The following is a 1,153,433-nucleotide window of genomic DNA, read 5'->3' as shown; positions in this document are numbered from 1 at the left end:
AATAGCAAAAATCTCCAGACATTGCCAGATGTCCCCTGGAGGAGGAGGTCACCCAGACTTGTCTCTAGAAAGGTGGAGTGTTGGACAGGTCCTGTGGCCTGTGGTCCTGCGGGGTGTTGGCTAAAGATGGACCCTGGAGAGCAGAAGCCTTCCTGCAGATGAGCCTACACCCCCCAAGTTCAGAACCTCAGATGGGGCAGGAATAGTTGATGAAGGAGTTTTTGTCATTGACTTTATCACTGAGAGGGTGCCTCATGGATTCACCCTTACATGGATTACATAGATTCTCTATGTAATGTCTCCAGGGAAGGATACCCCAAAGAAGGTCACATGCTCCCAGCACTCAAAGGTGTGACCCAGGGCTTCCCTGCATGGGCCTGTCCTCCTGGATAAGGCAGACCACAGGAGCCTTAGAGCAAGACCACTGGGCTTAGAGCAAGTGTGAGAACAATCAGAATGACTACCCAACATGGCAGTGCACTCACACACACTTTCCAGGTCCTAGAACCCTGCCAACCTATTCTTTACTATTACTCATAGGAATAATTATAGTGATAGCCTCAGTTGAGCATCTGCTGTATACCATTGCCCACATTTATCTAATCCTCACAATATTTTATCCTGATTTGATACATGAGGAAATTGAAGCTCTGTGGGATTGGGGAATTTACACAACATTGCGGCTATAAGGTAGAAGGCAACAAGTAAAAAGTGCAGACAGCAGGCTTTAGCCTAGGTCTATCTCATTCCAAATCCCTTATTTCTCTGTGTCAGGCTACAAGTTCTCCTTCCTGGTGATGCTGTGAGAAAAGACAACACCTGTGAAATGGTGAGGGTTTTTGAAGGATCACAGTCATTGACTCCTTGACTGTTGCTTTGGATGCCAGAGCTTAAAGCCACCTGCACATAAACTGGAGAATGCTGCCTCTGATATTTTTAGCCTTGTAACATAGAGCTCAGGTACAGCAAGACACACAAATGTATAGCTTAGTGAATTATTATTATAAGGCACACATCTTTTCAAACTTCACCCAAGTCAAGAAGTAGAACTTTGCCAGAACCTCAAGAAGCCCTCCACATGCCTCATTCTATTCATAGCCCCAGCCCTCCCTTCAAAGTAACCACAATTCTTGATTTTTAGAGTAGTTACTTCCTTGAATTTATCATCCAATTAGGCATATCTAAACATTATAGTAGTTTTACCATTTTTAAAAAACTTGCTATATCTCTAAAGTCTATTTTAATCTATGGGTTTCCCATTCGTTCTTTCCTTTCCATACACTTTATATATTGAAGAACTCTACAGGTTGACCTATAAAGTTTCTCAGTCTGGATTTGGCTGGTTGAACGCTCTGGGTGCAGCTCAGTATTTCCCTCTGTTCTCTGTATTCCCTCCAAAGTGACAGCTGGACCCAACAGCTTGATCAGACACAGGAGTGATCCCTTTGGCAATCCTATGGGTGGCATTGCATTCTTTCATCAGAGGACACACAATGTCTTGTTTTCATTCCTTTTTTGATGTTAGCAGACATTGATGCTCAATGCCTAGATCCGTTGATTCACTGGGGGTTGCAAACTCATGATATTTTCATTCCAGCATTTTGTTCTCACATATTAGAAAATCTTAGAAGGAGACACGTTCCCTTATCTGTTAGTTGGTTGCACAGTGGTGGGTTCATCTATCACATCTGATTATGGAGGGGAAGTAGGTGCCTTTTTATATGAGACTGATTTCTCTGTCTACAGATCTTCCTCGACCCACAATGGGGTCATGCCCCGATAACCCATTGTAAGTAAGTTGAAAATGCATTTAATACACCTAGCCATTATAGCTTAGCCCTGCCTACCTGAAATGTGCTCAGAACACTTCCATTAGCCTACAGTTGGGCAAAATCATCTAACACAAAGCCTATTTTATAGTAAAGTGTTGAATATCTCATGTAACTTATTGAATCCTGTACTGAAAGTGAAAACCAGAATGGTTTTGTGGTTACCGAATGGTTGTAAATGTATCCTTTTTTCCCCCTCTGTGATCACGTGACTGACTAGGAGCTGCGGCTGCCGCTGCCCAGCATCATGAGGGAATATTGTACCGCATATCACTAGCCCAGGAAAAGAGCAAAATTCAAAATTTGAAGTACGCTTTCTACTGAACGTGTATCACTTTTGCATCATCGTAAAGTGGAAAAATTGTAAGTTGAACCATCCTAAGTCAAGGACTGTCTGTATGCATTTTCCCATCTTTCCCCATTTTAATTTCTTCTTTTGTGTCTTCAAATTCAACCCGTCCATCATTTTCCATGCTCCATCTCTCTCATCTCAGTTCAGTACTCCTTAACATAGCCCATGCTACAATTACTACCCTGGTTCTCCCCTGCCTTTCAGGATGTGTTTTGGGGAAGCATTTTACGCTCACTTGCTCCATGTCTTTTTCTCCTCTCATTCCTTGGCTCCCTGATGGCTGCCTTCCCTCCCCACCCTCCAGGATTTACTCTCTTTTTTTGTATTTTTCACTGTAGCATTGTTTTTAATAGTTGAAAAAGAAAAATTATCCACATGTTTATAAAGAGATGAATGAATAAACTGGGGCATATTATTTATTATTATTATTAATTAATTTTTGTTGGAGTATAGTTGCTTTACAATGTTATGTTACCTTCTCAGGATTTACTCTCTTAATACCTTTCATAAATAACATAAAGGAGTGTTAATTATATTTATCATTTTGTACATTACATCCCCCGTTATTAGGTTTTTATTTTTTAATTTTTATTTGGAAATAATTTCCAACTTACAAAAGTTACAAAAAAAAAAAAGTGCAAGTCACCTCACATACCCTTTACCCAGATTCACCTATTGTTAAGATTTTACTGTTTGAGATGAACTTACATGCATGATGGCCTTTTACCCCTAAGTACTTCAGTGCATATTTCCTAAGGTTGGGGACATTCAACTCCGTTCAACTTCAATGATCAGTTACACATATTTCCATACAGGACTTTGGCTGCTATATTGTACATATGTCAAGTTTTGTCAGTCACTTTATATTAGGTTTTGACTGTATGGAGTCTTGTCTCAAGGTGCCAGATTTGGTCCTTGGAATTCGCAGCTTGCAGCCATGGTAAGGTTAATTTGGATTCTTTCCTGCTTTCAGGGCAAGGAATTGGAATAGGATAGGAGAGAAATGAAGAATTTTTTTTATGAGGTCCTCCAAATTGTAGCAGAGAGCATGCTCAGCGCTGTTAAGACCTAGACCGGTTCCTTTAATGGGCAGTATGGGGATGGTGGGTGGGAGACTAAGGCCAAAAGATGGGGAGGGGCTTGTCTTAGATCCCGAGGTCACGGGGCCAGTGATTGGATGAGCTAGAGCCGGAAACCGTCAAACATCGGAGGCCTGAAGCATTTCACTCCAGCAATCTCTTCTCTGAGATGGCATTATCAGCATTATTTAGTAATGGAACCTCAGCTTGCATTCTTTCTCCCAACACCCAGGAAATTGGACCCAATTAATAATGGTGATAAAAATAGCCAACATTCATGGAATGCTTGCTATGAGGCAGACACTGAATTATCCCATTTAATTCTTATTAATAGTCTTACTTTTAACAAGCCCTATTGTCTTCCCCCATTTTACAGATGATGAAACTGAGGCTTAGCCAGGTTAAGTAACCTAACCAAGGTCCCATCCTTAGCAAGTAAATCTGTCAGCACTTGAGTCTAGGCTTCCAGTGTTGGATTTCTTTAACCACAGTACCATGAGGAAGAGAGTGAGAACCATGGGCCTTTGGGGGCCAGTGTTTGGAGAAGTTTGAGAGGGTCATGTAGAGCTTCTCAACTATGCTCCAAAGTTCATATCAAAACAGCCAGGTGTGCACTGATACTTCCCATTGGTTGTCTCCTTTTGTCCCTCTAACTGCCTATCTAAAACAGTACAGACATAAGATTCAAAGTGGTTTGGTGAATTCCACAATGTTCCATGGCTATTCTGACTAAGTAGAGATTTGACCCAGGGCTGCCAATTTTTTTATTCTGCTACCCAAGCAGACATGTGATACATGATCAGGCATAGAATGACGTATTTATGATGATCAGCCTGCTTGGCATTTTGTAAAGAAAGCCCAAACAACTGTGTTGCCTGGGCAAACCTGAAAGCGGCTTGCTGGTTTCAACACTATTTCTTTTTTTTTTTTTTAATTTTTATTTATTTATTTATGGCTGTATTGGGTCTTCGTTTCTGTGTGAGGGCTTTCTCTAGTTGTGGCAAGCAGGGGCCACTCTTCATCGCGGTGCGCGGGCCTCTCACTATCGCGGGCTCTCTTGTTGCGGAGCACAGGCCCCAGATGCGCAGGCTCAGTAGTTGTGGCTCACGGGCCTAGTTGCTCCGCGGCATGTGGGATCCTCCCAGACCAGGGCTCGAACCCACGTCCCCTGCATTGGCAGGCGGATTCTCAACCACTGGGCCACCAGGGAAGCCCTCAACACTATTTCTTAAATGGCATAACAGGACAATGGTTACTGCTCCAAGTCCTGAAGTTTTCAGATCATCTCACATTTAACAGATCACCTTTTTATTCAATAGCTGCCACCATCAGCCATAGTCAGCAGTCGGGGGCTAATTTTAGGAAGGAACAGCCTTTTAGCTGTGCACTAGGCTGTGGCACAGTAGCAGGAGGGCTTGATTTGATCAGAGTGACAACCCGCTGAATCACCTGATTTCTCCTACATTGGTGTCCTTAGTCATTCACCCATTCTTTCCAAATATTTATTAAGCATCCACTACATGCCAGGCACTGTTCTAGATGCTGATACAGCAATGAATCAAGGTAAGTCAAGTCCCTCCTATGTTTGAGTTTGTGAAATGCCGAACTCACACAGTTGCAAAAGGCAAGTAGAGGTAAGAATAGTAGTGTCATTATTTTCCCATCTTTTGTCTTCTCTATTCTAACGTTAATAACTGGAGGGTAGTGGAGTAGAATCTGAGCCACAGTAACTGGAATGACTGGTGTAGGTTTGCCTGCAGAACAACAGGAGAGCAGGTCACACCCTCAGGAAAGTTCACGCTCTGGGACACCAGGCAGCCCAGGGGTCTATATTTGTTTCAAATTCCTGGGGTGACTATGATATAAAGCAGAGACTGGAATCTCAGGCTTGTTATGCTGCCTAAGCCTCAGCTTCCCGAGTTCTAGAATTGGGATAATACCTCCCATCCAGGGGTTTGTGAGAATTAAATTATAAAAGACCTTCAATTTATATTAGTTTCTTTATTAACGTTTTCCTCTGAGAATGCTTTTTTTAAAAAAAATTTATTGAAGTATAGTTGATTTACAATGTTGTGTTAATTTCTGCTGTATAGCAAAGTGACTCAGTTATACATATATATACATTCTTTTTAATATTCTTTTCCATTATGGTTTATCAAAGAATACTGAATATAGTTCCCTGTGCTATACAGTAGGACCTTGTTGTTTATCCATCTTATATATAATAGTTTGCCTCTGCTAAGCCCAAATCCCCAGTCCTTCCCTCCCCCACCACCCTCCCACTTGGCAACCACAAGTCTGCTCTCTATGACTGAGTCTGTTTTTGTTTCGTAAATATGTTCATTTGTGTTGTATTTTAGATTCCACATATAAGTGATATCATGTGGTATTTGTCTTTCTCTTTCTGACTTACTTCACTTAGTACGATAGTCTCTAGGTCCATCCATGTTGCTGCAAATGGCGTTATTTCATTCTTTTTTATGGCTGAGTAATATTCCATTCTTTATCCATTCATCTGCTTTATCCATTCATCTGTTGATGGACATTTAGGTTGTTTCCATGTCTTGACTGTTGTAAATAGTGCTGCTATGAACATAGGGGTGCATGTTGAGAATGCTTTTGAGCTTATGCATTTAAAGGACAGTAGGTAATAAAAGTTCTTCTCTTTATATGCTCATATATTTGTTTGTTAGGAGTGATGTCAGACATATACAGAACTTTTCACCCAAAAGCAGCAGAATACACATTCTTCTCAAGAGCACACATAACATTATCCAGAATAGATCATGTTAGGCCACAAAAGTCTTAAAAATTTGAGAAGACTGGAATCATATAAAGTATTTTTTTCTAACCACCACAATATGAAACTAGAAATCAATAATAGGAAGAAAATTGGAAAATTCAAAAATATGTGGAAATTAAACAATACACCCCTAACAACCGATGAGTCAAAGAAGAAATCAAAAGGGAAATCAAAAAATATCTTGAGATAAATGAAAATAAAAACACAACATACCAAAACTTGTAGGATGCAGCAAAATAGTACTAAGAGGGAAGTTTATACCAATAAACACCTGCATTAAAAAAGAAGAAATATCTCAAATAAACAACCTAACTTTTCACCTAAAAGAACTAGAAAAAGAAGGACACATAAAGCCCAAAGTTAGCAGAAGGAAGGAAATTATAAAGATTTGAGCAGAAATAAAGGAAATAGAGTATAGAAAAACAATAGGAAAGATCAACAAAACTGAGTTGTTTTTTTGAAAAGTTAAATCAACAAAATTGACAAACCTTTAGCTAGACTAAGAAAAAAAGAGAAGACTCGAAATTGTTAAAAAATAGAAATAAAATAGAAGATATTACAACTGATGACAGAAACACAAAGGATCAGGAGCAACTACTATGAACAATTATATGCCAACAAATTGGATAACCTGGAAGAAATGGATAAATTCCTAGAAACATGAAGAAATAGAAAATGTGAACAAATCAATAATGACTAGGAAGACTGAAGCAGTAATCAAAAACCTCCCAACAAAGAAAAGCCCAGGACCAAATGGCTTCACTGGTGAATTCTACAAAACAGTGAAAGAATTAATGTCAATACTTCTCAAACACTTCCAAAAAACTGAAAAGGAGGGAACACTTCCAAACTCATTGTACAAGGCTAGGACTAATCTGATATCAAAGCCAGATAAGGACACTACAAGAAAAGAAAATTACAGGCCAATATCCCTGAACATAGATGCAAAAGCCACAACAAAATAGTAGCAAACCAGGGCTTCCCTGGTGGTGCAGTGGTTAAGAATCTGCCTGCCAATGCAGGGGTTCGAGCCCTGATCCAGGAAGATCCCACATGCCGTGGAGCAGCTAAGCCCGTGTGCCACAACTACTGAGCCTGCGTGCCACAACTACTGAAGCCTGCGCGCCTAGAGCCTGTGCTCCACAACAAGAGAAGCCACCACAATGAGAAGCCCATGTACCACAACAAAGACGGTAGCCCCTGCTCACCACGACTAGAGAAAGCCCGCATGCAGCAACGAAGACCCAACACAGCCAAAAATAAAATAAATGAAATAAATAAATTTATTAAAAAAATAGTAGCAAACGAATTCAACAGCTTATTAAAAGGATCATACACCATGATCAAGTGGGATTTATCCCTGGGGTGCAAGAATGGTTCAATATATGCAAATCAATAAATGTGATAAACCACATTAACAGAATGAGGGATTAAAATATATAATCATTTCAGTAGATGCAAAAGCATTTGAAAAAAATCAATACTTTTTCATGATAAAAGTATTCAATAAACTAGGTACAAAAGGAATGTACCTCAACATAATAAAAAGCATATATGACAAGCCTATGGCTAACATTGCACTCAACAGTGGAGAAACTGAAAGCTCTTCCTCCAAGATCAAGAATAAGACAAGGATGCCCACTCTTGTCATTTCTATTTAACATAGTACCGGATGTCCTAGCCAGAGCAATTAGGCAAAAACAGAAAAAAAAAAAAAAAAAGGAATAAAAGTCATCCAAATATAAAAGGAAGAAGTAAGATGTCTGTTTGCAGATGACATGATCTTATAAATAGAAGTCCCTGAAGACTCCACCAAAAAACCGTTAGAACTAATAAACAAATTAAGTAAAGTTGCAGGATAGAATATCAACATACAAAAATCAATTGTGTTCTGTACAGAAACAACAAACTATCTGAAAACAAGTTAAGAAAACAACCCCCCTTACAATAGCATCAAAAAGAAAAAAATACTAAAAATTTTAAAAATTAAAAAATAAAAACCTAAAAAAAGTACTTAGGAATTAATTTACCAAGAAGATGAAAGAGTTGTACACTAAAAACTACAAAACATTAAGAAATCAAAGAAGACAAAAGTAAATGGAAAGATATCCCATGTTTATGCATTGAAAGACTGTATTGATAAAATGTCCATACTACTCAAAGTGATCTGTAGATTCAATGCCGTCCCCATCAAAACCCCAATGGTGTTTTTAACAGAAATATTTAAAAATCCTAAAATTCAGTGGAACCACCAAAGACCCAGAATAGCCAAAGTAATGTTGAGAAAAACAAAGCTGGAGACATTACACTTTCTGATTTTGAAATATAGTACAAAGCTATAATAATTAAAACTGTATGGTACTGGCATTAAGGCAGACATATAGACCAATAAAATAGAATAGAGAGCCCAGAAATAAACCATGCATGTATAGTTAACTGATCTTTGACAAGGGTGCCAAGAATACACAGTGGGGAAAGGATAGTCTCTTCAACAAATCCTGTTAGGAAAACTGGATATCAACATGCATGCAAAAAAAAAAAAAAAAAAAAAAGAAACAGAACCCCAAAATTACACCATACACAAAAATCAACTCAAAATGGATTAAAGACTTAAATGTAAGACCTGAAACCCTAAACTCCTAGAAGAAAACATTGGGGAAAATCTTCCTGACATTGGCCTTGGCACTGATTTCTCAGGTACGACATCAAAAGCTCAGGCAACAAAATAGACACATGGGACTACATCATGACTACATCATTAAAAACTTCTGCACAGTGAAGGAAACGATCAACAGAGTGAAAATGGAGAAAATATTTGCAAACCATTTATCTGATAAGGGGTTAATATCCAAAATATACAGGGAACTCATAAAATTCAATAGCAAAAAAACCCAAATACCCAAATTTTTTAAATGGGCAGAGGACTTGAATACACGTGTTTCCAAAGGAGACATATATATGGCCCTAGGTAAGGTGCTCAACATCACTAGTCATCTGTTAAATACAAATTGGAACCACAATAAGGTATTACCTGACACCTGTTAGGATTGGCTATTATAAAAAATAATAATAATAAATAATGGTAAGGATGGGAAGAAATTGGAACCCTTGTATACCGTTTTTATTTATTTATTTATTTATTTAATTTATTTATTTTTGGCTGTGTTGGGTCTTCGTTGCTGCGCGTGGGCTTTCTCTAGTTGCGGCGAGCAGGGGCTACTCTTCACTGCAGTGTGCGGGCTTCTCATTGCGGTGGCTTCTCTCATTGTGGAGCACAGGCTCTAGGCACACAGGCTTCAGTAGTTGCGGCACACGGGCTCAGTAGTTGTGGCTCACGGGCTCTAGAGCACAGGCTCAGTAGTGTGGTGCACGGACTTAGTTGCTCCATGACATGTGGGATCTTCCCAGACCAGGGATCGAACCTGTGTCCCCTGCATTGGCAGGCAGATTCTCAACCACTGAGCCACCAGGGAAGCCCCCCCTTGTATACTGTTGATGAGAATGTAAAATGGTGCAGTCAATAGGAAAACAGTACAGAGTCCTCAAAAAATTAAAAATAGAACTACCATATGATACAGGAATTCCACTTCTTAGTATATATCTGAAAGAACTGAAATCAGGATCTCAAAGAGATATCTTCACTCCCATGCTCATTGCAGCATTATTCACAATGGTCAAGATATGGAAATAACCGAATGTCCATCAACAAGTGAATGGATAAAGAAAACATCAGTGGAATATTATTCAGCCTTAAACAAAAAAAGAAGGAAATCTTACCGTTTCTGAAAACATGGATGAACCTAGAGGACATTATGCTAAGTGAAATAAGCCAATCACAGGAGAAAAGTACTGCTTGATTCCACTTCTGTGAGGTGTCTAAAATAGTCAGGCTCATAGAAGCAGAAAATAGATTAGTGGTTGCCAAGGGCTGGGGGTGGGGAGGAGGAAATAGGGAATTATTGCTCAGTGGGTATAAAATTTCAGTTATGCAAGATGAATAAGTTCTAAAGATCTGTTATACAACATAGTGCCTATAATTAATAATATGGTGTTGTGTACTTAAACATCTGTTAAGAGGGTAGATCTCATGTTCAGTGTTCTTATTACAACAACAAACACACACACACACACAAACACAAAGGGACACAAGGAAACTTCTAGAGGTGATGGATATGTTTATGACTTTCACTGTGGAGGTGGAATCACGGGTGCATGCATATGTCCAAACTCATCAAATTGTACACATTAAACAAATGCAGGGATTTCCCTGTTGGTCCAGTGGTTAAGAATCCGCCTGCCAATGCAGGGGACGTGCGTTCGATCCCTGGTTGGGGAACTAAGATCCCACATGCCGTGGGCTCAGCATGCCGCAACTACTGAGCCCCTGCGCTCTGGAGCCCACGCACCACAATTAGAGAGCCCTCTAGCCACAATGATGAGCCCACGTGCTGCAACTAAGACCCAATGCAGCCAAATAAATAATAAATAAAAATTTTTAAAAAGAAGAAAAGCAGTTTGGGAGTATACAATAATACCTCAATAAAGCTGAATAAGAAAACAAACACATAAAAAAACTTGTCCTCAAAGAACGTGAGATCCCTGATATATTTGTGTACTAAATAAAATTCATCCTTTTGGGAGGGAGTGAAGAAAGTTGTTGCATGTAAACTTCCAGGATAAATACAAATAGAGACAGGAAGGCATACTTCTCTGTGGAAAACTGAAATAGAGTGGAGGACGGGGAATGCATTTGACGTGGTCAAGAAATCTCATAAGCCAAAGAGCTAGCAAACACTTGGGCAACCTTTAATTTCCACAGTATATGGAGACCAGTAAAAGAGAAGGCTCTGCAAAGGCTCTTTGAGGAGTTGCCCTGGCCTGGAAGGGAAATACAAAGTTGCTTTGAATTAAATCTTTGAATCTGAATCCTGGCTGAGCTGTGAACCAGCAAATCTCTTCCACTCTCAGAGCCTCAATTTTTTTGTCTGAAAATGGGGCTAATACAACCTCTATGTATATAAGAGCCTGCCTTGGGTTGGGGTCTCAGCAACTGCTTCTCACCTGTGCTTTCCACGGCCTGGCCTCATAAGCCCCCAGGAAGCAGGTACTGTGATTATCCCCACTTCACAGATGAGGTGACTATTGGATGCACTTCATATATGCATCTTTCCTTCCGGACTGTGATACACTGGATGAGAGAGACCACAGAATATCCCTTTGTGTGTTGCCAAGCACAGAAATTGGCACACTGGAATTACTCAGCAAATGTTTGAATAGATTTTCAAAAACCAAATATGACACAAAGAAAATCTTAAATTTTGAACTGCCTGGCACTTAACAGTTTGAAAAGTTAAGCTAACCACCCTACTCCTGGGGATGACAAACCTTCTCATTATTAGCTTGGCTTCTAAGTATGACCATCACCTGATAGTAACTTATTTTTGCTTCCTGTGAGTCAGAGAGCAAAAGGCACTGTCCCCAAGCCACCAGGGTAACCTTTAAACAAACAGCCCCATAATGAATAGTTGTGGTAAAGTAACAGCTGTCGCATACCTTGTCATAATATGGGGAAACTCTCTAATTTGTTTAGTGCTCTGTATTAATAAAGTTCATGTCCTAGCATTTCTAAAGTGTCTCTAAGAACGCTTGTTCAGATGGCCAGTGAAAAGCCCCGCGTCATAGCCTGGGAGAGCAGCATGGAGATGAGGCAGGACTCAGAGGCAAGTCTGTGTCATAGAAAGGAGCACTGAGTCAGTCTTCTGCCTCAACGAGGTTCATCTGGAAAATGGGCTGTACTGAGGATTATATGGATGTAACGGACACAGAAATGCCCTGTGACTGCTAAGGCCCATTTAAAGATTGGACACTGGTGTGTTGGTTTTCCCATTTGGAGTTTGTCATATTCAAGAGCTAGAGAAGTCACAGGGACGGGACCCTGAAGTTGCTGGCATCTTATCACACAGTCCCACAAAATCAATCACATGTGAATGGCTGGCAGAAAATATGGTTACACAAACGCTCAGATAATTCAGGATGACTTCTTTTTTCTTAATTGTTACTTTTATTTATTTATTTATGGCTGCGTTGGGTCTTCATTGCTGCGCTCGGGCTTTCTCTAGTCGCAGCTAGCGGGGGCTACTCTTCGTTGCGGTGCGCAGGCTTCTCATTACGATGGCTTCTCTTTGTTGCGGAGCACTGGCTCTAGGCACGCAGACTTCAGTAGTTGTGGCACGTGGGCTCAGTAGCTGTGGCTCACGGGCTCTAGAGCGCAGGCTCAGTAGTTATGGCGCATGGGCTTAGTTGCTCCGCAGCATGTGGGATCTTCCTGGACCAGGGCTCAAACCCGTGTCCCCTGCATTGGCAGGCAGATTCTTAACCACTGCACCACCAGGGAATTCCCCTCAGGATGACTTTTAAATAACGCTCTACCCTCATCCCCCAGATAAAGGCACACTGGCCACGAAAAACAAAACAAAAATATGAGATTTCCATGTTGAATTTTATCTCAGCAATACTAGGCTTTGAACTCTGGAAAGATCCATCACTCTTCCTATATGCAAAGTACCAACCTCTAGAAAGAGCTCACAAGCAGCAAGTCACAGGACATGACGTTTGACAAGGCCAAGGACGAGGAGAAAGCTCGAAGGGAAGCTTTCGCAGATGTAGAACTCAGCAAAGGGTAAAGCCCAGTTCAGTCCAACAAATATTCACTGGGCGCCTGCTTTGCGCTTGAAACAAATAATAAATTAGCATTTACTGAATACTTACTGTGTGCTTGGTGCTTTTTTTTTTTCACTTATTTATTTTTGGCTGTGTTGGGTCCTCGCTGCTGTGTGTGGGCCCTTACCAGCTGCGGCAAGCGGGGGTACCCCTAGCTGTGGTGCGTGGGCACCCCGTTGCAGCGGCTTCTCCTGTTGCAGTGCGGGCTTTAGTAGTTGTGGCTCGCAGGCTCTAGAGCACAGGCTCAGTAGCTGTGGCACATGGGCTTAGTTGCGCTGCGGCATGTGGGATCTTCCCAGACCAGGGCTTGAACCTGTGTCCCCTGCATTGGCAGGCGGATTCTCAACCACTGTGCCACCAGGGAAGCCCCGCCTCATTTTTAAAAGCTGAGGTCACTGAGGTTCAGAGAGTTTACAGGATAAAGACAGGAACTGGCAGGGCTGCTCTTGACAGCCAGGTCCTCTGACTGTACATTCCATTACTCCAAGATCAGGGGTGTGTGTTCTTATTATTTCCAACACTACTAATTTCCAGAAGGGATCTGAGGCTTCTTGGGGAGAGGGTTTCCAGGGGACGTGAAAGAGAAGGACCTCAGAGTTAAAGCCTCCTGCAGCCCAAGCTGTCCCAGTCAGACGAGGATAGAAGAGGTACAGAGTAAGGACTCAATAAATGGCATAGTGACTGATAGCTGGGGATGGGCGGGGCTTGCACTGATCACCTACCGTGTGTTAGGAAAGAGACTGCGCAGGCGGACTGCTAGTACGTAGGGGAAAGGGGCTTGCACTGCACCTACCATGTGCTGCAGGTACAGGCGTCCAGGGACCTGCCGGCTGGGGGCCACGGGGAAGGCTTGGAGGGGTGAGGCTTTCTGAGCACCGACTATGTACCAGGAGCTCTGCATTTCTTGTCTTGCAACAAGTCTGTGAGTTGGGTATGATTATTCTTGTTCTGCAATGAGGATATGAGTTCAAAGAGAGGACGGCTGAGTCCACAGTTACAGGTGGAGTTGAAGGCACAGCAAGGCTGGCCCCCAGCTGGGTGCTTAGGTTCCTTCTCTACTTCAGAGGGGAGGCAGAAACCATCTTTCCCTGTCCTCCCCTCAGACCCGCCATAGAAGAGCAGAGACGTCAGTGAGACCCCCTTCCAAAGCCTAGCCAGCTAATGATGATGACGATGATGGTGGTGGTGGTGATCGCCATTTACCTAGTACTTACTATATACCAGGCACTTGATGGCACACTCTCTCTATTTCATAAACTTTGTCTGGTATATTATGCACATTAGCCAAAGGGAGGCAGATGTCCAGAGCTCCCGGGAGCAGGAAGCCAGTAAGTGACAGAACCAGGCTGAGAATCCACCTCGACTTGATTTTAAATTTCGTAACACTTGGTCAGCCTCAGCAGGGAGGAAGAGGGGCGAGCCTCGCACGCAGAGGTGCGGCACGGCGCGGCTCCGGGACCTGCGGCCGGGTGCCGTCCTGAGCCGGGCCGGCCGGCTGGGGGCACTGCAGACCGCGCGCTGCGCTACGCCTGCCTCCAGCTACGGACGCCCTGGGGCAGCCGCACCCTCGTGCGCCTCTCTCGCCCCTACCTCGGCCCCCGCCAGACCCGGCCCCCCAGCGCGGACCAACCTTCCCGCGGGGGATGCCAACGAAGCCGATCGGGGTCCACAAGGACACCCCCTGGCGCCCTGCCGTACGCACACTCACTCACACCTCCACTTGCGCACGGAAAGTTTGCAGGGACCGCGTCTTCCGGGGTGGACGCGGGCGGTCCCGGCACGGGCCCGCCGGGGATCTGGGGATTTAGACCCGACTGGCTCCGACTGGGCAGAGAAAGAGGAAACTCGGACCGAGAGCGGAGGGAGGATACCCGGCACATTTGAATGTCGGTCCGCTGCTTCCCCACCCCGCCCACGCTGTCACCTTCCTCTCCTTCTGCCCTGCGGATTCCACACCCCACCCAGTCCGCTCACCGAATTCTGACTTTGAACCCAAACGTGGTCGGGAGTGTTTGGGGCTAGGTCACAGCCAGCAGGCGCTCTGGCCCTCGCCAAAGCAGCTGCAAGAGGGCATCGCTGTCCCTGGGGAGGGGACCCCGCCTCGGACCGAGGTGGGGTCACGCTTTCCAGTTATTTCCGGGCGAGGTAAGAGGCATCCACCGACCGTGACCCTTCTCCGCGGTCACCTGCGATACAGGCATTTAAGGTGGGCAGTTTAACGAGGTGATAACAAAGTGAAAATGGCCTGGTAGCCTCCTGAATTTGAAGCCCCAATTGAGGCTTTCTTTAGAAAGGGAATGTTATGAATAGGTTACTCTCAAGGAATTCTATTACCAGTAATAACCCCTGACTGTTAATTGGTCATTTTGCCGGTTAAAAGTCTTGCAGACCCCTCCAAGGTCTAAGACAAGGGGAAAAAGAATGTATCTGAGATTTACAACTGGGAGGGAAATATCATATTACTTTGCATTAGGTTATATATTAACATACTTGTTGAATTGAATTTTCCGCTTTCACTTTTTAATATCTTTCCAATTCCCAACTAGTCTCTGGAAATTTAAAAAGGGGCGGTGGGAGGATTGGTGATGTGTATGCCACAGATGGAGATGGAAAAGCTGCCCAGAACATGTTGACATTTTAAAAAAAAATTAACATCCCCCCACACTTTAAAACTATGATATTAGGAACAGAGTCATGATGGCAAAAGTTACTTGTAGAACATCTGTTCCTTCCAATGGGAGGATTTCTTTCCTGCCAAGAATTTATGAATTTTATATAGGAGCTGGATTCTGTTTGGGGAAGAGGAAGGAAGCGAGCCAAAGCAGCCCCCTCCTCTGCCTGGAATGCAGGGATACTGTGCTCCTGACTTGTAGATGGTTCTTGAAGCTGCTGATGGGGTAAAAGTCCCCTTTCAGAAGGACATGGCTGAGAATGAAAAAATCACAAACCACTACCACCCGTGGTTTAAAGTGAGTAGAACAATACAAAGGAAGGTCAAGGCCATGGGACTTGAAGACAAGACTCCCATTCACAGGCCTAATCCTTTTTAGAGGAGAAAGGAGAGACTTTATTTTGGGGATAAAACCTGCCCAACTCATATCAGCTCATTTCAGATGTTCCTTTCATTTTCACACGGGCCAGATAGGTGGTCTTCCATTCATCCCAAACACTTCGATCAATCCCTTCATCTGCAGTCAATTGTCTTTTGCTGTTGCTCAATTGAGCCTAGTGACTTGGAAGGGTTTTCTTTCTAAAACCACCAGAGGGATGCTCTGAAAAGTCATCTGGGTGAATAGGACACTAAATGGATTAGCAGTTGAAACATTAATGAATCTCATTTGACTCAAGGCAAGTTCACCTAAGTGGATTTCCAGTGGTCTCCTCTTCTGCAAAGAACTTTCTGCTCTTGAGAAAGTGTGTGTCCAGCATGGAGGAGATCATTTTGCATTTTCAAGTAAACCATTTTAGGTTCTTACCCTTTACTTGGAATGTGCTTTTTTTTTTCTTTTTTACTCATAGGATTTCGGAGGAAACATAAAAAAAATAAAATAAAATCCATTTAAGTATCAAGAATCTAAATTGTTTCTGTTTGACAGCAAGAGAGAAAAAAATAACCATCAACATTAAGGGTTTACAAACGTAAAATAGATAGCTAGTGGGAAGTAGCCGCATAGCACAGGGAGATCAGCTAGGTGCTTTGTGACCACCTAGAGGGGTGGGATAAGGAGGGTGGGAGGGAGGGAGGGAGACGAAAGACGGAAGAGATATGGGGACATATGTATATGTATAACTGATTCACTTTTTTATAAAGCAGAAACTAACACACCATTGTAAAGCAATTATACTCCAATAAAGATGTTTAAAAAAAACAAAAGACAACAACAAAAATAATCTTATATCTGTTGGAGAAATATTTGCCAAATAATAAAAGGTGCATATGTTAGTTTCAGAGCTACCATTGTGACCTGGTGGAATTAAAAAATGAGGAGAAAAAACAAACAAACAAACAAACAAAAAAATTAAGGGTTTAGTACATTTGTTCGAGTCAACAAATATTAAGCACTTACTGCATGCCAGGCAGTTTGTTAGGCATTGTTACCCCTCCTTCTATAGGGGAGCTAGACAGTAAATGTATCTGGTATATGTTACATCTCAGGTAATGCCACGTGCCCTGAGGAAAAATCAAGCACATTAAAAGATAATAGCAGGGACAGAATGGGAGGGCTCTTTTAGTATGGTCAGAGAAGGCTGCTCCAAGGAACTGACGTTTGAGCGGTCCTTCTATAACTGTTGCAATGCAAATATACCCCCAAACGCATAAGCGTAGATATATTTTTACCAAGTTGGATCGTACTATGTAGGTGCCTCCCCCTCCAGTTAACTTCTCCTGAACATTCTTCTGCATATAAAGAGTATATGGCTCGAGAGCTTGGGACTGGGTAGAATCCGGTTTAATTCCAGCTTCACCACTCACTGGTTTTGTGATTCCTGGCAGGTTCCCTAAGCTCTCTTTGCCTCAGATCCTCATCCTTAAAATGTGGAGAATAATAATGTCTGCCTCATAGGGTTATTGAGGGGACTAAATGAGAAAAATACATGTCAAATGCTGAGTATAGGGACAGCATGTAGTAAACCTTAATAAAGGTTAGCCCTTATTTATTATTGTTTACCAGATAATTTTAATGGAGCATGGTAGTCCATTCTAAGGAGAACTAGGGCTTACTTAACCAACGCCGTACTGCTGGACAGAAAGATTTGTATGTAAACCTAACTCAGATGATATGAATTAGCTAAAGGAGAAAAATAAAACAGGAACAAAACAAAACCCAAATGTAGGAAATGTGCCAAATCAACACATTTTTTTAGTTGAGACTCTTTTTCCTTCTGCCACCCTGGATGCTGAATCACACACATTAAAAATCTGTCCATTTACCATCAACACTTAAGGTTTGGGGACCTCTTGGGAATTCCCTGGCGGTCCAATGGTTAGGACTCCGTGCTTCCACTGCAGGGTGCACGGATTCCATCTGTGGTCGGAGAACTAGGATCCCACATGCCGCGCAGCCAAAAAATAAAAAGGTTTGGGGACCTCTGGGTCTTGCTTAGCAAGTCAGCCTATGGCCTGATACAGGCTGAGAAGGGTCTGGAAAAGTCTTAGGCTGGAATTAGGTTCTGCAGCGGCATAACTGCGGGAGACTTGGGGGCCTCAGATTCTTCGTGAGTGCAAAGGAAACTTCAGGTGAAATGTTTCTTGGAACTCCTTCTGGCTCTGTCATTCATTTGTTCCTTGAGTACTAACCAGCTCCCAGACTGTGCTCCCGTGCTCTGAAGAGACTTCCCTGCTTCCAAGATCTGAAATGGTCCTCTGAGTCACTTGTCCATTCCCCGAGGCACAGACCCAGATCTATTTTAGGTTGAGGTCCCGTTTAGGGGAAAATGGATTATCTTCAGATACTGGGAACATTAGGAGAATGTTGGCAGAGCGTTTTGGAAGATGGCAGAGAGGGAGTGTTTCCCATGGGATGTGGCTGAGAATGTGGGCTCAAAGTACAGCACTCCAGCGTGCCACTCCTTTTGGCTGACTTCCTCTTGGGCATTCTCCATTCAAGGGGGCCTCAGAGTGTACAGTCTTCAGCAAAAGATACTCTGTTAGGCTAACCTCCAGTTGGCCCAACTATCAAAAGGGCTGCTAGTTCTTTATTCTAATAGAATGAATGCATGTGTGAAGTACTTTGGAATCAGTGAATGAAATACCCAGGAAGAAAAGCATGGCTTATTTACTTTTGATGATTTTATAGAGGCTGTGGTGGTGCTATAATGCAGAAATGGACTGCCTTTTCTTGAGTCATTATCCAAACTGGAGCACAGAAGAATGTGGTGTATTTTTAATGGAATGACAGATAAGATTACTTGTTTCTATTAGAAAGAAGGGTAGATTAGGTCAGTCTTGTCCTTATAGCTTCCTGTGCACCAAATTAACCCCTGTTTAGTTTAAAAAACACATTCCAAGGAGGTGAGGAACAGAAAAACCCCCAAATGAAGTTAACTTGAGTTTACCTGGGAGGTGACATGATGTGGCAGAAAGAGCCTGAGCTTAGGAATCGGGTAGATCTGGCTTCCCATCACAGCTGTGTGACCTTGGGTAAGTCACTTGCCTCCTCTGGGCCTCAGTCTTCTCCACCACAAAATGGGCGTAATCACAAATCCCTAAACATCTAGGAAAGTCCTTGACATGCCATAGGTGCTCCATGAATTGTGAATGCTTTCCTTCTACCTCCAGCTTGCTCAACTAGTTCCCAGGACCTTCCTCCAAACATGCAAGAAATGTTTTCTTGTGGCCAATGGCAAAGACAAAGGATGAAGACACTGAAGAGTTAAAAAGAAAACAAATAAACCATGCTTCCTAAACCCACAATCTAAGAAATTGTTCCTCCTCACACAATTTCTTTTTTTTATATACAAATTTATTTATTTATTCATTTATTTATTTTTGGCTGCGTTGGGTCTTTGTTGCTGTCAGGCTTTCTCTAGTTGGGGCTACTCTTTGTTGCGTTGCCTGTTGCCGTGCAAGAGCTTCTCATTGCAGTGGCTTCTCTTGTTGCGGAGCACGGGCTCTAGGCATGCAGGCTTCAGTAGTTCTGGCACACGGGCATAGTTGCTCCGCAGCCTGTGGGATCTTCCCGGATCAAGGCTCGAACCCGCGTCCCCTGCATTGGCAGGCAGATTCTTAACCACCGTGCCACCAGGGAAGTCCCTCCTCACGCAATTTCTATTCCAAGTTTTATGTGGCCAATCTGGGAACCCTGTCAAAGCAAATGTTAAAAATTGTTTACCAAAGGACAGGTAGTTAAATATCATGTACAGCTGAGATTTTTGTTATCACAAACCTAAAATAATTTTTCTCAAACCTTTCTTTATAAAGGAAGACATTGGATGGATGTATTCAGATATTACCTGAGGTGGTCAGAGGATTTTTTTCTTTCAGTTCATTTTGTAGATCCACTGTCTGGTCAGACCTCTGTAGTGATGTTTTTTTTTTTTTTTTTTTTTAACAAAGTGCCATGCATTCTAATTAAGGAAATAATAAATGAAAATGTTTGTTTACCTATACCTGTGAGTTATTTGTCAGTTGCTAAATAGATTACTGGCTCACTATTGCTGGAGCCCAGGTAGACTCCACCATTCACAGAGAAAACCAATCTACCTGACTTCCTTAATCAGTGCAAACATTTGGCCATGCAGTTTTATCAATTTTTTCACAGGCAGTATTGATTGTATATCAGAACAAGAAAATGAAAATAAAAAACTCTAAACCTAGAAGAGGTCATGTGCTTCCAAATGCAAATTGAGATCCAAACATTAAACAATAGGGATCTCAATCCTTTTACAAAGGCACAAATTGCAAATCAGACTCCCACGCCAGAGTGGCTTTGCCTAACAAAGTCTTTAATGCAAAGAATCCCTTAGGATCCCAAATCCTCCCCTTTTTCTACAAGCTTTGGCACCAGGCACCAAAATAGCCTATGAAGTCAGTTATGCCGCCTAGCCATAAAGTTAATTGTGCTTAAAGCAAAATCAGGTTGTTCCCCCGGTCTAGCTATGCAATCTCCAATCTATAGAAACATAAGTTACCTGGGTTTGCAGGTTAAGCTCCAATTTACTCCAATCATTCATTTCAACAGAAGTTTGTGATATCTTGTCAAATAAGGCTAAATCCTTCACGCTGAACCTGAATAACGCGTTTTAACATGCTTTGACATGCGCCTGATAAACAAGTTGGAGGTATCTAAAATAATAAGCAATCAAGAAAACTGAAGGGAAAAAAAATGGCTCATGTGGTTGTAGTCAAAGTGGTTGAGTCTCTCAAAGAACTATCCGATCACTTTTCCAAGAGAGGTAAACAAGTTTTACTGAGTTAGGATGCTGATTTTCATTTAACTTACACTTTATACCCTTAGCAGAGCAATTGCATTAGGAAAAAAATATCTGTAGACAGGCATATTTATATATTCTTATTCATTTTCGGTTCCGTCACTCTTGGCACAGTTGCTGTTAAGGTAGGTGTTCAACAGATTATATATGTTTGAATGAAGTTGCATGGAAATAGAAAGCAGAACAAAGCCAGAATTATATTTTTACATTTTTTCTTATGTTTTCCCTAGAGGGACACCATAGTAAGTGAATAGTCCTTGTTTTAGCTGGTAACACAATACTCTAATAGAAGCACAATAGAGATCAATGAAACACTTTTTTGGACATCAGAGCACAACATCACACTGAATTTAGAACTTTCCTTTTAAAACCATCCTTTTGCATGTGTCTTAAAAAAATCTGTATTAGCCTCTAATGTTCCCTTGGGTTCTCAGGATAGAGCCATCAGCCGTTGGCTTGTTAAGCGAGACCTAGGCCCTGGCTGGTGTTCAGATCCCCACCTGATGTGACCTTGGGCAAGTCCAGTCTTTTATCCCGGCCTCAGTTTTCTCCTTGAGTTAAAAGGTCTTGAAGACCCTTTCCTGCTCAGACAGCCTGTGTAATTTTATAGCTTTCAGTGCCTGCAATCTGTTACTCATTCCTCTGTGAGGCGGTAACAATGCCTCAAAGGCAGGGGCATTTGTCAATTCCATGCACTGTTTTCTAGAGTCAGTTTTCTAGAACAGTTTAGACATGTTCAGAAGTCAGAAAATTACTGTCATCCTAGCAGCAAGGAGAGTCTCAAGCTTGAAGAGCAGCAAACTTAAAGAAGAATAGGTGACCTTTCCTCATTCCGACAGACTAGCCCACCCAGGATCCTAGAATGGAAAGTGCCTTCTTTAAGCTTTTAAAGTGTGTTTTTTTCAAAAACAAAAAAAAAACCTTCATAGTTTGTCATATGTTCACAGTACACTTATATTTTTGCCCTTCAAGGGAGGCACAATGGGTTTTCCAAAGGGAAGAATAAAATATTTCCTTTTCCCAAATTCTGGCTTCCTGAAGGCCATGCCCAGTTGTCCCCTAACTGTTCCAGTGGGTCACCTGACACCCATCTGCCTCCCCTAATACACATCAACCCCCGCCCATATGAACAAAATTCTTTCCAGAATCAACACCGAAAATCACCCGGCAAGGAGGAGTCCTCTAAAAAGAAATGCCAGATTTGGGCTAAATATTCAATAAATGATTAGTTGTATTCAATTAAATCCAGAAACTGTGGGTATTCAAGGGCAAAGAAGGAAAGCTCCCAGTACCCTTCAGGAGCTTGTGTCTGTTGGGGGAGCCAAACCCATAAAGTCTTTTTTTTTAAAATTCTTATTGAAATATAGTTGATTTACAATGTTGTGTTAGTTTCAGGTATACAGCAAAGTGATTCAGTTATATATATACACATTATATATATATATATATATATATATATATATATATATATATATATATATATATACACGTTTGTATGTGTGATATATATACATGTATATATATTCTTTTTTAGATCCTTTTCCATTATAGGTTACTACAAGATATAGATATAGTTCCCTGTGCTATAGAATGGGTCCTTGTTGGTTATCTACTTTATATACAGTGGTGTGCATAAAATCTTGTAATCTATATGGATATGATTTTTTTAAATTAATTAATTAATTAATTTATTTTTGGCTGCCTTGGGTCTTTGTTGCTGCACGCAGGCTTTCTCCAGTTGCAGTGAGCGGGGGCTACTCTTCGTTGCGATGCGCGGGCTTCTCATTGCAGTGGCTTCTCTTGCTGCGGAGCACGGGCTCTAGGCGCTCGGGCTTCAGTAGTTGTGGCACGTGGACTCAGTAGTTGTGGTTCATGGGCTCTAGGCGCGCAGGCTTCAGTAGTTGTGGCACACGGGCTTAGTTGCTCCGTGGCATGTGGGATCTTCCCGGACCAGGGCTGGAACCCGTGTCCCCTGCATTGGCAGGCAGATTCTCAACCACTGCGCCACCAGGGAAGTCCAGGATATGATTTTAATGAAAAATCTAGATCGAGGGGTTGGGAGGGCTTATTAAGAACTCGCTATGAAGGATATATAAGTGCTTGTCAGGGGAGTATGGATCTTTCCAGAAGCAGCAGAGACCAACATCTGCCAGCAAAGGCTCAAAGGCTGAAGCAGGCATAGTGCGTTGGGGGGTCCACAGTAGTTTTGCATGGCTGGTACACTTAAGGTGTGATTGGGTACTTAAGGAGATGATACTAGACAGATAGCTGGGGGCCACAATTTAACTCTTTATCCACTAGGCCCTAGGGACCTTGGGAAGGTAATGAGTAGGGGAGGGGCTTGACCAGATCTGTTTGACCAGGAGAGCTGTGTGCCGGGACAGAAACAGGTGCTTTTCTTCCACCTCAAACTAAAAGTATAGGTCATATTCATGGCATAGTGACCAGCTCAGAAAACTTCTGCAGGAAACTTCCCCATCTTGTCTACCTTGACAAAGGAAATAGCACATTAATTGGGAGACAGAAAGTCTGGGGCTTTTGACTCCTAAACAGGTTTACTGGAAGAACCTGGATGTTAGTAAACCCTTCTGAATTGGGGTGTATCCATTTGCCTGTAGCCCTACTTGCCCAGCAGACTGAGGACAAAAGCATTAGAAGAGAAATGCTTTGAGTATGTCAGCAAGAATGAGAAACAAAAACAAAACGCTAATCTGTGAAGGGAACCTCGGTTTCCTCGTCCATAAAATGGGGATGAGAGAGGGAAATCCCACCCCTACCTTTTGTTGTGAGGCTTAATTGAGGTAATGGAGTGTGTAAATGCTTCATAGACCTCACAGAGTTGTGCAGAAGTAAGGGGTGACTATACACCAGCAAAAAGTGACCCGATCAGCAAAGAGGTATGCTTGTCTTTACTGAAAAAATCCTTTCCATGTGTCATGTCTGAGACTCTGCTTATGGTTTGCACCAGTTCACATATCTCCTTGGCTTTCAGCAAGTGTATCTAAGAGTTCCTTCAATTTCCCTGTAAAGTTATTTATCCATTTTAGCTTTTAAGAGGGTATGCAGGGTAAAGTGCCTGAGTGCATTGGCTTTGTGTCATGATGATCTGACCACCATTCAGTAATATGTTATTTAGTGCCAGTTAGTACAGATTCAAATATTATAGGTGAGATAGGTGTTGTAACCCCACTCAACCTCCTGGCCTCAGATACCTTGGACTGGACATGGTTGACTGTTTGCCCTAATTGATTTTAGATAATTGTCAAATCTCCACCTGTGGCTTCATCTATCCGTCTGTTTATCTATCTCTCTATAAAGAGCTACTTCTCGTTTCTTATTCTGTTTAGATGATAACATGTAACATAGACATGAAAAGAAACACAAAAGGATAGCAAATGGCCCTCATACTCTGGGATATCATTATAATTATTGGGTTGTATCAATGAAAAATGTTCTAGGAGGTATACTCAGATGTCAAAGGGAGTCTGGAAGTGTGAATTTATTTCCTGTCGTTGCTATTAAATTAGATTTCTATTTATTTCCTCCTTTTCCTTTAAGAACAAGTGGCACAGGACATTTGGGAAGACGGGCTGCAACACGCTGACTCATTTAGGGTGTTGAGAAGACTGAAGCAATTCGAAAAAGTGATATTATAGCACTGGCATCGTGGAAAACAATTAAAAAGATAGGCTCCCTATGTTCATATTTCCAGAGAAGCAATTTGACTGATATTCCTACCCCATGCACTTCCTCCCCCTCAACTAAGTCAGCTGGCTATGGTAGCCTAGAGACCAGCCTGAAAGATTTTCTGTGTTTATGCTAACATTTTAGCAGTTGGTTTCCTTTGTGTTTTGACTGTGACCAGGGCATTGAACCCCTAGGTACTTCAGAAGGATTTAAGAATTTGTTAGTTTTTTAGGAGACGGTGAGAAATTTACTCAAAATTTACTCTTTTGTTTAAGGTAAAGCTTTCCAAAGGGTGTCTGTTCTCAACTTTCATTTTAGTTTCACTTAATGTGAAAAAAAAAAACTTTATACAGCATTCTGATTGCAACTGTATTCTCTGCATTTTCACAGGTAGAACATTCCGTGATATATTCCACAGCATTCATTATGTAGAGAGTTCTTGGTGGTTTTGTATGAAATATTATTGACTGAGTACTCTGCATGTGAACAGTGAATGATAGTTTCATAAACGACCTTTAGGAAGTACATAGCTTCAGCTTATCGCTATAAAAACATGTCACTATACAATAGCGTGTAAAAGGTGCTAAGAAAAGACGAGGAAATAAAATACATAAAAGGTTAATATACAATAATAAATAAAATGACAAAATAATAAATACACAAAAAAGGTTTGTGTAGGTCTGGATGGTGTCTATGCGTTTTATAAGAGAGGGAGAAGGGTGAAGGTGGGGAGAAAGAGAGAGAATAAGGACTACAAATTCTTATTGTGCTGAATGGAGCTTCAGAAGCCAGAACGTATCATAGAACAGGTGGCTACATAGGCTGCTAAATTTAGATATTCCCATAGATCAAAGTACAGCGGGTACCACCACGGCTTGTTTTAGTATTTTCCCTGCAGACTTGCTTCCATAGCATAAGGACTGACTTACCTGGACTTTCTTATATGTAAAGAAATTATATGTAAAAATCGTGAATCTCCAAATATGAAATAACATTGCTTATTTCTAAAAACTGGAACAGTTTTTGAAAGGAAGAGGATTAATCCCCAACTATCCTACTTGAGATGGTGAAGGTTCCTGTTTTGTTTTAACAAACCCAAACAAGACAGTAGGAGTCAAACAGGTTCTCAGGTTGAAAGAATATTTTGTTGGAAAAGGCACTTTGTTGGAAAAGAGAGAGACTGAAAGTCTGTTGATGTGTAGGAAACACTGTTGTTAATCCTGTGTGTGTGTGCGCACAAGTTAAAATCTAGGACATACAAATTAAATGTCATGAGAAAAATGTAATAAGCAGGCATCTCAATTATTAGGTACTCTTTATTATACAGTATAAACGGCTCTGTAATGCAGTAATGACAGTACACCTAGGAGCTCAGAACTGATAGGTACTAAAGTAAATAGTTTAGCTATTTGTGCATCTTGAATAGTTTTGTCCTGTTACATTTTTGGAAAATCTTCCTCATTTTAGACACCGAAGCTTTCTTATTCAGGTTAGAAAAAGTTAATGCAAGTGATGTTTCCCTATGACATCAGAAAAATTTGAATACATTTAAAATGTCTTGATATTTTATGAATGACGTTTCTTCTACCTGAGATGATAGGCACTTAGTGAAAATGAAAACGGTGGAACTTTTTGATAAACACTTTCCATACACAAACTATGTGCCAGAAACCTCTGTATAAGAGAAAGGTGGGTTCCAAGAGCAGGAACCACAATTTAATTTAAAAAAAAAATGTATTAGAATGTAGGCTTTTTGTTTAAATAGCTTTAATTGCGCTTTTTAAAATAAATAGCTTTTAATTGCACCAGTACTCTTTTTAAAGAGTTTCTCCATTTAAAATAGACACTTATTTGAGAATATTTGGAAACTAGAAAATTTAATCTGAGAAAACCAGTATTAATATTTTGGTGTTTCCTTCCAGTCTTTTCTCTTAATTTTCGATTGCTTCTCTCTCTCCTTCAACGCACACACACATTTGAACTTAAACAATTGGAATCATACTGTTTATAGTCCTATATCCTGCTTTTTCCACTTAACATACCATGAGCATTTTTCATGTCATTAAATATGCTTTGAATATGCTCTTGGCCACATAAAATTCCATCCTATTGATGCACCTGTTTTCTTTTAAGCTAAGACACATGCCACGTTTTCCAGTCATGTTGGACTCTTAAAAGCCAAGGAAAATACTTTCTGTTGATCCACCATGAGCCTCTTATGAATTTCTGTTTTTCATTCCATTTATAAAATGTACCCACAGTGCAAACACACCTCTGAACACTAGCTATAATGGATAGGTAATAAGCAGTCTAAAGAAAATGCCAGTCAGCTTCTGTCCGCTTGACAATGTTAATTAGTCACCCACATTACCATTACAAATATAGTGTCAACAAGTGTCACAAATGCTTTTTCCATTTTGTGACAGCCATAAATGAACTTCAGATTCTTGGGTATCCACCGCAAAAAAGTTTTAAGCTTTAATAATTTGAGAAATATGCTACCAACTTACAAAAACACCATTTAAAATTTACTTTACACTTGGTTTTGTGACTGAGTCATTTTTGCCTCTTTAGTTTCAGTCAGCTGAAACAATGGGGCTGGCTTGTCTTCAGAGGACTGAAGAAGTTTTAAAAATCTGCTAGAAACTTTGGTTCTGCCTTCTTTGGGGGCTATAACTAAAAGTAATGCATCTGTTACACAAAGCGTAAGTGAATCCTTTAATCCTCAGGAGGGCACTGTGGAACCACGTTCTTTGGGGTTTTCCGCTGTGGGGAGGTTCTTTTGTTACATAAATTGTTCTGAGTGCAAGGGCAGGCCTCGAAAGAGAGATTTTTATATTTTCATTTAATTTTAAAGACAAACCATAAAGATCTTTTAAAATGTGAACGTGTATAACTACTCTTATATTAAACTGAGCAAACTGAAGAATTATTGAGCCGTTTCTACCTGAAAGTTCATAGGTAGGGAAACTGCTTTCATGCACTTTTTAAAGTACATTTGAAAGAGGAACCTGAACCAGGTAAGTTTTAGTCTTTAAAAAGTTTTCTTTTAATCTGTCGAGATAAAGTTGGCTTTTTGGTGTGCTTTTCACATGCCTACCCACTGGGTTTAAACTGCAGTTTCTGTTATGTGCTTTTCAAGGGGAAAACCAAAAACCAAAAACAGTGTTCAGATAAAATATTATAGGTTTATTTAAAACTTAATTCTCACCTTGAGTATGCAAAATACAAACTCCACAAAATGTTCATTTTTTTACTTTGTAGTTTACAAATATACAAAATAGAAGTTTGCTTAAATTTATATTACATATTTATTAAGGCAAGGAACTATATAGAAAAAAACATTTGTTCTGCTTAAGGCATACTTGGGAATAAACCATTGTACAAATTATTGCACATCTGAAACCACAGTGCATAACAGACTGTCTGCATAAAAAGGTTAAAGTAAACCAGGTGTATTTACCTGACTTAGGTCATAAATGTAGATCGGAAGACAAAAATAGATTTTCCTTGTCAAAGTATGCAGCAGTTTGAGAACTTTGGCCTCATTTGGTACCTTTAGAACCAAGACTCACCAAGCACCATCGTTTAGGCTATTAAAACACATTTTCTGTACCTGAATTTCTTCCTCTTCTTCTAAGATCGTAATAATGGCTTTTAGAAGGCAAAGAGAATACAAGGTGATCTTTATGCTTATATTGCATCGAAACAATTCAAGGGATTCTGGTCTTCCCCTCCCCCCAACTCACGGATCTAATTTATACCCTGATATCCACAACTTCCAGTCACCCCCTTGGCGTTTTGTAAGTCCAGGAATATATATTCAAGTTGGATTTAGAATTGGAATGATAGAAGATCCAGTCACAGACCCCATCTGTTCTTTGTCATTTGGTTTCCTCAGGTCTCCTGATTATCCATTCACAAGTTGACTTGTTGGGAACTTGACCATGATTGTAGTGCTTTCCAGCTGCGTTCTTCCCCTCACCGGGAAGACAGTGTGAAAGGTAAAAAATACTGAATGCTCGTCTGGCAGTGTGGGTCATATCCACTGTTTGGGGATTTAAAAGTGCCTCTTCATGTGTAAGGCGAGGTGGTCCGACCTCGAAAATGCCCGGTCGCACTTCTGGCACTGGAAGGGGCGGTGCCCGGTGTGTTTGCGGTAGTGCCTCGTGAGTTCATCTGAGCGGGCGAACTTCCACCCACAGCCGTCCCAGTCACAGTGGTAAGGTTTCTCACCTGGAAAAGGAAAATAAAGCCACTGGAAGCGATTGTGAAAGAATTAAGAACTGGCCATTTTTTTAAGCTAGAGGCCAAACATTCAACCAACTCCCCAAGCACCCCATTCCGAAAGGATCCAGGAACGTCTTTATACCTCTTAAGGCCAGATTAAACTTTAGATCGTAAAGCAGGAATATAGAAATTTTTTGCTCTTGTTTTTTTTTTAGGGGAAGTTAGATACCTTATCACAGAAAACAAAGACCACTTAAACCTATACTTCTGTTGGACTAACGTTTTCATTCTTCTGAGCTAAGGTATCGCTGCGGAGGAAATGAATTTAGAAATTATGGCTGCTATAGTGCCTCTCCTAGTCCAAATCAGTAATATCCTGTCCCACTATAATTGGTTCTAAAAAGTGACAGGAGGCTACTTTTCCTGTACCAACATTATTCATGACTGCTATGCCTTAGTGACCTTATATACCTACTTACATCCACAAACAAATTCTCTGCGGTGACAATCTTAAACCAGAATCTCAGCAAGCCTAACCATTAAGTTCTTGGGATTTAAATAAAACCTAATTGTTAAGACTAGAAAGGGGGAGGGGTGAAACTGGGAAAGGAAAAAATCAATAAAAATAGCCTAGAAAACAAAAAACTGATTTAAAAAAATACCATGTTTTTGCACTGCGAAGTATAATTTCTTTTCTTTTCTTTTTTTTTTTTGCAAAGTATAATTTCTTGATTACAAGGGCAATGGTTTGCTCAAGCTAGAAGAGGCCCACATGCAGCCTGGAATCTCCCTGCCTTTCAAAGGCCTAACAAAACTGCATTTTCAAGCACTGATACCATCCGCCCAGCAAAAGGCTCCTGAGCAAAATAGTAGGCGCCGGTTTGCTTTCTCTCCTGTAATCCAGGAGATGGAGGAGATAGACTGCGCCCCACATCCCAAGGGAGGCCCTGAGGAGTGTCCGTAGTCAGCCGATGAGGCTGGACACCAGCCCCCCTCCTTTCCGCGGCTTCTGGCCTCCTACCTGTGTGGGTTCGCAGGTGTGCCTTGAGATGAGAACTCTTTGTGTAAGTTTTGCCGCAGCCTGCGTAATCACAAGTGTGAGTGGCCGTCCTTTTCCGGGGCCACGACCTTCTCCCCCTCTTTGGCTTGGGCTCCTCCGGCATGCAGGAACCGGGTGGCATGAGCTCTAGGGGTGAAGAAGGTGGGGTCAGCGTCATCCCGTGTGCCCCGCCGGGGCAGGGCTCCCCAGCCCCAAATATGAATCCCTGGGACTGACCTTGGTAATGGAGCGGTGGGACCTGCGGCTGCAACTGGTCGGGCAGGAAGGGAGGGTAGTTGGGCCCCGGGTGGGGATGGAAGCCCGGGGGTAGCGGCAGGGCAGGATGACAGTCCCTGCTGCTCAGCAGTTCCTCGGCACCCAGGGTCGGGGTAGTCCTGCTGGGGAGCTGCCGCCCCAAGGGAAAGTCGTGCGCAGGCGGCCGGTGGCCATTGCTGAGAGGGGGTCCAGTGCCTAAGTGGGCATCTAGGGACCGACCGACGGTACACGAAGAGACAGCCTCTTGCTTGATCTTGGGGCACATGCGCGGCGGCCCGCCGCTGTAGGGCGCCACCACCACCGGGTGGCTGCCGTCCGGGCTGCCTTTGCTAACACTGATGACCGACGGGCTGCCGTACTCGCTGCCAGGGGCACTCAGCGACGCCTTCAACACAAACTTGCCCATCAGCCCGCCACCTGGCGGCTGCGGCTGCTGCGGCGGAATGTACACTGGGTCCAATTCGGGCCGCAGGAGCTCGGCCACGAAGCCGCCGGAGGGGCTCACGTCGTTGATGTCCGCCAGGTTGAAGGGAGCTGTCGGAGGGGGTGCAGACTCCCGGCCGTAGAGGAGGCCGCCGCCCGTGCTGCCCGGCGCCACGCCCGGGTCGCCCCCGGCCCGGAGTGGATAGCTGAAACTGCAGGTGGAGGGCGCACTGGCAGGACCGCTGCTCGACGGGGAGGATGAGGACGAGGCTGATGCCGACGAGGACACGGTGGCGGCCACTGACTCCTGATGGGACAGCGAGTTGGAGAGGATAAAGTCCAGGTCCAGGAGATCATTGAACTCCTCCGTCTCCCTCCGGGGTAAGAGAGCCGGGTTGCTGCTGCCGCAAGCCGCGCCGACTCCGCCACTCTCCAGGTCGGTGGCCACGGTCGCCGCCGCCAGGTCGTAGGGGCGGCCGGGAAGCACCGGGGGAAGTCGCTTCATGTGGGAGAGCTCCTCCCGCCAGCGCTGCGGGGACGGGACGCGAGAGAGACCGTCAGTGCTGTCCCTGACCGCCACCCAATGTAGTGGTGGGCCCGCCGTGCCTACACCGCCTAGACACGGGGACTGGGCAGGCAGGAAGCGCCCGGGGACTACGGGTGCCAGCGCTGCAGTCATGGCCCACACCCGGGTCCGAGGAGAGGCAGTGCGTCGATATGGAGGATGTTATGTTGTGTCGGCCCGATTGCGTGTTAGCCAGCGCCGCGGCTCGCCAGCCTGGGTCCCTCCCCCGCCAGATCCTGGGGACGCTCCCGCCGCCCCGGAATTGGGACACCGAGGCTCTCTCGGTGCGCCCTCGCCAGGGGGACGCCTACGCGCCAAGCTCACTCTGGCCCAGCCAGCGTCTGGGTACACAGACACCTCCCGCCCTGCCGCTTGCACGCTCCGGGATATGTGCGGACCCGGTGTGCACCCCCGGCCGCTCCACAGCGTCGGGACCACACGCATGTACAGCTGAGACAAGGGCGCGGAAGCCATCCCGGGAAGGCTGCGGAGCCCGTGCGGTGGCCACTCCTCCCCGTCGTCCGGTGGTTCTCGGTGACCCCAGGGCTCCGCCCGTCCCCACCCCACCCACAGAAGCCCACCGGAGGATCCCAAAGGCCCGGAGCAACACTCACGTTATTCGGGGCACCTGCTGGACGCAGTGTCTTCTCCCTTCCCGCCGGGCCGGACGCGAACGTGGAGAAGGACGGGAGCAGTGCGTCGCTGACAGCCATGTCAGACTCGCCAGGTGGCTGCCTGCGGGCCGGGTGGGGAGCACAGAGGCAGGAGTCAGGGGCCACTCTCGACTGCCACTCCGGCGCGTCCCACCGGCCCTCACCCCTCCCTGCGCCCCGCGCCGCACCTACCTCATTAATGTGGGGCCCCAGAAGATCCTCGGGTGTCCGAAGCAGTGGGGTACCCGAACCCCAAAGCCAACGAAGAGGGGAAAAAAAAGACTTAGAAACGAAGCCAAAACCAAAAACCCCAAATTGCCCGAGATCCTTCTTCTTTGGATTAAATATAAAAGGGAGATGTCTTTTAAAAAAAGTTCCTTTGTATACAAAAGTTCTTAGAAAAGTTGTAAACTCATAAAAACAGACAATCAGCAAGGCGAGTAAAAGTAGGTCCGGTGGCCGGGTTGCGCTCTCTTCGACTCAGCAGCGTCCGCCACCGCTGTCGCGGTCGCCGCGGCTATCGCCGTGGGCGCTGGGGCTGTGGCCGGAGTGGCTGGCGGGCGGCGCCGCCAGGTGAGACTGGCGGCGGTGGCGCGGATCTGCGGACTGGGCGGCGGCGCGGGGCGCGGAGTCCGGGGGGCTGCGCGGGCCGCTCGCGGCCATGGGCGCTGGCCGCGGGCGGGTGGCTGGGTGGGGGGCCGGAGGGGCGGGGAGGGGCACTTGGCGGCTCCCGGTGCCGCCGCCGCCCGCCACCGCCTCTGCTCCCCGCGCGCCCGCAGCCGCGCTCGTTCTCTCGGGCCGGGGAACTGCCGGCGCCCGCCGGCGCGCTCCTTACTTATAACTTCTTGGCTCCCGCCCTCCCCCCCGCCTCCTACCCGCTGTGTGCTGGGGCCCGCCGCCAGGCCCCGCCCCCTCCCTTTCTTCTCTCCTCCCCCCCGCGGCCCCCCCGCGCGTTGCCGTGGCAGCTAAATAAACAAACTCGGCGCACGTGGGGGCGGGGAGGAGGGAGGGGCGCGGGCGGGGCCCGGCGGGCTGTGACGCCAGCCCGGCAGCTGGCGGGCAGGAGCCGCGCTGACGCCGGCGGCGGTGGCGGCAGCGGGCCCGGCGTGGGGCTCTGGGTACGGGGCGCGGGTCTGGTCGCCGCGAGACCAGGACGGTCGGTGTCGCCACGGGCGGCTCCTTGGGTTCGAAGCCCACGGTCGAGAAGGCCGGTAGGGGCGAAGGGGGACGGTAACGCGCCCCCACCCCCGTCCCGGGACGCGCTCGTCGAGCTGTCTGCGCTGTAGAGAAGAGCGCGATTATCCGCGTGACTCCTCCAGCCCGGGTCCCTCTTATACGCACTCAGGACCGCGGCTCTAGGGCCCGAGCTCCAGTGCGGGCGCTTGGCCTTGCCTCGCACGGTTCTTCGCGGGCTCTTCTGCCGGATGGGGGTGGGGGAACAGAGAGGAGGCGGGTGCCCAGCGCTGCGTGGCTGGGACCGGGAGCCTGAGAAGGCCGGAGGGGTGTTCCCCGCCTGGAAAGGGCGGAAAGAGGCCGGAATTGGAAATGGAACTACAGTTTTGATATTTGAAGGAGCGAGGAAGGGAGTGAAAGGGCTCAAGATTCACTTTGTGAGGTTGGGGGAGAGGAGAAGGGCGTGAGGCGTGGGGACACCTTTCAAGGTGGAATCTCAAAGCACTTTGCAAGGCACGCAGCTCTCCTTTCCACTTTATGGATGAGAAAACTGAGTCAGAGAGAGGTGAAATGGCGAGGTAAAGGTCAAACGGCAACTCTCTCCCTTGGCTTAGGCTCTGAGCGGTCAAACCCACCGAAAGGGACTTAGCTGGAAAGTGTCCCCGTGCCAGAAAGTGGAAAGGTGCGCTGGGACCCCGATTCCCGAAAAGGGCACACGGAGCTCGCGGCAGCCGTGCCTGCCCACAGGGTAGAGAAGAGGAAACGGCGGTCGTTATTTCAGTCTTGTAACTGCCTCCCCTCCCCCACTCCCCCTTAGTTTGTGATCAGTAATTTTCCAGCCGGGAAATGTTTTCGTTCTCATCTTCTCTGCGAACAGCGCCGTTTTTTTTTTTTTTTAAACGTGAGTGTGGTGTTCGGTATCGCTTTCTAAACGTAGGCTTGCGAGGTGTTTTGTTTGGATTCAGGCGAGCACAGGGCTCCGCCCGCCCTCTCCACCGAGCCCCCTTGTCAGTAAACGCGGCCGCTCCCGTCCGGGTGTCAGCCCAGGAGAGAAAAGGTAGGAGGCGGGCCGGGAAAAGGATCGAAGCCCCTGCCCTGGGCAGTGTGCGCTCACCGTCATCGAGATCCAGTTACCTCGTACTTTAAGTCGTTGTCACCTTGTTTGTTTGAGTCCTGCGATCCTGGTACCTATTAGGTTTCCTCAGAATATTTGTTATCCTTGATTTTTCCACTCGTTGCCAACCACAGAAGCATTCTTGGAATGCATCGCTCCCCGAATGAATCCACTCGACCCTTTATGCCAAGGCCAGGAATCCCGCTCAGTCCGGAGAGTTGGAAGCCCTTGAGGATGACTTCCATCCTCCAGCCCGGCTTTGGCCAATGGCTGCGAGATCCTGCAGCTGGGGGAAGGGCATGCTTTGGCAGGAACCCCCACCCCCCACCCCCCGAACCTCCTCCCGCGGCCTGGAGGGTTTCAACCTCACCCCATAGGAGCCAGCCAGTTACTTTAAGTCTGAAAATACTGCCCTTTTCAAAAGGAGAAACCAAGAAAGAAAGATACCTGCTACCTCCTCCCGCTGTTCCTTTCATTGTGATGGCAAACGTTTCTTGGGATACTAGGACTTGAGGATTGCGTGGAGAAGTTATCCACTTTACCATCAAGGCCAGGGTTCCTAAACTGCATTGAACTTGGATAAGCCTTGATTGGCAGCCATCACCTTCATGATGTAAATGTTTGTCAGGACTTGGAATTTCCTATTTAGGTAGCCAGTGCATGAGGAGTTTTCTGCTTTTCTCCCATTTGTCTAAGGCAGTAGCCCTTCCCCTTCGACAAAAGTAACCACCACAATGAAAAAAACAATATTACACAGATGAATTGGAAAACCACTATTATTGTGTCATATAATCAAGAGAAGATTCTGAAACTCAATTAAAAAGACCAACTTGTAGTTTCCGAACAGCTTTCTGGAGGAGGGAAGCCAGTCCCTCTTTGTGGCAGGCAACTTTCTGGTTATTCCTCTGATTGCATCATAAAGGGAAATCTCTAGATTTGCTCCAGATTTCTAAAAGAGGTAAGGAACTTCAAGTTCACAAATCATCTCCTTTCAAGGCAGGTGCCCGGTGTGACATCAGGGTTATGACCCTCCCTCTCCTCTTCAGAACAGGTAGGTCCAGAAGAGTTAAATCCCTGCCCTATATAATTTATAAACATGAGACTGAGTAAACGTTTGATGACTAAATTGCACTCTGAAATAATAATGGAAGACACCCTTTAAAGGAGAATTAAATACGTACTGGTGACTTTATTTCAGCAAACTGATACTACAAGTTTTGTGGTATGGAAGTTAATTATTAATGTCCTTGGAGTTATAAAATAGATTTTTTTTCCAGCACAAATTGCATTAGTTGGCAGAAGATGTGATGGAAACCATTAGTGCCAAGGGGTTAATGTGGAGCCATGGAGGGGTGTGATAGATTGAAGAGGCTACATAATGTTTCAAGGGAAGGACTCTGCAGGGAGAATTGGACACTGGATCTGGGTACCTGGCAGCACCCTGGCCTGGTGTCTGTGCATAAATGCCACAGAACTCAGGAAAAGCTGCTTTTTCAGAAGGTGAAAGCAAGAGATGCTTTTAAGTAACCATTACTTTGAAATGAAATCCCTACGGATACATAACTGGGAGAGGGTCTTGCAACTTTCTCAAGGTGGCAGAGCTTTTCTCAGCCTCTGAGTGACTCCCATGTCCTGGTAAACTCTCAGCCTCTTTTTCACCTCAGTCTCGTGCAGAGGTTAAGAAAGTGGGCTGTAACACTAGATTTCCTGGGTTCGTGTTCTGGCTCTGCTGCTTTCTAGCTAGGCAAGTTCCTTGACCTCACTTTCCCTGTTTTTTCTTCTACAAAATGGGGATATTAATAGTATCTACTGCTTAAAATAATGAGGACTATAAATGGGATCATCCAAGTAAGGTATTTAGTGCAGGACTTCCCTTTCCGCTCTCACCTGTATGCTCATTAATCCCCTTTTGGGTCAAGAACCTCAATCCACTCAGACTCATACCATAATTTTCCCCACCTTATTTCATCACCTTTCCCCAGCTTCCCAAGCTAGAAACCTAGATTCCCCTCCACTCCTGCCTCATTTTCTTTGACCTGGGCATCCAGGCATCCGCAGAGTTCAACCACTTCTATTCCTAAATATCTGTTATCCTTTTCCTACGATCAAGTTGGGCTGCCTTGGTTCAAGCCCTCCTCATTTATCGCTTTTAATTACTGCTGTAAGCCTCCAAACTGTTGTCCTCTTCTTCCACCTCCCCCATAGTCCCCCTGGAGGGACTTCCCTGGTGGTCCAGTGGTTAAGACTCCGTGCTTCCACTGCAGGGGGCTCGGGTTGGATCCCTGGTCAGGGAGCTAAGATATCCCACATGCCGCGTGGCCAAAAAAAAGAATCATAGTCTCCCTGGAATTTCCCTGCCAGATCTAATCGAGTTTGTTCAAATCACCACAGTTCCATTTCTGCCCAACTGCCCTCCATCAGCTCCCCTTTGCCTAAAGGAGCAAAACCGAACTCCTTAGGCTAATATACCAAACTCTTCCTACTCTGGCTCTAGACAGACTAACAGGATCAGCTCCAGACGCTGATCCCACCCTCCCTCAACTTCAGCTGGATGCTCTCTCAAGTCTCTGAATACACAATGTGCATTTTCCTCCTCTGTTTTCTCCCCTCGGGCTCTCAATGGCCTCAAACCCTTGAGCCCCTCTTAATTGTCCCTTGGTCCGTTAGTCCCTGTTTAGATTCATCCTCTTTCCTCTGAGCTCTAATAAAGCCATGTGGCCACTCGCTCTACGCTACTTACCCAGCGGACTACAATTATCTGCTTACTTGTCTGTGGCTCCTGTTCCACTGGGGCGTCTTTAGGACAAATGCCCAGCGAGTATACATTGTAGCATGAAGGGAGCCAGCAAAGCTGCCTTGGTGAAAGGATTCATCTGGGAGCCCTGCCCTTATCTCGTCAGTAACGTCTGTCTCTAGTGGAGAGTTCACTGTCTCTGCTTTCCAGTCCCTTCCCTTCTACCACCCACTTCTCTTCTTTGAAAAAATTCTATGAAGGAGACAGAAAATAAAGTCCTTCATAATTCTGTTCTCTCAAAACAGTTGGACAAAAAGCGAGGGAACAGCCCAGGCCAAGGCATTGTAATAAAACAAACTAGAAAACACAAACAAAAATAACCGAAAGCCAAACCAAAACCAGACAGAGAAAGTGTCCACTCTTTTCTGGAGCCAAATCCATTGCCTTTCAAAACCCAAACATTGGGTTTTGAAGTTTTTAGAGCAGAGACTGAATCGCAGACGTTAAAAAATCAATTCTCAGAAATTTAATTAAAATCTTTTTCATGAACCTTTAGGTTTGATCGCTTAAGCTACATTCTTAGCCCAAAACTGTGAGGCCCATACATTCTTTAAGCTATTTAAAAAGAAATTCTACACCTAATGGGATTATCTTAAAGACTTGAACTATTCTGACAGCAGTATGTTAAATTCGGGCTTTTCAGTGTCCTCAGCTTGTTCTGAGATGTTAAGAGGATACAAACAAAAACCAAAATCTCTTTTTAGATTGTTTATTTTTAAATGTCTAAGTACAGCATAATATCTTTTAAGAGTAAGATACATAGTAGTAATATTAATCTTAACAAATTATTAGGGTCTAACATTTACCATCTTTTATCAACTATGATTGTTTTTAAGGCCACAAGAAGAATCCTGATACCATATGCTTTTGAAAAGAAATCTAGCTTTTAAAGTAAATGAATCAGCAAAGAAGGCAAATCAGCAGAGAAACCTGTTCCTGGAATTTTCTCCTTGACTTGGTTCACCAAATTTTCCTGGCCTGGTAAAGAATTTCCCCAGGGAAAATTGGCATTGAAAAGAGAAGCAAAACATTATTATACTCTCGAAGATTCTATCTCCTTAATTTAAAAGCCTCCATGGGCTGCATGGCAATTGTATCTCAGTAAAACTGAAGGAAAAAAAAAGTTTCTGTACCTCAGATTCTTAGACCAGTACAATGTCGCTCTTCTGAGGAAAACATGGTTCCCTGGTTTAAATCAGAATGGAAGTCAGATTTTTGCAGTATGGAAAGTGTAGGGATTTTGAGCGTTTGAAAATGAGTGTTTCACACCCTGAGAAATGCAAACAAGAAACAAACAATTCTGTGTTTAATTTTCTTCCCAGTTTGTGGGCCAGACAAGAGGATAGGTTATTTTTGCCAATTTGACATTATGTACTCCTGGCCAAGGAAATGATTTAAAAAAAATAATAACAATACATTTGATTATCCTGCGGTTCACTCTTTCTCACAAACATTGTGTTTGTTAATCAATTTTAATATACTGGCTGGTGGGAAGAGTGCTGGGAGGATGGCCAGTGTCAGTGTTTAAAAAAAAAAAAGGTCAAAATAAATTTCTGGCAGCCCTCAAATATCTCATATTGTGCTTGATGTATTTTTCAAAGTTGCTAGCTCAAATCTAGACACAGGCTTTTCTTATATCAAGGGATGATCAGAAGCTTCTTGAAAGAGAAAGCCCTAGAATAGTTACCTAATCTTAGAGGAATTTCCAGCATCATAATAGAGATTCAACAAGGTAATCTATTCAGAGACTCACTCAGTCTATGTTGTCAGTTACTGATGAATTTTTCGGATTGCTGCACTTACCCAACAAAGCTTTCAGAGTCAAGTGTTTATGGAAAACACTGAACTGTTGAATTTCAATGTTCTGGGTTTCATTCAGTAAACTCGGTTTTCCATTAAAATAGAGACTCCTTTGGGTTTCTTTAAAGACAAGACAGTATCTTTGGTCTATGTGAGTGTGGATTAGAGTGTCATTATCTGAGTTTGATTCTTTGCCCCCTCTTGCTTCAACTCAGTGAAGGAGAGGTCTTGGCAGAATTCATTGGCTTATGGGGGATGAAGGAAAAGCTTGGGATGAAAGTGCAGACACTCAGGGGGAGATGGCTGGGACTGCCACCCAAGAATTTGGATTCCAGGCCCTGTGCTGCCTCTTACCAGTTGGATGAACTTGGGCATGTCATCTAGCTGCCCTCTACTTTCCTTGTCTGTGAAATGGGGCTATGAGTGTACCTGCCTCACAAAGCTGTTGTGAGCACTGAGACATTGGGTGTGAAAGGCACCATCAGTGTTAGCTTCTCCACTCTAGCAATGAAACCTGACATAGTTATCCCCATTTGATAAGCTTGAAATTGGTTCTGTTGTACCCAACACTGGGAGATGATACAGTATCTTGGTTTGAAGACCAAAATGCTTTTTCCCAAAATTCTACCCCCCCCCCCATACCAGATATCCCAGCGTCACTGCAGATGCAACAACTAAGGACCAAGCTCACCTAAAACCTCACAAAGTCACTGTTTTAAGTAGGGCCAGGTATAAACTAACTTGGGAATCACACTTCTTGGATTCGTGCCATGACTTGCAAAGGCCTTTTTTGGGCTGTATCCGATCTAGAAAGACAGTGACCTTGACCCTTCATAAGCCAATCAAGACTTAGGTTGGACAGCGGGGAGTTTCAAAGTCAAATTCACCATTGAAGAGTTATATACTGGTAAACAATCTTGGCAAAGATCTAAGCTTGTCTTTCCTGGGAGTACTGGAAGGGTCTGCCGTGTTCTCCCTCCAGGAATCAGAAGGAGTGGGGACATTCAAAGTAATAATTAACATCACGACTATCAGACACGGTACCAGATACTGTGCTGAGCACTTTCTGAGGTTGGCACTGCCACTGATGTGCTAGAATGCAGTCTTCAAGGGACAAGGGCCCTGGCTGACTTATTCTTATTCCAGAATGTAATGCAGTTTGCCAGCCCACAGTAGGTGCTCAATACATATTTGTTTAACAAGTGAACCCCATTTTACAGTTTTTAAAAAAACCTGACTAGCCCAGGGTTGTGCAGCTAAGTAAGTGAGGCAGCCAGTGTTCTTGGAGCCCACGTGGGGAAAGAGGCCTGTGGCATCACTTCTCCTTATTTGGCCTGCCCTTTTGTCATCCTTGTTTGCTCCTGTCCTCAGCTGTGCTGGGCTTCCCTCCATCCAGAGTTCTTAGATCAGTTTCCCCAGTGAATAAAGCTCTAATCTTCTTCTCAGGTTGGGGGAAAAGTAGTCATCCTGTTGCATCGGGTAGCAGGGGAATCTTAGGGCTTGACTGCTTGGATGGATGAATGGATGGATTAGTGGGTAGGTGGGTGGGTGGATGGATGGATGGATGGATAGATTAATGGATTTTCCAACAGCTACTTATATAGGCTTTCAATCAATAGTCCTGTTTCCGTTCCCACATGCACCTTACTTTCTGAGTAACTTGGTGACTCCCCATCCTGAGCCTTCCAAGGGTCCTGCACCTTGAAATCAGTGTGCCTAGTTTTCCACTTCCTCTGATCTAAGTTTGTGGCTATATGTCCATTGCTTCCCAGCTCCCATTCTCTTTGTCCTGGTACGTTTTGCCTTTTCAATTCCTTTACTGTCATCTGAACGGGGCGTCAGAAGGAGCATCACACTTTTGTTGAATACACTACGTTTAATAAAAAATCCTTTGCTCCTTTTATTTTTTAAAAGTAGTTTTTTTTTCTGATTTCAAAAACTAATGCTTGCAGGACTTCCCTGGTGGCACAGTGGTTGAGAATCTGCCTGCCAATGCAGGGAACACGGATTCGAGCCCTGGGCCGGGAAGATCCCACATGCCGCGGAGCAACTAAGCCCGTGCGCCACAACTACTGAACCTAAGCTCTAGAGCCCGCGAGCCACAACTACTGAGCCCACGCGCCACAACTACTGAAGCCCGTGCGCTTAGAGCCCATGCTCCGCAACAAAAGAAGCCACCGCAATGAGAAGCCCGTGCACCGCAATGAAGTGTAGACCCTGCTCACTGCAACTAGAGAAAGCCCGCGTGCAGCAACGAAGACCCAACGCAGCCAAAAATAAATAAATAAATTTATAAAAAGATTAATGCTTGCTTGCTTAAAAAAAATCAATAATGTGGTTCCAAGAAAAATGAATCCACATCCTGCTAATCCAGATATGACTATGATTAGCAGTTTGGTGTACAAATTTTCAGGATTTTTATGCATCTATAGAAATATTAAAATTTATTTTTTAAATACCAATTATCATTCGCACACAGCTTTATAAATTTGCTTTTATTTTCTCTTAGCTGTACCACAGACAGCTGTACATGTTAATGCATAGATATACCTTACTTTTTAAACACATCCTAGTAGTTCCTAATATTGGTATTTAATCAGTCTCCCTTTGATGGTCATGTAGATTGTTTCCAGTTTTTCACTATTCCAGAACTTCCTTGTGCACCCTTAGATGTATTCGCTCATTTCCTTAGGCTCAGTTTATACAGATTGTTTTACTAGGTTAACATTATCACCCATTATCAAATTGCTCCTCAAAAAGTTTACATTCCCATCAATTTACATTCCCATCAGCATTTCCATTCACATTAGCCAGGTGTGAAGGTATTACATGCTGCCCAGCACTGAGTATTGGCATCTTATTCTCTTGCTACTCCTTTATGTATGTATGTATGTATGTATTTATTATGTTTTTTGTTTGTTTTTGTTTTTTAAATTTATACTGGAGTATAGTTGACTTACAATGTTGTATTAGTTTCAGGTGTACAGCAAAGTGATTCAGCTATACCTATGCATATATCCATTCATTTTCAGATTCTTTTCCCATATAGGTTATTACAGAGTACTGAGTAGAGTTCCCTGTGCTATACAGTAGGTCCTTGTTGATTATCTATTTTGTATATAGTGGTGTGTATATGCTAATCCCAAACTCCTAATTTATCCCTCTCCCCCACTTTCCCCTTTGGTAACCATAAGTTTGTTTTTGAAGTCTGTGAGTCTGTTTCTGTTTTGTAAATAAGTTCATTTGTTTTTATTTATTTATTTTTAATTGAAGTATAGTTGATTTACAGTGCTGTGTTATTTTCAGGTGTACAGCAAAGTGATTCAGTATTATATATGTGTATATATATATATTCTTTTTCAGATTCTTTTTCATTATAGGTTATTACAAAATATTGAGTATAGTTCCCTGCTACTCCTTTGATATACTGGCATCTCCATATATCAGCTTTGGGGCTAGTCAACCTCGTAGGGCAGTTTGTTTGGACTGCCTCCAGATTTTGCGGGTGTGGAAATCGGACAATGTTTGAATGTAATCAGAGGCTTCCACTTTGCACGTATGGAATCAGAGGCCTAGGGAACAGAGGTGACTGCCCATGCCACACACTGGCAGAGTTGGGACCGTAGAACCCGTGTCCTGGCTCCCAGTCAAGTCCCAGCCTCCCTCCCTGCATCAAACTGCACTGACAGGAACCCCCATAACTTGCCCTTCCCTGAGCCCCTTTCCCTCCTGCAACCAGAAGCACGGACCTCAGGAGGGGATGGGAAGCAACATTTTCAGTGCACCTTCTAAGCACTTCAACCTGCCTCAGGTACTTTGCCTATTGTGTGCCCTCAATAATCCTGTGAGGCAGGTATCATTCATTCCATTATACAGAGGAGGAAATGGATGAACTGGAGATGAAGTTAATCAAATGAGTAATCTGTGCCCAGTCCTGAGGAGATTTCGCACCGGGGACTAGATTAGATCTGTCTTAGAGTGAATGAGGAGACAGTGTGTGCGCTGGTTTTAAAGGGAGGAGGGGTGGTATTAGCAAGACCCTTCTGCCCTGCCTGGATCAAGGAGATGTTTTTCTGGGAAGGCTGAGGACCTTCTGACACCTCCTCCCCTAACATACACTAATTCAGGCATAAGAGTAAAACCCAGCCGCACAAGCACTTCTCAAGACATCATCTAGCTGGTTCAGGATTGTGTTGCTTGGGGTTGAGCACAAGTGGAATCCAGTGCTTGCTGGCCGGGCCCCCGTACCGGAATGACTGAGCTGTCCAGCATGGCCTGTGTGTAAATGTCAAGTAAACACCAAATTGAAGTGCAGTCTAACTATTGTGCCGCGACTGTTTGCTTTAGATATAACAGTCGGCAGCAAGGAAGAAGGAGAGGGAAAAATATATGTCACTTTGCAAGGCAGGTCGTGAACGTCGTTAGCCCTCCCTTGGCCTAGCTGGAATGTCACAGAGACCAACGTCAAATAAACACAGAGCTTGCGCTCCATGTTGCAAAAATAAGCATGTCCATTTGCTTGAAAAAAAGTTTTTCAGATGAGGGAACATTTTCCAGTCAATCACACTGCAGCAAAGTCATCCTGTTGAATTTGTGACTCACAGGCTCTCTGTGTCAATAGACAGAGAGTGAGCCCAGCGTTATGACTTCAGTGAAGCAAAAGCTGGGATAAGGCAGGGCTGGCTTTAAAGCAGGGCCTTAAGCTCTGACAATAAATAGCAGAGGAAAGTCTGACCACTCACAGGCTGGGTAATTGCATTTGTTGTTTCCTTTTCTTTATTTCTTGCTTCTAGAAAAGAACCAATTTAAAATTTGCCTTACGGGACTTCTCCGGCAGTCCAGTGGTTAAGACTCCGCACTCCCAGTGCAGGGGGCATGGGTTCCATCCCTGGTTGGGGAACTAAGATCCCGCATGCCGCACAGCGCAGCCGAAAAACAAAAATTTGCCTTACTTCATCTTTTCCTTGCATCTACGGTGATGAAGGGCATCATTGTAAGGGCTACTGATGGAGCATCCCGTGTGCTTGATGGTCTACGCAGATCATTTTCTGTCCTTGTAGCAATTCTGTTAGGTAGTTGGTATTTGTGTTAGTTTACAGATGAGAAGATTGAAGCCCACAGAGGTCGGGCATCTTTGTAAGCTTCTGGCCAAGGATTCTAACACAGTTCTTTCTGGCTTCAATTTCAGATTCTGTGCACTTTTTGGATATCCTCCCATTTTGCCATCCTGCCGTGAGCCAGACACTAGCCTTGGCATTGCAGCTGCACCAATAAGTAAAAAATGGTTCTTGCCCTCAAGGAGCTCCAGGACCAGTCAACATATGTTGTCTGGTATTCCAGACCACTGGGACCTGATTAGTTTAGGTTGCCTGAAACCAGTAGATATTTAAGAAAAGATAGTACTAAGAGGCTCACTGCTTGTTTACAAGGTGGCACTGAGTGCGGATGCCTCAGGAATGCCCACGGGATAGAAAAACCACTTCGATAACGACCATGGACGAGCTAAAACATGGCCCTCAACTGGCTGATCTGAAAGCAAAGCTTGCAGCCAATCAGCTTTGTTTGGCACGCAGGCTGGCGGCAGGAAGAGGCTTGGTGTTTGGTCTCGGGCAGCCACAGAGCAGGGTGGGCAGGGACGTGAGCCTGACCACGAAGCTGGGCAGTCTGGCCTCTAGTTCACACTCACGTGAGCTGGGGTCAGTCACTGGCTCTGTCTGCACCTCGGGCTCTTCATCTGTCACATGAAGGAGGGAGTGGAGCCAGTCCCTTGTGGCTCCAAAGTATCAGGATTAATCTGGATGGTTGGGTCCATTCTTGACTTTGTCTGGATGGCATCAGCCTAGATATTCTCAAGTAAGAAAGGGAAAAAGCAACAAATCTGCTAGCTCTCAAGGCTGAGACATTTCTTCTTCTTCACCCTCCCTGCAACTCTGCTGAAAACTGAGCTGGTAAAGTAGCTTTGATCCTTTTAGAAAATCTGTTGTCTGGCTGGACAAAAGCAATTCTTAGAGTGGCTTTGCCTTCCTTTCAGTAGGACACCAATTCTTCCTTCTTCTTTCTTTCTGTGGCCCCAGTGTCCTCCCAGTTCTGAGACGCTGTCGGCACAGATAATATATTCCCTGGTTTCCTGAGTCCTCTTCAAAGTCCAGTCCTTACAGTTTTTATTCTTGCTGGCTGGGAACATTCTTGAAAGGACACGGTCAATTCTCTTTTGCTGGAGTAGACTTTTGACACATTTATTTTGGCTCCCTGTTGTTTGTGAAGCCCTCTTCGAGCCCCGTGAGCGACAACGCTCCGTTTACCGTTTTGAATTTCTCCCCTTCTAGTTGGCAAGCATTGTGTTTCCGCTGTAATCTGTCTGAAAAACAAACAGGAGAGTTTACACTGGTCTGTGTCAACCATCTGCCTACTCAGTGATCTATACAACAATGTAGGTGCTAGAAGCCCGTGTGTGTGTGTGTGTGTGTGTGTAGGGAGAAAAGGTCATTCATTCATTCGTACGACTGATATTTAGGGAGCACCAGCTATGTGTCTGGCTCAGTGCTGAGCATTGATTGAAAGGCCAATGGTGAACACAGGTAGATGTGATCCTGCCCACAGGAAGCTTACAGTCTATTGCCGGGAGAAGACATTAATCAAATAATCACAAAAAATAATAGCAAACTGTAAACACTGCCATGAAAGAGAAGGCACTGGGCAGGGAAGCTTATAAAAGGGGAACTGGCCTAGTTGGGGTGTACAAGGAGTACAGTGGGGAGAGGAAATTCATGTTCTCCTTGTGGCCTATGATCCCCGATGATTAAGACAAGTATTTATGCCTTTAAATTTCTAAACCTAGCATGCCTCAATGATATTTCTAAGTTATTAATTTTTTTAAGTTGTTTAATGGTCTAGGCTAGGGACTCAGGGCACAGAGACAAACAAGATATTGCCTATGTGGAATCTAAAACACAAAACAAACAAAACAAAAAGACTCATAGATAACAGAGAATGGGAGGGGGGTGTTGGGGAAAATAGGTGAAGGGGATTAAGAGGGACAAACCTCCAGTTATAAAATAAGTAAGCCACGGGGATGTAATATACAACATAAGGAATGCGGTCAATACTAGTGTGATAACTTTGTATGGGGACAGATGCTTACTAGACTTATTGTGGTGATCATTTCATAATGTATGCAAATGTCAAATCACCATGTAGTACACCTGAAACTGACATAATGTGGCACGTCAGCTATATTTCAATAAAGAAAAAAATAATTTAAAAAAACCCAAGGCATTGCCTAGGACCACCCCTGAAAGCAATTGTAATACAAGGTGCTGAGGTCATAATAGCAAGCATCGTGCACAAGACTGTGCAGGAGACCAGAGGAGAGAGACATTGATTCTGCTTGAGGTTGGCCTGGCAGAGAGAGAAGACAAGGTGTGTCCAGGCAAAACAAGGCATGGAGGTGGGAGAGCGCAGGGTGTGTAGGTGGACTGGTGTGAAATCCAGTGGGGCTGAAGTAGAGTGTGTAGATGGGATTGGGAATCTCTGGAAAGTCATTTGGGGACAAAAACTGAGGGGCCTAGTGTCATGACTGCCCTTAAACAGTTGCTCACGACCCGCAGGTTAAAGTTGTATTTTCTATACTTCCAGTAATTCTAGAACTATGTTAAATTTTTTTGGCATAGATAGGTTCTACCAGTCATGATATCACTTTTTCTTTAAATCCACTCATTTAAAAAATATTTTAAAATACACTTCATAATAATTTGTGCAATATCACAGTTTGGCTGTGCTAGCTCAATGTTTTATAATACATCATACAATAAATGCATAATGATTCAAATAATAAATGTTTCTCCATATGCCATATAAAATCACCTTGAGTCCTATCAGTGGTACTTGTATTCCATTCTGATGAAAACCATTCCACAACAATTCTAGGGCAATTTCTTTCTTTCTTTTTTTGTATTTTTTAAAAATTTATTTTATTGAAGTATAGTTGATTTACAATGTTGTGTAAGTTTCTACTGTGCAGCAAAGTGATTCAGTTATACATACATATATACATTCTCTTTCATACCCTTTTCCATTATGGTTTATCACAGGATATTGAATATAGTTCCCTATGCTATACAGTAGGACCTTGTTGTTTATCAGGGCAATTTAGATGTTAAAAACAAAAAGTTTACTTATTTCTTCTATCACTCATGTCTCACATTTAGTGATTGAGCAGAATCTCTTCTGTCTAAACTGCTGATTTCTATGACTAGCAAGGGCCACTGCCTCCTTTGGAAGAAGGCTATGGGCTTGGATTCTCTTTTGTATCTTAGCTTTTACCATTTCTGTGGTTCTGAAGCACATGCATTATCCAGCTAATGACATTCGCCCACGTACCTCCTCTTGTGTTCCCCAGCAGTGCAGCTTCTGGTGGTGAGTTGCCTGTCTAAAACATACAGTGGGGAATTCCCTGGTGGCCCAGTGGTTAGGACTTAGCAATTTCACTGCAGGGTGCATGTTCAGTCCCTGGTCGGGGAACTAAGATCCCGCAAGCCACGCGGCGTGGCCAAAATAAATAAATAAATAAATAAAATTTGAAAAGACAATGTTTTTTTTTCTGCCCGTGAGCGCATGTAACTAAAAGGAAGGGAATTTTTAGTGTCAGGCATCTCATCTCTGAATTAATCCTCAAAATAACCCTGAAAGAGAAGTGGTTAAAGCCTCACGTTACGGATGAAGAAACTGGGATTCAGGTGGATCCAAGTAACTGCCCGTTTCAGGGCTGCGTGGTCAGCCAGAGCTGGGCTTTGAACCCAGGAGTGTCTAGAGATACAGAGCCCGCAGCTCTTTCTTTGGCTTCTAAATTCACCTGGGAGAATGTTTTCCTCATCCACTTAATAGATATTTGCTGAATGCCAGTTCTGTACAGCGTGTCCTACTATATGATGGAGGATCCAGAGAAGAATGTGAATGGCATGGGCTGTGTTTTAACAATTAAATTTAATTAATTTTTAAGTTAAAAAACTGATTTTGTATTAACTATACTGGACCTGGTAAAAGATTCAAGTATTTTATGAAAACCCTAAGACTAAAAGCAAAACCTTTTCCTAAATCCTAGATCTCTTCTGCAGGTGAAATCATCACGAATAGCTCTTTATTACTTTTACTTTTGCTTAGCCAATCTACAGAGACTTTGAAGTGACTCACAGTGAACGCTGGACTTTCTTTTCCTTTATACGCTAACAATGTAGAAATAGAAAACCAAGTCCACGAGAAAAAGGAGGAAGCTGGCATGTGATACGGTTGCTAGGACTGAACATCGGATCTGCTTCTTAGCTTCCTGGCAGCCGAGAGCATAAGAGAACAAGCTGAATTTCATAGCTCTCATTATCGTAGAGGAAAAAGCCCATTGTTATTTCCGGTCCTCAAGCCTCAAGTTCACTTCGCACCTGGAAGCCCACCTAGGGACATTGATAGACACAATAATTAATGTTTTTGGCAACAGCTTTCCCACAAATGCCAGTTTTTGTCTGCCATTCCTTGTGAAGGCCTTTAATTAAGGTCAAGGGCTTCACACCCAGGTGGACATCGGTGAGGGCTTGACTTACCTGGTTGAACAACCAAATGTAACACAAAGCAGAACCGAATAGAGAGCTAGTTAGGGCTCCAGGTGAAGTCCTGCAGGAGCTCAGAGGACCGTGTGATTATTTGCAAGTTGGATGATGGAGAAAACCTTCATGAAGGAGACCATCTTTGGACTGGGCTTGGGGAGCAGGAATCAATGGGCAGAGGAGGGGGTAAGAGGGAAGCACATTCCAGGCTCAGGGAGCAAGTGCAACAGCACAAAGAAATGAAAATGCTTGGCCTGTTCGGAGAATGTCAAAATGTTGGGGGTGGAGAGACAGAGATTCTAAGAAGGCTTTGGTGAAAGAGGCTGGATTTGCTACTTGGACCTCTTCTAGCTCTTCCGAGACAATTTTTTGTTGAGTTAGGCGAAAACGAATGAGAATCAGATGGACCACATTTCTCTCGAATCCACACGGGCTTAAAAAACGAAGGGGAAAAAGAACTTGACAGAATGTGTCTTGGCTTTTGCCAAACCCAAAGTATTTGAAACATCACACAAGACACATCTCGAACCCAAACACATGCCTGGATTCGCCCACTCCTAATTGCAGCTGCGGCCATTTAATAAAATGAATTGTGTACAAGAGAATGGGGTCTGATGGAGGAGCCTCATTAAAGAGAATGACTGATGTGGGGTGGTTGGCCAGTTTGCCCTTGAGAATGTACGCATCTCGCTGCCCTTGTGGAGAAAGAGAGGGGGCCAGTGTGGAGTTGCCAACCAAGCTATTGATCTGGCTCCCTTGTAGGACAGTAAAAACCCATATTATTTAACTTTATTGTATCACGTGTAGAAAGAATTTAGCATCTCTTGTTTCTCTCCCTCTCTGTCTCAGTTTTACATTTCAGAGGGTAGAAATGAAAAGAAATATGTTTTGCATCAGTCTCTATTCACATGAGTGGAGACCGAATGAAAGATGGTGGAAATAGAGAAATGAGATCACTAACATACTGTTTATTATGATTTGAAACTCCTGGCTTGAGGATCACGGACATTTGCAGAGTGGAAGGAATCAGGAAGAGGGGTTAACTGGCTTGTTCATGGTCCACAGTTGGTCAGTTGTAGAGTTCAGACTCCAGCCTGGGCCTCTGATTCCTGTTCTTCCATAACCAACACATTTTTGTCAGGCTCGTAACTGAGAATAAAAGTGAATTCTCTCATATATTCCTTCCTTCCTCCCTTCCTTTGTTCTTCCCTCCCTCCCTTTCCCCCTCCCTCCATCTTTCTAGTCTTTCCTTCCTTCCTTTCTTCAAAAGAGACATTAAAAAATATATATATTTTATTCGAGTATAGTTGATTTATTTTTTTATTTTTATTTTTTTATCTTTTCGGCTGCGTTAGGTCTTTGTTGCTGCTCGTGGGCTTTCTCTAGTTGCAGCGAGCGAGGGCTACTCTTTGTTGCTGTGCGTGGGCTTCTCATTGCAGTGGCTTCTCTTGTTGCGGAGCACGGGCTCTAGGCACGTGCGGGCTCAGTAGTTGTGGCTCACGGGCTTAGTTGCTCCGTGGCATGTGGGATCTTCCTGGAGCAGGGCTGGAACCCGTGTCCCCTGCATTGGCAGGCGGATTCTCAACCACTGCGCCACAGGGAAGTCCCGAGTATAGTTGATTTAGAATGTTGTGTTAATTTCTGCTGTACAGCAAAATGACTCAGTTATGTTACATATATATATATATATATATATATATATATATATATATATATATATATATATATATATATATATATATATATACACACATTCTTTTTCATATTCTTTCCCATTATGATTTATCATAGGATATTGAATATAGTTCCCTTTGCTATACAGTAGGACCTTGTTGTTTATCCATCCTATATTCAATAGTTTGCGTCTGCTAATCCCAAATTCCCAGTCCACTCCTCTCCCACCCCCCTCCCCTTTGGCAATCGCAAGTCAAGACAGACATTTTTTGAGAGCTCAGTGATGGTAATGGCATCCAAAGAGAGTTAAGGTGTACTCAACCTCATTCTGGAGAGACAACCATGGAATTGTGCTGATAGAGTTTAGAAATCAGAAAAGGGGGCTTCCCTGGTGGTGCGGTGGTTAAGAATCCGCCTGCCAATGGAGGGGACATGGGTTCGATCCCTGGTCCGGGAATATCCCACATGCCCCGGAGCAACTAAGCCCGTGCGCCACAGCTACTGAGCCGGCACTCTAGAGCCCATGTGCCACAACTACTGAAGCCCGCGCCCCTAGATCCTGTGCTCTGCAACAAGAGAAGACACCACAACGAGAAGCCCGCACACTGAAACGAAGAGTAGCCCCCGCTCGCTGCAGCTGGAGAAAGCCTGTGCACAGCAACGAAGACCCAACGCAGCAAGGAAGGAAGGAAGGAAGAAAAATCAAAAAAGAAGTAGCGATAGAAATGAGCTGCAATAGGGGTGGGGATAGGAGAATACAAAAGGAAGCCTTCACAGAAGAGGAAGCATTGGAATGCGCCTGAAAACCCAAGAGGTAATCTGCTGGATGGACCTGGAGGAAGTGGGAAAAGGCAAGAGCAGTATAGCAGGTGTGGATGGATGGGTGAGCGGTCGGCATCCAGGACACTAAGGCTCAGCGAGGCCGGGGCTGGATTTGGGAAGAGGATGGTGGTGGTGTTGGCAGGAGATGAGGGAGAAGAAGTGGGCAGGGATCAGATGCCAGAGGGTCTTATATTCCATGCGAAGTAGGGTGTTTGGGCTTGATGGTGTTGTCATGGCCATGACTGCTCAGATTCCCTCCGTCTGAAATGAAAGTTCTTAGAGAGAAGGCTGGCCTCTATTTTCATATTTGTGTGTGTGTGTATGTATGTGTGTGTGTGTGTATGTGTGTTTGTATTTTTAAGGTCTTTAATAGAGTCCAAAAGGCATGCTTGTTGAGCTGTGCACTTATGGTTTGTGCCCTTTTCTGTATGTAGGCTACACCTCAATACTCAAGGGGAAAAAAGACAGGCTGGACAGAATCCTTAGCCAAGTTCTGAAACTACAAGGTGTCAGCTCATTTAAACGAAGATGATGGTAAAGTGACTGGAATCCGTAGAATCATCTCTCTTGTCCCAGGGCTTGGAGAGCGTGAGCCAAAGCAAACCTTGGGAAAACCTCTGGGACGAGGAGGAAAACCTGCTTACTGAAGCTCTCCTCTTGGATGATCTAGATTCCTCCAGTTTAACCAGCCCTCGTATCTTCCTCTCAAACCTGCTTGTTCCTTGCTTCTGGTCTTGCTAACACTGTCACCTCTGGTTAACTCAGTGCAGGAACCTGGGCGTTTCCTTGGCTACTCCTTCTCCCTGACTTCCTGTCCTACTAACCCTCTAAATATTTTTCTTTTTTCCGCTTCTTTTTTAAAATTGTAGTTGACTTACAATATTATGTTACAATATTGTATATTACATAATATACACTATTATAATAGTATATTAGGTGTGCAACATAGTAATTTGATATTTTGATAGATTACACTCCATACAAAGTTATCATAAAATACTGACTATATTTCTGTAATATGTCACTTTCTCTTCACTAGGTTTGCTGATCAAGTTTTGGCCCTATTTCTCTATCTCTCTCTCACTCTTCCACTTAAAAAAACCCCAAACTTAATATTTTTAATTTATTCTCCCAATGTATATTTTGCTGCATCATCATTTACCTGGATTATTGCAATAGCTCCCTGAGTGGCCTCCCTGCCTCCAGTCTCAGCCCTTGGAAGCCAGGCTTCACACTGCTGCTCAGTGATTATTTCAGTGTGAAAATTACCTGCCGCTGCCCATCCTTCACTCTCCTACACAGCAGTGTTCAACCCTCACAAGACTGGCCCTTATTTATGCTTCCAGGAGCCCCATCTCTTGCTGCTTCCAGCCTCAAACTTTATATTGCACACGACGACAACTTGTTGCTTCCAGAACAAGATAAGCTGTTTTTTGTTTGTTTGTTTGCTTGCTTGCTTTTGCTTTCTTTTGTTTTTGCCTCTGTGTCTTTGCTCATACTGTTGCCTCCACAGGAGATGCCCTTCCCACCCATCACTTATTGCCCCAAGAAGGACTCTCCAAAGAAGGGATCCTTCTGAATCAGCTTTTCATCCTCAGCACGTGGCATGAAAACTGGCACATTGTAGATGTCCAACAGATATTTACTGGATGAGAGCATTCTTGACTCATGAGCAAAGTGCACGGTGCCCAATCACTCATTCACTCATTCACTCACTTATTCGTTCATCTGCTGATCTCATTTAATCTTCACAGAAAGCCCACAGACAGGCTGCCAGTCATATGATGCACACAGGTACAGTCCAATGGCTTGCTACGATATTATATCAATGTTGTAAATAAATAGCAACTGTCCTGAGTGTCCCTCACCACACTGTCCCCTGGTCCCTCCTATGATCCAGCGACTAAAGGGTTAACTCCAGGCACTCTGGGGACCACTGGGAACCCATTGCAGTTTCGCTGCCTTATGAGTTGTTAAATGCCTGGTGAACTCTCACCCCTGCCCATAGGGGAGGCTTCACAGGCCCCATTTTATTTTATTTTTTATTTTTTAAAAAATTTATTTATTTAATTTATTTCTTTTTTTGGCTGCGTTGGGTCTTTGTTGCTGTGTGGGGGTTTCTCTAGTTGCAGCGAGCGGGGGCTACTCTTCGTTGCGGTGCGTGGGCTTCTCACTGTGGTGGCTTCTCTTATTGCAGAGCATGGGCTCTAGGGGCACGGGCTTCAGTATTTGTGGCACGTGGGCTTCAGTAGTTGTGGCGCAGGGGCTTAATTGCTCCGTGGCATGTGGGATCTTCCTGGACCAAGGTTTGAACCCGTGCCCCCTGCATTGGCAGGCGGATTCTTAACCACTGCGCCACCAGGGAAGTCCACAGGCCCCATCTTATACATGCTGGGGTCACCCAGGCATGGAATGGCCCTGCCTTTGCATCCAGGCCTCTTCCCAGGACACAGTCAAGCCTCTTCCCCCCACCTCTCCTATTCTGTGTGACGTCGAGTATCTGGGCTGACCGAACCCGCTTGAGTTTTGACCAGCTCGTCCACACACAGAGTGAGGCTCCGGGTAGCCAAATGTCAGAGGCTTGAGGACAGCCTCGCAAGTTTATCTAAGCTTAAAATATGAGGCAAAGGCAACGGGGGTCTTTCTTTTTCTCCCTCGCATAAATTCTATATGTGTGTGTGCATTGCACATTCAAGATCAGCCAGATAAAATTCAGTTCAACTTGTTCAAACAAAATTACATTCACATGGAGACACAGTAGGGGCATTTCTGGCCGTAACACATTATTACTTTCCTTAGGTTATAACTTTCTGTTTCCCCGTCTCTCACTATCCAAAAACCAGAGTCCCTTTTCCAGCTTGTACATCACTTAGAGAGAGTGGGGCAGCAGGAGACAGAGGGCAGAGCCCAAGATTTACTGTTGTTTCTGGATATGGGGTCCAAACGTTTATACATAAATAAAAACGTACTTCTAACAACTAAGGTTTTGTGCTCCAGATTTCATAGTCCCAGCCTGACTCTGCTGAACTTGTAGGGGTTTGAAGGACTTCACATCCACCCCCTCTCTGCCCAGCAAAACCCCATCCCCGGTCCTCTCGTCCACTGGGAAAACAGGACGTCCTCCGAGGCTGTCCCCCCGCCTCCAGCTCCTCCCTAGATGACCTCCTGCAGCACAGCCTAGACGCCAACCCGTCCTTCCAGATGGCTTGGACATGTGTGAGAGATTCAGGGCAATACAGAAATGACCACTCTCACTGTAGATTGGCCTGGGTCATGTCACAAAGCAATAGCAAGCCTACATTGATTGAACATCCACTGGATGCCAGATACTAGTCTAGGAGAAAGGTATAATCTGTATTTCCTTGAGTTTAGGGCACATTTTGTTTGTTTTTTGTTTTTAAAAATATTTATTTATTTATTTATTAGGCTGCATCGGGTTTTAGTTGTGGCACATGGGATCTTTGTTGCGGCATGCAGGATCTTTTTAGTTGCAGCATATGGAATCTTTAGTTGCGGCATGCATGTGGGATCTACTTCCCTGACCAGGGATCGAACCCAGGCCCCATGCATTGGGAGGGTGGATAGGACACTTTTTTTTTTTTTTTCTCATTTTTTAACATCTTTAAAACTGGGATAGTTGTTACAATCAATGTCTCTTCCAATTGCTGTTGGACAGCTACTAGTCACAATGGAAGCGTTAATGCCTTAACCAACTGATTTCATAGACAAATACATGTAATATGCACAGAAGTAATAAATGATATCGAAACTCTTTCTAAGTTCCAAAGAATTTCACTAAGCATAAAATAGAAATTCCAAGTAATAAGAAGACAAGGTGTCAAGATGTAATTGGCAGCACTTTTTTGTTTCTTAATGATACGTAAAATAGTGGTGAATCTAAAAATTTGTTGGCAGACAAAATTTGGTGAAATATGGCATAAGAGAAGATGATCTCTCTTTGTCCTCAAGGAGCTTGTGCTTTTTTTTTTTTTTTTCCAAGGAGCTTGTGCTTTAATCAGGATAAAAAAATTAAAACCCAGGTAGTTAAAGCCAGTGTAGCAGTAAGTGCTATGATAGAGGAAAGCATAGGGTGCTGTGGGCAGACAGGAGAGAGAACTGACCAGGCAGAAAGAGCTGGGGAGGCTTTAAAGGAGAGGTGGCATTGCAGCTAGAATTTGAAGGATGCCTGGTAGCTCATCAGGCAGAGAAGGGGAAGGGCGTTCTAACCAGAGGGAGATGTACAAAGGCAAGGATGAACATCCCATTGGGTAAAGGATGAATATTGTCTTTATAGGTCAGGAGTAGAGAGTGAGGGCTCCCAGATGCAGCTAAAGGAGTTTGGAGCATCATATCTGTCTACAGTGTGCTGACGGGCATGAGGATGAAAGCTGGGAGGCTGGGGAGGTGCTGCTGGGATTGGCCCAACAAAAGAGGGGTGAGAGTCTGGGTCAGGGAAGGAAGGGCGAGATGGAAAGCCAGGAGCCTTGCTGGCTGTCGGATGTTTTATCTCATTTGGTTCCTACAGCCAACCTTGGAGATTGGAAGTATCATGCCCATTCTACAGTTGAATAAACTGAGGCTGGGTGAGGCTCAGTGGTTTGGATCAAAAGTTGAGTGGGGAGATCAGACTAGTACCAAGAGAAAGGCAGCTGACTGGCTGTCAAGCAGCCTCACAAAATGGCACAGCTGTGGAGAGGACACTGTGGCCTTGGGGCCTAGTCCAGGAGTCTGGCAGGTTTAGAGACTGGATTAGTCCACCTTCTCCACACCCCCCACACCCCCTGCAGGGCTGCTTCAACTCTGGGAGCTAGAGTCACGTTATACAAGCTCTGAGATGGGGATGTGTATTATATCATATTGGTTTACATTATACCATAACATACCAAACCATATTATATATCGACTTACAGTGAAAAGTAGAAGTGTCACTGTGAGGACAACACCCTAGTTGCCAGCATTCTCTCCCTCTAGAAGACCTGTCTGTGGGCGACCAGGGTATGGCCAGGTTACCTTGTGGGCCAGGAATCCAAGCAGGAGGTCAGTTATGGGCCTTTACTCTTTAAAGGTATCAGGCCCTGAAAGCCCAGTGCATCCATCCTGCCACTGGGAGGAGACGCCTCAGAGTGCACTGGTGAGCCTCCCTCCCCACTGAACAGCGCTGGGATCTACCTCTGTGTCTCACCAAGTCTTTGCTGTGTTCTACCAGGCCCGAGACAATCCAGCTCCCCGTTTCCTTCCTGACCTTGTCTCCTGCTCCTCACTTGCAAACTCCCTTCCAGCACTGGCCTCCTTGCAGCTCCTCCAGCACTCCTGGCATCCTCCCATCTCAGGTCTTTTGCACCTGCAATGTCCTCTCTCTAGAAGGCTCTTCCAGACACCCAAATAGCAGACTCTCTAATTTCAAGTCTGCTCAAGTACCAACTTATCAGCATAACTGGCCTTTAAAATATTGCAATCTTCTCTTCCCGCACCTGGAAATCTCCATTCCCCTTGCCAAGCTCTTTCTTGGCACCATCTGACGTATCTTTTCTTTGCCTCAGTTATCTTTTTTCTTGTCTCCCTAGAATGTCAGCTACACAAGAGCAGGACTCCTGCGTGTTTCCTTTACTGTGCATCCTCATGCCTAGAACAGTGCCTGGCACGTGATAAGGGCTTAGAAACTATTTGTTGAGTAGATGAATGAATGAATGAATGACTTTGCTTTTCCTGTACCTTCAGGCTGACATGCCTTCCCTTCCTGCGTCCAGCCGCTTCTGAAGGGCACGTTCCTTCTTTAGATACCTTTATCCTAAATCAAATTTAGCTTTGCTCGGGAAGAGCCATCCTGGCTCTTTTCAGCTTTGCTTATCTTTGTCCTGATGCTTTAGGGCATCTCACTGTCACCTCTTAACTCCAGTCCTAGGACTGGCCTGCCGTGAGTGGAAAGCTGCCCTCTGACACCCACGCAGCCTAGGGCCCTGGAAGTGGGTAACAGAAGTCAAGGTGGCTGTAACAGCTCTAGGAAGGTGGGGCAGGTGGGGTAGGAAGAGGAGAGCCGAGCAACAGGGAGCCAGGCTGGGTTAGAGATTCAACAGCAGCGGGCAGGTCATTCGGAGAGTGCTGTGTCCACAACATTCGTTTCTGTGTAGGCCGAGCTCACTTACCAGAATGAATTCGAATAGAGCAGCTGAAGCTGATGTGCTTTGTGAGGGCAGGAGCGGTTGGGCCTAGTGGCCTGCAAGCTTTACTTGAAGGGACTTCTCCAGTGAGGGTCGGGGACCCACGGAGGTGGCCACACCCAGGCTGCAGGCGTCCCCGCAAGGAAGGGACTCACTGCCTCTAGAGAATCTTCTACCCACTGGGCTGGAGAAAGGCCAGTCCGAGACGCCTGAGGCTGCCTACGTTGTCGAGCTCTCTTAACACGTGGCTTTGTAACTGCTGGTTTGTCTCTCTGTGTCCTCAACCAGACAAGGAGATCTCTGGGGACAGGAGACTCCATTTGCACCCTGCCCCCTTTTTCTGTAAAGACTTTTTTTAGACTAGTTTTATTTATTTATTTTTATTTTTATTTTTTTAAAGATTGATTGATTGATTGATTGATTGATTGCTATATTGGGTCTTTCACTTCTGTACTAGGGCTTTCTCTAGTTGCAGCAAGTGGGGGCCACTCTTCATCGCGGTGCGCGGGCCTCTCACTATCGCGGCCTCTCTCGTTGCGGAGCACAGGCTCCAGACGCGCAGGCTCAGTAGTAGTGGCTCACGGGCCTAGTTGCTCCGTGGCATGTGGGATCTTCCCACACCAGGGCTCGAACCCGTGTCCCCTGCATTGGCAGGCAGATTCTCAACCACTGCGCCACCAGGGAAGCCCTAGACTAGTCTTAGTTCACAGCAAAATTGAGGGAAGGTACAGAGATTTCCCATGAGCCTCCTGTACACACAGCCTCCCCCATTATCAACATCCCCACCAGGGTGGTACATTTGTTACAATTGATGAAACTACTTTGACACATCATTATCACCCAAAGTCCATAGTTTACATTAGGGTTCCCTCTTGGAGTTGTACATTCTGTGAGTTTGAATAAATGTAGAATGACATGTATCCATCACTATGGTATCATACAGAGTATTTTCACTGCCCTACAAATCCTCTGCACACCACCTGTTCATCCCTCTCCCCTCCCCCAAGCCCTGGCAACCACTGATTCTTTTCCTGTATCTCCACAGTTTTGCCTTTTCCAGAATGTCTTATACCTGTAGTTGGAGTCATACAGTATGTAGGCTTTCAGATTGGCTTCTTTCACGTAGTAATATGCATTTAAGCTTTCTCCATGCCTTTTCATGGCTTGATAGTTTATTTCTTTATAGCACTGAATAATAGTCCATTGTCTGGATGTACCACAGCTTTTTAATCCATTCACATATTTTTTTAAATTGTAATAAAGTATATATAACATAAAACTGCCATTTTAACCACTTTTTAAAGGATGCTGTAGATGTATATTTATTGATGTAAAACCATTTTAACCATTTTTAAGTGTGCAGTTCAGGAGCATTAAGTGCATCCACATTGTTGTGCACCCATCACCACCATCCATCTTCAGATCTTTTTTTTTTTTTTTTTAAGAGATATATTTTTTAATAAATTTATTTATTTATTATTTATATTTATATTTATATTTATTTATTTATTATTTTTAGCTGTGTTGGGTCTTCGTTTCTGTGCAAGGGCTTTCTTTAGTTGCGGCGAGCGGGGGCCACTCTTCATCGCGGTGCGCGGGTCTCTCACTGTCGCGGCCTCTCTTATTGCGGAGCACAGGCCCCAGACGCGCAGGCTCAGTAGTTGTGGCTCACGGGCTTAGTTGCTCCGCGGCACGTGGGATCTTCCCAGACCAGGGCTCGAACCCGTGTCCCCTGCATTGGCAGTCAGATTCTCAACCACTGCGCCACCAGGGAAGCCCCATCTTCAGATCTTTATAGTCTTCTCAGACTGAAACTCTATACCGATTAAACTCTAACCCCCCATTCTCCCCTCTTCTCGGCCCCTGGTAACTTCTACTTTCCGTATCTATGAATCTGACTACTCTAGGTAGTAGAGTAGTCACATAAGTGGAATCATACAATATTTGTCCTCTTGTGTTAGGATTATTTCACAGAGCCTACTGTCTTCATAAAGGTTCAGCTGTATTATAGCATGTGTCCGAATTTCATTCTTTTTTATGGCTGAATAATATTCCATTGTATGTATACAGCATATTTTGTTTAGCAATCGTCTATCAATGGACACTTGGGTTGCTTTCCCATTTGCCTTTGAGTTATGTCCAGAATATTGGATAGGTGTTCATGAGCAGTTAATGGATGAACGAAGCTCAAATAGCACCTTGAGAAGGTCTGGGGTGGTGGAGAGTTGAAGAAATCTCCCCCCTTGAAGAAGAGGGTGCTGTCCAAGGAAGGCTGCTGTCACTTCAGAGCAGGGGGAGGCTGATGAGTGAATGTATATAGGTTCTGAGACCTTTGTCACCTGCCATGTCTGTGTCTGTTGTCTCCTGTTCTAGCAGTGATTAGCAGTCACAATGTCAACACTCAAAGGGCCTGTGGATCTGTTTTAAGGGATGACAAGGAACTGAGTAATGGGGTGAGTCTATCCAACTTTTAGCCTGCTCCAAGAAGATGAGGAGCCTCAAGGTCAAGGGCAAGAAGTTAGCATTTATTGAGCACCTATGGGCACCAGGCATTGTGCGGGCCCTCATCCATCTGGTTTCACAGATTCCTCCTAACAAGCCTGTGAGGTCAGGCTGATCCCTCCCCCCCAGGTGCTCCCTGAAGTCCAGCCAGGGTCAGAGCTGGCCCAAGGTCACACAGCTCTTACAGCTGGACTTGGGCTGCTGCTGTGTACTGTGCTCTTGCCTCCAAACCCCACTGTCTCCAGGTGGGCTGAGCCATAGTTATGGTTGGCATTTGGAAGACCCCTGGGGCTGGTGTAAGATCAGTCAGAATGGGGTCTTGGACATTGCGGCCCCAGAGTGAGCCAGGCAGCCTCTGTGGCCCTTCAACCAGAGTCCCTTAGCTCAGTCCTGGTAGCTTCTGGAAGGTCCAGAGAGGCCAGTGGGTCTGGGTGCTGACCCTCATTAACTGAGTACTTCTTGCCTATCTCAGGAGGCCCCAGATGGCATGGAAAAGCTGAGGGTCAATTGGAAGTTGACTTGTCCTAGAAAAAAGAATCTATCTCCTACCCCCTCATCCTGTGTCCTCTTCCCAATGCTCACCCCTGTGTCCTTCCCTCAGGCATGAAGAAATGAGGGGTGGGACTTCCCTGGTGGTCCAGTGGTTAAGAATCTGTCTTGCAATGCAGGGGACTCCGTTTCGATCCCTGGTTGGGGAACTAAGATCCCACATGCTGCGGGGCAACTAAGCCTGCGCGCCGCAACTACTGAGCCTGCACGCCACAACTAGAGAGCCTGTGTGCTGCAACTAACGAGCCTGCATGCTCTGGAGCCCCCACGCCGCAACTAGAGAGAAGCCTGTGCACCCCAACAAAGAGCCTGCACGCTGCAACGAAAGATCTCGCGTGCTGCCACTAAGACCCAGTGCAGCCAAAAAATAAACAAATAAGTAAGCAAGTAACTGAATAAATAAACAAAAAGAAAAAGAAATGAGGAGTCACTCCAGCTGGTATTCTCATTCTGGAACCTGTCAATTCCCAGCCATATGTCTATGGGCAAGTCATTTATCCTTTCTGTGTCTTAATTTCCTCTTCTCTAAAATGGAGATAATTACTGTACCCACCTTATAGTGTCGTTGTGGGATTTAAAAGAGTTAATAAGTGTAAAGTGTTTAGCATGGAATCTGTATGCTGTGGCTCAATAAATGTTAGCTTACATTATTAGTAGTCCCCTCTCCATTTGCAATGTCCTTACTGTCATTTCTACTGCAGACCCAGCTCTCCCACAACCTCCTCCAAGAAGTCTTCCCTGATTCTGGTCAGAGGGATGAAGTGCTCCAAAGACCCCAAAGTGCTTTTCACCCTCTTACTCATGGTGTTTATCCGTGGGCATGAATCCTCTCTCTTGCTGATTTGCAGGCTTCTTTGGGCCAGGATGACGTGCAGGCTGTGCAGCGCCAAGCATGTTTCCCCTTCGATCTTGAGGCCATGTGGAGATTACAAGTACTGCACAGGGTGAGGAGACCCAGGACTCGGCAGAGAACTCCATGCGTAGTCGGCGTGGACACATCTTGTTCTGGGCTCCAGGTTCTCCATCTGCACGATGAAGACTCTGGATAGATGCCTTCCGAAGTCCTTCCAGGCATGACCATTTTATAAATAAATAGAAGGCACTAAATCCTTCAGAAAGTAATTTCTCCCATCTGCCAAGCTGGACTTCCCAGCCTCCAAAATTCCAGCTCAACATCCATGTGTTCATTGTTGGGTTTAGAGATTGGGTGCTGGAGTTAGTGGAGCCCTGGGTTGAATCTTGGTCCTTAGTAATGGCGGCTGCATGCAAGTTACCTCCTCACTTCCGGGAAACTCCCTTTCCTTGTCTGGACCTTGGGGATGATAATAGCAACCTCAGATACATTACAGAGCATTATATGAAATAATTTTTAAAGGTCTGCCTATGATGGAGTCAATCAACTACAGCTGTTATCTCATTCTCTGAAAAATATGAGAAGGAAAGACAAACACTTTTGACCCCACTTCTGACCAAAGCTTTACCTAAACAAATAAACAGTTGTGTTTAAAAGTGGGGTGGGAGTGGGGGAATACATGTCACCATTAATTAATATGCTAATGTATTTTACTAATGGTAGCCCTTCGTTCGTGGGCTTTATTGCATAAGTATACCTTGAAGTATAGAGGCTCCCTAAAGAAAACATTTTCTAGACAAGTGCCTTCAACCATTTGACCTGGAAACCTTCCCATCACCTGGCCAGTTCCACCTGTTCCCCTAACTGCTCTGCTCAGGCTCAGACCCATGCAAAGGGAGGACTGAAGTTTTGTTCCACTGAGGAAACTGATGGTCACAACTTCCCTTGAAAACCAGGTGATAACGATGTTGACTACATGAGTTCAGTCTGTGCCAGCTACCAGGCTAAGAGCTGCATATGACTTAGTTCCTTAAAATCTCCTTGATGTGCTCCGCAATAGGTGTTACTATGATCCCCACTTCACAGGTGGGAAGACTGAGGACCAGAAATATCAAGACACTTGCTTGAGATCACAAGGCTGGTGTAAGTTTTGAAGTCAGGATTTAAATGCAGGAACCTGATTCCAGATTCTCCAAGATTAGCTACTGGGATTAATTATTCCCTCGCCTGACAGTTGATAAAGCTTACAGGTGGGGAAAGGCAGCTACATGAGGTGATTACAGGGGACCAGAGGCAGGGGACAAGGGCAGTCAATCCCCCCTCCTCACCTCCCCCTGTGCCTGTTGTAATTCCGCTGCTCAGCTGTTCTCCTACACTGTTGCCGCAATTGAGCCTCCTACTGGTCCACACCTCCACTCTGGCTGCTCGGGGTCAACCTGCCACCTGGACAGCCAAGGAGATCCTTCTGATAGTGAATCTCACTATTCAACTATATCATCCAAAAACAGACAAATGAGTAGGGAAAGTATACATTCTTCAATAAATGGTGCTGGAACTACTGGCTGCCATTCATGAAAAAAAATTTACACACACACACACACACACACACACACACACCACACACACACACCACACAGGACTGGAGCCCTAACTTCTGCAAAATAAGCTCCAAGTGATTTAAGTATTTAAAGATAACAAATGTAACCATATTAGAAAAATGTATAACCATTTTTATAATTTTGAAATAGAAAGAGCTTTCCTAAGTACTTTGCAAAAATACAGAAGTTATAACAGATGGACAGATTTTTTGCTATATAAACATTTCAAATTCATTTGTGTAGGAAAAAAACCTATAAATAAAATTAAAGGGGAAACACGAAATATCGGGGAAAATATCTGCAGTGTATGTAACACTGAAAAGTTAGTATCCTTGCTACATAGAGCCTTCTTTCAGAATTATATGAAAAATTTAATGACAGCATGGACAAAATATGTGAACTGCTAATTACAAAAGAAGAAATAAAAATGACCAATAAACAGATTTTAAAAGCTCAGCTTTATTAGTGATCAAAGAGCTAAATGAAACAAGATACTAGTTTTCACTGATTGTGTTGATAAATGGGACATATGTCCGCCTCTTGTGGGAGTGAAAGTTGATCCAAACTTTCAGGAGGATGATTTTGCAGCTTGAACCTGTACGGAAATAAAAATGAGCATAACCGTGAGTTCTAGGAATTCATTTTGGGGACATATTTAAGAGGCATCAGAAAGCTTTGGGTCTTTGGATGAGATAAGACTTACATGTTGTTTGTAGTATGTGCCTGTTTGTTTCTCCAGGAGCTCGTGAGGGAGGCCAGCCTGGTCAGAAATGAATCTTTTTTTTTTTTTTTAACTAAATTTTATTTATTTATTTATTATTTATTTATTTATTTATGGCTGCGTTGGGTCTTCGTTAGTATGTGCGGGCTTTCTCTAGTTGTGGTGAGCGGGGGCTACTCTTTGTTGCGGTGTGCGGGCTTCTCACTGCAGTGGCTTCTCTTTTTGCAGAGCACGGGCTCTAGGCGCTCAGGTTTCAGTAGTTGCAGAACGCGGGCTCAGTAGTTGTGGCTCACAGGCTCTAGAGCACAGGCTCAGTAGTTGTGGCACACGGGCTTAGTTGCTCTGCTGCATGTGGGATCTTCCTGGACCAGGGCTTGAACCTGCGTCCCCTGCACTGGCAGGCAGATTCTTAACCACCGTGCCACCAGGGAAGTCCCAGAAATGAATCTTATTCCTAACGGTGCGCACAGGTTCTAGCGAAGGGCCAAGCGGAAAATACAGCTTAGGGAGTGCGTGAGACCTGGGTGAATGGACAGAACGAAGAAAAGGAATAAATAGAGGTTGGTACATGCTTTCCAGCCACACCGGCCCACTCCAATCTGCTCTCCTGGGACCAGGGAGGAGGGAAAAGTTGGTGCAGACCCTGGTAAAAATTCAGTGGATGGACCGGTATTTACTAACTAGCCCCAGCAGTGTAGGAGAGCTTGGTTACTCCATATTCTTGCCAACACCGGCTATCAGCTGACTTTCCATTTTAGCCCTTTTCTCAAGAGTCCAGAGGTGTCTCTTGGTAGTTTTAATTTGCATTTCCCTCTGCACCTTTTCATATGTTTATTGGCCATTTGGCCATTTTGTGTGTGTGTGTGTGTGTGTGTGTGTGTGTGTGTGTGTAAAGTGCCCATTCAAATTTCTCCTTTTCTCCTCCTCCTTCTCCTTCTGCACATTTTTCTATTGGTTCTCTTTTTTTGTCATTGACATGTAGGAGTTCTGTATACATTGTTTACAAGTCCTTTGTTGGGTATATTTTTGCAAATATCTTTCTCAGTCAGTTCTGTGTTTTCAATCCCTAATGGTCTCTTTTGAGGAACCATTCTTATTTTTAAAGTAGTCCAATTTATCAAAAGTTTCCTTTATGATTAGTGCTTTTTATGTCTTATTTATAGGAAATTTTTGCCTACTGCAAGTCATATTCATATTCTAGTGAATTTTATATATATATATATATATATATATATATTTAAAACTTATTGTTTTCCTTTTACATTTAGATCTATAATCCATCTGGAATTGATTTTAATGTGTGGTTAAACATTCTTTTTCATGTGTTTATCCAATTGATCTGGCACCATTTATTGAAAACATGGTTCTTTCCCCTCTGCATGGCAGTGTTACCTCTATCATAAATCAAGTAACATGTAGTTGTGAATCTGTTTCTGAATTCTCTCTTCCAAGCTATTGGCCTATTTGTGCCCAAACTACCCTGTTTTAATTCGTGTAGTTTTATAATATGTAGTGGTGTAAGACCTCCAGTTTTGTTTGAGATTGTCTTGGGTATTTTTCAGCCTTTTGTATTTCCATATAAATTTTAGAGGCAGCTTGTCAGTTTCCACAATCACCTTAAAAACTGTTTGGCAGCATCCACCAAAGCTGAACAATAGGACTCCTAGGTAAATACTTAACAGAAAAATATCCAAGAATGTTCATAGCAACTCTATTCATAAGAGTTCCAAATTAGAAACAAAGTGTCCATCAACAGTAGAATGGATAAATAAATAACTGCACAACCACAGTGGAATGCTGTGCAGCAAATGAGAGTAGATTAACCAGTGCTCTACAAAACGGCATGGTTAAATCTCACAAGCATGATGTTTAATACAATAAGCCCAAACCAAGAGAGGTCACATAGTGATTCCATTTATACAACATGCAAGAAAACAAGCAAAGTTAATGTATGGTGTTAGAAGTCGGGAAAGTCTTGTCTTTGGGGGAGGAAGGGTCATGGTGCCAGCCTTCTGGGGGGCTGAATATATATTCTTTCACTTTGTGAACATTCAAAGGCTTATGATCTTGTGCCTTTTCATATGCACATTATACTTCAATAAAAAGTTTACTTAGAAATTGACTCAATGCAATGACATATAGTGAAGGCTTACTGTATGCTGGGAACCTGATCCTGCCTGAGCTGGGGGTAAATATCAGGACAAATATAAATACAATGTGGTTATTGCCCTGGGGAGAGTTCAGGGTTTGGGGGCGGTGGGAGGAAGGGTTGGAGGCACAAACTTCTATTTTACGAAGCATTATGGGAGCAAAGGGACCATTCTTGTAGCCTTGCCTGGGGGTGGGGGAAGGTATGTTGTTTATTGAGTGCTAAGTAGGATTTCAACTACTGTAGTCAAGGAGCTCTTAGTGTTTTTGAGGCCAGGAAATAGAAACATATGAAACTAATGTGGCAAATTGTATTTTTAATTTGAAACAAGGTTAAAGTTTAATTTAAGGCCTGACTAATTTCCTTGGAACTCTGGAGTAATAGGTATGTTGTAATCAGGATGGCTAACATAAAAAAAAAATCTCTTAAAATCTCTAATATGAAGAAAATTGATACATGGACCCCTGTATCCTCTATTCTTGGGTATACTGAACAATTGCTCACCAATCTCATTGGTTCGACGTGGCTTCACCAAGGAAGTAGTGAAATGTAGTTGTATTTGCTAAAAAAAGGAAACCCCAAAACAAAAACATTCAAATTTCTCCGGATAGTAAGGAGTTGCCAAAGTAGGAAATCTACTCGTAGGTAAGGTAGGGGAAATGTCGGATACTATGAAGCAACCAGGGAGAGGGAGATGGAATTTTCTGTCTAATCGTTGGCAATTTGAGGAAGTCCCAAAGGACCAAATGTTCTGGAAGAAATTTTGTGTAGTAAGAATGTCCCCAAATTAAACCTCTCGGCTAATTCAGGCCTTCTGGAACTCCCTGGCTTCGTGAAGGGTAGTTTGATTGCTTCCTTAGAAATGTAAAGGAACTCGATTCCACCAAGTGTGGTTGAGGGCCAGGCAGGGGAGGACTAGTTTCCTTGTACAATGGACTGGTTCTGCGCAGTTTCCAAGCTACTTTTTTGCGAAGCATCTCAGCCCTGTGGAAAAAGTGTGTAATGGAAAGGACTCTGTAGGCGGACAGATAAAGGTTCCAACCTTGCCATGGCCATTTGCAGATTCCGTGACCTTGCGGACGCCACATCGCAACTTCCCTTTGCCTCAGTTTCCTTTTCTAAAAAATGAGGGTCATAACCTACACCTCCAATCCCATAGACCTTGTGAGCATGAACTTGAATGTTTTTAAGTCTCTAAGCACAGAGTCTGGCAGAGTCTGGCTCTAAGGCCAGAGTGAACAGGCCTTCACTCAATAATCATAATATTATTTTCGCAATGCTTTCTGGCTGATGTCATGCTGGACAATAAATGCAGCGTTGAGCATCTCCTTTCTAGGTCATCGTGTCCACAGTTAGGGTTCATACTGTGATTCCGTTTATACAAAGTTCAAAAAACAAGCCCAGCTAATGTGTACCATGAGAAGTAAGGAAAGTCCTGTCATTTGGGGAGGAGGAGTCCTGGTGCAGACCTTCTGGGCCCACCCTCTTTCACTTCGGGGATTAGGTCTATATATTCATGAGCCAAATCGCGTGTTCACTTGGAGCTGGACCCAGCCTGCAGGCAAACAATGGGAAATTGGCAATTAGGCCAGGAGTAGAATGGCCCTATTAGTGGGTCTGTCTCTGCTACTGGCCTTGAAAACTCAACATAGTATGTTTTGAACTTTTTCAAAAAACAGTAATCCACAGTGAGAAATAAATTTTGTTTTGATCTCAGCACAAGCATGTCCATAGATGAAATAAAAGTTTCACAAGACAATACTTACCTATTAACTGCAATGTACCCAGATATTTTATATTCTAAGCTCTTCTATTTCCCTTTAAAAAAAATGTTAATTTCATTACCTATCATTGGATTAAAACTTGCAGTTTGAAAATCATTACTCTCATTCAGTCCCTCCGATTACAGATGAGGAAACTGAGGCACAGAGAGGGGAAGGGGAGTTGCTTAAGGAAAGTGATGGGTGAAATAGGACTGAAGCCAGATGTGTGGACCCCAAAGCTCTGGCTATTTCCACAAACCACTGCACCCAGGTGTGTAAACAGTGGCACTCCTAACACGATGGACTGGAAGAGACGTTTCTTTTTTAATGATTAAAAAGATTCACAAAGGCTCTTAGGTACAACCTTTTCAGGAGCAGGCCTATTGCTAAAGGAGACACCAGGACATTTTCTCCTGGAGCTCAGAGCCCCGCCTTCACCTGCCAAGTGTAAGAAGCAGCCTCTAGAACTGCCCAAGCTGTGGTCAAAAGAACTGGCCGTTCTTTCTGAGGAACTGAGTGGTTTAAGATCTTGTCCTGCTTTCTGCAAATAGCAGGAAGCAGTTTGTCAATCTGCCCCCCCAGGCCTGCCACTGTTTGCAGAGCTAGAAAAGGATGTCAGACCTTGCGGGGCAATCTTTGCAGTGATAGCAGGGTAGACTGGGGAGGTTCTCAAGGGCTGTTTTTGTTGTGAATTTCCCTACAGGTAGCACTTTCACCTCTACAGGAATGGAAAGCCTGGACTTAGCTTTAGATGGAGCTTCTGAATCCCTCCTCCGTGCTCCTGGAGAAGTTAGTGCTATTTTAGTACTCCTTTCTTACTCTGCTTTGTTAGTTATTCCCATTGTAGTCCTGTCTACCCTACGAGATACACTCTGAATCTTGTTCATCCTGCTACAGGACTTGGCGCAGTAAATGTGGGTTGAATCAAAGTGAGCTTGTGCTATTTCCCAAGAATTTGTTTCCCTTGAGCCAGATTTTGTCTTTTTTTTTTTTATTATTCAGGGAAGGACATGGACTTTTGGCCTCGTATCCACGGCTGCACTAAAGCCCAGACATCAGATCTAAGTGGCTATGTCTGACCAGCAGTTCTGCCTAAAATTACACGAGGCTGACGTTGCTGAAACTTACAGGTTTCTGCTGTGGCCGGAGCCTCTTGTGCCAATTGCTACCTACACCTTGGTCTTGCCTGCCATCTGCTTGTTGGCTAAAATGCCTGAAATTCTGCCCAGGTATGTGTGCATGCACAAGTCAGTCAGCTGGGAGGTGGGGCATTGCTATCTGTCCCTTACTCATCCCCTCATCATTAGCAATTGGCACGTGTTCATTTGTTCCTTTGTTCTTAAATAGTGATTGAGTGCATTGCCAGTGTTCCATTGCTGGAGATACAGTGGCCAAGTGAGACAGATAAGGTCCTTGATCTGATGGTGTTTATTTTCTAGAGAAAGAAAGGCACATAATAAACATGTAAACAAATGAGATAATTTTAGATAGCCTATAAGTGTTATGAAGAAAAGAAAAGAAAAAGGGTAATGAGATAGAATGATCAGGGCTGGGCTCTGGAAGGAGATAACATTGATCAGAGACCTGAATTGCAAATAGGCAAGGATCTGGCCCAGGTGAAAGGAGCCTGGGGGAGTGAGAGTCAGCTGCTGACCAGCTCGTGGTGATGCTGGCGGAGATGCACGTGGGAGAGTAAGGTGAGAGCCCAGTCCTACCTTGAGTACCTTCTCTGTTCAAGAAGGTGCTCTTGGGCCCCTAGGAAGGAGCGTGGATTTTTTTCCCAAATGCAATGGGAATCTAATACTTTAACACTTTCTGACTGCTCCCTGCAAACTGCAGATTTCTGTTTCCACATGCCTGAGACTTATAATCTTGAAGGCATCCTCAGAGCCAACTGCCACAACATTTTGTGCCACAAAAACCACAAGGGTAAGGTTTTTATATAAATATATATGTGTGTATATATTGGGTGGGCCAAAAAGTTCGTTCAGGTTTTTCGTAAGATGTTACGGATAAAGCCGAACGAACTTTTTGGCCCACTCAATATGTATACACATTTATATTTATATGACAAAACTGTATTCTTTGTGCAAACAACATTATGACAAGAACTGAAGAAAGGAAAAACAATCACTCCACATTTCTCCACCATAACTAGCAAGACAATTCTCATCTTCCATATGATGGTCCAGTTCTTGCCAATATGTATACTATTCATATATTTCATTAGGTGAGAGTGACCCACCATACGAAGCAAAATATAAATAATTTACCAGTTAATACTTCTGTCTTCCTTTCTCCAACCCACCTACCTACTGAAACTGACATTGTTAGCTATTGCAGGGAGCCAGGCATTGTGTGAATTGTTTTAGGCGCATTATCTCGAATAATCATCATGACAATCCTGTGAGGTAAGTGCTATTATTATTCTCAGTTTACAGAGGAAAAACCGGAGGCTCAGAAAGATTAAATAAATTGCCTAAGATTATGCAAATTGTTACCACTAGTGACGCAGGCAGGATTCAAGCCTAAAATCTCAAAGCTACTGTGCTCTTGACCCTGATCCGGACCCCTTCCCTGCAGCTCCATCCATTATAGGGAGACTTCTCCAAATCAGGTTTTTTGAAAAAGAACTTCTGCTTCTGCCTAGTGGGGTTTCCTTCATATTCATCTCACACACTTACTGTAAATAATGCTGATCGTTAACATGCATACGGGGCTCGGTAGATAGTTAAATGTTTACCAACGTTTTTTCAAATATATGAGCTCACTTAATGCTCTCACAGTAACCATGTGGCAAGGGCTCTCTCAGTATATCCAGTTGACAGATGAAGGGGGAGGACGGGGAGCTGAAGGGACCAGCCCAAAGTCATCCCGGAGCACATGCCACACCACGAGGACGAAGGGGGGCATGGATTGTGGGTGTTTCATAAGTAGATGCTGAAGTTCTTTCTTGCTTGCCTGCGGATCTTCCTGTGGTGGATATTACCACGGGAGGGGAGGTAGGAATAAGTGTTCTCAATTTATTTCTGTCTAAAGGGTTACTGCTATTGAGTGCCCCCAAACTTGCCCCAGATTCTTGCCTTTTGGAAGTTATTTGCCATTTCCTAGATCACTATCTCCCAAGGAATCCTGTAAAGTAATGCAGGCATCTTGTGTCTAAAGTGACCCAGTTGGGTCAAGGCAAAGGTGCTTGATTCGCAGCCCTAGTTTATAGCTCATAGGGGCCTTTCACATCTATTATCCCAACAATCCCCAGTGAGGCAGGCTTGCTGTTATTTGTGCCCATTGTATGGATGAGGAAACTGAATCCCAGAGAATACACAGCACCACTAAGTGGTACTGTCAGGACCAGAGTCCAATTTGTCCAAGATGAATCCAAGTTTAGTCCATCCTTTTTCCAGTACACCATGCTTTTCTTTTTTTATTTTCTAAAAAATAAATATGAAACATTCAGCAGCCCTAAAATTGTTTATTTACTACACCCCTTCTCCTCCCCGCCGGCCCCACCAAATGTGCCTTATAGATCTGTTTTCCAGGCAACATCTGAGCATCTGGCAAATGGTAAGATCTCTCCCCATGGCAGCTGGAAACCAGTGAGTGAAACATTTACCAGGTTATTGACATAATGGCTCTGGATGTTTGTGTAGGTATCAGGCAGTTATAGATTGCTTTTTAACACTCTGTTTTAAAATGAAAATAAATGCAACAATAAGTCCCAGATGACCCTCATAGAATGTCAAGAGTAATCAATACTCGAGTGTGATAAAGTTTATAGTCATGGGAGGGAACCCAGAGGGGGACCCATTCTTTCTGCCTGGACTGGGGCTGGGGGCTTGCAGGATGGGAAAGAACTCAGGAGGCCTTTGAGAAGAACTGGAGGAGGGAGCTGGAGCAGGGATCGGGGGACAGAGAGTCAGTGGGTGGAAAGATCACTAGCTCCAGGTGGATGACTTCATGCCAGTCACAGACCCCTTGCTGGTGATGCCCAAGCAACAGCATGCCAATGTCATGGGCACTTGTAAATGAGGAGAACTATAAACTAGCCAAGTAGGAATGGGACCAGAGGTATGCAAATCAAAAAAAGAGATAAAACAGCTGACCAGGGCAAGACTGTCTGGAATTTTAACATATCTAAAGAAGGATTGTGTCGATCTAAAGGGGACCAGGTCATTACTGGAATCTTGGAAACTGGAAACTGCAGAGGCTCACAGGGTCTCAACACCAGACTTGACGTCTTTCTCTATTAGGGGTATGTGGAGGTGGATTCTCCAAGACACGTTAGCTCAAACCTCCTAAACTTTCAGGTCACATGACTGTATCTGGGACCCTCCAAGATTCTATTGTGCCTTCCCACGGGCAGGTGTCTCTATAGGCAGACTATCTGCTGGTTATGTTCAGGGGGCTGCTGAGGACAGGCACCTGTGTGAGCATTTGGGGGTTTGGGGATGAAGGGTTAAGGAAGATGATGGAGGGAGCAATGGCGGTGAGTGGGCAGGAGGTTGGGTACTCAGACTGACCACTAGGTTTGGCCAACAGAAGATCTTGGTGACCTTCAACCTAAATGTGCATCAACAGAGGAATGGATAAAGAAGATGTGGTACATATATACAATGGAATATTACCCAGCCATAAAAAGGAACGGAAGTGGGTCATTTGTAGAGATGTGGATGGATCTAGAGACTGTCATACACAGTGAAGGAAGTCAGAAAGAGAAAAACAAATATCGTATATTAACGCATATATGTGGAATCTGAGAATATTGGTATAGATGATCTTATTTACAAAGCAGAAATAGAGACACAGACGTAGAGAACAAACGTAAGGTTACCAAGGGGGAAGGGGGGTTTGGGATGAATTGGGAGATTGGGATTGACATATATACACTAATATGTATAAAATAGATAACTAATAAGAACCTGCTGTATAAAAAATAAATAAAAATTCAAAAATTCAAAAAAAAAAAGTAAACAGCAATGCCTATTTCAAAAAAAAAAAAAAGGATCATGGTGACCTTGGTAAGAACTGTTTTGGGAGCAGAATGAGGCTGATGCCAGCTTGTGGGCTGTGCAGGACTGGAGGGGAGAGCTGAGCCAACAGCAGTGAGAGCTAAGGTAATAGCCGGAGGGGAATTGGGATGAAGGGACTTATAATCTTGTGAGAGATGTGAGCACGGTTGAACGTTGACAGGAAGATCTGGTGGAAAGGAGCCCATCATAGACACTGCAGGGAGAGGATATAAAGGCAGCAGGCTCAGGTGGAAGAAGAGAGACAGGACTGGATGGGCGGCTGAGGAACACCGAGAATGCAGGACCGGATGTCTTCTTTGCTGAGGACGAGGGAGCCAGCTTGGGTGGGCACAGCTGTTAGTTTGGGGAAGGGGTGGAGATTTAGAACCAGCTGCTGAGAGAACTGGGGGTGGGGGCATCCTCACCAGTGATGGAGGAAAAGGCTGATCTGAACGATGTTTCAGAGCCATCACCCCCCTCCCCAAACAACACATTTGCGAGGGCCACTCAGCGTAGGGAACACAATCTCCACCCTCAGTGATGCAACAGTGAGTAAGAGTCACCAAATCCTGTCTCTGATGGAAAAATGAAAGTGATATTAGAGATGGAGTCATTATAAAAATCTAGACACATCTTTCTTTCCCTGTGTATCATCCAGCACATGGCTTTGCCAACCCTGGGTCTTTAGTTTCCCCGAAGTGGTACCACGCCAAGGGTCCAAGGCCCCTCCTCAGCTCACAGGCCGGGACCTCAGATCTGCACACACGTTTGAGGAGGAAAAGGAAGCAGGGAGAGGACATGAAGCTCCGATGCCAGGCAGTGGGGAGCCGGGAAAGATTACATTTCCAAGTACTCCGAGCTTGGAAGTGGGAGCTGGCGGGCCCTTCTTGAAGCAAACCCATTAGGTATAAATGAATTCCTCTGGCCAACTATTCTCCTTATAGAAGGAATCTTCACTTTGCCTTATAAATGCCTGCAGGCCTCCTCTAAATACCAAGCTTCCTCATGCATTTAAATTAAGATTTTAATGTCTGCAAAGTCACTTCCAGGGACACCTCCTGGGCGTGATGAGCATGGGGCCCTCGGATGAGCCACTTCCCTTGGGTGGCAGATTCGAGTTCTGGGATTCTCAAGGCCAAACGTTCGCAGGAGGGGGGTTTTCTGAACTGAGATCTGCCTTCTGTAGCAGGTAGATCTGTGCTCTCCCCTGTGCCCAGGACGTGCTTTGGGCTTGGGTGGAAGGAGAGAGCAGATGACCAGATGGTCCTGGTTTACGTATAAGGATGAGCACAATCCAGGACCAGAGCCTATTGGTGACAGCAGATTAGACATAGCAGATAGAGGGCGAGGCTGTTCTCGTAAGCGTGAGTTGTACGTTACCTAGACTGGACTTGTGACGTCCATGGCAACATGTGAGAAACAATACATAACACAGACTTGTGAGCGTCCCTTGAGGGCCGGCTGTGTGCTGGAGGGGCGGGGCGGGGTGGGCAGGGAGGGACCCGGAGGCCAGGATCCCAGTACCACGTCTCCTCATCGTGTGACCTGGGGCCATTGTCGCTCTCTGAGCCTCAGTTTCCTCATCTGAGAATGGTCACAGTGATAACCCGGATCCTAGGGCCGCTCTGAGGATCAGGGCAGGTTATGTCATATGAAGTCCTCTGCAAATTGAGGTACCCGTTACAAACATGAATTCTCATAAGTGGAGGCTACAGGTAGTTATGCATTTGTTTATTCTGCCCATCGTGCGCAAGGCCCCAGGCTAGGCACTTGGGAGACAAAAACAATACGATGTCAATCTCTGATCGGAAAAAAGCCCCCCTAGCGGGGAGGCGGTGCGGGGAGCGGGGGTGGGGTGGGGTGGGGGGGGCGGGTAAGAAGCAGTGATTTCACTAAATCATTGCGGTAAGTCCTCTGAGGGCGAGAGGAAGATGTACTCTGGTTTGGGGGCAGGATCCTTCGTGACTGAGCTGACTTTGAGAGAATAAATTGCAGGCTGAGGAGGGAAGAAAGGCTTTCAAGGCAGAGAGAAGAGTGTAGGGGCGTGGAAGAGCAGACTCTCTGGAAAACTTGCCAGAAAATCTAGAGGAATGGCCTAATTCCCCACCTGGACCCCCTGAAATGTGAGGGAAGCTGTGAATCCCGTCTGCTCCCTTTTACTCTTTTCAAAGCCTCCCTGGGCCCGGTGGGGGTGAGGAGTGATTAAGAGGAGACAGGGAGACGAGGAATTTAAGGTGTCAGAAGAGAGACCCAGGAGCCTGGGAAGGATGGAAGGGGGTCCATGTACACGGCAGATCCCAAACTCAACTGCTTAAGGCTGGAAATCTGAAGGAGGGGAGGGTGGGCTCCTTTGTACAAGCTGCAAGAAACAGCTTGGTAGTTTTAGCTGACAGAACTTTAGCTAACAGGTTAATACTGTATAAATAAAAAATAGTCCTTTTGCTTGAATCCAAACACAGTTGCTATTTCAGTGCAGGCCCTTCCTTTCGTATCTCCATAAGCCCAGCTCAGCCCATGTCAGCCAGCATGGTTCATCTCTGTTCCGAAATATTCCTGACCTCTGTGTACCTAAACCCTCTACTTCTACGCAAAATATGTGTATGATTGTATATTTGGGATATACATACATAGTTATTTCTCATGGTTTTAACTCCATCTCGTTAGTTCTGATGGTACCAGGCTGAGGGCATGAGGAGGTCATGGCTGTGCAGTGAGAAAGGATTAGCGCCTGTGCTCTGGAACCAGGTTGGCTTGGAGCCATACAGGCGCCATCACTGTCATTTGATCCCCGTAAGCTGGGTTCCTCATCTGGAAGGCAGAAATGATAGAACCGACCTTATAGGCTTTTAGAGTTAAATGACATAACGGATGTGAAAAATCACTTGGTACATTTGAAGGGAGGAGGAATTTATGATTGAATGAAGACTTCAATGCTTTATGCAACACATGTATTCATATATATAATGATCATATCACATACCTATATATCCTCCCCTCTATATTACTCTTTCTCCTCCTATTTTGCAGTTCCAGATGGAAGAAACTGTCTAAAAAATCAGCAATATGAAAAAAAAGCTGTATTTAAGTTTCATTTCATAATCTCATGTCCTGAATATATGACCAAGTTACAGAGGTGGTATCAAATATTCAAAAATATTTGATGAAATACAGCATGGTGATAAAGAATGTGGACTATAGCATCAGATAGACCAGAATCCAAACCCCAACACTTCCTAACTGTGCTTAGCTGCTCTGAGCCTCAGCTTCTGAATCAGTGAAGTGAATATAATGATACAGGCTTCATGGATCACTAATATGCTGTTTTGCATAGTGCTTTGTATGGGGCTGGTGCTGGTAAGCCTACAATATACACCAGCTACTAATCATCATTTTCATTATCATCATCATCTTTTTGAAGGATTTTTATTGTCTCAAATTTTCTATTAACTGAGGTTTCTTTGATGACCTTGAAGGCTGTTTGTTCATGCCTTCACTTATTCAACAAATATTCACGGAATTCCAACGGTATGTTCCGACTGTCTGTAGGTACTGTGCTAAGGTCCGTAAAGTTTTGAATGAGAGAGTGTTTGTTGGAGATCATATCTCTAATGTGAGTAAAGCGATTATTCTGCTTCACAGCCCTTTGTCAAGTTTCAGGTGCTCAAAATTAACAATTAATTTTGAATCCTCTATTTAATCCAGAAGGCAGATGTGATTACCTTTAAGAAAAGGGCTGGGTACCGGTATCCTCTTTTATCTGTCACTAAATTATTATGCTCTGCTTTATTTTATTTTATTTTTTTCCAAAAGAGATTTGAGGTGACATAGAATAGAGCTGTCAAAACAAGGAAGACAGATCAAGAGCCATGAAATGTAACGGGGAAGTAAGTTGTCCAGATCCATAGTGTAAGAATATCTATTGTAATAATACATACACCTTAGAACTGAGCTCCCTAACAGTCAAGGGGAAAATGGAAAAGGATGAATTAAAGGTCATATCAGACAATAAATAAGAGTGAACAAGCCCATCAATTGTCATTTTCTTTTCCTTCAATGGTAAACTCTGAGAAGTTATGAGAAAAAACTTTAAGGAACATTGAAATGAAAAGTACCTCCCAAATCAGGACTTCCCTGGTGGTCCCGTGGTTAAGAATCCACCTTCCAATGCAGGGGGCACGGGTTCGATCCCTGCTCGGGGAACTAAGATCCCACATGCTGCGGGGCAACTAAGCCTGCACGCCACAACTACTGAGCCTGCATGCTCTGGAGCCCATGTGCCACAACTAAAAAAAAAAAAAAAGGAAAGAAAGAAAGAAAAGTACCCCTCAAATAAAACTGTTACCAGAGAAATAGGAATGTTCTTTGTGTGGCTATCTCCTGCACCAAGAAATGACAGGTGCTAATGCATTTAGATGATGAATTAATTAAAGCATCGAAGATAAGTTATGTGGCTTTCTGTTGTTCTGTATGATGTATGGAACAGTTTGAAGAGACTCCAAGGAAATGAAGTGTTTGCATTGTCTTAGATTGCTTCCTTTCAAGTATCAATTGTCTCAACTGGGCTTTTGGCAAGGGCTGGCAAGAAGAAAATCATACATCCAATTACAGATCAGATATAATAATGTTGCTGAAATAGGCAAAAGCACAGTAGAATAAAAATACTAAAAAACAAGCAAAGAAACAGTCTACCAGTCACTCTGTTGAAAGAAGAAACTTTCATCTTCCCTGCTGTTATGACTTTAATGGGATTTGCTAACAACCAGAAAATTTAAAGACTTTCATACAGCCTATTTTTTTTTTTTTAAATAAATTTATTTATTTATTTATTTATTTTTGGCTGTGTTGGGTCTTCGTTTCTGTGTGAGGGCTTTCTCTAGTTGCAGCGAGCGGGGGCCACTCTTCATCGCGGTGCGTGGGCCTCTCATTATCGTGGCCTCTCTTGTTGCGGAGCACAGGCTCCAGACGCGCAGGCTCAGTAGTTGTGGCTCACGGGCTTAGCTGCTCCGCGGTATGTGGGATCTTCCCAGACCAGGGCTCGAACCCGTGTCCCCTGCATTGGCAGGCAGATTCTCAACCACTGCGCCACCAGGGAAGCCCCAGCCTATTTTTATTATAATTATTTTTATGGTTCATGGTGTGTCATGTATCATTACGGTGACTTCTGGATCTGTGGTTCCACATCTGCAGATTCAACCAACCACGATGGTGTAGTACTCTAGTATGTATTTATTGAAAAAAAATCTACCTATAATTGGACCTGCACAGTTCAAACCAGTGTTGTTCAAGGGTCAACTGTATATGTTAGTAACTACTTTTCTCACGTGGCCCTAAGAGCCACTCCTGGAAGAACACAGAGTGATGGTCTGAGTGAACAGAGGTCCTGGTTTTGAAGCGCCCCTCCACAGGCAGTGAGATCTGGGACCAACTTATCTCACTCCTCTGGAAGCTTCCAAGCCCTGGCAACATGAGCTGATACCCAGAGTACCTGTCCTTCCCTGGACTGACATTGGAATTAGCTGGGGCCTGGACCCACTCCATCCCCGAGATTCTTATGTAATTGTTCTGGGCTTTGACCAGGGCATCAGGATTTTAAAAACTCTCCAGGTGATCCTATCATGCAGCCAAAGGGGAGAACCTCCTTAGAAGGCTCCTGGGGAGATCAAAATTAAAACTATGTGAAAGGGCTGATCAAGGCTGAAGGTCCTTGGAAGCCTCACAGTTTTCCTGTGCTAGCTCTGAATTCTTTCTCCCTTTAACTTTAAAAGGAGAGTAATTCTTGTACTTAAAAAAAAAAAAAAAAAAAGAGATTCCCCTTTCAGCTCAGGCCATCATAGAAAGCAGACTCTTGCTGATGCTTCATCTTTGGCTGCAAAGGAAATCCAGCCCCACCCTAGTAATCTTGGGCCAAACATCGGTCTGGTCTCCAGGGAGCTCTCTCCAGCTCTCTGGAAGGTCTGGAGGCACGGATGCGACAAGCCACTGAATACCTTCTGCATGGGGAAGGAGGAGGAGAGGACCATAAGGGTTGGGGGAGGGGAGGTAATGTGAATACCGGGTTTCCAAGGAGCAGTGCAATGTGGGACACAGCTGTCAGAAGCCTCTGGGATTCGGGAAAGCCCATGGTAGAGGGAACGTGCCAAGTGATTGAGGAAGAGGCAGGCTGTCTTAGGACCTGATCTGTGGGCAGAAATTGCGTGTTGAAGCCCTGATATTAGGAGAGGAATTGCCACCTTGTTTTAGCAGCAGTTCACGCATCCTCCCTCTACTTGCATCTCTTTTATTTATTTATTTATTATTTATTTATTTTTGGCTGTGTTGGGTCTTCGTTGCCGTGCGCGGGCTTTCTCTAGTTGCGGCGAGCAGGGGCTACTCTTCGTTGTGGTTTGCGGGCTTCTCATTGCAGTGGCTTCTCTTGTTGTGAAGCATGGGCTCTAGGCACGCGGGCTTCAGTAGTTGCAGCACACGGGCTCAGTAGTTGTGGCTCGCGGGCTCTAGAGCGCAGGCTCAGTAGTCGTGGCGCACGGGCTTAGTTGCTCTGCGGCATGTGGGATCTTCCCGGACCAGGGCTTGAACCTGTGTCCCCTGCATTGGCAGGCGGATTCTTAACCACTGTGCCACCAGGGAAGTCCCTGCATCTCTTTCTTCTTTGTTGTCTTGTCACAGGAGTCACAGAAATGTCTCTCAGCTCCCGTAAGCCTCAAGGTCAGATTTCTATACTTTGACCTAACCTTGATGGGCTTCCATTAAGTTAAGTCCTGTCAGTCAGTCATTCAACAGACAATCAAGCCTGGCATCATCCTCAGGGATTCACCTGGAGCAGCAGATTTGAATTTCCTGGGGCCTTTGTGCTAATGGTTCCTTGTCCACAAGCACACTTTACATTTGCTAGCGAGATTTTGGATATTTTTTTAATACCAAGCTCCACAGTCCCACTCTCACCAGTTCAACGTCTGCCCTTTCTCACTGCCTGAAGACTGGCTCCCCAAATTCCTTTTGATCAAGTTCATGCAAGTTATTTCATTCATCCAACTATCCGTCCATGAAGCCATTCTCCATCCATCCACCTCCTCACCCATCCTCAATTCATCCAGCCACCCATCCATCCACCTGCCCACCCATCTAACCATCCACCCAATTATGTTTCAACCAAGTTCAAATTCCTAGTTCCACACAGTTTGTATGATATTTCTATTATTATCCCATGGAGACAGAATATACTCACAATACGCTAGCTATTTTATTATTATTAATCAATCAAATCATTAATTCCAAAAAATTGGAAGCTTTCTTGGTGCCTGGTATGTGCTGGTTATTACTGAGGATACAGTAATTGCCTGGACTGAGTCATGAAGGTTGAGTAAGCATTTTTCAGGCGAGGAAAGAGGAGTGAGGAGGGGGAGAAGCCTTTCAGGCAGAGAGAACAGCTAGTGCAAAGTTTTGCCGGTAAGAGAGGAAGTACAGTTATAGGGAACTGTGTGGCTCCCAATGTCAGACTACCAGGAGGTCTGGAGCCTCCAGCAGCCAAGACTGGAGAGAGATAAGCAAGGACCAGGTGATGAATGGTTTTGGGTGTCATGCTAAGACGTTCTGGAGCTGTTGAAGGGATTTCAGCTTTGCAGTTGCATCTGAAATTGACTTGACTGTTTTGTCTAAAACCAGGAGTAGTCGCCCCCTTCAGAGTCCCTGAGTTCAGTCAATGGACAACCTCAGAGCCACAACTCATAGACTTGGCCTGGAGGCCAGGTCTTCTGACCCCAGGGCCACTGGTCTCTGTCCACCGCTGTACACGGCCACCCTTTCTCCTCTGACTCATTCTTCTTCTCCCTGTATCTAATCTTTTTCATCCGTCAGTTTCCAATACCAGTCTGGAAACCCAGTCAATAAATGTTTGTTGAATGAATCACTAATTCTTGTTGAAGGGGTGTGTGTGTGTGTGTGTGTGTGTGTGTGTGTGTGTGCATGTATGTAAGGCCTCTTGAATTTCTTTCTCCGTCCCAGGCCTGCTTTAAATTGCCTTGGTAGAAAGGGACTAGATTAGCAATTTAAAAATCAAGCTATGGGAAAAGAATCTAAAAAAGAGTGGATACAGATATGTGTGTAACTGATTCACTTTGCTGTACACCCGAAACTAACACAACATTGTAAATCAACTATACTCCAATAAAAATGAAAAAAAAAAAAAAAATCAAGCTGAGGCCCTGGCTGTCTCACTGACTAGCTGTGCCTCTTGGTCAAATCTCCACATACTTTTGGGCCTCTATTGCTGCATCTGTGAGATGGAGGTGGTAGTTCGGACTGGCCTGATGCTTACAGGGTGATTGTGAACAGTGGGGAAGTCTGTGACTGTGCGAGGACTTCGCTAGCTGTCGAGTGCTGGGCATTCATAGGGTAATGTCCCTGCTTCTCCCCTGGTTTAGGCTATCATCATAACGCCTCTAGACAATGGATCTCCTCCATGCCTACTATATCAGGCATGGTCCCAGCAGGACATAGTACACTTGGGGAGTATTGAAAAAAATGACTTTTACAAAGGACTGGGTGGGGTTTGGGGAAACCCAGTAGCATTAGGGTAGTAGTTCAGGTCTAATAACAGGGGGCATCTTGCCTACTCCCCCAGACTGGAAGGGTCAAGAGGAAAGAGGCAGGGGATCAATTTACTAGCCCCTCTCCCCACTTCCTCCCGTCTCCTGCCAGCGCCTTCCATGGGCTGAACCCAACCAGAAGTCAGGGTCAAGGTTACACTGAAGTAGTCCATGAAGGTCAGCCTCCGGAGGCACAGAGCAAAGTGAAGAAGTGTGCAGAGTGGGTCTGGGGGTCAGACGGGAGGTGTCTGGCACAAGTACCCTGCCCAGCTTGGTTGTCTCTCGCCTCCAAGGCTGCTCCCATTGCTCTCAATGCCCTGCCCCCTCGCCCTTTATCTGACTCACTCCTATTTATCATCTAGTCTTTTATTCAGGCCTCATGTCCCCCAATAAGCCTTCCTAGAACTCCTTTCTGTCCTGATACTGGTCGTACTGTGGGGATTGTTTGCTCTCTGGAGATGGGGGCTCTGGCTTCTTTCTCTCTCTTACCACTCCCCAACCTCTCACCTCCCAGCCCCCTCCCCCTGACCCTGACCCAGTGCCCAGCTCAGGACCCATGTGGAGCAAACCCAGAAGGTGTTGGTTGCCCTGAGCTGAGCTGTGTGAGCCTGAAACACAGTGCTCGATGGGTTTCTCCTCTCCCACAAAACCTTCAGTGGCTCCCCGTTTTCTGTGAGTCAGAGAAATTCCAAACCTCTTTCTTTGCTATCTGAGATACTCCGCTCTCTGAGCTCGCACTCGCCTACCTATCTGACCCCTGGCACCTGTGCCAGCCAGCCTGCTACTTTGGGCATTCCTGTCTCCTCTTGCTGTGTCCTGGATTGTTTTGTGATTCACTCCCATTCGGTTCATTTTTGGAAGTTAGTATTTCTTGGTGATGCACGTGAAGCAGGTTGCTTGGGTAACTGGCAGCCTCTGCAAAGTTCTGGGGGAATCAGGACACGTAACCCTTGGAGACTTACACACACTTTCTCGTCTCCCCTTTCACACAAGATCCTCCATTACCAGCGCTGAGTTGATAAGGTGCAGGGGTGATGGAAGGTGCAGGAGAGGTCTGCAAATTCATTGGTTCCTTATTTCACTAACTGACCTTGAATGAGATCCTTCACTGCCCACCTTTTCAAGAAGAGGGTCACGCTCCCCTCTTTCTGGGAAATCCTGGAGACCGTATGACAATTTATATGTGAGCACTTTAAATGAAAAAGCCTTAAGGAACTGTCAGAGGGAGAATTCTGTTCTGAACCCAAGGCAACCCCTTTTGCATTCCCATTAGCCTTCTGGAGAAGGCAGTAGATTCCATTGCACTTGGCCTCTGCTGATGTATGGTAGTTGTGTGTGAGTGTGTATATGTGCTGTATCCGGATGTAACAGGTATTTTCATATCAAATGATAATTGTTGCAGATTTCTCTAAATCATTTATGCTCATCATACTTAGAAATTAGACTCACATTAGACCTTATATTTAATGCATTAATAAAGAAGACTGTATTATTAGATCACAAATTTTCTTTTTAATATTTTGATAGTTGGGGCTTTACACAATTGCTTTCCTTCGTAATCATAGGCAATTTATTGTATGCATGTAAACACATTATTCTGAGAAGGTATCCAGAGACCATAGTGCACCCGTGCAGACGCCGGCGCAGACATACCACAGCCTCTAAAGAATCCAGCCTTTATTTATTTATTTATTTGCCTGTTTGTTTATTTATTGGCTGCACATGATCTCAGTTCACTGATCAGGGATTGAACCCTGGCCCTTGGCAGTGAAAGGGCGGAGTCCTTTGGACCACTGGGGAATTCCCAAGAATCCAGCCTTAGGCTCCAGGAAATACCCTCCAGGGAAACTGCCAAAACTCAAGGCTACTTATTGCCTGTTATCTATAGATGCTCCAGGAAAACAGAGGAAGGAGCTTGAAAATACAAAGCAGGGGGCATAAAGTGTGAAAAAGTAAATTCAAAGAGGCAGGGGGAAGAGCAGGGAGAGCTTTGGGGCTTAAATTTCACTTCTGCCACGGACTTGCTCTGTGATTTTGGACAAATTCCCTCCCCTCTCTGACCCTCAGTGTCCCCACCTGTGAAATAGTGATAATGATGATTAAAAAAAAGAAATATACATGCAATGTGCTTTCCACGAAGCTCGACACACAGAGCCGTCACGCAGCCCATGAGAAACGAGGGAGAATTGGGAGCAAGCTTTATGTGCTCTGGGGAGTGGAAGGGGTGGTGAGCAGCCTGGAAAGTGGGCCTTCACCTGCCCTCGTGCGTGGCCAGCCTGGGGAGCCTGATGGGGTGCGGACCATCAGGAGTCCTCAGAGATGGCCTTCGGGGTCTGAAGAACGGAGAAATCTTGCTGGCAGTGCCAAGCCCCAGCTTCTTCAAAGGACCCCAGTGCCCTGAGGTGGTCAGACTTCGTGGGGCATGAGGCTGGAATCAGTCTGCTTCTTCCCCACTTCAGGGAAAACAGACTGTTAACAGGGCTGTAGTGGTCGGGCCTGGAATTCCAAAGCTGTGAGGACACCTTGTCCTCAACTCACCTGGATCTGCCCGTGGCTGGCAGCTGAGGTCCCCATGCGGCCGGGTTCTCATGAGGGCTGGGTACAGACAACAGTACGCCCCGGACCTGAGCCTGCTTTTCTGGGTGGTCAAGACAGGACCAGCACTAGGGTGCAGCCAGAGGGCACCCGGGGGCACAGTTTTAAGGTTTGAGGGCCCTCTCTCAGGCTCTGACCCTGCACTTCCCCGACCTTGAATGCGCGGGCCTCCTTGAATTTTACACTGAGTGTGTCTCTTACCTCACCCTAGTCGGGCCCTGGGTCAAGGAGTGTGAGATGAACTTCACAGAGCCTCACGGGACAACTGTTTCCAGAGGGGGCTTCATACTGAAACCACCTGAAAAGCTTGTTAAAATGCAGAATTCCTCCCAAATCAGAATCTCTGTGGGTGGGACCTTGGAATCTGTATGTATCAATAGCCCTTCAGGCCATGATCATGGGGCTATGACCCCAGGCAGAGCCAGGGATGGCCCTCGGGAAGTGCTGGGCTTACAAAGCACTTTCCCATGCACAAAGCTTATTTGATTTTCACAATGTCCCCATGAGACAGGGCATCTTCCAAAGAGAAAAGTCACTTCAGTGAGTCTGTGATGGAGCCAGAGGTAGCACTTATTCATTCATTCTTTCATCCACTCATTCATTCATTTTCGTTTCTCAAACATGGATTAGACATCTACTGAGGTACCCGCAGGAAACTGCCACACCCACGTGCACATAGACTACTTAGCCTATGAGGGCCTCCGAGATGAGAAGGAGGAGTAGGGAGTGTCTTGGGAGGAGGAGTCCCACAAGGCTTCCTGGAAGAGGTTTTGAAGGCTGAGCGTGATTTCACCATTCATGGAAAGGGCATTCTTGCAGTGGGGAACTGCACATACAAAGTTGTGCTGAGTTGGGCTTGCGAAAGCCTAGTGTACTCAGAGAATGTCGAACCCGGGGGATTAATTAATTGAGAAGAGGCTGAGTAGGTAGTCTGGGATGGGATTGCTGAGTTTGGATGGTTTCCTTCAGGCCACAGGGAGCCACTAAAAGTGTCTGGGCAGAAGAATGACATCAGCCCTATGGTTTAGCTCAGTGCTTCTCAAATGTACTGTGCCTGTGAATCACCAGGGCTTCTTGTTAAAATGCAGATTCTGAGTCCATATGTCTGGGGCGTGGCCTGTCATTCTGCATTGCTAACAAGTTCCAGAGATATGCTGGAACTTGTTGCTAGTCCCTGGAACACACTTGAAGTAGAAAGATTTTAAGTAGCTGTCCTTCAGATCACTGTGGACCGATGCAGGGAGAGTCTGGAGGCAGGTTTCCAAGCAGACGTTGGGGAGCCGAGAGTTGGTTGCTCAGGAAAGCTGTTGCAAACGCTGGAGAGGGTGTGGAGAGAAGGGAACCCTCCTGCACTGTTGGTGGGAATGTAAACTGATACAGCCACTATGGAGAACAGTATGGAGGTTCCTTAAAAAACTAAAAATAAAACTACCATACGACCCAGCAATCCCACTCCTGGGCATATACCCTGAGAAAACCATAATTCAAAAAGAGACGTGTACCACAATGTTCACTGCAGCACTATTTACAATAGCCAGGACATGGAAGCAACCTAAGTGTCCATCAATAGACGAATGGATAAAGAAGATGTGGTACATATATACAATGGAATATTACTCAGCCATAAAAAGGAACGAAATTGGGTCATTTGTAGACACGTGGATGGATCTAGAGACTGTCATACACAGTGAAGGAAGTCAGAAAGAGAAAAACAAGTATCGTATATTAGCGCATATATGTGGAACCTAGAAAAATGATACAGACGAACTGGTTTGCTGGGCAAAAATAGAGACACAGATGTAGAGAACAAATGTATGGACACGAAGCGGGGAAAGTGGAGGGGGGTGGTGATGGTGGTGGGATGAATTGGGAGATTGGGATTGACATATATACACTAATATGTATAAAATAGATAACTAATAAGAACCTGCTGTATAAAAAAATAAATTTAAAAAAATTCAAAAATTAAGGAAAAAAAAGAAAAGAAAGCTGTTGCTTCTCCCATCAGCTTTGGGAACCCAGACCCCATCTGGGTTAAGTCATCCTCTACAGGAGAGGTCAGAACTCAGCTTTGCCCAAGTCTTTCAGATGGTGAGTCTCAGCAACTGACATCACAGTGCTCTTGGGGGATAGTCATAACCTGCTGATATTCACACCAGTGCAAGATTTGGAACAATTTTGCTAGCAGAAAATATGACTCTCTCTTCCATGCTGGGGCAAAATAGTACAACCACAAGGGCAGGATCCATAGAATGTTACCAGCTGTTTCGATGGTTTTCTGGTACTATTTGTGAAGTCTTCATTCTTGTCATCTGCTAGCAGAAGACTGGTGGCAGTTGCCAGAGGCTGGAGGAAAAACAAATCATGGGAGAATTTACATTTGAGAAAATTCCATTCATTGACTTAATTATTTCTGGGAATTCAGAAAAGACCACCATGATCCTTTAGCTGAGAAAATGCTGGGGCCGGCCTTGGAAATGCTAGAATTTGTCGGCAGGAGCAGCTTTTGAGAAGTCCTGTCGTGTGTCATTCTGTAGCCTGAATATTTTGCCTGCGTTCGAAATTTTTGAAATATTAAGTAGTGCTATAGCAACATAGGGTGAAATTAACACAGAAAATGAAAATAATTAAAACCAGAGGGGCAGTGATAAATCTTGAAGTCATCACCCTGCCACACTGATCCTTACATGTCAATGTTTCCTGTTTTTTTTTTTTTCTTCCAGTCCTCATCATTATGCAGACCTACTTTTTTTTTTTCTTTTTAACGCAGCGGCAATTACATTCAATTCTGTTTTCTGCTTGACACTGCAACATAACTATTTTTTCATGTTGTTACGCAGACCTCATAATCAAGTTCACTGGCTGTATAATTCACTGGCGAGATGTATGATAGTTTATTTAAACCTTGCTATTGGCCATTTCAGTCACATGATGCTATTAAAAATGGAATGTGTTAGTGGGAGTGTGAAATTGTACAGTCCTTTTGGGAAAGCAATTTGGCAACGTGTATCACAGGCCTAAAAAATCTTCACTGCCTTAGAGCTAGTCATTTCTCTTCTGGGAAGCTCTCATAAGGAAATAATCTAAAGTGTAGACCCGGATTTCTGTGTCAAGATGGAAACTTTATGTATCATAGAGAAAAGCTTGAAACAACTAAATGTTCAAACATAGGGGAAGCATTATGTAAATTATTACATAGCTGCTCCATGGAATATTATACAGCCATCAAAATGGTTTATGAAGAGCTTATAAATGGAAAATGCTTATTTTATTATTGAAATAAGCAGGATGCAAGACTATATTGATAGTATGATCCCAGCTGTGTAGAATTAGTTTCCCAAGTAGGCATAGAAAAAGACTGGAGAGGGGCTTCCCTGGTGGCGCAGTGGTTGAGAGTCTGCCTGCTAATGCAGGGGACACGGGTTCGCGCCCTGGTCTGGGAAGATCCCACATGCCGCGGAGCAACTGGGCCCGTGAGCCACAATTGCTGAGCCTGCGCATCTGGAGCCTGTGCTCCGCAACAAGAGAGGCCGCGATAGTGAGAGGCCTGCGCACCGCGATGAAGAGTGGCCCCAGCTTGCCGCAACTAGAGAAAGCCCTAGCACAGAAACAAAGACCCAACATAGCAATCAATCAATCAATCAATCAATAAAAAAATAAATCTTTAAAAAAAAAAAAAAAAAAAAAGGACTGGAGAGAAAAACACCAAAATATTAACAATGGGTGGGAGGACTAAGAGTGATATTGTTTTTCTTGCAACTTCTCCTGTCTTAAGAAAAGTTTACTTTGTTCTGATACAAATTTAACACACATTTATTGAATAAAATTGCAAGCATTAAAGAAATATGTGATGGAGAAAGTTAACCCTTGTTCATGGCCCTCGCTGCATGTATCTAAAACATGTTTCCAAAATCAGTTTAGTATAAGAATATCAGACCAAACTATTTGAAGCAGTTGTATGTATTTCTCTTTGTCTTGTAGAAATTTTTTGCCTTTTTAAAAAAAATACATGTATCGTGGGCTTCCCTGGTGGCGCAGTGGTTGAGAATCCACCTGCCAGTGCAGGGGACACGGGTTCGAGCCCTGGTCCAGGAGGATCCCCCATGCCGCAGAGCAACTAGGCCCGTGTGCCACAGTTGCTGAGCCTGCACTCTAGAGCCTGTGAGCCACAACTACTGAGCCCACGTGCCACAACTACTGAAGCCCGTGTGCCTAGAACCCATGCTCCGCAGCAAGAGAAGCTACCGCTATGAGAAGCCTGCGCACCCCAACGAAGAGTAGCCCCCGCTCACCGCAACTACAGAAAGCCCGTGCACAGCAACGAAGACCCAGCGCAGCCAAAAATTAATAAATTTAAAAATGCATGTATCCTAAGACAATTTAATTTCTACATAATGCAATTTTTGAGTAGTCTGCATTAAAGTATCTGGAAATTTTTTTTTTTTTTTAATCAGAAAGGAAGATGAAGTCAGCTACCAGGAAAACTTAGCACTGCTATGCACATTATCAGATAGGCATTACTATCAAGGTCTGAATTTCTTGGATGCCTTCTATGTGAAGTAAAATAAGTTTGTTGATTAGGTCCTTGTTATTCTAGATAATTTATATTGACTGAAATTTATTTTTTATAAGAAAAATAGAAAAACATCTACATTTCTATACTTTCCAAGTAGTCTATCTGACCAGATTTTTATTTTATAGTAATTAGAACAATCTTTAAAACACACACATCCATTTGTCAAGCAAGGATGGGTTAAACAAATTATTGTACATACATTCAATGGAATACTGTATAGTTGTGAAAGATAAGAGTTCCATATTTACTGACATTGAAATCATGTCTGTAACATGTTAATCAAGTGATAAAAAGTAAGCTCTAAAATAGGCACAGATTAGGATCCTAGTTTGTAAATGTCATGTTCCTCCCCACCCCCCCGCCCCTTTCTCATTCTCACACCCACACATAATATTCTAGAAAGGGGTTTGTCTCTAACAGTGATTACCTCTAAGGAGTAGGAATGTGGGTGATCGTAATTTTCTTTTTGTTTGTTTGTTTGAATTTTCTAAATTCGCTAATTGAACAATCAATATTTATATAATCTAGAAAATAAATTTTAAAATTTCTCCCACTTCAATAAAGAAAAAAACAAGAGAAGAAGTAAGATTGGCTTTGGCATGGCAGGTGAGGAACTGCAGAAAGAAATTTAACCCAATGTATTTTCACTGTGTGATTTCCCACTCAGGCCCTTAGGGCTCAGATACACATTCCTATGAAAACCAAGTGACTCACTTTTTTCTCCCATCTCCCCCCGCTTTCTCATCTCATCTGTACTTCTCTGAATCTTGGCCCTATTCAAGGCTTATGTGGAGCATTCCTTCCTCCAGGAAGGCTTCTCAGATTTCCCCACCCCGACCACCATGCAAATAATATCTTCTGTGGAATGTTTACAGCTCTAGCCCCAATTCCTTGAGTATCTTATTATCACTCTGTTTGTGTCATGAGGGTTATATAAGATACTAAGATATTATTATTTAAGATATGAAGTATTATCGTGGACCCTAGAAAGAGTTCCTTCAGAACAGGTTTACGTGAACTTTATATGTCTGCTTCTCCGGTATCACACACGGCTTGGTAAGTAGTAGGTACACAGTACAACTTTGCTAAAGGACTGAAAGTTTGACACAGGGTCCTTTCTTCCCTGGGAAAAAGGGTCGCTGAGAGATGATATTCACAAATAAACGCGCACTTGAAAAATAAGACATCGATGTCGAAGATCCTTACTTACGGAGTAAGCCAGTCAGTATGTGCTAGGGATTGCAATAAGCACTTAATTTCCCTCAATAAGCGTTCAATAACCCACGGAATAGATACTATTAGCTCCAATTTACAGATGAGGATACGGAGGCTGTAATTTGCACAGCCAGGGAGTGGGGCAGACAGGATTTTAACCCATGTCTGTCTGACTCCACAACCCTTGACCTCTCCACGGGGCAGGAGAGACGCCAGATGAGTGACTCAGGAAATAGAGTCAAAAGTTTCCCTCTTCCAAGGCAAGTGTCCTTTCATGTCAGGTAGCTAGTAAAAGCTGCCCATCTCATTTATTATTGTCCGGATATCTTGTACTGGATTCCATGTGCCAGTACACTGGTAAAGACACATTTTTTTTTAATAACAAGACATTTAGAGCCTGTCTGCTCAATTTAGGGTTTAATTTCCATTCTTTAATCCACGTAACTGATGCCTGTGTCTGACCAACATAACCCCTCCTCTGAACAATATGAAACAAGTCAGGGTGTTTTCCTACGTGCAACATTGAGAAATGATCAGCTCTTCCTTCTCTTGCCTCAGCTGAGCACATCTGCTAAACTTTACTGGGTTATATGCTGATGATTGTCAGTTCAAAAGAGGTGAGACCAGAGATGTCGCTGCATGGAAAGAGCAATGTATCAAAAGAGAAGAACTCAGAACTCATTTACTTAAAAGACATTTACAGCCGATGAAAACATTTTTAAAATTATTGAGTATAACTGACATATAGCATTGTAGTAGTTTTAGGTGTACAACATAATGATTTAACATATGTACATATTGTGAAATGATTACCACAATAAGTTTAGTTAACATCCATCACCATAGTCACAATTTTTTTTCTTGTGATGAGAACTTTTAAGATCTACTCTCTTTGCAACTTTCAAATATGCAATGCAGTATTGTTAACTATAGTCATCTTGTTGTATATTACATCTTATAACTGGAAGTTTGTACCTTTTGACAACCTTCATTCATTTTGCCCATTCCCTTCCCCATCCATCTGGTAACCACCAATCTGTTCTCTGTTTCAATGAGTTTGGTTTTTTTAAGATTTCGCATGTAAGTGAGATCATATGGTATTTGTCTCTCTCTGTTTGACTTATTTCACTTAGCGTAGTGCCCTCAAGGTCCAGTCATGTTGTTGCAAATGGCAGGATTTCCTTCTTTGTTATGGCCAAATAATATTCCATTGTATATATATACCACATTTTTTTTTTTTTTTTTTTGCTGCACCACGCAGCATGTGGGATCTTAGCTCCCTGACCAGGGATCGAACCCGTGCCCCCTGCAGTGGAAGCGCAGAGTCTTAACCACTGGACCACCAGGGAAGTCTCTGTACCACATCTTTGTTATCCATTCATCCATTGATGGACACTTATGTTGTTTTCATACCTTGGCTATTGTAATTAAGGCTGCCATGAACGTAGCAGTGCAGATATATTCTCGAGATAGTGATTTTATTTCCTTTGGGTAAATACCCAGAAGTGGAATCGCTGGATCCATTTGCTGGAGTTACGGTTACAGTCTATAGTCACCATGAAGACGGAATTAGTGACTATTGTGCTGTAGCTCCTACAGGAAATACAGGGTTAGGTTCCTTCAAGCTTCTGGTCACAACATTTTCATCAACTGATCAATACACAACCTTGTGGTATGTGTTTCTGTTTAGAGGCACCTTATTTATTTATTTATTTATTTATTTATTTTTAGAATATTGACTATTGTTGTACAAGGCGCATTCTTCTTTTTTTTTTTTAATTTTTATTTATTTATTTTTGGCTGTGTTGGGTCTTCGTTTCTGTGCGAGGTCTTTCTCTAGTTGCGGCAGGCGGGGGCCACTCTTCATCGCGGTGCGCGGGCCTCTCACTGTCGCGGCCTCTCTTGTTGCGGAGCACAGGCTCCAGATGCGCAGGCTCAGTAATTGTGGCTCACGGGCCCAGTTGCTCCATGGCATGTGGGATCTTCCCAGACCAGGGCTCGAACCCGTGTCCCCTGCATTGGCAGGCAGATTCTCAACCACTGCGCCACCAGGGAAGCCCCAAGGCACCTTATTTAATATATAGTGCTGACTCATTGACATTGAACTCACAGCCAAAAGCACCATAACTCACACCTGGATGAAGCTTATCTAACTTGTATTTTCTTTGTAAGGCACATCACAGCTTCCTGTGCTTTGGAACATCAGACAGCACTTCAGCACTGCTCTTGGGGCTCATTTTAAACAGTGAAATCATAAGCACAAAATCATAACCAGGGCTTCCCTGGTGGCGCAGTGGCTGAGAATCTGCCTGCCAATGCAGGGGACATGGGTTCGAGCCCTGGTCTGGGAAGATCCCACATGCCGCGGAGCAACTGGGCCCGTGAGCCACGATTACTGAGCCTGCGCGTCTGGAGCCTGTGCTCCGCAACAAGAGAGGCCGCGATAGTGAGAGGCCCGCGCACCGCGATGAAGAGTGGCCCCCGCTTGCCGCAACTAGAGAAAGCCCTCGCACAGAAATGAAGACCCAACACAGCCATAAAAAAATAAAAATAAATAAATAAATAAATAAATTAAAAAAAAAAAATCATAACCAAAAGCACAAAAATGTGAAGAACGTGGCACTAAATAGACCACGAAAAGGACCCTTGTTGACAGCCTGAGAGCTCACACATGATCCCAGCTGGGAACATTTGTGTCATAGTTTGCTAGGGCCACTGTAATAACAACAAGCATAACCTGGGTGGTTCCACAGAATTTCATTTTCTCACAGTTCTGGAGCTGGAAGTCTGAGGGCAAGGTGTTGGCAAGTTTGGTTTCTCCCAAGGCCCCTCTCCTTGGTTTGTAGATGGTCACCTTCTTGCTATGACCTCACATGATCATTCCTCCTATCTCTCTGTGTGTCCTAAACTCCCCTTCTGATAAGGATACCAGTCAGATTGGATTAGGATCCACCCTAATGGCCTCATTTCAACTTAATTATCTCTTTAAAGGCCCAATCTCCAAATACAGTCACATTCTGAGGGTAGGGCTTCAACACATGGATTTGGGGGGACACAGTTTAGTCCATAACCGTATATGTCAGGGAACAAATTTTTTGCTACTCTGCAGTTATCTGCGAATGAGCTGAAAAGCTCTGTGAGCATTGATTTGGGGGTTACAAATACATTTTAGCAAGTAGGTGAATTCATAAATAAGGAATAATCATTTGAGAATCATGAAGGTTGACTGTAATTGCATCAAACACAACTATTGAATAAGACATCTGGTCGGCTATTGAATTTTTTGATACTTGCAAGGCTGGTCTAAGATGAACCTGCGACTCTAGGAAGATAACATTCCCTCCAGTTCCTTAGACATGGACCGAGATACACTGTCTGGGTAACTAATGGAAAGGGAGCCTGAACTTTTCTGGAATGTCTTGGTAGCCTCCTCTTTCTGGAATTCTTCTCTTTGAGAGAAAGCAAGTTTAGTTTTAAAACGAGAAAAACAATAGTGCATGTAAAGCTTCTGGCCTCACCCAAAACATTGTAAACCGAGCTATAAATCCTGGGAACACAATGTCTGCACACTCTGTAGCTTTCTAGAAAATCTAAGCCAGACAGCTGGAGCGATGGGGCTGGGGAATGGAGGGTAATTTCTCACACCCTTCCAATGCTAGCAGTCGCTGCAATAGGCTCCTATTTATTTTCTCATTCAGCTCTCAGAAAGATCGTGGAGTGGGCACGGTAGCAATTGTTGGAGTTTAGAAGGAGGTTGAGTTTCGTGAAATCATCTGGCTGCTTAGGGCTCAGCATCAGAACCAGGGCCTTTAAACTCCCCAAACTTGTCCTCTTTCTTTGACTTTGAGTTGGAACTAACTGAATTGGTCCCAGATGTTGATATCAATGCATCCATGTTTAAGAAGATAACACTTCTTTCTAAGCCTTGAGGTGTTTGTGAATTCTTTTACTTTTCTACACTCATTCCTTGCATATCTATTATAGGCAAGAGAGGGGATGGGTGTAGGGATCCAAAAGTGAGTGAGCCCTGGCCTTTACCATGGTGGAATTCTGAGTGTCTAGAGTACTGCCCCATAGAACTATAAAAATGAGCCATATAGGCAATTTTAACTTGTTTAGTAGCTACAACAGAAAACTGAAACAGATGAAATTAACTTGAGAATATATTTATTTAACCCAATATTTCCAAAAAATGATCATTTCAACATATAGTCCATGAGATAATGTTAATGAGATATGTTACATTCTTTCATTCCTATTACTTTGTTTTTCAAATGCAGTGTGGATTTTACACCCATAGCACATCTCGATTCCTACCAGCCGCATTGGCAGTGCTCAGTAGCCACATGTGGCTAGTGGCTGCCATATTGGATGGTGCATGTCTAGGGGCACATGTCTCTAAACTAATTCATATGCCACCATGGGATGCTGGCCCTAATGAAGCCTTTCCTCTGTACCCTGGGAACACAGAGAGGGAGCATTTCTGGGAATTGCTTCCAAAGTCTTTCCAGGGAAGGAGACTTTTGAGTTGGGACTTGATTGCACCCAGAAGGGAAGGGCATCCTTGGCAAAGGTAGGAGCACCTTTCTGGGGGCTGGTGAAAGGAGGAGGCCCAATTCCCTGAGCCGGTTGGTTCTGACATTCTTCAGGTTGGCTTGAGTGTTGCAGAGGGACTTGAGTTCAGGAGGGACAAACAATTTTCAGACCTGATGAGTTTGCTCAGCGCTTAGAGCTTAGTAAGCTTAGAACTAAGTAAGCCAAACCCTGTTCTCTAGGAGCTGATCTCTAGACCAGTGCTTCTCAAACTCAAGTGGGCATCAGAGTCACCTGGGGGGCTTATGAAAACACTGATTCCTTGGCCCTACCCCAGAGTTCCTGATTTAGTAGACTTGGGATGGGGCCTGAAAATTTGTGTTTCTAGCAAGCTCCAAGACACTGCTGCTTGGAGAAACAGTCTTTGAGAACCATTGGTCTAGCAGATGAGTAAAGCCATCAAACATTCATTCAACAAACATTCCCAGTTTAGCACTTTGGGGCAGGCACTACTTCAGCACTGGGGATATAGTAGTGAGCAAGACAAGTGAAGTCCCCTTCTTCAGTGGAGCTTTGGGCAGGGACACAAATAACAGACGGTGGTGACCTCAGGGATTTGGAGTTGACCAGATAATAACATCCTACCATTCGCCCTAAAACTCTGGTGCTTATAAAAATTACGTGATTGTTTCTACTCCCCAAGAGAAACATCTGTCAGAAGGGATATACCATTTAATGAGAACCTACTACGTGACACACTTTGTGCCAAGGACTTTACAAATATAATCACGTAGTATTCTGACTGTGGGATAAGCACCGATACTTGCTTTTTGTCGTGGAGTAACTGATTTTCAAAAAAGTTTGGTGGAATAACTTGGCCCTCTTCCCACAGCTAGTTTATGGTTTGTCTCTGATCTGTCTGTTGGCTCCTGGTGGTTCCTTTGGTCTGGTCCTCTTAGTAACACTTCCCTCCTCTAGTTTTTCTAGTTAACTTCTCTTGTTTGTCTTTCAGATCCCTGATCAACCACCCGTTCTTCAGAAGTCTTTCTTGACCTCCCTGATGAGTTTCACTGGAGTATTTATTCATGATTTAATTCACAGGGTCTGTCACATGGTGACTGCTTAGTACAATTTGTTGATTGAATGAAGGAGTTAATGCATTTGATGAAATCAGCGACGGCTTCTTGCCTTATTGGGCTGAAAAGAAGTCATTCCAGGAAACTGGAGAAAGGAGAAAAGCTGCCTGGCAGTTAAAACCAGAGACAGCCTTGAACCTGGAGGGGTGGAGGCCCGAGGTGGGGACCAGGCATTCTGCACAGACCTGGGATTTGGGTAGATAGGGAGGGGTCATCCTGGGGAGAGATTGTAGAGGTAGACGTGGAATCCTGAAAAACAAGTTCAGGAAATCGGGAGCCCCTGAATGTTTGTGGGCAGCCGAGCCACATGTAGCTTTTTTTCTGTTTTGGAGGAAAAACTCAACTCCTCAAGCACCTGTGATGGGTGCTTGTGGGAGGGTCAATAGGAAGAATCATAGTTCAGATTCAAGCTCCAAACCCATATTATTAGGGTCAAGTCCTAGTTCCAGCCCTTAATAGCATGTGACTGTGGGCAAGACGCTTAACCTTTGTGAAGCTCAGTTTTGTCCTCTGAAAAACAGGCAAAAACAAACAAACAAAAAACCATTACTGAATCCATTGTGTTGGCTTTGAGGATTAAATGATTTACGATAGGGTGAATTGTCTGAGATAAAGTCTGACACGTGGAGAGCACTAGCTTTTATTAAGGAGATGAATCTCTTCTCGTCTCTCTTTTCTCCTTTCCTTCTCCTTCTCTTCCTCCTCTCTCCATACGTTGCCCACAAGAAGATTTTTAAGGGCTCCTGGGTGGAACTCTAGAACCAGCTCTTGGCATCCGGGTAGGTGGCATGTCACCGAGGGGCTAAAAGACATGGTCCGTGGGTGGCAGGGCAAGGCGTGAGGCCAAGCTGGTCACAGCCTGTGGCATTTGGTTCCATACCTGGTTCCCCACCGGTGACAAAAGGCAGATCATTCACCTCTTGGTGTCTCAGTTTCGACGTCTGCATCGGGGGACCACCAGCCCCGCTGAACCTCACCGCTACTCTGATCCCCTCACTGCCCCAAGTTCGTAGTCTCCTCCCGGGAAATAATTTAGCAAGTGCTGCGGCCAGTGAGGGGCTGGGTCCAAATCAGATGAATGCCAGGGTACACGCTAATCTCAAGGGAAGTCCCTGCCTGCAGTGAGACCGCATGGCACTCACCTCCACAAAATACAGAGCAACAGATGACGCTTCAAGAAGGAAAAACAAACTTTCTGAGTTCACTTGGCTGCAGAACCTCTTAGGAGACCGAATTACAGTAAAGCTAAAAATAAGACCTGGGAGGACCAGTGTGCTTTTTTCCTTAAATGCACAAAAGGTTTCTCTTTTCTACCTGACTGAGAACAATATAATTCAACAGGCACATTTTGCCTTATTTTGTCGCCTAGGACCCAGAAAAGCTCAGGGGAGAAAGAGTTCCTGAGATTGTAGCTTATTGCTGGAAGATCAAACCCAGGGAAAGTTATTTTTATACCTAGTGGGTTTTTTTTTCTTCCTTCTCCTTTCAGCTGCCTGGTGTTTATCCTCACAATTAGGGGGTCTGTCTTGTGAAGCAAAGTCTTTTTTCTTTCTTTCCTTGATTATAAAAGGCATACACGTTCATTGTAGAAAATTAGAAACTACCAAAAAAAGAAAAAAGAGAGAGAGAGAGAGAGAGAGAGACATCTGTCATTCAAAGATAAACATGGTTAATACCTCCATACATTTTCTTCTGGTTTTGAGGTTTTTTTTAATGCTTCTTTTAAATAGTTAAGTCCCACATTTGTAAGGAAATATTTCTGACACATGGCAGAATGCACTGCATGGCCTTTCCCATCATCCCTTACCCCAGAGGTAAGTTTGTTCATTATTCCCTTTCTTTTCTTTATTGTTTTTCACATATTCAGGTGTCAATAAATAATATAGTGTTACATTTTGCATGTTTTTGATTTGTGTAAATGCCAGCATAATGAATGTTTGTTAGAGCTTAACAATGCCAAGAAATCTATGGGGACTGGTCACCTGGTGACTCTGGGTGGATCACTCCAGACTTCAAGTTGATCCTGGTGTGCTATGAGCACAGTAGAAGTATTATCATTTTCTATGTGAGTCAAGACACAAAGAATAGTTAGGAAACCATCGCTTTTATATTTGATCCCTCATAAGTTTGTGATAGTCAGCCATGACAATGAGTTTATTTCTAGTTCATTCATTTTTACTGCTGTATATATATGAGTGTATCACACATTACGAGATTTATCCATTATCCTGCGGATGGCCATTTGGGTTGTTTCTGGTGTTTGGCTATTTCAGACAATGCTTCTGGGAATTCCCTGTTAGTCCAGTGGTTAGGACTTGGCTCTTTCGCTGCCGTGGCCTGGGTTCAATCCCTGGACAGGGAACTAAGATCTCGTAAGCTGCATGGCACAGCCCAAACAAAAAAAACCAGACAAATCAAACAATGCTTTTATGAACATCCTTAGGCCTGTCTCCTGCCTCACATGTGTAAGAATTCTTTTTTTTTTTTTTTAATTTTATTTATTTATTTATTTATGGCTGTGTTGGGTCTTCCTTTCTGTGCAAGGGCTTTCTCTAGTGGCGGCAAGTGGGGGCCACTCTTCATCACGGTGCGCGGGCCTCTCACTATCGCAGCCTCTCCTGTTGCAGAGCACAGGCTCCAGACGCGCAGGCTCAGCAATTGTGGCTCACAGGCCTAGTTGCTCCGCGGCATGTGTGATCTTCCCAGACCAGGGCTCGAACCCTTGTCCCCTGCATTGGCAGGCAGATTCTCAACCACTGCGCCACCAGGGAAGCCCAAGAATTCTTAATTTAGGACATACATCTATGCTGGGTCATAGGGTATGTGCATTCCCAAACATATTGAAACATACTGAAAAATGGCAAATCATTTTCCAAAATTACTGCCCAATTTAGTGCTCCAGATACTTGGCTCTGCTGGGGGTATTGTCAGACTTTTCAATGTTTGCCATTCTGGAGGATGAAAATATCACATTGTGATTTGAATTTTCTTGATTTCTAATCATTGACTACATTTTAAATTTTAAAAATTTTGCCATTCAAGTTTTCCTCTTTTTCAAAATGTCAATTAACATCTTTTGTTCATTTTCTTCCTTCTTTCCCTCCTTCCCTCCTTCCTCCCTTCCTCCCTCCCCCCCTCCCTTCCTTCCTTCCGTAAGAATTCTTTATATGCTCTAAGTACCATTCCTTGGCTGGTGGTGTAAATATTTTCTCCCAGTTTTTGCATTTTCACTTTTCTGTATTGTATTTTGATGAACAGAAGTTGTTGACCTTATCAATTTGATAAAGGTTAATGCTTTTTTAGTGTTTGATTAAGAACTCCCTCTCTACCTTGAAACCATCAATACATTCTACATATTTTTTTCAAAAAATTTTACAGTTTTGCTTTTCATTTTAGTCACTAAAATACCTGAAACTGATTTTTTGGTAAGGGTGAGGTGGGGATCAACATTTTTGTTATATCTTCCATATGCATAACTGATTACTCCGTAACCATTTATTGAATAGTCCATCTCTATCTGCTGACCTGCATTGAAATTCTTTCCTATTATCTGTAAATGCATGGGTCTGTTTCTAGGCTCAGTTCTCTCCCAATTGGCATATATGTCTCTCCATATATCAATAGTATCCTATCTACTTTTATAATTTTATAATAAGTTCTGATATTTGGAAGGGCAAGTTTTGTTATTTGTTATTCTTCAATTACAGTGCTAATTGTCTGAATTACCATTGGCTCTTTGCTCTTGGTCATACATTTCAAATGAGATGTTCAGGTTCCCTGGATAACCCTGCTGGTATTTTTACTTCAATTGTATTGAAACTGCAGATCAGTTTGGGGACATTTGACATCTGTCTATTGAAACTTCCTATCCGTGAACATAATCCCACTTTCTCTTTCCATTTAAATATTTTAAAATGTCTTCTAACGAGTTTTATAGCTGTATTCATAAAGGTCTTGTACATTTCTTATTAGAATTATTTTTGTTACCATGGTAAATTGTATTTTTTAAATTTCATTTTAAACTGATGATTGTTGGATTATAAAATTATAATTTTTTTAAATGCAATTTTTTTTTGTTTACTGATAACAATTTTGCTAATTTTCTTATTCTTTCTAATAATTTATAGTTTCCATTGATTTTTTTGGTAGATAATCATATAGTTTGGGGATAAAGAAAATTTTTATACCTTTCTTTTATTTATATTGTCTAATTGCATGAGGTAGGACCTCTAAAAAAAATCAGATTTAAACCAGGATAGCAGCTTCTTTGCTGACTGTAAAGGAAGTTCTTTTAATAATTCACCATCAAGTATGATATTTACTTTGGAGTTTTGTAAATATCATTTTTAAAGTTAAGGTAATTTCTTTCTATTTCTAGTTTGCTAAATTTTTTTTTTCAAACACTTACTAGTGTTGAATTTTTAGAGAGCTTTTTGTGTGTCTACTCATATTACCTTGTGATTTCTCTCACTTAATATATTATGATGATGAAGTGCATTAATAAATATCTAATTTAAGTCAACATGACATTTCTTGGATAAACCACATTTGGTCATGTGTATAATCATCCCTTATAGTTTCTGGATTTGATTTGCTAATATATTGTTCAGGGACTTTGCATCTAGGTTCATATGGATTGTGATTTTTATTGGCTGGTGATATTCCTTTTTTATATTATTTCTGCCTCATTTTGATATCAAAGCTGTACTTTCCTCATCAAATGAATGGAGAAATCATTCCCCTCTTTCAGTTTTCTGCAAGAGTTTGAATTATCTGTAGTTACCTGTTCTTGACATTTAGTTGGAACTTGTTTTTGTAACCAGTGGGCCTGTGAGTTCTTTATGGGGTGGTTTTAAATAATAGATTTAATTTCTTTAACAGTTAAAGGAAAAGCTAGGTTTTCTAATTTTTTTTAGTCAATTTTGGTCACATACTTTCCTAGGAATCTTTCTATTTTATCTAAGTTTTACATTTATTGGCAGAAAGTTGTTCGTAGTATTTCTTATCTTTTTAATCTCTGCCTATCTATAACTTTTTCCCTTTTATTATTCCTAATATTATTTATTTGAACCCTGTCGTTGTTTTCTTGATCGTTCTCACTGAAAATTTCTCAATTTTATTAGACTTCATAAAGAACCAGCTTTGTTAAAGCTATCTAATTTTTATCTTCTATTTCATTAATTTCTACTCTCATTTTTATTTCTTTCTTATGGTCTGCTCTCCTTGGGTTTATGCTGTAATTATTTTTTAATTCCTTAAGTTGCATATTTAGCTCACGGTATTTCACCCTTTCTTCTTTCCTAATCTAATAATTTAAGGCTACGTATTCCTCCCTGAGTGTTGATTTAGCTGTGTTCAATCCATTTTGTTTTTTGTTTTTTTAAAAATATTTTTATTTATTTGGCTGCGCCGGGTCTTAGTTGCGGCACATGGTATCTTTTTTTTAGTTGTGGCATGCGGGCTCTTAACTGCAGCATGCGGGCAGGATCTACTTCCCTGACCAGGGATCGAACCCGGGCCCCTTGCATTGGGAGCATGGAGTCTTACCCACTGGACCACCAGGGAAGTCCCAATCTATTTTGATATGTAACATTTTCATTGACATCCAGTTCTATCTGTGTTCACATTCCACTTTAATTCTTTCTTTGATCTTTGATTTCTGTAGAAGTATGCTCATAAATTTCCAAAACCGTAAGGCTCTCTGTTATCTTTTCATTATTTATTTCCAACTGAATTGCTTTGTGGTCAGAGAAAGCAGCATACATGCTGTGCTTCTGAATTTTGTTGGACTTGCTTTATGGTCTGCAAGACAAGTTTTCATGTATTAAGTGAAAACCATATGGGTGGCACTTTATATACATTATCTTGACTCCTCCCAATACTGATTCCAAATACAAAATGATGTTTATTTAACAGATGAGAAAACTGAGGCTCAGAGAAGTAAGTGCACGAGGCAGGAGTTAATTCAGTTTCGTTTACTCAAAGCAGTTTTTCTACTCATGTAACAGCTTACTTTGTCATTTGGAAAATAAGGTTAAATAATAATAATCAGATTATTAGTATTATATAACTATAATATTTTTCATATTAAGAAAATATGAATTTAAGGGCTATCTAGATACTTCACTTTCTGATCTTAGTGTTCCCTCTTCTTTAATTTCTTCAGTCATTCACGATCTCTATTGAGGCTGCCCTGGGCCAGGCTCTGGATCTATATCTTGTCCCTGAGAAGTCCATGTCCTAGTTGGACAGGGAAGACAACTTGTTTTACTTTCCCCTAACATGACTTGTAGCATGGGTGGGATCATTTGTTCTTTTAATGAAATATATAAAAATCTCTCAGAAAACACTTGGAAGGGAATTCCCTGGCGGTCCAGTGGTTAGGACTCAGTGTTTTCGCTGCTGAGGGCCCGGGTTCAATCCCTGGTCGGGGCAGTAAGATCCTGCAAGCCATGCAGTGTGGCCAAAAAAGCCCCAAAACACACACACGAGCGCGCGTGCGCGCGCGCGCACACACACACACACACACACACACACACAAAACCACTTGGAGGGCTTCCCTGGTGGCCCAGTGGTTAAGAACCCGCCTGCCAATGCAGGGGACATGGGTTCGAGCCCTGGTCTGGGTAGCTCCAACATGCCGCGGAGCAACTATGCCTGTGCGCCACAACTACTGAGCCTGCACTCTACAGCCCACGTGCCACAACCACTGAGCCCGCGAGCCACAACTACTGAAGTCCGCGCGCCTAGAGCCCGTGATCCACAACAAGAGAAGCCACCGCAATGAGAAGCCCGTGCAACAAAGAGTAGTCCCTGCTCGCTGCAACTAGAGGAAGCCCGCGCACAGCGACGAAGACCCAATGCAGCCAAAAATAAATAAATAAATAAATAAATATTTTTTAAAAAACCCAAAAACCACTTGGAGGAAAATGTTGAATAAATAGAGCTGCTGTGTCTGGGCTGATGGTTGGGGTGACCATTCTATAATCACTGCTGTATCTTTTAGGTCCCTGCCCTTTCCAAGTCTCTTCCCCCGCCTCCTGATCCCAGGTGCACCTCTGGTACCACCCTCAGCTTTCTCCCTAGGAAGTTGCACCCAGTCCCATCACTGTGGCTTCCTCGCGGATGCTGCTGGCTCCCCCAGACCTGTGTCTCCAGCTCCAATCTTGCCTGCACTTCCGGTCTTCACTGCCCTGTGCCTTTCTGCTGAGGATGCCATTTGCCCTTGGCCTGTAGGAGTGAAGGCTGTGAGGGTCCCAGAGCCCCAGGGTGGAGGCAGAGGCTGCCTACTCCTGCTTTCCTGTACCACTTCCACATCCCTGCACACCTGCCTCTGTGCGGCCTCCCTCTCCTCCCATCCCTTTGCTCTTGTTTCCAAGGCCAGGCAGGGGCCGAGCACTTTCTCCTACAGCAGGTGTCTTAACTCATCTTCCCAAAGCACCTCGCAAGAAAGTCATTCTTTCTTCCGCTTTACAGATGAAGAAATTGGGAGCTTAGAGGGGTGAAAATTTGCCCAATGTCAAGACCTTGGGGGTGTTCTTTCCCCCCATTCTGCTGTCTTGGATGACTTAAGATTCTATTCCTGTAGCTGCTAAGTGGTGACCACGGACGAGGCACTGGCTTTGTGTGGACCATGGGTCCTTCATCTTAAAGTGGGGGCAGTCATACCTACCTTCTCTTTTTCATAGAATTGTTGGATGTTTCAAAACAACTAGGAAGCTCTTTTGAGAAGACAACAAACTTGGAGAGTCAGGTCACTAGGTCCAGCTCTGAGCCTCACACACGTTCTCTGCCCAAACCAGGGTAAGTCTCTAAGGACGGAGCCCCTTTGTGGGCACTTCTCCGGTTTGCTGGGTGTGCATGTCTGGGTCCTGAGAGGCAGAGAAAGCAGCCTGAGGCAGAGAGCTGAGGTGGAGCGAGAGAGAGGAGCATTTGGGAAATGACAAGGCCTTTTGTGGCTGGACTAGGGAGAGTGGGGAAGGGGTGAGAATTGAGGGTGGGAGGCCAGCAGGCTCAGGTCTCACGAGCTGCGCTAAAGAGCTTGGTTTTTAATTCAAGGACAATGGGAAGACAGTGAAGGCATTTTAGCAATGATGGTGATGTTGACAATAATAATTATGCTGCTGCTGGTAGCTAATGTTTATTAAGCGTTTGGCATCCCTTCATCAACTCATACTGCAAACGAGAACACCTGTAAAAAGGTAGATACCGTTATTATTTTCTTTTCATAGACGAAGAAGCTAAGATTCAGAGATGTTAAGTAACTTACCCAAGGCCACACAGGTGGTCTGTTTGGACCCAGACTTCAAACCCAGGCTGTCTGACTCCAGGGGTCCCTGTCTTTTTTTTTTTTTTTTTTTTTGGCCGTGCGGCTTGTGGGATCTTAGTTCCCTGACTAGGGATTGAACCCAGGCCCCAGCAGGGGAAGTGCCAAGTCCTAACCACTGGACCACCAGGGAATTCCCCAGGGGTCCCTGTCTTAACCAGGAACTTTCTCCTTGGTGGTCAGAGCTGACGTGTTACCTTGCTTGCTTTTACCATTTGCTTTGTAAGGAGATAATTCTGTGTGGAGGCTGAGAGGAGGAGAGACTGGAAGCAGAGAGAATAATCTGAGGCCCTGGTCCAGGCAAGGGACAATGGTGGCCTTAATCCGAGGGGTGGCTGTGGATTGGACACATCTGACAGGCTCTAAGACACCGGAATGAACAGTACATTGATTCATTCATTCAGCAGCTAGCAATGGGTGTGCCTAAGACGTGCCAGGTCCAGAAATGGCCAGGTCTTGGTGGGGCGTGGGCTGGCAGGGCTGGGGGTCTGTGAATGAGAAGGAGTGACTTCACTGGGTCAGGAGGGTTCTTGGGAGGTATGGGCCACGTGGAAAAGGGGCCTCCAGCAGCTCCCACCCTGCTGTGGCGGGCTCCCTTTGGGCGGGGGGTGAGGTTTGCCTTGGCTTTGATTCCTCATTAATTACTCTCCAAGGGTAGTTCTGTAAGTGCCAGTAATGACCACGAGTTAATTTCTCTCTCTCTCCTGCCTGCCTTACTTCTTCAACTTTTTGTCTCTTTAATGGGCCATCCAAGCTTGTTGGAATGTTTACCAAAGCAGGATGGTTAGAGATGTAAATAAATGAATTTACCTTGTCAAAAGGATCTGGAGATAGAATTAAGGTGAGAGGATTTAATTTACAGGTGAATAATTACTTGGAAACCTCAGCAGGGAGACTGCTGGGGTTCTCTAATTATTTATCTTCTCCCAGTTTTCTTTTCTGTGAACTGCTAGCGTGAGGGTGTATGGGGGTGGCATGGGGAGCAGGAGGTGTTATTTTGGATTTCTCCTCTTGATCGTGAAATACCTTCGGGGGCTGGGGAGTGCGGCGTGGGAGGGCTCGACCAGGATGCGGGGTTGCTTGTCAAGCCCTTTGCAATTTGCAGGGCACACTCATGCCTTCATTCAGATCCTCTCGTGTGCTCTCTGAGGGAGACGGTATTGCTAGCCCCGTTTATGGATGGAGAAGCTGAGGTTCCTACGGGTGGGCTGAATCCCCACGAGGAAGAGGTGGTGTATTGTGGCTCAGATGAGGCTTCCGCTTCTCCCTGGCCCTGCAGCTGCCTCGTTCACACCAGGAGCGCAGTCTCATGCTGCTCTCACCTGCCCAGCCGCCTTCCCTGTTGCCCAGGCACCCCTGGCTGGCTGGGTCCCTTCCCGTTCAAAGCTGTATTGGGAACAACCTGCTCTGTCTTCCCTGTGAGCTGGTGGCCGCGCCCCTTCCTTACGCAGCTCATTTTCCATTTTAAGATTTCCTGTCTGAACTAAAGGGCAAAGATCTCGGCAGTATCAGCCTGGAGCCGGGCTTCTGTGTGTATAAAGGGGAGCCTCAGCCCCTGCCCTCTGTTTGTCCACTGGCCTTATCGACGGAGCCCAAGTCCCAAGTTCAGAGGTTCCAGTTCCTTCCCGATTTGCTGGGTAAAGTCCGGCCCTTCCGTGAGGGCAGTCAGGGCGGGTGGCCAGCCTGGAGCCAGCAGTCATTTACGGCCGGGCCGTGCTTCCGTCCTGCCTGGAGGTTACTGGCTGCAGTAGATAGACAGACGGATGGATGGACATGGGGACTTGGGTGCCTTCTCTCTTTCCCTTCCTCCCCTTTGCTCTCTGATGTGGGCTGACTCAACTGGGCCCTGCTGACCCGGGCAGCCGGCCCTCCTCGCAGCATATCTGGGCCTCACGCACACACATATTCCTGCACCAGCACGCACTCCCTGCCAGCTCCAGGATCGCCGCCTTTCCCAGAGGGAGGCACTTAACTGGTGCCATTTTTTATGGGGGATAATAAGAACTATCGCTGGGAGAACAGCTTGCTGGTTCCAAGGTCCTTTCATCTCCGGTCTCATCTGAGCTGTGGGGCAATCAGGAGTCGTCCAGATAGGGATCGCCTCTGTTTTACAGATGAGTGATCGGAGCTCAGAATCAATGGCTTCATTCAATCAGACTTTTATTCATCAAGAGGTTCCAGGGAGCTCCCGTCTCCCAGGCGCTGGGGACCAGAGGAGACGTCGTGAGGCAGGCCCACTTCAGGTTGTTCAGACAGTCAGTGAACAAAATCGGTGATTGCAAGGCAGGGCAAAGGGTGTCAGCTGAAGCACCCTGGGTGCGGTGGGAGCAGGGGGCCTGGGTGCAGGGTGGTGGCTTAGGAAATACTTTCGTGAGATTTGTCCGCGATCCCCTGTGATGCACAAGGAGGCCCAGAGAAAGGTGTGGTTCTCAGTGGTATGGACGGGACATTCCCCACCCACCAGAGTCTGGGCACAAATGATACACAAGGGTCCTTCTGCATAGACTTCCACAGTCTCTTCAGTGGAATGTCAGCCCCCCGAGAGGAAGGGCTTCCTCTGTTTTGGGAACTGCTTTATCTCCAGGGCCTGAAGTGGAGCCTGGCCCAAGGCCCTCGATAAATATTTGCTGAATGAATAGACACAAACACACACCTGGTGCGTGCCCGCCACTCTCTATCTCAGACCTATAGAATCTACAAGCTGAAGGACGCATCTAGAAGATTGCTAGCTGGGAGCAGAGCCAGAACCGTAGAGTCCTGACTCGAGTCTCATCTGCTTCCCCAAAGACCGTGGGTCTGGGCGTTGATGTTGGAGCACCCAAGTTCTGGTGTCATTTACACGTTCAAAATTTGGGTGACCTTACTCTCCTCCACTGCAGAATGAGAAGGTCCCGTTGGCTGACCTTGGGAAGCCCCTTCCTGCTCTGATGTTTGGCGAGTCTGGGAATAGGAAAGTGGCACAGGCAGGAATTTCTCCGACCTGAAGAGACTCCTTCTCTTTCCATTCTGAGAAGGCAGTGTGGTTGCCCTTTGCCAACCCCTGTGGCCAGAAAGATGCCTGGCTTGTGGTCACAGCTGCTGGCCCTCTGGGCTCCTGCCCACCTCCCCACTGGCCTGCCTGCTGCCTGCTGGGATGGGTAAGGATGCATCCTACCCATCCCTTAGGGATCCACCCGCCCACGTGGCTCTGCCCCCTCTGGGCCCAGCTTCCCTATTCCCTTAGCCAGAATGAAATGTCTGGGGCCCAAGGAGCCTGGGGCTGTCCTTGAGCTCCAGGGCCTGCACAGGGAACTGACCCGGGGCCGCCCAGGCTGGCCCGCCCTTATTCCTTCCTCCTTTTCTCCTTCCTCCCTTGTGGCTGCTGATCTGTGGTGTGGTCTGCAGTAGGATTTCTCTTGAGCCTCAGAGGCTGCAGCCTTGCTGGGAAAGACCTGTAGTGCCCAGAGGCCCTCAGCCTGCAGCCAGCGTCCTCCCTGGGAGGCAGCACTCATGGCGGGAAAAGATGTTCCATCTACCTGTCCCACCAGCCAGCCTCTCCCACCTTGAGCCTTTCCCGGTGGCACTGATTTCCCTTCATCATTTTTCTTTCCCTTTCCCACAACCTTGTACCTTGCTATCCCCTCCCCCGGGGAGGGGACCTGGTATGGTGGAACTTAAAGTTAGAAAGGACAAGGGAGCCTTTGATCCCTGTGCTGCTACAAACCAGCAGTGTGACTTGAGCCTCAGCTTCTTCATCTAGAAAACAATTATTTCTTCCCAGGCTTGTCCTGAAGATTCTATGAGATAATAATGTAGGTAAGCCTCGGGGCAGGTAATAGCAGTGAAAAATACCATAGAATTAGCTCTGTGCTAGCACTGTTCTCGTCATTCCATGGCTCTAGAAGGCAGGCACTACTTCCTCCCATTTTACAGGTAGGTTAAGTCGTGGCCCAAGGTCAGAAAAGTTATAAGCGGCAGAGCTGGGATCACGAATCCAGCAGCCTGGCTCTCACCCAGCACCCACTGCCCTGGGGAGATGTGTGCTTGCTGAGCACTGGTTGGGTTCAGTGGCTCCCAGCTAATTTGGGCACTGCCAGCCATTTGCCTTGATGAGACCTATCCTTGGGCCATCTTGCGGACTTCATCCACCCCCTTGCTCTCCCTTCCCTGCTCTCCCACACACCACATATCTTGGGCTGAGGCTTGGCTCTGTTTTCTCTTTCTGCACGCAGGGGTAGAGGCACAGATCCTTAGGCTAAAGTTTACTTAAGAGGCATAAACTAAAGTTGTACCTGTCTTTGGGGTCTGCCATTTAAAAGGAGGCCAGAGTGAGGCTTCTGAGTGATTCAACTCAACAGACATTAACAAGGCAGGCCAGAGGCTGCCCCCTCAAAATTTACAGTGCAGGGGCTTTACCAGAAGTCCCTGCCCAGGTGGAGCCTGCCAGGACCTATGGAGTCTTGCCTATAGGCCTCAGAGGCCAGGGTGGAAAGGAAGTGGGATACCAGGTTCAGAGATAGGAAAGGGCTGTGCCCATTTCATGGACAACGAAGGATGAGGGTCAGGGCTGAACCCAGCACTTCTGATTTCTGACTGGGTACTTTCTTTGAGGTTTTTCTTCCTTTCATATTTTGTTTTTTGGGGTTTTTTGTTTGTTTGTTTGTTTTTGGCTGTGCCTCAGCTTGTGGGATCCTAGTTCCCTGACCAGGGATCGAACCCACGCCCTCAGCAGTGAAAGTGTGGAGTCCTAACCACTGGACCGCCACCTTTTATATTTTAAGAGTTCAGGAGAGAGAAGGAGACCCTTGAGGGCCCATGATCTCTATCAATCCCACATTTGAGAATGGAGGCCCTTGAAGGAGGCCACTTGTTTATCCAGAGAAAGAGCTTGGGGCAGGGTGAGGCTGGGGGCGTTTGAGTCTCCAGAGAAGCCGTAAGTGACTTGCCCAGGGGCACACAGCCTGTTCTGCCTCTGGGAGGACAGCATCACCTCTCCTGGGCCAGCGGGAGGGTCCTTCCTGGCAGGGAGATTGAGAGAAAAAACCGGAGGCAGCAGAGTGAGAAGTATTCATTCCGGGAACCCAGAGCCTCAGGTTTACCACCAGGTTCTGCTGTGGCATTGCTGAGGGGTCTGCCGTGTCTGGACTCCCATGTCCCAGCTGCACAAAGACCTGCTCTCCACTGACCATACTCCTCCAGCCTAGGACAGGCAGATCCAGGCTCAGTCAACCATTCCCATGTCCTTGCATCAGGGATCAGAGTATAGGGGGTGTTCTGGGCTGGGGGAGAGAAGATCTCTATTTTTGCTTTCCCCAACCACTTAATTCTTCCACGAGTCCCCTAAGAGAGTGCTGGCTATCTCTTATTCCTAACAAGGGATGCTCAGTTTTCCTCTTTTGACTGGAGAGAGGGAAAGGAAGGCAGGAGGAGGGGCAGGGGACTTCACCGAGGACAGAGGCAAGAAGCAGGAACTTCAATTTTCAGGCAACATCCGTTCTCTGACACAGTCTCCATTCAATACCAGCTTTTTTGGGGGGAAAGAAAGACACAAATTCAACATGCACATCCATGGTAGCTACACCTGGACTTCAGAAATGACCACATGTGAAAAAAAAAAAAAAAGGTGTGTTTTAGGATTGAGGAAATATTATATTTACTTAGAAATGAAAATTGATTGCCTTTAACTTATGATAAGATAATTATGCTTCTCTGAGTCATTGTCATGCATTTGTGTTCATAAACCTCCCTCATTAGGTAGTAAGGGTACGTATTTTATCTTAATTCATTTTTTATAGGGCTGTGAATTCCTGCATTTATCTACTTTTGTTTTCCTGTGTAGACACAAGGCTGCCTGGCCTCCCAGAGGTGAGATAACTTATTATCCAGCAGCTATTTCCCTGGGACCCAACCTAGGGCTGAAGTGGGCTCTCATTTCTCTTCTTACTGCCTGACCATAACCTTGAATGATTCACTTCACCGCTCTGCCTCTGTTTTCTCGTCTGCACAGTGAGGTTAATATATTACATCTCTCACAGAGCTGTTGCAAGGAGTCGATGAGATACGACTGCATCACCTCTAGGAAGGAAGAGCTGGTATTGTCTAAAAGCCATGCATGGTCTTAGTCATTCCTCCTCACTGTCCCAGTTACCATGAATGACTTTGTTATCTTGAACTGGTGTTGGGGTGGATTGAGTGATCTCTTGAGAAGGGGCAGGGAGAATGGAACCAGTTCAGATGGAGGCTCTGAGATCTCACTGCCCGGATTCAAATCCCAGCTTGACAACTGCCAAGCTGTACGACCTGGAACATGCAATCCTGTAACTCTTAAAGCCTCAGTATCCCCATGTGCAAAATGGGGCTAATAACGAGATCTATCTCACAAAGTGGTTACGGGGATTCAATGAGAATATCAAATGCATGTATAAGGTTTAGCACAGTAAATAAGAGCTTTGATGATTATTCTTTTTAAATAAAAATATGTGCCTGCCCCTGTGCTGGATACTTGCTGTATGTATCTGGTGCTCTGACCTCTGTAAGGTTGGTGGTATTTGCTTCGTGTTGCAAGTGGAGAAGCAGTCTTGGAACGGTTAGAAGCTCCTTCCTGGTAAGTGCTAGAGCTGATTTTAGGCTCCCTCCACATCCCTCTGCTGCTTTCTTGACTCCACAGGGGTAAAGTGCGGCTCTCCTTGTGGTTGAGTGCGGTACCCTCTCATTCATTGCCAAGCTGGGGTCCAAGGCTCCTTTGAAAGTTTCTTTTTGCCTCCGGGTTGACTTTGAGAGCCATTGCCGCTGACAGGGGCAAGGAGACTGGAACACCGCCCCCCCCCCCGCCTCCAGCCCACCTCCTGGGAGCCCTCCTGATTCCTCCACTTAGCCACTGAAGCCCCCATCCAGCTCAGAGCTGTTGTCGGGCTCCAACTCCCCTGTAGCTGATGCCAGCAGGTTGCCTTAAAGCTCAAGTCACCTCTACTGGGTCTGTTCTGTAGGGGGAGTCCCAGGACCTGATGGGAACTCCAGGGAATGCTGGAGAGTTCCACAGGACAGATATTCAGTGTTGTCCGTCTCTGCCTGGGACACACCTCACCTAGAAGTCTGAAAAAAATCCCTTCCAACAGCAGAACCCACTTTAAATTTCAGGGGCATAGGGGTTGTAGGCTAGGTACCGTTTGTTGGACACTATATTCCAAACACCAAGGTGCTTTATGTACACTAGCTCCGTCAATTCTCACAGAAAACCCACTATGCAGGCGTTATTGTCCAATTTCATACTTGTGAGACGTCATAGTGTGTAGTTGTAAAGACCATAGGCTCCGGATCCAGACTTCTTGGGTTTAATTTTATTTATTTTTGGCTGCGTTGGGTCTTCGTTGCTGCGCGCGGGCTTCTCTCTAGTTGTGGCGAGCGGAGGCTGCTCTTCGTTGCGGTGCACGGGCTTCTCATTGCGGTGGCTTCTCTTGTTGCAGAGCATGGGCTCTAGGCACGCGGGCTTCAGTAGTTGTGGCTCACAGGCTTCAGTACTTGTGGCTCGCGGGCTCCAGAGCGCAGGCTCAGTAGTTGTGGCACACAGGCTTAGTTGCTCCGCGGCATGTGGGATCTTCCCGGGCCAGGGATCGAACCCGTGTCCCCTGCATTGGCAGGTGGATGCTTATCCACTGCACCACCAGGGAAGTCCCAACTTCTTGGGTTTAAATCCGGGCTCTTTCATCAACTAGCTGTATGGGCACTTGACTTCAACTGTCTGAGCCTCAGTTTACTCTTCTGTAACCTGGTAATAACGGAGGTGTCAGTCGTCATGGTGGCGGTGAGGATTCAGTTAGATATGATGCCCCATAAACGGTCGTGGAAGGCTGACGCTCCTGCAAAAACAAATGGTTGGCGGGCAGAAGCCCCCCCCAGGGCACTGAGCCCGGAAGAAGTAGAAGTAAGTCTGTCTGGAATCAAGATAGGCTTGAGTCTAAAACCTCTGCTTTTATTAACAGCATCGCATTTTCTCCTTTCACCAAGCTTCCAGCTCTGACCGGTGCCAGACAGAGCCCAGAGCCAGCCGGAAGGCCGTTGAGAGGAGAAGGCCACGGCATCAGCCTCTAGGGGGATACCGGCCACCAGGGACCTGACAAGGGCCCGGTGGCTCGGGCTTGTTCAAGGGAAAAGAGATCACAAACCATCACAGGCTGATTCTGTGGCCCTTCTAGAGGGAGAGAGAGGAAGGATACGTAATCCAGGCTGGAGGCATAGAGCATATGAGTTGTGGATGGAGAGGGAGGGAAATAATATCTGGGTCCCACTCTCTGCCGAGCACAGAGCCAGGAGTCCCGTGAGTGAGGAATGGGTGTTTCGCCATCGCACTGTGTAACAGCTCAGAAAGCTGGAGGGACTGGTCTAAGGTCCACAGGAAGCCTTGTGCACACGCTACCCCCTCTCCCCGGAATTCCTCCTCTTCCAGGCATGCTTCTGCATTCTAAGGGATTCTTGCTTTAAGTTCCATATTTGCTTCATGGTCTCAGCACACTTGCATTTATTTATTTATTTGCCTTAAATTAAAAAAAAAAAAAAAAAGCTTGGGGGCCAGATTTCTCCAATAAAACGTAAGTGCCAATAGAGCAGGACATTATCTGTCTTATTCATTGCTGTGGACCCAGGACCTAGAAGAGGGCTCGGCACTTAATAGGTCCTCAATGTTTTCTCAATGAAAACATGAGAGCTAAGGATCTGACTTAGAATGCAGGCATGAACTGCTATTCCACACTGTTGTTTTTTTTTTTAACGTAACAGCTTTATTAAGCTATAATCCACATATCACACAATTCACCTGTTGAGTGTACAATTCAATGTTTTTTAGTATAGTTACAGAGTTTCATATTTTAATCATCTCCAAAGGAAACCCTGTGCCCATTAGTGGCCACTCCCCAGTCCCCTGTCCCCCAGCCCCAGGCAACCCTAATTTACATTCTGTCTCTAAGGATTTGCTTATTCTGGGCATTTCATATAAATGGAATCATAACATATGTGTTTTTTTTTGCGACTGGCTTCTTGCACTTAACATAATGTTTTCAAACTTCATCCTTGTATCAATATTCCGTTCCTTTTATTGCTGAATAATATTCCTCTGTGTGGATATACTGTATTTTGTTTATCCATTCATCAGTTGATGGGCATTTAGCTTGTTTCCATCTTTTAGCGCTTGTGAATAATGCTGCCATGAATATTTGTGTACAAGTTTCTGCGTGGTCATATGTTTCGTTTCTCTTGGGTACAGATCTTCACCTTGCTTTAAAAGTTTTTTTTAATTTTTAAAAATTTATTTTTTATTTTTAATTTAAAATTTAATTTTAATTTTTAAAATTATTTAAAATTTTTATTCTTGCTTTTTAAAAAAATATTGATAGGCACCATCATATCATGTTTATTCTTCCTTTTGAACTCTCTTTTGCCAGTCAGCTACAGAGGACTCTCATTTGACTGGGCGGAGCCTGGCTTCCTGGGAGGAGCTAACCTGCCTTCCCTCCCTTTCCGCCTGCACCTGCTCAGCTGTCCCCTTCAAGGACACCAAGAATGCTGGGGGCTGCGGGAGCGGAGCCTTGCTGTGCAGGGGGCCAGGCAGGCCTGCCATCCTCTCGCCTCAAGAGTCACCACCTTCGGTAGCACCTCACCTTTCATCTAATAGAGGGAGAACAAAGATCGACGTGCCTCATCCCCGGACGAAAACACACACAGCATTTTAATGATTAACATCGTAACACTGTTATTGGCCTGTGCCAGCCTCTTGCTATCATGGGGCAGCACGTCCTGCTGTCAGCTCCCTCGTACTCTAAGCCCCATGGTGAAGAAAAATTTCATCCGGATTCAGTGCTTCTCTGTGAAAGTCCCCATTCATACCACCTTCTGCCATTGAGAGCCTGCCTGGATGTTCCGGGCAGTTCTAAAACTCTACCCAGAGCCCAGGAGCACCTTTTACCTGCCCTCAGGTGCTCTGCTGGGCGCTTTTCATCTGTAACCTCACTTTTATCCTCTCAGCCACCCAGCAAAGCAGCTGCTACTATCTCCATTTCACAGATGGGGAAACCGAATCCAAGCCTTAATCCCTTATTCCCAAATGCTATTTTAAGGAATCTAACAATCCTGAAAAAAAAACAAAACAAAACGCCTAGAAATAAAAGATGCTGCAACACAGCCGGCAGGTCACCCACTTCTTCGTCTCTTCTTTTTGGGGTTAATCTTCTTTCTTTTTACCTTTCCTTATAGAATCCTCCTACCTCTTAATTCCTCCTCTTCTTCCTTCTCCTCCTTATCCTGAGTGGTTGCAGAAGGACTAAGATTTGTCAAGTTGAGTAGCATGATTCACTGTCTAGTCTTTCTTTTTTTTTTTTTTTTTGAATCCGGGTCCCCTGCACTGGCAGAGGGATTCTTTTTTTTTTTTTTTTTTTTAATTAATTAATTAATTAATTTATTTATTTTTGGCTGTGTTGGGTCTTCATTTCTGTGTGAGGGCTTTCTCTAGTTGCGGCGAGCGGGGGCCACTCTTCATCGCGGTGCACGGGCCTCTCACTGTCGCGGCCTCTTGCTGCGGAGCACAGGCTCCAGACGCTCAGGCTCAGTAGTTGTGGCTCACGGGCCTAGTTGCTCCGCGGCATGTGGGATCTTCCCAGACCAGGGCTCGAACCCGTGTCCCCTGCATTGGCAGGCGGATTCTTAACCACTGCGCCACCAGGGAAGCCCCACTGTCTAGTCTTTCATTCAGATGCTGATTCAGGTGTTCATTCATTCATTCATTTATTCACTCCGCGCTCATTTCTTGAGCTCCTTCTTCGCCCAGCACCAGGCGCCACGCCGCACACTGAGGATACACAGGTTATGGCCTGAATCTTCAGAGTCTTCATCGTCTGGTGGCGAAGGCAGAGTCCCAAGAAAGCAGTTTCTAGTTAACACGGAGAGTGTTCCTGTAGAGGGACGCACACTGCACTGCAAAAACACAAGGAATAAAAACCAACCTGGATGAAGTGAGTCAGAAAGAGAAAAACAAATACTGTATGCTAACACATATGTATGGAATATAAAAAAAAAAAAAAGGTTCTGAAGAACCTAGGGGCAGGACAGGAATAAAGACACAGACGTAGAGAATGGACTTGAGGACACGGGGAGGGGGAAGGGTAAGCTGGGATGAAGTGAGAGAGTGGCATGGACATATATACACTACCAAATGTAAAATAGATAGCTAGTGGGAAGCAGCAGCATAGCACAGGGAGGTCAGCTTGGTGCTTTGTGACCACCTAGAGGGGTGGGATAGAGAGGGTGGGAAGGAGGCGCAAGAGGGAGGGGATATGGGGATATATGTATACATATAGCTGATTCACTTTGTTATAAAGCAGAAACTAACACACCATTGTAAAGCAATTATACACTGATAAAGATGTTAAAAGAAGAAAACAAAAACCAACCTGGAGAAATCATGGAAGACCTCCCCAAGAAGGTGTCAGCGGAGTTGGGAACTGAAGGATGAATAGGAATTCATTTACTTCTCATTTATTCCTGGCCAGACCACATTAGCAGTGTTGGCCAGTTTGCTTAGAGCGTCCTTCACAGAAGCAGACATTCTCCATATCACACACCTGGCCTTTCCTGGCAACGGCTGTTGAGACCAGAGATTGACCTTGGACCCCAGGAAAGCTGATTCTCAGGTAGGCTGGTGACCACTGATTAGCAGCCCAGCTTAGCGCTCAGCCAATCAGATTCCTCTTCCAGGAAGTTAGACTTGGGAACAGAGATGGATCTAGTTGGCGCTGGTGCTGCATTTACAAAGTTGCGAGGTAGAGTTGAGGTTGGGAGGCCACACTGATTGTGTGCGAGTGAAGGTATAGGAGCAGGAAAGCAACAGGTAAGGAGAGGAGCACTGGAGAAAAAGGAGATTGGGGCAGACAGGTGGAGAGAAGCTAAGATATAGCAAGTGCGAGAGAGTCCAGTAGTTTCCAAGAGAGAGGGAGCAAGAGGTGCCTGGGTGGCAACAGTTTTCCAGTCCCCAGCATGCTCTTCTAGAGACCCCTGAACAGCCCCACTATATATCCCACCCCCCCTTTTTAAAATAAATTTATTTATTTATTATTTTTGGTCGCGTTGGGTCTTCGTTGTTGTGTGCGGGCTTTCTCTAGTTGCGGCGAGCGGGGACTACTCTTGGTTGCGGTGTGCGGGCTTCTCATTTTAGTGGCTTCTCTTGTTGCGGAGCACGGGCTCTAGGCACGCGGGCTTCAGTAGTTGTGGCGCACGGGCTTAGTTGCTCCTTGGTATGTGGGATCTTCCCAGACCAGGGCTTGAACCCGTGTCCCCTGCATTGGCAGGCAGATTCTTAACCACTGCGCCACCAGGGAAGTCCCTATTCCCGCCCCCCCCCCCTTTTAAAATGAGCTTGGATAATGGAAAAGAACCTGAGAAAGAATATATATATAATTGAATCATTTTGCTGTACACCTGAAACACTGTAAATCAAATATACTTTAATAAAAAAAAATCCAAGAGAAAAAATATTAAAAATCTAAGGGAAAATTCATAATTATTTCAATAGATGCTGAAAAAGCCTTCAATAAAAACTAACATCCACTGAAGATAAAAACTCAAGAAAATAGGAATTGAGAGTTTTTAACAAGAGCAAATATATATGAACATAGAGATTTCATTTTATTTATATATAAATAAATATATGTAATATATATATATATATATATATATATATATACACAAATACATTTGATCCTTGAACAACACAGGTTTGAACTGCACAAGTCTACTTACATGAAAATTTTTTCAATAAATATAGTACCAGTTAAAAAATAATAATTAAAAATATAAAAAAGTAAAATGACTTGAATGCTTCTTAGTTCTTGAAACCCAGAGCGTTGATATAACAATAATCTATTCTAAAAATGTCTTCAGGCAGAGCAGAGCTTTTCCAGTTGGGGAAGGGGAAGAGGTCATGGTAGAACATTCTAGGAAGGGCCAAGCTCTGAGGAGGTGGGTCGGTCAGCTGGGTTGGCAGTGATGGGGCTGGTGAGTTCTAGAACCAGACTGGGAGGATTTTAAAAAGAGTTCTTCATGATTTGTGGAAGTGAAATTTCAGTAACAATTAGTAAGCCTATCTGTACAGCAGGATGCAGAAGACTGGCCTTTGTCAGGAATGAAGCCATCCATTTCCCTTTTATTCCTGGCCTACCTTTATAGGTAGTTCTCCCCTGAGGCATCTTAGCTGAACTTTTGGCAAAGGCAGAACTAGAGGAAATTTTCTTTTTTCTTTTTTTTTTTAAATAAGCCTCCATATTTTCACAACTCCTTTTATTTAAAAAAAAATTTTTTTTTTCTTTTAATTAATTAATTATTTTATTTTTGGCTGCAGTGGGTCTTTGTTTCTGTGCGAGGGCTTCCTCCAGCTGCGGCGTGCGGGGGCCACTCTTCATCGCGGTGCGCGGGTCTCTCAGTGTCGCGGCCTCTCTCGTTGCGGAGCACAGGCTTCAGACGCGCAGGCTCCAGACGCGCAGGCTCCAGACGCGCAGGCTCAGTAGTTGTGGCTCACGGGCCTAGTTGCTCCGCGGCATGTGGGATCTTCCCAGACCAGGGCTCAAACCCGTGTCCCCTGCACTGGCAGGCAGACTCCCAACCACTGCGCCACCAGGGAAGCCCCTACAACTCCTCTTGCTAACACTTTCGGTTATCAGGAGCTGAGAGATTTCATAGTTCTCATTTGTTGTCGAACTAGAGAGTTTGCCTTTCCTGCCTCTTACCCTTGTTGGTGTTGACCTTGGGCGAGTGACTCAGTCTCTTTGAGTCTCATTCTTTTCACCTGTAAAATGGGAGTAATTATATCTACCCAGCCAACGCTAGGGCAATGCTTTTCCAACGCTCTGTGGTAAAGAACCGGGGTTTAAAAAATTTATTAATTTATCTTCATTAAACATTTTAAAAATTCATCAGAGACCAGTACTAGAATGCAGCCTGTGCCAGATGCAACCTGCATTCAACACTCAAACAGACCCTGTTCCGTGAAAGAGTCCGCTAATTATGAGCTTGAATATCACAGCCATGTCAAAGCATTTTAAAGGTTTCTAACCACTTGCTTCCATTTCTGTATTTATTGTGAGCTGGAAACAGTTTGTGGCCCGGTGTGGAACCGTGGACCATACTGTTTAGAGGTCTTGTGAAATCCCTTCGTGATGACCCATGGATAGGGCTTTGGGAGCGGAGGGTGCCTTGTTTGGAACTTGTGCGTGTGATCTGTGTTTATGAGGTCATAATGTGATGCCAATCTCTGGGTTCCTGAACATTATTAACTCTTTATTCAGCTTTTCTGGCAATGTTCCTACACTGACTTCATAATTTCTGCTGTGTCTCTTTCTCATCACTGGTGGCTTTGGTGCTGCATCTCGCACTGGAGGGTAACATGTCTGCATTCAGAGGCTGCAGGTTTTAGAGTCAGGCAGCTCCGAGCTTGAGGCTTGGCTCTGCCACTTTCTAGCTGTGGGATGTTGGCAGTTGTTTAATCATGCCTCAGCTTCCTCATTTATGACAGACTGCCATAGATACTCAGCTGGCAGTTACCGTGAGAATGAAATGACCTGGTGTGTGAAAAAATGCTTTGTGTCCAGTAGGTACCCAATAAAGTGGCTCCCTTTGCCCTTGTACCCTGACTATATTTTTTCCTATTGTATCCTCTGAGATGTGGAAATCTGGGAAAGTGGCATAGACAGGCAAATAACCAGTGGTGACGGCAGCGCCAGAAATCATCACGCCAGTGCATGCCCCCCACATTTTGCTGAGGCCCCCAGAGGAGCCAGAAGGAAACACCATGGGTGACCCAAGTGCCTAAGCCCTTCCCTTCCATGGCCTCCCTGCCTGAAGGGTGCCCTGGAACCCAGACAGCATCAAACTGGAAAGGCCTCTCTTTTTTAAAAAAATATTTATTTGGTTATGCCAGGTCTTAGTTGTGGCAGGTGGGCTCCTTAGTTGTGGCATGTGAACTCTTAGTTGTGGCATACATGTGGGATCTAGTTCCCTGACCAGAGATCGAACCCGGGCCCCCTGCATTGGGAGCATGGAGTCTTATCCACTGTGCCACCAGGGAAGTCCCCGGAAAGGTCTCTGTTGATGGGGAACATTTTGTACAGGTCCTGTTAGTTGCCTGGACTTTGCCTACTCCCCCTTTCTTCTCTGCTAACAAAACCACAGTTTGATCGTGGAAGGTGTTTATCTCCAGTGAACTGTCATTCATTTACTTAGTTACAGTAGTTAGTAATCCCACTTTCCCTCTTCAGCAATGGATTTTAGGGCAGGTGTATCATCTACTATGGTTTAAGAGATAGAAGTAAAGAGGGTGCTGAATGGAGGCATCTGGAAAAGGTTTCTTCAACTCTTCAAAAGGGGAAAACTAGAAGATTCAGTCTCTCTAGATGTTGTCCTGTTCAGGTGTGATGCCTGGAACTGTAGCAGCCCTCTTGTGACCATAAGGGGAGTCAGTCTGGGAGCAAAGTCAATATATTGAGACATGGAAGAATTCTGGATCCTTGATGAAGTTGTCAAATCAACCTTGAACTCACTCTACCTCTCACTATCATGTTATCTGAATTGGGGAAAATGGATTTGTCATCATTGTGCTAGCATTCTGTATCAAAATCTCAAATAAAATGTGAGAAAATGGGGTTTTTGGTATCCTGCGATACTGAAGGCAGAGTGATGTTTGAAGATTCCTGAGCACAGACTCTGCTTTCTTCCTGCAGGTGAGGAAATGGACTCACTCATGACTGGTTTGAATACTCCCTTGAACAGAAGCCATAGATGTTAGGGTAAATTCCTCTAGTCTAGTGACATAAGCCATGAATAAGAAAGGTGAGTGACACAGCCCTTTAAGTGTCATCAGAAGTTTCGCAGAAGCCTCACTGAGACATGTGCTCTGATCTACGCCTGCCTGGTGTGGTTACTCTGAGTTCGATACGATTATCTACCTTTGGGTGATGAAACTGAGGACTTACTTTAATGGGCGCTCCTGTATAAAACTGTGTGCGGGTGGGAGGGCTCTCTTCTGTAACTTACCTGAAACCCCTGTAGTTGCTGTATTTGAGATCATACTTTTCCTAATTCTTTAAGCCACTTTAAATTGAGTGGCTTATTTGTTGCTGTTGAAAACACCCTAATTAATACATGTTCTTTAAACTGTGAGTGCTTGACCAGGAGTCAAGCAACCCTAGGATTAGAGACATAGAGAAAGGATGTGCTTTTTTTTTTTGCCGTGCCGCGTGGCTTGCAGGATCTTTGTTCCCCAACCAGGGATTGAACCTGGGCCCCAGCAGTGAAAGCTCTGAGTCCTAACCACTGGGCTGCCAGGGAATTCCTGCAAAGAATGTGCTTTTTAAATTCAGCTTTAAGTTTTCACAGTGAATCCTAAAGATAACCAGGCTCATGTTTGAAAATGATCTAGTCCACCTACTCATTCATTCATTCATTCATTCATTCATTTGAACCTGTTGCCTTCCTCCCATATGCCAGCCTCTGGGAACGTGATGGAGACAGGGGCCTCCAGTGGGGAGTTATTTTCCAATTGACAAACACTCTGGCTGCTCTACCTGCCAAACTCCCTTAAAAGATTCTCAATACCTCAGAGACCACACATGTGTCATTTCAATATTTTTAAGTCATCTGAGACGTGTCAGGGAAGGAGAGATTTGTTTCAACTGTCATTAGAAAATCTAGGTTTGTATGGCACTGCTTTCAATAAATGTGTCCACTGAGTTGGCCACAGTGGGAAATGAAAGAGCCACATCTTGTCTTTACATAGTTAAAAAAGAGAAATAATCACATTGAGGTATGAAATAGTTAGGTATACGTGATATATCTGGGTCTCAGATCATTCATGTAGAATGATTATTGGTACTCAACTGAGCATCTGTTCAGCTTTATGACCCACCCTAGTAACAGTGGTGACAATCTTCAATTCTTCTGTACATGTTCCAATGTGCTTTAACTGGCTCTTACCTCCTTATCTGCAAAGCATTGCAGAAGATAACAAATAAACCTAATCTTCAGGAAAATGTCTTTGCAGGTGGAGAGGGATAATCATATCAAGGCTGCAGGCTTTACTATTTACAACAGCCAGGTCATGGAAGCAACCTAAATGCCCATCGACAGACGAACGGATAAAGAAGATGTGGTACATATATACAATGGAATATTACTCAGCCATAAAAAGGAACGAAATTGGATCATTTGTAGAGACGTGGATGAATCTAGAGACTGTCATACAGAGTGAAGTAACTCAGAAAGAGAAAAACAAATATCACATTTTAACGCATATATGTGGAACCTAGAAAAATGGTACAGATGAACTGGTTTGCAGGGCAGAAATTGAGACACAGATGTAGAAAACAAATGTATGCACACCAAGGGGGGAGAGCGGCGGGGGGTGGTGGTGGTGGTGGGATGAACTGGGCGATTGGGATTGACATGTATACACTGATGTGTATAAAATGGATGACTAATAAGAACATGCTGTATAAAAAAATAAATAAAATAAAATTCAAAAATTCAAAAAAAGAAAAAAAAGGCTGCAGGCTTTGAGCTTGTGATCGATTTCTGGGGAGAAATGAAGTTGTGAGTTGGGGGAGTAAATCTGTTTCTTTGTCATGAGCTAGTGACTAGCATTCTTGTGATAGTGTAATTCCCAGGACATGGGTCTTTGTTTCCACCTCTCAGGAACTTGTGTTTTTGCTTCTCAGAGGAGTGCCCCATTAAGATCTGGTCCTTCTTTCTCATCCCCTACCTCCATCCCTGCAAGTTGAGACTCAGAAAGAGTAGTTGGAAAAAAATAAATAAAAAAGAGTGGTTGAAGGGCCTTTGGGGCATGGAGGATGTTGATTTTGACCTTGACCATGTGCAGACATGCTGTTTATTCTGCTTTCCTTCAAGCTCAGGCAAGGAAAGCCAGCTGGGTAGAGAGATGGCATGAGGCCTGTGTATGTTCATTGTGGGGGCACCCACGGAGGGGTGGAAGGCAGGAGACTTGACTCCACCCTGCTGGGCAGAGCTGGGGCTGGTTGCAAGGAGCAAGGCTTCTTGGTAAGTGCAGGGACCTCGCTCTAGACCGCTTGACCATTGCTCACTCTCTCTTTAGTTATGTTTTACCCGTGTTGCTTCTACAACACAATGCACGGTTTATTATATTTCCATTCAATACAACACAGGTTGGGCTCAGGGAGAGAAATGAATCAGATGCGAGTCTGCATAGGACTCAGGAACTAGTGGGGGAGACTGACAGCTGGGTGTCCCCTGAAAGCTCAGTATCTAGGTGTCTCCCAAGTGTGATACACGGGTGCTGAGGGAGCACAGAGATGGGGCCCCTACCCAGTCATGAGAAGTCATGATGATTTGGGGGAGCAGCTACGGGTTCAGTGTGAATGGAGCCGAGTGTCCAAGTGCTCAGAGTAGCAAGAGGGGAGGCTGGGAGGCAGGAGCCCTGTGGTTGGCATTATTTCTACAGCCCAATGTCTTACAGCATTTTATTCCAAATCTTGTCGTTTTGCACAACTCCACGTTTCCTGTTTATTGTTAAATCCACTTGTAAGGAGATAAGAGGCACTGTTTAAAAAAAAAAACAAACAAAGAACCCTGGATCCATACACCTTCCACATCACCTGTTTATTTTTGCACCTCCCTTCCTGTACTTATCCATGTGTGTTTAGGTTTTGATTACAGGTATGTATTTGTCTTTAAATATAAGTGCAATCCATACAATGTTTTATCCTTCCTTTGTTACTTGACATTATTTGGGGACAGTTTTCTAAGTCTTTATCATTTTCTCAGACTGCAGTAACCACTTTGTGGCTATGGCCTTATTCACATAAAGACCTCGATTTTGGAACAGTTTTGTTTGCAAGGACTATCTGTGTCTCTATTATTTAAAATATTTCTTTTGAGTTGCCTTTTTGGAATAAATTGTCAGGAGTGGGGGTCTGGGGTCAAAGGGTGGTCAGCCTGTATTTATTGAGCACCTGCCGTGTCTAGGCTGGGTTTAGGAGCGGGAGACACAACAGCTAGGGGAGCTGAATAGGACACACATGTCCCTGTTCTCCTCAAGCTTGCCTTCATTCCCCTGGGGGAGACAGAACAAAGGGATAAATAAGTAAGGGAGATAATTATGGACTGTGGCGATATGCCGTGAACGCGTGAGAAGAGGGATGGGATAGAGAAGAACTGGCAGAGTCCACTTGGGTAGATTTCCTGGAAGCCACTCCGAGAAAGGGTCATTTGAACTGAGACCTAGAAAATGAGAGTGATCCAGGCAGAGGGAGGGAGCATGTGCAAAGGGCAGACGCCTCCACGCATCAGGTGAACTTGACCTGTGAGCGGGGTGCAGTATATAGATGGCCAACACTTTTCAGTGGAATCAATTGCTCCAAAAATCTGGATGCTGTTTGGTGCAAGTTTTGATCCTGCTCTCGCAAAGCCTGGATAACCTCCTGAAGGGTCTACTTTCGTCCCTCCTCAATCAGTTTGCCACCCAGCAGCCAGCATGAATGTGTAAAGGTGGATCATGCGTGAGTGAGTTGCAAGTCAGAGAAACTCTGTCTCAAACTTGGTTGAGGAAAAAAAAAAATACATCTTGTGGCTCACATAGGGGAGAAATTCAGGTACACCTGGATCCTAGGGCTCAAACAATAGCTGCAGGGTTCCTTCTCAGCTCCGCTTTGCTCTGGGCTGGCTTTATTCCAAGGCATGTTCTCCTCTTGTTGTGATGAGATGGTCACCAGCAGTAGCTCACGCTTACATCTTTACCAACAGTTCTGAGGAAGTTTTTTTTTTTTTTTTTTTGGAAGTCTTATTTATTGGCCCAGTTGAGTAACATGGTGTCCAGGCTGGTGCATAGGTGGGTGGGTGAGTTGGTTGGGATGATGGGGGGTAGACAGAGGCAGGGAATGATGACCCAAGCATGGATTTTGCATGCATTTCTGGTGCTGGGAGTGGGGTCAACCCACCCAAACCTCATGGGATGAGAATACTGGAAGGGTGATTATTCAAAGGAAAATGGTGTTCTGCTGGCAGAAGAAGGGAGTGGGAGGCTGGGCAAGTAATACCAAATGGTCTCCATCAACATCCATGTCTATATTGACATTTACCTCTATATCCACGGAAAGATTCTTCTCTCTGACTCATACTCCAGTCACACTGGCCTCCGTCCTCACCCAGGACCCCTGAACTCTTTAACACCTCCAACTCTTGACATGTGCTCCCTCCTTCTGCCTGGAATGCTCTCAGAAAGACTGGCTCATTTTCATCCATTAGCTTTTGGTTCATATGACCATTTCTCAGAAGCGTGTAGAGCTACCCATCCAAGTGGACTCCCACAATTATTTTCTATCCCATCACCTTGCTTCTCTTTTTCATGGCACTCCTCCCAGTCTCGAATTATCTCATTTATATCTTTGTTCAACCCTTTGGTCTTTGGCGAGGACAGGGGCTGTGACCATCCTATTAACTGCTGTGGCTCTAGCTCACAAACAGCCTGGAACATATCAAGTGCCCATTACGCAGGTGTTGAGTAAAGGAATGAATAGATGGACATTGTTAGTTTCTCCAGTCTTCCTAGATTGTCATGGAGTCACTGGCTTACATCGTGTGGATTTAGTCCAGGGGTTCCAAGACCGTAGACCAGGAGCCACCAGAGCTTTGACTTCAAAAGTTTCAGTTCCCAGCTCTGTTCCTTTCCACCTGGGACAAGCCAGCAGATCTTTCTGGACTTTAGTTTCCTCTTCTATAACATCCAACACAGAGACCCTTACCTCTTGCAGGGGGTGAGAATCAAGAGTGATGTGGGCTGTGGAGGGGTTTTGTGATCTTGAAAGTGTTATGCAATTTTGTTTTTGCCAATAGACTGCTGAGCTCTCTGGGTGCAGGATTTCAATCCACATCTGCTTTGTACCCTTTCCTCTCCCTCTTCCTCATGGGTCTGGTTTCTAGCTCTCATTTATATCCTTATTTGTTAAACAATTTATTTGCCAAATAGTCGCCGAGTAGTTGTACTATCCCAGCCCCAGTGCTAGGTGCTGGGTTATGATGGTGGAGAAGGCTTGCTTGAGCAGTCACACGCGTGTGTGCGTGTGTGCATGCGTGTGTGTGTCTCTGTATGTGCATGTGCACGTGTGTGGGCATGTGATGTGCATACTGGGGAGAGCAGGAATGAAGGACCTGCTCCCCAACCCCAGACTCCGAGCTTCAGGTCTTCTCAGACATTGTTCTACCTGTTTATTTACAAAAAGCTGGGGGCCTCTGGCTTTCAGTGATAATTGTATGTGCAAAGAACTGGCAGGTCATCAACCGTAATATTTTTTTCAATTAAAAAATGAAAATGCCCTTCAAAGTTACAGAATTAATAATACCAGGAATGGAAGTCACTAGGTTTCTAACTTGGTGTGGACACAATGGCCTGCTTCCTCCTTCTTTCTCCCCAGAGGCCCAGGGTATTGGGCAACTTCAGGCCAACCCTTTTGACTCTTCCTCATTTGGCCAGGACGCTTGTGGAGTGGGAAGCCGTCTTCCAGGACTCTTCATGCGGACAAACTGTGCACAGTCCTCGATTTCATCACTGCCTTTAAGGGCTCGGGACCCTCCAAGTGTGCTTCCAGCTGGGTAATCTTCATACTTTTGAACGCTCTGTTCTCGAAGCGTCTGTGCCTAATAATGTGGTGTAAAACGCTAGAGGTTTGGTCAGATGTCACCTTAGCTTTCTGGTGAAGACTTAAAGAATATATGCGCAGCTGAGGCTGGGGCTGTCATCCTCCCAGATAGTTTGGTGATTGGCTTTGGGGATGTGAGCTCCGCACTGGGGCCTCTCTGAAATCTCCATACTGAGGCATGGATGGGAAAAAGAAAACATTCTCAGAGCCGGTTGAAGGGTCAAGAAGAAAGAGTGTTTTTATTTGCTGTGAACCTGTTCTCTTCTGTCAGCTCCATTCACCCACGCATCGTCTGGTGGCTGCCATGTTCTGCTTCTTTGGCTCAGGAATACGTTCTAGAACATTTCTCAGTTGGCCTCTGTTCTAGACGTGTTCCCTAGCAGGCTGTAGTTCCCATCTGTGATGGTTTGTTTTTGTTTTTGACCACGCCATGTGGCTTGCGGGATCTTAGTTCCCCGACCAGGGATTGAACCCGTGCCCCCTGCAGTGGAAGCACGGAGCCCTAACTACTAGACCGCCAGAGAAGTCCCCCATCTGTGATGGTTAATTTGATGTGTCCGCTTGACTGGGCTAAGGGATGCCCAGATGGCTGGTAACGCCTGATTTCTGGGTGTCTGTGAGGGGGTGTCCAGAAGAGATGAGCATTTGAATGGGCAGCCTGGATGAAGAAGGTAATTTTCACCAGTGCTGGTGGGCATCATCCAATCCCCTGGGGCCCTGAATAGACCAAAAAAGGGGAGGAAGGACAAATTCTCTCTCTGCTTAAGCTAAGACATCTATCTTCTGCCCTTGGACCTCAGTGCTCCTGGTTGTCAGGCCTTTAGCCTCTGACAGGGATTCATGCCATTGGTCCCCAATCCTCAGGCCTTCGGACTTGGACTGGGTTACACCCTTGGCTTTCCTGCGTCTCCAGTTTGCTGACAGTAGATTGTGGGACTTCTCAGCCTCCATAACTGCATGAGCCAATTCCTAGAATAAATCTCCTCTAATAAATAAATACCTTTATATAGATATCTCCTATTGGCTCTATTTCTCTGGAAACCCTGACTAACACACCACCTCTGAGCTTTCTCTCGCTCCTGCCCCTCATAATTATCAATTTATCTAGGTTATTCCAGCTTGGTCTGCGGCATTCCCTCAGGACTTGTCTCAGATTCCATCTTCTTGGCCTCTGAAGGGATCCTCCAACTCCAGTAGCACCTTCCAGACTGCACTCCTTAGCTTATGTCTGTTTATTTATTTATTTAGGCCGAGCCGCATGGCTTTCAGGATCTTGGTTCCCAGACCAGAGATTGAACCCAGGCCCTTGGCAGTGAAAATGCCGAGTCCTAACCACTGGACCGCCAGGGAATTCCCGCCTAGGTCTGTTTAGTTGGCTCATGCTGGACGTGGATGTCGGCTCTGGACCTGGCCAGGGCACTGGTGGTTTGTTTTATCTGGTTGGCTCATCTGGGGTTCCTTGCTCTTCTGAGGGTTTCGTCTTCCTGGAATTCTGGAGGCCTGGATCGCCCACCTCTCACCCCCAACAGGTGTCCAGCATGACTGCTGCCAGTCCGGAGCAGTAAAACAATTCTTCAGCGCTATAAATTCCAGGGCTCACCTGCTGAAGGTCAGTGTGTTCAGAGATGTTTTTACAGCCCGTAAACAGAGCAGCCGTTTACAGTGGAGCACATTGGGTCGTAAATTATTTCACCGATAGCACCAGCCCCTTATTCACAGAGAAATGGGGGGAAATCTCACATCTACTCTGCACAGTGAGAAAGTGCAGTTCTGGTTTTACCCATGGGCTTCCTATCATTCTACTGATAAATTATTTGTTTTCTTTCCCTGGCCTGTTATTTAACATTGGCATTTTGGCTTATAGGCCCAAACCATATTTGCCAGGTCATTTCCCCTTGCTATAACTGCAGCCTTTGAGAGGTACTTGTTTGGCCCAAGTTGGCCGTGTGAAGGGTAGTTCCTAGACCTGAGGCTACATCAGTGACAAGTTGTGAACTCTGGAACTTCTGGGTATTCCAGGCACTGATGGGGATGGCTTCTGTGCCCCATTCTGCTATGGGGTGACTTCTGGGAGCTGTGGTCAGTTCTACCATAGGTGAAGGCTGGGTGTTCCTGCCTCATGACTGTGCAGAAGAAAAGCCCCCATTCACCTGCCAGCATGTGTATTCTACTGGGTGGCACCTTGTGCTTTCTTCCGCTTGCCCTTCAAGCTGGCCCTAGACACTGGAAACTCAGGAGGAAGGACTGAAAAATTAGAAATCAGGGATATGGGTGTCTGACAGCTCCCAGGGAGTGGAAAGGCCACTGGATAGAATATCAACCAGACACGCATTTGAAACCTGAGTCTGCTATGCTCCAGCTGAGTTCACTTGGGCACGTTACATCCTCTCTGGGCCTCAGTTTCTTCATCTGTAAAATGGGCCCAGTAGGGTCTCCCACAGGGGAGAGGTGACATGAGATGCCTGTGAAAGAGCCCAGTGTGTTGTAGGCAGAGAACTGAGCTGCTCAGGCCATGCTTAGTCTCTCAGCAAGCCCTTCAGGGCTACTCAGTAGTTCCTCTTCCTCTCCCCGTCGCTGAGAACTGAGAGACTGGAGAAGATAATGGACACTGCCCAGAGCCCCAGCGTGCGTGAGCCTGGTCTTGATGTGAGCCGCGCCAGGACGCAGGAGGGCTCACACAATGTGAACAGGTAGATGGCCACTGCCCCACGGAGCTGTGCTTTGGAGGCGGAATCAGAGCCCGTCACAAGCCTCCCTGCTGCTCTTCTGTTGTGAGAGCTCTTCCTGATTACAGGCTTGCCCACGGTTTGGGTTGAATTGAGTTGGGGGTTTGGGGAGAATCATTCCGGGCAAACAATGTCTCTTCCTGGGCAACCGATGTCTAACTGCCTTTAGACAGACAGCAGCTGGGCGAGAGGGATGCAGATCCACTGGGCTATCAAGAGAACAGCTGCTGGCCCTTCCGGCCGAATCAGCCTCCTAGCCCTTGTGGAAGGCGCCAGAGGCTTGTAAAATACCAGGATGTTTCTGTAGGCGTTTGCAGTAAAGGGCTTCCATCCAAGACTGGTTTGGGTCTGGGGATTTCTCACTTCCCCTTCTTCCTGAGCAAATGAATCAGATCCACTGGAGCTTCTTCTAGCTGGATCTCCGTGCACACACACAGAGAAGAGAGAAACTATGACCTGCCAGCACCCACCACCGCAGCTGTGACATCTCACTGACTCCCAACAGCAGCCCCTGCTCCTAGGCTGGAGTGGATGGATCGCGGATACAAAGGGAACTGAGGTCCAGGGAGACGAACTGACTTGTAGGAGGTCATGCCGTCGGATTTGAATCCAGGACTCTGGCCCCAAATCGCTGAACAGCTTGGCCACTTCAGGGGATAGGAGGGAAGTAGGCTGAATCAGGGGGCTATGACGAAGGCAGTGGGGGGCTTCCCTGGTGGTGCAGTGGTTAAGAATCCGCCTGCCAATGCAGGGGTCATGTGTTCGAGCCCTGGCCTGGGAAGATCCCACATGCCACGGAGCAACTAAGCCCGTGTGACACAACTACTGAGCCTGTGCTCTAGAGCCCGTGAGCCACAGCTACTGAGCCCACGTGCCACAACTACGGAAGCCCGTGCGCCTAGGGCCCGCGCACTGCAACGAAGAGCAGCCCCCGCTCCCCGCAACTAGAGAAAGCCCACGCGCAGCAGCGAAGACCCAATGCAGCCAAAAATAAATAATAAATAAATAAATAAATAAATAAATAAATAAATAAAAATTTAAAAAGAAGGCAGTGGGTTAGTGAGGATGCTGGGGAAGGGGAGGAAAAGGGAAATACATAAATGCATGCAGTTGTTGCCTCATTGAGGCAAATGAAGTTTGCTCATGTGGTGGAAAATTGTGAAACTTGGCTTTGAAAGATTTATGTTCTGTAGAGCGCTGAGCTATGAGGCCTGCATGGTGAGAATTCTCCCAGCACAGTCCGCTCCCTCCCAATCTCTAATTAGAGATCTGTTTGTTGGATTATGCTTTACCACAAAATTTGATCACATTTATTGAAAATAAATTTTTCTTTAAAATTTAAGTAAAATTTCTTTTATTTCTTTAAAAAATTTTCTTTTAAATTGAAACGCAATTTTTCTTATCCAACTACCTCTTACTGGCACTTCCATCCACGTAGATGCCATCCAGCAACAGGGCGCAGGGGGCTTAAGTGAAGAGGATGCGTGTTTGGCAAGCACCACACTCTGCCCGCATCTCGGTGCCTCCTTCAGAGCCCCTGGGAAGGGGTCATTGCCATCCCCGTTACTCAAACAGGAAGCAAGCACAGAGAGTTTACGGCGCTTGAGCAAGGTCAAACAGCTGGCCATGGTGAAGCCAGACTTGGGCTCAGCTCTGCTTTGGGACCCATCCCTTTCTACAGTCCTAGTCTGAAGGCTGCTTTCTCCGAAAATATGTTTACGTGTATTCTCTAATTCAATTGTCACAATAAATAGAAATTCAGTTGTGTGTGCTTAGTGATGCCATCTTATAAAGGGTAAACCAAGACTCAAGGTTAAATGCCTTGACTGAGACCTCATGGCTATCTAGTGCAAGGTAGAGCCTGCACCTGAGTTTTCTAGACTCTAACTTCCTGTTCTTTTCATTTTACTATATTTAAAGAACAGCACCTTCCTTCTTTCCGTCCCTCTGTCTATTCATCCGTCTATCCATCCATCCATCCATCCATCCAACCAATCATCATCTTTTCAGTGTCTACTTTTACCAGGTCTAGGTATAGTACCACAGGGATGAAAGCCCACCGTTTGCCTCCAGGAGCCCGTGGTCTGAAGAAACCAGCGATCAATTACATGATAAAATGCGGAAATAAGTGTGGCAGCAGAAACGTGTCGCTGGAGGGAGATAATTCTGCCAGTTGGTTGGGGGAGGTGGCGATCCTGTGCCCCTGCCTGTTGAGTACCTTGTTTTGAAGAGTGTGCTCTGTGTGTGTTTTTCAAAATCTCCTAATTGAACAAGGCACCTGCCTCTGCGGCATTCTCGTGGGCAGTGGTTGAGCAGGAAGTCGTCCTCCATGTGAATTAGGTTAATTTGGTGAAAAGGAAATGAAAAGCTCTGTAATCTGGGGTGATGGGAAAGCCCGGGGAGCACAGAGCTGTACTTGCTGCAGAAACTGCTAATTGAATCGTGACCTTGGGCTCAGGCTGGTTACATAAACCATCTTCAGGTGAGAACTAACCGGGGCTGGCCGGGCTGACGGGAGCTGGGTTGCCTCTTGTCATTAGGATCCTGAGTGCACTTCTGTAACTGCCCAGACACGTAGAGAGAGCTCCTTTATGCAGTTCACACATCCTAGGAACACCCTGGGTGGACGTCTCTAAATTCCTGAGACTGGAAGTAAAATATGTATATACATACATAAAATATGTATACACATATGCAGTTCTCTATGAGAGGGACCACAGCTTTTTTTTTTTTTTTTTTTTAAACTTTGGGTTTATTTATTTATTTCTGGCTGTGTTGAGTCTTCGTTTCTGTGCAAGGGCTTTCTCTAGTTGTGGCAAGTGGGGGCCACTCTTCATCGCGGTGCGCGGGCCTCTCACTGTCGCGGCCTTTCTTGTTGCGGAGCACAGGCTCCAGACGCGCAGGCTCAGTAGTTGTGGCTCACGGGCCTAGTTGCTCCACGGCACGTGGGATCTTCCCAGACCAGGGCTCGAACCCGTGTCCCCTGCATTGGCAGACAGACTCTCAACCACTGCGCCACCAGGGAAGCCCAGCCCAGGACCACAGCTTTAATGAATTTCTCAAAAAGTCCCTGAACAAAATAATATAAAAAAACTAGAGATGTGGCTTCTGGTTCCTACTCAAGCAGAAGTTTGATTCAGTAGGTCTGGGGTGAGGTCTGGGACTCTGTTTTTTGGTTTGTATATTTGGTTGTAGATTTCCAGGTGATTCTAATGCTCACTCCTGGGAACCATTGAACTAGAACTCTACTTCTCAAGCTTCAAGGAGCACATGAAGCTCCTGGGGATCTTGCTAATGTGCAGATTCTGATTCAGTAACACTGGAATGGGGATGGAGATTCTGCTTCCGTCACCAAGGTGACGCTGCTGCTCATGCTGGGGGGTGGACCACACTTTGAGCGGTAAGGGTCTAAAGGCACCGTTACTTGCATCAGTCACGGGACACTGGTTAGATTCAAACCACAGCCAATTCCTTTGCTTGGGAATTGAGGAGAATTACCCAAGCGACTTCCCTTTGACAAACATTATTAGATGGAAGTTAAAAGATTTCTTAGGTGTGTTGAGTACTTCAGAGCCAAAACATTCCATTTCTAGTGGCAGTACGGAGAGTGGAAAGAATAAGTCGGGGGTTCGTTAGACTTAGGTATAAATCCTGGCTCTAATATTAATCATTCCTTTGTATCATTAGGGATGATAGCTATAAATAATGGAATGATTGACTAACAGTGGCTTAAACCAATAGGGGTTTATTTTTCATACATAACAGAGTCCTGCCATAGTGTTGGGATCATTGGGTCAGCAGCCAGTCATCAGGGACCCGGGGACATTTTGTCTTTCTGCTCAATGTCTCTAGCATGTCACTCTTGTGGGGCCAGAGAACACATTTCCCAGCATCTTGTCAGCATTTGGAGCAGGAAGAAGGGACCCTGGTTGGAATCGTGTTGCCTAGCCATCCGCAGCTGCAAGGAATGTTGGAAAAGGATTATGAACATTTCCGACCTCTATTCTTCTTTTTTTTTTTTTTTAATTTATTTTATTTTATTTTATTTTTGGCTGTGTTGGGTCTTCATTGCTGCACACTGGCTTTCTCTAGTTGCGGTGAGCAGGGGCTACTCTTTGTTACAGTGCGCAGGCCTCTCATTGTGGTGGCTTCTCTTATTGTGGAGCACGGGCTCTAGGGTGCACGGGCTTCAGTAGTTGTGGCATGCGGGCTCAGTAGTTGTGGCTCGCGGGCTCTAGAGCGCAGTCTCAGTAGTTGTGGCGCACGGGCTTAGTTGCTCCGCGGCATGTGGGATCTTCCTGGACCAGGGCTCGAACCCGTGTCCCCTGCGTTGGCAGGCGGATTCGTAACCACTGCGCCACCAGGGAAGGCCTCGACCTCTATTCTTGAGAGCAGCAAGAGAGGAGAGATTTGAGAGACACTCTTGGGGCAGTTCACTGTAGTCTCTGCCACATCCTGCGATTCCAGGCAGTTTACTGACTCTTTCTGGGCTTCCGTTTCCACGCTTGTACAACAGGAGAATTAAGTGTCATGTGTGGTTCCCACACCAGCGGCAATGGCATCACCTGGAAACTTGAGTCCCACCCCGGACCTACTGAATCCGAAACTCTGAGGGCGGAGACCAACTATCCGTGTTTTAACAGGCCCTCCAGGCATTTCTGATGCACACTCAAGTCTGAGTACCACTGCCTTAAAGATTTCTGGGAACACTAAGCAAGGTGATTATTTAAGGCATTTGACACACAGAGAGTGTTCTTAACCTGGAGCCTGGGAGTTCACATCTGGGACCCAAACAGACTGTGATGGAGTCCATTTCTTGGAATGCTGACTTGGAATCAGAAGTTTAGAAAACACCCAAGAAGGAATTTCCAAGGTTTGTTCTGACTGGTGATAGCAATCCTCTAAATCCCTGGGATCCTTTTGAGAATCTGTTGACGAAGGGCGCTAAGGGAAGGCTACTGAGCTGAAGAAAGTTGGAGTCGGCTATTCCTATATTTTTCCAAAAAATTACAGCTTTGTTGAGAGAACATTCACATACTCTAAGATTCGCCTTTTATAAGTGCACAAGTCAGAGACTTTCAGTATGTTCACTGAGTTGTGCAACATCCCTGCTATCAAATTTCAGAACATTTTTTATCACCCCCCAAAGAAAGCTCAGACGCGTTAGCGATCTCTCCCCATCCTCTCCTCCCTGCAATCACTAATCTACTTCCTGTTTCTAAGGATTTCCTTTATCTGTCTGTCTGTCTACCCACCTCTCTATCATCTATTTATTTTTTTTGCTGACTTGTTTACTGGAAGGAATTCCAAGATTAATGTTGACAACATTGAAGAAACTATCAAAATTCTGGGACTGAAGTCCAACATGAGTTCATCCTGTGATGTGACTGCCAACGAAAAGAGCAACAATGATGATATTGTTTATTGTTGACGAACGTGATTCCATTGTTCTACTGGGAATCAGAACACTGGGGTAAATTACTGCATGTCTGTGGCCTTTGGTCTCATATGTAAGGTGGAGGAGCTGAACTTCCTGGGATGATCTTTAAGGACCTCTGGTTCTGAGAGTTGAAATTGCTGTTCTGAGCTGGTTGGAGCCAACCCCAAGTTCTGCCCACAGCTCTGGGTCCTGCACTGGACCAATTGGCGGAAGTCCATTGACATGGAAGTAGGCTGGGGAGGGCCCTGAAGCCTTGGCAGAGGAAACTGGGGTGTTGCTTCGGAGGAAGGATGGGGCTGGAGGTATAAGAGCCCTGCCTTGAAATCTCTATCCCGGGAAGAGGAAGCAGATGGATTCTATGGGGATCAAGGGGCCGAAGGATGACTAATGGAAAAAGCTGTAGATCAGCACAAAGGAAACTACAATAGTCAGAGGTATCAAATATGGACTGGATTATTTTGACAGGTAGTGAGTGCCCTGTCACTGGAGGTGTACTCTTGGAATGGAATTCAAGCATCCAATGGGGGTTGGACTGGAAGGTCTTTTGGGTTTTTGCCGAAATGTGATGCTGCAAACCTCTGCAAGTCTGAGATCAGAGTGAACTCAATGTGTATACAAAATCCGTACCTCTTTCTTGCTTCCATGGACAACAGCCTACGGCAAATAGTGCAGGTTTTATTTGTGTCTGTTATCTATCTCCTCTCAAACTGGACTTGTGTTTCGCATATAGGGGATTTCTCCAGGGGTGTGTGAAGAAAACAATTCTCCTGTTGGCATTCTTTCATCACTGAAGCAGCCAGCATTTGGATTCAGAAATGGTCCCCATCTCAGTGTAATGGGAGAGAGGCGTGTAAACAGAATGTTGCGGTACAGGGGCCCGGGGGCTTCATGGTGGCACGTATGCAGCCGAATGGGGGCCTCAGAGGGGTGAGGGCTTCTCTGCTGGGGTAGCCAAGGATGTCCTCAAGTACAGAGCTTGAGCTGAGCCCTGAGAGAAACAAGGAGTACCCCTTGAAGGCGAGGGCTGAGCCCTGAGGCTGGAGCTCCTGCTAGCAAATTCCCTACCAGTTCCCTTGGTACCCAGACCCAAGAAGGATGACGATGGCCGGATGTGTCAGCACTGAGGCGGGCCAGGCCCTGTTTCAACGCTGGTTTTGTTTCACATCATCGACTCTTCGCATCAACCCTCTGAGAAAGGTATTCTTCTTCTTCTTCTTATCTCTGATTTACACAGGTGGGAACTGAGCCATCAACTGGCCTAATAGTTTACATAGGGACAAACAGCGCTGGGCAGCAGGAGGGACCAGGGGACTCAGAAAGGCCTCCCGTGGTGGTGCCAGTTGGACTGGCCTCGAGGGAGGAGCAGGTGTTGGTCAGGGGTGGAGTCAACACTGGAAACGTACTGTGTGACATTGAGGGCAGCCTGAAGCATCGGAGATGCTCGGCCTTTCCGTGTGGCCCAGCACTGACCCTGTGCAGGTGGGTGGGAGGTGTCTGCCCAGGAAGATAGGCCATTCCTTGAAGGACTTGTGTGTCCTGCTCTAAGCAGCCTGACTTTGACCTCTAAGACAGGCACTGGGGACTTGCTCAGGTGAGTTTGAGAAATCTCTCTCCAGGAGGCTGTTGCGAAATGGACCTTCCCTCCACCGTCCTAACCCCTGCTTCCCCCAGGCTCTGACATCCCCTCTTGACCGACCTTCTCTTAACAAGTCCGTGGTTGTGACTCTAGAGGCGTTCAGGAGTCACCGAGGGGCCCATCTCACCTGATTTGGCCCTAAGAAACTTCCCAGGAAAAACCTTATTTTTTTGGCCACACCCCGTGGCATGCGGGATCTTAGTTCCCCAACCAGGGATCGAACCCGTGCCCCCTGCAGTGGAAGCGCGGAATCTCAACCAGGAAAGACCTTTTAAATCTGGTCCCCAGTTGCTACGAGGTACATCTCCTACCAGCAGGGCGGCCCTGTACTTGTGGATGCAAAACTCGACTCCGACAGAGAGCTTTCCCCACCACACACAACGTCAAGACCAGGCTATACAGGGGAGTGGTCTTCCTTTGGAGCCCGACAAAAAGTGTGATGATTTAGGGTCCCCGGGACTCTTCATGAAAAGCTGGGCTGTTAGGGAATCCGCTCCCAGCACTCACTGTGTCGCCCTTTCACACTGGCAGGTGGATGGTGGGACAGACAGAGTTAAGGCTTTGGTACCAACGGGACCAGAACTTGGATGTGGGTTAGCCCTGTCCAGCAGAGTGACTCTGGACGAGAAACTGGGATAAAAATACCCATTTGTGAGGTTCAAGATCGTAGCAAGTATAGACAGCTGGGAGATGTTTGGGCACCGGGTTTTTAATTCTTTGTATTGAATTATTATTCACAGCAGAGCCCCTGACAGGGTATCTTGAAGAAGCACCCCTTCTTGGGGCCCCAGAGTATGAGCGGAGTTGATGATGGTTCCCTGGCGGTTGGATCCGCCCAGTGTCTCCTGCAGACAAATGTTTGGACTGAACTTCACCCTCTGCACAATGAGGAACATGTTTTAAAGGCCTCACTTGTCAAAAAAGGCTTATAAAATGGACTTAACGAGATTTCTGGATAGAGTGGGAGCCCTAGGATTGGCTGGTGTGGGGAGCGGGGCGGGAACGCAGCCTCCAGAGCGCTCGCCATGCCCCGCTCCACGCCTGTCGCATCCCGGCCAGCTCACGTGCCCCCTGACCAGCCCTCCTTTTACTTCCCAGTAAAATGTTTACCTGATGTTACTCCGAGATGACTGACTGTTAAATGCCCTGCAAATATAAAACTATGCTGTGAAGTTACACTGGGAAAAGTCCAGAGAATCCTCTAGTTGAATGTCATAGGTGGCTTCTTCTGACAGAGGCCAAGCAGCAGAATCATTCTAGGCCAGCCCCTTCACTTTCTAAATGGGGAAACTGAGGCCCAGAGGGGAAGGAGCTTGAATACTATGCATGTTTTACAAGAATAATTTTAAAAAAGATTTAAAAAATGAATAGATAAAGCATAGGATACAGCATGATGCTGGGTGGGAGATTTTAGACTCTTTCTCTCCCCCTCCCTGCCCCCTCCTGATCCTTCATTTTTTTTCCACAGAGAGCAGTTTATCCTCCTGGTACCAAATGAGGTGGGTAGCATAGAAACATTAAATAAATCCGCCAAGGTCACACAGGTTAGTTGGCTGTGTGGTGGCTGAACCAAGATTGCATCTCAGGAGTGCCTGATGACAGGGTTTTCTCTTCATCACCATCCCATTTTACAGATGAGCACATTGAGGCTCAATGGGTGGAAGGTCTTACCGCCTGAGGTGGCAGCTGATCTGGGACTCAGATCCACCATGACCATGTAGGAAACCGCCGGTCTTTTCCCAGCACTACTGATCCCTGCCTACCAGTGGTCAGCTCCTAAAAATTCAAGTCTGTTTGTTAAGCCCTGTGCCCCCTTTCATTGTTAGAAATATTTGGACTTCAAAATGAGGGAGTGTGAAGGCATGTGTGGCTTCTTTGGGACAGAGATGGTGAGGATGGATGTTTTCATGTTCGATGGGCAGCCCCAGGCTGGATTCCTGATTCCCTTCTGTATCTATTTGCTCCTTGGCCCTTTTCCTGGTACATAGTAGGTGCTCAATAAATAGTCCCTGAATAAATGAAGGAATGAATTAATGAATGAACTGTGTTCTGTGTTGCTTGGTATGAACATGTCAGTTCCTCATTTGGCCATTGGCTCCTGGTTCTCAGGGATGGGGCCTCTCCCTCCCTCCGCCTGCAGGGCCTGGCACGGTGCCCCAGCTGGAGAAGGCATTCCCTGGTACACACTGAACAAGTGCGTTTTAGGCTGCGAGTGCTGAATCACCCAGCCGGTCTTGGTCTGTGTAGGACTTTGGGCCCCGCTTTTGGAAATGTTCTCATCTGGGTGCATTTATAAACGTGCTCCCGTACTTTTAATCTTGCAACCACCTGACTCTGCAGCAGAGCCATTGTTAGCTGGGAAGGGCGTCCTGCAAGGCATATGACCTCACCGAAGGAGAACTGGGAGCAAGGGAGGGGCTGGTGGTGTGGGAGACACTTCAGTGCCAGGGCCGATGGGTCCTCAGCCAGGAGGAAAAGGAGACCACCACCTGCAGAGTAGTGTTTACCCCTCAAGGGCTCACTAGCTGTGAGAACACGGGGTCCTCGACCCCCTGAATGTGATTTGCTTGGTTAGTCAGAATTGGATTCAGTTGGAGGGATTTGAAACATCACCCTTCCTCCACACCCTCAGCATGTGACATAGTGTCAGGGGCTCAGGCTCCTTGTCTTGTTGCTGTTCTCAAGATTACCTCCTGGTCCAAGATGCCAGCTGGAGCTCCAGCCATTATACCTGCATTCCGGAAAGCACAAAGGAAGAAAGACAGAGATTATGACGAGCACTCTTGAAGCACACTTCCTGGAAGTTGTAGAAACCTTTTCCAGTTATTAATATATCCCACTGATCAGAACTTAGTGGGCCAAATATAGCAGCCAGAGAGGCTGTAAGTTATTCTAGGCAGCCATGTACTCAGCTAGTATCAAGGGGTTCTGCTATCAAGAGAGGAGGGGGAAGCCGATATTGGAGGGTAACTAGAGTCAGAACCACAGATGTGAGCTTCCCTTCCCACTGTTCCACCCTTCCCAACCTCTGGGCCAGAGGGGTAGGTATTATTGCCAGTTGAGTTCCTTAAGGAACCAGAGGCTCAGAGAAGTGAATGGCTTGCCCAGGTCACAGAGTTGGATGTTGGAGGAGCTGGGATTTGAATCCAGACCTGTGTGGAGTATAAAACTTGTGTTGCTCCCTTGTCATGCTTTTTTTTTTTTTTTAATAAATTTATTTATTTATTTGTTTGTTTTTTAAATTTTTGGCTGTGTTGTGTTGGGTCTTCGTTGCTGTGCGTGGGCTTTCTCTAGTTGTGGCGAGCGGGGGCTACTCTTCGTTGCAGTGCGCGGACATCTCATTGTCGTGGCTTCTCTTGTTGCGGAGCACGGGCTCTAGGCATGCGGGCGTCAGTAGTTGTGGCATGTGGGCTCAGTAGTTGTGGCACGTGGGCTCAGTAGTCGTGGCTTACGGGCTCTAGAGCACAGGCTCAGTAGTTGTGGCGCACGGGCTTAGTTGCTCCTCGGCACGTGGGATTTTTCCGGGCCAGGGCTCAAACCCGTGTCCCCTCCATTGGCAGGCAGATTCTTGAACACTGCTCCACGAGGGAAGCCCCTTGTCATGCTTTTTGATTGAGGTGATGTTTTCCCATGAGCAGGAAGGGCTATTCTGCCTGTGTTTGAGCTACATCAGCACCCAGAGAACATAGGAAAATGGCCATGACTCATTGCCTTTAGCCATGATTAACTTGTGTACCCACCGTGTGCTGTTCATCCTTCTCCAACCTGGAGATCTGGTAGCTTCCTGATACCTCTTCTCTTCCTCTTCTCTGTATGCCCTGCCTTCCTGCAGGGTCCAGCACACGGGGGGTGCCCCGTCAATTTTTGATGAGTGAAATGGATAAGCCTTGCCTTGGGAAAACCACCTTCATGATCATGGTATCTTCCCTGCCAGGTAAGTACTGTAAATCAGCTATAATACAAAAATTTTGTTGTTGTTGTTGAGTGGATGAATGAATGAATGAAGCTACATCATAGGACATTTTGTTACCCTGGGCTTTCTCAGGACTCTCATCCCTGTGTCCCAAAGAGCCAGCTCATTCTGCATTCATCAGGCACACAAAGGCTTCAGAAACCCTCTCCCTCCTGCGCTGCTCAGAATTTCCCCCAGCCCAGCTGTGCCAGGTGTGCTGCGAGACCGCCGGGGTCCAAGAGGCGAAAGATAGGTGCTAATATTTTGGAGAGCTACTGTGAAGCCAGCACTCTGCTAAGTGCTTCACGTAATTACTCCAATTCCACTTAACCCTCAAAACAACATTTGTAGGAGGTGGTATTCCCACTTGACAGGTGAGGAGACTGAGACTGATAGTGGGGCTGTGATTTTCCACAAGTCACACAGCTTATAAGTGGTGGAGCTGGGAAGCTGACTCTGGCTTTTATCTGAGCATTACTCATGTTATTCATTTCTTCACTTTTTAATTCCTTACGGATTGACAAGTCAGTCACTGAAGCGGGTGCTTAGCAGTACCCCTGGCAGCAAAGACCCAGGAACTAGATAAATGACAGTTAGAAATCCTGCTTTGCTCTGGTCACATATTACCAGGCACCCCCGTCTGTGGCCCCCTCCAATGGCCACCTTTCCTTTTTTCAAAACTTTCCCACTAGCCAAAGGCTACGTGAAGGGGAGGCGGCCTGGCCGAGGGGCCTGTGTGAGGCTACACCACAAGCCAGCCGGGCTGGGAAGGGAGGAGGCTGGATCTCAGGGGTCTCCAGCTCTTGGGGGTCAGAACCTCTCAGCACACTTCAGCACACACGTCCGGGGTAGCCGTCAAGTCTCAGGGCAGCCCTGCATGGTTGCCAAGGGCTTTTCCGTCATGGCTTCATTGCCTCTGACCCACACCAGTCCCAGAAGGGCGGCTCAGAGTGAGAACTGATTTTACAGCCCAGGGAGAGGAGGTCCTGCCAGTTTAAAGGGAGGATCTGGATGCAGAAAGCCAGCGCACGTCACACGGAGGTTTCATGTCACATCCAGGCCCTGCTTAGCTCATGTGTTCACACATTTTCAGGAAGTCCTTCGGACCAGACCCTTTTCTACCCATGTGCCCTCCTCCTTGCCCTCTGGACTCTGGCACGCTGGCTTTCCTGGTGCTCCTGGAGCCTACCACACTTGTTCAGGCCCTAGGGCCTCTGCTGGGCTCATCCGCCTGCCACAACGCTCTCCTTCCCTTTCTCAGTGTAACTGGCTCCTTGTCACTCAGATCTTAGCCCAATGGGCTTTATTTAAAGGCCTTCCCTGGGTACTCAGCATCAGAGCAACCTAGGCCCGCTCGACCGTAGCATGTGCCTTTCTACTTACTTATTTATTTTTATTGAAGCTTAGTTGATTTACAATGTGGTGTTAATTTCTGCTGTACAGCAAAGTGATTCAGTTATACATTTATATACATTCTTTCTTATGTTCTTTTCCATTATGGTTTATCCCAGGATATCGGATATAGTTCCCTGTGCTATACAGTAAGATCTTGTTGTTTAGCACGTGCCTTTTTAATGTATTTTTTTATTATCTAACACCTCCACTCCCACCCCAGTATAATTTTATGAGAACAATGACGCTTCATGAAGGCAGGAGACTCAGAATAGTGGCTCAGAGCAGGGGCCGGCAAACTTGTTTTGTGAAGGGCTAGATAGTGAATATTTTAGGCTTTGAGGGGCATTATAGTCTCTGCTGCACCCACTCAACTCTGCCATTATCCTGTGAAAGCAGCTACAGACAACGTAAGCCAATGGGCCTGGCTGTGCTCCAGCAAGATTTTATTTATAAAAACAGGTGGTGGGCAAGATTTTGCTCCTAGGCTGTAGTTTGCAGAGCCCTGGTTCAGAACATGGATTGGTCTGAATCAGCAGAACCGTGTTTGAATCCTACCTCTGCCTTGCCTTATCTTTGAATCTCATGCAAGTTCCTGCCTTTCTTGGTCCCTCAGTTTCCCTGTCTCACCTGTGTGTCAGGGATAATGACCAAGCTGGTCTCATGGATTCTTGTGAGATACTATTCGTGTCTGGCTTGTTTGTTGCTCAATATCCAACCCCTCATGAGGTGCCTGCACGGAGCAGGGACTCAACACATATGTATTTGTTAAACAAAATGAAAGGCTGAGTATCCAGCCAGGCCTTGTGCTGGGCTCTGGGGGCAGGGGAGGTTGACGAACGATAATCGGTGAGACTCTCTGCTGTCACGGTGCTCAGTTTCAGGACTCTGGCAAAATGGTTTTGACAGCAGGGGTAGTAAATGCCCCATCCCAGGAGCAGGTGATATCATTGCGGGAGGGAGGGAGGGAGGGAGGGAGCGGTGGGGACAGTGGAAAACTGAAGTGTGCACGTCCCTCTAAATTGCAGCCACGGACCCTGCAGGCCCAAGCGGCAGGCCTCCTGATTAGTTCAAGAAGTTGGAAATTTGTACTTTGAGGTACATTCTCTCAATTTTTACGAGGAACAACCAATCCAATAGAGCAAAGAGGAACTAAAACAACACCGAATGGGCCAAATGGACACAACTGCAGGTGGGGTTCCGCCATCTCCTTCTCACAAGCCCAGGTTATGGATAAAGAAACCGAGAGTCAGGGAGGTGACGTGGCTTGGCCCCAGGCACACAGCTAGCATGTGGGGTTTGAACCCACGTTCACTGGCTCCCAGACGCCACGTGTAGGTTCTGCGGCAACTGCCCCAATTACAATTGAATGAGGAGGCAAGCGGGGGCTTGGGAGGTATGTTTTGGTGACTCAGAGCTCAAAAGCCCTTAGGATCTCCCCTTTACCCCATCTTAGCCCTGAGGGTTGGCTGCAGCACAGGCCCCTGCAGCAGGCTGACTTCAAAAGCCAACCAAAGCTGCTCCTTGACCCTCCAGGCGCCCCTTCGTGTTTGCAGCACAGTCTTCTGCTAATCTGTGTGTTTTCTACAGTGTGCGTTATGCCCTCAGCAGAGGAGCCCGGGTCTCCGGGTCTCTTTGGCCTGTCACCCCAGATGACCCATGAGAGGGAGGGTGAAGGGAGGCCTGAAAATATGACTTCCTCCCTCAGTGGTGTCTGGTGGCGAGGACACAGTTTTTGGAGCCTGACGGAGCTGGCTCTGCCCCCAGTCACCAGCTGGGTGACCTTGGAGCCGTTCTTTCACCTCCCTGAGCCTCAGTTTTCTCATCTTTGAAGCAGGTGCAAGAGTCTGTTTGTTGTAGAATTGCGCTGAGGTAACGCGTGCGCTCTGGTGGCTCCTGGGCTGGAATGCCAAGGTCATGCCCAAGTGACAGGTCCCGTTTTTTTCCTCCCCTCCTCCTCCTCCGCCTGCCCTCTCCTGCTCCCAATCCCGGCTGGACTCTTGCCTAGATGCTGAGAGAAGTTTGTGCAACCTGGGTGGATCTCGGCTCCTGCATCCCCTTTCCCCAGTGCCAGGGCTGCAAGGGAAGGGCTTGGGCATAAATTACGCCCATCTGTTCCCTTCCTGCTGAGAAAGGGGAGGAAGGGGGAACACATGGGCCTTGGTGAGTGTTGTACTTTCCATGTGCAGCTGTCAGGAACAATGGAAGGGAGGAATGCGAGCCCGGTGAGCAGTCCGCCCCACCCCGCCCCCCTGCCCCTAACCGGGACCTCAGGAATGGAATTTTCTTAGGGTTGCACTTCTCAGAGAACAAAGACCCCCCCTCATGCCAGCCCAGACTGTCCTCGTGGTCACCCATGTGTGCCTTCGAGTACATCATTATTCATTCATAACAGCGTTCATTCCACAAATGTTTCCTGAGCACGTACTCTGGGCAGCCAATGCTGTGGGCTAAGAATTGAGATGAGCATCTTGCCTTGGGAGAAGCAACAACATGGAAACCGTCCAGCTTTGAGTGCAGTGGTGGAGGTGTGCACAGCGGGCTGTACAAAAACAGAGGAGGGAAGGCCTCTTGGGGTCAGCCTTTGATACAGACAAAAGGAAAGCTCGCCTCAGACCAGCAGGAGGGAGGCCTTGGCAGAGCAGGTGCAGCAGGAGGGGCAGCGGGAGGTGGATTGTGGGGCGTGGTGACAGCCCTTCTCTTTCCTCTTTCAATTCTCCCACTCTGCTGCATCCTCCCCATCAGTGTTTAACCACGGTCAGGTCTCTCACCTTAGAGCAAACTCTCCATCCACCTTCTGTCTCTCTCTAGCTCCTGTCCCATCAATTTCCTTCCCAGCCAAATTCCCCACATCAGTTTTCTCTGCTATGCCTACCACCTCCATTTCCTTTCCTCCCACTCACTCCTCAATCTACCTCTACCCTCATTGCTTCACTCAGACACTTCTGAGAAGGACGTCATGACCTCAACGTTCCTGAGTAGTAGGCATTTCCCGGCCATTTTACTTGATTGTTCCAGCACCGCTGGACACGATGGACCACTCTATCCTTCTAGACTCGCGCGCTTCTCGGGCTTTGAGACATCACAGACTCTTGGTTTTCCTCCTATAACCATGGCTGCTCTTCCTCAGCCTCCTTTGTTGGGTTTTGCCCTTGCCTACCAGATCTTTAAACACTGGAATTCCTCAAGGCTGGGCTGTAGGTCCTCCTGTGAGCTGTCTTTTAATTTTGTCCTTAGGTGCCTAATCCACTCTCATAATTCAATGACTATTTCTATGCTGATACCTCCCAAATCTACATCTTTCTTTAGCTTCAGACCATAGCACCAAGAACCTAGCTACTGACATCTGCACTTGAATACTGCCCCAACTTCCTAAACTCAACAACTGAATTTGTCACCCTCCCTCCCATCCCGGTCCCTTCCAAGTTGTGGCTCCATCGCACACGGGCAGTGCAGGTCAGAGACCTGGGAGCCAACCTCGGTCACTCCTCTCCATCTTCCCCCCACATCTTAGCACTGTAAGTCCTGCATTCCGGGAAACCCCTCAGTCCTGGGTACACTGGGATGGTTGGTCACTCTTCTAAAATCCAAAGGCTAAATACAAAGCATCTTCCATGACTTAAAAGGCTCTGCTTCAGGGAGATCAGCTCGGTGCTTTGTGACCACCTAGAGGGGTGGGATGGGGAGGGTGGGAGGGAGGGAGATGCAAGAGGGAAGAGATATGGGAACATATGTATATGTATAACTGATTCACTTTGTTATAAAGCAGAAACTAACACACCATTGTAAAGCAATTATACTTCAATAAAGATGTTTAAAAAAAAAAAAAAAAGGCTCTGCTTAATCTGATCTTTGACCAGCGTCCTCTTGCCCCCATCTCTCCTTGCTCTTGGGATTCCAGACTGCACTCCTTCAGCACCCAGGACATTGTGCCTCTTCCATCGTTCCCTGGGTCTAGACCAGTCCTCTCCTTTGCTTAATTCCCTTTTACCCTTCAAACATCAGATTCAACGTCCCATGCTTTGCTGAGGGAAGCCATTCTTGAGACCCGCCCCCAGAACAGATTAGGCTGCTCCCCATTTACATTCTCCCAGTACCGTTCTCTCAGCTCTTTCCCAGTAGTGATCGCATGATTAGTCAGCATCTGTCTTCTCATCGAGAATGTAAGGTGAACATCAGCGGGGACCGTGTTGACCTTGTTTACTCCTGGAGGCCCTGGCCCCGAGCACTGTGTGTGGTTAGCGGGCTATTAGCACATCGCCGGAGTGCATCTGGACTCATGCACGGGGGCCTACCCGTGGAGCTTTGGCTGAGGGGCGACATAGGCAGATGTGTGTTGGAGAGGGAATATTTTGGTAGCTCTGCGGAGGATGGGCTGGAGAATGTACGCCCCTTTAGGGAGACTAGTTAAGGCATTATAGGCGGCATGAACTTGGGCATCAGCCAGTGAGTTGGACCTTGGGGGCTCTAGCCTCATGAGGTCAACTCTTCACGGCTTGGAGACCAACTGCATATGTGAGTGATAAAGCTGGACGAGTTGAAGGTGTCTCTCGGGGTTTGGGCTTGGGGCTTGGGTGTCTGGGTGAAGGTCACTTGGTGAGCCACAGTAAATTCTGTGTGACCATGGTAAACACCGGGAATCAGTCAGTGTGGTTGTTGCGATTCCTTGACCGTCTGGTCCCCATACTTTTGTTAAAATTACGTTTCCTTGCACCCTCCTTGGATTCATTTTATCCCCCCTGTCCCCGCCCCCCTCCGCCCCCCATCCAGGCTCCTAGCAGAAAAGAGTGGGACTCGTGGTGAGGCAAGTGGACAGAAGGCTGGGCTGGCAGGTAGGATGTCTGGGTTCCTTTCTCAGGCTGGTGCCTCCCCAGCTCTGGGACCTTGGGCAAGTTCCTGGCCTTCTCTGGGGTCCCCACCCTCACCTCTACAGGGGGGTCAAATTAATTCAGTGGCTCTCAACCCTGGCTGCATGTGAGAATTCTCTGGAAAGCTTTACAAAATACAAATCACCACCCCCTAGAGATTCAGATTTAATTGGACTAGGGTGCAATCCACACATTGGCATTTTTTCTTTTTTTCCCACATTGGCATATTTTGAAAAAAGTTCTCCAGGTACTTCTCAAATGAAGCCAGATTGAGAATGACTGGATCAGATGATCTTGGAACCTTTTCAACTGAGGCCGTCTAGCCTCTTTGGACTCTCAGGGTCCCCGTGTTTGACCCGCCTAAGTCACCTGCACCTCACGGTCCTGGCCTTGAACTTGGGCTCTGGGGTAGCAGCAGAGGCAGTTTTCAGCTGAGGCTGGGAAGCAGAAAGGCAGAGTCTGGAGAGAGGGGATGGGGCGGGATTTTAGTGAGGAGGAACAGATTGAAGCTATTAACATTTGATCAGTTTGGTATTGTTCTTCTGGAGACCACAGCTTATGAGGCTGCTTAATAAATGTCTGGTCGGGGTCCAATCCAGAGCCGCCAAATGGGTGTTGCTATGGTTTCTGAGGAGGTTGTTTCCCACACAAGTTACTGCTTCCCACCCCAAACTGTGAAAGACCAGCGTCTTCCCTGCGCTCCTTAACTCTGTCCCTTCCCAGACGAGCCTGTGGTGGGAGAACATTACGCGCTGGCCCCAGCGGGACCGGCCTCGGTGGCATCAGCTGCGTCAGCCCCTGAAAGCAGCCCCATGCATCCTCTGCCTGGTGGTCCCATTGCTCAGCTATGTCATCTCTGTGCCCCGGGTTTCAGGGTCCCTGTGTGTGGCCCCACTGCCCTTGACCCAGGGAGTGGAGTAGTGGTGAGGCTGGGGCTGGCAGGCAGTGTGTGTGTGTGTGTGTGTGTGTGTGTGTGTGTGTCCACTTGAATGTGTGGGTTCTTGGACTGAACATGTGTAGGTGAACATGTGAATGTTTATGTGTAGTGTGTGTGTGTTGGTGCTTGAGTGTACTTGTCAGTGGGTGAGTGTGTACTGAGTGTGACCGTGTGTGTGTGTGTGTGTGTGTGTGAACGGCCAGAACTGGGAGTAAGCACCAGGCAATGCTGCTAAATCTTCAAAAATTGTATTATGACACATTTAAGGCAAATGAACACTTATAAAGTCCAACATAAAAACACCCATATAAATACCACCCTGCATAAGAGGTAAAACTTGACCAAACACAGCTGAAGCTTTCTATGCCCTCTTTCCTGATTGTATCTGCTCCGTCCCCCAGAGTTAACCCCGTAGTGGATTTGGGGCTTATCCTTCGCATAATGATACTCATCCCCTGTTTGTTTCAATAGATAGGCTTCTTCGACTCTTGAATCTTTCTATAAAACATAATTAATTGTGAGTATGTGCGTGAGTGTGTGAGCACATGTGTTGGGTTGGGTGTTAGGAGGAAAGGATGTGAAGTGGTGGGTGAGACTGGAGAAACCTTGTAAAGCAGAAGTGCTTTTAAAATGCCCTGGGGCATCTAGGTGTGTGACTGGAAGCAAGGCTCCTAAACTCTCTGAGTTTGTTTCGCATTTAGAAAACGAGATGAGGATGAAATGATACAAAATGTGCCAGAAGAAATGGCACATGGTTGGAACTCAATCATCTTTAATTAAAAAAGAAATTAACTATCAAAGAGGAGGCAAGAAGGCCAGCCAATCTTGCAGAAGGAAAAAACCAAACAAATAATCAGATATACATTATTTGGGGGTGGCAGTGGAGGTATGCTGGCTCAAGTGGGTCCTCCCTCCCTCCCTCCCTCCCTCCTTTTTCCTTTTGAGTTCCTCTTGGAAATTCAAACAGGGGCAGTTTTTGCCCCAACAAAAGACTTCAGTTGAAGGTCCCCTGCTTGCTCACTGCTAAATAAAACTACATGTAAAGAGGATCATTGAGATGTGGTTGATTTTGAATATATAACCAAGGTAAGTGAGCATGCCTAACAAATCCTGGCTGTCAGGCAATACCTGAGCTAAAATAAAACGACTTGAAAATTGAGGCCAAGATTCAGGCTACAGATCCTATAAAGGAATAGGAGGCCTTGACTGGTGTGTTCATCCACTCACTCTCACTTACCCAGCTACATCCTGGGTTTACAAAGGTGAAAGAGATCCTTCTAATAAGAGAGAAAGACAAGGAAACAGGTAAAGACAGAACATTTGCTTGTGTCATTGGAAATATACAGCATGGATGGAAATGGCCAGCACTCCATTGATTCTGTTCTGTGTGTCTGCTAAATAATCACCATGTGCCTCAGATTGCACTAGACACCACAATGAACCAGAGACATGAGATGCCAGCTAGGTGGTATAACGACAGGATAAACGTGAATCAACGGCTGATGGGGGAGGGGCAGAAAGACTGCCATTATCGAGCACATATTTTGTACCAGGCACTGTGGGCGACACTGGGCCTAAATGAATCCTTATGACAACTGCTGAGTAAATAATATCCCCGTTTAACAAGTGAGCAAACTGAGTCTTAGAGAGGTTAAGATATTTGCTTCGTAAATTTCAGAGCAGAGAGCCAAACGCAGGTCTTCCTGATTTTCCAGCCTAGCACTGCTTTTTGAAAATAATTCTGTGGCAAGAACTAGAATATGACTAGTCTAAGGTAGTTTCCAGTGAATAAGAAAGCAAGAATCCGATACTGGCGTGAGTAGTGAGAAAATCCAATGTAAGATAGAATATTTTGGTTAACATTTGTCTAAGAAAGCTTTGGAAAGCAAGCTGTAGATTTGGCTTCGAAGGAGTGGTCCTTTCACTCCAGGAACCTCAGCTTTTTTGTTCTCTGAGGCTATGGTTCAAATCATATATTCCTGGTACGATGTTGAGAGAAGATTCTCGAGACAAAAAAAAAAGCAGGGATGGGGGTGGAGAATAATATCATCTGTCATGGCAGAGGAGCTGAAATCCAAGTTTTATAATCCCTTCTGAACAGCTCTGAGCTTTTATAATTTGCTGGAATCACAGAAAGACTTATGTAGCCCAAGTGGGAAAAAGTGTCTTGATTGCTAAGGCTGTAGAGAGTTTTTTTTCAATTACTTCTTAGTTTTGTTTTTTTAAAAAATTATTTTTAGAAAATAATTTTTTTTGAGCCCCAAATCATCTCCACAGTTTCCTTAGATGGGCTTAGACATGAGTTTCAAGTTTTCAAAGTTAAACTGGTTTGGAGTTTCCTGTGTCCTAAAAACGTCTTCAATTAAAAGCAAGAAAAAAATGTATTTTCTTTTCATCCTCATCAAACTAAAAAATGGCTGAAGGGATTTTATTCAAACTTTCCCCCAAAATTCACCTTTTGCCAAGACCCAGCATGGAAAATTTCAGCCCAAAAGGATCACTCCTTGGCAAGTTACCCGAGCTAATGAAAACAGAGGGGCATAAAGGGAGCCTGTGTGTAGCTCCAACTATAGTGGTCACTGGAGCCCACATTGTATGAGAAGAAGGACCTTATTCAATAACCCCCCTTTTAAGTCTTATCATCAATATGGATGAGACTTGGATTTGAAGTGGTCACCAAACAAAAAGCACTTACTTTATGAATACAATCTGGGCAATGACATTATTTCAAGTGGCTTTGCTCAATTAAGATTGACTTTGGAATAAACTTATTGAAAACAGAAAGGTAAGAATTGCTCCAAGGAGTGTAGATTCATTCATTCATTCATTCATTCACTCATTTATTTCACAAATGTTTATTGAGTGCCTGCAATGTCTGGCATTTTAATGGTGTTGGGAATACTAGGGTGGGAAAACAGAAGTGGTTCCTGCACTCATGGATTACTGGGGGGAGGGGAAGGAAACAGATTGAATTACAAACTGTGACAAATTCTCTGGTGCAACAGAGAGGGCTGCTGAGATAGAGAAAATTAGGAGTGGTGGTGATGGGGGTCTGTATCCTTAGGAGACTAGTGGAGGTCTAATACACACTCATTCACCATTTAGCAAACATTTAGTTGGCTACCATGCCCTGCACTTGTACTGGGAATACAGAGCTGAACCAGACCTTGATTCTGCCCTCCAGGTGCTCCCCAACCAGTGGGAGAGCAGGCCAGTGAGCAAGGAGATGTGACAGGTGCTTTAATGCAGTCATCAGCAGTGTCTACTAGGGGGATGGGGAGGGGAGCTGAATAGCTGGGCTGGCAGTGGCCAAAGAAGGCTTCTCTCAGGATGGACAGTTGAACACATATTTGTGAGAGTTGAGGTTGGAAATACAGAGACAATGAGAAGCAAGGCTGCCTTCACAGAACCTCTGGTCCCGCCTTGCTTGGACTCACCTGCCTGAGGGCGTGGAGCGTGTGATGTTGCACCCATCAATCCAGTAGCAGGCGTGGAACTTGAGTCAGAGGGGCTGCTTAGTAAATGGTGGGTCCCTTTCTCTGACGTCTCATGGGCACCTCTTTGGATTTAGCTTAGTGGTTGAGGGCTTGGCTTCTGCAGTCAGACTGCTTGGGTTCGAATTCCAGCGCTAGTACTTCCTGTGTTACTTTGGGTAAGTTCTTTCTGTGCTACAGTTTCCCTATATGCCAGGCAGGGATAATAACGATGCCTACTTCCTAGGTTTACTCTAAGGACTAAATGTGGTCATGCTTCTACAGTTATCAAAGGTAAGAGCAACACATATCACCCGATGTGTCTCTGAGAGCTGCTCCTCCCTTTCCCACAACCCACTCTCGATTCGGTCTAACAATTATGGGTTGAGTACTTTAAGTGCCAGGCATTGTGCTGGGGATTCAGCAATGACCATGCCAGACCCTGGTGTCTCCATCCTCACAGGTGGTCAAATTCCTGAAGTTCCCTAAATGAAACTTCTTTGCCTCTTCCACCCAGAAAATAACTATTTGTTATCTCTGTAATGGCCAAAAAATTATTAGGGGTGAGTATCACTTATTTTTCATCAGCTGGTTTGGCTAGGTAAAAAACTCTGCCAGAAAATTTGAAATATCTTTCTACTTTAGACATCAGAAGGCTGGGAGATTTCCCATTATTAATTAGAAATAAAAACTTCTTTGTGGCCCAGTAGCAAAACTGTGATTTCACAGGTCAGCGCAGAGCTCACCACCACTGTTTTGCTTGGTATTAATTTTATTTAGGGAGTAGGAGAAACAGAAGGAAGGTGGTTTCCAGAATGATACATCAATGTGGTCATGTAAACGCAGTCGAGGGAGGCGACCGAGGTGGTGGGGAAGCGTTGCCCAGGTGTGGACTTGGGCAATCATTTTACCTCCCGAGCCTCAGTTTCCTTTTATGTACAATCAGGGTCATAGAACCTCCCATACGGGGCGGTTTGCGGTGCGGTGCCATACGGGTCAAGTTCTCGCCCCCGTGGTTTGTGCTGTGGAGACTGGGGAGGTGAACTCACCTAGGGGGCAGGGACACTTCCTCCTTTCCTATTTTCTGGGTCCCTGGACAGGTAGAGGTGAGGGCAGTGGTGAGGAGCTCTGAGCAAATCTGTAGAGGCCTTAGGTGGTTGGCTAGGTAGCAGGCTCCTGGGAAATCTGTGCTCTCCTCTGAAATCGCTGCACCTTGCAAGGATTTGCCCCACTTTCTTTGGCGAGCTGGTTTTTGTTTGTTTCCAGTCCTGCTCTGCAAGAGGTAGTTCCAGCGTCTAAAGGGGCTGGAGACGGGGACTTGTAGAGAGTGTGTGGACCGTGGTGTGTATGACTGACAGGCTTTTTTAGTGGCAGCTTGGGGTGTGCCTTCCGGCTCAGCGTCAGGCTCCGCGCCACCCTCCCTCTGCCACCGCGTCCTTCCTTCTTCCCATCTCCAGGAAGGCAGGACACAGAACCCAGGCCCGGCCCAGCGCGCTGGAGCCAGGCTGCCGGCGACCAGCCTTGCCGGCCTCTCCGGGGCCCCGCGGGGCTCGGCGGGCCTGGGCGGTGGGCCCGGGTGCCCGGGGTCCCCAGGTCGCCGGCGCTGGCACTCGCCATAGCTCCCGTGCACGCAGGAGCGCGCGGGCCTCCCCGCAGGCCCTGCGGCCGGCCGGCCTCGGGAACTGACCAGGCCGCGTGTGAGCGCCGGGATTCCTGCTCCTGCCTTAAATATGCCGGTTATTTTTATCTCCCTACGTCAGGCGGCGAAGGCCATCCCACCAGTGGCCGCGGCTGCTGCTACACAATGTTTCCCTTTAGTCGGGAGGGGAAATGGAGGGAGGCCAGACTTCCTGATCACATGGTGCTGAAGTCAATGAAAAAAAATTAAGGGGGACCCCTCCCTTTTTCTGCAATGCCCGATCCAGGTCCCCCCACCCGCTCCCCCCACCCAGCCCCCTTGGACTCCCCGCGTCGGGGAGCAGCAGAGGCTCCAGGCGGAGGGCCAGCGAGGCAGGAGAGAGAGCAAACATAAACACGAGATTGTTGCAGTAATTGGTGCTCTGAAAACACTGAGGAAATGAGAGGCTTGTACGAAACATCAGCCGACAAGAAACGGGGTGATGTCAGACAGCCTTCCAGGATTAGAAACCCTTAAAAGCTCCGAGCCCGCGGCCGCGGAGGAAAGTGCTCGGCTCTCCCGGGTAGGGAGCCGGGATAGCGCGACTCGGCGCTCGCCATCGGCTCTGTGCCTCTCTTTTCTTTCTTTCTTCCTTTCTTTCTTCCTTCCTTTCTTTCTTCCGTCCTTCCTTTCTTTCTTTCTTTCTTTTTCTTTCTTTCTTTCTTTTCTTGTCTCTCTTTCTTTCCTCTTTCTCTCTCTCCCTCTCTCTTTTTCTTTCTCTTCTGTTTCTCCTTTCCTCTTTTTTCACATTCTCTTTCTCTTTTATTTCCTTTCCCTTCTTTATTAAAAAGAAAAGGAGAGACTACATCAAACAGTTTCCATTTCTAAGACAACCTGCTACTTTTAGATCTTTTCCTGACTTTGAAACACCAAAGCGGACTCAACCCCCAGACAAACCCCAAGGAGACAAATGACACTTGGGCATCTGATGTTGGAGTTAGCTCTGAAGTTTCTCCTCCTCTCACTCCCCCTTCCTATCCCCCTTTTTTAGGTTAGAACGGCACCGTTGCAATAATGCCCACACATGTAGAGGGGCTGGAAAAAAACAAGAGGCATTTATCAAGGACAAGCTCCAAGAAAATGGGATTATATCTTTGCAATAATCTGTCATTTTCAAAGGAGAATATGGACTTCCCAGTAACATGTCACCCACCTTCCAGCTGCTGCGGCCTCATTTTCTTTTCCTGGTCTGAGATAATTAAGAAGACTAAAAGGCCACAGAGAGTACACACACACACACACACACACACACACACACTCACGCCTCGCCCCCCTCCCCACACCCTCAGCCCATAGGGCAGAGTAGCTAACACTGGTGAGCAGAGTCTTGTGCCACGTTCACCTGGAACCTGCCTGGTCTTTGCCAGGTCTCATCTGTTCAGTGACACAAAAGGTGCCGCCTGTCGGGGCCTTCTCTCCTCTCCTGGTGTTTGCCAGGATTACTGAGGCGATATTTGGAAAGAGCTTGAGCCTCTCCAACCAAAGGCACCCATGACACCTTTTCAAAGAATGATTTATGTCCAGCTTTACCCAAATAGGAACAAAAAGAGGGTTTTCTGTTTTCTCGTCTTTCGAGCAGATGAATTCAGCACCTGGATCCTCGCATTTCAGAAGCTTTAGAATCTGCCTTATTCATTGCTCTGTCACCCTCTCCTGTGAGGGCAGGCACTTTCCCCTCTTTTTGTGAGATCCAGTAAAAGGTCACATCAAGGTCAAGGGAGGAATTGGATGGGTTCCAAAGACTTGGGGTCCCCTCACTGCTGCTCATGGTGAGTACAGTGTCCCTCAACCTGAACCCCTTCCCCACTCACTTATAAATCTTGGGGTGATTTAGCTCCCTAAAGTTTAAAGCTCCTAAGTCATTTGAGCCAAGTATACTTTTTGGTCTAATCCAATATACCTATGTTTATACCCCCCACCAAGAGGTGGATAACAGCCCTGTTTTCCAGTTCTCATGGGGACATTTTGCGTCTTTGATGTTCTCCTTATGCCTCTGCACAGTCCAGTAGGAAGCCAGCCTCATCTCTTCCCTTCTCCTCCTGATGCCCCTGTGTCTCCACCCCCTCAATTTCTCAACCTAGGGAGCTTGGGGGTCTTCCTTGTCTATTCTTGCTCTCTCCCCATACCTATCAAGGTCAACAGATCCTGTTGTTTAGCCCCAGAAAATCTCAGGTTCTCTGATGCTCCTTCCCATCTCCTGGCATCAGAAACGCCTAAGGCAGACCACCTTTCTCTCGGTGATGCCTGGGAGTCTCACAGTTTGAGTTAAAATCTCCGATTTGCTACTTAGTAGCTTCACGACCTCAAGTAAGTTACTTTACTTCTATGAACCTCAGTTTTCTTATCTATAAAATGGGGATAATGACAGACCCATCTCATAGGCTTGTTGTGAGGATTAAATCAAATAAGCATGTAAAGGACTTGGCCTAGTGCCTGCCACCAAGTAGGCGCTCTGTAAACAGGAGCCCTTAGTTATTATGTTTGAGACTAGTTTTCTTAACACTCCATCTTGCCACAGGATCACCTGGAGGGCTTGGTTAAACACAGATTCCCGGGTACCGCCCGCATGGCTCCTGATTCAGCAGGTACAGGGTGGGGCCTGGGGATCTGTATTTCTTTTTCCTTTCTAAAAATTAAATTAAATTAAATTAACTACTTTTTTTTTTCTTCCAGTTTTATTGATACAGTTGACACACAGCACTATATAAGTTTAGGGTATACAGCATGTTGAGCGGAAGGATGTGCAATTCTAAGTATCTCCTGGTGATACTGATAGTGTTGGCCTGCGGACAGCACTGTGGACAAAGTCAGATCTGCTGGGTCTCTGGCTCTGTTTGTCCAGACTCCTTGGCAAGGCCCACATGGCCTCTTGTGCTCCTAGCCCAACTCACTTCCCTTGTTCACTCATTCTCCTCATCTGTTCAGTTGATACCCCGAAGCCCTTCAGGGCCCCATGCTATTAGAGCTGCCTCTCTGCTGGGAATGTCCTTTCCCTCCCTCCACTGCTGTGTGAGCTTCTCCCACCTGGAGGCCCAGATGCAAGGCTTCCTCTTCTCTGAAGCCTTTCCTGCTTTTCCCCTCAGAGCCAGCCACCTCCCTCCTCCATGCTCTGCCCTCCACTCAGATTCCACCGTGGTCTTCACTGGACCGCAAGCCACGATCTGCGGACGTGCCCATCTCCCCCACTGGTCATTGGGCTCCTCCAGGCAGGGTCAGGTCTTGTTTGTCGCTGTGACCCAATAGTATGCACAGCCCCCAACTCAAGGAGGGATTCAGTAACTGTTTGTTGAATGAATGAGAGAATGAATGAACCAGCAGCCTGCCCTCTGAGGAAATCAGCCTATCTGATAGGACCGTGGGGTGCTCTGGGGCTTCGGACATGCCCCCCAACCCCAGCCTGCAAGACTCCACCTCTGCCCTGATTTAAGGAGAGAATGCAGTTATTCATATAACTCTAAGCTCCCTTTCCCATTATATCACTGAATCATCCTGACATTCTTCTCCCTGCTTATGAGAGGGTGATTGAGGCTGGGGGAGAGGAAGTGACTAGCAGAGGTTATGTAACCCAGAAGAGGGAGAGCCAGGCTCAGGTCAACTTGGATACAAAGCTCCCCACAAATTCCACGCAACACACACGTGCACACATGTACGTGCACACACAGAGATCTAACGATTACCTCTTTCTGGAGGTTAATGCCCTCAGCCAGTTCTAGAAGGACCTTGCTGGCATGTCCCCTGATGGCAGCTGGAGTTGGTTTGGTTACTTGTGCAGGGCCCTCACTATCCACCTCCCTCTCTGGGCTTGGAGCTTCCAGAGCATCTTCCTGGCCTCAGCTGCAACCTGGGAGGCCCAGAAAGGCAGCAGGAAGGCTGCTCCTAGGCCAGCTCTGGAGACTGAGGAAGGCGATCAAAGGGGCCAACACAACCTGCCGAAAGATTTGGTGGCTGAACTCCATTTGAGCTGCAATCCGTGTGGAATAAACCCAGGGCTAAGATGGCCCTGGTGATATGATAGTGTTTGGGTGTTTTCCATGTACCTGACAATGCATCAAGGACTCTGCATATATAACACCCGCAGTAACCCAATAACATAGGTATTGCTATTTTTCCCATGTGTAGATGAGGAAACTGAGGCTCAGAGAAGTTAGATAACTTTCTCAAGGTCACACAGCTAAGCAGGGAAAGCTAAGGAGGAAATACACATCCTTACTTGCATCTTATCGATACGGGAAGCAATGGGACCCAGGCTTAGAAAGCAGAGTAGATGAAGAGACTTGGACTCCATGATTCAGCTTTATTCCCATGTCCATTTATCATTTCAGACAAGCCTGATGGTTCAGACGTGCTAGAACCCAGGATTTCTAGAATGGCTGGGATTGAAAGGCTGAGCCGTCATCTTATCCAAACCTACTTTGCCCACACGTGGCCAGGTTGAGGCACAGAGAGGGCTTGGTATGTGCCTAACATCACACAACTTGTGAGTGAGCATGTGAACTGGGTGTACAACCCAGGCAGACCTTCATTCTTCCTTTCCTCCTGCAAAAGTTTATTGGGGCACCTACACTAGGCCAGGCACTCGTGGTTTTGAGATTATTTCCCACTTGAGTCCTTGGACCATGACAAGACTCTGAAACAAGAACTTCAACTCTGAAGTTATTCAAATGTCAGTGGAAGGGTGAGGTGGGCACGTGCCCTGGTGCAGCCGCCGGGATGGCTGTATTGTCTGCACTTAAGGTCTGGCGAGCAGCAAAGGCAGGAGTGGATTTTGACCTTTGGCAGGAATGGCATTTCTTGGGCAGCCATCTCCCTGCATTCTTGGCACCTCCAGACAACTCACAGCTGGGCATCGTCCTCAAGGTCACCCTCTGCTCACACATTAGAGCTCAGGGAAATTTGATAGCTTCATTTGATCTCAGTTACCAGCTGAGTGGGCCTAGCAAGTGATGTAACCTCTCTGAGCCTCCATGTACCTATCTATAAAATGGGGATAAATGAAGTACCTGCCATGAAATACCAACCAGGCTGTTGATATGAGTCAGATGGGTCTGTCTACATAAAGAGGGCTTCATGGAGCCATGATCACATACAGGTTGTTAACATGACTGTTACTGGCCTTGGGCCAGCTGGAAGCAGTCAGCTCAGGAGACCTGTTCCCAGGACAGGGAGCAGGGCAGGGTAGGGGTAGAGGCAGAGGAGAAAGGAAAGAGAAGAAAGGAAAGTGAAGATGGAGGCAGAGGTTGGGGTGATGCAGCTATAAACCAGGGAACACCTGGACCACCAGCAGCTGGAAGAGGCAAGGAAGGATCTTCCCCCAGAGCCTTCAGAGGGAGTGCAGCCCTGCTAACACCTTGCTTTTGGACTTTTGGCCTCGAGAACTGTGAGAGAGAGCATTTCAGTTGTTTTCAGCCCCCCAGTTTGTGCTCATTTGTTACCACTGCGGCCCGAGGACACTAATACAGCATTATCTTTAGCCCCATTTTACAAATGAGAAAACTGGATCAGAGAGGTTAAATTCCTTCTTCAAAGCTGCCCAGCTAATAAGGAACTCCCACTCAAGCTCAGGCTTATCAGACTTTAAAGACGACAGCACTCAGACCTCCTTCAAGTGAGAAGTGAGGGTGTCTGAGAAGTGCAGCCGTGTGTCTCCTAAGATGAGAAAACTAGACTTCCTAGGCTCAGGAAAGGTGAGAAGTGGTCCTTTCAGTTCCAAGGCTGATCTTTCAAGCCAGAGAATTCCCTAAGCGAAGTGACTACCACAAATCGCACACAGGTGGTGGAGGGAGACATTTAAGGGGAGTTTCGGTGGTTGGGTTTGCAGAGATGGTTCCAAGGCCCATGGTTTAGGGAGACACTGGTCGAGCAGTTCATCCATAAGGGGACGCAAGCAGCAACTCTGCTAGCCAGTCTGACGGTGGAAAAACACAGAGTTCTTTTATTTTTTTCCTCTTTCTTTCTTTTTTTAACACAAGCCAGGCTGGGAGGGGCCTCGATAAGGAAGGAAATCAATAGGAAATGGCTTTCGAAAATGAGATTTTTCAGAAGGCATGCATGTCATGTCATCATTCTTGATGCAAAGGCTTGGGCCCTGTGATTTGAAACAGGAAATCGGAGAAATCAAAGGCAGCCAATGAGAGGATGATCTGGAAGCTTCCAGCGTTCAGGAGCCACAGCTGTGGTGATCTGACTGGCAGCTGTGATTACAGAGCCAAGTCACAGCGAGGCCAGCTGAGGGAACAGTGGATGTTGGCCTGGAGAAGAGCAGTTCCGGGCGGGACCTGAGAGTCTTCTCCACACACCTGAAGGGCTGTCATGAGGCAGGGGCGACAGGTGTGTTCTGAGGGGGCCCAGGGTGAGGCCCTGAAACTACTAGACTGGGTGTATCACAGGAGGCAAGAGAGCAAAAGGTTCAAGGCTCCAGATCCAAGGGTTCACATGCCAATTTCACCTCTTATTAACTTGGGCCAGTTATTTAAGCTTTCTGGGCCTCTGTTTCTTCGTCTGTAAAATGGGAGTCATAGTAGTACCTTCCTCGTGGAGTCGTCGAGAGGATTAACTTATTTATTATTATTCTTTTTTAATATTGTGTTAGTTTCAGGTGTACTTCTTTTTTTTTTTTTATTTTTATTTTTGGCTGTGTTGGGTCCTCGTTTCTGTGCGAGGGCTTTCTCTAGTTGTGGCAAGTGGGGGCCACTCTTCATCGCAATGTGCGAGCCTTTCACCATCGCGGCCTCTCTTGTTGCGGAGCACAGGCTCCAGACGCGCAGGCTCAGTAGTTGTGGCTCACGGGCCTAGTTGCTCCACGGCATGTGGGATCTTCCCAGACCGGGGCTCGAACCTGCGTCCCCTGCATTGGCAGGCAGACTCTCAACCACTGCGCCACCAGGGAAGCCCCGAGAGGATTAACTTTGGAAAAAATCAAGTTCTTGGACCAGGACCCAGCATATAGTAAGCACCCTGTAGATGTCAGGTGTTTTCCTCTCTTCCTGGAGACGTCACTGAAGGCTTTCTAGAGGACAGTGAGCTAGTATTTAAAAGATGGGGGTTGGTATTTGATGCGTGGGGTCAGGTGGGCGAGGACACGGCAGGTAGAAGGGACAGCAAGCACAGAGACAAGAAGAGACCCCTGGGGTGTGTCTGTCCCATGCGGTGTTGAATTCTGTCGGGAAAGCAAGGAGAGACGGGGCTGGAGGGGCCGGCAGGGCCAGTGCGTGGAGGGCTGGGGAGTCTGAGCTGGACTTCATCCTGCAGGTCAGTGCTTCTCAAACTTGAGCGTGGGGCTTCCCTGGTGGTGCAGTGGTTGAGAATCTGCCTGCCAATGCAGGGGACACGGGTTAGAGCCCTGGTCTGGGAGGATCCCACATGCCGCGGAGCAACTGGGCCCGTGAGCCACAACTACTGAGCCTGCGCGTCTGGAGCCTGTGCTCCGCAACAAGAGAGTCCGCGATAGTGAGAGGCCTGCGCACCGTGATGAAGAGAGGCCCCCGCTTACCACAACTAGAGAAAGCCCTCACACAGAAACAAAGACCCAACACAGCCAAAAATAAATAAATAAATAAGTAAATTTTTAAAATAAATAAATAAATAAATACATGGCTGTTGGGGAAAAAAAAAAAACTTGAGCATGCATCAGAATCGCCTGGAGGGTGCCTTCAGACACACATGACTGGGCCCCAGCCCCGGAGATACTGATCCAGTGGGTCTGGGGTTGGCGCTGAGAATTTGCGATTCTGACAAGTTCCCAGGGACCGCACTTTGAGAACCGCTGCTGCAGACAGTGGCGGCAGTCGAAGGATTGAGGGCGGTTCAAGATGAGGTTCCAGGGCAGGTTTCAGGGGAAAATGCACTCAGTCATGTTGCTCTTGAGGCCACACTGGTAACCACCTGAGACCACAGTGGGAGGTTGCTGGAAGCAGAGTAGCAAGAGCTGACATCCTCTGTTCTCCAGTGACAGCTGCAGCCTGGAGGTTGACAGGCCCCAGGGAAGGAGAGTCGAGCAGGCTCCCTCGGAGGGCGTGTGCCCAGCTGGGTGCCGCTGCGGGCAGCCTCACACTTTTTCTTCCTTTATTAAGGGTAGCCCAGGGAAGGGTGACCTATGTCCTGGGGATTCCCAGGGATAAGGAGGGCGAAGTCCAGCGAGCAAAGGAAAACCTCACAACTGCCGCTCCCTCCAAACCCGAGGCTGCCGCCCACCTGGGGCTCTGTCAGTCACTGCTGGGGCAGCACGTGGTTTCCTGGAGTCACTGGAGGAAGGGAGGACAATTACCAAGGCCGCATCCCACCCCCCTCTCTGTCAGTGCTGGGGGAAAAACAATATTTAGTTAGTTAAACACCCGGCTACAGTTTCGTTTGAAAAGCTGGCTTCGATTAGGAGACTGCAGGGATTGATTTATGAGGACAGATGAAAAAAAGAACAAGCATAAATATGTAGAACTCACCCAAATGATGACTAAGGGGACACGAAATATACAAGAGCCCTCGCAAGTGGAGACGGAAACGACTTATTAAGGTACTTGGTCCCATCTTGAGTTCACGCAGCCACAGTTCTTGATGGTATTCTTTCAGCATCTTTGTCTAGACAGGTTTTAAATCAGGGGGTGCATGGGGGGATTGAGGTGCATACTTCTCATAGGCGATTCTCACCGTTGAAAATAAGTTTTACCCTTATATATATATGTATATGTATGAAATAAAAAAAGAATATATATGAAATACAATTTTCTTTGCTTCCTGGTGACAGGCTTGTGAAAGGATGTTCATTAAAGCATTGCTCGATAATGGAAAAGTAGGAAAAGTCTACCGTGTCCATCAACGGGGGGATTGATCAGATAATCTATCACTCCCCCAGACTGTGGGATTAGATGCGGTGGTTTATAAGGAATGTGGTGGCTCTGCCGTGTGTGTGTGTGTGTGTGTGTGTGTGTGTGTGTACAGTGATCTCAGGTGCAAGATAGTAAGATTCAGGATATTGTGTAGGGTTGATTTCATGAATACAAAACCACACACAGACAGCCGCATATTTCCCCTATGAACATATATGGATATAAACTCATGGACAAAGGCTGGGAAGGATACACATCAAAATGAGCCTCATAAAATAGATAACTAATAAGGACCTACTGTGTAGCACAGGGAACTCTACTCAGTACTCTGTCATGACCTATATGGGAAAAGAATCTGAAAAAGAGTGGATATATGTATATGTATAACTGATTCACTTTGCTGTACACCTGGAACTAACACAACATTGTAAATGAACTACACTCCAATAAAAATTAATTTAAAAAAATGAGCCTCTGGGGAGAGTGGCAGGATAAGGTAGATATCAACGGAGGTTTCTGCTTTGCATGTCCTGTTCGAATTGTTTGCATTGCGAATGTATTGACATAGAACTTGTAAAATTAAAACATCCTTAGAAACACAACCAAATCCTTACTCTGAACTCTTAGACAAGAGTGATGAGAACAGCAGTCTTTCCTGCGGGCCCTCGGCCGCGCCCTCCTGCTTTTTAGCCCCTTGGTATCCACCTCCTGACTGGGCCCCTGTTGATGCCCACCTGCTCTACGAGCTCCGCCCCTGTGGGCTGCTCCCCAAGACTTGACCTGGCCTTGACCTGACCCTCACCTGACAGCTACCTCTCTGGCTGGTGATGCCTCATCTCACTGAGGTCTCTGAGAGAGCCCCTGGGTTACAGCTCTCCCAGTAGACTGGCTCTTACTGCTTTGCGAGGCCCCATTTCTCCTTGCCATCTCTCCTTCCCCTCTTCTGCTGGGTGTGGGAGGTGACGGGTGAGGCAGTACGACCCACCGCGCTCCACCAGGTCTCTGCATAGCACTGGCCCTCCTGGCTCTCTCTTCCCTCAAGAGACAGCCCTTCTCTCCCTGGCCTACTGCTTGGGAAGTTGGGGGCTGCTGTTACTTCTGCACTGATTCCAGAATCTCATTCCTGGGAGGTCTGGCCTGGGGGTGCCCACACGTCCATGGTGGGCACGAGGAGAGATCTTCTGGGACGCTCACGGGATCATATTCTTCCACTGCCCTCAATAATCTAGCCAAGGAACATGCTAGCTAAAGGCATCTCGGTTTTCCTATTTGTAAGTTGAGAACATTGGTTTCGATGGTTTCTGAGCTCACTCCCAGAGCTGCCGGTGAGCATTTCATTGCCTGCCTTTGTTGGCGCTCACCTCTCCTGTGTGGCCCTTGGACCATCTTATCCTGTTCCCAAGACAACTCTGTGGAGTAGACAGGGCAGCTCGAATTTCCCCCACTTTACAGCCCAGGAAAACAAGGCTCCGAGAGGGCAAGGGCGCCCAAGGTCATCCAGCTGGCATTGGGTCCTGGGCAGGTGTTTGCATTCACAGTATCTGTAAAGAGACTCACCAGGAAGAGCTTCTCTGGGAGATAAGATGAAAAGTATCTTCCTGGCAGAGGGCAGAGGGCAGAGGGCACAGGGCAGAGTGCAGAGGGCAGAGTGCAGAGCAGCACACAGGAGTGTGTGTGGGGTGCCTTGATTGGCTCAAATGAGGCTGGAGGAAGGGGTGTGGGAAAGAAGTAGGAGGGAGGAAGTTGGGGCACCTTCCCATCTCCTTATGAATAATCTGCATTTAATACTCCTCCTCTGGGAAGCCCTCCAGGCAAGGCAACGATCCCTCAGAAAAAAAATCCCCAAACAAAAAAACAAACCCAACCTTCATTTACAGTGATTACCAGTCACTCCCACCATGGCTGTTTTCAAGTCAGCCCTGTGGTCTCTGAATGCTTAGTTAGGAAGCCAGTAGGAGCCGCCTCCAGTGCACCCCCAGGTGCCTAACTCTTCCGTCCGCTCTTAAATATCTGGCTGCTCCTCTGACTTAGCAACTGTGTCCCTGGTCACATCGCTGAAATCATCTGTACATGATGAGACTCCTACATGAGACTGCGTCAGTGTTTCCGGGGCAGTATCCATGTTTGATTAAATGATATAAGGATGATTAAGTGAACTAAATCTACTATTAAAAGGTGTAAACGCACATAATGTACTTGGAGTAGTTGAAACGCACATAACATACTTGGAATCTGTTCTCAAACAAACACTTCCCTTGGACGTGCTGTGTAAATGAAGGCTGTGCCTACTAGCTGGCCTCTCTCTCCCAGTCCCGCAGGGAGCGCTGAAGACGCTCAAGGACGTGTCTGTTGAAGGGATGATGAACTCCTAGCCCACTTGGGCACACAGGGTCCACTTTTCTTATTCTGCTTGTTTTTACAAACCACCCCTTAACCCACACTAATTTAAAATTCTATGCAACTTTTTGGTTTCCTGTGGGAATACCCTCCCATGCAGTCTCTCTGGGTAATGAGGGGCCTCCAAATCTACTCTCTTGGTGACTGGCATGACTGAGTCCATGGGGGGGTGGTGCACGGGGAGATGGATTTGGATTCCAATGGGGGCTCCATCATTTTTCAAGCTGGGTTTCTGAATGAGTTGCTGCATCTCCCATCTGAAAAAGGAAGATAATGACACCAACTTTCTTAGGGTTTAATGAGACTAATAAATGAGTCTGGGAGTCTGGGCTGTTGTTCTGTTTGCTCTCCATCCTCAGATCTGTGCTCCACCAGCCTCTGCCCTGCTTCGCTGGTGCCCGGGAGGCTGACCTAGATGGCACTTCTTGCTTTCCACCTTCCTCTGGAGTTCAGCCAAGGGGAGGTAGTGGCAGAAGATTGAGGGGCACGTGGGGAGAGAGAGGCTCCCCTAACCACTCCCCCTGCTTTTGCTTGGTTCTTGGCCAATAGCCTCATCCCTCTCTCCACACTCCAGCTCCAGCTCCCATGGCGGGTGGCCAATGTCCTTGAGCTCTGGCTTTTGAGAAAGGCTGAGGGATGGAGGATAGGTTGCTAATGTAGTTAGTTCCTGGGTGTTTCAAAATCCATTGCTCAACAAATCGTCCCTTTAATAAAATTTATTTTAAATGTCCCAGGTGAGTCTGTCATCTGTTTCCTGCTAGTACCCGCACAGTGATAAACCTGGTGCCCGGGCACGTAAGAGAGTCTTAATAGTAACATTAGCAGCCACCCTTTATTAAGGGCTTAGCTTGGGCTAAGCACTGTGCCAAGTGTTTTTTCTTTTTTTTCACATGCATTATACCATTTAATCCTCAAAATGACCTTATGTGGAAGGTATTAATTATTATACCCATTTTGCAGGTGAGGAAAGTAGAGCTTAAAGTTGTTAGTGATTTGCTGAGGCACCCAGCTAGTGAGCGGGAGAGTCAGGATTCAGGTTAGTTAATGTTAATTGCACTATTATTTGGTGAGTCGGGACAAGGTCTTAGATGCACACCCTCACTGCAGAGTCATGTACTGGGAGCTGCTCGGTCAGCACTTGCTGGAGGATGAGACCGTCAGTTTGGAACCCGAAGTTTCGGTGTCATCTTCCCTGGCAGTTCTCCCTCTGGCGTTAGACCCCCTGTCACCTCCATAGACCCTTGCCTCTTGTTCAGGGAGTATCCCTGGGCTGCTCTCTGTTCCCAAACAAGCCCCAGTGGATGGATTTTCCTTCATTACCTCTTGCCCATATTTCTACCCGCTCTGAGCTGCTGGAGCAGCCCATGCTTGCTTCTCCACCCTGCTAATCGCCCACACCCACTGGTGTTTACATGTCTCCAGCATCTGCGAACTTCATCAGAGCCAGAGCTACACCCTCTTCCTGCTCATTGTGGCAGACTGTGCATGAGGCCAGCCCCAGCATGGCTCCCCAGGGTGCCTGCCAGACACTGCCACCAGCCAGGCCAGCTCACCTTCCCTGGGGACTCCTGGCCAAGCGCTAACTCAAGAGTCTCTGCAGGAGAAACATTTCCATGGGGTACCAAGGCCACACTCTGTTCTAGCTTGTGGCTGTGGTCACCACGATTTGGACAGTGGCTGAGGAGGAGTGTTAGATTTGGAGTCAGCACCCAAATAATAGCTCTGGGATCTTGGCCCAGTTGCCTAACTTCTCTGAGCCTCAGGTTCCTGACCTGTAAAACTGAAGATAAATAGAGCTGAGGATGGAAAACTCCTGGCACATCTTAGATGCAAAATTTTTTTTTCCTCTCTCTCTCTCTCTCCCCCGTAAAGATCACTTCGGGTATACCAAAGACCAAATAGTGTAGAGTATATTTGTCATTTATTTATTTATTTTTGGAGTGTTCTCTACTCAATGTTGATAAGTTATCAGAGATTATAAGGATAATTATCCTTGTTTTATAGATGAATATTCTCAGGTTCAGAGAGTTTAAAGTAATTTTCTCACGGTCACCCAAAGAACAGATTGGGTTTGCAATCAGCTCTAATTTAAACTGACTCATTATTTTGGATTTTCTCTTGTCCTTTTTTAAGAATGAAAGTAACCCAGTGATATAAGCCAAAATGAAATCGCCTTTATTTCTTGTAAAAAGATAGCTGCCTTTGGTCTTCAGTCTTATTCTTCTCTATCCGGAGAGTCTCCTGCCAAATCAATTGTCATTTGTGGCTCTCTAACCTCATTATCTAGTTCTCTGGATGAACTGAGCTTTCCAAACTCTTTTTGAGATGTCACCTCTCAAGGATGGGATGTGGGAAGCCGCACCAGCAGTGGGCTGACACTGGAGGGTTACTTCCATAGGAAACAGTTCAGGGCTTGGGGCTGAAGATGGGATGACCGGGGTGACAAAATGAGTCTGAATGTCATTATCATTATTATGCATTTTTCTCCCTATTAAGCTCAGAAGGTGACAAATGTTTAAAAGAGTTTTCTTCCTACATCATCCTTTTATGGTGAATTAAAAAAAAAAAAAAAAAGAAGCTTTGGGCTGTGAGCTTTCACTTACCACCATACTATGAGCTCCCCACTGGCAGACTGGGTCTTACTGGTCTCTGGACCCTTCGTGGCCCCTTCCCATAGTGCTTTGCACACAACTGCAAGCAAACATAACGAGCAAACATTTATTGAGGACTCTGTGTGCTCTGTATTATGCTGGATGCTTTCACATGAGAAAAATGAAAATTACTTATCCCAGCTCACACCAATAGTGGTGGAGGCGGAGTCTGAACCCACTCGGACCTTCTGACTCCATATTTGGTGCTCTTTCCTCTACTGCTCAGCTGTCACTCAATGTCTCCATCAGTGATGGCTGTTGAGCAAGATTTAAAAGTCTTTTCTTTTAAAGGTTGCCAGCAGTGTTTTATACGCTTTTGGGGGAAGGAGGGTGAATGAAGAAGGCGTGATCCCTCTTCACAGAAAGGATTATAATGAGCTTCAGCTGGCTGGGTGGTTCCCTAGCCATGTGAGAGTAAAGAGGATCAAAGAGACCCATGTGTCACCATGGGAACTGTCCCAGTTTTCTAATCTTCAGTTTTCAAAGGCCTGAATATGAACACATGGAAAGCAGGGAAGATTCAGTGAATGGGAAGTGATGCAGGCTAATGACTTAAATACAAGTTTGGAAGAGGGGAATCTGAGCGTGGAGAAATATTTTGAGCCAATTTATAAATAGCTGCTCAACTCACTTTTCCTGGGTGAGTAACAATTGACTGCAGGTGAGAAGAAGAATTGTGGTCCTGTATCTGGGAAAGATGCATTGAGATTGTGCTTCTTGGCCAAAAGATACAATGGCTTTGCTCAGAGAGAAGTGGAAGAGCTTCTGGAAGGAGATAAGGACAAGAGGTGAGATTGTTGAGGAAGTTTGTCAGATTGTATAAAACAGCCATGAATTATTCCCCACCCTGTATGCATATCCCTTTGCATGTGAATGCAGTTTCTGTCATCAGGAGGTGGGATCTCTAACCCTGGAATCTGCACTTGACCATGTGACTTGATTGTTCAGTGAGATACTAGCAAATGTGATGCAGGCAGAGGCTGGAAAAATTCTTCAGATAGGGATAGCCCTTCCTACTGTTCTTGGTTACACTGTGACTACCACGATATGAATAAGCCTAGGCCACCTGCTGGATGATGAGAGACACATGGTCCAGTTACTTCCATCCCTCCCTACAGCCAGCCAGACATGTGTGAAGCTGTTGATGGCTAGTGAACCTCAGACAAATGAGCGGGCCTAGTTGATCCCAGATGGAGCAGAGATGAGTTGTCCCAGCTGGTCTCAGCCCAAACTTTTGACCCTTAGATTCATAAGCAAATAAATGGTTGTTGTTTTGAGCTGCAGAGTTTTAGAATGATTTGTTATGCAGCAAAAGCTAACTCATACAAGGTATATGCAACAGATTGCAAACACCAAGTGGGAAAATGAAAATGCACTTTTGATGTGGGTATAGAACAGGGGTTGCCAAGCTACTGCCCATGAGCCAAATTCAGTCCTCCACCTATTTTGGTAAATCAAGTTTTAATAGAACACACCCGAACTCCTTTGTTTACATAGTATCTATAGCTACTTTTGCTCTGCAGTAGCAGAGTTAAGTAGCTGAATCAAAGACTGTCTGGCCTGCAAAGGCTAAGATATTTACTATTTGGCCCTTTACAGAAAAATTTGATGTAGGATGTAGCAATAAATGGGGCTTCAAGTATAAAACTTCACTCAAATAGAAGCAGAGAAGTACATATTTTAAGAATTCCTAAATGAATATTATTGATAAAAAATGACACAAGCTCACTATAAAAAAATTTAGACACTATGGAAAAGAGAGTGAAAGTCACATGTACATTCACCATTCAGAGATAACCTTCTTGCAGCTTTGGAACACAGCCTTCCAAACATTTCTCTTTCCCTATATATCTTTTTTCTTGAAAAGAAACTGAAGTAATCATATTTTTTTCACTTAATATGTTGTTAATGTTGTATTATACAACATATTGATAACATATATTAATATCATAATTATATGATAATAATTATGGTACTACATCTTTATTGTCAATGTCTACATTGTATTTAATTGTATAAAGTCTATCATATATTAACACCTGATTTCTCATTGTTTTAATATTTAGTTTGCCTCCAATTTTTCAGCATTTTAGACACTGCTGTGATTAATGATGAACATATATATGTGTATAAGACACTTCTAGGCACTCATCCTTGAGACAGTATATAAAGAAACTGTTATAGAAGTGTAATTTTGGTGTCAAAGTTTATCCACATTTAATGTTTACATAAACATCCTCCAGTTGCTTTTCAGAAACTCAGAACCAACTTACATCCTTGCCAATAATGGATTAGAGAAAATACGTGCTCTTGACTTGCAAAGTAGACCATTTCATCTACTAGAGCATAGAGGAAGCAGCTAGAGGAATATATCTACATTTGTCCTACAAGGAGGAACTGGGGTAACCTTGGGAGAAAATGACCATGTCATTCAAATTTCTCAATTGTGCAGGGGGATAGCAAAGGTGCTTTTTGGATGACTCAGACTCAGTAGAGCTCTTTACAGGCTACAATAACGAGCCAAGTCTAGGCTGATGAAATGTCAATAGAGATAGATGTCAAGTCCCTCATCTGGGCTCAAGTAAGCAATAGTATTAATACATGGTGGGGACCCAGTGAGTTCACAGTCTCCCGTGTGGGAAAGAGACCAGGGAGCTCAAGGTAGATCAGCAGTGAGGTGTGGTACCGCCAAAGCTAATCTCACCATTGTCTGCATGGTTTCTGGAGGTGAATGTCATTCTACTCTGGGCGGGAGAGATCGTATCCATATCACTGCATTCCATTCTGACTCCTGGATTTTCCAGGGATCTAGGTCTTGTTGCGGTAGGGACTTCTGAAAATGGAAACCAGGATGGCAAGGGATTCCAGTTCATTTCAGATGAAGAAATTCTGAAAGAGTCGGGAAGGCTTAGCATAGAAAAGAAGAGAGGAGGGACATTAAAAGTGTTTTACAATATTTGTGTTTTCAAAGTAAATATTCATTTATTATTTTAAAAATCATATATTCTCAATACAAAAAATGAACACAACCAAAAAGGGTAAAGAAGAAAGGAAAATCACCCTAAATTGTATTATCCAAGAGGAATGTCATTAATATCTTGATGAACATGCTTCTCGACAGCACTTTGCAAGTCCATACACATGCAATATGTACATAATTTTACATGAAAGTTATCAAACTAATCTTTTTCTTACTCAACACTATTTTAATATACATATATCTGTGTCAGCTAGGTCATCATATTTAATGGCTATTTAGAATTTCATTGTATATGTCTACCATAATTTATATAACCAATTTCCTATTGATAGGATTTTAGTTGTTAAATATTTTTGCTGCTATAAGCACACATTTTAATCAATATTCTTGACTTATTGTCCATTTGGCTAATTATCTTCTTAGGATAAATTCCTAGAAGTAAAACTTTTGGGTCAGAATATTTGCACAGTTAACATTTTTTGTTTGTTTTGTTTGTTTTTGTTTTTTTTAACATCTTTATTAGAGTATAATTGCTTTACAATGGTGTGTTGTGTTAGTTTCTGCTGTATCACAAAGTGAATCAGCTATACATATACATATATCCCCATATCTCCTCCCTCTTGCGTCTCCCTCCCACCCTCCCTATCCCACCCCGCTAGGTGGACACAAAACACCGAGCTGATCTCCCTGTGCTATGTTTGCACAGCTAACATTTTGATATTATTAAATTGTCTTCCAGAAAGATTGAACCAATTTACACTCTGCGATGATCTTGTTTTTATTTACCTTTCTTAGGTTACTTTGGCAAATTTGAATATTCTTTCATAGGTTTAGTACCATTACATTTCTTACTTTATGAATTGCCAGTTAATATCCTTTGCTCATTTTTGGGGAATAAATTTGTATGAATTCTTGGTAGGTATAATAACATTTTATCTCTCATACATGTTACACACACATTTTTCCCTGAATGTGCCAATTAAACTTCTTTATGGTGGCCTGTTGGTTCTGGTTGATTATTTTTGCTTACTAAAGTTTTCAATTTTTATGTAGCCAGTTCTATTCATTTCTTCCATCCTTCAGTATTTTTAATGGTTGTCATATGGAAGTGGATTAGACATTTACTCAGGGTATGAAGAAGACAGGACCAGTCTAACAGGAGAAAAGTTGCAGCATGGCAGACTTCAGCTAAACATAATAAACAACTTTCTTCCAATGAGAACCATCAAATGTGGAATGCACTGCCTCAAATGTAGTGAGATCTCCCCAAATTAGGGGATTTCAAGCACAAATTCCAGGACCACCTCTCAGTAATGCTGTACAGGATGAGGCCAGATGGCTTCTGGTGTCCTTAATTATTTATAAGGCAGATTTTTAAATTAATGAATTAATTAAATTTTTAATTTAATTAATTTTTAAATTTAATTCTACTCGTTTTTCCCAGAGAACTTTTTTTCAAAACTGTCACACCATCTAAAATTTAGGCTTTCCAAGAGCAACTGGACAAAAGTTGATATGGCAGAGTTGGCAACACTAAGTTGAAATAGTTCTGAACCACTGATTATTATAAGAAAGCATACCAGGAGACTGTTAGGGGTCATGTGGTTGTCATTCGTGAGTTTTACTCTCATCACCACGCATCACCTTGCAGCCACAGAAATTTTCATGAAACCATATGAAGCCCGTAATAGCTGATCTCCCACAGCTGGGAAGGCAGATGGGTTTAGGCAGAGCTGACTTCTAGCACAGGTCAAGCCTGGGCCTTGCTACGTCCTATGATAGCATCAGGGCAAGGTGGTGCCGGGTAGGGTTATAGAAGCAATCTGGTGTGATGCTGCTACTGTATAATTGGTGAAACTGAGTTACAGAAAGGGGAGGGAATATCCCAGCAAATAAGTCTTGGGCTAGAAGAGAATCGGTGCTTCCTGATCCATCTGACCACGTGGTCTTTGCTTGTTGATTTTGGGTTACTGTTATCTGGTAGACAGAATTGGTGGGCAAGAGTTAGTGTTAAACCTAGACCTGGAAGAATGCTCTCACTTCTCATTTATTCATTCAACAGTATGTAATGAACCCCTACCACGTGCAAGGCATTGGGAATTCAGCAATAAACAGGAAAGATAGCAGCTCACAGCCTAGAGGAAAAGACAAACATAAACCATTAATGACAACGTAGGGTGGTAAAAGGTCTGAGGCAATGGGTGCTTTGGTTGCTCATGGCCATAGCATTGGAACTTGTCCAGGAGATCAGCAAAGGCCTTCTGGAAAGACCAAAGTTAAAGTAGAGACTTAAAGTAGGAGGAGTTGGCTATGAGGAGGAAGGATCAGAGGAGAGAAAAAAGATGATGGGCACCTAATCGTTTCAGGGAAAAGACAAGCTTGTGTAAGGGACCAAAACCAGAGAGAAATTTAAATTTACACGTCTCCAGAGTTGTATAGGGATGCTTCCGATGAATGTAATGTAATGGATAGAACCAAAATTTAAAATAAGGGATCAGGTGTTTGGCTCTCAGCCCTGCCAATCTCTGGCTATATGACTTTGGCAACTAATCTATCTTAACTTCAATTTTCTCGTCTGCCGAATGGTGATAATGATACCTACTTCACAGGATTATGCTGAGAATAATTCTGAGGATTATTCTGAAGATGAGCTAATATAAAATTGTCCAGCATGGGACTAGATTTTAAATATCCTAAAGCCTCTTACTGAAATTGTCAATGACCAAAATCTATTTTTTTTGCCAAGCCCAAATCTTTCTTGCTGTCTGTGGACACACATCGACTAGATGAATTCAGCAGGCTTTTACTTTCCTAGTTCCTACTTTGGGTCATTGTGGATTCAGGCACTGTGAGAAGATGAAAGAAGTATGAGGCAGAGATCTGAACTTGGAATTTTGTTAGGAACAGAAGGCTAGTCTAAAGTGGTGTCTGTCTTCTACAATGTCTGTCTGTCTCCACCTCCATCTGGTCCGTGAGTTCCTGCGGGGCCTATAAAATAGGATCTATAAAATAAGTCATCTCCTCGTTCCCAATGATAAGATTCCCAAGTGCCTCACTGAGGTGTGCAGTGAATACTAGCTAAAAGAACCAAAGAAAGTTTGAGAACTTAGGGCAGAATTTAAAGGGTAGTAAACACATGGTATAGATCAGAAGGCTTATCTAGGAAAATTTGTGTAGATCAGGTTGGATTTATAGAGGTAAGTCTGGAATGTTCCACTTTCGTAGATGCTGCCAAAGAACTTTCAAAGCGGTTGTACCATTTTACACTCCCACCAGTGATGTATGAGAAATCCAGTTATTCTACACCCTTGCTTGATATTGTCAGTCTTTTATTATTTATTATTATTATTTTTAAAATAAATTTATTTATTTAATCTATTTATTTTGGCTGCGTTGGGTATTCGTTGCTGTGTGGGCTTTCTCTAGTTGCAGCAAGCGGGGGCTGCTCTTCGTTGTGGTGCGCGGGCTTCTCATTGCGGTGGCTTCTCTTGTTGCGGAGCACGGGCTCTAGGCACGTGGGCTTCAGTAGTTGTGGCATGCAGGCTCAGTAGTTGTGGCTTGCAGGCTCTAGAGCGCAGGCTCAGTAGTTGTGGTGCATGGGCTTAGTTGCTCTGCAGCATGTGGGATCTTCCCGGAGCAAGGCTGGAACCCGTGTCCCCTGCATTGGCAGGTGGATTCTTGACCACTGCGCCACCAGGGAAGCCCTTGTCAGTCTTTTAAATTTTAGCATCTCTGGTGGGAGAGCAGTGTTATTTCATTGTGGTTTTATTTTGCACTTTCCTAATGACTAATGATTTTGAGCTTCTTTTCATATGATTATTAGCCATTTGAATATCCTTTTTGTGAAGTGCCTGTACAAGTCTTTTGCTCATTTAAAAAAGTGTTTGTTGGGCTTCCCTGGTGGCGCAGTGGTTAAGAATCCGCCTGCCAATGCACGGGACACGGGTTCGAGCCCTGGTCCGGGAAGATCCCACATGCCACAGAGCAACAACGCCCGTGCGCCACAACTACTGAAGCCCACGTGCCTAGAGCCCGTGCTCTGCAGCAAGAGAAGCCACCGCAATGAGAAGCCCGCGCACCGCAAGTAAGAGTAGCCCCCGCTTGCTGCAACTAGAGAAAGCCCGCGCACAGCAACGAAGACCCAATGCAGCCAAAAATAAGTTTAAAAAAAAATATATATATATATATATTAAAAAAAAAAGTGTTTGCTGTCTTTTTCTTATCAATTTGGGGGAGTTCATTATATATGAAGGATACAAGTCCTTTGTGGGCCATACTTACCACAAATCTCTTCTCCCAGTCTGTGACTTGTCCTTTTACACTTCATGACCTCTTTTAATGAAAGAAGTTCTCGACTTTAATAAAAGCAATATGTCATTTTTTTCCTCTTAAGGTTGGTTTGTGTGTGTGTGTGTGTGTATACTGTTTAAGAAAGCTTTATCTACTTTTAACAAGTTTTTATTTTGAAAAAATTTCAAACCAACAGAAAAGTTGTGAGAATAGTAAAATAATTCATGTATGCCCTTCAGTTAGATTAACCAATTAAGGATTTTTTAATGAATTATTTTTTCCTAAAAAAAATGCTTGCATATGGCTGAAAATATCCAAACAGTCCTGAAGCATAATAAAATGACAACTAAATCTTTTAACTGTCCTGACCAACTCCTCCTCCCCAAAGGCAATCACTATTAGCAGCTTCTTATACATGCTTATAGATATTTTCTACAGATATGCATCAATGTATTATGAGTGTCCTTTTAGTTATTTAACAAAAGGAACATATTAAAAAGGCTGTCCTGGACGTTGATGTCTTATTTAACAATGTGTCTCAATGACATTTTCCATCGGCTTCTTCGGAAATGACCTCATTCCTTTTAAGGGCTGCGGATGATTGCTTTGTATTGAAAGCAATTTATAGTTTATAATGTATAATTGAAAGCTACTGATCTCTCCTGAAGGGATCAGTTAGGTTGTGTTTAGTTTTTCCTTATCACTAACAATGCTGTAATAAACATCCTCGTGCACAGGACTCTGTGGGAGTGAGCAATGAATGCCTTGTTCTAAGGGTATGGGTATTTACAATTCTCTTAGTTTTGACCATATTGCCTAAAAGCTTTTCTTGCTTCAAAACCTCCAGCAACATGTGATGGGAACTTTCTTCTCTCTGGAGAGGTAAGATTTAAGTAAGGAGAGAAGAGGAAAAGGAACACTTACAATGGAAGGAACAGCATAGATAAAGGCTCAGAGCTGTTTCTTAACCTTGGCACGACTGACATTTTTGACTGGGTATTTCTTTGTTGTGAGGACTGCCCTGCGTATCGCAGGGTGTTTAACAGCACCCCTGGTCTCTACGCATTAGATGCCAGTAAAAAGCCACCCTCTGCCGACCTGAGCAGTGTCGACCTAATGTTTCCAGACTTTGCCAAATGTTCCGTGAGGGACAAAATTTCCCTAGGTTGAGAACAAAGACTTGGGAGAAGGGATGTTCAAAGGTCAGACTATGGAGTGTGTGTGTATGTGCGTGTATATGTGTTGGTGTATGTGTGCGTGTGTGTGTGTGGTGTGCACAGCATGGAGTTACACACTTGAGGGCTTTTCAGGGTTCATCTGAGGAGCGATCTGTTTCTTCCCTTGATTATCTCATTGTGGAATAATAAGAGCCACATTGTGGAAACTCCCCACTTTTTGTGTTTTTGTTTGGTGAGCTGAGAAAGCCACAAAACCACCCCTCTGCCCCTTAATTAACAATGCACAACTCAGGGGTGGTGCTTTCAGTGCACACAGGTTGTTCATGACCTTTGGTCTCATTTGAATCTTGCAACAACCCATGAGGGTCCTGATTCCCGATCTGAAGATGAGGAGACTGAGGCTCAGGGAGAGAAGTGGACACCAGGGTTCCCCCCACCCCACCCTCGGCCCTCAGGGCCCCAGACCTGCCATCACTCTTCTCCGAGGGGCTTGACCAGCTGGCTTAGCTGCTGAATTTCTGAAAGCACAGTATGGAGCCATTTGAATGTATTTTCGTCATTATTTCCATCATCTGTTGAACCTCAGAATAGGCTCTCAGTCATCATTCTCTCTCTCCTCACGTTTTGGTTTATTTTTGGAAGCGATGCCGTTTGCTTTCTTTCAGGAACCTCTCTGCTGCGTTTCTAACCACGCCCAAGAGTAGAGGCCATGGTGGGACCTTTAAGGGAACGTGTGACAGCGCCTCTCCGGCCCAGTTTCCTGATGGGCGAGATGATACCTCTGCTCCCACACTCTGCAGGTCTTGCTGCGTTATTGTTAAGTTCCCTTCCAGGCAGAGATTGCTTGCTAACTCATAGTAATAAAGACCAATGAATATGTAACTTCAGCTTCTAATGAAGTGCCTGGTGGAGAGCACGTGCTCAGTAAATGTTTGTTGAATGACAGAATGTCTAATCACATGGGTACCTTAGAGCAGTACCACCTGGACAAACAGGGAATTTGCCTGGGTCCTGGGCTTCAGAGGCCCCTCAATTTTGGAAAGCCATCCCCAACATTTTCTAAGGCCCCCATTGATCAGGATTGGCCAGAGCCAGCAATGCTATCCAGACAGGGTGCTCTGGGCCCACCTTGGACCCACTTTGGCCCTGGTCCCCATTTCTCCCCTTTGGCATACCCACCAATCTTCTGCCTAGTGCATGGCGCTGATAGATGCCCCAGAGGAGCTTCAGGCCTTGCACCTAAGTAGTTGTCCCAAGGACCCGTGACCGGGCCCCAGTTCCAGGAGGGCTGCCTGGTGAACGGATCTTTCCTGATGGCCAGAGAGTATTTCTTTTGTAGGATCACATGAAATTGGGCTGTCAGAATGATGCTGAAACACTGATTTGGGGTGACACATTATTTATATATACAGAGGACCCACAGAAATGTTTGCATGGGCCTCCACATATCCTAGGGGTAACCCTTTCTAGAAGGTTATCATTCGTTCATTCAGGCAGTCATTCAATGGAGTTCATGCCTTCAAGTGAAGTAGTATAGTCTCTATGAAAAGTGCTATGCTATTTTATTATCATAATTATAATAATTATTATTAGCAGTATGAACATATGCACGGGAACCCAGGCAAAGCAGTGGTTCTTTCAGCCAGCACATGGTGTAGGCTCTCAACATAAGGGAGATTTCCTTCCTGGAGGAGAGAGTATTGAAGCTTAGGTCCAAAAGAATGGCTAGAGTTTTTCCAGGAGGCCATACCACGTTCCAGGAAGAGAAAATAATTCTGTGAGACTAAAGGACGCGGTGGGGTTGGAGAGAGACATCAGATGAGCTGGAAAGGAAGGTAGGGCCATAACATGAAGGATCCTGTCACCAGGCTAAGGTTTCTGAACCCTTTTTCTGCAGAAAATGCAGTCACCCAGATGCTTTTCAGCCAGGAAAGAGATGGTCAGATATATAATCTAGAAAGTTCATCCCAGCACCTGGGTGGAGGTTAGAAGGGAGGAAAGGAGACCCTTCTAGAGGCTCCAGGTAAGGGGCAACCAGCACCTGACTGAAAGCAGCGGAAGATGAGGCTGTAAAGACACAGCTGGTCGGTCCCCAAACATTGAAAGATGGGAGAGTCAGAGGTATCCTCTCGTCTCCAGCAGGTTGGCTTTTTTGGAAGACAGTCTTCTCCTTTCTCCCCTTCCTACTCTCCTCGCTTCCCCCGTCTCTCCTGGTCTGCTGAAACGAGGCAGTGTAGTGAAACAAGACTCCCTTCCGGTCGGACGTGAAGGAAACTGAGACCAGTGGCATCCTAGGCATCCCACCCCCGGGCAGACCTTCCCAGAAAAGCTTGCAGAGCACAGCAGGAGAAAGAGCTCATTTTCAGCTTGCATGGAAGGTCTTCCCAAGACTTCTGGATTTATCTTGAGGGGCTTCAGGTGGGCTTGTCAGATGCCTTCACAGTGGCACCCGGCAGGGGGGGTCCCAGCTCCTCCAAGGGCACAGGGGGGAATCTGTGGTCTCTGCTTCATGACATGCGCCTCTTTCCCCACTCCCACCCCCAGCCCTTCGCCTATCCTTCCACCCTGCGCGGAGCGGCCCTGCCGGGTCCTGCGCCCCGTCGCCTGCCTACGGATCCCCTTCAGAACCTGTTGCATATCTGGAAATGACCTCAGTCTTTAGAATATTTGTTCTTTTTGGCTTTTCAAACAATGTCCTCGTTTTGCCAGAGGAAAAGGGAAAGAGACTCTCTAAACGAGCAGGCCACCCTTTGTTCTAGGCCCATAAATCTGGCGCGAGCACATGTCCGGCCTTCCCGCCCCTCCAGCATCATTGTCTCCGCTGCTGATTAATAGGTCAGAGCTAACTTTAAACTGGCATTTCCTGACCAGCCCATCTCCCTGCCCCCACCCTGCCCGGGGCGGTCCCTACAAGCCATCTGTGTCTGAGAACCTGATTGCACTGCACCCCGCGGCCTCCTTCTCCGGAGGGTCCCAGGCGGCCGCTCTAACTTTGGCCAAAGCCCTCTGCGCGGTTCAGGATTTGACCCCAGGAAGGACTGAGGCTGCGGGGTGGGTGTGCAGCTGGGCAGGTGTTTTCTCGGGGTGTTTGTGCACAGCCCCCTTCCCATCCATCCAGGCTTGGAAGGTTCCACCTGAACATCAACAGAGGGGCTGTGTGGAGAGAGGGTGTGATGATAAGTACGGTAGATCCGTGTCATAGAAGAGATGGTACCAACATGGAAAGATGTTCTTCACGTTGACCGAATAAAGCAGGGTACAAAAGTCGAGCGTTTCTCTTGTCTAGCCACATAGTTTTTATATAACTATGTTTTACTTGGTTAACAAGGAAGTGGAAGATATATATATATATATAAAATTTCAAAACTGGCGTCAGTTTTGTGAGTTGTCCCTGAATTCTGGGATAAGCTCCAGCATCTTCACCATAACTATAACCCAGTTAATAAGAATTCCAAAGGCATTTCTAATTTAGCTCATCTAACACCAGCTTATGCATATTGCGAACCTCCTGACATCAGGGTGCAGCTGGGGAGGCTGAAGCAGCTTACATCGGTTCATTCAGTCAGCGGTCTCAACCGCCAGCATTGTCCCCGTCCTACAGAGAGAACAGCAAAGTCAGAAGAGGATAAAAAGCTCGTCTAGAGTCACACAGCTAGAAAGTGAGAGTGGAATGTGAGTCTGTGAGTTTCTGACACCAGTGGCTGTGTTCTTTCTCATATTCTGCTTCCCTGGTTGCCAGTTTGGGGTTTAGAAAACACAGTTACCATGTAAAAATCTCAGGAAGCTTAGCAAGAGCCCTCCTGCAAGTCCTCCTCTGGTGCTAACGGCAGGGAGGTCAACTACGTAGCCTCAGGGGGTCTCTTATACTCAATGAATAACTTTCTTTGCTTTCACTTGGGGTCTGAGCACCTCTGGACCCCAAAGCCTTTCAAGCCTTTCAAGGTAGTGGCATCAAGGATAATAAAAACGCACAGAGCTCGTGGCCGATTTCTCTGCTTCCCTCACATTCTCAGCTAATCAGGAAAACAGATTCACCATAAATAAGCAGGCCCTTGGAGCATCCAACAGAAATAAGCAGTAACTGACACTGAGCAAATCCAATCTGGATGACCAAAAATCCTGGTTCTGGGAGGCCCTGATGCCTTCCACATTTCAACCAATAGGCCCTTTTGGAGCAAATAGAGTTCTGGATTGGTGGTGACAAAAGACTGAGATACACTTATGTCACTCACAGGACATTAAAAAAAGAAGGCAAAATAAAACAACCCCCTTTAGTTGTTGTCACAAACCCTCTCCCCATGTGGTCCCTCCGTGTTCAGGTATGAACTTTCAAGGCCAGGGAGGCCATAGTTACTATAAAAACTTCAGAAAATACAGATATACAAAAATAATAACACAAAGGCCACTCAATCTCATCACAAAGACTTATCTTTTGTTGACATTTTGGTGTATTTTTCTTTAAAGGGTGTAAGTGTGTGTGTGTACACATACCTACAAGATAATAAATATATTTAAATAAGATAATCCTGCACATACTCTTTTGTAGCCTGCCTTAATCAACATCAAGAATCTTTGTTGGGACTTCCCTGGTGGTGCAGTGGTTAAGAATCCTCCTGCCAATGCAGGGGACACGGGTTCGAGCCATGGTCCGGGAAGATCCCACATGCCGCAGAGCAACTAAGCTTGGGTGCCACAACTACTGAAGCCCACGCTCTAGAGCCCACGCTCCGCAACAGAGAAGCCACCACAATGAGAAGCCCGCGCACCGCAACAGAGAGTAGCCCCTGCTCGCCGCAACTAGAGAAAGCCCACGTGCAGAAACGAAGACCCAACACAGCCAAAAATAAATTAATTAATAAATAAAATAAAATAAAAATGGAACATCTGTCCACGTCAGTAGCTACTCTTCTTTAATGTTATTTTCCTGGTTGAGCAGTATTTCATCGTATGCACATACCGTTAAAATTTAACCCATTTCCTATTTCACCCATTGCTTCTGACTGTGTTTGGTGTCAGGAATTTATTTATTGAGTACTTTCCCTGTGCTGAATCTTTTGCAAATATATCATGATGGGAGGCAGTGACCAGTGACAGAGACCCCCGCTCAGATCCCGTCTCTCTTCTTTACTAGCTCTTTGACTTTGTGTATGTTACTAAACTTCTCTGAGCCTCAGTTATCTCCTGTAGACAATGTGGGTAATGATACCTCCTTAAAGGGCTGTTGTAAACATGAAACGAGATAAGGTCCATATAAGAGTCTGGCCCAGAGCAGGTCCCCAGCAAATGGTAGCAGTCATTGTTGCTGAGGAGGAAGCCCTGTCCAGCCTGAGGGAAAGAGGTCAGGGTGGTGTCTGTATGGGGCTGAGGAGCCTGGGTGAGCCTGGGAAAGCTGGGGTAAGCAGGCAAAGGGGGAGACTTGCAAAGAGTCCTCTGGGCCTCCGCTTTAGTTATGCAACATGGAGCATCAGGAAGACACATTTCCCACTGGGACGGCAGGGGATGGCAGGGAGAAAGTGCTACTGGCAGATCTGTTGACATCTGGCCACGGAAGAAGGAATAAGCACCACAGGCCTTGCAGGTTTGACTTTCTCACTGTGGGAGAGGGAACTTGAGGTTGGCTGTGGAAGTGACTTTGGGCCTTTGGGTTCTTCCCCGTAGGATTGCAAAGTAGGAGTTGAGGGCTTAAGTCGGGAATCTCAGACAGATTTGTGTCCCAGTCCCTGCTCGGACATTTCTTTTTTTTTTTTTTTGGTTCTTCATAATTATTTATTGATTAAATTAGAATCTATTAGAAATCACAAATGGCTTCATGAGGGACATTTAAGAAAACTCTGCTGAAGAGATATGGGGATATACGTATATGTATAACTGATTCACTTTGTTATAAAGCAGAAACTAACACACCATTGTAAAGCAATTATACTCCAATAAAGATGTTAAAAAAAATAAAAAATAAAAAATAAAAATAAAAAAAGAAATGTTTTTTCAACTACCAAAAAAAAAAAAAAAAAAGAAAAAGAAAACCCTGCTGAAAGACACAGATGTTTAGTTGTAACTGGGCTTGTGCATCATTCACATTAATTGAAAACTTTTTCCAACATTACAGTTTGTGTCTGTGTCTGTATGTGGGGCCACAGGTTATGATCAGTGTTTCTTAAAGTCTGGTACTCAAGACAATGTTAGGAGGTAGATGACCAAGTTTTTTTTTTTTTTTTTAAACATCTTTATTGGAGTATAATTGCTTTACAATGGTATGTTAGTTTCTGCTTTATAACAAAGTGAATCAGTTATACATATACATATGTCCGCATATCTCTTCCCTCTTGCATCTCCCTCCCTCCCACCCTCCCTATCCCACCCCTCTAGGTGGTCACAAAGCACGGAGCTGATCTCCCTGTGCTATGAAGCTGCTTCCCACTAGCTATCTATTTTACGTTTGGTAGTGTATATATGTCCATGCCACTCTCTCACTTTGTTGCAGCTTACCCTTCCCCCTCCCCATATCCTCAAGTCCATTCTCTAGTAGGTCTATGTCTTTATTCCTGTCTTGTCCCTAGGTTCTTCATGACCATTTTTTTTTTTTTAGATTCCATATATATGTGTTAGCGTACAGTATTTGTTTTTCTCTTTCTGACTTACTTCACTCTGTATGACAGACTCTAGGTCCATCCACCTCACTACAAATAACTCAATTTCATTGCTTTTTATGGCTGAGTAATATTCCATTGCATATATGTGCCACATCTTCTTTATCCATTCATCTGTTGATGGACACTTCGGTTGCTTCCATGTCCTGGATATTGTAAATAGAGCTGCAATGAACCTTGTGGTACATGACTCTTTTTGAATTATGGTTTTCTCAGGGTATATGCCCAGTAGTGGGATTACTGGGTCATATGGTAGTGCTATTTTTAGTTGTTTAAGGAACCTCCATACTGTTCTCCATAGTGGTTGTATCAATTTACATTCCCACTAACAGTGCAAGAGGGTTCCCTTTTCTCCACACCCTCTCCAGCATTTGTTGTTTGTAGATTTTTTGATGATGGTCATTCTGACCGGTGTGAGATATCTCATTGTAGTTTTGATTTGCATTTCTCTAATGATTAATGATGTTGAGCATTCTTTCATGTGTTTGTTGGCAATCTGTATATCTTCTTTGGAGAAATGTCTATTTAGGTCTTCTGCCCGTTTTTGGATTGGGTTTTGTGTTTTTTTGATATTGAGCTGCATGAGCTGCTTGTAAATTTTGGAGATGAATCCTTTGTCAGTTGTTTCATTTGCAAATATTTTCTCCCATTCTGAGGGTTGTCTTTTCGTCTTGTTTATGGTTTCCTTTGCTGTGCAAAAGCTTTTAAGTTTCATTAGGTCCCATTTGTTTATTTTTGTTTTTATTTCCATTTCTCGAGGAGGTGGGTCAAAAAGGATCTTGCCGTGATTTATGTCATGCAGTGTTCTGCCTATGTTTTCCTCTAAGAGTTTAATAGTGTCTGGCCTTACACTTAGGTCTTTAATCCATTTTGAGTTTATTTTTGTGTATGGTGTTAAGGAGTGTTCTAATTTCATTCTTTTACATGTAGCTGTCCAGTTTTCCCAGCACCAATCATTGAAGAGGCTGTCTTTTCTCCATTGTATAGTCTTGCCTCCTTTATCAAAGATAAGGTGACCATATGTGAATGGGTTTATCTCTGGCTTTCTATCTTGTTCCATTGATCTATATTTCTGTTTTTGTGCCAGTACCATACTGTCTTGATTACTGTAGCTTTGTAGTATAGTCTGAAGTCAGGGAGCCTGATTCCTTCAGCTCCGTTTTTCTTTCTCAAGATTGCTTTGGCTATTCAGGGTCTGACATTTCTTTGTTCTTCAATCTCTTCATCTATAAAATTGGGACCATAATACCAGCCTTGTAGGGTAGTTGTGAAGATAAAGAGAGATAATATATGCAAAGCTGGCACCTGTACAGGGCTGGCACCAATAAGTCATGACTCTGGGGTTTTCTTCCCCACCTGCCCACCTCTCCAACCTGCTCAAAGAAGCTCTACCTTCTGCCTCTGCATGGCTAGATAGGACTTTGTAGATGGCCAGGTGTCTACAGAGGAGAGAAGACAATGGCAGGAAAACCCAAAGATGGGGAGATGTGGGTACGAGGAGGGAAGGGATAAGGTCTGAACCGGAAAGCTTCAAATAAACTTTGGAAGCAAATGTTCTGGTTCGGTCTGGGCAGAGGCTACTAGGAGATGGGGATGATCTATATCTGCTGGGTGTGAGGCTCTGGAGAGATGCTCTCAAGAAGAAGGAAAGAGCCCAGCCTTGGGAATTTCACACAATCCTTGCCTGGAAACAGCAGGCAAACTTAGATGACTTTTTGAGATCTTTCTCCATGATATGAGGATCGCTTTAACCCTTGGGCAATGCTACCCAAAGTCTGGTCCACAGGCTGGTCCATGATGAGATAAGCACAAACACTGAGAGCAAACACTTGGAAATTTTTATAACAATTTGACAGACTAATGCTGTATGTGTGGAATCTAATAAAAAAGTTGAGTTTGTATTTTTATGTCATTTAAATGTTTACATTTCTAGTAATTTGTTTTCATTATATTTTACAAATGTCACAGTCTGTGGTAGATTGGTGAATTAAAACAAAATAAAACACAATGGGTTACCCCCAAAGACACTTTGAGAAGCACTGCTCTGGGGTACTCTATAAATGTTCTGCACTATTTTTTTCCAAGGAGTTTTTAGCATTTTCACTTTGGAGGCAGAAGTGGAATGATGCATCAGAGAGAGGTGCGGATGGGGTCTGAAAGCCCTTGGCTCTTGGCCTCACCATGCCACAGGCTAGCTACATGGTCCTGTAAAGCTCCTCCTATGAACTGTTTCATTATTTGTAAAATAAACGTAATAAAACTTGTCACATGGAATATGTGAGATTCCATGCAGGTAAAGGGCCTGATAAGATCTGGCCTATAGTAGGTACTAAAAATATTTGTTCCTTTTCTCTCTTTCCTTTGCAATTGATTTACTTATATAAAAAAGTAAATGTTTTGCTTTTTTGGTCTCTTAAAAAAGATTTCCATCCATCCTATATTTTGGTTGTCCTAGGTTAATGGTGGTTCTTGACATCTCCATAATAATAGTTCCAGCATTTTACATGTGTTTGCTCTTCCTCACAGCAAAACCGCAAGGTAGGAATATTCTTCCACTTTGAAACAGAGCACATTGAAGACGAAGTGGTTGAGTGACTAAATCTAAGTCATAAAACTAGTGTGGACAGCTTAAAACCCAGGTCTGTCCAGCTAACCAGGCTTCCCCCTTAGTAAGTGCTTAGAATGGATGAAAGTTTCTTCCAGAACCTTCTTCAATCTCAGGGTCACTAGCTCTCTCTTTCTCTTATTGTTTTCTCTTTCATAGGTGACTGTTCTATGGGCCATGGTCAGATGTTCAGTTAACACAGAGGGTCTGGGGACCCTTGTGATTGGAGCCAATGGCTGGATGGGGACCTGGCAGAGTTGTACTTTTAACAGTTATTACAGCAGAGAAAGAATGAAGTCTGCCTGTAGGAGTGCCCAATCCTGCCTGTTGGTCATACCCCCTCCACCTCTGGTAAAGTTGTAGAGGATGTTTTGGGATAGGTATTCTTTCTTGACTCTGGAAATGAAACTTCTGCCTTGTTTAGCTGTGGACACATCTGCCGAAGCAGCTGTGCGTGTTATGCAATCATGATTCTCACCCACTAGCTCTGGCCTGACCATAGGCAGCAGACACTATCACTTTTCTTGCTCAAGGATGAGCTGTGGTGATGAAAATAACTTTCCCCCACCCCGCCCCAACCCAGGGAAGAGAAGAGAAGTGGTTCCACCATGTCTGTGGGAGGGATCCAGTGGGATGTGGGTGGCAGACTAGATCTTGGCTTCATGGTCAGAGAGACCTGGGTTTCAATTCCGGCTCTCAATCTGAACTTGCTGAGCTTCTGCTTTCTCCTTGGTGAAGTGGAGACAAGAATATGACTTGTCTTATGGTGAGGACTAGGAGGCAAGGTTTATATCAGAGCCTGGAGCTGCAGACTTTGTTTATTAACTCATTTCACCCTCACCACAAACCCTATGAGCAGATACTATCGTTATCTCCACTTTGCAGAAGAGGAAACTGAAGCAGAGGGAGATTATGTAACTTGCCCAAGGTCATGTATATAGTAAGTGAACTGGGATTCAATCTGGTGAGTCTGTGTTCTTAATTAGGACTCCACACTGCCTCTCACTACAGGACACAGTAAGCCTCTACTTTCCTGATGCAAGTGATGTTCTCTTACCAGAACAGGATCTGTCCTATGCGAATTGAGACATGAAATCCAAATATGATAAGCCAGAGTGGAAATCCATAAAGTCACTTTAAAAAGAGTCTCCCCGAACAGCGGGACTTGTCAATGACAGGATTGAGGTAGCTATGTATTAGAGGATGGAGTGAAACACTATGAGGGTGGTTTCACAATCTATGTTTGTGAGGATTAAAGGAAATCACACAGTGACTGGGCAGAGCTCATCCTGGTATCATCCAAGCCAGAGTCTCGGGCGATAGACCTTGAGAATTACACCTCCATGGACACAGCTATCCCCACTGAGCCCATCTGCCAAGGAGAAAAAGATGTTTGATGAGGATGACTTGAGTTTCTGGTCGACCTGATAGCTGTCTCTCCTTGTAAATGAATGCACTGTTACTCCAGTTTACACATCCATCTCTTTGTGTTTGGTTGATATGAATCTTCTGCGAGACACTAATCTATTCTTTCTGTTCTAATCAAATCAGGTTTCTGATGGCAGCAACATCAATGGACCTAGAGATTATCACACTAAGTGAAGTAAGTCAGACAGAGAAAGACAAGTATATGAAATCACTTATATGTGGAATCCAAAAAAATGATACAAATGAACTTATTTACAAAACAGAAATAGACTCACAGACATAGAAAACAAACTTATGGTTACCAAAGAGGAAAGGTGAGGGGAGGGATAAATTAGGAGGTTGGGATTAACATATACACACTGCTATATACAAAATAGATAATCAACAAGGACCTACTGTATAGCACAGGGAACTCTACTCAATATTCTGAACTAACCTATATGGGAAAAGAATCTGAAAAAGAATAGATATATGTATATGTATAACTGAATCATTTGCTGTACACCTGAAACTAACACAACATTGTAAATCAACTATACTCCAATATAAAATAAAAATTTAAAAAAGAAATTGATTCAAACATTTAAAAAAATCAGGTTTCTGAGATGGAAAAGCATAGACAAATCTTGACATAGGCGTATTTCACAAAAATAATAAAATAAATGTAGACTGTGTGGCTCATTGATGACAGCCAGTTGGACTTGTTCAGCAATACTGCTGATGCACCATGCACATTGCCCTCTAGAAGCTTCGCCTTGGCTTTTAGAGAGTCACTGACTCTAGTCCTGGCTACTGCTTCCCCTGAAAACTCTGGACAGTTTTGATGGTTAGAAAAAACTGTCTGGTCTAACTTGAAAACCTGCCTGCCTTTTGCTCCAAACTTTTGCTCCTGTTCTTCACTTATCTGGCTCCTGCATCCTTGGGCCAGCCCTTCAAGATTTTTGTTGACAACCCTCATCACTCCCAGGCCGTTTTCTTCTCCAGACCAAGTGGCTTTCACTCTTTTCTCACACGGTGTCCAGAATCTCCATGGACCCAGTTACTGATTTCACTTTTCCATAAGATTGGAGAATTTTAATAGGGTTATCTAAGGACAGAAGAGAATAGACAGGGATTCTACAAGGGGCCTGAGGCCCAGCTCAAAGCTGCTGGGTGCAAGAAAGACATGTCATAGATGATTTATGTTTTATCTAATAATGATGCGGCTGACTTTGCCTTCTATTCCAAGTTTAAGCTATGGTTGTGTAATGTAAATACAACAGTCCTTTTCAGTCTCCCATTTTCCTCTGCCACATAGCTGTAGGGATTGTCAGGCCCCAATGGAGAAGCTTTAATGAGGTCTGTGGGTCCCAGTCTGTAGGTCTTGAGTCTCTCAGTGTGGTTTATAATTCTGTCAAGAAGGCAACTCAGGGACTTCCCTGGTGGTGCAGTGGTTAAGAATCCGCCTGCCAATGCAGGAGACACGGGTTCGAGCCCTGGTGCAGGAAGATCCCACATGCCATGGAGCAACTAAGCCCGTGAGCCACAACTACTGAGCCCGCATGCCACAACTACTGAAGCCCGCGTGCCTAGAGCCCATACTCCGCAACAAAGGCAAGCCACTGTGATGAGAAGCCCATGCACCGCAATGAAGAGTAGCCGCTTCTCGCCACAACTAGAGAAAGCCAGCGTGCAGCAACAAAGACCCAACACAGCCAAAAATAATAAATAAATTTATAAAAAAAAAAAAAAAAGGAAGGTGGCTCACATACAGCTGCTGTCAAAGAGGGGGAGCGTGGTGAGGGACTGGCAAGGAGAGTAGTTGTATGGAATTTTGGCTGTGTCTGTCAACACTGTAGTCCCAGCAACCCTACCTAAGGGATCTGATGGGTGGGGATGGTGTTACAGCGCACAGACCTGTGGAAGAGCCATCACTACAGCTGTTAAAGGAGCAGCAGTCTTAAGTCACGGTCAAGTAGCTATGTGTGTGTTGGGGACACACAGAGGTATATTGTTTCAAAGGCTGGGAAGAGTGGGGTAGGTCTCTGTGCACTGTCTTGGAAGGTGGTCCAAGGTATACTTTAAAGTGAAAACAAAAATCAGGCTTAAGAACATTCTGTAGAGTGCAATTCCATTTTTGGTGTAAAGAAAATTACATATGTTGTAGAGTCATAAAGAAACACCTAGAAGAAGATGTACACTTAACTGTTAAAAGTGCTAACCTTGCAGGGCAGAGAGAGGGTGGGAGACGGGTTTTAAAAAAATTTTGTGAGGTATATATTTTCCATTTTTTTCCTTCTAGATATTTTCTGTAGATCTCTTCTTTTGTTTTCTTTGTGTGTTTCTATATTGTTTGAATGAAAGAGGATTGCTTTTGTAAAAAATACCAGAGCTTTCTAAAAGGAACCCTATGTACTATGTTTGCCTTTATTTTTTTTCTTAAGAGTAGGTTTTAAAATTATAAAACTAATACATTATTGTAAAAACTTAAAAAGCATAAAATATTATACAATGAATTGTAGGTCTGCTCACCACCCCACTTCCCAGAATTTCTGTGCAGATACAACTGTGTATATGCCAACATGTCCCTTTAAAACCACTCACATACAAATGGGAGCCTACAATGTTCTGCACTCTGTTTTGTTTTGTTCTTTTTAAGTTAGTAGAATTTTTCCTATAATGACATATGCAGATTATCATATGATTTTTCCATGATTTACTTACCAGAAACTTAGGTTATTTTTGTAAATTATATATGTGGTATATACATATAACAATATGGTAAAATGAGGTTCTTTTAGGCTCAGTTTCTTTTTTTTTTTAATATTTACTTATTTATTTGGTTGCGCCTGGTCGCCCTTCCCTATTTCCTCTTTATCTGGTCCATCCGGAGGAGGCAGTGAGGTGAGGGGAGGGAGTAAGGTGGAAGACAAAAGATGACCTTGCTTTTCTCCCCTACAAGTGGCATCCACACTAGAAACAGACCTGAGCTTCGGAAGGGTCTGAGCCAACGGATTTGAAATGAAATTTATTTAGAGTTCTGATAAACACACTGGAGTGTGCTTTGAAATGACAGAGACTTTCTGTGAATGAAAGGACCAGGTAAATGAATTCTCAGGGTGAGAAAAATAAAGTTGCATTCTCACTGCACTTTATCGAGTCCATCTCATTTGATGTACTTTGTGAACATGTGTGATTTTATATGTAGCATACATTTCTACAAATGGAATTTCTGTACAAGAGTATATTTTAAATTTTGATAGATATAGTCAAATTGTCCTCCAGATAATTTGTTCCCATTTACATTTTCCCAGTGATGAATGAAAGTGGTGTTTTCTCAACACATCCTTTCTACTCTATAAGTATCAAACATTTTACTCTTTGCTACTCTACCAGGTTAAAAAAAAATGGCATTTCATATAGAGATATTTTCATTATGAAAGAGATTAAGTTTGTATTTCTTTTCTTTTTTTCTTTAAAGATTTTTTTTTTTTTGATGTGGACCATTTTTAAAGTCTTTATTGAATTTGTTACAATACTGCTTCTGTTTTATGTTTTGGTTTTTTGGCCACGAAGCATGTGGGATCTTAGCTCCTTGACCAGGGCTCGAACCCACACCCCCTGTATTGGAAGGTGAAGTCTTAACCACCAGACTGCCAGGGAAGTCCCCTAAGGTAGTTGTATTTCTTTTTCTGCGAACATCATTGCAAATGTCCTTTGCTATCCATTTTTTTTTTTTTTTCCTATTGGGTTGTTGGTCTTTTTCTTATTAATTTGTAAGAACTCTTTACATATTAAGGCATTAACCCTTGGCCTATCATATATGTTACAGATATTTCTCTATGTGTGTTATTTGCCTTTTGTTGTAGCTTATTATGCATTAATGAACTCTCAAGTGTGTGGGTGCTATTGTATAGAATGAATACAAATTTACCTTAGAGTTCTCCTGAATTAATAGATTTTTCTTTTTCCTTTTATATTTTCTCCATCAACAGATGCTCCAAGCCTATATAAAACCATGGCGGGCAAGGGATGACCCTTGAGGTCAAGAGTTTGGGAACCACTACTCTAGGCTCTACTGGTTCTACCTAAGCTGTGCCACCCAGAGCTGAGCCCAACCCTCTTGGGTTGAGTTCAGCACTACATCTCTTGTGAAGCCAGAAATCATTAAATTTCTAGTTCTTTATAAGACACAAGCCACAGCATTTCAAGGTGGGGTCAACAAAAAGGAACTTGAATGTCTCTCTTCCTCTCCTCCTTTCTCCTTTTTCCCTTTGCACCCCCTCCCTTCCTCCTTTGCTTTTCCCTCTTCTCTAGCCTCCTAAAGGGGAGACATAAGGCAGAGAAAACCAGTGGGAGGGGAAGGTAACAAAGAGGGAAGGCTCTTGATTGTTGAGATGAAGCCTCCACTCTTTTGCTTGGCCTTCCAGGCCCTTCACATCTGGCCCTCCCCCTCCTCCTCTCTGTCCTCCACACCCTGCCTCCAGCCACCCAGTCTGTTAGCCCTGCTTGGCCTGGGGCAGCCCTCTGGCCTTGCCACCAGCTGGTTTCTCTCCTGAGAGCTTGCTTCCCCTTCCCCGCCTGGTGTAGTTGTACTTTTCAAATGTCACTTCCTCTGGGAACTTTTCCTGGCCCCATCTGAGTTAGCCTTCCCTCCACAAGCTCTCACCTTCCTTACAGCATTTACCATGTTATTCCACAGGGCTCTGGTCTCTCCCATCAGAGAGGCCTTTGAAAGTAGGAACTTGTCTGCTTGCCCTCTGGGACTGACCCAGTTCTTGGGACATGGTAATGGGTTTGTCAGTGTTCATTGAATGAAACTTTGTTTAAAGGGCAAAAATGTGTGTTGGGGAAGGCGTCATGAGCACGTAGCTGGAACAATATCCTTCCCACTGGTGATGGGGTACCAGAGAGCTTCACCCCATGCCAGCTTCTCCTCTTCAAGTCCTCACTAGAGACTGGCAACCTTGACTAAGACCTGTGAATTCATACATAGGCAGTACCCCTACTGGGCAGAGGTCAACCACTGACCTCCAGTGGAAACCTCATCCCCTTTATCACACAAGGGAAGAAGCAGAGAAAATTCAGAGTCATGGCTATTGAGCTTCATTCCTAAGAAAAGTCTGTTTAGAACAGTGGTCCTCAAACTTTGGCCAGTGTCAGAATCATCTGGAGAACTCTGGTAAAATATCAAGGCCCAGGCCTGATCCTACTTCAAGGACCCTGGGCCTCTGAATTTTTCAGTCACTCTCCAGGTGATTCTGCTACACACCAGTTTGAGAAACACTGGCTTAGAGGAAGTGGACTAAGGCCCCCTCTGTTATCCCCAGAACATTCTTCCTTCACTGGCTACTAGGCCAGTCTCTTCAAATACTGTTTTCTGCTTGTGTTTCTTCCTGTAGGTTGAATCCAAAGTGGTTGTGGGCTCTTGCTTTTTCTTCTCCTCATGCCCTCCCCTACTAGGTTTCAAGCAGAGTTTAGTTTGCATATGAGTTATTCATTATCCACAGCAGCATTATTTGGTGCCCACTACATATGCATGGAATGACTACATACACAAACAAATAAGATAGTTTAATCAGGAAGCACTCATGAGTGTCTATTTGGAGCAGTAGGTTAGGCACTAAGGGAAATAGAAGCCATGGTTCTGCACTCGGGGAGCTTGCTGTTGGGTTGTGTACACGGAGAGGGTGAGCTGAGAGTCAGGTGTCACAGTCCTGCTGGTGACTGTGTGTCACTCTGAGCTTCAGTTTCTTCAGCCCTTACATGGGAATAATAACACTATCAATAACATCCATCTTGAGCTTCCCTGGTGGCGCAGTGGTTGAGAATCTGCCTGCCAATGCAGGGGACACGGGTTCGAGCCCTGGTCTGGGAAGATCCCACATGCCGCGAAGCAACTAGGCCCGTGAGCCACAACGACTGAGCCTGCGCGTCTGGAGCCTGTGCTCCGCAACAAGAGAGGCCGCGATAGTGAGAGGCTTGCGCACCGCGATGAAGAGTGGCCCCCGCTTGCCGCAACTAGAGAAAGCCCTCGCACAGAAATGAAGACCCAACACAGCCATAAATAAAAAAAGAAATAAATTTTTGAAAAAAGCAAACAATTAAAAAGATAATAATATTCATCTCCACAGCTTAGTGCGAGGACTAAATAGAACAAAGAGAGTGAAAGTGTTTTCTAAACAAAACTTTAAACGTAAGATACTGTCACAAAGAAAAAACAACTTGGTGAATAATTTTTTAAAAAGTCTCCAACTCTCTCTAGTCTACATTTTTGGAATTCTTCCCCATAGGTATCAATTTTTAATCAGAGGTGGCACATTTTGAGACACCGAGCTGTTCTTTCCCATCTTAGTTTCCAAGCTCTTGCAGAGGTGTGGCTAGCCATTGGTGGATCCCTTTGGGACCTGTTGAGAGGGGATGTGCTCCAGAAGCCTTCTCTCCTTGCCTCGTGGTCCAGCTCCATTTGTCTTCTGCTGATTCGGAGCCATCACAGATGCCGGTGGCTCTCCTTTGTCTCTGAGTGGCATGAGGAAGGCCACACTCAACTTTTTTGATGTATTTGCCGTTAGCAGAGCATCACTTCCCTTTTAAAAGAAGAAATTATTCTCGATCAGGAAAAACATTTTTTTGCTAACCCTTTGGATGGTTTGCGCAAATCATACAGAAACAGACCACATTTTTCTCAGAAATATGGAGAAATAAATTCCAGGTACAGTTCTTGGCTCGTATTACTAAGCCCGAACATTTATTCATGCTTCTTAGCTTACTGAGAAGCTAGCTTCTCATCAATTTCTCACTATCACCTTTCAGAGGAGCTTGTACTGTTATCCCTCTTTTACAGATAAGGAAAGTGAGCCCCAGCAGGGAGGTCAGGCTCTCGCAAGATCTCACAGCTAAGAAGATATTAGGATCCCCCTTCCAAATGGGCAAAGAAAACGTTCAGGATGCTTGAGGAACCCAGCGTGCTTACACACCAGCAGCTAGGATGTTTCAAGAGTGAGTCTCACCTGTTTTTGTGTGTGAGCTCTGCAGTTGTCACTCCCCAAGGATTGCTGAGAATACCCGTCACATCTGTCAGCACAGCTCCCATTACAGCTCATAAGGAAGGGCCTATTATGGGGTTGTTAGTCATGCACGTGTTGCTCTTGGTGATCAGCTCAATACAAACCTCAGCCAAGAACCCAGCTTTCCTCACCAGTCTCGTAACTCGTGTAAAATGTGGAGTGAATTTTTCCTTGGTTGGTTTCCCTGCTCACGATAACATTTCCTTGACTTCTGAGTTTGTACCATTTCCTTTGGGAAGGCTGCTGCCTTGGCCATTCAGATCACGTGATGATCTGATTCTGCTTCTTCTAATTCACATCTCATCAGTTCCTTTCTCTCTGTGTCTGGGCTTCTTTCTTTTTTCTGCAAAATTAGAGCTCCTGTTGAGTCATTTCCTAAAGATCTATTAAACCATCCTTCCTCTCCACCTCCACATTCACAGTCTTAGTCCAGATCTTCTCCATCCATCCTCTAGACAAGGATAAGTGCAACAGCCTCCGAAGGGTCACCTGGCTTCCAATCGCTCGCCTATTATTAGTCCACACTTATCTTCCTAGAATGCACGTCTGACCGTGTCACTCCCCTGCGGTGGCTCTCCATTGACGCATGATAAAATCTATACTCCTCAGAGGAGCCATCAGCCAGATCAATGGAGTCATCATTCCCCAAATTTGTCACATTCTTTCATTCCTCCCTACCTTTGCCCACACCCTTTCCTCCCTAGGAGTGTCCTCCTCTTTCTTGTTTTTTAGGAACACTTCTAATAATTTCTCAAGGCTCAATTTTTATGCCATCTGTTCTATGTAGCCTTTTCTGATATCCCTAGTAAGAATGAATCCTTTCTTCTTTGTGCCTGCATGATATTTTATACCCATGACTCATTCATTCCTTTTTATATTTATTGCCTTATCAATCAGTTATTGACCAGAAAATACATTATCAGGCAGTGATAATTCCAGGGACGGGGTAAGGGTGTTAGGGAAGTGAGTGATCTATACAAAGACATCTAAGACTTTATCTTTACTCTTAAGGAACTGCTGGTTGGGACATGAGACACAGAAATCAATAACTTTAGTACAGCTTATTAAAAGCTTTGATGAAGATGTGAACAAAGGGTTGTGGGATTACGGAGAAGGCGGCAGACTAATTCTGAAAATCAGGGGGGGGTTTCACGGAAAGGTAGACAATTGAGTTGGGCCTTTAATTTATTTGTTCAGATTTATTAAGGACTTGCTAGCTGTCAGAGACATTCACCTATGAGTTACATGATGGGCGAGAGAGAACTTGGCAGTGAGGAAGGATGCAGAGAAAGCAATTGCAGCAGAGAAAGGAGCCTGTGCAAATGCATAGACTTGTGAAAGGTCATGGAAAGGGAGGGATTTTGTGTGGCTAGAGCTCAGGAAGCACTGGGAAAGACAGAAGAAATAAGGCTAGGAGAGTAGGCACCAGACTGTGAATGTTTGTCTACAATGACGGCAAACTGTTTGGACTGTGTCTCTGTAAGGCTTGTTTTGTCACATTTCAGAGTGTCTCACAGATAGTTATGCCCTATGCTGTCTCTTCTACTACACCGTGAGCATCTTGTAGGCAGAGGCCATAGCTTCTAAATCTTCAGGACCCAGCTCATTGTGTGGCATATGATAGACACACAGTTAATCTTTTGTTGAATTAATAACTTTAACTCCATAACTCTCTTTAGTAGGAGCTTGGTGTCATGTGTTTTGAGATTTATTTATATTTTGGCTACTATTCCTCATGAGCTGCTGTGCTGAATGGGACCCCTCCAGTGTTAATTTATAGGGTAAAGTTTACAGGTTAAGTGAACCCAGAATACATGTCACCCAAGGCAGCCTGAGGCAGTCAAGAGAGCCTGCATCATGTTTAAGGGGAGCCAAAGCTGTGACTCTGGGAAGACTAAGTTGAGTATCAAGATCAAGTGTAAATGTCAACTCTCAAATGTGAGTAAGCATCGAGAGGTAGAAAGGGGAGAAGTGGGAGGGTGGAGCATAGTGCCAGGATGAGTGAGGCCAAGGGGTCCGGAACCAAGGAGGTGACCAAGAGGAAAGTGCTGAGGCTCCTGATGGGTGGCATGTGGTACCTGATGGATGGCATAGAAAGCTAAAAGCGGGTTTGTTGCTCAACCATCTTGCAAATATTTCCAGATTTTTATTTGCTTCCACAGTTATTTCTTGATGAAACTAGTGGTCAGCAGATCTATTACAAATTGGTCCCTAGGTACATTCCAGAGCCATTAATTTAAACTGTCAATTTGAATATTATAGATTTAATTTTTAATTTTTTCTAATAAGCAGTAGAATGACTTTTTTGTTTGTTTGATTTTTAAACCAGAACATTTATTGCATGACTAATCATTAAGACAAACTGGATGCTGCAACAGCTGCCCTCTTGGGTTTAGGTGTGGTTCCTTCACAGAATCCATGCCTGAATGTGCGGTATACAATTTTTAGGTGTCTCATTCGACCAGTCCTGGTGGTATTTCGTCTTTTAGCTTTAACACTCCAGTTATGCTCTCTCTTTCGCTTGGCAGTGTAGCCACATTTGCCACAGGTCGACTTCTGAAGGTGGTAGGTCTTAGAGCCACAGCGGCGGCACAACATGTGCATCTTATTCCGACGCTTTCCAAACGATGACGTTCCCTTCATCATCTCACTTCTGCTGCTGAGACCAAAGATAGAATGACTTTTTAAAACAGAAATTTTATCTGGAACCCAACATAGAACTCAAGAGGACATAGTGTAAACCATCAACAATTAGTCGAGAATACTTCACTGTAGAACTCCTGGAGATCTTAGAGCAATCCTAGAACTCTGCAGAGCTCAGATAGAAAACCACAGGCCTAGAGATCAAGGTCAGTTCTCACACATCCTTGAAAGCTTGAATTTAAGAAACAAGTGCCTGAAAGTACGATGTTGCCTTCCTTCTTGCAAATGCATCAAAACTTGAAGGACTTTTTAAAAAGCATTTATCCCATTGCTGAATGGGAATCAAGGCAATTCTGGGTTATTTCTTCAGAAAGAAATGGTAATTTTGAGTTCTGTGTTTCCATTTTTAGTCTTTTCACATCACTCCATATCCTTACCACAAAGTGCAGTATGCACTCCCTGTACAGTAATGCGTGAGACATGAGAATGGATCACCATGCAGACCATGAACTTCATTGTCCATTGTGTTGTGAGCACACCTGATAGGGTGGGAAAATTCATTTATTTGCAGAATGACTTACTTTGTGAAGGATGCTCACAGAAGGGACCAGAAAAGTGAGCCAACAGAAGGAGAGGACCCACCCAACTAGTTAGAGAACTCCAAGAAGTCTCTTTAGAGTGTTGAGGCAGCAGCAACACTTGGAACCTATGGGTTGCATCCATCAGCTTGCCCAGAGACTTGAAAGTAAGAGAAAAGAGAAAGATCACATAGTTTTATTCTGAAGGAGCCATACAGAATCCTGTTTCTCCTGTTCTACTGCTAAAGGCTTTCCTGGATATGGAGAAAACCTAGTGATATTATTTCCAGGCTATGAAATAAGTAGACACTGGACAAAGATCTTTCTTTCTGACTTTTAAAGTGAAGTAGAGAGAGCATAGGTTTTGGACTCAGGATCCGTGTTTTCCAGGTTTCAATTCCAGTATAGAGCCTTCTTTGCTATGTGACCTTGAGTTTGTAACATGGGTTTCCTGTGCCTCAGTTTCCTCCTGTGTACAGTGAAAATGAGGGTTCCTTTAGCCATCAAAAATGTGAAATGAATGAGACATAGTTTCTATCATCAAAGACCTCCCAATTTGCCAGTGAAATACATTTCACAAGAAGTACTCTTTCTCTCCAGTTGTGGGATAGGAGACTTCAAACAGGTGATGAGACTTAACTTGAATTTGGGGGGGATGAGTGCCAGTGTGCTAAATAAATGAAGGGAAGGAACATTTGGGGGCAGAAGGAACAGCAACTTTAAAGCACAGAGATGGAAAAAATTCACAATATACTCTAGGATCTGTAGCAGTTGGAAAATGTTGAAGCATGGGTAATGTGATAAATAGGAGAAGAAGAAGGAGAAGAAGAAGAAGGAGAAGGAGGAAGAGGAGGAGGAGGAGGAGAAGAAGAAGAAGAAGAAGAAGAAGAAGAAGAAGGAGAAGAAGGAGAAGAAGGAGAAGAAGGAGAAGAAGGAGAAGAAGGAGAAGAAGAAGAAGAAGAAGAGGAAGAAGAAGAAGAAGGAGAAGAAGAAGAGGAAGAAGAGACCAGATCACAGAGGACATAATAGCCTTATTAAGGGTCTTAGACTTTATCTTGACAGCATCTGGAGATCAATGAAAGATTTTCAACAGAGGAATGACACGTGCCCTTAGGTTTGTTAGACCACTTTGGCCACAATATAGGACAAGAGCTGGCAAATTATGGCTCATGAGTCAAATCCATGCAGCTCGTGTTTTTCTAAATAAAGTTTTATTGGAACAGAGTCATACCCATTCATTTATGCATTGTCTGCCGCTGCTTTTGCATACAATGGTGGAATTCCTTAGCTGTGATAGAGATCCTATGGCCACAAAGCCTAAGATATTTACTATCTGTTCCTTTACAGAAAAAGTTTGTCACCCGTGATGCAGAGGATGGATTAAAGGAAGGCAAAGGCTGGTGAGAAGGAGTTTTGTTAGGAAGCCCTGCCAAGACTATAAAAGACATGGCCTGAGCCTGAACCAGGCAGGAGCAGTGGAGCTGGAGAGAAGAGGAAGGTGTCAAAGGAGGTGAAATCAACAAGACTTGGTGACTCATTAGATGTGGAGGTGGAATGGTAAGAGGATTCCAAAACAACTCCCAGTTTCTAGCTTGGGCAACTGGATGGGTGGTGGTGCCAGTTGCTAAGATTGGGTTACCAGGAGGTAGAGCACTTTTGGGGATAAAAAGGATGGTTCCAATTTAGACACGTAGCACTGTGACATCCCAGCAGAGGTGGTAGCTAGAAATGTGGGTCAGGAGCTCAAAAGAGTGATCTGCTCCAGACATACAGATTTGGGATTTGTCAGTATATGGATGCACAGATTACCCAGGTATGTAGAGTGGGAAGAGAGGAGATGACCAACAGTGGTACCCACAGAAACGTCAGTGTTTCAGAATGGACATAGGAAGAGGTATTTGGAAAGGAAATGCTGAAAGAGGTCCCAGAGGGGATGAGGAAAACTAGGAAAGTATTTACTGAACAAAGAAAGCCAGACAAAGTGAAACTAACTACCAATGTTCCATAAAGAGAACGGGGGTGGGTCATGGGGGGCAGGAGGGAGAAAGGATGAAAATAAGAGGGATGCAAGGCAGCAGGAGATGAGTGAAGCTGGGAGGAAATAGCCTCCATTTCCTGCACACTTGTTATGTGCCAGAGAACATCCGAAGTGCTTGAGTTCATTTCATCTGTACAACAGCCTCTCAAGGTAGGAATAGTGATTCCTGTTTTACACATGAGAAAACTGAGGCATAGATACTTAGCAACTCACTGGAGGTTATACTGCTGGCAAATGGTGTACTGGGGATTCTAACTCCCAAATCAATGCCCTTGAACCCTACGTCAAGTGACACACCTCTATTTCACCTCCCTAACTCCTTACAAATACCAATTGTCACCAAAGACCAGCTCCAATGTTATGTCTTCTGGAATGACTTCCCACTCAACTGTCCCCTTCCCGTGCTGGGTCAGCATGGTGGGGTCCTGAGGCAGAATTGTATTAGGTCAAGCGCATAGAGTTGGGTGCCTGACTGCTTGGGTTCAAATCCCGGCCCCAGCGCTTATAAGCTATGCAACCTCCTCCCACAACCTCCTTGTGCCTCCTTGTGCGCCGATAAAATAGGGTTGACAAGAGTCCCAACCATGTAGGTATGGATTCATGTAAACCTTAGAACAGGACCTAGTGCTTAGTGAACATTTTTAAAAAAATTTTTATTGGAGTATAGTTGCTTTACAATGTTGTGTTAGTTTCTGCTGTACAGCAAAGTGAATCAGTTATACGTATACACATATCCACTCTTTTTTAGATTTCCTTCCCATTTGGGTCACCACAGATCACTGAGTCGGGTTCCCTCTGCTGAACAGAAGGTTCTCATTAGTTATCTATCTATTTTATACATAGTAGTGTATATATGTCAATCCCAATCTCCCAATTTGTCCCAGCCCCCCTTGGTAACCACAAGTTTGTTCTCTACATCTGTGACTCTATTTCTGCTTTGCCAATAAGTTCATCTGTACCATTTTTCTAGATTCCACATAAAAGCGATATTATATGATATTTGTTTTTCTCTTTCTGACTTACTTCACTCTGTATGACAATCTCTAGGTCCATTGAGCATAGTGAACATTTAATAATTACAACTCTCCAATGGCGCACAGGACGTGCTTGGTGCTGCTGTAAGTACTATATATAGATTTACATTTAATCCTCACAACACACTTCCAAGGAAAGAACTGGTTTTATTTCCATTTTACAGACAAGGAACTGAGGCAGAAAGAGTTTAAATAACTCGGTGATGGTCACACGGCTCAAACAAGGGTTTGGTAGTATCGATGGTCTTCTTATTCCAGTCCTGGTCCCAGCAGGGTTGTTGTTTCTTTCTCCTGCTCATTCTCAGCCCCAGTCCTCACCCTGTGCTGTGGTTCATCATGCATCTGTTGGTCTGTCCAGAGATCTGAGCAGGGATATGCCTTATTCCCCTTGGTAACCCCAGCAACAAGGAATGATGCTTGACACTCGGTAAATACTCAACAAATATTTCCTGAATAAACCAATGATTGGACAAACCCCTCTTGAAGGTCTTAAGCTGAATCCATTTGGTCTTCACAACTGATCAGCATGGTGGGTTCATTGAATCTTACACCAGGACACCCACTCAACTCTTGGAGTGTCCCCTCAGCTGGCATCTGGCATTAATACGTTTGCTTCTGGCCTAAAATGATTACCACTGTTTAACCCAGGGCAGTAAAACCCCTTGGAAGGGCTAGGTTGGGCAGCCAGGCCTCGGGTCCCCTGGAAGACTGACCTCACCAACTCTGAGAACCTCTCAGAAGCTTCCAGAATGCACTTACAAGCAGCACAAGAAGCCAGACCTGCTGCTTTCATGCACACTGGCTTTGGGGCCAAGTATCCTGTCCCTAGCTTCCCATCTGCTCATCTTCACTCCCAAATGGCTTTCAGCTCCCTGGAAGCCCGTCCTCCTTCCTCCCTGTAGGGATGACTTGCTCCCCCTGGGGCTCTCGGGCAGAGGCTCTCAGCCTCTCACAGGAGGGGACGCAAACGTGCTCTTGTGGTGGCTCTGCCTTCGTGACCCTCCCAGGGGAGCACTCGGCCGCCCCACTGTGTTGATTTTCATGAGGACGTTCTACCCTGATGGTTAAGGCGAAGTTAGGCGACCCTGAAGCCAGGTGGCTGCTTCTCACTTCCTGATGGCGGGGGATTTCTAAATCTACTTCGCACTGGTGAAAACACTCGATTTTTGCTAGAAGGGACCTGGGAGTGACGGGTAGACTCCCAATGAGGGGACAAGGGGCCAGGGTGGGAGAGGAAAGCCCCCTGCAATTGATCCCTTGGGTTCTAAAGCTGAAAGGTACCTTGAGGATCTTGTTCTGGTCCTTCTATAGAAAGCTTTTCCCTGATAGGCAGGCCACGACTGGCTGTGTGACCTTGTGCAAATCCCTTAAACGTCTCTGAGATTTCACCATCTAAAAAATGGCTTTCTTAGCGGGGATGGTACAATGAGCAGAAATGTATGTAAATGTGTATGGTTAAGATTTTTGTTTTTTAAACTTTAGGGCTCCAATTGTAAACATGCTAGTTATTGGGAGTATTAGCATAGAACGTTTGCTCTCTCTTTATATATATACGTGTGTGTGTGTGTGTGTGTGTGTGTGTGTGTGTGTGATGCATTTGTTGAATGAATGAACATTCTTGTGCCTCAGTTTCTTCTTTTGTGAAATGAGACAAGGCTGGTACCTACCTTGCAGTGTTGCTGTGAGTTTTAAATGTCTTTCTGCCTGCACAGCTTTTAGAGAAATTCCTGGTATGGAGTAAGCACTCAATAATTATTATTGATGGCAGGGAATTTTCTTTCATTTATTTATCGAGCATGGTGGATGCTCGATAAAAACATGTGTAATGAATGTGAGAGAATTTAAAAACGAAACAGCAACGATCAAAAAATACCTCAGTATGCTATGGGCAATGCCCTCCTTTTTGTAAGCAGAGCTCAGACTTGGGTCCCAGCACAAACAAGGCTGTGATAGGTGAGTTCTCAGGGAGTATCTGGGTAGATTCCTTGTGGTCCCAAGTGCCCTGTGCCCCCAAACATCTCGGCCTCCTGTCTCTTAAGGATGCTAACGGTCTGGAGCCGGCGAATGCAGACTTACACGGAGGGGTACCAGCTCCCAGCTGAACCAGAGATGTACAGAATTTGGCAAGTGCTAAGGGGAGTCTCATTACAGCAGTGGCTGCTGTCCAGATAAAAGCTACCTGTCACGACTGGACTCTTTCTGATCCTCCAGATGGCCTGGGCAACGCTCCAGATTGAGGAGCTCTGAGGAAGGTGGTGGAGTCTCCGTGGTTCTGTGTCTATAGCTCCAAGCCCCGGGTCTCAGCTGTGTGTGCTGAGGGCTTTTGTGGCCCAACCCTCTCTGTTCATTCCGTTGGCTTCTAGGGGCAACCTCCGTGATCCCCGCCTCGCTGGATGATGAATCATGTCCATGACAATCAGTCATTTGGGGACAGTGGTTGTGTTCGAGTGCAGATTCCTTAGGCTAATAATCATGTCCGGCAGCTCCTGGATTCCAGTTGTTTCTCACCCAGACAGCCAGAAGGCAGAAGTGTCTATACCCCATGCTTTTACTGACAGGTGTGAAGATAAGAGCATGGCCTTTGGAATTATACTGACCTGGGTTTGAATTCCACCACTGACGGGTTGTGGCTTTGTGCAAATCTTTCATCTCTTAAAATCTTGATTTTCTCCATCTGCAAGATGAGGATAATATTTCCCTGGTGGTTCCAGGTAAAGTTGAAAGTAATTCATACAGGGATTCCTAGCATAGAGCCTGGTGCATGAGTGAAGCATGATAGAAGGCAGCACTATGATTGATGCAAGCAAGCAAAAAGATTTAGAGGAAGGGCAGCAAACTTTGTCTGTAAAGGGCCAGACAGTAAATATTTGAGGGTCTATGGGACCAGATAGTCACTGTGGCAACTACTCAACTCTGCCACATGAAAGTGGCCACAGGCCATTCTTAAATCAATGAGCAGAGCTGTGTTCTAATAAAACTTTATTTATAAAAACGTGCTGCTGGGGGCTTCCCTGGTAGCGCAGTGGTTGAGAATCCACCTGCCAATGCAGGGGACATGGGTTCGAGCCCTGGCCCGGGAAGATCCCACATGCTGCGGAGCAACTAAGCCTGTGCGCCACAACTACTCAGCCTGCACTCTAGAGCCCACGTGCCACAACTACTGAGCCTGCGTTCCACAACTACTGAAGCCCACACACCTAGAGCCTGTGCTACGCAACAAGAGAAGCCACTGCAATGAGAAGCCTGTGCACTGCAACAAAGAACAGCCCCCTCTCGCCAAAACCAGAGAAAGCCCACGCACAGCAACAAAGACCCAACGCAGCCAAAAATAAAATAAAAAATAAATTAATTAAGGAAAAAAAACAAACAAACAGGCTCCTGGTAGGATTTGGCTCCTGGGTTGCAGTTTTCCCGCACAAGGAGACTGAGTCCTATAATATCTATACGTTCTAGTCACTAATAATATTTAATCTGTTTTACCTTTATGGTGGGTATTTAATTCTTCCTTGTGCAATAGAGAGACTCAGCTTGGAAGCCTAAATTTTCTTTGTCCCTGTACTCAGGTATGATTGGGCATATTCTCAGAGTTCATTTTGCATATGGAACCAAGGTTCTATCTCAAGGGAACAGAAAATGGAAGTGTACTAACTTGGTTCAAGGATGTTGGTTCAGTGTAGCAAGGAAAAGTGGTTTTGAGTATATTTGTTTCTAGTAGGCAGGGGATGTATCTGGCTCATCTATAGGGCCTGGTACAGAGTAGTCAGTCTTTGGTGAGTTAATTCAATAAACAGATCCTAAATAATTTCCTTCAGTCCTCTTCACACAGTTGTATGTCCCTGACAGTTTGGGGCTCTTGCTAATTGGATGGAAATCTTCCATCTGAGATTCATAACAAATGTTCATGACCAAGGTAGGTAGCCATTTAGGGTTATTTGTCTAATGTGCTCCCAATGCTTCATGAGGCTAGTGTCCCCACAGTAGCAGAGGGCGGTGTTCCTTGAACATCATAGCAGATAATTTCCAAATACAGCCACACCAATGTATCAATATATATGCCATCCCACATGTTCTTATTACAATGTGATATGAACACTTTTCCTTCAAAATGTGGGTTTTATGTTCCCTCCCCTTGGACCTGGATGGACCTTTGTAACTGCCTCGATCAACAGAATGTGGCAGAAGTGAGGGTGCACGACCCCCAAGGCGAGGTCTAAAAGTCAATATGGTTTCACCTGCTTTTTCTCACTCTTAGGACACTTGTCCTTGAAATCCATACACCCTGTTGTAAGGAAGCTCAGGCCACACGGAGAAGCTACATGGAAGTGTTTTGGCTGACACTTAGCTAAGCTCCAGCTGACAGTCAATGTCAACATGTGAGTAAATGAGGGTTCAGATAGTTCTGGCCCCTGGCCTTTGAATCTTCCACTTGAGGCCTCAGACATCATGAGGGAGGAATTAGTGTCCAAATGCCCCATCCAGAGAGAGATCACAAGTGATGACTGATTTTTTAAGCCACTAAGTTTGGGGTAATTTGCTATGCAGCATTAGGGAACTAATGTAAAGATATTGCAATCCTTTACTGTCCTGATGGTCCTGTTATGTCACAGAGGACTTGAGAGCACAGTAATGCTGGGAAAAGGCAGCAGGCACCATGGGGTCATCATTCATTCATTCAGTACCTGCTCTGTACCAGGCTCTGTGTAAGATTCTGGGGAAACATAGATGTAGATGCTGCTTCAGCTTCTACACTCAAAGAGGTCATAACACACAGGAGAAGATAGACTCTAACCAAATAACTCAATTTACAAACTGATAAGGGCTTAAAGGAGACTGTAGGAAGTGAGGCAGGAAAACAATGAAGGGAACAATTATTTACACCTGGAGGAGTGTGGAAAAGCTCTACATAGATGGGCTCTGCAGGAAGAAGAGGAGTTCACTATGTAGCCAGGCAGGGAGGTGGAATTCTAGGCAGAGGGAACTGCGTGCATAAAAGTCAGCAGGTGGGAAGGAGTCCGGAGGGTTGGGGGAATCAGGTGGCTGGAAAGTGGAATTGGAAGGAGGGCTGTCAAGAAAAGAAACAGGGAAGGTAGGACGGAGTCCTACTATGATGAGCTTTCCGTGGTTGTTCTGAGAACATTAACATTTATTCTACAAGCAATAAGGAGCCACTAGAATATTTTAGGTGGGTCATTTTCCAGCAGCGTGGAGGGAGGAGAATTCAAAGCCGAGGAACGCAGTTGGGAGGCTGTTATCTCCTAAAACACCCTGGAGGGAGGGCTGAGCTGAGGTAGTGTCTGCAGTGGAGAGGAGAAGACGGGTGTATGAGATAGTTTAGAGCTGAGTCTAACGTGGGTCGAGCCCGGGCGTTGGGGCATCCCCAGTGCCTGGCCCGGGTCACAGGGCAGAGACAGGGAGCAGGGTGTGGGGAAGACCGTGAGCTCACCTGCGGACCTGTTAGGTTTGAGCCTTGCCATTGGAAACATCCAGTAAGCAGTCCCTGCGGGATAGCAGGCTCCAAGGAGAGATCTGAGCTAGAGATAGAGCATTGGCAGCTGTCGGCTTCGAGGTATAATCGAAGCCCCGTAGGAGTGGATGAGGTTATTGAGAACAGCGTTTCTCAACCTTAAACAAAGGGAATGTAGTGTCTTGGTAAACATACACCCCCTACCCCCCCAAAAAAACCTAGAAAAACAAACCGATAGAACCCCGTGGGTACAGCTAAGAATCCCTGCATCGTGGTTCATCACCAAGGAGATTTTGCTGAGCTTAACCTTCAGAGATTTGTATTAAAAAATAGACATCTCAAAACAGGTAGATACAAAGAACAGAGTAGTGGTTACCAGAGGGGAAGGGGTGGGGGGCTGAAATGGCTAAAGGGGGTCAACTGTATGGTGAGGGGTGGAGACTACGCTTCTTGGTGGTGAGCATTCTTTCTGGTACACAAAAGTCGAAATACAATACTGTACACGTGAAACTTACATAGTGTTATGTAAACCCATACATTAAAAAAAAAAAAGCTCAGACATCTCTCTCCTTTATTAAATATTAAGTTACACTATTAAATATGCTTTTTCAAAATTTATTTACCCTATCTTAGCGATTCTGATATGGCGGGCATTTTGCTCTCCCCTCTCCTGCCCAGGCCTGGGTTGCACCAACTTTTAAAGGGAGAACTGGGAAAGAGGGGCCTGAAAGGAAAACACGAGAGGGGGCGGGGCGGGCGAGGCGCCGGGGTGGGAGGGGAAAGGAAGGGGGCGGGGCTAAAGAGGCGCGCGGGGGAGGGGCAGAGGACAGGGGGAGTCAGGGAGGAGGAGTTTTCTGGGGGCGGCCACCTGTGCCAGGTACTGTGGAGAGGACCTCGGCGAGGGCTTTGGTCCCGGGGCTGGGCGGGCTCTGGGTGCGCGCGGCCCTCAGACTGGATGGCAAGGCCGGCACTTGGGGGGATGGAGGTCGGGTCACCTCCTCTCCGCAAGGGGACCTCGACTGCACTATTTGATGCTGTCACACAACAGCTATTTCACAATTTGCGTAGCCGATTTCACGCCCTTCCGACAGTTCTGCCGCATTCCTGGCAGTTAAAATTGTTCTGTCTTTGGGCAGTCGGGGAGGTAGGTGCCCCCAGTACGGCGCCACTTAGCCAGAGCAGTTTTAGAAGTTCGGATTGCAGAGGGCTGCTGGGCCAGAGGGAGACGCGAGAGTACGGATGTGGACTCTCCCCTGGTTGGCTGAGGGCACAGCTACTGTCGGCCCGGCTCTGACACAGGAACCGGGCCCTTTCTAGCCTCTCGCTTGTGATGCTCTGAGTGACGGAGACCCGTCCACTCACAGAAACGGTGCGGGGCTGCACAGCTGGATTTTATCTGTATTTCACCTTCAGGCGAATTTCTTGAGGAAAAAGAATACCGAAAAACAAACAGAAAACCCCTTGTGCGTGTGGGTTCGTTGGTAATTTTTTCAGCGAGGATGTTAAATCGAGGCCAAAAGAGTCATTAAAATCAAACATACAATTACCTTCTGTACCCTCTCAATATCCGGGAACGATTAAGCCTAAGCAAACGAAATTGCCAATGGCCTAAAAATGGAAAAGAAATCTCTCTGCCTGCCTAAGTGGGGTTTACAGAGAAACCCCTGGGACTCTTGATGTCCCAAACAACCTGTTAGTGCTTTGGAGACCTTATGGAACAGGTTTCTGCATTTGGTTTGTCGTTTTGTTTTTTCTGAACTCTACACACGATCAATTGCGACTGTTTCCAAGATTGTCCTGGGTAGTCAATAAGTACATTTGTTTTCTGAGAAGGATGTATTTTGAGGAAGAGCAGAAAGTACAATGGGGAAAATGTCAGGAGGAATTAAATGGAGTGACTTAATTCCCAGGGGGAGGCAGACGTCAGCTGCATTCCCTGTGTCTTGCTCTACCTTGGAAATCTTTCAGAACTCACTGGAAAATAAAGATGTATGTGATGGAGACGTGGGTGGATTCAATAGCTACAATAAGAGAGAGGGAATGAAATGCAAACACACCCTTGGTTGGATTATTAAACTGATTTAAATTCATAATTCACAGCTGGATGTAAAGCATTGTTTTCCATTGCATCTTCTTCTTTGTAGGAAAAAAAAGGGTAACTTGTGGTTTATTATTTCTGACTTGGACCGTAGAACCGTGTATAGTAGATTCTCGGTAAGTATTTGTCAAACATTAAGTGTATAAATGAGTGAGAATGAGTGAGTAAACGGCAGAGTCAAAGGAACTTTTTGGGTTATATAAAATTAAGTTGTTGTGCAATTAAAAACGAAACCCTTATGCTCCTATGCCAGTCATTATTTAGGCAGGTTCACACCCATTATTGTATTTAACTCTTCCAACAATACTGTGAAGTAAATATTATTATCTCCATTTTATAGTTAAGGAAACACAGGCTTAGGGAGGGTAAGCAGTTGCCCAAAGTAGCATATTTAGGAAGTGGTGACAATGACATTCAGATCCTGGGTCTTCTTATTCTTCACCAAGTTTTCTTTCCATACATTATGATAGACATTGGAAGGTTGGAGGTGGGTATATATCCAACGAAGCCTCCAGGGATACTGCTTGTTCCAGAAACCTTGTACAGCTTCAGTTTGTATTTCCCAGATCCAATGTGAAAAAAAAGAAGGACTCTCATCTGTTTGGAAAGGTGAAGTAGAGTTTTTTGAAGCTGTAAGACAGGTGAGGTTTTAGGTTCTTGATTTCATAAATCTGCGTTCCCCTGGAGCTTGGGTACTTATCATTTTTTACAAATAAATTTTATTTCGAAATATTCACAAACTTAAGAAAGAGTGGCAAGTACAATGCAAATAACTTTTTTTCCTTCTGAATTATTTGAAAATAAGTTACCAATCTGATGTCCTGTGACCTCCAAATAGTGAAGTGGATATTTCCTACAAACAAGGATATTCTCCTATATAACCACAATGCAACCGTCAAACTCAAGAACTTAACATCTATCCAATACTATTATGTAATCCTCAGGCTCCGTTCACATTTCCCGCATGGTCCCGATAATGTCCTATTAGTCCTGCTGGAAGACTCCATTCTAGAATCATTGGCCTCAGTTATCAATGCGCTTTAGTCTCCTTCAGCGTGGGACAGTTTCTCAGTCTTTCGTTATTTTCACGACCTTGACACTTTTGAAGATTACAGGCCAGTTATTTCGTAGAACATCAGTTCAGCTGTGTTTGTCTGATGTTTCTTCATGACATTATCCCAGTTGTGCAGCTCTGGCAGGACTATCCCAGAAGCGATGCTGTTCTTCTCATTGCATCCTGGCACGAGGTGTGAAATTCCAGTTTGTTCCATCACTGACGATGTTCAGTTCCTAAGGTGGCATCTGCCAGGCTTCTCACTGTAACGTTACACTCTTTTTTCCCTCTGTAATTTTTTTTTAAACATCTTTATTGGAGTATAATTGCTTTACAATGGTGTGTTAGTTTCTGCTTTATGACAAAGTCAATCAGTTATACATATACATATATCCCCATATCTCTTCCCTCTTCCGTCTCCCTCCCTCCCACCCTCCCTATCCCACCCTTCTAGGTAGTCACAAAGCACCGAGCTGATCTCCCTGTGCTATGCGGCTGCTTCCCACTAGCTATCTATTTTACATTTGGTATTGTATATATGTCCATGCCACTCTCTCACTTTGTCCCAGCTTACCCTTCCCCCTCCCTGTGTCCTGAAGTCCATTCTCTAGTAGGTCTGTGTCTTTATTCCCATCTTGCCCCTAGGTTCTTCATGACCTTTTTTTTTTTTAGATTCCATATATATGTGTTAGCATACGGTATTTGTTTTTCTCTTTCTGACTTACTTCACTCTGTATGACAGACTCTAGGTCCATCCACCTCACTACAAATAACTCAATTTTGTTTCTTTTTATGGCTGAGTAATATTCCATTGTATATATGTGTCACATCTTCTTTATCCATTCATCTGTCGATGGACACTTAGGTTGCTTCCATGTCCTGGCTATTATAAATAGAGCTGCAATGACCATTGTGGTACTTCCTCTGTAATTTTATGGGCATGTACTTCGAAACTATTTAAATATCTTGTTTTTGATCAAATTTTCGCTTAAGTAGTTTATCAGTTGCGCTCGTGGCTTCCTATTTTATTCAATGAGTTATCATCCTTTGCTGTAATTATTTATTTTGATGTTCAAAGTGTCCTAGATTTGGCCAGTGGGAATCCTTTCAATCTGGATTCTGTGTCCTCTTGACTTGTCCCCATCATTCTCTGAGCCCTTCCTTACTTTATGGCACAAGATGTTCCAGGCTCATCTTGTACTTCCCCTGCCCTAGTCCTGGAATCAGCCATTTCTCCACGGAGCCCTGGTTCCTTTTAATGCAAAATGTTATTTGAAAGCCAAGATTTGGATGCTAGTTGTGATTATTGCCATTGGGGTGTCACAGCTCCCAGGTCCTTTATGTAGGCAGAGCCAGGAAACACACACACACACACAGAAATTCACATTTACATCTATATTTATATCTATTTGTCTATCTACATATACATTGAAAACAATGAGTTGAAAACTTATAGTTTTAATTCCAGACATTGAAAACTTATAGTTTTAATTCCAGACTAACACCACAGGATTCATCCTACTCTTCTCCTTTTCCATGCTGTGACTCCTTTCTCCACAGTGAAAAACCTGGCTTCCACGATTCCTCATGTATTTACTTATTAAGTCCCCTGCATGTAACCTATCTTCCATTGCTGTCTCTATTCCTCCCCCTGAGTAGATGACTTCGTCACCCCAGGTCAGGCTAACACCCCGCACTGTCCATCCCCCCACGTGGATATTCTCCTCACCTTTCTTGGACTTTAACTCCCGTTTCGGGCCATCCCCCCGTGAGGATGATCTCTCCTCCCTCCCAGGCTCTGACACCCTACTCTTAACCTCCATGGCCTTCCCACCTCCACCTAGATCCACGTGTCCACAATTCAGGACAGAATTGTTCAGAAAGAAAAAGGAAGAGAAAGAAAGAGGAAGAGGAAAGGGACTGGGAAAAAGGAGGTGCTTCTGATTTTAGTTAAGAAATAAGACTGCCAGGGACTTCCCTGTTGGTCCAGTGTTTAAGACTCTGCCCTTCCAATGCAGGGGGCACAGGTTCGACCCCTGGTTGGGGAACTAAGATCCCACATGCCACGTGGCACTGCCAAAAAAAAAAAAAGGCTGGCGCTAGAAAATATTCTTCATTTCTTAGGAAATGTTATCCAGGCTATAAAAAGGTTTTTTGTTTGTTTTTTTAAAAGAGCCCATACTTCAAGTATTCAGCAGGCAATTAGAATTATTCTTGATATCTTTGATTAGAATCAGGCATCCATCCCTACCCGCTTCTTAGGGGTCTTTCTTTATCCCAGGGGCGGGAAGGCTAGAAACTACATTTCCCTGATTCCCTTGCAGTTGGGGATCTGGAAGCAAATTAGATTCCACCATTGAGATGAAATTCCAAGAGACTGGGAAGTTCACAGTGAGCTGGAAGCCACAGTCTTGTTGTCATGCTGCTGGCCAGTGAGGTGATAGACTCACGCATGTCTGTGAACTGACTCAGGTCTAAGGCATGTAATGCAGTCACCGGCTTTTTGAGAATGAGAGATATTGGCAGTTGAAGTCAGAAGCAGCAGCAGCAGAGGTTCACTGACCTCTGCATCTCAGCTTTGGAGTTGTGCACTTGAGCCAGGAGCCCCCCAGAGTGGCTCCTCTAGCCCTCCAAGGATTATATAAGCACCTCATTCCTTGTATTAAATGCCCTTCTGTTTAAATTACCTGGAGGGACTTCTTTTTCCTGTATTAACTCCTAACTGGCACACTGGCCTTGTATATGAAGGAAGATTAGACAGTAGGCAACAGATATTAACTTCTGGAAAGGTGTCTTTGCTTTTTATTTACTTTGAAACTTGTTTTGTACATATTAGGGGCAGTGTGCTAAGCTAGACTTGCAAGTGTGAATAAAGGTAACACACATGCAATCCTGGTCTCCAGGAGTTCCAGACTGGAAGAAGGAAACAGAGAAAAAACCCTTAATAAACAACCAAGTTCAAAATAAGACAGATGGAGATAAGTGTTATGAAGGAGAGGCAAGTATAACATTCCTCACAGGTCATGGACCTTGGCTTAAAGGTCTCCCAGCCTGGCCCACCTCTTTAGCATCACTTGCTGCTACTAACCCCTGGACCCCACACACTTGATCGCCAGCCATGTCGAACTCATTGCCATACCTTAAATGTCACTTTCCCTTTCAGAACTGGAATGTTCTTCCTCCACCTTTCATGCCTAAAGAATTCATGCACATTCTTCAGAACTAAACTTCAGTGTCACTCACCTACTCTGCGCAGGAATTATATAGAGTTTGTCTCTCCCTCTTGAACTTCTGATTGGGAAAACCAAGTGTCTGTTGAAGGCATCTCTCCCTCCTTTCTTAAAAGTCTTTCCTTGATGGTCTTTCTAGAAAATGTGGTCTCTAAAAGGAGAAAATACACCATTAAAAGCCACTCGCCTTTTTCCCAAGGAAAAAAATGCTTTCATGTTGCAGAGTACTTAAATACAGCAAAACTTTCAAAGACGAATCCTTTAAAAGAAGATTTTATATATACACATACTCTCCTATAGGCATACATTTGCATATGTGCATTTCTAATTCCTGACAGACTCTGCCTACACTTGGGAATTTTTCCTTGGGGTTCAGTGTCTCTAGGATCTGTCAAAATGATTGTCAAGCTGAGCTCTGGGCAAGCTTAGGAAGGATTGTGTAGTTGTGTTTGTCTCTGTGAAGATGGATCCTTTGTTGACTTCTGAATTAATTCATATGCTGCACTCTCCCACCACTTGTTTAGGATCTGGGGGTGCTTAGCATTACCAGTGTTATTATGGCACATTCATGGAATGCCGTATGTTTGGAAAATAGTTTACAACGGTTTGTTAACCAGCACAAGCTGAGAACATTTCAACAATGGTTGATTTGCTTTGTAAAGCCCTGGCAACAACATACAATATTTATGGGATTGCAAAATCTCATTAAATGAATGAAGTTCCGCTTTCCCTACTTGGATTTGACCAACATTTATGGAGTGTTGTCTATGTGCTATGCACTGTGCTAAGATTCCACTGAATGAGTGAACATTCATTAAGCAACTACTATGCCAGTCATTGGGCAAGTATTCCACTGAGTGAAAGAGCATTTATTAAGTGCCTTCTAGGGACCCAGGTCTAATGCTAAGAATGAACTGACTAAATAGCCTCTCATTATGAGTGTTTAGTATGCCAGATACCACATGTGCATTCCATCAAATGGATAAATATTTATTAAGCACTTTCTATGTGCTAAGCATCAAGACAGACACTTTAACATACATGATCCCACTTAATCCTCATTATTATAATGAAGAGGGGCTAGTATTATTTTCCCATTTTATAGATGAAGAATCAGAGGCAAAGAGGCTAAGATTCATGCCTAGAGTTCATAGGGACCGAGATTTGAACCCATGTCTCCTTACATTTAGTCCGGCGCTCTTTCCATTATACCACCGTGACTCTATGTTTATAGAACTCAGCCTCGTTCTATAATATTAAAATAAATGGGAACTGATGGTCCACTGAATATCAGTAAACTGAATTCTGTAATAGTCTCAGGGCAAGAGAACTTGGCCTTATTTGCTTAAGACTAATCATAAACTTTAGATATGAGCAGTTAAAATTCCTGTGTTCTTGAACCCCAGCTTCTCTTCCTTAGAAGATTGTCGACAATGAGTTAAGTTAGTTCTCGAGGCTATGGTGGTAATACCCATTGGACACACTAGAACTCATGTAGGACTATTCATCCCCAAAAGATGCAACAAGAGGACTTCCCTGGTGGCGCAGGGGTTAAGAATCCGCCTGCCAATGCAGGGGACGCGGGTTCGGGCCCTGGTCTGGGAAGATCCCACATGCTGCGGAGCAACTAAGCCTGTGCGCCACAACTACTGAGCCTGCGCTCTAGAGCCCATGAGCCACAACTACTAAGCCCATGTGCCACAACTACTGAAGCCCGCACGCCTAGATCCCGTGCTCCACAACAAGAGAAGCCACCGCAACGAGAAGCCCGTGAACTACAACGAAGAGTAGCCCCGGCTTGCTGCAACTAGAGAAAGTCTGTGCGCAGCAATGAAGACCCAGTGCAGCCAAAAATAAACAAATAAAAAAAATTAAAAAAAATGCAACAAGAATGGCCCTGCCTGAAGGAGACCAGAGCACTGTACTCCTGGATTACGCTGCTCGTGTTTTTAGACCATATCCTATCATTCCTTCAGTTAATTAGTCTGCAAATGCTCACTGAGTGCCTAATGCATGTGGGACACCGTCCAAGCGCAGGATGTGTGATGAGGTCAGGTCAATTATTAGCAGTGTGCCACTAGGCAAGTTATCTCATATCTCTGAGTCTCAGATCCCTCATCCAGAAAGAGGATAGGTGTTTATGAGGGTATTGTTACTCCTTTTCCTAAACTCTCAACACTCAATTTCTCTCGTTACAAAATAAGCTTACCTGCTGCTACCTAGCTATCAATCATTGAACTATCTCACCTATATCAGCACTTTACAAATGCTTTTTCTGGCCCATTATTTCTCTTAATCTCACAAGCCTACAAAGTAGGCATTCTTAAACCCATTTTACAGATGAGGACATCAAGGCCCTGGCAGATTAAGCAATATGCTTAAGGTCACAGAGCCGATCAATGGCAGAAACAGGATTTAATCTCAGGTCTGTCTGACGTTGGAGCCTTGCTTTCTTCTTTATACTGTATTGGGTATATGTAGACACAGATCAATGAACACTCATGAGGAAGGTGATTCTTGCAATAAAATAGCAGAGTGGGTCCGGGGCAGGACTGGCTTATCCAGTTAGTTTACTCTCAGTTTGCTCTAGCAGTGGGCTATAGAAGTTGATTTGAACTAGAAAAAAAATCAATGTCCTCCAGTAATCATTAAAGAAAAGCCATGCGTTGGCATCCTGGCTGACATCCTTGTGAATGTTCTTCCTGGCCTGAAGTGGAGGAGTGACACAGAACTCAGGGAGCACAGCAGGAGCAGGTTTGGCTTCCAACGGGCACCAACGGTTCTTTCTGCCTCGATCTAGGGGCCTCTTATTCTTTCATCTATCAAGTAAGACAGAGGGTGATTTGTTAAGTGATTGCCATGGGAGTTAAATGGGAGATGTAGGCGAGTGCATTTGCTTGAGACCTGTTTAAGTGAAGTTTAATAAAACAGACTTTTATTGAGCAAGTCTAGGTATCAGACACCCTCTGAGCACTGGGTTTCGGTGACACGTAATTTGCAGCTTGTGCCATTTTGATGGTCCTTCTGAGAAATAAGAGTGATGGTAGGTGTGATGATGGAGGTGTGGAGAGAGTGCAGAGCAGGGAGTGACTGCCTAGGGGTTGGCTGGAGGCTTCCAAGGGCTGTATTGTGAGGAGAGAAGGGAGAGGGGAGAGGGGGAAGGCGATCCTGCCCACACAGGGAGGAGATGTTACTTCTCGCTCTAACCCTGATGCTGCAGCTTTTCAGAGACCCTTGCCTCTGACCTTGTTCTTGGCAGGAAGCGCTGTGGTAAGTGGTGCTATGGAAAATACCTCTGTGGCTAATGAATCATCTAATTTTAAAAAATACTTAAAACAATGAGAAAACCTTTAGCTGATTTGTTCCCATCAAGAGTGGCTACCATAGGTCACTTCATCACAGCTTTCAACTCAGTGACCCAGGTCTCCTCCTCGTGACTGGAATCACGGTCTTTGCATTTCTCAGGATGTTTCTGGGACTTGGTGGCCCTTCCAGATGTATTATTTGCCATCACTCGGGTGATGACTCACTCCACGTGTAGATCCCCCATGGCCAGGCACCAGTTCTCCAGGGAGTGAGTGCTGTGATGGAAGCTCATTAGAATTCTAGGGCCATCTCATGCTAGGTGCGGGGTTTGGGGCGTATTTGCTTAATAACGCATATAGAAGTATACAAGTATAGGAATATATGGAGTCTCAGTTTTCCTGTATGTTAAAATGGGGAGATAGTACCTACTTTGGTTCTATGAGTTCTATGAGGAATCAACGAGATAATGTGCAGATGTTTGGCACAGAGTAGACTCTAAGGAAATGTTACGTTCCTCCTTCTACATCAGGGGTCGGCAAACTACGTCTCGCAGGCTAAATCAGACCCTCCACCAGTGTTTGTAAATAAAGTTTTATTAGAACACAGCCACGCCCATTCATTTCTATATTGTCTATGGCTGCTTTTGCGTCCAATGACAGAGTGTGTCGCTGTGACAGAAATCAGATGTGCCACAGGTTCGCAAAGCAGAAAATAGTTACTATCTGGCCCGTTACAGAAAATGTTTGTAGATCCCGGTTATACATAATGGCCTTTGAGAAAAATGATCTTATCTCCCTGTCCCTTTCTTTCCCAAAGTGCTTTTTATCAGACCAAATGCTGTTGGTGGCTTCAACCACTGTTTCTATGTCGTAGAGTTTGGATTTCTCAGCACTCCTCTGAGTGCAATCCTGTTCATTACAAGTCTTTTGAGTATGACTCCTACCGCAGCACACATCCCCACCCCACCCCCATCCCCAGATTTGGGCCATTCAGCTTTGAGAAGAGGAGGAGTCGCATCTCCCTTACTCTGGACAACAGCTTTCAGTCTAGGGTAGCACAGGCTTACGTCTGTGACAGACGTCGCATCCCTAGGTCTTTAGCACCACAGGTACTGCTTGTAAGCTCTTTGCCGTCATCCTCTGCACCTGCAGTTATATTGACACTTGTAAATTTCCAGATCTGACTTTGCATCCATCTTTTTTTTTTTTTTAATATAATTGGAGTTTCTTTTAATATACCTTGTGAGATAGAGGTCTAATTGCACTTTTCACCAATGTTTCATCAATTGTCCTAACATTGTTTTATTATTATTAATTTTACTTTCCAACTCTGGTTTTATTTATTTATTTAAATTAATTTTTATTGGAGTACAGTTGCTTTACAATGTTGTGTTAGTTTCTACCGTACAGCAGAATGAATCAGCTCTACATATACATATATCCACTCTTTTTCGGATTTCCTTCCCAGGTAGGTCACCACAGTGCATTAAGTAGTTCCCTGTGCTATACAGTATGTTCTCATTAGTTATCTATTTTAGACATAGTATCAATAGTGTATATATGTCGATCCCAATGCAGCCATCTTTATTAAATTCCTTCTTGAGAAATTCTGTTCATTTTTATTTCTGGCTCCCTAGCATTGCTTTGGATTTGGACTCTGCTATCCAGAGTATTCACCAAGCCTTGGGGTTTCATGTCTTTTGAGAATCGGCTCAGCTGGTTTTCTAGGTTCTCATCCAAGTCTCTGCAAGAAACTGTTGGGTCAGCCAGGGCCTAGGGCTGAGTCCTCTAGGGTGCTATTGGAACACACTCTCCAGCTTGGCTTTGACCCTTTGGAGACTGGCGGAACTTGCTAGGCAGTCAACCAACTGCGTTATTGTCCAACTTACATCTCTTTATCTCAGTTAAAAAGACATCATAAGGGTTTGGGTCAAAGGCCTTTCAGGCATAATATGGTCACCCACAGGCCTTCCCAACCTATTAGTCTCTGATTCTATCACAAAAACCAAATAGGATTACTTGCTGTAATTTATTCTTGGGAATCCCGTACTGGCTTCTAGAGCTCATTGGTCCCTCTCTAAGAGTCTACATACTACCTATTTGGGAACGATTATAGTTTTGAGTGAGTTAGAATTTGCCACACAGTTTGTCAGGTACAATCAGAATTTACTGAAGGGCTTCCTAATCTAGGGTTTGTGAACTTGCATGGGAATAAAGTACATCTTTATTTTCACTAATCTCTAACTGAAATTTGGCATGTTTTCCAATTGTAATGTAAGCAACAAATCACAGTGGTATTAGCATGACCTTGACTTTGTTGCCAATACAAACCATGGGTTTTTCACATCACGCTGGAGTCATTGTAGACAGGTCAAAATATCTTTCAAGTTCAAAACTACTTCAAAATTATGGTACTTATAAGACCTGCTGCTAGAACTTGTTATGTAATGCATTACTAAAGAGGCACATATATTACCATATTGCAGGTTTAAAAAATATTCTAACAGCTTTATTTTAATATAATCGGCCTCCCTTGCAATCTGACATATTTCATTTGGTGCATTTAAAAATACGACTCTGAGAAGAGGTCTGCAGTTGTCACCAGTTTGCCAAAGGGGCTCATGTGCAGAAATCCATGCTCGTCGTGATGGTAGCAGTTCCTCCTCAGAAGCCTCAGGGGCCAGAGCTCTGCCCGGAACCCCCCTTTGCCCAGACAGATCTCTCGAGGGGCAAAAGAACCCTCACCTCAACTTTGGGTTCTTGTGTTCTCTTCACTCAGACTAAGCTAACACTAGTGATGCTTTCCTTTTGACTGACAATTTGAATAGCAAATGTTGCCTCCTAGTTTTTTCTCCTTCCTGGTCAAGCAGACTTGGGTTTGAATGACAGCTCCCTCATCTACCTCTCTGACCCTCACCTTCCTAATCTGTAAAATAGGGATATTACCACCTACTTTGTGAGGTGATAGTAATGTTAAAGAAGGTAACAGGTTTTTCAACTGGATTTTCTGGGAAGCAGCCATGAGATGGCATTAGGAGTAAAGCAGTTTTTTGGTCGGGGTGGGAGTTATTGCTTGTGACAGATAAGGGGTAGGGGTAGGAAGCAGAATTGGGCAGAAAAAACCTTCAGACGGTGATGCAAATCTGACATGCGTGAAAGGACAGCGAGATAAGGAAAGCCTCGGACCACAATTCACATTGCACTAAGTGTCTGCCAACTCAATTGGTTGCTCTAGAGCAAAGATTACCTGTCAAAGGAATCCCATGTTGGGTAGAAATGCCCCCATCACATTGATCATTGGCTAGAGGGTGCCCAGAAAGACCATGGGCTTGGCTTGAAAGCTAAGTACAACCTGAAAGTGTTATGGCTGGAAGCTGCCACCAGCTACCTTCGTTCCTTGCAGCTGACTGCTGAGTTCTTTCTTGAAGGGAGATCTGAGCAGCGTGCCTCCACATCTATCCCAATTTGAGAAGGCTGAGCACAGTCTTGGTGTAACTGCAACACACCTAGCGAGAAACAAGCCTGGCCACCACCCATGTCTCTGAAGAATCGCTTATCTGGTCTTATTCACCCTAAGCACCAGAGTCTTGATTATAAGAGTCAGGTCAGGTCTTTCTAAGCTAAGAATATTTTTATATTAGTGCCTAGGGTAGTTCTTTGACTTAGGACTTTATGAAGGTGAAAGAGGATTTTTTAAGAATGACTTGGTGATTGAATCCGTACTCTATAGTGATAATGTTAATAACAACAGCAGCAGCAGCAACAATAATGATAATTATGAAGGTAATGTAGAGTCTATAAATGGAGTGTCAACTAATCATAAGGGCTCTGCATTCGGCACTGATAGTAGGTTCTCTCTTGGTCCTCCAGGAACTGGAGCTTACCCAGTGTGGGTGAGTAGTCAGCTCTGATCCCATGTTCATTCTTCTTCTCCCAGGGGCCCCTGGTGTGTTCCATGCCATCCTATCCCAGGCAGTGAGAACTGAGACGCCTGCTTCTTTCTTCAGAGTCTTTCTCGCTAATCCTAGATGGTCCTTAGTCTTCACCTGAGAACTTACTCAAAGGAGAGTCTAAAAGCCCTTCCTGTTTATCACTTGATTTTGATGGAAGCTGAATTTCCCCTCTCGTGTCCTCTCTACAACGCTGCCTATATCCTCTGCTTGCTGACAAGTGATGTGAGGAGTTGCCTTTGTCTAATTTGAACACTCTGGTCTACACTCTTTCTGGAAGCATATGTCCTGCTTCAGAGTGACTGTTTTCTGCTGTGACCCTAGGAAGAGCATTTGAGTCCCAGGTGGCAGGAAGACTCACTCCCCACTGAGGTGTGAGCAGGACACCTTGCAGTCCTACTACACTTCCTGTGTAATGAACTTAACATTCCCTGACACCTGGGCTCAAAATTAATTTAGGACTAATGCTGTTTAGTCAATCCCGGCCCAAGACACTGACATATAGTAGGCGCTTCATTGCCATTCCCTGCTTTTTCCTGCTGGGTTGAGCCCATTGACAATGGACTTGGGAGATACTTGCTTCTGTCTGTCACTGAAGTGTCAGGGTTGGAACGTCAGACTTCTAAATGGATTCGGGCAAATATTTTCTTCCCAGGATTGCCCTTCAATCCTCCAACCTCAGGTCCCTTGGCGAGCTCCTTGGCAGTGATAAAAGTGTCGTCCAGGGGATGGGCAGTCATCTCCATTGCTGAATGGTGAGGCAAACAGCCAGGGGAAGACAGATGCTCATGCCAGGAAGACCAGCCACATGCCAGCTCCCCCTTGGCTGAGTCCCTGTGTGTCCTGGAATGAGGTATAGCCACGTGGCTGGGAGAAAGCTTGGCTATCAGAGGTCCTCAGTGCCTCGCTCTCCAGCTCTAGGCTAAAAACAGAACTTGACCTCCAACAGTAATCATAGCTATCTCTGTCTTTGAGAATCTCTTCTTTTTCAAGTGCTTTCCTTGTTTTCTATTATTTAGCAAGACTTTGAGGCAAGGATGATTATTTCTGTGTTACAGATGGGGAAACTGAGGCTTGGGAATCCTTTGCCCCTGATGGAAGAGTTGGTCTGTGGTAGACTTGAGATGTGAACACAGGTGTGCCCGACCCCAATGCCTGCACTGGGTCTTCTTCTCTACACACAGTGAACCAGGAAGCAATGAAGCCAGTTGTATCCAGTCTGAGGCAAGAGCATTTGCTGAGCAGATGCCTGGGTACACTGGCCGAATGCCATGGGAATATGGCTTTTTCTTGGTGGTGATGGCAATCTCGAGAAAGTGCTCCATGGCCAAAGTGCTTTCACCACGAGTCGCTTTGTTGTTCTCTTTGTGAGAATTCAGCTAAGGAGTCATAGAAATTCACCTGTGGCTCCTACTTTATATGCCCTAGCAATCCAGGAGAGCAATTCTGTTAAGCAGTATCCTCCGGGTACGTATGGAACCTGCGGGAAGTCACGTGACCCAGGTTAATCAGCACCCAGGTACAATTCAGCTGTTTATGGGATCACATAGATTGACTTACTAATATCTCCAGATGATCTGTGGCCAAGTTTTCCAAGTTTTCTTTTTTTCCTTTCAGTCTAAGAGTTACACTGCTAATTCCTCTTCCTCACTGGTTTTCAAGTTACAAATCTAAGCTGTTGTTAAAGGCACCTCTGTGTTGTCCATGATTTGACCTGTCTTTTTCTCAAGCTCATCTCCCGACACTTATCCTTTGCAATTCATGCTCCAGCTGTACCAACATCCTGGCGTTTCCAGAAGCAGCCGTGCCGATCCAGGCCTTTGCTCTTGTTGATCCCTTTCCTTATTTTTTAAAAAACCGTTTTGGCCACGCCGCTGGCATGTGGGATCTTAGTTCGTTGACCAGGGATCGAATCATACCCCCTGCATTGGAAGCCTGGGATCTTAACCACTGGACCATCAGGGAAGTCCTGATCCCTTTCTTTAAAAAGCCCTTCCTCACCTCGTCTCCTTGCCTAGTCCTTGGACATCTCACAGGTCTCAGCTCAAAGACTCCCTTCCCCTGACATCTTTAGTCAGAGTTAGATTCTCCTTCCTTCTTTTAGCATCCCATAGCATCTTGTAACACTGCCATATCCAGTTTTTGGAGTCACCTGTCTCTCCTCCCTGTTCTGCATGAGGCTGTAGGAGCCTCAAGAGAGGAAATGTGTTTTATTGTTCTCTGAACACCTAGCACTTATCAGATAGCCTGACTCAACAGGAAACCTTTGGGACTTTAACCTCAGGGCAGGTTGGAATCTCAGGCAGGACCGTGGGGAAGGAGAAGAGATAGAAGCAGGTAGAACTAGCAGGAGGGCACTCACCAGCCTTTCTGATGGGCCCTCACTGTGGGATACAGTGCTCCCCAGACTCGGTGTCAAACTGAGTAAAATGCAGGCGAAATGGACACTGGTAAATGCAAACTTGATTCAAGCTTCCCAAGGGGGAGGTGCTGCCCAGATTCAAGGGTCTTAGGTTTGGGTGGGGAGGGGAGAGGTCAGGTCAAGACTCTGGGTGTGGGGTCCAGACTGTGCTGGGGGAAAGGGACTTTTGTTTCTGGAGGAGGAGTATGTCAGGGCTTTGCAGGACAGCAGGGCCGGGCTAACCATGGTGGCTTCTGTACCAAGGTTCCCACTGCAAAGCAGAAAATATGAGCTAAAAGTCTCTTGAAATGATAATGGTAAAAATAGAACTACCATATGATCCAGCAATCCCACTCCTGGGCATATACCTGGAGAAAATCATAATTCAAAAAGACACATGCACCCCAATGTTCATTGCAGCACTATTTACGATAGCCAGGACATGGAAGCAACCTAAATGTCCATCAACAGAGGAATGGATAAAGACGATGTGGTACATATCTACAATGGAATATTACTCAGCCATAAAAAAGAACAAAATAATGCCATTTTCAGCAACACAGAAGGACCTAGAGACTGTCATACTGAGTGAAGTAAGTCAGACACAGAAAGACAAATATCATATGATATCACTTATATGTGGAATCTAAAAAAAAATGGGTACAAATGAACTTATTTACAAAACAGAAGTAGAGTCATGGATGTAGAAAACAAACTTATGGTTACCAGGGGATAAGGCGGGGAGGGACAAATTGGGCGATTGGGACTGACGTATACACACTATTATATAGAAAATAGATAACTAATAAGAACCTGCTGTATTGAGGGAACTCTACTCAATACTCTGTAATGGCCTGTATGGGAAAAAAAAATCTTTAAAAAAATGGGGATATATATGTATATGTATGACTGATTCACTTTGCTGTACACCTGAAACTAACACAACATTGTAAATCAACTATACACCAATAAGAAAAAAAAAAAAAAAAGGAAATGGCAATGGTTAAGAAAAAGCACAGGGGTGGCCAGGGGTCACTAATTGTTCAGCTGTTACTAATCCCTAATTCTCCACCTAGCTCAATATACCTCTCAAACTCTCTCTCTCTCTCTCTCTCTCTCTCTCTCCACACACACACACACACACACACACACACACGCAACAGCAGTCCTACTGTTGGAATGTGCATCTTTATGAGAAATGTTCCACCAGGGCAAGGTGGAGCCTGAAGATATACCCTCAGTCAGGGCTATGGGTCGGGCCAGCAAGCTCTAACAGCTAGACATAAATCACTTAGTGATAGGACATGGAAGAAGCCAATAGAAGGTAAAATAAGTATTCAGGAGCAGGGACTCACTATTAGTGACTTCTATGTGCCAGGCTGTGAGCTGAGTGCTTCAATACACAGCTGCACACCACTTTAATTAATATTTAATTGAAAAATTTGAGATCATTGTAGATTTATATATAGTTGTAAAAAAAAAATACAGAGAGATCCTGTATACTCAGTTTCCCCCAATGTTATCATCTTACAAACCTGTAGTGTGATATCGCAACTAGGATATTGTCTCTCTCTCTTTTTTTTAAAAAAATTTTTATTGGAGTATAGTTGATTTACAATGTTGTGTTAGTTTCTGCTGTACAGCAAAGTGAATCAGTTATACATATACATATATAGGATATTGTCATTGATACCATCTACTGATTGTATTCATATTTCTCCAGTTTCACTTGGACTCATTTGTGTGTATACGGTTCTATGCAATTTTATCACACGTGTAGTTTGTGTATCTGCCGCTGTTTTCATGATACAGAACGGAGCCAACACCACAAGGATCGCTCTCGCTGCCCCTTTATAACCACACCCTCCCCCTAGTACCCTTTCTCAATCCTCAAAATATCCATGTGAGGCAACTAAGTCTCAGAGAGTTATGTCATCTGTGACATGTCATTGGATCAGTAAGGAGTGATGTTTTGATTCAGAAGTTTGTCCAAAAACATACATCACATTCATTTTCTTAATTTCTCATTTGTTCATTCATTCAACAAATATTTATTGAATGCCTGCTAGGTTCTAAGCACTCGTCTAGGGACTAGGATTTCCTCAGTTAAAATATGACCAAGTCCCTGCTTCTCATGAAGCTGTCATTCATTCAAGTGTGAGTCAGACCATGGATGTGAAAACCCAATGTGTAATTTCAGGTGAGGACAATTGCTCTGAAGAACAACCACCGAGGAAGGGGCTGGAGGGATGGGCTCTACCGTTTGGGGTAAGGTGACCGAGAAAGCTGCTGTAAGGAAGGGAAATTCGAGAGCAGTCTTGACCAATGAGGAGTAGGGGACATTGGATTTCTAGGTGAAAAGAGGAGGGCAATCGCAGAGGGGCCATGTCGGGAATGACTGGGGCATGTTTTGGATGTCAAGGCAGCCAGTGTGTCTGGAGCACAGCGAGGCAGGGAGAGAGCGGGGGACCTGAGGTCAGAGAGGGGCCTGGAGCTGGATTACAAGGGCCTTGCAGGCCGTGGGAAAGAGTTTGGATCTTATTCTAAATGGGAGTAGAAGCCACTGGAAGGTTTTGAGCCAGAGAAAAACATGATCTGATTCTCAGTTTGTAAAAAACCACCCTCTGGCTGCTGGGTGGAGGATGGGCCGTAGGAGGGTAAAGCCGAGAGCAGGGGGGACAATTTGGTGGCCACTGCAGCAAACCACATGAAAGGCAGGGTGGCCTGGACCAGTGTGGCAGTGCCGGGAATAGTGAGAAGTATTTGGGTTCAAGATGTAGTTGTATCCGTGGACCCCACAGGACTCGATGCAAGATTGGATATGGGGTGGGCGTGAGAGCAGACAAGAGAAGGGGATATTTTAGACAGTGCTAACACTGAGTCACTTATTTTCTTTAACCGGGACATCACAGTGTAGTGCTAGACATCAGGAATCTTATTCCAAGTGAAAGGACCACTGTATCCAAGGCTCTTTGCTTGCTTCTCTGCCCCCCCTCTTCTCAACACACGTCCTGCAGGTTCAGTAGAGATGAACATACCCTTGATCTCAGTCTACCCATGCGAAAAAGACTATTGGCCCAAACAGTTGGGAAATTGGAGTCTGATTGGACCCAGTCCCTGGCCCTGAGGGCTCACGGTCTGGTGGGGAGATAGGCAAGCGAAGAAAAACTACAGTGTGAAATGCCAGAGTGGAGAGACCAGTGGGAGGCAGGGGAGCATCGAGGGCAATGGGTGTGGATTTCGTTGAGTCGTAATGATGGTGGTTGGGTGGCACGTTAGGGATGGTGTCAGAGGATTGAGGGGATGCTCTGGCATCAGTCTTGAGGTTTGAGGACATGTTCTCTGTTTATAGAAGAAAGGCTATGAACTCACAAGATGGAGAAAAACAAGAGCAAAAAGACTGAGTCCCTGTGCAGCATGGAGGGTTTGGGGATGGGAGAGCCATTTGTCCCGGTGGAAGCACAGTGCTCGCATGGAGGAGTGGAGGTGGGGAGGCTGAAGAGGCTGGCTGAGGCCAGCTCCTGGCGTCTGGCTAAGCTGCTTGGACAGAATCCTGGTGGTAACTGGGGTTGGAGCCTTCGAAGATCATAAGGAAAGGAGTTGCTTGGTTAGATTTGGATTTTGAGAGTTCACTTTTGCCAGATAAGGAGCTGCATGTATGAAGGTCTACATCTTTCCTTGGGTGGAGAAGAAGGAGCCTCTCCTGGCTCAGCAACCTTCCTGGGCCTCCCTGGTCTAAACTTCCATCTTATCTGACTCAGCTCTGTAGACGATCATCTCAAGTGTCCACAGTGAAGGGCCCCCAGTTGCTTCACTGAGGCTGTGTCCACACCTCTCAGTGTGGTAAGTAAAAGTGCCTACTTGCCTCTCTCGTGGGCAGTGGTGTCTGTCGCAGCAGGAGCCTGAGTGGCGGGGTGGGGGGACACACGAGCTCGTGAGAAGGTCCCTCAGCCTGGAATTGCGGGCCCCTTTTTGGAAGCTGTGGGCTTTGCTTCCTGTGTGGTCTCCCACTCAACATCTCAGTTTCTCTATCTGGGAAAATGGGAGAAGAGCATGTAACTTCTTGGGGTGTGGAGGATTTGGAGAAGGCAGCCGAAAGCTGTCTCCAGTGCGCTTCTGTCCACACACAGGACGCCAGTACGGTAGCTGGAGGGAAAGAGTGCAAACGCGTGTGTGGTAGATAAACTCAGTCCTTGCTCTTCCACCTCCTTTCTCGGGGCTGTGGTTTTGCTTGTGGTCCAGACCGGCAGAGGTCCTCGTCAAGGAGACAACGTCTATCACCTGGCTGGTTGGTGTTCTCCCCTGTAAGACCGAGTGGTACATTCCACCTCCCCTGGGGTGATTTGAGAATAGTGCTTGGCACAGAAGAGCTCAATCCACGTTTGATACTCAAAACGGAAAAAGGGGCAGTAAATATCTGAGACTTTTCAGATACATAGCGCTCATCAAATTCTCCAGAGACTGCAAGGAAAGAGCCTAGAACATAGGATTCAGAGCTACACTGTGTGGTTTCAAATTGTGTGTCCACTCGTCACTAGTGATGAGACCTGAGGCGAGTCCCTACGGAGCCGTGGTTTGCTCTCCTGGTACATGGGGATCGGATCCTTTGTCTTATCAGGTTGCCCTTCCACTTGTGAAGGTAAAATAAGATCATGTATATAAAGTGACTGGCACGTAGTAAGGGCTCAGGTGCCCAGGAGTTGAGTCTCCTTTGCTTTTGCTTCTTGCTTGTATTCCCGTACCAGCCACAGCTCCATCCTGGAGAAGAGATGACCTCCCCGGCCAGGCCAGGGACCCAAGGCTCCAAATCTATGTGACGCAGGTTCAAGTACTGGGCTTTGCAGTTTGCAAAGACAATCAAAGTTTTGCAGCTGCTGTGTTGGGCTCTAGACAAACAGTGGCAGCAGCATGGTGCAGGGGATGGGGCGGGGTGGGGGAGGGGAATGCCTTTGGGCACTAGGCAGGCATACATTAGGGGGACCTTCTTTTAATGTCTAAAGGTCATTTCTGACTTTTAAAAAACAACCCGCCCTCCCCTCTAATCACAAAGAAATTAGATACCATGTTCTCAAATACTATCTTTACAAAAGAGACCCCCCGTCTCTTTTGTCAATTTTTTCATGGAAACAAGTAAAGGAAATTCACCTTCCCCGGAAATGATGAGAGTCCAGTGGAGTCAATAGTCTTCAGGGTCAGGCACAGCCAAGACCCCAGAAAGTCAAGTCCTGTGTTCTGGCTGCAGGGACACTCAGGAGTCCTTGTGAAGCCAGAAATGTGGCTGAGTTTAGGGAGAAGCCGAGTAGTAAGCCCTTCATGCACTTTCATTTATGCATTCATTCATTCATGCACTCATTCATTCATTCACTCATGCATGCATTCATTTAACTGTTATTCACGGAGCACTTACTGTATATTGGTAAAGCTGCTGCTGGGGATACAAAGTCCCCAGGGCATAGCTTCCGCCTGGAGGGAGATTATGATGTAGGAACCACCCTGGAAGGAGTATGTTAAATGCATTAACCGAGGCACGCTCTGGGCCAGCAGGACTCCACAAAGGACTAGCGCTGGAGATCTGACGGAGGCAGAGAACTCAGAAGTGGCTCAGAAGGATGAGTCCGGATTCCTCAGGAAGTCTTTGGGCTGCCAGCTAAGGAAGGTGTTCCCTGCTGAGAGAACAGAGGGCACCAAGTCTTGCCAAGATGCAGTGCCTTTGGGAAGCCACTGGAAGATCTCAGGCAGAGGAGCCCTAGGACCAGTGAGAGAAGGCAGCCAGTCTGCAGCCCAGAGAAACCACTGGAAGGAGAGAAAACTGGAGTCAGGGAGGTCAACTATCGAGGTCAAGGAATCAGAAGGTGAGCCCCACATTGGAGGCCCTTGCGTGTGTAACTGTTACCTGAAATCTGGGTTCGCCTCTGGGTGGGTGCAGAGCCAAAAGACACAACAAAGTCAAAGAGCGGAAGAAGGAAGGATTTATCACTTGCAGCAAGTGAGGAGAACACCGGGGATCGTTCCCAAAGCAGTGTCTCCCCAAGAAAGTGAGGAAGTTTTAAGCTAAGGGTACATGCATATTCATGAAGGGGTTTGGGTGTTGACTAAGGTCACAAGGGTCAGAAAAGGTCAACATCATCATCCCTTAGGTTCCAGTAGATCTGAGGGCTGAGCGCCTGGGGGGTTCAAATTCTGTAAAACAGCTCAGGAAAGTGCTTCAGGCTAGTCTTTACCATTGAAACGGAACTGGGAGTCTTCACAACTGAATTGTTATCTTTGCTATTGTTACTTCTCTTGCTTGATAACTGTTTGTCCTTTTGTTTCCTTAAGATCATGATTACTGAAATCTGTTCAAGGACTAGCATTGTGGCCTGACTTAGATCACAAAACGGCTTAGGCCAAAAACTGCTTCTCTTATGTCAAGAAAGCCATGCCTGGTTCCCCTCCGGGGACCCCCTACCTTATCTGCTTACATAATAACTGTAATATTCTATGCATAATTTGCTCTTTGCTGCCAAGAGTTTAATTTAGATTAATTGACTGAATTTTCACAGCAACCTTATAAGGCAGGGATTCCCTACTCAAGGTCACACAGCTAGCACACGGAAGATCTGAGTCTCAGTTATCAGTGAACTTGATGCCTAAAACTGTGTTCTAAAGTCTAAACCACCAGAGCATCTGGGTAGACGGGAAGATTAGGGACGGGCAGAGAGGGCCGTTTACGCCCTCCTGCCCCGGTGGTTGTCCCCTCCCCTCCCCCTCCAAGTCTACCCTGGCCAGTAAGTTAGCTCCTGCAGCCCTGCTTACCTGTCTCCTAGGCTTTCTGCAGAGTCATTTGCTCCATAGCAGTTTACCTGCTTCCAGAAGGCTTTGCTCCCTGGTCATGCCCGCCAACCCCATGCCAACGCCCGCTGTCTCCTCCTGCTGCAAACCCATCCCCTCATCCCTTGATGCCCGCCTGCGAGGATGCCCGCCTGCGAGGATGCCCCGCATCTACCTCACCTAAGCATGGTGCTCCTTCTTCCCTGCCCCCCACGCCCCAGCTCAGCCTCTCCCACTGCCTCTCCAGCTGCTGAATTTCACACACTTCAAAAACCCTATCTGTGTTTCTCCTTTGCTTAAGGCCATCCTGCTCCATGAAAGCTGAAAAGGAGTCATTGGAACTGAATGCTGTGTTGGCATTAATAACGAGGATTGGTCCCTGTGGTGCGTCTGCCCTTGGAGGCTTGGCACTTCTGAGAGTGGGGAAAGATATAGGTGAGCCCTGGCCACATCAGAGGGGCCTGCAGGGGGAAGCGCTCCAGAGACACGCTCTGTCCCGAGGAGCATGCCAGGCCCAGGACCCGCGGGAGGCCACCAGAACTGCGCTGAGCCATGCTCCCCAGGTGCAAGGTGTGGCCTCGCCTGCTGCCGCGACGCGGGAACACACAGCCAGCATTCACGAGGGCAGCCCTTACTACATACTGGGCACTATCCTGCGTGCATCACAAATTCCACCTCCTTCCAAACACTCAGCACCTCTGTGAGGATGGTACTGTGGCTACCCCCATTTCACAGATGGGGAAACTGAGGCAGGTAGAAGTGAAATAACTTGCCCCACGTCACACAGGTAAAAAGAAGCAGAACAGAGATTTAAACCCAAGCCCTCCAGCTCGAGTCTGTGCTCCAAACCTCCACTCTGGGCTGCTCGCCAGCTGCTTCTCCTCATCCGGGGCTCCCCGGCTGGTGCCAAAACTCCCCTCCCCCTGCTCAGAATATCTGGGACCCCCAAGCCCACTGGAGTCATTGGTTCTTTAACTTGATGGAAATAATGCAGAGTTCCAACTAGACTCTGCGCTCTAAATCCTCTCTCTGCACCCCCTCCTGTCCCCACTCCCAACGAGCTTCGGGACCTTGAACAAGTTAACTTTGTCTCCTGAAGCCTTGGTTTTTCCCCCTGTAACACGGGGATATCTCTGTTGGTCCTGCAGGGTTATGGTGAGAATTAAATAAGGCTCTGGTGTTTTGACTTTTAATGTAATGAAGATTCGTACTGACTGATTGACTGGCTGCCCAGCGAGTGCCAGGCCCTATCCTAGCACTTTATAGACACCGAGATCACCTACTCCCACACGCCCTCACAGCAGTAAGTGGCTCCCCAGGCACTGTTAGATGGTCAGCCTTTTTGTCATATTGAGTGGTAGGGGTATGAATGTTTTCCTAGCTCCCTTGATGGCCTTTGAGATATTTGAGAAGCCCAGAGAGATGTTTTTTGGGCCCCTAGCATGATCCTAGTTAATACTTCCGGGGCAGGGTCATTTAAAGTATTAATTTGTTTTTATCTCCCTGGATTTTCCTCTTTTCCTTTCTCTTTCACTTTCCCCCATTCAAGTAGGTAGAAAGCCTGTGCTTCTTTATCTCAGAGGGTTATAGCTGGAGGTTCGTGGCTAACCTCCGTGTTGAAAAACCAGACTCTTGCAGGGTTCAGGTAGATGAGACAAAAGCAAAACATGGAGGAAACAGGCTGGGTGGAAATATAGTTAGTAGTCGTGGAAGAGCCAGGCACAGTGAAGAGGGCTTAGTCACTCAGAAGGGATCAGCTACCAGCCCTGGCCTGAGAGATGCCAGATCTTCTCACTTTTCTGAAGAAGAGACAATTCTGAATCTCAGTGAATTCAATTTAGTTTTTTAAGACAGGTGCCCATCTACATTCTGCTGGATAAAAGCCATCCTGACAGTTGAAGGCAGGCCTCTGGTATAGCCGTGGGGTACAGGGTTTGGGGGGAGGAGGATTCCCCCAGATGAAAGAGAGATTCCCCCAGGCTGTGGGCAGAGAGGGATGTGTCTACGGATTCTTTGAGCAGAATGCCTGAACACCCCAAGAGTATGGCAAGACCTCAGAGGAAATAGCTTTGTGGTTCACCGGGCAGTACACGTGGGGCTCCCCAACCAGAGAACCTGATGACACACGGCAGGGGTTCAGACCTGTGGGGCCACGCGGGCTAGACGATGGGGGTTGGTTTCAGGAGGGAGTGCTCTGGACAGACCATTTATAACCGCAGAAGGACCTCCGTAATGCCTGGGTACTAAGTGAGGCCTTAGAGTCACTGATACAGCCTCAGGAAATGCAGGGAAGAAAGACGGGCTGAATTTCTTTCATCCTGGTAGGAGGGAGCTCAAAATCGAAACTAAGTTGATGTGTGCACAGGATTGTGCTCTTTCTCGCTCGTCTGGGTGTGTGGACTAAGCTTCACATCTTCACGCTCCTGTTTAGGGGAGTGATACAGCAGCCTTCCTACTTCCCCTGGCAGGGGTGGTGTTGGGAACTTCTGCAGAGCCTCCAACAGAGCTAGCGCCTCCTGTGACCTTCCAGTTGGTGGCTTTATCTCTTCCTATTGGATGATGCTGATCCCCTGGTACTCATGGGGTCCTTCAGCCATCGGCTCAAGATCGTCCTCTGTGCCCTCCAGCTAGTGGTCCCTCCCTGCATCCTCCTTGGTTCTCCCCATTTCTTGTGTAAGACACTTTTTCAGAGTCTTCCAACAAAAGGAGTGATTCCTGAGGTTATTCTGAAAAAGTCTCAGAATGGAGGGTCCATGATCGTGGACTCCATTTCATGCAGTGTTGGTAAATCACATCTTTTGCTCTCTTTCCACAATTCAGCTAATACTTGCAGAATGCCAGGTATGCTTCAGGCACAGTGCTGGGCACTGGGGATGCAGGCATGGATAGGCACGATCTCTTTGCTCTTATAGAGTTCACAGTCTAGTTGGGAGGTAGAAGCACCAACAGATAGCTGTACTATACCATGGTGATGGGGGTGGTGGTGGTGTGAGTGACGGTGGGAAGGACAGAGGAGGAGGGTATGTGATCGCCTAAGGTAATCCAACTCGTACTTGGTGAGGCAGCGGGGGTGAACCTAGGTTCCCAATCCCAAATCCAGTGTCCTTTCTACTCCAGGGGTGGCACAGTGTGCTTGGGACATGGCATCCCCATTTCTCTGTTCTTGCAAGTGATGTCAAGGCTGATGTCTTCCCCACTAATACTCTCCTTCGACCAACCTGCATATTCCCCCTTCTCCCACACCATTATTGTCTTTTTGCGGGTGGCCATGCCTTTGGTCTCCAGAAGAGTGTTGCACCCCCTTTATCTTCCATGCTATGGTGAGAACACCCTGGACCCCGAAGCCCACTGAGGTTTTCCCACTAGAAAGCTAGCATTCTACTGGGGCCTGGGATTTGCCATGGCAGTGCCCCAATGGGTCTGGGACTGATTCTTTAGGCTGGGGAGCTCTGGAAGCCCCCTTAAAGCTGAGTGTCATGGACAGATGGCAACTTCTGATTTACAGCATCTGTTGGTGTCAGTGTCAGTGAGACCACAGCCAATTGATTCTCAGAGCCTCTTGGTTGGACAATGCCCTGGACATTGCTGGAAACCAGACCAGAGTTATTGGCAGTGCCAGGCATTTTTCAAGGAAATGCAAGCAATTTCAGCTAATCCGTGGGCAGGATTTTCATCCTGAGCTCCCTGATTTCCCTGAAGAACTGTGTGCAGTTGCCAAATGGGAGTGAAAAAAAGTTGAAGGTCTCCTTTGAGAAATAAATGGGTGTTTGATGGGGGTTGGAGAGATCCCATGATAGCATGAAAGAGAAGAGGGACAGTGTGATTTAAAAGCAAGAGCGCGGGCTTTGGAGTCAGCAAACCAGGTTTAATTCCCATCCTTGACTCTTACTAGCTGTGTGGCTTGGACAAATTGCTTGCCCTCTCTGAGCCTCAGGAGCCTTAGTTGCAAAATGGAGATACTACTGCCTATCTTCTAAGACTTTGTGCAAAGGACTTAGCACAGTCCCTGGAATATCATGGGATTCTAATCAGTATTCTTTTCCCTTTCCGTTCTGCTTTGGGTCCTTGCTTGTTGAAAGGCTGAGATCTAAAAACAAGACTAAGAGGCTACTTTCCATGGGCTTTGCTTATGCAAGTTTCCCCATGGCCCGTTTCCATGGGTAATTGACACTATGTTACCACATCAATATTCTTGTCACTCTAACATGGTACAAGTTGACCTCTAGCTCCGTGGATCTCTGGCAAAAATAGTGCTATTTCACCCCGGGGAGCCTCAGATCTCAGCACTGACACATATCTTCATGATGAACACAGACTGATTATATGCTTAGACAGTTGTTTCTCTGCTGAGGTCTTTCTGCCATTTAGATAGTATTGTTCAAGGAAATTACCCAGGCCAGTCCTGCTGCCTCCCAATGGGTCTCTTGCTGGTAATTCAGAATTATCATCTTCAGTTCACCTTCCCTTGTTGATGGATGGATGGATTGATTCATTCATTCCTTCACTCTCTCATCCATTGCCGTGTTCATGCTCTGAATGACAGTCATACGCTAACACTGGGAGTAAAATGATGTTCAAGACTGGTGTCAACCTTGCCTTCAAGGAGCCCGATCTAGAGGAGAAGGTAGGGTGGCTGATGAGCCCACCTGAGTGCTGTGAGCACCAAAGCAAAGAAGGGGCATCACAGGCTGAGGGTGAGAGGAGGGGTCCAGGACGGTGCCCTGTGACAGGTGATGTTTGAGCTGAGCCAAAATCAACAAGTAGGAATCAAGTTGACCTGTATTTCTTCCCTCTTTTGTCCTGAAGACCCCCTGAGCAGGACATTAGACTCTTCTATTATCTGTCTCCTGTTTCCATGTCCAGTCTCATATGGCTCGTAACAAACACCATGGTCCAAGCACGCCCCTGAAGACTTGCTCTCTGCTAAGGTTGTGAGACTGTCTTACGTCTCCCAGCCTCTATTCTGATCGCTTTCCTTGCATGAAGTGCTTTTTCTCCATAGTTATGGATATCCTGCTCATCTCCAAGCCTGAACTCAATCCTGCCGCCATGAAGCCTCCCCAGATTCCTCAAGTCAGAATGCAGTGCTCCTCCCTCTGCCTTATGTGGACCCTCCTATTTAGAACGGGGGTGGCTGTGGCTTGTGTCATCATTCTGTCCATGCTTATCTATTTTTTAAAATTAATTTATTATTAAAAAACTTTTTTTTTGGTAATTTATTTATTTACTTTATTTATTTTTGGCTGTGTTGGGTCTTTGTTGCTGCTCGCGGGCTTTCTCTAGTTGTGGTGAGCGGGGGCTGCTCTTCGCTGCGGTGCGCGGGCTTCTCATTGTGGTGGCTTCTCTCATTGTGCAGCACGGGGTCTAGGCGTGCGGGCTTCAGTAGTTGCGGCACGCGGGATCAGTAGTTGTGGCGCACAGGCTTAGCTGCTCCGCCGCATGTGCGATCTTCCCAGACCAGGGCTCGAACCCGCGTCCCCTGCATTGGCAGGCGGATTCTGAACCACTGCGTCACCAGGGAAGCCCCATGCTTATCTTTTAACCAGGCTATGAATCCTATTACATTAGGAGCCACATCTTATTCAAATGACTGTCCCTCAGTGCTAATGTTAAATGAGGTAGGAATGAATCAATCAATTAGTAATTAGATGAAATAAGTATAGTGTGATTTTGGGCGTAGTCTCCATAGTTAAGAAATATCCTCATGGTGCTTAATAGAAGGGGTTCACATACATAGTTCATAGTAAATTTTTGCTAGTGCCAATTTAGGTAAAGCAGATTTTTCCTTCTTTTTAATTTTAGTCAGTTGAAACTAATAATAACAACAAAGAAACAAAAATAGCTACTATCTTTTGAGAACTACTATGCATAATTAAATTGTTTGTCATGTTTATTACATTTAATTCTCATACTGTCCTTAAATATAGTTACAGTTATTATCATGCCCATTTTACAGGTGGGGCAACTGAGGCTGAGAGGTTAAATCACTTGTTCAAAGCGCCATAACAAGTAAGTTTTAGACCTGAGGTTTGAATAGATGCAATCTGGCTCCTGAGTCAGAGCTCTTAACGGCAGCAGTGGATTGTCTCACTTTCTGCACCCTGTCAAGGGTTAACTCTTGCTTTGTGCCAGAAGAAGAACTGGCAGATTCCTGGCAGAGTTTCTATCCATCCCATCACAGCCTTGGCAAAGGTTCCCATACCCTTTTGTTGGCAGGGCTCTCCTAAAAGAAAGTTGTTTCCAACAGAGACAACTCATGGAAAGGTCCGGTTTATTTGGGTTGAGTCAAGGAATTTCCAGTCCTTATTGACAACTGAATTGCAGCTTGCAGAGCCCCACCTCCACTCAGGGAAAAGCCTGTGAACGAATGGTCTTCCTCCTCTTTGCCAGCATTTTGCAATGTTGGTAGGGCCAGGCGTTATGATGGAGACTCCATTTGTTGTGCATATTTCTGGATACCCACAATTCTGACATCTGTAACCCTGCAGCCGAGGTTTGTACCAGCGTGGTAATCTGTTTCAGTGCTGCCAAACAGTTCTCTTGAAAAATGTATTGGCTGCTAACCCACTTTCTGCTGTTGCGTTCTGGACAAGTGTTTCCCGAAATTATTTCTTAACGGCACTGAGGGGTTCGGAGAGGAGAGAACAGGACTGTAGAATTTACTGGGGAGGAAAAACACAAACTAAACAACTGCCACCACTAAAAAGCCTGGACTGTAGCTGGGTTCTTCATGATTTGAAACCTGAGTTTCTGAGCTGGTGGTCTTTCACTGGCAAAGGTGATTTTTGTTTTTCTTTAGGTAAGGGAAATTGTCTTCACCTCGTTGGAAGTTTCAGCCAATAATTGTGACATCCAGGAGATGAAGTTGTACACGGTGGATGGTTTGGAAATATCCACTCATAGAAGAAGCCAGGTGTGAAGATGTGGAGGACTGCTGGGTCCCAGGGGAGAAGCACCTCATTCTGCATGGTAATCAGCTCCCTGCCCACTTGTCTAGCTCAGCTCTGATGAGGGAACCCACTTCTCATATGATCTTTTTTATTTTTTTAATTAATTAATTAATTTATTTATGGCTGTGTTGGGTCTTTGTTTCTGTGCGAGGGCTTTCTCCAGTTGCGGCAAGCGGGGGCCACTCTTCATTGCAGTGCGTGGGCCTCCCACCATCGCGGCCTCTCCCGTTGCGGAGCACAGGCTCCAGACGTGCAGGCTCAGCAGTTGTGGCTCACGGGCCCAGCTGCTCCGCGGCATGTGGGATCTTCCCAGACTAGGGCTCGAACCTGTGTCCCCTGCATTGGCAGGCAGATTCCCAACCACTGCGCCACCAGGGAAGCCCCTCGTATGATCTTGAGTTAAATCAATTGGCTCAGAGGCCACCAGAAGCTCAGCTCCTAAAATCCCAGTAGCTGTCCCTGAGACTTCCAACACCCACGGATTGAGATTGGGAGCTGGGCAGGTTTATTAAGCTTCTACTGCTCTCCTACAGGATTCTGTGCCTTCTGTGTTTTGTTCTAAAATATACATTTTTACACTACAAATATTTTTAAAAATATATATTGATTGATAGAATATACAGATTTAAAATACATATTTTTAGAATATGTCTATTTAGGGCATATCTGATACATTAAAGTTTTACCTGACTTGTATATAATATGTACATATATGTATTTATATATGTATATGTACACGTATATATGTGTGTATACATACACATGCACATGCATATATATGTATATGAACTATCTTCTCTTTATATACCTGTAAGTGTATATATATATATCTCCAAATAAGTGCTTGAGAAGGAAACATTCTATATATAAAATTTAAATAGTATATATATATACATGCACATGAATTAACTTTTATGTATAGAATGGGTCTTTAAATCATTTACATTATATATATATATTTATAACTATATAAAGAGAAGGTGGTTCATATACTTATATGTATATATGTGTTATATATATATCCCTTCTTTTCAAGTACTTACTTGTACACACACACACACACACACACACACACACACACACACACATGTCCAGCCCACCTTGCATACGTGGTTCCCTCTTTCCCGAGCTCCTCAGCAGTCATTGGACACCCCGACCCTGGCTGTCAGTTTCAGGAGGCCAGTCACCCGCGTGAGAGGCAGAAGAAATTCACAGCCCTCTGTAAAATCTCTCACTTGCTTTGCACTCGGGGGATGTGAAAAGTGTTCTCTCTCTACCAGCTCCTCGCTTTCCATACCCTTTGACCCCCTCATAATTATTACCTTGTTTTCCTTTACAATTTTTCATCAGAGCTTTTATTACTATTATTAAATGAAAATTTTAATATGTAGTTCAAGGGAAATTCAGTCTGTATGTTTCAGATTCATTTACAGTTAAATCATCAGAAGTCGTTTTGCAATCACAGTCTGGCAGCCAGGGGACCTTGGAGACTTTTTTCAGCCCTTTGACTTGGAGTCAAGATGTGCCGTGCTGCCTGCTGCAGAGTGCTCTGGACCCCCCATCGGGCAAGCGACAGTCTGCGCAGCAGGGAGCGGCAGTTGGTAGGTGCGTAATAGGGATTTGGGCCCGGGGACCAGGTTAACTCCTTTGCTGATGGCTCAGGTTCCTGCTTTCCTAAGATGGACTCTGCCTTGTCATCCTGCGCTCAGATTCTCCGTCTATAAACTAGGGTATTACCCGCGCTTATTAATATCTTCGTGCTTCATCCCTCTTATCTTTAAAATGGAGATAATAATAGTACCAACTTCCCAGTGGCTACGAAGAATGCGTGAGCCTCTAGGGAGAGTGCTTAGCGTTTGGTCTGGTAAGAGTTATTATCGTTTGCGTGACCGCCAGTGGGTAGAAAATCGCCAATACTGAGGACACCTTCTAGGGGCCAGGTGCTGTGCCCCTCGTGATGCTCTCACTCGCATCTGCTAGCTCTCTTACCCTGCTGAGTCCTCCTGTTTTTTTACACAAATCTCTTTTCTCTTGACGTCCCCTCACAGGCTTCAAGTCGCAGGGCTCTGCTCCAGGACTCTTCTTTTCTTTCTCCTCTCCTTCTAGGCAGATGCATCTTTTTCTATGGATTTTTTTTTTAATTTTTATTTAATTTTTATTTATTTATTTTTGGTTGCATTGGGTCTTTGTTGCTGCACGCAGGCTTTCTCTAGTTGCAGCGACAGGGGGCTACTCTTTGTTGTGGTGCGTAGGTTTCTCGTTGCGGTGGCTTCTCGTTGCGGAGCACGGGCTCTAGGCGTGCGGGCTTTAGTAGTTGTGGCTCGTGGGCTCTAGAGCGGAGGCTCAGTAGTTGTGGCGCACGGGCTTAGTTGCTCTGCAGCGTGTGAGATCTTCCCGGAGCAGGGCTTGAACCCGTGTCCCCTGCATTGGCAGGAGGATTCTTAACCACTGCGCCACCAGGGAAGTCCCTCCTATGGATTTAGCAACAATTTCTACGCTGCCTTTCCAGCCTCAACTTCTGCGCTGAGGTTTAGGCTCACATAGCCACATTCACTTGGTTGTTGCCCAGGTACTTCTAACTCAGTAAATCCACACCAAAGTCCATTACTCCCCCCATCCTCCCCACCTTCCCAGGCTCCCACATTCAAGTCCTTCCTGCTCCGGCCCTTGTCTTGGTTAATAGCACCACCAGTCACCCAGCTGCCTCACTCAGGGCACTCATCTTGATGACTGACTCCCCTCTTCAACCACCCGACCCAAGAAATTACCAAGTCCTGCTGATTTGATTGATGTTATACTTTTCAAATTTGCCCCTTCCTTCTAATTTCCAGAGTTTCTGCACTGGTCCAGGTCCTCAGCAATTCTTCCTTTGGCACCTGCAGCCGCTGTCTGGTTTCCTGGCTTCTGGCATAGCCCCTTTGGGTTTTCTAAGACCAGATTAGACTCATGCCACTCCTCTGGCTGCAAACTGTTTGAAGAATTACGGCCAAACTCCTGCACTGGTCATTCAATACCTAGGCCATCTGACCCTACGTTATACACCCACCCTCATCCTTAGTCCCATCCTCTACCATCGAATACAGGTTTCTGGGTTTTCTACTCCAAAACAGCCTGGGACCCCCTGAGTGGGGCTCGGGGCCTCCTTCTGAATGATGATGCTGGGCTAACATTCCAAATATATTTGCTGTTTAGTAAATTCAGGGTTTTGGGGGAGACAAAGGAGTAGGGGGTGCCCTCTGGGCTCTCCCCAGCATGCCAGCCACATGTCTGCTGAGCAGAACACTGCAGATCTGCAAACCCAGCCTCTGTGGGGACCACATACGTGGTTATCACTGGCCACGCGAATTCAGGGAGGTGTGGGACGCTCTCTCAGGATGGGGTGTGACATTTCAGGGCGTCACTGTTGGACAGGCAGCTAGCTCTGGGCACCCGAGGCAGACCTTTTGACCTGCTCTTCCCTTCCCCACCGGGACCCGAGCAGAAGAGGGGTGTCGCTGCATCTCAGCAAGGTTGCGGGTGGCCTGAGGGGGAGGTGAGGATTTATGGCTGGAGGCTGACTGGCTGAGACGGGCAGCAGCTTTCTGCTCTCCATGTCACCCTGGACCAAGTACCCCACTCCCCTGCCCTCCACATTTTTACAACAAGAGGAAAGGCAGTGACTGGGGTCAGGTGCCTTCAATGAACGTAGCTCCATGACAATGGCACCCACCGCAACCAGAACCCAGATTGTCGTCCTAGGAAGTGGTGGCCCGAGTCATCTGCTTCAGGATCTAGAACAAAATAGATGAGGGTCTTTGAGTACTAGAAAGGATCTCTGCAAGTTTTTGGTCTAGAAGATGCACCCATGAAAGTCATACATGTTAGGAAAACCATGCTGGGTAGAAAGGAAGTCCCTGGAGGAAAATAATCTGAATGTCTTTCATGTCTCTGTTGACAATCTCTGGTTGCTCTGGTTACTGACTCAGCTTTTCCTCTGGAATCCTGTTACACAAATATCTCTAAGAGTGTAAACCAAGTTAAACTGATGTCTGTATAAGCTGCTGAGGGATCCCAGAGAGGGAGGGGTGAACTTGGTCTGGGTTGGGGACAGGAGGTTGGAGAAGGTAAGGATATTTACATTGGGTTTCAAAGCATAAATAGGAGTTTTCTGAGGAGAGAAGAGTGAAAAGCATTCACTGTAAAGACAATGACATGCAAAATCATGTTCAGCCTGACTGGGGCATAGGGAGGAATAGGGGGAGATGAGGCCCCAGAGGGTGGAGAGCTGGAAGTTTCGGAGGCTGTGAAGCCTGGAGACTCTCTTTACAGTGCAAAGGGGCCCGAGAGGGGTGGAGTAGCTTTTTCTGCAGCAGGTTCAGGGGACTTGAACCTTGCCCTTTTCACCCCTGACCCTATTTCCTTTCATTTTCTGTCTTCCTCTCTCTCTGGCAGTGACTTCAAGCAGGACTCGGCTGAGTAACTGAACATTCAGAAACCTTTTTTGAGAAAACAAAAACCAAAAACCAAAAACCAAAACAGAAACCTGGGGATTTCACTGCTTGAGGCATGGAGGGAAGAGGCAGGCCCAGGCAAGCACCCAGCTCTAGAAGGGCTGGGCCGGACTGGCCCGCTGACCGGAGCTGTCTGGGCTCCCACAGAGGAGAGCAGCCCCAGGCTCCCCTTGTGCTTCGTTCTTCCTTTTCTGGGTGGGAGGGGGGGGGAGTGGGAGGAGGGAAGGAATTGCAGAGAAAATATTTGTCACGAAAAGGAAATCTTGGCTGGCCCTAGAAATCACACATAATTAAGAGATATGATTTATCATTGATGATGCTTCCCAGGCATGGCCAGCGAGTAAGTGTTTTTCAGGCTGCTTGCGAAGGCTCTGTCCATACGTCAGAGGCCTGGCTCTTCTCTGCTGTCGCTGGGACACCAGCAGGGCCTAAGCAGAGGCTCTGGGTCTTCCCAGTGACAGCTCCCCGCGTGGCCAGCCCTGCCAGGGGATGCAGGGAACGCTGGCCCCCAAGCAGGACAGACCTGGGGTGAATTCCAACCTCTGATAGAGCAGCCGGCAGCAAACTCAGTTTCTCTGGGCCTCGGTTTCCTCATGTGCAGGATGGACACAGAGGTTCTCCCCCGCTGGGGACACCTAACAATGCGTGGGGACATTTTTTGGTTGTCACAAGGTTGGGGGGCACTCCCGGCACCTGGTGGAGAGAGGCCGGGGACGGTGCTGAACATCCTTCGATACAAGGGCAGGTCCTCAACGACCAAGGATGACGTGGCCCCGAAATGAGTGCCGAGGCTGAGGAAGCCAAGTCAGAGCAACGACACAGACCTCGGGGTTGGTGAGAAGATGAATGTGGTCACGTGTTCGTGCTGCCTGATGCCAAGCGGCCCTGGGTTAAATGGCAGTTTAAGAAGTGGTAGCTCAAGTCGTTTCTCTTGGAAGGAAGGCCATGGGCCAGCAGCCTGGGGTAGTTCTGAAGAAGAGACGCCAACTGGGAAGAAAAGGAGGCCAACCAGGGCCTTCCTGCTCCAAAACTCCTCCCTCCCTCCCTTCCTTTCTTTCTTCTTTCCTCCCTTCCTTCTTCATTTGTGGAGGACCTACGAGGAGCCAGGAACGTGGGCTACAGTAGCAAACAGAACAAAAAGGTCCCTGTCCTCACAGAGCTTTCCTTCTAGTGAATTTCCCGCAAGTGAAGACGTCACCCTGTATCAAATGGTAAACAATTGCTATGAAGAACAAGAATCTCTTGATTGGAAATATTAGCTTTGCGTTTTGTTGCTCCGTGTCCTGAAGATGACTTGGAGAGGCTCCTGATTCGTCCCTTTACTGCTTGGATTCCTTGGATCCCACTCACCCTTTCAGAGTAAACAAGTCATTGTCACAGAGGTCCCTGTATTTTGTAGCTGCCCTTTTGTAAGAAGCACTTTCCCCAAATAAAACAGTAAAACAAACAGACAAACAAAAGCTATGTCAAATGGCCAATAATTCCTATAAAGAAGAAGAAAGCCTGGTAAAGGGCCTAGCCCGGTGGGGAGCTGTGTGTAAGGGTAGGAGGTGAGGGCAGGCCTCCCTGATACGGTGGCTTTAGGCAGAGAAGTGGGGGGAGCGAGGGTGGGCGTCCAGCAGAGTGAGCATTCTTCTTTGATCCAGCACCTCTCCTCCACCCTGGGGCGGCTGGCAACCCTTCTCGGGTGACCCAGCGGATGTTGGCTGGGGTGAGGGTCCTGCGCCGGCTCCTTACGTTGGAAGCACGCGAGGAGGTCGGGGAGATCAGCTCTGCCTGTCGGCCCGCCCAGCGGCTGGCTGAGAGGGTGTTTGCAGAAGGAAGGGTGGGGTTTTTAGCTGATTAGGGTCCCTGCGCTCAGGCCCTGGCTTGAAGGGAGCCTGGCTGGGTTCCCAGGGGGTGAGCCGTTGGCTCTGGGTCTCCTTGAAGGGGGGATGGGGCTATTTGTACTCCACCCCCAGGCCCTGGCAGCCAACGCAGGGCCGCCTGCCACAGCAGAGGCAGGGCCAGCTTCCAGCTTCAGGAGGAGTGTATCTGGAAGTGGGCCTTTGCCATGGTGGATGGGGGAGTGAGAACATTAGGGGAAAAAAAAGACGCCACATTTGACTACTTTCTTTATAGGTTCCCAAGGCTTTTTTTTTTTTTTTTTTTTTTTATTACAACTGTGTCTCTTCCATTGCCTGTAAGAGATATTCAGGAAGAATCACCGGGGCTGGGTGTTTAAGGGGCAGAGGAGGTACAGGGGCTTGGAGAGAGAGAGAGATGGGGTGGTCCAAACTATCGCCATTTCATCAACATTCGTTTGCATTTAGCAAGTCTTTGCTGAGGATCTCCTCCACAGCCAGGACTGATTAGACAACGGAACTATGAACTATGAATGCATATCTGGTCCGTGGTGATGGCCTGAATGCCCAGCAGAGAGCTCCACATGCAGCTGGGGTGCAATGAACAGCTGAGGTTTATGGACCATTTGGGGAGAAAAGGCAAATGAGAGGCGACCATCCTTTGTGGTCACCTAGGTTGGGAGTTACATTATGAGTGTGATGAGAGTTTGGAGAAGTGGCCTGGAGAGGAGGAGAGGCAGGCTTGGGCAGGTGGGGTTCCTGCAGGCAGGTCCAGGAGGCACGGAGGGTGGCCTGTCCTCGTGCCATTGCACACACCTCCTGAAGTTGGATGAATGCATCACACTGTATCAAATAGTAAACAATTCCTATAAAGAAAAAGAATTCCTTAATCAGAAATTTTAGCTTTGCATCTTGTTGCTCCGTGTCCTGAAAATGACTTGGAGAGGCTCCTGATTTGTCCATGTACTGCTTTGATTCCTTGGATCCTGCTCGTCCTTTCAGAGAAAACAAGACATTGTCGCAGAGGTCCCTGGATTTTGCAGCTGCCCTTTTGTAAGAAGCGCTTTCTCCAAATAAAACACTAAAACAAACAAACTAAAAATGCTATGTCAAATGGGTATAAATCCAACTCCAAAACCTTGAGGGCAGAGCTATCCCTGAATGCCAAGGAGAGGGGACAATGGGGAGCCATAGAAGGTTTTGGAGTTGGAGTGAGTGAAGATGAGAGGACAGTTCCTGGCTCCGTACCTTTGCTTAGAACTTTCTTCTTGCTCAGGGACCCGACCATTTCCACTCTGCCAATTCACGGATCACGCAGTGAGTGTCAGCCTTGGAATCATAAAAGTCTACCCTCAGCAACTTGCCCTCCAATTGCTTCTTCACCATCCTGAGGTCAGTTGTACAGCATATGCTTGAATACCTCTGGTGACGGGGTGCTCTCTACCACTCACACTGCGGTACAGAGATTGCAAAATGGTGACCCGTGGGCCATATCTGTCTTTCAGATGGGCTTTGTTTAGATTGCCAAGTGTTTAAATGTTTCTAAAATTAATCCCCAACATTTAAATATTGGATTTACACCCAGGAGTAGAAATTACATCTCGCTTGTCTTCAAATGAGAAAATCTGACCATGGTTGGGGCACATTCTCAAATGATAAAGCATGAGCTCTCTGGCTCTCTCCAGACTCTACCACTTCCTATGATGCCCGCCACCCTTTCCTCATTTGTGTAATCTGAGCCTCAGTTTTTCTCATCTGTAAAATGGGATCATAGCCCACACCTCTTGGATCTGTTGTGAGGACTAGATACAGTTACGTCTATACCGTGCCGCAGAGTATCTGGACAGGTGTAGGCAGTTATAAATGGCAGCTCTCCCTGGATCTGGATTTCAGAAGCCCCTCCTGAATGGAGTCTTCCTGATCAAGGCTGAGATGAGGGGAATTAGTGCCTGGTATTTGTGTGATCCTGGACGTTCAAAGCCCTTATGTGCTGACTCACTGATCCCATTCATGGTGGGCCCTCTGCCCCTCCCCAGCTCACCACTGATGCCACTTCTTTCGTCCCCGTTCTGCATTTTCTCTCTGAGCTGTCTTGCTGGTCAAGATGCAGGGCTGTAGATGTCAGTGGTTGGGTTTCAGTCTCCCCCGCAGCACCTGGAGCAGTGCAGGCAGAGTCTGGAAGCAAAGGCTGGAAGCTGAAGGCTGGTTGACTTGGAGAGGCAGGGCCTGCAGAGGGAAAGAGCCTTGGAGTCAGACAGGCTTGATACCAGTCCCGGCACTGTCACTTTCTCTCCCTGGAACCACAGTCAACTTATTTAGCCTCGTTGAGCCTCAGTTCTACAAAGAGTATTCACAGTGGGGCTAAGAAGACCTGCTTTGTAGGGTTAGCGTGAGAATTAAATGAAATAATATAGCATCTAATTGCTCAGGAATCTAAGTTGCTTAATTATCTACCATTTGGGGAGTGCCTACTGTGTCCTCAGGTGCCAGCTCCCAGCACGCAGTGGTGAATCTGAGTGACTCCTGCCCTCAGGGACTTCCAGTGCTGGGTCCAGCCTCCTCCCCTGTCAGCACCATGAGGTTTCGGGACCCTTCCCCAGGGCACAAGAGGGACTTTGGGTGAAGTCTCAGCTCTGACCAAATGGGAGAGCAGATTTGGGGAGGAGCCACGGTAAGGAATGGATACTCTTGGTGCCCAGGAGTAGTAACCGGTGGCCAAGGGTGCCAAGAGCGCTTCACTGTTCTGGAGATGAATGGGCTTCTTCCTCAGAACCCTGGATGTAGCCCTAAGCCTGCTCTGCCTTCTCTGCAGGCCGCGAGGCCAGGAAGATGGGCACGGCATGACCTTGGGCGTGTCTGTGCCTGTCAGGGCCTTCCCCTGCGCTCTCCCCGGAGCCTGGTTGGGGGCACCCTTGGTGTCTGCGGGGAACCATCCTGGTGGCAGGCACAGCCCCGAGCGCTGAGGGAAGGCCTGCCAACGTTTAGGAAGTCCCTGGACAAAAACCAGTGGGTTCCGGCAAGTGTTTTGCATTTTTTATTTTTCTCTTTGATAGAGAAACCGGGCAGTTGGATTTTCTTTGGCAGTTCCTTCCTTCTCAAAATGTGCATTGGAACCCTGGGAGGGGGCCCTGTGGGGGCCTGGACTCGGAGTTTGGCCTGAGACCTTTGGGGGCGTGTTAGGCAAAAACAAGGAATGAGCTTGCATTTTGGGTAGAGTCCCAACTGTCAGGCAGTGATCCTATTGGTATTAATAAAGAGGCAGTGATAATAATAATAATGTCATGCATGGTGTGCTTACTGTGTGCCAGCACTGTGCCATCTTTCTACATGCATCGTCCTTTTTAATGCACACAACCACAAGGGAAACATGATCACACCCATTTTAGAGATGGGAAAACTGAGGATCTAAGTGGTTAAGTGGTCCCAAAACAACAGGTAGCGTGTCAACTAAGTCTGACCCCTGTGCCGGCCTGCTTAACCCCTGAGCTATAGCTGCTTAAAATATGGCCCGACTGTTTGGTGGGGAGACTCATGAATGCTGCTCTTTCCCTTTTGGAGGTTCAAAGAAATAAACTGATTTGCCCAAGGGAGTGTGGGTGTGAACCAAACCTGGCCAGGGCCTTTTGCCATCTGTAGGTTCAGGCTCTGGGAGGGTGGGTGAGGGGAATAGGGGTGAGCCCTGAGTTCTTTACCTGAGGCCTTTGTTCCCTCTTAGAAGGGAAACAAAGACCATTTGCATCTTGACTGACAGTTCACAAACCACACAGCAGGGCCATCTCATCTCCCTTCATAAAGGGGAAAGGCGGTGACATAAGGTCTGTAGGCCCCAGGTACAAAGTGGGCACTGGGCAAACAGGAGGTGCTTTTCCTTCCAGCTCAGGACACCCACATGGTGTGGGAGAGACGGTCCTATGATCCAAGAGGTGGCCGGGATCTGGACCCCATTTAGCTCTTGGGAGTCCTGCCCTACCTCACCTTCTCAGAGCGACCAGGAGAACTCATTGGGTCGCTGGAGAGAAGGGAGAAGATGACCAGAACTTGGCTTGAGGGTCTACCAGGTGTCAGCCTCTGGGCCAGGGCTTTTAGGTACAATATCTCATGAATCCTCAAACCATCCTGTGAAGAAAAGATTATGGTCTTCACTTTAGTTGGCCCTCCCTCCCTCCCTCCCCTACTCACCCATGACTGAAGATTCAGAGGGCTAAGTGACTTGCCCAAGGTCACTCTACTTTGAAAATGTAAATGCAGGGATTGAGTTCAGATCTGTCTGACTCCAAATTTCTTGTTCTTTCTTCTACAAGACTCCCTTGAGCTCCCTTTGTGATGAATTAGTTAATGAGTTTGACCAATTCTTCATGATTCTCCTGCTTGGGGACACAGAAATAAAGAAGACACACTGGTGGGTCACATTGCGTGCTGGGAGAGAAAGCACTGGAGGATAGATGAGTAAATAAATTATCCCTATGAAGTGCCCTCAGCACAAACGGATGTGGGGGCACTGGGTGGGGAGAGGAAGCAACTTTGCTTGGGGTGTTGGGGAGGAGTTCATGGAGGAGGTGACCTTCATTTGGATCTTTTCAAGAAACTTAGTGGTGAGCCACGTACCTACACTGGGTAAAGTGCTCTTTTAGGCCAGTGAGAAAAACAAAGGTGAATGAGACAAAGTGGGTGAGGGGTGAGGATGATGATTGAGAGTAATGAGTCAGGTGTTAGGTGGGTTTTAGTCTGTGCTCTGAGAGACACCCAGTGTTTCACAGGTGTTGAGAGAAAGAAAAGGACATGTGCCATTGAGAGCTCTTTGCTACCTTGGAGAAAGAGTACAAGAGAGGCTAAGAATATTGAGAGCAACACGTGCATCCTGTGTAAACTTCAATTTATCCTCTTCTTTCTATGGGGCTATCTCTCCTTTTCTCTGCCTGGTAAAATCCCATCAACCTGTGAGCAAAGTAGAAGTATGTTCAGGCACAGGAGGACGAGCTGCACTCCAGTCAAAGGCAACAGCATGTGGTAGAGCATAGGAGCATAAAGAGCCTGTGCATTTGTGAATTTGTATCAGTTAGCTTTGGCTGTATAACAAACCAGCCCAAAATGTGACTTCAAACAACCAACATTTATCATCTTTAAAAGACGATTTGTGGGTTGATTGAGTTATTCTTCTGGTTTGAGCCAGCCTAACTGTAGCTGGATGATTTAGGATGGTGTTACCCATGTATCTGGTTCTTCAGCTGGAATCTCTTTCCATGTGGGCCTTATCCTCAAGGAGTCTAGATGGGGCTTGTAAACAGGATAGTTGACAGGGCCAGCAGCAAGAAAGGGCAAACCCAAAGTTCAGCGCTTTTCAAGCTTTTATTTGCATCATGTTTGCTAATGTCCTATTAGCCAATGGCAATCACGTGGACAACTGAGATTCAAGGGGTAGAGAAATCAGCCCTGCTTTAGGAATGGGAAGAATTTTTTGGGTGGGAAATCCAGCGATCTTGGTGCATAGATCAGGTGATGGAGAAGAGGAGACTGAAGAGATGGAGGTGCATTCTGATGAGCCTTGAGTGCCAAGTCCACAGGTTTCAGCTTTATTCTGTGAGTGACAGTAGCCCATAGGGAGATTCAAGCAGAGGGGTGAGTACAGGGCCAGCTTCGCATTTCAGAAAGCACATTCTGATGCCTGTGGGAAGGCTGGATTGGAAGGAGGTGAGATTCAAAGCAAAGAATCCAGTAGGTGGTCCGTGGGCCAGGAACAGGGAGCCACTGCCCAAACTAAGATCATGTCACTGAGCTCCTGGAAGGCAGGGCCATGACTTGTACTCAGCTCAGAGCCTGGTTTAGAGTAGGTGATCAATGAATACTCAAATGAGAGACTTCCCTGGTGGTATCCAGTGGGTAAGACTCCGCGCTCTCAATGCAGGGGGCCCGGGGTTCAATCCCTGGTCGGGGAACTAGATCCCACATGCAGGCAGCAACTAAGATCCCGCAGGCTGCAGCTGAGACCTGGTGCAGCCAAAATAAGTAAATAAGTAAGTAAATAAATAAATATTAAAAGAAAAATACTCAAATGAGTGTTGGAGGGGAACACAATATGGGTTGGCAGATTCTTTACAGGTGGGATTCCCAGGGCGTTCCTGATAGGCAGCAACATAGAGGGAGCGGAATGAGGTGGTATGAGCGTTCAGGGATTGGCTGATTTCAGCCAAGGAGATGGAGTTTAGGTGCAGAGGCAGAAACCATCACAAGGAATTAGGACGCACACCTCCTGTCCATCTTCTATCCCCTCCTTCATGCCAGGGAGGCATTGAGTTGACTTTGGGTAGCTCACTTCATTCACCAGGGCCTCACTTTCCAAATTCTGTAAAGTGGAGATGGTAACGCCAGGCACTAGGCAATGCTGAGAATGTGCTTTGAGGAGAAACGAGGAGAGAGCCGCACTTAAAGGGCAGCCATCACTGATGCCGGCTTGCTGTAGCTGAGTGCCGTCGGACTCATGTCAAGGGCAGGCTGGGTGTGTTGGAGCAGGTACGTTTCCTTAGTGGAGAAGTTTTCCATTGGGAGCTTCCTGGCAGTGATGCAATGCTATTGCCATTCTGCATTTCCACTGCATGTTAGCCCCCTAATGAGATAATCCCTGTAATGTCCTGGTGATGTCAAGTGCTATTATGCCCCTTTCCCAGATAATGGATGTCCACTGGAGGTGGTAGTGATTGGCAGGGGAAGTCTCGGCAGAGGCCAGGATGGGACCCAGAAGTCTGGACTCTGCCCTCAAGGTCATGGCCCTTCTCCGGGATAAACTCCAATACGGACTCCTCAGGTTTCCTCGGCTCCGGCGCTGACCAGCTTCTCCGAGGCCTTTCTCTCCAACAGCCGTCTTGGTGTAAAGAGCTGAAAAACAAATGTTCCAATGAATGAAAAAGCTGTTCCGTAAAAGGGATTTGGATGAGATCAAAAGGGTTCGTAACTGGGACAGGCCTGCAAGCTTTGAATGCTGTGTTTTTTGGGCATGTACTATAATTAATACATACGTTGAACGTCATACATAATGTGCATATTAGTGACCCAATGCACAGTTCATATGCTAATGCTATTAACTGCATATTACCTAGGCTGCTTAATGAACATTACATAGGTTTTTAGTGAATGTAGTTATTATGATTGAATTCAATTATATTCCTGCTATGCATATGAAGTCAATAGAACAGCTGGACCCCACAGGGTCCGGGCAAAAGGAAACAGGTGTTTGTAGTCAGAGCCACTTGTAAGCTGGAGCAAGGGGACGGGAGAAGCCAAGGGCCAGAGCTGACTTGGCTTGGCTGGGCCCTTTGTGGGTCCTGGATGGTTGTGCACAAAGCAGGGTAAACAGCAGGCAGTGTGTGCACAAGACGGGATCTCCTGCTGCCCCTTTTGCTGCGGCTCTGGGACAGGGTGCCGGCCTGGAGCCCTGAAGCCCGCCATGCCCAGGCTGTAACAGGACACTTTCCTCCTGGCTGACCCAAAGCCGGAGGGTGGTTGCATCACTTCCTCTGGCACCACCGAGCCCACGTGACTCAGGCATCTGTGTTTGCCAGGGATGCCGGCACGGGAGGCCCCGGGCCCGGCGTGGCTTCTTTTCTTCAGAATCTGTCTGGAGCAGAGAGGCAAAGCCGATGGAGCAGCTGCTGCCATCACAGCCGCTCACGCAGGCTCAGCGCTCACAGCCTCCAGAAGAGGCAGCCCGCATGCGCGGAGAACCGGGGAATGAAGAGGCATTGGCATTCGGGCACTTCCCCTCCCAGGGAGGGGACGAGCAAGGTGCCCAGATATGACGGGCCCCTCCCGTGGGCCAGGCTCTGCTGACGTCCTCACGAGGAAAGAGGCAGGGTCCTCCCATATGCGTGAAGTGATACTAAGCCTCAAGAGAGGTTAGAAATTTGCCCAAGGTCTCTCTGGCGCACACACCCACCCGCACAGCTGGTTGGAGGTGGGACCAGAATTTGAACCCAGGCCTGTTTTACTCTAAAGGTTACAGCATCCAATTATCCCAGGCTGCCTCAGTGCAACTTTGTAGTCCTGTTTTCTGTTTTTTTCTTTTTTCTTCTTCCTTTTTTTTTTTTTAACTTTTGACAATCTTTAATATCCAATAATTTTTAAAAAATTTAAGTGAGGTGTAATTGACATATAACATTATACTAGTTTCAGATGTACAACATAACAATGTGACATTTGTATATATTATGAAATGATCACCACAGTCTAGTTAACATCTGTCATTATACATAGCAATACATTTTTTTTTCTAGTGGTGAGAACTTCTAAGATTTACTTCTTAGCAACTTTCAAACACGCAATACAGTTTTATGAACTGTAGTCACCATGTTGTACATTACAGCCCCAGGACTTAATTGTTTTATAACTGGGCGTTTGTGCCTTTTGACCCCCTTCACCCATTTTGCCCACTCCTACCCCCTACCTCTGGCAACCCCCAATCTGTACTCTGTATCCATGAGCTGTTTTTTTTTTTTTTCTTTTTTAGATTTCACATATAAGGGAGATCATACAGCATTTGTCTTTCTCTGTCTGACTTATTTCACTTAGCAGACTGCTTTCAAGTTCCATCTATGCTGTTGCAAATGACAAGATGTCCTTCTTTTTTATGGTTGAATAAATAGTCCATTGTATACATATATGTATACACCACATTTCCTTTATCCATTCATCCATGGATGCTGTGGTCCTATTTTCAAAGACGTCTTTAGAACTTTGTACTAAGATAGTGATGGGAGGGAAAGCTTGGCTCAGACAGCAGGATAGAGAGAAAAGGAGTAATTAAAAAAAAAAATCACAGAGAGAACTTCATTTTTCCAGTAAAAATTTCTTGCAAAGTATAGATTTTCACGTCTCCTCTTCTGCCTCTCTTTCCACTCGCGTTGACCGCCAATTTGCTAATCTTAGGCTGGCCAGGAATATACTTTCTATTTAGAAAGCCAGTGCAGCCAGATTTGGGCTCAGGCCTGGGGACTGACTCACTTTTGCTAGGATGACACATCCACTGCGCGTATTTCACAGTTTTCAGAAACACCAGATTTATTTCTGTCGGTACCCGGAGTCTCATATTGCTGTCCACCTAAGGCCACACACTGAGGCGTTGCTATTTTTTTTTTTTTGCCTGGGGCCTCAATGGATGGGAAGACTTCCCGTGCCTGAAACATCACCCTCATTTGTAAGGAGAGAAAGTCTGGCCAAAAATCGCAGTGTTTTTAAACCAGAATTTGGCTGGCGTTCAGCAGCTACCATGCCGAGGCTGTACCAGCCAGAGGGATGGCTGTGAGCGCAGAGGGCGTTTGAGACTTGAAAACAAGGCAAAAAAAAAAAAAAGGCAGGAAAAAAAGAAAAAAGCAGACAGTGGAGAGGGGAGGAGAGACTTGAGGGTTGATTAAGTTTGGAGTGAAGGGAAGGAAGAGGAAGGGAGGGAATTTAAAAAGAGAAAGGTGGAAAGGGAAATAAAGAAGGGAGGGGGAGCAGGAGAGAGGGAGGGAGGGGGGAACTCATTTTAACTCATCAACTACTTTGTGGGTGCCAAGCAGTTTTTGTGGTGCTGCTACACGTCACCTCATTTACTTATAACCACTGTGTGGGTAAGCATGACTAATCCTCATTATTATTAATGAGGAAATAGGGGCTCAGGAAGTTGGAATGCCCCGCCCCCGTTTATACTGATAGTACAGGGCACAGTGAGGATTTGAACCCCGGCTCCCAAATTCCGTGAAGCCCGGAGGACTCCGCTGGTGACCAGAGAGCGTGATGGGACAGTTCCCTCTGAGGGAGCTGTTTACACACTTAGACACTAAGTGTTTTGGACTCGAAGGGCCTGCCACATACACAAGGCTCGGGATTCAGAGCTTTCTGGAAAAACTTTCTCCAGGGTAAATAAAAACAACCACTTCAACTATTTTGCCAACAAATCTCTCTCCAAAAAGGAAAGGAAAGGAAAAGGGAAAGTGATGCTATTTTTTTTCCCCTCCAAAGTAAAGGTTACAACAACATTTTCTTTGAGCTGATGTGTGAGCAGCCGGCAGACATTTCTTTGGTAACCATCTCCATGTGTCCGTGTGGAAAGTACCTTGCAGTGACTAAGCATGAGTCGAGGTGATTCACTTGTCACTCTGCTTGGGGACTCTGGGCTTGTTTAGCAGCCCTGCAGTGTTTCCATCGGCTTCAGACCCGGGCTCCCCTCCCAGCCCCCGTGGGGCGCAGGTGCCTGAGATGTGCCCCTTCCTCGGCTCACAAGGCGAGGACCATGGGGAGGGAGGGGAAGCTCTCTCTGGACCTGTAACCAGTCTTCTAGGAAGTCTTAGCTGCTTAACTCAGCTGAGGAGTCGGGGGTTCAAGGCAGTGTTTGCAATGAAATGAAGTTGACTGACTAAGAATCAGGACATTCTGGGAGTTTCTCTTAGGTTGTCTTAGGCATCCAGGAAGGTACCTGTTGCTCTTCTTCCTCATTGAAACTGAGGACCTTGCAGGAAAAAGCCCAAGAACGCGGGGCTGGTAAAGGGCCGTGTGACGCCATGAAACAAGGGTGTCCATCGTGGCACAGAAGGGCTCACGTGGGACCAGCCTTTTCCCGGGGCTATTGATTCTACTTGATAATTCTTTTTAAATGTAAATTTTTTATTAAAATCATGTTGTCATAGTCCTTTGAAGCTGCTATAACAGAATACCATAGACTGGGTGGCTTAAACAACAGAATTTTATTTCTCAGAGTTCTGGAGGTTGGGAAGCCCAAGATCAAGGTGCCGGCAGATTCGGTGTCTGGTGAACCATCCTGGTTCGTGGATGGCCTCACATGGAGGAAGGGCTGAGGGAGCTCTTGGGGGTATCTTTCATAAGGGCACTAATCCCAGTCACCTCTCAAAGGCCCCACCTGCAAATGGCATCACATTGGGGATTAGGTTTCAACATGTGAATTCTGAGGGGGACACAAACTGAATGCTTATTCAGTCTATAGCACATGTACATATAGAAAAGGCACATATCATAAGTATACAGCTTGGTAAATTTTCCCAAACTGAATATAGCTTGTAACCAACATCCAAATCGAGAAATAGAACATTACCTGTGATAGCTTGTTTCCAAGATGGTGGCCATCAATCCTTTCCCTCCGTGGACTTGTGTGCTGTTCTCCTAGAGAAGAGGAATCTCTTCTTCTCCTCTCTTGAGTCTAGACTGGCTTTAGTGACTTCTTTGACCACTAGAATAAAATGAAAATGACTGTAAGACTAGGTTATAAGAAACCTTGGGGCTTCCACCTGCGGCTCTTGGAATCTCTTTCTGGGTGCTCTGAACCACCACGTAAGAAGTCCACGTACCCTGAGATTGCCATGTTGGAGAGGCCAAGATACACCCTCCTGTCTACAGCTCCAGTGGAGTCCAGACTTCCTGTGATCCTTGCCAAAGCACGAAACTTGTTAGGACAGCTTTCTTGGACCTCACACAAGTCCATCTGCCCCCTGAGACCACTGAGCGACCTCCATCAAAAGCACATGGACCAGGAAGCAATTTAAATGTCCACTGACAGATAAATGGATAAAGAAGATGTGGTGTGTATACACACACACACACACACACACACACCTATACACACAATGGAATATTAATCAGCCATGAAAAAAGAATGAAATAATGCCAATTGCAGCAACATGGATGGATCTAGAGATTATCATACTAAGTGAAGTCAGATAGAGAAAGACAAATATTATGGGATATCACCTATATGTGGAATCTGAAAAAATGACACAAACGAACTTATTTACAAAACAGAAACAGACTCACAGACATAGAAAACAAACCAAAGGGGAAAGGTGGGGAGGGGGGATAAATTAGGAGTTTGGGATTACATATACACACTACTATATATAAAATAGATAACCAACAAGGACCTACTGTACAGCACAGGGAACTCTATTCAATATCTTGTAATAACCTATAATGGAAAATAACCTGAAAAAGTATGTATAACTGAATCACTTTGCTGTACACCTGAAACATTGTAAATCAGCTATATTTGAATTAAAAAAATGCAGTCATTTTTAAGGCAAAAAAAAAAAAAAAAAGGAAAAAGCGCATGGTGCAAAAAATCACCCAGCTGAGCCGTGCTTGAATTCCTGACCCAGAAAGTCATGAGATATAAAGAACTGGTTATTTTTTCAAGCTTTTGGGGTAGTTTACTAGGCATCAGTAGATAATCAAACATTATCAATCACTGCAGAAGCCTCCTGGTGACCCTTACCTGTCACAGTGTTCCCTCCAATGGTAACCTTTCTCCTGACTTCCGATGCTATAGATTAGTTCTGTCTGGTTTTATACTTTCTATCAATCATACAATATGCCCTTTTTTGGGGTCTGGTCTCTTTGGCTCCATATTATGTCTATGGTATTCTTCCCTGATGTTGCTTGTAGCTACAGATCATCACTCTCATTGCTGTGTTCCATTGTGTGAATATGTTTATTTACTCATTCTACCATTGCTAGACATTTGTGTTGTTTCCAGCTTTGGGGCATTATGAATAGCGTTGCTGTGAATATTCCAGTGCGTGTATTTCTGTTGGGTGTATACTCAGGAGAGGACCTGCTGGGGAATGAGGTGTTTTCAGTTTTTGCAGCTGTTGCCACACAGGTTTTCAAAGTGGTTGTACCAGTTTATACGCTTATCAGCAGTGTCTGATGGCTGCTCCCACCACATTCTCCTTCGAACTTGCTATTTACTGTCCTTTTCATTCTGTGTCTGACAATTGTATACAGTTTTCTAGCACACAAGAAACAGCAGAGCTATCCACCTGCCAATGTGGCATCTGAGAAATGGAGGCTGAAAGCAAAAAAAACTGAGTTCCCTTGACCCAGATGGGAAAGAATGTTACAACCGTTCACTCACGTCCAAAAGAAGGTTGCTGGGTTCAGCTTCCACTTTCCTCACTCATCTGGAGAATTTCTGCTTTGTAATCAGGCTCCCTGAAGATGTGATAGAGGAAGTGATTGGGATTCTATTTTCTTCATTCTCAGGCCCTGAGTCATCTCCAGGTCATGGGGTATTTGGAAGGAGGTGAAGCAGAGCATGGCAATTGGGTTTATTTTAGGGCAATCAGATGGCCGGATTATAAAAACCTGTTCAAGGGATTTGAAAATTCATCCTGCCAGACCCTCCATGACTCATGGGTTTGTGTTTCCTAATGGATGTGACAAGACATCTGGGCACACTGAGCTCAAAATTACCAGGGAAGAAAACAAGAGTGTGGCTGATTTGGACAGATAGATTGAGCTTATGGCAACTGGAAAAACTGAGGTTTTCTTGTAGCTAACTTGCCCCAAGTCTGGTGGAACCACAGATTTTGAGAAATAGCAGAAACTGGATGTGATGCTTAGTTTTTGGTGTCAACTTGGCTAGGCTGTAATACCCTGTTATTTAATCAAACACTAATCTAGGTGTTACCGTGAAGGTATTTTGTAGGTGTGGTTAACATCTACAATCTGTTCACTTTGTGTAAAGGAGATTGCCCTTGATAATGTGGTGGGCCTCGTCCAATCAGTTGAAGGCCTTAAGAGCAAGAACTAAAGTTTCCTGGAGAAGAAGAACTTCTGACTCAAGACTACAGTATCAATTTCTGCCTGATTTCTAGCCTGCCCTATGGATTTCAGACTATATACATATATGTATCTATACATACATATAGATAGAGAGATGGATGGATAGATGGCTGGGTAGATGGATGGATGGATAGCTAGGTAGAGAGAGAGACAGACAGATAGATGGATAGATGACTTTTCTGGAGAACCCTCACTGATACATATAGTATAAATGAAATTAAACAATCCAGAAGAAATTCGCAGATTTTGATCAGAGGCCAGCTTATTCTAAGTTTCTACAATATCCTTGGAGTGGGCTCCTGAGGGAGGTCTGATTACCAAATACCTGCCCTACTAAGCCTGACTCCATTGAAAAGGAATGAAGCTGAAAACTACACTAATGGAAAGTTCTCAGTGATAGTTTGTCTACTGAATCCTGGAGCCAAACTCTCGACTGTGGTTAAAACCCACCTGCTTCTGTGAAAGTCACTCTTCTTTCATGATTAGATGAAAACTATAGCTGAAGGCAATTCTCTGTGATGTAGCTTGGAGTCAAAATCGAGGGGTCCTCCATGATCACCTGCCCCCTCCTGACCCATTCAGTCTGAAAACACCAAAGTCCTCACCCACTTAGACTGAGCAGTGACCAGCACTAGACTCATCCTGATGGTCTTATATTTTGCTCTTTTATAAATAAAGTCAATAAAAAATTCTTAAGAACAGCTTTCACAGAGTTCCCTGGTGGCACAGTGGTTAAGAATTCGCCTGCTAATGCAGCAGACACGGGTTCCAGCCCTGGCCCAGGAAGATCTCACATGCCACGGAGCAACTAAGCCCGTGCGCCACAACTACTGAGCCTCCGCTCTAGAGCCTGAGAGCCACAACTACTGAAGCCCGCGCACCTAGAGCCCATGCTCCGCAACAAGAGAAGCCACCACAATGAGAAGCCCGCGCACCGCAACAAAAAGTAGCCCCCGCTCTCTGCAACTAGAGAAAGCCTGTGCGCAGCAACGAAGACCCAATGCAACCAAAAAAAAAAAAAAAAGCAGCTTTCATATTAATGATTTGAAAAATGCTATTATTTCTGAATAAATAACTGGTTATTTTTGCTGCAAAATAATCAGCGTGGCCCCTTATGTGGATTTCTGAGATGGGACTCGTAATGGCAAAACAAACAAAAACCGAAGCAACCAACCTCAGATGTTTTGCCCCAGACATCTCTGTCTTGGGCTTCTGACAACCTTGCAGTACAACCTCGGATGGGTCACTTAGCCCCTCTACCCCTGAGTTTTATAGATGCCAGAGCAGAGAGGAACTTAGGAGTTCATCTCACTTTGACACTGTCATGATATATTTGACATCTCATGGCATAGTTCCTCACAGAAATGGAAAGTATCAAACATCCCTAAGAAGACCATACACCAGACCCTGGGCACATAGGTGTCGGACCATGGGCTCCAATGCTTCTAGCTCTCTGTAGAAAAAGTAACAATTGTCATCTGTAATTTTAAGACTAAACTCCGGGTAAGCTCAGTTTTACTTATTATCTGCTTCCCTTGGAGAGGTTTTTTTTTTTTTTAATTTTTTTTTTTTAAACTTTGGGTTTATTTATTTATTTATTTATTTATTTATGGCTGTGTTGGGTCTTCGTTTCTGTGCGAGGGCTTTCTCTAGTTGCGGCAAGTGGGGGTCACTCTTCATCGCGGTGCGCGGGCCTCTCACTATCGCGGCCTCTCTTGTTGCGGGGCACAGGCTCCAGACGCGCAGGCTCAGTAATTGTGGCTCACGGGCCTAGTTGCTCCGCGGCATGTGGGATTCTCCCAGACCAGGGCTCGAACCCGTGTCCCCTGCATTGGCAGGCAGACTCTCAACCACTGCGCCACCAGGGAAGCCCCTGGAGAGGTTTTTACACATAAATCAATGTTGAAGTGCCTTAAATACCTGTGATATGCATATGTATCCACATGTACATACACAGATAAGATATACCTGTTGACGTCAGAGGACATCCTTGCTGCAGACCCAGGAGTAAGAGCGCCTGTCTTTCAGAGAGACTGGGCAGGCTCAGTCCACTGGAAAGCATTCTTATCGGCCCCATGGCTCTAGGTTTTCCCCTGTCAACACTCTTCCCCTGCAAGCAGGACACGCTTACAGATCCTCGTAGGAGACTGTATCACTTCCCTCTTGAAGAACCTCTGGAGACTTTCATTTCCAATGGGATACAAGTCAGACTCCTAAGCTTGACAGTCATGGTATCCCCCTGGTTCTCCATGACATGGTCCTGCTTCTCTTTCCATCTGTACACTCACCATCCCCGTCTTGCACGCAACCCTCCAGCAATACGCAGAATGAGGCTCTCTCTTTCCTGAACACTCCAGGCTTGTTCTTACATCCATGTCCTTGTCTGTGCTATTGCTCGTCTCGACCCTTCTCATCCCTTCTACCCAGCAATACCCAGATTTTTAGAGCCAGCTCACATATCCCTTCCCCATTAAGTCCTTCCTGGATCTCCCGGGAAGATGATTTTTCCCCTTTACTTGCTCCTACAGCAGGTTTCATGGATTTCAATGATGGTCCTTATAATGCTGCATTGAATGAGTTTTTGTACATCAGCTTCCCTCATTAGACTGGGAGCTCACCAGGGGGTAGAGGCAGAGTCATGTTTCCAGGTGTGTCCCCTTCGCCCAGCCCAGAGCCTGGCATGGTTTAGGGTACTAGGTGAGAAAGAAATGAATCATAAGTATATTCATTCCCTTGTTCATTTATGCAACAAATATTTATTGCCTCCTCTGAAGCAGGCATACAGCAGGGGAAAAAAAGACGTATGGCTCTATATCGGAAGGAGCTTACAGTCTAAGAGGTAAACACGCATGAGTGAGACCAGGTGGGGTGTGTCACTGCTGAGTGAGAGCCTGTGCCTGCTCTTCCTTGGATCTGGGGATACAGAAGCACATGCTGACATGGCATTGCCGTTTTGAGCCATCACATGGAGAGCAGCTGCCACGGGGAGTCTTCAGGACCCATAAAACTGGAGCTGTGAGCGAGAAACCATTGTGACTGTAAGCCACTGAGATCTGGGGGGGCTGTTTGTTACTGAAGCATCACCCAATCTATCCTAACTAATCCTCAACCCATGGTGTGAATCTTCTTAATGACAGGAAAAGTGTCCTGGCTTGAAATGCTGGCTTGTGCTCTGGGGAAAACAAGTCTTATTTTGAGGGTTCCAGCTGCCCTTCTGTTTCTCAAAGTGCCAGCCAGAAACTGAGTCTAGGAGCCAGGGCGTCTGTCCATTTTGGCCCAAGAGAGGGCCCACCAGAAGTGCCCCTTTCAGTGTCATTGCAGACTCTGTACAGGGAGCTAAGATCTAGCTGAGGGTCTGTGTGAAGGGCTCTGACCTTGGCCAGGGGTCAAGGTTGCTCTGTCCTTGAGAGGGAAGCCTGGTCTCCCTGCCTAGCTGACTACTCCCAGGACTTAGTGCCTGCGTGTACAAGAGGCTGAGGCCAAGGTACCAAGGTCAACACCCCCGAGTGGTGGTGATGGACAATCTCGCTGTGGCCTGGAGTGTCAGTGTAAATGGCTCCCTCTCCACTTCCCTCTAAGTGTGGAAACCTGGCCTCTGGAGTGCGAGTGAGTGTGTGTGAGTGTGTGTGAGTGTGTGTGAGTGTGTGTGTGTGTTTGTTTCCTCAAAATAATTCTCTAAGACTTGTCTCATGGTCCTATTTTACAAACTGGAATCTGAGGTACAGAGGCTAAGGAACTCAAGCCAATGTCATGGGCTATTTAGCTGAACAGCTAGAATTCAAAAAGAGGCCTTTTAGTTTTAAAGGGTTGGTTCTTTCAACTACCGCATGACTTCAGACGTGCGTTTCAACAAACACTGGTTGAGAACCTCTCTGTGGCAGTTGTTGCATGAGCACCAGGTGTGAATAACAGCAAAGCTTTCTCCTTGCCCTGGATGAGCTCTCGGTTTGTTGGGGACCCAGGCACATCAATGGGCGATATTAGCAGAGAGCGATAAATGTCACATGTAGAAAGCCAGGGAGGGACCTGCAGAGATGGCTTCCAGGAAGGGGGACTGTGGAGCTGAGACCTGAAGCATGAGGGGGAATTTTCTGGGCAGATACCAAGAGGAGGGAAGAGAATTCTAGGCAGAGACCCAAGCACGTGCAAAGGCACTGAGGCGTGAGATGACAGGACTTGATGGGGAACCGAAAATCTGGCTGGTGTGATGGGGAGTAGGCAGGGAATTTTAAATTTGCAAGTGACCTGCAGCTCTTTGAGTTTTGTGGGGGCCTTGAGTAATTTAGATAATTGAAACATGTCTTCTTTTGGCTTCCCATCAAAGTCACCCCTTCTTGGCAGCTCCTGCAGTTGCTGAGGATGCTGGCTCAGGGCCACTTACCGCCACGCCGGCTGGACTGGCGGCCAGCCTGCCGTGGCCTCTGAGGGCAGGGCCCTGAAGGTACTGACTGCGTTCCAGCCAGGGCAGCTCGAGAGCCAGACAGCCTCACCCCAGGCCTCCACCAAAGGGAGCAACGGCAGTTTTAAAGGAGAAGGTCATTGGCTTTGCCTGGCGAGACGTCTCTGTCTTATATGCTGTGCTAGTCATTTAAAATATCTCATTTGATTCTCTCACCCATCCCAAGTGGAGGACCGTATCCTCATTTTTAGGAGAAGCTTGACCTTATCAAGTTTCACCTGACTTGCCCTGGGTCACAAGCATGTCCCCCTTTCCCTCACTCAATCTTGCCTTTAGATTTCAATTAGATTCAAAATTGAGAGCCGTCATCTATAAAATGGGCATATTTCATATCCCTTCAGTTTCCTGAGAAACTGAAGCCCACCCTCCAGGCCTTGGGCTTTGGTTTTTCCTGACCAGCCCCTCCCGGGGACCTGGCTGGCACGGTCATTGCTAGCAGCCTCTTTGCTTGGTCAAGTTGTGCTACCTTTGTTGCCCCTTCCTGGCTAAGGAGCTACGGAGACAGAAATGGTAGCTCCTTCTGTTTTTGTCATCCTGGCCTTTAACCCACAGAAGTCACAACTGGCTTTTGGACCAGGCTTCCCCAGAAGAAAGGGAGGAAGGACATAAAGTATTCAAATGGGGAAGTGGTTCCACAGAAGGGGAGTGAAGGGGAGCAGGGCTTCTGGGCACAGGCAGAGGCCCCAGGAGCCGGGCCGGAGGAGGCGGGAGGCTGGAGGTGCAGGGCGGAGGTGGCATGGGGTGCAGGGCCAGTGCACAGAAAGGGGACATGCTCCCAGGGCAAGGGAGCAGAGGGCCCCCAAGGAGGCGGGAAGCCAGGATTGGAGCCCCAGGAGCAGGAAGTCAGTGAGGAGCGGTGGCCAGTGGGGTGTTTTGGTTCTGCTTTCAGAAACAGCAGTGGTTTGGCTGCAACATTCAAAGACCTGAAAATATGGAAGCAGGCTCTGGGGAAGAGGGGCACTGAGAATAGCAGCCGTGAATATGGGAAGTGCTGAGCCCAGGGCTCTTCAGAGGAGCTGTGGCTTCTTTCTGGAGTTGTCAGCCTATAAGAAGAGGACACCCAGTTCTGAACTGCCCCGGGCCTAGTTGGGTCACCCAGCTGCTTGCCTCTGCTAGACTTTTCTGTATCAGCTTAATATACTTTGCACACTCTAAGGGGCCATCAAAGAAAAGTTGTTGTTAATCATACTGATTATGTATTCACTCAGCATGATTTATGGAGAACTGATATGCACCCAGTCCTGGAATTCGGAGATGAACTGGAACCCAGTCTGACGACATTATGCAATGTAGGGTGCCCAGCAGTATAAAGAAGCACGGCACAGAGCTCTGGAGCCCAGAGAAGAGAGAGGCTGAGGGCCCTGAGAGAGTCAAGATCATCTTCCCAATGGGTCTGCAAGATGTGCACATGAACTTGACTGAGAGGAAAGCAAAGGGCAGGCCAGGCAGAAGGGCTGCATGTGCTGAAAGGAGATGAAGAGTTGGGCACAACTGGGGAAGAGCCTGGAGTGGACAGAGATGAAGCCAGGAAGATAACAGGGGGTATGAATGGCAGGCTTGGAAACTTGGATTTTACTCCATAGGCATTGGGAATAACGGAAGGTTTTAATGCAAAAGGTAAGTGGGATCTTAGTACTTATTTAGCACTACTAATACTGAATTTATGATAATTACGATAAGCAATAATATTAATTACAGATGATGATGGCGATGGAAATACAAGTAACAAATCTCTCCATCATACGTCAGTGTTGATGGGTTGTCACTCCCATGATTATGTTGCATATACATGACTCTGCCTTAGTGGACTGGAGGGAGAGTTTCTTCTGCCGCCTTGAGGAAGCAAACTGTCGTATTGTGAACTGCCGTATTGTGGAGAGGGCCACGTGCCAGGGAGCTGTGGGCAGCTTCTGGGATCTGTGTTGGCCACCGGCCAATGTAGGCTGGGGTCCTCTGTCATACACTCCCAAGGAAATGGATTCTGCCAACAACCTGAATGAGCTGGGAAGTAGAATCTTCTCCAGTCGAACTTCCAGATGAGAACGTAGCCCAGCCGGCTTCTTGACTGAAGACTTGTAAGACACTGAGCAGAGCTGAGTCATGCTGAGACCCATAGAAACTGTCAGATAAATGTGTGTGTTTGTTTTAAGCTGCCAGTTCTATGACAATTTGTTACAGAGCAATAGATAACTAATACAGGTTCCTCTAACAAGTAAGCAGCACGGGGATCTGCTTCTAGAAAAATGTAGTTCATGGTAAGGATTATAAGGCTGCAGGCACTGTGTAGCCCAGCCCCTAATAGCTCTCCATTGCACGTCAGCCATCAGAGAGTAAACCTTTTGGCGTCTTAGAGGTGGGGCAGATAAAGGGAAGAGCAAAAGCTGAGAGTCAGGTGGGCCTGGTACCAAATCATGAAAACTGAGTCATTGCTCCCAGAAGAAATACAGGGTGAGGGTCCTGTGAGCCTCTGGTTACATTTTCATCAGCCAATCAACATACAACCTTGTTGGATGTATGCTTCTGTTTAGAGACACCGCATTTAATATACAGTGTTGATTCATTAACATTGAAGTCAAGGCCAGCAGCACTATAACTTGTGCTTGAGCAAAGCTTATCTAATCTATGTGCTTTCTCCCTAAGGCACAACATAGCTTCGTGTGCTTGGGAACACCAGCTAGCACTTCAGAACTATGCTCAGAGGCCATTTCAAACAGCAGAACTATCAAGGAAAATCTCCCCAAACGTGAAAAACACTGCAATACGTGGACCACAAAAAGGATACTTGCTGCAGCACGAGAGCTGTGACCAGAAGGCGGAGCTTGTCTTGTTGGACCTCAGCTGGGAACGTGTGTGTCCTTTGGCGACTCAAATTTTTTGCTGTTCTGCACACGTCTGTGAGTGATGGTGAAAGTGCAAAAAAGCCTGCAAGTATTGATTTGGGGGGTTACAAATAAATTTTAGCAGAGTTGGTTAACTTGCAGACACGAATCCAGGAACAAGGATTGATGGTCCTTCACAGTAGGCCTGGCACACAGTAGGTGCTCAGTAAAAAAAATTTCAGCTTATTATATTATCATCAGGATCAGCGTAGAGTCTGGCAAAGATCTTTGAGGGGACTCCGGGACGGCAAACACAAGCTCATGCTTGTGAGGGAGGGAACTCGGTGGGTATGAAGCTCCTCAAATCAATGCTCCAGGGAGCCTGGAGTCTCCTTTCCTGTTTCTTGGCCAGGTCGCCTGGGACTCCCACATTCCTGGGGCCACACCAGGGGTTCCCTCACTTGATGCCAAGGCTGCTGGTCCTCCGCGTGCAAAGGCCTGCACGCCCCTGCTGGTGAGCACAGGCCTGCATCCTGCCATTGTCCTGGGAAGGGCCACCCCGAACTGTACCGATTGGAGTCCGCTTCCAAATTGCTGAATCCCACCCTCTTGCGCTGTTGGTGGGAATGTAAATTGATACAGCCACTGTGGAGAACAGTATGGAGGTTCCTTAAAAAACAAAAAATAGAACTACCATACGACCCAGCAATCCCACTCCTGGGCATATACCCTGAGAAAACCATAATTCAAAAAGACTCATGTACCACAATGTTCACTGCAGTTCTATTTACAATAACCAGGACATGGAAGCAACGTAAGTGTCCATCGACAGATGAATGGATAAAGAAGATGTGGCACATATATACAATGGAATATTACTCAGCCATAAAAAGAAACAAAATGGAGTTATTTGTAGTGAGGTGGATGGACCTAGAGTCTGTCATACAGAGTGAAGTAGGTCAGAAAGAGAAAAACAAATACTGTATGCTAACACGTATATATGGAATCTAAAAAAAAAAAAAAAAAGGTTCTGAAGAACCTAGGGGCAGGACAGGAATGAAGACGCAGATGTAGAGAATGGGCTTGAGGACACAGGGAGGGGGAAGGGTAAGCTGGGATGAAGTGAGAGAGTGGCATGGACTTATATACACTACCGAATGTAAAATAGATAGCTAGTGGGAAGCAGCCGCATAGCACAGGGAGATCAGCTCGGTGCTTTGTGACCATCTAGAGGGGTGGGATAGGGAGGGTGGGAGGGAGACGCAAGAGGGAGGGGATATGGGGATATATGTATATGTATAGCTGATTCACTTTGTTATACAGCAGAAACTAACACACCATTGTAAAGCAATTATACCCCGATAAAGATGTTAAAAAAAAACCAAACAAAAAAAACAAAACCAAATTGCTGGATCCCAGAGGGGAAAGAAGCTCCATACCACACCACCCCCTCCTGCTCTCCACCTGGCTGCCCAGAGGAACCCCAGGGGGTCCTTAACCTGGCTTTCTGCACTTTCCTGTGGGGGAGGGGAACAGGAAAAGAAAGGGAACTCCCATTTCTCAAGCCTTCCTCTGGGCCAAGCCTGGGGCTGGCCACATTCCACCCACTGCCTTGTGGAACCCTCCCAACAGCCCTGCAGTGTCCAGAGCATGCCTGGGTCACAGATGAGGAAACCGAGGGTCAGAGTGGTCCTCTGAGTGGCAACGACTGCAACCCCATCCTGGATGTTTGGCAGCATTCACTGGATTTGGGCAACAGTGCAGGATTCTGTCGGAGAGACTTTTTAAACAGTGTGAAAAGAGTTGCATACAGGGACCCTGTAACAATTCTCAACGTAAAATAATCATAATAAGGTCAACAGGGGATGTCCCTGGCGGTCCAGTGGTTAAGACTCCGCACTTCCAACGCAGGGGACGTGGGTTCGATCCCTGGCAGGGAGCTAAGATCCTACATGCCGCGCGGCCAAAAAAGTAAGTAAATAAATAAGGGCAACAAAGCAACCTCTGAGTGCTTTCTAAGGAAGCACACACAGCACTTTACATAATTTTCTCATTCAATTTAATCATCTCAGTGACAGTTTGAGATAGGGATTATTATTATACCCTTTGCAGATGGGACGTCTAAGACTTGGAGACGTGAGCTGACTTGCCTGAGATTATAGAGGTTCTAATTTAGGAGGCAGGAGAGCAGGGATGGGAATCCAGGCTGACTCCAGAGCCCTCCCTCTTACTGCTACGCTATAGGCTGGGACTGACGGGGGTTGCTTCCTCATTCGCACCCCGCTCCTGTCACCGGGGTGACTCCTCCATCCCATCGAGTACAACAGGCAACAGAGCCATGTCTGGGGGAAGAGGCCAGAAGCCTTCCGTGCGGGGATGCTTCAGGCAGAGATGCCTCGTCAGTATCATCGCGTCATCATCTTCCCCAGTCTTGGCATCGTTGTGGCTACAGGCTCAGAGGACTCCTGCTCACCCGACCTCTTTTGGCTCCAACTTTCCCATCCCCAGGCCTTCCTTTAGTCTTCGTGACTTCTCTCCTATAAGGCCTTGTTTCCACAGAGAAGGGAGCTACCATTTATTGAGCACCTACTGTATACTGGGTGCTGTGTTAAACCCACCACACCCTTTGATAGGTGTTATTAACACCCTTCTACAAAAGAGGTCAAGTCACTTCCCCAAGATAACATGGGGTGATTTTCCATGGAGATAGAATGGGAAACCTGGAAAAAAAAATTACTGAGGGATTTTTAGTTTTAAAAGAAAAGCATCTGGTTCTTTTCTCCCTCTCCATTCTGTGCATCAGTGTTTTATTTTATTTTATTTTCTTAGAGGGACTCTGAATTTGGAGCTTTCATCTGATGGCCTCCAATGTTTTCAAAGGCAGGAATGAACTCTTCACACGTAGGAGGTGCCCAAGTGACATGCACTTGGGGTTCAAATGGCTGGATCAATCGTGTCTCCCTGCAGGGCCAACACAGAAGCATGTGCAAAATTCCTGCATCTTCTTTCCTGCCCTGATCCTGGGGCGGGTGCGGGTGACAGTTCAATTGTGGGAGGCAAGGCAAAGGGACGGGAGGTGCTGGGCTCCTGGCTGGCCTTTGTCCTGTGGCCACTGCCCCTCATCCACACCTTGGCTGAAGCAGTTTTCTTCCTGCGTGAATTGCGCCGACCACCCAGCCTCAAGTCCGTGTAAAGACCTCAAGTCCGTGGAAGGATGGAATGGAGCCCTGTGGGCAGCCAAGTCCTGTGAGGCCTCCGGGCACTGATGGAGCAAGAGGCTGAGGAACGGGTCGCTTGGCCCTGTGGATGGCAGGCTTGGGTTCTGGAGTCGGACAGACCAGGGGTCCACAGTAGGTACAGGGTAGTGCAGGGCTGGGGCTTCCATGATGGCCTTCCTGGCTCCAGTCCATGTGCCGGCTTGGCTGCCAACCAGCTCTGTTACATGTTAATTGCATCTGCAGTTCCATCTAAAGGAGAACTTTTACGTCAAAGATACCCTGTCTGAGACTGCCGGGTTCTGAGGTTGTGGGATATGGAGGGAGGAGGTTGGGATCTGGAATCAGAGGATCTGGGTTTGCAATGTTCTATTGCTTCTAGCAATGGGATATTGAGTGGGTCCCTTTACCACCTCAAGCCTCAGCTTAATTATATGGAAAAGTGGGTCTAGTGACATGCATGGTCCATCCTAGGGGTCTTATGAAGCTCCAGTGAAAGAAGAAAGAAAAATTCTGAGACAGTACTTTAGAAAACTAAAAGACACGTTAAATGTCAGTTATTGGAGAGGAGGTGTATTGGCCAGGATTCAGTGCAGGCAATGGAAAACATTCTAGCTAGTTTAAGCAGAGCAAGAGTTTAAAGTAGGGAAATAGAAGCTTAAAAAATAATGTTGGAAGTTCTAGAAGACAGGCTCTATGTTGCAAGGGTGTTTGGGAAATATAGTTTTTAACTTTTAATTCTCTGTGATCAGGAATGTTCTGAAGGAAACTGAAACAGACATGGGCCAAAACAACAATTTGCTTCAAATGCATATATGCAATGATTTAGTGAAACACCCACACGCAGCTCTGCCAGATTTCCCCTGCTCCAAAGATGGAACTAGGCACGTGTTGACATCTACCCATCCTCACTGTACTGAGAGTGCGGGTGGGGTTGAGGAGTGGGGATTAGGAGGGGTGGGACATCTAGAGCTGCCGGCACCTGGGGCTTGGTAAAGCTAGAAACTATGCAGTGGACAGTCAGGAAGGGCATCACCAACTGTGAGGGCCAGAGGGGTAGAGCCATGAACGGGGCCTGGAGTTCAGAAAGGCAGAGAGCGGGTGGTGGTCACACAGAGGCTGGGGCTCCTCCACGAACTCTTAAATCAGCTCTGCCTGCAGTGAACCTTCATTGACCATCATGAGCGTGATGTGTGGGTGGGTCATTCCTTCTGAAAGGACGGGACGTGGGACATAAAGGGAGGCCAAGTTTAAAATGTGCAAGTCCTCCTTTTGCTGGAAGACATGTGAAATATAAAACATATTATATGAGCCTCCCCAGTGCATTAAGACATGCACTTCCAATACTTTTCCTCAATGCCATTCTGTTCTTACACATTCATTTTCACGCAATAATCAGTTTGGAGGAATTTCAACTTCCTTCATTTTCAGCTGAATGAAATTCATCTTAACCAGACACCCACCCAAGAGGAAAAATGAAGATTTTTTTCTAATTTACAATAATCATCATGAAAGGGAGTCTATAATAAGAAAGTAATCCTTCCAGTGACTTTTTTTGGTAAAGACAAGTATGAGGTTTCTCTTAAGGTTTGCAGTTCTCTTCATATAAGCTGGGGATATGTTCTTTTATAAACATGTCAGGGACATCACCTCTGGTTGCCATGGAGATGGTCAAGTCTTCTGCATGTCTGCTTTCCCAAGGATAGGATCCGTGGCGGGGTGGGCAGGCATGTAAGGAGAGGGAGGAGTTATTAAAAATGAAGGTAACAAGAACCAAATCACGTCTTAAATTATAAATAATTTTGTTTAACATGGATGCAGAAGACAGTCATTGGCTCAACAAATTATCATGAGTGGGGCATCCCTGTGGGGAAGCAGAGTCATAGTGTTGATTCTGGCAGGGGTTGCCCAGCGCATTTGGCAGTCTGGACCATCTTTACTGGGATAAATGGGAAGGGACTGTGGGGCTAAGACCCAAGCCTAGGAAGTGTGCTCAGGCTCTCAGCAACATCGATGTCAAGATGTTGTTAAGATCAGATTTAAGTTAAGATTAGAGTTGAAGGGATCTTGAGAGCATTTCCTCCAAAACCCAGTTTTACAGTTAGGAAAACTGGGGTCCAGAGAGTTTCTGGGAACTTCCCCCTTATCCCGAATGTATAAAGTGTTGAAAAAGTAAACAATGAACTTGAGCATAAAGTTTCCCAATATAAATCCAAATGGTCAGTGAAGAGATGGAAGGATGTTTAACTTCACTAATAATCAAAGAAATACTAATTAAAACCTTGGAGTGCCATTTCTCTCAAATTTTAAGAAATTTAATTAAAATACTGAGAATTAGGGTAAGCAAGAGAATGGGCACCCTCATTCATGAGGGGCCCCGTGAATTGACGGGTGCAACCCTTCCAAGGGGCACTTTGACAATACGTGTCAATATGTGTCAGGAGCCTTAAAGACGTACATATAGTTTCTGACATAGCAGTTAGAATTTCAGAAATTTATCTTATAAACGTATTATAGATGTACACAGGGTTTGGCCACAAGGTTTTTTTCTTCATTGGATTCAAAATATGTGTTCCAAAGTAGGGGACTATTTACATAGCACATTCATAGAATAGGATAATTATACCCATAAAAATATCTGGGTTCATCTTCCTGACTTATTTCCAAACCTTCTTTAGCATCATTTGTAGTTAAAAGAGCATGAACTTTGGTGACAAAAGAGGCAGATGTAAAGTCCTCACTCCACTTCTTTCTAGGTGTGTGACTTCTTAAGTCATTTCAGCTTCTGAGCCTCTGTATCCTTATCCTGTAAAACGAAGTCAGAAATAATACTTAAACTGCGGTGAAAATTCCTGAGCTGAGATGCAAGGAAGCACCTTGTAAGCTCTTACACCATGCAGAACTCAAGACTATGGTAATTTCTTCTGAATACAGCTAAAACCACAGCCATAGCCCTTCCTCGCTGTAAGCAGGGTTATTCTTGGAGAATCTACCTGCTGCTCTTCTACTTGTGACAGAACAAAATTTCTGAGCCACCTGGATCTCTCTACCCCTCACCCAGAGTCTGTTTAGGACAAGATCAGTACCCAGGGAGCCTGGATAATAGAGGAATGGGGGACAGGGGGGACATCCCATGACCAAGCCACTCACAGTCACCAAGTGGGAGCTGTGATTAGCCTAGTGAAGGAACTAACCTCAGGCATCAGCACACAGAGTTCCCTAACTTGGGTAACGTGGCCATGATCGCTGCTGTAGCCATGTGTTTCCTGTAACATCTGCCACATTTTTTTATTTTATTTTTTTTCTGCCACATTTTTTTTTAATTTACTCCATTGAATTTTTTTTATTTTTTATTTTTTTTTAGATTGATTGATTGATTGATTGCTATGTTGGGTCTTCGTTTCTGTGCGAGGGCTTTCTCTAGTTGCGACAAGCAGGGGCCACCCTTCATCGCGGTGTGTGGGCCTCTCACTATCGTGGCCTCTCTTGCTGTGGAGCACAGGCTCCAGACACGCAGGCTCAGTAGTTGTGGCTCACGGGCCTAGTTGCTCGGCGGCATGTGGGATCTTCCCAGACCAGGGCTCGAACTCGTGTCCCCTGCATTAGCAGGCAGATTCTCAACCACTGCGCCACCAGGGAAGCCCCACATTTTTTTTAATAACTCACCTTTTAAAACTAAAATGAATTTATTTACAAAGGAAACTTTATATCACGATGATAAATGAAAACCAACAGAGTTACTCGCTAAAGCAGACGTTAACCAAGGCACAGGCAGGATGATAACAAATAATGAAATTAAATTCTAGCTAAACATTCTCTCCTGCTGAAGCCTGGTCCTGAGCCATGTTGTCAGTTAAAGAGGAAAGTGGCAAGTATAGAGAGCTGTTGAGGACACACAAGCAACGAGATGAGAATTTCTCTTTGCCTTGTAATCTGAAGGATAAAACGAGAATTGAAAAGTGATTCTTCTTTTCACTAAGTTACTTTCTTTTAAGCCTACAATTCCTAAAATCAGCCCCTGTAGGGAAGAAGTACTGATATAGTCAAAGAAATATTTGAGAAATATTGATACAAAGTCTCCCACCGCCTCCCCACCTATTTCATGGATGTGAAAAATGTGGCTCAAACAAGAGAAGAAACTTGTGCAAAAGCCTACGGTGGGGACTTCCCTGGCGGTCCAGTGGTTAAGGTTCCACGCTTCCACTGCAGGGGGCGTGGGTTCCATCCCTGGTCAGGGAACTAAAATCCGGCACGCTGCAAGGCGTGGCCAAAAAAAAAAAAAGGCCAGTGATGGATCAGTGGTTGAGCTGGGGTGAGACTCAGTGCCTGACTCCCACTCGATGTGCCTTCTACCAAAAGCCCCAGTGGATCTTGTAAGAAAGTTCGGTTTTAAAAGATAAGATGAGCAAAGACTAGCTCTGAATCACCAAGACTTTTGTCTTGAAGAAATTACAGCTGCTCTTTTGCATTTGTGGCTCCACATTTAGAAAAAGAACAAAAACCACTATGCATCCTTCAAAGAATATATATTTTGAATTACAGACTTTCTTTGAAATGCTCTATATTTAAGCATGGCGTTCAACATGCAACAGAGATAAAGCTGCTTCGTCCACTGTGTCTGACAGTCAGATTCTAATTAAATATCATTATTGCTGTGCACACATGGCACTTTATGTTTGCGAATTTCTGAATATGTTGTGCATTCACGAGGTGTTTTTGCACACACTGACTCACCAAGTTATCACCCTGACCACGTGATGTTATTACTCTTTGTGGGTACAGCTGGGGATGCTGAGATTCCAGAGCCAGGGCTTGACGGGGGTCATGTGAACAGGAAGGGGGGAGCCTGAGACAGGAGCGGAGCCCAAAGCCAGAGATCTTTTCCCTCCCTGAGTTACCACCTCTCTCCCTGGCCTCCACTTTCTGCCACTACACGGAAGCCTTGGGAGCAGTTGTGTTGGTCCCCAATGCTGGGAGGGAGGGGTTTCTGAGCTGAAATAGAGAGGAGCACAAGGGCGAGCGTCTTTGGACTGAAAAGCTTGAACAGAAGGAGCGGGAAGAGGGAGGCTATGACGCAGCCAGGGAGACCGCCAGCAGGGTCTTCCTGCAAAGCAGAGTTCCAGTTTCCAAGTCCTCAGCAAGATCTGCTGCTTCCTCAGGAAACTCTTCCCTGATGCCTCAAATTACGTCGTGACTCTGATTTATGGTCCCATTGTGTCCCATTTTTTCCTAATAATTTTGATGGTTTAAAATTACTTATTGGAAGGACTTTTTGCTTAATGTCTGTCTCCTCCAGTGAACTGAAAGCTTTACAGAGCAGGGATGTGTTTGTTAATCCCTGCATCCCGGTGCCTAGCACCGTGCTTCACACACAGTTGGTGCTCCATTGATATTTATTGACTGAATCAATACCCTGTGAGGGGGAGGGGAGACATTCTTGGGCACATGTTCTATAAGGTAAAGGAGGCAGTGTAGTGTGTCAGTTCTCAGGTGTGGTCTGGGGATACTTGGGAGTCCCCGGCAGCCTTTCAGGGGGTCTGCCAGGTCAAAACTATTTTGTAATAATACTAAGATGTCATTTCCTTTTCTCACCTCCATTCTGTCATGGGCGTACAGTAGAGTATTTTGGAGACCACTCGGCGTGTGAGAAGATCGTTGCTCTGATGACTAATAGAACGTGTGCAGTGTATTCTTGGGCTTTAAATTTTTTCCAGTTTTAATTTCTAATATGGTGATTCATGTAACCCACAGAAACAAAAGCTCTCTGGGATCCTCAATGATTTTGAAAACTGTAAAGAAGTCCTGCCCGAGACCACCGTGTTGGAGGGAAGCAAGTCCTTGCTTATTGGTAAGAGTGAGCCCCCAGGAGACTGGGGGCCCGAGTTCAAATCCCGACTGTGTCTGGTCTTAGGTGAAGACTTCTTGGTGGCTTACTTTCCTCACCTGTGAAGTCAGGTAACAATAAAACCAATCACACATGACGTGAGGTTGTTGATCGGTTTAAATATGAGTTGATTCCTATAAAAAGTCACTAGAACACTGCCTAGTATGGTGAGTGTTCTATAAATATTAGCTATTATGGAGGTCCAGAGGGGTTAAGAGACCTGTCCCAGGTCACCCCGGGAGTGAGTGGCAGAGCTTCCCCTGGGCCCTTGGTGGGACTGAGGGTGTACTTAGCTCTTTCCATGCCAGGAAATGCAGAAATTAGCAGGGAGGGTCGATTCTCCCCCAACTGGACCGGGGACCAAGGAAGCCAGGGAGAAGTGTGTTTGATTGATGGCCGCACCAGTGGCCAATCCCTGCCTGCAGGGGCCTGAGGAGGTGCTGGTGGGGAGGGAAGGGAGCCCAAGGACATTGGCTTGGCCGGCTTGCCCGGGAAGGCCTTGCGGGCACTGGGGTCTGGTACCTGCCTCTGAGAAGGCAGCAGTGCTGGCCTAGGCCAGGGAGAGGCGTGGATTCCTGGAAATGCGCATCAGCACATTCGTTACTGTCTTATCAGCAAAGTGCAGAGGAAGCCAGGAAGCAAGGGACGGATCCTATTACTCGTGACGAAATGCCCTTCTGGTCAAGTATGAAAAATGTCTGAGGAATGAGTTCCCAGCCATGGTCTGAAAACAGATGTTGGGTTCTTTTTTTTTTTTTTTTCTTTCCCCTCTGACATAGTTCAGGAAGACAGGGCACGAATCAAACAGATAGGGCAGTTTGAAGCCCAGCTGCTTAAAAGGCCCTGCGATGGTATCAGGAGAGAGGTTTCCATTGTCAAGGCTGCAGGGACTGGGGGAGCCTCCGTCCCCTCTCTTGTTCTACATAAGGGGAAACCGAGGCCCAGCTGAGAGGGAAGGAGGTGTTCAAGGTCACACGGCTTGGCCAGGGCTCTCTGAGCCTTTTGCTAAAGCCTGAAACAAGATTGGCAACAGTCACAAAATTAGGGCTGACAATCCTGAATGGGTCCATAAACAATGAACTTGGAAAAAAGTTTTTACGACAAGGGCAAAGGTCTTACCTATTTTTATAGTTTTTCTTTTAAATAATCAAGTAAAATAATATATCCTTTCTCTTAAAAATAATCTGTGTTTATAAGGCACTAGAAGCAAGTACTGAGGCATTCAGCCACATCTGCTGAGGCTGACTAGCGGAAAGAGAGCAGGCCTTGGTGTCGAGCACAACCAGGGTTAAAAATCCTGGATCTGCCATTCGATTGCTGTGTGATCTTGGGCACGTCTCTGAGCCTCAGTTTTTCCTTTATAAAATGGGAATAATGATGCTCTCTTGAAAGGGCTGTTGTGAAGAAAGTAGAATTTCTATCAGTAACTAACTTCTTTGAGCCATCCTTATTTGCCGAGCACTAGGCCATGTGTCCTCCTGGATGAGATACATTCGATCTTCCTCATAATTCAGTGGCCTATGTTAGGAGTCCCATCTTATAGATAAGGAAATGGGGACTCAGAGAGGTTAAGTACCTGCTCACTTAAGGTCCGTTGGACCAGTAAGGATCAGAGGTGGGATTTGAACTCATGCTATCTGACTTCACAGCCCACATGAACCCATATAAGGTGCCTAGGATAGTAACAGCGCATAAGAGAAGAAGCATAAATGGCAGCCAGTATTGGTGTTATTAAAATAATCATCTTTCATTTCACTTGGCTTCTGTAGCATCACAAAGGCCATATCATTCTAAGATCGTTATTGAAAAGAAGTCAGGAAATAGTACCAAGAAATATCTATAGACAAAACCCAAAGTCTCTTCCGTCTGTGGGATGGGGAACTAATGTGGTGGTGCTGACTCAGGGGTGCCATCTTGAGAGGTTTGAGAAAAAGAAATAAGGGTTCTGAGTGAATGTCTATCACACAAACTTAATCACGGAAATCCTACATTGAGCCCCTGCTATGGGTGTTCTCGGGTGAACTAAACTATCATATTATTCTGCTTTGAGCAGAAATTACACAGCCCATTGGAGGTATACTGGTTATCTAACGCTGGTCACAAGGTCAGGTTGGCAGCTATATATAAATGTCTTGATTAAAACAAATGGGTCATTACATAAACATTACAATAAACATCTTTTGAAAATTGCATCCTCTTTCATTATGTGGGGCTCATGGGAGAAAATTAGTGACAGGCTTCCTCCTTGATGAGAAAGTTGGGAACCACTCAGCTGAGAGCTGCAGCCATTTCCGAGTTGTTTTACGAGCAGAGGCTGTCCGGGATTGGCAAGGGAGTTCAGAAAACGCTGGATGACCCATTGATCTCTGATGCCTGTAAAACTCCTGATCACTGGAAGCACATCTACTCCATTGCGTCATTTTAAAGCAGTAGATGGAGCCGAGAGAGTGGACAGGATTCATCCAGAACCTGTCCAAGGCACATCCAGGGCTCCTGAGTCATTTCTCTTTCCTCGATGGTTTTCAGAAGTCTTGGGTGAGTTTTATAGAAGGGTTTTCTGAGCTCTTGGGACATGAAGCCTTTGTTATTCAATAACTTGGGAAGACTTCCCAGCGAAGGTGACAAAGTATAACATGAAAAATGTATACATAAGTGTATACAGCTTAACGAATCTTTGTGAATCCATGTGACCAGCACCCAGCTCATGAAACACTACTAGCAACACAGGACACTCCATCTGGTGCTACCTTGCAGTAACTTCCACCCACTAAGGGGTAACTACTATCCTGAATTCTAACGCCACAGATTGATTTTGCCTGTTTTCGAACTTTTTATCACCGGAATCTTATGAAATGTACTCTTTTTATGTCTGATTTCTTTTAGTGAGTATTATATTTGTGTATTGTTTCATATTTTTGCACATAATTATAGGTCATACATTCTCATTGCTGTATAGTATTCTATTCCATGGATATATCATAATTCAGTGATCCATTCTCTGTTGATGGACCTTTGGCTACTATGCATAGTGCTGTTGTGAGCATTTTAATGTGTGTCTTTTGGTGCATGTATGTTCACATTTCTATTGGGTACACACAGAAGTGGAATTGCTTAGAGAGGATGAGGATGAGGGGAAGCTCTCCCAGTTGCGGAAGGGTCTATGCACAGCCACGTAGGTGCAAAAGAGCCAGAGATGTTTGGGGAACATTGGGTGACTCAGGGACTGAGCATGCGATGGCTGTGAAGCCTAAGCAATCGGATGTCCCTCTCCTGGGAGAGCCCACCTGTCCCTCCTCACCTCTATCTGGCTATCAATACACCCTTGTTCTTCAGTGATTTCTCTCTCTGTTTCTGGGAGGCTTCTTGACTGCCTCTGCCTGGGTAGTTATCTGAGCTCTTATAGCCTGCCATGATTCTCATTAACAAAGTTCTGCCCCCATTTCACTGGCATTGTTTGTTGGTCTTGTCTTTCTTCTCACTAGACTGAGTTCCTTGAAGGACAGAACGGGGCTGGCTCAGTGTCTTCTGTTTGCACCTTGGATCTACTCTGCCCATTCTCTGCCCTGTTCTCTGTCCAGGGAAGCTGACCTGCGTCAAGAGGCCTCCTTGCCCTTTGCTTCTGGCTCTGGCCAAGGGAGGAGTCCCCACAGAAGACTGGGGGTAGAGAGGAGAGTGAGAGCAGACGATCTTCCCCTGAGCTCTTGCTCTGCAGGGTTATCTTGGGCTGGCTGTGTTCCTAGCAATAGGTCATAGCTTCTCTCCCAGTAAGCAAGTCCCCACTTCAGGCCTAGAGGTACCACCAGTTCCAGAGTTTCTGAGCTCGGGGTGCTACACTCTCCTTGTGGTTCCCCTACTATTCAACCAGTCCTGCTTGAACTCTTCTACTTTGTGTATGCCATCTGCTGGGACCCTGATACATGCTTTTCATTCATCTCCGTACCCACTTAGCACACAGCCTAGTGCATGGCAGCTCTCAAAGCAGGTTTATTGACTAAATAAATGGGTAAAGAACTGGGAGAGGATGAAGATGGAGGAGGTGGCCAGAAGCCAATAGTGAAGGAACTTGAATGTCCTTCTAAGAACTTTAGACAGTAATCCTCAAGACCAGGTGTTGCAACTTCAAGTGTCCATAGGGGCCAGGCAGGTACAGACAGGGATTGTGGCAAGAAGTGAATTCTGTCTAAGATTATGCCTCTGCTACTCAGCCTCAGCCCATTAACGCTTGGCAGTAATTTGGACCCAACATGGCCAGGTCTTCTGATTTTTTTTTCTGTGAAATTTCTGATTATTAATGTGAAATGCCAAGGTTTAAATGTTGTCAACATTTCAAATTTTAGAACACTGTGCACTAGCAAAATAAAGCGTGGCTGCTGGTTTGTAAGCTCTGTATAGCCAGTGGGGAGCCACTGGACGGTGTGAAGGCAGGAAGTGAGGTGCTCAGACATTGCACGGTGCCGTGAACAAGATATCCCCAGTAAATGAGCTGCAGAGACAGTGGGCCCTTTGATCTTGGTCCCTAAAGCAGTTCAAATGTGCTGAGAGACACTTACACGGAGAACACTAATCTGTCTCCATGATGGGTATTTTTTAAATCAGTTTTTAGTTCTAAAAATAGTGTTTGGTGGATTTCTCCACTTTAGTCAGGTTCCCAGCCGCTTTCTCTATTTCTGCTTCAAGCTGGGAGCTCTGAGTTCTTTTGGGTTTTATCAAATTATACACTGTGCAAAGGCATCCATTTCACCAACAGATGGACTTAATGTGCATGAAAATACATGCCTTTTAAAGAAACTAAATTAGTAGTTCCACTTCTTTCCCCTTTTATTAAAGACAGAGTTCTGGGAGAGCTCTCTGCTATAAAGTCAGACTTTACAGACATCAGCAAAACGAGATTTACTTGGATGGAAATCGGACGGAACATCAGACGAGTCCTTCACAACACTGAACCTGCCGATTTCAAGTAGAGATTTGGAGGATGCTGCCTCCAATCCCAGTGGTGCTTTAAAAACAGGAGAGAGAGAAGAAAAGTATTGAAGCCTTTTAACTCTTTAAGAGTTGGAGTTTCTCTTGAAAGAATGGGTAGATGGCTTCCTTTGATCGTGGGCAAGGTGTAGTGAAGACTTTGGAAGGTGAGTGAAGCAGAGGGTGTAATCCCTGGAACACTGGAACTGGAGTCCAGAGACCCAGATCCTGGTCCCAGCTTTGTCACTAACACATCTTGTTACTCAGACAAGTTCCTCTTCCCTCAGGTTCTCTGATCTCTTATTTAGAATGTTGAGGCAATCGGGACTTCCCTGGTGGTCCAGTGGTTAAGACTCCATGCTCCCAATGCAGGGGACCTGAGTTCGATCCCTGGTCAGGGAACTAGATCCCGCACGCTGCAACTAAAATATCCCACATGCTGCAACTAAAGATCCCGCATGCCGCAACTAAGACCCAAGCAGCCAAATAAATAAATACTTTTTAAAAAAAAGAATGTTGAGGCAAGCATCCTATCCTGTCGACCCCACGAGATCATTCTTAGAAGAAGGAAAAAGGAAACATTGTGAAGGAAAGCACCTTCTTTTCCGTGCTTTTATTTATGTATTTCTTTATTACAATTATACAAACAATAACGTGAATGTAGTCTGTGCAATCTCAATCAATACATTTTTCAGAACAAAAGAGAGTTTTTGCTCCCCTTTTCCCTCATGTCTATGTGTCCTTGATTTTTTAAATGAAATTACATACTTGTAGACATATAATGTGGACATTATGGTGTTTTTTTTTTTTTGGTCTCATAAATAGAATTATGCTATACATATCCCACAGTTTACTTTTTTTTTTTAACTGAATAAAACAATCTATGTCAGAATATACAAATCAACCACATTCTTTTGGCTGGTTTCACAGATGCCAGAGTTTGGATGCACCCCAGGTCTTTTAACCATTCCCTTCCAATGGGTAACATGGTGCTACCAATGTTTCATTGTTCCCAGAGAATGCAGTGTATACCTCTTTGTACCCATGTGAAAATATTTCCCTGGGGTAGGTATCAAGAACTCAAATTGCTTGATCAAAGAGAATGCATGTTTAAAATTTTTATGGATACTGCTAAATTGCCCTCAAAACAGTCCACTGATGTGTGTTCCTGCAAGCAGTATTTAAGAGCATGCCTTTCCCCCTCCCTCACTGACACTAGGTATTATTAGTTTTTAAATTTTTGTCAATTTTCATCTGATGAGTGAAAGATGAAGTCTTGCTGTCACTTTAATTAGTAGTCCCAGATAACCAACGAGATAGAGCAACTTACTTTTCCTATCTTTACTGGCTATTTCTAAAGGTGAGGTCCTTGCTGTGTGTTAGAATAGCTGACATAAAAACAATGGTCATAGTAGAAAGAATGGCATTTGCAGGAGAAATGTTGCCCCAAGTTCTTTTTTTTAAAGATTTAATTTTGTTTATTTCTGGCTGCGTTGGGTCTTCGTTGCTGCGCGCGGGCTTTCTCTAGTTGCAGCGAGTGGGGGCTACTCTTCGTTGAGGTGTGCGGGCTTCTCATTGCGGTGGCTTCTCTTGTTGCGGAGCACCGGATCTAGGCACGTGGGCTTCAGCAGTTGCGGCACGCAGGCTCAGTAGTTGTGGCTCATGGGCTTAGTTGCTTCACTTGTCTCCATAAAAGTCCATAAAAAATTTTAAGTTCTGATTCTTGTACTTATAAGCTTGGTGACTTTTGGCAAGTTACCTCACTTTTCCAAGCCTCTGTGTTCTCATTTGTGAAATGGGAGACATATTGTTCTCAACTGAATGTTTGTGTCCTCCAAAATTCATATATTGAAGCCCTGACCCTCAATGTGATGGTATTTGGAGATGGGGCCTTTGGGAGGTGTTAGGGTTAGACAAGGTAATGAGGATGGGGCCCTCATGATGGGATTAGTGCCCTTATAAGAAAAGACACCTGAGAGCTGGCCCACTCGCTCTTTCTCTGCTGTGTGGGGACACAGCAAGAAGCCAGGAAGCCAGGAAGAGAGCTCGAAAAATTAACTATCAGTCTGCAGGTTGATCTTGAATTTCCCATTGTCCAGAACTGTGAAGAATAACTTTCTGTTGTTTGAATCACCTTGTCTGTAGCACCTTGTTATGGCAGCCGAAGCAGACTAAGACCTCTACTGTCACTACCTTTCCCTCTGCTGAGGACTGTCATGAGAATTAAATGTGAATGTGCATGCAAAGCCCTTCATGATAATGTAGTGGTCTGGGTTCCCCAGGGAAGCAGAACCAATAGAAGATATATATATATATGTTTCTAAGAACTGTCTGATGCAGTTATGGAAGCTAAGAAGTCCCAAGAGCTGCAGGGGATAAGCTGGAGACCCAGAGTTGTTGGCGTAAGTTCCAGTCTGAATCCAAAGGCCTGGGAACCAGAAGAGCCCATGGTGCAAATTCTAGCTTGGCTCTGAGTCCAAAGTCAGGAGGAGACTGATATTCCAGCCTGAAGACAGGCAGAGAGCATGAATTCTCCCATACTCAGCCTTCTGTTCTTTTCAGGCCTTCAAAGATTAGATGAGGCCCATCCACATCAGGGAGGGCAATCTGCTTTACTCAGTCCACCAATTCAAATGTTACTTTCATCCAGAAACACCCTTGCAGACACACCCAGAATAATGTTTAACCAAATGTCTGGGCACCCCATGGCCCAGGCAAGTTAACATACAAAACGAACCATCATTGACAATTTGGATGAAGATAGGGACTTTTTGGTTAATCTAATCTGCTTGGGAAAGAGTCATTGCTAATCCTGATCCCCTCCTCCTTCTCTCTCTATTTAGTATATGGTGACATTCAATGACTGAGTAGCTGTTAAAGAGGTGCATTTCTAGTAAAAAAAGAATCGAACATTTCCTGTCTTGTGGAGGTGATTAATTTGTATGGGGAAGAAGGTTTAATGTGGGTTTGGCTACCCACAGGAGGTGGTCAGACCTAGTTGTAGCAAAAAATCTCCTGGGAGGAGAGTTTTCTAGGGAGGTTTATGGCACCTCTGCCCCTCAAGCAGGAGGGAAACAAAACAGCCTCACAGGTCGGCACTTGGATCTGTTCTTAATGGCTGCTCTTCTCTGGGCCTGGTGCCCCCGTCCATAAAAGGGGAGGTTTGATTCCGTGACCTTGAAGGGCTCTTCCAGCCTGGAAAGCCTGGGATAGCAGAACCTCTTCAGCCCTCTTCCTGCTCTGACTCTTTGAGCTGAGGCCTGGAGGAGGCTGTGTTCAGCCCTCTTTCCGCTGGGGGAGTAGGTGTGCCCCTCGGCTGACTGCGAGGAGTGAAATGAGGGGAAAGTGCTGACATGGAATACAGCACTTTCTTCGGGCCAGGTGTTGTTACAGGCTTCCCAAGTGTCCCTTCAGTTAGCTCTGCCAACAGCCCTAGGGGGCAGACACTATTATTATTCCTTCTTATGGACGGTAAAGGCCTTGCAAGGCTAAGTAACTGTGTAAGTAACTAATAAGGGGTAGGATTCAAATTCAGGGCATCTCTTCTGTCACTCACCCTTTCAGCTGGGGCTGTGGCTGCATCATCAGAGTTGAGCAGACACCCCAAATGTGTCTACTTCTACAGCCTGGCACATGGCAGGTAGTCAACAAATGGCACGTACTATGACTACTGCAGGTGGGCTCTGGGAATGCAGAGGGGGTTGACCGGGGAAGGGCCAGGGAGCAGATGCTCGCGTCTGTGTCCATTCTGCCTAAAGAGTCAGATTAGGTGACAGTGGTAGCGATTGAAGTTCTCTGGGCTGTCCGGGTAGGAGAGGATATGGGTGAGGTATCGCAAAATAAGGCTTCTTTCCTAAACACATCTGTGGACAATCTCTTAGCACGACTTTCCACTTTATCTCCACTTTTCCTGGCCTAGTTCAGGTCCCCATTAGCCCCTGTCCTGGGCTCTTGCTTCCTAAACCATCTCTAGATTTAGTCTCCAAACGAAGCATCACCTTATCTATTGTCAGATTTCTTTTCCATTGAACGGCTCAGATGATGGAGCTACCAAGCTCAAGAACTTTCCAGGATTGCATGATCTGGCTCAGACATAGCTTTCCAACCTTTTTGATTTTGGTCCTTTAAGCATCTGATGCTACAAATAGGGCCATTCGTTTAGTCTTCAAACGTTTGTTGATGACCACCTACTATGAGGCAGCACTGTGTTGGTCCTTTGGGACACAAAGTCAAAGAAGGCATTGTTCCTGCCATGGAGCTCACTGCTGTTCAGCCTTTTTTGCTTTTCCTCCTGATGTACCATTGGCACAGTGCCCTGTAAGTCCCCTGCCAGAGGCTGCATGTGTGTGCCATGTCCTATGGGCTCCTGGATGTATCTCTGTTCTAGGTGCTCTCCTGACACTCTGCTTCTCTCATCCTAGTTGCTCACCTTCTCACCTGTCCTCCATCTGGGAAGCTACTCCGGGCTGGGAGCTTATTTTATTCATCATTGCTAAAGGGCCTAGGATCAGGCCTGTCAGACAGCAGGGGCTCCATAATGATTTGCTGAATCCTTCTGGTATGGAGGCTGATGGTCTGACTAAGCCGGCTGGATGGATTTCCTCCTCGGAATTTAAACAAATGAGATCTTAGAGCAGTGGTCCTAAGCAGTTCCCAAACTGGGGCTGCATAGAGAATCACCTGGAAAGTCTTTAAAACTCTCAGAGCCCAGGATGTGCCCCAGACTGATTGAATCAGAATCGTGGAGGGTGAGACCCAGGCATCCCTACTTTGTGAGGCTGCTCAGCGCCTCCTAATGGGCCTCATTTGAGAACCAAGGCCCCAGAGGTAGGTGTATTCTTCTCCGGGCTATAGGTTAGCAGCTGAGGGGATTTTGCACACTGGCTATAAAACATATAACATGACTTTGTTATAATAATGTCCTTAGAAGGAAAACTTGGTAATTTTGCAAAGAAGAGTCAACTCATAAGAGCAAGAGTGAATTTACAGCTGTTCAAAGTTCAAGAGTTGTATTTCAGAAATGAGGCCTTAACCTAAAGGAGAGCAATATTCGGCAGAACGAGGCTATAAAGATTTACCAGCAAGCAAGTAAATAAAGAACCTAAGCGTTAGAGGGAACATGGTAATAAAGAAACAGTAGCCCAGTTGCCTTTTACCAAACACTAGTCGCCAAACCAACATTGCTATTAACCCATCACTATCTGGAGAAGCTGGCCTGGGCGGCTGGTCACTCGGTCATGGATTAGATTGTGGGAAAAGCCATCAATGGCCTGTAGTTATAAGACGGTGGGGAGGAGAAGAAGGAAGGTGGCTCTTAGTACAATCCTGCTCCGACTCCCTCGAAGTGACTGGGTTCATTAGAAAGAGGAGGAGACTCCTATGTGGAATCACCAGCATTATGCATTCTGTGTTTGTGCTACATTTGAAATTCATCTTCTGTCCTTTGTTCATGCAGATACCTTTCATTCTTACCAGAACAGCGAAAAGGCCGCACAAAACGAACTCAGCTGTTTCTAATCCACTTCTTGGTATGTGCACATTCTATCAACATTCCCTACCTTTGGCAGTAAGGATGGACTAAAAAGAAACTGAACTAAGTTGCTGGCTAGAACCTGACAGGGCTGGGTGCTTGTGTGAAGCAAGTTCTGGTTCTAATATAAAGCTTGGCCTCTTAGCACGGTCAGAGCCCCCCCCACCCCCAGCTTATTCAGTCGCAGAAGCAACACACTTACCTTGCGCTTGCTCTGAGCCTCACTGAACTCCCACACACTGTGGATTCACCGGAGTTTTCTACTCATGAGGCATGGCTGACACTATACGTGAATGGTGGACACACATGTTACCCGTATCTCTTCTGCTCACCTGACTCTTCCCGTGGTCCATCAGGCTTTACTCACAAACACATATTCAAAGATAAAATTATTACTGATTTCAAGATGGTGCTAACTGAGCATTAAACCCAACAGCGAGCCCTTCTGAGTGCGGGGCTCCAAGGAAGGCTGCCCTGGTCCAGCGAAAGGAACTGCACTGGTGATAAGGTACAGAACAGCACAAGATTTCAGAAAACGCTGGGCAACTGGTGGGATGTTCATACCTAATAGACTTATAATTCCATTTCTGAGGATGTACCTGATGTCATAATCATAAGGTTTTCTAAAAAGCTTTGATTACAAAGCTGTTCATTACAGAATTGCATAGAGTAATGAACAACTAGGTATGACCTAAACATGTAATAAAAAAAGAATGATTAACTAATAGGCATTTCCTTAATGGAGTACTATGCACCCAGTAAAACCCATGAAGACTACTTCAATGCATGGGAGAATGTGTCTGCATAAATGTTAAAGGGAAAGGGGGGAGGGGCAAGATAGGTAGGGGATCAAGAGGTACAAACTACTATGTATAAAACAAATAAGTTACAAGGATATATAGTACAACACAGGGAATAGAGCCAATATTTTATAATAATTATAAAAGGAATATAACCTTTAAAAGTTGTGAATCACTATGTTGTACACCTGAAACTTATTTAATATCATACATCAACTATACCTCAAGAAATGTTAAATGGAAAAACAAAAAGATGTAGTATATTTCTCCAAGTAAATGTTAATCAAATACTTTACAGTGTCTGGATGGTATATTATGGGCACTGTATTTTATTTTCCATTCATTCCAAACTTTATCTGATGAACATTTATTTTTAAATTATATTTTGTCTATTTGTTGCAACCTGATTTTTCTGAAGGTCCACATGACTTGGGGGCTTCACGGTAATGGTGAAACAGCTATCAGGAAATTTCACATGTTTTATACAGCTCATAGCATGTGGCAGGGGAGACTGAGGAAGGAGTCAAGGGGGGTTCTTTGAGAAGGGAAGATGTTTTTTCTGCCTAGATTTTCATTGATTTGTATTAGAGTAGAGTTAATTGAAAGTGCTTTTAGCCTCAGTATTACATGAAGTCCACACACTGAGACTCAAAAGGACCTGGGTTTGAATGCAGCTCCACTTCTTACTAGCCATGTGATTTCTGAACCTTAGTCACTACAGCTGTGAAATGGGAATGGTACCCTCTTTGTCAGAGGGTGACTGAGAGAATGCCATTAGAACACTGGACAAGATGCTGTGTGCACAAGACCTGTCCTGGGAAAATCCTTCTGTGAAATGTTGCTTGTTGGTTGCACCACAAAGCCTCATACCCCATATTTCTCTAGGGGATTAGCAGGCCAAGTTTGGCCATTGAGATGGCAAATTCGTTTCCAAATATATTGTTTCCAGTAAAATTATCTTTTCAAAACAGTTTATGGTGTTTCAGGTCTCACAAACCACAGAGTTTATTGTGCATCATTTTTTATAGCTTCATGAGAAGTATTCTTTTTTATGTTTTTAAAGTATTCCAAGAAAAATAAAGGAAGTTTTTATTATGGTCAAAAAAAAAAAGATCTTCTTCTTTGAAGTCTTGAGGTGCTCAAACCTAATGACTAGAAAAAGACAAAAGCATCCAGGAAACTTTTATTAAACATAATAATAAGTCATGATTCTGTTTGTTCTGCATTTTCTCATTTGTTCGTTGGTTCACATACTCCGTGAGTATCTGCTGAGTGCCTGGGACTGGGTACTGGGGATAGAAAGATGAATAAAATGTGATTTCCTTGCCCACCCTCCCCTGCACCTCTCTTTCTGGGTGGCAGGCTTGTAAAGTAACAATTACATTACTCTGTACACAGAGGATATGGGAGCCATGGTTGGAGGTACCACCTCTGGCTAAAGGAGTTGAGGATGGCTTCTCAGAGGATGCACCTTCACTATCCCAAAGCCCTTCAGAACTCTGGCACCTACACCATCCCCATCATGGTGTAGTGTAGATATAGGCTGGTCCCACTCCTGGGCCATGCAGAGTGGATTAGAAAAGAGAGGCAACCCAAAGATGCCCCTCTCACCACTGTCAGCACTAAGGCCTAAGTCTTGGTCAAGAATGAATACCATCAGCAAAATAAAAGCAGAGTTGTCCTGATTCCAGTTCCCTACATGCCCATCCAACTAAGAACAGCCTTTGGCAAATGTACTAATGGGTTCGCCAGGCTACAGAAATAAGGCCCTTGTTTGTGAGTGGGTATCTTTAAGAGACCCAGTGGGTGCAAGGAGTAGCCTCTTTCTGACCACCTGGGTTAGAATCATCTTCAGGTGCTTGTTAAAGAGCAAACCCTTCTTGTCCGCAACGAAGGAACTAAGAATCTCTGGGAGTGGGGCTGGTAATATGTTTTTGACCAGGTCCCTGGTTATTCTTGCACACATCCTAATATTTAAGAAGATGTGGTATAGAGATACAATGGAATATTACTCAACCACAAAAAAGAATGAAATCTTGCCATTTGCAGCAACATGGATACACCTGGAGGGTGTTACGCTAAGTGAAATAAGTTAGACAGAAAAAAACAAATACCATATGATTTCACTTACATGTGAAGTCTAAAAAACAAAACAAACGAACAAACTAAACAAAAGAGAAACAGACTCATAGATACAGAGAACAAACTGGTGGTTGCCAGAGGGGAAGAGGGTGGGGAGATGAATAAAATAGGTAAAGGGAATTAAGAGGTACAAACTTCCAGCTATAAGATAAAGAAGTCATGGGCATATAATGTACACACAGGGAATATAGTCAATAATATTGTAACAACTTTGTATGGTGACGGATGGTAACTGGTCTTATCGCTGTGATCATTTCATGATGTATAAAAATATTGTCACTATGTTGTACACCTGAAACTAATATAGTGTTGTATGTCAATGATAACTCAACTGAAAAAAATCACTGATACAAGAGAAAGAACATATAGCTCGAAGTCAGTAATTCTGGTTCTACGGTGTGGGCAAGTCATTCTGCCTCTTTGAACTTTAGGATCCATATCTGTGGAATGGGGCAGGAAAATAACATTTGCCCCGCAGTGAGTGAGGCTGTGAGATTGAAATCAAATGATGTGCGTGATCTCACCCCATCATGATAAAATGCCTTACCGTGCTTAATCTTTGTTATTACTTTTCAAGACGGTGCATTCTCTTTTCAAAGAGCTCTTAACTGAATTAAAGTCCTTTCATAAATTTGTGGGAGTGTGTGTGGAGTAGTCTTTATATCTTCCAGTCCGAGTTCTAACTTGAGAGATGCTGTCCAAATAATCAATTTGCATTGAATACAATGTGTTTTGGAAATGCAATGACGAAGAATACCTTGGAATTCTTTGTAAATCTAATCTGGGAAGAGACATGTAAACCCATAATTTCAAGGCAATTTGAAAATAATGGTCATAATAACATTCCGATTAATAACAATGATTATAATTAACATTTTTTGAGCATTACTAGGTGCTATGAACTCTGCTAAGTATTTGCATTTTCTCATTTAAGTCTCATTGTTATCTTATAAGATGGGCATTATTACTTGAATCCTAAGGATGTTGAAACTGCAGCCCAAAGAGGTGAAATGACTTGTCCAAGGGCACAAAGTGAGAAGTAGAAGAATTCAGATTCAAATCTATGTCCGTCTGATTCTAAGGTTCTCCTTTGTCTATTGGTTTACAGAGTATCCAGGAAACTAGTGGGTCTGCATTAGAAAACTGTCAGAACTAACTCAGCCTGAAGTTCCTAGTCTGAAAGGTGCCTTAAAGCAGTAACTTTCAACCTCTTGACAGCAGCCCAGAGTGGCAAATTGACCTTATGTCATGACCTAGTGCACATACACACATGCACACACACACCTATATATGCTTGTGTGTGTGCACATGGGTGTGTGTTTGTCATGAAACGATACTCATCTTTACTCTTTTTTTTCTTTTCTTTTTTTTAAATCTGTGTGTGACTCTGTTGATTTGATTACTTGCTAATGGATTTGATGGTTTGATCACCCCACGTCAAGGGATATTGAGACAGGTTTCTCTTTTATAGATGTGAAGATTATGGCCAGGAGAGGGAAAGCAGCCTGAGACAGAGCTCACTGGTCATCAGCAAGAAGCCACTGAACTGTTAGTCTAGATTTTTTTTTTCTGTTAATAGGGACACCATTCTAAAATGGCAGTCCTACAATCAGAAATAGCAATCATTTTGTGGTCCGACAGCTCTAGATTCAAATCTGAACTCCACCTCATCCAACTCTCTGACTTGAGGAGTGACTTCATCTGGGTCCATTTCCTCCTCTGGAAAAGGGGGGTAATAATACCTACTTAATAGTATTGTGAAGGTGAATTGATATTAAGGCCCCAGGGCCTGGCGCACATTATGTGCTCAACACAGGTGAGACCCCCGGTAACTGGGAGACTCTTAGTGGGGGATGATGAAGGCTGAGGGTCGTTGTGAGGTCAGCATTAACGTAACCTCAAGTATTCTCAGAATTGAGTGCAACCTCAGGATCTTAGATGCAGAGAGAACATTTGTATGTGTTATTGGGGGACAGTGGGGACAATGTTGGCTTTGGAGACAAATAGACATGACTACAAATCCCCGTGCTAGAATTTTCTAATCTCAGTGAGTCTCAGTTTCCTTAACTGTAAACTGGGATAGTAACACCCCCTTCAAGAGGTATTGTGGGGATTCACTGAGGTATTTTTCCCATATTTTCCTTTCCCCTCCTAACCTGACTTAGAAATTTTACTTATCTTTGGCTTTTATCATTTTATTATACTGGACTAACATTTCACTTTAGGATGCTCACTAGAATTAGAGAAGTAGAAAAGACCGTGGAGATAAGATAATTCTTTGCCCACCTCCTCTTTTGCAGATACTCATCAAGGAAGGGTTAATTTAAGTGTTTACTAAGGTATTTACTTAAGTCCACTGTCAATTACCTAATTGTTAAATTGACAAGATAGGCAACCAAGGAGGTTTCATGTGGCCTAAGTCACCTGGAAACAGGTGTCCAACACTGAGTTGGTCAGATAAGTATGAAGTTCAAGAGCAAGGTGGATTCAAGAGGAGGACTTGGAAGTCATCAACCCAACTGTTGAAGCCATGAGAGGGATGGTTTGTCAAAAGAGGCAGTCTAGACTCGAATGAGAGCAAAAGGAAAAGAAAAGACATATGGCCCTTTAACAATGCAGACGTTTTCCCATAACTGATGGCATACATATGTACATTACCCATTCACGTTTGCAGCTCACGTGTGAATTATGTAACACCATATTGATTCCTAATGTTAAATCACGAGTGAACATGAAATGTTAATTTATACTCAGCACTAGAAATGCTTTCCATGATACATACTTTTTAAGGATTTATTTTCTTTTCCTATTGAGTTCCTAAATCATTTATTTCCCTGTGGCTTAAAAGTAAAAATACAATATATTTGGACAGGGACTTCCCTGGTGGCGCAGCGATAAGACTCTGTGCTCCCAATGCGGGGGGCCCAGGTTTGATCCCTGGTCAGGGAACTAGATTCCACATGCATGAAGCAACTAAGAGTTCACATGCCGCAACTAAGGAGCGCCCGTGCTGCGACTAAGGAGCTGGTGAGCCGCAACTAAGGAGCCTGCGTGCCACAACTGACACCCAGAACAACCAAATAAATTAATTAATTAATTAAAAAAAAGTCACCTTCCCTGGGGAAAAAAAAAAGAATCCACAAAAAGAATTAAAAAAATATATTTGGACAAGAGATGATCTGTTATAAAAGTTATATGCTCAGTGTTGATGGAGAAATTTTGCTTGTTTCAAGGTTGATTTTTTCCATGTCTGGCACATGGAAGCTAAATTGTATTAATGAAATAATTTTGTTTTCTTTATTAAATTTTAATGAGGTGCTTTAAGACTTAAGATCAGAGCTGGCTTACCAGTATTTCCCAAGTAAAACACCATCAAGTACAAATATTACAAAGGACCTCTGAGTTTTCTTGTTAAGTGGTCTACATATTTACATGAAAAAGGATTTTTAAATGTTTCCTCCACTCCTCATCCCCCCACTCAGTGCTGGTTAATTAACCAATCATAAAGAAAAGACGAAAGTATGTGGACCTCAAATCTTTGTGTTCTGGAAAAAATAGAGTCACAGAATAATTAAAATAAATGTCAACTAATGAGAACAATGAGAACCAATGAGAAACAATGACCAGTGGAAATAGTGAGAAGAGTTGCATCCAACAGGTCAAAACTTCACAGAAAATGAACAATGGATTGTTCCTGTTTGTTACTGTGCCTGCTTACTGACTTTGCACTGGTTGAATGACTGCTGGTGGGAGGACTGGGGAGCTCTTTTCTGTTTAAATGTTCTTTCTACATCATTAGCTGAGAGTTTTCTTTAATGTGCCTTTTCACGTGGCTTCCATCTCTCTACAGATATGTTGGCGGAATCCAGCAGAAGGATGTCTGCATAGGACATTTTATGGCTAGGCTGGAATTGGTGTACCTTCCCAATACTTGAGCTGTTGTCTATGAAACCAGCAGCACCCGCATTTTCAGAGAGCATGTTGGAACTGCCCTTCTGCTGGATTCCTCCATCTTGAAACATCCTGTCCCTTATTCAGACAGGCATAGAAGCTCCATCCACCCATCCATCCATCCATCCATCCATCCCTGCCTACTGCAGATCAGGTGACTGAAGTACAGAGTTACTATATGACTTAATTGACCTGGAGGTGGGAATGGACCTATTCCTTCTTACATTTTGCTATTCCATATAGCATATATTAAAGTCCATTTCCTCTTTCAGGGTAGGAAAATTTTTCCAGGCTTCCTCACAGTTGGTTTGGGTCTTGTGACTGAGTTCCTCTCAATGGAATGTGGGCAGAAATGATGTTCACTAGTGTTTTTCACACTGTAATGTACATGTCCATCACCCAGGGATCTTACAAAAATGCAGATTGACTTAGGTTTGGGGAGGGGCCCATGATTCTGCATTTCAACATGCTCTCAGAAAATGCCGGTGCTGCTGGTTGCTTAGACAACAGTTCAAGTATTTGGAAGGTACACCAATTCCAGCCTGGCCGTAAAATGTCCTGTGCAGACGTCCATAATCTCGCAACCATATCTGCACAGTTAGAAGCAAAGGACCTGGGATACAGAGATGCTTGAGGGATGCGAGGAGATTTGATCCTGCATCACTGACTGGAGGAGCTCTGCTGCCTAACCTATGAGGGTCTGTGAGTAAAGCCAGAGGTAACCTTGTGTTGTGTTACACCAGGAGTGTCAGGGTTTACTTGTTACTGCAGCGTGGTTTACTCAAATACTCCCTCTTATCAACTGCCTTTTCTGAGTCTTTCCTTGACTTATGATTTTGAATTAACTTAGTAAACTTACCACATACACATTTGTACCAGGCATGATTCTACTATAAATGGAGAAGGCATAGTTGAAGCAGGTGGAGTTCTTTTTCTAAGGAACTGGGAGGGGAGATAAGATGGGATCAAGTAATGAATCAACAAGTTTCAAAGCTATCAGGGCGGAAGAAGTCTTGCTGCCTGAGCTCAGAAGAGGGAGACAGAAGTACCAGTTGTAGATATCAGGAAAGGCTTTCTAGAAGTGGTTGTATTGACATTAGTACAAGATGGATAAGGTTTGAACTTGTGATAGTTAGAACAGGGAAGAGTATATCAGGGCAGTTAAAAGCAGTAAATGGCAGGAAGGTGCACAAGGAAGTATGAGACTTGTCATTGGGATCAAGTGTCCAATAAGAGTTAATGCTGCTGTCTTAACCCTGGGGGTGCTAACAAGAGTAATGTTAGTTGCTGTAACAAGCAAATCTGAAGGTTTCAGTGGCTTCAAAATAATAAAGCTTTATTTCTCACTCACCATCCTATCTACGTGGGTGTTCCTGGTCTTGGAAATCTTCCACATGGTGAGTCAGGGACCCAAGCTCCTTCTTCCTGTGTCTTCTTTCTGTCTAGGATGAGATAAGAGAGGGTGGAGAAGGCACGCCGTGGTCCAGGAGGGAGACACATCACTCCTGCTCATTGGTGAGAAGTGGTCACCTGACCCCCCCCCCCCCCCAGGAGCAAGGGGTGCTGGGAAATGGGATCACTGAAAGGACAGCCATGTCCCAGTGGCAATTCCACTCTATGGAAGTGGGGGCGGGACTCTCTGGGGAGCATGTAGCCGTCTCTACCGTAGGAGGGGGAACACTGAGGCATGATTAGGCTAGGGGCCAGGAAGTCGGGTTTAGAGTGGTGAAAACAATGTGTCAGATTCACATTTCTTCCCTCTCAGTCTCTTCTAGGGCTCCATCCGGTAGGGCCTGCCCCATTTGGAACCTGGCTGTGAGCAAGAAAACATCTGTGGTTGGAAAGCAGGGGTGGTGATTCAGGACTGTTTGGGACTTGGAGAGGATACTCTTGAACTCTCTACTCAACAAACAGCTCCCTCCCGCAGGGAGGCAAGAGGTCATCTGTCTGCTTTGGCACTTTCACCCAGTGACCTTCAGGGCTTCAGACACCTTCCCCATAAGCTGCAGTGAGCTCAGCACAAACTGTCTGTGGATTTGACCATAACTGACTCACTAAAGGTCTGAATGAGAGGAGAAGGCAAAAGCAGACAAACAGGCACTGAGGGCTTTGCCACCCCAGACCTGTGTCCTGTAAACAGGCTGTCTGCTTCACAGCCAAGGAGTGAGCCTGGACATGGGTTGGAACTGGAGCCTTGACAGCTGATATCCAGAGCCTCTGACTGTGGAGTACTGTGTTTGGATGGGGTATGTTGCCCATAATCAGGGCACAGGGGAGGGGCAGGATGGTGGGGAAAGAATGTGGCTTTGGAATCAGATACAACTGGTCTGTGTCACTTACTCAGCTTTGTGACTTTGGGTGAAAGTTGCTTATTCTTCCTTGGGCTCAGTTTCACCATCTGTGAAATTGGCATAACACTATGGGCCTCAAATGCTCTAAGACAATGCTAGCACATAAATGTACAAGTCATATTTCCTCCCTTGTTCCTTCTACGCGGAGGAAAGGAATCTGTTATCTCTTCAAGATAATTAATGTGAATAATGGTCAATAGCCACCATTTCTTGATCTCTTCTTACGAGCCATTTAGTCCTTGCAGCAACTGTAAGACAGACAGTATTATTCCCATTTATAGATTTGGACATTGAGGCTCAGAGAGTACGTTGGAGATAGTGACTGATCTTTCTACTGCCCTGTCATTGAAGAGAGGGAGAGAGACAAAAGAGAAGGAAGAATCCGAAGGAACACATGGGGGGATGAATATCAAGTATGAGAGTCTAGAAGCATAGTCCCCCCGTTTTATTCATTTGTATGTTCATTCATCAATTTATCTACGACTAATTCATTAGCAAACATCTACTAGGAACCTCCTATGTCCCAGAGCGTTGCTGTTCAAAACGTGATTCCTGGGCTGCAAGCATCAGCATCACCTGGGAGTGTGTTAGAAATGTAGACCCTCAGGGCCACCCCCAACCTACTGAATGGGAATCTGCATTTTAGCCATAGCACACACTAGGGATTGGAAATCACTATCCTTGATGCTTCTACCTGGGCAGAAACATTTTTGGAGGGGACCTCTCTTCCCAGGACCCCTGCCTTCCTAGTCCACATAAGGAAGAGTGGGGCAGTCCTGGAAAGGCTGTTCCCTGAGCTCGAGTGCCTCTGTGATTGTCTAGAACCTGGGTGACCCATCCACTCCAGAAGTAGACGTGTAGGGTATGCCCTGGGCCTTGAACAGAATGTGAGATGTAGCCAAAAAGGCTGCAATTTTTTTTTTTTAAACAGCTTTATTGGAGTATAATTGCTTTACAATGGTGTGTTAGTTTCTGCTTTATAACAAAGTGAATCAGCAATACGTATACATATATCCCCATATCCCCTCCCTCTTGCGTCTCCCTCCCACCCTCCCTATCCCACCCCTCTAGGTGAACACAAAGCACCGAGCTGATCTCCTTGCGGCTGCTTCCCACTAGCTATCTATTTTACATGTGGTAGTGTATATATGTCAGTGCTACTCTCTCACTTTGTCCCAGCTTACCCTTCCCCCGCCCCGTGTCCTGACGTCCATTCTCTACATCTGCCTCTTTATTCCTGTCCTGCCCCTAGGTTCTTAAGAACCTTTTTTTTTTTAGATTCCATATATATGTGTGAGCATACGGTGTTTGTTTTTCTCTTTCTGACTTACTTCACTCTGTATGACAGTCTCTAAGTCCATCCACCTCACTACATATAACTCAATTTCGTTTCTTTTTATGGCTGAGTAATATTCCATTGTATATATGTACCACATCTTCTTTATCCATTCATCTGTTGATGGACACTTAGGTTGCTTCCATGTCCTGGCTATTGTAAATAGAGCTTCAATGAACATTGTGGTACATGACTGTTTTTGAATTATGGTTTTCTCAGGGTATATGCCCAGTAGTGGGATTGCTGCGTCATATGGTAGTTCTATTTTTAGTTTTTTAAGGAACCTCCATACTGTTCTCCATAGTGGCTGTATCAATTTACATTCCCAAAAGGCTGCAACTTTAGAAAGTTTTTGAGGACTTTCATCTCCCTCTCCTTTGCTGCACCTGACTCATGGTCCTGGGGCTTTAGCTGGAGGTGAAACAGCAGTTCCTGAAGCCTGAGACCTCCACACATGCTTTCCAAGATATTTCTTGTATCATCACAGCACCCACAATTAACTCACAGTAAACATTAGCATCATAGTAATTCACACGATTGCTTATTAAGCTGGGGTAGTGATTCTGCGGCCTTAGGATAGCTCTGCTGCGTCTGGCACATAGATGTACCAGTAATCCTTCTCCCCTGTTCCTTCTACGTGGAGGAGAAGAATCTGTTATCTCTTCAAGTTAATAAATGTAAATAATAGTCAATAGTCACCATTTCTTGACCTCCTCTTACAAGCCATTTAGTCCTTGCAGCAACTGTAAGACAGACAGTATTAATCCCACACAATTATTGGGCCAGTGATTATTTGTGGGGATTCTAGGGTCATGAAATATGGCAAACGGGAAAAGCCATCACTCACTTCCTGCCTCATTTGGAAGAAACTGGCTATTTAACAGGTAGCAACTCAAAATAAGGCAGAGGAGCCAGCGCCTGGCACGCATTAAGTTTGTTCCTGTGAACACTCTGGGGAAACCCTGCCAATATTTACCACTATGGAGACTCTAGCACGCGTCAGGCATCAGGAGGAGGGATGGCACATCACCTTGTTAAATTCTTGTGATAACTTTGTGATGATGACTTTGTCACAGAGGCCATGAACGGTGGTGCAGGGCTATGCTCATGCATTTGCAAAGCTCGAATGAGAATTTAAATAAGGGAAACCAGGCGTTTTTCAGAACTGGGAATGGGATTCGACATTCAAACCAAAGAAAACCTCATTAATGGGCCTTTGGAATGTATTCCTTCGGCTATGATTCCCCTGCTGCTTCCAAGGGGAAGTAGGAGAGGGAAGATGGGCAATGTTAGCCAAATAGGGGGATGAACCTGGATATGCTCACTTCCTGTTTGTAACGTATCAGAGCCGTCTCACTCCTCTGGTTCCCCACTTCAGCGAAGGCTGGATGAGCTGCGGACCAAGAAAGTGGCTGGTACTGGATGAAACTCACCGTCCCCCGCTCTAGCTCTCAGCCAGCAAGAGCTAACTGCAGAGCAACCCTCTTCTGATGACCTGGCGTGTGGCATGGGCAGCCCACCTGACCAGCAGGGTTGCCACTGTCTTTCCAGGTTGGACTTGTCTCCCTCAAGAGCCTGGTTGGGAAGCTCAGAGCCTCGTGTAGGACAGAAGGAACTGCACTGAGGGCTTAGCTTCACAGGGAAGTGCTGGCATTCTGTTAACTAAATAAGCATGGAAGAGTTGCTAATCCCAAATAATTAGGCTGCCCTATCCGTTCTCCCTTTGGGAGCACAGAGGGAAGTGAAGGTAAACCTAGTGTAGATTAGGATCCCCACTTCTCCCCTGATGAGCTCAGTGATTTTTGTCAACATCAAGCAACCTCTCCAAGCCACAGATGTCTTCATTTGCTAAGTGGGACATCAAATGAGATATACGCTTTCTGCCTTGGTACAGGTCTTGGCTCTGAATGGGTGTTCAACCAATAACTAAAGAGATGATTCCATTTTGCTTCATGAAGTTTACTTGAATATAAACATTTATTATGAATAATAATTTATATGAATAAACATATTCATTTATGTTCGTTACAACATTTTCCATTGTAAGTTACAGAAATCCAACTTAAAACTAGCCTAAGCATAAACAAACAAATGAAATTTCATGAGACTGGCAAATCCAAAGATGACCTACTTTCAGGTACAGCTGGGTTCAGGGGTTCCAACAGTGATGCCAGGGCCCAGCCTCTCTTTACCCCTTAGCTCAGTGTCCTTCTAGGTATTGGCTCTAGCCTATGGAGCGGCTCTGGTCACCTGCATCTCCAGATTCACATGTTTTCCAGCTTATTAACTTCCAGTGCCCATTTATCAACCCAGGCAAGACTTTGGTCCAGGTGTAGTTGTCTATTCCAAGCAAGACCAATCAGTCACTGTTTCTGGAGGCCCAGAGCATTGAGATTGGCTAATCTGGAGTCACATGACCTACACTGTGGTCAGGAAGGGGATGCTGGTACATGTGGAGATTGGTAGCTCTGCTGGGATGACACAGAATGAAGAAGAGAGTTGTCCAAAGGCAGTAAGGGTGCTGGACAGACAGAAACAAAGGATGTCTACCCCACCTCAATAGCCCTAGAGAAGGAAAATACTTGCTCCTGGCTTTTCCTCAGGTCTCCCTCTGAGTCAGTGCTAGTCCTAGGACAGTTGTATCTAAAGTCATCAAGGTGAACTCTGTTGGTTTAGAGATAAACACAGCTTCCAAGCAAAGTGAAATAACTTGCAGAAGAAAGAAGAGTTGCTGCTCAGCTGTGTGAATCTGAACTGTAAGTAGAAACCGCAGGCCATGTCTGTCACTTTGGCTTAGAACAGACGGGACTCAGGGCAAAATTTCACTCAGTCAGCTGGGTCGTACGGACGTACCCTGCTCTACTTGATTTTAGGTCAATGCCATGCACATCAGGATATGTGGTACATGAGAAGTTTTCTCTGTGTATTTTCAGTTGCCTCCTTTAATTTTTTTTTTCTTTTGCCCAAACTTTCCAAAACACTAACAATAGTCAGACACCCAAAGCCAGACTAATGTCACATGGATGTCACATTCTTTGGCTCTAGAAGCTTTAAACTTGCTTGCTCTTTCTCAGCAGACACGCATGTATTGTGTTAGCTTGAAGTTAAGGAGGTCAGGATTTACCTTTGCAAACCACTAAGGCAAAGGCCACTTCATTTCTGTTTCTACCCTTGTCAGTCTTTTGTGGTGGTAGGAACCATGGTCTTCCTTCTCAGCTTTTTCCCAGTAGTTATTTCATTTGTTTCACAAATACTTGTTGAACACCTGTTTTGTGTAACAGGCTGAGTTAGGCTACGAGGCCCACACACGTCAGCCAGATGTGAGCTGTGCTTCATCCTAGTACTCTGTTTCTTCCAGGGTCTCGCTGTTTCCACTTTTGCCAATGTGGAAAAGGCTCCCAGCACCTCTTTACTCAAGATTTCTAACGGGAGGTGGAGGAGGGAGATTGCTTCGCACATCTTGGAGCAAACAATTTACAACATTCTCCTGAAATATTTCCACTCCTCAACGTTGGTTCTGGGACATGGTCATGGGCCCCAGTCATGGGTTTCCTGCTTTCCCCTTTCCCCAGCTTTATTGACCCCAGTTTCCTCCATCCCAGTAACAATTCCCCTCCCCCACCCCACATATTCAGCCTTCTCTCTTTCAGGAATAGAACAATTCACCTCTGCCTCAGCTTTTACCTCCACTCTTGCATATGTAAACAGCATTGTGATGCTTAGAAGGTTAAACTATCCTCCAGTTTCCAGGATGTACACTCCTTATAAAGCAAATGTTAAGCTGTTAGTTATCAGGCCCCATTTAGAGCCCAAGGGCCATGGCAGTATTTCTCAAATGTGAACTGGGAACCAGCCCCAAGATGCTGGTTAAGAATTAAAATTCCTGGACCCTATTCCAGATAAACGGAATCAGAATCTCTTTGGAGAAAAGCAGTGGTTCTCAACTCCGTCTGCATATAGGAATCACTTGGAGAGCTTTTTTTTAAAAATTTATTTATTTATTTTTGGCTGCGTTGGGTCTTCGTTGCTGCGCGCTGGCTTTCTCCAGTTGTGGTGAGAAAGGGCTACTCTTCGCTGAGATGCGCGGGCCTCTCATTGCGGTGGCTTCTCTTGTTGTGGAGCAGGGGCTCTAGGCACACAGGCTTCAGTAGTTGTGGCTCGCGGGCTCTAGAGCGCAGGCTCAGCAGTTGTGGCGCACGGGCTTAGTTGCTGCACGGCATGTGGGGTCTTCCCAGACCAGGGCTCAAACCCGTGTCCCCTGCATTGGCGGGCGGATTCTTAACCTCTGTGCCACCAGGGAAGTCCCTGGAGAGCATTTTTTAAAGGCCCCCAAGGGATTCAAATATGTAGCCAGGATTTCCAGTCTTCGGAGTAGAGGACCTGCATTGTTTGCAAGCAACTCTAACGACTTGTGTGCAGCTGAGGTTTGTATTGTGGGAATTCAGAGAAGAAAAGATAATTTCCCCTGATGGGGTCAGAGGAGAGAGGAGTGAGAAAAAAACTGCCCAGAGGAGGTGAGTGCTATTTGAGATGGACCTGGGAGAATGGGTGGGGTTTTATCAATTGTGGGAAAAACGGAATACAGACGGTTTAAATCACCCCTGCTTAAATTCCAGGTTATTTAAAACGGAACTAAAGGCAGCCCAGCTTTGAGTGTAGATCCAACTCTAAAATGGCACAGCCATTTGTACAAAAACCTTTATATTGCCCAACTCTTCCACCAACATAAGCCCTTCTCCTCCCTCCCAAGGAGATGAGTAGCTATTCACAGATACAGTCACTAAGGGTCATTGATTTTTCTAAACTTTCTGCCCCACTGATGCTATAAGTCATGAAAATATTCTAGAAATGCCAATATTTAAACATCCAAATTCCATCTCCAAGATTACCTCTAACATTTGAAAGTGGCACAATGTCTCATGACAGCCACCTTTTTCACTGGGTGGGGGGGGGCGTTAAACAATAAGACCTCTATTTCCTAGGTGGCAAATACTACCCGCTCTCATCAGAAGGTTCTGGGGCGGGAATGTGCAGGAGTGTCGGCCAAGGCCAACACAATAACAATCAGTCAATGTGGAGATGGGCCACAGAGTGCCTTCCTCACCTTAATGCCTGTTTGTTTAACTAACACCAGTGAGAGTCCTTATTAAGGGCTGTTAACACTCCAAAATGCTGTTTGTTGAGCCTGCCCAAGTGATAAGTGATGCTTGTGTTTACTCTCTTGTTCTCAAGGCTGCTGTAGAAGCCTAGAACACAGTTTTGAAGTGGTTCACTTTCCATGAACAGACTAATCAATTGTACAAATAAGCCAATGGTTTGGGAACAGAATCACTAACACTAAAAAAAGTCCACAAGTGTTTGTTGGTTCGTAACGGATTTACTTGCTTATAACAGCAAAACACACACAATCACACACAATACCCACCCCCACACACATTTTCTTTATACACTCTTAAGGTCAGTGATCACTTAGTCCCAGCTCTGAGTTTACAATTCAAGTGTTTTATTTCACTTGAATCCCAACAGTATGAGTGAAGAGGGCATGTCTGTGTTCAACTAGGAAGGGAAACACCAGGATTGCAGGAGACATGAAATGAATGACGGATTGCTGACTCCAAACACATCCTGGAAAACTGGCTTCCTTCAGAACTCTTGTCCACTCTGACTCCAAATGCGGATGCTCATGGGACTTGCCAGTTACTGGGTTGAGGGGACCTCTCCCTTGGTGAAGTATCGAAGCATCAAATAAATGTTTCTCCTATGTCTGTGAGCTGCTCACCTACCTCTGCCATGACACCAACCACATCCTTATGCCTTAACATTAAACACTTGTCTACAGTCCCTTGTGGGATTCTAAGACCCAACCAATAGACTCATGCATGTTTTGAGAGCTCCAGAATCAAAACTGGAGAGGTGACTATAGATGGTAATAAATAATCATATGATTATTACCCAAACCAGAACCTTTTGAGAATGAAAGGGTGTGCTCTTAATCACTATTCCAGGACTACAGGTGTTGGATGGGACATTGGGCTTCCCAGTGATAACAATAGGTTAATATTTATTGAGCCCCTATAATATGCTAAGAATTTAACTCATCCTTTAATACATTCTTCCCTTGAATCCTCATAATAATCTTATTCAGTAGATAGTGTTAGTCCCATTTTACAGATGATGAGCATTCAAGGTGTAACTCATGCAACATGACTCTCCTATAGTCACACCCTGGTAAGAGCAGGCATGAGTTGGGATTTGGACTGAGGTCTTATTCCGAAACGCATGCACTTTGCACTGTACTGTATGGTTTCTCATCCTGTAAATTCAGTGCCTTTCTTTCTTTTTTTTTCCTCAAAAAACCTAGGTCCTAAGGAGACCTATGTTGCTAGTTAGCTACCAGATACACTCCTGAAGGCAAGAGGGAAACCAACGAGGAAAGCATCACAAAGAGCAACTTTATCTTCATGTTTAAGATGTTGACCAAGTGGATGAGACTTCATTTAATGGGAGGGAGGGGATTTCTACTGCTTGAAAGAAAAAAAAAGGAAGAAAGACAGAAGAAGAAAAAGGAGAAGGAAAGGAAGAAGAGTAAGATGGAAAGAGGAAGAGGAAGAGGAAGAGAAGGAAGGAAGGAAGGGAAGGGAAGGGAAGGCGGGCCACTATTTTTACTTTAAGCCCCTTGTTTTGAAATTGAAAAGCTGAATCCAGGGAGAGAAAATTCCATATCCAATGTCACATAGCAAACCATAAAGAGAGGAAACAATGATCTGAAAATCTAGGTCTTTTGATTTTCAATCCATGTTCTTTTTGTTACACTTTGCTGGGTAGCAAACGTATGTTGAGAGGATGTGTTGCCAGTTGGAGCTATTTTCATACTTCACCTCATTTTGACACTGCAGTGAATTGCTGGTCCTTAGGGAAGCTTTTCTTTGAAAAGAGGGATTAAGCTGTTTTTAAATATTGAGCAGGAAAAGCTGTCACAGATGTCAGATATACTATGGAAGAGGTTTTAAATAAAGACAAGTGTGTGCATGTTGAATTTTGTTGTCTTTCTTAGTAAAAAGAAGTGTAGTATTATTGAAATGCCTTCTTTTTTTCATCACCATAGTCTTGGACTATTTGAAGAAAATTAAACGATAGTAGTTTCAGGTTGGAAAGTGGAGAAAGCTACACTGAGTTCTCAGTCAAGTCAGATCAGGGGACTGGAGTGGAAAAGGAGGCCACAGTCAACTGTAGAATATGGGGTGAGGGAATTTACAAGGGTGAAAACACAACAGGGACTTAAGGAGTCATCCCCCCAACCCCCCACAAAGGACTTCCTAGTGGCAGATTAACACAAGCGAGGGGGTCTTCTAAGAGAAGAGTCAGTGTGGGGGCAGGGCCTTCGAGGGAGGGACAAGGAGGAAACTCCCAGTAGACAAAGCTTTGGGTTCCATCCCAACTTCCTTGGAGCCACTCCACCATACTCCGCTCACATTTATGAAGTACTCGCTATGAAGAGTCAAACGAGTCTTCCAAATACTTTACACAGGTTAATTCATTTAATCTTCACGGTGAGGTTGACACTGTTATTATTCTCAAGGTCAAACAGCTAATAAGTGATGGAGCTAGAATTCAGAATGAAGTGATTCAACTTCGAGCCTATGTCCTCAACCCCATGTCACACTCGCTCTGAAATTTCCAGGCATCAGCTGGAGGGTTCAGTAATGCTGGGGGCTCAGGCCATCCACAACCCTACAGCATGATGCTCCTTAGCTATGAGATGAGCCTGGGGGAAGAGTGGGCATTTCCTTTTCTGCTTTGAAACTGTTTTCCTTAATCCTTGCTCCTGAGCCTTGAGCACGGGGTGTATGGGAAGTAGGAGGACAGGAAGTGTTCATAGGGGCTGTTGGTAAGCCCAGTCTCCAGCAGCTTCCTCCAGAATCTCCCATGTACTTTGCAATTTGGGTTAGATGGTCAGAATATGGGGCACCTGAGCTCCACTGTCCATGAGCTTTGAGCTCTGTGGGTGATGCTTTTCTCTGGGCTGAATCTCAGTAGAGCGTTATAAACATTGACTTCCTGAGTATGTAAACTTGGTTAAACTTTCTAAACCAGGAATGTGGTAACTTAAAAATCCTCTGTTTTATTTTTCTATAACCCTGTATTCTAGGAAATTTAGGAGCCAGTAGTTCAAGAAAGATATTTCAGAAGAGGAACGGACGTGAATAGAGGGAAGATCATGAACAAAGAAGTGTGGAGTCAGAGGGGAGAAAAGACAATTATGTATTTTTCCCCAAAAGACTATCCCTGTTACAACTATGTACTGAGTGACTTGATGAACATGTGATTTCATGCAACTCTTTGGAACCCATCTATTGCCTAAACCCATAAAGAAAGAGAAAATGTGTGTGCATATACTCTTACGCCCCAGTGGAGCTTGGCTGGCTCTGTGGGCACTCCTTACGTAAGCTCGCTCTTCATGTGTGGTTCTGCCTGTGATTGGACGCCCCAGATCCTTTCCCTCCCTAGGGATCTCTCTCAGTCTTCTAGTGATTCACCTACAAATATAGAAAACAGAATCCATACCAATTTTTCAGATGGAGACTGAGCATTCTAAAGCAAGTTCAAGTCATTAAAACTGCTTTAAATGTCCATGATTACTACAAAAGGGCTAGGCAGAGAAAAGGAGTGAGTACTGTTCTCTGCTGTATCATGGCTAAATGGTACCTTGGTTTCTCATGATTGCCCATAAAATAAGAGCAAACATATATATCTTTATTTACATATACATATTATATGTACGTTTAATTTCCAAGAAGACTCCAGGAAAATGTTGCAAGACAGTGTGGACTCGATGGAAAATACTAGATTTGAAATCTGAGGACATGGATGTAGGTCTTGATTTTATTCCTTATAAAATTACTAAGTCTTGGTTTCTTCTTTTGTAAAAAGGATTTTACCTACCTCACAGGATTGTTATAAAAATTAAGTAAGATAATGCATGTGGTAATATGTTGTAAAATAATTTGTTATTAGATATGAAAGAATCTGATGTTTTTAAGAAAGAAGTTGATCCATGTGGCAAATATTATATTCCAGACTATGAGCACAAAGCCTGAAAGCAGATCTAGCATCTATGTTTATAGGCATACAATGCTACACAGCAATGGAGCCTTGTGACAGCCTGCAAAGGCATCTTTCAAGGCCAAGAAGTCAAAGCTGATGACAAGGACCAGGGGTGGGCTGCTTCTTTCCCAAGCACAGTACAGGCGGCATCTCCTGAAAGGTGGGATGTGTTTCTTCTACCAAATTGTGATGAAGGGCAAGCAATAAGAGTGCCCTGATACTTGCACAGCACTTTGCAAAGAGAGTCATGGAGCCAAATTCTGTCCATTCTACTCCGAGCTTTATTTATTTATTTATTTTTAATGATTTTGTATTACTTGTTTTCTCTCTCTCTCTCTCTTTTTTTTTTTTGGCCGTGCCTCGTGGCTTGTGGGATTTTAGTTCCCCGACCAGGGATTGAGCCTGCGCCCTCAGCAGTGAAATCGCAGAGTCCTAACCACTGGACTGCCAGGGAATTCCCCTACTCCAAGCTTTAAAGCACTGATTACCCATGAGGATTAATACCTTTGTCTCCAATGAGGCTATTGGTCTGTGGAAGATGGAATAACTCCCTTCTTGGAATGAAAATCTCAGTACTGCAGAAAAAGTTCACTGGAATGGTACTTCCATGGTGGTTCTTCATCATCCCAATAATAGCTGGATACTATTTCCAAGTGTGGATAATTAATCTGATGTTCCTTTGATGCCTCCTGAGACTGGGGCTAACAGCAGCCCAACTTCTTGTACCACTGGCCTTTGGGGCCAGGAATCAGATTTTATCCTTTCAAGGAATCCAGAGCTCTTGGAAGCTGGAGGGATGGTTTGCCTTGGTTCATTTGTGTGATCATGGGGAGAGACTGAAAGTTCCTCCTTCCAGGAATTCCAGCTCCTAGAGTTCTGGAACCCTGGAGAGGGAAGGAGAGGAAGACCAGAGGGCTGCTTGCTCCTCCGGAGCCCAAGCCTTACTGCTCCTACTTGGAAGGTGGCCCAAAGGCAGAAGAGAGGGTTCTTTCACCTGGGGTTTTGCAGACTCTGTGCTCTGCAAGGGGAGTATTGCACGATCACAGCTGTCTTACAAACCCTTGTTTCCTCAAAGCCCAGTAGAGGAGGTACCCATTAAATACTGAATGACTGAAGGCATGAATGAAAGAAAGCCTTTCTGACATCCGGTGAGCAGGGGTAGGGAATAGAAGGCACTTCAATTATTAGGAATGTGTGCTGTGTCTGCATGTCTGTTACTTCATTCCACCTTGACTCAACAAGAAAGGGGATGGGGGGAGAATTGAAAGTGATTCCTATCAAATGGACAAGGAAACTGAGAATTCGAGTGATCAAGCTTCTTGCTCAGTGTTACAAAGAGGCAGATCTCAGGTTCAAACCTAGGTCAACCAGCACCTCTTCTACTCTGCTGTGCTGAACAATGCCCGTGGTGTAGAAGTCAAGAGGTCCACATTCACGATGATGGGAGGTGAGGTGGGGATGTAACTAGACTCCCAGTGGAAGGGCAGTCATGGCATTTTCTTGTTGCTTTAAAATCCAGGTTCACATGTCTTGAGATGTGGGATTTTTTTTTTTTTGAAGTTTTTGCACCCTTGGTTTAAAATTGAATATCCTCAAGATGCTTTGGCAGATATGAAAACACTTCTTGGCTGTTTATTATACATCTAGAAGCTGCTAGGATAGTCCATGTATATTCTGTTATTCAATCCTCATAAGAACTCAGTAAGATATTATGATCCCCATTTTACAGATGTGGAAACTGAGGTTAAAAAATAAGTGATTTCATTGAGGCCATACACTACAATTGGCAGAGCTAGTGTGTGAATCTAGAAAGGTATATCAGTTAAGTGTTTTTTTCACTTCTCAGTTTGATGACATTGCAATTGACTGAAAAAAAAAGAAGAAGAAGAAAAGAAAAAAGAAATCTAGAAGCCCAACTAATTCTTTGAGAAGCAGACAAAAGGTTCCAGGACTTATTCTGATCTGACTTCTAGAAGAAACCAATCTTCATTGATGGGAAAAAATATACTAATATCCTTGGGGCAAATCAATGCTTTTTTCAGTTTTCAACGTTCCTTCTCACATGTTCATTCATTCAGCAAATATTTATTGAATGATGACTCTGTGCTCCTTGCTTCTTTCAGCCCCAAGAATAAAACTGGGAAGAGAACAGAGTCCTGCTTGCCTCAAGAGGGGGGAGAAAGAGATAATAAACTCTTTTCAGTTTATTACTTTATTAAACAGCTGTATTGCGATATAATCCACATACTATAAAATTCGCCTATTTAAAATGTGCGATTCAGTGGCTTTTATCACATTGCAATGTTGTGTGACTATACCACTATCTGATTCCTAGTCAATTTCAAAGCGCTATCTAATTTGTCAGAAGTGACAAGTACTCTGGAGACAAATAAGTGGGGAAGGGTGAAGATGCTGGTCCTCTACCTCGGGTGGTCAGGAAAGGCCTGCCAGCTAAAGGGATATTTGAGCCGAAACCTGAATGAATGGGCAAGTGAGACATGGATTTCTGGGTGGAGGGCAGTTCGGAGAGAGGAAACAGCGCAAGACCCTGAGGTGGGAGTACACCTACACGCTCAAGGAAGAGCAAAGAAATCAGTGATTAAAGGTGGGAGGACAGTAGAGGAGAACGGCCTCCCTGGAGGTTATAAGGGATTGTGTGTTAAAGCACCTAGTGCAACACCTGGTACACAGCGGGTGCTCAATAAATGAGAGCTGCGATTATTGAGCTTGTTATTCCTGTTCTTATCTTGAAGACATCAGGTACCTTGCTTCCGGAGCACAGGAGCGCTGGTTCACCTTTGCATCCCCCTAGAGAATAGACCAGCGCTCTGTACTTAATACACAGTCATTAAATACCCGTTGAGTGAAAGAATGGCATTCAGTCTTTGAATTATCCATCTTTGCTTGCTACAAGGACAAGCAGGAAGAAATGCCCAGATGGACTGATAAACCACAGAGACAAATTAATATTGAACAATACTTGTTAAGTATTCCTACAGAAGGGACATTATTTCCTCTAAGGCCTTCAAAGTTTCTATTTCCATGAGAGGTGGGATGAAGAGATTTTTGTCCTCTTCCTAGCCCCTTGTTGAAGGCAGTTCTGTGATAGGGTTTCTTTATAATTGGGAGAGGGGGTGTCTGGGTCAAAGTGACAGCCAACGTGTGCTGCTATTACAACACATTACATAAATAACTCTATATAATTGCTACCATCCATCAATTTAGGGAGATCAGTGGTGAGAGACACTGCCAGTTTCTTGGAGTGAAACCTAAAGCTCCAAATAGCTCACTCAGTCACATACACTAATCTATGCCAGTTTTTTTAAGGGAGGGTAAAATTGGTCTGGTCAACCTTGAGAAGGATTCCCCTGTGTATCCTTCATATGAGTTTGCAAGACTTTGCCCAACACTCACTTAAAATGCTTTTTTTCTCCCACCAAACTTTTTTTTTATCATAGTATTTATTCTGTGCTTTGCCTTCCCCTATGCTGTAACTTGAAGCCTCTGCTGAGTTGGCTGAGGACAGTTAGCTTTCTGATGGGTTTAGGTTAAGCTGACCACTATAGGCAGCAGAACAGAACATCCTCAGCGTCTCTGTACACACGGGTCAGGTTAACCTGATTCTTTCTCAATTCCTCCTTTCATTCGGGGTGGGCAAAAGAGTAACCATGATTTTTAAAAACCAACAAATGGAAGAAAACATGTTAGACGCGTGTCATTCAAAAAGTGTGAATTTGGGGACTTCCCTGGTGGTCCAGTGGTTGGGAGTCCACCTTCCAGTGCAAGGGACGCGGGTTCGATCCCTAGTTGGGGAACTAAGATCCCACATGCGGCGGGGCAGCTGGGCCCGCGTGCCACAGCTACTGAGCCCTCGAGCCACAACTAGAGAGCCCTCGTGCTGCAAACTACAGAGCCCACGTGCCCTGGAGCCTGCGCATCACAACTAGAGGGAAGCCTGTGTGCTGCAATGAACTAAGACCTGCTGCAGCCAAAAAAAAAAAAAAAAAAGTGTGAATTTGAAAATAGAAAGGATTTTCAATGGTCCTGTCTTACTCTTTTTAAAAAATTTTCACCATTTTTTAAATTGAAGTATAGTTAATTCACAATGTTGTGTTAGTTTCAGGTGTACTTAGTACAAGATATTGAATGTAGTTCCCTGTGCTATACAGTAGGTCCTTGTTGTTTGTCTATTTTATATATAGTAGTGTGTATACGTTAATCCCAAACTCCTAATTTATCCCTCCCCTCTCCCTTTCCCCTCTGGTAACCATAAGTTTGTTGTCTATGTCTGTGAGACGATTTCTGTTTTGTAAATAAGTTCATTTGTATCATTTTTTTAGATTCCACGTATAAGTGATATCATATGATGTTTGTCTTTCTCTGTCTGACTTACTTCACTTAGTATGATAGTCTCTGGGTCCATCCATGTTTCCATAAATGGCATTATTTCATTCTTTTTTATGGCTGAGTAATATTCCGTTGTGTATATATATCACATCTTCTTTATCCATTCATTTGTCAGGTCCCATCTTACTCTTGAACCCAGTCAATTTCATACATTGGCCTGTAAGTACCATGGGGCAGGGGCCATATACATCCCGTTTCCCCAGGGCCTGTATACATCCCGTTTCCCCAGGGCCTAGGGCAGTGTGTCTGGCACAAAGTGGCAGAATAATCTTATTGAACTGATGTTGAAGTCATGAAGAAGTCACATTCTCGTTGACTGAAAATGAAATCGAGCAGGAAGTTCCCACAATGAAGGCTTTTTTGAGCAGAGATAAATAGTCAAGAGCTTGCTCTGCAATAACCCTGAGAAACTCTGCAAACTCCTAGAATGTGGGCACCTTGTTTAGTTCCCATGTGCACGGACCAGAGGCTCTTTTTGGGGCTGGTGATGGTGAGGTAGGGTATGTGCTCAACAGGTGCGCGGTACAGACAGAGCCAAGAAGTTTCCACCCCCAGCACATAATCTGGTTTTCTTTCTCCATGAGAAGTTTGCCCCCTTTGAAAAAAGCCCCTTTTGTCAGAATGCCATTTAGGTGGGGACCCTACATGAGGACGAGATGCGACACCCCTGAAGTTCCTTTGGCTTCAGGCTCCCTGCTCCGTCTAGGTCGCCCAGAAGCATTTGTCCGAGTGAATGCTTGATGCTCTTCTGGATGTTATAGCCTATTATATATTAGTCAGAAGTACTTTTGTGGATAATTAGTAGGAAATGAAAGGATTTACAGATGATTTGGTGTTCCCAGAAGTCCTTAGACATTCTTTAAGATGGAAAAATAAGTAAGTCTTGCTAAAAACCCTCAAGCCAAGGGACATTGTTCTTTTTTGTGGAAAATTGTTATTTAGAAACATGCTATAAAGTGCATCATGCTTTTGGGTCAATGGCATTTAAATTTTCTTGGGGCCAAACAAGATCTTGCTAGTGATAGTTTTACCTTTTCTAGGTGCTGGTGTAAAGGGATGGTGACATCAGGACCTCTTTCTTCCTGGCAGACGGCATACAATAATAACAATAACAAAAATAGTAACAAGACTGTCTCATATTTGAATAGCACTCTATATTTTCATAAACTTCATTCATTTACAGTACCATTTGATCTTCAAAACAAGCCTGTGAGGATGGTAAGGCAGGAAATGTGATGATGAAAGTGGGGAAAGCAGACAATGACATACTCTGGGTCTCCTGGTTAGGTGGCAACACAGGAACTCAGGTCTTCTGATTCCCTGGGAAGCCCCCTCTCCGCTAGAAGAGGGTCCGTGAGGAGGCGGGGAGTCCGTCCTCCCAATTTTAACTTCTGCTGCAGTGGTTGATGAAACCTTAAGAGAGATTCCCTTTGTTTCTGCTCCCAGGAGTCTGCGGTGCTGTTTGCCCAACACAGACTTAAACAAAAACAAAAACACAAAAAGCAAACACATACAAAAACAAACACCATTCTGACCGAGTTTGTCGGGCGTGCTTGCTTAAGAGTCACTGGCACAGTACACTCGCCTCCCCTGTTCTCGCCAACTCCCCCAAAGCACTGCTTGTCTCCAGCTCGTCCTGAGCTTGTGTGTGCCACCGCCTTCCACGGTGAGTTCTTCTGCCCCTCGGGCTGCCAGCTACAGATCTGGCCTTGGAGCCCCTTTCTTTTCTGCTGTGCTAACGCTGTCCTCGAAGACATCACTTTTCCTCTGCCGAGTCTCTCACTCCTGTGCCTTTTGCCCCGCTGTCCCTGCTCTACACGTAGGCCTGCATCATCTTTCATCTGAGGACCCCTTGGGCTCCTCCTCTTCTGTCCTCCTCCTCCACAGTCCATCTTCTCAGTGCTCCAACATCCTCTTAAACCTGAATCTCTATACTGATCCCCATCAGAAGTCAAACTCTCCACAGTCTGGCGTCAGGGCCCTCTGTGAGCCGGTCCCAACCAGCCAAGCTCACCCCAATCTTTCACGAGTGGCTCAAATGAGCCTCCGCCTCCAGTCACGCTCTCCCGGGCACTGCCTCGTTATCTTTTTTTATTTTATTTATTTTTGGCTGCATTGGGTCTTCGTTGTTGCACGCAGGCTTTCTCTAGTTGCGGCGAGCAGGGGCTGCTCTTTGTTTCGGTGCGCGGGCTTCTCATTGCGGTAGCTTCTCTTGATGCGGAGCACAGGCTCTAGGCACGCGGCTTCAGTAGTTGCGGCATGTGGGCTCAGTAGTTGTGGCTCACGGGCTCTAGAACGCAGGCTCAGTAGTTGTGGTGCACGGGCTTAGTTGCTCCTCGGCATGTGGGATCTTCCCAGACCAGGGCTGGAACCCGTGTCCCCTGCGTTGGCAGGTGGATTCTTTTTTTTTTTTTTTTTTTTTTTTTTCACACACACACACACACACTGTATTTTATTTTTACAAGAGATAAATAGACTGACACCAAGCATTGTACATGGATGACCACAACAAAAGCAACAATGATTGCCATTACCAAACATGAAACACACTCATACTATGTCATAATATTGACATTCAGTCCAGCAATCCTCCACTGTAACAGCTCCTTTACTTTGCAGTGAAAATTGATTTGTATATTCTTTGGCAGGTGGATTCTTAACCACTCCGCCACCAGGGAAGCCCTGCCTTATTATCTTAATTGTACTCTTCCACCTCTAAGACTTGGCTCACACGTTTCCAAGTATAGAAATCTAATTTGTCAACTTTCAAGGACTATCACAAGTGCTGTCACCTCCAAGAAACCTTCTAGTCTCAACTCCTCTAGAAAGGGGGTCCCACAACTGACAGCTGATGCCAAGGCCTCTCTTGTTTGCAATACTGACTCATCTCTCTATCTCACTAGGCTGTGAGTTCTCTGAAATTCAGACTGAACCTTGGTCAGCCTCGTGTTCCCTGCATCTAGTATAGAATAGGCGCTCAAAAGTTTTCATTGAATTGACTCCAGCACTATGTGAATTATATTTAAATGCCTCAAATACCTCTCCCCTCTCCTCCAAGGCATGGTTATCAAAGAATACTGGAATGTCCAGAGCAGGTCAGTTGATACTTATTTGCCAGGGGTAGCAAGAGGACAAAGCAAAAAAAAATGGGTACTGGACTTGGGGTTCCTGCCCTTTGTGGACCCTCAGATTCTGGGTTCGCCTGAGGGCTCTAAAACAGTGGTGGGAGGGAAAATGGGCTAACCGGAAGGAGGTTCTAAGAATGGGATTGGGGTGAAGATGCTCCTAAATACATATACTGTTGATGACATTATATTATTCTTCTCAGAAAGGAAAGGGGTGGGGCTTTGAGACTAGAAACTCTATCTTCCTGTCCTGTTTTGTCCCGTGGGCAACACCCTGGGCAAGTCCCTTGGCTCCTCTGAGTTTTGGGGTTAATTGTGGCTCTTTCATAGATTTATTGTGAAGGTGGCCCTTAAGAACTTTGGGCCTTTAAGCCATGGAGAGACACTGAAAATATGTAAGATGGAAAATGATCTTGATAAGTTGGTCCCAGCAAGATCAGACACTTACATAAAATTGAAGATCACAAGTTGAATCTTTGGTGAGAGATATTGGGACAATGGTTGCCTATGAGGGTAGAAATGGGGAACAGGCATGAGGGAACGTTCCAGGTGGATGGTAACGTTCTAATTCTTGATTAATGTGTTTATTTCATGTGTCTGCATTTGTTAAAACTCATCTAATTATACACTTAAGATCTGTGCGTTCAGTTTATGTAAATGTTTGTCAATTAAAAAAAAAATCTTGAGAAAAGTTGTGCAGAATCATTTAAGACCAGACTTGGCAATAAGCTTGTGGCATGGAGAATCCATGACTTTGACAGTCAGAGGTCCCAGAAGTGACTTCTAGTAATGTCAAGGGAGGTTTCCAAGAGGAGGAGATATTTGCGGTGAATTATGAAAAAACCGATAGGAATCCACCAGATGGGCCAGGCGGTAGTTTATTTCAGGAAGACGGAAAGGAGAGCAAAGGCTGTAAGTTGGAAAGAGTTATAAGTATCTGAACCCTGCAGGTGGGAGGATGTGCAGGAGGTGGGGATAAGGCCACCAAGACGGCGTGGGTGACCAAGGGGATGGCAGTTTCAACTGCGCATCAAGGCGGAATGGTATGCAGGGCCAGATCGCAGGACAGAAGTCTGAAGACAGAAACTGGGGAGAGTGGTCAGCATAAAAGGAGTAGTTAAAACATTTAGGAATGGATGAGCTGATTCAGAAAGTTAGAAAAACACATGAGGTGTGAAGATGAGCTAGGAGTTTGCTCATAGCAACAAGAATAAAGCGGTGACTTGACTGTCAGCTTGGCTGACTTTGACCTGGGCTCAGCAGCTGAGGTAGACATGAAGTCGGCTTCACATGCTGACTGATGGAAAGAGGGATCATTCTTTCTTCTAGGAAGTGTCCAGGGAAAGCAAACATGGTGGCCTTTCTCTCTGAGCTGCATGATGCCGTCACCTCCAGTGACAGAACCTCATACACTGGATGGTTCACACTGAGTGGAACAAGACCATCTCTCAACTCATGAGTAAAGAAGTCCCAGGAAAGGAATTAACATCCTAACATGACCAGACTTCATGCAGCTTTGTGCCTCCCAATGACTGCCACCTAACTTCTCTATGCCTCAATGTTTTATTTGTAGACAGAGAATCCTACTACCTATAACTATACCACAGGGTTGAATGAGGATTCAATGAGTTATATTTACAAAGGACCCAGAGTGGTTCTTGGCACATGATGATATAAATGCTTTTCAAATAAATCTATGTAAATTGTGAAATAAAAAGTAGGGTTCTCAATGGAAAGAGCTGTAAAAAGAAGTTCCTGAGTGTTCTGGTGGTTTATTGGCAGAAGAAAATTTCCAAAGGAAGAGCAAATTAATTTTTAAAATCAGTTTGTATTTTGGAATAATTTTAGACTTAAATGAAAGTTGCAAAGGTAGTACAGAGAGTTCCTCATAGAAATAACTTAAAAAAATATGTGCCCAGCGCTAACCATGTACAAAGTGCTAAATTAGGCTTGGGGTGGGGCGGGGGGGTGAGGTGGGGAAGGAGCAGGAACTGTACAGTACTAGCTCATCTAATCCTGGTCAATCAGAGAGAAAAGATGCATTTATGTCCATACATCCAGCCGATGACTACTGAGAGCCTACTAAGCGGTCAGCACCGTGATAGGTGCTGAGGGACTCAGTGACAAATTCCTACTTCCGTCAGAGACTGCTGAGCAGGGCTTTGCTCGTGGCTCAGTGGTTAAGAATCCGCCTGCCAACGCAGGGGACACGGGTTCCAGCCCTGGTCCGGGAAGATCCCACATGCCAAGGAGCAACTAAGCCCGTGTGCCACAACTACTGAGCCTGCGCTCTAGAGCCCACGAGCCACAACTACTGAAGCCCATGTGCCTGGAGCCTGTGCTCCACAACAGTAGAAGCCACCGCAATGAGAAGCCCGTGCACCGCAACGAAGAGTAGTCCCCACTCACCGCAACTAGAGAAAGCCCACATGCAGCAACGAAGACCCAACGCAGCCAAAAATAAATTAATTAAATTTAAAAAAAAAAAAAAAAAGACTACTGAGCAGCTGCTGTGTTCCTGGAACTATGCCAGGCACTAGGGCTCCAACAGTGAGACTTAGTGTCCGTGCAGGCTGCTATTATAAGAGGCAGAAAAGAAAGGGAGATGCAGGTCAAGGGCTACGTGAGCGTCAAGGAAGGAGGATCATGTCCACTTGGGAGAAGGATGGGGCAGCCTTTGAGAGACTGAGAGATGGATAACTGGGGAGTCTCGCCTCCCTCCAATAAAGGCTTTTGGAAAAGACACGCAGCCTTTAAAAGGCTTGAGACCTTGTACCTGAACCTGATCCCTTGGTGATATCATGCTACTGACTAGGGAGTAAAAGCATCAAGTCAGTTTATTTCTTAGCGCCTGCATTCCAGAGAGAAAGAAAAAGTTGAGCGCGAGAGAGGGGTGGGAGCAGGTGGGACGGAGAGAATATGAGAGGGAGATTGGGGCTGGGGAGAGAGACAGAGGGAGAAGAGGGAAGGGAAAAGGAAAACTACGTTCTCTCTTCCGTTAAGGGAGAAGCAATGTCTGAAGGAGTTCTAGGAGCCCGGTCCAGGCCTTGAACATTTTATGACTTAGATCATCTATGGCTGTTGATTTCCAAGTTCTGTAAGAACACAGGGGCTTGTTCCTTAAAATGACCCAAAGAGGATTGCAAAACACCCACATCAGAAACCACTTTATGTTTTGTTACTTTCTCCCCTTCCTCCTGTGAGTGATTTCTTATCAGATGAAGGCAGCACAGAAGCCCTGTGACCAGCTGACCTTGTGCCCCTGGAGGGAGTGGCTCCCTGCAGCCAGGAGGCGGGTGGGCTCCTCCCTGTGACCCTCAGGGCCCCTCCCCACACTTCGTCTCATCTGCTGTTGCTAACTTCTCAGATACAGTGACCTTTCAGAGGACGAAGAACATGTCTGAGTAACTGCATCCCAGCACTTGCCTGACACACAGCAGGTACTCAAATCCTCACAAATAATTGACTATAAGGATGATGGAAGCTTCCCATTCTGCCAGAATTGTCATGTGAGCCTTAGACTGGGTTGCTTCTGTAAATTCTTTCAAGGGTGCAGGTTACTTCGAGGCCGGCCCATCATGGAAAACAAAGACCCCAAGGGCTCCCTGCGTTCTATCTGGTTCACTGAGATTCTCAGCTCCTACCTGGTGCTCCCTATATCCAGGACTAAATTCACCATCTTCAACCCTATTCCCTCAACCTGCTTTCAATTAATATTTTAAATGGTACACCTTCCTCTCAAACACTCAAATGTGAAACCTAACAGAGATTCTCGACTTCCCTTTCACTCCTCACGTGATTCGTTACCAACTCTGTAATTCTGCCACCTCAATATTTCTCTAAAATATCGAAGCCCTCATCATCCAGCCCTGAACAACTCCTGTACCTCCTGCTGCGTTTCTTGACTCCAGTCTTTCGGAGCAGTCGTGCTGGACCATGTCTCTCTGTGGCTTAAACTCCTCTGGATTATGCTTACCTTTCATTCAAGTCCAGAATGGAGAATATGCACCCTAATTAACACAACTCACAAACTTCTTCAGACCACTTTGCCCCCTCCTCCCCAGGCCCCAAACTATTTGTCTGTCATAACAAACTCTTGTTTCCTAAAAACACCCATCAGCCTCTTTCTTGTTTTGTGCTGGTTGAATTTTCTCAAAGCTCTGGGGAGGAGTGACCTCAGTGGGATCTGGCAAATCAGCTCATTCTGCTGGTCCCACCACTGCTGCTACAATTGACCAGAAAAAAAAAAAAAAAAACCCAAATTGGGTAAACCCACTGCCATTGAAATACCACAAAAGTCATTGCAACGTGAACTACGTGAGCTTAATACAGTCAGAAGTTTTGCATCTCTACCAAAACAAAAGCAACCCCTCCCAAAAAACAAAAACAAACTCCAAAACCAAAAAATGAAAAGAAAAAATCTACACGATAACTTTAGCCCTTACAGAATTTAAAATAGCCTTGTCAATAGAAAGCCAATCAAAGGTCACAGCCCAGAACTGCACTGAAAAAACACCCAGTAAGCTCTCTTGCCAATTCCAAGTTTCAGATAATTTTTATGACACTGTGATACCATGGGCCTTAAAATATGAATGCTCCCCTCCTCCAAACACCAAATGCCTAAATACTTCTTTTCTACAAACTTCCACACCCTTCACATAAAATATAGGCAGAAGGAATCCAAAAAACAGTTGTGGGTAAGACCGTTTGTCTTCTAAAGACTACCCTTGCCAGGATCATCTCAAGCTTGATCGGAGGGGCCCACAAATCCCCAGGCTGGTAGGTCTTTAGTAGGACATTTAACCCTGTTCACTGAACCTGGGGATAAGGTCCAGCACGGTCAGGACCCCTTCCGTCAACAATCCAGAAGTTATTCTTTATTAACTAATTTTGTATCCCATCTGGAATCTTAATTTTTTTAAGTTAAGTTGCCCACAAATACCTAGTTCCTTAAATTCTCATTCGAACTGGTTTTAACATCTTATTAATGAAAAAAATTGAAAGACGTTTTGGACACTGTTTTATGTTTGTAGGAAAGTCATGTTCTTAGCTTTGTGAAAATTATATTTTAACGACACTCTTGACGCACATACTCCTGAAAGTGGGAGTGAGTTGCCAGTTTGGATATTTCTAGCCCAGCCTAGTCTTGTGTCTCTCCTTTGGTGTCATCTTGTCTGCCTCTCACAGCACCGCCTTTCTCACCAGTTCTCCCCATCTCCTTCATTCTCACTCTTTCGTCCGTTCTCATAGCACTTTGAATATAACCTATATTGTAACATGAATTAAATTGCACTATGGGTATTTACATGTGGGCCCTGCCCCCATCTCTAGCCACAAGACTATACGCCTTTTTTGAGGAAAGGAGCTGAGTCTTTTTTTCATCATATACCCCCTCAAGTACCTATAGATCCAAGCAGACATTCAGTGAAGATTTTAGAATGAATAAATGATGGATGAATGGATGGATAAATTATTTGGGCAAGGCACTTGGAATACAAAGATGAATAAACTCAGTTGACTTGTGAAGAGACAAAGTTACATATGGATAACCAATCCAAAGCTCAGTTAAATATATGCACGTCTTAGTTTTAATTTCAAATTCACACATGTTCCCATTCCGTTTGTCCTGTTTCAGGAAAGCTTTATGGTCCCATTGTTGCGTAGGTGTATATTTTTCTTTCCACGGGGATGGCTGTTTGATGACTGACTATTGTTTGAATAAATCTAACTAAGCAGTTTTGTCCTGGAATTTGGAAATATTAAACTATGTTCTTTGGAAAAGGATATAGTATTACTTCAAGTATAGTATTATTTCAAGTACAGGACAGGCCAAATATCATTACTAACCTACCTCATGGGAATCCAGATGTTGCCAAGGTTTACTTCACTTAATTCAAGTAATATTCAACATAAAATTATATTTTGTCCAAACTGGGGGATAGAATTTTAGTATTTGTTGTAGTGGGATTAACCCGTTATATAAAGTCTTACCTTGATTCTCAGGAAACTTTCTCTGCGTTCCCAATTGGAGCTCAGGACTCCTCACTTTGATCTCACAGTTTCTGTCTGTGTCCTTACGCCTCTGCGACTAGCCTGACTTGGAGTCACTAGGTGGCAGGGACCATGTTTAACCCATCCCTGATCCCAAGCACCCAACATGGGGCCAGGCACTAGTAGGTTTTCAGCAAATGAATGAGATGACGGTAAAAAGCATGGGTTCGGGGTCAGAACTCACTGTTATTAAATGATAATTCTCCAACAAGGATAGCATCATGACCCTCATACAGGTAGACAGTAGGTATGTGCCAAAGATTTCATTTATTTCATTCATCAGTGAGGGAACCAGGCAGATGTCATAACCAGTTCAAAGGAGAATCCAAAGAACTGGCATATGTAGAGCTGAGGAATATTGAAATGAATGTGCAAATAGAGGCAAAACCCGCTTCTTTCACAGTCCAGAGAGAAGTCAATTGCACCCCTGTGGACAGAACAGAATTTACATGTCTAGAAACAAGAATTAGTTTGCATTGCTATCAGTTATCTATAATTTCCAGAGTTGTAAAATAGCTCCCATGGAATCAATCAGATAAACTGGAAGCTGTCCTTTAAACAATACAGAGTTTCCCATTAGAGCACACATTTTCCCCTACAGTTCGAATCTCACCTGTGCTGACAGGTCCTGAGGGCAGGGCATTGCCGGCAGAGATAACAGCTCCAGTAAAGGCTTGGAGGCCTGAAGCCTGGTGTTTCTATAATGGGAGGGAGGTGCTTAGAAAGAAGAGTACAGAGGTAGGCAGCAGCCAGATGGTAACAGCTCTGCAAGGCCAAGATAAAGAGCACAGAGTTAGTCCAAACTTTAAAAATTGTACAACCAGAGACATAGAAAACAAGCTAATGCTTACTAAAGGGGAAAGGGAGGGGAGGGATAAACTAGGAGTTTGGCATTAACATATACACATTACTATATATAAAATAGATAACCAACAAGGACCTACTGTACAGCACAGGGAAATCTATTCAATATCTTGTAATAACCTATAAGGGAAAAGAATCTGAAAAAGAATATATATAAAATGGAATCACTTTGCTGTACACCTGAAACTAACACAACATTGTAAATCAACTATACTTCAATTAAAAAAATTAAATTTAATTTAAAAAATTATACAACCATATTTTGAGTATTCAATCCCAATGTGTACATATTTATTGGAATAGTTTTAAGAGCACAGGTTCAGCCCCTTATTGGTTGTGTGACCTCAGGTAAGTTACTTAACATAACTGTGCCTCAGTTTCCCCATCTTTAAAATGGGGGTGATATCCCAGGGTTGTTCGGATGACTGTCTGAGTTGATAGGATAAATGCAAGGGGACTCAGCACACAGCAAGTGCTCAATAAATGTTAGCTCTAAATGTAAAACATACTCATGAATAGAAATGAAAACGAATGAGATATAAAATATATGTAAATTAAGTTCTAACGTTTGTCTTTCTGTACTCAGTGGATCAGCCTGACCATGGGGTGTGTGCACCTCAATCCAGAGATTATAAATAGGAGGCTTGATAAGATCTGTGGGTTGTAGAGATGGAGGGTGTGGTGTGGGAGGAGGGTCAGGGGCAGGGAGACCAGCAAAGAGGCGGTATTGCAGCTGAGGAGAGAGCTAGGCGGGCTCAAGCTGGGGCACCCAGGGGAGGCGTGAGGCGGGCTCACTGAGAACAACGGTGAGGGCCCTTGTCTGATAACCTTTGGACAAGAACTTCGCAGGGAGGGCAGAAAGAAGATAGGGAGACAATTTTTGGTGTATAAGGCAGATGGGAGGCCTTGAACAAGCTTTGAAGTTGACAGGCATGGAGGTAGAGGAAAAGGCCAGAGCAGGATGCTTCCTGGGCAGTGCATTCATGTCCCATTGTCCCCAGATTTGGAAGAGACTAGCAGCTCATGCTGTCATGTGCTTGCATTAGCATTTATGACAGCGCCTATGATGGGCCACGGTGTTGACCATTATTTTTAGACCCACTCTTCTGCACAGATAGAGTACTTGTTACTTGACAGAGAGTAGTTACTTCATTTCGTCTTTCCAGTAAACCTGTAAGAGTTATTATCCTCCCCATTTTACAGATGAAGAAACTGAGGCTTACAGGGGTTAAGTGGCTGGAACCATGAAATGACAAACTCAGTGTAAGCACCCCGCTGTATAATCCCAAAGAGCACATGCTCTTTTTCTTCTGCGTCCATTGTCTCCTGCTAAAGCTTAGAAAGCTGTGCACCTTCTTTATGTCCTGGTTACTCCAGTTCTCAGTGTCCTTTCAGGGAAGAGCTTTTTCCCAAACTCTGGGGTACCGTCTGAAGAGCAGGACATCCCGGCATCTGCTTGTGAAACAGGAGGGAAGGGGGCGGGGCACAACCTTTAAAGGAATGACATAGCCGTTGAGGATATGGCAAAGACTGGTTAGAACCAATAAGGCCCAAGATGGCAGAAGATTCGGCTTCTAGTGGACCTTGGGCCTCAGCATCTGCTCATTGAAACCCACCAGCTAAATGACACACCCACAGGTGCCAGGGCAGTTCCCAGGCCGACCATAAAAGGCCAAAAAGCGGGCAGTGGCCTGATTCCTGGAAATCTCCACCCCTTCCCCAAAATAGAATAATCCTCCCACTCATTAGCCTATGAAATTACCCAGCCCCTGCAAACTAACCACCCCATATTCTGGGGCCGCTCTCACCTTTTGAGATGGACTGCATTCTGTCTATGGAATGTGTATCTGTCTCTCTAAATAAATCCACTTCTTACCTATCAATCACTTTGCTTCTTGCTGAATTCCTTCTGTGCTGAGACATAAAGAACCTGAGCTTGATTAAGTCCTTAGACCAGGTGTGTGATTTCAATTCAAAGACAGTGTGTTTGAGTCCCAGCCTGTGGGTTCAAGTCCCAGTTTGAGTTTTGACTGGGTGTGAATCCCATCTGAGGTGTGAGGTTTCACTGGCTCGAAAGTTCCTCTCAGTGTATCTCTGCCCCACTCAGGAAGCAGATAGGATGGGGAGAAGCCCAGAAGACTAGGGGACGCCTCCTGGGTCTCCAGAGACCTAGCAAACATCCCCTAAAAAGGCATGGTCTGCGCAGGCTGTGGTAGAGCAAGTCAGGGTGGGAGGCTGGTAGAACCAAATCTTCTAAGAAGATTCAACCCCCAGAAGGACCAACCCCCAGAAGGTTCCCTCCAGTAACCTAAAGCCATTGCAAACGTGGTGAATCTTTGTCTCCAGGTACCCTCACTGGGAAAGGTCTTTGTGCATCCTTGAGGTCCTGTCCTCCACTCCAACTCCATTCATTGTAAAAGCTTACTGCCTCCAAAGAATTGGAGAACGTCTACACTGAAATAGATACGTTGCAGATGAATATGGTACATAACTTTAAAATATGCTTGACAATTTAAAACTCTTTATGTGCACATAAATTAGGTGATCAAAAGGTGAAAGAGAGGCATCTCTGGGACATGCTTTAAGGCAGAGGTCAAAATAATTTATTAAGTGAGTGCCTCACGTTTCTATGACCTTAACAGTTTGCAGAGCAATATCGCACCCAGTCTTGGTAAATGAATATTTAACATGTGTAAAGCCTGTGTAAATGGTGCCTCTAAAATGCTTCAGTTCTTCCTTACGGAAAGGCTTCTGTTTGAGCTTCTTTGTAAAAGCACTCAAGGTTTCTTGAATGAATGAATGAATGACAAAGTGAGTCTTTTTTCCCCCTCAGTGCCAAAGGTCAGTTTAAGACAAGCCCTTGACTGAGTCATTACAAACTCCTGGAATCACTCATAAAAATGAACACAGATGATACATTTGCCAGGACCAGATTAGAATTAGTTCTGTTCAGACTGTATCATTTAAACATGGGAGGTGCAGTCAGGGCTGTGCCTGCACATCAAGTTATATTCTGGATCATGATGGTGATGATGGCTCTAACGGGCACTCCCCTTCGCTAGGCTGTGCAGAACTTAATTGTGCAGAATTTAAGGCTCTTTCACATACTTGTCTTACGTGGGATAGATCAGTCTCTCAGCAACGTTTTTTGGTAAATACGGCGTGGGCTCAGACATGATGACACTGAGGTTCTCAAAGGCTCACCAGCCTTTGTCCACTGACTATAAAGCAGATGGGCAGCCCCTACACCTTGGCTGGAGTGGCTTCTCTTTAAAAGGAGATATTGTTCTTTCTGTTCTCTAAAGAGGCAGCTCAAGCTCTTTGAGGTTACAGAGAAATCAGCTTCCCAATTTAGGGGAAACCGGAGCAAAGCAGATCTCATGCAAGTTTCTAATACTTGGATTTTTCATAGAGTTCTCCTCCCCCTCCTTCTCCTCTGGGCACGTGGCATTCCAGCAAGTGCAAAATGTCTTAAATTCAGACTAATCGTTCATTTGAAACGGAACAACAACAAGAAAAAGTAATAGAGCAACTAATTCCGAGTATTGCAAACTCCTTTAGCAAATAATTGTGAAATAGCATTGACTTGGCCAGTTCCTGTTTTCATTTTCCATTAATCTATTCTGGTATCATTTTATTCCCTTGAAGTAGATGTAGCAAGTTCTTGGTGATACTGAATAAAAGAATAAGAGGATAATTTTAAAAACCCACCATATATTAAATAACCCACTATATATTAAATAACCCGCTGTATATTAAATAACCCACCGTATATTAAATAACCCACTATATATTATATAACCCCCATATATTAAATAACCCACCATATATTAAATAACCCACTATATATAATATAACCTACCATATATTAAATAACTCACCATATATTAAATAACCCACTATATATTATATAACCCCCATATATTAAATAACCCACCGTATATTAAATAACCTGCCATCTATTAAATAACCCACCATGTATTAAATAACCCCCATGTATTAAATAACCCAACATATATTAAATAACCCACCATATATTAAATAACCCACCATATATTAAATAACCCACTGTATATTAAATAAACCACCTTATATTAAATAAACCACCTTATATTAAATAACTCACCATATATTAAATAACTCACCATATATTAAATAACCCACCGTCTATTAAATTACCCACCATCTATTAAATAACCCACTATATATTATATAAACCCCCATATATTAAATAACCCACCATATATTAAATAACCCACTATATATTATATAACCTACCATATATTAAATAACTCACCATATATTAAATAACCCACTATATATTATATATCCCCCCATATGTTAAATAACCCACCATATATTAAATAACCCACTATATATTATATAACCTACCATATATTAAATAACTCACCATATATTAAATAACCCACTATATATTATATATCCCCCCATATGTTAAATAACCCACCATATATTAAATAACCCATCATATATTAAATAATCCACTATATATTAAATAACCCACCATATATTGAATAACCCACCATATATTAAATAACCTGCCATCTATTAAATAACCCACCATGTATTAAATAACCCCCCATATATTAAATAACCCAACATATATTAAATAACCCACCATATGTTAAATAACCCACTATATATTATATAACCCCCATATATTAAATAACCCACCATCTACTAAATAACCCACCATCTACTAAATAGCCCACCATCTATTAAATAACCCACCATCTATTAAATAACCCACCATCTACTAAATAACCCACCATGTATTAAATAACCCCCCATGTATTAAATAACCCAACATATATTAAATAACCCACCATATATTAAATAACCCACCATATATTAAATAACCCAACATATAATAAATAAACCACCTTATATTAAATAAACCACCTTATATTAAATAAACCACCTTATATTAAATAACTCACCATATATTAAATAACTCACCATATATTAAATAACCCACCATCTATTAAATAACCCACCATCTATTAAATAACCCACCATCTATTAAATAACCCACCATCTATTAAATTACCCACCATCTATTAAATAACCCACTATATATTATATAAACCCCATATATTAAATAACCCACCATATGTTAAATAACCCACTATATATTATATAACCTACCATATATTAAATAACTCACCGTATATTAAATAACCCACTATATATTATATATCCCCCATATGTTAAATAACCCACCATATATTAAATAACCCACTATATATTATATAACCTACCATATATTAAATAACTCACCATATATTAAATAACCCACTATATATTATATATCCCCCATATGTTAAATAACCCACCATATATTAAATAACCCACTATATATTATATAACCCACCATATATTAAATAACCCATCATATATTAAATAATCCACTATATATTAAATAACCCACCATATATTGAATAACCCACCATATATTAAATAACCTGCCATCTATTAAATAACCCACCATGTATTAAATAACCCCCCATATATTAAATAACCCAACATATATTAAATAACCCACCGTATATTAAATAACCCACTATATATTAAATAACCCACCATATATTATATAACCCACCATATGTTAAATAACCCACTATATATTATATAACCCCCATATATTAAATAACCCACCATCTATTAAATAACCCACCATCTACTAAATAGCCCACCATCTATTAAATAACCCACCATCTATTAAATAACCCACCATCTACTAAATAACCCACCATGTATTAAATAACCCCCCATGTATTAAATAACCCAACATATATTAAATAACCCAACATATATTAAATAACCCACTATATTTTAAATAACCCACTATCTATTAAATAACCCACCATATATTAAATAACCCAACATATATTAAATAACCCAACATATAATAAATAAACCACCTTATATTAAATAAACCACCTTATATTAAATAACCCACCATATATGAAACAACTCACCATCTATTAAATAACCCACCATCTACTAAATAACCCACCATCTACTAAATAACCCACCATCTACTAAATAACCCACCATCTATTAAATAACCCATCATCTATTAAATATCCCACTATATATTAAATAATAGCAATGGCAACACATCTCTGACTCCACGTTTGAGTTAGAAACAGTCCCTTTTCAGGGAAAATTAAACATGCTTTAGAGGAGTTTCCAAGACTACTTGAAAATGTCCCCAAACCAATATTCACACGTCTGTAGTGAGGGATTAAGCACAGAGATTCTACCCTGGAGCAGCTCAGGTGAAATGCCAAGATGCTAGTGACTTAGGGTTTCGGGAGCGCTTAGTGGGCAGCATGGCGGGTGGGGCCTAGTGGCTTCAAGCAAGACCCACTCTCGGTCTCTGCCTCTGATGAGCTGTGTGAACTTGGGTCAGTGACTTTGCTTCTTTGCACCTGCAGAGCCTCATCTACTGGAGGGGGCTGGTTGGATACTGATCCTGATCTCAGAAGGGTTGCTAAGAAGTACTGAGTGTGGGGAGGGGCCTCCGCCTAGTAGGAGCTCAGAAAACAGCTGCTGTCGTGGTGGCCAAGGTGGGAGAGCGAAGGGACGAAGAAAAAGAAATCGAAGCTGTGCTTAGCTGAGGCTTGAAGCAGGAGAGCTTTAAAAACATGAGGGAAATCCTATCAGAAGCAGATTGCTATGTAAGCAAAATGCCCCGTTATCTGAGTGAGGCTTTTGGGGTAAAAATCTGACACCCAAATTCTTTCCGTGTGCTACTAATAGCACCACGGAGCAGAACAAATGGAAAGCATTTACCTCTCACCAGCTCTCCCCCGCGCTGGCTTTTGATGGGCAGTGAGTTCAGGCACCAGAGCCAACTGGAGGCACTCAGGCTGGAAGGATCCAGTTTGTAGCCTCTTCCTGGCCTGTTGCTTCTCTATTGCAGGCCCAGCTCGCCAGGGCTTCGCAGCCCTCCTTTGGTCCCTTTTATTTTTTAATTTTTAAAGTATATATATTTTTTGTTTGTTTATTTTTTTGGCCGCACCATGCGACTTGCAGGATCTTAGTTCCCCGACCAGGGATGGAATCTGGGCCCCCTGCAGTGGAAGCACGGAGTCCTAACCACTGGACCACCAGGGAATTCCCCTTAGGTCCCTTTTTAAATGGAAGCCACCTGGCGATGGCCCTTTGGAGGGGAGAAACGCAACCATCCATCCCTCCAGGTTCCTCGTTGCCGCGCTGGTTTTGCACTCTTGAAATGAGAAGGGGTTCAAAATGTCACTCTGGGGTCATCTGCCCTCATGCTCTCTGCTAGCAAGGAGGAGGCTGGGCGAGCATTTGGTGTCAAGAAGAGACAGCGTGGACGGAACATTGTGTCCCAGGGGATTCCCTTGCAGAGCTCTGAGCAGTCCCAGAAAACAGTCTCAGAGCCTGCCAGGATCACAAAATGAGAATGGTGCATTTTCGGATCTACCTCTCAAAGCCAGATCCCAGGGCTATGCCCGCTCATGGCACCCAGGGCATCGGGCTCCCCTCCCTTGCTCCCTCGCAATTCCCGTTTCTGTGCTGTGGGCAGCGGGCTCCCGCTCACCTTCCCCTCTAACATCTCCCGCTCACTGGGACGGCCCCCGCTGACACGGCATCTGGCACTGGAAGGTGCTCAGCGTGCGTTCCTAGGACAGATGACTTGAAATGAATGTTGTATTCTGGTTTAAGCTTTCAGTGCCAGGACTTTGGGTCCTCAGTAACCTTTGAAAGTCCTCATTCAGCTCTTTCTAGAGGATCATAAAAGCTTGTATCATAAAAGGTTCAGCTTTTGGCTTAGTCCACCTCTGAAGACGTAGCCTACACAGCAGGCCTGGGAGGCCCTGAGAAACCTAGTCCAGCCCCTTTTGGGTTACTGGTGAAGGCAAGGACACAGGAAAGGGGCAAAAGCTTGCATAAGCTCAAGGAGGTGGCAGAATCACCATCGGACCCTTAACAGCCCGTTTATTTGACCAGGGCTCTCCATACCCCAGGAGGCAGTGTGGGATAGTGGTTAGGAATGCAGGCTCTAGGAACCAGGCTGCTGGGCTCAAATCCTGGCTTTGCCACTTCTTAGATAAGTGATCTTGGGCAAGTCATTAAACCTGCCTGTGCCTCAGCTTCCTTCTCTGTAAAATGGGGATAACACTAGTCCCTACCTCCCTAGCTCCTTGGAGGGTTAAATGAAATAATATCTCTAAACACTTAGAGCAATACTTGGCACATAAGAAGCACTACATAAACATTTATTAAAATTATTATATTCTATAAGATCTGAATAACCTAATAATCCCAATTCAATAAACATTTTCAGGCTTTGTTCTGTGCCAGGAGCAGCATGTGGATGGGATTCCAGATGAACTAGTCATGGATTTGGCCCCCAAGCTGCTTGCAAAATCCTTTTAATGGGAACATCATGAAGAAATGATGGACCTGACCCAGCCTTGGGCTTGGAGAGGAGCAGACCCCTATAAAGGCCAAGGGCAGACGATCCAAGCTGTAGCTGTCTACATTATACAGATGGGAAGGTGAAGGTCCCACATGAGAAACATCTACTGCTATCTGGGACCAACTGTGTTTTCCAACAGTGGTGGCAACTATATCTCCCATTCCATGTGCTTTTCTAGAGCCTTGCCACTTCCCCATCAAGAGGTGGAGTCTGATTCCCCTCCTCTTACTTCTGGGCAGGGCTCCCAACTTGCTCAGAAGGAATGGAATGCTGCAGAAATGATGCTGAGTGACTTTTGAGGCCAGCTCGAAGAAGGGTGGGGCTGGGAAGTGAGGTAGGCTCCGACCTCTGAAGCTGGGAAATTTGCCTTTGGAGTCCTGAGCAGACATTTAAGAAACCTGAGGCTGCCATGCTGTGGGGAAGCCCAGGTCACAAGGAGAGGACACGTGCAGCTTCTCTGGCCGACACCACCAGCTGAGGTCCTTGCCGACAGCCAGACACGTGAGTGAAGATGCTTCCAGATGATGCTAGCCCCTAGCTGCTAAGTCACCCCCAGCCTCTGAGTTTTTCCAACTGAGTCTTTAGAGAGTGGGTAACAGAGTCAAGCCTGGTCCCTTTCCAAATTCCCAATCCACAGAATCTGTGCGTAAACTAAAATGGCTATTTCAAGCCACTAAGTGTTGGAATAATTTGTTATGCAGCAGTAGTAATAAGAATACTGCCCTCAGACCTTCTGCTAGGACTCATTCTTTTAAGATTCTCAGCCACAGACAACTCTTTCTCTGGAGATCTTAGGGGAAGAAAGCGTGTGCATGGCACAGTTAATAAGATTTTTTTCTTCATGAGTCTAGACTCCCAGGGATCAAAGATGTTACAGCTAGAAAAGTTTCTAGAGCTGGCATGTGTAGGGAAGAAAAACTGTTCCCTTCTTCCCTTCTAGGTTCTTTGGCTGGTCTAATAATTAAACCAACATAAAACAGAGTAACAGGAGAAAAATTTAATTTCATATGTACGGGAGTCCATAAAAATATGACCCAAAGAAGTGACCAAAGCAGGCAGCTTTTATACCTTTTAGACAAAGAAACGATACATCTGTGAAGAACTGACAAGACAAAGGAGTTTGGGCTTTGGACAGTAATTAGTGAAGAAGTAACAAGGTTTGTTTATACAGGCTTCTCCACCCTAAGTTCCCTACCTCTGGTGATAAGGATGTCTCTCTACCTCCTTGTACAGGGAGGGTACATTTTACATGGGAGATTTATTCCCTGCTTTCAGGGGGACAAAGAAGGGCCAGAGTGTCCTTGCTGTTTCTTAAGTAGATTTAATTCAAAATAATCTATATGCCAGAGCAGCCTACTTTGGGGTGACACTTTCTGCTCTCCATCACATGCTTGCCAACACGAGGGAGTCATTGCCAGCTCTGCTGGCAGAGAGGGCAGAGGAAGGCGGTGAAGCCTCCCTCACCTGCCCTCACAGCCCTTCGGCTGAGCGAGCACAGATCACAGTGGCTCGTGCAGATGTAAATGCCGAACACTGGAGCAATGTTAAATCCACCTGGAGGGATGGAATTTCCCATAAAGGAAGTGAGGAACTCTTCATTCGGTTGGCAAGATAGTCCCCACATGTTTTAGCCCCTGTTATTCCTTTACTATCTGCTACTTGCCCAGAATCCTATGTTTAATGTCTATTATTTTGTTCAATCCTCATGATCAGGGCTCAGAAGTAGTTTGTCAGCCTCATTTTAGAGATGCAGAAACTGAGGCTCAAAGACTAACCCAAGAGCACATGTATCTAATTAATGGTGAGGCTCTGACTTAAACCGTCTGATTCCAAATTCAGGTCTCCTATTATTGTACTCTGAAAAGAATCCCTGTTCTGGAGCAAAAGATAAAATAAATAAAATAAAAAATAAATAAAGTAAAATAAAATAAAATAATTTTACATGATGTCTCTTTGTTCGAAGGTTGTCAGGCAAGTGCTTGTTAAAGGTGTGGCGTTTCTCACTTTTTCAGACCATTCCTAAGTACTAGATGTCTGCACTTCATTTGTACAAAGAAGTGAGTTTTCTGGTCTGAGTGTTGGCTTTGTGTGGATGTGAGATGAAACCAGAGGTAGTTAGAAATATTTGCTGCTATCTATGTGCAAGTACTCCCCCCAGGACTGACTTCAAGCCACCAAGTTGACGTCACTGACCGTGGCATTGAGAAGTGACATGCACCTTCTGTTCTCCTGAGCCAGGACTAGCTAACTCCAGCCATGGGTGGAACTAGCGCAGTTACAGGCTTTTTGTATCTCTTTGTTTTTCCCAAAGCAATCAAAACAGCTTCCACTCAAACATTTCAAGTTATCGAAGACAGAGAGAAAAACAATGCCACTGACCCTGAAGTCAGGAGGGCGGGCCTATTTCTGAAGACCTCCTCTATGAAGGGGGACCATTCTGGAGTGGCGAGCAGCCCTCAGCTCCAGAGAACTCCTTGTATCTTTCACCGGTAGCCCAACCGCAATGACACAGGCATTGAATGCTGATGCCTCAGCGTGGCATGACCGTCCTGCTCAGGTAGGGGTCGAGGTGGAGGGCAATATTGCAGGGCTGGGTAGGAGCAGGAGACAGTCCCTGGAAAGGAAGCCTCAACCTCGCTCCATAGGTCCGCCATGCAGGCCTGGAGCTCATGGGGTCCCCTTGGCTCCCACTCTTCTGGGACTATGGATAAAAAGAAACGTTGAAGGGAAGAAGGGGGGCCCAGTGACTGCTGTGACTCTTTCAAAGGGGTGGGAATGCCCACTCTCTCACCACCTGTCTCCCCAGTGCCTCCCTTCCCTTTGCCCTAGATGTCTGGTAGCATGTCCTTCTATTCCTATGGGAAATCAGATGGAGTAAGATGGGTGAGGCCCTCAAGGGGGAGATCTGGTCTAGCTGGAGATAGATAGACACCTGAGGGGTATTGATGTACAGGAGGCAGCTGACACCCAGAGAGCGGGTGAGCCCCCCCGCGTGAGGACAGACAGCTGGTGGGATTTGTCCACATTCTCCAGGATTCAGCAGCTGGCACGGAGCAGGTAGAGGCAGTTAGAATGAACGTGAGGGTCCTTGATCCGGCTCCTGCTCTGCTCTGTCCCAATCTCTACACTCTTCCACAGACAAACTGAACTCCTTGCAATCCCTTCAACACCCAGACGTCTTGCACTTTGTAACTATTCTCTTTCAGTAAGTGTACTATCCCTCACTCTGTTCTACCCATGTAACATCTGCTGGCCATTTGAGACCCATCTAGGTTTCACCTCCCAAAGAATCCTTTTCTGGCCCCGGCCTCTCACCTCAACACACACACACACACACACACACACACACACACACACACACACTCCACACCACAGTCGGAGCTGATATGGCCAGTTAAGGCCTTTCACCCTCTCAATCCCCATTTCCTCATCTGTAAAACGAGAGGGTGGATAAGCACTTTGGCTGTTCTAGAGTTCTGGGGAAGTCCATGCCGCGAGCTTGTACCCACGTGGGTGCCAAGCAACCACACAGCCTCTCCATTCTGTTCCAAGAAGAAGTGCCTCAGGTCAGAACAATTTATTTGCAGGCACTTACAATGCAGGCTTGCCTACAGAGGCTCCAATTCCATGCTGACATTTTTAAAGGTTTTTTTTTTTTTTTTTTTATGATGAAAGCTTTTTTTTATTATTTATTTTTTAATTTATTTTTTGGCTGTGTTGGGTCTTCGTTTCTGTGCGAGGGCTTTCTCTAGTTGTGGCAAGCGGGGGCCACTCTTCATCGCGGTGCGTGGGCCTCTCACTATCGCGGCCTCTCTTGTTGCGGAGCACAGGCTCCAGACGCGCAGGCTCAGCAGTTGTGGCGCACGGGCCCAGCCGCTCCGCGGCATGTGGGATCTTCCCAGACCAGGGCTCGAACCCGTGTCCCCTGCATTGACAGGCAGATTCTCAACCACTGCGCCACCAGGGAAGCCCCCATGCTGACATTTTTGATAAAGCCAGCTTAATGGAGAAAAATGACTATTCCCTAAACAAGAGAGACTTTGGTAGGAGTTGGGGTGGGTGGTGAGGGAACTTCTATTTATATGTCATATTTCTCTAATTCTGAGGAATTTAAGCATCCTTTTGGCCTTGCTTTACATTTCCTACCCATCCCATTAATAAAGATTAATGAAAAGACTAGAATCTATTGAGAAAAACAATCAAAAATGACAATTTTCAGTCCTTTCGCCTAGAAACATGGCATCCCCAATTTGTGCATCTCATAAAATTCCATCCAGTTAAAACTGTGGTTATTAGGCAATTAATACTTTGGTTTTGGTTCTGCTTACTCTCTGGAAATGCTGCTTTCCAAAAGCATAAATGTGACAGGAAATTTCTTCACTCCGTTTATCCGTATGTAGCTTAAATATTATTTCATAATTGCAAATGGGCTTTTTCCTTCTTGTGCAGGCAGGCTATGGCTGGTCTTATTTGGAGTGTGGGTGTGACAATATGTTTATTTCCAGGGTGACAGAGAGGAGCAAATGCGTTCATGGATGGGAGAACCCTTTCTAAACTCCAGAACGTGAATGCGGGGAGGCACCATGGCCATGGCAGTCCTGGACAGGCTTGCAGCTCTGGGAGGTCAAGCGCCCTCTGACACTTGATGGGAGAATGGGGTGACACCCAGACAGGACTGTGGGATGGAGTGAGGTCCTGGGATACAGACCCCCTATTAGTACAGTGTAAGAATCTGAAATGGAAATGATTTCACAAGACTAAGATTTCTCCATGTTCTCTATTTCTCCTTTCCTTTGACAGTGTTTTCTCATGAATGCCCCTTTCCCCTCTGCTAACGGAGTGAGATTTCAATGAACCCAGTTCCTCAACCTCAAAATTCGAGGAATTTGCAAACAGTCTCACGTGGCCCTGTCTCCAAGTCTCCTTGTGAACTCTCCCATCCCACGTCTACAAGTATTTCTAGAAGAGCAAATCTGTGTGGTGCACTGGAAAATTCTGATGCCACTGGAGTCGTATCCGTTCTTACCCTCAAATGTAAATGTGCCCTGAGACCCACTCAGGGACTCCTCATATGTACGGCATGGCTTTGTAAGAGATTTAACATGCAGAAATCAGGGCAGAGGACTTTCAGTAGAGGCTTCTAGATTCATCTCTTTTCATTCTCAGTCTGACCAAGTCCTGGCTAATTGATCTATTGAGGAGAAACAAATTCACACACACTGATACCCCCTCCCAGTGCCGCTGGGGCCCGGGCTAACCCAGCCCCACCACTTCTGCCAACAGATGAAACATAGCCCTTCATGTTTTTCTCATTTGTCTTAGAAATCCATCACCAGAGAAGGAACTCTGACCACATAAACCTTCCACGTAGAAGAACATGCCCACTAGGGTACTTACTGCAGAAATGGCAGATCTCATTACTCAGAGCATAGAAGAGGCAGACGATTTAAAATAGCAATCTTTTTGTGTATTTCAAAAAATATTTTAATCTGACCAGTATCAAGAATTCACTTTAATGAGACCAAGTATTTCCAGATCAATTACTTTCTATTAGGCGTTAGGATGGGAGAATATAGAGTTGATTAAAGACCCAAACCCCCAGTAGAAATACAAAACCTGATATCTGAATAGTGTTTTATAGACCATTCTGCATATGCCCAGGATTTTCATGTTCTCCCAGCCTCCTAGTGAGGCAGGCAAGTCTGTGCTCTTTTGTAGAAACGAAAGCACAAAGAGAAGACTAGACTTGCCTGAGAATATACAGGTTGTTTACCACCTTAGTCCAAGGCAACGACCTTGGGTTCTTGCTTCTCAGAATTTCCCTAAGGTCCTGGGTTGTGTTCTAGGAAAAAAGGGCCTAGAATTTAGAATGCCTGGGGATGACAAATGGTGAATGGAAATGAAGAAGGATAAAGTCCAAGAGATCTCAACCTGGGATGGTGTGAAAAGCTCATGGCCAGACAGTGGCCTGGGAAGGGAAAGTATGGCAGCAAGCACAGCACCACCGGACACGGCTCTGGGCAAGTCCCCCCTTTGCAGACCAGTCAGAGGGTAGCCTTCTATGTGGACCCAGCCTGTGTTATGTATGTACCAGATGTTCTTAGGACATCCAAATGTCTTCCCAGAAACCAAGAACCTTGGACAAACTCACCTGAGATACTGGAGGGTCAAGGGGTTGTAGCAGCTGAGGTTTCTGGTCAGGGAGTGTGGTCCTGGCTGCCTGGAAAGGCCAATGATTTGCCATAGCTTTTGTTTCCCTGGCCAGCCTTCACAGACACTGTGGTCATAATCTGCTCGGCCCTTTAGAATCTACTATCAAGAGCCACAGTAGACCAGCCAGAATCCTTCCCTAAGATCTCAAGAGACGTAATAATAAAAAATTGTAAAAGAATGGATTGGCAAGTAGAGCAAAAATAGAGCTAATGAACAGTCCACCCAGTTTTCTACTAATTCTTCTTTCATTTACATAAAAGCAAACACCCGGACGAACTCTTCCTGGTACACTACCCTCCAGCATCCGACGCACTTACATAGATGTTAGTGCATGCTATGCCATCTTGGTATTAGTAACTGTTATTTTCTCTATTTGAGTGACGAGACTCAGTGAAGTTAGTGTTTGACCCAAGCACGGTGGTGGTGAAGACTTTGAATCCAAAGCCTATGCTTTTTCCATCACACCAGCGGTCATTCCATGGCACTCGATGGGACTTGAGAGAATCCACAGGTGTCATTTTGGGACGCTTCAAGCATAGAGGTTTCAAGCGTAGTGGTTTTAGTTTCACTTTATTTTATACACTGGATTTCATGTACAATTTCATTCGAGTCAAAGGTTCTGGGCATATGAAGGTACTGAAGTTCATGATTCTCCAGCTTTTAATCTAACATTTCCAAGTGAATAAGCCTGAGGACCTTAGATAAATTATTTTTATATCCACTTGATCCTGGAGTGGTTGGAACCTTGGATCCATCTTTGTAGATGTCCCTTTAGTAACCGGAGCCTCTTTTATTCGTGGCAAACCAACCTGGGGCGGTAAGACTGGATTTGTGCCCTGGTTGTAACACTGAATCTTTGTGTGACCTTGAGCAAGTCACTTCCTCTCTCTGACCTCAGTTTCCTTATCTGTAAAATGAGGACGTTGAACTAAATCAGCTTCCAGGCCTGACATTGCAAGAAAGCTTGTGGGAGGCATGGAGAATGTTGCAGTCTTCCAAAATAAAGTACCCGTGCTTACTGGCTGGCAATCTGACAGTAGGTTTGCCAGATTTAGCAAGTAAAAATACAGGCCACTCAGTTCAATTTGAATTTTGCATAGATAACAATTTTTTTTTTTTTTTAGTGTAAGTATATTCCATGCAATATTTGGGATATAATTATACTCAAAAAAGTATTTGCTGTATATCTGAAATTCAAATTTATCTGAGTGTCTGGTATTTTATTTGGCAACCCTACCTCAGAGGTATATTGTCCTCTCTGTTCCTTTAGCAAAAAATTGAAACAAATGAACAAGCTAATGAACAGCAACAACACAAAAACCTTGTTACATTTTGTTCTTGTTATCTTGGTGAAATCTTCCTTTTTGATCTTTCAACTTGTGACATCAGGGCACCCAAAATATTAAATGCAAAAGGTAAAAACGATACTAGTTCCAGTTTTTCCTTTAATTTAACATTTATTTATTTATTTGTGTTTAAGAAACACAATTCCGTGCTCGTTATCACATTCTGTGTTTGCCTTGGGGAGATCTTTCCCCCCCCCCCCCCGTATCTGGTGATCCAGCAAATGGCTCTTGACTGGAGTGAGCCTCTCTTATTCCTGTCTTAAACATGTCCTTTTGGCCAAAGCTCACCCTGCCATTACAAGGAATTCTGTTGGCTGTCTGAGTTTCCTTCAGACCTTATTATTTGTGTTTTAATACATACACACACACAATCCAAACTTGCATTTTTTGCTTTTAAGCCAGTGATTGCATGTGGCTGGTGGTTTGGCGATTGTGAAATAGTCTTGAAATATCAGTGAGGAAAGTGTTCCTCCTGCATTTGTGGCCCAACTCCCTGCAGGAGCTTCAGGTTTCCCTCTGTCTCCTTGGGCAGGAGAAAGCACCAACATGGGGTGGCCCTGGGCCAGGGGAGCAAAGAGACTGCAAGACGGAGCTCCCTGCGTTCATTCTTACTGTACTCCTGACATTTTTTTCAGATGTCCTTTGCAAACATTATTCGGTTCTGTTGGGAAATCACTTGCATCCTGGATAGAATCGATGGTACACCTGGGCACTGCCAAGCTCATAGGTGGGGAGGGAGGGAGGGACTAGCTAAGCATCCAGCTGCAGGATGACCCTCTACCCTGACCCTCGACGTCCTGGACATCTTTGCACGGATTTGAATGAGGAGGTGGTGTGTGGAAGGAGGCACTGTGCCTGCGAATCCAGAGACTTGCATTTTCCTCCTGCGCCTGCCAGGGACTCATTGCCAGACCTTGAGTCTCATGGTCCATCCAGCCACTGGGGGTTGGTTGAGCTGATCTCTAAGAGATGTTCCAGTCCTGCCTTTCTCATTCATTCATTCATTCATTGTGCAACAGCTTGTTCCTCTGAACACAGGTCCGGAAATAGAAAATTGTGCAACCTGGGGAGAACAGCAAGACACTGAAAAGAACATCATTTTTTTCCATTTGTATTCCCCCAGTGGCACTCTGAGATATCAAGGTAAGCATCAGAACACACAGGCATAACCAACTTTCATTTTATTCTATCCTTGCAGTCAGTACTTATATGTGCCTTATATGCACCAGGCTCTGCTTGGGGGACAGAGAAGAAGCAGGCAGGGTCCCTGCCCTGGGAAGCTCACAGGCCAAGGGGGCAGAGAGACAGGGAAACCAGCAGTCCCCCCGAGCTGTGGCTTTTGCAATGGTGAAGGGAAGGGCAGAGCCCTGCGGGAGAACCGAGGAAGAAGTGGTTCATTTACCTCTGCTTATTTCTCTTGTGGAAGTGATATGTTGGGGGTGGCTTGGACCATTGGGGCAGCAAATAGAGGAAGTATATGCAATCAAAAATAGAGGAGCGAGGAGGAAATAAAAGTTCTAATCTAACAGAAGCACAGAGTGGCCTGACAAGGACCAGGGATGTGTTAGTAACTTTCCCTGGTGCTTTTGAAGTTGGAATATTTCTCCAATTAGAACTGGGCTCAGGGAAAGGAATGTGGCTCCTGGGTCAAGAAGTGATGCTTGCTGGATATCAAAGGCAAAGCACTGGGGGCTCCCGTATCCCTGGGGAAGGGACTCGGGGCTTCCCATGGGAGGATGGGGAGGCCGCTCTCAGAGGTTTTGTGTTCCTCTTCAGGCCACCTGGTTTGGCCACTGCCGCAGATGGGGACAGGCTGGGCCCATGAAGGCCTTGTGTTCCCGGACTCCTCACTGAGGTGTGAGAACTCCCATCCCAAAGGGCACCTGTCATATGTAGGCTGCAGCAGTCCATGATGAGAGGACAGGCTGCCCTGGGAATAAAGGGCCGTACTGCTGTCCTGACACAGGGCTTCCAAAGGCCCGCTGTTGCAGAATGTGCATGGGGTCTGTAACTGTCCCTTGTTTCAACCCCACAGAGCTCTCCAGTCGAACCTCCAACTCTATCCACAAGCCCAAACTCCATAATCTGTCCACCCATCCACCTGTGACACACAGTTCCCAGCACAATGTCAGCTGTCAATAAATATTCAAGAGAATGACAATTACATGTCAACTGAAAAAAAAAGTGAAGATGAAGTAGTGCTAATTAGGGTGGCCCCTAGCCCAGGGACTGGTATCTTTATAAGAGAAAGGAGAGGGAGATTGAAAGCCGAGACTCAGAGAAACGGAGACACAGAGAAGGGGAAGAAGAGAATGACATTCAACGTCAGAGGTGAGATTGGGGTGACACAGCTGCAGGCCAAAGAACGCCAAGGATTGCCTGTAACCACCAGGAGCTAGGAAGAGGCAGGAAGAATTCTTCAGAGGCAACCTGGCAAAAATAAATGAATGAATGAATGAATAAATAAATACATATTCAATGGCTGACTAAATATTGAATGGACTTAATGACTGAGTGGAGAAAATGTAGAAAATGATCGCAGGCAAGTGTAGTGGAGGGCTCTTTGAGCTGCATTTGAGCTGGAACCTTAGAATCTCAGCATCCCCTGCTCCCTTCTCCAGGCATAGAAGCCAGAGAGGCATCCTGGGAGGAAGGAGCACTTGTGCAAAGTACGCTAAAGTCCAGAAGATCAGTTTAGGAAACATCAGGCTAGCACTTAGGTTTAAGCAAAATACGAGGCGAGGGAGGTTGGCAGAGGACAAATCATGAGGGCATGCAACAGTGTTCGGACTTGACCTTATCAGTAAAGGGAAACTACACAGATTATAGTGCAAGAACTTTATTTCCATCGGAGCTCAAGAATCTCCTTCTAGAAGCCGTTTAAAGTTTATCTAGAACATTTTGGATTGCCTCTAATAGTTATTTAAGTCATCCCTAAACAATTCTGAATTTCTGCTGAACACTTCTAGGCTTTCTGAGGCTGGGTGCGCCCCCCACTTTGCTTCTGTCTCTGCTGATGCCAGGCCTCGTTGTGATGACTCTTTGCTGCCTTTTGTTCCACACTGTGGCCTCCAAAGTCCCCAAAGCTAACGGTGACAGAAACCAGTCATGGTTGCCATAAATCTTGGGTGAATTCCTGCCCAATTTTTTTTTTTTAACATCTTTATTGGAGTATAATTGCTTTACAATGGTGTGTTAGTTTCTGCTTTATAACAAAGTGAATCAGCTATACATATACATATATCCCCATATCCCCTCCTTCTTGAGTCTCCCTCCCACCCTCCCTATCCCACCCCTCTAGGTGGTCACAAAGCACCGAGCTGATCTCCCTGTGCTATGTGGCTGCTTCCCACTAGCTATGTATTTTACATTTGGTAGTGTATATATGTCCATGCCACTCTCTCACTTCATCCCAGCTTACCCTTCCCCCTCCCCGTGTCCTGAAGTCTATTCTCTAGTAGGTCTGTGTCTTTATTCCCGTCTTGCCCCTAGGTTCTTCATGACCTTTGTTTTTTTTTTTTTTTTTTTTTAGATTCCATATATATGTGTTAGCATACGGTATTTGTTTTTCTCTTTGACTTACTTCACTCTGTATGACAGACTCTAGGTCCATCCACTCACTACAAATAACTCAATTTCATTTCTTTTTATGGCTGAGTAATATTCCATTGTATGTATGTGCCACATCTTCTTTATCCATTCATCTGTTGATGAACACTTAGGTTGCTTCCATGTCCTGGTTATTGTAAATAAAGCTGCAATGAACATTGTGGTACATGACTCTTTTTGAGTTATGGTTTTCTCAGGGTATATGCCCAGTAGTGGGGTTGCTGGGTCGTATGGTAGTTTTACTTTTAGTTTTTTAAGGAACCTCCATACTGTTCTCCATAGTGGTTGTATCAATTTACATTCCCACCAACAGTGCAAGAGGGTTCCCTTTTCTCCACACCCTCTCCAGCATTTATTGTTTGTAGATTTTTTGGTGATGGCCATTCTGACTGGTGTGAGGTGATACCTCATTGTAGTTTTGATTTGCGTTTCTCTAATGATTAGTGATGATCATTTTATTTATCACTTTATTTAACTCTTGCTGAGCCAGAGCAACGAGAGACTAACAGAACACCATGGAACTCAGTAGTCCTCCACCCCCAAGTCAGAGGGCTCCTCTGAAAACCCTCCTTGAGGTCATTACTTGTCTATCCTCAGATCGCCCATCCAAGGCAATTCCAGCAAGAAGTGTCTGTGGCTGGGTGCAAAATGATGACCCCCCCCCAAACGGCTACCACGAAATTCACTTTTTATTGCCCTACTTCCTGCCTATAGCATATCGATGGGAAAATTGAGAGAATTGCAGGAAGAAGATGCATAAGCATCTGGGGTGTTTGGAGATGAGGTGGGTCAGATTTGAAAGCTCATGGGCTTAGACACTGTTGAATTATGTTCCCCAAAAAGATGTGTTGAAAGTTCTTACTCCCAGTGCCTTACAGAATGTGACTTTATTTAGGAATAGACATTGCAGGTGCAATTAGTCAAGTTTAGACAAAGTCATACGGCATTAGGGTGGGCCCTTAACCCAATATGATGGGTGTCCTTATAAGACAATTTGAAGACACAGAGACAATGCCACGTGGCGACAGAGGCAGAGACTGGAGTGCTGCAGCTGCAAGCCAAGGATCACCAAGGATTGTGGGCCCCCACCAGGTGCCAGGAAGAGGCCAGGAAGGATTCCACCCAAAGTCCACATGGTCCTGGTCCTGCTGACACCTTGATGTTAGCCTTCTAGCCTCCAGAACTGCCAGAGAACAAATTTCCATTGTTAAAGCCACCCAGTTTGTGGTTCTCTGTTATAGCAGCCCCAGGTCACTAACACAGACACAAACTGCTGAAAGGGACTGGGGTTCTTTCCATCCTATCTTCCTGTTCCAGGAGCAACGCTCTTGCAGTAGTAGATAGAGGTGGACTGCGTCTCCTGGCAGCAAGGTCCAGGGACGTTCTTCTGAAGTATCTGCAGCACGTTGCTAGGTGTCCCATGGGTCCTCAGTAATGCCTTGTTTAAACCAGATTTTAAATAATGGTTAAAGCCTCATAGAACAACATTGAGGGGAATTCAAAATATGGAAAATATTCATCACATCCCTTCCCTTTTTCCATGGCCCCTGCCAGCAGTCTTGCATTTGCATACCCTTGGATGTGTTCGCAGCCTCAGTCCACACTTGTGCTTGGGAACTGCCCTTCTCCCACCAATATTGTTGTTACGTCATCTTATATTGTCGGACTAATATTCCATCTGGTCGTTATACCACAAGCATTTCACCACTTCACTCTTTTTGGTCATTAATTTTAATTATTTTTTCTTTTTTACTCAGGTATTGTCACAAAGAACACCTTTATGTTTACAATTTATTTTCCAGTTTTATTGAGAAATAATTGACATATATCACGGTATAAGTTTAAGGTGTAGAGCATGATGGTTTGATTTGCATATATCGTGAAATGATGATCACAATAGGTTCAGCTGGCATTCATCTTCTCATCTAGATACAATGAAAAGAAATGTGTTAACAAATTTTGATTCTTTTGGATTATTTCCTTTGGATAAATTTCTATGATAGATTTACTGGCTCAAAGTGTACAAATAGTGTTAGAGATTTTGTTATATATTATTGTATTGTTTTCTAAAAGAAAACCAAGATACAGTGCCATCAGAAAATATGTATCAAATAGTGCTTTACTATGTTTTTATTTTCTGAGGTTGAAAATATATTTATTTTCTCTGTAGAATTGTCCTTGTGTTAATTGATATTTACCCATTACTCTTTTGGGTCCTGATTGTACTGGCTATCTATATACATCAGAGGTATTAAATTAAAGCATCTGTGCCATATTTTTAGAAATAAATAGATTTCCTTTCACTTTAATGGCATTTGTTTTTATTGAAGAGAGTTACATTTTTTTGAGGAGAAGTTGTGGTTATACAGTTGAATTTTTTATTCCTTTGGAAGTTGTACTTTTATTTGCGATTTACCAAATAAACATTCTTCCAAACTTGTGATTAAATATTCTATTTATTTTATTTCAGTTATTTCTATGGCTCAATTCAATAGTCCACTTTTTAATCCATTTGGAGTTTGTTTTTTCATATCATATAAGGTGTAATCTAAATTAATTTATCTCCAAATTATGATCCAGTTACATAAAATAACTGATTAAATAAGAGTTAATTATCGCCACTGATGCTTACTTGATTATATACTAAATAATCCTGTGTACTTTTCTCTGTTATAAAAATCCACGTTCTTTACTTTTTGAGTATTGTAAATTTTTATTATTCCTGCTTTGTGATTTGGTTTAACTCCTAGTATGTCTCCTTCTTCTATTACTGATTATTTTTACAGTATTTTCTTTTGTGTATGGGTTCTCATGTATTTATATTTCCTATGAGCTTTAAATCAATTTGGCAAGTTCTAAAAGGAAGCCATTTGATATTTGGGTTAGTGTCCGTTTAAGATATACAACCATTATTGGGTGATCACTGAACTTGAACTTGAGTCATCGCGTCTAAGTGGTGTAGTTGGGCATAAAGTACCGGGCTTTACAATGAGACCATGCCTGGATATGAACCTGGTCCTGCCACCTGCTAGCTTGTCCAGGTTATTTAACCACCCTGAATCTTAATCCCCCTTACCCACACGGAGACAATAAGACCCAACTCAGAGGGATGTCATTATTATTACTAGCGAGGGAAGGGATATGAAACACTCAGCACAACGCCTATCACAATTTGGGCACTTAATTTTCATTTCCTTTTTATTTTCTCCCAGCCACAATTTGTAGCTTCATTTGACCTACTTAAGCTTGCCCCCAATTTTTATGTACTATAAATGGATTCCTTAGCCCCTTTACACTTCCACAACTGTGTCTTGCAGACACACAACGATGTTACAGATCATTGCCCTTTTATCTTGCACTCCACCCTTTTGTGAAGCTCTCTTGTGTCACTGTGGATGGTTCTTTTCAGGTTCTTACAGATTTTTCGGGTAGACACAGGCTTGCGGTTTCTGAAAGCCATAGTTGTGTTCCTTAAAGAGATGCTAGAGCATTTCAGTTCCCTGAGCCATGTGGAGGGTTGCCTTCTACCAATAGTCAGGAGTTACTCTTGGTTTCCTCCTTCAAGGACCTTATTCTTGGGTCTCCACCCTCTGAATCTCTCACCAAAAGAGGTGAGTTCTTCCACAGGAAGTTTGGAGTTCCACCTCGGTACTTCCCACACCATCCTCAGCTAGAACCTAAGCAGCCTGTGGTGGTAGTTTCCGATTGGGAGTCTTTTTTTGACCTCCTGTGGACTTTTCACCTTCACATATGCAGGTTTATAGGCAAACGGCCCCTTCAGGAGCAGAGAACATGTGAGATGGCAGCCGCTCAGGCGCCTGGGACCTGAGTTCTCGTCTTGGCTCTGCCGATGCCCGGCTGTTGCTCTTCCATTTGTATACATCGCTCTCTTTTCCAAAAAGGATGTAAGTTTGCTTTATACTATAGGAAAAACTCAAAAGTAAGTTACAAGTGGGAGGAGGGAGAAAGAAAACAGGAAAATAGGGGCTGGAGAAAAAAACAGAGTTGGGAATGACAAAACCACAAGTACAAACCCCTGTGCACTTGTATTTGACCAAAGTTAACCTTGAAATTCCTAGTAGTCAGAAGACAGACAGAAATACTCTGAGCAAGTTATTTTATCTCTAAATCTCAGTTTCATCGTTGATAAAATGGTAATAAAAACACCTACATCATAGGATTGTTCTGAGGGTGAAATGAAATAAGGGGTATGAAACCCTCAAGTATATTGTGTAACACATAGGAGAGACTCTGCAAATGCTAGCTTTTATTGTTACTCTGATTTCTTCTAGGGTTTCTGCTTTGAAGTCAGAAATCACCTACCTTCAGCACTGTGGCTGGTGCTTCAATTGACTCAGCTACAGAGTTTTATCCCTTTTCCACCATGGTAGAGGCTGAGAAACGATGATCTCTAGTAAACTACATTACTCATCTATTGGGGGACGTGGGGAAATTAATCTGCTTGCAACAGGTATGATGGCAGGTAAAAATAACCATGTTCCTTTGTGTAAGAGCCTTATTCCAACCCATTTCCCAAGATGAATTGGCCTCCGTAGAATAGAATGCTAGAGCTTAAAGGGGCCTTGAAGGCTCATCCAACACCCTCTCTTTTCAGAGTGAGGGGGACCGCTGAATTTTCCAGCATTACTCAGCTAGAATTTGATGCTCAAATTCCAGTTCTTTCTCTTGAAGGACCCTTTCATGAGAAGGACTAACGTGGAATTGAAGTCAAGGAAAAAGAAAATGGTCATTTATGTATAGTTTAGGGAAGTGAGAGTCAGTTTGAGTTCCGACCGTTTCATTGTTACTACTTTCAGCCACGGGTGGAATGGTCCATCCTTCTTCTTCCCTCTGCCGGCCCTGGAAAGTCAGGCTTCAGCTGCCAAAGAGGCTCGCTGTGAGAGCTCACGTCTTCTGGAAACGGTGGCCTTGTGCGATTTCTATCTGGTGTGGAGGAATGTAGATATTTATAGGGCTGTGCTTTCCTCAGTGCTTTTATGCTTCAACAGAGAGTATCGCTCAAGCACGTCTTTGGGCTATTTAAAGCTCACAGAGTATGCTCTCCTTCCGAGTGTGCACACATGTGCCCCGGAATCTCAGTGGAACACTGGTTGAATTTGAGTGGCCGTGTTTGACACTGAACCACACGTTGAGTTCATTACGCTTGAGACGAGAGGAGCTGGGCCCCCTCCTGCCTGTGGCTCACAAGTGAAGCCCACACGCATGGGAGTAAGAAGTAGTCATAATGGTTATGATGAACTGATGCAGAAAGAGAATCCAGCTCCCAGCCAGCAGCCAAATCGCTTTCATCCAGGCTGATATGTTCCGAATACGTGGCTGGCACTTCCACACGCACCCTCATCTTACCCTCCCGTCAGCCCGGCGAGCTGCGTGGTGGTATCAGCCTCACTTGACTCAGAAGGTCACTCAGAGAAGTGACCTAGGTCATGGTCACAAGCCAACCCAGGGTCCAGACTCCAAGCCCCTCATTCTTTCCTCGATGCCACCTCCATCTACTCCTGGTGAAAAGATAAGTGAAGAAAACAAACAAACTCTACCCCAAAACTACATCAGTGATTTCCAAGCAGGCTTCATTTTCTCCAGTTCCCAGTGCAGCCACTCGAGAATGACTTTGGTGTCGCCCTTCACGTTAGGAAACTGTGTGCCAGGGAGATCAGTGCTGATAACCTTCAGTGCAGTGGTGATGCAACTTGATGATTTTAAATAATTTATTTTTGAGGTCGCAACCAGCGGAGTTTGTTTATCTGGTGAGTTGTACTTCCTCTCTTCCCTCTCCTATTTCCCTTTCTGAATCGGTCACTTGGGATGCCCATCTCCCTGTGCATCTGTGTGCACTTGAGATCTGAAACCCAAGCCGGTGCCACCACCAGCTGCAGAAGCATGCCACTCACAGCCATTTTTGGAAACCAAAAATGACCGGTCCCATAACTGTGATTAGATAAAGCTTGTAATTTGTGTTTGCTGTAGTCAGCGACGTGGTATTTTGGGACAAACAGCCGCTCTATGCTACATATAGCTTGGAATTTGCGGCTTTTGTGTAACCCACCATTGCATGATCAAGGAGGTAAAGGAGAAAGAGAGAGAGAGAGGATGGATGAAGGGAGAGAGGGCAGGAAGCCCCGCTCAGCAGACAGGCGGAGGACCAGGGAAGACGGAGAGCTCAAAGGGCCCGCATGAAACATGTAGCTGACTTGTCCTCAAGAGAGATTCAGACAGTTGCTGTCAGGCTCCTGAACGGCCCAGTCCTCCTTTCCTAACAGCTGGAGACATATGACTCCCAGTGAGAGGCTCAGCTGTACCCCGGGCTCAAGGAGGGATCCTAACCGGAGCCAGAGCATGATTTACGAAGCCCAAGTCTAATTCTCCGGGGACTCAGCTTTTCAGTCCAGCTGATAGATATTCCCCGATCCAATGCTTCAGTTCTAAAAGGTCAGCCTCCTTCCCCGTCCGCAATTCTGGGAACAATATCCTTGGCTTTCCTCTGAGTCTCAGCTGGATAAAGACCTTCATTCATTCACTAAACATTGACCTAAGGCCTTCACATGCCAGGCCAGGAAGGGCACTGTGGATACAGAAATAAGTCAGCCTGAATCCCAGGCCTCCACACAAAGGCACAATCAGTTCTGCTGTGTCCTTCTTCTCTGTCAAATTTGTACAATGAAGGTGTCTTTCCCTGAACAGAGAAAGTGCATCTCCCAATACTCACTCATCCCTAACCCTGAATAAGAAAGAGGAATGTTAACGTCATTGGGCACCGCGACCACATTTAACTCTGCCTTAACAGCTATCCTCTTACAACAGGTTGAAAGACATTGCTGCTTTTCAGATGGGAAAACTGATGGGAAAACTCTGTCTCCGTGGTACTAAAGAGCTTAATAAAATGTGACACAGAGTTGTTTGGGTTATATCGGGGAGAACATCTGGATATTTGGAAACATCTGGACAGTTCACCCAAAAAATAAATAAATAAATAATACTTTGTATCTGAGAGTGTTTGGTATTATGGGACGTAAACAAAGTCTGAATCACCAGCATGTCTTTTAGAGCTTGTCTCTTGTCCACTTTCATCTTCCCTGTTTGTTGCAGGTATGACAAGCAATTCCACTTGAAATGTTATAGAACTGGTTGATTCATCTCTTACTGTTATATCTTGGGGGAGGAAAAAGTAGGTCATCTTCTTTAAAAAAAATCCAGTTCATTTATTAAATCTGAAAAATATTTATTAAGACCCTTCTTAGTTTGAGGTCTTGTGCGGGAGTTGAGGACACAGCAATGACCAGGATGCAGGAGGTCGCTATCTCACAACCAAGTAATCTCAACACAGAGTGATTGGAGCTAATAAACATGAGCGCAGAAAGCTTGCGGGCGCATATGAAAATGTTATTGACAGGAGAGAAGGGAAAAGGCAGGGGAAAGATCTGGTGATGGAGTAATTTTTGCCTAGAGTCTTTAGGGGTAAATAGGAGTTGTCCGATAGAAAAGGGGAAGAAGGCATCACAGGTTGAGGAGACGGCCAGAGCACAGGCATGGAGACACCAGATAATTAAGAATGTTGGGAGAAATGTACGATGTTCAGATGGCTTCTGGGCAGAGTGCAGGAGGGCTGTGGTGAGAGATAAGTTCAGAGAAGAAGACAAGGGCAATAGAATGGAAGGCACCATGGCTTATAAAGCCCTGGCCTCGTCCTGTGGGTCATGGGAAGCCCCACAACCCCAAAGCACCCTGTCCTTCTTTCCTACAGCTAAACATACATCAACCTATCCACCTCACTCCCAGAATTACCACCAAGAGAAGAAAGTGCATATGACCACCAAAGACGTTCTAGAATGTTCAACAGCACCGTTATTCGTAAAAGCCCCAAACCAGAAGCAATCAAACGTTTACCAATAGGATAATGGCTACATAGATTGCCATATTTTCATATAATAGAATACATGACAGCAATAAATAGGAGTGAACAATAAAAAGTGAACAAAATAACGATACTCACCAGACATGGATGAATCTCACAGACATTACGGGGAACAAAAGAAGCCATTTATGTGTAATTTCATTTATATGAAGCCCAAGAACAGGAGCCTTAATCTGTAGTGCCTGAAGTCCAAACAGCAGTGATGGGGGTGGGTATTGATGGGAGAGGGCATAAGAGAGCCTTTTGGGGAGCTTGGGAGTGTTCTGTATTTTGTACTTCTGGCAGTTAATGTGGGTGTATATGTATGTAAAAATTCAACTGGCTCTACTGTGAGATTAGTATACTTTACTGAATGTTTTAATTCAATAAAAAAGTAAAACAAAACAAAACTAACAAAAAATTTAAAAGCTACTCTAAATAGAATTTTAGAAATCTGGTTGTAATATAGGGTTGGCCAAAAAGTTTGTTCGGGTTTTTCCAGACCCGTACGAACTTTTTAGCCAACCCAATATTTTCCATTATGACCCAATCCTCTACCAACAAGTCCCTTTCCCTGTGACCAGCCCTCCCATTACCAGGTAATGTGTGCCTTCTATGGGAGTTTGTTAGAGACGTAGTACTCCTTAGCAGGTGAGAACAAAAAAGGCAGCAAGTGAACGCAAAAGCAGCAAAGTGAAGCAAACTTGGTAAATTTCATTCAGAACCTCACTCTGGTCACCTCTTGAGTGAAAAAACCCCATGGGTTCCTGGCATCCTCTTTACTATATATTCATCACTTAGTCTGTACCAATTTTCCTGCACCAGTAAGGATGAATTCAAGTCTCTTTTCAGCTTAAAAAAACAAAAAACAAATAAAATCTCCCTTGGGCTCTGTGTTTTTTCCAGCTTTCTCTCTCATCTCCCTCTTCCTCTCTTTCAAAAGAGCTTTTTCCAAACTAACTGTCTCACATGACGTTCATTCTTTTTTTATTTTTTATTTTTTGAACGTTCGCATTAGGCTTTATTATTTTTTTTGAAGTTTATTTTATTTTGTTTTTATACAGCAGGTTCTTATTATCTATTTTATACATATCAGCGTATATATGTCAATCCCAGTCTCCCAGTTCATCCCACCCACTCCCACCCCCACCGACATTCGTTCCTCAGATCAATGGATCCTTTTCCCTCCTTATCTTTGAAGTCTCATCTTATTTGGCCTCTCAGTTGCATTGGACATTGGTGACAACTTCCTTGAGCTGAGACGTTTTCTTCCTTGAGTTTCATAAGAGCCGTCTCTCTGGTGAACAGACATGGTTACTGTATCCGCCTCTGTGAATGCTTGTGATGCAAAGAATAACTTGGAAACCAAAGCGACTGAAGGAAAGGCCGGCTGGACCGCCTCCCAGGGCACCACTCCTTTGCAGGCCAAATTGCCCAGGAATGAATTGGAAACACGGAGTCAGTTTATTTAGAAATTCTGTGTAACACTTTATACGTAACTGGCAAAATGTAAATCGGGCCCTCTCACACCCAAGTACAAAATGTCTGAGTGGGAGTTAAAAAAAAAAATGCCTTGCCAGCAATTGCCTCGTTCAGCTGCATATTTCTGTAACGTTCTCGGCAAGAGCTGTCAGCTGAGAGTCTGCAAATGACTGAGTATGTTAATGTGGCATCTTTATGTTAATGACTCATTTTACTATTTAAATTTAAACCCTTTATCAGTCCTCCCAAGAAGTTAGTTTCATTCAGAAAATCACAAAAGACAACTAAAGGGAGGGCCAGAACCACAGAAACATGAGATTTCCTTTTTTTTTTTTTTTTTTTAAGAACCTTCACTATCCTTTGACCATGGGAGAGAATGATCAGAAGAAGCTGTTTCTGAATATAACTTGTATGAAGAGAAAGTAAATTTCTTATCGTTCCCTTTAAATAAATGCTAAGTATTTAAAGAGTACTGTTTGAAGGTGTCACAAATTAAGATCCTGTCAGTCCCCACCCACCATCCCGTGAAGATGGATTCAATGTGAGCAAACTTTGCAGTGAGGAAAACATCATGCTGAGAACATGGGAGGAGGAAGGGGACGCGCTTGATTCAGGTTAGAAAGACAGCTGTGATTGGCAGAAGGGCCGAGCAAACTCAGGTTCATGGAAAATAGGTTTGAAAGTAGTGTTCTTAACCTTGGAATCCCCAGAGCAGACTTGAAAATGTTGATGGCCTCGGTCCCACGGCCAGATCCAAATGTAATTGGTCCAGGGTGTGGACTGAAGTGTGGGACCTTTTATAAGCTCCTCAGGTGATTATAAGGTGCGGCCAGATGGAGGGTTGCTGCTTTAGAGAACCGTCCATTCGCTGGGGGCAGGCCTTTTCCCAGAGAAGGTCAAGAGCCGTGGTTCTCAAAGGGTGTTCCCTAGGCAAGCAGCAGCAGTGTCACCTGAGAACTTGTTAGAAATGCAAATCCTTGGGCTCCACCCCAGACCTACTGGATCACAATCCCTGGGGGTGGGCAGACCCAGTGATCTGTATTGGTCGGGCCCTCCAGGTGATTCTGGTGCACTAAGTCCGAGAACCACCGATGTAAGGAAAGGTGGCCTTGAAGAGGGGCTGGGGAGGAAAGCGTGTAATGGTGAACCGAGAGAGTGAAGGCAGGTTCCCTTCAGAGCCAAGGGGAGGGGCAAAGACAGCAACCTGGGAGGACTTTCTCTAAGGAGGGACTTCACGTACGAGGGGAGCATCTGAGGGAAATGAAGGAAAGACCCGGAAAGTCCAGACTTCGGCACAGAGTGATGCCCAACAGGTCCTCTTCCCAGCTGAGGGACCTGCCATTGCCTCTCGGTCCTACGTTCTTCACACGGCGCAGTTTTCTCAGCTGAGCGGCTGCCGGGGGGTGTGACACGGGGGCGCCTCTCCCTTTCGTGCAGGGGCTTGGGGCTGCTGCAGAGGCCCGAGGAACAAGGCTGGGGCTTCCCCTCGTAGTGGAGCGAGCCGGACCCCGTTCCTAGTCGGCAGGGTGTGCCTTTTGCACCGTTCCCCCGCCGAGTGCAGGGTAGGGAGGGCCTCTGCTTCTGGCCAGCTTCACTTCTGCTTTCCTCTCTGACTCACGCCCAGCACAGGGGCTCTGGAGACAGTTGTTCCTTTCCCTGGAAGAGTCAGAGCTGGGGAATGGCTGCCTTTATGGGGAGTTCGGGGAAGGCAGACTCTGCAGCAGAGGAGATAAGTTGCCTGGCTTACTCAATTTGGTTCCAGTTAGCAAATATTTTCAGCATGTCTCCTCCGAGGTGGGCCCTGGGCCAGCCACTGGGGAAGCAGAGAGGACGCGGAGCTGGTACTTCGGAAGCTTTCCTACAGGTGGAAAGGATTTTCTGGTGGAGAAGGAAAATCCAGAGATCAATGTCTTCTCCCTGAGAGCTGCTGTAATTAGGGGGATTGTTTAGGTTTACATCCGGACCAGGACCCATGTGATAGTAAAATCGTGGGTGACTAACAGTCGCGCCAGGACAGCAGGTGTGAAGTGGGACTGTCCTGGGCCATCCAGGAGGCATGGCCGTGCTGGCCACACTATGCCGGGGGCCGCAGTGTGGGTTGGCAGCAATCGCTCTCAACAACCTGGCGCTAGACCCCACTTGGCACGTTGTGCTTCTGCAGCCCCCCTGTATGTACCATGCTCCCCCCCATACCCGCTCCTAGAGTCAGCAGCAGCCCCGCACAGAGCACCACGCCACTCCGGTGAGGACCCAGGCTTGGCTCTGATGCTCAGATGTCACGGCCAGCCTTCTGCCTTGGCCCCTATCCCTGGCTCCGCCTGATACTGTGTGCAATGTGGTGCAGGGCACAAAGCTTCTCAGATCCTCATCTGTCTCCTCCATAAAATGGTACTCCGATCTTACAGAGGTTTGGTGGGTCTGAAGGGGCCATTTAGACCTGTTTTAGATGCACATCTTTTCTCCTCTTGAGGTCCAAGTGTAACGCCTGCATTTCCATTACACTGTACTGTTTGTGAAGATGTTCTGCCGAATGTGGACATCAATTTCCCCATTCAATGTCCGCACACAATGATTAAAACTGACGTAAAATGATTTCTCTAGCTCCAGTAAACACTTCTCGAGTGCTGACTATGCTCCAGGCACTGAACTAGGGGCCACAACACACTCAGGCGCTTTCATATTAAGCCTCACACCCATTTTACAGATGAGATGAAACAAATTTCCCGTTTCCTATCTCAAAAATAGCGAGACTCTCTCTATCCCTAGATGAGGAGAGCTTAAGGCAAGGACTTAGACCAGAGTCCCAGAGAGTAAGGCTGGATTCAGGAAGAAACTCGGGGATCTGGGTCCAGGCTCAGGGTTAGGTGAGCAAGGTCATCCTGCAAGTGCAGGGTCAGATCTTGTCTTTATTGAAAATTTTGATATTTTGTTCATCATGGATTTATTTTTTTGCATTAACTTTGATTTTTTTAAAGGGACTCAGTTAAAGTGTTATTTTTATGTTTATTACTGACTTTCGGCACTCCCTTAAATTTTGTGCCTGAGGTCAGTGCCTCACTCCCCTTACCCTAGTCCCACACCTGTGGAAGTGCCCCTACAAGGCAGGATTTGACTGGCTATGTTACACAGTCACTTACTACCTGCGGACCCCCGGTCCCCTCCCCGCTCCCTCCACCCAGGCCAGTGTGGATTTGTATTAATAAACCACGTGGTCAGGTCTCAGGCTCTCTGTGCTCCAGTAATTTGCACAGGCTCCGCCTCCTCTGCTAGCCCTGATCAGGACCGAGCTCTCTCCTCTTGCCCAGCACCTGGTCTGTGCTATTAGACACTCAAGTTATGCTGAATAATGAACTCAAGGCGAGGGCTTGAACTTTTTAGTCTGTACAGCCTTTTGGAGAAAAAATGCACACACGCCTGCGGACTTTGTAAAATGCTGATAAAAGCTTCTAGCCCTTATTTCTCCTTGGTAAACCCCATCTTGACCTATTGCTTTCTATTGTCTACCACCTCATCCCAGCCGGGACCCAGTGTGTTAATGGGTGTCACAATCAACACGTGTTGAGCATTTCTTATGTACCAGGCACCATTGAAGATCTTTACATACGTTCACTCAGTAAACCCTCATAACAAGCCTACCCGGTGGAGATTACTATTGACTCCACTTCATAAATGAGAAAAGTCAGGTACAGAGAGAATAAGTAATCGTTGCAAGGTCACGCAGCTAGTAAGTGGCAGAGCTGTGATTTGAACACTGGCAATCTGACTGCAGAGCTCACCCACTCCCCGTTCCTGGCTTTGCCTGTTGCTGGTGGGAGATGAGTTCTTCTTGGACCATTGAGGAGGCCTGGGAAATTGCCTGATTTTACTCTGGCTTGGGGTGGGTTCGCATGACACTAAGCATGTGTGTGTGGGGGGAATCTATAAGTTCCACTGTTATGGGCTGACTTGTGTGCCCCCAAAATTTATTTGTTGAGGTCTTAACCCCAGTATCTCAGAATCTGACTGTATTTGGAGATGTCTTTAAAGAGGTGATTAAGTTAAAATGAGGCCATTCAGGTGGGTCCTAATCCAGTATGACTGGTGTCCTTATAAAGGAGGAATTTTGGACACAGATAGGTACAGAGAGAAGACCATGTGAAGACAAGAGAAGATGGATATCCACAAGCCAAGGAGAGATGCCTCAGAAGAAACCAATCCTGCTGACACCTTGATCTTGGTATTCTAGCCTCCAGAATTGTGGGAAAATACATTTCTATTGTTTAAGCCACCCAGTCTGTGGCAGCTCGAGCAAACTACTACATCCTCCAAAGTATGTATCTAAGGTGAGACACAGAGACGTCACCCACCAGTGCCTGGGAAACACAATCTGGGCCGCACCTTGCTGACACGTGGCTTGCCCCACAACCTCTCTCATTTGAGCTGCTACTTCTCCTTCGAGGAGGAAAGAGTCACATGCGGTCATAGTTTTACCTTCTGGGCTCTCTGTAATGCATATTCTCTGCCACTTCCACCTCTACCATCAAAAGCTTCCCTTCCCTTAGCTTGGATTGCTGTACCATTGGTCAGCCTGCCCCTCTTCCTCCCATCTACTTCATCCAAAGCTTTCAGTTAAATCTCTGAAAACACGTATCTGACCATGTAGGTCATGTTCCTGCTCTAAAACCTTCCGTGGCTCCCCATTTCTTGAAGGGAAAAGCCTAGCTCCTCAGCTTGCCCTGATTTACTACACATCAGCACTTAGTACGATCTGCCACTACATCTCTTTCCATACCCATCACTGGAATCCAAGGGAAACGACCGGCTATTCCCTGCTTGTTCCTCCTGCTTTCCTGACCCTATATCTTTGCTCGCCCTGTCCCCTCTGCCTAGCATGCCCTTTTCTGCTTTTGCATGTTTAAGTCCTATTGATTTCCCAAGCACAGTTCAAATTCCACCTCTTCCACAGAGCCTTTGCATCCTACAAATCGGTGTCTCTCTCTTTCTTAAATCCCACCGCACTCTCACGGCTCCTAAGTCCTTTGCACCTTACATTATAGTTATTTATGCATGTGCTCCACCCAACCCCTTCCCACAGCAGACCTCCTTGGAACTTTCTGGAAGGGAGGCAGCATGGTGGTTTAGGAAGGGAAAGGCACGTGGAGCTGGTGAACCTGTGTATTTACCCCTCTCTCAGCCACTTGGTAACCACAGTGGGGTAGGGACCCTCATCTCTGTAGCCTGAGTGGCCAGCACATAGGAGTTCAGGAAATAATCAGGGAGCAAACGGGCAAATCATCTCATTTCTCTGAGTCTTAGTTTCCTCATCAATTAAATAGGAATGAAATCTACTTCACTTTGCCATACAGTAGAAACTAACACAACATTCTAAAACAACTATACCCCAATTAAAAAAAAAAGATACAAAAAAGCATATAAAAATAATGACAATAATACAAGCTTAAAGGATAATATTTGTGAAGAGTAATGGGTAAAGAAGAAATTTCTTGATAAATGTTATTTGCGTATTCTACCAGAAAATGGACGTCGCTATCAAGAAAACCATTCATCTCCTGCAAAGTCCTAATGCTCCACTAGGTTTTCTATTTTGACCCATAATAAGTGCATGATGTGCTCAGTTGCTCTGCTAAGTGCTCTCACATGTTCCCCCATTTAATCTTCCCAATAGCCTTTGGAGGGAGGTGCAGATATTGTCCCCTCGTTACAGAAAACCAGGGCTCCTGACTTACCTGGGCTGGGTCCGAGCCTTGGACTGAACTGGATTGGAAGGAGGAGTGGGAAACTGAGTAGTGATGGGTTAACTGGACAGTGCCTCCAGCTGGGGAGTGGGATGGATTTCCAGGATTTATTGGGACCACGATTCCCCAGCTTGCCTGGACACTCTCTTGCATCTTGGCCTTCGCGGGCCTGGCTTGGTGACCGTGAGGATTTGGAATTTCTGGGCCTGAGCTGGCAGTGGTCTCCCCGAGCCAGGAGTGGGGTAGCTCTGATGAGTAGATAATTAGGACGCTTCTTTCAGCTGAAGATAAAGTCCAGAGCCTCTCTCCAGCCATTATCCTGCCAACCTTAATAGAGCCAGATTGATGGATACAGCGCGGAGGGAATTTGGAACATTCTTGTGCACACTATATCACACTCAATAACCGCCCGTGCACAATGTGGGACTTTTATAAGCCATTACAAAATCCATTTTGAAACATCTCTGGGTGCGACAGCCAGCTGCAAAGCATCTGAAGTATCCCTGACATTTGGGCTTTGGTGGAGCTTGTGAAAAGCGAGGACTCCAGAGCAATCGCGCACATACACACAAGCCAAGAGAACTCGATCGTAAGGGAAACAGATGCTAGCATTACAACCCACTGTACATCTTATACTGTATTTCAGCAAACGCACTAATCCTTCTTGTTAGACAAGAACAGAAACCCCCCAAATGCTTTCCATATGTCCCATTGTCTTCCTGCCTCTTTAATTCTATCTCAAAAGCCCCCAACTTAGCGACCTTCATATTAATGCTAAACATATTACATCAGTTCTAACATTGATATGTTTAATATGAATACAATTAAAGTTGCTTCAACATAATCCTGGTAAGATAAACAGCACTGCTATTATTATAAACATCCCTGCAAGGTCTCTTGTAAAATATTATCAATACTAATAGAAGCACCTCCCACCACCCCGATACTCGGACAAAACAATGCCACTGCCTCCCTACTAATAACAAATATGTCCAGTGATTTAAACATCAGTGCATCCAACGTAAACACCATTATAGCTAATGTAAAACAGTTACCCAACCAGGCAAATCTTTAACCAGAAAGTTACTGAAGAAAAAGAACAGTTTCCTCGGCAAGAATGCATTACAGCCTGCCGGTGACATTTGCAATAGATTACTTAAGCCCATAAAGAAATGAAAATTGCAGGCCCATTTTGAGCCAGAAATGATGAAATTGGAGAGCCCGGGCTAAGTACAGTATGGCACAGACAGGCTTCTGCCCAGTGTCTGCAGGCCCGGTGTGGCTTGGAATGCAGCCTCCTTGAGTCTTTGTGCAGATGTGGCCTCAGGTACATGGTGTCCTTTAGGTCTTGCTTCCAGTCCGGGGTCTCCACACATAAAGGCATGAAGCTAAGGACTGGCCTTTGCCGAGCTTAAGTGCTCCCGAGGGCTGGGGTTGGCTGAGCGTGAGCACGTGGGTGCCTTTCTCCCCACCCATGCTGGTCTCGCCTGGCCAGCGTGGCGTAGGACAGACAGTGCTATGGTTTCTGCCTCAAGCTGTGGAGGTTTTCTTTCTTTCAGATTATGGAGAAGGCCAGGGCTTTAGCGAGGAGACCTAGAGACTTCTGCAGAGTCAAAGCGGGAGTATAAATGCATTCATCTGATTCTTATCTCACCTGGAGCCTCTAAAATAAACAGATGGACCCCCAGATGACAAGCCCTGGCTATGTTCACAACAAGCTCTTGTTCATTCTTGCCTGTTTCCCCCTTTCTATCCAGTTCCATGATTTATTGACTCCTGACATCTTTGCATCTCCTATTTCTGGAAACTTCTTGGGTGTGGTTCCAATGATTCCAGAGTTGTGCTCTCTCTCTCTCTTTTTTTAATCCGTCAAGCCCACTCCTGATAAATACCCCAACTCTCCAAGCTCTGTTTTACCGGGACTTCCAAAGGATGATTCCAGAAAGAAGCAGCTCAAAACTCCACCTCTCACCCAAATGCAGAGGCCTCCGTGCTGCACTGTGGGCTGGTGCTCCCGACATCCCACTCCTTTCAGGGGTCTCCCTAGGAAAGTTTCAAGTGTCCCCAGAATTGTAAGGATCCATTGTGATTCAAAGAAAGGAAAAGGAAATTGCCCAATTATTTCTTCCCCAAATATTTCAGTTGCAATTAGCCACCTCTCCCTTAAATAATTTTCATGAAAAACGTAGGTATTCTTTTCTACTGATGACAGCATTTATCCATTATCAGGGAATTCTCATCCTCCTGGTGTGACCGTGGGGACAACATCTGTATGTGTCCTTCAAAAACATCACACGCTGAGTATTCACCCAGCACTTCGAGTCAGCTCAGGATTTCTAATCTCAGGACTATTGACATTGAGGTCAGATAATTCTTTTGCTGTGGGGGGGGGTGCTGTTCTGTGCTTTGTAGCTGGCTCCTCAGCCTCTACCTATTAGATGCCAGCAGCACCCTTCCCTCTGTACCCCCCCTCGCCCCGCCCCCTGCCCCTGTTGTAACAAACAAACATGGCCAAATGGCCCCGAGGAAGCAAAATCTCTTTCTCTCTCTCTCTCTCTCTTTCACACACACACACCCACGGAAAACCACCAAGTCAGCTGGGTGAATCAAAGCATCTGACAAATGAATGAAGGCAAACTCAGATGCAAATTCTTGTTTCCTTACTTACTGCCTGTGTGGTCCTCCTAGGCAAGGAACTTACTCCATCTGAGTCTCGGTTTCCCCATTTGTACAGTGCGATCAATGATATCCATGTACCCTGGGGTGTGGGAAAGGTCTTATCTATGTAAATCCATGATGTCAGATCCACGGCGGCTGTGATACTCGTCTGCATCCTAAACCGAGCATCTCCTCCTTGAATGAGTCCACGGAGGCCCAGAGCACGGACAGGGAGTTCTCACTCCCCCAGAGTCTGGAGAGCTGGAGAGCTGGAATTCCATTCCAGCTAAACATCATATTATTAATTCTGGGCAACTCTTTCCTAGAAAAACCCCAAACCATGTAAACACCAGTATAGTTTTCAATTTGTAGTCAGATTAGATGCCAGGAGTGTTGGGTTCCATTTTATTTTATTTTATTTTTTAAATGAAACCTTTACAGTGGATTTGGAAGCAAGCTATTTTCTACCTCTCTGGAGAAGTGTAAGTTTTGGAAAGTGCGTTTCCCTGGAATGTTTGAGCTTCAATCAGGGTGGATGGAAAAAAAAAAAAAAAAAAGCAGGTTAAGTCACATGATAGAATTTCTGGACCCAGATTCATCAACTCATTTAGGAAGTGCCCTGTGGAACAAAATATGCTCGGAAAGAAGGCTTTGTGTCATTCTAAAAGCTATTTTATGTCCTTGGAAAAGCAGGTGGGTGTTTATATTCGTACTCTTTTGAGTGTTCTGTTTTAAGCATCAAACACTTGCAAATGTTGTATCTCCAAAGTCACCCCAGGAAAAAAAACCTTTCTGTTAGGGAGGGGAGTGTAATTCTCAACTCTCCACGTCCTCATGTCTGTGCAGTACAGAATCCAGACCATTACTGTTACTCTTGGCGTCACTAGCAAAGACCCCGACATCCACTGAGCGTCTCCTGGTGGAACTCTGGGCATCCAAGGATGAACAGGAACATTTCCCACCCCGAGGGACACATAGCCTGGCAGGGGCAGAGAGAGGACAGACCCAGTGGGAGGACAGACCCTGCTCTTCCTCTTTCCTATGACAAGGAATTAGGTCTCAGGGGGCTGCTTGGAATGGAGAAATAGTTCTCATTCCTGAAACTCTGGAGACAGCTGAGCTCTGAGCTCCACTGAGGCCCAGGGACCAAGGCACAGAGGTTCCCGCCACGGGGGAACCTGAGACCAAACTCCCCAGGTACTTGATAGTGCATTTGTAAATGCTGGCAAATATGCAAGGGTGCTGAGCTGACCTGAGGGGCTGGCCGGCCCCGAGCCGTCATCCCCGCCCAGGGAAGGGGGCTGGCTGGCAGAAGGAGCAGCCCTGGGGGATCAGGCCTCTTCCTGCCCTAGGGCTGGTCTCTTGGAAAGCAATGAAAGGCCCAGCAGGGCTCCTCTGTGACCTCACCTCCCATCCATTCTCAAGTACACCCGTAATCAGTCCACAGATATCTCTTGAGCACTATTCTGTGTTTGGACTAAAGGCCTCACACGGGCTGCCTTCTCTTCTTATTCCAACTGGCCCCAGGTCAGGCCTTCAATCCCCTAGTTCCAGTGACCACTCTCACGCAGTGGTCTCCTTCATCTTTATCTCCAGCCGAGATCTCCTGTTGAAGCGGCAGGCTGATGCATCCACCAGCCTCCTGGAAATCTCTGCCTGGAAGCCCGTCAGGCAGTTTACCTCCCTCAGGAAGCCTCCTCTACCCCCAGGAGAGCGATGGAGCTCCTCCACCTCCCATCATACTGGGTCTCCCCCTTCCTGCATCCGCCTTGTGTCCGCAATGTACATGCATTGTCCTGTGGTTCATCTGTTTGCGCATGTCTCCACGTGACGGCGAGCGCCTGGGGGAAGGTGCCATGTCTGATCTATTTCTGCCTTCTTAAGGCTTGACCACGAAGGCGCTGAGTGAACTCTTCTGAGGCAAAGCATCTTCACTGATTAGGATTCCAAAAAGAAGACAGTGCCATGGGGAGGGATCTCATGTTTGCAAGCGATACATGCCCGTGTATGAACTTAAGGAAATTTGTGAAATTGAAGTTGTCACATGTGAACACTGACAACTTCGAGCTGCCTGTCTGTGACAAGGAAGCTCACAAAACATGGACTGCATCCTCTCCCTCCATCTCGCTTCTTTCCAAATGCCTCTGGGGCATACAGGCCCACAGGAGATGGCTTGTCCAGGAGGCAGAGGGCCCAGGGCAGGCAGGGCCTCTCTGATTTCACGTTTATTACTGCTTAACTACCTCTGCACTTGGCTCAGGACCTAATACAGAACAAGTAGATGAAGCGGGTCAGCGGGCATCGGTGCTGTTTGGGAAGACCGTCTCTCAGCCTTGACAGGTGACTGAGAAAGGATATTAAAACAACAAGGAGGGGGATCGTAAGGTGAAAACATAGAGCTTTGAGCCAAGAGGAAAGACCTGCCCTTGCCCCAATGGCAGGAAAGGGGGTGTTGATTGATTTGCTTAGATTCCCAAGAGAACTGGTTGGAATTTGACAGTAAGCGAGAGCCATGAGCCTGCAATTCCTGCCAGTTATGCTGGACTCAGAATCAGAACCCACTGGGTAGGGGTGAGAGAAGAGGTCTTTCAAACCAGGCCTTGGCAGAATACCCAGAGAAATTATTTGGAGAGACTCAGTGGTTCCACTTGAGAATTTAACTCCAACCAAGGAGGCCAGGAATCAGTCTTTGCAAAGCAGAACTCTGTAGGGAAGTGGCTCTCCAGCGTTTGCTCGCCCTCAGCGCCATGCCCCTGCGCACAATTACCGGGGGAGCGCCACCTATTTGTAACAATGCTTAGGTGCAGGTATGGAGAGAGAGTCTCTAACTAGAATTAGGAAGAGGGCAGGAAGTTTACTAGGAAGGTTGAATTCACATTATGGAATGAAAATGAAATCTGTTCCTTTATGACAAACAACTATATCGCATTTGCTATGTGCCAAGAACTCTTCTTAGCGTTTTATGAATCTTGACTCATTTAATATTCAAAACATCTCTGTGAGATATATACTATCAGTGCCCTCATCTTACAGATGAGGAAACTGAGGACCAGAGAGTTTGAGGTCACCCAGCTTGTAAGTGGCAGAGGCAGGATTTGAGCCCAGGAAGTCTGTGCCAGCCTCCGTGCAGTTAGGCACTGCAGCATGCTTCCTCATTTCCACAATATACATGTGTGCATAGTATTCAATACATTTCAAAAATGGGGTTTATATATTTTCTTCCAAATTCCTCCTCAGTTAGGGATTGATAAAAAGTCGTAGCCAGGTAAGCCCAGGTGTTTAGCATTTACACAGGTTGTGTGCGAGTTTTCCTTCTTTGTTGTACAAAGTTGGTTGACCCTTCTCTGTGGACCTCACCATTACACCTGGAGTCTACAGTCCTTTTGTGTTAGGATAGTTATTATTAGCTTTTGAAACTTGGCAATTTGTTAATCTGCTCACAGATCACTCTAAATACTAGATCAGTTATCAATAGTATTCCTAAGATTTGTTTTCTCCAATTACTCTGAAAAATATCTACTACAAATAAGTGATACCATGTAGTATTTGCCTTTCTCTGTCTGACTTGTTTCACTGAGCATAATATTCTCTAGGTCCATCCACATTGCTGCAAAAGGCAGAATTTCATTCTTTTTCATGGCTGAATAATATTCTGTTGTATATATATATATACCACATTTTTTTATCCATTCGTCTGCTGATGGATACTTAGGTTGCTTCCATATCTTGGCTATTGTAAATAGTGCTGCTGTGAACATTGGGGTACATGAATCTTTTTGAATTAGTGTTTTTGTTTTTATACAGATGTATACCCAGGAGTGGGACTGCTGGATCATATGGTAGCTCTATTTTTAGTTTTTTAAGGAACCTGCCTACTGGTTTCCATAGTGGCTGCACCAATTTACATTCCTACAAATTGTGTAAAAGTGTTCCCTTTTCTCCACACCCTCACCAACATTTGTTACATGTAGGTTTTTTGATGAAAGCCATTCAGACAGGTGTGAGGTGATACCTCTTTGTTGCTTTGATTTGCATTTCTCTAACACTTAGCGATGTTGAGCATCTTTTCATGTGCCTGTTAGCCATCTGTATGTCTTCTGTAAAAATACTGAATCACTATGCTGTGCACCTGAAATAATATTATATTGTAAATCAGCTATACTTCAATTTAAAGAAAAAGCAATATGCAAAAAATCTACTACATGCTAATAAATACTTTCCTCTGTGTTTTCATAACCTTGTCAGTTTATGTTCTTCTCCAGTCACCACACTCCATGTCTGCCGCGCACGTGCTGCGGCTGTGGTGCGAATGATGTCGCGGTCACCTCTGTGCAGCCACAGCGTCTGTGGGTCTGCAGCCCACTACCTGTGGTAAGCCTGCAGAGGAACAGGTGGATGTGGAGCCAGGGAGAGCTGAGGAGGGGTGGGGACCCACAGGGCACCTCTGTGCCTCTCTGATCACGACTGATTTCTGAAAGTGACAGCTGCTGCTTCACCTTGGTCTGCCGCATCCCATGCAAGTTCTTTTGGCCCTTTCTCCTGGAACCAAACAGTGAAGGAGATTCTGGGAAACCTAGTTCCAGCTGACCTGAGTTGGCACAGCAGAGTGAAGCACACCACTGCACTCTTGTAAGATTTTTCTGTCAGCCACATTGGTGACTGCTGTTTTGGAATGAGGTGATGCAGAAGTGAATAATCAGAAATCTACTTGTTGAGCATGACATCTGAGCAAGCGTGGTCGGATGGGTGATTTGAAGAGGGCTCCTTCGGCTAAGATGGCTTGATGCGGCCCCCAGACCCCCACCCCTGATGTGGCTAACCCTGAGAGTGGGACCATAACCCTTGAGCCCATTGGCTAGAATGCCCTTATCTCTGGAAAGTGCTAAAATGAACACTGCCCATGCCTGGTGAAAGCAGGATATTTTAGTCTCTGTGTTGGGTCTTTGGGTGAGCACCAAGTACCTCCAGATCTTAAATCCAGGTGCCATCCTACAAGGGCTCAAGGGAACGGAGGGCTCAATGTGTGTCCGCTAGAACGTGAGGCTGGTACTTGATTTCCACTGGTGTAGAAATGCGATGACTGAGACCCCCTTGCTCAGAACAGCTAGAACAGCATGAGAAGCCAACTGTGCCCCTCTGCCACCACAGGTGTCCACTCTGGGAGCAGGTCTCCCTGTTTTTCCTCTCTTGCTGCTCCCTCCCCCCTCCTCCCTCCCCATCGCTGTCTTATCCATCCCTCTCCCTGCTGCTTTCTCTCCCTCTCTTTCTACGCAGGTCCTCCCCTGTCTCTCCCCATCTCTGCTTTCATGTGACTCTGCACATTCATACAGAGGTGCTTTCTGCACCGACACTTTCCCTCCGCTCTCCTTGGCCATTTGGCTGCATCTGCAGCGTGCCACCAGGCCAGCTGCCAGTGGGAGAGGCAGGAACGAAGACAAGAAGGAGAGACATGTCTGCCAGCCCACTGGAGAGAGACAGAAATTGTCTTGAGAATTGTCTGTATCCCTCTGTGTCATTTTAACCAGAGCAGAACCTGCCTATTAGAGAAGATAAATTTTATCTTGGACACAGACAGTGTATCAGTTACACACACACACACACACACACACACACACACACAAAATACTAATCCTAAAAACCAAAACCAAAACAGAGATTCAACACCTCCATCCCCTGGCTAGGAAAAGCTACCCTCACATTTGGACTTCTCTCCGTCCTTCTCTTTTTCTGCCCACTGGGCTCAGTTGATGTTCTCTTGGAAGTGAGAATGGCCCTTTGCTGAGCATGAGCTAGGAGGCAGGTTATTCAGGAGAGCTGGTGGCCAGGGTGATTACTTCAGTCTCCAGTCCTCTTTGCCTGGCACCTGCCATAGAAACTGGCATCGCAAATTTTGCTGGCAATGCACTTGAATCTGTAAGTGTAGATATAGAGCTAGTGAGGTCTGCCTCGCTGCCTGTCTAGCAGGTGAAGTCAGGTGCTTGAGGATTAAATGTGATGACATATGAGGAAGGCCTGGCGTATTACCTGGCATAGCGGAGAGCTTCAGAAATGCTAGTTTCCTTTCCCTTAACTTGTAGACATAATGAGGAATCAGAACCGTCAAGCTCACGGCATCTTTGAGGTGGGGGGACTGCCCAGCTAAGGCAGAAACCCACCTCCAGTGGTGTGACCCTGAGAGCTACAGGAGCAGACACTGCTTGACCCTCCACTGATGGGGACTCAGGCCCTCACTCCCATTGCACTAATCAGCTGTCATTGCTAGAAGGTATTTTTCTGTCTCATCACTTCTCCCCCAGCCCCACCACCAAACCTCTTTAGTTTTCTAGACCCACACAGAAGAATTCTGTTTGTTTGTCCTTGTGGCAGCCCTTCTGAAATTCGAGGCCACTTTATGTGACTTTTGTTGTCCCTTCTCCAGAGGAGACATAGCCAGTGTGCTGAGTCACATCTTAAATGACTCGATTTCCTGACCCCTCACTTTCTTAGGGTCTGAAAGGTAACGTGATGCAAAGGAAGTATCAGGCGTAGACAGAGCTGCGTGTATGACTCTGGCTAAGTCACTTCTCTGCCTCTGTGTCTCAGTTTTTTCATCTGTCCAATGGGCATATCAATGAGATAAGCCAAGGGCTGAGCACAGCGCTGGGCCCACAAGACATTAGTAATCATTGCTTTCCTGATCATGCTCTTCCGGACACGGATGATTTGCCCACATCACTCTCAAAGCGTGACTTGGAAGTGAAAGCGGCCGCTTCCAGGGAGCCTACGTTAGATCCAGTAGTGGATGCCACTTGCCTCTGTCATTTTGGAGATATTACTCCAATAACAAGCACTCGAGGCAGTACTGGTTTGCGGCAACATAGGACACCCTCTCCCAGCCCCCAGCTGGGTGGGGAGTATACGTGATCTTTGAATCATTTTGTGTAAATTGAAATTTCTCTTTCGGTTACACAGTTCTGTTCACCTCAGAACATAATATTCCAACACAGTTTGCACCCACCATTCCCTTCTTCCTTCTTGAAGCAGCTCGGGTGGGGTGGGGAGATCACCAGTGTTTGTATGGCAACCAGGATTGCAGACAAGCTGCTGGTTTAGGCTCTTCTCCCGGGAAGGCAAAGGGTGCTTAATTCTATTAACTCAGAGGACAAATTCCAGACTTGAAAATATGATCAGTAAACAATAGACAAATCACAACCACAAATGAAAAAAATAACTGCCAGAGGTAACACAATTATCCTTTTCCAAGCTCTCCTTTCATATTCATTTGTGCTTGTACACTTTTTTAGCACCTGTGAGTGTTTGCCAGGTGGTAGCATGTGCCAGGGGTTTAAGAAAGAAAAGATCACAGAAAAATTTAGCATTGAGAAGACTCTATCATTGGCTTCATTGTCTCTGTAGTTGGAGAAAAGGTGTCAGAGATTCAGCTGCAGCTCCCGAGTACCTTGGTCCCTTGAGGAATGCCAGTTCGCTGGAAAAAGTGAGTACCTTCTCATCAAGGAGATCCATGCAAGTTCTTCTAAGAAGTGATGCTTAGACCCTTAAAGAAGGAAGTTCCCCTCTCCAAGTTCTATCTTTGCATATTGTCTTTTTGTTCTGGACTTCATGTGCATATATTTTTACTGTGAGAGGTTATGAAGAATTCATGGAACAATCTTTGTTTTATCATTTATCATTATCTCACAAAGCGCTCTCTGTGTTACTACAAGATCTTTACAATGATCATCTTAAAATTTGAATATAATTATCTCACATAGATGAATAGCACTGTATTAGGTTTCTTTCTGTTGCTGCTGCAAATTTAGAAGCTTAAAATAATATAAATATATTATCTCACAGATCCAAGGTTAGAAGTCTGGGCCTCACAGGCTGGAATCAATGTCGGTGGTCTGGGCTCTTATCTGGAGGCTCTGGGGGAGAATCTGGTCCCAAGTTTATTCAGGTTATTAGCAGAATTCAGTTGTTTACCATTGTAGGGCTGAGGTACCGTATCCTGGCTGGTTTTCAGCTGGGGCCAGCCCTTAACTCCTAGAGGCCTACTTGGGTTCTTGTCTGCAGGCTCCTATATCTCAAGAGCCAGCAAAGGTGCATCAAATCCTTCTCGTACTTGGAATTTCTCCGACTTCCCCTCGCCCACATTTGTCTGCTTCAGTCAGAGAAAATTCTCTGCTTTTAAGGGCTCATATAATAGTCTTGAGCCCAACTAGATAATTCAGGATAATCTCTCTCTTTTAAGGTTCCTAACCTTAATTATATCTGCAAAGTAAGTCCCTTTTGCATGTCATGTAACAGGGCATGGACATCTTTGGGAGGCCATTATTCCGTTTACTGCAAACACTTCAGCTTTAACACTTAACCATTACCTTTTGCTGGATATTGAGACAGTCAGTAGGTGTTTTATTTATTTCTTTGTTTACTTTTGTAGGTAACACTGCAATGAATACTCCTGACACTTGGTTTTTGCTTCAATAGGAATAGTTGCTTAGGTAAAGACCTACGGTGGGATTACTGGTCCAAATTATGGACAACTTTACAGCCTGGTATTTATTACTCTATTACCTCCCTAAAGGGTTGCACCTGATTATATTACTACTGGCTTTAGATTTAATCTGTTTACCTCTACGTTTTCTCTAGCTGAGTTTTAGCACAAACTGTAAAAAAAGGTTACTGAGTGTTCTACTAAGTAGGCATTTTTGTCTTCCAAATAAACTGTAAACAATGAACAAACACATTTGAAAACAGGGACTGTAATCATCTCTTGCCCCAATGTGGTTTGTGGAATGCTGAGATCCCGGCTGAAGGTGGTGGTGTGCTGGATCTAGCATGTGCTAGCTTGTGACAGCTGGTTGTGTACATCTCTTTCTAACTTTGCATTCAGTGATGTAAACTGGTAGCTTCAATCAGCCATGCTGATGTATTTACATGCTAGAAATATTTACACCATGGAAACTGGCAAACACTACAAAGCAATTTTTTTTTTCTTGAGAGCTACCGATGGGTAATCAATGTATTTTTTGGTTTTGTAGTTGTCCCTGGGGTTCTAGGAACTCAATTTTGGTGTCATATAGATTTTGGAGGGCACAATTTGAAAAGGAATAAGAAAGTTGTGAGAGGGAGGACAATACTTTGAGACAGCAGTCTGGCACAGAGGAACAAGTACAGATTTGGGAATGAGACAGATCTTGTTTCAAACATTGGTTCCACAAAACTATTAGTTTTTGCATTTGAAGCAAGTTGTCAAACTTCTCTAAATCTCAGTTTCTTTACCTGAAAATGGGGAAATTCACAACTACCTCACGGGATGTTTGGGGAAATTAAATAATATATTGATATAAGTAATATAAAAACTATACAAACAACAAATATAAATTATAAGTATAAATCCTTGAAGTGATTGCCAACTCAACTCCCATGTCAACTGAATAAGTGGCTCTATTATATTTTACCATTCCCAAAACACTGTTATTCCTACCTTACATTTGAACTGCATTCACAGCACCCAGAGAAGCAATGGTTAATGCATTCACCAAGAATAAGGCCTCTGATTCCCATTCTCTTGCTCCAAATTCTCAGGGAGATCTGTAAGTTGAGAACAAGGATGCATGGCTAATTTACATCAAGACCTGGGCACTACTAGAATTTTCTATATTTCACAAGCAGTTAGTTATTCATTCAACAAGTATTTACTGAGCTGCTACCTTTCCGGTAATAACAATGACTTCCTTCATTTCCATAGCACTTTAGAGTTTACAAAGCATGTTCATATGTATGATTTTATTAACACCTCATAACAAAGAAAAAAAAAAACCTCATAACAATGAGTGAATTAGATATGGTTATCCCCATTTTAGAGATGAGGAAACTGGAGCTCAGAGAAGAGAAGCCACTTTCCCAAGGTAGCCCAGCTAGGAAAAAGACGTGGTGGTGAGTAAGAGCACGTAAGCCTGTCCCTCACATGAAAGCAAAGTCACTGAATTGGTTATCCTCACTGTGTCAGCTACTTTGTAATGATGCTTTATACTTGTGCAGCATAACTGCTTTTCACAAAAAGAATTCACAAAATACTTCCTCATGTATTATCTCAATTGAGCCTCATAAAACATATGAGGTACAGGAAGAACAAGATATGTGGCTAAGAGGGAAGAAAGAGGATATTAATTAAGTGCCTACTATGTATCCAACATAGGTCACATTGATATAACTTGGATTTCCCACAGTGTTGAGTCAGAGGCAAAGCTCACCTGGCGATGTTTCATTGACAAGCATAATCCAGGGAAGCAAAGTGAGGGGAAAAAAAGGAAATGAGACAGAGAAAGAAGAATAGCAAATATGATACTTTATTGAGCTGGCTATAGCTTCTCAAGACAACATAGTAGGCTGCTTGACGACGTGGGAAATCTCAGAAAGGCTTATGGAACCACTGTGACTTGGCCCATCCTTTCTTGTCTCCTGACTCTAATGACAGGCAAAATCTATCCCAGCAGCATTAACTCCTCCACTTTTCTGGGTTGTGTTACTCAGCCTCTCTGGGAAGTCACTGGGAAGGTCAGGGCCTTCATGGGCACTGTGGCCATGAGCATGATGTCTATGTGCCCCTTTTCATGTTGTTTCTTTCTTTTGGAAATGCCTCTTGCCTTGTCCTTTGAGAACTTTTGTTCATTCACCAAAGCTCTCCTCAAATGCTTCCTGTTTTCTAAAGCTATTCTTGGCTCCCCTGTTCGAGCAAAACAAAAGATTCAGATACTTATACTTTCCTAAAGCTTTATTAATACCCCATCCAGTAGTGATGATCACAGAATTTCATTTGTATGTTTATTCATTTTAGGTGTTTTTCTCCCTCTAGTTAGGGCAGGGACTATGTTTTATTCAACTTACTACCTATGATGCTTAGTACAGAGACTGGATCATATCAGGAGCTCAACGATTTTTGGTTGATATGGTTTAAGTGTCTAGATTTATCCCTGGGTGGCCAAACCTGAGCCCCCAACTAAAAGCAGATGCTTATGAATTTCCATTGCATTTTGTGTCCCAAGACTCAATACAAATTCCAACAAAAGATGCCTCCGAGATCCCGAATGGCTGTTCCAGCAGCAGATTATTATTTGATGTATCTTTCATCCCAAAGACACTCAAATCCACTGCAGGTGTAATTTGGGTTATCGAGTGATCATGTCTCCATCCTGAAAATGCATAGATGTTTCCTCAAATATTTGACTAAATATAAGTCTACATATATAAAGGGTGAAACTGCATGAGACCAAGCAAAGAAAAACTATGCAGGAGCATAAACTAAACAATCCCAGAGCTCACACAAGGATGGGAGACATTGTAGTTCCAACCAGTCACAGTGGAGAGACCTCACTGCACACCTGGGACATTCAGTAGAGGCCCCAGAAGGGTCACTTCTTAGCGGTAGGGAACCATGGACAAGAATGAAGAAATGGAAATATGCTATTATAAAGTTATTACATTAAACATGAAATGATTCAGTATTTTTCAAATATAGACTGTGATAGGTTAAGATAAAATTATAGTCTGAACCCTAGAACAACCACTAAAAATTAAGCAAAGGGAGGGGATAAAATGTAATACTAAAAAATACTAAGTTTGGGCTTCCCTGGTGGCGCAGTGGTTGAGAATCTGCCTGCTAATGCAGGGGACACGGGTTCGAGCCCTGGTCTGGGAAGATCCCACATGCCGCAGAGCAACTGGGTCCGTGAGCCACAACTACTGAGCCTGCGTGTTTGGAGCCTGTGCTCCGCAACAAGAGAGGCTGCGATAGTGAGAGGCCCGTGCACCGTGATGAAGAGTGGCCCCCGCTTGCCACAACTAGAGAAAGCCCTTGCACAGAAACGAAGATCCAACACAGCCAAAAATAAATAAGTAAATAAATAAATAAATAAATAAATAAATAAATAAATAAACATTAAAAAAAAAAAAGTTCTGTAGCAGACTTTAAAAAAAAAAAAAAAAGTACTAAGTTAACCCAAACGAAGGCAGGAAAAGAGTGGAAAAAAACCCAGAGACCAGATGGAACAAACAACAGCAACAACAACGAGCAAGATGGTAGATTTAAACCCAAGCATATCAGTAATTATATTACATGTAAATGGTCTGAACACTCCAGTTAAAAAGCAAAGATCGTCACAATGTGTAAAAAAACAAGATACAATATGTTATCTTCAAGAAACACACTTTAAATATAAAAACACATAAAGTTAAAAAAGTAAGAGGATGGATAAAATGTACCCAGAACACTAAGTATAAACAGCTGGATTTACTATATTAACACAAGGATTATTAACAGAAATAAAGAGGAATGTTTCATAATGATAAAAGGGTGGATTTGTCAGGAAGACCTGACATTTGCAAATCTATATACACCTGATTACAGAACTTTATGAAACAAAAATATACAGAATTGAAAAAAGAAATTGACAAATCTATAATTATTGTAGTATTGAACATTTCTATCTAAATAATTGGTAGGATATATGGAAAGAAATCAGTTTTAAAATTCTGAGCAATACTATCAGCCAACTTCATAATTGAAACTCATAGAACATTATGTCAAATAATGGAAGAATACACTTTCCTTTTAAGTACACATAGGACATTCACTGATATATGCTGTATTATGGACCACGAAGCAAGTCTCAATAAATATAAAGATTTCAATCCTACAGAATATTCTCTGACCTCAACAAAATTAAATTAGCAACCAGCAACAAGAAGATATCTAAAAAATCTTCCAATATTTAGAAAAATTATACACACTTCTAGATAACTCATGGATTAATATAGAAATCACAAGAAAAATGAGAAAATATATTGAACTGAAATACAATTTCAAAAACCCAGTATTTGTGGGATGCAGTTAAAGCAGTACTTCTAAGAAAAGTAATAGCTTTAAATGTTTATATTAAAAGAAGAAACGACCAACCATAAGTGCTGTGAGTGGTCTGAGATTTTTCCCTCCTTGTGAGCTAACAAATAAGCTCCCATGGTTTCATGAAGGCTGGTGCAAGACACAACACTCCTGAGTCAGAGGCAAAGAACTTGATAGTATACAGCAATAGCAGTAGCCAGAATATCAGCATTTGTGATGATTCCCTGAGTCCCAATTCCCACAGGGTGATGAAGAAAGGGCCAGATGACATCTGAACATGCAGTGAGTTACATTACAGGAGAAGAAACCCAAGCTTAGGAAACCTGGATCTTTTATAATGGATAGTAGCCTATGCCCCAGAGGGAGACATTATATTTATAATATTGAACAGTAAACACACCTGTCTTTTGTTTTGGCAGGAGACACTATATTCTCCACAACTGTTTACCATACAAATATCCTGGAAAAGATGGTCCAGACCAGGACAGGTAGTGCTTCTGCTCGTAAAATGTGCAGAAACATGAGATATCCATGGAGAATTGTCTTTAAAAGGGTCTAAACCAATTATCTAAACTTACATTTAAGAAATGAAAAAAGAACATATTTAATCCAAAACAAGTTGAAGGAAGGAAATAATAAAGGTCAGAATAGAAGTAAATAAAATAGAAACAGACTAAAAGTAACAAAAACTAAATTAAAAGCTTATTCTCTGAAAAGATCAGTAAAATTAATAAGCTTCAAACTCAAATGATCAAGATATAAAGAAAGAAGACAGAAATTATCAAATCAGCAATAAAAGAGAGGCTGTCTGTACAGATCCTATGAACATTCAAGTGCTAATAAGTTTATGTTATAAACAATTTTATGGAACTAATTTGATACCTCAGATAAAATGGACAAATTTATAATATGCTCTATTACTTTTTTATTGCTGCTGTGACAAATTACTCTAAACTTAATGGCTTGACAACACACGAATTTATTACCTTAGAGTTCTGGAGGTAAGAAGGCTGAAATGTGTCCCACTAGGCTAAATTCAAGGTATCAGCAGGATTGCGTTCCTTCTGGAGGCTCTAGAGGACAATCCATATATTTCTCTTTTCCAGCTTCTATAGGCCACCTACATTCCTTGGCTCATGGCCCAACTCTCCCATCTTCAAAGCCAGCAACATTGAACCACTTCCTTTTCATGTTGCCATCTCTCTGGTTCTCTCTTTTCTGCCTCACTCTTCCACTTATAAGGACTCCTGTGATTGGATTGGGTCCACCCGGCTAATCCAGGGTCATCTTGCCACCTCAGGGTCAGTTTATTAGCAACCTTAACTTCATCTGCAACTTTATTGCCCTTTGCTGTGTAACACAACATATTCACAGGTACTGGGATTATGATGTTAACAGCTGTGGGAGGCCATCATTCTGTCTACAATTCACATGTGGAATAGAATGAGAAGAAATGGAATAAGAAGAAATAGAAAATACAATAGCCCTACATTTACTAAAAAAATGAATTAGTAACTAAAAACTTGTCCACAAAAGAAGTCTGGGCATAAATGGTTTGTCTAGGGAATTTCATCAAACAGTTAAGGAAGAAATACCAATTCTACAAAATGTTTCAGAAAGGAGGAGTAGAGAGACTTCTTATTTTTATGACTCCAGTATTGCCTTGATATTAAGACAAAGATATTAACCAGACAAGATATTAAGAGAAAAGAGACTAATATTTAGAGAGTAATATCTGGTGTAACTAACCATGAGGTTTGCCTCGGGCTGTTCCCAGTTTTATCGCTAAAAATCACATGTCCCATTTTATTTTTTCCTTCTGTGATATGTTTGTTTATATTTTTTCCTAATAAGTTGTTTATCTTTTCCCCCATCGATTCATAATTCTTTATGTGTTAAGTATACTAATTCTTTGTTAATTAAATGTAGGCAGATGCCTTTTTCCAGTTTGTTGCTTGTCTTTTCCTTTCATTATGTTGTCTTTAATGAAAAAGTTCTTAACTTAAATTAGTGTATTTACTAACCTTTTCTTTTATGGTTTATCTATTTAATCTCTACATGGTTTGTACTTTGGAAAGCAGCTTGATAATTACTTTGATAGTTAAACTGAAAATGCTCATATTTACAGCAATAATTCTACTCCTAGGTATATATTCCAGAGAAATTCTTGTATTTGTGTAACTGTTCATATAAATGTATATAAATGTTCATAAGAGGCATTTTTCTTGACAGCAATAAACTGGGAACATTTCAAATGTTAAAAAAAAAAAAAATCACATGTCCCAGGAAACCCCTCAACAGACACAAAATTCCTTAGCAGAGTAGTAGGGTACTAAATTCAGCAATATGTCCCACTAGGAATTATTTCAGGAATGTAAGATTGGTTTAACAATAAAAAAATCAACAAATGGTATTTAACATATAAGGAATAAGTGGGAAAAATAATATGATTTTCTCAGTAGATGCAGAAAAAATATTTGATAAAATTGAACACTCATTTATGATTTGAAAAATTCTTGGCAAATTAGGAATAGAAGGTAACATTCTCAGTCTGACAATGACCATGTATAAAAACCTAACATTTACATCATAATCAATTGTGAAAGACTAGATGCATTCTCTCCTAAGACTGGGAACAAGGTAAGGATATCACCACTATTTTCAAACTTGTACTGACAGTCTTTTATAAATATATAACAGATAACTATAACAATAAATACAACAGTAAATATAACAAAATATGTGCATGACTTCTGCATTGAAAACTAGCAAGCATTGCTGATAGAAATTAAAGAAGACCAAAAAATCAAGAGATATACCATGCTCATTAATTGGAAGAATCAATATAGTATTTCATTTCTCTCAAAACTGATCTATTGCTTCAACATAATCAATAAAATTGCCACACTTTAATTTTATTCAACTCTAAGATTTATTTGAAAATGCAAAAATCTAGACCAGCCAGGACAATTTTGAAAAAGAACATATATGGTTGATTGATTTTCAACAAGGAAATTCAAAGGGGAGAGGATAATCTTCTCAATAAACAGCACTGGAATAATTGGATAGCCACACTTAAAAAGTAAACTTTGATCCTTACCTCATACAACAATTAAAAATTAATCTGAGACGGATCATAGACCTAAACATGAGCTAAAACTTGAAATCTCCCCGGAAGAAAACATGAGATAAAACCTTTTTAATCTTGGTGTAGGTAAAAATTTCTTCGACAGGATAGAAAAAAGCATTAACCATAAAGGAAAACATAAAAACTTGTATTACATCAAAAGTAAAATCTTCTTTTTGTCACAAGACACCATTTAGAAAATGAAAAGGCAAGCCACATACTGGGAAAAAAATTTTTTGTACAACATATATCTGACAAAAGATTTATAGCTAGGATATTTGTCTATCTATCTATCTATCTATCTATCTATCTATCTATCTACTAATCTCATAAGTCAATAGTAAGACAAATAGCCCCAATTCAAAAAGTGCAAAAGCTTTTAACAGACTTCACAAAATAAGATATAAGAATGACCAGTAAGCATAAAACAACATTAACCATCAGAAAAATGCAAATTAAAACTTCAATAAGAGACCACTACAAGTCTACTAAAATTAAAAAGACAAACAATAGTAAGTGCTGGTGAGTTTTGGAGAAAATAGGAATTCTCTTATGGTGCTGGTGAAAACATAATGATTAAACAATATTGGAAAACTCTTTGGTAGTTTTGTACAAAGTTAAACATACATTTACTATACAACTCAACAATTTCACTCTCAAAAGAAATAAAAATATTACTTATACCTCAGGCTTGTAAATGCATGTTCATAGCAGTTTTATTCACAAGACCTCAAAATTGGAAACTATACAGATGTTAATTGGTGAATAAATAAACAAATGGTCACATATTCATATAATGGAATTCTACTTTGTAATAAAAAGAAACAAACTACTGATGGAAGCAAAATCATGGATGAATCTCAAAAACATTATTCTGACTAAAAGAAACCTTACACAACAGAATATATATTATATGATTCCATTTACCTTAAACTCTAGGGCTGGTAAAAAGCATGTATATCGATGACTGCACCCTGCTTGATTTCAGATACTCAGACTCCACCTTTACTTTCACCTACGTTGGTGGCCCCAAAAGATGGGCATGTCTAAAATATCTTGAGGAGGACCTTCAAGATGGTGGAGGAGTAAGACGTGGAGATCACCTTCCTCCCCACAAATACATCAAAAATACATCTACATGTGGAACAACTCCTACAGAACACCTACTGAACACTGGCAGAAGACCTTAGACTTCCCAAAAGCCATGTGGCTGACAGGGTCTTGGTGCTCCAGCCAGGTGTCAGGCCTGAGCATCTGAGGTGGGAGAGCCGAGTTCAGGACACTGGACCACCAGAGACCTCCCGGCCCCACGTAATATCAATCGGAAAGAGTTCTCCCAGAGATCTCCATCTCAAGGTTAAGACCCAGCTCCACTCAACAAACAGCTAGCTCCAGTGCTGAACACCCCATGCCAAACAACTAGCAAGACAGGAACACAACCCCATCCATTAGCAGAGAGGCTACCTAAAATCATAATAAGTTCACAGACACCCCAAAACACACCACCAGATGCAGTCCTGCCGACCAGAAAGACAAGATCCATCCTCATCCACCAGGACACAGGCACCAGTCCCCTCCACGAGGAAGCCTACAAAACCCACTGAACCAACCTTACCCACTGGGGGCAGACACCAAAAACAACGGGAACTATGAACCTGCAGCCTGTGAAAAGGAGACCCCAAACACAGTAAGTTAAGCAAAATGAGGAGACAGAAAAACACGCAGCAGATGAAGGAGCAAAGTAAAAACCCACCAGACCAAACAAATGAAGAGGAAATAGGCAGTCTACCTGAAAAAGAATTCAGAGTAATGATAGTAAAGATGATCCAAAATCTTGGAAATAGAATGGAGAAAAAACAAGAAATGTTTAACAAGGACCTAGAAGAACTAAAGAGCAAACAAACAATGATGAACAACACAATAAATGAAATTAAAAATTCTCTAGAAGGAATCAATAGCAGAATAACTGAGGCAGAAGAACGGAAGTGACCTGGAAGATAAAACAGTGGAAATAACTACTGCAGAGCAGAATAAAGAAAATAGAATGAAAAGAATTGAGGACAGGGTCAGAGACCTCTGGGACAACATTAAACACACCAACATTCGAATTATGGGGGTCCCAGAATAAGAAGAGAAAAAGAAAGGGACTGAGAAAATATTTGAAGAGATTATAGTTGAAAACCTCCCTAATATGGGAAAGGAAATAGTCAATCAAGTCCAGGAAGTGCAGAGAGTCCCATACAGGATAAATCCAAGGAGAAACACACCAAGACACATATTAATCAAGCTATCAAAAATTAAATACAAAGAAAAAATATTAAAAGCAGCAAGGGAAAAGCAACACATAACATACAAGGGAATCCTCATAAGGTTAACAGCTGATCTTTCAGCAGAAACTCTGCAAGCCAAAAGGGTGTGGCAGGACATATTTAAAGTGATGAAAGGGAAAAACCGACAACCAAGATTACTCTACACAGCAAGGATCTCATTCAGATTCGACAGAGAAATTAAAATCTTTACAGACAAGCAAAAGCTAAGAGAATTCAGCACCACCAAACCAGCTTTACAACAAATGCTAAAGGAACTTCTCTAGGCAGGAAACACAAGAGAAGGAAAAGACCTACAATAACAAACCCAAAACAATTAAGAAAATGGTAATAGGAACATACATATTGATAATTACCTTAAATATAAATGGATTAAATGCTCCAACCAAAAGACATAGACTGGCTGAATGGATATAAAAACAAGACCCGTATATATGCTGTCTGCAAGAGACCCACTTCAGATCTAGGGACACATACAGACTGAAAGTGAAGGGATGAAAAAAGAAATTCCATGCAAATGAAAATCAAAAGAAAGTTGGAGTAGCAATTCTCATATCAGACAAAATAGACTTTAAAATAAAGACTATTACAAGAGACAAAGAAGGACACTATAAAATAATCAAGGGAACAATCCAAGAAGAAGATATAACAATTGTAAATATTTATGCACCCAACATAGGAGCACCTCAATACATAAGGCTAACAGCCATAAAAGGGGAAATTGACAGTAAACACAATAATAGTAGGGGACTTTAACACCCCACTTTCACCAATGGACAGATCATCCAAAATGAAAATAAATAAGGAAACACAAACTTTAAATGACACATTAAACAAGATGGACTTAATGGATATTTATAGGGCATTCCATCCAAAAACAACAGAATACACTTTCTTCTCAAGTGCTCATTCTCCAGGATAGATCATAAGTTGGGTCACAAATCAAGCCTTGGTAAATTTAAGAAAATTGAAATCATATCAAGTATATTTTCTGACCACAACACTATGAGACTAGATATCAATTACAGGAAAAAACTGTAAAAAATACAAACACATGGAGGCTAAACAGTACACTACTAAGTAACCAAGAGATCACTGAAGAAATCAAAGAGGAAATCAAAAAGTACCTAGACACAAATGACAATGAAAACACGACAACCCAAAACCTATGGGATGCAGCAAAAGCAGTTCTAAGAGGGAAGTTTATAGCAATACAATCCTACTTTAAGAAACAAGAAAAATCTCAAATAAACAATCTAACCTTACACCTAGAGCAATTAGAGAAAGAACAAAATAACCCAAAGTTAGCAGAAGGAAAGAAATCAAAGATCAGGTCAGAAATAAATGGAAAAGAAATGAAGGAAACGATAGCAAAGGTCAGTAAACCTAAAAGCTGGTTCTTTGAGAAGATAAACAAAATTGACAAACCATTAGCCAGACTCATCAAGAAAAAAGGGAAAAGACTCAAATCAACAGAATTAGAAATGAAAACGGAGAAGTAACAACTGACACTGCAGAAATACAAAGGATCATGAGAGATTACTACAAGCAACTATATGCCAATAAAATGGACAACCTGGAAGAAATGTACAAACTCTGAGAAAAGCACAACCTTGCGAGACTGAATCAGGAAGAAATAGAAAATATAAACAGACCAATCACAAGGAATGAAATTGAAACTGTGATTAAAAATCTTCCAGCAAACAAAAGCCCATGACCAGATGGCTTCACAGGCAAATTCTATCAAACATTTAGAGAAGAGCTAACACCTATCCTTCTCAAATTCTTCCAAAATATAGCAGAGGGAGGAACACTCCCAAACTCATTCTACAAGGCCACCATCACCCTGATACCAAAAGCAAACAAAGATGTCACAGAAAAAGAAAACTACAGGCCAATATCACTGATGAACATAGGTGCAAAAATCCTCAACAAAATACTAGCAAACAGAATCCAACAGCACATTAAAAGGATCATACACCATGATCAAGTGGGGTTTATCCCAGGAATGCAAGGATTCTTCAATATACGCGAATCAATCAATGTGATACACCATATTAACAAATTGAAGGATAAAAACCATATGATAATCTCAATAGATGCAGAAAGAGCTTTCAACAAAATTCTACACCCATTTATGATAAAACCCTCCAGAAAGTAGGCATAGAGGGAACTTACCTCAACATAATAGAGGCCATATGTGACAAACCCACAGCCAACATCATTCTCAATGGTGAAAAACTGAAATCATTTCCTCTAAGATCAGGAATAAGACAAGGTTGCCCACTCTCACCACTATTATTCAACATAATTTTGGAAGTTTTAGCCACAGCAATCAGAGAAGAAGAAGAAATAAAAGGAATCCAAATTGGAAAAGAAGAAGTAAAACTGTCACTGTTTGCAGATGACATGATACTATACATAGAGAATCCTAAAGATGCTACCAGAAAACTACTCGAGCTAATCAAAGAATTTGGTAAAGTAGCAGGATACAAAATTAATGCACAGAAATCTCTTGCATTCCTATACACTAATGATGAAAAATCTGAAAGAGAAATTAAGGAAACACTCCCATTTACCATTGCAACAAAAAGAATAAAATACCTAGGAATAAACCTACCTAAGGAGACAAGAGACCTGTATGCAGAAACTATAAGACACTGATGAAAGAAATTAAAGATGATACAAACAGTTGGAGAGATATACCATGTTCTTGGATTGGAAGAATCAACATTGTGAAAATGACTATACTACCCAAAGCAATCTATACATTCAATGCAATCCCTATCAAACTACCACTGGCATTTTTCACAGAACTATAACAAAATATTTCACAATTTGTATGGAAACACAAAAGACCCCGAATAGCCAAAGCAATCTTGAGAAAGAAAAACAGAGCTGGAGGAATCAGGCTCCCTGACTTCAGACTATAGTACAAAGCTACAGTAATCAAGGTAGTATGGTACTGGCACAAAAACAGAAATATAGATCAATGGAACAGGATAGTAAGCCCAGAGAAAAACCCAAGCACATATGGTCACCTTATCTTTGATAAAGGAGGCAAGAATATACAGTGGAGAAAAGACAGCCTCTTCAATAAGTGGTGCTGGGAAAACTGGACAGGTACAAAAGAATGAAATTAGAACACTCCCTAACACCATACACAGAAATAAATTCAAAAGGGATTAAAGACCTAAATGTAAGGCTAGACACTATAGAACTCTTAGAGGAAAACATAGGCAGAACACTCTATGACATAAGTCACAGCAAGATCCTTTTTGACCCACCTCCTAGAGAAATGGAAACAAAAACAAAAATAAACCATTGGGACCCAATGAAACTTAAAAGCTTTTGCACAGCAAAGGAAACCATAAACAAGACGAAAACACAACTCTCAGAATGGGAGAAAATATTTGCAAAGGAAGCAACTGACAAAGGATTCATCTCCAAAATATACAAGCAACTCACGCAGCTCGATATCAAAAAAAACAAACAACCCAATCCAAAAATGGGCAGAAGACCTAAATTGACATTTTTCCAAAGAAGATATACAGACTGCCAACAAACGCATGTAAGGATGCTCAACATCACTAATCATTAGAGAAATGCAAGTCAAAACTACAATGAGGTATCACCTCACACCAGTCAGAAGGGCCATCATCAAAAATTCTACAAACAATAAATGCTGGAGAGGGTGTGGAGAAAAGGGAACCCTCTTGCACTGTTGGTGGGAATGTAAATTGATACAGCCACTATGGAGAACAGTATGGAGGTTCCTTAACAAACTAAAACTAGAACTACCATAAGACCCAGCAATCACACTACTGGGCATATACCCTGAGAAAACCATAATTCAAAAAGTCACGTACCACAATGTTCATTGCAGCACTATTTACAATAGCCAGGACACGGAAGCAACCTGTTCATTGACAGATGAATGGATAAAGAAGATGTGGCACATACATACAATGGAATATTACACAGCCAAAAAAAGAAATGAAATTGAGTTATTTGTAGTGAGGTGGAGGGACCTAGAGTCTGTCACACAGAGTGAAGTAAGTCAGAAAGAGAAAAACAAATACCGTATGCTAACACATGTATATGGAATCTAAAAAAAAAAGTTTCTGAAGAACCTAGGTGCAGGACAGGAATAAAGATGCAGACGTAGAGAATGGATCTGAAGATGCGGGGAGGGGGAAGGGTAAGCTGGGACGAAGTGAGAGAGTGGCATGGACATATATACACTACCAAATGTAAAATAGATAGCTAGTGGGAAGCAGCTACATAGCACAGGGAGATTAGCGCCATACTTTGTGACCTCCTAGAGGGGTGGGATAGGGAGGGTGGGAGGGAGACACAAGAGGGAGGGTATATGGGGATATATGTGTACATAGAGCTTATTCACTTTGTTATACAGCAGAAACTAACACAACATTGTAAAGCAATTATATGCCAATAAAGTTGTTTAAAAAAATCACATATATCAACAGGAAGCAGATCAATAGTTGTTTGGGGCCAGAAGTAGAAACGGAAACTGATGGCAAAGGGGCACAAGGGAACTTTTGGGGTTGATGAAAATGTATCTTTATCTTAGGGTTATGGCTACATGGGTATGTACGTTTTGTCAAAACTCATTAAACTGCACAGTTAAAATGGATGCCTCGGGAAGGAGAGAATTGGTGCCCATGGTTTGGTACAAATTGAGTAATCTGAGGCTGGAGAGAAGGGGGTTCTGAACACAGCTTAGATGCTGCCACTCAGACCTCCTCTTGTGCAGTCTAGAGAGATGAGGCTGAAGTACAACTGGGTGACATCGTACAAGACTGGTCTTTGTGATTCCTGTGTGAAAATGAGCCATAGGGCATTGGTGTTTATGGCTTTCTCTGCTTGGGAAGGCTGCAGGAGCACATTAGCATGGTCCAAAGTAAGGTAGACATGGCTGCTGAAGAGGAGAACCAAATGGTCATCTCCAGAGAGGAGGGAAGAACAGCCATCATGCTGTCACAGGTATGATGATGGTAGAAGCTGTGCAGATGTCAGAACCCAGACCTCAGAGCAGACAAGGAAGTGAACAGCAGACCACAGGGCACTGGACAGACTCAACACAGGGCCTCCCAGATGGCCGGTGGGAATTTGAAGGGGACTGAGAGGTTAGGAGCAGAGCCTGAGAAATACTGATAGCAATGTTTATCTTTTACAATATATTTATTATATAGAATTATAGCTCCTAGGTGAGTGTGCCTTTGCCAACCCATCATGGGGCAACAGAAGATTCCTTGAGAACAGGCAAACAAGACTGAAAGGAGGACTGTTTGCCTTTGTCTGAAAACCGCAAACTTTAAGCAGTTCAAAAACACTAGATGATACTTTAAATAACTGATGTGCTAACTGATTTTTAGATCAACAAAACAGTTACTTAAGATTTACAGGGCCCCCCAAAGTGTGGGTCACACACTCAGATGGTCCAGTCCTTGGTAAGTTAAGTTCAGACATTGAGAGTATGCATTAGAAACAGCGGTGTCAATTGTCAGTAGACTTGTATTTTAGAGCTCTTTTGTTTCCCTTTTCCTTTTTCTAGCAGCCAATTTTGATATAAAATTACAAAAGTATCTAACTTAGAAAACTTGGAAATTAAAAGAAAAATTCGTCCTTTACCATATATAGCTCGAGAAGCATTGCCACAGAACAGAGGTTGAGAAAATATAGCCTGCAGCCCAAATTCAGCCCATCTGTTTTCTACAGTCTATGAGATAAGAATGGTTTTTTCATTTTAAAATGGTTTTAAAAAATCAAAAAAGAATATTCCATGACATGTGAAAATTATACGAATTTCATATCTCAGTGTCCATAAATAAAATTTTATTGGGACACAGCGATGCTCATTTATTTACATATTGTGTATTCCTGCTTTCACACTACAAGAGCAGGTTGAGTAGTTGCAACAAAGACCTTTGGGCCCACAAGCCTAAAATATTTGCTATCGGCCCTTTACAGAGAAAGTTTGCCCACTCCTGCTCTAGAAATAGTTACAACTCACAAGCCTGCATCCTGGTAATCCAGCTGTTTGAAAATCATCAAAACTAAAATCTTTCTACAAGAATTGTCCTTGTAGGCCCCGGGCTAATTCCGATAGGTCTGCCCCCAGGAGGGACCCCTCCCCTGGGGTCTGCTGCTACTGTCCTGCTCATTGTTTCCCCATGACTCCCAGCCCGTGACTTGGCTCAACATTCCCCCTTCCGTCCTAAGGGAAACCACTTGCTGCCTTTGTTGTTCTGGGCATTCGCATTCACGTTTTCACCAGGCCTGACCCTGCCCGGCTTGTAAATCTGATGGGATCCTTGCCCAACAAAGGAAGACTGAAGGCGGGTGGAAGTGCCACTCAAAAGAGGTGGTAACATCCGAGCATAAGGCAGGCTGCACAGAGATGGGTGGCACCTCGTGCCTGAACTCCTGGGCTGTGATTGCTAAGCTCCCGGGTTTCCTTTAAATTCACACACAGCTTAAAACAACTCATTAGCATGCCCGGGAGAGTTGAACAGTTCAGGCTTCTCAAGAGTCCAGTGTTTCCCCAGGAAGGAATTTTCAGGGGAGGGAGTGGGACTGGGGGTAAGAGACTCCGCTACGTGAGCAGGAACATCGCACTGGGTACCTTGGCAGGAGCTGAGCTGGATAAACAGCCTCATTACACGTAAGCCACATGAGGAGGAGTAAGTAGATGTCAGAGCTGGGCTTTGGATTTTGGGTACTAGCGCAACCCCTGGACCGGCAGGGAGGCGGCTGAGATGCAGTGCAAAGAATACCATGCTTGATGCCAGAAGGATATAGTACTTACCAGCTGCGTCACCTGGGGTAATTCGAGTTGCCTCTTGGGTCTTTGTGAAGTATGTCGTTCATGGGACAATTGAGAGGATCATAATAAATACAGCAAGTGAAGAGTTTTGTCAACTGCAAAGCCCAGTGCAAATGTGAAGGGTTATTACAAGGCAACTTGTGAGAATCACACCTTTCAGTGCCCTATATTGAGCAGGGAGCAAATTTATGGTTAGGATTGGGCCAAAAGTTTTTGGACTTTTATGAAAATCATTTTAGGTCATTCATCAAGTTAGATGCTCAGATTGAAAGGGATCTTAAAGTCCTTTGGATACCCCATCCCACCCCTTCCCCAGCTTCCTTTGGTACTTGGCTTCTTCTCTGCAACATCCTTACTAGATGGTTGGCCAGACTCTGCTTACATCCAATGGAGAGCTCACTCCTTGCCACAGCAGTATTCCTTGGGTGGGTCCCTCAGATCCGATCTGTTCTCTCATACTTGGCAGCTCTTGTCTGCCTTGCTTTTAAAGAGTAAGCTCACTGGATAATCCACAGGGCAGGTAGCTGGCGTCCTTAGCTTCTCCCAATATTTATGTTCCTCCTTGGAATAACTTACTATTTACTATCATCTGAAGTAAGTCTCAGGGACTCTTCCCTCCCTTCTGAGCTACTTTCTCCTGCAGCATCTCCTCTCTCACATTTAAAAATGTGTCTCCTTTCAGTGTCAAGCTGATGTCTCTTCCAGGACTATCATGAGGGCTAACTTGATGGTACCTGAGGATACTACTTGATGCAACTGACCAGCTGCCCTATCATCCAGAAGGAGGTGCAGTGTCAGTTCCCCGTGAGCTCCTGCTCTCTAACCAGGCAAGAAATTAGAGTTTCTGCTTTTGCCAAGACAAACATCTAGAAAGCCAAAAGCTGTCTCAGGCCTGAAGTGTTTTTTCCTTCTGATGTGAATTCTGCCACTTTATCAGTTGCTTTGGTAAGTTACATAATTGTTTTTAGGTATTTCACATCATACTGTGACACTGCTCCTTTACCAAAATGCCTCTGAGAAAACTACCAAGAAAAGGCAAATAAAAAGAAAACTAGCATTTAAATGAGCATCTACGTTACTTCAGGGCCTGCTCTTAGCCCTCAACTTACATCATCTGATTTAATTTTCATAACAATTGTTTACTAGATGGGAAAACAGGGACTGTACACACACATATACACAGTTTTTAGGAATACACATATGTACAATAAAACCATATATTCAGGAAAGCAAGGGAATGAAGAATACAGGACTTAGGGTGATGGTTATTATATGTGAGGGAAGGGAGGGGAAGGAATTGATAGAAGGACAATGTAGTTAGATGAATGTTACTGTCAAGGTTCCAGTTCTGAGAGGTGGTTTCATGAATACATACATTGTTTAAAATAGCTAATTAAATAGTGGATGAAATAAAAGCGGGCTGTACAAAGATCAATGATCAAAATATGTCATGAACCATTAGGATTAATTCAGTTTGTATTTACCTGTGGTCCCCTAAGAACAAAACAAGTCTCCAAAAGGCAGTTTCCCTGGCTTTGCATAATAGGGCTTACTTCTCCTGTGCATAAAATCTCATGAAGTCTAGAGGCTCTCCTCCATTGTGTAGTCACACCAACTGGACTATGTGACCTCCCAGGTAAGTAGGGGCAGAGAAGGATAAAAGAAACACACTGGCTTTTTAATCTCAGCCTGCAAATAACACATATGTTTGCTCATAGTTCATTGGCCAAAACTAGTCACACGGCCCCAGACTAATTGCTGGAGAGACTGGGAAATGTAGAGGAGGAAAGGAATATTTAGAGAGTACTATCTGTCTCTGCCACATTTCATGTTTTTCCCCTTGTTAGAGTAAAGATGAACAATTCTGGGTAAGACTCTATTTTTATCTATCCTTCCTGTGAGCTTTCATAGACAAGATAGCTCCCTGAAATGGTTTAGAGTCAGACGTGTCTGGGTTTGGGTCTTAGCTCTCCTCTAACTGACTTAGGTGAACTTGGGCAAGTCATGTTCCTTCTCTGAGGCTGTTTTCTTGTCTGTAAATTGGGGATAATAATATATATGTTGCAGGATTAGTGTAAGGGTGAAATTGGCCAAGGCTGTAAGGTGTAAGGTGTCAACTAACACGCTGAAATCTGAGTAATTTACTAAATGGTAGTAATTACTATGAAAAGCTGCTATGAGGTTACTGTTTAAGTTATCCAATTCTCAGTGTAGCTTTAGGGATTGTCAAGGATATTTTCCTTTATTGTTGTTTCAGAATAAAGCCACAAAGCCCTCTCTGCGTTGCTATCTTGAACAGCTCCTGTTTGGAATGTGGAAGGCAACTATATGTGCCAGAAGCATCATACAAACAGAATAGCTATCTCTTTCTCTGACCATAAGAATGCTTAGGATTGGTATCCTCAGAAAAGCAAGTAAACGTATTAGGTCAGGGTGTGTCTTCAGAAGACTCATGGTATCTTTTCAAAAATTCTTTGTATTAGTCAGGATAAACTAGGTTATGCTGCCATAACAAACATTTCCCAAATCTCAATAGCTTAACACCAGAGATTTATTTCTTGTTTATGAAAAGTGCACGTAAGATCTAGGAGACTTTCTAAGCCACTTCCACTCCACATTAACAATTCAGTAATCCATATGTCAGCAGCCTCCACTGTGTTGTAGCTACACTATTCGGAAAACACAACCTTTTCAGTTGACATGGCAGGGGAAAAGGTGCTGGATATTATTGCACTGGCGATTTCTCTGCCCAGGAATTGACACTTACCACTTCTATACACAATGCATTGACCAGAACTAGTCAGATGGCCCTACCTAATTACAAGGTTGGTGGAAAAGTAGAATCTTCTCTTGTGTCTAGAAGAAAAAGAAAGATCTGTCACATTCTTGTTCTCTACCCAAACTCCACTATAAAATGACTGTCTTCCATGAACAAGGGCACAAGAAAGTTGTGTGTATATAGGGTGTACTACATAGTCCATATGAATCAAACTCCTTACTCTTTAAAATCCTGAGTGTTCTGCTTCCATGTCTTTGTTTATGTTGTTCCATTGGCCCAAGAAAACACTTCCCTTCCATTTCTACACTTTCAAATTCTACCCATTTTTCAAAGTTCCATCTTAATTGTCACCTCCTCATTCCTCATCTCCTCTTGTGTTTCATTTTTTCATCTATTCTCCTACAGCATATTATGCTTCTCTTGAGATCCTCTGACCTATTTGTTTTCACTCTCTAATTTTTTGTTCAAACATTTGAATGAACCAAAACAGAGTACTGAAAAGGAACGTGTGGAACTTGGAATTACAATCAAAACAAGTCTGTAGATCAGGAAGTATAATTGTGTTCTTTACATGGGTAAGATTCTGCCTGCCTTTTAAAGTCACAATTTGGCTGGAAATCGAAAAAAGAATGAGCAGAGAAGCAAGTATAGCTTCCCTGAAGAAACTCTTCCTTGACTTAAGATTGTATCACTCAGGTCAGTCAACTCATCTGGCTGATGTCTGCTCCATACCTAGGATGGGTGACAACTGGCAGCCAGCTACTACTAATCAGGTGAGCCAAATAGTGAGACCCCGCTCAGCATCAAGACAGCAGTTCCTGGCAATCACGAAATTTCCTTTGGAAAGTGCCATTGCTTTACCATCCAAATGAAACTTGGTTATTAATCATAGCAAGAGCTGGCGTCCAACTAGTTTGCTAAAAATGGCAGTGTTCTTGGACTTCTTATACTTTTGGGGTCAGATGCAGAATACCTACTGGTGATCTCTCAATACTTTTCCTAGGGACGGACATTCTTCTTCAGCAGCATTTCTGATGAAGGTTTTCCCATAGATTTACACATGGGAAGTGAAGCCCTTCTTGTTCTATGCCCCGGTGGGATCTTTCCTTGTGAAAAGCAACAGCACACTGTGCACAAACCAAACCAAGTTTTCAAGACTAACACATGAAGGAATCGAACTTCTGTGATGTTCTGGGCACCGTGCCAATGTGTTCACACATTTTCTCTTACTTAATCTTTACAACAGCCCTGTAAGGTAAGGTAGCAATTACCAGCTCTATTTTAGAGAAGGGACCGAGGTTCGTAGAGCTGGTGCACCCAATCACACAGCTAGAAGGCACAGCAGCCAGATCGAGACAGGAACTCGCTATCGTAGTTCTTGTGTTCATAGTGGACCATCCAATTCCCGACCTTATGTTGTTCTGTATTAGGCAAGTGGATCTGGTCAGGCTGGACTTCAGTAACTAGGTCACACTCTGGGCACCCTCCTCAGTTCTTCACTGAATAGCAGCGTGACGTCTACCTCTTTCAGAAGATGACTTGGAGCCTGAGTGACGAGCTTACGGTGTCCTCCCTGACTGCAATAACAGCCTTCCCAGGTGTTGAGTGCCTCATGATGTAAGAGAATACACATGTATTATCTCAGTTAAACCGCAAAAACACATTACACACAGGCAGAAGTTAAACAGGAGGAAACTATGGCTCAGAGCAGGTTAAGGCGAACGTCCAAGGGCACACCGTTGTCTGGGGTGGTGCTCGGACTAGAACCATCTTCCTACCATCTAGGGTCCCCTCTTTGAGTAGCCACAGTCATAATAATAAAAGCCAGGACAGATGCTACAGACCAGCAAATTGATACTTGGAAGAGTCTGTGCAGAGAGTATCAGTTTCCCCTCTACCTCTTGGCTGTGAAATGGGAATAATAATTCTAATGTGTCAGGCTGATTGTGAAGATGAACCAGAGACAATGTCAATGAGAAAGCCCCTGGCTCAGCTCCCGGCACAGAGGAGATGGCTGCATTAACATGGGCTGAATATTAGCTGACTATTCCCAGATGATTTTTAGAAGGCTGGAAAGAGACTGCTTTGGGCTTTTCTCTATAAAGCCTAACTCATCATCATATGGGCCTCCGGGTAGGGGTAGGGGAGGAAACAATGAGGGGAGGAAGGATAAAAAGGGAGTAGATTAGCCACTCAGGGATGCCCCTTGCTTCTCATTTACTCCTCTGGGTACGTTGGTTTGCAGGGCAACTGGGGAGGGAGAATAGAATTCATTCATGACCTTGCGAGAGTTTTACCGTGGTCCTGAGAGGGGCGGGCTTTGCCAGAGCCCTGGGAAGCAGAACTGCTGGGCTTTCTGGGTAATGGCTGTATCTAAGAACCATCCGGCTTTTCACAGCCAGCTGACGGATAAAAAGGGTCTTCACAGTGAACCCACCCCAGCAGCGGGTAGTTAATGGCACTTTCGGCTGAGCTCATTTCTGGCACGAAATGCAGAGGATCATAAACCAGAATTCTAACCTCAAGATGGATTCGATTTTCCAGATAGGGATGGCGGTTTCTAAGCCTTGAGCCATGTCGCAGGGTCCCGTTTCCAGGAGAAGTTCTGTGCCGCGTGGTGCTTCCCTGTTTGCAGGGCAGGCGCCTTCACATCAACACTTTGACCCTCCTGGCAGCTCTGTAAGGTAGACAAACTCCTCAGAGGTTATTGCCCTCTTTCCTCCAAAAAGAAACCGAGGCTCAGCGAGGGTAAAGGGTGTGCCAGACCTTGCACAGTTGGCCCTGACCCTTGACTAGAATTCCCTTCCCTTATGATTATGTTTTCAGAGTAGGATTCCAGGAGGTTTTCTCACCTTTAATCAGTACTTTTGGTTCCAGTAATCTAAAATGAGGAAATTGAGGCTTTAGAAGAGATTACGTTCCCTGCCCCAAATCACACAGCTAGTAAATGGCAAAGCCAGGATTAAAATCTGACTTCTGACTTCTTAACTGCCTTGCCAGTGTTTCTTAAAAAAGGACTGATTTGTGGCTCCTTCTTGGAGACCCCATGGTTACACAGCTTTAAACATTCTGCATTTTTGTTTTGATGATGTTCTTGAAAATAATTTTACCCGTTATACATTAAAAACTACTTTAAACAATGTTAATGATCATCTGAAATGTAAGAATTTTTTTTTTAATATACAAAATAAGACATTCATTGCTTCAGTTTGAGACTCTTAGAGACTGCGTCCCACGCCTGAAGTCATTTTCTTAGGGTTCTATGAGGAGGTGGGTTTTTTTTTTCCCATATGAAAGAGTTTATATATTATACAAGTTTCAGGAACTCTGAACTGTGAGTCCCAGCTTCCCTGTTGAGTTGTAGAAACATTTCAACATTCTCTTCTTGAAGTATGTGAGTGATTACCACAATCATTTTGAAGATTAGAAATCAGAAGAGAGGTTTATATTTGTACCCAAGGTCACATACCCAGGAACTAACAAATTCTATCTCCAATCTCTGACACCAAATCCATCCACGCTACCTCCTAGGAAAATGAAAAAATCCAGTTTTCTAGTCAAAGGATAATTACAAGTCCCCAATTTCTTCCTAAAAGATCTAGAGGGGCACAGATTCAAAGTGGGAGGGATTGCAAATGAGGAATGTTAAAACCTTCCTGTGAGTCAATAGGGTCCTCCTAGTAGGAGAATGAAAGAAGGTTTATCCCACTAGCTTTAGCCATTCACCTGTCCCAGAGCAGAGCCATCTCCGTCTCCAGCCTTCTACATGGTGACGATTCCCAAATTCCACTGCGGTGTTTACAATTCTGCAGCCAAACACTCGGCTTACTTCAGCTTTAAGCAAAGGATTGCAAATGTTTGCATCCACTTTCTTATCTGGACCGGTTCTCCCACGTCTCCTCCATGTGGTTTTCATATGGCTTTTATGAATGCCCGAAGTCTGTTCCAGCTTGTTCTAATGTTGCAGTGTTTTAACTGCCATAACACAGTGGTATCAACAGATAAATCAACTAGATATGCTGAAAAAATTATGGGCAAGAATCCTGTTTTCACCCGGCCTAATTCATCCACGAGAAGAATCTGCCTTGGGAGTTGCAGGGAGAAGAGATATGTGGAGTTACAGACCAGAGAAATAAGCCAGTCCAACGATCCTATTATTCCTAAACTTCTGGACTGTTTTCACTTAAATCAATAGCAATTTTCTCTAGAGTTGCCCATTCTCTGAACCTCGTGATTCCTCCCGTTAGAGTGTTTGCTGAGCTGCTTCTCATGTTCAGCTGTCTCTTCTTTCTCTCTCAGTGATTTCATTTGCTTAATGGGACTTTCTGCTACGAATCATGGTAGTTCAGGATGTCGACTCATAAGACTTTTGTATCACTAAGGATGTCCTTGTCCAGACCTCAGATTCACTCGTCTTACTTCCCGGAAGGAGAAAGTTTCTGAGCGATTGTTAGAGTACACAGCACAGGAGGCTCCTCTCCCTGACCTCCACGTTCCAGCATCCAGAGCTTTCCTCTTTGCCTCGCTCCCAGCATCCTATTTAGATTGTGATGCGGAGACTTGGGGAACATTAGCTTTTGGGAAGTAGGCTCTGTAATCCTTGGTCCCTGAAGTGACTTTCAATAGGAAATCTGAATTCCTGCTCCATGTAAAATGGGTCTCAGATGCTGAGAAATGAGTATTTGAGAAAAATTTATGATTTGCTTTCCATAAATCAGTGCTATTTTGCCTACAAATCATTTTGAGAACTGTATATGGCTTTATAAAAATATGAGTCTGGGCAGAGAAGACTGATTGGGAATTGAGGGTTGTATGTTGATCCTTGGTCCTGTCACCAATTAGTTATGTGACTTTGGCAAGTTGCCCCAGGTTTCTGACTTTCATAGGGGGTTGTAAAATTATTAAATTACATCCTTCAGCAATTAATTCATTAGTTCAACAAACATTTATTGCCTGCCAACTCCCCGCCAGTAACCATACCGGTCCTTTCCAACTCTTGAATGTTATGAGAACTCTGGTCCTGTGATTGTTACATTCTTATAGGCTGTTGTTCTTAAAGGGACAACAATTATTTAACATTTACTAGAAATCAGAAAGATGATTTTCTTTGCCCTTTGTACTAGCTCTGCAAAGTGCTAGCTCCATTTTTCAGATGAGGGACTGAGGCCCAGAGAAGCTGAATGGTATTTGCAAGGTTACATTTCTTCTAAGAGGTAGCACTGGGTTAGAACTCAGATTCCACTGGTCATTTCACTGAGGCTCACTGACTCCCTAAGACAACTAAACTTACGTGTCCATTCTTAGTATTTTCAAGTGTTCTAAGAAACTTGGGACACAACACTGTCTTCAGGTAAAAATGGAGATTGAGTTGCTCTCTCTGATTGATTTTTCTGCTTTCTCCTACCAGGGCAGATTCCTTCCCATAGCTGAAAATGGAGCTGCACACAGTCCCGTGAATGGGCAAAGGGAGTAGCTGGCGGGCGCCCTAGGGCATGGGCTCAGACTCTCCAAGATGATTTTACATCTGGGGAAGGGAGTGGTTGGGACGGCACCTGAAGTTTGGGGTCTATCACAATCTCCGCTCTGCCTTGTGAGAGTCATTTCACAAGTCATAAGGGTAAGTCCCAAGGAAGTTAGTCTTGGGGCTGGGCTGTCACCCGAAGCACTGCACTTCCTAGAACTCTATTTGTGTTTATGTAGGAGATGTTGACAAGTTAATGGTTTTGAGTTCCAAAGAGGAGGCTTTAAAATGGTGGATTTCAGATGACAAAATATATATCAATCGGTTTAAATACAGGAATCAGAAATTACTCTAGGTATTTTAAGCAGAATAGGATTTAATATAAACAATTGTGTGCTTACAAAATAGTTGTAAGGGCTGAAGGAGCAGCCTCTAAGCTAGGTAATACAGAACTGATCCTCCAGAGGAGCTAGTATTTCTGAGGGTGCCACTGGTGCTAGGTAGAATTTGAGTGGGGGCCACCACCATAGCAGGAAACAGGAGAACGGCTGCCCAAAGCTGCAGCCCAGGGACCGGGAAGTCAGATCAAGAAGCCAGCACTACCACCACTGTTTGTCAATACCCAGAACCCTGGAGAATAAACACTGCGACCTACTGCAAGAAAATTACAACTTTCCTAACAGTAGTGGCAACCAGGAGCTGAAGAAATGACCCCTACTCACTTCTTTCTTTCAAATCATATGAGTGCATCTAATTGGCTTTCCAACCTTTTTAAATATAAGAAGGGTAACATGAAGTTTGCAAGTATCTACTATAATGGGGGAAGGTAATTCTCTAAATAGATCCTTTTTCAGCGCTACATAAAACTCCAAGTATAAAAAAGAACTTCCTCCAAAAAAAAAAGCAAAGCAAAGCAAAATGAAACCACTTAGATATTCAACGTTTACTCCTTTGAGAGTAGAAGTTATCCCAATAATGGAGTCACTCCTGTTCAGTATTTATGTTCTCTTTGTTCTATTCAGGAAAGGCCAAGCCATCTGTGCCCAACCCAGGGCCCAGTGCCTTTCCCTGCTTAAGCTCTACCTAGATGGCATCTAATACCACTTCAACCCAGTAAGAAATTTTCTTATCAAAGAAAGCTGAGTCCAGTGGGAAAAGTGGTATCTCTGTCACCTTGCTAGACCAATAGATGGCAAGTGTGGTTTCAGTTTCACTTATGACAGGCTCTGAGGACCAGCTCTATCCCAGGCCCTGAAACACTGTCAAGTAGGAGAGACAGTGCATTACATAAATGCTATGACGGCTGTAAGCCAGAGACAGTGAAGGCACATGGCTAAACCTAGAACTTGGGGTAGATCAAATGGGAGGAACCAAAACTCACAACTCCTCTTCGTGCAGTCAGTCTGCTTTAGTTGCCCACAGTCTACACCTGGAGACAGGAGTAAATTTTTCCTGGTGGCAATGGTTCTGAAGATCAAGGTGCTCTGCTAATGCCTTGTGGTGGGCAGCTTCTGCAACGGCTCTCCATGATCCCCGCCTCCTGGTATTCACGCCTGTATGAAACCCTTCCCTAGACTTAGGGACTTGCTTCTAACAAATAGAATGTGGTAAACCTGATGGGATGCCACTGATGAGATGAGGGTACAGTCCAAAATGTGAAATGTGCTGACACTGAGAAACCCTGAGCTGGAACTTGATCTTTCTTCCCTGGCTATGACCTTGGTTTCCCTGGTTGACCAGATTCCAGATTCTCCCTCTGACTTTTCTACCTTTAGCCACTTTTGGTGAAGCATCCGTCCCAACCAATACATGCTACCCCACTGCCAACCCCAAGCATGTGTATCGTCCCCACTCAGCCTGGCCCCAGGAGAACATCTTCTCCTACCAGCGTTCTCCAACAGCACCCATTACCGATGGAAGCACATTCGGTCTCCTCTCTCTGCTTCTCCCAAACATCACCTCTCCGGGAACCTGAGGAACACAGGGTGGTGGAGGGCTCAGCCTCATGAGTCAGTCCACCCAAAGTCAGCCCCTTTAGGGAAGGTCTGTTTTCAGTTAGCCCCCCACACGGCGGCCTCAATTCAGACCCATTGAGAACTGTGCTGATAGTTTCAGGCAAGGACAAAGCATTTTCCAGGAGAACACAATGTAGCCAGGCTTTCTGGAGAAACCAGAAAGACAAACATTAAAATGCAAAAGAAAAAAAAAAAAAGAAACATACAAAAACATTCAAAACAACCTTTTCTGTTTGTTAAAAGCAGAAAGTTCATTGTTAACTTTGCCATTCCCTTTTATTTCTTCTGAAAGCATCAACTCTGAGAAGAATGACTTCTGCCGACACCCACACCAGTCGGTGGACTGAGACAACGGGTCTCTAGTGAGTAACCTGAGGGCAGGAAGGGAGTTAATGAACCCAAACGGAAGACGCTGAAAGAAGGCTCTCCTTATTGTTACTGGGATCTATGCTTTGTTATGAGACATCTTCCCAAAGTTTGTTTTTTTTTTTAATTTACTTTTGGCTGTGTTGGGTCTTCGTTGCTGTGCGCGGGATCCTCATTGCGGTGGCTTCTCTTGTGGAGCTTGGGCTCTAGGCGCGTGGGCTTCAGTAGTTGTGGCACACAGGCTCTAGAGCACAGGCTCAGTAGTTGTGGTGCACGGGCTTCGTTGCTCCACGGCATGTGGGATCTTCCCGGACCAGGCCTCGAACCCGTGTTCTCTGCATTGGCAGGCGGATTCTTAACCATTGCACCACCAGGGAAGTCCCTTCCCAAAGGTTTTTAATGAGCTGCAGTCTTGTTTTTATTTTCCCTTCTTGAGAGGGAGACAAGCACTGTGTACCAGGGAAAGGTCTAATCTACACTCTGTGGTCATCTCATAGTTCTCTTCCACATCTGAGGTCTGCTCCTCACCACTGGCACCTTATCTGTCAAGCTCAGGGCCCAAGAAGTAGACCACAGAGAATGTTCCACTCAATGGCAAGCTCTGCACTGAAGCAGAAGCTCCGTCCCTGAGTCCATGCTCCTTTCCCCACCCTGGGATGGCAGAGAAGATACTGGAAAGTTCTTGTCACCTTTGTTTGGTTCATTCATTCTTTCATTTAATAAGCATAGCAAGTCTAACACATTGCAGGCTCCATGCTAGATGGTGGGGGTTCAGAGGTGTCTCAGACACAGTTTCTAACCTCAGAAAGTTTACGGTTTTGGGGATGCACGGGGGGTATGGAAGAGGAGGGGTAAACCATGAGCAGTGACAATAAAGGGGACAGAGTAGGGAGATCAGGGACGACCTTCTGGAGCAGGTGACACACGAATGGAGACACTAGATTTATTTCCCTTCCTTGCCTGTTCTTCTTGAACACTTGAAAAAGTTATGGCATGATTGCATTCTGACAACTTCTATTTAAAATACACATACATACTCAAATATACTCTTTCCTTAAAGACAATTTTTTAAGAGCAGTTTTAGATTTACAACAAAATTGAGAAGAGGGGACAGAGATTCTCAGATATACTATTAAACCAAGCCGTCTCCATTCTGGGAATTTACAACATAGAAAAAACACTAATACATAATGGCATGAATATACAGATGTTTTTTGCAGCACTGCTTAAACTGACAAAATAACTGGAAAATAAGAGAATTACTGAGTAACTAATCATACATTCATCTCATGGGATATTTTGCAGCTATTTAAAGAGAAGAATAAAGAATAAAAAGAAGAATAAAGAATGAATGCAGCTCTACAAAACGACTTGGAGGGTTAGTCTATGAGCCACTGTTGAATGTAAAAAGCAAGATAAGCAAAAGTGTGTGCAATATGCTGCCTTTTTGGTAAAAAATGATAAAAATCTCATGTATGGTAATATATGGATATCTAGAGAATTATATGTCTGCAGAGAAGTCTTTGGGAGAATGTATATTAGGTTGTGCTGGGTTTTTCTGTTTGTCTCCCAAATCCATTCCCTACCTTCCCCAACCAGCTCCGTGCCCTGGACCCTGACCTTGATGGGCTGTATCTATGGACCAGCGTACCCTTTGGCTTCTGGTTGGTTTGGTATGGGAAGGACCAGCAAAAGATGAGAAAGAGGGAGGAATGTGAGCTCAGGGTATATGCCCCTGGCTTCGTTTCTGCCAGTGGCGGTGGCTGCAGGTAGGTGCCCCCCCTTTATTGATGACCATCGTGCCTGGCGGGGGGCCTCCAGATGACCATTCTCTTTGTTTTATAATCTTTATTTTTGGCCCTTCAAGCCTAGAGGCCTATCTGCTCTTGCTTCACCATCTTTTGCTAGTTTTTCTTGACCCAGCTCACACCTTTAAAATTGTCCCTTTAATAAAATCTCCTTGAATAGTCTGTATGAGTGGGCCATCTGTTCCTTGCAAGGGCCCTGACTTATCTTGTTAACATGGGGTATCTGGGGGAAGGGATTGTAGACATGAGAGACAGTGATGGAGGGGAGAGGAGAGAGAGATGGGGAAGTCACGCCAGAAAGAACAAGAGAAAAAACACACTTATGGAGTCAAGTAGTTCATGTAAATCATGGGAACATATAGAATGAAGTTAAATAAAATAATAAAAAAGGAAGCACTCCCCTGTCCCTACCCCTTCTCTCCAGCAGTGGTGCTATAAGGAGCCTTTCTCTCACTCACTCCTTTTTGCCCCGCCTTTCCCTAAGCCCAGAATAGGAAGCTCAATGGGCTCCACTTCCTTGCTCTCACCCCAGCTGAATGGCATGGAAGGGGCAAGGTCAATGTGAGTACACACAGGACAGGAAGGAAGACACAGCCCTGGACATGGGGAACCTCCTCGGATGCTCCAGCCACAGCAGGATTTTCTCCTTTATTTTACACAGTCAGCGCTTTTCTCCCCATAGGCTTTATTCCTGCTGGCCATTCTGCTTGGTCCTTCAAAAGTCCTGTTCATTATCTTTCCTCCCCGCAAAAGTTTCCCCAGAGCTCCCCCCCTCCTTACTTTTCAGATGTTAATCACTTTTCCCATCTCTTCCCTTTTCCATATATCTGTTATCCCTTTTTTCAACGGTAGGCCAATTTTTGGTCTGTTTTAGGCACTGGGTGCACTGCTCATGCATAACTCTGGCACCTAGCCCAGGGCCAGGCACTCAGAAAGTATTCACTGTGCATTGAATCAAATTGATCTGTAGAGATTTCCCAAGGGACTAGATCTCTAAGCTGAACCAGGCCACTTTGTTATCTTATGTATGATGACTTATAGAGAGGAGAGGTAATTTGCTTGAAGTCTCGGAGCCAGCATTAGCAGAGCTGGTCTGAAGCCCCTAGTGCAGCGCCTGTTTTGAGGACACACACGGTCTTTCGCGGTCGGAACCCTCTCCCTGCCTTCCCGCTCACGCTCTCAGCCTCAGGGGTCCCAGCTGGAGAGGTGAATGGCTAGAAGTGGTTCTTTCTCTTGCCACGCTGAGCGCTACCTGGCTTCTCATTTGGCTCAGACTTGCTCCTCTGCGCCTGACGACCTCCACTCCAGGATGGCTGCCTGTTACCAATCCCACAGGGAGAGGCAGTGGAGGTGCCTGTCTCCTGGGCCCTGACATGTTATCCTTTCCAGAAATCTAGAGTGAAGCATGTGAGGTTGACACTCCTGTTTTATTTCAGGAGGGAGAGGGGCAATTCACCCTGCATGAATAACCAGAAAAGAAATGCTCAGGCTTCAGAAAATTTATATTCCTTCTAACCCAAGGCTTGTTGCAAATATCTCCCTAAAGAAATGATGGTCCTGGTGATTTATGGCCCAAAGCTGACTGCCATCCAAAAGGATTATTAGACACTCTGGGCCTAAAAAGTAAGTTCGTGTCATACATACGTATACACAGATACACATTCTTCCTCTCTCTCTCTCTCCGTCTCTTTCTCCCAATAAAACCTAGACACAAGCTCCCTTACTAGGCTGCAGACTTGCCAGGGTCCATGATACCACTGTGGCATTAGAATTCATCTCACTGTCACTTAAAAAGACTATCATTATGGGTGTCCTGATCCCCTGAACAAGAGTCATTCTGGGCTGTACTTTGAAAACCATGAAGAACTGTACAAATATGAGCTCTTAAGGTTAAGATAATTATCTAGGTAATTCAGAAGGGAAATTCTCTTGTCTCAATTGAATAATTTAAGGAAAAACATTTTGACTTGAATCGCCCAGATGATTACTTGAGTTCTCCAACAACCATTGTTTGTATTGACACAGCTTTTGAAATTTGGAAAGGAATTCTGCCACGAACATAAAGTTGGAAACTTCTTTTTCCTGGATGTGAGTTTTTGCAGTATCTTTTAATAATCCTTCAGACTCTTCAGACTGGCTTTCCTATGACCAGAGTTCTCAGGTTGGTTAGAAGTAAAACCCAGGGCTTGTTAACCAACCCTGTTCCTCTTTACCTGAAGGAGAAATGAGCATAGGCACGCAATACCTTTACACACATAGGGTGGTGCACACCTTTATTTACTAGCTAGAAAAGAGAGTTATCTGCTGGGCAGTGTGACAAAATTGCATTGTGATTTCTGGTTCTCCAAAGAGGAAGAGGGAACACAATTCCTCCCCAAGAACTCTTTGGTTTGGCAGTTGGGATTGTTTGAGTTGTGATAAAGGCTAATATTTATCCAACCAGCTTCCCAAATCTGACCTGCTACTTGGAATCTGCTCAGTAGTGACCAATTGGTTATCTCAGAGCCCTGTTTCTTATCACAGCCAAGAACCCAGGCTGGTATGAAATACCAATATATCATCCCTCCAGGACTGGCTTGTTGAGTCATGTGGCAAGGCCTGAAGGGAGGTTTCCAGATTAATTCATTCTAGTTCGTAGAACGATAATTTACAAAATAATGAAATCTAGGAGTTGACTGTGGGTTTAAAAACCAGTTAATGGTCCCAAAATATAACAGATGAAGAATAAGATGCCCAGAGAGGATTAATGACTTACTTGGGTCACGTGGCTGGTTAGTTGCAAAATCAAGCTAGAGTTGTCTTCGCTAGTGTTAACATTAATAAGAACTGTGTGCCAGGCACTGGGCACTTTGCATTGCAAGTAATAGAAGATCCACCTTCAAGTGGCTTTGTTTATAAAGGAAACACATTTATGTATGGTCCCAGTAGGGCTGGCTTCAAGGTTTGATTCAGTGGCTCAAATGAGTAATTAGAGTGGAACTTGGCTTCTCTCTCTTCTTTCTCAGCCCTCCTTCCTTAGCATTGGCTCTCTTCCAGGAAGACCTTTTCCCTTATGCTTGCAGAATCACTGACAGCAACTTGTGGGGCTATAGACTCCAGGGTTCAAATTCAGTAGATAGTAGAATGTGTGCTTTGCATGTAGCTCCATGATAAGTCTTCATTGGTCCCACTGGCCTGATTTGTTTTTTGTGCCCATTGCTGAACCAGTCACTGTGACCAGCGGGATGGGATTTGTTGATTTATTTAAGTCAATCAGGCACCCTCCTGGGAATGGATTCAGAGCCAAATCCATCTACATCCACACAGCTTACTGTCCTTTTTAACCTGACTACTATTTGGCCGTCTTCACTAATGTGACTACTGTTCCACTGTCTTCATCAATGTAGTGATGAAGATAAAAGTTGCAGTTTATTGTTCATTTCAGGAAATTCCTGCCTAGTCTTTATAAACAAACAAGCAAAACAAACACAATTTAAATAAACATAAAACTTTGAATTTTCAATAAATAGCATCAAATGACTGTCAATTCTGTAAGACTCTTCAAAACTCTGCCTCAAAATACTTGATTGTCTACCAATCCCAAACTCTTATATCATGATCCTTATCTAATCCTAATCAAGCCCTCCCCGAATTGAAAGCCTATCTTAAACCAGACTTCAGAATCTTATAAACATCCCAACTTTGCCCCTGTGATGTTAGTAAGACTCTCTCATGGTGGTATTCTCCCTTACCTTGATAAGAATATACTCAGCTTTGTCTTATCCACTGTTTATTTTGGTGATATTTCCAGGGAGTCAGCATTCAGGATTAATTCCACTCAAAATACTTTACTAGGGAATTCAGGGTAGAGTTAAGAAGAGGGGAAGAGGGATGGATGATGGGGACAACCAACAAATGTTTACACATGCTCCATGAGTGGGGCTACAGCCTTTACATCTTACATAGGTAAATGACTGAGGAAATGGAGTGGAGAGATCAGGCATTTGGCATCGCTCATTTGGCATTTATTTTAGGGAAGGAAATGAATGAGAAGCCAGATGAGCAACAGGGTGATAGATGACAACATAGACTCAGCTGGGAAGAAATGAATGCATGGTCTTCCCCACAGTGTGTCCCCACTGCCCCTCGAGAGCTTAAGGGATTTAAGACAATGTCTTTAACATTAGGAAGAGTCTGGGTTTATTTCGAGGCAGCAGGAAGAACACTGAGCTTGAAGTCAGAGACCCTGTGTTCCAGCTCTGGTCTCCTTCACTTACTAGTTGTGTGGTCGTAGGTAGTCATGGCACACTCCCTCTCTGAACCTAAGTGTCCTTCTTTGTAGAGTGAGAAAGGTAAAACACATCCTATTTTATTTTGGAGATGGAAAGTAGATAATAAACATGAAAGGAAAATTTTAAATGCAGAAATATCATATAGATGTTCTTACTCATTATTAATTTTGCTAGCCATCAACAAATTTTTACTCAGTTGCTACTGTAACCAATTTGGCTAAATTCTGGCAGGATTTAGAGTTTAGGCCACTAGGACAGAGAATATCTAATTGCCCCAAACCAGGTCCACAACCTTGGCGCTGCACAATTTCCTCATTTGTAAGGAACCGAATTTCTCCTGCTTTAATTCCCAGGTTGGTCAGTGGAAAGAGCACAGTACTTAGAGTCAGAGAAACAGGGTCTGAGATCTGATATGACATTTACTGGATATCTAGTTTTGGACAAGTTACTTAGCCTGTTGAAGCCTTAACTTGCTTATATGTAAAATGTCTAAAAAGCAGCCAGTTCATATGCTGTTGCAAGGATTGTATATGAGTAGACTTTCAATAGAGGTGGTCCAATTTGAATCTGATAGTTAAGTCATGTTCTGTGTGATGTTTTTGTGACAAAATTACACTTTTGTGTTTGGACATCTTAGTGCACCAGTGACCCCAGAGAAAGGAAACACATGAGGGAGTGCCTCCGTGTCACTGTGAAGCTAATTGATTACAGCAATGAGAATTTTTGTAATCCTAAGGATGAAACATCCGGTGACTATTTCAGGGATGATTACTATGTCTTATAATTGCAGGTGTTCCTGGACAGGACATCTCCTGATACTCTGGAATTCTCACAAAGTGGCAGAGGTTGGGATAGTTGCATTTCATGAGATAGTTTTACATAGCAAAGCATTTCACAATGGTATGTGTTTCTCCCTCCCACACAAAGAACCCTGGTGAAATGTCCCTTCTCTTAATGGTAGACCTTATTTTCCCTCAACAGACTGCTCAAGGATGCACATGAATTATCTTGAATGTTGGCAGCAGTGTGGTTCTGTCTGTATAGTTAGCAGAAAGCATGGTTCTGTCTGTATGGCTAATGATTTGTGTGGGTTATTTCATTAACGTGATAGTGTAGATTTTGTGGTAGAACAAAATGAAAATTGTATTCAGTATAAAAATTTAAGAATCATAGAGAAGAAATTCATTTTACTAAGGGCTCTGTGTTCTTCCCTTTAAGTGGAAGGAGAGAGGACCAGGAACATGGAGCCTTGGGGTTCTCTAGTTATCCTGGATCAGCTCAGCATATCTTGTGCATGGTGAAAGAAATTCTGGTGGTCACTGTTGGTCAAGTGTCAAGATGGGATAGCCCAATGGTCAACATAATGATGAAGGGGTTAAAATAGCATGGCATTGAGATACACAGGTTGGAAATGAAGGGAAAAAATGAGAGAGACGGAGGAAAGGAAATCATGTCTAAAGAAGATTTTGCTTTTTTGTTGTTGTATTCTTCCAAATCTTTGCATTGATTCCTTTGAGAAAACCTAGAGTGCAGATCTGCATTAATTCTTAAGGCTTTTAGAGTTTAAAGCTGTTACTGAATACAATTCCATGTAGAAATTGGTCCATGTAAGGATACAACCCATGGGAGGGTTGTGATTATGAATTCTTAAGGGAGATCCTCCCCTCTACTTTCTACCAGAATATGAGATGTGCAATTTTCTTTGCAGTCCTCTTTGAAACCAAGTTGATGGAATGGAAGCCAAGTGGATGTCTAGCTCACCATTACAATGAGGGTGTAGACATCTGGAAGCCCAACTTCATGGATTTCTATTAGACTCCTTAGAACCCTAGGCTTATCTTCTTTCATTCACTTACCATGAGGCAGCAAAATGATGCTCATATTCATCAGGCTTGGCAAATGCCTTTGAAGTGAAAGCTGGTTCCAGGGCTCTACCGGTCTTTCTGAGTTTCCACCTTTATTCAATCCCTCATATGAATATTCCTTTATTTCTTAACAGCTCATTTATTGGATGTCCTAGCCAGAGCAATTAGGCAAAAAGAAAGGAAAGAAAAGAAAAGAAAAGAAAAGGAAAGGAAAGAAAGAAAGAAAGAAAGAAAGAAAGAGAGAGAGAAAGGGAGAAAGGGAGAAAGGGAGAAAGAGAGAAAGAGAGAAAGAGAGAGAGAGAGAGAGAGAAAGAGAAAGAGAGAAAGAGAGAGAGAGAAAGAAAGGAAGGAAGGAAGGAAGAAAGGAAGGAAGGAAGAAAGGAAGAAAGGAAGGAAGGAAGAAAGGAAGAAAGAAAGAAAGAAAGGAAGGAAGGAAGGAAGGAAGGAAGGAAGGAAGGAAGGAAGGAAGGAAGAAAGAAAGAGAGAGAGAAAGAGAGAGAGTAAGAAAGAAAGGAAGGAAGGAAAGAAGAAAGAAAAGAAAAGAAAGAAAAGAAAAGAAAAGAAAAAAAGGCATTCACATTGAAAAGGAAGAAGTAAAATCATCTCTGTTCTAAACAACAGAAGAAAAATAGACTGAAAAAGAAAATGAACAGAAGCTCTGGGATGATAACAAAAGACCTAATTGGAGTCTTGTAAGAAGTGTCAACACAGAATCCTACACTCTGCAAAAATATCCATCAATCAACATGTTGCAATTGACACTTATAGAACGACACACATTCCTTTCAAGGTCCCACAGAACATATGCAATATATATCCTAAGACATAATACAAACCTTAAAAAATTTAAAAGAACAGAAATCATATAGAATGCATGCTTTTACCACAATGGACTCAAAGCAGAAATCAATGACAGGAAGATTAGAGGAAAATCTCCAAATACTTTGAAATTAAACTACACACTTCTAAATAATCCATGGGTCCAAGAAGAATTCTCAACAGATATCTTTTTTTTTTTTTTTTTAAACATCTTTATTGGAGTATAATTGCTTTACAATGGTGTGTTAGTTTCTGCTTTATAACAAAGTGAATCAGTTATACATATACATATGTTCCCATATCTCTTCCCTCTTGCATCTCCCTCCCTCCCACTCTCCCTATCCCACCCCTCTAGGTGGTCACAAAGCACTGAGCTGATCTCCCTGTGCTATGCGGCTGCTTCCCACTAGCTATCTATTTTACATTTGGTAGTGTATATATGTCCATGCCACTCTCTCACCCTGTCACATAGTAACCTAGTTGATCCCAAAACATTACTGACTTTGTTTAAAGAAGGAACTGCCTCTTGCCTTTCCCCTCTGTGGTTTTATGCACCTATTACGTGCAGCAACCAATAACAAGGATCTTCTGTGATAAAAATGATGCCCCCTTATTTTTGAGTCCTCTTTTACAGTCTTAAAAGTCTCAACAGATATCTTAAAAAATACATTGAACTGAATGCAAATGGAAATGCAACATATCAAAATTTGTGGGACACAGCTAAAACAGTACTGAAATGAAAACTTATAACACTGATGTACAAATTAGAAAAGAAGAAGAGGCTCAAATCAATAATCTAAGCTTCCATCTCAAAGACCTAGGGGAAAAAAAGCAACATAACTCCAAAGCAAGCAGAAGGAAGTAGATAACAAAGACAATGGCAGAAATCAAAGAAATTGAAAACAGAAAAATGATAGAGAAAATCAATGAAACAAAGAGCTGGTTCTTTGGAAAGATCAATAAAATTGACAAAATTCTAGCAAAACTGGCAGACGGAGAGAGAGAGAAAGAAAGAAAGAGAGAAAGAGAGAGAAAGGAGAAGACTCAAATGATCAATATCAGGAATGAAACAGGGGGTAACATGACAGACCTTGTAAATAATCAATGAATAATAAGGAAACACTACAAACTATACACATACATTGGACAACGTGGATGAAATGGACCAATTCCTTCAAAAATACAAAGCACCACAACTCACTCAATAGGAAATAGATAATTTTAGTAGCTTTACAACTATTAAGGAAATTTAATTTGTAATTTAGAAACTAAAAAAAAAAAAAAAAAAAATCTCCAGGCCCAAATGGTTTCACTGGAGAATTTTACCAAACATTTAAAGAATTAACAACAGTTGTACACAACGTCTTCCAGAAAATAGAAGAGGAAGAAATACTTCTCAATTCATTTTATAAAATATGCATAGTGCTGGAATTCTAGCCAGAACAGTAAATAAAAAAAAAAAAAAAAGGAAATAAAGGGCATACACGTAGAATACGTGGAGATACCAATCTCTCATATTTTGCTGGTGAGAGTATAAAACGGTACAGACACACTGACAAACATTTTGGCAATTTAAAAAATCTAATATGCCAATACTATGTATCTCAGCACTCCTGGGCACTTTTCTCAGGGAAATGAAGACTTATGTTCACCCAAAAACCTGTAGACAAATGTTCATAGCGGCTTTATTCATAATGGCTCCAAACTGGGAATAACCCAATTGTCCTTCAACAGGTGAGTGGTTAAACAAGCTATGGTACAACTATACCATGGACTACCCAGCAATCAAAAGGAACAAACTACCTATACATGCAACAATGTGGATGAATCCCCCAGAGTATCACACTGAGTGAAAAAGCCAGTTCCAAAGGTTATATACTGTTTGATTCCATTTATCTAACATTCTTGAGATGACAAAATTACAGAACTGGAGAATAGATTAGCGGTTGGCAGGGATGATAAAAGGGGTAGGGGCAAGAAGGAGGTGAGTGCGGCTATAGAGGGGCCACATGAGGGATCCTTGTGGTGGTGGAAATGTTCTGTGTCTTGATTCTATCAAGGTCAATATCCTAGTTGTGATACCGTACTATAGTTTTTCAAGATGTTACCATTGAGGGAAATAGCGTAAAAAGTGCATTAGCGATCTCCCTGTATTATTTCTTACAATTGCCTATGAATCTACAATCCTTTGAAAAGAAAAAAAAGTTTTAAAAAAAATTAGATCAATTAGGATACCCAACTTCATGTGACAAAAGGACTTACCAGCTGCTGCTTGACAACAAGTACACGGATCGATCTGACAGTGCCAACAGATGTCATTTGTGCAGCCTGTTTGGTAATTATATATACTTCATGGGTTCCATCGTAATTACAGTGGGACTCACACTATATTTCCCATGCCAGAAATCACCATATTCCCTGAGTAATGACTCAGGGTCAAACACCTTTGGCAGTGAAGGGTTTGCAACAATTGATGGCTGACAAACTGTCAAGAAATCAAAAACTCAGCTTAATTTGGAGGCAGGGTTGGGCAGTGGTCCACACTCCTTATATGTCAACTAAAATAGCTGGGGGAAGTGCAAAGAGTGTTCTAACAATAAGTGTGTAGTTTGTTTTCAAAAATGATAGATCCCAGATAGTGCTTAATTTCCCTATTTATGGCAAAAAAAAATAGCTCAAGGAGGACATGATGATAACTTATTTGCATATGGTCATTGCCCATCTTCACTTGTCTCCCAAAGCGGAACTTCGGCAGGAATCCTTAGCACAGAGTTCTCCAGAAGAGAGTCACTGCTTGGTTGACTGCCTGCTGGGTTCAGAGTATGTCACAGACTTCATTCCACTGAAGCCTCACAGCCCCATTATGACATCCATTTTCCAGAAGGAAAATCTAAGCCTCCAGGAAAGTAAAGTGACTTCCCTGAGGTTGCAAGTGGAGTTAATGAGAGCTGAATTTTGATCCTAAGTCGTTCTCACCACAAAATTCTATTGGTCATTTTTTTGCCCCGTGGTAGCAGGTGTTGCTCCAACTTCTCTAAGACATTGGTCTCAGAGCTGAAATAACAGCAGGTCTATGAGAACCGTCAGCATTAAATAGAAAGGAAGCACTTTGTATTGTGAAAAGAGCACTGGATTTTGAGATCTAAATCTCAGATTCTTGTACTGCCTTCAGCTCTGAGGCTTTTACATAAAGCCCTTCACTTCTGTGAGCCTCAGTTTCTTCGTTTGTGAAATACTTATTGCAACAATTAAATTAGGTAACAAATGAAAAGTATAGTATAGGGCTTGGCCCCTAGTTTAATACATGATGGATATTGCAGTTGCTGTTAGGAATTCCTTGAGCTTAGGACGGGGCAGGGCAGACACTCTGGCTCTAGCTAATCATTAACCCCTAGCTTGCAACAGGTACCTCTAGGCCACCTGCTTCTCAGGGATCTGTTCCAGGAACACACGGGGTAGGAGCCTCCGCATTTCCTCTTTGGAGGTTGCAGCCTCAGAGCCTAACGTAGTTCTCTTAGGTTCTGCCAATCCAAGTGCTCCAAAGGGAACCTCACTGACCTAAATATTATCTTCTCCAGAAGCCTTCCAGAGCTGGGATCCCTCAGCTGTTTGCTCCTCTCTCTCTCAAGCCAAGCTCACATGGCATTCATTGTGTATCTGCCCCCCTATAAGGATGCCAAGGCCCTGAAAGCCGTTGTTGGCTTCAATGTTGTGGTTTTAGGCCAAGCACAGGGCCTAGAAAAGCGAAGGCAGGAAATGCATGTTTAAAAAGAAATTGACAAATGACAAGCATACGTATGATCTTCCGGAGGCTGTGCTGGCTGTGGACCGGTACTGGTCCGTGGCCTGTTAGGAACCGGGCTGCACAGCAGGAGGTGAGTAGCAGGCAAGCAAGTGAAGCTTCATCTGCCGCTGCCCATCGCTCCCCATCGCTCGCATTACCACCTGAACCAACCCCCGACCCCAGTCCATAGACAAATTGTCTTCCATGAAACCAGTCCCTGGTGCCAAAAAGGTTGGGGACCGCTGCTTTAGAGTGATTAATGCTGGTATTCACTGCCTTGGTGGTGTTTGATGTCAGAGGGAGAATGGGGATGTGGGTTGGCCCCAACTGCAGGCATTTTGTGTTGGGCAAACAGGAACCTTTCCAGCAGAGCCGATGTAATCTTATCACACCGGTTAATTTGCATATTTGGCATTGAGTATGTATAAAGAACTTTTCACATGAGACTCAAAGTGCTCTGACACCTGGGCTCACCTCTGTAACATTCTCTTGTGTTGTTAGCATCTATTTTTTATTTCCTTCCTAGAAGCAGAATCACAGTCTGCTTCTCAGCTTGAACTCCTAGACTGTTGGCAGGACCAACAGCAGTGGCAGAGGAAGTCTTCACCCAGTTACTTCCACAATTTTCCGATGTCTTGGTAGGAGACAGAGGCCATGCCGGTTGCGGTTGCTGGTGGGGAGTGTGGATCTGGGAGAGTCCAGTATGGGAGAGGCATGCTTTACCTCTTCCTCTTTCCTCTCTTCCCCGCTGAGGAGACACTGTGGTTTTGAATCCCAGCTTGGTCACTCTCCAGTTATTGACTTTGTGCAGAAAAGTCTGTGAGTTTCTGAAGCCTTAAAATGGGGATAATAACAGTCATCCTTATAGGGTTGGGGAGAGGGTTTATCTATCAGCTCCGCAGTGTCTATTGACACTGCTACGGGCCTGCTATGTGCCAGGCACTGCTGTAAGTGATGGGAATACTTCAGGGAACACTTCAGGGAACACATTAAACAAAAATGTCTGCCCTCATGGTTCTTACATTCTAGAAGGGGGAGACAGGCAGGGAACAACACAATAAATAAATTATATAGTATATTAGAAAGTGATAATTGATGCTGGAGAAAATTACGGCAGCAGGGATATGAGTACTGGGAAGAGGGGGTATGCAGTATTAAATAAAATGGTCAGTGAGGCATGGGCCTTGCTGAGATGACACTGCAGCAAAGACTTGAAGTTGGTAAGGAGGTGAGCCATTCGGATACCTGCTGGAGAGCGTTCCAGGCAGAGGGAATAGCAAGTGCAGAAGCCTTGGGACTGGAGTGTCCCTGAGTGTTTGTTGAACTGCAAGGAGGCTCACAACTGCATATGAACGTACAATTACCTAACCCCAAAATTTTAAAGATATTTTTAAAGTTCAATTTAAAAACTCAGATCAATTAGGATACCCAAGTTCATGCAATAAAAGGTCCAGAGGCAAGGTAGCAAAGGGAGAGAAGTGAGACATGAGGTCCAGGAGGTGGGGGTCAGAATGCATAAGACCTGCAAGTCATTTGAGTATTTTGGTCAGAAGAGAGAACTGATCTGACTTAAGATTTAAGAAGACTCCTCTGATTGCTGCAGTGAAGGAGGCTGTAGGCTGACAAGTGAAGTAGCAAGGAGGCCACTTAGCCAGTGAGGGTTGGAAATGATCTGTGTAGAGAATATGGTACAGTGCTGAGAATGGAGCCTGGCAGGTGATGCGGTATCAGTAAATGTTAGTGTGACTATTCCACTGTTGATAACAGACCACGTTACTATTCTATTGTTAATAAGAGACCACTACCTGGTGTACCTGGTCTCCATCCAGGTGATGAATACACTCAACCACTGGTTCACCTTGGCCATGGAAACCTGATGTGCTCTTTAGAAGAACAGTCTCCTTTGCCAGTGGGGCAAAGTAATAAAATAAATCCATGATATCTGTAGTTAGACAAGTCTATACTAGAATCCTGGCTCGAAAACTTTCTCTATGACCTTGGGAAAATTCTTTCACATCTTATTGAGCTACAGTCTCCTCTCTGGCAAACTGAATAATAAAAGTCCCCTCCATGTAGGGTTATTGTGAGCACTCATTATAACGACACATATAAAGTGTCTGGCAATAGTACGCACTCAAAATGCTAGTTCTATTCGCCATCCCGCATGCTCATTCATGCTGAACTGACTTCGAGTCTATATTTCTCTAAGTGGTGCTTATTTCTTTTAAGTATTTTCTGATTCAGAGTCCTTCTGAAATAAAAAGTCTTTAATGTTTACTAAACTTTCATGTTCGATAAAATAGTCCCTCTAATTTTAAAAGGACTAATGTTGGAGGTGTGTACTAATCACTCCTGGCCAAATGCCTGTGGGAAGCTTGTTTGTTCAGATTATAAGTCTGACCCAGCACCTAACTGAGTGCTGGGCACATATTAGGTGCTCAATAACTGTTTGTTGAATGAATGTGTCAGGCTATAATCAAGGACCCACTACTCATGTAACTGATGGCATCTTACCCTAATGATAGGCAAAAGGGAAGCTAAGGGATAATTAGAATAATGATACTTTGTACCCCTAGAAGTTTTCAATGTATTCATTAGATTGATTCTTACAGTTTTTAAAAAATTGGTTTTTTAAAATATGTTTCTGCATTACACAATTTTAGACCCTCAACGTGAGAGCACTGAATTTGGGGTCCAAAACTCTGGGCTGCCATTGAGGCTTCTCTCTTGGTGCCTGCTGTGTGGCTTTAACATGTGACTTATAGTGTCTGGAAAAATAATTAAAATATAAATGATCCGGGCTTCCCTGGTGGCACAGTGGTTGAGAGTCTGCCTGCCAATGCAGGGGACACAGGTTCGAGCCCCGGTCTGGGAAGATCCCACATGCCGCAGAGCAACTAGGCCCATGAGCCACAATTACTGAGCCTGCGCGTCTGGAGCCTGTGCTCCGCAACAAGAGAGGCCGCGATGGTAAGAGGCCCGAGCACCGCGATGAAGAGTGGCCCCCGCTTGCCGCAACTAGAGAAAGCCCTCGCACAGAAACGAAGACCCAACACAGCTAAAAATAAATTAAATAAATAAATAAAAATAAAATAAAAGGAAAAAAATATATATAAATGATCCTACATCACAGTGAAGCTGAGAATATCCCAGAAGCGAATGGTCTATGAAAGGCCTTTATAGATCCAAACCAGTGTGTATGCGTGGTTGAGGGCGACCACTGAAGCAAAATCCACTCTTCCCCTTTTCACTGTTTAACACTGAGGTAAAGCTATGTGGGCAACACATAACTGTGGGAAATACTTATTTATTATAAATCATTTTCTTCATTTGATTGTCTCCTAGTATGAAAGAGATACATGCTTGTCATAACAAGACCAATGCACAAAAGCTCTCTTTGCCCACCCTACTCTCTCTTTTCCCTGCCAGACAGCCAAGGTCAACAGACCAAGGTGAATCCTTCCATTATTTTCTCTTTTCTCATTCACACACAAATATAAAGACACACATATAGGGCTCTATTTTTTTCCTGAAATAGAATCATACTATGCTTGTTAGTGTATACATGAATATATATGCACATATACAGATAAGAGGTTTATTTCATTGGTAAACAAATGTGGGATCATATTATACACACTTACCTGTATCTGGGTTTCCTCACTCAATAAGACCTCTAGAAAAATCCCTTCCTAACTCAACTGGTATAGTTTGAATTTACTCTTTGCAATGACTGTTAGTTTATGGCTGAGAGAAACCATAATTTGCTCAACCATTTCCCTACTGATAGGTATTCTTTTAGTTTCTAGTTGTGAGGCAAGTTACTTCATTTCTTTATGCCATTTCTTCTACCTAATCCAGCTTAAAAGCTTTTGCACAGCAAAGGAAACCATCAACAAAACGAAAAGACAGCCTATGGAATGGGAGAAAATATTTGCAAATGATGCAACCAGCAAGGGGTTAATATCCAAAATATACACACAGCTCATACAACTAAATATCAAAAAAACAAACAACCCAATCAAAAAATGGGCCGAAGACCTGAATAGACATTTTCCAAAGGAGACATACAGATGGCTAACAGGCATATGAAACGATGCTCAACATCATTAATTACTAGAGAAATGCTAATCAAAACCACAGTGAGGTATCACCTCATACCTGTCAGAATAGCTATCATCAAAAAGTGTACAAATGTTGGAGAGGGTGTGGAGAAAAGAGAACCCTCAAACGCTGTTGGTAGGAATGTAAATTGGTGCAGCCACTATGGAAAACAGTATGCCGGTTCCTTAAAAAAACTAAAAATTCGAAATACCATATGATTTATCAATTCCACTCCTGGGTATATACCTGGAAAAAACAAAAACTCTAATTTGAAAGCATGCATGTACTCCAATGTTCATAGCAGCACTAGTTACAACAGCCAAGACATGAAAGCAATCCAAGTGCCCATCAACAGATGATTGGCTTAAGATGTGAGATAGATATATATATATATATAAGATGGAATATTACTCAGCCATAAAAAGAATATCACCATTTGCAGCACTGTGGATGGACCTAGAGAACATTATGCTTAGTGAAATGTCAGACAGAGAAAGACAAGTACTATATGATATCACTTATATGTGGAATCTAAAAAATAATGCAAATAATGCAAATGTATATACGAAACAGAAACAGACTCACAGACATAGAAAACAACCTTATGGTTACCAAAAGGAAGAGGGAGTGGGAGAAGGGAGAGGGACAAAAAAAGAAAAGAAACTTACATTGTTTAATGAATAATAAACCCATTGTTAAAGCCCCCCAAAAGTGGGGTTACTAATAGAGCCTAAGGATTAAATAAGAAAACGCATGTAAAACACTTAGCAGAATTCTTGGCACATTCTAAGTATTTAATAAATATTAGCTAATATTATTATTTTCCACAAAATGCTTTAATAGGGCCAGCAATCCTTTTATTTTTTAGATTCAAACATTGAAAGACCTTGATATTTTGGCTCTCTTAGAGTTCTCATACCAAATTACAGATTTCTCTTTTCTTATGTTTCCCCTATCCTTTCAATGGAACTCCACTGAAGTCTTTCTCTGTGGCTATTTTAATCGCCCCTTTTTCCTGTTATCTTGGCTTCTCCCTGGGGCATGGGAAATCTTCAGCTCAAAATTTCTATTTGTCCTTATTGGGTAAAGCTTGTCGGGGAGGAAGAGTCTTCCTGGGCAAGGCAGAGGCCAGGGGGCAGCCTACCTTCTTAGTCGGAGGAAACATCTAAGGGTGTAGTCTACAGTCCAAAGGGGCAGACTAGTCCAGGAGGGAAGTTCAAGTCAACATGTGGGGAAGGAGGGCTAAGGATGTTCAGGTGGGATGTCTCATTGAGTGCTCAGTCACAAGAGCCCTTGGATCAGGCAATTACAGTATCAGCTGGAAGGTTCTTGGTCACAAACATTTGGCAAGCAGAACCCCATCCACCCCTGGGGCTCTCTGGAACAAGTCTTTACCTCTGGCCTGAGCCAGGTAAATTGGAAAAATCCAGACACATAGACTCCATGGTAACAGTGAAATAGCATGCTTGGCAGGGAGACTGAGATAGAAACCCAGTCACGTGGACCAGACTAATGCACAAGGGCTGAGGCACAGGACGGGCAGGCACGGGACACAAGAGTATGTCACCTTCCCTAGGTTCCCTGAGGCTGGATCCAAGGCTCTTGGGTGTTCTGGGCTGGGCTCAGAGACAGAAGGCAGAGGTCACTGTAGCTGGGTGGGTCTGGAGAAAGAGGAAATAGTGCCATTGTCTTAACCAAACAAAGCACACGGCTGTCTGTCGCCAGGCTGTACCTTCCAGACAGGTAAAAAAATAATGATACCCAGTGTGACACTTGCTGTAATAGATGTAAGTGTAGGGATTGTGGTAGCACAGTGCAGAGTTTATACTAGGCACTCAGCAAATGTTTGTGAATTGACTACTGAATGAAGCCTCTGTGCTTCAGAAACAAACAGGAGAGAGCCTTTGCCTTTCCCTGGAGGAGTCAGGAAGTCTTCCAGAATAGTTAGGATGGAGAGGGTCTTAGGGCAAAGACGAAAGAAAGGAAATTTTCTGCAGAGGGGGCTGTGCCCCTGGGTAAGGAGATAAGAAGGAGTAGGAGTGTCTGGAAAAAACCAGAAGTTTGACGTGGTTGGATCACTGTGTGAATGAGACTGAGAGGAAGCAGGAGAGAGAGTTAGAGAAGTAGGTAAGGTCCTGCTATAAAAGGCCTTAATTGACAAGCTAAGGAATATGAATTTTAGAGCAAAGAAAATCACTGTCACCAAGAGAAGACAGTGAGAAAGTCAATGACATGGTCAAATACATCAAGCATGTATCTCTGAGAAGCTAAGTATGAGTCAGATAGAGACATATCAAATTACTTTTCTGTTCTGTTGTGGTACAATGTTTTTATCTTTATGGCTATTTGAATAAGTTTGACTCCTAACACTTTAGCATTTCACTCCTTGGTCCTTGCCACCCTCAAATACTACCAAAATAGTAGGGTATTCATGACTTAGTATAAGAAGGCCTACCAATGAGGCCATCAGAAACTAAGAAAGGACTGAGCCTCAGAAAGATTCAGAACACATCAATCAGGAGAGACGTAATACCACTCCTGGGGGCCCCTGAAAGGTTGAGCATTTTTATTGGTTATTTATACCCTGTGGTAAATGAATTTTGTGAGGGTCAGATTTGACAAGGTGGCAGGAGAATGCTAAGGATACTAGCTAGGGAATCAGAAAACTCGAGTTATCCTAATACAAATAACCCAAGAGTAACATGGGACTTGGGCCCCATGCATTGAGAGACAACATCCTGGGTAGTTTACTGAATCCAGCAGTTTTTGGAAAATGTGTAAGTTCTCCTCTTATTTTCACCAGAGTTGGGAACTGGAATGCCACAACAGGATGAGTAGATCATGAGGTGTCCAGTGCCACCCCTGGAGCTGGTGGTCCATGAGATGATATTTTGGCTACTAATTAGAGCTCACTTCTGCACATCAGGTAATATGGATACTTAACGGAGAAAGAACTATTTGGTCTTTTATACGCTAGGCTCATGGAGCTTTCATCTCCTCTTTCTGTTTTGTTTGATTATTTATTTGTATCTACTTTTGAAAGTAGTTCACTCTCACTATTTAAAAAGAGCACAACAAAATGGAAAGTAATCAAAGGAGAAAGAAAAAGGACAAATATTTTTACCTTCATACCAGAGACGAGCACTGCTGACATTTTGTCGTATTTTCTTCTTGCACTTTTCCTATACAATTTTCCTGTAGTTGAGCTTATAAAACTCCCATATGCTGTAAGAGGACACCTAGAAAGAGCAAGTTCAACACAAGCATAAAATACAGCAATAGCGTATCTTTTAAAAAATTATGAAAATATAGGAATCAAGATAACAGTGGAGTCTAATCTGATAAAAATCAATAGAAACAATTACATTTGTTTTCCCTTTTCTATTGGCAGAAGCTAAGATTTATTTAGTATGCATTGCCTTAGTCCTAGAAATAAAACCCTGGGAAGTAGGCATTGCGTTGTCACTTTTCAGGTGAGGCTCAGTGAAATGAAGTGACTTACAGAGATCAAACAGCTGATAAGGGGCAGGCCTGGATTCAAACCCAGGTCTGGTGGACTCCAAAGCCTGTGCGTTCCACCTCACCACTCCTGCCACTCTTTTTTTTTTTTTTAATTTATTATTTATTTATTTATTTATTTATTTATTTATTTATGGCTGTGTCGGGTCTTCGTTTCTGTGCGAGGGCTTTCTCTAGTTGCGGCGAGCGGGGGCCACACTTCATCGCGGTGCGCGGGCCTCTCACTATCGCGGCCTCTCTTGTTGCGGAGCACAGGCTCCAGACGCGCAGGCTCAGTAGTTGTGGCTCACGGGCCCAGTTGCTCCGCGGCATGTGGGATCTTCCCAGACCAGGGCTCGAACCCGTGTCCCCTGCATTGGCAGGCAGATTCTCAACCACTGCGCCACCAGGGAAGCCCCCTGCCACTCTTTATACACTATGTGGCTGCTTTTTACTTCTAGAGTTAAAAAAAAAAATTCCTCTTAGGGGGACTTTTAAAATCATCAAGTTCCGTTAAGTTTTATTCTGAAATTCTATAATATATTTTAATAGTGGATGTTTACTATATTTGTGGCTGTCCCTCATCTTCTTTTAAAAATAGACTTTAATTTTTAGAGCAGTTTTAAGTTCACAGCAAAACCGAGCAGAAGATACAGAGATTTCCCACATCCCTCCTGCCCCGACACATGCACAGCCTACTCCATTATCAGCATTCCCCGCCAGAGTGGTACATTGGTTACAACTGGTGGACCTGCACTGACACATCATTATCATCCAAAGTCCAGACTTTACATTAGTGTTCAGTCTTGGTGTTGTACATTCTGTGGGTTTGGACAAATGTATAATGACATGTAGCCATCGTGATGGTACACAGCGTAGTTTCACTGCCCTAAAAGCATACTGTACTCTGCCTATTCATCCCTCCCCCCACACCATCTTTTGACTAGCCTTTCTCTGGCGGCATTCTCCCGATTCCCAGTGCAGTGATCAGAAATCAAATTTTCAGGGCCCCTGGCAGCTAGGTCACAGTGTGTTCTTGGTTTCATCAGCTGGATACATCCATACAGGACTTCAGATTGGAAGTGAGTATTTTGAGGAAATGGAAGCTTCCCAGGCATCCCATGTACTCATGTGAGTGGTGGCAGAGGTGCGAAGTTTTCCGGGGAGCCAGTGATTGCTCGGCTGAGTCGGCATCAGGAATGCTGAGAGTGGAGGTTGCGATAAAGCTAAGTTCTTGGAGTTGCCTCTTTGGCATTGGCAGTGGTGACAGTAAAGATCATCTACCCATCAGCCTTTCTATGGAGAGAGTGTGTGTGTGTGTGTGTGTTACAGCTTTATTGAGCTATATTCACATACCATACAATTCGCTCATTTAAAATGTACAATTCCATGGTTTTTTTTTTTTTTAGTATATGCTTAGATTTATATATCCATCATTATAAGTTCTAGAACATTTTTATTAGCCCCCCAAAAACCTTCACATCTCTTAGCTGTCACCTCCCACTTGCTCATCCCCCCAGCCCTAAACAACTATGAATCAACTTTCTGTCTATTTGCCTATTCTGGACATTTCATATAAATGGAATCATACAATATGAGGTCCTTTGTGACTGGCTTCTTTCACTTGGCATAAAGTTTTCAAGGTTCGTTGATGTTGTAGCCAGGATCAGTACTTCATTTCTTTTTGCTGCCAAACAATAATCCATTGTATTGTGGTTTTGAACACTGTTCCTGGAAGTACAGCCACGAATCTGTTTCTCTAGCTTTTCTAAGGATTCTTTGACATCCTTTTAAATATCTTTTAATAAATCCATTTTCTGCTTAAATTAGCCAGGGTGGATTCTGTTGTTTGCAACTAAGAACCCTCACTGACACATTTGGGGTCTATTAAGATTGTGATTTAAAAGTTACTTAGACCAAGCCAACCATAAACTATATAGTCTCTAAGGGCCATTCAAGCTCTGGTGTTCTATGAGTCTATAAACTTGAGACCACATGAAATGGTAGCTGGCCTCTGAGAGCAGGCTCTCTTAAGACTGAATTTGGTTAGGACAAGAACTTCTCCTCCCTTTGTGCTGACTCCTTGCTGCCCACCTTCTTCCCTAGGAGATCCCAGTCCCCACTCATCTCCACACCTAGCTCCTCTACCTTTAGCCAGGGCTCTCTTCCAAGCCCCAGCCTCACATCTCCAACTCCTCAGCCTCTCTCGCCTTACTTCAAATCCCACTTGGCCAAGGCAGAACTCTTCACCTTTCGCTCCATACAGTTTCCTTTCTGCCCTCTTCATTTTCTTTGGTGGTGCCAGCATTCTCTTGGCCAAGGATTGAAATCTCACAGTCAGCTTTGCCTCTTCCTTTTTCTCTAGTAACTTGCTCTTTATGTCCCCAAATTACCAAGTCCTGCCTTTTCTTCCTGTGTGATAGGTTCCTTATATTCTTTCCTTTTTGTTCCCATTTAAACCACTGTTATATCCAGGCTTCCATTAGCTCACCGCAGATGCCTTAAAAGAACTTTCAAATGGGATTCTGCATCTAGTTTCTCTCTTTCTAATGCAGTGAGTGGACTCCAAACTTTAGATCATGTGCCCCTATCAGTAAAAATTTTGATATCTTTCTGTCTCTCTTGCTCTGTCTCTCTCTCTATATGAGACAGAGAGAGACACAGAGAGAGAGAGAACATAAATATAATACATTAAAAATATATTTGCCTTTAAAACATATACACAAAAATACTTTTTACAAGGATGAGATTTAGAAAATAGCAAGGAGATGTTATAAATATTTTCTTCCCATGCCACAGTGGATAATCTTGCCCATCAGCTGCCAAGACCGTTGCTCTCATTGGTTCTCTATGCTGGTGCCAGAGCAATCTTCACACTGCAGATCTGTCTAGGTTGGTTCCCTCTTCAAACCTTCCAAGGCTCCCTTCCGAGGTGAAATGAACTTCTAATCATCTATTGCACTCCTTTCCCTCGTAGCCCCTTCTTTGGTTTTCGCTCAAGACAACTCTGCTCAGGCTGGTTGGTTGGTTTCTCTGCACAAGCCCGAGACGGTGCAGTCTCCAGGACCTCCTTCCTGCTCCTGCCCGCCCACCTCAGAACCCATCCGTCCATACCTGAGCCTCACTCATCAGAACACACAACCCATATTGTGTCAAATGTCTGGTGAGTTTTAACAAAAATCTCTTAGATCTAGTTATTGAAACTTCCAATAACCAAATGACTTTGACATGCACATGACATTTACATTTCTTATCATCAGCCCCCTTTCCCAAGGGAAAACTGAATTTCACAAAAGTTGAGGGACTTGCCCAAATTCACAAAGCTGTAGAAGCCTAGCTAGATCTGGTATCCAGATTTGGCTGGTTCCAGAGCTCATGCTTTTCCCACCATCCACTGTTCCTCTGGTAGAATAAGAAACAAAAATGACTATTCAATTTAGTCCAGCCCCTGGGGCCTCTCCTCAACCCTGCACTAGTCACCAGCCAGAGCCCCTTTTCCCTTCAAATTCAAGGTTCCCAAGTGGGGATAAGACATTCACACTACCCACTTCACAGGGCTCCTGGTGGTATTAATGAGCTAATGTTTGCAAAATACTTTGAGCTTCAAGACAAGCCAGGCGCCAAAGAACTACAAAGGGTTATTAAGACGGTAGACTTTAAATCCCCTTAACAAGCTCCCTCCCCTCAGAGCTAATCTGCTGTGGATCTTCCTTTCCCTCCTGAAGCCCTGGATAGCTGCTCACCTCTGTATCTTGAGGGTGAGAGTCATGTCTTTTCTGCTTTCTCCAACTTTCTTCGCTTATAAATCCTTGAGCCACAGGTATTTTAATATGGCACGTGGAATCCTTCTAATGTTTAGAATCTTATCATGATAAGGGCCCTTCAAGAACATGTAGCCCATGCTTAGATCAGGACAAAAGGCTCAAGGCGAAATAGGTGCATGCCCGGAGATCATGGCAGGATCAGAGGCCATGAGCCTTGAGTTACACACAGCCCACGCACTCAGGAGCGAGATTGGAGAGGCTACACCATCTGTCCCTCACTCCTTTCTCAACTCCATCAGTGGGAGCTGGGATTGGGTCTAGGCTGGCAGGGTCCCCAAAGACATTTAGCCAGTCCTAGCCCAAGTCTAGATCCCCAGATGGGGAAGAGCAGTGTGTTGGAGGGAATGAACACACACTGGATCTCACACACCCCTGAGTTCCTTCTCCAGCTCCCTCTCTTTTTCACTGTGGAATGTTGGGCTGGAATTGGTTGATGGGCTCTAGTTTTCTGACCCCTGTTCTGAAGCACAAGCCTGAGCATGTCACTTCCATGCTCAATGCCCTTCAATTGTCCTCCCATCGCCTGCAGGGATCAGAGCTTTGGCAATACGGATGTCCTCTGCCTCATCGCTTGCCTTTGGCATTTCTGCCGATCCCTGGTGATTCTTCGAACACGCATGTTTGCATTTTTCCTCATCCCTGACTCTTGTCTTCTCACGTACAGCTCATTCTTTTCCTCAGAGCAAACTTCCTCATCTTATTGGCTTGGAGAACTCTTTTACTCAACCCGAAGTTCAAAATTTCCCTTCTTTGTTGACCTTTCTAGAGATCCCTCCACCTATAAGTTAATTCTACGACATGCGTTGCGTGTCAGAATCCAGGGAAGCAGGGATGGGTGCGACCCGCTGCCCTCCCGGAGCCGACGTGTAACTAGGTGTCTGTAAGAGTGCTGTGACAGAGGAGAGGACAGAATGTGGGGAAAAACAGAGGGGCTGGGCATAAGATGAGTGTCAAGGAAAGCTCCCTAAAAGAGGTGGAGACTAAGCTGGAGTCTGAAAGGCATATAGGATTTAGCCAGAAGGAGGACAGAGGATGAGAAGTAGAGTGAATCAGACAAAGCCGGCAGCACATGTGTAGATGAAGGATTCTTGAAAGGTTTTTAAGTCTGTATGTCTCCCCCAACAGGATAACAATTCTTCCTTATTCACTAATGGAGAGACAGCACAGCTTAGGCCAGGGATCAACAAACTATGGCCCAACACCTGTTTTTGTATGGTTTGTGAGGTAGGAATGGTTTTACATTTTTTTAAATAGTTGAAAAAAAACCTCAACAAAATATTTTATGCACATAAACATTCTATAAAATTCAAATTTCAGTGTCCATAAAGATAGTTTTATTGGAACACAGCCATGCTTATTGGTTCTCGTACTGTCTGTGGCTGCTTTTATGCTACAACAGCAGAGTTGAGTAGTTGCGACAGAGACCAGATGGCCCATGAAGCGAAAATATTTACTATCTAGCCCTTTACAGAAAATGTTTGTCGACTCCTGGCTTAGGCTGTGGAATCAGACTGCCTGGGATCCAATCCTGACCCCTCTTCCTACTGCTTGTGTGACACTGGGAAAAATTCTTAACCTCTTTGTGCCTCTGTTTCCTCACTGGAAGATTAAAAATATGGCTGTTATAAAACCACTGAGTTAACATGTTATTAAACATAAAATATTTAGAACAGTGCCTTGCATGTAGTAAGCACTCAATAAATGTTAATTATTATCACCATTGTGGCTCCAGAACCCAGCAGTGGGCTTGGCACACTCTATTATTACTCAAAGGACTTCTGTTGAAAGAATGAGTGAGTAAGTGAATGGAGGTGTGTTCTGCCTCATCTTATTTGTGTAGCCTTTTAAAAAGGCAGGGAAGGAAACCCTAGCCTCCAAATGCCTTATTCCACTTGCCTTTCCCCTTGCCAGCACCCACAGAGCATCTGCTAGTAATCTGGGTCTTGTGGCATTTTCCTTCTTGTGCCGTTAATTTTTAAATGAATTTTCAGGCTGTGGATGATGGAGGGAAAAGCAGAGGGTGTGGGGAGGGACCCCATAAAGTATGGACAGTAAGGAGCCATAATTGTGGGGTGCATGCATAAGAGATCGCGTTTCCAGAGAGTAAGGGGCCCCTAACATAAACAATTTCTACAAGGAAAAGAAAAGAAATAACCATTTCTCGGAGCCCCCTTGTGAGTCCCATAGGGAAATGGTCCTCTTTAGCATTTGGAACTTGTTGCAGCCTCCTAGGGAAGCCAGCACCGGGGCCATGGAACAGAAGGGCAGCATCGCTCATTTGTAAGCCGAATGCTTTTGTGGCTGCAAGGCTCTCTTGTGGTTTGGAGTAAGGCTCCTGTCCTTGGTGGGGCATTTGTCCTTCAAAAACTAGCCCAGAACGCTTTGAACACCTCCAGTGAAGCTCTGAACTCTTCCTTCAGGGAAAGTTTTATCTTTAAATTGACTGGAACTCCAATGAATCTGAGCCAAGCCTTGTGGGTCATTGCAGACCCTGCTTCTAACTGGTTTCATTTTCCACATTCACCCTAATATTACTTTGGGAGCTCCACAAAGGACAGAGTGTGTGGATTTATGTCTGCCTTATCTCTGTATTCATAAAAGTTACTAGCATGGACCAGAAGAGTAAGTGCCACCAAGTATGTGTTGAGTTGGAAAACACACACAGACACACACACAGACACACACACACATACACACAGACACACACACAGGGCAGCTAAACATCCTTGTCAATGTACTGAATCCGCATAGGCTGAGCCCTGTCAAAGGAGAAACACCACAGCCTGTGGGCCGACTGGTGACCCTACTGTGTTTACTTCCCTTGTTTTCAGCCCAACAGCCTATCCTGAGATGGGAAAGGATTCAGCGTGTAGTTCTTACTCACTTACCTCCTGGTAAATCGAGAACTGGAATCTTGCTTCAATAGTAATTACTATGATTACAGTTCCCTGTGGAACTCGTAGGGTGAGCTCCAGACACAATTCCTCAAGCTTGTCAAATCATTGCATCGATTTGCTTATGAAAGGTAGTTCTAATCAAAAGGGGTAATTACAATATTAAGTACCAAGCCTTGGTGTGCAAGCTCTTGAGTCATAAGATATTAAGCTTAATTTAACTGCCCTGAAGGAGGCGTGCAGCACCATGCACTCAGCCTTCTGAACTGAGGTGCGCCCAAGCTGAGAACTTCACCCCAGGAAAGTGGACAAATTACTTGATCTATCAGCCACTCAACTATCACATATTATACAAGCCAGCGCACCTGCATTAGGGAACTGTTTCCTCTCTGAAGTCCTAATACTTTAGGGGTTGCTGAACAAGATCCCACACTGCCTTACAGCCCCTTTTGGGGCTGTAGCCACACTTAGACCCGGCCCTGCACCCCAAACCATCTATTCACTCATTCATTCGTTCAATATATGTTGAGATTCACAGTATGCCAGGTCCTGTGCTGGGCACTGTGGATGCTGAGATAAACAAATAAGACATGCTCTGGGTCTTCAAGGAACTGACCATTGGTTTGGGAAGTTAGGCTCATAAACAGGTGATTAACTTACAACATAAAAGTGCTATAATCAAAAAACTGTTCAGGAAGAATAGAAAAAGGAATGCCTCCATCTAACTTGAAGAAGTCAGGTAAGGCTTCAAGAGGAGGTACTGCCCCAGCTAATTCTAAAAAGATGAGTGAGTGTGAGAGACTGTCCAGTGTCCCAAGCAGAGGGGCTAGCACAGCCAAGGTGTGACAGAGTGAAAGAGCACTACATACAGTATTTCAGAAATTTTAAATAGTTCACTGTGATTTTTAAAAATAATATGTACATATAACACAAGTGCTTGGACAGAGGCTGTGACGAGAGGGAAGCTAGTAATAGGAGAGGGAAAGCTAGTAATAGGACGCCTGTCATATTAGTACCATCCAACCCCCTCCCCCCAGAAAGAGGGTCAGGAACCAAGTGGTATATTTTGAGGAATCTACACAAAAATACGGTGGCAATCAAGCAGACTCCACAAACCCAAACCCTGACACATGTCACACACGTAGACACAATCACCTTGCCCCACAAAGCACGCAGGTCCTCCTGCTGGGTGTGGCGGCAATCAAATGAAGTGTACCCATTTACACATATAGAAAATGACCCTTGTACCCTCAGGGACACACCTTCATCTCACAACCAAGTCTGATCTGGGGTTCATTAGCAGCAAGGGAAGTTTTCCCATACAGTAAGTGGAGTGATCAATCATACTATCTGATAGATTGCCTAGCAGATAAATGTGCCGTGCTGCTTTTAATCACCTGTTTTCATTAACAATTGAATCATCCTTCAATTCGGCTAAGACACTAAAAAAAAAAAAAAGACGCTAAAAACAAAGACAGCACACATTTGAACCCATTTAGTTTAGGACGTCTGTGTTTTTGGTTTTTGTTTTTTTTAAAAGAACATGAAACCAAAGATTTCAGGAGGAGTGGAAAGAGACATTACATACTCCTGATGTTCCATGCTCTTAACATTTTTTAAGCTAATTTTCAAAATAACACTTATAGTGGAGAAACTACTGTTCCATTTTAAAAATGAAGACATGCCTCCATGTCAGAGAGACATGCCTCCTTTAATCAGAGAGCTTGAAGAATTAGCCAAGATCACCCAGAGAGTGGATCAAGGGCTGGAACCCAAGTCTGACCCCTACACCTGGACTCTTGCAGTAACATGCTGCTCTCTCTTCTGATGAGAACGAAGGAAGATAATTACAGTATTTATTAATTTATTTCCTTCAGATATTTATGTGAAATAAATGAGCCTCTAAAAATCGGAAATAGTTAGCTACCGTATTAACAGTTCATTGAATATTTTGAGTGCTCAAGTGAGAAACGACACAACTTTGGAAATGACATGTCTTGTTTTTTCTCTGTTTGAAATGATTCTTTTCTCACTTTCTTCTCTCATTCACACATTTCCCTAATACACACTGAAAACTTTCTCTCTGTTCTCTGCTAGACAGCAATTCTTTTTTCTTGAAGGTCTCTCTTTCATGAAGTCATGGCAGGCAAAGCACATTATATAAGAATCTCAGCAGTGTGTAAACAAAAGAACTGCAAGCTCCAGCACTTTGAGCAACAGTGTAGAATCATAGAATTCTCAAGGTGAGAGATACCTAACCACTAACATGCGTAGTGACACAGTAGAATTTGAACACGGGTAAAACAGAACCTCGGGTTAGAGTTCCTTAAGACCAGTAACAATATAATTACATTTTAAAAATCAAATAAATCATTTAAGTAAATCATTCAGTATCTCATCGAATCACTAATTTATTTATTTTCATCAAATAAGTCAACCATGGGCCTGATGGAGACACGGCCCATAAGAACTGCAGAATAGCAGGTACGTGTCATTGCCTTCCTTCCACTAGAACCCAAATGAGACATGTTTGAACCAGCCAATATGTTTACCACTGGTCCTGAGCCACTCTGCTTACCACCTTAACCGCTACACAGCGACGTTTAGAAAGGAGACCTGCTGTGGATCCTTGGCTGGGGAGGTTCTGTGGCTAAGAAGGCCGAATACATGATAAGCCTGATCTTCTCTTCATCCAGTCAGCCTCACCATGTTGTTCCTTTGCTAGATTGCAAGAGAGAGGCTGCAGAGAAAGTATACTGTTGTGCACAAAGCCATCCATCTACAAGAATAATCATTCTGAGCTTGAGGTCAATGACCAAGATATTAGCCCCCAGCACAGGCCTAATGATTTGAGACAGAGATGTGGACCATCTGACTAGTTTTCAAGGCTTGAGACTTCCAAAGTAAAACTTGGTAGTCTTTTGCATCTCTGATGTTAGGAACAATTGGAGATGTTTTTGGTTTGATCAGATTGGAAGGATAAGAGTTCATTTCTTTAAGCTCTTCGAATGAGTAAATAATTGCCCAGAAATCTTTTTTTTTTTTTTTCATTTGAGACTTTCCTTTTGTTACCAAATGAACAAAGGCAATAATTACTGGTGCTTTCATTACTTCCTAACATCATAAGCAATGCTAATATCTGTCCTTATTTAGAACCACTTCTATTCCTAGGCAATGTTAAAAAAAACTATGAACTTTCATTTGATTTTTCTCTATTTCAATTCAAAGTGAGTTGGAATATGAGGAAAATATGTTCTTGTTCCTTCTGACTCAAGTTTAAAAACCTGACTAGTATAATTCCATCCTAGGAATGTTCCAGTACTGTTGAGCTTTTCCTTGGGAGGTTATCAGAGAGGCTTAGAGATTTGACAACAAGGTTACACTGGGTCACATCATACAGACCTTTCTGAAAGCAGATTTTCTGAGAGGCTGGGATCTCAGATTGGCCTGTCATTTCCAGGCTTTAATATATAGTATGGAAAGAGAAGTGGGAGGTTAGTCAAGTGACAATGTTTCTAGATTCAGGTCTGCTCCAGTCACTAACTCAGTGACCCTGGATAATTCATGTCCACTCTCTGGACTTCAGTTTCCTACTCTGTAAAGTAAAGGAGCTGTGCCTGATAGAAAACTCTCATAGTTATGACATCATAAGTTTAACAATATGGCCAACATTTACTTGAGCATCTACTATGTTTGGGACACTGGGCTAAGTGTCACAAATAAAAAGATGAGTCATCATAAATGGTCTTATCTTCTGAGCTTTCTGGATCTAGAGGGAGAGGCAGATACAGCTAGCGTTGACATAATATGGATTTGAAATTTATATAATCCATTAGTCTATGAAATGTTCCCATTATATCCACTTACATGGACAAAATGGCTTTTGAATCAGTGGAGTAGAGGAGATTACATTACAGAGGTGTTCAGGAGGACGGCTGGAATGAAAGCTTAGGGAGAGCTTGATTTATTGGGGGAAACTCATTCAGTTCTCAAGGTGGTTTTTATCCTCATGTAATAGTGTCTCCTGCATAAAGGCAATGACAAGCTCTGGAGAAGGAAGCTCCGTAAACAAGCCTGCTATTAATCATTATCATAATGATCTGAACCAACCTGCTGAGCCTTTTGATGTTTGCTCAACTCCAAGGATTAAGATGCAAATTTGGGCGTGATCTCTATCACCACTGCATTAGGATCTGTGGTCCATTAATCTCAGGCTACAAATGAGCAGAGGTAACCTCAGATGAACACATGGCACTTCACCTTCCACCCCAGGGAGGGGACTCTATGCACCACCCCTGCCCGCTTGCCCTGGCTCCCACAGGACCTGGGGAGGGCTTTCTGGTGGAATCCAGCCAGAATGGTATACTTTCCCTCTATTCCAGAGTCATCAAAAATATTTCCCTAGTGCTTCCCTTCAAGTTGAAACCCCAGTGGCCATGGGAACTTGCCAAACAAGATACTTTCCAAGAGGAACATCTCCACAACAAAATCTGTAAAAGATGAAAGAAGAGGGGGGAGGTACTCAAACATCAAAACTCCAGGCATGAACCCAAGATCTAAACACATGGCAAAAGGATGTCAGGTGATTGCTTTAGTCCTTTAGGAAAAGAGACCTGGGTTCGAGTCTTAGTCTTGCTCCTGCTTCATGTATGCCCAGATGGTGGGGCAGTTAGGACCACAGGATTTAGAAACAGGTAAATATCCAGTTTCTGTTACGTGCTCTCTGACCTGGTTCACATAACTTGACTTCTCCGTGCCACCTCTGTAAAACAAGAATATTAATATATACACCCTCTGTAGGGTGGTTGTGAGATAACAGTATTTCTATAACCATTAAGTATAAATTGTAAGGAAGGTGTCTCACAGATGGGAGCTGTCTGTGAGTTCAAAGCAAAGATAAAGGGAGCAAATGCATCACACTTATAAGCCTGTCACCTCTGCCCACTCTTCAGGCTCCCAGAAAGGTTCAGCAGGGTTTCCTCCTCCCCAGATTCGATCACCCAGCTTCACTTGCTCTGAGGATGTGACCATGCTGATGGGCTAGCCTGGGGCATATGGTCTGGCTTAAGTTTTGGGCTCCTCGGGGTGGGTGGTGATGTGAGAAGGTCAGATAGTTAACACTCCAAGGGTCTTTCCCAATGTAGATTCCTTGACATTTGCTATCTAGATCAAAGTATTTGTCCACCTCTATTGCTTCCCCATTAAAAGCTTCCCTGACTGCCCTGGCTTTCCTTTAGGCTAAACATCAGCCAGTAGTTGGTGGGTATCAGTGATTTTGCAAAGACTTCTGGAATAGTCACCCTTGTACCTACCCCACAATGATGTTTTCTTATGTCTGGCCTTTGTTTCTGAGGCAAGCTGAGAAACAAACCACCACAACAGAACAACCCTAAAACGGCTAATAGGGTTGCAGCCAACACAGTTTAATGAGAAAATGAGAGGAAAACATAAAGGCTATGCAAACCAAAGGTTAAAGGAATGTTCTACCTCATAACGTATAAGAAAGTTTTGTAAACTGAGTGTCTGTCTGTGCAGATAGATGTCAGGGGCGGTTGTTTTACCATTGTGATGTAGGCACTTTGGGTCTCATGTTTTGGCAATCTGAATGAATGCGCTGCTTGCGAAAACCCTGAAATTCTAATGAACAGCCTGATTGTAAGCTGTCTTGGAACTAATTGAAGGAAGATGACTCAGTTCAGATAAGCAAAAGGTACATCCCCAAGAAATTCCCTTTTTGCTTCTATCCCACCCTTTTCCCAGGCCTAGTAGAGCACCTGACGCAAAGTGGGCACCCTGTGAATTAAGAATTTATCTCATTCTGTCAGTTTATTTAGGATACTTTGTAAAGATCCTTCACATTATCTTATATTCCTCTACTCCCACTAACCTTGCTTAAACATCCTTTTTGCGATTCTTTCCAACAGAGCAACACTATAGCTCACTTTTGAGAGAACAAGGACTATGCAAGCTATGTTATGCTTGGTGGTTCCTTTAAGACAACCAAGAATTTATTCTGGCAGGCCTCCTGTTCCCTTAAAGGATGTCTCCCTTTAAAACTCCCAGAATACAGAGAGTGCGTGTGTGAACACATGCTCAGGTCCCCACATTTTATGGAAATGACACTGAATCATTTTGCAACAAAGGAAGAGCTTTAGATGCTTTCTGGAGGTGTGGCCGAGTGGCAGGATCTGGGCAAACCAGTCAAATGGGTGCGCCTCTAAGCAGCCAATGGCCTACCCTGGAAGGAATTGGGTTCAAACTGTGATTATGGAAGATCCTAAGCATTCCTACCTATAATCCAGGGATGTTATATTCTTCATGACCATGTAAGGAGGTTCCTAACCAGTGGATAGCCCGTTGCCCACCAAGCTGAGAGCTACTCATACCTTCGCACTTGGAGTCTCTTGGCCAAAGAGCCCTTTACAGAACTTCCAGCCTAGTAATTTTGGGTCTTCTTTCCAAGGAGCCCTAAAGTTCCCCAAAGCTGCCTTTGTGTCAACTGCGAAGGCAGAGATGGGACTACATAAATTCTTGAAGTCCCTGCTTCACCTACAACAGTTCTGATTTTGTTCTCTTTCATATCTTAGGATCCTTTTAATGATTTATTTTAAGAAAAGGAGTAGTTCTGCTTAAAAAATGCTTGAATACAATTTCTTTTTTTTTTGACATAGACAAACTGGGTCCAAGAGATGAACAGTGAAACTGATCGCTTCAAGGTCACCAAAGACTTCCGTTTTGCCAAATCCGATCCTCTTCCCAGTTGACCTCTTGGCAGCATTTGACCCAGTTTACCACTCCCTCCATTTCGAAATGCTTTCTTCTCTTGGCTTCCATGACAACACACTCTTCTAGAATTTGTCCTTTGATACTGGCTGCTACCTCTTGGTCTCTTTTGTGGGCCTCCAATACTTCATTTCCAAATGCTGTTCTCTCCAGGGCTCTGCTCGGGGACTATATCTCTTCTTCAACTGCATGTGCTTCCTGGGTGATCACACCTACTCCCGTTGCTTGAAATGCTGTCTGAATGCCACTGATGCCTACTTGCATATCTGCAGTCCAGACCTCTCCCACTGGACTCAAGCATTGTACATCCAACTTTTGGTCTTTTGCACTCGGGTATCTGCTGGGCATCTCAAACTTAACATTTTGAAGACCTCTTGAATCTCTCACCTCCAGTGTATACCTTGTCCATCTGTCCTATCCAGTAACTGCAGCCTTCCATGTCACCTTGTATATGGACTAGAGTAGTATTCCTGGCTGTGGAATGTGTGGCCAACAGGATTGCCTCAAATACTCTGGACAAAAACTTAGTAGCCATCCTGGATTCTTCTCCTTCTCTTGCTCCTACATTCAGTTGATCAGTATCAGGACTCTGGTTCATCAAATCCTTCTCCACAGACGCCATCTGAACTTATGCTATTCGTTTCTCACCTACACTAACGGAACAGCCTCTTAACTAGTCTCATTGTCTCTTTTCATGCCTCTACTTCCCTCATAATCCATTATCTCTACAATAGAATTTTCTAAAAGTGTAAATCCAACCATATTCTTCTCCTGCCCAATACCTGTCAATAACCACCTGCTGCACTTAGTATAAAGTCCTCATTCTTTCCTCTGGCCTATAGGGTCCCTGCCTTCCTCAATGACCTCAGGTGGTACAACTCTTATCCTCACTTCCCAAGTTCCAGGCACAAAGGCTTTCTCTGATACCTGGAGCACTCCAAGCTCAGTTTCACATTGAACCCTTATAGTAGCTGCCCCTTATACCTGGGATGTTCTTCCCCTAAGTCTCAAGCTCAAGTCTAAATGTTATTGTTGACCTTCGGAGAAGCCTTCCTTGACTTACTTTTCAACTGTAGCCTTCCCAGACACTTTCTAACATGTTTTCTTGTTTCATTTCAATCATAGAACTTACAACTCTCCAACTTTTCTTTTTTCTTTCTCTTATTCATTGTTGAATGCACTTTCTCCCTCTAATCAAGGTCTATGAGAATAGAAACCTTGCCTATCTTGTGCAGTGCTTTCTCCCCAGCCCCTAGAATAGTGCCTGGCACATGACTGATATTCAGCAAGAATATACTGAGTAAATGAATGAAGGTGACTTGTCCAAAGACACACAGCCCTAGTAGAAAAAAGACTGATCAGGCTTCTAGACGCCTACTTCACAGAGGGACTCATAAGATTAACTTCAAGCATCTCTGTTCAGGATAGTGTTTTATGGATTTACATAATGTTTTCTTTCCATAGAGTGAAAGAAAGAAAGAAAGTAAGTTCCTTGAGCTATAATCTCTGGAGTCATGAGGATATTTTACCGCCTAGAAAATAATCAACTTATTCAATAAACATTTATTGAGAGGCTAGTACCTAGAACTCTTAGGCACGAAGAATAAAAGCATGAATAAGAAATAGTCCCCATCCTGTTCTCTAGACAGGGAGAGAGAGACACCTAAACAGATGATGACAGTATTAAGATTTTAGTGGACATAATAATTAATAGCTAATACTTACTGAGCACTTATTGTGATTGGGGTACTCTTCTGAACGTTTTAAGAGCTTAACACATTTACTCCTCACAGCAATCCTATGTAGTACTTACTATTATTCCCTTTGTTTTGCAGCTGAGGAAATTGAGGCATAGATTAGGTAATTTGTCCAAGGTCAGAGAATGAGCATGTGTAGAGCCGGTTAATCTACTATGGAGTGCACGCTGTTAGTCACTATGCTACACTGCCTCCCTCATAGCGCTGTGTGGAAAGTGATAGGAACATAGGGAATTATTCCCTCTGTCCTTGGTGGAGGAAGGGAAATTCAGTGAAGGCTTTACTGTGGAAATAACATATGAGCTTGGATCTTGAAGGAAGAGGGGGATTCCCCCAAGGGAGAAGTTGTGGGAGCATGAAAGGTAAAGAGAACAGCTCGTGCAAAGCCACTGAGTTGTGAAAGGGCCTCTTTGTCTCAGAAACTGTGAAATTCAGTGTGGCTGGCACGTTGCAAGTAGCAGAGAAGGGATGGGAGGTAAAACTGGAGAGAGATGCGGGGGCCAGGATGCAAGGTTTCTTCTACTGAAGGTTAAGGAGAATGAGTTTTCCACCCAATGAGAGCAAGTGGAGACTTTTAAGCCAGTGAATTACACATTCTAAACTTGCTTTACAAATGCCACATCCTTCATGCAAAGGGTGGACAGGAGAAGGGGAAAGATTAGTAGAGACACTATTTAGGAAGTACTTGCAGTGGTCCAGACGGGAGATGCAGAGGGACTGCAGGGCATCGTGGCCCCTATCTCCTGCAGGTGAGCAAGGTGTGTCTGATGCTACACGTGGAAGGAGAGGAAGAGCAGCTGCTTGGGGCAAGCTAAGCATGTTTGCCTAAGGCGTGTCTGGGGCCATTTCTCCAGCAACCAGGGTGGTCAGCAAAGGCTCAGCTACCCCACCCTCTGACTCCAACCAGATGTTGCAAGGGCTCTGGGGACAGAGCCTCTTAGACACTGCTGTGGCTTCAGGCCTTGTTAGGAAAAGGCTGCTATCTTCTTGGTAGTGCCTGTGCCTCAGCCCAGGCACAGAGTGAGGTCAATGCATTTTTCTCCTGCCTGTCTGTCACTGTTCTTTCACAACAGGTTTGAAAAACATGCTGAGGTCATAGGAGAATGTGTTAACGTGTTTGGTGGATTATTATCATTCTGTCATTCCTGTAATTGGTTAGAGGGGATGAGTTCTTTTGGTATTTAGACAAGCAAGCATGGGAATTACCACTATCTCTCTCTACAGCTGATGCATGGAAATGATCCGAGAAGCAAATATCAGTATCAACTGATATTTCATCAGTTGTCTTTTCATAAACTTCCCTTACCTCTCTTCACCTGAGGATTTCACAGACCCTTATCTACATCCCCATTGCCCTCATGGTAAAACACCTGAGGACAACATCGGAGAGTTTAGAGGAAAAGTGGCTGAAGGTGATTTGCTCCCAGTATCCCTTGCTGGTTTTAAAGAAATTATATATTTTTTCTACTAAGCACCTGGAAGACTGGATATTAGCTTTATTTCAACTCTTGATCACAATGTCTAAAAATATAGTAGCTGCTATTGATACAGTGATCATAGCAAAATCTCTCTGTCATTGACTTGGTTGTCTTTGTGCTTCAGTATATTGTGATTTTTATCTACATAAAACATGCTTGTAGATAGCTGCAAATGTTTTTAGACTTAGAGATATTTTACCAGCCTGGGGACTCCACAGATTTTGCCACATTAGGAAAGGATGTGAGCTATGATGTTGGAGGATTCCAGTACATTGAAGGACTGTCACATAGATTAAATATGTTAAAAGGATTGTGGTTAGGATTGTATAGGGCAGAACTTTTAAAAAGTGTGTTTGAAACACAAGTTATAGGAGTCATTTTAAGGAGAAAAAATTCCATTATGTACTAACTTTGGGATGTGGTGGGTACTTTTTTGTCTTGGAGATTCATAATATTACAAAGAAACAAAGGGTGGACAGGAGAAGGGGAAAAATTAGTAGAGACACTATTTAGGAAGTACTTGCAGTGGTCAAGACGGGAGATGCAGCGGGACTGCAGGGCATCGTGGCCCCTATCTCCTGCAGGTGAGCAAGGTGTGTCTGATGCTACACGTGGAAGGAGAGGAAGATCAGCTGCTTGGGGCAAGCTAAGCATGTGGCCAAACTTAGTAACCCAGACACGCCTTAGGTAAAACAACCAGGATCTGGGCAAATCAGTCAAACGGGTGCGCCCCTAAGCAGCCAATGGCCTACCCTGGAAGGAATTGGGTTCAAACTGTGATTATGGAAGATCCTAAGCATTCCTACCTATAATCCAGGGATGTTATATTCTTCATGACCATGTAAGGAGGTTCCTAACCAGTGGATAGCCCGTTGCTCACCAGGTTGAGAGCTACTCATACCTTCGCACTTGGAGTCTCTTGGCCAAAGAGCCCTTTACAGAACTTCCAGCCTAGTAATTTTGGGTCTTCTTTCCAAGGAGCCCTAAAGTTCCCCAAAGCTGCCTTTGTGTCAACTGCAAGGGCAGAGATGGGACTACATAAATTCTTGAAGTCCCTGCTTCACTTACAACAGTTCTGATTTTGTTTGGCCAAACTTTGATATGGTTTGATTTACACTTTTAGAAAAGTCTATTGTAGAGATAATGGATTATGAGGGAAGTAGAGGCATGAGAAGAGGCAATGAGACTAGTTAACAGGCTGTTCCATTAGTGTAGGTGAGAAACGAATAGCATGTGTTTTGTCCAATTTGGTTTAAACATAGCATTTGCTTATGCTTATAAAGACCATGGGGTGTGTGTGTGTGTGTGTGTGTGTGTGTGTGTAAAACAGTGCAAGGAATTTGTAATGAATGATTTTCTAATGTTTCTAAAAAATGCAAGGCACATGACCACAACCAATATTCTGTCCTAGGTATGGATTTTCCATTCAGGTTCTACTGACATTAGCTCTTTTCTTAGAGATCTTTCCAAGCTTTGGGTGGTCGGTTGTAAGTTCACTTTCATGACTTTTTCCAGTCTCGGATCTCCCATACCATGTATCACAGGTGTGGGAAGAATGTTCTAGGTTTTATTCTACCTCTTGTTCGTGTTCCACTTGCTAGTTAATTGGAGTACACCATCAGCAGGTCCCCTTCACACCACTTTCTCAGGCCATAATTAAGAAATTCAAACGTCAATTGCAAAGATTTTTCTCACATGCTTTTACCTTTTTTGAGCCAGTTGATAATTGTTTCAAAATCATTTCACTCTGGGAATGCCAACTTAAGGTTTCAGGATATTAAAATACCAAAGTTGTATTCCTAGTATCTCAACCACCACTTCTCCGCCTCTATACGTCCCCCTTTCTTTCTTCCTCATCCAAATAATAAATGAGCTGCTATCTATTAAACATCTACAATGCACTTTATATATTTTATCTCATTTGACCTTTATAATGGAGATTGGGAGCAGTAGCCCCATTTTACTGTTGAGAAACCAAGGCTCAGAGAGGTCAAGATACCTGCTTAAGGTCACACAGCTAGTAAGTGGCAGGATAAGAAATTGCATTTGGATTTGTCAAACTCCCAATTTTGTATCACTTTCTGTCCTCCTGTATCTCAAACTTGGGTATGGGTACCCCAGGATGAGAGCACATGTAAAACTGTTAGCAGTCATGCGGAATCTACTAGACCATCCACACTACACACTACCTAAACATTATGGGGAGGAAGTAAATATTTTAAAATATTCTCATGGTAGAACAAACTAGCTCATAATATGGGCTGGAATACATATTTTCAAAAGAATTTTTAAAGATGGAACTGAAACTGCAATGAAATCTGGTGCTTTTTGAGGGAGCTTTGAGCCAAGTTCCTACACTCCTAGGAATATCAGTTTGTTCTATATGGTTCTGTATACCATTAGGGTTACACCATGGAAAAGAAACTTTGCTTATACCTTGCTACTCCCCCTTGCAGAAAACATTATGTAAAGTTCTAAACTCAGTTCTTGTCTAATATTTTTCTAAATTTTATTATAGTGGTTTCCTCCATTCACATGGTCCTATCTCTAGCTTCCAACCTCTCTTTTGATACATACCATTGATTTGCTTATTCATTAGTTCAAGAGAACTTGACTGTGCACCTATTAATAACCTACAGGATATCTCTACCTCCATGTGTGTCTAGAAACATCTAACAAAACACTTAAAAATGAAATTCCTTATTCACCCCTTCTAAAATGTTCCTTCTCAAAAAATTTTACTGCTCTTTTTCCAATCATTCATGCTTGAAACATGAAAATTCCCTTGGACTCCACGTTTGCCTTCATTATGACGTTTGTAGAGTTGGAAACATCAGCTGCCTAGTTGCCACCCTCCTTTTCCTTTGTGGCTTCCCCAGATCAGTCCCTTATTGGTCCTTGCTTAGATCAGTGGTTCTCAGATGGGCAATTTTGCCACCCGCCCCCCCCCCCGCCCCAGGGCACAGCTGGCAATGTCCGGAGACACTTTTGTTTGTCACAACTGGCATCTAGTGGGTAGAGACCAGGGATGCTGTTAAACATCCTGTAACGTATAGGACAGCCCCCTACAACACTGAGCCCCCGAAGTCAAAACTGTTGTGGTTGAGAAACCCTGGCCTGGTCCCTGGGAAAATCCTGTTCACTGGGTTCCTCCTCTCTGCTTCTGCTTCTGCTTCCATGCAGCTGCCACCTTAAGGTTTCTAAAGCATATATCTTCTGATGTCATTCCACTGCTGACACCTTCAATGGCTCCTAGCAAACCTCTAAGCCTGTCATTCAAGATTCTCCAAAATAGGTCTAGTCTTAGTTCCCGCTCCCTCCCTTCATGCCACACCATCACACCACACTTCTTACACCTGGTCTTCTCCCAGGCGGTATCCTCTGCCCTTGAAGCCTTTATTGTTCTCTTCCTCACCCTCACCCCTCCTATCACTGTCTATCAAAATCCTGCCCCTCCTTCCAGCCCAACCGCAAAGGCTATCTTACTTTCTAAAGCCTTTCTTGATTCCCCCAAATGGCATTAACTCTTCCCAACTCTTCCCTCTATGGGCTGCCGTCATCGCCAAGTTGTATTCCCCTGAGGACAGCAGCTGCACCTGGCTGCTTGCACTCATATCCCCACGACACCCAGCCTCACCTGGCGTGTTTCAGAGTGGCCATTAAGAAGGGAGAGTTGGGAGGAATGCGGAAGGAAGGGGGCATTCACTCAAGGAGGGGCAGAGGGGAGCGTGCAGGGGCACAGGGGGTCTGACCACAGTGCTGAAAGCTGCCGGCTCAGCTTCATCTGCTTTCTGAACTTCCATCTTCCATCATGAGGTCACTGCAGCTGCCCCAGTTCACTCCTCCTCTCCCCCCTCTTCTTCCTTCCCTCCTTCTTTCCTTCTCTCCCTTCCTTCCTTTCTTTCTTTTAGAACATTCATTCTCAAAGAAAGGAGCAGTGATATTACTACCAAGGGGATAAAAATTAATTCTTAGAATATGAAAAAAACCCTTAGCAATTACAGTGGTGTGTGGCCCTCCAAAGCTCCACCCTACCCAAAGAAATCTTATTAATTTCTCTCGTTAGGGATAATTTACATTTTAAGTTATGTTTTCTCTTTGCAGGGGATGGGGTGGTGGCAATAATTTAATTTAAAGGTTGAGAAACATTGTATTAGAAACATTGTATAAGGTGAAGGGTATAAGCATAATGTGCCTACACACACATATGTTTTTAAAACCCATGGGAAAAAAAATAAAACCCATGGAAAACTTTTTAAAGGCTCAATTCTTTCATTTGTAAATAATTAGAGAAAATATAAAGTATTGTAACTTTGGTTGTGATTCACTCACATACTACTCTCTCCGTTTTGTCAATAAGAAAAATGAGGCGCAGAGAAATGACTGTATTCATTCATCAGGATCTCAGCGGAGGGGGTCCTGTCTAGTGTGAGCCTGGCCCGTGTGCCAGCCGTTCCTCCCGCGGGTCACGTCTCGCCCTCTCTTCTGCCCGTGTCCCCTCGCCGGCCCCGCCATGGTATCTCTCGATTTTTTGGACGATGTGCAGTGGATGAACAAGCGGCAGCTCTATTATCAAGTCCTAAATTTTGGAAAGATTGTCTCCTCCGCACTAATGCTCTGGAAGGGGTTAACGGTTAGAACCGGAAGTGAAAGTCCAGCTGTGGCGGTGCTCAGCGGCAGCATGGAACGTGCATTCCATACAGGAGATTTTCTCTTTCTAGCAAATCGAGTTGAAGATCATCCCGTAGGAGTGGAAGAAATTGTTGTTTTTAGGATAGAAGGAAGAGAGGTTCCTATAGTTCACCGAGTCTTGAAGATTCATGAAAAGCAAAATGGACGTATGAAGTTTCTGACCAAAGGAGATAACAGTGTGGTTGATGACCGAGGCCTGTATAAACAAGGACAACATTGGCTAGAGAAGAACGATGTTGTGAGGAGAGCGAGGGGATTTGTTCCTTACGTTGGGATTGTGACGATCCTCATGAATGACGATCCTAAATTTAAGTGTGCAGTACTCTTTTTGCTGGTCCATTGTGAGTAAGAAGTCTGCCTTGCTGTTCCTGGAAGATGCTGTACTTTTTGTTCCTGAATGTTTGGAGTAGATATAGATCTGTGGTTGGTGGAATGGAGAACACATGTTGGCGCTTCTTGGTAGCACTGGTTTGCATTAAGTTTATGTTTCCATGCCAGAGTACGTGTGGGCGGGTGTATGTGCACCACAGCGTGCACTCGAGGGGACTTTCAATCACAGAATTCCATATGTTGTCATTGTCACACTTTCGCATTTTTGTACATCAGTGAATTTTTTCTATTAAAAGGTTGAGCCAAAAAAAAAAAAAAAAAAGATCTCAGTGGAGTGCCTATAAATTCATAGGGTTTTCAAGGTTTAAGAGAACTAACTCGAGTAAAGTATCGATACTTAGGAGCAAGACGGCACATGTTAGGCATCAGTAATATAGCCACTAGCATCAGCATCATTATTATTGTTTTTACTACATTCCAGGCTCTGTACTGAGGTGCTGGGAAGGAGATGATGGTGGAGAAACAGACACAGTCTCCACCCTAATGTAGCTCACACTCTAGTGGGTGAGACAGAAAATCACCAAAGGATGTATAATTGCAAACTGTGGTGAGTGCAGGGAGCCATGAGAACATATAACAGGAGGAACTGATTTAGTGGTGGGAGGAGGGGGAGGAGGAATGAGGAGGGTTCCTGAGTGCAATGATAATGAACCGGGATCTGAAGAATGAGTTAAGTGGGTGAATGAGGATGTGAAAAGTACTCCCCTGGGAAGGACCAAAGTACATGGTGGCTTCTGGGAGGAAGGGAGCATGGAGTGTTTGAAAGACAGAAACACCAGCGTGCCTGGAGCCTAGAAAGCAAGGCAGAAAGCGAGTCAGGATGAGTCTGCAGAGGCCTAGACCATGATAGGAGATTTAGTTTTATCCTAAGATAAATGGAAGTGGTTGAAGGGTTTTTTTTTTTTTTTTAAAGGGTTTTTAAGTCAAGGATTGATGTGCTATGACTTAGGCTGTTGTGGAGAAAATGGACTGGGAGAGGATGAATGGAAGGGGAGTGATCAGTTAAGAGTTCTTGCAATAGTTCAGGTCTAAAGTGATAGCAGTGAAGATGGAAATAGGTATACAAATTTGAAGATACTTAGAAGGCAGAACCAGTAAGAATGAATTACATGTGGAGGGTGAGTGAATGGGAGGAGTCATGGACGACCCCTGGGAGTCTGGCTTAGGGAACTGCATAGACAGTGGTAACATGTCTGAGGCCACTAGTTAGTAAACAGCAGAGCCAGGCCTATAATCTAAGCCTTAGATCAATGTCCTATAACATCGTAGCTGCTTCCCAGTGGCTGGGCTTCATTTACTTCTGCCCAAGTTCCTGTTGAAACATTGTACTCTTGGATATGAACCTCTTAGAAAAGGTATTCCAAAGTTGGAAGCATCTAACAACTTCGGATTGGATTTAGGGAAAGTGAATTAAAATTCCTGTAGCATGGGCAGGACACTCAATATTGCTAAGCTGGCATCCTCATTCTGTTAAATACAGATAGTTAAAATACCCACTTCAAAAGGTAGTTCTGAGGTAGGGGTTAGAAGAGGTAGCGTCAGTCTCCAATGGGTACATCTGAACTTGGATCCTGGGCACACGTTCCATCTTGCTCCTCAAGTCACAGTTGTGTCTTTTTCTTTGTAGGTTGTTCCTGTGACATGTGGGCCAAGAGGAACTTTGGGCTGGGTGTCTTTTAGTTCTGGTGTCCCAGGTGAAGTCAGCTGCAATTTCCTGCATGTTAGAGGCTCAGGAAATCTGTCCCCCACCATCACCAGGTGGGCCACCAGAGTGTTCTCTGTGCTTGAGGTCTGAAATCAAAATGGTAAGTTAAGAGCCTAAGGCAGATGGTCTCAAAGTTTATAGTGCATAAAAGTCACCTTCACCTGTGATGGCTTTTTAAAATATAGATTCCTGGGTCCCACCACCTTAGATATTCCAATTCAGAAAGCCAGGATGAAGCTGAGGAATCTGTATTTTCATAAGCTCCCAAGGGTGAATCTAAGCCTGGAAAGTTGTCCATCTGGCTGTGACTCTTTGAGGGAAGAAACTCTGTCAGGTCCACTAACCCAGGGCCCAGTAGGGTACTAAATAAACATTTGAGTTCAATTGAATAAACACTGAATTTTGTCAAATTGAATTACTGTGCTGTGGCCCTATTTTCCTTCCCATCGATCCCAAGTCAATTGCTGAGGAATCTGCTAAGATTTCAGGAACGATAAATTTTAGAGAGAGGAGTGAGGTTCAGGAAAATGTGTGTATATGTGTATGTGTGTGTATGTATATGTGCGTGATGATATGAGGAGTTACAGCAATCCACAAGTTACTACCAACCAGGTTAAAAGGATTTGGGATTCTCTTTTTTTTTTAATAAATTTATTTATTTATTTATTTATTTATTTATTTATTTATTTATTTATTTATTTATTTTTGGTTGTGTTGGGTCTTCGTTTCTGTGCGAGGGCTTTCTCCAGTTGCGGCAAGCGGGGGCCACTCTTCATCACAGTGCACAGGCCTCTCACTATCGCGGCCTCTCTTGTTGCGGAGCACAGGCTCCAGACGCGCAGGCTCAGTAGTTGTGGCTCACGGGCCTAGTTGCTCCGCGGCATGTGGGATCTTCCCAGACCAGGGCTCGAACCCGTGTCCCCTGCATTGGCAGGCAGATTCTCAACCACTGCGCCACCAGGGAAGCCTGGGATTCTCATTTTTAAGGACCTGCTGCTGATGGGACTCTATTTCATTCACCCAATATTTTTGTGAAGCTATGTAATTAAAAGTAAATTAAGTCAGCCCCAGGTGGAACAAGGCACATTATCTCACCCCAAGGCATCCTCCCTGGAGCCAGGTGGCTAAATTCTAGGGGGCCCCTATGCCCTGAAGGCAGCTGCTTGAGGGCTGTCCGGCTTCTTCTCGACCACATAGGGTTTCATTCCCTTCCCTATGCCATCTCTTCCACAGCAGCCCATCCATACATCCCCCCCGCCCCCTGCCCTGTCAGTATTGAAATCTTTTATTGCTTGTAAGAGTGAAATATTCCAAGACCTGGAGCAGAACATCCCTCCAAGCTTGCTCTTACTACCCCACACACGTGGCCCCTGACCAGCTTTCCTATATAAACTCATGCCCTGATACACATTTGAAAAGCAAAACTTAAATCGTACACTTGGTAGACATATGATTTTAAAATACCATGAACAAGAGGATGTACTTATAGGGAACTCAGGGTGATGAGCAAAAAGTCCTTTGAAAGGACAAGGAAAACAACTCTAAGTAACTTATCTTTTTCCTTTATCCCAAACAAGCTACCACTAATGTTGATTCTCATCACTTACTCCTTTATTCCCACAATCACTGTTCCACTTCTTTCTTCCAGACTGGTCCATGCTTTCTGAAGGAACCTGATTTTGCCTGTGACCTTTGATTGATCATGGGGTCAATGTTGGATTATAGAAGGCCACCAGACGGATTGGAAGAAATTGAGAGCAGAAAGAACCAAGTTTGAATCCTGGATCCCTTACATGAGTGACTATGGATGAAATCTTCCACTTTAATAAATACCTGTGCTATGCTCCATGCTTTCCAGATGTGGAATGAACATTAGGGCAGAGAGAAGAGTTTAGAACTGAGTCTGTGACTCAGAGGGGGCTGGAGGCCTGTCTTTTTATTAGAGGAGACGCTATGAGCAGGAGGTAGGTTTGCTGGCTTAAAGGAGTTGTTAGCTAAGGTTTATTTTAGCATCAGAATTCCTGCTCTCCCTTTAAAAAAATTTGTGTTTAAATAAAGGTGTTTGTTCGTTTTTCTCAGCTGTATTCTGAAACTTTAGAACATACCCCATTGTACATCTGAAAACTCTTTCTAGAGACATTTGTTGGGCGGGCAACTCACACACTCACACATATGTGGAAAGCCATTGCATGCGGTTTACAGAGCAAGTTAGGGAGTCCTAGCCTGAACTGTAGGAGCACCAATGGTAACAATCTTTCCTAATATGATGTTTCCCCTTGCATATGAGAGAGACTTGGTTCCCCAAACTGAAAGTCACTCAGCAGAAGTCTCCTGTTTTTCTAAATTGTGGTCAGTCTCTGGATGAATATAAAGCAGTTCTGAGATGCCATAGAGAGAAGTAAGAACAAGTACATTTCCACTGGCAACTTTTCTTGGAAATACAGTCCACTTCTATCTCCTCCCCACCCCCAAATTTCCCTGTCTGAATCCAGTCCATGCTCAGAAAACGCCCTCTCCTCTGTAATGTACTTTAGAACATGAGTGCTTTAGGAAAGGAATGACCAATCTCCCAAAGGTCCAGAGGTTCTATTTGCCAGAGAGGTTGGATTGAAGAACATTCTGGGCTCCACCCAACCCCACATGAGTAAGAAATGCAGTCTCATATAGGACAAAGGGAAGGCATCTTATCATACAGGATTTTACTGACTAGGAGTAAACTAACGATTTAACACAGAGAGGGTGACCTGAGAAAAGAAACTACTACTCTATCAACCTGTAAACCCCATTTCTAACATTCCAGCACCAGCTATACTATCCAAACATCCAGATTCCTAAGAGCACTCGTTCGGCCTATAACATGAGTCATTTACTGAGAATTACTCTTGCCTTATGCTATGTTAGGCACAAAGAAAAATGAGAAAATATATTAATACCTTAGAATTGTTTCAAGGTCTGGGACATAGTAACCGTTTAAAAGTGGTATTGTTGTTGTTGTTATTTTTGTTGTTAGTTATTATTCCTGGGCAAGTTCTCTGCCGTGTACCAGTAGTGTTTGACATTATTGATTATTGTCTTTTTAGACCTTGCTTGTATTAGGTTCTCCTCCTACTTCTTGATCCATGACTTCTTTCATTTGTTTTTATAATAGATGTATATCTTTATCTATCTATCTATCTGACATCTCCCACATATTATTCCATTCTTTTCTCTCTGATTTTACTATGATGTAGGCTGGATTATAGCAGAAGCTTCTTTAATCTCTCTCCCTCTAGTCCGTGAGTTCATTGAGGGCAGGGGCCGAGGATTATATCTTTCATATACCAAGTCTGATAGGAATTCCATAAATATTTTTTGAGTGCACATATGACCAATGAATTGATAAATGACTGAATAAACTAGCATGCTAGCCTTTCCACCACTAGTCTTTCTGTTTCTGGCTAGTCAGGCCCACTGCAAGCATCCCGTCTCCTGAAAATTCCATCTTTATCTTGCAACTCCCTTGCTCAAAAATATAAGTGGCTCTCCATTATCCTTTAAGCCAGATTTCAAGCCGTCCCCACCCTGTTATCTTGCTCTATCTGATGTCCTGTCCAATGCCCTCTCCTACTCTTGTGCGCATAGATCCAAGTGCCTGGCAGGTTGGACTCCTCTCAGGCACTGAATTTCTGTATACTCATTCTTTCCAGATCCTTGCTCATGACTTGGCCACCTTTCTCTTTGAATATCCAAACCTGACCCATCATTTAATGCCCACATCCTAGACCTTAGCAACAATACAGCCCATATACACAGAGACCCTACTCAGAACTTCCCATACCCACATGGTTTCTGCTTGGCTCCTTGCCGAATGCTACCCTGTATTACTATCTGACGATCAATCTATAAGGTCCTGAGAGTAGGAGCCATGCCTTATGCATCTTTGGATCTGGACCATTTTTAGGGAATCTTGTCAAAGTGAACTAAGTGCAACATGAATTTTACAGAAGAGAATTCTCTGAAGTATAAAGCTGAGCTTGGCCCTTCTTGTTTCCATCTAACCACTAAGTTTACTACTTTAGATACAGAGTGGATCAAAGTCAGTTCTTTGGGTCCCCAGTGTATATTGTATAACACGTACGTCCTAATAATGGTGACAAAATGGTAGCTAACATATGTGAGTACCGTGTGCATATTTCAGTACTTAATACTCTCTGTGCAAGGCCCTGTGCCCAGTATCTTAATATTTTAATTTAATCATCAAATTCCTATGAAATAAGTTCTATTATCCTACTTTACAGATGAGGAAACAAATCAAAGCTTCAAATATCATCAAGCCCTGACTCAGTTTCATGCCCAGCGCTAGATTCTGGGGATATAGGTATCAATCAAGCACAGTCTCTACTCAAAGAGTTTAGAGGCTAGGAGAAAAGAGGAAAATGAATAATTATGATTCAGTTTAATAAGTGCAGTATCTGAACTAGTATTAGCCTTTTCTCTATCAGATGAAGGTGGTGACCAACCCTCTCCAATGTCCAAACAATGCCTTAAATTTCTTAATATCAGCATTTAACTTCTGCAGTCTTCCTCCTAATAACTTATACTCCCAGTTTAGTCATGAGAAGACATCAGTAAATTCCAAAAGAAGGATATTCTAGAATATACTTGAGCAGTACTCCTCTAAATTATCAAGGTCATCAAAAACAAGGAAAGCCTGTGGGATTGTCACAGTCAAGAGGAACTAAGGAGACATAATGACTAAAGGTGATGCGGTATCTCGGTTGGGGTCCTGGGGCAGAAAAAGGATATTATATAAAAACTAAGGAAATTTGAATAAAACATGGACTAGTTAATAATTATGTGCCAGTATTAGTTTATTAGTTGTAACAAATATACCATGCTAATAAAAGATGTTAATAATGGAAACTGACTATGGGTTATAAGGGAACTCTCTGTACTATCGTCTCATTTTTTTTTTGGAAATCTAAAACTGTTCTACAATATAAAGTCTACTAAAAAATAATAATGTTAACCCTTAAAATAAAGGTTGTGAGTGATTGTCAGGATAATGAGTCTAGGAAGGCAAGGAATCTGAGCAAAGAAGTCCACTTATGGTGGGAGGTAAAGAGGGGAAGATGGTGAGTTTGGTTTTGGAGCTACTGCCTTGGAGAGTCTGGCGGGAAGCCCAGGTGCCCAAGAGGCAGCTGAAGAGCTTGACTTGGAGTCTAGGGGAGTGGAAGAGGAAGACCTGGGTTGAAGACACACACTTGGGAGTCATCATGCACACAGGTGAGAGTTGAAACATTTGATATTCTAAACACCATTCTGGAGATCAGTAGCCAGCGAGTCTGTTATTACTGTGTGATGGATGGGCCGGGGGAGGCCGGGGGAGAGCCAGTTTGATTATAACTACAGAGCGGCTGGAGCTTTCATCCTCGGGGGGAGCCAAAGCAGCCTTGTGGGCACAGATGCTGTGTTTTCCTTATTCTGGAAGGCAATTTCCCGAGATAAACTCTGGATATGATAATTATATTGGTGAGTAAGTTGATCTAGCCTCAACTGCATAGACAGGGATACCACAACAAAATGCTTTCACGTTATTCGATACATTGGCTTTTCTTTAAAAAAAAAAAAAGGGAAAATTTTAATTCTTTCTTCCATTGCAGGTTCAGGGTAATTATCTTAGTTGAAACTATTTTGATAACCATCTTTCTTGAGGCACAGCACCTCAGTAGTTTTAAAACCTAAGTTAATTAGATATCTGATGTTAACAAAAGCTTCCATTAAAAAAAAAAATTCCTCAAGAGCTGCACCTCCCAGACTCTTGCTACAGTAGAAGAGTCTATGCTAAGTACAGTTTTTATCATCAAACTGGCACTTTTGTGTAGTTAATCATAGTTGTCTGCAGCCTCTGGGATGGAGAAGGTACACCCCCCAACTCTTACCCCCAAGGATGAAAGACTCGTCACCATGGTAAAATCCGTGTTTTTCACATGACAATCCTAGCGAGCTGGGTCTTACATACACTAAGATATTAACTTTGCTTATTGTCTAGTTTGTAGAAAAAGGACATTTCTTGGAAATTTAAGGGGGGATAGTCTTAGTTAACGCTAAGATAAGTATCCCAATGAGCATGAAAAGATGAGTAGAATTAACTAGATGTGGGCAAAATGACAAGGCTCCTAGAAATGTTCCTAGCAATAAATTCCCAGAAATGTAAACTCTCCTGACTATAAGGAAATGAAGTTTAGAAAAAACTGCTATATCCTTTATAATCTTTCTACCCCACCCCAAACACGCAAGCGTGTTTAAGGGGACACGTACACACATGCACACACACCTTTGACTTCTAAGCGGAGCAATGCAAGGGCAATTTCATCAGCTTTCTTTAGGTCAGAGAAAGAAAAAGTTGGTAGCTGGAAACGCTGCAGCTTTGGCACTTGGCAAAAGGCAAAGGGTGGGATCTGTGGCCACAGGCAGCCTGTGTCTGAGCTCCTGCTCTGTCTCTCACAGGCTCTGTAATACCAAGCATGTTGCCTAGCTCCTCTGAGTCTCAGGTTCCTTCTTTAAGAAATGGGGATAGAGATGCTCATCTCAATTCAATGAATACATATCCAATGTCTTCCAAGTGGCAGGTACTGTTCTGGGGATACAGTCATGAACAAGAAAACACAATTGCCCCACTCAGAGACAAGTGCATTTCTGGGAGGTTGCTGTGAGTATTCAGGGATTCAGGATACTCGGCCTGCTTGTGGCTTGGAGCCTGTTCACTGCGTACACAATATTACTGTGCTTTTCTCCCACCCCAAGATGAGCAGTTGAACTTGAGTAAAAGGACAGTCGAACTAAGGGAATTTAGCAGCACCAGGCCTAGGACTGAAGGGTGTTAGTTTATGGAGCTTCAAAATACTTTAATAGTAAATACATTGAAAATCCAATGCGCTTTGGAGTCATAAAGAGCTGACCCTGAAATCTCTGCTTTGTCCTTCACTACCTATATGATATTGTGCAAAGAGATTCTATCATCTCTTTGAGGCTAAATTTCCTCATTTGTAAACTGGAGCTATTGTTAGCGATACCTACCTAAGGTTGATGTTACAGGTGATAAAGGAAATATTATATGTGAGAAGGGCTGGTTTTATGGCAAAGTGATATCCACATGTTAGTTATTATTGATTATGTTCATTGTTATTAATGATTAAACTCCAGCTATGACAACAGCCCCCATGTGGTGCCTTTGGGGCTGACGTATTGCAGCAGAAACGTTAACACATTTCATAGGCTCCAAGATGACATCCAATTACTGGAAAGATTTGTAAATAAGTCCCAACCTCATTAGGACCAGATCCAAGGACCGTGACTTTCTTCCAAATAACAGCAGCAGAGACCACGGCACAGAGAGAAGGCCTGGGTACAGCCTGTCCCACGTTCTCAAGAGCAACCTGTGGCTCCTACCTGGTGTCTTCCCCAGTTGACTTGATCCCTCTCCACATCAGGGATTGGGTGGAGAGCATTTAAGCACCACAACTGTACATCAATCTTAGAAACACCCCTCACCAGCAGTCAACCAGAATTCTAATCTGAGGCCAATTTCTTTTACTTCTTACGACCCAAGATGAGTTCCAGGCTCACCTGAGGAACCACCACTGAAGCACTTGGGGAGCCTTCCTAATGTCCACAAAGTAGCATTTCAATCCTGATAGTCCTGGATGCCCGAGTCAGTCTGAAGAATCGGTTTCACCATGTCTTGTAAGAGGCCATGTAAAGCTCATGCAAATAGGCTCTTGGAGAGTATCTCAGATGTTCCAGAGTTTTAAAGGTAGGCTTGCAGGAATTCCTCTGTGTTAGGACAATATGAAAGGACTCACTAGGGCTTAGTTATGCCAACTACCTTAGTTTCATGAATTCATCATACAGTTTCATACCCCAGTACCTTTGCACATGTTTTACTCTGCTTGTGGGAACAACTCCTCTTCTGCTTGCCTGTACATTCCCTATTCATCCTTTAAAACCTAGCTCAAGCATCCTTCTGTGAAGACGTTCCTGATTCCCACTCTCTCTCCACTTCACCAACAGGCCTGGCTTCAAGTCCCAGGACCAGGCCCATTTAGTGAGTTCTCAGGAAGTGATTATTGTTTTCTCAAATTCTTGGAGTTGACCTGGTTTCTTCTCCAGTCTCTGACAATTAGACCAAGTGCAATGCGAGAGGCTGGAAGTCAACTATGCAGTTGTGAAACCTTTGATTGGAAGCAAGATTCTAGGTTGCTCAAATGTGAGTTACGTAACCTACACATTGTGCAATGGGCAGGAGGACCTCACTGTGAGCACAGATTTGGAGGTTATTTCTGTTATAATAGCACCTCTGCCTCATTTCTACTGAGGCATCACACCTCCCAGCCCCAGCACAGCTCCTGGTCCAAAGCAGGAACTTAACACAGATTTGCTATTTCTGGGGGACAAGAAAAGAAGCTCAAAGGGGAGAGGATCCTGGGAGTCCTTCCCTCATCTTCTCTAAAAGACTTAGTGACCTACTTGCGGAAACCCACGTTGGCTGCCCTGGAAGCCATTTCCCCATTCTAAGATAGTAATTAGGACAGAGGCTGCAATCTCATTACTGATGATGAGGTTGACTCTATGTAGCACTATGTGTTTGGATGAAAAATGCCATCACAGTTCAAAGTAGTCATTATTATCTTATTATGTTACTAATCAAAAAAAAAATTTTTTTTGTGCTTTTTTATGGTATGAAAACCACTATTTTAATATTCTTAGAAAACAATTCCTGTTCCATATTCATTCCTTCTACTTTTTCTATTTGGATATCCTTCTGCCAAAGATTTCTACCAGAAGAAAGAGCTGAACCAAGCAAAACTAAATCTAAGATGGCTACACAGCAGTCAGGCTAAAGGAGATTAGGGCTATGGTCACCCCAAGATGTGGAGCCATCGGGGGGCCGTGGTTGTCAATCCATCTCAACCCTGCTCAACACTTCCTTCCCCTGGAGGACTCCCCTTGCTCCTCAACCAGAGGTGGCCTTTCTTCCTCCACACCTTGTTTCTCTGAAGACACTTACCATAGCTGTTTGTGTGTCTTAACACTCTTAGTAAATTAAGAACTCCTTAAATTTGAAGACTGCGACCACATGGTTTGGTGGAAAGAAGATACACTCTGGAGACAGACCACCTTGGGTTGATTATTTGGTTGTTGTTGATTAGCTGTGTGACATTAGATAAGTCACCCAAAGTTTCTGAATTGGCTTTATCATCTCTGAAACAGGGATAACACCACCTACTTTGCAAGTTAGTTGTGTTGATGCAGTAAGAGCACATAAACACAGGGTTTGGCAGTACAGGTGAGTGCTGTGGGATTAGACAGCCTCTCCCACTATCCAGCTCATCAGCTCTGTCAAGCTACCTAACCTGTGAAGCCTCAGTTTTCTCTTCTGTAACATAGGGCCAACAGGACCCTCCTCATAAGGTTTTGAGAGGATTAAATGAGCTAATACATATGAAAAAACTTTCCAGCTAACTTGACACAAAGAGAATGCTCAATAAATGTTGGCTATTATCAGTGCGTCACCCACTGTCATTTCTCTCCCTTCCTCCTTGCTCTTCTGAAGCATCCTACGTGGTGCCTGGCAGAGAGGCAGGAAATACTGCTGAAGTGAAATGATGTTATGATGCACAGTTCATCACATAAGCTTGGGTGTTCATTTCCCCTGTTCCAATATTTTACAGTCTCAAGGATTTTTCCTTGAAGTTAATTTCCACATTTAGAAGGAAGACCTCAGCTAAAATGTCCAGATTTAGTTAGTTTAGAGGGGAAGGGAAATAAGTGTTATAAGAAAAAGAGAGACAGAGAGAGAGAGACTGGAGGAGAGGAGCGACGAAAATGGGAAGGGACAGAGAACATTCTGGAAGACAATTGCTAGGTTAACCTAGCACAGGTCACTATACTCCTCCTACACTCATGTGTCTTGGATTTTGGAGATATGCTCATTGTCGCTAGAGTGGGGATGGCTGGAGGATGGTTGGAGGTTGGCACATTTCTTACCTAAACCAGGAAAGTTTAGCATCCAGGAATCTGTGACCAGAACAGACCCAGCCCCATAAGCATTTCTCATAAGAAGTGCAGTGAGGTCCCTGTTAGCCCCACGAGCTGGTGGCCCCAATGGCCCAGAGCGTGCTTCTCCAGAAACCGAGCGTGTCATTCTTAGTCGGAGTTGTTCCCTCTCAGAGTCCTCTGGTGTCACGGCCAGGCCCCTCCACACTTGGTCTAGCAGCAGGGACCAATCCAGGGCAGCTGCTGGGCCGTGGGCCATGCTGTCCTTGGCCAGCTCGCTCTGCTTCCAGTGAGTCAAGCCTAGCATGCAGCCTGCAGAGTGGTTAGCGCCCTGGATCTCTGCTGCAATTAGAGCATGTGATTATAAGTTCCAAGATGATTCTATTTGGGACAATTCTCTTTTCACCAAATCCCAAACAATTCTTAAAAACCACCCAGAGATCCACACCTGCAGCAACATTTCCTTTGTCTCAGAACCATCTCTGGGGGTGCCAGGGGCCAGGAAGAGAGTACCGTCTTCCTTTTGTTCTTTGATCCCTGGATGTGAATAGAAACCTACGCTAATCTGGGAAGGGCTCCGAGGTCTAGGACATGGGGTGTTTACACAGGAAGTTTCACCATATCCAAACTTTCTATCAAAAAGTTAGGTAACGGCATGGACATATATACACTACCAAACGTAAAATAGATAGCTAGTGGGAAGCAGCCGCATAGCACAGGGAGATCAGCTCGGTGCTTTGTGACCACCTAGAGGGGTGGGATAGGGAGGGTGAGAGGAGGGAGATGCAAGAGGGAAGAGATATGGGCACATATGTATATGTATAACTGATTCACTGTGTTATAAAGCAGAAACTGACACACCATTGTAAAGCAATTATACTGTAATAAAGATGTTAAAAAAAAAAAAAAGTTAGGTAACGGCTTTGGCCCACCCATTGGACCCGACAACATTTCCTTAAGGATCCTGCAGGAGACCCCATCTCCTTATCCACACAAGAATGCTCCAGATTCTGGAAATCATGCTTTAGGGTAAAAAGCGGTTTAACTTTTCTAAAACTTGTAAGTACATTAGGTCATGTTTCACTTCCTTCTTTGACTTGTAACTCTCCCAAGAAAATATGGGGGCTTGGCATCCTCCCCCTCCCCAGGATGTTTAGGAAATTGTATATTTGTGGTTTCCTTATGTTAAGGAAAATTTCCTAATTTCCTTTCTTCCCTCCATCCCATCCTGGGCTTGGGCTTTGCTTGGCACACTTTTACTGAACAGAAGAAGGTCCTCATCCTATGGTCTTGCCTCCCACATTTCTTGACTATTCTCTTCTCTACAACAAAAGCTCACAAGGAATATTCTTTTTATGCTCATGCTTCCACATAGCAGTCCCATGCTGGAAACAAACACTTCCGGATATTTCCCCCCTCCCTTTTTCTTCAACTGTAACTTTAAAAAAAATGAGATGTAATATACCTGCAATAAAGCTCACCAATCTCAGATGTACAGTCCAGTGATTTTTTGCATATATATATATATATATATACACCTGTGTAACAACCACTCTGATCAAGACATAGACCATTTCCAGCTCCAGGGAGCCTCCTGTGTGCCACTTACCTGTCAATATTTCCCCACCAAAAGCCATCACTATTCTGACCTTAATTTTACCTGTTCTTGAAATTCATATAAATGAAATTGTACAGCATGTACACTTTTGAGTCTGGTTTCCAATGCTTTTCTACTGGGAATTCACCTTCTTTTTTGACACGTGAGGGGCACTGAACAAATATTCACTGAAATAAATATATAGAAGATCCAAGTATGAATCTGATTTTTAAAAGAACTTGTATTATAAGGAAAAGAGTTTCAGGGCCAGATAAGATCTTCTCTAATAAGGAAAGTAAGGGCATTAGCAAAACCATTGCTCACAGGTAATATTACAAAAGAAGAATATGAAAGATATTCTTCACATACTTCCTCCTCCTCAGCCCGCATAACGGTAAATTCTTTCTGCTGTAAGGTTCACATTGGATTATTATTTTTGGATCATTATTTTCGAGGAGGAGCCTGACCCCAGGGAAGGGGCACAGCTCTGAGTCAGAGCCTGGGTTGGCACCACTATGAGGATGGCACAGTGGAGAGAGTCAGGGGACCTGGTCCAGAGGCTTACTGGTTGTGTGTGTGTGGAGAATCACTCAGCATTTCAGCCTGAGTTTGCTACCATAAAAAAACCTATTGAGTGGATTAAAGAAAATGATGGCTATAAATGTGCACTGAAAGCTACAAAGCACTAAGCAGATTAGTTCCATAAACCAGTTGTGATGGTTCATTTTATGTGTTGATCTGGCTGGGTCATGGTGTCCTGATACTGGGTCAAATGTTATTCTGGATGTTTCTGTAAAGGTGTTTTTTTAGATGATATTAACATTTAAATTGCTGGACTTTGAGTAAAGCAGATTACCCCCCATAATATAGGTGGTCTTCATCCAGTCAGTTGAAGGCCTTAGTTGAACAAAGACTGAACCCACCCTGAGCAAGAATGAACCCTGCCAGCGGATGGCCTTTGAATTTGAACTACAACTCTTCCCTAGGTTTCCAACCTGATGGCTTACTCTGCAGATCTTAGACTTAATAAGACTCCATTATCACATGAGCCAATTCCTTAAAATAAATCTCTCTCTCTCTCTCTCCCTCCCTCCCTCTCTCTGTGTGTATGTGTATATTTGTGCATATATATATATATATATATATATCTCCTGTTGGTTCTGTTTCTCTGGAGAAGCCAGACTAATATGCCATTTTTCATGTACTTTATTGATACTAATGATTTCTTATTTATTTTGCTTCTTCTTTCATTCCAGATGCTATCTAGTTTATTGTTTCTTTTCTGTATCACTGAAGAATATATTTAAATCACATTTTCTTTGTTTTTCTTGTTATTAAATCTATTTCAAGTAATAATTTTTCTCATCCATGAGAGAGGAAGGTGGAAGTCACTTTTTTGCAGACACACTACACGTTGCACTCTGAGCTAGGTTGTTAGTGACATTTAAGGACATTACTTCTTACCACCCCATTAATTTCAGCATGCTATGCTTATTGGTCATGTATCTAGACCTACTGGCTCACTGCTAGGCAAACTCCACTCTCTGTGACACCAAGATCGTGCTAAAATTTCCCTAGAAGTTTCAGTGTAAACGCCAGTATTTGAACTGAGTACACCCAGCTTTGTCTGACACCTAGAATCCTTCTTCCTTCCCACCATAGTGAACTGATCAAATCAACATGTGAAACTTTCTGACATCTCTTTGGCCCTTCCCTAACACAAAGTTTCAATCCAGAATTATTTCTTCTAGACACCTCCTTATTTTTTCTTGAGGGCCTCCCAGGCAAAGAGTACACCCAGTCCTGGCTTACTTTCTATAGGACCTGAGGAAAGGGAACTAATAGGATTTGGGGGAGAAATTTTATCTTCTTCTTCCTTCCTAGTGAAGGCCCCACCCCAAATAATGGCCAGTTGTGTGTCTTTGATGACCACAAAGCGGGTCAGGGTGCTGTCAAACAAAAGGAAGTAGGGCCATTGTGGTCTGTGTCTTTTGTCATTAAAAATCCTGCTCTTGTTCTTGGATTGCTTCACTGATACATGCATAATTTCAGATTTTAAAAATTCCCATGTGATCAGATATCTTTAGCTTTATTACTTTCATCTGACTTTGTTGAATCATGACTATATGCAAATATGATGGGTAGAATTTCAGTTTATATCATTGAGTTCATCTCAGGTCTCTAAGAGCTCTCTTCTTCCTCCTCTTCTTCCTACCTCCTATCCCTTTCTTCTTCTAAAAAAAAGTTATGGGGGGGGAACAATTTCCCAGATTTTAAATATAGTTTTTCCTGATATCTATCAGTTCTGTATAAGCATTTCCTCTTTTATTAGTAGGAGACATTCTTCAGGTCTTTGATCGCACACTGGTTTTATATCAATAGATTTTGAGACATGCTCATTAAGCCATTCAGTCATGTATTAATAGCCGAAAACGGCATCATTTGTTGTTTGGCCTTAGATGGTAACTTATTCTCTCCATGCCTCACCTTCTTCATCTGTAAAGAAGGGACAATAATATTCATCTTTCAATGGGTTTGTGGTGAGGATTACAAATAATGATTATTTTTCATTTACAATAAATGATTATTTATATTATTATCAGCTTTGAAAACTACAGATGCATTACATATATGCTTTTGTCTACATCAAATGTTTTATTTAAGAGAAAATAAATAATGTTTATGAGGTGCTTGATGTGGTGCTGGATATAACAGGTACTCAATAAATGGTGGTTACCATTGTAGTTATTACAAGTTCAAAATCATGGGTCTACGTATGAGAAGAAATATCTGAAACAAGCATTTAAAGCACTCAGTTCAAGCCCTGTGTGAGGCATCATAAGACATCATAAGCCTAAATAGCAACTTCCCACCCCAGGGGAATAAGTTTATAATCTAGCTGTGGTAGCACATAAACATGGCTGGCAAATGAAGGCACAGGCCCAGTCTGTGCTCTAGAGCAGTGCTTCCCAAACTCTTTAATGTCATATCACACAGAGGAAATAAGAATATAATAAGGTTGAAGGGGACTGGAGGTGTCTATATGGAGCTCGATTTTTAAAAAGTCACTAATTTTTTCTTTATATGATAAATTATGATGAAACAACGTTTTAAAGAATATATTTAATATTACATTTATATAAAACTCCCAAATAAATGTTTTTAAATTTTTCAGTGAGTAATTCAGCTTGTGTTCATTAGCATAACTTTTAAAAATCTCAGCCCTTATGCTTGAAATGACTGCACAATCCCTGACCATGAAATTTTAATAACTGTCTCTTCAAATTCTTGACCAGAAACTTTTCACATAGATGTGGTTCAAATTATAAGACATTTGCGTAACAATTAAAACTTTTCTACAGTTGACATTGTATTTAAAGAACCTAACAACTCTTCCTCTTTTATTGGTAATAATGGATTGTTTATAATAATGCAAATGGATTTCAAATCCAATTGAACTTATGTCAAAGTTTCAAAATAATGATGAAGCTCTAATTTGTAAGACATGCAGGCATTCTTCGAGCACACACCTTTCAGCCAACTAGTAAACCACTGTCAATGGAAACATCTTGCTTTACAGCTTTACTCTGATTCAGGGTATCTCAACGCTGGCACTAGTGACATTTGGGGGCAGATAATTCCTTATGTGGGGACTCTCCTGTGCACTGTAGGATGTTTAACAGCTTTCTAGTTGCTACGTACTAGAAGCAATAACCCCCCGCATCTCCAGACATTACCAAGTGTCTCCTAGGAAGCAAAATTACCCCGTGTTGAGAACCACTGCTCTGCGTATTAAATGAGAAACTCGTAAGGCACCTGCTTGCACACAGCACTGTGGTTATGACCTGGGTTCAGACCCATCTCTTCCCCTTGCAGGCCGGATGACCTTGGAAAAGCCGCTCAAATCCTCTGAGCATCATTTCTTCACTTTAAAATGGAAGCATCATTCCTACTGGGTCTGTCTCACTGGGTAATTAATGAAAATCAAATGAGATCTCAGATACAGCAATGCTAAGCCATCTAAGCTGTCAATACCGGCCTTGACACACTAGAACTGTGTGAGGGATAGTGTGGCAATAAGGCCTCATGGCTCAACTAAAATCCCTTCAAAGTGACTTGTGACGTCAGAGCGCTCAATACATTTTTGCTTCTATTGTTATCATCCCCATTCTTCAGGCGAAGAAGTTGAGGCTCTAAGAGGTAAAGGAGCTTGCCCGATATTGCACAGCGCAGTGCATGGAGACAGGGTTGAATTCAGAACACATGAACTCCAAAGTTGGTGTGTGTCTACGACATTCACGTGTTTCCCAGTGAACCCAAGTGCCATGATTAGAAATAAAAAGTAGCTCCTTCTGTGAGCAAAGGGGGGTTGCCACTTATAAAGTAGATCTCTGTCTTATGGTAGGGGTTGAAGGAAATACCACGGGACAACAGGATAAGATAATTTAGATACGTTTCTCCTGCTTTCAATTCAGAAAAGCCAGATCTCCTCAAGAACTGCTTGAAGGAAGTTGAAAATGAAAGGGCAGAGCCAACCCTACCTCCATGCTATGAATCATTCACTCGGAGGGTTGAGTTGTGCCTTCCGCATCTGGGCTCTTCTATTTTTAACTTTGCAAGGCTCGGTTATTCTGGCTTCCTAGGGGAAACCCCTCTGGTGCCAGCAGCTTCACTTCAAGCCCTGGTCACCCTGTGAGCATCTGGCTGGCGGAAGGGGAGCACAGAGGACGGCTGTCCTCTTAGCTGTCTTTCCTGAGGGAAAGTTCCTGATCTCTGGAGTTCTAAAGCCTGAGCCCAACCGCCACCATCACTGCTACCCCCTGTGCTCAAACACGTTCAGTTCAGCTGCCTTGTAGAGGGAATTCTCCCCTCTGGGTCTTGCCTGGCCTTGCAAATTACACTGAGCTAGGGGTGACTTCTCAAGCTCCCAATTCGTGGTTTGTGGTTACAGAATCATTAGGAGGGCAGCCTCTGCGGGGTGCAGGTTACATCCAACCGCACACCTCTTCTCTCCTAAGCCCCTGCTCTGGACACAGGATTCCCGGATTCCAGGCAGCCGAGGGTGGGGACAGTGCACGAAGATCAGCTGCAGCTCTTTCCAACAGAGTCCCAGCCACATGAAAAAAGAGGAAGTTTCGATTAGCTTGGGTACAGTGCCCTCCAGGAAGATGCCTGGCAAAGTCCTAAATGTATGTCAAGAGGTGGGATGTAGGGAGGGGAGCATCAGGTATGGAGTCAGAGAAATCTGGGTTTGGAACCCCAGATCTGTCATCCATGAGCTGTCTACCTTCTACTAATCATTCAAAAGAATGAGCTTTTTCTCCTTTTTTTTTTCTTTCCAGATGCATATATATATATATCCAAAAAGACTAGTTAATTAACTTCTTCAACTCTGTACAATCAGGTAACTCTCTCAAACACAGTTGAGGTGAGAATGTACAAACAACACAGCACCCAGCACAGATGGGCGCTCAATAAGTGTTGCTTCATGTCCTTCCTTCAGCAACTCTTTGTTGAGCACCTGCTATGTGCCATTGTCCTGGGCCCAGTCCCAGCTGGTCATTACTCTGCACTTTATAATGCTGCAAGTGTGGAATCTGCAGTCAGAACCCAGCCTTCACTCTAGTTCCTCTTCTTACCAGCCTGCAATGCCAGGCAAGTCATTTCCCTTCTCTGAGTCCACATCTCCTCACTTGTAACATGGGGAGAACACTTACAGGATTGTTGTGGTGATGCCATGAGATCACACACCTAAGGCAGTGCCTGGTACCGTGAATGAGTTAATAATACATCTATCTTTTTTTTTGCTTCTTCCTCTCTACTCATCTGCTAAGTACTTGAAACTGCTCAGAGGTGGGGAACTTCTAAAATGCTTCTGATTGTTGCCTAAACAGGTACAAATATTGCCCCTCACACTAGCTGACTGAATATTAGTAAGACTGGGTGTTCCTCACGCCAGCTGATACATACAGGTTACCCTTTCTGCCTCTGTTTTAGCAGCACTAAACTCTATTAAATCATCTGGAGAACTTTAAAAAATATCAGTGCCAAGGCCTTCCTGTGGAAGTTTCTAATGGACAGCCAGAAATGAAAACCACTGTTTCTTTTCCAGTTGTTCACTTTTCATTTGAAAAGGTCAAAGCTCAGTGTGGTTAACTGAGTTGCTGGAGGGCAATCAGCTAATATGGATCCTGAATAGGAGTCCAAGCTAGTTGTTAGCACAATAATCTTCCCATTACTTTATGTTCTCTCTCGTTGTCTCAGCAACCTTTAGGCATCCGGTTGGCTTTTCTGCTTTAAACTATAAATGAGGCTTGAGGAGGGCTCCCCAGAGTTGGTCTCCACAGAGCAGAGAGAGTAGGCCTCTCTGCCGGGCTTGGAATTTCATGGAGTATCTTCATTCCACAGATAATTCCTGAGACATCTGCCATGACCCACAAGCTGGGCTAAGCCTGATGATGCAGTGTGAATGAGACACAGCACCTGCTCTTGAGGCGTTCATGGCTGGTTGTTATGGGCTGAATTGTGCCTCCCTCAAATTTGTATGTTGAAGTCTTAATCCCCAGTGCTTCAGAATGTGACTGTGTTTGGAGATAGAGCCTTTAAAGAAAAAATTAAGTTAAAATGAGGTCATTAGGGTGGGCCCTAATCCAATATGACTGGTGTCTTTTTAGAACAGGAGATTAGGTCACGGATACACACAGAAGGAAGTACATGTGAAGACACAGGGAGAAGAAGATGGCTATCTACACGACAAGGAGGAGGCTTCAGAAGAAACCAACCCTGACACCTCTTTGATTTCAGGCTTCCAGCCTCCAGAACTGTGAGAAAATAAATTTCTGTGTTTAAACCACACAGTTTATGGTACTTTGTTATGGCAGCCTGAGAAAACTCATACACTGGTTCTAAAAGGGAGACAGACAAGTAAGGAATTAGTCAACTAAAATGCCCTGTAATAAACATCAGGATGATCATGAGCTGGGGTTGCTATAAGAGCCCAGGGGAGGTCCCCAAGCCTGGAGGAGGGGTTGGGAGGCTGGCAGAGATGGCTCCACTGGGGAAGAAACACAAGCTGTGTTTTCGAGAACAAGGAGGAGTTTGCTGGGGAAAGTGGGAGAGTGTAATGCAGGAAACCAGACTAGGGAATGTGAAGGTGCAAAAGTAAGAGACAGCATGGCCTGCAGTGCCTGTGGGGTCAGGGGATAGGGGCATGCGTGGTGGTGAGAGATGAGGCTGTGAGATAGTCAGGGGTAGGTTATCCAGAGGCTTGGGCATGTCCAGCTAACAGGCCAAGGCTGGGTGAACAGGAGCCAATGAAGGTCATTTCCACAGGGGAGCACCAGGTAAAGTGGCTCTGATGGTCACATGGAGGCTGGATTGGAGGGGAAAGACCAAAGGCAGGGAGACCATCAAAGAGCTGCTACAGCAGTCCTAGAGAGAAATGTTAGGGGTCAGAACTAGTGCACAAGTCCAAGGTATGGAGAGAATCTAGTGAGTCCCCTGGTGAAACAATGGTACAGAAAAAAGAAAGTGGAGAATTTTGTTTTAAAGACATTGTGATTGATTAGGTGAGAAAGAGAAAGGAGTAGGAAAAGTCAAGAATGACTCCCAGGTTTCTGGCTGGGACAAGTGGGTAGATGATGGTGTCAACTGCTAGAGTAGAGATCTTTTTCCCTCCTGTCTTAGTCAGCTTGGGCTGCCATATCAAAATACCCTGGACTGTGTGGCTTAAGCAACTGAAATTTATTTTCTTGGTTTTGGAAGCTCAAAGTCCAAGGTCAAGGTGGCAGCATGGTTGGTTTCTGATGAGAGCTCTTCCTTGTTTGTAGATGGCCACCTTCTCATTATATGACCTTTCCTCAGTGAGTGCTTACAGAGAGAGAGAGCGAGAACAAGCTCTCTGGTATGTTTCCTTATATGGCACTAATCCCCCCAGACCAAGACCCCACTCTCATGATCTCATATGACCCTAACTACTTTCCACAGGGTACATCTCCAAACGCCATCACACTGGGGTTAGGGCTTCAACATATGAATTTTGGGGGATACAGTCAGTCCATAACACCTCCCCACTGAAAAGAGATGACTAATGGTGCCATATATTCCAGCCATCTCCTTGTGCCAATTGATTTGAGCCTCTTTGATGATTTCAGGAGGAGGCTTGCAAGCACATTTGTTTACATTCATTTATCTATCCTTCCATCCATGGGGGGAGGTGGTGGAAAAGGAGCCTCAGTTGGAAAGTTTGGGCTAAACTGTGAGTTAACAGTGAAGACTTTGAGATAGCCTCATCCACCAGAGGGCAGACAGCAGAAGCAAGAAGAACTACAATCCTGTAGCCTGTGGAATGAAAACCACAGTCACAGAAAGATAGACAAGATGAAAAGGCAGAGGGCTATGTACCAGATGAAGGAACAAGATAAAATCCCAGAAAAACAACTAAATGAAGTGGAGATAGGCAACCTTCCAGAAAAAGAATTCAGAATACTGATAGTGAAGATGATCCAGGACCTCACAAAAAGAATGGAGGCAAAGATTGAGAAGATGCAAGAAATGTTTAACAAAGACCTGGAAGAATTAAAGAACAAACACCTAGAAGAATTAAAGAACAAACAAACAGAGATGAACAATACGATAACTGAAATGAAAAATACACTAGAAGAAAGCAATAGCAGAATAACTGAGGCAGAAGAACGGATAAGTGACCTGGAAGACAGAATGGTGGAATTCACTGCTGCAGAACAGAATAAAGAGAAAAGAATGAAAAGAAATGAAGACAGCCTAAGAGGCTTCTGGGACAACATTAAATGTACCAACATTCGCATTATAGGGGTCCCAGAAGGAGAAGAGAGAGAGAAACGACCCGAGAAAATATCTGAAGAGATTATAGTCGAAAACTTCCCTAACATGGGAAAGGAAATAGCCACTCAGGTCCAGGAAGTGTAGAGAGTCCCAAAAAGGATAAACTCAAGGAGAAACACACCAAGACACAGAGTAATCAAATTGACAAAAATTAAAGACAAAGAAAAATTATTAAAAGCAGCAAGGGAAAAATGACAAATAACATACAAGGGAACTCTCATAAGGTTAACAGCTGATTTCTCAGCTGAAACTCTACAAGCCAGAAGGGAGTGGAATGATATATCTAACGTGATGAAAGGGAAGAATCTACAACCAAGATTACTCTACCCAGCAAGGATCTCATTCAGATTTGATGGAGAAATCAAAAGCTTTACAGACAAGCAAAAGCTAAGAGAATTCAGCACCACCAAACCAGCTCTATAACAAATGCTAAAGGAACATCTCTAAGTGGGAAACACAAGAGAAGAAAAGGACCTACAAAAAACAAACCCAAAACAATTAAGAAAATGGTAATAAAAACATACATATCGATAATTACCTTAAACGTGAATGGATTAAATGCTCCAACCAAAAGACACAGGCTTGCTGAATGTATACAAAAACAAGACCCATATATATGCTGTCTACAAGAGACCCACTTTGGACCTAGGGACATTTACAGACTGAAAGTGAGGGAACGGAAAAAGATATTCCATGCAAATTAAAATCAAAAGAAAGATGGAGTAGCAATACACATATCAGATAAAATAGACTTTAAAATAAAGAATGTTACAAGAGACAAGGAAGGACACTACATAATGATCAAGGGATCAATCCAAGAAGATACAACATTTATAAATATATATGTACACAACATAAGAGCACCTCAATACATAAGGCAAATGCTAACAGCTATAAAAGAGGAAACCAACAGTAACATCATAATAGTGGGGGACTTTAACACCTCATTTACACCAATGGATAGATCATCCAGACAGAAAATTAATAAGGAATCACAAGCTTTAAATAGACCAGATAGATTTAATTGACATTTATAGGACATTCCATCCAAAAAGAGCAGATTATACTTTCTTCACAAGTGCACACCAAACATTCTCCAGGATAGATCACATCTTGGGTCACAAATCAAGCCTTGGTAAATTTAAGAAAATTGAAATCATATCAAGCATCTTTTCCAACCACAACGCTGTGAGATTAGAAATCAGTTGCATGGAAAAAAACGTAAAAAACACAAACACATGGAGGCTAAACAGTACATTACTAAATAACCAAGAGATCACTGAAGAAATCAAAGAGGAAATGAAAAAATACCTAGAGACAAATGACAATGAAAACACGACAATCCAAAATGTATGGGATGCAGAAAAAAAAGTTCTAAGAGGGAAGTTTATAGCAATACAATCCTACCTCAAGAAACAAGAAAAATTGTAAATAAACAATATAAACTTACACCTAAAGGAACTAGAGAAAGAAGAACAAACAAGATCCAAAGTTAGCAGAAGGAAAGAAATCATAAAGATCAGAGCAGAAATAAGTGAAATAGAAGCAAAGAAAACAATAGCAAAAATCAATAAAACTAAAAGCTGGTTCTTTGAGAAGATAAACAAAATTGATAAACCTTTAGCCAGACTCATCAAGAAAAAGAGGGAGAGGACTCAAATCAATAAAATTAGAAATGAAAAAGGAGAAGTTACAATGGGCACTACAGAAATACAAAGCATCCTAAGAGACTACTATAAGCAACTCTATGCCAATAAAATGGACAACCTGGAAGAAAGGGACAAATTCTTAGAAAGGTATAACCTCCCAAGACTGAATCAGGAAGAAATAGAAAATATGAACAGACCAATCACAAGGAATGAAATTGAAACTGTGATTACAAATCTTCCAACAAACAAAAGTCCAGGACCAGATGGCTTCACAGGTGAATTCTATCAAACATTTAGAGAAGAGCTAACACCCATCCTTCACAAACTCTTCCAAAAAATTGCAGAGGAAGGAACACTCCCAAACTCATGCTATGAGGTCACCATCACCCTGATACCAAAACCAGACAAAGATACTACAAAAAAAGAAAATTACAGACCAATATCACTGATGAATATAGATGCAAAAATCCTTAACAAAATACTAGCAAACAGACTCCAACAACACATTAAAAGGATCATAGACCACGATTAAGTGGGATTTATCCCAGGGATGCAAGGATTCTTCAATATACACAAACCAAACAATGTGATACACCATATTAACAAATTGAAGAATAAAAACCATATGATCATCTCAGATGCAGAAAAAGGTTTTAACAAAATTCAATACCCATTTATGATAAAAACTCTCCAGAAAGTGGGCACGAGGGAAACTACCTCAACATAATAAAGGCCATATATGAAAAACCCACAGTAAACATCACTCTCAATGATGAAAAATGGAAAGCATTTCCTCTAAGATCAGGAACAAGACAAGGATGTCCACTCTCGCCTCTATTATTCAACATAGTTTTGGAAGTCCTAGCCATGGCAATCAGAGAAGAAAAAGAAATAAAAGGAATACAAATTGGAAAAGAAGAAGTCATACTGTCACTGTTTGCAGATGACATGATACTATACATAGATAATCCTAAAGATGTCACCAGAAAACTACTAGAGCTAATCAATGAATTTGGTAAAGTTGCAGGATACAAAATTAATGCACAGAAATCTCTTGCATTCCTATACACTAACAAGGAAAGATCAGAAAGAGAAATTAAGGACACAATCCCATTCACCATTGCAACAAGAAGAATAAAATACCTAGGAATAAACCTACCTAAGGGGGTAAAAGACCTGTACTCAGAAAACTATAAGACACTGATGAAAGAAATCGAAGATGACACAAACAGATGGAGAGATACACCATGTTCTTGGATTGGAAGAATCAATATTGTGAAAATGACTATACTACCCAAAGCAAACTACAGATTCAATGCAATCCCTATCAAATTACCAATGGCATTTTTTACAAAACTAGAACAAAAAATCTTAGAATTTGTATGGAGACACAAAAGACCCTGAATAGCCAAAACAATCTTAAGGGAAAAAGAACGGAGCTGGAGGAATCAGCCTCCTTGACTTCAGACTACACTACAGAGCTATAGTAATCAAGACAATATGGTACTGGCACAAAAACAGAAATATAGATCAATGGAACAGGAAAAAAAGCCCAGAGATAAACCCACACACCTATGGTCAACTAATCTATGACAAAGGAGGCAAAGATATACAATGGAGAAAAGACTGTCTCTTCAATAAGTGGTGCTAGGAAAACTAGAGAGCTACATGTAAAAGAATGAAATTAGAACACTCCCTAACACCATACACAAAAATAAACTCAAATGGATTAAAGACCTAAATGTAAGACCGCACACTATATAACTCTTAGAGGAAAACATAGGAAGAACACTCTTTGACATAAATCACAGCAAGATCTTTTTTGACCCACCTCATAGAGTAATGGAAATAAAAAGAAAAATAAACAAGTGGGATCTAATGAAACTTAAAAGCTTTTGCACAGTAAAGGAAATGATAAACAAGATGAAAAGAGAACTCACAGAATGGGAGAAAATATTTGCAAATGAATCAACGGACAAAGGATTAATCTCCAAAATATATAAACAGCTCATGCAGCTTGATATCAAAAAAACAAGCAACTTAATCCAAAAATGGGCAGAAGACCTAAATAGACATTTCTTCAAAGAAGACATACAGATGGCCAAGAGGCACATGAAAAGCTGCTCAACATCACTAATTATTAGAGAAATGCAAATCAAAACTACAATGAGGTGTCACCTCACACCAGTCAGAATGGGCATCATCAGAAAATCTACAAACAACAAATGCTGGGGAGGGTGTGGAGAAAAGGGAACCCTCTTGCACTGTTGGTGGGAATGTAAATTGATACAGCCACTATGGAGAACAGTATGGAGGTTCCTTAAAAAACTAAAACTAGAACTACCATAAGACCCAGCAATCCCACTACTGGCATATACCCTGAGAAAACCATAATTCAAAAAGACACATGCACCCCAATGTTCATTGCAGCACTATTTACAATAGCCAGGACGTGGAAGCAACCTATATGCCCATCGACAGACGAATGGATAAAGAAGATGTGGTACATATATACAATGGAATATTACTCAGACATAAAAAGGAAAGAAATTGGGTCATTTGTAGAGATGTGGATGGATCTAGAGACTGTCATACAGAGTGAAGTAAGTCAGAAAAAGAAAAACAAATATCGTATATTAATGCATATATGTGGAATCTAGAAAAATGGTACAGATGAACTGGTTTGCAAGGCAGAAATAGAGACACAGATGTAGAGAACAAACGTATGGACACCAACAGGGAAAGCGGGGGTTGGGGTGGTGGGGTGGTGGTGTGATGAATTCGGAGATTGGTATTGACATGTATACACTAATATGTATAAAATAGATAACTAATAAGAACCTGTTGTATAAAATAAATAAATAAATAAATAAATAAAATAAAATTAAAAAAAAATAGTGAAGACATTTTCTGACACAAGCATGGAAAACTATGTTCCTGAGGACCCACTCTATATGAGGACACAATCTATGTGGGATGTCAGCTGAATTTCATGCACCCCTGTCCCAAAGATCTCATTTTGTAGATCCAGGGGAGACTTTCTCAGGAGGTCAGCTTCAGGTTATGGACATCTTGCTTCTGGATATGAAGGTCCTTAAGGATGACCCTATCTCTCTCCTATCTGGGACAGGTCTGCATCTAATTCCTCAGGCAAGGGACGGTCTGCTTACCTGACTTCTAAGTAGTTTGTTAGGATGAATCATGTCCCAATTCTCTAAGAGGGTTTACTTTGTTGGAAAGAGTGTTCTCTTTGATCTCACGGCTTAGAGTGTATAGGTTTTGTTCAGTTAATCATGTAGCTGGTGTCAAGCTTAGTCAGCCTTCATTTTTTTGAGGCTATATGGCATTCAAAGGGTTTGGGCACTGGCCCTATAACCAACGTGGTTTCACTTCAACAGCAGCTGGAGCTTGAACCTTTTTTCTAGCTCTTTGATAATAATTGATCAATCAGTCTGGTCTATTCTAAAGTGTCCCTCAGATGTAAGAGGTGACTGAAAAGCTGGGCCTTTAAAAGAACACACTCTCTTCTGAGTGATTCCCACATGGTTGGAAGAGCCATCCTGATAGACTATTTTGCCTAATGCTTTCCAGTTACAAAGCACGTTCATTCTGCCATCACCTTAACCTCTCAAATCAGCTCTGAGAGGCAGAAAGGGTGAGGTAGATGGGCTTAGTTTTGCAAAAGAGAAATTCTAACACTGATTAAAGGATTTACCCAATATCTCATGGGTTAGGTGTTATGAAACAAACTCACATTTAATAATGTGCCAGATTCTTTGTATACTAACTTAGTTAATCCACAAACCAACCAAGTGGAATAGATATTATTGTGCCCATTTGAAAGACAAAAACATTGAATCATGAGAGATTTAAATAGTGGTTTCAAAGTCCTCCAGACCATGGGTAGCTAAGGCAACAGTGACTCCCTGGTCTTCTATTAACTAATCCAGTGTTTTCATTGGTTATCCTGCATTTAAACTCTCCAAGCCTGACTATAATGAGGAAAATAGTATTTCCACTTAGTTGGATTTTGGGTAAGAAGAACCACAAATAGAAAAGTGGGCCATCCTCCCTATTTATAGATAGATTTTGATGTTTTCTTTCCTTCGTATATAAAATGAACAAGGCTCAGAGACATGAACCCACTGTCCCATGCACTCTGTCAGAAGTCTAGCATTCCAACAATCAGACATCGTAAACCAAGCGAGACTCCCCGAGCTTGATTGCATCGTTCGAGACCACAGGCCAGGGTAGCAGCCCCTACGTGGAGAAGGCCACATCTTCTCTGATTGTTGTTTATTTTCCTCTTCTCATGTGCTCTGTGGTCTGGCAAGGAGCTGGGTACCTCAACAGTGAAGCCACCACAGTGGCAAGCCTCCTCAGTTCCTGGTCCGAGTAAGCCCAGCTCAGTTTCTCAGGCTGACAGAAATTGTAATCTAAATGAACTGAAAACATTGAACTTATCTGACAGAGCATTTGCTAAGTCCAAAGACATGCAGACTCAAGGTCACAGAACAGGAAGACATTCTTCTGAAAACTGAAAGAATGGGGCAAAGGCTATCACCTCAGCAGCCTCTGGCCTCTCTTCCTGACACTCGCTCTTGGGACCTACAAGTGTTTGCTCACAGTTATTCGTGGGGCCACTGGATCTCAGCTTTTACTGGCTGTGACAGGGAGAGAGGCTGGGGCTACCATAGGTCAAGAGCTCATGTGCTCCATCTCATTTAATCTCCATTTAACTCCTTTTCTGTGAAGTGGCTGTTGGAGCCCATCTTATAGTTGAAAAAACTGAGGCTCTCTGAAGTGCAGTACTTTGTCTAAGATAATTGGCTAAACTTGCATTTGAGCCTGAATCTGGTTGCCTGCTAAACCTGTGCTCTCTCCATCATTCTACATTACCTGTCGGCACACACATAGCACTTTGTATCCTATTCTATTCTATTCTATTCTGTTCTGTTCTGTTCTATTCCATTCTATTTTTATCCTATTCTACTGTAAGTCATGGCTATTTAGAGCCAAACCTTTACTCTCCAGTAGAAATGAGCAGTTTAAAGGCAATTACCCTCTTGCTCAACACTTCATCCCTCACCAGACCCAGAAGGGGGGTGGAAATACTTGGTACCCAATAATTGCTTGTTTTTATTGATTTAAACACTTAGATGTGCATATACACCATGATTGTTTTTGCCTAAAAGCCAAAACCCACTGGCCATGGGTGGGATTTTCCTGTACCCAGAGCTGATTACTCTCTCCACTCTAACTAGATTCCTTGCCCATCCTCTTGGGTAACAGAAGCACCATTCAGGCAGTGAACTCTTTTACCCAACATAGCTCTAATCAGAGGTGCGAAGGGAAGCTAGGTTATCTGGAGCAGGTTATATAGGATAGTGGTGCTTTGGACTCTACAAATTCCCAAATCCATGTTGCAAGGTCTGTTTTCAATCTTCAGGCATTGTAGGCATCTCCTGGGGCTATAAGAAGAATGCTCTCATTTCAGGACAGAGTATATCCAAGAGCCAACTTGGCAAGGGCCAGAGGGATATAAATTCAGAGTGACAACCTAAGGAACATGGTTTTAATAGAAACATACTTCTATTTCTTCTCCGATCACATGTTGACTGTCTGTTTTCATGGGGAGACCTGAACTAAAATGAGGATTGTCAGAACTGGTAATTGAGGGGCTCTGCTTTTCCCCTAAAGCTTCCCTGCCCTCCAGATGACAACTGTGAGAGATCGCGTGGGTGGCTGGGGACTTGGTGAAGTCAGCATTACAGAGCAGCCAGGGAAAATGTAGGTATGATTTGCTTTTTACCATGGGGTGCAATCCTGACAAAATTCATTCAAGATCATGTTAACAAATACCCGGACTGCACTGGGCACATGCTAGGTGGCAATGTTTCAAAGGTGAACAAGATGCCTTCTGTGGAGCTTGTAGTCCCATGGAGAAGACAGACATGTAAAGAATTACTTATATTAGATATACTGCCTGTGTCACAATACACATCTTTGGACATAGGATGGGAAGTGGAGAGAAAGCAACTTCACAGAGATAGCCTAGAAAGGCTGAACAGGAGTTTGCAGGATGAACAAGTGGGAAAAGAACATTCCAGAGAGATGGAGGCATTAAAAAACAATGGAATGTTTGGGGAATTAACATAATACAGTTTGTGAGGACCAAGGTTGTTTTTGGACATGGTAGAGAGTAGAAGTCCCTGGGGAATTATATGGAGGCGAGATTATGAATGGCCTCATACACCACACCAAGAAGCTCAGACTGTCCCCTGTGGCAAGAGCATGGGAGAGACATGGTCAGAAGTGCTCTGTGGAACAATTGCCATGGCGACAGCGTGGTAGGGGAAGGAGATGGGGATTCAGGAGACAAAAAGACCAGAAATGGGGCTGATGTGGTGGTGTAAGCAGGAGGTGATGAGGGTCTGAATCAGGACAGAACAATGGGACTGAAGAGACAGGAAGGATTGGGGAGATAGCTAAGAGGCATCCTTCACAGATTGCTGTGATGTTATCCTGCAGAGAAGTCACTTATTGCCTACCAAAGACCTTGCCAGGGTACCAGGACCTCAGGATGGCTACTCCCCTTACTCTGAGATGCTTTGGTAAAGAGAAATGCAGAGTTTCAGAAAGGAATAGATCCTCACACACACACACACACAGGGTTTACTGTCTACAGGGCTCCTTCATGTGCATTATCTTATTTGTCATTACAGGAGTCCTGAGAAGCACACATTATTAGTATTTAAAATTATGTTTTTGTTTTTCTGATTATAAAAAATTATAGAAATAATAATCATAGAATGCCTAAAATACTTTAAAAAAGAAGTAGAAAATTAGAATTGTCCTAGTACCCAGATTGATAATTAGTTAACATGTTGGTAAACCAGTTGCTTATAATACAATGTTAAGTGAAAAAAAAATACAAAAAATATATTTCAATTCCAATTTTATAACAATAACAACAACAAGAGATTTCTTTTTAGATTTTGTTGTGGTTACAAAATTGGGATTAAAATATAAACAAAAATTTTTTTCTTTTCTTAGCATTAAATTACAAACATTTTTCTATGTTGATAAATCAAATTCGCATGCCTAAATTTTTCATTGCTGCATAGTATTCTAACACACTGGTGTGCTGGAATTTATTAATACAACTATCAGCTGATAGTTGTTGATGGACATTTAGGTTATTTCCATGGATGGGAATTTTTGCTCTCATGAATATGTTTTGCCAAATACCCTCTAACGTACATTTTCCCCTTTCATTTCTAATTATTTCCTTAGAATAAATTCCTAAAAGTGGAACCTGCGGGTCAAAGGATATGTGCATTTCAAAGACGATGTTAGTTGTCAAATTGCTCCCTGGAATTGTTTATTCCAATTCACTACACTTACCTACAGTGAATTAGCCAGCCTATGTTATCCACCTTCATCAGCGCTAATCATTCTTTTAAAAAATCTTTGTCAGTCTGATACACATAAAATGACATCGCATTATTGGGTTAATCTGAGCATACTTATCAGGTGTGTGGTTGAATTCTTTTTCTCATTTCATGGATAAGGGTTACTTACTGACTTGCCTGTACCACGGATTCAGTAAGCGTCTGAGAATGGACTCCTCCGGCAGTGTTCTTCCCACTGTAGGATACTGCCTGTTTGGCATGGGAAGGGTCGCCCTGACTTCTCCACATTGACGGGGCTCCCTTTCGTTGGGGTCACACCCTCAGGAGTCCTGGCCTGCATGTCAAGGCCAGAACACGCCCTTCCTCCTGAGGGTCAGCAGCTCCCTCACCCTGTCGGAGGACCCAGCATCAGGGTCAGTTCATGCCATGCTCTGCGTGGAGGCCACAGGTATGGTGTGCGCTTAGGTGGTGGTTCCCATTGAAGCTGAGATGGAAAATGACATGAGGAACTGAACCCCATGTTCTTTCGGGAAGGAAAACTTGGGCTATTAGCCATCTCTCGAAAACCCGTCCTTGTTCCCTCACTGCTTTTAGGATCTGGTCCAGGCTCTGTAGTCTGGCACGCAAGGCCCTGAGAACCTGGCCCGGACTGCCTCTACCACAGGGTCCATGCCATGGTCTCTCACACCAGCATTGCATCATTTGTCTACACTTCACGTTTGCCTAGAACTTGCCTGTTTCTTTTCCTTCAGGCCTCAGTTTCAATGTCAACTTATTCAAGAAGCTGTTCATCTTTTCTTTGCTACCACAGCCCTCTGAGCTTTCTCCACCTATAGTCCTCCCCTGGGGATAGGATTGTCTGCTTACATGTCTGCCTCCCTTCTCGAAAGAAGGGAACGTGTCTTACTCATTCCTGAGCCAAACACCTGCACAGCCTTGGCCAGAGGTGGCACATCTAAAGGTGCGTGGACTAAATGGACCTTAGTCCACAGAGAACCTACAGGATTCCATTTGTGATTGGTCATAGATTCCTTCATTCACTCAACAAGTGTTCACTGAAGGGCTTCAACAAGCGAGATGTTACTGGGCACAGCGATGTTAACAGACGCTCCCGTTCCAGCATCGAGGTGCTCATGTTTCCAGCAGTTCCAAGTGTTGGCAGCTCTCAACTGACTCTCTCTTTGGGAATGTCCTCAGCTGAAGAGAACCACCGAGCCCAAGGTTTCACCTCCTTCCTCAAGGCAGCCTTCATCCAAGACAGGTCAATGGGAGGGTGTCCATTGAGGCCCAACCCACTTGTCTCAATCTGGGACAACTCTGAGGGCCCATCCCCAGCTCCAGAGTTCTCCACAGGGCCAGCTGAGTCCTTTGTGGCCACTGCATTGCAGTTCAACTTCTGTCTGCCCAATCCTGTTTCCCCTACTCTCCCATCCCAATGGCCTCCCCAGTAAACTTCTTGGATGCAAACTTCCCTCTCAGAGTCTCCTTGCTGGGGAACCCACCCTGCAACAGTGATAAGCAAAACAGACATGATACCTGTTCTCACAGAGCTTTGGGGCTGGCTTTGTCCATTAGACCCACCTTTGTTTCTCCCCAAGGATAAACCAAGGACATCCAGCCCCAGTACTGCTGTGCTCATGGTGACACCTGCCAGTGGCCCAAGTACAGACCCATGTAGCCACACCATTCCCTACGGCCATCACTAAGCCAAGAACGGGGCTGACACTGCAGCTTGCAATCATCCACGTTTGTTCCATAAATCTGTCATTTAGTGTCCTCTGAGTCCCAGGTCCTTATGCTGGTGCCAGGGACAGATACTTAAGAGGTAGCTCTTGACCTCCAAGACCATTGTCTGGAGGGGAAGATGGGCAAGTAACCAGACCATTGGGGACACATGGAGTTAAGTGCCCCGGCAAAGACCTGCAGAGCGCTGTGGGAGCTCAGAGGAGGACGTGATGCTTACTTAGAGGGCATGAAGGATTCCCAGAGAAGTAGCAGGAGGAGAGCAGGGTAAGGATGGTGTTGATAGGAAAGAGAGGGGAAATGAATTTCAGTTTGAAGACATGTGTGTGTAAAGGCATGACTAGCAGTGAGTGAAAAGCAAAACCAGGCATTACTTTATGGAGCTCCACAATTGAATGAGGTTGTCTGCAGGGACAATTATCCTCATCTTACAGATAGAGAAACTGAGACCCTGGGAGGATAAACAGCTTAGACACAGCCATTGGAAGGGGGTTACCTGTGACTTGAATCTGAGTCTTCTGACACCAAATCAATGGCTCTGTCTAGTGCCCTTGTTGGTGCTAGAGTTTTTCTTTAGCAGTCAGCATTGTGCCCAATGAGGATTAAAAGCACTATAATGTCAAGGCTTGGCTCTTGAAGCGCTTATATATGGCATTAAAAAATTGATAATAACATGGGACAAATGCAGGAGTACAGGCCCATGCAAATGCCCTGGGGTCAGGGCAGAGTTATGCCCCAGAGAACTGTCCTTAGCCCTGTTTAATATTTGGTACCAGTGATTTGGACAAAGACATATAAAGTCCGCTTATCACATCTGTGGCTGACACAGCTGGGAGGGATAGAAGAAATGATTGATGACAAAATCAAACTTCTAAATGATCTCAGTTGGCTGGAACGATGAGCCAAATCCAGTGAGATGAAGTGCAGCAGGGGTCCGTGCGAGGGCCAGCATTTCCCTTCAAACAGTCAACTGCGCTAGAATAGGAGAGGGGAGCCCAGCCTGGCCCCCAGCTGTGAGGGAGAGATCCAGGGACTTCCTCAGGCCTCAATCTAACTTACCAAGTATTTAAGTTAAAAGTGTAACAAACTAGCACATCCACGGTCTGTGTGAAGATTATAATTATAGCTGTGGCTCACATTTAATAGGACATTTTATGAATTACCTCAGAGATGACTTAATGGGACATTTTATGAATCCCTCGGGAGGTGGCGTGGTGGTGGGGGACAGCATCTTCAGGTGGAAGAGGAAGTTACTTATGCATTGCTTCATCTGGACAACACTCCCTGTGAGCTTACCCTATGCCAGGTCCTGGACAACACAGAATATTAGCCTAGGAAGCGCTGGGAGCTGGCAGAAGGACTTGCCCTTGCATTCTCCCACTTACCAGTTGTGTTACTCTGGGAGAGTCACGGAGGCTGGCTAGGCCTCAGTGTCCTCATAAAATGGGCCCACTCATTCAGCCTCGTAGGGTTTTGTGAGCAGTGAATGAGACTATGTGTGTAGAATGCTGGACACAGAGCTTAGCCTGAAATTACTATTGAAAAACGACGCTTACTGTTAGTATCCAGGCAAATCCAGAGACATCTGTTAATAGTCAGTGGGATCCCAGGTCCCTTGGACTTGGGTTTAGGGTCAGATCTTCAGTCTTCAGGTGGGTTTCAGGAAAGGATGATTTTTTTTCTGTAATTATGCCTTTCCTTTATATGTGTGTGTATGTGTGTGTGTGTGATAAATTTCAAGACTGAGGAAGAACTCAGACCCCAAATCACTGGGGCATTAAACAGATGAGAGAGAGAGATGGTAATTCACTTACCGAAATGGTGTCCCACCATGGCCATGGGACCTCAGGTACAAGAAAGTATCTGAATTAGGGTCAAAAGTTAAAAACTATACTGTCAGCCAGGGACACATGGGGCTGATTTCCATAATTCTGGGCTGGGGTGTCCTTAATCTACTTTGTTTCAGGAAAGGTTGATCTTCAGGCCTCTGGGTCTGTTTCCTCATCTGAGACATGAGAGGGTTAGATCAAATTAGTGGTTCATAAATCAACGTGCGTGGAAAGGTACTGGCCCATGTTGAAGTCAAGTCCATGACATCCCACTCAGATAAATTCCCAACTGCTCCATGGTGGGCTACCAGGGAGATAGAGTGATCTTTGCTGTAGGGAGCCGTGCAGAAAAAAACACTGGCAGGTCTTTTCCTGCCACCTTCACCAGCCAGACCCTTGGGCTACCTTGATGAGTGTTTTTCCCAGCTCTGAGGGAAGAAGGAGGAAGAAGCTGGGGGTTTGGTGAGGTTGAGTTGCTCACCCACTTCTCTGAGTGTGCCCAGGATACTGTGAATTGAGTGAAGTAGTGAGAGTGTATACTTTCCATTTCCATCAATAAATCTCTTCAAGATTTTGTTTTTGATGACAGTATTAATAATGAAATTACAAAACTACTTGGAGACTCAAGTTCACTTTGTATTGTAACAATATTGCATATATATACTATCTTGATTGACTACTACCAAGAGAAATACTGTCTACAGCATAAATAATAAAGTATAATTTTATATTCTATTTTTATTTTAAGATTCACAGAAACTTCCTTTAAAACAACAGTGTTAGATTGTTAACTGTCTTTTCCTGGAAAAGATGGTTTTTTATGAGATTACATCTTTCTTTTTTTGAGGGGAGTGAATGTTAAAGTTCTCATCCTTTTTTGAAATGTTTATAAAAATTGATGGACACTGTTATTTTTGTTTTTTATTATTTTTAATTGTATTACTTAGAAGAGTAAAAAGTTAATAACGTTATGATTGTTCCCCTCTTTTAAAAATTTCCCTGGTCTACGAAATACAAAAAAATACCTGAAAACAGATTTAGGAAGACTTTATGAATTTTATTCCTAAAGTAAGGAGGTAACTCTCCAGTGTGGCTTGAGAGGGAGTCTCAGTTCTCCAGAGTCTAATGTTGAACTCTGTGTCTAGCAATAGGCTGGGTACAATATGGAAGATATAAAAGGACAATCACTGACTCCAGAGCTCTTGGCATCACACTTGGAAGACGAAACAAGGGTTGGAACAATTTGTGGCAGTGACCCACAAGGGTTGGAACAATTTGATGTCTAGATGTGGCAGTGACCCGGCTGCCTGTTAACTACAGATGGATATACATGCAATTTAGCTCGGCATTCAAGGCTCTTTGTGATCATACTCCAGCTTGCCATTAGAACCTTATTCCTCTTCCTCTCCCTTGTGTCCTTAAACTCTGTGCTGGGAACTTCTTTGGAAGTCTGCAGAAATATATATATATATATCCTCCCCCCAAAATCTATAAGACCATGTAGCACGTTACCACCACTTCTTAGAATCATGTTCTGCCTTGTTGTGCACTTATCTGTATATTTCTCTGGCTTCCTTTCCCTTTAGACAGACAGATGGCTGCATCAGAGCCGGAGCTAATGTCTTTCTCTCATCCTTCTGGTTCTAGCACAGCTAATAAATATGAGATGAGTTGAATGGAATTGAATGCTTCTCCCTAGTTCATCTGACTCAAATAATCCACACTAAATTACTGGGTCTTAAATTTGATCAGGAAACCTCAGAACATCAGATGTCACCTCCTACTTGCTGTCTCCCTACTTTAGACTCAGAACAAGCCTGAAATGGCCTTGTCTGAATTGGTTTTCTTTGGCTGAAGCCATGACGAGACCTGAGGTGTGAGTGGGAAGAAAAAATAAAGTCAAGTTTTCAAATCTGAAAACTGTTGGCATGGGTTTTTCTGATGTTAGTGAGGAAGACATGACCACCCCCATTTTACTGACTCGGCAAGCTCCTTCTTTTCGTAAGACAGTTCAGCATGGAGCTGCAGAACCTGGGGGCTAGACAAGGCAGTGGCCCTGGCTACCTGCTAATAATAGATGGATGTGCACATAGCTTAGCTTGGCATTCAAGGCTCTCTGTGGTCTTAACCCCAACCTTACTTCTCGTCTTCTTCAGTTCACCAACTTCAGCTCAGTGCAGCTCAGCCAATATTTGCCATTCCCTGCACAGTGACAGGGAAACGAAAAGGCACTGGGGATACTAGGATGAAGAAGACCCAGGCCACTCCTCTGAGAGGAACAACGTTAAGTGCTTCTCAGAAAGGTGTGAAGTTAGCCAGATAGGAAAGGGAGAAGGCAGATGCAGATAAGACTCTGGATCACACTGCAGAAATTGGTGATGCCAAAACAGAACTCGACTTGTTCGTTGTAGGTCCCGTGGATGCCAAGTTAGTGCACTTTTTCATATAAATTTATATTTGTTTTCTAGTAATAATCATGTTTGATAAAATTACAGCGTTTGTTTTAATTATTTAATCTCTGCAAGCCATGTTTATTCACCTTTAAAATGGATGTTAACATACATACACAGTAGCTACCTCAAATAGTGGCATCAATAGCGGATAAAAAGTGCTTCACACATTACCAGATATTATTTTATTTTCACCAGTTTCTGCATATGTGGTATAAAGTAGTGTTAGATAGGCTATAGGGAAAAGGAGTGGTGCAAAATAACTAGGACCTCTTCCAAGTCACATTCACGAATTGCTCGGTGACCCCACATAGATCACTTTATTTTTCTATCCCTCCCTCGTGCCTGATATAGAAGACAGGGGAGATTGTATCTGCCTTATATCTACCTCCTCCAGAGATAGAGAAGATGATTTAGGGTGCAGGAGACAGTGAGTACCTATGGGAAAAATGGAAGGCAAGATTTTTTGTCATTCTCTCTCTTCCTCTTGTTCCTTTTTTTTTTTTTTTTTTTCGGTCTTTGCCAAAGGCAGTTTCTCATAATGTTTTTATTTTCTAAGGCTGGCAAGACCTCCAGCTTGGAAAACAAGAGTACTTAACAGTTAGAATGACCTGGTTTTGATTTCAAACTTGGAGAAGCATGACACATATACTGAGGACAAAGGATGCATGTCTACCTTAGCAGTAAGCACAGCACTGGGCAGATGGCTGGAGTGGAAAGAGCATTAGGACTGGGGTCAGGACACCTGGGTTTGAATTCCTGTTCTGTTTTTCATTAACTATTTGACATTGAGCAAATCAATTTACTTCTCTGGGTTCTTACTTTTCTTATATATGAAGTAATAATAGCACTATCTATCACAGAAGGTTTCATGTCCACATAGGTACGCTGTGTATTTGCTCTTGTAGCTCATGCATTTGGAAGATGATGTTGTGTAGAAGACCACCTAATCTCTGCAAATCTTTGATGCCCAGTGGGGAAGCGTCACTGCCTTTTCTTCTCTGTCTTCACTCACTCCCATGATGATCTAGTGTTTCATGGTCTTTAGTATCATCTCTATGTTTATGACTCCCATCTGCCTGGATACTCTGTGCTTCCACTTGAATGTCTAATAAGCATCTCAGACTTAACCTGTGCGGCACTGAAAACCCAGTCTGCCCTCCTCAGTCTGCTCCACCTACAATCATCTCCGTCTCTGTGAACTGCAGCTTCTTCCAGTTGCTTAGGCTCAAAGCCTTGGAACCTTTCTTGACCGTTCTCTCTCAACCCCACATTTAAACTAGCAGCAAATCCTGGAGGAACTCACCACTTCTCACCACCTCCAATGTCATCATCTTAACCTAAGAAATCATTGGCTCTCACCTGGATTCCTGCAACAGCCTCCTGACTAGTCTCCCTGCTTCTGTACTTTCTCATAGAGAAACTCTTCTCAAAACAGCAGCCAGTGTCATCCTATTAAAAAAAAAAAAATCTGATCCTGTCACTCCTCTATTGAAAACCTTTCTAAGACATTCCACTGCAACAGAGTCAAGCCAAGTTCTTCCTTACCCTAACCCCCTGGACCAGTATGGCCAGGCCCCATACCTCTCTGACTTCTGGCTGCTCTCACTCTAGCCGCACTAGTCTCTGCTGCCACAGGGCACCCCAGACTTTCGCTCCAATGGCTTCTGCTTTCAGTGCTAGCCTCCCAAATAGCTCCACGTCTCACTCTCTTGCCTCCTTCAGTCTTTGTTCAAATGTCACCTTCTCAGCAAGGCCTTCCCTGACCGTCCCATTAAAACTGCTCCTCGATCCCTGCCCTCCTGGTCCCTTTCCCTAGTTTGTTTGTCTGCATAGCACTTTTTTCCTTCCAACATTCTAGAACGTAAACTCTGTGACAGCAGGTAGTTTTTATTGTTTTATTCACTGGTTTATTCCTTATTCCTCTGTACATGCCTAGCCGCTAGCAGCTACTTAATAAATATTTGTTGAATGAATGAATGAACAGGGCATGCTACTAAAAATAAAGAGCATCAGCACATGTAGTCCTGAAAACAATCACTGGTTACATTATCTCCGTTTTACAGACTAATTAATTGAAGGTCTGAGAGATTAAATAATTTGCTTATGTTTATACAATGGGTGTGTTTATGGTCAGATTAAATCGGGCCCACAATTTTCAAATCCATATTCTTTCTATTACACTACAAAGCAGGATACATGTGAAAAGATCCTAAAATTTACGCTATTTTCTTTTTTTTTTTTTTAATTTCTGGCCTTACCTCCTTGCACAGTTCCTTCAGGCTCCGGCATCTATCGGGATGGTTGGGTAAGAGAGGATTCGTGCCCCAGTGCACATCCTACAGAGATCTGTCCGCGTGCTGAGCCTTGGCTCTGTTCCCAGACAGAACATTCTCTGTCCCCTCTCAACTGGGGCATGAGAGTGTGGACAGCCAGGCTGGGGAGGGCTGGTGTCTCATGCGAACGTCTCTGCATCTGACGAGTCCCTTGGCTTCACGTCCGCATCCCTGACACCTCCTCCCCCGGCAGGCGGGCTCCTGTCTCTGACCTTCTGAAACAACATTTTGCCTTCCTTCACACAGCTTTTGTCTTCCTGCCCTTAGTTTGACGTTGTGTCTGGCCACACGGGCCATGCCGGCTATTTTTACTCACAGCAACCACCAGCCCATATGGTTCCCATTACCACAAACTGTTACCTTCTTTGAAACCATTTTGCAAATGAGTGGACTGCAGACAACCAGGAGGTCAAGTCCACGTGGCCACTCACAGGGATCCCAGGAGTGGCCTGGGCAGGTACGTTGGTCTCGATGAATGTCCTTTAAAACCAGACTGGGTTGGACAAAATGCTGCTTAGTTCACTTTTTTTTAGAGTCCCTTCTCCTTTTCCTCTGTGTTCAGTTCTGTAGGTTTTCAACAAGGTCAAGTTTCAAAGGCAGGCTGCTTTTTACGGGGACATGAATTTGAGTTTTGTTTCTCCATTTGGGGAGCTTGCTCCATGGCGGTCTCTCGATGGGACATGATGTCTGTTAACCCCTCGGGGAGCGACACGCAGCCATCAGTGAGGAGTATACGGGATATGATGGGATGAGGTGGGTCCTGAGCATCCCCTGACTCTGAGAAGATGACGAGAGACTCCAGGGCTTTGATGGTATTGCTCACATCTCCTTCGGCCTGTAAAACACTTGAATTCACAAAACGTTTCGAACACCTCATTTTATTTGAGCCTCACGATCTTGCCGTGAAACTGGGTTTTTCATTTTCATTTTACAGATGAAGAAACTGAGCTGTGAGTGGCTGACTGACTTGCCCAAGGCTGCGTGAGAGTCTGAGACGGGAATCAACCTCAGCTCCCGGACCGCAGGCCAGAGTTCAGGCCCCAACAGAACAGATGCCTGAGTGGCTTGAAACAAAACTGGGTAGGGCTTATTCAAAGAAGAAGCTAGCAGCTCACAGTGGGGCCTGATGGGGCTTGTTGCATCGAAACTGGAAGTTGGCATTGAGACCCAGGCTCGCTGTGGTACTATAAAGCTGCCGCCACTCTGGCTGAATGACATTGAAATGGACGCAAACAAAGGGCTTCTTCCTGCAGTGTAGAATGTCACCTGACCAAGGCCCAGGAGCTATTATAATGCGCTGAGCTAAGCCTTCCAGAGCAGTGGGTAGGTGAAAAGAAGAGCTCTGGGCTGAGAATGAGATTGGAGGCCAGCCCAAGTCATTCTGAGATCCTTTCCAGCCGGACCATCTGTGATTCAGGACCCTCCTACCAGGCCCTCAAAGGTATTCTTGGCTCCTTTCCTCTTTTCTACCGTTTTCCAGCTCCACTCGTGTCCTTTCAGCTCCTCAGATGCACACGGCTCTTTCCTGCTTCAAGGTTTCTGGGCGTGTTGTTCTCTTGACCTAGAACACTCTTCCCTGTTCTTTGCAAGTCAGACTTTTCCACATAAATGTCCCCATCTCAGAAAGTCCTTCCTTGGCCACATAAATGGGTTGAATAGTGACCCCCCCACCCCCCAAAAAAGATACGTTCACGTCCCAACACCTGGAAACTGTGAAGGTGACCTTATTTGGAAAAAAGGGTCTTTGCAAGTATAATCAAGTTCAACCTCCTGAGATGAGATCATCCTGGATTTAGGGTGAATCTTAAATCCAATGACAGGTTGCCTTATAAGAAGAGCAAAAGCATAGAGACACACAGGGAGATGAAGGTGATGGGCAGGTGGATGCAGGGATTGGCGTGAGCAGCCCAAGCCAAGCAATGCTGACAGCCACCGGCTGGACAAGGCAAGGGAAGGCGTCTCCCCTAGAGCCTTCAGAGGGAGTACAGCTCTGCTGATGCCCGGGTTTCAGGCGTCTGGCCTCCGTAAGTGTGAGAGAATAAATTTCTGTTGTTTTGAAGCCGCCAACTCTGTGCTATTTTGTTACAGCAGCCCTAGGACATAATACAGCATCTAATTTAAGCAGCTCCCCCCAACCCTCTGCATATACACACGGACACGTATTCACTATTCAGTCCATTTTGATACTTTCACGTCAGTGATAAATTTTTAAGTATACCATCATCTGGGATGACTTGAGCTATGTCCTTATTCCCACTTCTTGAGGGCAGGGACCACACCCACGCCTGTCCTTCTCACATTTACGCAGCTCCTAGCACATTACTAGGTATATAGTACGTGCTCAAAAATATTTATGAAATAAATAAGATCTGAGTTTTCTGGCCTCATGTCTCTCCCAATACTCCACTCCTACCACACTCCTCTCCCCACTGCCTTCCCACTTCTCAGTTCTTTCACACACACAGCTCCTGTGGCCCAAAAGGCTGCCAGCCCCTTCTCTCCCTGGTGTACTCCAACTAGTTCTCCAAGGCGAAGTACAGAGTCTTCCAGTGGAGGCACGGCCTAGTTCCTTCCACGTGGCCAGTGTTCCCGTCTCTGCTGTAACATGTAAAAGAGGGAACAGGATGTCTGAGTACTTAACTGACTTCCCACAGGCTTCATGCTCTTTGGGAAGCCAAGACCTTGCCTTGTTCATATCTGTAACCCAGCACTCAACACAAGGCCTAGCACTGAACATACACTTCACACAAGTGTGTTAAATCAATGCGTCCACAGAAAAGGGCTATTATAATCCAGTTTTAAAAATATATTTTAGTTTTCAGATTTACAGAAAAAATTAAGAAGATATTACAGAGTTTCCATATACGCTGCACCCAGTTTTCCCTCTTATTAACAGTATGGCACTTTTGCTACAATTAATGAACCAATTCTGATCTATTATTATTAACTCAAGTCCATGTTTTGTTCAGATTTCCTTGTTTTTTACCTGATTTTTTCTGCTGTTATTGTTCCAAGACCCCATCCAGGACACATTACATTTAGTCGTCATGTCTCCTTAGGCTCCTCTTTTTATTCTTTTTCTTTTAAATGATTTAGTTTCAACTTGACATTTAAAAACATTTTTTTTTTTACAGTTTTACTGAGGAATAAATGACATATATCACTGTATAAGTTTAAGTTGTACAGAATTAAGGTTTGATTTACATATATTGTGAAATGATTACCACAATGGGTTTAGTTAACATCTATCATCTCATATAGATACGATAAAAAGAAAAGGAAAAAGCAATTTAAAAATTTATAAATGTTATAAAAGATAAAGATTTAATACCTCTACCTCTCCTTTTTCATCCTCTCCCCCAAATTTTATCATACTTTTAATTATATCAATAACCAGTGTTTGCTTCATTATATCAATGTAAATATTGTTCACTGCAGAACCTATTAGTATACTGTGGTTACATGTCCCTATTTTTTTTTATTGAAGTATAATTGACCTACAGCACTATGTTAGTTCCTGGTGCACAACATAGTGATTCTATACTTCTATACATTACAAAATGGTCATCACGATAAGTCTAGTTACTATCTGTCACCACACAAAGTTATTACAATATTATTGTCTATATTCCCCACTCTGTACGTTTTATCCCTGCGACTCATTTATTTTGTAGCTGGAAGTTTTTACTCTCTTAATCTGCCCCCTCCTTTCACTCATTCCCCTACCCTTCCTTAGGCTCATCTTGACTGTGACAGTTCTAGGCTTTCTTTGTTTTTGATGACCTTGATGGTTTGAGGTCAGGTGTTTTGCAGAATGCCTCCATATTGGAATTTAATGTTTTTCTCATGATTGGACTTGGCTTATGGGTTTTTAAGAGGAGGATGTCACAGGTGTAAAGTGCCACATCATATCATCACATCATATCAAGGATACATACTATCAACATGATTTATCGATTTTGATGTTGACCTTGATCACGTTGCTGATGTAGTATCCGTCAGGTTTCTTCACTGTAAAGTTATTCTTTTTCCCCCTTTCTATACTGTACTCTGGAAGGAAATTACTATCAGAAGCTACATTTCATTTTTAAGCTATACTTATGCTTTAATTTAATAAGTAGTGCCCTAAGTCACATCCACCATTGATTAACTGTCACAACACTCTACATGGGAAACTGAGAGAGAGTTTAAACCATATTCCCAAGGTCATACAGTTAGTAAGAACAAAGATAAATTCAGTTTTATCTGACTCCAAAGTCTGGCCTCCATGCCCTTTTTATACTGCTTCCCTAGAGTACTAATCCACTAAATTCTTTACATGGCTTTCTAAGTGTCCCAGGTCTTGCTCTGGTGAGAGTGAAATGGAAACCTAGACTGGCAGAGCAATAATTTACCATCTACACTGTCTCTGAAAGCCGGTTAACATGCAGATCTAGTCTGTGTACCAACATAAATTTCTTTATGCTCCCCCAACACCATGAGCAAGAGTCACAAACTCACATCAGCTTTGCTTGGGGAATCAGACTCCAGCTTTGGCAATCTAGCTCAGCTATATAACACATTCAAAGCTGGGAGGAGTGGGAAGGCAAAAAGTGCTTTAGGATTATTTTCAAGGGTACAGGGAAGAAATGCAGTATAACATCCCAAACTTCAGTAAGTGACTTGATGTCCCAAAGAGTGAAAGTGACTCGCCAAAGGCTACACAGGGAGATACTGACAGAGCTGGAACCAGAAACAATGTCTTCAATTTGGCTCAGGACTGTTTTAATTTAAGACAAGTGCTTCCAAGAAGAAGCAAAGTCATGGCTGATCACTGTTTGCACTTGGCAGGCTCCATTGGTAAGAGCAGGGTCTGAGAAATGGGCTTCCCATCACTGGTGTGCCATTGTCTTCATACCACCCTGGTGCTATTTGGGGGTCCATGTTGGGACATATAACTAAACTCCTATGAGCCTCATCTGTCTTGCATGAGTAAAATCCTTAGCCTTCTAGGTTAGCCAGGACTGACAGGTGAAGGAACCACAACAGGGTATATAAAAAGTTTGGAAGCACTAAATAAAGAGGGGGAGATTCAATGATCCAAGGTCTGTTATCTTCCCGTCCAAAAAGGAGCACATCCTGCTTCTCACTGAGGCCATTTCCAGAGCTTGGATGTGAGACAGGATTGTAAGCCCACTGGTCTATAAGACCACAAACAGAAATCAGGTAACATGCATTGGACATGTTTCCTTTTACAGGGTTCTATGGGATTATAACACCAAGGGCTACTATGATAAGTCTAGGATATCAAAAACTATTCAGAGTAGATTCCTTTTAAAATAGTTGTATAATAATAACCTCCATAATGACAAACATTTGCAGAGAAATTTCTCTCCTATATCATCCCATGTGTATGATATAGGTGAACCTGATATTCCGGTAAACTTGACATGATTGTTCATTTTGGTGAACTTGACAGGATTGCCCCTATTTTACAGAGGAATAAATTAAAGTTTAGAGAAGTTAAATCTCTTGCCCAAGGCTATGGAGCTAAAGCTGGGTTCAAGACTTCAACCATGATCTTTTGACAATTTGATGGCGGTTACCTTTGTTTCCTATTTCTGTTTGTAACACACACGTATTGATTCTACATAGCCCAGATATTCTAATTAGGTAACAACCAAAGAGGTAGTTTTAGGAGATGGATGAGATATTCTTTTTTTTTTTTTTTGGCTGCGTCGGGTCTTAGTTGCGGCACATGGGATCTTTCGTTGCAGTGTGCGGGCTCTTTGTTGCAGCGCGTGGGCTTCTCTCTAGTTGTGGTGCGCTGGCTCCAGAGCACATGGGCTCAGTAGTGGTGGCGCACAGGCTCCAGAGAACATGGGCTCTATAGTTGTGGCACGCAGGCTCTCTAGTTGTGGTGCACAAGCTCAGTAGTTGCGGCGTGCAGGCTTAGTTAGTTGCCCCACAGCACGTGGGATCTTAGTTCCCAGACCAGGGATCGAACCCGCGTCCCCTGCATTGGAAGGCAGATTCTTAACCACTGGACCACCAGGGAAGTCCCTGGATGAGAAATTCTAATTCCACAAATTGAAAAATAAAAAGGGGAGTGAGGAGGTGAAGGAGTGTGGGTGGATTCTTAGGGGATCTTGTTGCTCTAGGGAAGGCCAAAGATGCACGGGGGGACCGGCTGAGGAGGAAGAGAAGAATAAGGTATAAGTGAAGCTACCAGAAGGGATGAGGGGAGTTTTAAGACAGGGACAGAGTGGGAGAGGTCTTAACTTTATACCTCTTTGACGTTTTCTCTGCCTCTCTCAGGCAGACTCTGCTTCTCCTCCCTCTGTGCTCCCTTCCCTACTTGCTCTGGGTAGCTCTTGGCACTACAGCTGCTCTTACAGGGGTTCTCTCTCCCATTCTATGAGCTCCCTGAGGGCAGGAGCTGGTCTGATCCATTTCCATCAACCTAGCACTGCCCTGCAGAGAGCCTGCTACTATGTAGACATCAGACTAGTGCTGGTTAGTGAACAAACGAATAATGAATGAATGACGATTGATGAGATGGGTTGAAACAATCACTGGTCTACCTTCTTGGGACTTTCCTTTCTGTGATAAATCTCAAACAAAGTTCTTTTCAAGTGTGAATATAAAGGTTATGCAGAAGGAATCTCCAGAAATAACAATGGTGGAGGGACACAAAGGGTAACTAGCTCAGTGGGGCTGAGTGGGTAGAGAACCCCTTTTGATAATGGATCAGATGGATGCAGTGGGAAGACGACACCACCATGACAATGAAGTTTTGAGGGACAATGACCGAAAGAGTTGGGTATTGAAGAGAAAAATCTTAAGACTATAGAGACAGATAGAGATAATACAAAAAATGCAAATACTTTTTAAAAATTCTAAGCAATAATCTAACTTCAAAGTGAGAAGCCAAAGGACAGGGAGGATTAGACAAGGGAAGAGGCATTTTCCTTCCCCTCCAGGGAGTGGTGGCTCAGGCACTGAGTCAGGGAGGGCTACACTTGGAAAGTGCCCCCTGCTCACTAAAGGGAAGGTTCTGCATATGAGAGAAATGAGGGTGTTTCCAGATGACAAGCAAAGTCCACCAGTCAGTAAGTGAAGGCCACTCAAACTCCCTTTTTCAAGACTCCTTTCTGTTTAAAAACGAACTAAATGAGCTCCCCTAATATGTGGTTTCTGGTTATAGACATGACGACAGACTCAGCTCACCTTCCCCACTTCTATCCCCTCTCCAGGGCCCAGGAGTCAGGGATGAGGAGTGGGCGGAGGGTGAAGGGAGGAGTGACAGGGCTGAGGTTTCTCAGAGGACGATGCTGGGGGGCAGGGGAAATAATACCGGTAAGGAAAGCCAACTTACTGTGTGCTGGGCACCGCATGGCATGTTTTTACCTAGATCACCTCATTTCATCCTTACCACAGCCCTGTGACATCGGCACATATACTACTTCCATTTTAGTATTGAGAAAACTGAGGCTCAGAGAGGTTAAGTAATTTATTCAAGATCATACAGCTCATTCGTGATGGAGTGAGGATTTGACTCCAGGTTCTATGCTCTTAATTACCGTGGTGACTGCAACCCTCTCTCTTTCCCTGAGCGTCTGCAAAATATTGGTTGAGATCATGGAAACATACATCACTTTGGAAACAGAAGTCATTAAAACAAGAGCTATCTAGGAAAAACTAGAGAATAAAAGCCTAGTACACTGCCTTACATATAGTAGGTCTAAATCAACATTTCCCTTCCTTTTCACCCGGTCCCATATATAGGGCCCTACTATTATGGGTTCCTTTGATGAATAGAGAGATAGACCTATTAGTGTGTGCTTTGTCCTAAGGTTCCCTGGATGCATACGGGGTCTGGCTTTCAAGCATTCATTATACAGATAAGCAGGGAGCACTCTCTGAGACGGGGGTACGGGCCTAGTGGATGTGCACTTCTGGGCCGTGGTGGGGTGCAAGACCCAGGCCGTCTGCACGCTTCCTTCTTGCTGTGTTGGTCTTTGGGAAAGAATTAAATTCTCTCTGGGAAAGAATTAAAACATTTCTTGAGCAATAATGCAAAGAGAAGATGTCCAGCTTCTGGCATCTTCCACTTGGCTATAGTGAGTCAAGAGTCTTGCTGAGAAGAGAACAAAAAAGATTTCAAAATCCCCAAAGCTCCCTTACTTGTCAAGAACTACTTCTAGCGTGTTACTCTGAACAACTTGGAATATGAGGTGGGATAGGCTGCTGGAAACACAAAGAGGAAGAACAAAGGCATCCATTGCAGGGGTTCATGGAGAACAAATAGGAACAAGATCTCCTAGTCAGTGTTCTTACTGCCCCTGCCTTTTGAGGGGGTCAATATTTGAGGGCAGGGATAGTAGAATATTCCACTATGACAGAATCAGAGCATGTCTTTCCTTCTCTTAGTATAGTAACAGTACTGACCAGAAAACATTAACAGCACCTAAGAGAGGTCACACTGTGGACACTTCATATGTGCCAGGTTTGAAGTCCATTACATACATGATTTCACTGAACTCTCACAACAGTCTCCTGAGGCAGGTACTAGCACTCTTCCCATTTCAGAGATGGGGGAATGGAAGCACAGAGAACTTGAAATAAATTTTCCAAGACCTCCAGCTACAAAGTGACGGAGCTGGGTTTCAAATACTCAAAAAATGATTCGGAGTCCATGCTCTAAACCCCAAGACTCCACTGCTTCTTGGTCATGACATGAAGTTATACCTATTTTGAGGTTTACTATGTGCCAGGTTCTACTGTAAATGCATTACAAATATTATCTCATTTCATCCTCAATAATACTACAATACAGGTATCATTATCATCCCCACGTTGCACATGAAAAAACAGAGGCAGAGAGAAGTTTTAAAACTTTCATAAAACCATACAGCTAACAAGTATCACAGCAGAATTTGATCCCAGACAGTCTGGATCTGAGTCTCTGCTGACATGGCTGAGCCTCAGGATTCTGTAGGCCAGGAGGTCTAGACACATGGGGAAGACCCTGGGCCCTAATGAGTGAGGGAGGAGAACTTGAGCCCATCAGCCACAGAAGGCAGCAGCCCTGGAAAAGAGTTGGTTCCCTGGTTTGAAGACAGCACTTATTCCCCTTCTCTTCTGCATATTCATCAAGGCTCACCTGGAGTAACAGAAGTATAACACTCCTCCCCAACCCCCTTCTCTCCTCCATCGTCATCAAAGCTCACCTGAACTAACAGAAAACATTCCCAAATGACTTGTCTGTGATCTCTTCCCCCTGCAGCCAGACCCTCAGGTGTCCTTGAAACACAAGTCTGACCCTTTTACTTCTCAGGTTACAGACCTTCAATGGTTCTCATTGTCTAGAGCAGGAATCTGACGACGGAAATGGTCTATATCTGCACTGCCCAATACAATAGCCCCTAGACATATTTGGCTATTGAACACTTGAAATATTGCTTTTACCACTGAGGAACTGAATTTTTTATTTTATTTAAATTAATTTACATAGCCTCACGTAGCTAGTAACTACCATATTAGACAGTGCGGGTCTAGAGTATGAAGTCCCATGTCCTTAGCCGGACAAGGAGACCCTTCCGGACCTAGGCACTGCCTTCTCAGCAGCCTAGAGTGTTCTAATCACTCATCCTTCACCTGCAGCTGCTTGCAGCGCCTCCATCCAGCTGAGTTGTGCTGTGCTTCCACGCTTTTGCACAGCACTGGGACTAGGGCAAGACAAGGGGGGCTCCTAGGACACGTGGTTTAGGAGGCGCTCAGGCTCAGTGTCGTGCAGCACAGAGTCTGGAAAGCCCTTCAGTGCCTTCCCTTCTCCATCATTCCCCACTCATCCTTCAAGCCCCATCTCAAATGCCGCCTCTACTGGGAAGCCTTTCCCAACGCTCCCAGCCAGAAGTGGGTCCCTTCCCCTCTATGTCACCTAGAGCTTACACAACACTTTGCCATCCTCCGTGTCACACTCAGCCCCTGCCTGTTTCCCCATCTTCTCCTCTGACTGGTCAGTTCTTTAAGACCGGGGACCATGAATCATTAATGTCTACATTCTCGATGCTGTCCTAGCCAGAGAAGGGGTTTATTCAGTGAATGCAAATCAAATTATTGAATTGGATTTTTGTGGCAATGGAGGTCTTCCATTCATTTGGCCTGATCTGCAGTGACAGTACCTGTGGCCCCCCCTTCCCCTGCCTCAATTTCAGACATGCTATAATTTGGGGTTAAGCCAGGACATGTGATGGCAGCTAACAGAAGGGAGGGGAGGAGAAGTGATTCTTATGACTTTACATCTAAATTCTCTTCTAGGTCCACCTCGACTTCTCCTCTGGAGGCACCCCATTCCCTCCAACCCCTGGCCCGTCCACCCACGTGGCACCACCTTCTCTTCCCTTCCTGTCACAACATGGCCGTGTTCTGTCGGCCTCAGCCAGACATTGGCCTCTGTCCCACCTCCTCTTACCTCCAGTAGAATTGGATACTATTGGTCTTGGCAACAACCTTGAGGTTACACGTGTTCCTCTACCAGCAGTAATTAGTTACTGAATAAACAGCAAGAGAGCCTCAGGATAGGCCCACATGCAGAACTTTCAAACTGGGTGGAAAAAGTCAAGAGGTAATGAAACTTCTGCTCTGAATCACGTCTGGAGAATGAAATGTTAGAGAGAGCCAACTCCTGAAACACATGAGAAAAATAGGAGAATGGTGCACAGTTCTCTTGGAGTTTCTGCGTCTTTGCAACATCGTTGGGAGGGGAGAAAAATTCATGTGGATGGGCAGGGCGAGGAGGCTGCTTAGCTAAACCTCCCTTTGCTCTGGGTTTTGTTCTCTTTTGTGCCCATGGTGTTGACGGAAGTTTTATGTCTGTGGATAGTTCAGAAGAGGTAAAAGTGTTGAAGATTCCTCTAAAATGTGGAACACCTAATATGGGACAGGAAATTACAGCCACCTGGGTTGCCCGGGGTCAGGGCTCATCTCAAACACACTCCTAATCAGAGGAGCTGCAGCCCAGAGTGGGGAGGTGCCTTGCTGAGTACATGGAACACGTTAGCAGCCAGGGATTCCGGGCCTTGAACCCGGGTTCCCTGACTCTCAGGTGACTGCTCTTTCTGCTGTAGCTCAGCAACAGAGGGAATGTGGGTTTGGAAAACACAAGGTGACTTTCTTTCTTAACTGTCTCCCCTTGTATCCTTACAAATGTCCCTGGCAGAGAGGAGGGAGATTGAGAAGTTCATTATCAGCTCTGAGGTCGTCACACCTTCTCGATGGGGTGGATTGGGACAAGCTCAGAAGCTAGGGCCAAATAACCTGGGGACAAGTCCGGGTTCTTCCACTTTTTTGCTCCTGACTCTGAGCACATTACTTAACTTTCTGGGCTTCGGCGTCTCATCCATGAAGTGGGGCTGGTAACCCTGATCTCCCAGACAATTTATGGGATTAAATGAGATCATGGATATACGGTACCTAATTCAACAGATCCGTTTATCAAACTGAGCAGTTGCCCCATGGGGATTCAGAGGTGCCAGTTGGATGCCCAGGAGGTGGTAGACGTCCATCACGGCCAGCTGGTAGGGGAAGGTCGGGGGTGGGGATGCCAGTGAAGCAGCCCCACTGGCTGCAGATGCCCAAACCTGAGGAGTTGTCCTCACCCCCGGTGCACCCAGCTGCAGCCCCACTTCAGGCTGGGCTGCGCTCCTGCTGCCCCTGCCCCTGCCCCTCCCCCCAAGACATCTGGAGCAGCTGACACAAGCACCAATGAGGTAATGTTTTTATTTGCTCTGTTTGTTTTTTGTTTATAAACCTGGGCTCCTGGGAGAAGCCAGATCCAAAGGCAGGTCCGAGATGTGAAGGTCAGCCCTGAGGCTGACACAGGACCACAGGGCCCCGGGCCCAGCTGGGGAAAACCCCAGGCCACCACACCTAAGGAGCCTGTCCCAACTGCCCTGCCCTTGCACTGTTCCAGGCTTCTCCTCCATGCCCAGGCCTGGGCGGGAGGCTGCTGAGGCAAAGCCGAAAAGGACCCTGCCCTGGAGACCCTCGGGGGCTCTTAGGAAAGGCCCAGAGGCTACTACACAATGCAATATGGTCGCGCTATGACAACAAAAGCTCATAGGATTATTGGAGGATTAAATTAGTTATAGCAAGACGGCAAGAAAAGTTAATTATATTACGGAAAGGGAAACACAGAAGCTATAGAAGCAGCAAGGAGGCTTGGAAGCCAGTGTTGGGGGTGGGATGTGCTGGAATCCATGCTGGGCTCAGCTTTGAGGGGATCACAGAGATGTGTAAAACTCAATCCCTGGCCCCCCAAAGCTCTTAGGTCTGATGAGAAAGAGGACATGTGAATAATCACACGACTGTATGAATCCTGCAGGAATACCCTCCAGCATCAGAAGCTCCTGAACTTCCTAGAGCCTGTCTCCTCTACCTGGACCTATATCCTCAGTATCATAATTATCCTTATCTTACACGGCCTTTGTGAGGAGCACAGAGAAAGTGCTTCAAAACTGTCTGTCTGGGAAATGGGGTCACTAATCCACCTGCTTCCCTCCCCCATTGGTTAAGGATTGCTCTGTGGGGTGTTAACTTCCTTGCATTTTCAGGTTTGCCCAAGCATAGGTACTGAGAAGGTACCCATGGGTGTCCTACCTCATAATGTTAGAGAAACCCCAGGGCAGCCTGTGAGCAAGGTGGTGGTGCAGCTGGGGAACTGTGCCCCAGACCCCTCCAGCAGTGGCTGGAGTGAAAGATGGGTTGAAAGGGTGTGAGATGGGCACAGCAGAGTGAATGCAAGCTCTCTGTGATGGCAGGAGTGTGTAAAAATGTGAGAAGGGAGAGGGAGTCCATTTAGGCAACAGCTGTGACAGACCAGGTGAAAAATAGACCACATCAGTTGGAGTGAGTGAGAAGGAAGGGGAGGTACCATTTTGGAGAGCCGTCAGGGAGGCAGAATTCGCAGGACTTGGTGACTGATTGCGGGAGATGAGGGAGAGGGAGTTGGAATGATTGCTAGGTGTCCAGCTGGGGCAGCTAGACAGTTGGTGACGCTGCTCACCCAAACAGGAAATTTAAAAGGTGGAAGAGGTTTATTTTTTCTTTGAAATGGAACAGGGGTTTTCCCTTTCCCAGGTGGAGAGAAAACGAGTCCTCGGCTTTCCTATAAGCCTCTACTAAGCACCTCACTGTCTGCATGAAACAGAAAGGAATTCCAAAATCATGCAAATAGGGCTGAGGCAAGGGCAGGAGTGTAGGCACAGGTCTTTGTTTTTCCCTCCTCCACTTACTCTTAACCTCTACAGAACTACTACCTTCTGCCCCGTCTTATAGACTCATAGACACTCAATTCTGGAAAGACTCTTTTCATAGGTGGAGAATCTGACCACAGTAAAGAGATATACCCAGGTTTACAAGGTAAGTAGGGATCAGAATCTCACCTGTAACCCAGGCCCAATTCTCATTCCTCTGCCCCTACCCTGTACCTCCCCTTTGTACCTCATTTTTGTACACTGCCAGCTTTCTCATCTTAGAATGGGCCTACAGATGCTCTGAGGTTTTGGGTCAGCATTCCCTAACCCAGCAAGCAAACAAACAAAAAGACTTGCACGTGTGCAGCCTTTAGAATATCTGATGCCATGTTTCAGGTATTACCTCTCTTAAGCCCCAATTCTCTCCTGTTTCATCCAGGATAAAACTGGTCCACAGAGTAATAAAACAATGTGCCCAAGGTCTCATGGCCAGAGGTGAGACCCAGGCCTGAAATCAGGTTTCCTGGATCTCTCCTCATTTCTAACATGGGATTAAAACCATGTCCATAGATGAAGCACACCAGCTCATAGCAGATTCTCATTAAATGTTGTTTTCCTCTCCATCTAGTCTGATGTCTTCCAACAAACCACGCTGTTGCTCCCATAGTTCCTCCAGCCTGTGCATTCTGGAGGATTTTCTGGATTACTTTGCCCTTTGTGAAAGGACAAGAATGCTACAGAGACTCCCTTCAGCTCAGACAACTTCTCTCATTGCTCTGAGCCCATGTCTCATGACCCTCAGGATAAAGTCCAGACCCCTTACCCTGACATCGAGGTGTCCCGTGTGTACTCCAGCCCCTCTGATTCTGCCTTCTTTTTGAAACCATCCTGACCACGTGGGCACAGTTCCTTGCTCTCTCAGTTACAGCTCTATGGTGAGAGCACTCAGTAAAGTCCCTGCCTGTTTGGGGAACTGTAACCGCTGGTAGACTGTGCTTCTTGAGAGTTAGACAAGCCTTATTCACGTGGTGTGCCTCTATTGATTAGCACAGAGCCTTGCACAGGGTAGTTAATAAATATGCATTGAATTAATGCAGCAATAGTTAAGTACATAAATTCAGGGAAACAATGAATGGGGATAATGACACTTGCCCTTAATGAAAACGCAGAATTATTGTGGTAAAGATACAAGATGTGTGAGAGCAGGACAACCTATGAGGTGCCAGACAAATATGGACCATTATTCCCATGGGTTTATAAAAAGGACCATGAAGAGTTAGCATGTGTGCTCACATGGCCTGTGTTGGTACTGTATGTGCTGCTGTTTGGATGGCAGGGTCTGAGGAGAACCTTTCAAAGTAACCCTGTTTATTGTTATGGAGGGAACCATGTTGTAGTTTCTGAATAGAGGTTGGCATAGAAAAAGCACTCAGATCAATAGGCAGATTCAAGATATAGGGCAGTCTACCATTTCCACTTAGTGGGTCACCTGGAAATTCCAAAGGGCTCAAGTTGATCTTAACTTCTTAATTTCACTCAGCTTCTCGAAGACTCAATTTTCTCTGCATTAAATGGAGACATAAGAGCAACTGCCTCCCAGAGTTGCTGTGTTAGGATCATGTAGATTAGACAATACATGGCTGGAAGGTACCTGTCCTGGTGTCTGCCCCCTAGTAAATGCTGCCCTCAATGATAATGGTATTGTTGAGGCTGCCAATAGACTGCTCCCAGATCCCAGGGCAGCACCGGGCTTGTAGGTTGTGCTATGTAATGTTTGTTGAAAAACAAATAAAGTCAGATATTCCAGGAGAACTGAATCAGGCAAGAGGGATACACATGTGGAGTGAGTTACTCGGGAAAACAATTGAAGCCAAGACTAAATGAGTTCATGAGAAATCAGGTTTGTTTCTTTGTAAGAGATGGATGAAAAACATGGTGAAAAAACAGGAAATTGGGATCCTGATGAACCAGAAAGAAGGGCAGTAATTGAAAAAAGCCAGATGGCTTCTTCTTTCTCTTAGCACTGGGTCCATCCCACAACAAACAGGGAAGTACTTTATATGAATGATATGGTGGTCATTCAACTAGGCTGGACTGCAAGGCATGCTGGGGTCTCGGGGATTCTCTGGGATCCCTTGGCTGGGTAACTGACAAAAAGGTGAGATAAGGCTAATCTTTGATGAGATATGAATAGTGAGGATGAATGAGGGAGACTGATTCTAAGTGCCTACCCCAGTGACAACTAATTAGACCAAAGATTCACTCTCTGGTTAGAATCTAGACATCAGGTAATGAGCAGCAGCCTTGAGCATCCGACTTGAGCATCTGCCCTGCAGGAAAACTCCATATTATTTGCTGACAAGGGGACCCAATCAGGTTCTCTCTAGAGAAGTTGTGAATACGACACTTAGAGAAAATTCAGTGAAAAAGTAAAAATAGTGCAGAAAGCTGTGCGTAGAGGGAGAAACAACTGAAGCTAGAAAGAGAAACAGGGAAGTCCTGGAGTAGGGAGCCCAACGACAGCTCCTAAGGAGGACAAAAATTCCAGGCTGCTGTTGTTTCTTGGACCACAAGGCATCATGGGTGCTGTGCTCCCTGAGGCCTGCAGAGCAGCTGCCAGTTTCTGGACCTTCTTTACTTCCCAGAGTATCTTTTCACAAAACCTCTGTATCTGAGGCAGCCCAACTTTTTGTTATCTGCAACCTTAAAGAGACACCTGTCCACGTGTCCTGTTTCGGGCTTGAGCTGAACCTACACTGAGAGCTACAGGGAGGGTCTGCAGAGGCGAGCCCTGAACCAGCTGTCTTCATTCCTCCAATCTGCATGCATGGTTGACTCCAGGTCTGCCGGGTTTAGGAAACAGCTCCCTTTATTGACAAAAGGCCTGGGGTGGTAGGGAGAGCCCAGGCCTCAGAAAGAAGGCAATTTGAAAGAGACAGGTCCTTAGGACCCCAGCCAAGAGATCTAAGGTCTCAGACCAGGCATCTGTCCAAGCAACAGATGGGGCTCATGTCAGGAGTAGGGGGGGGATGCCTGGAGTATCAGTGGGCATCGCTTGTTGTAGATGGGGGTGTGCTTTAAGCAGCCCAGGGGCACAGAGCTGCCTAGTGGCACAGAGCTGCCCAGTGGCTACAGCCAGGCTCACTAGACACCAGTCACTGTTGGCAGTGACCAGTGGCAGAAGCCCTCTCAGAGCTAACTTGCTATTGTACCATCTCCTCGATTATGAACAAAACTGCTGAGTAGGCAGGGTAAGGCTGGACTTGTAAGCTGAAGGTTTCATGGGTTGTTGGAGAGCCAGCCTGGGGAAGCAGGAGCTGACAGCTTCACTTGTGTTTATCCGTATTGTACAGACATTGGTTAGATATACCCTCTGCTCTTCTCCAAGGTGTGGTGTTGTCAAGGTCATGTCCCAGTCTTTTCTGTACTTCCAGCGCTCAACATGATGCCAGGCACATGGGAAGTATTTAGTAAATCACCACAGAATTTATGAATAAACATTTAGAGCTGGGGAAATATTGTCCTAAGAAAAGCACAAACCTCAGATACCAAATCTCATCCTCTTCAACCCAAGATCTTCTCAGATAACTATAGGTAGGATCTATTAATACACTACATGCTTGCAGCAGATGTTGCTATGACATGGAAGAAACAACTTCTTAAAAGGAGATACTGGCTCAAATTCTGCCTCTAGCAGTTACCAGCTGGGGGCCTCACAGAGGGTTACCTAACATCTCTGGGTTTTTTCCTCATCTGTGAAAGTAGGAGATAATGCCTATTCATGGGATAACTGAGGATTTGGTGAGATGACACGTGAGAAAATAGCAGCCCACAGCACAGCTCGATAAATGTTTGTTGAATGGCAAATGCCATTCTGGTGACTAAAGTTCACCGTGGCTTGGTTCTGCTTTTTGCCTTGACTCATCCCCCCGTTGTCTGTCAAGGACCATTCTGTGTTCAGCCTGGTTCTTTCACAAACTAAGAGGGACATTCACAAGGTGGGCCGGCATCTGGTAGAAGCCACGATTGGTCACCTACTGTCTATCCTTGGGAGATAGGCAGTGATAGACAGGCTCTAAAAGGGGAGTCCTGGGCACTGCGCATCTGAATACATCACTGGAGCCACTTCTCAGAGAAAGCCTGGGCACCTCCAGAGGGGGGACTCAGCAGTGCCAGCTGACTGGCACCCCTGGCAGCAGGGGGTTCATATTTTAGCAAGCCTCTGAGCTTATGCAAGTATCATTTGGGTTAGAGAAGCCACAGGTTTAGGTTTGCTAACTACATAATTAAATAAGGCAGAATGTCAAGAGAGAGGCAGAGATGAAGGTTGTGGACTTAAAAAGCTGTATATTGAGAAAAGGCCATGATCACTTCTTTATATCTTCCCTGAGAACAATGTGAACAGAGCAACAGATTTCAACTGCAGAGCGCATGAGGACTCGTGTGGAGGACCAGTGGAGGGCTGCAGGCTGGGATGCATCATTGAGGAGTGGGTGCATCATTGCGTTCATTGCCTGGACAGTCTGAGCCAGGCTCTCCGTGTATTATCACTCATCCACACTGTAGCCCTACATAGTAGAGGTTACTATGCCTATTTTAGTGAAATGGAAACTGATATTCAGGTTTATTAAGCAATTCACCCAAACTCATGACATTATTTAGTCAGAGCTGGGACTTGTCTGTCCAAAGGGTATTGTTCTACTGAATCACATTGACCACAGACTTTTCTGGTTTATAAATTGCCTTTTAATGTAAATGGTACTTAATCTAGCAAAAGTCAGAGGAGAAGGATTGCAGGGTGAACCTTTTATTTAAGGAGGGTGTTGGGAATCTTCTAACCTAATCTTCTAACTTTCTGTTGTACCTCATCAACCTATGTATTTGGCATGTCACTGTAATTGCCCAATTGCCCAATGGTTCTACTGAGGGGCTCTATTCTCTTTGATCTCTACGAAGCATGAAACTCTGTGGACCCATCTTTCCTCTTGGTTGGTTGCACCAGCCATGGACTTATGTGATAACCCCGTAGTTGTTCTATCTGCTCAAGGCCCTCTCCACTCTAATCTATCCTCGCAATGGAAGCCAAAGTGATCTACCCAAAGTCTGGCTCTGCTTCACATCCCAGTTTTGCACTCAAATCTAAAGGGCTCTTTCTTGCAGGTCACACTTAGTCCAGTTCTGTGGTCTGACATTCAAGGACTCCTGCAATTCTTTCAATCGCCAACCTCTCACCTGCAGCCTATCAGAACTATTTACTGATCTCTAAACTCTGCTGTTATTTCTCACCTCTGTGCCTTTTCTCATGCCATCCCTAGAGATTTCTCCTAGGGATAAGTATCAAAATCACACTGATAATTCAAGCCTGAGGACAAACACTGCCCCTTTCCCTAACTCCACACCCCTTCCCCTTTGCACTGAACACAGTACCTAGAAAACGGCTTGTGATCAAGAAATTCTTACACGATCATGCATATATTAATGGAGCCCCTACTACGGAGCACTGTGTTAGGTGCTGGAGAACCGCTGAGCTGAATTGCAGGAAGCCAAGTTTTTGCTATCTGGATAGACATGTTAATGTTTAGTCTCTTTTTGTGCTGCAATTAGCTAACATTTGTAGTGAACTTCACAGTTTAAAAAGTATCTTTATATCCATCCTCTCATTTTATCTTCAACACAGTCTGGTGAAGATACATAGGTCAGAGCGTCACATCTAAGCCAAGGTTCAGAGAGGTTTGAATGACTTGTTTCAGATCATATACCCAAGAAGTAAGGAACTGGCTTTTCAATCCCTTAAATTCAAATTGCTTATGTTTGTGAATCTTAATTTCTACAGAGCTTGAGGCACATGTCTTTCTTTTCCTTTTTTTCAAATCAATTTTTAATTTTTCAACTATGTAATGCATGAATATGATTTTTTAAAAATCAAGTACAACTAAAAGTCTTAAAACAAAGAATGGTAATTCTTGCTCTGTCCCTATTTACCAGTTCTGACCCCATATTCAGACATTTCAGCTACTTTAACTGTTATTTAATTAATATTTGTGAATAAAATTTGTATGCTGTTTCTTGATATAGCAATTTTAGACATATATTGAGCTAAGCATTATTTGTTGACATTATCCTGATATGGTAATTGAGTAATTAGTTCTCACACACCACCATCTTCATGGGTGTGAAATGGTATTTCACTGTGGTTTTGATTTGTGTGTCTCTAATGATGAACGATGTTGAGCCTCTTTTCATGTGCTTATTGGTTATTTGTATAACTTCTTTAGGGAAATGTCTATTCACATCATTTGCCCATCTTTTAAACTGGGTTTTCATTTTATTATTGAGTTGTAAGAGTTCTTCATACATTCTACATACAAGTCCCTTGTCAGATATATGAGTTATAACTATGTTCTCCTTATATGTGGGTTATTTTTCACTTTATTGATAGTGTTCTTTGAAGTATAAAAGTTTTCAATTTTGATCAAATACAATTAAATCTATATTTTCTACTGTTATTTGTGCTTTTGGTATAATATATAAGAAGACTCTGCCTAACACACTGTACTTTAAATGTATTCCTGTATTTTTTTCTAAGAGTTATAAGATTATAGCTCTCACATTTAGGTCTATACAAATATTGAGCTATTTTTTGTATATAGTATTATTAAATTTATTTTTAGATGGTTTATATCATTCAATTTATAAAATTAATTTACCCTTGTTTTACTATTAATATTTCAATTACCTACTACAGTTATAGAGAGAAGTTATTGATTTCTATATATTCATTTGTATATATTTATTTGTAACCAGTAAGTTTTCTAAACTCTAATAAGTGCTTAGTTTTTTTCTTTTGGGATTAAGAACAGAACTTAATAACTGATTTTTAAATCTCCTTTTTAATAGATTTATCTCTTTGTACTTTATTTCACAGACATACTTCTAGAACAATATTAAATCATAACAGATAATAGTGGACATCTGTGTTTTGTTCTTAAATCTAATGGTAATGCACCTGATGTTTAACTATTAAGTCTGAAATTGACTTCTCATGTTCTTTACCATGTAAAAATTATCCTTCTATTCCTTCTGTATTATTTCAAGTTTAATAAGGACAGTATCGTAAATTTCCTCCTGATGATCATGGTTTTTTCCTCCTTTACCATCTGACGAGTGATGTAATGCAGTTATCAACATTTTCAGTATTGAACTATCCTTGCATTTCTGAAATGAATCCTGCTTGGTCAGAGTGCATTATTCTTTTAAGATACTGCTGGTTTGGATCTGCTCATGTTTTATTTATTGTACTTGCACAAATGATGTTGCCCAACATCAGTATATGCCAAATTCCCTTTCTTGGGCCAAGCCAAACTGTATTAGGAAAGTAAGGGGAGGTTATCAAGAAAAGGCTCAGGTGAGATTTCATGATCTCATTTCTATTCATTTTGGAGAATCTGGTCATTGTCCATCTGACAATGTGCTTGTTCTATATCACAGTTTCTCACTCCAAGGTCGTGCCCCTATTTTAGCAAAGCACAGAAAGAAAGTGCAGAAGCATTACAGGGCGGTCCCAGTAACATAAAACTGCAATCCCATGGTAATTATACCACTATTTACCAAGTGTTTATAATATGCAGCACTGTACTTGACACTACATATATTATTTCCTCCTCTTCTTCTTCTTCTCCTTCTTCTTCTCCTCCTCCTCCTCTTCTCGTTCTTCTCCTTCTCCTTCTTCTTCTCCTTCTCCTTCCTCCTCCCCTTTTCTTCCTCTTCCTCCCCCTTCTTTATTATTATTATTATAATTGGCTGGAAAACATATTGGGATATTAATTTGTGTTTTGCTTTTGATAAGAGGCTGGAAAAATGTGTCTGGAGAAAATTTCCCCCCTCTTGACAGAGTTATTAAAGGCCTTCGTGTTGCAGGCCTGCAATAAGAAAGCATCTAAAAGACACCCTCATGCCTACTTCCACCTCCAGGCCTTTGTTTGAGGAACTTATTGAGGGAAGTTAGTATTTGGGGTGGAGAAGGAGACAGAACTGGCCCTACAAGGTAAGCAAAGGTTATCATTCCAGAGCCTGGCATGAGGGAGCATGCTGTGGCAGGTCCCACAAGTGTCCAGGATTATGCAGCATCCTTAGAAGTGCCAGGATCTCTGATGGGGTGGTGCACAGTTGTCCCAGAATTGACCACTGAGAGTGGGAGACTCTGGAGAGTCTGAGACCACTGCGATCTTTACAAAATAGTCCAATGCTCATGCTTAGCACGATAGCAAAGAGTTACTTTTCTATAAGAAATATTCAAGGATGTTCTTCCTATTATATTAATCATAAGAAATATTCAAGGATGTTCTTCCTATTATATTAATCATCTCATCTTATCATAAAGCAAAAGATGGAGAATCATTCCATTAGTTGTTAGACCTAGTGTCTAGCCCCAGTTCTGCTGCTAACTCTGTACTTCAGTTTTTTCATTTGTGACATGAGAACAGCAAAACTTGCCTTTCCATATTACTATGGGTATTGAGTGAGGTATTGGAAATAGCAGGATCTTTTTAACTGTAAAAAGATGTGCACACGTGGACCTTGCCTTCTATCGAAATTACAGTCTGTACTGGTCATTGCAACTGAGAGACTTTCTCAACAGTTACCAGGATACTGAGATATACATTACAATGCAGAGGGGACCAAGACACCAGGAGTTGGACGCTGGCCTTGGAAACTGATTGTTTACATTTGTTTGTAGTCTCCTTGAAGCGGAGGTTAGGTCATAGTTCTTCTGGGTCTGGCAAAGTCAGCTGGAAACTGCTAATGGTCAAGCCATCTCAACTGATTGCTTCTTTTCCAGTCCTTCCCTGCATTCGGGGAAGACAAACAAGATGCACTCTCATCACCACTCCAAGAAATCTCCCTTTGGTGGCTCTTCCAGGCAGCAGAAATGCTGGAACTTCCCGTTAGGCAGTCCATCCATAGGGCTCAGAAAAATGATCTCCTGGTATAGAGCAAGCCATCCCAAGTAATGTCCGAAGCCACTTGCTGTGCAGGTGTCTGCACTCAGGATATCAAGGCACGTGTCTGTGTTCTGAGGTTGCTGCTTGGCATTGACCACAGCCAGAGTTGCTCAGGACAAGCTGCTAATCCAGGCTAGTGAGGGAGGGGTCTAAAGTACTTGTAAAAGAGTCACTACAGTCACCTTCACTGGGGTCACAGCTCCCCAAAAAGCAGCCAGACTATGTCAAAGGCAATGGGGGTTTCTGGGGAAAAGTAAGTAGGAAACCACTGAGATTTAGAGATAGATTTCTTTTTCCATCAATATTGGGAAAGTGTGTCTGGAAATGAAGGTATTTTGGGGACCCAATAAGCACCATGAGGATAGAGACCTATCTTTTACTCTGTGCTCAAATGCCTGACATACTAGATACTCTATAAATATTGGTTGGCCACTGAGTGAAGGAGTATTTTGGCAGTGAGTGAGGTGGTCCCATTTGCTTGAGTCTTTGTATGATTGAACAATTTCTTCTTATGAAGGAATAAATTCTGCACTAACCCAGTTTTTTTCTCATCAAGAATTACAATGCCAGGTGTGAAAAGAGAAACAGCCCTAGGCACAGAATCAAAAGTTCTGGGTCTGAATATTGATGCCTCCCCTGACCAGTTGTGGCCATGGAGAAGTCAAAGAATTTTGAACTTGAATCCCCTTATCTGAGAATTTAGAGCAATAATTCCTCCCTCAGAGTTTTTGTTTTTGTTTTTTTTCATAATTCGGATCACACATTTGTGAGGAATCTGCCAGTACAGTTTCTGGGAGGTGGCAGTTAAGGGTAAGAGCACATACGCTGGCATCAGGGCATTAGAATGTGTTCACACCCTGGTTCTGCCACTTATTAACTGTGTGTCTTTGGGTTAGTTACTTAACTTCTCTAAGTCTCCTCTTCTTCACCTCTAAGAAAAAGAATAGTAATATCTATTCCACTGGGTGGAGGGGATAATGAATGTAAATACTTAACATGCTGCCTAGAATATGATAAGAACTTATTATTGTTATTATTATTAGAAAGAGGAAGTGATTTCTCATTTGCACATCAGTCTTTGAGAAGATAAAAATGCTTATTGCTTCTTAAAGATTTTCCTTTCTTTCTTTTTTTAAATAAACTTTTAAGAGCATAGCCACTCCATGCCCTTGTGTTTCACTGCAGAATTTTAAGGCAGCATATCATTTTTTGTATTTTTCCCTTCTTACTTCTTTTGGAATAGAACCACTAAAGCATGAGAAAACTTTATAAACTGGATAACATCCTTTGCCCTTCCCAGATCTTCAGGATATAATCCAAGCTCATGATGCAATTAAGAAAGAAATATAAACCAAGGGACACCGTTCCCACTGAGGCAACATGCAGCTATTTCTCCAGTGTGATCTTGCAGAGGATTCTCAGGTCAGACAGGGTTCCTGTGCCTGAAGTTTCTCATCTCTCAAAGGAGATTCCTGACTCACAGTGTTGAGGTGAGGCTCAAAATACGTGGTAAATATGGAAAAGCTTTTAAACTGGAAGAAGACTGAGGGTACAAGTGCTACAATGCGGTCCTCGGCGCAAATCCTTCATGGTCCCTTCTTCCGGGTGGTTGAAACACCCTCCAAGGAACCTCCTCTTTCCTGCTTAATGAATCATCCACAGCTCTCAGAAGACTTATGATTTCTCCTCTACCATGATCTCTGCCCACATGCAATCGCAGCATTTCCACGATCTTCTTCTTTCACAGCTGACATCCTCCTTCTTATTATAAAGCAAAGAGGCTGCTTACAGAAATTCTGAAGGTCAGAATTCTCAGTCACATACTTCTGCTGCTTTGCGATCTTAATGAGTGACAAATGCATTCCCACCGGAAAGATCGTTCTCGCCAGAGCTGGCTCAACACCACCACCTCCATTCCCTACTTTATTCTCATTTTCCACTTGCTTCCTGTGAAACCCTGGGGAATGTTTGAATGAATCCTGTGATTAGAGGACATTGGGGAGAGGAGCAAGGTCTGAAGCACCCAGAATTAGTACAGGTTCCTATCTTGGCTACACAGGGCTCAACATTCAGAGGATTAATCAAGCCAGGTTACTTGTGGGCAAGACTGGGTCCAAATACCTGGTTGTCTGTGTTGTACCCTATTGTTTTACCAGATGCCGTGCTATACCTAACTTTATTCTCACAACATTGTGAGGTAGAAATAATTTCCCTGTTTTCCAGATTAGAGAATCGAGGCTCAGAGAGGTGAAGTAACCTATCTGAAATCACACAGCTGGTGAGTGGCAGAGATGGACTTTAAATGTGAATCTGCCTGACACTCAACTTCAGGTTCTTTCCCCCCATAGCAAACTACCTCCAGACAGTGAGTTAAGGTAAGTTTTTGGGCCAAATCCTGGAAATATTTGCCTTGGTAGTAAAGACATTTTCCAAATGAAAATAGAGTATTAATGAATAATTTCCCAAGGAGACTGAAATGCTGGAATGCTTGTGATAGCTCTAATGAAAATCAGCAAATGTCTCAGCTGGGCAGTTTTCCTCCTGAATCTTCTAGTCTCAAAGACCCAGAGGTTATTTCTGATTACATCAGCAGCTTCACAGTCCCAGCTTAGGAATCTCGAAACCACATATGTGACTCACATGTCGTTGTTATAACAGTAGGAAACACATTAACTCGGCTTTTAAGAGCGTTCAGTGAAAAGCCAGGCTTCCAGAAACCAGTTTCTCGGTTTGTGAAACACACAGCCTAAGCCTTACTCCTGATGACAGTGTCGTAGTGTGAGGCTGTACATTATGTGACCTGACAGCTCAACAAGACTATCTGCTTTCACAGACACATTCCATTGAACTTATAGCAGGTGACTAATGAGTATTTCACCACCGTGACATTTTGAGTTGCAAGCCATAGGGATTGTCATTTGATTGGACAGTATATTAAAAATGTTTTTAAAAACCTGTATTACAAAATCATTCTGTGGAAGTCATAAACAAGAGTTCTTTCGGTCTCACTCAGGGCCGACAATAATGCTGGTCGATTACAGGCATTTCTGAATGAAGGAAGATGTCACTTCTCGTTTTCCAAGTATATGCTGTTGATGTTTTCTTTATAGATTTTTCTGTGCTTAAAATCAGAGTTTTTCATAGCTGGATTACCAATGTGGAGTCTCAGAAATTCTTAACATTCTGTAGTGTTAACGTGGGAGCTGAAGACCCAAAGCATATTCTAGGGAAGGGGAATCGGGTACGACAGGAATTGTTAGACGTGGATACAGCCAAACGTAAGTTCAATGTCAACTTCTGCTCCCTCCCTCCCTGCATGATCTTAGAACAGTCATTGAACTTCTTTGTACCTCAGTGTTCTTGTATCCAAACTGGGGAAAACAATTTTACTTCACAGGGGAGTCCGTGAGGATTAAAATAAGACGATGGGCAGTAGGTGCTACCTGGTACATGGTAAGTGCTCAGAAATGTGGCTTCATTCATTTCTTTGTCTCCGTGGGAGCAGTGGACAACCAGATAAGCAGTGAAACAAGTTCTCAAGGCAAGACGCAGGGGCTGGGAGAGAGCAAAGGGGGAGGAATTTGGTAGGGCCAGAGTCACGGAAAGGGAAGGAGAGAGGAACTGGGAGCCACTCTCACTTAATGCCTACCACCATGTGCCAGGGATTAGAGTGGGTGTCAGAGGAAACGGGATGAATTCTGTTCAGAGACATGAGACTCTAACTCGCATGGACTGGTTTGACATAAGAGCTTTGCTCTTTGGGGTTTTCTCTCACCTGCTTTTTTAGGTGATATAAGGAGAAGGGGAAAGGAACATACACTTTTATTTACTCAAGGGAGGAAATAAAAAGAGAGTGAAAGAAAAAAAAAACCCAGAACCTAATTAGGCCATTAAAACTCTGGTGAAAACTGAAATGGCAGTGCCCTGAGATTCCTTTGTCCTGTTCTAGGTTCTTGGGCATAAAATGATAGAGTATCAGGGGTCTAGTAGTTATTATTGGAAAATTAAATAAAAATATACCCACCAAGATAAAGACCTAATTTAATAGTTCTCTAGATTTTGGTGTGTTTACTGTAAAGAAAGTAAAAGCAGCTTAATTTGAGTTTGTATTTGTCTTTGCAGAGGAGTTTTATGTGGCTGATTTTGCATATACACAAGCACTGTTTTCCAAGAGATGCCAGCAAACGCACAACTGGGAGACATGCTGCTCCGGATTTGCTCACAAAGGTCTTTATCGTCTTTGTGGAGGTGATTCGACTGGTCTTGATGGGCAGCTGGATAGAAGACTCTAGTGAAGGAGGGGACATGACCAAGCTCATACGCACACAGAGGCTCAGCAAACAACACTTCACAGTAGCCTCCATAAAGTGACTTCAAAAGATTTATTTGAACAGTGTCCATCAAAATGTGAACGTACACTAAAAAGCCACTATGGACCTAGACTGCATTATATCTACTCAGTGGGGTGTGTGATGAGGCAGAACTTTCCCAGTCCCACCCTACCCTGAGAACTCCGTTAAAAGTGTGTTGACCATTGTTTACGGTACAGATACCAAGTTACGTTAGAGGCACATAAAGTCTAGGGCCAAGCAAACTCATTGGGGGTGATGTGGGTGAATGAGTGGACACGTTGATGCTCTGTTCAGATCCCCTCAGATCCCTGTTACATTTTTCTGCACCCCTTCCCTGGCTTCTGGTGTCTTCGTTTCTCACAGATGCTACCTTTGGGCCGCTGCAGCCACTGTACCCAAGAGCTCTGAGAGCTGGAAATACCCAGGGGTTTACACCATGCTGGGGTGGCCCTCTGCCAAGGATTGACTGGAGTGAACAACCCAAACACTCAGCCCCCTGGCCTTGAGTCTTGATAAGCTCAGGTGTAATTTCTACTCCAGAGCCTCCTGTGGGATCAGGCTGAGGCTGGACTTTGCCTGCAATTGCACCTTTGCTTGCCTTCTTCCTCTTCCTTATCTCGCTTCCCTCACTCTTCTTCTAAGTTCTCCTGGGAACACTTCCCTAATAAATCACTTGCATTTGAATCGTGATCTCAGGGTCTGCTTCTAGGGAAACTGACCTAAGGCAATGAATGAACCCAAATGCTTCATGTTGAAATGGGGTGTGTGTGTGTGTGCACGTGTGCACACACACACACTCATGCAAGCAATTTTAACTAAGGTGAGCCTCGTCTCATGGCATAAAGGGGGCCTGATTGGTAGGGGGATCTTGTAGCTCTCTTTGGAGTGATAAAATTGATTCTTTCCATTCCCATGTTGGGAGTGAGGCAGAATCCCTAGGATGGGATTGCAGACTGTGGATGTTGAGAGAAATCTCTGCTAGGAGCTATGAGAGAGTTGGTGCTTTGACTCACAGTGAATTAGGAGAGAGAGAGAGAATGAGAGAGAGAGAGAACAGCTAGTAGCCTGGAGGAGTTGAGGGTCTGGTTGACGCACAGTATCCTATAACTCCTACAGCAGCTACTGTTTTGAGCTTTGGAAGCTGGAAGAAGTCACAAATGTGTGGAGTAAGCAAGTTTTCCTCAGGAATTCCTAGGAAATAATGGGGACCATGAGATTCTGATGTTTTTCAAGAGACAGCTATCAATTCAGTAGGCATTCAGACCACATCATGACACATTTCTAATAATCCAAACAGCCCAAAGAAATAGTATGTATGCTTATAGACTTGGCTGCCTCTGGGTGTCAGAGCTCACCATCAACAAAAACATCCAAACAGAGACAGGAGGGGCTCAGATCAGGAACACTGCAGCTGGGTGAGAGAGGTAATCAACCAGGTGATCCTTTCAGGAGACCAGTGATTCCATAACTGACTAGAGCGTGAGTTTGGCAGAGACACTGTGGCATTTGCTTCTTTTTCCCTACGAGAAACCATTCACTGACATTTGGTACAATCCTCATAACTTCCCCTACTAAAGCGTGACAAGGACTGAAGCTGGACAAACTAAAGGTTCAGAATTCTGTAACTCACCAAATAGGCAGGAAAATGATTCCCTCTTTCATCAGTAGCTGGCGTTTCATCAATTGTGCTGTTTACCCAGCTTTCATTACACAAAATTGATTACTAGAGGTTTGGGACACATCACAGGTAGGCTTGGCCCTGACGTAACTTTTCTCACACTAAATTATGAGACTCTCTGAGACCCATCCCCACTTGCCTCACCTGGCCCCATCTGCAGGCTGCTTCATACTGTCATTCCTACCACGTACACGAATTTCATCATGGTGCTGCTGGTCCGATGGGAGGATAAGTTTGAGCTCCTTGGACAGTGTGGAAGGGCTAACAAGCATAGGCCAAGAAAGTGAAAAAAAAAGGGGTTAAAAAATTGACATTGGAGTCAGGTGAATCCAGTCACCTCAATTTTTTTAACTTCCTCATGTTTGAATGAGTCTTTGAAAGAATACAGCCTATTTTGGCTCTGATCTGAAGAGAACTTAGCTTCAAATATATGATCTGTTTCCTCTTCAATACGAATGCTCACTCTGGGCTCTGAGCCGGGTTGTCTCCTCATGGAATAGTGGCTGAAGCCCGTCCCTTCTCTTGGAAATTATCAAAAGAAATGAAAACCCTGCGAGGGGTGGGAGGTGGGGAAGAAACCTCTCCTTACTTTGGGGGAAAATAACAAGGGCAATAGCATCACCATCAGGATCTGGGATTATCAAGGCCAAGAAAAGGATAACTACTGATGGAAATTACCAAATGGTACAGAAAAGAACAAGGAAATAGCTTCATGAAGAATGGCCCGCTAAATTTCTGTAACACTTCACAAATCAGAGTGGTAATGAGAAAGAGAGGAAGCGGGTCTACGCCCTTAGCCTTCCCTGTAGACGATGCAGTCTGGAGAAGAGAGGGTTACACTGTGTGTGGAGGACTTGCTTACTCTCCCTCTCCATTCACCCGAAATCCCACTGGGATATTCTAATCTCTTTGGAACACGCTGCATTATCTGTACTTTTAGCACAGCTCACGTTTCAAATGGCAGGCTGCGGAGCAATCTGATTGTTTTACGGGCTCAGCCAAGAGAGGAGCTCCGATTCCTTTCTCTTGGCCAGGTGCCCTCTTTGAGGGAGAAGACCTGTGGTGTATAGAGACCAGCCAAGTGCTTAAAGATTTCAGAAACTTCAAAGGCAGGGGAGGAGCCAGAAACAATAAAAAGGAAAATGATAAACATTCAGCTTAAAGACGGGCTGAGTTAAAATCCCTGAGAAATTACTCTGAGCAGAGTTAGGGGCCATTCTCAGAGGCCCGTGGCAACATTCCATGGTGTTACACAACGTTCCAAGAAGCAATTATTAGCTTTGTTTTAGCTGTGATTAGCACAGTTAATGACTCGTGGAGGCGGAAAGACAATGAAAGTGGGGAAGATGAGCCCACAGAAAGGGGTTTCTTCTCCGGTCCGGTACTCTCCAAATAAGGGGAGCGCAATCCCACCTTCCAGAGGGCCTATCACGCCTCCACCTTTTTGAAAATTCAGTGTTGGAACTATTGCATAAGAAGAAACATGATTGTTTTCAAAGAGCAAAAGCCCTTCCTGTAGAAGAGCCTGATGAGATCTGTGCTATTAAAGGACTCATCACTTCCTGTGGGCAAAGCTATACCATGGGGCTCGACACCTTTAGGGTCACGCCTACACAAAGGCCAGGGGAGAGTCACAGCAATGAGCAGAAGTGCTGGGTCCAAAATATTGTAAGAGCTCAGCCTGACTGTTCCAGGGATCTTAAATAGCTCAAGCAGAAGAAACAAAACAAAACAAAACAAAAGTAGACAGATTTAATTCAATTTAGCAACTGTTTGTGAGCATTTACTATGTGCCTGACACTTTTCTAGGGACATGGGATATACCAGTGAACAGGGCAAAGAGCCTTTCTCTCATGGAGCTGACATACCAGAGGAGGAGACAGATGGTAAATAAAAGCCACAGTACCAAGCTGTATGTTGGAAGTTGATAACTGCTGTGGAAGGGAAGGAATGTTGAGCATGGGAAGGGTGCTGGGAATGCTGGGAAGTAGGCTGCAGAATTAAATAAGGGGTCAAGGTTGGTGTCGTTAAGATGGTGAGATCAAAGCAAAGACATGAAGAAGGCGAGGAAGTTGGCCTAGAGGTTTCTGGGGGAGGAGATTTCTGGAAAGAGAGAAGAGTTCCCTCAAAGAGGCAAGCCAGGAGCGTGCCCTGTGTGTGTCAGACGGCAAGGAAGCCAGTGAGGCTACAGCGGAATGAGGAATGGGGAGAGAGTGTGGAGACTCAGAGAGATCAGGGATTAGGTGTGGTCCTGTAAGGTCTTTGAGGTCATTGTGAAGATGCTGTCAGGGTACAATATTGCAAACATGAAGTCTGAATGCCTAGGGGACTTGAATAGCTCAGACAGGAAAAAAAAATATATGGAGAGAAAAAATCACACAGTCCCTGCCTTCAAGAAGCTCACTGTGTAGTGGGAAAGGTAGATAAGTAAACATATAATAATAATACATGTGATAAGTAGATAACACAGTAGACAAAGACTGTGATGTAGGAATAGAGGGGAAGATCAATGATCCTGTTTGGAGGAATCAGGGAAGACTTCTTGGAGGAAAAGATATCTGAGCCAATTGGTTAAAGTCAAGGATAAGATGGTTGGACATTTTATATTACAGATGTGCCCGTGGGGACACTGAGGGTCCCAGCAGGTCGGTGGCCCCAAGTGGCCCAGTACCCAGCCTCCAGTCCAGGCTCCTTCTTACCAGAGCAGATGCCTTGCCCACGTACAGACCCAGTGGGAGTGCTCTTTGAAGTGACCCTCTTCCAGCTTCCCAAGGCCATGGAACGGAGAGCCTACTCTCTGTGCTTCTGATGTCACTGGCTGCGCTCTGTGGGAGCGTCTCTCAGTTAGATATGCCCCTTCAACCAAATCTAGACTGTGGACATTATACAGATGACCCTGTACAAATGAATTTCCTAGAACAAGGTAAATCCTAGAGCAAAACAAGGAAGACCTACAATCAAACCGAAAAATATGTGGGTAATCTAATACAGGATTCACTGGAAATTTAAGGTCTTCAGGGTCAGTAAACCAGAGCACTGAAATGTATTCTTGGTAGAGTAGAAAGTTCGCAAAAGTTGCTATTAGGCAGACCTGGGTTCATATCCAGGTTTAATCCTTTGCTAGCTATGTGCCCATGGGCCTCTTTTCCTTCTCTGTTACATGGGATCATAATATTTGCCTTTCCCGTCTCCCAGGACAGTTCTGAGGATCACGGATATGAAAGCATGTGGTAAACTGTAAAGTGTGGTACCCATGTTACATGTCTCTGTTCTATAGGTGACATTTTAAAAAATTTTATTGGCTTATTTGGTCAATGAGTCCACAGCCTCTTTGTATGGGAAACTTGAAACCTCACAGAGATTCTTGTCTAAAGCCTTCGTGTTACAGATGCGCAAACAAGGGCACATTTAAGATTGCACAGCAAAGTAGAGGCAAAGCTGGGCCTGGATCCCTTGACTCATCTTTCAGTGCTCTTTATTCAAACAGACTACGGAATGTAACTAGCAGAGCATGTGGATGAAGGTTCTTCCTGCTCCTGGCTGAGTCAGAGAGACAGGAAGTATCATGTCCTCCTGGGGCTCTTCCACTGCAGCACCTTGCATTTCCTTCCGCAACAAGTGCTTTCACTGGTTTTAAACGCATTTCTTTCTTTTCATAAAAGACAATTTATCAAGCATCTATGGGTGCTAGACTGACACCAGTGCTTACATGAAAACTGCTCTCTTTAATCCTCCCAGTAACACAGTGAGTTGCTAGTGACACCATTTTGCAGATGAGAAAACTGAGGCTCTGAGAGCTGGAGTGCCTCTCCCAAGATCACATGGTTTGGAGGCAGCAAAGCCAAGTTGGAACCCACCCACCATGCCCCAATGTCTTTCCATTTTACCAAAACTGTATACGCTACTTTCTCTTTTAGCCTCTGACAGAAATTAGAGGTCTGGATTAGAAAAAAACCTAATTAAAGAAACCAACTGAAAAAGTGGAACCTGTCTTCATGAACAGACTTGACTAACAGAATTAACATCACAGATTTGACTTCGGGGATGACCTGATTTTTTTTTTTCCAAATTGCAAAAACATGGAGCTAACAATATTCTCCACATACACAGTCATCACTTTTATCCAAAGCAGTTTCACAAATATGATGCAGATGAATTATAGGTAGGATTTACTAGTGAGTCTAACATGTAGCAATGTGGGAGGGCCTATTAGAGACAGTGTCTATGTAATAACAGAGGCACTGAAATCAGAACTGCTTAAATCAGAGACACTTGGCAGATGTGATAGATTCTTTACTATTGTAAATATATAAAAGTATAAAGAAAAGAGTGAAAATCACCCAAGCTTAGCTATCTAGAAGCAGTCACTCCTGACATTGTAGTACATCTTTTCCTTTTTGTCCTCAAACTTTGCTTTTTGAAAACATTAGCTGGAATTAGACTATATGTAAATTTGTACATTTTTCTTTTTCACTTGGTGTTATTAGTATTATTTACTATGACATAAAACACACTTCAAAAATAATATTTAGTGGATAAATCATATTCCATGACTGGAATGAAAGAAAAACATATCAAAGAAATACCCTGGAGGAGTGAAAAATAAAGACAAAAACCAAGTGTGGAAAAAGAAAAGGTGAGATGGGTTCCTGGTGTTGAAACAAAAGATAAGGTCTTCATGAGAGAAGACAGAATGGACGCTCTCATTTCAAGGATCTCTGGCCTCCCCAATTCTAGTTAACATTCTTGTGGCAACAGTTTGGTGGACTCAAATTGGCTGGGTGCCATAGTGCAAGGGTTGATAAACTTTTTCTGTAAAGGGCTAGATAGCGAATAGTTTAGGTTTTGAGGGTCATATGTTCTCTTGCAACCACTCAATTCTGCCATTGTAGCAGGAAAGCAGCCACAGACTATATGTATGCAAATGAGCCTGGCTGTATACCAATAAAACTTTATTTACAAAAACAGGCAGTGGGTGGGATTTGGACCTCCATAGAGGACTTTAATTTTTTATTAGTCTTGGTCTGGGATGGACTCTGTGTAGACCCTGTGTAGATACAGAAAAGGACAAAATTTTGGTTTTGCCATCAAGGAATGGGGAGAGATAAGAAAAGGGATTATTACAATGCAGCATGTTAAGAGCAATAAACAAGAGATCAAAGAGAAGGAATCAGTGTACTCTCCTCTGAGCAATGAGGAAGGACTCACAAATGGAGGGATATCTAGCCTGAGTTCCAAAAATGGAGTGGGAGTTCCTGTACATATACCTATTCCATTGGTTGTGTGTTGAGTTTCTTTTCCTATAAGGTTTGGGGGTGTCTCCATGGAAACACCCAAGTCCTGGACCAGGTCCAGGCCAGTAAAATTTCCCTGGAAACTGGTGGGCACTTTCCAGAGCAAACTTCATTAAACTATTGCCCTGGCTTATTTTTCATCCTTATTTGATCAACCTATGAAAACAGCCGGTGCCTCTTTGAAATCCTTCTGTGTCGTGTTTATTTGGTGTGTATACATGTTATACAAGGTACTAAAGATTAAATCATTGGGAGTTGTTTCAAGATACAAATTCCACCCCCAGCTATGGGGTAACTGTGGCCTCCATTCAATCCCAAAATGAGTGCCTACTATGTGCAAAAGGTTTTCTTGGGCTCCTGTCCAGGATAATTATTGGCCCTCAGTTTCCAGCACCACCTACACCAGGAGCTGTAGGACAATTCTCAAAGAGACAAAGGGTTCTGGGATGTTTGGCTCAAAGGGAACTAAAGGAATGAGGAAGTGGAAGGAAAGGGTCATTGTATGGGGCCGGGGCTGGGGGGGAGGGAGGTTAACTGTTCCTTTTGTGTAGGAATCCCGCTGAGGTGAGTGTCAATGATTCTACTTCTAGTCTTTTAAGAGTAACCAAGCTCTCCAGAGATTCTTGAAACAACAGTGCTCTCTAAATACCCAGTGTTTTTCCTATACTTGCACGTTAATCCCTCCATCTCTGCCTAAACCAGCTGCTAAGAAAAACTTACAGCAATCTCAATAGATTTCTGTGAGGATAGTGATGAGGGAAAGGTATGAAGTTGGTGTGTCAAGAGTTCTAGAAATCTTTCTACTTAGGGGTCCAGACGGTTTTTAAATTTACGTCTAATTCAAATGTGATTAAAATAGGAAAAGAAATTTAATTTAATGTTCAAGTTTCTACTTTGAAAATTATGAACAGGGAGCACAATTTTTTTAATAAGTAAATACTAGATACGCAATGAGAAGTTAAGAGAAAGATGTTGAGAGTTAGAGAGGGAGATGATACGGGAAAGAGAGAGAAAAGCAGGGAATGGGATTTATAATCAAAAAGCTAAATTTTCGGGGGCTTCCCTGGTGGCGCGGTGGTTGAGAATCTGCCTGCCAAGGCAGGGGACACGGGTTCGAGCCCTGGTCTGGGAGGATCCCACATGCCGTGGAGCAACTGGGCCCGTGAACCACAACTGCTGAGCCTGCGCGTCTGGAGCCTGTGCTCCGCAACAAGAGAGGCCGCGATGGTGAGAGGCCCGCGCACCGCGGTAAAGAGTGGCCCCCACTTGCCGCAGCTGGAGAGAGCCCTAGCGCAGAAACGAGGACCCAACATAGCAATCAATCAATCAATCAATAAATAAATCTTTAAAAAAAAAAAAAAAAAAGCTAAATTTTCTACAGATGGTGAGAGGAAGAGAGTGAAGGTGGAGGAGAAATAATCAAGTCTTGGTAAAGAGAGAAGAGGAGTTAGAAGGGACAGAAGACAGTGGGGAAAAGAGCAGCCACATGGACGTTAAACTGTAGAATAAATTACCATCTGAAATCTTCATGGGTAGAGCGAAGGCCCACTGCTTGCAGCTCCTCACATTCTCATCCTTAAAACTCCAGAGGCTCTGATCTTAATGGTACTGCCATAGCAGTCCAGCCAGGGGGAGGGTTTGTTCTGGGTTGCTATGGCATTACTCAGAAAAATATCATTGCAGATATTGACATGGAAGCAGCTCTCCCATGTTGACTGGTGAGGGACTTGTACCCGGGGTTACTGGTTACCAGTTCAATTTTCTTTCTGTGCCTTACATAAAAAAGGAGCAAGACCCTGAAGCTTGGGATTTAGGGTGGGCATTTTAAAGCATTTTTCAGCAAAGATAAAAGTCTCCCTTCATATCAAGAAAAACTGCATTGAAGCAATGAGGATAACTGCATCTGAGTCAGCACATATTTATTGAAGAACTACAGCGTGCCGAGCACTGCATTTGTCTCTTTACACACATGTCAACTCATCTTCAAAACAATCCAGTCAAGTAGTCATTATTATCTTTGTTCTCTTGGCGAGGAGACTGAGGCTTGGTGAGCTTATATGTGATTTTTCCAAGGACCTAAAGCTACTAAGTAGTGGGGTTGGGTTAGTGCCCAACACCGAAGCCCAAGTGCTTTCCACCATCTCAGCTTTACTAGCCTCTTGGAACTGCTACCAATCCACCAGGAAAGAGAACTTGGCTCAAGGGCCCTCTAAACAGGGGATCCTCAGGGGACATTTGGCAATGTCTGGTGACGTTTTTGGTGTTACAACTGGCTGGGGGATGCTACTGGCATCTAGAGGCCAGGTATGCTACTGAACATCAACGCTCAGGACATTCCCCACAACAAAGAACTACCTGGTCCAAAATGTCCATAGTGCCAAGGTTGAGAAATCCTGCACAAGATGGAAGGCCCTGGCCAGAGCTGCTCTCCTAAAAGAGCATCTGTTACAAGGATACTCAGATATAGTCAGACAGCACAATTTTTAATACTTTAAGAACCTTGGAGGCCTCTCAGGGCCAAAAAAAAAAAGGGGGGGGGTCGCCTTTTCTACTCTGTTTGTTGCATAAATACAAGATTTAGCTCTGCAATCCCCAATCAGTCCCTTTAATACAGTGTATTAGGAAGAAAATAGAAAATGCTGACCAAAAATATTGCCGAAACTTTTCTTTGACTACGATTTATTTAGGCCTCTTCATCTTCTGCCTAAAACTCTGCAACAGTGACTTGATCGTTCTTCCTGTCTCCATTCTGGCTTCCCTCGAGTCTACCCCCTACCCATCATCTTTCTAAAACACAGGTAAGGCCATGCCACCGCTAAACCCTTCCAAGGCTCCTTCTTGCCCCCAGAACCAAGATGGTTCATCTTACCTAGCCTGGCCCTTGGGGCTTCTATGATCCTGCCCCATCTGACTCCCCCAAACTTTATTTCCAACAACTTCTTTTCCAAACATTCTTTATACTCCAACCAAGCTATAACACTTGCTTTTATGGGTTGGTGGTGGCCAGAGTCATAACCTATGTTTTCTTGCCTCTGTCATTTTGTTAAAGCAATTCCTTTTTCTTGGAACGTACTGTGGTTTGTCAGTCACGACCAACTCCTACCTCAAGGTACAGTTCAAATGCCACCTACTCATCAAACTGTTCTTTAATTTCTGATATTACAAACAAATTCTTTCACTTCTGAAATCCCACAGCCCTTTCTCAGTACCTCCAAATGTGAATGTGTGTGCATATATGCAGATTACATGTGAAATATATGTCTACATATAATATATATTATACTACATATAATATATCATATTGTACATATGTAATACATATAGAATATTCATACAATATCTCATACACGCTATAGTAATTAAAATATTTTTGGGTACTGATGCAAGAATATTTATATAACTCAATGGAAGAGAATAGAGAACCTAGGAATGGATGCAAGTGTATAATTTAGTATGAATTTAGTATGTAGTAAAAGGGCATTTTAAATCAGCAACTGACTATCTATTAAATATATGCAGCACTTTATACCATTTCAAAAATAAATTCAGATGGACTAAAAACCCAAATCTTAAAAAAAAACTATAATACTATTATAAGACAATATGTTCTTGGGATAGGTAAGCCTAAAACAATACACAAGAAAAACAAAAGGCAAACAAAAGAAATATTCTCAATTTAAATTTAAAAATTTATGATTGGAAAAGTTAACCTGAGCAAGGCTAAAAGATAGGAGATATACTGGGGGAAAATATTTGTTATATAGGAGACAAAGGCTTACTACAAATAATATGCAAAGAGCTTCAACAGTTCAGTAAATAAAAAATGGCCCAATCAAAATAATAAGTAAATGATCTCAGAAGGCAGTTTGCAGACTAGAAAATACTGAACACAAGAAAAGATAGTGAACCTCACTGGTAATCAGCAAGACATAAAGCTGTCTGCCACATCCCATTTTTAGTCCATACAGTTTACAAAACATGAAAAACGCTAATAATATCAAGTTATGGTGAGGATGTAGAGAAATAGCACCTCTCATATACTGTGGGTCTGAATATAATTGGTAAGTTTATTTTCAAAAGTAATTTATTAAGATTTACTGAAATGTGAAATGTGTAAATTCTTTGGCATAGCAATTCCATTCTAGGAGTGGATCTTTCTGAAATATGCACACATGTACAAAAGAATGGAAACTTAAATGTGATTCAAAGGGGAGATGGTTAAATAAATGATGGCATATACACGCTATGGAATACTACGCAGCCATCACAAAGGACAAGACGGAGATATAAACATGGACTGAAAAGTTGTCTCAGTCATATTCTACACTGAACAAGCAAGACATCTTTGTGGATAAGGAGATAGATATGGACTGTACACTTTCTGAAAGACTGTATACCAGTGGTTAATTTTGGGGAGGGGTGTGAGATTAGGGAGAGAAGAAAGATTCTTCACTTTTTATTTTGACCTTTCACATTCATTTTTATTGCTTTATGGCTTGATTTAAAAAAAAAAACTAGATACAGTATCACTTTTGTGATTTTGTAAATTATAAAATCAATATTTAAAAGAATAACTGCAGTCCGTTAAGCATCTAGTTTCAAAGCATTGCGAAAATTGTCTTAAGTCTGTCATCCCATACAACTCGTGAGCAACCCACTAAAGGTCTGCATTAAATCATACTACAGATCAAGAAACTGAGTTTCAGAAAGTTTAGGCATTTACTCTCTGGAAATATGAAGAGTAAACTGTGGAGCCAGATTAGAACAAGAACTGCCTAATGGCAAAGCCAACATCCTTGACTGCAAGAGAGAACGAGAGTATTGGGGAAGGAGGGTGCACTGGCAGCAGGGGTTGGAAGAGGTGGGCTGGAGCACGCGAACCAGTCAAGGCTGGGCAGAGCCAGCGAGAGCTACAGGTGCAAACCTAGAAAACACCAAAGGCCACATGGAAGGGTACACATGAGCAGTAATGTGAGCCCTGCCCAGTGAGAGGCATTGTACTGTAGTGACTATGTGGTGGGGAGGGCAGAATTCACGTAAAGGCACAGGGTCAAAGCTCAGAGGACTATCCTATAGAGGAAGGAATTAGTTTGTTCTGGAAAATTCTGAGGGATAGAGAGAAGGATAGAAATGGGCAGACTTCAGCTCAAAAAAAGGAATAGGTGTAAATATATATTTTTTAATATCCAGAAGATTCTGAAGGAAAAATTAAAAGGCTGGACTGACTGGGTAAGGAAAGCAGTCCCTGTTACTGGAGAAGTCCTGTCTTGGTCAGGGATGCCATACGAAAAACTGAAGCATGACCGTGTCGCTGACCCCCAGTGTTCAAAGCCTACGTCAGTAGAACCGTGGGATATACTTTCCATGAAAATGAACTGGTATGGAATGCTGTTATTTTTTTCTCCCTGTCCAGCACCATCCCCTCACCTCCTCCTTGTTTTATTTGAGAAACTACTTTTCCTCTATTGGATGCAGTCCTGGTAAATCCATCAAGATCCCCACACCTCTCCTAAACCCCATGAAGCCAATCCTTCATTCCCCCTGGAATTTGAATCTTAAGCAGAGTCACACAAGGACTGAATAAAATGGTGAGAGTTTTTTTCACTCAAAAGAGAGTGACTTGAAAAGGCTATCTAGTCATCTGGCCTATTCCCTGGAGTCTCTCAAGAGCTTGTCCTATTGCAGGTCTAAGCAGTTAGCTACACTCTCTCATTCCAGTAAATTCCATGGCTGACGTAGGTTGGCCACAGTTGGCTTCCACAGAATCTTACCAAAGAACCTTAAGTGGTACAAGAGTATTTACAAGTTATCAGTGCCTGGAATTGGGCATTCATTCTTTTGGTCATTCATTCATTCATTCATTCAGAGCTTTAGATTTGTTAGGCTCTGTTCTTGACACAGAGTCAAAGGCATAAAAGAAAAACAAGTCCAAGAAGCTGAAGGAATCAACCAAGGAGGTCCATAATCCATCCTGCAGGATGGGGGGCAGGGTGGGGTGTAAGGAAAGGTTCCTTAGGGGAGATGACTCAAATTAAGTTAAGGAATTAACCTGCTCCATGCCTGCTTCTTTCTCCATCCTGCCTCATTTCCACATTAGCAAGCCCATTTCCATTAGCTACTAGATGCCACTGAACTTGTGTCCCTGAAAGTACCAGTGGTAATAAAGGAGTTAAAAAGATTTTCACAGGAAAGGTTGGGCAGCTATACATTTAGATAGTTTCTTTGGGAGAATGGTATGAGTTTTTAAAAAGCAACAAAAAATGATCCCCTGGAGTCCAGCCCAATTCTGATTTCATGAGGCAGGAGTCACTGTGTAATTGCATACTTTTTTATTACAAAGATAATGGAATAATAAAACATAAAGCACACTGGTAAAAATTGCAGATATGAGATAAATGTGGTCACATGGAGTATTCTGTCTCAATGAAGTAGAGAGGAGTGTTATCTCCTTGACTTCAAGATTGTTCATCTTGAACATTTAACACTTTGTATGTCTGTGTCTCATTAATTATGGCTTTTCGGCTTCTGAAATGCCATGACACGTGGGAGATGTATGTGCATACTTGTGTTTATATACAATCATTAAAGGCAAGCAGGGTTTGGGGCAGACCTTTGAAATGATGATGTTAAACTATAACGTGATTTATTTGAGCAAACATTTATTAAGCGCCCTCTTTATGTCATGCTGTATTACTGGAATTGGGATACAAAAATGAAAAGGACATTCTGCCTTTGAGAAACTGTCTGTCTTGTGGGGAAGATAGATTCAAAAAGAGCTGCAAAGATGTGATTGAAATGAACTTAGGACCATGAAAACACAGGAAAAAGCAATTAATTTCATCAAAGCTACCAGGAAGACTTCACGGAGGAAGTGACATTTGAGAAGAGTCTGGAAGGGTATGGAGAAGGATGACCTAGGCAGCACAAGGACCTTTGAAAATGAATGAGCTCGGAGGGTTCATCCAGCACGGCATGGAATGCCAAGGCAGAAAGAGGCAGAGGGCTTTATCAGCACATGTGATGGTGTGTCTCCCACTCAGTTCTCTGTTAACGGGACTGTCATCATCATGGTCAGCGCAGCAGGAGAAACTGAATCGCTCCTACTCTTCTTTCCTTTCCTACCTAAGAGCATATTTTCATTTGCCAATGTCTATAAATTTGATGGGTTGCAAATGTTCAGTCTTTCAATGAACATCCTCCATACACATTGTAATATGATTTTTCAGAATACTGTTTTCCAGGTCCAGTTATGGTTTTATATTAAGCACACTCAGGTGATCACTGAGCTTCTACCTGTTCAGAAAAGCTAGCTATGGACCACTGGATCATCAATGTTTGTGAAACTTCACTCATTTGAGGGCTTTGGAATACTGCCTTGGAATTTCATATTATGAACAGTGACGGAAGATTTTATTTTGCCTTATCTATGAGAAAAATGATTAATAAACAAATGAATGACAACAAGCACAATTACTATGTTGATATTTTACCTGTTTGAGGGAGAAAACTTTGAATGGCCACAGAAAGGAACTATTTCCAAACACAGATATGCAAATTTACTCATTTAAAATGAATTCTTATTCATCCATTAAAGCTGTTCTGAGGACTTTTTAGACTTTTTACAGCACGTGTTTTAGCACTTGCAGCTAGACTTTCATCCTCATTTAAGCCCCACAGCATTGAATCATGCCTCTTTATGGCACGAAACACCATCTTGTATTATAGACGCTCAAGTGTATTGGAACTTTTCTACTCTCCTGTGATTTCCATTAGAGTAGAATTTACATCTGGTTCACCTTTGCTTCCTCTAACCAACCGAAGTACACAGAACTTTATTATATGACTTAATTATATAATATTGTGTAATAAATATTTTATACACAGAGGACTTTGAAACAGCCTCATTATTTTAATTATTGTAAACATGTACTCTCTCCGCTAATTTTTTTTACTGCCTCACACCATCCAGTTGCTCCAAATTAATGGCTTTTAAACCACGAGAGGTTCCTATTTGAAATGTCTCCCAGGCTAAATATCTCATCATCATACCACTGCTCTCTGGCTGAATAGAATTGATGTGTCTTATAATTTAGATTTGAAGATTCCCCACCTTGCCACTACAGAGCTGCACAAATGACTTTGGATGAGGCGATTCAGCTCTCTGACTTTCAGTTTTCTTAATTGAAAAATGGTGACCTGTTTGCCTTCACTGTAGGGTTGTGACAGTGAAGACAACAGGTGTGAATATGTGAAGGATGATACAAAAAATTATTAGTCATCGCCATTAAATATTCAACCAGACCTTGTGCCTCAAGTTTTGGGTAGTAATTCCATTGGCAGAGAAGCACTAGGTCGGATGAAGTTTCATTTGTTTAAAAGCACCACTGAGGCTCCCTATCAGACACCAGGAATTAAAAACTGAATGAAACCAGTCTCAGCTCTCAAAGCTCTGTGGGGTTGGCAATTACATAAGTCAATTACTGCAAAATATTGTGGTTAAACCTTCAAAAACGGCATATTTTTCAAAGTACAGGGCGCACAAACAAACCCCTTGCTCTGCCTGAGGAAACGGAAAATGCTCAGAAGAAATAACGTTTGAGATGAATATTGAAAGACAACAAAAATTTAATGGTATAGTAGGCAGAATAATGTTTTCCTCCCTAAAAGATGTCCACGTCCTAATCCCTAGAACATGGAAATATGTTATCTTGCATGGGATAATAGGGACTTTGCAGATGTGATTAAGATTAAGGATCTCAGGTGAGGAGACTGGCCTGGATTGTCCAGGTGGGCCCAATCTAGTCACAAGAGTCCTTCAAAACGGAGAACCTTTCTTTTCAGGCCACAGTCAAAGAGAGATGTGAACATATGAGAATGGTCAGGGGGATGTGATGCAAGGACACAAACCACTGTTGCTGCCTTTGAAGATGGAGGAAGGGGCCATAAGCCAACGAATGCAGGTGGCCTGGCAAAGGCAAGGAAAGGGATTATGCCCTAGAGCCTACAGTAAGGACTGCAGTCCTGCCGACACCTTGTCTTTATCCAGTGAGATTCGTGTTGGACTCCAGAACTATAAGATAATAAATGTGTGTTGTTTTCTAGTCACTAAGCTTGTGGTAATTTGTTACAACAACAATAGAAAACAAAACGGGGAATGTTTGCCAACATGGAAACGTGAGCAAATGCCCAGAGGCATATGAGAAAATGGTAAGTTCCAGTAACTGCAAGTGGTTCTATATGGCTGGAATGTAAATTGTATGGAGGAGAAAAGACAGGAGAAGGGCTGGAGAGAATCAAACCCTGGTGATAACAGAAGCAATAACAATGGCAGCAACAACATAATTATGTTAATATCTATTGGGCATTTAATGTGTGCCAGACGCACATCTAGGAATTTTCCATGTATTAACTCTAAAACTCAAAAACATCCTATGAGATAGTAACTATTATTATCTCTCTGAAACCAAGTCACAGAGAAGGCTAAGTAGCTTGCTAGAGCTTAACACAGTCCAGTCCAGCCAAGCTAGGATTCAAACCCTGAAGTCTGGCTCGTTTCCTGCCTATAATCACAACAATCTAATGGGCAATGTTGGAGGCCTTGGAGGAGCTTAAACAGGAGACAGACCATCAGAACTGAGGTGGGGAGTGGAGTGAAGACAAATAGAGCTTCATTTCTTTATTATTTGTGAGCTCTCTCTCTCTCTCTGTGCTGGTCTTGTTTATCGTGGAGTGATAGTCAGCAGCACACGAGTAGATAGGCAACTAGAAAAGTCTAAGGGGAAAAAAAGGGAATTAAGGAAAATGAAACAGAGTGGGCCAAAGAGATATTTCTCAAGGATGGATACATCTGCTGCAAATATTTCCAGTGAAATTGGCTGTTATTATTTCACAACTCCCAGCACCTCTTTCCTTCTTGCCTTTTAACAAGAATCAGGAACCACTTCCTTGGTCCACACTTCCTGTCACTAGCGATCATTTGGGGTGTGCGTGTGCATGTGTGTGTACGCGTGCGTGTCCTTAATTCTTAAAGACCAAAATGTTTTCAGATACAAATTGAAACACTGTTAGATCATTTTAAAATAAGCAGTATCAGTTTGTCTTCCTAGAAGATCCCACCGGTGGTCCCATTTGTACACCTGTCACTCCACTTGTACAGACAAATTCCCATAGACCATGGGTCTTCTATTTGCTCCTCACCCTTGTCTGCTTAAGGATCTCCTCAATGAATAAGTGAGTGAATGAGCAAATAAATGAATGAGTAAATGAATGCCCCTGGAAGCAGACCTTATGCTAGCTCCAGATGAACCAGGAGCTGCTCTGAACACTGTATGTAACAAAACAAAACAAAACAAAACAAACAGGTTGCGTCTTTGAATCATCTGGAGATTTTAAGGTATACCAGTGCCCAGGCCCCATCTCAGGCCATGAAGACAGAACTGTTAGGAGTGGGGTTTGGGTATGGTTATTTTTTAAATGGTCTACTCCTCACCTCAGGTGATTCTAATGTTCTCTATGATTGGAAAACCATCTCTCTAAGCTTGTGAGAGCTCTTTCAACCTTCAAAGAGAAGAAAAGCCATGCCTTTGGAGTCAGAAACACAGGTTGGATTCTTGCCTCTCTCCTTCAGTAATTTGAGGAAGTTGTTCAGTTTTTCTGAATCTCAGGCCTTCCTCTTTAAACTGCAATTTAATACTTTTCTCATAGGGTTTTTGGAAGAATTAAATGACATCAAATAGGGGAAGCAACTGGCCCAGCTTGACGCATAGTAGGTGCTTAATACCTCAGAATTCTTGTCTCCTTTTCCCACATTTCTTCTCCCAGAAATCCAGGTAGGACATCTGTGAGGAAATAAGCAGGGTCATCCCCTGATAATCTCAGTGCTTCTCTCCAGCCAGAAGACTTGTGCACAAACTCAATTTTTCACCAGGTCTTGAAGGGCTGTCCCCAGAGCTGGCCCACATCTTTCGTGGGCAGATGATGCTTGAACTTGAACACACTGTCCCCAGCTTACAGGAGCGCTCTCTCTTGCCCCGTACCAAAGAGGATGAGCAGGGCGGCCCTCTTCTAGAGTGTAGTGTCACAGTGCGTTCAGCTGTGCCCTGGCCCTGACCACCTTTGCACTGGGCATTTGCTAGCATTTGCTGGCCTGCTAGCCCTTCCACCTGTGAGTTCCAGCCTGTACCCAGTGATGCCAGCTGGTGTTTGCCAGAACCTCTTACTCAACACCTTTCCAAGAGCTTGCCAAGGACGATTATTTGAATGCCTCTGCGGCAAAGATGAGTTCTGAGGGACGACTGTCAATAGTTCTCTCACTCTCTGCAAGCATCAAGCCTTTGGCATTCTTCCAAATGATCTATATGTTAAAACTGCTTGAGATGCTATACTTTTGCTCCCAATTCTGGTGTAGGCTTCTCCCCCACACCAAGCAATTTTCTGACACCAGTTGGGTGTCCTACAATTCAACTCAGTTCTGACTCTACCTGGAGATGGCATCAGATCCCACAGGTTAAGGGCTCAGTCCCAGTCCTACAAGACTGCCCCCCCTCCCCAATCACTTCAGACACCAATTGCAAGTCCAGGTTGTCACCTGTGCTTCTGACTGAGTGGCTGTAGGTCAGGAGTTCCAAGGACCCCTCCCTGGGTTTCATTAATTTGCCAGAGCAGCTCACAGAACTGAGAGAAACATTTTACTTACTAGGTTACCAGTTTATTATAAAAGGATATAAGTCAGGAACAGCCAGATGGAAGAAATGCATAGGGCAAGGTGTGTGGGAAGGGACGCAGAGTTCCCATGCCTTCTAATAGCAGGCCGCCCTCCCCAAATATCCATGTGTTCACCAGCCCAGAAGCTCTCTAAGCCCTGTCCTTTGGGGTTTTGTGGCGGCTTTATTACATAGGCATGGTTAGTTAAATCAGTGGCCACTGGTGATTGAATTTAATGTCCGGTCCCTCTTCACGCCCAGAGGTCCAGCAGGTATGGGACTGACAGCTCCCACCCTCTTATCACATGGTTGGTTCCTCTAGTGACCAGCTCTTAGCCTTAAGTGACCTAGGGGCATTCCAAAGTCACCTTATTAACATAATAAATACACCTTTACTGCTCTCATCAATTAGGAAATTCCAAAGGTTTTAGGAGCTCTGTGCCAGAAAGGGGGACAAAGACCAAATATAGACTTCTTATTATAAATCACAACACTGCAAATGTGCTTAGGAGTTTGTCCTTCACAGTGTCACTGTCATCTGAATAGTACTCATATCCCATTGGGGAAGGAAAAGCAAGTCAGAAAGAGAAAAACAAATACCGTAGGCTAACACATATATATGGAATCTAAAAAAAAAAAAAAAAAATGGCTCTGAAGAACCTAGGGGCAGGACAGGAATAAAGACGCAGAAGTAGAGAATGGACTTGAGGACACGAGGAGGGGGAAGGGTAAGCTGGGACGAAGTGAGAGAGTGGCATGGACATATATACACTACCAAATGTAAAATAGATAGCTAGTGGGAAGCGGCCGCATAGCACAGGGAGATCAGCTCGGTGCTTTGTGACCACCTAGAGGGGTGGGATAGGGAGGATGGGAGGGAGACGCAAGAGGGAGGGGATACGGGGATATATGTATATGTATAGCTGATTCACTTTGTTATAGAGCAGAAACTAACACAACATTGTAAAGCAGTTATACTCCAATAAAGATGTTAAAAAAAAAAAAAAAAGCACTACCCTTCCCGCTACTCAGGAATGCCACATGGTGCTGGGAGACTGCCAGGCTAATCTGCCCATTCTGTACAAAACACTTTACAGCTTACGAATACTTTCACAGTCCTAACTTCCTATGATCCTCCCCCAGATGCCACTGGGATAACAGGAAAGAGATTGTTAGTACATCATCCCCATTTCACCAAAGAAAACTGAGGCTCAGAGTCAGACTTCAAAACTAAGTTTCCTCTCACCAAATCACATGCAAGATCACAGAAATGTACTTTACATGTTTCAGGCGATGAGTCCTGGGTTTCGTTTACATACAGGCATGTTGAACGGCTGTTTGCTCCCAAATGACTCAGTTGAGACAGGAACTGTAGCTCAATGGACACATGTCATTGTTGCTGTTGAAAAATGAAAAGCGCCACAACCTGGGTTTTTGCGCTGGCAGGTAAATGAAGTGGGACTCTTCCCTCCTCTCCCCAAATCCATGCGCATTGTCCAAGCTGTTCTAGATATATTTGTTGACAAGATTTCCAGAAAATTGCTGAAAGTCGTTACTCTTTATTTGCATGACAGAAAGAATTTCTCCTCTGCAGTAAATCCTTCCCTGGCTGGCCTTTGGGAGATAAAATCATCTCCCCTTTGGAGATGCCCCGTGGCTTTCCTGGGATGTGTCTCCGTTTGGCGTGGAATGGATCAAGGCTCTTTCCCTAAGCCCCAGCTCTTCATGCCTGAAACCACAGACTCCTTTTCAATAAGACCAATAAGCTGAAATTTCTGGGGCCCTGGAAAACACACCACTTTCCCAACTCCAACTACTGGAGGATTGGGCTGGATCTCTGGATCCTGCATAAGCCAAAAAAAAAAAAAAAAAAAAGATAGAGAGAGAGAAAATCCATCCCTTCAGGGAGCCCTGAACAGCTGTCTTACTAGTTGTTTGCTGACAGTCAGCAGATCCTTCAGAGGCACGGCTGGGATCTGAGAGAGTCTCAGCTTCCCTGTGTCCTGATGTCACAGCCCACCTAGGAAGCCAGGTCTGAGGGGTGTGGGAATCCATAACACTCCAGATGCCTCTGAGATGGGCCTCAAGGAGAGATCTGCCAGTTGGTTACTGATAAAGAAGACAGATGACTGACCACGTGACTCTGCAGTCACCAATAAGCCCAAACGGTGCAGCAGAACCAGGTGTAAGAGAACCAGGTGTAACTGCAGGGCACACTCGGCCGCCCACTGTGCAGGCACCACTCAGGCACCCATCCACGTGGCCATGTCATTAACGTCACAGTGCTCTCTGAAGAAGGGCATGCTATCCCCATTTCTCAGATACTTAGAGAGAAGTCAGAACAAAGCCAAACAAAACTCACCTCGTAATTTTAGCCCCCAAAGCCACTGAAGGATGGAGAGTATTGAAATGACTCCAGTTTATACTCCCATTGGCAAAAAGTGTGTTAGCAGACTTAGCAAATGTTTCATTGTTTCTAGCCCCTGTGAAAGAATGCCCAATTTGTGGCTCTTTCCAAATGTGCTCCGACTCCACAGTTAGAGGCAGCCCCCAGAGACCTTCAAGCTGCCAAATGCCAGTTAGAAACTGACCTGGAACATTTCTCTTAATTTTAGGGAGAAGCAATAACTGATACCAAAGCCTCTTTGTGATCGGCATCCAATCCTTGGCTATCTGTTGCTGAAGCATCCACAAGACAGCTAGCTCTTGTTATTTCTTCCCAGACTCCAGGTGGTTGTTTCCCTGCCTTCCTGTCCGTGGGGAAGAGGACGGTAGGAGGAAAGTGTGAGAGTCTCCACTGAACCTGCTTCCCAGCTGCTGTGTGGAACTAACCAGGTGACAGATGATGTTCACAAACTCCACAGTGCTCTACAAATGCTGTTTATTAGCAGTAGGGGTGTTTTTTTCATGCAAAACCTGGGGTGTCTTCCCTGATCTCCCCAGTCTGGGTGAACCTATTCTAGAATGCTCTGTGTTTCTTTCCACCAGAGCATGGTTTTCATTGCATGATCTTTGCAATGTGTGTGTGTGTGTGTGTGTGTTTGTGTGTGTGTGTGTGTGTGTGTGTGTGTGTGTGTGTGTGTGTGTGTGTGTGTGTGTGTGCGTGCGTGAGAGAGAGAGAGAGATTCCCAGGAGTTTTGCTAGTCAGCTGATGTCATATCGATATCTTGGTGTTGCCTATGGCTGGCAGCATTCACACCATGAAAACTGGTAAACGCTATAACTGAGGACTTTTTTTTTCCCTCCAGAGAGCTGGTTGTTAAATATTTACCAACACACACCTGACTTAAGGTTGCATTCAACTGTGGGGACCCACAATTTTGCTGGAAACTTCTGGATTGCACTCTCTTTCCCCTTCCTTCCATGGTGCTATTGAACCCCCATAGCTGTTTTTGTGCACTTCTGGAGAAATTCTAGTGCTGTGTTCACAGAAGTCAAAGCAATTGACTCTTTTTTTTGGATAGAGCCTTTACATTGTTTGAAGTAATTTCACACACATTTCTTCATTTTGATCTGTACCACAACCCCGAGAAAGGCAGAGTTTGCATTCTTATTTCTAATTTGCAGATGGGAAATCTGCGTTTCGGAGTGGCTCCATGGGAATGATGGGGCAAGGTAAGGACCTGGGGATTTTCCCCACCACTTTGCTGCCTCTGAAAGTCCCTAGACAAAGCAGCCACTATTTCCAGGACAGACTGTGGCCGGCTGGGGAGAGCCAAACTGCAGCGAGAGCAGAAACGGCTTTTATGTGGTTTGGGGCTGCATTCTGTGATTCTTTATGTAGAAGCAAATTGTCCTTTTAATTATTGTGTGGGCTGTACTGAAATAGACGCACATTCCTTGAGCCACTGGCAGCAGCCAGAGTGGCCCAGGTGTTCAGCCCGAAGAGCCGCCAAGTTTCTATCCTGATGCTCATAACTGGGAGTGGTATCTGTCTTTCTGTGCAGAAAGTTTTGTTTTGTTTTGTTTTTTAACTAAGCCTTTGGAATATTGTAAATAGGAAGCACAGTGGAATCACCAGGGCATTCGCAGCATATTCCGTTCTGAGAAAGGGCTGGGGTCACGGCTGTGGTGAGCAGTAAGCAGTGGGCGTCCACCGGGGAATTAGAGGACCAGGTCCTGCTCACCGTGCTCTGTCTCAGGCATGGGAATCTTACAACAGCTGCTAAAGAGCAAGCTCAGTTACTCGAATGGCTGGGACTGTTATCTTTGGAAAATACCCTCCTATATTCTCATATAAGTTTGACAAAGGGAAGTAAGTTAGCTTATACTCTATGTAGCCTATATATAGAATTGGGGATTCCGGACAATGAAAGCCCAGAAAAAGCTGGACTCCTATCATGTATTCCTCGTTGTCCTTCTGCCCTGGGGCCAGGGTGATCCTTCCCTACTTGCTGCCCAGCTCAGGTGACCATGAACACCCATCCCTTTGCTCCTTCCCCAGTGCTTTGCCACAAACCAAGCCTTGTCACCCTCTCCCCTTTTCCCTCCCCAGAGACCAGGTCCCCTCCCAACCCCAAACAACTTGAAAAGGAGGCACAGAGCTCACCTTAAATATGAATGACCTGTACCACAAGGCTCTGGCTCTTCCCCCCTGGAGGCTCACAGGATTCCCCAAGGGGGTGAGTGGGTGTCATTGCTTGGCCAGTGTCCCCTCCCTCCTCTTGTCATAACATCAGCCAAATTGCTCATTAGGGCACTTCTGCTGCTCTGTGTCATGCTGTCTTTGTGGGATGGAGCATCAGCCTTGGTGGGATTTTTAATTAGAGCTTCTCCCCTCTCCTGGCCAAGGGGAACCCCTGGCCCATCTAATCACTCAGACTCTCTCCCAGGTAGTCTGAGCAGTAGCCCCACAAGGGGGAATACCACTAGCACCAGCGCATCCCAGGAGAGGAGATGCGAGAAGCCCATCCACAGCTTCCTGCAACCTGGATCCTCAGAGCTGCCCTGGATCCTGGTTTATCCCTGGCCTGATTATCTTTCCTGTGAATTCACTTGTATTCTTCCGATAAATTCTTTTTTTGGTTTGATTTTCTCAAGTTAGCCAGTCGAGCTATTGCTCGTGATCAAGACAACCCTAACTGGTAGAGTCCCAAATAAATGAGAATTTTACCTGCTGAGGCTGGGGGCTCTAGTCACAGCCCACTGGCGTCTCTGGGCAGGTTTGAATGTAGACTAGTAATGGCACATCCCCACTGAGCTACAGTAAACCAACGTGGGGCGTGAGGAGTTGGGAATGAACCTGAAAACAATGTTAAACTTTGGGTTATAAATGACCAAGACCTTTACTGGCACTGAATGGGCACCAACTGGGAACTTGTGTATCTTCCCCAGTTGGTTTCTGAGTTCACTCATCTGTAATGTGACAGAGCTGGGCCAGATGACCAGATCTTGGGAATCTATGACGTTATCACACCGGAGTTTTCATTAATTTGGTAACCACAAACTGAGCACCTTCTCTGTGCTAAGCACTGGCCCAAAGAGATGGGTAAGGATACAGCCTCTGCCCTTGGGTCACATGGTTAGATTTTTGTTGGAGGAAAACGGCCCAGGCTGGAGGTATAGTGTGGTGATGTCCTGGCGTAGAATAATCAGGGCTACGGTCACGCCATGGAGGCAGAAGGGGCTTCAGTGACCCAGTGAGTAACACAGAGGGAGAAGTCCCCATGAGTCAGTTTCCTGACTTAGGTGAGGGTAGGTCCCTGAATTAAATGGCCCCTATTTTTTTTTTTTTTTCCTGTGGTGGGTACTTGGGAGAGAATTGAGCTACTGAGCCTCAGAAGTCAGTCCCTTTATATTTTGTTTCTCAGGATAGTTGCACTTCTCCTGGCCGCCCCAGAAGAGCAGCCCCTCCACCTCGGAGAACTCGGAGACCACACAGCAGACCTCCCGGACACCTGCTTTCCTCATAGTCCTTGTATTTTCCAAGACCGCGAGAAAGGCACACAGCAGGAAACTGCTTAGCAACTGCACGTAGCAAATTAGGATTCCAAAATATCACTGTGGGTATTTTCCTCCCCACTTTGTTCTCCTGTTTTGTTTTCAGTTGTTCATGATTCAGTCATTGTTCCATCACACAACACGCTAACCGGTTCTGCAGGCCCTGGGATGGGAATTGCACTGAGGCCACAACTTGGTTTCCTGGCGGGCTGCAGGGAAAGATCCTAAGCGATCGCCCCATGGAGCTGGCCGGTCAGGGGCGGCCACAGGGGCTCCGGGTGGGCAGCTCCAGTGTGAGGCTGTTCTCAGGGCCCCCTGGGTTTCTTTGAGGCTGATACTGCTGGAGTTTCCTTTACTCTCATCCTTTCTCAGCTTGTCAGGCCCCTCGCTATCATTCTCTCTTCTTATCTCTGCGCTCTGGCCCACTCCCAGCGTTTCCGTTTCCTCTCTTGGCAGGATGAGTCTCTTACCCATCAACTTCTGTCTCTGCCTCTCTGAACATACATCTGTCTCTGTGTTTCTGTGTTGTTCTTCCTCTCTCTCCAAGTTACTGTCTCTCTGTATTCTCTGTGTCTCTGTCTCTGTTTCTCTTTTCTCTCTTTTTGACCTCTCTCTTTCTGTTTTCTGTCTCTCTCTGCTTCACTTTATTTCTGACTCTGGGTCTCTGTCTTTGTCTCTTTCTGTCTCTGGAAGTTTCTGTCTGTCTCTCACTATGTCTCTATCTCTTGGTTTTTCCTTTCTCTTTCTCTCTCTGTTTCTCCCTGTTCTTTTTCTCCCTTTGAATTTCTCTCTCTCTCTCTCTCTGCCTCTCTTCTCCTTCTCTCGCCTTCTCCTTTCCCTGCCCCCATCCCTCTCTCTTTCTGAATCTTTTTGAAGCTCAGCGGCTTGGCCCTGTTCCCAGACGAAATGGTTCAGTTTCCAGGAGAGCTAATATTGCACATTGAGGGTTAATTTTTCTCCCTCATCATCAACTTTCTTTTCATTTCAGAATCCCTGAGTCTGGCTAAAAGCGCTTCCTAGAAGAGGGCCCACGTGCCGTGGCAGAAGCCACCCAGCCACGCTGCGCCCCAGAGAGCTCCGAAGAAGGAGGGATTGACAACTGCAGCATGCAATGTGCCGGAATTTCTCTGGCCGTGCGCCAGCTAGTCAGAGGCAATTAATATGAAATCAATAGGCCAAATCGACGTTTTCAGAAGTTAGCTCAAAAAAATCCCCGAAGATTAACCAGGCTGTGGCCTTTGCTATGAAATTGTTACCACACCACTTTCTTTTCTTTTGAAAGTCCAGATGGGCAGATAAATCCAAAGTGGATCAACCACATCTGTCATTCCTCCACACAAATTACACCCCCTCCCACCACTTCCCTCTTTCCTCTCCAACATGCAACAGCACTCAAAGCCTGGGTTGAATTCATATTTTATGCCGCACAGTATGTTTTGAATTCCCCATTGTATTAAGAGGAACCACATCATGACCCCTCTGAGGCAAAGAGCTGGCAAATTCTGAAATCTGTTTTTTCCACAGGGGCGAACTCCAGCGGTGGAGGGGACTGCTTTCTTCCAGGCTCAGAATGGGCCAACTGTACCACCCAGCCCCGTCGGCTACCTTCTCCACTGTTCTGAACTGGTATTCGAACCGAAAAAGTTTATGTGGCTGTTTTCCATTTCCAAAGCCCCCTTTTCTACATTTGCTAGGTAATGTAGTATCACGCCCAGTTTAGAGGTGAGGTTATTACACAAACCCTTTCCTGCGGGGGGACAGGGGAAGGAGAGAGACGGGAGGGCTCCTTGGGTGAATGTCTCTTATGCAGAGTGGCCAGGGTGGACACTGCTGCTGGAATCAGGGTAGCCTACAAGGGTTTTGAGCCAAGTCTGAAAACTTAAGACTAGGACCCCAGGATGTCTGTCTAAATGGGTCCTTGAGAAAAGGAGAACTCAAAGTAAATGTCAGAAATGGAAAAACTCTGGGAAGACCCAAACCAAGTGTAATGGGAACACAATATTAGGAAATGCTGAAGAGATTGATATCCACGCTGCATGGGTGGATACACGGGGGTGTTAAAAGGCTAAGGGCAGATAGACAGAATCTCAAGCAAAGTCAAGAGACTTTTCAAGCCCAAGTCCCCTAATTCCAAAACGTGCTCCTCAGGTAAAATAGTAAGTGTTTCCTGGAGTTTCTTTATGACAAGGCAGCCAAGTGAATGTACATTCTTTCAGGTCAGGGACACCTATTACGTTCCCTTTAGGATTATTAAGAAAAGTATAGGGAATCTGCTATTTTGTGTGAGCGGAGACTCTTGGCACAAATACTGAGGTTTCACATGAAAAACTAAAACTGTAGAATTCCAGAGCTGGAAGATATTTAGAGGTTGACGGGTTCATCCTCTTGGTTTGACAGACAAGGGACCAGAAGCTGCAAGATAGAATGTCATATACTACAAGGCCACACAGCAAGTGTGCTGGAAGGTGAGTGTACTCCTCAACCCCGACACTGCAAGTTCGTCATGTAGCTGTGACATTGCTTCACGCCATGCTTGGAGGACCGGGGAAGGAAAAAGATGTTGTCTGAATAGAATGACGCTCCTGGGGTTTGAGGCTATAAAATATGGTTGTTTGGAAAGTTGAGAGAGGCTAGACTTAGAGAAAAGTGACATGCATTTTGCATGGCTGAGTCAACACAACACGCAGAAGCCCTGGTCTGTCCTGAGGTTCTGACACTGGTGATCTTTGCGCTTTGAACACAGTGCCTCTTTGCTCATGGTCAGAGCATGGCCTGGGTAGATCCCTTCCTCCTCGTTCCCTTGCTGGACCCCACCTTGGACCCTGCGAAGCCCTGGCTGTGTCAGCAGCTGGCCTGGCCCTGCAGACCTGAGCAGGTTTGTCCCTTCTTTGCCTGGCCTGACACCAAAGCCTGCTGCCTGGTCCTTGTCCTGATGCAGGACTGAACCGGAGAGTCTCTCTCATTATCCCTGCTACATGTTCAAGGTTGGCACTGGGAATCAATAGCTTCTGCCATGTGCCAGACGTGACCTTGAAGTGCGGAGTTAGACCATCATCTGGTTCAACCAGTTTCTCCCCACCCGTCCCACCATCGGCCAACACCTGCATGCATGCACATGCACCTGTGTGCACATTTTACAGATTAGTAAATTGAATCTCACAAAAGAGAAGCAACTTGCTCCAAAGCACACTGTCATTTGTGACAGAGTTTTGGCTCGAGATAGAGACTTCACTATAACAAGCCGCCTCCCTACTTTCAATTCTAATGAAGAGAATCCCTCTGGGTTATGGTTTCCACCTGCATTTTATAGAAGCACATTCTTAGTTCCAGTCTAAATGTTAGGTGATGTCAGCAGAAGAACAGCAAAGCCAGGTCTGGATCATTTCCTATGACTGCAAATTAATTAGAATACAAAAATATATTTTTGAAAAATGTTAAAAAGCCAATATTCATTAAATGTTCCCTAGTATTGTGTCCTGTTTTAAGAGCTTTATGTGTACTAACTCATTCAATCCTTACCATAGGCCCATGAGGTATGTACTAGCATTTTCCAGCTTTACAGATGAGGAAACTAAGGAATGTGGAGATTAGGTTACTTGCCCGAGACCACACTGTAGTAAATAGTAGAACTGGGATGCAGCCCAGGCGGTCTGGCTCCAGAGCCACACTTTTAAGTGCTATGCTCAGCTGTCAAAAATATTGTAGCAGCCGAAGAAATAGTCCAAATCAAATACAATTAGGTTTACTGAAGAGTAACCGCTAATCTCTGCACAGCTCTCTGAATGCAGCTTTGCATCTTCTCTTTCAGCGTTTGGTCTCTCACTGGCTGCTCAGACCCCATGCAGGATGTGGAGTTTTGGAGAGGAAAGCGACTTCAGTGGTTTGTAACAGAATCAGTCCAAACTATTACTTCATCCCCCCATTTTACATAAGGGGAAACTGAGGCCCGGAGGCATTAAGTGAGGTGTATTCCTCTCTCTGCAGGGAGTTTGGCACAGCGGTTTGCATGGGACCAGTGCTGAACACATATGAAGCTCTAAGTCGGATCCAGTCCCTGAACTGAATAATTTGAAGCCACTGGACTCCTTAGACCCCTTGGGGGAGCCTGGGGTCTCCACTGCACTCATGCTGGAGAGAAGAGACTTGCCTGTGACCTAGGCAAACAGTATAGGAGAACAAGAAGAGAATTAGGATGAGGAATGAGGTACAGGGTAAGCAAGGCTGAGCCTCTGTGAGAATTTGAGGTGCAGGTTCCTGTGTGTAGGGGATGGACCCTTGATATGGACACCCTTGGGGAGGAAGGAAAGAGCAACAATCTGGTCCTGCAGGATCGAGGGTCTCCATCAGTCAACACAGTTCCGATCCCAGATCAGCCACTCTGGAGTCTTGTTTGCTTCATGTGTAAAATTGGGTTGAAATACTACTGATCATGCTATATTGTTTAGTGATTAAGATAATAGAGTATTTTCATATTGATGGTACATAGCAGGCCATCCAAATTTTTCCTTTCCCATCTTGTCTGTCAAACTCTATCCTCCTTGATAATGATCTAGAGAAGGCATGGGGCGAGGGGGAGATTTTATTTCCTTGCAAGAATGAAATAACATGAAAAGTAATTTTTAATGGTTTGCTGGCATTAGGGGTTTTCAACAGCCTCACACAACTGACAGCAAAGAGTAACTTAGGTGGCATTAGTCTCCTAGGGCTGCTATAACAAATTACCACAAACTGGGTGCCTTAAAACAAAAGAAATTCATTTTCTCACAGTTCTGTGGGCCAGAAGTCCAAAATCAAAGTGTTGTCAAGGTTTGGTTCTTTCTGGAGGCTCTGAAGGAGAATCCATTCCATGCCTCTCCCAATTTCTGGTGCCTACTGGCAATCCTTGGTGTCCTTTGGCTTGTAGACTCATCACTCTAGTCTCTGCCTCTGTCTTTACATGGCTGTCTTCTCTATGTGTCTTCTTCTTTTCTGTATTTATAGGACACCTGTCATTGGGTTTAAGGCCCACCTTAATCCAGGAAAATCTCATCCTGAGATCCTTATCTTAATTGCATCTGCAAAGACCCTTATGCCAAATAAGATATGCCCTGAGATTCTGGGTAGACAGGAGTTTTGGGGAGGTGGTCCCTATTCATCTCACCACAGACAGATTCAACAAGAAAAAAGGATATGGATAAACAGGATTGGCTGTGGATCCTGTCTTTGCCACTCACTTGCTGGGTAACTATGACCACATCGCTTCCCCTCTCTGATTCTCAGGTTGCTCCCCATATCACCTCTAATGAGACTGTGCGTGAAAGAGAACTTTGTAAAATGTTACCCAGGACTAAGCAGGTTTTACAACAGGATAGTGGAGAAATAAGAACCCAGTGAGAAAAGAGACAGATCAAGTGGGGTTTTGCTGGCATCCTGTGAGCAGCTGCTAAAATTATTTCCCCCAAATGCCCCTACATAGTTGGGGTGCCCCACAGCCCTGTACTAAGTTGGCCAACTTGACGCCCTCTCAACTCAGCTGCTGTACCTTTCAGGAACTCGCATCTCTAGGCTTAAGCAAGGAGAGGTGATGCCCGAGCTGTCTGCCCCCTGGTCCACACTCCCTCAGAGGAACCTGCAGATATTATATAACTGCATTGATAAACAGCCATGTGACCTGAAACCCATTTATTCCGTGTGACTTGTTGGCGGGCTCTCTGTAAGAACTATAACTGCTGAAATGCATGCATTCCAGATGTTTATCTCCTAATCATGACTCTCTGTTGTGCCACTTCTGGTAATGTACTTGTCCATGCTAATATTGTCTCTTCCCCTGGAGGCTCCACCAGGGTGGATGTGATGCACAGAGAGACAGAGCGTCTCTAGCGTGTTTTTGTTTTGCTTTGTTTTTTATTGGGGTATAGTTGTTCTACGAGGTTGTGTTAGCTTCTACTGTACAGTGAAGTGAAGTAGAATTCCCTGTGCTATACAGCAGGTTCTCATTAGTTATCTATTTTATACATATTAGCATATATATGTCAATCCCAATCTCCCACTTCATCCCACCTCCCACCCTTTCCCCCCTTGGTGTCTGTGCGCTTGTTCTCTACATCTGTGTCTCTACTTCTGCCTTGCAAACCAGTTCATCTGTACCATTTTTCTAGATTCCACATATATGGTTAATATATGATGTTTGTTTTTCTCTTTCTGACTTACTTCACTCTATACGACAGTCTCTAGGTCCATCCACGTCTCTAAAAATGACCCAGTTTTGTCCCTTTTTATGGCAGAGTAATATCCCATTGTATATATATGTACCACATCTTCTTTATCCATTCATCTATCGATGGGCATTTAGGTTGCTTCCATGACCTGACTCTTGTAAATAGTGCTGCAATGAACATTGGAGTGCATGTATCTCTTTGAATTATGGTTTTCTCTGGGAATATGCCCAGTAGTGGGATTGCTGGGTCATATGGTAAGTCTATTTTTAGTTTTTTAAGGAACCTCCATACTGTTCTCCATAGTAGCTGTATCAATTTACATTCACCAACAGTGCAAGAAGGTTCCCTTTTCTCCACACTCTCTCCAGCATTTACTGTTGGTAGATTTTCTGATGATGCCCATTCTGACCAGTGTGAGGTGATACCTCATTGTAGTTTTGATTTGCATTTCTCTAATAATCAGTGATGTTGAGCAGCTTTTCATGTGCCTCTGGGCCATCTGTATGTCTTCTTTGGAGAAATGTCTATTTAGGTCTTCTGCCCATTTTTGGATTGGGTTGTTTGTTTTGTTGATATTGAGCTGCATGAGCTGTTAATATATTTTGGAGATTAATCCTTTGTCCGTTGATTCATTTGCAAATACTTTCTTCCATTCTGAGGGCTGTCTTTTCGTCTTGTTTATAGTTTCCTTTGCTGTGCAAAAGCTTTTAAGTTTCATTAGGTCCCATTTGTTTATTTTTGTTTTTATTTCCATTACTCTAGGAAGTGGGTCAAAAAAGATCTTGCTGTGATTTATGTCAAAGAGTGTTCTTCCTATGTTTTCCTCTAAGAGATTGATAGTGTCTGGTCTTACACTTAGGTCTTTAATCCATTTTGAGCTTATTTTTGTGTATGGTGTTAGGGAGTGTTCTAATTTCATTCTTTTACATGTAGCTGTCCAGTTTTCCCAGCACCACTTATTGAAGAGATTGTCTTTTCTCCATTGTATATTCTTGCCTCCTTTGTCATAGATTAGTTGATCATAGGTGCGTGGGTTTATCTCTGGGCTTTCTATCCTGTTCCATTGATCTATATTTCTGTTTTTGTGCCAGTACCATACTGTCTTGATTACTGTAGCTTTGTAGTATAGTCTGAAGTCAGGGAGTCTGATTCCTCTAGCTCTGTTTTTTTCCCTCAAGATCACTTTAGCTATTCGGGGTCTTTTGTGTCTCCATACAAATTTTAAGATTTTTTTGTTCTAGTTCTGTGAAATATGCCATTCGTAATTTGATAGGAATTGCATTGAATTCATAGATTGCTTTGGGTAGTATAGTCATTTTCACAATATTGGTTCTTCCAATCCAAGAACATGGTATACCTCTCCATCTGTTTGTGTCACCTTTAGTTTCTTTCATCAGTGTGTTTTAATTAGGCAGTCACAGCCAACACCAGGTGCCAGACCTGTTGCAAAGCTGTTCAGATCAACTACTATCCGCTGATGTCTGTTCTGACCAGGCAGTCCTTGCTTTTGAGGGGTCTCAGCCTTCAGGGAGGGGACAAAACAGGCACAGACTGCTAATTAGCATGCAAGGTGATCAGTGCTCCTAACTAATTCCGAGGAGCAGGCTGTGGGCTGAAGAACTCCATCAGAGGCTCAAAGCTGAGTTTTCTCATGGGACGAGTAGGAAATGATCAGGCCAATGTAGAGCAGGACAGCATTCCTGGCAGAGGACACAGCCTGGGCAAAGGCACAGAGGTGTAAAAGGGCAGGGAAGTTTTGCATGTGGCCGACACTGGGCTATGGAGAGAGAGTGGGAAGGGATGAAGCCAGAGAGGTAGGCTGGAGAGATATCAATTGGTGCCTTGAAAGTCAGGCCAAGGGGTTGTTTCTGCAGACACCAAAGGGGATATGGCCATGTTCAGTTGGGAAGGGACATGATCAGGATGGTGCTGTAGATAAGTCAGTTGCTGCAGCCCAGAAGAACTGATAAGATGAGGCCAAGGGAAGGAAGAAGGGAGAGAAGCTCCATATTCAAGATGACGGTGGCCTGAATGGGGCAGTGCCTGGGGAATGGGCAAGTAGAACTGATAGGATGAGAGAATTGTCCATAGGAGGCTGAGGCAGGTAGGAGTGAAGAAAGATACTGGCGTTTCTGGCTGGACTGACTTAGATGCATGAAGTCCTCTTAGACGAGGACTGCAGGAGGAGGCACAGTCTAGAGGAAGTGGTGGAAAGGGTGCAGTAGAGATGAGGAGGGTCGATTTGGGAGCCACCGGGTCATAAGTGTGTGAGCCTCCCTTCACGCTGACGGGGCTATGCTATGCCTTTAGGTGCCTAAGGGGAATATCAGTTTGCCCACTCCAAAAAGCCTGGTCTGACCATGCACTGCAAGGACTGCAGCTGAGATTCTAATCTCCTTGTCCTCCCTTTCACTTCCTCCTCCCAGCTTTCTCACTCCTCCCACCACATTTCTTTTTGCATCTTTCTGAGGAAGACCTTGTGATCAGTTGAGGCTACAAGCTGAGGCTTGTGGAGCGGTTGTGAGGATGCTTGGTAGGCCTGATTAATTCACAGGTATTGAAAAACTGGTCTCACTGTAACAGGCAGTGAACCAGCTGTCCCGGGAGACTTGGCATCTCCAGGTCTTTCCTCTCTGCAATCACCCAATTTCTTTTTTTCTCTCTTTCTTCCATCTTCTTTCTTCCTTCTTTCAGTAAGTGTGAACAGAGCACTTCCTCTGTGCAAGATGGGGCTAGACTCTGGGGACACAGAGGCAGGTATGGCATGGAACGTGTCCACCAGGAGCACTGGGTCTAGTGGCAGAAAAGAAAGCAGACACTCACAGTTCCCCATACGGGGGCCCATGACAGAGGAAAGTCCAGAGGAAAGGAAGAAGCAGTTTCAGAAGAGAGCGTCCACTGAGGAAATGACACTGGAGCTGGGACTCAGAATGAGGTTTCCCAGGGAGAAAAGGAGGAGGACATTCTAGGCAGAAGCACAGAGGACCACAGGCCATGCCCACTCCTTTTCTCTTCCTTTTCTACCTCCCCTCCCTCCTTTCTCCATCTCCCCCATCCTCCTCTCTTCCATATTTTTATCCCAACAAAGTATTAATGAAATGCTTTGACTATATATATGCCAAGTCCTGTGCTGAACACTTTACATATATTATTTTTATCTAATGCTGCCTATGATGTAAAGGCAGCCCCATTCTATTATTCCCATTCTAGAGGTGAGGAAAATGAGGCTCAGAGATTTTAGGTGACATCCTACTAGATGGCTAGTGAGTGGTAAACCTTGGAATTGGATGACAGATACTTTCTCCCCAACTCTGTATACTACCCACCTCCTTTTAGACATTTTAGAAAGTGATAAATTTGTTTCTAAATGCCTTCTTGCCTTTAAATGAGAAAATAATGTGAAGGGAGTAGGAAATGCACTAAATAGGAAGTCAGGAGACATGGTCCCATTATCTTTCCACAGGGGGCCTGAGGACGAGGATGAGGAAGGTCCTTCCCTGTGGCATCCCCTGCCCTATGCAAAGGAGGGTTCCATGAACAGAACAAAGAGGACCAACCATACAGGCTAGAGGCTTGGTATGGCTCTTACACAGGTGCTGGGGCCTGTGCTTGTTTAATGCTATGCCATTGCCATCTTAAAATTCTTAATAATTTTAACAAGAGGCTCCACGTTTTCCTTTTGCATCGAGCCCACAAATTATGTAGCTGGTCGTTCTTGGGAAACCGGCTTTGCTGCCCATCCCCTGTCACTTTCTGGCTGCCGCCCCTCCAGAGATTCCCCACCAGCTCCCCTGTAGCCCAACTGTTCCTTTGATCTGAGACACAGGCTGGTTCCTGGGTCCACACAGAATAGCAGAATGATGGTGTCCAGCACCAGATGTGATTACCCAAATCATTTCCTCCTGTGACCAGGACCTGGGTTAATACTTCCCAGGTACCAGGTGTTCCCCAAATATCTGCATGTGGAAGGGTTTGGGTGGCTCCATTCTTTTCTCTTTCGATAAAACAATTAGGTTATTTAAAATATGAAAAGCTTTGAAATCATGAAAGTACTTTATTTGAAGTTTGGGGAGGAAAGGACTTTGATGGTGAAAGAAGACAGCTATTTCCATTTTAAACAAGGAAAGAGTGGGAGAGATTTCTGTAAGAAGGGTATAGCTTGGACTCCATTGTCCAGGATACTAGTTAGGGACCCTATAGAATCACTCTTTTAATAAATTGGGACTTGGCTCAATAGGTAGAAGTGGCAGAAAGAAATCTTTGGACTCAGAGTACTGAAGAGCTTCTAGCTTTCAGAAACTTCTGGATGGGGATTTGACTAATTCACAAGGGACAGAAGAGCCTATCTCTGAAGGCATTGAGCCTGCTGCATGTGCATGCCCATCCACAGCAGGGGAGAGGAACTTCCAGTACCAAATGGCCACTTGGACCAGATGCAGTTTAAGGTTCTTAACAACCCTGGCAACATGTGTTTAGTTAATTATAATGACTCTGGAATACTGAGTTTTTCTGACCCAGTGAGTCTATCATTCTTCCTGTTTATACGTTAAAGCTAAGGTCACCAACTTTCTTTTTATATTTCTGTAGGAGACAAATGAGGAGGTCACATTCCTGCATCTACCATCTAATATATAAGCAGGAGAATATTGGTTGCTTCAAATTCCGTCATGATTCCCTGAAGTTGGCGACCTTCTCTGAAATGAATGAACAAATGAAGACAATGAGAAGCACTCAATGTAGAAACAAGCAACGTGGATCCTTTTAAGATTAACAAGATCAGAAAGGGTAGAGCCCAGGTGGCAGTCCTCACAGGACATGGGTTCCCACAATCCTAACCAATCCTCCCAACTCAGCTCCTACAGAGCCAGCTAGCCTCTGGGGTGTCCATCTTCCCTCAGAGCAGAGCTAACAGTATTAGCACACACCTGGCTGAGGGCCTGGGGAGAGGATGCTCATGAAACACTAATAGAAACTTCTGTGACCCTTTAATGTCACAGTGTCCCCAGCATTTCCTCAGGTATAAGCCATATCCTGGAAATAAGACATGCACAGGTACATGAAGACACAGCTGGAAAATGCTTGTGTTTATTCAGTTAAAAGCATGGAAAGCACGGGTCTGAGAGGCAGGAGGCCTTGGTGCTCATCCTGGCTCTGCCTTTAAAGACCGAGGTGGCTTTGGCCAAGCCCCTTCTCTTGGGGCCTCATTTTTCCCATTTAAAAAAGGCAGATAATAATAGTCCTACCTGACATGATTGAGGACTGAATGAGTTAACATTAGTAAAGTGTGTAGAAAAGTGCCTGTAACACTGTAAACACTGTATAAATAATGAAAACAAAAGAATCACTAGTCTTTACAGAAACCTTTTAAGATAGGCATTCATAACACCATTTTACCTGAGGAATCTGAGACTCAGGTATCAAGTGATGTACCCGAGGTGACATACCTGGACCCATTTTCCACTGCCACCAGAGCCAGATCAGCTATGAGATGACTTGCAATTCTGATATTCAGTGCTTCTGTCTTTATAAACTGACAACTTTGCCTGTATTTCATCTGTTCCTTGGTTCTGATGGGCCCAAGTTAGATGCAGGAAAAGTTCATGTTCAACCTCATCTCCAATTCCACTGATGATGTGGAAAGCCATTTTCAGCATCAGCATTTTGCTCAGTGTTAGATATGGCCACAGAGGCTGTGAAAAGCCCTAGCTCTGAAACCCAGAACTGCTGGGTCCACTTTATATCAGTGATATGGAGCCTGTTTCTCCCAGCTCAGCAGCAATTTTGAATATGTTCCAGCGTTGTCAAAATAAATGTCTAATCCTGTTACTCCCCTGGTAGTCCCTATGTAGGTCAATGGCATCAAAATCCTACAGCCTTCCAAGATACTAGGATGTCAGAGCCATTCTCCTCCCTCATCCTCATAGGTCATCAATTCTGTCTGTAAGGAAAGTCCCATCATGCTGCTTGAAATCCCTAAGTGAATAACCATTATTTATAAGATACAGTCTAAACTTATCATTCTGAGCCCTGCCCCTCCTTAACTTCCTCTCCTATTCTCCCATCCTCCTCCTACAGCTTCCCCCCACTGGCCTCCAGGGCAGCCAACCCTGCAGCCACGGAGAACCTCTTGTGTAGCTTGAACATACCAAGACCTCCTCAGCCTTCCTGCTCTACACTAGACACTTCCAGGAGAAATGTCCCATCCTTTCCTCCTCTTCTGTAAGATGCTTAAATGCCCCTCTTCTCTAACTTTAGATCCCATCCCCTGTTGCCTTCTCAGGGACCTCATCTTGTCTCTGGTTTCTTCCTTTTTTTGTTTACTTGTTCCTTTCTATGAGGCTAAAAATGCTGACTCTCTCCCATTGTAACAAAACCTTCTTACTCATGTTTCCCTCCAGCTACCACCCTTCACAGCCAATATTTCCTGCCTCTAATTCTCTACCTCCTACTCACTCCTCAGTCCATATAATCTGACTTCTGATCTTTCCATTCTACTGAAATGACTCCTTCTCATGGTTCCCCAAACAATGTTTTTCCTAAACCTAAAAACCTAATCACTCCCAAGGCATGTTCAGTTCGCCCTCTCAAAGGTACTGGATTACTCCCTACTTCTTGAAAGAGTCTCCTCCTGAACCCTGAAGTTTGTTGATTTTCCTTCTATCTCCCTGGCCACTTTTCAGTTTCCATTGCAGACTGCTCTGCCTTTCCTTTTAACTGTCTTTTTCCCCATGATAAATCTACCAGTCATAATGGGCTAGGTTATGCCGCCCTAAAAAACAACGCTTAAAATCTTAGCAATAATCATTTATTTTTTGTTTGGGCTACATGTCCAATGCAAGGCAGCAGTAGGGCAGATCCAAGAACCATGGAGAGTCAAGAACTATTCCTCAGAAGAGCGCGCGGCAGGCGGAAGGTGGGGAGCCAGTCGGAAACATTTGCCTTTAGTCAATTAAAATGGAGAAATTAAATAATCCATAGGAGGGAGCTTCAAGATGGCAGAAGAGTAAGACATGGAGATCACCTTCCTCCCCACAAATACATCAGAAATACATCTACATGTGGAACAGCTCCTAGAGAACACCTACTGAATGCTGGCAGAAGACCTCAGACCTCCCAAAAGGCAAGAAACTCCCCACGTGCCTGGGTAGGGCAAGAGAAAAAAGAAATAACAGAGACAAAAAAATAGGGACGGACCTGCACCCGTGGGAGGGAGCTGTGAAGGAGGAAAGGTTTCCACACACTAGGAAGCCCCTTCGCGGGCGGAGACTGCGGGTGGCAGAGGGGGGAAGCTTCGGAGCCACGGAGGAGAGCGCAGCCACAGGGGTGCGGAGGGCAAAGCGGAGAGATTCCTGCACGGAGGCTCGGTGCCGAGCAGCACTCACCAGCCCAAGAGGCTTGTCTGCTCACCCGCCGGGGTGAGCGGGGGCTGGGAGCTGAGGCTCGGGCTTCGGTCGGATCGCAGGGAGAGGACTGGGTTTGGCTGCGTGAACGCAGCCTGAAGGGGGCTAGTGCGCCACAGCTAGCTGGGAGGGAGTCGGGGAAAAAGTCTGGAGCTGCCGAAGAGGCAAGAGACTTTTTCTTGCCTCTTTGTTTCCTGGTGCGCGAGGAGAGGGGATTCAGAGCGCCGCCTAAACGAACTCCAGAGACGGGCGCGAGCCACGGCTATCAACGCGGACCCCAGAGACGGGCATGAGACGCTAAGGCTGCTGCTGCCGCCACCAAGAAGCCTGTGTGCAAGCACAGGTCACTATCCACACCTCCCCTCCTGGGAGCCTGTGCAGCCCGCCACTGCCAGGCTCCCGTGATCCAGGGACAACTTCCCCAGGAGAACGCACCACGCCTCAGGCTGCTGCAACGTCATGCCGGCTTCTGCTGCCGCAGGCTTGCCCCGCATCCGTACCCCTTCCTCCCCCCGGCCTGAGTGAGCCAGAGCCCCCGAATCAGCTGCTCCTTTAATCCCGTCCTGTCTGAGCAAAGAACAGACGCCCTCAGGCGACCTACATGCAGAGGCGGGTCCAAATCCAAAGCTGAACCCTGGGAGCTGTGGGAACAAAGAAGAGAAAGGGAAATCTCTCCCAGCAGCCTCAGGAGCAGCGGATTAAATCTCCACAACCAACTTGATGTACCTGCATCTGTGGAACACCTGAATAGACAACGAATCATCCCAAATTGAGGAGGTGGACTTTGGGAGCAAAGATATATATATTTTTTCCCTTTTTCTCTTTTTATGAGTGTGTATGTGTATGCTTCTGTGTGTGATTTTGTCTGTATAGCTTTGCTTTTACCATTTGTCCTAGGGTTCTGTCTGTCCATTTTTTTTGTTTGCTCGTTTGTTTGTTTTAACTATAGTTTTTAGCATTTGTTATCATTGTTTGATTGGTTTTTTGGTTTGGTTGCTCTCTTCTTCCTTTTTTCTTATTACTTAAAAAAAATTTTTTAATAATTATTTTTTATTTTAATAACTTTATTATTTTATTTTATCTTCTTCTTTCTTTCTTTCTTTTTTTCCTCCCTTTTATTCTGAGCCGTGTGGAGGACAGGCTCTTGGTGCTCCAGCCAGGCATCAGGGCTGTGCCTCTGAGGTGGGAGAGCCAAGTTCAGGACACTGGTCCACCAGAGACCTCCCAGCTCCATGTAATATCAAACGGCGAAAAACTCCCAGAGATCTCCATCTCAATGCCAAGACCCAGCTCCACTCAATGACCAGCAAGCTGCAGTGCAGGACACCCTATGCCAAACAACTAGCAAGACAGGAACACAGCCCCTTCCATTAGCAGAGAGGCTGCCTAAAATCATAATAAGGCCACAGACACCCCAAAACACACCACCAGACGTGGACCTGCCCACCAGAAAGACAAGGTCCAGTCTCATCCACCAGAGCACAGGCACTAGTCTCCTCCACCAGGAAGCCTACACAACCCACTGAACCAACCTTAGCCACTGGGGACAGACATCAAACACAACGGGAACTACGAACCTGCAGCCTGCGAAAAGGAAACCCCAAACACATGAAGTTAAGCAAAATGAGAAGACAGAGAAACACACAGCGGATGAAGGAGCAAGGCAAAAACCCACCAGGCCTAACAAATGAAGAGGAAAGAGGCAGTCTACCTGAAAAAGAATTCAGAATAATGATAGTAAAGATGATCCAAAATCTTGGAAATAGAATGGAGAAAATACAAGAAAGGTTTAACAAGGACCTAGAAGAACTAAAGAGCAAACAAACAGTGATGAATAACACAATAAATGAAATTTTAAATTCTCTAGAAGGTATCAATAGCAGAATAACAGAGGCAGAAGAACGGATAAGTGACCTGGAAGATAAAATAGTGGAAATAACTACTGCAGAGCAGAATAAAGAAAAAAGAATGAAAAGAATTGAGGACAGTCTCAGAGACCTCTGGGACAACATTAAATGCATCAACATTTGAATTATAGGGGTCCAAGAAGAAGAAGAGAAAAAGAAAGGGACTGAGAAAATATTTGAAGAGATTGTAGTTGAAAACTTCCCTAATATGGGAAAGGAAATAGTTAATCAAGTCCAGGAAGCACAGAGAATCCCATACAGGATAAATCCAAGGAGAAACATGCCAAGACATGTATTAATCAAACTATCAAAAATTAAATACAAAGAAAAAATATTGAAAGCAGCAAGGGAAAAACAACAAATAACACACAAGGGAATCCCCATAAGGTTAATAGCTGATCTTTCAGCAGAAACTCTGCATGCCAGAAGGGAGTGGCAGGACATATTTAAAGTGATGAAGGAGAAAAATCTACAACCAAGATTACTCTACCCAGCAAGGATCTCATTCAGATTTGACGGAGAAATTAAAACCTTTACAGACAAGCAAAAGCTAAGAGAATTCAGCACCACCAATCCAGCTTTACAACAAATGCTAAAGGAACTTCTCTAGGCAGGAAACACAAGAGAAGGAACAGACCTACAACAACAAACCCAAAACAATTAAGAAAATGGTAATAGGAACATACATATCGATATTTACCTTAAATGTAAATGGATTAAATGTTCCAACCAAAAGACACAGACTGGCTGAATGGATACAAAAACAAGAGCCATATATATGCTGTCTAAAAGAGACCCACTTCAGACCTAGGGACACATACAGACTGAAACTGAGGGGATGGAAAAAGATATTCCATGCAAATGGAAATCAAAAGAAAGCTGGAGTAGTAATTCTCATATCAGATAAAATAGACTTTAAAACAAAGACTAATACAAGAGACAAAGAAGGACACTACATAATGATCAAGGGATCATTCCAAGAAGAAGATATAACAATTGTAAATATTTATGCACCCAACATAGGAGCATCTCAATACATAAGGCAAATACTAACTGCCATAAAAGGGGAAATCGACAGTAACACAATAATAGTAGGGGACTTTAACACCCCACTTTCACCAATGGACAGATCATCCAAAATGAAAATAAATAAGGAAACACAAGCATTAAATGACACAGTAAGCAAGATGGACTTAATGGATATTTATAGGACATTCCATCCAAAAACAACAGAATCCGCATTTCCTCAAGTGCTCATGGAACATTCTCCAGGATAGATCATATCTTGGGTCACAAATCAAGCCTTGGTAAATTTAAGAAAATTGAAATCGTGTCAAGTATCTTTTCCGAGCACAACGCTATGAGACTAGATATCAATTACAGGAAAAAATCTGTAAAAAATACAAACACATGGAGGCTAAACAATACACTACTTAATAACCAAGAGATCACTGAAGAAATCAAAGAGGAAATAAAAAAATATCTAGAAACAAATGATAATGAAAACACGACGACCCAAAACCTATGAGATGCAGCAAAAGCAGTTCTAAGAGGGAAGTTTATAGCAATCAATCCTACCTTAAGAAACAAGAAACATCTCAAATAAACAACCTAACCTTACACCTAAAGCAATTAGAGAAAGAAGAACAAAAAACCCCCAAAGTTAGCAGAAGGAAAAAAATGATAAAGATCAGATCAAAAATAAATGAAAAAGAAATTAAGGAAACGATAGCAAAGATCAATAAAACTAAAACCTGGTTCTTTGAGAAGACAAACAAAATTGATAAACCATTTGCCAGACTCATCAAGAAAAAAAGGGAGAAGACTCAAATCAATAGAATTAGAAATGAAAAAGGAGAAGTAACAACTGATACTGCAGAAATACAAAGGATCATGAGAGATTACTACAAGCAACTATATGCCAATAAAATGGACAACCTGGAAGAAATGGACAAATTCTTAGAAATGCACAACCTTCCAAGACTGAACCAGGAAGAAATAGAAAATATGAACAGAGCAATCACAAGTAATGAAATTGAAACTGTGATTAAAAATCTTCCAACAAACAAAAGCCCAGGACCAGACGGCTTCACAGGTGAATTCTATCAAACATTTAGAGAAGAGCTAACACCTATCCTTCTCAAACTCTTCCAAAATATAGCAGAGGGAGGAACACTCCCAAACTCATTCTACGAGGCCACCATCATCCTGATACCAAAACCAGACAAAGACATCACAAAGAAAGAAAACTACAGGCCAGTATCACTAATGAACATAGATGCAAAAATCCTCAACAAAGTACTAGCAAACAGAATCCAGCAGCACATTAAAAGAATCATACACCATGATCAAATGGGGTTTATCCCAGGAATGCAAGGATTCTTCAATATACACAAATCAATCAACGTGATACACCATATTAACAAATTGTAGGAGAAAAACCATATGATCATCTCAATCGATGCAGAGAAAGCTTTTGACAAAATTCAACACCCACTTATGATAAAAACCCTCCAGAAAGTAGGCATAGAGGGAACTTTCCTCAACATATTAAAGGCCATATATGACAAACCCACAGCCAACATTGTCCTCAATGTTGAAAAACTGAAACCATTTCCACTAAGATCAGGAACAAGACAAGGTTGCTCACTCTCACCACTATTATTCAACATAGTTTTGGAAGTTTTAGCCACAGCAATCAGAGGAGAAAAAGAAATAAAAGGAATCCAAATCTGAAAAGAAGAAGTAAAGCTGTCACTGTTTGCAGATGACATGATACTATACATAGAGAATCTTAAAGATGCTACCAGAAAACTACTCGAGCTAATCAGTGAATTTGGTAAAGTAGTAGGATACAAAATTAATGCACAGAAATCTCTTGCATTCCTATACACTAATGATGAAAAATCTGAAAGTGAAATTAAGAAAACACTCCCATTTACCACTGCAACAAAAAGAATAAAATATCTAGGAATAAACCTACCTAAGGAGACAAAAGACCTGTAGGCAGAAAATTATAAGACACTGATGAAAGAAATTAAAGATGATACAAATAGATGGAGAGATATACCATGTTCTTGGATTGGAAGAATCAACATTGTGAAAATGACTATACTACCCAAAGCAATCTACAGATTCAATGTAATCCCTATCAAACTACCACTGGCATTTTTCACAGAACTAGAACAAAAAATTTCACAATTTGTGTGGAAACACAAAAGACCCCAAATAGCCAAAGCAATCTTGAGAAAGAAAAACAGAGCTGGAGGAATCAGGCTCCCTGACTTCAGACTATAGTACAAAGCTACAGTAGTCAAGACAGTATGGTACTGGCACAAAAACAGAAATATAGATCAGTGGAACAGGACAGAAAGCCCAGAGATAAACCCATGCCCATATGGTCACCTTATCTTTGATAAAGGAGGCAAGAATATACATTGGAGAAAAGACAGCCTCTTCAATAAGTGGTGCTGAGGGCTTCCCTGGTGGCACAGTGGTTAAGAATCCCCCTACCAATGCAGGGGACACGGTTCGAGCCCTGGTCCGGGAAGATCCCACGTGCCTTGGAGCAACTAAGCCCGTGCACCACAACTACTGAGCCTGCACCCTAGAGCCCGCGAGCCACAACTACTGAAGCCTGCGTGCCCAGAGCCCGTGCTCTGCAACAACAGAAGCCACAACAATAAGAAGTCCGCGTGCTGCAATGAAGACCCAATGCAGCCAAAAATAAATAAATTTATAAAAAAAAAAAAAAAGTGGTGCTGGGAAAACTGGACAGCTACATGTAAAAGAATGAAATTAGAACACTCCCTAACACCATACACAAAAATAAACTCAAAATGGATTAAAGACCTAAATGTAAGGCCAGACACTATCAAACTCTTAGAGGAAAACATAGGCAGAACACTCTATGACATAAATCACAGCAAGATCCTTTTTGACCCACCTCCTAGAGAAATGGAAATAAAAACAAAAATAAACAAATGGGACCTAATGAAACTTAAAAGCTTTTGCACAGCAAAGGAACCATAAACAAGATGAGAAGACAACCCTCAGAATGGGAGAAAATATTTGCAAATGAAGCAACTGACAAAGGATTAATCTCCAAAATTTACAAGCAACTCATGCAGCTCAGTATCAAAAAAACTAACAACCCAATCCAAAAATGCACAGAAGACCTAAATAGACATTTCTCCAAAGAAGATATACAGATTGCCAACAAACACATGAAAGAATGGTCAACATCATTAATCATTAGAGAAATGCAAATCAAAACAACAATGAGATATCATCCCATACCAGTCAGAATGGCCATCATCAAAAAATCTACAAACAATAAATGCTGGAGAGGGTGTGGAGAAAAGGGAACCCTCTTGCCCTGTTGGTGGGAATGTAAATTGATACAGCCACTATGGAGAACAGTATGGAGGTTCCTTAAAAAACTAAAAATAGAACTACTATACGACCCAGCAGTCCCACTACTAGGCATATACCCTGAGAAAACCATAATTCAAAAAGTCATGTACCAAAATGTTCATTGCAGCTCTATTTACAATAGCCAGGACATGGAAGTAACCTAAGTGTCCATCAACAGATGAATGGATAAAGAAGATGTGGCACATATATACAATGGAATATTACTCAGCCATAAAAAGAAATGAAATTGAGTTACTTGTAGTGAGGTGGATGGACCTAGAGTCTGTCATACAGAGTGAAGTCAGAAAGAAAAAAACAAATACCATATGCTAACACATATATATGGAAACTTTAAAAAAAAAAAAAGGTTCTGAAGAACCTAGGGTCAGGACAGGAATAAAGACATAGACATAGGGAATGGACTTGAGGACACAGGGAGGGGGAAGGGCAAGCTGGGACAAAGTGAGAGAGTGGCATGGACATATATACACTACCAAATGTAAAACAGATAGCTAGTGGGAAGCAGCCACATAGCACAGGGAGATCAGCTTGGTGCTTTGTGATCACCTAGAGGGGTGGGATAGGGAGGGTGGGCGGGAGATGCAAGAGGGAGGAGATATGGAGATATATGTATATGTATAGCTGATTCACTTTGTTATAAAGCAGAAACTAACACAGCATTGTAAAGCAATTATACTCCAATAAAGATGTTTAAAAAAATTTAAAAAAAAATAATGATATCATGGCGATAAGTAATAAAAAAAAAAGAAAAAATAGAACTATTCCTCCACATGAGCAAGACTGAGTACTAATTAAGGGATTTCCAACATTCTCTTGGCTGGATTTCAGAATTGCTCTGGTGACCTTTATAGAACAGGAATGTCTACAGCAGTTATCCTATGCCTGTCCCACATTGTCCCACCATTGTGTGGATGATTTTTCTCTTGAGTTCAGGAGTTCAGATCAAAAGGATGAGATTGTGGACTTCAATTTGATACTGTGACAGAACAAGATTTGGGGGAGCGTTGGGGAGGAGTGAGTGTGTTTTGTATGTGGGAGGGATATGAACCACTGAGGGCTGAGGTCAGAGTGTCACAGCCAGCCTCCAAGATAGCCCTCAATGGTCCCAGCCTTTTGGTATTTACATTCTTGTATAGAGTATAGCCTCCTCCCACATTGGATAGGGCTGGCCTGAGTGACTAACAGGATATTTCAGAAATGATGGAATGTGGCTTTTGAGGCTAGGTTATAATATATAGCATCTCACTCACCATAGAGGAAAGCAGATGTCATGTTACAAAGGCATCATGCAGCCCTATGGAAAGGTCCACATGGCAAGGAACTGAGACCTGTTGCCAACATCTATGCAAGTGAGTCATGTTGCAAACAGATTCTCCAGCCCCAGTCAAGTCTTCAGATAACTGCTATCCCTGTGAACTTTCTGACTGCAACCTCATGAGAAATCCTGAGCCAAAACCTCCAGACAAGCCGTTCCCAAATTCCTGACCCACAAAAGCTATGTGAAATGTGGATGTTCACTATTAAGCCTGCATTCTATTTTCACCCTGTCCATGTTAACTTTGGTCTAAACTACTGCAGCTGCTTCTCTAATCTTTCTCTTTGCTTTCACCTGAATTACTTTCCTTTTCCCAAAATTACTTTCCTCACAGGGACTTGAATGAAATGTCAGAACATGAATCTACTAAAAATCTTTTAAGGATTTCCATTTTTTCCCAGGATAAAGCCTAAATTCATCAACATAGCCTATAAGGCCTGCGTGATCTGACTTATATAGGCTGACCTTTCAGACTTAACTCTCAAGGCTCTTTCCTTTCAACTCAAAATCAGTCAACCAAATTTCTTTCATTTACTAGAATAAGCCTTCTTTTCTCTTGACCCGTGGTTGGACTTCTCACACAAGCTTCTCTCTGCCTGGAACACTTCTCTACTCTCTTTTCTCCCCCAAACCTCTATTCATTTCTCATTGACCCCTCATATCTGAGAAGCCTGTCCTAACTTTCTTGCCCAAGTATAGAAGGTGATCCTCACATGTGTTCCAAGACAAGCTATGCCATATTCCTATCACATTCTGTAATATTAACTTATAATTAACAGTAATATTAAAAAGAGTTACTTGAAACAGATGCTGCCTGGGCCCACTTCTGAGTCTTCTCCTGTTGTTTCCCCTATTCAAGAGATTCCTATGCCTCTGCCTGAAGATGTTCTTTGGTCAGAGAGCATGTTTGACCCACACCCAGGGCAGGCTGGAAGCTCTGCGTGGTTACCCTCAATTAATGAGGCAGACAAGTTGGTAAATAAATAACCCATCTTTGTAGTTCTATTGGGACAATCCTGAGGTGTGCTCTACACTGTGCCTCAGGGAGTACCTGGTGGGATTGAGCCCCATTTGCCCACGGAAGTAACCTGCTTGTTAACACACTCTTTATTATCTGCTTCCTCTCCCTGTGACACTTGACTTATTTAGTCTCTCATAGCTTCTTGAACTCTTTTCCAAATAAACTCCTTGCATACATAATCTCGTCTCAGGGACTGATTCTGGAGTAACCCACACTAAGTCACTTAGACAGCACTTATGTGAGCTGGACACTGGATCAAGCTCTTTATGTGGATTATACATTTTAATTCTCTTAGCAACCCAAAGAGATAGGTAGTAATCCATAAAATTGGGGCAATAATACTTACAGGATTGTCATAAGGATTAAATGGGATAATTCATGTAAAGAGCTTAGCACTTGGTATGTATGATAATGCATGTAAAGAGCTTAGCACTGAAAGAGAAGATGAATCTGAAGTGTTTAGCAAGGTCCTTTGCATAGTGAGCAATTGGTTACTTGTGCAAGATCGCACAGATGCTAAGTGGTAGATTTTTACCAAACTCTTCCAGATTCTAGAGCTCTCAATTACTATTCTAAACTGTCTAACTGTAGTCTTCTATTGAACTATTTTTCCACAGCAGACTGTAAGCTCCATGAGAATAGGAATCATCCAATTACATCCAGCTTTATCAGCAGAACCTGGCATTTGGTGGATAGCAAGACAATCGTGTAAAAACGAACTGATTCTTCCCCTCCTCCCAACCAACTCTGTTTTATATTCAGTTTAGGGTACTCATTATTCAAAATAATTCTTTGGGGCTTCAGTTAGAGTAATCATAAAAATTATGTATAAAAAGAAAGTGTCTTCCTTGAAAAGCCTCATTTTTATGTTTATTTTTTTCCCTCTTCAGGATAATAGTGCATTTTCACCATGGGAAGGCAGCATATTTAGTGGTAGATCATGCTGGTTTTGAAGTAAAAAAGAATTGGTTCAAATCTAGTATTTTCAACTGACCTTGAAAAAATACTTCAGCCTCTCTGATTTGTAGCTTTCTCATCTATAAAACAGGAATGATCATACCTCCTATACTAGTTATCTATTGTTGCATAACAAATTAACTCAAAACTTAGTAGCTGAAGACAACAAACATCTATTATCTTACACAGTTTCAGAGGGTCAGGAATCTAGGAGTAGCTTAGCTGGGTGATTCACGCTCAGAGCTTCTCATGAGGTTGCTATCAAGTTGTCTACTGGGGCTGTAATCAATTGAAGGCTTGAGTGGGACTAGACAATCCACTCCCAAGTCCACTCATATGGTTGTTAGAAGGGGTCTCAGTTTCTTACCTTGTGAGCCTCTCATAGCATGGCATCTGATTTCCCCAAAGCACAAGATCTGAGAGGGAGAAAGAGAGAGTACCCAAGATGGAAGCCACAGTGTGTTTTATAATCTAATTTGGAAGTGACATACCATATTCTCTGCCATATTCTATTGGTCACACTGACCAATGCTGGCACAGTGTGGGAAGGGGCTACACAAGGATGTGAATAGCAAAAGACAGGATCCTTGGGGGCCATCTCGGAGGCTGAGTATAACACCATCCACATACAGCTGTAGTGGAAGGTTTCATGTACTTAGTACATAGTTGTCTCCCAAAAAATATTAGTTCTCTTTTGTGCACTCAAGGGAAGATACATAAGTTCTGGAACCTGAAGAATACATTGAGCAACCCAGAGTTTAATAGTCACCCCAGTACAATTACTATCAAAGAAATCTAGTTACTACAGCTCACATCCAGATAAGAACAAAACAAATGATACTGATGACAGCCCACATCTATCTACAAAGCTCATCATAGTCTCCAAAATTTATTTACACTTATCATTCAGCTTTAATTTTATGTCATCATATATTTCATTTATCTCCACAACTCTATGGCATATTAATTATTATTGTCACACTTTCCAAGTAAGAACAATGAGCTTAAGGAAGATTACATGATTTGTCAAAGGACATTCAGCAACTCAGCAATCAAGTCAGGATTCAAACCCAGGACTTCTGACTCCAACATCTATTCTCTTTTAGTCAATTATCTTATGCTGCAATAGTAGCAAGTCTCTCTCTCTCTCTCTCTGTGTCTCTCTAAATCTATCTATCTATCTCTATGGAGAATGGAGAATGTCATTATTTTTGCCCTTTGCAGTGACCTCTACATAAGCACACGTACTTTCCTCAGGGCTCTCTTGCATGTGATTGTCAGTTGTTAAGTGGCCCAGCATCTCCCAGAGCATGTCCAGGTTAGCACACGGTACTAACCGTGCAGTACTGGAAGGATTGCCTTAGGGGGTTGTTTTTATTTTGCGGAAACATAGATAGTGGCTGGTGCATTTTGCTTGATCCTTCTCCCCTCTCACTACCTTCCACACACAAACACACACCCAGGGAGAAGAAGGTGATTGGAAAAGATTTCTCAGTTCACAGATTCCCAGTAATTAATAAGAGGCAGATGCTTTCTATCAAGGGCCTGCTGAGCCATGGGGTGGTGGACAAATGAGGGCTGTATGTGTAAGCAACATGGGCCTCCAGTCAGCAAAGAATTCAGACAGAGCCTGCAACCACTAGGCCTTGGAGTCCTGAGAGCAGGTAAGGACAAGATGCAGACCCATAGAGTGTGGCACTTATTCCAGGGACTTGGACCTGCTACGTTCACAGGTCATGATAACAGCTTTGGTGCAGCCACATGGGTAGGCTTACCATTCAACCTGCCAAGTGAAGAATAAAAGAAGCAAGGGCATGAAGATCTGGGAGCAGAGCTAGGCCAAGGGACTGGGAGTGCTGCCTGTACTGTACTGGCCACTTGCCAAATACCCTCTCACTCAGCCTCACCTGCAAACCCACCTGTGGGGGCAAGGGGTGGGGCTATTCTTATCCCCATCTGACAGATGAGGAGACTGTGACTCAGAGAGGTAAATGAGTTGGCCAAAGTCTAACAAATAGCAGTAACCACAGAGTAATGATTTCTAAGCTATTGATTAACTTCTCAACCATTTATACATAAGAAACTGGTCTTTCGGTTGGGACTTAACAGTGAGTCTCTTTAGGTCACTTATCAAAGATTACTATGCAAATCCCTTCCTCTGCACCCTAGGTTGATGCTACCTTGTTATTTCTGGACAGGGGTGGATGTAGCACTCTTCTGGCTGGTCCTTTTCAACTCTTCCCTCAGTAATAGGATTCTAGTGACCCCAGCCTCCCAACCACTACCACTAGTTTCCTCTCCCACCCCAAAATACCACTTGCGTGAGTGAAAGATGCACAGCCCACCCTCCACAGAATTTTCTCTTCCACATGGCCCACAATTGGTCTGTAGGAAATACAAATCCCTTACTGCAAAAGCCTGGGAAGGCAGACTGATGCCAAAGCAAACATGCTCTCCTGACTCTGGCCTTGAAGCGCGTAGTCTCTTACTCCCTAGATTTTCCAGGCAGGAGGGACACCAATTTCTGCACCAACCAAACACAGGGAAAACACTTCAAGGTTCTCCAAGTGGTCCTATTGAAGTCTCATCACTTGTCTTGAGTTGAGAAGAACTTAGAACTGGGATGGTTCTCGCCAAAACATTCTCTTAACAAAATCCACCCACTCTTATTCAGAAGTTGTTGAGGGGATTGAACTGAGACAAATAATAGCTTGGGCTCTTAAGGTCAACCTGCCTAGTTTCAAATGCTTGTACTATATGATCTTGGGTGAGTTATATATTTTCTCTATGCCTCAGTTTAATTATCTGTAAAATGTGGGTAAGAGCAGGACTTAGTTACAGATTTTCCATGAGGATTAAATAAGATAATGCATGGAGAACACCTGCCAAATACACTGAAGGGACCAGATATTATTCTTTATAACAAACTACAAATCTCTGTGTAAATAGTTGATACTATCACTATAACAGAATGACTCGATAGGTTCCACATTGATTTTGGAATCAGAGTTTATAAATTTCCCTGAATCTGTGAGCTGCAGTATTTATCAGCATGAATCCACTTGAAGAAAAACCCTAGATAATTTTTATCACTATTTCCATGTAATTTGCTGATGAATTGCAAATGATTATCAAAATTGCAGTGATAACATTTCTACAGAAAATGAATAGGGCTGCTACTCCTTCATTCTCTGGTGCAATCATTCATTTATCTTCCTGGCTGCTAGGAACATTGATGGTAAGGGCCTGGGATACCCTTTCTTCCTTTTGAGACTGGCAAATACAAATTTATCAAAATTCAGCTCAAATGTCATCTCCTCAGTGAAAGCTGATCTTGACCAGCCTCTACAAATAGAATCATTTCCCTCCTTCCTCTAGATTCCCATAGTACTTTGTACAGTTCCCTCTTCTTATCTAACTACAGGGCATCTGGCTTCTGCTTGTCAGTGTGATCCCCCCCTTGGATTGAACCCTTTGCCATTACTCTTAAATACGACTTTGAGTCTGGGTACTGTCTTCATACCTGTGTTTCACCCAAACTCGGTGGCTAGTGTGACCACACACTCTGGTTTGTCTTCCTTCCCCATCCTGATAACTTAATTTCAGCTTTCAGACTCCTACTTGTATCTGACACTCCAGGGTCTCCTTGTCCCTAATGGAAATTTAGAAACTAAATAGAGGTGGAATTAGAAGCTAAAAGAGCATAGAAAAGGAAATACCTATATTTGGGAGTGAAGAGGATGGAGAAGAGAGAAAGAAGACCAAGGGTCTAAGATCTGTGTCTTGTAGGCAGAAGTGTTTTCTGGGTAGAGATGTACAAGTATACGTTTGGATGAAAGTCATTGAATGCTAGCTTAAAGAGTTTGGGTTTTGTTATTTATGCATTGTAGGGAGATCTAAAATTGTTAAAAGGAGAAGTGTAGGGCAACAAAGTAGGAGCTGTATTTCAAAAAGTTCACCCTGACTGCCATGAGGTTGGTTTGGAAGGAACACTCAATAGCATTGGTGTAGAAGAATCAGTCCTTTGGTCTGCCTCAACACAGTGAATGTTTCCCATCACATTAATATGCATATCTGCTATGGCTGAGGAACGTCTCCAGAAATCAGATATAATGAGGAGGATTCTTTGCACGGTGTGTGCATGTGGGCGTGGGGGAGCAACGAGGGTGCAGGGAAGAATGCACAGGATATCTGATCCTGGTGAATATTGGAGGATGCATTTGGCCAGGTCTGTGGTCTTTACTCAGGAAGAAGACGAGGTATCCAGGAGGATACTGCTGTGAAGCAAAAGATGTAAGGGGCAAGGGGGAGCAGAGGGGTAGGAGAGAAAGAAGCCAGAAAGATACAGAAGATGATACTGAACCGTCGCGGCATGATCAGGAACTCTGCTTTGTCAGTCTGCTTATTCATTCCGAGCTTGGGAATTTCCCTGAGCCCTGTTCCTGCTGCTTTGCAGAATAGACAGGAGGATAGACATTGAGTAATGTGCCCCTCCTTCTGGCCAGAATACTCTGTTCTTGGCTGAAGGCCACTGCTCAAATCCAGCCTCTTCTGCCCCTTGCAGGATGGGATGGTCAGTGGAAAGTTTGCTCAATGGCCTGACTGGAGAACTGGACCCTGGCTTCCTAAATTTTTTACTTCTTCTGGCCCAGGACATTCAAAGGACTGGTACAGAGAGGGGGACCTTGGGTATGGAGTTCAAGGGCTACTAGTTTTTTTTGTCTGATACTGCATTTTGCTTCTAAGTTTGGAAATAGGTACAACCAAGACCTGATCTTAATAAATGTAAATTCCCTCTCTGGCCTCCGGAGAAAAGGAGTTACCAGAAAGCACTTCATCAGTATGGAATCCTAATTGTGGCCCTAGGTCATTAGGTTTTAATAAATCAGTGTGGCTGAATGATGGCTTAAGAGACTTTCTATCTCCAGGAGAACTGACAGGATTATGAGAAAAGCTCCTAATGACTGATATCTCACGGCAGAATCTTAATTACCACAGAATTCATAGGAAGCACCTGATGGCTCTACAGATGATTTGATTAGAAACCACATGTTAAAATCTCTCCCGGATGAGTCAGTGGTAGCATCCTTTGGGAGCCAAGTCTGCGTGTAAGCTCTCATGCACACAATAAATCTCAACACTGAAGAAAAACAAAATTCCCTCAAAACCTCCATTTTTAATTTCTAGCCTAAAAAAATTGACCAGAACTTATTTTTTTCTTGACCAGAACTTTCCAGGCTAAGATAGGTTGGAGTTAAAGTGCTATTCTACTTGGTATTTCTTGTCATTATCAATTATTATAGGTAGAGCTCATGTAAATCCCATGACATGATATATGAAGTTCCACAACATATGAAGCCAGCCTATTCATTCATATACATATTTAGCCACTGAGCCCTTGACAGCTACATGTTGGATGCCGCAGCAGCAACAAGAGTGAACAAAAACAAAAACGGTATCTTGCTCTCTTATGCTTACAGGTTATTGAAGTAGACACACCTAATCAAAAAGCTATCCAAATAAATGCAGACGAGCAGATATTGGTGCGATGAAACCAATAATACAGGAAATCGACCTATATTAATCAGAGAAACATGGCTTTCTGAGAAAATGATCATTGGGCTGAAATCTAGAAGAAGAGTAGAGGATGATTTAGTGAAGGGAGGTCAGGGGAAGGGTTGGGTGGCAGGGGGTTTTGGTGGGAAGTGCATGTTGGGAACAGGGAAAGGATGGCACAAAGGCTCTGGGGCAGGATGGAAGTGGAAGATGGTCAGCATGGTTGGAGGGCAATGGGGATTGTATGTAAGATGTCTATATATAAAAAGGAATCTGATGATAATAACCATGTGTGCTGTGCAGCCAGATGAAGAATTTGGACAATAAATGTTAAAAAGAGAAAAAGTGTTGAAGTAGTTTAAAAGATTATCAAAATGTGGCCCGGGGTCTGATTAAAAGAAATCGAGATGGGAATGAGGAATGGTGGATGGATGATACCTAATTTATGTTGGAGGCTCAGGGAGGACTTTCCAGAGGAAGTCGTATGTGAATTGAGCACCAAAGGACTAGGAATTAGTGGTGAAAATCGGGCAAGGGGGAGTGAAACCCAAAGGTGCAGCTCAGGGTGGTTGGGGTGAAGGTACACGAGGACACCTGCAGAAGGTGAGGCTGGAAAGCAAGTGGAGGCTCAATAATCAGAGGCCCTGAAGGTCAGACAAAGGGGTTTTAACCCCAAGAGCACCAAGGAAAAGAGGTAATGGTGGACATAAGGAAGTGCTGGGGCCTCTGGTTAGCCAGAGTGGACCTGCCCAATCTAGACGCAATTCAATTTGTATAAGTCACAGTGGTGGCTAAATAAAATCTATCCGGAAGTCTTTATTTTCTCCCCTGAACTGGAAAATGATTCTTGTGAGAATAAACAGACAAAGGGTAATTTACTTGGGAAAGGGGAAAGGAGAGGTGTGTGGATGTGTGTACACAATGTGAATGTGTGTGTGCAAGTGTGTGCTTGTGTGTGGAGAAGAGGAGTTGGGAGAGAAGCCTGAGAAATGGTTTCAGGTAAGACAGCTTCTGCATTTGAGATAAATATGCCCTTTGAAATCCCTTCAAGGGCCAACAGATTGGAAACAAAACTCCCCAAGAGTTCAAACTCTTTACTCTCATGTTTCCAGACACCTTTCACACACTCACATGTTCTCTCTTGTCCTTCCAGTCAAGGTAGGTCACCTGCCAACTCACTTCCAGTTATGGCTTTCTCCACGTAGGTTGTTTCACCCCAGGTATCACCAATCTCTAGCTACGCAAATCCTTCTAAGTGTCATCTGAAACATTACTTTTAGGTGACTTCCAGATCCCCTCTGGGAAGGATGCCCTTTTCCTCTGAGCTCACGCGGTCTCTGCACTCCATTCTCTTGCATATACATGGAACAGTGTTTGAACCCCAGTCCCCGAAGCAGGGTAAACAGATATTTGGCACATATTTTCAAGTGAATGGGCAAATACTTTAATAGTTATGTTTATCTTTTCTTCATACTTGGAGTAAGATCTCAGTAGGTGTCTTACTCCTCTCTGTAGCCCGCAGAGCATGTGACAATTAAAGGTGCACAAGAGCATTTTTAGGTGCTTTGTTTCTGTAAGATTTGCATGAATGAATCAATAATTGAGACTCAATCAAAACCAAGTTTGGTGGCATCATCCAGTGGCTGTCAGTTGCAGGTGGAACTGTTCCTCTCGGGGTGGGTGTTCGGAAAAGTGTAGGGCATTTCTGGTCATCTCGATGGCTGGTGAGAACTCTACTCACATTTAGTGGCAGAGATCAAGAAGGATAAATATCCTGCGAATCAAGGGACAGTCCAGCACAACAAAAAAATCGTTCTACCTCAAGTTCTACCTGCATCAGTTAAGAAGAACTGCCCACTTTAAATGATGTTGAGAGACTTGAAAATGTTTTGAAGAAAGTTGTAGACTCTTTGCCTCTGGGGAAATTAAAAGAAAACAAGAAAATGTTGTCTTGATGGCCTCTCAACCCCACCCAGCCCTGTGATACTAAAATCCTGGGGAATGTAAAATCCAGGCCAAATGGTCCAGACTAGGAGACCCACCCCTTTGCGTCATGCAGGGACAGCCTCAGAGATTCCTGCTTCCATCAGAAAGGGCTTAAAGCTGGACTGTGGTCCCTCTGGCCAGGAGAGAGGTTGCTTCTCGGCGTGTATTTTATTTCTGGAGAAGTAACTCCCAGGAAATGCATACATTTATATTCAGCGCACAGATGATATCAGAAGGCATGCTACCAGCCCATCCTATGGTTTTTTCTTTTTCTTTTCTCCTAACTAAGCAAACAGCAGGAGTCAGCTCTAGGAAGCAAAGCATGGAATGTGGGGAGGCATTTGAGGTGTTATCAGGGACGAGGGTGGCAGAATGTCTGAAAGAAGTGACAGACTTTGTGGGACTTGGTGAAGCCTCTTCCCCCTTCACCATGATGGAACTGACCAACTCCCTCCCTTACATTATGTATATATAGTTTTACATGATATAGTTATATTCTCAATCACCAATAATTTTATTATGATAAAAATTTATTTTGATAATATGTGATATTTCAGGTAATAATATAATAATGTATCATTAAGAATAATAATATAATTATAATAATAATTCTATTATGATAAATAATGATCTTATGCTCCCTACTGGTCCTGCAGCTCCCTGAGAACAGTGATAATATTTTACTTATTCCTGTGTTCCCAGTACCTAGGAAAATACCTGACAACTTCCTCCCTTATACTTCATATATATTTCTGTTTTATTCCAAAGCTTATATGATTAAAAAAATTTACATTCATGCCACAATCTATGGCACAAAATCTTGAGCAGTAAGGATATTGTACTTACTTCTGTGTCCCCAGAACCCAGCTGAGTTCCACATACTCAGAAGGTGCTCGGCAAATTTTAGTTGAATCAAATCAAATTGAATCAGTGAGAATAAACCGAGCATTGAAAGTTCTAGTCTGAGTGAATGCATGAATGATGCGTGATGGTACTATTGAAGAAAAATATATTGAAGAAAAGGGATTGATTGGGCTGAAGGAATACAGGGCCTCTAACAAATATCTCAGGAGATGCATTAACTACCTTGGAAGGGAATGAAGGAAGCACTGAGGCAGAGAGTAGAAACCTTGGCAGAGAGATGTAGAGACTCAGCCATCAACTCATAGCAGGTGGACTCATTGTCTAGAGACAAATGATTGGAAACATCCCAGAAGCTTATGGAAACATAAAGGTTTTTATCCGGTTGCTCTATAAATATACATTCATTCAAAGAGTCTCAAGAATATCCTGCCATAGTAATCCAGTAGAGGAGAAACCAGGGATAAATTGAGAAATAAATTATATTCCACACCTTCAAGTCATTCCTAAACCATTTCTCCCTCACGATTATATAAGCCAAGAAATGTTCACTTAAACTCTTTTGAGTTAGATTTCTGTGACTTAAAATCAGGAGAATTTGGGCTAGTAAAAGCACCTACCATTGCTTTCCCCAACATAGCATTTTAAAAAAAAGCTTTTGATTGCTTGAATAAAATATAAAGACAATCCATTATTTTGAAGCAAAGGATCCATTAAATACTGTTTCCTTTCCCCTTCTCTTAAAGCAACTACTTGGAGGGATAGCAATTTCTAAGTGTTGGAGAAAAGCTGATTGCTCTCAGTCGATGGTTTAGAAATTAGACTTTTTAAACAAACAGATTATTGAATGTCCAGGATATCTGTTCTCAATCAACAAGGAGAAAGAAAAGCTTCAGAGAAAAAGGCCAGTGAGGAATCTTCTCTCTATCCTGCCACCAATGGCCCTGCCTTGCCTCTTTGAGATAATTATCAAAACTTGACATGGCCTCACTTTGGTTCTCATTCTGAGCTAGCAAGGAGTCAGTGAGTATATAAACCAGCCAGTCTTTGATTCACTCCACAGCAGAAAAGATAACGGTACTGCTTAACTGGTTAGCATCTGTGAGTTTTACTGTCTGCCTCTCTGAAGATATAGATTCTTCGTGGCAGCAGCCTCTCTTCTGTTTTGACCAATACTCTAAACATCAATAACCATCTTCTGCAATCATGATAATACTAACTCCCTGTTGGCTTAATAATGACAACAGTAATCAAAATCATGATCTGGATGTATATGTGCTTTCCATGGGAAGTATCGATGTACTATTTTCAAAAACTTTCTATGACCCCTTTAGAATTTTTTTCTCAATGAATATGTTTAAAATGAAAGCTTGTAAAAAAATTACTCACCCGGGCTTCCCTGGTGGCGCAGTGGTTGGGAATCTGCCTGCCAACGCAGGGGACACGGGTTCGAGCCCTGGTCTGGGAAGATCCCACACGCCGCGGAGCAACTAGGCCGGTGAGCCACAACTACTGAGCCTGCGCGTCTGGAACCTGGGCTCCGCAACAAGAGAGGCCGCGATAGTGAGAGGCCCGCGCACCGCGATGAAGAGTGGCCCCCGCTCGCCGCAACTAGAGAAAGCCCTCGCACAGAAACGAAGACCCAACACAGCCAAAAATAAATAAAAAACAAAACAAAACAAAACAAAACCTGCTAAAAGAAATTACTCACCAATCCCAGCCCCAAATAGTTACAGTTCTCTGATTATTCATGTTTTTCTGTCTCACAGGAAAGTGAAATACAGTCACATTCAATCTTCTAGAAGCCAAATCTAAAAGAACGTGCATTAGAAAGGTCTCTGGTCAAAGGCTGAATCATCTAAAACGTGTTATCAGAGACATCTGAGCACCTTACTCTGGCCTCAAGTTCAACACATTCAGTCACGTGCATCTCCAACAAACAGAAGTTGGAAATGGTCCTGATCATTTAGGTTGACAAATGTGAAGGCCTGAAAACTAACAACGATTGAGTATTTATTTTGTTCTAGACATTGTGCCAAGAATTTTGTAAATATTATCACATTTCCCCCCAGAAAAACTCTGTCCATTTTATAGATGAGCACACTGAGGCTCAGGAAGACAAAGTGCACCAGGCGAACTAGCTACTAATTATGCAGCCAGGATTTGAACTCCAGAGTCTGTGCTCCTCACTTAACAGAGTGAGTGCTTCTCCCTGATTTTCTTCACCTGTACTTGGTATATCCCTCCAGCAGAGTGGTTCCCACGATGGACTGTCATTATTTACTTAAAACTTTGATGACCCTACCAGTTTCTGAACTCTTAATTTTACTAACCTCTCTATGTACTAAACATTGCTTGGCCATCAGTAGGGGCTCAGTAAATGTTTGGTACCGTAGTGGAATGAATGCATGAAGGAAGGAAGGAAGGAAGGATAAAACAAAGACATCTAACATAAGTGGTTACTTTCTTCCCTAGCTTCCTATTTGAAGTCTTTCTCAGACCTTTTCTGACTTGCTTTTTTCCAGATATATTGGAGACTATGCATCATAATTTGTACAATTTAGTGAACCTTTACAGAATGGAATTCTGGGCAGACTTCAGCTGGTGTGTGCCAACCAGAGATTTGTATGAAGAATCCATTTGAGCAGGATTAGGTATCTGAAGGTTTCACAAAGCAGTTAATGCTTGAGATGGGCCCTGAAGAATGAGTTTGAACAAATAGGATTTCAGAAAATTAGTGTTTACCATCAGAGAATTTGTTTCTTTCTCTAGGGGTTGTATGCTTCGTATGTGCTCTTCAACAGTTCTCACTGGACAGGGAAAGGGTTGAGAGATACACTGGCAGCAAAAACTGTCTATGATGTAAGAAGCAGAATCAGGGGGACACAGCAGGGAAGAGTCCATGTCGAGGCCCTGTCTTCTGGGGTAGGGTAAACTGTCCACGGCACCATGACTGTTCTTGAGAGTATCTTTGCATTCGTAAGAAAGAGTCTACATTCTTTACCACAGTACACTCAGAAACTCTCCCTGCAGAATACAGCTCTTCCTCCTGTCAGCTGTGAATGGAAGTAATCTGTTTACGGTTAACAGAGATGCTATCAGGCAGGGAGGAGACTACGATCCATATCTTATCATCCAATCCGCCACTGCCTTTCCGTGTTATAACCATGGAAGCCCAGACACTCAGAGCAAAACAGATGTGTGAGCTGGCCATATAATGCTCCTGTTCCAAACTCTGGTCACCATGGGTGGAGAAGGGGCCAAATGAGATACTCATCTGATTAAGACCCAATGGCATGACAAAACAGAGGCAAGCAGGGGCAGGGAGACTCCAGAGAGCTCACACGCACTTGGGAGTTTGCCTACCTCTCCAGAGCCAGGGAAGAAGCTTGAGGATTGGGGCTTCGAGCCAAAAGGTGTTCATGACAAGAGATGAGATTGATATCTCCTTCAACTCCATAAGATCCGAACTGGCAAACTGCACTGCTTACCATGGTCTTTGGTGTCTTGATATTTCATGAGCTGCAAGATGGTCTTGGTTCCCTCCTGCATAGTGACGGTCCATGCTCCAATTCAGTTCTAATCATTTCTTGTCTAGAGTGTTGCAATAACTCCCTCACTGTTTTCCCTGCCTCTGCTTTTACCTATCTCAAATCCATTCTACACCTTACAGACAAATCTATCCCCTTGAAATCCATCACTCACTCTATATCATATATAATAGTACTATCCATAGAATTTTCTGCAATGATGAAAATGCTCTATATCTGTGCCATCCAATATGGCAGCCACTAGCCACATGAGCCTACTGAGCATTGAAATATAGTTAGTACAACTGATAAGCTGGATTTTTAATTTTGTTTAACGTTAACTAACTTATATTTAGAGAGGCACACGTGTCTAGTGGCTACCATATTAGACACTGTAAATCTGCAGAATGTTATCCAAGCCCTTTAGCCTGGCATTGATAGCCCTTTATGATATAGTCCCAATTTACATTACCAGTCTCCTTTCCTACCACACTTCCTATCTGATTTCCCCACAAACAGGCTAAACTCTTTATTTTAAACCTTATGCCTTTTCCCAGCTGTTTTCTCTCCTCAAGCATCCTTTTCTTCATCATCTACTTATATTTTTATTCAAATTTCAAAATCTAAATTAAATATCTCATCCTCTGGGAAGTCTGTCTCAACTTCTCTTCCCCCACATAACAAATCACTCCCTCCTCTGTGCTCCCAAACCTCACTGCATCTGCTTCTATTATAGTGGTTATCACATTGTATTGTAATTATTTGTTTACTGGGGCTTCTCATCCACTGGTCTGGAAGGGAAGGGACTAACGCTTATTCATCTCTGTAACCCTATTACCCAAGGAAGTCCACATTGGCAAGTGTGTGGTGAACAGATGCAAACCTGCAGAATGAATTCATCATTTAATCAAGCAGTGTTTATCTCAAAGAGCTTCCTGAACTGACAGAGCCATTAGTAAACTCTTGTAACATCAAAGTGGCTGAGGCCAACCCGTGATGTCGAGACAGATATGTATCCACAAGATGGTTCCTCTAGTTAACATGTCACATGGAACTCCCAAATCTATTTGAAATCTGAAAACACATGGACTTGAGTGGATGGTACTCGGGATGGAGGATGCTGGAAACTGCAGATGCCTAGATGAGAAACCAGAATCCTGAGGCCTCTAGGGGCTTAGGATCTTTGAATAGTTACTTAGAGCTGCTTTAATAAGCCAGACACAGAAAGATAAATATTGCATGATCTCACTTATATGTGGAATCTAACAAACAAACAAAGAAACCCTTATTCTTTACTTAAGAGTGGGAGGAAGACCTGCTGTAAACACAATATCTGTAGTTAACAATATGATATTGTGCACTTTAAAATATGTTAAGAGGATAGACCTCATGTTAAATTCTCTTATCATTTAAAAAGGACACAAGGACATTTTTGGAGGTGATGGATATGTTTAGTAACTTGATTGTGGTGATGGTATCATAGGTGTATGCATATGTCTAAACTCATCAAGATGTAAACATTATCTGTGAGTCTGTTTCTGTTTTGCTATATTTGTTGTTTGTTTAGTTTTTTTAGACTCTACATATAAGGGAAGATATACAGTATTTGTCTTTCTCTGTCTGACTTACTTCACTTAACATACCTTCCAGGTCCATGGTTGCCAGAGGAGAGGGGGATGGGAGATGGCTGAAATAGGTAAAGGGGATTAAGAGGTACAAACTACAGTTATAAAGTAAATAAATCATAGGGCTGTCATGTACAGCACAAGGAATATAGTCAATAATATTATAACTATGTTGTACACCTGAAACTAACATAATATTGTAAATCAACTATATGTTAACAAAAAAGATGTATACATTAAACGTGCAATTTTTGGTATATCAATTATACCTATATAAAGCTAAAACCATATAATACGTATAAAATAATAATTTCAAATAAAAATGAGATCATATATTAAAAAAAGAGTGGGAGGAAGGGAAGTATCATATTTTCCTCTATAAAGAGAACTACTACTTACTGATCTTCTACTTTGTACCATGTTTTATATACTTTATCTCATTTGACCTTTCTAAAAAGCCTATGACATTGTTATCCACCTCCTACAGATGAGGAAATCAGAGCTCAGAAAGGATCTTGCATGATCTCCCAGATAGTAAATGGTGAAGATAGGATTAAAATCCAAGCCTACCTCTAAAAAACAATTTCCTAGCTGCTTTTTATATACAACTGAAGACATCACATGAAAGCTTGTCCAATTTATGTTCTGAGCCACCTATGGCTTAAAGAGGAGTTATATTTTCCCGAAGTGTCAAGGAAAATTTGAGCTGAAAAAGCTTACAAGATCATCTGTTTTGCCCTCCTCATTTCATACTTGGAAAAATTGTGACCTAGAGAGAGGCAAGCACTAACCCAATGGTACACAGGGTGAATGGCAGAGCAGGGACCAGGTTTCTAATCTCAGGCCAGAGTCCTTGCAGCTTGTTTTTAGGTTCATTAAAAAGATAAGCTTCTGTCACTCTCCCCACTGTGCATCACTTTATTAGCAGGCTTTGGAGACACCAGGAAGCACATGCCTTGCTAGCCTCAGGGAGCACTGGTACAACCTTCCAGAAAGCACCTAGGTAATCTGCATCAAGGGCCTTAAAATTGTTCAAAAGAACTGACTAACTGGTCTCATTTCCTGGAAGTCATTCTCTGCAATGTGGGCAAAAATGGTCATCTCAGCCTTACTTATAATGGCAAAAACAAAACAAAACACCAAAAAGCAAAAAGTAGCAAATATAAATGCCCTAAAATCAGGGCAAAAATAGTTCCTACTACATGGCATTGCTAGAAAAATAACTGATATAAAATACACTTCACCCAGTGCTTGGCCCATAGTTGGCACTTAGTTAAATTAGATACCATAAGACTTCATATTTGCTACTTCTCCTAGATAATAATGAACCCAAGGACAAAAGCATGTGAACTGAGCCAGACTGAAAAGAGGAATTCTAGGTTTGAAGACCGCCAAAAATGAGGACTCAGACTTCACCAAGTTTACTTTCACTTAGGTTTATTACAGAACCAGGTAGCAAGGAACTCTCAAATAATGATGCCAGTGAGTGAACCTGCTTCTTGGAGCCTCCCTTTATTCTTCATAAAGATATTTCCAACTTCTCAGTCTCTCCAGACTGTGCACAGTAAAAAATAGGCCAAGTGAGATAAGGACTCTTGCCAGAAGTTCTCAGAAAAAGAAAGTAAAAAAAAAAAAAAAAATTCCTGTTTAAAATTTCATAAAAAATACCTAGGAATAAACCTAACCAAGGAGGTGAAAGACTTATATGCTGAGAACTATAAAACATTGATAAAGGAAATCAAAGGTGATTCAAGGAAATGGAAAGATATCCCATGCTCTTGAATTGGAAGAGTTAAAATAGTTTAAATGGCCATACTACCCAAAGCAATTTACAGATTTAATGCAGTCCCTATCAAATCACCCATGACATTTTTCATGGAACTAGAACAAATAATCCTAAAGTTTATATGGAACCACAAAAGACCCAGAATTACCAAAGCAATCTTGAGGAAAGAGAACAAAGTTGGAGGCATAACCCTTCCAGACTTCAGACAATACTACAAAGCTACAGTAATCAAAACAGTGTGGTATTGGCACAAAAACAGACATATGGATCAATGGAACAGAATAGGGAGCCCAGAAATAAACCTACACACCTATGGTCAATTAATCTTCAACAAAGGAGGCAAGAATATACAATGGAGAAAAGATAGTCTCCTCAGCAAGTGGTGTTGGGAAAGCTGGAAAATCACATGTAAATTAATGAAGTTAGAACACTCCCTCACACCACACCATAAACTCAAAATGGATTAAAGACCTAAATATAACACATGGCACCATAAAACTCCAAGAAGAGAACACAGGCAAAACATTCTCTGACACAAATCGTGGCAATATTTTCTTAGATCAGTCTCCCAAGGCAGTAGAAATAATAGCAAAAGTAAGCAAATGGGACCTAAACAAACTTATAAGTTTTTGCACAGCAAAGGAAACCATAAATAAAATGAAAAGACAACCTACAAAATGGGAGAAAACATTTGCAAATGATGCAACTGACAAGAGATTAATTTCAAAACTATACAAACAGCTCATACAACTCAATAACAAAAAACCAAACAACCTTATTTTTAAAATGGGCAGAAGACCTAAATAGGTATTTCTTCAAAGAAGACATATAGATGGCCAACTAGTAAATGCAAAGATGCTCCACATCACTAATTATTAGAGAAATGCAAATCAAAACTACAATGAGGTGTCACCTCACACCAGTCAGAATGGCCAGCATCAAAAAGTCTACAAAAATAAATGCTGGAGAGGGTGTAGAGAAAAGGGAATCCTCCCACATTGTTGGTGGGAATGTAAATTCGTGCAGCCACTATGGAGAACAGTATGAAGGTCCTTAAAAAACTAAAAATAGAGTTACCATACGATCCAGCGATCCCACTCCTGGGTATATATCAGCTAAAGACAAAAGCTTTGATTCAAAAAGATACATGCACCTCAGTGTTCACAGCAGCACTCTTTACAATAGCCAAGACATGGAAGCAACCTGAGTGTCCATCAACAGATGAATGGATAAAGAAGATGATGTGGGGTGTGTGTGTGTGTGTGTGTAGTGGAATATTACTCAGACATAAAAAAGAATAAAATAATGCCATATTCAGCAACATGGATGGACCCAGAGATTATCATACTAAGTGAAATAAGTCAGATAGAGAAAGACAAATGCCATATGGTATCGCTAACACGCAGAATCTAAAAGAATGATACAAATCAACTTATTTACAAAACAGAAACAGACTCACAGATATAGAAAACAAATTTATGGTTACCAAAGGGGAAGTGGTAGGGAGGGATAAATTGGGAGTATGGGATTAACAGATGCACACTACCATATATAAAGTAGATAAACAACAAGGATTTACTGTATAGCACAGGGAACTATATTCAATATCTTGTAATAAACTATATATATATACATATAAAACGGAATCACTTTGCTGTACACCTGAAACTAACACAGTATTTTAAGTCAACTATACTTCAATTAATATATATATATATATATATATATATATATGTGTGTGTGTGTGTGTGTGTGTGTGTATTTACTGGATAAACAAACAAACAAAAAAACCTCAAAGAGATAAGGTCAAATGCAGGGAAAAAAATAGGCCAAGTCAGAGGAGCCTGGACCAAGGCCTCACTGCTTTCTAAGTCTATTTCTATTTTTGAAGGAGCAAGTACTCAAGGGTCTACCCTATTACTATAAAAAGAAATTTCTTGCTATGACCCTGTAATTACCCCCATTTTCTTCCATGATTTATTTCCTCCACTGTCTTCAGGTCTATTTGAGGTTTGCTGGCAGCATGCCTGTTCATGGCCTAACTCCTCCTGGTACATTAGAATAGACACTGGCTTTGAAGGGTTAAAAAAATCCCTCTTTTTTCACTAAGAACTGCATTTAATCTCCTTGAGCCTCCTTCTCTTATCTGCAAAACAGGGTTAATACTAACTATCTGGAGATTGCGTGAGGATCAAATAGTACGTGTGCAAATGTGTTTGCACAGAGCCTGGCACCCAATAGGGACATCATCAAAGGGAATTCCACCCATTTTGATCCTTGATGGCTTATGCCAAAGAAAGGAAAGATATTGAACTGTGGGGCTGCTACATATGATGGGGAAGCAGAGACTAGGCATGAGCGGCAGCCAAGACACCAAGTGCCCTCGGCATCCAGGTAAATGTGATGGCAGAGTTGGACCAACCCTTAGACCTGCATGGTTCATCTTTTGCAAATGAGGAGCCTCAGGTTTTAAGAGGCTACTGAGTGCTGGGCAAAACCAGGACTCATGCCAAGTCTCCAGCTGTCCTTTTTCCTCCACACTGAGTTGCTTCTGCATCAGACATGTCTGGTAGGAGGGTATCTCAGGAATAAAGTACGTACAAGGGTAATAATGGAAAAACAAGGGCCTTTTTGACGTGGTTTTCTGTTTTTTCTTGCAGCACCTACATAGAAAGCAGCCTAGCTAAACCTAGGAAAAAGCAAGCAGTTACATGATCTATATGCATGTGTATATATATATATTCATCTATCTACGGGCACACATCAGAATATAAAAATGCCTCTCATGGTTGATCTGTCCTCATTTTTCAACTATGTGCTTTGCAGCATGTAGCTATTGTATATTTATTCAGAAAAAGCAAGAGTTTGAGACAAAATATGACTGAGTAGGGACCAGGTCATCTGATGATTCACTCATGCATTTTTTTATTCAGCATCTCTTTACTGAGCACTTACTCAGTGCCATGCTCTATGCTGGCCTCTGTAGACAAAGATGAATAAGAAAGAAAAGTCAGAACAACTCATTATTCTTAAAACCCTCCTGGTTCTCATTCACTTATGAAATGAAATAAAAATCACCTGTCTCTTTGTATGGTAAGTCCAGTCAACAATAAACCATAATTTTTCTCCCTGGAAATGGGCCAGATGATTCCTCAAATTAATTAATATTCTCCAATCAACAAACTCATAAGCTCATAAAACAATGTGGAAAGAGAAGAAGGGGAAGGTCAGAGAGGAAGGTGTGAATGAGCAAATAATGTTCCATTTCTCAAAGGTGTAAAAACTGGAATTCCTTTTTCTTGGGCCAAACGAAATACATGACAATAAACCAAATATTTTCAATTAAAAAAATGCAGGGGTTGGGGAGGGGTGGAGGGATGAATAGGTGGCGCACAGAGGATTTTTAGGGCAGTGAAAATACTCTGTATGATATTGTAATGATGGATACATGTCATTCTACATTTGTCCAAACCCATAGAATGTAAAACAGCAAGAGTCCTAGTGTAAACTATGGACTTTGGGTGATTGTAATGTGTCCATGTAGATTCATCAGTTGTAACAAATGTACCACTCTGGTGGGAGATGTTGATAATGGCGGAGGCTGTGTGTGTGTGTTGGGGGCGGAGGGGATGGTGTTTGGGAAATCTCTGTACCTTCCTCTCAATTTTGCTACAAACCTAAAACTACTCTTTAAAAAATTAAGCCTTTAAAAATGTATTTATTTAAAAATGCATATTTATAAAAATTGCATTTCTATCATCTTAGGCTCCATCCAATAAGGATTAAAGTCAGTTTACAATAAGGGCCAGGCACACAGAAATACTAAAAAATAAGCAGTAAAGCAGAACCAGAAACATGAGAGAAAAGAAAAGAGTGGGAACTTTAAGGGACAATGTAATTCTCCTTGATGTGGCGGAGCATCACGTTGGGCTCTGAGTTTCCCAGCAGTGGGAAAAACAGGAATATAAAATTCTGTAGCTCTTTTTATCTGAAGAGCAAAAACTGTAAAAGCTGCTTAAAGAAAATAAAAGTGTTTGTTTTGGGGGACTGTTGTTTTGCTTTGTTCGGTTTTTCTTTTCCCTTTTCCCCTGGGTCTGCACTTTTAAAGAAATATCTTACTTAGGAATCCATGTGAGGAATATTGAATAACAGAGGACAGTCTCTCACCCTTGGAGTGTGAGCTTTTGGGGGAGGGACCACATTATCCTTCATCTTTAGATTCGTGGAGTCCAGAGGGGTTGATGGCTCTGAGTAGAAGAACACAGATGACTGATGGGTGAATGAATCAATGTATCACAGACTCATGACTGTGGCCTTACAGTAAGTACAAAATTTCATACGACCAATGCTGGTGGTAACGATGTTTGCAAAAATGCAATCTTAAAGAGCAAATCAAGGAAGGTAAAGGATGTGACCCCAGTTAACAGCCTTCCATTCATCTGATTTTGAATGAATAAAATGTAGAATATAGTCGAGGCAGCACCACTATTCAGCCTGAACATGCCAGTACGGCTGACCCACCTGCTTTCAGCCAGAGTCTATCGTGAGTAAGTGGTAATGTTAAATATTCTGAATATACCCTGCAGAGGGGAAGGGGCATACCATTCTTCACTTGAACTCTTCTTACCGAATTCATTTACAAATTTTAAATAAAAATTATTTTATTTTGAACAAATTTTTAAATAATAATAAAAATCTTGAATGCCACTATAGGTTTCTAATATATATGTGTGTGTGTGTGTGTGTGTGTGTGTGTGTGTGTGTGTAGTGCCATTGTACTACTTTACAGTATGAAATATATTATCAAGTGGGATGGATGCTGGCATTTGTTCTAGAGCTCAGTCTCTTTTTACAGATAGTTCTCCTACCTGGGAAGCCAAAATATCAGAAAGTTGCCTGATGACACTGAAATCAGAGCAGGCAGAATTCACTGAATTTTCCCAATTATTGGCAGTGCCCTTGGGTTTGTTTGATCCCTGATTTTTTTCTGTCCAACGCATTGGAAAATTTCCAGTCACAAAGACGTGGCAGGTGTGAGTGGGTCAAGGTATCTTCTCCCTTGGAGCCTCACTACCTTGGCCAAGGTTTGTAGACAAAGTGCATGAGGGGTGCTTCAGGTTACCAATAAGCCGGACCTGACTCTTGTGTAGGCTTTCCATAGGAGTAAGAGGAAACCTAACCACCCCCAATCTTCTGGAGGTGGTAATAGCAATAGAGGATATCCGTGGACGTTCGTGTTCCACTAAAGCTCTTTGCCACTCTTATCTGCTTCTCTCTGGGTTTCCATCTAAGTAATATCAAGGAGAACAGAAGGAGTATAGCTATGGCTGAAGAGCTCACCAATAAATTCTATTTCGCAAAAAAAGAGGAGAAACCACAAAATCTTTAAAAAGGTTTTTATAGACAAACTGTTTCTAAGCAGTTAGAACACTCCTGAAACACTCGATGGTCTTGGGATGCAGGGTGTTGTTGGAGTTTATCCAAGACTTCAGATGCTCTGAGGATTGGCCATTATCCTTGCCAGACAGGCTTGTCCATCTTCCCATCAGTTGCAAGACATTTAATAAAAACAGGCTGCGTTAATTCATGCTTGTTTTATGGACTGCTCCACAGGGCCTCAACTGGGTAAGCCTGCAAGACACAGCCGTGCATGGCAAATGGCTAAGCAGATGGTTTCAGTTTAGATAGTGGCTGTCAATGGTTTGGTGTGAACAGCTCTTGCAAACCAGCATGAAGTGAACAGATTGCATGGTGGCTCGGAGAAACATATGTAATTGGAAACAGTAGCCACTTACAGTGGGGGCACATTTTCAATCTTGATCAGCGTGGCTCCAGTATGGAAAAAAAGGGTTGATTAACCAAATGTGTTTTTGGCTATTAAGAAAGTAGCGTCTTAGGAGGGTGCTGGGCATGGCTGGTCTGCTTCATGAATCAAGGATGTCAGGGTCCCAGAACTAATCCTGTTCTCTGGAGACTGGGAGGCAGTGGGGAGAAACAGGGAGCATGCTGAGAGGAGCCCAAGTGGCAAGCTGAACATTGCAATAGCTGGAGTTACGGTGGCAGCGAAAGTCAGATGGGCCAGGCAAACTGCACAGGCATGAAAGACCAGGAAACTTAGAGATCCAAGGTGCTGGCAACTTTTGGAGACCCCCCATAGAAACAGGACATGTGAAAGTCTTCAGCACATGGTATAGCCAGGGGTCCTAGGCCACGGCTAGATCAAAGAATATGGTTCTTGAGGGTAAGTTGTTTGGGCAAGACAGTAATATTTCCCATATTTCCCAATAAATAAATCCCAAATATTTCCCAGTAATATTTCTCATTTCAGAATGAGAGTGAAATAAAAATATTTGCCAAAAGCAGTTACAGGACAAATGAATCAAGGCATTGGTCTTGCCCTAGGACTGGACCATGGCCTCAGAGCCAACTTTGTAGAAAATGTGGCTTCAATATTTAGAAACATTTATTGCATAACTTTCAGGTCCTGAGATATGCTTGGGATATAAGGACTAATGAGACGTAGGTGATCCTCCTTGACCCTTTTCCTAGAACCCCAGCTCTTCCTCAGCTGCATCAGTACTTCTCTGGGAAAGCTTCCTCTGCTCTCCCTGACTGTAGCAAACTCTCCTGCTATTCAGTGTGCCACGGAGTTGCCATTCCCAGCACCTTAGTTTTTCACATATTGGACAATGATCTCATTAACTCCCTTACTAGACTGTATGCACCATGACACTGGGAACAACTTCTGTTTTTTTCTCTCCAATATTTTGTGTCTCTCGGAGTAAGCACAGGAGAATATTTGCTTAATCTATGGATGAGTGAAAGGGGAAAAATGATTTCTTTTCTCAAGGTTCTCAGAATCCAGGAAATAAACAGAGTGATAATGCCAAGGTAGAAGGAAGCCCTGGGCTCACTGCCCAACCTAGACCGTGGGAAGTCAAGGAAGATTTCCTGGAGGAGGTGACCCTCAGGCTAAGGTATGAAGCTTAAGGTGAAGTTAGCCCAGCAAAAGTGGCAGGAAGAGCTGGGAAAACTTGATGTAGCTCCTGAAGAGGGGCTGCAGCTGCTTCAGTGCTTTCTGTCCAGTGCTCCCTGTTTCTGGGAAACGGCAGGAAGAATGGAACCAGTGCTGGGTGTCCCTGGCTCAGCACTGGAGTACACAGGACAGAAGGACAGGGGTCCAGGTAAGGCCTGCACAGGACAGAGAACCAGGCACTGTGGAAATAGCAGAGTATTTCTTGGGGAAAATATTGCCCCTCTCTCTTAGAGTGACTGAGCCTGAGGTCTGATGGCCTGGGTGTCGCCATAGCCTCAAAGAGCAACCGAGCCTGCCTGAGCCCTCTGAATCCCCAGGGCCTGACTCTGGTCTGCACTTTCCCACAGTGGCCTGTCCTGGGCCTGGCACCATCTTTGCTGAGTGGCAGGAAGGCCAGCCGCCCAGCCCATGAGACACTCTTGGCAAGGAGGGGTAGGATTCCAGGGGCTGCCCACCAATAGCAGGGCTTTCTCTGATACCCAGGTGCTATCTCCCTGAGTCAATTTCCTCTGGTGATAACACTCACCCCACACAAACGGCCTGTGTGAAGGAGCCATTCTTTCCTCTGCCCATTTCCATAGCCTGGCTTAGCTCTTTTGGCAAAGTTTGAGTTGTTGACACAATAAGGTTGTGAGCCACCCATACACACTGGACTGAATCAAAGGAGGCTCGATGCCATCTGGCCCAACACTCTCATTTGACAGAGGAGAAAACTGAGGCCCAGAGAGAGGGAGAGACAAGCTCAAGTTCCCACATAAAGTTACCAGCAGCAAGGAGAGAACCTGGGCCTCTTGAGGCTCTCCCTTCAGGTGCTGAGTCACGAAAGAAAACAGATGATGGAAGAAACAAACCACCATCTGAAACTGCAGTTTCAGAAAAAGAAATCATCAGGTTGGGTCTTTGGATAGTAATCAGGCTGTTAGACCCTTACACCTGGAGACCCAGCTGAGTGACTTTGGGCAAGTTGATTTACCTCTCTGAATCTGTAATAGAGGGATGAAAATGATCACACTTCTCACATTGTTCCTGCCCTTGAGAAATTCACAGTTCATTGGAAAGACAGGTGCCCCAATCATGATATAAGATAAGTTCAATTTCCGCAAATACGTACAAAGCACACAATTAGTCCAAGGAATGAGAGTTTCTGGGAGTGCTAGGGTGGACTTCCTAGAGGAGGTGATACTTTAGAAGGGTTTTTTAACAGATCATGTGGGCATCATGGATGGGCACTAAAGGCAGAAGAAACAGTGTGTATTCAAAAGCATGTCATAAGAACTCCCTACCACGTGTCATGATTGGAGTATCAACTGCAAAGTAGTGGGCAGGGGCTGGGCTATGGGGTTGAAGCCAGAGTCACAGGCCAGATCATGGAGGGCAGGAGGATGGTGGTTTGATCTGAGATGAAAGCAATCACTCTGGCTCATCAAGTTCCACATCAAAATAATCAAGTCAACAGCAAGTGAAATATACCTCTCTAAAATTTGCTGTGAAAACTAAACTCGATTCATTTTCCACATACCTTGTATCTCACTATATCTAAGTTGTCAATTTGAATTGTACTGCTTATATAATTTAAGTTTGGTAGTTTTAAAAGAGCCACAAGTATAAAGAGTTAATAACTACTTTTATGTTTGTTTGCATATATTTAAGGGGCACTAAATCAAGTTTTGTAAAAGCTTATTTGGAGAATGGACTATTAGGAACTGGACTGAAGTGAAAAAGGCAGTCAGAAGGACGGTGCAATTGTCCAGGTGAGAAATAGTCCCTGAGACAGAATATAGGTTTTTAAATGTGGACTCCTGTGTCACACTTTCTGGGGATGACTTCAGTTTCTAATTCATATTATTTAACTTGAATAAGTAAAAGCACTTCTCTAAACCTCTGTTTCCTCTTCTGTAAGATGGAGATAAGAATACAGCAGAAGTACCTCATTGCATGACTATAAAGGTTAATCATAATCCAGATGAAGTACTTAGCACAGAATGTGGCCAAAGTATATGTTCAAAAACAATTAAAAGAAAAATTCACAGCAAACACCAACAAAAGACAAGGATCAGACCAAGAACAATATAAACTAGATAATCCTTTTACATGTTGACACATAATTTTGACGTGGAGGGAGAGAAAGGAAACTGGAGGAGGGACATCTTTGGGATCTAGGGTTCTGAGAGCTCCAAAGTACAGCCAACAGAGCCCCAGGGTCGATTCCTTTCCTTTCATTTCTCTGGTTGCTCACCTGCTCTGTGGGGATGACAGGGAGGGACAAGTAGCACTTACAAACCACAGCTAGGTAAGAAAGGATGCCTTCACGTCTGCCACTGGGCCTCACTTCAGGGCATCATTTACTGACTGCTAGAGGGTTTCGGTTAGAACACTGAGAGTGAAGGCAAGCAGAGGCACACTGAAATATAAGGTTTATTTAAAAGTGAGCACCGCATATGGCAATGCATGGTCAAAGTAAGAGATGGGTCTAAAGAACTATCCCTACAAATCTTCAGATCTCCTAGGCTGCCATCCAGTTTCCATCTCTAGTTCCTCTCCCTCTGCTCTATACAAGGAAGTAAAGACATTAAAAATGTAAAAGATGAATATGGGAGTTCCTTTCACAGTCACAGTTTAACAGATAGGGAAAAAATATTCAAGGGTTGCCTTTATTCTTACCCAGATCTTATGGTTTTAAAACCTCCATTTTTATCATAAATTCTAAATATTCCTATAATTGCATTAGATTTGAAGAAAAGTTGCAGTCTTTCAGCTTAAATGAGGAGGAAAGATAAGTTGTTTGAACCGTAATATTCCTTTGTATGAGAGCAACATTGTACCTCTGGTCAGTTTAAACACAGTTTCCAGAGAAATCAAGAAGTGTGGTCCAGCAGAATTTGAAAATCTCTAATTGGAAAGTTAGAGAGAGAAAGAGAGACCTGGATTGATTGACTGAATATATTGAACAAATATTTACTGAGCTTCAACTTTTTGTCATACCTGTGATCTGTGCTGGAGATACAACAGTAAGCTAAAATCAGAGTTTACAACCTCAGGGAATCATTCTTCCAGTAGGGAAGGCCAAGATTAATCAAATTCAATTAATAACAACACAATTGTGTTTAACATTGCAAGTGGGATAAGTAAAAATCTGTGCAGCTATAAGAGTGCTTATTAGGGAAATTTGATCTACTCTGGGGGTTCTGCCCCCAGAGAATCACAGTTCTGCCACTTTCTTACCATGTGACCTTGTCAAGGAACTTAAATTTCCTGTGCCTCAGTTTCCTCATTTGTAACCCGAGGCTCTGCATTTCAGGTTGAGGACCATCAGAGACAAAGTGTGACTGTGCCAGCATGAGAATGGTCTATAGTGAGGACTCAGTAAAGATCTCTTCCTTTGTCCTTGCTTCCTTAGGTTATTAGTATTTCTTGTAAAAAGAAATTATTTTCAAAAGCTGTCTGTTTTGAAAAAACTGTATGTTTTGAAAGGAAGAATTGGTGTATTTTTTGGATTGACTAATCACTGCTAAAATATTCTCTCTCTCTGTCTCTTTTTTTTTTTTTTTGAATCACTCTAGGCCTGGGATCCAGGACCAACAGAGAAGGAAGGCAGGGCAGCACGTGGGTCCCTGCATCTGAAAGCAAACCCTTGACACTGTGGTGAGGGCAGTTCGTATAGCACTCAGCATCCCGTTCATCCCAACTCACCAGCCAGTGGTGCTCCATGTTCGTTCTCTGATTGCCTAGCACATCTCGGGCAAGAAACAGGAGAGGGGCACTGTTAATATTTCACCAAAGCACCTCCTCCCGATGGCGAAAAACTCAGACGCTACACAAGGCCAAAAGTCATTCTGTGGTCACCAGCCCTGAACTGAAGTGGTGGATATAAAGCAGCTCCTTCATAAAGTATGAATTTAACAAACTGAAAAACACCATGTAAGGAGAAAAGGACCGCAGAAAGCATAAAATGGGAAACACAATTTTGTTTTTCTCCTCCTTTTACGTCTATACATCTTCCTAAACATTATAAATATCATATGCTACTTTTTAAATGTTGATATACAGACAATTATTGAAGAAATACAACTGTGAGCTCACAGAGAGACTTGGATTGAGCCTATCTTTAAAGCATGATACTGACTCTAGCATAGATACCCTATTCATTTTGCCAAAGTAGCAATGCCAACTCTGGGATAGGGTTAGTTAGGGGCTCCTCTGACTCTCCCCACTTTTCCTTCCTCTTCTCCTATAAGTCTGCTCCTGTATGTCCTGAAAATATATCTCTAATTGCTTTTGTTATACTGTTTGTATCTCTTTACTACTGAATGTGAGTACTTCAAAACATAATCTTGTCTTGTTCAGTTTGCTTTTTTTTAAACCCCTGTACCTAGGACAGGACAGCTACAAAAATAACACAATAATAATGATAATAATGACAACACCAACAGTAGAAGGAGGAAAAAGAGGGAAAAGGAACTAATATTTACCATCTATATACTCAGCCCATCTTATTCTGCCTTCAGAACTAACAAGTTAGATGTGCAATATTAATAGTTCTAATTTAGAGACAATAAAATTGAGCTCAGAGAGCCTTAAGTCTCTCAGCTGGGTATGAAGCTGGACTGCCACCCCAGAGCCCAGGCAGCTGGGCTACAGTGGCTAACTAGTGACACAATTCGGCCTTAAACAAAATTATTTTAAAAAACTGAAACATTATTTGATATCCTGCAGATCTTACAAATGTAAGAGGCAAATAACCCAATAAGGAGGGACAGAAAAGTTAAGTGCCTTTGGGAACCGAGAGGCAAAGGGGGAGCAGTGGGGTGTAGTCAGACTAAGTGTCTCATCCACAGGGGCCACCTATGAGCCCATTCTCACTTTTTCAGATCATCAGGGCCTAATGGTGCAAAACAGAGAAAATCCTGTCTAAGTCTTAATAGAACTACAGTTGACCCTTGAACAATGAGGGGTTAGAGGTGCCGAACTTCCTACCTCCACGCAGTTGAAAGTCTGTCTATGACATATAGTCAGTCAGTCACCCCTCCATATCTGTGATTCTGCATCTGCTGCAAACAACTGCAGACGGTGTAGCACTCTAATGTTTACTGTTGAAAAAATCTGCATATAAGTGGACTCACACAGCTCAAACCCAAGTTGTTCAAGGGTCAATTGTAGTTTTCTTAGGCACACTTAATAGAGAAATTCGAAGTTCCTAGGAGGAATTGGAAGTTGGCATCAGACCCTTATTGACTGATAATAATCCCTTATTCTAGATATTTATATTTAATAATATATCGATAGCAGCCCAGAGCAATTCTGAGTCCCACCTGTAAATTCAGTAATCCTCAACTGATCCTTCTATTGTCTTCATAAAATCCTGGGTACAAATATGGATGCAAATGAGCTTCATTTCAGATCAATGATTCCCTTTATAAATGAATAACTTAAGCAGGCCTTTTCTTCCTGTATGTCTCATGTTTGCCAAGCAACCAGATTTTCCAATTCAGGTTCTAGAGTCAGTGCTGAGTCTTGAGTTAAAGCACTAAATTCTTCTGTTTGCAAACTACAATAATAGAATTCATTTGGAGGAGGAAAAATCGTTGATTGTCTTACAAGGTTTTATCAAGTATAGTATCTCCAATCAAGTTAGTGGACACATGCAGGTAATTTTGGAAAGTAAACATAATTCTAAAAATATATGTTGTTTCCATTATTGGTTGCTGTACACCTGGAACTAACACAGTATCGTAAACCAACTATACTTCATTTAAAAAATTAACCTCAAAAATATATATGTCGTTTTTTTAGAAAAGAATAAAATAGTAAATAACTAGTGCTAGTTAATCAAAATTGTCATAGGAAAGTCAGGTTATACCATTGGTTTTGTTTACTGATCTACTTTATTTAATTCAGGGAAAGTTCTGAGTGCAATATAGATTTAACTCAAATTTCTGCACTTTTTACATCTTTGCATCATTCAGCATTTACTGAGATTCTACCATGTGCCAGGCACCGCTCTCGACATTAAGCATTCAAGAAGTGATTCAAATATTGGCCCTGTATAATATGCTTACAGCATAGTGAGGAAGTAACTTAAAACCAGATTATGTATTATAGGAAGCACCTGGTCAACTTTTAATCCTCCTTCTAAACAGCTCAGCTGCCACCATCTCCAGGAAGTTTTCCTTCATCTGAAGAATGAGTAACTCATTTCTAATTGCATTTATTAGTGCACATGCTTGGAATTATTGGTTACATATCCATCTCCTTAACAAAGCAAGCACTTCCATCAAGCAAGGACTATCTGTTCACATCTTTGTTTGCAACAAAGGGACTGCAGATGTAAAGATGAAAAGAATAGACTTTTCTTAAATGTTGTATGTATGGTAATTGTGTCATGCGAAAAAAAAAAGCAGCAAGAAGATCCATTAAGTATAGTGCATGGTAGAGATGAAGCAGGGAAAAAGCATGGCAGAGAGGCTGAGTACTGGAGGCAAGACATAAAGAAATACGGAATACGAAAGCAAAGGGGCTTATCTTCCCATTGCTAGCATTGGAAGACACAGAAAAACTGTAAACATTTTGGCAATTTTAGATTAACCAAAATGGAGATGGAAAATCGAGAAGAAACGGAATATACATTTAAGTTCAGCAGAATGGCTGTTTCAAAATAACTTTATGACTTTTTTACTATTATTATCACCAAAATTTCTCAAGGGGAGTTTTATTCTTGAATTCGTACATCTATAACATTCAGTATAGTGCCTGACTCCTAGTAGCTACTTCATACATCATGTTGAGTCAGACTTAAGGGCAATGATATAGTGGAAAAAAGATGATTAAAATAAGACAGGAAGAAATGCAGTGAGTACAACTGAGGAAAAATTACTTTGAGAAGTAAATATAGACTTCAAGTTAAAGATTATGCATTTTCCTCTACTTCTGTTTCAAAACTCCATTTGAACAAGTTTAGGGATTGAGAAATAAAGACAGAAACTCACAAGGATAAAAAATACAGGAGAAAACAGAAACAGTTTTCTTGGAAGATAGAAAGCAGATGGGAAATGAATTAGCAGACCCAGTTAAGCTGAATTATAAGTCAGCAGTAGAGAAAGCTGCAGAATGCCCAGGCTTGGTAGCATTAGGTCTTCTGTAAAGAGGGTTCAGTACAGGAGGATTGTTTGAAAGTATATTTGAAAATCAGTGAGATCCCCTACTTTTCACCAGGCAGTAAGTAACTATTACTATCACATCCTGGCAGAATATTGGAGCCTTTTTTCTTTTATGAGGGTAAAACAGCACATCTCAAGATTACAGTGAACAGAGTTGAAAAGTGGATGCCATACTGAAAAGGGGTTATTGAATAAAAGCATGCATACCACATGTTGTTATTCAGACTTCTCCTTATGCAGCCTCCAGGATGCAAGAATTAGACTTATACCTTCCAGGAAGGAGGCTGGAGGGAACTTTTCTGGGGAATCTGATCATTTTGAGAGAAAGAAACCTGTAAATACTAACACTGGGGTATGAGATGGCCCAACCAGAAAACCATATACTGAAGTTCGTGGAACATCCTTCCATATACACAGAGCTTTTTAGTGTCCCATACTTAAATATGAGCTATTTGGGGAAAGCACTTAACATGAAATACAAAAACCAAATTAATAAACAAACAAGAAATACAGCCCAAGTAGGGACATGAAAATTTCAGAAAACTATCAGCAATTTTTTCCAAGAGATGAAAGAAGAACTTGCATCAGTGGAATAAGAACAGTATATAAGAAATGAGAACACAAAACACACAGGAAAAATTTTTAAATGAGATTGTAGGCAGCAATAACAAAAAATTAAATGAGAGGGATTAAAGGTAAATCTGAGGAAATTATCCAGAAAGAAAAATAAACAAAAGAAATGGCCAACAGAAGAGGAAAATAGATGAATCATTCCAGCAGGTATAACATCTGAAAAAAAAATGTAACTCAGAAAAAAACAAGATATAAAACAGAAGGTTAGACATCATTAAAGAAATGAATCAAGAAAAAATTTCAGAATTGAAGGATGAAGTTTTCAGGTTGAGTGAGTCCAGCACAATAGCTAAAAATATACTTATATTAAAACACATCATCACATACATACACCCCTATGTTCATAGCAGCACTGTTCACAATAGCCAAAACATGGAAACAGCCTAAATGTCCATTGACAGATGAATGGATAAAGAGGATGTGGTACATATATACAATGGAATACTACTTAGCCATAAAAAAGAATGAAATAATGCCATTTGCAGCAACATAGATGCAACTAGAGATTATCATACTAAGTGAAGTAAGTCAGAAAGAGAAAGACAAATACCTCATGATATCACTTATATGCGGAATCTAGAATATGGCACGAATGAACCTATCTACAAAACAGAAATAGACTCATAGATATAGAGAACAGACTTGTGGTTGCCACAGGGGAGGGGGGAGGGAGAGGGATCAACTGGGAGTTTGGGGTTGGTAGATGCAAACTATTACATTTAGAATGGATAAACAACAAGGTCCTAATGTACAGCACAGGGAACTATATTCAATATCCTGTGATAAACAATAATGGAAAAGAATATAAAAAAAGAATGTATATATGTGTATAATTACACACACACACACATATATATGTATAACTGAGTTATATATGTGTATAACTGAGTCACTTTGCTGTACAGAAGAGATTGACACAATATTGTAAATCAACTATACTTCAATAAAAAATTTTTTTAATAAAACCACATCATCACAAAATCTTAGGTTGCTGGGAACAAAGAGAATATTCAAAGTCTTTCAGAAAGGGAGAAAAAAGGTTTTCATATGAAGAATTGAGAATCAGAAAGGTAACAGACTTTTCTAAGTACAGTGGATCCAACACGGGAGATAAGCAAAGGGGAGTCACCAAGATAAAGGCAATCATGCAAGAGGTCTAGAGATCAACCTGTCTACGTAAGAGAACTTCTTCAGAGGACTCTGGAGTATTTCTTCAAGATGAAATCAGTATTACCTAACGTATTTGGATGTGTTAAGAGATTTGTCATAACTTGAGAAGAATTTGGGGATAAATTAGTGACACGTATGTAGAAAACTAGGCCAAAATATTTTTCTTTTGGAAGAGCAAAAGATTGTGCAAGAAATGAAATATATAGGATTGGCCAAAAAGTTCGTTCGAGTTTTTCCGTAACATCTTACAACATGGATCAACTCTGAATAACATTTATATAACCATTTAAATGTAAATACTGAAAATTGATCAAACCACAGTTAAGAGTATAGTTATCTCAGGCTAAAAAGGGAGCCAAACTGTGCCTGGATTAAGTGGAATGGAGGGTGAAAGAGATCGAAATCCTCATTTTCCATAATTGGAAGTTAATTTACAATTCTTAAACTAAAATAAAAATTAAGAAGTAGACTTCTAAGCATGTTATTTAGAGGATATAGAGGCAAATATGAAAAGAATAAGCTAAAAGAATGAGTGTACGTACTTGCAAGTAGAATTACTTGATTCTTTAAGCTATGCATGTGAATCTCATTGATAAAAATGAAAACTAATTTTTTAAAATAAATGTATCAAGTTATAGAGAACGGTAAGACATTAACGTCTATCCTTGGTTCTCAGGGACTACTTTAATTTCTGAATACATATTCATATCAACTGACACCCCTGCTCTTTCTTTAAGGATTTAAGATACCCCTTGGGACAATTTAACAATGTTTTATTTGCATCTTAGAGGCTTATAAATCATTGCTTTTGTGATTAAAATTGCTCTGGAAGGCTAAGCCTGGTGGCCATATTGTCTGTTTGCTTTTACGAATTAGGTTACAAATGTTGAGCAAAGATTTTGCCTCTCCATTCTGTATTTGTGTTTACTCAGGCAGGTACCATTTTGTGGCAAAGCAGATAAGATCTGTTCCCAGGCCTGTAAGGGGTGACAAGTATATTATTTGAACATGTGGTAAAATTATTTAAATAAAAAATGCACAAGATTATCAACACTCCTATCACTCAGTTTAAACAGGAACCACATAAATGTCACTCTGCCATCGCGCACTTTGCAGCTTATTCCTGTCTATAGGGGACAGGGAGGAAAGATATTGACAACAGCTGAGAATTTATCAAGGTCGGTATGGGGAGAATAAAAACTGCTGCTACTATTTACTGGATGTTAACGAATTTTAAACCACTAGTATCTTATTTATTCTCTAGACCAACACTATCAGGTACTTACTAATATCCTTAATTTACAGATAAGGAAACTGATGGAGTTTAAGCAACTTGTCTAAGTAAAAGAGCTGGGAATCAAATATATGTCTATTTCATATACTTGAAATATTTGCCCAATATCTTAACATTTGCATTACTTAGGTGGGAGCTTATAAGTTTTGTTAATACAGTGGGGAGTTTGTATATTTGTGAGCATATGTGCATACAATACACACACACATACACATGTGTTTGTTGAGAGAGAGAAATGTAAAAATATTAGAGGATTCTGGACATTCTATTTTGAACTGTCACCCTTGCAATTTCTAAGGGAAATAAATGTACGAAGGAAAAAGTCCAATCCACACACAGTCTTTGTAACTGTGCAGCTTGGTTCTAAACATCTACGTAGTCCCTTGATGAACTAGGTTGAGCAGTGTGGAAAATGTCTTAGGCTTGGCTAGAGATAAAGCTGGTTTCCTGTTCTCCTCTGGCCATTTTCCTAACCAGTGTTGTCCTGGAGAAGCTTGTACTGACTTGTGAGAGCAGGTAGCTAAATTTTCAGGAATTTTGTGAGTCAACTTATGTGAAGTTGGTTGCTTGATATGGGCCATGGTGAGGGTCACACAACAGAATTTGACAAATGGTACAAATCAGGAGTTCTTTTTCTTTTCTTTTCTCTACTTTTTTTCCCTTTCGTTGTTCTTAAGCTTTTACCAGCATATCACTGCCTAAACCAGTACCTTAGCTCCCTGAATCTGAGCACTCTTCTGCAGAGGAAAAGCCAGTCCTGGAAGAGAAAGCAGGTCAATGCAAGTGCAAAGAGCTTTCCCCAAAGCCTGGAGCAGAGCTGATCTAGGTCTACCAGCCCAGACCTTCTGAAGGCAGGACAAGAGCTTCTAACTTTACTTAATTTTGTTAAAGAAGGTCTGAGAGGAGTGAGCAGTAAAAGAGAGAATGAGAAAGTCAAGAGTGAGCCAAGACAGATGGCTGGATCTCTTCCCAGATCAGCAGCTTCTCTCTGCCTCTTCTTGCCTCACCTCCTCTTTCTGGCCTCAGACTTTAACCCCTTTGCTCCTCCACAGAGAAAGTCCCAATCTCAAGTACGGTCACCAAATACTACTTTTGAACTTTACCCACCTTAAAGGACCCCTCTTTAAGTGAGGGATTCAAAGCTTGCTCAAAGCTACAGCAACTTAGTAGCTGTACAATTGAAAGCAAATCATATCATTTATTTGAACCACAGTTTTGTTTGCTGTAAAATAGGGCTTTTAACATCACCCTTTCAGGGATGCTGTGAGGAACAAATGTCAAGGTTCCTTAGACACTGCCAAGTATGACAAACGTATAAGATTGCTATTGTCATTGTTATTGTCAATATTATGATTGTGGATTTTGGCAATTTCTATCACGGAAGATATTTGGAGATCAGAAAGAATCTAACTGGAATTATGCCACCCATCTCAGAGACTCAAACAGCTTATTTGATAAATCTTGAAATGAACAGCAGGCTCAGGAAGACACAGATGCTCCATAACCAACATGCCAGAGATCAAATTAGCTCATTCCTCCCTCCCTAACAATACAAAGAGCTTATACTACACACACACCTGGGCTTTGTGAAGTAGCCTAATCACGGAAGATGCCTTCGAGAGGCACGTGTGAGCATAAGGACCTTGTTTGTCAGCCCATCCATTCCTTTTGCCTAATCAATCTTTAATAGCTGGTTTTTAACCTGGGGCCCTCGAATCCTTGAGCCACTTATTTTCCTAGGATACAACAGGGGCTTAGAGGGATGTTGTCTTCACATATGGCATCAGGTAGAGGTGCCTTTCTTGATATTCCCTTCAGGTAGCTGAGTGATGGGAGCTAGGGGTAGAGTTATCCTAATTTGTTTGCTCAGATACCAGTGGGCCCACAGACCAGTGAGCACTGCCTGTATGTTTACAAACCTTCTTGTTTACAATAAGAGCATTACAGAATGGCTGGGGGTGGGAATAATTAAGGATCAATCCCATAATCTCCATAACACCTCTTTCTCCAAATCAACACAAATAAATGCACAGAGGACATCAGAACAGCATGCTTGCTGCAAAAAGGTAGTGTTAAAAAAAAAAAGAAAGAAAAGAAAAAAAAAAGGTAGTGTTACAGGTCCTCCAGCTCCTTAAGTTAAGCAGTCAGAACACCACCCCTCAACTCTCTCTACACAGAAATCTGGAGATACCACTCAAAACAGTCATCTCCAAACAGTTGAAGGTGTGCAGTTTAGAGGAAGAATTGGAGTTGACTGGTGTGGCCCAGATTTAAAATTTCAACAAGTGGGTAGAATCTCTAAGGAAGCAGTGATGGCTCTGCTAAAACAGACCTCCAGCATGAGTAGGAGTTCAGCAAATCAGGTTGCTGGGGGGTGTACACAGTGCATTTGAGAGAATATGGCTGGGAATGAACTGCACAATTTATCAGTCACACTTAAATACGTTTGGAAACTTCTCCCACAAGGAGCCAATCTTCATTGAAGGGAAATTCATTTAGGAAGTGTAATCTTTTTTAATTAGAGTATTTCACCATTTATAAGGCCTGGGAATGAACTACAAATGACCTCCACCTTCCTGTAGCCAGTCACTACCCTTGAAAGTTCTATGAATAATACATGAAGGAATTTCATTGCTCTTCTCATTTGTATCACAGTTGGTTTGATGGTTCTGTTGACAATAATGACTGTTATCTATGTCCTGTGTGTGTGTCCATGAAACAGTGGATGAATTTCTCTTTTAGTTTACTGCTTGGAAAAATTTTGTCACAGCCTATGAAGAGGTATACTTCTTATTCTGAGAGTGATAGTATGGTTACATTCTGTTTCCTTTTTTTTTTTTTTTTTGTCTTTAACAACAGACTCAGCTCAGTGTGGTCCTCAACTATAGAAATTGCCTATGAATAGAATTTTGTTAAAATTTAAAAATTTTCCCTCTTTTTCAAAGGCTTTTGGATGGCAAAACTCCTGTTGGAAATTTGGCAGAAATTGAATGAATAAAAATGCCAAATAAATAATGAAAGGATAAATTCACACATAAAATGTTCTACTCAGCTGGTCTCTTAGAACTCCAAGCTTAATGTTGGATGGCTTTATGAGACGGTTGCCTATTACAGTTGCCTAAAGTAATAGAAAAGGTTGATATGTATTTCAAATTCATTATATCTTAGTTTACCAAACAGTAAAAATAGGACAGCAATATCTGTACTTCTCTTAGTATATAAAATATTGTCAGATTCAATAAGTGTATGTTAGAACTCCCAGGTTATACATCTAATTCTTATTATACATTTTGCTTCTGTGGGGTAAAAATAAACATCCTTGTTTCCTGAGAAAAGAAATACCTTTTTTTTTTTAATGATGAGAAGCATATTGAATGTTCGATAAATTTCTACCTCACAGTCTTTGCTGTCAACATAAAATTTTGCAAGGCCGGATACGAAGTTTGCAGTAGCTTTATGAAAGAAGATGGGCGTCACTTTTGTCAAACAAACCAACCTGTGTAATAAAACATTCTGTATTTGATAAGCCTTTTGTCACCAACACATCTTGATTAAATTATCGTCATGCAAAACAGGGACTTGGCAGTACCAATGCCAATATTGATACTGACCTCACCTTGGCAACCTAGCAGAAAAGAAATGTTTCCTTTTATTTGACTGGCTACTTTTTTTTCGTAAAATATGTATGGTCCTGTACATATTTACTCTCTCACCCTCCAGTGCCTCATACCCATAGATACTGGAAACAGTCAGGCTATCATATTTCCTCCATATTCATCCAGCTCTGACTAGCTTTCTTATTTATAAGATATGGCATTCATGTGAAGAAATCCACTACTGACAAATAGTGATCATGCAGAAAAGTGATTTCCAAAATCACTTCTTGTGGTATATATGCTGGCCTCCAAGACTAAGAGTTTAATTTGATGAATAATATTGATTAGACAACACACACACTCACACACTATAAATTTGTAGATAGTTTTCTCATTACATTGATCAGTGAAGTAATGACTGGTAAAAAAAATTGTATCAATTATAAGTTATAAAAGGAGTAGTCTTTTTGAACAGGTTGATTCAACTTCAAATATTGGGTTAGCCAAAAACTTTGTTCCGATTTTTCCGTAAGATGTTACCGAAATGAACATCTTATGGAAAAACGAACATTTTGGCCAACCCAATAATATACATTAATATACATGGATACTATACTTGTGATTTAAATCCAGAGAAAGTATATATCAAGATGAATATCTACCCAAAAAGAGATTTAATTATATTTTCCCCAGTATAATGTCAGGATTCTATTAGCCAGAGGATTAAATGCCAATTGCCATGCTTGATATCACATACAATTTGTAAACCGTGGAGAGCCAGGGGTTATTTCACGGGATGCCCTGAAGTGGATTGGCAGTAACATGAAGAGGGTTCCCACTATCCTCTGTCTTATCACTAAGGGGACAACCACGAGACACTGATTCAAGGTGAAAGCATGGAATGAATTGATTCTAAATGACCTTGAAGGTATAAAGCCTCAGACAGTCTCTGCAAGTCTCAAGTACCTTATTTGTAAACTGGATAAATTGTATCTACTACATTATTGTGATGATCAGTGAAAATGCATGTGAAATGTTTGTTACCATGGTTGACATATAGTAGGAATTTAATAAATGCTATTTTATTTTCCTTCCCTAATTAAATATTAAATTAGCCTCAACATGTCCTCTCAAGCTTGAATTAGACAAAAGATGTCATTTCACACATGATCTTAGTACAAAAGGCATTGGACAAGGAATCTAAGAATATGGGCCCCGATCCCAGGCACTAACCTCTGTGAAAATTTGGTCACCTCACTTCCTTACTTTGAATTTGTTTCCCTATGCATAAATGTGACCTCAGCAATTTCACTTATAAATCTGGTTTGGTCATTCTATGCCATTCTGGGTTCCCAAGAGTCTTCCTTACTAAAAAGTATTATCGAAGTGGATATTCTAGTATTGTCCTGGCCCCAGCAGAGTCCCTTAAAAAGATTTTTTACTACAAAGAAGGATTATTATCCAAACATATTTATCTCCTCAGATTGTTTTCAGGAGACCTATGATGAAAAGATGTAAGTCCTGGGAGTAGGAGAGCAGAACCTAAAGAAGACCAAGCCTATTATCTGCTTAGAACTGTTGTCCATCATTTGTCTCTATTCCTCCTCCTGGCATACTCCTTCCACACCTTGGCTGTCTGGTCAATTCCTTTGGGATTAAACTGCAACTTGCATCATAAGGAAAGGAGCTGTTCCTTCTTATTCTCATGCTGTGTTTAATATTCCTTCCTCATCCCCACACCCAGTGCCAGACCCTTAATAGGCTTTCACTGAAGAATATTAAGAAGCGTTGGGAAAGTAGTATAATCAAGTATGTACACTAAAGTGATCATTTGGATGGCAGTGTTGAGTAGTACATGAATAGCAACTGTCTGCCGAGTATTCCACTAAGTACTCGGGCTAAAATGATGACCTCAAGGAGCTCATGGTCTCCTGGGAGAACAGGTACCCTCAGATAATGAAGGGGAAGACACAGAAGAAGAAAAGGAAATTCTGTAAATCACAATGCACTTCCAGTTACCAGCAATGAAACTCATTTTCCAAAAAATTTCTTCCCAGGTAATATGGTGCAGTGCAATGGTTTACAAAGTCTTAATTCAGCCTGGAATCCTTTGCTCAACCTAAAGATTAGGTGAAAGCAATAACAAAATAGTTAAGGAGGAATAGAAGTAGTTCATATAGAAGTATAAGGAGACAGAAATCTATCCTTCCACGATCGAATCCCAATTCTAGCTTCTAGACAGTCCACGATTGGCTCAGTCTATCCTTGCTCCCAACTGACAAAGGCAGTTCTGTTGAGGAAGACCTGGTTGAATTTAATTACAGACTATCACAACCTGCATTCTTTGAAAAGGCTTGACATTTTCACCCTTTCCATAGCAGCCCATGGGCTGTCCATCTCTAAGGGCGAATCACTCTCAATCACATTTCAAAGGGTCCCTGTCTCTAAGTTCTGAAATATTTTATGTTGTCCTCTATATACTGACATCATCGCTTGCTTAAATGTCCCTTCTTCTGTAAAACCTCTGTCACTCCATAAATTTGTATAAATATCCTATCTGAGTGTACCCTTTACTTCCTGAACCTTCCACCACCATAACATCCTTTACACTTTTATTGTCATTTCATTATTTATCTTTGAGATAGACAAGGATGGAGCCATGTCTTGAACATGTATTTTTTTATTCCTAGTACTTATACACTACCTAAAATTTTAAAGGCACTTAAATGGTCCAGCTTTTTTATTGAATGCTGACTGAATGAATAATGAATAAATGAAGAAGATAAAGAGAGAGTATAAGGAGTCATCCAGACCGCTTTAAAATTTCTGAGCTAACTTTGGAATTCAGAAGAAAGGAGCTAAACACTCTACATGGCTATCTTATTAATCCTTGGCTAAACGTATTTTGGGGTCAATCTTTTCATTGCCATTTTACAGATGAGAAGACTGAGGTCAAGATGACACTGAGAGTCAATGAAAAAGCTGACATTTCAGTTTGCATCTCTTGGGCGTGAGCCCTTGTTCTTTCCACTCACAACATCGCACTGCCGCCCTACCGGTGAGCGAAGCAGTAACAATATCCTGTCCCTCGTGTAGTCCTTTAGAGTGGCAGGGCACTTTCACAGCCAGAACCTCCTTTACGCTGGCAAGGCAGCTGTCGCTTGGGGGACACACTGAGCTCTCCGCTCTGTGGCAGAGCCAGCTGCAGAAGGCACAGCCAACAGCTTCCAATCAAAGGAAATCCTGAGAAAACAGTTTCAGCGATCTACTGCAGACTCTCCCTGTCACAGCCCTTGGCAATAAATAACACATGAAAAGAGACCAGCTCATGCCAAGGTGGACTTCAAAGAGGGTGGGGGGTGGCAGCGTTGGAGCCCTCCACTTGGCCTCTGTGTTGTCTGCCCATTCCAGAAGTTAATTCAAGGAGAGTGAGATGAAGGGAATGCCTGTCTCCCCTGCAGCTGATTCGTGGGAACTCTGCGTCTGCTAGCTAACTCTTGCTTGTCTTTAAAGAGAATTTTCCCAGCTCCAAGCCTTAGAGCTAGGCCTTGAACCAGTGCTGTGACACGTGTTCTGAGCTAGTCCCAAACAAGCGCAAACACAACAGCCTCCACTGATCAGTGCAGCACAACTGAAGGATGGAATCCAAAGCACGAGCCCTGAGAACAGAAAGTTCCAGCTCTCACTGTGTGCAAGTTGCCATGAGCTCCAGCCGTGCGTCCTGCAGCCAAGGATGGGTGGCCCCCAAGCAGGAAACTCTTTGGCAGCTTCTGCTGCGTGCTTTGCTTGCTGACAAGAGCACACCCTGGCCTCGGTTATTGCCCTTATAAAACAGCTCAAGTAGAATGTGAGCCAAATGTTTTAAATGTGCCTGGAAGAAAAATGTTAACTATGAATCCATGCGGTAGAACAGTACAGTACAACTGCAGCAACACGCAGCTCTGCTCCCGGAGGAGGGGCCAGGGAGGAAAATACAGCTGCTACCCAGGCTTCTAGTGGCTTTTCCTCTTCCTTCTGCAGCACTCCTACTGGGGCAAGGACTGCCTTGACATCCACTTTGTAACAGAATCTGAGAAATGGGTGCTCTTGTGGAAATGATTAGAGAGTCATAGAATTTTCAGAATTTTCCCAACTAGAAGAGACCGTACTAACCATTTAGTTTGCATATAAGTAGGGGAAGAAGTTTAAGTCCATAGAAGTCACCAGTAAGGTCGAGCCTTTCTTATTAAAATTCAGTCTGCAGGTTTCCAATCCATGTTTTGCAGAACAAAACAATACAGTTTTCCATGTCCAGCACCTACTGTCTACCAGGCACTGCCCTATTTTTCCGATATCTTTTTGAATCTCCAAAACAGTCTTATAAAGGAATATTATCACTTACATTGTAAAGTGAAAGAAATCCAAACGGTAGGTGTTCATGCAAATTGTCTACCCAGTAAGTGTTGGAACAAGCATCAAACCCAAATGCCCCAACTCCAAAGCACATGTTCTTTTCATTGTACTGAGATGCCGTTGCAAATGGCATAAAAAGTTGTCTGTTATATTTCTGGGCTATTGACATGCATTTTTTCTTATAATTCTAATGAAGATATTCAGAGGACGTAATTAGAACAATCTTTGAGTACTTCCATGAGGAGAAAATCTACTTTGCCCTACTTCATGGTGAAATGCCAGAAGCATTACAATTAATATAAAAAAAAGACAAGGATACCACCAATGACATTAATACTTACTATTTTTCTGGACATCTTAGCCAATACAATAAAGCAAGAATCAGAAAAATAAAGCAAGAATCCTGTGGGAAAGGATATAAAATTATTATTTTTAAATGATTGGCTATATAGTGTCAAACTAAAGGAAAAAAAGCCAGGAAAAAACTATTAGGCCTAATAGAGCTCAGTAAATTAGCCAGTAAATTAGTAATTAAGATTAAGAATAAAATCAGTAACTTTTCTGTACAGCGGAAACACCTATTTAAAAAACATAGTGGAAAAGATTGATTATGCTTATGTTAAAATATACTCCTAGGTAGCTTTAAGAAAATTGTGTGATCTATGGAAATGAAACTTCAGAGTTTTACAGAGACTCAAAAGAAAATGTTAACAAAGTCAAGAGATATTTTAAGTTCCCAGATGAGATGAAAGAACAATGATGCCAGATCTTCCTAAATCAATATATGAGATTATCATGATCATAGTGGGGTTTTTACATTAGGGAAATGGTTGCAAAGTCATTCAGAAGAGAATGACTGGAGAAATAAAATAACCAAGAACAAGTTTAAAACAAGAGAAATGAGAGAGAGTTTGCCTACCAAAACATATATAATACTACTATCATTAAAACTGGAACACACATATAACTAAGACTAGACAGCTGTATCAGTAGAAAATAACAGAAAGTTCTAGGACAATCAGAAAATACTATAGAACTTACTATATTACAATGGAAGCAGCAAAATTCAATAATATTCACCAAAAGATATTAGGGAACATGGCTAAAAATATGGGGAGAAAATAACTTTCACTGATCCTCAGTTCACATAGCCAACAGTTCAAATTCCATATGTTTTATAGATCTATGTGGAAACAATTATTAAAAAATAAAAATAATAGTAAATATTTAAATTACCTTGAAAATAGGGCATAACTTTTAAATATAAAATAAATGAAAGAAATCACAAATGATAACACATTGATCACAAAATATTAGACATTTTTACACAAAATATATGAAAAAGTAGAAGAGAAATAAGGAATTGGAAAACGATTTTCAACAAATATAAACAAGGGTTTAACATTTTTAAGAAATATATCAAAATACATTTTACAAATCCTTTTTCTCTAACTCCCATTAGTATAATCATAATAGTAGCAACACAACAGCCCACTCTTACCAAGCAAACGCTCATTTGGTTGCTCTGCATCCATCATTTCATCTAAACCTCATAGGGTAGAGATAGGGTTATTATTCATGTGTACAAAGTTAATACACTAAGGCAAAGCATGGTCAATATTATTTGCACAAGGTCACACAGCTAACCCCCCCCCCCAAAAAAAAGACACATCTGTCTATAAAGTTCTCAATTCTCAACATGACCCTGTATCAAAGTGGCCAAAGGCACTGAACACATTTCACAGAGGAAGAAATGCATTTGGTCAATAAATATATGATAAATGTACAGCCTGCTAGTAATAAAAAAACATAGGAGATACCATTTTTAGTTATCAAATTGACCAAAAAATGAGAAAGAACACTTAGTGCTGGTGAGGGTAGACTCCTTATAACTTGTGGAGTCAAAAATTTACAAAATCTTTCTGGAAGGGAATTTGGCAAGATGAATCAAAAGTCCTCAAAATGTTCTTACCCAATAACTCCACTTCTAGGAATTTACACTGAGGAAACCATCAGAGAAACTCATAAAAATGTTTTCATTTTTAAGGAAACTCATTGCAACACTGTTTATGATATTTTAAATGAAGAATTGAAAATAAAATAAGTTAAATTGTGAAACATCCGAAACGTGGATAAATAATGCCCCTGCTGCCCACATAAAACATCCAGGTCCTAGTCTTCAGAACTTGTGAATATGTTACCTTCCAAAGCAAAGAGGAATTTGAAGATGTTTAAGTTAAGAATCTCAAGATGGAGAAATTATCCTGGATTATCTGGATGGGTACAGTGTTATCACAAGGGTCCTTACAAGATGGAGGCAAAAGGCTCAGAGTCTGAGAAGGCAATTTGACAACAGAAGCAGAGAGACAGGAAGCAGTATGATGATGGAAACATATGTTGGAGTAATGTAGGGCCACAAGCCAAGGAATGCAGGCAGCGGAAACAGGCAAATAAACATATTGTCCTCTAAAGCTTTCAGAAGAAGCCACAGCCCTGCCAATGCTTTGATTTTAGGCCACTGAGAGTGATTTAGGACTTCTGACCTCCAGAACTACGAGACAATAAATTTGCATTGTTTTAAGCCACAAAGTTTGTGGTTTAAAATTTGTAACAGCGGCAATAGGAAACTAATTTTAGTACTAAAACACCATTAAAAATCATATTTGCAAAAATAAATAATGATATAGGATCATTATGAAGATAAATGCTATTTGAAAACAAGGATAATCAAAGTTGGTAAAAATGTTAAATCATGAGTGTCAACTGTTACCAAGATTCACCAGATACAACATTTCAAAGAGAAATACAACATTTCAAAGAGAGATACAAGATCAAGATGCAAATTTCTAAAGGAAATGGTTATTAAAAAGGCTATGTTACTTTTAATCCCTTATTCACCTTTAGAATATGAAAAGATCCAGTTTTGAAAGTTAAGAAAGAGTAATTGAGGGAAAATTTCTTTGAAGAGGACTGCAGCTATGATGTGAGTGCCCTCCACATGTGTCCACAGTGTTTTAAGTGTGTGTGTGTGTGTTGGTGGGGAGGGCGCCCTGAAAATCATCTCAAACCTACTAAGAAGAGTTTCAACAGGACCACCCAGAAATTTTATGTATGTTTCTTGACTTTGGGAGTCACACAGTGGAAAATCTCAATAGAGGGAGCCAGCTTGGCTAGCTCTGCTTGTGGTAGGAGTGTAGAAGAGATGGTTGTGTTGGATGGCAAGCACTCCTGCAGGAGCAAAGAATATGTGTTTCTCATAGAACAACTATCAAGAGAGAGTGAGAGAACCAGTATGGGGTTGGAGTCGTACTCAACAGGACTCCTGGAGGGTAGACAGTCCCCACTAGAGAGAGGCTGAAGGTAATGCTGGATTACTAGGGGCTGAGAAAGGAGTAAACATGAGTTGGAGAAGGAGAGTACATCACCAGCATCAAGAGAACTGCAGATAAAAGCTCTTGGGAAGCATGGTATGGGGACAAGAGTGTCTTAAAGAACACATTAAAGGTCGGTGAGAGCAATGACTTCAACATCTGCCTGTGGGAAGCCCGCCTTGGACAGTGCCAGTCACTAAGGAACTTCTGGCTCTTCCCCTGACTTCCAACGCTGGAAAGGTCAGAAATGAACAAAAGTGGGAGTAAAGGGCAAAAACTGAGAGTGGAAGTCAACTGCCCCCCCCCTTTGCCTTCTTCAGGTTTTCCTGTGGTAGCCAGCCTAACCAGGGAAGTGCAGAAGATAATTTTAAATCAAAACTTTGATTACCATAAGGGACATGGAATTGTAATCTCTGAATTGCAATTGTGTTTGTTGAAAAAGAGACCATCAGCTCTCTTATCACTTAGGCATAATCATGAGATTCCCCAGTGTTTCATTATTCCTTCAAATTAATTTTAAAAAGACAGTGGAAGAGGTGAAATAATTTTACTTTATGACTGTTTCTCAAGAGTGGTTCTGTCCAAGACACTGGTTACATTATGTTTTTTAAAACATGTAGAAAAAAAAGAAGAAAAGAAGAAAAAGAAAGAGAAGAAAAGAGAGAGAAAGAAAGAAAGAAAGAAAGAAAGAAAGAAAGAAAGAAAGAAAGAAAGAAAGAAAGAAAGAAAGAAAGAAAGAAAGAAAGAAAAAGAAAGGCAGGGAGGGAGGAAGGAAGGAGGGAAGGAGGATGGGAGGGAGGGAGGGAGGAAAGGGAGGGAGGGAAAGGAAATACACGAAAATGTTAATAGAGTTCTTTTGGGTTGATTAGGTGATACATGAGTTTTATTTTCTATTGTCTTCTCTTTTCAATATTTTTACACCTTTATAATAAAACAAATAATTTTTACATGAATCTACCCTCCCATGCAAAAGATCCCATGTTTGATGTCTGCATAGCATGTGACTTTATTAAAGGAGAGTTCCAAAAATGAAAAAGCCTTGGTCATGAAGAGACTGGAGGAGCTTCTTCATTCCTAAGTATCATGGTTTCAAATCAATGTGTTTACAGAACTTTCTGTACCTGATGCTGTAGAAGCCTTAATATTAGACTGTTGCTTCATTACAGAAAGAACCCACACATAGTGGTCAGGAAACAGTTGAACAATAAAATACCAGTGTCCAAAAAAAAAAAAAAAAAAAATGAGCTGGCAGTTTTTAGCTTCAGTTCACAAAACCAGGGTGGCATTTGTTAATGGGATACAGAAAACACCCAGAGAGACAAAAAATTCTGGATAACAGAGGGAGGGAGAGAGGGAGGGAGAGAGAGAGAGAGAAAGAGAGAGACAGACAGACACACTTCTATTTAACCTGGAGTGTCAGAGTAACATTTTTTATTCAACCCATTGCAACTACAGCATCCAACCTAGAGCACAAATGCATAGAAATGCAAGCAGGAGCTGAAAAATAATTTGGGAAATCCCTACCTCCGAAGGGATTCTTGGGATGGTAAAGTACATAATGTACCTCACATTCAGTGCTTATCGTATTGTAGGTGCTTCATAAATGTCAGTTCTCCTCTCTTTCCAAGTCCCCTCCTCCTCCCCAGCCCCCTCCATAAACATATGGGCACCTCACAGGGGTGGTTTGGCACAGATGTCTCCTCATCTCTGCTTTCTTTATTCCATTTCAGACTCTTGGGTGAATTGTCATGCCTGATATGGTTGATTTCAAAGCCAAGTTTAGACGATGTGAATAATTAAAATCATGAAACTTAAACTCTCAAGTGAAACATTTCTGAGTCCTGCACACAGAGGAAACTTGAACGTTGAATTGGAAAGGAGAAGCCAAACCGCAGCCAAACGAAAAAGGCTACAAATCCAGCATTTTAGGTACCACAGAAAATTAAGCACAGCAGGCAGAAAGGCAGCAAAGTTTATCTTGAATCTGGGCCAAGAGTGAGCCAGGAGGAAAACAAACAGACAAACAAAAACTCTCTAGTGAAATGTATTATTCAACTAAGGTTCAGTGGATGCCAGTTCAACCTTTGAGTTAATCGCAGTTAGGTGTTAGTCTGTCTTCCAAGACCACTGAGCAGATAACCATTCACAACTATGCAAGGCCATGCATTGTCTTTAAATACAATAGTAAAATTAAAGGTCTTTGTGGAGACCCAGAATAGTTCACAGAGGGTTCTGTGGTTATCCTGGTGCCTACACTCTTTAATTCTGCAAATGCATGTGCTGAAAAACGTAACAAAGATCCCTCCTGATAGGCATGTGGCTCTTGTGGGATCTAAGATTTCCTTCCATCAAAACAGCATATCCACAAGGAAAATACACCCACACTTATCCGCACACATACACACAGACCCACAAATTTACTCAAGCCAGGCAGGGGTGCATAGACTCACACACACATTCGGGCATACCAACCTTCATACGCACATGGGCACATGCTGGCATACACATGAAATTCAAAAAGGGAGTATGGAAATTCAAGGTTAAAAATAAAATTCAAGAATTTCCTAATGAGGTTAAAAAATAAATAACATGATCTGAGGGAAAATCTTATCATAGTTTTCAGTGTCTTTTTCTTTCCCCTTTTTTGTTCCACCTACTTTTCAATGCACTTTGCATGATCTAGCATAATGGCTTCTGCTGGAACTGGAAAAATTCAAACACTTAAGCTCTGAAACTACACTTCCAGAAATACCACTCAAGAATGTGTACTGGAGTAAGTTCAGAGGTATTAGCAGCGTTTCCCACCTATTAAGGTAAATCCATCCAAAAAATAAAAAATCAAACTAACTGCATGCATGAAGTTCATTATCTCCAATGGCAAAGGAAAAAGAAAAAAAAGAAGGAAGATCTTAGCACAGTTGCCAATAATTTTGCTTCTTTAAGACAGCCAATGTCTGTGGTATGGATCACTACATTAGATAGTCTATACAGTAACATTTGGAGTAAATTATTCTTTGAAAACCCACTTATTCAATATCCTGAGTGTCTACTACTTTTCCAGTCTCCACTGTAGAAGCAGCAGGGTCTTCCCTCCAGGAGCTCACTATCCATATGGTTGCATACTCTCTATCTCCTTCAAAATATTCATCCTTACAACATTTACCAAGGATGAGAAAGAGGGATTGCTATTTCCCCTACTTGGCAAAAGAGGAAATGGAAGTGAATCACTCCGGAAGTAAGAGGATTCAAGGGCATGTTGGAACTGGCCTAAAATCTCTTTTGGAACAAACTGTCCTTGCACTAGGCTGAGCTCTTTGTACCACATGCAGTACAGAAACATTCACTTACCAGCTGGAAAACAGCCTGGAAAGTACATGAGCTGCCTTGTTAGGCTTAACCCTGATGGCTACAGCAGAGCTTCACATCTCCAAGACTGGCATCATTTTAGAACTATAACCAACATTTAGTTTTTCCTCCTCTTAACCAACCAATATGAGATGTTCTGTGGTTGGGCTGGCAAAACTGCACTGTAAAGCTGAAAGGGGTGCCTCTGATTTCAGCCTGGGGCCTCCTGTGACGATGTGCAGCGGCGTTGGTCACTCTGAAGGAAATGGGTGGCGGTGGCTGGAGGACTCTGCCTGGGCCTCGCGCTGAGCGGGCCCCTACCCTGCACTCTGGAAGAGGAAGGTAATGCACCACACTCACCCCTGCCCTTCTTTTCAGGTGCGTACACAAGACGGAATCAAATACTGCTGATCCACCTCCTAAGCCAGATCTCAGTGAGTATTGTACATCACCAACAGCACCTTCACGTTAGATGCTTAAGCACCATATTGTTTCAGTGCGGTCGCCAGAGCCACAACTTGACTACAAACCAGTAAATCCATATGTTCAGCCGTAATTTCATGCCAGAGGTCCAGGCTTGCATCTATAACGTCCCGCTGAACATTCTCACTGGAATGTTCTACAGGCACCACAAGTTCAGCATATTAACAAAGAGAAGCTATTTGCCCCAATATCCACCCCTCTAATAATAACAACAACAAAGTCCACATTCTGTAGAGCAAGATTCAGCCATTTTTCTGTGAAGTGTCAGATAGTCAATTTTTTGTCCTTGTGGGCCAACTGGTCTTTGTCACAACTCCCTGACTCTGCCATTATGGTGTAAAAACAGTCATAGTCAATATGTAAATGAATGTGTGTGGCTGAATTCCAATAAAACTTTATTAACAAAAATAAGGAATAGGCTGTTTTCAAACAGTCCATTAACCACTCACTCCCAGTCACGCAAACCAGACCCTCCTAGAGTCTTCTTTTCCCCTAATCTTTCACACCTTCCAATCATTCACTAAATTTTACCAGTCTGTACCTCTTAAATGGATCTTAAATCTCTTTTCTCCCACTCTACCACCAATGCCTTTAGATCATTTAGAGTAATTTGTGCTACTTTGAGCATGAACAACTGTTATGCACAAAAGCGAAGCATAATATATGGTCACTGCCCTATGGTCTCCACTGTTTTTACTTTTTAACTCAGCAAATATTTATTTAGTTCCCATTATGTACCACACATTATATTAACCACTGAGGGGTCAGTGATGAACAAGAAAGACGTGGTCCTTCCCCCCACAGAGCTTCTATAAAGTAAAGGAATATTATTCTAAAGATACAAACTATCTTAGATAATCTCTGAAAGTGGCTTGATTTTGTCTACATCAATAGCTTCCCTGAAATTAAAACCCAATTTTAAAAGAGAATTTGTCAAACACTTACTGAAAAGAAATAAACTATATATATTCTATATTTGAATATAAACCAGTTGTTTAAAATAAATAATAAGTATGAAAGCAAAACCATCTTACTTATCAAAAGAGCAAGGTATTCTTTAACCTGTAATAATTTCTGAAGCAGTATTAAAGGATTGGGGTATATTTTTACCTCATCTCTGAGCATTTCTGAGTATTCTAAATATCAAACTTGGTCTGTATCAATGAATATTGTCAAACACATTTAATTCATTGTAGAAAAAATCATACAGTCTCATTAACTCTAAAATGCATCCTTATTTGGGGGGTATAACGCCAGCAGTATAAATAAAAGGAGAGGGGTGAGTAACATTACACAAACCCCATTTTCTATTCAAGATAGAAAGTATCAAAGTACCTTCAAAAATGGCAACTGGGATGTTCTGAGATGAAAAGTTAGATCATATCAGGAGGAAACTGGGTCATTTGAGGCTAGAGAAGATAAGAACTAGGGGCCCATAGTCTGCATTAAAATAAAAAGCTGGGAGAGATAGATACATTGATACAGAGAGTTTGATATTTTACATATAGTATTATACATGATATGTTAATATGCTGAGTTTGTGGTGCCTGTAGAACATTCCAGTGAGGATGTTCAGTAGGAAGCTATGGATACAAAACTGGAACTCAGGCATGAAATTATGGATGAGCATTTAGATTTAGCATTTTGTATCTTTGGTGGCCATGTGGAAACAAACAGTGGCTAAGCATCTAAAATGAAGATATGATATGTAATATATAACATAATACATATAAATTTCTATAAACATACAATGCATAAATATATAAATAGAATATAATATATAAAGGACATCACTTATACATGTATTATATATATGTATATATGTAAGTATATACATGTATACATACAAACTTATAATGCACACGTACAACATGAGGGAAATAAAGCTTTACTGTTTTAAGTCAGTGAGATCTGCAGTTGTTTACTACTGCAGCTTAATTTAGCTTGTATTATTTAATATACTATTTAAAAAACCACTTTCAACTTAACTCTCTATAAAATGAGGATGATGAAAAAATGTATTTTAGAAAACTGCTGAAGCACATGAGTTTGTTCATGAAAATTACTTGGAACAGAGTCTGGCACAGGGCGAGCGCTAAATATTACTTATCGTTGTCACTGAACTACACAAAAATCCTGAGATTAATGCCCATTATTTCTCAGTACATGTTTTGCAATTATTGCCTGATACATCAGAAACAATCACTGGTAACAAGGAAGAGCCTGCTAATAGATTAACTTAGCAAGAGAGTCCTGAATCAGCTTTTATAAAAAATATTTCATCACCAAGAAATAATGCATAGAGGCAACGGGTACCACTACACTGGGAATGAAGAAACCTAGGCTTTAGAACCTTCCACTCACTGAGCTTCAGTTTCCTCCTCTTTGATTGAGGGGTTTGCACTAGATGGTTTCCAATGCCTTGGCAACTTGTAAGTCCAGTGGTATTCTAGCTGAATACATTTCGACATTACAAATGACACATTCAGAGAATGAAATAGTAGAAGGCGGCCCTGGGGTACACTTGTTTATTCCGGTTCAGCAGTGGTGGAAATTTGAATTCCAGGTGTCCAAGCAAAATTCTGGAACCCAGAAAGGCTCTGCAGCATACTCAGGAGATGCCCTCTCTTTCATGGGCTCCCAAGCCTTGCAGGGGATGGCAGGCAAAGAGCCAGGCCTTTGTATTCCAGCTTTGTCGACATTTTGTGGCCAAGTCTTATGGGAATTCTGACTGACATGTTTGACAAATATATTCCACTCATTTGTGTCCCCCAAAGCACTGGCATGGGGTAACAATCCAACACCTGCCACAGAGGGACAGATCAAACTAAAAAGGCCTCTGACATCTCCAATTTTCGTTGCTATGATTTCACAGTCAGACTCTAAGAGTTCACACAATAGCTGAGTGGCTGGTTATTTTAGCCACACTTCAACTTAGAGAAATCTTCCCCCAAGAACTTCAATTTAAAGACATAAAACACCCTACACTGCTAAGTTTGTAGCGAAAAATGGCTTATGACAACATTGCTGGTGGCAGTGTAAATTGATAAAAACTTTTTTGGAAAGCAACTTTATAATATCTACAGAGAACAGCAAAATAGTTCATTTCATAAGACTGAGTGACTCAATTCCAGGAAATTTACATTATGGAACTAGTTTTCTAAAAGAGCAGAAGTGGAGGAAACTAAATGCAAAACTAAATTTATCATAGTGCCTTCCATAATAGTGAAAAATTCGAAACAACTTTAAAGTCCTCAAATAGGAAACTGGTTCAATAAACTGTGCCATATCCCCTCAATTGAATTTGATGCAACAAATAAAATGGTACTTTAAAATTTTACATATCCACAAATTACAGACTGTAATTTAAAATTTTACATATTCATGGCCCAAAGCAATTTCACTGGCCAAGACATCCTCCCAGGGCACTGCTTTTCCAGGCAGTCTTATTCAGCCAGTGCTTGCCTCTTGTGATTCAAGACCCTCTTTTTCCCTTTTCTGCCAATCCCCACTTCCTGAAACAAATCCTCAGTTTCAGTTTGCAGTTGAGATTCCCATTCTCTCTGCCAAGAAACCTGTGAGAGCGGTGATGCTTTTATCTTTGAAGGAAATGCGCCTGTGCAGGAAGCCAACACCCATCAGAGTAACATTGACTCAGATCCATTCAGATGTGCTAAAACTCTGAGGAGGCGTGGCGTGGTGAAAGGACTTTCTGGGTCACGTAGGCTGGGGGTTAAGACCTCAGTCCTGTCCCTTGTTCGGTTTTACAACCTTCACCAAAGTCATTTATGTTCTCTAAGCCTTAGTTTCTTCTTTTGTAAAATGGTAATCATAATTTCAACCCAGTTGCTATTATGGTTGAACAAGATAATATATGCAAAGCATCTGACTCAGTAATATGCAATAAATACGATCTATTATTATTATCTCAGGTATTTTATTTAGTGGGCATAACTAGTGTAATCTGTCTGTTAACATGTGAGCCAACATATGTGATCAAAAAAAAAAAGTAGGGACTTCCCTGGTGGCGCAGTGGTTGAGAATCCGCCTGCCAATGCAGGGGACACGGGTTCGAGCCCTGGTCCGGGAAGATCCCACATGCCACGGAGCAACTAAGCCTGCGTGCCACAACTACTGAGCCTGCGCTCTAGGGCCCACAAGCCACAACTGCTGAAGCCCGTGTGCCTAGAGCCCGTGCTCCGCAACAAGAGAAGCCACCGCAATGAGAAGCCCGCGCACCGCAACAAAGAGTAGGCCCCGCTCTCAGCAACTAGAGGAAGCCTGCTCATAGCCATGAAGACCCAACGCAGCCAAAAAAAATAAATAAATTTATAAAAAAAAAAAAAAGTAAACTGAATCTTTGCTCCATTTTGACTTTTCTCTTTTCTTCCTAGTAATTTATTGGTCAGCGTCTAACTCTTCATATATTGTATATATGTTGAAAATTGCAAGGGCAAGTAGGTAGAAAAGGGAGAAAAGAAATAATAAGAGGGGAGGTGTGGGCTAGGCAGTTTGTAATTTGTCAATATAAGAAGACATATAACTTGATTTTTATTTTAAAAAAATGATCATAAAACTAAATAAATACTACCTTTTCATGACTTGAAAAAATGGTTTTTTTGGTTTTCTGGCACCTAATACTTTCAGATTTCCATTTAATTTTGGCATCTGAAAGTTAAATCTTCTCAAGAGACAATGTATCCATTAGTTTTATACATGAATGTGTTTAGGCTGCCCATCATTCAACTCTCCTTCCATTGGTGGACAGGGGCTGGGGAGCATTTCCCATTGCATGTTTTCTTAATGGCAAATGAAGGGAAATTTCCACTCTCCCTTTGACAGTAATGGCACAGGAACATAACCCAGACTGAGCCAAAGATACATTTTGACTAGCAAATTAGAATCGGAAGCAAGAGATGCCAAAAAGAAGTGAAGGTGGAACTAATTACGGTGTCATGCGGTAGCCAGGGTGTCCAAGGTCAGAGTCTGGTAGTGGCAGTGATGAGCTACAGTGCAGAGCACTGTCTAACAGCAGCGGAAGCCACATGCCTCCACTGCAGTAGTGTCCAGCAGGGGTGGTGTATAGCCCTGGTCAGGTTGCTATTGCTGCCTGGCTTCCACTCACTGAATCTTGTCTGTTTGTCAAATCTACTTCTTCAAGCTTCCATGAATTACAAAAGTTCTCTTTTATCCCAAAGGAGTTGGATACTGCTGCTTACAACCAAGGAGTCTGGCTGGCACACCATGTTTCTCCTTGTGAACCATCACTGACACCTTTCTCTTCATTCTCTGTGGATTCTGCCCAACCCAGGTTCTTTTTATATCATCCTCAGCCTGGTCTCAGATCAGTCTCCATTGGCCTCTTCCCTTGAAAACTGTCAGCATTAAGGACTTCGCTTGGCGGGGGTTGTTGAATGGGATGATTAATTTTATATGTTGATCTTTAACTGTGTTAGTGTGTTTTCTAGACCTAATAGGCTGTTTGGCCCTGTGTCTCTTCACTTGCTTAGCTGTGTTTTGTCTCTGCCCATTTGTTTATGGTTCCTAATTTCTACTTATACATATCATGTTTGGTGTGTACTAGGGCTTAATTGTGTACACTAGGGCTAAAGCCAAATTCTTTTAGGGCATTTAATGTACAACTTCGTTATACACTTGTAAGCACCGTCCTCATAACTTTGGGGTTAGTTTTCTTTCATTTTTGCAGAATTCATCAATTGTGCAGTACTCACCAAGTATGGTCACCTTGCCAGAAATGAGCTAGGACTTGTCCCAGTCAATAAACATAAAAATCACAGTTCAAAATGTCTGATTGACATGAAGATCCAAGTGGGTCCTTTCATGAATGCAACTGGGTTTAATGTAGTGAAAAATGACACTTAAGGACACCTTCTGAACTTTCTCCCCTGTTCTGTAGACTGAGGCATACTATCCAGTCATAAATATTAGGAAGTAGCTCCCCCACCCTTAACTCTGTACTTCCCATCTCCCAACCCCACCCCCAAGAAGTAGGAAAAATTTCGCTGAGAAGTCTCATCTCTTTTCTCTCTTTTTTGGTGTGTGTGTATGTGTGTGTGCTCTTTCCAAATGGAAGTATACCAGGACTGGAGCCCAGAGGTAGCTCTAGAGACTCAAATCTCTCTGTTCTCACCCTGAACCCTGGGTGTGCTGTGGCCATGATTCCTTGAGGCTAAGCTGGCTGGTTAAGTAAGCCCATTCACTGAGCTAAGGCAGCTCTTTCCAAAGTCTAGATTTGAGGACAAGGAGGAAGAAGCCTGCTCAAGCCACATTCTCTGATCCAGCATTACTAGCAAAAGAATAGTTATTTTGATCGCCTTCTCTCTGACTTCTCTGTCTCTCAATTGGTTTTAAACAGAATGTGTGTGTATGTGCATGTACACATGCCCTATGAGGTTGGAAGAAGTATACTGAAAGATGCGAGTAGTTTCCGTGTATTAAATCCTAACATGGGTAGAATTGTGTAGAAGTCATTCCAAACTGAGAGAGGAAAAAACAAAGGTAAAGCTTAACTTGTTCTCTCTCTCTGTCATACCAAAAATTTTACTCTATTTCCCTGAATAATTTGGGCTGCAAGATGACTTCCCTCAAATGACATGTTTTACATCATTTATTTTCATTTATTTAACATCTATATGCACCAGGCATTGAGCTGGACACCAGAGCTCTCCCTCAGAATACAAAGATGGATACAAGTAGCAAGAGATAGAGCTGACGGGGAGGAATGGGCCACGTTATGAAGGACATTACGTAAAATGCTAAGGAAGGTTGGCCTGACCCAGAAGTTACTAGCTATTTGATATCTCAGCCACCTACTTATCAAAGCAAGTCTGTGACCAGTAGCATGGCTCCAAGCTGACCCTTAGAACCCAGATACATCACAGGTTTCACTTACAGGCCAATCAGTGTGAGGGATAGGCCAAGTAGAAGGGCTCTGGGTCTCACCAATTCTAATTAGGACATTTCCACTTTCACCTGAATTTTATATTGATATGGTGCATAAGAATTCTTCTGAAGAATTTCAGCCAAATTTGGCACTTCAGCCAAAACAAGGTAAAAAACAAAACTCTTATTTTTTGAGGATAAAACTACCAATTCACAGCATTCCTATCGAGGATCCTTCTGCAAGTAGGTAGCACTAAAGGCTCAACTTATTTTATAAGTGAAAGTATGAATCTCAATTTGCATCTCCAGGTGTACAAGAAATAGAACACTTCTATATTCTCTTTAAATCAAATTAAATATAACTCTGAGTTGTCATTCTACTTGAGTGGCAAGAATCCAATCTCAGCTATGAGGGGCAGCCCCCTTCTTTTCATAAAGCCACATCAAAATCTGGGAGGCTTCTTTGGTGCCTCCAGAAGAGGAGGGTTCTCTAATTCCCAGTCCATCATGGTCATCATGAATGTCTTCACTGAGCCTGAAGGAGCCCCTTGAAGTCCAGCTGCTTCCATGCCATAGGTGGGGTGTGGGACTTTGCCACTCCAGGGCCCAGAATTCTGCCTTCTACGTGCACCAAGCAGCCACATACTCTCAGGTTTGGTCATCTTCCTAGAGAATAAAACAGGGCGGAGCATGAGGCTGGGCTCGTCATTGGACATACAGCCCTCCTGCATCTCTAAGATGCCCTACTGACTCTGCTCACATTTTCCATCACTTCTCTCCATCAAGAACACTTAGCATAATGCTTTCAATTAAGGCTTTAGTAAAAGGCTATTTTCTACATTGCAAAATTTCATGAAATGTGAAATTAATTAAATCCTGCTACCTGCTTAAAATAGAGGTTGAAGAAAACATAAGAAACATCATTACTTGTTGACACTTCAATAATATAAAATGCAGGGTCTTGTTTTTAAATCACTATATAAAGTATCGATTTTGTCTTTCTAATCACTGACTCCTCTTCCTGGAAAAAAAAATTCTGAAGAAGAAATTACATTGCTCAGCATTTAGTCACTCCAGGGACTTGTGACCTTTTTCTTTTCCATTTCAAACAGGGACAGAAGTCATCTGTCCAAGTGTAGTCTTCACAGAAGCTCCCGGGAAGGGGCAAAGTGTAGCATTTGAGGCCAGACTTGGCAGTTTGGGAAGAGGTTTCTGTCTCCTGCTGATCCAGGGCTCTGACAGGCACTGCAGGAGGCCAGGTGACTCTGAAAGTCTTGATTATTTCAGCTCCTCACAGTCTTGGTGGGAACTCAGTCAGCTCAGCCACTGATCTCTTCTTGACGGTCATGGGGATGCTGGGGTTCTTGGCTGTGAGAAAAAGTGAACTGGGAACAGCCCATCTACAAAAGTGTAATACCAAGAACTATTCAGAAACCCCAGTAAGAGCCAAAGCAAAGCATCAATACAATCCCAGCTGGGCAGACAGGAGGAAACCAGGTACAAGAAAGAGCCAAAGTGACAAGTGCAGGAAGAATGAGCACCTTCAGAATGCTCATCACCTTTCTGTGCAAGGGTGTGAACTGGCTGTGAATGCTGCAGTAACAGGATCCTGGTAGTAGTGGGGCACTGAGGGGAAGGCCAACAGCTCCTAGGACAGGTACAGCCTGGCTTTAGTCAGGGCTCAAGTGTCACAGGTTGTCTCATCTTGGATGTGGTCCACCATGAACACTCTTGGCCCCTTGCCCTACCCCTCACTCCACCTAATAAATGTGGGGTGAGTTACCTTGTTGGCGACTCACAGCCATTGATCCCAAATAACGTAGCTAATTCTCTCAAATATCTTAAAATTGTTGGATTAGGTCTCATTCTTTTTCCATATCCACATGGACCAGTGGGAAGGAGGTCCATGGCCAGACAAATGCCCTCCCCCCTTTAAAGATGTAGGCTCCAAGAGTAACATGACAGCAGAGCAGAAAATGAATCACCAGTGGTTCCCAGCAAATCCCTGGGATTGACAGAAGTGCCAAGATCATCAATAAATGGTAGCTGCAATATTGTCACTTGACATATGACTCTATTAGTCATTTTCAAGGAGAGGTTCCAAAGGCAACATTAGTACGAAGAACACATGGTTTCCAAACAAACAGGAAATTCACATATATTAACTATCTTCTATGTGCCAAGATCTTTAGCTACATTGCCTCGTTTGAACCTTAAAACAATCCTGCAAAATATGAATTATCTCCATTTTTACAAAGGAGGAGGTGGGTGATTTACCCAATGTCACCCTTTGGTAAATGGTAGAGCTGAGAGCTGATGCCCAGTACTTTGACTCCCATTAAGTACTATTTCCAGTACATCACTCTCCAGAAGACCATCTCAAGGGTGCATTTTGATATCTACATTCAGGTGTGCTGGTAAGGAGAAATCAGTCCTATTGATTCATAGTCACCCTTTACAGAAACGTTCTCATTACAGCCAAGAGCCTGGAAACACACGGACCAAGTTACTCATCATCAAATCAAAACAGGGGTTTACTATGTCTCTCCCAGTGAAGAAGAGAATGTGATTATATGGCAGGCCTTTTTATTCCTCAAATCCCATTTGGAGAGCTGTCTTTCAAATTGGTACAGACTACTCTTAGAAAAAACCCTAATTGCACCTGCCTTGGTCTGAATTGGACAACAGGACAGACAGGCAGCAAGGCAGGTTTGGGTGGTCAGCCTTCCCCTGGTGGGGCATAGGCCAAGCAGCTCACCCATGGCCTGCTAAGAGGATGGTGACTCATGATTTCACTGTTTTATTTTAACCTCCAGAACCACAGGAACACATGAGTTCAGAATAGAAAAGACTGGATGACCATCAGAGAGAGTTCTTCTCCAGAGAACTGCATAGAACTCTCCAGCTTACATAAAATTATAGGCAGTCGGAGAATCCCAGAGAAAGGTGTCAGCATTTTCTCTAGGGGCTCAGAGTACTCAAATTTTCATGTCACATCAAACCAGATTTATGGTGGAAACTTGAAGAGCCTGGAGGAGGTGATTCATTTCATTCATTCATACATTCATTCATTCATTCATTCATACATTCATTCATTCATACATTCATTCATTCATTTTTTTCTGTACTTCTAGAGCACTTGTTTATGCTAGCTTCTGGAAATACTGAGATTGCAATAAAAAATACAGATGAGCAATATATATTCCCTACTCCAAATGTCTGGCACATAGTAGGTACTAAATAAATATTTACTAAATAAGAGAATGCTCTTGAAAGATACATTTAAAAGAGAATATAAATAAGTACATGTTATTTTATTGCTATCAAAGGATTATATTAAACAAGTATGGCAGTGTTTCAGAGAAAGCTACTGAAAGGAAACACCATTTAATCTGGGTTTTGAAGGATGGATAGGAGCTTGACAAGCATATAAAAGGGGAAAAGAAATCCAGATGGGGGAAAGATATGTACATAAACATGGAGGTGGAAAAGCGGATGGTGTGTTTGGGCGCTCACCAGTATCCCTGTGACACAGGATTGTGCCTGCATGGGGGTGGGTGAGGTATGCAGGAGTTGAAGCTGGAGAAATCACCAGGGACATACCCTGCTAGGCTAAACAGCAGGACTTATCTTGCAGGCAGTGGGGCAGGGAGGCATCCTGACCAACATTATGTTTAAGAATGTAGCTCCAGAGCAAACACGGACGACTCAGCACACTCTGTTAACATTCCCAGGAACCGTGCTCAGCCTTCTCCTTGTGCTGGTGGGTGGGCATGATGTCTCTGGGCAGGAAGACCACCCACCTGGTGTCACTGCACACACATCTGACTTCCATGGGGATTTTCCTAAGCCCCATGGCATGGGGAAAGCTTATTCAGAAATCTGGAAGGCAAAATTCTCCCATGCTTTTACTCACATTTCTGCTCTCTTTTTTTTCATTTGGCTCACATTCTTTTATTATTATAGTCACAGAATTACTTCTTGCTGCTTCTTCTTCAGTTCTCCAACAGAGAAACTGTCATTTTGAACATCTCTTTCTCTCATTAGCAGATAATTCTATCCATACTTCAAAGCCCAGTCAAATACCACCATGCATTTTGTTCAGAAAACATTTAATGGGCACCTACCTGGTGCCTTCTGACCCAAGCCCTGCAGCAGAGGTAGGCTATTTTCATTTGATTCTCACATTGGACCCTCCCACCAGCCACTCTTTGCCAACCTACCTTCAGACTAATACCTGGATTGATCTCCTCACCAAACCTCCTGGATACCACTCTCACCCCACATTCACCTTGACATGCTACACATTGACTCAAACATTTATTAAAGGCAGCAAAAACATGAGCAGTAAGAAACAGAAAGAATAGGATAGAATAAGCACAAGAGTAGCAAATATTTATTCAGTGCTAAACCTGAGCCAGCCTCAGCTCTAAGGATTTTTTAATATATTAACTCATAATGGGATAGAGAGCAACATAAAGTCTCCAGCCAGATGGGCTGAGCAGGAAGAGGAGGATATAGGAAAGAGGAAGTTTGCTGCCAAGAGAGGTGTCCGCTCTCACCACTTCCTTTCACTGTCACACAACCTACTCAAGTCTCTGCCCAGCAATGGTCTCCCATTGTCTTCCACCCACCAAGGATTTTGTTTCCAGTGCTTCTATTCTCATTCTCATTCCTCTTTCCTAACAGAATCTGCAAGGAATGGGGAATCTCAACCTTCCCACTCAAGAAGGTTTACTCTAACAGAGGGGCATCAAATACTCCTCATAACTACTGTGTGAAAAGCCTTAAACAAGCCCCACCTCCTCTTGAAGGCAAGAGAAAGCCATTGAAGATGCTGGAAGAGGGAATAACATAATCCAGGTGGTGTTTTGGCTTCACATACTGGCAGAAAATTCTAAAGGAGAGTTCAAAGTGATAAGAAAATGACTGCAGCTGGACAGGAGGACAGTACTGTTCACAGAGTCATAGAGTCGGCATCATACCTCTTCGTCAGTGAGAGTTCGAAAGACTTTGATGCTTTGAACAGAAACCAGCCTGCTCAATCCCCTCCCCACTTGACAACTTTTCAGCAAGCTGACAGTCAATCAGACAATCAGAGGGAATCAGAAATTTGCTAGCTTACTGAATACTTGACATAGAATTATAGCAACTTCTCTGTGCCCTCTCCGTCCCACCTTGAATTTTCTTGTCCTTATATCCTGCAGCCACGCTGCTGGCTTCTGGACACCCACTTGTACTGACCCAACCAAAGGTCTCCTTCATCTCCAGGATCTATTGACCATCCCTTTCTTTGCTCCCATTCTGATGGCCCCTCCTCTCCTGGCCACTCCCTCCTCCTTTTTCAGGCATTCATTCAACAAACACATTCTGAGCACTCTGCTTAAGAATCAAGATACAACTGTGAAAGTGGTCTCTGCAGTGGCTGCCTTCTTGGAACTTAAGGAGAAGAGGAAAGTAAACAGACAGATGAACACGTGGAAGGGGCTGTGATGGGGAAGAAATAGGTGGCATAGAGATAGAAAGCCATTCTAGCATGTCAGCCACTCCCAGGAACAAAATGACCACTGAAATCACAAAGTTTGGATGAAAACCCAGCAGAATTCATGAGTGTGGGTGTGAATTCCATAGACATTGACTCAAAGAAGGATGAAGCTATAACTTTAATTTAATGAAATTTAATTAAAATCATGGCAAATTTAACAGCTTCTTTATGTAAACTTGGCCAATTCAAGATTAAAACTTGGTCAGCTCAAGGCTGTCTCCTCCTCTTTTTTCTTCTTCCTCCTCCAGTGTAACAAGTTGGAATAACGATGGAGAAGTGGTGGAGAATTTCCCAGCACTGGTGTGGAGCCATGTCTGAACCACAACCATGCCTCTCCCATCACCCACCTGCCGCCATGTTGCTGGATCTAGTCCTATCATACTCGAGTCCCTCCTCCTGAGTCTTCCCATCACTCTGTCTCCTAGAGTTCCAGACTCTGTGTTTCTGGATTCTCTACCTCCAGAGGAAGTAAAACATAGTTAACAATCAAACAATCTCTCTCCCTAACAAGGACTCCTTTTACTTCATGCCTTCCTTTTGTCTTAACATCTCCCCTCCATTTTAGGTCCACGGCTTTGACCTTATTTGAATAACCAGTAGCCTCATTAAAATGCTTTTACAATAAAACAGCAATATTCCTCCAAAGATGAACTCTGCTAAAATACATAAATAGGTATAGTTCTTTAAAAATGAATTTTTGTCTTCTTTTGTCCTGCTTCATGTAAAAAAGTTAAGTCTGAGGTCTATTCTCTTCCCCCTGAATCGTGCAGTCCTCTAAGCACCTAGCCCACGTCTCTATAAAATGATTTTAGTTTTGGTTGTTAGTTCATCCAGGTTCCAGAGTCATAAAAAAAAAAATTGCATGAATTATGGGAGTAAATTTGCCTATAGATCCTTCACAACGGTTATGAAAGTCCTTCATCCCACACAGAATATTTTGCATCTTTCCAGCGGTACATGTTCTACCAGTTGTGCAATTATGGTAATAAATTCAAAATAAAAATATCAAGGATGTGGGTGCTATATGTCCTTCTGGGTTACCCATGCCTCTGTTCCTCCTTTAGCACAGAAAATGGAAAGTTAGCTCTCTTCTTACTATTTTAAGAGAACGTATTTTCAGGGGGCCATTTCCTTAAAAAGTTAAAAGATCAGTCACAGCATAAACAGAGGAGAATTCAAGACACATTCATGGTTAGTCCTATGGTTAATTTAAAAACAGAAGGGACTGTTCTTTTCCATATATATCCTCTCACCACACTCAGGCTTCCTAATATACCCACTGATTGAATTTCAAGAGAAGTGTTCTACCTCCTATCCCACCAGGGCAATACATATTCAAGAGGAACGTGTTATACTGGGCATGGGGTAAAATCAAGGTTGAGAGCTGCTTGTAAGACAACTCTGTGGTGGAAAGGATCCTAAAGCCAAGGTCAAAGTAGGGGAGATGTTGCACAGGGCGGTCTAAGGCAGCTTGGCCAGATTATCAAGGTTTTCACCAAGAAACTAGAAGTTCTTTGGGCATTAAGACAAGGACAAAATAGCAGAGTATGGAACAAAATCAAGGATGTGTGAAAGGTGTGAACTGCTGACGAGGATAGTGCCAGAGTAAAGGCACCTTGCTGAGCTCCTCAGAGCACAGGTCCAACTCTGGTACTAGGAATGCATTCTTGGGTGCCGCCCTCCTGGAGCAGGCTGTTACATGGCCTCTCCTGAAGGCATACTGAAAGGCCAGCCACTGAATAAATAGGGAAAACACATCCTACGTACAGAGAGCATGAAGTCAGTTGAATTTCTAGGGCCATGTGGTCCCCATCACTCCTCATCCCTCTTTTGTAGGCCTGTGCTGAGCTATAAATTTTTTAGAGAAAGATTCCAGATAAACACAGGCTCCTTGTTATTGGCGTAAGTTCAGAGCTCCTTTAAAGAATGATGAATAAATTATTTCTTCGTTCAGCCACACAAAACTCAGTAGTTGTGCTCACATTTCAGGATTGCAGACTATGAGGTGTGCAGGCAGTCAAACTAGGCTTTGATGTATGCCCTCTAAACAGTAAAAGTTTATACTCTACCAGCCCAGAGGTAACCCTGGTACTCTAGACCAGAAACAGAACATCCCTGATACTCTGTTCGCTAAGCCATGAGCCCCAAAACATTCGGTTGTGCCTAAACCCATTTGCCCTTTTCCATTTAGGGAGAGGAAATGGAGAGAGAAAATGTTTTCTTTCCAAAAAAAACCCGAATTTTTGCATTATAATGATGATTATAAACCCATTTTATATATGATTCTTTCAAGGTCACACAGCTGGCATTATGGATTTAGAATTTAAACCCAGATCCAAACCAAACATCTACCATGCATTATGTCCAAAAAAGTCCTGCCAAAAGAAAAGAGGAGAGGATGGGGAACACCACTTATTCGCCAAGGTCCGGGGATATCAAGATTTCACAGATTTTCAAAGATGGTGTTAAAAGTCTTCAGTAGAGCACTTGATTCTTTTGAAGTAAACCCAGGATAATGGGAAACACTAAATTTGCTTTGTAAGGACCCCTTATTTGGCTCTTCCAAAGTCCACCTTTTTCAAATAAAGTGGCATGTTAACAGCAGTTTTGCTTTGCTGAGTCTGAATGGCCCCAATGCGGCAGCAGCCCAGAGCATGCTGGGAAGAGGCAGAGTTCCAGGGCAGTCCAATGACCCAGCACTGCCTCTCTCCTGACCAGGACCTGCTGCTGCTGAGGCTAAAGATGAGTCAGTCTCCCTCCAAACCAAACAGTAATTAAGAGAGGATGCATTTTTAGACTGTTGTGGTCTTACTCTGCTGGCAGCTTTTGAAAGCTGTCAGAGCTCTGCCAAGGGAAAAGGGAAGGGACTACCATTTATTGGTTGAGTGGCTATGACAGGCTGGGCACTATGCTAAGTGAGCTACATACTTGGTGACATTCCATCTCAACAGCATCCCTATAAGACAGGATTTTCTAGCCTCATTTTTTGGGCGATGACGATAATAAGGTTCAGAAAGAAGAACCGACTTGCTCAAGGCCACCCAACTGGGACACACAGCTTCTAGAATTTTAACCCTAGATCCGCCTGACTCCAAAGTCTATTTTAACTTCACTACATCAATTCTTGGCAGCTAAATTTTAATGCTCATGGAATTTGCCATGTACTCTAAGTTCTAGTTCCTCAAGAAAAAAGATGGAAACAGTGGAGACCCGGGTATTCTATATTAACAAGGCCCAGCTCACATCTGTCCTTAAAATTCAGTATGTGTGTCTCCTCCCTTCGGAGCGTGCGCCTCCCTCCATATGTATTGATAGTTCGTGGGCAGTGCTGCATGTGCTCTCTTACTGATCCACAGTGAGGTAAGTACAGAAACTGAAAGTAAGGAAACGTTTACAGCTATTTGACAGAGCAATTTTTTTGCAGTGAATCAAATAACAAGACATCATATATTATGTATATCTTTTATTATGTTTTTGTTTTCTGAATGTCATTTTAATTTTATTTTTCTAGTGTTTCATTTTTAATGTGGGTTATAAACACATCATATGCAATGGACTGAAAATTAAAGAAATAAAACTGGTTCTTCACCTCAGGTTTGAAAATACTGTCTCAAAGTTGGAGAGATCTCTGAAAGCAAGGACCATCTTTTAGCGTCCATTAAATGAACGCTTTGATGTAGGTCTGTATAACTGAGGCCACGTAATGGGTGGCCTCTTGCTGAAAACCATTTCTGCCCTATACCACTAGCCACCTCAAGCATTTATGATCTGAAGGGAGGCAAACCAGCAAGGCAATTAAAAGCATAGAGTCAGAGGACATTGGGTTTGAATCCTGTGTCTACAAATTAGCAGTTCTGTGATCTTGATTAAGTTTGTTTTGCTGTGCCTCCTCCTCCGTAAAAAAAAAAGACATACATTAGGGAAATGCGAATTAAAACTAAAATGAGATACCAATTTACACTCATTAGGATCAAAAAAATGAAAACATCAATGTTGCTCAGGGTATGGAGAAATTGGAATCCTTGTGCATTGCTGGTGGGAATGTAAAATGGAAAACCATTTGGCGGTTCCTTTAAAAAGTTAAACATAGAATGACCATATGATTCTGCAATTCCACTCCTAGGCATATGCACCAAAGAACTGAAAACAGGGACTCAAGTAGATACTTGCACACCCATGTTCATAGCAGCATTATTCACAATCTCCAAAAGGTGGAAAAAACCTTAATGTCCACTGATGGATGAATAGATAAACAAAATGTGGTATATACATAAAATGGAATATTACTGACCCTGGTTAAAAGGTAAACTGAGGGGCTTCCCTAGTGGCGCAGTGGTTCAGAATCCGTCTGCCAATGGAGGGGACATGGGTTCGAGCCCTGGTCCGGGAAGATCCCACATGCCGCGGAGCAACTAAGCCCGCACACCACAACTACTGAGACTGCACTCTAGAGCCTGCGAACCACAACTACTGAGCCCGTGTGCCACAGCTACTGAAGCTCGCACACCTAAAGCCCGTGCTCCGCAACAAGAGAAGCCACCGCAACGAGAAGCCCGTGCACCACAACAAAGACCCAACACAGCCAAAAATAAATAAATTAATTAATTAATTAATTTAATTAATTAATTAAAAAAAGGTAAACTGAGGAATAGTAAAATATTTAAGAGTTTATTTGAGCAAAAATGGATTCAAATTGGGCAGCACCAAACCAGAAGTGGTTAGGAATACTCCACTGACAGTAGCTAGGGAAAGACTTATAGAGACAGTGTGAAACAAAGCAGTTATTTGTTTGGCTACCTCTTAAGCATTTGCCTTTTTGGGGAAAGCCTGTTTGTGACTATTTATTTAGGTTTCAATTTCTTAACTTAGAGACATTTACAGGCTTAGGTTTTGGTTTGCTTACAAAGGCCACCCAGACATTAGAGGCACTCCAATCTAATGGCCTCCTCATTTAATCAATTTAACACTATTAAAAAGGAAGGTCATTCTGACACGTGACATGGATGAAAAGCCAGACACAAAGGACAAATATTGTATAAGTCCACTTATATGAGGTCCCTAGAATAGGCAAATTCATAGAGATAGAAAGTATTAATCGAGGTTACCAGAAGCTGGGGGGAGGGGCAAATGGATTGCTATTGTTTCAGTATGGGATGATGAAAAAGTTCTAGAAATGGATATAGGTGGTGGTTGAACAACATTGTGAATGTACTTAATGTCTCTAAATGTTTACTTAAAAATAGTTAAAATGGCACATTTTGTGTTACGTATGTTTTGCCACAATATAAAAAGAGAACTAGATGGTGTTTCCCCACCTATCCTACTTATTCCTAATGGTTGTCAGCCTATGAGTCATAGTGATCAGAACGAAATGGGCCAGAGCATTAGGTGAGGGGCTTTGCAATTTTCTGTGCTTTTCCTATGTTCTCTAGTAAACAAGAGCATTCCTTTCATGATTGGGAAATAAGGAATATGTAAAAAAAATTATTATCGTTTGAAAAGTAGGATTTAAAACCCAGGGTTTTCTCCTATCAGAACTGAGGGGGCTTTGTCTTTGCCAAAGGATCAGGCCGTGGAGTAACTATTTTTATTTAGAGGCATCACCATAACCAGCTAAACCCAGTCACGTTTTGCGTGTGTTCAATGTCTTTGGTTATTTTTCAGACATTTAGATGATCGGTGACACCCCAATGGAGCTTGTTTAGAAGATGTTTGCTCCTAATTTCTAAGGTAAATTTGAGGCACATGTATTACTGTCTCTCTTTGGTCATGTGCCTTTGAAGTAGGCTTGCCACTGAGCTTAACTTCAAGGTTTCCCCTGATGCTTCCTTGGTCTCCCTAAATCACTTACTGCAGTTAGTGGCAAAAATGCAGGCAGCATTTGGAGAGTGCAACTAGATGTACTCATTCAGCAAATTCTAATGAAGCAGCTATTGGGTCCCAGGCACAAGGGATGCAGGAGCACTCAGTGTGGTATCTGCTGATGAGGAGCAGACTGTTGATGACAGTCGACAGGGAGAGACAGGAGTAAACAAATAAATAAATGGAATGTGACAGGCTTAATTACAAAGCTAGTCAAGCGTAGTGGGAACACAGTCAGAGACTGTACGACTCAGGAGACCTCCCAGTGGCCACTCCATCTAAAATGGAACTGTTCAGTGGCTCTGTCTGATCTTTCTCTCCCACTCCCATCTGGCCCTCTATGTCACATCACCTGTATAATTTCTTTCATCGTTAAGAGCTCATGCCATCTTGTTTATTTACTTGTGAATTACATGGTAATCAAAGCTCTGGGAGTGGGGACACCTTGTGTCTCTCTTGGACACCACTGTATGTTTAGCATCTAAAACAATGCTCAGTTCTGGGCAGTGACGCCTGCAGAATTTCTACCCCAGAATTTCTACTCTATTTGCTGACAGGGATAGCAACCTGTGTGGAACAAGAGTTGAACTAAATCTCGATTTTCGAACAAGCCCTATGTTACAAGTTATTTGGCATGGCTTTGATGGGGAGACTGTTAGAGATTAGGAAAAACAGCTCAAGATACTTCCCTCCTAGCCACCCCCTTGCGGCACCATTGTCCCGTAGATTGTTAGAACTCCAGAGAGGCCCATATTCATTTATTTTATACTTCTAATATAATTCAAAATGAAGCAATGCCAGAAAGACATTACAAAATTTATGCTACTTTTAACATGTTTGCATGTAATAAATGAATGTTCTAAAAACGGAATGCAATGTTATTCTGTTAGTCACAGAATAACTCAAGTATTGTTTTAAAAATTGAATTATAGTGCACCTTGGACAATGTGTTCCAGTTATGGGGCACAAATTTAAAATTGTATAAGTGACTTCTCTTAATCCTGTAAGTATTCTCTTGGAGAAAATGCCTCATGCCTCAATTTACTCATATGAAGCCCATGCCAAGCAGTTCCCAGGTCCCATCCCCATTTTAGGTTCTGTATATGCCTTTCCTGGGACATAGTAAATGCTCACCAAGTGGTTTATAAATAAATCCTAAATGAATACACGTATTAAGGAATGAATGAATGAAGTCAAGAAAGGAGGGTAGCTGGGTTGAGTCTACAAACATGAGCAGAATCCCCAGAAACTTGGTGGTAGGAAGAGAAACAGCCTTCTAGGCTGAGGGGACAGGTATGCAAAGGTATGGCACTGACAAATAGAACCATGTGTTCTGAGAACTGCAAACAAGATAGTGCTACAAATACTGCAGGGGGCCTAGTGCAGTCTCCAGTGTAAGAGCTGGCAAGGGGCCACATCCACTGGAGTTTGGCGCTGACAAGGAGGCAGTGAAGGCTTTTAAGCAAGACAGCAAATATAGTTGAACCTGACTTTTAGAAAGATCATTTTGACCCCAGTGTAGAGCAAGGGCCAGCAAATTATGGCCTGTGGGACAAATCTCGCCCTCCACCTGTCTTTGTGAGTAAAGTTTGTTTGGAACACAGCCACGTTCATTCTTTTGTGTATTACCTATGCTGCTTTCACACTGCAAGGGCAGCGTTGAATAGTTGCGATGGAGACCACTGGGCCCACAAAGCCAAAAGTGTTCACCACCTGGCCCTTCATAGACAAAAACTTCTGACCCTGGTCTATAGGAAGAGGGAGGAGAGAATGAGTTCAGAGGCAGGGAGACCAGTTAGGAGCCTGCCAGGAGCCAGTAGAGTGAGGATGGAGAAGAGGGGCAGATACGGGAGATGTTAAAGGAGCAGGATTGTCAGACTCCGTGTTCGGTGGGGGATGGAAGAAGGGCGCTCACACTCCCTGTTTCTCTCTTGGGTGACCAGGCAGAGGTGGCATTATTCACAGAGAAAGGGAAACTGGTTTGAAGACAAGGATACTGACTCTGGTTTTCAACATGTTAAGTTTGAGGATCCTTTGGGACATCTGGGTGGAGATGTCCCCCAAGCAATAGGATAACAAAGCCTGAGGCAGCCTGGAGACACAGACCTAGGAATCCTCAGCCTGTTGTAGGAGGTGGTTAAGCAGTAGGGTAGAGTATTTGCAGAGAAGAGCTGTGGACTGATGGAGCCCTGGCAACCCCCCAGAGCTCAGCTGGGAGCAGACAAGGCACGAGGAGCCAAGGGCCCTGGGGAAGGCTACCTCCTACCCGGAGGCTCAGTGTCCTGCTTCGTTCTCCCTCTCCCAACAAGATAGAGCGGCGGGGTGGGGGTGGGGGGCTGGAGGGAGCCCTTGTCTGCCTCCCAGCTCTAGGGACACCATCATTTCACCTTAGAATGGCCCCATCCTGAGAGGCCTGTGGGAATCTAATCATTTTACTATATTCCACTCCAGCATTGTTCTCAGCCCATGTCAAAGTGACGGCAAATGCCAGAATGACAAACAGACTGCTCCTTGAGATGCCTGGAAGCCTGCAGTGATGGACCAGCTCACTCTATTTTCATTCAGGCAAAAGCTTATCGGTAGACATTTGTTCTGTCAATGTTCAGTTAAGTAACTGTCTATATATTTTCTTCCAGAGACGTTTTAGTCAGGCCCCTGTCCCCAGGATCATGATCTTGTTCTGGGTTTAGAGTAATATATATGACATATATCCACACACACATATATATATGTATGCATATATGATATATATCAAATGATATATATATATGATATACATACACATGTACTTTTTTTTTGGTCCAACCGACAAACTGATGTCCCCAAACAGAAGGAGCTTGCAGGAAGGTCAACGAATTTATAGCAAAGTGAAAAATATCTCATGTCTTCTGATTCCAACCTCAGTGTTTCCTCTCACCTGGCTCCTCCTCAATGTTCCACGGCATTTACTGTCTTGGTGTGGATTTGAAGTCTGTTCCTCTCCCCATCCCACATCTTCCACTGGAGACCTCCCTTGCCCAGGATGGTGTCACGTAGACACACGCAGGCATAGTATTAAGGTTTGAAGGGATGGAAAGCTCATTCTCCACACCTCTGAGTTTCCTTGAGCACTTTGGCCTCTTGCCCTGCCCTGACACCTACCTCAAGAGGTACAGTCCCCTGATTGCAGGGGCAAGCTCTTGCTCCATGAATCCCTATGGGTATCTTCATCAAAAATCCTGAGGCTGGGGATTTTCTTGACTTCTCCCCTCTATTCCAAACCAAAACGATGCAGTGATTATGGTTCAGAGCGTTGGCTCTGCAGACTCCAACTTTCCTACAGTTTAACTCTTCCAAAGTCAGGTGCATTTGACTGTCATGCTAAACCATGCATCCAAACAAGGGTTTATCATATTGAAAGACATCTTTTGATATCTATCATGCTGACTCTTGCATCTGCCCTTCAATTTGTTCCGACTGTAGGTAGAAATTAAGGAAGTTATCGTTTTAGAAAGAGGAAGAAGGAATTTTCACAGCAAAAACTCCAATGAGTCTCTGTAAAGTGTAGGGAAGGGAGAGGTTGGCTCTGATGTTTTGTCTTTGCGGTAATTTATGTGAGACCCACATGGCTTTACCTCTCTGAGAAAGAGGTAGTCCAAAGCTGAGAATATTGTATTTGGCTTGGGAATGAGACCTGTCACAGTCTGTCCCAGGGCTGCCTACCCAGCTTCATTCACAATGGCTGGCTGCTGTGCAGCCAAACTCATTTTAACCTCGAACGTGATCCAAATCTTCCAGCCACTAGGCCTTTGCGCATATGGGTCTTCCCACATCTCCACTTTCAGCCTTAGTCGGAGCCCCTGTGTGATAGGTCTTGAACCAGCTCTAAAGGAGACATGTAAAAGAATAAGCTACTTCAAGGCATGAACCCTCTGGTCCTGTATTAGTTTCCCAGGGCTACTGGAACAAAGTACCACAAGCTGATTGACTTAAAACAACAGAAATTTATTCTCTCACAGTTCTGGAGGCCAAAAGTTTGAAATCAAGGTGTGAAAAGGACCCTGCTTTCTCTAAGAGGTAGAATCCTTCCTTACCTCTCACTATCTTCTGGTGGGGCCCACAATCCTTGGTGTTCTTTGTTTTGCAGCTGCATCACTCCAATCTCTGCCTCTGTTATCACATGGCCTTCTTCCCTGTGTGCCTGTTTGTCTTTGTGCCTTCCCATGGCATTGTCCTCTTCGTATAAGGACTCCAGTCATATTGGATTAAGGCCCCACCCTAATGACCTCATTTTAGCTTGGTTACAACTGTAAAGATGCTATTTCCAAATAAGGTCACATTCACAGGTACTTGGGCTTAAGACTTCAGCAGGTCTTTTTGGAAGACATAATTCAACCTATCACAGGTCTTATTCATTTTTCAAGGCTCAGTCTAATATCCTTGGGAAACATACCTGGATGCCTCAACCAGATGGAGCCCCTCCTACTTCTGCCCTATCAGGATTCAGTCTCCATTTTTGGTGCTTGTCTTATACTGCCTCAAAGATGTGATATTTTGGAGAAAATTACCAAGAGGAATGGGTTGTGCAGGGAGAAGAAGTAAGTGTTAATTTGGGCCCTAGATACTACTTTATGCCTTGCACAGTCTCTCATAGACTATAGAGTTTCTGCATTCATCCTTTGGCCAGACCTGCAACTCTGCACAGTGATCTGGCCCAAGGAAGCCTCTCACAGAATCCAGGATTGAACGGAGGCACTGGCACAAACTAAGCACAGCTGGCCAGGAAAGCCCTGGCTAACACACACCCCATGGGTCTCTCAGTGGTGTGTGCCTCAGCCTGCCTGCCAGCCAACTAGTGTCCCCCCACTGATTTTTCTGGATACTACTGAATCCAGAAAGCAGGCTCTTCAAGGGCAGCATGTGGCTTGGCTGAGTCAGGGCCACCTCCTTTCCCCACCCTGGTATTTGCAGCTCCCTGCCGCAGCCCTACCGGCAGGCCCAGGCTGTTCTCCACCTACTTTCCTAAGCCATCCCACTCAGCCAAGATGAATACCTGCAGTCTTGCCTCCGGCGCTAGGGGGAGACTTATTGCCCCTTGAGAGGCCAGCAACTGGTGACCTGGACTGAATTCTAGGTACCCACAAACCGCCATTATTCAGTCTACCATAACAACATAAAAATAGGTATCAATCAATGAAGCGTGGCACAGATCCCTGAGAATGGCCTGCTGCTTTTCCGGTCATGGGAGGGGCAGAGGCATCCAGAAGGATGCGGATCCACTCAGGGAGATCAGGTCAGGAGCTATTTACTAATTGGATTTGAACCATTTCAATGTTTTAACACCTAGCCGTACCAGCTAAATATGAGCCCTGCTATTAGTAAATACCTCAGACAGCAGTCATCATGATTAGGTTTCATAATCTATGTCAAGTACTCAGCACAATGCCTGGCATACAGTAAGTGCTCAGTAAATGTTAGCTATTACTATTGTTACCAATAGTGACATGGTGCCTTCCAGGGGCCTGAGCTCTAATCTGAGTGGACTAATTCCACCAAAAGATGAGAGGTCCTCCACCTCCAACTGCCTTTCTGCTGTCCCTGCAGGCAGCACAGATGCCCTGGCACACCTGTGTGCTGGCCCTCTTGGACGCCAACTCTTCCTACCTTTCTCAACTTCTTCCACCCTTCTCCCTGGACTTGCTCTCACTCTCAGCTCCCTCAGAGTTAGAACTTTATCTTCTGCACTTGGTACTCTCATTAGAAATTTGGGTGAATATACCCATTCATCAAGCCCCCAGTTTGCCCAAAGAATAAATCATGCTTCCCATTTCCTCATGTACCTTTTATGTGCTATGGCCAAGAATGCAGTGGATGCTTCCAACTGCCTGGGCGGTGGTCAGACACCCTAAGCCTAGAGTTGTGCACTGGAACCAGGCTGTGACAGTTGAGAGGCGTCTCCTTCTTGAAGATCCATTACTCTGAACTGATTGGCCAAGCCTGGAAGAGGGTCTCAGGCCATACTCATCCCTGTGAGCTGACTGCTCATGGGCTCTAAGGCAACTGACTTCTCATGAAGCCCAGTAGATGCTGGCCTATTGGAATCCTCTCTACAAAGAAGAAGATTCCAGGCATCACTTGGTGCTAAGTGAACCTTTAAGTTTAGGTCTCCAATTACCTCATCATTTTTTTTCCACCTAATACTTAGAGTACCAGTTCTGGGTCAGAACACTTGCCAGGCTTGGAAATCCAAACTCAGCGATAATAGCTGCTGCTTATTAAGCTCTGCTATGTGCCACAGAGGGTGCTAGGAGCTTACATCAACCCTATTGTATTAATAAAAAGATGCAGAAACTGAGGCTTACACAGGTTAAGTGACTTATTAATGGTGTTGCCAGGTCTTCAACTCAGGATGTCAAAGTCTCGTTTTGTTTTGTTTTTTCCCTACAGCACAATACTGCCTATGAATACAAACCAACCCTTGCACTTCCTTAGAAGTTTCTATCTAGTGGGACCACGTTCCATAATTAAATAACTGTCCCCTATTACCATCTGAACAAGGTGGTAGGAGCATGGAAAATAGAGGACCCCTCTCCTATGCCAGAGGACAAGAGCCAGGAACGTTCTCAGAGACTACCTGACTTAACCTCCCGCTGTGCATATGGGGAAACTGAGTCACTGAGAGGGACAGAGACTCCACCAAGGCTTCACAGAGAGTATAGAGAAGGCCTAGGACCGGAGCAGCCTCCTGCAGCCCAGCCCAAACAGCCTCTTGCCCCTGCCCCTTCCCACCGCCTGGGCTCCCAGGAAAGGGAAGAGTTGGGATTACAATTGTTATATTTAGCAAAAACCAAAACAGGGTGCCCAGTTCAGTTTGAATATCAGATAAACAACAAACAAATTTTTGTATAGGTATATCTCTAGCAATATTTGGCAACTTTGGTTGGATTGGATCCAGCTGGGCAGCCAGGGCTTTGGGAAGAGGCAAGCTGAAGGAGAGTGGCATCCACCCTTGGCTGACGTCCAGTTGATTATGTGAAATTCAGAGAAATGACCAAAGGAGCCAGAGTAGAAGACAAGGGAGAGGTCTGGGTGATGCATGATCGAATCCACAGCATCCGGCAGGGCAGAAGGTCCATATCACACAAAAACCCTCCAGGAAGGGAGCAGGGAATGGACACGGAACGACTGACAACAGGAGAACTAAGGAGATAGCACAGAAGAGGGAGAGGAGGACCCGGCCTGGATGAAGGGAACAGTTCTCAGAAGAAGCAGAGCTCTTCCAAGAAGTGGTGGTCACCAGGACGATTGGGTAGTGATGGCGGGGGCATCCCAGGCAGAAGGAACAATTTAAAAATGCCTCCTGAATTGTTTATTCCCCATGCTAGCTTTCTCGGTGTTTGGTAGCTTTGCTGCAATGGAAAAAAATGCAAGATTTGGCTTCAGAATTTCCAGTCACATCAGCACCACCTCCCAGCTCTGTGACCTGAACACACCTACAGAGCATTTCTGAGGATTTTCCTGTGTAAAATGGGATTCATGGAGCTGTTGTTCAAACCGGATAAGAAAAAGAGGGTAGAACTTGATAAAGTGCTGGTATAAATGCTAGCTCTTATTGCAGTAAATGCTAAGTGTGTTTCGAATGAATGTTGTTTTCATGCTTCCTCTCTCTCCCCACCAAAACCACACCAGGATCTTAAAGCAGATCCTACTCGTGAATCAAGTCCTCTGCTGCTTTATCATTCCTTGCTCTTCCAGTTTAAAAGGAGAGTAATTGAATGATTTGAGGCTACAAAGGGCCAGATCCCCCTGGGTCCCTGGTTTCCATCGTCATTTTGGGGAGCTGCTTTGGCTCTCAGCACCACACTGGGCACTATTAAATAATTTCCTGTAGCAGTAAGTTGTAGGAGATGGTCCCTTAGGGAATAAAATTTTGAGGATGAGGTCAAGCAAGGATTATTGGTGTTAAAAAGTAATTAAGTGAAGAGACAGGGGTGGGAGTTGAGACAATGGGGAGCCAAGGAAGAAGGAAGAAGGGAGGAGGAAAGAGAGGGAAAGGGGAGGAAGGGAGGGAGAAGAGTTAGGCTGTGCTAGGATCTGGTTACTCTCTGCTGGCAAGTTGGCATCTTTGGGATCTAAGGCAAATGATTTAAGCTCCCCGAACCATTTTTCTGATCTGTAAAAAGAACAGAACCCATTTACAGATGGGTTAAGCTGGTAACTATTGGAAAACATTGGCAAGTTTACTAATATTCATGTAATGCCTTATGGTACACATGGTATGTTCTAATCCATCATATTACTTGAATATCAAATGACTCAAGTGGGCAAGATAGTGATTGTTATACATGTTTCATACTGAGATTCAAGGAGATCAATGATTTGCCCATTATCAGCACGCTGGTAAATGGCAAAGCTAACTGCTGTTGGACCAGTCACTGTTCTCTATGACCCTGGTTTCCACAGAGCACCTGCTATAGGCCAGGCCTTGTGGTATGTGCTGAGGGTGAGGTCAGCCAAACCAACCTGGTCCCTGACTTCAAGGAGCCTAATGTCTATTAGGGAAGACAGACATTAAGTAAATAACCATGCAACAAAATATGTAATTACATACTATGATAAATGACACAAGGAAATAAAATAACTAAGTCTCATAGAGAGTAAAACAGAGGGGAGATAACTGAGATGGGGAAGTGTATAGAGGAAGGCCTTTCTACTGAAAAAAAGTGTAGGCCAAGACTTAAAGTGTGAATCTGATTTAGCCAGACCCAGAATGAGGTATTCCAGGTAGAGGGAAGAGCATATTTGAAAGCCCTAAGTTATAAAACTGCAAGGACTCTTATAGTCAGAGTGTATTTTTTTAAGGGGGAGAGAAATCTAAGATTAGGTGAAGAGTTAAAGGAAGGCAGCTCAGTGGCTTCACCTAAAAAATCACTGGAGGGAGGTTTGAAAAAGTACCTGTGCTAAGGGCCCACAGGCAGAGATCATAATAGTTGGTCTGGACAAAATGGGCTCTGGACAAAAGAATTTTAAAAAGCTTCCCAGGTGATTCTAATGTACAACCAAGGCTGAAAACCACCGGGCTAGACCTTTAGAACAGGATAAGCTGTTTCAATATTCTCCTAATGGGAAGGCATTGAACACTGTTAAGCATGAGGTAAGACAACATCAGATTTGCATTTTTAGGTGATCACTCAGGATGTTGTATGGAGATCAAAAGTGGGGAGGTGAGTGAACAGACTTTCAATAGCCCAAATGGGATGTGGTGGCTGGGACTGGAGGGTCAGCAGTGGAGATGGAGAAAACAGGAGTCAAAATATATTTGGGAGGTACAATCAATGGGTAATCTATTTGTGTAGGACTCCCAGAGACATGATTCCCAAGATTCTGGTATTTCTGAGATAATCGTCTGGGTAGATAGAGGTACCATTTATCGAGGTGGAGAAAACTGTAGGAGAAGCAAGTCCGGTATTCTTTTGCATCTGTTAGGTTTGAGATGTCCGGGAGACATCCAAATGGAGGTGTTCAAAGGGGCAGTTTGATATACAGTTCTGGAGCGCCAAAGAGGTCTGGGCTGGAGATGTAAATTTCGGAGCTGTCAGTGGGTTGATGATCTTTAAAGATCCATGTATGTCAATGACATTGTTTAGGGAGCACTAGAAGAATGAGGAGGAAAACCAGGAACTGAGTCCTGAGGATCCCCCATGGTTAAAGGACAGGGAGATCTAGAGAAGCTGATCTGCGTACTAAGGAAGGAGGTCGGGGGGGGGGAAGTCTATGAGAATGAGGTGCAGCTGGAGACAAAGGACTGAAGCGTTTGAGGAAGGGGGCTATGATCAGAGAGGTCACCAAACGTGGTTAGGATGCCAAGTTAGATTGAAAGCTTACACATTCCACCAGGTATGGTGGCATGGAGGCTTTCAGGGACTTGTAAAGCAGCAGATTGGATGAAGTGATGGGGAGAGAAACCAGTGTGTAGTGCTCTCGAGAGTGAATGGGCACCCTAGGACACGGCAATGCATTCACAGTGTTAAAAGTAAACGGAGTCATATTAAAAATTTTAAGAGTTTATTTGTGCAAAAATTGATTTGAATCAGGCAGCCAGACCTGAAGCAGTCTGAAGCAGTGGGAAAGACTTCTATAGAGAAGATGTGGAAGCAAAGCAAGGAAATCATTTGATTGGCTATAGCTTAAGGGTTGCCTTATTTAGAAAAGCCTAGTTGCCTATTTGTGATTGGTTATCCTTAGGTTTTGATTTCTCAAACTCAAGGCATTTTTGGCTTAGGTTTTGGTTTGCTTATGTAGACTACTAAGGCATTAGAGTCACCTCAGTCTAATGACCTCCTTGTTTAATTAATTTAACCTGTAGGAGGCACTTGCATGTGAAAACAAAGAGTTCCATGGAGGCATGTTCATTGAAGCAGTGTTTGTATTTGCAAATAAACAAGAACCACTTAAATTTTCTTCTAGAGCAGAATGGAAAATTAAACCATAAAGCTACAGAGTGAGTGGTTAAGGGCAAAGACCCTGGAGCCAGACTGCCTGATTCAAACCCTACATTTTCCACTTGCTTGCAGTGTGACCATGGGCAGTTACTGACCCTCTCTGTAAAAGGGGACTAATAATAGACCATCTACCTCATAGGGGTGTATTGAGAATTAAAGTAACTAAAAATATATAAAATAAGTTCAAATAAACATCTTGAATTAACAAACATCATTTTATAACTCAAAGGGTCTCAAGATAGCTTTTATAACCCCATTTTACAGGTATGCAAATGATAGCTCAGTGAGGGGAAAGCGGCTTGTCTACTTCAATAGAGGCTAAGAGCCCAATCCCCAGATGCCTCCAGTACAAACCTCCTTCACCACGCCCCTCTGCTCACAGACCACAAACTCAGGTCTTAGGACTCTGGTTCAATGCCTTGATAAGGCAAAATGCTTAGGAGGTAACACAAATTCCATTTTTTAAAAATAAAATATTTTCAAACATACAAACTAGCATCAAACACTAACAAATGTAAAATGACATTCATGGGACATGGATCTCATCTATGAATTACAAGAGTTAAATTAGGGGAAAAAAGATTGGAAATGCGATGCTGTTGTCCTTTGTATTGGGTTGGCCAAAAAAGTTCCTTCACTTTTAAAGTAAAAATAAAAGACACTTTTTTCATTTTCACCAAGAACATTATTGAGCAATGTATTTACCATTTTGTTCCACTATCTTCTCCCATTTTCCAGGCAACTTCATAATTCCATCTTCCCAAAACTTCTTATCTTTTTGAGCAAAGAATTGTTCTAAGTGCCTTTTACAGTCTTCCAGGGAATTGAAATTTTTTCCATTAAGATAATTTTGTAAAGACCGAAATAAATGGAAATCCGAAGGTGCAAGTTCTGGTTAATATGTCAGATGAATCAGAACTTCCCAGCCAAGCTGTAACAGCTTTTGCCTGGTCATCAAAGAAACATGCGGTCTTGTGTTACTCTGATGGAAGATTATGCGTTTTCTGTTGACTAATTTTGGACGCTTCTTGTCGAGTGCTGCTTTAAGTTGGTCTAATTGGGAGCAGTACTTGTTGGAATTAAACGTTTGGTTTTCTAGAAGGAGCTCATAATAGAGGACTCCCTTCCGATCCCACCGTATATGCAACATCACCTTCTTTAGATGAAGACCGGCCTTTGGTGTGGTTGGTGGTGGTTCATTTTGCTTGCCCCACGATCTCTTCCGTTCCACATTATTGTACAGTATCCACTTTTCATCACCTGTCACAATTTGTTTTTAAAAATGGAACGTTTTCATTACGTTTAAGAAGAGAATCGCATGCAGAAATACGGTCAGGAAGGTTTTTTTCGCTTAGCTTATGTGGAACGCAAACATCAAAGCGATTAACATAACCAAGCTGGTGCAAATGATTTTCAACGCTTGATTTGGATATTTTGAGGATGTCGGCTATCTCCCGCGTGGTATAACGCTGATTGTTCTCAATTCATGTCTCAATTTGATCACTACCAACTTCAACTGGTCTACCTGACCGTGGAGCATCATCCAGCAAGAAAGCTCCAGCACAAAACTTTGCAAACCACTTTTGACACGTTTGATCAATCACAGCACCTTCTCCATACACTGCACAAATCTTTTATTGCGTTTCAGTTGCGTTTTTACCTTTCTTGAAATACTAAAGCATAATATGCCAAAAATGTTGCTTTTTTCTTCCATCTTCAATATTAAAATGGCTACACAAAAATTCACCAATTTTGTTAAGTTTTTAAAAAATGCATGCTGATACGACAACTGTCACAATACAATCTAACAAAATTGTTTCGAATGAAGTAAAAGACAAATAAGCGCTACTAGAGCCATCTTACGGAAAAAACCAACGAACCTTTTGGCCAACTCAATAGTTATTTAAGGTTGAGAGCCTGCACACTAGTGACATGCTTGCTTGCTTTGTTTTTGTTGTTGTTAAAGTATGAAGTAATCTGGGTTTAGCCTAAATCTAAGCCTTGTCTCCTCTTTCATCATCCTCCTTTCACATTCCCACTGTTTATCCTACTTCCTGATTCTCCCTTCCAACCCCAGAGCCTCAGTTTTCATGTCTGGAGGTCAAGCAACCTTCTACCTTTTCTTCCTGGACTTCAATCCATGCCACACTGTTAACAGATAAATTCTTGTGAAAGGCCCATCTGCTCATTCCTCTTGCTGCTTACTCGCTTTCAGGGGCTCCCTATGATCTTGAGAATGAGGTCCTTAGCATGGCAGGCAAGACCCTCTGTGACTCAGTGGGTTCCCACCTCACAAGATGCTATGACCCTCCTCACCTCCATCACAATTCCTCCACTGGGTTTTCTCACCTCCCAACACTTGCCCAGGTTTCTCTCTCTGTCTTTCCCCTCTCCCTTCATCTGCATAGCTCCTGCTCATCCTTCAAGATTCTAATCATGCCTCCCACCCCAAAGGAGGCCGTCCCTTGGACCCTTGACTCTATCCCTCACCCACTCCGCCATGTGTTGGCTGCCCTTCTGGGCTCTGATAACAGCACCCTGAGTTTGCATCTATCCTTCGCACTTATCACACCCAATTATCAGTAGCTTGCCCCCCGTTCTCTCTCTCTCCTCCTTTCTCTCCACTACCCGAGAGGAACTCCTCTAGGGCAGAGACCATTCCTCTTGATGTCCCCAGTAAGTCTGGAAAATGCTGCACATAGACATAATAGACTAGAGGCACAATTGAATTTTATTCCAGGATCCTGGAATTTGCTTCATAACTGGGAAAAAGCACAGAGGAAGTCATGGCTTCCCACTTTTCCTAGATTTCTAATTGTACCCAGTCAGGCACTGCACACATACTTGCTAGATGTTTCTGAGGTGCTAAGAAACTTGTTTTGTCTCTAACTTCACGTTTTAAAAAAAAGTCTGTGTTTATAAGATAGTTAGAGAGGCTTCACATTGTATAATTCCACAGATATTATGCTGCTCACTAGTTACAAAAATAATTGAGTATGCCTCATAAAGCTGACTTAATTTCACAAATGAGTTGTACTCAAGTAAATATTTACTTCTAAATGCAATTTTGTTGAAAAGCCTCTTCGAACACTTTCATTAAGCTCACGTGATGGATAGGCTGTCTAGCTATTAAATCATTACTTAGAGGGATGATAATTTTAAATAAAGAGAAACACATGCTTTCAATGCATCAAACACTTTTTAGGGCTACTTACATGCCAAGTCTTGAGGTGACCACAATACCTTTGATTTCTTTATTTTTCACACACACGCACACACACATACATTTCATAGGCAAGTCCAAAATAGAGCCATGATCTCTTACCTTCTCTCCATCTCACTGCTTTAACCCTGGTCAATTACCACTTACATGGATCCTTGCAGTAGACTTTAACATCTCCTAATTCCACTCTTGTCATCCTTCATCCCCTCTTCTGCAAGCAGCTAAGTGAACTCTGTAAAATCTAAAACACATTATAACACTCACTTGTTTAACACCTTCCAGTGACTTCCCAAGTTACTCAGAATAAAATCCAAGCTCTTCACCTTTGGCAAGAAACCCCACCTGACCCAGTCACTTCCCATCTGTCCCACTCCTGACACACTGCTATCCCCTTAAGCTCTCTATGTACTGGCAGTCCTCTCTGCCTTGATCACTCAAGCCGGTTCGGTTCTCACCCCAGGAATTCTGCAATCACTGTTCTTTTACCAGTCTTTTGCATGGCTGACACCTTCTCATCATTCAGGCCTCAGTCAGAATCACTTCCTCTCAGAGAGCATCCCTTCCTTCCACTCGCTCCATCACATAACTCTTTTTATTTTCTTCACAAAACGTACCTCTCTCTGTTGCGATTTAGCTTGCTTCTTTGCCTATTTTTTGTTTGACCTCCTCCTCCTACCACTCCCTTTGAATAAATATCTCCATGAGAAGAAGTGTCTGGCTTGGCTTGTTCACAGCAGTATCCCCAGGGCTTAGAATGGGTCCTAGTCCCTTGCAGATGTTCAACAAAATGTGTTGAATGCATAAATTAGGACACAATCCCTACCTGAAAGATCATTTATTTGTAAAATTAGATTGAACGCGGGACAATCTGGGATACGTGCTGTCATGGGTGAAGAAGTCCTAGAGCTGTCTCTTCTTCAGTGTTGACACCACCTTTTGATTATAATGACAGCATTCTGAAGAGTCCCGCCTCCCTCTACTTCATTTTCCACAGTGCAGTGAGTGCTCTGTCCTATACTCATGGCCTTTAAAGATAAAGTATTAACTCAGTAGCACCCATATAAGGTATTTCAAATTCTGGTTCTAGCCAAGCTCAGTGGTTTCACTCCTTGCCCTCTTCCCCCAAGCATCCTTCAATCCTCTGAAATCAAAACACTTGCAGATGCCAATCACCTTAGCTTTGCCTTTCCTCCATGTTGTTAACATCTTATTCTCTCTGCCTCTAATTCCATTCTCCATTTCTTAGACCGGCTGACTCTAATTCCTTGTTCAAGGCTCAGTCCAGATGATTTCACTTCTAGAAAACCTTTACTGTTTCTCCCTTTCACCTTCTACCCCAGGCTGGGTTGGTGCCTCCTCTTTGCTCCTGTAGTTCCCTGTGCTCAGCTCCAACCTAGGACTCATCCCATCTGACTGTTTTTGCCTTTTTATATCTCTGCTTTTGCCACCAGGCCAGGAACTGCAAGAGGCAGTCTGATTTATCCGATTTATCACAGAAGTCTCAGTGCCTAACGTAATACACAATAAATATTTACAGTATAAGTAAATGAACTAACGAGTACATAGCGTAAAATTTCCAAGGGCCAGGAAGAATGGTACACTGAGAAGAGAGGAGGTCAAATTGGGGAGGCTTCCAGAAACAATCAATGTAGCTCTGTAGTCACTTAGGAGCAATTCCAAACCCAAAAGCTCCAAAACCAAGTCTTTTCTTATTAGGTGGCAAAACTTCACTTGATCCATTTAGTATCTTAATTTATTCCACTTAGCATGAGTATTCTTATGCTTTGCTGTAAAACATTAGTGCAACTGAATGCAGGGTACTGCCCTAGACTCCACTGGAGATATTTTGTAATATAAGAATATAAACTCTGTTACCTTTCTTAAATCCAAAAAGGTTCTGGACTCAAAGGGTTTTAGGTAAAGGATTATGACCCAGTATTTGAACTGTCCTAAAGGATGGATAAGATCCCAGTAGACAGAACTGTGCAGGAAGGAACAGAATGTACAAAGGAAAAGCAGCAGGTATATTAGTAATGGTGATTTGTCTGGAGTTATCTGAGAGAAGAATGTCTAAATTGACAGGAAGATAATATGGAAAGATGTTTGGGTCTGATGGAGTCCTTGAATTCCAAGCTAAAGAGATTGAACTTTACTCTACAGGTGATGGGAAGTCAGCAAAGGATTTTTAACAGACAAATGAGGTCAGGTAAAGCATCTCTGATATTCTGGAAACAACCTGTACTTGTCTTAATTATGCGGCATTTAACTGTTCTGAGCATCAGCTGTTTCACCTTAAAGTTGGGGATAATTTAAAATGAAAATAAAATGAAGAATGCATGTGAAAATGTTTTCTAAGCTGTAAAGTTCTTTCAAAATATAAAGTGTAATTATTATTAACTGACAATGAAAACTGAAGGATGGATGGGCAGGGTTTAGGGGTTCAGTGTTGCATATGCTGAGTTTGTGGGATATCTAAGAAGCAACATCCAATAACCAGGTGGAAGCCACAGGAGTTGGTGCCTAAAAGCAACTATGAAATTTATCATAAAGATGCCCCTCATAAATATTAAAAGGAAGTGAAGTGTTCCCTGTTTCATTTACATGAACTGAGACATTGTATTTAAGTTTCTTTTGAGAAAGGGGTAAGGAAGTAAATATACAATCTTTGAGAGGATGTGTCATTAAGAAGCTAGAAGAGTGAAAACGTCAGTCCCTTCATGCAGAGGGCCTTGTTGCTAAGTCATTTGCATTTTATGGGAAAAAAAAGATACTATGGGAAGTCACTGGATAATAGACACTGTTGGGATTTGTCTTTGGATTTTTTTTTTCTCCTAAATGAAAGGACTGAGGATTTGTTCTGCTTCCAAACTTTCTTTTCTCCCAAATTCTTTTTTTTTCTTCCAAACTACATCTCTGAGAACACACTGAAATTTAATAGACTGTAATAACTGGAAGGACCATTACTTTTCTTTTTTTTTTTTTAAAGGAACTCCTTTATTTATGTATGTATGTATTTATTTATTTATGGCTGTGTTGGGTCTTCGTTTCTGTGCGAGGGCTTTCTCTAGTTGTGGCAAGCGGGGGCCACTCTTCATCGTGGTGCGCGGGCCTCTCACTATCGCGGCCTCTCTTGATGCGGAGCACAGGCTCCAGACGCGCAGGCTCAGTAGTTGTGGCGTACGGGCCTAGTTGCTCCGTGGCATGTGGGATCTTCCCAGACCAGGGCTCAAACCCGTGTCCCCTGCATTGGCAGGCAGATTCTCAACCACTGCGCCACCAGGGAAGCCCACCATTACTTTTCAAACCTCAGTCATTTTGTAGATTGAGACTGAGGTCCAGAGATGGGAAGTTACCTGCCCATCATCACACCATTAGTCAGTATAAGGACGTGGTCTGAAGGCCAGTCAGAGCCTTTTCCGTTTACAACAGTGACAGAATCTATTGCAAGGCTGGAGACAGTGGCATGAGCCTGGACAGAGAGAAGCAGATTGTGACAACCATCCTTCTCATTTGGGTACTCAAATATAGCAGGAATTACCCCCGAGGGGGTCACCAAGCTATTTAGAACACATTTAGCCAGATTGTTCTGGAGAAACACAGTGAAGGCTGGGAGACGTGGCCAAAGGAAGACAGAAATGGGCAATTGAAGGATGGCTCAGAACTGAAAGTCTGGCTTTGGTTTTGAGTGTTTTTCTCTTAATGCATCTGACCATTATGGAAGAAAGTGAACAGAAATGCATCTGTGTGTTTCTTTTTCTCACCCAATCTCCTTTTAAAGCCATGATGAAAGAAAGTCTACCACATGTGACTGGGCACTTTGAGTATGCCCTCCAGGTTACAAAAAAGTCAGCGCTGGAACCAAGCTATTATTAGCACCATGCTTTCAACAGCTAGACCACTTACAACCAGCCCTTTCTGCAAGTGTATTTGTTTCCATATATTATACACATGACACGCCCCCTCACACTTTATACACATGTGTATATATATTTTTTTCAGGATGTACAATCATTCATTCATTCCATCAATATGCATTTACTGAAGCATCCTGGGTACTGAGAATTCAACAATGAGTAAGTCACAGAGGAATATTTACTCTGCGGTATTTCCACTTTGAAGAATCTTGGAAGTTTTTCACTGTTGGATGTTTGCATTGTTTTGTTTTGTTTTCAATCACCTTGATGGGATAACAGAATTGAACTTCTAGTTACCTATTGCTCTTTATTTCTTCACTAGGAGTGTTCTTTGGGGGTGTTTCAAGATTAGGTTCCTCAATTTGCCCAGGGATGGTTTAGTTTTAATTTTTCCAAATTGTTTTGTCAGAGCTATAATGAATCTTTATTCCTTCATGAAAATACAGTCTCTTGTGAAGCTTTCCCTGCCCTTGCCATTCTCAATATTAATCATTAATAATTTCTTCTTTGAGGCCCCCATAAACACCCCTGACATGGCATTTCTCTCATTTGATTAAGCTGTATTTGTTTCCATGTCAGTTGTGAAGTTTAATTTCCTCCTAAGCTCCAAGACAGAGCCCAGGGCCTGGCACATAGTGGATGCTCATAAATGTAGCCCTCAATAAACTTAATCAGGCACAAATGTATTTGTCCTATTGAAGTCATTGTCTAATTCAAAAGAACACATCAGATGGTCTGGAAGACAGACATATCATGCCAGCCTGTTAATCACACCAAATTGTGGAGATATGCCCTGCCTTGGTAAAACAACCTCATGGAGGTGTATGACCTAGCAGCTACTGCTGTTCTGAGCCCTACTCTCAGTCACCATGGGGAGGACCCAAAATGAGCCCCACATCTGAGTGAATGGAAGGATGTTAATGAGTGGCCTGGATGAACTAGACAGGCCTGGTTTGCTTCATGTTCAGCCTGATCCAGTTTCCACGCATCTTAGAAAAATAAGGACAAATATTTAGGCAATGATGCAATCCAAATAAAACAAAAACGTTTTGTGATGTATGTGGGGGTGGGTGAAGGAGCATATAGAGTACATACCAAATGCCTGCCTGGGGAATCGTTTCGGGGAGAAGCTAGATGTCTTGGAAGATTTGGCAAGAAGACAGTTGAGAGCTGTGTGCAGCCCATCAATGCATCCTGATTCCATTTCTCATCTTATATAATACAGTGGATATGAGGCCCTTGACTTCCTCACAGAGGAGAGCAAGGCTCACAGGCGTCAGTATGGATCACTTTGGCACTGCTTATTATTGCTGCCACTACTTAACTGCTTCTAGTAAAATCCACAGCCTGGCAGTTGGTGTACCATCTCACAAGATGAGGTCTCACCTATGAGCAGTATATGGCCAATCTAACATTTCATTATCTTTTTTTTTTTTAATAAATTTATTTATTTATTTTTGGTTGCATTGGGTCTTCATTGCTGCGTGCGGGCTTTCTCTAGTTGTGGCGCGCGGGGTCTTCTCTTCGTTGCGGTGCATGGGCTTCTCATTGTGGTGGCTTCTCTTGTTGTGGAGCACAGGCTCTAGGCACGCGGGCTTCAGTAGTTGTGGCACGTGGGCTCAGTAGTTGTGGCTTGCAGGCTCTAGAGCACAGGCTCAGTAGTTGTGGCGCACGGGCTTACTTGCTCCACGGCATGTGGAATCTTCCCGGACCAGAGATCGAACCTGTGTCCCCTGCATTGGCGGGCAGATTCTTAACCACTGCACCACCCAGGAAGTCCCCATTTCATTATCTTTGACATGGTAAATGTTAGGGACCTGAAATGCATCTGAGAAGCAATAGATGAATTAGACACATATTTCTCCATCCACTCACTGTTTATTCACTCTGGTTCATTCTAATACAGGGGGAGCAAACTAAAAGGCAACCAAACAAAAGAGATCCTCACTCTTCTCCTCACCCATTCTGTTGCACTTTTACAGAAGCCGTGAGTGAAGCAGATGAGGGACTAGAAGTATATTTTCTTGACTGCAAGAATACACTGAGATGTTTTCAATGGTGGATTAAAGCAGTAGGCATGTGACAATTTATTTTTTCTCCTAACTGCTATTCTTTTTCTAAAATTTTTTAAATGTGAAATATGGCATATGAACATAAACAAAGAGGTTTAAACCTGTAGACAAAGAGTTTGTAAAATGTTGTTGGATACCCATTTACCACTACCCGGTCAAGAGATGAGCACCAGCATCTTAGAAGGTGCCCTTCCTAATCATGATGTCTGACCCCGCATTTGTAAAAGTTCTACCCTCTATCTTATGGTAGTGAATTTTCTCTTTATTGGAGTAAAATTGCTTTACAATGTTGTGTTAGTTTCTGCTGTACAATGAAGTGAATCAGCTATATGTATACCTATATCCCCTCCCTCTTGGACCTTCCTCCCCTCCTTCCCCCCCATCTAGGTCATCACAGAGCACCAAGCTGAGCTCCCTGTGCTATACAGCAGGTTCCCACTAGCTATTTTACACATGATAGTGTATTTATGTCAAACCTAATCTCCCAATTCTTCCCACCCTCCCCTTCCTCCCCATGTCCACACGTCCATTCTCTACATCTACATCTCTATTCAGGCCCTACAAATAGGTTCATCTGTGCCATTTTTCTAGATTCCACATATATGCGTTAATATACGTATTTGTTTTTCTCTTTCTGGCTTACTTCACTCTGTATGACAGACTCTAGGTCCATCCACCTCTCTACAAATGACCCAGTATAATTCCTTTTTATGGCTGAGTAATATTCCATTGTATATATGTACCACATCTTCTTTATCCATTCATCTATCATTGGACATTTAGGTTGTTTCCATGTCCTGGCTATTGTAAATAGTGCTGCAAGGAACACTGGGGTACATGTGTCCTTTTGAATTATGGTTTTCTCAGGGTATATGCCACGTAGTGGGATTGCTGGGTCATATGGTAAGTCTAATTTTAGTTTTTTAAGGAACCTCCATACTGTCCTCCATAGTAGCTGTATCAATTTACATTCCCACCAACAGTACAAAAGGGTTCCCTTTTCTCCACACCCTCTCTAGCATTTATTGTTTGTAGATTTTTTGATGATGGCCATTCTGACCGGTGTGAGACGATACCTCATTGTAGTTTTGATTTGCATTCCTCTAATAATTAGTGATGTTGAGCATCTTTTCCTATGCCTCTTGGCCATCTGTATGTCTTCTTTGATGAAATGTCTATTTAGGTCTTCTGCCCATTTTTTAACTGGGTTGTTTGTTTTTTTGATATTGAGCTCCATGAGCTGTTTGTATATTTCAGAGATTAATCCTTTGTCCATTGCTTCATTTGCAAATATTTTCTCCCATTCTGAGGGTTATCTGTATGAATTTGCTTATATTCATTGTTTAACCATTTTTCTATACCTCCGGAAACAATATACTCTTTGTCTGTTTTAAAACTTTATATAAATGGACTCAAGCTGTATGTATTCTTTTGAGTCCAACATCTTTTACGCAACATAATGTTTTTAAGATTCATCTGTGATGTTGCATGTATCTGTAATTGATTTGTTTTTATTGCTATATTATATCTCATTATATAAATTCTCTATGACATATTGATCCATTCTATGATTGATGAATGTTTACATTGTTTCCAATTTGGGGCTATTTTCACCAAGAATAATATAAGTTATCAATGTTGTAATTTCCTGGTACATATGTGCACACACTTCTTTATGGTATATACTGAGAACAGAGATTGCTGGACAAATAGTTGTGTGTATCTTCAACTCTGATAGGTATGGAAAAATGTTTTAATATAACAAATATAGTATCTTTAATAATAAAAAGCATTTTACTTTAAGGAGGGGAAATATACTAAAAAGTTTTAACAGACAGATGACCCATGCTTAATTTGGAGATGTATCACAAAAAGAAAAGTATTCACAAAGTCACTATGCCTATTTTACCTTGAAGCCAGTGGATTTCCTTTATTGTGATGATTCCCCTACCGCCTTATTCCAGGGGTTTAGGAATGGAAATGGGGGGGGGGTATGAAATAGGACATGTACCTATGTTTGTTACTTAACTGAGAACATGTATTTTCCAGACAGGATGAAATTTTCTGTAATTTAGTAGAAAATAGCATTAGCCTTCCAGTACTCATTCTATACTGAAGGTTCTGGAAAAAAAATAAAGGCATTGAAAAACATGACAGGTGGGAAATGTTTGGGAAAAATGAGATGAGGGCATGTATTTTGGAGAAGAGATAACTCAGAAAAATATGATCCCAGCACTCCAGTCTCAGAAAGGTCTCAGCAGGGAAAAGCAAACAGAGATCTACATAGCAAGACTTTGAAAGAAATATATGCATTTATTTGACAAACATTGTATAGTGCTAAATAGGTGCCAGGCATTCTTCTAACCCCCTGAGTGGGGTCTCACAGAGGCAGATGTCTGATGGCTTTTCCAGCAGGCTGCATAGACTGCCTTATTAGATGAGAACCTTTGTCCCTGGAGGTACAGGGGCTCAGAGAATGCTTGCTGAGCTGTGCAGAGTAATTCACACGCAGGGCACAAGATCTGTTCTGCCCTTACTAACTTTGTGACAATGGGCAAGTAACTTAACATCTCTGGGTCTCATTTTTATCATCTATAAAAGGGGAAAGGATGGTTAATAATAGTACCTTCCTCTTAGGGATCTTGTGAAAACTCTGTACGTGTGTGTGTATGCACATGTATATATATGTGTGTGTGTGTGTGTGTGTGTGTGTATAATACTTAGTATGATGCTTGACACAAAATATGTACTCAATATATCAGCTGTTCTGTTTGTTTTTGTCGTTATACGAGATGACCTCAAAGGTAACTTCTGATGTTTGTGGTCTGTATTTCCACTGAAGTAGTGAGCAGAGCACAGATTTCTTTGACAAAGATGGTGACCTACTTCCCGGATGCTCCATTTATGAGCTGCATGAGCTTAGGCAAGTTACAACCATTTTGAGCCTGTCCCCTCATCTGTAAAAGAAGAATAGTCATAGCTCTGCTAAATGGTGGCTGCAGTGATCAATGGGGTAAGTGATGTAAAAAGTGTACCAAGAGCTGAGAGCCAACTGGCCTGGGTGCTCTCCTTGCTCCTAGGCGAACTACCTAATTCCAGTGAAATTCCACTTTATTTGGGTAAAATCAGGATAACAATACCTGCCACAGTTTAACACAGATAAAGCCCTCGGCATGGGCATGATCTGTAGTAAGGCCTCAAAGCCTTTCTTGGCTTCTGTTGACTTTTCTGTGAAATGGAGAAAGTGATGTCAGACTTTTCTGACTCATAAGATTCTTGTGAGGATCCAATAAGATAGTGGATATAAAACTACTTTTTAAACTATAAAGTGGCATAAAAATAAATTTTTAAATTAGCAAGAATCTAAATTAGTAAGCCCGGATTTATATTGCCCAGTTTTATTTTATAAAAATGACTATTAACAAATGCTCTTTTAACATTCAAGATCCTCCTAAACAGAATATTCACTTACTCATTCAACAGTTATTCAATGAGTATGTTACATCAGAGTATTTTCCTAATAGAATTCCTTTTTAAAATTATTTTGATTTTGTCCAAAAGATGATTTTATGGCAATTACTGGAGAAAGATAGACATAAAAATAAATAAGGAAAGAAACTGGGATTAAGTAAAAATAAGGGCAAAAAATAAAATGACGCCAGAGGTAAGATTATTCCATGAGAACTAAGATATAATTCTATACTCTGATAAGATAGGCTATATGTTTTACTCACAGGAGACAATGCAAAGAGAAAAGCAATTTCTTACTGTTTTTCCAAGTGTCATCCATTGACCCTGCATCAGAATAACCAGGGGTGCTTATTCCCTTTTCCCATCACCTGACCACCTGAATTTCCACACCTGCTCGTTGTGTCTCTGAACATTTTACAAAAGCCCTAATGGCTATGTAAAGCTGTCCTGCTATTTGAAATTAAGGATGCGGGGAATGGTATACATAGATACTCTTGGCAAAACTCTTTTGGAAAATAATTTAGCAAAAGTGGTAAAAAAGTTAACAACCAATATTCAGAATTCTTAAATTTCTTCTTAAGAAAGTGATTCATTCAAAACAAAAACAAAGGCCAAGGAATAAATATGGTCATTGCAATTCTATCTACGGTTAAATTGAAACCAACCCACTTATGCAAAACATGGGGAAATAACTAGTTACAATATAGAATATCTTTTCTATTTGCTTACTCTGGAGACATAAAAAATGATAATCATGACTTTGCCAAACTAGCTCAGTTTCCTCAATGAAGCTTGGAGGATGGAATTCAAAATGATTGCATTGATGCAAAATATATAAACTGAAGACTAGAAAATAGAAATCAAAATATTATGTTTAATTATGGATGAGTTATGGATGATTTTGTTTCACATTTTTTAAATTGTCTTTCATTTTGGTTTGGTTTGGCTGTGTGTATGTGTGTGTTCTCTTTCACCCCAAATGGGGCAAGTTTATTATCTCCATCACCATTTATTATTAGAAAATTAAGAATCAAGCTTTAATTATTTCCAGTTCTCCCTTTCTGGACAAGGTTAAGGTGGGAATAAGCAGTGAGGGGAATAGGTAAACCTTATAACATCACTGAGAGAATCAAGAAAGACTTTGAAAATATAAATTTTCTTCAAGGAGAGTCACAACCCTCCGCATCTCTTGGATTTTTTTAAAGCATGCTTTCTTGGCAGCTGCATTTATCAGCATATGTGAAAATATTATCCAGGGTGCATTCTGTATTTTCAGAAATGTGACATGATAACGTCCCTTAAAGAAAGGGATTTGGTGGTGAACATCCATCAGTTTTCACTCTTGGGAGTCCCTGAGGCAAGACCTTCTGTGTCATGTCAACATTTTTTTCCCTCTACCAGAAAAATTGGAAGCTGTAAGGAGAGATAGCATCTCAACATCTTGTCATCATTGCCTTCCTAACCCTTATTCCACCAACCTCCTTCCCCCGGTGCAGGCCAAAATGACAGGAGGAAACAATGTTGCTATTACTGCCTTTTTAAAGGAAATAATGTCAAAGATAAACAATGTTTACAGATTTAACCCAAATGTTAGTCATAAAATTATCTTCCAATGCTTGGATATGTAATGAGGCATCTAATGCCAAGTTAATACTGTCAACAGAAACATCATCCAACTTTCTAAACTGTCTTCATCTGAACAAGGGGCAGCTCTCAGGATACAATGAAGGATAATCCCATAAAACAAGTCAAAGGACACATTTGCCTAGGTTTTATGCTGCTAGATCCTGATCTGTTTTCCTCCCAGTACAAGAGACCACAGAGTTCTTTGTGCCTTATGTATAAGGTGTTCTTCCTATTCTAGCAGGTGAAAACATGAACTATTTCCAGCCCTTTGTGGGTTGTGGATTGTTCCATCGACTCTCTTCTGGTGACTCTTTTCCCAGCCTTAGATTGTTTCTCACATACATAAATAGATCAATATTTGGCTGAGGATTCAAAGGGAACTCTCCATAGATATCCAGAGCTCTCTCTGCATGCAGTTTTTCCTCTTAGATTTTCTGCTCTGTAAATTCTAGTTGTCTTGGCCTCCCTAAATTCTGAATTCTGCCTCCTCAACTGAAGGAGTTCAGTGGGCTCTGATTGGGATCCTTCTCCCTATTCTGTGACCTCAACCCACTACCAGCAATGTTCTGGGACTCACTTTTGTTGTCCTTCTCAGAGGAATCACTGTTCTAGGCTGTGTGTTGTCCAATGTCTAAAAACCATTCTTTCATATATTTTGTTTGATTTTCTAAGTATTTAGGGCAGGAAAATACATGGAGTTCCTGTTATTCTATCACGGGCAGAAGCATATTTTCCAATGCTTTTGATCCCACTAATTCTTATAAAATGTGCACTGTCTTTTAATGTTACTTATTTTAATTTATGTAAATGTTTCTTATTTTAAACTCAGAAACATGTTTTAAGATCTATTCACTCTGCAATATGAACATCTAAATCATAACTTCTGAGTGCTGCGTAATACTCCATTTGCCTATATTCTCCCTCAGTGATACAGTCCGTGGTTGCCTCCAACTTGATGCCACAACAACTAATGAAGCAACAAGCATCCTTCTACATGTGTTAATGTCTTTGGGATATATACTCAGAGGAGAAATTCCTGCATCAAAATACATCATTCAACTGAGTAGTGCCAGATTGCTCTCCAGTCTGGCTGCCAACACATTCCTTCTATCAGTGCATGAGATATCCTGAATCTCAATGTTTCTGCCACACTTGGTATTATCTAGCTTTTAATTTTTGCCAGCATCTCACTCAGATCAGGCTACCATAACAAAATGCCATAGACTGTGTGGCTTAAACAACAGAAATTTATTTTCTCACAGTTCTGGAGACTAGACATCTAAGATCAAGGTATTAGCATGACCAATTTCCGGGAAGAACTTTCTTCCTGGCTGGTAGACAGCCACCTTCTTTCTGTGTCTTCATGTGGTGGGGAGAGAGAGAGCTAGCAAGCTCTCTGCTATCTCTTCTTATAAGAGCACTTATCCAATTATGAGGGCCCCACCCGCATGACCTCATGCAAACTTAATCATCTCCCAAAGGCCTACCTCCAAAATTAACACAGTGAGGGTTAGGCATATGAATTTGGAGGGGTGGGCATACCATTTAGCCCATAGCAGTTAGTTTCATAGGATAAAGTGATATCTCAGTTGTTATTTACCTGCAGTTTAACCTTATTGTGAAAGACCCAGCCAATGGAAAATATATGACAAACTAAAGATTCGTGACCTTTAAATTTTGAAAAGGAAAGGAGATTATTCTTATTGTCTACCTAAAACCCTTCCCCCAAATCAACTCACAGCTATTAGCAAGAGAAAAAGGACTAAGTTTTAATTAAAGAAACTAATAACTTTCTTGAATACAACTATATTTACATACACATATATAGCACATGTATATATACTATTAAGTCAATATTAGGTATTCATACAGACTACATGTACATGCATACTATATATATATATATATAAAATGCATGATAGGAAATAATTCAATTAATAGTGCAAGAAATAAATAAAATACTTAGAAATAATAATAATAATTATGTAATACTTAAGTTAAAAATATCACTTTAGTGAGAATAATAAAAGAATGCTGGGTTAAATGGAGACAACCCTTGCTTTTGGATGGGAAGATGCAATACCGAAAATATGTCAGTTCTTCCCAAAGTAATAAAAGAATCTAATAACTTTCCAACTGAAATTGAAAGATTTTATTGTAACTTGACACGTTTATTCTAAAATTTATCTAGACAAAATACATTAAAAATTTAAAAATAGCAAAGAGGAACTTTCATTGACTCTAATCATGCCAGAAAAAAAGAGTGACGACAATTAAAATAATCTAGTATTAATACCAATTAGATGAATATGTGATTGAAGAGAATAATAGACCAGAAACTGACTAAAAACTACATAATTGTTTAGTAAATAATAAAAGTAAGGAAAAGATGCATTATTCAACAAATTGAGCTTTAATAATTGATTTATAATTTAGGGGAAAATTAGTCTTATCTAACAACATATGGCAAATAAATTCCAGATGGATTATATATTTAAACATTTGAAAAATAAAAATGACGAAGTATCAGGGAAAATAATGTAGGCAAATAACAACTGGGGCTTTTAAAGCATAACACCAAAAGCACAAATTATTCTGGAAAAGTCTAATATATTTAACCACATAAACTTGGCAAACATCTGAATAAAAAGCACTAAATGAATCTGATATGCCCTCTCTAGCAGGATAAACTCTACCTGTTCTTCCTCTTACTGTTTTGAGAACCCCTAGTCTGCAAGATAAAGTCCAAACCACTCAAAATTGCATTCAAGTCCTTTTCATTTTTTTTATAAATTTATTTTATTTTATTTATTTTTATTTTTGGCTGCGTTGGGTCTTCGTTGCTGCACACGGGCTTTCTCTAGTTGCGGCGAGTGGGGGCTACTCTTCGTTGGGGTGCGCGGGCTTCTCATTATGGTGGCTTCTCTTGTTGCGAAGCAGGGGCTCTAGGCGTGCGCGCTTCAGTAGTTGTGGCACACGGGCTCAGTAGTTGTGGCTTGCAGGCTCTAGAGCGCAGGCTCAGTAGTTGTGGCACATGGGTTTAGTTGCTCTGCAGCATGTGGAATTCTCCCAGACCAGGGCTTGAACCCGTGTCTCCTGCATTGGCAGGCGGATTCTTAACCACTGCGCCACCAGGGAAGCCCCTCAAGTCCTTTTACAATGTGACTTTAGCCAACATCTTCAGCCTCTTTTCCCTCTGTGCCATAGCATTCACCCTGGGTTATGGCATACCATTTACTCATTGAGTCCACTGATACCATCCTCTACTCCCAATCTCTTATCCTTCCCTGGTAAACTCCTACTCCTCCTTTAGCACTTAGTTCAAAAATCTCTCTCTTTGTTAATTCTCATCAAATCCTCACACCCATTCCCTCCCACAGGCTTGCCCTCTGGGTTCCCTCTTTTATTACAGTTATCATAAGGTGTTTACATGTCAGTTTCTTTACTAGGCTGAGATCATGCTCTGTCTCTAAATTCTCATCCTGTTGCACAATAGACAAATGCCAGCATGCCTTGCTTGGTGTTGTTGTTGTTCCTGAATGCTCATGCTATCATCTGGATGTGGATTTGGGCAGAAGTTTTTAGACAGATGAAAAACTTGAGGCCCAGAGAGATGTGGAGATTTGTTCAACATAACATGGAGACCCAGATCACCAGTTCTGCATGTATAACCCAGTACATTTTCTAAGAGCACAGTTTTTTAAATCTCATTTGTCCTAGAAGAGAGTTGGATGTTGGCTAGCAAGAGGTGAAAAGGAACAGTGGAATTGGAAGGAAAATGTCTTTGAGCATAGCCCTGAATAGGTCACCATAGGTTTTGTTGGTGACGTGGGGCACTGAAGCATCCAGTTATGGATTTTATACATTTCTGGGCACGAGAATTAAGTCCTATTGCCCAAGGCATCCATTGTACATAGTGAATGAACTCACTATTCATCTAGTATGCACTAGATTCATCCTTGGGAGAATTCAGATAATGGCCATTCAAATCATTTTCTGTATTCTGTGGTTCAGTTGGGAAACCCCAGTCAAAAAAGACTGCCTAGAAGGATGAGTTGATAATAGGGAAGAGAGATAATGCAGTCAAAAAAGCCAGAAACCTATAGCCAGAAGACCCCAGTTTGAGGCCCAAGTTTAGCATTCTATGATATAAACTTCCCTGAGCCTCAGTTTCCTCATCTGGTAAACAGGATAATCAGACTACTGACCTCATAAGGTGTGTTCCAAATGAGATAACATTTCTGAAAGTGGTTTGTGATCCATCCTGTTTGGTATACAAGTGAGCATTTTCTATGAACTGGAAGGAATCTCAGTGATTAAGCCAAAGGCTGATTCTCAGGCAAGTGTTTTAATAATTAGGGAAGTTTCACACATCTTTTTTGGTTTCCCTCCTCCAACCTTACAAGTCATACACATGCTCATATCTACCCACATATTTCTGCATAAAACCAGGTATTGAGAGAAAACCATGATTTACCTTCTTTCTTGTTCAGAGAGGCACCAAAAATGGGGGATGAGAGTCTATTTGTTTATCTTGGTAGTCATAGCCTATTGGTGAGCAGTTACTTTGTCAGCAGGAAAGAGGAGGGATTGGACATTGCAAAGGTAAGCCACAAAAAGCAAGGCCACCTGATAAAGTGGAAAGGTTGTATCCTATACAAGGGTACTCAGCCAAGGGAGTGAGGGGACAATGCAATCCAGTGCATGTTTTTTGTTGTTGTTTTAATTAATTATTTATTTATTTATTTTTGGCTGTGTTGAGTCTTCATTGCTGCGCGCGGGCTTTTCTCTAGTTGCAGCGAGTGGGGGCTAATCTTCATTGCAGTGTGCGGGCTTCTTATTGCAGTGGCTTCTCTTGTTGCAGAGCACGGGCTCTAGGTGCACAGGCTTCAGTAGTTGTGGCTCGCGGGGTCTAGAGTGCAGGCTCAGTAGTTGTGGCACATGGGCTTAGTTGCTCCGCGGCATATGGGATCTTCCAGGACCAGGGCTCGAACCCATGTCCCCTTCGATGGCAGGCAGATTCTTAACCACTGGGCCACCAGGGAAGCCCAGTCCATGTTCTTCTTACAAAGCAATATGCCCTGACTTAGGGTTATACTCTTTCAGAGGAAAGGGGAAGGGGCTGCCTTTTTCTTTGGACAAAGGTGCCACCTGCTAACCAAGCCTTATTCTTGAGGGGGTGTGGTCTACTCAGTGAGGGTGTGGTCCACTCAGAGGGGGTGGAAGAGGAGAGAGCTATCTTTTTTTTTTTTTAATTTTGCAAAAAAGGGTCATAGCCCTGACAAAAGGCATAAATCAGCATAAAAGAGCGTGAAAGCTGGACAGAGACAGAGAGACGGAAACCCCCAAGAGTTGACTACACATATCTCTTCCTAACTCCATGTTCAGTGACCAGGTTAGTAGCTAGATATTGGCATAGAAGTTTTTATGTCACAGAAATAGGCAAATGCTACAAATCAGGGCTTCCCCTCCTACCCCTTGGAGAGCTCATGTTAAATATTTACCTCTACTGGATTAAAAGCAAGCTTTAAGAGGAAGATAGGAGCTAAAATTTATTATGCACATTTGGTGTGAGCCTTGGCACCTATGCAACCTTGTGATATAGTTATTGTTACCCAACTTTGTAGGGTAAGTAGCTGAGAGTCTTAGAGATGTTAAATTATTTGCTCAAGGTACCCATCCAGCTAGAAAGAGGCAGAATCTGAACTCGAACCCAGCTTTGTCTGGTTGACTCCAAAGCCCATGATCTTTCCACCATACTATGCGGTTTTGCAAAAATCCAAACTCTGTGATTTTCAGATTTTTCCCCAACGGACTTGCTTATCACATTAATTCTCCTTAGCATTTGTATTTCCTTCAGTGACATTCAGGCATTTGAAAGGCCATTGCAGCACTTCCAGTACATTCATTAGACTTGCTCCCACAGCTCCAAAGACAGCCTCCCCATAAGATCCTTTTTCAAAGAAACCATCCCAGAGTCAAGCGTGTCGGAGTTCAGTAACCACTCTGCATTTCTGACATTGAGAAGATATATTACTATACTCCAGTGACTGCAATGTTTAGAACAGCTTTGGAAGAGTATTATATCAATTATATTATCCCTCTGGGAGCCCTATTAACATTAAAATGTCTTATGAGACTAGCTAAAGACTCAAGCAAAGAAAACCTCTCTTACAAAGGCTCCCTCATATTTTATAGTTGTTAAGAAAAAAAATCCACCTTGCCTCTCCCTTTGCACAGGACACTGGGATATATGACTCTTCTTGAACTATTTTAAGCAAGTTATCTTAGAAAAGGAGAGCCCATCTCAGAATAAGTTACCTCAAACCAAAAGCCATGCTGTGTGGGAGGTGATGTGGAGATAGCATGGATTAGAATCACACATACCTCAGTTCAGACTCTGGCTCGACTACTTACGATATCAACAAAACAATAACAATCATTATAATTTACTGAGCAACTATTCTGGGCAGGGGCTTTATGCAGCAGCTATTTAATTTAATTTCCATATCAACAGTGCAATGTGAATATTATTCTTACTTTAAACATGGGGAAACCAAAGCTAAAAGGCTCAGTAAACTCAGTCAACTCAGGTCGTGTGGTAGGCAGCTTATGAAATGACTCTCAATGACCCCTACCTACTGGTATTCACATCCTTGTGTAATCTCCTCCCCTTATGTACAGGCTGGATCTGGTGATTTTCTACTAGTAAATAAAATACAGCAAGTGAGATGGGCTGTCACTTTCACAATTAAATTATAAGAGACTGGCTTCCATCTTGCTCGTGCCCTCTCTTTCACTTGTTCATTTTGTTGGAGCCAGTTGCCATGTTGTGAGCTGCACTAGGGAGAGATTCATGTGGCAAAGGACAGAGGGCAGCCTCTGGCCAACAGCCAGGTCCACAGTCCAACATTCCATAAGGAACTAAATCTTGCCAACAACTACTGAGTGACTGTGGAAGTGAATCTCAACTCATTTGAACCTCGAGATGACTATTGCCCCGGCAACACCTGGTCTGCAATCTTGTGACAGACTCTGAGCCAGAAGACCCAGCTAAACCCTGCCCAGATTCCTGACCCACAGAAACTGTGGGCTAATAAATGTGTTATTTTAAGCTGTTAAGTTTTGAGGTAATTTGTTACACAGCAATAGATAACTAATACAGGTGGTAAGAAACAGAGATGAAGGTAAGAAACAGCTTCAAAGAACAAGCTCCTTCTTCTTGGTTAACTAATTCCTTAAAAGCCACATGACCCTGGGAAAATTACCTAGGCTCTCTGAAACTCCTTAAGTACATGAATAAAATAAGGATGACGTCCATATCACAGTGTTATAGGGATAATAGATGCAATGCCTTTGGCTTATCTGTCAGTTAAAATATGAAAAAGGAGAAAATAATGAAAGGTTACCACAGGAGAATGTCTTAATAATGCCAGGCAGTATATGATGGTGCGGAGCTTGAATAACAAAGTAGTTACAACATAGATTTTGCAGGCTGGCATCCAGGGAAGCACAAATTTTGGAAGCACAGTAGTTACATAACCTGGGTCCAGTCATTTCACCTCTCTGATATGTTTCTCATGGGTGCAGTGACAATAATGCATACCTCACAGGAGTGTTCTGAGGATTAAATGAGATCATGTGTGTGGAATAACTGGGATAAGACCTGGCATATGATAGACATTCAATAGATTCTAGCCATTTTTATATTATTTTTCTAGTTAGTATTATTTTTACTAACAATGATGGCATTTCAGGGACCTGTTACAGGTGAGTAAAAAGTTTCTAAATTGAGGTCTTTTCAGTAACCCACATCATATTTTGCAGTTCCTCTCTACTCCTTGAAAGCATCAGATAAATCCAAACATACATACTTTGATTCTCCATTTCAACCTCTTTTCCCCTCTCTATTTATCAGATCTTATAGCAGGGCTTCTCCACTAGTAGTTATGCCCTAAAAGAACAATGAAGGGCTTCCCTGGTGGCGCAGTGGTTGAGAGTCCGCCTGCCGGTGCAGGGGACACGGGTTCGAGCCCTGGTCTGGGAAGATCCCACATGCCGCGGAGCGGCTGGGCCCGTATGCCACAACTACTAAGCCTGCGCATCTGGAGCCTGTGCTCCGCAACAAGAGAGGCCGCGATAGTGAGAGGCCCGCGCACCGCGATGAAGAGTGGCCCCCGCTCGCCACAACTAGAGAAAGCCCTCACACAGAAACGAAGACCCAACACAGCCATAAATAAATAAATAAATAAATAAAAATTAAAATGGAGATTTCTAAAAAAAAAAAAAAAGAACAATGAAAACAGAGAAAGCCTCCATCTAAATTATGTGTTTGATTTCCTACTCAGGAAGTCTTCTGAGGGATTAATCATCAGACATCTGGGCTACTGCAAATATCTACAGCCACTTTCGATGCCTGTATAGAAAATATGTGTGGAACGTAGTAGGCTCTCACAATGACCCACTTAATATCTTTGAGAGTAATAGCAGAAACCATATCCATCTTGTTTATTTTCATGCCCCCAATGTCTAGCAAAAGTCCCAGCTTAGAGTAGGTATTCAATCAACATTTGCTGAATGAATGAAAGAACTGAACAAACACTGTGGCTTTTTACCCTCCCTAGACAATCATTGTTTGGTTTTCTAAAAATCACTGTGCTCATCAAAAATTTTCATGAATAGATTTTGTTGATATACTAGATGCATGCAGCAATTTCACTTCCTTTTTTTCCTATTGTCTACTCTACATCCTCACAAATCTGGCTGAAAAACAGAAGAATTTCCCTCCCATATACAGACTCAGTATCCACTCAGTTCCCTATGAAATAAAAGAAAACAAAAAAGTGAACTGCAATAACAGCAATTATGTACATTTTGTTGAGCTTAACGTGGGTGTTTACTTAGAAACTAAAGCCACTCAAGATGGTGTTAGCCAAGATTCATTTCTGCAGCCATAAAGGACTACCTCACTGAAGGCCTGTTTATTTTTAAACCTTAAAGATAATTTGGATATATTTTAAAATGTAGTATGTCATATAGTTAATCTGACACAAAATAGCCCTATGAGCTTATATAAATCACGTAATCCTCTAGCCTCAAAGAAGTTGATGAGAAAAATCATTGATACTGAATTTTACATACTACCCATTGATTTCCCTTAGACCAGTAATCAAAATTATCAAACATGTAGACCAAAACAGTTTGCAGAGATGATATAGGAATGGTTATTTTATAAAGGTCACAGATTTACTTATTCTCCCGGTTTTTTATGCATTTGTTCAGTGGGACTGGGGCACTCAGGAGTTAAAGAAAGAGAGAAAAAATTTATTCAGTTAGAAAGATCAGCAAGATGTGAACCACATTTTAGAATTAGAAACAGCAGTTACATTAAAGGAAAAAAAAGAAAACCCTAGACTTAGAATTTAAAGTGTGTGTGTGTGTGTGTGTGTGTGTGTGTGTGTATGTGTGTATGTGTGTGTGTGTGTGTGTGTATGTGTGTGTGTGTGTGTGTGTGTGTGTACATGCACACGTTCAAATCCTTGGCCTCCTCTAATTGGTTGAATAAACTTGAACAAATCACTTTACTTCTAAGAGCCTCAATTTCATTATCTGTAAAATGGACAAAATCATCCTGACCTCACTCTGGCCCTGTTGTAAGGTTTAAAGGAAACAGTGCACATCAAAATGCCTAGCATAGCTCCAGGCAGATAGCAGGCATGCATTAAAAGTTTGTTAAATCTCAGTAAGAATGGGAATGGCTAGCCGCAAATGAAGTCTAATTAGGAAATAATTACATAAACCAAACCTCTGAATGATTAACAGTGAAAATAAAAAATTGTTTTCCTCCTACTCCATTTTCTATTTAACATTGAGCATACTGTCACAATTAAGGTCCAGAACTTTGTGAAAGCGACTGCCATAAAAACATAGAGCTGGATTTATTAAAAAATAATAATAATAAACAGTTATCGCATTCAAAATGTTCATGTATTTAACTCCAATTCTATGGATTTTGCTAATAAAAACATATTAAAAATGTATGTACACTCCTTCAAGAGCAGTTTTAACTTTTCAGAATACTTTTATGTCCTCCATTGTTGGACCACCTAGCCTCAGCACACTCAGATAGATGACAGGTTTACAATAATTTTGCAGGTCCTTCTGAATACTATTTTTCATCTGCAAAGAGAAGTTGATCCTTACTTCATAGAAGACAGGGCAGCCACAGGCTACAGAGGTGAAGAAGTTCTGCTGGGACCTGCCTCATTCAGAGCGCAAGTCTCTCCTGTGAGTTCCTCTTGCTCTAGTGACTCCATAAACGTTGTTGTGCCACGTGGGTCTGTCTAAGGACTCTACTCTTCTCTCCGACACACTTTCCTATATGGTTTTAACAATGTCTTATATGCTTATGTATTCCAAATCACCATCCCAGTTCTGTCATCTCTCCAGCACTTCCCGTACAAGGATATGATAGACACTTGTGCCACCATGTTCCATTGTGTCCTAAACTAGATAACCTTTCCTTCACTAAACCTGGTTGTCTCTCTCCAAGAATGACACCATCATCCACCCAGGGAACATGGGCCAGAAAACTGGGATTGTACTTAAACTCATCTTTCGCCTTCCCCATCTCTTACATCCAAGGCTTACTGATCTTTTCTTCTAAATCTTCATGAATTAGACCCATTATCTCCTTGTCTGCTATCTGTCACTGACCTGAAGCTCTGAGCTTCAGGCTCATAGCATCTTTTACCTACCCTATTGTAGTACTTTCCTAAAAGGTCTACTTTCCTCTAGGCTTGCCCTGCTCCAATATGTTCTTCACCACATGGCAGCCATACTGATATTCCTAAAAGGCAAGTCTGACTATGTCATTCTTCTACCTAAAATCACTCTAAATTACCTGCGAGGTTGGAGGCATTGTAACTTGGCATCTTACACCTTATATGTATTACTACTAGATTCTCCAGCCTTGGCTTCTATCAATCCCACTCTCCTTATTATAGTAATAATGAAGTAGTACTAAATTCCTTAGAAGAGCTTTCTCTGCAGTTCTTGCTACTTCACAACCATGTGTCACTTTGCCTGATGTTTCTGTAAATAGAACATCTTTTCTTCTCCTAGTAGTCCTTTAAGATTCAACTCTTCCTTCAGGAATCCTTCAATGAACCCCCAGACTTTTGCAACATTACATGAGCACCTCTATTCTGGAATTAGTTAGTAAGAATTAACTTTCCTTCTATACTAGTCTGAGATCTTTTTTTAGAGCAGAGAACTAAGCAGCATAATGTGATCTTTAAGAATATGGGCTCTGAATTCAGAAGCATGGAGTTGGAATCCTGTCTCTACTAAGTATTAAGCTGCTTGACAAACTACCTAAACTCTTGGAGCCCCAGTTTCTTTAAGAGGTGATAATAACACTGAACTCAATAAATAATTAAAAGAATTAAATGAGGGCTTCCCTGGTGGCGCAGTGGTTGAGAATCTGCCTGCCAATGCAGGGGACACGGGTTCGAGCCCTGGTCTGGGAAGAGCCCACATGCCGCGGAGCAACTAGGCCCGTGAGCCACAACTACTGAACCTGCGCGTCTGGAGCCTGTGCTCCGCAACAAGAGAGGCCACGATAGTGAGAGGCCCGCGCACCGCGATGAAGAGTGGCCCCCACTTGCCACAAGTAGAGAAAGCCCTCGCACAGAAACGAAGACCCAACACAGCCATAAATAAAAAAATTAATTAATTAATTAAAAAAAAAAAAAGAATTAAATGAGCTGAGACCCAAAGGATGAGAAAGAGTTGGCCATGCAAAGACTTAGAGAATGCACATTTCAGGGAGAGAGACTAGCAAGTACAAAGGCCCAGCTGAGGAATCACGGGGCACTGAAGAATTTACAGCCATCAGCCCCATCCCTCCTCCAACATTCACTCAGCCTAGGATTATAGTTTCTAAGGAAAAACAGTGAAAGCCCCAGAATTAACACACGATGCTTCACAGAATTTTATTAATTGGAATCTGCTTCATTTCTCCTGCCCCATTTGGATTCTTTCCAGACTCTACTATCACACTGAAGCTTTGGGTGAAACTTAGAAGCCCTCAAAAGTGGTGAAAGGGCTGCACTGGCAGGGCCCCAAAGGATGAACATAAATGCTGAGTGCAGCACTCTGGCAAGGGAACTTTGATGAGGGCATAATCCAAAATGGCAAGCCTTTGGATAAACATTGCAAAGCACATACATTCAGGGAAACTTGACAGCAGGTTTATTTCAGCATGAGATGCATTTGCCAAATGAACAGAGACGCAAAGATTTCAATGGTTTTAAAAATGATTTTTGCTTTATAGCAAAGAAATAAAATGATTTATGAGTTTGTCAGAGAACGGATATGCCTTTTGAAAAAAATCCTCCTGATTCCAAAGTTTCATGAATTGCAAATGAAATAGCGAGTGATGTATATGCACGTGTGTGTGTGTGTGTGTGTGTGTGTGTGTGTGTGCACGTGTGTATGCACATATGTATCTTAGTGCTTGTCCTCTCTTTTCTTTGCCTCCGTGGTTTGGAAGCCAGCTCCACTGTGTGCCTTCACTGACGCTGCAAGCAAATTGTAATTATAATGCCAAACAGTCATTTCCAAGACAAACCAAATCTGTGTTCCATTAAAGTCATGCAATAGTTAAACATTATTTTTTTACTCCCAACCATAATAAAAAACAGGTTCCCCATTCAATCTGATGCTCCAGAAGTCAGAGGATTCCACATGGTCCCTTCCGTGATATTTGGAAATAGATTTTGATGGTGTCCCAGGCATATCAGCAGGAGGTCAGTTTAACTTATGGTTTATCATGTTCACTGTGGTTTGGACAGCGGCTGTATGGAAGTCCTGAAATGGTAATCGATTTCCTCCCTGAGATGCTAAGCCTGCCTGCCAAATACTAAACATGTTCCCTCAGTGTGTCGTTTCGAGATATTAGATGGAATCACAGAAATGAGAGCGATACCTTCTGTGGAACTAGAGATGAGGAAATGCTGCTCTCCAGGAGTTGTCCCAAGAGGAAAACATAACACTTGAGTTTTTCTGTTCATCAGTTTTCAAGAATGATTCTGATGATATATTTTTGCAAAACTGTCTTTGAAATGAAATCTTCCTCTATAATTCACCAATTATTGTATCCCAATGCCCTAAATTTAAGTGTATTCAGAATGTATCTTAACAGTCTTTAAAGAATGTTGGATAAAAAAGAAAGTTCTAACATCCACCAGTAACCATTTACCTCCTATAGAAAGTCTAGCTTACATGCACTTTCTGCTTGCTCTGTAACATTTTGCAACCATGCTGAAAATTACCAAGACATTTAAAATTTCAATTTAAAAAGATGTAATCTTTCAGCTAGTTCTTTACTCAGCAGATCCATGTTATACCTCTAGAGTGGGGGATCTTGCTCTGTTTGGGCTTCTAAAGATTCCCCTAATTTCCTAACAAGCGCAGCTATGTATTATATTTAAACAGTGGGTTTCAAATTCTGTGAGTGACTCACATAATGATACACATATTACATTGTAACCCAGTTTACACAAAAACTTATAATTCATGGAGCAATACTTACCCCTACTACCTACCCTACACTCTAATATTTTATTTTGTTTCATTTCTTTTTTTTTTCTTTTCTTCTCTACTCTACTCCACTCTACTCCATTCCATTCCGTGTTTTAAATGCCAGTCACAACTCCTCAAATCAATTTTCCTATACATCAGTGGGTCAGGGCCTGCAGTTTCAAAAACACTAATTCACCAATTTAAAGGAATGTTTTCCCCCCTCCTCCTCCTTCAATATTTTACCTCCCAGTTTTAAGGATTTTTGTAGCATAAGGAGCTTCAGGATATCCAGGTTACCATGTTGACTCTTAACATTTACAAGTTTCTTTATACTCATCTCTAAAATGAGGATAAAGATGAATAGTACTGATAACACAGGATTGTTATAGGAATTAAATGAAATCATGTACATAAAGCACTTAGCCCCTGCTAAGTGAACATAGGATGTTCCCAATAAGTGGTAACGAATCCCTATGGCAGACTCCCATATCCAATCTCATCCTTTTTGCCCCTCAGAAATATCTCTAGATATGAGAAAAAGAGGGGAAAAATAGTAGAATAAGTCTTCTAGCTCTCCAATTGATAGTTTCTACTGATTAATATTATCAATTGTTTTGTACTCCATATGGTGTATGGGCCGATCACTATCAGAAACCACAGAGCTCCCTTCATCATTCTAAACTGAGAGAAGTTTGACCAGTTATTTATTAAAGGGTTCTAATAAATAGCCAAAAGCTGTGCTTTTGAGATACTTAAATTCACCCCTACACCCCATAAGGAGCAAGTCCCTGCTGTGTGAGGGTTCTCTCTTTTCTCTGCCTCTCTCTTCTCTGACTTCCATCTTCCCCTTCATGAACTTCTCTGTATACTGCTTCTTCCAACCCCCTTTACTTAGAATGTGATGAAGTGGTTCCTAACCCCTATGGTCCCTTCTTATGTCTTTCAAACTCTGCAATTCTTCCTTTGGCAATTCAGTTTCTACTTGATCTACAGATGAACAGAGGATAGTGATTGGTTGTAAGAGATGTTTTAATTCCAGTCCTTGGCTGCTTTTCTCCTAATTCCCTGATATCAAATATAATATGTAACTGTGAGGATTGAGTTCCTTCTATAATATAAACCACTTGTCTAGTTGACACTTGCCTTGGATAGTCCTTTTTATTCTTTAAGAAATTATGATCCTAGCCTTAGGATGCTAAAGGCCCATCTGCCCCTTTGATTCCCTGAGCTGCACTAGAAGAGCAGCAACGTTAATGAACATGCCTCTGCCTCTGCCATCCAGATAAATAACATCATACCAAAAGAATTTCCCTGTGGCTTCTTGGTGCCTCCCAGGAGGATTGAAAGTTTCTTATCATGACTTCCAAGGCATTTTATGATTTGGCTCCTACCTAACTCTCCCTCCTTATCTTCTGCCATGATTTGTCTCCTCACCTACCATTTATTCTTTCTGTCTTCTATCTCTGCCATACAGAATGATTTACCATTCTTCCAATTTGCTGGACTTTCTGGTCTCTGCACATTTGTCTAGGCTGCCCTCCTGTATGGAACTCTTTCCACTCCACCCTACCCACTTCATCTGATTAATATTCCTCAACATTCAGCCCATATCTTACCTCTTCCTTCCCTGACTCCCCAGGCAGTGTTAGGTCTCCCATATCATGCCATGAACTTCTCTTTACTATAGCTCTTACCACCCAGTACTATAACTAGCTGTCTCTCCCAATACCATAAGCTCCTTTTCATTTCTAAAATCTCAGAAATGAAGGCAGAATGGGTATTTAGTGAGTATTGTCTGGGGATTTGGCTAACTTATCAATTAATCTCAAGTCTAGCCTCTTGTGTTATGAGGCTGAATCACTTCAATTCTCTAGAACCACAAGGGTGTGAAGGAATGTCCTTTTCCTCCTCTACCCCATGAAACTTGTGTGGTCTTCCTCTGCCTAAGAGTCAGCCTCCTGTCCCATCAACAGAGGCTTCTTTTGGTAACACTCTATGGGTTGCTTCACTGTGGTTTGAATTTGGATGGATATGGTTGTATGTGTGTGTTTGTGTATGTGTATTTGACACTGCAGTTTGAAATAGTCAGTATCTCATCTTCTATTTGCTTTTAGATTCCTCAGCTTGAGCCCATGTCCAAAAAGTTAGCTTATTGCCTCCTGAATTATTTATTGACATTTGAGGCAATGGAATGTGGTCCAGATGGGGATTTCTATCTAATGGGGAAAGTGCTTCCTCACAAACTTGACCAGAGTTCCAAAACTGGGGCCTGAGGAGGGTGCAGAATTCTTCAGCTGTCAAAGAGCTTGGCTCACCATCAGTCAACAAGTGGGGTCAGACTCTCAGACTACATATCCATTCACCAGTCACTGAGTCCAACACATTCTCTTTCTGCCATGTCTATACCAGGCACCATGAAGCAAGGATGGTCAGACACAGGCCTTGCCATCAAAGAGCTCAAAATCTGTTAAGTGAAGACCAGTAAACAGATCATCAGGATGGAGTGTGATATGTATAAAAGTAGGGAAGACAGAATAGAGAGTCAGTGAAAAAGGTATAACAAGACCTAATGAAGGGATAATAGAATTCATCAGGTCCATAAAGAGTAAATACTTTTCCACATGTGTCATGTGAAAATGACTTGGGAATGCCCAAAATTGATGAGGACCCAGAGTTTTGTCTCCATTGCCTTGATTGCCACTTGAAGCCAGACTGCTTGGTGTACTCTGGGGAATCAGAGAGGAGAGCTGAGCAGGTAGCAAAGGAAGGAGTCAGCATGAAGGCATGAGTAGAAATCTAGAGAAGACAGTGCCACTTGGGAAACTTCCTTTTTCACTCTACAGGCTGCATGTTGAAGCAGGATGCAGGTAGCTAAGTAGAATTCAACCACAGTATTCTGGAGCAGTAGCTAGAAACCATCCCCTGTCACTCTATATCTCCTGGTCTTCCTACTTTTGTGATGGGAAAAGTGGCAAAAAGGGTGGTGAAGATATAAACAAGATGACTCCAAAAGTTGCTGCCATGTAGACACTCTACAGTGAGATCACCAGCTGACTTTAGGACCTATTTTGTGATGTTTAAGGGGAATCTTCAAAAGCTGAAAAGTCAAGATGGAATACTTTATGTTCTTGATAGCACCGAATCTGTAAAACACTTGTCCTAACATTGTCATTATTCTTTTTTTAAATTTTTATTTTATGTCACATTAGTTTCAGGTGTACAGCAAAGTGACTTAGTTATACATATACATATATCTATTCTTTTTCAGATTCTTTTCCCATATAGGTTATTACAGAGTACTGAGCAGAGTTCCCTGTGCTATATAGTAGGTCCTTGTTGATTATCTATTTCATATATAGTAGTGTGTATATGTTAACCCCAACCTCCTAATTTATCCCTTCCCCTCACCTTTCCCCTTCGGTAACCATAAGTATGTTTTCTAAGTCTGTGAGTCTGTTTCTGTTTTGTAAATAAGTTCACTTGTATCTTTTAGATTCCACAAATAAGTGATATCAACTGGTATTTGTCTTTCTCTATCTGACTTACTTCACTTAATATGATAATCTCTAGGTCCATCCATGTTGCTGCAAATGACATTATTTCATTCTTTTTTTATGGTTGAGTAATAGTTCACTGTATATACATACCACATCTTCTTTATCCATTCTTCTGTCAATGGACATTTAGGTTGCTTCCATGTCTTGGCTGTTGTAAAGAGTGCTGCAATGAACACTGGGGTGCATGTATCTTTTCAAAATATGGTTTTCCCCAGATATATGCTCAGGAGTGGGACTCCTGCATTATACGGTAGCTCTATTTTTAGTTTCTTAAGGAACCTCCATACTGTACTACAAAGTGACTGTACCAATTTACATTCCCACCAACAGTGTAGAGCGTTCCCTTTTCTCCACACCCTCTCCAGCATTTACTGTTTGTAGAATTTTGGTGATGGTCATTCTGACTGGTGTGAAGTGATACTTCACTATAGTTTTGATTTGGGTTTCTCTAATAATTAGTGATGTTGAGCATTTTTCATATACTTTTTGGCCATCTGTATGTCTTTGGAGAAATGCTTATTTAGATCTTCTGCCCATTTTTTGATTGGGCTGTTTGGTTTTCTGATATTGAGCTGCATGAGCTGTTTGTATATTTTGTAGAGTAATCCCTTATTAGTCACATTGTTTGCAAATATTTTCTCCCATTCTGTGGGTTATCTTTTTGTTTTGTTTATGGTTTCCTTTGCTGTGCAAAAGCTTTTCAGTTTAATTAGGTCCCATTTGTTTATTTTTGTTTTTATTTTCATTACTCTAGAAGGTGGATCCAAAAAGATATTGCTGCGATTTATGTCAAAGAGTGTTCTGCCTATGTTTTCCTTTAAGAGTTTTATAGTGTCCAGTCTTAAATTTAGGTCTTTAATCCACTTTGAGTTTATTTTTGTGTATGGTATTAGAGAATGTTCTAATTTCATTCTTTTATATGTATCTGTCCAGTTTTCCCAGCACTACTTATTGAAGAGACTGTCTTTTCTCCACTGCATATTCTTGCCTCCCTTATCATAGATTAATTGACCATAAGTGTGTGGGTTTATTTCTAGTTCTCTAGCCTGTTTCATTGATCTATGTGTCTCTTTTTGTGCTGGTACCATACGTTTTGATTACTGTAGCTTTGACTCTGAAGTCAGGGAGTGTGATTTCTCCACCTCCATTCTTCTTGCTCAAGATTGTTTTGGCTATTTGAAGTCTTTTGTGTTTCCATACAAATTTTAAAATTTATTTTACTTCTGTGAAATATGCCATTGGTATTTTGATAGGGATCACACTGAATCTGTAGATTATCTTGGGTAGTATGGTCATTTTAACAATATTGATTCTTCCAATCCAAGAACACAATATATCTTTCCATCTGTTTGTGTCATCTTCAGTTTCTTTCACCAGCATCTTAAAGTCTTCCAAGTACAGGTCTTTTGCCTCCTTAGGTAGGTTTATTCCTAGGTATTTTATTCTTTTTGATGTGATGGTAAATGGGATTGTTTCCTTAATTTCTCTTTCTGATCTTTCATTGTTAGTGTATAGAAAGGCAACATGTTTCTGTGTATTAATTTTTTATCCTGCAACTTAACAAAAGTTATTGATGAGCTCTAATAGTTTTCTGGCAGCATCTATAGGATTTTCTATGTATAGTATCATGTCATCTGCAAATAGTGACAGTTTTACCTCTTCTTTTCCAATTTGGATTCCTTTTATTTCTTTTTTTTCCCTGATTGGCATGGCTAGGACTTCCAAAACTATGTTGGATAAAAGTGGCAAGAGTGGACATCCTTGTCTTATTCCTGATCTTAGAGGGAATGCTTTCAGCTTTTCACTGATGAGTATAATGTTAGCTGTGGGTTTGTCATATATGGCCTTTATTATGTTGAGGTAGAGTCCCTCTATGCCCACTTTCTGGAGAGTTTTTATCACAAATGAGTGTTGAATTTTGTCAAAAGCCTTTCCTGCATCTACTGAGATGATCATATGATTTTTATTCTTCAATTTGCTAATGTGGTATATCACACTGATTGATTTGTGGATATTGAAAAATCCTTGCATCCCTGGGATAAATCCCACTTGGTCATGATGTACAATCCTTTTAGCATATCGTTGGATTTGGTTTGCTAGTATTTTGTTGAGGATTTTTATCTCTGTTAACCAGTGATATTGACCCGTACTTTTCTTTTTCTCTGTTATATCTGTCTGGTCTTAGTATCAGGGTGATGGTGGCCTCATAGAATGAGTTTGGGAGTGTTCCTTCCTCTGCAATTTTTTGAAATAGTTTCAGAAGTACAGGTGTTAACTCTTCTCTAAATGTTTGAGAGAAGTCATCTGTGAAGCCATCTGGTCCTGGACTTTTGTTTGTTGGGAGTTTTTAATCACAGTTTTTATTTCAGTGCTTGTGACTGGTCTGTTCATATTTTCTATTTTTTCATGGGTCCGTTTTAGCAGGTTGTACCTCTCTAAGAATTTGTCCATCTCTTTTAGGTTGCCTATTTTATTGGCATATCATTGCTTTTAGTAGTCTCTTATGATCCTTTGTATTTCTGTGGTGTCCATTGTAACTTCTCCTTTTTCATTTCTAATTTTATTGATTTGAGCCCTCTCCCTTTTTTATTGATGAGCCTGGCTAAAGGTTTATAAATTTTGTTTATCTTTTCAAAAAACCAGCTTTTAGTTTCATTGATATTTTCTATTGTTTTCTTTGTCTCTATTTCAATTCTTTCTGTTCTGATCTTTATGATTTCTTTCCTTCTGCTAACTTTGGGTTTTGTTTATTCTGCTTTCTCTAGTTGCTTTCAGTGTAAGGTTAGGTCATTTATTTGGGATTTTTCTTGTTTCCTGAAGCAAGATTGTGTTACTGTAAACTTCCCTCTTAGATCTGCTTTTGCTGCGTCTCATACATTTCATTTTGGATTCATGTTTTCATTTTCATTTGTCTCCTGGTATTTTTTAATTTCGTCTTTAATTTCTTCAGTGATCCATTCATTGTTTAGTAGCATATTATTTAGCCTCCACGTTTTTGTGTTTTTTACAGTTTTTTTTTTTCTTCTTGTAGTTGATCTCTAATCTCATAGCATTGTGGTCAGAAAAGATGCTTGATATGATTTCAATTTCCTTAAATTTACAGAGGCTTGCTTCATGGCCCAGTATGTGATCTATCCTGGAGAATGTTCCATGTGCACTTGAAAATAATGTGTATTCTGCTGCTTTTGGATGGAATGCTCTATAAGTATCAGTTAAGTCCATCTGGTCTAATGTGTCATTTAAGGCCTGTGTGTTCCTTATTGATTTTCTGTCTGGATGATCTGTCCATTGGTGTAAGTGGGGTGATAAAGTCCCCTACAATTATTGTGTTACTATCGATTTCTCCTCCTATGGCTGTTAGCATTTGCCTTATATATTGAGGTGCTCCTATGTTGGGTGCATATATTTTTACAATTGTTATATCTTCTTCTTGGATTGATCCCTTGATCATTATGTAGTGTCCTTCCTTGTCTCTTGTAACAATCTTTATTTTAAAGTCTATTTTGTCTGATATGAGAATTGCTACTCCAGCTTTCTTTTGATTTCCATGTGCATGGAATACCTTTTTCCGTTCCCTTGCTTTCAGTCTGTATGTGTCCCTAGATCTGAAGTGGGTCTCTTGTAGACAGCATAAATATAGGTCTTGTTTTTGTATCCATTCAGCCAGTCTGTGTCTTTTGGTTGGAGCATTTAATCCATTTACATTTAAGGTAATTATCAATACGTATGTTTTATTGCCATTTTGTTAATTGTTTAGGATTTGTTTTTGTAGGTCTTTTTTCTTCCCTTCCTCTTTTGTTCTCTTCTCTTGTGATTTGATGACTATCTTTATTGTTGTGTTTGGATTCTTTTTTCTTTTTTGTGTGTATACCAATTGCAGATTTTTGACTTGCAGTTACCATGATGTTTTGATATTGCAGTCTATATATGTACAAGATTGTTTTAAGTTGCTGGTCTCTTTATTTCAAATGCATTTCCAATATCCTGCACTTGTACTCTCCTCGTCTCGCAATTGCTGGTTTTGACATCATATTTGTGTTTGGATGATTTCCTACCTTTACTGTAGGTTTGCCTTTACCGGTGAGCTTTTGCATTCATAATTTTCTTGTTTCTAGTTGTGGCCTTTTCTTTTCTGTCTAGAGAATTTCCTTTAGCATTTGTTGTAAAGCTGATTTGGTGGTGCTAAATTCTCTTAGCATTTCCTTGTCTGTAAAGCTTTTGATTTCTCTGTTGAATCTGAACAAGAGCCTTGCTGGGTAGAGTATTCTTTGTTGTAGGTTTTTTCCTTTCATCACTTTAAATATATCATGCCACTCCCTTCTGGTCTGCAGAGTTTCTGCTGAAAAATCAGCTGATAACCTTATGGGGATTCTCTTGTATGTTATTTGTTGCTTTTCCATTGTTGCTTTTACTATTTCTCTTGGTCTTTAATTTTTGTCAGTTTGATTAATATGTGTCTCAGCATGTTCCTCCTTGGGTTTATCCTTTATGGGACTTTGTGCTTCCTGGACTTGGGTTACTGTTTCCTTTCCCATGTTAGGGAAGTTTTCAGCTATTATCTCTTCAAATATTTTCTCAGGCCCTTTCTCTCTTCTCCTTCTGAGACCCCTATAATATCAATTTGGTGCGTTTAATGTAGTCCCAGAGGTCTCTTAAACTGTCTTGGTTTCTTTTCATTCCTTTTTCCTTTGTTCTGTTCTGTGGCAGTGATTTCCACAATTCTGTCTTCCAGCTCAGTTATCTGTTCTTCTGCCTCATTGATGCTGCTACTGATTCCTTCTAGTGTATTTTTCATTTCAGTTATTGTATTGTTCAACTTTTTTTTTGTTCTTTATATCCTCTAGCTCTTTGTTAAACATTTCTTGTATCTTCTCGATCTGTGCCTCCATTCTTTTTCTGAGATCTTGGGTCATCTTTACTATCATTACTCTGAATTCTTTTTCAGGTAGATTGCCTATCTCCACTTCACTTAGTTGTTCTTCTGAGGTTTTATCATGTTCCTTCGCCTGGAACATATTCCTCTGCTGTCTCATTTTGTCTAACTTTCTGTGTTTGCAGTTCCACATGCTGCAGGATTGTAGCTCCTCTTGCTTCTGGCGTCTGTTCCCTTGTGGGTGAGGCTGGTCTAAGAGGCTTGTGCAGGCTTCCTGATGGGAGGGACTGGGCCTGCCTACTGGTGGGTGGAGCTGGGTCTTGTCCCTCTGGTAGGCAGGGCCATGACAAGGGGTGTGTTTAGAGGCAACTGTGGGCTCAGGAAGACTTTAAGCAGCCTGTCTGCTGATGTGTGGGGCTGTGTTCCCACCTTGTTGGTCATTTGAACCTGAGATGTCCCAGCACTGGCACCTAGGGGCTGTTGGATGGGGCAGGTTTTGGCATCAAAATGGCGGCCTCCAGGATAGCTCGCACCAACGAGTACTCCCCAGTACCTCTGCCACCAGTGTCCTTGTCCCTGCAGTGAGTCACAGCTGCCTCCCACCTCCCCAGGAGACCCTCCAAGACCAACAGGTAGGTCTGGCCCAGGCTCCTATGAAGTCACTGCTTTTTCCCCTGGGTCCTGTGTGCACAAGACCTTGTGGCCACCCTCCAAGAGTGGAGTCTCTGTTTCCCCCAGTCCTGTGGCACTTTGGCAATCAAGCTCCACTGGCCTTCAAAGCCAAATGCTCTGGGGGCTCCTCCCCTGATGCTGGACCCCTAGGCTGGGAAGCCTGACGTGGGGCTCAGAGCTCTCACTCCTATGGGAGAACCTCTGCGATATAATTATTTTCCAGTTGTGGGTCGTCCACCTTGTGGGTATGGGATTTGATTGTATCGTGAATGCTCCCCTCCTACTGTCTCATTTTGGCTTCTTCTTTGTCTTTGGAAGTAAAACATCTTTTTTATTTTGTCAGTTCTAGTCTTTTTTGTTGATGTTTATTCAGCAGTTCATTGTCATTTTGGTGTTTTCTTGAGAAAACCTGAGGTGACCTCAGGTACTTCTACTCCGCTCTCTTGTCCTTGGACCCCCTCATTGATCTTGCTTTATCTCCTAAGAGTCCCTACAAAGGGCTTGATGCAGCTTCACCCCTAGGCCTTTTTGATTCCTTTCTTCTTTGATATGTGGCCTTCTTTTGTGATCATTTATATAACAACTGCTACATTGAGTTACAAGTTACCTGAGCTGGGTGCAATCCCTCACTGTACACATGTGGGACCTTACAACCAAAGAGGTGAAGGGACTTCACTAAGATTACACAATTAGTGGCAGGCTTAATCCTCCCAATTACATTCCTTGTATCTTGATGCTACGCTTTCATTTTAGGAGATCTAATCAACCATCTTTAACATCCCTGTCTCAGAGATGCAGGACAGAGGCTTAGAGAGGATTTAATACCATGCCTATGATCGCACAGGTAATAAAAAATGAAAGAGAGCATTTAACCAGGAATGTTCCATTCTATTTTTTTTCTCTGCTGTATTGTATTGGGAAAACCTACAAGAATAAATCAATGCTAAGAATCACTCATATCTTTTGAGCAAAACTCATCTCTCAAATACCTTGAAGTGTCCTTAAATACCTAATAGGATGTGTCTTGACATGTCCTTTGAACATGATTTGTAGCAAACTTTCTCCTTGAGAAAATGGACACAGCTCCATGGAGATCTTTGTCTTGTCCATTCTTTAAGGGGTTTTATGTGACTGGATTACATGTTGTATGGCTGGAGTGCCCTAGAGGAGTGAAGTACTTGAACTGCTGCAGTGACTTATGCTGCCTGAATTGCATCCAGTGCCCTGATTTTTCACATAGTTGGGAAGATTTGTCACATGTTTATGCTATTTTGACAGTAGCTGAACTGAAATAATCCAGAGGCAAGCAATATTTTTGCTTCTCTAACTGGCACACCATGGGGCCCCTAGGGAGGTTCTCAATTAGTCATCAAATGGCTGGAATAAATGGCTTGGATGCTTCTGCTAATATATGCAGCAGGGCCATTAGAGAATCTTGTCTGAACAGTGACAAGGTCATAGGAAAGCAGAGGGTGCTATCATTGATAAACTCTGGGCACCAGTGAACCACTTTATGCAGTGTCTGAATAAGAAGAAAACTGGAAGTTCATCTAACCCTAAACTCCTCATTTTAAAGTTAAAGGAGACTAAGGGCTGAAGAGAGTCTTCTCTCAGGTTACAAAGAACAGAGAATTTAGAACTTCTCTGACCCAAAGTTTGAGTCTGGTTCAAGCATTTGTACAGGCTAAGTAGGGTCAGGTGTAATTATTATTTACAAAGCAGTAACTGAGGCAGTCATGTGACAAATTGTACCCTCATAGGGTTTGCATACAGTTCTCCTAGCTTACGTCTGTAGATACTATTGACTTCCTAATTCAACTGCCATACTCTACTTCGTTTTGGCTAGCAAAATTCTGATTTTATTCATGTGGCCATATGCACAGTCCCAGATAATCAATCACAATTGGTGTGAACCAGTTATGACAATTCCAGTTTCTTTCATCAGTCATTTACTCAGAGTTGAGCTGGCAATCCAGTTATAGCCAATGAGACATTAGGAGAAGTCACTTGGGACTTCATGATGTTTGGAGCTGCAGCAGCCACCTTGTGACCACAAGGTGACCACAAGGGGGTCACCTTGTGACCATGCAAACTGAGGATGATAGAGCCACAACACCAAGGGGACTAGAGTCCTTGATGACATTGTTTAGCTGGGTCCTCACACTTCTAGACAGCATGCTAATCCAAAAGCAAATGACCTTACACTTTAAGCCATTCATACTGTGACTTGCAGCTGCCCTTATTTTGAAGATATATAAAGAAAATTTCCAATAATGGCTGAGACTTTGAAAAATAATTTATTCATTAATGGGCCAGTATGTTCCTCAAAAGCAGAGACTGCCAGGTCTTTCATTCTTGTATTCCCAAGGCTCAGGTCAGTGTCTGGTATTGTGTGGATGTTCAGAAAATGTATAAAGCATATTTGACATGTATACTTATGTAGACAAATACATTGCAGAGTAAAGTTTGGGGTGGATGTGACTAAACTTGAAAATTAGTCTTTGTAGAGAACCTAACACAAGCCAGCCCTTGTCCTAGTGAATTTCTCAAACCAGTGTGGTACCAAGGGCAAGATGATGTGAGCTGTCTACCCTGGGTGCAGGCAGTGAGGGGTGCATTAGCCATAAGGATTATAAAACAATACTGAAAATGGACTGAAAAGTTGTTCTGCTCTTCATTATCACCATGAGCCAGAAATTCTAAACAATGTCTGTGATAAAATACTCCTCCCTGAGAAAAATCTTTTGTTAGTCTAAATTCTAAACAATTGTTGTGGTTACTACTGAGTTTCGATAATACTTCTGTGAGCTTTAAATTCATACTTTTTTATTACTTAACCTTTAATAAACATTATATTCTACACAGAAGTTAATTTAGAGAACTCCCAATTATTCAGGCAGTCCTTGACAGGCACAGATCAGCTATGGGCATTGGTGTTGAGATTATGTTTGTGACAATTTGGAACCATTCCGGCTTGCACTAAGTGCCGTTCACACTTCTAGCACTTGTGGTATTACCTACCCCTGTATTTAAATGGGTGATTCTGAATGAACATCAACAACATAGTGATTGAAAAAGATGAAGAAACAGAACTAGAGTTATTTCACTTCTAACATTCTGGGTGACCACTTGGAGAATTGATAAGCATCTAAAACTTAAAACAGAGCAAAGGTACAAGGTATTATGTTCTTGGCTGGTAAGTACAAATTTTAGCTCATAAATGAATTTGAATTTTTATGTTGTGAATTTTTAGATGAGGTTAATTAGACATCAAAACCACTATTTACAAGCAGCCAGAATCAGCTTAATCAGTGTACCTTGAAACACTGTACTTTAAAATTAATTCTTGGTATTCAACACAGAGAAATTGTGCAAAAGGTCATTAACTATACAATAACATGATGTAAGAAAATGAGTATTTTGCATAGGAAAAAAGATGGAAATTTCAATGAAGAATGAAGAAGAAGTAACAAAAGATGCTTGTCTTACATTGCTAGAAGAAATCAAAAGTACAAAAGGATGTTTGACTGCCTCAATCATTTTCTCAAAAAACTGGACACCTGTTTTATAGCAATTGATCAAATAATGTCAATATTAGTTATCATATAGCTATCTCCTCGAATTTTTTTTTTTTTTTTGACTGCATTGTGCAGCTTGTGGGATCTTAGTTCCCCAACCAGGGATTGAACCCAGGCCCTCGGCATTGAGATCATGGAGTCCTAACCACTGGACTGCCAGGGAATTCCCCATTTCCTTGATTTTTGCAGAAGATTTTGCATAATATAAAACATTTTTGATAAATTTTCTGAAGAAGTTATTTTAGTTTGTTTTTTAAATTTCAGAGACATTTGAAAGCTGCTGCAATTGATCCCAAAGACAAAGACATAGCCTATATAACAATTTCTGGAATTCATCGTGGAATAGGGTTTTTATGAATTTGCCAAACTTATTCTATGTATAATATTTTTCTTAACTATGTGTGTATCACTCTATTCTTGTGAAAGAAAAATTTTAATTAAAATAAATAAAAACAAAAAATTTTTGTTCAGCTATGAGAGAAGATAGGTCAATTATACTTCAGAAACAAACTCATAGAAAAAGAGATCAGATTTGTGGTTACCAGGGGCAGGGGGTGGAGGGAGGGGGAATTAGATGAAGGCAGTCAAAAGGTACAAACTTCCAGTTAAAAGATAAATAATACTAGGGATGTAATGTACAACGTGATAAATATAATTAACACTACTGTATGTTATATATGAAAGTTATTAAGAGTAAATCCTAAGAGTTTTAATCATGATGAAAAATTCTTTTTCTGTTTCTTTAATTTGTATTTATATGACATGATGGATATTCACTAACTTATTGTGATAATCATTTCATGTTGTATGTAAGTCAAATCATTATGCTGTATACCTTAAACTTAAATAGTGCTGTATGTCAATCATATCTCTCAAACTAGAATATTAATTAAAACAAATAATTTTTATCAACTATAAGGGAAGATAGATTGACAAGTCTGGCTATACTGTCTATTGAACATAAACAAGCAAAGAAGACCAAATTTGACAAAGTCATTGACACATTTGCACAAAGTACAAAAACAGAAATTATAATGTTATTATGTAAATGTAGGTGTAAGCTCTTTTCCCTTCTAAAAAACTACGTTAATGTAATTAAAAACATTAATCCTTTAATTTTTTTGTTTTTTTATAACGTTAATTTTCTACTGATGAGATGATATATACATTCATAGAAAAATTTTACTGTCTGTGTTTCTTTCCTTGCCACTATTATTATTCATTCATTATTATTACTGAAAATCATTTTGTCACTTAGAGGAGGGGGTGCTCAAAATGATCTGTTTTCACGTGTCAGATGTGCTAGGCTCACCACGTTTAGCCAGGACTAAGAGAAGTCAGGTGTTCAAGGTCCCAAATTGAAGAACTATCGTGAAGATAATCCTTTATGAGGATTCAGACGATTGCAATCCTTAGAGCCCACAGAACCCACCAATTCAGCCCATGCTTGAGCACAGCACGGGGTAGAGAGAACGTTGTGGTTGACTTCATGTGTATTCATAAATTTTACTTGAATATAAGTCAACCCTATTCTAAAGCCTTTCCCTTGCTTCACCCAAACAAATTTTTCCACTAAAAAATAAATATCAACTGTGAAACAGCCTATTTTTGTAAGCAAAAACATTATCTAATCCCCATTTATTATGATTCATACATATACAATGCACTTGATTATACTTTTTGGTAATGTTACATTTCTAGTAAAGTTTATTAAAAACAGAACTCTTTGAGAGATGCAAAGGGAATCACTATGAAAATCCACAATAAACTCCATACTGCCAGCCTCATTCCCCTAGTTAATGTCGTTCTTGAAGATATACACAGGAAAGGCGTATGGGGCCCCTTCTCATTTGTGTTATATTATATTCTGTTTCCATGGGAATACATTCTAAGGAGATGAAATCATGAAGTACTCTAGAAGGTGCTAATATCTCAATGGGGCATAATAACCCACTGAAAATATCTACATTCACATAAAATATGTCAAAGGAGAATAATGAAAATTCTGGGGAGGAGAGGGAATGAGCACGGTAGACATGGCAGACCAAGTTGCCATGCTAGCTTTGAAGCTGTATTTAATAACTGTGAGTCACATATAATATTAAAACACCATTGATTGTAATTTAACTTGGTCAGGGCCAGTGTCTACACTTTGAGCATCCAAACATCTCTCTCTTTCAATCCCTCTCTCTCTCTCCTGTAGATTTTCAACCCAATGGACTTTTTCATCATTTTTTCTATCATTGTCATTATTCTCCATCTTATCAAATCTATTTGTCAGTTATTGTGACATTAAGTGCCAAGCAATTTACAAAGATCATCCCATTTATATTTCAGAATGCACTTATCATGTGGGAATTACTTTTTTTTCCATTTTGCTGCTGAGGAAATTGAGAGTCAGGGAGAACAGCACAGCTGATAAGCAGGATTCAGGACTCGAACGCAGGTCCCCCTGATGTGTTTTTCACTAAACCCCACTTCCTCACTAATGACAGGGATGCCTGAGGCTCCTAATTCATTTAGTTCAGACTTAGCAGCTTACAAACATCCTATGAAACAAGACAATTTCTTGCAGGTATAATAGCTTTGCCTCAAGCTATCCCAGCACGGATAATCAATTGGGAAGAACAAGCATTAAGAGTCTTCTCTATAAATCAAATGCCACGATGGTTTTGGCTAAAAGAAAGTTCAAGATATGCATATCTAAGGAGAAGGCAGAAGAGGAAGGGAGAATACCATAGTGAAGGTATCTGAGAATGTTCCCTGCTGGGCCACACGAACTCACAGGTGACCCATGTGGAGAATGAGACTGGGGCACCAGCTGAAGGAGCTCTATTCATGAAGGACTCTGATACATGGGTACAAGCTGGGCTGACCAGGGTACAAAATGTAAACCAGAGTGGGAGAAAGGACACTGGTTTAGCACTGCATGAAACAAATGATGCAGTTTTAGTTAGGGTCAATTATCTGTAATAACAAATAGACTCAAAAATTATAATGACTCAAGCACAGAACTGTTTCTTGTTGTTTGTTTGCTTTTGGCTTTGTTTGTTTGTATGTTTTATTTGTGTGTGTGTGTGTGTGTGTGCACATGCATGCGTGTGAGCACTCAGAAATAGTCCAAGGCAATTCTAGGTTGGCAGAATGGCTCTGATCACAAGTCATTCAAAGATTTCAGGCTCTGTCACCTTCAACATGGTTCTCAAGGTCATCTCAGGGATGAACGTCTAGCCAGATGGAGGAAAGAACATAGAGGACCGCTGTGGGAAATGCAGTACTGCCGGGTACTTACAAAGGAAAGGAATCGGGCTGGTGAACAGTTAGTAGACTCCAGAGAACTTAACCCCACAGTCCTGGGCAGCTTCGGGAACATCAGATAACAACTCAGATATCAGCATTCTCAAAGAGGATTCCAGTCCTTGCGATGGAAAAGCAGCCCCTTGTTGTGGCTTCACATTCAGCAAGAAAGGCCAGAGGTAATAGAAATCAATGACAAGAAGAAAGAAGATGGCTGCTGCCCTGAGAGAGCAGAGATCTCTGCTCAAGGCTCACAGGAAAGGAGGCTGAGCAGCAATAGCTATGGCAAGAGTCACAGATATCTAAAAGTTTAAATGCTTATTATTTTTAAATACCCAGGCTCAAAGGAAGAAATAAAAAAGTAACAAAGGTTATTAATAACCATTCCACCTAGAGATGAAAATTATTAACATTTTGGTGAATACTCGTGTGCGCGCACTCTCTCTCTATACAGTTGCAGTTGTCCCTCAGTATCTGTGTGGGATTGGTTCCAGGACCCCCGTGGATACCAAAATCTGTGGTTGCTCAAGTCCCCCACATAAAAAGGCATAGTATTGTACTTGCACATAACCTATGCACATCTTCCTGTACACTTTAAATCATGTCTAGACTTCCTATAATACCTAATACAATGTAAATGCTATGTAAATAGTTGCAGGCACATGGCAAATTCAAGTTTTGCTTTTTGAAAATTTCTGGATTTTTAAAAACTATTTTTGATCTGAGGTTTGGTTGAATCTATGGATGGGGAACCCGTGGATACGGAGAGCCAGCTGTGTGTGTGTATATATATATATATACACATATATACATACATACGTATTTTAAGATGATATATCATACTTCTGTATTATAGCCCGCTTTTTTCACCTAACCATTAAAGATTCTTGCTCTTGCATTCATAAATAAAATCTTAGTCTGTTTCGTCTTTCTTTTTATTTATCTGTATCCTTTTTGCTTATAAATAAAGCTGCAACGAATATCCGTGTTCATATATATTGAGTCACTCATCTAATTATTTATATAGGAAAAATTACCAGACAAAACAATTGATTCATCACATCATTCGTGCCTACATGCTTTGGTGCATAACCTTAAGAGTGTACACATTTAAAAATTTGAAACATATTGCCAAATTTCTCTCAAGAAAATTGTACCCACTTACATTAGCAGTATATGAATCCTTGATCATTATAGTTACGAGCCCTAGTTATCTTTATTATTTTTAATATTTGCCAAAAAAGCAAAAATATTTTCAATATTTGCCAAAATTAAAATTTTTATTTTAATTTTTATTTCTTTGATTATTAGTAGTCATAATAATGACTTTGATTATGTGTGGTCTGCATCTATTCAAATGCTTATTGGCCATCCTACGCTTACTGTATTTGAATATCTGACAGCTCAGTGCCCTCCTCAGTTGCTGTTTCCCTTCAGAAATTTTTTGCCATGCTAATTTTTATTTTAAATGAACTTTAATTTAATTAAAAAATTATCAAGATTGTGTTAAACACATAGGTTTGTTCAGTGAATAATGGCATCACTAGAGAGTATTTGCACAAGAACCAAGTGTAACTCTTCATTTATTCCTCCCTTTCTATGATCTTTGATGGAGTTTTACAGCTTTCTTCAGGTAAGTTCTGAACTTTTATTTTTTAAGTTTATTCCTAAATATTTTATGTACTAAGCTGTATTTTGTATCAGAATGTTCACCATTGTATTTCTTACCTGATCCTTCTTTGTTAAATAAGAACTTTTTGAGTTTTATATATTCATTTTCTAACCTGCTACCTGATTGGTTTCTCTTTTTATATTTATGAGTTTTTAGTCGGTTTCTTGGGTTTTTATGAAGTTGGAAATTTGTATTTTTCTGTATTTATATCTCTTTATTTTCTTAACTATTTGCATGGCTGATTTTTCCAAAAGAGTGTGAAGTAATAGTGGGGATAACAGAAATGCTTGCTTGTGTCTGACTTTAAAGGAAATGGCATTGTGTGCGAATGTGTGTTTGTATGTCTGTATGTGAATGAGTATGTAAATGTATGTTTATTATATGAAGAAAATAGCATCTTAATTCTGTTCCTCCTAGACTTTTAACAAGCAACAATCAATAAAAGTTTTTAAATGCCTTTTTAATATCCATCATGGTACGTACAGAAAGTAATTCTTGCAGCTACGTTTTGCGTTTGACAGGGAGTTTCTAAGCAAAAATGGGGGAATCATGTTAGTTATATTGTATTCATTGCCTGTAACAGGGAAGGACAAATCTTTAATTCTGTAAAGATGCATCTCCAAAATCTGAAGTTCAGCCATATACTATAAAAACAGCTTCAGTGTACTTTTTAAAAATGAATGATGACTACAAACTGCTTAAGGAGAGCAAAATAATTGCCATGAAACTGAACAAAGGTCAGGTAATTATGTGGAAAACCTGGAACCTCATTGCCCAAGGGGTTTGTAATATGAAACCAAAATAAAAATGCCCATAGGCAGATAAGAGACAGGTCTACAGTTGCTTCATACCTTACAAAGAAAGCAAATAGTTGCTTTTTAAAATAGACTTTTTAAAATGGGATCCTTCAGGGGAAGGAAGGAGTTGATCTTTAATGTCCCTTTCAGATCTGCTAGGGAAATGAGGGACCTCTAGAAGAAGAGGCTGCTAACAGCCACTGGAAAGAGCAAAGAATGTCAGAGACTTCAGAGGAGGAGGGGGTAGTTTTGTTGTGAACTCACTGACCTAAAAGGACCCACTTACCCAGTGGAGAGGGAGAACACAGTTGTATTTTCTCCAGGAAGCCTTTCCCTACTTCCTCTTCCACCTCAGTTCCTAATAAAACTAGACTCTTCCCTCCTTCTAAGCTCTATACCATTTAGTGTGCCTCTCCTTGGCACTTTCTCTTCTAAATATTTATGTACATGTTCTTTTCCAACTAGAAAATAAGACTATTGAAGGCAAATTTCATGTGTTTGTATCATGCCCACCCATAGCCTATAGCACCCAAAACAGGACCCTGTGTACAGCAGACATTGTTCAGTAAGCACTATTAAATGAATAAATGAGTGATAAACATAAGCTTAACTTAGATCTCTTAACAGTATTACTACTGATAATAAGAATGATAGCATAGCTAATTTTTATGAAGTACCTATTATGTGCCAAGATTTTAATATGCATTACCCCTTTAATCCTTATAATGGTCCTGGCAGGTAGATATTATCCCTACTCAAGAGATGAAGAAATGAGGTTCAGAGATGTCCCCTGATTTGCCAAGGCTCACATAAAAGAGACAGAAAGGTCCTTCTAGACATCAAAGACCGTGTTCTTTCCAATGTGCCAAGTTGTCAGGTGTCCATAGGAATTTCAACCCTACTTACATGAACTGTCTGGTGTTCCTATTCTGCAACGATTACTTTGAAGAATTTTAGAAGAAAAAAATATGTTCAAATGTGGGTGGCATTTCCAATGAGTTTTGAAATTGGAGAAAATGTATTGCCAAGCACTATGCAAACATTGAATCTGTTTTATGAGTTAATGGATTAAGTTGGATTTCAGTGGCATTCCTGTATCATACACAGCATACACATGTTCATGCCTTTCTCCAAAAAATTCGGAGCAGTTGGTGTTGATCACAGACACTGCCAACTAGCTGGATTGTTTCAGAAGAATGCTACATACAGAGTTTGTATCTGAGACTGTTGCTTATCCAAAAAAGTTTGCGAAAGCATTTTGACAGCCCAGATGATCCTCTTGAAAACAGAATAAATGGTTCCCTAAAATATCTTTCCCTGTTTAAAATGTAAAGTTTTTGAAGGCAGGAACTGTGTCTTTTACTTTCTGTATAGAGAATAAGCTGCTATGTAATACATGCTCAATAATCATTTGTTAAAAGAAGTGAGCAAAATTTAGCACTATGGAGTTTAAGCCCATCTACACAGGTTATACCAGTAGATGCTACCAAATCTGGTTTTCTTTAAACAATTCTAATAGTCTTGTAAGGAAAACTTCAAAATGAAAGGTGTGAGCAAAAACAGAGGAAATCAAACATACAAAACCCTTGGGTGCCAGCTCATGAAGACCTTGTGTACCATGCCCAGAGAAAGAAAATATCACTAGAATAAGCAAATTTAAAAATTAGAAAACTAGCTTCAAATACTGATAAAATTTGAAGCAGAGATAGAATACTTTACAAGTTGCATTTAATATTGATCAGTTGTTAGTGACTTTCTAGAGTTTCTTGCTGAGAAAGATCTGAGACCAGGTGCAGGCTCAGAGAGTAGAGGATTATGATCTACTCTTAATGTCTGATGGTCATAGTCTGGGGCCATAGGGCTGGTGCTCCTGTCATGCATGTATTTAATACCCTAGGTCTAAAAGGAAAAAGAGGAATTCCCTGGTGGGCTAGTGGTTAGGACTCTGGGCTCTCACTCTCGGGGCCCTGGTTCAATCCCTGGTCAGGGAACTAAGATCCTACAAGTCACTCAGTGTGGCCAAAAAAAAAAAAGAAAAAGGAACAACAGTAAAGAAATAGAAAAAATATTTTTAAAAAAATAAAAGGAAAAAAGAAAACAAAATCTTATGCCTTTAAGAAATAGCTTGATCTGCCAGAGTCATTTATTCAACTATAAGACTTAGTAAAGAGGCCATTAGTTTTTCTGACAAAATATAATTATTGAGGAACTTAATTCTTAAAGATAACTTTTCCTTTATTAAAAATTAATATTTTATAGGTCTGTATACAGACCAGAAACAACATAAATTCAAAACTCAGTCTGATTCTTCTATTAATTAAGTAATATAGTATAGAAGAGGACAACTTTTTGCCTTGCCCCCTCTCGCCTCCTGTCCAAAATGCATGCACACATTTTCATGTGCACATATGTAGGCAGCAGTGGGACAAGCTAACTAACCAGAGCTGAATACTAGCATGAGGAAGCCAGACTGTGGAGAACTCTAAAGTTACACAGGCACAATTGTGAGGACTCTCAATGCCAAACCACAAATAGTTTATGAAGAAGAACATTGGTACCATGGTCCTCTGGTTTTCACACACTCAGAAACACTGGGAATTGGAAGTTTCCCTAGAGGAAAAAGAAAACCCCAAATGCTGCCTAATAGCAGTTAAACTTAGTGAAGGAATTTTGATTTGAACCTGTTTGCATGTCTTTAAATTTTGCTCCAGATTTTTTCTTAAATTTGAAAACAATGGTAGATGCTTAATGATTTACGCTTTTTCAGTTAAAAATAGTATTGGCTAAAATCTGTGTTATCCCTGTTTCTCAAGTCATGAATAGCAACAAGGAATCTTTCTTTTAAATTTTTGTCAGTTTTTCCAAGTAGCAAAGACTTTAAGTGATACAGAAAATAGTAAAATACAGTGAATTATTTCATACTTATACCTATAGGATGACTTTTTAACTATCTGACCAGTTTAAGAAAGCAAATCCATTGTTATAGGAAATAGAATACTACGAAAGTTCACTAATGAAACTAATCAGAACTGTAGTTTGCAAAATACACATTTGTACTTCTTCATCTTTGGCTTCTAAGGTTTCGTTTGTTTGCTTTTGGCCCAAGTTATCAAAAAAAAAAAAAAAAAAGACCCTCCCCTAATCTTCCACTTTATTTAGATCATTGCTGGGGGTTTTTTTGTTTTTGTTTTTTTTTTCTTTTCAATAAGTAGTAAAAAGCAACGAACAAACCAAAGGAATAAAACAAAACAAAAATACAGGAAAAAAAAACCCACCCGAATCTTAGCCAATAACAGTGTTTCATTTGTTCACATTATCTAATTCTGGATGATTTTATTTTACTCTATCTGAGATTTCTATTGTAAGGTACTTCAAGTCTGTTTTGAAAATAATCCGGATACGAGAAAAATAATAAATAAAGGACCATTGCCTAGACCTAACTCTAATTCCAGAGCTCCTCCACCACACGGTGGCTGATTCTGCTAGATTATCTTGAATAATCTTGTAAAGAAATATTAAAAATTTTATTGTGAACCATCTCAAGGAATCTCCAGTTGTGTTAAGTTTTCAGAAGTTGACAATCTTATTTAGTAACCCTTCCAGAGATACAGTGCCACATGGTGCTGCAGTACTGGACCCAATGAAACTGTGTATTCCTGGTCACCAGCAAGGACACAGAAGTGCTTGTTCTTTGGTTCTCCCCAGTCTAGGCTTGCCAGACAGCTCCTTCACATACATACCATCCCAACTCTTTCGCCAAGAATCTCATGAGTCATGAAAACAAATTTTCTACTTAAATCTACCCTACCAACTATTTTTTTAACTTTGGAGGCCTTGATCCTGATAATGGTATTATCCAGCCAACTCACTGATTTTGCTTGGTTTTAATGGATATTAATGGAACAGAGTGACTGCAAACATTTTATGAGTAGTCCTACTTGCTGATCTTCAAGTAATCCCTATGATCACCAATTCTGTCTTTCAGCTTATGTGTACCTTGCACTGGGATGGTCTTCTCCTTGTGTCCAAGTTCTTCAAGAACCAACTTACTTTTCTGTCATGTCTTCCATTCTCAGCCCTGCTGAAAATGACCTTCATTTGAATTTCTGTATAATTTAACCTGTGCTCCTCTTTCTTTTTTCTTATCATATGAAATAGTTTTTAGCTGCATGTCTTAACTTCCCTAAAGGACTGCAAGTTCCTCTAAAGCAGTATCTTTGTCTGGTTCATTAGGTGCCAAGAACTTAATAAAAGTTCAGTAAATTATTTATTTGATCTATGAATAAATAAAAGGATAGAATTTAAACACATACTGTTATTAGATGTATATATTATCAGATTATGTACTGCTACCAGGACTTTTTAGAATTTTTAAAGCAATTAATCATGGTTCCCAATCTTTTTAATATACAATATCCTTCCAAGGCTTGATTTTGCAATAAATATCTCCCTAAAGTGGAAAATGACTCTTGGCATGATATTTTCTGAAAAAATTATTTAAAATTAGGTTTCTATTAAAATATTTCTTTAGATAAGTGTTATAAAAGTAGGTTAGAGAATTACAAATCGTGGTCAAGTATAACAATGCTTATAGGCATGAACATACTCATTATAGGCTGTATTAGTTTCCTAGTGCTGCCACAAAAAAAGTATCACAAACTGAGTGGCTTAAAGCAACAGGGATTTATTCTCTCACAGTTCTGGATGCTGAACATCTAAAATCAAGCTGTTGGCAGGGCATGCTTCTAACACCATCACATTGGGCAGTAGGATCCAACATGTGGATTTGGGGGAGACATAAACATTCAGACCATAGCATGTCATTTTTTTCCCTTTGGTTGCATGATGTGGTATTTTATAACAATAGTTTTCCTAATATGAAACTATTATTATATTCCTTTCAAAAATCCAACCTGGATATGAAATACGGTTCCTTTAATATTCTGCTAAATTTCTTTTACTAGTGTCGTATAGAGTATTTTTAAAAGTTCATTATAGGGGCTTCCCTGGTGGCGCAGTGGTTAAGAATCCGCCTGCCAATGCAGGGGACACGGGTTCGTGCCCCGGTCCGGGAAGATCCCACATGCCACGGAGCGGCTAGGCCCGTGAGCCACAACTACTGAGCCTGCGCTCCGCAATGGGAGAGGCCGCGACAGTGAGAGGCCCGCGCACCGCGATGAAGAGTGGCCCCCGCTCTCCGCAACTGGAGAAAGCCCTCACACAGAAACGAAGACCCAACACAGCCATAAATAAATAAATTAATTAATTAATTTAAAAAAAAAAAAGTTCATTATATGTGAGATAGGTCTAAATTTTCTGGTTTCTGCTGTTTTTGTTGGGGTTTCAATATTATAATTATGCTAGTTTATAAAATTAAGTTTTATCTTTTTCTAAGTTTTGAAATAGGTTTTATAGAATTTATTAAAAGTTTGAAGTCACTTATAAAAATGTTTAGAACTGAAGCCTTTTTATGTCTAATAAGTTGACAACTTCTTAAAATTTCTTTCCTGATTATTGATCTATTTTCCCACTTCTCCTTGAGTTCATTTTTTCTAAATATTGGTTTTTTTCCTCTACTTCTACTTCATCTTGTGTTGTTATTACAATTCTTGCTTTCCTTTTAATTGTATTTAATTAAATTGTATTTTCCTGCTATTATCTTTGCCCATCCTTTAATTTTTATTGCTCTGCATTATTTGGTTTAGTTGTATTTCTTTTAAATATCATATGCTTTAAGTGATGGGTAGGATCCTGTCTGAAAATCTTTGTTTCTTAAGAGGGGACTTTGTCTCTTTTATGTTTATTCTTATAAAATATCTTCGTTCTCACTTGGCCATTTTTTTTAAAGTTTGTGATTTTAATGTTTATTTGATTTGTTAAAAATCTGTTAATGTATGAATTATGTTTTCTTTGGTTATCTTTCCCCTGGTGATTAGGAAGGTAGAGAAGAGACTACATATCCTGGATCTTGATGGCTGAGTAATCGGATGGAGTCAGCCATGGTGTGGGAACTCAGTACTTTGTTTCACAAATAATAATATCAAAACCCAGCAAAGTTAGTTTCATGACTAATTAACAATAGGATTGATCTTAGACCTAGTGCTCTTAGCTTCAGGACAGTGCTTTCTATTGCCTCAACTTGTGAGAAATTTTGCTCTATTTCATGTAAATGAGCCTTTTCCTCCTCAACAATCCCTGCCCGATATGTTCATACTTCCTTCTCATGGAAGAAGCATGTTTTCCACCATATCAATGTTCTCTACAATCTTAGCAAGGCATAGAAGGCTATGCACCCACAGAAGAATGCAAAAATAATGTATTAGTTGAAGTTGGAACTTAGTGAATTATCAATAAGCTTATCATATTTTCAAAGTTCCTTTCATTTCAACTTAACACTGAAATTGGTAAAAGGGATTTAGGGATGGTTTTTGACATTTAGGAGCTCACTCCTTATTCAAGGAGGCAGATGCATGAATAAGTAACTATCATATATGGCAGACTCTAGTGGGCATTACAATTTGGAAAACATCTCTGACATAATAAATATGGCATTTAGTGAAGCTTACATGTAATTCCCTCTCATCATTTCTCTTTGAAGAAAATGAGTGTTTCAAAATACTTTTAACAAAGATTAATTTACTCATCAGTCTTATTACAGGGTTGGTATTTTCATTGAAAAAGAACACATACCGCGATACAAAAGCACACACACAGGCACATACTCAAATATTAAAAGACCAGGTTTGCATTTTATCTGTAGCAGCCTGGTTCGGTTGCTGAAGGAAAGAAGCAAGGAAGTCAAGGACGGAGGGAGGGAGGGAGGGAAGGAAGGGGGAAGGAAGAATAGAGGGAATGAAGGGATAGAGGAAGGAAGGGAGGGAGGAAGAAAGAGGGAGGGAGAGAAGAAAGGAGGAAGGAGGAAAAGGGAAGGAAGGAAAAGAAAGGGAGGGAAGGAGGAAAAATCTTTTAGAAAAAATAAGAAGGAAGGAAGATGACTCGTGAAGGAAAGAGCAGAACTCATCTAATCCATTTCAGCCTGTGTTATGGCTCACGGGAGTTTCAATGTCCTTATTTGTAAAATGATGATTATGCTACACTCATAGGGTTGTGTGGATTTCAATTAAACAAGGCAGCAACTGGAGGCTGCTGGCACATGGCAAACCCACAGTAACTGGTACAACAGATTGTTACTCACATTAATTGAATGTCTACATTAAAGGAGCTGCCTGTCATCTCATTTAGTATCTCTGCAGCGTTAACTGATTAATTTATTTCAACAAATCTGGTCACAATCTCTCCTCACTGTTGCAGACACACATAAAAAAGTGTTTGAAATTTTTACTTTTTGACAAACATTTTAGCTGACATTGACACATTTCCTTTTCATTGCACCTCTAGACCCTCACATTTTCTGAAATTAACTCATATTGCTCTATGCACAAATTAAACTCCAGTAAAAATGAAAGCTGCAATAAATCAACCCACCAAATCTTGTACTTCAAGGGTGATTCCATAAATCACACGGAAAGTTAAGAGACTTGCCTTGAAGAAAGTTCCATGTATCAGAGAGATCTTTTTAAAAGTGAATAATTTATGGTTAAAATAGATCTTGAGTCGCCTTTTAAAAATGTATCCACCGCCTAATTATCACAGTAATTTGGAGATGATTCAGGCTCATGCTTAGTAGTAATGTCTTTGAAAAGGTGCTACTTCTGAAAACTACTTTATTTATGATGCTGAAAAAATGCAGAGTATTATCCTGACTGTTAAGTGACAGCCTCTTTTTGTGGATGTTCTCTTGTCCTTGCTGCAGGAAGCAATTTAATAGTTCTTTTTTTCCTCAAACAGATTTTTCCCATATGTCCTCTACTGCTGCCAGGCTAAGAATTTTTGAGAAAGCTAAATACATATTCCAGGTCATTAAAACATTTTTTTATATACTAAACTTTCATTTTTTAAAGAATAATATATAGTTATTTACTGTAAGTTGGCTTTGTGCTAATAACTTTTATTTATTTATTTGGATGTCAGGTGTGCTAAGAATTTTAGATATATTTTCTCATTTAATCCTCACAACACATCTGTGTTTGCAGGTACTGTTCTTACCATCATAGTACAAGAAACACCATGGGCTATAAAACTGAAGTAACTTAACTAAGTTCTCACAATAATGGAACCAGGACTCAACCCCAAGCAGTCAGATGGCAGAAGCCAAGCTCTTAACCCTGGTACTATATTGTCTCCTGGTTAGCCATGACATATTAAAAGAAAAATGCAAATTTCAGAACAGCATGTATAGAAGGACCCCTAGTGTGATATATTTCCTTGGTGTGTGTGTGTACAGATATACAATGTATGTATATAATATATATCATATATTTATATATGTGCATGTATTATATTTTTATATAATATGGACATCAAAAATAATGAAAGTTATTATAATATGTAGCACTTTTTATAGTAAGGACTTTCTATATGCTAGATAGTTCACATGCATTATCTCACTTACTTCTCAAAATAACCCATTAACATGGGCACCGTTATCTCTCCACTTTACAGATGAGAAGAAGCACAGCAAAGTAAAGAAATTTAATGAAGGTCATAGAGCTAAAAAGTGGCTAAGCTAAGAATCAACCAGATAATGACATATGTATATATACATATGTGTGTGTGTGGATATATAAATATATATCCACACACACATATATATATAGTTTTAATTTAAAAAGGGACCATCAACTAACATAATTTGAAATGAAGTTCACAAAACGAACTTTAAAAAACTGCGTCTAAACAGGTGATCTCCATTGGCCAAGATCACCCTTCCCTGCACTTACAAATGGGCATTGTCCCTGACTGCTTGTCTTTTCTTCTGTGGTTTCTTTGGTTAACAAGATTCCTTTCAGATTGGCACATTCAGTTTTCAGAGGTGGTGATATCTTCAGTTAGATCATTATAAAGTCTTATGGCCTGAGAGACATTTTATCTCTTTCTGGTGACTGTGCCTCTATTCCAGGGGTCAGGAAACTATAGCTTTGTTCATTTATTTGTTTTATACAGTCCATGAAGAATAGCACTTACTTTTTAAAAATGGCTTAAAAATCAAAAGAAGAATAATATTTCATGACATATGAAAATTATATGAAATTCAAATTTCAATGTTCATAAATAAAATATTATTGGAACACAGCCATGCCAATTAATTTATGCATTGTCTATGACTTTTTTTGCACCACAATAGCAGAGTTGAGTAGCTGCAACAGAGACCAAATGGCTTGCAAAGTCTGAAATATTTACTATCTGGTCCTTTACAGAAAATATTTGCCAACCCCTGCTGTATTCTAATATGTTGTGTATTTATTTTAAAGTTCAACTTTCTGGGAGTCTCTCTTCTTTCCCAGTTCATTCAGGATACCTTACTATTGCCCTGTGTCCTGCTTTGATCTCTCAAGGACATGGCACTTTCAAACAATCTTTTTTCCCAAATATGACCACAAATTGATTATTTTCTCATTACATAGGAACATTGCTACAGCTGCTAGTGGTCTAAGAAAACCTAGATATAGTAAAGGGGGCCACAGACTGAGAATCCAAATTACTCACCATCTTCCTCCTCTCTGGACCTCTGTTTTCTCATCTATAAAATAAGTGCAGTAACTAGATAGCTTAGGTCATTGTTACTATGACATCCTATATTTACAGTAATTCAAAAATCAACATTAACTGAACATCAACCATATACGGGTAAGAAAAATGAATGTGAACAGTTCACCTTCAGCGAGCTCACAGCCCAGCACTTGTCTGGACTGTCCAAATATTAGCTACCCAGGGGTACTAGTAGAATAATGCCCACTCCTCCACTCCCCCACTCCCCGCCAAGATGCTTATGCTTATGCCCTAATTCTCAGAACCTGGGAACATGTTATCTTACATGCAACAGCTTTTTAAAGCCACCTTGTTGACTACTATTGTACATCGTGTCTCATATGTTACCCATCTGACCAATGTGCATATTTGGTTATGCCACTTCTGCTGTTATCCAATGCAGTTTATTGAGGAGGATATTGAATTTCAGACACAAGGGACTTGCCTATGGTCAAGGTACTTCAAGGTAGACAAGGATCCAGAAGAAATGTCCCATTCATTCATTTAACGAACATGTACTGGTTATCTACCATGTGCAAGACTCTGCTGCTACCCAGTGTGCGATTCTTCCTCCCTGCATCAATGGTTCCTAATACCCAAGAATTGGTTCCACTTGTCCCCATAGCAATGTAATGCTTTGAATAATTTCATCTACCAAAAAAATAGAACCTAATATGTAAAAATTTATCTTCCTCTTATTAACTAATGATGTACAGAAAACTCAGAACTCCTGAGTTGATAAATTCTCTTCCTAATTATGGGAAAGCACACAATTTTGGAAAGTAATTTTGAAGGTCAGCCCTTAGGGGCTCAGAAACCTCAGACCAAGAACCACTGTTGTTCTGGGCTTGGATCACTAAATCTTGATGTCATAGCAGCCCTTCAGAGCCAAAAGGCTAGAAAGGTCTGCTGCTCATTTGGGTCATCAAAGATGAATACATCCTCTCTCCCTCTTTCTCTCTGTCTCTCTCTCTTTTTAAATCTAGAGAGAATTATCCTAGCCTTGAACCCTTGTCCAAATATTCTGAGGAGAATTAAACAAGTTCCATGCTATTAAGTTCTTTGGATTAAGAAGGAAACAAGGGAAAACTGTTTGTGATGAGGGACAAACTGTCCTTTGGAATCTGATTTACTGTTTCCAGGCTGCAAGAATGGAGATGAAAAGGCTCAGAACAGCAGCTGTGGGAATACAGGGAAAATATAAACAAACCGAGGATGCTGAGAACTTCTACTAGGATGAGTTGCTCAGAAGACATTTATAAAGAACAGAGAGAGGTATAATAGGATTGCTCAGTCCCACGTCACTCATGCCAGGGTACATGAAACTTAGACGGCCAAATTTTCTTTCCAGAAGACAAAGGTAGAATTTGCCTGCCTTAGGGTAAATAAAATGGTCCAATTATATAATAATGAATGAAAGGATAAATGAATGAAAGAGATACTACTGATTACTATCATTTTGTCAATCTCTGTGTTGAATACTTTCCATATGTGATCTGTTTTAATCATTCTAACAACTCTATGAACCTGGTTTTCATATCCTCATAGGTAGATGAGGATATTGACAGTCAGAGGGGTGAAAGAGACCCTATTACAAGCTGGACACTACACACTAATGAATTTTTAAAATATAATTATCTTTATTTAATTCTCATTACAAAATCCAGAGCTCCATATTATCCTCATTTTTTATATGCAGTGAATAGGGATTCAAAAAGATGGTATAAATAAACAGTAAATAGCCATATGAGTCCTGACTGCTTGCTACCACTTGGCTGTGTATTCCTGGGACATCTAAGTGGAGATGCCCAGCTGAGAATTAGAAACATATCCGAAAGAGCTATAGATAGAAACATGGTACAGAGGCAAGATGAACAGGTGAATTTTGAATTAAAGCAGAACCTGAAACGTTGAATTGCTTTAATGTGGCCAATTACATGAGGAGAGAAACGGTGGTCATAAAAAAAATGTGATGAAGCTGCAATAAATGAGGGCAGCCAAACATGAGCTTTCTTCTTTTCTGAGATTCCTGACAGATCCCATAGCCCTTCATCTTTGTAAGGGTTACTTCCTACAGCTCAGTTTCAACTCCCTCCCTGGGAATTGCAGCCTTTTCAAGTCCTGGACACCTCTGTCACCATGGATTCACAGCGGGCATTCATGAAAGAATAACCTACACTCACCATCTCTCCGTATTGACCTCTCATTCACTCCTTGATCTGACTGAATTTTTATTGCCATCATGCATCTGACACTGACTCACCAGGGCCACAAACAACCTTCATATGCAATAACCACCAAGCATACACACACTTCAGAATTGCTTTTGCTTGACACTACTGACCACCAATTCCACCATACTTTAATTATGGGTTTTGGTGATGCCATTCTCCTATGTCTGTCTCTCCTTTCCCTTTAGTTATTCCTTCTCATCTTTTCCCAAACTTTTCCTCCTCTGTCCACTCCGTAGGGGTAGTGTACACCAGAACCCAAAGGAGAAGACTCTCTTCTCTGTTGGCATCTCATTTCCTCTGGTGGCTTCGGCTATTACCTAACCACATACCTATAATAATGAAAACTATATCTGTATAAAAGCCCCTAGTTATATGTCCAATTTCCTACTAGACATTTCAACCAGGACATCCCTTAGGCTTTTCAAACTCAACATGACCGAAGTTAACTCTGCATTCTTCCCCTGACCGCAAACCTGCTTTATCACCTGTATTAGTTTCCTATTGCTGCTGTAACAAATTACCATAAACTTAGCGGCTTAAAACAACACACATTTATTATCTTAAAGTTCTGAAGGTCAGAAATCCTTAAATCAAGATGTCAGCAGGGCTGCACTCCTTCTAGAGGCTCTAGCAGAGAATGTTTCCTTGCTCTTCAGCTTCTAGAGGTTGCTTACATTCCTTGGTTCATGGTGCCTTCTTCCATCTTCCAGGTCCAGCAGGGAATCATCTTCAAATCTCTCTCTTTCTCTCTCTGAGCTCTACTTCTGTCACCATAGCTCTTTCTCTGACCCTCCTGCCTCCCTCTTATAAAGGCATTTGTGATTATATTGGGCCCACCTATATAAGCCAGGATAGTCTCCCCATCTCAAGGTTTTTAACTTATCACATCTTCAAAGTCCCTTTTGCCATGTAAAGTAAACTGCACAGGTTTTGGGGATTAGGGCATGGACATCTTTGGGGGAGACATTATTCTGTCTACCATACCACCTGTGCTTGCTCTCTCAGTAATGTTGTTGTCTAGTTGTCCAAGCTAGGAACCTGTGGTGATCTTTGACCTTTCCTTCACCCCACACATCTAGGCCACCACCAAATTCTACAGACTTCACCTCCTAAATCTCCCTCAAATATTCCTCTCTACATCCACTTCTTCAAGTGTCATCTGAAACGTTCCTGCTCAGGTAGACTACATAATTTGATTCCAGTACCAAGCCTTGAGATAGAAATACATAAATCTTTGAATATGTTTGGGAAATTTTTTCTTGATATTTTAATAGAAAGAAAAACATTGTCATGGAGAGCTAGATGTGTTCCATTAGAGAGGCTACTGTGGCAAAGTAGCAAGCCCTGTGGGTGAGGAATCAGAGGCTGAAACTGAGTTACAGCTTGCCATTTCCTAACCCTGTGACATCTGGCAAGTTATTTAAGTTTTCTAATTTTTGGTTTCCTCATCTGTAACACCTAACTTGTAAGTTACTCAGAGACTCAAACTGCAATGACATAGGTATTTATACTGTTCATGTGTAAGTTATCAGTAACACACTTTTGATTGAAAGGACAAGCCATTAATAAGCCTAATAAGCCAGAATGGAAACATTTCAATATTCAAAAACTCAGCCTAGGCCCTCTCAGGCCCATAAGCATCAACTTTTCTGTCTCTCAATGGAGCTTAAATACTTATAACTAGGCAGGGAGCAACTTTCTGCCCATTCTTGTCCAGGGGAGATTTCGTTTTTATTTTTATACAAGTGTGTGGCAGGGGAACTCTTTAAGAAAAATAACACTAAATTATGAATACAAAGTACATTATAAAAGGGAGGGTTTATTTGGAATGAAAAAGGAAATAAAAAAATATAAATATCTTTCTTTGCAAATATTATAAAATCATATGACCACATGAAAGAGGCTTGGGCAAGTGAGTAGCCTTGAAGCTTAAGCTTTAGCAGCTTCAGAGTAAATCTTTCTCTGCTTTGTCTATTCCTGTATAAAAAAGAAAAATCCACAGCTCTTATATTCTTAAACATCATGGTTACCCCCATGCCCAGTGCATGTAAAATAACTTCCCTATTTTCAAAATTGAGGTGCTAAATATACTACTAACAAATGTTACAAATAAATGTCACATGGACTCTGTGGCTTGCTAAGCATTAAACATTCCTGCTACAAATTTGTTTCAGTCCTGCATTAACAAAAATCTGACTGGTATGGGGATTCATCCTAAATTCCAAACAGAGCTGTGAGGAACAACAGAAAACCTTTGCTCCTTAAAGGACTAGATACACATACAAAGAGACAGTTGAACTTGTGGAATTGCTACACAGCCTGGGAAGCATGATTGAAATGAACAAGTAATAGGTCTATTGTTTTTTAAAACTAGAATTTGTGAACAGAAGTGCTATGGGTGTTATGGTGCTCTGCCCAGATTCACTCTTCAGAGCCAAAGCACCATTCCGTGGAAGATGGGACTGTCAGCCACACCAGGGGTCCCCAAACCCCAGCCCCAAACCGGGCCGCACAGCGGGAGGTGAACGGTGGGCAAGCGAGCAAAGCTTCATCTGCCGCTCCCCATCGCTTGCATTACCGCCTGAACCATCCCCTTCCCCCCACCCCGTGGAAAAACTGTCTTCCATGAAACCGGTCCCTGGTGCCAAAAAGGTTGGGGACCGCTGAGCTACAGCACTCACAGCTGTACCCTTCACTGGGGACTGCCCTCAGTTTCAGGGAACTGTGGCACAGCTGCATCCAATGCTGCAAACACCCAGCCCCTTGCCTCAGTTTGGAATAACTCTGGAAGAGCCTTCCTAGCTCCAGAACTTCCACAGGACTGGGTGAGGCACCGCCGGCAACCACACTAAGGGGCAACTCCCCTGTTCCCAATCCTGCCTGCCTCACTCTGCAATCAGAGGTGTAACTACTGAGAGCACACCCCAATCAACCTTCGTCTCAAAGTGCATTTTTAGGAAACCAGTCTAAGACAATTGACACTAGAAGCAGTCCTAAAAGGCAGACTCCAAAATGAGATCTGGAGTTGGATTTTCTCAGTGGCCAGCTGCAGAGAATGCTAAATTCTTAGGCCCAGCACATATACTATACAAAGTAAGGGTTAAGGAGGGAAGCAGTGCCATAGAGGCCGGGATGGAGGCTTTGACTGAGCCCAACAAGGGTGACTGAGCTATTGCTGCTGCCATTGTCTAGTAACAGAATCCAATGTTGAGCCCCTAATGCGGCACTGCCCCTCAAGACAACCAGTCAGCCACTTCGAGGCAAGCTGACTGCATTGTTTTGTAGCTGACTACAATTCAACCCTTTTCACCATGGAAAGAGCAGTGATTCATATTGACTGGGGTCAACCCAATTTCTGGAAATGTGTTTGCCTTTCCTCCCTGCAGAACCTTGGCCTGCACAATTATCCAAGAACTCACGGAATATTTGATGCACCAACATGGGATCCCATACGATATTGTCTTAAAAGGTGCCATTTTCCAGAAAAGGAGGTGCAACAGTGGGCATATAGCCATGGGAATCCACGTTCCTTCTCACAATCCATACCAGAATCCACTGGCCTGATAGCATGGTAGAATGGCCTCTTGTGGGTATAGCTGAGGTGCCATCTTAGAGAAGATGCCCTGCTAAGATGGGGCACCATTTTCCAGGAGGTGGTCTACACCCTCAATCAATGATCTTTATGTGGTGACATATCCACAGTAGGTAGATCTAGGAGTCAAGGGATGGAATTGGAAGTGAAGCCAATTACCATCGTCACCTATGACCTACTTAGGCACTATAGGTCTAGAGATCCTGGTTCCCAGAAGGTGAATACTTCCACCTGGGAACACAATAAGAGTCCCATGGAACTTTAAGCTCTAGCTATCACTTCAGGTTAGCTATCACTTCTAGCTCTACCTGGTCACTTCTGGATCCCCAGACCAAGAGAACAGCAGATGAGGAAAGAAGTCACCACATCTGCAGGAGTAACTGATACTGATAATCTGCAGGAAGAGGTTCCTGAGAAATCAGCTGTTAATCTGTCAGTTCTTGGTTTGGTTATCTTTTCTAACTGCTTTTATGGTATTTTATTCATCTTTGTTACTCTGATATTGCAGGTACACATACATTTTTATTGATCTTGCTTGAGATTTATTGACTCTCCTGAGGCTGGAGCACTTGTGTTTTTCACTAGTCAGTTTTAGAAAATTATCAGTTATTATCTCTTCAAATTTTGCTTTGTCTCTATTCTCTCATTCTAGTGCCCCAATTAAACACATATTGGACACTACTGACCAGGGGCCACATTAAACTAAATTTATGCTTTGGGGCTTTGGGGCCACAGAGATAAGACTGAATTCTAGACCTAAACATGGGTATAGGCAGGCTTGCGGTTAGAAATTCTCAAGAGAGACATACACTCCCTTCTGTCCAGCTCCCTGCCCAGCCACTCTACCAAGAGCCATGGCCAAAATGGTCACGTACATTTGCTCTCTCCCTCTGTGGGGCAGGTTTTATTTTAGGTCACACATTTAGGACTTCTTGGTGGATCCCAATTTTTTGGCAAAGATTTCTATGGTCACATCCCACTGTGCTCAGGTCCTGGACTTTATCTCCTATGCTCTGCCTTCTTGACATATTAAAACTAAGAATTTAAGATCTGCAGAATCCATTAGGGCAACCTATACTTATTTATAACTCTGGAATCACACTTTCTTGTGTTTTTCTCCTCTAAGTGTTTTTCTTACTTTACCACAAGCTGAGTCACGCTTTTACAAAACAACTTGATCTAACTCTCTAGGTTCCCTCTGCTGAGGGTGTTTCTCTGCATATCTATGCAGCCTTATTGTTGCAAACAGATGTTTAAAATTCCTCATTTTTGCCTCATTTCTGAAATTTCCAACTAATCTCTTTTGATCCTCAGAAGACCTGATTTAGAACCTCAGCCCTGCCACTTTCCAGTGCTACAAATGGGACATTACTTCACTTATCCTTTTCTCAGCTCCATGTCCATAAATGGAAGAGAAGATGACTTTTGGGCATTGTTAGCACTAAATGACCTAATGTCTATATTAGTGCAAACTAGGGGTACAATCTTATTTACTCTGGATCTGGACTATGGTGGTAGATTAGAAGGAACTCTTTGTATCTATCCAAGGCCTATTGACAGCTTCCTTTCTCTAGTTATTACAGACTTGCCGGGCTACATGATGGCCTCCGACCCATTCACTAGAACAACCAGTGGAGGGGTTATCCTAGCAGATGGAGCTACGACTCCAGAGACTACCCCTGGCAGAATTTCTTTTAATTTTCCCGAAGGTGAAAGAAAGTGAGGGCCTCACAGGGCATTTGTTAAATGTTAAACTTTGTGAGTTTTTCCTAAAAGTTGTTATGAGTTTCTATTTTCTTTTTTCTTTTTTTAATTGTTATTAAACAACGTAAGTTGCACACACTCCTTGCATGTTTTCAGAACTTCTAGTTTCCCTCTCATGTTGTAGCTTGTCAGTGCCGAAATGACCACACTATTCTTTTCAAACCAGGTCAACCTATCCCCATATCAAGAGCCTTCATGGAGTGATTAATGTTCACGTTGCATCATCCTGATTCAGTTCAAATATAGATAAATGGTAAGTGCATGCAAGAGCTCTTCATTCCCTAAGACTCAGCTTAAAAGTCAACTCCTCTTTGCAACTTTCCCTGACTTTCCCCTCCCACCCCCAGACAGAGTTAGTCACTTTCTCCTCATGCTCCCTCAGGACTTCATGCAAACGTTATCTTAAAGGCTCTTACCACTTGGCTTGGTGTCCTGTAACTATCTGTTTACATGTCCCAGGAGATATTCAGTCTCTTAAGAAGAAGGGCAATATATTATTTCTTTTTGTAACTTCAGCACCTAGCACACTGCCTACCACATAGTCGGTGACCAATAAGTGTTTACTGAGTCAAAACAAGAAGGTTTTAAAATTAAGTTATATTACATACCTACAATTACATAAGATTACTGTTTAGATTCGATGAAACTAAGATTTAAAATGTCAAAGCATAATTATTAAATTCTAGGTTAAGAAATAGTACTTTTTAAAAGGTACTTGGAGAGCTTTGGGGTAATGTTTCCTGAATTCTATCTGGTGCTATTTTGGTGGCTTTTTAGGTTTTTTTTAAAGAAGGAGTTAACTTCATAGAGTCTACAAATGCCAGAATGAAAAGGGGACTTTGAAATCATGTAACTCAACACTGTCTATTAATTTCCTTGCTTTATTTTCTTCAGAGTATTTATTATTAATTCAAATTATATAATTTTCATGCTTTCATGTTCCTTTTCTATCACAGCTGTTAGATTACAAGTTCTAGGAAAGCTGGACCATTGCTATCATGTTCACTGCTATGTTCCCACCTCCTGAAGTAATGCCTAAGGCATAGCAATTTCTTAAGAAATATCTGTTGAATGGATGGATAGATGGGATGGATGATATGTAGGTGGATGGATGGATGGATAGATGAATTAATCAATGAATGAATGAATGACATGTGCAGATGTGAAAAGGGACTTGTAGGACTTAGAGTCAAGTCTTTTGATTCCCAGTGTAGCATCTATTATGCCCCAGAATACTGTCTCATTCTTATGTAAAACAGCTCAAGTCCCCAGGATTGAAGCTCAAAATCTCTATTTTATTTTCTTTTTGGAATTTCTGTTGCCACTGCCATAGTTCAAGGCCGAACATTTACACCTGTAATATGTGTTTATGCCTTAAACATCCTTATTAGATGTCAATGCAGGATGGCATCAGTCAAGAATTCAGGAGCAAGAAATAGGAGGCCCCTTTCTGCAGATGGCTTCAACCTTAAAAAAAAATTACAGGATCATCCATCCATTCATTTATCCAGCAAATATTTTTAGTGAATGTCTATCATATGCCAAGCAATAGTTCTAAGTACTTGGCTACTTCAGTAGACAAAACAAATAAAAATCCCTTTCCTGGTGGAGCTCAAATTCTTTTGGGGGAGGAGGAGAAGGGAAATAGACACAAATAATGAACATAATGAGTAAATTAGATAGTTTGGCTAGACAGTGATAAATGTTACGGAAAAGAATAGAGCAAGGCAAAGGGGATTGAGAATGCTGGGAAATCCATTTTACCCTGGTCACTGTGTCAACGGCAATGTGTAGAGGAATAAAGGGACAGGCATGGAGACCTGTAAGGAAACCAGAGAAAGTTCCACTACACATACCACAAACACACATATACATATCCCACACACATTTACAAATAACCCATCCATACAGGAAGCTGGCTTATATCAAGTCCAAAAGGAAGCCCTCTGGGTTGCAGAAATAATAGCTGTTCCCCCACCAACTGGCTATTCATCTCTTCCCATGCATAGATCCTTCATAACACCCGTGTTTTGGGTGTGACCAGCCTCCTCTCACACATTTTCAGCAACAGGGAGCTTGCCACTATCCAATGCAGTCAGCTTGATTTTTAGATAACTGAGTTGTTACTTTCTTGAGTTAGTCTAACTGAAATCTACCTCCATTGTTTCTACCCACTGCCCTAGTTCAATAAACACATTGGAGTAAGATGGAAGGAACATCAGCTTCGGAGCAGTCAAGACCTGGGTTTGAGCTATAGCCCCACTGTTTCCTAGATAGGTGATTTTCTGCAAGGCACAGTTTTTCCTGAGCCTCAGTTTTCTCATCTAAAATGGGGATAACAGGTGCATAATATGGGCTCATTAAATATTAGTTCCTTTATCTAGGCACTAGTCTGAATACCATATTAGCCAAAATAAATAAAGCATGGGCTCTGCCTTCAAGGTCAGACCCACTCTTCTGAACATCACCTGTTCCTTCAGCCATTGCTCCTATATAATAGGCTGAAATATTCTCACCTCTAGATATGCCCAGCTTTGTCTATACCTACTTGTCCCATTGCCTGGCCTTCCCTATTTAGATTAATTGGGTTTAGGAAACACCTTTTTGAAAAACTACCTCTAACCTCAGGTTGGGTAGGAACAGCTTATCCTATAGGGGAATGCGACAATCTGGACTGAGAATCAAGAGCCCATGGGGCCCTGTTCCAAGGACTTACCCAGTTCCCTGTGCAACCTTGGTTAAGTTGTTTTCCTTCTTGAATACTTGACTACCCTATTTGTATAATGAGGAAGTTCAGTAAAATGAGTATGTATACTTTCTCAGTTGTAACACAGACACCTAAGATTCTACAAATTGGATGTGGAAGTAGAGGCAGAGAAGAGATATATCTTGAACACTTGCTGTGACATACCAATTCTTTGAATAATTATACCTTCAGAGAAGTGTTCTTGGCCCTTTTATAAGCATTTTCACTTTATTATATTGAAACTTCAGCAAGATTTCTAAGTGGTAATGCAAATGGCCTTTGAGTAACACTGGGGAACATTCTTTGAGCTTCCCGTTCACTGCCATCTATAACTGTAATTGTCACTTCAAAGAAAATGTACTTCTTAGTTACAAGGTCATGCACGAAAAATAAAATTGAATCTAGGATGGGGAATAAGTAAGAGATGTGTGGGTGCCTTAGAGTGTGTGTGTGTGTCTCTGTGTGTGTGTGTGGGTGGGTGGGTGGGTGGTATATTTGTCTGATTTTAAGAAAATTCATCAGAAGCCACTTAAAATCCTCACCAAGATTACATGACCAAAATTAAACTAAAAACTTTAATGAAAACCCAGAGTTAAGATAACCTAGCAAGATCAATTTCCAAAAGCTGCCTTTGCAGTTGAAACTGCAAAGGTAAGGGAAGCCATGTGCTCTGGGTCTTTTATCCATAAGTGAATTAGAGGAAGCTATTGCACTGCAAGCCCCTCAAAGAGTTTAATGGGAAAACAACTGTAGAAGAATGAGTGTCTGTAGCCTTCCTCTGTTCAATAGCCCTTCCAAACAACAAGTGGGAGGAGGAGTAGGTCTGGGTCTTAAAACAAGCCATTTCATCTTTCTAGCCTCAATTTCCTCAACTGTGTTGGTGGGGTGAGGAGATGTTGTGAGGGACATAGTAGGGCTTAATCTGAGTATTAATGAAGTATGGGAGCCACACTGGGAAAACTGAAGGTGACTGTGGAGGTGAAAGTAGGCCTCCTGAGGTCAGTAGGATTCTTATTCCTAGGCAAAGAAAAGAGGCATTCCTGACAGGAAGAAAGAGTTGACACACCTAAGAGTCATCAGGGAACTGGGTAGGTTCATGGTGAGTGGGGAAGACATTTTGCAGCTGTGGGAATGACCCCACTGTCCTCTGGACAGGTACCTCAGAAGAGGGAATACTAATGCTGGAACCTCCCAGTGAAGGTCTAAACTCATTTTTTGGCCCAAGAGACCTACTCATTTGCTGAGCCCCATCTTCCTACCTCCAAAGCCTCAGTAATAGCAAAAGGAAAGGAATCTGACCTATGGAAAATTTCTACATCCCCAAAGCTCATCACCTTCCAAATTCAGGAAGAAACATTCTCGTGAACCTAGGTGGGAGTTTGGTGGTTGTTATCACCAAGTTTGAGTTTAAGGAAATAAATGTTACATGGGAGCTCCTTAGGGGAGTAAGTACAGTGGGAAGTCAATAGGGATTTCCCTTCCATCCCCTCCTCCAGATTCCTATTTTGCTAAGGATTGCTTTAATAGATCTCGAAGGACTGACTCAGCCTCTCCCACTCCTCCCTCTTGGCTCAGTCTTCTCAGTAACAGCAGGGAATGGAGGATCTTCTTGATGTCCAGGGCCGAAGAATTGCCAGGGAGCAGAGCCAGGACTGGGGAACAATGCATAGTTCTCGTGGTGGGTGGCAGGCTTAGATGCCACCCCCTTTGTGGGAGCTGTAAATCAGGCCTCTCTGGATCTGCAAGTGGCCTCATAGCCACCTCCATGGTTTGTGTTCACACCGGGAAAGCCCAACTATGAATGCTTCAGAACAAGAAAAAGTGGGCTCAGCTAGAACTGAGACCTTTGAGAACTTGAAAGACAGACTCTAAGGCCTTCAGTTCCTGGCATTTCCTTCAGGCCTAGACTGCTACAACCAACCTCAAGGTCAGAATATCTGTGAAAATGCTATCAGTTTTTCTGAGTGAACCTGTAAAAGGAACCAAATTAAAATGATCAGATGAAGACAGTTTTTGGTTTTGACCCATGTGATAAGTTTTCCAACTGGTTCCTGTGAAATTTTTGTTGCATATTTCCTCAACTTCAAATTTTCTTTTAAAAGATAACTTTCCTATTCCTCAGATGACAGGCATCCTACCTTTAAGTGGCTCTAAAGGCAATATCAACCAGAGATTAGGCATATCAGCTTTGATTAAATTGAGCATGAGGTGAGCCAGCCCAGTAAAATACATGCTTAAAATGTATTTTATTTTACATTAGATCTGTGGAAGTAATTGTATTTTAAATATCTGTTGAACAGCCTTGTAACCAGTGTTATGAACTGAATGTTTGTGTCCCTCCCGCCCCAAATCCATATGTTGAAATCACAACCCCTAATATAATGGTATTAGGAGGTGGGGTCTCTGAGAGATGATAAGGTCATGAGGGTGGAACTCTCAGGAATGGGATTAGTGCCCTTATAAAAGAGAACCCAGAGAGTTATCTTGCCCTCTCTGCCCTCTTGTCCTCTCTGAGCACATAGCAAGAAAATGGCCATCTGCAACCCAGAAGAGAGCTCTCACCAGAACCTGACCATGTTGGCATCCTCATATCAGACTCCAGCCTCCAGAACTGTGAGAAATAAATTTCTGTTATTTATAAGCCATCCAGTCTATAATATCCTCTTATTCTGAATAAGACATCCAGTAACAGGTTTATATACAAAATGGTAATTAAATAAATTGATTCAGTTGCTTCCCAAGCCTGCCCACAGCCTACAAAGCCCTACTTCTTGGTCTGACCTCATCTAGTATCAGTCTTCCCTTCTTTTGGTCTGTCCAGCCACACTGGCCTTCTTGCTATTCCTACAACAACAGGTAGCATGACCTGACTTCAGAGCCTTGCTCTCTTTGCTCAGCCTAAGCCACTCTCCTCTCAGAAAGTCACATGGCTCCATCCTACCTCCTAAAAGGATCAGATTACCTGAAATCCCAGCTTCTCCCCACTCCATCTCCCTAGCTGGATTAATTTTCATCATCACAGTAATCACTATGTTACAGAGATTGAAACATAATCTTATGTTACAGAGATTTTCATTATTTTGTATCTGACTCTCCCACTAAAATGTAAGCTTTATGAGGGCAGGGACTACAATTCTTGCTTGATCCTCAATGCCTGAAATGATACTTGGCATAAAGAGGCCTCTTAATAAATATCTGTTGGATTAATTTTTTTAAACTAGCAAGTAAATTTTTTGTGTGCTATTTTCCAGATACCATGGTAAACATTTTCATGTATATTATCTCAAAAGTGTCTTCTGAAACATCCTCTCTTCACCACCTGTTCCATCTCCTTCTACCGGTCTTCCCATCTGCTAATGGAGTTTACTGTTTAACTACCTATGATTTCAAAGAGTGTTGTCTAGCTTTCATGCACAGAATTTATCACATTATATTTATTTCTTCTTGTCCATACCTGCTTCTCCCTAGAGAGACAGGTATGCTTCTGGAAGATAGCAGCATGTTCTTATTCATCTATTTTCCCAGAGCTGAACCAATTCCCAGGCACGTAGTGAGTGTTCTACAAATATTTATTGAATGAATGAATGACATTTTAGGTAAAGAGAAAAGAATAAGCAGAAGCAGGGAGAAGACTTTGTGGCTTTCAGAGGCAGTATATTTGAGAATGGAATTTAGAATCAGATTTAGATTTAAAGCAGTCTCTACCACTTACAAATTCTTTAGTCTTGAGCAATTTACACATACTAAGCTTTGGTTTTGCCTTCTGTAAGCCAGGAATAGATCCACACACTCATAGGATTAAGTAATATAATGTAGGTAAGTGCCTGGCATGCTTGTTCCTTTCCTTCTGTATGATGCCAAATGGCTTCAAATTCTCAGGGTGTGATAACCAATCTGATTGGGATTTCAGGCCTGGGGAGGGGTGAGAGAATGGGGACCGAGAAGCTGATTAGCCAACTGTCTCTATAATGGGTTTCTCTACAAGTGATTTTCATCACTTTCACATTAGTGACAACAGATGCAATTCCCAGACCAGTGAGAGTTCCTCCATATTGCTTTAGCACTGAGGGTTCCTTCAACCTGGAACCGCATGGCCATCCAAGACATTTCTATGACCACATGAGGAAACCTCACTCCTCATAGCCTTCCTGGAAGCAAGACATATACACACATTTTTCCACTGGACCTTCTTTGAGTTTAATTATCTGTCAAATAACAGAATCTTCAAGGGCCTTGGGAGGGTCTAATCCTCAGTCAAGAATTTAAAAATCCTTTCAACATTTGTTTCTGTTTTCATCTCAAACAAGGTTCTTCTTTTCCTGCATGATCTATTTCTACCTGTATCTCATAATCATGAAATGAGTGATTTCTTCAAAACTAAACTACAATTCTGCTTATAGAATTTTGTTGGGGTTGCTTAGGGGACCAATTAATCACACCTCTCCCATTTGAGTTCTGAATCTACTAAGAAAGAAACACTGGAGCCAAGCAGGAGTCTAAATACCAGTATTAGTGATCGAAAACCAGTATTGGAAAATGTGAAATGAGAAGCCTACGTGAGTTTCTATTCCTTTTACCTAAGTTTTAGACCTTGAGAACCACACCTGAGGCAATTTGGGTCTGACAGCCTCAGCTATAAGGAGCATTATTACTTGCCTTATTGAGTGTACAGAGTCCAAGAGACAAAGGCCATTCATGAGTAGTTTTGTTTATCTCATCCAAAAGAGAAATATCCACCTAAGTAGACTTCCACTGTCTCACCAATCAGTGACAGGAGCCAGGAAGCAGAGCAATACTTTTAAGTGGATAGAAGTTCCCATGTTATGGGCTGGCAGGAAGATGGGGGGAGGGAAGGATACTGCTCTCGTTGTTCTGCTGCTTTTATCCTGCCCTAGAAGACCCCTGACATCTCATGCATTCTTCTTCCAAAATATAACCAAGTGTATGGCCTCCTTCTACGCCAAACCTAAATTAAACTATACCAGTTCCTTTAATTCTTCCTCACATATCCCTTTTAAAACCATTCATTATTTTTGTTGTCCCATTCCTAGATCCTGTATAAGTTTCATATTTTCTAAGTCAAAGGATTCCACAAAAGAACTCCCATGGCTAAGATAAACTTTAGGAAAGTTAGATTCTCCATCAATGGAAAAACCTTCTCCACACTGTGTCTGATGCATAACTTGTGACCCACTGTGACCCTGAGCAATTCTTTCTTATTCAGTAAATAGTTTATTCCTCTCTTCTGAGTGACTACTTTGTACTTTCCCTAATGGTCTTCACCAATCCATCTGGCCAGCCCCAAGGGTCAAGAACATACCTAATTGTAATCCAGTTTTCCCAGGGGCCTGCGCTCATGCTAATTTATATCAGAGGTGAATTTAATGAGTAAAGCTACCATTCACGTACCTAAGATGCTAATTAAATTCCTAAAGACCCCAACTTCCTCCAATTCACTCAAGGGAGAAGAGAGCCTTTGAACAGCCACCAAGCACCTGACCAAGTTCAGACTCTAATTTCCAAGAGCCATGTGAACATATGAACAGCTTGGAAAATGATCCCTGTGGTCTCATAGGATTAAGTAATATAATGTAGGTAAGTGGTCTCAAGGACCAAGACATGAAGGAGGGGAAAGCTTGACTAGCAGAAGAGAGAAGGTAATCTGCTGAGGGCAAAAACAACCAAGTCAATAACAAGCATGGCAACAATAATAATAACAACTTACATAAGATTATACCATGAATGCTTCCTTCTCATGGGGAACCTTGAATCTGTTTCAGTTGTCTCGGTAATTAAAGGGCAGCTGATGTTAGGTAGACCAAGCACTAACCTTACTACCAATTTTCTAGTGCTACTCTTCTTTAGGGCTGTGACCTTAGGCAAATCACCTATAAGCCTTAGCTTCCTCAGCTGGAAGATGGATATAATAATGCCTATGTCACAAGGTTGTTTTGTTGCTCAAGCGGGACTCAGGATACAAAAGCGCTTTGGAGACTGAAGTACTACACAAACTGAAGTTATTATTATTGATAATAACAGTTATTATTCCATATCCCTGCAAAGCATATAAAAGGGATGAATATTATGTTACCCATTTTACAGATGAGAAAATAGAGATGCCCAACGGATGGGTAATGTTGGAAAATATTATTTTCCCATATAAGCCATTTCAGAGTATTCATTTCCTGAATCCCTGGGCTATACAGCAGGTCCTTATTAGTTATCTATTTTATATATAGTAGTGTGTATATGCCAGTCCCAATCTTCCAATGTATCCCTCCCCCCACCTTACACCCTGGTAACAATAAATTTGTTTTCTACATCTGTAACTCTATTTCTGTTTTGTAGATAAGTTCATTTGTACCTTTTTTTTTTTTTTTTTTCGTTTGTAGCAGCATGGATGGAACTAGAGATTGTCAAACCGAGTGAAGTGAGTCAGACAGAGACAAATATCACAAGATAGTCCTTATATGTGGAATCTAAAACAAATGGCCCACTCTTAAGAGACCAATAAATGTGGTGCATTTCCCTTCTTCAAAGTTGTTGTATTACCTGGGACCATGTGTGAAAGGGATTTTGTATGCTGTGAATGGGTTGCACAAGTGTTGGCTATTACTATTTTTTTTCTTCCCTTTCCTTTTAATTTTTACCTCCAAGCCTTTCTTTACCATCATTTTGGTTTTTATAGGAATTACACAACATTAGCTTTAAAAAGACACCCACCAAGTATCCCGCCCCCAGCTAGGTGTGTCAGAGACATTATCTCACTTAATCCTCACCGTGATGGGTTAACTCTCCCCTTCTTTACAGTTAAGCAAATGAAGCTCCAAGGAGTTTCCTGTGGTTTGGGGAGCTTTGTAGCTGATTTGTGTTAGGACCAGCTTTTGAGCCAGGCTAAGTCTGACACTCCACCTTGCCTCCTGGGAAAGGCCTTGGAGATCCTTACAGCATAATTCAATGTTGCATCCTCAAGGGACTTGTCCAAGGTCACAGAGCAAGTTACAAGCAGCACCAGGATTAGAATTCACAGCTCCTGATGCTCAGACCAGTATCCCAAGTCCTTTGCTCCTACGTGTGTTTGAGTCAAACTTTCCTGACCCAGGAGAGGAAAGATCTACAATAAATCATCCTTTCCCAAACTCTCAGCCATGAATCTCTAGTTTGACAAAGAAACCTCAGAGGTTGCTTTCTTTGTGGAGCTTCTAATCCAAGAGTGGGGTGGCGAGAATGGTGGGGGGTTGGGGGAGATCTTCGGGAGCTTAGTTCCTGTTTATCCACGTGTCATTCTTTTAGTCCCTGAGGCTATAATATCCATTTAGAAAGATTAAATCAAATGGGATTGAGGGCAGAGAAAGGGGAGCTAAGGGGGAGGCAGAGAGAGAAGGAAGAAAGTGGAATCCTCTAAGCACTAGAATAAAGAACCTAAGACATTACTAATTCTCAAATAGGTCTCACTTCTTACAGACAAGCTGCTCCTTGGGAAATCGCAGGCAGGTGAAAGCAGCTTGCGTGATTCTTCTTTTTGTCCCTGAACCTGGCTTTTCTTTCCAGCATTCTCAGGTGCACTGGAGGCCCTGGGAAGAGAGGGCTTTTTCAAAAGACACTTCCACCTCCTAATCCCTGTGCCTACAAACCAAATATTGATCTATTTAGTAAACCAGCCTGTGGGAGGAGAGATTGTAAAGCCCTGTTTACTCAGCAGTTGGGCCCCCCTGACAGCTGTTCAATGGGGGATTATGATGTCACAGTGGTAATTACACTATAAACAAGGGATAGGGAGAATAAAGCATGAAAGGAAACTGTGGCGCTGGTTACCAAGCAACACAAAATATGTAACCTGAAACCCAACAAGCATGTAAATTTCCTTGCAAGCCTCCCAGATGTCCTCACTTTATGGCCAGGGCACAGTTTCAGTTTCAATTTGTTTATTTGCCCTTCTTCAGTAACAAATGTGGAGCTGAGAATGTTGAAAGAGAGAGAAGAAAGCAAAGAAAAATGGGGGGAAAAGGAGGGCTTGTACTTTCTTCCTAGGATGTAAGAGGTCAGGAGAAAGCTCAGGGGCTTGGTCTTTTCTCTTCAGAAACATGTAGAGGTCATTGTCCAAGGAGGGGGCTAAGCCAGGCAAATGAGCCAAAGGCAACTAAGAAAGTGAGCCAGGGGAGAAGAAAAAGAAAAAAAGGAACAAAAAATAAGAGGATGAAACTAGTTAAAGGGCAGGAGAAGGAAGAGGACTCCATGGCAGGATCAGCCCCCAGGGGCTCGAAGGGGCCCTGGAGTCCCCACTGTCACAGCGCCACATCTTCTTTCATACTTCGGGTGTCGAAGAGCTCCCTATAGAGCCCCGGAGCCCTGCCTTTCTTTGGGCAGCTTTATCAAAAAGTTCTTAGGAGGAGCTGAAATCAGCTTCCCAGTTCTGGACACCGCCCCTCATGCCCAGGACAAGGAAGTTACAGACCCACAGAGGTTTGGAAACAATGACCAGTATACCCTGTGTTTTTCTTCTTCTGGAATCTCATCCCAGCAAAAGCTTTCCCTTCCAGTAATTTTTTCTAGATGAGACTGTTTCTTGCTCACCCCCCTGAACAATTTTCAATTTGTCAGTGTCCCTCTTACAATCTAGGATTTGAAACTAGACACACCCTCTCAGGTGAGATCTGACCTCACAGACCTAAACGGGATCAACCACAGCTCTACGCAGCGCCCCCTGCTCCCACCCCACTCGCTGCCCTTGTCCACTTGCTCTGGAGGGCTGTGGAAGGTTCTTGCAGGAGATGGCTTGAACAGGCTCAGGAGAACTGATCGTTAAATCTTCAGGAATTCTGCGAGGTTGTTTTTAAACCATTCATAGCTTGAAATCCGCCGTGGTGACAGTATTTACACCACAGATATGGGCAAATACAGCAGATCAGGGCTTCTCTTCCCCATCCTCTAGAGAGCTGGTTTACCAGCATATCACTGTCCCTGACCAATCACATTCAACGACTTTTGGGATTTAGTGATTCACAGAGGATTGGCAGAAACCTGTAACCAGACAGCTATAAACCACAGGCTTCCATACAAAAGCTACAAAGGCTTTGCTATAAAGCAGAAACTAACACACCATTGTAAAGCAATTATATTCCAATAAAGATGTTAAAAAAAAAAAAAAGCTACAAAGGGATTCACTCCTGTTAGATCTAAAGAACATGGAATAGGATTTTAGTTCCCCTTGACTCCCTTCCATCTACAGTGATTACCTTTGCTGACTGAGAACATTTCTCTTGGGATTGATTCATACTACAGCCACATAAATTCCCACCGGGTACTCCCAGAGCCAGATGCTGAATGACCCAGATGAGGAAAAAAAAAAAAATCACTGAACTGAACTGTCGAGACTGCTGCTGCTGGCATGGGCACAAACACAACAGCTGGTAGAATCAATGGCTTTTCTGCAAACTTGGGATTCTGTCAAATTTCTTCTCCTCCTAAATTCTAGTATTAACTGTCTAGAATGACTGTCTGGTGACAAGGCTAAATTCTAGTCCAGGATCAGCCACTCCCTTGATGTTTGATTGGAAGCCCATCACTGTTCCTCTCTGGGCCTCAGTTTCCCTGACAGCAGTGAGGGTTGAGTCTCAGGACTTTTAACTCCAGATGGCTTTTCCAGCTGGCTCCAGCTTGGGTCATGGTACTGATATTCTTAAAAGTGCTGTGAGCAGAACTTGGCATTGGATGAGCAGCGTTTTTCCACAAGTTAATTCTCACTGTGTGGACTTGTGTCCCGCTTTCACTCCTCCTGTTGTCCTGGGGATGATTTGTTTGTTGTGACTCTCCTCGGATGTACCACAAATGCTGATGAAATTGTCCTCGATATTGCAGCCCTGGGCCATGTTATCTCCTAGGGAGTCTCACCCAAGTCCAGGCTAAGTTTAAGTCACTTCCCGAAGCCAGGCAACCCAACCTGAGATGAAGCAGAAGTCTGGGGGAGCTTGGCAAAGCCTGCATCCCTCTGCAAAGATCCTCTCTTTGGCTCTTGCCTGAGCCCTTCTCAAAAGAAAATGCACAATGATGTTTTCTTTTGCCAACGTTATGACAACTTAGGGAAGGTCCCAGGGCTGCTGCTCTGCATCTTTGTAACATGTTCCTTCCAAGAGCCCAGGTTTTCAAGTAAGAGAGTTCAGCATCATTTTTCAGCCCACTCTGATCTCTTCTCTCATCATGGCTCCAGCAACACTGGTCTCCCGCTCAGCATCTTTACACTTCAGGCTCCCACTTCCTGGATTGCTCTTCCCACACATGTCCCTATGACTTGATTCCTTTGAGTATTCCGATGTTATTTCCCAGGCTTCCCTTGACTATCCTGTATGAATAGCAACCCCTCCACCCATCCCCCCCAACCCCCTCTGAGTTTAATCTGTCGCCATAGTCACCATCTGACCATGATGTATTTACTTGCATTTAACCCTTTCCCAGTATGTTAGATCCACGAACATGGGGGCTTTGTTTTTTTCACTTCTAAATCCCCAGTGCCTGGAACAGGGTCTGGCACGTGATAGATACACTATATATATTTACCAAATAAATGAATGTACAGCAGATTGTCATTGTTCATGGATTCCATGTTTGTGAATTTACCTACTTCCTAAAATTTATTTGTAGCCCCCAAACAATACACATGGCAATTTCATGGTAATTCACAGATATGTGCATAGCAGTGAAACTTTTGAGTTGCCTGATGCACCTATTCCCAGCTAGGGTTGAGCAAAGTGATGGTCTGCCTTCTTATTTCAGCTCTCATACTGTAAACAACTGTCTTATTTGCCGTCTATTTGGTGCCATGTTTCTCATTCTTAGTGCACTTTGTGGGTGATTTTGTTGTTTAAAATGTCCCCCAAGCATAGTGCTTAAGTGCTATCTAGCGTTCCTAAATGCAAGAAGACTGTGGTGTGCCTTACCAAGAAAATACATGTGCTAAGCTTCATCCAGGTGTGAGTTATAGAGCTATTGACTGTGACTTCAATGTTAGTGAATCCACAATACTTATTAAATAAGGTGTCCTTAAACAGAAATACACATAAAAGAAGGTTATGTATTGATCAGTTGATGAAAATGTTGTGACCAGAGGCTTACAGGAACCTAACTCTGTATTTCCCCTAGGAACAATGGTTCAGTATTTACTAATTCAATTCACAGAGATTTTATAGACTGTAACTACCATGAATAATGAAAATCATTGTACCTAGGTTTGAATCTTGAGTGCTAACCCATCAGCAGCAGTGGTGATCTGGTGAGTGACTGTCATTTTCTGAGCCTTAGGTTCCTAATCTGTAATGATAGTACCTATCCTCACAGCTGTTCAAAAGAATAAGTGAGACAATTAACATAACCAAATGCCTAGTATAGCACCTGACCCACAGAGGGTAGACCACAGATATTCACTCCTCTTACATTTCTCTAGTTCATATATATATTTGAAATCCACAGGACAAATACATTTAGCTTTCTTGTGTTATTAAAAGCATTTCTCCACATAATCCTCAGGACTTTGAAACAGCCCAACTTTCCTGCTTCATTCTCCTACTGTTGGCCATGGAGCTTAAATCAAAGTTTGAATTTACAACAAACAACTTCTTTTTTGTTAATATAATTCTTCTCTCCTTCCCAAGGAGTTTATTTCTTCATAATAAACTCCCAGGAGTGGAATTACTAATTCAACGGGTACAAACAATTATACAATAGATTGCAATAGTGATGATAAGAGACTTCCAGGCAGACACTCCGCTGGGTGTGTGTGCACAGGACTTAGAGGTTCACCAAGTGATTCACCCATTCTCCTGCAGCTTGCAACTTCTCAGAGAATTCACATCTGGGAGAAGCCTTAGCAATCACCTTGTTATATCAAGGAGGGAAATTGAAGCTAGAGAAAAAAAGCGAGTTATCCAAGATGATATGACCAGTCAGTGCCAAATAAGAACTGGACCCCAGGTCCACTGGTTCTCCAATCAGTGTTCTTCCCACCACCCCTTGGCCAAAATGAAAAGTAAAGTGTTCCTACCAGGTGTAGTAATGCTGCTTCCTCAAGCTTTTAGGACCCATTGCTTTAAGGAAAAGAAACATGATAGGTACAGTGTGTTTTCTGCTGAGAAATTTAAGCATGCCCTTCTGTTCTATTCATCCCTTCTCTGTTTAACTTCTGTGTCGACACTGTAACAGACAGGATAAAGAAGAGGCTCTGTGCTCAAGTACAGGGTTCAATATCAGCAAGACAAAGGGAGAATCTAAAGCCGACCAGCACATTTCTGTCCCTGCACCTGTCATTAAACTCTTCTCACTCAACTGTCTCCTGCAAGAGGTACAAAGACTGCAACTACTCTCATGAGACTGTGAAGCAAAAACGGAGCAGTACTTTTCTGATATGAAGATAATAGATCTATACATATAAACTAACATGACAGTAATTAATGGTTCCTAGAGAATGATAGGGCTTTGAGGAGTCATCTGCTCTATTAGTACAATTTTCAAACCACTCTAGAACTTGACTGTCTACTTTGTCTCAAAAAGTTCCTGATGATATCAGAATAGAACAAAACAGAAGTAGAACAGTTCAAGTTTCATGTAAAGCTTTTCTGATTTCAGAAAACACACTCCTTGTTCAATTTCAATCAAGAAAGACAATTCCCCAGAAATTCATGGAACCATCTCCATGCTGCAGCAATAAAGCCAATGACCCTCAGGTTGACATGGGGTAAGAAAAGAGTTTCTCAGAAACGTGTACCTCAGTCATAATCTTGGGGTGAGGATGAGATGGCCTAACCTGTCATCAGAAGGACTGTATTGATGTGAGAACAGACTTTCCATTTTTTCTCTACAGAAGTTAACAATTCCCTGTGTTTGCCCAAGATTGCCTATCTTTTCAGAGAAGGAAAGAGGGATGGAGGGAGGGAAGGAGGAAGGGAGGCAAGGAAGGGGAGGGAGGGAGGGAAGGAGAGAGGGTAGGAGAAAAAAGAACATCTTTTGAGTTCCACAGAAATCTCTCATATAAAAGAAAAATATACACTGACCTTAAAAAAGAAATGCATATCCCATTTCCTTAACATTTAGTAAAGAATGTTTTCTCTTAACCCAAACCAAAGTCTTCTTTTCTTTCCATTTGGATATGATTATCTGTCCCTTATTCCAATCAGCAGCTGTCATGTATGTCTTGGATAAAGGGTCAACTTCTTCTCCGTGAAGCCAGTTCTTATTTTTCCATAAAAACACTTATCTACTCTAACATTGGTACCAAGAACATTAGCCAAGATTTTAGCTATGTTTAGCTATGTTTAATAAGTATCCATCAGCAACTATATATCTAGTATCATATCCCCTGCATATTCAGCACTGCGCTACAGAATGGGAGATGTACAAAGACTTGAACAAAAATGTATTCAACTATCATTTAGCTCCTGCTCTATGATGACAGAAATCCTAGATCCTGCTCTTGAGGATCCCAGAAGGTAGACAGACAGACAAGGAAAAAAAATGATATAGCAATAGTAGAAAGAAATGTAAATTAGGGAAAGAATTAATTGCCAGGGGAGTGGGGATGACCATAGAAGACTCCACTGAGGAGGTGACTGCTGATTTGTGAGTTGTGAAAAATAACTAGGAATACTCCAGATGAATGACATGAAAAGGGAAAGGACACAGCAGCCAGCTGGAACCTTCAATGTAAAGGCCTTGAAATGTCATCCAACAAGGGAGAGTACAGAAACATTAGATTGAAGGCATAGGTAGAGGATGATAAAGGCCACTGAATGTCACGGTGAACATTTTGGACTCTGAGAAGAAGCACCAAAAGGATTTTGAGAACTCTCTCAGGCAGCAATATGGAGGGTAGACTAAAAGGGACAGGTACTAGAGATAAAGAGATCTCATAGGTAAGAAGAGGTATTTGCTGTGGCCTCATGGAGTAACTGAGGAAGGGAGAGCCAAGGAAGCATGTCAGGGTACTTAACCACAAAGAATTGCCCAAGAATTGGAAATCCTATATGGCAGGTCAGCATCTTTGAGGAGGGATCAGGAAATGCCTGAGCCTGGTGACAAACTGCAGATAGCCTAGATACCCACCTCTAGCTCTTGAGCTTTGCTTCCTCAACTAACTGGTTCATAATCCTACAAAGTGAGGGAAAGCAGATGTTCCTCACACATTGTCTCTGGCCCAATGGATGCGTGGCTCTCTAGCTGGGAGTGGGTGTTAGTAGAAATCAGCCCAGGCTGAGTCTCACTGCAGAACAAGTACCAAGGACTCTAATATGGCAGCTGTCAATTAGAAAGTGACTTTGCATGGAAATATTGAGGAGCCAGGGATAATAGGCTTCTTCCCTCTATGCCCCTAGTATAAAAGCTAGAAGAAGCTGGATACGGAATGCTTGCTTGATGGGTTTCCTGAGAGGAAAGAGATGGTGAGACCACGGTAGCATTCCAAGGCTGTGCTTTCTAGGGAAGCTTCTGCTTAATCCTCTGCTGACTAATTTAGCAAATTATGTGTGAAAATACACCCACTGGGAAAAACCAAAAAAGGAAAAGCACACAAACAAGGGACCAGACACAAAAAATGGGAGGAAGGATGTAGCTCCTATGACATACGTATGTCCCCTCCTCTTTGTTCCCATTGGTTCTATCCTAAAAAGGGACCAAGCAGACGATCCCATTCATAGTCCTGAATCAAAGTAATTGAGGCCCTGTTAAGACAAGGGTAACTTCACTGACTCTGTTGCATTCTGTCCTAAAAGTTCAGAAGGGTATAAGGATAAAGTGGTTTTGATAAAAAAATAGGGCAAACAAATAATCAGGGTTATAAACCATCATTATAAGCGATGCACCATGGAGTATACTGGGAACACTGTTAAATTTTTTTATTAGACCAACCTTTGAAAGAGCATGCCTCATTATTTTAATTTCAATTACTATAACTCACATCACTGGATTCTTGTTATACCAGCCCTACTACTCAGAAACATTTACAACAATCAGCAATTCTTTTACTTGAAGGCCCACAAATTACACTAAAAAGTATTGATAATTTCCACTAATCATTTATTTTGAACAAGACATGAATGGAAATGAACGTGGAAGTAATATACCTTATGAACCTTCCAATTTTGATCTAAAGGACAGATTCATCACCACATGAAAGCACAGTGGGTAATTACCAGATGGTTGAAATGACAACTCCATCCTTAATAATTATAATTTGACAGACAATAAACCAAGATGGCAGGCATCTGTAAATAAACACCCACAGAGCCAGCTAAATAGTATTGCACAATAGCTTAACCTCATAAAACTAGCAAACTAGTTCTGACTAGTGAGCAAGTAAATCTCCCAAAGACCAGAGAGAAGCAAATTTTTGGGTCACCATGTTCCTACATTTGTCAGCTGGACACAATTGAGGGTCCAATGTTGTTTTGTTTTGTTTTTATTTGATTTTTTCCCCAGGACAATTATTGTTATTTTCCACAAAACATTAGCTCATTTTAAAATATGGGATTATGACTTTTGTATTCCAGTGAAACTGTTCTCTCAAATAGCTCTACCCCAGGACCTTATATACTCCTTAGGTTATCTAGCCTTGAACACAGAGCAACATCTACTGATTTATTGCCCTCTTTCCTGACGACTTCTCCTTACTTACCTTCCATTATGCTCTCCTACTTCTTCTATTTTTCAGAATTCTTTGCTGGATTTTGATAATAGTAATGGTGTTAGTATCAACAACAACAACAACCTATATTCTTTGTTATCTTCTGCTAACTGATTTCTATGCATTTTATTGGTCAATTCTCTTAGCCCTCTGAATTGGAGATCTTTTTTTTTTCAATTACTCTTGAAAATATGGAGGCCAAGAATCATCCAGTCACTTGCCCAAACTTGTCATAAAGCTCATAATTGGTGGAACAAAGATTTTAACTCAAGTCTGCAATCACAAAGCCATTGCTCTCAACTCTGATATTTAATTTGCACAGTCTTTATTATTTTTTCCCAGTTTTTATGTTGGTCTTTTAAAAAATATCACTAAATATCTTTTCCTTGCCCTGTCTTACCTACTCCCCCATTCTGTCACCTTATTGCTAAGAATTGCCAAATCTGTCTTTAACCCCGATCTGCCTCCTGAGTACCAGATTCTTGCAGCAACACACTGCTATAGTCCCAATCTGGATTTATTCTTTCATTCAACAAAAATCTACTGAGCAACTGTGGTCAGGCACTATTCTAGGTAGAGGGAATACAGAGGAGAACAATAAAAAATCAGTGCCATCATGGAACGTATATTATAGATGCAAGAGAGTGGTAGGAAGACAAACCACAGATAAAATCTAAAGGTAAAGTATAGAGTATGATAGATGGCGCTACACGCTAAAGAAAATAATTCAGAGAAGTAGGGGAGGGATTGGGAGATCATAGGTAAGAGGGAGCAGCCAATTTATATAAGGTAACCGGAGGAGGCCTCACTGAGTAGATTACACTGGAGTGAAGACCTGAAGGAGGTGAGGGAGTTGATTAGATGGGCATCTGAGGAAGCAATTCTAGGCAGGAGAACAGTCATTGGAAAGTCTCATAAGTGGAAGCACATCAAGCATGTCTGAGGAACACTAAGGAAACCAATGTGGCAGCGTGTTGCCAGAGAGGGCTGAAGTAGGAGAAGAGGAGGTCTGAGTAACAATGGGGCCAGGGGTTGGGAAGCGTCGGTCAGGCACACCACCCCTGTAAATACTTCAGGATTTTACTCTAAGCTGGAGATATCTTTGAGAAGCTATGAACAGAGGAGTTATGATCTTATCTCTTTTTAAGAGGACCACTCTGGCTGCTGAGTTGAGAATAGGCTGAAGGAGGGCAAGGTGAAAAGCAGGGAGGCATTTAGGAGACTCTTTCAATAATCTTATGAAAGATGATGGTGGCTTTGATGGTAGCCTTGAACATGGTGAGAAATGCTCATATGCTGTATGTACATTGAAGAAAAAGCCAGCAGAATTTGCTGAAGGATCAAAAATAGGATTTAAGAGAGAGGAATCGTGGAACAATAAAGAATAGAGTTGCCATTTTCTAAGATGAGGAAATTTGCTGGGAAACAGGTCTGGGGATTGGGATTGAGGACGAGATCAGGAGCTTATAACTGGATATTCTCAGGTGGTTTTTGTACACTTGTGTACAAAACTGATACCTATTATTCCCAATTCAAAACACACATACACACACACACACACACACACACACACACATACAAACACACACCACACACCTTCTCCTGTATATTCCTCATCTCCATTAACAACATCACTATTCCATCCAGGCATTCATGCCAGACTTAGGGGCCCTTTGTGATGCTCCCCTCTCCCTTACTCCCACATTTAATTACCCCCTAATTCATTCCACTCAGAATTAGACAAGTTCTCATTCCATGAATATACTTGTTTTTCTGTTTTAGTGCACAAATCCTTCTCTCAGTCTACGTGATCCACCAGTCACATTCACCCTACCTTGCTTGGCCACTATCAACTTATTCTTCAAGATACAATGTAAATATCTCTTCATTGAAGCTTTCTATGAGCCCATGAGCAAAATTAGCTGCTCACTCCTCTTACTTTTACTTATTCATCAGGCCAATATAACTTTTTCCACTTTGGGCATTTGTTGATATTTGTAGTATAGCATGCATGTGGAAATGATGAGAGATGAGGCCAGGGGAGGAAAAAGGAATGAGTTCATGAAGGACCTTGAACATCATGCTAAGGGATTGTACTTGGTCGTGAAGTTGATAGGGAATAATGGCATTGCTTGAAGAAGGTGAAGGGTCTGGTTTAATGTGAGTCTTCAAGGATTCACTCTAGGCCTCATGTGAATGGTGAGCTGGAAGGTAAAGAAAGAGAGGCAAGATTTGAGCTCCTGAAATAAGGAAGAGATAATGGGGACGGAGAGGTGAAAAAGATACGACTTTTCTGAACTAGATAGACTCCATGGGGCTTGGGGACAATAACATTTTTTGAGCCTTGCCATTAGGCACAGTTTTAAGAACTCTTCCTGTATTAACTTATTTAGCTTGTTCAACCTTCTCATGAGGGAGACGGCGTTCTTATTCCCATTTTACAAAGGGGTTAAACTAAGACACGGACAGATTGAATAAGTTGCCCAAATCACATAGCTATTAAGTAGTAGAGCCTGGATTTGAATACAAGCAGTTGCTCCAGAACCCATGCTCTTTTTCCCTACCCTATACCTCCTACAACATAGTGAATTAATATAAAACTATATTTAGCTGCACAAGAACATTTTCCCAAGCAATACCAACCCAAATTGAATGTCTACTTCAATATTTTTGCAAAATCACCCTTCTAAAATACACCATTCATGAATAGTACATGCTATAACTTGTGTTTATATGGATGCTTAGCCACTATGCGATGTTTTTCTTAGTCTTTCTTCTCCCTCAGTCAAATGAGGGGAAACATCTAGCATATGGAAACATTTCCACACTGCAAGTTATGCTGATGGGGAATATTATGCAATTTGCAAACACTGTCAAATGAAATATAAATATGCATTAGAAAAATGCGACAGAGACAAAAATATCTTTGTATGCATGGTTCATTCAGTCATTCATTTTTTCATTCAACAAACATTAATCAGGCACCCACTCTATGGCAGAGGCAGTGGTCAGCAGTGAAAAGAAAGAGATGAATAAGACTTACCCCTTGTCATGAGGAAACTCACAGTCTTGCGATTTTTATTTTTAAATGGCCAGAGCGGAATGAAAATATTGCAGTTGACTCTCTGTAACCATCTTAGAGATAAACAAAGTCCTGTGCTTTGATTCATGTAGAACTATGATCTCTAGCCCAGCTTTACCTCTTACCAGCCGGACATGTCACCCCATCTATGTGAGCCTCAGTTTCCTCAACTGAAAATAAGACACTACCATACAGGATGGTTATGGGAATTAGGGATTATGCCCAGCGGATAAATGCTGGTTTAAACCAATGAAATCAAATGAATGACTCTTGTGACCCTTTGTTTTTTAACCCCCAGTACTGTTTCCAAGGGTACAGTCAAAATTCACAGCTAACCAATTATTCCCACATATTCCAAAATAAGCAAACATTAACAACAACAAACAACAATAAACTAAAAGCTCCCTAGTAGCTTCAGGTAAGACAGAAATAGCCCTGACTATCAGGAACTGAACTGGTCAAGTTCTTGGAAAAGCAGCTGATGCCTTGTCAACAGCGAATGCATAACAGGAGGAAAGACAAGCTTTTTGAACCTCAGTTTATGAATGGGGAATTAAACTTGCTGAAGAAATGGTGAAGTCTTGTATATCATTGCAGGGAACTGTTCCCTAAGAACCAGTGTCCCTGCAGAGAGATAAAACTGGAATTCACGTGAAGATGTCCCAATAGGTTTTCTTCAGAGAAGTGACACCAGCCGAATGGTGGATTCTCTCCCCACAAGGGGACCCCAATAAACAAGTTTCCAGGAAAAACACAGTCCCATTCATTGCTCCAGCTATGAGTCAAAAGGGGACTTCCAGCAATAACTCAGTAAGAGAAAGACAGTCAGACTGGTTCTCCAACCTCCACAAGGTAGACATCTCACCATATAAGGGATAACTGATAGAAGGCTAATTGGAGAAATCAGTAAATACCAAATACATTCCATGTGTCAAGCATGGTGTCAGGCTCCTTTACTGAGGCAACTTATTCAACATTCACAATACCTCAGTTAGGTAGGTAGGTAAATAGTTATCATTATTTCCATTTTACTGGATTAAGAAACAGAAACTCCGAGAAGGTAAGTTGAAACTCTCCTGAGGTGGTCCAACAAGTTTTCTCCAGAAAAGACCGCAATATCTGATCATTAGTAGGTAGAATTTGAATCCAGATCTTTCTGACATCTAAACCTATGTTCATTCTGTTTTGCCACTCTGTCAGAGTAAAATCTGAAGTCGGTTGGTATAGGATACCCCAAGACAATTTCTTCCCTTCTCTGTCTGTCATGAACCCCCAGGAGACTGACCTCAGTGATGAGTATTCCCAGTCTCCCTTGCTCTCTGGCTTCTGGCTGGGGTTGGCCAATGGGCAGCATCAGGATACAAGGAGAGAGGTTGGGGAATTTATTCTCCTCTTTCCACCCAGCCTTGCTGTACTGAGCCATGCTGCATTCCTACAGCTACAAGTCCTGTTGGGCCCTCCAGAGTACTTCCAGGGCTCCAGCCTCTAAGCCCTACCCATCACCCCTTCTGCCTGAGGCAGCAAGATTTCCTGGTGTTAACAATTCCCGAGTACTTCACCACTCCTTGTCGATTCCCTCAACCATGCCCATGCCCTCTTCACGAAACTATATTCAGCTAAACCCTTTTGAGCATGCCATTTGTTTCCTGCTAAGACTCTAATGATATATATTGAGTCAAAAACTATTGTATATTTAATTCCACCATAGTTTAGACTCTTAAATTGGTCTTTAGGTATCTAGTAAATAGCATCAACTTGCATCTTATGGAAATGAATCAGCTAAAATTACAGTGCACACATTTTGTTTGGATTTGATGAGCTCACTGGAGGGGCAATAAACTCCCCACATGTTATTGGCAACTGCTGTGGTGAATGAAACTTCCCAGTCACACTTGGAATGCGATGTTTTTCCATGAGGCTGTGCTACAAAGATGAAATCCAAAGAATATGAAAACACACTTTACAGACCCTGCCACAAAATTCTCTAGAATGTATGCAAAATGGAGCTAAAAGCATTTGTAACTCTGTCACAGAAAGTGGGGCTTCAGTTGGGAAAACTTGACTGAAATCACTTGAGCTCTCCTATCACTGGCTTCTGGAAATGATGAGTGAGTAATGTGAAAATGAACTGAGAAACATTTCGGCCTTAATGGCCTTTTTGAAGTTTTCACAGGGCTCCTACACAATAGGAGTTTGTCCAGGAAAGAAATAAATCAAACAGGCCAAATGGGGGGCTCCAAGTCATACCTCAGTGGGTCTGCCAGGTGAAGGCTGAGACTCTGTTTACACATATTAGAATAAAGTTGAGATTTGAGCTCCTTATTCCCAAAAGTATGCAACTTCTCCAAAAGAAAATGCACCGAAAAACAACTGCCAGCTACTTCTCCAGAAAATTATCTGCACAATCATCTCATTCTCTACCTTACTCCACACATGAAGACCCACCTATGGTGAGTTATAGGCACAAGACACAGGAGAGGTGTTTGTCTTTTGGAAAGTTTAAGGAGACAGTTTTGTTATTGCTGGGGTTCTTCAGTCTTACGGCTTTTGGCAGTATTGCAACCATGGTACTTCAATTTTTATGCATTCTCCCCTGAAGAATATTTTATAAGAGAATATGCTTGCTCTTCTAAACCCACCCATGAATCATTTAGTATCTATCTTTCCTCTCTACCCACCCCACCCCAACAAAGTTTTACTGCATGCACTTTACACCCACAGTAGAGCACAGAGCAGGTGCTCAAATATTTGCATGAGTCTATTTTTATTTCTAGTCTGTGACAGCTTTTTGGGGAATAGGGCTATAATCAGCAAAATCTAGTTTTAATTGCCCTGAGCATTGGAGGTACTCTTTTTCATTCATCTCCTAGCTGTGTGGCTTTAGGCAAGTTACATAACATCTCTGGCTTTCCTCATCCATAGACCACGGACATGAACTCTTGCTTCATGACATTGTTGAGATGATTAAAGACTATAATCTTTGTGAAGGGCATAGCACGATGATGGGCACATGAGAAAGGCTTCCTAAAGTCCAGCCCATGACATTCCTTCCGAACTGATACCATGGACACATGATATGAGAAGCGTGAAGAAGGATGGAGGAGATTAAGGGAGGTTCCCTATTTGGAGGAAACATGCATTAGTGGGCAATCTGATTTCACCCTGCTCAAAGCTTTGCTGATGTTTTAGATCGTGTACCTAGGCAATGTTTTTCAGGTTTCTCTAGAGGGCAGGTAGTATTGTTAAGCAGCTCACCAGTATATGGTTACTAGGTATATTTCAGATGACGAATTTTATATTTTATCCAATTTTCCCATCTCTGAATCCTCTCCTAGCTCTCCAGCAGATGCCATTTGGTACCTGACAGTTTAGTAAGTCTCTAATACCATGTGTGTCTCCAACACCATTTACCTTATTCCATCATTCTCCTATTTCAACCATCATTTATAAACACTTCCTGCGTGCCAGGCACACTTCTAAGGATTGAGGTTGTAGTAATGAAAAAGACATGGTCCCTCAGCTAAAGGAGTTCACGATCAGAAAGAGAGACCAAAATAATTCTACAGTGCAATCATGATGGAGGAATATAGAAGATGTTGAAACCAGGGCCAGGATGGGGTAAGGCACCTGAGGTGCCTATGGTGTAAAATTTAAGGAGGCACTCACTGTCAGAATCATGTGACTTGCAGAGTCAGCACTTGTACCACCCTGAGAATGAGAGCTTCCTTAAATTTTCTAAAACCCAGAGGAGGAAAGACCCAACTTCCCTCTATGTTCTCTAGGAAAGTTTCCTGGAGCAGATGACTTAAGCCCCTGGGAAGGAAAGGAGTTAGCTAGGCAGAGAGAGGTGGGAAGGATGTGAGAACACCCTAGGCAGATGGGTTATCAAATACAACTATGGAGGTGAGAGACAAAATAGTTCACTGATGCACCTTCAAGCAGACTGACACAGCTGGGTGACTGCAAGGTGGAGGCGGCAGTGCGGAAATGGGTGCAGGACAGGGATTGACGGGTGATGAGTCAACAGTCAGTTCACAGAAGAACTCAGGAGAGAAACATGCTGTATATTTGGGAGGACAAATTGATTTATCATTGAACCAGGACACTTTTAAGGGTGAAAGGGGCTGCTATCTATAATTGTCGGGGCAGAAAGATCAGACTCAGATATGTGTGTGTATGATGCAGCCACATTACACCACAAGCTGATGTCTCCTGACTTCATCCTAGTGTAGTGCTTTTCCCACTCTCCCAGGTGTGAGAGACACTTCACTCCTTTTCTGTATCTAGGGCAGACCTGGGGGAAACAGAGGAAGTCCGGAAAATGGCTTGTGACTAGGAGTCCAGTAAAACTCCTTTATGAATGTGAGTTTCAGAACTATGTTGAGGCAAGTATCAAACCTTGTGTGTGAAGACCATGTTTCCAGCTCAGCAAAGACCTTTCCATTTTTTAACAAATCCAAACATGAATATGTTATTTGAGTTTGGTTTTTAAGTAGGAAAAGGATTGCAGTATTTCTGTGCCCAGTAGTGAATAGACCAGAAATTTTAAAAGTTTATTCCACCAAACATGTTTATTCCACAGCCAGTCTGCCAGCTCACATCCATACTACCCTCCAAGGGATGCCAGAGACTTCTGACCAAGTTTTGCTAATACATGGTTGCTGAATGCAGTGAGATTCTGGATTTGAGCGAGGTTTGATGCACAGACTGGAAGAAAATTGTTTTGAAGGAGAGTACTCATTTACTTAATGATAATGCAAATTAGGTCTTTTGGACACCTTGTCTCTCACCTTCACAACATTGTAATATAGGTATGATTTTATTTATCTATCCATATATGTATCTGTTTCACTTTTTATTAAATACAGAAAGTGGAGAGAATAGTATAATAAACACCCATATGTATATCACCTGGATTTAAATAACAATAACATTTCACTACATTTTAGTTCATATGTATACGCACATGCACATGTGCACACACACACACACACACATACAATTTCCAAAGTAAAACACAGGTATCAGGATATTTTTCCCTTGAATACTTTGTTATGCATTTCTAAATGATAAGGGGCATTTCCTTCAAATAACCATACCTAATAAAATTAACAACCAACAAAATCAACGGTAACTCCTTAACATCATCTACTACAGTTTTCATATTCACACTTTCCCAGTTGCATTCCAAATTTTCCCAGTTGTACCTTCAAGCTTGTACCAATCAAGGACCATGTATTACATTTGATTATTATGTCTCTTTTCTTAACTCCTTTAAATCTAGAACAGTCCCCATTCCCAGGGCCCATTGAAAAGGCCAGGCCAATTGTTAGGTAGAATGTCCACTTCTTGGACTTGTTCCCTTATGGTGTTTCCTCATGATGTCTATATCTTTTGTTTCCAGTAAGCTGGAAGTTGGATCTAAAGGTTTGGTTATATTCTAGTTAAAAGTTTGTGACAAGACATAAAAGAGTGAAGTAAATCAGAAAGAGAAAAACAAATACCGTATGCTAACACATATATATGGAATCTTAAAAAAAAAAGAAATGGTTCTGAAGAACCTAGGGTCAGGACAGGAATAAAGATGCAGACATAGAGAATGGACTTGAGGACACGGGGAGGGGGAAGGGGAAGCTGGGATGAAGTGAGAGAGTGGCATGGACATATATACACTACCAAATGTAAAACAGATAGCTAGTGGGAAGCAGCCGCATAGCACAGGGAGATCAGCTCGGTGCTTTGTGACCACCTAGAGCGGTGGGATAGGGAGGGTGGGAGGGAGACGCAAGAGGGAGGAGATATGGGGATGTATGTATATGTATAGCTGATTCACTTTGTTATACAGCAGAAGCTAACACACCATTGTAAAGCAATTACACTCCAATAAAGATGTTAAAAAAATAGTTTGTGACAAGAAAACATCACAGGTGAGTTGCTTTATTTCATATTATGTCACATTAGGAAGCACAATACATGTCATTACCCATAAAGGATATTAGTGATACTGACCTCAATTAAATCGACTCTTCAGAGGGGAGAACCCTGAAGTTAGGGAGGTTAGTAACATGCCTAATATGCAGTTAGTAAAAGACTGAGGCATAATTCAATGTGTTACCTGCCCATGCAAGTCAGGGAGAAAGGGCTGATGGACAGATTCTCAAAATATCCTAAGTGACAACTAGAACTGTATGATGGGGCAGAGAAGCAAGACTGCACGGCATGCTCATGGAGAGAGAATTGTCTTCAATGGCAGTGGGTGGGAATGGGATTATGAGTTGTGATCAGTTCAATATATGACCTGACAAAAGCTTAGTGGGAAACGTTCTTTCAAAAGTTTGTATTACAGTCAATTAAGCACCAGAAATAGTAAACTTTTCAATGCTCTCTTATCAACAGATTTGTATTGCAATGTTTGAGAGAAGGCAGTCAGAGGCTTATGTAAGGCATCCTCAACTAGCTTATCTGGCACATAATAACCAGTTAATAGCTATTTGTTAATTGAATGAACCTATTTGTGTCGAGTGTTGATACCCCATTCTGCTTCAACCTTGACAGCTAATCAATCCCGAGGGCCAATGATTCTAGTTCCTCAGTATCTCTTGACTCCACGTACTCTTTTGCATCATTTCTCCAACTGCTTTAGTGCAAGCCACCATCTCTCCTGAAAATACTGTAACAGCCTCCCAATTGGTCTACTCTTCCACTCTTGCCCCTTCCAATCAGTTCTCTACACTGCTGCCAAAATAATTTTTAACACTGCAAATTGGATTTAAAATTAGGCTTCAATCCTCTCAGTGACTTCCAATTACACTTAGGGTAAAATCCGAGTGTCTTACCCTGTCTTATGAGGCTCTGCATGATCTGCATCCCATCTACTTCACCAGGATCATTTTTTTTCCTCCATATACATAGCTCTATTCCATTGGTCTTCCGTTGTTCCTTTAACACGTCAATCTCTTTCCTGCTTCTGAGGAAGCACATGCTGTTCCTTTTTTCTGGTATCCTTTTCCTCCTACCCTGTCTTATAGCACAGACATCCTTACTATTTTACCTTGAATAGCACTTTTTCAGGGGTGCTTTCCTTGACTCTCAGATTGGGTTAGATCTCCCTATTATAGCCTTCCTTTAATGCCTTGCTTTTACTTTGTAGGTTTAATTAAGTCTGTGGTTAAAAAATTGCTTGTATGTATGTATGTATGTATGTATGTATGCCTTTCTAACTAAGTTGTAAGTTCCAAGCTATAAGGAACCACTTAGGTCATAGTCATATTTGTAATCCCCAGTACTCCCTGTAGGTCTAGCACAAAGTAAGTTCTTAAAAAAATAATTGAAACTATGAATGAATGAATGAATGAATGAGTGAATTTATCATTTCATAGTTCTAATCAAACATTGTGTCTAAAACTGGTTAGTACTTTTGGTCCTCAGTCCTCCATACAGTTTCAGCTTTGCAATCCCTCTTTTGACAATTGGGATAGCTGCAACATTAGGGTCTTGGGTGCCCTGAGATTTGGACTCTAAACATAGCTGCAGAGCAGTTCTTTCCTTCATTCATATCAATTACAACATGAGAAGGCACAATAGTAAGGGATAGAGCAGGAGCCAGGAAAGCTCAAAGGAGATATCTCTCCAGACTTGGGGTGGGGAAGTGGAGATGTCAGGGACGATTTACGGAATGAGCAGACTCCTGACCTGAGTTGTAGAATTGTTTATGAGTTGACCAGGGGAATAAGGATAGCTGGGATGGGCATTCCAGGTATATGGAACAGTGTGTGCAAAGGTATGGAGGGAAGAGACAATGTGGCACTTTCAGGGCATTGCAAGTAGTTTGGTGTGGCTAAAGAGTGAGCAATGGGACCAGAAACCAGTGAAGTAAGTGAGGTCTGGATCACAAGAGTTCCCCTAGCCACGTAAAGGAGCTTAAGCTTTACACAAGGTGTAATGCGAAGCCAATGAAGGCGGTATAGCAAGGAGTAAAATGAGTAGATACGAATTTTTAAACAACTGCACAAACTATGGCTCAAATGAAGAAGAAAGACATACTCCAAATTCAATTCGGTAACTGTATTGAATTCAATTTGATAATTCTTGACTTTGTCAGGACATGTGTTTTTGTATTTCTTTTTCCACTTGCCAAATCAAACACGCCTATAGCACTGTGTAGAAGTAGCAATCTGCTATTTAACCCTTTCCTTCTCTATTGAAGGGAAGGTTGAATTATCGTATCACCTGATTACTTACACATGGGCAGCTACCCCCCTTAAGCTGTCCCCGACAGTTGGGTTCTGCTGCTGGTTTTGTAGTTTTTATTTATTTAATGAGAGTTAGGAACATGGAAAACAACAGCCTCTGAGCACGTGGATGGGTTTCCTTGCAGGAGTCTGAGCTGGCAGTTATTTTAATTAGCAACACATTTTATAAGGGCAGAATCAGAAATGAAAACATGTCAAGGCCTCTGCAGCTATTGAGTTTGGCAGATTCACATGAGTGTGCCTGGGCACGGTAATCAGCTCTTGACTACCCTCCATCTCTCCCAAGGGAACCATGTGAACACACAGAGCTTTCCCTATGCATACAGCCCCCCACTTGGGTATGGGAGGACTTATCAATATCACACACTAAATGCTGAGGATTTAAGAGTCCTCTTGGAGCCAGTTCTGGGAAATAAAGTCTTCCCAAGACTAAAGTCATTCCTCTATTATCTGTCCCCAGACCAATTTCTCTGTTCTCACTCCCTATCAAGAATCAATTCTTCTGTATAGATATGCATCTCAATTTACTAAGTTTATCTCTCTAACATCTACTTGGCTTTTGAAATATGATTTCCCCTCTTTATTGCCACAATGATTTCCCAGAATCCTGGAGATACATGTGTATATATATACTGTTATGACTTGAGATATAGCTGAGATGAATCAGAGTATACTCATACCGTCTAAAAATGGCAGGCAACTACTGTTCTAACAGGGACATCTCCTCAACGAATGAATTAAACTCACAGGGTAACATCTCCGTTCCCTATCCTTTTCGAGTCTGTTTCAATCAATAATCACCGAATTTCCTTCTGTGCCAGACATACGCTAAGTGCAAAGGATAGGAAAAAACAGGTCTGTAACTTTGAGAAACTCTCAATTTAATGGGGGAAAGTGACCCATGGACTAGTTTAAAACAAAGTGGTAAGGGTGGTAATAGATACATACACAAGTTTCTCTGGTTTGCAAGTGACAAAAACCAACTTGAAGCAGCTTAATAAAGACGGAAAATTTGTTAGAAGGAGAAAAATATTGCATTAAATTCAAAGTCACATTTTGCGAGCAACCAAACCCCCTGGGATGGGCTGGAAGACCTTAGACACAGCTTCTCCCAGGGTCTCTCATGTTCTCACTCCTTCTTTGTGTCTCTTTTATTCTCTGCCTCTCCCAAGCTCCTAATATTTCATTATCTAAATTTAAACAAATATCCCAGACTGCAACTAATGTCTTGGTAACAATTCAGAAATTTCAGGGCAGATAATCTGATTGGATTCAACATCCATCCTTGAGCCAATCAGGTGTAGCCAAGTGGCAAATTGTCTCCTACAGCTAAGTGGCAGTTATTTTATGCAAATGCAAATCAATATTCTGAAACTCCACACATGCAAGCTCTAATTTGCTCTCAGGAGAAACAAAGAATATTTTCCCATTCTGTATTGTTTTTTCTCCAATAAGACAGTAGAGTCAATAGATACAGTTAACATGATTGGCTGGTTTAGTCACATTTCTTTGAGGAACACATAAACTCAGTGGGAGTCAATTTAAAATTTTTAAAAGAGAAAGGGGTGGAGGAGGGGAGAAAGGAAAAGATATCCTTATATCCTAGGAAATACAATGCACTCAAATTTCTGATATATATTTGATGAAACACTGCTTTGTAGTATGTTCAATTTTTAGCCCAAAGATGCGAAGACTGTGGCTCATGTGGTGAGGCTACCTTAGCGGCAGTTGGCAGAAGCTCATAAGAATGGTGTGGTTAAAATGTATTAGAACCCTACTCTTGTAATTCTTAGTTTCAAAGAAGCCCTCGTTCTATCCCATAAACACCTCCCAAAAGCTGTAAGGCCTTTTCAAGGCCACCAACTGGCCTAAATTATTATTTTTAAAAAATCTCTTCCAACAACACATAAATTATTATGATCTGTCATAATGCCTCAGGAACCAAAGCACTTGTTAATCCGTTTTGGAGCATACTGGGGTCAAACAAAAGAGAACAACTTTGGCTTTTAGGCACATGACCTCCAGGTTAATATTCGTTGTTTTGATATTTAAAAACACTTTTTAAAACATAAGGCTGCTTTTGCTTTGAGAAGCTGGCACCCACAGCTAAACTACTGGCAGAAAATCCAAGTCTTCCCAGGAGGTAGCTACAATAAAAAGCAGAGATGGTACTGGCTACAAACTTTACCATCATGCTAGGTGGAGTCACCCTTCATTCATTTTCAAACATTCATTCAACCCACATGTGGTTCCTATTGAGCCCCTCTTGCCTGTGAGGTTCTGTGGGAATCCAAGGCAAACCACAGCCGCTAAACACACACTGCTTCCAGTTTAGAAGGAGAAATAGATAAGAACTCACATACCTAAACAGCAAAGCAGAGTGTACTAAATAACATACAAAGCACTAAAGAAGTTTAGAAGACAGTGTAGTAGGTAAGGTGCCTGGCTTTGGAAAATTGAAAAACTGAGGTTTAAACACCAGGCTTGCCACTCCTAGCTATTTGACCCTGGTCAAGTTTTTACTGTCATTTAACTTTAGTGTTTTCATCTGCAAAATGAGGATAATAAGAATATTCACCTCATAGGGTTGTGGTATATATAAAGTTAGAACAGATTGGAAAATAACTTGTTGTATGGAAGAAATGGCACTTGTCCTAGGCCTTAAGTGATGGTTTCTATATTTGAAAAATACTGTAAATAACGTACTATAAATTTATTATGCTTGTTAACTGTACAAAATTTCAAAAATATAATAAATGCTAAAAAATAAACTCCAATTCCCATTTCCAGAGACAAACACTCCCGAAATTTTACTAAACTTCTGTCTGGCCTTCTTTCTCCTCATATATTATTATTTATAACAAATAAATAATATAGTTAAATTTCCTATATTTTAGAGTCAAATAAACTAGTTATTTCCTTTATAATTTTCTATTGCTTTTTATTTTAGAGGGCATCATCCATTCCAAAATTTACATACTGTATTTTAACATATACTATATTATAGTACATCATCAGCAAGGGCTTCCTAAACTCTCTTTCACGACTCAAGGATAAAAGGACAAGATTAAGTAATAAACTGTGAATTAAAGGAAAAGATGCAAAGAAGGAAAAGGAAAAGTCCTACTTTAAAAAGCATGAAAAGAAGTTGCTCACTCATTAACTCACATTTTATATACAGACTATGTGCTGTTTTACTAGGCTCTAAGGATTATAAAGCTGAATTAGATCTTGTTTTTGTCCTGAGGGGAGAAAAATGCCCTTTCAGTGGACTTAATCTGACCAAAGGCAGCTAGAAGTTCTTACTAAACTGTAAGTCAGGGGGAAAAGGAAACCAATGCACTGCATATGGAGCTTCTACCCTGCATGATATATAAAATATCATTTACCTCTCATTGTAGCCCAGAGAGGTGGGTATGAGAGCCCATTTCACATGTGAAGAGACTGAGGGCAGAAAGGAGATGAGACTTGTCCTGGGTGATAGGTAGGCGAACTAGAATTAGAACAAGCTGGTTTCATGGGTGTGCAATCTGTGCAGTCACATGGGCCCCAGTGCTCAAAAAGGCCCCAGTTGTCACCATTTTGAAATGTTTAATAACTTTACCTCTGAAGTTGAGTTTTATAAATGGAGTCTAATAGGCCAATGGCACATGTTCCAGGAGCTTGGAGCCCCCAGCTCATGTGCACTCTCCTTTCCCAATGCCTCCCTGCCTGCCTGGATGAGTTCTTGGCCTCCCGTTCCCTGACCCCAGCTCCCCGCTGTCTGGCCTTCCCCTCTCTACCCACAACCACTGCGTCCTCCACCCAGGGCAGCAATGGGGTCTTGTTGGCAGGAAGAGGCCTGCCTTCTGCCCTCACCCTCCACCCTAGAGTGGACCTGTGGGCACGGGGAGAGTTAGTGTCAGGCATGTGCCCTGCAGCATCTCTGGATAAGGCAAGGCAGTGTCGGTCCTTGCCATGGGCTACAGTGCCACATACGTCTGGCAGGTGACTCAGTGGGGACCTCTTACTCACTCCCATACAGGTACCAAGAGTGTCCCTGCAGAGAGGCTGCAGTCCCTTAGGGAGTGATTCTATGGGAAGGAGAGATTGACTTCCCCATCTGGGGCCTCTCATTTTCACTTTCCATGCCCCATGTCCTTTCCATGGGCTCTGCCAATTACGTAGCAGGCCCTGCCCCGAATCCAGACCAGAATGACTTCAAAGCCTTTGTTTCATTTAATGTCCCATAAGGTTGGGAATCACACACAGCAAAGTGTGAGTCTGAGGTCAGAGGGCTTCAGCCAGCCTCACACCAGAAGTCCTGGCAGGAACCTGGCAGCTCCCCTGCAGTACCTCTGGGGCTCTGCACCAATTGCCTGGAGAAGAAATCCACCATTCTTCCTGCCCAAGTAGCAACTTTGACCATAGCTACATTTTCTCCCTCCTTCTCTCTCCCCCATGGGACAGTCCTTCTGTTTTACTGTGCAGACGTATCTCTTACCATCTACACACTCCTCCAGAGAAATAATGCCAGTGATAACAGGTGAGTTATGTTGGTGGAGACAGACCTGCGAAGTATTGGAAAGTCTCGAATGCCCAATAGGAAGGAACTGAACTGGGGAAGAGGCAAAGGGAACAGAGATAAGGGGGAGGATGGCCAACCATCCTGGTTTCCACAGAGCTGAGGAGTTTCTCAGGATGTGGAACTTTTGGTGCTAAAACCGGACAGCCCGGCACAAACTGGGATGGCCAGTCACTCTAGAGGATCGAATCATAAAAACAGTGACCACTAACGATGCCAGTGTTTCACAAAGACCAAAGCTCTCTCCTTCCCATGATCAAATCTCATTCAGGCAACAACCAGGTAAGGAAGACTGAATGGGTTATCAGCCCATTTTATTTATGAAGAAACTGGGGCTCAGAGAATACAGTGATTTACCCTAAACCAAATAGTTAACAAGTACTGGATACACCTGAAGCTAACACAACATTGTAAATCAACTATACTCCAATATAAAATAACTTTTTTTAATTCAAAAGAAATAATGAACAATACTGCAAATTTATATAAGTTAACAAAATAGAAATAATGGGGTTTGATAACTGATTGAATGTGCTGAGGAAGAAAGAGAAGATGGGCTTTTGAGTTGACTGAGAGCAGAACACTTCCTGGAAAAGAAATAGAGAAATTAAGAGGAAAGAAAGAAAGAATTGTTTGGGTTGGAGTATATCATGCTCCGAATCCCCTGAGAGATGCAAAATTCCTCAGTGGGCCAATGTCTTGAAAATACTCTGTCAATATCATGCTTGCCTAATCAGTCAATCTGTCTTGGATGCTGCAAAGGTCTGCGATACACCTTGGCTTTCTGCTTCTACTCAGGAAATATTCTAGGTCACCTTCCTGACAAGATAAGCATAAGTACTGGCAGTAAATTACTGTGACTTTACAGTGGGCAGGAAGTAAGCAATATGTAGCCAATTATCTGTAAAGGACTTGAGTATGGGAACTACAAAAGTAGCCCAGAAGTGAGGGAGGGGGAGAGGTTAGGATGCTGTCTTTAGGATTTCTTTTTTTTCATTTACTCAATTAATTAATTTCTTTAAAAATCAATTTCCAGAAACCAGGCTACATTCAGAGAATGCAAAGTCACAGTCCTGCCTTTGAAAATCACATTTATCTATCACTGAAGAGCACAGGCTGTGACCTGTGCTATAATATACGTTTGTCAGTGTTTGGGGGAAAGTCTCCAGGAGAAGTAACGTAAATGGGACCTTGAAGAACGAGGTAAAAAAATTTCCAAGTAGAAAGGGGTAGAAAAAAGCAATTCATTCTCTTATTTATTTATTTATTCAACCAAAACTTATTTAGTGTCTACACTGTGTCTGGCCCTGCTCTAAGTGACTTGTCTCAAGGATACACAGCTCAGAGACTGAGTTCAAGGCTATCTGGCACCAACTTCCACTATACTGGGACTCCTCCAGAGAGGACCATGACCTTCTGGAAAAGGGCAGGGGCTCTGGGTGGAGGATAGGGGTTGTGTCCACAGATGAATTCTCCTATAGTGGTCCTCTGCTGCAAGCTTACCTGAAGGGTAGATGTAAATACACAGGCAGAGAATTAATGGAATGAGTACAACACTTCTTAAAGCACATATCATGTTCCCAGCACTGAGATACATCACTTTTAAAATTCATCCTAACTTCGTTTCTGATGCCAAAATGAAAACACAGAGAGGTTCAATACTTTACTCAAGGCCACACAGCCAATAAGTAAGAGAGTCCAGTGCCTTTCTGACTCATATCCTATGCTCTTACCGCAGTACTGGATTTTCCCCAAGGCATGTAACTGGTGCGTGACTATTTATGATATCCTCAATCCTTCATATCTTACATTCCACCAGTTGCTCTACACTTACAATTATCATTACTCCTCCTACTACTATAAAAGTTAATAACTAGAAAGCAGGACTTTATATGACAATCATATTTCACAATAGAACTACTCCTGGGCTCTTCCGATAGGGAACAGCTAGATACAATTTATTATTGAGTGAGCTTTGAGATCACTCCTACTCTTGAGATGCTGATTTACTGAAAACTCCAGAATAAGACTCAGAATCAATCTTGCTGAGTTTCACTGGTAACCAACACATCTGAAATTTGCCCTCCCTACTCTCCCAGCCTTTTGTTTGTTTTCTGTTTTTGTTTGTTTGTTTCACTGTGCATTTGTTTAATTCTCCCAAAATGCTGGTAGAAGTTACTAAAGTTGTGCAAGACCTCACATTATCAATCTAGGCTATTCAAAGCATATGTTAGCACTGACTGTTTTGTGGATATTATTCCTCTTGGTTACAATTTATGACAACCAAACAGAGCTTTTGCTACAAACAAAGTTGCAATTACAAATTAAAAAAAAAAAGTATCTGGGCAACACACAGAGAAAGGCTATATCTCTGAAATTGACTCTTGGTTTTTAGAAGCAGAAGTGGGGCAGGGGAGGGGGAGGAAAGAGGATTATACCTCCTAAATTCAGAGATTCCATCCAGAGAGCAGCCCAGCCTCACTTCTGTGGCCGAGAACCTTGACTCCAGCTTCCATCTGGTTTCCATAAGGCAAGGGAACTTGGCGAATGACTGGCCACGTAAGTGCAGCACGTGCACATCCTGACCACGAGCACCAGTAAAAGAAGCCAGAAGAATGAAGAAATTTCCCCCAGTCCCTCTGTGCAGTCTAGGGCAGGAAAAGTTGCTTTCGAGAGAAATGGAGTTCTATTCCACCCTGCCAGGCAGGTTCATAAAGAAATAACCATTTAACTGCATCAAAAATGCCCAAATCCTCAATGATGTGGTATTACCAATTATTCCAGAAATGTCAGGTATATGTTCCAACTCCACTGCTGCTATTAATTCTATACAGTGTGTACACAGGCAGCAGGATCTAAGAAAAAGAGCATAAACTTGGATCCAAATGGATATGACAATTCTGTTACTAACTGTGGAGCCTAGAACAGAGTATTTAAACTGTTTGAAAAGTATGCAGACTAGCCCTAATTTACGAGATTGCTACTGATGATACATATGAAACATCCTGTACACAGTGGATGTGTAATAAATAGTTAATTAATTAAGGTTGAGGTGATGTTTTCTTCCAAGACTTGTAGTTATTAAAACACGCCTACTGTGTGTCTGGGCCTGGGATACTGCACAGGCATCTCCCCCCATCAATCTCTTTAACACACCTTTGTTGTTTTTAATTTATACAACTTACAGCGCTTCAGTTCAAAGGTCATGGAAAATTCAGTTTGAAAGGCATCTCCAGCTCCCTCACCTTACAGATGATCATGTTGAGGATGCTGCAGCAGAATAAAAAGCCCACTGATCCCCAGGATGCACAGTAATGCAGTGGCAGATCCAGAGTTAACCCAGTGTCCTGACTCAGTTTTTCTGTCAACTATTCCACTTGCTCTCATAAATCTTTCTGAAGCTACAGTAATTTCAGTCATCTCTCTAAAAGCCTCATCATAGAATTACAGAGCTGGGATAGGTCTGAAAAGATTCCTATATTGCTTTGTAGAGCAATGAGGTAATCTAAATGATAGCTCCCAAATATGCCTATTCCCTGGAACCAGTGAATGTGAACTTATATGGAAAAAGGCACTTTGAACATAAATTAAGTGAAGGATCTTGAGATGGGGAGATTATTCTGGATTATCTAAGTGGGCCCCATATAATCACAAGGGTCCTTATAATAGAGAAGCAGGAGGAATCAGGGTCAGAGAGACGGCCATGTGACAATGGAAGCAGTGACTGAACCAATACACTTAGAAGATGGAGAAAGGGGCAACAAGCCAAGGAATATAGACAGCCCCTTAAAACTGGAAAAGGCAAGGACATGGATTCTCCTCTAGAGCTTCCAAAGGCACCAGCCTGGATGATACCTTGACTTTAGCCCAGTGAAACTGATGTGAGCTTCTAGCCTCTAGAACTGTAAAAGCATAAATTTGTATTATAAGTCACTGAGTTTGTGGTCATTTGCTATAGCAGCAATAAGAAACTTATATAACAGTGTAACATATTATACCAAAAACATGGAGTGACAACCAAAATATCCAACAACCAGGGATTAAGTAAATAAATTATAGTGGAATACAATGCTGTCTTTTTAAAAAGTGTTGATTGATATTTACTGAAATAGGAAAATGTGTATGTTATAATTTTAAGTAAAAAAGCAGTTTATAAGACAGTATATATAGAGTATGACTCCATTTTGAACGAGAAAAGAAAAGAAAACTGTAAATATATATTTTGAATTACTTACAGTGATGATCATTGGTGGTGGAATTTTTCTATGTTCTTCTATGTACTTCTGTATTCTCCAAATATGATGCAGTAAATGTGTTGATTTTATAAACAGCGAAAGAGATTTTTTTTAAAACAAAAATATATTTTTCCCTGATCCTTTCATTTTACAAACCAGAAACATGTACGTAAAGCAGAGGAGGTGCTGACTCAGGGAAAGGACAGCTGGATCAAAGTTCTTAGGTCAGAATTTGGAAGCTTATTCTTGACTTACAAAAGGTATATGAAGCCTAACATTGAAATCAGCCCTATGAAAGCCCAGAGAAATGACACGCACTTCCCTCTCCATTTTTAACTCCCCTTCTACAGACTGCCCTTTAGTAATTAGGAAGCATTAATAAGTGCTTTCTACCTTGGACAACCCATGAAAAGGATTGGAGAACATAACTGCATGTGGCATTTTGCAGAATTGCACGGGATCTCCCAATGTGAATGCCATACCAAAGGACTCCACTCTGAGGGAAACTGAAATATAAAGAGACTCTGATATTATAGACAACTTATAAAGCCATGAGATTTAAGTGCTTACCAGTTCTTTACTACTCATTTCTACTCTGTTCTTAGGCGTTCTTTGACTCTTGTTTCTTCTCGTCTCTGTCTCCTCTGATATCCCTTAATCAATTATTCCCTAATCTTTCTTGCTGTTAATGCTGTTTTCTGTCTAATTCAGTATGGAATATTCCTAAGTTAGTACAAAATTCCAAAGACTGTACAGAGTTCTGGGGTTACAAAGATTAATAAAATAGAGTCCCTGCCTTCAACTAACTTCCAATCTGGTGGTGTATATAAGCGCATACAAAAGAAATAAATCTCATATAAGGGAAGTTTTATTAGAGACTCACTAAGGTTAAAACAGCACAAAGGAGAAATTGGAACTGAGTGCAATTCCAATGGAAAAGGAATGATTTCAGGAGCAGGTACCTGCTAGTTATTTGCCTCTTTGCTCTGAGATCCATTCCTCACCCCCTGTTCCACCCTATGTCACTGGAGGGTTGATCCTGAAACCAACATTTCCCAGGTTCCTTTGCCAACTAGCTTCAGGCTAGGTTCAGCCAATGCAAGCCTCAGGCAGGAGATTGGAGGAAGGCAGGAGGGCAGGGTATGGGTATCTCTCTCCCTCTCTCTCTCGCTCTCTCTCTGCGCTTTAGGTAGCATCTCCGGCTGTGGCTGAATCTCCCTCATGCCTCAGCTCCCATTGGATGGCCCCAGCTCCTGGTCTCCAGGAATATCATCTCCTTCTGCTGTCCTTCCAGCCCTACCCTAGCCATGCTACAGCTTCCTGTTGATGCTAATCTCTCATTTGCCTCACCATTCCTCTGGCTCTTCCAACAGCTTTTTGACTCATTCCCCAGGATAAGTACCCTGTATTTAACTACCAGCTGTGGGCTCTGTACTCCAGACTGGATGCTCAGAAAAAGTTTAAAGGACCAGAAAATTCTCAGTAGGCAAAGAAAAAAAGAAAAACATTCTAAGTAGAGATGACAGCATGGCCACAGTACAGAGTAAAAAAAAGGAACTAGGGCAATGGAGCTATGTCTTGGGAGTCATCAGAGAATATACTAGAGAGTATGATTGGCAACCGAGGGAAAATCAGATCGCAGAGGCCCTTGAGTGGACAAATTGAGGAGTATGGGTTTTACTCCACATGCCTAGAGAGTCACTGAAGGTTTTAAGCAAAATGAGATGACCGAACTTATTCTTTAGAAAGTTCAACCTGTAAACGGCAAGAGATTTAAGGAAGTAATGTTTAGGAAAGCCTAAGGCAGGGCAATAGCGCTGCAAATAGCAAGGAGAGGGTGAATTTGAGCAGAGTCAATATGACTTGGCGAGAAGAAAGGGAAGCATTATGGGTGTCTGGGAAATGATGATGAGCCTGAGTGACTAAGGAAGTAGCCATCCCAGTGACCAGGAGGAAACTATGGAGGTGAGCTTGATCTGGGCTGAGGTGACAGGAAAAGCACCTATTTGAAAATGTGAGTTTGAAGCTCATGCTAGATATTTTAAAAGACATTCTCACTCCAATGACAAATTGGTTTGTTGAACTGAAGGCAAGATTTAGAACATTTACACTGACAAGAAGCAATCACCTTGATTAAATTAATACATAATAACTTTAATTTTGTCATTTTATTAATGATAAATTCATAAGAATATTATATAATGACTGTACTGTTAACTTTTTTTTATTAGTATTACCGTAAAAATGAAAAAAATATTTTCATGACCTATATTTTAAATACTGGAATGAAGTCATCAGCTTTCAGTGATCATAAAAAGAAGGAAATTTAGCCTGATCCTTTCCCTAAAGATGATAGGGGTTTTGTCCTCTTCATTCATTCCAGACCAGCACAAAGGATAGAGAAATAATTAACATATGTGTCCATGTGTATAGTCTTCAAATTTCTTTTTTTTTTTCTTCTTTATTTATTTTATCTGGACACACTGCAGCGGCTTGCAGGATCTTAGTTCCCTGACCAGGGATTGAACCTGGGCCCTGGCAGTGAAAGCACTGAGTTCTAACCACTGGACCGCCAGGGGATTCCCGTCTTCTAATTTCTTTATCTGTCTTTTTGGACACAGAGAATGTCTACTACATAAACAATTTCCAAATGTCATTATATGGGTAAGCATCTTAATTAGAAATTCAGTGCCAATAATTTGACCTATTAAAAAGTCAGCATTTTTAAAAAGGAATGATGTATTTCCCTATAATACCACTTGAACACAGTCTTAAAGACATAAAAAATTTATGTTTTATTTTCTTAAGAGATTTGTAAAAATCAGTGTACTTTAAAAACATAAACTCCCATCTAGTAATGTGACTGTTTATGGAATTTTGAGGTCCTGAATAAATCCTGGGTAAATCCACTTGTTCTAAAATTTTCAGATGCTTTAAGAGAATTATTCCCTGAAAAATGTGCACTTTAGAGTTAGAAGGTGCCATCAAGATCTTTTATTCTGTTTTATGGAGGAGTAAACTGAGACCTGCAGGGAGCTAAATACATTGCCCGAAGTGTTGCAGTTAGTCACAGAGTCAGCCATATTCCCTATCTAACGTTCTTGCCATTACTATCACATAGGCCTCTGGCCTTCCAGCACTGTGGCAGCCTTTGGCACCACCCTGCATGAAGCAGAGCTTGTTAGTTGAGCCAGGGCAAGGAGCCTCCCAGATCCATCAGATTTCCTGTCTCTGACGACAGGTAGGCCTCAGAAAAGGACAAAGTCACTCAAGCTTCACCTTTGAGGAATATGGGGTTTTATTAACCTTGTCACACACTCACTCTTCTGGTTGTACAGCGGCAGCTTTCTGCACGTGTCCCACCAGGCCCCAGTGGGTCTTCCTGCCAATGCCATGTTCAACAGCAGCAGGCCTAGGATGACTCTGATCAGCCCGCTGGTGCAAGCAAAATGCATCTATGTTTAAATACACACATGCCACAGAGCAACAACGGGAGACTCTGCCTTGGGACAAAGTCTTGCACACGCTTGCAAACATAGCAGTATGGATGTGAATTATGAATTGCACCCCTCCTTAGAGACCCAGGACTGCCTCCCTTCACAGAAACTCTTTCTTGCAGGTTGTACCTCCTCTAAAATTCTAGAGCTGTCACTAACACAGAAACCAGGCTGCTTTCTTTTTCCAAACAATTTTTTCAGGAGGGTCACTATATTTCACCTCTACGACATGTTAGGGTCTAAAGAGAGGTGAATGGTCCTTCTTCCCTGTGCTTCCTCTCACAGGAGAAGTGAATCTTTCTTCTCAGTGACCCAGGGGGTATGGCCCTACCATAAACCACACAAAATCAGCCTGAACCTTCCCTCTACCGAGGAAGGCGGGAAAGAATGGATGTGTTATCAGATCAGCTCAGATGCTCAGGTCCTCAGATGGTGTCATGAACTGAATTGTGTCCCCCACCCCAAATTTATATGTTGAAATCCTAATCCCTAGTATCTTAGAATGTGACTGTATTTGGAGACAGGGTCTTTAAAGAGGTAATTAAGGTAAGATGAGGCCATAAGGGTGGGGCCTTAAACCAATATGACTGGTGTCCCTATAAGAAGGAGGAGAGACACCAGGATGTGTACACACAAAGAACAAGCCATGTGAGGACACAGCGAGAAGATGGCCAAGTTCTGCAAGTGAAGGAGAAAGGCCTCAGGAGAAACCAAACCTGCTGAACTTTGATCTTGGACTTCTAGCCTTTAGAACGCTGAGAAAATTAATTTCTGTTGTTTAAGCCACCCAGTCTGTGGTATTTTGTTATGGCAGCCCTAGCAAACTCCTTGATTCTAGAGCCCAGCACCCAAAGGGTGCAAGAATCTTTGTGCTTTATGTCACTTGACATGACTGAATCTGACAAATTTTCCTTCAGAAGAAGCACAAGCTAAGGTAATCAATCTCTCAAACAATGGAAGGGAAGAATGGTGGCCTTGCAGCAAGGTGGATTTCTTTTTGGCAGCCATGGGGCAAGGTAATATTTCATGGAGCAACCCACTTATTTGAATTTTGTGATAGGAGTTATACTAAAGTTTATACAAGGTATAAATGAGATAATAAAGGAAATGGTATATTTACTTAGCTCAGCTTCAAGTGCATTAGAAATATGAATTTGCATGTAAATAATGACTGTACCAAGTCTAAAGCACTCATCTCTCTTCATAGAGCAGCTCACTCTCTTTCTCTCTCATCCTAGAAGAGTGGTTCTTAATCCTTGCTCACTTGAAAGTTGGAGAAATTAGAAAGATAATGAAAATCTAACAGAACCCATAGAAATGAGAGGATAGGATCAGTATGATTTCTTATGTTTAGACATCTTCAAAGATAGCAAAAATATCTAACACATAGTAGGCACTCCATAAATGTCATTTCTATTCTCCTTTCCTAATTATCCAAACATTAAGTTTTACTATAATGATTGATTTATGTGCTAAAGGTTCATAAGAAGTTTATGAATTATAAAGCTGAAATGGAATTAGAAACCATCAACTCTAACTCCTTTATTCTAAGATGTAGAAACTGAGGCCAACAGAGGTTAGTGACTGTGGCAAGCATTGGGCTGGTCACAGAGTTGGTTGTTAACAAAGTCAGGACCAGCACTCAGGACCTTTGACCTTGAGCTCCTTCCACTCCTACCCTCAGTGCTCCCTGTGAATTAGTTTTTTCAGAAATCATCATGTGATCTCAGGCATATCTTGGGTACCTCAGTCTGTGTGTACTTAGGATCCACTCCCCTTCCTTGAATGTGGTAAAAGAAGATACCTAAAACAAATCCTGAATGCTGACAGGACTACACTTAGAGAAAGGAGGAAAAAAAATCTACAAATGCTACTTAGGGTATTTGAGAATGCCTAAGAAGTTTCACTGACACCATAATTTAAGCAGAACTGAGGCACATGTAATACTTGCTAAATGTAACTGAATGTAAAACTTTCATGATGGGAACACCAAGAAGGTGTGGAACAAGTCAGTAGGAGGGATTTTATGACAGGAGTTGTACTAAAGTTGTGGAGGTAGAGGAAGGGAGGTTGGGAACAAACGGAGATTATTGTTGAAGAATGACTAAAAGTTGAGAGAAAGAAAGGAGTGGTACTCAAGGCAGAGGAGCAGAATAAACATATGTGCATAGAAACATATGTTTAATGTGGAATCTGAAAATGTTTTAAAAAGTAGAAAGTAGACACAGAAATATGTCATTATCAATAACTTGAAATTCTTTTGTCTAAGAACTTACATAAATAGGCTATTTTCAGCCTTACTCTTTTTTCTTGTAAACTAGCTTCTTCTTCAAGCCTCCAAGAGTGCCTTGAATGCAAATATAACAATTTTGTTGAATAAGTCAATATTTACCCTTTTTTGTGCTTTCTAATTTAAGCTTGGCCATTCAGCTAATATTTCAGCAGTGCCTCTAAACTGGCCGTAGGGAAGTTTGAGACGCTTCCCAGGCTTGTGAATGAACCAAGCATAGTTATTATACCTGCTCACAAATTGGTCTTAGTTTACTGGTGCCAAAAAAAAAAAGAGTAATAGTGGTAAATTTCTCCAGAAGAGAATTTATGAAATCCAAGTAGCAGCATCAAGAGCACACACACACACACACACACACACACACACACACACACACACACACACACACACAATCTGCCCAACTGTTTAATGCTTTGGAATCTGACAGAGACCAGAAAAATGTCTATTTTGTACAGAGTCCTAGAAACATTTTAGAAAAAAGAAAAATAGTAGTTCATGAGAAGATACTTCAACTTTCCCACGGTTATTATTAAAAATAAAACCTTGCTTCTGGCCTATACTAGAATATCTGGTACCAAGCTGGCTTTCCTACTATAAACTTTAAAACTAGGAACAAATAACTAGAAAATTAAATTTAAAAATAACATTTGCAATAGCATGAAAAATATAAAATTCTTTGAAATAAATTAGTGAAAGATGTACAAAACCTCTACATTAAAAACTACAAAATTTTCTGAGATAGATTTTTTAAAATCTAAACAAGTGTATAGGTTTATGTTTAGGGATCAGAAAACTCAATATTGTTAATATGTAAATTCTCTATAAATTGATTCATAGCTTTAATGCAACCCCATTCAAAATTCTAGAAGACAAGATGACTCAAAAATTTATATGGAAATGTAAAGGGCCACAAATAGCAAAAGTCGTAGTAAAAAAGAACAAAGGTTGGATGAGTTATACAACTTAATGCAAAGATTTACCATAAACTTTGTTAAGCAAGACATCATCCTATTGACTAAGGATACAGATACAGACCAACAAGAAGGACTAGAAAGTCCAGATATAAACTCACACATACATGGCCAGCTGATTTTTGAAAAATACACCAGTGTAATTCAATGGGAAAGGAGAGTCTTTTCAACATAGGGTTCTGAAACAGCTATACATCAATATGCCAAAAAACAAAAAACAAAAATCAAAAAAACCCCAGAATCTCAGCTCCTACTTCATGCCATACACCAATTTAATTTAAGATGAATCACAGACATAAACATAAAGGGTAAAAATTGTAAAAATTCTGGAAGAAAACACAGGAGGAAATCTTTATAACCTTTGGTTAGGCAAATGAGACACAAATTCCTTAAACAAGACACAAAAAGCATGCACCACAAAAGAAAAAATGATAAATTTATCTTCAAAATTAAAATGTTCTGTTCTTCAAATGACACTGTTAAGAAATGGAAAATGTCAACCACTGGAAGAAAATTTTCATAATACAGACATATGACAAAGGACTAGAATATAAAAAGAACTCTTCCAAATCGATAATAACAAGAGAAAAAATAAAAATAAACTAATGCACTAAAGATTTAAAGAAATAGTTAATAAAAGAGCTTCAAATGATCATAAGTACATAAAATACAGTAAACATCTTTAATCATCATGCAAATACAAATTAAAACCACAATCAGATCCCATTATATACCTACAAAATGGCTATAATTAAAAGACCAACAATACCAAGTGTTGACAAGGATGAGGGGGCAACTCATACATTGCTACTTGGATGGTAAAATGGTGTAACCACTTTGGAAAACCACTTGGTGGTTTCTTCTAAAGTTAATCATACACTTATACAACTCAGCAATTTCAGTCATAGGTAGCTGCCTAATGATTTGATGTGAATACTTAAGGCAGTTTTATTCATAACAGCCCCAAACTGGAAATAATCCAAAAGTTTATCAGCTGGTGAGTATACAACCAAACTGTGGTATATTCAAACAATGGATTACTACTCAGCAGTAAAAAGAAATGAACTACTGATAGATGCAACAACATGAATAAATCTCAAATATGCTGAGTGAAAGAAGCCAGACATGATTGTACTCACCCAATATGATTCCATTTACGTGAAGTGCTTGATCTTGTAAAACTAATTAATAGTGATAGAAAACTGATAAGTGTTTGCCTGAGGCAATGAGTATGGGGGGCTGGGCAAGAATCTGCAAAGAGCCATGAGAGAAGTTTCTGGAGTGATGGAAATGTTCCGTATCATACTGAGGTGGTGGTTACCCTTGTGCATACATTTGTCAAAACTCATCAACGTATAGACTTAAAATGTAAGTACTGTATTATATGTCAGTTACACTGGAAGAAATTTGATTAAAATATAAAAATAACAGAAACATGCATGCTATTTTACAGTTTACAAAGGCATTTCAATGTTCAGTTGACCTTCTTAATCCTTACCACCACCTTGTGAAGTAACCATGTATACAAGCTTATCTTGTGAAAAAAATGACAAAATCACACAGTCTGTTCATGAGCTACAGTGTCTCACTTGCACATAGGATTCATCCCAACCTCGCTTGGAGGAATGAGACCAGAACCCCACTACCCTATGCACACAAATTATAAAAGCTGCTTAGGATGGAGCATCACCTAGATTTTCAGGGAGGGTGTGCTCATAATAATAATGGTTATACTGAATACTATTTATTTATAAGGTGGCATTCAGCAAGCTCTATCCAAGCAATTCTCAAAACAATCCTGGGAGGTAGGCATTATGATCCCCATACACAGATGAGGACAATGAACCTCAGAGAACTGAAGGGACTTGCCAAGTTCACACAGCTAAGTGGCAGAGATGGGGACCCAGATCTGACAGAGTCAAAGCTGTAGCTCTTGGCATACTTAGCACCACACTGGCTCCATATTTGAGATAACTGGAGCTGTTTCTTCTTGGCAACTAAATTTACCCACGCAAGTTGGCTGGGAGTGGTACTTTGGAGAAGATTAAGGTGAGGTCAAAAGAATTTCAGAATTAGGATGATGTGTTCTACACCCCGAGGATCAGGTGGGTGTCAGTGCCTCTCCTGACCCAATGGGTGGACACTGAGCTCCAAAGGAAAGAGGGGTATCCCTCTGTGAGGGAACAGGGAGGCTCACCTGGGCACTTGTGCTCATCACCTGGGAAGCTGAACACTGATGTGAAAAAGTGGGGGAGACTTGAACGTGGCCATGCAGGCAGTACACCCGGGTATGAGAAGACGTTTCTGGTAGAAGACATGGAGCCACAGAGTCCTTGATGCAAAGTATTGTGGGATGGAGGTTTCATGTTGGTAAATAGTAATGCAGACACACTTTTCTTTATAGAACAAAAATTAAAGAGACATCAAAGCACAATGGATTATTACAATATACTTGGGGCTGAGTACTAACTCTAACATTTGGTGAAAATTAGTTTGAAGCCAGAGAATGCTGCATTAAAATTCTGACTCTAGTACTGGGTCAAAATCATGTCTCTGTATTTGCTAGCTGTGCAGGCTTGGATAAGTTACTTTACCTCTCGAGCTTCCCTCACCTTAGCTGGCAGACGTAGATAACAGCAGCTGCTTCCTAGTACTGATGTTAAGATGGATGTTTGCAAAGTGCCCATGCCAGTGCCTGGCACTTGGTAACTGTTTGACTGTCCCTCTCCTTTGGGTAACCTATATGGAACCTTGGGCTTCAACCTTGTCTAGAATCCCGAAACTTCAGTCCTGGCTGTACTAACTTGCCTGGAACCCCACCTACCTCCAGACTACCTGAGTCTGCTGGAAGTTAGTCTTCTTCCCTGCTCCTTCCCTCTTTTCCTCTCTTCCTGGGTCTTGCATTCCTCCTGCACCCCAGGCTTCATATTGTACACCCCTTGCTCCTGGATCTGCTGGGTCTGCCCAGACTGTGCCTCAATTCTCTGTCATCAAACTGCCCAGGACCCCCTAACATTCCCTGCAACTGGCTCTGATGAGAGGGTCAGGAACAAGTTTCTGTTCTGATAATGATTCAGTCATGGAGGCCCCAGGCCTTTCTGCTGAATCCCCTCCTAACTGGACTTTAAAAAGGCGAACCTGAAAATGTCACATTCTTGATTAAAATATGCTTCATATGCTCTCAAGATCAAGTCCAAAATCCTTAACATGACCGGCAAAGTCCCAGAAGACACGACTTATGACAACCTTACTTCCTCTCTCACCAATCTCCCCCACCATCAGCCACAACCAGCCCGACACACGTGCTCTACCTTCCAACCAAACCAAGCTACCTGCACTTCCCAAATGTGCTGCACTCTTTCCTACCCCAGGGACTTTGTATATCCTATTTCTATTTCCTGGAATCCTTCTCTCCCATCTCCTTCAACGTCCTTCTGCCGGGCTCATCCCTATTCCTCATGAATCAATTTAGCTATCATCTGGAAAGTTATCTCTGATTCCCAGGGCTGATTCAGGATCCATCTTGTCTGCATTCCTGGATCTCTAAGCTTCTATTATAGGACTGATCACCATCAGTTGGCTTTATTATGTCTTTCCCAATAGACTATGAGCACTTTGAGAGTGAGCCTGCATGTGCATTCCTGTCACCACAGCTCCTACCAAGATGCCAGGCATCTAAGGGACACTCAGGGAGTGACTGTAGAGTGAATACATGAAAACATCTACAGCATGTCAGGAATGACAAATGACAACCTTTAAAGTAGGCTATGGGCCCTGGAAAACATATCCCATAGAGGAAAGAAAGCAAAAGTGAGAATTTCTACAATAAACTTTCTGTGAGATTTCCCAAAGGATCCCAGCAAATGGGGCCATCTGCAATCCAAGACCACTGGACCACCCTGGCAAAGCAAAGCCCACTTCTCAGAATTGCAAGGGAAACCCCTCTGCCCACATTGTACTCATAGCGCACTCACTCTGGAAATGGCATGTCACATTTTTTGGTCTGTGCTGGCCTGCTCCAGAGTTGAAGGGAATGGCATTCTCTAGGCACAAGGAATGCACCCAGACCCACTGATTAGGAATTTATTTTTAAACCAAAAAGTTTGGGAAGAGTTAAGCAGCCTGGAAGCTTTTAGAGATATATAGCAAATGGGATTCAGCACAAACTCCCAGAATGTAGAACTTGTCCCAGACAGGAATGAAAGCTGTCTCAGATCTGGTAAAGATTTCTACGGACTTAAGTAATTACCAAAGATCTATTTGCAGCAGATCCCCAAGGTGGACACTAAGACTCCAAGGGCCTGTTCTCATGTGAGACCTGCAAATGCAGGCTTCTTTGTCCCAACAGATGGGCAAATTTTGACAAATATAGGCTTAGTTGGATCCTTGAGATATTGTTGTGTAGAAAGACTTCAAACCAATTTCTAGTTTGGATGTTATATGGATGTGTCATTGATGATTGTCTCCTACAAGCTCTATTTCTTCATCTCTAAAATGCAGATCCACTGAAACTGTGTTCCCAGGAGACCACAGATCAGGACAGTGGATCTGACAGTGGATTGGTACAGCACAGCAGTTGAGAGGGTGGTCTTTGGGGTCTGAATGCCTGGATTAAACTCTGGCTCCATCAACTGTGTATAACTTGTTTTCTTAACCTGCAAGCCTCCCTTTCCACATCTGTAAAATGGAAATAATGAGAAGTTGTATAGGAGTAAGGATTCAGTAGGATTTTATATTGAATATATTTTATTTAATATTAAATCCTTGCAAGCTCCTGGCTTAGAGGAGCTAAGAATCAATATGTTTTAACTACCATTAGTGAAATCGGACTATTCCTGACAATCTGGGGCATACAGCAGCCACAAGACTGACCAGGACAGAATCTTTGCTCAAGCGGTTCACCTCATAACATTGCAAAAGAGTCCTGTAGCTTCCATTATAAGATGGTCACTGATTTGGATTTGTTCTCTTTGTCAATCAACATATATTTACCAAGATTATGTGCCCAGATAGTTCCAAGCATCTGGAGATACAAAGATGTAGGAGGAATGGTCCCAGCCCTTTTTGAACTCACTGAAGGGTGGGAGAGTCAGATCCAAAAAGATGTCATGGCAGAATAAGATCCATCTCATTACAGTGTGATAAGTCAAGTGAGAGAGGAAGGCAGGGGGCTGTGGACATGCAGAGAAGGGGCCCAGCATGTGTGGAAGGCTTCCTAAAGGACATAAGGTTCAAGGGGAGACACAAAAGAATGAGAAGGTAGAGTTCACCAGCTGAAGAAGAAGGCAAGGGAAGCATGTTCAAAGCAGGAAGGCCAGACAGGACAAAGGCCTAGAGATGCCACACAGTTTGGGAACTGTTGAAATGACCAGAAGACCTGAGAGTCATTCATCTTGGCTAGAGGCCAGGATGTAAGGGCAGCGATGAAGTTGGAGCCTGATGTCAATAGAAGCTTACCAGGGAGATCCCATGGGCTGAACTTAGGCTCCTCCACCTTGGCACCATTGACATGCTGAGCAGAATGGCTTTTGTTATGGGAGCTGTCCTGAACGCTGGGGGATGTTTAACAGCACCCCTGGCCTCCACACACCAGATGTCAGTAGCACATACACACCCCATTCCCCACTGCGACAAACAAAAATGTCTCCAGACATTGTCAATGCCCCCTAAGGGGCAAAAATCTCCTGGTTGAGAACCACTGGACTAAACTAAGGACTTTGAACATTACACTGGGCCAGAGACTCCTAAGGTTAGGTGACATGGTCAGATATACATTTAAGTTAGATTGTTTTGGATTAGAAAGTCAGCACAAAGACAGCCAAGCTGGCTATTTCAACCACCTAGGAAAGAGATTACGAGTGACAGTAGAAATACTAAAGAAGACATGTTCTCTCTATAGCTATAGCAAGACATATTAGATATAGATAAGTATATAGATATATATCTCTTTATATAGATATATACATATATACTAAATGATAATTAGCATATATACTAATTATATACTGATATATAATAATATGAATATGTATATATAATACTAATTATACACTAATATATACAGTAGTATATAGTGTATATATATAGTATATAGTGTATATATATATAGTATATAGTATATAATACACACATACACACACACACACACACACACTAACTAGCTCTATAGGAGAATGGGGGGTGGCTAAGGGAGAAGGGGGTAATGAGTCTACCTCCTCTCCAAGGAGAAATAGGAAAACATTTTTCATATTGTTTATAATTCTCCAGAAAAATTATAAATGCCACCATTGCACTTTAAAATTGGTAACATAATTTCACAAACATTAGGTCATGAAACTCTCACAACAGCCCCTTAAATTTGGTTTTCCGATCCCTATATTACAAATGAGGAAACTAAGGTTTAAAGCGTTAGTGAGTTACCCAGAATCACACAGCCGGTAAATTGTGGAACATGGACTCACTTCTTGAGTTCAAATCCCATTCTCTTTCCCCCGTATCATGAAAGTTGTTTCATAAACATAAGGCTTATGGTATTCTGACGTGTTGCAATCGGTTTGATCTGGGGAGTTTTAAAACGAACTCCATCTAGTTTTTCAAACAATACGTTTCTAAGCAGATGATCTCATAAAACTACATAAAGAATAGAACCACAAAAAGTTCTGGAAAGTTTTGTGTGCTATTTTTTTTTTGTATGTGCCTTCTTTCTTTTTTCCCTCTTCGTCATGGTGTTAATTAAGGACGTGCTGTTCCTTTTTTTACTCACTGCAGGCTCTTGTAGACAGAGCTCACCAGCCCTTGCTGAAGTACTCACCCCACAACAATGCTTGTACCCAGAAATTCTCCAGGTTTCTGTGAATTTCCTGCCTGGAGTCCTTGTGCCACACGCAGGCAACTGAGGGGCAGAGAGAATCAAGCCCTTTACTTACTTTGTTCGAATTCCCCCTGTTGCTAACAAATCTTTCTGCTTTATGTTAAGAAGGAGAAAAAAAATGTGATTTTTTTTTTTTTTTTTTTTGCTTGGTGCAAAGTTTACAGCTGATAAATCTGTCTAAATGTTGTTAACAGGTCAAGTGCACCTGGGGGCCAAACAGGATTTCTCCAGACCCATGAAGATTGTGTGCATTTTCCCCCGCTGTACCCACACGTCATTTGTTACACTATTTGAAAGGCTTGGCCAGTGGCTGTACTCAGCCTCACTCCCACCCCGAGTTATAAAGCTTGCTCCACTTACAGAGTTTTCCAGCAATTAGGGAAAAAATTTCTGGGAGGAACATCAATATTGCTCTGCACACTTGGGCAAGAAACAGAAAAATTATGGAATGTATTCAAACTACCCAGTTGCTCTCTTTCTCTCTCCTTCCTTCCTTCCTTTCTTTACATAAATTTGCTTGAAAATTGGATTTAAAGTCGGAAGACTACTTTGGCCACTGGAGGTGAAAGGAAAGCAATATTTGTCCAGAGCTTTTCAGGGGCTAGGTCTTGCGTTAGTCCCTTAGCCTGCTTATCTCATTAATTCTCACCACGGTCCTGTGAGACATCATCCCTTTGCCCTCATTTTCTAAGAGGAAACTTGGAGGTTCAGAGTACGGAAGACTTGCCCAAGACCGCTTAGTACGTGAGGGCAGAACTGACAATATTTATTTACTCATTCAGCTAATTGTTGAGAGTCTGCTTTTGCCAAGCACCGTTCTAGGCACTGAAGTGACATTTGTGAACGAAACAAAGACCTCTGTTCTTATGGAACAGACATTCTAAACATTAAGACAGATAATAAACATGATAAATACATAAAAAGTACAGTATGTTAAAGACAACAAATGCTGCAGTAGTCACTGATGTTGTTCACTAAATATTTCCTGCGGTCAGCTTTCCATGTGTCTGGCTCTTGCAAATGAGTGGTAAGCAGTGTCACTTCTGGGCTGGAGTATGTAATTACTAGTTTGAAACTCTCCAGGATGCTCTGTCCCCTGCTATGATGATTCCTCTATTAATCTGGGTCCCAGGTAAGAACCCAAGAGTTCAACTGCAGGAAAGAAGGGCAAAGCTATATGGGAGAGAAAGAGGTTCAACTGCTACAGTGTAAGTAATGAACATTTAATCAGCAGTAACACAATAAGGGGAACTGTGAGGCCTTGCCCTGGAGTTCATAACCAACAGTACAAATAGCCGAGCGCCTGCAGCCAGGGGAATAGGGTTGTATGAGTCACATTCCATTGTGGAGGGCGCATCGTACAGTGGAGGAGCTGTGGAAAGTGTGTCAAGTAGACGTGGGCTCAATCTCAGCTATGCCATTAACTAGCTAAACAAAAACCTTGACCTTGAAATAGTTAATATTTGAAGCTCAGTTTATTTGCAAATGCAAGGAACAAACTCTTGCTTTACAGAGCTATTGCACTGAAATAAGGTACAGTATGTGAAGTGAAAATGGTTGGTCCCATGTTCAGTAACTATCAGTGTCCCTGCTGCTCCTCTTGTTTCCCCGACCCCACTGGTCGTCTTCAAGTACTCTCTCGGAAATGAGAAGTCAAGTCGTGTATTGTCTGCATCTGACTTTTTCTCAGTCAAATGGCTGTAATTAGACTGCCTTTCTTTCCTTTTAAAAGCCTGGTTCTTGTTTTCCTCACTTTGGTTTCTTTGTTTTGTTTTGTTTGTGTGCTTTTTTTGCTTCTTTTCATTTGTCTTCAGAAAATTATTTACGTATCCACTGTTTAACATTCCAAAGAATGAACATCCTCTTCAAGATTCGTTTTATATTGTATAGCAAATAACATTGATTCTCACTTCCTATGACAGCTGCTCTATCTTCTTCTCTTCTCTTGGTTCCTCTTTCTGAAGAAAAGTGAGACACACAGCCTCCTAGCTCCCCTTCAGTGGTCTCTATCTCACGCATCATCCTCCCCTCTCTTGGGACCCTGTCTGTTGATTGAAATATATAATTGGATTAAGCAGGTTTATGTCTCTGCATCCTGTTTCTTGTGTAATTTATGTCCTTCACCATACACCAGTAAGGAAAAAAAAAAAGCAAGTGTCTTCCTTGCTCACAAAGAAAAATCAATTATTCTCCTTCTAAAATGAAATCATATGTACTTATTTGGTGGGAAGTCTTCAAAGAAATCAAAAGTATCCCTCTAAAATATTCAGGCCATCTTTACAACCCCCCAGAGTCTGGTTGAATGTTTTATTAACAAAAAGTTTATTGGCTACCTACTAGGCATTTGATACCAAATACAAACAAGATCTAGTCCCTCCCCTCAAGGAGCTTATAGTATAGAAGAGGAAGTAGACATGGCACATTACAGTGCAGTATGATTCATGCAGTGATAGGAATGCAGCAGTCAGATGTGGCCCAGGGGAAGGTGTGATTAATGCAGTGGTGATTAATGCAGTGGTGTTTCTGGCAGCAGTACGGGGTCTGAGGGGACAGTGAGATGGGAGATAAGTGGGTTGGGAGAGATCAGCCAGAGCAGGTCATAAAAAGCTCCAGTTTTATGAGAGAAAAAAAGGTAGACTTTTCTTATTTTCCTCAAGAGAGGGTAGGATTAGAAGACTGTGTGTGTAGAGGCTGATTCCATAGCGACTTTAGATTGGTTCTAATTCAAAAATGGAAAGAGGAGAGAAGAAGCAAAAGAATGGAATTAATTAGACACTGTGCTGGGAAATTAAACACATTATCTTGTTTGATTCTTACAACACCCCAGCAAGCACCTGTTTCATCACAAGCTATTGTTATTGCACACATTTTATACATGGGAAGGCTAAGGTTCAGAAACTTTAATGGGGGAAGAGGCATCACTGCACTGCTTCCCACTGGGGCTGACCACTGGGGATCAGCGTGTATCACTCCAGGCCGGGATGTGCCCCCATGCAGTGGGCGAGGGCCAAGTGCCCTGTACCTGTCTGATGGACTGAGAGGCATGGCAAAGCTCTTCTGAGTGCTGGCTGGGAAACCCAAATGCTATGTCCTTACCACACTGGTTTTCTTCTGTCAATCTGTCCACTCTAGGGGCTGTTATGATTATGGTTTCTAGAAGCTGACAGAAGCTAGATGTTAAGCTGTGAACTAATGATAGCTGGAGGAAAGATGAATATCTAGTAAATTTAAAAATTACCAAGATGGCATATCCCCAGATAAAGATTTTATAGCGCCTGAAACACCTTTGTTCTCTTCCATTGTTTAGAACTTCAACACTGATATACAAAAGATGCTTAGACCCCAGAACATCACAACTGGATAAATAGTGCTTGCACGAAAGACGTAAAGCTTTGCCTTGGGACATGAAGAAGCACTTCACTGGGGGAACTAGGGGGAACCACCATTTCATCACCCAGCCCAACAGTGTTTCCCACATCTCCTCCCTCTGACAGAGACAGAAGGTGGTGCTGGGGGTCCAAATCACTCCAACTCACAGGCAATTTCTTCAGCAGGCTTTTTCCTTGGGGTAAACTACCTGGAAAAGGAGATTCCCTACACTCTTGCTTCTGTGGGGTCAATCAGGAGGAGTTTACCAATGACCCTTGGTCTTTGTCTTAAGCCCACATTCTCAAAAATATGGTGATTTTTATTTTTTAGTGGTCTGGCAGATTGCAGGTTTGCCAAGACCTATTACCAGGTGAAAGTGGTCAATAACGGCCAATAACAATGTGGATGTTGGGCAAGACCAGAGCCACCTGAGCAAGAACCAAGCTCTCTAGAAACCAGTCAAAGCCATTGCCCTGAATTACATGTTTGATGAGGAGCTGCCGGCTGGCAAAATGAAGAAACTCAGGTGTGTTGGCCAAAGAATCACTATTCAATCTGTTTGGAAGGCTAAGCTTTTTTTTTTTTTTTTTTTTTTTTAACATCTTTATTGGTGTATAATTGCTTTACAATGGCTAAGCTTTTAAGAAAGGTAGAATTGGCCCAGGGGAAGGTGTGACGGATCATGGCCGGGGGCCTGTCACTCATCCTTACCAGTCAGCCTCAATCAAGCCTAGTTTTATCAGATTGATTGTCATTACACTTCTTTTTCTGTTTCCTTGAAAATTATTGCCCAGGTTTAGCAATTATTCCCTCCACCATGTTTGTATAGAACTGATTCTTTGGCTCAAGTATTGAAAAGCAGGACTTCCTTGGGTTTCCTGGCACCCTTAGTCTCCTTTTATCCCCCAATGACCCTTTAGGACAGATGAGGCAGATAATATCAACAACTTCTCATCTGACAAATGAGGACTATGATGAAGGTGGCTTTTCCAGAACTAGAAGGGAGACTGCCTGAAAAGCCAAGCAGTTTTCTCCTTGAATGTCCTGAGGGATTGAACAGCGAGGCCCTGGTTCCCACTACTGCACAATTACATGCTGCAGTTTCAAGCCAAATTTCTCTCTCCCCTTTCAAAGTGCTGTAGGGCAGTATTTTCATAATGCAGAGGAACTCCATCAAATTTGGATTTTATTTATAAGATGAAAGGTCCCCTTTGTATGTAGGCATAATGGGAATAGGATCCAAGTCAAGACCATCTTCCTGAACTCTTTCTTTTCTTTCTTTTTGGTTCATCTCAAGGCAATGCTGTGTGTCTAAAAAGAGTCATTGTTATTATTGCTATTTTTGTTATCATTCTTATCGATTGATTGGTGGTGGTGGCAGTCATTGTCATCTTGGGCTCACTCTCAATCTCTCAATTCCTAAATGAAACCTTAGTTTTTCTGGCTTATTTACCAAGACCTTATACTGACATGAAATGTTACCATCTATCTGACCCTGGTCTGCCTCCCATCCTGTCCCTGACTTTTTTTTTCTCACTGCACAAGTCAGAAAGTCAAACCCTTGCAACCTTTATCTCCTTCCAATGGTTTGTAAAACATCATAACTTTAGGACTCCTTTATAACTATAAAATGCTCTGATTGAAAATTTTGTGTTTCTCTCTCTCGGTGTTGAGCAATGTTTTTACTCTCAGATAATTCAGAAAAAATAATACCTACAACCCCTTTTTCTCTACAATTCAAAATGAAGACAGCCACTCCTGTAGAGCTGATTCATTTTGTTATAAAGCAGAAACTAACAAACAAACAAACAAAAAATGAAGACAGCTGTACTGGGTCCCCTAGAGACTCTGCTGCTGAACGGGCTGTAGAGCTAGACCGGGAGGAAGCTCTTCTGCTCCTTCACCACGATGGTCTTGGGAGTTAAGGATGGCCCCAGGGCAAGCTCCTCAGTTTTCATCCATCTCCTGAAGGCTGGAAACCTACGGACACCTCACCAGCACCACCCTCAAGTACCAATGAGTTCTAGTTATACTTGTGCTATTGTTGTGTCTTAATCGGTTTAATATGATATTTCTGAGATGGTTTGCTTATAAAATATATATATATGTATGTATATATATTCATTTGCCAATAAGTCTCCTTGAAAATTTCATTGGGAATGTTTCTATGGTGAATAATGTTTATAATGGGTCTTTGGGACCCATTTGATAACACAGTTTCTCTCGTGGCTATTTCATAATACTTTGATTTGTAAAGAAAGTTTTTGTAATTTTTCTGTGTATATTTTCTCATTGTTCTTTTTTGACAAGGAAGCCAATATCATGTTAAGGCGTCAGAAATTGGGTTTATAGCGCTACTTGCCTCTTGGGAAAGTAAATGAGAGAGTAATTGTTGTGATTTCTTCATCAATATAATTTGGGGAGAGAATGGATTGGTTAAAATAGATTAAGTTATTTGCTCAAGAAATACAGTCAGTGATAACAATGAAGCCTTGAGTCTAATTTTGTTCCGTGGCCCGGCTGTTTTGCACAGTTGGATTAGGAAGCCAGAGCAGATATCCAGTTTGTTTCTGGGGCTGGGTTTCACATTTTCATTCTACAACTGCGAGAACAGAGGACAGAATAGGGTAGGGGCTTCCCCTGGGTCACACAGAAAGGGGATGGCTGAGCGGCAATAAGAAGCTAGGCCGCTTGATGCCGCAGGCAGGGTTCTGTCCCCTCTTCCAGGGGTTCCTTAGTGGTTTAGAGTCATTTCCTTTTCCTCCTCCACACTGGGCACCACTTAACCCTCTCTTTTATTGCATTAAATAGCTGATGACTGAGGCTCAAACCAACATATAAAAAAGTAGTTCTACCTCCCAGTGTATACATATTCTTGGTGCCTCCTCATGGGAACTGAATCTTTGGAAGTATGGTATAAAAAAGCAAATCTGCTCAGTTGAAAGGCAACATGGTAGAGTAAAAAGAGTCTGGGCTTTGAAATCAGACCAATTCGGGTTTTAAACCTGTCTTTATTTCTAACCAGCTGCATGGCCTTGACCACATTACAGAGTCTCTCTGAGCTTGATTTCAGTATCTGGGCCAAGGAGACCTTAGTACCTGTTTCCTATCCATGACAGTGTGCACCAGGTGAGGTTGCAGACAGATTGTATTTGAAAATTCAGAACAGAAAAATGGCTACAAAACTTCTCAAATGTGAGGACAACATTTTGAAGTGAAAGAAATTTTCATGTGGTATTCCAATATTCCCTGTGTATATGCAACATTGATTCAATCTACAGGTAGTTCTTGGGACATGTATGGGTTTCTCAAATCTTGTCATAACTCTGCAGGGGAAGCCTCCCCTCCCACCAAAAAAAAATCCCATCTCACCCTTGATTCTCAGGATTATGTCCATCTAGCAAATACCTAATTACTCAATAACCGCTAATCACATATTTACATTTTCTGTAAAGATATACCAAATACAGGGTATGTGGTATTAGAAAACATAATTTTCTATGCATCAAAAATCTATAACTTGTTTAATAGAAGAATAAAAGAGCACTTTCAATAAATGGGGAATTGCATTTTCTTAGAAAGTATGAATTTAGAAAAGATTTATCTTTCAGCTAAGAAAGCACAGTTAATAAGCTTTTTACCAGTTTATAACTTAAATGTATATTTTGAAATGTAAAAACTATAATATTCTTGCATATTCCCCTTTCTAAGACTTTCAGATAACTTCCATTAATTTTTTTTTTTAACATTCTCATCAGGAAGCACAAATACAGTGGTAACTGGATTTACTCAAATGAGGTACAAAAAAGTTATGTGTTTCTGGCCTGCCCAGGGAATCAACATCAGTGTGAAAAATTCTAATGCACGTAACATCCAGGCACCTCATGGCTCCCCTTCTCTTCGGCCTTTCCCCACCCACAGTCATGAAGAAGAGCTGGCGATTATGGCGGTATCATTCTTCAGTCTACAATCTGACCCAAGACAAGGATCTTGTGAAAGTCCTCAATAACTAAACTGGGCTCCTTTCTGCCATCACTTTTTATGTGGACACAAACCCTCCAAGCCTTTATAGACATTAGGATTTAACTTTAGAATTTCTAGTCACTACTTCATTGTTTTTCTAGAGTCAACCATATGAAGCTCCATCCAATTTCCTTGTCACTTCTAAGTTATACCAAGTGAGTCTTTGCTCCTGACAATTATATTAAATGGAAACAGTCCATACATATGATGATTTGATGTGAATAAATAGGCCACTTTCCCTGATACTTTCCCTGATGTGGGCCTCTAGGTATGCTAATGTCTTTGGGATAGAAAAGGTGTATTGAATGAATGTGCTTGCCCATGTGAATTCCCATGTCAAGATCCATACTGCCTAATGCCAGTTCTCGGGGAGAATTCTCCACTAACAATCTCAAATTGCATATTGTTAATGCATGCCATTAAAATTAATCTTTGTTTTAGCTGTCAGTTCTTATTTACAGACCCAATTTTCTTTGCTGCAGTTAACTCTAGTTATGAAATGTTCCCTGATTCTGAGGCCTTCATGCCACCTTAAATTGGCCCTAATTTGAGGATTGAGTGTGTATGGAGGAGTTTAAGACCCATCAAATTCACAATTCAGTTAATGCAGATGAAACCTCCTTATCTTGTAGATTCTTTGAAGGATGCGTCAATAGTATGGCCCCCAAATTTTCTTGCACACAAAAAATTACTATGTTCTTGGTCAAATATAGATGCCACAAGGGAAGAAAACTACCATTGTTTGAACACCTACCATATAGGGACATTGTGTTTATAGTTTTACATACATTAATTAGTTAACAACAACCCTATGAAGAAATTAATATTTTCTTCAAATTACAAATAAGGAACATAAATCTTAGATAAAGTAACTTACCCAAATTCATAAAGCTATTAAGTATAGTGGCTGAAATTAAAACAAAAACAAAGCAGGGGTTTCTGTTCTTCTGCCAGTGCTTTTATCACTACAACACATAGAACAAGAAGTTAAAAGCTTTCAGCTTTATTTCTCATTTTCTCAACTAATTAAACCCCATAAGAATTATGGTCTATGAGTTCGCATAACTTGGCACATAATGCTAAAGAGTTGTATCTCATCTATAGATCATGTTGAATTCCAAAGGATGTAAAGTATTAGGCAGCTGATTCATTAGAATCCATTTTCTGTCATTTGTCTCAGTATTAATTATTCATTCATGTCCGGTTCTGTTTTCACCGTGTCAGTCACTCCCGCCAAAAAAGTGATTGTAGGTAGGAATTTTCAATAGTATTCTTAAGGTTCTATTTCACTATTTCTGTTTCCTAGAGGGACCTGCAACTCCATGCTCTTATTGAAGAAGGACATTCCTGGATTCGAGCCTTAAGGACACTCACAGGTATCCAGCTCAACCCTAATGCATAAACAGGACCCTCACCCTGTCAGCAGCAGCTGGGTTAGCTCTTAGCACAGTCTGCACAGGACTGGAATCATGAGAGAGCAGAGTTCTTCACCCTAGTCATGGATATGTAGAGCCAAAGGCACCACATCAATGACTTTATAGACACAAGGTGGGATAGAGTACAGTTATGCAATTAGTGCTTATGGAAAAGAGTCCAAAAAAATGGGGCGGTGGGAGGAGAAGAGAAGGAAGAAAGATACAGACAGCAGCTTCACCAGATAAACTTTTCCTTGAAAAAATCGAATTCTGCTTCTCCTTAAATATGCTAAGATGAACACACATATTTAACCTCTGCCCCCTCCTTCCCAAAAGTCTAGTTAAATGTCATTAGGCACTATAATGCTTTGTTATTATTTGTCTGTCTGCCTGTTTGTTTGTTTTAAGGTATAAATACACAAAGAAAAAGAAAATAGAAAGAAGCTAAGAGCAACAGAATTTTGGAAGGTGGAAAGCAACTGGATCAGTTGGAATAGACTAAGCAGAATCCTAAACTGGAAGAAGTAATTTCAAAATAATGAGAATAAAGGAGACCCTACAAGTTTGCAGAGAAGAAATACAGTTTTCATATAAAAGTTCAAGAATTATATTGGCATCATAGTTCTAAACAGAAATCTTGGAACCAAAAGAAAATTGAGCAATGCCTTCAAAATTCTGAAGGAAAATTATATCCAACCAAGCTATCAATTAAATGTGATGGGAATAAAGCCATATTTGGACACACAAAGTTTAAAATTTTTTATCTTCCAGATATCTTTCCTCGGGAAACTACTAGAGAATGTGCTCCATCAAAACAAGAGAATAAACCAAAGAGAAGAAGTCGGAGATCCGAGAGACAGAGAACCCCACATAACAATACATCAGAGGGAATCTCCAGGATGTTGCAAGAAAACTCCTATGCAGAAGCCCTAAGAGAGTAATTAGTTCAGGTTGGGTTCTCCAGAAGCAGAGGCTGAGAAGGAGTTTGGCATGCAGAATATTTATTAGAAATCAATACTTCTCAGGAATTGGGAAGAAGTGAGAGGGAAGAAGCAAAACCAAGCAGAAGGAGAAGCTGAATTATGATGCAGATACAATAAAGCCTTGGCCAACCCCTCAAGGAGCTCTGGAGCATTACAGTCCATTTGAGCTGCTCCTCAGTGGGCTGAAGCGACTTTTATAACCTCTCCGTTATCAGTCACTGGATATGGGCTGCCAGGGCAAAGGCATGCTCTTGGGTGGGACAGCTCTCTGCAGCTGAGACAAAAGATGAAGATGCTGACAGCTGGAGACTATCTGCTGACTCATTCCCAGCAGCTGGAACAAAACGTCCCTCCTTGAAGGGGCTTCTGGACAACACATCTCCATGTCCACCACACTGGTCCAGGTTGAAGCAGGTTAAAAGAGTCCAGAAGAAAGTTCTTCAAAGAGATGAAATTGATAGATAACCTTATATGTTTTAAATTTATACAACTGGGTGTTAAGTTTGGAGATGAATGAATGATGAGTACATAGAAACCTAAGCAAAGGATAATAACATGATTAACTCCAAGGACAAGAAAATATTTTGCAAGAAAATAATCATACAATACTGCATGCTCAGATATAAATCATCTTTATATGGTCATACAATTACATTAAGAGAATGAAAAACATGAGAAATGTGGATAGGGATAAATCCTTACCTACCATAGTGTAGTACTTAAAATAGTATTAGTACTTACAGTAGTTTTCACACATCAAGAAATAGCAACATAAGCTTGGTTTAAATATATAGAGGTAAACGCTAAAAGATTCTATTAGAAGTGTTGCAAGTTGTTGCCTCTGAGAAGAGGAATATAGGAATAGATAGAGAAGTGTTGTTTTTCATAGAATTATGTACATGTATAGCTTTGATAAAATAAAACCTAAATTTCAAAAAAGAAAATATATTCTATTACATTCTGTGCTTCCTGATGGCAAGTATTAGGGTCTGGTTCTCACTATGTTTTTCCCAACCTATTCAGAAAGGATAGCCAAAGTCATTCTCTTGCCCACAGTCAACCTCCCTTCCCGGCTCTTGTCTTCCAAAAGTGAGACCTTGAGAGGATTTTGCAGGGGGAAATTGGAGCAGTGAGTGCCTTTGAGTAGGGAGAGGGGAACACAAAGGGATGGAAGAGAGAGAATGCCTAAGGCAAGGAAGGTGTTGGAGTCAGGGAGGTCCTATGAGTAACATCTAGTCACTGGGGCTCCCAGACTAAGCAAAAATTCTGGAGTCAAGTTTGTGATGGAAGCTTCAGAGCCACCTGAACTTAAGATACTCTGTAGACTTGGATGATGAGAACATCAATAGTGTTCACGAGAGTCTGAGGAAATAGACACCAACCACAATTCCCCAGTTCCACTTAGTATTCTAATATTTCCTTGGCTCTCTGAGGACTACAAGTACACTCTACAGAAACAGTGGTATTATTATTATTATCATCATCATTACTATTTAGAATAACAAACAAGAGGACTGAATAGCTTTTATTTAGTGACCTGTAAACCTATTTTAGTAGAAATTATGCCTGCCTATATATAATCTTCTGGACAGTCTTATTCCAGAATATTTTAATACATTGCTAACAAGTCTCAAATTATCACAAGTCTCACTTCAGTACTTATTCATCAACTGGAATGATAGAAGAAAAGATTATCATGGCCCTGAAAATAACCTGACTATTCATCAATGTTCCATGTTTCTAGACTTAGGGCTTTGTATATGCTTTTCTGGCTTCCTGGACCAGTCTTGTCCCTGCTCTCTGCAGAAGTTGCTGCTTCTCATTGAAGCTTAAATGTCAGCTGCAGCCCTAGGCCTTCCAGGAGTAGGATCATTCTATCTCAATAAGTTCTCTGTTACTCTCCAGCTCAGTCCCCCAACACTCTGGACAAGCTCTAATTATTTTATTTATTCACAGATCTGTTTTTTTCTTAACTCTCTCCCCACTCAAAAGCCATCTCCTTGCAACCAGGAGCCTTGCCTGTCCTTTTTACTCTGTACCCAGATACTTGGTAATAGCTCAGTGAATAGTTATTGAACTTAAAAACCTACGAGTTTCACAGTTAACAAGATTAGGCAGTCTTTGATTTTTGGTTGTAATTTAAAGTAGTTAAAATGTCAATTATGGCAGCTGTTCAACTTAGTCACCACAAATGTGTGACTGAGCACCCTGCTGTTTGTACAATAAAAAAGCAGTTGAATTTTCAAGGCTACTGTACAGGTAAGAGCTCATGAGTCCCAAACCATGCCTTCCTAAATTCCCAAACTCAGAGACACAGTTGGTAATTCATCATTCATATTGTACCAGTTGTTCCACCAACATAGGAATTAACAGAGGAGAAAGCAAAGATATGAACAAACTATTACTACCATTTATTGACCATTTACTACACACATGGTACTTGGTATATTATACTTTTCAACCTTATAACAATCATGAAGGACAATTTGGTGGGGGGGGTGGTTAATCTCAATTTAAGATGAGAAAATAGAAGCTCAGAGAAGTGAAGTAATTTGTCTAAGAACACACAGCAAGTAATTATCTGAGTGTTGAATGAGAACTCAGGTCTGTCATTTCTAAAGCTGGCGTTCTTTTCACTATAAAATGTCATTTCTGAAATCTAAATTTGTACCTTTTCATAGCCAGAAGATCAAACCACAGTAGCTAAAACTGTGCTTTTATAATGACACAGCCCTTTTTAAACGGAAAAGCTAGGAAACCAACTCCTTTTAGTGTGCTGTTGAGAAGTTTACAGAAAGTTTTTTGTTCCTGGAGCACTTATGCAATTTCATATAATGACCCTGAGAATCATGGCTCAATCACTGAGGTCTCAGCATAAATCAAGAGGGAAAATGATAATAAATGTCTTTGAGCTAATAATGGAAAAGTACCAAAGTCTTCAAGGGGTTACAGGTTAGCAAGAAAAGATATGAAATGTAAATGACATGTCATTTACTGTAAGAACAAGGTACAAATGTTCAGAGTAATTTCTTTCCACCATGAATTCCTAATGAAATGTTGAGATCAATGTCAAGCAGTTTATTGAAACAGGACATGGAATAGATGTCAAAGTTAAGTCAAACCAAATGAAGTAAGTAAGAGGAAACAGGGCCATATGATCTTTTGTCTTTGGTTTCAAGAACAAAGAATTTTTTTTTTTCTTTTTTCAAAGCAATAGTATTTAGAAGTTATTAGTCATGAGATAAAGCTTCAACAGACATTGGACAAAACCAAAACCAATCTCCTCTTTAAAACAAAATTTATAAAAATAATTTTAAAAACAACCTTAATTTCAAGTTTTCTTATTAGTTATTACTTTGATAGATATACCAAGACAATTTACAGAGAAAAATTTATAGAAAAAATTCTTTATTCATCAGAAGATATCCTCAATTTCCTATTTTCAAAGCAATTGTAATCACATTGTTTCTAATTATAAAATACACGTTCATTTGAAACTTGAAAAAATCAGAAAGAAAACCCTCCCATAATCCCACAAAACCATGATAATTTTCCTACAAGTAGAAATATGTTTATATATTACATATGTAATACATATTTCAGGCTCAGTTTTAGAATGCTCATAATCTTTTCCCTACTCTGTGCTTGGGGATTAGGGTTTTGCAGGATGATAATAATTTTATGTAATTATTTTCTTAATTAAGGTGGTTTTTATTAAACATATGGTTATACATGATTTGATTCCTATGACTTCGAAAAGCTTTTAGATAAATACATTTGGGAGTCTTTTACTGGATGGTATCTTTATACTGAGTTCAAAAACTATGTTACCAAAACCCCATAACTGTCTTCACTCCACCTGTGTTATCACATACCCTCTTGCTGGCCTTACCTAGAAGGACACAAGTTAGTGAAGCCCCATCTTGCTGGCCACTCTCAGCACCATTTCCTTTTCTCTTTGCTTAATAGCCAGCTACATAAAAATCTGTTTCAGAATCTCGTATTGTAATTATCTGTGAAAAGGAAGTGGGTTTCGCCCTTGCCCATTTTTGTCCTAAAGTCAGTCCATCAACTACTTCTCAGGTGTCATGACCCTCAATCTGGTTTGGTTTTGTGTGTGTGTGGGGGAAGGTTGTTTGTTTGTTTTTATTTGTTTGTTTGTTTTAGTTAGAGGAGGATTTATCATTGTCCCAAGCCATGGAAAAGATGGCAGAGGGCACCGCTTACAGCTCAACAAGGTCTTGGCCTGAAGAAGTTGTAGAGGATTGCTGTGTGGCCCCTGTTGCCCTCCACATGGATGCCCAGATCTGACCCTCCATCTCAAACCACTCAGCTCCAGAAGGTCATTGCTCCTCCTCCCCCCAGACCACACCCCAGCCACCAGTGAGATAGAGAACTCTTTCAAAATTTCCTGTGTTGGCATAAAATTTACGCCCTGCTTCCCTCAAGCTTGCCTTTTGCCTTTTGGGTCTTAAAAACCCATGTTGAAGGTTGAAAAACAAAAAGAAAAAGAAAAGCTCACCCCACCCACTGTTTCTTACCCTTTCAGTCCTGCTTCCCCCAGAGTTAGTGTGAAAACCACTGAGGAAGGGTCACATGCAAGGAGGAAGAGAAAAAGAAAGTATGATGGTTGATATTGCCAAACATCACACTGATTCAATCACTATCTGCCCCTCAATGACTGTGAGCTGCTTGAGGGCAGAAGTGCCACTCCTGATGCCGGCACCCCACTGCTTAGCACTACTTCTGGCTCAGCTGTGCAGCCTCAGAACTACTCATTAAATGGATACACGTGTGAGATACCACAATTTTTGATTATCAGATATGGAGAAATTTGCCTGCCACAAATGGTATTCTTAACTTCCAACAGAGCAAAGTTTCATAAAAGCAGAAAAATGTTTTACTTCTAAGTAGAATACTGGAGTACTTAGTGTAAACTGTTGAATTAAACAGATTTATGATAGTTCTGCAAAAGTAAAAGTTTACAAGGTGTTTTAAAGAAACTGCTATTACAGGCCATAGAACTTCCACAAGCATTTGAACGTGAGACGGTGTAATGCCTCTGCATCTGATGGTGACGTAAGTGCAGGCGTCAAACACTCAGCCCTCCACCCTCAGTCAAATGGGATGACCAATGAATATAAAATTAGGGGAAAACCAGCATCAGCAATGGAAAATAGGAAGGATGCTGTGCATATGCCTGACACATTAGGGAAGCTATATTTCATATAGGCTGATGATAATGAACGGAATGTACCATTTAGGCTCTATTCATGCATGTCCTTGTAATAGAGAAGGGATAGCAAGGAAGTGGAGGACCCAGACAATTCCTATAAGACCAACTAATTTGCAGGGGTGAAAAGAGACCTTAGGATAGGAAAGTTCAATAATCAAAATGCTAGTTCTGCTGCTAGGCTTTCTCCTTGAGCCAGGAGCCATCTCAAGAAGAAAGTGCTCACAACAGAAGCAAGAAGCCACTTCAAGTGGGATGCCACGTTGCAAGTCCAAATAAGAAAATCACCTTGAAAAGATGAAATGCTTCTTTTGAAATATTTACTGTAAGAAATAAGAACACAAATATGACACTTTGTGTCTCAGAAAGATTCTGGAGGGTTTCTGAATGAGTATCTGACAGCTAAGTCAGCAGTGGAAGTAAAAAAAACCACAGTTGTTGAATGTGGCATAGATGGCTGATTGTTCACCAAAAATTCATGGTCCCCCTTCCGTTATTATTCTTGGGAGGCACCTGCCCCTTGACACTGGAGTAGAACCATATGAATAGTTTTTGACAAAGGAATATGAGCAGAAGTGAAATGTCACTCCTGGGCTTAGGCTTTTAAGAAGCCAGCATGCCTTCTCTATCGAATCTTTCTGCCTTGGCTGGCTGGAGACAGAGGACTCAGAGGTCCTTAGGGATGGAACGAATCTGGGATCCAGAACCGGCAAGTAGAGGGTGGACAAATGAATTTCTATTGTTAAGTAGAATGTTGGAGTTTGCTAGTGTGGTAGATGGTTTAATGGCTGCAAATTCCTTCCCCCACAGTATCCACAATATGACTTTGCTGTGCCTTCAGAAAGGAAAAACTATTTCCTCTCTACTTTCTCTTTGCCAACTAAAGGAAAACTCTGCTTTTCCATATTCTATTACACTCACACCAATACTTCACCTGTGACACCAGATGTGTGTTTTTTCCCACACAAAGCAATTGTCCAATTCTCTGTGGACACCAACTGTATGTCCTATAATTCAATTAAATTCTGACACTATCTACCCAGAGTTAGCATCACATCCACAAGTTAAGGGCTCAGTCCCACAAAACTGCCTCCACTTTAGATGCCAATCATAAGTCCAGGTTGTCTGTCATCTGTGCTTGTGACTGACCAGCTATAAATCAAGGCTTCCCATGACCTCCTCCTTGGGTTCAATAATTTGTCAAAATGGCTCACAGAATTCAGGAAAACAGCTTACTAACTAGATTACTAGTTTATTATAAAAAGATACAACTCAGGAACAGCCAAGTGAAAGAGATGCATAGGGTAAAGTACGGGGTAAGGGGTACGAAATATCTGTACTCTCTCTGAGTGTGCCACCCTCCCATGTATTCAGTAACCTGGAAGTTCTCCAAACCCCTTCAGTTAGGATTATTATGGAGGCTTCATTACCTAGGCATGATTGATTAAATCATTGGCAGTTAGTGATTAAACCTATCTCTAGCACCTCTCTGCTCCCTAGAGGTCAGAGGGTGGGGTGTAAAGTTCCAACCTCTTAATCACAAGGTTGTTTCTCCTGGTAACCAGCCCCCATTCTGAAGCTATTCAGGAGCCCCCCAGCCACCATCAGCTCATTAGCATACAAAAAGACACTGTCACCTTGAAAAGCCCAAGGGTTTTAGGAGCTCTGTGCCAGGAACAACAGGGACAAAGATCAAATATATATGTCTTATTGTAAATCACAATAGTACACCTTCTATCCAGAAGTGGATAGAATCTGGCTGGCCTTGTGATGTGTTTAGACCAAAAGAATGTAGCAGTGATGCCATTGTGGGAGTTCTAGAGCCTAGGCTGTAAGTTCCTATCCTCACGTATTGGAGCACTCTTAGCAACACGTAACGGGGCCTGGGTCAGCAGAGAGACTGAACGGAGAAAGAGCCCATAACAGGTCCCAGACTGTGCATGAAGCCATCAGAGGCCATCTTAGACTCTCCAGCCCCAGAGGAGCAGATGACAAAGTATAGTCATAGGAGTGAGCCCAGGAGAAAGCAGTTGAAGAACCACAGAATATAAAACTTAGGGGAAAATAACATAAAATAGAGTTAAAACAGATATCTCTGTATTACAAACTTCCAGAAAACAGTGGAGTGATATCTAGAGCATTTTGAGGGGAAAAGACTGTGACAAAAAATTCTAAAACTAGACAATTGCTTTATATATATGAGGCTGAGTATGTAATACTGAAGGATATAAGACATGGAAATTGTATCACCCATATGTGCTTCCAGAAAAGCACATGTGGATAAAAATTACTTGAAGATTTAATCAAGACCTAAACCATAAATTTAAAATTCAAGAATATGAAAGTTGTGGTAGAAAAGCTTCAGTGATGCAATGGAACTTAATAAAGAGTTGTTTAAATAATTATAGTTTTAAAATTAATGCAGATGTTAATAATAATTCATAAAAGAAAAGCTATATGATTAAGATGACAATAATTTGCGTTAAAGTCAAAAATTTTTATCAATAAAAGTAGGACATGTGGGAAAAGATGTATAAAAGTATGTTAAATTTCTTATGCAATGGAAATTAATATAGCTTAATTCTTAACATCAATAATTAAAGAAAATATATTCAAATACATTTTTTAGTTAAAGGTGAGTGAGACTTTGAGCAATACATCCCAAGTCCAGTGATTTCTTAATAAATTATATACAAACACATGTACCATCGTATGAACACATTTATGTGCATGTATTATAGAATAGATGGTGATAGAATTATCAAAAGGATGAGATAAACCTGAAATTAACCTTAATTTAAAATAAATTTAATTGCATTTATTAATAACTTTTCTTTCCCTAAAATAATAACTTTTAGGAGGAGGAGGATGACTAATTTGCTCTCACTGTTTTTAAGAAGCTCGGCTCCACATCCTGCAATACGGCATTCAAAGGTGTGATTCTGCATCCATTTTTATTTCAAACTTGGTTTTAGTGACTGTAACAGCTGAATAATATCCTTCACAGAGAGACAAATTCAAAGTGAAGAAGTATGTCATTGACTACTCTTAATAATAACAATATTTATGTTCTATTCCCTCCACCAATTATGTAATTGTTATTGTTGAAATGTGGTAGTAAATTTCCACATTCCATGTTATCCATCAATTGTTCTTGAAAAGAGATCAGTACATGTTATATTTTTATGCTTCAACAAATGGGTTTAAAATTCTCTAAAACCTTTAAACAGAATAAAAATTCTGTTTCAAGTTTTTTAAGTGTGTTGATATGAGAGATTATATTTTATAGGTGTAACATTTATATCATTTTCAACAATGTATCAGATAGCAATGGAAACACAGCGGGAAACATTTCCAAACATCCGTTTTGAAAATGCTCTCTATTACCTCATAATGTGTCTAACGGTGAATTCCTGCCAGGAAAAGGGAAAGTATGAACTAGACCTGGTCTTTTGTGGGGGAGGGGAGAGGACTGTTATTATTGTTCTTTTGTGTCTGCGTTTGCATAATGGACATTACTTTTAACCTGCTTTTTTTTTTCTTTTTTTCCAGGAATCATTTTAAGAACCTTGCCAATTCTGTGTCTTAGCTTAGATAAAAGTAAACAAAATAACCCTTAAATTCACTTAACTAAATACACTAAAATTCCAGTGAGTCAAGGAAAGTGAGCAAAATGTAAAAGTGTCACTGTCATTCACCCCGATTTCTAGAAATCACTCTCCTCTAACTCGCTTATTACGAATAAACTGAGTCTGCCTTACATGTGGACCGGAGCAAAGTATCAGTATTAACTCACATTAAATATCAGTAAAGCTTGGGCTTCCCTGGTGGCGCAGTGGTTGAGAATCTGTCTGCCAATGCTGGGGACACGGGTTCGAGCCCTGGTCTGGGAAGATCCCACATGCCGCGGAGCAACTAGGCCCGTGAGCCACAACTACTGAGCCTGCGCGTCTGGAGCCTGTGCTCTGCAACAAGAGAGGCCGCGATAGTGAGAGGCCCACGCACCGCGATGAAGAGTGGCCCCCGCTTGCCACAACTGGAGAAAGCCCTTGCACAGAAACGAAGACCCAACACAGCCATAAATAAATAAAAATTAAAAAAAAAATTTTTTTTAAATAAGTAAAAGCTTTCATTGATTTAAAAAAAAATCAGTAAAGCTTAATATCTTTCTTAATTTTTAAATAAAAAATAAGATTTTCTTCAGAGTCTCCAATGAATGATCTTGTATACCACCTGGGGTATATGCATCCCACTTCGGAGACTAAAATAAATCAGTATGGAAGTATAACAGAAAGACGATCATAGAAGTGAGACCAAACATATCAGTTGTGACAACAAATATAAATGGTCAGAAATCAAAAGCTAACTCTAACAGACAACTCTAAAACCAAAGCATTAACTTATTTTAAAAGATTAAAAACACAAAGACAGGGAAAGCCACACTTTGGTTTTAGCAGGCCCCAACAGAAAGGAATAAGAATATGCAGCAAGTAGCATTAAACAGGACAGGGAGTATCCTTGCATATTGACAAAAAGCACAGTCTGCAGAGATTTCAAGAATAAAAATGCATATATATTAGAAATACTATGCAAAATATACAGAAACACAACTATTAGAGACTAAAATACCCCAGGCTTAGCCGTTCAGGTGGATAAAAACCAACCAAGGATATAGAAGATATGAATAATAAAGTTAATAACTTAATGTACACATATTAAATTTCAGGGGAAGAAACAGAGGATATACCTTCGTCTAAGACCTGATGGAACATCTACATGTACAGATCATATATTTGGCTGCAAAAATAAAGCCAAGATAAATTCCCCAAAGTAGGAACAGTATAGGTCATGTACTCAGAGCACAGTGCAATTTAAACACAGAAATTAATAACTTACATGGTCTCATTGGCTTTTTACTATAAGCCATTCTCCCCAAACCATAAGCATTCCACCAAAACATCATAGAAATAACTGTAATCTAGGAATGTATAAATTTATTATGCTCTTGGAATTTCCTCTTCTATTGACTTGATGGAAAAAGATAATTCAAGGCTTAAACCACTTCATAATTGAAGAAATACATGCATATTGCAAAGAATTCTGACAATCAATAAAAAGGTAAAGAAAAAAGTAAAAATCATCCATAACCACACTACACAGAGATATATTTGATTTTACCATTTCAGGCTTTTTCCTATATATACATACATTAACACACACACAAACACACAAGCACCCACATGCTTTTTTCCCACAAAATAGGGTTATAGTGTAAGTTTGCAATTTTCTATTGATGAACAAATGTACCACAGGCATACTTCTATGCCAGTAAATAACACCCTACACTGTTGTTTTTAAAAACAGTGATCTCCAACAATGCATGAATATACCAGGAGTTATTTCACCAATCCTCCATTGAACTCTTTCTTTATTAATTGATCTATTAATACTTGACCATATAAGTTGCTTATAATGTGTTCCAACTTGTCATCTGATGGTGTCAATTTTCTGTGTTGTTTTTGTTGTTGTTTAGTTGGTTTGGTTAATTTTTTATGTTTGTATTTTTGTTGGTTTGGTTTGGTTACGCTAAGATATTTTAAAATTTTTATATAGTCAAATCTATTATATTTTTCTTTTAGAATTTCTGATTTTAATGTCATTTTAAACTGCCTTACATGTCACAAAATTATAGAAAAATTTGCTTATATTTTCTTCTGGTTTTAAGTTTACTTTTTAAACTTCAATCCATTTGAAACATATTTTGGTACAAGGCATGAGACTGTGAGACATTATGCATAGTGGCTAATAGCATGAACCCAGAATCTAGACTGCCTGGATTCAAATTCCAGCTCTATTCCTGACTAGTTGTATGACCTTGGACAAATTATTTAGCTTATCTGTATCTCAATTTCCTCATCTATAAAATGGTGATAATAATAGTACCTACTTGTAAAATTCCCGTGAAAATTAAAAATGTTAACTGGTATTAAAGAATGTAGAGCCACACCTAATACATAGCACTAGCTATCATTTTTCCAAATGACTAGCCACTTGTGCCAATCCATTCACTGAATAACCTCTGCTCTCATTCCTAATTGAAATCCCATTTTTATCGTTTACTACAATCCAGGATACTATCTGTATGTCTGGCCCTATCCCTGTACCAACACTTTAAGTTACTCTGATTTTATAATGTGCTTTCATACATCTGGTGTAGGTATGCCTTCCTCATTCCTCTTTTCCAAAGTGTTCTTGACTCACTCTATCCTGATATTCTAGATGAAGTTGAAAATATTTCATCAAATTCTAAAAATTCCATTGGAATTTTCATGGGGATTGGGTTGAACTTATGGATTGATATGGGGTAATTAGCCTCTTCACATCAAAATAACTTTAATAACAAATAGTTTACATTTTCCAAAAATATGCAATGCTTCTGTTTAACAGACAGATAAGGGTCAAAAAGGCTCAGGAGCTCACAGAGTAAACAGGTGGCAGAGTCAAGATTTATATCTGGATCTGTTCAGTTGTCACCTAGGTGAATGTGTAATTTATGATCATTAATTTGAATAAAAATATATTCAAATATAATTTTAGAAACTAAATATTTTTTACCAACATGTTCACATTTCCACCCATTTTCCTGAGCCATTCCTTTTCTATTTCATGGTGTGCATTCCAAAAGCAACATGTAATCTTGGATGTCAATAAATTCTACAAGCAGTGGCAATGTTCTCTTTCCACAGCATGACTGTAAGCAGCGAAATCTCATTAAATGCTGACATTTATTTCTATTTAGTAGTGCGTCTAACCTAGAGACAATATGCAAATGTATATGAGTTTTTTCCTAGTTATATAAGGTATGTTTAATAGAAGAATTTCCCATGTTGTGAGATTTTTCAGTTTGCTGCAAAAACCTTTGACAGCCTACTATGTGCTAACATAATATAGGTCCTAGGGTGGAGAGATGAATAAGACATGGTCTCTTGCCTCAAGAACCCTAGAGTTAAATGGTTAGATATATACAAATACTTTAAATACTTTTGGCTATTACTGCATCTCATTTCTTAGAAATATGGACAAGGTAGAGGGAAGGCTCATAGGAGGGAGGAGCAGAGGCCTCTCTGGGGCCCGCTGAGGCCTTCACTGAGCGTGTAAGCTTACCTGGGTCTTGATGGATGAGTAGGAGTTCATCACTGGTCAGTGGGAGGAAGGGCAATCTACAAAGAGACAAAAGCAAGAGGAAAAGTCGTGAGGTCAGAAAAGCAGCTAATATTTGAGAAACTGCACATGATTTCATATGCTGACCATTCAATATAGTTTCCATCCCCCAAAAGATGTCTTAGAACTTCAATATATGAAGACTTCATTAGACTCCTGTCACCCAATTGGCCATTCCTTTTCTCAAGGTCACTTTTACACCATCAGTTATTAAAGTTTTATCTCTCTTCTGACTTGATACTTTCCTAATTTTCTTCTTTTATGAATTTTGAGAACATCTTGAGCAGAAAAATTTATAAATACCTTCCAGCTTCTCTTCTGCTGAGGCAAAAATTTGGCTAAGTCTTACCCATTCGTACTAGTCAATTGATATGTATGGTTTATGTTGTGTAGCACCAACACAGCCTTCATTAGAGTAACAGCCCCCTATATGTTGTTTGGGAGCCTGTCTAATCCCGAACTCCCAGTGTTTCATGAAGCTGAATGAAGGGCCTGGGTCTTTGCATCACCTCTGCAGGAGGCAGAAGGTTGAAGAAAGTATCTAGGCTTTGGAGGGTGAACTTAGATTCCAATCCCAGTGCTGCCATCTGTCCTGTGAGTGATCTTGGGCAAGTCATTCATCTTTCTGAGCCTCAGTTTCCTCAGCTAGAAAAATGAATGCCCTTGGATTTGCTTACTTGGGTTTCTGTGAGGAACAACCATGAATAATGTACATGAAAAGTCTAGGTAAACTCTCAACTTCTTGAGCGTGTCTTAAGGCCTAAGGAAAATAAAATCCTAGGAGTGAAAAAATTGGATGACCTCCTACTCATTAAAAATTGCTAGTCTTTGAGTAGATTTGATTCTAGCACATTGAGTCAGTTTATAAAACACCACATGGTAGAAATCACAATTCTTGAACAGCAAACATTCCTAAATTGTGTCCATGATAATTTTATAACAACATGTTTGGGAAGCAGAGAGTACCTAATAATTGCTTTAAAAAAAAAAAAAATCTTGCAAGAATCCACCACTCTAGGTCACGCTACAGTCTGGGTGGATCCAAAAAGACAGAAGAGGGACTTGAGTATACTTCATTGCAAGGGCTTGTCTTCTGTCTATGCTGATAAGAGTCATCATGGGGTATTTCTGACTCTATAGCCCTCCATTTCTCTCTCCTTTTCTTTTTACTTTTGCCTCTCTTATTCCGTTAGTGTGATTAGCATCTATGGCTTCATTCTCAGACTCATTTTGGCAGGATGGTCACTCTCATACTTCCAGTTTCATGCACTGAAGTTCTCAGCCATAGCAATGGGCAAGAAAAAGAAGTAAAAGCCCTGCAATATGGAAAAATAAGTTAAATTGTTTTTTTTTTAATTTATAGAAGGCATTACTGTTTATGTAGAAAATTTTTAAGGAACCTACCAAAGGACAAAAAAAACCTACTAGAATGAAGAAGTGAATTTATTGTGGTCACTGGATATAAGGTTAATATATAAAAATAATTATATTTCTATATACTGACAAGAAAATAAAAAATAGATGGTCAGATTTTTTTAAAGATATCTCCAAAATATTATGTTAGGTAAAAGAAGACAGACAGAACAGTTTACATGATGTATGATTCCACTTATATGAAACGCCCAGAATAGATAACTCCATAGAGACAACGCAGATTGATGGTTGCCAGGGACTGAAGGGAGGAGAGAATGCTTAAGGGGTATGGGATTTTACTTTGGGATGATGGAAATGTTTTAAAACTAGATAGAGTGGTTGCACAACACTGTGAATGTACTAAATGTCACTAAATTTTTCAATTAAAATGGTTAATTCTATGATATGTGAATTTCACTTCAATAAATTATTTTAAAAACAACAAACATACAAAAGGATGCTGGATTAGAAAGCAGACACGAGTGTGCTTGAGACCTGGAGTTGGTCACTTCCCAACTCTGAGCCTCAGTTCTTCTAACTATAGCTTGGGGCATTTTCTGTGTGCCTGGCCCTGGGCTACAGGCTTTATGTGCTTTTCCTCCTTCAGTCTCCATTTACAGATGAGGAGACAGGCTTAGAGAAGTTGAATAACTTGCCCAAATTCATATATTTCATCTGTGTTACAACAAAGCTGAATTCTTTATCTCCCATTTCTTGAAGTACTACTTTTTCAGTGGTCGAATCGGGCTAGATAATAAAGTGGATCTCTAAGACCAAACCAAAGGTGGAAGCTCAGAAGAGGTCTTATAATTATAAACCATGACCAGACACTTAAAACTCCTGGCCTAGCATCAACTATTTCCAACCATCCTTGGCTAAAGACTCTACCGATAGTTGTGAAATTCAAATAACCTATCTTGTCTGAAAATTAGAGCAAAGAAGGAATTCTTCAAGTGTTTTTCCTGTAATTATATGTGAAAATGAGAACTTTATACTACCTAACTAGTGTACCTCACTCCTTTGAGTGCCCTTTTATGTTTAGTGGATTGTATGCAAATTCAATTTAAATTCTTTCATCCCAAGCTTCTGCATTTTCCATTTTGCAATTTATTTATTATTCCCTGAAATCTCATAATAACAGGTTAAACCCAAGCTCTTGTAGGGTTTGTGCCAAGATGAGATTTTTTTAAAAATCATATCTAAATTACTTCATGAAATAATGTTCCTATCTGCCTCCAAGCTGCTGTCAAGGCTGAGGCCAAAAGCTGTGCTAAGAACAGAGCAAACTGAGCCAGGGGTCTCCAGGGAAATAATAGAGTAGAAACCAGCTCTGGGGAGAGCCCTTGGTAGACATCATCTTATTTCATATTTTCCCCTAAATGGTGTAGGTGTTACCTTTACAAAGTATATTTCCTAATCAGATTTGATTCTACAGGGGTTGGAGATTCTACAGCCCTTGGCTCTCATCTGAACTTCTATTATGATGAAAATGAAATATGAGGGAAACATCTCAGTTTTCTTAGACTAAGTAACCTGACCCTTAATATAAAATTTTGTCATTCATTTATTTAGCAAACATTCTCTGAATGCCTGCTAAATTACAGGCACTGAATATAAACATGCATAAAAAACATCTTCCCTGACCTTCAGAAAAATCACCCTCTGATAGGAGTGATAACCATAAAAATAGATTACTACAGTACAAAGTGACAGGAAGTATTACTGTCCAAAGGCGGATTAGTGATACTTTGAGGGTCAGTGGTATATTGTCCTTTTAATATTCATTTGTTTATTTATTCTTCATTCACTCAGCAAATCTTTACCAAGTAAACACAATTTGCAATGTGCTATTAATTGCTCAGGGGTACACAAAAATGAATTGGATAAAACAGTGTGCACAAAAATCTTTTGTCAATTTTATTGACTTACAAGAGAGACAACACACATGCTAGATATTTCCTGTTGCTCCTCCACCAGACCTATTATCTCTTTTCACTCTGCTCTGTGACCCACAAATTACACTCTTAGTAGATTTCAACATTGATTAATTTTCCTCCAAAATGTGTTTTGTATAGGCAAACCACTATACCATTTGAATTCCTTGATCAGTAATCTTTATAGCACAGCGAAATTATATGTATTTTTGTATTTTAATATTTACTTAAATTATGTCCACATAGTCTTTTCTATATACATCACAATAAAGACATTTTTTAATTTATCAGTATTTTTTCCCAGTGTTAAAATTTTCAAATTATACCTTCTGCCCTCTGATCTGTTGTTGTTGTTATTGAGGTTTCTTTCTACGGAGTCCACCTTTTTAAAAATCTGGATAAATTTTGTGGATAAAAATCTCTTTAAGGTAATATAATCTTTTTGTCAATTTTTAATCAACAAGTTTACGTATATGTGTTGTTATCAATATTACTTTATGTTCACTATCTCTACCTGCAATATTTAGTTGTGATTTCATTACCTAAAAATAAAGTCAATGCTTTTAGAGGTTGTTCAGTTTTAGAAGAACTTTTAATTTTACCTCAGCAGGATTAAAATGGCAATGTCAAAATGATGAGGTCAAAATATTTTGCTTTACGTTGTGTACCTCCTTGGATTTACACATCTTTAAAAAGCATTTAGCACAATATATTGAGATTCATGTCTGCCTCCCTCAGGAAAAGTGAGCTCCTTGAAGGAAGAAATTAAGTATTATTCACCACCAGGAAGCCAACGCCTTGCTCAGCCTGCCCCAGATGGTGTTGAGTGAAGGTAGATTGATTGTAGAATCATAAATGTTTTGGTTTTCTTTATACACTCTTCTGTATGTATGGCTTTCCAGGTGTTTCATCTAAAGAACTAACCAGTATAGTGTTGTCAACATTCTTAGATGCAGGGAATCCTAAAGTACAGTCCCAGTGCCCACTTACTTTGGTTAACTCTGTTCCTACTCTTGTCGCAATTCATGCTCATTTGTCCACACATTTTCCCAAGCCCTGACCATCGAGTGAAAACACTGAGTTTCACACACCGGTCCTGACCTCAGATCTATCACTCCCGGGGTGAGATTCTAGCCAACCAGGATCTGCAACAGGAGCTGAGAGCAAATGGGTTAAAGAGGAGGTGAGAAGTGGGAGCCAGGGAGGAAGGAAGGGAAGAAATGCTGTGCTAGTGTATATTCATCAGTCTGTTTACTAAAAGCTCCATGGAGGCAGCAAATTCATCTATTTTATTCATTATTACGTACCCAGCTCCTAGAACACTGTCTGGCACATAGTAGGTGCTCAATAAACATTTTTAATGAATGGGAGACCTAATAAAGGACACTCCGATTTATTGAAAACCACTATTTGACAGGTGTGGTACTAATCACTTTCACTCATGATCTCATTTTAAATGTGATCCTCAAGCCATCTTGGTGAGGTAGGTGGTATCACTCTTGTTTCACGAGAAAGAAACAGGGCCCTCACTACTACATACTGGCTGTTAGTAACTCTTCACAGATTAGGCATCATGGAGTGAAAGATTTGTCAGAGCAAAAGGTAACTTAGAGATGATCTAACTTAACCCTCTCATTTTACTGGTAAAGAAAATAACCCCTGGATAGCTGAAGTGACTTTGCCAAGGTCTCACAGGGGTTAGGGTTGGCAGCTGGACCTGAACTCAGATGTCCCACCTCAGTCAGGGATCTCTCTGCTCTGCTTGGATGCCTCTTGCTTGTTCCTATCACTACCACATGTAGAGAGGACATGTAACCATCAGTCATAAAGTTGTTCAACTCAGAAGAGCTAATTTCAAGTGTTCTTTAAATCATGTTCCACAATCACCCACCATACCACCTTCTGACCCCCATCAACTCCATGAATTTTGTCTACCCTGGGTGGCCTTGTGTGCAGCTCTTGGCCCTTTTAGCCCCTAGCCTTGTATATTACCTGAAAACTGTGGGACTTTTACACTTGGCAAAGGAACATTTACCAAAGAACAGAACATGTTCTTTTTCTCGTTTTAACTTGACTCCATTGTTCACCAAATACATTTTTCTTTCTATGAAGTATAACTGAACAATTTATGACAGGATTTAACATTGAAACCAGTAATATAACGATCTCTCTTTGTCTCTGTACCCTGACGGTGTGTCAAATAAGGTTAATACAGATTGCTAAAAGCATGACCACATTATTAGATAATTCCTCAGGTTAGCTCTTTGCATCCATGCATGTTGCAGACACCAGAGTCAACAACAGCAATGGGGATCAGGAAGCAAAGGAAGGGGAAATGCAAATATAAACCTGTGCTTCTGACGGGCACCAGTTCTTGCTCCTCCAGGAGGGCTGGAGTCTGGATTCCTGAGGCGGGTATCACACACTATCTACCTCATTTCCTGGGCGCTCCCCTGCTTTGTCTCAAGTAAACACTTCCCTATTGCCCTCACTTAATTGCTTCTATAATGATCTAAGAAAGTGGGATTATTTTTCATTCAGAACTTTATAGTTTGATTGTATTTATGATGCATAACATGAGCTAAGTGTTGTACCAAGCAAATGAGACTGTAAGTAGATACAACAGACATTGGTTTATGGTAAATTCACACCCACTTCACGTCTTGGGTGAACTGTTGCAGGAGTCTCCTAACCAGTTTCCCTGCTTCCTCCCAACTCCATAGCTTCATCTCAGAGTGATACTTCTAGAATATAAATCTCATCATGTGACTCCCCTGCTTAAAACCTTTGAATGTTACTTTTTGAATGAAGTACCAACTCATCAGCATGGTAGGTAGACAAGTGCTTGAAAATCTGGCCCCAACCTACGAGGCTGATCTTTTCCACCTCACACCAGATTGCCTCTTCTCCAACATTTGATGATTTATTTCTCAACAAGACAGCCTGTTACTTTGCAAATATTACTCTTGTGCCTTTTCTCTGACTTATGATCTCTTAATTGTACTTCAAGACCCAGCATAGAGGCCCCATCCCCTGAAAGTCATCGAGACCTTTCCAGGTAGACCTAGCCACGCCCTTCTTTCATTAGAGCACTGATCACACTGAAATCTAGTCATATGATCACTTATCCATCTACCCCACTGGACTGTGAGTTCTTCAAGTCCGAAGACTATGTCTTATACTTACTTATCACCCCAGTAATTAGCACAGTGCCTGGCAAAATAATGATTCTATAAAAATACTCCTCAAATGAACATTTACTCTGTTCAAAGCAGTGGGCTAAGTGCTATGAGGAATACAAAGACAGATTATTCAAAGTCTGTTCTTAAGAAACTTGCCCTTCATTAGGACAACTATTATCCACACTAATTTGTAGAGGTTTTGCACAAATACATTTTGCGACAAACTTTGATGGCACCCAGCTGGAACTGAATTACATCAATGGTTATTGTGTCTTTCACTTGATCACTCTTCAGCACTCCTTGAGAATTTTTACTAATTGTCCTCGCTATACATTCAGTAGGCAAAGCACTACGTGTGTTCCAACCAACACAAAACCACACTTCGATGTTGATTGATTTTTCTCTGTACTACTTTTCTGAAACATATATATTTTCAGTTGAAACAAAATTAAATGTACACACTGATCAAAAGTTGACATAACAATCTGAGATGGGTTTGGGGTACATCTGGACGACAAGACACGCCAAATAGGCAATGCTGACTTATCCAGGTAGTTATCATATACATATTGTTTTTAACCTAGGAATGCATCCTATAGACACTATAATTAAGATGTTATCAGAAAGGTCTAAAATATCAAGAAAAAAGAAACAGGAAGATCAAGGAAGGCTGCACAGAGAAGAGAATGTCTGAACCTGATGGGAAAATAGAACTTACTTTTAAGCCCTATAAATAATTCATAAATTTTATTTGAGTCACTTTTTGGTATTTCAATAAGGTAATTATTAAAGAATATTTCACCCGGAGCAATCTGGTAACTAAATGCATGCAAAACAAATGGAGAGTCAACCCAGAGTATGTAATTAAATAGTATGTGAAAGAATCTTTTGAGCAGCCTAAGGCTGGTCACAAGGGGTTTTACCTTAGAGTTGGGTTCTGCACATGGTAAGATAAAAATCACAAGATTGATCCCAGTTGAGGGTAATAAAGATGAACAATAAAAATGTTTTCAGAGCAGAAAACATTTCCTCCCCAAAACCCATAACCCCAGTCTAACCACGAGCAAACATCAGTCAAACTCAAATGAGGGGCACTCTACCTAACCAGTACTCCTCAAACTGTCAAGGTCATCAAAAACAATGAAAGTCTGACAACTAAATATGACATGGGATCCTGGGACAGAACAAGGATATTAGGGAAAAGCTAGTGAAATCCAAATAAAGTGTAGAGCTTAGTTAATATAGTAATTAATGGCTAATAGTAATGTACTGATGTTGGTTTCTTAGTTGTGACAAGTGTACCACAGTGATGTAAGATGTTAACAATCAGGGAAACTGGATGAAGAGTTTACAGGAACTCTGTCATTTTTGCAACTTCTCTGTAAATCTAAAACTATTGTAAAAAATTGTTTGTTTGTTAAAAAGCAAATTGCCACAAGCCTTATTGAAACTGGCTCAGTGATATAATCAACTTCCAGGAGACAGCTTTGCAAGGGAGATAAATAATAATGGACTAGCCAAAAATCACAAGTTCAAATCCATCCTGGGACCTTAACAGTTGATTGACTTTAATACTCTATGAGGGCCTTCCCTGGTGGCGCAGTGGTTAAGAATCCGCCTGCCAATGCAGGGGACACGGGTTCGAGCCCTGGTCCGGGAGGATCCCACATGCCTTGGAGAAACTAAGCCTGTGTGCCACAACTACTGAGCCTGCGCTCTAGAGCCCGTGAGCCACAACTACTGAAGCCCGTGCGCCTAGAGCCCGTGCTCCGCAGCAAGAGAAGCCACCGCAATGAGAAGCCCGCACACCGCAACAAAGAGTAGTCCCCACTCGCCGCAACTAGAGAAAGCCCGCGTGCAGCAGCGAAGACACAATGCAGCCAAAAGTAAATAAATAAAATAAATAAAAAAAACAAAACTCTATGAGCCTCCACCTTCTCCTACATAAAACAGGATTGGCAATATCTGTCTTGCCTACCTACTTCAAAAGAAAGGGGAAAAAGAGAAAGAAATATATGTTGAGTGTCAATTCTGTGCCAGGCAGGAAGCTTACATACCTGTATCTTCTTGAATCCTCACAGTGACAGCAGACATTGTAAAGCCCATTTTGCAGAATAAGGAGGCTCAAAGAGGCTAAGTAACTTGCTTAAGGTGGTATTATTAGGCAGTGTTAAAGTCAGATTTTGTACACAGTTTCTCTATCTCCTAAGTTGTTCCCTGCTGCCTTCCTTCCTCCAGGCTGCCTCCCATGGAATACAAACACAAATGCTTTGGAAACTGCCACACAACTCTACAGTCTTGCGTGAACACTGCTTCCAACACAAATGTCTGAGAGCCCAGTTGACTGTCTAAACACAAATATGGGAAAGGGTCTCTCACCACTTGCTAGTACTGGAAAAGCAGCTCCCCAGTTGGGCAAGGGGTACTTGAGCAGCCTTCCAAGGCACCATGAGTCTGTGCCACCTGTGAGCACACATGTTCCTCTTTCTCCGTCTTTGGGGGCTGCCCTAGGGAATGCTCAGCCTGCCTTTTGGCAGCTCCACAGACTTCTTCTTTCTGCTGCAGAGTGCTTTATATCAGGGGTGTCCAGGGCAGGAGCCAGAGAGGCGTATTGGTAATGTGATGCGATAATAGTGTATCAAATTCAAAACGCCACTTCTGCCAAAAGGAATTTAATTAAGCACAAAAGTGGGTTACTGCAATGAAATGCACATGTGTTCTTTAAAGTCATGCGTGCCTTTGGGTATTTGGAAAATACCCTAAATGCATGTTATTACAGGAATCCTGTTATCAGCCAGAAAGAAGGCTTTAGATCCTAGGTATATGGTTTGAAATATGTGAGCATCTTGAAACTTTGTTGTTAACGTGTCAGTTTATCTGCATGAAATAAACTGCATTTTGTGCCCAGGCCAAGACATAATCTTCCCCCTCACTAATCAAGATACAATGGACTTTTTTAGTTTAAAGTTTCAGCTTTGCTATCAAATCCAGACCAAGCTTTCCAAAGATCTAGACAGCTAAGAAAGTTGCTACTATTATTTTCACTTAAAAAAAGAAAAAATTATTTATTTATTTGTCTGTGCCAGGTCTTAGTTGTAGCATGTGGGACCTTCGCTGCAGGATCTTCATTGCCGCGTGTGGGCTCTTAGTTGCGGCATGAGGGATCTAGTTCCCAGACCAGGGATCGAAACCGGGCCCCCTGCATTGGAAGCATGGAGTCTTAACCACTGGACCACCAGGGAAATCTTTGTTTTCACTTTTAATAAGAGTATTAACTGCCTTTGAACGCAAGCATTTATCATAGATTCATAAAAAATCGTGAATGGTCTCATCCAGAGGGCTATTAAAGGCCATCTAACTCAATCCCTTCTTTTTGTAAGTGAGGAAATTGAGGCCCAGAAGGGTAACTAGCCCAGGATAGCACAGTGAGTCACTGGCAGGCTGAGCCCATAACTTAGGCTGGTGGCACACATCTCACAAAAATATACTAGGTGGGACTAGGTGACCCATTAGATTACTATATATGTGATCAAGTCTCTTTTAAAAGTCGCACATCCAGTGGAGAATGAATAACATGAATCCAGCTGGGGGGAAACATGGAATGTACACCAAATGAGGAACATTTTAATTTAAAAAGGGGTAAGAAATTATTTTCTCCAAAATTATCAGTGTCATAAAAGACAAAGAAAGGCTGAGCAACTGTTTGTGATGAAAGGAGACAACTAAATGCATGCCTAGACAGGACTGTACTAGAGGAGGAAGTGCTAAAAAGGACATTATTGGGTTAATTGAGAATTGAAATATAGACCATAAACTGGATAAAAGTATGAGTCACAGTTAAACTTATTAAGGTTGATAACTGTGCTCATAAAAGAGAATATCCTAACTCCTGGGAAACGGACAGTGAAGTATTTAAGGATAAATGAACATGACATGCAACTTACTCTCAATTTGACCAGAAAAAATTTTATATAGACAGACAGATAGATAAGACAATTAAGGCAAAATGTCAACAATAGATAAACTTGGATATAGGCTATAACAGTGTTCTTTGCTCTATTTTTATGTTTGAAATTATTCCAAATAAAAAGTTAAAGAAAATTTAAGCCATGCAAATGATTACCAGCAGCACCACAAAATTATAACCACTCTCCATTCAAGAGCAAAGGAGGACATTTTAAGAACATCTCCAAAAATACAGAGTCATGACATCCTTCATGCATATTTACTACAAAACCAAAATCTTAATAAATGAAAGCAATGAGTAGGGTCACCTCAGAAGGCCTCCCAACTTGGTGTTTATGTCTTGATTTTGGGCTGGCACTACCCCTTCTGGGACTGCTGCCATTTGCCCATTTTGTTATGATCTTTCACAGTGAAAAAAAAATAACTTTCTATTTTCCTAAAAATTACAATGAGAAAATTGATACCTACTGATTACAGTGAAATAATTAACCTACATGTTTTCTCTTTAAAAAAACAAAAAGCTAAAGGTTACATTTCTGGATATGAACAGGAAAATGGTCACATCAGGCCATGCTGAGGTTCTAATGAGGGAAGACAATGACCGTTTCCCTGGAGGCTTGAACAATCAGCTTCATGACAGAGCTTCATTTATAGTCATTATTTACACTGACCCAGAATAGCAATAGCAATGCCTGCTCATCCCAATGGAAAGCAAACCCTCTTCTCTGAATTTGCCATCTGCTTCTGGGCAGTGCCTGTCAGTTGTCTGCTTCATGAGTCTATGCCAGTACTGACTGTCCACACAAACCATGTGGCATTGGTGTACCCCAAAGATTAAAACAAATACTGACCACCACTCCATATTCTTGGTACTTAGAGAATGTTCTCTGTTAACAGCAGGGTAGCTTTACTGAGTCATTCATGGATCATAAATTTATACCCAGTATATTTGGAGATATTGGCATGTGTTCTGTTCTGGAGAAGAAACTAAGTCCAAAGCCTGGGTCCTGCCCTCAGGAAGCTTGTAATGGCACTGGAATTGCAAAGATCATGCAAGGCAACCACAGGCAGCCACACTGGCCATGGGCCATAGAGTCCAAATGTTCTATGCACAAAAAAGAGTTGTAAATGCAGTAATCCTGGCACAGAAGGCACTAGCATAGCAATGTTTCTATCATATTGTTTAGTCACCAATGACTAGGTATGCCTAATCAAGCCAAATGTGCTATGCTCTCTTGCCTTCTGGTCTTTGTACATCCTGTTCCTTCTGCCTAGAACATTCTCTCCCACCCTCACCATCCAGTATCCCACCTTGCATCCACCACACCACCTCCCTTTCTTTGGTTAATTCCTACAGCTCCTAACTTGGACGTTATCACCCTTGAAAAGCTTTCCTTGTCCCCTTCCTTCTCGGGCTGGGTCCTTCCTGTGTTCTCCCATTAAATTAGCCTCTATCATGTTGCAAGGGGGACTCTAGAGTCAGACTGTTTGGTTCAAATCCTGGGTTCCTCATCTACTAGCTTTGAGGCCTAAGTCAAGTTAGTCCCATGCATAACCCCTCTGTATCTCCTATGGATTATTATCTCATTTAAGCTCTAGCCAATTCTCTATGAGAGGTGTTGCCCTCACTTCACAGTTGAGGAAACTGAGTCTCAGGTTACGTAACTCAACCAATGTGACACACCTGGGGAATGGAGAGCCAAAGCCAAGTCTAGAGGATATTTAAGACGTCAGTTTTAAGCATCATCAGGAACTTTCTCAGTCAAGTGGTACTAAAAGTTCTGCTACTGTCAGGGAGGAGTCTTGGCAAAAGGATTTGGGACTGCCTTTCCAGAAGAGGTCAAGCAGAAGTGCCAAGAGGTTGTGAGCTGAGACCCCCCCCCCGCCCCTGAGACTGTCTTCCAGGGAGGGAACCTCCAGGTGACAACTATTAGAAACTGTTTGATAGCCATTAGTTTAGTTTTTATATCACATTTAGTGACACAGTTCAATTGTTTTTACATTTATGTTTTCATTTTCATTAGGAGTAGGGGAGAGAGATAAATTATGCTGACAGAGGGCCCTGATCACTCCTTACTACAGGAGCCTGGAATATGTTACCCATTTCCTAGAGAACAGAGATGATGAGAGTTACATAGAAATCCATGGGAAAGATATTCACAGTTGAAAAAATAGGAGGCAGTAAAACAAAGAGCTTAAATCATGGGTTTTGAAATCAGAGCTGATCCAGCCTCTTCATAACTGTGTGACCTTGGGAAAGAAAACTTAGGAACTCAAGTTTTCTCTAGAGTTAAGCTAAGTATTCCAAGTCAAACGGGGGTGTCAGCCAGCTATCAAAGAAGGGGAAAGAGATGTGTGCAAGGATGAGGGGCAGTGTGTATAAAGACAGTTTATCCTGTCTGCCTGGTAACATCTCTAAATGGTGCGAGAAGAACCCCACTCCTGTTTATCATGATGCATCCACTTCTACTTCACAGTTGACCCAAAATCCTTCTCTGGTAAACATGTTGCTGTAATTTCATCTCAGCTGTTTGTTTAGAGGTTTTGAGTGCTAAATTTTGATTTTGAGGTTAAATTATCCTTTAAAAATAGTTTCAAGATGCCTTAACTTGTGCTGTAACTAAAAGGGAATAGCTGTTTTAGTGTTGTAAGCGTCTCTAATTAAACACTAGGATCTTCTTTCAAAAGACTTTCTTCCGTCAATAATATATCTCGAGATCTATATTTTAATCATACTCATTTTCTATACTTTCAGAATCACTGTTATTCACCACTGATAGAAGGGAATCCAATGTCTTTGTTGGTTTGATATATAATCTCATTTTCTGAAAGCTGGTTCATAGATCCTAAGGACCAGCAAATGATCAGCACATGATCAGTAATGGTAATAAGAAAGGCTGCATGAGGAAGGCAATCTAAGGTGAGGCTTCTGGGAATGGAGTCACATGGTGGGCTTGGACCAGTGGGTGAACACTGCTGGGCAGGAAGTTGTCAGAGATATACCAGACAGCCCCTGGCAGGCAGAATTCAGGCTTGATTTCGATGGCATGGGCCAGGCTCCTGTATGTGATAGGAGCCTCTAGGAAGTTGGCATATTCCACTAAGCCTGTGTTAGTGCCTTTAGTAAAAGTGTCACTTGTTACTGCTGGGCAGGTGGGTGGGATGGGGTAGTTTGAGAACTACTGAGTCCATCTACCTTCCAATAGCATCAACTGAGTAAATTAAAGAAACTACATGAGTAACAAAATATTTCATTTCTTGATAATTACCCATATTTTAGCAATATGATTACAGGATATTACAATTATCAAAGCATGGAAACATTTTTTAATTTTAATTTTTAATTGTAATATAGAAACAGTTTTTGATATGTAAGATGTTTCAATTATTAGGTAACTAGGCAGCATCCCTGGTGTTGCCGGCACAACTCTTTTTCTATCATTAAATATATAAGCACTTGCTCAAATTTACCATCAGTTTTCTACATAGAGTTGCCCCTGAGAGAAAAAGTCCCAGCATAATCAATGTCCATAGTTAGAGGTATGTGTCAGGTGATCATTGCCTTCGGTTCACACTTGAAATGATTATTCGTCTTCTCTGTCCACAGCTTAGGAACCCTGGAGTATGACTGCCTGCTTCTATGAGCTGCCACACTAAGGCCTCTCCAAGAGGAGGCCATGAATGCCACGTGGCCTATATTTTGAGTCAGATCCACCCAGATATGGTTTTGAATTTGACAACAATTTCCAATCACACTCACAGGACACATTTAGAGGGGGAAAAAAAAGAAATTAATTTTATTCATACAAATATTATTAGGTTAATAAAGTTTGTTTATAGCTTTTGTCCTCCCTCGTCATGAACTGTTGGGACACAACAATTGTACTTAATGAAACAGCAAACTTAGACTCTCAAGACCATTTACTTTTTCTTGTAAAAGCAGTAACAACACTGAAGGAAATTTTAAGGAAGAAAAATCATCTCTAATCCCAACACTCCATCAAAAAAATTTATTTTCACTCTAACCCCATTCCTAGCTTTAGTTTACATAATTGCAATCATAGAACACATAAATTATTCACTTCACTCTCAACTGCAAATATTTTCAATGCTGATATGTAATTTTTATTTTTTATTTCATTTTTTGGTACAAAATTTACTGTTTTTTCTGGCTGCATAGTTCATCAAACACTGTAACTTTCTTAGTCAGTCCTCTAGTAATTTGAACACTTGATTTGTTTCCAGTTCTGTGTTATTTCAAAACAAGCTACAACAAATTAACATGGAGGTATAGTTTTTCCTTAAAATAAATGCCCAGAACTGAGATTTGTTAGATGCAGGTGATTTGGCTTTTACTCAAACCATTTATTAGCAGCTTGGATGAGCCCCTGGTGGAAATCTTTGCCAGTTCTCCTCTCCTCAGTCTCGGACATGACTTCTCTGAGCTCTGAAAGTCCTCTTGGCTCTCCTGCTCCCCTTCCACTCCCAGACCCAACCCAGGCAAATGAAGGATGCTAACCAGCATTTTAACAGTTGGCTAAGCAAATCCCAGGCAACTTCACACTTCATTACCTTATCTCCACTCTCCTTTCTTCCTAAAGAAATGCCATTTCTTATAACGAATGAGGTGTGTATAAGCCTCAGTTGTTTGGATGCACTTTTAAAAATTCACAACTATGGCAACCTAGCAAGTTATCTGAACTACAGATGTGACTGACACACCCATGGGGCTAATTCTACTCCACACATATTGATTAGGGTTTGATGAGGAGCAAAGAAGATAAAATATGGGAAAGTACTTTCTAAATAGCAAAGGAACATGCAGAAAGTATAAACACTATTAAGCACACTTAAATTTACCTTTACATGTGTAGCATAATGGGAAATATAAATATATATTTGGTCTTTGTCTCTATTTCCTGGCACAGAGCTCCTAAAACACTAGGAATTTCATGAGGATAGGATTGACAGGAGTGTCCTCTGTTATTCATAACAAGCTACTTTAGACTATATCTAAGTTGATGCTGATGAGGTGACTCTCTAGAGGACCCTGGATAGCTTCAGGATAGAGGATGGTTGGCGGAAAGACCAAGCCATGCTTAGAGGACTGGAACTTTCATCCCTTACTCTTACCTACCAGGAGGGGAAAGGGGGCTAGAGATTGAGTTCAATCACCAAGGGCCAATGATTTAATCAATCAGGCCTACATAATGAAACTTTCAAAAAACTCTAAAAGACAGGTTCAGAGAATTTCTGGGTTGGTGAACACATGGAGGTGCTGGGAGGGTTGTATACCCCGAGAGGACATAGAATCTCTGTACCTCTTCCCACATACCTTATGCTATATACCTCTTCCATTTGGCTGTTCCTGAATTTTATTCTTAATGATAACCTAGGAATAGTTAAGTAAAGAGCTTTCCTGAGTCCTGTGAGTCATTCTGGCAATTTATCAAATCTGAGGGAAGGTTGTGGGAACCCCCGAATTCGTAGTTTGCCAATCAGAAACGTGGGTAGCCTGGACAACCCATTTTCAGCTGGTGTCTGCAGTAGCGGCAGTCCTGTGGGACTAAACCCTTTAACTAATGGGATCTGACGCTAACTCCAGGTAGAGAGCGTCATAACTGAATTGAATTCTTGGACACCCAATTGGTGTCTGGATAACTGCAGAACTGATATTGGAAAAGACACCACATATTTGGTATTGAGGGAAAAAACTTCTCAACACGACTCATTTGGTAATCCTGTTAAAATGCAGATTCTAATTCAGAGCAAAGCCTTTCCTACTCACAGGGATGGTCCACGGATCTGCAGCATTGGCGTCACTTGGGAGCATATTAGAAATGCAGAATCTCAGACTCCATCCCAGACCTACTCAACTAGAATCTGCATTTTAACAAGATCCCAGGGCTTCTCTGGTGGCGCAGTGGTTAAGAATCTGCCTGCCAATGCAGGGGACACGGGTTCGAGCCCTGGTGCAGGAAGATCCCACATGCCGAGGAGCAACTAAGCCTGTGTGCCACAACTCCTGAGCCCGCGTGCCACAACTCCTGAAGCCCACATGCCTAGAGCCCATGCTCCGCAACAAGAGAAGCCACCGCAATGAGAAGCCTGTGCATCACGACAAAGAGTAGCCCCTGCTCGCGGCAACTAGAGAAAGCCCATGCACAGCAATGAAGACCCAACGCAGCCAAAAATAAATTAAAAAACAAAACAAAACAAAACAAAAAACCAAGATCCCACAGTGAGTCATATGCACAGTAATGTTTGAGAAGAACTGGTGTGAGTCTCAGTTTTCTTGTTCCTAAATGCTTTGTAACTGGCACACAGTACACACTCAGTGAGTGGAAGCTACTATAGACTTTGCTCTGGGTTCAGAGTTTAGATTTAAAAAAGCATTCCTTATAAGTGAACAAAAAGTAACTGCTGGTAGGTTTGAGGTTTGTAAGCAGGTGCAGGGATGGGCTGTACGCTAGATGTTTTGAGCAGGCCCTACAGACTTAGTACAGCACTGCAGAAGTAGCTTCTTGGCTGGCCAAGAGAGGGGCTATCCAGCAGAGCTTTTAAGCAGAATACCAAGAATGTCCTTCTTAAGAACAGCCTCAGGACCCCGTGAGGTGAAATCAGGTTGCAGCTATCATACCCGAGACATCAGCTCATACCATGAGTCCCTAGGAAGGCAGAGCTGGATAGAGGTGAGCTCAAGCCTCTCACCCATTCCCTCAAACCAGGCCCTATACCAAGACCAGTGGAAGGCACACTCTCACTATGCAACCCCTTTCAGCTGCAGTTCAGGACTTGCAGAAGCATCTGTCTCATAATGATCTCTATTTTCATTACAATAATCTTTTGGGGGAAATGCTTTTCCAGAGTTAAATTTAGAAAATAAATGGTGCAGTCAACTGTAATCTAAAGCTTTAGAACCATAGCCTTAGCCTAACCTACAATATACACAACTGGGCCATGTGATCCCCCACCAGCTGTCTCAGCCTCACCCAAAATTAAGGGCCCATCCTATGTTGAAGCAAGAGGGATTTAAGCCTCAGCTCAAAAATAGGAAACATCAACTATCCTCTGTCTTCTCCATGCCTTGACTTTGAACCCACTGTGATGACAGAGTCAGACAAGCATGGTTTCAGTGCTGGGTTTGCCTGTTCTTACTGTATGTCCCGTGGAAAGTTACTTCACCTTTTTGTAACTCAGTTTATCTCACCTAATAAAACAAAGACAACAGTAACTATCTCATAAGATCATTGTAAGATTTTTTTTTAATAAATTTATTTATTTTATTTTTGGCCGCGTTGGGTCTTCGTTGCTGCACGCCAGCTTTTCTCTGGTTGCAGTGAGCGGGGGCTACTCTTCACTGCGGTGAGCAGGCTTCTCACTGTGGTGGCTTCTCCCATTGGGAGCATGGGCTCTAGGTGCGTGGGCTTCAGTGGTTGTGGCACACAGGCTCAGTAGTTGTGGCGCACGGGCCTACTTGCTCCACAGCATGTGGGATCCTCCCAGATCAGGGCTCGAACCTGTGTCTCCTGCATTGGCAGGTGGATTCCCAACCACTGCACCACCAAGATCATTGTAAGATTTTATAAGAAAACATAATTATAGTAGCTAACACTTAGGGAGTAAAATGAGCCAGGTTCTGTGCATAGCACATTATGTGGATTCATTCATTCGTCTGATGCATATTTACTGACTACCTACCACGTTATTGGGCACTGTTTGCTGAGGTCTGGAATAATAATAGTTAATTCTATTGAACATTTCCTATGTGCCAGGCACATTTCAAAGCAAGTTATTTCTTTTTTTTAAATTCCATCTTTATTGAGGTATAACTGGTATACAAAAAAACCTGCACATCACTAATGTATACAATTTGGTGAATTTGTACATATGTATACACCCATGTTATCATCACCACAATACAGGTAGTAAACATATCCATCACCTGCAAAAGTTTTCCTGTGTCCATCTGTTTGATAAACATGTTATTTTTCAACAGTTCAAATTTCTAAACAGGTTAAATCTTCACAATAGTCCTCTGACTTTCTTCAATCCTCACAACAATCCAATGAAGAGGTAATATATTATTTTCCCCATTCCCCCAAAATGGGGAAACTGAGGCATAAAGGGTAAATAACTTGCCCAAAGTCACACAGCTAGTAAACGGAGAACTCCAAAGATCATACTCCAAACTACTGGGGTATGCTATGTGATGTACGAGGTTAAACTGTATGAAATCACCAATATTCCAGCATTATTGATCCTTGCAAACAGTAATTCTATATGTTTTTATCAATACCTTTTTAAGGGGATTTTGTAGAGTCTGAAATATAAGCAACCTTCAATAAAATGTCTTTTGTGTTCTCTTTTATTTTTTGTTTTGTTTTGCTTTACTTTTTTCATTAGAACAGTCCTACTATATTGCCAAGACTCAATCTCAACTTTGTGCCTCGGATCTACTATCAAGCCTCTGTCTTGCTCCATGTCCCTGAATTGAGTCCTGGGGATGGGTTTATACCCTGTTCTAGCCCATCAGACCTCTTGACTCTGCCCTCAGGAACCAGTATCCCTAGGACCTTGCATTAATACTAATACCATAGTAATATGAATATGAAAAAATAATATGTAGTGAGCGCTTGCTCTGTAGCAGGCCCTGTTCTAAGACTCTTACATGCATTTGTGCATTTAATCCTAATAACAATCCTATCAAGTAAATGCTATTAGTTTTCCCTCTTCATAGATTAAAAAAAAATAAGGTAAGGAGAAGTTAGATGATTTGGCCACATTTGCTCCCTTCAGATAGATCTCCCTGTCCAGCTGCATTTCCAGACATCGCTTCTCCCAGATTTTTATCCTCCATCACTCTCATCATCTGCCTACCTAGACCCCTATGTTTCCAGGTACCACCTGCTTTCTCCCAGACCCCCTTTCCACTTTTGCCTTTTTCTTTCTGTATCTCATTCTGCTGGCCACCCTGGGTGTCCCTGAGAACCATCCCTGGCTCCTGCCTCACCCCACTTGTCCAGTCTAGGGCACAGTCCAGACCCCTTATCAAACCAAACCCTGAGCAGTTACCAAAACCTACCCAGTCTTGTCCTGAGTAATTCTTCAGGACTTAGGATCCTTGTAACTTTCACAGATTAAAGCTAAAATGTAAAATGTTCCAAAGGCTTTGGGGAATAAAGGAGATAGGCCAACTTTTAAAAGAAGACTCAACAGCCCAGATGTACTCTAAACAATTAAGGATACAATATATTCCTGGAGGAAACTAAAGCATTTTTAATTATTTCATCCATCTTTCCATTGACAGATGTCTATGCCATACCAGGCTCAAAACAAAGTGCTGGAGACACTAAGATAAATAATAAAACACAATGACCATCCCTTTGGAATTCCCAATCTAGTGTGGGCAGACAGATCTTTGAACAAAGTGTTCCTACCTAGTGTGTTAAGTGCATTAAAAGAAGGGGACACAAGGAGCCTGGAGGGCCAAGAGAGAAAGTAAACAACTTTGTGGGACACCAAGGGAGATAACTCCAGGGGCCAGTCCTTGAAGATGAGAAGGGGCTACCTACCTACCTACCAGGCAGGAAAGAGAGAAGACCATGTAGGCATTAGAGAAGGATAGTCCAGGCAGAAGAAACAGCATGAGCAAGGATGGAGAAGTGAGGAACTAGAGTGATCTAGGTAATACAGTGAGGCTAGAACCTAGAGCCAAAGAAGGTAGAGCTAAGAAGCCAGCAGGAGCCAGATCATGGTGGGCTTTGTGCCATTGACCAAGAGGCTTAAGGATGATGGAGAGAGAGTCTTTTCAAACAGGGCAGTTAAATTGCCAGATCTGGGCTTGAGAATGGCCATGTCAGCAGCATGGAAGGTAAATGAGAGGGAGAGACTTTGAAAGTCATAGGAATAGTTCAGTCAGGGGGTGAGGACAAGACAAAAGCCTGGACTGTGGCTGTGGCTGTGAGACGGAGGGGAGGGGACAGAGAGGAGAACTCTAGAGGATAGAATACACCGGTATTAGTACCCACTGGGTGGCGCATGAGTGAAAGGAGGAATCTGTAAAACCTCTCTTTTTTTGTCTATGAATACCTCCCTATTTAAAGGGGGATAATTTGGTAAATTAATTATAATCACTGGAATAAAAAATCAATCATTAGCCACTAAGCAGCGGTTATCTATTGCTGCAAACCAATTACCCCAACACTTAGTGGCTTAAAACAACAAATATCAGGTTGGCCAAAATGTTCGTTTGGGTTTTTCCAGAATATCTTACGGAATAATATTTATTATCTCACAAGTCAGGTATTCAGGAGCAGCTTAGCTGAGTGGTTCTAACTTAGAAACTTGCAGTCAAGATGTCATCCATGCTGCAGTCATCTGCAGCTTGACTGAAGCTGGAGGGTCCATGTCCAAGACGGCTCACTCATATGGCTGTTGGCTAGACGTGTAAGTTCCTTTCTGGTTGTTGGCAGGAGGCCTCGGTTCCTTGCTATATGAAAACTCCAGAGCAAGTTTTCCTAGCCTTAAAAGTGACATATTATCATTTCCAGAATATTCTATTGGTTTACCCAGGTCAGCCCTATTCAGTGTAGGAGGGGACTACATATGGCATGAATACCAGGAGGTGAAACTAATATGGGCCATTGTGGAGACTTGCCAGCATAGCCTCGATTTCAGAGAAGTAAGTTATCATCATTAACCCATTTTACAGGTGGAGCAGCAGAGGTTAAGTGTGAAGATAATGTAGTGTGGTGGAAAGAGCACTTGTTCAGGAGTCAGATGGCCGAACCTCAACTCCAGTGTTACATGTGTGACCCTGAGGAAGTCACTTTACTTCTCAGGCCTCAAATTCAACTAAAATATCAAGCTAGCATGTTTACTTCCCAGGAGAAGAATATTGGGGCCTGATATTTGGGAACCTTGAATGCCAGTAGAAGAGGCTGAGTTGAGTAGTGGGCAGTTGGTGAGTCTTAAAGGTTTTTAAATTTAGAAATGCAGAGCAAAATCATATATTTTGAGGACCTCTCTGGAAGCAGTATGGAGAATTAAGTAGAGAGACGGAGACAAGACGTAAGCAGACCAGTGATACAAAAGATTCAGGAATGAGGTACAGGAACCCATTCTCAGCTGGTTCTGTTAGGAATGAAAGCACACAATCAGAAGGGCTCGGGAACCCACCCATCACATCACTGCCCTATTTCTATCTGTGCAGCATTTACAAGGAAAGATCTATTTAGGGTCCACAAGATTGTTAATCTCTATCTGCTTTTCGCTTTTTTTCTGAAATGACAACCTGTGCCCTTACTCTTTGCCTTAGGACCCAGGATCCACTGAAGGCTACAAAACCAACAGAAAGACAGGAGCTATAAACAAGGTTGTCTCCATTAGATGGTCTGCGTTTCACTGCATTTCATTTCATTTCACTGGTCAGACTCAGTGAAGGCTTTTACTCTAGTCATTAAAACATTAAAAATAACACAATTCTAAATAGCAAAGTAGGATAGGTTCATCACCCTGGCAGAGAGAGAGGAAGAAAGGAAAAATAAAAGGCTGGAGTCTGGTATCCACTGAAAATATATCTGTTCTTTTTTTCCTTTCTGAATTCAGAAAGAGTTTCAGTATTTGCTATGTACAAAGTGCCAAAAAAGAGCTGATAGGGTACATGTTTTAAAGACATAATGAAGACAAATATGAGTTCAGAACTAAAGCCTTCACTGAGAGCATGGCTAATATTATCAGTTTAAGTATTCTTTTATTTGTAGTGTACATAGAGTGGGGGGATATAAGCTGCTTTAATAGCTTCTCTTTGAATAACAGGAATGTCTTCTACTAAATGTAACTCTAAAAGATTAGAGAAGAGCCATAAAAAATAATTTTAACAGCCATGATCCCCTGTCCTCCCACTTAAATAAACTCTGTCTATTCTATTAATTATTGTATTATACCATAAGCTACAGAGCTAGGAAACTCCCACTCTTTCCAGACTCACTCATGCATATAACGTTTGTGACTGACGAACCAGTGAGGCTGAAATGTGTAAATGGAGATGAAACATTCCAAGATTAAACATCTCCCAGGTAGGGTATTGGCACGTTTCCAGCATCTTAAGCTTGGCCAAGCTCTGCAGGGATGAGTATTCAAGGAAAGATGCTTGGTCTCAACCAGAGACTAGAATAAACCCTCCCCTTCCTGAACCTCTAATTATGCCCCCAAAACTTCCTCTTTCATGTTCTATACTGATTTACTCAACAAATTGTGACAGAGCCTGGAAAACCCACTCTTACGCAGGTCCTGAGGAGATATACTGTTAGTTAAGAAGGGGCTCAAGATCAGAGGAACTTAGAGTCTGGGACAGTGTTTCTAAACCCTGAATGCACATTAAAATTACCTAAGGCTTTAAATAATTCCTAATGGGCCCCGCTGCTAACTAATTAAATTATAATCACTGGGGCAAAGCCCAAAGAGGAGCCAAAGTTGAGAATCACTAGGAAAGAGACAGACAAATAGATCATTGTCATACACTGTTACTGAGGAAAGTATAAGATCTATTAGACCCTTAAGCAAGGATCCCATCCCAACTTTGAGGGAGTCACAGGTTGGCTGGAAGGCATCTGACATCTTGTATTATACTTGAAGAGAAAAGGAGATAACAGAGGAAGGCAGGGTAGGGAATGAGGGTTGAGGGAGCAGTGTGTGCAAAATGAGAGATAGTATGACATTCTCCAGAATTACAAGCTGTGTAGTATAGCTGGAACAAAGGGTTCTATGGGAGAGAGATAAGTGGTAAGACATGAGACTAAAGAAATAGACAGGAATCAAATTGTATTCATCCTTGATCCTTGACCTTGTCAGGTATATCCAAATAAGGAGTTTGCACTTTACACTGAAGGCCATGGGGATTAATGAAGGATTTTGGTTGGGGAAAAAATATCTCAACCAGATTTCTATTTTAGAATCACCTGTGCTAGCAAATGAGGAGAAGTGATAAATGGAGGGCAAGTGTCTGAGAAGGGGTGAGGAATAGAGGAATAAGGACAGTTAAGACATTGGTGACACAGAGAAGAAGACAGATGATGTGGGACTGAACCATGGCAGGGAGGACAGAGAAAGAACAGATTTGAGAGACAATAATGGCAGAATAAATGAAACTTAGTGATTGATTAGATGTGAAAGTAAAACAAAGAGAAGGCTGACTCCCAGCTTCCTGGCCTGGGTGGCCAGATGCCTGGAAGAGCAGCAAGAGTAGAGGGGGGATTACTTTAATCTTCTGGCATCCTGTCCTACTGTGGCTCCTGCCATCCTTTCTCTTTGACCATTTCACGACCTAGTCATGCCTTCCACTGGCATTTGAGGGAAGGACATAGAGACTTTATTTCTCTTGATGATACAACAATGGAAACCTATGAATAGATGATTTTAAAAGCCTTTTGGTCCTCTGAAAGAGTTTATTACAGCCCAGTCCTTACCAGGGTCTCACTATCATCAGCTAGGTCAGGTATGTTCTCTCTCCCAGTTCTTATTCCAGACTAGGTGAGAAGACACTCCAGAGATCTCTGGGAGTCTATCAACCCAGGCTAGGAAAGCTGAGGGACAGACAACTAGTTTCTCCTATCCATAAGCAGGATGGAAGAACTGCAAGAGAATGAGTGGTTACCTCCTCTTTAGCTTTGCTCCAATCAGGAGCATTAGATTTTGGGAGCTCAGATGATGCAGAGAATGAAAAGAAAAACATAAAATTATAACTGGTTCTAAAGATTAAAAGATTGCCTAATACTTTATGACCTGTAATTTCACTCCTAGGTATATTCCTAAAAGAAAAGCATATATTTCGTCACTAAAAGGCATATACTAGAGTGTTCATAAGCAGTATTATTAGTAAAGCCAAAAGCAGAAAATTGAGCATCTTTTCATGTGTCTATTGGCCATCTATATGTCTTCTCTGGAGAAATGTCTATCTAGGTCTTCTGCCCATTTTTTGATGGGTTGTTTTTTTTTTTTTTTTATATTGAGCTGCATGAGCTATTTGTAAATTTTGCAGATTAATTCCTTGTCGGTCGCATCATTTGCAAATATTTTCTCCCATTCTGTGGGTTGTCTTTTCATTTTGTTTATGGTTTCCTTTGCTGTGCAAAACCTTTTGAGTTTAATTAGGCCCCATTTGTTTTATTTTTTTTTAATTTCCATTACTCTAGGAGACAGATTGAAAAAGATATTGCTGCAATTTATGTCAAAGAGTGTTCTGCCTATGTTTTCCTCTAAGAGTTTTATAGTATCCGTCTTACATTTAGGTCTTTAATCCATTTTGAGTTTATTTTTGTGTATGGTGTTAGAGAATGTTCTAATTTATAAACATACCTAAGGAGGCAAAAGACCTGTACTCCGAAAACTATAAGATGCTGATGAAAAAAATTGAAGATCACACAAACAGATTGGAAGATACACCACGTTCTTGGATTGGAAGAATCAATATTGTCAAAATGACTATACTACCCGAGGCAATCTACAGATTCAGTGCAATCCCTATCAAATTACCAATGGCATATTTCACAGAACTAGAACCAAAAAATTTTTAATTTGTACGGAGACACAAAAGACCCCAAACAGCCAAAGCAATTTTGAAAAAGAAAAACGTAACTGGAGGAATCAGGCTCCCTGACTTCAGACTATACTACAAAGCTACAGTAATCAAAACAGTATTGTACTGGCACAAAACCAGAAATATAGATTAATGGAACAGGATAGAAAGCCCAGAAATAAACCCACACACCTATGGTCAATTAATCTACAGCAAAGGAGGCAAGACTATACAATGGAAAAAAGACGGTCTCTTTAATTGTTCTTTTTATTATTGTTGTTAATCTCTTTTTGTGCCTAATCTATACATTAAACTTTGTCATAGGTATGTATGTATAGGAAAAAAACATAGTATATATAGGATTTGGTACTATCCACAGTCTCAGGGATCCACTGGGGTTCTTGGAATGTACCCCCGTCACAGATAAGGGGGGACCTATTGTAATGATCTGCAATTACACAAAACAATATGGATAAATCTCAAGAGCATAATGTGAAGCAAAAGGTGTCAAGACACAAAAGAGTATATACTGCATGATTCCATTTATAAAAAGTATAGAAATAAGACAATATAGAAATAAGACAATATATAATAAGTCATAAGGATCATGACTGGGGGACTGGGGTCAGGGGTGGTAAATAGTGGCTGGAAGGCCAACCCAGGATAGCTTCTAGAGTGCTAGTCAGGTTCCCTTTCTTGATCTGTGTGCTGATTACATGAGTATGTTTAGTTTGTGAAAAGTCATTGAGCCACACATGAGTAACATGTATATATTATTATTCAAGAAAAAGTTTTTAAAAATCTATAGCTGGATTTTATAGCTGGGTTTTTCTTACCCTTATTTTGATAGATGAAATTAAGAATCCTATAAGTTGGGAAAAATAGGGGGAAAGGATAATGAGTTCAATATTTGGTACTCTGAGTTTCAGATGTCTATGAAATGCTAAAGCAATGGTATACTGTAGACATTAGTTGAATGAGCTGGTTTCTCAGAAGAATGATTTGTACAAGAGCTTCATGGAAACTAAAAGGGAAGTCGTTCTTCCTCTCTTTTTGAAAATACACTTCACAGAACCAGCACAGAAAGTTAATTAATTATCCCTTTAACATAAACGCTTGCCTCTGAGTAAATCTCCTTTTTCTTCTGTTCCTCATGCGTGTTTCTGCAGCATTGTTTTCCTGACGACAACTGCTCCTAGTTGGCAAGGGGCTGGCTATTTTTAACTATTATGTACATACTCTCATAGCGTACACAGCTATTCTAAATTCTTCATGCACTGAGACAGAGATGAGCTAGCTGTTCACCATACCCATTTCCTCTTTGCCCTGGGCACACAGTGAGATTACCATTCCCAGGCTTCTTTGTAGTTAGACATGGACATGAGCTTTGGTTCTAGACAGTACAGAGTGAGTTGAAGTGAAGGGTGCCATTTCCAGATCTGACCCATCAAAATCTCTCACATATAATCCTCTATGCTCTTCTCCCTTCTGCCAGCCTGAAGCAGACAAGTATGGCAACCTTGGAAGTCATGTAATGAAGATGCAAGAATCACAAATGGAAGGGTGCTAGGTCCTTGAATGTCTCCTAGCAGAGAGCCACTCACTGAACAGAAATACCTATTTTAAACTTTATGAGCTGAAGAAATAAACTTCAGATGCCACCTTCTCTAACTAGCCTTTCCAGATATTCCCACATGAAGAGAACTCTACATATACTTTCTGCCTCAGATTCTGACAGCACTTTATTTGTACCTGTGTTTCTCTGTGCCTTCTATTTTGATCAAGTGTATTCTTTTCTACTAGACTAGAAGTTCTGAGTGACAAGAATTAAACTTCTAGTTTCCAATTGAGAAGTTAAAGTGTTTCTAAGAATTTTTACTAAGGCGTTCAATACTTGTAGAATTAATGAAATAAATAAATGCACGTTGGATGAATTCATTCATACATGGACAGATGGATATGAGTGGCAAGGTAAGGAGGAGATGCCTGAGATTTGAGGCCTGGCAAAAATGGAGAAAGCTGGTAAGTATTAATGGAAATAAGAAAGTCAGAAAAGAGGAAACCAATCTTTGGGTGTTCATTCACACATTCATTCCCCCCCATTCATCCTTCCACTCATCTCATCCTCCCTCAATGAAAACAAACTGAGCAACTCTGGTAACATAATAAGATAGCATTGCTCTATGCACTTTTCATGGAGTAACTCATTAAGTCTTCATAACAACCCTATTATGTGGGCACTATTATTTCATCCATTTTATAAATGAGAGAAACTTAAGTAAGTAGCTTGTCAAAGCCACATAGGTAGCAGTGAGGCAGAAACTCAGATCCAGACAATCCTAGTCTAGAGTCCAAGTGCTCAACCACTATGCTATAGCAACATGCCAGCCATGATTTTCTTCACGGAGTTACAGAGAAGAGTAAGGAAACAACCTACTTCTTTAAAACTTCATCATGTAATAAAGTAGTAATCTCACTATGATGTCTAGTGTGACATATACTGTAGTGGAGATGCATAAAGTGCTGTGAGGGGGGTGGAGCAGGAAAGAAAGCTTGGGATATTTCATCCAGAAGGTGACATTTAAGCTGGGCCTGGAAGATGAGCAGCATAGGTCTGTACAAGGTGAATGGGAATACTGGAGAGAGTCAAGCAGACAGATTACCAGGAGCCAAGGCACACGGAGAAAGTGTTCTCATGTGGCAAGAGTATCTGGATGCTTGCAGTTGGGAGGGAGTGAAAAGAAACAAAACTTTAAAGGAAGTTTGCATCCAGAGCATAAAGAGCCTTGATTTCCAAGTTAAAGGATTGCTCCTTGGCTGGTAGGCAATTAAAAGTCACTGAAGAGTTTTAAGTGAGGAAATAGCATAATGAAATCTGTGCTGAAGAAAATTCTCCTGTGCTGTATGGAGTAAAAATCATGGCGTGGAGAGATATGAGATGCAGGGTGAATAGATGGACTGAATGGTGCTCGCCAAAAATTCATGTCCACCTGGAACCTCAGAATGTGACGTTATTTGGAAATAATGTCTTGGCAGATGTATTTAAGGTAAGAATTGACATGAGATCATATTGGATTCAGGTGGGCCTTAAATCTAATGAAAGGCTTCTTATAAGAGACAGAAAAGGACACAGAGAAGAAGGGAACATGAAGATGGAGGCAGAGACTGGAGTGATACATCTATAAGCCAAGGAATGCCAAGGAGAGCTGGCAACACCAGAAGCCAGGAAAGATGCATGGGATAGTTTCTCCTTCAGAGCCTCGAGAAGGAACCAACTCTGCCGACACCTTGATTTCAGACTTCTGGCCTCCTGAACTATGAGAGAAAAAAATTCTGTGGTTTTAAGCCACCAAGTTTGTGGTGATTTGTTATGGCATTCCTAGGAAATTAATACACAGGGAGATTAATTAAGTGGCTCTTGCTCTAGTCTAGGAGAGAAAACAAATCCTGAATTGGGATGAAGTTACATGGACAGAGAGGAGAGGCCAGATTAAAGAAATGAAGTCAGAATGGACCGAAAATGGACACGTTAGTTGAGGAAGAAATGAGGAGAAACATCAAAGATGGTTTTGTGGTTTCTATCTGGGTCATTAACTGAGACTGAGAATATAAAAGGAAGAGCTGATGTGGAAGAAGTAAGTCAGACTTTGAAAATAAAAGTCATACATTTTATTGTTCCTTATACTTTGCATTTAAAAGCAGATAGGTAGGCTATTAGGCTTTCTCTGTGCACATTAGATTAGGAAGGAAGGTAGGAAGGAAGGAAGGAAGGAAGGAAGGAAGGGAGGGAGGGAGGGAGGGTGGGTGGGTGGGTGGAAGGGTTCCTTAAAGTCCTGCAAATTATGAGGCTATGTGGTACAGTTTGAAGAACAATATCTGGCTTACAGCAGACACTCTTGAATCATAGTCCAGAAGCCAAAGTATAAAGCTGAACATTTCAAAAGAACAGGAATACCTGGACAACTCCCAATTCCATTTCTCCAAACCAACCACAATTATAGATTACATGTGAGATATATCTGTGTCATTGAAAAAATAACAATCCACAGCAACACTGCCATGTTTAGAACAGGCATGATATTTTTGAGAGTGGGAAGAACACTCTAACGTTGATGGTGAAGAGTGGGTCCCTGGCATGGGGAGGAAGAGGCAGGAAATAACTGGTCAAATAGTGTAAAGAAGAGGGTTGAAGGTCTATTAGAGAAACTGTAAAATAGATCAGAGTTTGCTTTTCAGACTCAGAAAAACTGGGTGGATCAAACTACTCTTGCTCAGCCCCATTTGTGTCTTGGATCCTTGCATGACTGCCCATGATTCATAAAATGACAGAAACAAAAAATAAAAAGAATTATAATGATAATATCTGTAGTTAATATAACTAAGGACTTCTTCATTTTAGATTTAACTCCACTCTACAAATCATAATCAAAACGTAAATGACTCAGATGATACTCTGAGTATGGTTTTCATGAGCGTCCTAAGGATTACTATGAAAGATTATGCCAAAACTACATTTTTTTTGCATGTGACTAGGCACTAAAGTATATATTAGGATAAATAATTATTCATTTTATTCATTGGGGCATATGACAGATTTGTACCAAACTCTAAATTGGAAAAGTTTACAGGATTTGTTTTTTTTTTTTTTTCTTTTTGGTATGAGCCGTACATGAATCTTCCTCTTATGACTACTTGTTCAGAAAACATAAAGATTAAAAAAAGCATTTTAACCAAATTGGAAAAACAAAGCTTGCTTATCTATGAAATGTAAAGTGCAGCCCAAAAGAATTTTGGTTCTAAATCACCTGCATTAATTTTACTCTCTCTTTTTTTTTAACTTTGTCTTTCTTGAATTGTTTAGTACATCAAACACTCAATACCCATAGTACAGAATGTTATAATGTTAACATCTTGGTGGAATTTGTTTTAATTTTTTTTAATTAAAGAAATATAACATTATAGGTTGAGTTGAATCCTCTTCGTACTGTCCTTGAGCCTATTTTCCTCCCCCTTCCTCCAAGAAACCATCCTCCTGAACTTGTATGGCTCTTTCTGTTTTTATGCTTTTACCCCACATATGTTTAAATCCATAAGTAAGACAATATTGCTTTGTATGTTTTAAACATGTATGTAAATGGTGTATTAACAAGATTTGATTCTTTTCACTCAACTTGGGTTTCCCAAAATCATCCTTCCTGATACATCTGTCTAGCTCATGAGGTTCACGGCTATGAAATGTCCACTGCTTTTCCATTGCCCTATCGATGAGCATTTAAGATTGTTTTTAAATTTTCAATATTGCAAACAATTCAATAATAAACATCCTAAATGTCATATTACACATAGGAGAGAATTTTTCTAGGGTACCTATATCTAGACATAAAACTAGCTGTCATAGGGACACATATCTTCATTTTAGCAAGGTATTTCTGAATCGCTCTCTAAAGGGGTTTAAACAATTTGCACTCCCCCCAGAATGACCATGCTCATTTCTTACGAAAACTTGGCACTGTTGAACTATTTAATTTTGGTCAATTGGGTAAGTGTGAAATGGTATTTCTCTGCTTTAACTGGCATTTCCCTGATTATTAATGAGGTAGAGCATCTTTTAATATTTTTGTAGGCCATTTTGATTCATATTTCTGTGAACTATTTTTATATTTTGTCTGTCTTTCTATTGGGCTGTTTGTCTTTTACTTACTGTAGTGTTTTCTTCACATATTTTACTCTCAACTAAACAGTGCCTATTTTAGAAAACAAAATGATATTTATTTCTCTTTAATTATAATTACTTGTTAGTGCCAAAAACCAGTTGAATGATAGTTGAAGACTTCTTTTCTCCCAACTTCCTCTTCGTATATACATATTTCTTATAATAAAGTGTTAATAAGTAGAAGTTACCATGTAATTTAAAGGTGGGTCTATAAGAGAATTAAGTTATTTTATTCCCTATTCTCCATCTTCAAATGCCCTACACACACACACACACACACACACACACACACACCAAACACACAGAGCACACACACCAGGATGACCAACTGTCCAGGAATGCCTGGGACAGAGAGGGTTCTCAGGACACAAGACTCATTGATAAAACGTGGAAAGTCCCTAGCAAACCAGAATCATTTGGTCACCCTAACACATACACACAACATACATACGAATTTTCCTCTAATTTCAATTGCTTTAAATTGTTGTTAACTACATAAAACCCACTTTATAGTCCACTGTCCCCATTTCTATGCAGCATCATATTGGAGGTCCCAGCCAGTGCAATACAGAAAGAAAAGGAAATAAAAGGCATACAGACTATAAAATAAGAAATAAAACTGACTCTCTTCACTGACATGTATACATAAAAAGCCCCAAGGAATCTTTTAAAAAGCTACTAAGGGACTTCCCTCGTGGTGCAGTGGTAAAGAATCCACCTTACAATGCAGGGGACACAGGTTCAATCCCTGGTCAGGGGACTAAGATCCCACATGCTGCAGGGTAACTAAGCCCACGCGCCACAACTACTGAGCTCGCGTGCCTCAACTAGAGCCCGCATGCTGCAACCTACAGAGTCCACATGCTCTGGAACCCATGCACCACAACTACAGAGCCCACGAGCCCTGAAGCCTGCGTGCCAAAACTAGAGAAGAGAAAAAAAACCCGCACACTACAACTATAGAAAAGCCCACGCACCGCAACGAAAGATCCTGCATGCCTCAATGAAGATCCCGCAGGCTGCAACTAAGACCAAATGCAGACAGAAATAAATTAAATAAATAAATTATAAATAAATAAATCTTTTTTAAAAAAGCCACTAAAACTGATAAGTGAGTTTAGTAAGATTGCAGTATACGTGGTTAATACAACAAAAATCAACTGTATTTCTATATATTAGCAGTGAACAATTATAAATTGAAATTGAAAAAATATAACATTTAAAATAGCACCTGAAAACATGAAATATTTAAAAATAAATCTTCAAAATATGTGCAAAATCTATATATTGAAAACAACAAAATACAGATTAAAAAATCAAAGAAAGGCTAAGTGAATGGAGATGCTGTGTTCATGTATTGGAAGACTTTATATAGTTAGGACAACAATTCTACTCAGATCTATCTATAGATTCAAAACAGTCACAATTTTGGAATACACAATCAATTCTAAAATTTATATGGAAATGCAAAGAAACAGAATAACCCAAACAACTTGGAAAAGAACAACAATAGAGAATTCACATTATCTGATTTGAAGACTTACTATAAAGTTATAGTAATCATGACAGTATGGAAATGGCAAAAGAACAGACACATAGATCAGTTAAACAAAATAGATTCCAGAAGTAGACTCACACGTTTGATTTTAAGCAAAGGTGAAAGGTACATTTTCAGCAAATGGTACTGAAAAAGTTGAACATTCATGTGCAAAAAGAAAACCAGAACTCCATACTATGCAGAACATATAAAAATTAACTCATAATGAATCATAGCACTAACAGTAAAACCTAAAACTATGAAAATTCTGAAAGAAACAGGACAAAATATTTGTGACCTTAGGTTAAGCAAAGATATCTTACATAAACTAACAAAACATAATCCACAAAAGAAAAGACTGATAAATTGCACTCCATCAAAATACAAAACTCTGTTCTTCAAAAAACACCATTAGGAAAATCAAAAGACAAACCATAGACTGAGAGAAAATATTTGTAAAACACATATCTGATAAAGGACGTGAAGACACTTTTGATTTTACTCTAGAATTTAAATACAATTGTGAGGTCCTAGCTTGGTGGTTTTGAGAATAAGCTTTGGAGTCAGGCAGACTGGCATTCTCTCTGAAAATTTCACCTGTAAAATGAAGAGAATAATAACAGCTAGTTCATGAATTATGGAGAGTCAGTTAATATAAAATATTCAGCACAGTTTGTGGTACTATATCCTCAGTAAAAATATGGAATAAACTTTCCAATTCGGTAAAAATTTTTTTATGAATTTTATTTTATTTACTTTTTTATACAGCAGATTCTTATTAGTCATCAATTTAATACACATCAGTGTATACATGTCAATCCCAATCACCCAATTCATCACACCACAACCCACAGCCCGCCCCCGCTTTCCCCGCTTGGTGTCCATACGTTTGTTCTCTACATCTGTGTCTCAATTTCTGCCCTGTGAACCAGTTCATCTGTAACATTTTTCTAGGTTCCACATATATGCGTTAATATACGATATGTTTTTCTCTTTCTGACTTACTTCACTCTGTATGACAGTCTCTAGATCCATCCACGTCTCTACAAATGACCCAATTTCGTTCCTTTTTATGGTTGAGTAATATTCCATTGTATATATGTACCACATCTTCCTTATCCATTCATCTGTCGATGGGCATTTAGGTTGCTTCCATGACCTGGCTATTGTAAACAGTGCTGCAATGAACACTGGGGTGCATGTGTCTTTTTGAATTATTATTTTCTCTGGGTATATGCCCAGTAGTGGGATTGCTGGGTCGTATGGTAATTCTATTTTTAGTTCTTTAAGCAACCTCCATACTGTTCTCCATAGTGGCTGTATCAATTTCCATTCCCACCAACAGTGCAAGAGGGCTCCCTTTTCTCCACACCCGCTCCAGCATTTGTTGTTTGTAGATTTTCTGATGATGCCCATTCTAACTGGTGTGAGGTGATACCTCATTGTAGTTTTGATTTGCATTTCTCTAATAATTAGTGATGTCGAGCAGCTTTTCATGTGCCTCTTGGCCATCTGTATGTCTTCTTTGAAGAAATGTCTACTTGGGTCTTCTGCCCGTTTTTGGATTGGGTTGTTTGTTTTTTTAATATTGAGCTGCATGAGCTGTTTCTATATTTTGGAGACTAATCCTTTGTCCACTGATTCGTTTGCAAATATTTTCTCCCATTCTGAGGGTTGTCTTTTTGTCTTGTTTATGGTTTCCTTTGCTGTGCAAAAGCTTTTACGTTTCATTAGGTCTGATTTGTTTATTTTTGTTTGTATTTCCATTACTCTAGGAGGTGGATCAGAAAAGACCTTTCTGTGATTTATGTCAAAGACTGTTCTTCCTATGTTTTCCTCTAAGAGTTTCATAGTGTCCGGTCTTACATTTAGGTCTCTAAACCATTTTGAGTTTATTTTTGTGTATGGTGTTAGGGAGTGTTCTAATTTCCTTCTTTTACATGTAGCTGTCCAGTTTTCCCAGCACCACTTATTGAAGAGACTGTCTTTTCTCCATTGTATATCCTTGCCTCCTTTGTCATAGATTAGTTGACCATACGTGTGTGGGTCTATCTCTGGGCTTTCTATCTTGTTCCATTGATCTATGTTTCTGTTTTTGTGCCAGTACCATATTGTCTTGATTACTGTAGCTTTGTAGTATAGTCTGAAGTCAGGGAGTCTGATTCCTCCAGTTCTGTTTTTTTCCCTCAAGACTGCTTTGACTATTCGGGGTCTTTTGTGTCTCCATAAAAATTTTAAGATTTTTTGTTCTAGTTCTGTAAAAAATGCCATTGGTAATTTGATAGGGATTGCACTGAATCTGTAGATTGCTTTGGGTAGTGTAGTCATTTTCACAATACTGATTCTTCTAATCCAAGAACATGGTATATCTCTCCATCTGTTGGTATCATCTTTAATTTCTTTCATCAGTGTCTTATAGTTTTCTGCATACAGGTCTTTTGTCTCCCTAGGTAGGTTTATTCCTAGGTATTTTATTCTTTTTGTTGCAATGGTAAATGGGAGTGTTTCCTTAATTTCTCTTTCAGATTTTTCATCATTAGTGTATAGGAATGCAAGAGATTTCTGTGCAGTAATTTTGTATCCTGCAACTTTACCAAATTCATTGATTAGCTCTAGTAGTTTTCTGGTGGCATCTTTAGGATTCTCTATGTATAGTATCATGTCATCTGCAAACAGTGACAGCTTTACTTCTTCTTTTCCAATTTGTGTCCCCTTCATTTCTTTTTCTTCTCTGATTGCCATGGCTAGGACTTCCAAAACTATGTTGAATAATACTGGCGAGAGTGGACATCCTTGTCTTGTTCCTGATCTTAGAGGAAATGCTTTCAGTTTTTCACCATTGAGAATGATGTTTGCTGTGGGTTTGTCATATATGGCCTTTATTATGTTGAGGTAGGTTCCCTCTATGCCCACGTTGTGGAGAGTTTTTATCATAAATGGGTGTTGAATTTTGTCAAAAGCTTTTTCTGCATCTATTGAGATAATCATATGGTTTTTATTCTTCAATTTGTTAATATGGTGTATCACATTGATTGATTTGCATATATTGAAGAATCCTTGCATCCCTGGAATAAATCCCACTTGATAATGGTGTATGATCCTTTTAATATGTTGTTGGATTCTGCTTGATAGTATTTTGTTGAGGATATTTGCATCTATATTCACCAGTGATATTGGTCTGTAATTTTCTTTTTTTGTAGTATCTTTGTCTGGTTTTGGTATCAGGGTAATGGTGGCCGCATAGAATGAGTTTGGGAGTGTTACTTCCTCTGCAATTTTTTGTAAGAGTTTGAGAAGGATGGGTGTTAGCTCTTCTCTAAATGTTTGATAGAATTCACCTGTGAAGCCATCTGGTCCTGGACTTTTGTTTGTTGGAAGATTTTTAATCACAGTTTCAATTTCATTACTTGTGATTGGTCTGTTCATATTTTCTATTTCTTCCTGGTTCAGTCTTGGAAGGTTATAACTTTCTAAGTATTTGTCCATTTCTTCCAGGTTGTCCATTTTATTGGCATAGAGTTGCTTGTAGTAGTCTCTTAGGATGCTTTGTATTTCTGCGGTGTCTGTTGTAACTTCTCCTTTTTCGTTTCTAACTTTATTGATTTGAGTCCTCTCCCTCTTTTTCTTGATGAGTCTGGCTAATGGTTTATCAATTTTGTTTATCTACTCAAAGACACAGCTTTTATTGATCTTTGCTGTTATTTTCTTTGTTTCTATTTCATTTATTTCTGCTCTGATCTTTATGATTTCTTTCCTTCTGCTAACTTCGGGTTTTGTTTGTTCTTCTTTCTCTAGTTCCTTTAGGTGTAAGGTTAGATTGTTTATTTGAGATTTTTCTTGTTTCTTGATGTAGGCTTGTATAGCTATAAACTTGCCTCTTAGAACTGCTTTTGCTGCATCCCATAGGTTTTGGATCGTCGTGTTTTCATTGTCATTTGGCTCTAGGTATTTTTTGATTTCCTCTTTGATTTCTTCAGTGATCTCTTGGTTATTTAGTAACGTATTGTTTAGCCTCCATGTGTTCGTGTTTTTTACGTTTTTTTCCCTGTAATTCATTTCTAGTCTCATAGCATTGTGGTCAGAAAAGATGCTTGATATGACTTCAATTTTCTTAAATTTACTGAGGCTTGATTTGTGACCCAAGATGTGATCTATCCTGGAGAATGTTCCGTGCGCACTTGACAAGAAAGTGTAATCTGCTGTTTTTGGATGGAATGTCCTATAAATATCAATTAAATCTATCTGGTCTGTTGTGTCATTTAAAGCTTCTGTTTCCTTATTTATTTTCATTCTGGGTGATCTGTCCATTGGTGTAAGTGAGGTGTTAAAGTCCCCCACTATTATTGTGTTACTGTCAATTTCCTCTTTTATAGCTGTTAGCAGTTGCCTTATGTACTGAGGTGCTCCTATGTTGGGTGCATATGTATTTATAATTGTTACATCTTCTTCTTGGATTGATCCCTTGATCATTATGTAGTGTCCTTCCTTGTCTCTTGTAACATTATTTTAAAGTCTATTTTATCTGATGTGAGTATTGCTACTCCAGCTTTCTTTTGATTTCCATTTGCATGGAATATCTTTTTCCATCCCCTCACTTTCAGTCTGTATGTGTCACTAGGTCTGAAGTGGGTCTCTTGTAGACAGCATATAGATGGGTCTTGTTTTTGTATCCATTCAGCAAGTCTGTGTCTTTTGGTTGGAGCATTTAATCCATTCACGTGTAAGGTAATTATCGATATGTATGTTCCTATTACCATTTTCTTAATTGTTATGGGTTTGTTTTTGTAGGTCCTTTTCTTCTCTTGTGTTTCCCACTTACGGAAGTTCCTTTAGCATTTGTTGTAGAGCTGGTTTGGTGGTGCTGAATTCTCTTAGCTTTTGCTTGTCTGTAAAGCTTTTGATTTCTCCACAAGTCTGAATGAGATCCTTGCTGGGTAGAGTAATCTTGGTTGTAGGTTCTTCCCTTTCATCACTTTAAGTGTATCATGCCACTCCCTTCTGGCTTGTAGAGTTTCTGCTGAGAAATCAGCTGTTAGCCTCATGGGAGTTCCCTTGTATGTTATTTTCGTTTTTCCCTTGCTGCTTTCAATAATTTTTCTTTAATTTTTGCCAGTTTGATTACTATGTATCTCAGTGTTTTTCTCCTTGGGTTTATCCTGTATGGGACTCTCTGCACTTCCTGTACTTGGGTGGCTATTTCCTTTCCCATGTTAGGGAAGTTTTCAACTATAATCTCTTCAAATATTTTCTCAGGTCCTTTCTCTCTCTCTTCTCCTTCTGGGACCCCTATAATGCGAACATTGTTGCGTTTAATGTTGTCCCAGAGGTCTCTTATGCTGTCTTCATTTCTTTTCATTCTTTTTTCTTTATTCTGTTCCGCAGCACTGAATTCCACCATTCTGTCTTCCAGGTCACTTATCCGTTCTTCTGCCTCAGTTATTCTGCTATTGATTCCTTTTAGTGTAGTTTTCATTTCAGTTATTGTATTGTTCATCTCTGTTTGTTTGTTCTTTAATTCTTCTAGGTCTTTGTTAAACATTTCTTGCATCTTCTTGATCTTTGCCTCCATTGTGTTTCCGAGGTCCTGAATCATCTTCACTATCATTATTCTGTGTTCTTTTTCTGGAAGGTTGCCTATCTCCACTTCATTTAGTTGTTTTCTGGGGTTTTATCTTGCTCCTTCATCTGGTACATAGCCCTCTGCCTTTTCATCTTGTCTATCTTTCTGTCAATGTGGTTTTTGTTCCACAGGCTGCAGGATTGTTGTTTTTCTTGCTTCTGCTGTCTGCCCTCTGGTGGATGAGGCTATCAAAGAGGCTTGTGCAAGTTTTCTGATGGGAGGGACTGGTGGTGGGTAGAGCTGGCTGTTGCTCTGGTGGGCAGAGCTCAGTAAAACTTTAATCCCTTTTGCTGCTGATGGGTGGGGCTGGGTACCCTCCTGTTGGTTGTTTGGCCTGAGGCAACCCAACACTGGAGCCTACCTGGGCTCTTTGGTAGGGCTAATGACAGACTCTGGGAGGGCTCACACCAAGGAGTATTTCCCAGAACTTCTTCTGCCAGTGTCCTTGTCCCCACAGTGAGCCACAGCCACCCCCGCCTCTGCAGGAGACCCTCCAACACTAGCAGGTAGGTCTGGTTCAGTCTCCCCTGGGGTCACTGCTCCTTCCCCTGGGTCCCGATGCACACACTACTTTGTGTGTGCCCTCCAAGAGTGGAGTCTCTGTTTCCCCCAGTCCTGTTGAAGTCCTGCAATCAAATCCCACTGGCCTTCAAAGTCTGATTCTCTAGGAATTCCTCCTCCCGTTGCAGGACCCCCAGGTTGGGAAGCCTGACGTGGGGCTCAGAACCTTCACTCCAGTGGGTGGACTTCTGTGGTATAAGTGTTCTCCAGTCTGTGAGTCACCCACCCAGCAGTTATGAGATTTGATTTTACTGTGATTGCACCCCTCCTACCATCTCATTGTGGCTTCTCCTTTGTCTTTGGATGTGGGGTATCTTTTTTGGTGAGTTCCAGCATCTTCCTGTCGATGACTGTCCAGCAGCTAGTTGTGATTCTGGTGTTCTCGCAAGAGGGAGTGACAGCACGTCCTTCTACTCCGCCATCTTGGTTCCGATTCCTTCCCAATATATTTTAAATAGATATGCCACCTTTTAAAGAAATGGTATGCATCCAAATTTTAAGCCTATCTCTCCAGAAGTTCCTTAACTTCAGACAGGTTCTTTAATCAGCCCGAGAGGCTTGTCTGCTCACCCACAGGGTCAGGCGGGGGCTGGGAGCTCAGTAAAATTTTTGTAAACAAAATTTTATAAAAGACTGCAGAATATGAAAGTACTGTAAGATACCATTCTCCTATTTTGGGATGCTTAAGTTGCTTCCAATTGTTGTTTACCATAAATAACATTATGAAAAATATATTTGTGCTTGAAACATTTCCTACATTTTAGATTATTTCCTTAAGATCTATTCCTAGATTAAGGCATGTAAACATTTTCAAGGCACTTGGTAATTCTTATTAAGTTATCTTTTCAAAAGGTTACACCTGTTTCCACTCTTACCCATCAGCAAATGAGAGTTTCAGTATCATTATACCCTTTACAACATTAATTTTTTAATTTACATCCTTGTTATAGAAAATGCAATTATTATAGAAATGTTTAACACTCTGGCAAGATGGTGGGCAGTTAATGAGAAACTCTCTCTCATAAAAATGCATAAATATGCTGTATTAACTTTAACAACTAAAAAATATACACAGCAAAGTTTAAGAAAAAGAAAAAACAAAATCTAAGAAACAAAAGGAAACTCAAAGTCTGACCAGTAAAGTTTAGCAAGCACCCTGGCCTATGAGTATTAAACCCAGAAACAGGCCAGAGGGCCAGGAGATGGGAATTTAACATCCATTTGGGGACAGGAAACATGGCCAGATGGAGAGATACCTGCATTAACTTTGGACCTTCAGAAGTTTCCCTTTTTATAGAAAGAGAATTGCAATCAGAAAAATCCTAAGCAATAACTCTCAGATATATCAAGGGAATTTGCTAAATACTCAGGAGTTAGGGGAAAAAAAAAAAAAAAAAGGTTCTGTAAGAAATCTGGACTCCAAGTCCACACCACACATGGGCATGGCATTAGGGTGACCAACTTATCACATTTGCTAATACTCCCCTGGTTCTAGCACTGAAAATCCTGTATCTTAGGCAGTATCTCTGCCCCAGGGCAACCTAGAAGTTTGATCATACCACACAGCATCCAAATGTACACAACCCACATTTTCTAGGAAACCCAAGCCAAGTAAGTATATAAAAATTGGTCTGACCCCTGTGAGTCGCTGTGGATTCAAATGGACTCAATTATGCAATCATTCTATGCACAGACTTTCACAAAGCAGGGTACTGAGGACTCCTCCAGATAGAGCTGTCAGACAAAATACAGTTCACCCAGTTCAGTTTGAATTTAAGTCAAACAATTTTTAAGCAGCAATTTGGGGACATACTTATGCTAAAAAATTAGTTATTTTTCTGAAATTCAAATTTAACTGGGTATTCTGTATTTTTATTTGCTAAGTTCAGCAACCCTGCAGTGCCAGAAATAAACAGCAACAAGCCACAAATAACCATGTGTCCTGGAGATAAAGTCACTCACAAAAATTTTAAAGTTATATAAGGAAATGAGCCACAATGATGGATGGTCAGTAGACATAGAAAATGCAATAATTTGTACTTCAAGAACCAGAAATTATAAAACAAACTCAGACAATACAAAATAAATGCCTTAAATTATTAAAGAGATAAAAGAAGGAATGGAAACTATAATGAAAGAACAGGATACTGTTAAAAAGAACAGATCGATCTGTAAAGGAACCAAATAGAACTTGGAGAAATGAAAAATGTAGTCATTGAAACTAAAAACTTGAGATCTAGGTTAAACAGCAAATTAGAGGGCTGAGGAGAGCCATATGACCTTAGGCTAGTTATTAATTCTCTGTGCCTCAGTGTTCTCATTTGCAAAGTAGGGATAATAATAGTACCTATCTTACAGGGTTGATGTATAAAAATAAATATAAAACATCAGAATAGTGCCTTAGTTTCCAGTCAATCAAACAGTAATTATTTTTCAGTCATGACTTATTAAATATAACTATCTAGAACATCCTTATATGGCAGCATTCCCCAAATGTGTGGCTCAGAAAGTTAGCCCTATAAGATGCTCTGAGAAAAAAAAGTACTCCATGATGAAATACTTTGGGAAATCCTATATTACCCTAAAAGAAACCTGTTCAGCCTTGTCACTTGGATAACAAAAAAGATGATGAAATGGATACTCATGGAGGTTCTGTCACTTGACAAAGCTCCTTCAGCTGGTAAATGGCAGAACTGGTCTGTAAACCGGGGTTGTCTGGCTCCAAAGTCCATGATTTTAATGACTGCACAATATTGTAAAGTTGAGAAGGAACTTATAATAATCTTCTTGTAAGAAGGCTTCTTTCTGAAAGTGCAGAAACCCAAGGATGAACTTGCCCTCGTGTTCCTTCATACCAACATCTGCATGTCTGCCTCAACAACCCCCAGCCAGTCCCCTGAATCCCAGATGACAAGCTAAGTGTCCTTTGAGTATTTCCTCTCTTCCTGAGGGACACGCAGGGGACAACAGGAGAATGACTGGCTTCTAGGGCCCTGCTTCTAAGAAGTCCCACCAAGCCCCATTCAATCACATTATGGTTTTTCTTCTACAACACGTAGCTCATATGGCTGTGCTGATACTGAGTGACACCTCCACATGGTTCCCCAGCCAAATGCATGTTTGGGGCTCCCTCAATAAATAGCAGTTGAAAACAAAAGATCAAGGCATGAATTCACTAGCATTGTTCATATTTTTCAGCTCAAAAAATATTTTTTTATTAGGTCCATGATTGTTGTGCTGTTACTGTCAGAGTCAATGTCTTTTTCTTACACAAACATTCAAGTTTCCTACTTGAGGGAAATGAAGGTGGAATTTTCTGCATTTAATTTTATTCAAGGCAGGGATTTGAATTTCACAAGAACTTATAGGACTTGAGCGAGGCTATTAACTGATTTCCGTTAAAGGTTAATCCTACCCCAGTTGTGAGTTAAGTTGGAATTTATGTGCTGGGTGTATCACTTTTGTTTTCCTAAAGCTGTACTTTTAAATAAGACTGTGTTAAAACTTTTTCAACTACACTCAGAAGTCCCAAGGTAATCATGCTTACGATTATGGCTCACTAGTATTAAGTTGAAGTTAGAAAAGCTAACTAATGATTGTCAAAGATTCTGACAACATAAAAATTTTTCCTAAGTGAATCCTTAATATCTATAATACTCAGTTGCTTTTTCAGTAACATTTCATTCCTTTCAGTTCACCAAAATTTTAATTAAACACTCCTATTCATATCATATTTTCAATCCTCAACACAAAGTGTTTAAGCACTTTTTAAGTGCCAGCCTCTAAACTTGGCATTGGAGATTCTAACATTAATAAGACAAGTTTGGCCTTCAAGGAGTATACTGTGGATAAAGAAAAGAATCAAGCAGTTAAAAGTAACCAACCAATGCCTTACCGACGTAGGCATGGCAACATAAATGGATCTTAAAATACATGTTACTGATTAAAAAAGAATGAGCTATATAACACAGTGGTATTTCTGTAAATTTAAAAAGCACCCATACAAAAATACAATGAATATTTTGCAACATACAAATAAAAAAGTACACAAAAATATACATCTGAATGGTTGCCTGTGGGAGAGGAGGAAAAGCGAACTGGGGAAAGGAAGGAAAGAAGGAAGAGAGGGAAAGAGGGAACAAAGGAGGAAAGGGAGGAAGAATAGGTTTAACTCTCAAGCAACTGGCAGAGCTGTCTGGCAGATACATGGTAGAGAGACGGTATTCTTTAGATGTCAGTTTTTTCACCTAATCCCTTCCTTCTTTGTCCCAAGTCCCTAATTCTGAGGAATTTTCTTAATCAGAAAACTGTTTAAATAAGAAGTAAACCAATAATGAACTATGCAATCATGTAAGTGGTTTGGCTTTCAATTTCGACGAGGTGAGCATGTAGGTGAGCAGATGGACGGGTGTGTTTACCCACCTTCTGTAGACACCGAGTACCCTAAGACACAATCATCATGGCAGAGCAAGGAGAGCCAGCTGCCCCCTTCCTGCCCTGCTTTTGATATGTGTGACTGTTCATGTTTAACCTGACTCAGACTGTAACCTGCACCTCTTTTTGGAAGATCATGCCTTAACCCACTTCTGTTCCTCTAGTAATTGGAATCTTCTTCCTCAAAGCTTTAAGCTTGAGAGAGACCAGGGGAGAGTTTTTCTGAATCAATCTTTTCTTTCTCTGGGATGCAACACAATCATCAATCAATATTGACTAACTGCTTCCCTCCCCCAACAAAGGCAAGTACTTCTAGTGGGTTCCCAAAGTAGCTTGCCAAATAAAATAAGGGACACCCAGTTCAATTTGAATTTCAGAGACATAACAAATAACTTTTTAAGTATGTCCCAAAGATTGCAGGGGACATATTAAAAAAATTATTCACTGTGGATCTGAAATTCAAGTTGAACTGGAAATTCTCTATTTTCATCTACTAAATTTGACAGTTCTACCCTAAAATGAAGGCGCAGGGGCTAGAAAGCTCGGTCTATTGAGGGTTGCTGAAGCACACCCTAGGGGGATACCAGGATGGGGCTAAATACAGGGGCCTAAATATTCCACATTTTAAAATTTTGTTTTGTTTTTCATTGGATGTATAATTGCAAGTAGAATAAAACAGTTTAGTCCTATGAATGAACTATAGTTTTTCCACAGGAGACATATCTGGTAAGAGAGGCAGTGTAGAGTAAGGAGAAGAACAATGGCTAGACATCAGAAAAGTCTAATTTTAATCCCAGCTCTACCTCTAGCTAAATCTGTGGAACTGGGCCACTTATGTCCCCTGTGTGATCCTCAGTCTCTTCATCTGCAGAATGGGAGTGGAAGCCTAAATGATTTCTAGTGATTCCTTCTGCTTCAGCCCTCAATGGTATTCATTATATTGTATTTACCTAATTTAGTGAAGACAGTTTTGTTGCTCTTAATCCATGCAGGAACAATAAAACTAACACAAATGAAGATTTCTTCCTCTTCCCATATTCCAGTAAAAATTCCTCTGTGATGTATTATGGTTACAAAAACTGAAACCAGAAGTTCAGGCTCGATAAGGAGGCCAAAGATTGCAAATGTCCTGTTACCAAAAGACAACCAAAGCAGAAGCCTTGCTCTAAACAGTATTGCCTTTAGGCAGGTAGGGAGGAATTTGGTCAGAGGTGATCTTAACAAGGCTCAACAGGGCTGCTGCAAGCTAGAACAGAATCTTTGTGCTTCCAAACAAGCTACTTATCTGTAAAATGGGACTAACTAATCCCTCCTACTTCCCTTGTGGAATTGTCTTGAAGGCTGGCTGAGATAATGTCTGTGAAATCCTACACTTGATGAGGCTGTTTCATACACTCCAGATTCTATCTCAAATGCCTTACACAGAAAGTAAATGCTTACTAAGAAGGCTAATTACAAGTTTGATTTTGAAGCCCATGTATTTCCAGAGTATATATCTTAATTAACAAGGTTTGAAAAGCAAGAGGTGGATCTGCCTATGTTAAAAAAGAAAACAAACAACAACAACTAATAAACTAGCCTAGTATTACTAGCCTCAATTATTCTGTGTACCCCCTAAACTATGTAATACAATTTGGTGAGAAAAAAATTTCCATCCAGAATATTTAAAATCAGAAATGTCGTGTCAGGTCATTTATATGGATAAATTTTAGTGATCTGGAAAATTAATTTATTCACAATAAATTCTTCTATGACTTTAAAAATTTTTTTTAATAGCAGTAAAGATAGATCATAATTTGGCCAATTATTGCTTTATGGCTAGAGGCATGAAAAATGTGTAAATTTAACCAACTTTTGATCATGACCTCTCCCAAAGTATTTTACTATAGCCTAAAGATTCTGAATTTAAAGATTTTTCTTGTGTCCCAATTTTAATTTTCAACCCTGTTAAGTCCAAAGGGAGGTAGAGAACTAAGATGTCCAAGAAGGCAGATAGGATGTCACATCTACCTGAGATCCATTCATTATCAACTACTAACTATGTTTCTTGTACCAGAACTTGGTCACATAGAGAATACAAATTGGTGAGCTGCACCCTTCACAGTACAGATTTAAGTGAATATAAGTAAAGACTTCCTTCTGAGGTTACATCATTTATGCTGAAACCATTTCACCTCAGAGCACAACATTGATAAATACAGTAAGATATGCACTAAGGAGTCCCCCAGTTTCTTCAGATCTTGTTTCTTTTGCCTCAGATCACAGCAACGCATCAACTATACTGAAAAAGAAATCAGGAATGTGTTGTACTCATGAGTTTGTTTCTACATTAAGTCACGTCTAGTGCTCAGGAAGCTCTGAAATGTCTATATTAGGTGCCAAAGCCTCCTGCCATGCAGAAGCCTCCTGTCTCAGCAGCTTCTTCTGGCATCATGAAATACAATGGGGATAATCCACCATCGGATTATGTATGACAGTTTTGCTTTCATTTTTTATTGACATGATTGAATAAACTTGGTCATACAGTTCTACTACTGATTCTGTCTCGTTAATTTCTATTCCTGGTGTGGTCTATAAGCATCAGAATGTCATTTAAAATAAAACATAATGTAATGGCGTCTTCAGAGTCTGGAAATGTGTGAAAAATAAACATTAACCATTTGTTGTAGTAATGAGGTGAATGAAAGTGTGCCAGCTTGGTTGGAATCCTGACTCTGCCATTTTTTAGAGTTACTTTATCTCTTTAAGCCTCCATTCCTCTATCTACAGAGTAAATTTTAAAATATTTATTGAGCAACTATACTATATGTTCTAACCGCTTGGGAATCCATCAGTGAATAAAACAAAAATCCCTGTCCTCACTGGGCTTACAGTACAGGGAGAATATATTAAAATAAGCCAATGAAGCACAAACTATGACATTACTCCAGCAGTTTACTTCTTATAAAAATAACATTTTGGATATCTTTACATTACAATAAAACACAAGTTTTTTATATCAAGTATGAGATAAAATAAAACTTTAAAAGGAAAAAGAAAACAGAAAATTATCACTTAGCAGCCATCACAGTAATAATCGTTCATACAAAACTTACCAACACATGCTAAAACTAGTAGGTGACAGTCTGAAGAGAACAAAACATTTATATACTCTCAAATATTTTCCCATTGACATATATACACTAATATGTATAAAATGGGTAACTAATAAGAACCTGCTGTATAAAAAAATAAATAAGATTCAAAAATTAAAAAAAATTAAAAAATAAAAAGAATTAACTGGAAAGAGTTGAATCAACACCCATTTTCAGGAAAGAGAATGTAACCTAGGCCTTAGCCAATTAGTGCATTACCATTACTCTAGCCACAGGATTTTTGCATTGGAGAAGGATAACAGAACCCACCTTAACCAAGGGATCAAAGATAACATCTCTAGTGATGGGAAAAGTAGGTATTACATACCTTCTGATACAAGGCACAAAAACATCTTCTGTGGTACTCCTGTCCAAAATGCAAAACCTGAATCTAATAATGAGAAAACACTAGGGAAACCCAAATCAAAGGATATTCTACAGAAAATTGAATAGTACTCTTCACAAATGTCAAGGCCATGCCAAAAACAGAAATACTGTAGAACTGTTTCAGATTTTAAAAGACTACAGAGACATGACAACTAAACTCAGCATGTGATTCAAAATTGGATCCTAGACCAAGAAAAATACATTCTTTTGCTCTGATGGATAATAGGAGGACAATTGGTGAAATTACAAGATTTGTAGACCAGATAATAATACTGTATTAATGTTAATTTTCTAATTGTGACCGTTACACTATGGTTATGTAAAAGAATGCCTTTGCATTTAGGAAATACACACTGAATTGTGTAGTGATAAAGTGTCCTGTGTCTGTAATTTATCTCAGATGGTTCAGAAAAAGAAAAAAATATATATATACACACACACACACACACACACACACACACACACATATAGAGAGAGAGAGACAGAGAGAGAGAGAGACAGAGAGGGAAAGAGACAGAGAGAGACAGAGAGGGGAATGAAATGATAAAGCAAATATTTTAAAATAGAAACATTTGAGGAATGTAAGTGAAGGGTATATGGGAATTCTTTCTACTACATTTTCAATTTTAGTGTTGGTACGATCTGGCAGTGACCAACCTAACCAATTAATCCAAATTAGCATCACTAATAGTGGGACAAGCTGATATTTTATGGCCCCTGATGTGATGAAATATGAAATATACATCACCTACGATGTATTCCTGCCATGAATGTTTTACCTCAATCTAATTAAGCCTTTACACATAGTTTCCAATTAATAGAAAATAAAGGGATAGAGGAATGAGTTAAATGACACCAAGTGAAAATAATCAGAGAAACTCAGAATACAGAACATTCTATAAGACAACTAGCCTGGACTCACCATAATGTGAAATATCAGGGGGAAAAAATGATAGTGGGGAAAGGAGGGGGTGTGGGATGTGATTATTCCAGATTAAAAGGGTCTAAGAGAGATAACAACCAAAGGCACTATGTGATCCTAGATTGGATCCTGTTTCTAGAAATATTTTTAAAAGCTCCAAAAAAATGTTTTTTGAGACAACTGGGAAAATTTAAATCTGGCCTGAACATTGGATGATATGAAATTATTGCTAATTTTCTTATGACTCATAAGGTGTATGTAGGAGATTGTCCTTATTTTTAGGAGATGTCTACTGAAAAATTTAGAGATGAAGTGCCATGATGTCTACAATGTACTTTTAAAGGGTGTAGAAAATTTTATGGCGTTGAGAAAGAGAGAGAGAGAGCAAATAGAGCAGCACGTTAATAATCGTTGAATCTAAATAAAGAGTATATGGGTGTTTATTATACTATTGTTTCAACTTCTTACATACCATTTTTTATAAAAACACTGAGAGAAAATAAAATAATAATGCTTTTACCTTCATAATATATTCCTATTAGTTTTCTTCTAGAGGTTTAAAAATTTGAAAATGAACAAAGAAATGAAAAGATAAGAGCACATCGCTGTTTACAAGTTTTGTTCTAAACTCTCTAAATTTAAAAAGATTAATACAATATATCTCAGGGTTGTGTTTGTAGCATAGATGAAGGAGGGTTGACCAGCTACAGTGATTCCTCAGTGAGCAGCAAGGTAGGGAATAGGACATAATTGTGGCTGCCCCAAAAGGTAACTCCCTCCAAACCTGGGGGTGACTGTGAGATCTTCCAATCTGAGACTGCCTCCAGGTCTGAGATACATAGGTGAAGTGGATGCAAATTTTCTTTTTCTAATTTTCTTTTTCTAATTTTCTTTCTAATTCCTTTCTGACAGGTGGAGTTGTTCTATTTCTAGACACAAATCCAGACCATTTCTCAAAGCCATCCATGTATGTTGAAGACTGATACCCTTAACTTCCAATGCTATTGAGTATTTGTGTGTAGTCCTGTATTTTCATAAGTATTCTTATGTTAGTATGTGTATGGTCTTATCACTGGGAGACAAGGAAAGAGCATAACTGTACCCTCTGCCTTCTACATGTAAACTAAGTAACAGATTTATGGTGTCTAATCACCACAAGCTTTGAAAGAAATGATGTGATTAGTTGCTGATCACAACATGCATCTGTTATTTACATAGTGATTTGTGGACTGAAGAGCTAGCAGCAAAGGCTGTACTTTATGCAATTACTAACAACTAACATATCTTGGTAACTGAAATTTGAACCATGTTATTGGTGTGCATATCAGAACCATACCTGTACTGCCACTTTAGACTCTTTTTTATGTTCCTTGAACACCCAAGAAAAAATGTTACCTCAAGGTCTTTTGCACCAGCTGTTCCCTCTGCCTGGAACACTCCTCCCCCAGATATTCACATATGCTCACTCTCTCGTATCCTTCAGGTCCATGATCAAAGAGCACCTTCTCAACATAGCCATCCCTGATCTCCTCACATTTTTCTATCCCCTTATATTGATTTATTTTCCTCCATGGAATTTTTCACCCTTATTACATTAACTTTATTTTAACATCTGTTCCAACCAAATGGAATGTATGCTCTACTGAAGGAAGGGGTTTTGTCTTATTCCCACATATATATCTAGTGCCTCAAACACAGTGAACCTAATAGGCACACAATAAATACTCTGAAATGAATGAATGATCAATCATCTAAGACAGTTGGAAAACAGCATACAATGCAACCACCTGAATCAGTGTTACTGGGCACTAGCAGAACCCAAGCAGGGAATAAAAACCAAACCATTCACATGAGTACTTGTACCTGACTAATCCATGGATTTTTGTTTTGTTTTCAGAAGGATAGCCATGAAGTTTTAAACCAAGAAACGGCCCTAGCGAACCAGAAAAAAGCCATCAACAAAAGTTCAAGCAGTCTACCAATAGTGCATTAGGATTAGTATATCATTTTTCTGTGTACCTATGAAAATCTACTTATATTTTTAGTAGCTACTAAGGAAGAGAGATGAAGTTTTAAAGAGAGGAAGTAGGCATTCATATTTCTGTAATAATTTGAATATTTCCACATAAAGTAGGGTCTCTCTTTACATAAAATGCTTAGGAATATTTCTTCTAAGTTCAGTTTTACATAGTTTTCATGTTCATAGCTAAGGTTCAAATGAGTGTAGCTTTCACATAATCACTTCATTCAATGAAACACAAGCATCTAGTAATTACAGGAAAACCATTCCTGTTGATTTATAAATGCTGATAATAACAGGTGACAGGAAGGTGGTAGTGACTGTATGCATTATATATTTTGTTTAATATTAATTTAAGAAATAATTTTAAAGCTTTTACAACAGATAATTGTTAATATATGTCACCTATTTTGATCATAATACAGTGCAAAAAGGTATTTATTACTAACCCATAGTTTAATTAACCCCATGGGTTAATATTTCTTATCTTCTCAAGAGCAACAGAAAAACATAATGAGATTATTCCTTGTATCTCAAGTGACCTATATGAACAAGATGTCTTTAATATTTCATTATTAACTGTGTAATCACATATATTAATACAGGTAAAGTTTGTGGTTTAGGGGCCTCCTAAATTCATTTCAAATCCCTGGTGCTAGGATCACCAACATTTCTCTGCTTCCTCCAAAGTAGAACAAGATAAAACCAGGTTCTTTCTCACTACATCCTGGTGATTGAGTATGAAAATTCCTTGATGTGACCAATTCCATTATTCATCAAAGAGGAGGAGGAGAGCTATCCTGTAACATTTCTGTCAAAATACATCAGTCCACGGGTTTCATAACCATCAGAAGGATCACTCAAGAAAACATCTTTTGTTAAAAGATATCACTAAGTCCTTGTAAATGTGCAACACAGGAGGTCTCAACTCAAACATCATTTCTTGACCATTTCCTTCATTTGGCTTCATTAAGATGTTAGTTATAAAAGTAATGGATGTGAAGATAAGAAATCTAGGATGCAGACCTAAACCTGTCTCTTATCAACTATATGATCTTAACAAATCCTTTAGCTTCTGTGAGCCTTAGTTTCTTCACCTGTAAAATAGGATAGCACTTCTTCTCCTGCCTCAGAGCTTCATCATGAAAATCAAATAGATGTCCATAAGATATGAATAGTGGGACTCTACACAGATGTGAACTACAAAATGAGCTAACCTCATGATGACAACCAGTATGCAAAATTAATAAAAATACAGTCCTTGTTCAGGGTACTCAAAATATAATTAGCAAAATTTGAAATTGGTGATGTGCTCATTAATTAATCTTTGCACAAACTGATCAGCTCCCAGAGAAATAATCCATTTCCTGATCTTTGAAAATGGTTTATGTTTCATTTGAGACACCAGGCTGAGTTTGAACTCCAAAGAAAACATGGCATAAGCATTAACATGAAAAAATGTTTAATCCCATACAAAGGGCACATTATATGGCTGATATAACTGGCTACCCATGTCTGTTACCACTAGAAGCTGACTCTTCTAGTGATTCAGAAGGTGTAGGGTGGTCACGAAGCCAAATTTCAACTGTCTTGCCCACTCATTGTTGGCTATTTCACTTGTTTCTCATGTGTGTGTTTCTCCCTTGGGGAAACCTTCTCATACTACAAAGGTATCTCTGTGGTTGTACAATACACATCATGGTTGTTTAGGCAAACAGGAGAAAGCTGGATTGAGTTTTCATATCTGAAAAAGATCCAGACAAGTTTCATGGATCATTCTTTTAAGAGTAGTTAAATACTGCCAACTGTCAGAGCCCTAGCGAAGATCTGAGAGACTAATTATCCACTTCTAAACCTTTTCTGTGGGTGCAGCACATGGTCGACTGGCAGAATTAGAAAATTTACACAAGTTTGTCCAAAAGCCTAAGTTCGTAACTCATCATCCCTGGATGAACATTCGTCATCTTTGACTAAGCAGCATCTATATGCCCTTCCTATATAAGGGCAGGGAGTAGGAAAGGGAATCACTATAGGGACAGGTAGGAACATGTTTCTACTATGAAACCAACATCTCTTCCCATCTGCCATCTCCATATGCTGGGACATCAGCCTGTGAGGCCTAGCCAATCAAAGAATAGAATGTCTACCCGTGGAACACTGGATCCCAGGGGAGTGATACAAAGATGCAGGGTAATTTGAGAAATTATTCACAAAGGAAGGAGGAGCATCGCTAATCCAGAGACAAAGACCAAAAGTGTCCAGGGCCAGTGATGCCAGTAGTGGAGGCCTAAGGAGACTGTTCCCAAGGCCGTTCCCCAGTGCCAGTTCTCCAGGATTCCTGTCCATCCTCTGAGCTTGATTCTCTAGCCCGTCAACGATTGTGCATCCAATATTCATGATAACCCAAATATGTGCCAGACGCTCCATTAGAGAATTAGCTGGAAGTGTGCTAGGAGACACTGCAGATATAAATATATATAAGACATTTTTTTGCCTTGGAGAAGCACAATGTAGTGAGGCTGGTGAGGAACTAAAATTCAGTTCTGATCCCACTTCCTCCCAGATCCCCATCCTCTTTCTCCCAGCTCCCAGGTTCTATGATCAGTAGCTTTCTCTTGAAATATTTTGCTTTCTAATCTGTTTTGTAGGTATTTCTTGTCAGCCCCATAAGATTGTGAGCATATTGGGCATATAATCCCTGTAGGTTTTATTTTTAAATCATCATAGCATTCAGCCCAGTGTCTAGGATATGGGAGGTTCTTCTCACAGAAACATTTACTGACAATTGTCCTAAATATCCCTTGCATCATAATAATGGAGTTTTGTTGCACTAGCCCACCTCTTAGAGAGAATATCAGATTCCAAACAATTCAATTATGTGAGCACCATAAATGTCTTTGTGTTAGGTTCTCACTTTAGCACAGCTGATGAAGAGCCTCCATAATCTGATGACCTTTCACCCCATAAACACATCATACTGGCACCTATTCAGTCCAGGCCCTAAGCTAGGAAATGGAGATGCAAAGATACATCGTAGTCCTTCCACTCAGGGAGTCCACAATCACATGGAAATCAAGACATTAAAAATGTTCCCCGTTCCCAATTTGAGAGGCAGGATTGTAATGGGGTTTATTCCAACTGTCAATACAGACACAGAATGGGAAAGCTGCAATGGGAAGGAGGAGTCATATGTACTGAGGAAATAGGAAGAAACCAAAAGCTTTTGAAAGGAGCTGAGCAGTTGCTGTGATTGAATGAAAGTCAGGTACCAAATCTGAAATAAAGGAATCCTCAAAACCAAGCAGAGACCAAAAGCCTGGGACAAATTCCTGATCAGAGCTGGTAGGACTGGCTAAGACTAGGGCAAGGGCATAAGGATGGACAAGTGAATAACAAATTCCATGGGCAGCATATTGAGCTTGTGTAGCACGGTGGATGGGTCATTGGTGGGTTAAGGTCATGGTTCTCTGAGTTCATCACCTGAAGTTAAGTGTGGTGGCCAAAGCAAGCCTGAGACACTCTAGAAGAACAATAAAAGAAACTGAACTGCAAAAGTGGGATTTCAGTTAAGAATTTGTCTGGTAGATATAAGATGAACAGCCATTGGCAGAAGAAGAAAAGTATGAATAAAGCAAAGAGACTGGACAGAGTATCATTTATCATGGACAGGGGAGACATGATCTGTGGCTTAAATCCAGGGGCAAAAAATTCTCAGGGAGGATTCAGGAGAAGTAGTTTGGGGGTAGACTGGGAAGGGCCTTGGAAGACATGCTAAAAAGTTTGAACTTCATCCTGGAATCAACAGAAAGTCCACCTAGGCTTTTATGTAGGGGGTGTTATGTTGCAGGTTGGTTTCCATGGGAAGCTGGTTCAGAGCACAGATTTGCATGCAGGGAGATTACTGGAGAGTGCCAGAAGCTCAGCACCTATTGGGCAGTGAAGGAAGCCACAATGGACAGAGGGAGAAGTTGGGCTGAGATGCTATCACAACAAAGGCCTCAGCTGATCCCCAGGTGCTACTATGAACAAGCAATAAGTCAGTTACTGCTGGAAGGCCCAAAGCTGGTGATAACCTGTGCTCTATTCATCACTGCAAACAAAACTATGCAGCACACCAGGGTGAGCTCCCTCCACGTGCCAGGGACTCTGCTAAGACATGTTTCATATTGCACCTTTTTAAATCTCCCCCAAATCTTATATATCATTTCCATTCAACACACCAGACTATTAAGGAGAAAGAGAATCAGGTAAAACCAATGAGTAAAAATAATCTTGCTGTAACCACACAACAAAAGAATAAAAAAAGATAACCCAACATAAATATTTCTGTGGCATAATATTTGAAAGAATTATTTGGAATCTTGGGTAGAAGAAAAGGGATGGGAAGTTTTGGTTTTTCTTTGTGAGTTTTGTTTTACTGTTTGTGAGAGTGAGATGAAGAAAACAAAGGAAATTTCTTTGCAAATAAACTGTTGCAACTGTCCCGCCAGCTTTTTGTAAAACAAAACAAAACAGAAGAAAAAAAAAGATGAAGAAGAAAGAAGGAAAAAAAGGAACTAAATCAGTGTTTCAGAAAAGAGGCATAGTCCAGGAGAATAGTGTCATAGTCTAGGAGAGAAAAGAAATAGATATATGAAATTGCTATACTTCATTTTGCTTAGATTCTGCCCCTACAGATATATGTGCATGTGGGTGACCTGTATTGTGTCTTGCCACAGAATGTAACGATTATAACAATGACTAACATTTGTTGACCACTTATATTGTGCAGAGATCTTTACATTCATTTCCTCTTTTAATCCTGTTAAATGATAAACAGTGGCATATTAAAATTTTTAAGAGATTATTTGAGCAAGAATTGATCAAATTGGGTAGCACCAAACTGGAAGTGGTTAGGAGCACTCCTCCGACAGAAGCCAGGGGCAGACACACAGAGAAAGTGCAAAAGCAAAGAAAGGAAATTATTTGCATATAGCTTAAAGCCTAGCTGGCCATTTGGAATTGGTTGTCCTTAGCATTTTGGTTTTGTAACCTTGAGGCATTTACAGGCTTAGATTTTGATTTGCTGATGGCACCATGGCATTAGAGCCACTCCTGTCTAATGGCCTCCTTGTTTAATTAATTCAACTATTTTCACAGCAACAGTGAGGGGTATGTGTATATTTTTAAAACCATTTTATCACCATGTATATGCTTTCTTCAACATTTGTACAAATGAGGAGACCAAGTCTCAGGGAGGTTAGAAATCTGGATCAGCAGCAAGTAAGTGGCTGCAGTGATACCTTTCTGACTGGAGAACCCACTAACTCAATCACTCTGCCAACATTCCTACAGAATTTATATTTACAAAGCACCTACCCAGCCCTCAATTCACATGCCCATCATAACTATGCATGTAGTATGTTAGTCAGCACTTTGCAGATGAGGCTCAGAGAACTTGGACAACTTGTCCCGATCACACAGCAGGTAAATGGGGAAACGAAGGCTTGAACTCCTGAGAACAGACACTGGGCTTCTGCTACATAAACCCCACTGATACTGTATTTAAGAAAAAAAATACAAGTTTGTCAGTCAGATACTTTAAAGATACAAACATCAAACATGACTGACTATGGGCACAGGCAGATGATAATAAAAATGTTTGGCTGAAGGAATCATTTCTATGAGACAACAGTAATACAGATCCAAGAGCAACCTTGGGAAAAAGTTTCTGGCTGACAGAAGAGCAGATCAGTACCAAGTTTTTGGAATGCTATTCAGCAATATATACAGAGAGTTTTAAGTGTACAGACTCTTTGGCCCAATAATTTTACTTCTACTTTACAATGGCATCTGGCTAGCAGCCTCAACCAGAGCTGCTGCCATTAAAATGCACATGAAGTCAGAGAAAAAGAGGAAAACCTCCATCAACACTGAAAATTAAGCCTGATAGGAACAACCAGAAAACTTGGAAATCCCACTCTGTAGCATGGGCATTGCTTTTTGAAGTAACCAAAAATGTTGCTTTGTACCTATGTGCGGACTAAAAGCCCAAGCAATCACATGTCAGGACATGTGAGAGGGTCTGATAGTGGCATGGTGCACCTGGGAGGTGAAGCACCCGTCTGAAGACAGTGGGAGCTGTAGGCAGGAGGAGGAGTAAGAGAGCAGTGCATGCTGGACTCTAGAATGTCATAATGGCTTCCATCAGTCCCAAGTGTCAAAGGGCCAGGTGGTGAGGGAGGAGAACACTCTACCCCCAACCTGACAGAGCCTCTCTACTTAAAAGTCAAACCCATGTGGAGCTTTCCTTATGAGGAGAATTCAAGGGAAAAGTCAGGCTAGTACTGCTGAAAAACTCTACCGAACAACCAGAAAAGAATATTTACCAGGTAACTCAGAGAAGAAGTTACTTCCTTAAAAAGAATTATGACAGGAACCAGAAGAAAATTTTAGAAAGCTGTTTGGTATCTTCTGTGGGATAAATAAAAAAGACATGGTTGTTATGAAATGAGGTGAGCATTGTGGGGCGGGGTGTGGAGGAGAAGCCATAAAAGAGAACAGGATGAAATGAAAAGAGAAAAGAGTAAGATGAAAGAAGAGGATCACAGAAAACAACAGAGCCATGGCTACAGTGTACTGAGAAGGCAAAAACTGAGATACCAAGGATTTTACACCAACTCAAAATGTCATTCATTTGTGAACACAAGAGACAGATATTCTCAGAGTTGTAAGTCATCAGAAAATATATATTTTTAAAAATATTTTTTGATGGATACAAAGGGGGAAAGGGGGAGTGGGAGGAATTGGGAGATTGGGATTGACATATATACACTATTGATACTACGTGTAAAATAGATAACGAATGAGAACCTACTGTAGAGCACAGGGAACTCTATTCCATGCTCTGAGGTGACTTAAATGGGAAGGCAGTCCAAAAAAGAGGGGATATATGTATACATAGAGCTGATTCACTTTGCTGTATAGTAGAAACTAACACAACATTGTAAAGCAATTATACTCCAATAAAGATGTTAAAAAAAAAATAGTTCATGTCACTCAGTTTCTCATTTTCTCTAGTTCTTTTCTGGCTCTCCATTTTTAACTTCATGGGGACTTTAAAAGACATCAAATACTGCAGTATGTTTCTAATTTATTTACACTTAAATCATCAAAATGCTCTTTTGTAAGAGTCATTTGATGTCCAAGTATCCTTATGGGGCCTTTTCATTAGCCATGTCCCTGCCCTGGAAAAAACAGGAAGTCACAATTTGCCACAATTAAAAAGACTGAGCTGGAAAACAAGGTTTGAATTCAGTCTCACATTAGTCACAGAACGCTCCTGCCTCTCTCCAAGTAGCCTTCTTGTTTTTCAAAGATGTTTCAGAACACAGCAGGTTCCTTTAAATTTAAACTTCACCAATGGAAGGTAGAGTTCATAATAATTGCACTTGGGTTGTAGTTTACCTTCAACTTGGGTGTCCTGGGTGAGAGGGGACAGAATTATGACCCCTTAAAAGAGGAGCATAAATAGGAGGGGTAAAGAGTCTTAACTTTGCAACTGAGATATGCTGATTTCCTTTGAGCTGAATCAAAGTGGTTCACTGCCGAAATAAAATTCTAGCAAAAAACTATATACTCAAGGAGAAAAAAATAGTAGAGAGAAGTTTCACAATTTTCTGTTTTTCTGCCATGAATGTAAATTAGATCTTTGGCCTATTATTAATTGTTGGTAATAAGCTAAGACAATAGCAGCTGAGGAGAAAAATGATGTCTTCTCTCAGTGTATATGGAATGTCAGTCTTTCATAAGGTTTTGCTTCAAATACCATAACCTCCAGGTGTTCTGCTTCCTGAATGAGTCTAAGATTTCCTAAGTTATCCGTCAGGATCCAATCAGGAGCCAGAAACCACACCAGTTATTCAAACAGAGATAATTCAGATCAAGGATTGCTAAATATGCATAAACTGGTTAACTGGGTAACAGAACCAGCAGGAAGAGGACCCAAAGGTATTAAAGAGGTAGCAATTTCAAGCAGCAGCTTTCACTCCTCAGGTTGAGGGAACAAGGGAAGAGTTGGGAAATATTAAAACGCAGATGCCCATGGAAACCACACTCAAGATTCCTAAGGAGGGGTTACTATGGCAGAAATGAGGTTTGCAGGCTCCCTGTCCCAGTTCCACAACGTGGGGTATATAGAAAGGTGGGTTTGGAGATGAGAGACAATACTTGACAATCGGTCCTCTGAAATATAAAGTAATTTAGGAAGGTGCTTGAGCAGCCTGAGAGTTATTATTCCCATTTTATTCATAAAAAAGCAGACTGGAAAAGTGAGTGCTGGAACAGAGTCAAATACCGAGTAATAATAATATCAATATTTACCAAATGCTATGTGCCACATACGGTTCTAAGTGACTTACAGGTGTTAATTCTTTACAATAACATTTACGTCTTTCTGTGAGGTAGGTACTATAATTAGCACACTTCTACTTGTGAGGAAACTGAAGCACAGTTGCTTAGCAATTAAGAGATGAATGGGAATTGAAGCTCAAGCAGTCTAACTCTGAAACCTACCATCTTAACCATTACATAATGCCACCACTCCAGCATCCGTCCTCATGTATCATGCTGCTTCACTGAAATAAAAATAATAGCTACTTATAGCTAATTAGCTATGGCAAGGCCCTGTTCTAAGAGCATACGTGTATTTTCTAACTAAATTCTCAGAGCAACTCTTTGAAGTAAGTACTATTATTTTCTTTGTTTTACAAATGAGTAAACTGAAGCACAGAGAAGATACTTAGAGCCCAAAGACTCAGGCCTAGTAAGAGGCTGAGCTGTGATTGAATCCAGAGTGTCTGGCCAGAGAGCTCATGATTTCAACCACAATACTAGAATGCATGATAAATTAAGCCTCAGTAATGCAGAATTTATGGCATCTCTCCTTGAAAACCCTTTGGTTAGTTACAGTAAATGGGTCATTTACTCCCATCTTTTTTAGATAATCAAAGTCCCATCTTTTCTAGACATATTCCATAATGCAGACTTTTACCAATCAGGACTGCTCTTCGTTTCAGATTCTTGATGAGAATTAAAGAAGTTTTGCTTTATGTCACGGTCCATGAAAAGGGAGTTTCACTAAAGATTATACATTTAAGAAAACTGAAAAGGTCTGAGTCAGTGTTTCTTTAAATGTATATATGGACACATATTATGCATGCACAGATAGCTAATAATTCATTTCCTTGACAAAATATGTGATTTTTATATATTTCTGTTCTCTCTGATTATTTTTTTATTTCCTTGAGCTGTATTACTATCTATGTTATAATGAAAAGCTGGTCTGTGAAACTTTCAAGAAGGAAAATTTTGTGACATTATTTCCTTTTCCAAAAGAATTGTTTTTTATTATTTTGCAAGAAGAACATATTTCTCTAAAGCCTTCTAAATATTATTTATTTGTTAAAACTTTATTTACACACAGCATCTCAGAAATCCATCCACTCTCTAAAGTGAGGTTATACTTATTTAATCATACATACTACATTCAAACTATTAAAATTAAAATAATTTTTTTAAATGAAGGCAAAGTGAAACATCCTTTTATAACTAAAATGCAATAGGCACAAAATAAGAACTTTATTAAAACTTAATAGTGATAATAAAAAAATAAAAAGACACAGGAAAGAATATAAGGTTGCTAAAAATCAACAATAAGACCATGTCAATTACCAGCTCTTTTATATATACTGCATTCATTGTAGTGGAAGTGTTCTTTGCAGAAAAGTGAGAAAATCCATTATATTACAAAAAATACAATAAAGAAGAAGAAGAAGGTGAAGGAAAAGAAGAAGGAGAGGAGGAGGAGGGTGAGGAGGAGGAGGAGAAGGAGAAGAAGGTGAAAACCACCCACACTCCAGAAAAAAACACTAGAAAATTTTAAGTACCCTTCTAATCTCTTGTCTGTGCACATACATACATGCACATAAATAAATGCATAGTTTCCCTTTTCAAAATTTAGCGCACACTGAACATACTGTTTTGCAACCTGGCAGACCTTCTTAAGCCCTGAAATTCATAACTCAAGCCCTTGAGGCAAACTCTGAAAGAAACGGAGGAACAGGCTTGAATAGCAATCTTATAAGAAAAAGAAAGGGAAGGAAAAGTGGAAGGCAAATGAGATCAAAGAAGACAGAGGATATGGAGCTGAAAGGATATCACAAAGGAAGCAAAAGATAAAGACGGACTTTTTCAATTTAAACTTCATTTTCTAATTTTCTTAATTGCATCAACATTGCACTATTGTGTGTTTTTTGGAAATTCTACTCCTCTTCCTCCCCCTTCTCTGTGGCTGGGGTAGTTCACAGCACAGTGTAGAGATGCCAACCGCTGGAGCCAAATTCAATTCCAAATCCAAACATAAGCAATGTTTGCAAATCGAGACTCCTTTGAGGTTCACCCAACTCCAATTTTACCAATTCCCTTCAGGGAAACATTTCCCTTTGAAGCTTCTGTGTACCCAAGTGCATTCTGGGATGCAGGTTTGAGTTTCTAGTGTGGGGCAATTTACGTATAGAATGAATATGCTCTGTACCTAACCCTCTCATTACTTTAGGTGCACACAATTTGTGACAATGTATATAGTAAAGTCAGTACTTGAAGGCATGGCTGGAAAACATTTTTGTTCATGTGCATCTAAGTTAAAATTCAAAAGGCAAATTGAGAATATTGAATTAGCCCAGATGTTGTAAAGTTAATACGCATGTTGATTTCTCCAGAAATGCTCTTTAGCTTTAAAATAATGAGACGGGAGAACTTGAAATGAAGTTGATTTTAAAATGGTAGTTTTAAAACTATTAATTGTGTCAAGCATTGTGTCCTAGATAAATGCTACAGGCCACAACTTGAAATGCTTACAAAAAAAATTGTTTTTTCCTAAAGAAAATAGCCTACAAAGTATGTGGCTTGGAGTATGTTTCTAAGTAGACTTGGAAAGGGGGGAGTGTAGTTGATCAAGTCTAAGGGAATCTACCTACCCTGAAAGGCCTGAAAGCACAACTGGAAAAATAAATAAGGGCTGAGAATTGTGCCTGTGCTGAGAATTACATGCTGACAAAGCCCACGTGTGGGGTGGAGGGGTGGTGCAGTGGTCAGCGGCATTCACCAGTGGTTACATTATCATTTTGTGGGTGAACTGAATCCAAGGAGAAGTCTTTAAACCCAGCTAAGAACCTGAGTTCCCTGTTTTCCTAGCCTTCTGGGAGGCATCTTCCCTCTCCCTTTACACCAGGTCAAAATGACTCGTGACCAAACAAGACAAGGTGTTGACATTTTCAATCTGGGTCTCGGTTGACTCCATTCTTAATCCCTCCTACCGTGTATACCTGTTCCAATGTCTCCTCTCAGATGAAACTTCTAGGAAGCTGAGAGTTTGTCTCCTTGTTTAACCCTTAGGCACTACTCCCCAGGGCCTTATCATGATGTCACACACCCAATATATACTCAGGAAATATTTGAGAAGAATGGCCTCCATTATCATTTCCTTCTTAAATTACTGAGAACAGATTTGGGAGTGGGCCTACAGAATTATGTCTCCTGAGGCTCTGAGAGTCTTTATTTTATACTCAATTATTTTGCATTATCCTAGGCAATTTCATTTGGCTGTCTGATCACAATACTATCTGGTTGACCCACCATCATGAAATTTTCCAAAACACATCAATATTTAGAAAATAAATACCTATTGTTTACATTATCCTGCTTTCCTCCCTTTGTAGACCCTAGCATTTACATGTCAATTTGGAATTTCCATCCTAACAAAAATCCCCATATCACCCACATTGGCTTTTTCATTATTATTCTCCCTGGGCTTCCCCCAAAGAAATATGCTTTTGATACAACATGTATTCGTAAAATAATGGTGTGTACACAGCATCTTCTAAACAAATGTATTGAGCAAATTAAAGTGTACTTTTATGACCAGAAGAATCACCATCCCCTTAAAAAACTATACTAAGCTTGTCCTATTCACCAAGATGTGAAAGGTGAGGTGTGGTCCCTTTACCATCCTAAGCAGACTATATATACATTTTTTGCTTAAAACTGTATCCATATCATCCTACTATGAATCGAATAAAATTTGTATGGCTCCAAGTTTTACTTCAATTAGGCAAGAAAACATACGAGGACAGATGACAAGACTGTTGATGAGTGGATTCCGACATATTAATATGAAGTAAGACTACTAAACCACACAAGATGAATGATAATATAAGATATGGCAGTCAGTGTTATTCTCTCTACAAAAATCAAGTCCATATGAGACAGTTCCAGGACACAGAAAGAATGACAACTTTAGGTCAAAAGTCCTAGATTCCTTCCTGTTTCCGGTCCAGCACATAAGGAGCTTAAAAGTTGCCACTCCATGCCAACAGCAAGTGAAAAGCTGAACAAACTGAAAAACCAACAACTCTTCTTAGCTCTCTCAGAGAAGACAGGTCACAGGGTAAACTGCTGTCTCCTAAATTAAAGAGACAGATAGGTGGATACAGAGCATCACAACTTGCCAGAACAGAAACCTGTGAACAGAAACCTCTTTGGAAACCAGCACTAGGGTAGAAAAGTCTGAATTGTAATTGATGAATTTCTGGAGGTTCAGTGTGAACAACTCTGAGAGTCAAAACACTAGGAGGGGGCTTCCCTGGTGGCGCAGTGGTTGAGAATCTGCCTGCCAATGCAGGCAACACGGGTTCGAGCCCTGGTCTGGGAAGATCCCACATGCCGCGGAGCGACTGGGCCCATGAGCCACAATTACTGAGCCTGCGCGTCTGGAGCCTGTGCTCCGCAACAAGAGAGGCTGCGATAGTGAGAGGCCCGCACACCGCGATGAAGAATGGCCCCCACTTGCCACAACTGGAGAAAGCCCTCACACAGAAAGGAAGACCCAACACAGCCATAAATAAATAAATAAATAAATAAATAAAATATTTAAAAAAAAAAACACTAGGAGGACACAGTTATAGGGAGGCCTCAATACTTTGGTGAGTTTTACTTTTGAGCTCTATAAGGTTTTCACAGTGAATATCAGAGGAAAATCCTCTCATGCCTCTGGCACAAAGGGGGGAAATGGACAAATTTGTTGAAAGGTTCAATCAGTCAAAACTCACAAAAGAAAAATAGACAATCTGAATAGGCTTATATCTATTAAAGAGATTGAATCAAAAATTAATAACGTTCCAAAGCTAAAAGCTCCAGGCCCAGATGTGCACACTGGTGAATTTTACCAAACATTTAAGAAAGACACAACAATTCTCCAAAATATCCTTCAGAAAAAAGAATAGGGAATACTTTCTAATTTATTCTATGAGGACAGCACTATCCCAGTAACAAAACCAGACAAAGACATTACAAGAAAAGAAAGCTTCAGACCAATATTTCTCATAAACATAGATGCAAAAATCCTCAATGAAATATTAGCAAGTCAAATTCAACAATGTACAAAAAGAACTATACACCAGGCTACCATGATCAAGTAGAATTTATCCCAAGGCTGGCTCAATATTTCAAAATCAATTAATGTAATCTACCACACAGACTAAAAAAGAAAAACCACATGATCATATCAATAAATGCAGACAAAGCATCTGGTGAAATCTATCACCCATTCATGATTTTTTTAAAAACTCAGCAAACTGGTAATATAAGGGAAATTCCTCAACTTGATAAAGAACACCAACAAAAACCTACAGCTAACACCATACTTAAATGGTGAGCTTTTCTGCTAAGATCAGAAACAAGGCAAGGATATCTCCTTTCACCACTGCTTTTCAACATCAAACTAGAAATTGTAACTAATGCAATGAAACAAGAAAAGGAAATAAAAGGTATAGAGTGGGAAGGAAGAAATACAATTATCTTTGTTCACAGACAATATGATCGTCTATGTAGAAAATCAAGAAGAATTGACAAGAAAAACCTGCTAATAATTATAAGTGATTATAAGGTTGTAGAACACAAGGGTAATATACAAAAGTCAATCACTTTCTATATTCCAGCAATGAACAAGGAATTTAAAATTAAAAATTAAAAACACACTACCATTTATATTAGCACCCCAAAATGATATACTTAGGTATACATATAACAAAATATATATAAGATCTATATAAAAAAACTATAAAACTGTAATAAAAGATATCAAAGGAGTACTAAATAAATGGACAGACATTTCATATTTCTGCACAGGAAGATATTGTCAAGGTGTCAGTTCCTCCCAACTTGATCTATAGATTCAATACAATCCTAGTCCAAAGTCCTAGCAAGTTATTTTGTGGATGTTAACAAAATGATTCTAAAGTTTATATAGAGAAGGAAAAGACCCAGAATAGCCAACTCACTATTGACGGATAAGAACAAAGGTGGAGGACTGACATTATTCTGACTTTTAAGACTTACTATAAAGTTACAGTAATCAAGGCAGTGTGGTATTGGTGAAAGAACAGACAAATAGACCAATGGAACAGAATAGAGAGCCCAGAAACAGACCCACATAAATACAGTCAAATGATCTTTGACAAAGGAGTAAAGGCAATACAATGGAGCAAAGATAATCTTTTCAACAAATTGTGATGGAACAAGTGGACATGAACATGTGAAAACTGAATCTAGATACAGACCTTACACCTTTCACAGAAATGAATTCAAAATGGTCCATTGATGTGAGTGGGGTAGTTAAGACTACTACTATTATTGTATTGCAGTCAGCTTGTCCCTTGATGTCTGTCGATATTTGTTTTATGTATTTAGGTGCTCCTATATTGGGTGTATATATGTTAATGAGTGTAATATCCTCTTGCATTGATCCTTTTATCATTATATAGTGTCCTTCTTTATCTTTCTTTATGGCCTTTGTTTTAAAGTCTTTTTTGTCTGATATGAGTATTGCGACCCCCACTTCTCATTTCTGTTTACATGAAATAGATTTTCCCATCCCCTCACTTTCAATATATGTGTGTCCTTCACCCTAACATGGGTGTCTTGTAGGCAGCATATTGTAGGCTCTTGTTTTTCTATCCAATCTGCCACTCTGTGTTTTTTGATTTGAGCATTTAGTCCATTGACATTTAAGGTAATTATTGATAGATATGTATTTATTGCCAATTTAAACCGTGTTTTCCAGTTAATTTTGTATTTCTTCTTTGTCCCTTTCTTTTTGTTTTTCCTTTTGTGGCTGGATGGTTTTCTTTTGTATTATGCTTATGTTCTCTTCCTTTTGGTTTTTGTGAATCTAGTGTATGTTTTGATTTATGGTTACCCTGGTTTTCTTTTTTTTTTTTTGAAGCATGGCTGGGCATGACAGGGCCTTGTTCTTGCCAACTTTTTAATTATTTATTTATTTTTGGCTGTGTTGGGTCTTCGTTTCTGTGCGAGGGCTTTCTCTAGTTGCGGCAAGTGGGGGCCACTCTTCATCACAGTGCGCGGGCCTCTCACTATCGCGGCCTCTCTTGTTGCGGAGCACAGGCTTCAGACGTGCAGGCTCAGTAGTTATGGCTCACGGGCCTAGTTGCTCCGCGGCATGTGGGATCTTCCCAGACCAGGGCTCGAACCCGTGTCCCCTGCATTGGCAGGCAGATTCTCAACCACTGCACCACCAGGGAAGCCCACCCTGGTTTTCAAGTATGTTAACCCATTACTATATCTACTTGCTTTAGACTGGTAGTCATATAGGCTAAAACACATTCTAAAAAGAAATATACATTTCTTTACTCTCCTCCCTAACAATTTATGATTTTGATGTTCTCTTTTACATCTTCATGTTTATCCTTTTGCTGCTCATTGTAGTTATCATTGCTTTCACAAAATTTTTTTGATTTTTTAAAAATCTGTGTACTGGTTTATTTAAATGATTTACTTTCCAATTGTGATTTTCTTCCAGACAGAAAATCAATAAGGCAACAGAGATCCTAAATGATACAACAGAACAGTTAGACTTAATTGATATTTTTAGTACATTACATCAAAAAAAAAAAAACCCAGAATACATATTCATTTCAAGTATACATGGAACAGTCCCTAGGACTGACCACATGCTAGGACACAAAACAAGCCTCAACCAATTTAAGAGAACAGAAATTATTTCAAGCATCTTTTCTGACTATAATGGCATGAAACTAGAAGTCAATCACAGAAAGAGAAATGAGAAAAAAAACAATTACATGGAGACTAAACAACATGCTACTAAAAAAAACCAGTGGGTCAACAATGAAATCAAAGAGGAAATTAAATATCTTGACAAATGACGATGGAAACACAACTATATAAAATCTATGGGATGCAGCAATACAGTTCTTAGAGGGAAGTTCATAGCAATACAGTGTTCCTCAAAAAAAAAAAAACATGAAAAATCTCAAATAAACAACCTAACCTACCACCTAAAAGAATTAGAAAAAGAAGAACAAATAAAACCTAAAGTCAGCAGAAGGAAGGAAATAATAAAGATCAAGAAGGAAATAAATATAATAGAGATTAAAAAATAGAAAAAAATCAGTAACACCAAGAGTTGGTTCTTTGTTTTCCCTTTTTCTTTAAATTTATTGATTGATTGATTGATTGATTGATTGGCTGTGTTGGGTCTTCATTGCTGCATGTGGGCTTTCTCTAGTTGCGGTGAGAGGGGGCTACTCTTCGAGCAGGGGTTACTCTTCATTGTGGTGTGTGGGTTTCTCATTGCGGTGGCTTCTCTTGTTGTGGAGCACGGGCTCTAGACATGTGGGCTTCAGAAGTTGTGGCACATGGGCTCAGTAGTTGTGGCACAGGGGCTCAGTAGTTGTGGCTCACGGGCTCTGAGCGCAGGCTCAGTAGTTGTGGCACCTGGGCTTAGTTGCTCTGCAGCATGTGGGATCTTCCTGGGCCAGAGCTTGAACCCATGTCCCCTGCATGGGCAGGCAGATTCTTAACCACTGCACCACCAGGGAAGCCCCAAGAGCTGGTTCTTTGAAAGGGTAAACAACATTGACAAACCTCTGGCCAGGATCAGAAAGAAGAAAAGAGAGAGGACCCAAATAAACAAAATAAGAATGAAAGAGGAGAAATAACAACCAATACCACTGAAATGCAAAGAGAGAGAGAGACAGAACACTACAAACAGTTATATTCCAAAAAATTGGACACTCTAGAAGAAATGGACACGTTTCTAGCCCACCAAAACTGAATCAAGAAGAAATAGATATTTTGAACAGACCAATCACTAGAAGTGAAATAACATCTGTAATAATAATAATAATAATAATAATAATAATAAAAACACCCTGCAAACAAAAGTCCAGGACCAAATGGCTTCACTGGGGAATTCTACCAAACATACAACAAAGAAATTGTACCAATCCTTCTCAAACTATTCCAAAAGATTGAAGAGAAGGGAACACTCCTAAAGGTGTTCTGTGAAGCCACCATCACCCTGATACCAAAAGCAGACAAAGACACCACCAAAAAAGAAAATTACAGGCCAATATCTTTAATGAATATAGATGCAAAAATTCTCAACAAAATATTAGCAAACCAAGCCCAACAACACATAAAAAAGATCATACACCACGATCAAGTTGCATTCATCCCATGGTCACAAAGATGGTTCAACATATGCACATCAATCAATGTGATACACCATGTCAACAAAAGGAAAGACAAAAACCACATGATCATCTCAATAGATACAGAAAAAGTATTTTATAAAATTCAACAACCATTCATGATCAAAACTCTTACTAAAGTGGGTACAGAGGGAACATATCTCAACATAATAAAAGTTATTTGTGACAAACCCACAACCAACATAATACTCAATGGTGAAAAGTTGAAAGCCTTCCTGCTAAAATCTGGAACAAGACAATAATGCCCATTCTCACCACTTCTATTCAACATAGTGTTGGAAGTCCTAGCCACAGCAATCAGAAAAGAAAAAGAAAATAAAAAACATTCAAATTGGAAGAGAAGAGATGAAACTGTCATTATATGCAAATGACACGACCCTACATATAGAAAACCCTAAAGACTCCACACAAAAACTACTAGAACTGATAAACAAATTCAGCAAGGTTGCAGGATACAAGATTAACATACAGAAGTCTGTTGCATTTCTTTCCACTGACAAATATCAGAAAGGGAAAGTAAAAAAAAAAAAAATCCCTTTTAAAATCACATCCAAAAAAATAAAATACTTAGGAATAAACCTGACCAAGGAGGCGAAAGACTTATATGCTGAGAACTATAAAACATTGGTAAAGTAAAGATGATTCAAAGAAATGGAAAGATATCCCATGCTCTTGGACTGGAAGAATTAATATTGTTAAAATGGCCATACTACTCAAAGCAATCCACAAATTTAATGTGATCCCTATCAAATGATCCATGACATTTTTCACAGAACTAAGACAAATAATCCTAAAATTTATATGGAACCATAAAAGATCCAGAATTGCCACAGCAATCCTGAGGAAAAAGAACAAAGCTGGAGGCATAACCCTCACAGACTTCAGACAATACTACAAAGCTACAGTAGTCAAAACAGCATGGTACTGGCACAAAAACAGACACATAGATCAATGGAACAGAAGAGAGAACCCAGAAATCAACTCACACACCTATGGTCAATTAATCTTCAACAAAGGAGGCAAGAATATACAATGGAGAAAAGACAGTCTCTTCAGAAAGTGGTGTTGGGAAAGCTGGACAGCTGCATGTAAATCAGTGAAGTTAGAACACAGCCGCACATCATCCACAAAAATAAACTCAAAATGACTTAAAGACTTAAATATAAAACATGACACCATAAAACTCCTAGAAGAGAACATAGGCAAAACATTCTCTGACATAAATCATAGCTATATTGTCTTAGATCAGTCTCCCAAGGCAAAAGAAGTAAAAGTGAAAATAAACAAACGGGACCTAATCAAATACAGCAAAGGAAGCCGTAAACAAAACGAAAAGACAACCTATGGAATGGAAGAAAATATTTGCAAATTATGTGACTGACGAGGGCCTAATTTCCAAAATATACAAACAGCTCATATAATTCAATAACAAAAAAACCCCAAATAATCCAATCAAAAAATGGGCAGAAGCCCTAAATAGACATTTCTCCAAAGAAGACATACAGATGGTCAATAGGCACATGAAAAGATGTTCAGCATCGATAATTATTAGAGAAATGCAAATCAAAACTACAATGAGGTACCACCTCACACCAGTCAGAATGGCCAGTATTAAAAAGTTTACGAATGACAAAGGCTGGAGAGGGTGTGGAGAAAAGGGAACTGTCCTACACTGTTGGTGGGAATGTAAATTGGTGTAGTCACTACAGAAAACAGTATGGAGGTACCTCAAAAAACTAAAAATAGAGTTGCCATATGATCCAGCAATCCCACTCCTGGACATATATCCAGAGAAAACTCTAATTCCAAAAGATACATGTACCCCAGTGTTCAAAGCAGCACTATTTACAATAGCCAAGACATGGAAGCAACCGAAATGTCCATCAACAGATGAATGGATAAAGAAGATGTGGTATATATACAAAATGGAATACTATTTACCCACAGATAATAATGTCATTTGCAGCAACATGGATGGACCTAGAGATTATCAAACTAAGTGAAGTAAGTCAGACAGAGAAAGACAAATCCCATATGATATCACTTATATGTGGAATCTAAAATATGACACAAATGAACTTATCTACAAAGCAGAAACAGACTGACAGACACAGAAAACAAATTTATGGTTACCAAAGGGGAAAGGGGGTGGGGAATGGATAGACTAGGAGTTTGGAATTAACAGATACAAACTACTATATATAAAATAAATAAACAACAAGATCCTACTGTATAGCACAGGGAACTATATTCAATATTGTGTAATAAACCATAATGGAAAAGAATATGAAAAAGAATACATATACATATGTATAACTGACTTACTTTGCTGTACACCAGAAACTAACATAACATTGTAAATCAACTATACTTCAATAAGAAAAAAAAAAAAAGGATCATAGGCCTAAATGAAAAGTGCAAAACTACAAAACTCTTCAAAATAACAAAGAAAACCTATATGACCCTGAGGATGGCGATGACTTTTTAGATATAACACCAAGGCACAATCCATGAAAGAAAAAAAACTGATAAGCCGGAATTCATTAAAATTAAAAACTTCTGCTACTTGAGAGAAAATGTCAAGATAATGAGAGGAAAAGCCACAGACTGGGAGAAAATAGTTATAGAAGACACAGCTGATTAAGGACTATTATCCAAAATATACAATACTTAACAGTAAGAAATTGAACAGCCTGGTTTAAAATTGGGCAAAAGACCTGAACAGAGGGACCTCCCTGGTGGCTCAGTGGTTAAGAATCTGCTTGCCAATGATGGGGACACGGGTTCGATCCCTAGTCCAGGAAGATTCCCACATGCCACATGCACCACAACTACCGAGCCTGCGTTCTAGAACCTGAGCCACAACTACTGAAGCCCGTGTGCCTAGAGCCCGCACCGCAACGAAGAGTAGCCCCTGCTACTCTGTTGCAGTTTCTATGCAACTAGAGAAAGCCCAGGCGCAGCAATGAGGACACAACGCAGCCATAAATAAATAAATAAATAAATAAATAAATAAATAAATAAATAAATAAATTTATTTTTTAAAAAAAAGACCTGAACAGATACCTCACCAAAGAAGATATACAGACGGCAAGCAAGCATATGAAAAGATGGGCAATATCGTATGTCATTAGGGAACTGCACATTAAAAAAACAATGAGATACCATTACACACCTATTAGAATGGCCAAAATCTGGAACCCTGACATCATCAAATGCTGGCAAGAATATGGAACAACAGGAACTATCATTCATTGCTTGTGGGAACAAAATAGTAGTACAGCCACTTTGGAAGACAGTTTGGTAGTTTCTTACAAAACTCAACATACTCTTACCATATAATCTGGCAATCATACTCTTAGTTATCTACCCAAAGTTGAAATTTATGTCCATACAAAAACCTGCACATGGATGTTTATAGCAGTCAGTTTCATAATTGCCAAAACTTGAAAGCAACAAAGATGTCCTTCAGCAGATAAACTGTGGTACATCCAGACAATGGAATATTATGCAGCACCAAAAAGAAATGTGCTCTCAAACTCTGAAAAGACATGTAGGAAACTTAAATACATATTACTAAGTTAAAGAATCTGATCTGAAAAGGCTACATTTTGTATGATTATAAGTTATGACATTATGAAAAAGGACAAACTATGGAGATAATAAAAATGTTAGTGGTTTCCAGGGGTTAGAGGAGAGGGAAGAATGAATAAGCACAGCACAGAGGATTTGGGGAGCAGTGAAACTATTCTGTATGATACTACAAGGGTGGATACATATCATTATATATTTGTCAAAACCAAACAATGTTCAAAACCAAGAGTGAACCCTTACGTAGACTATAGACTTTGGGTAATAATGATGTGTCAAGGTAGTTCATCAGTTGTAACAAATGTAGCACTCTGGGGCAACCAAGGATGTTGATAGTGGGAAAGACTGCACATGTGTGGGGACAAAGAGTATATGAGAAATCTCTGTACTTTCTGTTCAATTTTGCTATGAACCTAAAACTACTCTAAGAAATAAAGTTCACTAATTAAAAAAAAAGTCTTGGGTTTGAGCTCTGACACTGCTGCTTACTGGTTAAGTTGCCCTGGGACAATCAACTTATTAAGCCTTGTAAACTGCTGGTACAAGTAGTATTTACTTCCCAGGTTCGCCAAGAGACTGCAGTGAAACACTGGGTGTGAGAACACTTTGTAAAGTGCTATATACCCATGCCTTTGGCTTCCTACAGAAGCAACCAAACAATTTCTCATCATTTTCCACTGAGCCAGCATTGGTGGTTGCAGATGTGGAAATACCTCATCCTTTTACGACCTTAAAGAAATTAGCATGAACTCCAAGAAAATCCCAAACAAAAGCTGATGAAACTTTGTTGGATGCCAAGGAAGCAGCTGGCACCATAAACACTGTGAGAGCTTTGCTGGCATGCCTCCCTCTACTGTGCTGCCAAATGCTCTTGATGGGGGTACCTGGCATTGCAGTGGGGAAACCAGTGGGAGAGAAGAGGCCATCCTATAACCTGCCTCTGGCCTAAAACAACGGGATACCTTTGGAGAACTACTCTTGCAGGACTCCACCAAGTTTAAGTGCACATTCCATGCTATACCCCTTGAGGGAATGCGAGGCATGGCCCAGATCCTTCAGGATAGAGAATCCAGGTAACATAAGTACTGTTTTTCTTTTAAACATACCATCAATCTCTATTTCTTTAAGTCTATGGATAGAAACACAATCTTTAATTACCTTCTAAATGTTTGCATGTTTGTTTACTTTTGCCTCTTTATCTTTAGGGCATTTCCCAGGCAATTTTTAATGAGGCTTAAAAATGTTTCCATTATGAAGAGATGGACAACAATTGTAAAGCGAGTGTTGCCAAAAGAAGTAAGAGGACAATGACTATTTTCCCATATTTAGGTAAAACTTGTCTCATTTTCTCCACCATCCTTTATTATTCTAAGCAGCCTTTATATAACCCATTTTGGATAGCTCGAAAGTTCTTCCTAGTTACAAAAAAGAGTTTTTTGCCTCCTGTATAAGTGGCATGCCAGGTAAGAACAGGAAGGGGAACCCCAAATTGCCTTTGCTCACTGAGCTCACATTCCCTTGTCTCCACTGAGAAATCTGCTGTCCACTCAGACATGGGCAAGTAGGCAAGTGTTCTCCTGGGCACTCCACCTCCTGACCCCTGGACCATGGCTTGGCACTGGCCAGGCCCAACCTGGGGTCTGCCTCTGGTCCCAGTCTCTCATGCTTGGCAGAGCTATGACTTAAAGGGGAAACATATGAAAAGGGACCCTGGATTTCCCCTCAAATCCTTCACAATTAAGTTTTTTAGGAAAGACTAGAAGATCTGAGTCTGTACATGGGGCAAGGACATATTCATAGTAGAAATGATGTCTCCAGAGCTTGTCAATTGGAGAGGCTTCTGCTTATGGTAACAGTCATAGCAAGATGTTTCATCCTCATTTCCAAGTTGTATTTGAAGTATAGACTTGAAAATTTACAAACTGATGCTCAGAAATATCTTCAGGATCAAATTGACCTTTAAATTGAAAGGATTCCATTTCAAATTAGGAATGATGTGTATTTTTTAAAACATTTATCTATGTATTAGCTTGGAAACATTTAAGAACTTTGAAACCATATACAACTGGTATATTTTTCACTGGGCAGCTGGGCTGATGCTTTTTTCTATTTCAAGAGCATTAAAAAAAAAAGTTTAATTTACTCATGGATCTCTTCAAACCAACAGTAGCCTGCATGATGATATTTCTGAACACAGCAGAGAATAGCTGAGTATGTAACTCTGAGGATTTTTACATATTTATAAGTTCTTGTAAAAATATTCCTTGCCCCAAACTTAAAGGTCTACCGACTCACCTACAGCTAACCAAACACCGGGATATCAGTTAGATGTTATACTTCTAATCCCAGGAAGAAGAAAGAAAGAGTGAGTCAAAAAAAAGATGAAAGGAAGGAAGAGAAGAAGTGGGGGCAGAACAAGGGAAAAAAGAGGGAAGGAGCGATGGAGGCAAGGAGGGAGAGAAGGAAAGAAGCAGGGAGGGAAGAAAAAAATGGCATCATTCAATATGTGTTTCAAAGCATACAAGTTGAGGCTAGTTTTCTGACTGGATCCAATTACTTTAAATTCAACAAATATTTATGGAGTCCATACCATATGCAAGGCATCCTGATGAAAAATCAGTAATAAGAGAGTGTCCTTAAACTTTTTTAAAATAAGATTCAATTTAAAATAAAACCTAAACAAGACACACAAATGCATGGGCATAAGTCTTCATATCACTTGTGCATAATATAGGTACAACATGGTGTTATATAAGCCGCCAGAGGACTGAAGCTCACAAAAGTACAAGTCTGAGCATTTTACTGTGCCATTTTAAAATCCTATTAGATAATAATGTAAAAGTTTAAGGCATGGAGCATACCCACCTACTGATCTACCTACCTACCTAGTTTCCTTCCTTCCACAATCTGTCCATTGATCCATCCTTCCTCTATGCCAGGGGTCCCCAACCCCGGGGCCATGGACCGATACAAGTCCACAGCCTGTTAGGAACTGGGGCCGCACAGAAGGAGGTGAGCGGCGTGTGAGCAAACAAAGCTTCATCTGCCGCTCCCCATCGCTCCCCATTGCTCGCATTACCGCCTGAACCATCCCCTGCATCCCTCCATGGAAAAATTGTCTTCCATGAAACCAGTCCCTGGTGCCAAAAACGTTGGGGACTGCTGCTCTATGCCATATTCCTCTAAAGTCAACCTGTCACCCTGACCTCAAAAACTATAATCTATTTGCCTTTTTAGCAATAGGATAGAGATCTCATTAGAAACTAGGTACTGTAGACAATTCCTGATTCCACCACCACCCCTTCCCAGTCCAAGCCCCTATCATCTCTTAGCTAAACAACTGCAGTACCCTTCTAACTGGTCTCTCCTTGCTTCTTTAAGTTTATTCTCACATAGTAGCTAGAGAGAAATTTTTGAAATGTATCAGATCATGACATTCACCTTTTTAAAACCCTACAAACATTGCACTGATAATAAAACCGAGGGTCCTCATCAGAACATCAAAGGCTCCACCTAATCAGCCTCACTAACTCTCCAACCTTGTTGTACCTTTCCCCTTCCACCACTATCTCCAGTTTTTCCCTTCCTTGAATATACCAAGCTTTTTCCTTGTTAACACCGCTTGGCCCTGTTATTCCATCTTTCTCAGTTTCCTCCAGTAGTCCCCTTCTCTTTCTTCCTGGATTAGCTAAAATATTACCTTCTCCAAACATGCTGCCTAAAGTGGGCCCTGCCCTCTTTATCCATTCATTCCTTCTCTATCACCTCTCCTTGCTCATTTTCTATACAGAACTTATGACCTTCTCAAGTCATTTTGTTATTACTCTCTCCCCTGCTGGAATGTAAGTCCTTAGAGAGATCAACAAAATTGACAAACGTTTAGCTAGACTGACCAAGAAAAAAGAAAGATGATTCAAATTACTAAAATCAGGAATGAAAAGGGGAGACATTACTACTGACCTTACAGAAATAAAAAAGATTATAAGGAACTACTCTAAAAAACTGTATGCCCAACAATGAGACAATCTAGATGAAACAGGCAAATTCCTAGAAAAACACAAACTACCAAAACTGACTCAAAAATAAAGAAATGATCTGAACCTATAAGGAGACTGAATTATTAATCAATTCAGCTTATCTGATTTTGTCAAGTACTCCTCAATGTTTCCATTTTTAAGAATTCTTCTATGGTCAGTTGTAAAGATTTGTAAGATGTGATGTAAAATGCTTTGCCCCTCTAGGTAGGGAGAATGATATTTCTGTGAACAACATAAAGATAAGGTTATCAAAATTAAGTGCTATACTATTCCTACTGGCCATAACATTTGGTTTCCCACCCCCTCCCAAAAGAAAAGCAAATAAGCATTTGTAATTCTCTCCCAGGTTTCAGGACCTGAAAGAATTCCAGCTGACCTAATACTTAATCTTCATAAAATCAGTAAGGTGATGGCTTTTGTAATCAAGCCTGGGATAAAGTTCCAGGCTTTTTGCTTACATTGCCTGTGGGATGTAAGGACAAGTCTTTGAGAAACCATGTCCTCATTCTATGGGACAATATGGGTACAATGTGGTTTTATTCTAGAATTACAAAGAATAATTGGGTAGTATCTCAAAGTGTGTAACTTAACAATTAATGTAGCAGCTATTATTGATCATCTACCATATACCTGGTACTCTACTGGCGGATAAAATTTCAAGTAAAACATGGCTTCTTCACGGAGGCAAAAGAGTGGTTGAAAAGATACTTTCAATATTAATTAACAGTTTTTTCTTCATTTCCCTGCTTAATGTAGAATTAAAGTTTTTTTAATTAATAACACAATCAATCAATAGGCCTATAAACCATTGTGGTTAACAATGAAAATGATTGATGACTATTTTACAAGTGGCAAAATGCAGGTGATAAGGTTTTTATCCTCTCTTTAGAGAGGTTCTCTAGGTGTCTCTTGATAATGGAGAGTAGAAAAAAACACTATAGAAGTTGGGTTAAAATACTAATTTCCTGGATATAATGAATGAAATAAAATGAAACATGTAGAAGGACTTATACGTTTCCCCCCAAATTGTAAGTACTGAATGAGTTTTTTAGAATTCAAATCTTTATGAATCCTCTTGAAAGTATTTCAGCAACATATTCTGCAGCTCATATTTTGCAGAAATGAAACTATAGAGACATAGAATGTTGGCACCCAAAGAATAAAGATTAAGGAGTGGTCACAGAGCAGGGGACAGAGACTTCTTCCAAATGAAGTGTGACTGGTGGCAGAGCTCAAAGTTACAAAATATATGGCAAGATCTTTATGACCAATTATGAGAAAATTTAAAACACCTTCCAACCCTGGGGAAAGCAATGCTTAAAGTAAGTGGCAAAGGACAGTCTGCCTTGGTGAGAAGATTTCACCAGCCCCACAGACAAAGGCAAGGAAAAGAATGAAGTAAATTGGAATGTCCTGATTTCAGTGTGGTGACAACTTCTGGTTATAAGAAGACATGCGTTCCTCAGAGGACTCCCAGGTTTCTAAGCTGATACTTGCCCTAACTCTAAACTACATATAGCACCATCTAGTGAAATAACAGAATACTTAGGCTTTTAAAAATAAAAGCTTAAGAAATGGTTAAAAGTATAAATCAATGGAAGATGTAGGGTCTTAAAAGGATGGAATGGGAAAAATGAGCTTATTTTCTCACTTGAAATACACTTTTAAATTCTTAGATAATATGAGGATGCTTTTTAATTCAATCAGTCATTTGATACAGTGACCATCCTTAGGCATTGGTTTGGCATTAGAGGGAGAGACATGTTGGAGTAAGGAAGAATGAAAAACACTGGCTATGGAGGTGAGAACTGGGGCTGGGCTAAGGGTGTATCAATTCCTAACTGAGAAGAGGAGAATGTACAATGGTGTGCTGGAGCCAGCTAGCACTGCTGGAGGGAGCCAACTGTGCACATCTGTTGTCAACTTCTTGCTCAGTGATGTCTCATTTGTAACATGAAATTGGCCATGGTGGGAATACTTACACAATGGAAATTGGCAAATGCTACAAATCAAGGTTACCTACCCTCAGAAAACACACCACTAGAACATAGCAACCTCTAATCCTCCCAGCTGACCACAGTCCCTATGGATGGAAGCCAGAAATAAAGTCTGCTGGTGGTCAGAGTCCCACTAGACAGAGAAAGCTGAGTCTAAATGGTATATGGTTGGTGTGCTAACTAGTGGCTGCTAAGACCTTGTCAAAAATATAAAAATTGCCCAAACTTATAAAAAACAAAGCAGTTCAAGCTACTTTAACTTTCAGAAAACAACTGAAAATTCCTCCAGCACCTTTAAGAAGAGATATATCAGTTGCTAAAAGAGGTAGCTAATGTGCACACAGTGTAGGAAAGGGCTTGGAGACAACAGAGCCAGGGTGTGGATTGGCTTGACTTTCTTCAACAGAGTAGCCTTGGACAATTTAGACATTGGCCTGGTTCTTCAACTAAAAGTCAAAATTAGACCAGTGGGGTTTTCTTTCGTTAATTAGTAGGACCCTTTCCTCAAATGACCTCTTATATGCAATACCAATACTCTGTTGTAAGCTTTACAGTGTCATTTAAAAGGCCAGTGCCTCTGAAAGACCTCAAGCTCCTCTGAAGACCTCAGAACACAGTGTTAAAGCCATTGAATTAGACTGTTTCCAAGAGTATATTTTCCCTTCCAGCACTGGTATTCTAAACAAGGAATTAGCTAACTATCAGCTGCACTTCTCCCCACTTCCCCTATCTAGAGGAGTGCACCTCCTCCCCTGCTACCGAATCTAAGAGGGTAGAGGGGATAGAGTCCAAAACCCACTTCTCTCCATAGATGCGCCAAGGGCTCCACTCCAATTTGGTTTTCAATCTGCAAATTGTTGATCCTAGATGGGTCTTTAAGTCAGAAGAACTTGATATGGATGGAAATCATATCTGGGCAAGACTTCTCTCTCCCATTCCGAAAACATTCTGGTGTTCGGAGTCTGTATGTATAGGTGAGTTACACATGCTATTCTGAAGTGCTTTCATCTTATATGAACATGGTTTGAAAACTGTAATTTTTATCAAGAGATAGTGATCAACGAGGGTTACATCTTCTTAAGCTTTTAGAAAATTATTCACAGTCAAGAACAGTAAAGATATTAGATAATTTCAGAGCTAAAATCTTTCTATGGGGTTTTTGTGGCTTTTTCACTTAAAGGTGATTTTGATTCTAAGTGACCTAAGTTCATGCAGATAAAGGTAGTGTCTCCTGACCCACAGAGTGACTAGAGGCCCACAGGCTGGCACTGAATATAAGAAGATAAACAAGGGTAGTCCATGGGACAACTCTAATCTCTACAGAGTTAGAGAGTAATGAGGATTAGCTGCCAACACGTAAAAATTGGAAAAATATCACATGAAAATTCTGATTTGTGGCTTTTCTTGGGGAAAACAAACAGGATATAGTAAACTTGGGCCTGCATTCTTATCTGGCAACCATCAACCAGACTGAGAGCTGCCATTTCCTGTTCTCCATGGTCTTCTTGCTGCCCCCTGCAACACCCATTTGGTTACCGCCCTGCCCTCACTTGAGTTTGCACTTGCTGACTTAAGGCCATGCCAGACTGAGCTGCAAGAGGCACTGGGCCTTTCTGAGAAAAGTGAAGCAAATTCATAGTCACGATGCATTGAAAGTTGCTCAGCCCTGAGCCCCACCTGGGCCCTCGGCCCTGTCTGAAGGGCTAGGAATGCTCCTTGCAGGCAAGAGTACACCCTACTCAACGTGCAGACTGAAAACCTGAGATGCCTTTGGAGCAAGATGGGGGGTTTGTGGTTGAGCACATTTATTTCTGAACTTAATGACATGGAGAACCACAAGCCTGCCCACAGTATCAATTTTTCATAAAAAAAGGAGAAAGGCTATTGAGTCAAATGTTCCAAGAGCGCCTGGGCCAGGGAAACCTCTAGTATATTTATAGCTTCGATACACAAACAGGAATGCCTTGTTCGGTGGAGAAAAGTAATAAGAGCTACCATCACTGAACACTTGTTTTCTGCTCTCTTTCCATGCTCACAGTCACCCAGAGGGTTTTTTATGTTTACAGATGAGGAATTCAAAGCTCAGAGAGGTTAACTAACTTGGGCAAGTCCCACAGCTTGTTACTTGACAGAACCAGAATTCACCACATAGGCTGACTGCAGACCTGTGCGTTCTCTACTATACTGTGCTGGAATTTTATATTTTAAAAGGACCCTTTGTGCTCTCCAACTCATTTTCTTAAAGATTACTTCCTCAGAGCCCTGTTATAAGTGTATGAGGTGGAGGAATTATTACCCACATTTTACAGATGAAGAGCTGAAGCAAAAAGCATGAACGTCTTAACCTAATAATTAGTAACTAAGAACTAGTACCCACGTTTGCTGACTTCTAATCAAGTATTCTTTTCACATCGTCAAACTAAAAGCTGACTCTGGGATGAGTATTTGTGTCTTCCTCTTCGGATGCTTAATGTTAAAGAGTTATAAAGTTTTTATGTTACACAAATTGTTTGCATTTCTTTTAATGAAGGATTATTTTTTAATTTGAAAACAGGGCTGGAAAATGAAGAAAACAAAACTCAAATTATTCTACTCATTAAAATAACCATGCTTCTTTTAAGGTAGCCAGTAAAACTTCTCTGTAACTGAGCTCTATTTATAATAGAGACGAATTTAGTCTTTTGTGGCAAAGGCAGTTGACAAGGAAAATAAGTCTGGGTAAAATACTTTTTTTGTTTTTCAAAATAGTACAACCCAGTTTAGAAGGAATAGAAGTTACCAAAGTGATGCCACAAACTGAAATTCTTTTTTTTTCAAATGGTGGTAATGGCGCAAGAAAGGGGGCTGGGAAAGACCAGTGGTTTAAACAGATTGATTTTTAGTGTCAGAGAATATATTTTCTTTTCCTGCATATGATTTTACAGGTGAGAAATTTCCACAAATAGGGATATTAAAAAAGGCAAACCTTGACACTACAGAAATGGAATAAGTTCTTATAATACTCTGAAGAAACATAGTCTCTCTGGATTCAGTCATGCCAGGAAAGCATCTTACAATTTTCCTTATAGTGTTTCCACTGAATTCATAGATCCCCCAAGCTGTAAGGAGACATCTGTTCCACTCTCATCTACACATGCCACTTTCTTCTTTCATGACAACCCTCAGACAGCAGACGCCTGCAAGTCCAAATCCAATTTATTCTATAAAAGGAACAGACGTTTATTCCCCACATTTGATACGAAGGCAGGGCTTTGAAATCCCTTCCAGGGGGGAGGGCACATGCTGGTGGTGTGCTGCTACACACTTTGGAGGATGTAGGGATGTGAGGCATAAAGACTAGAAGATAGCGATGTCAGGGGTTCCATCAGACTGGGGACAGCAACCCTGTGCTAGGAAGATGGGTGAGGACAGGATGAAACTCCATTTTGGAAGATTCTTACAAGGATGGTCACTGAAACAAGGAATTGGTAGACTTCAGGCATGGATTCATGGTTAGTCCCGTAACACTGAGCTACAATTTCTTAAAGCTAGTCTATCCTTTTTCTTGTTCCAGAGGCACAGCTAGGTTGATGCTGCAGGTGGAACTCAAGAAGCTCCCTGACTGTAGTGAAGGAGTGGTTGCAGGAATACAAAACCAGGAAGGTTATTGTACTGCAACAGACTGATGAAGGACCAAAAGGCACTGTCTCCTTAAATTGGCCTGACAAGGGGAATTCCCTGGTGGTCCAGTGGTTAGGACTCAGCGCTTCCACTGCAGGGGGCACAGGTTCTATCTCTGGTCAGGAACTAAGATCACGCAAGCCAGGCGGTGCAGCCATAAATACATAAATACATACATAAAATGGCCTGACAAGGACATTGGCTCTGCAGTCAGTAGCAGAGAACAAAACAGAGTTTGTTGGAGACCAGATTCACCAGAGGAGCACTGATACCCACAGTTCACAACAGGTAGCAGTCATTGAACACATCCTAGGGGCTAGGCATGGTTCCAAGCCCTCCACCTATAATAACACATTTAATCTTCATCCTACAAGGAAAGTACTACTACTACCCCCATTTTTCTTTCAAGGGAACCAAGGCACAGAGAGAGTGAGTAATGTGTTTATAGCTGATCACTAGGTCACAGAGCTAGGAAGTAGCAGAGATAGGGTGGGTATCCATTGTGTAGACAGAATAACTCCCCAAAGATGTCCACGATCTAATCCCCAGAACCTATGAAGATGTTACCTAACATGGCCATAAGGACTTTGCTGATGGAATTATTTAAGGATCTTGAGATGGGAGGATTATCCTGGATTATCCAAGAGGGCCCAAGGTAATTACAAGGGTCTTTTTATGAGGGAAGCAAGAAGGTCAAAGTCAGTAATAGGATATGTGTTGTCAGAAGCAGGAGGTTGGAGTGATATAAGGAAGGGGCTATGAGCCAAGGAATGTGGGTGGCCTCTAGAGGCTGAAAAGGCAAGGAAATGAATTCTCCCCTGAAACCTCCTGAAGGAAAGTAGCCCTGCCAATACCTTGATTTTAGACTTTTCACCTCCAGAATTGCAAGAGAACAAATGTGCACTATTATAAGCCACTAAATTTGTGATAACTTGTTACAGTAGCAATAGGAAACTAATACATCCAGGCAGTCTGACTCCAGAACTATATTCTTAAATATATTTAGGTCATCTTTCCAGTGTTAGTTGTCAATATTCCTAGAAAAGACTCTATAAAAGCAGTTTCACATTGGCTTCAGGGTTTCCCTTGTTTATTCCCATAGCACTGGATGTCTGTAGGACTTTACTATTTTAGATTCATCGTATATACAGACCTGATATTCAGCTCATAACACTGGCATGAAGTAACCATTGTTAAAATGTTAAACATTTTCTATCAGTTTGTAAATAACCCTTGAGATCCTCCCTGCTGTTCTGGATACCTTAGTGCCTCCCATGGGAGTGCCTCCCTCCACCCCCGCCCCCAATCCAGACCTTCCCAATCCCTGAAGGATTAGAGCCTGACAAGGAAGGCTCCTCCCCGAATCCAGCCCCAAATCTGCAGGCTGGGTCCATTTTAACAGCTGGTGGCCATGCCAAAAGCAGATGTTTAATATTTTGATTATAATCCCAGAATATACACATGCTGATTAATAACTCAAGATACCCTAGAAGCTTCCAAAGGATTTTTACTTATGACTAGAGTTTCAAAAATTTTTTTGTTATCAATGAAAGCAAATTATCAGCAGCATCTGATATTAAGCAGCATCTAGTGTGACTCCTTTTAGCAGAATGACTTTCTATAGAGTGCAACAGTGAAACTCTCAGAAGCACATATCTAGGTCTCTGAGCTCCATACTTGAACCACAATGGCCTCAACTGAAAAGAAGCCACCCCCAACAAACCATTTCAGCAAATACCTCAAAGGTTTGCCTTTAGCATGTGTCCCTTTTCCAAGTGAAACCAGGTGGGCGTCACACCCCTTATCCTGTCCTCTTAAATAGGACAAGAGAACTTGAGAATGAGATAAGTACACTGTGTATAAAGTATTATGAAATGTCATTAATTGTTTTTTCTCTGACATCTCTGGCTTCACTGAAAAGGAATTCCACCGTCTGCTGATGCCTCATATTCTTGGTCTCCTCTGAATAATATAACTGGGTGAATCAGTGTTTTCCTCAGAAGATGAATGCTGGGTTACAGCCTAAAACTCTTCTCCACTGATAATCCTACCTTGTGGAAAGAATCATTTAAGGAAAATTGTCAAGGGAATATGTCAATATCCCTTATTCTCCTAAAGATGTATCATGGTGTTCTGGGCACACCAGGCCTCCATGGGGTTAAGAGAATGGATTACCAGACTTTGAAGTCATATCAACTACAGGCCACCCCCGTACCACACTACCAACTGTGTGACCCTCACAAGTTAGTCGATCTCTGAAATCTGTCACTGGAAAATGGGGATAGCGTTGCTTTCTTACACTTGGTTGTGAGGACTAAATGAGCTAGTGTGCTAAAATACCTGTCATGATACCAGTGACCTACAACCTATGGATCCCGGGTAGTTCACTTCCAATCTTCCCCATGTTACACCCAGTGAGAGACCAGGCTTCTTGCCAGTTCTTTCCAGATTGCTAAACAATGTTCTGAAATTATCAAATATCAAGCATGATTCTCCTTTATAATTAAGTGTGCTTTGCTTCATCACACCAAGCAGGAAGCAAAAGGAGAAAAAGCCATACATGTGTCATAGGATTTTTAAAAAGTTCTGGGTTTCGTAAACCCAAAGTTAAGCACTATCACGTTCTACCTCTAAGAAAATGACAACTACACAAATGAAAAACGCAAGGAGGAGGCAGTGTCCTTGGGTGTAAATAAGACTCCCATAAGTTCCATCCAACAGCAAATCTTAAGGTGGAGACTACCATTTTTTTATTGTCCAATAATCAACATTCCTGCTTCTGCATTAACATTTTTTACATTTTCCAGAAGTTTGAGAAAATGGAGTAGGTGGCCCAAGGTTCCTGCTTTTGCCACTTCTCAGTCAGCCATTTAGAAGACTGATCATAGATTCTGTTCCTTCCTTCCTTTTTCAGGCACACTGCAAGGATAAGATGGAAGAGCAGCCACTTTGCAAAAAGATGGAGAACTGGAATCCAGCTGTGACCCCCAAAATAGACACGGAGATACAGAGAATGTATTTTTCTACCCAATAGCCCAAGGGAGAACCTCTTCAATTAAAAACACTTTTGATACGAAGCCAGACTGCCCAAGATGACCATCTAAAAATATACGAAAATCTAGGAAAAACAAGCTCTCCATCCTGGAGGGAATGTCAACGGAAAATAGTTGCTAGGCTTTTCCAGTTACCAGTAATAAAAAGAAAAATAGGCTCCCCATTATAAGTCCAGAGCTGGAGGGATTGTCAGCTGGTTCTGAGCCAGCCTTGGGATTTTCTGAGTGCGTTACAAATTACAGGAACAAAATGTGGACTTTTCACTCTAACCATGTTTTCTGAGTCCAGACAATTTATTATTGGTTTACTTCCGAGAGGGCTAGAGTTGAAAAAGATGCCTCCATGTATGGATAATGTTTATAAGCTTCTAAAGCACATACATTCTTATATTGAACAGCAACTGTACAAAGCACATAGACTTTATGTATTTTTTTAACATCTTTATTGGAGTATAATTGCTTTACAATGGTGTGTTAGTTTCTGCTTTATAACAAAGTGAATCAGCTATACATACACATATATCCCCATATCCTCCCTCTTGCGTCTCCCTCCCACCCTCCCTATCCCACCCCTCTAGATGGTCACAAAGCACCAGACTGGTCTCCCTGTGCTATGCGGCTGCTTCCCAATAGCTATCTATTTTACATTTGGTAGTGTATATATGTCCATGCCACTCTCTCACTTCGTCCCAGCCTACCCTTCCCACTCCCTGTGTCCTCAAGTCTATTCTCTACATCTGAGTCTTTATTCCTGTCCTGCCCCTAGGTTCTTCAGACACATTTTTTTTTTTTAGATTCCATAAATATGCGTTAGCATACGGTGTTTGTTTTTCTCTTTCTGACTTACTTCACTCTGTATGACAGACTCTAGGTCCATCCACCTCACTACAAATAACTCAATTTCATTTCTTTTTATGGCTGAGTAATATTCCATTGTATATATGTGCCACATCTTCTTTATCCATTCATCTGTCGATGGACACTTAGGTTGCTTCCAAGTCCTGGTTACTGTAAATAGAGCTGCAATGAAGACTGTGGTACATGACTGTTTTTGAATTATGGTTTTCTCAGGGTATATGACCAGTAGTGGCATTGCTGGGTCATATGATAGTTCTATTTTTAGTTTTTCAAGGAACCTCCATACTGTTCTCCATAGTGGCTATATCAATTTACATCCCCACCAACATTGCAAGAGGGTTCCCTTTTCGCCGCACCTTCTCCAGCATTTATTGTTTGTAGATTTTTTGATAATGGCCATTCTGACCAGTGTGAGGTGATACCTCATTGCAGTTTTGATTTGCATTTCTCTAATAATTAGTGATGTTGAGCATCCTTTCATGTGTTTGTTGGCAATCTGTATATCTTCTTCGGAGAAATGTCTATTTAGGTCTTCTGCCCATTTCTGGATTGGGTGGTTTGTTTTTTTGATATTGAGCTGCATGAGCTGCTTATAAATTTTGGAGATTAATCCTTTGTCAGTTGCTTCATTTGCAAATATTTTCTCCCATTCTGAGGGTTGTCTTTTCATCGTGTTTATATTTTCCTTTGCTGCAAAGCACATAGACTTTAAATGAAAGAATTAAGAAAAACAAAAACAAATAAGCCATCAATCCTTTCATTCATCAAACATTGATAATATGCCTAAATATGTATATTCTTGTCAAAAATTTCTGCCGCTTTATGTCTAGTAAGCTGTATATTACTTTTGTTTTCTAGATGACTGTGAAATCTTTTGAAGGCAAGGTCATATCTTATTCATCTTTGAATCTTTGTTCCAATACAGTGTCTAACATAGAGGAGATATTCAATAAATGTTTGATTAAGAAATTTCTCTTTTGTGAGCTGCAGGTGAAAGCTTTTCTATTATGTTTTTCATGAACTCATATAAATACATATGCAATAAATTCCTCTTAAAGTTTAATGCTAGGGGAAAAACTGTCTGCCATGATGTTCTTTCTCTTTACATAATAATAAGAGCAATATAGCACATTATGTTTCCCTTGTTTACTTGGAACCCAGGAAGCTCAAGGCCAAGTTTTAAGTTCAACAGTCACTCTCCTTAGCCTAAGATTTTTGACACAATACTTTCCCTCCTTACTTTCTCTTTTACCTGGCTCCTTGTCTTTTATCCTTGTTTTACATAAACATTATTTTAAGCTGCCTTAAATCCCTGTTGGAAGAAAATAGGAAGTAAATAGTGAATTAAAAATAATAAATGAATAAATAACTAGAAAAAAGCATATTTCTTCTCAATGGTTCCTTATATGTGCTGCAGAAATACCCTCAAGATGCTGTTATGTTATATCCATGATCATTTAATATATTTCAATAGAAACAAGCAAAGCAAACACAGCATGATATCAAGGAAAGACTACAGGACTGGGAGACCAGCATCATAGGTTAAAGTTCAACCTCTGCACCTCTCTGGCTGTGTGACTTTGAACAAAACACTTAATTTCATGAGCATCAGTTTCCTCATCTCATAAACAGAGTGCACTCGTTTTTTCAACGTTGAGTCCTTACTATGTGACAGTGACAGTGTCAAGTAAATGAAAAAAGAGCCATGTAATCAAGTTAGTGCACAGTCTAGTAAGAGAGACAGAAAAGCAAAAAAATGATTACAGTAAATTGTTATCATTGTTACACTACATGGGTCACGGAAGAAGCACAGAAGGGAGAGAACTAAATCAGACTGGAGGATTTCAACTGAGGGTTTCAAAAGAGGTGGCAGTTGCACTGATTTTTAAAGATGATTGGGAATTAACTAGATGGAAAATGGCACAGAGGAGGAAGGGTAAGAGGGCATTCCAGGACTCAGGAAGAGCACGTGTGAAGTCACAAAAACACGAAACAGCATGACAAGAGTAGGCAATGGCAAATTGTTGGAAGATAATATAATATGTGTCCCGTCTACCTCCCAGGGTGGTTTCAAGGATCAGTTGAGTGGATGTATACACTGAAAGTGCTTTGTAAACTCTAAAGCACCGTATACGCGTTCAAAAGTAGAAGATTATTATTAGACACTCATTTTTTCCCCCTCCAAATTGGAAACATTTGCTGAAGTAAACATTGCTGATGCATTAGCTGTCAGGATGGTGTATTATATTTGGAAAACATTTGCCAATGCCTGTTCAGTTTTTAAATTCCCAGTCACATGTGTTTTTTGTTTGAGAAAAGACATCAAGTAATAATGGATTTATTGTTAATTGTGCAACATTGGAGCTTCAAGATTTAAGTAATATCTCTTCCATGTTGAATTTATTCCACATTGCCTGTGTAGCTTGAAGTTATTTATTTAATAATTAAAACTGATAAGTGAACACTATTACCACCTTGTAGTGATCAAATTTTGTTATCAGAGGAAATTCAGGATTATGCACATGGACAAGTGTGCAGATAAAAACAAACTCCTTCTGAGAAAAGGAGGAAAAGAAGTATGGTTACCTCTGCTTAAGACAGCTTCCCAAAGTACAATGGAGCTCAGATCCAAATACTAAGCTCCCTGTTCAAAATTTCAAGAACCAAACACTCCCTTTCTTAGGGACATTTTTCTTTTTTTTCTTTTTTTTCTTTTTCAGATGCACATTTGGGCTAGGTTTATTTATTTATTTTGAATAGATCTTTATTGGAGTATAGTTCCTTCACAATACTGTGTTAGTTTCTGTTGCACAACAAAGTGAATCAGCCATAAGCATACACATGTCCCCATATCCCCTCCCTCTTGAGCTTCCCTCCCATCCTTCTTATCCCACTCCTCTAGGTCATGGCAAAGCAGTGAGACGATCTCCCTGTGCTATGCTGCTGCTTCCCACTGGCTAACTATTTTACATTCAGTAGTGTATATATGTCCATGCTACTCTCACTTGGCCCCAGCTTTGCCCTCCCACCCCATGTCCTCAAGTCCATTCCCTATGTCTACCTCTTTATTCCTGCCCTGCAACTAGGTTCACCAGTACCATTTTTTTTTTTTAGATTCCATAAATATGCGTTAGCATACGCTGTTTGTTTTTCTCTTTCTAACTTACTTCACTCTGTATGACAGACTCTAGGTCCATCCACCTCACTACAAATAACTCAATTTCATTTTTTTATGGCTGAGTAATATTCCATTGTATATATATGCCACATCTTCTTTATCCATTCATCTGTCGATGGACATTTAGGTTGGATCCATGTCCTGGCTATTGTAAATAGTGCTGCAATGAACATTGTGGTACATGACTCTTTTTGAGTTATGGTTTTCTCAAGGTATATGAACAGTAGTGGGATTGCTGGGTCATATGGTACTTCTATTTTTAGTTTTTTAAGGAACCTCCATACTGTTTTCCATAGTGGGTGTATCAATTTATATTTTACAGTGCAGGAGGGTTCCCTTTTCACCACACCCTTTCCAGCATTTATTGTTTCTAGATTTTTTGATGATGGCCATTCTGACCGCATAAGGTGATATCTCATTGCAGTTTTGATTTGCAAATAATTACTGATGTTGAGCATCTTTTCATGTGCCTCTTGGCCATCTGTATGTCTTCCTTGGTGAAATGTCTATTTAGGTCTTCCACCCATTTTTAAGTGGATTGTTTGTTTTCTTGATATTGAGATCCATGAGGGGTTTGTATATTTTGGGGATTAATCCTTTGTCTGTTTCATTTGCAAATATTTTCTCCCATTCTGAGGGTTGTCTTTTTGTCTTGTTTATGGTTTCCTTTGCTGTGCAAAACCCTTTAAGTTTAATTAAGTCTCATTTGTTTATTTTTGTTCTTATTTCCATTACTCTAGGAGGTGGGTCAAAAAAGATCTTGCTGTGGTTTATGTCAAACAGTGTTCTTCCTATGTTTTCCTCTAAGAGTTTTATAGTGTCTGGGCTTATACTTAAGTCTTTAATCCATTTGGAGTTTATTTTTGTGTATGGTGTTAGGTAGTGTTTTAATTTCATTCTTTTACATATAGCTGTCCAGTTTTCCCAGCACCACTTATTGAAGAGGTTGTCTTTTCTCCATTGTATTTTCTTGCTTCCTTTGTCATAAATTTGGTGACCACATGTGCGTGGGTTTATCTCTGGGCATTCTATCCTGTTCCATTGATCTATATTTCTGTTTTTGTGCCAGTACCACACTGTCTTTTTTTTTTTTAACATTTTTATTAGAGTATAATTGCTTTACAATGTTGTGTTGTTTTCTGCTGTATAACAAAGTGAATCAGCTATACATATACATATATCCCCATATCTCCTCCCTCTTGCATCTCCCTGCCACCCTCCCTATCCCATCCCTCTAGGTGGACACAAAGCACCAAGCTGATCTCCCTGTGCAATGCTGCTGCTTCCCACTAGCTATCCATTTTACATTTGGTAGTGTATTATATGTCCATGCCACTCTCTCACTTCATCCGAGCTTACCCTTCCCACTCCCCGCGTCCCCAAGTCCATTCTCTCCGTCTGTGTCTTTATTCCTGTCCAGCCCCTAGGTTCTTCAGAACCATTTTTTTTTTGATTCCATATATATGTGTTAGCATATGGTATTTGTTTTTCTCTTTCTGACTTACTTCACTCTGTATGACAATCTCGAGGTCCATCAACCTCACTACAAATAACTCAATTGCATTTCTTTTTCTGGCTAATATTCCACTGTATATATGTGCCACATCTTCTTTATCCATTCATCTGTCAATGAACACTCAGGTTGCTTCCCTGTCCTGCCTATTGTAAATAGTGCTACAGTGAACATTGTGGTACATGACTGTTTTTGAATTATGGTTTTCTCAGGGCATATGCCCAGTAGTGGGATTGCTGGGTTGTATGGTAGTTCTATTTTTAGTTTTTTAAGGAACCTCCACACTGTTCTCCATAGTGGCTCTATCAATTTACATTCCCTCCAACAGTGCAAGAGGGTTCCCTTTTCTCCACACCCTCTCCAGCATTTGTTCTTTGTAGATTTTTTGATGATGGCCATTCTGACTGGTGTGAGGTGATACCTCATTGTAGTTTTGACTTGCATTTCTCTAATGACTAGTGATGCTGAGCATTCTTTCATGTGTTGTGTGTCAATATGTATATCTTCTTTGGAGAAATGTCTATTTAGGTCTTCTGCCCATTTTTGGATTGGTTTGTTTGTTTTTTTGATATTGAGCTGCATGAGCTGCTTATAAATTTTGGAGATTAATCCTTTGTCTGTTTCATTTGCAAATATTTTCTCCCATTCTGAGGGTTGTCTTTTTGTCTTGTTTATGGTTTCCTTTGCTGTGCAAAACCCTTTAAGTTTAATTAAGTCTCATTTGTTTATTTTTGTTCTTATTTCCATTACTCTAGGAGGTGGGTCAAAAAAGATCTTGCTGTGGTTTATGTCAAACAGTGTTCTTCCTATGTTTTCCTCTAAGAGTTTTATAGTGTCTGGGCTTATACTTAAGTCTTTAATCCATTTGGAGTTTATTTTTGTGTATGGTGTTAGGTAGTGTTTTAATTTCATTCTTTTACATATAGCTGTCCAGTTTTCCCAGCACCACTTATTGAAGAGGTTGTCTTTTCTCCATTGTATTTTCTTGCTTCCTTTGTCATAAATTTGGTGACCACATGTGCGTGGGTTTATCTCTGGGCATTCTATCCTGTTCCATTGATCTATATTTCTGTTTTTGTGCCAGTACCACACTGTCTTTTTTTTTTTTAACATTTTTATTAGAGTATAATTGCTTTACAATGTTGTGTTGTTTTCTGCTGTATAACAAAGTGAATCAGCTATACATATACATATATCCCCATATCTCCTCCCTCTTGCATCTCCCTGCCACCCTCCCTATCCCATCCCTCTAGGTGGACACAAAGCACCAAGCTGATCTCCCTGTGCAATGCTGCTGCTTCCCACTAGCTATCCATTTTACATTTGGTAGTGTATTATATGTCCATGCCACTCTCTCACTTCATCCGAGCTTACCCTTCCCACTCCCCGCGTCCCCAAGTCCATTCTCTCCGTCTGTGTCTTTATTCCTGTCCAGCCCCTAGGTTCTTCAGAACCATTTTTTTTTTGATTCCATATATATGTGTTAGCATATGGTATTTGTTTTTCTCTTTCTGACTTACTTCACTCTGTATGACAATCTCGAGGTCCATCAACCTCACTACAAATAACTCAATTGCATTTCTTTTTCTGGCTAATATTCCACTGTATATATGTGCCACATCTTCTTTATCCATTCATCTGTCAATGAACACTCAGGTTGCTTCCCTGTCCTGCCTATTGTAAATAGTGCTACAGTGAACATTGTGGTACATGACTGTTTTTGAATTATGGTTTTCTCAGGGCATATGCCCAGTAGTGGGATTGCTGGGTTGTATGGTAGTTCTATTTTTAGTTTTTTAAGGAACCTCCACACTGTTCTCCATAGTGGCTCTATCAATTTACATTCCCTCCAACAGTGCAAGAGGGTTCCCTTTTCTCCACACCCTCTCCAGCATTTGTTCTTTGTAGATTTTTTGATGATGGCCATTCTGACTGGTGTGAGGTGATACCTCATTGTAGTTTTGACTTGCATTTCTCTAATGACTAGTGATGCTGAGCATTCTTTCATGTGTTGTGTGTCAATATGTATATCTTCTTTGGAGAAATGTCTATTTAGGTCTTCTGCCCATTTTTGGATTGGTTTGTTTGTTTTTTTGATATTGAGCTGCATGAGCTGCTTATAAATTTTGGAGATTAATCCTTTGTCAGTTGCTTCATTTGCAAATATTTTCTCCCATTCTGAGGGTTGTCTTTTTGTTTTGTTTATGGTTTCCTTTGCTGTGCAAAAGCTTTTAAGTTTCATTAGGTCCCATTTGTTTATTTTTTATTTCATTTCCATTTCTCTAGGAGGTGGGTCAAAAAGGATCTTGCTGTGATTTATGTCATAGAGTGTACTGCCTATGTTTTCCTCTGTTTTATAGTGTCTGACCTTACATTTAGGTCTTTAATCCATTTTGAGTTTATTTTTGTGTATGGTGTTAGGAAGTGTTCTAATTTCCTTCTTTTACACGTAGCTGTCCAGTTTTCCCAGCACCAATCATTGAAGAGGCTGTCTTTTCTCCATTGTATATTCTTGCCTCCTTTATCAAAGATAAGGTGACCATATGTGCATGGGTTTACCTCTGGGCTTTCTATACTGTCCAATTGATCTATATTTCTGTTTTTCTGCCAGTACCATACTGTCTTGATTACTGTAGCTTTGTAGTATAGTCTGATGTCTGGGAGCCTGATTCCTCCAGCTCCGTTTTTCTTTCTCAAGTTTGCTTTGGCTATTCGGGGTCTTTTGTGTTTCCATACAAATTGTGAAATTTTTTTTCTACTTCTGTGAAAAATGCCATTGGTAGTTTGATAGGGATTGCATTGAATCTGTAGATTACTTTGGGCAGTATAGTCCTTTTCACAATGTTGATTCTTCCATTCCAAGAATATGGTATATCTTTCCACCTGTTTGTATCATCTTTAATTTCTTTCATCAGTGTCTTATAGTTTTTTACTTACAGGTCTTTTTTCTCCCTAGGTAGGTTTATTCCTAGGTATTTTATTCTTTTTGTTGCTATGGTAAATGGGAGTGTTTCCTTAATTTCTCTTTCTGATTTTTCATTGTTAGTGTATGGGAATGCAAGAGATTTCTGTGCATTAATTTTGTATCCTCCTACTTTACCAAATTATTGATTAGCTCTAGTAGTTTTCTGGTAGTGTCTTTAGGATTCTCTATGTATAGAATCATGTCATCTGCAAACAGTGACTGTTTTACTTCTTCTTTTCCGATTTGTATTGCTTTTTTCTCTTTTTGTTCTCTGACTGCTGTGGCTAAAACTTCCAAAACTGTGTTGAATAATACTGGTGAGAGTGGACAACCTTGTCTTGTTCCTGATCTTAAGAGGAAATGGTTTTAGTTTTTCACCATTGAGAACGATGTTGGCTGTGGGTTTGTCATATATGGCCTTTATTATGTTGAGGTAAGTTCCCTCTATGCCTACTTTCTGGAGGGTTTTTATCATAAATGGGTGTTGAATTTTGTCTAAAGCTTTTTCTCCATCTATTGAGATGATCATATGTTTTTTCTCCTTCAATTTGTTAATATGCTGTTTCACATTGATTGATTTGCATATATTGAAGAATTCTTGCATTCCTGGGATAAACCGCACTTGATCATGGTGTATGAACCTTTTAATGTGCTGTTGGATTCTGTTTGCTGGTATTTTGTTGAGGATTTTGGTATCTATGTTCTTCAGTGATACGGGCCTGTAGTTTTCTTTCTTTATGACATCTTTGTTTGGTTTTGGTGTCAGGGTGATGGTGGCCTCATAGAATGAGTTTAGGAGTGTTCCTCCCTCTGCTGTATTTTGGAAGAGTTTGAGAAGGATAGGTGTTAGCTCTTCTCTGTTTGACAGAATTCACCTGTGAAGCCATCTGGTCCTCGGCTTTTGTTTGTTGGAAGATTTTTAATCACAGTTTCAATTTCAGTGCTTGTGAGTGGTGAGTTTATATTTTCTATTTCTTCCTGGTTCAGTCTTGGAAGGTTGTGCTTTTCTAAGAATGTGTCCATTTCTTCCAAGTTGTCCATTTTATTGGCATATAGTTGCTTGTAGTAATCTCTCATGATCCTTTGTATTTCTGCAGTGTCAGCTGTTACTTCTTTATCATTTCAAATTCTATTGATTTGAGTCTTCTCCCTTCTTTTCTTGATGAGTATGGCTAATGGTTTATCAATTTTGTTTATCTTCTCAAGGAACCAGCTTTTACTTTTATTGATCTTTGCCATCATTCCCTCCATTTCTTTTTCATTTATTTCTGATCTGACTTTTATGATTTCTTTCCTTCTGCTAACTTTGGAGTTTTTTTGTTCTTTCTCTAATTGCTTTAGGTGTAAAGTTAGGTTGTTTATTTGAGATTTTTCTTGTTTCTTCAGGTAGGATTGTATTGCTATAAACTTCCCTCAGACCTGTTTTAGCTGCATCCCATAGGTTTTGGGTAGTCGTGTTTTCATTGTCATTTGTTTCTAGGTATTTTTTTGATTTCCTCTTTGATTTCCTCAGTGATCTCTTGGTTATTTAGTAGCATGTTGTTTAGTCTCCATGTGTTTGTATTTTTTACAGATTTTCTTCTGTAATTGATATCTAGTCCCATAGTGTTCTGGTCGGAAAAGATACTTGATATGATTTCAATTTTCTTAAATTTACCAAGGCTTTATTTGTGACCCAAGATATGATACATCCTGGAGAATGGTCTATGAGCACTTGAGAAGAAAGTGTATTCTGTTGTTTTTGGATGGAATGTCCTATAAATATCTATTAAGTCTGTCTTGCTTAATGTATCATTTAAAGCTTGTGTTTCCTTATTTATTTTCATTTTGGTTGATCTGTCCATTGGTGAAAGTGGGGTGTTAACGTCCTCTACTATGATTGTGTTACTGTCAATTTCCCCTTTTATGGCTGTTAGCATTTGAATTCTGCACTGAGGTGCTCCTATGTTGGGTGCATAAATATTTACAATTGTTATATCTTCTTCTTGGATTGATCCCTTGATCAATATGTAGTGTCCTTCTTTGTCTCTTGTAATAGTCTTTATTTTAAAGTCTATTTTGTCTGATATGAGAATTATTACTCCAGTTTTCTTTTGATTTCCATTTGCATGGGATACCTTTTTCCATCCCCTCACTTTCAGTCTGTATGTGGCCCTAGGTCTGAAGTGGGTCTCTTGTAGACGGCATATATACAGGTCTTGTTTTTGTATCCATCCAGCCAGTCTATGTCTTTTGGTTGGAACATTTAATCCAATTACATTTAAGGTAGTTATTGATATGTATGTTCCTATTACCATTTTCTTCATTGTTCTGGGTTTGTTATTGCAGGTCTTTTCCTTCTCTTGTATTTCCTGCCTAGAGAAGTTCCTTTAGCATTTGTTGTAAAGCTGCTGTGGTGGTGCTAAATTGTCTTAGCTTTTGCTTGTCTGCAAAGGCTTTAATTTTCCATCGAATCTGAATGAAATCCTTGCTGTGTAGAGTAATCTTGGTTGTAGGTTTTTCCCTTTCATCACTTCAAATATGTCCTGCCACTCCCTTCTGGCTTGCAGAGTTTCTGCTGAAAAATCAGCTGTTAAGCTAATGGGGATTCCCTTGTATGTTATTTGTTGCTTTTCCCTTGGTGCTTTTAATATTTTTCCTTTGTATTTAATTTTTGATAGTTTGAGTAATATGTGTCTTGGCGTGTTTCTCCTTGGATTTATCCTGTATGGGACTCTCTGCCTTTCCTGGATTGACTATTTCCTTTCCCATATTAGGTACTTTTTCAACTATAATCTCTTCAACTATTTCCTCAGTCCCTTTTTTTTTTCTCTTCTTCTTCTGGGACCCCTATAATTCTAATGTTGGTGCATTTAAAGTTGTCCCAGAGGTCTCTGAGACTGACCTCAATTCTTTTCATTCTTTTTTCTTTATTCTGCTCTGCAGTAGTTATTTCCACTATTTTATCTTCCAGGTCACTTATCCATTCTTCTGTCTCAGTTATTCTGTTATTGATTCCTTCTAGAGAGTTTTTAATTTCATCTACTGTGTTGTTCATCATTGTTTGTTTGCTCTTTAGTTCTTCTAGGTACTTGTTGAACGTTTCTTGTATTTTCTCCGTTTTATTTCCAAGATTTTGGAACATCTTTCCTATCATTACTCTGAATTCTTTTTCAGGTAGACTGCCTATTTCCTCTTCATTTGTTTGGTCTGGTGGGTTTTTAACTTGCTCCTTCATCTGCTGTGTATTTCTGTGTCTCCTCATTTTGCTTAACTTACTGTGTTTGGGGGTCTCCTTTTTGCAGGCTGCAGGTTTGTAGTTCCCATTGTTTCTGGTGTCTGCCCCAAGTGATTAATGTTGGTTCAGCGGGTTGTGTAGGCTCCCTGGTGGAGGGGACTGGTGCTGTGTTCTGGTGTAAGAGGCTGGATCTTGCCTTTCTGGTGGGCAGTACCACATCTGGTGGTGTGTTTTGGGGTGTCTGTGACCTTATTATGATTTAAGGCAGTCTCTCTGCTAATGGGTGGGGTTGTGTTCCTGTCTTGCTAGTTGTTTAGCATAGGGTGTCCAGCACTGTAGCTTGCTGGTCGCTGAGTGAAGCTGGGCCTTAGCACTGAGATGGAGATCTCTGGGAGAGCTTTCGCCATTTGATATTATGTGGGGCCTGGAGGTCTCTGGTAGACCAGTGTCCTGAACTTGGCTCTCCCACCTCAGAGGCTCAGGCCTGACATCCGGCCAGAGCACCAAGACCCTGTCAGCCACACGGCTCAGAAGAAAAGGGAGAAAAAGAAAGAAAGAAAGAAAGAAAAAAATAAAGTTATTAAAATAAAAAATTAAAAAATATATTATTAAAAATAAAAAAAAGAAAGAAAGAAAGAAGAGAGCAACCAAACCAAAAAACTAATCCACCAATGATAACAAGCACTAAAAACTATACTAAAAATCAAACAAACAAAACGGACAGACAGAACCCTAGGGCAAATGGTAAAAGCAAAACCATACAGACAAAATCACACAAAGAAGCATACACATACACACTCACTAAAAGAGAAAAAGGAAAAATATATATATATTTAAAAGAAAAAAAAGAAGGGAGCAACCAAATCAATAAACAAGTCTACCAATGATAATAAGCTCTAAATACTAAACTAATAATAAACATAAAACCAGAAACAAATTAGATGCACAAAGCAAACTCCAAGTCTATAGTCTATATAGTTGCTCCCAAAGTCTCAATTTTGGGATGATTTGCTGTCTATTCAGGATTCCAGAGATGCAGGGTACATCAAGTTGATTGTGGAGATTTAATCCGTTTCCCCTGAGGCTGCTGGGAGAGATTTCCCTTTCTCATTTTTGTTTGCCCAGCTCCCAGGGTTCAGCTTTGGATTTGGCCCTGCCTCTGTGTGTAGGTCGCCTGAGGGCCAGACAGGACAGGGCTAAAGGAGCAGCTGATTAGGGGGCTTTGGCTCACTCAGGCCAGGGGGAGGGAGGGGTACGGAATGCGGGGTGAGCCTGCGGTGGCAGAGGCTGACATGACGTTGCAACAGCCTGAGGCGCGCTGTGTGTTCTCCCAGGGAAGTTGTCCTTGGATCATGGGACCCTGGCAGGGGCGGGTTGCACAGGCTCCCGGGAGTGGAGGTGTGGGTAGTGACCTGTGCTTGCACACAGGCTTCTTGGTGGCTGCTGCAGAAGCCTTAGCGTTTCATGCCCATCTCTGGGGTCTGCACTGATAGCCATGGCTCGCGCCTGTTTCTGGAGCTAATTTAGGCGGTGCTCTGAATCCCCTCTCCTTGCGCACCCCAAAACAATGGGCTCTTGACTCTTAGGCAGTTCCAGACTTTTTCCTGGACTCCCTCCCAGCTAGCTGTGGAGCACTAGCCCCCTTCAGACTGTGTTCACGCAGCCAACCCCAGTCCTCTCCTTGAGATCTGACCTCCAAAGCCCAAGCCTCAGCTCCCAGCCCTCACCCGTCCCGGCGGCTGAGCAGACAAGCATCTCAGGCTGGTGAGTACTGGTCGGCACTGATCCTCTGTGTGGGAATCTCTCCGTTTTGCCCTCTGCACCCCTATTGCTGCACTCTCTTCCGTGGCTCAGAAGCTTCCCCCCTCCCCACCCCCCGTCTCCACCAGTGAAGGGGCTTCCTAGTGTGTGGAAACTTTTCCTCATTCACAGCTCCCTCCCAGAGGTGCAGGTCCTGTCCCTATTCTTTTGTCTCTGTTTTTTCTTTTTTCTTTTGCCCTATCCAGGTACGTGGGGAGTTTCTTGCCTTTTGGGAAATCTGAGGTCTTCTGCTAGCGTTCAGTAGGTGTTCTGTAGGAGTTGTTCCACATGTAGATGTATTTCTGATGTATTTGTGGGGAGGAAGGTGATCTCCACGTCTTACTCCTCTGCCGTCTTGAAGGTCCCTGTAAATCTCATGAGGCAGACCTCAGATGATACTTCCCATTCCAGTTGAGCTGAAACTGCTAAGTTTTCACTGCAAACTTTATGCTGTTGTACCTCCTATCTCGGCTTCCCAGCCATACATGCACAGAGGAACTGTCCTGCTCTCTACAGCCCAGCTACTCACACTGCCCATACTGTCTTGATTACTGCAGCTTTGTGGTATAGTTTGAAGTTGGGGACCCTGATTCCTCCAACTCCGTTTTTCATTCTCAAGATTGCTTTGGCTATTCGGGGTCTTTTGTGTTTCCATATGAATTGTAAAATTTTTTGTTCTAATTCTGTTCTGTTTTTCTGTTCTAATTTTTCTGTTCTAATTCTGTGAAGAATGCCATTGGTAGTTTGATAGGGATTGCACTGAATCTGTAGATTGCTTTGGGTAGTATAGTCATTTTCACAATATTGATTCTTCCAATCCAAGCACATGGTATATTTCTCCGTCTGTTTATGTCATCTTTGATTTCTTTCATCAGTGTTTTATAGTTTTCTGAGTACAAGTCTTTTGCCCCGTTAGGCAGGTTTATTCCTAGTTATTTTATTCTTTTTGTTGCAATGGTAAATGGGAGTGTTTCCTTAATTTCTCTTTCTGATTTTTCATTGTTGGTGTATAGGAATGCCAGAGATTTCTGTGCATTAATTTTGTATCCTGCAACCTTACCAAATTCATTGATTAGGTCTAGTGGTTTTCTGGTGGCATCGTTAGGACTTCCTATGTATAGTATCATGTCATCGGCAAACAGTGACAGTTTTATTTCTTCTTTTCAATTTGTATTCCTTTTATTTCCTTTTCTTCTCTGATTGCTGTAACTAGGACTTCCAAACCTATGTTGAATAAGAGTGGCAAGAGTGGACATCCTTGTCTTCTTCCTGATCTTAGTGGAAATGCTTTCAGTTTTCACCACTGAGTATGTTGCTTGCTGTGGGTCTGTCATATATGGCCTTTATTATGTTGAGGTAGGGTCCCTCTATGCTCATTTTCTGCCGAGTTTTTTATCATAAATGGGTGTTGAATTTTGCTGAAAGCTTTTTCTGCATCTCTTGAGATGATCATATGATTTTTATTCCTTAATTTGTTAATGTGGTGTATCACATTGATTGATTTGCATATACTGAAGAATCCTTGTATCCCTGGGATAAATCCCACTTGATCATGGTGTGTGATACTTTTTATGTGCTGTTGGATTCTGTTTGCTAGTATTTTGTTCAGGATTTTTGCATCTATGTTCATCAGTGATACTGGTCTATAATTTTCTTTTTTTGTGATATCTTTTCCTAGTTTTGGTATCAGGGTGATGGTGGCTTTGTAGAATGAATTTGGGAGTGTTTCTCCCTCTGCAATTTTTTGGAAGAGTTTGAGAAGGATCAGTGTTAGCTCTTCTCTAAATGTGTTATAGAATTCACCTGTGAAGCCATCTGGTCCTGGACTTTTGTTTGTTGGAAGATTTTTCATTATGGTTTCAATTTCATTGCTTGTGATAGGTCTGTTTATATTTTGTAATTCTTCCTGGTTCAGTCTTGGAAAATTGTACCTTTCCAAGAATTTTTCCATTTTTCATGGTTGTGCATTTTATTGGCATATAGTTGCTTGTAGTTGTCTCTTATAATCTTTTGTATTTCTGTAGTGTTAGTTGTGATTTCTCCTTTTTCATTTCTAATTTTATTGATTTGTGTCCTCTCCCTTTTTTTCTTGATGAGTCTGGCTAAGGGTTTATCAATTTTGTTTATCTTCTCAAAGAACCGGCTTTTAGTTTTATTGATCTTTGCTACTGTTTTCTTCGTTTCTATTTCATTTATTTCTGCTCTGATCTTTATGATTTCTTTCCTTCTACTCACTTCGGGTTTTCTTTGTTCTTCTTTCTCTAGTTGTTTTAAGCGTAGGGTTAGATTATTTATTTGAGATTTTTCTTGTTTTTTGAGGTGAGACTGAATTGTTATAAACTGCCCTCTTAGAACTGCTTTTGCTGCATCCCATAGGCTTTGGGTTGTCGTGTTTTCAATGACATTCGTTTTTATGTACTTTTTAATTTCTTCTTTGATTTCTTCAGTGATCTCTTGGTTATTTAGTAGCACACTGTTTAGCTTCCATGTATTTGTGTTTTTTACAGTTTTTTTCCTGTAATTGATTTCCAAATCATAGCATTGTGGTCAGAAAAGATACTTGGTACGATTTCAATTTTCTTACATTTTCCAAGGCTTGATTTGTGACCCAAGATGTGATCTATCCTGGAGAATGTTCCGTGTGCACTTGAGAAGAACGTGTATTCTGCCACTTTTGGGTGGAATGTTCTATAAATATCAATTAGATCTATCTTGTCTATTGTGTCATTTAAAGCTTGTGTTTCCTTATTTATTTTCTGTTTGGATGATCTGTCCATTGGTGTAAGTGGGGTGTTAAAGTCCCCTACTATTACTGTGTTACTGTTGATTTCTCCTTTCATGGTTGTTAGCATTTGCCTTCTATATTGAGGTGCTCCTATGCTGGGTGCATAAACATTTATAATTGTTATATCTTCTTCTTGGATTGATCCTTTGATCATTTTGTAGTGTCCCTCTTATCTCTTGTAACAGTCTTTATTTTAAAGTCTATTTTATCTGATATGAGTATTGCTACTCCAGCTTTCTTTTTTTTTTAATTAATTTATTTATTTTTGGCTGTGTTGGGTCTTCATTTCTGTGCGAGGGCTTTCTCCAGTTGTGGCAAGCGGGGGCCACTCTTCATCATGATGCGCGGGCCTCTCACTACCGCGGCCTCTCCTGTTGCAGAGCACAGGCTCCAGACGCGCAGGCTCAGCAGCTGTGGCTCACGGGCCCAGTTGCTCCGTGGCATGTGGGATCCTCCCAGACCAGGGCTAGAACCTGCGTCCCCTGCATTAGCAGGCAGATTCTCAACCACTGCACCACCAGGGAAGCCCCCAGCTTTCTTTTGATTTCCATTTGCATGGAATATCTTTTTCCGTGCAAAGACCTTCACTTTCAGTCTGTATGTGTCCCTAGGTCTGAAGTGGGTGTCTTGTAGACACCACATACATGGATCTTGCTTTTGTATCCATTCAGTCAGTCTGTGTCTTTTGGTTGGGGCATTTTAATCCATTTACATCCAAGGTTATTATTGATATGTATGTTCCCATTACAATTTTCTTAATTGTTTTGGGTTTGTTTTCGTGGGTCTTTTTCTTCTCTTGTGTTTCTCGCCTAGAGAAGTTTCTTTAACATTTGTTGTAAAGCTGGTTTGGTGGTGCTGAATTCTCTTAGCTTTCATTTGTCTGAAAAGCTTTTGACTTTGCCATTGAATCTGAATGAGATCCTGGCTGGGTAGAGTAATCTTGGTTGCAGGTTTTTCTCTTTCAACACTTTAAGTATATCCTGCCACTCCCTTCTGGCCTGCAGAGTTTCCACTGAAAAATCAGCTGATAACCTTATGGGGATTCCTTTTTGTGTTACTTTTTGTTTTTCCCTTGCTGCTTTTAATATTTTTTCTTTGATTTTAAGTTTTGTTAGTTTTCTTAATATGTGTCTTGGTGTGTTTTTCCTAGGGTTTATACTGTATTGGATTCTCTGTGCTTCCTGGACTTGGGTGACTATTTCTTTTCCCATGTTAGGGAAGTTTTCAACTATAATCTCTTCAAATATTTTCTCTGACCATTTCTTTTTCTCTTCTTCTTCTGGGACCCCTATCATTCGAATGTTGGTGCATTTAGTGTTGTCCCAGAGGTCTCTGAGATTGTCTTCAATTCTTTTCTTTCTTTTTTCTTTATTCTGCTCCTCGGCATTTATTTCCACCATTTTGTCTTCCAGCTCACTTATTCGTTCTTCTGCCTCAGTTATTCTGTTATTGATTCCTTCTAGTGTATTTTTCATTTCAGTTACTGTGTTGTTCATCTTTTTTTGTTGTTGTTCTTTAGTTCTTCTAGATCTTTGTGAAACATTTCTTGTATTTTCTCAATCCGTGCCTCCATTCTATTTCTGAGATTCTGGGTCATCTTTACTATCATTACTCTGAATTCTTTTTCAGGTAGATTGGTAGATTGCCTATTTCCTCTTCATTTATTTTGTCTTGTAGATTTTTAACTTGCTCCTTCATCTGTGACATATTTTTTGCTGTCTCCTTTTTTTTCCTTTTTTTTTAATGTGTGGGACTGTATTCCTGTCTTACTGCTTGTTTGGCCTGAGGCTTCCAACACTGGAGTTTGTAGGCTATTGGGTAGAGCTGGGTCTTGGTGCTGAGATGAGGAACTCCATGAGACCTCACTCTGATGAATATTCCCTGGGGTCTGAGGTTCTCTGTTACTCCGGTGGTTCAGACTCAGAGCTCCCACCACAGGAGCTTCAGTCTGACCCTGGGCTCATGAACCAAGATCCCACAAGGCGCATGGGGCGGCAGTTCACTTTGGGGTTCTTCCCATCTCCTTGGGTGTCAGAGTCCCCCACCAGTAGCTGGCAGATGCCCTATTTGTGAGGAGATGCTAACTCTGCGTCTTCCCAAACTGCCATCTTGACTCCTGGGCTAGGGACATTTTTCAGTCATTAGAAAAATCAACAAAAAGCATTTTGGGTAAAAAAATTAGGATGGATAACTCATGTTCAAAATTCTTGACATTCATACACTATCAGTCATTGGAGGGTTTGAATCACTGCATTTAAAAAAGTGCATTCCTTTTTTCCCTCCTTCCTGTAAGAAATTCCTATAAGAAGAAGATCTGAAGAAGAAAAAGATAATAGAATTTTTTTTCATGTTGCCAATGAGTTGCTTGGCTTTACTTTTTCATACTTAAACTCTCAGGAAATAATCAGATCCTGCCCCTTCTGCTCCTTGCAAGAGAGAAATGTTTCAAGTCCTGGAAGGTCTTTGTTAACAGTGAAATCGTATATTAAATCATGATTAATTAGGCCACTCATTAGCAATTTTGATCACTGGGATCTAATACATCATGTTGATGATCTAAGTAATACATTCATTTATTTACTTTTGTGTAGAGGAAAACCAAATCCTAGCTCATCAAAGACAGACAGGACCTGAAAGGTTATTCTGTATCACATCTCATTTCATGAATGGGAAAACCTGAGGAAAGTCAACTAATTTGTTTGATATCAGGCCATGAATAAATGGCACAGTTGAGATTAGAAGCTGATGCTGTTGTCTGCCAGGGCAATACACCTGGACATAAGGCCATCCTCCAGAGAAAAGACTTAGAAATTGCAGTTTCTTGGGTGAGTGATTTCAGGCAAGGGGTCCACCTGATGGCATTCCAATCCCACCATTTGAGGGGGCTCTCAAGTCCCTTCTTCCAAGGCCTATCTTGAGAACACAAAAGGTTTCTTTGCAAACAAGAGAGCTGGTCCATGATTCACTTGAAACAGGCAGCTCCTGCTAGGCGATTTAAATGTCATCAGAGCTGTGGCAGGGCTCCCAGTTGGAGCAATAAACCCACTGTGCCTTTACAAGAGTGGTGGCTGAAACCTTGGACAAACTGACTTGCTTTAGATGCAAGCTGGAAAAAAAATGATTCGTTGTAGAATTCCTGTTAGTCCAGTCGGCTCTCATTCTCTTGTGAAACCAGATTTGTAGGCACATGCACTGGCCAGTGAGTCAGCCCTTAAAAAGTCATTCATAATTTATGTATAAACAAGAATAGCTTTTGTTTCAGAGAAGTTGGGAAGTTTTTATAGCCTGCTTTCTTCCAGTACCATTTCTGAAGAACTGTTTCTGTCTCAAGGCGGTTCCTATAGGCCTATAAATACTTTGATGTTCAGACATCTGGAACTTATATTTGGTGTTGACTAATGAGTATTATTATTTTATTATGTATTTATATATGATCTGAAAGAAATTTGAGGTTATATGCCACATAACTCTGTATACACACTGAACAATGACAAATTCTTTTTACCCATTACACTTATGATTTATTACTTGGGCAGAAGAAGTTCTGAGTCATTCAATTGACATGTAATTGTGCTTTGGAAGATAGTAATGGAATAGAGAGAATGGAAAATTGCCCTTAACATATATTGTTAAAATAATTTGTAAGTGGACAAAATGGACTCCAGAGATATTATTTTTCCCATTTTAAAAATATCAAAGGATAATTAATATGGCAACAAACTCCAGTGCTCCTTTTGAATGAGTAAAGAAGAGCCTTGGTCTTAGAAATACATGTGGGTATGTTTGAAAGGGCAATAAACAACGCATAATGGATCTGACTTCAAAGAATGCCTATTGGAGAACCAGACCTATTTCAAAGTCAAATGTTCAATACCCAGTTTGCTTTGGTACCAATAAGCCACAGGTAAACACTAAGATCAAAGGGAAAGGTGGGTGTGTGAAGGGGCATGTGATGACATTACTTCTTCACAAAATATTTCCCCCAAGGGACACTGGGGATGGCACCTTGTAAGAGCCTCTGTTGTATATTCAGGAATTTATTTTAAAGGAGTGTCAGAGGTATTTCAGTCTGTAAGAATTGCAGCTTAAAGGCCACTAAACAAGAGGCACACTGAAGGTGGCATGCACTTGGAGAAGAGGATACTGAGCTGGAAAGGGATAAACGGTGCCTTTATAGGCCACGCTGATCCATGCTTGCTTGCTTGCTTCTCCCTCCCACTAGCAACAACAGTGTAAACTGGTATGGCCCATCAGCAGGCCATGTGGCCCTCTGTGGAAGAATGAGCCCTCTGTGCATGCAGGCAGAGCAGTTGCCAACAAAGGCCCATTGGAGTGTTTAAAAGCTCCAACTTGCTGCCGAATCAAAGCCTTTCTAGAGGCAGGAGCTGTGAACAGGATATCCCATCAACAGGGAGAGGAACTGTTTTGCAGCTCCCCTACATAATCCTTAAAATTGACTTATCTACTTTGCCAACAGTCCCCAAATTCAACGCTCACAGTGGGTGGTATTCATTCAAAGTCATTACCCAGAGTTCTGTTAAATCTTACTGAACTACATTTTGGGGCTTGACCAGGAGCTAGCAGACTCCATAGAAGGGAAAAAGTAAAAAAGACCCAGTGGATCCCACAACAGAAAGAAAGAGTTCTGAAAACAAACAAAATCCAAACTTGGTTTTAAGAATGTGATAAAATGAAGTAATATTTCCAGTCTCCTCCCTCATACACACACACCTTTCAATGACTTTATTTTATTGTCCATGATAAATAGATTAGAATATTGCTCAGAAACATAAACTTAAGAAGAAATGTTAGCCTACTTTGAATAAATGCAAAAAAGGGCTAAAACTTTTAGTCTATGTTTTGATTGCATGAAAATTATCTGTCCTATATATTTTTAAATGTGTCACAATATTTTCCTTTTGACTGTCTTCCAATGAATGTCTCTCTTGTCCAAGGGATTAGGTGAGGATTAGTTGATTAGAAGTAAACAAGAACTATATATACTAAAAGTAAACAGAGCAACAGATGAGTTGCATGAACAAACCTCATCACAAATGACAGAAAATAGATGATGTCAGCCTCTACCACTGATTGCCCTAGTACTACTCCAAAATGTTCTCTTCCTTAATAGTTATTTCTACCCCAGTGCCTATGCTAGTACCTGCTAAGTAGGTCAATATATCAGCTAATCTTCCCTATCACACCTCCCACTGTACTTGAAATTAGGCCATGCTTCCAACTTGGGTTGCCTAATTTGGGTTTCTAGTAAAATTATAATTAAGTTCTAATTCTCTCATTCCAGGACTCCTGTGTAGTTCCATACTATAACTCTCAGTATCTATCAATCTAGATTTGTCCTACCTTAAGAACTGTGCTTTTGTTTCCTATCACCTATCTGTAATAATATTGTTTGACCTGGTGGAGTTGGAGTTGCCCAATGCTCGGTCTCACTCCATCTAATGAGACACTAGGACCCTGCATGATTTTGCTCACATAGGCCACATTCACAGGACTAAATCCCAGTCCAGCTCCTCCAAACTTTGAGGAGCTGCTATTTGTCTGCTCCCCAGCCTCACTCCTAAATGGTGGTCACTGCATGGATTCCCAGACCTTGAATGACCCAGATGAGATGATGCAGTACCAACTGCTTCCAGAAATATCCCTGGGATGCTGGACCCCAGAAGTGTTCTTCCAGGACTGCTCCCTGACCTCTCTAAAGCCAGGCATGCACCTGGGTCTACCTTAAGCCTTGGAGATTGTGTCTTTGCCCAACTCTGGTTCCTTTCTCCTCTCCATTGTCCAGTCTTACCAAGGTTGATCCATAACGTGTCAGGTCTGAGCTATCCTGAGCTCAGGTAAATTATCAATGATGAAGGAAACAAGGCCTCCTTATAATTATTTTCACTGTCCTCATCTCATTGACAATAACAATGATGATCAGCATGTCAGTCAATCACCTACCCCTCAAAAGGGCATCTTTTAAAGAAATGATTTTTATACAACAATCCACTTTGAGAATCTATTTCAAAAAAAGGAATCATAGAGGGAAAAAAAATGGACAAACTGCCTGACCCAAAGTGGTAAGAAGATGCATTCATTTATCCATTCAATAGATATTTATTGAGTACCTACTATGTGCCAGATCCTAGGTACTGGGGATATAGAAATAAACAAAACAGATTAAAACGCTTGCTCTCATAGAGCTCACATTCAGAAACCATTAGCTCTATGATCCTGAATATGTCATTTTACTTTTCCGAGCTATGTTTTCCTTGTCCACAAAGTAGGAAATTTGGTGTAAAGAGAAAGAATTTTTCAACTCTAACACTCTGTGCTTCTCTTAAAATGCTAGGAAAATATGGGCAGACCCATATATTATACCAACATAAAAACACTTGCCTGAATGGATGTCAAGGAAAGATGGTAGATAAAATTCAATTTAACCTCAATAATATTCACTGAGCACCTACTGGGCGCCAACAGGAGTTAGAAATACAGTGATTGCTGAATTACATGCTCACAGTCCCTTAGCACTTCAATATCTAATGGGGAAGTCAGGCTTATGAAATGATTTTTAACAAATTGGTTCTTGATCAATTATACTTCTTAATTATACAATATACAAAAATACACAGACTAATATAAAAATCACCAGAAATCCAACCAATAGAGACTGTCATACTTAACAAATTGGTGAACATTCTTCCAGACACTCCTCTATGCACGTATACATAAATTTCATGTATTTTCTGTAAATTGGAAAATGCAAATATTTAAATACTGCTTTTTTCCTCAAATATATGTCACAGATCTCCTCCTCAGCAATAAATATGGAAAATATAAACATTTTAATTGCTGTAAAATATTTCATTATTTGTCTGTATTATAGAATACTTAATCAGCTTCCTATTAATGGGCATAATATTCTATCTTTCATATTAACAAGAATATCTTAATGTTCACACTTTTGTCACTTGTGCCAATATCTCCTTTGAATTTCCATAAGTAGAATGTGGATGTCAATGTACATTTACATTTTATATTTTGAAACATATTGCCAAGATACACTCTTAAAGTTTTCTGCCAATTCACATTTCCAGAGACCATATAGGAAATTACATCATTTACCTATACTCTCATTATCTTTGAGGTTTTTTTTTTTTCCTGAACCTGCTTAATCTTTGCCAATCTGACAGCTGAGTTTTATGTTCATTAACTTTTCTTTGACTATCAGTGAGGTTGAAAATCTTCATATATATTTATTGGATATTAGTATTTCTCCATTTGTGAATTGTCTGTTCATGTGTATTGCCATTCTTTTTTATTTGTATAAAGTTTCTTTCATGCATTGGTTAATAGTTCTTTTTATATTAGAAATATTGCCCCTTGTTTTATCTACTAGTGCTGCGAATATTTTTCCAGTGTGGTGGTTCAAACTTCTATGATTGTTTTTAGCCACATAAAAGATTTTTTTAATTATTAAAAATTTCAAACATACAAAAAAAGAGAGCTAGAGAAAAAAGAGAAAAGTATAAGTGAACCCCAAGTGCCTATCACCCAGCTTCAGTAGTTAATTAATTCACGGACAATCTTGTTCCCATTTTAAACTCCTCCTTCCATCAACCCTGTACTCTTTTGTAGCAAATGCAAAATATCATTAGTTAATCTATGAATACTTTAGTCTGTATATCTAAAAGATAAAAGTCTTCAGAGGTTTTTTATTGATGTCATCAAATTTCTCATAATTTTCATTTATGGTTTCTGGTTTTTGTGATCTACTCAAGTCATTCTCAAGGTCAAATAATCTTTTTAATGTATTTATGATTTATTCAGAGATTTGCACATGACTTCTCTCTACAGAGATGTGAACAAATATGGAAGTCTAATACAATATCATCAGGCAGCTCAGTTTTATCAATAGTGGAAACACCACTGAATCAGTGGCTTTCAGTGGAAGTGATAGATGTCCTATTTTGTCACTTTAGGGTCATTTGCAAATTTTCCATTTGGTGTGATTGAGATGGCTATGTATCATGGTATTCATTTATTTTTTTGTGTGCAATCACTGAACTTAATGAGCCTTTCATTCTTACTTAATTTGTTTGTAATTATGATATGTTGCTACCAGGTGAATGGAAGTTCCTTGGTGATAGACTGGTTGGAACTGTCAGGCAATCTATAGATATGGTTAATTGAGAATGTAACTAATGGTATTTTATAATAAAATATGTTAATTTTTAAAAATAAAACAAAAGAAAATTTTCATCCATTAATCATATATGTTAAGAAATAGAAGTTCTGCAAATTCAAGACAGGAATTATTCAGATCCAGGAAACAGAGCAGAAATAAATGAAAAGTAAAAATAAGTGTTCCCTAAATATCACGAATTTAAAGTAATACTCATACACTTTACTAAAGCTGTGGATCTCAGAATGCAATTATCTTATTTTATACATAGTTGTAAAAATTGCACTAGCCTATCCCACATCACACCAGAAAAAAAAACCAAAAAAAAACCTGATGGATCAGAATGGAGAGAGAAATATGAAGGTAATAACTTCAGAGAAGAGATGATGAAGCCTGTCAATAAAAACACAAAACAAGAACTCAAAGAACTAAAGGATCTGGAGGCAAAGAGGCCCACATATATAGTTGTGAAGGCCTCATTGTTCCATAACATTGCCCAGTATTCATAGTGATAACCCTGGGGGGGGGTGGCATGAAGGGAAAACTACTGCATTTATTATACTAGTCTCTTTAAGAAAGGATGGAGTTAATTCATTTTTTATCATTTTCCATCAAATGATTATATTAAAATTTACTTTTATTTTATATTTAAGCATTTTTGGTAAAATTTCATTTAAGCAGTTCATTACTTCATTAAGTCATGTAACTTCAGTATTAATCAGTAGCATTTAAAAATTATATTCAACTGGAACAAGATTTTAAGTAACACAAACTTTTAGATATATTTCACACTAATTTATAAATAGCTAAGAGTAATTCTAACCCAACACTGATTCTGTTGCATCATTTCAGTAAAATTTGCTTGATCTCAGAACCCTTTTGTCAGAGAGCACCTCAGAAGTCAAATCTGTTTTTCAACATGTAAGAGAAATGCTGCCCTGGTACTCTATAAACTTTACAACTCCATACAATAGTTTAGTAACCATCCTGAATTCAAAAACTAGATTCAGATTACAAAAATATTCTACATAGTTTGAAATCACAAAAACAAAATGAGGAATTGGTTCAACCCAGTGAGCATAAAATATACTCTAGAGAGAAAAGAACTAGGATTCTGCCAATAGGATATTCTTTCCTGCCTTTGCCTATGTTAAACCAAAATTCCTAATTTAAAGTGGATAATAGATTAGTCAATCCTAGACTACTGAGTTTCTGGTCACCAGCAAGGAGGCATAGGCAGCATGACATCTTACAAATATACATTTCTACTTTTTCTTAAATGGATCAGATTATTGATTAATTTTTAAAGATCATCCTTGAAGGACTGATTTCTAGCTATTATTTGCTCCTGTGAATATAAAACAAAGGTTCTGAGTACTCTCCTCTCATTTTGCGGAGTTATGATCTAAGCCCATAAAACATTTCTATAGGCTCATGTTCCCATGGTCACATGTGTGTAAGAACAATAATTGGCTAGGTCTCTAAATGTCTGTGTCAACTGTTAGGCTAGTTCTCATTAAGGCTTGGCTTGAGTGGCCACTGGGACCTTTCAGTGACCTGAGTCATCTTACTGAATTCATCCACTCACTCAACAGATATTTTTGAGGGCCAACTATGAATCAGGCAATGCAGAATATCAATCAGCCAAACAGGTGACAAACCAGGGCCACTCACAGTTTTGGCAGAATAGCCCAACACCCTCAAGGCTACTACATGTGCAGAACCTTGTACACCAGAACACTCAGTGGGGTCTGATACAAATCTGCTGAGGGGAACTGACCTGTGTGGAAATAACTGCACTGTGAAATATGGATATGGTGTGACTACTTTCCAGAATCTCAAATCGAATGATGCTCTACAGATTGATTCAGAAGCATTTATGCTTACAAGAAGTATAGAAGATAGGAATGAAATCTGATTTCTGTTCCCAAACTCAACTCCTGACTTCCTTTGAAGTCTATGGTCTCTAACGTTACTGCAAGTTTTTCACCTGGAGGTAAAGAATAATCCTACTTTAGGCTGAAATATATTAAGGAACTATTTGGCTTTTGTTTTTGTTTTCCCAGTAAAACTTTAAAAAAAGCTTAACATGGATTTTATGTATACGCTGACTTTCATTAAGCTATTGCCTTTGCTTGAAGTTGTCAAACAGAATTTTGGAACTGGAAAAGATCTTTGATATAAAAACTATTACAATGATATTAGAACTGTTAAACACAGGACCCCAGGGTGTACCATGAGATGGAGGAAGATAGTATGCATGGGTGAGACCCTGAACCCCAGAGCCACCCTGCTTTCATATTTGATCTGTTTAAAATCCCAAGAACATTTATTTAAAGAAAGGGATATGTAAGTATTTTTTTAAAAAAGAGTGAAATCGTTGAATTAGTATAACTCTTTTGTGTTATGGATGAAGATACCAAAACTCAGAGAGAAACCCGACTTGCCAAAGATCACATAGTGGGTAGGTGACAGTACCTGGACTCAAATCAGTATCTCCCCATTTCTTGTTCAAGAATTGTCCAGTAGGCCATGCCACCAACTGGTAAGGTATTCAAATGGCCAAAGTACTAAGATTATGACTGTATTTCAACAGACTGTGGCATGATAGAGTTTCTGTTCCTTTCAGGATCTTTGTCATGTTCTGTGATCTCCCACCTCATTATCTCTGGAGGTAAGGACATCTTACAGCATAATAATGACTCAGTTTTGCTCTAAGAAGGTATTAATACTACCAGGAAGGTTTGTTTGTCTGTAAAGGCTCTATACTAAAGAATGTGAGAATCCACAGTTGTGCTCCAGAATGGAGCCAGGAAAGCATCAGCTTCTCTCCAGGATTAGCTACAAAGGGCAGTGGTAAGATTGAACCAGGACCCTGGTGGGGGAAGACAGAGGTGATGAAAGGGAAAGATGGAGGAGCATCAGAATTAAAGCACTTCTAGATATCCATCTGAAGCAGAATCTGTTCAATGGAATGGCAGCCCGAAGAGAGAGCTAAGGGAACATTTTCTACTACTCTTTGGTCTCCAAGTGTGTTTAATACGGAGTTCAAGACTGTACTACACAACCTTCCAGATCAAAGACTTTCATGTGAATTTCACTATTTTGTAATTAGGTGACAGATGTTAACACCTATCTACACCTAACCTTCCAGGATGTAGAGAACCATTATGTAAAAACAATTGTTGTGCACAACTAATGATTAATAATAAATTTCTGTAGTGTGTCTTACTGGGGAGGTGTATTACCTTTTCACACAGAAAAAATGAAACAAAAACTGTTTTATATAAAAATGAAGATATTCAAGAGAGAACATCATAGCTAGGTCTACACAAAAAGGAAAGACCAGAGGATAATATAACGGACTCAAAATCAAGCCCTTGTTTCTGTTTATTAGTCCACTGAGAATTATTGATGCTTCCACTTTGTCCAGTTTTTTGATAGGCAATAATTGTATCTGGGAATGGACTATCATCTGCTGGTTCCAGCCTTAGAGCTCCCATCTTCCCAATCACTCAGGTAATGTGTGTCTACATCTGGATCCTTGGGTCTAGGAAACATCCTCACCTGTGCCTTTTTCAGTCCGCTTTAACCATGATCTTATTCTACCTTCCCCTCTGAGTTTTTTGATCAACTGATTTATGGCTTTTGCTTAAAATTAAATTTTTAATTTGTCTTAACTGATCAGTGAAAGAATAAAGAATACAACCACAGTCAAGTTTGTAACGCCCAGTTTTCCAAGGTGATTACATCTCACTTTGCACCTAGGGCGCTGTACCTTTACAGACTTGTGTCCCAAGGGCAACAGTATTGGTTAAGAGGATAGCTCTGGAGTCACACTGCCTGGGTTCAACTCCTGGCTCTGCCAATTACAAGCTGTGTGATCTTGAATCTATCACTTAACATCTCTATGCTTCTGTTTTCTCATCCATAAAGTGGAGATAATAATAACAATACTGACTTCTTCATAGGGTTGTTGGGAGGCTTAAATGAGATAATAGATGTAAGCTGCTAAGAACAATGACTGGCACACAGTAAGTACTTAATAAAAGTTGGCTTTTATCGATTTTACACTATTGTGTGGATCATGGGAGTAAACCCTTTTTCTAATTTAAGTCTCTAGAGGGAATGTGAGCCATTTTTTTCTCTAGTTAACAGTTGGTGTAACATCCTCTGTCCCTCCTGAACATCCAGCACTGAGTCATAGCTTGTATCCCATGATTGTTGACTACATTTGTCCCCTTCTAATTCTGTCATTTTCTCTTCCTCCATCACTCTCATTGTCATTATCATCTTCATCATCATCAGTATTGAGTACAGTGCTAAAGACCAAATTCAGAAAGTTCAATTCACTAAAACTTCAAGAAGCTACAATGCAACAGGCAGTAGATGAGACATGAGACAAAGCAAAGAGTGAGACGCACATACTGCCTGGAGAGATCCATGGTCTCCAGTGGGGGAGACACAGTAGACTCTCATTAACTCTGATGCAAGATTACGAAGCTCCATAGGGACCCACAATCATCAATTATTCTTCCTTTCATGCCGTCTGGAGCTCGTAAGAAGTTCTGAGCCTAGGGGTGACAATCAGAAGCCAGTGGCACAGAGGTGAGGTCTAATCATGACTCTGACTCTCATCCTACCAGCCAGGATCCCAAGATTGTGACAGTTTCAACAGACACTCCAGCAGGATCCCAGAAGAAGAACAGTCCTGAGATACTGTGAGCCCAAGGACCAGGTGACTGGCCTTCAAATATCCAAAGGACACAGGCAGGGCAATAGCACTCTTTCTTCAGGGCCCTCATTGTTTCTTGCTCAGCATAGGCTGTGCTGGAGGTTTGGGACTGAATGAAAGGATTGGATGTGATACTATGGGACACAGCCAAATTCCTAAGAAGTGAGCCAGAGCTGTGGCTAAGACCCAACCCCTGCCAGTGAAACCCAAAGACTAGTGGTTGAGAAATGCTTGCTTGGCCTGTTCAAAAGGTGGTGGAAACATGGTGCCAAAGTACCATCATCAACATCAGCATCTTTACTACAATTTATTATTCACTTACTTAAGCTGGAGCCGTATTCAAACACATGCTTCATACATAGAAATTCACGATATGGATATTATTTCCTCCATTATACGGAAGAGGAGACTGAACCTCTGAGAATTTAGGCAAATTGTACAAGATCATACAGCTACTAAGCAGCAGCCCAGTTTCTCTAAGGGATGAAGACAGTTAATTGAATATATATACCCACAGCCCACCGGCTGCCATAATGTTGGTAGCTGAGACAAAGTAAGTTATTTAACTGCTTTTATTGTAATTCTACTTTGTCTATATTATACTGAGAACTGTTTTTTTGTATAGCTATAAGGGATGTTGTATGATGAAGCATTAATTAGCTATTTATCTGCCCTGCAATATCTTCTGTTTGCTCTGGGAGGCCAAACTGATTTTCTCTTTTTTTCACTTCCACCTATATAAAAGAAATTTATTCAAAACTGGTTCCACTAGATCATTTTATGGTCCCAAGACTGGAAATAAATAGCTTCTCTAGAATTTGCAAAATCTATCATGTTGTTTCACTATAGAAATCAGAGGTCAGCACTGGGTCCAATCTGGCCTCTATTCTTTCCTCTTTAAAGAAGTACACTTGTTGATTGGTCTTAGTGAGATATGTCTTACATTCTGAATGTATTGTGCTGTGTTGCATTAATCATTACATAGCTACAGGGAATGAAAATAACCAATTTCCTTAATTAAAGGGTTCTGGTAAGACAAGAGGTGCTCTATTCATCACTCTTCATTTGTCTTGGCTCATAGTAATAGCAAAACTAATACCTTGAATTTAGACAGTTCCTTTCTTCCAAGAAGTTCAAAGCTCTAGTATGTCTAGTATATCATGAGAACAGACAGATGAGTACTAGTGAACTTGGCAAGGAGAAAGAGATGTTATTTATGCCAAATTAAAACACTAAAATGAGACATAATTTATTTGCTGAATGTATTATCTTTCTTAAGATGAATGCAATGTGGTGTAAGAAAGAAAAAAAAAACAACAGAATTTAGATGCAGGCTATTGTGTGTAAATCTTGGCTCTGTCATTAACTAGCTGGGGATTCATACTTAAGCAAATTTTAACCTTGCTAAACCTCAAGGTTCTCACCTATAATAGAGAAATAGTGAATATTTATCTCATATGATTATTATGAAGATAAAATAAGAGTTAAGTATGGCAATATATATATATATTTCATATGATTATTATGAAGATACAATAAGAGTTAAGTATGGTACCTTATAAAACATGAAGTTTTATAACACAAATATTAAATTACTGTTTTCTCAGGAAGCTAGTAGGACAAATTTCAAGCAAGCTAACTTGCATAGGTGCTCATCATTCTCTACAGTCTATGCTCAACTTTCTACTCTCCTGTCCCTCCCCTGGTACCTAGCATCGACTGGAATGCTCATCGATGTTTGTTGAATTGGGATGGATTAAATCAGATTGGGTTTATGTTCTTTTATAAAGATTCATAAAAACAATAGGTATGGTAATCTGATGTCCCATGCCTTTAAATTCTGGGAGATCAGATTTGTAACCTACAAGAGTAGAGGAAGTGGTCCTAAACTGATTCAAGAACAAGAATTTTGGAGGTTAAGAATTATTTAGGAGATCAACAGAATCCATGCTTTTAAATGCAGTAAAGTGAGAATTTTCTTCAATGTTTCTCATATATAATTTATTATCCAAGAAAGGATTAGGGTATCTCTAAATAAATAGTAGTTAGTATTTATATTTCTAGTCCCAAATGATTCCATGGACTATTAAAGGTAACTATCGCCTCTTTGAGAAAATAGTTTTGCAATAGGATTTCAACAAGGAATAATAATCACCTTCATGCATACATCATTTTGCCCTTAAAAAGGGCTCTCATATCTCTTATCTAATTGATCCTCATAGTAGTTCCCCATTTTACAGATAAGGAAACAGAGTCATAGACTATGTGACTAGATCCTAAGTGATGAGGTTAGGATTAAAAATCAGTTCTTCATTGGTTGAAAAATTCAACCACTCTAGGAATAAGAAATACCATGAAAGGACACTCAACTCTTAAGGATTAAAGAGGAATAAATGAATGAGGGATTGATTTAGCTGACTTTATAAACAAAAAGAGAGTGGCTTTACCACCACTGCCAACAAAAACTGAACAGCACAGTCAGCTCTTTGAAGCTGATCTACTGAGTCCCTAAGAGAAAGCTGGGATGTAGGGTTTGATGGCTGTTGTTGTTGGTGATGGTAGGTTGGGTATTTTGTTGGGTTCTTTTTTTTATATTATTATTGGTTTTATATTGCGGTTTTTAATTTTTTCCTATAATTGAATAAACAATAATTTGACTAACTGACCAAATGAACTAGGTGTTTTGCCCTCAAAAAACAACCTAAAAATACAAAAGGAGAGAACAGAAATAGAATAAGAAATAATGGAGTTAAGATGAAAATATAATGACAGACATTAAAAACGGACAGCAAAAAGGAAATAATACAGGAAGTGGAGTATACATGTTGGACTTAATTATGTGCTCCTAGAAAGCTGAAGAAAAGACAATTTTTTAAATATTTAATCCCTTTATATTTTTTACTTGTTTTTGTATCTTTTGCTGCAAAACATGATAAAATGGAAAATAAATTTTAAATAATCACCCAAGATCCTAATATAAAATTTATTCTTCATTTTACATTTAAGCCTTCCCAAACTACTTTTGGGCAGATTTCAAATACTCTTTCCAAGTCCTTTAAGAAGGGAGTAACTGCATTCTGATTTATCTTTGTGTAAGTGCAGGCTTCCTTGCAGTGGGTTTGTTTAGAATGAAATTTGGGGTGGCAGCAAATCTCTTCTGGGCTTCCTGCTGGCTTCTTGTATATTTCTCTGTGTAATGTCACGGAAAGAGCTGGACTAGGAGAAATGACGCTCTCTTTCAAAGAAGTACTTATAAAGTATACATATCATATGGACTGTTATCCAAGACTTATCAACAACCTTCTTATGAAAGATGTAAACTTTCTTAAAATAAAAGCTACCACTCAGAGAGAGTTTCTGTTAGTCAGATACAGTACCAAATGCTGTATATAATTTTAATTTTCATCTAACCTTACAACAACCCTGTGAGTGGGTATTATTATTCCCATTTGACAGTGGAGGAAATTGAAACTGAAAGAAATTAAGTAACTAACCCATGATCAGAGAGCACACAAGTTGGAATTAGGATGCAAGCCTAAAGCTGCCAAGTTCCAAAGACTTTTTGGATGTGGTGACTGCTGTAGAAGCAATGAGCATAAAGTCATGCTGCTCTTATCTGAAGGCAAGCCATCAGGAGCTCAAGTCCAACAGTTGCTGGATGCAGGTTTTCACTGGAATTGGATTTGATCCTAGGAGAGAGCTTAGTGAATCCTGAAGAATGGCAGATTGGCACATACTTCAGACTAGTCATCTACTTTGTTCATCACTTTTCCAGCATGACTTTAAGCCACTTGGTTCTCTAGTCTATTTATACCTTCAGTTTTGATATTGAGAAGCTAAACCAAAATATGCTGTATCATATTGCAGGGAGACACTACGGAGCTACAAAAAAGAACATGACCCTGGGGGTAGCTTAGACACCCCTAAGCCCCAGTCGCAGCTCTGCCATGCACTAACTCTGTAGAAAGCAATAAAAATAACAATAGTTAACTAGGTGTGAGGCACTGTGCCAGGGCTTTACTTATGCTATTTCATTTAATCTTCAGCTATTCCATGATGTATTTATAGTCTCGTCACATAACAGACTAGGAAACCGAGGTCCAGGAACTTCCAGAGTTTGAATTCAGGCTCAACCACTCACTCTCTACATGATCCTGGGCAAGCTACTTAACGTTTTACAGCCTCAGTTTATCATCTATACCAAACTCAGAGCACTATTGTAAAAATATAGTAAAAACTTGGCACACAAAGGCTGCTTGTCTTATTCAATTTGATATCTCTTCTCAACATCTAACAGAGCACCTTGAAATAGTAGGAATTCAGTTATGGTTTAATTTAGTACCGATATATAGATTGCTTGACACATAGGTGGAATGGTGCTGAAAGGATGATATGAAATAAGCATTTGTGGATTAAATCCTTAGGAAGCAGGTGAGCTGGTCGGGCCTCTTGAAGGACGACTCTTGTGGACTATGGGTCTCATCTTCTCTGCCTTCGGCCTTCTTATCGTGGACCTGAATTTTAACTTAGGATGTTGGAGACAGGAGAGAGGTGAAGTGGAAGATCCCTTCCCCCAGGACCACCTCTCCCCCATTAGCTAAACTGTAAATATCCTCCATGGTGTGGCTCCAATATGCTTTCTCCTCTTCATGTAGTACAGGCCTTCCTTCAATACCTAATATACCATCCATTCCAGACCAATGGTTTCCTATGTCTCAAAATACCTTCATCTTTCAGACCTCTGTTGATTCTATCCTACTTACCTGTAATACACTTTCCACCATCTCTTCTGATCAATCTTCCAGATTCTCTTAGACAGAGCCCAAATGGCATTTCTTTTAAGGGTCTTCTTGCATTTTAACAAAGTTAACTGAACTAACCCAGCACACTCAGCCTGGTATTACAGTGAATACCTCCCTCCCCCCCATACAGATGTATGCTCCCATAGACACATACCCAGGGAAGTAATTTTGTCTTACTCCTCTCTGTACCCACAACAACTACTACAGAGCCTGGCCCAGGATAATTTTTATATACTTGAATGAAATAACATGGGATGTAATCAGAACTCCTTGTCCTTAAGCTCTGCAATGGACCATAATTCAGGATGTGTGTTCCCTGAGGGACTGCCTTTATGCTCTCCAACCCCTTCAATCTCTGCTTTAAATATTAACAAACTCAACATGGCTGAGGTTTTCCCTCCATTATAATGGAAACTGGGTTGGGTTAGAATTGTTTTAATAGTAAAAATAGGAAGATAACTGATGAATCATCCTCCTTAGTCACAATATAGCCAAACTTAGGACACACTGAGAGGGTATTCTACCCTTAACCACATCTGAAAGAGAGAATGTCAGCTGGGTCTCCACCCGTCATCTCTTTCCATGATTCTTGGGTCAGGTTTCATCAGAAGTGTCGCAGGGCTATTTTACACTGACACCAAGGTAGAGCATGGTCAGGACAGGCCACAGTAACTAAAAGGTAAGCAGTGAGGTTGCAGCACCAGGTCCTGAAGTCATAATCCTATTGTCAGCTCTGCTTTCCCAGTGGTTCCGTGGTCTGCATATAAAAGTACCAGATGCTTCGAAGGCAGAGTTCTAACCACCAGCATTATTGTGTACACGTATGTGTCCTATTCCCTTCTCCGTGCAACAAGGAGCAAAGAAACAATAAAATTAAGAAAAAGTAATTGGTCAACTTCCATGACCAATCATGGAATCAACATGTATTTATTGAGGACCTGTTGTATGCCAGGAGTTAGGCATGGAGGATACCACAGTAAGCAAACACAGCCACAGCTCCTAGTGTCATAGCAGATGGCACAGAAGTGAAGAGCATGGGCTCTAGAGCCAAACCACCTATCTGGTCTGATGACCAACTCTGTCACCTGTAAGTCATGTGACTTTGAATATAAATGGATTAAGTCTCTCTGTGCCTCGGTTTCCTCATCTGTAAAATGGGAATGACAGTAACAGTATCTACCTCTTAGGAATATTTTAAACATTACATGACATATGTAAAGCCCCTGGGATATAGTAAACTCTTGGTAAATTTTAGCCCTTTGTGTTTTAATTTTGTGAGGGACACAAACCTGAATCAAAATAGTCATAACTACATTGGAAACAAACATGATTGTAACTGAGCCATAAGTGGTATGCTAATGAGAGTAAACGCTGGAGATACATAAACTGGTCTAATGGCCAAAGAAGGCTTCACTGGGAAGTGTGGTGGGGGAAAGTGGGGTGGGAGTTGTTCAAGCATGAGCTCTGAGGTGAAGGATACAGAGCACTTTCTAGAAACTGAAAGAGCCGTGAAGCTGGAGCACTTCTAGCAAGAGTTGGGGAGCCTGGTCCAAGGCAAAGTGAAGAGGTGAGCTTACATGCCGTTGAGGGCCAGGTAATATAACGGAGGAGCATGGCTGAGAGTTAAGAGTGTTTTAGAATTATATAGTCAAAATTACTCCAGCAGGAGAAACATGGAACTAATACACAGATCCAAAGAGGGTTTCCAACAGGACACAAATCTTTGCAATGTGAAACTGTATTTTTAAGATAGTTGGAGGAAAAAGTAAACTGTGGAGGAGCTGCTCCCCAAACCCTCACGTCCTTCTTCCTTCTGACCTTAGCCTCAGCATGTCACCCCAGCAGCAGAGAAAGTTGGTTAGAGAGAAGCTTGCACTCAGGGCAGATGCTACAAGTCATGAGTATTTACATGACACAAGAGGGGACTGGGGGCTTCAAATTTACAAGGGAAGAGTAACTATGGGAAAAGAAAGAGATGGAGGGGATACTGGCATTTGGGAAAGGAGATGTTAAAAGTCAGAGGGATTATAGGAAGGAGGGGGAGAGAACAGCATTAGGAAGGACAAAGTACCTACAGGGCACTCAAATGGCAAGCCAATCCTGGAGGTCCCCAGAGGATGTATGGTTGGCCTGCACAGGCATCTCCATACTTCTCTATATCACTGGGATCAATTTCCTACCTAGGACTCTGCGTGGTTCGGGTTTATCACTGGAACTGCACCAAAGTTGCTTAAGTCTATTTAGAGTATGTGTGTGTGTGCTTCAGAGAGCAGGAGAAAGGCAGGCACTGGAGTAAGAAGTGTCTGAGCTCACTCTCCCTGCTCCATCATTGGCCACATCCTTGCCTACAATGGCTATGATGGCTACATTGGCTCCCTTCCTGGTAGGCTCCTCTGGGGAGGGAAGTCATCCACAGAAATCTCTACTCCAATGTGTTATGGGACTTGAGGAGACCACATTCTCTTTTAAGAACTGAGTTTCCTCCAATATAAAATGAAGGACCTGGACCAACTAAGTTCAAAAGACCTATGTGGGGGCTTCCCAGGTGGCGCAGTGGTTGAGAATCTGCCTGCCGATGCAGGGGACACGGGTTCGAGCCCTGGTCTGGGAAGATCCCACATGCCGCAGAGCAACTAGGCCCGTGAGCCACAACTACTGAGCCTGCGCGTCTGGAGCCTGTGCTCCGCAACAAGAGAGGCCGCGATAGTGAGAGGCCCGTGCACCACGGTGAAGACTGGCCCCCACTTGCCGCAACTAGAGAAAGCCCTTGCACAGAAACGAAGACCCAACACAGCCAAAAATAAATGTAAAAATAAAATAAATATATTAAAAAAAAAAAAAAGACCTATATGAAGCTTCAGTTCTACCTGCAATTCTTGACAGAGCCCACTGCTCCCTCTTTCTACCTTTTCTGTTTTAGACTCATAGATTGCCAGAGGTGGAAATCCTATTATTTCCCCTATGGCAGATATGAGGTAAGACAATATGCCAAGATTGGGGGTGAGGGGGGAGAGAGAGAAACACTCCTAATCAAGGTGGATCAGCTGCAAAATTTGTTGGGCCCAGTGCAAAATGAAAATGTAGGGCCCCCTGTTCAATAAGGAAGAACTTCAAGACGGCAACAACAGAGCATTAAGCCAAACACAGGGCTCTTCTGAGCCCAGGGCCCAGTGTAACTTCACAAGTCACATGCCCATGAAGCAGTCTTGCTCCTGATGCAGTGCTCTTTCCTCTATTACATGCTGACTGTGCCCTTCTCCCCATTCCCAGCCTCTATTAGATTGTAAGTAATAGAGAAATAAATGACATTTTAAAAAAATATATTTATTTATTTTTTAGGCTGCTCTGGGTCTTAGTTGCGGCACACGGGATCTTCGTTGCTGCATGCAGGCTCTTTAGTTGTGGCATGAGAATTCTCATGCATGTGGGATCTAGTTCCCTGACCAGGGATCAAACCCGGGCTCCCTGCATTGGAAGCACAGAGTCTTAGCCACTGGACCACCAGGGAAGTCCCAATAAATGACATTTTAAGTTTGAAAGACTATGACTTGATTCTTGAGGGGTAACTATTCAATCCCTGAAAAGAAAGCAAAGAAAGAAAAAGAGTTGAAGAATATCTCCTCTATTTTTTACCTTCTCCAAAGCTCTCTTCACTTCTAAGACACTGCCCTATGAGCAGAAAACAAGGCCAGAATATGGAATTCAGTAGGTTGGAGATTTGCAGGTGAGAAAAATCACAAATTGGGCTTTCTGAGTAAAAGCCAGTATGCTACAATAGGTGAACAACAGAGACTACACCTCACCTCACGGCACAGCTCTGGACAGTCCTTATTTCTTGATACTTGAGTGGGTTACTGAGAAAGACCATCCAGATCTAACCAGACAAAGTTAAATGAGGTCAGTACAAAGTCCCGCTCTTAGGGGCATCACAGAACCCAGTTGTATTGCTGCATGGAAAAGGCCAGGGTATGAGAGGCTGGTCAACGTGATGCCTAGTATGAGCCAAAGGTCTGACAAAGATAAAGCTAAAGGCACCACATGCTGACCATATCGACAGAAGTATAAAGGCCAGGGCGAGAAAGGTAAAAATATATCCTATGCCAGTGTTGGGGGTGGAGTGCAGGGGAAAGGATGTTCTCTGTTTTAAGCCCTTCACTGTAAATAAGAAAGGGTAAAAAAGTAGAGGAGGGTTGTAGGTCAGGATGGAGAAAGATCTCGAAACAGCACCACCTAAGGATTGGTTGAGGGAGGAAGGAGTTCTTCACCTGAAGAAGAGCGAGTCAAGGAAGTTGTGGACGTGTTTGAAAGGCTGTCTGTTGTATGGGAGCTGGATTCAGCATAGTCAGTGTGGCTCCAGAAATCAAAAGACTTGGGTGGGTGGAAGACAGGAAGACAGGATGAACCCCTGTTACTGGAAGTGATGGCAATCAGCACCTGTGCATGCTATTGCAAGTTGGAAGTTCTGCTGGGTGGGACCCCTGGGTTCTCTTCCAAGTCCATGAACTCCCGGGAATCAAACACATGAAAAGATAGTGGGTGTCTTGAGTCTTGAGGTGATATATTTCACAACTGAAATCAACATATTTCAAAGATTTCATAACTTCCAGGATGGTAAGGGGGAGGGGAAGCACTGGCATCTATAAAGAGTTAACTGGAAGAACACGGGTTAGACACTTTACAGATACCTTCCAGAGTGAAGAGGCGCCTGAGACACTGCTGCAGGCGCATGATAGGTACCTAGGCTAGGACTAGGGCCAGGACAGAGTTTTGGCGTAATACTAAGTCATCCTAAGGTTACCTAAAGCTGGCCTGGAATGAGAGAGCAGTGGCTGTTCTCCAAAGATATTTTCTTTGACCAATCTTGAGCATAGATTAGCATCAGCAGCATCTTTTGGCTGTGATGAGAGAAAGAAAAAGAAGTCTTTTTCTTTTTTTTTCTAATGCAAAGCCTGGGTCCTATTGCCTTTTATGATCATATAGTGCTTTTGTCAAGCCAGTCTGATTCCTCATTTGTTTTCTTTGGATTACTCCACCCTGCTGTAGGAAAATTAACTCTTTGGCACGTCCACAGGTACACAACCCTGTAGACATCCACCCCCGACAACACATCCTCGGGAGCCCCACTGAGGCTACCAGGTTACAAGAAGGGCTTAAAGTCCAATTAGAGTCTAATGAGTTGTGCTAATTGAGATTATTCTTGCAAATTGGTTAAAATTCTAATGAGTTGGCCTTAAATGGAACCTCCAGTCAATGTTTACTCTGGCTCTGCCCCAGTGAATTTGTAAGACAAATGCAATATCTCTGTCCTTGCCAGCCTCAGTGAAAATGGGGGATAACATTACTGGACGCCAGAAAGTCACAAGCATTAATCATCATTTTAGGCTGCTAAAAATGCTGTTGGCTACTGATACAAAAACTGATATCAAACACAATGGATGTCTTCTAGGAAAGAATCATCCACCATGTTGCCAGGTACTGAGCTAGGGGTGTCTAGAACTCAGGGCAAACACGATAAATACTTGCCTGATTTGATCAAAATTTCCAAAGATGACGGTTGTGTGTTGGGGAGGGGGGATAACGGGGTAGAGGGTGGTAGAGTTGTTCAACTATTCCTCCTATTCAGGTACCAAAATCTTTACAGCAAGACTTGGGATCCATTCACTCCAGATCACTGGCTACAATAACACCTACAGGGAATTCTTTAATGGAGGGCTTCAAAAAGACAATGAAAAGATTATACAAAGCTGACAGTGTGAGCACTATATACAGATTACAAACTAGGTGACTTGGTTATGAATATATGCATATACATTTTTATCTGGTAGTAGCCCCCAATGGAGAAAATATGAGCATCACTGAATCATGGCCTTTGGAGTCACAGACAAGGAATGAGTTAAGTATCTGCTCCTCTATTCCCTCAACCTACAGGAGACACATGATCTCAAGTTTCATTTGATGATTCCTTCCAAGGCTCTCTTACTTGGATTAAGACCCATGGGATAGGGCTTCTCTGGTGGCGCAGTGGTTGAGAGTCTGCCTGCTAATGCAGGGGACACGGGTTCGAGCCCTGGTCTGGGGAGATCTCACATGCTGCGGAGCAGCTGGGCCCGTGAGCCACAACTACTGAGCCTGAGCGTCTGGAGCCTGTGCCCCGCAACGGGAGGGGCTGCAATAGAGAAAGGCTCACGCACCACAATGAAGAGCGGCCCCCACTTGCCGCAACTAGAGAAAGCCCTTGCACGAAACGAAGACCCAACACAGCCAAAAATAAATAAATAAATAAAGTTGCTATTAAAAAAAAAAAAAAAAAAGACCCATGGGATAAAGACAACTCTCTCCAAAGGAATTCGTCACTCTCCTGGAGGTTCAGCTTCCACCTCTCATACAGCTTAGAAAGGGATTTGGCTAATATCGACAGAACCAGATCTACAGTTGTTCAGGTGGTCTGGTAGAGGTACCCAGTACCTTGCTTTAGGAAGTGCACCTATTATGTTTTTCTTCTCCTTTGGGATTTTTGCTAAAATTCCAAGGAAACTGGAAGAATCACGTTCAACATCCTGTCATATAGAATTATGTCCACCTTATTAGTCAGAGTTCTTGGTTGCAACCGAGTGAATCCGTCCATCAAATTTAAGCAGAAAAGAGATTTACTGAAATAGTACACAGAACCTCTGGAGAAAGCCCTAGATCCAGTTTGGAGTCTACCCACCAGGAGCAACACCCAAATCATACTACTCAAGCACTCCAGTAAAGGTATTTCCGTCCCTGCAGCTGTGCACAGACACTGTGGCTTGCACCACCAATCTTGGGGCCTGGACACAAACAGGCAGCAACCGCTGACCCCCAAAACAGATGCCACACCACCACGCTCACTAAAAAAGATGGAGTTCTTACAACAGCTGATTCCCAGCTCGCTCCAAATAAAATGAATTCTCACATGAATAGCTCTGGCTAATGGAGCATGTGGTCACGCCTATGCCCTGAAAATGCTGGCTTCTTCCTTGAGGAAGCAAAATTTATAATTAAGATATTCCCCAGATATGAGAACGGTATTCAAAGTTGCTGAGCATCGCAAACAAGGCAAACTCCCTTTCACACATCTTAACAAATGAGATACTTAGGGCCAGAAATTTTAGAAGTGGGGCCAGATTTCCCCTCAAACTTCTTTCCTGAGGCAGACCTTCTAAGATGGATCCTACTTTATCACTGCTAAGATAGTTTTAACAGCTCAGTCTCTCCTTGAAATGGACTTTCTTTTCAGTTATCTATTTTCTTATGGTTATCTCATTAAAAAATAATCCAGTATTCAGAGAAGATATCTATATAAACTTTCATGTAGCTTTGTATTCATCAAAAACAAAGCTCTGTTACATGGATATGATCATTTTGCCTATACACCAATAATTATTATAATAATTAAACTGGAGTAAATGCAGTGAGAGAGAAGCACAGTTTAACTGCTGTAGGAGTTTGGAGGTGGGAGATCATCTAACTGAAGAAAGAACAGAAGGCTTCAAATAAGAAGTATCATCTGCTGACCATGAAAGACAAGTAGAATTTCAACAGGAGAAAAGGATTAAGGGCATTCCAAGCAGAGGGAAAAGTGTGAACCAAATAAGAAGAAGCCGATGGTGGATAAAGATGCCCAATGGAAAAAGAAAGTCTTTTTTCCCATTTTATTAAAGGAATCTGAGACCTGGAGAGGTGAAATGATATACCAGAAGCCACACAATGAGGGTCTTCTAACTACAGTTCCAGAGGTCTTTCTCTTGCTGTACTATGTGTGGCCATGCAAAGGTCACAAGTGAACTTAATCTTCCAAGTAGGGCACAGGCCAGACAAGGGAATCAGGTAATGTGGCCATAAGCTCACAAAAAATTACCCATAAGAATTCTAGGGGGCTTCCCTGGTGGCGCGGTGGTTGAGAGTCTGCCTGCTAATGCAGGGACACGGGTTCGAGCCCTGGTCTGGGAACATCCCACATGCCGCGGAGCAACTGGGCCCGTGAGCCACAGCTACTGAGCCTGCGCGTCTGGAGACTGTGCTCCGCAACAAGAGAGGCCGCGATAGTGAAGAGGCCCGCGCACCACGATGAAGAGTGGCCCCCACTTGCCGCAACTGGAGAAAGCCCTCGCACAGAAACGAAGACCCAACACAGCCAAAAATAAATATAAAAATAAAATAAATAAATAAGACCCGGTGCAACCAAATAAATTAATTAATTAAAAAAAAAAAAAGAATTCTAGGGGCTTCTAGGTTGGAGAGGCTTCTGTAGCACTTTGTAATTTTTGGCAGAAAAAGAATCACCTTTATAAAATTGTACGTTAAAAAAAGTAAATAGAAATATAATTTGGATGCACAGCAATCATTCAGAACAAAACCTAGTTATGAGAGTCTTAATATAATTTAAATATTCAATTATGAAGTTTTGAGCAAGCTAGGGCATTGCTGGCTGTCTTTTCGGTAATTGATAGATTTCTATACGTTACATAACAAACTAAATCGGCTTTCCACTTTCTAGGACACAAAAATTTCAATTTGCTTGCATTTCAAGAATCACTCACACACAGAAATTCTACTTATGGCTCATGAATAGAGAAATAACATTACTTGGTAAAGTTCTTTCAGCTTATGGTATACTTTTCCATCAATCACAGCAATTAAACTTATAAAAATTCTGTGCGATACATATTATTATTATTATGCGTTACATATATTCTAAACTTTATGGTCAAGGACCTAAAAGTTGGCTTGTGCAAGGCCACCCAGATAATGAGGCCAAAAATGTGGCACTGAAACCTGCGGACTCCAAGTTTAATGTTTCTCTCACCACAACAGAGCTATGATGGACAGTGATACGAGCTATCTCGACCAACCTGGGGTCGATACCTGAAACGACTCAACCCCCAGTGGAAGTCTGTCAGGTTCTCATGTCTCTCTGAGTTCTTTGACTTGGTTCCTGTAGCACTCACCCCACTGGATTCTGCTGCCCTACCCAGAGTGGTTTTCTCAATATCAGATGGAATGGCAAGGCACTGCAAAAAAAATGAGTGAGCTGCCACATACCAAGAGAAATACAACTCGTAGCATTGAGGAGATGAGGCTGAGAGGATGCCTGACAAGGCCCAAAGGAGACTGTTATCTTGGGCAATTTACAGGGTCTACAATCTGGCCCCTCCCCTCCTGGGCTCATAAATTCCTCCTGTCAAAGCCATGGATATGACTGGACCCAGAGCATTGACTCATTCTAACAATGCTCACAGAGACATTCATCAAATTCGCTGCCAAATCTGCTAATTCACAATGAGGAAACTCATTGTCAAGTGGATGGATGCTCATGTCAGCCTGACCAGTTGTGGACAGGCTACATGGAGAGCCAAGTGACCGGCAGGCTCTTTAGTGGGCCTAACCCTGATTAGAGTCAGAGAATTAACCTGATCTAAATGCTTATTGTTATTAGGTCAGGATAACATGATGATGCTTCCAATTCACCATGGGGCAGACTTATCAGGAAGAAAGAGAAACTGAGGCCAGTCTGACAGGGCAATTCATTCTGGGGCCTGCTGAGATGGGCACCAGCCATCTCTGTGGATTTTCCTTTAGACACATGCATCCTTTACCAATTCTTTTCCAACAGACACATTCCGAATTGCATTTCTGAATGCCAAGTTTGGTTGCAGCCAGCATTAATTCTGGCCTGTGAGTCATTCTGATTCTTTAAAGAGATTTCACCCAACTCAATGCTAATACTTCTCGATGTTGATTTCTGAGCCCCTTGTTTCCAAGTTTGTGGTAAGAGCACACTCATCGCTGTCACGCCATGTCAGGGCACTCTGACTCATCTATTCTGCTTTTGCAAATAAAAAAAAAAATCTTAAAAAATTCTTATTAGAAAACCAATAAAAGCACAGTAAAGAAAAACTAGAAAACACATATACACACAAAATATATATTTTTAAAAATCTCCTCTAATCTCATTGATTTAGAGATAACCACTCTTGATATTTTGGTGAACATTCTGCCAATCCTCTTTATGCACATATTTTAATAAAACAATATTTTGGAAGTTGTTTTTTCACTTAATATATTATGAGCATCTTTACTTGTTGAAAAATACAATTCTACAACATCATTTAAATGACTGCCTGGTACTTCATCCTATGAGGCATCAAAATTATTTAAGCAATCTTCGAGACTGGATATTTAGCCTGTTTCCAAATTCTTGCTTTTACAAGTAGTACTACAATGAAAATCCTTATTTTTATAAAAAATTAAATTTTTAAAGTTTTAAATATTTTAATAAATAGTTTGTTTTAAAGTAATTTTAGGTTTACAGAAAAGTCGCAAACACAGTACAGAGTTTCCATACATCCACACCCAGTTTTTCCTGACATTAACATCTTATATTACCATGGTATATTTGTCACAACTAAGAAACAAACTTTGATATTATTATTAACTAAATTCCATACTTTATTCAGACTTTAGTAGTTTTTCCACCAATATCCTTTTTCTATTCCAGGATCCAGTCCAACATACCTCAATGCATTTAGTAGAGATGAACTTTTACACACACATTTATCACCTTCATTTATTCCTGGAAGTGGAAGAATAAACTCCTAGAAGTGCTGGGTCCAAGGGCACACACATTTTTAATTTTTTTGCTATGCATCACTGAATTGCCCATTAGAAATGTTGTACCAATGCACATTCCCTCAGCAATGTGTTAAAGTGCCCATACACATGGTGACAGCACTGTCCTTATAGCAGCTTTGAACATTATTATGAAGACGTCACACCAAAATCAAATTATAGAAAAAAAAACCTGATTAGAGTCAAGGGCCCCATCTCTCTGCCGATCTGGATTGGTCCAGAAAAGTTTGAGCATACATGCAGACTGGTGAGCTGCATAATCCTTCAAGTACTCCTTTAAGTCTTACTTGATACATATCTAAGTATCTAAGGCTTGAGTAGACATCAAGAAGTGGTGAGCCTGGCAAGTGCCCCATGGAGCTCTTCATACTGTCAAGAAAGCAACTGTCTTTAGTACATCTCCATAGAAACTTAAGCTGGGAGAAGGATCAATGTGCTATAATACATCAGCTTTCAAGCATATTTTTTTAAATTTTTTTAATTGAAGTATAGTTGATTTACAATGTTGTGTTAATTTCTGCTGTACAGCAAAATGACTCAGTTATACACATATAGACATTCTTTTTTTATATTCTTTTCTATTATGGCTTATCACAGGATACTGGATATAGTTCCCTGTGCTACACAGTAGGACCTTGTTGTTTAGCCATTCTAAATGTAATAGTTTGCATCTACCAACCCCAAACTCCCCGTCCATCCCTCTCCCTCCCCGCTGGCCCCTTGGCAACCACAAGTCTGTTCTCTATGTCTATGAGTCTGTCAAACATACTTTTAAACCACAACCCTCATTCAGAAACACACTTTGCATCCCCTGAAAAACTATGACCTTACTATGAGCAATGCCTGCTGAAACTTTCCATTCTATTCTATTCTATTTCAATGTATAAACTTGCAGGCACTGAGCTTGGCTGTTTAGTTTGGTAGCCAATAGCCACATATAGCTATTGAGAACTTGAAATGTAGCTAGTCTGAACTGAGGTGTGCCAGGGTAAAATAAAAACCAGATTTTGAAAACTTAGTACAAAAAATGAATGTACAATATCTCATTAATAATTTTACATTACATGTCAAAATAATATTTTAATATAATAGATTAAATAACATTTATTATTAAAATTAACTTCAACTGCTTTTTTCATGTGGTTGATAGAAATTTTTTAATTATTATGTGACTTGCATTATATTTCTACTGGACAGCAGTACACTAAACTAATTTTATGATCTGCTAATGGGTTGCAACCCACAGTCTAAAAACACTGCCCTAGTGGGCTCTGGGTTCCTAACCAGGAAATATGCCATGGTCTACATACATATCCACCCAGCCCACGGATCTGAGAGCCACATGCCTAGGGACTGAGCCAGAATTCTCCATGAAAAATGGCTTTTAGTCTTCTCCAACATTCAGGAGAATGGATGGCCTATGCTCAAATATTTACTCCATAGACCATTATGTAAAATATCAATAGTTTAGAATTCAATAAACATTTCTGAAAAAAATTCAGACTTGTCATCAATATATTTTGAGGGTTTAAACACCTCCTTCAAAAAAAAATTGATACCTAAGAATATATGTTTCAGTGATTGCGAGTTCCTCACACAGCCACTGTTAAGCTGTTTTGTTGTTACTGTTTACAACTTCACACCATTTTGCATTCTACAGTTGGATTATCATACGGATAATAAGTAGATGTGAAAACAGCTCACTAACTGGCTAATGGGAAAAGATACTACCTTTGGGATATGTTGACTTTAAGATCTAAAGCAGAATGTTGCTTATTCTGATTTTTAACTATACATCATTTAGTTTCTAGAAATTTGCATACTCTCATAAATTCTATTTAATAATGCTCTAATTATAGTTGCAAGTATAGTGGAAAATAAACTTTATTAATAATAATATAATGAATACTGGAAATTTGCTAAGAGAATACATATCAGGCGCTCTTACTACACACACAGAAAAATGGTAATTATATGAGAAGACATTTAATTAGCTTCACTGCAGTAATAATTTCACTACGTGTATGTATATGATCATCATGTTGTACACCTTAAATACACATAACTTTTAATTTTTTTAATTTTAGAAGTATACCTTATATAAACACTGTTACGTCAGTAATACAAAATGTTTTGTCATTTTATTTTTATAACCTCTTTATAAACTAAAAAGGAACACAGTCTATGGCCATACCACCCTGAACGCGCCCAATCTCGTCTAAAAAGGAACACATATTATACAGAGACATTGAAATGACACGTACAGTATTTGTTCAGTTACTCTTACCTAAGAGATAGTCAGGTTCTTTCTAGTTTAAAATCTATTTCTAAGCCTCTTACAGCATCAGAACCCAGGAGGCAATGAGAAACTCTCATGACAGGCCTCCCATCCTCTCACATTCTGGGAGGATCACAGGGCCAACACCCAGATGCACCACAGGTCAAGTCTTTGCCTGCATAGTCTATGTGGATAGAGGCAAAGTCTCAAGGGCACCATGGTAGAGCCATTGCTCCACACCTCTAGCCCCCAGTCTTTCATGTATCTAGCTAAGAATTCTTTTTAGGTACTTTTTGTGGTAGGCAGAATAGTGCCCCTTGCCAAAGTTACCCATGTCCTAATCCACAGAACCTATGAATGTTACTTTATATGCCAAAAGGGACTTTGCAGGTATGACTAAGATTAAGGCTCTTGAGATGGGGAGATTACCATGGGTTACCCAAGCAGACCCAGTGTAATCACAGGGATCCTTGTAAGTGAAAGAGGGAGGCAGGAGTCAGAGAAGGAGATGTAACGATGGAAGCAGAGGTCAGAGTGATGTGAGGCCATGACCCAAGGAATGGAGGCAATCTCTAGAAGCTGGAAAGACAAGGAAATGAACTCTTCCCTCCAGCCTCTGGAAGAAATACAGCCCTGTGGACACCCTGATTTTAGCCCAGTGAGGCCCATTTCAGATGCCTGACCTCTACAGCTGTAAGATAAAATACTTGTGTTGTTTTAAGATACTAAGTTTCTGGTAACCTGTGATAAAAAGAAATGCTCATATATTGAGGTATGGGGAAGTCATTCTGGCTTATACATGATAGGCCACAAAATAGCCTGTTTGTGACCTATCAAACATACATTGTACATCTGCTTTAATTACTACAGAAAAGTGTGTATTGACCAGAAGTAAAGAATGGCCATGCTAAAAATAAAGATTAAATGCCTCCCTTCCTGGGATGCCAATGCTGGTACTCCTTCCATACGAAGACTCCCTTCCCAGGTGCCAAGGCCATACTGACTAGCTGTGCACATGCTGATCTGTTTTTTTTAAACCTTGAAGGAATGTATCCCTGAATTGCTTGATGTTCTTTGTTCTCACAAGACATAAAACTGTACTGAAAAAATAAAAAAAATCTATTTCTATGTCTCTGAAAAGAAACTAATGATTCAGCATATACTTAGATCTAATCACTAGATGCCCTCTGCTCTATAATAAACACCATCAATATCATCAAATGGTTAACTTGATGAGCATAAATATATTAACTTTATTAATGTGCTTATTAACCTTATTAATAAGCTTGTTAACCACTCTCTCTTACAGATATTTTATGCTATTGACTAAATGCTTCTTTTTTATTATTAAAGCTTTGCTTACTTGTATAGGTAACACAGGCTCATGTAACTACATAAACGATCTAGAGATATGTAGTGTAATTACCAGGTATTACGCATGGAGAGGCACATTGCAACAATTCAGTAATGACACACTTCACCAGATGCAATCAGATCTCTCCTGGGTTATAAGGTCTTCAAGGAACTGGGCACCATTTGTTTTTTAAATAAAAATAAAACTGAATTTTTTTATACATGTTATGTAACTCTCTTAAATGTTTCCTAAGTTCTATCATTTCTGTCATTTCTACATGTTATATAATTTTTCTATCCCCACTTCTAATTCATTAATATTCATAAATGGAACTAGCTTTTTATAAGTTAAATTATTTTGTATAAGGCATACATGTATACATCCCCCTAGACAGTAAGCTCCAAAGCTCCAAAAGATCTTATCTTTCTCCCCTCCTCAGCACAGCACCTGGCACAGAAAAGGCACTCAGTCAGTAGTGCCTGACTCTAGAGACTCTGGAATGAAGGGCTGTATTCTGTGTCTTCCCTCACTGGCTTTTGCTTCCATTTCAGGTGTTCTTGGGTGTGTTTACGATCATAAAGGGCTCTATCACATCCCGATATCATGCCACGGAGGCATATCCCAACCATCGCTTTCAGTTTTCAGTCAGCGAATGAAGTGATTTCTACATGCTGGACCCTGTACTGTGAATGAGGGAGAAAACAGAGATGAATCAGGCATGCTCTCTGCCTCCATGGGACTCACAGACACTTAAGTAAGAGAGAGGATGAAGGAGGTGAGCACAGACCCCATGCTCTGAGGTGAGAACTAACTGAGCCAGGAGACGGGACATTAGTTAAAGGAGCAGGAGCTGTGAGAACTGGGTGCAAAATGAGTGAAAGAACAGGCCTGGGAAAAGCTGTAAATGGAGCCCAAGAATGAGGAGGGAGGCACAGAGATGGATGGGTTTCAGAAGACACAAGGTTTTCAGTTCTCCTACCCTTATCTAACTCACTGTTCGGGCCTGTGAGGATGACAAATGAGCCACAAATAAGACCAATCTCCCAAAGATCCAGGGCTAGCCAGTAAGTTGGCTGGATGAGAGGGAGGCACTTCTCTGTGGTAAAAGCATGGCTTAGATTTCGCTCTAAGTTGAGGCCTTCCATGGCCTCTGTGTGTGAGGGGAGGATGAGGAAGTAAGGAGTTAACAGTCAGTGTAGGGGTGCAAATCTGGGGGAATAAGGCAAGAGAAGCTGTCCTATAGACCCAGATCACAACAGAGAGGCTGCCCTGTGTGCTCAGGAGTGGGAATGGGGGGGAGTACTCAGAGGAGAATGGTCAAGCTGAAAAAAAAAATGGAAATGGAAGTAAGAATTGTGGGCAGGGAGGGTCTTACAGCAGAGAGAGGATGCCACGTTGGCCTCATGAGGCTACAGGAAGACACAAAAGTCCCCACTTCTACATACATGCATAGCTCTTCCCAGTTCTTGTAAACTGAAGTGGGAGCTGTGAGGCCTTAAGCCATTGCAGGAAGGGCTGAGCTGGGGGCTTGGGGCTAGGTCTCTGTTGTCTCTGTGGTGTCTGAAATCAGGTGGCCACAGGAGGTGACCCTGACCTCACTCATGAGTCAGCCAACACTTTCAGGTCACCACACACTTGTGAATGTGCCTTCCTGTCTGTCTGGGCTGTGGTTTGCCTTCACCTGATAAAGATAGGGAGAAATTGAAGTAGAGGGCAAAGGCAGATTTTTATGCCTCAGAAATTTCTGCATCATCTACAACAAATAATTGCTCAAGTGCACCAAAAAGGAAGTCAATCAGCAAATCCACAGGCCTCTCAAGAAACAGACCTGATAGACTCCTGGAATGTTGACTGTCCCAAGCCAGAACACAGATAGGAAAAGCCTATCGTCCACAGGTAGAAGGGAAAAAAAAGAAAGTAAAGTAAAAGCTCATACGCTGTTGGCTTCCGTGTGCTATCATTAATCATTTTGCTAGGAATGGAGGATAGTTTCCTCGCTGTAAGAGGAAAAGAGAAACAGATTCCTTTGACTAATGTGTTACCCAGATGTTCACCAGACCCCAATATCTTTTTTCCCCCACTTGATTTAGAAAAGTGAAAGCTAGGATGACGACTGAGGGGAAGTGGTTCCTGAAAACAACACCACCAATCACTTCTCAGATGTGGCATCAATCCACCTTCTGCTGGGGGAAAGGGATTACATGATGTCCTGAGAGCTTTCAAGAGCAGTACCCAGCCATCTTCTGACAGAAGCCATGGAAGCATTTAGTGGACTAGCTCTTTCCTGAATCAGCCATGAGTTAAATCGCCTCATAAAATGGAGAGAGGCTTGTATGAAGCCTGTTGCCTGCAGGAGTGGCCCCAATCTGGAATGCCTTGACACATCCCAGCCTTGCCTGGCTTCCCATTGCATCATGTATTCTTGAGGAGTTCATTGCCAAAAGGTAGAATTAAGTCACATACTTGGTGGAAATAATTCCTAGAAGCTCCAAATTAGAAGGACAAATGTAAGTCACAAAAACTGCGAGGTTCAACAAATTGACTTAATTCTAAAGAGAGTGGGGACTGCATCTTTATTTTTCACCACGGACTTCCCAAAGCCTGAGACTCTGTGGGTCTCAATAAGTGTCATTATTTCCCTTTTAGTTAACTCACAATTTTACTTATATAAATATTTGCAAATGGAAAGCTTATATTACCATGTTAAATAGTAAATGAATACCCCTTGCCACATGTAATCATGAAACATGAAAAATAAACACAGTGACAACAGAGGCATTAAAAATTCACTTCATAGAGACGGTTGCCTATAGAAAGTTTGAGTCTTGTGTTTGCTTTTTTATTTATAAACAAATGAATAAATAAAGATGATTAGTAAGTAATGGAGAGGTGATAAGGACATTTGGGCTCCAAATTGCAGCCTTTTCCTTGGTTAATCAGAAGGCCTGGAGAATTTAAAAAGGGAATGCCTCGTACTATATGAATCAACAGTATTTAGTATTGTATCTAGATACCTCATCAAAATGACCCCAGTACCAAGAGGGTATAATCTCTCACGTTGGAAAACACCACACTAGACAGTCTCTAAGGGCCTTTGAACACTGACAGTCAGAAATCTAGTGATATCTTTTAAACTATATCATCAATAAAATTATCAATGTGAGGTGGGTGTGAATAGACAGGATGGATTTTGAAAGCAATGAATCTGATTTTCTTGCCTAACTTTGGAAAAACAGTCTTATGTCTTTACAGCCACCCTTCTCCTTAGTCATGCCATCGTACTGTGGGGCCCCATTATGATTTACCAAGTAATTACATGGATCTGGGTCTCCCAAAACTACAGCTGTTCAGAAAATGAATCTACAAAGCTCAGGTAGTTTTTCTATACTCTAAAGCAAGGTTTCCATGAAACTTGATGTATAAATAAACTGGGGCTGCCATATATCTTTCTCTAAATCTTTGTCTCTCTAAAGAGAGTATAATGTCTCTGGAGTTTAGTTCTTCCCTGAGTTACTATCAATAAGGTAAAAAACACCCCATTAATAAAAATGAAGACAGGTCCAATAGTAGAAGAAAGAAAGGAAGTCCCAAAGAATGGATTGAGCTCAGAAGTGTTTTATCCAAGGTAATTCGAGGGTCTATCATCACACCAGAGAAGCCATAGTTAGGAGAAGCCATGGTCAAGAGATAAGCTGAATTATTATCCAGGGAAAACCAGCTGTGAGTATTATGGAGAAGTTTTATGGGAGACTGAGCAGTAAAATGAATCAAGGGAGAATTGAGAAGTAAGGAAGAAGGAGCCAAACTGGTGGTTCAAGAAGCTAAATTGAAAAGGACCCAAGTGCCAGAACAGTCCATCTATGTTGCACCTGCTGTATACTGCCAAAGCAAGCATGGGGGCAAAGAAAGAGCCACTTCACAATTCATAGACAGCATGTGTGTTCAGCATGCCTACATGCCTATAAGCATGTATCCATCCATCCATGCTCACGGACCCTTTCCATTCCTCATTGTGTAAGGCTGTGATGAGTGAAAGCAGAGGTGAAAAGAGTATAGATCAAGATGCTGAGAAGAAAGAAACAAGAAAAGGAAAACTACAGCACTTAAGGGAGACAGTGTCCAGCAAGCTGAGAGAGGTACAGAAATTGCCATGGAAGGAGGTCCAAGGAGGATGGGGTCACAGCTGGCTGGTGTGGAGTCGGGGCAGGGAATGCCTAGAGTTCTCCCAAGATCTCCACCTCATCATGAATGTAATAAAAGGAGTGATTTTCCTGGAAATGGGGCCTTTAAGCAGTGTTCTGAAGGATTAGGGGAGACCAGGATGGATGTGACAATGGGGAAGGGGGAGGATTTTCAGGCAGAGAAAACAGCTTGAGCAAAGACAGGGAGGCCATTATTTACAGCTTCCTAGATGTTTTCTAACCGCAGTAACCAAACCCTAAAGAATCTGTCAGCACATTCAAGGATTACTGACTGAATCCTGAAAATTTATAGGCAACTGACACAGGAGGGTTGAGCAATTGCACTGATTTTATCATGGCATCCATGATCTTACATGAAAAGCAAGAGGCAATTGCCTTAATGATTTAAAAGATTTTTCTTCGATTCCCCAATTTGAAAATTCTTTTCAATAAAATACCTTGATGTGTTTATAAATACCATATTACAGTAAAGTGATCCCTTTTGGACCAGGCATTGGCAGGGGGTGGGGGGAGGAATTTCTTGAATGAAAAGTTGGGAAATTCCTGAAAATTTTTTCAAATAACATTTAAGGCACTTGGAAATCGCAGCTGGTTTGAACACATTTCTGTTCCCAAATACTGCAAGGTAGCAGAGCTTCCTTCTACTGATGGGGAATTCTTCCCCTTAACCACATTAGTGCATTTCAACTAATTCTCTTGATATTGTAGGTGGAATAAAAAGAGGAAAATGTTGATCTTTAATAAACATCTTAGGAAAATGATAAAAATAAAGGATAACATCTTCACTCCAAAATAAAAGTGCTACATGTTTTTAAACTTCTATTTTAAAATGAAGCAAATGAGATTCAAAGAAATTAAGGAAATGCCCCAAGTTCATTCACAAATAAGGGAAGGAAGATTAGAGTGAGGCACACTAGATCCCCCTGTCAGTCTTTTATTTGAACAATGCTCTTGGCCCTCCCCTCTGTATTTTAACCCTAGACCTGGAACCACCTCTGCTTACCCCTCTCCTCTTCCCTGGATCTGCAAGCTGGAACTGAATTCTACTTCATGTGGAATTCCTTCCACCTTGCCACCTCTAGAAGATAAGACTAGTTATAGAATATCTTGCTCTTCTCCCAGTCTTCCCCATCTCAGTAAATGGTATTATCATCCACTAGGTAGCTAAAACTAAAAAACTCAGGAGATATTCTTGACTTCCCTCTTCCCCTCTTTATTAGTTTCCTGTGGTTGCCATAACAAATTTACCACAAACTTGGCTTAAAACCACAGAAATTTATCCTTTCACAGTTCTAGAGGCCAGAAGTCCAAAACTAGACGTTGGCAGGGTTGATTCCTTCTGGTGGCTTTGAAGGAGAATCCATTTCATGCCTCTTCTACCTTCTGTTGGCTGTGAGCAATCCTTGGCATTCCTTGACTTGTAAATGCACGACTTTAATCTCTGCCTCTGTCTTCACATGACCTACCCCTCTGTGTCTCTGTGTCTGTCTCTTTTCTGTCTCTTATAAAGACATTCACCTTGTATTTCAGACCTAGTGTAATCCAGGATGATCTTATCTCAAGATCCTTATCTTAATTATATCTGCAAAAACCCTTATTCCAAATAAGGTCACATTCTGAGGTTCCAGGTGGACATATCTTTGGGGGCCACAATTCAACCCACCACACCCTCCTTCCCACATCAAATCAGTCCCAAGTCCCATCGACTTTACTTCCACCATATATTCCATTGTCATTTCCTTCTTGCCACCTTCATTACCACCATTCAGGCCAACACCACCATCATCATTCCTTGGACCACTCTTGCAGCAGCCTAACTGGACTCCCTGCCTCCACACTCAGATTTTTCTATCCCTTCTCTCCACCACAATCTGAATGATTTTTTTTTTTAATTTGTATATTATCTCTCCCCTACTTAAAATTCTCCACAGATTTATCACTAACTTAGCGTAAAACCCAAACTCCTCTCCACAGCCTCCTGAGACCTCAGGCTAACCTACAGCTCCCGCCCCCCTGGGTTTTTTGCTGATCCTCAGATACTTCAGATTTATTTCCTCCTGGGAGTTTTTTCCTAGCTTTTCTTCCAACAAGCATGCCTTTTTTTGTCCCATTTCCCCATCTCTACATGGCCAGCTGCCCGCCATTCAATTTCAACCTAAATGTCACCTCCTTGAAAGGCCTTACTGACCACCAAGAAGAAGTCACTACCTAGGAAATTTTCATCAAAGCACCAGCCTTATTCATCTGCTAAGCATCCAGCACTGTCTGACAGCTTTCTGGTTTACTTGTGGTTAGTTTTGTGGTGGTTGTCTGTTCATTCATTCTTTTACCAATGTCCCATTCCCACTAGAATATATGTCCTGAAATCAGAGATTTTGTCTATTCATTCACTACTAAATCTTCAACACCAGAACTTTTTGGAACATAATAGTTTCTCAATAAATGTTTGCCGATTGACCAAATAAATGAATGAATTAATTAAAGTTACAAATGCTTAAAGATCCTGACTTGTGGATGGGTAATAGCACACAGCTGCTGAAACCATCTGATAGGGAGAAGTCTGGCTGGATGAGTACCCAGGAATGTCCACAGATACCTTCTCAAGCTTGGGGCAAGAGACCTCCAACTGCTAGAGAATCAGACCCAGAACCTTGCTTTCTTACCTGCAGTTAAGTGTATATAATTCCATGCTGGAGTTGATTAGATCAGTGTAATTAAAAAGGGCATGGACATCAGCAACAGTTATAGAACCTGGAGAACTTAGAATGAAAACTAAAACTTGGTTTGGCCGTGAAAAAAATCATACGACAAATACAATACGGGTCTCCTGATTCCATGAATCATAATGATTACATATCTCACTCAACATATGCCAAATTAATATAATTGTAAATGTTTTCCGTGACAACAATAAATCATAGGGGGCAACAGCATGTGTTACATAAGTCATCTGAAACCCACACGACCAACATTGGGAATTGCCAAAAACTGAGCCACAGAGTAGCGAGAGCAGCTTTTGAAACAAGAGGTCAAATGAGACACTGCTTTGATAGATGAGATAAGAAAAAGAAGGATGGTGGCGGGGTGACCAACATGTCCCTATTTGCCTGGGACCTTCTTGGGTTTAGCACTGAAAGTGATTCCGAAATCCCTTCAGTCCTGGGCAAACTGAGATGGCTGTGACCCTAAATGGTGAGGACTCGAGGCTGAACTTCCCATCTGTTGAATTACTAAGTCAGTGACCCTATTTCATTCCCAGCTCAAATGTCTGTACAACATTCACTGTTGTTTCATGTGCTCTGGTTTCTCTCTCTTACTAAATGTTAACGACACTGTTTTTAAAATGTTTCTGCCAGCAGTGCCAGCCACCTGAACCTTGGGCCCATCCCTCTGGCTCAAAGACCCCACATGCTACTTCTGCCTGGGAGCAAATGTCCCCTCCCCTAGCCAACAAGTGAAGTCAACACGCCTAGCTGCTCCCTCTATGGAACCCCTATCACCTGGCCTCTCGGTGTCTCCTGAGCTTCCTCCAGCCCCAGAACCCACACATTCTTGGTGCTGCTATCACCTTCATGGTACAATCCTGTCACACCTGTCCCAGGCTGTTCTTTCATCTTTAGTCCAAATCCGTCTGCTTTCTGTCTTTCAGAGATTTCTCATAGTTTCTGATTCACCATGTCCCTTCTTTCCCCGTATCAGGTAGATACAGATTTATTTTAATATCTGTCTTCTCTATTATTTCCTGGACTTGGTGACACAGAAGTGACTATAATATATGCTCAAGCTACCATTTTAAAAATATACAGCTCGCATAATTTAATCCCAATTTAGGGACACCTGACAATGCATCTAATGTAAGAGGAAAAAGAAGAATGCAAAAATATATAAAATAAGCAAATAAATGAAACACCCACCACCTCCAAATGTGTGGACAGCACTATTAGCTGCAAACAGAGGGAGGAGAGTATCCTGGATCTGCTTTTCTACCTTTGGTGTGTTGCTCATTGATTTTATGCCTGAACATCTTTTTCCTGTAGTTTTTAGGCACAACTAGATCATGAGATCTACTCATAGCTCAGAAACTCTCTATACATGAGTTATTCAGACAAAAGTAGGGGTCTTGGGGGGTTTTATTTTGTTTTGTTTTGCTTTGCTTTGTTTTTTAATGTGGCTCAGCTAGGTAGTTGCAGTAGAATGGGGGCAAATGAGTAAGTGTTAATTGAGTCCCCTCTGTGGCCTGCGGCTTGGGATCAATGGGTGCTCTCTGGGATGCTGAGATGGATACGGCCCAGCCTCTGCTCATACGGAGCCTGCTATCTGGGCAGGAAAATGAACACTCAGATAAGTCGGAATACATAAAACAGCATGAAATAAACACACCCAAACCAGGACCGTGGAAATGCAGAGGAGTAACTGATTATTCCTCATCAAGAGAATCAAGAAAACCTTCACAACAAAGATTATTTTTAATCTCAGCCTTGAAGAATGAGTATGAGAAAGTAAGGAGGGTGTTGCTGGGCAGCATGAGTGATGACAAAGGTGCCTGATCTTGAAGGGTCTTGAACACCATGCCCATGAACTTTATTCTATACACTGTGGACATGTCATGAAGTACTTTGAGAAAGAATATGATGTGAAAAGAGTTTTGCTTCTGAAAGCTCACGCTGGCGCCTATGCACAGGGTGAGTGGGACATAGAGAGATGGAGCAGGGCCCTGACCAAGGTAGGGATAGAGGGACTGTGAGACAGAGCCTTTATGACGGGAAAATCAACAGAGTTTAGGACTGATTGGAGACAGAGGAAGAGGCAGAAGGAGTTAGATGACTCTGAGGTTTGGAACTGAAGCAATTTTTTACTTCTCATTGAAATTGGGAGCAAAAATGATTGGGAGGGAAAAGATAATTTTGCTGGGCCTAGTGCTCATTCTTACTTGGAAAGATTACCAGGGCTGAACATCAGCTCTTGCCACGATTTCTGGGAATGGCAACCGTCACTTTTTTCAAATAGATAATAATTAGCACTCCCCTCAGGATAGGTCTTTTGCCCACTCCTTCAGTGATCACCTCTAATACAAACAGCCAAGAGGGTTTTCAAGCTCATCAGGATATTTCTGCCAACTTCCTCCATCCCAACACACTAATTAACCCCTTTCTGTCACCCTCAAAGGAGGCAATCAGAGGCACAAAGAACACAAAGCAAAAAGAACCCAAGGTTTAGAATCAAAACAGGCCTCCAAAACCGACTTCTCTACTTCCCCACTGCATGACCTTCGGGCAAATTTCTTAACGGATCTGTAGGTGATGAGGCTCTAAATGCAACTGGGCTCTGCGTTCTCCATCATCAGATGGCTGGGTAGTGCTGGCTTTTGGTGACCACCCAAGGCTGCCTTCGGAGCGAACGCTGGCTTCATCCATTATCTGCTTATCGCAGCAGCATCCTTGTTATCAGCCACAGCGAGAATAGACCAAACACCCCACTCAGGGCAGCATGGGTGGATGAGCAATTATCAGCTAATTCTAGGCAGTGAGAGAAGCCAGGGCAGACAAAGAAGGCTAACCATCCAGGAGAAATGAGCCGCTCCCTCAGCAATCACACAACACTGGTTCTGTATGTGTGCCTAGGGAGCATCTCATTTCAAACAGGTCATTGTTATCATCATAATTAATATCTTACATCTGTACAGTGTTTCATAGTTTTAAAAGCATTTTCATATTCATTACTTGATCCTCACAGAAACTCTCAGAGCTACAGATTGTATGCCCATTTTACAGTTGTTAATAATTATGATTATGTATGAGTAACACAATATGGTAATTACACTATATCATTAATTAGTTACTGTGTTCCATGTACTGTGCTAAAAGCTTAGCTTGCATTATCCCATTTAATTCTCACAACTCCAAATGGTAGGCAATACTAGTATCCCTGCTTTACTAAGGAAGAAACTGAGACTGAGAAGTTAAGTCAATTCCACAAGGCCCTCCCTGTTAACCACTGACCAGGCTGCTTTTCTAGGAGCAGCAGAAGGAGGCAGAGCATGGTGAAGAGCTGCTTCAGAGGTTACAGGGTCAGTAAGTGTAGAGTTGTGAATTAACCTATGATCCCTTACTTTAGAACCTATGTTGTCCCTACTACCCTCTGCCTCCACATGTGCTTGAAAGAACACAGTGGTAAAGACCAACTCCCATTCTCTCATGATGCATGAGATAAGAGTATAAGAAGTGACCATTGGTCATCTATGAAACCCTCTAGGGCCTCACTAATCTCACAGTCTGTCCTTCCCCACTCACCGATATTACAGCTGCTGAGTGCTGCCTGCAGTGGGACTTCGTGCATTTGACCCTCTAGCTAACCCCCTTCCTTGTTTTACTGGGCTTCATGGTCAATGATTTCAGCTGGACTCTCACAAGAGCCCAATTCCTTGACCCCTTACAGCCCACTGCATGAGCCCTGCCATGTATAAACCCAGATATTGGTCATTCTTCCAAATCTTCTTGAGATCTGTAAATATTCCTAAGATGATGCAAGCTCAACTAATTTCTGTTTTGTCTTGATTACCCTAAGGAGTCCATGGCCTCTGAGGGGATATCAGAGTGGTGGTAGATTGGCTACTGCAATAGCCTCCTTCCTAATGGGGCTCTTTTCATTCCTTCTCCTTGCTCAATCCATATGCCCCCAGGACACAAGGCCAATCTTTCCACAACAGAGATCTGATTTTACCACATCCCTGCTCAAAAACCTTCACTGACTCCTAGGTGCATAAGAATAGACTGTAAATGCCCCATCCCATATTGACTCAACACTTGATTCCTGCCTTCTTCCCATCTGTTTCTACCCACTACTATCATTTCAGTTATTATTCCCCATAGGAACTTCACTTTCTCACCCTGTGTTTTGCTCAGGCTGTTAACTCTGCCGCAATGTCTTTTCCTTCATGCTTAAGTCTGACCATCATTTTTCAAGGCCTAGTTCAAAATCTCACCCTTCCATCAATTCCTTCCAAAACACTCCTCTCAGAATACCTTCTTCTTCATGGTATTCCCCAAACATGTTATTTGCGCTATGTTAGCGTTATTTTTATGAATGAGAGTCATACATGTATCTATATCCCCTACTTGATTGAGAGTTCCCAGAGGGAAAGGATTAGATATTATTCATTTTTGTCTTTCTTTTCAAACATAAAATAACGCTTTATACAATACAGAGACTGATAAGGTGGAAAATGCTAGACTTGGAAGTTAGAAGATGCGTAGGTAAAATGTTAGCTGATAATTGATGACCATGAACTAGCAGGTCCCAGCAGAGAAGTAGCTCGTCCTCTCCAAGTTTCTTTCCATCCTCACACTAACTCCGAGGTCTTTGCTGTCTTCAGAGATGTGCCAGAGCTGGCAGTGGCTGGGGTCAGCATTGATCCCAGGTCCCTCCCTCCTCATTGCCACACCAGCTCCTGCTGCTTCTCACTGACCTCTGGTCACTATATAATCAGTGCTGGTACCTTTGACATTGGCACATAATAGGCAACATTCAATCACCAAGCCAGGCAGGACTCCAGGTGGAATCTCACCTCTCTCCCCTGTTGATGAGCCCTGGCTGAACAAAACGGATACTGTATCAGGAAGGACAAAAGGTACTAAGTGGAAATGTTAGGAGTACTTTTTCTTTCTCTCTGTTTGAAATTCAAAATGGGCCAGTGTTGACGGCTTGCTAAAGCATATCTTCCTTCAATCGAAATTTTAGCAAGGAGGAAATTGGTGATCTTATATCTCAATCATCTCATTTTAAAAATGCAGAAACTGAGGTACAAAGTATGCGGCTATATAAGTGAGGCTCTAGTCAGGAAAATAAAGCTCAAGCTAGCTATATAAGAAATTAGCCACAAAGGTTTCAGAGGAGCCTAAAAGCCAAGTAGAGAATAGAAAGTCAAATCAGAGATTATGAAGAGCTAAAAGCTACCACCATCCCAAGGGCTGGAGGAATAAAGGGAGTGTGTGGTGTCACCAGAGCCCAGGAGCTGAGGTCACCAAAAGGCAGCTGGAACCATGGCAGAGCTGCCTGGCAGAAGGAGGGACCACAGAGGGAGAGTTTATTCGATGGCAGACAGAACTGTACAGGAGACTTGGTCACTGTCCTTAGGAAAGGGACACTTTCCTAAGTAGAGAGAGGAGGAGAGAAATACCCTGGCTTCCTCCCTTCTCTTCCCTCTAATCTCTCACCAGTGCCTCACAGTGACTGAATCTAACCAGAAGCCAGCTGGTAACGGTTCCTGGGAAATGTTGTTTGCAGGGGTCAGCTCCCTATAACACAGAATGGAGCAAAGAAAGGGCAAGAAAAGGATCTGAGACCAAAGTGGCAAATGAATGGTGCAGGGATTTTTCAATGTCAGGTCTATTCTATTTCACCTACCCAACACTTCTTGCTCTTGCTGCCTGTGCCAATATTTCTTGAATTTGCTTTCTGCACCGAGCTCCAAGCCAGGCCCTAAGCATAGAAGACATAGCTAAGACATTGACTCTGTCCATCCTCGAAGGCCTCTAAGTCCTGAGGGGGAAATAGAAGGAAACAACCTTAATGTGATCAGCACTATAATAGAAATTGGCAATAAGGGACACGTGAGCTGGACCCATAAGGATAAGTATAGATTTTACAGGGATGGAGACCTTCCAAGCACAGGAAACTGTATAAGGTGAAGGCACAGAGGCCTAAAAGTACATGGAGAATGCAGGGAGGAAGAAGTCATCTCAAGGGGCTAATGAGTGAGATTTGTCAGGGAGTGGCAGGAGATGAACTGAACATCAGGCAGGACCAAGAAGTAAAACGCTGGAATGTGATGGAGTTCTGACTCCAGTGTGGAGGCAAGAGAGAGTCCTCTGAGCTTTGTTGGGTGAAAGCGCTTATTCTGTATCAGAAAAAGGACTAAACAGGGTACTTTTTTCTAGTTTATTCTAATTACCCTCCCTCTTTGGATATCTATTATTTCATTTTCCAACATTTTTAATGAAATATTTCAAACATATATAAAAGTTGAAAGAAATTCATCATGAATACCCATGATATCCACCAACTAGATTCTATACTGGCATTTACTATACTTGCTTTATCACATATCTAGCCATCTAACCATCTCTCTCTATCCATCAAGCCATTTTATTTCTGATGCATTTCAAGAAAAGTTACAGACATCAGTATATTTTACCTCTAAACATCTGGGCATATGATTAACCAGAGTTCAATATTTGTTTGCAATGTTTTGGGTAAAATTTACACACAATGAATTGCACAACCTTAAATACCCTTCGATGAGTTCTGACAAATGCATGTCCCTGCGTAACCTAAGCCCCTATTCATGACATAGAACATTTCCATCACCCCAGAAAATTCCCTTATACCTTCTTCAAGCTTACATCCCAAAGGTAACCATTGTCCTGATGTTTTTCCACCAACAGAAGCCTGTTCTAAAACTTCATTTAAATGGAACAACATAGCATGTACTTTTGTGAAACTATATACTCTTCATTCAGCATAATGGTTTTGAGATTCACCTATGTTGTTGCGTATATCAGTGGTACTTCCTTTTTATTGCTGAGTAATATTCCAACATGCCACAGTTTGTTCATCTAGTCTCCTATTAACAGACATCTGATGAATGAAAGTACTATTAACATTCTTATGCAAGTACGTTTGTGGACTATTATTTTCATTTCTCTCATGTAAATACCTAAGAAGAAGAGTGCTAGGTCACAGGGTACCTATGATAATCACGTTTACCTCATGGGTTGCTGTGGGGATTAAATGGGATGATGCATAGAAAGCACTTGGCATAGTGCCTGGCATGGAGAAATCACTATGATGATAAGCTATTAGCAGCAGCATTTTCCTGGTAATAATAATATATAATGATAATGTAGAATTGTTTCATTATATTTTCATATTTCAGAGTATTTTAAGATTACTCTTTTTCATAATGACTCTCACCCACTCTCTCACTAATTCATAGTTGAAGAAATTACACACAGACAAAATTTAATTTGCCCACTTCTAGACAGAATGCCAACAACAAAGTAGCAGCGCTTCATTTTAACATATGAACTTTGTGGCCTTTCTTTGAAAAGATAGCAGAATTGCTCTCAAAAAAGACTTCCACCTCTAACAGGTAAGTATTTCTTATTGCCTATATGCACTAATGGTATCAGTACACTGAATTTCAGCAGTAGGAAGTAATAGGAAGTGGGAGAGCTCTGGAATCAGGTTGCCCTGGTTCAAATTCTGGTCATTGGAAAGCGTATCATCTCAGACAACTTAGCTGAGCCTTTCTGAGCCTCACTTGCTTCACCTGCAAAATGGGTGTACCAATATCTATCTAGTAGGATTATTCTGAGGATTAGAAATTATGAATGCAGAGCCTGGCACATGGTAGGACCTCAATCAGCGTCCACTACCAATGTGTATAAGGGACAAATGGGAATAAGCGAACGTCTACATTTGCAACAGATAATTTATCACACAAATTAACTCATGAGTGACATCAACCCAGCAATAAAAAGCTGAGCATATTAGAAAGGAATGTGGTCATTTATTATCATCCTTTTTCTGATTCTTTAACAAAGGAACTCACTTTCATTTCAGCATCAACCCTTTTCTCTAATGAAAAGCAAGGCATATGTAGCAATATTCATTCATTCAGCGGACATTGAATAAAGCCACCCCTTACAACAGGGCTTTGCTAGGCATAGGGTACACCTGATGACAGGCAGACTCCCTGGCCCTAAATTGCTCTCACTCTACTGGAGGAGTCAGATACGAAAACAAATAACTACGAATAAGCTGCCTCTTACTCGAGGTGGAAGGTATTGGGAACAACTCTGATACTATTTCTAAGAAAAGCTGCATAACTCACCTAATAAAGCAAGAGGCCCTGTGACACTGATGTTGATATGCCAGCTATTCTTAGTCAAATAATTAGAGCATATCAGAATAAGTGACACAGTAAAGGCCTGCATAATGAACTTGAAAGAAGTCAGAGAAAATGGGGAAGAGCTGTGCAGGAACAAGGAAGAGAAGCAGAAGTAAGGAGAGGAGAGAAGAAAAGAAAGGGAAAATAATATGAGTAGAGAAGGAAAATGGGATGTGAAAACCCACAGAAAGGAAAGACTGCCTGGAGACCTTCCAGACAAAGGGACATTTGAGCTTAGCTTTGAAGACTGAGTAAGAATTTGAGAGAGTAAAGATATTCAGACAGAGGAAACGGTATATAAAGGTGTACATTCAGCATGTGAAAATGTTGATGTAACTGGAATATGGTGTGTTTTTCTTAGGTTATGGACAAGGGTGGGGAATACTGTCAGAAAGAAAGAATTGGGATCAGAGTGCAAAAAGCCATGAGACGCCAAGGTAAGGGTCTGGTCCTTTTCCTGTGGGCAATGGAGAGCCACAGAAGAATTTTCAGCAGCAGGTTACATTATTAAATTCATGTTTTAACAAAAAAATAATCTGATTGCAGGTATGGTGTAACATGCCACCCAGATCCCACTTCAAGAATGAAGGACTTGGGATTAAGTTGCTGGGACTGCTGTCGGCCCCCCCCTTGGGGATTGCCTCAGCTGGAGAGACCCCTCATCCAAGGTCATGCCCATTTCCTGAGGTGGCCAGCATCCAGTGTCTGATTGACATGAGGTATAAAGGTCCAGCCTTATCACCCTAACGTTGAACAGCTCTGAAGGGTTATTATCTCATTTTCATGATTCCCTGCAGGGTCTGCTGAGGTTTCCACTGAGACTACATTCCAGCCTGAGTTCTCCCTCCACCCAATCCTGCTTCCTTCCCTCCCTCCCCTCCCATCTCTCACATCCCCCTCTTCCCTTCCCTTCCCCAGATGTTGGTCCCAAGAACACTCTCTAATACATCTCCAGTACACTAATCTAAGTCTCAGTCTGCTACACAGGAAACCTAACCTGGGACAGTGGAGTAGACTGAAAAAGAAAGAGGGAATAGGTGGGAAGCGAGCTACTATTGGCCTATGCTGTGCTTGCCAGGACCATATATCCTGGATTTCCCATGACAATCCTCTGTCCAGCCTGCATATTTCCTTACTCCTAGGCTGGTCTCCTGGCTCCTGAATTCACTAACATGCTCCAGAGACCAAATTAAATTTTCATCATTTTTGGAAAGCAGAAAGGAGAATCTTCCATAGACAATTAAAACATAAAGAAAAGAAAGCAGTGCTCCCATTGGGCAGCACAAAATGATGGAGAGGATGGACCCACCACACCAGAAATGGGGGGAAATGAAATAGACCAACAGGACAGCTGCTTGTAAAATCCATCTTCTCTCCTGAAAAGATATCATTCAAGAAATAGCTCCTTTTAAATACTTTAATAGACATTTTCCAAGCCTTTTTAATGTGTGCACATAAACAATATCAGAATGAAACTCTGTGCATAGTTGTGTACCTTGCCCTTTTTTTCACCTTATATTATTTCATTCCTACTTCCCACGTCAGGGAGAGAAAAACCTTTTGATTCAAGAGGGGTACCTGGGTTCAGTTTTTACACATGGGTTTGGTTTTTTTTTTTTTGGCCGTGTTGGGTCTTCATTGCTGCGTGTGGGCTTTCTCTAGTTGTGGTGAGCGGGGGCTACTCTTCCTTGCTGTGCGCAGGCTTCTCGTTGCAGTGGCTTCTCTTGTTGCAGAGCATGGGCTCTAGGCACACAGGCTTCAGTAGTTGTGACACATGGGCTCAGGAGTTGTGGCTCTCTGGCTCAGTAATTGTGGCTCGCGGACTCTAGAGCACAGGCTCAGTAGTTGTGGCGCACATGCTTAGTTGCCCTGCGGCATGTGGGATCTTCCCGGACCAGGGATCGAAACCTTGTCCCCTGCAGTGGCAGGTGAATTCTTAACCACTGCGGCACCAGGGAAGTCCCTACACACAGAGTTTTATTCAAAGTATACAGCAATTGCTGATATAAGGAAAGCCATGGTCATGCTGACTCACAGTAAGCTGGCAACCAATAAAGTGTCCTTCCTTCAAATGTATGGGTATAAGCCACACACTTACCTCTCTCCCCATACACATTCTACCCACTCCTGTTTGTTAGAAGAGTTCAGTTTAATTGTTTAACTAAATATAGTAAATATTCATAATATTCATAAAATATATGTAACATATAAAGAGTTATCAAACAATGAACACCTCTGTTCTCACTGCTCACTTTTTTAAAAAGAATATTATTATTAATTTGAAATCCTCTGTGGGTGTCCCACCCCATCCCAAACATTCCCTCCCTCCCAAAATTAGTAATCACCTTCTCTAATTTTGTGTTTTTCATTTTCTTGCTTAATTTTATAGTTGTACACATGTTTGCATCTTTATACCACACATACACAAACACACACACATATTTAGTTTATTTTTTTACCTTTATATAAAATCATACTGTCTGTATTCTTCCATGCCTTTTATTTTTTACTCAACAGTATGATCCTGAGATTAACTTGTATACATTTTAATTGATGATAGCTTTATTTCATCAACTCTGAATCAAAAACATCATGGTGTCTGATGTTAATAAAAGCCCCAGGTAGTCAGAGAAAAGAGATATTTGCAAATCAGTGTCACAGTTTCCATAAGGTAATGGTCCTGCTGGAAAACATTGTTCTTTTCCATTCCTCTCACCACTCCACTTCCTGCAGAGACACTGGGCCCTGCCACCAACGTCACCATGGAAAAGTGTGTCCAGTGAAACACCCCTCTCAGAGAGCCAGGCAACTCAACACCCTCTGTATGTGAAGTGGGGAGGGGGACTGGGCAGACACCTGAACGTGCCTTTCTCAGATAACACACGTGAAGAAGAATAATCTTGGGGAAACTACTATCCACTGATGTTCTGGACTTATCATTTCACTTGGCATTTTGTTTCTGAGCCAGTTTTTCCAAGTCTAAAAGACAACCCTACATGGAAGAAAGGTCACATCAAGAGCCATTTCCCCCTCATTTCAGTCAGATAAAACAAGTCTTGTTCTGTCAGCCTTCCACATTTAGCATTTCCACTGCAGCCGCTGCTGGGAATTTCCCTTCTCTGAAGAAGACCTAATTAGACCCACAGCCAGGCTGGCTGGCTATGGAGCACTCTGGATCCCACATGTCAAAGATCTCCATTCAAGAGACTCTGATCTTTTTCTCACATTACTCTGTCTGCAAAGGCCTAATTAACAAACCAATGACTTCATGTTTCTAGAGAATCTATTCCCTGGTCCCAGGAAGGAAATTTGGTTCTGTATGAAGCATTCCTTCCTCACATGGGATGTCCCTGGGGACCCAGAACCTTATCTCTAAAGCTTTCCTCAACCATCTCCACAACCCTGGCACAACCGACTTGCCCCTTCTCTATACTCCTCACTCACTCCATATGGATTTCTCTCTTAGCACCCACAACATATTACTACCCTTATTTATTTAGACAGTTTTATTCTCCACCAGGTCCTAGGTTCCTTTAGGGCAGGAGAGTGTCTAATCCATCTCTATATCCCCAGCTTAGCCCAAGCCTGGCACAGAGGAGGCACTCAGGGAATCTACAATGGTTGTCCTGAATTCCCTACTTCTGGGCCACCCTAGTAGGTACTCTAGAAGGCCAGCCAAGCAACTTGGAACCAGAGGGTGAGTTCCAAAAGGCAGATAAAGGTATCTTTCTCTGGAAAAGAAGCTAAAGAACATGAAGGAAGCTCCAGGCCAAGTCCTTGAGATAAACTGGGGATACCAAGTATTCACACTGAGTCTAAAATGTTAGGGTGGGATAGGGATAGTTACTGGAGATGGAGTCAAGTGTCAGCTGTATACTAGAGTAAATCATAGCAGATCAAGAATAGGCTAGAAAGGCTTAGAACCATGAGCCAGCCAGGCTTAAACATGGTTAAGGTAAACAGGTTGTAACTCAAGTTTGAACAGCCTTGAATGCCAGGCTATGGAGTTTGGATATTGTTCTCTGGGGCAATGGCCAAATGGCCTCATGGCACCTGAGGCCAACTGGCTTCCCCCAAATGGAGCCTGGTGTGAAACAAGATTATTTGAGAAGAGTAGTGCCACTTCTCAGGTTAATAGGGTTTTAACTTGAATTCTGTCTCTGGCTCTAATACAGGGGAAGGCACCTATGTGACTCAAAGAGTCTTGGCACAATGTTAGATTAACTTCACAAACTTAACCTAAAATGGAAGGTTTCAAATGGAGAAAGAGAGATGGAGTTAGGCCATCACAGCTTTCTCACTTACTCATTCTCTGGACCTCAGCAACATCCTCTGTAAAATGAGGATATGAAGCTTCACCTCACAGAGTTCATAATCTAAGCGGTAAAGCATGTTTTTTTAAAAGAAATAATCAAATAAAAATTCTGCAATTCTACCTGTTAACAGTTTGCTAAGAGTTTTGTGATACTTTGTTTTTTCTTTTTTTGTTTTAATATCTTTATTGGAGTATAACTGCTTTACAATGTTGTGTTAGTTTCTGCTGTACAACAAAGTGAATCAGCTATGTGTATACATATAGACCCATATTCCCGCCCTCTTGAGCCTCCCTCCTACCCTCCCTATCCCACCCCTCTAGATCGTCACAAAGCATCGAGCTGATCACCCTGTGCTATGCAGCAGCTTCCCACTAGCCATCCATTTTACATTTGGTAGTGTATATATGTCAATGCTACTCTCTCACTTCATCCCCAGCTTCCCCTTCCCAAGTTTTGTCATACTTTGAAAGCATCCATATTCCCAGCCTGTCAAATCATGACACTGAGCAGTGCAGGAGACTGCAGCAACTGAGACAATGTCTTCAGGGATCTGGAGCTGAGAGGGCTTTGCCTGGACAATTTCTGAGAAACCCAGATACCATATAGAGATTATCCCAAACTGAGGCCATCCTGGCCAGACCTGCCTAGTTCCCATATCCTTCTATCTAAAACAAAATAATCAAATTCTGCTAAAAAAAAGTCCTAGACCAAAAGTCCTGACCATCAACTTTAGTTTAGAAAGTCAATATTGATTTAAAAAAAAGAAAGAAATATGCAAGTAGAGCATTTCAGACCAGAAAGAGCCCTTAAAGGTCATCTAGTCCAAAACCCTAATATTACAGGTGAAGAAATTAAAGCCCAAAGTGGAGACTAGACTTAGCCAATGTCACAAATCTGGAGAGAGGAAGAACTGGGAAACAAAATCATGTCTTCCAACCTCAGACACCATGTGTTAAAAATTGATTCAAGCATGGTTTTATTTTTTAAATGGCAGAGCAATGAAAGTATAATAAAATAGGAATAAAATGGGAGATAAATTCAATTCAAATACTAAGGGGGAAAGTACAAACAACCAAGAAAATAAACTCTTCAAATAGCTGATACAACCAAAGAATGCCAAGGCCCTAGTTAACTGCCTACATTTTGAGAAAATGTGAAATGGGGTTTGATCAAGCCTTGCAATGACCTACCCTCTCAGCTCATCTGGACCACTAATGCTGAGCATATGGGAAGTTGAAATTATTAGGTTTGCTAAACTGAAAGGAGATAAAGGAAGGACTGGATGTAATTCTGGATGGGCCCAAAATGGGGGGCTCCAAATGGGAAAGTAGTAGGTGGGATAAATGGAGCCCCCCGTTCCTCTTGCTGCCTCTCTGAAACTTGAGTTACAGAGAATCTGCACAAATGCTCAGAACACATAAATTCCCTTCCTGAGCCTCAGTTTCCACAGCCCCGAAATGGGGATCATAAGAACCATTTCCCAGAGCATAACAGAAGCAGCAACAAAATTCCCTGGTAAACTATTGTTTATGGAAGTAGAAGGGCACTACTACTCAAATGTTGATGGGACCAGGGAGGTTAGCTTGTGATTCTATGATTTTGCGTGCCTGCTTTTTGTAATGAATGACAAAAACATTCCACAGAGGAACAGCAGAAAATTCTCTTCAGAAGAGAGTGAAGAAAGGTATTTAGCAACCTAGCAAAACAACCATATATCTTGCTGCCTGCTAGACCAATAGCCAAACCATATATCTAAATGGCAAAACCAGAAAAGAAAAATGTGTAGTTTTTTAGAGTAAAGGAATTCCAATGTGCCAAATATCTTCTGTGCAATTATCTAAGCAGTTTCTTGTTTAGGACGGTTTTTAGAGAACACCGGTCACCAAATGTAGCTGCTAACCTAAACCTCTTCACTTCACATTGTTCCCAAAATGTCACTTGGAGAAGGACATCAACCTGGAAAACAGGAGAGCTGAGTTCTGCACTCACTTCACTGAGTGGCCTCGGGCGCATCCCATCCCCTCTCTGTGTTTCAGATTTCTCACCTACAAAATGAAGTTTCGATCCAGAGATACTATCATTTTTAATGCTGAGTCTCTCATTTTAGCTACTTAATTTGACTTGTTGGCTTTCTAACACATCTGTGTATGAAAACTTCATGTAATGAGAGAGGCTGGGCTGTCCAGGTATGACACCAAATAGTGGATGCCTTGGCTTCTTTCTTCTTTGGACCATTCCAGGAGTAGATGAACTGAAAAGACAGGACAGGGCCCCAGTCCAGGATATTTCCCTTTTGCCAATTGCCTTCCTTCTTCATTTCCCTTTCTGCACCACTTCTCACCTCCACACTCACCACTTCAGACTGTCAGTGCCCTCTGTGTTGATCATCTACTGCCCTTCTCAAAACCAGGAGGTAGAGAACTACACATTTACATATGACACTTGAAATACAGTATTGACTGAAACTAAAACACAGCTATTACCTCACTATAAGAGAAGACCCAGGAACCATTTCTAATCTCTGACAATCAATCATAGAGACATATTCTAAGTAATGTCAAGAGGAGAGAACTAATGCCAATTAGTGCAGGAGGACAGTTTTAACATAATATACTCCAGTCCATTTTACACTATTTCTAAACAGTACCAATCCAATAAAACTTTCTGTCTCTAAAATATTTTCTAAAATAAATGAATATATATGTAATTATCTAACAGTGCCCTGTGTGTACATGCTCTAGGTGCTGTTTTATGCTTTCAGCCAACAAGAGCTATCAAGCAGGTTGTGTCAAAGGGAACTGTACCCCCAACCTTGAACTGAGTGTGCTCTGCAACATGAGTGATTTATCTACCATGGCCACTTTTTATGCCTCTGTATGTGTGTGTGTGCCCACATGCACACACTCAGACAATTTTGATCCACAGTGGAACACAAAAACTATCTAAGAATAGATCTGGATTTTCCAGATTAATTTTTCCTGTTGGTTGTTAAATTGCAATTAAATTGCAAAATTTTCCACATCTTAAAACTCCTTCAAGAAAATGGGAGAAGAAACCAAGGGTGAAGATTAGCAGATAATCAGGAGGGCTTTAGCTGGCTTGCCTGGACTACACGCTGATTGATGAAGTTCCTGCTCTCCTCTCCATGCCTTACCGCCTAGATCAGCCAAGGTCACTTGTTTTGCCCCAGAGAAGTGATTTGCTTGGACCTACTCCTGTATGCTAGAAATTGGTCAGGGTGAGCTTAGACAGAAAGTACAGAGCAGTCTACTGTCCTGCCAGATATTCAGAATCTTACCTCCACTACAACCCTGACAGATGGCCCAGCTACAGAGACTCATTACGTTTCCTAGCACTAACTCAAGAACTTGCCCTCTGACTTCCTAAGCAGGGCATCTTGTAAATGCTCAGAGAAGCTCTCAGAGGCTCTCTGTTCAGCCTGCTACCTCCTGGGAGTTTTTACCTATCAGTGGCTTAGTGCCCTCTGTTACACAGTTAAGTCTGTACTTGTAACTCAGGGGTTTTTTTAAATTGCTTTTCATTTTCACTAACATGGACATAATCATTGATAAAGCAATAAAATGGTTGGAGAAAAGATGACAACTTGTGAATTAGAGATAGGCGGAAGACCTTTGACAATGTGTGACATTGTTGACATCATAAATAATCCTACAGCCTGGGACGATTGAGCAACCACAGTCTAATGGAGGAAGCCATTACTGGAAGTATGTAATTAGTGACATTAGAGAATATGCAGAGAACAGAAGAACCATGGGAACACATTGTGACAGGGACCATGCTCCAGAGACCCCATATCATGCAGATTCAGTTAAGGGTCCCATTTCTAGAACCCATACCCTAGTGAGATCTGCTGTGGGTAGGTCAATGGCAATAGGCAGTTTCCCAATACTGGAAGTTTTCAAGGATCAGTTGGGTGTGAAAGGATGTATGTACAAGGATGTTCATTTCACATAATTTATAATAGCAAAAAAAGAGAAACTAAAATCCAACAATAGAGGATTAGTTACAAAAAGTATGGTAAACCTAGACAATGGAACACTATAAAAATTAGATGTAGCTATGTATTTTATATACTTAGCAATATATTGTTAAGTAAATAGTCAGCTATAGTACAATCTAATCCACAGAAAAGACTCTGGACAGTTATGCGCCTAATTCCTAACTATACTTATCCATAAGTGGTGAAATTATAGTTGTTGTTGTTTCCATTTTGCTTATATGTATTTTCTAATTTTAAAAAGTGAATTTATAGTTTGTATAATATTTTGAGGCTAAAATAGATAAATAAGGGTTGACTAGTCTTGATGGCATTTAAACATTCCTCCAACACTGAGACTATGAAACTGATTACCTGAAACTAAGTAACTAATATTGTGGCCCCTCCTCCCCTCTAACCAACCACACATGCACACGTAAGCACGCACACACACACACACACACACACACACACACACACACACACACACACACACACACACACAGCTAATTTGGAAGCTCTTTTTCATCCCCTGCATATATGTCAGTAGCAATGGCCAGAAAGCCCATCCCTGGAACGTGGGGTTACAATGATAAGTCTCACAGTAATGGCAGGAATTTCAATGGCCACAGCAGTACTGCAGTAACACATTCAAAATGACAACAAATGACAACATGGCTGAAATAACACCAGCTCTCTGCAAATAATAAACAGGATGGAGCGCTGCTTGGCTCAGGTGAACTCCACAGCTTGTTTTCTTTTTGTTGTATTTCCCCTTTCACAAAACCAAGACTTGCCTTTGGATCTCACAGGCCTAGGATATTATTATTTTGACAGTTGTTAGGTGGCATTGCAGAGGATGAAAGGGCACTAGTTAGCTTTCCCTCTAAACGCATGGCCCACTCCAAGCAGCATAAACACTATTATTTTGAGTTGATGGACAAGATTTACAGATGTAGAGGTTGAAAAGTTGAAAATTAGCAAGGAGAATTTGAGAATTACAATGAAGATAATACATGTGATCCATTTTGTCTGTAAAATAGGCCAAGAATTATATTTTTAGATGAATTTGTGTAAAGATAAATACATTTTAATTAGAGGCTGATATCTCAAATACCAGATCAAGATTAAGGTCAAGAGCAAATGCTAATCCTCCTAGTTCTCAGGAGTGTTGAGGATTTAGTTCTAAGAAGATAATTGACCTGAAAGTCCTTTGTACATTTTGTGAGGAGTTCTTATTGTTGTGTGAGTAATAGTAAGAAAACAACATTTAATTATACTCTGATTTCTTAAGAACACTAACTTTCACCAAAGATCTGTTCTTGCCTACTGTGTTAAGATACACAAAACCATATTAGGAATATCATTGTTTTTCTATGTTGAAAAAAAACTGAACCCAACATCTAGAACCCCACAAAACATGTAAAACATAAGGAAAAACAACTTCATTCAAATAGCCATGTCACAGTCCTTGCTTTAATATATTAAAAATATTGCACTGAAAGGAAGTTATAATTTAAAATGTTATTTGCACCAAGTCACTTCTGAAACAAATACTAAGATTTTAATCCTCTAGAAAACCTTTTATACAAAGTAATACTTTTAGAGCCTATATATGGGCACTCCATATGTTTTTCACTATTGACCTAAGAAAGGGATATCAGAATCATGTTTTATTGTTGAGAACTCTGACACTAAGAATGATGAGATGATCCACAGGCAGAAACTTTCAGGGCCAGGATTCTAATCCACATTTGATTCCAAGTCTCATGCCCTTTCTACTTTAAATGAGTTGCCCCTTTTCCTTGCCCATTGGGCAGAACCATGACATACTGTATATAGCTTTATGACTTGAAAACCCCTGATTTCTACAGAGGAGTAGCTTATGGAAAATGGCTTGTGTTAGGCAGATCACCCTATGCCCCACATGTGATCTCCTGGTTGCCTAACTCATGATTGCAATGAAGTCACAGTTATCCTAATCGCCCATCATCACATGACCAAGCTATGCAGGAAAGGTGTTTCCTCCCAAACACTGAGCATCTGGACCATTGTTTATGACAGAAATAACATTAGGGGCTGACCAAAGATAAAACAGTGGTCATGCAATTTAAAGACACATTCTATTAACAGGAAGATGTGTAGGTTACTGATGCATAGGGGTGGATTTGTTACTGTCATTCTTATATAGGCTCCATTTGAGTTGAAAAATAATAGAAATCATGATTTGAGGCCCACACTTAGATACTTTGTTAGAATTAAGAGAAAAGTGTCCCCCTGAAACCAACTGATAGAAAACATGTGAGAAGTATTTGGGGGTAATAGAGAAAGCCCAAATTTTATAATCTCATCACCTGGTTTTTAATACTTATTGGGTTCTAAGATCTTGGGCCAGTTTTTCAATCTTTTTGATCCTTAATTTCTTCATGTGTTAATTAGTTTCTACAGATCTCACAGTTAGGTGAGCCAGGACACAAAATCCGATCCCATTCAAGAGAGGCCTGTTACACATTACCATGCATGTGCATTTCAGAAGACAAGTGAGCCTGCACGTGTGGAGGGTACAGAGCAGGGGATCTGACCTTCCCCTGAGGGATACCAGAGACCAAGTAATGGTGGAGGGTACATGAGACAAGTCATTTCAGGAAAAGAAATGCTGATGGAAAGGTAAGTGCCTACATAAGGAATTCCAAGCCAAAACTACTAAAAGACTCAAAGCCCAGAGGAATCTGATGAGGCCATCTGAGGTTCTGAGGGAATAGATTTCCAAAGAGAGTTCATTTCCCAATTTGTGGAAAACCAAAATCCTGAAAGCTCCCTAAGCACATTTTAATCAAATGAGTTCTTTATCTGACATTCATTAAGCATTTTTACTGGGCAAACACTGAGGGGCCTTGCCAACAGGAGAATCTAGAATCAAGAGGGAGAAGCCAAGCTATAAACTAGGTAGGTTGGAAAGGTAAAAAGTAAGAATGAGAGCTAAGGAGAAAAGTTGCCAGCTTTAAGTCTCCAAGGTGAGTCTCTAGAGTTATGTGAGTTATAAGTTATGTTTTATCTCATGGGGTAATGTCCTCCGTGATCCCCTTTGCTGCCTCCACATCATTTCTCCTCCCCACTCCCTAATTCCTACTCCAAAATGAAAACAAACAACTCAGCTTCATTGAAGGATGTATCATTGGACCCACCTCACTACTGGTATCCTCATTCATTGAACAGTTTAGAACTTGGTGACTCTTTTTCTCCCACCACTTCTCTCATCATCTTGATAAGAGTCTTGGTGACTTCATCATCCATGTAGATTACTCATCCACTGCCGGGCCTCTCACTGCTATCCTTAGTTACATCTTGGACTTATCAACCAATATTACACCAGTCTGGAATTTCTTTCCTTAACACCCCATTCTTGGATGCCCACCTCCTATCTTACCAGCTCACATACTCTAACCTGCCCACATCAACAATTCTTTGGCCCACAATTTGTTACTTTCCATCATCCCTATCATATCCTCACTTTTTTCTTCCCCAGGTGGGTTTCTGTGATGTACTTCAAAATCACTCCCTTGCCCCTTCTACTCTCTTGCCCTATCCATCAAGGTGCCCTGGGAAAACTCCAACCCTAGTCTGCAGGGACTATCAGCACAAACTCTCCACATGTGTGACAAAGTATGCCTCAAAGGAAGCGGAGGACTGGACAGATGCTCTCTGGGTGTGGCAATTCCCTCCAGCCAAAGAATTAATTGGCTCTTCAACATCTGCTGTTACATGCAGGTAAAAGAAATGAAAGCATTATTGACTTAGACAGATTAAGAAAAGGAGATTGAAGGGAAGGAGTACAATTTGAATTTACATCTGAAAAATAAGTCTTTGACTTTAAAATGAATAAAGTAATTGGAACTGCTAACGCATTGCCAGGCAGAGGTCAGACTTATTAAATAATAAAAATCTTTCTCATTTGCATTCAGCAAACTGCCTGACAGTGTGTGAAAGATAATAAATTTCCTAACAGAATTAGTCTCTTAGTCAAACATCAATCATTAACATCTTGTTAACCCTCAAGACTTAGTTAACAAATTTCTTCGTAAAAAATAGGAGGAGGGGCTTCCCTGTTGGTGCAGTGGTTGAGAATCTGCCTGCCAATGCAGGGGACACGGGTTCGAGCCCTGGTCTGGGAATATCCCACATGCCGCGGAGCGACTAGGCCCGTGAGCCACAATGGCTGAGCCTGCACGTCTGGAGCCCATGCTCCACAACAAGAGAGACCGCGATAGTGAGAGGCCCGCACACTGCGATGAAGAGTGGCCCCCACTTGCCACAACTAGAGAAAGCCCTCGCACAGAAACGAAGACCCAACACAGCCATAAATAAATAAATAAATAAATAAATAAATAAATAAATAAATAAATAAATAAATAAAAATAGGAAGAAAAACTTGAAAAGGTAAAATTTATGGCACTGCTATGATAATAAACTTAATAAACATTTATCATAGAAAATTTGAAAAATACAGAAGACCTTCAAGATGGCTGAGGAGTAGGATGTGGAGATCACCTTCCTCCCCACAAATACATCAGAAATACATCTACATGTGGAACAACTCCTACAGAACACCTACTGAAAGCTGGCAGAAGACCTCAGATTTCCCAGAAGGCAAGAAACTCCCCACATACCTGGGTAGGGCAAAAGAAAAAAGAAAACACAGAGACAAAAGAATAGGGACAGGACCTGCACCTCTGGGAGGGAGCTGTGAAGGAGGAAAGGTTTCCACACACTAGGAAGCCCCTTCACTGGAAGAGACTGCGGTTGGTGGGGGGGAACCTTCGGAGCCACGGAGGAGAGCGCAGCAATGGGGGTGCGGAGGGCAAAGCGGAGAGATTCCCACACGAGGATCGGTGCTGACCAGCACTCACCAGCCCGAGAGGCTTGTCTGCTCACCCGCCGGGACGGGTGGGGGCTGGGAGCTGAGGCTCAGGCTTCAGAGGTCAGATCCCAGAGAGACGCCTGGGGTTGGCTGCGTGAACACAGCCTGAAGGGGGCTAGTGCACCACAGCTAGCCAAGATACAGTCCGGGAAAAAGTCTGGAACTGCCTAAGAGGCAAGAGACCATTGCTTCAGGGTGCTCAAGTAGAGGGGATTCAGAGCATCACCTAAAGGAGCTCCAGAGACAGGCGTGAGCCGCGGCTATCAGCGCGGACCCCAGAGACGGGCATGAAACACTAAGGCTGCTGCTGTAGCCACCAAGAAGCCTGTGGGCAAGCCCAAGTCACTACCCACACCTCCCCTCCCGGGAGCCTGTGCAGCCCGTCCAGGGTCCCGTGATCCAGGGACAACTTCCCCAGGAGAACGCATGGTGCGCCTCAGGCTGGTGCAATGACACGCCGGCCTCTGCTACCACAGGCTCACCCCACATTCCATACCCCTCCCTCCCCCCGGCCTGAGTGAGCCAGAGCCCCCTAATCAGCTGCTCCTTTAACCCCATCCTGTCTGAGTGAAGAACAGATGGCCTCAGGCGACCTACACGCAGAGGCGGAGCCAAATCCAAAGCTGAACCCCAGGAGCTGTGCGAACAGAAGAGAAAAGGAAATTTCTCCCAGCAGCCTCAGGAGCAGTGGGTTAAATCTGCACAATCAACTTGATGTACCCTGCATCTCTGGAATACCTGAATAGACAACGAATCATCCCAAAATTGAAACGGTGGCCTTTGGGAGAAACTGTAAACTTGGGGTTTGCTTTCTGCATCTAATTTGTTTTTGGTCTTAGGTATATCTTAACTTAGTATTTAGAGTTTAGTATAACTGGTAGATTTGTTTATTGATTTGGTTGCTCTCTTTCTTTTTTTTATATATATACATATATATTCTTTTTGCCTTTTTCTCTTTTTGTGAGTATGTATGTGTATGCTTCTTTGTGTGATTTTGTCTGTATAGCTTTGCTTTTACCATTTGTCCTAGGGTTCTGTCTGTCCATTTTTTTGTTTTTTGTTTTTTTTTTTAGTATAGTTTTTAGCACGTGTTGTTATTGGTGGATTTGTTTTTTGGTTTGGTTGCTCTCATCTTTCTTTCTTTCCTTTTTTTATTACTTTTTAATTTTTTTTATTTTAAATAATTTTTTTAATTTTTATTTTAATAACTTTTTTACTTTATTTTATTTTATTTACCTATTTCTTCTTTCTTTCTTTCTTTCTTTTTTTCTCCTTTTTCATCTGAGCCATGTGGCTGATAAGGTCTTTGTGTTCTCGCCAGGCGTCAGGCCTGTGCCTCTGAGGTGGAAGAGCCGAGTTCAGGACACTGGTCCACCAGAGACCTCCCAGCTCCACGTAATATCAAACAGCGAAAGCTCTCCCAGGGATCTCCATCTCAACGCTAAGACCCAGCTCCACTCAACAACCAGCAAGCTACAGTACTGGACACCCCATGCCAAACAACTAGCAAGACAGGAACACAAGCCCACCCATTAGCAGAGAGGCTGCCTAAAAACATAATAAGGTCACAAACACCCCAAAACACACCACCAGACACAGTCCTACCCACCAAGAAGACAAGATCCAGCCTCATCCACCACAGCACAGGCACCAGTTCCCTCCACCAGGATGCCTACACAACCCACTGAACCAACCATAGCCACTGGGGGCAGACACCAAAAACAATGGGAACGATGAACCTGCAGCCTGTGAAAAGGAGACCCCAAACACAGTAAGTTAAGCAAAATGAGAACACAGAGAAACACACAGCAGATGAAGGAGCAAGGTAAAAACCCACCAGACCAAACAAATGAAGAGGAAATAGGCAGTCTACCTGAAAAAGAATTCAGAGTAACGATAGGAAAGATGATCCAAAATCTTGGAAGTAGAATGGAGAAAATACAAGAAACGTTTAACAAGGACCTAGAAGAACTAAAGAGCAAACAAACAATGATGAGCAACACAATAAAGGAAATTAAAAATCCTCTAGAAGGAATCAATAGCAGAATAACTGAGGCAGAAGAACGGATAAGTGACCTGGAAGATAAAACAGTGGAAATAACTACCACAGAGCAGAATAAAGAAAAAAAGACGAAAAGAATTGAGGACAGTCTCAGAGACCTAAGGGACAACTTTAAATGCACCAACATTCGAATTATAGGGGTCCCAGAGGAAGAAGAGAAAAAGAAAGGGACTGAGAAAATATTTGAAGAGATTATAGTTGAAAACTTCCCTAATATGGGAAAGGAAATAATCAATCAAGTCCAGGGAGCACAGAGAGTCCCATACAGGACAAATCCAAGGAGAAACATGCCAAGACACATATTAATCAAACTATCAAAAATTAAATACAAAGAAAAAATATTAAAAGCACCAAGGGAAAAGCAACAAATAACATACAAAGGAATGCCCATAAAGTTAAGAGCTGATCTTTTAGCAGAAACTCTGCAAGCCAGAAGGGAGTGGCAGGACATATTAAAGTGATGAAATGGAAAAACCTACAACCAAGATTACTTTACCCAGCAAGGATCTCATTCAGATTCAACAGAGAAATTAAAACCTTTACAGACAAGCAAAAGCTAAGAGAATTCAGCACCACCAAACCAGCTTTACAACAAATGCTAAAGGAACTTCTCTAGGCAGGAAACACAAGAGAAGGAAAAGACTTACAATAACAAACCCAAAACAATTAAGAAAATGGTAATAGGAACATACATATCGATAATTACCTTAAATGTAAATGGATTAAATGCTCCAAACAAAAGACACAGACTGGCTGAATGGATACAAAAACAAGACCAGTATATATGCTGTCTACAAGAGACCCACTTCAAACCTAGGGACACATACAGACTGAAAGTGAAGGGATGGAAAAAGATATTCCATGCAAATGGAAATCAAAAGAAAGCTGGAGTAGCAATTCTCATATCAGACAAAATAGACTTTAAAATAGAGACTATTACAAGAGACAAAGAAGGACACTATATAATGATCAAGGGATCGATTCAAGAAGAAGATATAACAATTGTAAATATTTATGCACCCAACATAGGAGCACCTCAATACATCAGGCAAATGCTAACAGCCATAAAAGAGGAAATCGACAGTAACACAATCATAGTAGGGGACGTTAACGCCCCATTTTCACCAATGGACAGATCATCCAAAATGAAAATAAATAAGGAAACACAAGCTTTAAATGATGCATTAAACAAGATGGACTTAATTGATATTTATAGGACATTCCATCCAAAAACAACAGAATACACTTTCTTCTCAAGTGCTCATGGAACATTCTCGAGGATAGACCATATCTTGGGTCACAAATCAAGCCTTCATAAATGTAAGAAAACTGAAATCGTACCAAGCATCTTTTCCGACCACAACGCTATGAGACTAGATATCAATTACATGAAAAAATCTGTAAAAAATACAAACACATGGAGGATAAACAATACACTACTAAATAACCAAGACATCACTGAAGAAATCAAAGAGGAAATCAAAAACTACCTAGAGACAAATGACAATGAAAACAGGATGATCCAAAACTTATGGGATGCAGCAAAAGCAGTTCTAAGAGGGAAGTTTATAGCAATACAATCCTACCTCAAAAAACAAGAAACATCTCAAATAAACAACCTAACCTTACACCTAAAGCAATTAGAGAAAGAAGAACAAAAAAACCCCCAAGTTAGCAGAAGGAAGAAATCATAAAGATCAGATCAGAAGTAAATGAAAAAGAAATGAAGAAAACAATAGCAAATATCAATAAAACTAAAAGCTGGTTCTTTGAGAAGATAAACAAAATTAATAAACCATTAGCCAGACTCATCAAGAAAAAAATGGGAGAAGACTCAAATCAACAGAATTAGAAATGAAAAAGGAGAAGTAACAACTGACACTGCAGAAATACAAAGGATCATGAGAGATAACTACAAGCAATTATATGCCAATAAAATGGACAACCTGGAAGAAATGGAGAAAGTCTTAGAAATGCACAACCTTCCAAGACTGAACCAGGAAGAAACAGAAAATATAAACTGATCAATCACAAGCACTGAAATTGAGACTGTGATTAAAAGTCTTCCAACAAACAAAAGCCCACAACCAGATGGCTTCACAGGCGAATTCTATTAAACATTTAGAGAATAGCTCACACTTAACCTTCTCAAAATCTTCCAAAATATAGCAGAGGGAGGAACACTCCCAAACTCATTCTACGAGGCCACCATCACCCTGATACCAAAACCAGAGAAAGTTGTCATAAAGAAAGAAAACTACAGGCCAATATCACTGATGAACATGAATGCAAAAATCCTCAAGAAAATACTAGCAAACAGAATCTAACAGCACATTAAAAGGACCATACACCATGATCAAGTGGGGTTTATCCCAGGAATGCAAGGATTCTTCAATATATGCAAATCAATCAATGTGAAACAGCATATTAACAAATTGAAGGAGAAAAAACATATGATCATCTCAATAGATGGAGAAAAAGCTTTTGACAAAATTCAACACCCATTTATGATAAAAACCCTCCAGAAAATAGGCACAGAGGCAACTTACCCAGCATAATAAAGGCCATATATGACAAATCCACAGCCAACATCATTCTCAATGGTGAAAAATTGAAACCATTTCCTCTAAGATCAGGAACAAGACAAGGTTGTCCATTCTCACCACTATTATTCAACATAGTTTTGGAAGTTTTAGCCACAGTAATCAGAGAACAAAAAGAGAAAAAAGCAATACAAATTGGAAAAGAAGAAGTAAAACTGTCACTGTTTGCAGATGACATGATACTATACATAGAGAATCCTAAAGACACTACCAGAAAACTACTAGAGCTGATCAATGAATTTGGTAAAGTAGCAGGGTACAAAATTAATGCACAGAAATCTCTTGCATTCCTATACACTAACAATGAAAAATCAGAAAGAGAAATTAAGGAAACACTCCCATTTACCATAGCCACAAAAAGAATAAAATACCTAGGAATAAACCTACCTAAGGAGACAAAAGACCTGTAAGTAGAAAACTATAAGACACCGATGAAAGAAATTAAAGATGATACAGATGGAGAGATATACCATGTTCTTGGATTGGAAGAATCAACATTGTGAAAATGACTATACTACCCAAAGCAATCTGCAGATTCAATGCAATCCCTATCAAACTACCAATGGCATTTTTCACAGAACTAGAATAAAAACTTTCACAATTTGTATGGAAACACAAAAGACCCCAAATAGCCAAAGCAATCTTGAGGAAGAAAAAAGGAGCTGGAGGAATCAGGCTCCCTGACTTCAGACTATACTACAAAGCTACAGTAATCAAGACAGTATGGTACTGGCACAAAAACAGAAATATAGATCAATGGAACAGGATAGAAAGCCTAGAGATAAACCCATGCACATATGGTCACCTCATTTTTGATAAAGGAGGCTAGAATACACAATGGAGAAAAAACAGCCTCTTCAATAAGTGGTACTGGGAAAACTGGTCAGCTATATGTAAAATAATGAAATTAGAACACTCCGTAACACCATACACAAAAATAAACTCAAAATGGATTAAAGACCTAAATGCAAGGCCAGACACTATCGAACTCTTAGAGGAAAACATAGGCAGAACACTCTATGACATAAATCACAGCAAGATCCTTTTTGACCCACCTCCTAGAGAAATGGAAACAAAAACAAAAATAAACAAATGGGACCTAATGAAACTTAAAAGCTTTTGCACAGCAAAGGAAAACATAAACAAGACAAAAAGACACCCCTCAGAATGGGAGAAAATATTTGCAAATGAAGCAACTGACAAAGGATTAATCTCCAAAATTTATATGCAGCTCATGCAGCTCAATATCAAAAAAACAAACAACCCAATCCAAAAATGGGCAGAAGACCTAAATAGACATTTCTCCAAAGAAGATATACAGATTGCCAACAAACACATGAAAGGATGCTCAACATCACTAATCATTAGAGAAATGCAAATCAAAACTACAGTGAGGTATCACCTCACACCAGTCAGAATGGCCATCATCAAAAAATCTACAAACAATAAATGCTGGAGAGGGTGTGGAGAAAAGGGAACCCTCTTGCACTGTTGGTGGGAATGTAAATTGATACAGCCACTATGGAGAACAGTATGAAGCTTCCTCAAAAAACTAAAAATAGAACTACCATACGACCTAGCAATCCCACTACTGGGCATATGCCCTGAGAAAACCATAATTCAAAAAGAGTTATGTACCACAGTGCTCATTGCAGCACTATTTACAATAGCCAGGACATGGAAGCAACCTAAGTGTCCACTGACAGATGAATGGATAAAGAAGATGTGGCACATATATACAATGGAATATTACTCAGCCATAAAATGAAACTTAACTGAGTTATCTGTAGTGAGGTGGATGGACCTAGAGTTTGTCATACAGTGAAGTAAGTTAGAAAGAGAAAAAAAATACCATATGCTAACACATATGTACAGAATCTAAAAAAAAAAAAATGGTTCTGATGAACCTATGGGCAGAACAGGAATAAGTACGCAGAAATAGAGAATGGTCTTGAGGACACGGGGAGTGGGAAGGGCAAACTGGGACGAAGTGAGAGAGTGGCATGGACATATATACACTACCAAATGTAAAATAGATAGCTAGCGGGAAGCAGCTGCATAGCACAGGGAGATCAGTTCGGTGCTCTACGACCACCTAGAGGGATGGGATATGGAGGATGGGAGGGAGACGCAAGAAGGAGGAGATGTGGGGATATATGATATGTATAGCTGATTCACTTTGTTATAAAGCAGAAATTAACACACCATTGTAAAGCAATTATACTCCAATAAAGATGTTTAAAAATAAATAAATAAAAATTAAAAGATAGCAGTTGAGAAAAAAAAAAAAAACACTACCAAGAATAATTTTGTAAAAAATGAGTGTATGCAATTCTGATCACTGGTTTTTGTTAGATCATATTGGAAAAAGTGGAATAAAAGAGTAGAAGGATACAATCAGTTTTAAGGCTTCTTATTGGCAAAGCCAATTTGCCTTACAGAAAGTTCGTATGTTCTTGAAATTTTGTTAGTGGTTTTTACTCTTCAGAGTGGAAGATTTCCTAGGAAGGTAGACAAACACAGAAAGTACCTTGAAAAAAGTGGGGAGGCTTAAGTTCAGACCTGGCCAATATTGGGCCCTTGGGATAATGGTGCAGCTCACTTCCTCTCAATTGAGTAATTTTATGTAAGGACTCTATAGTTCTGAAAGATGCACAGTGGTGCCTAAGGTATGCCAATGAAAGAAGCCTTTTACAACAAAATCAGCAAAGGTCCTCAACTGCTGTAGACCTCAAATGCTCATCCATACAATGACCTCCCCACCAGTGGTTCCCAGACTCAAAGGCACTACCAAATCCTCTGGGGGCATGTTAAAGTTCCTAACACACACACACACACACACACACACACCCACACACACACCCTTACTTTCCTGGATCCACTCTCTAAAGATTCTAACTCAGCAAGTCTTAGGCTGGGGCTAGGAATTTGTATTTTTAACACTGTCCCTAGGCAATTCTGGTATAGATGAGCCTCTTATAAGAGCTAATTTCTGAAAATCTATCAAGCTTTGAATTTTCATGAGTCTCTCATGATAGAGTTACCACTGCTTTGTAAATATGATGAGGAGAGTTCTAAATTTTTTTAAGAAAGAGAGTATTTAATTTTGCAAGTTTTTAATGGTTATTTTATGCTCAAACATACTCCAATATCAGTTTCTTTCAAAGAATTCTCAAATGTATCTATACACTTATTTGCATAAGCCTGTGGTTTTGTAATCAAAACTATTTATTTGCTGGCCTTTTCTTCCTTTAAATGTATGTTAAAATATATTTTAATATCCAGGGAATTTATTTAGACTTGTTTATCAATGTTCCCATGGTACTTCCTTCCTACCTCCATCCTCTGGCCCAAGATAGTAACAGCTGGGTTAAAGCTGACTGCACCACCAGGCAAGAGTGCTTCACATTGAGCTGGCCTCCCTCTACTTGCCTTTCCATTAGCAATAATAACAGCAACAATTAAGACATTCATTGAGTGCTTACCAGGTATAAGACAATGTATGGAAATTTCTATAGAGATCACCTTGGCTCCCTGATATTAGTCAATGCTAACTTGTAGCTCACTGGATGTCATAGATTTATTAATTCTACCAAGATAAATAAATATAAAATATACTTGCTCTTAAAAGATGAATAAAATATCACACATACTGTTCAGGTATATTTTCAGACTCCAATATAAAATGAATGTATGAGGGAACTCATAAATGCTATAACAAGTATTTGAGAAGTTAGGTACACATAGGTGATAAATAACAGATCTCTGCATTTAGATACAAACGTGGCCATTGCCCAACATGGCCATAACCCTTGATCTTTGGGGCTATCTTTTCCGCCAAATAGAAATTATTTGCCTCTCTACCAGACAAAAACCTACTAGTCACCATGGTGTCCCTATAGAGCTATAGAACAGCTCAGTCAATAGAAAGTCTATTGAACTGCACTGACACTGTCATGACAGAAGATACAGTATCCTCATTTTCCTACTTCCAAGTTTGGGATAGTTTTCATGACAACCTGAAGTTAGTGAAAATATTACAGCTAATGAACTAGTGCTATCAACCAGTGAGTGGGTGAGAAATCTTTTCTTAGAAATGTGGCACAGCTTTCTGGGATCAAGCACCAAAAAATTTAAAAAAAAAGAAGGAAGGAAGGAAGAGAAGTAAGGAAGGAGGGAGGGAGAAAAGGAGTGAGGGAGGGAGGGAGGAAGGAAAGAATGAATGAAGGGAGGGAGAAAGGGAGGGAGGGAGGAAGGAAGGGAGGGAGGGAGGGGAAAAAGCAGAAAACAGGATTTCAAGTTTCATCCCTCATATTTCATGCCTAGAATTTGGATTCACTCAAAATATGCTATTTTCTTAGGGATTTTACCCAACAGTGTTTATAGTTCTGTCAAAATCAAGGCAATCTGAATTGCATACTAAAAATATCTCAATAAATATAGCATTATGCTTGAAAGACTAGAGGAATGCTAAAGTTACTTATGGCTTGTTCATGTAACAATTTTGATGTATACTGATGGCAAATATTCTGTGGTTAAATCAGATATGCTACATGTTCACTGTTAAGATACTACTTTATGTTGGTTTTGATATATACATTGCTATTTGGATTTTTTATTCCTTTAGGGGTAAGGGTATGACAACTTTTTTTTTACAATTTTTAAAGGTTACACTCCATTTATAGTTATTACAAAATACCAGCTATATTCCCCATGCTGTACAATACATCCTAGTAGACTATCTTATACCCAATAGTTTGTACCTCTCACTCCTCCACACCTATATCACCCCTGTTGCATCTCCCCACTGGTAACCACTAGTTTGTTCTCTATACCTGTAAGTGTGCTTCTTTTTTGTTATATTCACTAGTTTCTTGTATTTTTTTAGATTCCACATATAAGTGATATACAGTATTTGTCTTTGTCTATCTGACTTTTTTCACTTAGGATAATGCCCTCCAAGTCCATCCATATTGCTGCAAATGGCAAAATTTTGTTCTTTTTTATGAATGAGAAGCATTCCATACTCTATATATGTGTGTATATATATATATATATATATATACACACACACACACAAATATATATACCGCAGCTTTTTCATCCATTCATCTGTTGAATGATGATGGTTGCTTCCATATCTTGGCAATTGTAAATAATGCTGCTATGAACATTGGGGTGCATGTATCTTTTCAAATTAGTGTTTTTGGTTTTTTTGGATATATACCTAGGAGTGGAATTACTAGGTCATATGGTAGTTCTATTTTTAGTATTTTTTTTTTCATTCTGATCAGCAGCCACTTTTTTTTTCATTAATTGTATATATTTTGTCCTTTATAATTTATTTTTTATTACAGTAGAGTTGATTTACAATGTTTCAGGTATACAGCAAAGTAATTCATATATATATATATATATATTCTTTTTCAGATTCTTTTCCATTATAGGTTATTACAAGATATTGAATATAGTTCCTTGTGCTGTATGTTAGGTCCTTGTTGGTTATCTATTTTATATATAGTACTGTGCATCTGTTAATCCCAAATTCCTAATTTATCCCTACCCCCTCCACTTTCCCCTTTGGTAACCATAAGTTTGTTTTCTGTGTCTGTGAGTCTGTTTCTATTTTATAAATAAGTTCATTTGTATCATTTTTTCAGATCCCACATATAAGTGATATCATATGACATTTGTCTTTATCTGACTTATTTCACATAGTATGATAATCTCTAGGTCCATGCATGTTGCTGCAAATAGCATTATTTCACTCTTTTTTATGGCTGAGTAATATTCCATGATGTATATATACCACATTTCTTCCACAAGGTTGGGGAGAGGAGTTGGGATGAATTGGGAGACTGGCATTCACACATATACACTAACATAAATAAAATGGATAACTAATGAGAGCATACTGTATAGCACAAGGAACTCTACTCAATGCTCTGTGGTGACCTAAATGGAGAGGTAATCTAAAAAAGAGTGGATATATGTATATGTATAACTGATTCACTCTGCTGTATAGCAGAAACTAACACAGCATTGTAAAGCAACTATACTCCAATAAAAATTAATTTTAAAAAAAGTGGCATGAGTGAACATCCTTGTCTTGTTCCTGAGTTTAGAGCGAATGCTTTCAGCTTTTCACAGTTGAGAATGATGTTATCTGCGGGTTTGTCATATATGGCCTTTATTATGTTGAGGTATGTTCCCTCTATGCGCACTTTCTGGAGAGTTTTTATCATAAATGGATGTTGAATTTTATCAAAAGCTTTTTCTGCATCTATTGAGATAATCATATGGTTTTTATTCTTCAATTTGTTAATATGGTGTATCACATTGATTGATTTGCGTATATTGAAGAATTCTTGCATCCCTGGAATAAATCCCACTTGATAATGGTGTATGATCCTTTTAATATGTTGTTGGATTCTGTTTGATAGTATTTTGTTGAGGATTTTTGCATCTATATTCACCAGTGATATTGGTCTGTAATTTTCTTTTTTTGTAGTATCTTTGTCTGGTTTTGGTATCAGGGTAATGGTGGCCGCACAGAATGAGTTTGGGAGTGTTACTTCCTCTGCAATTTTTTGTAAGAGTTTGAGAAGGATGGGTGTTAGCTCTTCTCTAAATGTTTGGTAATATTCACCTATGAAGCCATCTGGTCCTGGACTTTTGTTTGTTAGAAGTTTTTTCATTACCAATTCAATTTCAGAACTGGTAATTGGTCTGTTCATATTTTCTATTTCTTCCTGGTTCAGTCTTGGGAGACGGTACCTTTCTAAGAATTTGTCCATTTCTTCTAGGTTGTCCACTTTATTGGTGTACAGTTGTTCATAGTAGTCTCTTATGATTCTTTGTATTTCTGTGGTGTCATTTGTAACTTCTCCTTTTTCATTTCTAATTTTATTGATTTGGTCCCTCTCCCTTTTTTTCTTGATAAGTCTGGCTAAAGGTTTATCACTTTTGTTTACCTTTTCAAAGAACCTGCTTTTAGCTTCATTGATCTTTTCTATTGTTTTTTTAGTCTCTCGTTTATTTCTGCTCTGATCTTTATGATTTCTTTCCTTCTACTAACTTTGGGCTTTGTTTGTTCTTCTTTCTCTAGTTGCTTTAGGTGTAAGGTTAGGTTGTTTATTTGAGATTTTTCTTGTTTCCTGAGGTAAGCTTTTATCACTATAAATTTCCCTCTTAGAACTGTTTTTGCTGCATCCCGTAGTTTTTGGATCATCATGCTTTCATTTTCATTTGTCTCTAGATTTTCTTAATTTCCTTTTTGATTTCTTCAGTGATCCATTGGTTGTTTAGCAGCATATTGTTTAGCCTACACGTGTTTGTGTATTTTGCAAATATTAACAGACATAAAAGGAGAACCTGACATTAACACAATAATAGTAAGGGACTTTAACACCCCACTAACATCAATGGACAGATCACCCAGACAGAAAATCAATAAGAAAACATAGGCTTTAAATGACACATTAGCACAAATGGACTTAATTAATATATAGAGAGCATTCCATCTGAAAGCAATAGAAATACACATTCTTTTCAAGCATACATGGAAGATTCTCCAGGACAGATCACATGCTAGGCCACAAAACAAGTCTTGGTAAGTTTAAGAAAACTGAAATCATATCAAGCATCTTTTCCAACCACAACGCTATGAGATTAGAAATCAACTATAAGGAAAAAAAGTTTTTATAAGTATTTCATACAGAAATTTCCAGAGCTTTATGCTCTAAAATGTATTCAAGAACTATAGGAAAGTCTGGGAAATATCAAAAATCCTTCTGACCTGAAAATGATCTCTTTAGATGGAAGCTGAACAGAGAAAGAAATAACCTTAGTTTTTCCCTGCTATTTGAAGCAAGAAATATTCACATATTTTAGATGGTCCTAGAACTTGGGTTATTTTTTCTTTCTTTCCTTTGTACTTTAAGCTTTCAATTCATATTGATGGAAGAAAATGCCAGAAGATGACCAAAGCCATGATAAGCTGGAACATTTGGAAAGAGCCAGATAGGCATCTGGATGAATATCCCTTATAAAAATCTGCCTTCCAATCTCATAAGGGAAAAAAAGTTCTTAGGGTATTCCCTGTACTCTGTGGTTTGGCTAACCAAAAATACCTTCAAAAGACTCTTTATAGTAGTACCATGAAATCTCTAATTTTGGTTTTTAGTGGAAACAGGAATCACAATGCCAATAACAAAAGGAAATAAAATTAAAGTTTTTTGAGTTTCCCAATGTCAGTCAACATTTCAGTTATCCAGCATTCAGTGTAAGTATTCTTAACCATAACATGTCAGCCTTTGGAGACACAAAACATAGCGCCCCACCCAGATTCACATACTAGGTGCTGGGGTTGACCCAGATGGCCTCTCCTGTCCCTTTCATGAATGGCTTCGTGTGCATTGAGAGTTGCAGAGAAGAGAGGAAGTGTAAATAAGTCAGTCTCTTCCACCCCAAACACAAGAGAAAGACTGCAAAAGGAACTGACCATTAGTGAACACCAGTATGGCCAGACACATTACAGATGCCACTCCCTGTAAGGTAAATGTTATCCTCCTCCTTTTAACAAACAAGGAGACCAGGTCTAAGAGAATTTAAGCAACTTGCGCAGGATCACAGAGGACCATGCACCAGGAACATTTGCATTGCAAAATTCACTTCAGTGGAAAACCATTCCTCCCTACAGGCATCCTCAGCCTATTAAACCCTGAGCCAAAGGCTGCTGGCCAGCAAGAAATCAAAGATGCCTCCTGTGTGATCAATCTTTGACAAAACAAGCAGGAAAAGGTGGGATACAGACTCCAGTGTTTTGACTCCAAAACCAGAGTCATTCTCCTACTTCTGCAACCTGAGAACGAACCAAAGGACCTCTAAGCATCACAGATGCTCTTAGCACCCTAGGCTCTGGTTCAGCCTGGGGTTCAAAAAGGAAGGCCTGTTTTTCTGACCACATTCATTTTCTGGGTGTGCTCACATAGGAATATCTAGCTTCACCATATCTGAAGTGCCCTACTAAAATCACACACAGTCCCCTAAAGTTGAAACGCCCACACCAGTTTTGGAGAGAGGCTGGAACATGTGTCCATTGTTTTTCTAACAAGTACTCCATTCTGAATATGATGCTAATGGGATGCAATGAGAAAACTCATTAAAAAAAATCACTGCTCCCCATTTACTGAAAGTTCATATTTTAAACCTTTGTAATGAATCAGTCAACAGGTGTATTACTAAAGAGACCTGCCAAATTATAAACAATGACCTGTCAAAGTCCAGAGCTATGACAGAAAAGAAAAACAACAATGTATCAAGCTATCCAAAAGCAACAAAAAAGATACAACTAAAGCTTGAGAAAACTGACAGGTTAAATTTTACTTGAATTTATTTAGACGGAATGGTCTTGAGATGTGGTTAGTTTTGATGATCTATTATTGCCAGGAGCAAGAAGCTTTGTATGAATTAATCTAAAAACCAGTTGTACTTGGTAGGTTTTCATCAGGGTTTAAATGTCAATCTTAAACATCTTGATCAATAGCTTAATACGGCTCAACTACTCTGGAGTACAATTTACAGGTAAATCAAATTGACATGCCTCACAGGGTCCAGTTTCTCAAAATTAAACACCATACTAGAACTGCAGTATAAATGAGTATAGTGGACAGCCCATCATTCTCAACTTTCTCCCAAGCTAAACTCTCAACCATGCTTAAGTCATTCTCCATTCAATTAGCACTTGTCTGGAGTCAGGCTTCATGAATGTCACTAAGAATGGAGAAATAACCAAGGCACAGTACGTTCCTCCAAGAGACACAAAATCTACTTTATGGCACAAAGTTGATGGTCAAGTAAACCATCAATGGCAGGATAATCTGATGGCGTTAAGTCCAGAGAACTTTGTGAATGTCAGGCTCAGAACCATTTCAGCCCAATTCAGTGAAGGTTTTCAAGAAAAAAATATACAAATGAAATTATTTACAAAACGGAAACAGACTCAGACTCCGAAAACACACTTACAGTTACCAAAGGGGAAATGGGGGGAGGGGATAAATTAGGATTTGGGGATTAACATATATACACTGCTATATATAAAATAGATAATCAACAGGACCTACTGTATAGCCCAGGGAACTCTACTCAGTATTCTGTAATAACCTATATGGGAAAAGAATCTGAAGAAGAATGGATATATGTATACATATAACTGAGTCACTTTTCTGTACACCTGAAACTAATACAACATTGTAAATCAACTATATTCCAATGTAAAATAAAAATTAAATTAAAAAAATAACCCATAAGTGTGAGAAATAGCACAAATACCTACTTATTTAGCCAGTAGAAAATCTAAGGCACCCTGGTTAGCTAATACTATTCGGGCTAAGGGATTTAGGGATGTCTGTTGTGCTGCAATACAATCTTTTCGGCTATTTGACCAATGGCGGCTGATAGATTTCTGATCATCTTTATGCTTACATACACTCCTGCATTAGGAACCAAGATTCCCCAAGATTTTGCCACTGGTGTCTTGGTATCTTGCTAACATATATTGCTTGACTCTGTAAAGAAGACAGAAAGGAGGTGCATCTACTTCCTGATGTATAGACAATGGGGTAACATAATGTTCTAATAAACATAAACCTTCTATTTGTCAGCTATTAAAAGAAGAAAATGTGAAGCTTCATCTAATTCTTGAAGAACAAGTAAAAGTTTACCAGATAGAGAAGGAAGAAGAGGATAACAGGTAAAGGGAATAGCATGTGGAAAGGCACAGAGGTAGGAGAAAACATTGTATGTTTGAATGAGGCATGGTGCAGAGCCCCCTAGCCAACACACAATGAACAAACAGCATGAGCAAGAAAACAAACCTTTGTCACACTCGGAGGTTTTGGAATTCTTGTTACCACAGCATAACCTAGGCAATCCTGGCTGACACAACAGTCACATGTCCTTGGGCATGGATTTCTGAGTCTCAATTTCCTCATCTGTTAAAAAAAAAAAAAAAAAGGTAACAATGATATCACTCTCACTGGAATATTATAATAATAAAAATAAGCTAATAGATGTGAACTTGCTTTGTAAACTGACAACTGTTTTCCTTTATTCAGTGAACTTAAGATATTATTATTGATTTCTTTTAAGAGAGCAAATGGCAAGAGAGGAAAGAATTACTACCCAATGTTACTTTTTTCTCTCACATAAAACTTTATCTTCCATTTTGACTAGTCTTCTACACTGACTGCAAGGTCTTTAGGTAAAACTCCGTATGCCTCAAGTGGCAATTCTAGGAAGATCCACCTTATCCCTCATTGACACAATATAAACAGACCTCTAGCAGGCCTAGACCTCCTTTGATGAGCCTTTCTGAAATGTGTACATCCATATCTTAGCAGACATACCACTGTCAGCTTTAGCTACAACAAAATTTCCTCTAATATGTGATTCTCACTCCCATTAACCTCCTCATTCTACCAAACTTTGAATTCATTTATTTACTCAATTAGCAATCATAAAAATATATTGAGCACCTTCTCTATGCACAGAACATTGCTACAGTCAGGGTGGCTATGTTTTCTGAAGCTCAAATTAGGACAGATGTTCAAACAACCAAAAATGTACAGGCAAGAACAGAGTGCTTACAACTGAGCCCACTGTGGATAGAAGTCCAATGCACTATCTATTGTGTGAGCACATCGTGGATAATTCGGCATATACGATATCTAGGGGACATTCATTCATTGATTCATTCAACAAATACTTATTGACTCCCTGTTAGGTGCTGGGGCTGCTAATGATAAACAAAAATAGACACCACTTCTGCCTGTGAGTTACTTACTACCATCTGAAATGGGAGACAGAAATGAGTGAAATAGTCACGGATACAAGTAAACTGGCAAGTGTGATAAGTGATTGGTATGATATCCTAAAGTGGCAAGGTACTTAATTTAGTCAGGGAGGCCAAGGAAGCTCTCCTCAGGAAATAACGCTTCAACTGAGATTTGAAGGTAACTAAGTAGAGACGAGAGGGAAGAGCATTCCATTCAGAAGGAAAGCATGTGTAAAGGCACTGCAGCAGAGTAAGTACAGGAGACCAAAAGAAAGCAGGAATAGAGAATGCTAGAAGGAGAATAATATGAAGTGAGGCTGGATCCAAAGAAGGTCAAGTAGGAAATGCTCAGCACTTATGTGCTTATACCAAGAGCGATAAGAAGCCATTGAAAAGATACCTAGAGGTATCAGACATGACATCAATTTGACCTTGAGTGGCATAATGTCTGTCAGGAGGACTACATATATCCAGCATTAGCAATAAATTAAGGGAAATACCAGAAGGTAAACTCTCCAAAGTCAGGGATCTTTGTTCACTGAAGTACTTCAAATACCTAGAACAGTACTTGGTTCAAGGGAGGAACTCAATAAATATTTGCTGAATGAATAATGATACAAGCCTTTGAGTGGCTGGAAGAAGAAGCATCACTTCCAGAGATCAGACAGGATGTCAGGAGGCAACATGTGAGCTACATCTTGAAGACTAGGTAGGATCAGGCTAGTAGAGATGAAGAGCTCAGGCATTCCAGGAAGATATTCCAGAGAAAGAGGCCTGTCTGGGCAAAGGCAGGGAGGCCACCAGGGCATGGACAGGATGAGCCGTTCACCTTGGCTGGAAGACAGGGTGCATGAAGGAATGTCATGCAAGGTAAACTGCAAAGGTAGGCTAAGGTTAAATGCTACAGGGTCACCTTGAATGCCAAAGTTACTTCCCAAGCTTATCCATATATCTTCTCTTGGCACTAGGAGTTCCCACCCACAGAAACACTGTGTGCTGCAGCAGGAGGAAACAGGCTCCAGGAACTCCAACTTGAAAAGTAAGAACTCTACACCAATGTGATGATAGGTTTTTTTTTGTGTTTTTATTTGGGAATTCCAGCACATGAGCCAGCCCTCCTCAGCATACCCTCCAGAGAGCCACTGGGACCGTCCTCCCTCTATCTGACACGTGGATCTCACCACCCCAGCGTGCACTTGTCCTACCCTTGGGGAGGTGGAAAAGGGGATGTGGAACTGAACAAATGTAATCCAGAATTCCAGGCACTGTCCAGGAGAAGCATGTGTGGCAGCTCAGTCATGCAGAACTTCTAAGGAAGTGCTTTTCCCATGGAGACTCCAAACCCTGTTTACTTGCCACTATTAATATATGCTGAATCACACGTGGAGAAATCAGAACTGTTGGAATGAATTACTGATCACAAGAGTTATGAGTGTTAGTTGGAGGCAGGAATGAAATTCAAGATAGGCTATTTCACTCCGTGTGTGGGTGTATCTCATTCCTTTCTTAATTTTTAGATATTGGGTTCACTAAAAGAGTAACAGTCTAGAAGTCAGGAGCCCAATGGTAATCCTGGGTTGCCGCAAACTATGTTAAGACTTAGTTACTTAACCTTTCTGGATTTCCTCATCTATTAAAAACAAATAAAGTAGGAGGTTGGGGGAGGGGGCAGAGGTGGAGAGCCAGGGGTTGGGGAGGTGAATAACAGGCATGCCGTGGCTGGAACATACCAAAGTCTTTCATTTTGAAAGTAGCATTTGGGCGAGGGATGGTCCAGGACAGCAGAAAGTGGGTGGTGTGTGGAATCCGAGCTGGCTTTGAGTCCCAGTCCTCTGCTCGCTGGTCATGTGTCCTTCCAAGCAAGGCTCAACTGAGTGCTCACTCTGCCTATTCCAAATGCTTTACAGTGTTAACTCAATTAATCCTTATAGCTAACTCCATGAGGGGGATTATCCCATTTTTATAAATGAGGATACTGAGGCACAGAGATGATAACTTGCTCAAGGGCAGTAGAATTGACTACAGAGCCTTACCACTCTTTACCACTCCACTCTTCTGCACTAAAAGAAAGATGGTGAGTAACTCACTGAACCTCTTTTAAGATTTTGTGCTCCCATAATGTATATAAATAATAGTAATACCAAAAATGCCCACCTTAAATTGTAAAAAAAAATACTATATAAAGGTGAGTTGGAAAACACTTAAGTCAAATCACAGGCTGACATCTAAAGGACCTTCTAGCTCCAATTCAACATCAACACTAATAATGATATCTGTTTAGCATCTAATGTACTCCAATACTCCAATAGGCATCTTTACCCCTATTTTTCAGAAAAGGAAATTGAGGCAGCTAGTAAGCACTGGTCCTAGCATCACTCTGGAGCATTTGAATCAAGTCTGCCTGGGTCCTGCAGGCCATACGCTTAGGATTCAATGCTGAAACTCTCCCAGAGGCCCCAGGAATCTCAGCACAAAGAGTCCTGAGTCCACACAGATAAACTGGGCCAATATGTTTCTAGAACTTTTTGATCTTCAAATCACTCTGGAGTGAGGAAATGAGAAAGGCAAGGAGCATCTCCAGATCATTCAGTTGGAAAAGACGAATGTTCCTGGGGATATTCAGAAGATGCTCTGCCTGCCTTCTACAGTTACAGAAGGATAGGCCTCTCCAGAGGACTATTCCTATTTACGTTCACATGGTCACCAGCCAGTCCGGGAAATCAACCTGAACACCCTGTAGACTAGGATATGATCTTCTGCCCAGACCATGGTAAGCAGCAGCTCTCAGGCCTCCACATGTTTTAAATGGCCCAAGAAGATGACCTGGTACCAAGTGGGTGCTAAGGGCCAGACACCGAGGGCCTACTCAGGTGCGTGTCCTGGGGAAAACTGTGGGCCTGGTGCAGAGGCCCGACCAGTTCTCATCACAACCCTATCAAGAGGCCAATTTGGTGCAGTGTAAAGACAACCAAGTCTTTGAAGCCAGACAGACTGAGGTATTCTAAATCCTATCATGCTACGTATCGGCTTTATGTCCCTGGGCAAGTGATTTACCAATCAGTACCTCAGTTTCCTCATCTGTAAAATGAAGACAGTCATACCTGCTTCAAAGGGTTGCTATGAGGACTTCCTGAGGTAATATATATAAAGTTCCTGGCACATACCGGGTATTCAAAAACACTCATCTCCCCTTCCCTGCTGAGAAAGAAGGGCTCTCCTCTAACACTTGGTCCCCATTAGAAGATAAAAGAGTACCCAGAGAAACCTGAGAGAGAATACAGCTTCCTCAGGGTAACATCAGTTACTTAATACTCATTCATTCATTCAGTAAAAATTTACTGAGCACCTACTGTGTGCTGAGCACTATACTGAGTGCTTGGGAGGAACCAGACATGGAGCCTTGGTACCACCTTGCCCACCACCCCACACACACTCTCCTGCTCCCTGCCAGACCACCTGAGGCAGAGAAAAGGGTCAGAAAGAACCATCTCCCTCTCAGAAGCAGGAGGTCACAGAGCAGAGCCAGTAGTCCAGTGAATCCACGGTGTGGTTGCAGCCAGGAAGGGCAGGAGCGTCCAGGTGCTCAGAATTGCTCTATATGGAGAGAGGGGTGGAGCGAAACTACTCCTTTAACCCCTCCTCCCAGCCCCAGCCCTGCATGCACATAGGAGGTACTTATGAGGAAGACAGAGTAGATTCTAGGGCAAAGCAGACTGGGGAACATTGTGAATGGAGGGCCTTTGGGGCCTAAAGTATAGGAATTTATAACTCTGTGATCCTTGCTTGGGAAGAGGTTCCCAGCAGGAACCCAGAGCATGCTCAGAAAGCCCCTGGAGACTGATCACTGACTTTTCTATTAAGGCAATTATAAAAGATATCAAAGGAGTTGGGAATAATGGGGTGTCAGACTGGTGGGAGATTTCTTTCTGATATTTCTCATATGTATCCCAAATTCAGTTCCATCTATAATCAATATTGTGATCCACATTCTGAGATATGACTGGCTAAGGCACCATCTTGCTGTAGGGCCATATTATAAAGTCCAGCAACACCCCTTCCATCCTAGGCCAGCCTTATGTGTTCCCTTCTAGATGCAAATTTCAGGAGGATATAGACAAAGAGGAACATGAGAGAAGCACAGGACACAGGATGTTAAGTCTGCAGCAAAGAAGACTAGAACCTGTGGACATGATCTCTGTTTTCAAATATGAGCACAGGGGCTCCCCTGGTGGCGCAGTGGTTGGGAATCTGCCTGCCAGTGCAGGGGACACGGGTTCGAGCCCTGGTCTGGGAGGATACCGCGTGCCGCGGAGCAACTGGGCCCGTGAGCCACAACTGCTGAGCCTGCGCATCTGGAGCCTGTGCTCCGCAACAAGAGAGACCGCGATAGTGAGAGGCCCGCGCACCGCGATGAAGAGTGGCCCCCGCTCGCCGCAACTGGAGGAAGCCCTCGCACAGAAACGAAGACCCAACACAGCCAAAAATAAACAAATAAATACATTTATAAAAAAAAGAATAGGGGCTTCCCTGGTGGCGCAGTGGTTGAGAATCTGTCTGCCAATGCAGGGGACACGGGTTCGAGCCCTGGTCTGGGAAGATCCCACATGCCGTGGAGCAACTAGGCCCGTGAGCCGCAATTACTGAGCCTGCGTGTCTGGAGCCTGTGCTCCGCAACAAGAGAGGCCGCGATAATGAGAGGCCCGCGCACCGCGATGAAGAGTGGCCCCCACTTGCCACAACTAGAGAAAGCCCTCGCACAGAAACGAAGACCCAACACAGCCATAAATAAATAAATAAATAAATAAATCCAAAGTTTAAAAAAAATGATTGTATAAAAAAAAAAAAAAGAATAGAGGATGGGAAGGAAGAGGGGAGACAGAATGAAGCAGAGAGATCTGAATAAAATATTTGCTTTACCACTCATCTTTAAAAAAAAAAAAAAATATGAGCACAGCTGTAGAAGGGAGGAAGAAGTAGGAGGGTTGCGTTTGGGACACTTAGGGGTAGATATCTTGGGAGTTCACTGCCACATCCCCAGTGCTTAACACAGTGCCTGGCCCGGAGTACACACTCACTACAGGTTTGTTGGATTTTGTTGAATTGAATGGAGAACTTTCAGAGAGTCAGACTGCTTCTGGGTGGGATGGGATGGGATGAGTGAGGAGAGAGGGATCAAGCAGAGCACTCCCTACCTGTAGAGGTGTGCAAGCCAGATGCCACATGGTGGGCCATGGGAGGATGGAATGGACAGCCATCAAGGCTTCTCTGAGCCCTGAGGTTCCTTGCCCTTGGCTCGAAGAGACAAAGGATTACCATTTCCCTGGGTGCTTTGGGCCTCACTGATTTTATTACGCTCCTTCCACTACAAGCCAATCCGAAAACACACGTGGTTTGGGATCAAAGCTGCTGGGAGGGTTCCCATGGCACACTATGCTCGGCAGCTGACGGATCCCTTGAACTGCCAGGGAGGTCTGGAGAGTGACTGCCAGCTTCAGCTTCACGGTGGGGCTCAGGTTCTCCATCCACAGGAGGCCACCTGAGGGAAGAGGGGCCTTACCGCTCCCAAGTTTGGTCGCCAACATGGGCCCAAGAGGACTTCTTTCTCCTCTCCTTGAAGGGAAGTCAGGCTTGGGAATAGAAATGACTTCAAACTGCATATTCCTTAGCAGCTGACAGTTCAGAGTCCTGAGGAATGGGAGGACTCTACACAGCTTTTATGGGTCTTCAAAAGTGCTTACCCCTGGTTTCACCCAGAAAATAGCACATAGAAAATAGCATCAGAAGCAATCTCTAAAGCTTCACATTAGGGGCCCTCGGGATGAAGGCAGGGGCTAATCCTTTAGGGGAGTAAAAATGGAAAGCAGTTTGTTAACTTCTGCTTCTAGATCTGTTACCCCAAAGCGAGTGCAGAAATTGGCACGGAGCTCTGAAACAGGGTTCACCTAATCTCTTGAATCCTAGGTAAAAATTTCATGCTGGATGGTCAGGTTGGTTTCAGCATGTGATCAGGACATTCAGAGGCAATAATGTTCAGTAACAAGCATGAGCATAAAATGAGGAATCTGACAAATGTCAAAAAGAAAAAAAAATCCCAGAATTACAATGTGTTTTAACTGTTTTGCTCTGCCATGTTTACTCAAGTATTTGATCTTTCCCTCATCCCAATCTTCTAAATTTTGAGAAGAAAATACTTTTACATTTTATTTTCAAACCATATTCTCTCACTGAGATTCCAAGGTTGTAAGCAACATTACCTCACACGGGAAGACTTAGGAAGAACATCTGAAGATGTATAAACAGTGAGGCATCAAGCGTTGCTGGGGGAATGGAAGAGAGCCTGACCGCATCATCACCATGATTATAATAATCACTTCCTTTTTAGTTTAAAGAAGAGCAATAATTTTCCTTCTGGTGCATTTCTGTAAAGCAGCTTATTTGCCCGTTAAAGGATTCAAACCATCAAGACAGAGAAAATTGGTAATTAGTCACCTTTATTATTAAAGGAATAAATGTGTAATAACCACCCTTGACTTGGGTGAGTCAGCAAATGAAGCAGAAGGCCTACTGAGCGGGGCCTTAGGAGAAGGGGGAATCAAGTCTCAGCTGTCCACACACCCACAGTGTTGAGCAGGAGAGGCCACTAGTCTCCCTAAGCCTCAGGTGCCTTGCCTACAAACAGAATGACAGCTTCTTCTTGGACTAAGGATATTGTGAGAACCACTTTGGAACCCTGTGTGTGAAATGCCTTTGTCAACTGTACACCTTCTCCAAAGCAGGGCATGACAGACATAAACAATGGGGTGACCCTTGGCTTATTATAAGTAGTGAAGGAACTGGTCTTTTTTTAAATTTTTACTTAATATTGGAGTACAGTTGATTTACAATTTTGTGTTAGTTTCAGGTGTACAGCAAAGTGATTCAGTTATATATATACATATATCCATTCTTTTTCAGATTCTTTTCCCATATATATTATTACAGAATATTGAGTAGAGTTCCCTGTGCTATACAGTAGATCCTTACTGATAAGCTATTTTATATATAGTAGTGTGTATATGTTAATCCCAGACTCCTAATTTATCCCTCCCCCCAACCTTTTCCCTTTGGTAATCATACGTTTGTTTTCAAGGTCTGTGAGTTTGTTTTTGTTTTGTAAATAAGTTCATTAAACAAAATAAGTTTTGTTTCGTAAATAAGTTCATGTTTTTTAGATTCCACATAAAAGCGATATGATATATTTGTCTTTCTCTGTCTGACTTACTTCACTTAGTATGATAATCTCTAGCTCCATCATGTTGCTGCAAATGGAAGTATTTCATTTTTTTGTGGTTGAGTAATATTCCATTGTGTATATGTACCACATCTTCTTTATCCATTCCTCTGTCAATGGACATTTAGGTTGCCTTCCATGTCTTGGCTATTGTAAATAGTGCTGTAATGAACACTGGGGTGGAACTGGTCTTCTCAATATGATAGCTAGTCATACATTAAAAATTAAAATTGTAGTAATTTTAATTAATAAAAGAGTGTGGAGAGTGGTGATTATGATATTAAACCTAGGAAACTGGGCCTGAACACCACTGAAATGTTTAAAATAAATGCATTCCTTCATTCATTGGGCATTTCTTTTATGAGGTACTGGGGAAACTGAGGCACAAGTCCTCAGTGTGAAGAGGGCCCTAGCCCACAGCCTTGTGAAGGGAGCAGCAGAACAGGGCAGGTGTCTATTACAACACGGGCTGAGGTATGAGTTAGCCCAGAGGAGGACACCTGACTCAGATTCGGTGGAGTGGGACAAATTCCCTCTGAAATAGATTTGATGATTGAAGTCCAAGGGTACACCTGCAGAAGCAGAGTGAATCTCCTTTAGTTTGCTCTAGAGTACCCAAGTTCACCTTTCCTTTTCAACCCAGGTGTCAGTAGCCTCTGGGGTCTGTTTGGCATAATCTTGCTTTTGTACTTGTCTCTCGGGAGCCCTTGTCATCCCCACCTGCTTGCTGTGTTAATATTTTTCTATAAAGCTGTCCACCTTTAGGCACAGGGACCAAAGGCCATGGACATGGTGGTTGCTGCTGCTAACATCAGGCTTGAGCTCACAGTGCCCTATTCCACTGGGAGATACTCACCCCCACCTCCCAGGGGCAGCACCTAAGAGTGTCTGAGTGGAAGAATTAAGACCAAAGAACGCCTTCACTATTGTTGGAGAGCTGCTCCTCCCAGTTGCTCCCTGTGCATTTCAGCAAGGAGAATTAGAGCATGTCTGAAGTTAGCCTGGGGAAAGCCCTGTTTCCCAAACACAGCACATAGTTATAATAGAGGGAGGTCACAGAGCATGATCTTGTGAGCAAATAATGATGTCACTGGAGAAGAGGAAGCTAATGATTTATGTTGTTTCCCTCTAACCCCTTGCTTTCATAACGCTCCATTACTCAGACCCAGGACAAGGGTCTGAGTAAGCTGGGGCCCTTCTCACACACAAGCTGTTTTGGGCCTTGTGCCTTCTGCACAGAGTTCCCTACCTCCACTTCCGTGCTTTGTGAAAGCTCCTACTCATCCCACAAGGCCCCACTCAAACATCACCTCCTACCTGCAGTCCGTACGAGCAGAGATAACAGTAAGAGTTATAGTACCAAGCCCTGAACTGCCAAAGACCAGCTGCAAAGGAGCTGCGCATATTTGACACCAGAAGAAGTAGGGGTTCTTACAGCAAAGAAGAAAATGGGAAAGGGTATCACGTAGGCAATAAAAAGCGCCTGCCACCAAAATATTGCATTTTATACACTCTACCCACCATCCTCCCCTTTTGGTGATCATAAGATATTTTAACATATTAAAGGTTTGAGAATTGCATATATTTTGTCCAACCTTAACATTCCACACTCACAGAGCCACAAGATGGATGTTTCCTTCATTTTCCATCAAAAATCTGCAGACCATACAACGAGAAACACTAGCATGGTACATTTGAGCCTTATAACATTCTTATGAGGTAAGCATTATTATTCACATTTTATAAACGATGAAATTGAGGCATCAAATGATCGAGTGAGTTGCAAAAGTTTACCCAGCCAGGAAGAGTAAACTTTGGATTAGAACCCAAGGCTTCCAACTACAAATCTAGATCTTTCTCCACTAAAACTAGACACTGCATAGAGAAACAAAGAAACTAAGAGAAATAAACGCAGATGGATTACGTTAAAATTATAAACAGAAATAACTACAAAAAGGAGAGAAAGTGAACAAAAAGGTCCTTTTCAGTTAAGAATAGGCCTGAAGTCCACAGGTGAAGAGCAAAGAGCGACACTGGTGGCCCCGCTCCCATTAAGATCTAACAGGGTACTGATTAAAGTAAGAGGTTTAGGGGCGGGCATAGGTCTTCCCATGACTTCTTTTTTTCCTTCATTTGTTCAACCACCAAAGCGTTCATGCAACAAATTATGATTGAGCATCCACTCTGGTTTAGCCTTTGCTAGATATGCAGAAAGAACAGCCTCTGGCCTCCAGAAGCTTCTAGTCTCCACAGGCATCCTGACTTCCAGCCACATGAACCTGCTAACTATTGCCCTGAACACTCAGGTCATTCTCCAGGCTTCCATGATTTGTGCATGCCATCCCCTCCTCCTGACGAATGTCTTTCCCATCTTCTCTTCCTGGAAAAATTTTCCTCAACTTTCCAAGTCCAGCCACATCGCCCATCCCAGGTGCAGCTCCCGCTGTGGAACCCCTCTGAGTTCCTTCTCATGTTACCATGGACTCTACCTCGGCTCTGTGCACTGTGGTCTATGTAGAGGAGTTCTCATTTACAGCCTGTTGTCCTTGAAAAAGTGAACCAAGGAAGTCCCCACGGCATGAAGAGACCAGCATCTTCCAAGCCAAGTTGACTTACTTTCCAACTCAAGGCAGGAGGAGCAGAGCACAACCATGCAATGATGGAGAAAGATGTAAACCAATCCATGGTAAGAAATCCTTGTGGAAGAGAAGCTAATGAAGAGAAGGGAGAGGGTCTGTATGCTTTTGTAATTCAAAAGGACTTCAAGCAGTATTATATAGCCTTGGTTCTGTCAATAAAGTATAATTATTACAGTTCCATTTGTGAGAGTTAGAAGTTAACATTCTGACACTCTATTCTCTGAACAAGTGCTCATATCTGGAGGACATGTGCTAGTCTAGAAAAATAATCCTAAAAGAATAACTTCTCAGAGCTTGTGTAGCCCTGCCTGGGTAGCCAACACTGACCCTAAGTGATAACAGCCCTCTGGTTACTGAAGAGGAGGTTCTATCATGGAGCAGGGATCCCTGTGGCTCCAAGCCATCCAATTCCATTTACTTTGCTTCCATGTTTACCAAGGTACTTAAAGGATTAATTTCCTCTCCTTGCTAAGCTGGCAGTACAACATAATGTGAAGAAGTGTGGCCTATGGTACCAAACTCCACAGTATTCAAAACCCAACACAACCATTTTCTTAGAGACCTCAGACAACTAACATAATCTCTTGGAGGCCCAGTTTCCTTTTCTCTGAAATTATAACAAAGAGATAAACACCAACATTATGAGATGGTTGTGGGAATACATGACATAATGCACAGGTAGTGCACAATGTTTTGCACTTAGCCCTCGATACAGTGGCAGTAATTATTAGTGATAAATTTTTATTGTTACTTCTTTAATACAGTGTCTACAAGGTATCTTTCTATCTTACAAATTCAGGCATTGACATTTAGTTTCTACATCACTACTGTGAGAAGGAAGAATTCATTCAGCATGAAAGTGAGCTTGCGAAGGTCTAGGGACATTGACTAGATAACGTTCTTGGACCTCAAAGCCTTGGGTCAGTCCCTAAAAACATTACTGCCCTGGCAGCAACCTTCTCTCCACCCTGAAGTCCCTCACTCCCACTTGCAGTGGCATCTGCAAGTTCTATATTGCTTTCCTGCTTCCATGAACTGCAAATGCCCTTTTCTGTGAATGCTTCCCCTACCAAAATATCAGCTACTGAAGGCCAAGGCATGTGTCCTTCCTCTCTCTGTAGCTCAGGATCTAGCCTGGAACAAATCTTACCATGTATGTACTGGGCAAATGACTTTAGCAGGGAGATAAGAGTGAATCAATGAGGGCATCATTGATTGACTCCATGAATGACCACAATGGAAGAAGACTTTAGTCCTCTTTGTATCTTTTTTTTCCCAATTCTAATCATTTTAGAACATTCATTATATTCCCAGTGCCCTATTCCCTCCTCTTCTTCCTGTTCCTTTTTTCAACCTTCACTCCCCCCTCTGCTTCCTATCCTGAAAGCCCGAAACTGAGTGAGTATTGTATGGCTTGTTGGCAGCACTCATCAGCCCAGAATTCATGAAGTATCCCTCTGCAGAGTTCACTAAAATTCAAGCCAAACCTGGACTGTCCATAAAGCACCTTCGCTTTATAACTAAAGAACAGAGGAACATGGGATTAACTCATAAAAGATATACAAAATCCAATCAGAGAAAGGAGTGGGCCAGCCAGGTAGCTGCCCAGGACACCAACTGTATTAGTCAGGATGCCAAACAGATTCCCCAAGTCTCAGGGATACAACACTACAAAGGTTTCTTTCCTGGTATTGACACACGTCTAATGCAGGTCAGTAGAAGGTTCAGCTCCATCTAGTCATTCAGGGACCCAGCCTGGCAGTGGAGTGAGCGATCAGGGTGTGACACTACCATCTTAAAACATGGCTTCAGGGTTCAGCACTGTCAGGGAAGGAAGAGAGCAGCGGACTCACCCTTGCTTTTAAACTCGTTAGCCAGAAATGACGTGTTATCATTTCCACTGAATGTTCATTGGCCAGAATTAGACAATAATCTATCTCACTTCAAGAAGACTGGAATGTGAAGTCTTCCTAGGTGCTCATGAAGGAGAGAAGATGAGACTAAGGATACAAACAGAAGTCTCCACCACAAAATTTTAAATGTCATGGGAAGAAGTCAAAAACCACTGGCAGTTACCTCCGGTTTCCACTCACATAACTGGCACAACTGAACTTAGTTCTGCTCTCACTGAAATAGAGAGCACCCTCAATTAGGAAGCTTACACCCACTGCTCACTGGGGTCACCCTATCGCTGTTGATTAGTTTTATGATGGAGGTTGCTCAGGGCAAGAAGTACCAGGCCACCAAGCCTGAGACCAGCCAATTGTTTGTTCCTGGAAGCCAGAGGAAAATCTAAAACCAAATCATACCTGGGGTCATGCCATTTATTGGCAACAAGTGATTTTGTGTAATATTTAAATTTTAATCCCTTTAATAGGCTTCCAAAGAAGCCATTTGGTTCAGTAAATCATACAAAAAAGCTAAAGAGAGAATGAGAATGAGAAACAGAAAAGTGGGAAAAAGCGATTTTTAAACTCCTTTTGAATGAGACTGTGCAACTATATTCTTGGAAGTTACCTTTATCCTTCTGAGTGTGAGTGACTTATACTATCCAATTATAACTGATGGAAAAACTGTGAGTTGGACAGCTATGCCAAATACATTAAAATGTTATGTTAGCATCCATGCATGTAGTGAATTACTCATTTTAAATTTAACCATAAAGGGAAAGGAATTTAGTTTAATAGAAAATCAATTTCTCTCCTCTCTCACTAAAATAAATGGTGAGAATATATATTTTAAATACTGATATGAGCAAATGCCAAATTAGCTGCCTGAGGCACCCATATCTCAACCCAGGCCTAGGCAACAATATAGCTCTATCAGAATCAGAGCCAACTCTATTTTTCTATTGGTAAAAGGAGGCATCTTGATGTAGACAAAGACACTGAACTTGGATACAATAGTATATAAGTAATGGCATGACAAATTACTTGTCAATTTGGATAATCTATTTAAACTAGCAAACAGCAATAATGATGTTTATCAAATAAGCTACCATATATATAGTGTCTAGCATGAGCCTACTTGGTATATAATAGGTCTTCAATGCCTAGTCTAAGTTGATTAATGGCTACTGTATCAGGCAGGAGACTTGAACTTGATTGAGTCAAGCAATATTAACATGAAGTAGGTCAACTCAATAAAATGTGCCTCAGCTTTCCTTTCTCCAAAACACCTGCTTCTGCCTTCACAACAGAGCTATAGAAGTGACCAAGGTAAAGTATCGGGTTTCCGTATGGAAAACCCGAACGAACTTTTTGGCCAACACAATAGAAGAAAGACCTTTGAACTCTTAAGAGAAGAGACACCAGAGAAATCCAAACTCTTATTACCTGTCACCTGTCTTTGCTGAGTAATACTAGGGGATTTTCCCCACCAGGAAACAGCTCTCCACTCCTGAGAATGCATATTGTCCATATCAAGCAAATGTTACACTGCTGACCTATTTAGCAATGTCAAATATAATCTTGGCAATGCTTTTAGTTAACCGAGTTCATTATGCTTAAGGACACAGCGTCAGGTGAACAGGAAAATACCAAGAGGGCCTCCTTTTGCATTCTACGTGTGGGAGTGACTGGACAGGTTTGGGGTGCTGGCTCGTCAGCAACAAAAGAAAATTAAACCAAACTTTCCTGCTTAGTTTTCATGCTATTTGACATTCCTGGGATTTCCCATTTTCTAAAGTTCTACCATCCAATGGCAGAGCCCTTCTTTCCTAGGAAACATGGATCCAAGGCCACTTTTCTTGGTGACTTACACTTGGCACTTGGCTGACAAGCATTCCAATAGCTGCCCTTTTAGAGCCAACAAATGGGATTTCACTCAAATAAAAAACAGCATTTTACTTCCACAATGGGAGAGAAACATCCATGAAAATTTGGGTTTGAACTGATTTAGAGCTCACTTTGGCAAAGGGGAAAAATACATTTTCACAGTTGCTCCAAATGGTAGCAAACCCTCACACAGGCCCACAGCCTGAAAGAGGCAGCTCATAAAACCTGCTTAGAAACCTTGTCAGAGAAATTTTATTTATCTGGGACCAATCGCTCCTGAAAATACCATGCCAGGTTCTTGCTGGAATTTTGAACAATGAGCACACTGCCAGAAAAACACGAGTCCTTTTCTTCAAAGAAACTGAAGTCTTTGAGCATGCACTGTCTCATTAATCCTCATGACATATCTATAAGGAAGTCAAAAAACAGTTATTATGTTTTTCCCATTTTTCAGATTTTATGGGATCCAACAACTGCCTAGAGTAACAGGATACATTTGTGGCAGAGCTCAGCCTCAAGGACTGGCCAGTCTCCTGGGAAATTACTGCTTTCTGGTATATTCTTGTGTCATCATATGGTCACTCTCTTACTCACACAGTGAGCAAACATTCATTGAATGCTGACTCCATGCCAGGCATTGAGCTATCTGCCAGGATTGGGAACTAATTAAGGAAAGGTCCTGCCCCAGAGAAATGTACAGTCTAGGAGGGGGAGTCTGGAAGTAAATAGATAATTACAAGAAGATCCAAGAACCATAGGCAACATAGCTGAGTGGTTAAGAACGTGTCAGGTATAAAGGAGCTCTGGGTTCAAATCCCTGCTCAGTCTCACATTTGCATTTTCCCATGGCACTGATCTTCTTCTAACGTACTATATAATTTACCTGTTTATTCTTTTATGCACAAACACACACATACACAAACCACTAGAATATAAATTCTATGAGGACAGGGATCTTTTGGCTGTTTGCTCAGGAATGTGTCTTCCAGGGCCTGGCATGTAACTGGTGTTGAATAAACATCTGTTGAATAAATAAATTCAATATGTGACCCTGGGAAATTTACCCTCTTTGAGCCTTAGTTTCCTCATGTATAATATAGGGGTTGTCAAGAGGATTGGGTTAGATAACATACACAAGTGCGAAGCACAGAGCCTAGGCCACAATAAACAAAGTAAGTGGCCATAATTGTTAAATATTGATGATACAGTAGTCTCCAGTTCTAAGGGAGCACTAATAAGCATTAACAATCTCTACTTAGGGATGTCAGGGAAGCCTGTGATGTTTTGTCTTGAAAAATTAGTAGTGGAAGAAAAAAGGAAAGGAAAAGGATTCAAATCAGCAAGAAAGACAAGATCAAGACTAAGAAGATTTCACTGGAAGCTACTCTGGAGCCTTCATTTTTGTTCACAGTCTTCCATCCCTGTGCTCCCAAGGACTTCCATACTTCAAAGGTACCTTCTCCTGGATTGCTTTCAGGATCCAGCAGACAGTGAAAGTCCCCTAAGTCCTCCTACACAAAGACCTCTCCTTCAGGCCTGGCCATGGGCTGGATTCTGTGTGCTCAGTACAAATCCACCAAGATGAGACTGGCCATGCAGTAACTGTAACAAGTAAAACAAGAGGCTTTCCGCTCGATGACACACCTGTGATTCAGTCTTCCCTGACAAAGCTGGAGATTAAGTTTCCTTGCCTAAAGCTGCAAGGAGAAACATGACACCCTTTACTGGCTATGAGTGGAACACACTTTATTAACCTGGCCTTAATTATATTCCATTTTGAGATTCAATAGTTTCGATTGCAACACCACATGAAACCAGGGGGAATTGCACCCCATGGGACCCTGGCCATAAACGAGATCGGAAAAGTGCCTCTAAGGCTGTGACCCGCTTCTGCCAACCAGTCAGCAGTGACCAGCCTGGAGCCCTTGCCCAGCTCTGGGGGAGCCCCAGAGGTGGCCAAATCAGGGCAGGGCTGGGACAGCAGTCAGCTGGGTAATGTGAATCTGGTCTCTATTTGTAAAAGAAATGATGTCTCACTGTGAAAAGTAAGAAGCAAATGTGGCAGGATTTACATGCAGCCTAAGCTTGCCAGAGATACAGTGAATACAGCTGTTTCCACACAGATGAAATTCTTTTTCATTTGATCACCACAATCCCTCTCTTCTCCTTACCCTCAGTTCTAGCAAAAGGTAGAAAATGACCTTTTACTTTTCAATAGACAGATTAGAATCAACCTTATCGGAGGCAAGGGAGCTAATCTTGCACTATATTTCTGAGGTCAATTTTCTCCAAATATTTTGCCTGCCATCCTGTACTTTTCAAATAAGGTTACTGAGACAGTTGATTGGTCCAAGGGTTGAGTGTCTTCATTATAATAACCAATAGCTACAAATTATTGGGCACTTACTAGGTAATAATCATTATGTTAAGGGTTTTACATGAATTACCTTATTAAATCTGCACAACAGCTTTATGAGGTGGACATACGCATTTCATTTTTCTGGTTCCCACAATCAGAAAAGGGCAGACGTGCAGCTCACACCCAAATGTATATGAAGCCCAAGCTAGCACCATTACTGCTACACTCTACCTCCACTGAAATGCAGGATCTGAGAAGACGAAGAGCATGCCTGATTCATCTGGGTCCCCCAGTGCCCAGCAGAAGCCCTGATGCATGGTAGGCCTCACTGATGTTTGGTTAATTGACTAATTAACTGGGTAATTTTAAAGAATCTTAGACTGGGAACAGAGGGGCTAGTTGGAAGCCAGCTCTTATGGTAGTAAGCCATGTGAATTTGAGCCAGGCAATTCCCCCTGGGCCTTGGCCTTCCCACTTAAACAATGAAGCTGTTGGACTAGATGACCTCTGATGGTATCTGATTCAGGGTCTTGTCCCAGGTTCACCTAGCCAGCCAGCATCCAAAGCCTGCATTGGAAGCCTGTCTGCCTCCCCATCTCCCACCCCAAACTTGAATCCACATTCACAGAAATGGGCCCTCAGCTTGACAGCACCTTGGCTGGAGCCCCAGTGAGTCATGTTTCAGGCTAGGCAGGAATGTAGGCGTGCACACGAGTTACTGTTAAAAACGCAAGGCTGGTGACTATCTACCAAAGGGAAGAACAGTTAGCACAACCAAGAACCAGGGTTCTCTTTAATCTGTCATATGGGAGAATGAACCTTTGTAAGCCCAAGCGGGACCCTCCCCCAATCAGGGAAACATGCAAATGTCTTAAAAACCTTTCTGAACACAGGTGAGGTGTTTAAAATTAAAGTATTATCATTTAACCATGGTCACTAATACATTCAGGTCATTTTGCCACATTCAGCAAATTGTTTTTATTGCCTACCCTGTAGCAAGTATGAGATGAGGCAAAGATACTATGAAGAGGAGAAAATAAATTATTCTTACCTTAAGAGCCCCAATCTTGTGAGATTTAGCTATCATCCAAGTTGGACTTGTAAGAGTGAACAAAGAAAGTACCAATTCTGACAGGAGAATGGAAAAGGAGGAAGGGTGGCTGGAAATTGGGACTGGTTTCTCAGAGGACATGACATTTGATTTAAACTTCAATAAAAGAATGGTCTTTGACAGGTGGAAGTGAAAGAAGAATATTTTACCAAAGGCAAATGATTAGTGAGTGTTGTTTCACCATGACATGCACATACGTCCACATGCACACAAGTTATCCATACTCAGAACGTCCCTTTGCACACACCTATACCCACTCAACTAGGCTTCTGTGGGCCCAACCCCAGGAGTGCTCACTAACCATTAGGAAAACTGGTCACATTTCTCATAATGGCAAGATTGAAACACATGTCTCTGTTAAGTACAATTTAAACCATATGCTTCTGCCTTATTTCTGCCTAGTTCATCAAAATTGTCTTTCACATTTGAGTTTCCAAGTTTTTTTTTTTTCTTTTGACATGTAGGAAGTTGTCTTTTTCCAAAGGGAAACACACTGAAATCGCAAAAGATTCCAGGCTGCTCTTGGAAGGAATTAGATGTGTTTAGATTTACATACAAAGTCTGAAAAGGTAAAGATTCTTCCAAGTTGGGTTTATTGGTTCTGCATGGTCCCATGGTGCTCTGTTTCCCTCTATTTTAATACTTTCCATAAAACTTAATGTGGATATATAATTTTATAATATAATACAGGGCCCTAGTGCAAGGATCAGCAAACTCAAACCTGTGGGCCAAATCTGACTGGCCACCTATATGACCTGAAAGTTAAGACTGGTTTTACATTTTTAAATAGTTGAAAAAAATTAAAAGAATAATACTATTTTATGATATGTGAAAACTATATAAAATTCAAATTTCAGTGTCCTTAACTAAAGCTTTAGTAGAACATAGCCATGCTCATTTATTTACGTTTGTCTGTGGCCGCTATTGCACTGTAGCGGCAGAGCTGAGTAGCTGTGACAGAGACCATATGACCTGCAAAATCTAAAATATTTACTATCTGTCCCTTTATAAAAAATGTTTGCCAGCACCTGCTGTAAGGTAACAGGATGCTCTCACTGAACTGGATGCTAAGATTTTTTTAAAATAAGTCTTAATGCTGAAAAAACAAAATCAGCTCAAAGTTCTCAGTAGTTTTTATCTTCTAGGAGCTAAAGAATTGAGTTTACCCTTTGGGTCATACTATCCTTTGTCCTTTGTTCTTAAAAAGTGAATCCACTGGGGCCTTTAGTTACCCAGATGTAAAGCAACATACATTTGAGAAAAAATGAAGTCACCATTAATCTGAATGTAAGTATTTATACTAAAAAGTAAAGAATTCTCTGATATATATGTTAGATGTTTGTTTTAGCATAGCTGTATCTCTGCAGACTTTGTAGCTTCTTTAGAGAAAACATTTCTTTAGTTTTCATCTTTCCTATGATTGTATATTATTGCTTGTTCTTGGGGAATAATGTGTGTGTGTGTGTGTGTGTGTGTGTGTGTTCTAGAATTTTTTCACATTAGATTGGAAGTACAGATCTAAAACCTTCAGGAAAAATGGGGAAGACTCTGCTTTTACTTTAAGCTGAGGCTGAGATTAGATTGGCTATGTTTAAGTCATTTTGAACCACACTATGATGTTACTCATGATGAACAACAACCTAGGCTTGCTGAAATGATGATGAAATATTGCATTCTTATGTGATGGTCTTTGGGGGGCCATAGGCCGAGGGGCAGAATTTCCTCTAAAAAGAATGGATGTCCTTGTTGTACATTATCCTCAAGAGAAGGACAATATATGAGGACTAAAGAGGCAAGACTGGTCAGTGAGAGGCGGAAGGAGAATACAACTCTTTTCTTACTCTGGACCTTCATAAACTGAGGTCTAAACTCTGGTGAAGGAGATACACTGTAGGTCAGGGAGACTCCTATAGAGAAAGTGAAATGGTTTCTTTGAAACAGGTAGGATGGGCAATGACAATTCAGAGGCCTTGGGAGAGTGAGTCTGGACCTATAGTCCTTGAAAGCAGGCACAGGAAATAGCATTTTTTGAATATTTTCTGCTTGTACTTACTTCCTATAATCCCCAACATTCAATAGAGTTGTGTTCTAAATTTATAATCTAGGCTCGAGTGTGTGGTGATAAATTAAGAGAAGAACTTGTTCTATATTTGAATGAAATGATAAAGAGGAAAGTAAGGCCCTCTCCTTAGCCACGATAACCAACTGAGGATGCCAATGTCCAATGGAGCAGTGATTGGCAACAATAGAAGCTCCACTGCATGGCAAAGAGGTCATAATAGGTCTACACTAGGAACCTATTTATTTACACACATAAGCCAGTATCCAAAGGAACTGTGAGAATCAATTGAGAATACTTCAAGGAAGATACACGTTGGCCATCAGAGCTGACAAAGCCCAAGCCAATAGCAACAGTTGTTAAAGGGATGTGACCTCATTTTATAGTTTTATAGGTTGTATGAGTTACTTCTGCTGACAGCCTCCATAAAACTGCAAGCTTCTTAAGAGTGAATAATCTTTCCACCCCTATCATTATAATTCCTGACTCAAAGCAGGATTTGAATACAACAAATTATCCAATAGCAAAGCACAGGGGTTATTCCCACGCATTCTCATTATGAAGAGCCCCCACTCAATCAAGCTCAGGGGCTTGCTTTAATCCAGGCAGTGGAAGTTCTTTAGACAAATCATCTGATAGCTATTCCATTGAGAAACAGATACTCCTGCCTCCAAAATATATCTTGAGAAATCTGTAAGGACAAAAGTGAATAATTTCTCAAGCATTGCAATGGCATGTAGGCATATTTTAGGAGAACATCTTAATTACCCAGGAAATATTAAAGATTACAAATAAATATCCCACAAAAATGGCCTATCTGCTTATGACTACTAAATTGATTACTTTGAGATTTTTTTCAGATTTGACAGTTGTATCAACACCCAATACATTAATCATTAAAAACAATAAATAATTACTTTTAGTTAGGTAGATATAGCTTATATACATACTGAACATGGAATCTCAGAATGTTCAAGCGGTAAAGTTTATACAGAGTATCTAGCCCCATACAAAGCTCACATCCTGTTGCTCCCCTTTCCCATGCCTGTGGCAGATATTAACCAGCCCTCTTTTCTGCTGAACATGACAATGGCCTCACAACCCCTATCAGCAGACCCCCTCTGAGCCACGCATTCTCAACCAGACAGTACACACCCAAGGGGTCAAAACTTGGTTCTAGGAAGATGAAAAATATTTAGATATTACAATGGTATGTGTCCTTTCAAAGGGTCACAGTACCTAAAGAGATACACAGTATATCTGTACCATTAAAATTACATGGGGGGCTTCCCTGGTGGCGCAGTGGTTGAGAGTCTGCCTGCCAATGCAGGGCACACGGGTTCGAGCCCTGGTCTGGGAAGATCCCACATGCCGCGGAGCGACTAGGCCGTGAGCCACAATTACTGAGCCTGCGCGTCTGGAGCCTGTGCTCCACAGCAAGGGAGGCCGCGATAGTGAGAGGCCCGCGCACCGCGATGAAGAGTGGCCCCCACTTGCCGCAACTGGAGAAAGCCCCCACACAGAAACGAAGACCCAACACAGCCATAAATAAATAAATAAATAAAATTAAAATTACATGGGGTGTGGGGTGACGAATAAAAATGTCTGAAAAGATTTCTTATGAGGTTGAGAACCACCACTCTGGGCAATCACTACCAAGCCCCTGAAGGTGGCACATAAAGGTAAAGCTATCTGCCATCCTGGATAGCCTAAGCATTCATTTTACTCAAAGGGAAAGTGAGTCTCAGGTAAAGTGAATTGTCCCAGTAGACATATATAGGAATTGGCCTAGTGAAGACTTAAATTCTGACTTTCAGTTAAGTGCCCAGTTCACTTCATAATGTGTCATGTTATCATTATCAGGACAGCTTATTTTTCATCTATTTGGTTAATATTACATTTCTTTATAAAGTAAACAGAAAGAAATAATACAAACTATTAACAGAAAACTAAATTGTTAATTAATTCACATCGTAAATGGTATAGAGAAAACACTACAACTAATGCAGAATACCTACGGCTCCTTTACTAAGCATCTACTGTGATCAAGGATCTGTGCCATGTCTCAGGTTCCCATGAAAGAGGGCTAGATAATCTTGAAGATTTCCTTGTCCTGTCATAGTGTGTGGATCCCCATCTTATGTGTACATCAGTGAGTTGAAGGAATTGCAAAAAGTTATCATAATGATAATAATAATACACACAATCAGTCCCTAATCACTCAAGTTATTCAAAGTCAAAAGGAGGCTAAACTCCTCAGTAATTGCTTGGTTATGAAATGGACATTGTTGTTTTTTTCTAAGTTGCCCTTGAAACAGTCCACATGGGCTGGACCACTTTTACGAAGCAATTCTATAAGAGTAAAAATCCCAGGGAAATTCTGCCAAGGTCAAAGCAACAGACTTTCCATTCAGAGCATCATCCATTCTGGCCAGAGTGTGGCTGCCAAAACTCTTTACATGAGCAAGGAGAGCTAATGAATAGAATTTGCATGGAATAACTTAAGCTAATATTGGCATTCCAAGAAGATATCTGTGCCGACATCTTACTCTCTCCTTTCTCATCTCTCCTCACTGTCACCAAAGTGACCTCTCTAAAATGCATGTCTGAGCATGTCATTTCCCTGCTTACATAATCTGGATGGCTCCCTACTGTCTACAGGACTAGTCCAAACACCCTGGCAAGGCATACAGAGCTCTTCTCAGACTGGTTTGGTCTACCATTTCTGCCTCCTTTTCTGATACCTCCCTACCTCATTCACCTCTCTCCCTTTTGGCTCTATACTTTAGCCAAACCAAGAAACTACTTACCCCTCAAGACAACCATGTCCTTTCCTACCATTGTTTCTTTTTGGAAGCTGTACTCCTTCTGGGAGATCTACAGCTGACAAACCCTTATCCTTCAATACCCACCCCTCAGATATTACCACATTTTGAAGCCTTCCTTGATTCACCCTCAAGCAAGGTTGATTTTTCCTCATAATGGAAAACTTAGGAATTCATACCATTGCTAATGTTAGTAAGTCCACAAACTTCCTTCAGGGATGCGATTATGTCTTCTTTTTTGCATGGTCAGCACATAGTAGATGTTCATTAGATGTTACTGAATGGATGAATAGTAAATACTGATTTATGGAATTCAATTAACACAACTGCTATTGATACCCATGTAGCCTACCAGAACTGCCCAACTTATAGTCCACGTTTACTCCTTAATTATATAACTATGGTATTCTGCAGTGTTTCTCACGGGTGGGAACAACTTACGAATTTTTAAATTATGTGTGACAGAATCCCACACGGACACAATATTAAATAACACTGATTTGCATGTTGGAAAAATTATTCCTTTTCCAATTCTTTTTTAGTCTTTCTGATGATATAAAGGAGGAAGATTCAGTTTGATGCCATATGACTTCAGCACCTCTCTAAAAACATGCTAAAATTTCCCTTTTTAACAAAAAGAGAACAGGACTTAGGATCAGAGACTTCAGTGAGAATCAATACTTAGCTAAAATATAAGGACACTGTTTCATTCTCATTGTTTTTATTTTCATGGTTACTTTTCAGTTTTAGAAAGTGATATTAGCTTTTTATTTACCATGGAGATATGAAGTTTTCTTGTTAAATATATTTATTTAAGTTAGAAAATAAGTCAGTTTAAAGAAAAACAGTAAGGAAATATCATTACAGGTCTTGTTAGTATTGCAAAAATAGAGGCAATGGCATCCAAATACCTAGCTTGAGTGAATAAAGTCTTAGAAGGCAAAAGATCTGAGGGGATCACAAGTCCTCTGCTTTTGGGTAAGTTAGTAAACTTCTTTGAGCATGTTTTTATGAATTAGCAGAGTACAAGTAATAATTGCTACTTTTCCTATTCAAATCTGTTGTAAAAATCAAATGAAATAACGTGTGAGGAAATGCTTTGGAAATTGTAGAAAGCAACATTATGATCATCAAAACAACCAACAACCACCTCACCACAGTATACCATTCCTTCCCATCCTGCCTCACCCAGTGTGGTTGAAATTAAACTTTGCTGACTTCTAATGGATTTAATCCTCCTCATCCCCAAATCCTGTTAAAATGACCAAGGCCATTTTTTTAATGATATATATTTTATTTTTAATTTTTTTTATTTTTTAACGTCTTTATTGGAGTATAATTGCTTTACAATGGTGTGTTAATTTCTGCTTTGTAGCAAAGTGAATCAGCTATACATATACATATATCCCCATATCTCCTCCCTCTTGTGTCTCCCTCCTACCCTCCCTATCCCACCCCTCTAGGTGGACACAAAGCACCAAGCTGATCTCCCTGTGCTATGCGGCTGCTTCCCACTACTCAGCCATAAAAAGAAACGAAATTGAGTTATTTGTAGTGAGGTGGATGGACCTAGAATCTGTTATACAGAGTGAAGTAAGTCAGAAAGAGAAAAACAAATACTGTATGCTAATACACATTTATGGAATCTAAAAAAAAAGGTTCTGAAGGACTTAGGGGCAGGACAGGAATAAAGACACAGATGTAGAGTATGGACTTGAGGACATGGGGAGGGGGAAGAGTAAGCTGGGACGAAGTGAGAGAGTGGCATGGACATATATACACTACAAAAGGCCATTTTTAAAATAAGAAAATATCTCAGGAATGGTATCATTAATTGATCAAAATAAATGAGAAATTTCTGCCAGATGTAGGGCACATAGGGCCATTTGAGGAAATCACTGACCACTCCACTACCCAAGACAAGTAAAGGAGAAGATACCAGGGCCTGCAACAGCACCCTCAAGTCAGCAGTCAACAGTCCCACACTCTGGGAAACAGGGGAAGGGGGCCCCATTAGGTTGGGATGCAGAATGGAGGGAAGTGCTAACCTCAAACCCACAAATGACTTCTGGGACCTGCAATAGTTCAAGCAATCAAGATGGGGTGGTCTGTGGGGGGTCACCAGAGTTATTTCTGCCCTCCAGCCACACACAAAAAGGACAAAAATGCTAAACAAAGAAGTGATCTTTTCACTTCCAAGTAATTGGACCTCAAATTTAACAAAATAAAAGTAGAAGACTCTATTCTTCCTTTTCCTCTTATACTTTTCCCAGAAAACTTCAACCAGGAATCTACAGAATCTGTGAATTTATAGAACCTATAGAAAATGTGCTCACCTCAACCTCAGATCCTGGATAAGTTCTGCTTTAAGCTTTTTGAGTTCATGGGAATTTTAATATGGGACACCAGCAGAATTGGGATGGCCCAAAAGCCAATGATATTTGAAGTAGAGTGTTCAGAAGAGGGGAGGTAGGTGGGTTTGCTCTGCTTTGCATAGATTAGGCTTCACTTCTGGTCATTCACTCTAACAAATTCTAAATCCATATATAACAAAGTCTTTTTTTTTTTTTTTTAATTATGTGTCTACAATCCCTCCCACCCCTCCCAGCCTGCCCCAATAACAACTCAGCCTAAGACAGGAGAGAAGAAGAGAAATTAAAAGAGCCTGGGACTTCCCTGATGGTCCAGCAGTTAAGAATCCGTCTTCCAATGCAGGGACATGGGTTCAATCCCTGGTTGGGGAACTAAGATCCCACGTGCCGCAGGGCAACTAAGCCCATGCACTCTAGAGCCCGCACACCACAACTAGAGAGCCCACGTGCCACAACAAAAGATCCCGCAGGCCGCAACTAAGACCTGACACAGCCAAATAAATAAATTTTTTATTTTAATTAAAAAAAAATCTATCAGATCAATAGACTGCTATGACCAAACTTCTCAAGGGGTGAATGTCCTAATTACAAAAAAAAAAAAAAAAAGAGCCTGACTGGGCTGGTTTGGGGAGCTGTCTCAGAATTTTGACAGAGGAAGATGAAAGACTAAAGTGGAAGAAGAAAGAAATAAAGAAGATAGAAAATGTGAATTTCATGTTTTGCTCTGACTCAGGAAATGAACCCTTTGGGGTTTTCAAATAAGTTCATTAACGATCTCAATTTCTTCTCAATCACTTTTGGTTGTTGACAAGGGCTTTAGTGTGACATGAGCCCTCCTGCTTTATCTGGTTACACATACTTCAACAGAGCAAACTGGAGGGTGTTCAAAGTAGATTGGCTCAACAGGTAAAAGACTGAAAGTGGTGTTGCAGGCAGGAAAGCTTAAAGGAAGGGGATTTTTAGCTAAAAAAGCACAAGACTTAGGGGTAGGGGCTGAAGGAACTTATTTGCTATATGTGGCCCTGAGAGGGAGAATTGAAACAATCTGTATAAACTACAGCAGGGACAGAAATCTGCTCAATAATAGGAGAAATTTCTTTTTTTAACTAACAGTGCTGTGTGAGAAAGAATGGACTTCCTAGACTTGAGGAAGGAAGAGGAAGGATTGGGGGTTGCCCGTCAAAGAAAGTGTCCAAACTTAGTTTGAAGAACCTGTTCACTGGGGCAATTCAAGCATGTGGGAGCCGGGATGAGCATTGGTTTTTAGGACCTTCCTAATGGATACAAAGATTAGGATGAAGAGGGGGAAAAAAACAAGTGTCTGAGTTTTAAAGATCGCAAAGCTTTAAGGCTCATAGATGCCCAACACCAACTTTCAAATGTGAAGGGCGTTTTTCCAAATAGAGTCATTGAAAGGCATTCTCTTTTGCTAAATCTAAGATGGTCCTGTCTATTCTCTCAAAAGAAAAATAAGCAACTTATTGCCTCTCCAATTCCCTTGTCCTAGGACTTTGTTCCAGACAGTTTGTCTCCTCCATGGTGACAAGTTACATTTCCACAGTCCATTATACCTCTGGCCTGAGAAAGATCTGAGGTTTGCCTGGTAGGCTGGGCTACAACCAAGGCTTCATAATCTCACCTTGGATTAAATACAGACTCCCAAAGGACAAACTCTCCTCTCCCAAGGGTATCTGCCTCCGCAATCTCATCTCAAATGGACTGAGCCAAATTCAAAGACTCCCCAGAGAAAGCTAAGGTCAGGAGTTAAAAACAACAGCTGAAATCTCAAGAGACTGCAGGAGAGCTGGGTCTCTCCATCCCTGGACTAAGACTCAGACAATAGCTGGCTGAGCATGACTCAGAAGACATTTCTGTGCCTGTGAACAAAGCCCAGGCCTTTGGGCTGCGTGATCGTCACATCACATTCATACTAGTGAGCCAACAGGTGAGCTGCACTAACTAGCACATCAGATTGCTTTCTGGACAGAATTTCTGCAGAGTCCACTTCTCACAGGGAAGGCAAGAAATCTGAGTAAGACAATAGGAGCAACCGCAATGAATCAACGATAGGATGAGTAAATATGAACGTGAGCACCTACTACACCCTTGGCCCTGGGTAGGCTCAGGAAATTCACAGGTGAAGGAGAGATGGCTCCTTACCTTGAGAAGCTAACAGTCCATCAGGAAAAGCAGATAGATAACCTTATAATAGTAACGTAATATGGTGACGCCATCATGGAGATGGGTCCATTGCAGGAGCACAGATAGAGAGCAGTAAATCTTTCATGGAGGTTCTCATGGACATTATGTCATCTGAGCCAGAGCTCCCAGGTTGGTCATTCCATTGATGGAATACTAGTGAAAGCGGATTGGTCTGAAGAAGATGTACATTTGGCTTTAGAGCAAATTATATACATGCCTGTAAAAATACTCAAGGGTAGTTATTAAGAAAGGAAAAAGACTTCTCTGGGTTAGGGAGTATTTTTTTTAAGTGTTTGCTGGGCAGAGACTTCCACTTGGATATAGAGTAATAAAAATAGTGGAGTTTAAGGGGAGTGGTTCAGAAAATGTTGGAAAAGTAGACAGGTCAGGCTGTTAAATAGGAACATGACTTCTTTTGCTCTCTACAGGAACACTGAATAAATACATGAGAGATAAATTTCCATCAAAATTCAGCTGCCTCACTTCTCCTTTGACCACGTTTTGGACAAAGATGTTTGACAAGATAAAGCAGTTCATGCTTCAAGCCGACAGGCCTGCTGGCTTCTGTCCAGGACAAACACTGTCAGTAAAAATCCCTTCCCAACCTCCCGGGAGAGTGCTGACTGGGGCTACCAGCATTCCCTAACTTTTTCTCCTTATGAAGCTTAGAAAGGAAATCACATCACAGGTCACCAAAAGAGCTGTCATTGACTTGGTCAAAGGAAAAACAATAAACAGAACAAGTGATTCCATCAAACACAGGCGGCACCACTCTCTCATTTTGTCACCAGTTTTACCTGAGGGGCAACTGGATGAACATACCTTTCTTCATATTTCATTTTTGAAGATATTTGAAGATAGTTATCTCTCTTGGAAGATCAAAAGAAGTAGTTTTGGAGTAATAGAACATGCTGTAGATCAAGAATCAAAAATAACTGGGCTTAACTTAGAGCCACTGGATTTTTGTGTCATCTCGGGCAGGTCACTCTGCCTCTCTGGGTCTATTTCCCAGAAGATCTTCCCATTTATTCCGGTTTATTTTGAGAGACTGTGACTTTCAGGTTGATTGATAGATTTGGTTAAACATTGAATTCAATCTAAAGATTCAGATGAAAATACCTTTCACTCACTCAATAAATATTTTGAGTTCTTAGCATTTACCAGGAATTGTCCCAGACATTGCCTGAGATTTAATATTTCCTCATTCCTTGTTCCAAAGAGAATTTGAGGCAGCTTGCAATAATAATTCAGTACAATAAACATCAAGTTTGAGGAAAATAAAGTGAAAGCAGGCATCATTTAATCTCATATAATCAACTAATTGATCATATAAATAAATATGTAGCATGTCTTTCTTCATTATTTGCTAGAGGTGCACCACTAACTTATCTCTGAGCTCCTTAGAAGCCAATGTGAAGAAGGAAACACAATCTATTTCATAAAATTCTGTGTTTGTAAGACACAAATAGCACCAAAGCTATTTCTGATTCTGAGATCTGAGTATTTAGTATCAGCTTGATGTTGTTAAATACCTCAAACTACAGAAACCTTAATTCAACAAACATTCACTCACACCTACTCTGTACCAGGTCCTGTGCCAGTTATTAAAATGAGTGAAATGAGTAAGATCTAGTCTGTGCTCTTCAAGTCCTTCTTAAGCATAATCAGGATTTGAATCCTGCAGATCAGGATTTGCAGGTTGTTGCTGTCAATTCCTCTATGCCCCATCAATCCCCACGAAAAGGGGAGATTATGAAGTAACCTTCTAGAGGTCATCCTGAGACAGGAACCTGGGACCTGGGACCCTTTGCTGCAGTGCTTGCACCTGGACAAACGTGTCCTCAAGTAACAAAATACAAAGAAACTATAAGGGACTAAAAATAACTGCGTGCATGTGCAGTTGGGGCAAATTATGGACAAGATACAAAAAGACCAAAAACCCAACTACCACTTCTGAAGAGCTGGGAGCAAAAGCAGGGTACTGTGCATGCCCCCTGCACACAGCACCACCAAGGGGGTGGGCAAACCACCTCAGCCACCCCTCAGGCCCGACCCCTGGACCCACCCCCACCCTTACCCCTTACGCCTCAGAGAGCAAGGGAAACTGTTACTTGTTCTCACTCCCTCCTGCTGCAGCAGGAGTCCCAGTAAAGCTTGCCTGAATTTCTTGACTGGCCTCTTAACAGTTTCTATTGATTAAGGAGGCCAAGAACCCTGGTCAGTAACACTCCTAGCTTAGAGGAAATTCCAGCGGTATGTTGAAGCTGGGTATACAGAGATGGGGAGATGGAAGTAAGAATTGGGGGGAGCCTCTGTGGTTTGGAGACACCCTCTCTCGTCCCCAGTCCTGCTGGTTTGGAACACATTTCTAGAAAACAAGCACGTGGAATTTGGGTATGTTTTAAAGGCTTTATCATCAACAACTAATTTTCCCCACAATGAACTAAAATGCAAACCTTAAAGCAGCAGCAGGATCCCTCCGTTCTGCCTGAAATGCTGAGCTAATGCCAAGCCAAGGGAGTCTACCTCTCTTCAAAACAGCCCAGTTGTTCCTAGATACACACAGAACTTGACTGGGAAAAGATACTGTCCTTAGCAACACAGCTATGTAGATCCTTGAAGGCACCTAGCTCATCATCCTCGTTTTCCCAATGAGGAGTCCCATCAAAACTCATTAAATAAAGTGAGTTATGGAGTGGTCAAGTGACATACTCAAAAGCATGCATGGCAGATCAGGGAGTGCACTGCAGGAATACTTCACCGCATGCCTGGATCCTATTTGGAATTTTAAATCTCAGCCCCTTTAGAACTGGGGCTTCTGGAATACAGAGACCATGTCTTAATGTCTCATTTTTTTCCTGCAGGCTCAGTGGCCTACCCCATTCCTGGAACTTCATTATGAGCTCAAATTCTGCTGCTTTGATTGGGTTCTTGCAACCCAGGGGCAGGTGGCCTCCATCTAGCACAGATTATTGACACTGGGAACACACTGAAGCTCCTGAGGAGTTTTAACAAAAAATATCCATGCCTGGGACCCACCCCAAAACAAGTGAAATCAGAACGCTAGATGATTCTAACATGCAAGTGGGGCTGAAAACCATGGATCTAGCTTCTCATAAAACCAAAGCACGGCCATCCTGTCTTGGGCTGGAGCCCAAAGTCACAATGATCTCTGATCATGGTTTTGGGAAGGTTAATTCCAACTGGATGTCCTTGACAAGGCTTTCACCATGGCAGTCTCAAGGTATTCAAAATGAAGAGTGGGCTCCTTTTTCCCGTTTAATGTTCATATACTGCCATCTAGTGGTTCCTTTGGCTTTTCCGGAGGTATGTCTCATAAAAAACACAATTGTGCCTCAGTTGTAGCTGAGAGATCCTGGGGTGTCAGAACCCCAAGCCATCTTATTATTTGGATGTTTTTTCTTGCAAAATATTCCATGATTTCTTCTCCCAGGGTGTCTACAAGTTCTTAATTTTATTTGGATAAAGAGTCAAGGGTGGAATTGGACCCAGGCCTAAATTGAGAAGCAGGATGACAGCTTTGCAGGTTCAAGAATCTGCATATGAGCCCTGGCTCAGCAATGTGCCAGTCACGTGACCTTGGAAACATCATTTCATTTCCTGGTGCTTCATTTGAAAGACAGAAAGAATAATTCTGCCCTCTACAGGGCCAGGAAGTTTTTACAACAAATGAGATCACTAATGTGCAAATTTGTTACAAACATCCATAATCATGAAAATAAATAAATACACACACACACACATACACACACACACACACCCCCCAACATAACATGATAGATTGATTCATTCATTGTTATGCAAGTTTAGATGCATATAGTACATGAACAATCAATAACAATTCATTGATTAAATAACTGGGAGCTAATCCTATGATCTTAAAGATGACAAAATTACCTTTCAAATAGGTGGCTACAACTTTTTATATATAACAGATAAAATTCACATCCCACTGAATTCTAGCGTAGATACACTAACTTGACTGAAAGATCACCAAAGCAAAGACCTCATCTGAGGGGTCAGATGAGGTCATCAGAGGCTCCATAACGGCATTTTCCATTTAGAGAGGTTACTGGGGAAGACCTAAGGGAGGAAAGAAAGACCTGTGGGAGGATTCTAATTAGGAAATCTGTGCATGACATTACTAACCAGGAAAATCCAAGGTAACATCTCCCTCCCAGGGAGACCACCTAGGAAAGCAAATCAGGAAGTTGCAAAGAAAGAAGCCCTGCAGGAGTTTTCTAACCAGGGAAGTTCTGTGTGCAGGTTCTACCTGGGGACAGGGCTGTTTGATAAGGGACACCTTAGAAGAGTCTGGCAACTTTAAGACCCACTTAGATGTAAACTTATCTATTGCACAATTTGTTATTTTTAAAGCAAATTTTGTGGGGAAAAAAACAGGCAAACTAGTGGTTGGCTTAATTTTCCATCTTTCACTGATTACACTGGATTCAAAGAGCTAAGAGTGTGGATAAGGCAACTTAAAGGGAGGCCTTGGGAAAAAAAATTTTTTTTAATGCTCTTGTTGGAACAGGAACAGGTCTCCAACTCTGGCATTTGTAAGAACCACCTGAAACCTAGTTTTAAATGGGCCCCATAGCAGAAATCCTGACTCCAGAGCTCTGGATGGGGCCCAGGAATTTCCATTTTTAATGGACACTTCCAGGTGATTCTGTCCAGGTGCTCCACAGACAGCACCTTAAGAAATCCCATTCAAGATGCTCCTTTTCTTCTATGCTTCAGATGTTAGAGGACCACTGATTTTGATCCAGTGGAGTGGGACAAGAAGTACTGAGGTAGGTTAAGCCAACAGTTTTGGCATCAGACAGCTGGTAGAGGTCAGGATCAAAAGATGTCCCCCAGCACGTCACAGGACACAACCAAGCACTGGGTGTTTGACATGCAATTTCTCTGATTCTCACTATTGGAAAGGAGGTTGCTATTGTCTCTATTTCACCATCAAGGTAGAGTTTACCCCTTGATATCTCTGCGATATCATTACCCAGGGATGCTGCAGTGGTTCCCAGGGTCACTTTAGCAGGACATCAGGGCCTTTATGCATGCTGTTTCCTAGACTTGACTATTCCCTCTCTAGTCCCTGCCACCAATGCCTCTTCTGTCTGGGACTCAGATCTAAAGACTCAACTCTTTTCTTGCAAGACTCCAAATCAGAACTAATCATTGTTGAGACTGTTAAGCATTTATCTAACAACAAGTAATCATTGGCTATGCATGTTGCAAAGGTATTTCATATAATACAATGATCTCACAAACTAGGAATCATCATCTAGAACAGGGGTCAGCACAATATGACCGCCGGACCAACCAGACAGTCACCTGGTTTTGTAAATAAAGTTTTATTGAAACACAGCTACACCCATTTGTTTACATATTATCTTTAGCTGTGTCAGAGTTAAGTAATTGAGTCGTTGCAAATATTACTATGGTCTGCAAAGCTGAATATTTACTCTCTGGCTCTTTACAGAAAAAGTTTGCCAGCCCTGGTCTAGAAAAACGAGTAACACCTAAGACAGTACCGCAGACACTTTGAATCCTTCTTAAATAATTTGAAGCCAGACTCTCTGACTTCTGAACTAATGCGCAATTATGTTTCCACTCTTTCTACTCTTAGAATCTTGTTTATATCTCATTTAAAGCATTAATCATCGTTCTGCTCATATAGAGGCCATTCACTTATTCAACTAATTTTTATTGTGCTCCTGCAAATAATAAAACATTCATGCTCTCCAGGATCTAACTACTAGAGCAAAGACCTTCAAACTTTTCAGATTATTAACCCCTATCAGTAAAACAACTTTTGAACACAAAACCACAATATAGGTATATTTATTAATCATGAAGTATACATGTGTACCATTGTATCAACATATTAGGTACATTACAAAGCATACAAAAAATAGAGTTAGGAATTCTATTCTTCCCGTATCCAACTTTGAGAACCACTGGACTAGATTTATAGGATGTTGTGGAAAATGCTAAGGAGAAAAGTGAACATGGCTTAAAAAGACAAAAGGGACCAAATGCAGGAAGGGCATACCAGAAGAAAGACATTTGATCTGAGTTTTTGAAATGAGCAGAAGAGCATCAGGCAAAAAATGGGGGGGGGGGGACGGGGAGGGCATTCTATACAGGGGAGACAGCTTGTCCAAAGACACAGAGGTAAGAGAGAGCATGCTGTGTTCATGCAGTTTTGTTATCTATAAAGGGGGGATAGAGGCAGATGAGGCAGGTCAATGTGATTGAAACCAGACTCTGAAGGGCCTCATGTGTCAGGTTAAATCTGAAGTTTATCCTGAAAGCAAAGAAGAGATATTTAAGCACAGGACTGACATTATTAGGTTTATGTTAGAGAGATCTCGCTGGAAGTTGGGTGAAAGAAGGATTAAAGGAAGAGACTGGAGGCAGGAAGGTTAGTTCACAACATTCACTGAACACTTGTTTGCTCCAATTATATAATCAGGTCTGTTTTTTAATTGAGAACTCCTTGAAAGCCATGGCAGTCATATTCATCTTTTCATTCTCCCCTTCTGCAGCCAACATTGAGCTAATATATGGAAGCTAATGACTACTGAATTATGCTGAATTGACATTTTCTCCCATTGCAAAAAGGACATTTCCCAGAGTGAAATCTTTGCCACCTCTGGAAAACCATCATGGCCCCGGGGTCTATGCATGAGATAGGGAGATAAACAGACTTGAGGAGACATGACTCCATACTAGAAGATCACAGGCCTCATGAAAGACCGGCACTTGGGCTGACTCGGCACTTGGAGAAACTGCTGAGGATGTACATGTCGGACCAGCCTGACTGAGTCCACATCTCCAGGCCATGGCTAGATGAATCAGTAGGTACCAGTCACACCCCAGGCAGTGTTGGGAGGTTGGCTGTGGATGACTGCCTGGTGGTGAGGCAACTGATCAAGCACATGTGTAAAGACTGATATTGAGTGCCTCCTGCCAGGGAAGTCAGTTTTATTCTTCTAGAGCACAGTTTTCTGGCCTGTTATTGATTTTTTAACAGGTACACAGTCAACAGGAGGGAGCCCAGCACCACTGGGTTGTCAGAAATAAAAATTCAAGAAGTGGATCTTTACCCTCCACCTCTTTCTAGCTGAGTATTGAAGAACAAAGTGGGAAATAAGACTTGAGTGGAAAAACTACCCATGTGGCTTGAACTCAGGGCCCCATTTAGGGGCATTAGGAAACCTCAGAGTAGAAACAGCAAAAAACAATGTAACTGCAGATTGTAACCCCGGATAATCTGCCTCCTGGGCCTCAAAGAAAGCTAGCTGGTAGTGTAATGAAAATGACACTGATGTTTACAGAGGAAATCCTTCAAATACTAGATATCAGGAAGATGATTTCAAATATACACAGTTTAATATAATTTGTCATAAAAATAGGTAAAAGAGAAAAATCATATGTGATTCCTATAAACACTAGAGAGGTGCTTGAAAAATTCAAAACCCACTCTTTTTTTTTTTTTAATGTTTAAAATAAGAACAGAGAGATGCTGTTTTAACACCAGAAAATATGTATCTTAACCAAAAACCCATCTTGATTATAAGGAAAACAGTAGAAGAAGCATTTCCATTAAGGTCAGAAGAACAACAAGAAGTTCTTTGCCACCACTAATATTTACACTTATTTTGAAGCTACTAACCAACACAATAGATAAAATAAAGAAGTAATAAATATAAAAATTGGAAAAGAGGCAATAAAATTATGAGTACTTACAGATAATATTATTTGCTTAGAAAATATTATTTGCTTAGATAATATTAAATTGCTTAGAAAAGCAATTAACAAATGTTTAGAAAAAAAGGAGAGAATTCATTAAGGGTGGATGGATACAAAATTAATGTACTGAAACTAATAACTTTCATATACTAATAGTCAATTAAAAGATATAATAAAAGAAAAAACATTTACAATATAATCAAAAAAGATTAAAGACCTAGGAATAAAAAAGATCTAGATAAAGAAAACATCTATAAGATCTATATACAGAAAACTTTAAAATGTTACTCAGAGGCAAAGAGAAAGCAAACAAATGGTAGAAGGCATGCTGTGTTCTTTGATAAGAACACTCAATATCATAAAAAACATCAGTTCTCTTAAATCAATCTATAAATTTAACACACTTCCAATAAAAATACCAATGGGACTTTTCTTCAACCAGGCAAGTATAGACAAGCATATTCTAAAGTTTACATACGAAATAAACAAGTAAGAGCAATGCCCCCCCAAAAAAAAATTTTGAGGGGAAAAAAAGAGAGAGAAAAGCAACCACTGGGGGACCAGTCCTACCAGATATTTAATGTTTTAAAAGCTATTAAAAATAGTTTGAGGGCTTCCCTGGTGGCACAGTGGTTGAGAATCTGCCTGCCAATGCAGGGGACACGGGTTCGAGCCCTGGTCTGGGAAGATCCCACATGCCATGGAGCAACTAGGCCCGTGAGCCACAATTACTGAGCCTGCGCGTCTGGAGCCTGTGCTCCGCAACAAGAGAGGCCGCGATGGTAAGAGGCCCGCGCACCGCGATGAAGAGTGGTCCCCACTTGCCGCAACTAGAGAAAGCCCTCGCACAGAAACGAAGACTCAACACAGTCATAAATAAATAAATAAATAAATAAATAAAGACCGTGAATTTCTTAAAAAAAAAAAAATAGTTTGAGATGGGCTCAAGAGCAGATAGATCAATGGAACAGAGTAGAAAGTTCAGAAATAGATGCAAATATATGTGAGAATATATGTAGGCCATTATTCAATAAATGATGTTGTGTCAACTGGGTAGCCATCTGGAAAGAAAAATAAAGTTGGATCCATACCTCACATCTTACATGAAGCTAATTCTAGATGTTTCAAAGATTTAAATGTGAAAGAATAAAAACATAAAAATAAAAGAAGTAAACAGAGGAGAATAGCTCTTTATATTTCAAAATGGGGGAGAGGGTGATTCTAAGTCTGACAGAAAACACACCCTGATAAATGAGACTACATAAAAATGATTATGTTTGACTTCTTAAGTCAAAGGAAAAACAATGTGGGGAAGATGCTTGCAACTCATACCACAAATAAATGATTAATTTCCTTTAAGTTATAAAGAACTCCTACAAATCAATAAGAAAGATAAACAGATAGTTCTTGGAAAGGAAATGTGAATACCTCCTAAACAATTATTAAGATGTCTCAATATCATTCATAATATAGAACGCAAATTAAAACCACAGTGAGATATCATTTATCACCTATCACTCTGGCAAAGATCAAAAATGTTTGGTAACATTGTGTGGGCCAGCGTGTGGAAAAAGCACCACCCCATACGTGGCTGGTGGGACTGGACTATGGATTGTCAAAACACCCATGGAGAACAGTATGGCACTATCCATCGAAATTTTAAATACATATGTCTTTTGATCCAATCATTCCTCTTCTAGGAATTTATTCTACTTGTTTGAAATGAGATATGTTCACTGAAACGTTATTTGTACTAGCCAAGTTTTAGAAACGATACATATCAATGGAGAACTGTTTGATTAGATTATAATATATGCATATGCAGTTTTTTTATAGTTGCAGCAGCCTCATCTGTACTAAAATAAAATTATTTCTATGATACATGTTCAAGTCAAAAAAGCAAGGCATAAAAAATACAGAAAAGTAAGAAAATATGCACTTGTACATGCATAAGCTACCTCTGGAAAAATAAACAAAAAACTGGTAACAGTGAGTGCTTCTGTAAAAAGGACCAGGATGGCTAGGAAACAAGGGTGGGAGGGTAATTTATTTTTCACTGAGCACCCTTATGTGTCTTTTAAGTTTTGTAGCATAAACACCACCTATTAAAAAAATAATAATACAATGTAATTTTTAAAATATGTACCACCACCACCCCTCCCTGGTACTGATTCAATTTGTGGAATTGTGAATGGTCTGTCCAGGCACAGATTCAAAAAATCCGGAGACTGACAGGGGTCTTACATCACCCAGTCCAGCCGCCACTATAACTACTAAATCACCCCTACAATCACGTAAGTAAAAATAAGGTCCACAGACCAGCAGCAGCAGCATCACCTGACAGCTTGTTAGAAGTGCAGAAACCCAGACCCTGCCTCAGACCTACTGTATAAAAAACTGCTTTAACAAGAACCCCAGGTGATTTCTGTGCACATTCAAGTCTGACAAGGACTCCCCTACTATGCTCCTGTCACATCACCAGGGAAGGGAAGGGGAGATGGCTTCCTTCTTAATTTGCCTATTCATCTTTAATAATTACCATATACTGAGTACCAGTATGTGCCAGAAGGTCACAAAAGTAGTTAATCTTCATTAATCCACACAAAAATTCCATGAAGCACGTCGTCTCCCAAGGTGAGGAACAGGTACCACTGGCAGTGTGAGAGACAAGTCTAGGCAGAACACCTAAACTGTATACCATTTTCCTACAAAGTGAGAATAGTGTTCCCTTTTCAAATCTTTTCGATGCTTTTAGTTATTCAAAAAGAAAGTCACACTTCGGTGCTATGTGTCTTTCATGGCACTTTAAATTTTTTATAATCCCTCCATCTAACTATTTTCCCCTTTACAACTTGCACTCTCTCTCTCAACAACTCAGTTACTGAGTTATTATAAGGAGTCTTCTTGTAGCTTCCTCTCACTGGTTTCGGATCCACATACAGAAAAGAACTGAGAAGAGAACTTGACCAATGAGATGTTAAAATGTTCTCCAGTGGGAAGATAAATAAATAGGTGGTGACGGTGCAGAAGTAAGAAGGCAGATCAACAGAAAGCAACAGGTGGTTCAAAACCAAATTCAAGTTTAGTTTAGACCATGATCAGCATGTAACCTCTCAAATCAGAAGAGGAAAAAATTTGATAAGTGGCATTAACTGGATAATAAATTGGGAAAATGTACACAAACAAGTATTGGATGGATTAATGATTTAAATGTGAACAAAGCATATATCAATATGTGTATTATCTTAGAAAGGGGAGGATATTCCTAAACACAGCACTCAAAGCACAACCTGAAGGATGAAACTGATTTAAAACTTTTAAATTTCTGTATATCCCAACCATCATAAAGTTAAAAGACAATTAATGACATCATAACTATTCATAAAATAAAAATCTTACAAATCAACAGGAAAACAAACCTTCTGCATTTCAAATAGGCAGAGAAGAAGAGCAAACAAGTCCAAAATATGAAATACAAATATCAAAAAATACACAAAAAAGTTTATACTATTAATTAAATATATGCAATGTTAAACACTATGATTATCAACAATAAATTAGAAAATATTAAAGAGCACTGAACTTGGAGATGTGAGGATACAGAGAAATGGGCATGATTATATACATATACTGGTGGCAGAAGTTTAAATTGGTATGATGTTTTCAACCAGTTTGGCTATTTGTACTTTAAAAAGAATTATATTTATTTATATATATATATATATATATATATATATATATATATATATATACACACACACACACATATATATATACATATATATACATAAACACACACACACACATATGTACATAGTTTCATTTAGCAAATGTAGTTCCAGAAATTTAGCTTGTGGAAATAAAGGTTGGAAAAGAGTTAGGAAGGAAGGAAGGAAGGAAGGAAGGGAGGAAGGGAGGGAGGGAGGGAGGGGAGGGAGGAATAAATAAATAAATGAAGGGAGGGAGGGAAGAAGAAATGGAAGGAGGTAGGAAGAGGAGGGGGTACATTTAAATATCCAACAATAGGAAATTGGTTGAATAAATTATGGTCTAGCTGTCTGATGGTATACAATGCAATCATTTTACAGATATTATAGAAGCAGATTTATTAACAAAAAATGGTCATGTATTACTGAGGAGAAAAAGATCTAAAAACATTTTCAAAGCAATCTGTGTGTGTGTGTGTGTGTGTGTGTGTGTGTGTGTGAAATATATAAAAATATGTGCACAGGATTTTTATTACTGCATTGTGATGATAGCAAAAACTAAACAAACTTGAAACAACCTAGATTCCAAACAAAGCAGACTGGTTAAGTGACCTAATTATGGTATAGCCATACCACAGGTATTAAAAAGAAAGGGGTATATCTATAAGTGCTGATATGGAAAGATATCTGAAATATTTAGCAGAAAAACCAAGGTAAAATACAGCATGAAAAATATGATCTCATTTGTGGAAATAAAAAAGACACATAGCTACGGATATGATTTCATATACATATATATCTTTGAAAAAACTATAAACAGTGGTTAATTACAGATGGAAGCCTAGCTCAGGGGAATGGAAAGGGAGACTCATCATTTTATACCTTTCCATAGTGCTTGAAGTTTTCCTATATGCACGCATTATTATGTGTATATACAGGCTCAACGGCTCATAGAAAAGAAAATATATATATATATATATGTAAGGATAAACCCCAAAATGCTAATAGTGATTATCACTGGCTATTGAGATTGTATTTTTATCCTTTTGTTTACATTTATTTCCCTATTTTTCTATAGTTAACACATTAATTATATAGTTAATATACAGTTAATATATTTTAATCATTTCAAAAATAACTGATGACATGGGGAAAATATTATATAGTATATTTAAAAGGCAGAATACAAAATATTATATAAACCTTGATTTTGTTTTAGTATATATTTACATATGCACAGAAAATGACTGGAAGGAAATGTATAGAACAGAATTATCTATCAGTGGGTTTAATGGGCAATCTTTATTTTATTCTTTATACTCTCCCTGTTTACCAGTTTTCCATATTCAATATTCACTATTTTATAATCAGAAAAATACATGTTTTGAAATAAAATGGAAAAAAAAGGAACTTAACCATCCACATGTTGGAATAATTTGATTCAACAGGATGGAGGAACAACAGAAGGAGAGGACTCTTGGCATTAATAGACAAAAGCAAATATCACAGCCTCCACGGGCAAAGCTGGCATTAGTTGGGAGGTGAGGTACGGAGACTAAAGGAGTTCCCTTGATGTATACTCAGAGAGCACTAGAATCTTGAAATTGGAAGAGATTTTCTAGATTACTTAACTACTTCCTCTAGTTGAACTCTGATCTTGCAGAGGCCTCTGTTGCTCCAGCTACGTGAGGAATGATGACCTGGTCCTTCACTAGTCAACATCCTTGGGGATAGGAAGGAAAAGTAGGTACCAGCATTGTGCACTAATGGGAGACCAGCCTGCTCCCTGGGATAGCCCAGTTCCCTGAATATGTCTTCCAAATATTCACCTTCCTAATATATGCGAAGTGTTAGATATAGTGGATCAGCCCCTACTTCACCTTCTCCCAAACTCTGGCTCCTCTGCTTCCCCTCTACAGTACTTGTCTCTGCTGGGACACGAGACAAAGTAGGAAGTTTCTCTAGGAGAGCCTTCTCCCATGACTTAAGGCCCAAAGGCAATGATTACCTAAGTGTATTCTACAGAGAAGCACAGGGCTCATGGGAGCATCTGACAGAGCAGTCATACCCCCGATGCTCTGCCTATGGGGGCAAACACTCCACTTCCCTTGAGTTGCAGCTCAGTTCAGATAGCATTGGGACGCTCTCCTGTGACCAACCTCACACATTACTCACAACTGCACATGTAGGTGGAAGGCAGTTTGCCACCGCACTTTTTCCATGGGTTTTGGCACACAAGGACATTCCATTAAGCCCAAAGAGCAAAGCACTCCTTTGAAAAACAAGGCAACCAATTTTGAAGGGAACCTATCTGTGGGTAGGAATGAAACAGTTAAATTGCAAAATCCCCAAAGAATATCAAGTAGGTGATTTTCACTCACAGCTTCTGCTGCTGCCCAGGGAGACATTTGCAAGCGGGAAATAGGAAGCAACCATTAAGAAAAGAACTTGTGGGTCATGATGGAGGGTATCCATGTAGCCCTCAAACCAGAAGCTGGTTTTCCTCCAATAAAGTCAGGGATATTCATAAATACCCCTCTGGTCATCAAAGTGCAAGAAACAGGGAAAGAATAATTTGCATATGGGAGGGGGAGGACAAGGCTAGTGCTCACCTCCTAAATATAATTAGTTCACACCCATCTGTGTGGTGGCAAATAGAAATAGTTCACTGTGGTTATCAGTCCTCGGTGTGCATTAGAATTATCTGGGATGCATCTAAAAATTACAGATAACTAAGCCCCAAAGATTTTAATTTAATTGGTCTGGGACCAGGGGTGGGCATTGGTGCTTTTTAAAAGACTCCCCAAGAGATTCTAATGAATAGCTGGGATGCAAGTCACTGAGCTAGTGCAATAGAAGTCTAATGGGTGAAACATGTACACATAAAAGAACAGTCTATGAGCAATGAGGCTGAGGCCCAAAATTGGCCCCTCCAATCTGCTTCCACTCAGTTGCCAGAGGGGTCTTTCTAAAAGAGATATCTCATCACCCTACTCCACCGTTTGTTTAGAACCCTTGAGAGATCCCCATGGTCTATGGGATAAGAGCCTCCTTAGCCTAACCTATAAGACCTCTCATGATCCAGCCCCTGCCCTCCTCTTCCTGTTCACACTCCATGCTCCCATGATGCCAGACTATTTATTTTTCCTTAAAGTGTCATGCTTTGTTAGGTCTCTGCCTTTTCTGTCTTAAATTTCTTCCCTCACTCTTACACCAGACTCACATACCTATATTTTAAGGCTCATGTCAAAAGGTTCCTACTTCCTATCACTCCAGTAAAATGGATCTCACTCTTCTCTATGCCTCATGTACAGACCTCTCTTTCAGCATACTATTACTGTGATTGGACATTTGCCTGTGTCCCCACTAAACGAAGCCCCTTGAAGCTCAGGGTCTCTAAGGATTAGGTTCCCTAAGAACCTAAATTAATGCACTGCCTGGAGATACCACACTCATAAGATCGTAAGATCAGGCTGGCCCTTAACATTTGTAGAGCCCAGGTTAAGAATACAAACAGAGGCCCAATTTGCAGATGTCTCAACTATTGAAAAGTTATAAGCCAAGCCAGCCTCCTATTAAGTAAAAAATGCACTATCTTCCTATCTTGAAACATATACCCTCAACAGTGTGGAAGGCCAGGTTCAAGTTTAGACTTCAAAGACTCTTCAGGGAATCTACACGAGAACTGGAAGACCCAGGGAAAACAGAACCTTGCTCCAGCCTCTGGCTTGCCCCCTTCCCTTCCCCGAAACAGCTCTTACCTGCAGGGTGAGGAGTCTCTTGTACACATAAGTGGTTGCCCCGGCCCACGTGTCCAGACACCATCCCCACCCTCCCAAAACAATCACTCTTTGGCCACCCGTCAGGCCTAGGAGTTCACCTAGTGATGCAGTAAACCCAAGGGAGAATGGACCTGAGAAAGAGGCCCACACAGGATCTAGAAGCAGGATCTGAGTTGTTTGGGCAGAAAATTCAGAGTTCAGAGCATACGTGGAGAGCTAGAAGAAACCCAGAGTGGGGCCCTCTAAAGCTTGGAACCCAGGGCAGAGGCCCTTCTTGTACAAATCCAAGGGCAGTTCTGTTTAAGACTCATTTCAAGTATCATCACCTCATCCAAGAAACTTTCACAGATTCCCCAAGCTAGGACCTGTCCCTCTCTACTCTCAAAGCACCTTGTAGGTATATCAAATTCCGCACCTAGCCAGTGTATTACAATCACCTGTACCTAGGTCTGTCATCTCACTACAACTAGAGGCTTCCTGAGAACATGGACTGTACCTTATTCATCACTGTGGACCCCCAGGAATCTAACACAGAGCATGGTATAGAGCAGGACCTTATCCATTGACCAATGAATGAATTCATGAAACAGATGATGATGGAGAGGATATTCAACAGACCAGACACTAACTCCCTTTACCTCTCCAGCCTACGAATTTTACCAGAGATCTTTTGAAGACAAAGTAGCAATTAACATTGGCAACTGTAATAAACTTTAGTTCCACCCATATATAATTTTTGATTGATTACGAATACACTGCCTGTTGAGAAACTGAATTGCTTCATTTCATACTGGATTCACTTCTCAAATAATCTTTTTCCTATCCTCATAAAGTGATTCCCCACCCCCGCAAAAAAATGTCACTCTGAGGTCCTGTTGAGGAGGACACAAACTGTGAGCACATGGGGTAATCTCTGAGCAAACCAAGAGAACAACACCTCTCATCAACAGGACTTGAACTGAGCTACTTCCGATCAAGTGAGAAGGGCCCTTTCTCCTACTCACATCCCTTCTTCCAAAGGACATTCCAAGACTTAAGAACCACCTAAAAGAAGGCGTTTCCCTCCAGTAGTGAATGCTTCCACTAAATCTCTGGATGATGACAGAAGCAATTTGCAGATGAGATTAGAGTAACTCTTCTATGGTAGTATGCCTTTTGATTCACGTAGCAGTGGCTGAATCTTCAGTCTGCTGGATTTTTTTTTTTCATCATCTGCCAATTCACCCAGAGATATTTTGAAGTTGTGCAATGGGTAGATTGTAATCGCCTGCACCCAGGAAGCAGCAGAAGAGTGAGCGTAGTGAGTCACAGACCACAGCAAAGCCCTTCCGTGCATGTTGGGCTCACCTGGCAAACCCAGAGGATGTAAAGTTGACAGCTTGACAAGGATTATCTTTGTTATTTGTCAACAAACAGCAGTGACCATTGCAAATCTTGGCAACTTGACATGGAGAGGCCTTGAGGGAAGAAATGGGGGAGCAAGTAAATAAGATAATGAAATACCCCATTCTCCAGATGACTGGCTGTCAGACAGGTGTGTCAACAAGAATTTTTATCTCACCCTAATGACCTATTTATCACGTTCAAGGCAATAGGAGGATGTTCCTTTAGTGGCAGTGGGACCCTCAAGTAAATATGAATAATCGACTGGCTTTGAAATGAAGACTTAAATATCTGGCTCTATTAACTAACAGTTGTGTGACTTCGGGCAAGTCAGGTGACATCTGAGCATCTAGTTCCATATGTCTATAAAATGGAAGTAATATCTGCCCTGCCTGACCCATAGGATTGTTGTAAATATCAAACAACATAATGAAAGTTGAACAGTTTGTAGCTACAAAGTTCAGTACAAATATTATTTTTATCACCATTATTTTTGGTACTAATAGAAGTTATCCAAAAATCAAATCTGGAGAGACTGGACAGAAGCTGATTTGATTGCATTATGTCCATAGAAATAAATGCATTTATAAACTAATGTGTAGTCATCAGAATGTCTGCTGTTTACTATCTATTCTATTTCCAACATGCAAAAAATTATAGAAAAATGCCACCCCTGGCCTCTCATGAGGGGCTTAGCACCAGCCCATCCGCACAGCTTCACTCCTTATGATTTAATTAAAGCCTTCTTTCAGTCAACAGTTACTAAACACACCTTGCAGGCCAAGCCCTTTGCTGGTCAATGGACATACAAACACAACCAAGACAGCCATGTTTCCTGTTCATGGTAAAATCATGGAGAGAGACAGGTAAAACATTCAGAACACTACATGTTAGAGGAACTTGTATACAAGCTAGGGAAAGTGGGAACAAAAGACAGGAACAGTCATTTCTACTTATCCAATCAGGAAAGCTTCAAAGAAGAAGTGAGTCTTTAACCAAGTCTTAAAAGAGAAGCTGGCCCTCACCAGGCAGATGGCAGCAGGGAGGAATGCCCAAGAGAGGAAACTGTGAGAGCAAATGCTTTAGTGTTCTGGGGGAATTGAAAATTATCTGACTATGGGAGGAAAGGGGACAGTATTAGAGAAAGGTAAAGGGACAGGCAAGAATCATCATAAAAGCCTAAGTATGAAAGCTGACATTTACCCTGTAAGCAGTGGGGATTTAAGGAAACATTTTAAACTTGGCTATGGCATGATTATATTTCCACTTTAGAAAAACGTCTTTTATGTGCTTTGAATATGGCATAGAAGAAGAAAAGCCTAGAAGCTGGAAAGCCCACAGAAGAATGCTTTTCCTGCTTATTTTTTTATATATCAGAATCCTTCTTTCAAGTCAAATCTTAAGTGGGATCTTGATGAAATCAAACAAATAAAAGCAGAGCTGCTCTGGTAGAAGCAGGAGTCCAGGATCAGGAGTCATACCTATAGGGCCTCCTTTCAGCCCCACAATAGTACCTGAGGCCCTTCTATGAAATCTTAAGGCTCTTAATATTGGAAAATGGTGTGTGTTAAGAAGACAAGAATGGCCCAGGTGAGAGATGAATAAGAGTATAAATGGAGACAGGATCAAACCCACAGTTCCTGGTAATGGACTAGCTGGAGGGGACAAGGAGAAGAAGAAATCCAGGAACAACTGCAGGGTCTGACTGGGACAACTGGGTGGATGATGGGCAGCCAAGGAGGGTGGGCAGGTTTGAAGAACAATTAGTTCAGGTATGGCATGTTGGGTTAGAGGAGCCTGTGACGCATCAGGTGAGGACATCAGGTAGGCGGCTCAGGGGGAAAATCTGAGCTGGAGGGAAAAGATGCGGGAGTCAAGAGCAGGGCCAAGAGCAAAGATGAGATTACTGTGGAAGAGTGGGGAGAGAGAGAAGAGAAGGTGACATGGATCAGACCCCTCAAATCTCCTATAGCTGAAGAGTAGAAAGCTAAAAACCTGGAGTCAGAAATAGGAAGAAAACTGGAAGAAAGTGGCACCCAGAAACCAAGGTACGAGAGGATCTCAAGATTGTTCTGTGTGAAGCCCCGAAGTAGCATTCCAACTCCTCCAGGACCTGTCACACAAAGAGACAGTGATGCCAACAGGGAGGGGACTGAAAGATAAATTCACCTTGATTCTTGGGAAGACACTCTTCCCACAGTCAGAACCAAAGAACAGATATTCAATTTCTAGTGTGTCATGTCCTTGAAGAAGTGTCAAGTCCAATGCTGGATAATTAGGCAATAGTCCCCAGAAAAGAGTAGTGATTTAGAGATTCCAGTAATTGAAAGGGCCTCACAGTTCACCTCGTCCAATTATACCTGTGTTAAGTGGTCACTGCATTTACCTAACATTAGTAATAACGATAATGATAATGGTATACAGTATACACAGTGTTTTATATGTGCTGCCTCATTTGATTCTCCTCATAGTATCCCTCCAAGTAGTTAAGTGGTAGCTTATCTTCTATAAAATACTCACTACCTCACAAAACAACTCACTCCATTTTCAAAGCATCTCTGTTAAAAAGTCCTTTCTTGTTGAGCTAGAATCTTCCTCCTTGTAGTTTTCCCATGAGTTCTGCCTCTTAGGGCCACAGACAAAGCTGGTTTATTTAAAGATAAAAACCATGCTCTCTCCCAGTCTCAGCTCCCTCTCGTCTTCTCTCTCCTCCCCCCACCATGGAAACATGTCAATCACCTCCTTCAATCATTCCTTCTAGGGCATGATTTTGAGTCATTGCATCATTCCTTGATAGCTCTCCTTCAAAAAGGTTACATGCCTTAGCATTCTAGGCCAGCATAGAGAAGATAAATGCTTCAGCTTTTTGAGTAACTAGGTAGTAACCATGCAGCACTAATCTGGAAATGGCTGTCAGGTCTCCATCTGTCCACTCAGTTCAGCACCTCCACCCTCAGCCCTTTCGTCCGTGCTTAGCTTTTCCTGGAGTGGGAAGATTCATCCAGGTTTCCTACTGCTAATGCTTCTGCCTTTCTCCCAACCCAGCCTCCACTTCCAGTGTGAAAAGCTGGGAAGATAACTAACCTTATTACCACCTACTAGGGGCCAGATGCTGGGAGAGGTACACTTTCATGTGACTCATCTCACTTAAGTCTCATGACAGCTCTGCAGAATAGTAACTTGTTCAAGGTCACACAGGAAATAAATGATGAAATAGGCATTCAAACCCAGGTCTTTCTGAATCTAAAAATCACCCTCATTGAAATCTACAGCTGTACTGTCCAGTACAACAGCCATTTGCCACATCTGGCTACTGCACATGTGAAATGTGGCTGTCTGAATTGAGATGTGATATAAGGGTAAAATATACAACAGATTTTGAAGACCTAGTTCAAAAGAAGAATGCAAAACATCTCATTAAAATTTTTATGTTGAATACATGCTACTTAATGCAATGTGGTGACCTAAATGGGAAGGAAATCCAAAGACGAGGGGATATATGTGTATGTATAGCTGATTCATTTTGCTGTACAGTAGAAACTAACGCAACATTATAAAGCAACTATACTCCAATAAAAAGTAACTTTTAAAAAAAACTAGGGTAACTGGGAAGGAGATTACAATAATGATAGTCCACAACATCTAAAAAAAAAGTAAAAAACATAAAATTTTAGAACTGAATGATATTGAAATTGCAATATATCATAATGTATGAAATGGTGCTAACTGGTTTGAGTCAAAGTTATATCTTTAAATGTTAATATTAGAAATAAAAAAGCTGAAAAATTTTTTAAATTTATGTTGATTACATGCTAAAATAATATTTTTATATATTGGGTTAAATAAAATATATTTTTAGAATTAGCTTCACCCGTTTCTTTTTACTTTTTTTAATGTTGCCACTAGAAAATTTAAAATTATATATGTGCTTTGATTTGTGGCTTGCACCATATTTCTTTTGCACATCATTGATCTAGAACACTAGAATGAAAAGTTTCAACTCTTTGGAAATTACTATCCTAATATAAGAGCATGTAAGTCAAGGAGTAGCCATTTAATTAGTTTAGTATCAGATGGGATTAGAAGTTCTTGACCAGTGATGGAATCTGAGCTTTACCTTTCTGCATTCTATAATTGTTTTATGTTTTATTTTATTTTTCAAACTTCCCAGAGGCTTTGCATGAACATAGTTCTATAAATAAGTGAAATAAATCCATATCTCTTTTAGCCATAAGGACATGTATTTTTTTCATCTGACATGTTACAATATGTCATAATATTCCACAAAACTTACTGTAACTGGATAACACCATGTATGTTCAAACTGGGAATCATCCTTAGAAGGAATGGCTGAAGCTTTTAGAGGAAATAATCCTATATATGATGTTTTTTGTGTTTTGCTGGAATGAGTTTTATATTTTTATTGCTCTGCACATTTTGTAAACAAGGAAACAAAGAATTATTTTAAACACAGAAGTTCCAAATCAGAAACTGAGACATAGTAATTGAAACCAAAATTAGCTTAAGTGGTCACTGGGTTTACTATCTGACATTAATAAAGATGATAATAATATGTAGCATATCACAGTGTTTAATATATGCAGTCTAATTTAATCCTCACAAAAGCCCTTGAAGTGGGCCATAGTAGTCTAAATATGCCCATTTACCAAGTGAAAATTTGAGGCTCCAGAAAGTTAAGTGAATGGAACCTAGAGTTTCTGAGTCCAAGTCTGGTCATCTTTCCCCTTTGTCCCACGTTGGATCATGAAATTACAAGTCTGACAGTTATATTGTCTGGGGCTTAGACAGAGTTTCTTACTATGGGGTAAAAGATTTATTACCAGATTAATTTAGATGCCACAGGAAAGCACCTGATTTGGTAATGGGTGTAGGGTGATTACTCAGTAAACATAATTTTCCTTTCTTTTCCCATACCAAGAAAATCCTTTTGATAGATAACGCTACAAAATGATCACTTATCCCTATTCTTATTTTTTGGGTTAAAGATACCTGCCTTCCTTTTGCTGAGTTATCTGGATGCTTTGTGTCCTCATCATTGCTGTCATTACATTGCTGTAACCCCTTGGTAAAGAGAACTTTGACTTAAACCCTCAAAATCCAGGTGAAGGAATATTAAAGAATAAGAAACTACTTGCTGATGATTATCATATGTATTATTATCAAGATTAAACCTGTTCATGGTGATTTGACAAACCATCAGGTTCTCTACGAAATCCTCAGGACCCCATCACCTACCAAAACCTACAAGGATGAAATGCAAAAATGCCAGTCATGGAAGCCTGCCTATAGCTTGGGGGTCAACCCAAGCTGCCAAAACAAGGCTTTGATATGAAAGAAACACAGAATCATCCATTATGACATCAACATATAATACTAATTATCATAATAATGACTTACATTTATAGTTACTTTAGAGTTTAAGAAATGCTTTCACCTCCATAATCTCATTTAACTCCCAATTTACAGATGTGGAAGTTGAGATGTTACAAATCTTGCAGAACTAGCCCAACAACACAAGCTGCCTGCCTCCAATTATGTCAGTTGGGAATTTTTCAATTGCAAAGCTTTAACATTAAAAATAAGTTTTTGACTTCTGTAACAGAAAAGTCAAGAAATGGTTCTGGATTCAAGGAAGCTTGATCAGCTCAATGATACGACCAAGAACCTGACTTGTCCCATCTTTCTTCCTCTGCCTTCTACGGGGCCAACTTCACCCTACAACCAGCCTCCATCATGGTTGCAAGACGGCTGTCTATAACTGCAAGAGCCTGATGATTCTTCATCCACATCCAGCAGGAAAGTTTTTGCCCCAATATTCCTGGCAAAATCCTGAGACTCACTCTAATTGGAATAACTTAGGTTACATGTCCCCCTACCCCAAAGCAATCATAGAGGCCACGGGAAGATATGCACTCCTTCTCCTGGAGCCTGGGGTACAGGCAGCTTCTGTGGAACTACATGAAACCCCACAGGAAATCAGGAGCCCTTGAGAAGGAAGAAGGGACAATGGATGCTAGAGAGGCAAATCAACAAATGTCCACTATACCAGTCTAGGCTTTTCCCATTAATACACAGTGGTGAGGAAGATAAAAAATAGGGTAAGTGGATGGTAAACACAGATGTCCTGATATATTTTTGTAGCATTGGAGTTGGACTGGAGAGTCTCTGTATACATGGGGATTTTCCTCCTGGTAGGTGTATTAAGCTGAGTAGGCTAAAAGTTACTTAAAAGATTTGCTCCCTAAAGCACTTAGTTACCCTGAGTTCCTGAAGCAAAAGAAGACCAGGAGACATGTCAACACCAAAGCTTATCCAACAATTGTGCAAAAGATAATGCTTTCTCTATGCTCCCTATGCATAAGAGCTAGGTGATGGCAGTATCTTGACAGACCTCACTAAAAACTAAGAGGCTGACTCTTGCCTGGTACTGGGACCGAATGTTTTACATTCATTTAGTGCTTACAACAAACTCTATGAAGTAGGGACTAATTACCATCCCCCATTTCACAGATGAGAAAACTGAGGATCAAAGACGTTAAATGATTTACCCAAGCTCACTCAGGATAGGAATGCAGCTCCATTTCAGAGTCTATGCTCTTAAACATTGTGCCACTCTGTCTTAGGTGGTCAATGGCAAATTTTGCTACTGTCTGGCTCTCTTGGAGACTCGTGACATTTGCAGGCAGATTCTTGAAAATCAAAACCCTTCTTTCATCACAATGCACACCTTATAGGAAAAAGGAAGTCCTGGAGCCCCTGGAATCCACCTTCAGACTCTTCCACTATTTTCATACGTTCAAGAAAGTAGCAGGGTTCTGGGACCCACAGACCTGTGTTCAAATCCTGACTTTGCTACTTACCAGCTATTTGACTTTTAACAAGCCAATTAACCCTGTGAGCCTAACCTTCTTTACCTGTAAAATATAGATATTACCTGCTCTCTGGATTGTCTGAAACATAATTAGGGTCATAGGCTAGCACACAGAAAATGTACAGTAATTATTAGCTTTTTCCTCCTCTCCCATTATGTCTTTCATCTTTCCACTTCCTTTGAATATGGCTGTACCTGTTTAAGGATAGGAAGCTCAGAACATGTTTGCAGCATTTTCTTTCTTAATATGTGTTCATTCTCAGAACTCTGAGTGACACTATACACCAAATAGGACAATTTTATTTAAAAGCTGTCACTCTTGCTGAAGTTTTAAGAATCTTTTTCCTATTGCTGGAATGGTGGACAGAAAAATAAGAAAACTTTTTTTTTCATTGAACTCTTTGGGCTTGTTTTCAAAATGGATTTACATGCTCTTTTGTAGAAAGGCAGTAGTATAGCTCATTTAAAGGGGGGGGGTCTTTTGCAGTGATAAGAAAGGTCGGTGGCTAATTCAGGACTTAATGAGTTAGCTTTTACTATGTAAGCTAATTAGTAAACTCAAGTTCCCAGGGCAAGGAGCTAAGATAAAGAGAGGTAGCCAGGTAGTCTAAAAAATGCCTCTGGAAAAAGCACATCATTGGGAAATCATGCTGTTGATAGACATTAATCACTTTTTCTTCTAGTTTCTGCCAAATGTTGGAGCATAGAAAATAATTTCATTTTTGTTTTGTTTTGCTATGTTTCTCCTGAGCTAAGAGATGGGAAGAAACTGGGCAACTACTTAATCAGATCCACGAGCATTAGTGCCTAGGGAAGCCCATGGATGTCAAAGGAGCAAAGACTTCTGGCAGAATAAAACTTGGTGGAAGGCTTCCCTGGTGGTGCAGTGGTTGAGAATCTGCCTGCCAATGCAGGGGACACGGGTTCGAGCCCTGGTCTGGGAAGATCCCACATGCCGTGGAGCAACTGGGCCTGTGAGCCACAATTGCTGAGCCTGCGCGTCTGGAGCCTGTGCTCTGCAACAAGAGAGGCCGTGATAGTGAGAGGCCCGCGCACCACAATGAAGAGTGGCCCCCGCTTGCCACAACTAGAGAAAGCCCTCGCACAGAAACGAAGACCCAACACAGCCGTAAATAAAATAAATAAATAAATTTTTTAAAAAAACAAAAAACATTAAAAAAAAACAAAAAACAAAAAACTTGGTGGATACAGTCACCCTTAGAGTTAACACCAGAGTCCACTTGGCAGCAGCTTCACCAAACTGCAGGCACGACACCTGACAGGAAATTACCAGACCTTCCAAAAAGGATGCGCATCACAGCAGGCCCACAGGAAGTAGGCAAGAAGAGCTGAGTTTATACCTCCGTGTTGTAAATGCCAAGCGGTATGTGTGAATGAAACTGGGCACTTGTGGTGGGCTTTGATGTGGTGCCAACATGAAAATGAATAGAATCAGAGAGCAGTTTAGAAGCTATTACCAGGAGAGCTTTCTCCTGGAGAACTTATTAAGTGGGAAATGTGAAATCAGAAATCTTATTATAGAGAATAGGCCAGCAAAAGCCTGCCCTTTTTGGAACAGAATTCTAATTCAGTTACTAAGTCGAACCATATGAAATTGCCATTTCATAGGTTAAAAATGGTTCAAAATTGGAAATTTCCTGTGGCGTTTAGGCATGTGATAAAGGGAAGATGATGGACACTGAATGACACCTTTTGACCACTATTATATGTCAGGAACTCAACTAAGTAAAAAAAAATATATATATATATATATATATGTATACATATATTATATTATATATATTTATAAAATATTATTTAATTTAATAGTATCACAACTCTGTAAGATCAGTATTATTATCTTTATTTTCAGAAGAGAAAGCTAAGGAGCAGAGGAGGTAAACTAACTTGCTTGAGCTCATGCAGAGTTGGGATGCAGACAAACTCTGGGGCCATGTTACCAAAAACCAGTGGTGAATTCTCAGTAGTGCTGGACACTGCAGATCAATCCCTCCTCCTTGAAACAGTTTCTTCCTTTGGTCTTTCTTGGCTACCTCCTATCTCACTGGCCACACACTTACTGGAATCTCCTCATCTTCACAGCCTGTAAACATGCAGTGGGTCCAGAGCTTCAACCTCAGACCCACTCTCTATTTATACACTCATTTCCTAGATTATTGTATCCAGTCCTCTATTTTTTAAATACCAGCTATTTACTGATGATTCCCAAATTTATATCTCCAGAGGCCTAACCTCTCCTCTGAACTCCAGACTATTCCATCTAACCAACTACTTGACTTCTTCACATGGAAATTCAATAAGCAACTTGAACCTAATACATCAGAAATTGAACCCTGGATCTCCACACCCACTACCCAAAAGCATTGATTCTTCATCTGTCTTCCTGATCTTAGAAAATGGCAATGCTATACTTCCTTCCACATAGGCCAAAACAACCAGAGAGGAAGCATTTTTGACTTCTCTATTTCTCTCACAGTTCATATCTAATCCATCAGCAGACCCTGAAGTTCTTACCTTCAGATCATAAGCTGAATTGAAACACATCTCATGATTCCACTACACAATAATCCAGGCCACCATCATCTCTCACTAGACTTTTACAAAAGCCTCGTAACTGGTCTCCCTGTTTCCACCTTTATCACTCTCTAGTCTGACTGCATTGCAGCCCAAGCGATCTTTGTAAAACATAAAACAGATCATGCCATTCTTCACTCAAAACCCTACAGTGGCTTCCTATCACACTCAGAAAACATCCTCCAAAGTCTTCCCCAGGGCCTGCCATGCTTCATTGATATGACCCCTCACTACTCTTCTAATCTCCTCTGTGATGGATGAAAACTAGCCACTTCCCATTGAGAGGTGGAATCTATTTTTCCTCCCCTTGAATCTGAATACAGTACAACCAAGAGTATGATGGAAGTGACCCTTTGCCAGTTCCAGGCCCAAGTCTTTAAAAGGACTAGTAGTTTTGACTAGCAGCATGGTATCTGAGAGTCCTGAGCCACCACGTAAGAAGTCCAATGACCTCAGGCCACCATGCTGTTAGAAACCCAGATAACATGGTAGCAACATGGCCATGGGCAGGCATTCCAGTCAACAACCACAACTGAGATCCTAGGCACCAATGGCAGCCATGTAAGTAAGCCATCTTGTATTCCCAGCCCAATCAAGCCTTCTGATGTCTCCATGCCTAAACGCTACTTGAGTGTAACCATGTGAGAAGCCCTAAGGAAAAACCACCCAGCCAAGCCCAGGATCATAGATGATAATAATTGTTTTAATCCACTAAGTTATAGTTTGCTATGCTAACTATAGTTAGATAGTTAACTGGAATATCACTTCCTACCATTCTCTCTCTTGTTCACTCCACTCCAGCCACAAAGACCTACTTACTATTCCTCTAACATACCAGACATATTACTTACTACCTCCAGTCTTTATACCTGCTTTCCCTGTACATGGCATGCTCTTCCTTCAGATATCCACATGGATTCATTCCAGGTTCTGCTCAAACAACGGAGAGGGCTTCTCTGATGAATTTATCTAAAATACCACCCCATCACTCTGTCTCTTATCAAGCTTTATTTTTCTTCCAAGCATTTCAGAACACCTAACATATTTTAGACTTATTATCTGCTTTCTACTAAGAAAAGGAAAAATTTGCAATAGCAATGATATTGACAGCTTTCATTTGTAGTTCTTTATTGCCTGGAGCACAGGTATTTATACATTGGTTGAATGAATGAATGAATGAGATTCTACTGCCCAAGCACTTTCCAGTGCATTACACTAGTATGGAGAGGAAAGGATAGGAAAAAGGAAGAAAATGTAGGTGGTGCAGAGAGACAAAGAGGCAATTACACAAAGAAGGGATATTTCTTCTACTTTGAAAATCCTGCCCCAAATTTCTCTCTTTCTCTTGAGCCTTTGCTATTGGGGCTATTACAAATTTCTGTTTATTGCCTCAGCTGACCTAAGGTGAAAATGTCACTTTTGTATAAATGTGAGCTGCTATGTGCATGTAATACACAGACCAAATTCAAGTGCATATGTACTGCATATTCATAGAGACAAATATGGATTCTTAGCAGGTGTTGGAGGGGCAGTTTATGGCAGAGAGAGAAACTAAGGAAGTTCAGCCTCAGGGTCTGTCACCAATGAGACCTCCACAAATCATGATGTTTAATACTTTCAAGAAAGTAGCAGGGTTCTAGGATCCCACAAACCTCTGTTCGAATTCTGACTTTGCTACTTACTGGCTGTTTGACCTTTGACAAACAATTAACCCTTCTGGGCCTTACCTTCTTTATCTGCAAAATATATCCAAAATGGTCTAAAAGATAGAAGCACAGGTTTTATAAGTACACTGACCAGAGTTCCAGTCCTTGTCCAACCTCTTCCTAAACCTCTCAGTCCCTCAGTTTTCTCTTTAGTGAAAAGGGAATAATAATACCTTTTGAGAAGGCTGGTGTGAAAACTATATGAGACCAGGAATGTGACATAATGGTAGCTAGAATTTAGTGACCATTATGTTACATTCTGGATCTCATAAAATCCTCTGTTCTAAGCAACACCAACCTTATTAGGTAGGTACTAATACTATCCCTTGCCCAAAATCACAGAGCTAACTAGCACAAATGGAATGGGATTTAAACCCAGGCAGTCTAACTCTAGAGCCCAAGCTCTTAATCACTCCATTCTGTAGCCTCTCTGGAAGCTTAGAGCAATATCTGGTGCATATTACATTCTAAAAAAAATAGCTATTTTAACTACTGCTAATACTATATATCATCATCACGATCACAATGATCATCATTTTCGTCATCATGTTAGTGTCTAGAGACACTATTTTCTTGTCCATAGGAGAAAATTCCAGACTCTTGCATCTTATAAGCCTGAAGCTGAAAGTTTGCCCCTACTGGTTCAGTTATAAACCCAGACACTGAACAGAACTCCTCCGTGACCCTGACTATAAGCAACTGGGTCAGGGTAGAGAGGGAAAAAGCATAGTTGTTGCAGTGACAAGTTGGCGTTGGGTCATGTTAGCTCCATAGAGCTAATGGTGCACATCTCTTTTCAACCCTGTAATTACCTTGATAACTGGAATTTGGCCATGATGGGAATGTTTACACCACAGAAATCAGCAAACACAACAAATCAAGGCTTTGTTTTTCCCCAAAGAAAGCTGGCTGTTAAATATTTGCCAGCACATCACTGTTGTGAAGTCAGACAGGCATGAGTTTGAATCCTCATGCAATCAAGTGGGATATCAAGCAAGTTAATTAACTTCTCTAAGGCTTATTTCCCTCATATCTATTACAAAAATAACAGATCCCTAATGGGTAGTTATAAAAATTAAATGATGTTCCATGTGTAAAGTTCTTAGGAAAATATGTGGCACTCAGTAGTCTCTCCCTAAGTGATAGCAATGTTGTTAGTTTTATTATTTGCATTGCATTAAATAAAAGTGGAGGGCAAAAAACATGGTATAAATAAGAATATACAAGTACCAACTCAACAATGTACAATTCATCAGGGTTGGTTTCACCCTTCTAGAAACTGTCCTAGTCATATCCCAACTCAAAAGATCTGAACTTAAATGCTTCCTACTCTCTGCTCAAGTAATGCATTTGGATCCATTTTCTCATGTTACAAGCCCCTGCCCGCACCATTCAGTCAGGGTCACAGTGAACCTTACCTAATTAACAGTGGCATAATCAAAACAAATATTGTTTCATTTACCCATGACATGATTAATTCTCATATGCATTCAAGGTTGGGCCTGCTCTTGATGAGTAACTAGAGAGCAAATCGCAAAATCACCAACCATTTGAGCTGGAAAATTATTGTGTACTCCTCTTATCCACTTTGCAGATGGAGAGATTGAGTAGTTAGGTGACCTGCCCTCTAGAAATAGATGGCTCTAGATCATGAATTGTTTACAAATCGTAAGAGATAAATGATGCAAAGAAGGGAACCAAAGACTTAGTGACCTCTCTACTGTCCCCAAGACCTAGCCCACCACCCCTCCCATTGCCATTGCCAGGTTTCAGTGTGTCAAATTATATACCATAGAAATTTAATGATGTACTTTATTCTCTAGTGGAACTACTGTATTTTATTAAATTCAACAGTTCCAGATCTGGAAGGACCAAGTCTATTGCTCAGCTCACTCTTTGAAAACTTTAAGGGCTGTACAAATTGAGGGACATCTAACTGCTCTGAACACTCATATCTCTCAAGATGTCCAAGCCTCATCCTGTAGCTCTCTCTCAGAGAATCATAATATGTACTAGCATATTAGAGGCTCTCAGAAGCTTCACAGTACAGACACCTTTTACAACTGTTTATTAACCATATGTTTATTTTTAATTAGACCAATGTTTCCCAAGATTTTTTTTAACTACAGAACTCCCTTTGTGCGGCATATCTATTAATCTCGGACAGAGAGTATTCAGTATAAGACCAATCTGATAAAAGCTGATCTAGTCCAACCCAAAAAGTTTAGAGAAGAAACTGAATTTCTGGGTAAAGATACAGCTCTTTCACCTCCCACTCCTTGCCACTGCCTCTCCTTACTGATCCCTCAGTATGCATGAATAGGCTAGGTCTGGACTGTGTGATTTCCCCAGGGACCTACCCTAGCCCCACTCCAATCCAGTGTGCTACTGAGCAACTTAAGAGCAAATCCAAAGAAGTGATTTGGGTAGGAGGCAAACCAGGGAGGACTTAAACAGGGAGGAAGAAAAAGGAAAATGAAGAGGAAAAAGTGCCTAACATACAATAGGTACTCAATAAATAATACCTGACTAATCTATACTGAGTTCATAAAGGAAGCATATTCATTCATGTACTTAGTAAGTGTATATTAAATGCCAACTACGTGCTAGCACATGTTCTGGGTCCTAGGGATATAGCAGTGAATAAACAAAGTCCCTACCTTCATGAAACATCCAATTAAATCAAGTGTGACAAAATCCCAGCATGTTAGAGTCAAAAGTTACCTTATCGCCTACAGCCCAACTCTCTAATTGTTAAGACACAGAAGTTCAGATCCAGAGAGAAGAAATTCCCCCAAGGTCACCCAAGAAGTTAGTAGCAAAGCTGGAATTTAAACCCCGGTTTCCTGACCATAAATTCAGTGCTTATCCACCCACACCAGCCTGCCTAAATTAAGAATGTTTGATATCATAATCTTAAAAGGAAGTCGTGGTGCCATAAATCATCATTAAATGATAGAGACATAAATATTATATTCCTGACCCCAGTTCAGCATCTAAACATACAATACTTACGAATCTCAGGTCTTGGCCAATGTTTTGTTTTGTTTTTGTTTTTGTTTTTTTATACAGCAGGTTCTCATTAGTTATCTATTTTATACATACTAGTGTATATATGTTAATCCCAATCTCCCAATTCATCCCACTCCCCCTTCCGCCCGTTGGTGTCCATACGTTTGTTCTCTACATCTGTGTCTCTATTTCTGCCTTGAAAACCGGTTCATCTGTACCATTTTTCTAGATTCCACATATATGCATTAATATATGATATTTGTCTTTCTCTTTCTGACTTACCTCACTCTGTATGACAGTCTCTATTGGCCAGTGTTTTTGGCTTACTAGAGTAAATTACTTACTATTACTTTAAGAAACAAAACTCAATTAACCAACGCTCAGGAATCAGGAAGACTAAGGAAGAGAGAAAGGGGACTGTCATTTTGTGTTCTTCCCAAATAGGTGATCAGGAAATAAGAAGTGGAAAGGGCAAGGGTTTTGGAATCAAATTGAGTTTTGAAGCCCAGTTTTGCCTCGTATTAGTTGTACAACCATAGGAAACTCACATTCAGTGAGGAAATTCACACTCAATTTCCCCACTTACAAAATGAATTCTCACAGAACTTTTATGGGGATTCAATGAAATGATATAGGTATGTAGTATATTCAGGGCTAAAAAAGTAGTCATTCCTTATGCCTCCCCACACCTCTTCTTCTGATGGCCAATTTTCTTACTTTAAGACCTGTTAATGAACTAGAAAATGTTCAAGCACTTAGTTTGGTGAAACATAATAATGTAATAACCTTAAAAAGTCTGAGGAAAATGCCCCTAAACTCATGGTGTGCACAACGGGCCCGGAATTTGGATTCTTTCATTTGGTGGAGTTTTCATATTTTCAGCCTCTGGTCAGACTTAAATTCCAGGGAGACTTCCTTGCCTGATATTTTGGCACTTTCCCTAGTCACAGTTGGAAGCCAGAAGTATAGATATAAGTGAAATGAAAAAATAATGCAAAACAAAAGTCAATCAAATCTTTTCACTTTTTCTTTTTCCTTTAATGGGATAAAAAATTTTAAAAAGCAAATCTGTTTGACTTTCAGTCAAAGCCTGGGATCAAGTTTTCATTCTGCAAACGTTTTGCCATGCTTTAATTTGATAGGGTTCCACCTACCCCACACTGGCTGCATTTTTTAAACCCAAGAGCTCCTTTTGCAGGTAATGTCTTATCAAGACCAACAACTCTTGTGACTAACTCTCTGGTTATGTCTTTGGAAAAACATATGCACACAGGTCTTGCTAGAGCTGAGAGAAAACAAAGATTTTTGTTTGTTGTCAATGTCATGTGCTTCAATACTGGTACCAACACAATCATGTCAGAGACACAGCCATCTGAATGCCATTGTAATTAGCATCAAGATTTTGTAACGTCCCTCAATCAAACTGTATATCTGCAGCTTAGCTCCTTTCCAAAGGGAGCTAAGGGACAGACAAGCCTCTCGCATCACCCTACTATCCCTTCTCCCCACCATGCCTGAAGGAAATCACACTTAATTTTTGGCAGAAGCAAAGACAAGGCAGAGATGTAAATGAGGGAGCTGGACATGCACAAGAATTCCAGCACTTGTGTGTTGCAGAAAGTGAACTGATAAAACCCTTACAGGGATGCTTGGCTCTCTGTGGAAGTCATCAACAGTTGACATGAACAAGGGAATAGTAATAAACCTAAATTCAGGAAAAGTAAAAGAATACTAACAGCATGAGGCTGAGGGTTGCAGAGAGTAGGAAGTGTCCACTCTTGTCTGCACATGTAACTCCCATGTACATTTCATGAGTCTCCTCCCCACCTGGGCCTCTGGAAAATGAGGAAGCATTGGGCCAGATGGGATCTTGGGACCGTCCCAGGTCTGATACTCTGTGAATAGACAAAACAACACAATGTCCACAGCAGGACTCTGAGAACTGGGCTTCACTGACAAGCCAGATGATGCCAAAAGACCATCCATGTGGAGATCATCAATGACAGTGGATAGACCTAGAAGTAACAGTATACCTACCTGATTTGCATAATAGCAAGAAAAGTGATCAGGCAGCACTGGAGTCACTCAAAGCATTGCCACTTTGAAATGTTTCATTTCTTATGGAATGTGATTTTTCCTCCCTGTTTGAAATAGTCATCAGGCTGCCTAATTGAAGGATTTTTCTAAGCCCAGTCATGAGCATATTTAAAATCCTGGAGGCTAACTTTTGAAAAAAAAAGATTTTTTTAAATTAGAAACCCAACAAAGAGGGCAGGTAAAAAAGCTCTGTAAGAAAGAGACACAGGGAAATTCCCTGGTGGTCCAGTGGTTAGGACTCCACACTTTCACTGCTAAGAGCCTAGGTTCAATCCCTGGTCAGGGAACTAAGATCCCACAAGCCATGTGGCACAGCCAAAAAAATATAAATAAATAAAAATTTTTTTTTAAAAAAGAGAGAGAGACATAGCATTGAGCACCTAGTATGTGCCAGACACTAACACTCACAACTGGGAAACATGAGGGATCGACACAACCCCCGGCCCCCATAGATAGGTACACAGTCCCTAAAGTAAAGGTCAGAGACAATAAAGAATGAGAAGGAGGCCATCTATCCTTCCTTGGGGATGTTAGAAGTGACACTGTAGTGAGAGTGACATCAGATTGGCCCTAGAAGTGTCATTTTATGGACCTCTGGCTATGACTAAAGTGTTACAAGTGCAAAAATGAAGGATGCTGTATTTGCAAAGGATAAGATTTTTGAAAACTGTATTGAACCTCAGTTCTCTCATCCCCAAGTTGGAAATAAGAATACTCCCTGCCTTGTAGGAACAGAGCTCCTCAATTCAATGAACGTTTAAGAAGCACCTGAAACATAGAGTAAGCTGTTTGATGCGATGCATGTGTGACACCACGATAAGATTCAAAGGGGAAAGGAGAAAATGATATTGGGGCTCCACCTCCATGAGAACAGTGATCAACTCTGAAATTACAGAGGACTAATTAAGGTCATATAATTAAGTATCTGGTGTTTTTCTTCAGGGGACCATAAAATGCTCCCTGTGTAAAACTTTCTTAACATGATCCCTAAGGCATCTTTGGAGGGAGAAGAAAAATAGAAAAGATATTGTAGTTCCTCATGAGTAGGCTGAGCCTAGTCCAGCTTAAAGGTTAGACAGATGCTTCCTCTCCACTCCAGCTATCTCCAACCAGTTTCAGTTTTAGGCATCATGGTGAAGCTGGGACCCCCTGCAGGAACTCACCAGTCTCCAAGATCATCAAACTCAATGGCATCTGCAAATATCAATACATTGAGCCTTGATGGAACTACATTTACTGATTTCCCACTGCATGTCAGGCCCAGAGCTGACCTCAGATAGAGCATGGGATGCAAAACCTTGCTCCTTTGCTCATCAACTTTAGGGAACTCAGACATACAATCAAGGAAAATTCCATATGGAATGTTCTAGAACAATTCCATCTGGAACAGTCAGAGAACAGTGTTACAGAGGAGGTGCCATTTGGGTTACCAAGGAGAGAACATGTACGGTAAGGACATGTCAGGCAGAAGGAATATCTTGAGCAAAGGCTCAGAGGGGTAAAGGAGCATGGGAACCTGTTCAGTGTCATGCTTGAGAAAACAGTGAGTCGTCTGGAGGCAGAGAATGTGGCTAGAGATGTGTGCAAGAGCCAAGTCATAAAGGGCCGCCCTGTGTGCCAAGGCAAGGAGCTTGGCTGTCATCCAATAGTCATGGGGAACCACTGAGAGCTTTCAGACGCAGGAGTGACGTGGTCTTTAAGAGCGTTCCCTCTGGGGCACTATGAAGGCAGAATGTCAGGGGAAAGACCAAAGGCAAGGAGGCAGGTTAGGAGGAGTTTTATTGCTATTTTGGTGTGGAACATCTGTTCTGAAAGGAACAATAGAGAGTAAGTCATGTGCCCTAATAACCTTTTACGTAGGCTACTATGGGGGCTGTTTAGCACATAGTGGATACACATCAGAGAATCAGGACATAGTGCCAAGTGAGAGGCAGGCAGCACAGAATGGTGGTCTTAGAGGGAGAAAGATCCAACAAAAACTCAGCCCAGCAATTTTCAGTTGTATGACACTGGGCAACTCAGCCAAACTCATGGAGCTGCAGTTTCCTCGTGTGTATGATGGCAATCCTGATGCCAACCTGGCCAGCTTCCTGTGAGTGAGAGATGCACACAAGGTCCCTGGCAGAGCTTCGGGTACAGAGTGGGTCCTCTGTAAGTGGTATCCACCACTATTACAGTGGAAAAGCCTTTTGCCAAGAACGCTCTCAGAAAAGATCCATTCACCAAGACAAGAGGCTTCCTCTGCTGAGCACCAGTAACCAAAGCAAACAGAGCAATGCGGACAAACTCAGAGTTATTACCTACACGAGAGGCTCAGGTGTCTCTTTGATGGAAAGCAAAAACCAGCCTGAGTCTAACAAGCCCATACACACCGATCAGAGCTGCCTATTCTCAGCAGCCTTGGGCGCATTCCCATGTAACCTGGTTTGACAAGCTGCGCTGGCCGAGTGCCCAGCTTCCAATCAGAATCTACAAGGCCTGGAGATTATTTGACAATTTCTCTCTCTCTAGGAGGGCAGTTATGGTGCAGAATGGAGGCATCAATATACATTTTAAGCACATACCCATCACCCTTTCATTTCCTATCTCATTTAGAGGCTCAATTACTTCTTCTGGATAGCAACAGTACCACTCTCGTGGCACAAAGCTCTGAACATAGCTTCCACAATTAGCACAGCTAATTTACCATCTGGGAACAGTTTGGGTTCTAGAATCATGGCTCATGGTTGCAGATATCCTGATATTCTCAGCTCAGACTGTTGAGGTTCGTGCTCTAAACCACTAACTTGGAAACTGAGAGGACTCATGGATGAAAACATGCTCATTGCTAACTACTGGGGTGACCAAAAAGTTCATTCGGTTAATGAATATGTTGTTCAATAAAGTTCTTGGTGAAAATGACAAATGTGTCTTTTATTTTGCTTAAAACCAAACGAACTTTTTGGCCAAACCAATATTATCTCTCCTCCTATCTCCTGACTCTCATCCTCTCATTTGCAAACATTCTGGAAACTTGTCATGATCCCATTCAGACACCAACTGTCTCCTTCCCTCTACCACTGTATGTTGCTCAAAGTATCCCACACCCACTGCTGCTTCTCACCTGGTAGTCACCCTTCAGCCTTTGGAAATCCCTTTCTGCCTTCCCTGTGAGACTGAACTGTTCTGGGCAAGTCACTAGTGATCTTTCCAAATACAACAGGCTCTCACCCTACTTGGCCCCGCTTCAGTACTGTCCACTTTGACCACTCACCACTTCTGGAAAGCCACCCCTCTCTTGACTTCCTGACACTCCTCCCACTCTCCTGGCCACCCCAGGGTCACACTGGCTGACGCTTCTTCTTCTGTCCGTTTCTGGTCATGGGCTTTCTGGGGCTTTTTTCCCAGGGTCCCCTCTCTTTCCATAATCCTCTTCCTAGAAGATGCCACAGCTACCTACCCTGGTTCCAGATGCCTCCTATGCCCCCAAGGATACAGAATCTTCTTCGACTCTAGCCCAACTCTCTCTCTCATGAATCTAAACAGCAAAGTCAGGCCCCTGGTGGAATTCCACACCTGCTTGTCCTACACTGGCCTCAAACACAGCTGTCCAAATCCAAGCTCTCAACTTTCCCATCAAAACCTGCACATCTGCTGATGCTTGCTGCCTTGGTTGGTGGCACCGCCATCCTCTCTACCCAAGGTAAAAAGCTCAGGCATTCTTGACTTCTTCTATTCTACTCCACATTTACTGAGTTGGATCTGTCCCTTCCCTCCTTTCTTAATGTCCCAGCTCCTGGCCAAACTCTTGTCTGGGCTTTTGCCATCACTTTATAACCAGTCTTCCTGCTTACTTCTCTTGCCTTTTCAGAGTCTCCTCATTGCTGTCTTTATAAAGCACAGAGAATATTACCTTCAGAGCAAAAACCCTCACTGCACCCTCCTCCCCAGACCATCTCCCTAGCGTGACATCCAACACTCCTCTACAATGTAGTAAGAACATACATTTGGGGTCTATCTCTCCTACTAGATCATAAATTCTTTAGTGCCTACAATTGTTCCTCAATAGCTGAATGCCAACCAACCTGTCCCAAGATGTCCTACAAGGCAACACTGCTCCAATGTATACACGACACACCTGTATCTTCCTTCCAGCCTTGCAGACTCTGAAATTCAATCTTGTCATTGTCCCAAAGGCCGATTTGGGGAAGACAACTCACACTAACCAAGCTTATAGAAACCTGAAGCATAAGCCTGAAAACCAATATGCTAATTTATGAGAAGAAATATCCCTGTAGTGTGGAGTGACATGTTTGTGTTGACAAAATCAACTCAATTCTCCTGCTCACTATAGCACCATAACATTGACTGTTAACACCGTGGCAGTTACTTCCAAGCAACGTGGATACAAATGAATAATACCTAGCCTCCATCCTGTAGGGGCCTAGTGATAAATTTACAGTAACACTGTACACAGATCTAGATGAAAAGAAATTAAAATCCTTGTTGAGCACAGACCCACGCCAGTCTAGTTAACATGATTTGAACATTTAATAACATCAGGCTCTGAAAGATACAGATGTTGGTGTCCACCACAGACAGATCTGGCAGGAAGATTGTAAACAGTTGTTTGCTTTCCAGAGCACACACTCTCCTGGAGAGAGCCCAATTTTACCTCCCTGACTCAGTTTTTCTATGTCCCTCACTGACCACCACCTCTTCTGATGGGCACATGCATGAAATGCCATCCATTTAGTTACAGCCAAGTTCCACAGTCCTGGAAGCTATTCACTCACACTACAGCAGGCTCCTAAACCATTCTTGCTCTTTGAGAATCTCATAAGAGCTTCAGACTCTCTGAAAGCCCCATATACACACATTTTTTTATACACTTTCAGGGGGTTCTTAGGCTTCGTTGCCTCCAGTTCTTTCTCTGGAGCAGTGTTTCTCAACCTCAGCAATACTGGCACTCTGGATCAAGTAATTCTTTGTTGTTGGGATCTGTCCTTTGCATTCTAGGATGTTTAGCAGCATCCCTGGCCTCTACACTCTAGATGCTAACGGCCCACCCTCAACCAGTTGTGAAAACCAGAAATGTCTCCAGACATCATTTAATGTTCCCTGGGGGAAAAAGCCCAGTGGAGAACTTCTTTTCCAGAGAGACATTGACTGTCTCTGCTCTTACTCCATGAACAATGCATGGAGGATCCAGCTTTAAGAGTAGGCAGGTGCTGTGCACCTGTCCTGCCCAAACTTTAGGCTATCAATCAGTTCAGCAGTTGAGTTAGCTTTAAAAAGAAGAACACTGGAAAGTTTCTGCATTCTGGTTCTACCAATGTATAAAATAAATATCTGAATGTGGATCAGGGTTGGGAGGGAACCTGAAAACATGTGTTCAGGTTATTGATCAGGATGGAGGAATTTTAAGCTTTGTTTGTTTGTTTCCATCACTGGGGAGAAGAAAAACCATCACCACTAGTGTGCGTGTGTTTACAAAACATTATATGACTATATCTGTTAGCTAACTAACCTGGAGTCCACCTAAAGCTGCTTGTGACCACTAGCCACCTGGAGGAGCGCCACATGGTTCTGGTATAGCTGGCATTACTGTCAGGCTCTCCTAAAGTACAGAGACCTGCAGCCCGTGCCAGTTCTCAAGACCACCTGTAGGCCTTAAAAGAAAGCAAAGATGTCATCATCCCCCTGACACCTCCCTGCAAGATACATAACGAGGATTTGCTGTGGGCCAGGCACTGTGTTTTTATGCACATCAAATCATTTAAATCTAACAACAAGCTAGAAAAGTTGGTATTATTGTCCCCACTTTAAAGAGAAAAGAACTGAGCCTCAGAAGTTTCAGAGGTTGCTTAGAGTCACACTGCCAGTAAGTGACAGAGCTGGAATTAAAACACAGCTCCTCTCACACTAGGACCAGTGCTCTTTTCCTGTCACTGTCGTATGTCTGGATCAGTTGCAAATTTTAGCTAAGATTATTTAAAATAGGAAGAAGTTGTCTCTGTGACATGTATGAAAATCAAGGCAAACAGCTCAACTCGTTCACTCGGATGGGGAAATCCACCAAAACAGATTTTTTATATCAAACCAATATAATTCCTGATTGACATAATGTTTAACAACAAACAAACAAAAACAAGACAAACAAACAAACAAAAAATATATATATACACACACACACACATATATATATGAATCCACTTAGAGCAGTGTTTGGCTATCATCTTCAAACTCCCAGTCTTCTCATAACACATGCAGCTACATGCCACACTGAGGGTAAGGCAGAAGCCCAAGAATTCTGACTTGGAGGGCTTTCCTCCCCATCTCCTCATCAGCAACTACAAGTTGCTGGCTCTGAGCAGGAAAACATTCACTAGCCTTTAGTTACCAATTCAAACCAGGGACCTCCTCATTCTGCCCACACAACTCCAAAGGAAGTCTGGGACAGGGATGAAGAGACCAGATTGATGGGACTAGTCCAAAACACAAATAATGTATTTCCTCCCAAATATGAAAACAACACTTGAAGCCAGGGTGTAATAATACGTTTCCCCAGTATGGTTGCTTTCACAGAGTGTTACAAGTGTCCCTTGATTATACTTCTAAGAATATCAAGTCTGGATTTCTTCCTTCCTTTCCCTCTTCTCTTCTTTTCCTTCCTTCTTTCCCCTTCCGGCAGTCATATCCTGACCCCCTCCTTTGCACCAACCCCTATGCTGGGACCTGGGGAGACTGAGATGAATGGAACCCAGACCCTGTCTTATCTTAAAGCTTAGTGAGAGAGACTGGCAAACAATACCAAGGGAGTATGACAGGTACTGGAACAAATGGAGTTGTGCTACTGCCCCCTCAAAAAGATGGAAACATTCAAAGTAGTGCAGGAAAATCATTCATTCACTTGAAGCACTGGGGGTCAGGGTCAAAAGAGGTATCTCAGAAGGTATAACATTCGTATATAATACTGCAAATCGGGGTCTCAAAACTAGTTAGGAAAGCATGACTTTGACGGGATCCTTGGATTCTATTATATGAGATCCTATCAAAAAGAGATGAGAACAAAGCTTTTTTCTCCCCTTAAACAGCAGAGTGGGCAGGGATAAGGAATATGGTTAATGAGTGCTGCTTTTCTTATTCATTAAATTCATTAATATTTATTGTGTTTTAGTTTTCAAATTACTTTTGCATGCATTATATTAATTTTGCCTTAAAATAGCCCTATGGGGTAAATAACATTATCTCCATTGTAGTGTTGAGAAAATGGAGGCTCAGAGAGGTAAGTGGCTCTCTCAAGGGCTACAGCTCGCTGAGAGAAGAATGGGCCTCTCAAACTCACCTCCAACTGCCTGCAAAGCCCAGGTCCTGCAAGGTCTCCATGCATGCCATGAGTCCTGGGAAACGAGTAATGTTATTCAACTGCAGTCTCCCAGGCATCACACGTGGAGGTGTGTTCAAGAGGCTCTGGGGTGTTTAGAGGAGAATAAAGTGGGTTTTAATGGAAAAGACTGTTCTACTTATAGTGGCTCCAAAAAAAAAAAATGATTCACTCTTCAAGCCTGACATGTTTTGAGAGACAGACATGCCTGTAAATTTGGCCAGACTCGTGGGTGCCAGATGGTAATTGACAAAGACCCTAGGGCTTGGCGATCAATCCAGGACTTCCTCATGTTCCTCACTGGGCTCTCCAGGGGCCAGGCATAGTGCATAATTAAGTCAGATGGTTGCAGAGGGGAAGAGATGGGTCATTTTCTCTATGGAGAGGTTTTCTTCTTGGCAAGATGCAGAATGACACACTTCAGGCAGCAGGAAGATGATTTCCATAAAAATCAGTGGAGAGGGAGGGAAATCATGAAGTTACTGAAAGACAAACAAAGCCTAAATACCATAAACAGAGTATGGAGTTCCCAACCAGAGGCACAATTATCTCTTACCTCAAACTTGGACAGGACTCAAGCAAGCATTATAAGAGATTTTCTCATGCACATGAGTAATTCCCCCTCTCATTAAAATGTTATAGATGAGGCTCACTTGGAAAACAGCAAAGTGTGAATTCCAGTGCAGGAACTAGATGAGGTAAAAAGGGGCCTGAGGAAGTCCTAGCAGAAAGCTTTAAGGCAGTCCAACAATCTTCTAAAAAGCAAAACAGTGGCCACAGTGAGAAGAAAGACACAAAGAGGAGGAGGGATTATCCGTAAGAAGACCACTGTTACACATGCACAGATGCCTTCCATTTAACTACTTTCCATTTAATGAAAATACAAGTTCATAAATAAACATAAGATTATTTATCCATTACAATGAGGGAAAATCCTTTTTTTCAATCTCGCTTATGGTTTAACCACTTGGGACTTTTCCTTCTTGGACCAAAGTCAGTACCTGTTAAAAAAAAAGAACTGATGGGATTGATAACAATGTAATTTAATGAAGGTGTGATTCACACGGGATTTAATGGCATGACAGAGAACTACACTGATATCCCTAACCCACAAGTTTTGGGGCACCATCTTTCCATCATGGATGTTTTCATGATATGCTGAGGCTACAGAGAGAGCCAAGAAGAGCATGGATATGAATGTCAAGTCTTAGAAGGTCTAGTCCAGTACCTCAATGGATCATATGTGAGCGGACTCTGGAACTGGAATCAGATTTGAATTTTTAACTCTACATACCATCCTGAAAGCACTATGAATTGGTTGATAACAGTAACATTCACCAAGATAGAAAAAGAGTAGCATGGATAGAGGGAAACAAAAATTAATGAGTTTGATATAAGACCTGCTGAACCTGAGGCAACTACTGGACATTTCCAGGTTGGGGGATATCTCATAGGCAATTGATTACCAACATTTCAAAGAACAGAAACAGAAAGAACACACTCAAAAATTAGAGATGATATTTACTTTTCTCTGCTTTCATATGTGAATGTGTTACTTGATTCCTGCATCCTTGTTGTTATTTATGCCATCTGTCATCAGATATGGTAAGTTTGTTCCTCCATGCTACAACACAAAGACTTTTGAGTTGGGGAAAGAATTCTCCCTGGAAAATTTTAGGCATGTGACACATTCAGACTGACTTTACCCTTAAAGGGCTGAACAAGGTTAATATAGGACAGAAACATGTCTCCATGGGTTTTGATGGGAGAAGGGACATCCATCCCTTCTCCTTATATAAAGCCGTTTTATATAGACACTTTATATGAAGGACTGATTACCATGACTCACCTGAATGTATAACAAGTATACTACGACAACCCTTAAAATATGATAGTATTCCCACAAGTGATGAATATCCTTCCAGATCACAGGTATTCTCTTATTTTGTTTTTTATAATGTTTCTTCTGATTATACATTAATATATTTCCTTTGCAGTATGTTTAAAAAAATACAAAAAGACCAACAAGAAGACAAAAATTACCTTCAACTGTAGCAGAGATAACCTTTTTAATAACTGGGTGTATTTTCTCCCTATTGATTTCTACACATTATAAACATGTATTTGGGGGTATATGACACCATTCTGTACATACCATTTTATACCATTTTTCTCTCCTTAGCATTATATATTGAGTATTATCCCATGACATTAAATATTTTAATTACATGATTCTTATTGGCTAAATATTATACCTTTTGATATAAATAGATCATAACTAATTTAACTAATCCTCCATCAATAGAAATTTGGTTTGTTTCCAGTTTTTTGATAGTATAAGTAACAAAATTTTTAAAATACTCATACTTAAACATGGTTATACTTCTGTATTGGTCAGACCCAGACAGGGTGCAGATGCAAACAGAGTTTCATGAAAAGAGTATTTACAAAGGTATTGGTGGGTTTAAGAGCAACCAACAACAAACAATAATGAGGCAAAAAGGTGTAGACCCAGAAGAAGTGGAGAATCCACCACTAGCCAGGCCTGAAGGAGCAAAGGGAGTGAGTGGCCACTAGAACCCAGTGAGGGCTATAGCAGAAGGAGGGGCCACAAGACAGGGGATGTGGCCTTGGGTGAGGAAGACAGCCACAACCAAACCATGGCCCAGCAGGGAGGGAGCAAGAGAAAATAATACTCTACCCTCTCTTTCCACCTGTTCTCTGACTGCCTTAGCTTCCCAATGGAGAACTCAGTGAGCAGAGAGAGGACAAGGGAGCTGGGTTGATGCAGTTCATTGAGTTCAGCCTCCCTCGGCACAGAGCAGGATTGAGAAGGTGTTGGACACACCTAGGGGGACAGAGAATATCCAGCTCAACACCTTTGCTTATGCCCTAAGTCAGAGCCACAAACACTGTGAAGATTTAAAACACATACCATGTGGTGAGTTCCTCTGAAGTTGCACTATCTGAGTTCAAGATAGGTACAAAGCAGCCCAGCTTGTCTAAGTCTAGTCTGTTTGTGCCAAGTCTAGAACTGGGTCAGCCCTCCTCCAAGCCTTATTCTGTTGCAGCCACTGAGGAGCCTTCTACTGAGCCAGTGCATACTGGAGCAGCCAGTATATTAGCACACTCAGGAAATTCTTGAATTGGCCTTGCTGCCTAGGCCAATTATATAATGCACCTACAGGGTGATCCCTATCACAATTATTACACAATTTCTAATCTATATGACTTTCTTCCCTGGGTCCCAATTTTTAGTTCATATTCAATGTTATAGGATAGAGCCATACTCTTAACATTAGCTAGTGGTCTGTGGTCTTGACACCCTAATTTTGGCCAGTGTCATCTTACTGGAGGCTGGTCCCTGCCTCCTTTCCAAGCAGTTGGCTGATGCCCTGCCCCAATATCAGTAGACCACCTATAACCTATAACCATAGCTGTGCCCATGAACTGAGTAAAATCACTACTTGCTAGAAATACTTGTTGTCAGACTCTGCTACCAGGTTGAATACTTCTGGCTGTCCAGCCCACATGGAAGCAAATTTGAAGCATTTTTATTTTTTTTTAACATCTTTATTGGAGTATGATTGCTTTATAATGTTGTGTTAGTTTCTGCTGTATAACAAAGTGAATCAGCTATACGTATACAAATATCCCCATATCCCCTCCCTCTTGCATCTCCCTCCCACCCTCCCTATCCCACCCCTCTAGGTGGTCACAAAGCACTGAGCTGATCTCCCTGTGCTATGCGGCTGCTTCCCACTAGCTATCTGTTTTACATTTGGTAGTGTATATATGTCCATGCCACTCTCTCACTTCGTCCCAGCTTACCCTCACCCTTCCCCGTGTCCTCAAGTCCATACTCTACGTCTCTGTCTTTATTCCTGTCCTGCCCCCAGGTTCTTCAGAACCATTTTTTTTTTTTTAGATTGCATATATATGTGTTAGCATACAGTATTTGTTTTTCTCTTTCTGACTTACTTCACTCTGTATGACAGTCTCTAGGTCCATCTACCTCACTACAAATAACTCAATTTCATTTCTTTTTATGGCTGAGTAATATTCCATCGTATATATGTGCCACACCTTCTTTATCCATTCATCTGTCGATGGACACTTAGGTTGCTTCCATGTCCTGGCTACTGTAAATAGTGCTGCAATGAACATTGTGGTACATAACTCTTTTTGAATTATGGTTTTCTCAGGCTATATGCCCAGTAGTGGGATTGCTGCGTCGTATGGTAGTTCTATTTTTAGTTTTTTAAGGAACCTCCATACTGTTCTCCATAGTGGCTGTATCAATTTACATTCCCACCAACAGTGCAAGAAGGTTCCCTTTTCTCCACACCATCTCCAGCATTTATTGTTTGTAGATTTTTTGATGGTGGCCATTCTGACTGGTGTGACGTGATACCTCACTGTAGTTTTGATTTGCATTTCTCTAATGATTAGTGATGTTGAACATTGTTTCATGTGTTTGTTGGCCATCTGTATATCTTCTTTGGAGAAATGTCTACTTAGGTCTTCTGCCCATTTTTGGATTGGGTTGTTTGTTTTTTCTTGATATTGAGCTGCATGAGCTGCTTGTATATTTTGGAGATTAATCCTTTGTCAGTTGTGAAGCATTTTTAGGTACTGTGTTTTCAGTCAGTCCTACAGTCTGATTATGAGTCTAGCCATAGCTGAATTCAGCCTGAATCTTCTACCCACTGAGGTTGCATTATGTCTTATAGTTGATTGTGCAATAATTGGTTAAGCCCTAACTAAGGTTTATTAACCATGAGAAAAGACAGTAAAAATCCAGGTAATTTGGCTGCTGTCTTTTGATGATGACATTACCTCCTTTCTATGGCCTCTGACCCTCAGATCCAGCATACAGGGTTTGAATGTTCTGCTTGGAAAATCGTCTTCTCGCAGAGAAATACTTCATTTTTCTTGTCTGATCTGTAGCTATGAACTCTTTTGCTGAGTCCCTGGCCATGAAATATGCCGTCTATATTACTGTGGGAAGATTTGCCTCATCGGGGCCTGTGTCCTGATTGCCTTTGAAGTCAGCAACATCAGAAGTTAATTCCAACAAGGTCCTCTAGGTCCTGTGCATGCTTTGGTGCTTTATAAATTGCATTAAAGATCAACTTAAGCTCTTGCAGCCCAATAGGCATTGTCTTGTGCGCCTCTATTTCTTTGTCTCTTTATTTCCAACAGCACAAGCTCAAGTCCTGTCTTTGTTTTGTCAGGTGGGTCCCATTAAAATCTTGTATTAAACTTTGCCTCTTTTGAAGTCCCAGACCTCATCCATCTGTTTTTTTTTTCTAATGACTTTGTTTAGAATTTTTTCAAAGTTAATGGAAATGTCTGAGGGGTAGAGAGTCTGGTTAATTGATCTTTCAGTTATTGAGGGTTATTGTCAACCAACATTTTTAGATTTTTGTGTTTCATTTCATCTCACTTGAAATATTCTTCCTGTTTGTTTCAGCTGCCCATCCTCCACTGAGCAAACTTCCCCCTTTCTTAAATCCTATTTTAGTCCTTTCTACTCCAAAAACTGGGATTAGGCGCCCAGAAATTAGGCTCCAGGGAGCCTGGCTGGGGAAGGTAAACTGTAGAAGAGATGCAGAAGGGGAAGGACCCTGGACAATATATGCCCAAATCTATGTAGCAAACCTGATAATCGTGGACCATATATAAGCATCAAATCTAAAAATATAAGAGTAAGATCATAATGAAATCGCAAGACTTTAAGGCTAAAGAGCACTGGATCATAGACAAAGCCAACTGGAAATAAGCAAAGAGGATTCCAGAATACTGCTCCCAACACTGATAGGTGCTTGACCATCCTTACCAGGATGCTTCTCAAAAGTTAGCATGTACCAAAAAAAGCAACAACAACAAAACTCATGCTTGCTGAATGTACTAAGAAATGTCCCTTTCCTCACAAATTTTAAGCAAAGCTCTCCACCACAGTATATACTTTACCTAGAAAATGTTAATTCCAGCATTGCTGTTTAAATAGAAATGTTAAACTGTCCATAAAAGGAGCATTTCTGCTTTGTGTGTCAAATGCATATATTTATATACCAGAAGGCAACTTATGGTCTAGCTCCTTTGTTTTCTCTTATTGTCTTAAATAGCTCATTATTTGGAGTCTTCAAGTCTCACATATTAAAAGCAGTTATTAACAAAATGACTTGCTCCTTGGCTTCCTTCACATGCTTAAGCATCACATTTTATGACCAGGATGAAGATGATAGGACACAAAGTTCCTACACAGATGAGGCAGTGAAGTAGAACTAGTTCCAGCATTTGGAAGTTGGGTGGCATGGATGACTATGCCCATTTCATGAAAATAATTTACTGAGCACAAAGGGACCTCTGAATCAATACTAAACATGAACAAAAGTATACCCCACCCTAGATCTGGATGGATAATGACTGCAAGCTCATATTGTCTAGGGGATGCTTAAAGTACAATATTATGGAGGAACTGTCAAGGTATGGCAAAATGGGGGAATGCATATTCAGTTCCAACTCGAGAGAGAGAGAACAATTTCCAAACAAAGGAATTTTAAAAGCTTCATGTGATCAGAACACAGAGAGAATCCAGCCACCAAAGAAAAAAACTGAGGCACAAGCAAACATCATGAGGACAGTCAAGGTTAACAAGATAAAACAACTAAGAATCCAAAATCAAGACCGGAATGAGTGAAACTGACCAATTTGGAACATGTTGGAGGAAAATCCAGATGAAACCAGAATGATCTCCTAAGCAACTTTAGTGCAGAAGAATCAAATGCATATTGGAATCTCTGGGTTCTTTGAAATGTGTTGGTTGTACTGTGTATTTATGAACTGTCCTTATTTCAGTATGAAAGTTAATTCACTGTCAACAAAGCTTTTTGTCTTCTTCATAAAGCATTCCTCCAAATATCATTATATACAAATACGTGAACAGGACACATCTGGCTATGACCGTCAAGATTCTGGTATTCATAAAAGAACAAAACCAGATAAAGAATACTCATTATCGAGCACTCTCTTAACAAGATTCTTATTTTTAAATTAGTCAAATATATTCTGCTTCAAGAGAGGAAATCAAGTAGGGTAAACATCCCTTCTTTCAGATGCTATGAGCAATTTGAAGGTCACATTCTCTCCTCTGTTCTTTCTAGATTGCTGGGAAATGTAACCAGATGATCTTGATCTTGACCATATTGTACCCTGTGTGGTTACATGTTTAGGTCTCCAGTTAATTGCTTGAGCTCCATACACACTGATTAGTAGTAGTCTCAGCATCTACCACCAGGGACACACACCCATCATTCTTTTCTTTCCTAGAGATCAACCCCAAGGGATTGGGAAGTCTTTTCATTGAAGCACTCAAAAACACAGATGATCATATTATATTCCCTCTGCCTAGACACCGTTGTGAGGAAGGCTACCTCTTTCTAAGCAATATTGCCCTAGTAATTCCAACATCAGACTTTCTAGAGGGACTACCCACAATGACTCACTAGAGAAAAAGAATACAAACTTAAGCTCTTGGAAAAAAAAACCTCTTTACAGAAAATTCTGATTATGTCACTCAACTTAAAAAGCTTCAGTGTCTCTCAACTGTCACAGAATAAGGTTTAAAAACTTTAGCTTAACCTACAAATCCTTTTACAGTCTAGCACCTGCCTATCTTTCCAATGACATATTCTGCCACTCAGCCATAAGAAAGCATCAGTTCAGCCATGTTGAACTTCTTGCAGATCCTCAGAGAAGGAGAGGTTTTCTCATGCCTCTATGTTTTTCTACTTGGTGTTCCTTCTTAATAAAATGTCCCATACCACCTTTACCATCACTACTACCATCTCTTGCCTCTTCTCCATCTGGAAAAATATCTACTCATCCTTCAAGGCAGAGATGAACATCAGTATAGGAAGTCTTTCCTGGTCATCAGAGGCAGAGTCAGTGGCTACATGACATCCAACTGTTACAACTATTCCACCTGTGGTAAGTACAAGGTTCTTTTTTTTAAGGTTTTATTTTTAAAACTGGGGTACAGTTGTTTTACAGTGTTGTGTTTACCACAAGGTTTTTAATCTTGTGTAATTGGAGCCCAGCAGAATGTCTGTTAAAAAGCCTATGTTCCACGAAAAATTTTACAATTTGTATGGAAACACAAAAGACCCCAAATAGCCAAAGTGATCTTGAGAAAGAAAAACGGAGCTGACTCCGAATCAGGCTCCCTGACTTCAGACTATACTACAAAGCTACAGTAACCAAGACAGTATAGTGCTGGCACAAAAACAGAAATACAGATCAATGGAATAAGATAGAAATCCCAGAGATAAACCCACGCACCTATTGTCACCTAATCTATGACAAAGGAGGCAAGAATATACAATGAAGAAAAGACAGCCTCTTCAATAACTGGTGCTGGGAAAACTGGACAGCTACATGTAAAAGAATGAAATTAAAACACTCCCAACAACATACACAAAAATAAACTCAAAATGGATTGAAGACCTAAATGTAAGACCGGACACTATAAAACTCTTAGAGGAAAACATAGGCAGAACACTCTTTGACATAAATCGCAGCAAGATCTTTTTTGACCCACCTCCTAGAGCAATGAAAATAAAAACAAAAATAAACAAATGGGACCTAATTATACTTAAAAGCTTTCACACAACAAAGGAAACCATAAACAAGATGAAAAGACAACCCCCAGAATGGGAGAAAATATTTACACATGAAGCAACTGACAAAGGATTAATCTCTAAAATATACAAACAGTTCATGCAGCTCAAAATCAAAAAAAAATGAACAACCGAATCCAAAAATGGGTAGAAGACCTAAATAGACATTTCTCCAAAGAAGACATACAGATGGACAAAAAACACATGAAACAATGCTCAACATCACTAATCATTAGAGAAATGCAGATCAAAACTATAATGAGGTATATCACCTCACACTGGTCAGAATGGCCATCATCAAAATGTCTACAAACAATAAATGCTGGAGAGGGTGTGGAGAAAAGGGAATCCTCTTGCACTATTGGTGGGAATGTAAATTGATACAGCCATTATGGAGGTTCCTTTAAAAACTAAAATCAGAACTACCATACAACCCAGCAATCCCACTACTGGGCATATACCCTGAGAAAACCATAATTCAAAAAGAGTCATATACCACAATGTTCATTGCAGCACTATTTACAGTAGCCAGGACATGGAAGCAACCTAAGTGTCCATCGACAGATGAATGGATAAAGAAGATGTGGCACATATATACAGTGGAATATTACTCAGCCATAAAAAGAAATGGAGTTATTTGTAGTGAGGTGGATGGACCTAGAGTCTGTCATACAGAGTGAAGTAAGTCAGAAAGAGAAAAATAAATACTGTATGCTAACACATATATATGGAATCTAAAAAAAAAAAAAAATGGTTCTGAAGAACCTAGGGGCAGGACAGGAATAAAGACACAGACGTAGAGAATGGACTTGAGGACACAGGGAGGGGGAAGGGTAAGCTGGGACGAAGTGAGAGAGTGGCATGGACTTATATATACTACCAAATGTAAAATAGATAGCTAGTAGGAAACAGCCACATAGCACAGGGAGATCAGCTCAGTGCTTTGTGACCACCTAGAGGGGTGGGATAGGGAGGGTGGGAGGGAGACGCAAGAGGGAGGAGATATGGGGATGTATGTATATGTATAGCTGATTCACTTTGTTATAAAGCAGAAACTAACACACCATTGTAAAGGAATTACACTCCAGTAAAAATGTAAAAAAAAAAAAAAAGACACATGCACCCCAATGTTCACTGCAGCACTATTTACAATAGCCAGGTCATGGACATCGACAGACAAATGGATGAAGAAAATGTGGTACATATATACAATGGAATATTACTCAGCCATAAAAAGGAACAAAATTGGTCATTTGTAGAGACGTAGATGGACTTAGAGACTGCCACACAGAGTGAAGTAAGTCAGAAAGAGAAAAACAAATATCGTATATTAACGCACATATGTGGAATCTAGAAAAATGGTATAGATGATCTTATTTGCAAAGCAGAAATAGAGACACAGATGTAGAGATCAAACGTATAGATACCAAGGGGGAAAGCAAGGGTGGGATGAACTGGGAGATGGGGATTGACATATATACACTACTGATACTATGTATAAAATATATAACTAATGAGAACCTATTGTATAGCCAGAGAACTCTACTCAGTGCTCTGTGGTGACCTAAATGGGAAGGAAATCCAAAAAAGAGGGGATATATGTATACATATAGCTGACTTACTTTGCTGCACAGTAGAAACTAACACAACATTGTAAAGTAACTATACTCCAATACAAATTAATTTTTTTTAAAAAGCCTATGTTCCATTAGTATTTGGGAAAGTGGAATAATTCTGGAAATTATGACATATGAAAAAGAGGTAAAGGAAGTAAGCCTGAAGAAGACTCAAGGAAGACATAGTAACTCTTAGCAGTAAGAACAATAACCTCAGCTAGGTTACTATTTTGGTGTCTGGTATGTGTTAGGCATAGTAATAGCTTTACAGACCTTACAAACATCTCATTTAATTCCGCACAAGTCACCTATGAAAGAGGTGCATTTTACCATCCTCATCCCCGTCTCAAAGAGGTAAAGGAAACTAGTCAAGATCACAGAGCTTATCAGTGCCAAAGCCAGTGTTCAAACCTGGTCTGCCTACTGCCAAAGTACAATCCCTTCATACTGTAGCATCCTAACCCGCATCCTGACTTTAGGATTGTTGGTCTTGGCCTCTGCTTCGTAATTAGCTAGCTATGTGGTCTTAGACAAGTCATTTCCCCTCTATCTGGATCTCTTGACCAGTCCTTTCTTAAAACCCTTTCTTAACCTATATATCCAATCCATCACAAATTTTACTCCTTCTACCTCCTGAGTATGTCTCAAATATGACCACTCCTCTCCATCTCCATTACCAAAACCCTAGCCCAAGCCAACTTTATCTCTCACCTGAACTTGTGCAGTAAGTTCTTAATTCATCACTAGTGTCTTCACACCCATTCAGAGGGGGCCTGCAATCCAATATCCAATATTTGCAGGACAGTCCGATTGAGACTTAAAAACACAAGCGTATCATGGCTCCCCATTTCTTCCTAGGATAAAGACCAAATCCTTAACATGGCACACAAGGCCTCTGCCCCACACTCCAGTTTCATCCTATCTCTCTCCCTACTTTTCCTTGCGCTCCAGCCTCTCAGTTTCTCAGAACTCTCTCCTTCCTCATAGCCTTTGCAGATATTGTTCTGCAGCCTGAAAGGCTCCTGTCTCCCCTCATCAACTGCCAACTTTTTGACCATCTCAGGGATTGCTTCATTCAGGGTGCCTTCCCTGACACCCAGATCAGCTAGGCCTGCATTAGATATCCTCACCATCGACTCTTTTTCTCCCACAGTATTTATCAATGTGTTGATAAATGACATATTGCTGTGACAATTTAACCAGTATCTGTCTGACTTCCTTACAGACTGTAACCTCCAAGACAGCAGAGTCCAGTTAAACGTTTGTCCCTGTGTCTCCAGCACATGGTATAGGGCATGTCAAAGAGTAAGAGCACAATAAATATTTGTTAATGAATGTTGAAAGTGTTTGTCAGTTTACTCACCTGAACAATGAAGGGATTCAACCATGTGAGCTCTAAGTTCCCTCTGGCCAGAACAGCCAACTCCTTAGGACACTAAATCATTCCTTGTTGCTCTGGAAGTCCTAACCAGAGCAAGAAGGAGGTAGATTTAGCTCAGGAGAAGGAAGTACTTTCTAATAAGAGGGACAGCCCAGCAATGGAAGCAGTTTCCCCACAGAGTAATGGAACTAATCAATTAACTGTTACTTGACCCTTAGCCAGGGGTGCTGTAGTAATAATTCCTGTGTCCCGGGAGAATGAGAATAAATGACCTCAACATCCCTTTCAACTGAGAGTCTGTGAATTTGTATCTGTGCGAAATAACCAGACCCAACTCTAAATTCCAAGCAGATGATTAGATAGTAAGATCTTTTATGCAAGATCCACATATACTAAAATGAGATCTTAATCCCAAAGGCAACTGACACATTCTATTTCAATATATATTGAACTACCTTGGGCACCTGGTAAAAATACAAATTCTCAGACTCCCAGTCTAGAGATTCTGATTCAGTAAGTCTGGCTATTTTTAACAGGCAATCTCAAGTAATTCAGACGAGTTTAGAAAATTCTTGCATATAAAGAGCCCTGAACTTGGAGTTAGAAGATTTGGGTTCCAAATGGAATTGATGGCTAATTAGCTCTAGGACCCTGGCAAGTTTTGTCATCTTTCCGGACTTTAGCATCATCTTGGAAAGAGGAACAGTACTTTTAAATGGCCTAACATGAGTTCACATAGAAGCTGATTCTTAATGATAGCATATTCTACATTGATCCTAATCTTACTACACCTGCAAAGGATTCTAAAACTCTTGTCTCAAAAGCTTACAATGAATCCATTTAATGTTTGGCCTCCTTCAGGGAATGGTGGCATATTTCACTTCCTTCAAAAATTATGAAACCTTTGGCAAAGATAAGCTCAGCTACCTCAGTGACCAACTGTCAAAACAAGGTTTCGGAATTTCAGAAACTTCTCCCCATAAATGAGCCTCTTATAACAGATGTGGGATTACAAATGACATCCATCTAAGGTAAAGAACCTGCCTTCATTCTCCCTTCCTTTCACTCATATTTTGTTCAAGACTCTATCAGCTTCGGAAAATGCATTTAAGAAGCATTATTAAAGTAGGAATGCAAGAACCTATCCAAATCATTTTTTCGGCTTCTATCCTGGAATTTGTGGATTTGATACATTTGGGGATGTTGGAAGGGAATTGGAAGTTAGTATTTTTCTTGAAAAACCTGGGTACTAGGAACTCAAACATACTAGTCAGAGTCCTCAGTCTTAGCTAAGTTTCATTCATTCTCTCAAGGCTTCATTAACCTCCAGTCATCTTGCTAGTTTCTGCATATGGAGAAGTAAATTTGACATGGTCCCTACTCTCAAGGGGCTTATAATCCAGTATAGCTTCATTCAATGGAACTTTGTACAATAATAGAAATATTCTATATCTGCACTATCCAACACAGTAGCCTCTAGCCACATGTGGCTACTGAATATTTGAAATGTGACTGGGGAAAGGAATCTTTAATTTTATTTAATTTTAATTAATTTAAGTTAAATAGCCACATATGGCTCATGGCTACCACAGAGCACAACTCTAGAATAAAAGCAGATATTGGAAGGAAGGAGAAAGAAAAGGAGAGAAGGAGGAGGAGGAGACAGAAAAAGAAGAGGAGAAAAACTAAAGTATGGTGAGTACAGCTGTAACTTTATATTACGAGTTATCAATTATTGATCATGTGATGACTAACTTTTCACTGAAACATTTGAGGGTCAGGGTGAGATGTTTAGGAAAAGAGGTAGAGTGAAGATTTCATGTGAAGGGTGAGGGGTGTTCACCAGATGGAAAATGGGGGAAAAGAGCCTTTGGGATAGAAGTCATAACCTCATGGAAGCTTGAAAGCACAAGGTGGGTTTTTAGGATAATGATTTGGTTTGGTTGAAGCACCATATACTTGGGAAGGAGGCAGAGTGAGGAGGGAGCGCTAATAATGAGACATGAATGGGGTACGGCCAAATCCTAAAGGGCCTGAAGTATAGTTCAGAGGGGATTGGACTTTTGTCCATAGGCAAACATTTCTCTTGGGTACACTCTAAAGCTTTCCAGTGGTGGTTGATGTGTTTGTTGCTTATTTGTTTTCCCAGAGATGGGAAAAAGAGCTGGTGTTTTCATTGTCTTTAACTAACTTCCTGCTTTAGCTTCATGATTGTATTTTGTCATTGCACAACATTCTTGGTTTCTATTTTCACAATGCCCCAGAGAAAGATAAATAGCAAAGTTAAGTTTAATTCAGCTGCAGTCTTTACTCAGCCTGGATAACTACCTCAACCTAACCCTTCCAGGCTACAGGTGAACCTCATTTTTCTGGTAGGTAGGCACTAATCATGCTTGCAGACCTGCCAGGGCCCACCAAGAAGGTTACAGCTTCTCAAAAATAAAGAAGCGTTCCAGTTCTTTGCAGTGTGTGAAACTAAAGAAAATTTATGCATGGTTCAATCAGAAATAGCACAACTCCAGAATGGCCTGGGAAAGTGATGGAGTGGGACACTGGTCTGTGATCCACTGAAGAAGAGAAGTCTCTTGGAGACTTGATAGTCACTGTTGGTGTAAAGTCCTTTCCTTTTAGGTCAGCATTGAAACACTGTTATTTATTAATTACCAAAAAAAATCATTTATTGAGCAAGACACTATATGTCAAGACAGTGTGCTGTCTTATATGCCAAGACAGTGTGCTGAGCGCTTTACCTGCATTAGCCCTTTTAGTCCTGACAACACTCTGCAAGGCAAGTATTCATATCCCTAGTTCACATGTAGATAAAGTCAAGCTCAGAAACACTGTATACATAGCATGTTACTTGCCCAGAATCACACAGCTAGTAACAGAGTGCCAGGTTCAAACCCAGGGTAAGCTACATGAGATTTATGCTACTAAGAGAAATACTGCTAGAAGATACTGGTGTGGCAATTAAAATAGAAGGCGTTCCCACTCCCTCTGCTTACTCTGGTGATCCTGGGTAAATCCCCTGATACTTCAGTCTCTTTTATTTCACCTACAACATAGGGATAATTAGACCTTCACCGCAATTCTGAAAGGTATTTTAAAAGTTTTAAAAATGTTCTTTTAAGCAGGAGGTATTCAGAAGCCCCTCAATCATCAAACCAACACATACCAAGCACCTACCATTTTTACAGAGCCCTCAGCTAGGAGCTAAGGGCATAAACAGGAATATTAGGAACTCAAGAAACTTTCCACTTGGCAGTTGAAAAATCACAGCATTTATAACATGCCACTCAGCCAAACAGGAATACTACTCATTCCCAAAGAATTCCGTAAGGTGGTGGGGGTGCTCAGCTGGGTTGCCTGCTCAAGGCACTAGGATCTTTAAGGTTTCAGGCAGAGGAGCATACAAAGTACAGGGACCTATATACCTATCTTGAGTACCCTCCATCTAACCTCCTTGCTAAGTTAATCACACTCGCCAATCTTGCTGTAGAACAGGTGGACAGACAATGAAAGCACACAGAACAGACATCAGGCTACCCCCCAGAACACACCACCAATCTGATACTGGTTTACCAAGAGTCACCTGGGTTTGCACCCAAATGTGTTTATGCCAACTGTACTTACTAGTAATATGACATAATTTAAATATTTTTGGAATCCAGTAAAATATGAATGCAACAGAAGTTGTTTCTATGAAAAGTAATTTGAATACTCTGATGAATCACTAAGTAAATGCTTTGAAAATAGGTGTGAGCAAGATGACTGTCAATAATTGGAGGGAAAATCATAAAAATCTAGAAGTATTCTATGCCCAAGTCACTTTACAAATGTTTTTAAGTTCTTATTCCACATTAAAGAAAGAAGAACTGGAACTGCAGATTGTGCATCATGGCTGTGGTTTATGAAGAATGACTACTGTCAGTGAACCGTCCCCGAAGTAAGGCTTTGATCTATCATCAAAATATTGGCAAAGGCATATACGTGTATGTTCTCTACATTAAAATTAAATGTTTATGGTTCACCTGTATCATTTTATCCCCACTCGAACCAACTTTTCAAAAAAACCAACCAACTACTGGTCCCAATCATATCTGATAAGAGGACTCCTATTATATCACAAGAGCAGTTTGTTTGTTTGTTTTTGTCTTGTTTTAGATTGTAGTTTTATGAAGATGGCAAGATATTTGTTGAGCACAGCCAAGCACATGCTCTATAATGAGCTACATTTGCTTACTCTATTATGGGACAGGTAATAGGTTCCGATGTCAGTCCCCAAACTGCACAGAGGCTGGAGAAGATGCCCGCCCAGACTGGCTGCAGGAACGTTGCTATGCCCTGAAGGTCCAGATGCTCTTTAGTGTGTCTGACACTGACTGTGTCTCTCACACCATTTGACCTGGGTTGTATGAGTGTTTTTTTTTATTTTCTAGGACTTTTCGTTTCTAAGCCTTACTCTTTGCTTATACTCTCGATCAAATAACTGACTGTTGACAATTATTTCTATGGAGGCAGCACTTCCCTCTAAATTACTATAGAAAATGCTGCCAATATGTTTCATTCCAAAGTGGCCCCTCATGAGAAATGAACTATTTCTACTTGGCAAATATTACACTATTCCATAGATTTTTTCATATCCTCATGTATCTAAGGACTACTTACTGGTTACCTACTGAGCTATAAAAGATTACTAAAATTGGGATTAAAATTAGTACATTGCTAAAATGTACTGAACTCTTTAATTCAGTGGTTACCAGAAAAGTCTGGCTATTTCTACAAAACACAAAGTTCTAACTGCATGCATACAATCTCAATTGGCTGGAATTCTAGCAATTTTCAGAAAGAATGCATTGTTCCCAGAGCTTTATCATTGGGGTCTTAGGTTGACTATGGTCTTCAGTTGCCTCAGCTCCAGTTTTAACTAACAGATCTGTAGAATTACTGTTAGGTTTTATTTCTGCTGTTTGTTTCTTGAGAAACCAGCTGCACTGCTACCATTTTTACTATTATGAAGTTTTTACTGTTGATACACAGAGTTTTTGAGAACCACTGCTCAGCCTGTTAATCAGAATGCTGGGTGAAGCTACAGCTCTGTCACTTTGACCAGAGAATTCTATATTCATATTCCTTTTAGCAGCTGCCAGGTCTCTGCCCTGATCAATGTTCTCTACACTATGGATCATATGTGGGAGCTTAATCCCCTTTTGACTCAAAAAAGTCCCTTCCTTCAGAGTCTGAATTGTAAAAGATCCCCATTTACAGATATATGATATTTCCTGGGTCACACCACTAAATATCTCCTCAGCAGCCATTAGGCTTAATCACACCATGCCCAGTATTTCATGGTCCATGTGTACATAAACAAAAATCACAATACCCTGCAAAATATTAGAATTAGGATTAATTTTACTATTCTCTTTCTATTTTCTTACTGAGACAACACACTCAACAACAGTCTCCATGCCTTTGATCTCTCTCCACCTGCGTCCATCTCCACTGAACTACCAGATTTGATCATTTCACCGTCCTGCTACAAATAAAAATAAATAAACTTAAATAATTTCTTACATGTATATCTACTACAAACAGATTAAAATTTTAAAAATTTTAGTCCAGTATGCATATCATCCATGGTGTAACCCCAACCAAATATTCTCACTTTATTTTTCCCCCACTTCCTTTCATATAGTCTCCATTTTAATAAAACTGAACTGCTCCTGGCACCTGATTTTAAGAAGTCCTGCCTTGTTTTTGGTGATTCATCTGCCTTCCTGCCCTTTCTCCATGCTTTGTGTGGGTTCACATCTTAACAAATCTTCAAGTTAGCCCTCAGTTCACCTCCTATAAAGAAACTTTCCCAAACTAATCTAAACAGGAAGTGGTCTCTCTCCCCAAATCTCAATTATGCATTCCCTGACCACTCCCTTAACTCTGCACTTACAGCCTTGCATCTTAGTTCATTGCATCTGCCCTTCAGACTGTAAGCTTTCTGATGACAGGATTTGGATGTTCAACTTCCTCCCACTCTCTTGCATGCCACTGGGCCTTGCAAGTAGTAAGCAGTCAGTAAATGAGTAAATGAATGAAATATATGAGTGAATGAATGAACGAATCCAACATACATATAACAAAATGGTTCTCTCCTACTATAGCTTCATTTCTTGACCTTTATTCTTTGATGAACTGGCCTTGCTAAGAGAGCCCAGATAGGGCTCAGCAGATTAGCAGGGAGTCTCTCTCGTGCTTCTGAGGCATAAGAGTGTAGCCTTGTTGCAGGGCAGAAATAGAACACAGAAAATCATTCCGAACAAATTCCTCCCACCTTCACCTTCAGAAGAAGACAGAATTTTACCCAGCCTCAGGCCCTCACCCTCACACAGGGTGACCATATAATTTGTATCCCAAATTTTCGAGAGTGAAAAAGAAGTTTATTAATGATTACGCTGGGACAATAAGTATGACTCAGGACTCTCCCAAGCAAAAAAGGTTAAGGGGTCACCCCACCCTTGGATAACTTAGATCATCTGTAAGTGAGAATAATAACACTAACCTCAGAGGTTTTCCGAAGATGAAATATGACCACGAAAGTAAAGTACCTAGTGCGACATCTAGCACACAAATGGTATTCAAGAAATGACAGTTCCCTCCCCCAGTTCTTAATAAAAGCACCTTAATGTATATATCACTTTTTATATTCATTGGTCTATGTAATTCTCTCAATGAACCTTTGAATAACCAAGGGAGACATTATCATCTCCTTTTACTTAGACGTATGTTGACACACAGAGAGGTCAAATGAGTTTCCACTAGAGGCTCAGGTATTCTATGATGGAGCCAGGACTTAAACCCAGGCACATCCATTTCCAAACTGAAACTCTTTCTACTGTAACACCCAGGCCTTACAAGCTTCACAGATGGGACTTTAAATCTGACTGGATACCTCACGACATGTGGCTGAAATCATGGGACAGTGGGATGGAGGGCTCAGAAAAGGACAACTGGAAGTCCACACTCTTCTCAGTCCCAGGGGAGACAGAGATTTCAGCCTGGAAACACCAGTTTCATCAGGTTGTTCTTTCCAGGAGGAGACAATTTCCTGGCTCTGTCATAATCAGTTTCACACTCCATCTCAGAGGTGGCTGCATTTCAGCAGAGGATGGGAAGAGAGCCGGAATTCACCACAGCGGTCTCGACTGATTAGGAGCCCAAGATCGATCAGGGAATGGCAATGATCTGGCAAGAGGCAGTTTTCTGGTAGGTTTAACAAGCATGCAAAAACATCAGTTATGTGTACACATCCATAAGTATCCTGGCTAAAGATCAACTGCCCACTTCTGTTTCCAAATGAGACAAAACAATTAGCAAAGCCAGGCATTATCCCTTCTGTTCATGCTTCATTTCCAAAAGACAAATGGTAATTTGTCTAACTCATACATTATTCCTTTATCTTTATGTTCTTATGTGACAGTGTTGTCTGATCTTGACTCCCCTGTGAGCAATGCAGAACTTATTAAAGTCCAACCCAATCTATGAATGAAAGTTTCCTACTTCACAGAGAATATGAAAGGCTTGCAACACTAGTACCAAAAGCCCCTCCTCCTCTTAATTTAAATATAACAGCACTCTTGCCTTATTTCCTTCCCTCACATGTCCTTTCTCACCTCCAGAACTAGCCCACTGCCCTGTGGACAAGATTCCTTCCCCTACATCTTCTTCCAGGCTTGTGCTCTGTCAGCCATCCCCTTTAATACCTGTCTTCAATTATCTCTACTCTGGCTTCTTCCCCTCAGCCTAAAAACAAACTTAAGTCTTAGAAATCCTTAAAAATAAAAAACAAACTCTTATTTTCCCCTTTCAGGTCCCACCTTTCCTCTCAGTTTTTCCCTTTACCAAATGTATTGGAAGTGTAATCTGCACTAGTTGTCTCTACTACCTCAATTCCCTTTCGCCCTCAACCCAGAACAATACGGCTAACCTTTCTCCATTGATACGTCACCACTGGGGTCACCAATAGCTTACAATAAAAACCCATACCTTACTAGTTGCATGAGTAAACCTGCCAAACACAAAACCCTTGCTTACTTCTTTTCCTCCTTCCCGCAGCATTAGAGCCGGAAGCATAGGGGTCATCCTCGGGGCATTCTCATCACCCCCTACAGCCAATCAATCACAAATCTTGTATGAAAAGAGCCCTAGATGGAGAATGAAGAGGCTGGTTGCCAGGCTGAGACTTGCTGCCAACTTGTTTTACAACTTTATATTAGCCTTTGCCATATCCAAGTCAGCGTCCTTATCTGTATGATTGAGAATGAGTGAGCTCGACCCTCCCTTTGGGTAAAATCTACCTAAGTCATTATTACCTTCCAGCCCCCATTTGTCTATCAAGTGCCCAAGGATTGTTTAAAATTTAGAGTCTCATTATTCTCTGAACATTGTCCATCCCCCTCTTCCTACAATTCTTTTTAATCATTGATAGCACAGCTGAATCCATCCATCATGCTCCCCACAGCCCCGGTTCTGAATGTTCGCAACTGGCAAAGAACTGAGGTTTCCATTTCATCAAAGCCTGTTTTCACTAACAATTCAATCATCATTGCATTACTGAGCCCTTGTTCTACTATGGACGAGCAAAATCATAACATTGAGCAGTTTCCCAATGAAGAGCCAAAAAATGCAAAGGCAGTGATATCTGATGACATCCAGTGATGGAGAAGAAACTAAACAACTTTAGAAATGACGTTCAATAGAGACCTGGTACCAAGCTGCAGCTGAGCCAGCGGCCAGGTTTCTAGCTACTTATCTTCTTACCTCACTAGAGGGAAGAGAGATGGCCAACAAGGGACCAGTTCCATTTAGATCAGTTCATATTCATCATGCCAGACACTGGGCTTGGTGCCAGGCACTGTAGGATCAAGGCATATAAAAATGGAAAGACACAATCCTTATCAAAGCCCTCACAGCCAAGGAACCAACAATCCTTCCTTTCTTCTGGAAGACAGTAATAAGAGTTAGTGTGTTAGAGCAAAAAAGGACAAGGGTTTTGGTCTCAAGCAGACCTTGTTTTGACTTCTGATAATTCCATTAATTAGTTATGGGACTTGAAGCAAGTTATTTAACCCCTCTGGGCCTCACTTTTGCCACCTATAAAACGGGGATAATACCTTGTAGGCTTGCTAAGAGGGTTAGAGCTAACATTTTTTTAAAACTGCAGTGCACTGCTTGGCACATGGTAAGTGCTATAAAAATTATAACAATAATAGTACTAGTAGGAAAGTGCATTAGGCTTTGTCACTTAACTAGATGTTTGAGATTAAACAAATCACTTTACTTCTCAGACCCTTAGCATCTTTAGCTTAAAAAGGACCTAATAGGATCCAGCTCACAGGATTCTGTGTAGGCTAAATTATATAATGCACATAAAATTATTTGATAAGCTATAAAGTACTCAGGCCCCATAAAATGTTATTATATTGTATTATTATTATATTATTGACAAAAAAAGGGGTAGAATAAGAAAATTCCAATCTTACAGACGCAGGGGTCATTTTCTCCTCTAATAAAAGTTTATTTTCCTTTTTAAACAATCATTTACATGCCACTTAATATGTGCTACTCACTGTCCTAGCGATTCATAATATAATCCCTCTGGTCTTCATAACATCCCTTTAAGGGTAAGTACTATTATCACTCCCATTTTAAGATGAGGAAATAGGGGCTTTAAAAAGTAACTCCCTCGAGGTCACGTGGATGGTGGGCGCTCTTATGTACTGCACTTCACTGACCACTGAATTGTCTCTAAACCTATACTGTGTCTACAGTGGCATGTTCCAATTTGGGGCACCTAAGCAAACTACCCCCAAAGGACCAGCTAGCTATATGGCCCTGCTCTATACCTTGGTTTCCTTCCCTATAAAATTATAGGGAGAAATACTAGATGGTTCTACCTCTGGTACAGTGGTCTTTAAAGATTAAAGATTAAATCATACAAACCAAGATTTCCATCAGAGTTTCATTATTTATTTTAAGGAAATTGTTTCTTACACGTTTCCTTGTTAATAGTTATTAATTCTTACAAACTACTTGGTGGGGTTAGAGAACATTTTGACTAGTACAATGATGACCAACAAAAAACAAAAAAACTCAGAGGCAGGGGGCCTAAGTTCCTTCAATGTTGACAATGGGCACAATAATATAGCTATATGAAGGCAGCCATCATCTTGGACTATCAGTATGATGGTCACACCCTAGGAATGGAAATGCTGGAAGCCAGAAGGAGTCCAAGCCCCTGAGGACTTTGTAGGACTGCCATACCAGTGCTGGACAACCTATTCCCTGACTCCATTCATGTAAGAAAATAAACCCTTGCATGTTTAAGTTATTTTAGCAGGGTCTCTGCTAATCCTAAGGGATTCTGCCCTTAAAATCTATTCTGGTTTTTCTGGTTGGAACAACCAAATCCTCCATGACTCACAGTGCTGCCTCTAACATGTAAGTCTGGACAAACGACAATCTTCCCCTGAATAATTAGTAGCTTGATACCTTAATCATAAAGCTGATGCTTTCTGTAAGGCTGCCTTTTGACTTTTATGACTTTTTAAATAATTTTCTCTAACAAAACCTACCATTAACCCTCCTCTGACCCCTATTCGAGGGCTGCTGTTCCATTTTCAGAACGCAGCTCAGTGTGATTACTGCCATTCCACCGTGTGCCATCTCTAGTCCAAATCCCCTCCCCTCTCTATTGACCCAGCTCAGTCACTGTTTCTAGTTGGAAAATCTCACAAATACCAGTTCACACTTGCTTCTGATTTTGGGGCCCCAAAAAATGCCACAGTTCTTGGATGGAGAGTCATCATGACAGTGACTCAACCCAAACTCGAAAGCAAACTTCTACCGCCACAGGACCAAACTTGATGGGAATTTGGGGTGTTGGCCTGACATACCAACTCCAGGAACGTGACTTTTTACTCAAGCCTAATCACTAACATCACACATAAGACACCATAATAATTTTATGATGTTCCCAGCTATTTATGGTGAGGTATAATAGTGACATTCCAGAAAATGCCTGTCCTAAACCTTGATGCTTAACTCTGTTTTTAAATTGAAGCCACAGAAAACATTTTACGTGCAGGGAAGCTCACATGCCTGAGGATCCCCACGTGATTTGTGGGTATGATTTTTCACTTGAGTATAAATCCATATAAGGTCTTCTTTGCTTCCTACAAGTCAGAAAACGCTGTCTTATTCATGGGACCTCTGCAGAACAATTCTAGCTCTGGTTAGCACATTCCATCTGGTTTGTGTGTGCCTGTCTGTTGGCCTCCCTCAACTCTGTCTCCACCTGCCATTCTGCCACCCCAACTCCACACTCCCAGACCATGAGAGCCCTCAGAGGAGGAGCTCACCTTTTTCCTTCTCTACAATGTGTGGACAGAAGTTCAAAAAACATTAAATAATTAATTTGAATAATTCAAGTTCCTTACTTAAAAAATAATATAACGATTAAAAGATTAACCTGATTATAGGATTATATGTATATATCATATTGAGATTATATACAAGAGTATAAAATCAATGTAAGGTACTAGGAAATCTCTGATATAAAATCTTCCAGAAAAATCCCACCTCATTTTAGGAAAGAATACACACACACACACACACACAAACAGAAATCTGTCCATGGATTTCATTTTGTCTTTTTTTTGTTTAACATTTTCCCTTTCACCTCACTTTTGCTCCCTTTATTCTTATCACTAAAACTGTGAAGGTCAAGCTATAATCAACTTAAACAAGAATGAGTCCTCCTCAGGCTCCTTTCCTGGAAGTGGCAACATATATTCACGGAACCAGGATAAGGGACTACAAATGCTGGGTCACACTCAGTTCAGGCCCCTTCCTTACAGGCTGATGAAGGACTTTTAAAAACAAAAGAGGAACTCAAGAGAAAGGAGCCCCATCCTGTGAAATGAACTGTGTACATTTCATTATGTCCTTAAGCATAAATACCACAAAACAAGTTGCAAATAATTTACCAGCCAAGCCACACTGTGGTTCTGATATTAACAACAAATCCTCCTTACCAGAAAACTGATGAAGCCCTAGCTACTGTGGCATTGCTCCTCCCCTCCTGTTGAGTCCTGGGTCTTTTTATCTGTTGACCCTCCTCTTTGCTCCATGCTAGTATACTTCCAGAGAGTTTGCCTCTTTACAGGAGAGCTGACAGGGGTCTTGCAGAAAAGTCTCTGTCTCCTGTCTGCAATTATTTGAGGTTTAGACTCTTTTTCCTTCCTAATAATTCAGTGATTCTGCCATGGCATTTTCTGGGCTCCTCTATATCAATCCCTCCTGAACCATGGCTAGGAAATTTCTCCAGACAGTAAACTGGGACATTCATAACGCTCACCTCATTTGACTCATCACTGAAGGATCAAAGATACTTCATGGCCTGATGTCCGGTATCTTCAAACCATTGTTTCATAGCGTTTGTTTAGTTTTAGATGGTTATTTTAGGCAGGAGGATAAATCCAGTTCCTTTTATTCTACCTTAGCTAGAAGCAGAAGTCCTGTGTCCATTTGAAAACCAAGTCCCAAACAAGACAAAACAAAACAAATAAAACAAACAATGTGATAGAGAGATAGATAGATGATAGACAGATAGGAAGAAATAACTGAGACCAGAAAAACTTGTCAAGATATTTTTAGAACACATTTTGGTATTACTAATGTGATAAAATCATCACTAGGTCACTTTTTTCTTTACATCAATTTCCTCCTTAAATACAACGAAGCACCAACTTTAACAAAATAAATCATCCGTAAGTCTGTTCTCCTCCAGCTGATGGCCAATACTTGACCATCTCTTCCAACCTAAGAAAATCACGAACACCCTCACAAAGTCCAAAACACAATAGAATCCGCTGCATGTGATTGTATAGCCTACTCTCATTCTTCCAGTTGCTTTTCATGCTTCTTCTGGTTGTTCCTCTTCCTTGGCAGAGAATAACCACCTTGAACTATAAGGATGAGTTTCGTGCTTCTTCGTTTTTGTTTTGTTTGTCCTTTCCAATTTTTATTTGGAAAATTTTCTTAACTCTTCTGCTTTCGCTTGTGCTCTGGCTCTTTTTGAACAGTAGTATGTGTTCTTAACTGTATTATGAAATCTCTCATTTACAGCAGCTAGTGGAGGCATCACCCACTCTACTGATCTTATCATCTTAGCTCTCCTTTTCCCATGTCTCACTTCCTTTGGAGGTCTTACACTGTTTTCCTTTCCAGCAAATCGTCCTTATCTACCTCTAGTTGATTTCTGAGCTCCTTGACTCAGAGTAGCTCAGGAAATCTCCAAATCCCCAAGTGGGTAAATGGGCTCAGAAGGAGTAGAAAAGGGGGGACAGGGCAGTATGGCAAGATCAAAAGGCTGGGCCTTTGTTGTACTACTTTGAGTCACCCAAAGTTCAACATTTAAATTAGTCTGTAGTCTAATTATTTCTTTTTCCTATTCACTGCTACATTAACCCTTGCAAATGCAAGAGACAGAGCAAATATGTTTTACCTTTTAGGCCCATAGACAGTTCTTCAAAACGCCTTTACTCTTCTAGGGAAGAGGGTTATATTACTCCCCAGCGTTTGGAGGAAAGAGCTTTAGATGGCCAACTGTCCTGGTTTGCCCAGGACTGAAGGAGGTTGCCCAGGACTGGAGGGCGTTCCTTGTTTGCTACAGGATGTCTAGTTTTAAAATCAGACAGTCCTATGTAAAGGAGGACAAGTTAGTCAACCTAGCACTTCCTGGTTGAATGCCACATCACTTCTGGTTCACCCTAACAATTATCCCCTCCTACAGGATGATCAAAAAAGATTATCAACACAAAAGATTAATTACAGTTAGGTTCAAAAGTAAGGATCCCCAATCACTGATTTCTCCAGGTATTGTTAATTTAAATGCACAATAGGGCAGTTTGGCAAACATTTTACATGTCTTTAAACATATTTATCTGTTTTTCTAAATATTTCACAGTTTCAAAAATACTTTCCTGCTCTATTTATTTCTATTTCATTTTCAACTATTACTCCTTTCCTTCCATGATTTTAAGAGACATATTTTGGAATCACTTTAATGGCCAATGTGATGGAATATTTAAAAAATTATTGTCTGAGTTACATTTTGTTTTATTCCAAAAATAGTGTAAATCCTTTTTGTAGAGAAATACCAACATGTACATGTATGTTACTTAGAAAAATACTAACATGTTAACATGTACATTATAATGTGGACAAAGAATGTCTCCTGCCATATCAGTAAACAAAGGATGTTGCAGCTACCAAACCATCAGCCACTGCAGCAGCACCCCGACAGTACACCCTGAGGGGATTCAGGATGGAGAAAAAGAGGATACTGTCCCTAAATAGTTAAGGCACATACCAAAGGAATAATTTCAATAAGCCCAGACTCTTGCATCTTCTCATACAATGAAAAGCACTAAATTCACTTACTTGAGATGTCTGGTTTTCTTTAATTGGCAGTAATCTTTTGATATTCAGACTACCTGGGCTTTTTTGCAAGGACTCCTATATATCCTGGCTCCTCCCTTACTTCCTCAGAACAGTCCCTCAGAGTTATCTGAGAGGCTGTCTCCCAGGCTTAAGTCCTCATAAGTTCTCCAAATAAAATATATTTCTCAACTTTTAGGTTGTGCATTTTTTTTCAGTCAACAATATCCATGTAGAAACGAATAAATGATCTCTGCATTCAAAATCTAGAAGGCAATAAATTAAATGTTAGCAGTGTTTATTTCCAAGCAAGTGGGATGTGAGATTATGCTATTTTTTAGTTGTTTTTCTGATCTTTCTGTAATATGTTTAAAAATAAATAGCAGGAGAATTCCCTGGCGGTCCAGTGGTTAGTACTCCATGCTTTCACTTCCAAGGGCCCAGGTTCAATCCCTGGTCTGGGAACTAAGATCCCACAAACCGTGTAGCACAGCCAAAAAAAAATAAATGACTGGCTTGAAAAAAATAAATATCAGTATGAATTTAATCATCTTAAAAAATTAATAAATAACAGTAAAAAAGAAGAGGATCTGGAATTTGGAATTTTATGAGTTTGGAAATTCATTTTTCCCTCTTAAAATGTTTATCATCTAATTCAATTATGCTTACCCTCTTACTTGGCTATGATTTTACTTTTGTGACAGTGTAAAGGATATTTAATTTTTTTCAATTAATCTCCTATTTTTGCCATTTAAGTTCTTCCAGCTAATCCTCTATTACTGGTTACTTAATTTTTCCAGTGAATCACTTATTATCAGACTTATGTATTATTTCAGCTTCTCCTTGTGACAAACAGGGAGGCACAGAAAGTACAAAATCGCCTTCAAGATGTATTAATATTAGACTTATTTGAAAAAAAGCAATGATTGTAAAATGTAATTTTTTATCAAATCATCATTTCAGCCACATCATTGTGCTGGCCAATTCCTCTTCACCAAACTGCTCTGGCCAAAATGTTTTTGGTCGTATCACCTAGACTCCTGAAGTATGAGTTACACACTCATTTTGAGAAGGAACATAGAGAAGAAGATAAAAGAGCGTGAAGAGAGAAAGTAATGAGATGTGTTGAGACCACTATTACTTTAAAGACATCCGAATTTACTGAGAGCATTCTTGAGGGTGTGAGGGACCATGGCCATTACAGAGAAATCTCCACAATTTCACTCTTCCCCCTCTCTCTCCTCATACCTCCCCCCTTCCAGACAGCATCCCAGATTAAACAGCTGCCATTAGTCCCCTAACATCCTACAAACTTAGACTACTTACTTCTCATTTTTATGTTAAAGTTTATATACTACAAACATTCTCCTTCATGTTGTAGTACCCATCCGATCAGTTACAAAGCTCTCAGCTGCCTGTTACCCTCATTCAAACTCACTCAAGTGACAAGGAAATTGGTTATTTCACATTAACAAAGTCCAGAAGTCAAGAAAGCTTCTGGGTTTCCTGGTTCAATGACAGGTCTTGTGTCATCAAGAGCTTTCTTCTATCTCTCCACTCTGCAGCCTCAGGGTATCAGCTTTGTGCAGAGACTGCCTGTTTGCATGGTTGAAAAGGAATACCAGCAACAACCAGAAAGAGAAGGAGAAAGTTGCTTTTCCAACCATGGAATACAGTCAACACTCTATATCCCCAGGTTCCACATTCTCGGATTCGACCTACCATGGATTGAAAATATTTGGGGAAAAAAATTCCAGAGTTCCAAAAAGCAAAACTTGAATTTGCCAGCAACTATTTACATAGCATTTATAATTGTATTTAAAACTATTTACAGAGCATTTACATTGTGTTAGGTATTATAAGTAACTAGAGATGATTTAAAGTATATAGGAGGATATGAGTAGATTATACAAAAATACTACACCATTTTATATAAAGGATTTGAGCACCTCTGGATTTTGGTATCTGTGGCAGCCCTGGAACCCATCCCCCAAAGATACTGAGGGATAACTATATAAGGTTTCCATTTAGTCTGATGTGACCAATTTAGGACACACATTCTACCTAGAACCAATAACAGTTGCCAGGAAAATGCCATGTGCTGACAGACCCAGACTCAGAATAATTAAGTTTTAACCCCAGAGCTGGGAAGGTGGTATCTGAATAAAATCAGGATTCTCTTAGGAAAGAGCAAAAGGGAAGGCATGCTGAGTAGGGAACCAACTGGATCCAATACACCCTTGCTCCATTTTTCTTTTATGATTCCTTCATTCCATATTGATTAAACTACCCAGACAGCTGCTGCCTTTCCACCTCACTGGGTTTTGTAGGTGAATTACAGTATGGTGGTGAAGAGTTCTGGAATTCCAAGGTCATGGTTCACTCCCAGTTCTGCCACTTTCTTCCACTGTGAAGAAGCCTTATGAGTGTCAATATATTATTTGATCTCTCTGTGCTTATCTTCACAACTGTAAAATGAGGTAGTCATAACTGCTATTTCATTGGGCTGTTACATGGATTCCATAAGAGTCTATGCAGTACATGACTATAGTGAAGTTTTGGCAAATGTTAGTTTCTCTTATTAACATTAGTAAATTAATTTTATGCAAAATGGTAATCTTACCAGTGGTTCTCAAAGCATGGTCCCTGGACCAGCAGTATCAGCACTGCCTGGGGACTTATAAGAAATGTTCAAGCTTCAAAACAGACCAACTGTATCAGAAGCTCTGAGGGTGGGGCCCAGCAATCTGGGCTAACAAGGCCTCCTGGTGATTCTGAAGCACATTCAAGTTTGAGCACCATGAATCTACACCAGCTCTACCTCCAGCCAAATAGCACCAGTCACCATTCCTAGAAAGTGCTTCACAATCTTTAGTCAAAATATCTTTGCAATTGGTTATCCCTCTCCCTGCTGTGCTCTCTCCACTGTATCTCTAGCTTTAAGGCTCAGCCTGAACATTACCTTACACCGATGTTATATCTGCCTGGAATGCTCTTCCTCTAAATCTTTGCAGGGTTGCGTCCTTCTCCTTTCCAAGGTCTCAGATTAAATGGCACCTCTTTAGAGAGACTTTCTTGCACCACTGAGTGCAAAATAGCCTGAGTCTCTTTCTATCATTTGACACTGGTTGATTGTTTCCACAGCACTTATCACTATCTGGATTTGTTATTTATTTATTTATTTACTTGTAAATTGTCTGCCTCCACTCACTAAGATATAAGATCTGTAAAGGTAGAGACCTTGTCTACCCACCACTATATAGATCCTTAGCACCTAGAACAGTGCCTGGAAAATAGTAGGCACTCACTAAATATTTGTTGCATGAATGAATAGACAAAATGACAGTGAGATTTTTGTACTACCAACATAAGGGCCAAATGAGCTGTGTCATGCTTCTCACATGATTCAAGTCATCACATTATGATGCTAACAAACAGATTCAGAAGTCTGTGTTCTAAGGTCAAAGAATTACAGCTCCCACATGGTACAGAGGGCAGGAAGTCCCCAGTTGCTTCCCTCCTCCATGTAAGCAGGTAGGAAACCACCCAGACAATTGTATTTGCTCTTTTCTGTATATCTGTCCAAGCCTTTCCCCATGGTCTTGGTGGTTTATTTGTTTAATTACCCTGACAACTCAGAAATTTCTTCTGCCTCCACATTAAGCCATTTTTCCTGACATCATGATGTTTCTAGAGATGAGCAATTTGTCCATCTCTACCTCATAATAACCCCTTACCTCTGTAAAGCGAGTAATGAAGTCAATCCTCAGCTTTCTTTTTTCCAAAGTGAGTGACTCCACCTCCTTTCAATGCTCCTCTGAGGGTCCATTTTAAAATGTCTAATGCTCTCCTATGGATCCTCTCCAGCTTTTTCCATTATTTATAAAGTGAGGACATTCAAACTGGGAGCAATGATAAAGATTCAGAATGTTTCTTTTTTATTAAATTAAAGGTGCGTGCAAACTCTGTGCAGCAGTGATGAAAGCTAGAAATATTACGACATGAGTTCAAGTCCCCACTTAGCCACTTATGATCCCTGTGCCTTGGACACGTTGTTTACCTTTCTGATCCTCACTTCGATCCCTCTAAAATGGGAGTTCTCATTCCTCAAGATTTTTGTGACAATCATGTAAGAAAACATATATGAAAGTGTAAAATGTGAAATGCTTTACAAGCACAAGTAACTGCTGAAAGAGAGAGTACTTTTCATTTATCCTTAAAAAGTCAATGGATGCAGAGGTCATTATTAATAAATTCTATTTTATATCAAGAAAGAAAAGGTACTAGCTCTAAAGGAGAACACTAGCCCCATCCCCATTAGCTCTTTCACGGATCCACTTAGATGAAGCAGAGCCCATGCTCACAAATTCCTTTAGCTCATTATTAGAGCACTGCACACTATTTGTTGACCTTCACTGGAAGAATGGCTGCACTGGAATTTCTGGGAAGAGTTCTTTTACATAGCAAAGGGAATCAGAATAAATAATTTTAGTTACAAGCAGTATATTCTCCTGTTAAAAAAATAGATTTTTCATCATGGTAAATGTGGTGGCCATGAGAATGTACAACTACAGGGAGCAGAACTGACCAATGGCCCCAGCTGCTGCTCTGAAATCTATCACTTCTTTGTGATGAGGCCACACGTCCCACGAGCTCTTCCCAGCCGATTACTGAGCTCAACAGGAATAGTTTGGGTGCCCCATTCCTGAAAGATAGGACATTCAAGGACTCCTCTATTGGTTGACTTTGGTTCAAGGTTGTCTCCCCTGCCAAAGTTTCCTTGGATGTCATAGCCATCTAAGATGCTTCCACTCAACATCACTACCTCTCTCATTCCCTCAGGTCAGACCTCCATCATGTTCTACTAGCTCTGCCATCTTCTCCAGTCCCACCCTGTTTTCTCTCACAACTATTTCCCTTAATAAAATCTGGCATCTTTTTCTTGGAAGATCCAGACCAACACTGTAAACAAAACAAAAAAGAAAACTCTCAGTTTTCAAGGAAATTTTGCATCTATAATCACATCTATTCCTGTTAAATATTCAATGAATTACACAAATGGGAAACTGGAGTCCCCACTGTTTAAACAAAGAAATAAGTAACTTGGCCAAGATCAATTACCTCATTTTTTTCAGTAGCTTCTCTATCTCCTAGCCTTCCATGCTCAATGGAAGAAAAAAACTTTAAATTTACTTTCCCTTTTGATTATTATTTTCCTAGCATGAACAACAACAGCACCTACAATTTATTAAGCAGGCAGTGAATAAGCGCTTTACATATATTCAATTTTTCATTTAATCCTCACAAAAACTCAAGAAGGTAGGTACTTCCCCCTTTATACATGTGAGGAAACAGCTTCAAAAAGTTAAGTGAGCTTCTCAAGATCACTCACCTACAAAGTAGAGGACCCAGGACCAGCCCTTGACTCTAAATCTAATGCTATTAGCATTAATAACAATATCTCAAATCTGTAGAACATTTTACTAAGCACTTCTAGATGTATTAAGAAGTGGAAATGGCACCCACCAGTAACTCCCCCTGCAGAAGTCTAGAGAAGACAAGAGCTAGGGAAAGAAACAGGGGTGACAGGAGCTGACAAGGTACAGGCAAGGATGAGAATGACTAACCTTCTCCCAAATGCTTTAGCTCAGGTGGCAGAAGAGTCGCTCGTGGCCATCGGTACTCCAAGGGCCCTTACTTCAAAGAAAGTATGGGGGAAAAAGTAAGTTTTTGTTAAAGAGATTACCATAATATATTTTCCCAAGTAATCTTCTTAAAATTATTGGATGGAAACCAGCTTCCTACCACCTATCAGCCATACAATGGGGAAGAAAGCATCAAGCACTCAAGGTTCTCCATGATCCAATTCTTAGCCTCCTCTCCAGCTTCATCTCCTCTCCTGCTGTGTTTTACCTGATGCTTAAATACAACAGCATCCACACTGTGCTGTCACATGCCTCTGTACATTCGGTCATGCAGTTCACTGTCTAATTCATCCTCCCTTCCCTTCCTCTGGCTAACTCTTACTCGTTCCTCAGCAACTCAGCTCAGCCACCATATGCTTCAGGAAGTCTTGTTCAACACTTAGGCTGAGGAAACCCAAAGAACCCCTCCTCTGTGCTCCTTTATCTTAACCCCAGTGCTTACCTCACCTCAACATTTCCTTTATTATGTTGAGATTATCTCCCACTAGAAAAACAAACAATTATTTCTCCTTAAAACATCATCCATACCTCACCACTCTGGCCCATAAAGTGCTTCAAGCGGGATCCTATGGCAGGGAAGAGAAGGTCCAGGTTCCATTCTCTGGCTTTCAAGGCCCTAAATGATGTAGTCCCTGACCTTCTCTCCAAACTCCCCCTTTTTCCCTTGCTTACTAACTATCATACCACTCTGCATTCAGATCCATTACCATGCCAACCCTATTTTGCCTTAAGACTTCTTTCCTCCACTCTTTGTGTAGTTGTGCCTTTTTATTCTCCAGATCTCCACTCGAATGTTGCCTTCTTAGAGGTGCCTTCCATCTCCACCTCTAGAACTATCATTATTCTCTCCCATTGTTCCCTATTCCTTCTCCTCATTGCAACCACAAAACTTTATAAATAGGATATTTATTCATTTATTTATTTGTTATTTAATTCTTGAATTTAATGGAAAACACATCCTCAACTGCTCATGCTACTTGAGAGCAAGGATCCAGGCTTATTAAACTGTATTCTTCCAAGGTGTTTGGTGCAACAGTATGTCCTCAAATTTGCTGAATAAATGAATGAGCAAGCAAAGTTCAGGAAGAAAATTAAAAGAGAGGGAATTACAAAATAGCAGAGATTTATAGAAGTTAAATATTAGTTAGTTTCCATAATGACTTGTGTTGAGGGAACTCTAAGTGCTTTCTAAATATTAATTATATTCTATTCACAGGAAAAACTCATTATCTCTAACTTACAAGCAAAAAAGGAAAACCAAGTGAAGGGACTTTTCCAAAAGCAATATAATGAGTTAAATAGGGAGCTTTGGTCTTGACTCTGAATAGCTTCATTTTATACCATCTTGTTCCCAAAGGATACGAAGTGGCTTTGAAAGACACAGACAGTTACACAATTTAGAGTGTCCACAAAAACAAAACAAGCCAGTTGCCCAGGAGAAGCACGACTATTCCTGGTACAAGGTCTGAAAGAAACTTTTCCCTTGGGTCCTCACAAAGAGTAGCAAACCACATCCTCAATCACATCCTCCAGGACATGCAGCAGTGGGGCTCACAGGGTTGTTTGCTAGCATTCCTCAGTGTGGGCTGATGGCACAAGGCCAAGGTTCAGATCCATGGAGCAATTCTCCAAGGAGCCAAATCAAAACAGCCCAGGTGTGCAATTCTCTGATGGTCTCTCTTAATCCAAAAAGACATCTGGAGATTCTGGAGGAATCATTTAACAGCACACCCTTCATATGCTGGGCTCTGTGAATTTTACTTCTCACATGAAAACTTCTAATAAGTATTAAGTAATAGTGAATTGAAAGTGACCAGCATCCAGAACACAGTCAATGTTGTGGAACTATTGAAAGTTCCATATGATTTATCAGTCAAATGACCTGGAGAAGGTATAAGTTAAGCTGCTGTAATAAGGAGACCCCAAAATACAGTAACCTGGATAAAACTAAAGTTTACTTCTCACTCATGTTAACAGTCCAGGTATAGGAGGGTTGTTCAAGACAGGTGGGAAGCTCTGCTCCACAGGGTCATCTAGGGACTCAGGCTGGCAGTGTACCTCTACCATCCTTAATAAGCAGCTTCCTTTCCGTCCAAGGCAGCTGCTCTGGTTGTTGCCATCTTAGAGTCAAAGGAAAGAAAGAGAGTAAAAGGCAAACAGCTTCCTTGTAAAAATGTAATCTAAAAGTTGTACATATCAGTTGTTTGATCATTTAGTGACATGGACACACTGACTTGCAAGGAAGACTGGGGAATGGAATCTATACCTGGACAGCCTCATATCTGCCTAAAACTCAAGATTATATTATTTCCAGGAAGACTAGGAGAGTGGATAAGGGAAACCATAAGACTATGCCACTGGGAATTGGCATCCGCTTAAACAGAATTATCCTCGGATTAAAGAACAACCCACTACTAGCCAGAGGGAAATAAAGGCAGACACCTGTTACAGGTTCAAGTTTTCTACATTCATGTGTTCTGTCCAGTGCACAGACAATTAAGGATCAAGACCCCAAAGTTCTACATCATATGCATGGCTACACTTATTTTAGCCAGAAAAAAATTTTAAGTTGTTGTTTCTAAATGCCAACTAAAACCATAAAAGAATCAATAGAGCCTCCGTGTAATATTAGACATTAAGAACTGTCATATCCTTGTGAACCCTCCAAGATAAACTAATTGCAAAATGTAAGGAAAGGTAAACAAATAAGATGACAACCACATAGGATTCTTAACCCTAAGCTAGTTAAATGTCAGCGGACTTTTACTAAAACTCAGTAAATTGGTTTTGGAATAGCTGATCTTAGACGACTTCCTTCTGGCAGCCATTAGATGACAGCATCAGTTTGTCTGTGGAGGTATTCTTAGTTTGAAACAATAAAAATCATGATGAGGTCAGCATATTGGTATTCTCTCTGTCTAGGGAGGTAGAAAGCATATGCCTATCTCATCCAAAGGGGATGTCACATTATTACCATACAAGTTTATAAAAATTGGGCAGCAGGATTTATTACTTACCCCACTGAAAATCATCTCCTCCCTCAGGAGACTGCTCTTGTCTCTGCTGACTTAAATGGTAGTATTAAAGTTTAGAGTCTATATGAGCTTTAGTCTATATGGACATAGATTTTCTCCCATAAGCAATTCCTTCCCGTGGAGTGAAAGTTTAAGAAAAAGTCAATAAAAGCTAAAATTCTTAGTTTGTTCTTCCTAATTTTCTCCACAAGGTGGTAAAGAATATAACAATGGTTTAAAGTGTTTAAAGCTGACCTACTCCAACAATGTTTAAAGCTGACCTACTCCTCATGTAATAGATTTGGCCTAAGAAGTCCACATGTGTACTTTGAAAGAAGCAAACAGGTACTTAGTCTAGACATCAGGTGGGTAAGTATACAGGTCTACAATTCGGGAGGAATAGGTGGTTGCTCCATTAAATACAGAGGGGCCTACATGCTATCAGTAGGCATGCTTTCAAGTATGCCCTCATTACTAGAACAAATAGCCAATGTAAACCCTAAGTAATTTGCCTTAAACATCAGTCAATGTCTTTCCAGCTGTGGTCTTCCCAGACATGATGTGATCACATGTATGTACACTTGTATGTATAAAGAATGATGCATCTACCAGAGCTAGGTTCTAATCAGCACAATTTGGTAAGGGGAGAAGGAAAAGAGAACTAACATCGGTTGACCATCCCTATGTGCCAGGGGTAATACTATATCCTTTATCTTTGTTTTTGCATTTATTTCTCACAACAACCCTGTGAGGCAAGCATTATCATCACCATTTTAGAGATGAGCAACCTGAATCACAGAGATGTGAAATGACCTACCCAAGGTCACACAGCTTGTGCACAGAGAAGCTGGAATTCAACCCCGTTTGATTGCACAGTTCATGCTCTTTCAAATAAACCACACTGGTGATATGGAATTCTACTTACTCCCCCACTTTGGGCACCACATTGGTGACCATGAATGGGGCTTGGGTCTACAAAGTTCAGGGAGTGGTCCCTAAAGGGCCTTTTCATTCCACTAGAATTCTTCTAGTAGTCTCCTTGTCTGTCTTACTTGCTGTTACATACATCACCTAAAATAGTGCCTGCACCCTCTCCTCCCCCAGAAAAAGGTTTTTAAGTGAATGAATGATTGAGACTAGTCACTTCCTTGTAACAAGGATAGTATACAATTTCTAGAGAATTCTCAATGTGTCTAACCACTTGGATCTCAGCTTGAATCTCTTTAAAATACAAATTCTGTCTGCAATGTATTTCATAAGATTCAACAACTATTTCTAGTATTATTCGGTTTTTTTTAATAGATCTTTATTGGAGTATAACTGCTTCACAATACTGTGTTGGTTTCTGTTGCACAACAAAGCGAATCAGCCATATGCATACACATGTCCCCATATCCCCTCCCTCTTGAGCTTCCCTCCCATCCTCCCTATCCCACCTCTTTAGGTCATCACAAAGCACTGAGACGACCTCGCTGTGCTATGCTGCTGCTTCCCACCAGCCAACTATTTTACATTCGGTAGTATATATATGTCGATGCTACTCTCACTCTGCCCCAGCTTCATCCTCCCACCCCATGCCTCAAGTCCATTCTCTATATCTACCTCTTTATTCCTGCCCTGCAACTAGGTTCATCAGTACCTTTTTTTTGTTGTTAGATTCCATATATATGCGTTAGCATACGGTATTTGTTTTTCTCTTTCTGACATACTTCACTCTGTATGACAGTCTCTAGGTTCATCCACCTCACTACAAATAACTCAATTTCATTTCTTTTTATGGCTGAGTAATATTCCATTATTATATATGTGCCACATCTTCTTTATCCATTCATCTGTCGATGGACACTTAGGTTGCTTCCATGTCCTGGCTATTGTAAATAGTGCTGTTAATGAACATTGTGGTACATGACTCTTTTTGAGTTATGGTTTTCTCAGGGTATATGCCCAGTAGTGGGATGGCTGGGTTGTATGGTAGTTCAATTTTTAGTTTTTTAAGGAACCTCCATACTGTTCTCCATAGTGGCTGTATCAATTTACATTCCCACCAATAGTGCAAGAAGGTTCCCTTTTCTCCACACCCTCTCCAGCATTTGTTGTTTGTAGATTTTTTGATGATGGCCATTCTGACCAGTGTGGGGTGATACCTCACTGTAGTCTTGATTTTCATTTCTTTAATAACTAGTGATGTTGAGCATCTTTTCATGTGCCTCTTGGCCATCTGTATGCCTTCCTTGGTGAAATGTCTATTTAGGTCTTCCACCCATTTTTTAAACGGATTGTTTGTTATTTTGATATTGAGCTCCATGAGCTGTTTGTATATTTTGGAGATTAATCCTTTGTCTGTTGTGTCATTTGCAAATATTTTCTCCCATTCTGAGGGTTATCTTTGTGTCTTGTTTATGGTTTCCTTTGCTGTGCAAAAGCTTTTAAGTTTAATTAAGTCCCACTTGTTTTTGTTTTTATTTCCGTTACTCTAGGAGGTGGGTCAAAAAAGATCTTGCTGTGGTTTATGTCAAAGAGTGGTTTTCCTATGTTTTGCTCTAAGAGTTTTATAGTGTCTGGTCTTACATTTAAGTCTTTAATGCATTTGGAGTTTATTTTTGTGTATGGTGTTAGGTAGTGTTCTAATTTCATTCTTTTCCATGTAGCTGTCCAGTTTTCCCAGCACCACTTATTGAAGAGGCTGTCTTTTCTCCATTGTATGTTCTTGCCTCCTTTGTTGTAAATTAGGTGACCATATGTGCGTGGGTTTACCTCTGGGCATTCTATGCTGTACCATTGATCTATATTTCTGTTTTTGTGCCAATATCATACTGTCTTGATTGCTGCAGCTTTGTGGTATAGTCTGAAGTCGGGGACCCTGATTCCTCCAAATCCGTTTTTCTTTCTCAAGATTGCTTTCGCTATTCAGGGTTTGTGTTTCCATGCGAATTGTAAACTTTTTTGTTCTAATTCTGGGAAGAATGCAATTGGTAGTTTCATAGGGATTGCACTGAATCTGTAGATTGCTTTGGGTAGTATAGTCACTTTCACAATATTGATTCTTCCAGTCCAAGAACATGGTATATTTCTCCATCTGTTTATGTCATCTTTGATTTATTTCATCAGTTTTATAGTTTTCTGAGTACAAGTTAGGTAGTATATCGCCTCCTTAGGCAGGTTTATTCCTAGGCATTTTATTCTTTTTGTTGCAATGGTAAATGGGAGTGTTTCCTTAATTTCTCTTCTGATTTTTCATTGTTGGTGTATAGGAATGCCAGAGATTTCTGTGCATTAATTTTGTATCCTGCAACCTTACCAAATTCATTGATTAGTTCTACTAGTTTTCTGGTGGCATCTTTAGGATTTTCTATGTATAGTATCATGTCATCAGCAAATGGTGACAGTTTTATTTCTTCTTTTCCAATTTATATTACTTTTATTTCTTTTTGTCTCCGATTGCTGTGGCTAGGACTTCCAAAACTATGTTGAATAAGAGTGATGAGAGTGGACATCCTTGTCCTGTTCCTGATCTTAGTGGAAATGCTTTCCGTTTTTCACCATTGAGTATGATGCTTGCTGTGGGTTTCTCATATATGGCCTTTATTATGTTGAGGTAGGTTCCCTCTATGCCCATTTTTTGGAGAGTTTTTATCATAAATGGGTGTTGAATTTTGTCAAAAGCTTTTTCTGCGTCTATTGAGATGATCATATGGTTTTTATTCCTTAATTTGTTAATATGATGGATCACATTGATTGATTTGTGTATATTGAAGAATCCTTGCATCCCTGGGATAAATCCCACTTGATCATGGTGTGTGATCCTTTTTATGTGCTGTTGGATTCTGTTTGCTAGTATTTTGTTCAGGATTTTTGCATCTATGTTCATCAGTGATATTGGTCTATAATTTTCTTTTTTTGTGATATCTTTTTCTGGTTTTGGTGTCAGGGTGATGGTGGCTTTGTAGAATGAATTTGGGAGTGTTTCTCCCTCTGCAATTTTTTGGAAGAGTTTGAGAAGTATCGGTGTTAGCTCTTCTCCAAACGTTTGATAGAATTCGTCTGTGAAGCCATCTGATCCTGGACTTCTTTTTGTTGGAAGACTTTTCATTACGGTTTCAATTTCATTTTTGTGATAGGGCTGTTTATATTTTGTAATTCTTCCTGGTTCAGCCTTGGAAAACTGTACATTTCCAAGAATTTGTCCATTTCTTCATGGTTGTGCATTTTACTGGCATACAGTTGTTTGTAGTAGTCTCTTATAATCCTTTGTATTTCTGCAGTGTCAGTTGTGATTTCTCCTTTTTCATTTCTAATTTTATTGATTTGTGTCCTCTCCCTTTTTTTCTTGATGAGTCTGGCTAAGGGTTTATCAATTTTGTTTACCTTCTCAAAGAACCAGCTTTTAGTTTTATTGATCTTTGCTATTGTTTTCTTTGTTTCTATTTCATTTATTTCTGCTCTGATCTTTATGATTTCTTTCCTTCTACTCATTTTGGGTTTTCTTTGTTCTTCTCTCTCTAGTTGTTTTAAGTGTAGGGTTAGATTGTTTATTTGAGATTTTCTTGTTTTTTGAGGTGAGATTGAATTGCTATAAACTTCCCTCTTAGAACTGCTTTTGCTGCGTCCCATAGGTTTTGGGTCGTCGTGTTTTCATTGTCATTTGTTTCTATGTATTTTTAAATTTCTTCTTTGATTTCTTCAGTGATCTCTTTGTTATTTAGTAACGTATTGTTTAGCCTCCATGTATTTGTGTTTTTTACAGTTTTTTTTCCTGTAATTGATTTCCAATCTCATAGCGTTGTGGTCAGAAAAGACGCTTGATACGATTTCAATTTTCTTAAATTTTCCAAGTCTTGATTTGTGACCCAAGATGTGATCTATCCTGGAGAATGTTCCATGTGCACTTGAGAAGAAAGTGTATTCTGCCACTTTTGGGTGGAATGTTCTATAAATATCAATTAGATCTATCTGGTCTATTGTGTCATTTAAAGCTTGTGTTTCCTTATTTATTTTCTGTTTGGATGACCTGTCCATTGGTGGGGTGGGGTGTTAAAGCCCCCTACTATTAATGTGTTACTGTCGATTTCTCCTTTCATAGTTGTTAGCATTTGCCTTATGTATTGAGGTGCTCCTATGCTGGGTGCATAAACATTTATAATTGTTATATCTGCTTCTTGGATTGATCCTTTGATCATTATGTAGTGTCCCTCCTTATCTCTTGTAACAGCCTTTATTTTAAAGTCTATTTTATCTGATATGAGTATTACTACTCCAGCTTTCTTTTTTTTAATTTATTTATTTATTTTATTTTTGGCTGTGTTGGGTCTTCGCCTCCATGCGAGGGCTTTCTCCAGCTGCGGCAAGCGGGGGCCACCCTTCATCGCGGTGCGTGGGCCTCTCACCATCGCAGCCTCTCTTGTTGCAGAGCACAGGCTCCAGACGCACAGGCTCAGCAATTGTGGCTCACGGGCCCAGTTGCTCCACGGCATGTGGGATCCTCCCAGACCAGGGCTCAAACCCGTGTCCCCTGCATTGGCAGGCAGACGCTCAACCACTGCGCCACCAGGGAAGCCCCCAGCTTTCGTTTGATTTCCGTTTGCCTAGAACATCTTTTTCCATCCCTTCCCTTTCAGTCTGTTTGTGTCCCTAGGTCTGAAGTGGTCGCTTGTAGACAGCGTATATATGGGTCTTGTTTTTGTATCCATTCAGCCAGTCTGTGCCTTTTGGTTGGGGCATTTAATCCATTTACATTCAAGGTTATTATCAACATGTATGTTCCTATTACCATTTTCTTAATTGTTTTTGGTTTCTTTTTGTGGGTCTTTTTCTTCTCTTGTGTTTCCCGCTTAGAGAAGTTTCTTTAGCATTTATTGTAAAGCTGGTTTGGTGGTGCTGAATTCTCTTAGCTTTTGCTTGTCTGAAAAGCTTTTGACTTCTCCACCAAATCTGAATGAGATCCTTGCTAGGTTGAGTAATCTTGGTTGTAGGTTTTTCTCTTTCATCACTTTAAGTATATCCTGCCACTCCCTTCTGGCCTGCAGAGTTTGTGCTGAAAGATCAGCTGTTAACCTTATGGGGATTCCTTTGTATGTTATTTTTTGTTTTTCCCTTGCTGCTTTTAATACTTTTTCTTTGAACTTAATATTTGTTAGTTGGATTAGTATGTGTCTTGGTATGGTTTTCCTAGGGTTTATCCTGTATGGGACTCTCTGTGCTTCCTGGACTTGGGTGACTATTTCCTTTCCCATATTAGGGAAGTTTTCAACTGTAATCTCTTCAAATATTTTCTCAGACCATTTCTTTTTCTCTTCTTCTGGGACCCCTATAATTCAAATGTTGGTGCGTTTAGTATTGTCCCAGAGGTCTCTGAGATTGTCTTCAATTCTTTTCATTCTTTTTTCTTTATTCCGCTCCTCAGCATTTATTTCCACCATTTTGTCTTCCAGCTCACTTATTCGTTCTTCTGCCTCAGTTATTCTGTTATTGATTCCTTCTAGTATATTTTTCATTTCAGTTATTGTGTTTTCATCTTTGTTTGTTCTTTAGTTCTTCTAGAGCTTTGTTAAACACTTCTTGTATTTTCTCAATCCATGCCTCCATTCTATTTCTGAGATTCTGGATCATCTTTACTATCATTACTCTGAATTCTTTTTCAGGTAGATTGGTAGATTGCCTATTTCCTCTTTATTTATTTGGTCTTGTAGGTTTTTACCTTGCTCCTTCATCTGTGACATATGTTTTTGCCATCTCTTTTTTTTTTTTTTTTTATGAGTGGGATTGTGTTCCTGTCTTACTGGTTGTTTGCCCTGGGGCTTCCAACACTGGAGTTTGTAGGCTATTGGGTCTTGGTGCTAAGATGAGGAACTCTGTGAGACCTCACTCCGATGAATATTCCCTGGGGTCTGAGGTTCTCTGTTAGTCCAGTGGTTAGGACTCAGAGCTCCCACCGCAGGAGCTTTGGCCCAACCCTGGGCCCGTGAACGAAGATCCCACGAGCCACGTGGGGTGGCAAAAAGGAAAAAGAAAGAGAGAACAATGACAAAGTAAAAAATAAAATTAGACTAAGAAACTACCAGATATGTTAGAAAGAATATAAAAATAAAAATATAGATGAATCAACAACCAGAAGGTACTTCAGTACAATAGTAAAAAAGAGGAGGAGGGAAAAGAAAAAATAAAGAAAAAAAATGGGGGAATAGGCCTTGGCTGTGGAGGGTGGGGCCTAAGCAAGGGTGAGGTTTGGGCAGTGGGCGGGGCCAATGCTTAGAAACCACAGGCCCTGGGGGCTGTGTAGGGTGGGGCTTAGGCTCAAGGAACAGAAGGGGCCCAGGCATGCCCCCCACCCCTGGTCTCAGAGGGCAAGGGACCTCACCTGGGAGCCCATCAGGCTTCCTGGGCTTGAGTGGGTGGGGCAAATGCCCTCCTCTCCTCTCCTGCTCCTCCTGTTGGGCCCCTGCCACCTGCCTCTCCTGATCTCCCCAGCCTCCCTCCTCTGCCCCCAGGACCCACTCGGCCTGGATTGGGCTTTGGAGGGGTGGTACCAGCTTGGGAGCTCAGCAGGCTCCCCTACCCGAGTGGGCCAGGCAATTGCCCTCCGCTCCTCTCCTGCTCTTCCTGGAGAGTCCCTCCCGCCTGCCTCTCCTGATCTCCCCAGCCTCAGAGGCACCAATCCTGTCTGGCCTCCACTTCTCCTCCCCGCTCAGTCCCCCTACATTCTACCGGTTAACTTTGGGGTTCCTCCCATCTCCTTGGGCATCAGAGTCCCCCACCAGCAGCTGGCAGGTGCCCTAATTGTGGGGAGATGCTAACTCCACGTCTTGCCACACCACCATCTTCTCATGGGCTCCTCTAGTATTATTATTAAACTGTCATTTATTGAGCACTTACTATGTTCATGGTATTGTTCTAGGTATTTATATGCATTATCCCATTTAATTTCACAGTAACTCTACAAAGGAGGTGCTTATTTCATTCATGAAAAAGCTAAGGTGTAGAATGATTCAGTAACTCAAAGTACTTGACCAAAAGCTGTTCAACTGTAAACACCAGTGGTGGACCTAAATATTTAACATCTGAAACAGAACCTTTTTTAAAATTTCTACTTTTATATAACAAAATTATTTCCAGTAAGTATTATTTTTAAATAATTGATTCAAAACAAGAATAAATTTCAATTTTAAACATATTATTCAAGGTCAGTAGGATATTTCACACATACACTAAAACTTGCATCCACTAACCAAAAAGATTACATCTCACGGTTCATATGTGGTCTGACTGTTTTAAATTTTAAGCACAAATAAAACCTCTAAGTGGTCATATAAACTAAAAGAATGATATGACTTAAATTCTGTTTCTTTGTCTTCACAATCACTGTGCTATTTATTTCAAATCTTCCATTTAAACACAGGAATAGGTGCACTACAGGTATTGGAGACACAAAGCACATATGAGATGAGCAGTAAAAATTCCAAACCATTATGAACTTACTCTCAAAGCCAACACATGTAGCTGAGTCCATGCGTACTAAGCACAGATTACATAACTCAGAGTCTTTTTAATTAATGTAGAAGACAAAGGATAAGATACAAAAATGTGCTACTGTGAAGCTTACACGTATATTATTAAGTTACCCTAGTCACTGTTTAAAACTTAGAACAAAAGATTTTCTCAAGGTGTGTTGTATCACTGACGTTGAAAACTGCAAATGCATGTGATAATAAAATGCAAAACAACTTTTAATTCTTTTTATTATTGTCTTTAAATTCTCTATAGACAACACACCTCATATCACTTGCACCTGAGGCTGACCCTTCCCACTACCACTCCCCTTGGTAAGTTGCTGACACAGACAGCTCTCAATCTCCCAGTCACATCTGTATTTACTATCTATTAACTGAGCTCAGTTATGCTCTTTCTTATTCGTCCTTTAAATTCATGCAAATATCCACATGGTAGAAAGACCAGTTCTTCTCCAACATGGAGCCCTATTAATAACTCCCCTCTGTTTAGAAGGGAAGAAGAGTTCCTGGCCTCAGTTACCTTGAAGATCCACCCGTTACTCAGTAAACCTCTCTTTAAGGTTGCTTCCTGTGCACAACTTAGAAAGGGCTGCCTCACTGTAACCACAAGAGCTACAATCTTCTTCCTGTCTTTGTTAGTTTCATGTTCTCTTATTGTAAATTATGTGCATAAATTAGCATAATCTGGAAAAGTGGAAAAACCACTACAGTCACTGTCCACTTAGTGACAAGCAAACTCATCATCTTTAATATTCTTTTCCAATGGCTGAACATATCCAAGAATCCCTCTGAAAATGTAGCCTAAAATAAACTACTAAAAACAGACGATAAATTAGAGGTGAGAGGGGAGAAAATAGGAATAAGAAGAGATTTAGAATAATTCTGATAAAGTCAGGAAGTTTTGTGAGAAAAAACAATTGTGCTTATATTATTTTTTGTGCATTATACAGTATCATATATGTATGCCATATATGTTAGAGAATATTACTAGTGTCTATATGATCTCAATAAATATATCGTGAATGAATGAGTTTGTAAAATAAATATTAGTTATACTGAGTCAGAATATTTTGTCATCTGTAGCTCTTTCTCCTACAGTGATTCATGTAAATTGCAGCCAGATTATAATATCTGTCCCTAAGGGAATTTAATCTCTTGACAATTCTACTTTACTTACATTCATTAATCCCTACAGTAAATTGAGATGGTTAATACTCATAAACTGCCCTATTTTGGAAATGGTGATATCAAGACATGGTGACAGGGAGTAATTCCCTTGAGTGCCTCAGGGTGAATGACAAGAAAGGAGATGAGGATGGATCCCTGAGACTTGCTAGGAACAGAGCTCCAGGAAGAGTCACAGAATCTTAGGGTGGAAGGTACCTCAAAAGCCATCTCCTACCTTCCTCAGCAAATGCTATGAACCCACTAGAGTCTTTAGCCTCCACTAGCAATACCTCCAAGAACAGTGAGCTCACCACCTGAGTCGAACCATCCTACTTTGGGACATCTCTGACTAATAAATTCTTCCCTGTGTTGGGCTGAACTCTGTCACTTGATACATCCTACTCTTCATTCTGAGGCTGAGCAGAACAAGTCTAGTCTCTCTTCCGCCTGACCTGCCTTCAAAAATATTAAGGCAGCAAGCATTTTGCAGTCGACTGACCCAGTTCTTTCAACCAGTCCTCGTGTGACGTAGTATCAAGTCCTCTCACCACCCCAGTCACCCGCCCTGTTAATAACTTGTCCATGCAGGAGGGAAGACTTTGTGATCAAAGGCATATCTCCTATAAAACTGGACTTTGCTAACTCATCCTTGTTTTTCTTTGCTTGTTTCTTACTCAGAAGCAAAGAAAACACAAGACATCAGAGAATTTCTGCTCTAGATCTTCCCAACAATGCCAACTTTCAATTCATTTTCCAGCAACCAAAGTAATCTTGTGGTTAAGGTTCCACTGATTTAGACAATGTCCTGCAGAGCATAAAATATAAAGTGGCTCTTCAGGCAGTGAAGGATGAAGTTTCAGTCAGAGGTCACCACCTTATTAAAGAGAAGAGAAAGACTTTCTTTCTTCACAACAAATTTTATGTGACTATTTTTTACATAAATAACCCTAGAGTGACGGTAATGAAAATTAAAATGAAAAAACAAATACTCAGAATTTCATCAGTCACCAAAATGTCCTTTTCATTTTTCTGTTTTGCCTACCAATTCTTGCCCGCATGCATAAACATATTTATATTTTCATTTTCATAATCATAATGTAAATGTAATTTTTGATTCATCATGTTAAACGTAACATTATATTGTAAAGTTTTATTCAACATGCTTCACGATTTTTACAGTTATTGTTATTATGGATATATAATATTCCTCAGAGTAGACAGATAATAATTTACTTAATTCAGTCTCTGTTATAAGGCTTTTTAATGAATTTCCAAAATGTTCTTATTATAAACAGTAGTGCCACAAACTTCTTAACGCTTACAGCTTTTTCATTCTTTAGACAAAGTACCATTATCCCCATTCTACAGATTAGTAGATCAAAAGGGATAAGTATTTTTATGCCTCAAAAAAACATTCTGACAATGAAAACTATTTTTTTAAATGGACTGCTTAGCCCTATGAGATAAGAATATCTATTCCTCACTAAGAGTCTAGTATGCACAGACTCTGCTCTGAAGGATTTAAGAATAGAGTTCAATTTAACCCTCAGTAGAACTTAAGAGGAAGGTGTTTTATCCCAGTGGTAGAGGAAAAAGAGGTTTAGCTGGAAATACTGAGAAAAAGTATCATCAACTTAGAGATTGAGGATTTGAACCCAAGTCTTTCTGGCTTTAAAACCCATACTCTCTGAATCTCAGTTTGCTCAAGTGTAAAACAAGGTATTGAACTAAATATTCACTTAAGGCTCTCCCAATTGAAATATTCAGAAGGTTTCTGATAGTTTCAGATCACGATGGTCCTTTCCCAGCACAAACATTCTGTTAATAGAAATTTCCCTTATGCTAATGGGAGAGCTGTTTTAGCACTTCTTTGCTTATAAAAGATGCTGATAGCAGGAATTTTTGACTGAAGCTACTTTATTAGCAGTGGTACCTCCAGGTATTACCCCCAATCAATAACTCTTACAAATGATCTAACACTACCACGTGTAAAATAGATAGCTAGTGGGAACCTGTGGTATAGCACAGGGAACTCAGCTCGGTGTTCTATGATGACCTAGATGGGCGGAATGGGGGGGGGGGGATGGGAGGGAGGCCCAAGAAGGAGGGGATATATATATACATATAGCTGACTCACTTTGTTGTACAGCAGAAACTAACACAACACTGTAAAGCAATTATACTCCAATAAAAAACATAACTCTTACAAATGATCCTTCCTATTATGTGAATTCCCTCCTTTGATTATTGCGTGATAATTCTATAATTTTCCTCAGTCACTACTAAGTCTCTTGACAAAGTGCTTCACTTTTTGAAACATACCTATATACTATCTTCCTGATTCTACCAGGAACTTATTTTGGGTTTTGTTTCTAAATGCTCTCCTGTCATCAAATGAGTTTTATCTAAGCATCTATGTATAATACCTAGAATTTACTCTTGAATCATTTGGGGAAATAATCTATAAGACATGTAATTTGTTTAGATCAGTGCAATTTACAATCTTAGATTATATAGTCTGAAGGAAGAGACTCCCTGTCTTTGTAGCGTTAGCTTCGTCTGACCATTCATCTGACATCACATAGCCCGTGTATTTTCCACACTCTGTATTTTCTGTACATACTATTCTCTCAAACAAATTCTAAAAAAACTCTAAAAAACACACCCTTAACTACCATCCTGAACTCTCTTCCTGAATGAGCTGCAACTCACCACAAGTGTCCATGAATGATAAGAATGACCATCAGTCCAGCAAGCTAGAGAGGGAACAGCAGGACACATACTTCATCTATCACTGGTTAAATTGAGAAGGGAGGGAGTTCCATCTCTTTGGTCCCCTTTTCTCTCTTTCAGCCTGAAGGTTCTCTAGTCCTGGCTACTTGCTTTTCAATCTATAATCAATAGCATTGTCTTTTTGATGATTGTACATGTAGTAGGCTAGGCTTAAATCTGGTGTTTTGTAACTGAGATGCAGGGAAGACAGGCAAAAGCCAGGGGAGAGACAAGAGACAGGGGAACAGGGAGCAGACATTCCCATCCTACCTGATTTCCTTTCCCACAGAGTCCACTGGTTGACACAGAGGGTGTTCAGATTGCAAGAAGAAGGGGGCAAGGAGTGGGGGGGGCGGAGAGAAGAAAATAAAAGTGACTGTGTATTTGCTTAAACAGAACATAAACAAACCAGGTACACAATATCTTTGTATAACCCCTGTTGCTAATAAACACATAAGCAATCAGACTGCATCTGGGATTTTGTAAATAAAACAATAAAGACAGTCTCTGCTCCCAAGGGGCTGCTGGTCTGAATTCCACAAAAATGACACAACAGTTGACTGGAAAGGCAAGCCTGGCCAGGTAGGCAAGAGGAGGTATCCATGAACAGAGGAAAAGCTTGCTCAGGAAGCTCCTGAAAGGAAAGTTTGGGTATCTCCAAACTTAAATCCAGGCCCAACCTCTGACCCCCATCTGTGAAACAGGACTAATTGTAACCACTAGATGAGATTATGGAGTGAGAATTAGGTGAAATAAAGTATGGAAAAAGAGCTCTGAAAACTATGAAGAAACATGCAAATATAAATTAAAATAAAATTTGAGGCTTGAAAGCAGAATTCTCTTAAAAATGTCATTTTCAGTCTTTGGAGGATTGATACTCCTCTTACTTTCTTGTGCCGCTACTGTTAACGCTCTATTAATATTCATTGAGCACCTAGCTACATGCCACCCACATGTACATGAATTAACTTTAATCCTCCCTAAAACCTGCCAGGTAAATACCATTATTCCCAATTTACAGATAAGGAAACATGGCTCTGATGAAGATGATGACAGAATTAGAATAAATTTTGCTCATTTAATCAACTCTCCATCATTTTCTCAGTCTTTTTTTAGTATTTCTTTCAACATATTTCTACCAGAATACTGAGATTGAGTATTAAGATCCCAGCCCCATTCAATAATTTACTTTACTTCATTAGTTCATTCAGTCAACCAATATTTATCAAGTCCCTACCAGATGCCAGGGATTGCCCTAGGTGCTGCGAACCTGTGTTAAACAGAAAACAGAAGGGCTCTGCTCTTTCGGAGCTCACTTCTAGATGTAAGAGACAGATGATAAATAGATAAACAAATACATCCACGTGATACTATCACATAGTGGAAGGTGTTATGAAGAATATTTAAATACATTCAAATGATGACAAAGTGAATGAACAAAACTGTCATTTACCCTATTAAAAAGTTTATGGTTAGTGGTTAAGAATCCGCCTGGCAATGCAGGGGACATGGGTTCGATCCCTGGTCCGGGAAGATCCCACATGCTGCAGAGCAACTAAGCCTGTGCGCCACAACTACTGAGCCTACGCTCTAGAGCCCACAAGCCACAACTACTGAGCGCATGCACCACAACTACTGAAGCCCACGCGCCCTAGAGCCCGTGCTCCGCAACAAGAGAAGCCACTGCAATGAGAAGCCCGCACACCGCAACGAAGAGTAGCCCCCACTCGCCACAACTAGAGAAAGCCCGTGCACAGCAACAAAGACCCAACACAGCCAAAACTAAACTAAAAAAAAAAAAAGTTTATACTTTCCTCAACAAAATGTAAAATGGAATCTGTATAATGCCATCCGTCTTGTTCTTCTGCCAAAAACAAATGAGCCAAGAGCCAAAATAAATGCTTCCTGTTATCAAAATAGCATTATCAATGTCAAGGAATTATACACTTCGGAGGTGTACGATTTCATCCAACAATTCTCTTTAAAACATCCTTGGCTATTTATACCTCCTCTCAAGTTGCCCACCAGCCCAAGACTATGAAAGAAAGTGGAGACAGTTCTGAAGAACTTCCTGTCTGCAAATAGCTCCACTGTGATATAAGCCCATTATTATCAGGCATGATGGGATCCAGAATCTTCATGTTCCCCACAAGGGACACAGAAACGTGAGTATGGCTAATATCAGAAATAAAATAGGGGCACTCTGAGCCAATCCTAGAGGGAGACAAATATTCAGACTCATCTTGGGGAAGTGTCCTACAAAATCCATATGGATTCTTGGCCAAGGCTTCTTGGTTTATTACCACTGAAAATTAGTTTGGTTTGATTGATTAACATTGCAAATCATAATATGTACCACAATCTTCTGTGGTTTTCCAATGATCAGAATAAGTTCCAAAACATCAAGCATAGCTCCAAGGCTGCGACATATGTAAATCTTCCTGGTACGTTGCCAACAGAGTGCCCAAGATAATGTGATTAGTGCCTCTAATGAGAATAATTTAACTTCCTCATTTAAAAAAGCACCCTCAGTAAATAAACCTCATCGACAGTTTACTACTCCCTGGGTGGAGAGGTAAAACAGCGAGAGCATAGTATTTGGAGATTAGGGCCTAATTTGAGACATATCTCTGCTATTTCCTTGGTGAGTCACCTTCTATAAGCTACTTATCCTCTTTGAAACTGTTTCCCCATCTGTAAAATGGGGATAGCAGTACCTATCAGTCAGCACTTTTGTGAGAATTAAGTAAAGGAATGTGCATTTACACACATCACAAGGGGCAAAACATCAGACACCTGGTTAGGGTCATTCCTGGGGAGCCCCTGCTACAATCAGGATGCTATAAGGATGTCTTGCACCCAGAATGTAAGATGTGTGTCAACCTGGGAGCCCCCGCAACTATCTGTGTTCAATACATTTTTTTCAGCCTGAAAAGGCAGGTCATTTAGGCCTTCTAATATTAAAATATATAGTAGAAGTGACAGTGCATTATCTGAGCTCTGTTCATGTCACCATCTTGCAGGTTACCTCAACTCCAAATTAGGTGCAATGAGAATCATCATAAGCACTAACAAATATTTCATTCATCTACTCATTCAATCCTTCATTTCCCATCCATCATTAGATGTCATACACTCATTCAGTAAGTATATTCGGAGCTCAGTGCTGTGCTGTGCTGTGGACTGTTCAACAGCTGGGTTCACAGTCCAGGAGGGAGGAAGGTAACTCAGTGACTGCAGTACACTGTGATGAGGGCAATAACAACACAACAACAGTAATAAAAGTTAACTCTGCTGATCAGGCTCCTGGTTGTACGCATCAGACACCAACTCTGGTTTACTTAAGCAGAAAAGAAATTTATTGGAAGGAAAATACTCCTCACAGAATTTCTGGAAACCCTGGAGGACAAGATGCCAAAAATGGGCAGGAACTAAGAGAGGTCACACAATAGGACCACAGCCAAAATCCCACCACAGGGAAGATCTGGTGAGGACACCATGGCTGGTCCTGTTTCCGTGGCTACTTTGGAGAACAGGCTGTTCTTGCTGCTGCCAAGTTGAACAGGATAAACCCCTCAGGTAGTGCAAGGAGATGCGACACTGACTATCAGGCTGGGGCATCTGATACGCTGTGCTCAAGCCCTGGGTCCCAATGGGGAGGGGAAAGCAGCAGCTGGCCTTTCAGCTTTGAAAGTGGACACAGGTGGATGCAGTCCTTCCAGGACTCATCCTGAGGGAATCTTCCAAATATGAGGATGGATTTCAGATGCCAGGCAGCGAAATGTTTACTGAGTGCCTTCCATGTGCCAGAGACTGTGCCAAGCAACTTATAGGCAATATCTCACTGGATCCTCAGAGCAGTCCTATAATACAGGTACTTTACTATCAAACTTTACCGATAAACTGAGATTTGGCAAGAGGAAGAAACTTGCCAAGTTGTACAGCCGGTAAAGAGGCAAAGCCCTGACTCAAACTCAGTTTTCAACAACTGCTCCACACTACAGAGAGAGAGAGAAGTACAAAGGTTGTTGGGATCACAGGCAAGAAGCCCTTGAATCAGACCAGGGAGTGAGGGAAGGCACCCCAGAGGAAGTGAGGTTGCAACGAGATTTAATGGGTAAGAAGTTGGTTAGAGATTGCAGGGAGGTGTGTGGGAACTGAGGGTAGAGGCAGTGGGGTTTAGGAGAGGAAACAATTTATGAAAAGAAAAAGTGGCACGAAACAAACTCAGGTTTCTTGGAACCAAACATTTTTTGTTCATGCAGTACAGCTGAAGAAAAGAGTACAAAAGGAAGGGGTGTGAGTGAGAAATGTGGTGACCCCAACCTCAGGCACATGTTTGTCCCCAGAAAGGAGTCCAGGTCACTCCATCATTAAAGAGCACCCATAGCTAGAGAGTGACACTGGAATTGTTTAATTCCTTTGTCTTCACTGAAAAAGTAGAGGAAATGAAGTGAGCAGAACATCCAGACAACTTTCGGCACCATTTTCCTAAATTAATCCTGCCATCCTAACTCTAGAATTTAAAGAGCAAAGAATTTTCCAGGGGCAGTAGGAATTCCAAAGAGAGTTCTCAACCTGGAGTGATCCTGAGTACTAAGTGATGATCCAAGTATTTGTGGAGAGTGATCAGGGACCAGCTCCTGACAAGCCTGGCCAAGGTCAGAATTTCCTGAGACCTTCCCCCAGGCAAGATCAGCAAGGAGCAATGCTCAATGCCTGATTCACTCAGTCCAGGCCATTGCCCCAAAGTCTCATCTCACATTAGCATTAGCACCAACTCAGTGGGTAGGCGTGACTGGGTCATGCCTTGTCAGATTAAATTTTCAAGTGCCTTCACTTTTTTCTAAAGAGAGAAGTATATGTTTTCAACTTTATGGAAGGGTATATATCAACAACTGTTAAATGTCTCCAAAAATCCATTCTTTCCTTCCATTTAGTATTAGGACAAACACACGCACTCGTACACACACCTCCACCCTGAGTTTTAGCAGAACACACATCCACTCCACCAGAAACACATTCCCCAGACTCTCTTGCAGCTAGGTGTGCCCATGGAACTATGGTTCTCTAATGGTGAGCAGGTAGGAAATGATGTGTACAACCTTTGGTCACTTTCTTCACAGTAAATTGCTTGCCTTCCAATCAGTTTCTTTCTCCCTTCCCAAGGGTTAGAACATGGACATGTTGTTGGCAAGAAACTGACTATGCAGATGAGGAAAACATTCTAAGAGATGGTGGAGCAACAATAAAGGAAGAACCTAGGTCCCTGAATGACCTCTCAGAGCTGCCCAGCCTTCCCGGGCCATCCACCTACAACAGGACTGTTACATGTAAAAGAAAAATAAGATCCCATATCATTTAATCCACTGTGCACTGGGGTTACTGTGTTACAGCTTAGCCTTTCCCTAACTACACAGGTTTCATCTGAAGGTAATGACAGAAAGCATGTGTTTTTTTTGAAGACATGGAAACCTAAGTTCTAATTCTAGCTTTACCACTAACTAATCATCTGCAGTCAGTTAACCGCTCTAGGTATTCTTCTCACATGCAACAAAGGGCAAATAATATTAATTTTTCAGGTTTTAAAAGAATTATAAATAAAGGACCCTGTAAGGTGCTGGTACACAATGAGTGCTGTAATTGCTACTATTTTTATTGTTATCTTATTTCAGGTCACTGATAAGGCCTGCTGCAAATACCACAGCACCATGAGGCATCCAACTTGGAACTCTCTAAACATGCTTAGAGGACTCCAAAATGCCATGTACAGTCAAGTTTATCTGATAGAACGTGATATGAATTCTATTAGCTGACCTGGACTTCATCCCACTTTTGAACATCTATAGCCTTTCAATTTGGCATTTTGCATGTCAACTCTGCAACCAGAGTGTGAGGGGGAGCCTCCGCACCTGAGCAACGGGGGTGGGTCTGCACCCACTGAACTCCTGCAGATGGCAGGGAGCTCTCTGCCTGCAGTCAGTGGTTGAGTTAGAGGCTGCTCCTTTCGTTAGTGTGGTATGACTGGTGCCATCTCACCTATGGCTTCTGGGACCAGTTTAGGTGACAAACTTGGTTCAGAAAAGGAGACCCAGGGAAGGACTCTGTCATTGGCTCTACGGGCCTCTTACATTTTATCCAAGAAGTTTCCAGATTTGCAGCATAGAAGGCAGCAGTCACACCTGTAATACTAGCAGCACACCCTGGCCAAGTTGTCAATTCTATTCATGAAATTCAAAGCCCTGAACCATGTCAGTGCTGATGAGAAGTGTAAATTGCCAATTCTTCAGAGTTCTTCAAATATCCTCTTATCATGTGGAGCACACGGAGTGAAAAGTGCCTCACCCACCCACCCCCACCCCCAGAGAGGCAACAGACTCTTCCATCTGGGGCCCTATGTCTGTCAACTTTTCTTTAACCATTTTCTCAAGGTATGATTGACATAGAGAAAGTTGCACATATTTAATATATACAGCTTGATGAGTTTGGAGATACGTATACATACACGATGTCAGCTTTAAGAAGGAACAAATTCCCCTCAGATCATAAATCCCAGGTAACATTCTAACTGAAATCAATTTTTTCTTTAGGCCTCAGAGAAGCCAGCTGTTTCTGCTCCTGTGCCAGGGTGGATATACTAGCTCATTGTCTGCCACTGGTTCTCCAGAGTCAATTTATGCTGCCTACTGTTGGCCAACATTTTAAGTAAAACTTCCCTGAGCTCATGGCTAGAAAATGTCACACTGGGTATCAAGACCCAGGCAAGGCTGTGAGCAAGCTTTCAACAAAAATTCAACGGTCCTTTACTGATGAAAACACTGTTTTGACTTAACTCTACATTGCTGAAGCATGAAGGAATATGAGTTGACAAGGAAACAAAACCCCAAATGCTAAACAACTGCGCCCTCTGTATGAACAGCAGCACCCTTTCAATTTGTCATTACCTTCCTGTTCTTCTGGTTCTCTCTTATACATAAGAAGACCCCCTGAATCCAACTTGCCCAAAGGTCATTCCATGGAGCTGCATAAGGCAGGATGGAGGCCCTGATGCTGACAATGAAAGAAGTCAGTTCCAGGCACTTGCCCAAGGTCACATGGTGGGTCAGTGGTAAAGCCATGGTCTCAAAGCTTCCCTTCTGAAGTGCCCAGCATGTGGGGTGTTTTTGCTGCACTAGCTGACAGGTCATCTGTCATGTTCTCCTTGACTCATACATTTTCAAGGGCCAGAACCATGCTAGTGTCCATGTCAAGACCTCAGTGATAGTGGCAAGTACCCGACAAGGCCTTCCATGCAAATGGTGAGAAATGTCAGCTCCCTTGAAAGGAGAAGCTTCATGCACAAAACCCAGCCATCCCCAGAGTCGACCGTGCCGTGAGGTCAGAGGCCAGGAGGCTTTTTGGGAAGGCACATTCTGTGTGCAGTGTCTGAACTTGCCAGGTCTCAGGGAAGTTGGACTTCTCCCAAGGAAAGTTTTGCCCCGACTCTTGACAACTGTCAGCACATCTCACAAAGACAGGAACTCCCGAGATAGAGATGCCAAGCAGCCGGGAACCATTAAGACTAAAACTTGAGCTGCTGAAGGAAACTGAAGACTGAGTGATTTTTCTTCTCCGAGCTGCAACCTGTGAACTTTGAGAACGAAGTGCCATTTATTGTGGGCCTGCTCTGGGCCTGGCTCTTAGCACACTTGATTTCACTGAGGCAGTACAGTGTAATGCAAGGTTCCTCTACGGAGGCACTACTGACATTTTGGACAGGACAGTGCTTTATTGTGGGGACTGTCCTATGCATCGTCGGATGCTTAGCAGCATCCCTGGCCTCTACTCACTAGAGGCCAGCAGCACTTCCTCTTGCCACCTGTGACAGCCCAAATTGTCTCCAGCATTGCCAACCCCTGGGAGGCAGATTCACCCCAAGTTGAGAATGATTACTATAGTGGCTATTTTGCAGGCTCTGGAATCAGACAGCCAGACTCCAAATCCTGACCCACCCTTTATCCCATTTATCAGATAACCTTAGAAAATTCCATAACTTCTCTGTTCCTCAATGTTCTTAACTGAAAATAGTTAATGGTAATACCCACACATAGGGTAGTTATGAGGATTAAGTGAGACATCACACATGAAGCATGTAGAATCAGGCCTGGCACAGAGAAAGCCAACCTTCCCAAACGTATTCTCATCCTCATTTTTCAGAAAAAGAAAGTGAGGCTCCAAGAAGTGACTAAGAGATCGCACAACCAGCAAGCAGCCCAGCTAGTACGTGAACATGATTCCTCATGGGCTCAGTAACCAGCAGTGAGCGGCCGCCACACAGCAAGCCCTGGTCTGGGCTCCTTGGCTAAGGAGGAAACGAGACAATCCTTGGGCTCAAGGAACTCCAAATCCAATGAAGGAGGCAGGCACGTGGCCTGGCGGTTTCATAACGTGTGCTATGGCAGAAGGGCAGAGAAGTGCTGGGGCTGCGTGTGCTCAGCGGTGAGGCACTTGACCCAGCCCAGGTCATGGGGGAGGAAACTCCCAAAGCGATCCTGAAAGACTCCAAAATGCTTTCCCCGTCACCACAGTGCTTATTTCATCTAACAGATGACAGATAGCTTTCGACAGTGACTGCAGATGTACGTCTGAGGAGTGAAGTCTGCAGTAAGTCTGGTCAGGGACACCAGCCTCCAAAGATTTGTGGAAAGGGACGAGATCTCACTGAGATTGAGTCAGATCTCTCATTCAGAACTGCAGGGAAGGTGGGTTGAGAGCTGCCCCTCGCCTAGTCAGTGCATCCTTCAATGGTTTGGAGAGAGAGGTTAGCAAACCCCATTTGACAGCCCTGGGGTGGGTGGGGGGCATCAAAGACAATTAGAACTTACTCAGCACGAATACACAGTGATGAGGAATAAGTAAAAACCCAAACTGCCGCAAGAGCAGGTCCTTCTCCTTGAAGAAGCTGATCACATAAGAAGGGACCATGATCCTCATGAGAGACAAAAGGGTTTCACAAGCAGAGATGTTTTCATAGCCTGTGTTTTACTTAATGAGCTGACGACTGAAGGCTCACATTCATAATTCCACTTGTTGGCTCAAACACCTGCATCATGGCTATGTTATCATACACCTGTACAGAATTCCAAATGCTTGGAATGATCCTGTATGACAGCCTGGGGCCCCTGCTAAGAAGGTGGGGAGGGCCAAAGCCAGGATCCAGTGTCACATCTTGTCATTGATCTATGAGAGGGAAGAAGACTCCATATGCACTCACTGCACAAAGTGTGGCCCTTACACCAGCAGTATCAGCATCATCGGGGAGCTTAGAAAGTAAGTACTCAGGCTCCACCCCAGACCTACTGGATCAGAGTCTTTGGGGTGGGAATCTATATTTTAACAAGCTCTCCACATGATTCTTATGTTAAAGTTTGAGAAATGTTGCTGCAGACCATCTTCCCTTCACCTTCCCTTTCATTAATTTATTCAACAAACAGTTACTGAGTATCTATCCTTTAATAACCTTGCTACTAGATACTGGGTGTATAGTTGTAAATAAAACTGACACGGTTTTTGCTCTTGCAGAATTTAAATTCTTCTCTGGGGAGCAATGGGAATTTGTGGTCACATTTGATGAGAAACCCATGAGGGAATTAGAAACAAATGCTTATTCCTGACAGATATGCAAGTCGAGTCATATCATGTCATTAACATGAGCAGGCTAACCCAGAACAAATATTTAGCAGGCACTGGAGTTATGCTGGATGAAAAAAATGACAGAAACCCATTTTTATTTCTCCTACCTGACTCTGTGCCCCCTGAGAATGAGCCAATGTCCCATTCACTCTGGTTTCCCCAGGGCTCAGAATGGTACCTGGAACTCACTTAATATTTGTTGAATGAATAAGGAAAGGAATAAATCCCAATTAGCCTGAGAGGTTGCCCAGAGCCCTCTGTGTCCTAGGAACCCCTGAACCAGCCTGCAACCTGCCCCCCAGGCTAGGAAAGGGTCCCTCCACTCAGTAACCTGCACGTCTGCAAAAATTCTGCAAGCAGGACCCTAACTCTAAAAGCCAGTTCCCCACCTAGTGGGCTGTGGAGTAGAGCTTCCTTCAGGGAAGTCAAATCTCTCTGGAAGCACCTCCCTCTGTGCTAGAGGACTCTGTACAGAAAAGGCTGAGAAAGAAATGCAGGAGACGGGCCTCCTGGGAGCTGCCCCAAGGGCAAAGTTAGAAATGAGACTAGTGGGGTGGGAATGGGGGAGGCCACAGTGAAGTGCTGCCCCCTCCCAGCCTTCCTGGAGTGGCAGATTTTTGTTTCATTTGGACACTTGATGGACTTAAGCCAGACTGTATATTTACTTAGGAAGAAGAATAAAACATTAAAAACATATTCTTCATGCTGAAATTATATTATCCAAAAGCAAGATAAAAACAGAGATTTCATACCATTTTTCAGCTCTCAAGGAATAAAATCCCCTCTGAATACGTGGATATATTGTTTGGGTTTTGCTCATACATTTTCTTATATGAAGAACATGATCTATTAAAGTGGGAGCTTTCACATATAATGAAACTAAAGACGCTCAGTGGCTACAGGAGGGCCCTGATAAAAGAAGAAGAGGCGGGAAGAGCTGGCAGAACCTCCACGGTGAGGCCACCAGTGAGCAGCAGTCGACAGAAGGGGGCTTTCTGCTTTCCATCTTGTGTGCCAGTAGGAACCTCCTCTGGCTTAACAGAGGAAGCCAAAAATTGGTATAAGCCTTACTCGTGGCTCAGGTATGATGAGAGAGGACCCAAGAAAAGCTTACTCTTACCTCAGTGTACAGAAGCTTCTAAGATGAAGCACGAATGAAAGGTTTATGGTCTCCCTCACCTTGTGCAGGAGAGGAAGGAAGGGGAGGAAGGGTGCCCCAGCCAACCACCCACCCACTGCTGCCCAGTGCAGGAGCCCCTGGGCTGAGCCCACAGCAGGGCTGCTCAGGGGTTCTGGGGAAAAGAATCATTAGGCCAAGGTGGAGATGACACAAAGGCGCAGGCAGATCCTAAAGGCTCTGGGTACTTGGGTCTCCTAGGGAAGCCTGTAGGCCTCACAGGCCCAGAGCAGGTGCTTGAGACCCTCCTGCCTGCCCAGCACCAGCCTCCCATGTAGTGAGTCAGGCAGGGGAAGACAGAGGCCTGTGAACTCCTAGAACTGGGTCCCAGAAGGAGAGGAAGAGAGAGAAAGACTGAGATTGAGAAAAAGGGACTGAGTAAATGAGACTGAGAGAGAGAGAGAGCATGCGAGAGTGAAAGAGGAGATAGACGGCAAGAGAAAAGCAAGTTTTTAAGAAAAACAAAGATGTCATTGAGAAAACCAAGAGTCATTAAGGTTGACTGAACACAATTTTAAGAGTTTCACATATATTAACTCATTTAATTAACTCCTTATAACATCCTCTAATGAGATATTATTATTATCCCCCATTTTACAGATGAAGAAACTGAGGTTTAGATTTAGTAAATGTCTGAACCAAGGTTCAAGTCTAAACAGTTTGGTTACAGAATATGTAAAGGAAAGAGAACAGAAGGGAAGGCAAAGCAAGGCAAGACAAGGGAAGAGAAGAGGAGAGAAAGGGGAAAGAGAAAGAAAATCTTAATAAGGAAGACATTTCATGGAGTGGATGAATGGATAGATGGCAGGCAACAGAGAGATGGATGGAGCAAGTCCTCACTATTAAATCTGACCACTGTGACTCTGAAAACTACCAGTCACTACACAGAGGCTGCTCCCAGTTTGTCCAGCTTTCTTTCTATTCTGTCCAGTAGAAGCATAACAGGGCTTATTATTTCACAAATTTGGTTCCCCAAATCAAACATTCCGGGAAAGTGAGATCTGGGAGAACACCCGTAGCCTAAAAGATGGGAGTTAGCCCTGCCCTCCAAGGCTAGAGTCTAAAAATGTGTCCCTTTTATTATGGGACCCAGATAAAGTTAAACGACTCTTACTGTTTTCTGAACTCCAACAGATGATTCCTGCATGTTCACCCTGGGCCAGGCCCTCTACCAGGCAGTACAGAATGAAGAGGATGCTGGGCTCTCCAATGGTTCAAAAACCATGTTAGCCCCCAGTCAATGCCATGAGTTCTGTATACACAGTGGGAATAAAACTCACACAAGCCCAAAGCAGGGGGCGGATTGAGGATAGTTTCATGTAAGAGGCATCCAAGCTGGACTTTGAAGGATGAGCTGGAATTTCTCTGGTGAGGAAGAGGATAGCAGGCAGTACCAACAGAGGAAACCACATGAACACAGACCTGAAGGTGTGAGAGTGCAAGGAAACTTCCAGAAAGTTGTTAGAAGTTCAGAACAACAGATCTGAACAAGAAGTGGAAGGAAATAACCCCAGTGAGAAATCAGAAGCTCTGATAGTGATGACTCTTGACTGCCTCTCTAAGGCATGTGTACTTAAGCCTGTGAAGTCAGGGACCCTTTGAGAATCTGGCCAAGATCTGAATCCTCTCCCCGGAAAATACACTCACATACACACACACACAAATACAAAATTTTACATTCAGCAACACAGTGTTCTCCTATCTCCGGTAAGATGCCATCACTGTAGGCAACAGGGAGCTATAAACTGTTTTTAGCAAGAGAGTGACATGATCAGATCCGTGTGTTAAGAGATGGCAAGAGAGCAGAAGGTAAAAAACCCCACGTTAGGGTCAGACAGACCTGGATTTGAGAGCCTGCTCTGCCCCTTACTAACTACAAGACCTCAGGCAAGTTGGTTCAAGACGTAGCAACTGAGTTTCTCATAATGGTCACAGTAATAGTTCCGACCTCACAAGACTGCAGCAAAGATGAAATGAGATAAAGCATTTAAGGTGCATAGCACAGACCCCAGAGAACATGGTGAGCACTGGCTCTATGGGAACTTTTTAAACAATGAACACAGTTCTGGTGGTCTCAATGAGGGAAGAGGCAAGGCCCAGGGAACAACCCCAGGGAGCCTGGCTCACCCACCACCCCAGGAGGCGCCCAATCCTAGGTCTCTGTCTGTGGATACCTGGCTATGTTATGTGTCTTTAGAATGAGGCTCAGTTCTCAACAACATAGGCTCTTAGGAAGTGTGTGCTACTACTTCCTTTACAAATAGATGGTGCCAGCACCTCCTGAAGCCAGAAACATGGGATTGGAGAATGACTGAGCAATGCAGCTCACTCAAAATGTTTCCAAATTGATTTCATAACCAGATTATGCCTAAGATTTAAACTTGGCAACCACAGGTCTATTCTTCAGATTGTGAAACCAATATTCAAACAGCTGATGAGGCAGATTCCCAATCGAATGACACAGGTTGCACTGAAGATGCCGATCATAGATATGTCATGGACACTTCACTATGTCTCGCTCAGCAGGAATGGCACAAACCACTGAGAGAACTCTGCTTACTGAGCACAAATTCCAGTGTCTGGCCCATAGTATGCACTCAATTACTATTTGTTAAATGAATGAATGAATTTATAATGAATTTATTATAAATGAGGCCTCAGGGTTTACCTATCTAGTTCAGTCTCCCATTCTGCATGTGTGGAAATGGATGCTGAGAGAGAAAAAAATCATATTCCCAAGGACTTGGTACTTGTTAAGAGTTAAATTATGTCCCCATATGCACCTCAGTACCTCAGTGTGACCTTATTTGGGTCTTTACAGAGGTAATCAAGTTAAAATGGGCCTTAACTCAATATAACTAGTGTCCTTATAAAAGAAGAAAATTTGGACACAGACACACACACTGGGAGAACACCATGTGAAGATGAAGGCAGAAACTGAGGTGATGCTTCTATAGGCCAAAGGTTGCCAACAAACCACCAGAAGCTAGGAGAGAGGCATGGAACAGATTCTCTCTCACAACCCTTAGAAGGAACCCACCTTGCCGATACCTTGATTACAGACACTTCTAGTCTCCAGAACTGTGACACAATAAATTTCTGTTGTTTAAGTCACCCAATTTATGATATTTTGTTAGCATAGCCCTTAGCAAACTTACACAGTACTCTCTCTGCTACAGACCCAATAGTTCTGAAGAAAATGAGGGGCCATTCAGCTGACTTTTAATGGGCAAGCCTACTATCATGCTTCTTTATGGGATGGTCAGCAGGTCAATGAATTATAGGCTAGGGAATTTGATTATTCATTCACTTGACTAATATTTCCTGGGCACAGATGAAGCACAGCTCTGTCCCTGTGGTTGGTGAGCATACACATGAGCCACAGAGGTGGACTCAAAAAAAGGGCAACACAGTAGAGTCTGGCTCAAAGGACTCCAAGCAGTCAAGGAGGAGACTCTCACTCTGCCTGGGTGAGTCAGAAGATTTCATAGAAAATGTGACATTGGAGAAGGTCTCAAGATTAGGAGTTTTCCAAGAAGAAAACATGGATAAGGGCATTCTGAGAAACCAAAACCCTGTAAGTCTGGATTCCCCATGGCAGGGGTATACTGAGGGTACAGTGAGAAGGGGCTCCTGGATGGAGAGGAGGTGGGAGAGATTGTGTGGCATCAAACTGCGACGGGCTGAGCTTGGGTTGTTATCCTGCATGCAGAGAACACAGAATCTTTCAGAGGCGCAATGATGTGATTGGATCATTTTTCAGGTTGACCACTCTGAGGGAGCATAGAGGCCAAGAGAACAAAGAACAAGAGGCTCTTGTCACTGTCATATGAGGGATGACAAGGGCCTGAGACACAGAAGTTACAGAGGGGACGAATGGATCCCCAAGCCATTTCTGAGGCAAAATTAGCAGACTGTGTTGACCTGCACTCCGTAAGATGTAAGGCTGCCCAACAGGAGGTGACACTGGCCTAAGAAGGATGGTGTCGATGTTTTCTTCCTACCTTCAGGAAAGAGAACAGGTACCCTCAGCTTTTCAGATCTCACACCTTTCTTAATGACTCTAGAGAGAAACTGATGAGGAAAATGTCCAAAAGAGGACATTTTTTTTGCTCACCAAGGGCAAAAAGGCGATGTGGGTGTCACTTCCCTTCAAATCTTGTGCACACCCAGCAAGTTCTGCCTCAACTATGGCAGGTGCTGGTCCACCCAGGGCTCTCTGCCATGCCAGAAGTGCTCCAGATCAACCTACCTTATTAGGCTCTGACCTCGCCAAAGGAGGTAGCCCTGTGCCAGCAGAAACAGGGAAGTCAGAACTCCAGGCCCATGAGGGAGTCACTGGGGATCAGGTGCAACTGGAGTCCCCCCAGTCATATTTCACTCTATCTTAGATGCTCAGAATCCTCGGATTCACAGGAACTCAGCAGCTCTCTAGACCAGTGGGCCTCTACAGCCTTCCATCAGCAGCTTGCCCAGCTCATGCTTAAACTCCTCCAGGAACTGGAGAACCCAACTCCTACAGCCCAGCTGATCTTTAGATAGCTTCCACTAGGCCTCCCTAATATATCCCCGAGTGCCCTAGGAAAGAGGTTGAAAGCCACTTCTGCCTGACTCTCTTGGAGCATCTGAAAATACACTTTTGCCCTGCCCTCTCTTCTTCCGGTTAAAGCTATCCAGCGGCTCCAGCCTCTCCCCCTGGAGTGACTTTACATCCACCCTCACTTTGCTCATGTTCCTCTGAACTCGTGCCAAGGCCAGATCACTTCCAATTTATCACTTGAGGTTTTTACATTGGAAGGAATCTTATTTCAAAGATCCCTCCTTTTCTCTGGCACCCAAAATCACTATTGCCTCTTTAGCATGTCACCACACCTCTGTGCATTCCAAAGACATCTCTAGCCTTTTAGGATAAAATGCATAAAAGATGTAGAGTGAAAGATGGGGTGTGTGTGTTGAGAAAGCAAGACAAGGGTAGTAACTGGGGATGCTGGGATAGAGATTACCCTTTTCCTTCACTCTGATTCTTCTGAGTGCTTACCCAGGCATGCCACCGTCATTATCTGAGAAGTTTGAAAAACAGTGAATTAGAGCATGGTAACCACAACTGGGGGTTCCACCCTTTCATCCAGAGATCTGCTTTGTTTAGCAGGAAGACACTGAGGGTTCTGAGTTCTGGGGGTAAACATCCCAAGCTGGGGTATGCAATAGAATCCAATAAGTTGAGGGTGAACATATTAGAATTTTTATTTCTGATTGGTTTATCTCATACTTTTAAATTTCCAATTTTTTCATGTACAATGTGTATGAGTCCATTATACTATTTATAAGTAAATAAACATGCATATATTAGAGATGCATGCTCAATATATTTTTACAGAGATGCTTGCATGATCAAAAAGGTTTAAAGAATGCTGCCCAGGAAGGCAGTCAATTAGCCCACACATGCCTTTTACTGGCTTTGGGGCGGGCAGGTAAGAGTGTGGATACTCTGCACACTGCTGTAAAAACAGTCATTCTGCAGAGGACCTACTGACCTTTGGTAGGTGCATTATTAAGAGGGCGTTGTTTAATCTGCATTTATAGTGGTAGCGTATCTAGAATGAGAGAGGCGACAGTCACATTCAACCTTACTTGTCCAGACCACACCTAGAGAATTTTGTTCCATGGTGGAAGTTACATTTTAAGAGGTTAACTCCAAAACTGGAGTCTTTTGAAAGAACACTGACAAACTATGTTATGGGCACTTGCAACGGTGTCATCAGAGGAACACTAGATGAAAGTGGGGGTGTCCAGCCTGACTGAAGTATGGGATACCTGAGAGCTGGCTTCAGATTTCTAAAGGGTGACCTTGGGCAGTGACAACAGACATAGTTTATGTGACCCAAGAGTTAAAGCCAATGGGTAGAATTACAGGTAAGAAAATTTGGGCATGATCTACAGAATAACTTTCTGGCATTGCTGTCTCAAGAGAAAGGGTGAGCTCCCTGTGAGTAGAGGTGTGCAAACAGATGCAGGGTGACTACTTGTTGAAGATGCTGCAGAGCAGACTCCATCTTCAGATGGGTGGTTCATTTGGAACACAAGTTTTCAACAAAGTTAGCACATGGACAACTGGTGGTCACTGGGTGATTATAGATGATACATGGACAGATATTTTTTATTTTGATAGTTATAAGGCGATCTCACAGATACCTTTGATTTAGATGAGGCTGAATTTACTTCTCAGTCAACTGATGTAAAGAAAACCATCAAGAAGAAGACAGTAGAGGGCACATGCACACATGGCAAATTGCTTAAATAACTGAAGACAAGGAAACAATGGAGATGACTAGGAGAACAAGAAAGCTCCTCCCTGCCTCAAGATTCCAAGATTCTCTGATCTTCAATACTCACCGTCGACCAGAGATCATTTTCCAATTTTGCCTTTCTCCTTTCAGCAAAGTGCAGACCCCAAACCTGGAGTCCCCAGAGCGCTTGTGTTCACCTGGCATCCCAGAACATCCAGTCCTGGTACCTTTCCTTTCCTGCTCCCCAAATACACCTGTCCTGGATCCTGAATGACCTGCTTTCCTGTTATAAGATTAAACTGATAAATGGACATCCCCCCCATTTATAACTGGGGTACCCTTCCCCACCTCCATCTCAGGGAATATATGTTTACTTGAGCAATGGTCTCCTGTAGAGTGTATTTGAACACCAAGAGAAATCTCCAGAGTCAAGGATGTTAATCGTTAAGGCAGTTTTGAGGGCAATGATTTTTAGTCAGAAAGGACCTTAGGAGCCCCTACCCCCAATCACACACTTACAAGAACATTAGAATCATGTACTTATCTGTTTATACTTTACAATAAACACTTCCCACATCCATTTTCACCTGATCCTCATAACAGCCCAGTGAGGTGGGTATTACAGTTATTATCCCCATTTTGAGACCAGAAAATTGAGACCCAGAGAGGTTGCTTAATTTGTTCAAGGCCACACAGCTTTCAAACCCACGCTCAAATTCCCTTACTCTAAATCCCAAGCTCAAACCACTGTACCACACTGCCCCCCAGTGTTCCAGAAAAGGGACTCTAACCTAACTACAAAGGCAGCAAGAGCAGCTGCCGTCCCTACATTCGCAACAAACAAGAGCTCTTTTTAGTTTTTACTGACTGTCTGGATTGTGATGTGGGTGGTAAGCCTCAGAATGATTCTTGCATAGCTCTAATCTGCCCCTCAAGAAGCCAAGCAATTTCTTCATCTGCTTAATATATGTGGCTGATACCTACCCTGTCTCCTAGGATGGTTCTAAATGGAATAATGTAAGCAAAAGTGTCTGGCATCCAGTAGGATCTTCATAATTGCATGCTGGGTCTGTTGGCACTCCTCACTTTTCTGTCTGAGATCCTGGTTAGAAGAGGAGGTCTGAAACAACTAGCTGAACCTATAAACCTAACTGGAACCGAAACCCCAGATTTCCAGATCATGCATTTCCATTTGAAACCTAACTGCATGCCTCTTCTTGTTTGGCCTGCAGGACTTTTGTAAAATGAATCATTTTAGCAAAATGCATCTTCATATTAGGAAAGGCAGAAACCCAGGAATTTGGGGGGAAAGGCAATAAAAGGAATACTATTAAATTCCACTAACTCTTGGTACACAAGGCGTCTTAAGCACGTTTTCACCATGTGTCTCAGAGTTTCCAAGATGGTCTTCATTTCAGATGCTCTATGCCTCACTCAGACCATGCGGTGTATACTGTGCCAGGCCACATGACTCGATCTGGGGTTAGCAAAAGATGGTCAGTATAAGTGTGTGCCAGACCTCAGCCTTTGGTGTGATCACAGTCTAGAAGGGGCAACGGAGAAAGAATGAACCAGTGTGCAAAACGATGTGGTGGAGGAGGGAATCAAAGGGTGTTAGCACTTCAGAGCACAACAGAAAAGCCAGAGAAGGTTTCATAAGGAAGGGGCATTCAATTTGGATCCTGAAAGTTGACTAGAAATTTGCCCGTGAAGAAGAAAAATGTACCTATCTGTGTCCCCACTCTGCCTACAATCCCTCACTCATGTGCCAAAGACCTTCCACTCCTTATCTGACTCTGGTGGCTCACCTTTCCCACCCACCCCCATAAGATGTCCCAACCTCCCTGTCTTCTCTGCTGATTCCCATCCAACCCATGCCTCCTCCCTCCTCCACATCTTCCTTTCACCATGAATCACAAAGCCCACCCAGACCTGCCTTCGCTCTGAAAGACTCAAAATGGCTTATTTATCTAAGACTCTCCCTCCACCCCAGCCCTCTGTCCTCATAGGACAGCAAAGGGAAGAAAAAGCCAGATCCAACAGAGGACAGAACGTGGAGGTGCTGCTGGCGCGTGATTCATGATTCAACAGAGATGAGTGAGAGGCTGTGGTGGGTGTGGGAGCAGCTAAGGCACAAAGAGAAGAAGGATTAATTGAACCAAGCCAAGCTCAACCTTAAAGATCCTGGTTTGGTTTGTTCCTGAAATAGGGCTGAGCTTATGGCTGGTCCTTACTTGTTAGTAACCAGTTCACCCATCCCTTCTCTTAAGTCCTTGTTCATTAATCTTCTTAAAGAAAGCAAGTTGACTCTGTCAGGTTTGCTGGCTGTGTGTCAAAAACCTGTTCTTCCACTAAGAGATTTCAGAGGTGAAATACATATATAGAAATCTTCACAGAGAACGTCCATGTAGAATAGGGATATCGTTCTCCCTACCCACTGTTGTGAGGTACATGCTGGTAAAGATTCATAAGCTTAAGCGCCAAGAAGCTGCATTTACTTATCCGTTCACTCACTCATCCATTTATTCATTTATTTTAAAATATGTATTGACTGTGATCCAGACATGAGGTAGATATTGTGAACAAGAGCAACAATGAACAAGTCAGATGTGGTCTCTGCCCTCACAGATTGATGAGGAAGTTAGATACATACACAAATAACTGCTACGTACTGTAATCAGTGGTATATTAAAGACCCTAAGAGCATGCTTTGGGAATTACCAAAGGGATTAAAGGTATTTTCACAGAGAAAGTAATGTTTGTGGTCTCTTTGAGGTCAGGGACTATGTCCTACTCATCACTCGTCCCCCTGCCCCACATAACACAGGGTTTTGCTCACTGGAGGTGCTCATAGATGTGTGCCAAATACATAATCAGGATCTCAGAGACTAAGTAGGAGTCACTAGACAAAAAAGAGAAGGGAGCAGAATTACAGGAAGAGGGCGCCATGATTTTTTTCAAAAAGGCTCAACGCACGGGCTTTTGAGGGAAAAACAGTTATTTCAGTATCAGTAAGAGCAGAAGATGAGGCTGGAGAAGGAAGGTGGGCTCAAACTGGGAAATGCTCAGTTTGCCATGCAAAGAAGTTGGAACTTTAACCTGGGAACAAAGAGTAGATTTATTAGTGTGGGTTTGCCATGGGAAGATCCAGGTAGACATATTTTCACAATTAAAAACACTGTCTCTTGGACTTCATTAAGTTGGATATTTTTTTTAAAATAGCAAACGTGTTCATCTTGGAAGCTTGTGGCTTAGCCCAGGGAATGAAAGCATAAGGATTTCAATCAAAGTCTAGCCAGGTGTCTGCTCAGAGTCTTTCTTTAACTGAGAGCCCAAATCCTCCACCTTATCCTCTGAGTGTATTAGAAACACCCCTGCTGACTGGCTGCTGCTCCTCAGAATCTTAAAGTGGGCAGCAGCTAATAAGCAAGAAGGGAAGGCACTACATATGATCCAGCAATCCCACTCCTGGGCATATACACAGACAAAACTATAATTCGAAAAGACACATGCACCCCTATGTTCACAGCAGCACTATTTACAACAGCCCAGTCATGGAAACAACCTAAATGTCCACTGACAGATGAATGGATAAAGAAGATGTGGTGTGTGTGTGTATATATATATATATATATATATATATATATATATATATATATATGCAATGAAATATTACTCAGCCATTAAAAAGAATAAAATAATGCCATTTGCAGCAACATGGATGGACCTAGAGATTATTATACTAAGTGAAGTAAGTCAGAAAGAAAAAGACAAATACCATAGGCTCTCACTTATATGTGGAATCTAAAATATCATACACATGAACATATCTACGAAACAGAAACAGACTTACAGACATAGAGAATAGATTTGTGGTTGCCAAGGTGGGGTGGGGGAGGGAAGGATTGGGGGATTGGGATTAGTAGATGCAAACTATTATATATAGGATGGATAGACAACAAGGTCCTACTGTATAACACAGAGAACTATATTCAATATCCTGTGATAAACCATAATGGAAAAGAATATGAAAATATATACATATGAATAACTGAATCACTTTGCTGTAGAGCAGAAATTAAACATTGTAAATCAACTATACTTCAATAAAATTTTTTAAAAAAAGAAAATCATAAAAAAAAGAAGGGAAGGCACCAGAACCACAGGGACATGCGGACACTCCCAGGCACCTAACAGAGCCCCAGAACACTGAGGCAATAATTACAAGCCAGCATTTTCTTTCTTTTTTTTAATTGGGGTATAGTTGTTTTACAATGTTGTGTAGTTTCTACTGTACAGTGAAGTGGAGTTCCCTGTGCTATACAGCAGGTTCTCATTAGTTATCTATTTCATACATATTAGCATAAATATGTTAGTCCCAATCTCCCAATTCATCCCACTCCCCAATTCCCCCCTTGGTGTCCATACGTTTGTTCTCTACATCTGTGTCTCTATTTCTGTCTTGCAAACCGGTTCATCTGTACCATTTTTCTAGATTACACAAATATGCGTTAATATACGATATTTGTTTTTCTCTTTGACTTACTTCACTCTGTATGACAGTCTCTAGGTCCATCCACGTCTCTACAAATGACCCAATTTCATTCCTTTTTATGGCTGAGTAATATTCCATTGTATGTATGTACTACATCTTCTTTATCCATTCGTCTGTCGGTGGACATTTAGATTGCTTCCATGACCTGGTTATTGTAAATGGTGCTGCAAGGAACACTGGGGTGCATGTGTCTTTTTGAATTATGGTTTTCTCTGGGTATATGCCCAGTAGTAGGATTGCTGGGTCATATGGTAATTCTATTTTTAGTTTTTTAAGTAACCTCCATACTGTTCTCCACACTGTACAAGCCAGCATTTTCTAACACTTCAATCATAAAACAAAAACACACGAGGTTGCTCAGTTTTATTTTTCTCTTTTTAATTTTTTTTCTTTTTAGACAACACTCAACAGCTAAATACACACACACACACACACACACACACACATCTCCATTAGAAAATCTGGGTACAGTCCTAGCTCTTCAACTGACTATGAGACATTGATCAAGTCACTTAAAGTCTGAGACTCTCAGTGACATCTTCTACAAATGATTAGAATGCATTCACACAGCTGTCATGGGGACTGACGGACAGGAGGTCTCCAAAGCCCCTGTCAAAGGGTTTGGCGCTTAGGAGGCACCCGACACACCACATGGCCCTCCTGGCCTCTCCACCCGTCAAAGTAGAGAATCACGTCCCTCCCGGTTTACAGTGCTCAGTTTTGCCTCCACAGTAACCTCAGGTTGCTGGTGCCCTAAAAGGAAAACCTCTCTGCTGTTTACTCCTTTCCTGGTGACTGGGCATTGGTAAATCAATAACCAGGAAACAGATACAACATCAAGTCTCTGCTCTTTAGCCTGGTGCACAGGGTGCCTACTTTCTATACCTCCCCTTCCGAGCGGCATCAGCTCCCGCCCCATCCCCACAACAGGCTTACACACCTAGGGCTTGTAGGCACTGCACAGACCAGTGTGCACGCCTGCTCCACTGCACTGTGCTTTCAGCTGGGAACGCCTTTCCCACATCTCCTCCGCTGGATTGATTCACTCATCTTTCAAGTCTCGGCTCAGGTGTTACCTCCTCCAGGAAGCCGTGTATGAACTCCCACGTTAGAATAAGCACCCCTCTCCCATGCTCCTTTCACACCTTTCATTCTCTGTGTGCCATCATATACCGTGTCGTGTTGAAAATATCTGGTTTTGAATCTGTCTCCCCAAATGGCCTCCAATATTCTCAGGAACAGGAACCATGACTTACGTGTCGTTTTATCCGGTGCCTCTCACAGAAATGGGGACAAAGTGAGCATACAGCAGAGAATCGTTAAAAGGAGCTGACAAGAAGCATAAGAAGAATCCTGGAACATTGTTTCCATGAGTAAACTGTTAACAAACTCCTAGTCTCCAAAGGTGACTCCCCCACCAACGAACCCTGTACCCCTGTATTTATGCTCTTGTACGGTCCTCTCTCCTTGAATCTGGGCTCGCCCCGGGGCTCACTTTGGACCAGCAGAACACAAATGCCTCTGCCTAACCTCCAAGGCTAGGTCATAAGAAGCCCTGCAACCTCCACCTGGGTTTCTTGCAACACTCACTCTAAGGCAGTGGTTCTCAGCCCGAGATCATTTTGCTTCCCAGGTGACATTTGGCAATGTCTAGAGATGTTTTTTAATGTCACAGCATGGGGGTGGGAGTGGGGGATATACTACTGGCATCTAATGGATGGAGGCCAGGAATGCTGCTAAGCATCCTACAGTGCACAGGACAACTCCCCACAACAAAGTAGCCCAAAATGTCAACAGCACCAAGGTCAAGAAACCCTGCTCTAAGGGAAGCCAGATGCTATGTAAGAAGTCCTACTTCTCTCAGACTGCCATGCAAGGAGGAAGTCTAAACTAGTCATGTGGGGGAGAGAGACCTGGCCAGCCTCTAACCATTCTAGCCATACAGCTGAGGCACCAGATGTGTGTGGAGAAGTCATCTCAGAGGCCAACCCACTCAAGCACTCAGCTGACTCCGGCCCTAGCTGCTATCACACAAAGCCACATAAGAGACCCAAATGTAAAGGACCCAGCTGAGCCAAGGCAACCCACAGACTGTGAAAGACAATAACATTTTGTTTTTTTAAGTCACTAAGTTTTAGGGTGGTTTGTTACGTGGCAATAGACAACCAAAGCACCTAGATTCTGATGTTTCTGGGTCTCTTACCTTTCCCACATCTCTCATTTATCTTTCTCCTAACTTCGTCCCGAAGTTCCAGGAAGGCAAGTTTTTTATGCAAATTGGTCAACTGGTTCCTCAGATGCTTTAGACATGTGCAAATTCCTGATAGTTGCTTTGATCCTACCAGCTGTGGCAGAGGAATCCTGTAGCACTTCATAAATGAGGAGCTGGGGCCATTTTCATTTGATGGCTGAAGAAAGGGAGACAGTAAAAGTCAGACTGCTGCTGTAGTTTGCCCATGTAATAGGCCTCAGGGACCATACTGACCACAGTGAGAAGTTTCTGCCAGAGAAACAGGAGTGAGCTCTAGCTGAGAATTAGAGTTAGTGCAAACGGAATCCATTTATAATGTCAGGACACACTGCAGTATCCTTGGTTTCTAAACAACACTAATTTATCACCTAACTCAATTCAATTCTGCAAGCATTTATTGAACACCTGCTGTGTGCAGAAATTACACTTATCCCCATTGGAAGACTCAGAGATGAAATGATCTAGTTCCTGCATAAAAGAGTTAGTATTTTAGTCGGAGGGACTAACATATCAACAGCAAGCTATAAAACAAAATGACAAAATGAAATCAATGCCCAAGTGAGATATAAACAGGTGAAGAAGGGCCTGTGAGTTTTCACTATTAGGTTAATGAAAGTATACTCATTCACCATACCATTTACCAAGTGCCCACTATATTTAGGCATGATACTTCAACCAAAATCCACCAATCAAATGTTTATGGCTCAACATAAACTTATCATTCATACTTTCAGATACAGTACATAGCCCTGGGCATTTAGTAAATACATAACTGTTAAAGAGTGATACATCCCCAAAATTAACAAATAATAAGTTGATTTTAGTCTATATATTGAGACTCTAAATCTGAGAACGACTCACAAATTTCACACTATTTGCTATATTTTAAAGAGTAAGAAAAATAATCTTTCCAGAAAATGGGGGAGTGGGAATCCAGCATTTGAACTTTTCCATTTCTCATCTGTATTCCTCATCTTCCAAAGCGTACTGTTTTAGGCAAGATATTGGAGGCCACACTTTCAAAATGGAAGACAGGCTTCCCTTCAGAAACTTGATGGGCGCTAAAGGGGATGAGGAAGGTGTGTGTCAGGATGGGCTGCATTGTACAGTGATGACAAAGAGCCCTGAACGCTCAGTGGCTATTAACAACAGCATTTATCTCTTGTCCATCCAGCCTGTCCAGCCCAATCCAGTAGAAGAATGTGGCTCATCAGTCCCTTGGGGACGCAGCTGACAGAGGCTTCCTCTCAGCCCGAGCTTCTACCTCTCCACAGCAAAGCAGTGTGGCAAACTGTGCACTGCCCAGAGCTAATGTGCTTCGTTTGGCCAAGCTAGTCACAGGGTCACACCTGACTTCAGGCTGACTGGGACATGCAGTCCTACTATGAGCCTGGAAGGGGTTCATCAAGTGTTCCTTGATGAACAGCACTAATGGCTTCACAAGGAGTCATAAATTCAGAGGTGTGCCTTCTACTTAAAGATTGATAATTCAAAACACTGACTGAACACTAAAACAAACACAGATATGGAATGCGCTCAAGTTCAAAATATGTATACATTTTCAAGTTAAAATACAAAATTTGAAAGAGAATTCAGGCTTCTGAACTCTTAAGACTATAATGTTCAAATTCCCCTCAGTCACTATTCTTGGCTATTTTTAGTGGTGCCATTGAAAAATTAAGAAGCTCTAGTCTAAGATAAATATCCATTTGAAGGAAATGGAAGAAACAGACGCTCTGGGGCACTCAAGATAAGCAGTGGTTAATGTTCTAGGTTTCCTGACAAAAAGGCAAAAAGAAAACACAGTAACATCACTCATTTTTTGTCAACAGAAAGCAAACATATCCATAGTCAGAGATAGGTGTCTTTCTGCAAGAACACTGTATGGATAATGAAGCCATCTCCAACTGCCATTTATAAAGAATAGAAACACTATTCTTGCATCAACTCCTGTCAACTAAAAGGACAGGATCAAAGCTGGATGACTGAAAGTTGGTTGCTTTCTGTAGATCAGGCCTAATTCAGGGGTGGGCTTGGGGGATTTTGAAAGATTGATAGCTACAGACATTGAGTGCTTATTACATGCCAGGCACTGTTCTAAGCCACTTCTGTGTAATAGTTAATTAAATCCTCAAAAACTGTAATGGCCTATATGGGAAAAGAATCTAAAATAAGAGTGGATATATGTATATGTATAACTGATTCACTTTGTTGTACACCTGAAACTAACACAACATTGTAAATCAATTATACACCAATAAAAATAATAATAAAAATTAAAATAAACAAAAAAACACCCTATGTGGTAGGTGCTATTATTGTCCCCATTTTACAGGTAAGGAAACTGAGGCACAGAGCCATTAATGTACCCGAACCTTAGAGCTTATAACTGGTAGAACCAGGATTCTAACCCAGGCAGTCTGTCTTCGAATCCGCACTCTCATGCATCAGGCTATTCCACCTCAACTTGACCAATTATGGCCCACTGGGCATCTTATATATTCAATGAGCTCTGGACAAGGGCTGGAACTCATTCATCTCCTTATTAAGTCACCTAAGTGAAAAAAGGGCAGACAAGTTGTGCTATCAATTACAGCACAGGCAATGGGCCTTCCCTCTTTATGATTTCAGGGAGGCCCTGCCTCCTCCGAAGACATTTCTGGACCAGATTCAATACCTGCCCACATCCAAGACAGCTCAAGTCAGGCCTAGTGTGGGCACCCAAGACCAATGTGATTTTCTGGATAAAGATCTGCATTTTCTTCAGCTCATTTCCCAGTGATTGATGGAGACCCCAAAGCTCCACACACTACATTAAATGGAATAGATGACCTCAGCATGGAAACATTTTAGAGGATGTAATACCAGCTGCCCACCCTTTCCATAAAAGAAATGAGGAAAGTGAACTGAATATAGCCTACCAATGCTCCTTACTTTAAAAAGAAAAAAAGAAAAACTTTTTAAAATTGGAGCTATTGGAAGAGGCAGGCTAGCTTCAGAATATTTTTTGTTTATTTGGGAAACACTGACCAACCATCTAGTATGTGCCAAGTCTGTGCTATACAATGTCCCCCCTTCCATCACCACCACCACCATCATTCCTGCCCCCAAAAAAGTCCAGGAACTATACCAGAATCTGTGCTTGCCACAGGTGGTCTGGTCTGTTCAATCCAAAGCTAATAATCAGTCCATGGTGTTGAAGAAACTGTAAGAAAGATAGCAGTAACCATCAGCACTACATCAGAGAAGACCCAGAGAGATGAGTAGTGCAGGTGTAGGCCCTGTCAAAGGCAGATAAGATATCCCTAAGCCCACTGGAAAGAGCACTGGGTGTAGAAACAGTAAATCTGAGCTGGGATTACACACTCAGCTGCCCACAGGTTAGAACTTGGGTGTGGAGGGACCACATGAACTGGGAAGCACACGCTCTGTCTAAAGGCATTCCCATTCCATATTTTCTTTCTCCACAAACAACTGACAGCCCAAACAAAACATGTGCTGTGACAGAACTGAGCTGTGAGCTGCCCATTGGTAACCTCTGATGCAGTGTTCCATTTGAGGTACCAGCACTTCGGGTTACAGGGCTGGGCCCTGACCATGGAGCTTCTCCAAAGCTTGACTTCCTTATCACTCAAGGAAGAGAAATAATATCTGCCTTAAAGCAGTTATCAAGAGAATTCAATAATGATAGTAAAGTTCTCCAAACCCACTCAACTTTGAGCTCCTTGAGGGTAGTGACTTTTTCACCACTAGCCTTTGACATTAGGTCTGGCACATTGTAAGTTGAATGAATGAAATGTATGCCTACTGTGTGCCAAGCATGGCCCTAACTGCTCTACAATTGCTACATTAGAAAAGAAAGGGCTCAAATGCAATCCTGATGGTCATACACCCAAATCTCCCTGGATCACTCCTCACCCCTTTTTTCACCACACATGCAGCCAACTCTTTAAAATGGCGGTGGGTTTTTAGGCAGGAATTGGCTAAGGGAAAAGTGGGTTGGGATCACGGGTTATTTTAATCAGCTTCTTCTAAAGGGCCTTTTCTCTCCTAATACCAATTTAATTGCTAGCCTCACTCGCCTATTCATTTATTCACCTCGAGCTCCCAGAGACCCTGCTCTGTGCTGGGCCCCATGCTGGGCCCGGGGACAACAAGCCAGTGCCCAGAGTCCAGCCCCAGAGGAGCTCACCTTTTAGGGTACAGCATCTGTTGGGCTCTAGACAAGAACATTGCAGCCTATGCCGAGCCTCCAAATTACAGCAATGTTCTAAGGAGCAGCTGGGGTTTTATTTTTCATTTCCTCAGCACACCCGTCTCTCCACATTTAGTTGATACGCTCTAAAGAATAGGTCCTGACACCTGGGGGTATGTTTCTGAAAAATGTGTGGACCATATGCATACCTAACATGCAACAGGGCCATGGAGAAATTGGTACAACCCGGCCTGGCACCAGCCAGCTTTTATATATTTTTTTTTAATTCCTTAACATCTTGCCTACAAATTGCATCCTCAAGCACTTCAGAGAGTTGAATAACCCCCAAATGCTTATAGCTTATTTCATTATGCTTTATTTGGGGCTTTAAAGGAAGGGGGACCAGAGAATGTCAGGAACAGTTTAGCAGCATCAGGGCTGATTAGGTTGAAGAGCATTCAAAGAAATGTATTTCTATATTCTTTTTGTTACCAAGATCATGTGTTTCGCTGAAAGCGATCTTATGACTGCCTCACAAGTATGTTTCCTAGCCTCTCATGAGCCCATTAGCCATTGCTTGACTCACTTTTATTAATTTTTAAAAAATTAGAAAAGGGGGCAGGGCAGAGGGTAGGGGTCAGGACTAGAAAGCACTCTTAAAGCAGCAACCAGAGTAGAACAGATTCTGTTCTAGGAATAGGGAAATCCAGTTCTAGGCCCTTCTATTGCTTCTAAGCTGGGTGGGCTTAAGCAAACCACTGCACTTCTCTGGGCTTCAGTTGCCTTCTTTGTTTAAATACAACAGGAGGGATGATGTCCATCTCCCTGGGACTGTACTGCTTACAAAGCCCTGCCATGTGCATTTTCTCAGGGGTATCAGGTCAGGCCTGACATGGAATCCCAACACCAACATTTGAGCTGTGTGCTCTTGTGCAAGTTAACTAACCTCTCTGAACTTCAGTTTCCTTGTAAAATGGGGGAAAAAACAGAAGACAGTTGTGAGACTCGGAACAACAGATCCAAAATTCCTCTTTAAAAAGTTATATAAATATTTAGACTCCACTCTCCCTTGGCCCTGCCTCCCCCCATTATCTTCACTGGCACTTCCTCCAGGTGCACCAAATGAACAAATGCATGATATAAGTAAAAACAGTGTGTGTGCCATGAAAGGCAGCTTCCAGACAAATCTCTTAGCATCCACGTGCAGCCAGATTGCTTTCCTCAATTCCTCCTATGTAGCAGTCGCCACTTAGAGTTATGCAAATATCATTATCCTCCTCCTCCTCCTCCTCCTCCTCATCATCATCATCCATTGTATGATGCACCCAGTTATTCTAAATTCTCGTAACTCTGTGATTTAAAGACCATCTTTCAATGATAACCAGAGGGAGGCTCTAACTCAGGGGGTTGTAATAGGACATAGTATTCCAATAGCTAACCTCTACACAGTAATTTACAGGAAGCTTTCACATGTATTCACTATCCTGTTTGAGCCTCATAACAGCCTGTGCTATGATTTATTTTGTTATGTCCATTTTACAGATAATGAAACTGAAGATCAGAGAGATGAAGTGACTTGCTCCAAGTCACACAATGAGTAAGTGGTAGATTGCAGATGGGAGTCCAGGTTTTCAGATTCCAGATCTGGTCACTTTCCATTTCTCCACTCTGCCTCTGGCATCACACAGAGGGTTATATTGTAAAGATACTTGCCCTGGCCCTGCTTCCAATGGTCGCCCTCATCTGAGGTGGGGGATCCTGCACAACTAGCTCTTTGCTTCCCTTCCTGGGAAAAGTAAAAGACCGAAGGAGGTGGGATGGTACTAGCTAGAAGGTTTCTTCTAGCTACGCTTCTCCCTTATTTTTTTCCTGTGACCACTTAAAAGAGCTTTTTGGCCTACACTTGCAGAATGGCCCTAACATACATATGAAAGCTTTTTGCTTCCTACTTGTTTTTTTAATAGTGTGTTTCTCTTTAGGCCAACTTCTGAAGCTAGGCACAAGGCCATTTACTCTTCACTGTCAGACACACAATTCATCTGCATTTCTCACTTTCCAAAGCTCTAAGCCACAACATGAGCAAACACATGTAAACTTTCAAGCATTTTTTATATATTGCTATTAGGAACCGAAATTGCTTAGTAGAATGACTGAAAAAGCCATTTTAAACAACGTTGTATATAAGGAAAGAAAAGAGCCAGTTTACTGAGCCCACCCCATGTGCCAGCCCCGGGAAGAGGTCATCAGTTCTCATAGCATAAGAGAAAAAGACCATTACCTCATTCTACAGATGAGGGAAATCGGACTCAGAGAGGCTGAGTGGCTTGCCCAGGATCACACAGGAAGAGGAGCAAAGGTGTGAAAGCCAGACCATTTGAGTCCAAAACCCAGGCTTTCAGCTACAATACATGTATATACACTAGTTCTGTAATCTGGGTCACATGCTTCCCCCAAAGGCTTCTCACTTTTTCTGGTTGTACCTAAGGGTGGAAGGAAGGACTCTGCTTCCTGGTAAAGGTCGTTTAGGTGAGTTGAGAATTGGGGAGGGGAAAAGGGCGAGGGAGTTCAAGGAAACCACAGAAATCTCACTAGATCTAGCCATAAATCCTACCTGGAAGGTACAGTGGAGGTTAAACTGGAAAAGGGAATGAGAAGAAGACCCCAGGAATGGCTTCTCTCCAGCCCCTGTGAGCAGCACAGTCATCACCCCTATTGTGACTTCTGCTGCTAAACCAAAATGGGGGATGGTGACCTGCAGGCCCCATCCCTCCAGGCTTCCCCAGGCTCTGCCCTCCTTCCCACTGCCCTGACTGTAAACCCCACTGTACTCTCCCATCCCTGCCCAGCCTTCCATGGGCTTGTGTCACAAGAAGATGTTGATTTCATTGGTCTTTTATAATTTTCTTGCCCACAAAGATGCCCTGAAAAGGATTCTGTGCTCCCTATATTCCTTGTACCTGAGAGTTTACCTTGTAAACGCTAATGAGGTTTACAGAAAGATGCATCTCATGGCAATACACCCTCTCAATTTATAAAAAGTATTACTGCTTTACTATGTCTTGCAAAGTATCAACACAGTACTTTTTAAGCACCTACTCTGTTCCGGGAGCTATGTTTTTAGGCACAATTTCATTTTAACCCTACCATAAATGCATTATTACTAATGTTATTCCCATTCTACAGATGAAATAAATGAGCCTCAGAGAGACTGTGACTCACTCAAGGTCATCCAGGTAGTACCAATATTTTACTTCAAGTCTTCCAGATCTGATGTCCATGTTCTTTCCAACCTCTCCCCATGCCATTCCTGGAGTCAGCTGAGAGGGAGGGACTTTATTCAAAGACATAGCACTGAATAATAACTATGTTAGCCTGGGTCATCTGAGAAGTAGATATAAAGATGGAATTATATCAGAAATGTCAGAAATGTATCACGAGAAACAACTGCTAGAAAAAAATGGCAAGAGAGTCGGGAGGCTGGGAGACTCATCTGGCCATGATGTGGGTCTGGCCCTAAGTGAAGGAGAGAGGGAAGGAAAGAAGAAGGCTGGATAGAAGTATCTCAGGTTGCCATTCAGGCCTAAGGCAAGTTTGGCCAGGTCACTGAAGGGACTCCTAAGGCCAAGAGGCCCATCAGGGAGACCCCATCGTGCAGTAACAGGCCTCTTTTAGTATCTCTACCAGGCTCTTCACTGGCCGAGAGCAACCCGTGGGAAGAAACAGTTTGATCTGCAGTGCTGAACTTCAGAGCAGCTGGGGGCCTTAGTCAATTATACTCTCTATAATCAGAGAGATGCATTCTCATGGCTGCCATGGTAATTTTGCACAGAATCAGGTAAAAACATTTAGAACTCTTCTGAAATACTTGTTTTATTTACAACCCCAGTTGGACATTTTGCAACTTTTTTCTAATTACAAAAATGGCAACTATAATAAAATAAAGCCTTCTATAAGAGACATGGACTCATCCTGTATGTGATGAAACTCAGTTCTCACAAGAATAGAATATAGATGATAACAGAGTTCTGTGATGAGTAGATATCTCCTTTCCCATCCTAATAAGCTCAAATGGAGCATTCATGTTTCTGGTACAGCTGAATGGCCAGTTCATTGGAAAAATTGCAAAGGGTCATTATCACAGACAGACCCTAAAGTGATCCCCAACTCCTGGCACTCACACTCTTATATTATCCCCTCCCTGAGTGTGAGGAGGATCTGTGACTTGCTTCTCACCAACAGAACGTTGCAGACGTGATGGGATGTGACTCTCAGGATTACATTGTGCTACATAAAACTTTGTCTCTCTAGAGTCACTCTTGTCCTCCTGCTAGCCTTGAAGAAGTAAGCTGCTATGTTGTGAACTTCCTACGGAGAGGACCATGTATATGGAACTGTGAACAACCTGTAGAACTGAGGCCCTCAGCTCCTACAGGCTACAAAGAAATGAATTCTGCCAATGACTTGATAATCTTAGAAGTAAATTCTTCCCCAGTAGAGCCTCCAGATGAAAATGAAGCCCATCCAACACCTCGATTGCAGTTTAATGAGACTCTGGGCAAAGGAACCAGCTAAGCCAGGGCCAAACAGGTAACCCACATAAATTGTGAGATAATAAATGTTTGTTTTTTAAACTGCTAAGTCTGTAGCAATTTGTTACACCGCAATACCTAATTAATACAGTCATGAATATGCTTTGTGTCGGGCACTGTTCTAGGCACAGTGGCCATATTTACTTGGTTAGGCCATGGACCCAGACCTAAGTGCTAACAGAGGGAGGTGAACTAGTTAAGTGGAAATGATGGTTATACCTAACCTACAATATAATTTACAAAATGTTCTAAGAGACTTATAAACAAATTTCTGAGTGCACACATCCACAGAAGCAATTATTTCTGCCCTAGGGAGCTGGAGAAAGCCTTATAGACACAATATCTGAACTGGGAAGGAAGTTCTAACAGTGAAATTATTTCATAATCACAGAAAGTTCTACACTTTGGGTTAAAATGATAGCATCCTTGACATGATGGATAGTTTTTTTTAATGTCCATTTAAACTCTGACCAAAAGAAATACTTTATCCATCATGGAAGAATGCCATGATTAGGACTATCTTCACATTGGACTTCCTCCTCTGCTTTCCTAGCTTATACCAAAAAACACACCTGTGCTTCCCTCTCACATAGGGTGTGAAAGAATTGCTTGCATGCAAGACCCAGTGGAATAAAACAGCTGTTGGCCACGTCACTGAGGAGGGTTTCCCTCACCCAACTGCCGGTCTCCATGGCAAATGCCAGCCGCAGCCTGCAAACAGTTACCCTGATTGCATTACACATCCCTGCAGAACTCCCATGGAGAGAATCCTTGTTGATCTCTTGGTCGCCATGGTTTCAGTTCCCGCCATAATCTTAGATGTTCTCTAAGCTTGTGTGTGCATGCATGTACATATATTAATGTGTGTACTGAAGCTTAGAGCATGCTGCCCTTTGCTCTTGGAGGAAGTCAAAACTTGCTAGAGGAGTGACTAGTGTAATCTTCGTGATGAAAATGACATAGTAATCCTCACCCCAGTGAAAAGTCTGTGGTTGCTTAGGATCAGCTGAAAAATTCCTTCACATTGATGGGAATGCAGTATGATTGAGTCTCCCCAGGGAAAAGTACATCTGCAGGCACTAAAACTATTTTTTAATTTTGAACTTTTTAGAAAATAACTCACAATGGATCGGTCAGTTTTACTCAGGTTCCAAGGACAGTCAACTTTGGATTGGAAATTAGTGTGCATATTCATATTTGCTCTAAATAACTAACGTTTACAGTCTCAATGGTGAAGTCATCTCATCCAGAATATCAGAACCATGAACAAAAGAATCATTATTGGAATTATTTGTAAATGCTACATTTGCATTTCTATTCTGATGCTGAGGAATCTGTACAATTATGATGTAGAATCCATCAGTGCTTCTCAAACTTTAATGTAAATGTAAATCATCCTGCAGTTCTTGTGCAAATGCGGACTCTGTTTCAGTGGTAAGGCTGGAATTTCAGTACTTCTAACATGCCCCCGGGTAATGCTGATAATGCTGGCCATGGACCACTGCTGCAAGGCTCTAAGGAGTCCTCACTGTGACTAGAGCATGTGAGGATTATAGTTAGGATTCTCAGTAATGACATCATTTATGTAAAATGCTACACACAGCACCTTGCATGCAATAGGTACTCGATGAATGTTGTTTCTCTCCTCTGCAAAGTATTTCCATTCTCATTTGCTCATTCAACTGTCACAACAAAAGGTACTTGGGGCAGAAACTGGGTTTAACTACCATTTTAAAGACAAAGACACTGAAGTTTAGGAAGGTGAAATAATTTGCCCAAATTTATAGAGCTAATGGGGCAGAGACAGGAATTGAAACTTTGTCTTCTAATTCTCAGTCATGTGTTCTTTCCATCACACCATCCTTAGAGCCTACATGTCCCTATTAGGAACGCTACTTAACTGATTCAAGATGAAGACCATCCCATTATAGTTTTGAAAGCTAGAAAAACCCTGAAATCAAAACCTGGCACAGATAATCCTCTCAAAAAAAACTCTATAGGCCAATCTCAAAAACATAGAAGCAAAACTCCTAAATAAAATATTATCAAATCAAATCCAGCCGTGTACTTGAAGAATAATACAGAATGACTAAGTAGAGCTTATTCCAGGAATGTAGGATAGTTTAATATGAGGAAATCTATTAACATAATTCATCACATCAATAGGTCAAAGGAGAAAAACCATATGATCATTGTAAAACTGCCAAAAAGACATTTGATAAAATTCAATAGTCATCCAAGATTTTTTTTAAAACTGGGAACTGAAATTTACTTCTTTAACATGAAAAAAGGATAACTAGCTGAAAGCACCAGCCAGTAATCTACTTAACTGGGAAACACTTGGGATAAGATAGAACTGCCAACACTCACTCCTATTTTTAACCTTGTTTTGTAAGTTTTAATCAATGCAATAAGACAGGAAAAATAAATAAGAGGTAGAAATAGTTGAAAGGAGGAAATCAGGTTATAATTATTTTCAGATGCTAAGATTTTCCTCCTAGAAAAATCCAAGAGAATTTTTTTTTGAGATTCTTTTTTTTTTTTTTAACATCTTTATTGGAGTATAATTGCTTTACAATGGTGTGTTAGTTTCTGCTTTATAACAAAGTAAATCAGCTATACATATATCCCTGTATCTCCTCCCTCTTGTGTCTCCCTCCCACCCTACCTATCCCACCCCTCTAGGTGGTCACAAAGCACAGAGATGATCTCCCTGTGCTATGCAGCTGCTTCCCATTAGCTATTTTACATTTGGTAGTATATATAAGTCCACGCCACTCTCTCACTTCGTCCCAGCTTACCCTTCCCCCTCCCCGTGTCCTTAAGTCCATTCTCTACGTCTGCGTCTTTGAGAATTTATTTTAGAACCACTAAAAATAGTTTGCTGGAATCAGCAATGACTAGTTAAAAAATAGAATTTTTTTTAAAGATCTCATCAAACTAAGGAACCAAAATAATTAAAATACCACTAAGAAACCTAAGTAATATTTATTAAATTTCAGAATTTTACAATGAGGCATTGATAAAGATTTAAATAAGTGGAGAGAAATTCCATGCTCCTGGATGGGAAGTCAGACTTTGTAAAGGTGGTAAGCCTTCACATTAATTTACAGACTTACTACTTTTTCCATCAAAATTACCATGGTATTGTTGGAACTTGAGAAAATAATTCCTAAGTTCATCTAGAAAAATAAGTGCATGATAACCAATAAGAAACTATTGAAAAAGAAGAATACTGTGGATAAACTTGTTCTATCAGATTTTAAATTTACTATAAACCTACAATAAATAAAATATTGATGTATAGGTGCCAGAAGAGAAAGCTAGATCAAAGAAACAGAATAGAAAGCCCAAGAATGGTCCCAAGTATAACTGTATGAGAATTTATTAAATGACAGGATAGCATTTACTTCCCCTGGGAAATTTTGTTGAACTAATAGATTAACTATTTGAAAGTAAATTAAGTCACACTTTTACTTACATCATAGTCCAAAATAAACTACAGGTGGATTCAAGAGTTAACATTTTTAAATAAATCATAAAAGAAATATAAATATATATATATATTCCTCCTAAACATAATAACAAAGTCTGATAACTTAAAGGGAAATACTGATACACTGAACCATCTGAAAATAAAGAACTTTCATACTGTAAGAAAAAAAAGGAAATGACAAAATATAAAACTTAAATAAAACATATATGATAGGTAAGGAATATCTTTAATTCATTAAAGAGATTTTATAATGAAGTGAGAAAAAGGTTAGCCCTACATTATAAAAATGAGGAAACTATATGGAGTCAGTTTTCAAAAGAAGAAATACAGTTGGTAAATATATGACCAAATATTCAACTTTACTATTAATCAAAACCATTCAAATTAAAAGCTCAAAATGGGGTATGTTTGCCAGAAAGTTAGCAAAGACTATAACTCACTGAGAGTGTTTGGCTATTCACACTCTTCTACCCAGCTCAGAACATAAATTGGTACACACTTTTTGAAAGGTAATTAGCAATATATCTCAGAAATCTTAAAACACATATACTCTTCAGCCAAGCCATTCTATCTGTACAGATTCATTATCCCTTCCCCAAAAAAGTATAAAATATAAATGTACACAAGATATACGCATAGGAATATATTTTATAGTGTTATTTATAATAGAAAACAATCCGTGCTTTTCAATAGGGAATTAAATAAGTCAGTTATGGTAAATCTATTCAATTGACTGCAATGGAGCCATTGATTCACTGAATTAGTCTACCTAATGACCTAAAAAAAATGTTCAGAATATATTACTAAGGTAAAAAACCTAGGTATGAAACAGTATGTTTCATACTATTTGATAGCATTTTTATAAAATATAGAAGCATAGAAAAGATGGAAATGCTCTTAGTGATTATCTTAAAGTGACTTGATAATATGTGATCTGTTTATTTTTCCATTTGCTTTTCTGTATTTTGGCACATCAAGCATGAGTCACTCTTGTAGTAGCCACAAAAATCGTGTGTGCACACATGTGCATCTTATTTTAAAGAGGCACCTGGGAACAAGTGTTTAATCTGAGGAGTGAAGTGACACAAGTTAAGTGAGGCTTGGGGAAATTTGTTTTCACTGCTGGGAGTAAGTTGGGTCAAAGGAGTGAGAACTTGAAGTGTAATGGAAAGTGGGGTCCGGCTGCTCGCCGTTCAAAAGCCAATAAAGAGGCCAGGTTGGTGGAAAGGAAAGTTGGCTTTATTCTGGATGCCAGCAACCAGGGTGGGGGGAGGGTGAACGCCTGTCCAAAGGCTGACTCCTTTGGACAGTGGAGGGCCTGACAATCAGGGGGCAAAAGTTTTTATAGACACAGTGAGGGGGCTACATGCAGAAACAATACAGTCCGCTCTGACAGTCATCTTGAAATTGGTCATCGGTGGTCTGACCAGCGTCATCTTGATTGTGTTAGGTACAGTTAATCTTCAGTTCCAGGGTCGGTTTGCTTCCATTTCTTTGAGGCCAATTCTTGGAATTGTGGTAGCTTATGTCATGGCTACAGCCTGGTCATCATGTAGTTAACTTCTTCCACCCAGTGGGGGTTTCAGTATCTATAAGACAGCTCACAGGATATGGCTCAGAATGTTATCTGTAGCCCTTAAGGAGAAACTAAAGGTCCTTGACTATGCTTAATGACTAAACTATTATTATTTGGTCTCCTTTGACTGTTTTCCTCTGTTTCTGCATTTTCTCACTTCTCTGATTAAACTTATTCTTTGGCTAAAGTTTTTCCACAGACAAAAGGCAGGCTGAGGACATGGCGGGGCGGGGCAAGGACCACAGGGTCCTGCTCTGTTTCAGAAGGAGATGTACATCTGAGTTTGGTTGTTGCAATTGCAGCATAAGCCTTTAGGGCACTGCCTAGAGATGGTTACCAGGTTGAAGCATCTGACATCCAGGAAGCCTGCTGAAGGTGAATCATCAGGAAAAAGTGACAGAAAAATAAAGACGTGGCTGGCCATAGGGAGAGAGGGTGGGGTGAGCCCTGGGGACAAAGAGCTGATGATGAAAATGCAGCCACAACAAAGTAGATGAGCACGGATGTGGAGGCGAGTCATCTTAATGAGGACACAGCCATGCAAGGTAGATCCTGAACATGAGGAAGTTCAGGGAAGAAGCTTTGCTGGATGGAGGTTCTGAATTCCTCTAAAACACTTCCTCCCATGTGAAAAATTCTTTACAGTTTACAAAAGCTGTTCTCTCATCTGATTCTCACAGGTGACCTGGTGAAACAGGCATGACTGTCATCATCACTCCCACTGTACAGATGAGAGAACTGAGACAGTTTAAGCAGTTTAACAAGGTCTCTATGAAGTGATAGAGTCAGAACTGGAATTTAGGCCTATCTATCTTCAAATCTAGTATTCTTTCACACACATCATGCTGTTTTGCTATAAATATAGGTAATAGTTGAAATCACATAAGCAGATGAATTTGCTTTAAAAAAAAAAAAAAGGTGAGGGGTGGACAAAATATGGCCCTAGAAGTTAGCAGGCCAAACGCAATATAATTATACAAATGAATAAGAACTGAAAAGATTCTATTAGGATTTACAATGTAGTAAGATTTATTAGGACTTACAGTGGTGAGAACAGAAACTATAAGTTTACTGAAAGTTTCCATTCAGTAAACAATTCTTGTATCTATCAAAATAGTCTATTGTGATAAGAAAAAACCCAGGATCTCAGTGTCTTAAGACAATAAATGTTTCTTTCTAGTTCAGAGTACAAGTTGATCACAGGATGTCAGAAAAGCTCTCTACTCAACAAAATCACTCAGGGACCCAAGATGAGCAAGAAGTCAGCCAGCATCTTCTAGAACATTGGAAGTCATTGCTCCAGAAAAAAGAGAAAGCTCTAAAGACTCTAGCACCAACAATTAAATGCTCTGATGTACAAGTGACACATATCACTCCCACCCCCAACCCACTGGGCCAGAAGTGGCCACATACCCCACCCAACCACAGGAGCCAGGAAGTTGGAGAACTACAAAGTGAGCAGCACTCATGAGCACCAGGGCTACTGAACATGTGCTTGGCAATGGGAAGAGTATCACAATTTATTGAGCTCAAGGGTACCCCAATGAGGAAGTTGATGGGTGATGTAGGCAGAAATGTAAACAGTCCATCTAAGAAAGGAAGAAATCATTTCATTGATTTCTAATAACAATACAAATTAGGTAAATTACTTGAAAGAAGATTGCTTCTCTTAGCTAAATGGCAAGACTTTAAAAATCCTGGTTCTTTATCTTCTAGCACAGAAGTAAGAAAAGATATCAGAGGAGAATTAAGGGTCATAACCCAATCAACAACTGAATTGTAAATAGCCATGTCAGTCAGCATTCATTTTAAAAGCATCCACTGGATGCAGAGCATTATTCTAAAACCAGCTCCCAGGCTCACCTCAGAGCCCTCCACCAGTCCACCCACATAGGGCAAAGAGTTTTTCTCATGAATGCTGAGAAACTAGAATCGTTCCTCTGGCCCAGGTGAAACTATTTGGTGTTCCCAGTAAATTCTTTGATATACTTGGCTTGTAGTGGCAGCAATAAGCACTCAGAAAATGATCAGATTCCATGTCAGAAGGCTGAAGTTTGAATCTTAACTTTGTGCAAGCTATTTATTTTGTAAATTTATAATAAATAACGTCAGCTAACAAGGTTGCTGTAATGAGGTAAAGTGTGAAAAAGCCTAACACTTAGTAGGTATTCAATAAATGTTCTTTTCCTTGCTTTAATATAGCATCTCAAGTTTTAGAATATCTGCCACAGGCAAGATTCCAGATGTGTGAAGCATGTTTATGACCTCAGATTTCATTTTACAACGCCTATATCTAGACCTTGTGTAGTAACTTCAATAGAGGTGTTAGATTTTTTTCTCACATAATTTCTTTTGCATATTGTACCTCCTTCAAAGGCTACATTGCTAGTTATAAAGCAACCCGTTCTAGAGGTCTGCTTCATATCATATGACAATTAGACAGCCCAAGAATAAAGTTCAAACATACTTCAGCTAATGATGAGTTTGAAGGATTTGTCAGTTGACCCAACATGAACACCAGGAAAACTGACAGCCTGTTAGTGATGCACAGCCCTCTCCTTTGAGCCAGGTTAGGAACAAAAACGTTTGCCGTAAGGACCTAATTTATCATTGGAAAGATAGCAAACATGTTATTAATGAACGAATAAATCACTCTCAGGCAAGCAATGACTTCATTTTCTCTCGGGGGTGCTCAGCATAATATTTTCCCTGCAAACAGTACCCTTAGGCCAGCTCACGCGAGCCAGAGAGGAAAGGCTAGAATGCATTTCTCTACAGGCCCTGAGGACCATGCTGTGAGGAGAGCCACAGATGCCCCAATATCCTGCAGTGCAGAGCCTTGTCTATTGGGTGAGGAGTTGGTTTGCCATAGACTGAATGTTTGTGTCCCCCCAAAATTCACATGTTAAATCCTAACTGCCAATATGTTGGTACTTGGAGGTGGGGCCTACAAGAGGTATAATTAGGTCATGAGGGTGAAGCCCTCATGAATAGGATTAGCACCCTTATAAAAGAGACTACAGAGAGCATCCTTGCTTATTCTGCCATATGAGGACACAGCAAGAAGACAGCCATCTATGAACCAGGAAGGAGGCTATCACGAGACACTGAATCTGCTGACGCCTTGATCTTGGACTTCTAGCATCTAGAACTATGAGAAATAAAATTTCTGTTGGTCATAAGCCACCCATTCTATGGTGTTCTGTTACAGCAGCCCAAATAGAACAAGACACTGTCCATCCTGGTAGGGCATGGCCTGGAGGACAGCTCTCTTCTCCTGGACCTTCAACCTCTTCTAACTGCGAGAAGAACTAGCTAAAATACAGATGACCACACATTGCATTGCACATGGGCTTCCTAGGAAAGGAATGTACCCTCAGCAACTAGGCCACAAATTGCAGAGTGGCAACGTCCAAAGTCCATTTTTGAGGAACTTAAGATGTTGAGGAGGCTCATCAGAAAACTTCCTATGCCTTTTGGATCCCCATCTTTGGTTTTCTAAACACACACAACAGGAAGGAGTCAGGATGCAGATCATGCTATGAATGTGCTGCTAAGGAGTTAGCTTTTGATCCATTGGCTAGGGTCTCCCAAAGTGTACACATCACGAAACACTGGGTCCAGTGTCTTTGAAAAAAAGATTCCTATAATCAAGTAAATGTGAAAATTATAATAAAATTAAATGGATTTCTTTTTTGCAAGAACTCTCTGAGAGCCTTTAACATGTCCTGTCTACCTTTCTGACCTTGCCATCATCAACGCAGTGTCTAGTACTGAGAAGGTACTGGAATGCTGTTTATTAACAGAAGATGCAAACAGGTAGACATATACTTACAATATAATGTTACTATATTGTAATAACATACAATTCTGTTATGGACAATAACAGAATTAAGTACAAGTATGAAGTGATGAGAAGGGAATAGTGCTCATTCATAGCATAATCTGCCTCCTGGCTCCTTATTTGGTCTCATTGTCAGCTGTTCCTAAACACTCTGGACTGCACCAACACCAAACCACTTGTGGCTCCCTATTTGCTATTCATGTTATTTCACGCCCCCTTAAGTTTACACATTCTATTCAGTGTGCCTGGAATCGTCTTCTCTTCCTTGTCTTCCTGCTGAGCTGATTGATCTTAAAATCCAGCTCAAGAATGTCCTCCTCTGTGAAATCCTCAACACCTCTCCCTGAACCCATCCTGCCTTACACAAGACACACACACATACGCACATGCATGCACACACAAACACACACACACATGCATGCAAGTGCACACAAGCATGCACACACAGGCCACTATTCCCTTCTCCACATCACTTCATATCTTGTGCTTAACTGTTATTGTCCATATGATATTGTATTGTAAGTATATGTCTGCCTGTTTGTGTCCTCTATTAATAAAGACCACTCCAGGGCCTGCTCAATACTAGATACTGCATAGGTGACGTTCAAGTGGATTCGTTCATTTATTCATTCATTTATTAATTTCATCTGTGAGAAACGCATACTATGAATTCCACCCCTACTTAAGTCCTAACTAATCTACCTCATTCTCCTGTGGGAAGGTAAAGGTTATTTAATTGGGGGGAAATCCAAGGTAACATAAGAAGGGATTTCTGGTCTCTGATCCTATGTTGAAAGACAAAGGCTTCATTAACTTAATTTCAAAAAATGCACATGCAATTGCAACATTTTGGTGAACTGACCTCCCTTGCTATCCTTGCTGTCAGTTAGCTGCATGAGAAATGATCATTGAAAGGGGTGTCGGGCTGTTCCTGCCTTCCACCATGCAGTACCAACTTAGAAAAGTTTTTCAGACTTAGAAAAAAGCAGGAAGTATGTTTCATGATTACCGAGGCCAGTGCTTCTCAAGCTTGAGCTGGCATCAGAATCACCTGGAGGACTTGTTAAAACACAGGTTGCTGGGCCCCACCCTACAATGTCTGATTCAGTAGGTTTTGGGTGGGTCTGAGGATTTGCATTTCTAACAGTTCCCAGGGGATGCTGGGGATGCTGGTGCAGGGACCATATTTTGAGAACTACTGATCTGTGGTTCACTGACTGCTTCCCAATGCCAGAACTGCACTAGCAATACAACTGTGCAAGCTACCGGACTGCTGCTCTCAGGAAGATGGCAAAAAAAGACCAGCACTAAATTTGGGGATTCCAAAGACCAGCCTTGTGACAACTGGCAAATCACAGAACCTTAGAACACCTTAGCTTCTTCCACCAAAAAATGTCAATTATAAGCCCATCACTGCCTACCCTCACTGGTTTGCTGTGTGAATACAATGGGGGAAAATGACCTACAAATGTCTATAATCCTAAAAAAAGTCCTAAAGAATGAGAAATTTGATCAGAAAAGATAAAACAAACATGCGTGAATGGTACAAAAAAATTTTAAGGTGTGTGAGGCAGTGGCGGGTAGTTCAGAGGAAGAGTTCAGAGATGAACTTCTCCACATTAATCAAAAAAGTTTTAATACATGAACAGGTAGCAATAGAACTTTGATTAAGCATTGAAGGGTTAGTTTGCTCCTTGTATTGTTGAGTAGTATCCCATAAATGTACCATGGAATTTATTTGTTTAACCATTCACTCATTGAATGAGAAAGCATTTTTAAAAGACATGGTAGGTAAGAAAGTCCAAGTGGTGTTCAGAAAACACCGAACATTTTTTAACCTATCCTATCTTGTCCCAAAAATTATTTAAGATAGAGATGAAGAGTAGATCCATTTGGTTAGAGCAAAGGGTTCATCTAGAGCAGGGATGGGCAAACTTGTTCTGTAAAAGACCAGATAGTAAATATTTTAGGTTTTGTGGGCCATACAGTCTCCATCACAACCATTCAGCTCTGCTGCACAAAAGCCACCATAGATAACATGTAAATGAACAGGCATGGTTCTGTTCCAATAAAACTTTATTTACGAAAACAGGCTGAGGACTTAGTTTGCTGACCCCTGATTTAGAGGAATAATGGAAGATAAAGTTGAAAAAGCAGGCTGGGATTGTGGATAGCCTTGAATGCCAAGTCAATGCATTTAGACTTCGTTTGGTAAACATTCACAAGTCCCCAGAGACTTTTTGAACAGGTATTTAGTGAAGACAGTTATGTTTTAATCACAATTAAAGTGAAATGTTTCAAAGATTAACCCAGAAGTGATAGATAAAATGAATTCATTGTGTGGGCAAGAGAAAATAGAGGAAGGAAATAAGTTAAATGACTGCTGTAACTGTCCAAGCTAAAAATAAAAAGGGCTTGAACCAGGCTGGTATAATTGGACATAAAAGGAAAGGATTGAAATAAAATAAATTTTAAATACAGAATTGATAGAATTTAGAAACTGACTAGATACCACAGCAAGAGAGACAAAGAAAGCAAAAAATAGCTGAGTTTTATTTTAATATTTATTTTTTTATTATGTATTTTATTTATTTATTTTGGCTGCATCAGATCTTTGTTGCAGCATGCAGGATCTTCATTGTGGCATGCAGGATCTTTTAGTTGGGGCATGTGGGCTTCTTAGTTGTGGCATGCATGCGGGATCTAGTTCCCCGACCAGGGATCAAACCCAGGCCCCCTGCATTGGGAGCACGGAGTCTTACCCACTGGACCACTAGGGAAGTCCCAAAAAATAGCTTAGTTTTAAGCACAGGCTCTAGAATGAAGCAGATCTATGCCTGAATTGTTTGTTCTACCATTTACCTGAGCAAGTTATAAAACCTCAGCTTCAGTTTCCTCACCTGTAAAGGGAGTAAGAACAGTATCTTCCTCAGAGTGCAGCTGGATAAACTGAATGACGTAACGCATGTAAAGCCCTTAGGACAGTAACTGGTACTTAGCAACTATTCATTAAACAGTAATGATCATGACACTGATTGTGCCAAAAGATCCCTCTCTAGTCCCCACCCTGCTCAACATTTGCAACCTAATTTTTTCACATTAAATATTAGGAGCATTACATGATATCCCATTGTGTGAAGGGTTTAACTAACCCCTCATTGTTTAACTAAGCCCTCATTATTGGACAACTTGTTTGTTTCCAATATTTTGCTATTTTTTTAATCATTTAGGATGTTTTCAATTTCAAGTAAAAGAAAAATCCAACTCAAAGTGTTGGTTTTTTTTTTTTTTTTAAAGTAAAGGACCTTGTTGGTTATCTATTTTAAATAGAGCTGTGTGTACATGTCAATCCCAAACTCCCACAATCTAACCAACAAGGACCTACTGTAAAACAAATAAATAAATGAAGACATATATTAAAAATACAATCAATCAATCAATCAATAAAATAAAGGAAAGGAAAATATTGGGGAAAGAAATAAGGCTTGATTTCCCCAAATCTCATCAGTTCTCTCCTGCTAACTCTCCCACCTTCCTGCCTGGCTGATAGTAGCTTTTGTATACAACATTCAGCTTTTTTCATTGCAAAGACTTCAAATTATGGGACTATATCATAGGCAGAAAGAACTTCACCTGGCAAAGCTGCATTTTCTTCCCTTTCTACACATGGGCTTCCTTTCTTACAGAATCTTACTGAAGACAGATAGAATTAGGCTACCCATGCCAACATCCTGAGTTGTTCTTACCATTCCCCCAGTACTATACCTCCAAAGGCATACAGGCAAGATCCTAAGGTGAGAGGTTAAGAAAAAGTTTCATGGTGATATAACAAGAGTCACCAACTTCTCGACCTTAAATAGTTGGGTCATCCCAACCCAGTATACTTCCTCCACTATTTAGTCACTTCCACATTTTAGGTCAATTACTTACAAAAGTCTACTCCTGGTACCAAATTATGGATCAGGAAGGGTTGCAAATAAAAACAACAACAAAAACAAAAAGACAAACAAACAAAAAAACCCTCCACTCAAAAAGGCTTAAATGTGCATTATTTCACATAGCAAGAATAACTGAGGTAGGGCAGCTCCTGCATTGGTTAATTTGACCTTTGTATACAGGCTCATTCTCTATATTTCTCATCTTATGACTTGCCTATTTATGTCTTGTGCCCATTTCAACTGTGTTTTTTGTCTTTTTATTTTGATTTTAAAAGCCCTTTATATATTAAGAATTTCAACTATTTTTTCTATCATTTATGTCAAAAATATTTTCCCAGTTTGATAGCTCCTTTTCAATATTGTGATGTTTTTTATACACAAAAGTTTGTTCTTTTGTTAATATATTAAAATGCTTAACAATTTTTTCTTTGGAGTTTTATATTTAGTTTATTTGCTTAGAAAGCCCTTTCCTACCTAAGATTGAATAAATCTATCCTCCCATGTTTTCTTCTACAGTATTTATGGATTAATAACATGTATAGATACATTTAAATTAATTCCTGAAATTTATTTTGGTGTAAGTGGGAGATAAGAATTTAATTTTTTTTTTCTTAATGATAGCTAGTTATCCCAAAATATTTCTTAGGGTACATCTTCTCTCTCCTCTGAATTTGCGTGCCACCTGTAGTATACACTAAGTTATTGTGTAAAATTGATTTGGCATATTGAGTTCCCTTCCATTTCATTTATATGTCAGCTTATTCATGGGCCACTGTCACACAGTTTTAGTTATTGTAGCATGATAGTTTGTTTTACTACCAGGCATGGAAATTTCCTACACATTTCTCTTCTTTTTCGAGAAAACTCTTGAATGATCTGATTTTTTTCTCTCAGATGATCCTGGCATTTGTTTTTGTCAAGATGCCCCCAAAATTCTATTAGAAGTTGGTCTGAAATGAAAATAAATTGTTGACATTAATTATGGAGAGAACTGGAATTTTCATAATATTGAGCCTTCCCATCCTGAAATGTATTTGTCATTCCATTTATCAAGTTTTCTTTAAGCATTCTCTGGGAAGTTTTATAGTTTTCTTCATATGGGATAACATATATTTCTTAATTTCTAGGACTTGGGGGAGAGAAAGTCTTGTAGTGTTGTTACTATCTTACTGTTGCTATTATGAATTAGATATTTTCTTTTACCTCACTCATAATTATTATTTTCTAGTTGGGTATATTTTGTAAGGCCATCTTAACTGAACATATTTATTAGGACCCTTAATTTTTATTAAGACTTAATTTTTCAGTTAATTGTTGTTGGTTCTGCAGATAGGCAATTTTATCCCCTGCATCTAGTATTTCCAATATTATACCTGTTTTTTCTCATTTTATTATGTTGACCAGAACTGAATTTCCAGGAAAATGTAATATATTAGTGACAACAACCAACTTGAACTTGCTGTTGACTTTGATGGAAATGTTTCATATGGTTAGGATGAACCATATGAAACTGCCATTCTTCCAGGCCAAAAAAAGGTCAAGTGTCAGCAGTTTCATATCTTTCAATCTATTATTTGGCCATTAGGTAAAATATTGAAATTTGATTTTAAACAGAAATTCATTACTGTGACTTCCCTGGCAGTCCAGTGGTTAAGGCTCCATGCTTCCACTGCAGGGGGTGCGGGTTCGATCCCCAGTTGGGGAACTAAGATCTCACATGCTGTGCCGCACAGCCAAAATGTAAAAAAATATGTAAATAAAAATAAATAGAAATTCATTACTAATTAAACAAATATTTTTGAGGGCCTACACTGTGACAGACATAGAATTAGGCCGCGGATATATAACTCTGATCAAGACAAACACAGTTTCTGTCCTCTTGGGGTTAACACTACTATGGCAAAAAGCAGATAACAGTTCAGCTAACCAAAAAAAAATAATTTAACAAATGAATTAAAATAGTGAAAAGAGCTAGGAGCAATTACTATGTATAGACACTGGAGCAAAGGCACAATTCAGACAGGGCAGTCAGAATCGGTCCTTTTAAGGCAGAACACTGAAGCTGAGAGCTGACAGCTGAGACAGAATCAGCCATGTGACCAGCTCTGAGTATGTACTTGGTCGGGCAAAGACAAGATAGAAGCAGGCTCTAAAATGAAACATGGGTCTTCCCTGGTGGTGCAGTGTTTAAGAAACCACCTGCCAATGCAGGGGACACAGGTTCGAGCCCTGGTCCGGGAAGATCCCACATGTTCCAGAGCAACTAAGCCCATGCGCCACAACTACTGAGCTTTCACTCTAGAGCCCGCGAGCCACAACTACTGAGCCCCCGCGCCATAACTGCTGAAGCCTGTGCGCCGAGAGCCCATGTTCCGCAACAAGAGAAGCCACCACAACGAGAAGCCCGCATACCTCAACAAAAAGTAGCTCCCGCTCGCTGCAACTAGAGAAAGTCCGCACGCAGAAACGAATACCCAACACAGCCAAAATTTTTAAAAATAAATAAATAAAATGAAACGTGGCTGATGAGTTCTGCAATCTATCAGGAGCCAGTGTGGCCAGAATGCCACTAAGTGAGTCCCCAAGCTTCAGCTAAGCCTGAGCTGGTGGCTGTGTGAAGGAAGAGAGAAATTTTGAATTGGGATGCAGATTTAAATTAAGATTTGGACTGGGCTTTTAAGACTTGAAAATGAGACCATCTCTCATGGCTTAAAGCAACCAGCAAGCAACAGGATCTGTCCCAAGTTGTTGGACAGGGTGGGAGAATGAGCACTGATGGGGCACCTTTGAAGCACCGGTGGGAGAAAAATAAACCATTTCCTGATTGTACCAAACTGTATTCAGTCGTCCTATAAACCAGTTCCACACGCTGGAGAGGCAAGCTGAGGACAGACCCAGGGAGGTTTTATTTGGATAAATGTTGAACTTCATTTTGGAAACCAAAAGGAAGCAGTAAGGCTTTTTGTGCAAAGATTTGATTCTGCAAAGTGAGAGAATGGGGTCACTGGACCCTAAAACAAAAAGGAGGACAGGGATTTGCCTCCCTGTGGCTCTCACTTGTAGCTCAGTCTGCATTATTTGTGCATGCTTCTTTAAAAGCCAGCAGGAAGTGCCAATGAAACAAGATAAATTTTCACAGCTACCCCCAGGCCAGAACGTGACTCGACAACTGTCCCACTGGTCCACTGTCATACTTCAGAAAAGAGAAACAAGTTGTGTCTGATGCTGGCTAAAAGACTGGAAGCAGAGAAAAGCCAGAACTGGGTTCCAGCCAAACCTATAAAGACTAGGCAAGATTCTAGAGGGGAAAGGCCCGGATGACAGTGGGCATTCCAGCAGGTATAAACAAAGCATAGTGTCCAAAAGACTGAGGCTCAGTAGATAGTAGGAGTCCCAGGCAAACATACATACGGTATGCTAGTAAGGGGCAGAGTGTGACAGGGGCAGGGGACACTGAAAGCCCAGGCTGGAGGCTGGAGCAGTTGATACTGTACGGGAGAAGTGGTGGCGAGAGGTCATCAGGTCCCTATCCCCAAGAGGCAACTGGGTCCCAGGCTGGACCAAGGCTCCAGGTCTTGCAAAAGGCCTATAGGCCCAGACACTTGATTGGAACAGGAGTGTAAGACACAAAAAGAGATCTCCAAGGGGCTGGGGCTGTTTACTCAAGTCCAAAGGGACCTAAGGCCTGAGCAAAGGTCAGCTGGAAGATGGAAAGTCAGTGAGTCTGGCCTGGGAGAAGGTAGCAAAGCAGAGGTACAACAGGGACAGTATCTACTTGGCCTCAGAGGACTTTCTTAGTCTGATGACAGCAGCCATCCAACCTCACCCCTTTCCCTCTCCATGAGAAGGCTCTCCTCTCCCTCACTGCCTTTCCCTGATTATGTGTGGGCATGTTACAACTCTGACTTGAGCTATTGGACGCAAAACTTGCTACTTGCATGTAACAATGTAACAGAAGAACCAGGAAACACTGTGAGCATCACACAAGACACTCAGGGCCAATGGGCCACTTGTTGCCATAGTAACCACAATCAAAACAACGATTCCAGCTTTCCTAAAGCCGGTGTTTAATGACGATTGTATTACGCAGAGAGTAACAATCCCACAGTGCATCATAAACAGAGTTGCTAGTATCCGACATCATCAATGAGGGAGAAAAATAACCTGTAACTGGACAAGGTACATTTCTCAGGGTATGTGTGCAGTTCTCACCAAAAATGCAAGGAGGGCATCCCTCTCTGCTCAGCTTGAAGTCATTGCTTTATCCCCGCCCCCTTTTTTTCCTCTCCACCTCAGTTTGTACAGAGGGACACCTTCATGAATTCTAAAGAAACATTGTAAATTTGCTTTTAAACCCAGATATGCATATCCCAGCCCTACGGGTAAATCGGACAGAAATATAACGATTGCTATGAAACATTCACATTTGGAGTGCATCTAATAACTTTCTTTCATGTGTTCAGGGCAAAATACAATCCAGGCTTATCTCTTTGAAGCAAATTGTTCCCTTCTAAATGCCCAATGCAAATGTGAAACACAACCTTCCCTCTCCTTTCCTAGTGTCCCTCTCCCCTGGGTGGGAAGTAGAACTTGAGCTCTAGGTCACTGCCGCCACCCACTGGTTGGGTAGCCAAGTCACAGCTTCCCTGGCCTTGGGTTTCTTAGTCTTTCCAAGGTCACCTGGCAAAATCATAGTCACCCTGGGATGGAGTAAAAGGTCACCAATCTCTCTTCTCTGTTTCAAAGCCTGGTCCCCTTTCCTTCTCCATCCAGTTCTCAGCATAAAAGAGCAGTCTGAACAAGAGGGAAATAAGCAAACAGGAAAGCAGACTTCAGTTTTCTTTTCTACTCTGACTCATCATTTGGGCCAAGGGCCCAAGACCAACTTACTTCAATTCCCACATCTCATTTCAAATTCGCAGGGAGAGACTGATAAGTTGCTGATCAGTCAATTAATTGACCACCCCATGGTCAGGTATCTACCTCTCGACCAGTAAGCTCTGGGTGGGGCTGGGGGTTACCTTGCCCAGTTGTCCAGTCTGTCCCCAGAGGCCATTCCCAAAGACTGGGGGGACAGCAAGGTTCTCAAGAAACCACGTTCTTCCTTGGACTCCGCCAGAGCTCAACTTTCAGCTGTCGTTTCTTTCACTTGGTGTGCTATTTTCTTGACTTTAACATTGAAATAGTGTCATACACAGAGTTGTAATTAAGTGCCTCTCTTTGGTGGCTTCACCATTTTCTGGCTGTGTGACCACGGGCAATAACCTCAACTCTCTGAGCTTCCATTTTTTTCACCTATCAAATGAACCTGCCTCATAGGATTTTCATAAGGATTTTTTAAATGATCATCTATGTAAACTACTTAGCATGAGGCCTAGTACATAGTCAGTGCAAAATTAATATTAGCTGTTATTATCACCACCAGCAGCAGTAGCAGCATTTAGTCAGGAAGGTCATTTTAAGAGCTTCAAGTTGAGCACCAAATTTATTCCCAGATAAGCTCAGCCTCCCCTGTCCTATTTATCACACCAAATATAATCAGCTGGTCAAGAACTGAAACACTCGTTCTACTACCCAGAATCTGAGTCCTCCCATCCAGCATAGCAACTGGAACAAAGTCAGTTCTGAGCAAATTCTACCAGATATATAGAATTTATAGAAATCTTTGGATAGGCCAGAGATGCAGAAGGACATCATGTGAGATGGGGGAAAAGAGGCACCTTCTCCAACTTTATGATTCCTAGATGCTGGAGTAAGATTCCTCAGAATGATGTGAAAGCTAAATAAACCAGCAGAGATGGAATTCTAAAAGTAAATCTGATCCTGTGTCAAGAACTCTATTTGGGAGGAAGATATTCCCTAAGAGTAGGAGGATATTTCAAGGAGCTAATCAATGAACCCTCAAAAAAGAAGAGGCTCCCTACTGGGATTTTGTGGGTTTTGATGACATTGCAAAGCAGTCTGGCTATTGGGCTGCCCACATCCTCAAGACCTTAAAGACCAAGTGACTGAGAAAGAAATACATGGCCAAGGTTACTTGGCATCTTCCTTTAGTTGCTCCTTGTGGAAAGAACTTTGCTTGGAGATGCAACTGAATAACACTTCAAAGGAGTTTACAATCTAAATCAGAGCAGGAACACTGGGGGTGGAATGGGAAAACATGCAGGCAAGGCCACTACCCTGGATCTCAGAGAACTAACTATGCAATATACCAGCTCAAATACCCTGGGCAAGCAACCCAACCTCTATGTAATAGGAGAGAACTGGATAAAATCAATGATTATAAAGCATCTCCACCAAGCCCTGCAGTCCCTCTATAAATTCAGAGGCCACTGCAGGTTTTGGAGGAAAGAGATTAAAAGGAGCCCAAGCAAGAGTGGGCCTCTGGGTCCCATCACTACCACCATAACTCCTTCAGCTAGGCAGACTCTGCCCTTTCAATGTTTCAGGTAAGATTTTATCAAGAAAAATCCTTCATTTTTTTAAAGCAAGAAAAACAACTAGATGATCTCCAAATTTATTTCAGCTCTGACAGTCTATGATTCCATATGGAGGGAATGGAATTACTTCAAGAAGAGGCTAAAAGGGAGGGTTAACGCGAGATCATAAAAGGCTTTGCATGCCATGCTAGGGCACTTGTTCTTTACCCAGTAGGGAGCCATGAAAGGGGAACAATATGACCAGGTCACTGCGCTAGCAAAGCACCCTGAGGGACTGGATAAGTGGAGGATGCAGTGGGAGTTGGGGGTAGAGCCCAGAGACCATTTTACTCCAACAATCTCCAGACAGGAAGTAGTTTATCAGTGTTTTATCAGAGAGGTGAAAGACAAGAAAAATAGATGGGGGAGGGAACAGCATCCTTCACTAGCCAGCAACCTCCATTCTGTTTCAGGAATTTTTGTTTACTTGCCTTACTTTTGCTTTTTTTTTTTTTTGCTTTTTGTCTTCTGACTCCATTCCCATCCTTAAAAAGCAGAATAAAAATGACTCTTTCCACTTGAAGCCAACGTTTTTGACTGGTCCCCTTACACCAGATGAACACAGTGACACCACGGCAAAGGACATGACATCTATAGCTAATTAATAAAGGCCAGATAACGTCAATGGTTGGCCACCTGTCCTAGCTGGATCCCCACTCCCCCATGACCCAGATGCTCTCAGGCTCCCACCTCCCTAACTGGCTTTGAAGAGGGATTTTCAGAATGTCTCCATCCTAGCAGCTTCCTGGCCCACCATACTGTTCCCACCACCAGCTCAGCCAGGGCAGGAATTCCCACAGATGTCCTGGTGGACTTGTTAAAGATGGAAAAGCCACATCCAGACCTCTGATTTATGATGTGGCATGAACTCAACACTTTTCTCATGTTCTTGAGTCCAACACTAATGAGCAAAAGCAGATACTCAAAGCTGATGCTAAGAGAATATGCTGTGCCTTTAAAAACACCTACATATGACACTCCTCAGCTGTCTGGCAACCTGGCATGCAGGACTCACTGAGAAGCAGGGCACTGTTTCCTTAACTGTGGCTCTAGACCTGATTCTGGAAAGAGCTGCCAGCCCATGCCCTGGCATCGGGCTTCTTCCAGCACTCCCTTCAGGTTGCCTAGCCCTTGCCTAGGTGTGTGCACCTGCTATTCCTGTGCCAGGAACACCCTTCCCACAGACTCTTCTCACCTGCTCATACATTCAAATCATTTTTGAGTTAACTCAACAGACGAATGAGTGGATGACAACTGCTTCTTGCAATCCAGCTTCTTGAAATCAACTTTGTTTCATATAATAGCAAAAAAAAAAAAAAAAAAAATTGGAACCAGAGAACTGAAATGAAGAATTTTCAATAATCATCAAGTCTAACCCATGCATTTTGAATTTGAAGAAACAGACCCAGAGAGGGGAAATGCCTTCTCCAAGTCACCCAATAATAACCAATGCTAACAGTTATTGATACTGGGGTCCAGGGGCTGTGCTAAGTGCTTCACACACATTATCACATTTAGTCCCTATAACAACCCTATAAGGTAGATGCTATTACTAGCCTCATCCTACAGATGAGAAAACTGAAAGGGGAAAGGACTAGTCCAAGTTATATAGGATTGATAGTGTCATATAAAATTCTAGACAGGTGACACCTGGGGGGTGGGCAGAGAGAACAAGAGAAAAGGTGTAGTGGAGGGTTCTCTTTATGAATAGGCCAGTCACTCCACCTCTCTGAGCCTCAGCTGCTGCATCTGTGAACTGAAGATACTTATACTTAGCTGCAAAGCACTATACAAATGAAAGAGAAAATAGTGTTTTTTCAAAATGAAAATAAGACATTATTATTGTATGTTTAAAAGAATAATACATGCTTATGTTTAAAAAAAAAGACTGTAATACTACAGAAAAAACATGAAGTAAACATTATCCAAATTTCCACTATCCAGAGGTTATTAACATCTAAATGCTAATTAATACTACAAGAAAACTGTAATTATATGTGTGGGCATACAATTATTAATAAACGGGATCATACTATTCATGCTGTTTCATGATTTATTTTTTTCACTCAAGTTATACAGGTGAAAAATCAAAAAAACTGTATTTTCAGAAGAACATTCTTCTGAGCTTAGATCAGTCCTGTGAGAACTAGAACACATAATCCTAAAATTTATACGGAACCACAAAAGATCCAGAATTGCAAAAGCAATCCTGAAGAAAAAGAACAAAGCTGGAGGCATAACCCTCCCAGACTTCAGACAATAACACAAAGCTACAGTAATCAAAATAGCATGGTACTGGCACAAAAACAAATACATAGATCAATGGAACAGAACAGAAAGCCCAGAAATAAACCCACATACCTACGGTCAATTAATCTTCAACAAAGTAGGCAAGAATATACAATGAAGAAAAGACAGTCTCTTCAGCAAGCTGTGTTTGGAAAGCTGGACAGCCACATGTAAATCAATGAAGTTAGAACACTCCCTCACACCATACACAAAAATAAACTCAAAATGGATTAAAGACCTAAATATAAGACATGACACCATAAAACTCCGAGAAGAGAACATAGGCAAAACATTCTCTGACATAAATCGTGGCAATATTTTCTTAGATCAGTCTCCGAAAGCAAAAGAAATAAAAGCAGAAGTAAACAAATGGGACCTAATCAAACACAGCAAAGGAAACCATAAACAAAACAAAAAGACAACCTATGGAATGGGAGAAAATATTTGCAAACGATGCAACCGACAAGGGATTAATTTCCAAAATATACAAAACAGCTCATATAGCTCGATATCAAAAAAAAAAAAATGCAAATAACCCAATCAAAAAATGGGCAGAACACCTAAATAGACATTTCTCCAAAGAAGACATATAGATGCCCAACAGGCACATGAAAAGATGCCCAACATCACTAATTATTAGAGAAGTGCAAATCGAAACTGCAATGAGGTATCACCTCACACCAGGCAGAATAGCCATCATCAAAAAGTCTATAAATAATAAATGTTGGAGAGGGTGTGGAGAAAAGGGAACCCTCCTACACTGGTGGTGGGAATGTAGATTGGTGCAACCATTATGGAAAACATTCTGCAGGTTGCTTAAAAAACTAAAAATAAAGTTACCATATGATCCAGCAATCCCACTCCTGGGCATGTATCTGGAAAAGATGAAAAGTCTAATTCAAAAAGATACATGCACCCCAATGTTCACAGCAGCACTATTTACAATAGCCAAGACCTGGAAGCAGCCTAAATGTCCATCAACATATGAATGGATAAGGAAGATGTGGGTGTGTGTGTGTGTGTGTGTGTGTGTGTGTGTGTGTGTGTGTGTATAATGGAATATTACCAAGCCATAAAAAAGAATGAAATAGTGCCATTTGTAGCAATATGGGTGGACCTAGAGAGTATAATACTAAGTGAAATAAGTCAGACAGACAAAGACAAATATCGTATAATATCACTTATGTGTGGAATCTAAAAAAATAATACAAATGAACCTATTCACAAAACAGAAACAGACTCACATAGAAAACAAACTTATGGTTACCAAATGGGAAGTGGGGGAGGGACAAATTAGGCATTTGGGATTAACGGATATACACTACTATATATAAAATAGATAAGCCACAAGGATTTACTGTATAGCACAGGGTTATTCAATATCTTGTAATAACCTATAATGGAAAATAATCTGAAAAAGAATATATATGTATAGATATAAATAGACAGATCTGAATCACTTTGCTGTACACCTGAAATACAATATTGTAAATCAACTACACTTCAATTAAAAAAAAAATAAGATCAGCACTGTGAAAAGAACCAAGTGGTTTATTTATCATCCTCTTTATGGCTGATCCTTGGAGGTAGCATCGCCACCTACAGTGGTGCAGCCTGTGCCTTGCACAGAGGCCAGGAAAACACATGGGAGCTGAAAGTCAGCCTGCTCCAGTCTCCAGGCCTAGCCCCCTGGCAGGGCTACAACATCCAGGGAAGGGGCCCTTGTGTGCTTTGCATGAAGGCAGTCTGTGCGCTGGCCCCTGAGCAGGGCTGACGCTAGCCATGGAGACCCTGGAGCCAGAGAGCCTGCTTCTAAGCAACACTGGAACCAGCAAGAGTAAGCAGAGTTAGCACCATCCATCTGCCATGTCTGTACCAGATCTATGCCCCATGCCCCAGAGCACAGGGTCATACCATGGCATGCACAGAGCAGGCTCTGAGAATGTGTGCCAAGACAGTTCTGCTCTGTGCATGGAATGCTTGTGGTGGTTTCATTCTTTTCCTCTAAGCAAATTTTAGGAAAATATCCAAGTGATAGGAAACTGAGCAAACCTTTGGCTCAAACACTGCTCATGTGCTGCCTGGGAGAACCAGAAGTTCAAAGTCCAATTTCCTGTTAGGCTGTCTCTGGGGGTCTCTATATATACCCAAAGTTCACTGAATGTGTCTAAAACAGTTGCAGGGTGAATTCGTTTTCTATTGCTGCATAACAAATGACCCCAAAATTTAGCAGCTGAAAATGACAAGCATTTCTTATCCCAAAGTTTCTGCACATCAGGAATCTTGAGTGCAGGTTAGCAGAGTACTTCTAGTTTAAGGTCGCTCAGGTTGCTGTTAGGCTATCAGCCAGGGCTGCAGTTGTCTCAAGGTGCAACTAGGGCTGGAGAATCTGCTTCCAAGCTCACCCCTGTGGCTGTTGGCAAGCTTCAGCTCCTTTCCACCTGGGCCTCCCCATTGGGCTGCTTCATAACATGGCAGCTCACTTCTCCCAGCGCCAGGGAAGCCCAGAGTGAAGAGAAGAAAAGAGAGAAAGAGAAGGAAAGTAGAAAGGGGAGAAGCATGGACGGGAGAGGAAAGGAGAGGAGGGAGAGGAGAGAGGCTACAGTCTTTATGTAACCTAATCTCAGGAATGACATCACATCACTTTTGCTGTACTCTTTTCAATAGAAGTGAGTCACTAGGTCCAGCCCACACACAAGGGGAGGAAATTACAGAAATGCACCAACCTTCATCCTCTGGCCTGGAACATAAATATAATAGCTAGAATCCTGCCAGATACTTTGGCCAGTGAGGATGAGGGCCACACCCTAGGGACAGTGGATCAGAAAACAGAACGGAGAAGCCTGACTCTCTGGTGATTGCATCACATCATCATTGCCTCTTACTCAAAAGAATAAAACCTTCAGCACTAAAGCCACTCTTGAGTTTCTTTCATTTGCATATGAGTCTAATCTTAGCTGATATAGGTTGTTAGCACTAACCTCAATTAAGGGTTTAGATTCAACCAGCATTTCTTTCTTTTACATATGGGACATCTAAACTCAGAGAGGTAAAATAATCCACCCAACATCACTCAGTTAGGGACCGTCAGGAATGAGACCCAAACTCCTTATCTTTGCATTTACCCAAGCTGGTTCTGAGTGTCCCTGAAACTTGTTGAACACTCAAGGCTCTGTTTGGGATGTTCCTGGCAGCCGGAAAAGTTCTGACTCCCTCAGGGTATATATTTGTACCAGAACATTCCCTGCTCTGTTTCTCTGCGTACCAAGTAAGCAAGTGAAATAGAAGAGGAAAAATATTTTGGATGAATTGATGATTTTCAGTTCAAAAACTTCTGTCCTATGCACACTCAAGCCAGTAGCCATGGAAACCCTCACTTCATTTCCTCAGTCTGTCTCTTTATACACAATTCCCTCTTTTGGAGCCCAAAAGTTAGCAGCAGCTATAGATTAAGTATGTTCTGTAGAGCAGCGAGGTAGCACAATTTTTCAAAGAACTTTAGTACACAAATCCATAACCTGGAAATGATCATGTTTTCATTACAGAGTTGTCTCAGATGGTTTGTCTCTTTAGAAAGAGCCTTCCACCCAACTTGCCAGAAGAACTGTCAGCTGAGTCATTCAAGACAGAATCATAGTTGTAATACTAAACATTTTATGTTGCAGAAGACACACTTGGTGTCCTTGCCCAGCTTGCTCTAGGAATGGCTATACTTAGCACCTACTAAAGGGCTGGGCCTAAACCACCATATTTGAACTATGTGCACCTACTTCCACAGTCTTGGGTCGGTGGACCTTGGCTTGTCATTTAACCCAGGGGAAACCAATGTATCAATTAAGAATCTTTCGCTTGAAAGTCTGAAGTAAGAGATGCAGAAACTGTTATTAATTGATGGTGGGCAGTTAAACTAAAATGTCATGTAGCATTAGAGCTGGGGCTACCCTTTTGGGACTTGTACATAAGAAAAAGAAAAAAAGAAAAAAACAAGTCTGCAAAGGAGAGGAAGATTGGCTTAGATAAACAGAGAAAAAAAATGAAAAGAACTCATGTGGTCCCAGAGAGAGAGGAAGAAAGCAGCCACTTCATTTTCTAATGGCTTCCCAGTTCTCAGCTCCAATTCCCACAGGTGAGGCTATGCTCCATTCCTGTGTCATTCCTAGGGGTCCCTTCTGCGTCTAGAGTCTGAATAGCTTTCTGCTCCTTGCCAGAATGATGTACCTTCACCTTATAAATCTTTTCCACTTATATTATCTTGTTTATTTTTTCCCAAATCCTGGAAGACCAGTAGACCAGGATTGATAACTTAAACTCACTCTTTTACAGATAGGGAAACTGAGTCTCTAGGAGAGAGGGGAGGGAATTTTTCCAAGAGTATTCACCTAGCTAGCTATAAGGGGCAGAACCTGAACTTAAGCCTTCTGACTCAAGGCCTGATGTTTTACCCACCATGTCATGTGATCAAGAAAAACAGAACTTCAGAGTGAATTTGACTGAAACTCCTGTAATTCTCTTGGGCACTCAGGTTTCAGCAAGAAATAGATAGATGTGGATCCTCGATGGTGACAGAAACAAACCAAATCATGAAACCTGTTTTATTTTAATTATTTTATTTTATTAATTGGTTTCTCCCCCTTTGGACCATGGACTGGAAACTCAGATGCTTACAGGGGCCAGGCAGGTAAAGAAAAAGAGGGAAACAAGCCAGTGTGGGACAGTTGGAACAGGGGGAGCCTGGGGCAAACTGGAGTGCTCAGGACCAACCTGAAAAGGTCAGTCGCTATTCAGCTCCAGTCCTATGAGAATGCAGACCCTATATTACCAGATCTTCTCAAGTTTTTATGAAAGCTAGAAATCTGACTTTTATGTGAAATTTCCTAATTATTAATCCACATGTCAGCCAAACAAATTTCACCTTCTGGCAGATACTGCCCTGCACCTCCAATTTGCCACCTGTGCTCTGGATTGCAAGCATTGAGGACAAGACTATGTATTATTATTCAGAGAAGCACAGAGAAGGCACTCAGGTGATTTGATTCATTAAATGGATAGGATGAAAATCATGTCATTCTGGTCTCTTTTCAAATGATGCCTCCTCAGAGAGGTCTTTTCTCACCACCTACAGTTATCCACCAATATCCATTCTTCTATCTTTTTTCTATGAAAAAGACTCCAGTAGCATGTAGCTACTGGGAATAGAGAAAACACTTCCTCAGCCTCTCTTGTGGCTACGTGGCTATGTGACTAAGAGCTGGCCAAGAAAATGAAAATAGAGGTTACATGCGCAACTTCCAGGAAATATCTTCCAAGAGAGCCATCCCCTTCTCCTTTTCTTTCCTCCTTCCTGCTAGAATGCAGACATGATGGCTGGAGCTGAAGCAGCCATGAAGGGCCAGGATGTGCAAGCCACATATTGAAATGGTGGAAAAAGAGGATAAAAGGTGCTAGGTGTCTGATAATTTGGGAGCTGGCTTGGCAGCAATGGATTGTGTGATTTTGTATGAGAAAAAAATACACACTTCTACCTTGTTGGATCTACTGTTTTGCAAGTTTTCTAAAATAACAAATCCTTGTTTTCTATTCTCTCATCCTGATTTATTTTTATTTAGCACTTACCATACCTTTAAAAATAGCATATATTTATTTGTTTTACTTATTTTTGTTCCCTACCAGATTATAAGCTCCATGAGGGCAGAACTTTGCTTTACTTGCAGTCATTTCCCCAGTGTTTAGAAGAGTGTCTGGCATATGGTAAGTGATCAAAAACTAATCGTTGAATGTATACTTGAAGTAGATTAGACTGGGTTAAGAGTGAAACTGAATTAAATGATGACCTCAACCCAGTTTCATACCAGCCACCATCAGCTAAATTTGCTCAATTATTTTTCTTTTTTATTGAAGTATAGTTGATTTACAATGTTGTGTTAATTTCTGCTGTACAGCAGTGACTCAGTTATACACATATATCCATTCTTTTTTATATTCTTTTCCATTATGGTTTATCCCAGGATATTGAATATAGTTCCCTGTGTTATACAGTAGGACCTTGTTGTTTATCCATTCTATTTGTAATAGTTTGCATCTACTAACCCCAAACTCTGTCTATCCCTCTCCCACCACCCCACCCTTGTCAACCACGAGTCTGTTCTCTATGTCTGTGAGTCTATTTCTGTTTCGTAGATAGATTCATTTATGCCATGTTTTAGATTTCACATATAAGTGATATCATATGATATCTGTCTTTCTCTTTCTGACTTACTGCATTTAGTATGATAATCTCTAGTTGCATCCATGTTGCTGCAAATGGCATTATTTCGTTCTTTTTTTACAGCTAAATTTGCTCAATTCTTTCAACAAATTACCCCGAAACCGCAAAAGCAGGGGAGGGGGTAGGAAATCAGTGATCCAAAGGACTTGTCCCAAATTTATAAAGATTATAGAAAAGTAAGACAATTCCAAAAACACATTTCCACTTCCAAAGGCAGCACTTTCACAACAGCTACCCCATTCTTACTCAGTGGTAGCCAGATCCCAGGTCCAGGCACGGCACCAGTGCAGCTGCAAAATGAGAAAGAACATGCATTCAGTCCAGAGCTGTTGGAGGAAGCCACTCGGTATACTGAGTTCAAGGCTGGCCTCCTAGATTCTAAATAATATATTTTTTAATTGTTCAAGCCACAGTTTGAAGGCAAAGTGCTACCTCCCTCATAGGAAGATAAGCTTCTGCTCAGAAAGTGAAGTCACCAAGCAAGACCTGGCTCAGCCAAGTGAAAGCCAAGAACCCTTGACCTAGACCACCGCAGAAGGTGGCAAGGCCCAAGGCATTGCACTGCTCCTTCTCAAAGCAGTAGCAGTGGTTTTCCTAATTGACAGAGCAAGTCTCCAGGGAGCTGGGGAACCCCAGAAGTGGTAGGAAGCCCAGTTAAAAAGACTCTGAACTCAAAACACTGGTTCTAAGGCCCAGGCCTGGAGCTGAGTGCCAAGGCCTAGACCTTTCCTAAAAGAACATTTGGGGTGGAGCGCAGGGAAGGAGGAGCAGGGGAGGGAGAAAGGCTGTGTGTGCTAAAATGCCACATTATATACTCCAAATAAACACCTGGCAGCACACCTCCGCATCTGGAGCACGTCACAAGACTCAATTACATGTGGCCAGACCGAGTGCCCCACAGCTGTTACACGGTAAGGCGGATAATTAAAAACAGCAGGTTGCCATGGCACAAAATTGGTTGCTGCTGAACAATTTGTGTGTTTGTCTTTGGAGCTAAAGTACTAGAAGTGAGTTATGTCTTTGGGGGACAGAAGGGTGATTTCTCAAGACACACAAATGACAGGAAATAAAGGATAAAAGGAACTAACTTATTAAGCACCTCCTCTGTGCCAGGTGCCACACATGCATTTTTTTTCTTTTAATCCCACCACAATCATATAAATAGAGATTATTATCCCTTTTCTCAGGACAAGGAGATGGAAAGGCTCAGTGGCATGCCCAGAGTCCCACAGCAGAGCCAAGTGGCCCAGGTCACATTCAATGCAGGTCTGACTACAGAGCTGTCCTGTTTTCCTTATACCAACAGCTCGCTGCTCTAGGCCCAAAAATACAAATGTTGCCAGATGATGCCTACACACAGGGTGAAAGAACGCCAATGAGCCCATAGACATGGGGAAGACATGTTGATCCCCCAAGTCATTTGCTGCAAGAGGACAATCTTTGAACACACAGACACACACACACACACAAGTGTATATTATATGTTAATCATTTGGTAAAGAAGGGGCCTCAAGGCTTCCTAAAAAGCAGCAAATGGCTCTTTGATCAAAAGGTAAAGAAAGTTTTTAGAAGGTGGTATGTCATTGCACATTTGTGTTTGAGGGACAGAGCCAAGAAGGGTATCAAGCTGGTTGTCTGCTTGAAGAGGGGGATAATGCACGAGGCTAGACACAGCAGCACAGAATAAAAGAAGGACCATCCCTCCAACTGCACCTTATCAGCCAGACCAATATTAGGCCTCTGACCCTGTTCAGTAGGTTGGATTGGTGGTCTCCAAAAAGATATGTCCACACCAAATCCCTGGAAGCTGTAAATATTGCCTTATTTGGGAAAAGGGTCTTTGCAGAGGTAATGAAACTAAGAATCTTGAGATGAGATCATTCTGGATTATCTGGGTGGGCCCAAAATCCAATGACAAGTATCCTTATAAGAAAAAGGCACAGGGAGATTTGAAACACACAGAGGAGAAGGCAATGTGAAGACAGAGGTAGAGATTATAGTAAGGCAGCCACAAGGGAATACCAACAGCCACCAGAACCTGGAAGAGGCAAAGAACAGACTGCCCCCTAGAGCCTTCGGAGGAACTGCAGCCCTGCCAACACCTTGAGTGCAGATTTCTGACCTATAGAAGTGTAAGAGAATAAATTCCTGCTGCTTTAAGCCACCCAGTTGTGGTAATTTTTTACATCAGCTCTAGGAAATTAATAAAACCCTTTTCAAAGTTTCCAGTCTGAGCTAATGGGGCAGGATGACCAAACATGGGCACATAATTGACTTCTGCCCACCACCATATAGTGTTCACCAGTTTCCTTTTCTCCTGATGTGTCATCCTTTGTTAGCTCTTGGGCCTCTGTCAGGTGGCAAGTCACATAATTGTGCCTCCTGTCACCATGCAGCCAGAACGCGCCAGCAATAGCATGGTGAATTGTGGCAGAGGCTTTGTCCCTTGATGCTCTCAAAGCCACCAACCCTGCTTCATGCTGCTGCTCATACTGCTGCAACTGTCAGCCCCCATTAAGGCTCCTGATACTGCCACCTAATGAAGTTGCTGGTACCATGTACCCTGATGGGCAATCTCAAGATAATCCCTCAGTGGGGCCTGAAACACCTGGCACCAGCCTTGATAGGATTCTTCCTCCCTAGGGGCACAGGGGAACTAATAAATCCAACGTAAGCCCCCTTTCCTCTAAGATATCTGCATGTCTGCATTGATGGAAAGGGGTGCCGTCCACTAAACCCACACACAGACCTCCTCTGATCTCAGAAGTGTTTTCTGCTCTTCTGAAATGTTCATCTTCATAAATAAAGAGAAACTTTTCCCTATGTCCCAAATGACACAACATAAAGTCTAACTGAATTTTACCTTGAGTCCACAATTTCTGCGCCAAAGCAAACAGTGAAAATGGTCAGAGGAGGCCCCACTCTTTTCTGGGGGAAGACTCAACCATGAGAGACTCAGCCACGAGGACAACCCCTCTGTCTTGGTCACCCCCATCAGCTCTGGGGCCCAGGACCCTTCAGGCAATTGAAGTCCCTCACCATCAAGCAGGATATTGCTTGAGCATTGAATCTGACAGTGAATAAAACTTGGGTGAGCCCAATCTCTGTCTCTAGTGGCCCAAAATTTCCATCCCATTGACATTAAGAAAAATAGAAGAGTCAGGCCTAGAGAAAGGAGGTATCCCTAAGTTGGGAAGACCTTGAAAAGACACCATGGTCGGTGCTGCAGCTAAAGAGTCTGCCTCTACCCACTGATGTCGGCCACTCAGCCAAACCCCTTGCTAAGATATGTGCTGCCCCCAACAAGTAGGAGAACTCCTCTCTCCTACCCTCATGCCACAATCTATTGCATTGATTCTAAAGTTATATGGTAATGGACTCAGCATCAGAGAATTATTTTATTTAATTTTATTTCAACAGACTTGTTGAACCATAACTGATGTACAAGAAACCACATGCTTAATGTATACAATTTGATGAGTTTGGACATATGCGTACACCTGTGATGCTATCACCACAATCACGGTAATAAACACATCCATCACCTCCAAAAGTTTCCTTAGTCCCTTTCTGTGTGTGTCGTAAGAATGCTTAACATGAGATCTACCCTTTTTAACAACTGTTTAAGGGTATTGTTGATACAAGCACTATGTTGTATAACAGATCTCTAGAACCTATTCATCTTACGTAACTAAAACTTTATACCCATTGAGCAACAACTCACCATTTATTCCTCTCCCCAGTCCCTGGCAACCACAATTCTACTCTCTGATTCTATGATTTTAACTAATTTAGATACCTAATATAAGAGGACTCATGCCGTCCTTGTCTTTCTGTGACTGGCTTATTTCACCTAGCATAATGTCCTCTGGGTTCATCCATGTTGTCACAAATGGCAGGATTTCCTTCTTTTTTAAGGCTGAATAATATTCTATTGTATGTATATACCATATTTTCTTTATTCATTCATCTTTTGATGGATATTTAGGTTGTTTCCATATATTGCTATCGTGACTAATGCTGCAATGAACATGAGAGTGCAGATCTCTTTGAGATCCTGATTTCAACGCAAAATGATTTTAGACCAAAATAAAAAGAAGAACTGTTTTTACACACAGCACCCTCTCTTCTAAGGACAAAGACAGGAATCCACAAGGGCTGAAGCAGAAAATAAATCTAAGTGAGAACAGTAATAGAGTTGCCCCTAAGGCCTGGACCAAGCTTATGCTCCTGACTCCTTCTTCCCTTGGATGAGCTTTTTGCAGGAGGCTCCATGGTTGATGATGAATACAGATTACTGTTGGGCACACCCCACCAGTTCTCTAACTAGGTTTGAATCCAGTGGGGTGAGGTTTAAATTGAGTTACTTCAGCTACACAAGTTCTGAACAGTCCCATACAGTCTCTAGTGAAAATAAGAAACGTCCTCAATTCTGAGAACCCCTTTCTTCTAACTAAAGATAATAAGAGGCTGTATTTATTAAGCACCTATTACATGCCATCTGTGTCATAGACATTATCTCATTTCATCATTACGAGCCCTGTAGGATAAGTTTTATTATTCCTATTTTACCCACTTCTGCCATGACACATCCTCTTATTGGAGACAAGACTGCAGGCAGCCTGAAACAGGACATGAAAAATATTATGGCCGATAAACATTAGCTGTTGTAACAAGTCCTGGCCAGGGTGTGTCACAGGCTAGAAGTTTTCATTCTCTCTCAAAACACAAAGCCCACAAATTAGAGGGCACCCGGTCCTGACCATCACGCCAGCACCTGCTTCCTTGGACTCTTTTCTTTAATAACCAAAACCATCTTTCCTGAGAACTCTTTGAATCCTACACAAAAGCTGAGTCTGGTACATTCTATGGGTATTTTAAGACTCAGCAATCAAGTGACTGATGGGGTGGGGAAGGGGTGTGGAGGATGATAAGTGAGAACTCACTGGTGTTGAAAGTTTAGCAGGGCTTTGCCGCAAGAATTCAACGGAAATAATAATACTCATGGTGCAGGGTATTTGTTAAAAAGTTTGAGGCAGTTCCAGTTAGGATGTAGAGAGTCAGAAGAGACTACTGTTTCCACTATAACAACAAGACCAAGCCAGGTATGCTACAAAATCATAGTTTTGTAGAACCACATCAGAGAGGTGATAACATAAAGAAACCCAAATGAACTAAATTCCAGAAAGTGGCAAACTCTTCCTGGGTGAGAAGACAAAGATCCACCATAGATACAGAAAAGAGAAACCAGCTGAACTTTCAATGAACTGTTAACATCTGGGTGTAGGGTGAGGTAGTGGATCAGAATTCTTGGGGTCTCAGTCACAGGGTAAATCTGACCCCACCAACAAATTCTTTGCAGCAGGCCTTCACCAAGTTCATGGGGATGGCATTCCAAAGGCTTATAATGGGTCAGGAGTCTGAGAGAGATCCCTGTGAAATGGATGGAGACTTACCTAGTACAAGGCAGGGACCTACGCTGAGGTAGGACCAGGAGAACTGAGGAAAATCCCTCGGTGGAAAAAAAAATGAGTATATAAAGAACCCTTACAAATTAACAGTTAAAAAACACAAACAACCCAAATAAGATGGGCAAAAGACCTGAAAAAATATTTCACAAAAGTAAATATACAAATGGCCAATAAGTGCAAAAAGAGCTTAACATCATTTGTCATAAGAGAACTACAAAATTAAAGCCACAATGAGACCCAGACACCCTTCACAAAAATCAACTCAAAATGAATCATGGACCTAAATGTAAAGCACAGAACTCTAAAACTCCTAGAAGATAACATAAGAGAAAACCTAGATGACCTTGGGTATGGTGATACCTTTTTAACTATAACAGCAAAAATGCAGTCCTTGAAAGAAATAACTGATGAGCTGGATTTCATTAAAATTTAAAACTTTAATTTTTGAAGACAACATCAAGAGAATGAGAAGACAAGCCATAGACTGAGAGAAAATATTTGCGTAAGACACATCTGATAAAGGACTGCTAACCAAAAAAAATAAAGAACCCTTAAAACACAGATGACTTTAAAAATGGGCCAAGATCTTAACAGACACTTCACCAAAAAAGATATACAGATGGCAAATAGCATATGAAAAGATGCTCCATGTCATATGTCATCAGGGAAATGAAAATTAAAACAATGAGGTACTACTACACATCTATTAGAATGGCTGACAATATCAAATTCTGACAAGGATGTGGAGCACATTGCTGGTATGGATGCAAAATGGGACATCCACTTTGGAAGACAGTTTGGTTGCTTTTTACATACTCTTACATACAATCCAGCAATTGTGCTCTTTAATATTTATGCAAGGAGTTGAAAACTTACATCCACACAAAAACCAGCACACAGATGTTTACAGCAGCTTTATTCATAATTGCCAAAACTTGGAAGCAACCAAATGTCCTTCAATAGGCGAATGAATAAACAAACTGTGGTACATCCAGACTATAGAATACTATTTAGTGCTTAAAAAGTAATAAACTATCAAGCCACGAAAAGACATGAAAGGAATTTAAATGCATATTACTAAGAGAAAGAAGCCAATCTGAAAAGCCTACATACTATATGATTCCAACTCTATGACCTTCTGGAAAAGGCAAAACTATGGAGACAATAGAAGGATTAGTTGTTGCCAGGGATGGGGTGGAAGAGAGTTAAATAGGCAGAGCACAGAGGATTTTTACGGCAGTGAAAACACTCTGTGTGACATTATAATGGTTGATATATGTCACTGTACATTTATCCAAACCCATAGAATGCACAACACCAAGAATGAATCCTAAGAAAAACCATGGAGTATGATGTGTCAATGTAGGTTCATCCTCAGTTAAAACTGTACCATTCTGTCCTTTCCAATTTTTATGGAGGCTCCATTACAATGATTGATTAAATCATTAGCTATTAGCAACAGATTCAACCTCCAGCCCCTCTCCCCTCCCTGGAGGTCAGGGTGGGTAGTACGGAAAGTTCCAATCCTATAATCACATGGTTGGTTTTCCTGGCAACCAGTCCCCATCCTTAGGTGCTTTCCCAAAATCACCTCATTAACATAAACTCAGGTGTGGTTGAAAGGAGTTTGTTAAGAATATCAAGACACATTTTTGGATTGGGTTGTTTGTTTTTTTGATATTGAGCTGCATGAGCTGCTTGTAAATTTTGTAGATTAATCCTTTGTCAGTTGCTTCATTTGCAAGTATTTTCTCCCATTCTGAGGGTTGTCTTTTCGTCTTTTTTATGGTTTCCTTTGCTGTGCAAAAGCTTTTAAGTTTCCTTAGGTCCCATTTGTTTATTTTTGTTTTTATTTCCATTTCTCTAGGAGGTGGGTCAAAAAGGATCTTGCTGTGATTTATGTCATAGAGTGTTCTGCCTATGTTTTCCTCTAAGAGTTTGATAGTGTCTGGCCTTACATTTAGGTCTTTAATCCATTTTGAGTTTATTTTTGTGTATGATGTTAGGGAGTGTTCTAATTTCATTCTTTTACATGTAGCTGTCCAGTTTTCCCAGCACCACTTATTGAATCCAAAAATGGACAAAAGGCCTAAATAGACATTTCTCCAAAGAAGATATACAGATTGCCAACAAACACATGAAAGAATGCTCAACATCATTAATCATTAGAGAAATGCAAATCAAAACTACAATGAGATATCATCTCACACTGGTCAGAATGGCCATCATCAAAAAATCTACAAACAATAAATGCTGGACAGGGTGTGGAGAAAGGGAACCTTCTTGCACTGTTGGTGGGAATGTAAATTGATACAGCCACTATGGAGAACAGCATGGAGGTTCCTTAAAAAACTAAAAATAGAAGTACCATACGACGCAGCAATCCCACTACTGGGCATATAGCCTGAGAAAACCATAATTCAAAAAGAGTCATGTACCACAATGTTCATTGCAGCACTATTTACAACAGCCAGGACATGGAAGCAACCTAAGTGTCCGTCAACAGATGAATGAATAAAGAAGATGTGGCACATATATACAATGGAATATTACTCAGCCATAAAAAGAAACGAAATTGAGTTATTTGTAGTGAGGTGGATGGACCTAGAGTCTGTCATACAGAGTGAAGTAAGTCAGAAAGAGAAAAACAAATACCATATGCTAACACATATATACGGAATCTAAAAAACAACAATAAAAAATGTTCATGAAGAACCTAAGGGCAAGACGGGGATAAAGATGCAGACCTACCAGAGAATGGACTTGAGGATACGGGGAGGGGGAAGGGTAAGATGGGACAAAGTGAGAGAGTGGCATGGACATATATACACTACCAAATGTAAAATAGATAGCTAGTGGGAAGCAGCCACATAGCACAGGGAGATCAGCTCGGTGCTTTGTGACCACCTAGAGGGGCAGGATAGGGAGGGTGGGAGGGAAGGAGATGCAAGAGGGAAGAGATATGGGGATATATGTATATGTATAACTGATTCACTTTGTTATAAAGCAGAAACTAACACACCATTGTAAAGCAGTTATACTCCAATAAAGATGTTAAAAATATATATATATTCAATAAAAGGGGCAGGGATTGTCAGTGGAAAAAAAAAGAATATCAAGACACCTTTATTGCTCTTATCACTTAGGAGTTCTGTGCCAGAATTGGGGACAAAGACCAAATATATATTTCTTATCATAAGTCACAACATCACAGGTGACTTCGGGAGTTTCATGAACTCCCTGAAAATGTATGAAGAATATTACATATATATGTGCTTGGGACAGGGGAGGAGAAGGGGTGTCCTTAGCTTTCATCAGATTTCCCAAGAAGTTTGTGACCTTTTTGCAAGAGGTTTAAAACAAATATTCTAGCCTCTCTACCCTCTCCCTTGGCAATTTCCTATGACTTCAACTCTTTCCTAGATTCCAGTGACTCTCATACTACGTAATCTTGGACAAATTACTTAACCTCACTAAGGTCTTCATCTCTAAAATGAGAGATAATAAATTAATAAAATCTATCACACAGGATGGTTGTGAGGGTTGTATGACATAATTACATAAGGAACTTAATGCATACCTGTTATTTAACAGACCAGGGGTCAGCTAAGTTTTTCTGTAAAGGGCCAGACAGCCCGCACCATTCCCTTGAGAAGCATTCTTTCATGCCTTTACCTCCTACCTTTTACTACCTCTGACTCCAAAACCTCTCTACTATTCTCACTCCCAGGATCTTAACTGCCTGCAGAAAAACTTCCCTTGAATGTTCTTTGAAACACAATACATCAAGAATGGAAATAATGATTTCTCTTATCAACTGAACAGCTCTCACCAAACATAACAGCCAACCCATTAGACATTCCCTAGATATACCAGCACTCCCATGCTTTTCTGCTTCTTCTTGGGCAATTCCCTCTGCTTCCCTTCCACTATCCACCTCTCAAGCAGCTGTTGAACTCTTACTTATCCTTCAAAACCTAGGTCAAATGTCACCACTTCTCAATGGTGTTTCCCAACATTCTCCCCACAATCAGCCACAGCAACCTTGGGAGGTGAGTTGTGCCTTTTGCACACGTATGTTGTACATTCCTTTACAGTATGTGTTATGTTTATTTGTGCACATATCTACCTACCCCATTAGAACATGTGCTCCTTGAGGGAAATATTTTTTAAAGTCAATATTAATGCAGAAATTAATCTAAATTAATGAAAACTTAATATTACAAAGAGGCAATTGAAGTAAGTCATGCAAATTCTGGGTCAGATCCTGTCTTTATCTAAAATTTTGTTCATGGTGGATTTTTTATATTAATGTTGATTTTATTTTAAATATTGCACTAAAATATTATTTACCTTGATTACTGAGTTTGTTGATGCCCCTTTAAATCTGCACCCAAGGTGAGTGCCTCACTCTCCTCACCCCTGTTCTAACCCCAAATTAGTAACTAGCAGCTCTGGGATTCAAATCTGGGTGTCTCTGATTCCAAAACCATACTACTTCCACAAGTCAAAAAGATCAGGCAATATTCAAACTCTCAACAAGTTCATAATCTGATGGCAGATAGTGACAAATAGGTGGACAGTTACAACAGAAGTGACATCTGCCACCATGGGTGTGACTATAGAAGAGTGAGTAGCTAACCTTGCCTGAGCCCATTAGGGAAGAATCTACAAAAGAAGGAAAGCTTAAACTTAAAGGGTTTCCTTCATATGGATTATCTCACTCTCCTTAGAAGGCAGCAGCAGCTACAGTAAATTCTGGACAATTTTTCATCTCTTTACAAATTAAATGGTAACAGTCTTTTACCTTCTGTATGTTTCCCATTAGATTCTGAGCTCCTTAGGGACAAGGCTGAGTGACACACAGCAGATGCTCAGTAAGTGGGGGGGTGGAATGTGTGAGTGGACCAATTAATGAAGTCATTGGCTATAATACTGTAGCCTCCCCATTCAGTGCACACTAAGGGAGCAGCCAGCCTCCAGCACCAGGGCACTGCACAGAGACATTTGTGGACAGACAACAGGGACAACCACACCAATCTCTTTCCTGAGAGGCATTCTGACAGACTGTCTCATCCCAGGGGCCTCGCCTGGGCACTAGGATGCCTGGGCAAATGCACACACGTGGGCCCATACAACACTACCTTTGAACAGTGCATGGAATGTGCCTCTGGATGGTATGTGCTGTGAAGAGCCTCCAGTGTCCACTGGGCAGGCAGATGGCACTGACTGGGAAGAGTCTAGTTCTGTGTCCACAGCAATAAATATACCATCTGCAGACACACTAGGCAGGGCGGGAGACACACACCAAGGAAGGATGCAGCATGTGATGAGGGCTGAATAAGCTGCTGTCAGGTCAGACTCCAGCAGAGGACAAGTGCAAGAGCCACCACTCCTTCCTTCAAGAAGGCAGCCCATCTCTGGAGAGAGTCTGATGCTCCACGTAACAAAATGTGGGACTTGAACAACTAGCTCACTTCTCTCATTTACTAAATTGGGATGAAACTTCCCACCTGGTTTTGAGGATTAAAACAGTTCAGATATAAAAATGCCTTCCCCGGTGCTCGGCACATGGTAGGTGTCCAATGCATATTCTTGGTCTGCCTTATCAACCAGGTAAAGAAAATATGGCTCCAATCTAATTATCACTGGGGTTTCCCCAGAGCTGAAAGTGATGGCTACATGGGAAAATCTAGCAAAATCCACTTGTGCTTTTCCTTAGTGGAGTCCCAGTATAAGACCCAGCCCTGCTTCAAGTGACCACATACATCTAGCCAGTGTTTCTTCATCCATGTAGTGGGGGTAATAAGAGTGGTGGGGACTGACAGCTCTTTGAAAAGCATAAAATCCATTGCAAGTTGTTCATTCATGAATTGGTTGGATCCACTCTTTTAAGTCTCCTGTGGGCCAGGTGCTATGTGTCCATAGCTCACGGGGTGCTGCAACAGTTCTGTGAGGCAGACACTGAGCTCAGTGGGGTAAAGCGATGTTTAAGGCACCAAAGGCAATAAAGGGCAGAGCTAGATTTGAATCCCAGATGTGACTGGCTCCAACGCCTCAGTTTACTCCATGACTAAGCAAGTAACTCACATGTTGAACAAGGCAGCAGATTCTGTTTGTAACAATAAAAACCATTAATTTTTTAAGCCCTGCCTCAGTGAGTCACAGGGGAGATGATATCTGCGCTTGGTTTTTGAGATCGATGCTGTGGTGCCCCTGACCCAGCAACTCTTCACTTGGTTCACATGCCTATCACCCACAAGTTCTGTTGACTGTTCAGGGATCACAGCTGCACCCTTTACCAGAGACCTGCCTGCAGCAGATAGAATCCACCTGGCCTGCCAGTGCCTGCGAGGTTATGCACCCATCCCCCACCGAACAAAAACAAAACAGGAGCAACCCTCAGTCAGTGCCTGACTGGTTCAGAGCAGAAAAGGCCTGATCCTGCCACAGGGGTGCTCTTCATGCTCCAGAGCTCCCTGTGGGATAAGGCTGAGGCAAGATTTCAGCTGAAAGTTCCTCTCTGATTGGCTTCATCCCCCCTCACCCAGTTGCCCTCACTTCCTGTAGGTTTTCCTTCTGAGAGCACTCCCTCAATAAACCATAGGCAAAACTATCCCCATCTCAGGCTCTGCTTTGAGGAACCTGACCCAAGACAGTCTTAGGAACGAGGAGGAATGTGTTTTAATTAAGAAAAAAGGGAAGGACATTTCACTAAGAGGGAATGTCTTCAATTAAAAAAAAAAAAACAACCTATTAAGCCCCTGCTTTGTGTCAGGTACAGCACTATGCATTGAGAGAGAGGGAGAGAGAAAAAGCAATCAAAAATGCTCCCAGGGGCTTCCCTGGTGGCACAGTGGTTGAGAATCTGCCTGCCAATGCAGGGGACACGGGTTCGAGCCCTGGTCTGGGAAGATCCCACATGCCGCGGAGCAACTAGGCCCGTGAGCCACAACTACTGAGCCTGCGCGTCTGGAGCCTGTGCTCCGCAACAAGAGAGGCCGCGATAGTGAGAGGCCCGCGCACCGCAATGAAGAGCGGCCCCCGCTCGCCGCAACTAAAGCCCTCGCACATAAACAAAGACCCAACACAGCCAAAAATAAATAAAGATGCTCCTTGTCCTGGCGGGACGTTGGGAGATTAACTGGACTGGAATAGAGAGAGACTAGAGGCAGAAAAATTGGATGTAAGATGGCATTATCAAAATGACTTAATTACAGTTAGGATGTATGTTGGAAGGGAAAAGAGCATAGCATTAGAGAAAAAACAAGTAACTAAAAATGTGAAACACTTATTAGTAACATTTTTTGGAACTTTAATGCAGTCTGTTCCTGATGACTTTCCCTCTCTCCAATGAGTGTTTATTCCAGGGCTCAGGGATCTAAATAATTCTAAATCCAGTTCAACTGGGAGTGCCCCTGGTACCAGGCCCCGTGCTGGGTGCTGGTCCCTGCCCTCGAAGCACCCACAATCTGGTGGACGTATGGGACAGCTGCCCGGAGGATTCAAAAACAAGCCAGCAATAATCTTTTCTTTTTAATCTTCCCCAGCCCCATTTGTAATATTTCTCATTTAATGGATTCTAATCCAATGTGTTATTGATGAATAGTATAATTTTGGCAAGACCAGAGAGTCCTGATAATCCAGTGCTTCTATAAAGGCTGCTGCAGTTTGAAAAGACCGTAAATTCCAACATCAGAAAGACCTGGGATCAAATCCCAGCTCGGCCTTTTGCTGGCTATTTGCCCTCAGCAAATACCTTAACCTCTTTGAGCCTCATTTCCTCATCTAAAAATTGAGAGCTATAATATCTATCTTTAAAAGTGTTTGAGAGAATTCAATAGGACAAGAGAAATAAAGTGTTTAGGATAGTGCCTGAATCAAAGCAGATGCTCAATAAGTAGAAGCGATTTTATTACCATTGTTTAAATCCTTCTTCAGTCATTTCCAAACGTGGACTGAGGGGAGATACTGATCTCCAGCCAGCTTCCTCATCGGACCTTTCATCTCTTGATTTGCCAATCACTGTGTCACTTGAAGGGCTACTGTCAAAAACAAATGTCATCACGTTCCATAAGAGCTGGTATGAGGTTTCTGGACAATTATTGGCTCTGGCGGGTTAAGTGGCATCTAAAAAATGCATAGGAAACATGTATCCTGGCGCAATACTCTAAGAAGTGAGCCTTTGTTCCCTCCACTGCTTTACTTTCAAAGCAAGGTTACATCTGTCCATGTTCCACAGGCCTGGGATGCCAGAGAGACACGGTCAATAGGTGGGGCCCCACAGTGGAAGAACCCAGTATCTCAGCTGCACCCAGAGGCCAGGAGCTTGGGGGAAATGGGGGCAATCAGCTCCCCAGTTGCCCGCAAGGCTGCCTCCAGGCCTGCTGCAAGGAGAGACAGAGACTGAGGAGGCCATTACTGCAGCTCCTTACTCCCAACAAGATTCTAATATCAGAGGCCTTGACATCTCTGCTATTTTAGGTCTAAGGAAGTAGGCATCTGAAATTTCAGAGCTATGGGCCATTCCCCTCATCCCCAGAAGTTCCTCAGATTGCATTCACCACCATTAATGGAATAGGCCACATTATGAAGTAGCAAGTTCCATTGAAGGGGGAATACAAATTCTTCCTGGGATATTATTGAGAAGAGGACCACATTCTGAGAAAGAATCTCTTTCTTCTCAAAGAGCTGGTATTTTATGGAGTCCTGAAAAGTTACAGAAGGAATTAGAACGACAATAGGGTGAGGGCCCGATCCTATGTTTCACTGACCGTCATTCCAGCAAACTTTTCCTCAGTGCCACAGGGCAGGCTGGTTTAAGGCAAACATTTTGATGCAGGGCAGGTTAGTGAAAAAAACATTCAGAGAACAAGCTCACATTCCCAAATGTTTTCACTTGTACCTGGGCAGGAACACCAAAATGGGCCCAAGGTGATATCAGGTGCCAGAAAGCGTAAACTAAGAGTCAGGGTCCTTTTCTTGTTCTTGGCTGACACCAGGGCTGTATGACTTTAGACTGTCTCTAGCCCTCTTTGGGCATCAGTTCCCTATGCCATAAAATAAGGCAATTGGACTAGATTACTTTAACTCAAATGTCCATCATGTGAGCCCACCTTTACTATGTTTTCTATATCAATATACACCACATCGTGATTTTGGTCATATCCACACATCATCTGTACTATTACATTTTCATATTATATTTGGTTAAAATTGCCACGTTTCCTTTTTTTCTTCCTTGAAATTGATTTTAAAAGGAAACCTAATAGAATTACCATGAATGGAAACCATTATCACTTGCCAGAACAGAAGGCAGCCATAAAAATAAATACAGTGAAAACAAAACAATGCTTTTAATTATCTCTGAAAAGTGCTGCCTTTTGAGGATGGGCTCCCTGATGTCTACTCTCTGTTTTTGAAGCAAAGAAATTAGTAAATGGTAAAGAGGTGTTAAGGATAGTCCAACACCTATTTGACACTTTTCCCTAATCAAAAAAAAAAAAAACCTGAAAAGAGAAAAAAGACTGACAGAGACTTAAAGGTAAAAAACTTCTCTCTACAGGACTGTATCTTTATCACCTAAATTATCTCAATGCCCCTATGGTTTAGGAAACAACTGATAGTTTCTAAGGTCTTCTCCCATATTGATATGCCATTTGGGCCCTACTGTAGAGAAAGGATGATCATAATTAGTGGAAAATCTGAGTTACAGACTATCCTGAGAGAAATGACTTTCAATATCCAAATAGAGACATTGTCAGAATGTTTTCCAGTTGAAGGACCTTGAACATGCATTAACAAACAAATGATTTGTGATTTGCCTAGTCATCATCTATTTTCAAATAAACACTTCTAAATGATTTGGCAGTGCCTAAAAAATCATTCACCCTCCTGAGTAATTTAAACAGCACTCCCCCAAAATCTTGTTTTTGCTATCAACTTGCTTAATGAAGCATTTTGTCAGGCAGTATGCAAAGATAAATTTAACCAGAACTTATGTTATCAAATTAACACAACTTCCAAATTAGTGAAGTTCAGATTAATCATGACATCAAAGAGAGTATTACAAAAACAAAATGCCAATGGATGTTTTGGCGGTATGTTCATTATGATGAATGTGTTGGATTCATACAGCAAAGCCTTCATTATAGGACTCTCCAAGGCACTCCTTTCCTTGGAACCATTTAAATGTGATAATATTTGTCTTACTTAGACAGATATAAAATGAGGGAAGGCAATGCCCCTCAAATATCCCTGAAAGATCTTATAATAATTGACATGTCTAGGCTCTGGACTATGACAGAATATTCATTAACCTTAATTTTTTTCTTTCCTAAATTTTTGCCTTTTTGCTTTTGCTAATTCTTTATGTGATCTTGGACAAGTTCCTTCCTCTTTCTGGAATCAATTTCCCATATTTAAAAAGGAAGACGGGATGTTGGACTAGGGCAGAAGTCAGCAAACTTTTTCTGTAAACAGCCAGATAGTAAAGATTTTCAGCTTTGTACACCATATGGTCTCTGTTGTAACTACTCATTTAGTCTTTGTAGCAAGAAAACAGCCACAGGCAACATGTAAACAAATGAGCATGGCTGTGTCCCAATAAAACTTTATTTACAGAAACAGATGGTGGGCCACATTTGGCCCACTGGCCTATAGTTTGCCTTCCCTAGGCTCAAAGATCTCTAACTTCTGGCCCTGATATTGTTTTTATCTAGAAGGGAAGGAAGTTGTCAAGGTCTGTCATTTGACAGAGCCAGGATTAAAACCCGGGTCTCTGATTTTTAAGTCTAGGATCATTCCTCCATAGCAGACTAATCAATCAAGAAACTTGTAGCTACATGATAAAGCAAAAAGTGCTGCCATAGAGAATAGGAAGAATTTCTGTTACCATTTCAAGCATAATTACTTTAAAGTTACTTTAGCAGCGAGTCATTAGGTTCCATGATGAAGGTGGCGTTGTGTTCCCCATTGCCAAGAAATGTATCAGATTGTAAGAGAAAAACTCAAGAAGGCTGAATGAGAGCAGGAAAGCAGATCTAAATATTCATCAAAGTCCCACAGTGAAAAGGAAACTATTTCCTCTTCACCTCACATGTGCACAGCATTACATAGTTTATAACAAAACACTTTCATATCTGTTATTTGATTTCATCCTCACAATATCTCTGTGAGGTGAGATTCATTGCTTTAATGTTCTTCCCAGTCTCAGTCAGGTAAGCCAAGCACTTCCCGCCCAGTGGTTTCAGTCTTATTCTCCCCATTCTACAAACAAAAACTGAAGTAACCAGCTTGGAGGTCAAACAGCTGGAGAGGTAACAAGAGTCCAAAGTCAAACACAAATCAGCCTGATTCAAAATCCACAATTCTGGCATCTCATCAGGCTGCCTCTCCTTAAGGACAGAAAACACTTGGTATAGTATATAGCATATTGGGGACTTCAAATTTTAATGAATAGGATAGGATAGGGTAGGATAGGATAGGATAGGACAGACAGAACAGAACAGAAAGCATTTTCCCCTAGACAACAAAAATTAGGATAATAGAGAAGCTGTAGTTTAATGAATTAGATCAGTTTTTTCCCCTTTCCATTTCCCTTTCTTTTAGTTCCACCTACCCACTCCATAAAGGTGCTCTTGTAAACCTCCCTAGAGGTGCTTAAAGAATTAACTGAATAGCATCTTAGTATCTGTAGCATCTCAAAAGAAATTCTATTAAGAATCACTATTTCAGAACTACCATATGACCTAGCAATCCCACTACTGGGCATATACCCTGAGAAAACCATAATTCAAAAAGATACATGTACCACAATGTTCATTGCAGCACTATTTACAATAGCCAGGACATGAAAGCAACCTAAATGGCCATCGACAGATGAATGGATAAAGAAGATGTGGCACATATATACAATGGAATATTACTCAGCCATAAAAAGGAACGAAATTGAACTATCTGTAATGAGGTGGATGGACCTAGAGTCTGTTATACAGAGTGAAGTAAGTCAGAAAGAGAAAAACAAATACAGTATGCTAACGCATATACATGGAATCTAAAAAAATGGTATTGATGAACCTAGTGGCAGGGCAGGAATAAAGACACAGACATAGAGAATGGACTTGAGGACACGGGGGGGGGGGGGAATGGGGAAGCTGGGACGAAGTGAGAGTAGCATTGACATTGACATATATACACTACCAAATGTAAAATGGATGGCTAGTGGGAAGCTGCTGCATAGCACAGGGAGATCAGCTCGATGCTTTGTGACCACCTAGAGGGGTGGGATAGGGAGGGTGGGAGGGAGGCGCAAGAGGGAGGGGATATGGGGATATATGTATACACATAGCTGATTCACTTTGTTGTACAGCAGAAACTAACACAACATTGTAAAGCAATTATACTTCAATAAAGATGCAAAAAAAAAAAAAAAAAAAAGAACCACTATTTATTAAGTACTGACTATGAGCCAGGCACTGTGCTAGGTATTTTCCCAACATTGTCTAATTTAATCTCTAAAAGACCTCTACCAGGTGGGCAACATCAGCTCCATTGTGGGTAAGGAAACTGAGGTCCAGAGCGGTTGGGTTCCCACAGTCACAGAGGAAAGGCCAGAGCAGAGATTTGACCCTGGACCTAATTCTAAAGCTCTTGTTCTTTGTACTGTGAGGCTGCCTCTCAAGAAATAAATGGGTTTCACCTCATAGTTAGGGAGTAACTGTAACCTGGTCACAGGAGAGGTGAATCCTTACCCAGATACCCCCTAGAACATCATCTGGCGACCACCTGAGAAAGCTGTAAACCAGTGCTACTCAAAGTGATGCTACCCCAATCGGCAGCATCAGCATCACCATAACATGGGGGCTGGTTAGAAATCACATTCTCAGGCCCCACCCAGACCTACTGAATAGAATCTCTAGGGACAGGACCTGAGAATTTGTGTTGGGAATCTCTCCAGGTGATTCTGGTGCCCACCAAACACTGAGAGTTTCTGCTATACAGGCATCTCTGTGCAATCAGTGGCAACTTGAACTATTAGCCAAAGATTGGGAAAATCAGACATGGAAAAGGAATGCATCTTCCTCCAAGGATGCAGTCTCTTGTGGAATGGAGAACTGAACCCAGGAAGCTTCACTTCAGGTTCCATTCCCACAATTAGGAACTCATCCATCCTTTGCAGTGAGAATAAAGGCTGAAAATGAAAGAGGCAAATCAGAATGTTCTATGGCAAAGCCAACTCTGCCCTAGGAAACTTTGGGCCCTATTTCACTCACCTTCACTACACCCTCAGTTCATCAGAGGAACTCTATCTCTGGTCAATTAGTGAATGTAAACCTCCCAACAAATCAGGGCTTGCTTTTCTCTTTGTGGTTCTTTATTGCTCGTTTATATGCATTCTCACAGTAGATATTGAAAACAAAAGTACTCTCCTAGGTTTCTATCTTGGCAGTCCTTTTGCTTTTGAATAGGTTTATACTACAAAGTATGGATTACAGATGCCTGAAGAATATTTATTAACTCTAAGGGAGGAAAAAAAGTTATGAAATAAAGTAGTTATTTAAATCCAATTCTACTTACTAATAATGTCTTGCCTTATTTTTCTTAAATCAACCTTAAATGTGTGGTCAAAAAAATATCTGACTTCATTTTATTTTGGAAACTTCTTAACGTTGCAAAGCAATGGCCCATAATCTCAGCATACTAACATAATTATTTTCATTTTGCCCATTTCATTTCCATTTCAGGCTGTGTTTTCATATTCGTGTATAATTTTGCCTGGTAGTAATTACACAGAAGTGAAATTTAAGTCTTGCTTTTTTCCTGGTTAAAGTTTCAACATAAGTGAGTTTATGCATCATCTTCGTGGTGATCTTTTTTTTTATTTTTTTATCCTTTTTTTAAAGATTTTTATTTTATTTATTTATTTTTTGGATGCATTGGGTCTTTGTTGCTACATGCAGGCCTTCTCTAGTTGAGATGCACGGGCTTCTCATTGCAGTGGCTTCTCTTCTTGCGGAGCACGGGCTTCTCTTCTTGCAGAGCACAGGCTCTAGGTGCGTGGGCTTCAGTAGTTGTGGCACACAGGCTCAGTAGTTGTGGCTCACGGACTCTAGAGCACAGGCTCAGTAGTTGTGGCGCATGGGCTTAGTTGCTCTGCAGCATGTGGGAACTTCCCAGACCAGGGTTCGAACCTGTGTCCCCTACATTGGCAGGTCACTGTGCCCAATCATTTTAAATTCCTTGACAATGGACTCATGTGTTGGCATTTCACTTAAGCACACCACAATGGGTCAGGAAGTATTTATTGAGCTCCTACTGTGTGCCAGATGCAATTCCAGGCCCCCAGGAATCTAGCAATCAATAAGATAAAGTCTCTGCTCTCAAGAATGCAGCAGTGGACTGCTCCGGGTGGGGGTGGGGGGGATGCTTTTCCTCTTGCCTACATGAATGACACCCCTGGAGCACAGTGCACAGTCTGTGTGGATCCCACAGAGAAGATGCTTACTTGGGGCAGATTCCTTTAATTCCTTTAGGGGGTGGGTGAATGGAAATAAGGGCCAGGTGCAGGCCTAGGGATATACAGACAGTCCCTGACTTATGACGGCTCAACTTAATGATTTTTCAACTTTATGATGATGTGAAAGTGATTCGCATTCAGTAGAAACCATACTTTGAATTTTGATCTTTTCCTGCACTAGCGATATGAGGTACCATACTCTCGCATGATGCTGGGTGGTGGCAGCAAGCTGCAGCTCCCAGTCAGCCACAAAGTCACGAGGGTGAACAACTGATAAACTTAAACCATTCTGTACTCATACAACCATTCTGTTTTTCACTTTCAGTACAGTATTCAATAAATTACATGAGATACTCAACACTTTATTATAAAATAGGTTTGTGTTAGATGATTTTACCCATCTGTAGGGTAAAGTAACTGTTCTGAGCACATTGAAGGTAAGCTGAGTTAAACTATGATGTTCGGTAAGTTAGGTATATTAAATTCATTTTCAACTTAATGATATTTTCAACTTACAGTGGGTTTACGGGGACATAATATGCTCGTGGCTGTCACTACAAATGACCAAACTGCTCCCCTAAGGCATTATACCAATCTTCACTGCTCCAGAGACAGCAAGCCTGCCGTTTTCAACAGAAACTCATCAGCACTGAGTGTTAACTTTTTTTTTTTTTAAATAAATGCCATTGAGTTAGTTCACAATAGTCCCTGAAGAGAAGCTATGGATTTAAATACACATGCTCCCTGGGGATCTTATTCTTCCTTCAGGTACTTCCTTTAGTATCTAAGATGATGCTATCAGATCCTGAAGGTCAGAGTTAAAATGGGACACTGATATGTCTGAATAGTCTTCCTAGAGCTAAAGGCAGGAGAAGGCTTTTCCACTGAGGTTTAAGTTTTCTCTGTGGGATAACCTGGCTCTTATGTTCTATGAGAAGGAAGGAGAAGGAGTTAACAGGTTATTCCACCAATCCTTACTATCTCCTCCTCCCTAACTCTGAGAGGCAGCACACTTCTCCTCAGGAGCTAGCTCTCTCCTCTCCCTTCACTGGTCCCTCCACAGCCTTCTCCATGCCCTCAGTAGCTCCCACTCCCAGCCCAGACACTTCCTCCTTAGCCAGTTTTTCCCTGACTCCTGCCTGGAAGACAGAGTTTCCCCCACCTCCCTCCTTGCTGGGGCAGGGCTCACCTGAGGCCCTTTGCTCTAGGAATGGTGAACTTCCCTTTTCACCTGGACCTCCCCTCTCAGATCCTGGAGGCCAGGACCTGCCCTTGACTTCCTACTGTCCCCAGCAGTGACACATGGCTGGCTCATGATAGATGCTCAACAGATACCTGCACAGTCCAATAAGGCAGAAGAGTCAGAAAGAGGATAAATACTCTGGAAGATTGATAGTCGATTAGAAGCCATGGTCACCACCTTGATGAGATCCTTGGCACTCTTGCAGAAGGTGAGAGACATTAGCGAGTCTTGTGTATTCTTCCCACATAATCCTAATCACTCTTTTCTTTTTATTTCAGTTATCTTTAATTCAGACCCTGCTGCTGCTCACTAAAGTTCCTCAAATCCTCATGTTATTTTGTCCCATTTTTTAACCCTACCTGAACTCCCATTTCAGAACAGAAAAAAGCATATCGTATTGCTCCTGTGTCAAAACGAAAAAAATTTTTTTTAAATCTCATATTTCATGAACACCTTATAGTAATACCTTCTTCTCAACCCTTAAAAACCACCCTGAGCAGTGGGTGTATTGTTATCCCGTTTCACAGGTAGGGAATCGAACCTCAGAGAGGTTAAGCTATCTGCATGGAATCTCAGCCAGGAAATGGCAGGCAGAATTGAAACCCAGGCAGGCTCTCAGTGGTGGGCTCTTTCCTTTGTACTATTGCTAAAGTCAACACCAAATGTCTGACAAATGTCAGAAAACTGAGTTCTCCTCCTAGCTTGGCCACTTACTTCCATGAGAATATTCATAACCATTGCCTTCTTGTGGCATGCTGTGCTTAGCAAATGGGAGTAAATGCTAATGCTGTCCCAACGTCACAGGACTATTAAAAACAAGAACCACGGGCCCCAAAAGCTAAGCAGGAAAGCTGGAGTCTTTGATGTGTCCTTGTGTTGCTCATCAGAACAGCCTGTTCCAAGGCATAATATCTACTTTGAGAAAGCCTCAGCATGGCTCTGAGGGTTAGGTTACAACACCCATAAATCACAGTGACACTCAGGTTTACAACATCTCAGTCTGCTCTTCATAACCAAATTCACACACCTCAGGTGAGTCGGAGAACTGAGCTTGTGAGCATGGCCTCTGGATTTGAACAAGGAAAAATGTCCACACTGGAAGGGTCTTAGAAAATACTCAGCCCAATTCTCTTGTTTTACCCACAAAGAAACTGAGGCCCAAGTTTCTGGCCCCACTCTGACCTTCAGTCTCCCCATCTGAGGGCAGCTCATTCCTCCCTGAAGGCTCTTCCTAATTTTACCTCTGTGAGGCTAAGAAGCCCCATAAAGGCTCAAACTCAGCTCTTCAGACTGGCAGTGCCCTGCTAGAGCTCAGGGAACATGGCCAGCGACCATAAACAAAGATGGAGCAGAGAATGCTTCTAAGACAGGAAAAAGAAGGAGCCACAGCACATTTGGGGCCACAGATGGCCCTCCTTGGTTGTATAAATGATAATGGAGACCAATTCCACTTCCTGTCCCACAAACAGTCCAAACATTTGGAACAAGACACAAGGTGTGAGCCAACTGTGTTAAGTGTACGCACAAGAAAATGAAGGCTAACCTATAGGTACCCAATAAAAGGGCTGGTACCCCAAATGGAGATAAGCAAAAAACAAAAAGGAGTCAATGTTTTACTAGCCAGCTACACTGTCTTAATTTTAAGGACAATAATTTGAATAGAAAAGGAATGAGGAGTAGGCCATTCATTGACTCTTAAATTAAGAGTAAACCTGCAGAGGTTGAATTGTATAGCTAGCTTTGAATGTGGAACCAGTAGAAAAATCAACCATGGGGCTCGGACGCCTCCTCGTGGCAGAGCTGGATTACTGCAGGGAGGATTCCTCTTCACCCACTTGGAGCCATTAGCTCTACCCAGGATTCACTATGATGTGGTCAATAAACATCAGTTGAGAGTCTTCCATGTACCAGCTCTGGACTATGTGCCTTCACATACCTAATCTCACTAATGTTCACATTATGTGAATATCATTAGGCCCATTTTATAGACGATCAAAGAGAAGCTTAAAAAGCTTAAATCACTTGTCCAGAGTTCCCAAGCTAGTAAGGACTCCAACCAAGATCTGAGAAATTCCCAGTCCAGGGCTCCTTCCTTAACATCACACTGAGTACAGAGTGTTGAGGACACAGAGATGAACAAGATCTAGCCCCTAATGGGCTATTTGATCCATGTTCACATATTTTAACTGGGCAGACCGACTCATATTAAATAATCAGAATTCAGAGTCCTAAGTGCTGGCTGCACAGAGGTAGGAACTGAGTGAAATCAATGTGCTCAGGACCCCAGCACTCACTGTCTCCCCCACCCCAGGGCATCCCTGACCAGAATCCTGGGTGGAGCAGGGAGTTGGTGTATGAACCTCAGCTCATTAGTGGACAAGGCTTAAAGAACAGCCTCCCTTTCCACCTGACACCTGGGTAAGAAATGAGGCCCTGGGTTGAATAACTGTAAAAACAGACATCATTAACCAGCCTAAACCCTCAAATGCTCCAAGTCAAGGCAGAGTCGAAAGAGAGTTAACAAGGCCTCCAATTTGTCTTTTACAGTGTTTGATATGTCAGGTCAAGAAGATAGGAAACCTGTGGGAACTCCACGCAGAGAAAGTCAAGGCTGTTATTTTGGTTTGCTGACAGGAGTGACAGGTTAAGAAATGACTGTAGCCACACAAGACCTGGGCATCTATTTTTGCAAGGTACCAGAATGCCATTTTCTGTCTGGCACTGATAGCAAACCATCCCACAAGAGAGAAAAACAGTCACATATTTCTTTTGGAACTAGCCTTCTTTTATATACATGAAACTTATACTGGGGCGGTGGGGGTATCTTTTTGTGTGGATGCTTAATAAATACATTTTTATAGAAATAACATCATACCTTACACACTGTTTTACAAACTGTTTTTCACCCAAACTGTGAATAATTTCTCATATTACTTAAATACTCCTCTACCTCATTTTTTGGATAACTGTCCAGAACTCTAATTTGTAGATATATCTTAAAATATACAATTAAAAATAGAAAATGAAATTCACATGGCTTCAAATTTTTATTACAAAAATTCTTTTGTAAAAATACTCAGAGCTAAGTCTTTGTTACAATTTCATTTTTTACATTTAAATCTGTGTGTGACATTTTTTTCTAAATACTTAGCCAGTAAGTCAGCATCTTTTATTCATGTAAGGTAGAGGTTAAGAGCATGAACTTTGGTGTTCAGTCTGGGTTCAAATTCCAACTGCAGTGTACTAAGCAGGTGACTTCAGGATGGAAGTGACTGCACCTAAATTTCATTCCCCTTGTCTGTAATAAATGAGAAGTGATAGTCCATGCCTTCTAGACCTGCTGCAGGAAGTAAATAACAGACAACAGATAATGCTCAATAAATGTTACTTATTTGTACTTTTCCCTATTAATTCAAAATACTATCTCTATCCCATTATACATATACATATATATATACGCACACACACACACACACACACACACACACACACCCGTGTGTTTTTCTGAGGTTTTTATTCTGTTGCACTGTTCTGTCTGATTACTCTTGGACCAATAGAACATTGTTTTAATTATTTTACTTTTATAATTAGTTTCAATAAAACTGAGGTGTGCCTCTCCTCATTACACTTTTTTACATTTCTTAGCTTTTCTCATAGAATTTGAGGATCATTTTTGCCAAGTTCAAAAAAACTCATGAAAATATTTATCAAAATTTCATTAAAGTTATGGTTTTTTAATATAAAATACTCCAATCAAGAAATCACAAAATAACTCAATTTCATCCAGTCTTCTTTCATGCCTCTCTGTACCATATTATAGTTTACAAAGGCCCTAAATATTTCTCAAATTTATTCCTTTTTAAAATCTTTCCTATTGCTTTATGTTTAGGATCTTCTACCCACATTAGATTTTCCAGCTCTTTTTGATGATATTCATTCATTCATTCATTCACTCAACAAATACCTATGGAGTATCTACTATGTGCCAGGCACTGGACTAAGAGCTTAGAACATATTTGTGAATTAAATTCACACACACACATACACACCACTGCTCTTGTGGAGTTTACATTCTAGTGGAGGGAGACAGAAAATAAAAAATAAACATGATCAATAGGCAGATAACATAATATTTCAAAATATGTTACGTACTATGGGGAAAAAGACAAAATAAGAGGAAATCAGGAGTATTGGGGGGGGATGCAATGTTAAATAGAGTGGTCAGAGTAGGCCTCATTGAGAAGGTGTCTCAAAAAAGGACATGAAAAAAGTGAGATAGAGCTGTCTACAGGAAGCATTCTAAACAGAGGTCACAGTCAGTGCAAAGGCCCTGATGGGAAAGCATGGCCAGCACGGACAAACAAGGAGGCCATGTAAATAGGAAACCTAATGATATATGTATGGCTCTTTAAGGATAAGACTCAGTACTCATGCCAGTAGTGAAACCTTGGAAAAGGTAGCACCCACAAAGACATCCTTGAACTTCAAATGAGTCAGCCGTCTTGATGTCTTATGAGGTGGAACCACCTTGACTGAACCATGTGTCTCTGAACCAAAGGCCCCTCTCTTAGGCCTTGAAACTAGACCTCTCTAGGCGGGTCTCATACACTGCAGGACAATTAGAATCCCTGCTCCCTGCCTGCTAATTGCCAGCAACACATCCTGTCATTGTGACAATCAAATCAACCCCAAACTTTTTCCAAATAATTGTCAGCTGAGAAGCTCATGTGGGGCCATCAGGAATCATAATTCTAGGCAAGTCTTGCTATCAGAGTCTTGCTGGCTTATTCATGACAAGGCATACTATGTTAGTAACTGAACAGGGATTCCCTATGCTTCACATACTAGCCAGATTGGCAGGAAAATTGACATTATGCTTTAAAAATGAAGTTCAGAGAGGTGAAGAATCTTGTTCAAGGCTACACACAGCTGGTAAGTGGAGGAATCAGGATATAAGCCCAGACTTTCTGGCTCCTTTTACACATATATGATAATTTAACTCTTAACTGCTGTCCACAGAACAACAATTATACTATCAGCAATTCTAAGTTCACTCAGCTCATTTCAATTTAAATAAAAGCTTTCCACATAAAGAGAAGACAAAGGGAAAAAATGGGCCTAATCCTATGTAATTTGACATTATAAATAATAACAGCATTAATAATAACTAATGATAATTAAGTGTGTACTAAATGCCCAGTACTGTGCTAACCAGCTTACCTGGATTTCTTACTTATACCTTTACAATATAGGTATAGTTATGATCACCCTCTCTAAAGCTTAGAGAGGTAAGCTTAGAGAAGTAACTTGCCAAGGTCATGCAGAGAGAGAGAGGTAGAGATGGGGTTTGATACCCACAGCTACTCCTTTAACCATTAGGCTATATCACCGTGAAACAGTCATGCTTCCTTACACTTCTACAGCAGCAATTAATAAACCATATGAGAATAACTTGATATATTCTACATCAGGCTTTCACACAAAACTCCAATACAATGCCTCTTTTTTTAAAATTTTCTGTACAACAAATCAGCTAGTCTAAATAACAGATCCCAGAGTGATGTCTAAAAGCTAAATTACCCCCTAATTACCATTAGAAAAGTTGTTTGGCTGAATTTAGTAACACTTGAGAGTCACTGGTTGCCTTTTGGTAACTTTTGGCACCTAAGTTATTTTTAAAAGCAAATCACACTTAAAGCTTTTTATCTGTCAGGCCATAAAGGTTTCTTGAGTGTCAAATGAGTTTTGATGAACACTGTAGGTGAATTGTACAATGAATCTGTGTCATATGCTTTATATTTCCCCAGAAATACTATACACTGGAGTTTTAGCAACAAGGGACAAAATCTTGCCAATGTCTATCACTTTTTGCCAAACACAAAATATTTGAAAAAATCTTATACCACACTGAAACAAGTCTGAGTTTCCTCTTTTTCTACTAAGCCATTCAAGACATTTAATAGCCGGAATAAATCACAGAGGGTAAAATGTTCAAGTGGGAGAGTCACAGGAGAATCAGTTTTGGAGTTATTAAGAGCCAAATGAACAATAATACTAATGACAAATTTTACCTCTCCTAAAGCACTCTCTGCCACCCAGTTCCAATTCTGGAGTTTTATCTCAAGAGTTAGAAACCAGCTCTATCATAAGTAGAAACAGATTCTCATGGAAAAATACTCTCCAAATACGTCAGCAGACAACGCTAAGGAAGACGGAAGAAAAATAAAAGAAAATTACTCAAGAAAAAAAAAAAGAGCCAAAGGGACTCGAAAGGTCACTCAGCCCAATCTTATCTCAATATTTTATACGAAGGGAAAATTATATTTTCAAATGATTATACAACTTATGTGATGATTGTTTTTTAAATGATTATACAATTTGTTAGCAGCAGAAATGAGATCGCTTAATATGTTTATCTGTTTGTTCATGTATATGTAATTTTAACCCCTAACACTTCCCCAAAATTAAGATCATCAAAACAGAAAGATATCATTAGTTAAGGAAGGAAATAAATGTATCAAAAGCCACAGCTAACAGGGCTAAGAGAGTTACTATAACAAAACACTAAATGTAACTTTGCTATTTCTGGCATCCAAAGCCAAAAAGAGAGAGAGGGAAGTTATAGACTCTTATTGCCTTACAAAGATTTGTTGATTACTCTTTGTCAGGTGAGATAAGCATTTTCCTGATATTAATTTCTGGAAGGAATTTATCACTTTGTACTTCATTAGAGGGACACTGAAAATCATCCCCAGTAACACCCTCCACATTGATTCTACTAAAGGTATACAGATTTCTTCCCATGGTCATTTATAAAAGTTAAGGCATGACATTAAACTGTTCCTCAGTGATGCTTTTTTCTTGCAGGTGACTGAGTTAGTATGGCCCAAGTATGCATGTTGATGCTGGTTGGTCTTAATTGCTATGAGGACAGAGTTTAGAATTCAGAGATGAATGGATGAAATGTCACTCAAATTTACTTCTTCAAACAGCAACAGCCCTGGCCTAGCTCTGGACAAGGGCTGGATCAGTCCTCACTGAGATATACTCTCTGGTGAGACCCAAAAGTGTTGGTTTTACTGGTTGACAGGATTCATACCCTTTGGTTGATATGTTTAACAAAATAATATAAAACAAGAAAGTGACAAAAGATCTTGAAAACTTTATGACACTGCAGTAATAACGTTCAGTAATGGCCTTCCTTACATAGTCTCTTCCCATACAGACTCAGGCTTGGCCATGTAACTTGCTTTGACCAATGAGATTTGTCCTCAGACCACCATGTGCAGAAGCCCAGACTAGCTTACTGGGGAACAAGAGACCACGTGGAACAGAGAGGAGGTGTCGCAGCTGAACAACCGATTTGTCAACGACCAGACATGTGAGTGAGGTTATCCTAGATCATCTAGGCCCAGCCAACTGGTCAGCTGACTGAAGAACTGCCCAGTCAACGACCAACTCATAAACAAAAATAAAATGGTTGTTGTTTGAAGCCATTACATTTTGGGGTGGTATTTATGCATCAGTGCTAACTGAAACAGATACCCACTGCAAGCAAATCCTTAAGTGAGAAAGAGATTTGAAAATATATTGGTCATTTTAATCTCTAGATTAAGTGGTTCTCTGTCCCTGGTTTATAAGTGAGTGATGTTCCAACAATCTGTAGAAGTGCTGTACAGAATTCAAAATACATTTTCCCATAGAAACACTGACCAAAATGATGACTGAGTTCCTGGCCTGTCCACAAAGGTATATTTAACCAATATAAGATCTTACTTAAGAAATACATTAAGGGGACTTCCCTGGTAGGACAGTGGTTAAGAATCCACCTGCCAATGCAGGGGACACGGGTTCGAATCCTGGTCCGGGCAGATCCCACATGCCGCAGAGCAACAAAGCCCATGCGCCACAACTACTGAGCCTGCACTCTAGAGCCCGTGAGCCACAACTACTGAGCCCACACAACACAACTACTGAAGCTCGCCTGCTTAGAGCCCGTGCTCCGCAACAAGAGAAGCCACCGCAATGAGAAGCCCGCACACCGCAACGAAGAGTAGCCCCCGCTCACCGCAACTAGAGAAAGCCTGCATGCAGCAGTGAAGACTCAACACAACCAAAAATTAATTACTTAATTAATTTTAAAAAAAGAAAAAGAAATACATTAAGATGTAAAAATGTTAAGCAATTATTGTAAGTAAAGTAGAAAGTGCAAATGAATAAGCAAATTTAAAATATGAATGATGGTATCTGACAAAACCAAGCTCATTTTTAGATTTTTTTCTTAATTACCTAAGCCAATGGTTTCTGTGGTAAGCAGCAACTGACATGGCTTCCAGTGATCCTCCATCCTGGTATTCATGCCATTGTATAATCCCCTCCCACTTGAGTGTTGGCTGGACCTAGTGACTTACTCCTAATGAACAGAATATGGCAAAGTGATGGGATGTCACTTCCATGATTAGGTTACAAAAGACTGACTTTCATCTTGCTGGTATTCTCTCTCTACTGCCTACTCAGCTTGCACACTTTGATGAAGCAAGCTGTCAAGTTGGAAAGATTCACATGGCAAGGAACTGAGGGTGGCCCTCTGGCTAACAGCCATAAGAAACTGAAGCCCTCACTCCAAAGCCTATGAGAAACTGAATCCTGCCAACCACCATATGAGCGATCTTAAAAGCAGATCCTTCCCAAATCAGGCCTTGAGGTGAGGCGGCAGTCCAGTGAACACCTTGACTGCAGCCTTCTGAGAGATCCTAAAGCAGAGGATGTAGATAGGCCATGCCTGGATCCCTAACCCACAAAAAGTGTGACATAACAAATATGTGTTGTTTTAAGCTGCTAAATTTTGAGGTTATTTGTTAACACAACAATAGATTATATATTATGGTCTCTAAACCTGTATGGGCATCAAAATCACATGAGGAGTTTCTATGTTTTTTATGTTAAAATTTAATTTTTAAATGTTATTTTTTTCAGTTTTATAAGTAAAAATATCCTAATTATTTTTAAATTTTTCAAAAAAAAAAAAAAAAAAACCACTTTCCTCTCCAAAAATAACCACAATATCTATTTGGAGCATATCCTTCTACATCTTTTTTATATATTGCATACTATATAATGATATCATACCATACATATTGTTCATCAACTTGCTCTTTTCACATAAAACTATGTCTGAGACCTTTCCATGTCAATGAATGCATATCTATTACATTATTCTAACCGCTTCAGAGTATTCCATAAAATGAATGAACCATAATTCATCTAATCATTTCCCTACCAAGACACATTTAAGTTGCTTCTAATTTTTAATATTATAAATAATGTTTTAGTAAATATTCTTGGACATACATGTATATAAATAAAGGATAAATACATTTTTAAAGTCAAATAGACACAGCCAAAATGTTCTCCCAAGAGGCTGCATCAATAATCACCTATTGATGCAAAATAATAGTCTAATATATAGTATTATATATTAATACATTAATAATTATTAATATAATAGTATATAATATAAATTTCCTCACCTTTATTAATAATATTGTTTTTGTTATTCTTGCCAATCTGATGAATAAAAAATGTTATTTCACTTTTAATCGTATTTTATTACAATCTAATAACCTTAAAAAAGCATGTGGATTTCATTTTCCTGCACACAAGTGAATCATTACCACAAGTATCATCATACAGTTCTTCCAGGACATGGGGAGTTTTTAAATTTTTATGGATAAAAGAAAAAGAAGAGATATTTTCCTCAGGTAATTTACATGTGTTGGAAGATACAGATGAAGGAAAGGAATTATTTTAAAAGATAAGTACATACGTAAACCATGGACAGTGGGAGGAGAATGGGGTGTGCAGCCTGAGGTGTGAATGGTAAGAGGTGAAATGGACAGACTGGGAGAAGTGTGGTGTTAACCTGTGAAAGATATTTGTTATCTTAAAACTGTGGACCTTGAAAATACCTATATTTGTTTCTTGGGAGTATAGTTGTCTGTATCAATGATCTATGAATTGAGTCTTCTGAAGAAATTATGTGCTCAAATAAAACCCAATAAGAGCACCTTTTTCTTTGATATCTGAAACAAAGATGAAATATAATATTTCTAATATCACAGCAGTTCTTCAAGGTACATACTATTCTCATTTTATAGCTGGGGAAATGAGGCTTGGAGCAATGAGTAAGTTTGCCCAACTTTACAGTCAATAACCGGCAGAGCAGAGGCTTGAACCCAAGGATATCTGGTACCAACACCTCACTCTTTCCACCAGGCTCTACTGCCTCCAAACAGTCAGAAGGACTTGGCCCTGATGCTGGTTTGTCATCATTCATGTCGTGTGATCTGGGGAATGCCATTTAAACATTTTGGACCTAGATTTCCTTCTCTTTGGAAGAATGGGGTAGTATCAGATAATCTATGGGGTTTCTTCCAAATCTAACATTCTTGGACTCTATTTACTATCTCCTGGATTACAAAGTTGAATTAGCGCCATACAGAGAGAAAGAAAGCATTCGTCTAAAGGTTAATTTAGTGTAGCAAATGGGCCTTTTAGAGACACGGTTCCAGGAAGAAATTTCTTGCTCCCTTAGGAGCAAGAAATCATAAGTTTGAGGATGGGAATCAGAGCAGGACAAGGAGGCATCTCTAGGAGACTGTTCCAGAAAGTGTGAAGTTTCAAGAAGCCTTTGACATTCAGTGGGATGAAATATGGTTCATAGTCAAGCTCATATAAGAAGAGAATGTGAGAGAGAGTTAGAAGGGAAGACTGAAAGGACTAACTTTTTGAAAGTCTGACTAAAACTCATTTAATCTACACTTGTTTTCATAGAGCCAGTTTTTCAATTACTATTATCTATTTGGAACTGTTTCCTAGAGTAAATATGAAATCTCCCCTTATGCATAGTTGGAAACTGGAAATTAAGGATGAGAAAATGATACCATGTTTAGTGTAAGAAAAAGGAAAGGCATAGATCATCTCTTTTAATGTAACAGTTTTTTCTCACTATAAAAATAATATATATATATTACAGGAAATTGGAAATAGAAATTATTTTAAAGATTTCTTAAAATTCCATCACCTCATCATATAGGTGTGTTTCGTTTTAGTTCTTTTGCTATGCACGTGTTTTTCAAACAAAAACGGAATTCTATCACACATGCAGTGTTTAGCTTATATTTTAATTCAATATTACAAAAAGAGCGTTTTCTCAAGTCATTACAAATTCTTGAAAAATAGCATTTTTAATGGCTGTATGATGTTCTGCATTTTGGATGTGTCGTGATTTACTAAACCATTCTCCTGGTGGGGGACAGAAGACAACAAACTATATTTAAAATGGATAACCAACACAGACCTACTGTATCGCACAGGGAACTCTGCTCAATATTATGTAACAACCTAAATGGGAAAAGAATTTGAAAAAGAATAGATAAATGTATATGTATAACTGAATCACTTTGCTGTACACCTGAAACTATCACAACATTGTTAATCAACTATACTGCCATATAAAATAAAAAGTTAAAAAAAAAAGACCACAAACTTATGTGTCAAAGAAGTGAGAGATGCCAAAGAACTCTAGGATTTAGTGTTCTAGTTACCTATTCCTATGTAACAAACTACCCCAAAACTTAGTGACTTAAAACAATGCAATTTATTTCCTTCATGAATCTGTGATTTGGGCAGGGCTTGGGTGTGGGAGGTAGCATTGGCTGGGCTGGGTCACCAGCTGGGGGCTAGAATCACCTGAAGGCTCTCTCATTTAATGTCCGGCAATTAAAGCTGGCTGTTAGCTGAGACCTTACCTGGCCCTGTCAGCTCCAATACCTAGACGCAGCTTTTCCTTGTAGCCTGGACCTCCCTACAACATAGTGGCTTGGGTTCCAAGAAGCTGTATCACATTTTCAAACCTAGCCTCAGAAGTCAGGTACATCCCTTCTGCCATACCCTACTAGCTAGAAGTGAAACTAAAGGCCATCCCACACTCAAAAGGAGTTTAGGCTCCACCTTTCGATGGGAGGAGTGTCAAAGAAATTGTGGATTTGTTTTAAAACCACCACTTTTGGGTACTCTCATAAAACCCTCACATTGGAGTCTTTTCCTGAAGCCACACTTCTTGTCCCAGGGAGTGTGCATTCCTCTCCTACTCAGCTTAGGTCAACCTTTAGGCTTCCCGGAGGAGAGAGCTGAGGACTCCACAAATGGACCTGACTCGGAGTTGACTGAGATTCTTCAATCCAGAGCCACAAAGCAGGAAGGATCTTGTCTCAGAGGTGTAAGCTTCTCCCTATCTTGCCCCACAACTACTCCTGCCACTCCACAAAGTTCCAGGTTTTAGTTCCCACTCCTCCAGGAGCTTTCTCCAGTCCTATCAAGTTAAGTTCACAGATCCAGCTGCTGGGGCAGCCATGACAGAACTTGAATCATAAGCTCATGACCCCCACTCTGCTGAGCACCATTTTTCACCCAAGCAGACCTTCCTAAGGCCCCAGGCTTCACCACACCCATGGTCAAGTTGACTCCAGCCAGCAGAGCTGTCCTCCTACAACTTCTCCTCTCTTCTCCACTAGAGGACTAGTGAGGCTGGTGAGCTGAGCCTGATCCCTAGGACAAGCTCTGCATATGCAATTCTTCCTTCTAGAGCCTTCAGACTCTTATCCTAGCCAGCAATCCCTCCCAGGGACCTGTGCAAGGACCAGATCTCTTCCCATTCCTCCCTGCAAGCAGGCAGGTGACTCAGAGTGGTGTCCAAAGGGGAAGTGCCCATCACCTGAGACTAGCTAGAACTCCTCATCTGCACCCTTTTCCCAAAGATTTCAGGCTTTCTGAGGGTCCTAAGGGGTGGGTCCTAAAGGCAGCAGATTGGGTCGGGGGGGTATGGCAAGCAGGTCTGAGGGAGAAGCCACAAACCAGGCGCAGGAGGCAGCTGGTGGAAGGAAATGGGCCAGGGGAAGTGGGGAGACATAGGCTGAGGGGAAGAGGAATAGAAAGTTTACAGAGAAGCTAAAATCTGAGGTGTATCCTGAAGGAAGAATAGAAACTATCACATCAGCGTTACCACCCTTCATAATCCCAGTTTGTTTATGATATGCCAAATCTGCTTTGAACTATGCTAATAGACTTTGGTTAACTCATTTTAAAAGCTCTTCACCTCAGGACAGGATAATTGTGAACTCTACCTTTCAAAAGTAAGCAATATAACTGGGGATTCAAACTTATAAATCCATTGGCCATAGAAGATTTTTCCTAGTCAAAAAATAAAAGCATCTGACATAAACAAAATCCAACAGCACATTAAAAGGATCATAAACCATGATCAAATGGGGTTTATCCCAGGAATGCAAGGATTCTTCAATATACGCAAATCAATCAATGTGATAAACCATATTAACACACTGAAGGAGAAAAACCATATGATCATCTCAATAGATGGAGAAAAAGCTTTCGACAAAATTCAACACCTATTTATGATAAAAACCCTCCAGAAAGTAGGCACAGAGGAAACTTACCCAACATAATAAAGGCCATATATGACAAACCCACAGTCAACATCATTCTCAATGGTGAAAAACTGAAACCATTTCCACTAAGATCAGGAACAAGACAAGGTTGTCCACTCTCACCACTCTTATTCAACATAGTTTTGGAAGTTTTAGCCACAGCAGTCAGAGAAGGAAAAGAAATAAAAGGAATACAAATCAGAAAAGAAGAAGTAAAACTGTCACTGTTTGCAGATGACATAATACTATAAATAGAGAATCCTAAAGATGCTAACAGAAAACTACTAGAGCTGATCAATGAATTTGGTAAACTAGCAGGATACAAAATTAATGCACAGAAATCTCTTGCATTCCTATACACTAATGATGAAGAATCTGAAAGAGAAATTAAGGAAACACTCCCATTTACCATAGCAACAAAAAGAGTAAAATACCTAGGAATAAACCTACCTCAGGAAACAAAAGACCTGTATACAGAAAACTGTAAGACACTGATGAAAGAAATTAAAGATGATACCAACAGATGGAGAGATATACCATGTTCTTGGATTGGAAGAATCAACATTGTGAAAATGACTATACTACCAAAAGCAATCTACAGATTCAATGCAATCTCTATCAAACTGCCAATGGCATTTTTCACAAAACTAGAACAAAACATTGCACAATTTGTATGGAAACACAAAAGACCCAGAATAGCCAAAGCAATCTTGAGAAAGAAAAAAGGATCTGGAGGAATCAGGCTCCCTGTCTTCAGACTATACTACAAAGCTACAGTAATCAAGACAGTATGGTACTGGCACAAAAACAGAAATATAGATCAATGGAACAGGATAGAAAGCCCAGAGATAAACCCATGCACATATGGTCACCTTATTTTTGGTAAAGGAGGCAAGAATATACAATGGAGAAAAGACAGCCTCTTCAATGAGTGGTGCTGGGAAAACTGGACAGCTACATGTAAAAGAATGAAATTAGAACACTCCCTAACACCATACACAAAAATAAACTCAAAACGGATTAAAGACCTAAATGTGAGACCAGACACTATACAACTCTTAGAGGAAAACGTAGGCAGCACACTCTATGACATAAATCACAGCAAGATCCTTTTTGACCCACCTCCTAGAGAAATGGAAATAAGAACAGAAGTAGACAAATGGGACCTAATGAAGCTTAAAAGCTTTTGCACAGCAAAGGAAACCATAAACAAAACAAAAAGAAAACCCTCAGAATGGGAGAAAATATTTGCAGATGAAGCAACTGACAAAGGCTTAATCTCCAAAATTTACAAGCAGCTCAGGCAGCTCAATATCAAAAAAACAAACAACCCAATCCAAAACTGGGCAGAAGACCTAAACAGACATTTCTCCAAAGAAGATATACAGATTGCCAACAAACACATGGAAGGATGCTCAACATCACTAATCATTACAGAAATGCAAATCAAAACCACAATGAGGTATCACCTCACACCAGTCAGAATGGCCATCATCAAAAAATCTACAAACAATAAATGCTGGAGAGGGTGTGGAGAAAAGGGAACCCTCTTGCACTGTTGGTGGGAATGTAAATTGATACAGCCACCACAGAGAACAGTATGGAGGTTCCTTAAAAAACTAAAAATATGACCCAGCAATCCCAATACTGGGCATATAGCCTGAGAAAACCATAATTCAAAAAGAGTCATGTACCACAATGTTCACTGCAGCTCTATTTATAATAGCCAGGATATGGAAGCAACCTAAGTATCCATCGACAGATGAATGGATAAAGAAGATGTAGCACATATATACAATGGAATATTACTCAGCCATAAAAAGAAATGAAATTGAGTTATTTGTAGTGAGGTGGATGGACCTAGAGACTGTCATACAGAGTAATACCGTATGCTAACACATATATATGGAATCTAAAAAAAAAAAAAATGGTTCTGAAGAACGTAGGGGCAGGACAGGAATAAAGACGCAGATGTAGAGAATGGACTTGAGGACATGGGGAGTGGGAAGGGTAAGCTGGGACGATGTGAGAGAGTGGCATGGACATATATACACTACCAAGTGTAAAACAGATAGCTAGTGGGAAGCAGCCGCATAGCACAGGGAGATCAGCTCGGTCCTTGTGACCGCCTAGAGGGGTGGGATAGGGAGGGTGGGAGGGAGATGTAAGAGGGAGGAGATTGAATGTTCCAGGAAGGAGACACACTCCCCCACATTCTACCTTTTTGTATCTCTCAGTTACAAAGAAAGTTTTACCTATTGGTCTCTGATTTTTCTAAAGTAAACCTTCAGAATATTATTTTTGGATGATTATATTTTGGATCAACTTTTTCATCCAGGAGCCTAAGAAAGCTTTTTTCTTTGAACCTTTCTTTTCTGTTTAAAAAGTTTCAGACTTCATGGTTTGGATTTCATTCCAAGTTCAGACTGCTCAGAGGCCCAGTGGGATCACAACTTGGCAAAATATATCCCTTTTCCTAAAACTAAGCAACAGTTACAAACATCTGAGCTTCCACACTGGTGCTGTTGAAAGAGCATTTTCCTATCACAAAGGCAAACCCCTGTTGGGCTGTGGGTAGAGGGAGCGAGCTGGGGAGCCAGACCCAGCTGAAACCCTTTTCATCCCCACCACCTTTTTATCCACCCCCCACCTCCCTGGATTTGCTGGGTCTGTCATTTGAGACTAAGTCATATAGACAAATTCAAAGTTCAATCAGGGACATGGACAAGAAAAGACAACAAAACACTCATTCTTCTCATCAAGATCTTTTCCCAGATTTGGGGATATTGCTTGGCACACACAGTAGGCACCCAATAAAGTTTACTGAAGAGAAAGAAAGAGAGAGAGAGAAGAGGAGAAGGGGGGGAAGGAGGGAAGGAAGGAAGGAACGAAGGAACGAAGGAAGGAAAGGAGGGAGGGAGGGACGGGGAAGGGAGGGAGGCAAAGAAACAAAGAAAGAAGCAAAGAAAGAGGGAGGGAAGGAGGGGGAAAGATAAAAGAGAGGGAGAGAAGGCAGAGAAAGGAAGAAGGGGAAGAAAAATATTCTTAAATGATTTGAATAAACATTTATATATGTACATATACAGTATTTTATAAGAAATTAATTATAAACAAAGCTGAGGACTTAATATGCAGCCAGCACTGTGCTAAACTGCATTACACACATTAACACAAACCTCATGATAACACCATGAGGCAAGAGCCATTATTAACCCCATTTTACTGATGAGGAAACTAAGCTTAGAGAGATTAATAAGTAACTTGCTCCAATCCGAAAACTAGCAAGTGTGAGGCCAGAATTTGAGTCGGATCTGATAAGAGTTTGATTCTTTCCTTTCCTCTTTCTCCTTTCTCCTTTCTTTTTTCTTTCCTCTGCTGTTCCTCCTCAGGGTCCCAGAACACTTTGCTTCTCCTTTTTTCATTCTTTATAAGGGTGATAGCCAATTCAGGTCATGGGCACACAGGTGTAAGCCTTAGCAATAAAGCAATCACATGGCTCATAGAGCTCACTCACCAGAACCTGGGTTTGCCATCTCAATAGGCTATGTGGGCTGACAAAGAGCCAGACTGGCTTGTACATGACAAAAGTGAGGGAGTAGCACTCTAGACAAAAGAAATAGTATTGCAAAGAAATAGTATTAAGGCAAGAAGGAACATTCCAGGAAATGAAAGGACCCAATATGGCTCCAGTGACATGAGCAGTGAGATCAGAGGGAGCCAGGGGCCACCATGATAAAGATTTTACCCGGAGCACAATAGAAGACCACTGAGGAGTTTTAAGCAGATGAGTAATATGGCACCATATTTTTTTTTAAATATGAGTGTTTTTTAAAAGAACACTCTAGTTACTGTGTGGAAATGGATTGGAGCCCAGTAGAAGGTAACATGTGCCAAAAGTCCACATAAAAGCCCTTGACCAATCACTCAACAGGCCTTCTGACCTCTGTTTGATGCTAAGGACACCAAAATGATCCAGGTCTGATCCCTGTCCTCTAAAAGCTTTCAGTCTAGAAAAGAAGAGAGACACATAAATAAAGTACCCGGTACTGTAATAGGGGCAGTGGCGGCAGAAAGACCAGAGTAGGGATCAGAGGACACTCCACTAAGGAAGAAAGATTTGTTTGAGCTGGGTCTTAATGAATACAAGCTCTGCAGGTGAATAAGATGGGAAAGGCATTCCAGGCAGAGAGCACAGCATGGAGAAAAGCATGGAAGCATAAAATGGCATGCTCCATTTAGGAAAATCTGATAAAGTTCTGTATGGCCAGAGCATAGGATCAGGGTGAGAGTCAGAGAAAAGGCAGTAGTGAGGATGGTGGGGGTCTAGGGCCCAACCCCAGACCTAGAAAGACACTACGTTATCTTGCAGGGACTGTACTTTTTCTGAGGGAATGGGGAACCATGGATAATTATTGAGCAAGGAGATTTTCCTTTTAAAATGATCACTCTTGATGAGGGGTAGGGGATAGCCTAGAAGGGAGAAACACTGAGGGTCCATTATAAGGAAGAAACATAAACCATCAGTCTCTAATCAAGGTGACCTGAGATCCACTAAACATTACACTCCAGTTTAGAGCAGCTGCTCTCAGTCCATGGCTTCTCACACACCAGAGGCCACTGGGCATGCTCAGCTCAGAGCAACCTTCTCAGTCCTACTAGCAGCCAGAGAAACCCAGGAAGAGAGAGTATCCCAGGAAACCACAAAGGAGCTCTAGTGCAAACCTGACTCAGAATAAATCTAAGAGTCCTGTGTCGCTTCCACTCCATAAACCCATCCCAAGGTAGCTTTACTGTCTGCAGAGCCCCTCCAAGTTTCATCCCCTGAGGCCTCTGGGGTGGCTCATTTCCTTATCTTTCTGCTCTTTTCTAAGCTCAGTGTGGTATGGTGGAAAAAACACAATTTTGCCCAGGAGATCAATGATTTGGATTCCAAAGTCCCAGTTCTTATTAACTAGTCTCCATCCCTCGGCCTCAGTTTCTCCATTTATAGTCCTACCTCCCTCAAAGAAGGATGAGAATGGGTTCTATAGAATCTCAAGTACCATTAAAGTAGAAGAAATCCTCCTCCTGCCTCAGAACATTTTTGTACTGGATTTTAAATTAACTGCCTGATATAGAGATGGCTGTTTCCTTCAGCCCAGAGCGTGGGTGTTCAGTCAGGACCATTGCTGTACAAACCACAGAAGTTTCCAGAAGAGCGGTTCTGGAACATGGGGCTCACCAGAGTTGTCCTAATACTTCCCCTTCAGTTCACGATGAAGACCATTTAAGCCTCATGACAAAGAAGGGACAGACCAGGTCTCTTCAACCAGGTCCTTTGCAACTTAGGTGGCTGTCCCATCTTCCAGTTCCAAGGACCCAGCTGTGTAGAACCCTGCCTTCTTGAGACAGAGATGGGCCAAGGGCAGTTCTACAAAGGGTGGTGGACTGCCCTGCAAGAAGGAAAACGGTGTCTGAGAACAACCAGGCATTGTTTGCCCTCCCCACCCGCCCCCCACCCCCTGCCCGGGGTCTGGCAGGGCTGAGCCTGAGTGGGCAGAGGAGCAGCCTGGAGGCTCTGGCAACATGGGGGGCAGCCTCTGCTGTGGGGAGGGGAGCACGGAGTTCTGTGTGACAGCTGGGCTTACAATGTGGGCATTGTTCCCTCCCGGAGTTGCATCTGTTCCCCTAAGGGTGGAGGACAGAGAAGAACAGCGTTGGGAGCAGCTGCCAGGGCCCTGGAAGAAAGCTCATGTGCTGCCTGGCTAGAGGAAAGGGAAATATTAAATGTTCCTGCGGCGGCCCACCCATAAGCCAACCTGACAAAGGTTAGAGATGCAGCAGAAAAGTACCAACTCCCTCTGCCACAGACCTCTCCCCACCCCAGTTTCTTTGATTCTTTCTCTTATTTCAGTCATTTCATACCATGCTGTGCTTTGCCTGCTATTGTCATTTTATTTTTTTTACTTTTTGCTATCTAAGCATTTCTTTTGTACACTTCAGTATTTCCCTAAGTACCTTTCTATAACATATTATGCCTATTATATTGACCTTTAAAATCATAAAATTCAATTATGGTGCACTCAAACCTGTGTATACTCATTACATCATTGATGATTCTATATTTTGAAAAGAAATTTGATGATATGGATCAAGAAGAGTAAATAAATGTCTGTCCCCTTTCAGCTGAAATAAACGTGTTTGAGTATGCTACGTGCTAATATTTATGTGATTTCTCATTAATCCTCACTAAAATCCTACCAGCTATGAAATAGCATAAATAAAGTTTACAGGTGAGAAAACTGTAGGTCAATAACATTAAGTGATTTGACCAAGACCACACAGGTAGTAGATCAAAGATCAATCCCATGTCTTCTAACTCTAAATTCAGTGCTCCTTCCATGGTGCCAGTCTTCCCACGTCACCCAGTAATCCCACTCTGGGAGACTTATGCTGAGGAATTTTGCTTTTTAATTTTAAAATCAAAGGTAAAAAGTGTTCACTACACTGTTGAAGATAACTGGAAGCAATCTAAATATGCAACTACAAAAGAATAGTTAAGCAAACTGTGACAAATTCACTAGAAACAATATTACTCAACCATTAGAAATTAAAATTTTATAGATAACTGCAACACAGAAACTTTTCATAACTGAAAAATGTGTATGTATATTGTGATGGCAACTGTGTGCAAGTGTACCGATATAAGTAAGGACAAGCAGAGCATCTGGCAAAATGAAAGCACTGTTTACAGGAAAGTAGAATTCTGGGTAAATTTTTCCTTACAAGTGTTTTTCAATGCCATTATGATGTCTTAATAATAAATAAGCTTATAATATCCTTGCGGATTTTTTAATGCCAGATACATGTGCTTTCCCAAATTTTCTGTTTTATCTGCTGATTTAAATACATTTAATTTTGCTTTACAGAAACAAACATAAAATGAAAATTTTCTTCAAACGAAGATTTTTTAATTTCATATTTTATTTGGGTTCTTTTATAATTTATAACTTTCTCTGTGGGGATCTTAGAATATATCAAAATCAGGCCAATGTCTGTAATTGCCCCTGGCTTTGACTGCGCTAATTATGCTATAACAACCGTTTGGCGTTCAGCCACGCTGGGAAAAGAGGAAGAGACAACAGCAGAAAATAATCAGGACCTTGCCTTAGCTTCACAGCAGCCAGGGGACTTGGGAAGAAAGGTGCCTTCTCCGTCACAGGGTCACTTTCTCTCAGTGCCTCAGCTCCTCCCAGTCTCTAAAGATTTTGAGATTTCCGTTGTTTTCAGAAACCATTTGATCACAAGGAGCAGGAATCCACTTAGACTAGCTCAAATTATGTGGGAGTTGATTATTAGATTACTGAAGATACCCGAGACACCCCCAAAGCACAGGAAGTTAGCCTGGCCTTGTGGGACTTGGCAAGCATGGAACCCAGGACTTGGGCTCTGCTTCTTTCTCCCTTCTCTCTTCTCAATCTTTCTCTCTCTCCCTCCCCACTTCCCTCTTCTCTCTGGCCTGGATCCTGCTCCTCACTCAACAACTCACAGGAGATGCAGCCCCAGTCAGCCACCCCTTTATAAGATTCTGATACCAGCATTTTCCTCACTTTTTCAGGCCCAGCTTCCTCTGCTCCCTCCCCCACTCTTGCCTCATCCCCTCTGAAAACATCAGGTTCTGTCACAATAAACAGGGTCCCAGTCTAACAAGAACAAAGATTTAGCATGAAGAATGCTCAGTGCAAACCCCAAAGGGGAGGTGGTTGGTCAAGGAGGCTAATACAAGGACACCCATCCTACCAGAAGAAACCAAGATTGGGCAAAAAGTCAGGAGCTGATAAAATACCCAGGGCAACAATTTAGGGGAAAGAAAAACAATATTCATCCTCAAAGTAAACAGCAAAATAAGTCAGTAAACTGAACATGGTCATGGTTAAGTTGGTGGCAAGAGTTCTTAGGGTGTGCTGGCCTGAGGCTGCAGTGCTAGGGATACCATACGATGCTGACTTTGCCAGCTCAGACTTCAGCAAAGAGGTAAAAGCAATAAAAAGGGAAACATGGGTATATATTAGACAGCATCAAATGAGCAAAGATGACAAAACTGGAGCTAGGAAACTTGACTCTGCCACTAATTTGCTAAGTTAACTTGTGTAAGTCATTCTCCTCTTTGGGCCTCAGATTCCCCATCTATAATGTGAAGAGACTGAACTTAAGAACACTTGAGGCCCCTCCAGCAATGACCCTCGAGGCAGTGGTGTGCTGAAGTCAGCTCTTACTGGATCATGAAAACCGACTGTTAAGTTTGGGAGAATTTTGTGAATTTGTTGTTAAATAGCTATTATAAAAAAATTAGTTACATACATTTACAATTAAATAAATCATATTAAAACCCAAGAGTAAAAATACTCAAAACTTACCACTTCCTAATTCTTTTACTACATTTTACTATTATCTATGCCAGTGGTCAGCTAACTTTTTCTGTAAAGGGACAGATACTAAATATTTTAGGCTTTAAGGGCCACAAACAGTCTCTGTCACGTATTGTTCTATTTTTTTTTAAACCCTTTAAAAATGTAAAAACCAATCTTAGTTCATGGACTGCACAAAAACAGGCCCTGTGTCAGATTTGGCCTACAGGCCATAATTTGCCAACCAATGATCTATGCTCCTGAGGTTATTTAACATCTATTTCACTTACATGGTAGAAATACTATATAATTGTGTGCTACTGAGAATCTCTTCCCAACTCCATGTTCAATGATATCACATTGGCAGCTTAAAATTGGCAATTGTGGGAGTATTTACACTATGGAAATGGACAAACGCTGCAAACTAGGGCTTCTTTTCTTGGAGAACCTACTGTTAAACATTTATCAGCACTCCACTGCCCTGAGGTCTCAGTGGGAGAGAATTACAGGAAACTAAAGTGCTTTACCAACTCACTCGGAAAATCCAGACAGAGAAACAGAATGAACAGGGGAAATGCAGTCCATGGACTCAGAGGAAAAGAAAGGCTGAAGGATACACACCCCTGCATCCCTGGACATGGCTTAGTCAACAGGTGGTCCTTTACGACTACCCTCAGCATTCAGGCTTGCTTTTCTGTGCCTGAGACTTACCCTATTTTTCTCTTCTTTCACTTTGAAAATGCTGTTTCTGTCCTTGCTGCTGCCCTGGACAGTAAGAGAGCAGCTGAGGTCTGCCCAGAAGCTGCTAGGGACAGACACTGTACAAAGGGTTCACGACCGTCAGGGAGCCAAGAAGATGCCAAAGGGAAAGGGACTTTTATGTGGAACAGCCACCTCTGCTGTTCTGGTGTGGATTGGGGGCTTCTCTTAAAATAGAACAATAAGCGTGCAAGTCTAGACTAAGCAGCAGTTTTGGCTTTAGGAAAAACTGATACCCAGCAGGATGAGGATAATCCAGAGAAAGTTTGTTTTCAGCAATTTGGGCTCAATTGGGCAGGAAAAGTGCCTGGCAAGGAACAAAGACACAAGCAAAACCAGGAGTAAGTCTTCAGGGCATTTGTGAGGTGACCCTCCTATAAATTCCCAAACTGTAAACACTGCCTTTGGGGAAATGAGCTGCAGCCTTCACAGTTCTGGAAGAAATTGTCTCTGCGCCATACACCTCTCTCTAAGCCCCAGGGAAAATCCACCCTGGGCATTTATTCCACCTCTCACACCCCTGCTCTGCTTCTCCCAGCTAATCAAAAGGGAAACCAGAAAAAAGTAGCATCTTACCCCAACTCCCAGTTTCCTAATCCAAATAATAAAAAATGCTGGGGAAGTGGAAGGGAGCAGAGAGCAAGGTTTGGTGGGGGTGGCAGAAGAAGACAGAGGTGGTTAGAGACAGCTGCATAGACAGAGGGACTCTTGAACTGACCCTTGAAGGAACAGGCAGAGAGTAAAAGGAAAGGATATTTCCGACAAAGGCAGTGCAGCACGAAAATGCAAGATAGAGTTGTTACATTTAAAGGGGCTCAAACTCATTAGTCACAGGAGAAACTCAAGTTAAAAACCACAGTGTGAGGTAGAAAGCCACAAAGAGAACATAACTCCCACCCCAACAATAAGAAAAAGCCAGACAATCTGTAAAATCGTAACTTCCCTTGAGCCCGTCAGAGAGCTGAGGTTACACGGCAACCAGGAGAACTGAATTCCAAAGACTGACCATCCCCACCAGAGAGAGACAAGACACAAGAGCTATTCCACCTTCGCCAGAGTTTCTTTGGAGGAAGAGGGTA

General features: G+C 42.0%; 2 protein-coding genes, 8 long non-coding RNA genes and 2 pseudogenes across 18 annotated transcripts; 6 read left to right on the top strand and 6 right to left on the bottom strand.

Moving 5' to 3' along the window:
* The first annotated feature begins 14,828 nt into the window (after positions 1–14,828).
* LOC309665094 lies at positions 14,829–27,635 on the top strand. 2 transcript variants are annotated; one of them, XR_014266214.1, is made up of 2 exons: positions 14,829–14,928; positions 24,274–27,635. It is a non-coding gene; the product is annotated as an uncharacterized lncRNA (long non-coding RNA). The 2 variants fall into 2 exon arrangements; XR_014266215.1 differs by having other exon boundaries at positions 14,883–14,989.
* KLF4 (KLF transcription factor 4) lies at positions 27,571–32,397 on the bottom strand. 3 transcript variants are annotated; one of them, XM_082471201.1, is made up of 5 exons: positions 31,781–32,394; positions 31,550–31,670; positions 29,909–30,899; positions 29,654–29,818; positions 27,571–28,638 (listed from the first exon to the last, which is right to left on the bottom strand). In XM_082471201.1, exons 1-5 carry the CDS (start codon positions 31,783–31,785, stop codon positions 28,463–28,465), a joined length of 1,458 nt encoding a protein of 485 aa, XP_082327327.1. In that variant the 5' UTR covers positions 31,786–32,394; the 3' UTR covers positions 27,571–28,462. The 3 variants fall into 3 exon arrangements, with proteins under 3 accessions (XP_082327327.1, XP_082327326.1, XP_082327328.1); XM_082471202.1 differs by having other exon boundaries at positions 28,501–28,660; positions 31,781–32,396; XM_082471200.1 differs by having other exon boundaries at positions 29,654–30,899; positions 31,781–32,397.
* A 62-nt stretch (positions 32,398–32,459) lies between these two features.
* On the bottom strand, positions 32,460–40,396 carry LOC309665067 (uncharacterized protein; the record flags this gene model as incomplete). The annotated part of the gene is made up of 2 exons (XM_082471228.1): positions 33,876–40,396; positions 32,460–33,101 (listed from the first exon to the last, which is right to left on the bottom strand). Exons 1-2 carry the CDS (start codon positions 33,879–33,881, stop codon positions 32,460–32,462), a joined length of 648 nt encoding a protein of 215 aa, XP_082327354.1. The 5' UTR covers positions 33,882–40,396.
* LOC309665081 lies at positions 34,869–41,510 on the top strand. Its single transcript, XR_014266199.1, has 2 exons — positions 34,869–34,926; positions 40,422–41,510. It is a non-coding gene; the product is annotated as an uncharacterized lncRNA (long non-coding RNA).
* A 148,163-nt stretch (positions 41,511–189,673) lies between these two features.
* LOC309664212 (large ribosomal subunit protein eL37 pseudogene) lies at positions 189,674–197,617 on the bottom strand (annotated as a pseudogene). Its single transcript has one exon. The product of its transcript is annotated as a large ribosomal subunit protein eL37 pseudogene (transcript).
* An 8,608-nt stretch (positions 197,618–206,225) lies between these two features.
* Positions 206,226–1,120,638, bottom strand: LOC309665097. The gene is made up of 2 exons (XR_014266218.1): positions 1,095,830–1,120,638; positions 206,226–210,557 (listed from the first exon to the last, which is right to left on the bottom strand). It is a non-coding gene; the product is annotated as an uncharacterized lncRNA (long non-coding RNA).
* On the top strand, positions 318,898–329,891 carry LOC309665082. The gene is made up of 3 exons (XR_014266200.1): positions 318,898–322,112; positions 323,923–324,168; positions 326,412–329,891. It is a non-coding gene; the product is annotated as an uncharacterized lncRNA (long non-coding RNA).
* On the bottom strand, positions 334,601–406,255 carry LOC309665078. Its single transcript, XR_014266194.1, has 3 exons — positions 406,150–406,255; positions 360,033–360,139; positions 334,601–334,704 (listed from the first exon to the last, which is right to left on the bottom strand). It is a non-coding gene; the product is annotated as an uncharacterized lncRNA (long non-coding RNA).
* Positions 395,784–451,085, top strand: LOC309665069 (signal peptidase complex catalytic subunit SEC11A pseudogene; annotated as a pseudogene). The gene is made up of 2 exons (XR_014268430.1): positions 395,784–422,530; positions 423,006–451,085. The product of XR_014268430.1 is annotated as a signal peptidase complex catalytic subunit SEC11A pseudogene (transcript).
* Positions 741,711–1,009,594, bottom strand: LOC309665080. Of its 3 annotated transcripts, none has more exons than XR_014266196.1 (3): positions 1,000,481–1,009,594; positions 932,626–932,742; positions 741,711–757,006 (listed from the first exon to the last, which is right to left on the bottom strand). It is a non-coding gene; the product is annotated as an uncharacterized lncRNA (long non-coding RNA). The 3 variants fall into 3 exon arrangements; XR_014266197.1 differs by lacking the exon at positions 741,711–757,006 and adding an exon at positions 841,169–841,937; XR_014266198.1 differs by lacking the exon at positions 741,711–757,006 and adding an exon at positions 868,700–877,991.
* Positions 841,931–858,686, top strand: LOC309665095. The gene is made up of 2 exons (XR_014266216.1): positions 841,931–844,953; positions 856,923–858,686. It is a non-coding gene; the product is annotated as an uncharacterized lncRNA (long non-coding RNA).
* LOC309665084 lies at positions 882,656–905,265 on the top strand. Of its 2 annotated transcripts, none has more exons than XR_014266202.1 (2): positions 882,656–889,453; positions 890,790–905,265. It is a non-coding gene; the product is annotated as an uncharacterized lncRNA (long non-coding RNA). The 2 variants fall into 2 exon arrangements; XR_014266203.1 differs by having other exon boundaries at positions 882,656–889,499.
* Positions 1,120,639–1,153,433: the final 32,795 nt, after the last annotated feature.

The sequence above is a fragment of the Balaenoptera physalus genome, assembly GCF_965194825.1.
Source record: "Balaenoptera physalus genome assembly, chromosome: 7".
Classification (NCBI taxonomy): Eukaryota; Metazoa; Chordata; class Mammalia; order Artiodactyla; family Balaenopteridae; genus Balaenoptera; species Balaenoptera physalus.
This window is presented reverse-complemented; position numbering and strand designations above follow the sequence as displayed.

Bases quoted from the DNA above. Each gene is read 5' to 3' on its own strand.
- KLF4 (XM_082471200.1), bottom strand. The intron at 30,900-31,549 runs GTGAGTGTTGCT...CCGTCCCCGCAG, and splicing joins CAGCAGGTGCCCCGAATAAC to CGCTGGCGGGAGGAGCTCTC. The intron at 28,639-29,653 runs GTAGGAGGCCAG...TTCCTTTTCCAG, and splicing joins ACACCTGCGAACCCACACAG to GTGAGAAACCTTACCACTGT.